Here is a 1111382-nt window from a genome sequence, read left to right as displayed (position 1 = left end):
GACCCCCCCACACACACACACTTACTTTAACTCGCTTCCCCCCACTGCCCTTCAAGTGTGTGCGTGACGCTTGTGTTGCACGCCTGCTGAATGCCAGATGGCTGCACGTTACATTCCTCGGCACCCTTTGCATCAGCCGCAGCTGCCGGTCATGGCTCGCTTTCTCACGTCACACACAAGCCACGGGCCCTGCTTTCCTGGGACTTCCCTCTGCTGCGACCTTTTACCTACTGAGCTGGGCGGTTGCGTGGGAGGAGGTTTGGGGTCTCTCCATTAGCAGGGGGAGCTGGGGAGACCGGCCACAGGGGGCAGCACAGCCCCCTCCCATTGGGCTGCACAAAGGGGTCCCCTGAGCAGGGGCTGAGGCCCTGGGTTCCGAATTTTCTCCTTGTGTTTGCCCTGTGGGGGCCCCTGCAAAGCTCAGTTCTGGGGCCCCACCCTGGAACTGGGAGGAAGATGGGCCCCGTGGGGGAGTTGGGAGAGGCCCTGGGAGCAGGAGGTGACCTGCAGAGCCCATCCCGTCCCTGTTTGTGCCCGGTTCCTGCCCCCCGCAGGGCGCTCCGCTCTAAAGGTGGCCTCACTTCCCAGCTCCCGCTGGCCTCAGGCTACAGCCCTTGTGCTCCCTATCTGACCCATTCCTTCCTGGCTGCAGAACGTCCTCGAGCCAGCGGGGCGATGGGGGTCAGCATGCAATGCGGCAGCCGGGACCGGATCTGGCTTTCGGGGGGGCCTCTTGCTGCCTCGGGGGCCCCTACGACTGTGAGCTGCCTCTCCCAGGTCTCCATGACTTCCTTTCAGGACAGCATGTGTGCCATGCCTCCTGGACGAGCCCCAAGTGCTCCCTGCCCTCCCCCCGACTGTCCCCATAGCTTCAGGCCTGGGAAGTGGGGAAGGGGAAGGAGGCCCTGCCTGGGCCTCCTGCACCCAGCACTCACCTTTTACCTACTTCCAGCCTGCCCCTCAAGGTCCAATGCCCCAGAGAGCAACCCACCCCTCTGCTCCCCCTCTCCAGGGCACCGGCCCCGGCCCGCCTCCCAGGGCCTGACCCCCGGCCCATTCCTGCTCCAGGGAGCAGCTTGAAGCAGGGTGACAGGATTGTGGCACAGCCCCCGGTGGGGAGGTGGTACTGGACTGGCCGGGTGCTGGCACAACTTTGCACTGGTCACCCAATTGTGTCCTGTCACACAGATGCCACATGTGCCCCATTCGGAGCTCCCTGGTTCTTACCTCCTGCCCACTGGAGGGCCTGGGCAGGGCAGGGCAGGAAGGGGCATTCGGGGGAGTGGGAGCCCTTGCCAAGAGCAAAGCGCTGGGGTGACATGGTGAACACTGAATCAGCAGCCACGTAACTGGAGCGAACGGGAATAACATCCCGATCACTCAGCCCTGAGTCATGCCTGCTGGGCGTAGACAGCCTGAGCAGCAGGTTCTCCCTCGGAGCCAGGCAGCTCCCTTCAACTTTCCCCCACAAGGCGGGGCCTGGCTGGCAGGGCTGTAGTCTGCCTGCAAGCTTTGTTGTTTGCACCTGTTGCAAAGTCACTGTGAAAACCCTGTGAGAGAGAGAGAATTCCTCGACCCAGAGGCTTATTGTGCCACTCCTCCCTTTCCTGCTGCGTCCAGCCCACATCCCCTTGCAGGTCTGGCCAGGTGCGAGTTCCTCTTGGTCGTAACCGTTGAGGCTTCCCATTCCAGCGCCCCCACCCCAAACTCCCTTTTCAATTAATGCTGCTTTCACCTCCAATTCACATAGACTCATAGGACCAGAAGGGACCTCGAGAGGTCACCTCGTCCAGTCCCCTGCACTCAGGGCAGGACTCAGTGTTGTAACATCCGTTGCCAGTGGCCAGAGAAGACCCCAGACACATCTGTAGGGGCAGAAAATGTCGGGAGGGTTAAATAAGCTGCTGAGCTACAGCAGAACTGACAGGCCTTGGAAGAGTTCCTGCCCCGGTTCCCCCTGCCCCGGTTCCCCCACGTCAGCACCTCCAACCCCTTCTGGCATCCGTGCCCAGCGGCAGAGCAAGGCCCACGGAGAATCTCAGGCTGAACCTTTGTTAAAAGTACCCAAACGTAGCAGGGCCTGCAGGGAAGGCCCCTAGCCTGAAGCCCAGCCACGCTGGGAAGGGTAACTAGACCCGAGTTCATTGGGCGGACCACTTACATGGCCACATTCACCTGGGCAGGTGTCGCAGCACTTCGGGCTTTCTGAATGCAGCTTTGTCACGGAGTCCCCGGGCGCTGCTCTGGAACTGCTCCCCATGAAGCCAGGCAGGACTCTGGGGCAGTCGCCTTTCTGTGAGCAGCCTGTCTGCAGGACACACAGCTCACCCAGCTTCCCCCTTCCTGGGTCTGACCTCGGAGCATTCAGCATCCTCTGCCCCTCCGTGCGCTTCCCCCAGCGAGTCCGCTCAGGCGGGGTCCTGGGGAAGCCAGAGGGTCCTGCCCCCCAACTCCGCAGTCAGACGGGACTCTCAGCCAGCCAGTAAAACAGAAGGTTTATTAGACAATAGGAACATGGTCTAACACAGAGCTTGTAGGTGCAGAGAACCGGACCCCTCAGCAGGGTCCATTTTGGGGGGCAGTGAGCCAGACAACCACGTCTGCCCTTCACTCCATGTCCCAGCCAGCCCCAAACTGAAACTCCTTCCAGCCCCTCCTCCTCTGGGCTTTGTTCCTTTCCCGGGCCAGGAGGTCACTGGATTCCTTTGTTCTCCAACCTTTTAGCTCTCACCTTGCGGGGGGGAAGGGCCCAGGCCATCAGTGGCCAGGAAACAGGGTGTCGGCCATTCTCTGTGTCCAGACCCCTGCACACACCTGCCCTCTAGGACTCTGCAATGATCATACACCCTTACCCCACCCCGTAGATACTTAAGAACTGCATGGGGAAACTGAGGCACCCCCACACTATTCAGAGGAAACATTAAGAACAGTCCCACTTCGTCACAAGCTCCCCGGGCTGTCCGCCCCCTTCCCAATGCAGTGACGCCTTGGCTGCCTGCAGCAAGGGAGTGGACGTGCCCTGTCTGCTCTCAACAAACTCCTCGCAGCGGAGCATGGGGGACCCCACAGAGATTTCCACACTCCCTCAGTGTCAGCAGCACCTTGCAGCTGGGGGTTGGTCTAGTGCAGGCAGTGCTCAGGGCAGGAACTTTGAAAATCCAGCTCCTGCTCCCGGCCAGCACAGACCCGACCCCACGAGCATCCGCCCCAACTTCAGACTCCACTGCAGCTGTTGGGAGCATAGGGGCAGCCCCGGAGAGCAGGAGGGAGGGAGCAGGGGCTCTGGGGCATGTCCCCTCCCTTTGCGCCTCATGTCAACCCCTCCCACTTGACCCTGAATGAGCCCTTCTGCCACCACTCCTGTGGGGGCCACGGCTATGCAGGTGGGAGGGGTGTGGGGAACAGAGGGACGCTTACACCCCATCGAACAAACACACGCTCAAATCTTGCTTCCAGAACTAGCCCACAACCCAGGAGACCCAGCCCCGGTCCCTGCTGCTCTAAAACCTTTAGACCACGATCCCTTCCTAAACCAAGAATGAGAACCCAGGAGTCCTGGTTCCCAGCCCCTCTGCTCTAACTACTAGATCCCACTCCCCTCCCACAATCAGAAACTGAAGCCAGGAGTCCTGAATCCCACTTGACCCCACTCCCCATCCAGAGCCGGCAGCAGAACCCAGGAATCCTGGCTCCCAGCTCCACCCCACCCCCGCTCTACCCACCCGAGCAGGAAACAGCCAGTTGCGACAGCTCTGTTCGGAACGGATTTTTCCCAAGCCAGGACGTCCCGTGCCCGTTCAGCACGTCCTGTCCGCCCCCTCCCTGCAGCCCCCTCACACAGCTGGTGCGTGTGCTGAGGAACCCTGTTCAGCGAGGGCGGCTTGCACAGAGCAGCCCCTTCCTGAGGCCTGCCCGAGCGCCCGGAGCCCAGCTCCTGGGAAGGGCCAGCGGAGAGGCAGGCTGCTCCTTGCACTCCAGATAGTGGGAGGCCACCAGCTGTTCTGCAATCCCTGTTTTAACCCTTCAGGGTGAGGCCCCCTCACCCAGCAGTGTCACTGGAGGGGTTAGGCCCTTGGCTCAGCCCCCAACCCCCGACAGGGCCTCCTCCCTCTCAGCACCCGATGCTCCCCAGGTGCACACTGGGATCAGGGAGGTGGGAGGGCTGGGGTGGCCTGGCACCTAGGGCTCTGGTCTTGGACTGAGTTGAATTTCCAGCTCTGCTACAGATCCCCTTATATAACCCTGGGCATGTCACTGAATCTCCTCCAGGCCAGAATCTCCCCCGTCCCACCCTATGAGGTTAATAGCATCTCCTGCCTCAGGGTTGGGGGCTGACGCTCAGCGTACAGTGATGAAGGCCTGTCGGGACTGGGATGAATTGCGGGAGACCAGAAGGAACAGGATTAGACACTGGAGCTGGTGGGGAGCAGATGTGATTCCCAGAACCTCCCTGGGGCGGGGCCTGGGCGTGTCTGGCTGGGAATGGGGCCCCATTTTTCTCTGACTCCCCAAAGGTTGGGGGGAGGGGGGAGGCTCTGATCCCGTCTCAGGATCCATTGCAGTGGCGCTGGGTGCCACTCCAACCCTGCAGGATCATCCTGGGCTCTCCAGCCGTTAATGATTCTGTCACATGAGGAAACCTCCAGGAATACGCCCAGCGAGTCCCCTTGCAAATGGACCCCAGCCAGCCACCGAGCCTCCACTTCCAAACGCAGGTCACAGGTGGGCACCCGCTGGGCCCACAGCCCCTGCCCCCTCCCCAGGCCTTTCGGCACTAAGCTGTGCTCCTTGCTAGAGACACACTGGAGCAAGAGTAGAATTGCAACATCTCGCAGCTGCACCCTGAGTCGTGCCAGGACAAACCCAGGCTGGCTCAGCAAGTGCAGCACTGCCCAGGGAGCGGGCTGGGGAGCTCGTCCAGACCCCTGCCCTTCACTTCCTCCCGCTTCGTAAGGAGCTGGAACTCCAGCGAGCAGCTTACTGGAAAGAGGGCAGCAGCAGACTCGACATCTGGGAGTGGGGGGCCCAGGGTGCCTGGAGAACTGCACCCACGTGACTGCCAGCTTGGGCTCCGCTGCTGCTGGAAAGGGAATGTTGTGCTGAGAATAGCAGCCAGCCTGACTTCCCCGACTGTTTCCACACAGTCGCTGTGCTGGGTGGCAGCCCAGGCTGCCCTTGTACAAACCCACCTGCTCCAGGACTGCAGCGTTTGGGCTGGGTAACAATCAGGGGAACTGGACTTGCTCATTGGTGAGCACAAATTCAGTCTAGTTGGCATCACAGAAACCCGGTGGGATGAGTGGCCCGATCGGAATGGTAAAATCGATGGTTGTAACTGAGTTAGGAAGGATCTAACGAGCAAGAGGGGCAGGGAATGACACACTCAAAATCAAAAATGGCACCACCATTTCCGAGTCACTGATAACTTGGAAGAAAATGATCTTGAATGCATATGGATCAAAGTGCTAACAGATAATGCACAAGATGGAGTCCTTCTTGGTCCTCCTGGTCTCTGGTGTGATTTGGGGGTCCGTAAAACACCAACTCCTGATGCACCCATCTACACTGTGTAGGAAAACAACCAGGAGGGACGTCGATTTGAGTGACTTATTCTGGAAGTTTCATGCTGCCAATCTTGGAATTTCTAAACGCTGTACATGACAGTTTCCTAACTCAAAAAGCTGAAGAAGAGCTCTGGGAAGGCACGAAAGCTGGTCTCTATCACCAACAAAAGCTATTACCTCCCCCAGATCACACCAGATCTCAAAACGTAACTGTAAACGGGGAACTGGCATTGAGCAGGTCTGTTCCCAGTGGAGTCCCACAGAAAACTATTCTTGGCACTATGCTATTTAATATTTTTATCAGTGACCTGGAAGGAAACATAAAATCGTCACTGATAGAGTTTGCAGATGGCACAAAAACTGGGGGACCAGTCACTAATACAGAGTGATCTGCATCATTTGGTAAGCTGAGTGCAAGCAAACAAAATATACATGTTTCTAGGATCAAAGCACGGAGGCCAGACTTACAGGATGGGGGAATCTAACCTGGGAAGCAGCGACTCTCAGAAAGGTCTTGGGGCCGTGGTGAAAAATCAGCTGAACTGCAGCTTCCAGGGCGATGCTGTGCCCAAAAGAGCTAACACGATCCTTGGATGCTTGAACAGGGGAATCTAGAGTAGGAGCAGGGAGGTTATTTGACCTCTGTACGTGGCACTGGTGGTGACCGCTGCTGGGATCCTGTGTCCAGTTCTGGTGTCAAAATTCAAGAAGGATGTTGGTAAATTGGAGAGGGGTCAAAGAAGAGCCACAACAATGGTTAAAGTGTGACGAAGTGGGACTGTTCTTAATGTTTTCTCTGAATATTGTGGGAGTGCCTCAGTTTCCCCTATGCAATTCTTAAGTATCTAGGTGGTGGGGTAAGGGTGTATGATTGTTGCAGAGCCCTAGAGGGCAGGTGTGTGCAGGGGTCTGGACACAGAGAATGGCCGACACCCTGTTTCCTGGCACCTGGTGGCCTGGCCCTTCCCCCCTGCAAGGTGAGAGCTAAAGGGTTGGAGAACAAAGGAATCCGGTGACCTCCTGGCTCTGGAAAGGGACAAAGCCCAGAGGAGGAGGGGCTGGAGGATGAGTCAGTTGGGGGCTGGCTGGGAACATGGAGTGAAGTGCAGACGGGGTTGTCTGGCTCACTGCCCCCCAAAATGGACCCGGCTGAGGGGTCCTGTTCTCTGTACCTACAAGTTCTGTTTTAGGCCATGTTCTTGTTATCTAATAAACCTTCTGTTTTACTGGCTGGCTGAAAGTCACATCTGACTGCGAAGTTGGGGGGCAGGACCCTCTGGCTTCCCCAGGACCCCGCCTGGGCGGACTTGCTGGGGGAAGCACAGGGAGGGGCAGAGGATGCTGAATGCTCTGAAGTCAGACCCAGAAAGGTGGAAGCTGTGTGAGCTGTGTGTCCTGCAGACAGGCTGCTCCCCGAGAGGAGACTTCCCCAGAGTCCTGCCTGGCTTCGTGGGGAGCAGTTCCAGAGCATCGCCCGGGGACTCCGTGACATAAAGGATTAGAAAACCTGCCTTATAGTGAGAGACTCAGGGAGCTCAATCGACCTAGCTTAACAAGAGAAGGTTAAGGGGTGACTTGATCACAGTCTAAAAATGTCTCTGTGGCCAACCCATATTTGATCACAGGCTCTTCCGTCTAGCAGTCAAAGGTCTAACATGATGCAATGGCTGGAAGTTGAAGCTAGATAAATTCTGACTGGAAATAGGGTGTAAACTTTTAACGGCGAGAGTAACTAACCATTGGAGCAATTTACCCAGTGTTGTGGTAGATTCTCCATCGCTGATAATTCTTAAAGCAAGGTGGGAGGTTTTTCTGAAAGCTCTGCTCTAGGAATTCTTGTGGGGCTAACCTGGACAGCAGGCTGGGCCCTGCATGCTCCCTGTCGGAGCAGACACTCCCCCCACCCCAGCCGGCCAGGCTGGTCCCTCACTCTGAGATCACGGTTACACTTTGTATTTGCTTTTACTCTTAATTCTCCCTGGAGACTGAGTCAGCAGCCGGGATATGGCCCAGGAGTCCCTGTCCGTTCATAGCTGAGTGAGTTCATGTGCCTGGCCAGACCTTCAGCCCAGACAGCTGGTGGGCCAGTGGAAAGGGCTGCCTGGCGTCAGGGGCACTGTAGAGCTGAAGAATGAAATTGTTTGTTTTTTTGTATTACTATTCCATAATGTAACTAAAACTCCATTTTGAAATGCTTATTCCATTTTGCAAAACCCAGCTGTAACCGTATTAACTTAGTTCAGATGTGTGAATGAGGGATGCATGGATGGTGGAATCAACCTCCAGTCCCAGCCTGTCCTGAAGACATCAATGGCTAAAGATAGGAATAACAGCCCTGACAAAGTGAGAAGAGTCCGCCCTAAAAGAAAAGAACAAAGGTGCAATTGAAACAAGATCAAAGTGGGGTGGGAGGCTGAAAGTCAGGCCTGCAATGGACGGGGGACCAATCACACAGTACCCAGAGGCAGTGTGACACAGCAAGACCCTAGACTCTTGCACAAACTAATGTAAGGGGGCTGTGGACCCCTTACTAACATTCAGTGGGGGTGTTTTAGTTGCTAGCTCCCAGTACCCAAAGGAGGAAGGGGCGATGGGGAATCAGGACCCTGAGACTGACAGCCCCTAGGAACAATGGGGAGAGGCCAATGCTCCAGGTCAGCCTGAATGACAGGGCAGGCCGGCTAATCAGGGAGTCAGGAGGCCGGGGGGGCCCTCCTCCGTGTGAGCTGGAATTGCCTGGGTCAGACAGAGTGGGGCCAAGCTAAGGAGAAAGCAGGGGCCTGAGCTGAGCTGGGGAGCAGAGCTGGGCCAGATCCAGAGGGACCAGAAAAGCAGCCCAGAGAGAGCAGACCTGTCCTGGGAGCAGAGCTGCAGCAACCAGAGCCAGAGGGGCCAGCGAAGCAGCCCAGGGAGCTGGAGGCAGAGCAGTAGCCGTGCAGAGACCGAGTGGTGGGGTTGGGGCTGGAGCCGTCCGGAGCTGGGTGCGGTGAGCAGCTGGGAAGAGCGAGGGGGACCCTGGGCAGTGGGCCCAGCACAGGGAGACGCCTCAGCCAAGAGGCTCTGCAGGCCAGGCTTGGATCGTAACCCCAACAGGGCGGGGGCGACACTGGGCAGAAGGGTCCTGCCACCTAGAGCCTGAGAGCGTGCGGCCACCACCAGAGCGAGTGTCCGACCCACAGCATCCCTGCAGCACGGCCAGGGCCGGAGCAGGGGGCCTGGGACTTACCAGTAGCAGACTGTGAACGGCCCTGACGTTCCAGAGACACTGTTTGTGATGTTCCCTGCCACAGAGCGGGCTGATGTGTTTCCTTTAACTTTTCCCATTTTCCCTTACTCTTTTTAAAATTAATTGATTAAATAACTTGCATTTGCTCCAAATTGTATGTAATGGTCAGTGGGTCAGAAGTGCCCAGTGCAGAGAGAGTACCCCGGAGTGGGGACACCCTAGCCCCTGTCCTAGGTGACCGCAGCAGGGTTGGGGGTTGAGCTGTCACGGAGTCCCTGGGCGGTGCTCTGGAACTGCTCCCCATGAAGCCAGGCAGGACTCTGGGGCAGTCTCCTTTCTGTGAGCAGCCTGTCTGCAGGACACACAGCTCACCCGGCTCCACCTTCCTGGGTCTGACCTCGGAGCATTCAGCATCCTCTGCCCCTCCACGTGCTTCCCCCAGTGAGTCCGCTCAGGCGGGGCTCCTGGGGAAGCCAGAGGGTCCTGCCCCCCAACTTCACAGTCAGACGTGACTCTCAGCCAGCCAGTAAAACAGAAGGTTTATTAGACGACAGGAACATGGTCTAAAGCAGAGATTGTAGGTGCAGAGAACAGGACCCCTCAGCTGGGTCCATTCGGGGGGCAGTGAGCCAGACATCCCCGTCTGCCCTTCACTCCATGTCCCAGCCAGCCCCAAACTGAAACTCTCTCCAGCCCCTCCTTCTCTGGGCTTTGTCCCTTTCCCGGTCCAGGAGGTCCCGGATTCCTTTGTTCTCCAACCCTTTAGCTCTCACCTTGCAGGGGGGGAAGGGCCCAGGCCATCAGTTGCCAGGAAACAGGGTGTCGGCCATTCTCTGTATCCAGACCCCTGCACACACCTGCCCTCTAGGGCTCTGCAATGATCATACACCCTTATCCCACCACCTAGATACTTAAGAACTGCGTAGGGGAAACTGAGGTACCCCCCCCCCACACTATTCAGAGGAACCTTTAAGAACAGTCCCACTTCGTCACACGAGCCCCCCAGGAATCCTGGGCCCAGCCTCGTTGGGTTTACGAGCACTCTGCCAGACAGGAGAATGGAAGGGGAGTCCTCGAGGGCAGGGAGGCCACTGGATAAAGGAAGTGGGAGCAAGGACTCAGATCCTTTCGCTAGCCCACTTCACCGGGGTAGTGCAGAAACCAGGAAAGTTCCCCACAATAGCGGGACCATTCCCCCGCTTACACTAAAGCCTATTAAAAGGATGGGTGAGATGGAAGACTTTGGGTAACGTTCTGCTGACAACATCGAAGTGCATTGGTGTGCGACCGACAGAGACCGGGTCTTCCTCGTGCCCGGCTTTCCTGTCCAGTTAGCCACCACAAACTATGAACCCAAGCTGCAAACCCAAGCTGTGGACTCAAGCTACGTCCAGGACTGGCTGCAGAACATTGTGTGTGTGTGTGTGTGTGTACTTATGTATTAGCTATTGGTTATAAATTCAATTGTGTTCTCATAATAAACGTGGCATATTGCCTTGTCCTCTGAAAAAACACAGGGTCTTTTCAGGGGACAAGGCAATACGTCACATTTATTATGAGAACAGGGCCTCACCCACTGGATGGACAGGCAGGCAGCAGCTTGCCCCATGCCAGGCAGGGCTGGAGCTCAGGAGATTCATGGGTGCAGAGTGAGTGGAGGAGGGGGCCGGATGGCCGTTCTGCACCCTTGACACCGCATTCAGGGGGCCGTGTGATGCTGCTGTCAGCCCACCTGCCTGGCAGCTCTTCTCCGCCAGCACCAATCCTGTCTCCTCCTGCTTCTCACCCAGTATCTGCCACTCCTCCCATGGCTCCTCCCCCTGCCACACAGCCCTTGGCAGGTCCTCCCACCCCGGCATGGGCAGCCGCTCTCCTGTGGGGCGACCCCATGGGAAGGCTGCCGATGCCCTTTTCCCCCTTAGCAAGACCTGAGCTATGAAACCTCTTTAAAGGCTGCCCTGGGCTTGGGCCTTCCTGCATCTCTGTGGTGGGTGGAGATGGACCCAGAGGGGTTCTGTCTGGGCTGGCAGAGGTTAGTGGAAAGGTGACATCAAAGAGCCTGGGGGTGGAAGCTGAGCCGCTGGGCAGAGAAAACACAGCTGAACGCTCTGGGCTGGCGGGAGCCCCTGTAGCTCTGGCGACTATTAACGTGGGGGAGAAAGGAACCCTCTGTTAAAGGCTTGGCTTACAATAGACATCCCAGAGCCCCCAGGCAAGGCCAGACCCCATTCCGGCCCTCCAAAGGTACCCCCCTGTGACGAAGTGGGACTGTTCTTAATGGTTCCTCTGAATAGTGTGGGGGTGCCTCAGTGTCCCCTAGGCAGTTCTTAAGTACCTAGGTGGTGGGGTAAGGGTGTATGATCATTGCAGAGCCCTAGAGGGCAGGTGTGTGCAGGGGTCTGGACACAGAGAATGGCCGACACCCTGTTTCCTGGCAACTGATGGCCTGGGCCCTTCCCCCCTGCAAGGTGAGAGCTGAAGGGTTGGAGAACAAAGGAATCCGGTGACCTCCTGGCCCGGGAAAGGGACAAAGCCCAGAGGAGGAGGGGCTGGAAGGAGTTTCAGTTTGGGGCTGGCTGGGACATGGAGTGAAGGGCAGACGTGGTTGTCTGGCTCACTGCCCCCCCCAAGATGGACCCAGCTGAGGGGTCCTGTTCTCTGCACCTACAAGCTCTGTGTTAGACCATGTTCCTGTCGTCTAATAAACCTTCTGTTTTACTGGCTGGCTGAGAGTCACGTCTGTCTGCGAAGTTGGGGGGCAGGACCCTCTGGCTTCCCCAGGAGCCCTGCCTGGGTGGACTCGCTGTGGGAAGCGCACGGAGGGGCAGAGGAGGCTGAATGCTCCGAGGTCAGACCCAGGAAGGGGGAAGCCGGGTGAGCTGTGTGTCCTGCAGACAGGCTGCTCCCCGAGAGGAGACTCCCCCAGAGTCCTGCCTGGCTTCGTGGGGAGCAGTTCCAGAGCATCGCCCGGGGACTCCGTGACACCCCCAGCTCCAGTCCCCTGATTACAGTGGGCAGCTGGTGGGGAGTGTCCTTCCGGTCAGTGCCTCTGGCCTGGACACGTGCACCTGGGGGTCTGAGCTCTGCCCCCGGTGCTCAGCTACCACTGGCATAGCTTACCTGCTGGCAGTGGGACATTGCCAAAGCCTGTGGGGCAGTGCAGAGACCCCGCCATGCCCTGCCACCCCTTAGCCTGCCCCAAGCAGCGAAGCGGGGGTTTCCCACCCCCCACCCCCCCACACTAGAGCAGCAGCTGGTTCCCATTGACAGGACTCTCTTCGGCGACCCTGGGAAGTCGAGCTCCCGCCCAGGGCACCTGTCTTCTCGGCGAGTCCCCAGTACGCGGGGGCTTCGGGGCCCAGCTGCCCCCTGTGGCAAAGGCATCATCATCTCGGGGAAGGCTGGAGGTGTCTGTAAATGCATGGCTCTAGTTCAGAGGGGTTAATTCAGGACGCCCCATGGCCTGTGCTCTGCGGGAGGACAGACTCCACCACCGCAGGGGCCCCTTCTGGCCTTGCAGGCAATGAATCCCTTCCCCCCGCTGGGCAGAGTGGATGCAAAGGGCTGCCAGGGCCAGGTTCCCAGTGTGCTCCCTGGTTGGTGCGATACCCCAGGGCTGAGTGGGGCACTGGGCGCATGCCGACCTAGAGCAGGAGGTTCCCCAAGGCAAAGCTCCCCAGGCCCGGGCATCAAGGAACAGGGGCTGCTCTAGGTTAGCAAAGGGCTTGATCTGGGGCCCCAGCCCACCCCGAGGAATCGGTGCAGCATGGGGACGCTTTCATAGAATCATAGACTATCAGGGTTGGAAGGGACCTCAGGAGGTCATCTAGTCCAACCCCCTGCTCAAAGCAGGACCAACCCCAACTAAAACATCCCAGCCAGGGCTTTGTCAAGCCTGACCTTAAAAACCTCAAAGGAAGGAGATTTCACCACCTCTCTAGATAATGCATTCCAGTGTTTCACCACCCTCCGAGTGAAAAAGTTTTTCCTATTATCCAATCTAAACCTCCCCCACTGCAACTTGAGACTATTACTCCTTGTCTGTCATCAGCTACCACTGAGAACAGTCTAGATCCATTCTCTTTGGAACCCCCTTTTAGGTAGTTGAAAGCAGCTATCAAATCCCCCCTCATTCTTCTCTTCCATAGACTAAACATCCCCAATTCCCTCAGCCTCTCCTCATAAGTCATGTGTTCCAGTCCCCTAATCATTTTTGTTGCCCTCCGCTGGACTCTTTCCAATTTTTCCACATCCTTCTTGTAGTGTGGGGCCCAAAACTGGACACAGTACTCCAGATGAGGCCTCACCAATGTCGAATAGAGGGGAATAACCACGTCCTTCGATCTGCTGGCAATGGCCCTACTTATACATCCCAAAATGCCATTGGCCTTCTTGGCAACAAGGGCCACACTGTTGACTCATATCCAGCTTCTCATCCACTGTAACCCCTACATCCTTTTCTGCAGAACTGCTGCCGAGCCATTCGGTCCCTAGTCTGTAGCGGTGCATGGGATTCTTCCGTCCTAAGTGCAGGACTCTGCACTTGTCCTTGTTGAACCTCATCAGATTTCTTTTGGCCCAGCCCTCAAATTTGTCTAGGGCCCTCTGTATCTTATCCCTACCCTCCAGTGTATCTACCTCTCCTCCCAGTTTAGTGTCCTCTGCGAACTTGCTGAGGGTGCAATCCATGCCATCCTCCAGATCATTTATGAAGATATTGAACAAAACCGGCCCCAGGACCGACCCTAGGGGCACTGCGCTTGATACCAGCTGCCAACTAGACATGGAGCCATTGATCACTACCCGTTGAGCCCGACAATCAAGCCCGCTTTCTATCCACCTTAGAGTCCATTCATCCAGCCCATACTTCTTTAACTTGCTGGCAAGAATACTGTGGGGGACTGTGTCAAAAGCTTTGCTAAAGTCAAGGAACAACACGTCCACTGCTTTCCCCTCATCCACAGAGCCAGTTATCTCGTCATAGAGGGCAATTAGTTTAGTCAGGCATGACTTGCCCTTGGTGAATCCATGCTGACTGTTCCTGATCACTTTCCTCTCCTCTAAGTGCTTCAGAATTGATTCCTTGAGGACCTGCTTCAGGATTTTTCCAGGGACGGAGGTGAGGCTGACTGGCCTGTAGCTCCCTGGATCCTCCTCCTTGCCTTTTTTAAAGATGGGCACTACATTAGCCTTTTTCCAGTCGTCCGGGACCTCCCCCGATTACCATGAGTTTTCAAAGATAATGGCCAATGGCTCTGCAATCACATCCACCAACTCCTTTAGGACTCTCGGATGCAGCGCATCCGGTCCCATGGACTTGTGCTCGTCCAGCTTTTCTAAATAGTCCCGAACCACTTCTTTCTCCACAGAGGGCTGGTCACCTGCTCCCCATGCTGTGCTGCCCAGTGCAGCCATCTGGGAGCTGACCTTGTTCGTGAAGACAGAGGCAAAAAAAGCATTGAGTACATTAGCTTTTTCCACATCCTCAGTCCCTAGGTTGCCTCCCTCATTCAGTAAAGGACCCACACTTTCCTTGACTTTCTTCTTGTTGCTAACATACCTGAAGAAACCCTTCTTGTTACTCTTAACATCTCTTGCTAGCTGCAACTCCAGGTGGGATTTGGCCTTCCTTGATTTCACTCCTGCATGCCTGAGCAATATCTTTATACTCTTCCCTGGTCATTTGTCCAACCTTCCACTTCTTGTAAGCTTCTTTTTTGAGTTTAAGATCAGCAAGGATTTCACTGTTAAGCCAAGCTGGTCGCCTGCCATATTTACTATTCTTTCCACACATCGGGATGGTCTGTCCCTGTAACCTCACTAAGGATTCTTTAAAATACAGCCAGCTCTCCTGGACTCCTTTCCCCATCATGTTATTCCCCAAGGGGATCCTGCCCATCAGTTCCCTGAGGGAGTCAAAGTCTGCTTTTCTGAAGTCCAGGGTCCGAATTCTGCTGCTCTCCTTTCTTCCCTGTATCAGGATCTTGAACTCGACCATCTCATGGTCACTGCCTCCCAGGTTCCCCTCCACTTTTGCTTCCCCTACTAATTCTTCCCGGTTTGTGAGCAGCAGGTCAAGAAGAGCTCGGCCCCTAGTCGGTTCCTCCAGCACTTGCACCAGGAAATTGTCCCCTACGCTTTCCAAAAACAAAAGCTTTGCAAGGGGTGGCCCAGCGGCTCTGCGGCCTCTCACCCCGAGGGGGCTGTGCAGCAGTTCTGCAGGGAGAGGGGGCTTAAAGGGCAGCATGAAGGCCCCCATGTGCGCACGCCCTGGGGATGCAGCAGGGCAGCTCTGCACAGCTCCCCGGTCATTGTGTGCGCTGCAGGGTTCAGCCCTGACCCCTGGTGGGAGCAGGCAGGGCGGGGTGGTGGGAGCTGGGCGCTGCCCCTCGAGGAGGTGGGCAGAGGGGAGTCCACAGCCCAGCGCAGTCGGGTCTGCGCGCCCACGTGAATCGATCACTGGATCGGGGCCTTCCGTGGGCGGCTCCTCGGGGCCGACACGGGGCACGGCGAACGGGGTGGCAACCTAGTGACAGAGGATGTGGAAAAAGCTAATGTACTCAATGCTTTTTTTGCCTCTGTTTTCACTAACAAGGTCAGCTCTCAGACTGCTGCGCTGGGCATCACAAAATGGGGAAGAGATGGCCAGCCCTCTGTGGAGCTAGAGGTGGTTAGGGACTATTTAGAAAAGCTGGACGTGCACAAGTCCATGGGGCCGGACGAGTTGCATCCGAGAGTGCTGAAGGAATTGGCGGCTGTGATTGCAGAGCCATTGGCCATTATCTTTGAAAACTCGTGGCGAACGGGGGAAGTCCCGGATGACTGGAAAAAGGCTAATGTAGTGCCAATCTTTAAAAAAGGGAAGAAGGAGGATCCTGGGAACTACAGGCCAGTCAGCCTCACTTCAGTCCCTGGAAAAATCATGGAGCAGGTCCTCAAAGAATCAATCCTGAAGCACTTGCATGAGAGGAAAGTGATCAGGAACAGCCAGCATGGATTCACCAAGGGAAGGTCATGCCTGACTAATCTAATCGCCTTTAATGATGAGATTACTGGTTCTGTGGATGAAGGGAAAGCAGTGGATGTATTGTTTCTTGACTTTAGCAAAGCTTTTGACACGGTCTCCCACAGTATTCTTGTCAGCAAGTTAAGGAAGTATGGGCTGGATGAATGCACTACAAGGTGGGTAGAAAGCTGGCTAGATTGTCGGGCTCAACGGGTAGTGATCAATGGCTCCATGTCTAGTTGGCAGCCGGTATCAAGTGGAGTGCCCCAAGGGTCGGTCCTGGGGCCAGTTTTGTTCAATATCTTCATCAATGATCTGGAGGATGGTGTGGATTGCACTCTCAGCAAATTTGCGGATGATACTAAACTGGGAGGAGTGGTAGATACGCTGGAGGGCAGGGATAGGATACAGAGGGCCCTAGACAAATTGGAGGATTGGGCCAAAAGAAATCTGATGAGGTTCAATAAGGATAAGTGCAGGGTCCTGCACTTAGGACGGAAGAACGCAATGCACCGCTACAGACTAGGGACCGAATGGCTCGGCAGCAATTCTGCAGAAAAGGACCTAGGGGTGACAGTGGACGAGAAGCTGGATATGAGTCAACAGTGTGCCCTTGTTGCCAAGAAGGCCAATGGCATTTTGGGATGTATAAGTAGGGGCATAGCCAGCAGATCGAGGGACGTGATCGTTCCCCTCTATTCGACACTGGTGAGGCCTCATCTGGAGTACTGTGTCCGGTTTTGGGCCCCACACTACAAGAAGGATGTGGATAAATTGGAGAGAGTCCAGCGAAGGGCAACAAAAATGATTAGGGGTCTGGAACACATGAGTTATGAGGAGAGGCTGAGGGAGCTGGGATTGTTTAGCCTGCAGAAGAGAAGAATGAGGGGGGATTTGATAGCTGCTTTCAACTACCTGAAAGGGGGTTCCAAAGAGGATGGATCTAGACTGTTCTCAATGGTAGCAGATGACAGAACGAGGAGTAATGGTCTCAAGTTGCAGTGGGGGAGGTTTAGATTGGATATTAGGAAAAACTTTTTCACTAAGAGGGTGGTGAAACACTGGAATGCGTTACCTAGGGAGGTGGTAGAATCTCCTTCCTTAGAGGTTTTTAAGGTCAGGCTTGACAAAGCCCTGGCTGGGATGATTTAACTGGGATTTGGTCCTGCTTCGAGCAGGGGGTTGGACTAGATGACCTTCTGGGGTCCCTTCCAACCCTGAGATTCTATGATTCTATGATTCTACGAGTACAGCCTGTGGCCGCTAGATGGCGTCGCCCCACAGCCGATTGTCTGAGCCGGTGGCTTCCCGGCCTCGGGCTGGGGGCGCCCCGGAGCCGCTCACTGGGGGCTGGCTGGAGACTGAACCCCCAGCAGGTCCGGGTGGGGCCTCGGCCCCCCTGCAGGGCCAGGGAAGGAAGGGTCTGGAGGGCACCTCTGCCCCCCGCTCCTCCCCAGCTTCAGCCTGGAGCCCCCGCTTGCCCCCAGCCCCTCGCTTCAACCTACACCCCCCACGAGCCCCCAGCCCCTGCTTCAGCCTCTGCCCCCCTCACTCCCAGCCCCTCGCTTCAACCCCCGAGCCCCCAGACCCTGCTTCAACCCACGAACCACCCGGCCCCCTGCTTCAGCCCATGCTCCTGTGAGCCCCCAGTTCCCCAGGAGCCCACAGACCCCCAGGAGCCCACAGACCCTGCTTCAGCCTCTGACCCCTGCTCGCCCCCAGCTTCAGCCTCTGACTCCCACTCGCCCCCAGCCCCTCGCTTCAAGCCCCCAGCCCCCAGACCTTGCTTCAATCCCTGAGCCCCCAGGCCTCCCGCTCGTCCCCAGACCCTGCTTCAGCCTCTGCCCCCCGCTCGTCCCCAGCTTCAGCCTCTGCCCCCTGCTCGCCCCCAGCTTCAGGCTGGGGCCCCTCGCTTATCCCCAGCCCCTCACTTCAACCCACAAATCCCCAGCCCCGCCCCCAAGCCCCCAGACCCTGCTTCAACCTGCCCCCCCAGCCCCTCGCTTCAACCCACGAGCCTCCAGATCCCCTGCTTCAGCCCTGCTCCTGTGAGTCCCCTGCAAACCCCCAGCCCCCACTTCAGCCAGACCCCCCGTGAGACCTGAGCCCCCTGAAACCACAGCTTCCCCCATTTCAGCCCATGTCCTCCATGAACCTCCAGCCTCCACAAGTCCCCAGTCCCCCTGCGAGACCTCAGCCCCCTCCAAGACTCCAGCTTCCCTCATTTCAGTCAATGCCCCCCATGAGACCCCAGTCCCTGTGAGACCCCAGCCCGCCCACTTTAGCCCATGCCACCCATGAGCCCCCAGCTCCTGCTTCAGCCAGTGCCCCCCTGAGACCCCAGCGCCCCTTATTCAGCCTGTGTCCCCCTAAGCCCCCAGCCCCCTGCATAACCCCACCCCCCTGCCTCAGCCTGTGCCCCCTAAGAACCCCCTGCCTGTGATCCCGATGCCACCCACACTGCCCTGTCCCCCGGATGGGTTTGCACCTGCGTAACTGGCTGGGGCAGACGTAACCGTTCCGTGAGTGGTCCGTGGACCTGACGAGAGGGGTTGCCTCTCCCCAGAGCAGGGCGGCTCTGCGGGGCTAGCAGGAGTGCCCACCACGAAGGCAGCAGCTGCGACAGATCCAGCAGGAGCAGATAGGCCAAAGCAGAGGAGAGGCTTCTGCGGTCACTTTTCAGAGTCATCTGCAAACAGCCACAGCCCAGGGGAAGCTGGCTGGTTTCCTGGCTTGTTTGGGGCTTGCTGGGGTGGGGATTGTCACATGCCAGGTACGCTCCAGGGCAATGAGTAGCTGCGTGATCCCTGCCCTGTAATCTGAGGTGTGCTTTAGATGCCTTGCACTGTCGTCTCCAAGCTGGACTGCTCACAAACAGCCTCCAGCATGTAAGTCGCTCCCAGCCACATCTCTGTGTGCAGGGTGATCCCAACACCACACCCCCAGCCTTAGATTTCCCCTCAGAAATGTACGTCCTGTCCTGCCCAGCCCTCTCCTGGGCAATACAAGTTCACCTAAAGTTTGTTCCTGCTTTAATAGAAATGCTGTAATGAGGCTGATTCTGGCGGGCAGAAGGGAGAGTGCCAATTCAGGGCAAATTGCTTCAAGCAAGGCAGTGACAGCCCAAGGCTGGGGTTTTTCCACTTCTAAGGCAAACCAAACCAGCCAGACAGAGAGGACTTTGGTCTCACCCCACTGGCTAACCACCAGTCACACAAGCAATTCCCTTAGACACTCCAGTTTCCCAGTATCCCCACCAGGGCCACTCGTTATGGGGACGAATGGTTATGAAAACCAATACCCCAGTAAAAGAACAAAGGTTCCCTCGATCCCAAAGGACCAAACCCCAGACCCAGGTCAATATACAGATCAGATCTTACACACCAATCACACTGTTGCCAAACCTTTAGAATCTAAAATATTTATTCATAAAAGGGAAAAGAAAGAGATGAGAGGTAGAATTGGTGAAATGGAATCAATGACATACAGTGATGGCAAAAAGAAAAGGAGGACTTGTGGCACCTTAGAGACTAACCAATTTATCTGAGCATGAGCTTTTGTGAGCTACAGCTCACTGCATCGGATGCATTCAGTGGAAAATACAGTGGGGAGATTTATATACACAAGGTATATATATACAAATGGTAACACCCTTCGTTTCATGTTCTCTGTGTATATAAATCTCCCCACTGTATTTTCCACTGGATGCATCCGATGAAGTGAGCTGTATCATGAAAGCTTATGCTCAAATAAATTGGTTAGTCTCTAAGGTGCCACAAGGACTCCTGTTCTTTTTGCGGATACAGACTAACCCGACTGCCACTCTGAAACTCGTAATGGCAAAGTTCTTGGTTCAGGCTTGCAGCACTGATGGAATAAACGGCAGGTTCCAATCCAGTCTCTGGAGAACATCCCCAGCTGGGAGGGGTCCTTCAGTCCTTGGTTCAAAGCTTCAGTGTAGCCAAGTCCCTCCAGAGGTAGGAAGCAGGACTGAAGACAAGATGGAGGAGCTGCAGCAGCTTTTGATAGTCTCTTGCCATGTGGTCTTTTTCTGTGTCCCTGTCATAAATATAAAGGGAAGGCTAACCACCTTTAAATCGCTCCAGACTGGGCTGTGGGGGCTCAGAGACGTGTGGGGTGTGTGCTGAGCTTGTGTGGGTAACTTCCAGGATCTCTCTGAGTTAATGTGAGCAAACTCCAGTGAGGGGGCAGGGGCTGGGAGGGTCAGCGCTGGGGGGGTGCCCTGGACCAGCATTAGCACCTGGGACAGCTCACCCTGCTGGGATCTGGCGCTGGGGAGCTCAGTTGCAGGCCTGGGTGAGATCCGGTGCCAGGGCCAGGCTGCAGAGGGGTGTTGGATGGAGTGTCCTTCATGCCAGCTGTGCCCCTCTGAGTGCTCCCCTCTGCACCCACGGTGCGGGGGGCCATGAAGCTGGGCTGCGCAGGGGGCGGAGGACGTCCAGGAGGGCTGGTTACATAATCCCTGTAAGTGTCTCTGGCCCGCAAGTGGCTTTTGAGCCCGGATTGCTGACTAAGAGGCTTGGGCCCGTGGCCCGCGGGGGTTTGTGTGTTTGTGTCTAATCCCCACCCCCCAGGGAGCGTCACCGAGGCAGCCAGCCCCACGCACAGGCTGCCTGTTACCAGGCTGCGGGGACGCTGGGGACGCAGGTTCCCACATCAACCGGCCCCGTGCGTGTGCCAAGCTGGGACGGGGCAGCACCGCCGGAACCGGGCGCTGACTCAGGCAATGAGCATCGCTCAGGCCGGGGGCGGGGGGGGGGGTTCAGCCTTCAGTGCGTGTGGGAGGGATGGAAGTACAACCCCCCCGACCCCAACATCCAGGGTGATCCTGGGCCCATCGCAGTGACCTGCTGGCCGGGGCACTGTGCACCTGGCAGATTTCCCAGGCCAGCTACCTCAGCAAAGGGGTGATCCTGGGAAAACCTGGGCAGGTGCCTGCCCTAGATACAGCAACCCTCCCTTGCACCCCCAGGGCAGAATAGCCCCAGAATGTTCGAGACCAGTTGGTTCCAGATCTAGGCCAGTCCATGTTCTAGACCAGCCCGTGTAGGGACCTGGCATTGCCAGGGTGGATGGGCAGTGATGGGACCCTGTGGCCCCAGTCATGTCCATGCTCCAGCTGGGCTGATCCAGACCCCGTCTCACTGGCAGCAGCCCGAGTTGGGGGGAGCAGCGCAGGGCACTGGCTGGCACAGCCCTGGTCTCCACCTGGCCGGAGGCTTCCAGTGCCCAGTGTGGCTGGGAACGGCTGCTCTGGGTGAGCTGCTGCGGGGGGGAGAGGGGACACGTCCGAGGCCAAATGCCCCGATGCCACCTGCCTGGGTCGAAGTTACTGCTTCAGCCGTTTAGCACCATCCCCCCCTTCCTCCACACTGAGCTCTCCATCCTGTGGGCAAACACAGGCAGTGGGCCTAGCGCCCAGCCGGGCAGCCAGGGACCCCTCTGCCCCCAGCCTGGGGGGCTCTGGGAGCAGGGGGTTACCAGGGATCCTGCCTGGCTGCTGCCAGCGCAGCCTCCCGACCCCGCCCTGGCAGCTGGAGCGGTGAGAAGACTGTGGGGGCGGCAGGGCCGGAGCCAGGGCTGGGCAGGGAGGGCAGATAGTGGTGCTTGTTTGCACATTGCTGGCATTTCTACTCCCCCGGACTCAGCGGCAGCTGCTCAGGGCAGCCCCCCCTGCAGAAGGCTGGGCAGGGGCCCGCTCAGCCTGGGCGCAGCAGGAGGGCAGCCCGAGGGGTTTGATGCACAGTATTGCTCTGCAGCTCATTTAGCCCTTTCTGGGCAGGAGGGTCTCAGAGAGCCGGGCTCGTGGCCTCCAGGCAGGATCACCGCGCAGGGACCCTGCCCCTCCAGCCTGGGTGTCACTGTGCGATGGGAGCGTCTTGGGACCAGCTGCAAGAAGCCACGTTAGATGACGCCAAGCAGGAGTCCACGATGAGCGAAGCCAGGGATGAGGTGTAGCCAGCACCATGCTGCCTGGGCCTGGTCATGCCCCGGGACCCACAGGATTTAGCGCTGTGGGTTTATGTGAGCCCTGAGTCACTTCCCCTCCAGAGGCTAACAGCCTACTACTGCTACCAGCTCCTAGTGTTCTTCCAATGATCGGGGGCAGTGCTGCAGGTCCTGGGTTCAAAGCCTGCTAATGCCCTGGGCATTCTGATGGGCTGGATTGCACCTGCAGCAGGTTTGCAGATGACACTAAACTGGGAGGAGTGGTAGATACGCTGGAGGGGAGGGATAGGATACAGAGGGCCCTAGACAAATTGGAGGATTGGGCCAAAAGAAATCTGATGAGGTTCAATAAGGATAAGTGCAGGGTCCTGCACTTAGGACGGAAGAACCCAATGCACCGCTACAGACTAGGGACCGAATGGCTAGGCAGCAGTTCTGCGGAAAAGGACCTAGGGGTGACAGTGGACGAGAAGCTGGATATGAGTCAGCAGTGTGCCCTTGTTGCCAAGAAGGCCAATGGCATTTTGGGATGTATAAGTAGGGGCATAGCGAGCAGATCGAGGGACGTGATCGTTCCCCTCTATTCGACACTGGTGAGGCCTCATCTGGAGTACTGTGTCCAGTTTTGGGCCCCACACTACAAGAAGTATGTGAAAAAATTGGAAAGCTTCCAGCGGAGGGCAACAAAAATGATTAGGGGACTGGAACACATGAGTTATGAGGAGAGGCTGAGGGAGCTGGGATTGTTTAGTCTGCAGAAGAGAAGAATGAGGGGGGATTTGATAGCTGCTTTCAACTACCTGAAAGGGGGTTCCAAAGAGGATGGCTCTAGACTGTTCTCAGTGGTAACAGATGACAGAACAAGGAGTAATGGTCTCAAGTTGCAGGGGGGGAGGTCTAGGTTGGATATTAGGAAAAACTATTTCACTAGGAGGGTGGTGAAGCACTGGAATGGGTTAGCACAGGCCCCACACAACATACCCCCACCCCCACCTACCATACCCTCAACACCCCTCCCCAAAATACCCCCACACCCACCATGGGCCCCATGCAACATCTTCCCCACCTACCATCCCCCGCAACACACACCGCCAAAATACCCCCCCACAGTACACACCCCATGCAACATACCCCCACCCCCACCTACCACCCCGCTCAGCACACACCCCACACGTCTGAGCCCCCACAGCCCCCAGGCCTTGACCTCATGGCGCTGTGTGTTCAAGGGTACGTGCCTGGCGTGATGGTGGTGTGGAGGCGGGAGGTCATAACTGAGTCCAGTTCCCCTCTCATGCAGGGCAGGCTGGGAGCCGCTCCGCCCCACCAGGGCACAGAGTTAGGGCAGGGGGGGGTCTCAGCTCAGGTTCCCCCAAACCCCTCTGTCAGCTTTACCATGAGCGCCTAATCCTCCTGGGTTGCCAACCCTCCAGGATTGCCCTGGAGTCTTCTGGAATTAAAGATTGTTTTTTCACTAAGGATCATGTCATGTGACAAAGCATCCAGGAATACATCCAACCAAAACTGGCAACGCGATAGCCCGCACTGCTCGCTGAGTGCCTCGGGCTCACCGCCCTTTTAACCTGAGCTTAGGACACACTTTTCCCAGTGACACGACTTGTCTCCGGGCCGGTGGCTCAGACCGGGTCTCCAGGCCAGTGGCTGAGGCTGGGTCTCCGGGCTGGTGGCTCAGGCCGGGGTCTCCGGGCCGGTGGCTCAAGCCGGGGTCTCCGTGCCGGGGGCTCAGGCCGCGGTCTCCGGGCCGGGGGCTCAGGCCGGGGTCTCTGGGCCAGGGGCTCAGGCAGGGTCTCTGGGCCGGTGGCTCAGGCCAGGGTCTCCGGGCCGGGGGCTCAGGCCGGGGTCTCCGGGCCTGAACAGGCCGGGGTCTCTGGGCCGGGCCGGTGGCTCAGGTGGGTTAAACAGTAACTTCCACCAGCCTCTGTTGTGCTGGGGCCAGGGCTGATGTTGTTGTTGACCATCCCAGCAGGATTAGCTGAAGAATCCCAAACAAAGTCCTGTCTTGGCTGCATTGTAAAGTGTGACCTTGGGCTGAGCCAAGCAGCTGGGACAGGAGGGACTCTCTGAATCCCAGAGCCTGGGGCGGAGATGGCCAGACCCGCCGGCACTGTGGACAGAACTAAACCCAGGCCTGGCCACTCGCGCCCGCAATGCCCAGTTCTGACTCCTGGCCGGAGCTCCCACCGGGGAACTAGGCTCCTCCACCCTAAGCCCCACCCTCCAGTCTGGATTGGATGCAGGAACCGTCTTCACTTCCTGTCCCAAAGTGGCTGTAGCAGTGCTGAGCCCAGCAGCCGTACTCCAGGGGCAGGCGCAGGTTGCTGCAGGTCTCACCCCTGCCCCTGGCCTGGCTTGTGCCGCTTGACTTTGCTGGTGCCCGTTCCCAGGCCTGACTGTAGCCTGTACGGCCCCGCCAGGTCCGAGACCAGCCCCCCATTCCTGCCCCCCGGAGAGCCCTGTCGCAGTGGCGGGGTGAGACTTTGGGATACTGCAGGTCTGTTCTCTGTGGAGGGCGCTTGGCTCCGGGCTGACGGCCCCGAGGAGACAGGGTGAAACCGAGGATGGCCCCATCTTCGCCTTTGGGCTGGTTCCTCGTGGCAGTAACGGCAGAGAAGGAGCTGGCAGAGCAGCTGCCCCATGAGATGTGGGTGAGGGCAAAGGGAGAACCCTCTGTCAAAGCCACGAGCCCCCCCATCCACAGCCCCATAACTGCACATGCTCTACCCACCGGCTGTGAGCCCTCCCCTGGCAGATTTCACCAGCCTTTCACTTGTCAGCCCACCGGGGTGGGAGCCGGGTGTCTGGGCCATGGCTGGCACAATGGGGCCTGGGCCACAGGAGCACTTGGGCACTATGGCACCTTAGCCAATAATCTGTACTGTTCATGGTGCTCGCCCACTACCCGAGAGAATAGCCAGGGAATTGGTGCTGGCAACGTGCCGCCATGTCCTCCTTGGACCTGGTGCAATGCAGGGTAGCAGGCCTGGGTCTGGAGTACAGTATTCAAGATGGGTGTTATGGGGCCCGACCAGCTGTGGATGTCTGTCTGTCTGTCTGTCTGAACTAATTGAATGGGTTGATTATTATTCAGAGGCCCCACCCAGGATCAGGGCCCCTTTGTGCCACATGCTGCCAGGAGAGACAGACTGTGCCCAAAGGGTGGGAGGGAAAACCACGGCCCGGAGAGGGGAAGGGATTGGGCCAAGGACACCCAGCAGGGTGGGGCCAGGAATCCTGCATCCCCTCCCAGTGCCCTCGTGGTGGGGCCATCTCACACTCTCGCTAACGTGTCCTCTGTTTGCTCCTGTGCCCTCTGGCATCACAGCGTCTCCCACAATGATCAGCATCGTCACCCATCCATTCTGCAGGTGGGGCACCATGACCCAGCTCCCCGCTGGTGTAAATCAGGGCCACTGGGGGCCCAGTTTGGGCTGGGGGGTAGCAGGGCAGGGCTCTGCGAACACCCTTCCCCGTGGCTTGGAGAGCGGAGCTCAGGGTGCAGCCCAGCAGGGAGACCTCACGGGTGTGTTGATGCAATGGAACTGGTAGGTCTGACGGAGGGAAAACAGGTCACCAGGGGGAGGCCGCCGCTTCCTGCTCTTGGCACACTCAGGGGCGGCTCAGAAATCCAGCTGGTTCTGCATGAACAGGTGGGCGCCCTCCTCCAGGGAGGAGTGTGGAGAGCAGTTACCCCAAGGGAATTAGCTCTGGGAAAGGCCTGACCCATTGTCTAGGCCTGAGTGGTGCAGGCTGCAGGGGCCATGTGCCAGGACTCCTGGGTTCTCTTCCCAGCTCTGGGAGGGACAGGGGAACTAGTGGGTTAAAGAAGGGGGGGTAGGAGCCAGGACTTCTGCATTCCAGTCCCATCTCTGGAAAGGCTGTGGGGTCTAGTTGTTTGAGAAGTGGGCAGAGGGAGTAAGGATTCCTGGGTTCTATTCCCAGCTCTCATTGACTTGCTGTGTGCTTTTGGGCAACTCACATAACCTCTCTGTGCCTCAGTTTCCCCATATTTAAAACGGAGCTAGGCCATGTGAATGGTGGGTGGGGCACCAGACTGGGACGTTTTGTTCTATTCCCAGCTCTGACACTGGCCTGCTGGGAGAGACTTTAGCCCGGTCACGTGCCATGCCCGTGACTCAGTTTCCCTCGCTGTCAGTGCAGGCTGACAGCACGGATCCCCTGCCTCCTGAGTGCTCTGAGGGGAGACATGTCCGGACAGTGTGTTGTACAGGATCTGCAGGTGCCGGCGTAACCCACTGCCCAGGGCGGGAGCTCCATCAGCGGGCAGCATAGCAGGTTGTTGTCCTCCAGTGGGGCAGCCCCCTGTGTCTCTGCCACGCTGCTGGGGCAGGAACTCCGAGGATTTCACAGGGATCTCCTGGGAAGCAGACGGGGAGTCCCGAGGGTCTTTCAAATGCGTGAACTCTCCTCTGCCAAGCGCCCCCGCTCTGCCCCCTCCTGTCCCTCCCTCTCCCCTCCCCCTTCGGACCGTCTGTGGCCCCGTCCGCCCAATTTCCCCAGGGCTGGCACTCAAGCCTTCGCTTCTCTGCCTCTGGCTCCCCCGCGCCGCTCTCCCGGGCTCAGCCCGGCTCAGCGTGGGTGGAGATCGCCCGGCCTGGGTGTGCAAAGCGGGGAGGGCGGAGGTGGAGATGGCAGAGTGTAAATCCCCTGGCTCGATGGGCCCTGGACACTCCCAGCTGCTTCCCCGACCTGCCGAGCCGCTGCCGCAGGGGCAGGGGCGAATGAGCTGCCGGCCCGGCCCGGGGCATGTGCGCCGCTGGGGACCGGGGCTCTCCCCGCACTCCGAAGCCGGAGACGCTTGCGGGGGCTGATCGCCGCCCAGTGCCTGGGGACTGAGGACTTGGCACCGGCCCAGACACCCTCCTCCCCGGCGCGGGAGCTCCCGGGACGCTGAGCCCGGAGCCTGCTGCTTCCCAGAACCGGGCGCCCTGCCCGATCCCTGTGCGCCCCTCTTCAGAACCGCGCGCCCCTGCCCGATCCCTGTGCGCCCCTCTCCAGAACCGCGCGCCCCTGCCCGATCCCTGTGCGCCCCTCTCCAGAACCGCGCGCCCCTGCCCGATCCCTGTGCGCCCCTCTCCAGAACCGCGCGCCCCTGCCCGATCCCTGTGCGCCCCTCTCCAGAACCGCGCGCCCCTGCCCGGTTTCCGTGAGCCCCTCCCCGCCAGGCTCCTGCCCGGTGCCCGACCTCTACCTCCCGTGCCCGCTTGCCCCGCTACCCCGTGGCCAGTGCCTGCCTGAGCGCTCCCGGGGCCCATGGAGGGGCAGCAGCCGCAGCCCGGGAGCCCGTTCCCCGGCTGGGAGCCCCCGATCTATGATTACCGGCTGATCGTCGGGGACCTGCAGGAGCCTGCGCTGCCCGGGCAGCGGCTGCGGCGCCCGGGGACCATGAACGGCTGCGCCCCGTTGCATGCGGGACACGAGACGGCGGCCCAGAGGTACAGCGCCCGCCTGCTACAGGCCGGCTACGAGCCGGAGAGGTGAGGGGAGCCGGGGCCGGGACGGTGGGAAGGGGCGGGCGGTGCTGACGGGGCAGGAGCAGAGACGCTCGGGGGCTCTGTCTGGGAGGGGGCCCTGCAGTGGGGAGGGGCAGGGCGACCCCGCATGGGAGCTCTGTGTCACATATTAAAGCCAAAAGAACAGGAGGACTTGTGGCACCTTAGAGACTAACCCATTTATTTGAGCATCAACTTTCGTGGGCTCCAGCTCACATCATCGGATGCATTCAGTGGAAAATACAGAGGGGAGATTTATATACACAGAGAACATGAAACAAGGTGTGTTACCATACACACTGTAAGGAGAGTGATCACTTAAGATGAGCTATTACCAGCGGGGGGAGGGGAGGAAACTTTTGTAGTGATAATCAAGGTGGGCCATTTCCAGCAGTTGACAAGAACGTGTGAGGAACGGTGGGGGGAGGGAGGGGATAAACATGGGGAAATAGTTTTACTTTGTGTAATGACCCATCCACTCCCAGTCTCTATTCAAGCCTAAGTTAATTGTATCCAGTTTGCAAATTAATTCCAATTCCGCAGTCTCTCCTTGGAGTCTGTTTCTGAAGTTTTTTTGTTGAAGAATTGCCACTTTTAGGTCTGTAATCGAGTGACCAGAGAGATTGAAGTGTTCTCCGACTGGTTTTTGAATGTTATAATTCTTGACGTCTGATTTGTGTCCATTTATTCTTTTACGTAGAGACTGTCCAGTTTGCCCAATGTACATGGCAGAGGGACATGGCTGGTACGTGATGGCATATATCACATTGGTAGATGTGCAGGTGAACGAGCCTCTGATAGTGTGGCTGATGTGATTAGGCCCTACGATGGGTTCCCCTGAATAGATATGTGGACACAGTTGGCAACGGGCTTTGTTGCAGGGATAGATTCCTGGGTTAGTGGTTCTGTTGTGTGGTGTGTGGTTGCTGGTGAGTATTTGCTTCAGGTTGCGGGGCTGTCTGTAAGCAAGGACTGGCCTGTCTCCCAAGATTTGTGAGAGTGATGGGTCGTCCTTCAGGATAGGTTGTAGATCCTTGATGATGCATTGGAGGGGTTTTAGTTGGGGGCTGAAAGTAATGGCTAGTGGTGTTCTGTTATTTTCTTTGTTGGGCCTGTCCTGTAGTAGGTGACTTCTGGGTACTCTCCTGGCTCTGTCAATCTGTTTCTTCAGCAGGTGGGTATTGTAGTTGTAAGAATGCTTGATAGAGATCGTGTAGGTGTTTGTCTCTTTCTGAGGAGAAAAAGTCAGAGGAGTTGCCCAGGCCAGGTTTCCCAGGAGGTCCCAGGATTTCTCCTCTGTTAGCCCCTGCTCAGCCCTGTCCCCCAAGTGAGGGAGATCCCTTGGGGGGCAGTCTGAACCAAGGAGGGGGAAGCTTGGTTCTGGGAAGCACCTGTTGCTGGAGAGGAGCATGTTATGCCTTGGAGGGATGGAAGGGGAGCGCAGGGTCAGCTTGTGCCTGTTTTGGCGAGGGCCGTGTGGGCTGGGCTAGAGCCCTTGGCCGGGCTCTGGGTGGGGGGAGACCTCCTGCTGGGGCCTCCTCTGCCCTCTGGTGCCCCCTTGGCCAGGCCGGGGAGCAGCCGTGGTTTGCTCCTGGGAAGGAGGTTTCTGGGCCCCAGCGTACATGCTCACTGCCAGGGAAGATTTAACTGCCCCAAGCCCACCTTCACTGCAGTGTGACCCTGGGGTCTCACCAAGGGACACCCCTCCCCACACACACACCCTAGTGCACCCCTGAAATGGGCCTTCACATGTGCCCCTGCCCAAGCTGCTGGCTGCCCCCGGTGGCTTTTTCGCCCAAAGACCCTTTCGTGGCCCAGGGCCGGGCAGGCATGGTTGCTGCTGAAGCAAGAAGCAGACCCTAGGGGCTGACTCCTCATGACTCCAGTAGGGCTGGTCAGACCATCTGGAGATGGTGTGGTGGGTCGGGCTGGTAAAGGTAACGGCGTAGGTGTAACGGACAAAGCGTTCGCTATGCTGTTGGATTTGCTCCCTCTGCACGTTCTGATGGAGACATGCTCTCTTGGCAAAATCAGCGTAGCCCTCATTCAGTGGGTTCCTGACCGGCGAACTGGTCAATCTCGACAGGGAAGTGTAAGTGGGGAATTGTTGTCCGGTGCGGTGTTTTCAGTGGGGTCCCACAGTGACCTGTTCTCGGCCCGGTGCTATTCAACATCACAGCCATCTGGGAGAGCAAACGAAGTCTGTGTTGGGAAAGGGTGCAGCTGTCCCAGAGGCGACTGGAGCAGTGAACAGGGATGGTGAGGTCAGTTCCATGGGGTGCTCGGACTCACTTGAACAACTCTCCTTTAATCGTGTTAAACGGAAGCTCCTACATCAAAGACCCGTGGGCATAGGTCATGTTCTCAGGTGGGGACGGTAGGTTGGAGGAACTGACAAGGACTCGGGCCCCGAATTTTAAAGGTGCCTGTGCCTTGCTGCGCTCCGCACTGAAATGCCAACCAGATTTAGGAGCCTAATCTCATTTTCAAAAGGGATCTAGGAGCCAAAATCCCATTGACAGTCAAAGGGATTTGGCTCCAAAGTGCTTAGGCTCCTTTTACAAATGAGATGTAGGTTCCTAAATCAGTTAGGCACAGCAAGGCCCAAATACCTCTAAAACCCTGGGCCTTCGAGGTCCTGGTGGGAACGGCGTGCCAGGGAGGCACAGGTCCGGTGCTGGTGCCCAGCTCTGGAACAGTCCCCGGGAGGACCTGACGCCAGGTGAGCATGAGTTAGCAGGGTGGGGGTGGCCACACTAGCAGGGACTAGCAAGTCGGGGTTCCCTGTGTGGACGGCATCAGTGAGACCATCCCTGGGAACCATGTCCAGTTGTGGTGGCCGCTCCTCAGAAGGGAAGCTGGCCAGTTGGACAGGGTTCAGAACGCTCCAAGAACAATTCAAGGTCTGGAAAACCTGCTTCCCAGAGAGACTCTTACAGCTCAATCTGTTTAGCTGAACAAAGAGAAGGTTAAGAGGTGACTTGATCCAGTCTATAAGTACCTACAGGAGGAAGAGATTTCTGTCAGCAAAGGCTCATTAACCTAGCCAGGGGGAACAAGCTGCAGTGGCTGGCAGTGAAGAGAGACACGCTCAGAGAAAAATAAGGGGTACCTTTGTAAAAAAAGCAACCTCCCTCAGGTCATTAGCCACTGGCCAGATTGCAAAGGGGCAGGTTCAGGCATCTCTTTCGAACAGGCGCCTGGTGGCTGTGATGTGGGACTCACGGGGGGGTTCTCTGGGCCCTGCGATGCAGGAGGTCAGCTCAGAACAGTCTCTCCTAGCTTTGGAGAGAGGAGCTGGGGCCGTGAGATCTTTTATTGGGCCAACTTCTGCTGGTGAGAGAGACGAGCTTCCGAGCCCCCCAGAGCTCGTCTGCAGCCTTCACATCCTTCCCTTGCAGCAGAGAAGCCGCCTCCGGCTCCGGCCTCAGTTTGTCCAGGGCCCAGCCAGGATTGTCCCTGTGTTGCTGGCACTCCTGGCCCTTCCCCTGGGGATGCTCCCGGCTTGACCCAGCCCTGTGAGGGAGATTTTCCTAGGGTGGGTGTGAATGTTCCTTTTCCTAACCCGATTGCAGCTTGTCTCCTTGGTCCCACCCTAGGCAATTCCTCATCATCCTTACTGCACCCACCCACATTAGCTGGTGCTTGGCTGAGCTAGCTGATATGAACTCTTAATACCTCCCCGTAGTCCGTGTCTGCAGCCCATGGGTCCCTTCTGCTGCCTTTCCCCCACCTGCAGTTATCTGGGGGCTGAGCCCAGTGGGGCTGGCTCTCCCCAGCCTGGCATCATCACTCCTGCCTGGGCCCAGCTGGCGAAATGCGGCCCAGGGCAAATTTGACCTCCTAGGACAGGAGCGTTTAACACACTTTGCAGGGAACACAGGTCCCATCTTACTGGTGCCTTTCCCTGAGCCATGCAGGCAGGGACACATTCATCCTGCCCCGTGAGCTCTGGGCATGGGGCACAGTCACCCCCAGGCTCTGGGGATGGCGCGTGGTCCCCCTACTCTAGCCTTGGGGCTCTGGGGATTGGGTGCAGTCCCCCAGGCTCTGGAGATGAGGCATGGCCCCCACAGGCTCTGGGGATAGGGTACGGCCCCCTGGGCTCTGGAGATGGGGCATGGCCCCTCCGTAGTCTGAGGATGAGGCATGGACCCCTGGGCTCTGGGGATGGGGCGTGGTCCCCCTACTCCTGCCTTAGGGCTGTGGGGATGGGGTGCAGCCCCCCAGGCTCTGGGGGGTGGGGCCCCTCTGGGCTCTGGGGATGAAGCACAATCCCTCTTATTCCATTCACCAGCCCTGAAACTGGGCTATGGCCCCCCGTCTGCTCCCCAGCTATGGGATGGACATGCCCCCCCTCACCCCCATGCATGTAGCCCAGAGTCACCTGGCTCAGCATTTGCTGCTCTGTCACATGACAGGGACGATCTGATTGGCTGCTCACTCTTACACCCCTCCTGCCTCTCCCCACCCCCAGCTAGCCCTCCACCTGGCCACATCTGGGGGGCCATTGTGCTCAGTCCTCGCCCAGGCGATGCTCCCACCAGGGGCCTGGGACTGGCCTGCGCTTCTGGGCCTGATCTCTCCTGCCGGCACCTGGGGCAGGACCCGCTCTCCCTCGGCCTGGCCGTGCTGGTGTGAAGGGCGGCCTGCGACGGGCAGGGTGGGGTGTTCCTCCCGGTGTTTCGTGCCCAGATCAGGCCCGTCCTGGGGTGTCTGTCCTTGGCCCACTCCGGTCTGGGCGTTTGCTCCGGGTCCCCTCCCCGGCCCCCAGGCTGCTGTGCCAGGCCCTGCTCCGGCTACGCTCTGCTCCTGCTAGGCCTGCAGGCTGGCTCAGCGCTGCTCCGTTGATGACAATGCAGCTGCGCCATGCAGTGCCTGCGTCCCCGCAGGATCTGGGCCCCAAGGGCTCCCCGCTGCAGTGCCCAGCTCCCCATCCCGCGTCAGGCCGTCACTAGGACCCTGCAGGGCCCCCAGCTGCTCCCCCAAAGCCTGTTATTCTCTGCAAGGCACCTCTGGAGAGCGGCTTTCAAATGACGCTGCAGGCAAATGGGCTGTGGTGTCCAACCTCCGCCTGGGAGGAGGCTTCTTCATCTCACAAAACCGCCCTGCAACTTTGCCGAACTCGGCACGGTTGGCAGCCCCTGCTCGGTGAAGGCGGGGGGCTGGGCTAGCAGGGGGCTGTGGGTCAGGAGTGAGGAGCACTGGGAGAGCTGGGCTTATGGGGAGCCTAGGCCTGGGAGAGCAGTGGGGTTATGTGGGACTGAGGGGCATTGGTGGAGCTGTGGGGAGAGGCCAGGGCTGGAATAGCCAGGGATGGATTGAGGCATTGGCAGACCTGCAGGGTCTGGTGGACGGGAATAGCCAGGGGACCCATGGGGCAGGGCAGAGGTGTATTAATAACTCCGAGTGGCGTGGCCTGCGTTGGGTGCTGTTCCCACCAGCCCCTCACTTTACTGAGCCCCAGGAATTCCCGTCTTTCCCGAAATGCTAACGCCGCCAGCGGGGGGGCTCTGCTTTGCAGTGCCGGCGTCTGGAGCCGGATCCTCGACTCAGCCACATGTGAGCAGCTGCCGTGCAATCTGCCACTGAGCGGGTCTGTGCCGCCGTCATAGTCCCAGCGAGCTGGGGGGTTATTTTTCGTTTTTAACCAAATTCTGCCACCGCGCGCAGGGCGTCGGAGCTGGCCGGGTCAGCCACCCACATGCCTGGGCTCTGGTTTCTCTCCTGCATTCAGCCCCCTTCCCTCTGTCTGTGCATTTGTGCCATGAAGCTGTGAGGAACTGGGGCTGGGATTTCGATGCTGCTCGAAATGAATTAAAGGCCTATGCTAAGCAGCCAGGCTATTTTGATTTAATTTTTTTTAAGCAGCATTTGCAGTTCTCCATCTGCTGCTGGCAAGCCAGGCCTGCCGCGACCTCAAGGCAAAGCATCTTGTGGACAGTTAGTTAGCTGCATTTGTGCCTAAGTGTCCAGGGCTCTTATGTAATAACTTTGAAAAGCTTGATGCGAATTTGAAATGGCCTCGGCCGAGCCAGAACCGGGCCTGCAGGGGCATGAGGGACTTTTGGATCCAAAATATTTTGCCCCAGGAGTGTTGGTGGGAGGTGGGTTTTGACCAGCAGGAATAACAACTTGGCAGGAGTAAGTTAAATTTGTATTTCGATTTCAGGCAAGTGCATTCTTACAGCGACCCCGTCAATTCCCACGTGTCCCTAGCCGCAGTCCGGGCCTGTTGCTGGGTCCACAGGGGCTATGGGGTCAAAGGCACCGTCTCTCGTAAACCCTCAGCCCAGGAAAGGGTCTCTGGCAATTTGGTTTATTGCTAAAATTCCAACCAAACCAGCTGCTTACAAACAAAGCCCCTGCTACCCGCACATGGCAGCCCCCTTCCCTGTTCCCTTGTCCAGGCTGAGAGTGCGAATTAAATGAGTTGAAACGTTCTTGTGTTTTAAATGGTCCTGGTTGATTTTTAGTATGGAGGGTGAAGTGTGCGTGTGTGCGTCCAACACATAGTTGTTGAGATGACATGAAGGAGGTCTCCCACGCTGTGGATACACATGGATACAAGCTCACACACACACTGCCTGTTGCGGGTTCCCGTGCGGCTGGCAGGGTCTGGCCTTGCCGTGCAGATCTGCCAGCGTCCCAGTCCCATTTGTTCGGCGTGGGATTAGCGCTCAGGCAGGCTGGGCCGGTGACACGACCCCGCTAATCCTGGCTGCTCCCTTCACTGCTCCTCCTGCCCACGCTGCAGCAGCAGGGACAGACCCAGCGTCCTGCAGGTGAGGCAGAAACTTGCATGACCAGCGAGGGCAGGGAGGGGGCAGGGCCGTGACCCTTGGTAACTGGGCGCTGGCTTGGCAAACCCTCTGTCTCCATAACAGGACACGCCCCTCCTGCACCCCGCCCTAGACTGCGGCACCCCTCAGTCCTGCCTCATGGCCTCCACGTGGGGATGGGCTGAGGAGGGGACGCATCCTCAACCCCCCAGCTTGGACACTTGCACCGGACGCCCCCCTCATCCTCCCACTTCCTGGTCACTCTGGTGTTGCTGGTGGTTGAACCCCCACTTGCTCCCCCATCCCCCCATATCTCCCACTGCCCCTCTCTCCCCCTGCCCTGCACACAGTGGCCCTGATCTGAGCAGGAAGAAATCCTTATCCCCATGAGGGGCCGTGAGGGAACCCTGGGCTCAGGGCTGCCAGCCGCTGCCCGCGGGAGATCACCCTGTTCCCACTCACACCTGGCTAGGTGGGGAGAAAGGGGCTGGGGCGGTCCCATCTGGCCCCCTCCTCGCAGGCTCCAAGTCATGGATTCTGCTGGGGGTGCAGGGCTCCGGCTGCTGCTGTTTGCTGCCAGGCGGGTGGAGGGGGAGGAGGGCTTGAGTGGCACCAGGCTCCCCACCTGGGGGAGTGACTAGCTGGGGCTGCAGCAGGGACCAAGCAGCCTTTAAATCTCGAACCTGGCACCTCTGCCACTAGCTGCCGTCACCACCCAGGAGATGGCACGGGCCCTGCCTGGGCTCAGGGGCCCAGGCTCAGTCCGGAGTCCCGCCCTGAGGCCCGTGGGGCTACTCCAGCCTGACCTGTGCCCTGAGCTCTGAACCTGCCCCACAGGCAGACGGGGACTTGGCTGCGAAAGCCTCCATGGCTCCAGCCCCTCTCGTGGGGGAGGGGAAGGGCCCGGAGCCCCGCCACCCTGCACTCCCCCGTCCCTGGCTCCAGTGGCTGGCGCAGGATGGGATGCCTGCCTGGATTTTCCCCAGTGCAGGCGAGTGCCCAGCACGGTGGGTGGAGAGAGACCAGGCTGCCGGGGCCACACGGCTGGGCAGTGACCAGGCTGCAGCCTGACGGCCCCCAGCCGGGGTCTCTCTGTGGGGTCAGCAGGGCCCCGGTGGCTCCAGGAGGAGCTGGACATGCTGCATCCAGTGGGTGGGGAATGGCAGCTGGGACCGAGGCCTGTGCCACCCCGGCTCCCCCGGCTCCGGCTCCTCCAGGGCCAGCAGCAGGTGGTGGGAGAGAGCCACTGGCCGGAGCCGAGTCCGCAGCATCCCTCGGCCCAGGGGAGCACAAAGGGGCGGGCGGTGGTGGCCTAAGTTCCCTGGAAGTTGCACGGCCGCACAGCTGCCTAGGAAGCCCCATGCAGGGGCGCAGGGCTGCGGCAGGGGGAGATGCCTTTCCCCCAGCACGGACCTGCCCTGGACTTGCTGCATCGGGGGGAGAGGCGCCCCACCCCGGCCCAGGTTTTGCTGTGGGGAGAGAGAGCTGGGGGGAGTCCTCTCTCCCTGCTGTAGGCCCCAGGCAGCCTGCACCCCAAACCCTTCATCCCCACCCCCCGCAGAGCCTGCACCCCCTGCACCCCAACCCCCTGCCCCAGCCCAGAGCCCCTCCTGCACCCTAAACCCCTCATCCCCACCCCCCGCAGAGCCCGCACCCCCAGCCAGAGCCCAAACCCCCTGCACCTCAACTCCCTGCCCCAGCCCAGAGCCCCTCCTGCACCCCAAACCCCTCATCCTCACCCCACACAGAGCCCGCACCCCCCGCACCCCGACCCCCTCCCCCAGCCCAGAGCCCCTCCACATGAACTTTGTTCCATGCCCCAATACGGAGGTGATGTGTCGCACAGGGTCGTGTCACACCCCACCTCCATATTGGGGCACATAACACAATTCATTTCGCACGTGCGTGGGGAAAATTAGAGGGACCACCGGTGGTGACAGGTGGGCACAGATGCCGACCCCCTTCCCAGCGCCCTGGGCACCTAGATGTGGGTTCGCGCTGCAGAGCTGGCTCATGGTGCCTCCCTGCATGCTGCAAACACCCAGGGGTTGAGCTTTGGCTTGGGCCCAGCAGTAGAAACTCCCAGCCCAGGATGCTGCTTTAGTGGCCTGGGTCCTCCCTTCGGGTCAGCTCTGGAACCCTCACTCCAGGTGGGAGCCCCGACCCACTGCCCACTGGGGGGCGACAGAAACTTCCTCCCTCCCAGCACAGCGCCCCCTAGTGACCACCCTAAAAACCTGCAGAGGACCAGTGCCACGTGGGACTGAGCAAACGTCCAGCATGCAAGCGATGATTGTCAAGTCCTGGGAATGCAGGAGTGGCCAGACTGGGTCCGCCCCGAGCTCCAGCCAGCCCAGGGTCCATCTCCGCAGCATCCCCTGCCACATGCTTCCGAGTGATCAGGGCCTGGCAAAACTGTCCTGTGGAGAGAGATTGAAAAGCCACAGGGGGGAGAGAAATGACAGGGGCCATGGCAAAAGGCTGACTTGTCTAGGGAATGGAGCTTCTGTCCTCCCGTCTCACCACAAGAGCAAGGGGACGGGTGATGGAGTTCAAAGGTGGGAAATTCACAGCCGCCGAAACAAAGGACTTTTCACGCCATATGCAGTTACCAGCCACATGCAATTGCAATTTCACACCACATGCAATGTGGAACTCACTGTCACAGGACGTCATTGAGGCCAAGAATTTAGTATGATTCAAAGAAGGATGGGGCATTTATTTGGATGCCAAGAACAGCCAGAGTCAGCCTACTCGGTGCTAACAACAATGTCAGAGAGACAAGGTGGGGGAGGGAATATCTTTCATTGGGCCAACTTCTGGTGGTGAGAGAGACAAGCTTTCCAGCTACACAAAGCTCGTCTGCCGCTCTGGGAAACTAACTCAGCTGTCTGGTCTACACTACAGCCCTCTATGGGTACAGCGACATGGCTCAGGCGTGTGAAACCCACACCCCTGGGTGACAGAGTCACACTGACCTAACCCCTGGTGTAGGCAGCGCTAGTCGGCGGGAGAGCTTCCCTGTCAACACAGCTGCCGCTGCTCGGGCAGGCGGATTAAGAGGGCTGACGGGAGAGGGTCAGTCTAGGAGCATCTTCGCGGGCACTACAGTGGCACAGCTGCACGGGTGTAGCGCTGTGGGTGAAGACAAGCCCTTGGGGCACGGGCTGAGGTACCCGGCATGGGTAGGATACCTGGATCTTGACAGGCGTGTTGTGGGGGGTGTTAATTAGGTTTTGCATCAGGGTCTGGTGCCGCTCTGAGCTGGTGTGTTCTGGTCGGTGGGGAGCCTGCTTCTGATGCTGAGCCTGGGGGTGTTTGAAGGCCAGAAGTGGGGGTTCAGGAAAGATTTCTTTCAGGATGGGGTGCCCATTGGGTGGTAGGTGCTTGATGGACCCCATCTGAGTTCCGGTGTGGGGTGCAGGTGACAAGTAGGGGTGTGGGGTCGGGGGGGGTTCCGTATTGAAGCAGGTTCTGTCGGGGTATGTGGCTGGCCCGGTCCACGATGTGATCTGCTCCTGTGGGAGAGTGTCTTTGTTTGGCGAAGGCGGTTCTGCGTGTGTTACGCTGTGTATCCCGGACGCTCGGAGCGTGTTCTGGGGTATCTGAGGGCTGGCTGCAGAGCACGGATCTCTCGGGCTGGTTCCTGGGTCTGTGAGGGTGGGTCGGGGGGTCCGTGGCTTTCTTGAGTGTGGCTGCCTGTCAGGTTCCATTGCTGAGCCTCCGCCCTGCCTTTCCCTGCAGGCCTGGAGGGGTGCTAACCCCTCGCACGGGCCCTCGAGAGAAGGATCTGTTCTGTGTCCCAGCCCGGAGGAAGAGCTCTGTGGAGCTCGGAGCTCGGCTCTCTCCCCAGCAGAAGCGGGTCCCTGGAGCCCACGGGGCTACGACATCCCAGCAAAAAGCAGGGCCCCTAGGGGTGTTGAACCTCCTGCCTCGGGGCTTCAGCCAAACAGAATCAGGGGCCAGGAGGGGGACCCACCCCCGGGTGGTACAGCAGGCGGGTGCCCACACCGTCCTCAGCAAAGCTGGCGCTGGCCGCTGGCACAGACTGCTCCTGGTCTCCGTGGAGCTGGGTGCTGATCCAGCCTGGCGGTTCCCACGGGGGGGAGGGGGGTGCTCAGGGCGCGGCCCCTGGCGGGATGAAGATCTGGTCAGTCCCACTGCTCTCCCCCATCCCGCTCAGAGTCTCCCCTCCCCAGCTGGAACACAAAGGCAGAGCCTGGAGCTGTTTTGCTCGCTCCCCCCCCCCGGGGGGTCATTAGCCAGAGTCAGAGCACAGGCCCTCGGGGAGCCCCTGCCCCGCCCTGCCCAGGGGGCAGACTGGGAGAGCCCTGCACACAAACATCTCCGGTGCTGATCCAGGCCAGGCTGCAGGAGCTCCCGGCCTGCTGGGGGACGGGGGGCGGGGGGCTGCCGGTGGGGTCCTCTGCCCCCCCAGCAACTGCCACTAACAGCAATGCAGTGCTTTCCCCTCCCAGACCATCCCCAGACACCAGCCAGGCCTCTCAGTGCCAGGGGAGGGGGGGGCAATGGATAGAGTCCCTGGGGGGGACCCCAAATAGAGGGCTCGTCTCAGGGGGTAGCAGAGGAGGTGATATATCTCGACTTCGGTAAGGCTCTGCCACCGTCCCACATGCTGTCTCAGAAGCAGACCAGGGCACTGCGGGGGGGACGAAATGACTGTGGGGGGGTGAACAGCTGGGAGAGCGAGCGTGCGTGCTCAGAGAGTGGTTACCCATTGCTCGCTGTCAGGCTGGGCGGCTGCATCCAGTGGGGTCCTGCAGGGTCAGTCCCGGGTCTGCTACTGGTCAATATTTACATTCAGGCCTTGGATAATGCAGTGGAGCGTCTGCGTATAAAGTCTGAGACGACACCCAGCTGGGCGGGGCTGCAAGCGCTGTGGAGCACAGGACTAGAATTCAAAACGACCTTGACAAATGGGGGACTTGGTCTGAAATCGACAGGAGGACATTCAGTGGCGACAAAGTGCAAAGTACCTCACTTAGGAGGGAAGAATCCAAAGCAGAGCTGCAACCCGGGGCCTGACTGGCGAGGTGGCAGCCCTGCGGAAAAGGGGCTGGGGGGTGAGTGGCTCCCAAACCAAATACGAGTCAGCCATGTGATGTAATTCCAAAAAATGTCAGATCATCCCGGGCCGTATTAACAGGAGTGTGGTGTGTCAGACACAGCAGGGAACTGCCCCGCTCTGCTCAGCACTGGGGAGGCCCCAGCTGGATACGGTGTCCAGGGCTGGGCACCGCACTTTAGGAAAGATGGGGACCAACTGGAGAGAGTCCAGAGGAGAGCAAGTAAAATGATCAAAGGTTCAGAAAACCTGACCTGTGAGGAAAGGTTAAAACCCTGGCATGTTTAGTCCTGAGACAAGACACTGTGGGGGGACCAGTCCTCACATCCGTTATGGGCTGGTATAAAGAGGACAGGTGTCACGGAGTCCCCGGGCGATGCTCTGGAACTGCGCCCTACAAAGCCAGGCAGGACTCTGGGGAAGTCTCCTTTCTGGGAGCAGCCTGTCCGCAGGACACACAGCTCACCCGGCTTCCACCTTCCTAGGTCTGACCTCGGAGCATTCAGCCTCCTCTGCCCCTCCGTGCGCTTCCCCCAGCGAGTCTGCTCAGGCGGGGTCCTGGGGAAGCCAGAGGGTCCTGCCCCCCAACTCCGCAGTCAGACGGGACTCTCAGCCAGCCAGTAAAACAGAAGGTTTATTAGACGACAGGAACATGGTCTAACACAGAGCTTGTAGGTGCAGAGAACAGGACCCCTCAGCTGGGTCCATTGGGGTGGGGGGGTGGGGGGGCAGTGAGCCAGAAAACCGCATCTGCACTTCACTCCATGTCCCAGCCAGCCCCAAACTGAAACACTCTCCAGCCCCTCCTCCCCTGGGCTTTGTCCCTTTCCCGGGCCAGGAGGGCACCTGATCCCTTTGTTCTCCAACCCTTTAGCTCTCACCTTGCAGGGGGGAAGGGCCCAGGCATCAGGTGCCAGGAAACAGGGTGTCGGCCATTCTCTGTGTCCAGACCCCTGCACACACCTGCCCTCTAGGGCTCTGCAATGATCATACACCCTTACCCCACCCCCTAGATACTTAAGAATTGCATAGGGGAAACTGAGGCACCCCCGCACTATTCAGAGGAAACATTAAGAACAGTCCCACTTCGTCACACCGGGGGAGGAGTCCAGAGGACACCAGCTGCCCAGGATCAAGCTGGGGCCGCTCAGCCTTGGCCACCACCGCCCCACCCTCCATTTGCCAAATGCACAGCGCCCTTGGGCAGGGGGGTACGCAGCCCTGCAGCCGGGGTGAGCGGGCGTGGCCCTGCCGTGCTCCGTCAGGCCACTGGAGGGCAGCCTCGCAGTGCTGGAGAGGGGGCTTGGTGTCTGCACAGCAGTGCAGGGGCACTCGCAGCCCACCCCGCGGGGACAGCCCTGCCCCAGCGGCCAAGGGAAGGCGGGTGGGGAGTGGAGCCAGGCATGGGTTGGGGGCCGAGTACACCTCAGCCCCTGTGGGATCGCTGCGCCCAGGGGGGCCGAGTGCTTCCTGGGGATCGGGCGAGGGCCGGCTGGGGACGCTAACAGCTCGTCTCCCTGCTGGCTCGCGGCCCCGCACAGCCCCTTCCCAACAGCCCCTGGCTGTGGCCCCATGGCTAGTGACTGCGGCCTGGATCCTGTGGTGGGCACTGTTTGCCCTCGCCTGGGGGCTCCTTAAATTCAGCCGGAGCCGTCCAGCACGGAGCTCCAGGAAATATCTCCAGACCCGCGGGAGCCCCTGCACCTCCTGCAGGGCTGACGCCCCGAGGCCCAGCACCCGCACGGGGCAGAAGCCCAGCGCCCCAGCGCCCTGCAGCTGAAGCTCAGAGCCCCAGATGGGAGCAGGGCAGGGGGGACTCTGGGAAATAATCTCTCTGTGGTTAAGCCCGACTCCTGGATCTTTGCAGCTTCCCACTTTCCTGCCCCGTCGGCCTCGCTCAGCCACGCTCCAGCCTGCCCTCAGACTGCTCAGCGCCTCTGTGCCCAGTGGGGCCCGGACGGCTGAGGGCGTTTCCTGGGACCGCACACGTCCTGGCTGCTCTCACAGCTGGCCCCATCTCCCACGCTCCCTGTCTCTGCCAGACCCTTTCCTCCGGATCACAGGCCTCAGGCAGCGCTGGGAGGGCCCGAGAGCAGATCTGCCTGGCTGGGCTGGGAGATCAGCGCTCGCAGTGGGGCGTCCCCTCGGCTTTGCCCTAGAGTTTTTCTGTGTTGGTAGCACCCGTGTGAACCTCCCAAACAAGGCTGTTTGCCCAGGAGGCGCGGCTCCCCTGGCAGGCCAGGCCCAGCCTGGGGGTCTGATCGGGTCCTGCTGCTGCCCCCCTCCTTCAGCTCCTGCCGCGTGCTGAGAGAAGCCACAAGGGCAGCAAACCTCACACTTGTTTTTTGTAGACCTGGTTTTCTCCTGGCCGGCCTGTGGGGCTCCCCCGGAGCTGAGACCAGGAACTGGGAGGGACTTGGCGACCTCCTCTGGGGGCCGACCGGCCAGGTGCGGGGGACCCCCACGCGTGTTGCAGCTAGCAAGACTTGGGGTGCCCATGGACAGGCTCAGGGCTCTGCTGGGCCGTGGGAGCCCAACGCTGGGACAAACATGAGCTCTTGGGAAGGTGCTGCCATGGCGCAGAGCTGAGACCCCCAGCTCATCCCAATTGCCTGCACGGCCCCCCACCCACTCCAATCCTAGCCCCTCTGCTCCCTGCCCCTAGGGGCACGAGGGGCCCGGCACCACCTCAGGCTCGGCAGGGATATGCCACTCTCCTAGGTGCTGGAATTAGGGGTGTCGGGGGGGGGAAGCTGCACCCCCTGGCTTGTACTGGTTTCCATCCCATCCAGCAGTTGCAGTTTGGTTCAATGGCTCTCAGCATAGAGTTGCCACCTTTGCCAGGGCTGGTAACTTAACTCCCGAGGTCCCGCCCCACCCCGCCTCTTCCTCTAGGCCCCGCCCATTCTCCGCCCCATCCCCAAGGGCCCGCCCCTGCTCCACCTTTTCCCCCCATGGCCCTGACCCCACTCCGCCTCTTCCCCCCGATGAAAAAGCCAGACATCAGGGCTTGTCAAATGGCACCCAGACACGGAAGCGGAAACCCGGACCGTCCGGGTGAAAGCTGGACGGGAGTCACCCCTACTCAGCACCCCCGCTGTACACATTGTTCCCGCTCTGGCAGTTCTGGAGATAACGACCAGTGCAACCCAGTCTGACGGTGGGCGGTGGGGGTGTGATCTCCGAGGGCTGTATCGCACGGCCCATCCTGGCTCTACCCCCGCGGGGGGAGCCGGGGTTTCCAGCATCCCTCTCCAGCCGGGGCCTTGTGAGATGCAGGGCGGGGGCTGGATAGCTGTGAGGGACACCACTGACGCTTTGCCAGTGGCCCGGGATCTTGACCTCTCAGGGCTCCCCTACGTCCCCAGAGCGGCTAGCCACATTCGCTGGAGACCTGAGCTCTGGGCCCTAATACCTTTCTGTGCCCCACTGGTTTATTTCCAGTGTCCTTGCCCTGAGACTCTGGGCTGGGCAGGAACCCTGGATGGGATCTGGCACCGCTGTGTGGCTGCAGACCCCCCCCCCATCTTTCTGCAGTAACAGCCTGTGTGTTTTCGAGGGGCGGGGGTCTCCTTACACCACCTCCGCCCCTGCTCAGCTGTGCCCAGAGGCTCACGCCAGTTCCCAGTGGTCTCTCTGCGCTACGGAGCTGGGAAGGAGCTGGCCTCCAGGACGCAGCGCGGGCCCCTCTTCCCGTGGGACTGCGTGATTCCTCAGCTCTGCCCGGTGCCCTGCGGCAGGAGCGGCCAGTACCCACCATCCTGGGTGCTGTTTGTTTTGGGGGGCCGCCCTGGTTGGCGGCCTGGTATTAAAATGTCGTGGGGCCTCACTCCATGCCGGCCACTGCCATGCCAGCTGAGCTGCGAGTTTAGTGCGGGCATGGGGCAGTGCCAGGGGCTCCACCCCGCGAGGGCTGGGTGTTGGACAAACCCAGAACAGAGCCCATCCCTGCCCCGGGGGGAGTCTCGGGCCCCGCGGTGCATCCTGCAGGATTGGTTCCGGGCATGAGGCTGCCAACATCGGGGGGGATCTGTTTTAGGGAATTGCTGCACTGGTGTGAGTGCTGGATTGGCAGCCCCGGAGACCAATGGCCTCTGGTTATTCCCCCAGCCCGCCACACCCTGCCCCGGAGACCCGCTGTCCCTGCGCTCTCTGCTGAACCTGCCAGGTGCACGGGCCGTTTGCATGGCCAGGGCCTAGACTGAGACGTGCTCACTTCAGACGGGCACCCAGCTCTGCTGAGCTTGGCTGCCCTGGAAGCAGCGACTCGGGGGCCAGGCGGCAGTGACGGGCTGCTGGGGACAGCCAGCGCCTGACACAGAGCCCCTGAGTTCAATAGAAGAGTCCCCCTGGCTAGGACCCGGCCCCTAGCGGGCTGCGTGGGGCACAAGGGGAGTGGGGGGCTGAGGTGAGGGGAGTCAGACCAGGCCATGCAGCAGCTCCCTGCTGGAGCCGGGAGTAGAACCCAGATCCCCCTAGTGTGTTTTTCCTCCTTGAAAGAGGAGTGCCTGGAACTGAGCGTCCCGTCCCCGTTGAAGGCGTGGAGCTGGACCACAAGCAGCTGATTACATGCTTGTTAGATGTGCCTCCTGGGGAACAAGCCACGTTTCATGTTGTACCAGTAACGTCCCGCATGATTTACGGCTCCCGACCCGCCGGGCGTGTTGCGAAACAGCAGCTGGAAGCAGAGCGCGCAGCCCGCACCCCCCAGTTCTGACCACAGCGTGGGAATGCAAAGGAGGGGTTTGTTTGAGAGCGGAGGCCAGAACGCATCTTGTGCTCCGGACCTGGCTGTGTGCGACTGGCAGGAATGCAGTGCTGTCGAACGAGCCCCCGCTGAAAGGACCCTTCCCTTCCCAGCATGGAAACGCAAGGGGATTTTTGGTGATTCAAATTATAAATCCAAAGTGCTGGGCCACTTGTGCCAACCAAATCATTCCTTGTTTCTCACCCTGCCGGCAGTGTGCGTTAAATCTAGCCTCCCCCCCCGCCCCCAGGTCACACATGGCAGTTGGCATGACAAGAACATAAGGACGGCCACACTGGGTCAGACCAATGGTCTGTTTAGTCCAACGTCCTGTCTTCCCACAGTGGCCAATGCCGGGTGACCCAGAAGGAATGAACAGAACAGGGCAGTTATCGAGTGATCCATCCCATCACCCAGTCCCAGCTGCTGACAGCCAGAGGTTTAGGATACCAAGAGCATGGGGTTGCATCCCTGACCATCCTGGCTAAGAGCCATTGATTGAACTGTCCTCCATGAACTTATCTAGTTCTTTTTTATACCCAGTTATACTTTTGGCCTCCCAACATCCCCTGGCAAGGAGTTCCACAGGTTGACTGTGCATTGTATGAAGAAATGCTTCCTTCTGTTTGTTTTAAACCGGCTGCCTATTAATTTCATTGGGTGACACATGATCCGTGTGTTATGTGAAGGGGTAAATAACAGTTCCCTAGTCACTGTTTCCACACCAGTCATGATTAAGGCTATGTTTTAGTCACGGGTATTTTTAGTAAAAGTCATGGACAGGTCACAGGCAGTAAACAAAAATTCATGGCCCGTGACCTGTCCATGACTTTTACTATATACCCCAAACTAAAACTTGGGCGGGGGCCATGGAAGCTGGGGGGGGGTGGTCCAGGGGTGCCGTGGGTGCTGGGGGAGGTGGCCCGGGACTCCACTGGTGTTGGGGGGAGCCAGGCTGTGGTATGCAGGTGCTGAGGGCTGGAGGGTTGGCAGGGCTGGCAGGGGCTCCCCACCCGGCTCCGTGTGTCCCTGTAGCTCCTAGGCAGTGGAGGGGCCAGGGCGCTCCGTGCGCTGCTCCCACCACAAGCCCCGGCTGCGCGGCTGCCATTGGCCGGGAGCAGGCAGTGCGTGGAGCTCCCTGGCCCCTCCGCCATCTAGGAGCTGCAGGGCCATGCCAGTAGAAACCAGGGAGCCCCCCACCCTGAGATTAGCACACACACACACACCCCCACACCCTCTCCAACCCCCTGCCCCTAGCCCTGAGCCCCCTCCCACACCCAAACTGCAGCCCCTGGGCCAGCACCGGCCACTGCAGAGGTCACGGAGAGTCACAGAATCCGTGGTGGTCTCGCGGCCTTAGTCCTGATTGTAGAGACCTCGGCCGTCTCCCCCGTGGGCGGCTCTATTCCGAGCTGAACCGGCCCGGTCGTTTCACTCCCTCCTCACACGGCAGCCGCTCCAGAGCCCTCAGCATTTCTGTTCCCCTTCTCTGGACCCTTTCTGGTTCTAACGTCTCTTTCCTGAGCTGGGATGCCCACATCTGGGCCCAGCACTCAAGCTGTGGGCGCCCCAGCTCTCTTTCTGCCTTGTTCTCTGTCCCTTTCCTGTGATCCCCAACATTCTGGTCGCTGGTTTACCCGCCGCTGTGCGCTGGGACATGCAGCCGATGCAGTGGGCTGTCGCTCACCAACGCTTTTGCTCTCGTAAATTGCTCAGTCTCTAAGGTGCCACAAGTCCTCCTCTTCTTTTTGCACTTTGAGAGGATGTTTTCAGCACAGGTCTAGTTCAGTGGTCCCCAAACTTTTTTGCTCTTGCTCCCCCCGCCCTTACCTGGTCAGTGCCCCCACAGGAGCTGCGGTTGGGAGCTGGGGCCGGGAGCAGGGACGTGGTGGGGAGCTGGGGCCGGGAGCAGGGACGTGGTGGGGAGCTGGGGCCGGGAGCAGGGTCGTGGTGGGGAGCTGGGGCCGGGAGCAGGGACGTGGTGGGGAGCTGGGGCCGGGAGCAGGGACGTGGTGGGGAGCTGGGGCCGGGAGCAGGGTCGTGGTGGGGAGCTGGGGCCGGGAGCAGGGACGTGGTGGGGAGCTGGGGCCGGGAGCAGGGACGTGGTGGGGAGCTGGGGCCGGGAGCAGGGACGTGGCTGGGAACTGGGAGCGGGGCCACAGTTGGGGCTGGGGCCAGCGCTGTAGCCGCAGTAGGGGCCGGGACTGGGGCCAGGAGTGGAGCTGGGAGCAGAGCGGTGTTGGGGGGCGCTCCCTCACCGACCCCCTGTGTGGGTTGGCCCGGGCCCTGCTGTGCCCCCCTGACCATTTCTCCATGCGCCCCAGAGTTTGGGGACTGCTGGTGTAGTTTGACTTCTATATTTGGGGGGCAGCTCCAATTAGGCCAATGGGGCTGAATGTGGGGGGGGGGGCAAATTCCACACCTGTCTGAGGCTTGCAGTTTTGTGGGCAATGCCCCCCTGCTCCCGCCGCAGATTATGCCTGTAGTTTTCAGAGAACTATCCACAGTGACTCCAAGATCCCTCTCTCAAGTGGTAACAGCTAATTCAGACCCCATCATTGTATATTTATAGTTGGGATTATGTTTTCCAATGTGCATCACTTTGCATTTATCAATACTGAATTTCATGTGTTATTTTGTTGCCCAGTCACCCAGTTTTGGGAGGTCCTTTTGTACCTCTTCCAGTCTGCCTGGGACTTAACTGTCTTGAGTAGTTTCATATCATCTGCAAGTTTTGCCACCTCCCTGTTCACCCCTTTTCCAGATCGTTTATGAATATGGTGAACAGCACACGCACCAGGATGGATGGATGGATAAGGTCTTGTTTTGTTAACAAAGCTGATCAAAAATGGACCATTCCACAGAAGTGTCCATAGGCAGGGACGGGGGGAAGCATTTTGGCCCCATTCTGACTCATAACATGTGTTTCCGTCGTGGTTCCAGTCCCTGCAGAATGAATTTCATTAATGGGGGGTTTTAGTGATGACTTTGGAGTCGTTGACAATCAGCACATTGAAATGGGACTCAGCCAATCCAGCGAAAGTCAGACAGAAGCAAACTGCAGAGCGATACAGAAACATGACAGAGCCACCCGGCAGGCTGGAACTGTTTGTGTTTCTATCAGAAATTTGTGAAAAAAGAGAAATTTTGACAGAAATCTGAAATGTTTTAATGAAAAATTCTGGTTGTGGGAAAAACTATTAATTTGAAAACATCCCAGCCAGCTGCTTGGGGCAAGAAGCCCCACGTCTGTGGAGTTGCTCCATAGGCTTCTAGAGGGCTTAGGATCTAAATCAGATGCACCCAATGCAGGCTATACTCTGTGCCCATCACCTGAGCGTCTGGGCACCTCACCTGGCATACGCTGCCAGGTGCTGCCGCACGGTAAAGGCCTTTTTCCCCATGAGCTGAGACGATGTTACCTCAGGGCAGCCAGAAAGGGCAACTGTAAAGCTACAGGATGAGCTTACTCGCACACACAGGCAACCCGGTCACGTCTGACGGCCCAGAGCTCATTCATATCACGATGAAAGCAGTCTTCAGTGATGAGCTAGCCAGAGATATCAGCTGAATGGATACTTTGGGTCATGACTTGCATGAAGCCTTCAAAACCCGAAGACTCATAGACTCACAGAACTGGAAGGGACCATGAGAGATCATCTAGTCTGGTCCCCTGCACTCATGGCAGGACTCAGTATTATCTAGAGCAGAGGTCTTCAATCTGTGGGGTGCGCCCCCCCAGGGGGGTGTGGAGTAACGTTAAGGGGGGGAGCGGCTGCTGCCCAGACTAGCCCCCACAGGGGGCAGGGAGGGACCGCTGCCCAGCTCCGCTCCTGGCCCCAGCCCCAGCTGCTGGCCCCGCTCCTGGGAATCCACACCCGGAGTCCTGGCTACCGGCCCCGTACCCAGGGATCTGTCCTGCTCCTAGTCATGGCTGCTGGCCCCGCTCCTGGGAATCCACACCCGGAGTCCTGGCTACCGGCCCCGTACCCAGGGATCTGTCCTGCTCCTAGTCATGGCTGCCGGTCCCGCGCCTGGGGTCCCAGCTCCTGGCCCCATGCCCAGGGATTGGCTCCCGGTCACCAGCCCCGTGTCCAGGGTCCTGGCTGCCTGCCCCACCCACACCCAGGGCTCCGCTCCTGGCTGCAGCTGCAGGTCTCAGCCCCCCACCAACAGTCCACTCCCACCCCCAGCTGTGGCCCCAACCTCAGCCCCCTTATGCCTGTCCGCGTCCCCACTCCCAAGGATCATGGACATGGGGGGGGGGGGCACAAGGTAAAAAGTTAGGGGACTATTGATCTAGACCATCCCTGACAGGTGTTTGTTTAACTAGCTTTTAAAAATCTCCGGTGATGGAGATTCCACAACTTCCCTGGGCAATTTATTCCAGGGCTTAACCACCCTGACAGTTGGGACGTTTTTCCTAATGTCCAACTTAAACCCTCCTTGCTGCAATTTACGCCCATTGCTTCTTGTCCTGTCCTCAGAGGTTAAATGAGAAGCATTTTCCTCCCTCCTCCTTGTAACAACCTTTTATGTACTTGAAAACTGTTCTCATCTCCCCGCTCCGTCTTCTCTTCTCCAGACTAAACAAACCCAGATTTTTCAATCTGCCCTCAGAGCTCATGTTTTCTAGCTCTTTCATCATTGTTGTTCTCTGGACTTTCTCCAATTTGTCCCCATCTTTCCTGAAACGTGGACCCCAGAACTGGGCACAATACTCCACTTGAGGTCTAATCAGCGCGGAGCAGAGCGGAAGAATTACTTCTCGTGTTGAAGTTAAATTTCTGCACAGGCCCCTGTCAATATCTATCTACTTAACTGTCCTAGGTCTGTCATGTTTGGTACCACTGTGTTTGTGGGAGAAGGGGCTTTCGAATGATACCCAACTCGACCCGTTTCCGATGCCATTGTATTATCAACATTTCTACCAATCAGGGGCCCTGGAGCTGGCAGCTGGGGGTGGGTGGGACAGTGCAGCCCCCCCCACACACCACAATGGGTGACACCATTGAAATGATGATTCTGTAGATTTTTATGAATCAAAGGACATGTGCCTTCCCTTTCTCTCTGTCCCTTGCCAACAGAATGAGATTTGACTACCTTATGCCCCAGACTATTTGTACTGAAACTGGAATTAGTGATTCTGCAAAACAAATGTAATTAAAACTATTCAAGTCTCTTTCCTTTTGGAGGAAACTATCAGAGTCTCTTTTGTTTAAGCAACAACCTTCCTTTGACAAAAAGGAAAGGGTGAATTTAATGTCTGTCTTAAGGTGTGATGGGTATTCACGTCTCCAGGTGGAGAGCAGATTGGATGGGAAAGGTGGGGGACACAGGGCTTTTGTTGATGTCTTGGGAACACTGGTTGGCTGGTCAGTCATGAATGGACACTTTGGCTGGCAGGTTGATTACAGCACCTGGTGCTTGGACCCTGGTTCACCTTCCGGTCGAGGACATCCTTTGGTTGGGTCTTTTCTCCATAGACGGGTCAGGGTTGTGGTCGCCGTACTGATGTAGTGCCGTGGATTTCTGGATTTGATGAAAAGTCAAGAGAGAGAGAGAGAGGAGAGGAGAGACGGTGGGGTGAGGGGTGGGGCTGAAAGGTCTGCCCCCGCCCAGGGGTTGAGGCCTGGATGTCAGGACGATATGATGATTATCAGTGAAAGAGAAAGTTCCTCCTGCCCAGGAAGGATGTCTTCCAGCCTGGTCAGCTCCTTCTGTCTGGGGGCCCGGCGAGGGAGAGCAGACGGGAGGAGCTGGGGTGAAAGTTGGGATGGGAGAGGAGATTCTTTTTTCAAAATCTCTTTGTAAGGGGCCCGAGAAGGGAAAACATGGACGGCACAGTTCAACCCTTTATTATTTTGTCCACCAATGAAGACACCACACCAATTTTGGTGCATTCATTTCCGGCTCCACATCTTCTGTTTTGACCAAGTGTGATTTCCCGTGTGAACCAGATCAGCGGGGCCTTTTGCGGGGGCAAAGCCAGTTTCTCTGTGTGGTTCCCTGGCACTTCTTCGTAAGATTCACTGCTGAAAGTAACTTGACCTATTTCCCATGGTTCATTTTCACGCTGGAAAAAGGTCCATGGTCAGCGTGACGTTGTTATGAACTCGCACGTCCTTTTTACACTTCGTGACCCAGGAATCCCAGAGGGAGAGGAGGAGGGGTCGCCTCAGCCAGGCTTCCAATACACTGTCCGCTGCAGCTTCTTTCTTCACCTGGCTGGTTCCTGGAGATGTCACTGACAACCAGTCGCAATGTCGCTGCAGCACCTTGCGGGTCTCTGGCCCTCCGTCTGATTTCCAAGCCAGGTGGCAGCCCGTTCAGTGTCATGAGGAGAATCAGCTGCTGTGACATGTGGTACCAAAGGCTTTCCCCAAATCCTAATGTGACACCGGCCTCTGCCCCTCCCACCTGCTGAGTTTGCAATTGTATGGAAGAAGGAAAAACAGCCCAGTTTCTGACAGTTGGTGCTCTTGGCAGCCTCGCCCCCAACACAGGCTGCTTAGTGCGCATGGCCCCACAACCAGCGGCTCATTTCCTCTCAAGACTTGTTCTATTATTTTCCTGGGGAAAGAAATTAGCCTTCTAGGCACTACTGCAGTCTAGGTGATGCCGAATTATGGACCTCTTGGGCAGCCATGGTTAGCATCCCTCTTCTGCCCTGGATGTGAAACTATGCGCCTCTTCTGCCTTTGGGACCTCGCCGCTTTTCCAGGACTTGTCAACCAATAATTGTCAGCAGTGCAGTGAATTTGGCCAATAGAAGTTTTCATAAGAACATAAGCGTGGCCAGACTGGGTCAGAGCAAAGGTCCATCTCACCCAGTGTCCAGTCTACCGACAGTGGCCAGTGCCAGGTGCCCCAGCGGGAAGGAACAGAACAGGTGTTCCCTTCCTTGATGTCTATCGCTGTGAGGCCAGCCTCCCCTCCTGGCTAGCTACATTTATCTTTACTCTTTCTCATGCTGAAGGTGGGTTCACTGAAGGGGTTCAGGGTTGTGATGGGATACACAAACCCCACGCTGGCCGGGAAAGGGTTAGTGAGCTGCCCGCCGTGAGCTCAGTCAACAAAGAGAAGATGTGGGGAACAAACCTTTGATAACAGGCTCCTCAGTCTAGCGGAGAAAAGTCCCATGGGATCCAATGGCTGGAAGTTGAAGCAAGACAAATCCAGACTGGAAGTCAGATGTAACCTTTTAACATGGAGCCTGTTGGACCAACTTCCCAAGGGTGCGGTGGATTCTCCCTCACGGGCAATCTTTACACCAGGCTTGGCTGGTTTTCTAGCAGCTCTGCTCTAGTTCAAACAGGATTAATTCAGGGAAATCCTAATGTGACGTGTACGCCACAGGAAAGCCTAGATTCCAAGGCCAGAAGAGACCGCTGTGATCATCTAGTCCAGTGGTCCCCAACCTTTCTTGTTCCCAGAAGACTGTGGCGGGCGCCGGACACCCCGCGGAACCAGCCGCCGAAATGCTGTGCTCGCGGTGGCATTTCGGTGGCGGGGTGTCCTGCGGGCACCCAAAAATGCCCCAGCGGCACCGCGCTGGGGACCCTGATCTAGTCTGACCTCCTGCATAGCACAGACCATGCGGTACCCAGTCAAACACTTTATAGAAGTCTAAGTCTATTACAACCACACCATTACCTTTATCAACCACACATGTCATCTCATCAAAAAAAGCTACGAAGTTAGTTTGACAGGCTCTATTTTCCATAAACCCATGCTGATTTGCACTAATTACATTACCCTTCTTTAATTCTTTATAATCAAGTCCCATATCAGCTGCTCCGTTATCTTGCCCAGGACCAATGTCAGACTTTAATTACCTGGGTCATCCCATTTACCCTTTTTTAATATTGGCACAACAGTAGTTTTCTTCCAGTGTTCTGGAACTTCCCCAGTGCTCCAAGACTTATTAAAAGCATCATTAATGGTCCAGTGAGCTCCTCAGCCAACTCTTTTAAAACTCCTGGATGCAACTCATCTGGACCTGCTGATTTAAAAATGTCTGACTTTAGTAGCTGCTATTTAACATCCTCCTCAGATACCAGTGGAATGGAAAGAGTGTTATCACCACCACATGATGAGACTATATCATCCGTTCCGAATACAGAACAGAAATATTTATTGAACACTTCTGCCTTTTCTGCATTATTATTGATAATTCTGCCATTTCCCTCTGGTAATGGCCCAATACAGTGGTCAGGATTCTTTTTGTGCCTAACGTACTTCAGAAACTCCTTAGTGTCCTTAAGTCCCTGGCCAGCAAAGCTAAGGACAATAAGTCCGACTAGGTGATCACAGAGGTCCCGTCTGACCTTTTAGACTCTGAATCAGCCCTGCCCCCTACACCTGCAGTAGGTGTCAGGCTTGGAGGGAGAGGCCCGAAGGGGAGAACATACCAGAGTAAGCCTGCTACAGGTGCCCTGCCTGAAGGGGGCACCCACCGAATAAAAGACCTTTTGTTTCCTTACGCCCACCCGGGAAACCCAGCAGTGGTTCATCTCAAGGCCAGAAATGACCCAATCACAAGTGTCTCAGACGCCTGGCTTTTGTCATACGTGCTTTTCACAGGGCTAACCTAGCAGGGCGGGAGAGAGAAGTCTGGGGAAAGGGGTTGATGGTTTTTGCAGCCCTAAACATTCTGGGGAGGACGCTGAGGTGCAGTTACATGGGCACAAATAAACGTGGCTCATTTGGATGTGCAAATCACACCTTGGCACGCACAAAGCGGCTAACAACAGAATACGGGGTTTCGGTGAATGCCTGATCTGCACCCAGCCAGGTGCACATCCATTCCCAGACCAGGCCCTCTCTGCATCTGTGGCTTACTGAAAAAATTCTTTTCATTTCAAGGCCCAAGAAAACTCCTTTAATCCCTGCAGAGGTCAATGAGGGCTGGCCGGCAGTGCCAGAATCATGTGAGGGAGTTTTAAAAGAGAGTCAAGAGAGGCGGAAATGGAAAAGGGCAGATAATTAGAAACAAAGCAAGGGATTGAAACCCTCGTGGTCATCATGGCCAATTAACTGTCAAATTCCCCACTGACACATGACTGGGCCATGTCACGTGCACCCAGAACATGCCTCTTGGCCGCTGCACTATGTCCCTGGGGGTTGCTGTGGTCACTGTGGGCTAGGGCAGCACCTGCCTGTCTCCTAAGGGGCCCGAAGACCCAGCCAGCAGCCCGAGCAAAGGGGACCTAGGTAAGGGAGACCGAGCCTGTATCCAGCATAGCATTGTGCGGTTGCAGTAGGATTGGCTAGACCAGATCAGCCCAACGGGATCCTCGAGCTGGTTATAGCTCATCTCCGGCCGAAGTTCTAGCCCAGTATCCAGCTGTACTGTGTCATACAAGGGTCCATCTAGTTTGGTATCTGCTCTCCAGCACTGGTATGGGTTTGACGTCCACCAGCTGTTCTCTGGGAAGGGAGAGCTGGGCCTAGCCATGGAGCGGATCGGCAGCATCTGAACAATCCATTGCCAGACCCAGTGGAAAAATAAAGGGTTAGAAATTCCCCCAGTCCCATTGTTAGGCCTGTGTGGGTATGTCTGTACTACAAAAAACTCCCCATGGCAGCAAGTCTCAGAGCCTGGGTCAACTCGCTCATGCTACGGCACTGCAAATAGCCATGCAGACGTACCCCCTCGGATTGGAGCTCGGGCTGCAGGACACACCCCCCTCGCCAGATTTCACACACCGCCCTCCCCCCCCCCCGCTCTAGTCTGAGTAGACACGTCTCCTCGGCTATTTTTAGTGCGGCAACACAAGCCCTGGTAGCCTGTAGACCCAGGCTCCGGTGTGTTTTTGTAGTGTAGACGTGCCCCAAGAGGCTCCGAGACCTGGTGTGGAAGGAGAAGACCCAGGACAGAATGGACTCTCCTGGCTTTGACATGACTCAATCATAGCTAAACAGCGAGAGGAGAATTCCCAGGCTTTCTGAACGCTCCAATTAGCCATTTTCTTGTCCAATTTTGTTCTCCTTTAAACCTTGCTGGTTCCTTTCCCCTGCAGAAAAACCTGCGAGTCTCTGGATTAAGTTTAGAAGCGTGAGCAACAAGGGTGATGTCGTGGTGGGAGTCTGCTATAGACCACCGGACCAGGGGGATGAGGTGGACGAGGCTTTCTTGCGGCAACTCACGGAAGTTACTAGATCTCAGGCCCTGGTTCTCATGGGAGACTTCAATCACCCTGATATCTGCTGGGAGAGCAATACAGCGGTGCACAGACAATCCAGGAAGTTTTTGGAAAGCGTAGGGGACAATTTCCTGGTGCAAGTGCTGGAGGAACCAACTAGGGGCCGAGCTCTTCTTGACCTGCTGCTCACAAACCGGGAAGAATTAGTAGGGGAAGCTAAAGTGGAGGGGAACCTGGGAGGCAGTGACCATGAGACGGTCGAGTTCAGGATCCTGACACAGGGAAGAAAGGAGAGCAGCAGAATACGGACTCTGGACTTCAGAAAAGCAGACTTTGACTCCCTCAGGGAACTGATGGGCAGGATCCCCTGGGAGAATAACATGATGGGGAAAGGAGTCCAGGAGAGCTGGCTGTATTTTAAAGAATCCTTATTGAGGTTACAGGGACAAACCATCACTATGTGTGGAAAGAATAGTAAATATGGCAGGTGACCAGCTTGCCTTAACAGTGAAATCCTTGCTGATCTTAAAAACAAAAAAGAAGCTTACAAGAAGTGGAAGATTGGACAAATGACCAGGGAAGAGTATAAAAATATTGCTCGGGCATGCAGGAGTGAAATCAGGAAGGCCAAATCCCACCTGGAGTTGCAGCTAGCAAGAGATGTTAAGAGTAACAAGAAGGGTTTCTTCAGGTATGTTAGCAACAAGAAGAAAGTCAAGGAAAGTGTGGGCCCCTTACTGAATGAGGGAGGCAACCTAGTGACAGAGGATGTGGAAAAAGCGAATGTCCTCAATGCTTTCTTTGCATCTGTCTTCACGAACAAGGTCAGCTCCCAGATGGCTGCACTGGGCAGCACAGCATGGGGAGGAGGTGACCAGCCCTCTGTGGAGAAAGAAGTGGTTCGGGACTATTTAGAAAAGCTGGACGAGCACTAGTCCATGGGGCTGGATGCATTGCATCCGAGAGTGCTAAAGGAGTTGGCGGATGTGATTGCAGAGCCATTGGCCATTATCTTTGAAAACTCATGGCAATCGGGGGAGGTCCCGGACGACTGGAAAAAGGCTAATGTAGTGCCCATCTTTAAAAAAGGGAAGGAGGAGAATCCGGGGAACGCCAGGCCAGTCAGCCTCACCTCAGTCCCTGGAAAAATCCTGGAGCAGGTCCTCAAGGAATCAATTCTGAAGCACTTAGAGGAGAGGAAAGTGATCAGGAACAGTCAGCATGGATTCACCAAGGGCAAGTCATGCCTGATTAATCTAATTGCCTTCTATGACGAGATAACTGGCTCTGTGGATGAGGGGAAAGCAGTGGACGTGTTGTTCCTTGACTTTAGCAAAGCTTTTGACATGATCTCCCACAGTATTCTTGCCAGCAAGTTAAAGAAGCATGGGCTGGATGAATGGACGATAAGGTGGATAGAAAGCTGGCTAGATCGTCCGGCTCAACGGGTAGTGATCAATGGCTCCATGTCTAGTTGGCAGCCGGTATCAAGTGGAATGCCCCAAGGGTTGGTCCTGGGGCTGCTTTTGTTCAATATCTTCATTAATGATCTGGAGCATCATATGGATTGCACCCTCAGCAAGTTTGCAGATGACACTAACTGGGAGGAGAGGTAGATACGCTGGAGGGCAGGGATAGGATACAGAGGGACCTAGACAAATTGGAGGATTGGTCCAAAAGAAATCTGATGAGGTTTAACAAGGACAGGTGCAGAGTCCTGCACTTAGGAAGGAAGAATCCCATGTACCACTACAGACTAGGGACCGAATGGCTCGGCAGCAGTTCTGCAGAAAAGGACCTAGGGGTTACAGTGGATGAGAAGCTGGATCTGAGTCAACAGCGTGCCCTTGAGGGCCAATGCCATTTGGGGCTGTATAAGTAGGGGCATTGCCAGCAGATCGAGGGACGTGATCGTTCCCCTCTATTCGACATTGGTGAGGCCTCATCTGAAGTACTGTGTCCAGTTTTGGGCCCCACACTACAAGAAGGATGTGGATAAATTGGAAAACTTCCAGCGGAGGGCAACAAAAATGATTAGGGGTCTGGAACACATGACTTCTGAGGAGAGGCTGAGGGAACTGGGATTGTTTAGTCTGCGGAAGAGAAGAATGAGGGGGGATTTGATAGCTGCTTTCAACTACCTGAAAGGGGGTTCCAAAGAGGATGGATCTAGACTGTTCTCAGTGGTGGCAGATGACAGAACAAGGAGTAATGGTCTCAAGTTGCAGTGGGGGAGGTTTAGGTTGGATATTAGGAAAAGCTTTTTCACTAGGAGGGTGGTGAAGCACTGGAATGCATTACCTAGGGAGGTGGTGGAATCTCCTTCCTTAGAAGTTTTTAAGGTCAGGCTTGACAAAGCCCTGGCTGGGATGATTTAATTGGGGATTGGTCCTGCTTTGAGCAGGGGGTTGGACTAGATGACCTCCTGAGGTCCCTTCCAACCCTGATATTCTATGATTCTATGATAATGAGCTCCATCTTCCCCAGCGGGCTGGGCTGGGAATTCCCTGCCAGTTCAGTTTCCAGGGAAATGCCCAGTCCCTCTGGCACACAAAACTTTGTATTCTCCACCAAGCATGTGAACTGCATTGGGGCTAGACCACAGGGGTGTGGAGAGCCAAACCTGTCAACCAGCACTGCTTTCAGATGGAGCCAGCGTTGCCACTGCCGATCGTGGTTCAGTTATGGCCCCTGTGAAGTCTTCATGCCTCCACGTACCTGACTACATAGACAAGGCCTGTAGACCCCTAGGTTCCTTAATGCCAGGAGGTTTGGCTAAAGACAGGGCCATTGCGGAGCTGGGGTCTCAGCAGGTATGAGTCCGCTAACCCAGACTGGGGGGGGCTGGCAGAGGTGGAACTTGGGGGAGAGGTTTCCTTGTTCCAATCTTAGTCGAGTCTAGCAGTTCCTAAGCACCATGAGCTTTGTGCAGGGCTTGGAAACATAGACCCACAGGGTTAGAAGTGATCACAAGGGTCAGCTAGGCTAACCCCCTGCCAAGATGCAGGATCTGTTGTGTCTAACCCACCCAGGACAGATGGCTCCAGCCTCCTTTGGAAAACCTCCACGGAAGGAGCTTCCCCGACCTCCTGTCAGGGTTCCCTCCCCATTCTGAACTCTGGGGTGCAGATGTGGGGACCCACATGAAAGACCCCCTAAGCTTATTTCTACCAGCTTAGGTTAAAAACTTCCCCACGGCACAAATCCTTCCTTGTCCTTGGATGGTATCGCTGCCACCATCAAGTGATTTAGACAAAGATTCAGGAAAAGGACCACTTGGAGTGCCTGTTTCCCCAAAATATCCCCCCAAGCCCCTTCACTCCCTTTCCTGGGGAGGCTTGAAAGTAATATACCAACCAATTAGGTAAACAAGGTGAGCACAGACCAGACCCTTGGGGTTTTACAACAGTAAAAACCAATCAGGTTCTTAAAAGCAGGACTTTATTATAAAGAAAAAAGTAAAAGAAGCACCTCTGTAAACTCAGGAAGGAAGGTAATTTTACAGGGTAATAAGATTTAAAACACAGAGGATTCCCCCTAGGTAAAACTTTAAGGTTACAAAAAACAGGAATAAACCTCCCTCTTAGCATAGGGAAAATTCACAAGCCAAAACAAAAGATAATCTAACGCATGTCCTTGCTTTACATACAATTTTTGTAATCTTAGATGCTTATTTCAGGTAGGGTTTTAGGAGAGGTTTTTTCCTGCCTGGTCCCGCTCTCTGTCCGGAGAGAGCACAAACAAAACCTCCCCCCATAGATTTGAAAGGATCTTTTACCCTTATTGGTCCTTTTGGTTAGGTGCCAACCAGGTTATTTGAGCTTCTTAACCCCTTACAGGTAAAGGAGGGATTTTATGCTGCCCTTAGCTGTAAAGTTATGACACCTCCCAATAGAACACTGTCCTACATTTCTTACAGTTAAGAAGTAGTTCCTGAGATTTAATCTAAATCTTCTCTGCCGTAGTTTGAACCCATCGCCCCTTGTCCTGCCCTCTGTGGCAAGAGAGAACAACTTTTCTCCGTCTTTTTATGGCAGCACTTCAAGTATCTGAAGACCACTATCATAGAATCATAGAGTATCAGGATTGGAAGGGAGGTCATCAAGTCCAACCCCGTGCTCAAAGCAGGACCCATCCCCAACTAAATCATCCCAGCCAGGGCTTTGTCAAGCCTGACTTTAAAAACTTCTAAGGAAGGAGATTCCACCACCTCCCAAGGCAACGCATTCCAGTGCTGCACCACCCTCCTAGTGAAAAAGTTTTTCCTAATATCCAACCTAAACCTCCCCCACTGCAACTTGAGACCATTACTCCTTGTTCATCTGCCACCACTGAGAACAGTCTAGATCCATCCTCTTTGGAACCCCCTTTCAGGTAGTTGAAAGCAGCTATCAAATCCCCCCTCATTCTTCTCTTCCGCAGACTAAACAATCCCAGTTCCCTCAGCCTCTCCTCAGAAGTCATGTGTTCTAGCCCTCTAATCATTTTTGTTGCCCTCCGCTGGGCGTTTTCCAACTTTTCCACATCCTTCTTGCGGTGTGGGGCTCAAAACTGGACACAGTACTCCAGTTGAGGCCTCACCAGTGTCGAATAGAGGGGAACGATCACGTCCCTCGATCTGCTGGCAATGCCCCTACTTATACATCCCAAAATGCCACCGGCCCTCCTGGCAACAAGGACACACTGTCGACTCATATCCAGCTTCTCGTCCACTGTCACCCCTAGGTCCTTTTCTGCAGAACTGCTGCCGAGCCATTCAGTCCCTATTCTGTAGCGGTGCATGGGATTCTTCCCTCCTAAGTGCAGGACTCTACACTTGTCCTTGTTGAACCTCATCAGATTTATTTTGGCCCAATCCTCTAATGGATCTAGGTCCCTCTGTATCCTATCCCTACCCTCCAGTGTATCTACCTCTCCTCTCAGTTTAGTGTCATCTGCAAACTTGCTGAGGGTGCAATCCACACCATCCTCCAGATCATTTATTAAGGTATTGAACAAAACCGGCCCCAGGACCGACCCTTAGGGCACTGCGCTTGATACCAGCTACCAACTAGACATGGAGCCATTGATCACTACCCGTTGAGCTGGACGATCTAGCCAGCTTTCTATCCACCTTATCGTCCATTCATCCAGCCCATGCTTCTTTAACTTGCTGGCAAGAATACTGTGGGAGACCATGTCAAATGCTTTGCTAAAGTCAAGGAACAACACGTCCACTGCTTTCCCCTCATCCACAGAGCCAATTATCTCATCATAGAAGGCAATTAGATTAGTCAGGCATGACTTGCCCTTGGTGAATCCATGCTGACTGTTCCTGATCACTTTCCTCTCCTCTAAGTGCTTCAGAATTGATTCCTTGAGGACCTACTCCAGGATTTGAGTTGGTTGAGTTCAGGATCCTGACACAGGGAAGAAAGGTAAGCAGCAGGATACAGACCCTGGACTTCAGAAAAGCAGACTTTGACTCCCTCAGGGAACGGATGGGTACGATCCCCTGGGGGACTAACATGAAGGGGAAAGGAGTCCAGGAGAGCTGGCTGTATTTCAAGGAATCCCTGTTGAGGTTACAGGGACAAACCATCCCGATGTGTCGAAACAATAGTAAATATGGCAGGCGACCAGCTTGGCTTAATGGTGAAATCCTAGCGGATCTTAAACATAAAAAAGAAGCTTACAAGAAGTGGAAGGTTGGACATATGGCCAGGGAAGAGTATAAAAATATTGCTCGGGCATGTAGGAATGAAATCAGGAGGGCCAAATCGCACCTGGAGCTGCAGCTAGCGAGAGATGTTAAGAGTAACAAGAAGGGTTTCTTCAGGTATGTTGGCAACAAGAAGAAAGCCAAGGAAAGTGTGGGCCCCTTAATGAATGAGGAAGGCAACCTAGTGACAAAAAGAAAAGGAGTACTTGTGGCACCTTAGAGACTAACCAATTTATTTGAGCATGAGCTTTCGTGAGCTACAGCTCACTTCATCGGATGCGACCGATGTAGCTCACGAAAGCTCACGAAAGCTCATGCTCAAATAAATTGGTTAGTCTCTAAGGTGCCACAAGTCCTCCTTTTCTTTTAGCGAATACAGACTAACACGGCTGTTACTCTGAAACCTAGTGACAGAGGATGTGGAAAAAGCTAATGTACTCAATGCTTTTTTTGCCTCTGTTTTCACTAACAAGGTCAGCTCCCAGACTGCTGCGCTGGGCATCACAACATGGGGAATAGATGGCCAGCCCTCTGTGGAGAAAGAGGTGGTTAGGGACTATTTAGAAAAGCTGGACATGCACAAGTCCATGGGGCCGGACGAGTTGCATCCGAGAGTGCTAAAGGAACTGGCGGCTGTGATTGCAGAGCCATTGGCCATTATCTTTGAAAACTCGTGGCGAATGGGGGAAGTCCCGGATGACTGGAAAAAGGCTAATGTAGTGCCCATCTTTAAAAAAGGGAAGAAGGAAGATCCTGAGAACTACAGGCCAGTCAGCCTCACCTCAGTCCCCGGAAAAAGCATGGAGCAGGTCCTCAAAGAATCAGTCCTGAAGCACTTGCATGAGAGGAAAGTGATCAGGAACAGCCAGCATGGATTCACCAAGGGAAGGTCATGCCTGACTAATCTAATCGCCTTCTATGATGAGATTACTGGTTCTGTGGATGAAGGGAAAGCAGTGGATGTATTGTTTCTTGACTTTAGCAAAGCTTTTGACACTGTCTCCCACAGTATTCTTGTCAGCAAGTTAAAGAAGTACAGGCTGGATGAATGCAGTATAAGGTGGGTAAAAAGTTGGCTAGATTGTCGGGCTCAACGGGTAGTGATCAATGGCTCCATGTCTAGTTGGCAGCCGGTGTCAAGTGGAGTGCCCCTGGGGCTGGTTTTGTTCAATATCTTCATAAATGATCTGGAGGATGGTGTGGATTGCACCCTCAGCAAATTTGCGGATGATACTAAACTGGGAGGAGTGGTAGATACGCTGGAGGGCAGGGATAGGATACAGAGGGACCCGGACAAATTGGAGGATTGGGCCAAAAGAAATCTGATGAGGTTCAATAAGGATAAGTGCAGAGTCCTGCACTTAGGACGGAAGAACCCAATGCACAGCTACAGACTAGGGACCGAATGGCTAGGCAGCAGTTCTGCGGAAAAGGACCTAGGGGTGACAGTGGACGAGAAGCTGGATATGAGTCAACAGTGTGCCCTTGTTGCCAAGAAGGCCAATGGCATTTTGGGATGTATAAGTAGGGGCATAGCGAGCAGATCGAGGGATGTGATCGTCCCCCTCTATTCGACATTGGTGAGGCCTCATCTGGAGTATTGTGTCCAGTTTTGGGCCCCACACTACAAGACAGGTGTGGATAAATTGGAGAGAGTCCAGCGAAGGCCAACAAAAATGATTAGGGGTCTGGAACACATGACTTATGAGGAGAGGCTGAGGGAAGTGGGATTGTTTAGTCTGCGGAAGAGAAGAATGAAGGGGGATTTGATAGCTGCTTTCAACTACCTGAGAGGTGGTTCCAGAGAGGATGGTTCTAGACTATTCTCAGTGGTAGAAGAGGACAGGACAAGGAGTAATGGTCTCAAGTTGCAGTGGGGGAGGTCTAGGTTGGATATTAGGAATCACTATTTTACTAGGAGGGTGGTGAAACACTGGAATGGGTTACCTAGGGAGGTGGTGGAATCTCCTTCCTTAGAAGTTTTTAAGGTCAGGCTTGACAAAGCCCTGGCTGGGATGATTTAATTGGGGATGGGTCCTGCTTTTGAGCAGGGGGTTGGACTAGATGACCTCCTGAGGTCCCTTCCAACCCTGATATTCTATGATTCTATGATTTTTCCAGGGACTGAGGTGAGGCTGACTGGCCTGGAGTTCCCAGGATCCTTCCCTCCCCTATTCACCTCTTTTCCAAACTAAATATACCCCGTTCCTTCAGCCTTTGCGCATATGGCTGGTGTTCCATCCCTCTGATCACCTTTGTCGTTCACCTCTGGGTCCTTTCCCGTTTCTCTACATCCTTTTTTCAGTGGAGGTTGGCTCAGGTCTGAGACCTGAGCAGGGACTTGGGCAGTGACAAAGCAGCAGCAGGCGTGGGTTCAGATGCAGTTGCCGACATGGCCAGGGCCGTGCAGACAGCACCGTGTCCCGGCAGAGCAGTCCGGCCCAGCGCAGCGGGCACGGAGGCAGAAAGGGCAGGGATGCTAGGGAGAGGTCGGGACTGCCGGGTGTGACGAAGTGGGACTATTCTTAATGTTTCCTCTGAATATTGTGGGGGTGCCTCAGTTTCCCCTCTGCAGTTCTTAAGTATCTAGGTGGTGGGGTAAGGGTGTATGATCATTGCAGAGCCCTAGAGAGCAGGTGTGTGCAGGGGTCTGGACACAAAGAATGGCCGACACCCTGTTTCCTGGCAACTGATGGCCTGGGCCCTTCCCCCCTGCAAGGTGAGAGTTAAAGGGTTGGAGAACAAAGGAATCAGGTGACCTCCTGGCCCAGGACAGGGACAAAGCCCAGAGGAGGAGGGGCTGGAGGGAGTTTTCAGTTTGGGGCTGGCTGGGACATGGAGTGAAGTACAGACGTGGTTGTCTAGCTCACTGCCACCCCAAAATGGACCCAGCTGAGGGGTCCTGTTCTCTGCACTTACAAGCTCTGTGTTAGACCATGTTCCTCTCCTCTGATAAACCTCTGTTTTACTGGCTGGCTGAGAGTCCCATCTGACTGCGGAGTTGGGGGGCAGGACCCTCTGGCTTCCCCACTTGCTGGGGGAAGTACACAGAGGGGCAGAGGATGCTGAATGCTCCGAGGTCAGACCCAGGAAGGCGGAAGCCGGGTGAGCTGTGTGTCCTGCAGACAGGCTGCTCCCAGAAAGAAGACTTCCCCAGAGTCCTGCCTGGCTTCGTAGGGAGCAGTTCCAGAGCATCACCCGGGGACTCCGTGACAACTGGTGTTAGCGGTGGGATCTACTGAACCCCGTGGACGGCGCTTTCTGCAGTAAGTGACTGGGGAGCAGTAAAACGAAGGGGGATTGACAGGGACCGGGCGTGCTGAAGATTCAGAGAGAGATGGTTTCAGGGGGCTGTTAACCCCTGGGAGTGTGTGACCAGAGAGGACTTTTGCAGTAACAGGGTCCCCCGGGGGATTGCAGCGAGTGGTCCCGGGTTGGAGGAGTCTGCAGCTCGACCCTGGCAAAGAGGTGGTGACCTCGAGAGGGGCTGGCACACTAGGGGTTCTCCCTGGAAACCGTGGGGAGCTGAGAGCACACAGGCCTGTGAGTACACAACAACTTGGGAAGAGCGGAGTGATGGCCTGTCACCGTCTCCTTAAGAAGGACATTGTAACCCTGTGCAGAAAGAGAGGGTTGAGCATTGGAAAGTTCACCAAAGCACAGTTCATCGTGCAGCTGGAGGAGGATGACTGCTCTCAGGGACAGATTCCTGACCCCAAATGGGGCTATAGCAGGATCTGGGAGCAGCTGGAGTGGCAGCCAGGCATCCCCAAGACTCCTGTCCCCGACCAGACGAGGGTCTTCACGATCGGGTTCCCCATCCGGGGATCGGAGATGGATGGGATTGGAGCTGAGTCCGAGAGAGCAAGAGGACTGTGAGAGACAGCGAGAGCCCGAGAAAGAGCTGCAGAAGCATGAACTGGCGGTGGTGGAGTGGAGAGGCCTAGGGGACTTCCCCCGGGTGAGTGGGGATAGACCCTGGGGGCCCAGTTCCGCAGGGAACCTCGAGACTAAATTGCTGCCCCTGGTTAAGGAGGGGGGGGATGTGGATGCCACCTCACTGCCTTTGAGCAGGCTGAAGATTTGAACCAGGGGGACCCTGCGGAAAAGCCCCGGTGTCTAGCTCCCTTGCTGGGTCCCAAGGACATAGACTCCGTCAGCCAGATGGGTGGGGAGGTGGACAGGCTCCCACTCCTGACCCCAACCTATTTGTCTGTGTGGAGTCTCCTGGGGTCGGGCCCCTCGGACCTCCAGGGGGAGTGGAAGGTGATGGTCACTGGGGAGACATTCCCGGGGTGGTGAGATCCGGGGACAGAGAGAACTGGTGTCAGGCCCTGGGTGGTGCAGCCTCAGATGCTGAGGGGCTGGGTGAGCTGGTTGAGGGTCCCAGGGACGAAGCCCCTCGCCCTGCCTATGGCCCAGATCCCTGTGCAGACCCAGTAGGGGTGGGGCTGGCTGGTCGTTGGGGTTCTCCAGGATATCAGCTGTGAGACCCTGTTGTGGGGTGACTGTGTCTCTTTGGGACAGGATCCAGGCCCTGCTCCGGGTTTGAATTTGAATCCAGGGAACCAATCGGTGGAGAGGGAAATGGTCAGTGAAAATGCAGATGACCTGGCTGGCAGCAGAGAGGAGCTGCTGGGCTCAGGCTACCTGCCTGCCTGTGACCAGACCCCTGTGGCTCCCCGCCCCCTTGCACACTGGAGAGGGGGCTCAGCTGGCTCTGATGCAGTGAGGAAAGCAGCGAGCTCGCTGCCTACCCCACTGGGACAGCAAGGGCAGCGCTGAGCACAGTGGGAGCTGAGACCCCAGCTGAGTGGGGGGAGACACAGGCAGGGCAGGGGATCTGTGGGGAGTGGCAAGGTGCTTGGTAAGGAAAGTCTGGATGAGCCTAGGCAGCCTTGTGAGCTTATGGCTGTGTCTAGTCAGCAGGGTGGGAAGGCGAGGAGAGTGGAAGATGAGTGTCCCTGGACCTTACCTGTTAGCTGGATGGAGAATTGCGACAGGGAAGGAAATGTGTCTGTGTCTGTCAGGGGTATTGACTTGCCTATGGAGGGAGCTACCCTGATCTCCAAGCAGTTGTCTGTGACCAGCCTTGTGTGCTGGGACAAGGGGAATGAGATCCCAAGCTGTGTGTCTGGGGAAGGAGAAAGTGTGTCCGGCTCTTCTTTGCCTGTGGAGCAGACAGAAGGGGCCTTTCAGCCTGTGACGGTTGAGGGTCGTGCAGTTGTCTCAGAGCTGGTTCTGGATCCAGCTAAAGCCCAGGAAGGGAAGGGTCCTAAGTTTGTGTCTGCTCTGGAGAATGGCACTGTAACTAGGTCACATCCAGTTAGTGTCTATGTAAAATCCCAGAGATCAGACAATTCTGGTGCTTGTATTTTGCCTGTTGCTAGTGTGTGGCTGAGAAAGGGTGGAGGAACTCTGTCTAATCAGGGTGAGATCCTAGCCAGGGCACAAGGAGAGCATGAAGGTGATGTGATTGTGTTACCTACTGAGGGTGTGGAAACCTGTAGCAAGAAGGAAAAAGTTCCTGAACTTGTGTGTGGCAAAGGAAAGGAGAATGCTTCTGACCTGTTATATAGGAAGTCTATCAGTTTGCCTGAAAGGGGATTGTGTAGGAATCCCCGGATGGACCAGAGGTAATTCTGGATGTAAGGGAGACCCAGAAAGAGTCTGTTGTTGCTCAGGAAAGTGTTCCTCTAGAGCAAGCCTTAGGTAAAGAGAGTAAGAGCAGAATTTCTGTGAGGGGTGAATTGTTGCATAGACAAGCCCTAGGGAAAGGAATCCTCATGGAGTCTTTGTAAGCAGTTTACTGCCACTGAAGGGTGTGAAAGTGATTTAATCAAGAAAGCTTCAGTTCCTAACAGCCAGAAATTTTCTGTTGTGAATGGATCCACTGACTGTCCTGTTGAAAGATCCAGTGTGGAGAGCTTTGAGAAGGTCTCAGATGAAGTGAAAGCTGTTAAGAAAGTTAAACAGTCCTACAGGACAGGCCTAACAAAGAAAATAGCAGAACGCCACTAGCCGTCACCTTCAGCCCTCAACTAAAACCTCTCCAGCGCATTATCAAGGATCTACAACCTATCCTGAAGGACGACCCATCACTCTCACAGATCTTGGCAGACAGGCCAGTCCTTGCCTACAGACAACCCCCCAACCTAAAGCGAATACTCACCAGCAACCACATACCACACAACAGAACGACTAACCCAGGAACCTATCCTTGCAACAAGCCCGTTGCCAACTGTGTCCACATATCTATTCAGGGAACACCATCACAAGGCCTAATAACATCAGCCACACGATCAGAGGCTCGTTCACCTGCACATCCACCAATGTGATCTATGCCATCATGTGCCAGCAATGCCCCTCTGCCATGTACATTGGTCAAACTGGTCAGTCTCTACGTTAAAGAATAAATGGACACAAATCAGATGTCAAGAATTATAACATTCATAAACCAGTTGGAGAACACTTCAATCTCTCTGGTCACGGGAATACAGACATGAAAGTTGCGATATTACAACAGAAAAACTTCAAAACCAGACTCCAGCGAGAGAATGCTGAATTGGAATTCATTTGCAAATTGGATACAATTAACTTAGGCTTGAATAGAGACTGGGAGTGGCTAAGTCATTATGCAAGGTAACCTATTTCCCCTTGTTTTTTCCTCCCTCTCCTCCCCCCCCCCCCCCACATTCTTGTTAAACCCTGGATTTGTGCTGGAAATGGCCCACCTTGATTATCATACACATTGTAAGGAGAGTGATCACTTTAGATAAGCTATTACCAGCAGGAGAGTGGGGTGGGGGGAGAAAACCTTTTGAAGTGATAAACACCCATTTTTTCATGATCTGTGTGTATAAAAACATCCTCACTGCATTTTCCACTTTTATGCATCTGATGAAGTGAGCTGTAGCTCACGAAAGCTCATGCTCAAATAAATTGGTTAGTCTCTAAGGTGCCACAAGGACTCCTTTTCTTCCTATAACCAAGTGGCTGTGTTTGGCCAGCTTGTTGGGGAGAAGACCCAATCCCAGTTTGACCCCCTGGAGTTTTGGGGGTGGCCAAAGGGCACGGGCCGCATAAACCTTCCCACCTGCGGCCTGTGAGTGCTATCGACCACCCCTGACCTAAGGGAGGGTGTGAAACTGGAAGGGCCTGGTGTAACTCCCACCAAGGAATGGGAGAGATGCTGGGGCATCCATGGGAACGTTGGTGGCTTCGAACTTCCCCAGATCACTGGCTAAAGTGAACCAGTTGTCATGGAGTCCCTGGGCGATGCTCTGGAACTGCACCCTACGAAGCCAGTCAGGACTCTGGGGAAGTCTCCTTCCTGGGAGAACCCTGTCTGCAGGACACACAGCTCACACAGCTTCCACCTTCCTGGGTCTGACCTCGGAGCATTCAGCCTCCTCTGCCCCTCCGTGCGCTTCCCGCAGCGAGTCTGCTCAGGCAGGGCTCCTGGGGAAGCCAGAGGGTCCTGCACCCCAACTCTGCAGTCAGACGTGACTCTCAGCCAGGCAGTAAAACAGAAGGTTTATTACACAACAGGAACATGGTCTAACACAGAGCTTATAGGTGCAGAGAACAGGACCTCTCAGCTGGGTCCATTCTGGGGGGCAGTGAGCCAGACAACCCCGTCTGCCCTTGACTCCATGTCCCAGCCAGCCCCAAACTGAAACTCCCTCCAGCCCCTCCTCCTCTGGGCTTTGTCCCTTTCCCAGGCCAGGAGGTCACTGGATTCCTTTGTTCTCCAACCCTTCAGGTCTCACCTTGCAGGGGGGAAGGGCCCAGGCCATCAGTTGCCAGGAAACAGGGTGTCGGCCATTCTTTGTGTCCAGACCCCTGCACACACCTGCTCTCTAGGGCTCTGCAATGATCATACACCCTTACCCCACCACCTAGATACTTAAGAACTGCCTAGGGGAAACTGAGGCACCCCCACACTATTCAGAGGAAACCTTAAGAACAGTCCCGCTTCGTCAAACCGGGTGCACCGGGCGCATTGCAGGACGTGCCAGCGCCTGGGCTTGTCGGCGCAGGTTAGGGAGGCGAGCCCAGGTGTGGCCCCTGCGCATTGCCCGGACGAGGCCTGGCCAAATGCAGCGTTTGGAGCCGCGCGGCCGCTCGGGGCTGGGTAAGGAGGGGGCTCGGGCCGGCTGCCGCTGGCCTCTCCATCCTGCGTGCCCACGGCGGCCTCAGCACACAGGGGCAGGCCTGGCTCCCCTCCCTGGCCGCCTGCCAGCGTGGGCCGGGCTGGTGCCTTCTCCCCCACCCCCGGCCCTGCCTCCAGCCGCGTCTCCCTCCCGGGCCAGCCGCGTGGAGGGCGCCCGAGCAGCCTGCAGGCAGCGGCGGCCGCGGAGGAGCCCCGGGCCGGGCCATGGGCGAGGGGGAGCCCGCGAGGTACCGGCTCGGGCGGCGCCAGGGGGCAGGACGGTCGGGGGGCGCTGGGCGGCGCGTCCGCAGCCCCCAGCACGCGGCCAAGCCCGGCCCGGCTCCCCGGGCGCTGCACGGGGCCGGGCCCCGCTGCCGGGTCTCTGCGGGCGGAGCGCGGGGCGCCGCGGGCCGGGCATGGTCCGGGATCCGGCAGCGCGGGCGGGGCGGGCTCCGTGCGCGGCGCCCTGCGCCTCCCCCACGGGGCGGGCCCGGCCCTGCGTGTGCGCCGGGAGCAGCCGCCGAGCCGCGGGCCCGCCCTGCGCTCCGGCCCGGCGGGTCCCGGGCCTGCCCGCTGCGGGCTCCGCGCTTCCCCCGCCGCCAAGGTGCGCGGCGCCCCCGGCTGCAGCCCTGGCGCGGCGCGGGGCCGGGGCCGGGGCGGGGCGCAGGGGCTGGGGCGCGCGCGGGTCCCCCCCTTGGGGGTCGGAGCTGGGGCGCGCGCGGGTCCCCCCCTTGGGGGTCGGAGCTGGGGCGCGCGCGGGTCCCCCCCTTGGGGGTCGGAGCTGGGGCGCGCGCGGGTCCCCCCCTTGGGGGTCGGAGCTGGGGCGCAGGGTTCCCTGTAGGCCGCCTGGGGCTGGGGCTCCCTCCCTGCAGCCCGCCCGGCCGGGTGTGGCCCTACCCCCACCCCGGGGGTGCGGCTCCCCACCCTGGCAGCGCCCCCGGGCGGTACCCAGCCCATGCCCGTAGGAGCCAGCCTCCCTGGGCCCGGCCCCCTGCTCCCCCAGGCTTGTGGCACTTGTCCCCGGGGCTGCGGGCGGGTGCCGTGCCCATGCTAACGGTTCTGCCCCTCTCCCTGCAGCATGGCTGACTACCTGATCAGCGGGGGCACGGGCTACGTCCCTGAGGATGGCCTCACGGCCCAGCAGCTCTTTGCCATCGCCGACGGCCTCACCTACAAGTAAGTGGCTGCAGCCTCTCTCGGCGGGCGGGGGGCTGGGCACACGCTCCCCTGCGGGCAGGCCCTGGGCAGCTGGTGGCGCTGGGGCTGCTGCTGTCCAGCTTGCTCCAGGGCAGCCAGGGTGGCTGGCACATGCGGTCAGCATGTCGGACAGCTGCTGTGTGTCACAGCTGGGCGCCCGCTCCCCTGCTGAGCGTTGGCCCTGCTGCAGGCTGCTCGAGCCCCCTGGGAAGGGCTCCCTACGGCAGCGAAGGCCGGTATGTGCCTCTCCTTTCTCCCCGGCTGTCTGCCACCACCCCGCAGTGATTCCTAGGCTGGCTGCTGCCCTGCCAACAGGCCGGCTGCTCCAGCAAGCCCTTGGTCTCCGGGATTCTGATCCCTTCTGATGCGTTTCAGCACCAGACACAAGTGAATTTTTGTCACATCCCAGTAGGAAAGACCTCTTGTGTACCGGAACATTTCTATGACTGTCGGATGTCATAACATCTTTGCTTTATTTGAAACATGCCTACATGCTGGGCCTGACCTGTCCCTGTGGGCTTGTATTCGTGATCTGAACAGTCAGATGCAGAGAGCGGTGTGTGCACCCTCTTTTGGGATGTGTACATGTGCATACCCAGGCTCCGGATGTGTGTGTAAAAGCAAATATCAAATATATTGGTATAAATGATCTAATGGATACTTAGCATACAGTTGATGGTGCTCGGTCAATATTTATTTATGTATAAATATTTATACAAATCCTGATGTTCATAGAAATGTTTTTAAAATAAAAAAGGGTTTTGTCTAAAGCTTCCCCTGCAATATCTGCCTCTCCAACCTCATTAAGGCAACTGGAAAGTGAAACTGACTGTAAATAAACCTGAGACTGACCGGTCTAGTTCCTGTCGTGGCAAAAAGGCCAGGTGGTGTTCACGGTGAAAATTCGATCGGGGCTTTAAAAAACATGCTGGAAACACCCCCAGAGGTGCTGGGAATTGAGCCTGCAACTACATGGTGGCTTTTAACCCAGGAGGTTCTGGAACCGGGACCCAGCTTCTGTAGAGCGGGGGGCGCGACTGCCGTTCTGCAGCACAAGGAGAGAGGGCCTCGGGCCGGGCTGGGCTGGATGATCAGACCGGTCCCTTCAGGCGTGAACGTCCATGAGCCCGACCGTGGCCCTTCGCCAGGACGAGGTTCAGCCTATCGCTGGGTCCTAGCGGCTAGGTTAGAGCCGGCATGTGAGCGCTGATCCTGCGGGCGGGTCTGCGTGGAGGCGCTTACAGGGCCACGCCCTCGGTGCCTTCCACCTTTGGCCAGGTGGGTCAGTGGCTTTGTCCTGCGGGGCGTGGGCCAGAACGACTGTGTCCCTGCCCCCCTTTGGGTGTGAGAGCTGCGGGGCAGGGGCTGTCTCCCAGCAGTGCCGCGCACAGCGTGGGGCGGATCTCGGGGCCTTGGCCTGAGGCAGGTAGCTGAGGCGCGACGGGGTTGCTGATTCTTCAAAGAAGCGAAGTGTTAACTTTAGAAACTGAGGGCGCTGTTACCGTGGAAACTCCGCGCTAATAGCGCCGGCTAATCCAGTGACAGGCGCTTGGTGGTGGGAAAGGGCAGCGTTTAAGCCACGGACGTCGGTCCCCGGCATTCCTCTGCAGCCTGGCTGTCCCGGTGGGCCCCGATCCTGTAATGGGAGCAGTGGGAGCAGATCCATGGACCGGTGTGGCTCCGATTGCAGGATCGGGCCTGGGGGGGTCGTTCAGGTTTTCAGCCCATGGACGGAGATGGTTTGGGGGTGTCGCTTTGGCTCCTTTCTGAGCAGGGGGCTCCTGGAGGGAAATGTTCCTTGGCAGGGCAGTGCCTGCCTGGGGGGACTTGGCCTTGGGGGCAGGCATGTCCCCTTTCACTAGCACTAAGTCCCCCGCCATCCGCCCCCAAGCAGAGTCTGTGCAGTGATGGGGGCGGGGGGAGGCAGAATGGCACACAGGGCTCCCTGCGTGTGCCGCGAGGCCTGCCTCTCTCTGATCGATGGCGATTATTTTGCCAACTCATCTTTGTTGGCCAGGAGGCTCTGAACCCCGGGGAGGGATGGGAGGCCTGGAGTACCTTCCAGGGCAGGTAGCTGTCAGTCACATATCCTTGTCCGACACCCTCTCTGTGATACTGGGAGTCTCTGGTGTCACAGGACCTCCTGCCCCTGATCCTTAGGGTAGATGTGACCTGGGGGGGGGTGGCCTATACCTGCTAGCAGCCCCTGTGCTAAGGAGGGAGATAAATGGGGTGCAGGCAGCCAGCGTGTGGGAGGGGGGCATTCCTGTGGAACACCCTATGGCCTGTCCTCATGGCAGCACCGTGCTTACGGCCATCTCTGTCTGCTTGCACCATGCTTGCCCTGCTCCAGCCTTCCCCCCGCAAACCAGCCCCCCGACAGTGACAGGCTGGGTCTGGCGCTGAGCCAGCCTGCTCCGGGAAGGGTTCGGAGCCCTCTTCTCGCGGGCTGAACAGTGCCATCAGCGAAAGCGGGCTGGACGCGGGCGTGGGCTCAGTCAGCCAATGGCGGGCCCCGGCTCCCCGTTCCAGGGGTCTCCCATGGGCTGAGCGGAGCCAGTCGCCCCCACGCTGTGAGGGTACCGGCTGGCAGCCTCTCTGCGACGGGCGTATGTGCCTGGGTACAGTAGTACTGATCCCGTGCACAGCCCTGGAATCTGACTGGGCCCTGCAGCTGCCCCCTGTGGTGGGTTAGCCACTGGGCCGATGGGGCCCATGCCCAGGGACTCCAGCCAGTTGGGGGGCCCTGGAAAAATGGACATTCCCCAACCCTGCTCCCTGGCTGGAGTGCCAGGTGGGGCGGAAGCGGCTGCAGGCAGAAGGGGTGGAGAGGGGTCCCCACTTGCTCTGGCCCAGGGCCCCACAAACCCCTAATCTGCCCCTGTCTGCCCCCTGGGGTGGGTAGGGGCTGCAGATGTCTGGGTGAGGGGCAGGGCTCTGCGGGGGTTGGTGGGGGCAACGGGTTGCTCTGTGGCCTTGAGGCCATGAGCCCTGAACACCTAGCCAGGTTTGTGCAGTGGTGAGGGTCCCTAGTGCGAAGCAGTGGGGGTGTGAGCCCTCCAGGAGCACATGTCTGCCTTGACAGCGGCTGGCGGAAATAGCCAGTCCTCATCTCCCGGGGGCAGGCACTTTGCAGGCCACGCTGCAGGGACAGACCCCACAGGGATGTCACAGATCTCGGGAGAAGGGATCGTGTGCAGCGAGCTGGGGGCCCGCTGGCTGCTGTCCTCCCGCACCCCCGGGTGGCTGCACTTCAGTGTGGGAGGGGTGGGTGGTAAGCCCTGGAGAAAGGTGCTGTCTGGGGAAGTGGCCGTTCTGGAGGAGAGCACAGGCCAGTGTCTCCCTCAGCGGCAGGCTGAGTAGCCGTGGTGCTCGCCCACCGGGTGACATCCTGCCCAGCAGGAGCTGAGTCGCTTCCCGCTGCCTTGCCAGCAGCATCAGCAAACAGGGGGGTTAGTCCCTGGCACCAGGCGCCCGGTCTCGATTCACCACTGCAGGGCCACGGCGCTGCCAAGTCAAGGCAAAGCTTGCAGAGGAAGGAACCCTTCGCTCCGCATGGAGACAGGGTTGGGGAGGGGGTTGGTCCCAGCCCTTCGCCTGCCCTTCCCGCTCTGCTGCAGCAAAGGGGCGCAGCCTGGGGAGGACCCTGGCCCGCCGGGGCTGTGACAGGCCGGGGTGATGCGCCACCGTGGCTCTAACAGGCATGGAAGCAGGATGCAAAATGCCGGGGGGAAGCGAGTCCTTCATCTGTATGGGCGGGTCGCTATGCGGGGCAGCCTCAGGATTTCATCTCTGCATGATTGTCTCCCGCCGCCTCCTCTTTAAGCACAGTCTCTGCCCCCACCCGCCCAGTGCCCCATGGACACAGCTCTAGCTCGAGGTGGGGCTGAGGGGAGCCTGCTGTGGAACGGGGCCGTTTAGGGGCTCGGACTCTCTCTGCGTCAGTCCAACAGCGCCCGCAGGAGGCGGTGGGGTGCGAGGGTTCCCAGCCCACTCCTGGCAGCTGCTCCCGGCGTATCCGGATCCGCGCTGGAGCTGCTGGTGTCCGTGCCGATACGAAGCCTGTTTGGCCCCACAGGAGGTGGCAGGCAGGATTCCCCCCTTGGCTGGGGACCCCCATGGTCCAGTCAGAGTGGAGCTGCTGATGTGAAAGCCAGACTAGCCCCCAGCTGGCTGCTCATGTGTCTGCTGCCAGGACCAGCCCCGGGGCTCGACTGCCGCATGGAGCTGGCAGGGGAACGCTGGCTTCCCTGCCTGTGACTTGGCTTTAGCGCTGGGTCTCAAATAACCGAGCGCTGGTCCGGACAGCACTTTCCGGGGGCCATGCGTGAGGCTCCTGGCTCTGTTCCACCGATCAGTGTCCTGTCGGTAGCGCTGTGTTTGCAGCATCCCTGTCGGTACCCAGCATGGGGAGACGCGGCATTGCTGGGGGAGGACCCTAGAGATCTGTAAGAGGCAGGGTGCAGCCTGCTGCCCATGGCTGGGATCCTCCTGCTCTGGCCTGTGGGGGCAGATGCTCCCAGAGAGGGAGACACCGGTAGCTTAGATTTGCCTGGTGCAGGCTCCGGCTGGCTGCCCAGGTGTGAGGAGGAACCCAGTGGGGGCTGGGAGGGGGGCGTGACGAGGTGCGGGGTTTATGGCATTGTCCGCTGAGGGGTTGCACCTTCCTCTGAGCAGCCCCACTGGCCCCTGTTGGCCGGGCAGATCCTGCTGTGTGTGTCGGAGAACAGCACATGGGCAGCCCCCCGGAAGTGTCACAGGGACCATGCTCAATCATGCATTGTTCTTGGGCAGGGAGGTTTGGAAACCCCCCCAGCCAGGGCTGTGTGGTGGGTTTGTCTCGGCCGTGGTCAGGGGCCTCCGCCGGGCCTGGCTTGGAGGAAGAAATGGGCTGCCCTGCCGCATCCCTGTGGGGAAGCTGGGGAGGAGACCGGCTGCTTTGGAGGCGCTGAGGCCCATCTGCGTGGCAGCTCCCTGCAGCCCAGATGGCCTGTTCCCTTCCTGCCAGGCTGCAGCTGTGAATGAAGCTGCTGTGACTGCACCATACTGGGCGAAGGTCGATGGGCAGCTGCCTCTCTGACCCAAACCACAGCCCCGCGCTGCTGGAATGGCTGCTGTCAGCCAGGCAGCCGGCTGGGGCCGTGGAGCAGCGCTGCCTGCTGCCAGGGGGCCTTGGGGTGATGGGGAGTGTCATGGAGTCCCCGGGCGTTGCTCTGGAACTGCTCCCTATGAAGCCAGGACTCGGGTGAAGTCTCCTCTCTAGGAGCTGCCTGTCTGCAGGACACACAGCTCACCCAGCTTCCACCTTCCTGGGTCTGACCTCGGAGCATTCAGCCTCCTCTGCCCCTCCGTGCGCTTCCCACAGCGAGTCCGCCCAGGCAGGGCTCCTGGGGAAGCCAGAGGGTCCTGCCCCCCAACTCCGCAGTCAGACGTGACTCTCAGCCAGCCAGTAAAACAGAGGTTTATTAGATGACAGGAACATGGTCTAAACCAGAGCTTGTAGGTGCAGAGAACAGGACCCCTCAGCTGGGTCCATTTTGGGGGCAATGAGCCAGACAACCACGTCTGCACTTCACTCCATGTCCCCAGCCAGCCCCAAACTGAAAACTCCCGCCAGCCCCTCCTCCCCTGGGCTTTGTCCCTTTCCCGGGCCAGGAGGTCACGGGATTCCTTTGTTCTCCAACCCTTTAGCTCTCACCTTGCAGGGGGGAAGGGCCCAGGCCATCAGTTGCCAGGAGACAGAGTGTTGGCCATTTATGTACCCTGGCCCTTTGCTCTGCAACAATTACACCCCCTTATGCCACCCCCTAGAGACTTAAGAAATGCCTAGGGGAAACCGAGGCACCCCTACAGTATTCAGAGGAAACATTAAGAACAGTCCCACTTTGTCACAGGGAGAAAGACCCGAGCAGGTCCAGCAGGATTCCTGTGCATGCATAAAGCCAGCCTGGCCTAGCCCCCTGCGTCCTCCCGGCCCTGCTGGGGCTGCCCAGCCTCCTGCCCCCCGAGGGTTTTCTGCTGGGAGAGGCTGAGCCCATCCTTCCCCAGGTGCTCTCCAGCGGGGGAGCCAGCATGGTGCAATAGGCAGAGTCCAGGGCTGGCATGCAGGAGACTGGGTTTAATTGCTGGTTCCGGGTGAGTCGCCGAATCGCTCTGGGCCTTGGGTCGCAGCTGTGAACTGGGGGCGAATCCTTCCATTTCCCTGCCCGTTGTCTGGCTCTCGGGGCCGGGAGGTGTCTAGAGGGCTTGTCCGCAGTACGGCTGCTGTGCCGGCAGAGCCCCTTGTGGAGACACAGCGTGAGCTACCCACCTCCCCGACCAAGGGTTACGTCTACACTGGGGGTTTAGCCAGCGTAGCGAGGTCGGCCGGGGGGCCGGATTGACGCTCCTAGCCGGCAGCTGTGCCGGTGGAACGGTGTAGTGTAGACGCAGCGTCACTTCGGCCTCGTCTGCGTCTAAAGGGTGTGCGGCTGGAGCTGTCCTGCTGGAGTGACACCGGTGCAGTCGGCTGTACCAGTATCAAAGTGCCGGCACCAGGGCAGCTGGTCCAGTGTGGAAGGGGCGTAAGTGCTCCCGTTAGAGGGCTGTGGAGCTGCGTCCACGGCAGGGCTTTGGCCGATCAGAATCGCGCCCCTTCCCGAGCTGTTATCCCAGGACCCTGACGCATTGCTGGGCCCTCGCTCGCTGTGCGTGGCCCTTGGTGCAGCGGAGCCCTGTCCGGGAGCTGTTCGCTGGGGCGGGGGCGTCCGCTCCCTTCGCCGGGTTGCAGGCTGACTCCTTGTGGCAGGTGTGACGAAGTGGGACTGTTCTTAATGTTTCCTCTGAATAGTGTGGGGGTGCCTCAGTTTCCCCTAGGCAGTTCTTAAGTATCTAGGGGGTGGAGTAAGGGTGTATGATCATTGCAGAGCCCTAGAGGGCAGGTGTGTGCAGGAGTCTGGACACAGAGAATGGCCGACACCCTGTTTCCTGGCAACTGATGGCCTGGGCCCTTCCCCCCCCTGCAAGGTGAGAGCTGAAGGGTTGGAGAACAAAGGAATCAGGTGACCACCTGGCCCGGGAAAGGAACAAAGCCCAGAGGAGGAGGGGCTGGAGGGGTTTTTCAGTTTGGGGCTGGCTGGGACATGGAGTGAAGTGCAGACGTGGTTGTCTGGCTCACTGCCCCCCAAAATGGACCCAGCTGAGGGGTCCCGTTCTCTGCACCTGCAAGCTCTGTTTTAGACCATGTTCCTGTCGTCTAATAAACCTTCTGTTTTACTGGCTGGCTGAGAGTCACGTCTGACTGCGAAGTTGGGGTGCAGGACCCTCTGGCTTCCCCAGGAGCCCCGCCTGAGCGGACTCGCTGTGGGAAGCGCACGGAGGGGCAGAGGATGCTGAATGCTCCGAGGTCAGACCCAGGAAGGTGGAAGCTGTGTGAGCTGTGTGTCCTGCAGACAGGGTGCTCACAGAAAGGCGACTGCCCCAGAGTCCTGACTGGCTTCATGGGGAGCAGTTCCAGAGCATCGCCCAGGGACTCCGTGACAACTGGTGGCAGCGGTGGGATGTACTGTACCCCGTGGACGGCGCTTCCTGCAGTAAGTGACTGGGGAGCAGTAACACGAAGGGGGATTGCCGAGGACTAGGCCTGCTGAAGGCTCAGAGAGGAGCGGTTTCGGGGGGCGGTTAACCCCTGGGAGTGTGTGACCAGCGAGAAGGACTGTGCAGTAGCAGGGTTCCCCTGGGGATTGCAGCGAGCAGTCCAAGGGGCGGAGGAGTCTGCAGCTCGACCCTGGCAAAGAGGTGGTGACCTCGAGAAGGGCTGGCACACTAGGGGTTCTCCCTGGAAACCGTGGGGAGCTGAGAACACACGGGCCTGTGAGTCCACAACAACTTGGGAAGAGCGGAGTGACGGCCTGTCACTGTCTCCTTAAGAAGGACATTGTAACCCTGTGCAGAAAGAGAGGGTTGACTTTGGAAAGTTCACCAAAGCAGAGTTAATCGTGCAGCTGGAGGAGGATGACCGCTCTAAGGAACAGATTCCTGACCCCAACTGGGGCTATAGCAGGATCTGGGAGCAGCTGAAGCGGGAGCCAGGCATCGCCAAGACTCCTGTCCCCGACCAGACGAGGGTCTTCACGATCGGGTTCCCCATCGGGGGATCGGAGACGGACGGGATTGGAGCTGAGTCCGAGAGAGCAAGAGGACTGTGGGAGACAGCGAGAGCCCGAGAAAGAGCTGCAGAAGCAGCAGCAGGATGAACTGGCGGTGGGGGAGCGGAGAGGCCTAGGGGACCTCCCCGGGGTGAGTGGGGATAGATCCCGGGGGGCCAGTTCCACAGGGAACCTCGAGACTAAATTGCTGCCCCTGGTTAAGGAGGGGGGTGTGTGGATGCCCACCTCACTGCCTTTGAGCAGGCTGGCGATTTGAACCAAGGGGACCCTGCGGAAAAGCCCCGGTGTCTAGCTCCCTTGCTGGGTCCCAAGGCCATAGACTCCGTCAGCCAGATGGGTGGGGATGTGGACAGGCTCCCACTCCTGACCCCAACCTATATGTCTGTGTGGAGTTTCCTGGGGCCAGGCCCCCCGGACCTCCAGTGGGAGCAGAAGGTGATGGTCAATGGGGAGACATTCTTGGGGTGGCCAAAGGGCATGGGCTGCATAAACCTTCCCACATGCGGCCTGCGAGTGCTATTGACCACCCCTGACCTAAGGGAGGGCGTGAAACTGGAAAGGCCTGGTGTAACTCCTACCAAGGAATGGGAGAGATGCTGGGGCATCCATGGGAACGTTGGTGGCTTCGAACTTCCCCAGGTCACCGGCTAAAGTGACCCCGCTCAGTTCGATCTCGAAGGGGGGAGAGATGTGACGAAGTGGGACTGTTCTTAATGTTTCCTCTGAATAGTGTGGGGGTGCCTCAGTTTCCCCTAGGCAGTTCTTAAGTATCTAGGGGGTGGAGTAAGGGTGTATGATCATTGCAGAGCCCTAGAGGGCAGGTGTGTGCAGGAGTCTGGACACAGAGAATGGCCAACACCCTGTTTCCTGGCAACTGATGGCCTGGGCCCTTCCCCCCCCTGCAAGGTGAGAGCTGAAGGGTTGGAGAACAAAGGAATCAGGTGACCACCTGGCCCGGGAAAGGAACAAAGCCCAGAGGAGGAGGGGCTGGAGGGGTTTTTCAGTTTGGGGCTGGCTGGGACATGGAGTGAAGTGCAGACGTGGTTGTCTGGCTCACTGCCCCCCAAAATGGACCCAGCTGAGGGGTCCCGTTCTCTGCACCTGCAAGCTCTGTTTTAGACCATGTTCCTGTCGTCTAATAAACCTTCTGTTTTACTGGCTGGCTGAGAGTCACGTCTGACTGCGAAGTTGGGGTGCAGGACCCTCTGGCTTCCCCAGGAGCCCCGCCTGAGCGGACTCGCTGTGGGAAGCGCACGGAGGGGCAGAGGATGCTGAATGCTCCGAGGTCAGACCCAGGAAGGTGGAAGCTGTGTGAGCTGTGTGTCCTGCAGACAGGGTGCTCACAGAAAGGCGACTGCCCCAGAGTCCTGACTGACTTCATGGGGAGCAGTTCCAGAGCATCACCCAGGGACTCCGTGACAGCAGGTGTTTCAGAGCTTTTCCCCTAAGCTCTAAATCCCTGGCAATGGGAGATTTGTGGTTGATCCACGGAAGCCCTTCAGCCGCGAGGGCTCTGCCAGGTTGCCCCTCCGAAGGCTGGGTTCCAAGTGGGGCATGGTGGGAATTAATTGCAGGAAACGACTGATTTCCTAGGCCCTGAGCCTGTGGGCACTAATGGGCCGGGGGGGCTGGCCGCTGCCTGGTCTCTGTGCTTGTTCGGGGGGCATCCCATGGTATAAATACGTGTGGGAACTGAAAGCTCTGTGGTCCTGCACACGCCATGGGGTGGGCGAGTAGGGCACGCACTGGGGGCGGAGTTAGGGGCGTGCATGCCTGGTCGCTGGCGTGCAGGTTTCGGGGGCGGAGTTTCCTGCCCTCTGCGAAGGTCAGGAAGGAAGTGAAGGAAGTACCATGGCACAACCATGCAAGGAGCGGGCAGGGGCACAGCGGCACCAGCAGTCAAGCATCCAGTTCTGGGGCTGTGGGGACCGTAACTTGTGAGTTGCCGGGTGTTGGGCGTCCCCGTTCTTCGCCGGAAGCTTTGCCTTGCTGCTGGCTCCGCGGACCCTGTTACAGGCGGAGGAGACGGGTGGCTCTCCCTGGCGTTTGGCATCTCAAGATCTTGCTGTCCAGGAGCACATCCCCGAACCTGGGGCCGTGGGGCAGGCGGCGCTGCGGTCTGGGCAGCCAGGCAGCTGCGGTTCTAGGTGGAGGAAGACAGAATCTCGGCAGAGATGTCCAGCGTCTGGGATTCAGCAGTCTGTGGGCTGAGCTCCCCTGGTCTGTAGGGAGGTGCAGACTGGGCGATGGGGGTGGGGAGCGGAAGGCACAGCCCCTGTTGGAGCTCCCAGAGCAGATGGGCATGACCCACCTGCCGGGGTCGGAAGCGCCCGGGATAGCTACGTGGGGCCGTGGCAATGTGTCACTAATTGGACCCGTATTTGCATTTTACACATAGCCCTGACCCAGGGAGCTGCCTTTCCCTTGGCCGGTTCCAGTCCCACCCAGAACTCTTCCTGCCCCAGCTGGCTGAGTGGCTATTCAACAGCTGCTGCGTTCCTCCCCAGAGGTGGCTGCATTTCAATGGTGGGTGAAGGACGCCCCTGTGAGTGTGAGAATGAACAAGCTGCTCCATGTGTGGGACTCTGCTGAGCTCAGTGGGGCTCGTTGTGGGTGCAGCGGGCTACTGGATACCTGGGCACAGCAGCTTGCAGGGTGGGTTGGGGGTTCCTCAGACCCCAGAGAGTGAGTCTGAAGGGCAGAGATACAGGAGAAATCACCTGTTCCCTACCCTGCCCCAGGGCCATATTGCCTCCTCCGTGGCTTGGCTCTGCCCGCTCGGCCACTGTGCTCCAGCCTTGCTACCCATTGACGTGAGTGGCCTATGGATGGACGGGCTGGCCCTCTGGATCCTAGTCGGGCTCTGGCTGGCTCTGCGCAGCGGGGGAAGGCCCCGCCCTGCTCTGGGCGGCTGGGGTGTGCACAGTGTAACTCCTCTGCACGTCCCTCGGGGTGGGGGGCATGGACAGTCGCTTTGCTGGTTTCAGGGTAGGACCAAGCCAGTCTCTTTCCTGGGCTGCACCCGCGTCCTGGCCCGGGGCTGCTCCAGGCACTAAGCAGTGACCCCACCGTGGTGTCAGCGGGGTCCAGCTGGTGACTGCTGCAGTGCGCCCAGTGTGACGGGGCCGTGTGCCCGCGCGGGGGGGACGGGTCCTCGGGAGCCTGCGGAGCAGAGCGTATTCCCACGCGGCCGCTGGGGCTGGGCTGTGGGTTTGGGGGGAGTGCGGGCGGGGGGGGAGGGCTCATGGCACGGATGTCCCCGTTTACTGGAGTGGGGGCCAGTCACTCTGAGCAGGGGTGGGGGGCGAAGTCTCCCCACCCCGACCTGCGCCCTTGCTGGGGTCCCTGCTTGGGCGTCGTGTTCGTGGGCAGACCCAGGTGGGCTGCGGCATGGCGTGGGGCTGGGCAACCCTCCAGAACGACTCAGGGGGAGTGACGTGCAGCTCGGCCAGGGGGGCCCTTCTCCGTAGCCCCCTCGCTCAGGAGCAGAGGGTTATTGTACCTCTCGCGTGACTGCAGCTGCAGCCCTGGGGCCCACAAGTCCAGGAGGAGGCAGGTGGAGCGGAGAGAATGTAAGAACATAAGAACGGCCAGACTGGGTCAGACCAAAGGTCCATCCAGCCCGGTATCCTGTCTACTGACAGTGGCCAATCCCAGGTGCCCCAGAGGGAGGGAACCTAACAGTGATCTCTCTCCTGCCATCCCTCTCCACCCTCTGACAAACAGAGGCTAGGGACACCATTCCTTACTCATCCTGGCCAATAGCCATTAATGGACTTAACCTCCATGAAATTATCCAGTTCTCTTTTAAACCCCGTTATAGTCCTAGCCTTCACAACCTCCTCAGGCAAGGAGTTCCACAGGTTGACTGTGCGCTGAGTGAAGAAGAACTTCCTTTTATTTGTTTTAAACCTGCTGCCCATTAATTTCATTTGGGGGCCCCTAGTTCTTATATTATGGGAACAAGTAAATAACTTTCCCTTACTCACTTTTCTCCACACCACTCATGATTTTATAGACCTCTATCCTATCCCCCCTTAGTCTCCTTTTTTCCAAGCTGAGAAGTCCTAGCCTCTTTAATCTCTCCTCAGAAGGGACCTGTTCCAAACCCCTAATCATTTTAGTTGCCCTTCTCTGAACCTTTTCTGATGCCAGTCTATCTTTTTGGGGATGAGGGGACCCCATCTGTATGCAGTATTCAAGATGTGAGCGTACCATAGATTTTATATAAGGGCAATAAGATATTCTCCGTCTTATTCTCTGTCCCTTTTTTAATGATTCCTAACATCCCGTTTGCTTTTTTGACTGCCGCTGCACACTGCGTGGACGTCTTCAGAGAACTATCCACGATGACTCCAAGATCTTTCTCCTGATTAGTTGTGGCTAAATTAGCCCCCCGTCATATTGTATGTACAGTTGGGGTTATTTTTCCCAATGTGCATGACTTTACATTTATCCCCATTAAATTTCATTTGCCATTTTGTTGCCCAATCACTTAGTTTTGTGAGATCTTTTTGAAGTTTTTCACAGTCTGCTTTGGTCTTAACTATCTTGAGTAGTTTAGTATCATCTGCAAACTTTGCCACCTCAGTGTTTACCCCTTTCTCCAGATCATTTATGAATAAGTTGAATAGGATTGGTCCTAGGACTGACCCTTGGGGAACACCACTAGTTACCCCTCTCCATTCTGAAAATTTACCATTTATTCCTACCCTTTGTTCCCTGTCTTTTAACCAGGTCTCAATCCATGAAAGGATCTTCCCCCTTATCCCATGAGAGCTTAATTTATATAAGAGCCTTTGGTGAGGGACCTTGTCAAAGGCTTTCTGGAAATCTAAGTACACAATGTCCACTGGCTCCCCCTTGTCCACATGTTTGTTGACCCCCCTCCTCAAAGAACTCTGATAGATTAGTAAGACATGATCTCCCTTTACAGAAACCATGTTGACTTTTGTGCAACAATTTATGTTCTTCTAGATGTCTGACAATTTTATTCTTTACTATTGTTTCAACTAATTTGCCCGCTGTCACGGAGTGTGGGGGAGTCCAGGCCCTGCACCCCTCTTCCTGGGATTCACTGAGACTCTCAGCCAGCCAGTAAAACAGAAGGTTTATTGGACAACAGGAACACAGTCCACAACGGAGCTTGTGGGGACATCCAGGACCCCTCAGTCAAGTCCTTCTGGGGGAGCAGGGAGCTTAGACCCCAGCCCTGGGGTTCCCTGTGTTCCTCCACCCAGCCCCAAACTGAAACTAAACCCCCCCAGCAGGTTCCCTGCTGCAGCCTCCGTCCACATTCCTGGGCAGAGGTGTTACCTCCCCCTCCCCCTCCCGGCTCAGGTGACAGGCTCTCAGGTCTCCCATCCCCAGGGCACATTCCCAGGTCAACACTCCCCCCTCCCTGCTGAGTCACATCGTCACACCCGGTACTGACGTTAGACTTACCGGTCTGTAATTGCCAGGATCACCTCTAGAGCCCTTCTTAAATATTGGCGTTACATTAGCTATCTTCCAGTCATTGGGTACAGAAGCTGGTTTAAAGGACAGGTTACAAACCGTAGTTCAGAGTTCCACAATTTCACATTTGAGTTCTTTCAGAGCTCTTGGGTGAATGCCATCTGGGCCCGGTGACTCGATACTGTTCAGTTTCTCAATTAATTCCAACACCTCCTCTAGTGACACTTCAATCTGTGACAATTCCTCAGATTTGTCACCTACAAAAGATGGCTCAGGTTTGGGAATCTCCCTCACATCCTCAGCCGTGAAGACTGAAGCAAAGAATTAATTTAGTTTCTCTGCAATGACTTTATCGTCTTTAAGTGCTCCTTTTGTATCTCAATCGTCCAGGGGCCCCACTGGTTGTTTAGCAGGTTTCCTGCTTCTGATGTACTTAAAAAACATTTTGTTATTACTGTCATGGAGTTCCAGGCGATGCTTTGGAACTGCTTCCTGCGAAGCCAGTCAGGACTTTGGGGAAGTTTCCTTTCTGTGAGCAGATTGTTTTTAGGACACACAGCTCACACAACTTTTACCTTTCTGGGTTTGACCTTGGAGCATTTAGCATTCTTTGCCCCTTCGTGCGCTTCCCACAGCAACTCCACCCAAGCGGGGTCCTGAGGAAGCCAGAGGGTCCTGCCCCCCAAATTCACAGTTAGACGTGACTTTCAGCCAGCCAGTAAAACAGAAGGTTTATTAGACGACAGGAACATGGTCTAAAACAGAGCTTGCAGGTGCAGAGAACAGGACCCCTCAGCCGGGTCCATTTTGGGGAGCAGTGAGCCAGACAACCACGGCTGCACTTCACTCCATGTCTCCAGCCAGTCCCAAACTCAAACTGTCTCCCGCCCCTCCTCCCCTGGGCTTTGTTCCTTCCCGGGCCAGGAGGTCACTGGATTCCTTTGTTCTCCAACCCTTTAGCTCTCACCTTGCAGGGGGAAAGGGCCAGGCCGTCAGTTGCCAGGAAACAGGGTGTTGGCCATTCTCTGTGTCCAGACCCCTGCACACACCTGCCCTCTAGGGCTCTGCAACGATCATACACCCTTACCCCACCCCCTAGATACTTAAGAACTGCCTAGGGGAAACTGAGGCACCCCTACACTATTCAGAGGAAACATTAAGAACAGTCCCGCTTCGTCACAATTACCTTTTGAGTTTTTTGGCTAGCTGTTCTTCAAACTCCTTTTTGGCTTTCTCTTACGACATTTTTACATTTAATTTGGCAGTGTTTATGCTCCTTTCTATTTACCTTACTAGGATTTGACTTCCACTTTTTAAAAGATGCCTTTTTATCTCTCATTGCTTCTTCTACATGGTTGTTAAGCCGCGGTGGCTCTTCTTTAGTTCTTTTACTGTGTTTTTTAATCTGGGGGATACATTTAAGTTGGGCCTCTATGATGGTCTCTTTGAAAAGTGTCCATGCGGCGTGCAGGGAGTTCACTCTAGTCACGGTACCTTTTAATTTCTGTTTAACTAACACTCCTCATTTTTGCATAGTTCCCCTTTCTGAAATGAAATGCCACCGTGCTGGGCTGGTGCGGTGTTCTGCCCACCACAGGGATGTTAAATGTTGTTATATTACGGTCACTATTTCCAAGCGGTCCTGTTCTAGTTACCTCTTGGACCAGATCCTGCGCTCCACTCAGGGCGAGATCGAGAGTTGCCCACCCTCCATCCCCCCAACATGCAAGAAAAGCTCCACGGCCCACATGTGCCAAAACAGCTGCTTTTCTGCATACAGAGGCCAGGGCCGGCGTTGCGGGGTAGGAAGCAGGGCAGTTGCCTGGGGTCCCCCCACCACAGAGGCCCCCACAAAGCTACATTGCTCAGGCTTCGGCCCCAGGCAATGCGGCTTCTGCTTTCTGCCCTGGACCCCTGCGAGTCTAATTCTGGCCCCGCTTGGTGGACCCCCTGAAACCTGCTCACGGCCCCCAAGGGGCCCCGGACCCCTGGTTGAGAACCACTGGACTAGACAATCCCCGTCTGGTCCGGGCTCCGGGAATCTCCAGGGGGAGGGTGAGGGCTGCTGCGCCTCTGCCTTGCCAGGACCCAGTGGCACGGCCTGCCTGGCGGGATCCCCCACTGCACCCTCGCCCACGTGGAGAGATCCCCACGCCCCCAGGGACCCCTGTGCACTGGGGTGGGAGCAGGGTGCTGGACTCTGGCGCTAGCCCCTGGGTGGGATCTGGGTGGCTAGAGCGGTGCCGGGTCCTAGTTTTCGGGGGGCTGGGGAGGTGTGGGTCCCCCCGCTCTGCCCAGGCCTTGCTGTTTGCAGGAGATGCTGCTGCCTGCCCTCCGCGTCTGAGCGGGAGCCAGGCAAGCGGGGAGGAGCAGGTGCCTTCCTGTAGCCAGGGAAGGAGGAATTCAAGGGGGCTGGATGGAGCCCTGCTCCCCCCCCAGGTCCCTGCCTCTAGGCGCCACACCCTGTTGACCTCCAAAGGGGCTGGGGGGGGCATGCCCAGGTCCTCTCCCCCCTAGCCAATGGGGGGGCCTCTGCTCCCTCCAAGCCATGGGGTGGCATGTCCCTGACAGAGCTTCATCCATTCTGGACAGGCTGCAGACAGGGGGCCTGCCCCCTCCCCGAGCTCGTATGCCCAGTGGGCCGGCTGGCGGCCCCGTGTGTGTCGTGGTGCCCTGCACAGGGTGCCCGCAGGGCGCCCGCCCCGTCGACCCCGCTCCCTCCCCACCCAGCACCCCAATGGGCCCCCCCGGTGCCCCCCCCCGATGGCCCTTGCATCCCTGCCCCGTGGCTGGCGCCCATGAATGCAGCTCGCCGTAGCGGTGAGGGCTCCAGGCCATGCCCCCCAGGCTTGCCCACGCAGCCCTGCGGGGATGCTTGACCCCGGCTCGGAGAGGCCCCCTGCAGGGAGCTAGCCCAGCAGGTGTTCGCACTGGCCCCTTGCCCGCTCCAAGCAGCTGTGGGAGCCGGACGCCGAGCCCCACCCGGTTCACAAATAGCTCAGGATTAGCAGCTCAGCTGGGCCTGTAATCCCGCCTGCTTGCAGCGGTCCTGCTGTGCCAGCTCAGGGCTTCCTAGCCCGGCTGGCTGGCTTCCCAGGGGCCCGGCCCCTCTTACGCCCTGCCTTTGTGCCGGCCTCGGGCTGGCCTGAAAGGGGGCAGGGTCCTGGTACCAGCCCGGCCCACGCAGTCACCCCCTCGCTGGCCCCGCTCTCTTCTCTGCCCTTTCCTAGGATTTGTCTTCCAGTAGCCCTAGGGGTTGGGGCAGGCGGGGGCCGACTCAGACGGGGGGGGCGGCAGGGGGGTTGGGCTGGGTGGGGTGCCGGCTCTGATGGGGGGTTGGGCCACGCATGGCGCCGGCTCTAACAGGAGCAGGCAGACATGGGATGGGAGCTTTTCCCTGCCCGCCAGTCCCCTGCCCTCCTGCAAAGCCACCTGGGGCCAGGCCGCGATGACTGCCACGGCCCCGTGCCACGGGGGGGGGGGCTTACGGGGACCCAGCCTGCCCTCTCTGCGCAGCTGTGGCCGTGCGTGTGCCAGGCTCCAGGGGTGGGGGGTCCCTGTGGGGCACAGGGCTGCCCTCATGTAATGCTCTCCCCCTCTCTTTCTGCAGCGACTTCCTGATCCTCCCAGGCTTCATCGATTTCACAGCGGACGAGGTGGTGAGTCCAGCCCCTGGGGCGCTCGCCGGGGTGTCCCCTGGGCCCGGCACTGCCAGCCCCTTGCACCCTGGGGTGGGCAGTGCCGTGCTGCCAGGCACGGGGCCAGGGCAGCACCAGAGCTGGGGGGTTTTAACACTGAGCCACCGTCCCCCATAGGCAGGCCTCTCCGCCGTCCGCTCACGCTCCCTCTAGATCTAGGGTGTCCCATTGGGGGTGGGACATTGGGCTGGAGTGCATCCCCCGCAACCCCTTGTCTGCCTGGGAGCAGCATCCCCGGGGCCCATCAGGGATGGTATGGGGTTGAGCTGCAGGAGGGGAGACCGGGGAAGTAGTGTCCCCACCATGGGGCCTGCAGGACAGCCTGGGGGCCCGGGACGAGCCCGTTGGGGTTCCCTACACGGCCGTGGGTCTGGGCTCTGTGCTGCATGGATGATGCATTTGCCCCGTCCTCCAGCTTGCAGGCCCCTTGCCTGCCTGGCCCAGTGCCTCGGGGAGAGGTGTCATCCAGCACCCCGGCCGGCGTCTCCCTGACCCCGGAAACGTGCACAACCTGCAGTGCCGGTGCCTGGGGCTTGCAGAGGCTGGGGAGATGGGCAGATGCTGTGCCAGCTCGTGGCACTCCCTGGCAGGGAGCTGCGCTGAAATGGGGCCGGTGCCCTGTGTGGGGAGCTGGCCCAGGGCTGGGCTCTGAGCAGGGAGCGACGCTGAAATGGGGCCGGTGCCCTGTGTGGGGAGCTGACCCAGGGCTGGGATCTGAGCAGGGAGCGGCGCTGAAATGGGGCTGGTGCCCAGTGTGGGGAGCTGGCCTGGGGCTGGGATCTGAGCAGGGAGCGGTGCTGAAATGGGGCCGGTGCCCAGTGTGGGGAGCTGGCCCGGGGCTGGGATCTGAGCAGGGAGCTGCGCTGAAATGGGGCCGGTGTCCAGTGTGGGGAGCTGGCCCGGGGCTGGGTTCTGAGCAGGGAGCGGTGCTGAAATGGGGCTGGTGCCCTGTGTGGGGAGCTGGCCCGGGGCTGGGCTCTGAGCAGGGAGCGGCGCTGAAATGGGGCCGGTGCCCAGTGTGGGGAGCTGGCCCGGGGCTGGGCTCTGAGCAGGGAGCGGCTCTGAAATGGGGCTGGTGCCCTGTGTGGGGAGCTGGGCTGGGCTCTGAGCAGGGAGCGGCGCTGAAATGGGGCTGGTGCCCTGTGTGGGGAGCTGGCCCGGGGCTGGGCTCTGAGCAGGCAGCGGTGCTGAAATGGGGCCGGTGCCCAGTGTGGGGAGCTGGCCCGGGGCTGGGTTCTGAGCAGGGAGCGGCGCTGAAATGGGGCTGGTGCCCAGTGTGGGGAGCTGGCCTGGGGCTGGGCTCTGAGCAGGGAGCGGCGCTGAAATGGGGCTGGTGCCCTGTGTGGGGAGCTGGCCTGGGGCTGGGCTCTGAGCAGGGAGCGGCGCTGAAATGGGGCTGGTGCCCTGTGTGGGGAGCTGGCCTGGGGCTGGGCTCTGAGCAGGGAGCGGCGCTGAAATGGGGCTGGTGCCCAGTGTGGGGAGCTGGCCTGGGGCTGGGCTCTGAGCAGGGAGCGGCGCTGAAATGGGGCTGGTGCCCTGTGTGGGGAGCTGGCCCGGGGCTGGGCTCTGAGCAGGGAGCGGCGCTGAAATGGGGCTGGTGCCCTGTGTGGGGAGCTGGCCCGGGGCTGGGCTCTGAGCAGGGAGCGGCGCTGAAGCCTGGCACAGGTGTGGGGGAAGCTCCCGGCCCTGCACGGTCTGGGTCTGGCCTGAGCGTTGTTAGGGCTCCAGGGGAGCCCTGGGGCCTGTGGCTCCGCCGTGCTTGGGGTGGGGGCGCTGTGCTCCGGCGCAGCCAGTAACGGCTCTAACCACCTGCCTGCGCCGGCAGCCTCTCTGGCTTCCCGCGCTCGGGGCTGGCCATGCTAGGCTGTCCTCGTGTCCCCCGGGCAGGCCCCTCCCTCACCCAGCTGCAGTGGAATTAGCGAGCGGGTGGCTGGTGAAGCAGATGGGTCAGTTATGGGCCTGCCCTTCCCATTCTGTGCCCGCGAGCTCGGGGACTCAGCTGGAGATCCAGAGCCTTGGGGAGCCACGTCTGTTCTGAATCCGATTGGGAGGGAGCGGGGTGTAGTGGTTAGAGCAGGGGGCTGGGAGCCAGGACTCCTGGGTTCTACCCTGGCCCTGTCACAGACTCCCTGTGTGTCTCGGAGCGAGTCCCTTCCTCCATCTAGGCCCCCATGCCCCCGGACAGTGGTGACCCCCCCTGGGCTGAGGTGACGCCTGGCTGGCAGTAGCCCCTTGGCTGGCAGCCGTGCAGAGTCGAACTGTGGAGCCCTGTGTGGGGAGCCCTAGAAGGGGCGAGTCCAGGACCCTTAACCCCAGAGCGCAGAGTCAGGTCTCTGCAGCCTACGGCTCGAGCCCTGTGACCAGTGACTGCTGCTAGCCAGCTCTCCGGGGCCACCAGGGTGTCACGGGGTGTGGGGGAGTCCAGGCCCTGCACCCCTCTTCCTGGGATTCACTGAGACTCTCAGCCAGCCAGTAAAACAGAAGGTTTATTGGACAACAGGAACACAGTCCACAACAGAGCTTGTGGGTACAACCAGGACCCCTCAGTCAAGTCCTTCTGGGGGAGCAGGGAGCTTAGACCCCAGCCCTGGGGTTCCCTGTATTCCTCCACCCAGCCCCAAACTGAAACTAAACCCACCCAGCAGGTTCCCTGCTGCAGCCTCCGTCCACATTCCTGGGCAGAGGTGTCACCTCCACCGCCCCCTCCTGGCTCAGGTAACAGGCTCTCAGGTCTCCCATCCCCAGGGCACATTCCCAGGTCAACACTCCCCCCTCCCTGCTGAGTCACATCGTCACATCTCTCCCCCCTTCGAGACTGAACTGAGCGGTGTCACTGTGACCAGTGACCTGGGGAAGTTCAGGGCCCCCTCTCCGGGACAGCGCATCCGCTATCAGGTTGGCACTTCCCTTCACGTGGACCACGTCCATGTCGTAATCCTGCAGGAGCAGGCTCCATCTCAGGAGCTTGGCGTTGGCTCCTTTCATCTGGTGCAGCCAGGTCAGGGGAGAGTGGTCGGTGTACATAGTGAAGTGTTGCCCAAAGAGATAGGGCCCTAGTTTCTTGAGGGCCCACACCATGGCCAGGCACTCCTTCTCGATGGCCGCGGAGTGTTGCTCCCGGGGTAGCAACTTCTTGCTCAGGTACACGATGGGGTGTCTCTCCCCCTTTTCATCCTCCTGCATTAACACCGCCCCCAGTCCCGTGTCTGAGGCGTCGGTGAACACCACAAAGGGCTTGTCAAAGTCTGGCTTTGCCAGAACTGGGCCACTGACCAGAGCCTCCTTCAGCTCCCGGAAAGCCTCCTGGCACTGCTCGGTCCAGACCACCTTGTCTGGCTTCCCCTTCTTGCATAGCTCAGTGATGGGGGTGGCTATGGCGCTAAAGTGGGGCACAAATCTTCGGTAGTATCCTGCCATCCCAATAAAGGCTTGGACCTGCTTTTTGGTGTAGGGAGCGGGCCAGTCTCTGATCACCTCCACCTTGGCTGGTTCCGGCTTTAGGCGGCCGCTCCCCACCCGATGGCCCAGGTAAGATACTTCAGCCATCCCCACCTTGCACCTCTCCGCTTTTACAGTCAGCCCAGCCCCCTGGAGTCGGTCCAGCACTTGTCTAACCTGGGACACGTGGTCCTCCCAGGTCTGGCTAAAGACACAGATGTCATCAATATACGCCACGGCAAAACTCTCCATCCCCCTCAGGAGCTGGTCCACCAGGCGCTGGAAGGTGGCCGGCGCTCCCTTGAGGCCGAAAGGCAGGGTCAGGAACACATAGAGCCCCAGAGGGGTGATAAAGGCCGATTTCAGCCGGGCATCTGCATCCAGCGGCACTTGCCAGTAGCCCTTTGTAAGGTCCATGGTGGTAAGGTACCGAGCTCCTCCCAGCTCGTCTAGGAGCTCGTCCGGCCTGGGCATGGGGTAGGCATCAGATACAGTGATGGCATTGAGCTTCCGATAGTCCACGCAGAACCGGACCGACCCGTCCTTTTTGGGGACCAGCACCACCGGCGAGGCCCAAGGGCTGGCCGATGGCTGGATCACCCCCAAAGCCAGCATGTCCCGGACCTCTCTTTCCAGGTCCTGAGCAGTTTTCCCTGGGACTCGGAAGGGGGAGCATCTTATCGGCGGGTGTGACCCTGTCTGCACCCGGTGGACAGTCAGATTAGTGCGTCCAGGCTGGTTGGAAAACAGCTGTCGGTACGGATGCAGCACCCCCCTGACCTCAGCTTGCTGGGCAGGGGTTAGCTGATCCGAGAGGGGAATTGTTTCCAGGGGGGAACCAGCTCTGGTCCCAGGGAATAGATCTACTAAAGGGTCATCTCCCTGCTCCTCCCACTGTCCACACACGGCCAACATCACATTCCCCCTGGCATAATATGGCTTCATCATATTCACATGGTACACCTGGCGGTGGTGCGCCCGGTTCGACAGCTCCACCACATAGTTTACCTCATTGAGCTGCTTGACGACCTTGAAAGGGCCCTCCCAGGCGGCCTGTAGTTTGTTCTTTCTCACTGGGATGAGAACCATCACCGGATCCCCGGTGGCGTAGGCACGGGCCCTTGCCGTGCGGTCATACCAGACCTTCTGCTTCTTCTGGGCTCTGGCCAGATTCTCCCTGGCCAGGCCCATGAGTTCAGCAAGTCTCTCTCGGAAGATCAGGACATACTCCACCACTGACTCTCCATCGGGAGTGGCCTTCCCCTCCCACTCGTCTCTCATCAGGTCCAGGGGGCCCCTCACCCTCCTTCCATACAACAGTTCAAAAGGCGAAAATCCGGTAGACTCCTGGGGCACCTCCCTGTACGCGAACAGCAGGTGAGGTAAGTACTTGTCCCAATCCTGCGGGTGCTGGTTCATAAAGGTTTTCAGCATCATCTTTAGCGTCCCGTTAAACCTCTCCACCAGCCCGTTGGACTGGGGGTGATAAGCTGAGGCCCAGTCGTGCCGGACCCCACATTTCTCCCACAAGCACCGGAGCAGGGCCGACATGAAGTTGGAGCCTTGGTCTGTCAAGACTTCCTTGGGGAACCCCACTCGGCTGAAAATGGTCAGGAGCGCATCGGCCACGGTGTCTGCTTCAATGGAAGCTAAGGGCACTGCCTCGGTGTAGCGGGTGGCAAAATCTACCACGACCAGAATGTATTTCTTCCCCGACCGGGTCGTCCTGCTGAGAGGCCCCACGATGTCCATGGCCACCTTCTGGAAAGGCTCCTCTATGATGGGCAAAGGTCTCAAAGCCGCTTTCCCCTTGTCCCGGGCCTTCCCCACCCTCTGACAGGGGTCGCAGGATCGGCAATACTGCCAGACGGTGGTAAAGACCCCGGGCCAGTAAAAGTTCTGTAGCAACCTCTGCCGGGTGCGCCGGATTCCCTGGTGCCCTGCGAGGGGGATGTCATGGGCCAGGTACAGTAGCTTGCGGCGATACTTCTGGGGGACCACCAGCTGCCTCCTGATCCCACAGGACTCCACTTCCCTTGTGGGAGCCCATTCTCGGTACAGGAACCCCTTCTCCCACAGGAACCTCTCCTGGCAGCCTCTCCTCATGGTCCGTACCACACCGAGGTCGGCCAGGTCCCTGAGCTTCCGCAAGGAGGGATCTTTCCTCAACTCGGCCTGGAACTCAGCGGCTGGGGAAGGGATGGGGACCGGTTCCCCCTCAGTGGCCAGGTCTGAGGCCTCAGCCTCTCTGAGCCGTGCCCCTCGGCCCTCCCTTCCCACCAGGGTAGGGTCCTGCGCCTCCGGTGTGGTACCCTCCCCGAGGTCAGGGAGCAGTGGCCCTCGCCAGCTCTGGCTACGGGTCACAACCAGGTCAGTCTGGGGCTTGCTTGGCCAGTCCTCTAGGTCTCCCCCCATCAAAACTTCAGTGGGCAAATGGTGGTGTACCCCCACATCCTTGGGGCCCTCCTTGGCCCCCCATTTCAGGTGTACCCTTGCCACAGGCACCTTAAATGGGGTCCCGCCCACCCCTGTCAGGGTCAGGTAGGTGTTGGGCACCACCCGATCTGGGGCCACCACCTCGGGCCCGGCCAGCGTCACCTCAGCACCCGTAGCCCAGTATCCATTGACCTTCCTCCCATCCATCTCCAGGGGAACAAGGCACTCGCTCCGGAGGGACAGCCCCGCGCCCACCCTGTAAACCGAGCACGCTGAGTCCAGAGCCTCCAGCCCTCTGGCGGAGCTGGCCTGGGGTACTCTTTCCTCCTGAGCAGGTGGTAAGCTGGCAGCCCCCCTTGCCTGGGTCGTCTGCCCCTCGTCCAGCTGAGTCCCTACCCAGTTAACCCTGGGTAGGTTGGGTCTGCTCAGTTTGTCCCTGAGCCCGGGGCACTGGGTCTGTACGTGGCCTCTCTGACCACAGTGGTAGCAGCTCAGGTCACGTTAGTCCCCTCGAGCAGGTCGGAGGGGCCCGACGCCAGGCGTTCCCCTTTGGAGGGGGTTCTCCCTATTTCCCCGCTGGGAGGCCCCCTGGTGACTCTCTCTCTGCATCGAGGGGGGGGGGGGGGGAGGGGCTGTTCTTTTGGGACTCCTCCCGGCTACCCCCTGACCGACTGTTCACAAACTCGTCGGCCAGCTGCCCTGCGTGCTGGGGGTTCTCGAGCTTTTTGTCCACCAGCCATAGCCTCAGGTCGGAAGGGCACTGTTCATACAGTTGCTCCAGTACGATTAGGTCAAGCAGGTCCTCTTTAGCTCGGGCCCCAGCTGTCCACTTGCGGGCATACCCCTGCATCCGGTTGGCCAGTTGTAGGTAGGTGACCTCAGGCGTTTTACGCTGACTCCGGAACCTTCTCCGGTACATCTCGGGGGTCAGCCCAAACTCACGGAGCAGGGCCTGTTTGAACAGTTCATAGTCCCCTGCCTCCGGCCCTGTCATCCGGCTGTACGCCTCTGTCACGGAGTTCCTGGGCGATGCTCTGGAACTGCTCCCCATGAAGTCAGTCAGGACTCTGGGGTAGTCGCCTTTCTGTGAGCAGCCTGTCTTCAGGACACACAGCTCACACAGCTTCCACCTTCCTGGGTCTGACCTCGGAGCATTCAGCATCCTCTGCCTCTCCGTGCGCTTCCCACAGCGAGTCCGCTCAGGCGGTGCTCCTGGGGAAGCCAGAGGGTCCTGCACCCCAATTCCTGGGATTCACTGAGACTCTCAGCCAGCCAGTAAAACAGAAGGTTTATTGGCCAACAGGAACACAGTCCAAAACAGAGCTTGTGGGTACGCCCAGGACCCCTCAGTCAAGTCCTTCTGGGGGAGCAGGGAGCTTAGACCCCAGCCCTGGGGTTCCCTGTGTTCCTCCACCCAGCCCCAAACTGAAAAACCCCTCCAGCCCCTCCTCCTCTGGGCTTTGTTCCTTTCCCGGGCCAGGAGGTCACCTGATTCCTTTGTTCTCCAACCCTTCAGCTCTCACCTTGCAGGGGGGGAAGGGCCCAGGCCATCAGTTGCCAGGAAACAGGGTGTCGGCCATTCTCTGTGTCCAGACTCCTGCACACACATGCCCTCTAGGGCACTGCAATGATCATACACGCTTACCCCACCACCTAGATACTTAAGAACTGCCTAGGGGAAACTGAGGCACCCCCACACTATTCAGAGGAAACATTAAGAACAGTCCCACTTCGTCACAGCCTCCACGGCTTTGGGGTCCAGTAAGGGGGTGAGGAACTGGAGCCGGTCTGCGGGGTCAACCCTGTGCATCTCGCAGGCATTCTCAAAGGCCGTCAGGAAGCATCTATGTCCTCCCCCTCCTTCCGCTGGGCCAGGAAGCACTTATCAAAGTTCCTTGCAGTCTTGGGTCCCCCCACACTCATCGCAGCCGGGGCCCCACTGCTCCTCAGCCTGGCCAGCTCCAGTTCATGCTGTCTTTGTTTCTCCTTCTCCTGACGTTCCCTCTCCTTCTCCTCCTGCTCATGTTGACGTTGTTTCTCATGATCCTCCAGCTCCCTCATTTTCATCTCCCTCTCCCATTCCAGCCGCCTCCGCTCCAGGGAAGGGGAGCTCCGCCGGGAGGATCCCCTGCTGGCTGCTGGGGTCAGGGTGCCCTCGGTATTCGCTGGGCTTCCCCCAACCCCTCCCCTAGGCATAGGTAGGAAGGGTCTCCGGATGTCCTCGGCAGCAGTCTGACCCCTCCCAGCCCGATCAGGCCCCAGGGCCCACGCTGCGTCTGCCGGGCGGCTTCCCTCAGGGACAGGGATCGGGTCATCCAAGCGATCCCTCTCCTCCATCTGGGCAATCAGCTGTTCCTTGGTGGACCTCGCAATGCGCAGCCCCCTCTGCCTGCACAGCTCCACCAGGTCGATCTTCAGGCGTTTAGCATACATCTCCCTGCTGGCCACTCGCAGGCCGGGCAGCTTCCCACGGTTTCCAGGAAAAACCCGTGGGTGCCAGTCCTTCTTGAGTTCACCACCTCTTTGCCAGGGTTGAGCTGCAGACTCCTCCGCCCCTGGGACTGCTCGCTGCAATCCCCCGGGGGACCCTGTTACTGCAAAAGTCCTTTCCTCTGGTCACACACTCCCAGGGGTTAACCGCCCCCTGAAACCATCTCTCTCTGACTCTTCAGCACACCTGGTCCCCGTCAATCCCCCTTCGTTTTACTGTTCCCCAGTCACTTACTGCAGGAAGCGCCGTCCATGGGGTGCAGGACATCCCACCTCTGCCACCAGTTGTCACAGAGTGTGGGGGAGTCCAGGCCCTGCACCCCTCTTCCTGGGATTCACTGAGACTCTCAGCCAGCCAGTAAAACAGGTTTATTGGACAACAGGAACACAGTCCAAAACAGAGCTTGTGGGTACACCCAGGACCCCCTAAGTCAAGTCCTTCTGGGGGAGCAGGGAGCTTAGACCCCAGCCCTGGGGTTCCCTGTGTTCCTCCACCCAGCCCCAAACTGAAAACTAAACCCACCCAGCAGGATCCCTGCTGCAGTCTCCCTCCACATTCTCTGGTCACGCAATCACAGACATGAAGGTCGCTATCTTAAAACAAAAAAACTTCAAATCCAGACTCCAGCGAGAAACTGCTGAATTGGAATTCATTTGCAAATTGGATACTATTAATTTAGGCTTAAATAGAGACTGGGAGTGGCTAAGTCATTATGCAAGGTAGCCTGTTTCCTCTTGTTTTTTCCTACCCCCCCCCCCCCCAGATGTTCTGGTTTAACTTGGATTTAAACTTGGAGAGTGGTCAGTTTAGATGAGCTATTACCAGCAGGAGAGTGAGTTTGTGTGTGTATGGGGGTGGGGGGGATGTGAGAAAACCTTGATCTATGCAGGAAATAGCCCGACTTGATTATGTAAAGAGTTGTCACTTTGGATGGGCTAGCACCAGCAGGAGAGTGAATTTGTGTGGGGGGTGGAGGGTGAGAAAACCTGGATTTGTGCTGGAAATGGCCCACCTGTTGATCACTTTAGATAAGCTATTACCAGCAGGACAGTGGGGTGGGAGGAGGTATTGTTTCATATTCTCTGTGTGTATATAAAGTCTGCTGCAGTTTCCACGGTAAACATCTGATGAAGTGAGCTGTAGCTCACGAAAGCTCATGCTCAAATAAATTGGTTAGTCTCTAAGGTGCCACAAGTACTCCTTTTCTTTTTGCGAATACAGACTAACACGGCTGTTCCTCTGATTCCTGGCAGAGGTGTCAACTCCCCCTCCCCCTCCTGGCTCAGGTGACAGGCTCTCAGGTCTCCCATCCGCAGGGCACTTCCCAGGTCAACACTCTCCCCTCCCTGCTGAGTCACATCATCACACAGGGCTGGACCATAGCCTGGTCCCCTCCTCAGTCTGACCATAATCCCCCCCCAATACACATGGTGTGGGGAGTGGCAGGCACCCCTCTTCCCGCACAGGCTGCTGCCATGCAGGCAAACCCATGGTGCAGCCACAGGCCAGGTGCTGGGACCCAGTTAGCATGCAGCTTGGCCAGGCAGCGTCCACCCGGTGCAGATCCCAAGCTTCCCCCCTCGCCCCCCCACCCATGCAGGGAATTTCCGGGCAGCTCGTGGGGCAAGCGGGAGGCTGTGTCTGGTGGCCCCCGTCCCGTAGCGAGCTGCAGCGTTGCGTGCTGGGATCTGGAGTCCCTGCAGGTGACACGTGGGCCTGTGACGAAATGGGAGTGTTCTTAACGTTTCCTCTGAATAGTGTGGGGGTGCCTCAGTTTCCCCTATGCAGTTCTTAAGTGTCTAGGGGGTGGGGTAAGGGTGTATGATCATTGCAGAGCCCTAGAGGGCAGGTGTGTGCAGGGGTCTGAACACCGAGAATGGCTGACACCCTGTTTCCTGGCACCTGATGGCCTGGCCCTTCCCCCCTGCAAGGTGAGAGCTAAAGGGTTGGAGAACAAAGGAATCAGGAGCCCTCCTGGCCCGGGAAAGGGACAAAGCCCAGAGGAGGGGGGGCTGGAGGGAGTTTCAGTTTGGAGTTGGCCGGGACATGGAGTGAAGGGCAGACGTGGTTGTCTGGCTCACTGCCCCCCAGAATGGACCCAGCGGAGGAGTCCTGTTCTCTGCACCTGCAAGCTCTGTTTTAGACCATGTTCCTGTCATCTAATAAACCTCTGTTTTACTGGCTGGCTGAGAGTCCCATCTGACTGCGGAGTTGGGGGGCAGGACCCTCTGGCTTCCCCAGGAGCCCTGCCTGGACGGACTGGCTGTGGGAAGCGCACGGAGGGGCAGAGGATGCTGAATGCTCCAAGGTCAGACCCAGGAAGGTGGAAGCTGTGTGAGCTGTGTGTCCTGAAGACAGGCTGCTCACAGAAAGGAGACTTCCCCAAAGTCCTGACTGGCTTCATGGAGAACAGTTTCAGAGCATCGCCCAGGGCCTCCGTGACAGGGCCCCATTATAGAATCATAGAATATCAGGGTTGGAAGGGACCCCAGAAGGTCATCTAGTCCAACCCCCCGCTCGAAGCAGGACCAATTCCCAGTTAAATCATCCCAGCCAGGGCTTTGTCAAGCCTGACCTTAAAAACCTCTAAGGAAGGAGATTCTACCACCTCCCTAGGTAACGCATTCCAGTGTTTCACCACCCTCTTAGTGAAAAAGTTTTTCCTAATATCCAATCTAAACCTCCCCCACTGCAACTTGAGACCATTACTCCTCGTTCTGTCATCTGCTACCATTGAGAACAGTCTAGAGCCATCCTCTTTGGAACCCCCTTTCAGGTAGTTGAAAGCAGCTATCAAATCCCCCCTCATTCTTCTCTTCCGCAGGCTAAACAATCCCAGCTCCCTCAGCCTCTCCTCATAACTAATGTGTTCCAGTCCCCTAATCATTTTTGTTGCCCTTCGCTGGACTCTCTCCAATTTATCCACATCCTTCTTGAAGTGTGGGGCCCAAAACTGGACACGATACTCCAGATGAGGCCTCACCAATGTCGAATAGAGGGGAACGATCACGTCCCTCGATCTGCTCGCTATGCCCCTACTTATACATCCCAAAATGCCATTGGCCTTCTTGGCAACAAGGGCACACTGCTGACTCATATCCAGCTTCTCGTCCACTGTCACCCCTAGGTCCTTTTCCGCAGAACTGCTGCCTAGCCATTCGGTCCCTAGTCTGTAGCTGTGCATTGGGTTCTTCCGTCCTAAGTGCAGGACCCTGCACTTATCCTTATTGAACCTCATCAGATTTCTTTTGGCCCAATCCTCCAATTTGTCTAGGTCCTTCTGTATCCTATCCCTCCCCTCCAGCGTATCTACCACTCCTCCCAGTTTAGTATCATCCGCAAATTTGCTGAGAGTGCAATCCACACCATCCTCCAGATCATTTATGAAGATATTGAACAAAACCGGCCCCAGGACCGACCCTTGGGGCACTCCACTTGATACCGGCTGCCAACTAGACATGGAGCCATTGATCACTACCCGTTGAGCCCGACAATCTAGCCAGCTTTCTACCCACCTTATAGTGCATTCTTCCAGCCCATACTTCCTTAACTTGCTGACAAGAATACTGTGGGAGACCGTGTCAAAAGCTTTGCTAAAGTCAAGAAAAAATACAGCCACTGCTTTCCCTTCATCCACAGAACCAGTAATTTCATCATAAAAGGCGATTAGATTAGTCAGGCATGACCTTCCCTTGGTGAATCCATGCTGGCTGTTCCTGATCACTTTCCTCTCATGCAAGTGCTTCAGGATTGATTCTTTGAGGACCTGCTCCATGATTTTTCCAGGGACTGAGGTGAGGCTGACTGGCCTGTAGTTCCCAGGATCCTCCTTCTTCCCTTTTTTAAAGATTGGCACTACATTAGCCTTTTTCCAGTCATCCGGGACTTCCCCGGTTCGCCACGAGTTTTCAAAGATAATGGCCAATGGCTCTGCAATCACAGCCGCCAATTCCTTCAGCACTCTCGGATGCAACTCGTCCGGCCCCATGGACTTGTGCACGTCCAGCTTTTCTAAATAGTCCCTAACCACCTCTATCTCCACAGAGGGCTGGCTATCTGTTCCCCATTTTGTGATTCCCCATTAGTCTGGCTGGCTGGGGTGAGCCCTCTGAGTTGGGTCCCCCTGGGTGTGTCCGAGCCTGGCTGGGCCCCACGCCCCATTTCCTCTGCAGAGCCAGGCCGCAGCTCCCAGCCGGGAATCTAGCTCTGCAGAGAGCAACATTTCAGGGCTAATCAGGTTCCTGGCTGGGCTGGGCTCTGGTGCAGGTTAGGGCTGGGAGCGGTGCAGACATGCCCAGGTTGGGAGCAGGGATGGTGGGGAGGGAAGGCCAGCTGGGGCGGGGAAGAGCCAGCCTCCGTGAGCTCTCCTGGCACGGGACGTGGGGCGACTGGCAGATGCCCCGTCTGAGCTCCCCCAGGGCAGGGCTTGAGGCCCAGTGTGCTCTGAGCTCTCCTGGGGTGGGGGTCAGGGCCCAGCGCGCTCTGAGCTGTCCTGGCTTGGGGGGTAGAGTCAGGGCCTGGTGCGCTCTGAGCTCTAGGGCCAGGACCCAGTGCACATGGGACGTGCTTGTATGAGCCACCAGGCTGCATGGGCCCCTCCGGCAGCCTCCCTCATGGCTGGCAGACTGGAGCAGCCGAGTTCCCTTGTGGCTCGGGCAGTGGGGTGGGACCCAGGAGCTCTGGGGTCTAGTCCTGGCACTGCCCCCGTGTTGTCTGGGCCATGTCCCCTCAGCCTGCGTGCTGCGGTGTGCCCACAGGGAAGGGCCAGCTTGGCACAGTGCCCATGGTGGGCACTGCCCAGTTCCGCAGCTGGCACCTCCGCAGCTCCGTGGGCTGCATGACAGGGTTGGGCGTGGCCGCCAGTCCCATGTGCCCTCGGGTCCTGTGTCCATCACAGGCCCCTGCCGTGATGCCACTCCCCAGCCAGCTCCCTGCGGCGTCACCCGGGGCCGTGGGCTGGCACAGGGCGGCCGACGCTGAGTAGTGCCCAGTGCCTGGCTGGGAGGAGGCATGGAAAGGCCCTTCACTGGGGAGCTCAGCACTGGGGGCTCCGGTTGTAGGGCAGGGCTTGAGCTGTCCCTGGGCCGCTCAGCCTGAGAGGGATGGGCTGTGGAGGGCCGGGAGTCCCGCCGAGCCAGCCGGGTGAGCCTGGGGGTAGTGAAAAAATACAGCAGCTGGCCCCGTGGGGGGAATGCGAGTGGCTGCATGCTGCGGCCTGCAGAGAAGGAGCCGTGGGGTGGGAGGGAGTGTGGCCTCCTGAGTATGTGGGGCAGGAGCTGGAGGAGGGCTGGGACCCCCTGTGGGGTTGAGCACGGAGCCCCTTCGCAGGGGCAGGCCTGCATCCTAAGGGAGCCCTGTGTGAGCGGTGTCTGGCCCCCCCAGCCCCAGCACCGTGGCTCTGATGTTGGCCAGCGCTGGGCAATTCCTTGGCAGCCGGGACCCCCGTAATCCGCGGGCGGGGGGGTCCTGCCCTCTGACAGTATAGCTCCAGGCACCTGTCGGGCCCTATCTAGGTGATAACGCTTGGTGAGCCACGGGCACTAGGGTGGGGGCATCTCCCCTGTCCTACGCCCTGCTGCCCCGGCCGGGGAAGAAGCACCTGGCCTGGGGCATCTCCTGGCATCGGGCATGGCTGCTGGGCAGCCCTGGGCTAGGGTCTGTGCTCCCCCCCACCCCCGGAGGGTTAATGCGGGGGGGAGGGCTGAGGGGCTCATGGCTCTGTACCCCCAGGACCTGACCTCGGCGCTGACTCGCAAGATCACCCTGAAGACGCCGCTCATCTCGTCGCCCATGGACACCGTCACCGAGTCAGACATGGCGATCGCCATGGCGGTAAGAGTGGGGCGGGAGGGGTCCAGCCTGTCCGGGGCAGGGGCTCCGCAGCTCTGATGTTCCCGTCCCCAAGCCTCTCGCTGGAGACCGGCCCCAGCCCTGAGCGTCGGGCAGCTGGGCTGGGCGCCTCGTGAGCACCTTTCCCCTGCGCTGCCCCGGAGAGGCCGTGCCCTGCCCCCACCACAGGGCACCCCGTTGCTCCATGGGGCCGGCAGAGGCTGACCCATTCTCTCCCCGCAGCTGATGGGCGGCATCGGGATCATCCACCACAACTGCACCCCGGAGTTCCAGGCCAACGAGGTGCGCAAGGTCAAGGCAAGTACCAGCCGTGCCCTGGGGCAACCCTGGCACCAGGAGACTAGCTCTGGTCAGACGTGGGGGGGCCGGTCTGCTCTGCCCCTCCTCACCCATCACCTCGCAGGACCCTGGTCCTTTGCGGCCCCACCCCACCCCAGTGTCCGCGCCATGGTGCCCCCATGGAGCCGTTTCCGGCAGACGCCTGTGCCGGGCCTTGGCATACGGCTCTGACGGGCTTCCCAGCCCCATGTAGGTTAACACCCTGAGAGGGGATCTGAGCCGCGTGGACACACCCGGTGCTGCCCCCTTGGGCCTGCCAGGCTGTTCCCAGAGCCCCAGGGCATCCGGGTGGCTGTGGAGGGAGAGGTTTGCCCCGTCTGCTCGGTGTCCTGGTACCAGCAGGGCTGGGGATGGAGCCGCGAGCTCCTGGCACCCCGCTGCCGGTGTGCACGCCGTGGGGAGCGCCAGGCTGAGTCAGGGGTGAGGTGTCACCCCCCAGGGATCGTGGGGCAGTACCAAGGCCAGTGCGCATGTGCACACTCACACCCCTTGGGGAGCGCGGGGGCAGGGTGGGGCGCTGTGGGGTCGGGTCTCTGGAGAGCAGGGCTGTGGGGGTCAGTGGGGAGATTGGTGTCCCCAGGGAGCGTGGGGGAGGGTGGGGCACTGTGGGGAGAGTGGCGCCCCCTGGGGAATGTGGGGCAGAGTGGGGCGCTATGAGGGTCAGTGGGGAGATTGGTGTCCCCAGGGAGCGTGGGGGAGGGTGGGGCACTGTGGGGAGAGTGGCGCCCCCTGGGGAGTGTGGGGCAGAGTGGGGGTCAGTGGGGAGAGGGATGTCCCCCGGGGAGTGTGGAGCAGAGTGGGTCGCTGTGGGGGTCAGTGGGGAGTGTGGGGCAGGGTGGGGCTCTGTGGGGTCGGGTCTCTGGAGAGCAGGGCTGTGGGGGTCAGTTTGGAGATTGGTGTCCCTGGGGAGGGTGGCACACTGTGGGGAGAGTGGCACCCCCCGGGGAGTGTGGGGCAGAGTGGGGCGCTGTGGGGGTCAGTGGGGAGTGTGGGGCGCCCCCCGGGCAGTGTGGGGCAGAGTGGGGCGCTGTGGGGGTCAGTGGGGAGTGTGGGGCGCCCCCCGGGCAGTGTGGGGCAGAGTGGGGCGCTGTGGGGGTCAGTGGGGAGTGTGGGGCGCCCCCCGGGCAGAGTGGGGCGCTGTGGGGGTCAGTGGGGAGTGTGGGGCGCCCCCCGGGCAGTGTGGGGCAGAGTGGGGCGCTGTGGGGGTCAGTGGGGAGTGTGGGGTGCCCCCCGGGCAGTGTGGGGCAGAGTGGGGCGCTGTGGGGGTCAGTGGGGAGTGTGGGGCGCCCCCCGGGCAGTGTGGGGCAGAGTGGGGCGCTGTGGGGGTCGGTGGGGAGTGTGGGGCGCCCCCCGGGCAGTGTGGGGCAGAGTGGGGCGCTGTGGGGGTCGGTGGGGAGTGTGGGGCGCCCCCCGGGCAGTGTGGGGCAGAGTGGGGCGCTGTGGGGGTCGGTGGGGAGTGTGGGGCGCCCCCCGGGCAGTGTGGGGCAGAGTGGGGCGCTGTGGGGGTCGGTGGGGAGTGTGGGGCGCCCCCCGGGCAGTGTGGGGCAGAGTGGGGCGCTGTGGGGGTCGGTGGGGAGTGTGGGGCGCCCCCCGGGCAGTGTGGGGCAGAGTGGGGCGCTGTGGGGGTCGGTGGGGAGTGTGGGGCGCACCCCGGGCAGAGTGGGGCGCTGTGGGGGTCGGTGGGGAGTGTGGGGCGCCCCCCGGGCAGTGTGGGGCAGAGTGGGGCGCTGTGGGGGTCAGTGGGGAGTGTGGGGCGCCCCCCGGGCAGTGTGGGGCAGAGTGGGGCGCTGTGGGGGTCAGTGGGGAGTGTGGGGCGCCCCCCGGGCAGTGTGGGGCAGAGTGGGGCGCTGTGGGGAGTGTGGGGCAGGCTGGGGCGGTCGCGGGGTCGGCGGGCGCTTGCGGGAGGCTAACCCCGCTCTGTGCTGCAGGCGCCCGGCTGGTGACTCCCCCTCTCCCTCCCCTGCAGAAATTTGAGCAGGGCTTCATCACGGACCCGGTGGTGATGAGCCCCACACACAACGTGGGGGACGTCTTCGAGGCCAAGCTGCGCCACGGCTTCTCGGGCATCCCCGTCACCGAGACGGGCAAGATGGGCAGCAAGCTGGTGGGCATTGTCACCTCGCGGGACATCGACTTCCTCACCGAGAAGGACTACGCCACCTACCTCAGCGAGGTACCGCCCGCCCGCCCGCGGGACTCCTGGGGACCTGCCCCTGACACAGCCGCCCCTGCGGTCCGGGCTGCGTCTCGCGCCAGCCTGCCCCCCATCCGGGGGGACGGGGGTGGAATTCGCTGCCCTCTGGTAGCTCATCCCCCTGGACATGGCGGCTGCGATGCCAGGCACCCAGTTCTGTGGGTTGGGAGGCGCACAGGCCCGGGTGCGTGCAAGGGAGCAGGGGCAATGGGGCAGGGCTTTTGGGGAGAGGGGGCAGGGCACCAGGGTGGAGGGGAGGGGCGTGGCACTGGGACCCATCTGGTTGCGCTCCCATGTGCGGTTTGGCCCCGCAGGTGATGACGAAGCGCAATGACCTGGTGGTGGCGCCCGCCGGGGTCACCCTGAAGGAGGCCAACGAGATCCTGCAGCGCAGCAAGAAAGGTACCAGGGACCTCACGCTGCCCGCCCTGCCCTGGGCACGGGAGAGAACTGGCCCGCAGCCCCTGCTAGCCCGGCCCTGGGCTCCCCACACACCCCGCTGCACCGGTGCCCCTCACTCCCCACCCGCAGCCCCTGCTAGCCCCTCCCTGGGCTCCCCGCACGCCCCGCTGCACCGGTGCCCCTCACTCCCCACCCGCAGCCCCTGCTAGCCCCTCCCTGGGCTCCCCGCACGCCCCGCCGCACCGGTGCCCCTCACTCCCCACCCGCAGCCCCTGCTAGCCCCTCCCTGGGCTCCCCGCACGCCCCGCTGCACTGGTGCCCCTCACTCCCCACCCGCAGCCCCTGCTAGCCCCTCCCTGGGCTCCCCGCACGCCCCGCTGCACCGGTGGAAAAATTGGAGAGAGTCCAGCGAAGGGCAACAAAAATGATTAGGGGTCTGGAACACATGACTTATGAGGAGAGGCTGAGGGAGCTGGGATTGTTTAGTCTGCGGAAGAGAAGAATGAGGGGGGATTTGATAGCTGCTTTCAACTACCTGAAAGGGGGTTCCAAAGAGGATGGCTCTAGACTGTTCTCAATGGTAGCAGATGACAGAACGAGGAGTAATGGTCTCAAGTTGCAGTGGGGGAGGTTTAGATTGGATATTAGGAAAAACTTTTTCACTAGGAGGGTGGTGAAACACTGGAATGCATTACCTAGGGAGGTGGTGGAATCTCCTTCCTTAGAAGTTTTTAAGATCAGGCTTGACAAAGCCCTGGCTGGGATGATTTAATTGGGGATTGGTCCTGCTTTGAGCAGGGGGTTGGACTAGATGACCTCCTGAGGTCCCTTCCAACCCTGATATTCTGATTCTATGATCCCCCCCATGCTCTTTAAGCGGGGCTCCCTCCCCTTGCTGCCTCTGCGGATAGTTCTCCGGGGCTTGGAGTAGAGGGAGCCGCGCTGGTGGTGCCCAGAGCCTGGGCGCTGGAGTGGACTGGGGCGTGTGGGGCAGCCCGTGCTCGTAGGGGGCCAGCCCCCCGTGCTCAGAGCAGCTTGGTGGGCTGGGCGGTGTGGCCGAGGTTACAGCGTCACTAGCAGCTGATGTTCGAGGAGGGGGCTGCCGGGGCGGGGTGCTGAGCCGGGCTGCGGGCACTGGCTTGTCTCTGGGCAGGTCTCGGGTGGGCTGAGCTGGGGAACGGGGCTGGGGGCAGCGGGGCCATTGGCCACGACCCCATGGTGGAGCCAGCCCCACTGCGCATGCGGCTGCGGCTGGGGAGCTCTGCCGGGTGCCCCCCTCACCGCTGTGCCCTCCCCGCACCAGGGAAGCTACCCATCGTGAACGACAGCGACGAGCTGGTGGCTATCATCGCCCGCACGGACCTGAAGAAGAACCGCGACTACCCGCTGGCCTCCAAGGACTCGCGCAAGCAGCTGCTGTGTGGGGCGGCCATCGGCACCCGCGAGGACGACAAGTACCGGCTCGACCTCCTCACGCAGGCCGGCGTCGACGTGGTGGTGCTGGTGGGTACCGGGCTCGGGGGGCTCCCTGCTGCTCCCGGCCCAGCAGCCTCCCTGACCCCCGGCACAGCAAGGGTTAAGGGCCTGAGATCCTTGCACAGCCACGCCAGATGCTTGGCACCTCCCCACCGGGGTCAGATGACCCCCGCCCCAGATTGGATCATCTGGGGGGCCTGGTGTCTGCCACCCTGGGTCAGATGCTCCCTCCCGTCAGACCTCTTAAACTCCCTGTCTGCCGCCCCAGCCAGAGCAGGGCGGCTGGTCCTTGGAGCCGGGTGCGTGTGGGGATCTCGAACGTGGGGCCAGCCTCCAAGCCTGAGGAGCTGGATTGGTCCCGCACCATTGCGGGCACATGCTCACCGGGATACCAGTGTCGCGGAGTCCCCGGGCGATGCTCTGGAACTGCTCCCCATGAAGCCAGTCGGGACTCTGGGGCAGTCTCCTTTCTGTGAGCAGCCTGTCTGCAGGACACACAGCTCACCCGGCTTCCCCCTTCCTGGGTCTGACCTCGGAGCATTCAGCCTCCTCTGCCCCTCTGTGCACTTCCCATAGCGAGTCTGCCCATGCGGGGCTCCTGGGGAAGCCAGAGGGTCCTGCCCCCCAACTCCGCAGTCAGACGGGACTCTCAGCCAGCCAGTAAAACAGAAGGTTTATTAGACGACAGGAACATGGTCTAACACAGAGCTTGTAGGTGCAGAGAACAGGACCCCTCAGCTGGGTCCATTTTGGGGGGGCAGTGAGCCAGACAACCCCGTCTGCACTTCACTCCATGTCCCAGCCAGCCCCAAACTGAAACTCCCTCCAGCCCCTCCTCCCCTGGGCTTTGTCCCTTTCCCGGGCCAGGAGGGCACCTGATCCCTTTGTTCTCCAACCCTTTAGCTCTCACCTTGCAGGGGGGAAGGGCCCAGGCCATCAGTTGCCAGGAAACAGGGTGTCGGCCATTTATGTGCCCTGGCCCTTTGCTCTGCAACAATTACACCCCCTTACCCAGTTTCAGAGTAGCAGCCGTGTTAGTCTGCATCCGCAAAAAGAAAAGGAAAAGGAGTACTTGTGGCACCTTAGAGAGTAACCAAGCTCACTTCATCGGATGCATACTGTGGAAAGTACAGAAGATGTTTTTATACACACAAACCATGAAAAAATGGATGATTATCACTACAAAAGGTTCTCTCCCCCCACAAATACAGACTAACACGGCTGTTACTCTGAAACCTGTCAAAAAGAACAGGAGGACTTGTGGCACCTTAGAGACTAACCAATTTATTTGAGCATGAGCTTTCGTGATTCCTAGGGCCCTTCTAGCTGCCAGGGGCCCCTAGGCCCATCTGCAGTCAGCAGTGGGGGTCAGTGTGGGGGTGGGGCCGGGGCCGGAGCTGTCTCTCCTGCTCCCTTCCTGCTCTGAGTGTGGTCTCGTCCCCCCCACAGGACTCCTCCCAGGGCAATTCCGTGTATCAGATCAGCATGATCCATTACATCAAGCAGAAATACCCCGAGCTGCAAGTGATCGGTGGGAATGGTGAGTCTCTGGGGGCCCCAGCCCTGGCCGGCGGGTGCAGGGCGGGGCGCTCAGGGGCCGTGGCTCGGATGGGCACAGCACTGAACACCCGGGTGGTACCTCTCTGACCTTGCTCCAGCAAGGGCCGTATGGCGCTGCGTGTGGGGAACCACTGCCGGAACGCCCCATGCGGCACGTCTGGGCCCGGGCCTCTGCTCACTCCCCGGCACGGCTCCGGCGCCCCGCCCAGCACGTCTGGGCCCGGCCCTCTGCTCGCTCCCCGGCACGGCTCCAACGGCTGGGACTGCGCATGGGGCAGGGGAATACGTCCGACCACCCTCTCTCGGGACAAGGCTAGTCTGGGAGCAATAGGCTGTGTGGGACCCATCCCCAGCGGGCTGCACATGTACAAGTCCCACAGGTCGTTGGGGCTGATGAAAGCAGGGATCTTCCGCCCGCCCCTGCACCGAGGGCCCCCCTCAAGCTGAGGGAGCCCCTGCCCCGTTTGTTCTGGGCAGCCGAGTACCACGCTGCTGGTGGCAATTGCTGAGCCTAGGCGGAGCTGGAGCAAGTGCTCGCCGTGCTGGGACCGGAGCTGGTTCACTGAGACCGGGAGTCGTAGCAGACCCTGCCTGCCCAGACTGTTGGAGCAGCCTTGCCCGAGCCAGCAGAGCGTGGCCCGGGGCACTGCCCGCCAGCGCCCTCCTGCACCTGCTCTGCCCTGTCCATCCTCCCCGGCCCGAGAGGCCGTGGCAAGTCTCCCAGCCCAAGGCCCCAGTGGGTCCTGCTGCAGGGTGGGGAGAGGGGCTGGGATTCCCGGTCTGAGAGCGGGCCGGGCGGGGCCCTGGACTCTGCCCCGGGCCCGGTGACCAGGTATTTCATGGCTGCCTTTGCTTTCGTCTCCTGTTGGATCCACAGTGGTGACAGCGGCGCAGGCCAAGCACCTGACGGACGCGGGGGTGGATGGTCTGCGCGTGGGCATGGGCTGCGGCTCCATCTGCATCACGCAGGAAGGTAGGGGTGAGCTCCGGGCATCGCGGGCCCTCGCAGCCCCAGCGGGGTCAGCAGTGCCTGGCGGGGCAGGAAGGGCCCGGACCAGTGTCGCGCTGGGCAGAGGCGTAGCTGAGGCTGGGTGGGGGCTGCTCCGCCCCACCTCCCCTTCCCCCCCACACTGCTGGAGGCCTCCGGGCCCCTGCTCGGGCCAGGCTGGCGCTGCAGGGAACGGCTTCTCCTGTGCGCACGGCTCCTGGCCTTTGTCGGCGGGGCTGACGCCCGCGGCTGGCAGAGGAACCCAGCCCCGTGCGGTGCCTGGCGCGTCAGTGGCCCACCTGTCGCCCCCCACGCCTGCCCTGGTGCTGACGCTCCTGTCCCTGGCTGCAGTGATGGCGTGCGGCAGGCCCCAGGGCACGGCCGTGTACAAGGTGGCGGAGTACGCCCGCAGGTTCGGCGTGCCTGTGATCGCGGATGGCGGCATCCAGACGGTGGGGCATGTGGTGAAGGCGCTGTCTCTAGGAGCCTCTACGGGTGAGTGCGACTGTCGCCGTGGGGCCAGCCTGCCTGCCCCCTCCCTGTGCAGTCAGTGCCCCGGGTGGCACTAGGGGATGCTGTCCTGAGGGAATGGGGCAGGGGCTCAGCAGGGGGCGATCTCCCCTCCCGGGCGGTGCTGGCTGCGGCGTGCCACGGCTGGGTGCATGAAATACCACGTGCCTTGGGTTGTTGGATTCCACAGGCGAATTCCCTCCACGCTGGGGGTGCCGGCCCCCGAGTCTTCAGGCAGACGCCCAACACGTGGTGGCCCCTGCGCCCCAGACAGCCCCGTTGGGCCCTGGCGTGGCGATTGCTGCAGGCACGGGGACGGGGGGCTTGGGAGCTGAGCAGCCGGGCACCCGTTGTGCTCAGGGGGCTGCGGGGGCTGCAGTCGAGCCCAGGTGTGCTCGGGGGGGGGCCCGGTCTCTGCTGTGGCACTAATGTCACCCATTCCCTGCCCCTCTCCCCGGCGCCCGGGCAGTGATGATGGGCTCCCTGCTGGCGGCCACCACGGAGGCCCCGGGCGAGTATTTCTTCTCCGACGGCGTGAGGCTGAAGAAATACCGGGGGATGGGCTCGCTCGACGCCATGGAGAAGAACAGCAGCAGCCAGAAGCGATACTTCAGGTATGGGGCAGGGGCAGGGGCAGGGCCCCTCTGTCCAGCCTGGGGTGGGGGCCGGGAACGCAGCCTGCCCGGCAGGTGCTGATACAGCTCGGGGTGGGGCCCGGGGGGGGCCCGGGGGCAGTAGGGCAGCTGGGGGGCGGGGGCGGGCAGGCTGGAGGCAGGATCCTGTTGGGGAGCACAAGCTGGCGCGGGGCCCCCCATAACAGCCTCCGTGTTCTTCCCTCCAGCGAAGGGGATAAGGTGAAGGTGGCGCAGGGCGTCTCCGGCTCCATCCAGGACAAGGGCTCCATCCAGAAGTTCGTCCCATACCTGATTGCGGGCATTCAGCACGGCTGCCAGGACATCGGGGCCAGGAGCCTCTCCATCCTCCGGTGAGGGGCCAGGCTGCGGTTCTCACTCAGCCCTAGGCAGGCTGTCCTGGGAGGGGCCTGCCTGGGGCCGCCCTGGGGCTGGGGCCTCTGAGAAAAATCAACCCCGCCTGGCCCCAGCAAGATCCTGGGCTGTCCCCTCCCAGGGAGGGGGAGACAGGTGGCATCTGAGGGGTGGGGAGCCAAGCTGGGGGAAGCAGCTGAGCTCCCCGCCCCAGTGCTTATCCCCCCAGACCGCGCTGAGGGCGTCTCACACGGACGGTGGCCACAGCGCCCGGGGGTGCCACGGGACAGGAGAGGCCAAGGGGCGGCTGACCAGGCCCTGGGACACGTGGGGGCTGGTCCGGGGCCCCATTAGCTGGGCAGTTACGTCACTGAGTCCCGGGGCTCTGGTAGCAGGGCCCTGGGTGGGGTTAGATCCCTGTGACGGGTCGCAGTTACTGCCTGGGGCCAGGACACCGTAGCAGGGCCAGCGCAGCTGGGCAGCCTTGTCGTGGCACCTGTGTGGGCTGGCCTGGGCCAGGTTGCCGTGGGGGGGGATGGCGCAGCCTGGGCCAAGCCAGGTTGCCATGGGCGCTGGCATGGGGCCTGGCGGGTTGCTCTGGCAGACTCGCTCGTGTGCGCGCTCTGCCCGGTCCCCCGCGTGCCCCCTGGGCCGGTCGCAGGTGCCTCTGCCTCACTCCTAGCCGCGCTGTCTCTGCTTGCCAGTTCCATGATGTACTCGGGCGAGCTGAAGTTTGAGAAGAGAACCATGTCGGCCCAGATCGAAGGCGGCGTCCACGGCCTCCACTCGTAAGTGCCCTGCTGCTTCCCTGCCCCTGCCCCGGCTCTGGCTGCTGCTTGGCAGCCTGTGGTTACCCAGGATGTGGTGCACGGCCTGGGGGGCGTCCCTGCATTTCCTGACTGGCTGGGGGGCTGGGTGCAGGCAGGGGCCCTCCTGTGACCCCGCAGCCCCCCGGGCAGCCAGCTCAGTGCCCCCCGTCAGTGCCCAGCTCCCCACCGTGCACTGGCAGCCGCGACCATCCCAAAGGTTCCTCTGCCCCCTTCACCGTGTGCCGACGAGGATCCTTCTCCTCCCACCCTCTCTTGCCCCGACGCTCACTGCCGTGCCAATCTGGCATGGGGTGCGCTGTGGTAGCGCCGAGGTGCCCTACTCATGGATCAGCCCCCCGGGCGCTAGGTGCTGTACAAACACACGTTGGGAGGGTGCTCCTAGTCCCCAGGAGCTCAGCATCTCTGGGTGAGACAAGAGACACCAGGTGGAAACAGGCAGAGTGGAAAGGGTGGGTCAGCCGGATGGCCGGTGGTTGAACAGCTGCCTGGAGCCGGGTTCCCTGCTAGAAATCCCAAATGTTCTCCTCCCTTTTGGAGGGCAGCCGAGGATTTCTCTGGGGGTGGGGAGGGCCAGGGTGGATCTGTGGAGCGCCCTATGCCCGCTCCCCGCTCTGGGTGGGCAGCAGGATTGTCACTGGGGCAGGCAGGGACTCTCCTCTGTGCTCGCTCCACGTGGTGCGCTGGGAATGTGTCTAGCCTGGTGGAGAAGGGCTGCCTGCAGCCTCGCTCCACGAGGCCCGGGGAGCCGAGGACTCCCAGCCTGGCCACAGATCCCTACTCAGCGCTGCGGACAGCCTTGCCCGGCGTGGGGGGCAGCCAGCGGAAGATGGGGCGCTGCACATCCAGTATTCCGGCGCCGAGCCCCTCCCGTGACACAGCTTGGGGATGGCAGCCAGTCGCTGTGTCACAGGAGGGCTGTGCCTGCCACCCCTTGCCAGCTGGGCGCGACCCTGGCATCATCAGTCTCCAGCCCCTGTCCCCACTGGGCACCCGCTCTGCTGGCAGCAGGTGACTCTCCGCACTGGGGCCTGTTCTGACAGGCGAGGGAGGTGAGGGCAAAGGCTGGCAGCAGTGTCCTGCTGGCAAGGAGGAGTTGTTACCGGAGCGAGAGAGCTTCTCCACACGTCACTGACCCCACAGATGCCCCCAGAGGCCAGGCCTGGCCCGTGCAGTGCTGGGCACTGTTGCGGGCGGTGTGTGTCTCTGGCAGCCCCCTGCGCTGTCTGCAAGGGAGCGGATCCCAAATGCTCACCTGTTCTCCCCTTCACAGCAGGGTGATGTTTGGCTCCCTGCTCCTGCATCTGCCCCGGGGTGTGGTCTCTCTCTGAGCACCGGTGGGACCCCAGGGGGTTGGGTTAGCAGCCCTCTGCCAAGGGACTGTGTATCGTAGGTAGGACGCTTGGAGCCGTCACGGCATCGCCTGTTATTACTCGTGTTTATTCCAGTAGTGCCTAAGGACCAGCTGAGCTCAGGCCCCCTGGTGCTGGGCGCTCCACGAACCCAGGGTAGCAGAGGGTCTCTGCTCGAAAGAGTTTAGTCTAAATTGACCAGATGGCTTTGGCGGGTGAGAGCCACTTGCCAGAGCCATCGTGAGCGGCCTGTGGCCATCCACCCTGAATACAGAGGGAGCAGCCTGCAGTTCCCGGCAGGCAGAGCTCTGCCTTGAGCCCGGCCCCTGAGGGCAGCGCCTGGGCACTCAGGCTCTGGAGGCCATTTCTGACCCAGAGGCTGCGTGTGGTCACGTGCCAGCCCACCCCGGTTAACATGCTGCCGACGGACGGCTCCCAGGTCGGGCCGCATGGAGTGAGCACCACAGAGACCCTGACTGTGCTCGGCCTGCGAGGCCAGCCGTGTGATCTCAGCCCCGCACCGAGTGCTCCTGTGGCACGGGGGGCGAATCGGCAGCGTATCCGGGAGATACGGGCCATGGCCTGGAAACGCCAGCATCTTTCATCTGTTGGCCCGTGGGAAGGCTGCGGCCTTCGATTCGTTCTGGGCAGGAGGAGCGTTTAGTTTCACTTGGTAAGGTCTGCGTGGGCACATCTGGGACGTGGGGGGAGCAGCAGTGGGACCCACAGCTGGGAGTCTGGGTGTGAGTCCAGTCTAGCATCCAGGCGGGGTCTGTGGGAGGAGCAATGTCCCATTGCCAAAGTCGACACTGCTTGCTTTGTCGGAGGGATCTTCAGATGCAGGCTGAGCCCTAGGCAAAAGGCTGCACTGAAGAGTGTAAATGTCTGTTCAGGAGACCGGCCCTTCAGCGAACGCTGCGGCTTCCCAGACGCGCGCTCAGCCTGGCCAGCTGATTAGGGGATTTTCCCTTCGCTTTCCAGGCTCTCTCTCAGCTGGGAGCTCCGTTTTCCTCTCCCACGTTCTCCCTTCGGTAACTCAGGCTTTTAACCACGCCAGCGGCATCTGGGCCTGAGAGCGTGGCTGTGACTGGAGTGTGAGGGGTGGGAGACGGGCTGGATTCGTGGCCCAGACTAGCCCGCGAGCCCAGCGTGCGGACAGGCTAGCGCTGTGATGGAGCAGGGTAGAGAATCCACTCGGGTCCTTCAGGGCCTGGTCTGTTGCACCTGGACGACTGTGGGAGCGTCCCCAGATAACCAGGGACATGCCCCTGGCCGGGCTGTCAGCAGCTTCCAGCCTTCGGGGGTGGGGGGGGTTACACCTCAGGGCAGCTTAGCCCGTCTCCCCAGGCCCCTCCCAGCAGGGAGGTACCAGGATGCCCCTGCCCAGAGCATGGCACCCGCACGTTTGCCCATATTCCCTAGTGCCGCAGAGGATCATCTTGTGCTTGGGTGAGGCGGGGCTTGTGCTGTAGTGGAGCTAACCGGGCTGGCTGGCTGGCCGGCCTGTCTGTCTGTCTGCTCGCTCATTGGCTGAGACTCGAATTCAGCCCCTGCCCTGCCTGGGGGGGGTTAGAGCGGATGGCACCGGCTCAACCCTCCCCTGCCTCTGCTGGCGTTAACCCCTCTGCGCCGTCCCCCCTCTTCCCGGGCAGACTGCAGGCTTGCTGGGCGGGCTCCCTGCCTGGGGGCACGCTGCGGGGGGGGGGTTAGCGGAGGAACACTTTGCTGCCAGCTCCTTTACTTGTTTCATTTCCTTCCCCTGATGATGTCTGGTGCCGAAGGCACTTTCCGACCTAGTGGCCAAGCCAATCTCTCCGGCTTCCTGCCGTGTGATGACCTCACTCCATTGCATGTTGGACCCAGCTGGGATCTCTTCCTCTGGGTGAGAGCCGTGTCCTAGGCTGTTGGTCCTTCTCCGCCAGAACCCGCCCGTCCGGGGATGCTTGTCTAATACTCTCCCTGCTGGAGTGAGCTGTGAGGGGAAGCGTCCAGTTAGAAAGAGATTCTCTGGCCCCCCAAAGGGGCCCTCCTCCTTGAGCTCCCACTCCTCCCGCACCCTGTAAATAGGGACTCTTTGCTGGAGGCTCCTATTATTGGTACCCAGAAAGTGTCTGCAGCCCCTTCAGCCAGCCGTCCGTGGCCCTCCAAACAGTTTGGCACCAGCTGGGAGCTTGGCACTGGAGCCCAGGACCGCCTGCACCCCACTGTAAGGGCAACCCAGGGTGCAGCTCCTCTTTCCCAGAACGTAGAGACCAAAGAAACTGAGTCATGACTGATCATGGGACGGCAAGTTGCCCCGTTGGTCCTGCCCGGCCCACAGAGGCTCGGGCCCAGATGAACATGTCCGTGATCGGACAGAAAAACGCTGTCTCAGAGTGTTGGGTCACGTGGCACCAAGCACTCTGCTTGCCAGAGGTCACCCCGCTCTCTCTCCAGGGTGGCTGAGCATCTTGTGGACACTCCCCTCCTGGGCCTGACAGCTGGCCGAACCTCCAGGCAGTCTGCAGACGGAAGCAGGCACTCCTCCGAAGAGGTGTGATTGCAGATGCCCAGAAAGAGTCCTGACCCCCAGGTCAACGGGCTGGAATTCGGCACGATTGCCCTGGCTGCAGAGCATTCCTACAGTGCTGAAAGGAACCACGGTGCAGATGCAGATGGCCACGCTCGGTCAGCCGCTGCATGGAATAAATGGCACGGCTCTCCTCCTTCCAGGAGTACATCACAATCTGGGCAGACAGCACTGAGCCGAACGTGTGCGACCACTGAAGGACTCCATTCTCAGACCTGCGTTCGACAGACGGGGCGATAGACCTGCTCACCCCCAACAGGAACAACAGATGCCCCAGAGCACCAGCCCAGGGTCCCTCCAGGAAGCCTGCCCCATGCCCTCTGTGCCTCCCCACCCCAGTAAGGAAGGCGAGGCAGGATGCAGTCGCATCCATAGCCCCTTACTGGGCCAACCAGCATCAGCTAACAGACCCCCTGCGGCTGCGCCCGTCTGTACAGACGCTGACCTGTCGCCAGTCCCTCAGAACTGGGGCAAATCCCTCATCCAGACCCAACGATGGTACAGCGGATGGCGTGGAAGCTGGCTGAGCACTGCAGCCGGGGATGGCTCTAGAGAGCCTGTCACGGAGTCACCGGGCAATGCTCTGGAACTGCTCCATACGAAGCCAGCCAGGACTCTGGGGAAGCCTCCTCTCCCCAGAGCAAAAAGCTTACACAACTTCGGCCTTCCTGGGGTTGACCTCGGGGCATTCAGCATCACTGTCCACACTGTGTGCTTCCCACAGTGAGTCCGCCCAGACGGGGTCCTGGGGAAGCCAGAGGATCCTGCCCCCCAACTTCGCAGTCAGACGTGACTCTCAGCCAGCCAGTAAAACAGAAGGTTTATTAGACGACAGGAACATGGTCTAAAACAGAGCTTGTAGGTGCAGAGAACAGGACCCCTCAGTCAGGTCCATCTTGGGAGTCAGGGAGGCCAGACCCCCATCTGAACCTCTCGTCATTTCCCCAGCCAGCTCCAAACTGAAACTCTCCAGCCCCTCCTCTGGCCTTTGTCTCTTTCCGGGGCCAGGAGGCCGCCTGATCTCTTTGTTCTCCAACACCTTCAGTTGGCACCTTTGTAGAGGAGGGGCCTAGGCCATCAGGAGACAGGGTGTCGGCCATTCTCTGTGCAGACACCATCACACTGGTCTCCTCGGGTTCTGCCACAATCACACACTCTTATCTCACCACCTGGATACTTAAGAACTGCCTAGGGGAAACTGAGGCACCCGCACAGTATTCAGAGAAAACATTAAGAACAGTCCCACTTTGTCACAGAGCCATACAAGACATCCACACACAGGACTGGAGGCCCCCTGCGAGATCAAAGTGGCAAAGATTTTGCATCTGGCCTTGACAGCCTAGTTTCAACCATCAGGACCCCTCCCATCCCCGCCTTCCCAGGATTTCACACACCATCCTTCAACTCCAGCTATCCAGCCTCACCGTGGGGTCTGCTTTGCTGCTGACAACCTCCCACCATCCAGTGCGGTCCCATACAGTGTTCCCCGAGCCCACTGGCTCAGACTCTCTGAAAGGACTGGCCCAGGCTTGGTCCTCAATTTGTGAGCCCTGTTCTCCTTGGGCCTTGTGGAACCTCCCCTCTGAGCCCTTAGCCAAGTGCTCTCTTCACCATCCCACCATCCTGGTGGCTATTGCCTGCACCGGCCGTTAGCTGGGTCCCAGCACACGCTGCCGTCTCGGGGCTAAGGTGGGGCCGAGACCTCACCCAGGAGGTCTTTTCATTGGAACTGAGTGATTGACCTGTAATGGGGTCAAGACTCACCACCGCAGCGCCTCCTGCTGGTCGCTCCAGTAATTAGCTGATTCCAGCCTTGGCGTGCCTTCTGCTGGCTGGTGTCTTGCTCGTTGTCTGTTTATCTGTGTTGTCTCCACCACCGGGACACGCGTTGCTCACTGGACCGCGGTGTCCTCTTCAGGACACTGCCCTCCGGCAGTGCCCATTACTCCATTCTCCCCCCTTCCGGGAGTATATCAGCAGTCCTAGTCCACACCCGCCTTCATGGCCACCTGCCACCCTGAAGTCTAGTTCCTTGCCTCAGGGACAAGGTGCAGTCCATGGGCCATGCTCTCTTGTGGCAAGGTGCAGTGCAAGGGGGGGCCCCAGCCCAGGGACCCTTGAGCGGCAGCTGCTGGCTGATTTCCTCCACTCCCCATCGCTGCCTGCCTTCCCTGGGCCACTTCCCTGTAGCCCTAGCACCCACTCGGCCCTTGTTTCGAAGCCTGCAGTCTGGCAGAGTCAGCCAGAGCTCCCACTGCCCTCTACCCTGCCCAGCACTGCTCAGTCCAGGGTGCCGCTCCTTCTCCCAGGAGCCAGCCCTCCTCCCTTGCTGGTCAGGGGGAGACTGCCCTCTCCACATTGCTGCAGCCTTTATATAGTGCTCAGCCTGGCCCTGATTGGCTGCCCATCTGCGCAGCCTCTCTGGCCTACTTTAACCCATTTTCTCCTGGAGTGGGGCAGAGGCAGCCAGGGAGGCTGTGGAAACCTGCAGCTAATTAGGGCGAGGCTTGTTAGGAGCCAGACCAGAGACAGCCCAGATCTAAGGAGTGGCCCAGCCGAGCAGAGGGGAGTCTCTCCCTAACAAGCAGGGAGGACAACGGGCTCCCAGGGGTAACACTGGGGACAGAGCAGTGCTGGGCAGGCTCAGGGGGGTGTAGGGAGAGCTGTCACAGAGTCCCCGGGCGATGCTCTGGAACTGCTCCCCAAGAAGCCAGTCAGGACTCTGGGGAAGTCGCCTTTCTGTGAGCAGCCTGTCTTCAGGACACACAGCTCACCCGGCTTCCACCTTCCTGGGTCTGACCTCGGAGCATTCAGCCTCCTCTGCCCCTCCGTGCGCTTCCCCCAGTGAGTCCACCCAGGCGGGGTCCTGGGGAAGCCAGAGGGTCCTGTCCCCCAACTCCACAGTCAGACGGGACTCTCAGCCAGCCAGTAAAACAGAAGGTTTATTAGACGACAGGAACATGGTCTAAAACAGAGCTTGTAGGTGCAGAGAACAGGACCCCTCAGCTGGGTCCATTTTGGGGGGGCAGTGAGCTAGACAACCACGTCTGCCCTTCACTCCATGTCTCCAGCCAGCCCCAAACTGACTCCCCCTCCAGCCCCTCCTCCTCTGGGCTTTGTCCCTTTCTGGGGCCAGGAGGTCACCTGATTCCTTCGTTCTCCAACCCTTTAGCTCTCACCTTGCAGGGGGGAAGCCATCAGTGGCCAGGAAACAGGGTGTCGGCCATTCCTGGTGTCCAGACCCCTGCCCACACCTGCCCTTTAGGGCTCTGCAATGATCATACACCCTTACCCCACCCCCTAGATACTTAAGAATTGCCTAGGGGAAACTGAGGCACCCCCACACTATTCAGAGGAAACATTAAAAACAGTCCCACTTCGTCACAGGAGCTCTGGCCTGTTACCTGCTAGGCTGCAGACCCCTGCCAGAGAGGGCCAAGAAGATGCAAGGGCCAAGGGGAAGTGGCCGAGGGATGATAGGCAGACAAGGAGAGAGAAGGAGGGCAGAGAAGCTGCCACTAGAGGGTCCCTGTGTCAGGACCCAGAGTAGCGGGCGGGCCTGGGTCCCCCCCCCTTGCACTGCACCTGGCCGCGGAGGAGAGTGGCTGATACAGACTGCAACTTGCCCCTGAAGTGAGGGGCTAGACTTTGGGTTGTGGTGGACTCCTGCGGTGGGTGCAAGCCACAGGACTGCCATGACCCCCAGAAGGGGGGTGAGAAAGAAGTAGTGGGCACTGCCGAGTCCTGAAGAGGACACTGCCAAGCCAGGGGAGCAACGCGGGTCCGAAACAGCAGAGTAGAGCAGACAACGGGCAAGACGCCACCCGCAGGGGGCGCGCCGGAGCTGCACTGAGCTAATTCCCGGAGCAACCTGCAGGAGGCGCCCGCGGTGGTGAGTCGGCGCCGTTACACCTCCCCAGAGCAAGCTCCACGCGCCGCGGGGTTTGCAGAGCCCTTGTTAGTCACTCAGGCCAAAGCCGTTCCGGAAATCGCCCCATTTCTTTGCGGCACGGGGGGCGGCTGTGAAAAGCGCCGACGCCCCCTCCCGGAGGCAGCCGAGTGGGTCGCCCTGTGCCGCGCTGTTCGTTACCAGCGCGCAGGGGTCGCCTTCCCCGCAGCCTCAGGGCTCGCGCCGCGAGGGGCCAGGCGGCCTCGAGATCCCTGCGCGGGGCAGGGCAGCCACGCAGCACGCGCCTTTCCCGGGCCCTGCGCGCCGGCTGCGGGGATCAGGAGGGGACTGCGGGGCGCTCTAGGCTGCTCTGGCTGCATGGCAGTGGTGGGGGAGGGTATGCAGGGCGCTTACATGGCCCCAGTGGACCTCGTGCATGAAGCAAGCGTCCCCCGTGAGCGGGATCCGCATGGACAAGGGCTCACGGGCCCCCAGTGACTGGGAGGCAGGGACCCGTTCAGGGCTGGGCTGGCTGGTTGAGGTGGTGGGTGCTTAGCGGCAGGGCCCGTTCGGCTTGCTAGGGCCGCGCTGGTGGGGCCGGGGGCCCGTTGGGCCGGGTATGGCCCCGCTGGTGGGGCCGGGGGCCCGTTGGGCCGGGTATGGCCCCGCTGGTGGGGCCGGGGGGCCTGTTCGGCTTGGTAGGGCCCCGCTGGGCCAGGTAGGGCCCCGCTGGTGGGGCCGGGTAGGGCCGCGCTACTGGGGCTGGGGGGCCCGTTGGGCCCGGTAGGGCCGCACTGCTGGGGCCGGGGGGCCCCGTTCGGCTTGGTAGGGCCCCGCTGGTGGGGCCGGGTAGGGTAGGGCCGCGCTGCTGGGGCCGGGGGGCCCCGTTCGGCTTGGTAGGGCCCCGCTGGTGGGGCCGGGGGCCCCGTTCGGCTTGGTAGGGCCCCGCTGGTGGGGCCGGGGGCCCCGTTCGGCTTGGTAGGGCCCCGCTGGTGGGGCCGGGGGGCCCGTTGGGCCGGGTAGGGCCCCGCTGGTGGTGCTGGTGGGAGGGCGGCCAGCCAGGCCGTCCTCTCGGCGGTGTTGGGATCTCGGCAGCTGCAGTGCCCAGCAGTGGGGGGAAGGGATGACTCCTTGCTGGCCGGGGGGCGGGCAGGGGGTCCCATCTCACTGGAACACGTTGTAACCTTCTCTCTCTTTCCTGCCCATGCCTCCGCCCGTAGCTTTACGTTTCTGCCATGTAAGTAACCAGCTCCTTTCCTTTCCGTAGTTATTGTAGAGCAATGATTGGGGTGGGGGGCTGAGTCCGGGGGGGCCCTCTCTGGGTCTGGTGCCCAAGCTCCCACAATCCAATTCCCCTGCTAGCGGAGGGCTGTTCCTCACCGGGGGGCTGCAGGGGAAAGGGGGACGCCGTGACCCCCAGCTACAAACACTCCCATCCAGAGAAGGGGCCGAAGCATCTGCGGGCCCCCGGGGTTGGGCCAGAGCAGGCTCTTCCCCTCTGTCACTGCCGCGCCAGGAGCAGGACGAGCCAGGGGTTTAACGCCTCTGGATGGGCCGAGGACCCCGGGGGAAATGGGGTTCCTGCCTCTGCCTGTTGGGCCACAAGCTGCGCTGGCCCTGCCATGAAATCCCACCCGGCCTGCCCCAGGAATGGGGGAGAACCCCAGCCCCCCACCCATCAGGAGCCCAATGTCCTGGGCTCCCTGCAGAGGGGCCTGTATCCCACCCGAGGAGAGTGCACAGACCCTATTTAGGGGAGAGAGGCTGGTGGGGGGGAGCTGAGCCCTGCCTGGGGGCGGGGGTCAGTGGTTGGAGGGGGCTGCCTGGGCATTGCTGGTCTGGGCAGGAGTCGATGGCCTGTGGGGATGGCGCTCGGCTCTGCCGGGGGTCTGGGGACAGGGTTTGGGGGAGGGGAGGCTAATGGACTGAAAGGCTACTGGGGTCTGTGCACCATAGGGCTCCAGGGCTGGGATCCATGGGGTGCCTGCTCTGTGGGGCAGGCATGTGCCAGTGGGGGAAGAGTCAGACCCGAGGGCTCGGTGGCGGCTGGGGGTGCTGGACAGGACGGCCCTGCCCTGGAGGTGTGCTGTGAGGGACTGGGGCCGCGTGGGTAGTGGGGAGGCAGATTCCTCGGGCCAGGCCTGCCCTGGAGGGGTTGGGGTTCTGAGCCGTTAGCCCCTGTGCAATGGCAGGGCCTGGACAGGGGGGCCAGGTGCGGGGCCCTGACCGGTGGCGGAGGGGCCTGGGCCGAGGGATGTCAGGGCCCTGCAGCTGCGGGTGCGGCTGTACTTGGGGGGCGCCCTGCGTGGTGGGGGCAGCCTGTGCCCGCGGTCTGGGAGTGGGAGTTGGGCGCTGCTGGCGTTCGCAGTAGTTTGTATCAGGTGCGAGCTGAGGCTCCCGCGGCCCGATCTCCTTCGCACGTCCCTGGACCCAGGGGGGCCGTGCACCGGGCACGCTGACTGGCTTTCTCCTCGGCTCGCTGCTGCCGGAGCTGGACGGCCCTGCCGCTGGGCGGGCGGATGCCTCGGCAGAAGCGTGGTCCAGCATGCGCATCTGTTAGAAACAAAAGCACCAGCATCGCCAGCCCCACGGCGGGCAGGCGGGGCACAGAGAGCTTGCGAGGGCAAACCCCAAGAGGGCAATGGGGCCAGCGCCCCATGTTCGAGCCGACAAAGGGAAGGCCAGCTGTCCAATAGCTGAGGAGCGTGATGCTCTGAAGCCAAGCAGGCAGAGGGGAATGACGAGCCAGGACCCCTGGGTTCTTTTCCCAGCTGAGTCCCTGGGTGAGCCCCGTAACGTCAGCAGTGGTTCTGTGAGGGGTGGGATCCTTTCATTCGCACTGGGGGGTCGTTCGGGGAGCTGGCTGGGCTCTGAACTCCTCTGCTGGGTGTCAGGCCAGGCCTTGCTGGCTTTTTGCACCTGGCCTCCCTGTGGGCTGGAGGAGCTGGCAATGTGGCTTAGGACGGCGCTGTTATCCCTCAAGGGAGTGGGGGGGTGGGGAGGGTCTGTCTCAGTGCTCTCTTCTCCCAGCTGCTGGTCAGAGGTTGGAATGAGGCCTGGGTCTGAGCTGTACATAAATATCACTCCCGCCCCCCAGGCGTGTGGGGGGCCGTTCTCTGACTGCTTCCCCATCTTCTAGGACAGACTAGGCAGGACCCGAACGTGGGACGGGAGGGGCGAGCAGGGCTGTGTGAGATGGGGGAGCACTCGCCTGGGGGAAGGTTACTGCAGGGCTTGGGGGAAACTGGTTGGTTTTACACCATTAGGTGGTCAAAATCTTGCCCCCTCATGATGGTTAGCCAGCTGCCCACCTCTCTGTAGAGCGTGACCCTTGCGGTTCTGGTCCTGCCCCCCCCCCCCCCAACTTCAACTGGGGATGGGCGTCTCCTTCACTTTCTCCTAAGTGGCTGTGCAGGGTTGCTGTGAGCTGTCAGCCAGCTGCCCTGGCCCACCCCAGAGGTGGCTGCCTATCCATGGTGGATGAAGCGAGTCCTAGGCCAAATTATCTGCTGCTAACTCCACAGAGCCCAGCGGAGCTGCAGCAGCAGAGGGTTTGACCCGCTGCGTTGAGCTCGTGTGCGCCCGTGTCTGGAAAGCGCTTTTGGATCCTTCGTCACATGAGGCCGCTTCGCGTGAGCCTGGCGTGGGGCTGCTCGGCTCTGGGCATTGCCCATGCGAGGCAGCCAGCCCGTCACCACCACGTGCCCTGCGGGTGCCAGCCCCAGGCCAGGCCAGGCCGTGAGCGCTCCCTGCTGGGAAGCCAGGGCTCTGCAGGCTTTTGCCATCCCTCAGCGTGGGGCTCAGCCCGCCAGCATCAGCCACTCCCTCCTGGGCCAGAGAGGGGGCAGGGGGCAACCAACCAGCGAGGTCTGGTTCAGGGTCCTGGCTGTTCGTCCCAGGCGGGTGCCATGCGGGAGTGCGACAGACAGCTGGGAGGCGGAGGTGCCGCAGCAGGCCCAGCTTCGGGTCAGGGCACCAGCTGGTGTCGGCGTGGCCTGTGGAGGGGCTGGCCTGCCCCCAGAGTCCTGCCAGCAGCTGTTCCCCTCGCCCTCTCAGCCAGGCAGCTCAGCCCCTGCTCCTCCCGGCTCCGGCTCGGGCGTGATGCCAGGCCGGGGCTCCTGAACGTGGGCGAGTTCACTGAGCCCTGCCCGGGGGGCGGGCACTGTCGGCCCCGCACTAACCCTGCCTCCCCCTCTCCCCGCCAGTTACGAGAAGCGGCTATACTGAAGACGGGCTCCGAAGCAGCAGCCAGCGCGTAGCTCCCAACGTCCCAGCCCCGGTCGCCGCCCGCCGCGTGTAGCCCAGCCCTCCGCTCCGACCGCTCCTCACAGGGATGGATTTGCACTACGGCCGAGAGAGAGCGTCCTGGCCCTGACTGGACGGCAGCCAGATCTCCCCCGCGCCTGGTGCAAGGCCCCGGGAACCAGCCCCCCTGGGCCGGGCAGGAGAACAGAGAGCAGGTGCTGGAAAGAGCTGCGGGGTGGGGGGGGAGCGCTGAGCAGGGCCCCCAGCTCCCCCCCACCCCCGCTGCATCGTCCCGGGCAGCCGCGGCCTGGCTGGAGCCCGTGTTTCCCCCACGCCACCTCCTATCCACGCCTCCGGCTCCGCCAGCCCCCGCGGCATGTCCCCCCACCAGTGCTAGTGCTGCCGGGGGCCGCTGGGGGGCTCCAGCACTTCCCTTTCCCCGCAGTGGGGCAGTGACGTGAGACCCAGGGATCTTGCTGGCAGCCCGGGCCTGGCTCTGGCCCAGTCGCCCCTGGGCTTCAAGGGATTTTATAAACTTGTACAGGAGGCTGAGCCTTGCCTATTAACCCTCCGCTGCCCCGGGGCTGTCTTACCCTGCCCCCCAAGGCTGTTTGTTAGCAGGGTCTCTCCAACCTGGACCAAACACCATGGACCAGCCACCTCCCCTCCGGTCCTGGCCAGAAGCTGCCCGGACTTCTCCGTCGTTATCGCTCTCTACAGAGCCCCTGGGACATCATCCCGCTGCACGCCTGGCAGCTGCTGCTGGGGTCCCTGCAGCCTGCCCAGCCCCAGGGTGACCTCCCTCTGGGGCAGCAGCTGCTCTGGGGTTAGGCAGGGTGACCCCCAAAGCTGGAATGGGGCCTGGCCACCCCTCTGCAAGCTGTGCTGTTGGCCTGGCTGCAGCGCCCTCGGCCGTGCAGCCCGGTTCTGCGACACGCTGCAGGCTCTGGGCATCCGTTTCCTCCACTCTGTTTCTGCCAGATGAGTTTAAATCTCCTTTTTCTGTCACTGCAGCTACTGGCAAGTCCCGGCCTCTCCCCCTGCAGCACCGACCCCCCCCCCCCCACTCGTTAGAAGGCTTTAACTTTGCACATTTGGGGTCCAGTGTTTGTAATTGTGTATTGAAGAACAATAATAAAGTAATGCAGCATCAGAGCCTGGCAGGGGCTGGTGTGGTGGAGCACGCTGAGGTAGGCTCCAGCTCAACTCGCTGTGGCAAACCACCAGCTCACTGGAGCAGGGGGTGCAATCCCCCTCCTCCCCCTGGCCCGGCCCTGAGGACTGGGCCTAGGGCATGTGGCTGCAGGGCCAGTGGCAGCTGCACTGTAGAACCACGGCAGGGCAGGGTCCTGTGTCCGGGGGGATTTCAAACTAATTTACAGAGGGAGTTAAAAAAATTATGTTGAAACTAGCCTGAAATGGGGCACAGAGCCCCCATCCAGCCTGCTCCCCCCATCCCTGCTCAGCCTGGCCATTCCCCCAGGCCCTGCAAGGGGCTTTTGCTCTGTGCAGGGACAGGGCAGGTGCGGAGAGGCAGCTGGGCTCCTGGCGGGAGGTGGAGCTGCTGAATTGTGAGCCAGCCAGCCAGCCACCAGCAGCCTGTCCCCCTACAGCCCAGGGCAGAGGTGAAACGAGGGGAGGGGAGGGCTGCACCAGCTGCCCTCCCCCCTCATCAACCCACCTGGGGGAAATGTGCCTCCCCCCTTGCCACAGCCCCATGGAGCTAGAGCAGGCAGGTGTCCATCATGCCTCCCTGGGGCAGAAGACTCAGTGGCTCCCCCTCCCCCGGCCGGGGTGTCCATGGTGCAGCAGTTGTTCCCGTGCTCTGTGCCCGAGGCCTGTGGTCTGGCCTGCCCGGCAGGGCCGGCTGCAGAAGGTGCATGTCCCTGCTTGCGGCTGGATGTTGTGTGACGGCAGGAGCACCCTGCCTGCCAGGGAGGAGCAGGGCTCTGGCTGCAGGAGCAGCTGCATGTCCCCCTGCCCATGTCAGAGGGGCTCTTGGGCCAACCCAGCCCCAGCTGCTAGAGTCTGGCTTGGAGCAGGGCCGTGTCCAGCTGCTTCAGGAATCCCAGCAGTACCTCCTGGTACTCCTGGGGGTGCTGGTGCAGATGGGCTGCATGGCGCGAGTCCTGCCAGGCCTGGGCCTGCACCAGGATCCCTGCCCGCCTCCAGCTCTCCAGCAGCTCCTGCACCAGGGCAGGGTCGCTCAGCGGGTCGTTGCGGCAGTAGAAGACCAGGACAGGGCAGCGAAGCGGCGGCCGGAAGAACACGCCCTGTGCCGCTTTGTAGTACCGCACGGTGCAGCAGCGCAAGAGGCTGAAGTAAAGCCTGGTGCCTCCCCTGATGAGGGGCCGAAAGGCCGCGGAGCTGCTCATCTGAGCCACGCCTGCACAGGGCGAGAAGGGGGTTAGCGGGCAGGGGAGCCACCAGGCCAGACGCAGACCCTCCCTGGGGGCTGCACCCTGCTGCGGCTTCCGCCCGTTCCCTCAGTCCTCGCATTCCTGAGACTGCTGGGCCGTGACTCCCTGCCTGCTGCTCCCCATGGCCCCGGCTGTTCCTCTGTTAGCCCCGGGGCTAGTGCTGGCTGGCCACATGGGGAAAGGCCCAGCCCCAGCCAAGACCCGGCCCCACCCACACCTCTGCTCTAACCGCAGGGGCTGGGCAACGGCAGCGTCTGCCAGGACTCCCGGCTCTCTCAGATGCCGCCCTCCCAGGGCTGTGTGAGCAGCTCCTCTCCTTGCCAAACCCAGCCTGCATCCTGTGTGGCAGGAGGGGTGGCAGCGGGAGCCTGGGAGGAAAGGACCCAAACTGCAGATGGAGCTGGGGCAGCATCTGCGGAGGGGACAGCCCACCCAGCGCATCGCCCCCCGTCTCAACGGACAGACGCTGAGAACAAACAGGTTAGGCCTGCTCGCCTGTGGCACGCACGGCCAGGGCATGCTGGGAAGGCCAAAGTACAACCGGGTTCAAAAAGGAACAGGTCCAGCAATGGCTATTAGTCAAGATGGATAGGGACACATTCCTGTGCTCTGGATGTCCCTAAACCTCCGACTGCCAGCAGCTGGGCCTGGGTGACGGGATGGATCACTGATAATTGCCCTGTTCCGCTCATTCCCTCCGAGGTACCTGGCACCAGCCCCTGTCAGAGATGGACCATTGGTCTGACCCAGGGTGGCCGTTCTTACGCCCCGCATCCTGCTGCAGATCCTGGTGGTCTCCCGGCTGGACAGGGCTGCAGAACAGCTGAGGCTGGAGGGGACAGTGCAAGATCTGTCCTCTGCCTTGCTCCTCTCCCCAGGGGCTAGTGCCTGGAGAGGGGGTTTGCCCCACAGGACCTGCCCAGACCCCACTCACCCAGCGCCATGTCCCCCAGGCTGCCTGTCACCAGGCTGTCGTAGACCAGGCCCCGGATCCTCTCTGCCAGCTGCTGGTGCCGCTGTGGCTCCCGGCTCATGTGCACCATCATCTGGGCGAAGGTGTAGCCGCCGATGGAGAAGGCGTGGACGAGCAGCGGGCGGGAGCAGAAGGGCTGGCTGTCCCGGAGCAGGCCTAGCACGCAGGCCGCGTAGGCCAGCCCGTGCCGGGGCCATAGGAAGTGGCTCAGATCACTCTCCACCACCAGCACGTCCAGGCCGCGTGGCAGGTAAAGCTCCAGGTACCTCGCCATGGAGCGGGGCCGGGCACCAAACCAGGGCAGCAGCACCACCAGGGGCCTGGAGGGGGCGCTGCCCCCAGGCGCAGGGCTGCTGTACAGGCGGATAGTCCTGGAAAAGGCTGTCACCGTTGCTGCCCCGCCAGGGGCAATGGAGAGCTCTGCAGGCTGCCCCGCCCGCGGTGGGGGCAGCTCTGGGCCCCCAGGCTGCACTGGGGGGCAGCCCTGGTGTCTCCAGCCGGCTCCATCTGCATCCAGGCTGCTGTGGCCACGCTGCCTCTGGCGTCCAGGCATGGGAGCCCTGCAAGACACACACGGGCAGGCTGGTGCCGCTGGAACCAGCCTGGGGCATCGCATTGGCAGCAGAGCCATGGCTCCCGCACAATGCCCAGCAGCCGGGAGTACTGTCTCCCCACGGGTGTGGGGAGTTGGGGGAGGTAAACTGAGGCACGGGGAGGGGAATGTCCTACCCCGGGTCACACAGTGAGCCAGTAGCAGAGCAGGGAGTAGAACCTAGGAGTCTTGGGTCTCAGTCCCCACTGCTCTAACTACTACACCCCTCTGCTCCCAGAGCAAGAACCCAGGAGTCCTGCCTCCCAGCCCTGCCCTGGCACGACAAACCCATCCCCATTCGCCAGCTGCAGAAAGTCTTCTTTCCAGGGGGTGGATTTGCAAAAGGGCCTCAGCCCCACTGGACTAGAGCATTCGTCCCTAGCAAAGGGACAAGAGACCCTCATGTGTCTGCCCAACTGGGGCCCCGCTTCTGTGATCAGGCCTGTGGGCTCTGGCCCTGCCCTGCAAACAGCCCTCCAACAAGTCCCTGCAACTGCCAGGCAGGGCCGGATGGTCACACTGCTTTGGCCAGCAGGGCCCCCCACCAGCATGGGCATACACCTGCCTCATTTCGCTTGGGGTGTCAGACCCAGGGGTTAGGACCCAGACCCAGGATCAAAGGGGACTCGGCCCCAGCACTGCCCAGTCCTCAGTGTTAAGCATGAAGCCTGGATTTTTGCATAGCCCCTGACCGGTAGCTGGGTATAGTGCTAGGGCCCGGCTTCTGGCAGGAGGGCTGGGCTCCAAGTTCACCCATTCCCCACGCCATGGGACCACCCAGAATTCATCCCTCAAGCCGAGCTTCAGGCAAACATCCAGCCTGGACTGAAAAATGGCCAGTGATGGACAATCCCCCATGGCCAGTGGCTCCAGTGGTTCCTTCCTCTCACGGCCAAGCATTTGCACCTTGGCTCCAGGCTGAGTCTGGCTAGCGGCCGCTTCCAGCCATCAGATCCAACAGACAGGAGGCCTGGCCGGCAGCCACGGACATGGAAGACGGCCAGTGACCGGCCATCACAGGGACAAAGTGGCCAACCGGGGCATTCGAGCCAAAGACCCTGCAGCGCCGTGCTTTCCCTGCCACCGGGGGGCGCTAGGACCATGGGCAGAGCCACTCACCCAATTCAAACACCTCACGGGAGGCCACGGGTGGAAGCAGGAGACCGGGCTAAAGGGACCTCAGGGCTGCCCAGCCTGGCCACTGCCCTCAGGGAAAGGTGCCCAGTGGGTGTGCGAGGGCATGCACTACCCTGGCAACAAGCTGTGCCACAAACGGCAGCCTGCCAGGGCAGCTTGTCCAGCGTGCACGGCTCCTGCCTTTGTGTGCTCAGCCACCAGGGCCCTGCCAGCCGTTTGCCGTGATGCCCGCAGGGGAGACAATTCCCTGGGGTTCGGGCCCCAAACTCCTGCGTGCTGATCTGGGGAGGGGACCATATTTCACACCCCTCTGCTCTCTGGGTCTTTGTGCGCAGGGCAAACTGGGCTGTCCCTGCTTCTCTGGCATTTTAACCCTCAGTACTTAGCTTGAGCCTCTAGATAGGCCCCACCGCTGCCCCTGCCCTCAGCCCACGCTGGGCACCCACCTGCTGCAACCCGCGCAGGGTTCCCTCCAAGCCTGTGAGCGATGAGGTGGATGACAGCCTGCCAGCCCAGCATGCTTTTCATAGGAAATGGAGTAGTCTGGGATGGCCCAGCCCTGGCTACATAACAGATTACACAAGGCAGGCCTGGCGCCATGCCCGCTCTCAGCCCAGGGCAGGAGGGAGATGCCATGCCACGTGCGACTAGGGAAGGGGCCTCCTGCCTCCCACCCGCTGGCCACCAGTCAAACGAACAGCCTGTTCCCTTGCTCCCTGGGGAGGGCTTAATCTCCCTCATGCTGAGTCCCTCCTGATGCCTGCCCCTCTCTCCCTGGCCTCCCACACACCCACCCGCAGCGCCTGGGCGCCTCAAACCCACCCGCACCAGCCCCACACATGGCCCCCTCCCTCCTGGCACTGATGCAGTGCCGTTAAATCTGAAAGAGCTCTGAAAAAGGTAAAATTATTCACTGAAATCAGTGAAGTGTTAACTCTGGAAGCTAACGATGACAATTTGTTAATATAAAAACAACATGCTCCCCACGGACACCACCGGCTCCGAACAGCCCCCTGGACACTGGGCTTCTACTGGGGAGCCCCTTGTACTTTTGACCCAGCTTCCAGACGGAGGCCAGGCACTGCCCTGCCAGCCGCCTCCCGCCCAATCGAATCCTGCTCCCTGGGTCTTCCCACTGCACTCCCCACCAGCGTACCTGGGAGCCTCCCCTCCTGCACTATGCACCTGTCAGCTGGGCTCGGCCTTCGCCCAGAGGGAGAAGCAGGCAGGTCTCACCTGGGCTGGGGAGGGGGGATATAGCCCAGGGGCTCTGTGTTCACATGGGAGACGGCAGCTCAGATTGACCTGCCCTGCACTTGGAGAATGGTGCTGTCTGGGCCAGCCCTTAGCTCCTGTTCACCTCCAGCTGGGCCAGATACCCAGGCCCACCCCCCTGGAGACCGGGGTCCCTGGGCACCGCACAGACACTCCTTGCCCCAGCCCCCGCTGACTCCCACCTGGCAGCCGGAGCAGGGAGGACTCCCCGCTTATCTCTCCACCAGGGCCCGAGGGATAATCCCCCCCCATCTTGTCTGGGGGGGCTGCTGCCCCCAGTGAGGGACCCTGCTGCACCCCAGTACCAGGACAGGAGAGGGACAAGGTCTCTTCTGGGGGTACCCCATGTGCCCAGAGCTGCAGGAGCACGGGGCACTGGTAACTGGGGGGCTGGGCTGCAATCTTGTATAATCCTATGAATTAGCCAGTCACGGGCCCTGCCAGTGACCCCCTGCAGCTCCCTGGTCCCCACTAGCCGTGGAGCTGGGACCCCCTCGCCTGGAATTGCCCTGCTCAGCCCCTCCCCTTGCCTGCTCCCCCACACGCGCCCCCCACTGCTCCCCACCTCCCCGCTGCTCCCCACCCAGTCCCTTAGCCCCTGGTGCCGGCCCGGTGCCCGCGGGCGCCGCTCACCCTGGCGGTGCCGCGTCCCAGCAAGCTCTGCCCAGCCCGGCCCTGCTCGGCTCCGCACGGGATGCAGCCCCCCGGTCGCCCCGCCTCCCTCCAGCTGGCCCAGCCTGCGCTCCCGGCCCCGCCCCCGCGGCACAGGCCCCGCCCCCTCTGGGACCGTCTACAAATCACCAGCTAGCTGGAGGGGGCGATAAGGGGGGGCATGAAGTGCCAGGGAACTGCCCCCCCACGAGGCAGTTCCGTGCCGCGGGGCAGCTCCCGTCCCCCCCGCACGGGGGCAGATCCACCCCAGCCGAGCAGAAGGGAGCGGGCAGGGGAGTCAGTGCGCCCTGGGGGGGATCGGGATCGGGATCGGGACCGGCTGCTGTCGCGAGGGGTGGGGGCAGGTCGGTGCAGCCTGCGCCTATCGCGGCGGCTCCTTGCAGCGCTGGTTAGGGGGGCAGCCCCAGCCCAAGAAAGGCCCTGGCCAGGCGGAGGAGAAAGTCTGGGAGCAGGGGCCCGGGGCACCTGGCAGACTCCAGGCTGCGGCTGGTGGTGGGGAAGCCCCGCGGCTCCGTCCCTAGCGGGGCTCTTGGGGGACCCCAGAGCCTTGGCCCAGCCGCTGCCCAGCGCAGACAGCTACAGAAACCCGCACTGAGCGCCAGGCCGGGGCTTGGCCCTGCAGTGCCAGGCAGGGCTGGCAGCAGGAATGGGCAGCCGGGGTGGGGGGAGCCGCTGCATACGGCTTTGCAGAAGCGGCTCAAGACAATCTGCCTCTGTAGGCAGCGGATCAGTGCACAGCCCCCCTCTGCCCCCATTACAAGCTGCAGAGTGTAGCTTTAATTGAAGAGAGAGGAAATGACCATAAAACGCCTACCAGGGGCCTGACACAATAGTGTCTAGGGATGCAAAGATTTCTACAGGTTGCATCAAGTTAAAATCAAAATGCTCTAAAGCACCTCAGGGCTTTCAAGAACATCAGCTGGCTCATAGCAGCCTAGACTCATAGAAGATTAGGGTTGGAAGATCCCCCAGGAGGGGTAGCTCAGTGGTTTGAGCATTGGCCTGCTAAACCCAGGGTTGTGAATTCAATTCTTAAGGGGGCCATTTGGGCTCTGGCCTGAAAATTGGGGATTGGTCCTGCTTTGAAGAGGGGGTTGGACTAGATGACCTCCTGAGGTCCCTTCTAGCCCTAATAGTCTATGGTTTTAGGATCTAGTCCAACCCCGTGCTCAAAGCAGGACCAATCCCCAACTCAATTATCCCAGCCAGGGCTTTGTCAAGCCTGACCTTAAAAACCACAAAGGAAGGAGATTCCACCACCTCCCTAGGGAACCCATTCCAGTGCTTCACCACCCTCCTAGGGAAAACGTTTTTCCTAATATCCAACCTAAACCTCCCCCACTGCAACTTGAGACCATTACTCCTTGTCCTGTCCTCTTCCACCACTGAGAACAGTCTAGAGCCATCCTCTTGGGAACCCCCTTTCAGGTAGCTGAAAGCTGTGATCGGATCTTCTGCAGACTAAATATCCCCAGACTAAATATCCTCAGCCTCTCCTTGTAAGTCATGTGCTCCAGTGCCCTGATCATTTTCGCCCTCCGCTGGACTCTCTCCAGTTTGTCCACAACCCTTCTGTAGTGGGGGGGCCCAAAACTGGACGCAGTACTCCAGATGAGGCCTCACCAGTGCGGAATAGAGGGGACTAATCACGTCCCTCCATCTGCTGGCAACGCTCCTACTAATGCAGCCCAATCTGCCGTTGGCCTTCTTGGAGCTTGGCTACACTTGCGGGTTACAGCGCATTAAAGCAGCCCCAGGCGCTCTAGCTCTCTCCCCGTCCACACTGGCAAGGTACGTAGAGCGCTCTGGCTCCGCGGCTACAGAGCTCCCGGTGCTCCGCCTCGGCGAGGGGAATAACGTTTGCTGCACCCCCGCGGGAGCGCCGCGGCACCAGTGTGGACGCCCTGGTCTGTTAGTGCGCTCGGATCGGCCTCCAGACGTGTCCCACAATGCCTGTGCTAGCCACTCTGGTCATCACTCTGAACTCTACTGCCCTGCCCTCAGGTGAGCACCCGTCACACCCGCCCTTTAAATTCTCTGGGAATTTTGAAAATCCCCTTCCTGTTTGCTCAGCCAGGCGTGGAGTGCTCTCAGCGAATCTTCCCAGGTGACCATGCCTCCACGCGCCAGGCGATCCCCAGTATGGAGCAATGGCAAGGTGCTGGACCTCGTCAGTGTTTGGGGGGAGGAAGCTGTCCAGTCCCAGCTGCGCTCCAGCTGTAGGATTTACGATGTCTTCGGGCAGATATCAAGGGCCATGCTGGAAAAGGGCCATGACTGGGACGCACTGCAGTGCAGGGTTAAAGTGAAGGAGCTGCGGGATGCCTACTGCAAAGCCCACGAGGCAAACAGCCGCTCCGGTGCTGCCCCCACGACCTGCCCTTTCTACAAAGGGCTGGACGCGATACTTGGGGGTGACCCCACCTAAACTCTGAGTACCACCATGGACACTTCAGAGCCCAGTCCAACAAGGGAGGAGGAGGAAGAGGAAAGCGGGAGCGAGGGTGCTGAGGCGGAAGAAGACACCCCAGGATCCCAAGGTGCATGCAGCCAGGAGCTGTTCTAAGCCCGGAGGAAGATAGCCAGTCGCAGCGGCCGGTGCTTGGGGAAGGACAAACACCAGAGGAGGTTCCCGGTGAGCGGCTTTTATTTTGGGAAGGAAATTATTCGGTGCGGGCTCTTGGGGCGAGGAGGGTTAGGGCTGCATGCATGCCTAGATGCGGAATAGGGCATTGATGTGCTCTCTCGCATCGCGGTAATCGGCCTCAGTGATCTCTTCAAAAGTCTCAGCCAGAACTCTGGCAATGCGCTTGCACAGGTGTTTTGGGAGAGCCACTGTGGTCCTTGTCCCAGTCAGGCTAACATGTCCACGCCACTGTGCCATGAGGGGCGGGGGGACCATTGCTGCACACAGGCAAGCTGCATATGGGCCAGGGCGGAAGCCGCCTTGCAGTAGAAGACCCTCCCTTGCTTCCCAGGTCAGCCTCCACAGCGAGATCTCTTCCAGGACGAACTCCTGTGGAAAATGTGGGGACAGTGTTCAGTATAGGGGCCCCCTGAAGCTGTTGTCTCCCCCTAAAGCACAGAAACCCAGAGGACAGTGCAGCCATGAAACAATCACTCACGCTTGACCCTGGGCTTACTCACCATTTTGGGGCTCCTGTGGGTTATGTGCGCTCACTTTGGGACTGGCAAATTATGCTATTGTGTACGGAGGAATCATTGCTCTGTCTGATGTGAACAATGCTGCCTCTGGTAAGTGTTGCATTTTGCCTTTACAGATGCAACCTTGAGATCTCAGCCGCCCGTGTTATCACCGGCCGAGAGACTGCAAAGCATCAGGAAGAGGCCACGTAGAAGCAAAGAGGACATGTTGCATGAAGTCATGCAGCATTCAACTAATGAAAATTAAAAAGCGCAGGAGTGGCGGGAGAGTAAAGGGAGGCTCCGCCAGCAGAATGCGGATCGCCGGCACCAAAGCACGGAGCGGCTGATAAGCATCATGGAGCACCAAGTGGATTCGATCCAGGCACTTGTAGCCATGCAGGCCGCCTCCCCCTGCAGCCCTTGTCCCAAAACTCTTTCCCTTGTGCCACCAAGTCACCTCCAAACCACTTTCCCCAACATCCGGGTTCTTACCACCACCCACTGCCTCCAACACCTTCACCACCCAGCCCTGAAAACTACGACCCTGACCCTCTGCACTCAAGCCCCATCGCCGTGCAATGTAGCCATCCCGAAGTGCAGCACGCACTGCACAGCACTGCAGACAGGACATACGCAAATCTGTGATTGGACCTTCCCCCCCCCACCCTCCCCCACCCCTTGCCCTTTGTGTTTCCCAAGCAGTTGTGTTGTGTTTCTTTTCAATAAATTGATTTTTTTTGGCTTTGAAAACATTCTTTATTATTGCATAACATACAAGAAACCTTAGCCCAGGAAAGCAATAGACACTGCAGGTCAGTGTATCATATGTAGCAAACACAGATTCCTACTGCACTTCACTCCCGTGCAAGGCACCACACCAGACATTACTGGTGGCTTTCAGCCTCAAATTGCTCCCTCAAGGCATCCCTAATCCTTGCAGCCCCACGCTGGGCCCCTCTAATAGCCCTGCTCTCTGGCCATTCAAATTCAGCCTCCAGGTGTGGAACCTCCGAGTTCCATGCCTGAGTGAATTGTTCACCCTTCCCTTCACAAATGTTACGGAGGGTACAGCACGCAGATATAACCGCGGGGATGCTGTCATCGGCCAGGTCCAGCTTCCCATACAGAGAGCGCCAGCGACCCTTTAAACGGCCAAAAGCACATTCCACAGTCATTCTGCATTGGCTCAGCCTGTTGGTGAACCGCTCCTTGCTGCTGTCAAGGCTCCCTGTGTAGAGCTTCATGAGCCACGGCATCAAAGGGTAAGCGGGGTCTCCAAGGATCACAATGGACATTTCGACTTCCCCTACGGTGATCTTCTGGTCTGGGAAAAAAGTCCCGGCTTGCAGCTTCCTGAACAGGCCAGTGTTCCAAAAGATGCATGCGTCATGCACCTTTCCGGGCCAGCCTGCTTTAATGTCAATGAAGCGCCCACAGTGATCCACAAGCGCTTGGAGAACCATAGAGAAATACCCCTTCCTATTAACATACTGTGACGAAGTGGGACTGTTCTTAATGTTTCCTCTGAATAGTGTGGGGGTGCCTCAGTTTCCCCTAGGCAGTTCTTAAGTATCTAGGGGGTGGGGTAAGGGTGTATGATCATTGCAGTGCCCTAGAGGGCATGTGTGTGCAGGAGTCTGGACACAGAGAATGGCCGACACCCTGTTTCCTGGCAACTGATGGCCTGGGCCCTTCCCCCCCTGCAAGGTGAGAGCTGAAGGGTTGGAGAACAAAGGAATCAGGTGACCACCTGGCCCGGGAAAGGAACAAAGCCCAGAGGAGGAGGGGCTGGAGGGGGTTTTCAGTTTGGGGCTGGCTGGGACATGGAGTGAAGTGCAGACGTGGTTGTCTGGCTCACTGCCCCCCAGAATGGACCCAGCTGAGGGGTCCCGTTCTCTGCACCTGCAAGCTCTGTTTTAGACCATGTTCCTGTCGTCTAATAAACCTTCTGTTTTACTGGCTGGCTGAGAGTCACGTCTGACTGCGAAGTTGGGGTGCAGGACCCTCTGGCTTCCCCAGGAGCACCGCCTGAGCGGACTCGCTGTGGGAAGCGCACGGAGAGGCAGAGGATGCTGAATGCTCCGAGGTCAGACCCAGGAAGGTGGAAGCTGTGTGAGCTGTGTGTCCTGAAGACAGGCTGCTCACAGAAAGGCGACTACCCCAGAGTCCTGACTGACTTCATGGGGAGCAGTTCCAGAGCATCGCCCAGGAACTCCGTGACACATACTCAAGGGCTAGGTGGGCTGGTGCCAGGATTGGAATATGCGTCCCATCTATCACCCCTCCACAGTTAGGGAAACCCATTTGTGCAAAGCCAGCCACAATGTTATGCACGGTACCCGGAGTCATGGTTCTTCTGAGCAGGATGCGATTAATGGCCCTGCCAACTTGGATCAACGCGATTCCAACGGTCAACTTTCTCACTCCACACTGATTAGCGACCCATCAGTAGCTGTCTGGAGTTGCCAGCTTCCGGACTGCAATAGCCGCCCACTTCTCCACCGTCAGTTGTCACGGAGTCCCTGGGCGATGCTCTGGAACTGCTCCTCATGAAGCCAGTCAGGACTCTGGGAAAGTCTCCTTTCTGTGAGCAGCCTGTCTGCAGGACACACAGCTCACCCGGCTTCCACCTTCCTGGGTCTGACCTCAAAGCATTCAGCATCCTCTGCCCCTCTGTGCACTTCCCCCAGCGAGTCCGCCCAGGCGGGCTTCTGGGGAAGCCAGAGGGTCCTGCCCCCCAACTTTGCAGTCAGACGGGACTCTCTGCTAGCCAGGAAAACAGAAGGTTTATTAGACGACAGGAACATGGTCTAACACAGAGCTTGTAAGTGCAGAGAACAGGACCCTTCAGCTGGGTCCATTTTGGGGGGCAGTGAGCCAGATAACCCCGTCTGCACTTCACTCCATGTCCCAGCCAGCCCCAAACTGAAACTGCCTCCAGCCCCTCCTCCCGTGGGTTTTGTCCCTTTCCAGGGCCAGGAGGTCACCGGATCCCTTTGTTCTCCAACCCTTTAGCTCTCACCTTGCAGGGGGGAAGGGCCCAGGCCATCAGGTGGCAGGAAACAGGGTGTCGGCCATTCTCTGTGTCCAGATCCCTGCACACACCTGCCCCCTAAGGCTCTGCAAGGATCATACACCCTTACCGCACCCCCTAGATACTTAAGAACTGCCTAGGGGAAACTGAGGCACCCACACACTATTGAGAGAAAACATTAAGAACAGTCCCACTTTGTCACAGGGCAGCTCTCAATCTTGTGTCTTTGCACCGCAGGGTGGGGGCGAGCTCCTCACACAGTCCCATGAAAGTGGCTTTTCTCATCCAAAAGTTCTGCAACCACTGCTCGTCATCCCAGATGTGCCTGACGATGTGATCCCACCACTCAGGGCTTGTTTCCTGAGCCCACAAGCGGCGTTCCACGGTGGTGAGCATGTCCGTGAATGCCACAAGCATTCTCATGTAAGTTGCGTTACTCGAGTGATATCATTGGAGCCCTCACTGTCACTTTGGCTCTTAAGGAGTGTGACCACAGCAGGGAGCGGGGAGTGTTGACCTGAGAATGTGGCAGGGGAGTTTCACTGGGGATGGGAGACCTGAGAGCCTGTAACCTGAGCCGGGAGGGGGAGGTAACACCTCTGCTGGAGAAACTGGACAAAGGCTGCAGGAGGGAGCCTGCTGGGGGGGGGGGGGGTTGGTTTCAGTTTTGGGCTGGGTGGTGGGACACAGGGAACCCCAGGGCTGGGGTCTAAGCTCTCTGCCCCCCAGAAGGACTTGACTGAGGGGTCCTGGTTGTACCCACAACCTCTGTTTTGGACTGTGTTCCTATCACCCCTTCTGTTTTACTTGCTGGCTGAGAGTCACAGTGAATCCCAGGAAGAGGGGTGCAGGGCCTGGACTCCCCCACACTTCCGTGGCAACTGGTGGCAGTGGTGGGATGTACTGCACCCCGTGAACGGCGCTTCCTGCAGTAAGTGACTGGGGAGCAGTAAAACAAAGGGGGATTGACGGGGACCAGGTGTGCTGAAGAGTCAGAGAGAGATGGTTTCAGGGGGCGGTTAACCCCTGGGAGTGTGACCAGAGAGAAGGACTTTTGCAGTAAGAGGGTCCTCCGGGGGATCGCAGCGAGCGGTCCCAGGGGCGGAGGAGTCTGCAACTCGACCCTGGCAAAGAGTCGGTGACCTCAAGAAGGACTGGCACACAAGGGGCTTTTCCTGGAAACCGTGGGAAGCTGCCCGGCCTGCGAGTGGCCAGCAGGGAGATGTACGCTAAACGCCTTAAGAGCGACCTGGTGGAGCTGTGCAGGCAGAGGGGGCTGTGCATTGGGAGGTCCACCAAGGAACAGCTGATTGCCCAGATGGAGGAGAGGGATCGCTTGGATGACCCGATCCCTGTCCCTGAGGGAAGCCGCCCGGCAGACGCAGCGTGGGCCCTGGGTCCTGACCAGGCTGGGAGGGGTCAGACTGCTGCCGAGGACATCCCGAGACCCTTCCTACCTATGCCTGGGGGAGGGGTTGGGGGAAGCCCAGCGAATACCGAGGGCACCCTGACCCCAGCAGCCAGCAGGGGATCCTCCCGGCGGAGCTCCCCATCCCTGGAGCGGAGGCGGCTGGAATGGGAGAGGGAGATGAAAATGAGGGAGCTGGAGGATCATGAAAAACAACGTCAACATGAGGATAAACAACGTCAACATGAGCAGGAGGAGAAGGAGAGGGAACGTCAGGAGAAGGAGAAACAAAGACAGCATGAACTGGAGCTGGCCAGGCTGAGGAGCAGTGGGGCCCCGGCTGCGGTGAGTGTGGGGGGACCCAAGACTGCAAGGAGCTTTGATAAGTGCTTCCTGGCCCAGCGGAAGGAGGGGGAGGACATAGATGCTTCCTGACGGCCTTTGAGAATGCCTGTGAGCTGCACAGGGTTGACCCCGCAGACAGGCTCCAGTTCCTCACCCCCTTACTGGACCCCAAAGCCGTAGAGGTGTACAGCCGGATGACAGGGCCGGAGGCAGGGGACTGTGAACTGTTCAAACAGGCCCTGCTCCGTGAGTTTGGGCTGACCCCCGAGATGTACCAGAGAAGGTTCCGGAGTCAGCGTAAAACGCCTGAGGTCACCTACCTACAACTGGCCAACCGGATGCAGGGATATGCCCGCAAGTGGACAGCTGGGGCCCGAGCTAAAGAGGACCTGCTTGACCTAATTGTACTGGAGCAACTGTATGAACAGTGCCCTTCCGACCTGAGGCTGTGGTTGGTGGACAAAAAGCTCGAGAACCCCCAGCACGCAGGGCAGCTGGCCGACGAGTTTGTGAACAGTCGGTCAGGGGGTAGCAGGGAGGAGTCCCAAAAGAACAGGCCCCCCCCGATGCAGAGAGAGAGTCACCAGGGGGCCTCCCAGCGGGGAAATAGGGAGAACCCCCTCCAAAGGGGAACGCCTGGCGTCGGGCCCCTCCGACCCGCTCGAGGGGACCAACGTGACCTGAGCTGCTATCACTGTGGTCAGAGAGGCCACGTACGGACCCAGAGCCCTGGCTCAGGGACAGACTGAACAGACCCAACCTACCCAGGGTTAACTGGGTAGGGACCCAGCTGGACGAGGGGCAGACGACCCAGGCAAGGGGGGCTGCCAGTTTACCACCTGCTCAGGAGGGAAGAGTACCCCAGGCCAGCTCCGCCAGAGGGCTGGAGGCTCTGGACTCAGGGTGCTCAGTTTACAGGGTGGGCGCGGGGCTGTCCCTCCGGAGAGAGTGCCTTGTTCCCCTGGAGGTGGATGGGAGGAAGGTCAATGGATACTGGGATACGGGCGCGGAGGTGACGCTGGCCGGGCCCGAGGTGGTGGCCCCAGATCGGGTGGTGCCCAACACCTACCTGACCCTGACGGGGGTGGGCGGGACCCCATTTCAGGTGCCTGTGGCAAGGGTACACCTGAAATGGGGGGCCAAGGAGGGCCCCAAGGATGTGGGGGTGCGCCACCATTTGCCCACTGAAGTTTTGATGGGGGGAGACCTAGAGGACTGGCCAAGCAAGCCCCAGACCGCCCTGGTTGTGACCCGTAGCCAGAGCCGGCGAGGGCCACTGCGCCCTGACCTCGGGGAGGGTACCGCACCGGAGTCGCAGGACCCTACCCTGGTGGGGAGGGAGCGCCGAGGGGCACGGCTCAGAGAGGCTGAGGCCTCAGACCTGGCCACTGTGGGGGAACCGGTCCCCATCCCTTCCCCAGCCGCTGAGTTCCAGGCCGAGTTGAGGAAAGATCCCTCCTTGCGGAAGCTCAGGGACCTGGCCGACCTCGGTGTGGGACGGACCATGAGGAGAGGCTGCCAGGAGAGGTTCCTGTGGGAGAAGGGGTTCCTGTACCGAGAATGGGCTCCCACAAGGGAAGCAGAGTCCTGTGGGATCAGGAGGCAGCTGGGGGTCCCCCAGAAGTATCGCCGCAAGCTCCTGTCCCTGGCCCATGACATCCCCCTCGCAGGGCACCAGGGAATCCGGCGCACCCGGCAGAGGTTGCTACAGAACTTTTACTGGCCCGGGGTCTTTACCACGGTCCGGCAGTATTGCCGATCCTGCGACCCCTGTCAGAGGGTGGGGAAGGCCCGGGACAAGGGGAAAGCGGCTTTGAGACCTTTGCCCATCATAGAGGAGCCTTTCCAGAAGGTGGCCATGGACATCGTGGGGCCTCTCAGCAGGACGACCCGGTCGGGGAAGAAATACATTCTGGGGGTGGTAGATTTTGCCACCCGCTACCCTGAGGCAGTGCCCTTAGCTTCCATTGAAGCCGACTGTCACAGAGTCCCTGGGCGATGCTCTGGAACTGCTCCCCATGAAGCCAGTCAGGACTCTGGGGCAGTCGCCTTTCTGTGAGCAGCCTGTCTTCAGGACACACAGCTCACACAGCTTCCACCTTCCTGGGTCTGACCTCGGAGCATTCAGCATCCTCTGCCCCTCCGTGCGCTTCCCCCCAGCGAGTCCGCTCAGGCGGGGCTCCTGGGGAAGCCAGAGGGTCCTGCACCCCAACTTCGCAGTCAGATGTGACTCTCAACCAGCCAGTAAAACAGAGGGTTTATTAGACGACAGGAACATGGTCTAACACAGAGCTTGCAGGTGCAGAGAACGGGACCCCTCAGCTGGGTCCATTTTGGGGGGCAGTGAGCCAGACAACCACGTCTGCACTTCACTCCATGTCCCAGCCAGCCCCAAACTGAAACTCCCTCCAGCCCCTCCTCCTCTGGGCTTTGTTCCTTTCCCGGGCCAGGTGGTCACCTGATTCCTTTGTTCTCCAACCCTTCAGCTCTCACCTTGCAGGGGGGGAAGGGCCCAGGCCATCAGTTGCCAGGAAACAGGGTGTCGGCCATTCTCTGTGTCCAGACTCCTGCACACACATGCCCTCTAGGGCTCTGCAATGATCATACACCCTTACTCCACCCCCTAGATACTTAAGAACTGCCTGGGGGAAACTGAGGCACCCCCACACTATTCAGAGGAAACATTAAGAACAGTCCCACTTCGTCACACCGACACCGTGGCCGATGCGCTCCTGACCATTTTCAGCCGAGTGGGGTTCCCCAGGGAAGTCTTGACAGACCAAGGCTCCAACTTCATGTCGGCCCTGCTCCGGTGCTTGTGGGAGAAATGTGGGGTCCGGCACAACTGGGCCTCAGCTTATCACCCCCAGTCCAATGGGCTGGTGGAGAGGTTTAACGGGACGCTAAAGATGATGCTGAAAACCTTTATGAACCAGCACCCACAGGATTGGGACAAGTACTTACCTCACCTGCTGTTCGCGTACAGGGAGCTACCCCAGGAGTCTACTGGATTTTTGCCTTTCAAACTCTTATATGGAAGGAGGGTAAGGGACCCCCTGGACCTGATGAGAGACGAATGGGAGGGGAAGGCCACTCCCGATGGAGAGTCAGTGGTGGAGTATGTCCTGATCTTCCGAGAGAGACTGGCTGAACTCATGGGCCTGGCCAGGGAGAATCTGGCCAGAGCCCAGAAGAAGCAGAAGGTCTGGTATGACCGCACAGCGCGGGCCCGTGCCTACGCCACCGGGGATCAGGTGATGGTTCTCATCCCCGTGAGAAAGAACAAACTACAGGCCGCCTGGGAGGGCCCTTTCAAGGTCGTCAAGCAGCTCAATGAGGTAAACTATGTGGTGGAGCTGTCGAACCGGGCGCACCACCGCCGGGTGTACCATGTGAATATGATGAAGCCATATTATGCCAGGGGGAATGTGGTGTTGGCCGTGTGTGGACAGTGGGAGGAGCAGGGAGATGACTGTCACGGAGTGTGGGGGAGTCCAGGCCCTGCACCCCTCTTCCTGGGATCCACTGAGACTCTCAGCCAGCCAGTAAAACAGAAGGTTTATTGGACAACAGGAACACAGTCCACAACAGAGCTTGTGGGTACAACCAGGACCCCTCAATCACGTCCTTCTGGGGGAGCAGGGAGCTTAGACCCCAGCCCTGGGGTTCCCTGTGTTCCTCCCCCCAGCCTCCAAACTGCCCACTAAACTCACCCCGCAGGTTCCCTGCTGCAGCCTCTGTTCACATTCCTGGGCAGAGGTGTTACCTCCCCCTCCCCCTCCTGGCTCAGGTGACAGGCTCTCAGGTCTCCCATCCCCAGGGCACATTCCCAGGTCAACACTCCCCCCTCCCTGCTGAGTCACATCGTCACATCTCTCCCCCCTTCGAGACTGAACTGAGCGGGGTCACTGTGACCAGTGACCTGGGGAAGTTCGGGGCCCCCTCTCCGGGACAGCGCATCCGCTATCAGGTTGGCACTTCCCTTCACGTGGACCACGTCCATGTCATAATCCTGCAGGAGCAGGCTCCATCTCAGGAGCTTGGCGTTGGCTCCTTTCATCTGGTGCAGCCAGGTCAGGGGCGAGTGGTCGGTGTACACGGTGAAGTGCCGCCCGAAGAGATAGGGCTCTAGTTTCTTGAGGGCCCACACCATGGCCAGGCACTCCTTCTCGATGGCCGCGTAGTGTTGCTCCCGGGGTAGCAACTTCTTGCTCAGGTACACGATGGGGTGTCTCTCCCCCTTTTCATCCTCCTGCATTAACACCGCCCCCAGTCCCGTGTCGGAGGCGTCGGTGAACACCACAAAGGGCTTGTCAAAGTCTGGGTTTGCCAGAACTGGGCCACTGACCAGAGCCTCCTTCAGCGCCCGGAAAGCCTCCTGGCACTGCTCGGTCCAGACCACCTTGTCTGGCTTCCCCTTCTTGCATAGCTCAGTGATGGGGGTGGCTATGGCGCTAAAGTGAGGCACAAATCTTCGGTAGTATCCTGCCATCCCAATAAAGGCTTGGACCTGCTTTTTGGTGTGGGGAGCGGGCCAGTCTCTGATCACCTCCACCTTGGCTGGTTCCGGCTTTAGGCGGCCGCTCCCCACCCGATGGCCCAGGTAAGACACTTCCGCCATCCCCACCTTGCACTTCTCCGCTTTTACAGTCAGCCCAGCCCCCTGGAGTCGGTCCAGCACTTGTCTAACCTGGGACACATGGTCCTCCCAGGTCTGGCTAAAGACACAGATGTCATCAATATATGCCACGGCAAAACTCTCCATCCCCCTCAGGAGCTGGTCCACTAGGCGCTGGAAGGTGGCCGGCGCTCCCTTGAGGCCGAAAGGCAGGGTCAGAAACTCATAGAGCCCCAGAGGGGTGATAAAGGCCGATTTCAGCCGGGCATCTGCATCCAGCGGCACTTGCCAGTAGCCCTTTGTAAGGTCCATGGTGGTGAGGTACCGAGCTCCTCCCAGTTTGTCTAGGAGCTCGTCCGGCCTGGGCATGGGGTAGGCATCAGATACTGTGATGGCATTGAGCTTCCGATAGTCCACGCAGAACCGGACCGACCCATCCTTTTTGGGGACCAGCACCACCGGCGAGGCCCAAGGGCTGGCAGATGGCTGGATCACCCCCAAAGCCAGCATGTCCCGGACCTCTCTTTCCAGGTCCTGAGCAGTTTTCCCTGTGACTCGGAAGGGGGAGCATCTTATCGGCGGGTGCGACCCTGTCTGCACCCGGTGGACAGTCAGATTAGTGCGTCCAGGCTGGTTGGAAAACAGCTGTCGGTACGGATGCAGCACCTCCCTGACCTCAGCTTGCTGGGCAGGGGTTAGCTGATCCGAGAGGGGAATTGTTTCCAGGGGGGAACCAGCTCTGGTCCCAGGGAATAGATCTACTAAAGGGTCATCTCCCTGCTCTTCCCACTGTCCACACACGGCAAACACCACATTCCCCCTGGCATAATATGGCTTCATCATATTCACATGGTACACCCGGCGGTGGTGCGCCCGGTTCGACAGCTCTACCACATAGTTTACCTCATTGAGCTGCTTGACGACCTTGAAAGGGCCCTCCCAGGCGGCCTGTAGTTTGTTCTTTCTCACTGGGATGAGAACCATCACCGGATCCCCGGTGGCGTAGGCACGGGCCCTTGCCGTGCGGTCATACCAGACCTTCTGCTTCTTCTGGGCTCTGGCCAGATTCTCCCTGGCCAGGCCCATGAGTTCAGCAAGTCTCTCTCGGAAGATCAGGACATACTCCACCACTGACTCTCCATCGGGAGTGGCCTTCCCCTCCCACTCGTCTCTCATCAGGTCCAGGGGGCCCCTCACCCTCCTTCCATATAACAGTTCGAAAGGCGAAAATCCGGTAGACTCCTGTGGCACCTCCCTGTACGCGAACAGCAGGTGAGGTAAGTACTTGTCCCAATCCTGCGGGTGCTGGTTCATAAAGGTTTTCAGCATCATCTTTAGCGTCCCGTTAAACCTCTCCACCAGCCCGTTGGACTGGGGGTGATAAGCTGAGGCCCAGTCGTGCCGGACCCCACATTTCTCCCACAAGCACCGGAGCAGGGCCGACATGAAGTTGGAGCCTTGGTCTGTCAAGACTTCCTTGGGGAACCCCACTCGGCTGAAAATGGTCAGGAGCGCATCGGCCACGGTGTCTGCTTCAATGGAAGCTAAGGGCACTGCCTCGGGGTAGCGGGTGGCAAAATCTACCACCACCAGAATGTATTTCTTCCCCGACCGGGTCGTCCTGCTGAGAGGCCCCACGATGTCCATGGCCACCTTCTGGAAAGGCTCCTCTATGATGGGCAAAGGTCTCAAAGCCGCTTTCCCCTTGTCCCGGGCCTTCCCCACCCTCTGACAGGGGTCACAGGATCGGCAATACTGCCGGACCGTGGTAAAGACCCCGGGCCAGTAAAAGTTCTGTAGCAACCTCTGCCGGGTGCGCCGGATTCCCTGGTGCCCTGCGAGGGGGATGTCATGGGCCAGGTACAGGAGCCTGCGGCGATACTTCTGGGGGACCACCAGCTGCCTCCTGATCCCACAGGACTCTACTTCCCTTGTGGGAGCCCATTCTCGGTACAGGAACCCCTTCTCCCACAGGAACCTCTCCTGGCAGCCTCTCCTCATGGTTCGTACCACCCTGAGGTCGGCCAGGTCCCTGAGCTTCCGCAAGGAGGGATCTTTCCTCAACTCGGCCTGGAACTCAGCGGCTGGGGAAGGGATGGGGACCGGTTCCCCCTCAGTGGCCAGGTCTGAGGCCTCAGCCTCTCTGAGCCGTGCCCCTCGGCCCTCCCTTCCCACCAGGGTAGGGTCCTGCGCCTCCGGTGCGGTACCCTCCCCGAGGTCAGGGAGCAGTGGCCCTCGCCGGCTCTGGCTACGGGTCACAACCAGGGCGGTCTGGGGCTTGCTTGGCCAGTCCTCTAGGTCTCCCCCCATCAAAACTTCAGTGGGCAAATGGTGGTGTACCCCCACATCCTTGTGGCCCTCCTTGGCCCCCCATTTCAGGTGTACCCTTGCCACGGGCACCTTAAATGGGGTCCCACCCACCCCTGTCAGGGTCAGGTAGGTGTTGGGCACCACCCGATCTGGGGCCACCACCTCGGGCCGGGCCAGCGTCACCTCCGCACCCGTATCCCAGTATCCATTGACCTTCCTCCCATCCACCTCCAGGGGAACAAGGCACTCTCTCCGGAGGGACAGCCCCGCGCCCACCCTGTAAACTGAGCGCCCTGAGTCCAGAGCCTCCAGCCCTCTGGTGGAGCTGGCCTGGGGTACTCTTCCCTCCGGGGCAGGTGGTAAACTGGCAGCCCCCCTTGCCTGAGTCGTCTGCCCCTCGTCCAGCTGGGTCCCTACCCAGTTAACCCTGGGTAGGTTGGGTCTGCTCAGTTTGTCCCTGAGCCCAGGGCACTGGGACCGTACGTGGCCTCTCTGGCCACAGTGATAGCAGCTCAGGTCACGTTGGTCCCCTCGAGCGGGTCGGAGGGGCCCGACGCCAGGCGTTCCCCTTGGGAGGGGGTTCTCCCTATTTCCCCGCTGGGAGGCCCCCTGGTGACTCTCTCTCTGCATCGGGGGGGGCCTGTTCTTTTGGGACTCCTCCCGGCTACCCCCTGACCGACTGTTCACAAACTCGTCGGCCAGCTGCCCTGCGTGCTGGGGGTTCTCGAGCTTTTTGTCCACCAACCACAGCCTCAGGTCGGAAGGGCACTGTTCATACAGCTGCTCCAGTACAATTAGGTCAAGCAGGTCCTCTTTAGCTCGGGCCCCCGCTGTCCACTTGCGGGCATACCCCTGCATCCGGTTGGCCAGTTGTAGGTAGGTGACCTCAGGCGTTTTACGCTGACTCCGGAACCTTCTCCGGTACATCTCGGGGGTCAGCCCAAACTCACGGAGCAGGGCCTGTTTGAACAGTTCATAGTCCCCTGCCTCCGGCCCTGTCATCCGGCTGTACACCTCCACGGCTTTGGGGTCCAGTAAGGGGGTGAGAAACTGGAGCCTGTCTGCAGGGTCAACCCTGTGCAGCTCACAGGCATTCTCAAAGGCCGTCAGGAAGCTATCTATGTCCTCCCCCTCCTTACGCTGGGCCAGGAAGCACTTATCAAAGTTCCTTGCAGTCTTGGGTCCCCCCTCACTCACCACAGCCGGGGCCCCACTGCTCGTCAGCCTGGCCAGCTCCAGTTCGTGCTGTCTTTGTTTCTCCTTCTCCTGGCGCTCCCTCTCCTTCTCCTGACGCTCATGTTGACGTTGTTTCTCCTTCTCCTCCTGCTCATGTTGACGTTGTTTTTCATGATCCTCCAGCTCCCTCATTTTCATCTCCCTCTCCCATTCCAGCCGCCTCCGCTCCAGGGATGGGGAGCTCCGCCGGGAGGATCCCCTGCTGGGTGCTGGGGTCAGGGTGCCCTCGGTATTCGCTGGGCTTCCCCCAACCCCTCCCCCAGACATAGGTAGGAAGGGTCTCGGGATGTCCTCGGCAGCAGTCTGACCCCTCCCAGCCCGGTCAGGCCCCAGGGCCCACGCTGCGTCTGCCGGGCGGCTCCCCTCAGGGATAGGGATCGGGTCATCCAAGCGATCCCTCTCCTCCAACTGGGCAATCAGTTGTTCCTTGGTGGACCTCCCGATGCGCAGCCCCCTCTGCCTGCACAGCTCCACCAGGTCACTCTTAAGGCGTTTAGCGTACATCTCCCTGCTGGCCACTCGCAGGCCGGGCAGCTTCCCACGGTTTCCAGGAAAAGCCCTTAGTGTGCCAGTCCTTCTTGAGGTCACCACCTCTTTGCCAGGGTCGAGCTGCAGACTCCTCCGCCCCTGGGACTGCTCGCTGCAATCCCCCGGGGGACCCTGTTACTGCAAAAGTCTTTCTCTCTGGTCACACATTCCCAGGGGTTAACCGCCCCCCGAAACCGTCTCTGAATCTTCAGCACGCCTGGTCCCCGTCAATTCCCCTTCGTTTTACTGTTCCCCAGTCACTTACTGCAGGAAGCGCCGTTCACGGGGTGCAGTAGATCCCACCGCTGCCACCAGTTGTCACGGAGTGTGGGGGAGTCCAGGCCCTGCACCCCTCTTCCTGGGATCCACTGAGACTCTCAGCCAGCCAGTAAAACAGAAGGTTTATTGGACAACAGGAACACAGTCCAAAACAGAGCTTGTGGGTACAACCAGGACCCCTCAATCACGTCCTTCTGGGGGAGCAGGGAGCTTAGACCCCAGCCCTGGGGTTCCCTGTGTTCCTCCCCCCAGCCTCCAAACTGCCAACTAAACTCACCCCGCAGGTTCCCTGCTGCAGCCTCTGTTCACATTCCGGGGCAGAGGTGTTACCTCCCCCTCCCCCTCCTGGCTCAGGTGACAGGCTCTCAGGTCTCCCATCCCCAGGGCACATTCCCAGGTCAACACTCCCCCCTCCCTGCTGAGTCACATCGTCACATCTCTCCCCCCTTCGAGACTGAACTGAGCGGGGTCACTGTGACCAGTGACCTGGGGAAGTTCGGGGCCCCCTCTCCGGGACAGCGCATCCGCTATCAGGTTGGCACTTCCCTTCACGTGGACCACGTCCATGTCGTAATCCTGCAGGAGCAGGCTCCATCTCAGGAGCTTGGCGTTGGCTCCTTTCATCTGGTGCAGCCAGGTGTGACGAAGTGGGCCTGTTCTTAATGTTTCCTCTGAATAGTGTGGGGGTGCCTCAGTTTCCCCTATGCAGTTCTTAAGTATCTAGGTGGTGGGGTAAGGGTGTATGATCATTGCAGAGCCCTAGAGGGCAGGTGTGTGCAGGGATCTGGACACAGAGAATGGCCGACACCCTGTTTCCTGGCAACTGATGGCCTGGGCCCTTCCCCCCCTGCAAGGTGAGAGCTGAAGGGTTGGAGAACAAAGGAATCAGGTGACCACCTGGCCCGGGAAAGGAACAAAGCCCAGAGGAGGAGGGGCTGGAGGGGTTTCATTTTGGGGCTGGCTGGGACATGGAGTGAAGTGCAGACGTGGTTGTCTGGCTCACTGCCCCCCAAAATGGACCCAGCTGAGGGGTCCCGTTCTCTGCACCTGCAAGCTCTGTTTTAGACCATGTTCCTGTCGTCTAATAAACCTTCTGTTTTACTGGCTGGCTGAGAGTCACGTCTGACTGCGAAGTTGGGGTGCAGGACCCTCTGGCTTCCCCAGGAGCCCCGCCTGAGCGGACTCGCTGGGGGAAGCACACGGAGAGGCAGAGGATGCTGAATGCTCCGAGGTCAGACCCAGGAAGGTGGAAGCCGGGTGAGCTGTGTGTCCTGAAGACAGGCTGCTCACAGAAAGGCGACTACCCCAGAGTCCTGACTGACTTCATGGGGAGCAGTTCCAGAGCGTCGCCCAGGGACTCCGTGACAACTGGTGGTAGCGGTGGGATGTACTGCACCCCGTGGATGGCGCTTCCTGCAGTAAGTGACTGGGGAGCAGTAACACGAAGGGGGATTGCCGAGGACCAGGCCTGCTGAAGGCTCAGAGAGGAGCGGTTTCGGGGGGCGGTTAACCCCTGGGAGTGTGTGACCAGCGAGAAGGACTGTGCAGTAACAGGGTTCCCCGGGGGATTGCAGCGAGCAGTCCAAGGGGCGGAGGAGTCTGCAGCTCGACCCTGGCAAAGAGGTGGTGACCTCGAGAAGGGCTGGCACACTAGGGGTTCTCCCTGGAAACCGTGGGGAGCTGAGAACACACGGGCCTGTGAGTCCACAACAACTTGGGAGGAGCGGAGTGATGGCCTGTCACCGTCTCCTTAAGAAGGACATTGTAACCCTGTGCAAAAAGAGAGGGTTGAGCATTGGAAAGTTCACCAAAGCAGAGTTAATCGTGCAGCTGGAGGAGGATGACCGCTCTAAGGAACAGATTCCTGACCCCAACTGGGGCTATAGCAGGATCTGGGAGCAGCTGGAGCGGGAGCCAGGCATTGCCAAGACTCCTGTCTCCGACCAGACGAGGGTCTTCACGATCGTGTTCCCCTTCGGGGGATCGAGACGGACGGGATTGGAGCTGAGTCTGAGAGAGCAAGAGGACCGTGGGAGACAGCGAGAGCCCGAGAAAGAGCTGCAGAAGCAGCAGCAGCATGAACTGGCGGTGGTGGGGCGGAGAGGCCTACGGGACCTCCCCAGGGTGAGTGGGGATAGATCCCGGGGGGCCAGTTCCGCAGGGAACCTCGAGACTAAATTGCTGCCCCTAGTTAAGGGGGGGGGTGTGGATGCCCACCTCACTGCCTTTGAGCAGGCTGGAGATCTGAACCAGGGGGACCCTGCGGAAAAGCCCCGGTGTCTAGCTCCCTTGCTGGGTCCCAAGGCCACAGACTCCATCAGCCAGATGGGTGGGGAGGTGGACAGGCTCCCACTCCTGACCCCAACCTATATGTCTGTGTGGAGTTCCCTGGGGTCAGGCCCCTCGGACCCCCAGTGGGAGCGGAAGGGGATGGTCAATGGGGAGACATTCCTGGGGTGGCGAGATCCTGGGACAGAGAGAACTGGTGTCAGACCCTGGGTGGTGCAGCCTCAGAGGCTGAGGGCCTGTGTGAGCTGGGTGAGGGTCCCAGGGACGAAGCCCCTCGCCCTGCCTATGGCCCAGATCCCTGTGCAGACCCAGGAGGGGTGGGGCTGGCTGGCCGTTGGGGTGCCCCAGGACACCAGCTGCGAGACCCTGTTGTGGGGTGACTGTGTCTCTTTGGGACAGGATCCAGGCCCTGCTCCTGTAACTGCCGAGGGTTTGAATTTGAATCCAGGGAACCAATCGGTGGAGAGGGAAATGGTCAGTGAAAATGCAGATGACCTGGCTGGCAGCAGGGAGGAGCCGCTAGGCTCAGGCTACCTGCCTGCCTGTAACCAGACCCCTGGGACTCGGTGGGACAGAGAGATGCTCCCTGCCCCCTTGCACACCAGACTGGGGACTCTCGCTGGCTCTGATGCAGTGAGGAAAGCAGTGGCCTGCCCCCACTGGGACAGCAAGGGCAGTGCTGAGCACAGTGGGAGCTGAGACCCCAGCTGAGTGGGGGGAGACACAGGCAGGGCAGGGGATCTGTGGGGAGTGGCAAGGTGCTTGGTAAGGGAAGTTTGGATGAGCCTAGGCAGCCTTGTGAGCTGATGGCTGTGTCCAGTCAGCAGGGTGGGAAGGCGAGGAGAGTGGAAGATGAGAGTCCCTGGACCTTACCTGTTAGCTGGGTGGAGAATTGGGACAGTGAAGGAAATGGGTCTCTGTCTGTCAGGGGTATTGACTTGCCTATGGAGGGAGCTACCCTGATCTCCAAGCAGTTGTCTGTGACCAGCCTTGTGTGCTGGGACAAAGGGAATGAGATCCCAACCTGTGTGTCTGGTAAAGGAGAAAGTGTGTCCGGCTCTTCTTGGTCTGTGGAGCAGACAGAAGGGGCCTTTCAGCCTGTGATGGTTGAGGGTCATGCAGTTGTCTCAGAGCTGGTTCTGGATTCAGCTAAAGCCCAGGAAGGGAAGGGTCCTAAGTTTCTGTCTGCTCGGGAGAATGGCCCTGTAACTAGGTCGCATCCAGTTAGGGTCTATGTAAAATCCCCGAGACCAGACAATTCTGGTGCTTGTATTTTGCCTGTTGCTAGTGTGTTGTTGGAAAGGGTGTAGCAACTCTGTCTAATCAGGGTGAGATCCTAGCCAGGGCACAAGGAGAGCAGGAAGGTGATGTGATTGTGGAACCTACTGAGGGTGTGGAAACCTGTAGCAAGAAGGAAAAGATTCCGGAACTTGTGTGTGGCAAAGGGAAGGAGAATGCTTCTAACCTTTTATCTAGGAAGTCTGTAAGTTTGCATGAAAGGGGATTGTGTAGGAATCCGCCTGATGGGCCAGAGGTGATTCTGGATGTAAGGGAGACCCAGAAAGAGTCTGTAGTTGCTCAGGAAAGTGTTCCCCTAGAGCAAGCCCTAGGTAAAGAGGGTAAGAGCAGAATTTCTGGGAGGGGGTGAATTGTTGCATAGAAAAGCCCTCGGGAAAGGAATCCTCATGGAGTCTTTGCAAGCAGTTTACTGCCACTGAAGGGTGTGAAAGTGATTTAATCAAGAAAGTTTAAGTTCCTAACAGCCAGAAATTTTCTGTTGTGAATGGATCCACTGACTTTCCTGTTGAAAGATCCAGTGTGGAGAGCTTTGAGAAGGTCTCAGATGGAGTGGAAGCTATTAAGAAAGGTATACCGTCCTATAACCAAGTGGCTGTGTTTGGCCAGCTTGTTGGGGAGACAAGGTTGTTGGGAAAGGGATGTCTCCATGCTAGTTCTGTAAGTGAACAGTATGTGGCCCAGGTCAAGATGGGGGCCCTTAACCAAGAGAGCCCGAATTGCAGCCCTCCAGACTGGAGCTCTGGGAGAAAACCCAATCCCAGTTTGACCCCCTGGGGTTTTGGGGTGGCCAAAGGGCATGGGCTGCAGAAACCTTCCCACATGCAGCCTGCTAGTGCTATCGACCACCCCCGACCTAAGGGAGGGCGTGAAACTGGAAGGGCCTGGTGTAACTCCTACCAAGGAACGGGAGAGATGCTGGGGCATCCATGGGAACATTGGTGGCTTCAAACTTCCCCAGGTCACCGGGTAAAGTGACCCCGCTCAGTTCGATCTCGAAGGGGGGAGAGATGTGACGAAGTGGGCCTGTTCTTAATGTTTCCTCTGAATAGTGTGGGGGTGCCTCAGTTTCCCCTATGCAGTTCTTAAGTATCTAGGTGGTGGGGTAAGGGTGTATGATCATTGCAGAGCCCTAGAGGGCAGGTGTGTGCAGGGATCTGGACACAGAGAATGGCCGACACCCTGTTTCCTGGCAACTGATGGCCTGGGCCCTTCCCCCCCTGCAAGGTGAGAGCTGAAGGGTTGGAGAACAAAGGAATCAGGTGACCACCTGGCCCGGGAAAGGAACAAAGCCCAGAGGAGGAGGGGCTGGAGGGGTTTCATTTTGGGGCTGGCTGGGACATGGAGTGAAGTGCAGACGTGGTTGTCTGGCTCACTGCCCCCCAAAATGGACCCAGCTGAGGGGTCCCGTTCTCTGCACCTGCAAGCTCTGTTTTAGACCATGTTCCTGTCGTCTAATAAACCTTCTGTTTTACTGGCTGGCTGAGAGTCACGTCTGACTGCGAAGTTGGGGTGCAGGACCCTCTGGCTTCCCCAGGAGCCCCGCCTGAGCGGACTCGCTGGGGGAAGCACACGGAGAGGCAGAGGATGCTGAATGCTCCGAGGTCAGACCCAGGAAGGTGGAAGCCGGGTGAGCTGTGTGTCCTGAAGACAGGCTGCTCACAGAAAGGCGACTACCCCAGAGTCCTGACTGACTTCATGGGGAGCAGTTCCAGAGCATCGCCCAGGGACTCCGTGACACCAGGTCAGGGGCGAGTGGTCGGTGTACACGGTGAAGTGCCGCCCGAAGAGATAGGGCTCTAGTTTCTTGAGGGCCCACACCATGGCCAGGCACTCCTTCTCGATGGCCGCGTAGTGTTGCTCCCGGGGTAGCAACTTCTTGCTCAGGTACACGATGGGGTGTCTCTCCCCCTTTTCATCCTCCTGCATTAACACCGCCCCCAGTCCCGTGTCGGAGGCGTCGGTGAACACCACAAAGGGCTTGTCAAAGTCTGGGTTTGCCAGAACTGGGCCACTGACCAGAGCCTCCTTCAGCGCCCGGAAAGCCTCCTGGCACTGCTCGGTCCAGACCACCTTGTCTGGCTTCCCCTTCTTGCATAGCTCAGTGATGGGGGTGGCTATGGCGCTAAAGTGAGGCACAAATCTTCGGTAGTATCCTGCCATCCCAATAAAGGCTTGGACCTGCTTTTTGGTGTGGGGAGCGGGCCAGTCTCTGATCACCTCCACCTTGGCTGGTTCCGGCTTTAGGCGGCCGCTCCCCACCCGATGGCCCAGGTAAGACACTTCCGCCATCCCCACCTTGCACTTCTCCGCTTTTACAGTCAGCCCAGCCCCCTGGAGTCGGTCCAGCACTTGTCTAACCTGGGACACGTGGTCCTCCCAGGTCTGGCTAAAGACACAGATGTCATCAATATACGCCACGGCAAAACTCTCCATCCCCCTCAGGAGCTGGTCCACTAGGCGCTGGAAGGTGGCCGGCGCTCCCTTGAGGCCGAAAGGCAGGGTCAGGAACTCATAGAGCCCCAGAGGGGTGATAAAGGCCGATTTCAGCCGGGCATCTGCATCCAGCAGCACTTGCCAGTAGCCCTTTGTAAGGTCCATGGTGGTGAGGTACCGAGCTCCTCCCAGCTTGTCTAGGAGCTCATCAGGCCTGGGCATGGGGTAGGCATCAGATACAGTGATGGCATTGAGCTTCCGATAGTCCACACAGAACCGGACCGACCCGTCCTTTTTGGGGACCAGCACCACCGGCGAGGCCCAAGGGCTGGCCGATGGCTGGATCACCCCCAAAGCCAGCATGTCCCGGACCTCTCTTTCCAGGTCCTGAGCAGTTTTCCCTGTGACTCGGAAGGGGGAGCATCTTATCGGCGGGTGCGACCCTGTCTGCACCCGGTGGACAGTCAGATTAGTGCGTCCAGGCTGGTTGGAAAACAGCTGTCGGTACGGATGCAGCACCTCCCTGACCTCAGCTTGCTGGGCAGGGGTTAGCTGATCCGAGAGGGGAATTGTTTCCAGGGGGGAACCAGCTCTAGTCCCAGGGAATAGATCCACTAAAGGGTCATCTCCCTGCTCTTCCCACTGTCCACACACGGCCAACACCACATTCCCCCTGGCATAATATGGCTTCATCATATTCACATGGTACACCCGGCGGTGGTGCGCCCGGTTCGACAGCTCCACCACATAGTTTACCTCATTGAGCTGCTTGACGACCTTGAAAGGGCCCTCCCAGGCGGCCTGTAGTTTGTTCTTTCTCACTGGGATGAGAACCATCACCGGATCCCCGGTGGCGTAGGCACGGGCCCTTGCCGTGCGGTCATACCAGACCTTCTGCTTCTTCTGGGCTCTGGCCAGATTCTCCCTGGCCAGGCCCATGAGTTCAGCAAGTCTCTCTCGGAAGATCAGGACATACTCCACCACTGACTCTCCATCGGGAGTGGCCTTCCCCTCCCACTCGTCTCTCATCAGGTCCAGGGGGCCCCTCACCCTCCTTCCATATAACAGTTCGAAAGGGGAAAATCCGGTAGACTCCTGTGGCACTGTGACGAAGTGGGACTGTTCTTAATGTTTCCTCTGAATAGTGTGGGGGTGCCTCAGTTTCCCCTAGGCAGTTCTTAAGTATCTAGGTGGTGGGGTAAGGGTGTATGATCATTGCAGTGCCCTAGAGGGCATGTGTGTGCAGGAGTCTGGACACAGAGAATGGCCGACACCCTGTTTCCTGGCAACTGATGGCCTGGGCCCTTCCCCCCCTGCAAGGTGAGAGCTGAAGGGTTGGAGAACAAAGGAATCAGGTGACCTACTGGCCCGGGAAAGGAACAAAGCCCAGAGGAGGAGGGGCTGGAGGGTTTTTCAGTTTGGGGCTGGCTGGGACATGGAGTGAAGTGCAGACGTGGTTGTCTGGCTCACTGCCCCCCAGAATGGACCCAGCTGAGGGGTCCCGTTCTCTGCACCTGCAAGCTCTGTTTTAGACCATGTTCCTGTAGTCTAATAAACCTTCTGTTTTACTGGCTGGCTGAGAGTCACGTCTGACTGCGAAGTTGGGGTGCAGGACCCTCTGGCTTCCCCAGGAGCACCGCCTGAGCGGACTCGCTGTGGGAAGCGCACGGAGAGGCAGAGGATGCTGAATGCTCCGAGGTCAGACCCAGGAAGGTGGAAGCTGTGTGAGCTGTGTGTCCTGAAGACAGGTTGCTCACAGAAAGGCGACTACCCCAGAGTCCTGACTGACTTCATGGGGAGCAGTTCCAGAGCATCGCCCAGGGACTCCGTGACAACTGGTGGCAGCGGTGGGATGTACTGCACCCCGTGGATGGCGCTTCCTGCAGTAAGTGACTGGGGAGCAGTAACACGAAGGGGGATTGCTGAGGACCAGGCCTGCTGAAGGCTCAGAGAGGAGCGGTTTCGGGGGGCGGTTAACCCCTGGGAGTGTGTGACCAGCGAGAAGGACTGTGCAGTAATGGGGTCCCCCTGGGGACTGCAGTGAGCAGTCTCAGGGGCGGAGGAGTCTGCAGCTCGACCCTGGCAAAGAGGTGGTGACCTCGAGAAGGGCTGGCACACTAGGGGTTCTCCCTGGAAACCGTGGGGAGCTGAGAACACACGGGCCTGTGAGTCCACAACAACTTGGGAGGAGCGGAGTGATGGCCTGTCACCGTCTCCTTAAGAAGGACATTGTAACCCTGTGCAGAAAGAGAGGGTTGAGCGTTGGAAAGTTCACCAAAGCAGAGTTAATCGTGCAGCTGGAGGAGGATGACCGCTCTAAGGAACAGATTCCTGACCCCAACTGGGGCTATAGCAGGATCTGGGAGCAGCTGGAGCGGGAGCCAGGCATCGCCAAGACTCCTGTCCCCGACCAGACGGTCTTCACGATCGGGTTCCCCATCGGGGGATCGAGACGGACGGGATTGGAGCTGAGTCTGAGAGAGCAAGAGGACCGTGGGAGACAGCGAGAGCCCGAGAAAGAGCTGCAGAAGCAGCAGCAGCATGAACTGGCGGTGGGGGAGCGGAGAGGCCTAGGGGACCTCCCAGGGGTGAGTGGGGATAGACCCCGGGGGGCCAGTTCCGCAGGGAACCTCGAGACTAAATTGCTGCCCCTGGTTAAGGAGGGGGGGGTGTGGATGCCCACCTCACTGCCTTTGAGCAGGCTGGCGATTTGAACCAAGGGGACCCTGCGGAAAAGCCCCGGTGTCTAGCTCCCTTGCTGGGTCCCAAGGCCACAGACTCCGTCAGCCAGATGGTTGGGGATTGTGACGAAGTGGGACTGTTCTTAATGTTTCCTCTGAATAGTGTGGGGGTGCCTCAGTTTCCCCCAGGCAGTTCTTAAGTATCTAGGGGGTGGAGTAAGGGTGTATGATCATTGCAGAGCCCTAGAGGGCATGTGTGTGCAGGAGTCTGGACACAGAGAATGGCCGACACCCTGTTTCCTGGCAACTGATGGCCTGGGTCCTTCCCCCCCTGCAAGGTGAGAGCTGAAGGGTTGGAGAACAAAGGAATCAGGTGACCACCTGGCCCGGGAAAGGAACAAAGCCCAGAGGAGGAGGGGCTGGAGGGAGTTTCAGTTTGGGGCTGGCTGGGACATGGAGTGAAGTGCAGACTTGGTTGTCTGGCTCACTGCCCCCCAAAATGGACCCAGCTGAGGGGTCCCATTCTCTGCACCTGCAAGCTCTGTTTTAGACCATGTTCCTGTCGTCTAATAAACCTCTGTTCTACTGGCTGGCTGAGAGTCACGTCTGACTGCGAAGTTGGGGTGCAGGACCCTCTGGCTCCCCCCAGGAACCCCGCCTGAGCGGACTCGCTGGGGGGAAGCGCACGGAGGGGCAGAGGATGCTGAATGCTCCGAGGTCAGACCCAGGAAGGTGGAAGCTGGGTGAGCTGTGTGTCCTGAAGACAGGCTGCTCACAGAAAGGCGACTGCCCCAGAGTCCTGACTGGCTTCATGGGGAGCAGTTCCAGAGCATCGCCCAGGGACTCCGTGACAACTGGTGGCAGCGGTGGGATGTACTGCACCCCGTGGATGGCGCTTCCTGCAGTAAGTGACTGGGGAGCAGTAACACGAAGGGGGATTGCCGAGGACTAGGCCTGCTGAAGGCTCAGAGAGGAGCGGTTTCGGGGGGCGGTTAACCCCTGGGAGTGTGTGACCAGCAAGAAGGACTGTGCAGTAGCAGGGTTCCCCTGGGGATTGCAGCAAGCAGTCCAAGGGGCGGAGGAGTCTGCAGCTCGACCCTGGCAAAGAGGTGGTGACCTCGAGAAGGGCTGGCACACTAGGGGTTCTCCCTGGAAACCGTGGGGAGCTGAGAACACACGGGCCTGTGAGTCCACAACAACTTGGGAGGAGCGGAGTGATGGCCTGTCACCGTCTCCTTAAGAAGGACATTGTAACCCTGTGCAAAAAGAGAGGGTTGAGCGTTGGAAAGTGCACCAAAGCAGAGTTAATCGTGCAGCTGGAGGAGGATGACCGCTCTAAGGAACAGATTCCTGACCCCAACTGGGGCTATAGCAGGATCTGGGAGCAGCTGAAGCGGGAGCCAGGCATCGCCAAGACTCCTGTCCCCGACCAGACGAGGGTCTTCACGATCGGGTTCCCCATCGGGGGATCGAGACGGACGGGATTGGAGCTGAGTCTGAGAGAGCAAGAGGACTGTGAGAGACAGCGAGAGCCCGAGAAAGAGCTGCAGAAGCAGCAGCAGCATGAACTGGCGGTGGGGCAGCGGAGAGGCCTAGGGGACCCCTCAGGGGTGAGTGGGGATAGACCCCGGGGGGCCAGTTCCGCAGGGAACCTCGAGACTAAATTGCTGCCCCTGGTTAAGGGGGGGGGTTTGGATGCCCACCTCACTGCCTTTGAGCAGGCTGGCGATTTGAACCAAGGGGACCCTGCGGAAAAGCCCCGGTGTCTAGCTCCCTTGCTGGGTCCCAAGGCCTTAGACTCCGTCAGCCAGATGGTTGGGGATGTGGACAGGCTCCCACTCCTGACCCCAACCTATATGTCTGTGTGGAGTTTCCTGGGGCCAGGCCCCCCGGACCTCCAGTGGGAGCAGAAGGTGATGGTCAATGGGGAGACATTCTTGGGGTGGCCAAAGGGCATGGGCTGCATAAACCTTCCCACATGCGGCCTGCAAGTGCTATCGACCACCCCTGACCTAAGGGAGGGCGTGAAACTGGAAGGGCCTGGTGTAACTCCTACCAAGGAATGGGAGAGATGCTGGGGCATCCATGGGAATGTTGGTGGCTTCGAACTTCCCCAGGTCACCGGCTAAAGTGACCCCGCTCAGTTCGATCTCGACGGGGGGAGAGATGTGACGAAGTGGGACTGTTCTTAATGTTTCCTCTGAATAGTGTGGGGGTGCCTCAGTTTCCCCCAGGCAGTTCTTAAGTATCTAGGGGGTGGAGTAAGGGTGTATGATCATTGCAGAGCCCTAGAGGGCATGTGTGTGCAGGAGTCTGGACACAGAGAATGGCCGACACCCTGTTTCCTGGCAACTGATGGCCTGGGTCCTTCCCCCCCTGCAAGGTGAGAGCTGAAGGGTTGGAGAACAAAGGAATCAGGTGACCACCTGGCCCGGGAAAGGAACAAAGCCCAGAGGAGGAGGGGCTGGAGGGAGTTTCAGTTTGGGGCTGGCTGGGACATGGAGTGAAGTGCAGACTTGGTTGTCTGGCTCACTGCCCCCCAAAATGGACCCAGCTGAGGGGTCCCATTCTCTGCACCTGCAAGCTCTGTTTTAGACCATGTTCCTGTCGTCTAATAAACCTTCTGTTTTACTGGCTGGCTGAGAGTCACGTCTGACTGCGAAGTTGGGGTGCAGGACCCTCTGGCTCCCCCCAGGAGCCCCGCCTGAGCGGACTCGCTGGGGGGAAGCGCACGGAGGGGCAGAGGATGCTGAATGCTCCGAGGTCAGACCCAGGAAGGTGGAAGCTGGGTGAGCTGTGTGTCCTGAAGACAGGCTGCTCACAGAAAGGCGACTGCCCCAGAGTCCTGACTGGCTTCATGGGGAGCAGTTCCAGAGCATCGCCCAGGGACTCCGTGACAGGGATGTGGACAGGCTCCCACTCCTGACCCCAACCTATATGTCTGTGTGGAGTTTCCTGGGGCCAGGCCCCCCGGACCTCCAGTGGGAGTAGAAGGTGATGGTCAATGGGGAGACATTCTTGGGGTGGCCAAAGGGCATGGGCTGCATAAACCTTCCCACATGCGGCCTGCGAGTGCTATCGACCACCCCTGACCTAAGGGAGGGCGTGAAACTGGAAGGGCCTGGTGTAACTCCTACCAAGGAATGGGAGAGAGGCTGGGGCATCCATGGGAACGTTGGTGGCTTCGAACTTCCCCAGGTCACCGGCTAAAGTGACCCCGCTCAGTTCGATCTCGAAGGGGGGAGAGATGTGACGAAGTGGGACTGTTCTTAATGTTTCCTCTGAATAGTGTGGGGGTGCCTCAGTTTCCCCTAGGCAGTTCTTAAGTATCTAGGTGGTGGGGTAAGGGTGTATGATCATTGCAGTGCCCTAGAGGGCATGTGTGTGCAGGAGTCTGGACACAGAGAATGGCCGACACCCTGTTTCCTGGCAACTGATGGCCTGGGCCCTTCCCCCCCTGCAAGGTGAGAGCTGAAGGGTTGGAGAACAAAGGAATCAGGTGACCTCCTGGCCCGGGAAAGGAACAAAGCCCAGAGGAGGAGGGGCTGGAGGGTTTTTCAGTTTGGGGCTGGCTGGGACATGGAGTGAAGTGCAGACGTGGTTGTCTGGCTCACTGCCCCCCAGAATGGACCCAGCTGAGGGGTCCCGTTCTCTGCACCTGCAAGCTCTGTTTTAGACCATGTTCCTGTCGTCTAATAAACCTTCTGTTTTACTGGCTGGCTGAGAGTCACGTCTGACTGCGAAGTTCGGGTGCAGGACCCTCTGGCTTCCCCAGGAGCACCGCCTGAGCGGACTCGCTGGGGGGAAGCGCACGGAGGGGCAGAGGATGCTGAATGCTCCGAGGTCAGACCCAGGAAGGTGGAAGCTGTGTGAGCTGTGTGTCCTGAAGACAGGCTGCTCACAGAAAGGCGACTACCCCAGAGTCCTGACTGACTTCATGGGGAGCAGTTCCAGAGCATCGCCCAGGGACTCCGTGACAGGCACCTCCCTGTACGCGAACAGCAGGTGAGGTAAGTACTTGGCCCAATCCTGTGGGTGCTGGTTCATAAAGGTTTTCAGCATCATCTTTAGCGTCCCGTTAAACCTCTCCACCAGCCCGTTGGACTGGGGGTGATAAGCTGAGGCCCAGTCGTGCCGGACCCCACATTTCTCCCACAAGCACCGGAGCAGGGCCGACATGAAGTTGGAGCCTTGGTCTGTCAAGACTTCCTTGGGGAACCCCACTCGGCTGAAAATGGTCAGGAGCGCATCGGCCACCGTGTCTGCTTCAATGGAAGCTAAGGGCACTGCCTCGGGGTAGCGGGTGGCAAAATCTACCACCACCAGAATGTATTTCTTCCCCGACCGGGTCGTCCTGCTGAGAGGCCCCACGATGTCCATGGCCACCTTCTGGAAAGGCTCCTCTATGATGGGCAAAGGTCTCAAAGCCGCTTTCCCCTTGTCCCGGGCCTTCCCCACCCTCTGACAGGGGTCACAGGATCGGCAATACTGCCGGACCGTGGTAAAGACCCCGGGCCAGTAAAAGTTCTGTAGCAACCTCTGCCGGGTGCGCCGGATTCCCTGGTGCCCTGCGAGGGGGATGTCATGGGCCAGGTACAGGAGCTTGCGGCGATATTTCTGGGGGACCACCAGCTGCCTCCTGATCCCACAGGACTCTACTTCCCTTGTGGGAGCCCATTCTCGGTACAGGAACCCCTTCTCCCACAGGAACCTCTCCTGGCAGCCTCTCCTCATGGTCCGTACCACCCTGAGGTCGGCCAGGTCCCTGAGCTTCCGCAAGGAGGGATCTTTCCTCAACTCGGCCTGGAACTCAGCAGCTGGGGAAGGGATGGGGACCGGTTCCCCCTCAGTGGCCAGGTCTGAGGCCTCAGCCTCTCTGAGCCGTGCCCCTCGGCCCTCCCTTCCCACCAGGGTAGGGTCCTGCGCCTCCGGTGCGGTACCCTCCCCGAGGTCAGGGAGCAGTGGCCCTCGCCGGCTCTGGCTACGGGTCACAACCAGGGCGGTCTGGGGCTTGCTTGGCCAGTCCTCTAGGTCTCCCCCCATCAAAACTTCAGTGGGCAAATGGTGGCGCACCCCCACATCCTTGGGGCCCTCCTTGGCCCCCCATTTCAGGTGTACCCTTGCCACAAGCACCTTAAATGGGGTCCCGCCCACCCCTGTCAGGGTCAGGTAGGTGTTGGGCACCACCCGATCTGGGGCCACCACCTCGGGCCGGGCCAGCGTCACCTCCGCACCCGTATCCCAGTATCCATTGACCTTCCTCCCATCCACCTCCAGGGGAACAAGGCACTCTCTCCGGAGGGACAGCCCCGCGCCCACCCTGTAAACTGAGCGCCCTGAGTCCAGAGCCTCCAGCCCTCTGGTGGGGCTGGCCTGGGGTACTCTTCCCTCCGGGGCAGGTGGTAAACTGGCAGCCCCCCTTGCCTGAGTCGTCTGCCCCTCGTCCAGCTGGGTCCCTACCCAGTTAACCCTGGGTAGGTTGGGTCTGCTCAGTTTGTCCCTGAGCCCAGGGCACTGGGACCGTACGTGGCCTCTCTGGCCACAGTGATAGCAGCTCAGGTCACGTTGGTCCCCTCGAGCGGGTCGGAGGGGCCCGACGCCAGGCGTTCCCCTTGGGAGGGGGTGTCACGGAGTCCCTGGGCGATGCTCTGGAACTGCTCCCCATGAAGCCAGTCAGGACTCTGGGGTAGTCGCCTTTCTGTGAGCAGCCTGTCTTCAGGACACACAGCTCACACAGCTTCCACCTTCCTGGGTCTGACCTCGGAGCATTCAGCATCCTCTGCCCCTCCGTGCGCTTCCCCCCAGCGAGTCCGCTCAGGCGGGGCTCCTAGGGAAGCCAGAGGGTCCTGCACCCCAACTTCGCAGTCAGACGTGACTCTCAGCCAGCCAGTAAAACAGAAGGTTTATTAGACGACAGGAACATGGTCTAAAACAGAGCTTGCAGGTGCAGAGAACGGGACCCCTCAGCTGGGTCCATTTTGGGGGGCAGTGAGCCAGACAACCACGTCTGCACTTCACTCCCTGTCCCAGCCAGCCCCAAACTGAAAACTCCCTCCAGCCCCTCCTCCTCTGGGCTTTGTTCCTTTCCCGGGCCAGGTGGTCACCTGATTCCTTTGTTCTCGGACCCTTCAGCTCTCACCTTGCAGGGGGGAAGGGCCCAGGCCATCAGTTGCCAGGAAACAGGGTGTCGGCCATTCTCTGTGTCCAGACTCCTGCACACACCTGCCCTCTAGGGCTCTGCAATGATCATACACCCTTACTCCACCCCCTAGATACTTAAGAACTGCATAGGGGAAACTGAGGCACCCCCACACTATTCAGAGGAAACATTAAGAACAGTCCCACTTCGTCACATCTCTCCCCCCTTTGAGATCAAACTGAGCGGGGTCACTTTAGCCGGTGACCTGGGGAAGTTCGAAGCCACCAACATTCCCATGGATGCCCCAGCATCTCTCCCATTCCTTGGTAGGAGTTACACCAGGCCCTTCCAGTTTCACGCCCTCCCTTAGGTCAGGGGTGGTTGATAGCACTCGCAGGCCGCATGTGGGAAGGTTTATGCAGCCCATGCCCTTTGGCCACCCCAAGAATGTCTCCCCATTGACCATCACCTTCTGCTCCCACTGGAGGTCCGGGGGGCCTGGCCCCAGGAAACTCCACACAGACATATAGGTTGGGGTCAGGAGTGGGAGCCTGTCCACCTCCCCACCCATCTGGCTGACGGAGTCTATGGCCTTGGGGCCCAGCAAGGGAGCTAGACACCGGGGCTTTTCCGCAGGGTCCCCTTGGTTCAAATCGCCAGCCTGCTCAAAGGCAGTGAGGTGGGCATCCAAACCCCCCCCCCCCTTAACCAGGGGCAGCAATTTAGTCTCGAGGTTCCCTGCGGAACTGGCCCTCCGGGGTCTATCCCCACTCACCCCTGATGGGTCCCCTAGGCCTCTCCGCTCCCCCACCGCCAGTTCATGCTGCTGCTGCTTCTGCAGCTCTTTCTCGGGCTCTCGCTGTCTCCCACGGTCCTCTTGCTCTCTCAGACTCAGCTCCAATCCCCTCCGTCTCGATCCCCCGATGGGGAACCCGATCGTGAAGACCCTCGTCTGGTCGGGGACAGGAGTCTTGGCGATGCCTGGCTCCCGCTCCAGCTGCTCCCAGATCCTGCTATAGCCCCAGTTGGGGTCAGGAATCTGTTCCTTAGAGCGGTCATCCTCCTCCAGCTGCACAATTAACTCTGCTTTGGTGAACTTTCCAACGCTCAACCCTCTCTTTTTGCACAGGGTTACAATGTCCTTCTTAAGGAGACGGTGACAGGCCATCACTCCGCTCTTCCCAAGTTGTTGTGGACTCACAGGCCCGTGTGTTCTCAGCTCCCCACGGTTTCCAGGGAGAACCCCTAGTGTGCCAGCCCTTCTCGAGGTCACCACCTCTTTGCCAGGGTCGAGCTGCAGACTCCTCCGCCCCTTGGACTGCTCACTGCAATCCCCAGGGGAACCCTGCTACTGCACAGTCCTTCTCGCTGGTCACACACTCCCAGGGGTTAACCGCCCCCCGAAACCGCTCCTCTCTGAGCCTTCAGCAGGCCTAGTCCTCGGCAATCCCCCTTCGTGTTACTGCTCCCCAGTCACTTACTGCAGGAAGCACCATCCACGGGGTGCAGTACATCCCACCGCTGCCACCAGTTGTCACGGAGTCCCTGGGCGATGCTCTGGAACTGCTCCCCATGAAGCCAGTCAGGACTCTGGGGTAGTCGCCTTTCTGTGAGCAGCCTGTCTTCAGGACACACAGCTCACACAGCTTCCACCTTCCTGGGTCTGACCTCGGAGCATTCAGCATCCTCTGCCCCTCCGTGCGCTTCCCCCCAGCGAGTCCGCTCAGGCGGGGCTCCTAGGGAAGCCAGAGGGTCCTGCACCCCAACTTCGCAGTCAGACGTGACTCTCAGCCAGCCAGTAAAACAGAAGGTTTATTAGACGACAGGAACATGGTCTAAAACAGAGCTTGCAGGTGCAGAGAACGGGACCCCTCAGCTGGGTCCATTTTGGGGGGCAGTGAGCCAGACAACCACGTCTGCACTTCACTCCCTGTCCCAGCCAGCCCCAAACTGAAAACTCCCTCCAGCCCCTCCTCCTCTGGGCTTTGTTCCTTTCCCGGGCCAGGTGGTCACCTGATTCCTTTGTTCTCGGACCCTTCAGCTCTCACCTTGCAGGGGGGAAGGGCCCAGGCCATCAGTTGCCAGGAAACAGGGTGTCGGCCATTCTCTGTGTCCAGACTCCTGCACACACCTGCCCTCTAGGGCTCTGCAATGATCATACACCCTTACTCCACCCCCTAGATACTTAAGAACTGCATAGGGGAAACTGAGGCACCCCCACACTATTCAGAGGAAACATTAAGAACAGTCCCACTTCGTCACAGGGGGTTCTCCCTGTTTCCCCGCTGGGAGGCCCCCTGGTGACTCTCTCTCTGCATCGGGGGGGGGCCTGTTCTTTTGGGACTCCTCCCGGCTACCCCCTGACCGACTGTTCACAAACTCGTCGGCCAGCTGCCCTGCGTGCTGGGGGTTCTCGAGCTTTTTGTCCACCAACCACAGCCTCAGGTCGGAAGGGCACTGTTCATACAGCTGCTCCAGTACAATTAGGTCAAGCAGGTCCTCTTTAGCTCGGGCCCCCGCTGTCCACTTGCGGGCATACCCCTGCATCCGGTTGGCCAGTTGTAGGTAGGTGACCTCAGGCGTTTTACGCTGACTCCGGAACCTTCTCCGGTACATCTCGGGGGTCAGCCCAAACTCACGGAGCAGGGCCTGTTTGAACAGTTCATAGTCCCCTGCCTCCGGCCCTGTCATCCGGCTGTACACCTCCACGGCTTTGGGGTCCAGTAAGGGGGTGAGAAACTGGAGCCTGTCTGCAGGGTCAACCCTGTGCAGCTCACAGGCATTCTCAAAGGCCGTCAGGAAGCTATCTATGTCCTCCCCCTCCTTACGCTGGGCCAGGAAGCACTTATCAAAGTTCCTTGCAGTCTTGGGTCCCCCCTCACTCACCACAGCCGGGGCCCCACTGCTCTTCAGCCTGGCCAGCTCCAGTTCGTGCTGTCTTTGTTTCTCCTTCTCCTGGCGCTCCCTCTCCTTCTCCTGACGCTCCCTCTCCTTCTCCTGACGCTCCCTCTCCTTCTCCTGACGCTCATGTTGACGTTGTTTCTCCTTCTCCTCCTGCTCATGTTGACGTTGTTTCTCCTTCTCCTCCTGCTCATGTTGACGTTGTTTTTCATGATCCTCCAGCTCCCTCATTTTCATCTCCCTCTCCCATTCCAGCCGCCTCCGCTCCAGGGATGGGGAGCTCCGCCGGGAGGATCCCCTGCTGGGTGCTGGGGTCAGGGTGCCCTCGGTATTCGCTGGGCTTCCCCCAACCCCTCCCCCAGACATAGGTAGGAAGGGTCTCGGGATGTCCTCGGCAGCAGTCTGACCCCTCCCAGCCCGGTCAGGCCCCAGGGCCCACGCTGCGTCTGCCGGGCGGCTCCCCTCAGGGATAGGGATCGGGTCATCCAAGCGATCCCTCTCCTCCAACTGGGCAATCAGTTGTTCCTTGGTGGACCTCCCGATGCGCAGCCCCCTCTGCCTGCACAGCTCCACCAGGTCACTCTTAAGGCGTTTAGCGTACATCTCCCTGCTGGCCACTCGCAGGCCGGGCAGCTTCCCACGGTTTCCAGGAAAAGCCCTTAGTGTGCCAGTCCTTCTTGAGGTCACCACCTCTTTGCCAGGGTCGAGCTGCAGACTCCTCCGCCCCTGGGACTGCTCGCTGCAATCCCCCGGGGGACCCTGTTACTGCAAAAGTCTTTCTCTCTGGTCACACATTCCCAGGGGTTAACCGCCCCCCGAAACCGTCTCTGAATCTTCAGCACGCCTGGTCCCCGTCAATTCCCCTTCGTTTTACTGTTCCCCAGTCACTTACTGCAGGAAGCGCCGTTCACGGGGTGCAGTAGATCCCACCGCTGCCACCAGTTGTCACGGAGTGTGGGGGAGTCCAGGCCCTGCACCCCTCTTCCTGGGATCCACTGAGACTCTCAGCCAGCCAGTAAAACAGAAGGTTTATTGGACAACAGGAATACAGTCCACAACAGAGCTTGTGGGTACAACCAGGACCCCTCAATCACGTCCTTCTGGGGGAGCAGGGAGCTTAGACCCCAGCCCTGGGGTTCCCTGTGTTCCTCCCCCCAGCCTCCAAACTGCCAACTAAACTCACCCCGCAGGTTCCCTGCTGCAGCCTCTGTTCACATTCCTGGGCAGAGGTGTCACCTCCCCCTCCCCCTCCTGGCTCAGGTGACAGGCTCTCAGGTCTCCCATCCCCAGGGCACATTCCCAGGTCTACACTCCCCCCTCCCTGCTGAGTCACATCGTCACAGTCCACAACAACTTGGGAAGAGCGGAGTGATGGCCTGTCACTGTCTCCTTAAGAAGGACATTGTAACCCTGTGCAGAAAGAGAGGAAAAGTTCTTTTGGAAAGTTCACCAAAGCACAGTTCATCGTGCAGCTGGAGGAGGATGACGGCTCTAAGGAACAGATTGCTGACCCAAATGGGGCTATAGCAGGATCTGGGAGCAGCTGGAGTGGGAGCCAGGCATCGCCAAGACTTCTGTCCCCGACCAGACGAGGGTCTTCACGATCGGGTTCCCCATCGGGGGATCGGAGATGAATGGGTTGGAGCTGAGTCCGAGAGAGCAAGAGGACTGTGAGAGACAGTGAGAGCCCGAGAAAGAGCTGCAGAAGCAGCAGCAGCATGAACTGGCGGTGGGGGAGCGGAGAGGCCTAGGGGACCCATCAGGGGTGAGTGGGGATAGACCCCGGAGGGCCAGTTCCGCAGGGAACCTCAAGACTAAATTGCTGCCCCTGGTTGGGGGGGGGGGGGGATGTGGATGCCACCTCACTGCCTTTGAGCAGGCTGGAGATTTGAACCAGGGGGACCCTGCGGAAAAGCCCCGGTGTCTAGCTCCCTTGCTGGGTCCCAAGGCCGTAGACTCCGTCAGCCAGATGGGTGGGGAGGTGGACAGGCTCCGACTCCTGGTCCCAACCTATATGTCTGTGTGGAGTTTCCTTGGGCCAGGCCCCTCGGACCCCCAGTGGGAGCAGAAGGTGATGGTCAATGGGGAGACATTCCTGGGGTGGCGAGATCCGGGGACAGAGAGAACTGGTGTCAGACCCTGGGTGGTGCAGCCTCAGAGGCTGAGGGGCTGGGTGAGCTGGGTGAGGGTCCCAGGGACGAAGCCCCTCACCCTGCCTATGGCCCAGATCCCTGTGCAGACCCAGGAGGGGTGGGGCTGGCTGGTCGTTGGGGTTCTCCAGGACACCAGCTGCGAGACCGTGTTGTGGGGTGACTGTGTCTCTTTGGGACAGGATCCAGGCCTTGCTCCTGTAACTGCCAAGGGTTTGAATTTGAATCCAGGGAACCAATCGGTGGAGAGGGAAATGGTCAGTGAAAATGCAAAAAGAAAAGGAGTACTTGTGGCACCTTAGAGACTAACCAATTTATTTGAGCATGAGCAGATGACCTGGCTGGCAGCAGGGAGGAGCCGCTAGGCTCAGGCTACCTGCCTGCCTGTAACCAGACCCCTGGGGCTGGGTGGGACAGAGAGATGTTCCCTGCCCCCTTGCACACTGGAGTGGGGGCTCACGCTGGCTCTGATGCATTGAGGAAAGCAGTGGCCTGCCCCACTGGGACAGCAAGGGCAGCGCTGAGCACAGTGGGAGCTGAGACCCCAGCTGAGTGGGGGGAGACACAGGCAGGGCAGGGGATCTGTGGGGAGTGGCAAGGTGCTGGGTAAGGAAAGTTTGGATGAGCCTAGGCAGCCTTGTGAGCTGATGGCTGTGTCTAGTCAGCAGGGTGGGAAGGCGAGGAGAGTGGAAGATGAGAGTCCCTGGACCTTACCTGTTAGCTGGGTGGAGAATTGGGACAGTGAAGGAAATGTGCCTGTGTCTGTCAGGGGTATTGACTTGGCTGTGGAGGGAGCTACCCTGATCTCCAAGCAGTTGTCTGTGACCAGCCTTGTGTGCTGGGACCAGGGGAGAGAGGTCCCAAGCTGTGTGTCTGGGAAGGGAGAGGGTGTGTCCAGCTCTTCTTCATCTGTGGAGCAGACAGAAGGGGCCTTTCAGCCTGTGATGGCTGAGAATAGTGCAGTTGTCTCAGAGCTGGTTCTGGATTCAGCTAAAGCCCAGGAAGGGAAAGGTCCTAAGTTTGTGTCTGCTCGGGAGAATGGCCCTGTAACTAGGTCGCATCCAGTTAGTGTCTATGTAAAATCCCAGAGCCCAGACAATTCTGGTGCTTGTATTTTGCCTGTTGCTAGTGTGTTGTTGGAAAGGGTGCAGCAACTCTGTCTAATCAGGGTGAGATCCTAGCCAGGGCACAAGGAGAGCAGGAAGGTGATGTGATTGTGTTACCTACTGAGGATGTGGAAACCCGTAGCAAGAAGGAAAAGATTCCTGAACTTGTGTGTGGCAAAGGGAAGGAGAATGCTTCTGACCTTTTATCTAGGAAGTTTGTAAGTTTGCCTGAAAGGGGATTGCGTAGGAATTCACCGGATGGGCCAGAGGTGATTCTGGATGTAAGGGAGACCCAGAAAGAGTCTGTTGTTGCTCAGGAAAGTGTTCCTCTAGAGCAAGCCCTAGGTAAAGAGGGTAAGAGCAGAATTACTGGGAGGGGTGAATTGTTGCATAGAAAAGCCCTAGGGAAAGGAATCCTCATGGAGTCTTTGCAAGCAGTTTACTGCCACTGAAGGGTGTGAAAGTGATTTAATCAAGAAAGTTTCAGTTCCTAACAGCCAGAAATTTTCTGTTGTGAATGGATCCACTGACTGTCCTGTTGAAAGATCCAGTGTGGAGAGCTTTGAGAAGGTCTCAGATGGAGTGAAAGCTGTTAAGAAAGTTAAACAGTCCTCTAACCAAGTGTCTGTGTTTGGCCAGCTTGTTGGGGAGAAGACCCAATCCCAGTTTGACCCCCTGGGGTTTTGGGGTGGCCAAAGGGCACGGGCCGCATAAACCTTCCCACATGCAGCCTGCTAGTGCTATCGACCACCCCCGACCTAAGGGAGGGCGTGAAACTGGAAGGGCCTAGTGTAACCCCTACCAAGGAATGGGAGAGATGCTGGGGCATCCATGGGAACGTTGGTGTCTTCGAACTTCCCCAGGTCACCGGCTAAAGTGACCCCGCTCAGTTCAATCTCGAAGGGGGGAGAGATGTGACGAAGTGGGACTGTTCTTAATGTTCCTCTGAATAGTGTGGGGGTGCCTCAGTTTCTCCTATGAAGTTCTTAAGTATCTAGGTGGTGGGATAAGGGTGTATGATCATTGCAGAGCCCTAGAGGGCATGTGTGTGCAGGGGTCTGGACACAGAGAATGGCCGACACCCTGTTTCCTGGCCACTGATGGCCTGGGCCCTTCCCCCCTGCAAGGTGAGAGCTAAAGGGTTGGAGAAGGAAGGAATCAGGTGACCTCCTGGCCCAGGAAAGGGGAAAGCCCAGAGGAGGAGGGGCTGGAGGGAGTTTCAGTTTGGGGCTGGCTGGGACATGGAGCGAAGGGCAGACGTGGTTGTCTGGCTCACTGCCCTCCCCAAAATGGACCCAGCTGAGGGGTCCTGTTCTTTGCACCTGCAAGCTCTGTTTTAGACCATGTTCCTGTCATCTAATAATCCTCTGTTTTACTGGCTGGCTGAGAGTCACGTCTGACTGTGGAGTTGGGGGGCAGGACCCTCTGGCTTCCCCAGGAGCCCTGCCTGAGCAGACTCGCTGTGGGAAGCACACGGAGGGGCAGGGGATGCTGAATGCTCCGAGGTCAGACCCAGGAAGGGGGAAGCTGTGTGAGCTGCGTGTCCTGAAGACAGGCTGCTCCCAGAAAGGCGACTGCCCCAGAGTCCTGACTGGCTTCATGGGGAGCAGTTCCAGCAATCGCCCAGGGACTCCGTGACAACGAGTTGGCAGGTCTCAGCCATGGTGGCTCCATGTCACACCTGGGCTTCCCCGGGGAGCCGCTGCAGAGGGGGTGCCCTGCTGCAGCGTGTTCCCACCCTGACACCTCCGCCCCCACCACCCCGAGGGGAGCTGCTCCTCTACCGTTCCCGCCTAGGAACATCTCCCCACTCCCCAGGGGCCTCCATTCGGACGTCTCCTTGGAGAGCAGGTGGGGCGCTGGCTGCCCGCAGGAGCTGCCCTGCGCCGTGGGGTGAGGCGCTCCCAGCCCCGCCAGCGCCCCTGTTAAGCGCTGTCAGCCCGAGGGGCGTCCACCTGGGAGACTCCAAGCAGCCACATCCTTCCAGCATGTTGAGGGGCCCGGCTCTGGCCTGGGTACAGCTCATCAGCGAGTTCAGCAGCACTGGCCTAGTTCCCCGCATCCCGCAGCGCCAGTGCGCTCCCAAATCAATGCACATCGACCCTGTGCTCAGAGCCTGAGGGGTCGCTCGCGCTGGCCTGCCGAGAGATGCTCAATCCACACACCGGGCCAGAGTCCTGGGCACCCGCCCAGCTCCCTGCCGGGCCGTGGAGCCACCCTGCGTGACTGCCCAGGAAGGAGTACCGCGGGAAGGGGTCAGAGGGGATCACAAGCTAAATCTGAGTCAACAGTGTAACGCTGTTGCAAAGAAAGGGAACATCCTTCTGGGCTGTATTAGCAGGAGTGTCGTAAGCCAGACACGAGAAGTAATTCTCCCGCTCTGCTCCGCGCTGATTAGACCTCAGCTGGAGCATTGTGCCCAGTTCTGGGCGCCACATTTCAGGAAAGATGGGGACAAATTGGAGAAAGTCCAGAGAAGAGCAACAAAAATGATTGAAGGTCTAGAAAACATGACCTGGGAGGAGACATTGAAAAAACTGGGTTTGTTTAGTCTGGAGAAGAGAAGACGGAGCGGGGAGATGAGAACAGTTTTCAAGTACATAAAAGGTTGTTACAAGGAGGAGGGAGGAAAATGGTTCTCGTTTAACCCCAGAGGGCAGGACAAGAAGCAATGGGCGTAAATTGCAGCAAGGGAGGTTTAGGTTGGACATGAGGAAAAACGTCCCGACTGTCAGGGTGGTCACGCCCTGGGATAAATTGCCCAGGGAGGTGGTGGAATCTCCCTCATTGGAGATGTTTAAGAGCAGGTTGGACAAACGCCTGTCAGGGACGGTCTAGCTAATACTTAGTCCTGCCAGGAGTGCAGGGGACTGGGCTAGATGACCTCTCAAGGGCCTTTCCAGTCCTACGATTCTCTTGAGAAGCACCCCCTGCACCCCCGCCCCATCTGGACCTCTGCCAGGGCTCAGAATTCAGGCCCAGGCCCTGTGCAGTCCGAGCTGCCAGGGTGGGGGTGCATGTGTGACCTGGCAACAGCCCAGGGGAACAGCACCCAGTCCTGCCCATGACAGCACTTGTCTCCTCCAGATCCCTGGGGGCCTGTTTGCCCCCACCCAGCAGCTGGGGCCTGAGTCTGCATACCTCCCCACCCCCAACCTAGGTTCTCACTACCACCGGCCCGGTGGGCATGGACCCCGGACTGCACTCTGCCCTCCTGTCCGCGGGTGGGAGGGGGTGCCCTGGCCTCGTGTCTCTGAAGCTCGGCGTCAGCTTCACTACACGGGGGACTTCAAACCAGTGGGGTTAACGGTGCCGAGCCCAGTGCGGACACATGTGGTTCAACACCTGAAGCCACGCAGGGCAAGTCTGAATCGAATTCAGGGTGTCTACACAGGGGTTTGCTACAACAGTTTTTAAACTGATTTAAAGCTAAACTGGTTCTGCCTTTTCCTGTCCTAAACTGCTGTGTGGTTTTGTGTCCATTGCCACAGGATCACGTCAGTCCCATGCCTCACGGACATGGCGTCCCCCGCCCCCTGCATGTCAATCCCGATTTACACCGGGGCAAGTGAGAGGAGCTGGCCATGTGGGGTTACACCCGATTTACACCAGGGTGAGTGAGAGGATCCAATCCCTTGGAGTTACTCCCAGTTTACACCAGGGTGAGTGAGAGGATCCCCCCCGTGGGGTTACACCCGATTTACACCATGGGTGAGTGAAAGAAGCCTGCCCCATGGGGTTGCACATGATTTACACCAGGGTGAGCGAGAGGAGCTGGGCCCCATTGGATTACTCCTGATTTACACCGGGGCTGAGCAAGGCATCTGGCTCCGTAGGGTTACACCTGATTTAGGCCAGGGCTGAGCGAGGCGTCCGGCTCCATGGGGTTACTCCCCATTTACGCCGGGGCTGAGCAAGGAGTCCGGCTCCATGGGGTTACTCCCGATTTATTCCGGGACCGAGCGTGGCGTCCGGCTCCATGGGGTTACTCCCAATTTAGGCCAGGGCCGAGCAAGGCGTCTGGCTCTGTGGGGTTACTCCAGATTTACACTGGGCCGAGCGAGGCATCCAGCTCCTTGGGGTTACTCCCTATTTAGGCCAGGGCCGAGCGAGGCGTCTGGCTCCGTGGGGTTACTCCAGATTTACACTGGGCCGAGCGAGGCATCCAGCTCCTTGGGGTTACTCCCTATTTAGGCCAGGGCCGAGCGAGGCGTCTGGCTCCGTGGGGTTACTCCAGATTTACACTGGGCCGAGCGAGGCGTCCAGCTCCGTGGGGTTACTTCTGATTTACACTGGGCCGAGCGAGGCATCCGGCCCCCAGGCGAAGGGTCTGTTCCACCAGTGCAGACCTCCTGGAATGCGCTGGGGACACTGGGCTCCCCTCGCAGAGCCGTGGCCGAGCGGCTGCACTAAGCCCATTGCCTTTCCCCCGTGGCCCCTCCCCGCTCGGGGTGCAGCGAGGAGAGAAGGGGCGTCGGGGTGAGAGGAACTTTGGTGCTCCCAGGCTGCCTCTACCCCTCAGCCGGCAGGGGCCGAGGTGCTGGGCTCCTGTTCCCGGCCCTCCTCTGCCTCTCCAGCCCTCGGGGGCACCTGCCCCCCATGCTGACGTGGTTGTGGCTCTTGGGCGGATCCCCAGGGACCCTGCTGCCGTGGCCCCTTGGGGGAGCTGATTTAGCCCCCGCTAGCCCCGCTCAGCCTCTGGTGGGGGCTGTGGCTCCGGCCTGGCAGCAGGCCCGAAGCGAAGCAGCATCTGGCCATTGCTGCCTGTGGCCCTCGGCTGGCATTGGCTGGGAGCAGCTGTCAACCCCCCGGTTGCATTTCCCTCTGCCCCAGCCGCTCCCTGCGCTTCCCCCCAGCGTGTCTTGAGCCCCAGTGGCCTCAGGAGCGTGTCCGGGGGCCCTCTGGGGAGCCCTTCCCCACAAACACAGCACTGCTTGGGTCTGGTGCCTGAACTCTCCGCCCCCTCAAGCCACACTGTGTCCTGAGTCCATGGGGCTCCAGGGTCCTGGCCCAGCTGTTTCCAGCCACAAGGACTTTCAGCCTCTGACAGCCTTTGGGCTAGAGTCAGGAAACACAAGAAAGAACCGAAGTAAAGTTCCCAAGAGAGAGCACGGTGCATCGCCTTGCTCTGTGAACCAACGGGCTGCCGCCCAGTGCCTGGGCAAGGTCCTGGTCCAGTTAGAGGAGTGGCGCACAGCAGAAAAAAGGCATCCCGGGTTCACTGGTGTCAAATATAAAATCTCTCTGCACCCCAGAAATTCTCATCCTGGGGTCTGCGTCCCCTGCACGGCCGCGCTGGCTGCTTGCGCTGCACAGAACAGTGTGTGGGGGGCGAGTCAGAGCAGAGCCCAATGCCCCAGCGTGGCATGAGGGGCGCAGTGCTGCAGAGAGCCAGCTGGGGGGCTCAGGAGGGGGCGCTCTCCCCTCTGACGCCAGTGCCCCAGCTCGGATGAGATGGACAGGCTTGGTCCTTACCCTGGTGGCCATGAATGATCTCCTGGCACGATCTGCAGGCGTCTCTGTGAATTCCCTGGCATCCTAGCCCACTTCCAGCTCCTGCTGCCTCTCCATGTGCCCTGGCGGTTTCCTACTCACACTGTGCCGTGCCATGCCCCAGCCAGAGCTGCATGCAGTGGGAGGGAGCCCGGCACACACGGGGCCAGGGAAAAGAGCCCGTCCTTGGTGCGGCTCCGCTCCTGCCTGCTTGGGCTCCGGGTCGGCTGACTAGCCTGGCCCCTGGCTGGAGGAGAGGCCTGGCTAGCAGGTGGGGATGCCCTGGGTTAACTCTCTCCATTCCAGGGCCCATGGAGACACCCGCTGGTGGTTGTGGCTGAGCAGCCAGTCTGCCAGGGGCCTGTGAGTGTGATCCAGGCAGGGGCTCGGTCCCCTCCCACCAGGCCAGAGATTCCTTTGCCATGAGCAGGTAAATCCCTCCCGGCTGCTGCTGCACTAAACAGAGGCCAGTTCCCTGCTAGATAAGCAGGGAGCTGGGTTAACCCCTCGCAGCCCAGCCCTCCCCACGCACCCTTGGGGAATGTGTGCCTAGGCTAGTAGGAAGGGTGTGGGGCACCCGGGAGGAGGGGGTGTGCTTGTGTGTGTGTGCAGGTGTGCATACGTGTGCGCTGTGCAGTAGGAAAAGAGTGTGAGGTGGGGGTGTGTATGCACAGGGCAGAGTGTGGGGGGGTGCAGTGTGTGGGACAGGGAGCAGTGTGTGTAGTGTGTGGGGGGCAAGGTGTGCGTGTGCAAAGGGTGGGGGTTGCGGTGGGTGGGGGTGTGGTGTAGGCGTGTGTGTGCAGGGTGTGGGTGGGGATAGGCTGTGCACATGGGAGAGCCACAGGGTGGAGTGCGCGCGGTGTGTGTGCACACGTGTGGAGGGTGTGCAGGGCAGTGTGTGGGGTGTAGTGGGTGTGCGTGGTTTAAGGGTAAGGATATGTGGTGTGCAGTCTCTGTGAGGGGCAGGGTATGCAGTCTGCACAGGGCTGTATGCGGTGCATGCTTGGAGATGTGTGCAGTGTGTGTGTCCTGGGCAGGGCAGAGTGGGTTGTGCAGTGTGTGTGTGCACACCCAGGATAGAGGGTGCAGGGGGTGGTGTGCAATATGTGTGTGCAGTGTGTGTGTCCTGGGCAGGGCAGGGAGGGATGTGCAGTGTGTGTGCACAGGGCTGTGAGGGGTGTGTGTGCCCGGGGTGTGTGTGCACAGGGCTGGGGGTGAGCAGGGCTGCACGGGGGGGGGGTGCGCAGGGCTGGGCGGGGGGTGCGTGCCCGGGGTCGGGGGGGGGTGCGCAGGGCTGGGCGGGGGGTGCGTGCCCGGGGTCGGGGGGGGTGCGCAGGGCTGCGCGGGGGGTGCGTGCCCGGGGTCAGGGGGGCTGGGCGGGGGGTGCGTGCCCGGGGTCGGGGGGGTGCGCAGGGCTGGGCGGGGGGTGCGTGCCCGGGGTCGGGGGGGGTGCGTGCCCGGGATCGGGGGTGGGGGTGCGCAGGGCTGCGCGGGGGGGGGTGCGTGCCTGGGGTCGGGAGGGGTGCGCAGGGCTGCGCGGGGGGTGCGTGCCGGGGGTCGGGGGGGTGCGCGGGGGGTGCGTGCCCGGGGTCGGGGGGGGTGCGCAGGACTGCGCGGGGGGTGCGTGCCCGGGGTCGGGGGGTGGGTGTGTGCAGGGCTGCGCGGGGGGTGCGTGCCCGGGGTCGGGGGGGGGTGCGCAGGACTGCGCGGGGGGTGCGTGCCCGGGGTCGGGGGGTGGGTGTGCGCAGGGCTGCGCGGGGGGTGCGTGCCCGGGGTCTGGGGGGGGTGCGCAGGGCTGCGCGGGGGGTGCGTGCCCGGGGTCGGGGGTGGGGGTGGGCAGGGCTGCGCGGGGGGTGCGTGCCCGGGGTCTGGGGGGGGTGCGCAGGGCTGCGCGGGGGGTGCGTGCCCGGGGTCGGGGGGGGGGTGGGCAGGGCTGCGCGGGGGGTGCGTGCCCGGGGTCGGGGTGGGTGTGCGCAGGGCTGCGCGGGGGGTGCGTGCCCGGGGTCGGGGTGGGTGTGCGCAGGGCTGCGCGGGGGGTGCGTGCCCGGGCGCGGGGGCTGCGCGGGGCGGGGCGGGGCGGGGCGCGGGCTGAGCCGAGGCGGCGGCGCGGGGCCGGGGCGCTCGGCGGCCAGTCGCAGGCGGCGGCGGGGAGCGAGCGGCGGCGGCGCGGGGGGCGGAGGCTGGGCTGCTCCGCGCCGGCACAGGCCGGGGTCGCTGCGGGCGGAGGGTCCCTCCCGGGGCCCGGCACACGGTGAGCGCGCGCTGGGACCGGGCTCCGTGCGGGGGTGGGGGCGATCGAGTGACCCCCCAGGACGGGAGGGCGATTCCTCCCCCGCATCTTCGGGGAAAGGGGGCGGCCGGGGCCGGGGCTCGGGGGAACCCACAGCCCGTTCTTGGTATTTCCTGCACGTTCAAGACAGTCATTGCAAAGGGGCGGGGGGGCGTGTGTGAGCGTGAATGTGCACGCGAGTGTGTGTGTGTGAGTGAGTGCACAAGCAAACGTGTGAGTGAGCCGGTGTGTGCAGGTGATAGTAAGAGAGGCTCGAGGGACAGCAGCCGGGGGGGGGCGAGAAAACCAACCCCCAGCCACACTCACGCTCAGTGTCACACAGCCACCGACACACGCGGCCAGTCGCGCACACAGAGCCAGCCTCACAGAGACATGCTCACACCCACACACACGCACAGCTGGGCACCTCAGGACTGTGGGGAGCCGAGGGGACCTTCTGCACAGAGCCAGCCTGGAGCCGTGGATGGACTCAGAGCTCTGACCTGACCCCACCCCCCATCCCGGGGTGGGGGCCAGGCCTGCCCCTTTGCCGAGGGATGTGGGTCCGCTCAGGATCATCGCCCCCCTCCCGTGGTTTTGGACCTCGCCCGTGGCAGCGCTGAGCTGCGCGGGGTCCGGGCTCGCTCCAGCCCTGGGGTCCCCCTGGCGTGACGCAGGGGAGGGGCGCAGGGAAAGGGCTGGCCGGGCGCCTTGGGAAAGCGTGTGACCGTGTGTGGGGGAGAGTGACACGGGGTGTGGGAGGAGGGGTAGCGTGATGCTCTCTGTGTACGTGTGTGACACGGTGTGTGGGGAGGTGTGACACGGTGTGGGTGTGATGCTGTGTGGTGTCACTACCGCTTTGTGACTGGGGGTGTTACGCTGTGTGTGAGTTATGGGGGTGCGCTTTGTGGGGGGTTTACGGGGTGTGTGTGTGTTATGGGGAGGGTGTGACTGGGGGGTGTTACGCTGAGGTGTGTGTGTCACGGGGGTGCGCTGTGGGGGGGTTTACGGTGTGTGTGTGTGTTATGGGGCGGGTGTGACTGGGGGGTGTTACGCTGAGGTGTGTGTGTTACGGGGGTGCGCTGTGTGGGGGGTTTATGGTGTGTGTGTGTGTTATGGGGCGGGTGTGACTGGGGGTGTTACGCTGAGGTGGGGGTGTCACGGGGGTGCGCTGTGGGGGGGTTTACGGTGTGTGTGTGTGTTATGGGGCGGGTGTGACTGGGGGGTGTTACGCTGAGGTGTGTGTGTTACGGGGGTGCGCTGTGTGGGGGGTTTATGGTGTGTGTGTGTGTTATGGGGCGGGTGTGACTGGGGGTGTTACACTGAGGTGGGGGTGTCACGGGGGTGCGTTGTGTGGGGGGTTTGCGGGGTGTGTGTGTTATGGGGCGGGTGTGACTGGGGGGTGTTACGCTGAGGTGTGTGTGTCACGGGGGTGCGTTGTGTGGGGGGTTTACGGGGTGTGTGTGTTATGGGGCGGGTGTGACTGGGGGGTGTTACGCTGAGGTGTGTGTGTCACGGGGGTGCGCTGTGTGTGGGGTTTACGGTGTGTGTGTGTGTGTGTGTTATGGGGCGGGTGTGACTGGGGGTGTTACACTGAGGTGGGGGTGTCACGGGGGTGCGCTGTGGGGGGGGTTTACGGGGTGTGTGTTATGGGGCGGGTGTGACTGGGGGGTGTTACGCTGAGGTGGGGGTGTCACAGGGGTGCGCTGTGTGTGGGGTTTACGGGGTGTGTGTGTGTTATGGGGCGGGTGTGACTGGGGGTGTTACACTGAGGTGGGGGTGTCACGGGGGTGCGCTGTGGGGGGGGTTTACGGGGTGTGTGCGTGTGTATTGTGGGGTGGGTGTGACGGGTGTGCGCACGGGGTGAGAGTGCTTGTGTGCCGGCATGTGCAGGTGTGCAGCACGGTGTGGTGTCAGGCGCGGGGTGTGTGTAAATGCCCCCGTCATGGTGGCTCGGTGCCCGGGACACGCAGGGGGCCTGCAGGGCAGGGGCCGGCAGAGAGAAGCAGGGGGCCCGGTGCCGGCCGGAGGGGCCGCGGGCTGGGCCCTGCGCGCTGCGGGGAGTCTGCACGGCTCTTTCGTGGCTTCCTGCCGGGGCGTCGCTGTCCCGACCGTGGGCCAGCTGGGCCGCTGCGAGGCAGCCATGGTCCCTTGCGGCTCAGGCGGGTGGGGCCAGCCCCCTCCACGGGAGCCCCTGGGTGCCGGGTCCATTTGCTCTCGCGGTCCTGTCCCCCGCCGCTCCCTGGTGTCTGGGTCCCGTCTCTGGCTCTGCTGTGTCCCAGCGTCCCGCTCTCTGGGCTCAGGCATGTGGGGGGGCTTTGTGCCCCCAGGTCCCCCCTGGTTTGGGCTGCTGCTGCTGTCTGGTTGTGCAGGGCCGCAGTGGGGGTGGCTGCAGGCAGGGATGTGTCTGATTTCTTGCGCCCGGAGGCTGGTCCGTTGAGGCTTTAGGGGCTGCTCCCCGAGCACCGCTGGCCTCGGATTTCCTGCTCCGCTGGTTGGGGTGTGGACGCCGGGTGGAGCATCCTGCGGCTCGGGGCCTGGCTGTTGGAGTGGATGCCAAAGGGCCGTGGCCTAGGGGTGTGGCCCTGACATCTTGCACGTCTGCCCCGATCTCCAGCCCAACACAGAGACAGGGGCCAAAGGCGGGTGTGACGGGCACCTGTGCCCATATCTCCAGGTATGCCCCCCAGCCCCTTGCTGGCTCCTGCGTCTCCCTTTGGGCCCCTGTCCTCACCTCGTTTCCCAGCAGCCCCTGGGGTTCTCACCAGAGCATCCGACGTGGCTTCTCGCGGCCCTACAGGCAGCGACTGCCCCCATCCTCGGCATGGAGTTGGCAGGCCAGGGCGCGGGGGCAGCGGGCGGCCCGGGCTGGGCTAGTCTGGGGAGGAGGGAGGGAGGGAGCTAGAGGGTCTGTCTGTGTCCCGCAGCCTCCGTGAGGCGTCTCCCCTGCATGTCACACAGTGGCACCCCTGAACTCGGCCGGTTCCCAGGGCCGAGCCACGGAATCAGGCCCAGGCACTGCCCTGGAAGGACCAGGCCGCACCAGTTGAGCTCACGGGGAGCCTGGGGTCCCCACAGCAGAGCACGCTTTGTTCCTGGCCTGCTGCTTCTTGTTCCTGGCCCACTGAGGCCTTCCCCCCCCCATGAGGGGTCACTAGCATGCACGCCTGTTGCACGTCTGTCGCACACTCTGCGCACAATGGTGCATTGAGCACGCCGTGTAACCGGCAGCGTGTCACAGGGGACCATCGATCAGGCCTTGGGGGATTTGGCCGCAGCAGGCGGACCCTGCCCCCTGCCTCTGACCTACCACGCCCCAACCAAGCATTCCTTCTGCTCCCCACTGTGTCCCCAGCGTCCTCTCCCCACGGTGCCCTGCTGCAGCTGGGGAGCTGGGCAGCGCGCTGCGGCAAACCCTGGGCTTACAGGGCGCCAGGTGCCAGAACCGAGTGGGCTGCTCACGTGTCGCAGGGCAGAGCTGGACCCGACCCGGCTGGGCTGGCAGTATTGCACAAGACCCCGAAGGACAGTGCCAGCCACAGAGATGTGGACAAGGCCGTGGCCAGTGCGGGCAGGACTGGTGTGCGGGCGTGGCTGCCAGGCCAGTCTCCCGGTCCCTCTGCTCATCTGATGCCACTCATTGGCTGTAGCACAAGGAGGGGCAGGGATGGGGGGAGTCCCATAGGGCAGCCGAGAGGGGCTGGGGCTTGGGAGGAGTCTGTGCAGTACAGGGGGGCTGAGGTTTGTGGGGGGGGTCCTGAGGGGCACAGGGAATGGCCGGCATTTGGGGGAATTTGTGGGGCATGGGGGGGGCTTGGAGCTTGGGGGGGGTCTGTGGAGCACTGGGGGCTGGGTCTCCTCCCGCGCTGTCCAGTGTCCGGACTCCGGTTCCTGCCCGTGGGCTCCTGTCACTCTGCGGCCCTACCCTGACTGCGGGGCAGCGTCTCGCAGGGCTGCGTCTGTACCCGCGCACCCCCCCCGATGGGTTGCAGCCCAGCCTAGTGTCCCCGAGTGCTGTGTGCCCGGTGGGTCCCTGCGGCCGGCCGGGATGGCAGGCTGACCGTCCCCGCTGCGCTGCACCCCGAGTCGCTGCCCGTAGAGGGGTCAGGCTGCACTGGGCCCTGTCATGTCCCATCTGTCCACGCCGAGGCGCCGGGAGGCAGCTGCCGTCTGACTGCTCGTGATGGGACGCCGCTGAGACAGGGCCTGTCACAAAGATTGGGGCCGCACCCCTGCATGCTGATCCCGTCGGAGCGGAGGGCAGCAGCCTGGGCGCGGTGCCAGGAACGAACATATCCCGCCGTGGGGAGAGGCACCTGCTGACCCCCAGCCTGGCGGGCCCTAGACTTGGGAGAGCGAGGCAAACGGGCACCTCGTGGCTCTGTCTGGGGCAGGCCTGCCCCCGCCCCCCTGGCTGGGGTCGCACATCGCGTTGAGGGTTGAGCCCCGGGCACCGTTCTCCCTCTCGCTGCCGCTGTGTCTGGGGAGAGCCTGGCTCGGCTGGGCAGGGTCATGGGGGGGTCTCTGCAGGTGCCATCGCTCCGCGCAGAGGTCTGGAGCCGCCGGCGGGTGGCTGTTGCTGATTTCTCTTCCTCCGCGCCCCCTGGCTGCAGGGTCGCTTGGCCACCGGCTCGAGCACGGCGGGGCTGGGGGAGGCAGCGGCTGTGTTGGCGGGGAGGTCGGTTTCGGGGGACAGACAGCAGCCCCAAGGGGTCTGTGCACCTGGCTCACCCTGCACTGGGTGACACAGGCACCAGAACGTGGACACCCCAGGACTGCTGGGGCTGCAGCCCCCCTCTGAGTGCTGGGGGCCCCTCGCAAGGTCAGCCTCGCTTGCCACCACCCCATTCGCGCTCTGCAGAGGATGCCGGGCTGGAGGAGCCCAGAGGGGCAGCGCTGGGTTCCACCCTGGGCAGTCGGCTCCAGGCAAGGACGGAGGCTCGGCTCCACGGAGTTCCCGTGAGACCCACCAGTTGGGGGTGGGTGCAGGGGGAGGGCGTCCACTGCAAGCAGGAGGCTAAGAGGGCTGGGTGAATGTGAGGCAGACACGCGTGTGCATACACCATGTACCCACCCAGACACGTCCACCGTGTGCACGCATCCACACAGACACGCCCACCACATGCATGCACACACCCAGACACACCCACCGCGTGCACACACCCAGACACACTCACCGCGTGCACACACACACACGCATGCACATGTAAGGAGACTGTTGCCCCCTTACTAACATTCAGTGGGGGTGTTTTGGTTGGCTAGCTCCCAGTACTCAAAGGGGAAGGGTCTATGGGAAATCAGGACCCTGAGACTGATAGACCCCAGGAACAATGGGGAGAGGCTCCAGGTCAGCCTGAATGACAGGATGTGACGATGTGGGACTGTTCTTAATGTTTTCTCTGAATATTGTGGGGGTGCCTCAGTTTCCCCTAGGCAGTTCTTAAGTATCCAAGTGGTGGGATAAGGGTGTATGATCATTGCAGAGCCCTAGAGGGCAGGTGTGTGCAGGTGTCTGGACATAGAGAATGACCGACACCCTGTTTCCTGGCACCTGATGGCCTGGGCCCTCCCCCCCCCTGCAAGGTGAGAGCTGAAGGGTTGGAGAACAAAGGAATCAGGTGACCTCCAGGCCCGGGAAAGGGACAAAGCCCAGAGGAGGAGGGGCTGGAGGGAGTTTCAGTTTGGGGCTGGCTGGGACATGGAGTGAAGGGCAGACGGGGTTGTCTGGCTCACTGACCCCCAAAATGGACCCAGCTGTGGGGTCCTGTTCTCTGCACCTACAAACTCTGTGTTAGACCATGTTCCTGTCGTCTAATAAGCCTCTGTTTTCCTGGCTGGCTGAGAGTCACGACTGACTGCGGAGTTGGGGTGCGGGACCCTCTGGCTCCCCCAGGACCTGCCTGAGCGGACTCGCTGGGGGAAGCGCACGGAGGGGCAGAGGATGTTGAATGCTCCGAGGTCAGACCCAGGAAGGGGGAAGCCGTGTGAGCTGTGTGTCCTGCAGACAGGCTGCTCACAGAAAGGCGACTGCCCCAGAGTCCTGCCTGGCTTCATGGGGAGCTGTTCCAGAGCATTGCCTGGGGACTCTGTGACACAGGGCGGGCCGGCTAATCAGGGAGTCAGGAGGCCGGGGGGGGCCTCCTCCGTGTGAGCTGGAATTGCCTGGGTCAGACAGAGTGGGGCCGAGCTAAGGAGAAAGCAGGGGCCCGAGCTGAGCTGGGGAGCAGAGCTGCAGCCCCAAAGCCAGAGGCACGGCCCAGAGAGAGCAGACCTGTCCTGGGAGCAGAGCTGCAGCAACCAGAGCCAGAGGGGCCAGAGAAGCAGCCCAGGGAGCTGGAGGCAGAGCAGTAGCCGTGCAGAGACCGAGTGGTGGGGCTGGGGCTGGAGCTGTCCGGAGCTGGGTGCGGTGAGCAGCTGGGAAGAGCGAGGGGGACCTTGGGCAGTGGGCCCAGCACAGGGAGACGCCTCAGCAAAGGGGCTCTGCAGGCCAGGCTTGGATCGTAACCCCGCCAGGGCGGGGGCGACACTGGGCAGAAGGGTCCTGCCACCTAGAGCCTGAGAGCGTGCGGCCACCACCAGAGCGAGTGTCCGACCCACAGCCTCCCTGCAGCACGGCCAGGGCTGGAGCAGGGGGTCTGGGACTTACCAGGAGCAGACTGTGAACGGCCCTGACGTTCCAGAGACACTGTTTGTGACATTCCCTGCCACAGAGCGGGCTGATGTGTTTCCTTTAACCTTTCCCATTTTCCCTTACTCTTTTTAAAATTAATTGTTGATTAAATAACTTGCATTTGCTTCAAATTGTATGTAATGGTCAGTGGGTCAGAGAAGTGCCCAGTGCAGAGAGAGTACCCCAGAGTGGGGACACCCTAGCCCCTGTCCTAGGTGACCGCAGCAGGGTTGGGGGTCAAGCCCCCCAGGAATCCTGGGCCCAGCCTTGTTGGGGTTACAAGGACTCTGCCAGACAGGAGAATGGAAGGGGAGTCCTCAAGGGCAGGGAGGCCACTGGGTAAAGGAAGTGGGAGCGAGGACTCAGATCCTTTCACTAGCCCACTTCACTGGGGTAGGTCAGAAGCCAGGAAAGTTCCCCACAAGAGCGGGACTATTCCCCCGCTTACATAACTGGTGTCACGAACAGGATCCTTTCCACAGGGTCCACCCCACTGGTTTACTGGTTGAGTTCTGACAGCGCTGTCCGGGCCTGGTCCAGACCCGACCATGGCTGGAATTGAAGAACGACGGGCCCAGCAGCGCGGATTGTCAGACCAAGCTGAGGCTTTACAACAAGCTAGAACAGAACAGAGAGACACCTTATCACTGGCGAAGGGGTTAATAGACCGACAGATAGCAGGAGCTAACAAACCCCCTACACGCACGGCTGTGCTCAGAGGTGCAGAGATTGGGCTGGGCTGGGCTTGGTTTCGACCCCTCTCTGTCTGCTGAGGTGACCTGTCACATCCCCCTGCATCAAGAGTGAGTTCAGGGCGCCCTGAGGGGGAGTCGCTGTTCTAGGCCTTGTCACAAACTTGTCAACACACTTGGATCCGGACTTGCAGCTTCCCTGCTATTCCTGTCCCTCCCCACAGCGCTCCACTACCCCCAATCCCCATCAACACCCCCGCCCCCCCAGCTATCGCAGCCCTGAGCTCCCGACCCAGCTCTGCCAGAGCCCCTCACACCCTACCTGCAGCCCCCTGCACCCTGTCACAGAGTCCCCGGGCGCTGCTCTGGAACGGCTCCCCATGAAGCCAGGCAGGACTCTGGGGCAGTCTCCTTCCTGTGAGCAGCCTGTCTGCAGGACACACAGCTCACCTGGCTTCCCCCTTCCTGGGTCTGACCTCGGAGCATTCAGCATCCTCTGCCCCTCCGTGCACTTCCCCCCAGTGAGTTGTGCTTGGAGACAGGGAAGCTCCATCCATAGGCAAGTCAATACCCCTGACAGACACAGGCAGGTTTCCTTCACTGTCCCACTTCTTCACCCAGCTAACAGGTAAGGTCCAGGGACACTCATCTGCCACTCTCCTCGCCTTCCCACCCTGCTGACTAGACACAGCCATCAGCTCACAAGGCTGCCTAGGCTCATCCAGACTTTCCTTACCAAGCACCTTGCCACTCCCCACAGATCCCCTGCCCTGCCTGTGTCTGCCCCCACTCAGCTGGGGTCTCAGCTCCCACTGTGCTCAGCACTGCCCTTGCTGTCCCAGTGGGGTAGGCAGCGAGCTCCCTGCTTTCCTCACTGCATCAGAGCCAGCGTGAGCCCCCCTCTCCTGTGTGCAAGGGGGGCGGGGAGCCCCAGGGGTCTGGTCACAGGCAGGCAGGTAGCCTGAGCCCAGCAGCTCCTCCCTGCTGCCAGCCAGGTCATCTGCATTTTCACTGACCATTTCCCTCTCCACGGATTGGTTCCCTGGATTCAGATTCAAACCTGGAGCAGGGCCTGGATCCTGTTCCAAAGAGACACAGTCACCCCACAACAGGGTCTCGCAGCTGGTGTCCTGGAGAACCCCAACGACCAGCCAGCCCGACCCCTCCTGGGTCTGCACAGGGATCTGGGCTATAGGCAGGGCGAGGGGCTTCGTCCCTGGGACCCTCACTCAGCTCACCCAGCCCCTCAGCATCTGAGGCTGCACCACCCAGGGCCTGACACCAGTTCTCTCTGTCCCAGGATCTCGCCACCCCAGGAATGTCTCCCCGTTGACCATCACCTTCTGCTCCCACTGGGGGTCCGAGGGGCCTGGCCCCAGGAGACTCCACACAGACATATAGGTTGGGACCAGGAGTGGGAGCCTGTCCACCTCCCCACCCATCTGGCTGACGGAGTCTATGGCCTTGGGACCCAACAAAGGAGCTAGACACCGGGGCTTTTCCGCAGGGTCCCCCTGGTTCAAATCGCCAGCGTGCTCAAAGGCAGTGAGGTGGGCATCCACATCCCCCCCCTCCTTAACCAGGGGCAGCAGTTTAGTCTCGAGGTTCCTTGCGGAACTGGCCCCCTGGGGTCTCTCCCCACTCACCCCTGGGAGGTCCCCTATGCCTCTCCGCCCCACCACCGCCAGTTCATGATGCTGCTGCTTCTGCAGCTCTTTCTTGGGCTCTCGCTGTCTCCCACAGTCCTCTGGCTCTCTTGCACTCAGCTCCAATCCCGTCCGTCTCTGATCCCCGGATGGGGAACCCGATCGTGAAGACCCTCGTCTGGTCGGGAACAGGAGACTTGGGGATGCCTGGCTACCACTTCCGCTGCTCCCAGATCCTGCGATAGCCCCATTTGGGGTCAGAAATCTGCTCCTTAGAATGGTTATCCTCCTCCAGCTGCACGATTAACTCTGCTTTGGTGAACTTTCCAATGCTCAACCCTCTCTTTTTGCACAGGGTTACAATGTCCTTCTTCAGGAGACAGTGACAGGCCATCACTCCGCTCCTCCCAAGTTGTTGTGGACTCACAGGCCTGTGTGTTCTCAGCTCCCCACGGTTTCCAGGGAGAACCCCTAGTGTGCCAGCCCTTCTCGAGGTCACCCCCTCTTTGCCAGGGTCGAGCTGCAGACTCCTGTCACGGAGTCCCTGGGCGATGCTCTGGAACTGCTCCCCATGAAGTCAGTCAGGACTCTGGGGTAGTCGCCTTTCTGTGAGCAGCCTGTCTTCAGGACACACAGCTCACACAGCTTCCACCTTCCTGGGTCTGACCTCGGAGCATTCAGCATCCTCTGCCTCTCCGTGCGCTTCCCACAGCCAGTCCGCTCAGGCGGGGCTCCTGGGGAAGCCAGAGGGTCCTGCACCCCAACTTCGCAGTCAGACGTGACTCTCAGCCAGCCAGTAAAACAGAAGGTTTATTAGACTACAGGAACATGGTCTAAAACAGAGCTTGCAGGTGCAGAGAACGGGACCCCTCAGCTGGGTCCATTCTGGGGGGCAGTGAGCCAGACAACCACGTCTGCACTTCACTCCATGTCCCAGCCAGCCCCAAACTGAAAAACCCTCCAGCCCCTCCTCCTCTGGGCTTTGTTCCTTTCCCGGGCCAGTAGGTCACCTGATTCCTTTGTTCTCCAACCCTTCAGCTCTCACCTTGCAGGGGGGGAAGGGCCCAGGCCATCAGTTGCCAGGAAACAGGGTGTCGGCCATTCTCTGTGTCCAGACTCCTGCACACACATGCCCTCTAGGGCACTGCAATGATCATACACCCTTACCCCACCACCTAGATACTTAAGAACTGCCTAGGGGAAACTGAGGCACCCCCACACTATTCAGAGGAAACATTAAGAACAGTCCCACTTCGTCACATCTCTCCCCCCTTCGAGATCGAACTGAGCGGGGTCACTTTAGCCGGTGACCTGGGGAAGTTCGAAGCCACCAACGTTCCCATGGATGCCCCAGCATCTCTCCCATTCCTTGGTAGGAGTTACACCAGGCCCTTCCAGTTTCACGCCCTCCCTTAGATCAGGGGTGGTCGATAGCACTCGCAGGCCGCATGTGGGAAGGTTTATGCAGCCCATGCCCTTTGGCCACCCCAAGAATGTCTCCCCATTGACCATCACCTTCTACTCCCACTGGAGGTCCGGGGGGCCTGGCCCCAGGAAACTCCACACAGACATATAGGTTGGGGTCAGGAGTGGGAGCCTGTCCACATCCCCAACCACCTGGCTGACGGAGTCTATGGCCTTGGGACCCAGCAAGGGAGCTAGACACCGGGGCTTTTCCGCAGGGTCCCCTTGGTTCAAATCGCCAGCCTGCTCAAAGGCAGTGAGGTGGGCATCCACACCCCCCCCCTCCTTAACCAGGGGCAGCAATTTAGTCTCGAGGTTCCCTGCGGAACTGGCCCCCCGGGATCTATCCCCACTCACCCCGGGGAGGTCCCCTAGGCCTCTCCGCCCCACCACCGCCAGTTCATGCTGCTGCTGCTTCTGCAGCTCTTTCTCGGGCTCTCGCTGTCTCCCACGGTCCTCTTGCTCTCTCAGACTCAGCTGCAATCCCGTCCGTCTTGATCCCCCGATGGGGAACCCGATCATGAAGACCCTCGTCTGGTCGGGGACAGGAGTCTTGGCGATGCCTGGCTCCCGCTTCAGCTGCTCCCAGATCCTGCTATAGCCCCAGTTGGGGTCAGGAATCTGTTCCTTAGAGCGGTCATCCTCCTCCAGCTGCACGATTAACTCTGCTTTGGTGAACTTTCCAATGCTCAACCCTCTCTTTCTGCACAGGGTTACAATGTCCTTCTTAAGGAGACGGTGACAGGCCATCACTCCGCTCCTCCCAAGTTGTTGTGGACTCACAGGCCCGTGTGTTCTCAGCTCCCCACGGTTTCCAGGGAGAACCCCTAGTGTGCCAGCCCTTCTCAAGGTCACCACCTCTTTGCCAGGGTCGAGCTGCAGACTCCTCCGCCCCTGAGACTGCTCACTGCAGTCCCCAGGGGGACCCCATTACTGCACAGTACTTCTCGCTGGTCACACACTCCCAGGGGTTAACCGCCCCCCGAAACCGCTCCTCTCTGAGCCTTCAGCAGGCCTGGTCCTCGGCAATCCCCCTTCGTGTTACTGCTCCCCAGTCACTTACTGCAGGAAGCGCCATCCACGGGGTGCAGTAGATCCCACCGCTGCCACCAGTTGTCACGGAGTTCCTGGGCGATGCTCTGGAACTGCTCCCCATGAAGTCAGTCAGGACTCTGGGGTAGTCGCCTTTCTGTGAGCAGCCTGTCTTCAGGACACACAGCTCACACAGCTTCCACCTTCCTGGGTCTGACCTCGGAGCATTCAGCATCCTCTGCCTCTCCGTGCGCTTCCCACAGCCAGTCCGCTCAGGCGGGGCTCCTGGGGAAGCCAGAGGGTCCTGCACCCCAACTTCGCAGTCAGACGTGACTCTCAGCCAGCCAGTAAAACAGAAGGTTTATTAGACTACAGGAACATGGTCTAAAACAGAGCTTGCAGGTGCAGAGAACGGGACCCCTCAGCTGGGTCCATTCTGGGGGGCAGTGAGCCAGACAACCACGTCTGCACTTCACTCCATGTCCCAGCCAGCCCCAAACTGAAAAACCCTCCAGCCCCTCCTCCTCTGGGCTTTGTTCCTTTCCCGGGCCAGTAGGTCACCTGATTCCTTTGTTCTCCAACCCTTCAGCTCTCACCTTGCAGGGGAGGAAGGGCCCAGGCCATCAGTTGCCAGGAAACAGGGTGTCGGCCATTCTCTGTGTCCAGACTCCTGCACACACATGCCCTCTAGGGCACTGCAATGATCATACACCCTTACCCCACCACCTAGATACTTAAGAACTGCCTAGGGGAAACTGAGGCACCCCCACACTATTCAGAGGAAACATTAAGAACAGTCCCACTTCGTCACAACTCCTCTACCCCTGGGACCGCTCGCTGCAATCCCCAGGGGACCCTGTTACTGCGAAAGTCCTTCTCTGGTCACACACTCCCAGGGGTTAACAGCCCCCTGAAACCGTCTCTCTCTGAATCTTCAGCACGCCTGGTACCCGTCAATCCCCCTTCGTTTTACTGCTCCCCAGTCACTTACTGCAGGAAGCGCTGTCCACGGGGTGCAGTACATCCCACCGCTGCCACCAGTTGTCACGGAGTCCCCGGGCGATGCTCTGGAACTGCTCCCTGTGAAGCCAGGCAGGACTCTGGGGAAGTCTCCTTTCTGGGAGCAGCCTGTCTGCAGGACACACAGCTCACCCGGCTTCCACCTTTCTGGGTCTGACCTCGGAGCATTCAGCATCCTCTGCCCCTCTGTGCGCTTCGCACAGCGAGTCCGCTCAGGCAGGGCTCCTGGGGAAGCCATAGGGTCCTGCACCCCAACTTCGCAGACAGTCGTGACTCTCAGCCAGCCAGTAAAACAGAAGGTTTATTAGACGACAGGAACATGGTCTAAAACAGAGCTTGTAGGTGCAAAGAACAGGAAGCCTCAGCTGGGTCCATTTTGGGGGGCAGTGAGCCAGACAACCAGGTCTGCACTTCACTCCATGTCCCAGCCAGCCCCAAACTGAAACTCCCTCCAGCCCCTCCTCCTCTGGGCTTTCCCCTTTCCTGGGCCAGGAGGTCACCTGATTCCTTTGTTCTCCAACCCTTTAGCTCTCACCTTGCAGGGGGGAAGGGCCCAGGCCATCAGTTGCCAGGAAACGGGGTGTCGCCCATTGTCTGTGTCCAGACCGCTGCACACACCTGACCGCTAGGGCTCTGCAGTGATCATACACCCTTACCCCACCCCCTAGATACTTAAGAACTGCATAGGGGGAAACTGAGGCACCCCCACAATATTCAGAGGAAACATTAAGAACAGTCCCACTTCGTCACACACCCCACCAATGCACTTCATTGTTCTGCCTTTCCCTTGAGCCACGCTGGCTGTAGGGTTACCTACATGGCCTGGCCGTTTTTTTTATGGATTTGCCAGTTGCCTGAAAAAAAAATTAATCTGCCAGATTTTTTTCCTGTGGGTCTAAAGATTTGCGTTATGCTCATGATACGCTGGGGCCGCGAACGGTGAAAGTTTCGTGCCCGGCGAAAGATGCTGTGATGTTGCCATTAAAAGTAAGAACTGGCTGGAAAGGGCAAAATCAAACAACAGCTACGAATTCAGGAACTAGACTCCGTGGATTTTCTTTGGGAGCATTTTGGAACTTTCTATGTATTCACGTCTCTAGTTAAGACACAGGGTCAGTGCAGGTTGGGAAAAGAGACTTTCTGTGCAGACGGACACAAACAAAGCTGCTTGGAGAGGCACCCAAGGTAAGAGAATGGCGTTATCGATCATATCTGTGTATCTCCATGTGCTCTCTCCCGAGAGAAGTGGCTGTTGAAGGGGGGGAGGCCTGAAGAGTTGCCTTGTGGCTGGGGTTGCGGTGGGCTCGCCTGGGCGGGGGTGCTGGTTTATTTGCATTTCAAAGGTGGTAACTCTTGCTGGCTCTGGTTCCTTTGGCTTCTCCCAGTGTGGGGGCTGCCACAGAGGGCTACAGACCCTGGCTGGTGCTGGCAGGGTGCCCCCACCCCACCCCCATAGCTCGGCTGGAGACCCAGCTTCCTCTGTGCCAAGAACAGCACCTTGGTTTGCGTTTATTTCCCTGTGATTCTGCACTATCCCGTGATAAACAATGGTGGAGCACAGGGGGAGCGAACGCTGCTCCCTGGGAATGAGAGCACAGAGCCTCCGGGCCCACCTGTTGCCCACCATCCCAGCCGCTGGGTGCCCTGGGGCTGGCCTAGTTGGAGAGGCCAGGGTGGAGGTCCTGCTGTGTTCGCGCTGCCTGGTTCCTCTGGGCCGACCCATCCTGAGTGGGACTGGCCCACTCAGGGCTGTTCTCCCAGGATGGCCGGAGGACACAAGCTTCCCCACCCCCCAGAAACCCAGTGAATGCTGAACGCCCCAGCACGCGGCTTGCTGGCCGGGGGGCCCAGGGCCCTAGCTCCGTTGGAGCCTGACTCAGCTGCACCAGGGTCTCTCCCACACTGGGGCTGGGCTCCGTGCCCCCAGCTGCTGCTGTTCCATGGAGAGCCTCGCAATGTCTGGTCTCCCATAAACCCCAGTCCCCCGCGGCAGGGCATTTGTGAGACTCTCGGCTCCCAGTCTGGGAGATAAGCTGGAAAACGGGACCCCAGTCCCAGCATTTCAGGGTCTGGGGCAAAGGGGAGACTCAGCGTTGCCCCTGGTTTCTGGGCATGGGGGGCTGGCAAGGCAGAGATTCATTACAGTCAACCTTGGAATTTAGGGCTTGAACCTGGGGGACTGGCAGATGCCCTGGAAATCAGGGCATGTCCAGAGTTGCTCAGAGCTGCTGCAGTGCAACAAGCTCCGGGGGTTCTTCATCCCAGCACCCCCCTCTCTGGAGACCTGCAAGGGGCTGGGGGGAGCCCAGGAGTCAGTGTCCAGCGCCTGGCACATGGGACTGCTGGGATAATCCCCACGCCCCCAGTGCCAGGGTGGGTGCACTACCAGGGGCTGGCCTTTGATGGGCTTCCGTGCAACGAAATGGGCTGGCATGCGTGTGGGTGTGCACACATGCCCACACGCCCACCCTGCTGCCCTCAGCTGGGTGGAACAGCCCCAGAGCTGTTCAGGGCTGCCCCCGCCTGCTGCTAGGGAAAATGGGACACTGCACGGGGCCGGCCTGTGCCCCCCTGTGCGAGCCCAACCTCCCTGCTGCCTGCCTGCACACGGGGCCAGCCTGACGCCCCTTCTACACCCCCCCACTGGCTGCGCATGGCTGTCCTAGGCCAAGCCACTCTCCTTAGCCCTCCCTTCCATGCAGGGCAGATGTTGCCACTTGCCCCCCTCCCCGGCACGTTCCCGTGAGGGTTTTTTGGCAAAACTGATGATCAGCTGGCAAGAGAAAACGGGACAAATGCCCAGCTTTGCCAAAAAAACGTCGGGACGCCCTGGACAGGGCTTAGAAAAGGGACTATCCCAGCCAAAACGGTGCGTATGGTCACCCTACCCGCTGCGCTTTGCACCCATTCACAGGAGCCAGCCCCCTTCTCTGGTGAAGCAACTGCTGTCGCTCCCTGGCCCTGCACCCAGCGCCAGGGGCTGGTTGCCTGGTGGCCAGGCTCTGTTGCCCGCCCGTGGCTGTGGGCACAGGTGCTTCGGGGAACAGCAGTGGGCTGTCATGTGTGTGGGGGTCACAGACCTGCAGGGCAGGGAGGCTGCATTCCTGGATGCTGTTCCCCGTGCTGTCTGTGTGTGGGGAGGTCCAGGCCATGGGGCAGGATCGGGGAAGGGAGGCAGGCGGGTTCCCTGCTGCTGGAAGGGTCTCTCTGCTGCTGCAGTGACCGAGACAGGGGGAAGGGGGGGTCACGCTGGCCCCCTGCAGGGCCTTGGCTTCCCCTTAGCTCCTGCCCTGGGTGAGCTCATGTGACAGCCGCTGTCCCCTCCCCAGGGACTCAGGAATGGCCCAGCGCTTGCCAGCCTTCCCCTCGGGCACCGCAGCCCTGCTGCAGAGATCGGGCACCGCCTCGGGGAGGAAGGGCGGCAGCTGCAGCGATTGGGGGCAGGGAATGCTGTGGGCACTGTGTGCCGTGGGGTAGCCCTGCCAATCCCCGGATCGAGAGAGACAAGGTGGGGGAGGTGATGGCTAATGAGCGAGAGGAGGCTGGGAGCTGCACAGAGCTGCCCTTCGGGTCTGGGCTCTTCTCAGCAGAAGGGGTGAGCACTTCCCCAGGGCGCTGCTCTCTGCGGCCACGCACACGGACGGACACACAGCGACACACGGGTGGACAGGGGCACACGCGGATGGACACACACTCTGGGAAGGACTCTGTCATCATCTGTCTCTAGCTGCGAAATGGAGCGGCTCTGGTTTGGGTGCCTGGCAGCAGCCCAGCCCCCCACAGGCTTGGAGCCACTTGGCAGAGCTGGGTGAATGCCGGGCTCAGGGTGGCATGATGATGGGCAGCACTTGCGGAGCGGCTAAGGAGGTGGCGGAGGGGTGCAGGAGGCAGATCCTGGGGTTAGACAGAGGGGCGGGGGGTAGGCTGGAGGCCTGGAGCTGCGGGATAGTGACACTTGCAGCTGTATTTCTGTTGAAAGCTGAATTTTTTATGTTCTGTAACATCCGCCTGTGTCCTCTGATCAGCCTGAAAATTGGTGGAGCAGCTCAGGGGCTGCCGGGGAGCTTGTGGTGAAAAATTGGGGTCGTTTGGTCAAGGAATTCCTAAGATGCAGCCCCCACGAGTGAAAATCTCCAACTTGACTATAATGCTTTGTTCGTAGATTCATAGCGGTTAAGGCCAGAAGGGAGCTGTCACGGGGTCCCCGGGCGATGCTCTGGAACTGCTCCCCATGAAGCCAGTCAGGACTCTGGGGCAGTCTCCTTTCTGGGAGCAGCCTGTCTGCAGGACACACAGCTCACACAGCTTCCACCTTCCTGGGTCTGACCTCGGAGCATTCAGCATCCTCTGCCCCTCTGTGCGCTTCCCCCAGCGAGTCCGCCCAGGTGGGGTCCTGGGGAAGCCAGAGGGTCCTGCCCCCCAACTCCGCAGTCAGACATGACTCTCAGCCAGCCAGTAAAACAGAAGTTTATTAGATGACAGGAACATGGTCTAAAACAGAGTTTGCAGGTGCAGCGAACAGGACCCCTCAGCTGGGTCCATTTTGGGGGGCAGTGAGCCAGACAACCCCGTCTGCACTTCACTCCATTTCCCGGCCAGCCCCAAACTGAAACTCCCTCCAGCCCCTCTCCCTCTGGGCTTTGTTCCTTTCCCGGGCCAGGAGGGCACCTGATTCCTTTGTTCTCCAGCCCTTTAGCTCTCACCTTGAAGGAGGGAAGGGCCCAGGCCATCAGTGGCCAGGAAACAGGGTGTTGGCCATTCTCTGTGTCCAGACCCCTGCACACACCTGCCCTCTAGGGCTCTGCAAGGATCATACACCCTTACCCCACCACCTAGATACTTAAGAACTGCCTAGGGGAAACTGAGGCACCCCCACATGATTCAGAGGAACCATTAAGAACAGTCCCACTTCGTCACAGGAGCATTGGATCCACTAGTCTGAGTTGCATGTCACAGGCCGTCCCGTTCCATCCTGGTAGCCCTGCATTGAGCCTAACCATTCGTGTTGGGCTAATGCATCGTCCGAAAGGCACGATTTGGATTTGAAGTACTGAGGGGATGGAGACGCCACATCTTCTGAACTTGTCCGGCTTCAGCTTCCAGCTGCTGGTTCTTATTCGACCCTTCTCCGCTAGCTTACAGAGCCTGCTGGGGCTGGGCATCTTGTCCCCGGGGAGAGACTCACGCACCACGTCATCAGCTTGCCTCTCAATCCCTTTTGTATTGAGCTCTGTTGGTCTCGACCTGTCTGGCTTTTTCTCCAGCCCGCAGCTCGTTATTGTGGCTCTTTTCTGCACCCTTTGCAATTATCCTTTAAAAATGTCCTGCTCCCCAGAACCAGACGCAGGATCCTGCAGCGGCTTCACCAGTGCCGCGTAGAGAGAGAAGATCGCCTGCCTGCTCCTCCTCACCGCTCCTGGGTACAGGCGTCCTCGGGCCACGTTAGCCCTTTCTGCCACTGTTTTGCTCTGAGGGCTCACGTTGAATTGTCTGTCTGCTGTGACCACTAAATCCTCTTCAGAGTCTCTGCTCTCCACAACACAGCCCCCCATGCTGTGGGTGTGGCCGGCAGCCCTGGGTCCTAGATGTATGAGTTTGCATTTGGCTGCATTAAAACCCATTTTGTTTGAATGGGGCCAGCCTATCAAGTGATCCAGACTACTATGTGTGACTGCCCTGGCCTTCTCATTTACACTCCGTGAATGTCTGGGTTGTCTGCACTTTGTATCGGCAGCGATTCTGTATTTCCTGCCAGATCTCCAATGCAGGTGTTGACCAGTGCCAGAAACACCCCCATTCGCTGGCGAGTCTCCTTTGACAACCACTTTCTGAGATCTGTCAGTTAGCCAGGTCTTCATCCATTTCACATGCGCTCTGTCGATCCTGTGCCATGCTCATGGTGTGATCAGAATGCTGTGTGGTGCTCACCCACACCTCAGTGTGCATTACAGCTACACAGTGCCTTTATCGACCAGACTTGTCAGCTCATCAAAGAATGAGATCAGGTTTGTTTGACAAGACCTGTTTTCCATAACACTCTGCTGAATGGCAGTAAATAGGTTAAGAACATAAGAACGTATGAACAGCCAAGCTGGGGCAGAGCAATGGTCCACCTAGCCCAGCATCCTGTCTTCTGACAGCAGCCAGGGCCAGGTGCCCCAGAGGGAATGAATGGAACAGGCAAAGTGTTCCTGTTTTTATTCTTTAGTAATTGAATCCTGTATCTGGTTTCCAGGATTTTGCCTGGGATTGCTCGTACTGCCCGTCTGGGTACATCTGCAGGGCCATAAAACCCCTGCGGGCGGCTGGCTGGTGCCCGCTGACTCAGGCTTGGGCTCTTCAACTGCAGTGTAGACATTTCGGCTCAGGCTGCAGCCTGGGATCTAGGACCCTGTGCGGTGGGAGCGTCCCAGAGCTCGGGCTGCCACGCAAGCCCAAAAGTCAGCAGTGCAGTGGAACATCCCCGCAGCCCGAGGCCACGGGCCCAAGTCCGCGGGCACGGGCCCGCCGCGGGGCTTTTACTGCAGTGTAGACGTACCCCTAGTTACCCGTTGCTGTTTCTGGCTATTGGCCCCGTATTCGCACACTTTGTTTTGTGGCTGTTCGCCAGGGTTACGAGACGCATTGAAAGTGAACAGCAGCACAGCATGTGACTCTGGGCAGGGTCCCCGTGAAACGTGTCCCGTTTCCGGAGAGAGGGAGGGAGGGCTGGAAAGCTGGGAGCACCCGGGACCTGCTGTCTCTCTGGGGGCTGGGAATACCATTGTGTAGCTGCCGTGTTTGTGCCACCCAGTAGGTCACAGACACACACCACTCCTGGCCGCGGCTCTGCTGCGCAGGTGGCCTCAGACCTGGGGAGGGACGGCCGGGGGCAGTGCCGAGAGCGGGGGCTGGTCAGTAAATGGGGGGGGGGGGGCGGGCGAGAGAGGGTTAACCTTGCCTGGATTCCCACCCCTGTGTATGGTGGGCACACAGCCGATGTTTGAATGGCTTGGCCCAGAGCCCACCACGGCCCATTGCCTCCCTTTAACAGTGGCCAGCACCCGCTACTCCAGAGGATAGGGCAGGAATTCCCCCCCCCCCAAGCAATGGTGGGATGATCTACCCCAGGGCAGGCTCCTTTTGAGCACTGGGCTTCTGCCGGGGGCAGGCGGGCTCTCACCCTCCCTCCCCTGCATGGGGCGCTGGGGTTTTCAGTGCTGTCTATAGGGGTGCCTCGGGATGGCCTTGTTCTCCAGATCGACACCCAGGCCTCTGTGAGTCCTGCCGAGCATCAGCCTCAGGGAGATCTTGTGGCAGGGAGTCCCGCAGATCAATCATGGGTTGGGTGGAAGAACATTTCCTTATCTCAATGGGCAGTGGGGTGGGAACACAGGGGGTCCATGGTCTGGCCATCTGCCCGTGGGGGGTGGATGCTCTGGGCCCAGGGTCGGGCCATCTGCCCGTGTGGGGGTGGATGCTCTGGGCCCAGGGTCGGGCCAGCTGCCGTGGAGTGATGCCTGTCTGGGGTCCCTTGGTCCAGGCTCTCTGGCCTTTCCTGGTGTGACACTAACGCTCGACCTGCCACCTCTCCCCAGGCCTGTTCTGATGTCCTTCCTGCTGCCGCTCGCTGACGCCGGGGCCATGTGGGCCCTGCTGCCGCTCCTGTGCTTGGTGCCACCGGGCTCCTCGGCCACGGGGGCCCTGGCTGAGATGCGACAGACCGGAGCCAGTGCCAGGGCCCAGCCCCCCTCTGCCGCCCAGGGAGCCTTGCCGAAAGCCCCTCTGATGGCGTCGGAGCTGCCGGCCAGGGGCACAGACCCCGCGCTCTCCCTCAACCTGGGCCTGAACTTCAAGATCAAGGTGTGGAGCCAGGGCAGCTTCCGGCTGGCAGATCCCAGCGCCGAGCCAGCCCTCGCAGACCTTCTGCCGGCCGACACGGCGGACCCGATTTCCTCCGCCAGTTTCCTGCCACCGGCGAACCGCTTCCTGGCCGAGCTGCCGCCCAGCGAAGCCCTGTCCGGCTCCTCCTCCACGCCCGGCTCGGGGTGGCTCATGACCGGCTCCGCAGACGAGCCGTCGCCAGATGCTTCCCACAGCCCCGGGAGCTGGGGCGAGACCGCTGGAGACTGGGATGGCTCCCTGGTTCCCCAGTTCCGCAGCAGCCCCGGGGGGCGCCCGCCGAGCACCACCCCCTTCGAGTCGGAGTTCCTGGAGCCAGTGCCCACGGCCCGGCTCTCCTTGTTCCGGCCTGTGCTGGGCTCCCAGCCCGATGTGATGCTGCCAGCTGCCAGCCAGCCCACCCCTGCCAGCTCCCGCCGAGGGCGCAGCAAGGGGCTGGAGTTCAAGATCAACATTGACCTGACAGCTGGGCTGGACCAGGAGGTGGGCGCGCCCCCCACCCATGTCCTGCCTGCCAGGGGGGGCAAGGGCCAGGGCACCAGGTGGAAGTACCCGCTGCTCCCCAGCCTGAAAGCAGGGATCTCGGAGATCGCCAGCAAGCTGGGCACCTCCAGTGAGTACGGGGAGGGGCTTGTCTGCCTGCTCTGCTCCCCACGCGGCCCTGGCCTCCCGGCCACCCTAGATGTGCGCTCGCACAAGGATCCCGGGCACAGTGCTCGCTCCACACAGATTAATGTACCGGCAGTGTCGGGCCATTGTGATCATCTAGTCCGGCCTCCCGGGCACCGTGGGGCAGTGACCCACCCCAAAACCTTTTCTGGAGCGGAGCTTTGAGCAAACCATCGCACCTGGCTTTTAAACCGAGCTGTGGGTGAGGGTCTGCATGTCTGCGAGATTGTGCGTGTGGGCGTCTGTGAGATTGTGCCATGTGTGCATCAAGGGGGTGCATGTGAGCTGTGTAGGGGGGTCTGCGTGTGTGCGAGGTTGTGCTGTGTGTGCATCGGGGGTGCATGTGAGGTGTGTATGTGGGTCTGCGTATGTGCAAGGTTGTGCTGGGTTTGTATCCGGAGGTGTGTGTGAGGTGTGTGTGTGTTGTGTAGAGTGCGTACACGTGTGTGCACAGATATGATCCGTGCTTCTCATGGGGGAACCGGCTGCAGCCGGCCCTTCCTCTGGGGGTCCAAGCGCAGAAGCCCCTGCCCTGGGGAGGGATTTCATTCTGTCTCTGTGGTGCGGAAGGGGCTGGATTAGCATCTGGGGGACTGACCCCAGAGCAGGCCCCCGTGGCCCTGTCTGCGGGCAGGGCAGCTCGTCCCCCACGGCCCGTCCAGCCCTCGAAGGAGCCCGTGACACCAGTCATGGGGAGGTTGCGGTGCAGACGCCTGCCCCAGACCCATCTCAAGAAGGGCAGCCCCCCCGGACAGCACACACTGAGCCCCCCTGCTGCATGGCCACTAGCAGCCCCTGCCCAGAGTCAGGGGCCTGGGCGCGAGTAAGGCTGCCAACTTTCTAATCGCACCAAACGGAACATCCTAGCCCCGCCCCTTCCCCGAGGCCCCGCCCCTTCCCTGAGGCCCCACCCCCCCACTCACTACATTCCCCCTCCCTCAGTGGCTCACTCTCCCCCACCCTCACTCACTTTCACTGGACTGGGGTGCAGGAGGGGGTGAAGGCTCTAAATGGGGGTGCGGACTCTGGGGTGGGGCCAGAAATGAGGGGTTCAGGGTGTGGGAGGGGGCTCTGGGCTGGGGCAGGGAGTTGGGGTGTGGGAGGGGGTGAGGGCTCTGGCTGGGGGTGTGGGCTCTAGGTGGGGCTGGGGATGAGGGGTTTGGGATACAGGAGGGGACTCCAGGCTGGGGAGGGGGGCTGAGGGATTTGGAGTGTGGGAGTGGGCTGCGGGTTGAGGCAGGGGTTTGGGGTGCAGGATGGGGTGAGGGCTCTGGGGTGGGGCCAGGGATGAGGGGTTTAGGGTGTGGAAGGGGCCTCTGGGCTGGAGCGGGGTTTGGGGTGCAGGGGGTGAGGGCTCTGGGCTGGGGATGTGGGCGGTGGGGTGCAGGAGGGGCTCCAGGTTTGGGGATTGGGGTGCAGGGGGGTTGAGGGCTCTGGGTGGGGGCGCGGGTTCTGGGGTGGGGTGGGGATGAAGGGTTTGGAGTGCAGCGGGGGGGTCTCAGGGCTGGGGCAGGAGGTTGGGGCTTGGAGCTGGGGCGGGGGCTTACCTCGGGCAGCTCCCGGTCAGCAGTGCAGAGGGGCTAAGGCAGGCTGCCTGCCTGTCTGTCCTGGCTCCGGGCTGCACCCCGGAAGTGGCCAGCAGGTCCAGCTCCTGACCTAGGCCTGGGGGGCAGGAGGCTCCGCGGCCCGCAGGCACCGCCCCCGGCCAATGGGAGTGCAGAGCTGGTGGTTGGGGCGGGGCAGCACGCGGAGGAGCCCTGTGGCCTCCCCGCCTAGGAGCCGGACCTGCTGCTGGCCATTTCCGGGGCTCAGCGCGAGGGGGTGCCAGGACAGGTAGGGACTAGCCTGCTTTAGTGTCACAGCACTGCCGACCGGACCTTTAGTGGCCTGGTCGGCAGTGCTGACTGGAGCCGCCAGGGTCCCTTTTCGACCAAGTGTTCCAGTCGAGAACCGGAGGGCTGGGGTGGGGGTTGGGCCTGTGTGTGTATGGGGGGACTGGGGCCATTTTCGTCCTTTCCCTGCTGCACGGCCCCATCCCGGAGAAGTGAGCAAGTGAGAGATGCCATGGGCAGGGCCAGGCAGGACCCCCTCTGGGGCTCCTGGAGATCTCAGTGCCTGGCCTCTCTGCAGGGGGCACCGCGTGGGGGGGGAGGTCTGTGGGCCGTAGCCCCTCTCCCAGACATTGGTCACATACGTCTGGGCTGAATTAGAGCCAGGCCTGGCTGCAACAGACCCCGGAAACCCTCCCCTACCCGCTGGGCACCTGCTGCTGACGGCTCCGTCCCGAGCAGGCCCCGAGCACCCTTGTGTGTGTGTGCGGGGGGGTCTCCAACTCTTGTCAGACTCGAGACGTCCCCCTTTCCGTGTGCATGTGGGGGGTCCCTGGCCCCCTGTGCTGACCAGGCCTGGTCTTTACTGTCTCCCTGCAGGTTTCTTTGGTCCTACGCTGCCCCCAGACTGGCACCAAGAGAGGAGGGGGCCACAGGAGAGGAACAGCACAGACGGCGTCTGGGACCAGCCACAGGACACCAGCCCCTCCCTACCCCGTGCCATGGAGCCAGGTGAGCCACTGGGCTGACCCGCCTGTCCTGTGGGGCTGGGGCAGCCCCCAAACCAGCTCCTCCCTCTCTGAGTCCCTCCCACTGCCTGTCCCCAGCACACGGAGCCTGAGCAGATGCCAGGGCATCCAGAATCCCCGCCACATACGGAAGGAGACCCACCACCCAGCCCTGTGCCCCCACCCACCGCGCAGAATGGGCCTCCTCGTACAGCCCACGATACTCTCACACTGGGGCACCCCACCATGATACACACCCCAGTGCACCCCAATACACACACCCTAATGCACCCCAGCCCTGATATGCACCCCAATACTTACCCAGTGCATACCTGATACACAGCCCAGTGCACCCCAATACACCCCGATACACACACCCTAATGCACCCCAGCCCTGATATGCACCCCAATACGCACCCCAGTGAACTCCAAGACACCCCCGATACACACACCCTAATGCACCCCAGCCCTGATACGCACCCCAGTGCACCCCCTGACTCCCCCAACACACACTCCCCATGCACCCCTCTGATACCCCTAATGCTGCACTGTTACGCACCCCAGCAAACACACACACAGCAGACAGACTGACCAGCATGCTATACCCCCCGGTACACAGCCCAGCACTCCCCCAGCGTGCCCCCGATACCTCAATGCCCTGATCCCCCAACACTCACACTCCCATGCCCCGATACCCCCGGTATACATTGGCACACATACGGCTCCAGAACAGGTAGCTGGGCCCCAGGGCGTCCCGTGCCCCTGTGCCCCCATGTCCCCCCTCACCCCCTGTGCCCCCATGCTGTCTCATTCACACAGCAGGAAACACGGGGACTGTCAGGTCCAAACAAGGACGCCCCAGCCAGGGCCCGGCCTCCTGCCTGGCTGCAGGACTCCCCCTGGCTCTTTCTGGCTGTAGAGCGCCCAGGGCCTTGTCCTTTTTCCTGGGCCCACGGCTCACGCCCTCCTGTGGCTCAGGTCCCTCCCGTGGCAAGGGGGTCTTTGCCTCCTCGCCCTAGTCCCCAGCCCTGGGGGCACGATGCTGAGAGTAGGGGATGCAAAGGGTTAACGCTGCCGGGGCTGGACTCCGCTGGGGGGCTGAGCTGGCCTGGAGCACCCAGCCAGGGCGCAGTGGCAAGTCCCTGAGCCCCAGCGGGGCATGTGCAGGGTCCTGGTGGACTCAGCCATGCCTGGCTTTGCACAGAGCTCGGTGCTATCTCGGCATCTCCCTGACATGGGGGAGGAGAGCTCGGACCTTTGCCCAGGAGCTGGCTCAACAGGTCTGGGGGTGGGGGGCCTGCAGGGGGCCTACAGCCGGTGGGGTGTTGCACAAGGCCCAGGTGCATGTGGGGATGTTTTTACCTGCCTCTGTAGCCTGGGTGGGGTTCCCAGCAGTGCAGGAGGGGCCGCGGGGCTGGCCCGGGGAGTGGGGGTGGGGACGAGGCACAGGGGGACTGGCTGGGGCACTGCTCCGGGCTGGGCTGGCACTTGGAACCGGGCGCCCGAACGGCCCTCGCTGGGCAGCCACCTGGTGCATCCTGTCCCAGGCCAGGGGTGCGGAGCCAGTGGCCCGGAGGGAGGAATGCAGCTGGGTCTGCAAACCTGCCTGGCCTTGGAGGGGCCCCACGCTGTGACCAAGGCCTCTTGATAAGCCGGCTCCTTCTGCCAATTGCTGGAGAGGCTGGTCTGACAAGGCCAGAGAGAGAACCCCGGTGTCCTGGCCAGCCTCCCCGCCTAGGGGGCCATGCTGGGCCATTGCTGAGTGCAGAGGGATCAGCCCCCCGGTGCTGGAGAAACCCAGCACGTCTCAGAGCAGGGAGAGATTTGTGAGGGTCAAGCCGCCCTTCCAGCCCCCGGGGTGGCTCCCGGCCGCACACCCCTCGCTGCCAGCCCTGGGGGAGCTTTCCATGACGGGATCTAGCAGCAGCAGGAAAGTCACTGGGGCCGGGCCGGGCTGGGCTGGCTGGAACCGTTCTGCCTCTGGAGGGTTATGCAATGAAGTGTGGTCAGAGCCCACAGAATATGCTCCCCTGCTACCCAGCTCCCAGTCCCGCTGCCTCAGCCTCTCCTAACCCCACTGTCTCCTTCAGCCCACTCCCCCCGTCCCCTCTCCTGTTCCCCACATTGCCTCCTCCTGGGGTGCCCCTGCTCTGCCCCAACCCCCTTTCTGCACTCCCCCCCAGCCCCATTGGCCTGCGGCCGGTGGGGCCAGCACAGTGTCTGGCGATAGCCGTCGGTGGGCTCTGGTTGGACCCGGAGAAGCTGCGCCCCTGAAGGTCACTCGGCTCCATGCCGGCTCCCTGCAGAGGGCCGGGGCCGCCTGTCACATCCCATGGGGAGATGGAGCGAGAGCTGCCATGCCCTGCGTGCCCAGGCTGACGGGTGCCAGGCAGCGTTAGCCTCCATCCGGCACGCTCCTTTCCGGGTGCAGGCAGGCGGATGCAGCAGTGCCGTAGGGGCCTGCGGCGTCCCGGGCGCAGCGAGCAGACAAATGCTTGGTGGCAGCCCGTCAGCCCAGCTAAGAGCCGCCTGCATGGAGGTGACAGATGGATCTGGACAGGGGTGAGGACAGCAGCTCTGCCGGCGACAGGCCCCTCACCTCTGCAGTCTCGCCGTGTCCCTGGCTCAGCCTGCTGGGAAGGGCAGCGCAGCTGCTCGGAGACGACCTCCCGCTGGTCTGGCATGGCGGGGGCAACCGCACTGCCGCTGCTCCTTCCGTCAGCCCCTGCCTGGCACCTCCGCCACCCTGATTTCCAGCCCCCGCTGTGGCTGCGTGGTCCCCAACCTGCCTCTTCCCCTGCCGGAATCCCCGCTCCAGTGGGCTCGGCTCAGCCAGCCCTCTGCTCGCCGGCCCGGGCCCTGGGAGCAGGCCCAGCGCACCACTGGTCGTACCCTGCGGGAGCCCAGCCGCAGGAAGGCAGCCTGTGCCCGTGCACCCGTGGGCGATTGGGGATTGCTGCTCGCTGCAGGGAGCCGCCTTCCACCCGCCACTCCCGTGCTCTGTGATGTCACAGGCTACTGCTGGGCAACCCTGGAACCCGGGGCCGGGTTTGGAATCCCGCCGAGGAGTCGCCTGGAGCAGCTGGAGAGAGATGGACGTCGCTGCCAAGCCCCACATCCCCCCCGCCATGGCCCTGTATGCCGAGAAGCACAGCGTCTTCCAGCTGATGCAAAGCATGGTGGAGGCGCTGCTTATCCACCAGCCCGAGGACCCCATCTCCTTCATGATAGACCACCTGAAGCAGGACAGCGACCACGTGCCCAGGGTGTTCGTGCTGGGCCCCCCGGCCGCCGGGAAAACCACCATTGCCATGTGGCTCTGCAAGCACCTCAATGCCTCGTACCTCAGCCAGCAGAAGCTGCTGTCCAACAAGACGCTGGTGCTGGCCAAGGAGGCGCAGAGCTACCAGCTGCGGCAGGAGCAGATCCCAGACGAGCTCTGGGTCGGCCTGCTCCAGGACCGCCTCTCGGACATGGACTGCATCAGGGAGGGCTGGGTCCTGGACGGGTTCCCCCAGACCCGCGAGCAGGCCTTGCTGCTGCAGGCCTCCGGCATCGTGCCACGGCACGTGGTGGTGCTTTACGCGCCGGACACCGTGCTGGTGGAGAGGAACCTAGGCAAGCGCCTGGACCCCGTCAGCAGGGAGGTGTACCACACCACCTTTGACTGGCCGGCCGACCCCACTGTGGAGCAGCGCCTGGTGCAGCCCGACGGCTGCTCGGAGCAGGCCACAGCCAGGCGGTTGCTGGAGTATCACCGCAACATGCAGGGCATCTTCCAGAGCTACCCGGGGAACCTCCGCACCGTCAACGCCGACCAGCCCTGCGCCGACGTCTTCTCCCAGGTGCTGACGTTCGTGGAGAGCCAGCCCCGCTCGGCTGCCCCCTTCACCCCCCGGCTCCTGCTCTGCGGGCCCCCTGGCAGCGGGAAGAGCCTGCAGGCCGCCCTGCTGGCCCAGAAATACGGCCTGGTCAACGTGGACTGCAAGCAGCTGCTGAAGGAGGCCGTGGCGGAGAAGTCGAAGATCGGGGAGCTCATCAAGCCGTATTTCGAGAGCAGGTGCCCGGTGGCGGACAACCTGGTCCTGAAGGTGCTGCGGGAGCGGCTGGGCAAGCCGGACTGCGCGTCCTGCGGCTGGGTGCTGCACGGCTTCCCGCGCGACGCGGACCAGGCCGAGCTGCTGAGCAACACCAGCTTCATCCCCAACCGGGTGGTCTTCCTCACCCTGCCCCTGGACGCCATCCTGGAGCGGGTCTCTCAGCGGGCCACGGACCCCGTCACTGGCGAGCTCTACCACCACCTGTTCAAGCCGGCCCCGAGCCCGGAGCTCTACCAGCGCCTGCGGCAGAAGCCCCAGGACGCGGTGGAGCAGCTGGAGCTGCAGGTGGATCTGTACGGCCGGCACGCCGCGGACCTGCAGGAGTTCTACGAGGACGCCGTCTACGTCAATGCCGACCAAGACCCCTACACTGTCTTCGAGTCCATAGAGAGCTGCCTCACCCGGCCTCTGCCCCTCCGCACCATCTAGCGCCTGCCGGGCAGGGAAATACAGGTTGTTTTCAGAATGGGATTTGGGGTCGTCTTCTTTAACAGCGCCAGGTGTTCCTTGCGGGGGGGGGGGGGAGAGTAACCTCTGCTGGGCTCCCTTCACCCCCACCTCCCTGCCCAGCCCCCAGCCCAGCAAAATAACTGGGGTAAAATACTGAATGGCTCCCCGGTGGCGTCAATGAGGAGCCAGCAGCGCCCAGCCAGCTCTCCAAGCACTTGGCTTGGGACCCTCCCTCCGCCACTCAGTCCATCTTTCCCGGCCTCCTGCCCTCTTCCCCTTCCCCCCGCCCTCGATTTTGACATCCCTGCAAGTTTGCGGAACCCCGCCCCTCGGCTGCGAGAGCAGGGGGTCCCTGTTGCCTTGGGGGTCTCTGTAGAAGTTGCTGGACCCCAGGGGCGCTCTCTGGGGAAAGCTGCGCGATGGCCTCTTACGAGTCTTCTCCCAGATTGTCTGGTGAGAGCTTCCCAGGCTGGGTTCTGCCGCTCCCTGGGGCACGAGGGGACCCTCCGGAGCTTTGAGTAGCTGGGTTGGAGGAATCTCTGCTCATCCCGGGCCAGGCATGGGGAGGGGCCCTTCCCCTCTGCAGGCGGAGGCAGGGGTCTCAGTAGAGTGGAGCTGTGCCCGCCGGAGATGCTCGCGCGCTCGTCCACGCTGGGTCTCGGCCCCGTCCTGCTCTCCCGGCCCGCGTGGCTCACAGCCGCGTGTTGGTGTTTGACTTTGAGGAGTCTTTCTCCTCGACCACGTTACAGAGGGCACGTCTCTGCTGCCCCCCATCCTGCAGGCTGACCCCCTCAGATGCCCCTGGGGTGCCAAGTGTGGACTGGCTGCTGGCTTTGCGTGGCCTTCACCTCCCCAAGGCAGCTGGTCCAGGCAGGTTTGCAGAAGGGCCTTTGATCTCCGAGCAATGGGGAGCCCGGCAGGAGAAACGCGGCTCAGCGAGTGGCAACGGCAGGGCTGGGTGGAGAAACAGAGTGGCTGTCGCCTCTGGGGCCATCGCCTGAGCACACCTGCGCAGAACCCCGCTCGGCCAGTCCTGCCGCGGGCGCATTGAGGGCGGCGTTCTGTCTCCCTCCGTAACGGAGCCGTTCTCTGGCCTGGCACCCAGCCTGCTGCCACCCTGGCACACACCCAGCGTCCATCCAGCCCTATTGGTGCATATGTAATGGGGGCCTTGCCCCTGGAGCGCCCCCTGGCGGGGCAGTGCTGCAATTAAGTCCCTGCCTCAGTTTCCCCTAGTGGGCTTTTAATAAGTCCTATGAGGCTTATGTATATTGAACAGTGCCCCTTCCGGGCTCCAGCTTATTTAACCAACACATCACCCAAATCAGCCTCCACTGCAGCCGCCTGGCTGGAGGGGGCAGGGGCTGAGTTGTCTCCAGGTCCCTCAGCAGCCAGGCCCTATTGCCAGCAGTGTGGGAAGGGTCTCTCCTCTAGGGTCAGATCCCCAGAGATCGAACTGCTCCGGCCCTTCCTCCGAACGGCGTCTAATTCCTCGGTTCCGGGGCTGCAGCTTCTCCCGCCATCAGGACCAGATTCTGCGGAGCCTGAGCGTTGGCAGCTCCTCCCTGCCCCAGCACTTCCCCCTCGCTGCATCTTCCCTGGGGCGCCCCCTCCCCAGCCCCCCGAGGAGCCCTCCCCAGGAGCCTCTGTTCCGTAGGGGGACCCCCCCTGGGAGGAGCTCCATAGCCAGCCCTCCCAAGGAGCTCCCCCCGCGTTTCCTCCCTGTGCCGGAGCCCACATGGCGCTGCCCAGCCCGGGGGGATCTGGCTGGTCACTCTCTTTAGCAGAGTCTGTCGCAGGGCGACTGAGGGCTGAGTGCCCCCGGGACTCCAGAGCAGGAGCTCCATGCAGGGGGATGGGGCTGCCACGCAGCTGGGGCCAGTGGGGCCCCGACTGACAATAGTACTGAGCACACCCTGTGCCTCTTGTCCCTACGTCTCAGCGCATTAGGAATGGGGATGGGACCGTTCTCATGGACAGAGGGCTGGGGAGGGGCAGGTCCCACCAACTCAGTGGCATGGCCAGGCGTAGCCCTCCAGACCCCCGGGCCTGAGCTCTGCCCCCCAGGCCATGGCGCTGGCCGGGCATGGGCAGGACGATCCTGCATATAGCAGGGCACACGGCCCTGACAGCAGCACGGCCCAGGGGCCAGACAGCCGGCTCCGTGGCAAATTCCTCTGCGGTGATGCAAACGTGCGGGCGGATTGAGAGATGCCAGAACTAATCCAGCGAAGAGGGGGCTGCAGAGGCACTTGGTGCTGATCCGAACCTGGCTAAAGCCCCGGATTAGACTCGAGAGGGATAAACAAAGCGGGGTGCAGGGCCGGGCCAGGACCCCCTGCGCTGCTGGAGCCCTGCCCCCGAGAGGGGCTGTCGAGGAGGGGGAAGTGGGGCTGGGCTGAGCTCCAGGGGCACCTCTGGCAGCCCCAGTTCAGGCCTCCTGGGGGAGCCGTGGGGGGAGGAGGCTGTGTCGGCATTGGGGTGACTGCTGATCAGCATCTGTCCTGCCGCTTCCTGCCAGGCCCCATGGAGCCTTTGTGCCCCGCTGGGACCGGCCATTGTGTGAGCCGCTGTGTTTGGAGAAGCCCCTGGCTACGCAAACAGCCCGAGAGGCAGCCCCAGCCCATTGTGGCTGCCAACAAGGCTTCCGAGCCCGCCGGCCTCCCCTCCCCCACGCCAGCGCCCACGGGGCCGGCCAGCGGGCGCTGGGCTTGCTCCAAAGCAGTTGCAATGCAGAGGCTTTTCTCAGCCTCCACTGGACACGGGGAGGCCCCTAGGATGTGCCCACGAACCAGGCTGGCGCTGCTTGTCCACCCTGTCCATCTCAGCCCACGTGCCCTGGCCCTGGTCACTCCCTGGCCTTGAGCTCCCGGGCAGGTGGCCTCTCCCAGCAGGGAGAAGGGCGCACCCGGCTCTCCCAAGCCAGCTGTCACTGAGGCACCCTGGTGTGCTCTGCTGTTGGAGTGAGCATGGGGGTCCCCGGGGTCCCCCTCCAGCGCCATGTGCCTGGTGGGCATCTGTCCCTGCTGTGCTGGCCCAGCGGCATGGGGGCTCCGCACAGGGCGTCTGCCTGAGCTGACAGTCGGCACCGCCCCACCCCTGAGGTCACAGGGGGCTCAGCCAGCCGGCTCCCCACAAGCAGCCAGCAGCCCGGCACATTCTGCCAGCAGCTCTGCGGCTCCAGGGCCCCTGGATTAGGGGCTGTTCGCTTTCATGTTTTATCTCCAGAACAGAGTCCCTGGCTGCCTGCTTTCCAGCCGCGGGCGCAGATAGTGCAGGGATGTGTGTGCGGCCATGCGGGGGGAGCTCAGGGGACGTGCGTTTGTGCATGGCGGGTGTTCGCACCGCCGGGCCTGAGTGGCTGAATACAGCAGTCACCAGGCCCTGATCGGGGGCCTTTTCACTGTAAGGCCTGTGTGTGTTTCAAAGCCCCCCCTTTGCCCTCCCCGCAGGGGCACATAGTCAAGTGCAAAATGCACACGCACAAAGTTGTGTCTGCACGTGTGTTTTGTGAGTGTCTCAAGTGGGAGCATCTGCCAGGTGATGGTATATTAGTATGCGTGTGTGTGTATGCACTGGGACACGTGTGTGCTCTGTGTGTGTGTGTTCACACTGGGGCCCGGGGGCGGGGGGGGTTGCGCTCTGGGGCCGGCAGTTGCTCTGTGTATGTGTGTGTGCGGGCTCTGCAGCCAGTTCAGTGCGTGCTCTGTGAGTGGGGGGGTAAGCGTGCTCTGGGGCTGGTGCACGCTGTGAGTGGGGGGGTAAGCGTGCTCTGGGGCTGGTGCACGCTCTGTGAGTGGGGGGGGTAAGCGTGCTCTCTGGCTGGTGTGTGCTCCATGTGGGGGGGAGCGTGCGCGCTCTGGGGCTGATGTGCGTTCTGTGGGGGGGTAAGCGTGCTCTGGGGCTGGTGCACGCTCTGTGGGTGGGGGAGAGGCAGGGCAGCCTGTTTCCATCACCCCTACCTTGCCCCTGGTGCCCCCCTGGTGGTCCCCACCCCCGGGGCCAGGCCCCAGGTGCTGCCCAGCTCCGTGGGGCACCAGGCTTGTGCGAGTGGCGCGTTTCCCGGCCCCGGAGAGGCAGGAGGGGGTGGGCTTTGTGGGCGTCCCCACGATGATGCCAGGCCACGAAAACCCGCTGGGCCCTAGCGCTGGGTCTGCCTCCACCCCCTGCTAATGGCCTCTCCGTCTCCTTCATCCCCAGGCCCGGCCCTGGCCCCTGGCCCCTCTCCCGGCAGCGAGGGGGCACTGGCCGCCTGGCCCAGGTGCACGCCAGAGAAGCCAGAGGAGTGCGGCTCCCCCAGCCCTGAGCCCGAGGCCCCCCCAGCACCACACCCGCTGCCCTCCAGGCCCCTCTTCGTCACGCTGCACGCGGACTGGAACACGGCCATGGCCGACTGGGGCCTGGCCTGGGAAGCCCACGTCTACGGGGCCGGCTCCCTCTTCAGCCTGCTGGCCCTGCTCTCCCTGCTGAGCCTGGCCTGCCTCCCCTTCCGCTGCCCGGCTGGCTGCACCTTCCTGGCCGCCCTCGACCTGCTGCTGCTGGTGGCCGGCGCCGCCCGGGCCTTCCTGCTCTTCTACGACGCCTACGGGCAGCAAGAGCGGCTGCCGGCCCTGGCCTGGCTGCTGCTGCACGACCTGCCCTTCCCTTGCTTCTCCTCCGCGCTGGCCGTCGCCTTCCTGCTGCTCTCCACCCGCTCCCGCGTCCAGCTCTCGCGCGCCCGCTTCCGGCACCCCGGCTGCCTGGCCGCCCTGGTGCTGCTGCACTTCTCCGTGGCCGTGGGCGCCGTCCTGGCCGCCGACCTGCTGCGCCAGTTCCCCTTCCTGCTGCTGGTCTCGCGGGGGGCCTTCGCCCTGCTGGCCGCCCTCCTCTCCCTCGCCTTCCTCACCTTCTACTGCCTGGGGCGGGTGGGCGCCCTGCAGATCTACCACCTCCAGAGCGCCACGCCACCCACCGAGCGCCTCGGCCACTGCCCCTTCGCTGACGCTGGCGACTGGAGCCGGGCAGCGCGCTCCACCCTGCTTGCCGCCTGCTTCGCCCTGCTGAGCGCTGCCCTGCAGGCCTACGCCATCCTCCACGCCCTGGGCTACGGCCTGCCGCCGGGCTTCTTCGGGCCCTGGCCCTGGTGGTCGCTGCAGCTGGGCTGCCGGCTCTGTGAGGTGGGCACCGGGCTGCCCCTGGCCCTGGTGGGCCTGTACCCCATGTTCTGCTCCCATGAGCCCCCCTGCGTGCACTGCTGGGGCGCGCTCTTCCGCGGCCCCGTGAAGGCCCCCATCCTGGCCAACAACTTCCAGTGGGCCGTGGCGCAGCATGAGAAGCTGGTGATGTGTGACACCATCACCCGCAGCGACTCCGAGTTCCTGCCGCTCTATGCCCTGGCCGGGAGCCGCCCGAGTGCGGACGGGGCAGCGGGCTACTGCGGCGCCCACAGTCCGGGGGCTGCCAGGACCTCGGAGACGGGCCTCGAGGGCGGCTACAGCTCGAAGGCCTCCTCCGTCATCAGCGTGGCCATGGACAGCGACCCCACCGCCGGCTTCCGGCCCCCGTCGCCCATCAACCTGCGGCGCAGCATCGACGAGGCCCTGTTCAGCGAGGCCCTCATCCCCGCCAGCCTCTTCCAGCCCCCCAGCGCCCCAGCCCGGTCCAGCCCCCTGGCACTCAGCCTCCAGAGCCCCGGCCTGCAGGAGCGCCAGGGGCTCCGGGAGACGCCGGCCAGCCGCGGCCTGTACCGGACGGCCTCCTGCGTGGAGCTGGACGTGGCCCTGCCCCAGGGAGGGGATGGGGAGGCGTCCCCAGAGGTGGGCGCGCCTGATGCCGCCCTCTGCTCCCCGGGCAGATGGAGGGGCAGCAGCTGCTGCTCCAGCTCCCTCTACGGACTCTCCCTGGACGGCTCCTCCCTGGTCCTGTGCCCCAGCCCGGAGCCAACCACCCACGCGTCTTCCTTTGCCTACGAGCCGAAGCTGCCCCGGGGCCAGGGCGAGAGCAGCCCCCGCCGGTCCCCCCCGCCGCCCGGGGGGCCGTACCTGCCCCTGGGCCAGCCCTCCCAGGAGTCCTTGGACTCTCTGGTCCCGGAGCTGCCGGCGGGCGACGCGGCTCTGCTGCAGGAGGAGTTCCTGGACGTGTGCCGGCAGATCGACGCACTCAGCATCAACAGCGACACCATCGACCTGTAGGGAGAGGGGCCGCCCCGGCCCCGCTGCGGCCACCTTCCCCGTGGGCCCGGCCTGGCCGGAGGAGCCAGGGCGGCCCTGAAACCCACATCTCCCCCCATGGTGCTAGGCGGGACGGGCCCTTCCCGCCTCTGGAGGGGGGTCCCCTCTGGTCAGAGCCAATGCATGGCCCATGCACCCCAGCAGTGGGCGCTCACACCACAGCAATGTCCCAGGGGTCCCGGGGCGGGGCAGATTCGCAATGTCGTCCCCCCGCGCGCCCAGTGCCCACACTGCATCGCCCGTGTCCTCCCCCACGCCGGAGAGGGGGCTGGGGGAGCCAGTGGCCGGCCCTAGGGGCCTGCAGCTCTATGACGAGGAGAGGGCGCTCCCTGCTGGGTGCGAGAAGGGACTGCGGGCTCCCAACAGCCAGGGCCCACAGCTCCTTGGGAAGGGGGCCCGGGGCCCGGCTCTCGCCCTGGCCCTTGGAAGCGGCTCAGTAGAGATGCCCCATGCCCGCCCCCCCATACACCTGCTGCCTAACACCCTCCTCCCCCGCTTCCTCCCAGCCCCGGGTGGGCCCGGGCCCAGACTTTGACCCCTGTATTAGCAATGAGGTAGGCTCGTGGTTTGTACTCCAGACTCCAAAGCCCGCAGCGGCAGTGACAGGCCCCCGGGCGCGGGGGCCGGAAACTCCTCCCCCCTTTGCATTAATAAAGTATTTTATCAACAGGAGCAGCTGGGTCCTCGTCGGGCAGGAGCCGGGGGCGTTACATGGGTAAACCTGCAAAGCCCCAGCCCCGTCCAGTTCCGAGTGTCTGAGTGAGACACGAGTGCCGCCAGGGAGAAAGGGCGCCCCTGGGGTTCATTATTAGGCAATCGTCGGGCGCTGTCCTGCTGCCCAGCACCAGAGCACCCAATGCAGCCCCACGGTGCGCGGTGCTGGGCGGGCAGGGAACGGAGCTGGCCCAGGGACCCCGTCTGAATGCCGTGGGCTGGGGACCGGCACAGGGAAGGGACCTTGGCACAATGCCTCGGGCCGAGCAGTGGAGGACGGGCCCGTAGCGACTCTTCAGCCAGCCCCAGCAAGGCCCGGCCAGCCCTGCACCGCCCAGCAGGACGTGCGTCTTGGGCAACCTTTGGAGCAGGAACCAGTGTGTTTCCTGGGCGGTGGGCGGGGGGAACAATGTGGAGACATTGCAGCCCCCTACTCGTCCGCCCCCCATGCTCCCCTGGGCTGCCAGCAGGAAGTGGGGGGCCTCCCCAGACCCCCAAAGCACCCAGCTGCGCCAAGTCACCCCCCTCCCACTCAGGGGCCCTCTCTGCAGGGACGGCAGGGCCAGCAGCTGTGATGGGGGCTCCTGGGGCCAAGGCTGGGCTTCAGCGGAGGGGCTGTGAGAGGCAGGGTGCAGTAGCCCCGGGTGGCAGCTGTGGGAAAATGCCTGCTGCCTTTGGAGATCCAGGGGTGACACTGGGGGGCAGGGTGCCCCAGGAGCTGCCCAGCGCTTGGCCCTCCTGCGTGAGTCACGCTGGCTTGCCAGCCCCGTCGCTGGCACAGCCGTGTCCCCGTCAGCGCCGCAAGGGGCAGGCTGAGGGTCTGTGGGAGGAGAGGAACACGCAGGGCGACTGTGTCCACCCCACCCCGCCGCTGCTGGCAGACAGGACGCTGGGCTAGCTGGGCCAGCCTGGCCGCTCTCATGTTCTCCCACTGCACAGAGGGGTTTTCCCGCAGCAAATGCAGGCCATGGGGGAGAGAGATGAGCCCTCGGCAGGCCCCAGGACAGGCCGGTGGCCGGCACGGCTGTGCCGTTGAGAAGGGATCAGCCCCGGCCCATACGCTGGGTGCAGAGCCCTGTGCCGAGCAGGGTAAAAGCCCTTCGCTCCCTGCACGGGGTGGGGGGGGGGGGCGGGGGATTTGCAGCTGTGCCTCCGGGCTGAGCGACACTGCTGGGACTAACGAGGAAGCATGGCAATTAGAAATGAAATGAGCAAACCAGCTCTGTGCTGCGGGGAAGGTCAGCAGTGAATTGCCTGGCAAGGCGTTCATATTCCTGGCCTGGAAATTCTCCTGCACTTTCCCTTTCGGCCTGGGACCTAGGGACTCGCTTGTGCTCCCAGTGACAAGCCAAGGGGCTCCGACTGGATCCCGAACGGCCTGCATCACAGGCCTGCCAATGCACCCTCCTGCTGCTTTCATTAACCTGACGGCACTGTGATGGGCTCCCAATGCCCAGCCCCACAGCAAAGCACCCAGTGCGGTGCACTGCCCTGCCCCAGCTCTGCCAATACCCAGCCCCACCCAGCCCCAGGGCACGGCACCCGGTGCACTGCCCAGCCCTGCCCCAGCTCTGCCAATACCCAGCCCCACTGTCACGGAGTCCCCGGGCGATGCTCTGGAACTGCTCCCCATGAAGCCAGACACGACTCTGGGGCAGTCGCCTTCCTGTGAGCAGCCTGTCTGCAGGACACACAGCTCACCCAGCTTCCCCCTTCCCGGGTCTGACCTCGGAGCATTCAGCATCCTCTGCCCCTCCGTGCGCTTCCCACAGCGAGTCCGCTCAGGCGGGGTCCTGGGGAAGCCAGAGGGTCCTGCCCCCCAACTTCGCAGTCAGACGTGACTCTCAGCCAGCCAGTAAAACAGAAGGTTTATTGGACGACAGGAACATGGTCTAAAACAGAGCTTGCAGGTGCAGAGAACCGGACCCCTCAGCCGGGTCCATTTTGGAGGACAGTGAGCCAGACAACCCCGTCTGCCCTTCACTCCATGTCCCAGCCAGCCCCAAACTGAAACTCCCTCCAGCCACTCCTCCTCTGGGCTTTGTCCCTTTCCCGGGCCAGGAGGGCACCTGATTCCTTTGTTCTCCAACCCTTTAACTCTCACCTTGCAGGGGGGAAGGGCCAGGCCATCAGTTGCCAGGAAACAGGGTGTCGGCCATTCTCTGTGTCCAGACCCCTGCACACACCTGCCCTCTAGGGCTCTGCAATGATCATACACCCTTACCCCACCAGCTAGATACTTAAAAACTGCATAGGGGAAACTGAGGCACCCCCACACTATTCAGAGGAAACATTAAGAACAGTCCCACTTCGTCACATCTCTCCCCCCTTCGAGATCGAACTGAGCGGGGTCACTTTAGCCAGTGACCTGGGGAAGTTTGAAGCCACCAATGTTCCCATGGATGCCTCAGCATCTCTCCCATTCCTTGGTGGGAGTTACACCAGGCCCTTCCAGTTTCACGCCCTCCCTTAGGTCGGGGGGTGGTTGATAGCACTCACAGGCCGCATGTGGGAAGGTTTATGTGGCCCGTGCCCTTTTGCCACCCCCAAAACCCCAGGGGGTCAAACTAGAATTGAGTCTTCTCCCCAACAAGCTGGCCAAACACAGCCACTTGGTTAGAGGACTGTTTAACTTTCTTAACAGCTTTCACTTCATCTGAGACCTTCTCAAAGCTATCCACACTGGATCTTTCAACAGGACAGTCAGTGGATCCATTCACAAAAGAAAATTTCTGGCTGTTAGGAACTGAAACTTTCTTGATTAAATCACTTTCACACCCTTCAGTGGCAGTAAACTGCTTGCAAAGACTCCATGAGGATTCCTTTCCCTAGGGCTTTTCTATGCAACAATTCACCCCTCACAGAAATTCTGCCCTTACCCTCTTTACCTAGGGCTTCCTCTAGAAGAACACTTTCCTGAGCAACAACAGACTCTTTCTGGGTCTCCCTTACATCCAGAATCACCTCTGGCCCATCCGGCGGATTCCTACACAATCCCCTTTCAGGCAAACTTACAGACTTCCTAGAAAAAAGGTCAGAAACATTCTCCATCCCTTTGCCACACACAAGTTCAGGAATCTTTTCCTTCTTGCTACAAGTTTCCACACCATCAGTAGGTAACACAATTAAATCACCTTCATGCTCTCCTTGTGCCCTGGCTAGGATCTCACCCTGATTAGACAGAGTTGCTGCACCCTTTCCCAACAACACACTAGTGTCACGGAGTCCCTGGGCGATGCTCTGGAACTGCTCCCCATGAAGCCAGTCAGGACTCTGGGGCAGTCGCCTTTCTGTGAGCAGCCTGTCTTCAGGACACACAGCTCACACAGCTTCCACCTTCCTGGGTCTGACCTCGGAGCATTCAGCATCCTCTGCCCCTCCGTGCGCTTCCCACAGCGAGTCCGCTCAGGCGGGGCTCCTGGGGAAGCCAGAGGGTCCTGCACCCCAACTTCGCAGTCAGACGTGACTCTCAGCCAGCCAGTAAAACAGAAGGTTTATTAGACGACAGGAACATGGTCTAAAACAGAGCTTGCAGGTGCAGAGAATGGGACCCCTCAGCTGGGTCCATTTTGGGGGGCAGTGAGCCAGACAACCACGTCTGCACTTCACTCCATGTCCCAGCCAGCCCCAAACTGAAAACCCCCTCCAGCCCCTCCTCCTCTGGGCCTTGTCCCTTTCCCGGGCCAGGTGGTCACCGGATTCCTTTGTTCTCCAACCCTTCAGCTCTCACCTTGCAGGGGGGGAAGGGCCCAGGCCATCAGTTGCCAGGAAACAGGGTGTTGGCCATTCTCTGTGTCCAGACTCCTGCACACACCTGCCCTCTAGGGCTCTGCAACGATCATACACCCTTACCCCACCCCCTAGATACTTAAGAACTGCCTAGGGGAAACTGAGGCACCCCCACACTATTCAGAGGAAACATTAAGAACAGTCCCACTTCGTCACAACTAGCAACAGGCAAAATACAAGCACCAGAATTGTCTGGTCTCTGGGATTTTACACAGACACTAACTGGATGCGACCTAGTTACAGGGCCATTCTCCCGAGCAGACACAAACTTAGGACCATTCCCTTCCTGGGCTTTAGCTGGATCCAGAACCAACTCTGAGACAACTGCACGACCCTCAACCGTCACAGGCTGAAAGGCCCCTTCTGTCTGCTCCACAAAGAAGAGCCGGACACACTTTCTCCTTTCCCAGACACACAGCTTGGGATCTCTTTCCCCTGGTCCCAGCACACAAGGCTGGTCACAGACAACTGCTTGGAGATCAGGGTAGCTCCCTCCATAGGCAATTCAATACCCCTGACAGACACAGGCATGTTTCCTTCACTGCCCCAATTCTCCACCCAGCTAACAGGTAAGGTCCAGGGACTCTCATCTTCCACTCTCCTCGCCTTCCCACCCTGCTGACTAGACACAGCCATCAGCTCACAAGGCTGCCTAGGCTCATCCAGACTTTCCTTACCAAGCACCTTGCCACTCCCCACAGATCCCCTGCCCTGCCTGTGTCTCCCCCCCTAAGCTGGGGTCTCAGCTCCCACTGTGCTCAGCACTGCCCTTGCTGTCCCAGTGGGGTAGGCAGCGAGCTCCCTGCTTTCCTCACTGCATCAGAGCCAGCCTGAGCCCCCTCTCCGGTGTGCAAGGGGGCAGGGAGCCCCAGGGAGCTGGTTACAGGCAGGCAGGTAGCCTGAGCCTAGCCGCTCCTCCCTCCTGCCAGCCAGGTCATCTGTATTTTCACTGACCATTTCCCTCTCCGCCGATTGGTTCCCTGGATTCAAATTCAAACCCTTGGCAGTTACAGGAGCAGGGCCTGGATCCTGTCCCAAAGAGACACAGTCACCCCACAACAGGGTCTCACAGCTGGTGTCCTGGAGAACCCCAACGACCAGCCAGCCCCACCCCTACTGGGTCTGCACAGGGATCTGGGCCATAGGCAGGGTGAGGGGCTTCGTCCCTGGGACCCTCACCCAGCTCACACAGCCCCTCAGCATCTGAGGCTGCACCACCCAGGGCCTGACACCAGTTCTCTCTGTCCCAGGATCTCGCCACCCCTGGAATGTCTCCCCATTGACCATCACCTTCCGCTCCCACTGGGGGCCCGAGGGGCCTGGACCCTGGAGACTCCACACAGACATATAGGTTGGGGTCAGGAGTGGGAGCCTGTCCACCTCCCCACCCATCTGGCTGACGGAGTCTACGGCCTTGGGACCCAGCAAGGGAGCTAGACACCGGGGCTTTTCTGCAGGGTCCCCCTGGTTCAAATCGCCAGCCTGCTCAAAGGCAGCGAGGTGGCATCCACATCCCCCCACTCCTTAACCAGGGGCAGCAATTTAGTCTCGAGGTTCCCTGCGGAACTGGCCCCTCGGGGTCCGTCCCCACTCACCGCTGGGAGGTCCCCTAGGCCTCTCCGCTTCCCCACCGCCAGTTCCTGCTGCTGCTGCTTCCGCAGCTCTTTCTCGGGCTCTCGCTGTCTCTCCCAGTTCACTTGCACTCTCAGACTCATCTCCGATCCCCCAGTGGGGAACCCAATCGTGAAGACCCCCATATGGTCAGGGACAGGAGTCTTGGGGGTGCCTGGCTACTACTCCAGCTGCTCCCAGATCCTGCTATAGCCCCATTTGGGGTCAGGAATCTGTTCCTTAGAGCGGTCATCCTCCTCCAGCTGCACGATTAACTCTGCTTTGGTGAACTTTCCAATGCTCAACCCTCTCTTTCTGCACAGGGTTACAATGTCTTTCTTAAGGAGACGGTCACAGGCCGTCACTCCGCTCTTCCCAAGTTGTTGTGGACTCACAGGCCCATGTGTTCTCAGCTCCCCACGGTTTCCAGGGAGAACCCCTCATGTGCCAGCCCTTCTCGAGGTCACCACCTCTTTGCCAGGGTCGAGCTGCAGACTCCTCCGCCCCGGGACCACTCGCTGCAATCCCCAGGGAACCCTGTTACTGCAAAAGTCCTTCTCTCTCCCAGGGCCAAGCCGCAGGCTCCTCCGCCCCTGAGACTGCTTGTCAAGGTTCCTCCCCCACTCTGAACTCTAGGGTACAGATGTGGGGACCTGCATGAAAAACCTCCTAAGCTTATCTTTACCAGCTTGGGTCAAAACTTCCCCAAGGTACAAAATATTACACCCGTTATCCTTGGAATGGCCGCTACCACCACCAAACTAATACTGGTTACTGGGGAAGAGCTGTTTGGACGCGTCCTTCCCCCCAAAATACTTCCCAAAACCTTGCACCCCACTTCCTGGACAAGGTTTGGTAAAAAGCCTCACCAATTTGCATAGGTGACCACAGACCCAAACCCTTGGATCTGAGAACAATGAAAAAGCATTCAGTTTTTACAAGAAGACTTTTAATAAAAAATAGAAGTAAATAGAAATAAAGAAATCCCCCCTGTAAAATCAGGATGGTAGATATCTTACAGGGTAATTAGATTCAAAAAACATAGAGAACCCCTCTAGGCAAAACCTTAAGTTACAAAAAAGATACACAGACAGAAATAGTTATTCTATTCAGCACAATTCTTTTCTCAGCCATTTAAAGAAATCATAATCTAACACATACCCAGCTAGATTACTTACTAAAAGTTCTAAGACTCCATTCCTGTTCTGTCCCTGGCAAGAAGCAGCACACAGACAGACACAGACCCTTTGTTCCTCTCCCTCCTCCCAGCTTTTGAAAGTATCTTGTCTCCTCATTGGTCATTTTGGTCAGGTGCCCATGAGGTTACCTTTAGCTTCTTAACCCTTTACAGGTGAGAGGAGCTTTCCCCTGGCCAGGAGGGATTTCAAAGGGGTTTACCCTTCCCTTTATATTTATGACACTGCTCATCGCAGTCCCCATGGGGACCCCATTACTGCACAGTCCTTCTCGCTGGTCACACACTCCCAGGGGTTAACCGCCCCCCGAAACCGCACCTCTCTTAGCCTTCAGCACGTCTGGTCCTCATCAGTCCCCCTTCGTTTTACTGCTCCCCAATCACTTACTGCAGAGAGCGCCGTCCACGGCGTGCAGTACATCCCACCGCTACCACCAGTTCTCACGGAGTCCCTGGGCAATGCTCTGGAACTGCTCCCTACGAAGCCAGGCAGGACTCTGGGGAAGTCTCCTTTCTGGGAGCAGCCTGTCTGCAGGACACACAGCTCACACAGCTTCCACCTTCCTGGGTCTGACCTCGGAGCATTCAGCATCCTCTGCCCCTCCGTGTGCTTCCCACAGCGAGTCCGCCCAGACGGGCTCCTGGGGAAACCAGAGGGTCCTGCCCCCCAACTCCGCAGTCAGACGGGACTCTCAGCCAGCCAGTAAAACAGGAACTTTATTAGACGACAGGAACATGGTCTAAAATAGAGTTTGCAGGTGCAGAGAACAGGACCCCTCAGCTGGGTCCATTTTGGAGGGCAGTGAGCCAGACAACCCCGTCTGCACTTCACTCCATGTCCCAGCCAGCCCCAAACTGAAACTCCCTCCAGCCCCTCCTCCTCTGGGCCTTGTCCCTTTCCCGGGCCAGGAGGTCACCGGATTCCTTTGTTCTCCAACCCTTTAGCTCTCACCTTGCAGGGGGGAAGGGTCAGGCCATCAGTTGCCAGGAAACAGGGTGTCGGCCATTCTCTGTGTCCAGACCCCTGCACACACCTGCCCTCTAGGGCTCTGCAATGATCATACACCCTTACTCCACCCCCTAGATACTTAAGAACTGCATAGGGGGAAACTGAGGCACCCCCACAATATTGAGAGAAAACATTAAAAACAGTCCCAATTCATCACACCCACCCAGCCCCAGGCCACAGCACCCGGTGCACTGCCCAGCCCTGGCTAAGAGAGACAAGCAGCCCTCAAACATCACTGTGACACCCTGTGGTCCCTGGGTCTCCATCCAGGGACACACCCAGCCAAAAGCCCTGCTTGACTCCAGAGCCAGCCCGTGATCCTGGAGCCAGGCCAGCAGAGACAGCCTGGGGCAGCCCACTACCCGGCTGCTCCAACAGCAGGCTCACCCGGGCACAGCACTGAGCCAAGACCCTAAAGAGTGAGACACCCGAGAGATGGCACCAAAATCTCCTCCCCCGCCCCATCCCGGGATAGAGACTGAAATCAGCTACCACTAGGGGGAGCCACATGCTGCAAGTTTGCAGCGTCCAGCATTTCGAAATCAAGGAAATGGGCACAGAGAGACGATGGAGCGGGTGTGTGTGGGGATGGAAGAAGGGGTGGGGGGGGTTTATGGGATGGATGGAGGGACGTGTGTCTATGGGGAGGGATGCTGGGTGTGTATTGGATGGATGGTGGGTGTGGATGGGGGTGGAGGGAGGGACGCTGGGTGTCTATGGGGAGGGATGGAGGGACGCTGGGATGGGTGGATGCTGGCTATGGATGGAGGAGGTTGGAGGTATGGTCCGTGGGGATGCAGGGACTATGAGGATGGAGGGAGAGACGCTGGGTGTCTATGGGGAGGGATGGAGGGACACTGGGTGCATATGGGATGGTGGGTGTGTATGGACTGGGAGGAAGGATGGGGCAGGATGGAGAGATGCTGGGATGGGTGGATGCTGGCTGTGGATGGAGGAGGTTGGAGAGATGGTCCGTGGGGATGGAGGGAGGGAGGACGGACGGCAGGGCTCACTACAAGGAAGGCAGGGAGGGTGCTGTGAAGTCATTTCCCCTCCCCCCACCTACCGAAGTGGGAAACAGCATTTCTGCTGCCCTTCCTTCCCGGGCTCCGGCCCAGCCTCCCTGCGCAGCCTGCCCAGGCACCCAGGGTGGAGGCAGCTCGCTGCGACCTGCCCTTCGCACCAGGGAGCCATGTCTGGGCCTGCCAGGGGTCAGCCCGCACGCCGCCAGCCACCGGCAACGCAAGCTCTCCCCTCCCAGCCAGCGCAGCCCCCTGTCCCTTTGCAGGTCGTGCCAGGCACACTCCATCCCCTGGGGCCGCCGAGCGCACCCCCAAGTGTCCCAGGCTCAGGGAGAAAATCCATCCAAGGGCTGACAGGGCACGATGGGACAGCTGGCCGGGGAGGGGGGCGATGGGGCTGGGGAGAATCGGGGAGGAGGCCAGATAAATGGCCTCTGAGTCCCAGAGAGCGGTGCCAGGAATTCTCTGCAATCTGGAGCCAGGACCTAGGTCTGCAGGTGGAAGGGCCTGTGGCCGCCCCTGGGAGGGGCGGGGAGGCAGGTGTACGAGCCCCTCATCCCGTGCCCACGAGCTCCACAAACTCACCCGGGGCCAGGATGCCCTGCTGGGAGCTGGCTCTGTCCCAGTGCCAAGGCCCTGGAGCTGCTGGGACTTTCTGCCATCAGGGTCGGGGTGGGGACTTTGGTTCCCCTTCCAACCCAGTGATGCTTCAGGGCAACGAGTTTGCTGGGTCTCAGCTCAGCAGGTGTCACATCCACTGGCCCCTGGAGAGGCCGAGGAAGGGGTCCCTCAGGCTGAGGCCAGTTCTTTCCCCCCTCTGACCCCTGGCGGGTGGATGAACCCTGGGCTGGCCCAGGATCCCCCCATTCCAACTGGCCACCGTGTGCTGGGTCAGGACTCTACATCTGGGGCTGGGATTTGCCTGGGCTGGTGCCGAGAGGCCAAGGGGGGCACTAGCAACAGCCTGTGGGGGCAGCTGCTTCCAGGGTGCAAAGGGCTATGGGTGCTCTGCTCACTCCTACAGCTGCACAACCCTGGCTGGGGCCGTGCTGCCCTCTACCGGGCATAGCAGCCATTGCCTTCAGCGACCAGGGGAGCATCCTTCCTCCGTCCAGACTGGGCAGCTCCGCTTTCTGCTGCCGGCAGGTCTGGGCAGCGGGTCTCTGCTCCCAGGGTCTCCGAGCCTTGTCCCCAGCGGGGAGGTAGAGATCAGGGGCTCGGCCAACACCACCCCCTGCGCAGCCCCAGCCCCTCCACGAGGGTCCCCAGCCCGGGAGCTGTGCGTATCCTGGGCCACATCACGGGAGCAGGCAGAGCCTGTGTCCCTGGCAGATCTGGCCCTCCCGGCCCGCTGGGAACCCTAGGACAAAAACTGCCTCTGGAAAACAGAACCCCCCAAAGGAGCCCACTGCCCCCTCGCAAGGACAGAAGACAAAGCCCATGTTCCGGCTCTTGCCAGCTATGGGTTTGGGGCTGACAAGCTGGAAAAAGAAGCCAAGGGACAAGACGGGCCATTGGACCAGGAGCCACTTTGTCCCCAGGGCGATAGGGGAGACGCTGAAAGGAGAGGACCCGTCCTCCCACCCTGGAACCGGGCACCGCCATGGAGTGGTGCTTCCGCGGGGTCCCGGAGAGAACGTGCTCTAGCTTGGGGGGCAGCAGCAGCTTCCCCATCCAGGGCAGCCCGAGCCAGGCGCTCAGCCGGGGGCCGGGGGCGGGAGATCAGGCTGGAGTGAGGGTCTCATATCGGGCCTGCACGCTAGGCGCTTTGAGGTGTGGGGGCCTCACTTCAGGCACCAGGGGCCTGGTTTCCAGCTGACATCCCTGGGAACGTGTGTGTTCTTGGCCTGTCAAAATCAGGCTCTGGGGGTCTCCCGGTCGGCCCCCAAACTGGAGTCACTCCAAATTAGAGGCTGCATTGTATAAATCCCAGCTCATCCAGCACCTTGGCAAAGGGGGTGGGGAGGGCAGCACCCGGTAGAGCCCCAGTCCTGCAAACACCTGGGCACGACGGCCCTCTCTCCCCAGCCAGGGGGCTGTTCACATCCCCTGGGGGTCTTCTCCCAGCCCTGCCCCTTTCCACTCCACCCGCTGCTGCTGCATGGCACCAGCCCCCTCACCCTCTCCCGCGCCCCCGGCCCCGTGCCCAGGGGTCCCCAGCCCCCTCACCCCCCGTGCCCTGGGGTCCCCAGCCCCCCTCCTGCGCCCCCCTGGCCCCGTGTCCAGGGGTCCCCAGCCCCCTCACCCAACCGTGCCCAGGGGTCCCCAGCCCCAGCCCCCCTCCCGCACCCCTGGCCCCGTGCCCAGGGGTCCCCAGCCCCCTCACTCCCCCCGTGCCCAGGGGTCCCCAGCCCCCCTCCTGCGCCCCCCTGGCCCCGTGTCCAGGGGTCCCCAGCCCCCCTCCCGCGCCCCCAGCCCCCCTCCTGTGCCCCCCTGGCCCTATGTCCAGGGGTCCCCAGTCCCAGCCCCCCTCCTGCGCCCCCTGGCCCCGTGCCCAGGGGCCACCAGCCCCCTCACCCCCCCATGCCCAGGGGTCCCCAGCCCCAGCCCCCCTTCCATGCCCCCGGCCCTGTGTCCAGGGGTCCCCAGCCCCCTCACACACTCCCTGTGCCCAGGGGTCCCCAGCCCCAGCCCCCCTCCTGCACTCCCCCGGCCCCATGTCCAGGGGTCCCCAGCCCCTCCTGCACGCCCAGGGGTCCCCTAGATGGGCTTTAAGCCACGAGATCGTTACCATTAATTAATGGGGGGCTGGGGGGAGTATTTTGGGTCCATCCTGATTTGGGGCCCTTTCAGGGAAGCCCCCCCCCACCGTTATGGGTGATCAGGGTCAAAGTTCACCAGTAAATTCACACACCGAAAGGCAGGGCTGCCCCGCCCCCGCGCTGGGCTCCGCCCCCGGGCCCGCCCCCTCCCCGGGCCCCGCCCCCCGGCCCGGAACCCCGCGGCGGCCCCGCGTTCCCGGCCGGAGCCGTTTCGCTGCCGGACCCGGCCAAGATGGCGGCGCCCAGCGGGCGGCGCGTGTGGGGCGGGCGCTGAGCGGCGCGGAGCCCGGGCCATGGCCGGCCTGACCCTGCTGGTGCGCGGCCTGCCCGCCTCGGCCCGCGGCCCCGGCCTGGAGCAGCTCTTCGGCCAGCTCGGCCCGCTCAAGCGCTGCTTCGTCGTGACCCACAAAGGTGGGGCGGGGGGGGCAGGAGCCATGGGGCAGGCGCGGGGGGGGGAGCCTGGAGGGGGGGGTGGGGAGCAGGATCCATGGGGGGGGCTGGAGGGGGGGTGGGGAGCAGGATCCATGGGGGGGGCTGGAGGGGGGGTGGGGAGCAGGATCCATGGGGGGGGCTGGAGGGGGGGTGGGGAGCAGGATCCATGGGGCGGGCTGGAGAGGGGGGGAGCAGGATCCATGGGGGGGGCTGAAGGGGGGGTGGGGAGCAGGAACCATGGGGGGGGCTGGAGGGGGGGTGGGGAGCAGGAACCATGGGGGGGCTGGAGGGGGGGTGGGGAGCAGGAACCATGGGGGGGGCTGAAGGGGGGGTGGGGAGCAGGATCCATGGGGGGGGCTGGAAGGGGGTGGGGAGCAGGATCCATGGGGGGGGCTGGAAGGGGGTGGGGAGCAGGAACCATGGGGGGGCTGGAGGGGGGGTGGGGAGCAGGAGCCAGCGGGGGGGAGGAGGAGCCATGGGGCGGGGGGGGGGAGTCCAGAGGGGGGCAGGAGCCACGGCAGGGAGGGGTCTGGGGGGGAGGGAGGAGGAGGAGCAGGGAGGAAGGGGGCGGGGGAGTCTGGATGCGGGGGGAGTCATGGGGAGGGGGGCCTGGAGGAGCGGGGGGGAGCAGGAGCCATGGAGGGGGGCCTGGAGGAGCGGGGGGGGGGAGCAGGAGCCATGGAGGGGGGCCTGGAGGAGCGGGGCGGGAGCAGGAGCCATGGAGGGGGCCTGGAGGAGCGGGGGGGGGAGCAGGAGCCATGGAGGGGGGCCTGGAGGAGCGGGGGGGGGGGAGCAGGAGCCATGGAGGGGGCCTGGAGGAGCGGGGGGGGGAGCAGGAGCCATGGAGGGGGCCTGGAGGAGCGGGGGGGGGAGCAGGAGCCATGGAGGGGGCCTGGAGGAGCGGGGGGGGGGGAGCAGGAGCCATGGGGGGGCCTGGAGGAGCGGGGGGGGAGCAGGAGCCATGGGGCGGGGGGGTGAGTCTGGGGGGGGCAGGAGCCACGGCAGGAAGAGGTCTGGAGGGGAGGGAGGAGCAGGAGCAGGGAGGAAGGGGACGGGGGAGTCTGGATGGGGGGGAGTCATGGGGAGGGGGGCCTGGAGGAGTGGGGGGGGGCACAGGAGCCATGGTCTGAGGGCTGGGGGGAAGCAGGAGCCATGTGCCCCCTGGGGGTGGGATGGGTGAGGGAACAGGCTGAGCTCGGGGCAGGGAGAGCTGGGGTCCCCAGGAAGCAAGGCAGGGGACCGGGTCTTGGGGCCCCCAGTTGTGGCAGGGAAAGAGCCCAGTTCCTCTGATGGGGAAGCGGGAAACCTGGCCGGGGGTGGGGGCGGGCGGGGGAGGCCTGGAGTTGCGGGGGGTGCAGGGGGCTGCACCTGGAAGACCTCAGGGGAGGGGGGGAGAAGGCGAGTCTCTGGATCTCCTCACCGGGAGTCTCCGGGAGTTGTTTCGGGTAGGGAGGGGAGCGGAGCGGATCCTTGGCCCTGGGAAGACCCTGTCCCAGCCCCCACACCCCATGCCTTCCCTCTTGTTCCTCTGTGGCCGCTAGGCAGCATGCCGGGGCCAACCCTAAGGGTCGGGGCTGGGGGGTTCAGGAAGAAGCTTGGACACGTCCTAACAGAAAAGGGCTTTCAGCAGCTTTCCTGCTAAGGGGTCTCCCCTCTGCGAAGCCTGGTGCCCTAGAACACCCAGAGCCCCCCGCCCGCCCCCAGGGGCCCTTGGCAGAGCCTGGTCGGGTGCCGGTCACGCTGCTCTTCTCTTGCAGGCAGTGAGACCTGCCGTGGGTTTGGCTACGTCACGTTCTCCCTGCTGGAGGATGCCCAGCGAGCCCTCAGGGAGGTCACCACCTTCGAAGGCCATGAGATCAAGGTGGATGTTGCGAAGAAGAAGCTGAGAGAGAAGAAGAAGCAGCGGCCAGGTGAGTTGGGAACAGCCTGGCTCTGTCGTTGTGATGGCAGCGCGGACCCTGGCGTTGCAAAGCAAACTTCTGTCTGGGAGCTGGGCACCTGTTGGCGTGGGTGCTGGCTCCACGGTGCTGGAGACAGACTCTTCTCTCTGCCCACGGTGTGGGGGCGTTGCTGTCGGTGTCTGAGCGAGCCCCCCACACTATGTGTCTCAGCTCTGCCCTGGCGGGGGACGGAGCTCAGCCCCCACACTGGGCCAGTTAGTCCCCCTTGTGCTGGTGTCCTTTGTGACGTGGGCACCTGTCTGCCGAGAGCTCCTCCCCAGCTCCCACGGCGTGCAGGCCAGCCAAGGGCGGCCTGAGTGTCCTAGTGCAGCTGGGGAAGAAACCCCTCATCCCATGGTTGCTGTGTCATTCGTTGTGATCTCTGACCGGTTCGTGGCTGGGTTGTCCAGGGCCCCTAGGCTGGGGGGAAGAGTGGGGTGGATGTTGGTCAGGGCACAGGGTTCTCCCGCTGCTATGTCCAGAGACTGCCCTGGGTTCTGTAACTCGTGTCTGCAGATACACGTGGTTGAAGGGAGCTGTGTGAGAACGCAGCCCCGTAGCAGGCAGGCCCTGCACTACCGTGCTCACTTGTGCTGCTCTCTGTTCATTAGACGCCTCGGAGATCCCTCCAGAAGAGCAGAAGCCGAAAAAGCCGAAAGGGGCCCCCAAGAAAGCCAGGCTGATCATCCGCAACCTGAGCTTTAAGGTAGGAGCAGTGAGCAGGGTCACTGGCTCTACAGCATGCCAGGGGACTCTGCGAGACAAGATCGCAGCCCAGGGCTCGGGCTGGGGCTTGGACATGCGGCATCTCTAACGCTGTCTGTCTCTGGCACATAGCTACAGCAGAGCAGTGAAATGAGGCAGGAGGTAGCACGTGGTGGGAGTTGCTTCTGGAGGTTCTGGGGTTTATACCTGGCACCGTCGCTGCCTTTCTACTGGCGTGGGGTGGAACTGGCTTCAGAGCCCAGCCGAGCCGTTCATGGATAATCCTTGTCACGGAGTCCTCGGGCGATGCCCTGGAACTGCTCCCTATGAAGCCAGGCAGGACTCTGGGGAAGTCTCCTCTCTGGGAGCAGCCTGTCTGCAGGCTTCCAGCGTGGCTGGATCTTGGGGTGTCTCCATGGGGAGCCTCACCTCTATGTGGCCCATCAGCCACCTGTGTGACCAGGGCATGGCCCCCGGCAGCGTGTCACGGTGCAGCACAGCTCTGGGAGCCAGGGCTGCTTTATGGCCCTGTAGGCACGTCCCGTTGGCAGCTCCTGGGAGGCTGCACCCTTGACTCCAGACCGTGTTGTTTGCAGAGCTGCTGGGGGCTCGCTTGCTGTGCTTTCCCCCCCCCCCACCTCCCGGTGCTCCTTCTTACTCTTTCCTCCAAGATGGTTTCCGCTCATCACGTCTCCCCTTAAACTCTTTGATGGAGGCCGGGCTTGGTTCCCACGGTGATGGCCGGGCCTGGCTCCGCCCGTGGGGCCGGGTGTCACGGAGTCCCTGGGCATGGCTCTGGAACTGCTCCCCATGAAGCCAGGCAGGACTCGGCTGAAGTTTCCTCTCTGTGAGCAGCCTGTCTGCAGGACACACAGCTCACACAGCTTCCACCTTCCTGGGTCTGACCTCGGAGCATTCAGCATCCTCTGCCCCTCTGTGCGCTTCCCACAGCGAGTCCGCCCAGGCAGGGTCCTGGGGAAGCCAGAAGGTTCTGCCCCCCAGTTCCGCAGTCAGACGTGACTCTCAGCTAGCCAGGAGGTTTATTAGATGACAGGAACACGATCTAACACAGAGCTTGTAGGTACAGAGAATAGGACCCCTCAGCCTGGTCCATTTTGGGGGGCAGTGGGCCAGACAACCACGTCTGCCCTTCACTCCACATCTCCAGCCAGCCCCAAACTGACTCACCCTCCACCCCCTCCTCCTCTGGGCTTTGTCCCTGGCCAGGAGGGCACCTCATTTCTTTGTACTCCAACCCTTTAGCTCTCACCTTGCAGGGGGGAAGGGCCCAGGCCATCAGTTGCCAGGAGACCGAGTGTCGGCCATTTATGTACACTGGCCCTTTGCTCTGCGACAATTACACCCCCTTATCCCACCCCCTAGAGACTTAAGAAGTGCCTAGGGGAAACTGAGGCACCCCTACAGTATTCAGAGGAAACATTAAGAACAGTCTCACTTTGTCACACCCCCAGTGGGCACTAAGGGCACTGTCCCTTCCTAGCGGGCTGCCCACAGTGCTGCTTGGCCCTCATAGCCCATCACCCCATGGAGTGAGGCTCAAAGTTGGCAGAGCGGAGCACTACACTGGCCTCTGTTGATGGTGAGCTCAGAAGTTTTATTTACCTGGCAGGAGGAGGCTTTTAACCCTCCTCGCTCAGCCCTGCTGCCCGTGTTTGGGGTGAAGCCTCCAGCTGCGTTGCTCCTGCCCCCTCATCGGTCTGACCCCTCTTTGTTCTCCCCAGTGCTCAGATGATGACCTGAAGGCTGTGTTCTCTCCCTTTGGAGCTGTGCTGGAGGTTAACATTCCCAGGAAAGCAGGTAGGGCTTAGCCGGCTGCCAGCGACAAGGGAGCCTATGTGCTCCACGTGGGGAAAGTCAGAGCCATCGGCCAAGCTGCCTTTGCTGGGGGCCACTGGGGGCTCAGGTCGCTCGTTTGGGTGCCAAACGTCAGAGCCGGCATGTGATCATCCCTGCCATTGGTATCTTAGACGCCAGGCCTGTTGGTAAAGCCCTTTCCAAGTGAGACCCCCATGTTACAGATGGGGAGCACCTCGCTCCAGGGCACTGCAAGGTAGCAGGAAGAGAGCCCAGCTCTCGGGTTCCTAGTGCAGCAGCCTGGCTGCTTGACCGCGCTGCCTTCTTGTTAGCTCCTGTGTCATCTGCGGCTTGGTGAGGGCTGTTCCCCGGGGCTTGTGTCTGTGTCCCAAGCAGCATTTCCACCACAGGATCCTTGCACATGCTAAACAAGAAGCAGGAATAGGGGGGAGGGGGGCTGGGACATGCCAGGTTGGGGGCTGCTAGGCAGGACTGTCTGTGCCCTCCCAGCACCCCTGGGGTTTAGTCCTGGAGTAGACCGAGCTTCTGGGGCACCCCCTGAGCGTGTCCTGGAGGGGATAGCTGAGCCCTGGGTTCCCCGCCCTCCTGGGCCTGGTGCACTCTGAGCCTTAGAATCATAGAAGATCAGGGTTGGAAGGGACCTCAGGAGGTCATCTAGTCCAACTCCCTGCTCAAAGCAGGACCAATCCCCTTGATCTCTTGCAGACGGGAAGATGCGGGGCTTTGCCTTCGTTCAGTTCAAGAACATCCTGCAAGCGGGGAAGGCCCTGAAAGGGATGAACATGAAGGAGATCAAAGGTGAGCACCCCCTTGTCCCCGGCCTGCCCCGCTGTGCAAGACCTGGGCACCGGGCACCTCCAGAGATCACCTGCGGCGTTGGGGTTCCGGGAAAGGCGCCTGCGGTTTGTCCCACTGCAGTCTTGCGCTGGCCTCCCGGGGTTCATCAGAGCCCAGCTGTCATCAGCCCTGAAGGAAAGCCGAGGCAGCGGCTCTGTGGAACTGCCAAACCGCTCCCCTGCCCTGGAGCTGCAGCTCGGTTCAGTGGGCACATCCTGTGCTTGGCTCCGGCGGGCGAGTACCGAAGGCTCCTGGCACCATCCTCTGGGCTCAGCTCTAGCTGCCCCCCAGCGTAACCCTCTGGCTGGGTTAGCCCGTCTCAGCGTCGCTCACCCAGCGAGCTGGGGCCTGGCTCTCCTGGCAGCTCTCCTTGTCTCCCGCAGGGCGCACAGTGGCCGTGGACTGGGCGGTGGCCAAGGATAAGTACCGAGCTACGCAGGCAGGACCTCCCTCTGGTGAGTGACCTGCGGCTGTCTGGCTGGGTGGGAGCGCTGGGATGGGCCGCTCTCAGGGCGGCTGCTTTTCACAGGCACGTGGAACTCTCTGCTGCATGACATGGCTGTGGGGTGCTGGCTGGTTGGTTACTGTCATGGACTCTCAGGCCCCGGGCTTTCTCATCTCCATACAGTCCCTGGGAGGAACCCCCTTCAGTGTGACAGCCTTCCGTGAAGGTCGCACTCTCTCCAGGGTTAGGCCCTTTGGGACCGTACCTCTGAGTCTTCACCACGCCTGTCTCACCGTGGGCCCCCTCAGGGAGTCCACGCGCTCTGGACCCCCGGGGCCTCCACACTCAGAGGGAGCAGTGCACCTGATCACCTCTGAAACACCCCTGAGGCTCCTGAGCCCAAAGCTGGGGCACTGAGCTGTCCTGCCTGGCTGACCCCACTGCCTTGGGCTCCCCTACCCCATCTCTTCACCAGTACCACACCACGTGTGAGCCAAATGACGCTGGCCTGGCATTCTGGACAGAACCCAGGGCTTGCAGGCTGTTCTGGTCTGTGGCTCAGGAAGAGGGTGCCCAGTGGTTAGAGCGCTGGCCTGGGGCTCAGGAGAGCTGGGGTCTATTCCAGGCTCTGCCACAACTGCCGGGTGACCCTTCCTCAGTTTCCCATCGGTACCACAGGGCAGTTACCCTTCCCTGCCGCCTGTGTGCGTGGGAGGGTGTGTTGTGTCCCTGAGTGCGTGTGCAGCTGTGTGACACGGGGAAGGAAGCGTCTCGTTCCTGGCTGGATTTCTCTCCCCTGCCACGCGTGGCTCTTCCTCTGCATTTGTTAGCCGCAGCAGCTCTGTGACCATCCTGAGGGAAGTGAGTGTAACGAAACCCGGAGGGGGGGGCTGCCCCTCCCGCGTGGCACTGGCTCATCTCTCTTGGCCATTCTCACCTCAGGGGGCAGGGAGGAGAAGCCCAGCCAAGCCCAACAGCAGGACTCGGGCTCCGAGAACGCCAGCGAGGAGGAGGACGAAGAGGAAGGTGAAGTGCTGGGATCGGAGGAGCCGTCCAGCTCGTGGGTGCCGGGACGGTGAGCGAGTGACAGACCTGTTCCTGGGCTGCAGAGGGTGCGGCTGGCTGGATCTTGGGGTGTCTCCATGGGGAGCCTCACCTCTATGTGGCCCATCAGCCGCCTGTGTGACCAGGGCATGGCCCCCGGCAGCGTGTCACGACGCAGCACAGCTCTGGGAGCCAGGGCTGCTTTATGGCCCTGTAGGCACGTCCCGTTGGCAGCCCCTGGGAGGCTGCACCCTTGACTCCAGACCGTGTTGTTTGCAGAGCTGCTGGGGGTTCGCTTGCCGTGGTTGCCCCTCCTCCCCCCCCCCCCCCCCCGTGCGCCTTCTAACTCTTTCCTCCAAGATGGTTTCCGCTCATCACGTCTCCCCTTAAACTCTTTGATGGAGGCACTTACACTCTGTGGGGCCGGGCATGGTTCCCACGGTGATGGCCGGGCCGGGCTTTCCCTGTGGTGTTGTCATCTCCCCTCCATTTTTGTCCCTCGCCCCTGTTCTTTGCTCGGGGTTTGCCACGTCGTAGGATCCTGGATGCTGCGCTAGCAGCAGCTGGGCCTCTGGGACCCCAGGCCCCCCAATCAGCTGTGCTCCCCAGCCAGCATGTCCTGCTCTCCCAGCTCTGCTCCTTCCCGGCTGGGCTGGCGGCTCTCCCAGCTGCTCAGCCCCTGGCTCTCACTATTGCAGGCTCGGGAAGGGCACAGCAGCTGCCCCTGCAGACAGCAGCGAGGAGGAGGAGGCCGGTGAGGCTGCAGAGGAGGGGAGCGAGGCGGAGAGGGAAGAGCCCGAGGGCTCAGACAAGAGCACCGTGGGCTCAGAGGAGGACGATAAAGGTTTGTTCTGTTACTACGTTGGGGCACTTTGCTCGGAACCAGCCCGGCTGCCAGTGAGGACAAAGGAGCTGGGGTCCCCTGGGGGCTGCCCTCCCGCTGGGAGTGGGCTGCACACCAGCCCGGGCCCTGTGTGCATGCCCCATGGCTTGACCACATGCACCAGGAATCGCCCCAGTTGTGCAAGGAGCCCGGACCTTCTGTGCAGTGAGTCATAGCAGTGACGGGAACATGCATGTGGAGGCAATGGGATGTGGGGTCCCAGCCAGCTTGGACTGGGGGGTGGGGGTGTCACTATTAGGGGGCTTATTCCTTCACCCACTTACTTCCCTGGTCCTTCTTGCATGAACAGAGAGCAACAATACCCGAAGTCCAAAGGTGCAAACAATTCGATGTTTATTGGGGTGAACTTCCAGCAAGCATGATTCCAGTTTCCTTCCTTAGTATCCTCCTTCCCAGCTCTGACACCACAGAGCCTTACACCTGTGTCCCTGTTCCCATTCCTGCCCTTAGCCAAACATGATTCCAATTTCCTTACCCCCATTCCCTGTTCCCATTTTCCCCACACACACCCACCCACCCACTCACTTCCTGATTGACTGCAGGCTATATAGTAAAACTTGAGTTCTGCTTTGCTATACCTTAACCAATCATTTTCCTGAAATTTAGCTAACCAATCGTAACATATTGTAACATGATTATGTAACCAATTATATTCTACCACCTTAATTAGTTTACACCCAGCAAAATTAATTATACAGCAGACAGGAACAATCACAGAACCAGACAGAGATTATACAGACAAACACTAGCAAAGTGGGAACTATAATGACAAGACAATACAGAATTGAGGATTTCACATCCCAGCTATGGATAAGTGAGTTCTTGCCAGACAGGATGCTATCAAACTAAGTTTCCTTTTACATTTTCTAGGCACTTCCCTTTCTCTGGAGGCGATAGGCATTATCAGGACAGGATTGTATTCCTAACAGCCCAATAGCGCCTGATTTCAGTGTGACTAGTTTGGAATGTGAGGATTTGACTGTTCTCTTCCTAGCTTATGGCTGCCTCTGCTGCTTAGCCAAAGGCCTTAGCCTAAGCACAGGGCCTCAGACTGTCACAGTAAGAGAAGGCCCTTACACCGGCAGACAGTGGTTTTGATTCTTTCTTTTGTACCTTTATAACTAGCCAAGTGATAAGAATACACCTAAATTCTTAGAGTATAGGCCTTTACAGACAGGCCTGAATATCTATATCCTAACACTCACGTGGGTCACGGAGCAGCTGCTGCATGGGAGCCACCATCCCTTGAGCAGCCTGGCCAGCGTTGAACTGGGCACCTGGAGGGCGACCCTGGGCAGGCAGGGCTCTGGACTGGCCTCCATGAGGTGTCCTGGGGGTACACGGGGCTGGGAGGTGCCTCGCTTCCCCCTGACCTTAGTGTGCAGGAGCCTCGTCTGTGCCTGCCGCGGGTCAGCTCCGAGTGTCACGGAGTCCCCGGGCGATGCTCTGGAACTCCATGAAGCCAGTCAGGACTCTGGGGAAGTCTCCTCTCTGTGAGCAGCCTGTCTGCAGGACACACAGCTCACACGGCTTCCACCTTCCTGGGTCTGACCTCGGAGCATTCAGCCTCCTCTGCCCCTCCCTGTGCTTCCCACAGCGAGTCCGCTCAGGCGGGGCTCCTGGGGAAGCCAGAGGGTCCTGCCCCCCAACTTCGCAGTCAGACGTGACTCTCAGCCAGCCAGTAAAACAGAATGTTTATTAGACAACAGGAATATGGTCTAAAACAGAGCTTGTAGGTGCAGAGAACGGGACCCCTCAGCTGGGTCCATTTTGGGGGGCAGTGAGCCAGACAACCACGTCTGCACTTCACTCTGTCTCCAGCCAGCCCCAAACTGAAACCCCCTCAAGCCCCTCCTCCTCTGGGCTTTGTCCCTTTCCCGGGCCAAGAGGTCACCTGATTCCTTTGTTCTCCAATTCTTTAGCTCTCACCTTGCAGGGGGGAAGGGCCAGGCCATCAGTTGCCAGGAAACAGGGTGTCGGCCATTCTCTGTGTCCAGATCCCTGCACACACCTGCCCTCCAGGGCTCTGCAAGGATCATACACCCTTACCCCACCACCTAGAGACTTAAGAACTGCCTAGGGGAAATTGAGGCACCCACACAATATTCAGAGAAAACATTAAGAACAGTCCCGCTTGGTCACACCCCGCTAGGCTCGCTGTCCCTCTGCAGCTTAGCCAAAGGCAGCCCCAGTTCCCTGCAGTGCCCAGCCCCTGGTCTGGCCACTCGCAGCATTCCCAGATCTGCTGCTCCCCAGGGACCAGGACAGCCCAGCGTTCGGCGTCCCTCGTGGCGCTTCGCTAGGATGATAGCGGAAACAGCCCAAAGGAGAGGGGCAAGCGGCAGCAGGCGGGAATATTGGGAGCCAGCGGTCACGTGTCAGATCAAATTATCCCAGGGGTTCTAGAGCCGGGACACTTGTGTGTCGCACAGAGCAGAACTCCCCCCGAAGCCCGTCCAGTGCCTTTCTCGACACAGGCCTCGTGTGCCGCCCTTTGGGGACTTACTGTGCCTGTATCTGGCCATGGGGTCCCTGTAAAACTCTGTGGGTCCCCTGTGCCCTCTGCTGGTGGCATCCAGGGGTCCCTGGGTCACAGACTGGGGCTCTGGGTTCTGTTCCTGGTTCTGCTGCTGGCTCCCTGGGTGACCCAGGGGGTAGTGCACAGGGCGCTTTGCCCTTGCCGTGGTTAATATCTCCTTCCCCTTTAACACCTCTGTCGTCCCCCACCCCCGACAGGCTGTGCCCAGGGGCCCCGTCTAGCCCAGGGGGGTGAAAGGGCTGGGTCAGCCATGCCCAGTGCTTCCTGTCCCAGACTGCAGCACTGGCTGAGATGCTGCGTTAGTGAGTGGGAAGGTTTCGCCGGGACCCTCCCGCGCTGTCACACCCCAGCAACTAGCAGGGGGGGTGGAGAGCCCAGCCCGTCCCCCGCCCAGTCTGGGGCCTGGGTGCTGAGCTCCTCAGGGGCAATCGTGTGCCCCGGGCGGTGACTGCGTGGCTGGTGGGGTTGCAGTAGGGGTGGGAAGAAGCAGCTGCCCTGGGTGTCCCCTGCCCTGTGCCCAGGACTCTGCCTGGCTTTGTTCTAGATGCCGACGTGGCCGGAAAGAGGAAGAAGGGCCCGAAGCGGCTGTCCGACGTCGCCGAGGGGAGGACTGTCTTTGTCAGGTGGGTTAGTGACCATCGGTGACCGTTAGTGACCCTGCTACCCTGCCTGGGCCCCATCCCTGACACGAGTGCTCTGACTGCCGGAGCTCTGGGCAGGGGGCTCACAGGCCTCTGAGAGGCAGGGAAAGCTGTCTGCTGCTGGGAAGTGTGAGGATACCAGAGTGGGGAGATGGGGAGGGCACTGGCTAGCTTTGGTGGTGTGCTCTTTCCCAGAGAATAGTGGGGTGCTTGGCCCGGAGCTCGTGGCGGGATGACCTTGCCACAGTTCCCCCTGCTCTTGAGCTGGTACCATGAGTCCTACCCGCCTCCCCAGAGCACTCTGCTTTACCTCGGGCTGGCTGATGGGAGTTGCCCTGCAGACTTCCTGCTCCATAGTGTGTAGACGGCTCCCCCACTCCCCTCCCTGCCTGTGGAGAGGAAGCAGCCGGGATTGTGGCCTTGACGCCGTCTCTCATTTCCCCCATGGTAGCTGTTCTCTCCAACCCCCGATCGCGTTTCTTTGGCCCTGTGGCAGGACTGTGGAGTGAGCCGTGCTCTGCCCATCAGACTCGGGCTCCGCAGCCGTCCTCCCTGCGCTGGGGCTGGGCACGTTAACCCTGCCACCCTGCCTGGGCTCCATCCCTGCCGCGGGACCCTCCCTGCCACGGGACACTCCTCTCAGCCCATTGTGCCCCTCTCTGAGCCGAGGGACCCCTCCAACACATCCCATGTGCTGCGGGACCCTCCCCTCCCCTCCCCTCCCCCTGCTGTACCACAGGACCCTCCCCTTCTTCCCCCCCCCCCCCCCGCACCCTGCTGTTGGAAACAGTCAGTGGCTCCTCTCTCCTTCTTAGGGGGTGTCTGTGGGCTGGGGGGGTGCTTACACCCCCTGCCTGGAGAGCCCCTGGCAGAGGGCAGGGCTGGGCCTGGGCGTGCAGTGCAGTTGGCTGCCACCATCTCCTCTGAGGCTACTGGGGGCCACGTGGGCGGCCAGGTCAGTGGTGGGCGTTGGGTCCTGCTGGGGGAGCCGCAGGCAGAGGCAAGGCCTCACGGCGTGGTGCACCCGGCAGGAACCTGGCCTTCGACACGGAGGAGGAGGAGCTGGGCGAGATGCTGGAGCGGTTTGGGGACCTCAAGTACGTCCGCATCGTCCTGCACCCGGACACGGAGCATTCCAGAGGTAACACCTGCCTCGGGCCAGGGGAGACCCCACCGGGGCCCCAGATCCCACCGCAATATTGAGTAGCCTGGAGTCAGCCCCAGGGAACAGCCACCCCACCCCCATGGTCGCTCCCAGGGCCCCAGCCAGGCGCGTAGCTGGGGTTAGCTGCTGCAGTGCCCCTGCCTGGGCTGCTGCTCGGCGTCATCCAGGCCTCAGGCCTCTACTGCAGCCACACCCCTGCTGGCCTCCCGTGTGCCCCAGGCGGGCAGGGAGCCAGCAGGAGGGACTGGGGAGGTGTGTACTGGGAGGCAGGGGCTGTGCAATGCAGGGAGTGGGGCAGGGGAGGTCTGGGGGTGGGGAGCAGGGGAGTGCGCATTGCCAGGGGGCGCGTGCTGGAAAGCAGGGGAGTGCACAATGTTACCCGCACAAGATTCTGTTACTCACACGCTCAAGGGCACCCACCCGTACCCAGTTACTAAGGCTCCAGGCGAAAGTCACCTAACTTTACTCCTCCGTGGGCTCCGGGCAAACACCCTTTCCCTGTGCAGTAGCGGAGCGGGGGGAGCGGCTGCTCCCCCTCTGGGCATAAGTGGTGCCTTTTTAATGTATAGGCACCTTTTAAAATTTTTGCTCACCCGGCGGCGGGGGCCTTTGTGCACACTCCGGCCCCCCGGCGGCGGGTACAAGCGGGTCTGCCACCCCTGTTCGCTCCACCTAGCTACGCCACTGTCCCTGTGGACTCCAGGGCTGAATCTTTTGCGGGTTTAGAGCGTTTTTCACCAGTGAAAGAGCCTTACACAGGACTATCCTATGTAACCGCTATTTATTAACAATCACCAAAACCAGTCGGCACACACTACACATACAGTCCTCACCACTCCCAATAAGACAAATGAACTTTTCTTGATGGCCAGTCAGGATCAGGTCCAGCTGGGGGACTCCAGTTTCTGCACCGTGTGGTTGGCATGGTGTTGAGGTCTGGCAGCTCTGATCTTGGGACCATGTCCTGGAGTTGGTTCCAAAGAACTTCTTCTTGGACCCCAGTTTATATAGAGTCCTGCTTCACTGTCCCTTGACCAATCATTGTACTGAAATGTTACTAACCAATCCTAACGTAGTGTAACAAAAATTCTTTAACCAATCCGATCCCACCACCTTAATTAATTTACACCTAGCAAAATTAATTACTCAGCAGACAGAAACAATCAAAGAACCAGAGAGAGACCATACAGATAAATGATAGGGAAGTGGGGACCATAATGACAAAACAATAAAGAAATGAGGGTTTCACAACCACAACTATTGATAAGTGAGTTCTTGACAGGCAGACGCTATCCAGCTAAGTTTTCTTTCACCATCTTAAGATCTGTTTCTTTATTTGGGGATAGTGGGGGCCGTTAGGACGGGGTCTCCTTCTTACCAGCCGGATATTACATTGTTTTAAAGTGTTTTAGATGGAATGTGCGGATGTGACTTCCTTCTCAGCTAATGGCTGCTGTTCGGCTGCTCTTTTAATCTGGCTGCAGAGGGCAGCCTTAGGCTTTAGGCTTCACAATATGGCTACAGATAAAGGCCTGATCCTTACATCAGTGCCGGCGGGTCCCTCCATGGAGGCACTGGTGGGACAGGCTGTGTCTGGCACCGGTTCCTGGCTGCCCTGGTCCGCGCACAGCCGGGATCTCACCCTCTCGTCTCTTTCCAGGCTGCGCCTTCGCCCAGTTCACCACCCAGGAAGCCACCCAGAAGTGTCTTGAGGCTGCTCAGGACGACAGTGAGGTGAGTGGGGCTCAGGGGAGTCACGAGACCATTGGCACTCCAGTGGGCCCACATCTGACATGGCTGGGATTGGGGAGAGCCCTGCCCCCACCCACCCCCCGTATCATCCGTAGGGGTGCACGTGGCTCTGAACGCCCCTTGGTGCATCCTCCATGGGGGTGAGGAGGAAGACAGACTTCTCTCCTCCTCCCTGGCAGCCTTGGGGCCTGGCTGCCCCATTCTACCGCGTGCCCAGCATCTCATTCGCTGTCTGGCTCCCTCGCAGGGTGGGGGACTGCGGCTGGGCGGGCGCCAGCTGCACCTGGACCTGGCCGTGAGCCGTGATGAGGCCCAGAAGCTGCGAGCCCAGAAGGTGAAGAAGCCGACGGGCACCCGCAACCTGTACCTGGCTCGGGAAGGCTGTGAGTCCTGGCTCTGGGGTGACGGGCATTGCTGCCCGCTGGAGATGCCAGACAGGCCCCTTCTCCCCGCAGCTCCTCCTCTGCTGCCCGCCTCCCTGGGAAACCCTCTTTACTGCCTCCTAGTGCCAGGGCCCCGGGACCCCTCCGCATTCCTGCTCCACTGCTGCATCTCCCCCTCCCCAGCCTAGCACCCTGCATCCCAATTGTGAACACTCCCAGCACCCCACGGGGGACGCCTGCCCCTGTACTCCATCCCCCCAGCGCCCTGGCTGGCCGGGGCCAGTTCGTGCAGTGCTGCAGCGAACTGGCTGTCCCACGGTCTGAAGCGACTCAAGTCCGGGAGAGCCGAGCTCAGGGCAGACTGTCCGAACCCAGGCCCGGTGCCCCAACTCTCAGCGTGTTCTGTGATTAGATTTCACTCCGCAGGAACAAGCCCTAGAACAGTCCAACCACGGGGTCCTAGACAGTCCCCCGGGGCCCTCCTGCCGGTCTGCCCCTCCGGGGAGCTGGGCTAGGTGATAGCTGGTCCCTTCCGCCAATCATCACAGCAATATTCAGCTTCCTCCCAGGCCCAAAGAGCCAGTCTCTTCCCCCAGGCCAAAGACGGCCCCTGTAACACACTGACTGGAGGATTAGTAGCTAGGGAAAGCGAGTGACGAGGTTGAAAACAGGGAGCACACACGCCCCAGTGAGTTCCCCTCTCCGATTTCAAAGGTGCTAAGCAGCTCCCTGTGTCCTCTAGGGCTGACCCATGCCAAGCAGAGTGGGCATCTCATAGGGGTCGGAATCTTTGCTCCTCAGAAGCCAGAGAGCAGACAAGATCCAGTTTCTCCTTGTTGCCACCCAGCTCCTAGTTGGCAGGAGTCTGCGTCCCTACCTCCGCTGCCTCTCTCTCCATGGCGCCCCCAGTGGGCCCCGTCAGCACGCGTAACTCCTTGCTGTGGGGCAGAGGTGGCGCTGGGCACTGAGCGTGGGGCCCCGGTCAGTCCCTGGAGCGGCCCTAATGCCTCTCCCTCTCCTCTCAGTGATCCGGGCCGGCACCCAGGCCACCGAGGGTGTGAGCACGACTGACATGGCCAAGAGAGCACGGGTGAGTGGGCGGGGGCATCCTTGCCAGTGGGCTCGGGAACCTACGCTGGGCAGGCTTCCTGCTCCCAGGGGAGATACAGCAGGCACAGGCTTTGCTTGGGAAGAGCCACCTGGCAGCAGGATGGCACAGGGTGCCCCCAGGAGGAGAGCCGCCTGAAATGCTGGCTGGCAGCAGGAGGGCACAGGGCCCCCACAAGGTTCATGGGGCTGGCACACTGGGCTGGCATCAGGAGGGCTTGGGGCCCCCATAGCGTGCATGGGGCTGGGGCGCTGGGCTGGCATCAGTAGGGCACAGGGTGCCCACAGGAGGAGAGCTGCCTGGCGTGCTGGCTGGTGGCAGGAGGGCACGGGGGCCCCCACGTTGTGCATGGGGCTGGGGCACTGGGCCAGCGGGGTCTCGCAGGCAGAACGCTGCAGTCTTGTGGGGGCGGCAGACTTGGCTGGGCCACGGCACGTGGCGGCTCTGTGGCATGGCTCACGCCATCGCCGCCTGTCCCTGGGGCCGTCCCGGATGGCACTCGGCCATGGGTGGGAGGGAGCCCAGGTCTCCCTTCCCCAGCCCATTGTGCCAGGGCCCTCTGTCCCCTGGCTGCAGCGCCTGGCAGGGGAGGGCCAGGCTCTGTGGCTGCACAGGGGGGCGCTGTGCTGGGCCCGGGCCGTAACCCCCTCCCGGCGCCTGCCCCCCCCAGTTTGAGGAGCTGAAACGCCAGAAGCTGAAGGACCAGAACATCTTCGTGTCGCGCACGCGGCTCTGCGTCCACAACCTGCCCAAGGCCCTGGACGACCAGCAGCTCCGGCAGCTTCTGCTGCATGCCGCCGGCGGGGGACCGGGCCTGCGCATCAAGGAGGTGAGTCCCCGCTGGGGGGGATGGGGATGGGGAGGTGGCTGGAGGCAGCCGGCTGGGCTGGCTCCTAAGCTGGGGAATTATGGCGGGGCGGGGATCTGGTTTGGGAGGCTATCCGGGGTGGATGGGAGATCTGGCTGGGGGTGTACGGGGGGGCTGAGCCAGCTCCATGTAGTGGGGTGGGGCAGGGCAGGGGTCTGTCCACCCTGCCCTTATCGGCCCCTGCCAGGCGGGTCACTGGTGACACCAGGTGTTCGCTGGGGGAACTGCAGTTAGCTGCTAGCTCAGCCCTCGTCCGTCCGCACTGGAGCGGGGCCCTGGTGGGGTTTACGCCGAGGGACTGATTGGTTTGGGGGCTGCGCGTGCCGGTCTGAGCCGCTTGGCACGTGCCTCGTGGTGCCCACGCACAGACCCCTGTGTGATACTGGCGGGCGCCCCGGAGCAGAGGGGTGACCAGGCCAGGTGCACCCCGCTGCAGCGGTGCTGGGGGAGCCGAAGGCCTGGGTGCAGAGCTGTCACCGTGGCGCGTTGAGAGCGGGTCGGTGGCCGTGGAGGCGGCAACAAGGGAAATGAGCACGTGGCAGTTGGAGTCCGAACACGGGAAGTGACACCATTGCACGTCCCTTCCCATGTGGACGAGGTTCGGCGGAGCCCCCGGGGGCCCTCATGCTGCAGGGCTGCAGCTGGGCTGAGCGTTCCACGCAGTGACATACTCCGAACTCCAGCCTCCTGTTCGCCGAGGGGCTCCTGGGAGGCCTGCCGGAGTGGGGCTGCTCTAGGGGTCCCAGTGCGAGGGGCTCCCCTGATCCGTTCAGCCCCCCAGGGTGACCAGGTCAGATCGGAGCTCCAAAGGGGAGCTGGCGGGCCCATACAGGAGGGCGTTAGCGGGGGGCCTGTGGGATGGGCTGTGTGCTGCGGGGGCTCCCAGCCGGTCCCGGATGCATCTCTCATGTCTCTGCAGTGCCGGGTGATGCGGAATCTGATGGCCCCGGCAGGGAAGGGCCTGGGCCAGTCTCTGGGCTACGCCTTCGTGGAGTTCGAGAAGCACGAACACGCGCTGGCCGCCCTGCGCCATGCCAACAACAACCCGCACCTCTTCGGGCCGCACAAGGTGGGTGCCGCGTGGGCTGGCTGCTTGGGCTGGATTCTCTGCACCCAGAGAGCAGTGCGGGCCGGGGGCCTCGCTGCCCACAGAGCTGAGCAGGACTGGGGTGGAATGCGGCACGTGTGGGGTGGTGAGGTGCCCACACTGGGTGCCGGTTGGGGGGTCCCGGCTGGAGGGGGACGCGCTCGCGGTGGGGTGGGGGTGGAACATGCTGGCTGTGGGGCGGTGAGGCGCCCGTGCTGGGTGTCTGGCAGGGGGCACTTCCTGCTCGGTACCTGTCCCTATGCGATGACCGGGCTGACGCTAGCTCTGGGCCTGGGGCTCTCATCTGCCCGCTCTGCCCCATAGCGACCCATCGTGGAGTTCTCGCTGGAGGACCGCAGGAAGCTGAAGCTCAAGGAGCAGCGGGCCCAGCGCAGCCTGGTAGGTGTCATGTCTCCTCCCCCCCCCCAGCTGGGATCCTGCACATACCCTCCCCGGTCAGACTGGGGGCACTTTCCCTGCCCTACGGGGGCCCAGTCAGGGTCTATGCTGCCTTGGAAATGCAGCTGGCTGGAGGGCGCAGGGTGGGGGCTGGCATTACGGGGCCAGGTTGGGGGGAGGGCAGTGTGGGTGGAGGGGCAGGGCTGGTGTCACGGGGTCGGGGGAGGGCAGTGGTGGGGGGAGTGTGCTGAGGGGTGCGGGGTCAAGGTGGGCATCACAGGGTCAGGGTGTGGGGAGCAGCCCCCCCGGGGCACTGGCTCATCCGTCCTGGCATGACCGGTACCTGCTGCATTGTTGGCAGCTCACACCCAGCCTGGCACTGGCAGCTAGCCGTTCACGGGGGTGGGGGGCCTTGGGGCTCCTGGCAGCTCGTCCTGGCGGTGCTGGGGCCAGGATCCCCTGACTGACCCGTGAGCGCCGGCAGGGGACACTGACCTTCTGTTTTGTGCAGCAAAAGTTGAGGCAGAAGCAAGCGGCAGAGGGGCAAGGACCTCCCCAACGGACTGGGTCTACAGAGATACTCCAGAAGCTGCCCCTGGGCCCCAAGAGGCAGAAGAAACCCAGGAAGCGGGGCCCCAAGGGGCAGGGAGACGTCCCAGGTCCCCAGGGGCAGAAGGACCCGAGGGGCCCCAGGACGCAGGGTCCTAAGGGGCAGAAAGATGCCGCAGGTGCCCAGGGGCAGCAGAACCCCAGGAAACGGGGCCCCAAGGGGCAGGGAGACGTCCCAGGTCCCCAGGGGCAGAAGGACCCGAGGGGCCCCAGGACGCAGGGTCCTAAGGGGCAGAAAGATGCCGCAGGTGCCATGGGGCAGCAGAACCCCAGGAAACGGGGCGCCGAGGGACAGGGGCCTGGCACCCCCTGGGCTGGGTTCCAGACCAAGGCGGAGGTGGAGCAGGTGGAGTTGCCGGATGGGAAGAAGCGTAGGAAGGTTCTGACACTGCCGACTCACCGGGGGCCCAAGATCAGGTAGGGGCGGGGGCGGGTGGGGGGTGCGCGTGGGAGTTGGTGTCTGTCTCTCCCTGGTCTGGGAACAGCAGGCTCTGGGGGGGCCCAGCGCTCGCAGTGCGGCTCTGGTCCCCGCCCCGGCGTTCACACTCTCCGCTCTGACCCCAGGAAGCGCGACAGGGGCAAGCCAGCTGCGCCGAAGAAGCCGAAGGCCCAGGCCAGCCAGCGGCGGCAGGAGAAGCAGAGCGTGGCGCCCAGACAGGTGAGCGGGGTTCGGGCCGGGCAGACCCGGGGTGCACAGTCCTGTTCATTTTGGGGGGGCTGCGGCAGCAGTAGTGGGGGGGAAGCGTCTGGCTGGGCCGGGTGCCATGTGGGACTCATGGGGGCGGCGCCCAGAGCCCCCTCCCCACCGGCACCAGCACGTCCCGTCGCAGCGAGTGCTGAGAGACGCTGGTTGGCCCAGGTTGTGCCTTGGCCTGGCTGCGTCTCCCACTGCACATCACCCCCCAGCACACGCCCCCCTGCCCACCTCCCCCTCCTGCCGCCCCTTGTCCCAGCGCCCACCCTCCTCTGCCCGCCGGGCCGTTCCTTGGGCAGTGCGCGCCCCATCCATCACCGAGGGACCCAACCTCCTTCCTCAAAACCTCGGGAGCGCCCTCCCCTTGCCCCACCTGCTCTGCTCCAGCCCTCTGCCCCCCACATCCCCAGCGCTCCTGGGGACCACTGCAGGATTCCTTCCTCCCCACCCCGCTAACCCTTCTGGGCCTGTCCCTGGGACTCCCCCCTCCCCCCCATGCACCACTCCCCAAGGGTGGGGGCGCAGAAACTCTCCATGCAAGGGGCACCCATTGCCCCATGGGCACCTCCTCAGCTGGGCGCAGGAACTGACCCTCCCGCAGCTGGCGGGGGACGTGGCCCCGAGGTGACATCTGTGGCCCCTGGCGCTGCTCATCTGCCCCCGGTACGGGAGGCTGGCGCTCCCCTGCAGGCAGCGGGACTGAGCCAGGCCTCGCCCTCTCTGTCCCTCGCAGGCACCGGGGAAGAGGCAGAGGTCGGCGGGGAGCCAGGCGGAGGCCCGCTTCGACCAGCTGGTGGAGCAGTACAAGCGGAAGATCTTGGGCGGCACCCAGAGCGCCCCCGGGGCAAAGAGGAGCAAGTGGTTCGAGAGCTGAGCACCCAGGAGCCGCCGGGGGGGACTTGCCAGCACAGGGACTGTCACGTGACAGAGTAGTGCCAGCCGGTGCTCCACAAGGAGGTCCACATGTGCCAGGCGGTGCCTGCACCCTGCACCCTCCCCCACCCAGCTCTGCCATCTGCAGCTGGGGAGGGCCCATCCTCTTCTGTTGGTTTCTCAGATTTTTATTAATTTAAATCTTTTTTTTTAACCTGGGAAGAACCAAATCTCATCTTTGCTCATCTGGGGCACCGTGGTGTGGGGAGGGGAGCTGGCCCAGCCTCCCCGGTGGCAGGGACTCTAGCTAACCGGCTGTTTTTCTCCCCCGTGTGCGCCGGCAGTTGCCCTGGTTCTCCAGCTGGCCTTGGCCCCAGGGAGGGGTCTGTTGCAGGGACCAGTGACTGCACGGGGGGCTCGCACCTGGCCGCGGAATCCAGCAAATGCCCCTGCCCATGGGGAGCCAGTGGCTGCTGGCTTAACCCTCATTCTCTGGCCAGGGACTGGCAGCACGTTCTGCCCCTGCTAGGCTGCCAGGCCCTGCAGCAGGGGAGCAAGAGCGGGCTGGGTGCACAGGGGAGTGCCCACGGGAGCAGGAAGGGAGGAATAGCTCCACCGACCTGTGGCCTCCATCCCACTCCCTGCTTGCTCCCAGCAGCCCCGGGACCCTTCGCCCGCTGCTGCCTGCTCTGAGGCTGAGCTGGGGGCTGTGGGGCAGTTCCCTGCCTTGGGGGGGTCCCGTTACTTTGCCATGGGGGCTGGCTCCATCTGGGGAGCAGCCCTAGTCCAGCCATGGCCCCGCCAGGCCTCAAACACAGCTGGACTCCCTGCCATGCAGGATCAGGCCTGGCAGTACATGGCTGGGCCCCACCCGGGCTGTCTCTATAGGGCCCAAAGGCCCCCCACCCCACTTCCCATCTCTTGCAGCTTTATTTCTGCAGCCGGTTCGTTCCTGGGCACTCAGAGCAAGAGGAGCGGTGCCGGGGCTTGGCAGAGCTGTGGGACTGGGGGTGGGGAGTGGAGCGGGGCCCTCCTTCACTGGGGTACCTGGGAAGCAGGGCTGTCAGTCATCATGGGTGCCACTCCCCCACTGGCTTAACAGAAATCTTCGGTGAGCTTAAACACAAAAAGGAAGCTTACAAGAAGTGGAAACTTGGACAGATGACTAGGGAGGAGTCTAAAAATATTGCTCGGGCATGCAGGGGTGTAATCAGGAAGGTCAAAGCACACTTGGAGTTGCAATTAGAAAGGGATGTTAAGAGTAACAAGAAGGGTTTCTTCAGGTATGTTGGCAACAAAAAGAAGGTCAGGGAAAGTGTGCGCCCCTTACTGAATGAGGGAGGCAACCTAGTGACAGAGGATGTGGAAAAAGCGAATGTACTCAATGATTTTTTTGCCTCGGTCTTCACGAACAAGGTCAGCTCCCAGACTACTGCACTGGGCAGCACAGCATGGGGAGGAGGTGACCAGCCCTCTGTGGAGAAAGAAGTGGTTCGGGACTATTTAGAAAAGTCGGACGAGCACAAGTCCATGGGGCCAGATGCGTTGCATCCGAGAGTGCTAAAGGAGTTGGCAGATGTGATTGCAGAGCCATTGGCCATTATTTTTGAAAACTCATGGCAATCGGGGGAAGTCCCGGACGACTGGAAAAAGGTTAATGTAGTGCCCATCTTTAAAAAAGGGAAGAAGGAGGATCCTGGGAACTACAAGCCAGTCAGCCTCACCTCAGTCCCTGGAAAAATCATGGAGCAGGTCCTCAAGGAAACCATTTTGAAGCACTTGGAGGAGAGGAAGGTGATCAGGAACAGCCAGCATGGATTCACCAAGGGCAAGTCGTTCCGGACCAACCTGATTGCCTTCTGTGATGAGATAACTGGCTCCGTGGATATGGGGAAGGCAGGGAATGTGATATATCTTGACTTTAGCAAACCTTTTGACACATGGTCCCCCACAGTATTCTTGCCAGCAAGTTAAAGTATGGGCTGGATGAATGGACGATAAGGTGGATAGAAAGTTGGCTAGATTGTCGGGCTCAACGGGTAGTGATCAATGGCTCCATGTCTAGTTGGCAGCCGGTGTCAAGTGGAGTGCCCCAGGGGTCGGTCCTGGGGCCGGTTTTGTTCAATATCTTCATTAATGATCTGGAGGATGGTGTGGATTGCACTCTCAGCAAATTTGCGGATGATACTAAACTGGGAGGAGTGGTAGATACGCTGGAGGGCAGGGATAGGATACAGAGGGACCTAGACAAATTGGAGGATTGGGCCAAAAGAAATCTGATGAGGTTCAACAAGGACAAGTGCAGAGTCCTGCACTTAGGACGGAAGAATCCAATGCACCGCTACAGACTAGGGACCGAATGGCTCGGCAGCAGTTCTGCAGAAAAGGACCGAGGGGTGACAGTGGACGAGAAGCTGGATATGAGTCAGCAGTGTGCCCTTGTTGCCAAGAAGGCTAACGGCACTTTGGGATGTATAAGTAGGAGCATAGCGAGCAGATCGAGGGACGTGATTATTCTCCTCTATTCAGCACTGGTGAGGCCTCATCTGGAGTATTGCGTCCAGCTGAGTGCTTTCCTGGGCTGCCTGGCTGAGGCCTGGGAACTCCTTACAGTGGGGTGAGTATGAGGGGGTGGGCTGGTGGGAAACTCTGACCCACCTTCTTTTCCTATGAGAACCAGTGGCCATTCGGTGAATGAGATTGTTCTGCCAGAGGGCAGCCACGGCACTCAGAATGGTCCCTTTCGGCCGTAGCATTGAGGACCGGCTGAAATCCGACCAAAGGGACTGACTTGGTCTGTGGAACTCTCGGCCACTAGGTACCCTGCAGCGAAGCACTTAGCAGGGTTCAAACAGGGATGGATAATCGGAGCCTCACCAGCTATGAGACAAGAAAAACTCCCCGCTTTGCAGTACGCGCTGCCCTTGCTGGGTGGGGTGGAGAACGTCCCCCGACGTGTCCATTGTGGGGCTTCTGGGCCCCTGGGCTGGCACCTCCCGTGCCTGTAACCGGAGTGGCACCAGGTCTGCTCTGGGGCCTGGGCCCTCGCCGCGCCCGCAGAGTGATAACGGCTGTGAAGGGTTAACACGGCACTCATCTAGGGCAGCTAGTAGAGATCCCTGGGCGTTTGCGTTCGGCCTGCCCAGCTCCCCGGGCGTGGTGCCCTGGGGGAGCCACCTGCACCCTCCCCCTGCATGGGGCAGACGCTGCTGCTGGGGCCAGCCCAGAACCAAGGGGAGGTTGCTGATGATGGAGCAGGGCAGCCACCCCCTCCCTGGAGAAGCAGGATGTGCAAGGTCAGTCCTACAGGGCCCAGCAAGGCTCCAGATGCCGTCCGCCCTGTGCACAGGGGCTCAGACTCTGCCAGCAAAGGATGGCTGCTGTGATCCCACCCCAGCAGGGTGAGGGGGTGAAATCCCAACAGCAGCTCCCTTCTGGGGTGTGTCCAGCAGGCTGCCAGCTGTCCTGTCAGTCATAGATGGGGAAACTGAGGCACAGAGCATGCAGCGTTGTGCCCTAAAGTCACCCTGACTGAGCAGGAAATGGAGCCACTGAGTCCTGTGCTCATCAAATAGATACGCCAGGCTCCCGCTGCCTGCCCCTCACACAGGGAGCTCGCACCAAGGAGAGCCACGCATGCCCTGAGCACGCACACCCTTCGGCACTGCTGTGGTGTTTCCCTCCCTCCAGCAGGGACACTGTGTGTCTCCCTCATGTGCACACGCTGGCCATTGTGCAAGTTTCTTATTTTCACTGCTCTCTGTGTGGTGCTGCCTCCCACGGGCTGCGGGTGGGGTGTCTGGAGAGGCAGTGTGACCCAGGGATGAGGGCCCCGCCGGGGGTAGAAGACCCGGGTTCTAGGCCTGATGCTTGGCCCGTCTCTCTCTGCAGGGTTCCCTGAGCTCTCCAGGGGCTGCCAGCTCCCAGGGGTGTGGGGGTGTGAAAACAGCACCGTGGGGAGGTTGGGGGTTTCTGTGCCAGACACCAGCATGACCCCCTCCTCTGACAACAGGCGCCCCGGGGCTGGGAGGTGTCACCAGGCTATATGTGGGTCCGAACGGGCCAGGCCCGTGTGCTGTTCGCTTCCTGGGGCCTGGGCAGGCAGCGGCAGTGTCCTCCCTGGGCCCCTCTGGCCCACGTCCTGGGCACAGGCTCTGTCTGTTACCCCAGCACAGAAATGGGGCCCCCGGGCCCAGCGCCGCCAGCCCCACCATCCCTGAGGACAATCTGGGTTAGCAGCCACCAAAGGCTCTAACCCAGCCCCTCATTCCTTTAGACCGGTCTAGGCAAAGCAGGGACACCCTCCTCTGCCTCAGTTTCCTCATCCCAGGAGCCGCCTTTGGGCCAAGGCCTCTATGGGGTCCAGGGTCCCCCTCCTGTGCTGGGCTTCTCTGAAATATGGAGCCTGTCCTCGCTGACTGCCCGCTCCCTTGGCTGGTCCTGTGGTGGAAAAGGGCCCCGTGTAATAAGACACAATTTGTGGAGAATAGCCGTGTATCTGCTGGGAGTGGCAGCTTGCCCAGTAAAGAAGCTGACTCGCTTTCCAAGAGTCGGTCTGAAGTCACCCATGGGAGCTGGGACAGCGCAAAGGTCTCCAACTGCTTGTCTGTTGAGATAGCCGCAGGCCTGCTGAGGAAAAGCTTTTCTCCAGTTCTTCGTCGGTGGCGCAGACAGAAAGTGCTTCTCAGTTTATGCTACTTGCGAATGTATCAGTTGGACCAGAGGTGGTTCTGGATGTAAGTGAGACCCAGCAAGAGTCTGTGGTTGCTCAGGAAAATGTTCCTTTAGAGCGAGCCCCAGGGGAAGGGCAGAATTTCGGTGAAAGATGAATTGTTGCTTTAAAAGATTCCTGAAGAGAGAAATGTTCATGGTAGATTTTGCAAGCGGTTTACTGTAAATGAGGGGTGTGGTGAACGTGATTTTGATTAGGGAAGTTTCAGTACCTAACAGCCAGAATTTTTCTGTTGAAAATGAAACACTGTCCCCCCCAAGGTCCTTCTCCCAGTCACTGGTCCTCGGCTGGTGCCAGCCTCCTGCTCAGAAGGTCCCATACTGGTTTGCTGAGCCCCCCCTCACGTCAGAGATCCATGTCCCGTGTGCACCCCCCTCTTTCTAAGGGGTGGAAGGGAGGGACGCCCAGGCCCCGGCCCAGGTCCCCTGTGGGCAGGGGGCACTCACCCTGCATCAGAGGGGTAGACGTGTTAGTCTGTACCCACAGTCTGTATCTCACGCTGTAGCAGTTCAGGAAGCTGCTTGCTCCCGGCAGCAGTCGGATGGTCTCAGCTGCCAGGACCCTGAAGCAAACAGGGCTGTACTGAAGGGCCGGGAGGGGGCCTCTGTCTGGCAAGAGGGTCAGTACTTATGGGGTGCTGCCTTCTGCTCCGTCCCCAGGCCCTGCCCAGCTGAAGAGGGGACTGGAGCTGCATTTGGTTGAGCTCTGACCGTTTAACCAGGGGATACAGCTCATTCTGTACCAGCCTCCTCACGCACTGCCCCGCCAGCCTGCCTCTCCTCCGCGCACGTCACCAGCAAAGATCCTAGATCATCCTCTAGCTGGTTCATAAAAACGTTGCCTAGTGGGGGCCACGGCCTGGTCCCTGGGGACCCCGCTGCGCCGGCCCGGCTTACTGAGCGCTCCCCAGTGACACTGCACTTGGAGATCTGGCAGGCTGCCAGCATTTCATCCGTCTAATACGTGCCCTGTTCATTCCTTGCAAGGCAAGACGGCTCGCGGTACTAGCTCAAATGCCGTGGCGGCAGCCAAGTCTAAAGGCAGCCAGCCCCGTCGTCCCGCAGCATGACATCAATATCCACCCGGTTTGCTTGACAGCCCGACCTTCCAGGAAACCGTGCGGGCTGGCGGGACTTTGTCAGTAAATAGAGGTTACAAACACAAGTCCCAGACCCATCCTTCCACCCTGGCCCCATGGCAGGGTAACGTGGCAGCTGGAGTTCCCTGGATCGTCCCTTTTCGAGATTGGAATCCCTTGGGAATTTGCCCAGCTCCGGCACCTTTTGTAGCCGACCCGGTGTCTGGTGACAGTCCAGTCACTAACGTTAATAATTTTTTGTTTCTCTGGTAGCTCTTCCAGATTCGGGGGGGAGGGAATCGGGTCGGGGCTCTGCCGGCCCGTGGCTGACTGAACCTAGCCGGGCATTCAGTGATGCAGCAGTTTCATCAGGTCGACCAGGATGCCTCGCTCCTCCGGCCGCAGATTCCCCACGTCCTCAGAGCCAGTCCTGGCCAGGAGCCCCCCTGCAAACCGCGCCACGCCGTGCCGTCTGGGACGGACAAAGGGCTGCATCAGCACTCCGGTGATGGACCCTGGCTCTGGAGTCTGGGATCCGACGCCCAAGCAGCTTCGCAGCCAGACCCGTTCTGATCCCACTCGCGAGACGCTGGCCAGCCCCCCGAACGCCAGGGCCCTGGGATCCCAGTGCTGGAGCCGCCAGAGTGACAGCCCGGCACATTTCTGTGGCTCCAGCTCTACCCAGCCTGTCTCTAACCACAGCGTCCTGGCTCGTCCCCCGGCCCAGCACTCAGGGCCTGCCAACCGCTCCGTGTTTCTCCTGGCTGGGCACGGCCCACGATCACACAGCTGCATCTTTCCTGCCTTTCATCATGCTTGTCCTGAAATCAGAGCCGGCGCTCTCCTTCCGCGAAGCCTCGAGGCAGCTGCTGCTGCGTTGGCAAAGCCAGCTCCCAAGGGTGGGACTCCAGCAGAAATCACAAGCCCCCGCCCGAGGACCAGGGAGGCGAGTCGGCCCCAGGCTGGAGTCGCAGCTGAGAGGACTCTGTCCCCAGAGAGATGGGGCTGTTCTCGTGCCCCTGGGCTGGCCAGAGCAAGGGATGGTGGGAGAGGGCACAGCACCCCCTGGAAGCTCAGGGCCAAGCGTTTGCGGGTGCTGCCCAGGGCCAAGCACTGCCCTTCGCCTGCACCTGCTGCGGCTAAGGGCAAAGGGTCTGCGTCCACACACAGCGTGAGAGCGGGGAGCTGTCTGGGGAGAGCCGGAGGGGCCCAGCGGAGCCAGGCCATGCCAGACCAGAGCCCCATGGGTGTAGTGATGCTGGGCTCAAGAGATCGCTGTGCTGCCCAGTGAGAGACAGGCCCTGCCCCAGCTGGGATCAGGGTCCCGTTGTGCCGGGCGCTGCTCAGACAAGGTCAGAGACGGGCCCTGGCCCCCGTTGTGCCGGGTGCTGCTCAGACCTGCTGAGAGAGAGCCTCCTGCAAAGAGCTTGCACACTCGTTACACATGGCAGGCACAAGGGGCGAGGCAGGGTCATGCTCCCAATTGTATGGATGGAAAGTGGGGCCTGGCAAGGTTCAGTGACTTGGCCAAGGTCAGCCAGGGCATCTGTGGTGGAGCTGAGAGCGGTTTCCGAGTGACACAGGCCCTTAGTCCTACTGGAAGCCGATGGGAGCTGTGCTCCTAAATCACTGGATGTTTTAAATCCCCCGTGACCCCATCCCTGCCTCACCCACCGGCCATGGGAGGACTGGAGGGGGTGTCGCTGTCTGTGGCCCCCTGCAGTGCGAAAAGCCCCTCTGTCGCTGTCCTCCCCTTGGAGCTTGGGCACTGGGCTCCGGGCACTGCTCTGGGCCAGGGCTGCAGGGCGCCACTGTCTGGGGCCCAAGGGATCCACCTGCCCCCAAGCCCAGTGTTGATGGGGATGCTGAGCTATGGGATCTCTGAGCTGGGCTGCTCCTGGGGGAAGCTGCTGACTCAGACGCGCTCCCCATGGCTCTGGGAACCTCGGCTGGGGACGGCGCCAGCGGCAGACGGGGGCTGTTTGAGGGTGGGCCAGGGGGACCCAGGCGAGTGCCGACGGGTGCTGGCTGAGCTGGGTGTGGCCGGGCTGGCAGGAGACGGACATTTTCTCCACTGCCCTTCTGCGACAGTTTCTCTGGGTGCCTGGGACGGAGTCCCCTGGTAACCCCCCTGCTTCAGCGCCAGGGGGACTCACGTGTGTTTGGGTGGGTGCTAGCCCCCCTGTCGACCTCCGCAGGGCATTGCCAGCCTGCCCTTTGCCTGGCAGGGAGTGCTGGGCACACCCCTGGGCACCAGTGTGTGTATGCACACACAGGCACGATCTGTACACCTCAAGCTCTGCTCCTTTCTAAAACCACAGCCCAGCGACACAGCGACCGTGTCTGCACAGGTGAGGAGCTCCGAGCAAGGAGTCCGGGAGTTTGTAGTTGCCAATAGTCCTTTTAGAAATAGTCCATGTTCAGGGTGACTCCAGTCAGTGACTGGGGATCTCAATCCTTATGGCTTAAGGTTTCTCCCTCTTGAAACCCAAAGCAGATCTGAATGAAGAAGGTTCGTGTCCCAGGGTTTTTATACATTTCCAGCAGCCTTTTGGCCTGAGAAAACAAGAGACTTAACTTTCCTTCTGCCAAACATCCTGGCAATTACCACAGGATGATTTATCCATTAAACAGTTCGACACAGCTTACCACAACCTTCCCAGTGACATATAGACAACAAAAAGAAAAGGAGGACTTGTGGCACCTTAGAGACTAACCAATTTATTTGAGCATGAGCTTTCGTGAGCTACAGCTCACTTCATCGGATGCATACCGTGGAAACTGCAGCAGACTTTATATAGTTTGCATTTAGAAAGGAAGATGATGTCTGTCTGTATCTGTACAAGTTTTTTCATGCAGTTGATAGGTGCTACAAGTCCTCCTTTTCTTTTTGCGAATACAGACTAACACGGCTGTTACTCTGAAACCTGTCATTATGCAAGGCACTGCATTTAGCCGTATGGAGTGGAAATCTATCAACTGCATGAAAAAACTTGTACAGATACAGACAGACATCATCTTCCTTTCCAAATGCAAACTATATAAAGTCTGCTGCAGTTTCCACGGTATGCATCTGATGAAGTGAGCTGTAGCTCACGAAAGCTCACGCTCAAATAAATTGGTTAGTCTCTAAGGTGCCACAAGTCCTCCTTTTCTTTCTCCTTACAATGTGTATGATAATCAAGGTGGGCCATTTCCAGCACAAATCCAGGGTTTAACAAGAACGTCTGAGGGGGGGAGGGGTAGGAAAAAACAAGGGGAAATAGGCTACCTTGCATAATGACTAAGCCACTCCCAGTCTCTATTCAAGCCTAAGTTAATTGTATCCAATTTGCAAATGAATTCCAATTCAGCAGTTTCTCGCTGGAGTCTGGATTTGAAGTTATTTTGTTGTAAAATAGCGACTTTCATGTCTGTAATCACGTGACCAGAGAGAGTGAAGTGTTCTCCGACTGGTTTATGAATGTTATAATTCTTGACATCTGATTTGTGTCCATTTATTCTTTTACGTAGAGACTGTCCAGTTTGACCAATGTACATGGCAGAGGGGCATTGCTGGCACAGGATGGCATAGATCACATTGGTGGATGTGCAGGTGAACGAGCCTCTGATCGTGTGGCTGATGTGATTAGGCCCTGTGATGGTGTCCCCTGAATAGATATGTGGGCACAGTTGGCAACGGGCTTTGTTGCAAGGATAGGTTCCTGGGTTAGTGGTTCTGTTGTGTGGTATGTGGTTGCTGGTGAGTATTCGCTTCAGGCTGGGGGGTTGTCTGTAGGCAAGGACTGGCCTGTCTCCCAAGATTTGTGAGAGTGTTGGGTCATCCTTCAGGATAGGTTGTAGATCCTTAATAATGCGTTGGAGAGTCACCTTCAGCCCCCAACTAAAACCCCTCCAATGCATTATTAAGGATCTACAACCTATCCTGAAGGATGACCCATCACTCTCACAGATCTTGGGAGACAGGCCAGTCCTTGCCTACAGACAGCCCCGCAACCTGAAGCGAATACTCACCAGCAACCACACACCACACCACAGAACCACTAACCCAGGAACCTATCCTTGCAACAAAGCCCGTAGCTCACGAAAACTTATGCTCAAATAACTTGGTTAGTCTCTAAGGTGCCACAAGTCCTCCTTTTCTGTTTGCGAATACAGACTAACACGGCTGTTACTCTGAAACCTGTCATATAGACAACAGTACTATGTCACCCAAGTGTCTTCCTGTTAATACTCCTTTTCTGATCTTTGAATCAAAGCCATAGCAATAGGCAAGACTCGTTTGCTGACATCACAAGACCTGAACACACAGCTCCCCTTCTCTCTCTCTAACCATGCCGGCTGCATTTCACAGCTCTGTTCATTTCCATCTCTTCCTAACCAGTCTCTAAAGTTCGGCCCTGGGTCAGGTCAGTCTGGGAGTTAATGAATTCTGTCTGGCCCTTCAATGAGATATTATAATACACTCATAATGTCACACCCAGGTCTCTAATGGGATGGAAGGGTGGGACGTTATTGACATGAACTGTGACCGTATAGTTCATTGTTGCAACCACTATTATATATTTGCAGCAAATATTGTACAGAGGTTGTTGTGTGAGGTGTCTATAAAGAGGTTATGATTTGCTGGTTGTGATTGTGCTGTCTGTATGTATGTGTGTATTGTTTTTGTAGTTGAAGTTAGGAATCTTGGCTATGTACTTGTGTCTCAATGTGTTTTGATTCTAAGTAGCCTCAGTGAAGCATTTGGTCAGCTTCTTGAGAAAGGACAATTCTCAGTAAGTGCCCAGTCAAGAAACACTTAACTGACAATGAACTTTGGGAGATCGCAATCCACATCTGAGCTTTCCTGGGAACATTCAAATTAATATGTAAACAATGGCGTTGGTCTGTAAAGAACTGAGTCACACATGGACGTGTGACTTCCCATGTGGCTCCAGGCTCCATCTTGCTGCTGTGATCTTCCACAGTAAGAACAAAGGGGTGTCCTTCCACAGGGCAAAGGATATAAAAGGCCATGGAAACCCCTCCATTTTGTCTTCAGTCCTGCTTCTTTCTTCTAGAGGAACCTTGCTACAAACTGAAGCTCTGAACAAAGGACTGAATGACCCCTCCCAGCTGGGGATGTTCTCCAGAGACTGGATTTGAACCTGCCGTTTATTCCATCAGTGCTACAAGCCTGAACCAAGAACTTTGCCATCACTATATGTCATTGATTCCATTTCACCAATTCTAGCTCTCATCTGTATCTTTTCCCTTTTATGTATAAACCTTTAGGTTTTCGATTCTAAAGGATTGGAATATTGTGATTTGTGGGTAAGATCTAACTTGTATATTGACCTGGGTCTGGGGCTTGGTCCTTTGGGATCGAGGGAACCTTTGTTCTTTTACTGGGGTATTGGTTTTCATAACCATCTGTCCCCCTAACGAGTGGTCCTGGTGGGGATACTGGGAAACTGGGGTGTCTAAGGGAATTGCTTGGGTGACGTGGGGTTAGCCAGTGGGGTGAGACCAAAGTCCTCTGGCTGGCTGGTTCGGTTTGCCTCGGTGTGCACAGAAACCCCAGCCTGGGGCTGTCACTGCCCTGCTCGAAGCAGTTTGTCCTGGATTGATACTCTCAGTTGGGTCCCGCCAGAGCCAGCATCGTTACACAGGATCCTGTGGAGGTTTGTGCCGCACTTTATCTCCCGTCACGGAGCTGTGTGAGAAGGGTGAGCGGGATGGAGAAGTCAGGCCCGAGCAGTGACGGGGGCGCTCTGAGCGCTGAAGGAGGCTCTAAGCCAGGGGCCGGTCCTGGGAAAGCCTTCAGGGTCTCCACGGATGCCTCAGATGCAGGGCTGTGCTGCACCAACTGAAAAGGGCTAATGCCCAGCCCTAAAATGGAGTCCGATCCCCCAGGGTTATGAGCTGGAAGTGATCCATGTTGAGAGAAATTCAAATGTTATAGCCGATGCTTTGTCCCGGAGAGGGGGCCATGAACTTCCCCAGATCACGGGCTGGAGTGACCCTGCTCAGTTCAGACTCAAAGGAGGGAGAGACATGACAAAGGGGGGAATTTTCTTAGTGCTTGGCATGAATACTGTGTGGGTCTCAGTTTCCTATCTGCTGGGCTTGGAGTGGAAGCCCGTCTGCCACTCCTCCCTGGCTAGCTCTGCCGCAGGAGGGGCCTGGATGTACTGGGGTCTCGGACCAAGGGCCTGGAGAGTTTCCCATCTGGGTTCAGACGCTCAATAAACCCCCCTGTTTGATGCTGGCTGAGAGTCACTCTGGTCTAGAGAAGAGGGGGCATTATTCCCTCTGGGGGTGGAGGCCCCGAGGGCCAAGAGCAGGGGACTCCCCGAGGGGGCCCAGGGCAGACAGGCGTGCTGAAGGCTCAGAGAGGTTCGGTTCCAGGAGGCGGAGGGGCCTTTGGCTTACCCCCCGAGAGAGAGTGGACCGCCGAGAAGGGCTGTCGCACTGAAGGGGGTTCCCCCCAGGGACCGTACGGAGCCAGGAGAGGGCACGGGGCCTGGGAGTCCGTGACACCCCTCCCCAGCCAAAAGCCTCTGCCCAGGGCAGAGCCCCCAGGCTGAGCCGCGCTCTGCGGGTGGGTGTGCCCATGGACTGGCGCGCTGCTTGTCCCAGGCCCGTGGAGCTGCCACCATGTGCCAGCCTGGGGCCGCTCTAGGCAGCAGGGCCTCGGCCTCGTGCTGCGTGAGGCAATTAGCAGTACAGGGGTTACTGGAAGGAAGCCGATGGGAAAATGGCTGGAGCCAGGAGCCCGGGGTAGGGGAGGAAGCGCGTGCCAACTGCCAAACGGTCACTGTGTGTCTCTTCTCCGCTCGCCCGAGCCACGCTTGTGCGTCCCGTGGCAGGTCTGCAGCCACGGAAACGCTGCTTCCATCAGGCGTGGAATGATTCGCAAAGCATGCGGAGCTGGGAGTCTCGGGGGGACGCAGAGTCTGCTGGGGGTGGCGGGAGACGGGGGCGGATGTTGGCAATGCACAGAGCCTGCAGCCTCCCTGCCAGCTGCCTGGACTGTTGTAATCACCTAGGTGCAGCCCCCTCCCCAGCTGGAAAAGGGTACGAGCTCGTATTCCCAGCACCGCCGGCCCCTGGCACTCTCTTGGGCCCACGGGCTGGGCTGGAAGGGAAGCAGCGAAGCGGCTGAGTTGGCCTGCAAGGGGGTTTGGCTCTGCCTGCCGAAGGCAGGAGACGAGGGAGGTTGTTTTACGAGGTGAAATGAACCATTTAAAACCAGCTGGGTCTGACAAAGGCACCGGCCCCTGCAAGCGCTGACGCCCGCTGTGACGTCCGGAGGAAACCAGCGGGCAAGTCAGCGACTGGGAAATGGGCGCAGCCCAGCGCTGACTCACGGCAGGGGAGATGGGAGACGCTTCGTCTGTGCCAAACCACGCAGGACTGGCAGGCGAGATCCACAGCTGGGAGAGCAGGGGGCTGCGAGTCAGGAGGGGCACTGGCAGAGCTGGGGGGGGGGAGTGCAGGGCTGGGTTAGCAGGGGGCTGCTGTGACAATTGGGGCTACAAATTTACCCAAGTTGTGAGCTCAGCTGTAAAAAGTAGGTGAAAATTCCCGAGATGTCCCCATAACTGGTGCTAAGCAGTGCTGGGGGGAAGAGGTACAAACGGGAGACAGACAAACTGAATTAGTCTAAACAAACAAGCCGAGTTCACATGCTCCAAGGCCTGTGTTAAAATGATGCGTGTGAAAAACAGATGTGGCACTGGAAGGGAATGGGACAAAACGGGTGGGTGAGCCATTGGGCCTCCTGTGCGGGCAAAGGGAGGGAAGGGATCTCCCTCCTGGCTCCTGAACACCCGGAGATCGTGGGGAAAACGACCAGACTAACCCAACGGAGAGGATGGCCGGAGGCTACTGGAGTGAACATCACAGACCTGGCTGCCACTCCTGGGCCTTCATCATCCTGCCCCTGAGAGCTGTCCTGCCCAGACCGGGCCAGAGGGACGGGCCCCGGGCCATCGCCACCCCTGCTGGCTCGGGCTGAATCCTGACCACCAGCTGGGCTGATGCTTAGCCCTGTCTTTGCTACCCTGGGAGAGACGGGCGGACACCAGAGGGGTTTTCCTTCTACCAACTGTCTCCTGCTGAAGAGAAATGGGGTGGGGGGTTGTTAAAATGAGCCCGATTCCAGATCTTACAGTCACAGGCATTCACTGGTTTTCCTTCTTTTCTGTACCTTTAATAAAAAGTTAAAAAGGTGTCCTTGTGCGTTTGCCACTGTGCAAAGCCAGCAGCGGTCTGCGTGGGCCAAGCCCCGGGCCTGGCTTAACACGCTCAGTGCGGGACAGTGACTGGGCGATGGTAACACCTTTGGTCCATTTACTCCATCTAAATTAACACACCAGGGCTATGGGTCGGGGGAACCCAAGGCTCAGATGCGGGGGCTGTGGGTTGGGATTGGGGAGCATCAGTAGAGCTGTACAGGGCAGGTTGGTGGGCTGCTGCACTTGGTAATCCTCAGCTTTGCAATCATGGGCAAAGAGTGTGGCTCATCCCCCTCGAGTGCTGAGCTACCCAGAAGATAATGGCCTTCTACTACTATCAGCTACTCTGTTAGCTCAAGCGGTGGAGATCTGTAGTTTTGAACCCTGCCGATGACCCGGAAGGGGTTCACTGTGGTTCCACATAATGACATTTTTTTAATTTTGTTTAAATGTTGGAAATGAGATTGAAAACAAACCTGTTAAAAGGCCACAAAGGGTACAAAGCTGAGCACTCAGAAGATAGGAAATGGCTAAATTAAGGTTGCCTGCATAACCTTAATTCAGCCCCTTTGTGTGTGTGTGCATTATGAGCTAGTCTTTAATGACCTGATAGAATGCTGTGTTTTCCGCAGACCCGCTGCCTCATTCAGTGCCCAGGCTGGACCTGCTCTGGGGAGGAATCAGGGCTGTGCAGTGATGTGTGGAGGTCCCCTCCCTCGTTTGTGGCAGACATCGGTAGCTGTGCAGTGACTGAGGCAGGGGATGCCGGAAGAGAAAGGAGGATCTCGCGGCGAAGGCAGTCGAATGCTGCCCAGGAGAACTGGATTCTCTCCCAGCCGCCGCCCCAGCATTTCTATGTGGTGCTGGACAAGTCACGTAACCCAACAAGTTCACAGTTAGCCAGTGTGTGTCCTCGCGTTCTGGGAGGCTGGCTTGAGACGCCTGGGGTCTGGTTTGCAGAAGTGCCGAGTGCTCCCAGCTGCAGCCGAGGTCAGTGGGGGCTCTGCTCCCACAAAGTTCTATAAAATGGTAAAGCCCCCAGGAAATCAGGCCCCAGGCAATGCCGATTGGGCACCCAACATTGGCCTCATGTTCTCAGGCCCCCGGCTGTCAAAGGGGGATCAGGACCAGGTTGAGCACATCAGTTAATATTTGTGACACACCTGCTCCCCTCCCCACGAGCGGCGCAGAGCAGCCCGGGGGGCAGTAAGAGTTCTGTCCTCGCAGCAGGGTCTGAGCGCCGCCCGGCATATGTGGCCCGGGGCTGGGCAGCTATGGGTAGGGTGCTGGCTGTCCCAGGCTGCAGGGCGTCTGCTCAGCTGCTGCTGGAGTGTTGGGCAAGCTGTGACTGGCGAGCGTCCCTCTTCCTCCTCCAACAGCAGGCTGTGCCCGGCCGGGGTTCAAGCATGGAATGGGCACTGGAGTGTCTGGGACAAGGGGCTTGACCCCAGCGGGATGCGGGGGCTGCTGGCTCCTGGTGCAGTCAGTATCGCCCCCCGAACGCCTCCCCTCTCTGGTTCCCTTCACCAGCTGAATTTTGCCCCCAACCACCGAACGTTCTACTCCTAGCCCCTTGCGTGAGTCCCGCGGCACGTGTGATGCAGAGACCCCTTGGCTGAGGGTCCCCCGTGCCTTGCAAACAACGCTCACCTCAGCCCTGACAAACTCACTACACCAAACACCCATCTTGTAGGATGTTTGTCCCTAAAGAGTAGCAGGGGCAGTGGCTGCGGAAAGCTCGTAACTTGGCAAGACTCATAGGCATCATGGGACTTATGGCCGGCCAATAGTTGAGGAACAAAGGGTTTACACTGGAAGTGTGCTTTATGGACTTGGAGTAGAAACCAGTCATTAGAAGGCGCTGGTCTCAGGGATGGCCCCTCTGGGTGAGAGAGAGAACATACGAACGGCCAGACTGGGTCAGACCAAAGGCCCATCTAGCCCAGTGTCCTGTCTGCCGACAGTGGCCAGTGCCAGGTGCCCCAGAGGGAGTGAATAGAGCAGGGAACAGAACAGAGCAGAGCTGGGAGATCTGGGAGCAGCCAGTGTCAGGGGCTGGATATCACGGGGAATGATTCACGGGGAGCGGGGGACTGGGGTGCAGCTGGTGGGAACCTGCCTAAGGATGTGAGAGACAGGCTGCCTGTGTGACCGCAGGCGAGTCACGTGGCCTCTCTGTACTTAGCTGAGTGGGGATTACGCACTGCCCGGCCCCACGCAGGTGCTGGGAGGTACGTACTGGGAGCAGCTCCTGTGCTCTGGTGATGGGGGCTGGAGTGCAGGCAAGTCTAAGGGACCCTAACAGGGCTCACACAGGCAAAGGCCTCGTCTAGACTGGGAATTTGCCCCTTTTCCAGCAAGCAAAGGCCAGCCCCCGCGGAGCTAGGCTGGGTGGTGCTAGCCTGGTGTTCGGCTGTCTCCGGGCAGCTTCTGAAGTTATTTAACTGGAAAGAAATGAAGCAGGGTGGCCAAGGGAAACTGCTGGTCCGGGGGCAAATGGGGCCACGGCCTGGCGTGAAGGGGAGGGAGTGTTATCTGCCTGCCACCAATGCCAAGTGCAGCCTCTGTGTCCCTGCAGCCTACCCCCCCAAGCCGTCTGGAGGCAGCAGCCACGCCCCGGTCTCTCCTCCCCCCTCAGGGCTGGGCTTTGGGGGAATCTCTCCTTGTATTAGTCAAAGCAATTGGGAGGGGGGGCACCTGAGGTCACTGCGTGGTACTGACCAGCGCAGCACGCTATACCAGCGGGCCGGCAGACATTACAAAGCGTCTCTTCTTTTCTGTCTGTGTCCTGGAGGACGCTGGGGGAACAAGAGGGGCAGGGCTGGCAGGAGTCGCTGCTCCGGAGGCAAAGCGCTCGCCGGCTCCACACAGGCGTTCGACGGGCCGTGACCCCCGGGTCTGTGCCGATCAGGGCGCCTGGTGCTAGGTGCTGTATAAAGCACCTGGAGACGGGGGCCCGTCCCCAGAGTTTATTATCTTGTTATGGGCAGGGGGAGGTGGGGCTGGGAGGCTGGCTGGCTGGCACACAGGCCCCTTCGTACGCATGCCACGTGTAGGCCGTGGGAAGAGGGGGACACGTCTCCCAGGGCAAGTCGTTCCAGAACTGCGTCTGACACCCCCCCCGTGACGCAGCTGGGCCTGGCTGGACCGTGGGGCTGAGCGAGCCCAGGCATTCCCAGGCCCTTGAGCAACGGGAGAAGAGGGGGACAGGCACAAGGCCTGGTGCCGAGGGCTGGGTTCAGGACCCACCATGGTCGACAGGCGTCTTTGCAGCAGGCCCAGAGCGGGCCCTTGTGGCAGTACCCGGGCGGCATGGGGTCGCGGGAGGGGCCATCTGAGGCGACCTCACTGATTGCCCAGGCCTGCAGGCCGCGGCCTTGGCAGCCAGCGCTGGACTCTTAATCCCTACGATCGTCCGTCTGAGCCGCCCTGTCTCGCGGCCCCGGCGCTGGGATTGTGCTGAGCCCAGCAGGCCTGTCTCGGTCTCCTTAACGAGGCGCGTTTTTCTGTCCTGGGCCTGTTTTCAAGGCAGCTTTGAAGTGGTTTCAGACCACTAACGGCAGTAGCTGGGCCGCCAGGATCGGCACGCGGTCTGAGCGCTGCTTGGCTCTGCGCCCCCCTCACAGCAGCACGCTCAGCCCTGCAGAATGTGCTGACGGACGGACGGACGTGGGACCCGTCCAGCTTACCAGGGAATCTGCTCCGGGGGCCGCTTTCCCTCCTTTTGCGGCCGCTCCAGCCAGCTGCAAGCTGGGGTGCTGCCCCCCCCTTTTCCCTCTGTGACTGGGGGCCAATGGAGATCCTCCCCTTCCCCCCACACCCTGCAAACGGCCCCTGCAGAGATGATGGCCAGTGAGCACGTTGGCCAGGTAACCAGCTGGGTGCCCTGCCTGCCCAGAGCAAGCCGGGGGAGGCGAGCAGCCCTGCCCTGCCCTCACCCGCGGCTCTAGGGTGCAATCCGGCAGTGCCGCTGGGCCTGAGCGCATTACTTGGGGTCACGGGGCCAGTGGGGCCGGCGGAGCTCGCGACACCGTGCCCGGGGGAGGGGAGGGGGTGCAGCTCACCCAGCTCGGTGCACGGTGTCAGCCACCCGTGGTGTTGTTTTTGTGCCCTCCTTGCCCAACGTGGGATTCATGGTGGGGAGGGGGCGGCCGAGGGTGGGGCTGGAGGGGCCATCAGATCAGGCTCAGGGCATGGGAACCTCTCTGTGGGGTTGTGTGAGGCTGGGGAGGGAGGGCGGGAGGCAAAATGGAGACAATCCAGAGCCCCCAAATCACCAGGGAGGCCAAACCTGTCATGCTGGGGGGGGCATCCCCCCTTATCTTTGCCCCTCTGCAGAGTGAGGGACTCATGGGCCACTCTTTGAGCTATTTGCCTCTGCCCCCACAGACCCTCGCCATTCCTGACCCACCCCCCGCTCACTGCGCCCCTCTGTGACGTCTGTGGGTCGCCTGCCTGACTCCCCCCCGAGCCGCCTGGGCAGGCGCTGAGGGGCTGAGTGGAGGGTGACAGTGGCCCAGGGCAGAGCCTGAGCCCTAGGTCGATTAGTGCTGGGGCTGCATAAGGGCTGGTCTGCGCGGAAACCCTCCATCGGCCTCGCTACGGCTCCCGGGGTAAATGCAGCCCCTGTGCTGACCGGGGCGAGCACAGAAGTCCTGTTGCCCGAGCAAGCAAGGAATTTGAAGGGCAGACATACCCCAAGGCAAGAACCGCCCCAGGCTAAAGAAGTCCCTTCCCGCTCCACTGAGGCCTGGTCTGCCCTGAACAGTTCGGGAGACCTCGCTCGGTCGGTCGGGGGTTGAAAACGCCCTCCCTTCCAGCGCTGTTGCGACGCCGACCTAGCCCCAGTGTAGACGCAACTTCGGCGATAGAGGAATGCTTCACATTGTTCAGGGCAGTGACGTTCCTACACAAAGAGACCCCCCCCCCACCACCACCATTGCATTGCCACAGGCTGCCTCTACACCACGGAGTTATGCCGGCCTAGCTACACACCAGCGTAACCGGACCAGTGTGATCTCTGACGTGTAGCCACTCGCAAAACCATGCCGGAGGACGAGCAGGGAGCAGATGAGACAGAAAGACGCTTTCTTTCGTTACAATGTTAGAAGGGGGTGATGGTGGGGGAAGTGGGATATACAGAAGTTTCATACCAAACATTTGGTAGCGTCTCTTCTCCTTACCCCCCTAGCTCTTGGTACAAAACCACACCCTTCTTTTCCCAGGGGCCCGCAGAGAGCGGGGCTGGTGCTTGGTACCCAGCTGAAGGCTAGGTTTGGTACAAGAGACAGGGTTTAGACAGACAAAGAGCAGGAGGTGGCCACGAAGTTTTAAAAAAGAGGGAGCGAGATGTGGTGACAAAGCCGCCCGCGAGGCCGAGTTTGGGCCGTGGTCAGAGAGACGTCTTCAGTCTAGAAGCAGCCCTAGGTGACGTCACAGCTCTTTCCCCGCTCTCCACCTGCCTGCGGCACCAACCCCCCGCATGGAACGCGCTCCCCACTTCCACGTCCCGCCAGCGGCAGGGGAGGGCAAAGCCTCGTCAGCACTGCAGGCATTGGGAGCCAGCCGTGCCGGGGGCTGCAGGGGGCCCAGGACATGGGCGCTGGTCTGGCTACGCTGCAGTGGGTGATGTAACCCCAGCTGGGTGTAGACACACAGAAGCTAGCTTTGCTCTCGCCAGCTTGAAGGCCGCAGCGGCAGGGGCTAGTGGCTGGGCACCTACCCGCCATCTCGGGGCGGGTGCATGGCACATGCTGCTGCAGCTCCGCGACCAGCGCGGTTAAAGCTCGCTTGCTCGGATGTGTCTGCACACGCTGTAGTCGGTCCGGCGCAGACATGTCCTTAGTCAAGGCCTTGGCCTGACCTCTTTGGGGTAGGATTACTGCACCAGCTCCCGCCCTCCCGCCCGTCCCGATGCTCCCGCGGTGCCAGGGAATGGCTGTAAGTCACAGGCAGAGGAGCCAGCTGCGGGGGTGCAGCAAACAACCCCCTTTGCAAAGGCAGACACCAGGCAATTAACGGGAGGGGGCTAGAAGTGTCAGGTAACTAGGCAACCCCTGCATGACGGGATGTTCTTTCCGGCTTCAGCCTGTCACACACTCATCAGCATATGGGTGTGAGCAGGTCTGAGGAGCCCAACTTACTCACTGCCTCGCGGGCTGTGTGACGAAGTGGGACTGTTCTTAATGGTTCCTCTGAATAGTGTGGGGGTGCCTCAGTTTCCCCTCTGCAGTTCTTAAGTATCTAGGTGGTGGGGTAAGGGTGTATGATCATTGCAGAGCCCTAGAGGGCAGGGGTCTGGACACAGAGAATGGCCGACACCCTGTTTCCTGGCACCTGATGGCCTGGGCCCTTCCCTCCTTCAAGGTGAGAGCTAAAGGGTTGGAGAACAAAGGAATCCGGTGACCTCCTGTCGCAGGAAAGGAACAAAGCCCAGGGGAGGAGGGGCTGGAGGGAGTTTCAGTTTGGGGGCTGGCTGGAGACATGGAGTGAAGGGCAGACGTGGTTGTCTGGCTCACTGCCCCCCAAAATGGACCCAGCTGAGGGGTCCTGTTCTCTGCACCTACAAGCTCTGTTTTAGACCATGTTCATGTCATCTAATAAACCTGTTTTACTGGCTGGCTGAGAGTCACGTCTGACTGCGAAGTTGGGGGGCAGGATCCTCTGGCTTTCCCAGGAGCCCCGTCTGAGCGGACTCGCTGTGGGAAGTGCACGGAGGGGCAGAGGATGCTGAGTGCTCCGAGGTCAGACCCAGGAAGGTGGAAGCTGTGTGAGCTGTGTGTCCTGCAGACAGGCTGCTCACAGGAAGGAGACTTCCCCAGAGTCCTGACTGGCTTCATGGGGAGCAGTTCCAGAGCATCGCCCGGGGACTCCGTGACAACTGGTGGCAGAGGTGGGATGTACTGCACCCCGTGGACAGCACTTCCTGCAGTAAGTGACCGGGGAGCAGTAAAACGAAGGGGGATTGACGAGGACCAGGTCTGCTGAAGGCTCAGAAAGGAGCGGTTTCAGGAGACGGTTAACCCCTGGGAGTGTGTGACCAGCGAGAAGGACTGTGCAGTAATGGGGTCCCCCTGGGGACTGCGGTGAGCAGTCTCAGGGGCGGAGGAGCCTGCGGCTTTACCCTGGGAGAGAGAAGGACTTTTGCAGTTACAGGGTTCCCCTGAGGATTGCAGCGAACAGTCCCAGGTGCAGAGGAGTCTGCAGCTCGACCTTGGCAAAGAGGGGGTGACCTCGACAAGGGCTGGCACACTAGGGGTTCTCCCTGGAAACCGTGGGGAGCTGAGAACACACGGGCCTGTGAGTCCACAACAACTTGGGAAGAGCGGAGTGATGGCCTGTCACCGTCTCCTGAAGAAGGACATTGTAACCCTGTGCAAAAAGAGAGGGTTGAGCATTGGAAAGTTCACCAAAGCAGAGTTAATCGTGCAGCTGGAGGAGGATGACCGCTCTAAGGAACAGATTCCTGACCCCAAATAGGGCTATAGCAGGATCTGGGAGCAGCTGGAGTGGTAGCCAGGCATCCCTAAGACTCCTGTCCCCAACCAGACGAGGGTCTTCACGATCGGGTTCCCCATCCGTGGATCGGAGACGGACGGGATTGGAGCTGAGTCCGAGAGAGCAAGAGGACTGTGGGAGACAGCGAGAGCCCGAGAAAGAGCTGCAGAAGCAGCAGCAGGATGAACTGGCGGTGGGGGAGCGGAGAGGCCTAGGGGACCTCCCCGGGGTGAGTGGGGATAGATCCCGGGGGGCCAGTTCCTCAGGGAACCTCGAGACTAAATTGCTGCCCCTGGTTAAGGAGGAGGGGATGTGGATGCCACCTCACTGCCTTTGAGCAGGCTGGCGATTTGAACCAGGGGGACCCTGCGGAAAAGCCCCGGTTTCTAGCTCCCTTGCTGGGTCCCAAGGACATAGACTCTGTCAGCCAGATGGTTGGGGATGTGGACAGGCTCCCACTCCTGACCCCAACCTATATGTCTGTGTGGAGTTTCCTGGGGCCAGGCCCCTCGGACCCCCAGTGGGAGCGGAAGGGGATGGTCAATGGGGAGACATTCCTGGGGTGGCGAGATTCTGGGACAGAGAGAACGGTTGTCAGGCCCTGGGTGGTGCAGCCTCAGATGCTGAGGGGCTGGGTGAGCTGAGTGAGGGTCCCAGGGACGAAGCCCCTCGCCCTGCCTATGGCCCAGATCCCTGTGCAGACCCAGGAGGGGTCGGGCTGGCTGGTCGTTGGGGTTCTCCAAGATACCAGCTGCGAGACCCTGTTGTGGGGCGACTGTATCTCTTTGGGACAGGATCCAGGCCCTGCTCCGGGTTTGAATTTGAATCCAGGGAACCAATCGGCGGAGAGGGAAATGGTCAGTGAAAATGCAGATGACCTGGCTGGCAGCAGGGAGGAGCTGCTGGGCTCAGGCTACCTGCCTGCCTGTGACCAGACCCCTGGGGCTCCCCGCCCCCATTGCACACCGGAGAGGGGGCTCAGCTGGCTCTGATGCAGTGAGGAAAAGAGCGAGCTCGCTGCCTACCCCACTGGGACAGCAAGGGCAGTGCTGAGCACAGGGGGAGCTGAGACCCCAGCTGAGTGGGGGGAGACACAGGCAGGGCAGGGGATCTGTGGGGAGTGACAAGGTGCTTGGTAAGGAAAGTCTGGATGAGCCTAGGCAGCCTTGTGAGCTGATGGCTGTGTCCAGTCAGCAGGGTGGGAAGGCAAGGAGAGTGGAAGATGAGAGTCCCTGGACCTTACCTGTTAGCTGGGTGGAGAATTGTGAAAGTGAAGGAAATGTGCCTGTGTCTGTCAGGGGTATTGACTTGCCTGTGGAGGGAGCTACCCTGATCTCCAAGCAGTTGTCTGTGACCAGCCTTGTGTGCTGGGACAAGGGGAAAGAGATCCCAAGCTGTGTGTCTGGGAAAGGAGAAAGTGTGTCCGGCTCTTCTTTGTCTGTGGAGCAGACAGAAGGGGCCTTTCAGCCTGTGATGGCTGAGAATAGTGCAGTTGTCTCAGAGCTGGTTCTGGATTCAGCTAAAGCCCAGGAAGGGAAGGGTCCTAGGTTTGTGTCTGCTCGGGAGAATGGCACCGTAACTAGGTCGCATCCAGTTAGTGTCTATGCAAAATCCCAGAGCCCAGACAATTCTGGTGCTTGTATTTTGCCTGTTGCTAGTGTGTTGTTGGGAAAGGGTGAAGCAACTCTGTCTAATCAGGGTGAGATCCTAACCAGGGCACAAGGAGAGCATGAAGGTGATGTGATTGTATTACCTACTGAGGGGGTGGAAACCTGTAGCAAGAAGGAAAAGATTCCTGAACTTGTGTGTGGCAAAAGAAAGGAGAAGGCTTCTGACCTTTTATCTAGGAAGTCTGTGAGTTTGCCTGAAACGGGATTGTGTAGAAATCCGCCGGATGGGCCAGAGGTAATTCTGGATGTAAGGGAGACCCAGAAAGAGTCTGTTGTTGCTCAGGAAAGTGTTCCTTTAGAGCAAGCCCTAGGTAAAGAGGGTAAGAGCAGAATTTCTGGGAGGGGTAAATAGTTGCATAGAAAAGCCCTGAGGAAAGGAATCCTCATGATTCTTTGCAAGCAGTTTACTGCAACTGAAGGGCGTGAAAGTGATCAAGAACGTTTCAGTTCCTAACAGCCAGAAATTTTCTGTTGTGAATGGATCCACTGACTTTCCTTCTGAAAGATCCAGTGTGGAGAGCTTTGAGAAGGTCTCAGATGAAGTGAAAGCTGTTAAGAAAGTTAAACAGTCCTATAACCAAGTGGCTGTGTTTGGCCAGCTTGTTGGGGAGAAGACCCAATCCCAGTTTGACCCCCTGGGGTTTTGGGGTGGCCAAAGGGCACGGGCCGCATAAACCTTACCACCTGCGGCCTGCGAGTGCTATCGACCACCCCCGACCTAAGGGAGGGCGTGAAACTGGAAGGGCCTCGTGTAATTCCTACCAAGGAATGGGAGAGATGCTGGGGCATCCATGGGAACGTTGGTGGCTTCGAACTTCCCCAGGTCACCGGCTAAAGTGACTCCGCTCAGTTCGATCTCGAAGGGGAGAGAGATGTGACAAAGTGGGACTGTTCTTAGTGGTTCCTCTGAATAGTGTGGGAGTGCCTCAGTTTCCCCTATGCAGTCCTTAAGTATCTAGGTGGTGGGGTAAGGGTGTATGATCACTGCAGAGCCCTAGAGGGCAGGTGTGTGCAGAGGTCTGGACACAGAGAATGGCCGACACCCTGTTTCCGGGCAACTGGTGGCCTGGCCCTTCCCCCCTGCAAGGTGAGAGCTAAAGGGTTGGAGAACAAAGGAATCCGGTTCCCTCCTGGCCCGGGAAAGGGACAAAGCCCAGAGGAGGAGGGGCTGGAGGGAGTTTCAGTTTGGAGCTGGCTGGGTCATGGAGTGAAGGGCAGACGTGGTTGTCTGGCTCACAGCCCCCCAGAATGGACCCAGCTGAGGGGTCCTGTTCTCTGCACCTACAAGCTCTGGTTTAGACCATGTTCCTGTCGTCTAATAAACCTTCTGTGTTACTGGCTGGCTGAGAGTCACGTCTGACTGCGGAGTTGCAGGGCAGGACCCTCTGGCTTCCCTAGGAGCCCCGTGTGACGAAGTGGGACTGTTCTTAATGTTTCCTCTGAATAGTGTGGGGGTGCCTCAGTTTCCCCTAGGCAGTTCTTAAGTATCTAGGGGGTGGAGTAAGGGTGTATGATCATTGCAGAGCCCTAGAGGGCAGGTGTGTGCAGGAGTCTGGACACAGAGAATGGCCAACACCCTGTTTCCTGGCAACTGATGGCCTGGGCCCTTCCCCCCCTGCAAGGTGAGAGCTGAAGGGTTGGAGAACAAAGGAATCAGGTGACCACCTGGCCCGGGAAAGGAACAAAGCCCAGAGGAGGAGGGGCTGGAGGGGGTTTTCAGTTTGGGGCTGGCTGGGACATGGAGTGAAGTGCAGACGTGGTTGTCTGGCTCACTGCCCCCCAAAATGGACCCAGCTGAGGGGTCCCGTTCTCTGCACCTGCAAGCTCTGTTTTAGACCATGTTCCTGTCGTCTAATAAACCTTCTGTTTTGCTGGCTGGCTGAGAGTCACGTCTGACTGCGAAGTTGGGGTGCAGGACCCTCTGGCTTCCCCAGGAGCCCTGCCTGAGCGGACTCGCTGGGGGGAAGCGCACGGAGGGGCAGAGGATGCTGAGTGCTCCGAGGTCAGACCCAGGAAGGGGGAAGCTGTGTGAGCTGTGTGTCCTGAAGACAGGCTGCTCACAGAAAGGCGACTGCCCCAGAGTCCTGACTGGCTTCATGGGGAGCAGTTCCAGAGCATCGCCCAGGGACTCCGTGACACCCCGCCTGAGCGGACACGCTGTGGGAAGCGCACGGAGGGGCAGAGGAGGCTGAATGCTCCGAGGTCAGACCCAGGAAGGTGGAAGCTGTGTGTCCTGCAGACAGGCTGCTCACAGGAAGGAGACTTCCCCAGAGTCCTGCCTGGCTTCATGGGGAGCAGTTCCAGAGCATTGCCCAGGGACTCTGTGACAGGCTGTCCCTCTGAGAGCCCAGTGCCCCTGCAGGCAGCCTTGCCCCCAGCATGAAACCCAGGCACCCCTGACCTGGCTGGAACGAACGCACACCGACGGGCCCGTCTCTGGACAGGACCTGGTACTGATCGGTGCTTTAGACCAAAAGCGCTAAGACACTTGCTGGTTTCTCTGAGCAAATTGTGCCCGAGTTTTCCAGGTCCAAACTGAAAGGCGATGAAATCCCATCGTTGGGGAGATTGGAACAGAACAGCTGCAGAGGAATTAACTTTACTTCAAAGCAGATCATAGAAGCAATAAATACACATGTCAACAAGCGAACAGGTCACACCTCCATGGAGTTTTCCACCAGCCCCAAGTCACTTTGGGCTGGGCGGGACCTTGCCGCTTTCAAGTCATCCAGAAGGAGTGATACTAAACCTCTGTTCCCCTCCCAACAGGCGGAGTGGGCCACGTATGTAACGCTCCCCCGTTTCTTGGCCCAGGAAGAGGATGCTAGGCTCCACACCCCCCCCAGACGCACAGCGCCACAGAGAGGCCACTGGGTCAGTGCGGCCCGTTTCAAACTTAAATTAAAATATATAGAGATAATAAATAAATACTGGAAAACTGCTCCAGGCATAGACTTCCTACAACAAAGGCAGGATGGTAGCTCCTGGATAGCCGGGCATGGTGCTCCTTACAGGGGAGCAGGAAACTTTTCTCCGGCATAGACAACCGTTCAGATTACAGACAAACTGTGTTTGCAAACTTCCAGCGGCGGTGAGAGTTCTCAGGCCTCAGGATTCTGCTCCTTGCTAGAAGGACAGCGAGGAGGGTATGTCCTGGCACCAGGTAAAGTCCTTGGTGCGTTTTCTCTCAGGGGAAGTACGGGTGGGAATGAAAATTCTGACATTCAGAGCAGCGGGCCAGAGGTCGTGCTCTGAAGCTGACTCACGGGAGAACCTAGCACACAGACGTCCTGTTCTAGGCTTTCAGTCAGCTGGTGATGCAGCCGTTCTCCTCTAGCAGCGCTGAATGTGATCCAGATGTTTGATGATGCTGTGCAGGCACTTCTGGAGCCGGTCCAGCGCCACCACTGCGGCCGTGTAAGGAGAGGTCGTCAGCAGCTCGGTCAGATTCCCCAGGGCGTCCAGGTTAGAGGATTTGTGGAAGGTGCAACCGAGGTGAGAACCCAAGGTCTGGATCAGACTCCGGAGGTTCTCTATGTCGTTGAAGATTTGTGCTACTGGCACGTTTTCCATGGGCAGGCTGGGGAGGATCCTCTGGAATATCTGCAAGGTCTCGTCCATGGAGTCTAAGCTCTCCAAAGGTCGCTCTCCGGGGATGAAGTCAAGCCCATTTATCTTCAAGTTCAGAGGGAAGAGCTGCATGGAGGAGAAGGCTAGTTAGCCACACTAGCGCAGGGCTGCCCTCTCTTCTCTACAGGGGCTGTTTGGCTAAGGACTATGGCACTTCTATGCTCCAGGGATCAGCCCCGGCAGCTCAGACAGCTCTAGAAAGGTCTGCATGCTCTTCCTTGGGACATGTCAAACAAGGCCATCACAAAGGCGTTAGGAAGGACACGCCAGCAGCCAAGGAACGGATGGGCCCCTTTGCTATGCTGCCTTTGAAGGCACGCTCTACAGCATGTGTGATGTGGGGCGGGAGGAGGAAACACATGTGCCATGTGTCTAGGTCACAAACAGGGGCTTGCTCTAACTGCCTCCTTATGCCTCCTGCCCTGGCTTCAACCAGAGAGTTACCTGGTGGGATTCCCCCAAGCAGAGGCAGATTACGGTTTCATGGGGCCCTTGACCAGAGCAAGGGGGGGGGTCCTCCTTACCCCTTCCATCTGCGGTCTCACCCCATTCTGCCCCCCCACCACTGCGGCCCCACAACCACTTTCTCCTTTCTGCTCCCCCGCCCCCAGACCAGAGAAGCTCTTTCCCCACCATCACTGCCCCAGGGCTGCAGCGGGGAGTGAGAGCCCTGAGGCCGTGGCAGTGAGCGAGAGCACCTCCAATCCCGGGGCCAAGGCCGGGCTCCGGGCACTGCGGCTTCCCGTGACCCACCCACACGGTGCTCTTGCCAGGGCTCCGTGCTTCCGCTGCCCAGCAGTGGATTTTTTCCGGGGCCCCCCTATTGGCCAGGGACCCTGGGCACGGGCCCCGTTGGCCCATTGGCTAATCCGCCACTGCCCCCAGGTAGGAATGCAGCATGGTGGGCCGTGTCGGGGCATACAGTGGCAAAGTCAAGTGAGAGTTCACAGCACCTGGCAGGAAATGGCTCACTTTGGGGCTGCAGGAAGGACGGGCAGTTAAACCACAGAGCCTGGGAGCTGGCTCCTTCTTGCCTCTCTGCCACTGTCACGTGACCATCCTTGGGCACCTCCTAACCTGCTCAGTGAGTGCCAGGGGCTTGGAGCATCGAGAGCCTTTGATGGGAGGTCTGAGGCACGCACGGAGATCCCTGGAGCAGTGCCTCGGGGGAGAACTCACCTGGACAGCCAGCCTAGGCCTGGGCCCCTCCGTGCTAGGGAGGAGAGGCGCTGAAGGGTTTGGAGCAGAAGGCAGATGATGGAAGTAGCACATACTAGGAAGTATGTGTGTGTTCTCTGGCTCAGAGATAAGGACAGCAGCCAGGATGTGACACCCCAGCTGCCTGTCCTCAGCAGAGGGGAGTGAAGGGCTGTCCCAGGGAGCAAGGGAGATTTATGCTGACCCTCGGGGAAGGCTCCCTTCCAGCAAGCTCAGGGACAGTGGAACTGTCCCCCAGGGGAAGGGACTCAGGGCGGGGTGGGCAGTTACAGACTCGTCGACCTGGCACCCGCAGTCATCTCCAGCTTTGATTCCCTGGGCCGGATGCTCAGCTGGTGGGGCCCACTAGCTTCTCTAGCTACCACCAGCAGAGGTCCTGGCCCCAGGAGCCTGTTCGTGCCCCAAGGGTGAAATACAGCAGTGCCGGGAGAGGAATCGTTCCGTGAGCTGACCCGATCGCCCCACTGATCCTCCACCCAGCTCACCCCGACGTACCTGGTGCTCCTGGATCCGGGCTATGATGGTTCGTGTGAGGTTTTTGGTGTCGGCCTTGACCTTGTCGATTTTCACCGGCCGGCTGTAGAAGAGAGGCAGCCAAAACCAGAGCAGCCCACAGAGCGGCAGGCTGGGACACCGCATTTTCCTCCCGCCTCCTTCGCTAAGGCCCTAAACAGGCAAGAGCGATGCAAGTTAAACAGGTGTTTGCAGCCCCCCAGAGACATGGCCTCCCAGGAGGTCTGAGAGCTGTGGGGTGCTGCCCCATGCTGGGGCTGCCCTCCTCTCCAATGGGGCACCAGGCCATCAGATGAAGGAGCAACCCCCACAAATCTTCTTCTGGCTCTCAGCTGGGTCTTTTAACCAAGCCCTGGAGCCTGTGCCAGTCGAGCCAGGGGTCCCAGCTGCTGACGAGGCACCTGGGGGCGTTGCATTGCACAGGCACGTGCAGGCCGTCTGCACCCCCAGGGGTTAAAGCAGTGTGACACAGGACGGGGAGGTGAAGGCCTGCAGCATGGTCTGTGCAACACACCTTACACTCGCAGCTCTCCATGGGAGTGTGGAGCAAATGTGTGAGTGATTTGGGCTGCACCTACCCGAGATCGGGGCCCCTGGGGCTGGGGGCTGCGCATACCCGGGGAGAGACAGGCTCTCCTCAAAGAGCTGCCAGGCTGGCTAGCCAGGGGGTGGGATAGAGAGGAGTCGCTAGGCCATAGCCCTGATGGGGAGTGGAGGGATTAAATGGCTCCCCCATGCTCCCAGGGGCAGGGTGTGTCAGAGCTGGGACCTGAACCAAGAGCTCCTGACCCCAGTCCAGCCGTCAGCCACAAGCCCACCCTTCACAGCAGTGCTTTGACCCCGAGCTGTGCTCAGGCAGAGAGCGACTCCCTTCCGCTCCCATGTCCTCATCTTACCCTCTCGCGGGCTTGGCGGCTGCCTGGGCACCCCTCCCCCCTCGCTGTGCATTCTTTTCTCGTTCGCTGGTGGCCACAGGCCCGTGCGGCTCTGCACCGTGCATGATGTGTCAAGGTTTCGGTTTGAGATTCCTGGCAGGGCTCCCTGCCCTGTGGCCTGCAAAGGCTCGGGCTGAGATTCCCGGCAGGACTGCCTCTTGCTGAAGAAGTGGTGGCCAGCAATCGAGTATGCACCCGGGGCCCCGGCAGGCTTGTGTCGGGGTTGTTGCTAGCCTGTGCCAGGGTCTATGCTGCCACATCTGCACTGCCATGGGCATTGCACTAGCTGGGTTAAAGCGGGTCGAGAGGCCCTTGGCTCGCAAAGCTGGACAGAGCTGCCTGGGGGCCTGGCAAGGTCCTGTCTCTACTGTGCAGGCAGGCGCCATGAGGTCAGGCAGTAACATCACCTCCGCTGTACAGGTGGGGAGCTGAGTTTAACCGACTTGCCCAGGGCCAGACCCCAGATCTCCCTCATCCAGCCCAACACCTCCACCACCAGACCTTCCTCTTGGCAAGGAGACCACGTGGTGCGGAGCAGAAAGGTCGAGCGCATGGGCAGTCGAGACAAGGAGGACACAAGGCCAGGGGGACATGCGGCCACTGGACCCCAGCACCTGGCTTAATCAGGCACCTTTCCCCTAGCAGGAATAAACCAGGCCTGACAGTGAAACACAACTGGCTCACCGTCTGCAGCCAGGGCTTCTCACAGCCCCAGCATCTCTGCGTGGGGAGAAGCAGAGCAAGGGACCTGGTGCAGAGAGCCAGTTAGCACAGTGCTCTGGGCCTGGGCAGGGACACTGGTTTTATACCTGGCCAGGTAAAGTCCCCTGGCAGCTCGGCAGGGCTGAGATAGACCCCAGTGTCCTGCTGACAGCTCCTCTGCACCCCCCAGGCCTCACGCTAAGCTAGCTCCCGACTCCCCCCAGCATGGGTGAGAGGAGACTCCAGCTCCCCTGGGACCTCTTGATCCCAAGCCGCCTTCCAGACCTGGCCCTGTGGCACTGGGCCCCTAGCTCACTATTAGCCTCCCACCTGGTCACTTTCCTTGACCCTTTTCTCCCATCTTCCTCCCTGTCTCTCCTGCTTCCTCCCTTGCCCTGAGGTGCTGCTTCTCAAGACCCCCTTGGGAGCCCCCTGTCCAGCGGGGCTTCAGATCACCAGGACTATGGGGCTCCTTCCCCACACCTCCTTGGTAGGGGTGAATCCTGTCTTGCCCTACATGATACACCCCCCCGCCCCCCCCCCGACAGCCCCATTAACACAAAAGTGCCACCTGGCACTCTCCCTGCACAGACCTCCGAGCCTCAGTCCCATTTTGCAGCAGGGGAAACTGAGGCACAGAACGGGGCTATGGCTGGCAGAGCCAGGGAGGGAACCCAGCTCCCCCGAGCCCCTACCCTACCCACGGGGCCACCGTCCACCCCCGCCTGGCAGCTTTTAAACTCCATGGCCCCGGAGAGGCTCCTTCCCCGTCCCCAGCCAGGGCAGAAGCGCTGGGCTCCCGCTGCCTTCCCCCTGTCGGGGCTGGGGCAGAGCAGGGCAACCCCTATCTGAGCTGCGGCGGGGAGCCAGCCTGGGGCCCAGCGCCCCGGGCGGGACGGAGGGGAAGGGAAGGGGGCCCCCACCTTACCTCCCGGCTCCCTTCGCCCTCCGCGCTGCGCTGGCTCCATGTCGGGCCGGGCCGGCTTATATAGAGCCGCGGCAGCATTGCACAAGGGTTACTCATCGCACCCCTCCTCCGCTTCGCCCGGCGCTGCAGAGCGAGAGAAGAGCCGGGCCGGCGGCAGCGCGGGGCGCCCCGGCCGTCCCACCCCCTCCGCCGCCCCCCGACAGCCCGCGGGCCGCGCGGGGGGCAGACGCGAACCCCGGGGTCGCCCCGCCGGCTGCTGCTGCTGTCATTTGATCAGATCGCGTTAATGTAACTTCTCCCCTTCGACTTCCCGCTTCCTCTCGCCTTGTGTACGATAAAGGTGTCTCTGTGGAAATATCCCCGCTATCTATGCCCATCCGTCCCCCACCCATCCCTCCCCGCACCCCCTCGATCTATCCCCATCCCCCCTCTATCCACCGGTTCCTGCACCCCTCGATCTATCCCCATACCCCACCCATCCACTGGTTCCTGCACCCCTCGATCTATCCCCATCCCCCCTCTATCCACCGGTTCCTGCACCCTCTATCTATCCCCATCCCCCCTCTATCCATCCGTCCCTGCACCCCTCGATCTATCCCCATACCCCACCCATCCACTGGTTCCTGCACCCCTCGATCTATCCCCATCCTCCCTCTATCCACCGGTTCCTGCACCCCTCTATCTATCCCCATCCCCCCTCTATCCATCCGTCCCTGCACCCCTCGAACTATCCCCATACCTCCCCCCATCCACCGGTTCCTGCACCCCTCGATCTATCCCCATACCCCCTCTCTATCCACCCCTCCCCACACCCCCTATCTATCCCTATACACCCCCTCTAGCTATCTATCTGTCTCCAAACACCCCCTCTGTCTATCCCCACACACACCCTCTATCTATCTATCTATCTATCTATCTATCTATCTATCTATCTATCTATCTATCTATCCCCCCACACCCTCTCTGTCTATCCCCACACACCTCACCCATTTCTCTCTCGCTCTCTAGCGTGGGGCTGTGTGTTTGTGGTGTAACCAGTCAATGTTTGTAACGCGCTGTGAAAGCCCCAGGCCCCGGGCGAGGCGAACCCCGGCGGGTCCCTGGCTGGCCAGTCGGGTTTACGGACCGTGACATGTTACTGTGGTTTCACAATTGATTATTTAGCCTCCAGCGTTTTAAACTCCTACAACGGGAAGTGCTTTTGGCGAGGCAATAAGCTAAGGATGAGCCCTCCAGCCTGGATCGATATGAACAGCCAGGAGTCGCTAGGGACAGTTACCCAAGGAGGCGTGTCCGGAGGAGCGGCGCTCGGCGCTGTACGCCTGGTGTGCTGCTGGTCACACGCGCTGAGGACGTTTCTGTGCTATTAATTCTTTCCTATGAGACAACGAGTTTGAACAAGAATTGCACTTCGTTGTGCAGACAACACACCCTTTCCCCTTGGATCAGCAGCCCCACATCCAGCGCCTCGGACGTGCCAGGAGCAGTGGGATCCGTTTCCAACTTTCCTCTTCTCTTGAAAACTTGTGTTTATTTTTTCCAGCCTGAGTTTCGTTCTGAATAAACCGAATACCTTCTGCATTCTCAAGTGTCACAGAAACGCGATCTGGACAGAGAATTCGTATCCCCTCCCCTAGTCTAGACTGGGGTAGACTGGACAATCCGAATGATCGAATTTTCCTGCCAGGAGAGGGCCAGTTTTGGAATCCATTTTGAAAAGATCCGATTTAATTTCCCGAAAAAACGTTTCACGCGCTGGATTTTAAAAGCGAAACAAAAACAGGAGCGAGAGCGCGCAACGGAGGCGCTCAATCGGTTGAAGATTAACCCAGCCCGGGTGGAGCTTTGCTTTCGGGACAAGGGATAAATAAATCTGTCCAGGAACAAATAAACCCTTCGAGTTGGCTCTGGTCCCACAGCAATCGCTAACCCCGTTGTCCAGGAAATAGACCGCGTGTTAATTCCATGTCCCCTTAAAGGGAGTTTGATTTTGCTTCCCTACATTTTGCAAACCGAGCCGCGAGTTGTTTTAAAAAGCCACGCAGAGGGTGGGAGCGCGCAGGGGGATTAGCGGGGGGCGAAGACAGGCCTCTGAGGTCAGCGGTGGGACCTTTTTGCCCCTTTTCGTTAGGGAAGCCAGCGCCTTGTGCAAGGAACCATTGGAGCTGCGCAAGGAAACTGCCCCCGGCAGGACGAGATTTTAAAAACAGACTTCAAACTCCTCCCTGGCGCAGCGCGCTCCGGGCACAAAGCCAGAGCTGCTCTCCAGCCAGGCGAGGGGCCCGGGGCCGGCCACGGAGCTCTGCCTGCCCCCCGCGAGCAGCTGGGAGCTCTCCAACGAGGCGGACTAAAGCTTGATTCCAGTAGGTGCTTGTTTGTGTAAAGCCAGCCCCGGGCACCTCGCTTCGGATCCGCCGGAACATTTCGGGCTCTCCCGCGCTCTGTTTAAACACCCAAGAAAGGAAGCCGATGTGAAAGTCCCGGGTGGCGCTCCTTTGTGAATACAGCTGATGACACGGGGATGTTTGCCCCCCTCCCCAAGAAAACAACAAGTCGGCGACCCAACCCCTCCCCTGAAGGGATGCAGCCCTCCGCGCCTTGGACTGCCCCCTGAAACCTCTCGACATCCCTTCCCGGTCCTGCTCCGGCCCATGCCCGCAGGCCATTCCTCCTGCCGCCCGGCTGCCCCCCGGCTCTCCGCAAGGCTGGGGCTCAGCTCCTTTGATGTCCACGGCTGTGTTGCCTGGCGAGCAGGGAACTGCTGGCGAGGCTCCCAAAGGCCCAATCCCTCTCCCCGGGCACACGCGGCCAGGGAGCGGGATGGGCAGGGCTGGAGCATGGGGCAAGTTTTACAAGAGCCCCGAGGGTTGAGTTGCTTCTAAAAAATCTCTAGGGAGAAACACAAACTCAAGCCGGTGACCAGACCCAGGGGGAAGATGCACACACAGGGCCAGACCCACGCCGTGCGCACACACATCGCAGCCAGACACACTCTGAGTACCCGTGCGACTGGCACATGGCGTATAAAATACAGATCTGTGTGCAGACCCTGGTTCCACACACTCCACATTTAACAGACAGTGTGATCCCTGCTCCTGGATGGTTTAGGGGTTTTTTAAAAACAAATCTAATAGAAAGGATTTAATTACCCATGAAAATCTATAGAGATCTCTATCTACAGCCTTGAAAGAGAAATTTTACACACATTAACAAGGACAAAACCTATAAGGCTATTTATTATTAATTATTATTAATATTATGGGTGACAGGGGATGGATCACTTGACGATTATCTGTTCTGGTCAGTCTCCTGGCATTGGCCGCTGTCGGCAGACAGAAAAGGAGGACTTGTGGCACCTTAGAGACGAACAAATTAAGGTGCCACAAGTCCTCCTTTTCTTTTTGTGAATACAGACTGACACGGCTGCTGTTCTGAAACCTGTCGGCAGACAGGACACCAGGCTGGATGGACCTTTGGTCTGACCCGGTCTGGCCGTTCTTATCTTCTTATTAATTACGGCGCCCAGAGGCCCCAGGCAGGGTGCCGTTGTTAGAGGTCCTGCACGGAGGGGTCTGTAGAAATACGGACAGAAGATCAAGCGTGATCCTTTCTCTGGGAGTGCAGAAGCGCCGTGTGGCATTCCCGGGCAGGGGCAGAAGTCTCTCGTCCAGTGTTTGTCACTCGTTCTGACACCAGGGACAGGCTCGCTGCCTTCCTACACTGAGCCCGGGGCCAGTCCACGGGCCGCTCAGTGAGGGCCAGGACAAAAATGCCAGAAAGCCTCTCATGTCTGAGGCTGTTCTCTGGGCCGTCCCAGGGGGCTCTGAATGGCTGCCCTAGGTGTGACACTGCCCCAAGCTGGAGTGAAGCCAGTCCTGGGCCCGGTGGGGCAGTGAGTGTGACTCCTCGGGCGTTTTGGCGGGAAGGGAATAGAAACCAGCCAGGGCTTCGTTTCCTCTGGCAGGAAATAGCTTTTGGCCGTGTCCCTGGGGGCTGAGCGGGGACGTCTGCAACATTGTTCACCAGCTGCCGTCCCGGAGCCTGGTGTGTCTTCACAGTTTGTTCTCTGCTATGTCAACGGGGTGGGCCCCAACCCTGCCAGATTTACTCATCTGAGCAATCCCTCCTCACGTGAGCAATTCCATTGACGTCAATGGGGCCAGGGTGCAAGGCAGGGCTGGGCAGGGCTGAGCCCTCCGACCTGCCCCCGAGATCCCAGCTGCCAGGAGGCCAGTCCAGCGGCACGGTCAGGGGCACGTCTCCGCCCGCGCCCGCTGTTTGAGGGTTTTATCGGAGCTCACGCAACACAGCTGGCGTGCCGCCCGTGTGCAGCCTCCTGGAGCCCTCGCTGAGTAACAGCAGCTCTGCGGGAGAGGCCGGTCCCCCTCCTTGTCCCTCTGGCAGAGCCATAGATGGCTAAGGGCAGACCCCTATGGGCACCTAGTTTGCCCTCCTGCATAGCCCAGGCCGAGAACCCACCCAGGGTCCTGCCCTCAGCCCTGGCTGAGTGAGAGCAGAGCTTTTAGAAAGAGACGCCCCCACGTGGCTTTAAGGTCCCCACCCCTAGGGCAGCTGTTCCAATGGCTAAGGAGCGTCGATCCCTTCAGCACAACAAAGAGAGGGTTCAGGGGTGACCTGAGCACAGTCAGGGCTCCAGAAATGGACCATGGAGGGCTCTGCAGCCTGGCAGAGAAAGGGGTAACAAGATCTGACGGCTGGAAGCTGCAGGTAGACCAGTTCAGACGAGAAATAAAGCAAAATTTTAACAGGGAGGGTAACTAGCCATTGGAGCAATTTACCGAGGGCTGGACAAGTGATGACAGATTAGTGAGCACCCAACCCCGGCAATTCACCATCAGTGGCAAACTTTGAAATCAAGATTGGATGGTTTTCTCCCAAGAGCTGCTCTGGGGCAATCAGGGCAGTCCCAAGGGCGGTGTTCTATGGGAAGCCAGACCAGAGGATCACTATAACACGAATCTATAATGAACCTCACTGTTTACAATATGCCCCTTATTTCTAGCCTGAATGTGTCATTGTCTTGGAACAATCTGTTTCTAAAGTGGTTTTTATCCAAATGATTCCTGAGCCCATCAATCACCAACCTCTGAAATGCAGCCACTTCTGGGGTGGAACTCAGCAGACATTCCCACCGGCAACACTAAAGACCAGTCGTTTCGGAAGGGAAACTTCGCCATTTGAACCGCAGGCTGAAAGATGGCAGCACTTGCAAATGCTTTTGGGCGCAGTGTTCCTGTGGTGTGTTAAACGGTTGACAGGTTTCACCCAAGAAGTGACTGCACTTCAGTGGTGGGCTGTGGGTATTTCTGTGTGTACAGAGCCAGATCCTGACCTGAGTTACACCAGTGTAAATCCAGACTAACTCTCTTGTGTTCCAGTAAAACTAGGATTGGTTCTTGGTCCAGCATTTGTAAATCAGTGGGTAGATCACCTGGGGATCTGCAATGGAGATGGAAAAGGGGCCTGACTGAGCAATGCCAGGCACTCAGTGCCGTGCCATCATTCACCCTCGTGACACGCTTCCGGCTCACAGTGGGGCAACCGCTGGGTCCTGGGGTCAGTGACCACAAGGTGCCAGGCAGTGGAGAATCAGGCTTAGAGAAGTGTTTTATTCCCCAGTTCTGCTTTGGGTTAGGCAGGGGCCCCAGCCCCCAGCTTCAGGCCTGGATAAATCGCTTGGGACTGTGTGTAATGGAAAGACGGGCGAACCTCACAAAAAGCCAGGAACAAAGAACGAATGATCTCACCAGCTCTATTGGCAGCTTTCCGTCCGCCAGGGAAAGGCAGTAAGGCAGATGCTGCACCAGCAGAGCTGGGTTCCTTGGTCCTTTCTCTGTCTTTTCTCAGTCCGTCTCAGCCACCAGCCTGGAGCTCCGGCCCCGAGACCGACATGCTTCCCTTGTGTGGAATGCGTTCCCAGGAGGCCAGAGTTGCAAGCGCTCAGCAGCCCCAGCCAGGGTCAGCTTTTCTAAAGGGCTCAGGACTGTGGGTCCGCTTTGGGGCTGGCCAGTGGCAACGGCTGAGGAATTGAAAATCTGACCCCCCATGGGCCTAATCCAAAAACTTTGGTGCCGATCCTGTTTCTGCTCCTGTTCAGAAGTTCTCTCTTACTTCGCCACCTGAGAGGAAGGATTGCGCGGGGTCAGGCCACTAGCCTAGAACTTGGGAGAGGTGGATTCAGGTCCCTGCTCTGGCCCAGCCTGCCTGCGTGAGCTGGGGTACGTCACAGAGCCTCTCTGCCTCGGTTCCCATCTGTACAGTGGGGCTAACAGCCCTGCCCCGCTTGCTAGGAGCAGTGGGAGGATAAACGTGCTTGAGAGAGTGAGGCGCCCAGGTACCACACAGATGGGCACCACGTTCCAAAGGCAGAAGGACCCATTGTGATCATCTAGCTGTCACGGACGCTCAGGCCCCAGGCTCTCTCCCGGCTCCGTATGGAGTTTGGCATTAGCTCTTTTCATCCGGTGCAGCCACATCAGGGTGAGTGGTCGGTGTACACCATAAAGCACTGCCCAATAGACACGTGTGACGTTCCCCTCTGGTGTTTTCCGGACCGGTGATCGGCTAGGTCACCCCAATCCTCGACTCTGGGAGCCAGCCTGACCCTGCTCTGCTGTGAGAACCCCCACTCCTGGGCTGGTCACACACGGCCTCTGGCATGTCAGCTGCTCCTTGGTTGTGCAAGCGAATGACACTAGCCAATATGTCTGGTCCTGGACACAACCCTCAGAACCTCCGTCTTGCAGTGTCCAGTTACTCCCTTTTTGGGTTTACCTTGTGTTTCCCCCTCCCAGCACTGAGTCCTTCCTTGACTCCTTTTCCTAGAGGACTGTGATCTGTGCTCTGTGGGCTAGGTGTGTTTACCCTTTGATCAGAGTCACCTTTTCCCTGCAGCTTTCGCATCAGGCTCTGTGTCTCACCAGCCTGGGGGAAACACCTCCCCTCTGATAGTTGGGGCATTTGTATTCTGGCAAACGACCACCTGGCAATTTCCTGGTTGCAATTCCTCTGTTCTCACAGGCACTGGAGCTGCATCCGTTAATTTCGCAATCAGGGAAGGAACTCTCTTATCATCGGGGATTTCATGTATTACACACAGGCCTTTTGAAGCAGTCAGATATTCAGCAATATCCTCCTCCTCACTGTATGCAGGACACACGTGTTCCCACTTGTGGATTTTTGGAGTGATGGGAGTTGTCAGGGTCAGGGGCCTCTGGTTCTGCTTCTCTAGCAGGTCCAGTTTGTTTTTTCGCTCTCTCGCTCCTCTTTCTTCCCTGGCCCTTCTGTGGGCAGCCTCCTCTCTGGCTGCCTCCCTGCCTGCCTCTGCCTCCATAGGTTTCAGAGTAACAGCCCTGTTAGTCTGTATTCGCAAAAAGAAAAGGAGTACTTGTGGCACCTTAGAGACTAACCAATTTATTTGAGCATGAGCTTTCGTGAGCTACAGCTCACTTCATCGGATGCATATCGTGGAAACTGTAGCAGACTTTATATATACACAGAGAATATGAAACAATACGTCCTCCCACCCCACTGTCCTGCTGGTAATAGCTTATCTAAATTGATCATCAGGTTGGGCCATTTCCAGCACAAATCCAGGTTTTCTCACCCTCCACCCCCCCACACAAATTCACTCTCCTGCTGGTGATAGCCCATCCAAAGTGACAACTCTTTACACAATGTGCATGACAATCAAGTTGGGCCATTTCCTGCACAAATCCAGGTTCTCTCACCCCCTCACCCCCCTCCCAAAAACCACACACACAAACTCACTATCCTGCTGGTAATAGCTCATCCAAAGTGACCATTCTCCCTACAATATGCATGATAATCAAGGTGGGCCATTTCCAGCACAAATCCAGGTTTTCTCACACACACCCCACCCCCACACACACACAAACTCACTCTCCTGCTGGTAATAGCTCATCCAAACTGACCACTCTCCAAGTTTAAATCCAAGTTAAACCAGAACATCTGGGGGGGGGGGTAGGAAAAAACAAGAGGAAATAGGCTACCTTGCATAATGACTTAGCCACTCCCAGCCTCTATTTAAGCCTAAATTAATAGTATCCAATTTGCAAATGAATTCCAATTCAGCAGTTTCTCGCTGGAGTCTGGATTTGAAGTTTTTTTGTTTTAAGATAGCGACCTTCATGTCTGTGATTGCGTGACCAGAGAGATTGAAGTGTTCTCCGACTGGTTTATGAATGTTATAATTCTTGACATCTGATTTGTGTCCATTTATTCTTTTACGTAGAGACTGTCCAGTTTGACCAATGTACATGGCAGAGGGGCATTGCTGGCACATGATGGCATAGATCACATTGGTGGATGTGCAGGTGAACGAGCCTCTGATAGTGTGGCTGATGTTATTAGGCCCTGTGATGGTGTCCCCTGAATAGATATGTGGGCACAATTGGCAACGGGCTTTGTTGCAAGGATAGGTTCCTGGGTTAGTGGTTCTGTTGTGTGGTATGTGGTTGTTGGTGAGTATTTGCTTCAGGTTGCGGGGCTGTCTGTAGGCAAGGACTGGCCTGTCTCCCAAGACTTGTGAGAGTGTTGGGTCATCCTTTAGGATAGGTTGTAGATCCTTAATAATGCGATGGAGGGGTTTTAGTTGGGGGCTGAAGGTGACGGCTAGTGGCGTTCTGTTATTTTCTTTGTTAGGCCTGTCCTGTAGTAGGTGACTTCTGGGAACTCTTCTGGCTCTATCAATCTGTTTCTTCACTTCCGCAGGTGGGTACTGTAGTTGTAAGAAAGCTTGACAGAGATCTTGTAGGTGTTTGTCTCTGTATAACCGCATTTGCTCCAACCCCTCAGACAGAGACAAACACCTACAAGATCTCTGTCAAGCTTTCTTACAACTACAACTACTTACTTCCCCACTCTTCCCCCTCCCAGCGCTTCCCACCCACCACCTAACAGCTGTTTGGCGGCACTTAGGACTTTCCTGGAGGGAGGGGGAGGAGGGGGGACGCAGCACACTAGAGAGAGGAGACGATAAAGAGGCGGGGCAGGGCGGGGACTTGGGGGAAGGGGGTGGAGTTAGGGTGGGGCAGGGCAGGCAGGGGTGGGACCAGGGGACGGGGTGGGGTCAAGAACCCATGGGACAGAGGGGAATTCGGTGCCTATGTCCAGTTATACCTGCTGGATGCTGCGAGCTTATATAAGTTTGTCAATTTAACAAAGAAATTGATATGTACCAGGCTTGTTATCCCAAGGAGAGTTTCTGACACGCTTCAAACCAAACACACTGCTTCAGGTAAAACTAACAGGTTTATTAACTACAAAGATAGATTTTAAGTAAGTGATTATAAGTCAAAGCAAAAGAAGTCAGATTTGGTCAAATGAAATAAAAGCAAAACGCATTCTAAACTGATCTTAACACTTTCAGTGCCCTTACAAACTTAGATGCTTCTCACCACAGGCTGGCCGGTCGCCCTTCAGCCAGGCTCTCCCCTTTGATCAGCGCTTCAGTCCCTTTGTGGTGGTGGTGTCTGTAGATGTAGATGGAGAGAGAGGAAGAGCATGGCAAAACGACCCTCCCTTTTATCATGTCCTTTCTTCCCTCTTGGCTTTGCCCCCACCCTCTTCAGAGTCAGGTGAGCATTACCTCATTGCAGTCCCAAACTTGCCAAAGGAAGGGGGGTGACTCACTTGAGAGTCCAACAGATCCTTTGTTGCTGCCTAGGCCAGAGTGTCCTTTGTTCCTGTGAGGCTGGGCTGGGTTTGTCCCATACATGCCCTGATGAGGTGTGAACTGCCCCTCTGTTCCTGGAGAGTTTTGCCTGGGCTCGTTTTAAGCCATGAGGACACATTTTCAGCCTCATAGCTATATACATGAAATTACAACCTGTAACATTACTATAACAACAATGCTCAGTGCATCATGAGCCTTCTGAACACACCCGACATGACAAACATGGCATTGGATACCACACAATCCTAGTATAAGGATGATCATGGGGGTGTAGGGTATTCCCCCGAGATACAGAATGTCACAATACTGCTGAAGCTTTTTAAGAGCCCATCCCAGGGCCAAACATTCCTTTCACCTTGTTCTGCTCCCAGAGAAGCAGTTTCTTGCTCAGATACACAATGGGGTGTCTCTTCCCCTTCGGATTGGCCTGCATCAGCACCGTGCCCAGCCCTGCATCTGAGGTGTGTTGGTGAACACCATAAGGGTTTGTCCAAGTCTGGGTTTACCAGCACCAGCCCCTGGGTTAGAGCCTCCTGCAGTGAACAGCGAGCCCTCTGCACTGCTCGGTCCAGACCACCTTGTCTGGCTTGTCCAACTTTTCAATCTTCGTAATGGGAGCTAAAGTGGGGTCCAATCCTTCTGTAGTACCCTGCCATCCCATTAGAGGCCTGGGCCTGTCTCTTGGTTGAGGAATGGGCCAGTCCCTGGTTACCTTCACCTTGGCTGGCTCTGGCTTTAGGCAGCCACTTCCCACCTTGTGGCCCAGGTACGACACCTCTGCCACCCTCATCTTACCCTTTCCGGCCTCTATCATCCGTCCTGCATCCCGGAGGCATCCCAGCCCCCTCTTCACTGGGACACACAGTTCTCCCAGGTCGGGCTGAAGGCACAGATATTATGAATGTAGCCAGGCACAGTCCTCCACCTCCCTCAGTCACAGATCCCCCGGGCACTGGGAGGTGGCAGGCACCCTGTTGTGGCCAAAAGGTAGGACCAGGAACTCAGAGCCCTATAGGGCTAATGGGAACAGATTTCAACCCAGCAATTGGGTCCAAAGGCACCTGCCAGTAGCCCCTGGTGAGATTCATGGCAGTGAGGTAACGCTCCCCATCCCACCTTGTCTAGGACTTTGTCAGTCCTGGGCATGGGGCAGGCGTCGAACACAGTGACGGCACTGAGCTTCCAATAGTGCACACCGGGTCCGATCGACCCGTCTTTCTCGGGAACCAGCACCACAGGGGAGGCCCAGGTCTGGCAGGCGGCTGGATCACCCTTAATGCCAGCATGTCACTGACCTCTCTTTCCAGATCCCAGGCTGGATCTCGGGCTGTTTTCCCAGAGACCGTGAATGGGGAACACCTCCCCTCCCCGGCCCATGGACGGGTAGATTAATGAGCCCCTCTGATCTCTGGGCAGGGGTGAGTTGGTCAGAGAGGAAATTGATTCCAGCAGGAGGTCGGCTCCTGGCTTAGGAGAGAGATTCCCTTTCCCCTTCTCCTTTCCCTGCCCCACACATGCACCAACAGGTCTCCCTGTTAAAGTACAGCTTCATTACGTTGACATTGCACAGAGCTGAGACTCCTCTTCTGGTCCCCGATCAGGATCAGGAACATTGTTGGACCAGCCCTTTTGCAGTTCCTGGGCCTCCCGGCTAGTCTCATCCTGGCCATGAGCTCAATGAGCTTTCTCCAGAACGATAGTTCAGAATCCACCACCATTTCCCCATTTGTTTCTCTTCAAGTCCAGGGGTTCCCTCCCTCTCCTTCCACACACCAACTCAAAAGGGTGGTCCCCTGTGAATCTCTGGGGTGGTAAATGTTCTGCAGCAGCTCTCGCTGGGTGCGCTGAACCCCCTGATGTTCAGAAGGAAGGACATCCCACCGGTGGTACTTCTGGGGGGATCACCAGCCACTCTCTGATCCCCCAAGGTTTCACTCGGGGAGCCCTTTCCTGATACCGGGTCCCTTCTCTCACCTGCAGCCTTCCCCAGGATCTTGCAACACCATGACCCACAAGGCCCTCACTGGACCAGGAGGGATCCTTCTGCGGGTAGGCCTAGAATTCAGCTGCTGGATTCAGTGCTATGACACATGGGTAGAAAGGGTTAAACATCCTGCAAAATAAATAATCCTCAAAAGACATGTTGGGAGATAACCGTTGTGTTTTTGTGTATTTACATATGTATGAGTAGGGTCAGGACAATGTAATCAAAGATCCCTGTCTATGCTGTATTCTGATAATTCAGAGGTCAAAAGAAAATCCTAGCATTTAAATTAATTGTAAACATGGGATATCTCGGTATTTATCACTCTCTGATATGTACTGTGAATGGGGGAGGAACAAGCAAAGGGCCGTATGTTAATTCGTACAGCTGAGTACCAGTGATGGACCTCCTGCAAAGTCATCCTGATGACCATTTGTTCCCTGCGGAACTCCAACTTGTCAAAAGACAGGAAATTGTATAAAAGATCCTTGGGTCCTGATTCTGTCATCTCAGATCTGCTTAGGCTTTGTCAGGGGAAGTTTAAGTTGCAAGGCTTTGAGGTCCCAGTTATGCTGGTACGCCCTGAGTATGAGATTTGAACATTGGACTATGACCTATTATTTGAATTCTAAAGGAACTCTTTGTGACTACAAAGCTCCATTTCTGCTGTGAATCTGAACCTCAACGAATTGAACTCCTGTCTGTTTGTATATTGATCTTTGAACCATACTCTCTCTCTTTTGTTTTTTAATAAATTTTAGTTTAGTTAATAAGAATTGGCTATAGCGTGTATTTGGGTAAGATCTGGACTATGCAATAACCTGGGAGGTGATGCGTCCTATCCTTTGGGGTAGAACCTGTTCTTTTACATGATGAAATAAGATTTACAGAAATTTTCATCATATTTGACAGGGGTACTTGGATGGAGGCCTGAGGCTGGATCACTTTAAGGGAACTGTGTTGTTTGGACATCTGAGTGACCAGTTAGGTAACAAAGAAGCTGTTTTATCCTGGCATGGTGAATCTAAGGGTATGTCTACACTACAAAATTAGGTCGAATTTATAGAAGTCGGTTGTATAGAAAGCGTTTTTATACAGTCGATTGTGTGTGTCCCCACACAAATGCTCTAAGTGCATGTAGTCAGCAGAGTGCGTCCACAGTACCGAGGCAAGCGTCGACTTCCAGAGCGTTGCACTGTGGGTGGCTATCCCACAGTTCCTGCAGTCTCCGCCGCCCATTTGAATTCTGGGTAGAAATCCCAATGCCTGATGGGGCTAAAACATTGTCGCGGGTGGTTCTGGGTACATATCGTCAGGCCCTCCTTCCCTCCCTCCCTCCCTCCGTGAAAGCAACGGCAGACAATCGTTTCGCTCCTTTTTTCCTGGGTTACCCGAGCAGATGCCATACCACGGCAAGCATGGAGCCCGCTCAGCTCACCATCACCGTACGTCTCCTGGGTGCTGGCAGACGCGGTACTGCATTGCTACACAGCAGCAGCTCATTGCCTTTTGGCAGAGGACAGTGCAGTCTGACTGGTAGCCGTCGTCGACGTAGTCCTGGGTGCTCTTTTAACCAACCTTGATGAGGTCAGGGGCACCTGGGCAAACGTGGGAGTGACTCAGCCAGGTCATTTCCCTTTTAAGTGTCGCCTCATGGCGATTGAGTCCTACCGGCAGTGCACCATCTTTTAATCAGCAGCCAGCAGAAGACGCTGGCCAGCAGTCATACTGCACCGTCTGCTGCCGAGCACCCAGGAGATGACGATGGCCAGCAGTCGTACTGCACTGTCTGCTGCCAGCAAGATGTATAAAGATAGATGAAGTGGCTCAAAACAAGAAATAGACCAGATTTGTTTTGTATTCGTTTTCTACTCCCTCCCTCCGTGAAATCAACGGCCTGCTAAACCCAGTTTTGAGCTCCATCCTTGAGGGGGTCATTCAGTCTCTTGCAAAGCCACCCCCTTTGTTGATTTTAATTCCCGTAAGCCAACCCTGTAAGCCCTGTCGTCAGTCGCCCCTCCCTCCATCAGGGCAATGGCAGACAATCGTTTCGCGCCTTTTTTCTGTGCGGACGCCATACCACGGCAAGCATGGAGCCCACTCAGATCACTTGGGCAATTAGGAGCACATTAAACACCATGCGCATTATCCAGCAGTATATGCAGCACCAGAACCTGGCAAAGCGAAACCGGGCAAGTAGGTGACATCAGCGCGGTGACGAGAGTGATGAGGACATGGACACAGACTTCTCTCAAAGCATGGGCCCTGGCAATGTGGGCATCATGGTGCTAATGGGGCAGGTTCATGCTGTGGAACATTGACTCTGGGCCTGGGAAACAAGCACAGAGAGGTGGGACCGCATAGTGTTGCAGGTCTGGGACAATTCCCAGCGGCTGCGAAACTTTCACATGCCTAAGGGCACTTTCATGGAACTTTGTGACTTGCTTTCCCCTGCCCTGAAGCGCATGAATACCAAGATGAGAGCAGCCCTCACAGTTGAGAAGTGAGTGGCAATAGCCCTGTGGAAGCTTGCAACTCCAGACAGCTACCTGTCAATCAGGAATCAATTTGGAGTGGGCAAATCTACTGCAGGGGCTGCTGTGATGCAAGTAGCCCACGCAATCAAAGATCTGCTGATATCAAGGGTAGTGACCCTGGGAAATGTGCAGGTCATACTGGATGGCTTTGCTGCAATGGGATTCCCTAACTGTGGTGGGGCCATAGACGGAACCCATATCCCTATCTTGGCACCGGAGCACCATAAGCGAGTACATAAACCGCAAGGGGTACTTTTCAATAGTGCTGCAAGCACTGGTGGATCACAAGGGACGTTTCACCAACATCAACGTGGGATGGCCGGGAAAGGTACATGATGCTCGCATCTTCAGGAACTCTGGTCTGTTTCAAAAGCTGCAGGACGAGAAAATAACCGTTGGGGATGTTGAAATGCCTATAGTTATCCTTGGGGACCCAGCCTATCCCTTAATGCCATGGCTCATGAAGCCATACACAGGCAGCCTGGACAGTAGTCAGGAGCTGTTCAACTATAGGCCGAGCAAGTGCAGAATGGTGGTAGAGTGTGCATTTGGACGTTTAAAGGCGCGCTGGCGCAGTTTTCTGACAGGGTTAGACCTCAGCGAAACCAATATTCCCACTGTTATTACTGCTTGCTGTGTGCTCCACAATATCTGTGAGAGTAAGGGGGAGACGTTTATGGCGAGGTGGGAGGTTGAGGCAAATGGCCTGGCTGCTGATTACACATAGGCGGACACCAGGGCGGTTAGAAGAGCACAGGAGGGTGCGGTGCGCATCAGAGAAGCTTTGGAAACCAGTTTCATGACTGGCCAAGCTACGGTGTGAAAGTTCTGTTTGTTTCTCCTTGATGAAACCCCCCACTCCTTGGTTCACTCTACTTCCCTGTAAGCTAACCACCCTCCCCTCCTCCCTTCGATCACCACTTGCAGAGGCAATAAATTCATTGTTGCTTCAGATTCATGCATTCTTTATTAATTCATCACATAAATAGGGGGATAACTACCAAGGTAGCCCAGGAGGGGTGGTGGAGAAGGGAAGGACAAGGCCACACAGCACTTTAAAAGTTTAAAACTTTAAAACTTATTGAATGCCTGCCTTCTGTTGCTTGGGCAGTCCTCTGGGGTGGAGTGGCTGGGTGGCCGGAAGCCCCCCTACCACGTTCTTGGTCATCTGGGTGAGGAGGCTATGGAACTTGGGGAGGAGGGCAGTTGGTTACACAGGGGCTGTAGCAGTGGTGTGTGCTCCTGCTGCCTTTCCTGCAGCTCAACCATATGCTGGAGCATATTAGTTTGATCCTCCAGCAGCTTCAGCATTGAATCCTGCCTCCTCCCATCATGCTGCCGCCACCTTTCAGCTTCAGCCCTCTCTTCAGCCCGCCACTTACTCTCTTCAGCCCACCACCTCTCCTCCCAGTCATTTTGTGCTTTCCTGCACTCTGACATTGTCTGCCTCCACGCATTCGTCTGTGCCCTGTCAGTGCAGGAGAACAGCATGAGCTCAGAGAACATTTCATCACGAGTGCATTTTTTTCGCCTTCTAATCTTCACTAGCTTCTGGGAAGGAGAAGATCCTGTGATCCTTGAAACACATGCAGCTGGTGGAGAAAAAAAAGGGACAGTGGTATTTAAAAAGACACATTTTATAGAACAATGGCTGCACTTTCACGGTAAACCTTGCTGTTAACATTACATACATAGCACATGTGCTTTCATTCCAAGGTCGCATTTTGCCTCCCCGCAGCACGTGACTAGCCCCTCCACCCTCCTCCCTCCCCATGGCTAACAGCAGGGAACATTTCTGTTCAGCCACAGGAATGGGCACCTCTGAATGTCCCCTTAAGAAAAGCACTCTATTTCAACCAGGTGACCACGAATGATATCACTCTCCTGAGGATAACACAGAGAGATAAAGAACGCCAGCAAACATACACTGCAATGCTTTGTTCTACAGTGATTCCCGAGTACGTGCTACTGGCCTGGAGTGGTAAAGTGTCCTACCATGGTGGATGGATGCAAAGGCTTTGGGAGTACATCCAGGAGACCCGCGAATGCCAGGGCAAATTAATCATTAAACATGCTTGTTTTTAAACCATGTATAGTATTTTAAAAGGTACACTCACCAGAGGTCCCTTCTCTGCCTGGCAGGTCCAGGAGGCAGCCTTGGCTGGGTTCGGGGGGTACTGGCTCCAGGTCCAGGATGAGAAACAGTTCCTGGCAGTTGGGAAAACCGGTTTCTCCACTTGCTTGCTGTGAGCTATCTACAACCTCATCATCATCATCTTCCTCGTCCCCAAAACCTGCTTCCGTGTTGCCTCCATCTCCATTGAAGGAGTCAAACGACATGGCTGGGGTAGTGGTGGCCTAAAATGGCATGCAGCTCATCATAGAAGTGGCATGTTTTGGGCTCTGACCCGGAGCGGCCATTTGCCTGTCTGGTTTTCTGGTAGGTTTGCCTCAGCCCCTTAAGTTTTATGCGGCACTGCTTCGAGTCCCTGTTATGGCCTCTGTCCTTCATGCTCTGGGAGATTTTGACAAATGCTTTGGCATTTTGAAAACTGGAACGGAGTTCTGATAGCACGGATTCCTCTCCCCATACAGTGATCAGATCCTGTACCTCCCGTTCGGTCCATGCTGGAGCTCTTTTGCGATTCTGGGACTCCCCATCATGGTCACCTCTGCTGATGAGCTCTGCATGGTCACCTGCAGCTTCCCACACTGGCCAAACAGGAAATTGAAATTCAAAAGTTTGCGGGCCTTTTCCTGTCTACCTGGCCAGTGCATCTGAGTTGAGAGTGCTGTCCGGAGAGGTCACAATGGAGCACTCTGGGATAGCTCGCGGAGGCCGATACCGTCTAATTGTGTCCACAGTACCTCAAATTTGACCTGGCAAGGCTGATTTCAGCACTAATCCCCTTGTCAGGGGTGGAATAAGGAAATCGATTTTAAGAGCCCTTTAAGTTGAAAAAAATGGCAAATTTGCTGAGGGTGCAATCCACACCATCCTCCAGATCATTTATGAAGATATTGAACAAAACCGGCCCCAGGACCGGGCCAAGGGCGGGGCCAGAGGCAATTAGAGCTAGACTGGACAATGCACTCGGGACTGAAGAGAGCATCCTCCAGGGCCAGGGGGTGGCTGGGAAAGGGCCTAAACCTCTCCCATCTCTGATGTCCATAGGCCAGGTCCCCAGCTGCTATTAATCCCTGCAGCTTCATTGACTCCAGTGGACCTACACCCATTCCCAGCAGCGGGGGATCCGGCCCTGGGGTTTTAGCTCCTTCCCAACAACAGCAGCTGGGGATCTGGCTCTTCTCTTGTGCTCCAGCAAGCCTGGGCCGTCAGATAGTGCTTTGGGGCTGGCGGCTGCTGGCACAAACTTGGAGCAGCCCTGCAGCTGCTCTGAACTGCCCCCCTGGGACTGGCCCAGTGCTGAGGAGGGCCAAGATTGGGCAGAGGTACAGAAGCCTGAAAGTCCACTTTGCCCAACCCCGTCCTGAGCTGCACCAAGCACAGCTTGGGCTAAATTCTTGGCTGCTGTGAACGCATGTGCTCCACAGACACAGAGCGCGCCGGACGTGGCTGCAGAAGGCTTTCCAATGAGCTGCTTTTCCAATGGCTTTTCAGCAAAAGAAACGACTGATCTCGATTGATGGGAGGTGGGACACGAGCGTGGAAGACACTGAGAGAGGGCCGAGGGGCTGGGCCGTAACTCTGGCTGCCACCTCCCTCCTAATCCATTAGCGTTCTCCACTTCGTTAGCTTTGGTGGGGAAACAGCTGATTCAGATTCTTAAGGAGTTTTTTCAAACCGACCAGGGCCTCTCTCGGCTCAGCCTCTCCCTGGGGATATGCCCTAGGACCAGCCCAATTTAGCACTGAGACACCTGCTGCTGAGAGACAAGGTGGAGAAGGTCACAGTTTTACTGGACCAGCTTCTGTGGGCGAAAGGGGAAGTTTTCAAGCTGCGCAGAGCTCTTTGTCAAGTCTGTGCCGCTCGAAAGCTTGTACTGTCCATGGCCAGAAGCTGGGCCAATAAAGAACGTTACCTCACCCACCTTGTCTCTGTCTCAGGGAGACCGTCTCTGCTACAACACTGCAAAAGAAGTCTCGGTGGGTATTAGTGTTCAGCACCCATGTGTTTGTTATGGAGGCTGTCACGGAGTCCCCGGGCGATGCTCTGGAGCTGCTCCCCATGAAGACAGGCAGGACTCTGGGGAAGTCTCCTTTCTGTGAGCAGCCTGTCTGCAGGACACACAGCTCACATGGCTTCCACTTTCCTGGGTCTGACCTCGGAGCATTCAGCCTCCTCTGCCCCTCCGTGCTCTTCCCCCAGTGAGTCCACCCAGGCGGGGTCCTGGGGAAGCCAGAGGGTCCTGCACCCCAACTTCGCAGTCAGATGTGACTCTCAGCCAGCCAGTAAAACAGAGGTTTATTAGATGACAGGAGCATGGTCTAACACTGAGCTTGTAGGTGCAGAGAACAGGACCCCTCAGCTGGGTCCATTTTTGGGGGGGCAGTGAGCCAGACAACCACGTCTGCCCTTCACTCCATGTCCCAGCCAGCCCCAAACTGAAACTCCCTCCAGCCCCTCCTCCTCTGGGCTTTGTCCCTTGAGGGCCACTGATTCCTTTGTTCTCCAACCCTTTAGCTCTCACCTTGCAAGGGGGAAGGGCCCAGGCCATCAGTTGCCAGGAAACAGGGTGTCCGCCATTCTCTGTGTCCAGACCCCTGCACACACCTGCCCTCTAGGGCTCTGCAATACACCTTTACCCCACCACCTAGATACTTAAGAACTGCATAGGGGAAACTGAGGCACCCCCCAATATTCAGAGGAAACATTAAGAACAGTCCCACTTCGTCACATCTCTCCGCCCTTTGAGATCGAACTGAGCGGGGTCACTTTAGCCAGTGATCTGGGGAAGTTCAAAGCCACCAATGTTCCCATGGATGCCCCAGCATCTCTCCCATTCCTTGGTAGGAGTTACACCAGGCCCTTCCAGTTTCACGCCCTCCCTTAGGTCGCGGGTGGTCGATAGCACTCACAGGATGCATGTGGGAAGGTTTATGCGGTCCGTGCCCTTTGGCCACCCCAAAACCCCAGGGGGTCAAACTGGGATTGGGTCTTCTCCCCAACAAGCTGGCCAAACACAGCCACTTGGTTAGAGGACTGTTTAACTTTCTTAACAGCTTTCACTCCATCTGAGACCTTCTCAAAGCTCTCCACACTGGATCCTTCAACAGAAAAGTCAGTGGATCCATTCACAGCAGAAAATTTCTGGCTGTTAGGAACTGAAACTTTCTTGATTAAATCACTTTCACACCCTTTAGTTGCAGTAAACTGCTTGCAAAGACTCCATGAGGTTTCCTTTCCCTAGGGCTTTTCTATGCAACAATTCACCCCTCACAGAAATTCTGCTCTTACCCTCTTTACCTAGGGCTTGCTCTAGAGGAACACTTTCCTGAGCAACAACAGACTCTTTCTGGGTCTCCCTTACATCCAGAATCACCTCTGGCCCATCCGGCAGATTCCTACACTATCCCCTTTCAGGCAAACTTTCAGACTTCTGAGATAACAGGTCAGAAGCATTCTCCTTCCCTTTGCCACACACAAGTTCAGGAATCAGAGTAACAGCCGTGTTATTCTGTATTCGCAAAAAGAAAAAGAGTACTTGTGGCACCTTAGAGACTAACCAATTTATTTGAGCATAAGCTTTCGTGAGCTACAGCTCACTTCATCGAATGCATACTGTCTTTTCCTTCTTGCTACAGGTTTCCACACCCTCAGTAGGTAACACAATCACATCACCTTCATGCTCTCCTTGTGCCCTGGCTAGGATCTCACCCTGATTAGACAGAGTTGCTGCACCCTTTCCCAGCCACACACTAGCAACAGGCAAAATACAAGCACCAGAATTGTCTGGGCTCTGGGATTTTACATAGACACTAACTGGATGCGACCTAGTTACAGGGCCATTCTCCCGAGCAGACACAAACTTAGGACCATTCCCTTCCTGGGCTTTAGCTGAATCCAGAACCAGCTCTGAGACAACTGCAAGACCCTCAACCATCACAGGCTGAAAGGCCCCTTCTGTCTGCCCCACAGACAAAGAAGAGCCGGACACACTTTCTCCTTTCCCAGACACACAGCTTGGGATCTCTTTCCCCTTGTCCCAGCACACAAGGCTGGTCACAGACAACTGCTTGGAGATCAGGGTAGCTCCTTCCACAGGCAAGTCAATACCCCTGACAGACACAGGCACATTTCCTTCACTGCCCCAATTCTCCACCCAGGTAACAGGTAAGGTCCCGGGACACTCATCTTCCACTCTCCTCGCCTTCCCACCCTGCTGACTGGACAAAGCCATCAGCTCACAAGGCTGCCTAGGCTCATCCAGACTTTCCTTACCAAGCACCTTGGCACTCCCCACAGATCCCCTGCCCTGCCTGTGTCTGCCCCCACTCAGCTGGGGTCTCAGCTCCCACTGTGCTCAGCGCTGCCCTTGCTGTCCCAGTGGGGCAGGCCACTGCTTTCCTCAATGCATCAGAGCCAGCTGAGCCCCCTCTCCACCGATTGGTTCCCTGGATTCAAATTCAAACCCTTGGCAGTTATCGGAGCAGGGCCTGGATCCTATCCCAAAGAGACACAGTCGCCCCACAACAGGGTCTCGCAGCTGGTGTCCTGGAGCACCCCAACAGCCAGCCAGCCCCACCCCTCCTGGGTCTGCACAGGGATCTGGGCCATAGGGAGGGCGAGGGGCTTCTTCCCTGGGACCCTCACCCAGCCCCTCCGCATCTGAGGCTGCACCACCCAGGCAGGGCCTGACACCAGTTCTCTCTGTCCCAGGATCTCGCCACCCCAGGAATGTCTCCCCATTGACCATCACCTTCCGCTCCTACTGGGGGTCCGAGGGGCCCGACCCCAGGAGACTCCACACAGACATATAGGTTGGGGTCAGGAGTGGGAGCCTGTCCACCTCCCCACCCATCTGGCTGACGGAGTCTACGGCCTTGGGACCCAGCAAGGGAGCTAGACACTGGGGCTTTTCCGCAGGGTCCTCCTGGTTCAAATCTCCAGCCTGCCAAAGGCAGTGAGGTGGGCATACACACCCCGCCCCAACCAGGGGCAGCAATTTAGTCTCGAGGTTCCCTGCGGAACTGGCCCCCTGGGATCTATCCCCACTCACCACTGGGAAGTCCCCTAGGCTTCTCCACCCCACCACCGCCAGTTCATGCTGCTGCTGCTTCTGCAGCTCTTTCTCGGGCTCTCGCTGTCTCTCACAGTCCTCTTGCTCTCTCGGACTCAGCTCCAATCCCATCCGTCTCCGATCCCCCGATGGGGAACCTGATCCTGATGACCCCCGTCTGGTCGGGGACAGGAGTCTTGGGGGTGGCTGGCTACCACTCCAGCTGCTCCCAGATCCTGCTATAGCCCCATTTGGGGTCACGAATCTGTTCCTTCGAGCGGTCATCCTCCTCCAGCTGCACGATGAACTGTGCTTTGGTGAACTTTCCAATGCTCAACCCTCTCTTTCTGCACAGGGTTACAATGTTCTTCTTAAGGAGAGGGTGACAGGCCATCACTCCGCTCTTCCCAAGTTGCTGTGGACTCACAGGCCTGTGTGCTCTCAGCTCCCCACGGTTTCCAGGGAGAACCCCTCATGTGCCAGCCCTTCTCGAGGTCACCACCTCTCTGCCAGGGTCGAGCTGCAGACTCCTCCGCCCTGGGACCGCTTGCTGCAATCCCCAGGGGACCCTGTTACTGCCAAAGTCCTTCTCTCTCCCAGGGCCAAGCCGCAGGCTCCTCCATCCCTGAGACTGCTCACCGCAGTCCCCATGGGGACCCCATTACTGCACAGTCCTTCTCGCTGGTCACACACTCCCAGGGGTTAACCGCCCCCCGAAACCGCTCCTCTCTGAGCCTTCAGCACCCCTGGTCCTCATCAATCCCCCTTCTTTTTACTGCTCCCCAGTCACTTACTGTAGGAAGTGCCATCCATGGGGTGCAGTACATCCCACCGCTACCACCAGTAGTCACGGAGTCCCTGGGCGATGCTCTGGAACTGCTCCCCATGAAGCCAGGCAGGACTCTGGGGAAGTCTCCTTCCTGTGAGCAGACTGTCTGCAGGACACACAGCTCACACGGCTTCCACCTTCCTGGGTCTGACCTCGGAGCATTCAACATCCTCGGCCCCTCCGTGCACTTCCCACAGCGAGTCCGCCCAGGCGGGGTCCTGGGGAAGCCAGAGGGTCCTGCCCCCCAACTCCGCAGTCAGGCGGGACTCTCAGCCAGCCAGGAAAACAGAGGTTTATTAGACGACAGGAACATGGTCTAAAACAGAGCTTGTAGGTGCAGAGAACAGGACCCCTCACCTGGATCCATTTTGGGGGGCAGGGAGCCAGACAACCACGTCTGCCCTTCACTCCATGTCCCAGCCAGCCCCAAACTGAAACTCCCTCCAGCCCCTCCTCCTCTGGGGTTTGTTCCTTTCCCAGGCCAGGAGGTCACCTAATTCCTTTGTTCTCCAACCCTTTAGCTCTCACTTTGCAGGGGGAAAGGGCCCAGGCCATCAGTTGCCAGGAAACAGAGTGTCGGCCATTCTCTGTGTCCAGACCCCTGCACATACCTGCCCTCTAGGGCTCTGCAATACACCTTTACCCCACCACCTAGATACTTAAGAACTGCATAGGGGAAACTGAGGCACCCCCCAATATTCAGAGGAAACATTAAGAACAGTCCCACTTCGTCACAGAGGCTGCAGCCATGACGGGCCGGACCCAGAGCTGAGGTGTAAAGCATCCGCTGTTAGAAGCCCTGGGCCAGACTCACTGCTGTGTCAGTCCAGTTTGGCCCTGGTGGGGCTCTGTCGAACTCAGAGCAGCGATGCTGGTGTCAAACTGGAGTGGTGCCTGTCCAGGGCTGGCTGTGAGAGAGTTAGTGTCACCTGGGCCATAGTCACCCTTGCCTGGTACCTCGTGTGGTTATTCGCGCCTGTGCAAAGGGGTGCAAGGTGGGTGTCTAAGGGAGTGAAGAATCCTGGTTGTGGGGCACAGGTGTAAATATCAGCACAACAGGCCTGATTCTCATTTACACTACAGGCTTGTCTACACGGTGCCTTGTATTGTAGAGGATTGTAACCTCTAGTGTGCACTCTCACGTCACACGCTAACGGGTCCATGTGGACCCTGCTGGCATGCACTAAAAGTTCCCTAGTATCCGTTAACATCTAGCTGCTTCAAACAGTGCTATGGCATCGCAGGCCAGGCACCTGTGTTAATGTAGGCCCGTTTGAAACAGGACTCTGTTAACGCACACTGCAGAACTTTTCGTGTGTACACGTAGGGTCCACAGGGGTCAGTTAGTGCGTAGGAAAATTGGCTCTGCTCTGGTGTGGACGAATGCACAGTGTGGACAAGGCCTATGGCGGGGTGAAGTGCAAATAGACTCATAGACTTTAAGGTCAGAGGGACCATTATGATAATCTAGTCTGACCTCCTGCACAATGCAGGCCACAGAATCTCACCCACCCACTCCTGCAATAAGCTTCTCACCTATGTCTGAGCTATTGAAGTCTTCAAATCATGGTTTAAAGACTTCAAGGAGCAGAGAATCCTCCAGCAAGTGACCCGTGCCACATGCTACAGAGGAAGGTGAAAAACCTCCAGGGCCTCTTCCAATCTGCCCTGGAGGAAAATTCCTTCCCAACCCCAAATATGGTGATCAGCTAAACCCTGAGCATGTGGGCAAGATTCACCAGCCAGATACCCAGCAAAGAATTCTCTGTAGAAACTCAGATCCCACCCCATCTAACATCCCACCACAGGCCATTGGGCCTATTTACCATGAATATTTAAAGATCAATTAATTGCCAAAATCATGTTATCCCATCATACCATCTCCTCCATAAACTTATCAAGCTTAATCTTGAAGCCAAATAGGTCTTTTGCCTCCACTGCTTCCCTTGGAAGGCTATTCCAGAACTTCAGTCCTCTGATGGTTAGAAACCTTCGTCTAATTTCAAGTCTAAACTTCCTGATGGCCAGTTTATATCCATTCGTTCTTGTCTCCACATTGGTACTGATCTTAAATAATTCCTCTCCCTCTCCGATATTTATCCCTCTGATATATTTATAGAGAGCAATCCTATCTCCCTTCAGCCTTCTTTTGGTTAGGCTAAACAAGCCAAGCTCCTTGAGTCTCCTTTCATAAGATAGGTTTTCCATTCCGCGAATCATCCTAGTAGCCCTTCTCTGTACCTGTTCCAGTTTGGATTCATCCTTCTTAAACATGGGAGACCAGAACTGCACACAGTATTCCAGGTGAGGTCTCACCAGGGCCTTGTATAACGGTACTAAAACCTCCTTATCTCTACTAGAAATACCTCGCCTGATGCATCCCAAGACCTCATTAGCTTTTTTCACGGCCATATCACATTGGCGGCTCATAGTCATCCTGTGATCAACCAGTACTCCGAGGTCCTTCTCCTCCTCTGTTACTTCCAAGTAATGCGTCCCCAGCTTATAACAGAAATTCTTGTTATTAATCCCTAAATGCATGACCTTGCACTTTTCACTATTACATTTCATCCTATTGCTATTACTCCAGATTACAAGGTCATCCAGATCTTCCTGTCTGATATCCCAGTCTCTCTCTGTATTGGCAATATCTCCCAGCTTTGTATCATCCGCAAACTTTATTAGCACACTCCCACTTTTTGTGCCAAGGTCAGTAATAAAAAGATTAAATAAGATTGGTCCCAAAACCGATCCCTGAGGAACTCCACGAGTAACCTCCTTCCAGCCCAACAGGTCACCTTTCAGTGTGACCCATTGTAGTCTCCCCTTTAACCAATTCCTTATCCACCTTTCAATTTTCATATTGATCCCCGTCTTTTCCAATTTAGCTAATAATTCCCCATGTGGCACCATATCAAATGCCTTACTGAAATCGAGGTAAATTAGATCCACTGCATTTCCTTTGTCTAAACAATCTGTTACCTTCTCAAAGAAGGAGATCAGGTTGATTTGACACGATCTACCTTTTGTAAATCCATTTTGTATTTTCTCCCAATTACCATTGACCTCAATGTCCTTAACTACTTTCTCCTTCAAAATGTTTTTCAAGACCTTGCATACTACAGATGTCAAACTAACAGGCCTGTAGTTACCCAGATCACGTTTTTATCCTTTCTTAAAAATCGGAACTATGTTAGCAATTCTCCAGTCATATGGTACAACCCCTGAGTTTACAGATTCATTAAAAATTCTTGCTAATGGGCTTGCAATTTCATGTGCCAATTCCTTTAATATTCTTGGATGAAGATTATCTGGGCCCCCTGATTTAGTCCCATTAAGCTGTTCGAGTTTGGCTTCTACCTCAGATATGGTAATATCTACCTCCATCTCCTCCTTCCCGTTTGTCATCCTGCCATTATCCCTAAGCTCCTCATTAGCCTCATTAAAGACTGAGGCAAATTTTTTGTTTAGATATTGGGCCATGCCTAGATTATGCCCATTAGGGCCAGTGTGTGATGAGACTCGGGGCCATCATGCCCAGCAAGAGAGGGACATGCTGGGGGATGGGGTTCAGCATCGGATACAGGACGCCCCATCTGGAGTAGATCGGTGTAGTTCCCTTGCTTTGACGCTTTGCAGGGTGGGCGGCTCAGTGAGAAGGGCTGCTGGGAGATTCACCTTTGAGCTCCAGCCGATCTATCCCACTGGATCTTTTATTTAACCCTTTGCATGCAGCGGGGGTTGCTTCCAACTATGCTCTCTCCTCAGCAAACAGCACTGGATACTGCAGGATTTTTCACCAGCTCCCCTCCCTGAGAGCATCTGACCTGCCACCCTTCCCGCTCTGAGCACCAGGGAGGGGTGGTTCAGAAATGCAGGTAACTCCCCCACTGATGTCAGTGGCAGTTTTGCCTGTCGAAAGACTGAGTGAGATTGTCCACTGACAATCTGCCAAACTCCCTGAGACTCCTGCAATGTCAGCCCCCTCCTGGTTGCGGCGCTACCCCCTGTCACGGAGCGTGGGGGAGTCCAGGCCCTGCACCCTTCTTCCTGGGATTCACTGAGACTCTCAGCCAGCCAGTAAAACAGAAGGTTTATTGGACAACAGGAACACAGTCCACAACAGAGCTTGTGGGGACAGCCAGGATCCCTCAGTCAAGTCCTTCTGGGGGAGCAGGGAGCTTAGACCCCAGCCCTGGGGTTCCCTGTGTTCCTCCACCCAGCCCCAAACTGATACTAAACCCACCCAGCAGGCTCCCTCCTGCAGCCTCTGTTCACATTCCTGGGCAGAGGTGTTACCTCCCTCTCCTGGCTCAGGTGACAGGCTCTCAGGTCTCCCACCCCCAGGGCACATTCCCAGGTCAACACTCCCCCCTCCCTGCTGAGTCACATCGTCACATCTCTCCCCCCTTCGAGACTGAACTGAGCGGGGTCACTGTGACCAGTGACCTGGGGAAGTTCGGGGCCCCCTCTCCGGGACAGCGCATCCGCTATCAGGTTGGCACTTCCCTTCACGTGGACCACGCCCATGTCGTAATCCTGCTGGAGCAGGCTCCACCTCAGGAGCTTGGCGTTGGCTCCTTTCATCTGGTGCAGCCGAAGAGATAGGGCTCTAGTTTCTTGAGGGCCCACACCATGGCCAGGCACTCCTTCTCGATGGCCGCGTAGTGTTGCTCCCGGGGCAGCAACTTCTTGCTCAGGTACACGATGGGGTGTCTCTCCCCCTTTTCATCCTCCTGCATTAACACCACCCCCAGTCCCGTGTCAGAGGCGTCGGTGAACACCACAAAGGGCTTGTCAAAGTCTGGGTTTGCCAGAACTGGACCACTGACCAGAGCCTCCTTCAGCGCCCGGAAAGCCTCCTGGCACTGCTCGGTCCAGACCACCTTGTCTGGCTTCCCCTTCTTGCATAGCTCAGTGATGGGGGTGGCTATGGCGCTAAAGTGGGGCACAAATCTTCAGTAATATCCTGCCATCCCAATAAAGGCTTGGACCTGCTTTTTGGTGTGGGGAGCGGGCCAGTCTCTGATCACCTCCACCTTGGCTGGTTCCGGCTTTAGGCGGCCGCTCCCCAGCCGATGGCCCAGGTAAGATACTTCCGCCATCCCCACCTTGCACTTCTCCGCTTTTACAGTCAGCCCGGCCCCCTGGAGTCGGTCCAGCACTTGTCTAACCTGGGACACGTGGTCCTCCCAGGTCTGGCTAAAGACACAGATGTCATCAATATACGCCATGGCAAAACTCTCCATCCACCTCAGGAGCTGGTCCACCAGGCGCTGGAAGGTGGCCGGCGCTCCCTTGAGGCCGAAAGGCAGGGTCAGGAACTCATAGAGCCCCAGAGGGGTGATAAAGGCTGATTTCAGCCGGGCATCTGCATCCAGCGGCACTTGCCAGTAGCCCTTTGTAAGGTCCATGGTGGTAAGGTACCGAGCTCCTCCCAGCTCGTCTAGGAGCTCGTCCGGCCTGGGCATGGGGTAGGCATCAGATACAGTGATGGCATTGAACTTCCGATAGGCCACACAGAACCGGACCGACCCGTCCTTTTTGGGGACCAGCACCACCGGCGAGGCCCAAGGGCTGGCCGATGGCTGGATCACCCCCAAAGCCAGCATGTCCCGGACCTCTCTTTCCAGGTCCTGAGCAGTTTTCCCTGTGACTCGGAAGGGGGAGCATCTTATCGGCGGGTGCGACCCTGTCTGCACCCAGTGGACAGTCAGATTAGTGCATCCAGGCTGGCTGGAAAACAGCTGTCGGTACGGATGCAGCACCCCCCTGACCTCAGCTTGCTGGGCAGGAGTTAGCTGATCCGAGAGGGGAATTGTTTCCAGGGGGGAACCAGCTCTGGTCCCAGGGAATAGATCTACTAAAGGGTCATCTCCCTGCTCCTCCCACTGTCCACACACGGCCAACACCACATTCCCCCTGGCATAATATGGCTTCATCATATTCACATGGTACACCCGGCGGAGGTGCGCCCGGTTCGACAGCTCCACCACATAGTTTACCTCATTGAGCTGCTTGACGACCTTGAAAGGGCCCTCCCAGGCGGCCTGTAGTTTGTTCTTTCTCACGGGGAGGAGAACCATCACCTGATCCCCGGTGGCGTAGGCACGGGCCCGTGCCCTGCGGTCATACCAGACCTTCTGCTTCCTCTGGGCTCTGGCCAGATTCTCCCTGGCCAGGCCCATGAGTTCAGCCAGTCTCTCTCGGAAGATCAGGACATACTCCACCACTGACTCTCCATCGGGAGTGGCCTTCCCCTCCCACTCGTCTCTCATCAGGTCCAGGGGGCCCCTCACCCTCCTTCCATATAACAGTTCGAAAGGCGAAAATCCGGTAGACTCCTGGGGCACCTCCCTGTACGCGAACAGCAGCTGAGGTAAGTACTTGTCCCAATCCTGCGGGTGCTGGTTCATAAAGGTTTTCAGCATCATCTTTAGCGTCCCGTTAAACCTCTCCACCAGCCCATTGGACTGGGGGTGATAAGCTGAGGCCCAGTCGTGCCGGACCCCACATTTCTCCCACAAGCACCGGAGCAGGGCCGACATGAAGTTGGAGCCTTGGTCTGTCAAGACTTCCTTGGGGAACCCCACTTGGCTGAAAATGGTCAGGAGCGCATCGGCCACGGTGTCGGCTTCAATGGAAGCTAAGGGCACTGCCTCGGGGTAGCGGGTGGCAAAATCTACCACCACCAGAATGTATTTCTTCCCCGACCGGGTCGTCTTGCTGAGAGGCCCCACGATGTCCATGGCCACCTTCTGGAAAGGCTCCTCTATGATGGGCAAAGGTCTCAAAGCCGCTTTCCCCTTGTCCCGGGCCTTCCCCACCCTCTGACAGGGGTCGCAGGATCGGCAATACTGCCGGACCGTGGTAAAGACCCCGGGCCAGTAAAAGTTCTGTAGCAACCTCTGCCGGGTGCGCCGGATTCCCTGGTGCCCTGCGAGGGGGATGTCATGGGCCAGGTACAGGAGCTTGCGGCGATACTTCTGGGGGACCACCAGCTGCCTCCTGATCCCACAGGACTCCACTTCCCTTGGGGGAGCCCATTCTCGGTACAGGAACCCCTTCTCCCACAGGAACCTCTCCTGGCAGCCTCTCCTCATGGTCCGTCCCACACCAAGGTCGGCCAGGTCCCTGAGCTTCCGCACGGAGGGATCTTTCCTCAACTCGGCCTGGAACTCAGCGGCTGGGGAAGGGATGGGGCCCGGTTCCCCCTCAGTGGCCAGGTCTGAGGCCTCAGCCTCTCTGAGCCGTGCCCCTCGGCCCTCCCTTCCCACCAGGGTAGGGTCCTGCGCCTCCGGTGTGGTACCCTCCCCAAGGTCAGGGAGCAGTGCCCCTCGCCGGCTCTGGCTACGCGTCACAACCAGGGCGGTCTGGGGCTTGCTTGGCCAGTCCTCTACGTCTCCACCCATCAAAACTTCAGTGGGCAAATGGTGGTGTACCCCCACATCCTTGGGGCCCTCCTTGGCCCCCCATTTCAGGTGTACCCTTGCCACAAGCACCTTAAATGGGGTCCCGCCCACCCCTGTCAGGGTCAGGTAGGTGTTGGGCACCACCCGATCTGGAGCCACCACCTCGGGCCGGGCCAGCATCACCTCCGCACCCGTAGCCCAGTATCCATTGACCTTCCTCCCATCCACCTCCAGGGGAACAAGGCACTCTCTCCGGAGGGACAGCCCCGCGCCCACCCTGTAAACCGAGCACCCTGAGTCCAGAGCCTCCAGCCCTCTGGCGAAGCTGGCCTGGAGTACTCTTCCCTCCGGAGCAGGTGGTAAGCTGGCAGCCCCCCTTGCCTGGGTCGTCTGCCCCTCGTCCAGCTGAGTCCCTACCCAGTTAACCCTGGGTAGGTGGGGTCTGCTCAGTCTGTCCCTGAGCCTGGGGCACTGGGCCCGTACGTGGCCTGTCTGGCCACAGTGATAGCAGCTCAGGTCACGTTAGTCCCATCACGCGGGTCGGAGGGGCCCGACGCCAGGCGTTCCCCTTTGGAGGGGGTTCTCCCTATTTCCCCTCTGGGAGGCCCCATGGTGACTCTCTCTCTGCATCGGGGGGGGGGGGGGGGCTGTTCTTTTGGGGCTCCTCCCTGCTACACCCTGACCGACTGTTCACAAACTCGTCGGCCAGCTGCCCTGCGTGCTGAGGGTTCTCTAGCTTTTTGTCCACCAGCCACAGCCTCAGGTCGGAAGGGCACTGTTCATACAGTTGCTCCAGTATGATTAGGTTGTGACGAAGTGGGACTGTTCTTAATGTTTCCTCTGAATAGTGTGGGGGTGCCTCAGTTTCTCCATGGCAGTTCTTAAGTATCTAGGGGGTGGGGTAAGGGTGTATGATCATTGCAGAGCCCTAGAGGGCAGGTGTGTGCAGGGATCTGGACACAGAGAATGGCCGACACCCTGTTTCCTGGCAACTGATGGCCTGGGCCCTTCCCCCCCTGCAAGGTGAGAGCTAAAGGGTTGGAGAACAAAGGAATCAGGTGACCACCTGGCCCGGGAAAGGAACAAAGCCCAGAGGAGGAGGGGCTGGAGGGGGTTTTCAGTTTGGGGCTGGCTGGGACATGGAGTGAAGTGCAGACGTGGTTGTCTGGCTCACTGCCCCCCAGAATGGACCCAGCTGAGGGGTCCCGTTCTCTGCACCTGCAAGCTCTGTTTTAGACCATGTTCCTGTCGTCTAATAAACCTCTGTTTTACTGGCTGGCTGAGAGTCACGTCTGACTGCGAAGTTGGGGTGCAGGACCCTCTGGCTTCCCCAGGAGCCCCGCCTGAGCGGACTCGCTGGGGGAAAGCGCACGGAGGGGCAGAGGATGCTGAATGCTCCGAGGTCAGACCCAGGAAGGTGGAAGCTGTGTGAGCTGTGTGTCCTGAAGACAGGCTGCTCACAGAAAGGCGACTACCCCAGAGTCCTGACTGACTTCATGGGGAGCAGTTCCAGAGCATCGCCCAGGGACTCCGTGACAACTGGTGGCAGCGGTGGGATGTACTGCACCCCGTGGATGGCGCTTCCTGCAGTAAGTGACTGGGGAGCAGTAACACGAAGGGGGATTGCTGAGGACCAGGCCTGCTGAAGGCTCAGAAAGGAGCGGTTTCGGGGGGCGGTTAACCCCTGGGAGTGTGTGACCAGCGAGAAGGACTGTGCAGTAATGGGGTCCCCCTGGGGACTGCAGTGAGCAGTCTCAGGGGCGAAGGAGTCTGCAGCTCGACCCTGGCAAAGAGGTGGTGACCTCGAGAAGGGCTGGCACACTAGGGGTTCTCCCTGGAAACCGTGGGGAGCTGAGAGCACACGGGCCTGTGAGTCCACAACAACTTGGGAGGAGCGGAGTGATGGCCTGTCACCGTCTCCTTAAGAAGGACATTGTAACCCTGTGCAAAAAGAGAGGGTTGAGCGTTGGAAAGTTCACCAAAGCAGAGTTAATCCGTCATCCTGGAGGAGGATGACCGCTCTAAGGAACAGATTCCTGACCCCAACTGGGGCTATAGCAGGATCTGGGAGCAGCTGGAGTGGCAGCCAGGCATCGCCAAGACTCCTGTCCCCGACCAGACGAGGGTCTTCACGATCGGGTTCCCCATCGGGGGATCGAGATGGACAGGATTGGAGCTGAGTTCGAGAGAGCAAGAGGACCGTGGGAGACAGCGAGAGCCCGAGAAAGAGCTGCAGAAACAGCAGCAGCATGAACTGGCGGTGGTGGGGCGGAGAGGCCTAGGGGACCTCCCCGGGGTGAGTGGGGATAGATCCCGGGGGGCCAGTTCCGCAGGGAACCTCGAGACTAAATTGCTGCCCCTGGTTAAGGATGGGGGGGAGGTGGATGCCCACCTCACTGCCTTTGAGCAGGCTGGCGATTTGAACCAGGGGGACCCTGCGGAAAAGCCCCAGTGTCTAGCTCCCTTGCTGGGTCCCAAGGCCATAGACTCCATCAGCCAGATGGTTGGGGATGTGGACAGGCTCCCACTCCTGACCCCAACCTATATGTCTGTGTGGAGTTTCCTGGGGCCAGGCCCCTCGGACCTCCAGTGGGAGCAGAAGGTGATGGTCAATGGGGAGACATTCTTGGGGTGGCCAAAGGGCATGGGCTGCATAAACCTTCCCACATGCGGCCTGCGAGTGCTATCGACCACCCCTGACCTAAGGGAGGGTGTGAAAATGGAAGGGCCTGGTGTAACTCCTACCAAGGAATGGGAGAGATGCTGGGGCATCCATGGGAACGTTGGTGGCTTCGAACTTCCCCAGGTCACCGGCTAAAGTGACCCCGCTCAGTTCGATCTCGAAAGGGGGAGAGATGTGACGAAGTGGGACTGTTCTTAATGTTTCCTCTGAATAGTGTGGGGGTGCCTCAGTTTCCCCATGGCAGTTCTTAAGTATCTAGGGGGTGGGATAAGGGTGTATGATCATTGCAGAGCCCTAGAGGGCAGGTGTGTGCAGGAGTCTGGACACAGAGAATGGCCGACACCCTGTTTCCTGGCAACTGATGGCCTGGGCCCTTCCCCCCCTGCAAGGTGAGAGCTAAAGGGTTGGAGAACAAAGGAATCAGGTGACCACCTGGCCTGGGAAAGGAACAAAGCCCAGAGGAGGAGGGGCTGGAGGGAGTTTTCAGTTTGGGGCTGGCTGGGACATGGAGTGAAGGGCAGACGGGGTTGTCTGGCTCACTGCCCCCCAGAATGGACCCAGCTGAGGGGTCCCGTTCTCTGCACCTGCAAGCTCTGTTTTAGACCATGTTCCTGTCGTCTAATAAACCTTCTGTTTTATTGGCTGGCTGAGAGTCACGTCTGACTGCGAAGTTGGGGTGCAGGACCCTCTGGCTTCCCTAGGAGCCCCGCCTGAGCGGACTCGCTGGGGGAAGCACACGGAGGGGCAGAGGATGCTGAATGCTCCGAGGTCAGACCCAGGAAGGTGGAAGCTGTGTGTCCTGAAGACAGGCTGCTCACAGAAAGGCGACTACCCCAGAGTCCTGACTGACTTCATGGGGAGCAGTTCCAGAGCATCACCCAGGGACTCCGTGACATAGGTCAAGCAGGTCCTCTTTAGCTTGGGCCCCAGCTGTCCTTGCGGGCATATCCCTGTGTAAGCAGTGTCAGGATGAGCTCCACCCTGACATCTGGTGGTGAGGTGTGGCAAATTGTGGAAAAGAACTTCAGGGGCCGATCTCATTTGCATAGGCACACCCACCCCGCCTAGAATGAGACCATAGCTGCCCAAATGGTCACTTTGGCTGCTGTGGGATCCCCAGTGTCTCTGTTATTGGGGCAGGAAGAATTAATTGTTATTACCCTGATTATGGGAACTGTGCTTGGAACTGTATGTGGCCTTTTGTTATGATGGAGGGATTCACCATCAACTAAGTAGCACTCGCTAGGCAAGGGTCATGGGTTCCAAAACTGTGTGAATGGAGAGAGGCTGGGGACAAGTATTAATACTTGGTGGTATGGGCCCCTTGGTGAGGGCCTTACATGCTAATTGCACTTCCTCCTCTCTCCACTGTGGAATATCAGAGCTAATTTTGATTTCGTTAGAAGTCTAGTTATAGGCTGCTGAGCTCACTTTGGGCTGACAGTGCACCAGCACTGGGGCTCCCCTACTACAAGCTGAATTCACCTAAGAGCTGAAATCACTGAGTGTTGTGTTAAGTAGTGGGGGAGCCTGAAGATATATTGTGGAGCAGTTTGCGGGACGGCTGGTGAAGCAGTTCGACGCGGAGCAGTGTGTGGATGGCAGGAGCGGCTTGTGGGCCGTGGAGCTGAGCGAAGGAGTTCGTGGGGCGGCTGGCGGAGCAGAGCGCAGCTGAGTGAAGGAGTTCGTGGGGCGGCTGGCGGAGCGGAGCGAAGGAGTTTGTGGGGCGGCTGGCGGAGCGGAGTGCCGCTATGGAGCTATGGGGCGGTCAGCTTCAGATCACGTAAGGTGCCTCTTACCCCCGTCCCATTTCCACCCAGGTTGGGAGGTAAAGCTCCGCAGATAAACTTTCGAACTCTGGGGCTGCCCTGACCAGGGTCAGAGACTTTTGGGGCATTGGACTTTTGGGACTTTGGGTGATTTGGGGTTGCTGGACTCAAGAACCAAAGGGAAAAGGGCATGCCCCAATTTGCCTGGGGTGGGTTCTTTTTTTTTTTTTGCTCATGGGTTGTGTTATGAATCCTGTTGGTGGTGTTTCCCCAACATAATGCCACATTGTTTCTCTCTGTTATTAAAAGGCTTTTGCTACACTCAGACCATGTGCTTGCGAGAGGGGAAGTATTGCCTCTTGGAGGCGCCCAGCGGGGGTGGTATATATTTGTCCCAGGTCACTGGGTGGGGGCTCGAGCCGGTTTGCATTGTGTTATTGGAATGGAACCCCTAGATATTGAACCCGGCCCTTGTTGCTGCCAACTCTGACGGGCAGAAGGGTTACACCTGCATCCGGTTGACCAGTTGTAGGTAGGTGACCTCAGGTGTTTTACGCTGACTCCAGAACCTTCTCCGGTACATCTCGGGGGTCAGCCCAAACTCACGGAGCAGGGCCTGTTTGAACAGTTCGTAGTCCCCTGCCTCCGGCCCTGTCCTCCAGCTGTACACCTCCACGGCTTTGGGGTCCAGTAAGGGGGTGAGGAACTGGAGCCTGTCTGCGGGGTCAACCCTGTGCAGCTCGCAGGCATTCTCAAAGGCCGTCAGGAAGCTATCTATGTCCTCCCCCTCCTTCCGCTGGGCCAGGAAGCACTTATCAAAGCTCCTTGCAGTCTTGGGTCCCCCCACACTCACCGCAGCCGGGGCCCCACTGCTCCTCAGCCTGGCAGCTCCAGTTCATGCTGTCTTTGTTTCTCCATCTCCTGACGTTCCCTCTCCTTCTCCTCCTGCTCATGTTGACGTTGTTTCTCATGATCCTCCAGCTCCCTCATTTTCATCTCCCTCTCCCATTCCAGCCGCCTCCGCTCCAGGGATGGGGAGCTCCGCCGGGAGGATCCCCTGCTGGCTGCTGGGGTCAGGGTGCCCTCGGTATTCGCTGGGCTTCCCCCAACCCCTCCCCCAGGCCTCGGTAGGAAGGGTCTCGGGATGTCCTGGGCAGCAGTCTGACCCCTTCCAGCCCGCTCAGGCCCCAGGGCCCATGCTGCGTCCGCTGGGCGGCTTCCCTCAGGGGCAGCGATCGGGTCATCCAAGCGATCCCTCTCCTCCAACTGGGCAATCAGCTGTTCCTTGGTGGACCTCCCGATGCGCAGCCCCCTCTGCCTGCACAGCTCCACCAGGTCGCTCTTAAGGCGTTTAGCGTACATCTCCCTGCTGGCCACTCGCAGGCCGGGCAGCTTTCTACGGTTTCCAGGAAAAGCCCCTTGTGTACCAGACCTTCTTGAGGTCACCACCTCTTTGCCAGGGTCGAGCTGCAGACTCCTCCACCCCTGGGACCACTCGTTGCAATCCCCCAGGGCACCCTGTTACTGCAAAAGTCCTTCTCTCTGGTCACACACTCCCAGGGGTTAACCGCCCCCTGAAACCGTCTCTCTCTGAATCTTCAGCACGCCCGGTCCCCGTCAATCCCCCTTCGTTTTTCTGTTCCCCAGTCACTTACTGCAGGAAGCGCCGTTGACGGGGTGCAGGACATCCCACCGCTGCCACCAGTTGTCACGGAGTGTGGGGGAGTCCAGGCCCTGCACCCCTCTTCCTGGGATTCACTGAGACTCTCAGCCAGCCAGTAAAACAGAAGGTTTATTGGACAACAGGAACACAGTCCAAAACAGAGTTTGTGGGTACAACCAGGACCCCTCAGTCACGTCCTTCTGAGGGAGCAGGGAGCTTAGACCCCAGCCCTGGAGTTTCCTGTGTTCCTCCACCCAGCTCCAAATTGAAACTAAACCCCCCCAGCAGGCTCCCTCCTGCAGCCTGTCTTCACATTTCTGGCAGAGGTGTTACCTCCCCCTCCCGGCTCAGGTGACAGGCTCTCAGGTCTCCCATCCCCAGGGCACATTCCCAGGTCAACACTCCCCCCTCCCTACTGTGTCACATCGTCACACCCCCAGGACTTGAAAACCTTCGCTCAAATTCAGCCGGAAGCCATGGGATCAAGGCAGGGGTCCTTGGCCTGTGGGATGCAGGAGGTCTGCCTAGATGATCATAACGGTCCCGTCTGGCTCTATCATCTGTGAATCTCTGAACCCATAAGTTGCCCCAGCCCAGCAGGGCTCCCCAGACCCCTCGGTGTCTGCACCAGCGGCACGTATCCCCAATTTCCTCCTCTCTCCTGTGCAATTTGATTTGGGAGTCAGAGGGTTAATAAAGTCTGGTCCTGCCAAGGCCTGAGCCAAGCCCTTGATTCCAGGTTCTTTCATAACCTCCTGAGCCAGAGGCTAGAGTCAACTTTTCCACTGAGCCGCAGCCCTGCCCCTTTGGGGGTGTGAAAATGCTGTCGGGGGATGAACGATTGTCTGGCGCTGCCCCAAGGTGACCTCAGCTGCTCAGCAATGCTGCTGTGGCTGCAGCCTCTGTTTCCCTCGGCTGTTCCCAGGGCTGGCTGTACGTCACCCGGGGAGATTCCTTGGCACAGACTCGCTGCTCTGGTCTCCAGCGTCTTCTCCAGCTACATGAGGCTTTGTCCTCCCGTCTGCGGGCCAGCAGCCAAACCTGGGCAGAGCCAGGGCAGAGGAGATGCTGCATTTCCCCGACTCCTCTTGCTGTTCCTGCTCTCTGCTTCTCCTTCTGGCAGGAACCAGCCCCGATGGCCCCATCTCCTGCGCATCTGGAGCTGGCCCCGCCGTGCTGGCTGGGAGGGCAGGGCAGGGCAGGGCAGATCAGCGGCTCCCAGGACCTGGCTGCCCACAGACATTGCCCTGATAGAAGTGGTGCCAGCAGAGGGGCCAACTTTTGCAATTTTCATAGAATCGTAGAAACGTGGGGCTGGAAGGGACCTCGAGAGGCCACCTAGTGCAGCCCCCTGCGCTGAGGCAGGACCTAGACTATCCCTGGCAGGGGTTTGTCTAACCTGTTCTCAAAACCCTCCAGTGACAGAGATTCCACAGCCTCCCTTGGGAGCTTCCCTGCCCTGAGAGTCAGAGAGTTTCTGCTAATATCTGACCTAAACGACCCTTGCTGCACATGAAGCCCATTGCTGCTTGTCCTGCCTTCATGGACGCGGAGAATGATTGATCCCTGTCCTCTGTATACCAGCCCGTAACGGATGTGAAGACTGGCCTTAACATAAGAATATAAGAACAGCCATACTGGGTGAGACCAATGCTCCATCTAGCCAGTATCCTGTCTTCTGACAGCAGCCAGGGCCAGGTGCCCCAGAGGGAATGAACCGAACAGGGAATCACCAAGTGATCCATCTCCTGTCACTCATTCCCAGCTTCTGGCAAACAGGGGCTAGGGACATCTTCCCCGCCCATCCTGGCTAATAGCCATTGATGGACCTTCCCTAAGTCTTTCTGTCCCAGGTCTAAACATGTCCCGTTTTTTTAATCTTTCCTCACAGGTCAGATTTTCTAAACCTTTCGTCATCTTTGTAGCTGTTCTCTGGACTCTCTCCAGCATAACGACATCTTTCTGAAAGCGCAGCACTGTCGTGGGGTAGGGACACCCTGTCGCGGGGTGCCGGGACATGTGTGGTCAAAAGAAAGGACAGAGGCTGCACTGCAGCCGTTATGTCCTACGCTGATGACCCTCACCATAAAACATGGTAGTATTGCCCAGTGACTGGAGTCAACAGAGCGGCCCTTCCACGCAGGGCCGCAGGGGCTAATGGCTGGAATCAATAAAGGCGCCCACTGCTGGGGTGCGGCATGGCCTATTGGCTTGCTGGGGAAGTGGGGCACCACCTAATGGTGTGTGGTGCCCAGGGTAGGGGACTTGGGTCCTCCCTGCTCCTCCCAGTCCCAGCCTGGGGCCCTGGCGGTGCTGGGGGTGCCCACCACCGAGTCAGCAGGGATCTGGAGAAAAATCTAAGTCCCCGGGGCTGCTTCCTCCCCGGGCGAGGTGTCACAGGTCCCCCGGGTCTCTGGCGTCCTCAAGGGGCGAAGCTCCTGCCGGCGCGGTCTCTTCTCCGGGCTCGTCAGGCAGCCTGGAGTCCATCTGGGGCTCTGCGGAGCTCCGTAGTGGGGGCCTGTAGCCACTCCCTGGAGAGAGCCTGCAGCCTGCATCCTCCCCCTTCAGCAGCCTGCCCAGACTGAGCTGGGCTGCTTCCTTTTATACTCCGCCTCCAGGCTGAGCAGAGTCGGTGGGGCGGGGCTTCCTCAGCCTGCAAGGCACAGTTAACCCTTTGGGGGCTGGTGCGGGGCAGGTACACCCTGTCACAGGCGCCCAGCCCTGGACATCGTATCCAGCTGGGGCCTCCCCAGTGCTGAGCAGAGCGGGGCAGTTCCCTGCTGTGTCTGACACACCACACTCCTGTTAATACGGCCCGGGATGATCTGACATTTTTTGCAATTACATCACATGGCTGACTCGTATTTGGTTTGGGAGCCACTCACCCCCCAGCACCTTTTCCGCAGGGCTGCCACCTCGCCAGTCAGGCCCCGGGTTGCAGCTCTGCTTTGGATTCTTCCCTCCTAAGTGAGGTACTTTGCACTTTGTCGTCACTGAATGTCCTCCTGTCGATTTCAGACCAAGTCCCCCATTTGTCAAGGTCGTTTTGAATTCTAGTCCTGTGCTCCACAGCGCTTGCAGCCCCGCCCAGCTGGGTGTCGTCTCAGACTTTATACGCAGACGCTCCACTGCATTATCCAAGGCATGAATGTAAATATTGACCAGTAGCAGACCCGGGACTGACCCTGCAGGACCCCACTGGATGCAGCCGCCCAGCCTGACAGCGAGCAATGGGTAACTACTCTCTGACTATCGTCTTTTCTTTATCATGAGTCTCATAACATTTGGGATTTTTCTTAAAGCCCCAGCTGCTGGAGTCATGTTATCACTTGAGAATCTCAGCTTTCATTTAAAAGAAGACATTTCTAGCCCTCTGGGTGCAGAGAAAAGCTTGAGAAGATTTTTTTCAATCATATGCTGTAGTTACTGTTATTGGTATGTGTGATTGGTATTCCGTCGGTGCCCGGAAGCCCAGGGGCAGGCCCACTGCGCTAGGCACTGTACGAACACAGAACAACAAGGATGGACCCTGCCCCAAACCGCTCCCAATCTCATTTCTACCATGAGAAGGCATATAAACAGAACCCCACGTGTCCACGTTTTAAAATCTCATGCGTTCCAAGGCTGACTGCTGATTTTGGGATGTTTGGGTCGAGGGTGCGGGATGGGCTTAGCTAAAGCCATACAACCGTTCCAGGGCAGTGCATTCACACTCTGCCTCTTGCACCGGTGCACATTGCAACACGTGTGCTCCACAGCCGCCCACTGCATTGGTGTGAACCCGGTGCACTGTGGGTAGCTGTCCCAGCTTCCCCGGCACTGCCAGCAGGCGCAATGCACTTTGGGGAATATTCACAGTGCATTGTGGGTGGTGAGCTAGGATGATGGTGATTGTTAATAGTTCTTTGTGTAGCAGTGGCCAGGGGCTTTATACAAGGCCCGTGCGCCGAAAAGGGTTCAGTCCAAGCTGTCAACATAGAGTAAAAGCAAAGGGAATGTGGTGACATTGAGCATGGGTCTTGTTAGCCCGTCTCATGTGCGTTTTAAAATCCTATCGTCTGTCTATCTATGTACCCCTGCATCTGTCTATCTATGTACCCCCCCATCCGTCTACCCCCAGACACCCCCCATCCATCTACCCCCAGACACCCCTCTATCTATCTACCCCCAGAGACCTCCGCATCTATCTATCCCCAGACACCCTTCTATCCATCTACCCCCAGACACCCCTGATCTATCTACCGCCAGACACCCCCATCCATCTACCCCCAGACACCCCCCATCTATCTACTCCCAGAGACCTCAGCATCTATCTACCGCCAGAGACCTCCACATCTATCTATCCCCAGACACTCTTCTATCCATCTACCCCCAGACACCCCTCTATCCATCTACCCCCAAAGACCCCCCCATCTATCTACCACCAGACACCCCCCCATCCATCTACCCCCAGACACCCATCTATCCCCAGAGACCCCCCTCTATCTATCTACCGCCAGACATCCCCCCATCCATCTACCCGCAGACACCCATCTATCCATCTACCCCCAGACCCCCCTCTATCCATCTACCCCAGACACCCCCCCATCTATCTACCCACACACACACTCCTCTATCTATCTACCCCCAGACACCCCTCTATCTATTGTGACAGGGTCTGGCCAGATGGCTATAGGAGAGACATTTTTTTTTTGGAAGCAAAAAAAAGGTGTTTTTTTATTTGCATGACACACTTACAAAACAAAACAGCAGCATGTGCAATGTGTAACACAGCAGCCAATCACAATTGTTTCCTTATTAGCTTCAGGGGAGGGAAGTGTTCAAGCCTGCCTGGGCCCAGAGCAGGGGGCTTCCTCGACTCTCGTGGTCTTCCACCCTTCCGAGTTACCTGGTGGCCCAGAGCGAGGGGGCTTCATCGACTCTCAAGGTCTGCCACCCCTCGAGTTACCTGGCGCCACGCCCGAGTGTCACCAACAATTCCCTCCTCTGAAAGCACCCAACAAGAGGGGCAGGCTGTGGGGTGGACAACTCGGGGGGGGGGGCACGTGCACCCACGTGTGAAAGGACCCCTCTAGGGTGGTGGAGTCCGCAGCAGCAATGGCTGGGGCTGGGGTCCCTTACTCTCTCCCCCAATCAAAGGGTCAAAACAAAGGGAGCCGGATGGGGACACCGAGCAGAGAGCCTCGGACAGCGCCCACCGCTCCTCAAAAGCATCAAGGGAGTCGGTGGACGCCGCCCAGAGGAACTCCGCCCGGATACGTGAACAGACCAAGGATCGGAAAACAGCCCCACAGTCACAGGAAACTCCATCGGCCAACCTCCTCTATCTGGTTTTATAGATGGCCATTTTAGCCAGGGCCAAGAGGAGGTTAACTAGGAGATCCCGCGACTTTGTGAGGCCACGGATGGGGAGTGCATAAATAAAAAGGTGAGGGGAAAAATGCAACCAAAAACGTAATAAAAGATTTGTGAGGAGCCGGAACAGGGGCTGCAGCCTGGCGCACTCCAAATATACGTGCGCCAGGGTTTCCCTCACACCGCAAAAGGGACAAGTATCTGGGATGGGGTTGAACCGCACCAAGTACGTGCCCGTGCTCACAGCTCCATAAAGGAGCCGCCAACTGATATCCCCGACGGGCCTCGGACCAAGGTGGAATAGAGGCTGGCCCACCGGGGCTGCTCACCCTCCAAAGGTGGCAGAAGGTCTCGCCACTTTGTGTCAGGGCGGGACACTAGGGTGAGGGCATGAAGGGTGTGGAGCGCGAGCGGGTATAGATGTTTCCTTGGAGCGGTTTGGAAGCGTACTGGTTGCAGTTCATGCAGCCGGCTCTCAGTGAAGGGATCGGGGGTCGATTGGATCTGCGGGGCAGGGTTCCAATTAAAAAGTCCGGCAGGCCTGGGGTAGAGGGGGGCGGGGCGTGCCCTCGAGCAGGACCCGATTGAGGTAAGCTCGAGCAGCGGGCGGCAAAGCGGCCTTCACCTCCTGAAGTACGCGCCGGGGGGTACGAGGTCTGGAGAGCCCCAAGCGCCGAGCGAGCGTCAGGGGATCCAGCCAGTCTCCCCGGTCGTAGTCCAGGAGGTCTCCGACTTTCATGATTTCTGCCAGGATCAAGCTCTGGCGCACCGAGCGGGACTCCGCCACCTGCACACGGAGCTGGGGGTTGTGTAGCAGGGGCTCCGTGAGGAGATCTGCCCCCTTGGTGGCCGCCACGGACCTGGTCGTTAAAAACAGTTTCCAAGTCCGGAGGAGGTGCTGGTAGAAGACCGGCAGCCCGGAGAGGTCTTGCAGAAGACCTCCCGGACAGAGATAAAAGAGCTGCCGGTCATATCAGAGCCCTTGGAAGCGGTGCAGGAAGGCGTGCGCCAATATGGAGGCCATAAAGGAGCCTCTGTAGGGCCTGGAGGCGGAAGACGCAGGCCTGAGTGTGCAGACACTTCAGGCCCTGTCCTCCTTCCTTCAGGGGTAGATGAAGAACCCTTACAGGGGCCCAGTGCATTCCTGACCAAAAGAACCCCAGAATCGATGTCCGGAGGTGGGTCAGGAAACCCGGGGCCGGGGCCAGGGTGTTGAGCCGGTACCAGAGCATGGACAGGACTAGTTGACTAAGCACCAGCGCTCTCCCACGAAGGGAGAGACATCGGAGTAGTCCCTTCCATTTCTGGAGCCGCTCTATCACCCCGCCCTCTAAATTTTACCAGTTCTCTGGCGGAGAAGGGTGCGTGGCAGAAAGGTAAACGCCGAGGTAGTGCAGCGGACCCGCGCTCCACTGGATGGTCTGAAGCGCGGGTGGGAGGGAGCTCACCTGCCGCCAGTCTCCTACCACCAAGCCAGAGCTCTTGACCCAGTTGACTCGGGTGGAGGAGGCTGCCGAATAGATGGCCTGGCATGCCTCCACTCGCGCCAAGTCGCCCGGGTCCTGGACCACGAGGAGTACGTCATCGGCGTACGCCGACAGGACCAGCCGCAGCTCCGGCTCCCGCAGCACCAACCCTGTCAACCTCCTGTGGAGGAGGCAGAGGAAGGGCTCGATCGCCAGAGCGTACAACTGGCCCGAGAGGGGGCACCCCTGCCGCACTCCTCGCCCGAAGCTGACCGGTTCAGTCAGGGTCCAGTTGAGCCTAACCAAACACTCCGCGGAGGCATACAGCATCCGGAGAAAACTCACAAACTGAGGTCCGAATCCAAATGCCTACAGAGTGCTCAGGAGGTACCCATGGTCTACTGTATCGAACGCCTTCTCCTGATCAAGAGACAGGAGGGCGAACGACAGACCATCTCTCCGCCCGAGTTCCAAAAGGTCTCGGACTAGAAATAGGTTGTCAAAAATGCTGCGACCGGGGACAGTATAGGTCTGGTCTGGGTGGATCACATCCACCATCACGGACCCTAGCCACAGCGAGATTGCTTTCGCTACGATTTTGTAATCCGTGCTAAGGAGTGAGACGGGACGCCAGTTTCGTAAATCGCGGAGGTCCCCCTTCTTCAGCAGCAAGGAGAGCACCGCTCGCCTGCACGACAGAGGGAGGACCCCGCTCTGCAAGGGCTCAGTCCAGACGGTGACTAGGTCTGGGCCGAGGATGTCCCAGAATGTGCGGTAAAACTCCACGGTCAGCCCGTCCATGCCCGGAGATTTATTGGTGGGCATGCGACGGAGGGCTTCCGAGAACTCAGCCAGGGTGAGAGGCAGCTCTAGTCGGTCTCGGTCGCCCACGCTGACCGTGGGGAGTTCCTCCCAGAGCACCCCGCAAGCGCCAGGATCGGTCAGATCTGAGGAGAAAAGGCTTGTGTAGAAGTCACGGGCCCTCCCACACATCTCCTCCGGATCCTTGAGGGGGGTGCCGTCTTCCGCAAGAAGGCAGGTGACGTGTTTCTTGGCCCCCCTCGTTTTCTCTAGGGCATAGAAGAAGCGGGAGCCGCAGTCCATCTCCCGAAGGAGGCGGATGCGGGATCGAACGAAGGCACCTCGGGCCCGGAGGTCCTCGAGGGCCCGGAGCTCCTCCCGCTTCTCCCGGCACGCTCCGCAGAGGGACGGGTCCTCGGGGTTGGCGGCCAGACGCCTCTCCAGCTCTAAGACCTCCCGTTCCAACTGCTCTATCGCCGCATTTCTCCGTCGGCTGGTGCCCCGGGTGTAGTCGTGGCAGAAAAGCCGGGTGCGCACCTTCCCCAGGCCCCACCATCGCTGTGCCGAGGGAAAGGCATGCTGCTGCCCTTGCCAGGCCAGCCAGAATTCCCGGAAGCCCACATCCTCCAACAAGCTGTTGTTGAAATGCCAATAGGCCGGCCCCGGCCTCTCCACGCAGAGGGAGGCTGTCACGGTGGCTAGATGATGGTCAGAAAATGGGGCCAGCCGAATGCTGGAGGAGTGGGCTCGTGAGAGATGGAAGCGTGATAAATAAATGCAGTCCAACCGGGAGTGGCTCGACCAATGGGCCTCCACCCAGACAAAGGTGAACGTGGAAGTGTCATCCGGGTGGTGGTCGCGCCAGATGTCCACTAGGGAGTGATGTTCGACTATCTCCCGGAGGGTGTCCGTGGCAGCCGGGTTCTGCTCGGTCCCCGAGCGATCCTGCTCCTCGAGGGTGGTATTAAAATCCCCTCCCAGGACCAGACACTCATGAGAATCTAAGGTGGCGAGAAAGGTGGATGCCCGCTGGTAGAATTGCAGCCGCTCCGGGCCCGATGTCAGGGCATAGACGTTAACGAGGTTAACCACGAGCCCCTCCATAAGAACCCGGAGATGCAGTAGGCGACCCAGCACGGCCTCGGCGACCCCTAGCACCTCGGGCCATAGGTCAGGGGAGAACAGGGTCGCCACTCCAGCCTGTTGAACCGTGGCATGGCTAAAGTAGATCCTGTCCCCCCACTCCAGCTGCCAACTGTCTTCAGCGGTCGGATCCGTATGAGTCTCCTGCAGGAAAACCACAGAGTACCCTCCCTCCCGAAAAAAGGAGAGCACCTGGGACCTGCGGAGAGCCATCCTACAACCCTGGGTGTTCAACATTGTGATGGTGAGAGGTGTCATGGGGAGGGCTCAGGGGGATCCTCACTGGCAGGGACGCTCGCATCCCCCAGCGGGCCATGCAACAGTCCGTGACCCATCCCATAGATGAGTAATTGTTCATGGAAGACGCGGACCCGCCAGTAGGCCGGGGCATCCTGCTTCCCCGTCCCTTTACCTTCCCCCATGAGGGCCCTTGTGGCCCAGAGGATTTGAGAAAAGTCCCCCCATCGCTGGAGAGCAAGCTGTACCTTGTTGCGGGAGCCACAGACATCCTCTAAAAACTTCTGCAGCTCTCCTCACAGCTCATGTGGTGGTGGGGTTACGGTTTCCCGGTTGTTCCCCGGCGGGGCCCTTGGTGCAGCCCCGTGGCCACTAAAACGGGCAAGCAGGATGCGGACCCCCGATGGGGTGCCTGATGGACGGGAGCTTCTAGGCCCGCCTCAAGCTCTGGGGCGATAGGGGGTGGTGGAGGGAAAATAGCAGCTCCTAATGGGTCGGGGCAGGAGAACACAAAGGCCGCTCCCTGGGAGTCATCAGTTGGGAAAGGGAAGAAAACAGCCCCGGAGGGGGCAATGACATTGCAGGAGGTAAATTGGATAGGGGTAGGGGCAGGGGCAGGGGCAGAGGCAAGGTTCTGGGTTTCGGGAGGCAAGCAGCTGGATGGTGGCACCTCCCGATCAGGCTCAAGGGTTAAGGGGGTTGGGAGGGAGCTCTCAGTGACACTGGGCACACACTCTATAGTGGATTTAGCGGCCAAAGCATCAGGAGGTGCATTATCTTCTGTAGGGCCCCCACCCGGGAAGGAAGTCGATTGCTCCGCACCAACGGGGGGTGCCCCTGGCGGCTCGTGTCCCGGCCGCGTGGCACCGGCTGTCACCTGAACAGGCTCGGTGGTCGTCAGCGGGGTGACATCAGTGGCCGGGTTGATGGAGGAGTCCAGGGGCTCCTTGGAGGTGGGACAGGAAGCAACAGTTAGGGGGAGGGAGCATGGGGAAAAGAGGGTTGGAGTGAGGTCGCCCAGATCGAGATTTGCTGGCAGAAGGTCGTCCTCCCCCTGGGCGACCAGGGTCAGATCTAAGGCCTCGATCTCCTCGAACATGGAGGAGAGGACACTTTCTGCCGCCCCAGGGTTCTCCCCGCCGGCACCCACCACAACGGTTGCCTCGGGGTTCACAGGGGCTTCGGGTAGCGTCAGGACAGAAGGGGCTTCCTCGGGGGTCTCGGAGGGGAGGGTCTCCCATGGAGGGGAGGGTCTCCCATGGAGGGGAGACACTACCTTCCGGTGCTGCCATGTCTTTCCCGGCTGACACCGGTGGATGGGACGCACTCGTGGGCAAAGCAGAAGGTTCGGCATCGGTGCCCCCCTTCCCGATCTTCCAGGAGGCCTCCGCCTCGGGTAGATGAGGCGGAGCTCGAGCCTTCCGCTTGCCTCGCTTCCCCTGGACTAGGGCCCAGCCCTCCATGGCATAATCTGGGGGCTGGGTAGCAGGGGTCGTGTCAGGGGGTAAAGGCAAAGGCTCAGGGACTTGGGGGAGGAACGGTGGGGCAGCATAAGGGAGGGAGGATTCTCCCTGGGGCAGGCTCTCTCCCATGCCTGGTGGTATCTCTGCCACACCCTCCTCCATAGGCCCCGCCAGATTGTCAGCAGCGAGGGCGGGGCTCTCCCGCTCGTCTGGGCGTTGTAGGGGAGGTGCCCTTTGGGCCTGAGCAGGAGTAGCGGTGGTCCGAAGAGGAGGGGGGGCGGGTTCGGGTACCGGGAGGCCAGGGGCGTCGGCAATGACGGGGCCGATGTCCTGCCGGGTCTCGGGAATCCCAGGTGCCCCTCCTTGCCGGGCTAGGGTGTAGTCCCTCCAGACATGCCCTGACGCCCGGCAGAGGTAGCACCGGGCTTTCCTAGTGGAAAAGTACACCCGGTAACGGGCCCCCTGGTGGGGGACTAGGAAGGACCCTTCGAGCGCCTCTCCATCATGCACTGCCGATCGCAGTAAAAGTTGCACTTGCTGGTGGAAGGAAAAAATGTGACGGAGGGTGGGGTCCTTGCAGCCCAACAGGAGAGGGCTGATAACAGAAACAGGTTTCCCCAGGGTGGAAAGGGCGAGTAGCAGGGCAGCACTGGGGAGAAAAGGAGGGACGGAGGTCAGGACAAGGCGGATGCCCAGGTCCTCTAGCGGCTCCATGGGGACAAACACCCGCCCCACCGCCAGGCCCCTCTCCACCGCTTCCTGGGAGGCAGCCTCTGATGCTAAGAAGAAGACAACCTTCCCATACATTTTGGAGGCCGCCACAATGGCCAAGGGCCCCACCACCCTCGCCAACGCCCACACGTAGGTCTCCACGTGGGGCGAGGCGGGCCCCAGGAGGCATCGGACACCATGCTTCCTTGTCATGGTGGGGAAGGGGCCCTGGCTGCTGTTGATGGTGGCGGAGGTGGTGGGCGGGAGAGATGATGAGGCAGCAGGCGGGGGGGGGGGGGGGGGCTGCTGCTGCCCGGGCATACATCCTGGGGGTTGAGGGAGGGACATCTGCAGAGCTGGTGGAGGGGGCAGCCGGGGAGGACGCCGTGGTCGGTGGCAGGGCTGCAGCAGTATTGGAGGGCCCGGTGGTTTTAGCGGGGCCCCTCCCCTTCTTCTTGCCCTGGCCTTTCCTGCTGGCTGGAGGGGCTCCCCTAGAGTCTGGGGAGGCGGTGGGCATGGCAGCGGCGGAGGTCACCCCGGTGCCATCCATTGCTGATGTCCCAGTGGGGGCGGTGGCAGGTGGTTAACAGGAGTTGGAGTCAGGTAGAAAGGGACAAGCTGTGGGGTGGACAATTCGGGGAGGGGGGCACATGAACCACTGTACGCTTGTCCAGAGAGTTCTGTTTGGTTGGCTGGTGCTTCTGGCCCACGCGGTGGAATCAGGGCGAGCAGCTGAGTCCAGAGGCAGATGTTAGACAGTCAGCAAAGATGGTGGAGTGGGGGGGGTGAAGATCGTAGTGTGGGGATTGGGAGGACACAGATGGATCGGGGGGCAGCTCCGTGCCACACCCCCTGTGTCCCTACAAACACAATTAAGACACAGTCAATGCCTCCCCCCACACGAGAGCACAGTTCGAAAGTTACTCAGTCTTAGGCCCCCTCCACGGCGATTTGTAGATTCCCTGGGCGGTGTTCCTCCGGTAGACGGCTTTTTCCTTTCTCTGTTCTGGGCTTTCTTTTTTGCAGCTGCAACATTCCAGGGATGCCGGAGCAGATGATAAAAGTCCTCTCGGCCAAATATGGGTCCACAAACAAACGGCAAGCGGCTGGGTCTGGGGGCTGAGTCCTTCCACTCCCCACCTCCAGGAAACTGGCTGGCAGGCCCCCCCCCCCCCCGGGGGGGGGGTTCAGCTGGAGCGCCAGCAGTGTCCGAGGGCAGGCCGGGTGGGGGGGGCTAACAGCCAGCCGGCAGCCAGCCAACACTCTAGCAACAGCAGAGAAAGAAAAAAAAAGCAACAAAAAGAAAAGAAAGGGGGGAGAGTGTCTGGCCCTGTCGGGGGGGAAGCCGAAAGCAGGGGCCAAACCAAGGAAAGCCCAGGCCAGAGGGCAGCAGCAGGAGAGCAGGCTAAGTAGGTCCCTTTTCTCTGGGTAAGGTAACAGGGAAGGTTCCAGAACAATCAGGTACCTTCTTGAGACAATTAAGACAGGCTGATTAGAACACCTGCAGCCAATCAAGAAGCTGCTAGAATCAATTAAGGCAGGCTAATCCGGGGACCTGGGTTTTTAAAAGGAGCTCACTTCAGTTTGTGGTGTGCGTGTGAGGACTTGGGAGCAAGAGGCACTAGGAGCTGAGAGTGAGAACGCGGACTGTTGGAGGACTGAGGAGTACAAGCGTTATCAGACACCAGGAGGAAGGTCCTATGGTGAGGATAAAGAAGATGTTGGGAGCTGGCCATGGGGAAGTAGCCCAGGGAGTTGTAGCTGTCGGACAGCTGTTCCAGGAGGCTCTCTAGACAGCTGCATTCCACAGGGCCCTGGGCTGGAACCCAGAGTAGAGGGCGGGCCCGGGTTCCCCCCAAACTTCCCAACTCCTGGTCGGACACAGGAGGAGTTGACCTGGACTGTGGGTTCAGAAAAACAGCCAACCTGAGGCTGCCATGAAGCTCCAAGGTGAGCAAATCCGCCAATAAGTGCAAGACCCACCAAGGTAGAGCAGAAACTTTGTCACACTATCTACCCCCACCCCCCCATCCATCTATCTACCCCCAGACACCCCCCCATCCATCCATCCATCTATCTATCTATCTACCCCCAGAGACCCCTCTATCTATCCATCTCTCTATCTCTCTATCTCACAGTCATCACTAGAGCATTTCTGTGCCTGACAAAACAGCTACAGCCACATGGGACCTACTTTCTTTCCTCGTTCCCCAGAAGCAGAGCAGGGCATTTCTAAAATTCCTCTTCTGGCATCTTCCACATGGTCCCCCGTGGCTGTGGGAAAGCTCCATCGATGGGAGTTGCCGCCTGTTGTCTGGAAGCAGGGAAGCTCGTGGTCATTTGCGCCATCCCCAGAGGGAGTTTCCCGGGGACTCGGCCCAAGGGTTCTGTGCCCTGCTCCCATGGCATTGAGTTTCCTAGTTCCTGAGGGACGCAGCAGCCCGGGGGTGCGATGGCCTGGGAAATTAGTCCCAGATTAGCCAAGCGTTGGCGCGAATGCCAAGCCAGGCTCTGGGGATGTCTTGAGTAGCAGCCTTACCGCGTGCCTGGGCCTCACAGCCATCTCCTGCACTGTGGCCGGATGCGTGGGTCACCAGTTGGACTCCACGGCCATCAGCATCCCAGAAGCCGTCCAGCCTGTGCTCTGCATGATTAAATGCCAGTCCGCCTCAGCACTCAGACACCATGGTGACAGGGCCTTCAGAAAATCCAGACAAAGCCATTCCTGCCAGGGCAAGTCAGGTCACTGATATTCTTGACAGGCCTTGCCTTCCCTTCGAACTGGGGATCTGCTACAGTGGGACACTGGACCAGACCCTCCGCTGGTTCCAGTCATGTAGCTTCGCTGGTGGAGGGAGGGAGGGAAGCCAGTGCGTGCCAGCTGAGCCTCTGGCCAAAAACCCAACAAAGGGGCGAATAGAAGGGGACCTGGACGGATGCAGAGGGAGAGATGGAAGAATAGAGGGAAACCAATCAGTCGAAAGGGCAAAGAGAGATGGGGAGAAAGAGGAAGAGATGAGAGAACCTACTGGAAAGAAGAGAGGAGACAGAGAGGAAGGGAAGAGGGAGAAAATGGCCTGAGAGAAGAAGAGCGACAATAGAGGTGAAGAAAGAAAGAGAGAGGAAGAAAGAATAAAAGGCAATGAACGAGACAGAAAATGTCTTGGACTGACACACACAGAAGCTCCGGGGTGCAGGAGAACAGATTTCACGTCTCGAGGAGAAGAACTTGTGAGTCCCCCTCACAGAGTCCACCATGAGCAGCTTACTGTTCCCTGACAGCTAAAACCAGGGCTTGCCAGCCAAGGCACCACCTGGATGAAGAATGGGCTTTGTGCTGGCACTCAGCAAAACCGAATGCTCGGATGAGGTCTCCTGGCCCGGGGCCAGTGGGTGCTTCTCCGGGTGGACACATGACTGAAGATGAATGTGGCCAGACTCAGGACAGATTTTCTGTTGGCTGGGTGAATGGCCGCGACTCCAGAATCCGCCTCATCACCCCTGGGCCCTGCAGTTTGGACAGAGGGCACGTGACGTCAGCGCCCGCCCGGGGACTGGGAGCAGGCGTGCGTTCGGTGCGGCGTCGGTGGGGGCGCAGAGAGCCGTCCCGGAACGTTTCCCGCACGCAGCTCACGCGCCAGCTGCAGAGGCAGACAAACGGCGGGCAGCGTTTCCCTGGAAGCCTTCCACTAACAAGGAGGCGGCAAAGAATTCCAGGCTCCCGCGGAGGCTGATGCCCTAAGGATATACGACTGAGCCTGTGTGACCGTGCTAGGCAGGAGAAGAGAGTCCCATGATGCACTGGTGAGCTATTTCTAGCCAGCTAGAAATCTCGACGACAATCCGCTGCCAGCAACGGCAGCCCTCTCTGGCAAAACAGGGCCACACCTTCTCCAAGCGGCTTCAGGGTCCCACGAGCGAGGCCCAGACGGCTATTCCGGGGATACCGGGTTTGTGCTTTGGGGACACAGCAGCTGCTGCAAACGTGTCCAAGTTGTGCTGCCATCATCCTGATCACTCCACAGCCAGCAGCCCCTGCCGCAGAGCGAGACTCGCATTCCTTCGGCTGCCAGGGCAGGCGGAATCCCAGAGAGCGAGACTCTCCGCACAGGACTTCAGCCGGAGAGGGCAAAGGCACCTGTGATGGTCAAAGCACGTAGAGGAAGTGACTGCATTTACATGGCGGCATCCGCTGCACTTTCCTTCTGCCCCAGGGAACCATGCTCCAGGCCACAGAGCCTGATATGATGGACAAGGTAGACGCAGTGCTTGGGTCTTCAGCAAATTGTCCAGATCAGAGAGCAAATCCTCAGCTGGTGTCGTGGGTCACAGCACCATTGGTTCCATGGCACAGCACCATCCTTCGACCCCAGTGCAGCCCTGACCATTCCCAGCGGTGGAGGCGCCCCAGCATCTGCCCAGGGGAGAACCGCTTTGTCTGGGACAGCGGTCGCTGTTTCGCAGCGATGCACTTTAAAGGCATCACACAGCCGAAAACTGGCCTGGTGGCTTGCAACTTTATTTTGGAAATGGTGTGCGGTGAAGTAATGACCCCCACGGGGGGCAGCACGAGCATCGCTCAGCAAGCTGAACTTTGATGCTTCCTTCCTTTTGAAGGCCAAACTGGGCGCAGTGAACCTTTCGGAATGTTGCTTTTTCCCCCGGCACTGAAAAAAAAAATGACAGAATTGGCCAATATTGGGCAAGACTCCACTGGAATCCTCTGGCCCACACAGGGCCTGGGATGCTGCACGGGCACCCACTTCCGAGTTGTTCTCTCGGGCACTTTTGTTCCCTGATTTCTTTTTGTCAGAAGTATTCCAGCCCCCCTTCCCCAAAGAGCAAAACACCAGAGCCTGTGCCCTTTCTAGAGCAGCTTCCTCACAGTTTGAACTGAGAATTTCCCAAGAGATAGCGGATTCTGCAAATATTGACACACGCATCATTCATATCCAGTTCCAGGAGAGCTAAAGGAGAGTAATGGACATGAGAAAATGGGACTTCTGCTCGGTACCAGCCCTCCAGAGCTGATTGTTCCGCGGTCTCGTGCACTGGTTTGTGTGAGCAGCACAGAGGGAGCGTGAACATGTGAAGAGCTCTGCTACGAATCCCAGTCGGAAGGGAGTGAATTTAAAAACAACCCAAGAGGGAAATCATACTTTTAAAAGTTAAAGTTGCAAATGGAAAAAGAGTCTTACCCCTTTTGACCTGAGCAGTTGGCCAAAGTTTGGGGTCCAGCAGGTTGCTTACATTAGACAGAGAAATTGATGATGGAGTCAGGAACCTTCGAGGCAATCCCATTTATGTACAAAGAACATACAAAGTCCTGTGTCCCCAAACACAGGAAGACGCAAACAGTGAGAGAGTTTCTTTGCTTACAGTTCCAAACTCTTTTCAGCCAGCACTCAGCCCAAAAGCTCTCTCTCTAGGCTTTTCTCAGCACCACGTGCTCAATTCTTGTTCAGGCTGTGCCTGGATTTCTGCTCCTTCCGTGTGTCTCTTGCATTTCTCTCCTGCTCTCCCTCACACACACCTCTACCAAACAATAGCCAGTGAAAGCTCTTGTAACGATGCTGGTTCTGGCGGGACCCAACGGAGAGTGCCAATTCAGGACAAATTGCTTAAAGCAGGGCAGTTACAGCCCCAGGCTGGGGTTTCTGTGCACACCAAGGCAAACCAAACCAGCCAGACAGAGGACTTTGGTCTCACCCCACTGGCTAACCACCAGTCACCCAAGCAATTCCCTCAGACACTCCAGTTTCCCAGTATCACCACCAGGGCCACTCATTATGGGGACGAATGGTTATGAAAACCAATACCCCAGTAAAAGAACAAAGGTTCCCTCAGTCCCAAAGGACCAAGCCCCAGACCCAGGTCAATACACAAATCAGATCTTACCCACAAATCACGCTGTTGCCAACCCTTTAGAATCTAAAATCTAAAGGTTTATTCATAAAAGGGAAAAGAAAGAGACGAGAGCTAGAACTGGTGAAATGGAATCAATGACAGACAGTCATGGCAAAGTTCTTGGTTCAGGCTTGCAGCAGTGGTGGAATAAATGGCAGGTTCAAATCAAGTCTCTGGAGAACATCCCCAGCTGGGAGGGGTCCTTCAGTCCTTGGTTCAGAGCTTCAGTGTAGCCAAGTCCCTCCAGAGGTCGGAAGCAGGATTGAAGACAAGATGGAGGACCTGCAGCAGCGTTTTATAGTCTCTTGCCATGTGGTCTCTTTCTGTGTCCCAAGGACAAGCTGCCCATCCCATGGCCTGGAAAACCCTCAGAGTTCTGTCCGTAGGCAGGTCCCTGCATGCCTGGCTGAGTCCCCAGGTGTGTCTGCCTTCCCTCAATGGGTCAGGTGTGTAGCTGATGGTCCTTCATGGGCCATCCAGCAGGCTAGGCAGAGCTGACCCCAACTTGTCTGGGGTGTCCCCCAGAAGCAGAGCACAGGTTTGAAATACAGACAGTACAGAGCCAATATTCATAACTTCAACTGTAAAAATGATACACACACACACACAGACAGCATAATCCTAACCAGCCAACCATAACCTTGTCTGAGACACCTCATTTGACCCCCTTTATACACGGTTTGGTGCCACTACAGGACCTTGGTTGCAACCATGTTCTATATGGTCCCAGTTCAAGTCAATAATGTGACAGCCCTCCACCCCCATAGTCCTAATTCTTGAGAGGACTCACGTGTGCCTTTGTTTCAGGCCGTGACATGTTGCTGTGTTGTGGGTGGAGGCTCCCGTTGTTTCTTACATTTGTTCCAAGTGAAGACGGGCTGCTGCACTCACCAGTTTGAACAGGGTTTAAAAGTCCAGCTTATCGCCACAGCAAAGTGTTCAAAAATGACAGAGGCCGAGCACACCTGTGGCCTTCGTAGCACCATCATCCAAGGGGCGTGTACACAGGGCTGGAGGCGGCAGATTGATGACAGCAAATGTTTCCATCCAATGTTCGTCTTTTTTGGAAAGGAGAACAACCAGAGCAAGAGAATTCAACAGGGTGTAGCTAGCATCATCCGTCTGAGGGCAGAAGGGACCCCTGTGATAGTCTTGTCTGACCCCCCGTATCACACAGGCCAGAGAACGTTCCCAAAGCAATTCCTGTCTGAACAAAAGCAGAGCTTTTAGAAAAACAGCCGCTCTTGAGTTTAAAATGGTCAGAGATGGAGAATTCAGCATGACCCTGGGTGAATTGTTCCAATGGTTAATGATGCTCACCATTTAAAATTTACGCCTTATTTCCAGTCTGAATTCGTCTAGCTTCAACTCCCAGCCATTGGATTGTGTTAGACCTTCCTGTGCGAGACTGAAGAGACCGTTAGCAAACATTTGTTCCCAAGTAGGTACCTATAGACTGTGATCAAGTCACCCCTGAACCTTCTCTTTGTTAAACTAAATAGCTTGAGTTCCTGGAGTCTCTCACGATAAGGCAGGTTTTCTAATCCTGTCATCATTCTCGTGGCTCTTCTCTGACCCCTCTCCAATTCATCAGCATCCTTCTGGAATTGTAGCCACCAGAACTGGACACAGGATCCCGCAGCGTTGCCCAAATCCCAAATGCAGAGGTCAAATATGTTCTCTGCTCCTCATCGAGATTGCCTTGTTCATGTGTCCCAGGAGAGCATTAGCCCTTCTGGCCACAGCAGCACTCCCAGAGCTCCTGTTCAGCTGATTGTGCATTTTGAGCCCCAAATCTTGTTCAGAGTCCCTGCTTTCCAAGAGAGAGTCCCCCATTCATGGAATTGTAGTTTCATAGGGCTGGAAGGGACCTCGAGAGGTCATCTAGTCCAGTTCCCTGCACTCATGGCAGGACTAAGTATTATCTAGACCAGGGGTTCTCAAACTTCATTGCACCATGACCCCCTTCTGACAACAAAAATTACTACACGACCCCAGGATGGGGGACTGAAGCCTGAGCCCACCAGAGCCCTGCTGCCTCGGGTGAGGGGGCCAAAGCCCAAACTCCACTGCCCTGGGCGGGGGCAAAGTTCCCCAGGCAATGGGGCCTGGGCTTGGGCTTTGGCCCTGGGCCCCAGAAAGTCTAAGCCAGCCCTGGTGACTCCATTAATACTGGGTCGCGACCCACTTTGGGGTCCCAACCCACAGTTTGAGAACTGCTGATCTAGACCATCCCTGACAGGTGTTTGTCCAATCTGCTCTTAAACATCTCCAATGAGGGAGATTCCACCACCTCCCTGGGCAATTTATCCCAGGGCGTGACCACCCTGACAGTCGGGACATTTTTCCTCATGTCCAACCTAAACCTCCCTTGCTGTAATTTACGCCCATTGCTTCTTGTCCTGCCCTCAGAGGTTAAACGAGAACCATTTTTCTCCCTCCTCCTTGTAACAACCTTTTACGTGCTTGAAAACTCTTCTCATCTCCCCGCTCCGTCTTCTCTTCTCCAGACTAAACAAACTCAGTTTTTTCAGTCTCCCCTCACAGGTCATGTTTTCCAGCCCTTTCATCATTGTTGTCACTCTGCGTATGCAAGGTCTGCATTCTTTGGTTCTAGCTGTATGACTTTACATTTTGTTGTATAGAAACGAACATTGTTTGCTTGTACCCAGCTTAGCAAGTGATCCGGATCGCTCTGAACTGGCAACCTGGCCTCTTCACTACCAGCCCTCCCCCAGTTTGGGTGTCCTCTGCAAATGTTAACAGGGACGATTAGATGGGCATCACAAAATGGGGAAGAGATGGCCAGCCCTCTGTGGAGATAGAGGTGGTTAGGGACTATTTAAAAAAGCTGGACGTGCACAAGTCCATGGGGCCGGACGAGTTCCATCCGAGAGTGCTGAAGGAATTGGCGGCTGTGATTGCAGAGCCATTGGCCATTATCTTTGAAAACTCGTGGCGAACGGGGGAAGTCCTGGATGACTGGAAAAAGGCTAATGTAGTGCCAATCTTTAAAAAAGGGAAGAAGGAGGATCCTGGGAACTACAGGCCAGTCAGCCTCACCTCAGTCCCTGGAAAAATCATGGAGCAGGTCCTCAAAGATTACACTTACATGAGAGGAAAGTGATCAGGAACAGCCAGCATGGATTCACCAAGGGAAGGTCATGCCTGACTAATCTAATTGCCTTTTATGATGAGATTACTAGTTCTGTGGATGAAGGGAAAGCAGTGGATGTATTGTTTCTTGACTTTAGCAAAGCTTTTGACACGGTCTCCCACAGTATTCTTGTCAGCAAGTTAAGGAAGTATGGGCTGGATGAATGCACTATAAGGTGGGTAGAAAGCTGGCTAGATTGTCGGGCTCAACGGGTAGTGATCAATGGCTCCATGTCTAGTTGGCAGCCGGTATCAAGTGGAGTGCCCCAAGGGTCGGTCCTGGGGCCGGTTTTGTTCAATATCTTCATAAATGATCTAGAGGATGGTGTGGATTGCACTCTCAGCAAATTTGCGGATGATACTAAACTGGGAGGAGTGGTAGATACGCTGGAGGGGAGGGATAGGATACAGAAGGACCTAGACAAATTGGAGGATTGGGCCAAAAGAAATCTGATGAGGTTCAATAAGGATAAGTGCAGGGTCCTGCACTTAGGACGGAAGAACCCAATGCACCGCTACAGACTAGGGACCGAATGGCTAGGCAGCAGTTCTGCGGAAAAGGACTTAGGGGTGACAGTGGACGAGAAGCTGGATATGAGTCAGCAGTGTGCCCTTGTTGCCAAGAAGGCCAATGGCATTTTGGGATGTATAAGTAGGGGCATAGCGAGCAGATCGAGGGACGTGATCGTTCCCCTCTATTCGACATTGGTGAGGCCTCATCTGGAGTACTGTGTCCAGTTTTGGGCCCCACACTTCAAGAAGGATGTGGATAAATTGGAGAGAGTCCAGCGAAGGGCAACAAAAATGATTAGGGGTCTAGAACACATGACTTATGAGGAGAGGCTGAGGGAGCTGGGATTGTTTAGCCTGCAGAAGAGAAGAATGAGGGGGGATTTGATAGCTGCTTTCAACTACCTGAAAGGGGGTTCCAAAGAGGATGGCTCTAGACTGTTCTCAATTGTAGCAGATGACAGAACGAGGAGTAATGGTCTCAAGTTGCAGTGGGGGAGGTTTAGATTGGATATTAGGAAAAACTTTTTCACTAAGAGGGTGGTGAAACACTGGAATGCGTTACCTAGGGAGGTGGTAGAATCTCCTTCCTTAGAGGTTTTTAAGGTCAGGCTTGACAAAGCCCTGGCTGGGATGATTTAACTGGGAATTGGTCCTGCTTCGAGCAGGGGGTTGGACTAGATGACCTTCAGGGGTCCCTTCCAACCCTGATATTCTATGATTCTATGTTTTCTTCCAGGTCATTGATAAATGCTCAGGGGAGCAGCAGAGCCAGGGGCACCATTGAGCAGGGGCTGAAATCTACCCAGCCCCCCACCGCCCCCACCAGTGGGGTACCTCTGCTACCTGACCTCCAGGAGCCCGGAGCTGTTCTCACCTGTGCATAACTGCGGCTCCCACAGGAACCGGGGACTCTCAGCCTCCTCCCCCGCCGCCAACCTGGGAGAAACCCCCATGTACACGGACCGTCAGCCTCTCCAGCACGGCCTGGTTGGGCGACGCTTTGGGTGTGCGCTGACATGCCCCTCCCCCCGCTACGGAGGCTCCGTGGGGGTGTAAATCAGGAGTAACTCCGCCCGTGTCGGAGGTGTCACCCCGCCAGTGTCAAACTGGTGTGAGATCAGAATGGCCCAGGGTTAGCAACTCCCGCCTCCAGCGCCGCCTGTGGGGTCTGAGAGTCTCTCCCACCCCCGGTGCGAGGGGTGGGGATCTCCCCGGGTGTCCAGACCGGCTGCACTAACCCACTTTTCCCCACTTAGACATCGGGGGGCAGATCCTCAGCTGGTGTAAATTGGCCTCTGGCGCTACACTGATTTACACCCACCAGGGACGTGCTCCACAGAGATGGGGGTGGAGGCGGATTTCAGGGTTAAACCTGCTCCAGAGGTGCCCCGGGGCACCCGTCCCATTTGTTCTGTAAGCTCCTGGAGGCAGAGACCGTGTGTACTTGTGCCATGCAGAGCAGCCGACTTCGCAGGGCCACATTGGTGCCAATTGATGGGTAACCCCCCCACCCCCAAACCAGTTGGCATCACGGGGCGTTTGCTGACAATGTGACAGCAACGGGCGTTGCCAAGTGTCACGAGGTGTCTTGCCCTTTAAGGGGGAGACAGGTCCACCCCACCTGGGACACACTTAGCTTGTCCCCCCAGGTGGAGGAAATGAGCGCCCCAGCCCATAGAGACCCGGCCTGAGCTCGGTGCGAGTGATCATTGTTCTGGATTTGTGCAGACCCTGCCCCAAGCCCCGCCAGGGGCCCTTGTCGCACGATGACAAAGCCTCGCAGCCAGCGAGCTAATAGCAAGGGCAACAACTGTTTGCTTGAAGCTTTGCCAAACCCCGGCGGGGAGGGATAGTTAATTGTCCAGATGCTAACATGCATGGGCCGGCCCCTCCCAAACATGGCATTACTGCGTGTGCTCAGAGAGTGACAATGCCACCGAGCCGGAGTGAGGGTCGTACCCACCTGGCACAGGTATCAATGACCCACAAACTGCCAGGCACAGTAGAAGGATGGCGCAGTGGGTAGGCACTCGTCTGGGGCACTGACTGTGTTAGCTCCAGCCATGGCCAAGGAAGAGACCTACAGCTCTTAGAAAAGAGCTGACGAAGGAGGGATACGATAGAGGCCTAGACAATCATGAACGATGTGGAGAAAGGGAACCAGGAAGTGATATTTACCCCCTATATGTAATACACAAACCAGGGGTCACACCATGATAGGCAGCAGGTTTAAAACAAACAGAAGGAAGTACTTCTTCACACAACAAACAGTCAACCTGTGGGACTCCTTGCCAGGGGATTTTGTGAAGGCCAGAAGTATAAATGGATTCAAAAAGAATTAGATAAGTTCATGGAAGATAGTCCCAGCAATGGCTTTTAGCCAGGATGGTCAGGGATGCAACTCCATGCTCTGGGTATCCCTAAACCTCTGGCTGCCAGATGCTGGGACTGGACGACAGGGGATGGATGACTTGATAAATTGCCCTGTTCTGTTCATTCTGAAGTACCTGGCACTGGCCACTGTCAGAAGGCGGATATTGGGTTAGATGGAGGCTCTTATGTGAGTCTCCCAGAGGCCTGCAGGACTTGTCCTCTCCAGGGCAGCCCTGATGCCATCACCAGATCCCTGGCAGGACGTTACTCTCCATCTACAGCTGCTCGGAGCACTGTCAGTCCCTGGCCTTAGAAGTCAGTAAGTGACAGCTCTCCGGGGTGACTCACTTCCCTCCTCTCCCATGGCTTTTCCTCGCTCATGTGGCCCAGCTCATTCTGATTCCAGGTCAATGGGCTGCCAGCTGTAGGCCCTGCAGGAAGGAAACAAAGGCTAACTACAGACAAAGCCTGAATTCACAAGCGGCCTTGTAAATAACATGTAGATAGCAGATAAAGGAAGAGCAAGCAGAAGAGCAACGTGTGATAAGCTTGCAGCTGCAGGTTCGCTTGCTAGGACACTTTGTAGCACATGGACAGCTCATGATCTGTCTGCACAGGGACTGGGTCACAACATTAGGCTCTGTCGATACTGGCATTTATGTCACTAAAACTTTTGTCGCTCAGGGGTGTGAAAAAATGCCCCCGGAACGACAAGCTTTCGCGATGGAGGTGGGAGGGGTGGGACCCGCGCTTCCTTCGCTGGCGGTGATTTGATTTTGTCGCCAGGAGGGCTCTCTCCCAGCAATGAAGAGTGGCCACACAGCGCACCTTACAATGGATGACACTACCTTAGTGAGCCAGTCACAACGCTGGAGATACTGCGTCGAATGTGACGCACACATGGTAGTGTTCTTTGGAACATGCAGATAATCGGGTTTATAATCATGACCTTTGGCATTGCAATGCCCACTAACCCACCCCTCCCTGGGAGCCTGATCACCGCAGCTGTAGCTTCATGAAATGCCGATAGAGAAACCTCCGGGACGAGTTTTGGATTCCAGAGAACTGGACAAAGAGTTTTCTCAGAACTGGATGTGGTGACCTGGAGAAGAAGAGTGGAAAAGGTCTCGGAGGGAATCCCAATGTTTTGGCACCGTATCCAGCAGTCAAAGTAACCTCAGTGAGGAGCCCGGAGTAAACACGGGATCCACCCGTCTGGAGTAGGCAATATGCCCCTGGGAGTGAGGGTCGTGCTACCGAACAGTAAGGGAAATGGCGCTGAAAGGGTTTAAGTATGGGGAATCCAGCCAGATTAAATCCAATGGGGGACCCTATGGGGTCCCCAGAAAAGAACCAGAGAGAGACCAGTAATTGTAGCTAAAGAATAAGTGCAAACAAGCACAATGATAAGCTCGGAGCTGCCAGAAAAATTATCTGAGAAATGTGTCCTTGTGGGAGACATGTACATGATTTAAGGAAAAGGAAGATGCATTTAGTTGGGGATTGATTTAGTTGGGGATTGGTCCTGCTCTGAGCAGGGGGTGGGACTAGATGACCTCCTGAGGTCCCTTCCAACCCTGATATTCTATGATTTCAAAGTCCCTTTTGCACAAATGAACACTGCTGAACTAGGAGGGTCGAGAACTAACCAGTCAGAGTTTTGAAAGAGTTACAAAGTGGAAAGAGAAGTGTTAATGCGGGTGGCAAAGTGTTTAAAGCCTGGTTTAATACTGAAACCCACTTATGGCAGTACATTGTGTAGTCACGCCCAGTGGACCCCTGGCATTAGTCGGGTGGTGACTCCTGCCACCCCATGTTTGTGTCCCTAGGAGCCTTTACAGCCAGTCTGAAGGAAAATGGGTCCCTTGCCCAAAGAAATGCTCTGTGAATAATCAATTGTAAATGGCTGCTGCAGGCAGAGGGATAATATCATTTGATTATGGACGATTTAGTCAAAATCACTGAAAAGGACAGAGGGATTTTATGAGGTTGGACTGCTTCCCAGTGTACCAGTGGGGATGTAACCTGGGTACAGTTGTGCAGGCAAATTATTAAGAGCAACGTGAGGGGCATTGATCAGCTCAAAGAACAGATTGTAAGAAAAAAGGGGAAACCATCTAGTAAGTTACAAAAGAAATCCTGCCTGTCAGAACAAGACAAATCTGAGTGTAACGATCAGCTCACTGTCGTCTCCAATAGCTGAGACAGAGAGGGGGAATAAGGGAGGAAAAACAGCAGTAAAACAAAGCATTGCTAGGATATAGCAATTACCAGTGCCCAGGCCAGAACAGTTCTCGCGCCTGTGGAAAAACTTATTCAAAGCTTAAATCTCTAAATAAAATGGCAGGTCAGAAACATGACCAACTTCAGTGTGTCCTCAGCTCCTAACTCGCAATTTACAAAGGGAAAACTTGGGAGCGTCAAATCATTTTGGGAAAGAAGAATCAGCAAGTTTAAAATATTGATTTGGTCTCTTGTAATAAGATGTTTACAGCCCAACAAGGAGCCACCGGATTTAACAAAACACCAACTGAAAAAAGAAAACGTAAAATGTGTGTGTGAAATAAATTAGCTTTCAAAGCTTCCACTAAAAATGTAGCCAACTCTTTCATTCAAGGTTTTCAAAGCTGCCACGGCACTCTCTGGGCAGCAGCCAATGTCTCCTGGCAGCCTTAACTCGCTAGTTAACACTTCGGGTATCTCCATGCTTTGAGAACATGGAACATTTTTTTAAATTAGGTTATAAATGTTAAATAGAAATTAGTAAATGAAAAAAGGGACAAAAAGGGTAGCAGCAGCCAGGATACTGGGGAGAGACCCTGGGTCCCTTTTTCAGTAATAAAAGGAATGTTACCAGATCATGCTACTTACTTAAAATCCTAGGAGGGCTCCAAAGAGGAGCCGAGATAGGTTGTTTTCTTTTTCAGATGGCTGTGTGCTTGGAAAGCAGAAACCAACCCAGCACCAAGGAAAATCAATAAAGATAAGAAGTGAAGCCCAGCCACAGAAATCCTATTGGAAGTGCCTCCAAATTTGACAGGTTTCAGAGTAACAGCCGTGTTAGTCTGTATTTGCAAAAAGAGAAGGAGGACTTGTGGCACCTTAGAGGTTAACCAATTTATTTGAGCATGAGCTTTCGTGAGCTACAGCTCACTTCATCGGATGCATCCAATGAAGTGAGCTGTAGCTCACGAAAGCTCATGCTCAAATAAATTGGTTAGTCTCTAAGGTGCCACAAGTCCTCCTTTTCTTTTTTCCAAATTTGAGGGTGCTGAGGGAATTGGCGGCTGTGATTGCAGAGCCATTGGCCATTATCTTTGAAAACTCACGGCGATCGGGGGAGGTCCCGGATGACTGGAAAAAGGTTAATGTAGTGCCAATCTTTAAAAAAGGGAAGAAGGAGGATCCTGGGAACTACAGGCCAGTCAGCCTCACCTCAGTCCCTGGAAAAATCATGGAGCAGGTCCTCAAGGAAACCATTTTGAAGCACTTGGAGGAGAGGAAAGTGATCAGGAACAGTCAGCATGGATTCACCAAGGGCAAGTCATGCCTGATCAACCTGATTGCCTTCTATGATGAGATTACTGGTTCTGTGGATGAAGGGAAAGCAGTGGATGTATTGTTTCTTGACTTTAGCAAAGCTTTTGACACGGTCTCCCACAGTATTCTTGCCAGCAAGTTAAAGAAGTATGGGCTGGATGAATGGACTATAAGGTGGATAGCAAGCTGGCTAGATTGTCAGCTCAACGGGTAGTGATCAATGGCTCCATGTCTAGTTGGCAGCCGGTATCAAGAGGAGTGCCCCAGGAGTCGGTCCTGGGACCAGTTTTGTTCAACGTCTTTATTACTGATCTGGACAATGGGATAGATTGCACCCTCAGCAAGTTCAAGGATGACACTAAGCTGGGGCGAGAGGTAGATACGATGGAAGGTAGGGATAGGGTCCAGAGTGATCTAGACAAATTGAAGGATTGGGTTAAAACAAATCTGATGAGGTTCAACAAGGACAAGTGCAGAGTCCTGCACTTAGGACGGAAGAATCCCATGCACCGCTACAGGATGGGGACCGACTGGCTAAGCAGCAGTTCTGCAGAAAAGGACCTGGGGATTACAGTGGATGAGAAGCTGGATATGAGTCAGCAGTGTGCCCTTGTTGCCAAGAAGGCCAACGGCATATTGGGCTGCATTAGTAGGAGCACTGTCAGCAGATCGAGGGAAGTGATTATTCCCATCTATTCGGCATTGATGAGGCCACATTTGGAGTACTGCGTCCAGTTTTGGGCCCCCCAAGACAGAAGGGAAGTGGACAAATTGGAGAGAGTCCAGTGGAGGGCAACAAAAATGATCAGGGAGATAGAGCACATGACTTATGAGGAGAGGCTGAGGGAACTGGGCTTGTTTAGTCTGCAGAAGAGAAGAACGAGGGGGGATTTGATAGCTGCTTTCAACTACCTGAAGGGGGTTCCAAAGAGGATGGAGCTCGGCTGTCCTCAGTGGTGGCAGATGACAGAACAAGGAGTCATGGTCTCAAGTTGCAGTGGGGGAGGTCTAGGTTGGATATTAGGAATCACTATTTCACTAGGAGGGTGGTGAAACACTGGAATGCGTTACCCAGGGAGGTGGTGGATTCTCCTTCCTTTGAGGTGTTTAAGGTCAGGCTTGACAAAGCCCTGGCTGGGATGATTTAGTTGGGGTTGGTCCTGCTTTGAGCAGGGGGTGGGACTAGATGACCTCCTGAGGTCTCTTCCAACCCTGATATTCTATGATTCTATTATTCTGTTTTCTTTCAATGGTGATTAATTGTGGATGATGGAGCCACTTTGGCCATTCAAAGACATGACAAAACTTGCTAGTGAAAAGTTTTGTTTAACTGTGGTATCAGATAAATGCTACTAAGGGAGTAAAGACAAAAACTATACAGTGGAGTTTTGTAAATAATAATAATAAAAGATTAAAATGTCCTAGACTGAAAACAGATCCAAATGGTTTAGGGTTAAAACCCACTGGGGCAAGACTATCCAGAAATGTTCCGTTTATTTCTGTGTCCGTGTTCTTGTGGAATGCGACCCGGGGCAGTCACCGGGAGGAGTTTGCCCACTGAAGCTGGGTGGAACATGGCTAGGAACTGTTGAAAGGACTTTCTGGATGACGATGTATACATTAGAGTGCGTAAAACTAGCAGGGTGGAGAAGCAACTACACCAGAGGAATCTGCCTAAGATTGGCACACGCCCTGGCCTGTTTCAAATGATGACTTATTGCAACAATCTATAACCCACTCAGAACCTTCCCCCCCCGCCCCTCCATCATGCTATGCCCCCTCCTTTCCTTTCCCCCCATGACTGGAGGGGTGTTAACAGGCCACTTCACCTTGAATGGTCCCTTGAGATATGTGTTAACTCCTTATACTGAATGGCCTGACCCCTCTTGTGTGACATTCTGAGTCAGTTTCCCAGAGTGGCAGACGAGCTCTGTGTGAGCTCCCAAGCTCGTCTCTCTCACCCCCAGAAGTTGGTCCAAGAAAAGACACCACCTCCCCCACCCTGTCTCCTGTTGGTATGTCACCCTGACACCAAGCTGACAGAGAGATGCGGTGGGAACATGACCAAGCATTGCAACAGAAGAGAGCACAAAAGTACTGCATCCATCCAACCAGCAAAGCCAGGGGCTCATTCACAAAGCGTTGTTAACTGTAGCTAACATGCATGCTGTTGTAATTGCTTTTAAGGAAGTACAGCATTTAGTCAATGTGCTCTAATAATCATGTGTAGTGTGTGGAGGATACATGCCATGCAAAGTAAATGCTGCCTTAAGTGACAGGGACCAGGAAATCTTGCCCTCTTATCACCCCAGGAAAGTTAAAAATTTGACACAGGAGCGGTGACGCCGGGCGGTGCCAAGTAAGGAAATGAACCAGGGTCCAGGACCAGGACGTTCGATGTGAAAGCACTGCACCCCACACGGTGGTTTTCCCTCCTCAAATACAGCTGCAAGACAACGCAGGGCCCGGGAAGCCCCAGGCTTGTCCAGCTGTTTGCACCTGCGGGACGCTAACATGGGTAGGTGTCGGGTGCTACAGAGAGAGTTGCTGGCATGTGGGTTCACTCTGGGGAACAGTCTGCAAACTGCCCGTGCGGAGGAGGTGCTGGGAAGCTGGTAACAGAAACCCTGCCTGCGCTGGGGCTGGCGAGTATCATGGCGTGGTGCGAGAGGCTGGACCCAGGGAGTGTGCTCGGAGTTGGCCGAGGTGCTGTTTCACGCCTGTGCTGATAAATGAAAACGCTATGTCCCCGGCCAGTGTTTAGAGTGTAATTGAAATACAGGGGAAGCGAAAGTTGCAGGACGCCCTCAAAGCGGTACCCAGGTCTGGGTATCCTATTCCTTCCTTAAGCCTGGGTCTTAAAGGTTTAGTGGCCAGAATCTGTGAACATCTTATTAATAATAATAACGTGTTCAAGGCTATTGCAGCAATCTAGTCATATACACAGACTCCAACAAGAAACGGCAGAACTGGAATTAATTTGCAAATTGGACACCATTAACTTAGGCCTGAATAGAGACTGGGAGTGGATGGGTCATTACACAAAGTAACACTATTTCCCCTTGCTTATTTTTTCCCCCTCTTGTTACTCATACCTTCTCGTCAACTGGTGGCAATGGGCCATCCGGATGATCACCACAAAAGGTTTTTTTCCTCCTGCTGGTAATAGCTCACCTTAAGTGATCACTCTCATTACAGTGGGTATGGCAACACCCCTTGTTTCATGTTCTCTGGGTATATATAGATCTTCCTACTGTATTTTCCACTGAATGCATCCAATGAAGTGGGTTTTAGCCCACGAAAGCTCATGCCCAAATAAATGTGTTAGTCTCTAAGGTGCCACAAGTCCCCTCGTTCTTTTTGCTGATACAGACTAACACGGCTGCTGCTCTGAATGTAACACACTTGTAACTCATTCGGTTTAGAGAATAGAAGAACTAAACCAAGAGGTTAACAGAATGCACTTTGATACCCATCTCCCAGCTCATATCTGAACAGAATAATGAGGTACATGCCACCCCTGCAAAAACAATCAACCCATGGAGTGCCATTCCCGAGGCAATAGGCCTCCAGCCTCCAGTTCAGACACTGTTTACTTTTAATGGCTGTACAACTAGTAACATCGCTGTAGTCCCAGGAATGTGTTGCTGGTAATAAACCTTAAAAGACCCAGGCAAACAGAGAAAAGAACATGTCTGGCATGAAAAGACTGCACTGAAAAAATCAAAATGAGGAATGGAAGTGGAGGCCTGCATGAGCAGTGAAAGAAAACAGAAGTAAGGAAATGGAGGTTCACCATGGACAAAGCCCGAATTCACAAGTGGCCTTGTAAATAACATGTAGCTAGAGGAAAAGGAATAGCAAGAAGAAGAGTAACGTGTGATAAGCTTGCAGCTGCAGGTTCCCTTGTTAGAACACTTTGTAGCACATGGACAGTTTGCGATCTATACAGGAATTGGGTCACAAAATCAGTGAGCCAACCACAAAGCGCGTGATACAGTGTAGAATGTGACGCACACGGGTTGTGTGCTTTGGAACATGTATATCATCGGATTTATAATCATGTCCTTTGGAGTTGCAATGCCCACTAACCCACCCTACTCCTGAGCCTGGTCACCTCAGCTGTAGTTTCATGAAATGCCAAGAGAGAAACTTCAGGGACGAATCTGGATTTGCACTGAGTTTCCGGATTCCAGAGAACTGGATAAAGCACTCTCCCAGAACTGGGCGAGGAGCTCGGGATAAGCCAAGTGGAAACGGTCTCGGAGGGAATCCCAACACCAGTCAGGTGGGCTGAGCAGGCATTAGCTTCGCACTAACCAGTGCCCGGGAAAGCTGGCTGGAGCAGAGCAGTCTGCCAGGAATTAACCAGCCAAACTGCTGGTCAGCCCAACATGACCCCACTGCCCTCTGCTACCCAACTTCTAGGAACTCTCCTCCCCCTCGGATCATGCTGGGCTGACCAGCAGAATGTGTGCTCCCACTGGCCGGAGAGGAAAGCCTTTAAACACGTCACACTGGGATGTCACAGTTCATCTATTTGCATCCTTATGTCTCCTGTCACCCTCCTCCCATTGAACTGACCTGCAGAACTCACTGCTGATGGCAGTGGCCATGTGGCTGGGCTCTAATGCGCAATACAGGCATGTGAAACACAGGCCTACGACAGAACATCAGCACCCCCAGCAAGGTGGCGAAGTGTTGTTATCCCCAGGGCATAGGTGGGGAGCTCAGGTAGAGAGAGACTAAGTGACTTGCCCAGTGCATCTGTGGCAGAGCCTGACTGGAGCCTGGATCTCTTGTGCCGTAACCCTTTGGAGCCAGCCCTGCTCAGATCATAGAATCATAGAATATCAGAGTTGGAAGGGACCCCAGAAGGTCATCTAGTCCAACTCCCTGCCCAGAGCAGGACCAATCCCCAACTAAATCATCCCAGCCAGGGCTTTGTCAAGCCGGGCCTTAAAAGCCTCTAAGGATGGAGATTCCACCACCTCCGTAGGTAACCCATTCTAGTGCTTCACCACCCTCCTAGTGAAATAGTTTTTCCTAGTATCCAACCTAAACCTCCCCCACTGCAGCTTGAGACCATTGCTCCTTGTTCTGTCATCTGCTACCACTGAGAACAGTCTAGAGCCATCCTCTTTGGAACCCCCTCTCAGGTAGTTGAATGCAGCTATCAAATCCCCCCTCATTCTTCTCTTCCGCAGACTAAACATCCCCAGTTCCCTCAGCCTCTCCTCATAACTCATGTGTTCCAGCCCCCTAATCATTTTTGTTGCCCTTCGCTGGACTCTCTCCAATTTATCCACATCCTTCTTGTAGGGTGGGGCCCAAAACTGGACACAGTACTCCAGATGAGGCCTCACCAATGTCGAATAGAGGGGGACGATCATGTCCCTCGATCTGCTCGCTATACCCCTACTTATACATCCCAAAATGCCATTGACCTTCTTGGCAACAAGGGCACACTGTTGACTCATATCCAGCTTCTCGTCACTGTCACCCCTAGGTCCTTCTCTGCAGAACTACTGCCTAGCCATTCGGTCCCTAGTCTGTAGCGGTGCATGGGATTCTTCCGTCCTAAGTGCAGGACTCTGCACTTGTCCGTGTTGAACCTCATCAGATTTCTTTTGGCCCAATCCTCCAATTTGTCTAGGGCCCTCTGTATCCTATCCCTGCCCTCCAGCGTATCTACCTCTCCTCCCAGTTTAGTGTCAACTCCTCCCAGTTTAGATCCATCCCCTCGCCCTGCAACATGTCAAACCCGGGCTCTGGCAAACCAAGGCTGGAAGCACATTCCAGGGCCCCCTGCCAGAAAGCAGCCCCGCTCTGTCTGTTGGGTCAGGCGCTTTTCACAGCTGCCAAGATCGGAGCCTGGGGAAGGACCCGGCATAGCCGTGTGATTTGTGCTGCAGGCGTTTGGTTTTGAAAAGCGAACTCGTCCCTACAGAAAGGGCCTGGACCCGGCTGCTGAGAGGCTTTACCTGGGCCTGGGCCCATCGCTCCTGGATTCCTTTTCCCATTGATTGAAGCCCTTTGGGACTGGCTTGGTTCTGGCCTTGCTCATGTATGTGTCAGGTCTCATGACGGCTTCCGACACCTCACTCCTAGCCGGGGGCACCCCAGACCTGCCCTCCAGAAGCCGCTGTATTTCGTCCAGCAGAGCAAACCCCGAATCAACCCTCTTGGAAATGGCACTTGAGGATGGCAGGGCCCTGGGCTGGGCGGGACTCAGCAGCTCGGCCAGGCTGGAGGACACTTCGCCCGGTCCCAGTGACTGAGAAATCTTCCAGCTGTGCATCCTCACCTGCTGCCAGCACCCGGCCTGGCTCTGCGGTCTGCCGGGGGGGAGGACAGAGCCTTCTGCAGAGCTTGGGAGTGGCAGCATCTCCAGAACACGGGCAGCGCCAGGGAACCAGCGATGGCCTGGCTGCGCCAGTGCTGGGATCCCCTGCGTGGCAGCCCTCAGAGTCCGTGCCAGGCCCCGAGGTGTCTCTGACCCAGAGCTGGGGGGGGGAGCATCCGCAGAAGCAGGAGTGTCAAGTGAGACAGACAAGGACTGGGAAGTAAATACCCCGGGGCGTAATCCTGGCTCGGGCACGGATGCTTGGGGCGAATCACTTCCCCTCTCTAAGGTGGGGCTAAGGAAGACTAGACACCTCCTGGCGCCCAGGGCGGCCAAGGGACGTGTGTGCAGACGCTGGGTGCTCTCAGCTTCTCCACGATAGTCACCCCCAGCCAGGCGGGAGCAGAGCAGTTGCCTCCAGCCGCAGCGTCCAGGGCTGCACGCAGGGAAGGGCTGCATTGCTGGCTTCTCCATGCCTGGGAGCAGCAGACAGGAGTGGTGTCCCCTGGGGGCTCCCAGCTCTAGGGTGTGGACGGGAACTATTCGGTGGAGCATGCTCTGGAGGTGGGCTGGTCTCCCAGCACCACTACCCCAAGCCATCCCGGTGGAGACGGGAACTGCTGTCAGCACCGCGTCTCCATTGCCTGCTGCTGCCGGGCCGTGGGGCCTCTGTGACCTATGACATCCAGGCTCTCTGTCCCATTCCTGCACCGGGAGGCTCGGCCCCTCTGTTCCGGGCATTGGCTGCTCTCGCCACTGTCAGTAACGCTCAGCCTGCCCCGGCTGCTCCCTTTGGGGCGCAGATCCGGTGGTGAGCCAACCAGCAAGCCAGGTGCAGCCCAGTCACCTCCCTGGCTCGTCCTGCATCCCCCACGGCTGTAGGTAGCGCTCAGGTCGGGAAGGTGGATTCTGGCCTCTCTCCTGCCCTGCTCACGGGCCACATGATCTTGCTTCCCCATTGCACTGGCCCAGGTTGTAACCATCACCATGGGCGCAGTGCCAAAAACCTCCTCCCCTCACCCCCTGGCAGACTCAGCGTCCTGGTGTGTGCCCTGGCAGGGCTGGTGTAAGAGCAGGATTTTATATTTGTACTATAAGAATTAATGTATGATTTGATCATCCTGCCAGCCACCTTTTTTGAATAGCAGAAAGGAATGACCCTCTGGGACACTGGTAGAAACGCATCTGACAGACTGCCAGTGTCTGTACTGATGTTAAGGCAGGGACAGACCAGAACAATCCTTATGACTGATTATGGTCACCCTTTTGTTTTAGGATAAGTTATAATGTCTACTATGGTTTCCTATATATATTATAAATTAGGCACTCTTGTTAAATATACATTTCTTTGTTTTAAGGTTTAGTAAGTAAGAGACAGGATCTTGTATTGTGTCTAAGTTAAGGAGATTAGAAGAATGTTGAAGGCCTGGGCCACAATAATGTGAACTGTTTTGATTAGAAGATTTAGTAAGGTTTAATTTACAATGCCTTTCTTGTGCAACATAAAAACTGCTGTATACCTTTGAAGGTCTCTGTGAAAAACAGTTTGTGTGCATGACGAATGTATGCATCAGGAAAAGATAAGGTGTGAAGGCCATTGTTATACCAGATGGTCAAGGAAGTGAAGAGACTTAAGGACATCACAGAACCATCAACGCGCATCCATAATGAAGGAAGGGCAGATTGACAACCCTGAAGTGGAGGCTGGCACCCCTCAAGACAAGACAATTGATTAAATCGAAACCAGGACACAGGATGACCCTCTCAGAAGTGTTTTGGAACGTTAATATCAAAAGATAACACCAATTAAGAAGTGACTGATCACAAACTGACACAGCAAAATCCATAGACTTCAACAGAGAAAAAAGACTCAGGGCATGGCTACACTTGCAGATGTAGAGCGCTTTGAGTTAAACCAGCCTTTGGAGAGCGCAGTAGGGAAAGCTGCAGTGTCCACACTGACAGCTTCAAGGGCACTGGCGTGGCCACATTTGCCGCACTTGCAGCAGCATTGGGCGCGGTGCATTATGGGCAGCTATCCCAGCATTCAAGTGACTGCAACTGTGCTTTTCAAATGGGGTGGGGGTGAAGTTGTGTGTATGTGGGGGAGAGAGAGTGGGTTTGGGGGGGCTGAGAGCACGTCAGCATGCTGTCTTGTAAGTTCAGACAGCAGCAGACCGTCCCCCCCGCCCCTCTCTCACACAGCATTCCACACTAATGGTTGCTGTGTCTCGGAGCAGATAAGCAGCCGGCTGTCAGAAATGGAGCTTTCAAAGGGCATTTCCGCATTCCTACAGTGATTCAAACACAATGACAAGAGTGGCCACTTGACTTCAGGGGATTATGGGATGTTTCCGGAGGCTGATCAGAGCGCAATAATGCAACACCTCGTCCACACTGGCGCCCGGGCGTTTCAGCCAAGGTGCAGCAAGCGTTAATCTTCTCACGGAGGGGGAGTACCAGCAGCGCTCTAGCCACGGAGACAGAGCACTCTACGTGCCTTGCCAGTGTAGACGGGTAGTGAGCTGGTGCGCCCGGGGCTGTTTGAATGCGCTCTAACTCACAAGTGTAGCCAAGCCCTGTAAGAACAGGGTGCTTGGCCGTGGGACTTTGGGTTAATCTTGCCACACTCCAGGAGCATCGGGTCGCAACCGACAGAGCCCTGCTCCCCCCTGCGACCAATCTGGCTGGCCACTAGATTGATCCAGACTCTGGACTGGTAACTATAAACATCAACTGGCGGGACTGTGTGCATGGTGTGTGTGTGGGTGTGTGTGATTGAAAAGTGTATGCTAACTGTTGTATTCTCAATAAATGTGGCCTGCTGCCTTCTCCTCTATAAAGATTCTGTGCGCTTCTTATAAAGATAACACTGGGAACTGGGTCTGTTCTCTGAACCGTCTCTCCACTGGTATTAACCTCCCCTCCTGTGTAGCTGGGGTCTACCCAGAACTAACCCCCCATCTACAGGCAGGGTGATCAAACCCCCCAGGTGAGAGCCCTTGGCTTAGCATGAGTGCCCTTGCTCTTCTCACTGGCTCCCCCTAGAGCTGGAGCAGATAGCAGGAAACAGGAGGGTGGGAGAAGTCAATAGCTGTTAAAGACAGGAGGGACTAATACATCTAGTCTGACCTCCCCTACGCCCCCCGACCCCCCCGGCCAGAGAACCTCCCCTCGCTACCGCTGTGCTGAGCTGTGCATGGACTGGGGGAGTCAAAGAACCTGTGCCCTAGAGTCAAACTGGAAGCCCAGCTGAGCGTCTCTCTATTGTGCTTCTGGATCCGGCTGTGCCAGGGCTGGCGACTTCCCGGGGGCAGCAAGGCTGGTGTGTTGCCCAGCTGCACCCATCGACTGCCTGGGTCCGCAGCCGGGTTCTTGGGGGCGATGGGAATTCCAGGCCATGGGTCCATTCCATCGGCCTGTTCCAAACGGTGCCGGCTCCAGCTGACATCCCTGAGCTGGGTGGGACCAGGACTAGGCGGCAGGTACGTGGACAGGAATAACCACCGTCCTCTGGGGCCTGATGAGGAGTAGGGAGAGAGAGGCCTGGCTGGCTGCTCCTTCATGGCGATGCTGCACCAGGGGCTGGGCATTCAGGGGAACGTCTAGCTGGCTCTTTAGGGGAGCTGGGCTCAGCCTGGCCTGGCACCTGGCAACCCACTCAGGTAACCAGTGACCCCAGCTGAAGGTGTCTGGGAGGTTTAATTATACTGACCAGCCCCAGCTGCAGGGAGGGACTCAGGAGCCGCACAAGGCCAGTAGGGAGTACTGCAGAGCAGGCACGTACAGCTCCCTGCGCCCCAGCCCAGCGCTAGGATCTCCTGTTCCCTGCCCTGGTAGCTGGCACTCAGGCAGCAACCTCCGTATTTCTGCAGAAGGGTAAATTCGGTTTGGCAGCCCATTCACCCCTCTCGTGCACATTCCTGCCCCTGTCCTCCTGGTGTCAGGGCTTGGGAGGTCTGCCGGAGTCTCCAGCTCTCCTGCGCTGAGCCGTCGCTCTGACCTGTCACCCTGGCAGGGCCCCTGTGGGTCGGGATGGAGAAGTTTTGACAGGCTGAACCCCTTGTCCATGGGGTGGGCCGCATCCCCCAGGGAACAGCCAGGCATCTTTCATCTGGTGCCTACCCCAGATGGGCAGGGCCAGGCATCATTAAGGATGATCCCCACGTAAGCGCTGACCAGGGGCAGTTCTATAGGGACAGAGAAGGACACATGTGCCAGACTCAGCCACATCCTTTTGCCGGTGCTGCTGGCCCCTGGCAGGTGCTTGGCTTTCTGGCCTGCTCTGCCCTGCCCTACAAATGCGGGTGGCACCAGGGCAGCCCTGGTAAGGTAGATAGTGGTCACCTCTTCTGGCAGGGACCTGCAAACACCTGCCGATGCTTAGCAGCCTCCCAGCTGGGTGCCCGGCGTGCGTTTCCTGAGGCTGCAGCGTTCAGGAGTCATGGCTTTCTCCACCGCCTGGGCACCGGGCGCTGCCGGAGGCACCAGAGGGACCACACGCCTGTGGAGCAATCCCGACAGCCCTGCTTGTCCCTTAGCGCTCCAGTACCCTGGCCGGCCAACTCCACTGTGCCACCTTCAGAAGGGCCCAGCCACGCTTCCGGCTGGGATGGAGTCTCGCTGGAGGCCCCAGCGGGGGCAGGAATCTGGACAGAGTCTGGCCTGGAAAAGAGCTCATTCAAACAGAGCTGGAGCAAGGCCAGCAGGAGCTGAGAGTCAGCCCAGCTCTGGCCTGGCTCGTGGCTGACATGGTAAACGGCTGGCGAGCTGGACGCACTGGGAGACTCAGGGTTTCACTTCCCCAGCAGAGCGGATTTCCCTGGTGCCAGCAACTGGACAAGCTCAGAACAAGCCCTGAAATTACCAGTCGGTTGCTCTGAGCTCTCTCCTCCCTCCGTACTTGTGTCTGGACAGCATTGCAGCCTCAGCGACATGGACGGCACCATCACCTCCCTGGCCCAGCTGCTGTCTCTTGCCCGACTTCAGGGCATTCTCCCTGGTTAGCCCAGCTGGGGCTGCAGTTCTCCAGTCATTTCCCCTGCATGGCCCTTGGTCCAAAGTCTCCAGATGTTGACCAGATGGAGTCCTTCTCCGCTCCCCGTTCCTGCTCCCAACAGCTGCCTTCCGGGCTGCCTGCAGCTGCCGCCTCCGCAAAGCCCCGAAATGCTCAGGCTGCCGGCTAGCGAGCTGGCCTGTGGAGAGAGGGGGACACACAGGGGAGGGAGCCCGCCCCATGGAACAGGAGTCTGACGGCCAGGAGTTCTGGGGCCTGGATGGCCACTGGGACCCTCCCTCACCTGCGGAGATGCTCCAAAGGGCTGCAGCTGTGGGGAGCTGAAAGAGGGAGCAGACAAACAGCTCACTGGGACGTGGGGCTGGGACACACCTGTAACGATGCTGGTTCTGGCAGGACTCAACTGAGAGTGCCAGTTCAGGACAAATTGCTTAGAGCAGGGCAGTGACAGCCCCAGGCTGGGGTTTCTATGCACATCAAGGCAAACCAAACCAGCCAGCCAGAGAAGGCTTTGGTCTCACCCCACTGGCTAACCACAAGTCACACAAACAATTCCCTTAGACACTCCAGTTTCCCAGTATCCCCACCAGGGCCACTCGTTATGGGGACGAATGGTTATGAAAACCAATACCCCAGTAAAAGAACAAAGGTTCCCTCGATCCCAAAGGACCAAGCCCCAGACCCAGGTCAATATACAAATCAGATCTTACCTACAAATCACGCTGTTGCCAACCCTTCAGAATATAAATAAACCTTTAGATTTTAGAAAAGAAAAAGATACAGACAAGAGCTAGAATTGGTGAAATGGAATCAATGACATACAGTGATGGCCAAGTTCTTGGTTCAGGCTTGTAGCAGGGATGGAATAAACGGCAGGCTCAAATCAAGTCTCTGGAGAACATCCCCAGCTGGGAGGGGTCATTCAGTCCTTTGTTCAGAGCTTCAGTTTGTAGTGAAGTCCCTCCAGAGGCAAGAAGCAGGATTGAAGACTAGATGGAGGGGTTTTGAGGGCCTTTTATATCCTTTGCCCTGTGGAACACCCCTGTGGACACCCCTTTGTTCTTACTGTGGAAAATCACAGCAGCAAGATGGAGTTTGGAGTCACATGGGCAAGTCACATGTCCATGGGTGACTCAGTTTTTGCCAGTGTTTACATGTTAGTTTGAATGTTTCCAGGAAAGCTCAGATGTGGATTGGCGTCTCCCAAAGTCCATTGTCAGTTAAGTGTTTCTTGACTGGGCACTTACTGAGAATTGTCCTTTCTCAAGAAGCTGACCAAATGCTTCACTGAGGCTACTTAGAATCAAAACACATTGAGACACAAGTACCTAGCCAAGATTCCCAACTTAAACTACAAAAACGATACACACACACAGACAGCATAATCATAACCAGCATATCATAACCTTTCCATAGACACCTTACCGGACCTCCTTTGTATAAGATTTGGTCCAACTGTAGGACCTTGGTTGCAACAATGGTCTATACGGTCACAGTTCATGTTAATAACGTCACAATGCCATCTCAGCCCTGGGAGGAAGGGTTGAAGTTAGAGAAAGAAGCTGGCAACTCCTGAGATCCCCTTGAATGTCGAGAGCCCCCCAACTCTGGGTGGCATGGGAGGAGACTGCCAAGGTGTCCCCTTGGCCTGTGCGCAGGGCCTGGGGCTGGACAGGAAGGGGGCTCTCGCTGGGAAGGTCTCTGTGATTGCGGGTCAGAGAGAGACCCGGGATAGCCAATTAGCTGGTCATAGGGCACTCCACTGGCATTGGGACACCTAGTGGCCATACGCCCCACAGAGCGGAAGCTCATCCCCAGGAGACAGTGGCCACACAGTCCCAAGGGAGGCATCTCAGTTTGGGAACTCAGGAGAGTGATACTCATTGTGATTGGAACTCGGAAGAGCACCCGCCCATCCCTGCGCGTCACCCACCATTAGCCTGGAAACCCCGCGGCATGATCCCTCTCCCTGCTTAGGCCTTACGCCCATGTGACGTCATTGACATAAACTGTGACCATACAGATCATTGTTGCAACCACTGTTATTGTACAGGCCAGTCCTTGCCTACAGACAGCCCCGCAACCTGAAGCGAATACTCACCAGCAACCACACACCACACCACAGAACCACTAACCCAGGAACCTATCCTTGCAACAAAGCCCGTAGCTCACGAAAGCTTATGCTCAAATAACTTGGTTAGTCTCTAAGGTGCCACAAGTCCTCCTTTTCTGTTTGCGAATACAGACTAACACGGCTGTTACTCTGAAACCTGTCATATAGACAACAGTACTATGTCACCCAAGTGTCTTCCTGTTAATACTCCTTTTCTGATCTTTGAATCAAAGCCATAGCAATAGGCAAGACTCGTTTGCTGACATCACAAGACCTGAACACACAGCTCCCCTTCTCTCTCTCTAACCATGCCGGCTGCATTTCACAGCTCTGTTCATTTCCATCTCTTCCTAACCAGTCTCTAAAGTTCGGCTCTGGGTCAGGTCAGTCTGGGAGTTAATGAATTCTGTCTGGCCCTTCAATGAGATATTATAATACACTCATAATGTCACACCCAGGTCTCTAATGGGATGGAAGGGTGGGACGTTATTGACATGAACTGTGACCGTATAGTTCATTGTTGCAACCACTATTATATATTTGCAGCAAATATTGTACAGAGGTTGTTGTGTGAGGTGTCTATAAAGAGGTTATGATTTGCTGGTTGTGATTGTGCTGTCTGTATGTATGTGTGTATTGTTTTTGTAGTTGAAGTTAGGAATCTTGGCTATGTACTTGTGTCTCAATGTGTTTTGATTCTAAGTAGCCTCAGTGAAGCATTTGGTCAGCTTCTTGAGAAAGGACAATTCTCAGTAAGTGCCCAGTCAAGAAACACTTAACTGACAATGAACTTTGGGAGATCGCAATCCACATCTGAGCTTTCCTGGGAACATTCAAACTAACATGTAAACAATGGCGTCCGCCTGCAAACTGAGTCATGCATGGACATGTGACTTGACCATGTGACTCCAGGCTCCATCTTGCTGCTGTGATTTCCACAGTAAGAACAAAGGGGTGTCCTTCCACAGGGCAAAGGATATAAAAGGCCCTGGAAACACCTCCATCTTGTCTTCAATCCTGCTTCTTACATCTGGAGGAACCTTGCTACAAACTGAAGCTCTGAACAAAGGACTGAATGACCCATCCCAGCTGGGGATGTTCTCCAGAGACTGGATTTGAACCTGCCGTTTATTCCATCACTGCCACAAGCCTGAACCAAGACCTTTGCCATTGCTGTGTGTCATTGATTCCATTTCACCAATTCTAGCTCTCATCTGTATCTTTTCCTTTTATGCATAAACCTTTAGATTTTAGATTCTAAAGGGTTGGCAACAGCGTGATTTATGGGTAAGATCTGATTTGTATATTGACCTGGGTCTGGGGCTTGGTCCTTTGGGATCGAGGGAACCTTTGTTCTTTTACTGGGGTATTGGTTTTCATAACCATTCATCCCCATAACGAGTGGCCCTGGTGGGGATACTGGGAAACTGGGGTGTCTAAGGGAATTGTTTGTGTGACTTGTGGTTAGCCAGTGGGGTGAGACCAAAACCTTCTCTGTCTGGCTGGTTTGGTTTGCCTTGGTGTGCACAGAAACCCCAGCCTCGGGCTGTCACTGCCCTGCTCTAAGCAGTTTGTCCTGAATTGGCACTCTCCGTTGGGTCCCGGCAGAGCCAGCGTCATTACAGCCCCTCAGAGACTTGTGTCTATTTATTATACCCGGAGCCAGCTTGACCGACTCAGGGTACATCTACAGTGCAAACCCCCCGCAGCAGCCAGGCTCCGAGCTGGGGTGACTGACTCCGGCTCATCATATGGGGCTCAAAATAGCAGTGTAGACATTTCCACGTGGGCTGGGGCCTGGGCTCTGACACCCTTCCCCATGCTGGCTGTGATGGGGCTGCCTGTGGGAGCCAGCTGAGGTCACTCAATCAGGGTGAACTGCAAACAAAACGGGGCAAACAAACCACAAAGACTGGTGGCTATTCCAATACTGAGATTTACCCAGCCAGCCCAAAAAAGCCTCTGTCTTACCTCCCTGGGTACTCAGACATCCAAATAATGCCGTTCCTTTAAAGTGCCCAGCCTCCAGCCTCCATTCAGACACACCTGTCAAACATAGGATGATCAATTCTGAAAATCTTATTTCATCATAGAAAATAAAAGGTTCTCCTGACCCCAAAGGACCAAGCTCCGGACCCCGGTCAAATGAGAACTCAGATCTATACACGCTTATATACTTATTAACTAAACTAAAATTTATTAAAAAAGAAGAGAGAGAGAGAGAGAGAGAGTGTTGGTTAAAAGATCAATATACAGACAGACTTGAGTTCAATTCTTGAGGTCCAGATACAGAGCAGAGATGGCAAGTTTGTAGTGGCCATACGTCCTTTTAGAAATAGTCCAGAGGTTATAGTCCAATGTCCATGTTCAGGGTGACTCCAGTCAGTGACTGGGGATCTCAATCCTTATGGCTTAAGGTTTCCCCCTCTTGAAACCCAAACCAGATCTGAATGAAGAAGGTTCGTGTCCCAGGGATTTTATACATTTCCAGCAGCCTTTTGGCCTGAGAAAACAAGAAACTTAACTTTCCCTCTGCCAAACATCCTGGCAATTACCACAGGATGATTTAGCCATTAAACAGTTCAGACACAGGTTACCACAACCTTCCCAGCGACATATAGACAACAGTACTATGTCACTCAAGTGTCTTCCTGTTAATACTCCTTTTTTGATCTTTGAATCAAAGCCACAGCAATAGACAAGACTTGTTTGCTGACATCACAAGACCTGAGCAAACATCTACTCTTCTCTCTCTAGCCATGCCGGCTGCATTTCACAGCTCTGTTCATTTCCATCTCTTCCTAACCAGTCTCTAAAGTTCGGCTCTGGGTCAGGTCAGTCTGGGAGTTCATTAACTCTTTCTGGCCCTGTCACCTCTCCATGAGAGATTACATTACACTCAGACCGTCACTCCGGGTTCCAGAACCCAGGCTCCAGCCGGAGCGGAACGTCTACACAGCCATTTCTAGCCCTGTAGCTCTGAGACTCACTGACGCACTTTATTTTGTTTGTTGCTGTGTAAACGCACCTTCAGGGCCTGGTCTGACCCCCGTGATCCTAGGGGAGGGACTCTGCTGATTCATGGGAGCAGGCCTGTCGCATCTCCCCCATAATCGAGACCCCGGATCTACCTAGACACTGTGGACTGAGCCAACAGCAAGAGGCAACTTCAAACCAGGAGGAAGAGAGCCCCTGCCACCCCACGGCACTCAGTACCCATGGGGGGGTGTGCAGAGCCCCTGCCACCCCACTGCAATCGATGCCCTGCCCCATGGGGTGTCTGCAGAACTGTATGGAAAACAAGCCATCAGTCTCACAAAGAACTTTGATATCTTGACATTTGTTTCCATGTCCAGTATGGGACGAAGCCAACCCCTGAGAAATGTCTCACGGCGAGAGAAAGACAGACAGACAGACACTCCGGGATAGCCAGTAACCTGGAGGTTAGGGATTTCAGTGTCTCTGGGAAAAATTATGGATGGGGGCAGGGCGGTGGAGGAAATACATGGTAGCCTCTTGTGGCATGAGACGCTCAGGGTCATTCATGCACCTCTGGGACCCTCCCTTGCCTTTCTCCTGAGAGGGGTGGAATCGTTAACTCTGCACACACTGAAATCCTCGTCGCTGGGCGTCTGCGTTAAACCTTCCGTGAGCAGCACGGGGCCGTCACCCCACTCCGAGCTCCTGCAGACTCCGGTGTCTCTGCTTCGCTTACACTGGAAATGCGGTTCTGAGGATTTCTTCTCAGCTGGCATCTGACTATCATCCCCGCTGTCGTGCTGGTCGTGGGCCAGGACCCCCGTCTGCCAGGCCCTCGGCAGGCGCAGAACAGAAAGACGGGCGGTGCCCCACACAGCCAGCAATTGAAGGGCTCATCTACACGTCAAATGCTGCGGTGGCAGCTGGAGCGCTCCAGTGTAGACGTGACCTGTGCCGACGGACGGGGGTCTGCCATCGGACGAGAGACAGGGAAGGAAGCCGTGGGACGAGACCGGTGATCAGCAATGCTCGTGTAACCCTTCTGCCCGTCAGAGTTGGCAGCAACAAGGGCCGGGTTCAATATCTAGGGGATCCATTCCAATAACACAATGCAAACCGGCTTGAGCCCCCACCCAGTGACCTGGGACAAATATATACCACCCCCGCTGGGCGCCTCCAAGAGGCAATACTTCCCCTCTCGCAAGCACAGAGGCTGAGTGTAGCAAAAAGCCTTTTAATAACAGAGAGATACAATGTGGCATTATGGTGGGGAAACACCACCAACAGGATTCATAACACAACCCATGAGCAAAAACCCACCCCAAGCAAACTGGGGCATGCCCCTTTCCCTTTGGTTCTCGAGTCCAGCAACCCCAAATCACCCAAAGTCCCAAAAGTCCAATGACCCAAAAGTCTCTGTCCCTGGTCAGGGCAGCCCCAGAGTTCGAAAGTTTATCTGCGGAGCTTTTTACCTCCCAACCTGGGTGGAGATTGGGGGCGGGGGGTAAGAGGCACCTGTCATAAATATAAAGGGAAGGGTAAACCCCTTTGAAATCCTTCCTGGCCAGGGGAAAGCTCCTCTCACCTGTAAAGGGTTAAGAAGCTAAAGGTAACCTCGCTGGCACCTGACCAAAATGACCAATGAGGAGACAAGATACTTTCAAAAGCTGGGAGGAGGGAGAGAAACAAAGGGTCTGTGTGTCTGTCTATATTCTGTCTTTGCCGGGGATAGACCAGGAATGGAGTCTTAGAACTTTTAGTAAGTAATCTAGCTAGGTATGTGTTAGATTATGATTTCTTTAAATGGCTGAGAAAAGAATTGTGCTGAATAGAATAACTATTTCTGTCTGTGTATCTTTTTTGTAACTTAAGGTTTTGCCTAGAGGGGTTCTCTATGTTTTTGAATCTAATTACCCTGCAAGCTATCTACCATCCTGATTTTACAGGGGGGATTTCTTTATTTCTATTTACTTCTATTTTTATTAAAAGTCTTCTTGTAAGAAAACTGAATGCTTTTTCATTGTTCTCAGATCCAAGGATTTGGGTCTGTGGTCACCTATGCAAATTGGTGAGGCTTTTTATCCAACATTTCCCAGGAAAGGGGGGGTGCAAGTGTTGGGAGGATTGTTCATTGTTCTTAAGATCCAAGGGTCTGGGTCTGTAGTTACCTAGGCAAATTGGTGAGGCTTTTTACCAAACCTTGTCCAGGAAGTGGGGTGCAAGGTTTTGGGGAGTATTTTGGGGGGAAGGACGCGTCCAAACAGCTCTTCCCCAGTAACCAGTATTAGTTTGGTGGTGGTAGCGGCCAGTCCAAGGACAACGGGTGGAATATTTTGTACCTTGGGGCAGTTTTGACCTAAGCTGGTAAAGATAAGCTTAGGAGGTTTTTCATGCAGGTCCCCACATCTGTACCCTAGAGTTCAGAGTGGGGGAGGAACCTTGACAGCACCTTACATGATCTGAAGCTGACCACCCCACAGCTCCATAGGGCTCCGCTCCGCTCTGCCAGCTGCCCCACGAACTCCTTCGCTCAGCTCCCCTCCACTCCGCGGCCCACCAGCAGCTCCCGCCGTCCTACGAACTGCTCCACCAGCCTGTCCACAAGGCACTCCAGCCGTCCCACAAACTGCTCTACAATATATCTTCAGGCTCCCCCACTACTTAACACAACGCTCAGTGATTTCAGCTCTTAGTCAGTTCAGCTCTTTGGTGAATTCAGCTTGTAGTAGGGGAGCCTCAGTGGTGGTACACCCTTAGCCCAAAGCGAGCTCAGCAACCTGTAACTAGACTCCTAAGGGAATCAACATTAGCTCTGATATTCCACAGTGGAGAGAAGAGGAAGTGCAATTAGCATGTAAGGCCCTCACCCAGGGGCCTATGCCACCAAGTATTAATACCCATCCCCAGCCTCTCTCAATTCACAGAGTTTTGGAACCCATGACCCTTGCCTAGCGAGTGCCACTTAGTGGATGGTGAGTCCCTCCATCATAACAAAAGGCCAAGTACAGTTCCAAGCACAGTTCCCATAATCAGGGTAACAACAGTTTATTCTTCCTGCCCCAATAACAGAGACACTGGGGATCCCATAGCAGCCAAAGTGACCATTTGGGCAGCTATGGCCTCATTCTAGGCGGGGTGGGTGTGCCTATGCAAATGAGATCGGCCCCTGAAAAGTTCTTTTCCACAACTTGCCGCACCTCACCACCAGATGTCAGGGTGAAGCTCATCCTGACACTGCTTACACTCGCAGCTGGAGACTCTAAAAATCAAAGCTCGGCCGAGGCTGGAGAGCGCGATGGTAGCGTGGGAGAGGCGCGGCTATGACCCAGCCCAGTCCGAGCCCCCCGTGAAATTGCACAGAAGAGAACACAGGCGGAGCCCTGTCCTGTGGGGAGAGCTCAGAGACGGAGCAGCTGGCCAGGTCTCCCCGGGGAAGCTTTGCCGGTGGAGCTAGACTGATGGACCAGAGCAGCAAAGCGCTCCTGCTGTGGACGGCAGTTTAGAGCAGCAAAACAGGGCTTAAGCCCCAACCCCTCCCCGGCCCATCCCGAGCAAGCCAAGCTCTACCAGCCAGAGCACAGATCTGCTGGTGTAACTGCGTCTACAGTGGGGACTTCTGCCAGCGCAGCTCCATCAGTCGGAGTCCGAGGGTCACAGCTCTTCATCCCCAAGGACGGAGCCATGCTGGCCCCAGTCCCCCAAGAGAGGGGCTGGAGACCCCACTGTTTGGGACTCCAGCAGAGGGGGGAGCTCTGGGCTGCTTAGCGCTGTGTCCCACCCCCGCCCCACTGCCTCCAGCCCATCCGGGTTTATTCCCTGGGGCTATGTGGGGCTGGGCAGGCAGCTCCTAGGGGACAGTCCTGCAGCCATGGGCCCAGGCCATGAGGCGATGCGCTTGACGCCCCGTTGTCCCCCAAGCTCTGGCCTCCTGTGCAGCTGTTCTCCAAATCCTGAGCTGTGGTTGCTTTCCCATGGCTCCGCGGTGGGACCGGGGGGAGGTGCCACCCAGCAACCTCTCCACCCCCCCCGCCCCGTCTGGGGGGGCCCGTGTGCCAGAGCTCTTTGTCGCCCCAAACAGCCATTTCCCCAGGCCTGCCCAGCTAGCCGGGACTGTCGGAGAGCGCTGCCTCTGGAGAGGTTGAGGACCGTGCAGGTCCCCCATTCCTCCCCCAGCTCAGGGCAGACATTGCGCCCAGCAGGACCCAGGAGCGTCAGGCAAGGTGAAAGGTGGTGTTCCCCCAGCCCTCCTGAGGGGCCAGGCTGGGGGCTCTCTGTGGCCCAGGCCGCTCCAGGGCATGCTGTCTCCCTGGGGCACAGCCCGTCCAGGGACCAGTGCTGGGCGCTGGGACTCCTGGTCTTGGGGAAGGGAGTGTAATCAAGTGGTTAGAAGAACAGGAGGACTTGTGGCACCTTAGAGACTAACCAATTTATTTGAGCATAAGCTTTCATAAGCTACCCCTTCCTGCTTCTCCACGTGGGCACCAATGATACTGCCAAGAATGACCTTGAGCAGATCACTGCGGACTACGTGGCTCTGGGAAGAAGGATAAAGGAGTTGGAGGCGCAAGTGGTGTTCTCATCCATCCTCCCCGTGGAAGGAAAAGGCCTGGGTAGGGACTGTCGAATCGTGGAAGTCAACGAATGGCTACGCAGGTGGTGTCTGAGAGAAGGCTTTGGATTCTTTGACCATGGGATGGTGTTCCATGAAGGAGGAGTGCTGGGCAGAGACGGGCTCCATCTTACGAAGAGAGGGAAGAGCATCTTTGCCAGCAGGCTGGCTAACCTAGTGAGGAGGGCTTTAAACTAGGTTCACCGGGGGAAGGAGACCAAAGCCCTGAGGTAAGTGGGAAAGCGGGATACCGGGAGGAAGCACAGGCAGGAATGTCTGTGAGGGGAGGGCTCCTGCCTCATACTGGGAATGAGGGGCGATCAACAGGTTATCTCAAGTGCTTATATACAAATGCACAAAGCCTTGCTAACAAGCAGGGAGAACTGGAGGTCCTGGTGATGTCAAGGAACTATGACATGATTGGAATAACAGAGACTTGGTGGGATAACTCACATGACTGGAGTACTGTCATGGATGGTTATAAACTGTTCAGGAAGGAACCTGGGGGACTAACTTGAAGGGGAAAGGAGTCCAGGAGAGCTGGCTGTATTTCAAGGAATCCCTGTTGAGGTTACAGGGACAAACCATCCCGATGAGTCGAAAGAATAGTAAATATGGCAGGCGACCAGCTTGGCTTAATGGTGAAATCCTAGCGGATCTTAAACATAAAAAAGAGGCTTACAAGAAGTGGAAGGTTGGACATATGACCAGGGAAGAGTATAAAAATATTGCTCGGGCATGTAGGAATGATATCAGGAGGGCCAAATCGCACCTAGAGCTGCAGCTAGCCAGAGATGTCAAGAGTAACAAGAAGGGTTTCTTCAGGTATGTTGGCAACAAGAAGAAAGCCAAGGAAAGTGTGGGCCCCTTACTGAATGAGGGAGGCAACCTAGTGACAGAGGATGTGGAAAAAGCTAATGTACTCAATGCTTTTTTTGCCTCTGTTTTCACTAACAAGGTCAGCTCCCAGACTGCTACGCTGGGCATCGCAAAATGGGGAAGAGATGGCCAGCCCTCTGTGGAGATAGAGGTGGTTAGGGACTATATAGAAAAGCTGGACGTGCACAAGTCCATGGGGCCGGACGAGTTGCATCCGAGAGTGCTGAAGGAATTGGCGACTGTGATTGCAGAGCCATTGGCCATTATCTTTGAAAACTCGTGGCGAACAGGGGAAGTCCCGGATGACTGGAAAAAGGCTAATGTAGTGCCAATCTTTAAAAAAGGGAAGAAGGAGGATCCTGGGAACTACAGGCCAGTCAGCCTCACCTCAGTCCCTGGAAAAATCATGGAGCAGGTCCTCAAAGAATCAATCCTGAAGCACTTGTATGAGAGGAAAGTGATCAGGAACAGTCAGCATGGATTCACCAAGGGAAGGTCATGCCTGACTAATCTAATCGCCTTTTATGATGAGATTACTGGTTCTGTGGATGAAGGGAAAGCAGTGGATGTATTGTTTCTTGACTTTAGCAAAGCTTTTGACACGGTCTCCCACAGTATTCTTGTCAGCAAGTTAAGGAAGTATGGGCTGGAAGAATGCACTATAAGGTGGGTAGAAAGCTGGCTAGATTGTCGGGCACAACGGGTAGTTATCAATGGCTCCATGTCTAGTTGGCAGCCGGTATCAAGTGGAGTGCCCTAAGGGTCGGTCCTGGGGCCGGTTTTGTTCAATATCTTCATAAATGATCTGGAGGATGGTGTGGATTGCACCCTCATCAAATTTGCGGATGATACTAAACTGGGAGGAGTGGTAGATACGCTGGAGGGGAGGGATAGGATACAGAAGGACCTAGACAAATTGGAGGATTGGGCCAAAAGAAATCTGATGAGGTTCAATAAGGATAAGTGCAGGGTCCTGCACTTAGGACTGAAGAACCCAATGCACCGCTACAGACTAGGGACTGAATGGCTAGGCAGCAGTTCTGCGGAAAAGGACCTAGGGGTGACAGTGGACGAGAAGCTGGATATGAGTCAGCAGTGTGCCCTTGTTGCCAAGAAGGCCAATGGCATTTTGGGATGTATAAGTAGGGGCATAGCGAGCAGATCGAGGGACGTGATCGTTCCCCTCTATTCGACATTGGTGAGGCCTCATCTGGAGTACTGTGTCCAGTTTTGGGCCCCACACTTCAAGAAGGATGTGGATAAATTGGAGAGAGTCCAGCGAAGGGCAACAAAAATGATGAGGGGTCTGGAACACATGAGTTATGAGGAGAGGCTGAGGGAGCTGGGATTGTTTAGCCTGCAGAAGAGAAGAATGAGGGGGGATTTGATAGCTGCTTTCAACTACCTGAAAGGGGGTTCCAAAGAGGATGGCTCTAGACTGTTCTCAATGGTAGCAGATGACAGAACGAGGAGTAATGGTCTCAAGTTGCAGTGGGGGAGGTTTAGATTGGATATTAGGAAAAACTTTTTCACTCAGAGGGTGGTGAAACACTGGAATGCGTTACCTAGGGAGGTGGTAGAATCTCCTTCCTTAGAGGTTTTTAAGGTCAGGCTTGACAAAGCCCTGGCTGGGATGATTTAACTGGGAATTGGTCCTGCTTCGAGCAGGGGGTTGGACTAGATGACCTTCAGGGGTCCCTTCCAACCCTGATATTCTATGATTCTATGATTCATGAGCTACAGCTCACTTCATCGGATGCATTCAGTGGAAAATACAGTGGGGAGATTTATATACACAGAGACCATGAAACAAGGGCTGTTACCATACACACTGTAACGAGAGCGATCAGGTAAGGTGAGCTATGACCGGCAGGAGATCGGAGGGGGGCGGAGGGGGAACCTTTTGTAGTGATAATCAAGGTGGGCCATTTCCAGCAGTTGACAAGAACATCTAAGGAACAGCAGGGGGGCGAGGGGGAGCGGGGAGGAATAAACATGGGGAAATAGAAAAGGAGGACTTGTGGCACCTTAGAGACGAACAAATTTATTTGAGCATAAGCTTCGTGAGCATTCAGTGCGTCCGATGAAGTGAGCTGTAGCTCACGAAAGCTGATGCTCAAATAAATTGGTTAGTCTCTAAGGTGCCACAAGTCCTCCTTTTCTTTTTGCGAATACAGACTAACATGGCTGCTACTCTGAAACCTGTCATGAGGAAATAGTTTTACTTTGTGTAATGACCCATCCACTCCCAGTCTCTATTCAAGCCTAAGTTAATTGTATCCAGTTTGCAAATTAGTTCCAATTCAGCAGTCTCTCATTGGAGTCTGTTTTTGAAGTTTTTTTTGTTGAAGAATTGCCACTTTTAGGTCTGTAATTGAGTGACCAAAGAGACTGAAGTGTTAGAATCATAGAATCATAGAATATCAGGGTTGGAAGGGACGTCAGGAGGTCATCTAGTCCAACCCCCTGCTCAAAGCAGGACCAATTCCCAGTTAAATCATCCCAGCCAGGGCTTTGTCAAGCCTGACTGTAAAAACTTCTAGGGAAGGAGATTCCACCACCTCCCTGGGTAACACATTCCAGTATTTCACCACCTTCCTAGTGAAATAGTGATTCCTAATATCCAACCTAGACCTCCCCCACTGCAACTTGAGACCATTACTCCTCGTTCTGTCATCTGCTTCCACTGAGAACAGTCTAGAGCCATCCTCTCTGGAACCACCTCTCAGGGAGTTGAAAGCAGCTATCAAATCCCCCCTCATTCTTCTCTTCTGCAGACTAAACAATCCCAGTTCCCTCAGCCTCTCCTCATAACTCATGTGTTCCAGTCCCCTAATCATTTTTGTTGTCCTCCGCTGGACTCTCTCCAATTTTTCCACATCCTTCTTGTAGTGTGGGGCCCAAAACTGGACACAATACTCCAGATGAGGCCTCACCAATGTCGAATAGAGGGGAACGATCACGTCCCTCGATCTGCTGGCAATGCCCCTAGTTATACATCCCAAAATGCCATTGGCCTTCTTGGCAACAAGGGCACACTGTTGACTCATATCCAACTTCTTGTCCACTGTAACCCCTAAGTCCTTTTCTGCATAACTGCTGCCGAGCCAATCGGTCCCCAGCCTGTAGCGGTGCATGGGATTCTTCCCTCCTAAGTGCAGGACTCTGCACTTGTCCTTGTTGAACCTCATCAGATTTCTTTTGGCCCAATCCTCCAATTTGTCTAGGTCCCTCTGTATCCTATCCCTGCCCTCCAACGTATCTACCACTCCTCCCAGTTTAGTGTCATCTGCAAGCTTGCTGAGGGTGCAATCCACACCATCCTCCAGATCATTAATGAAGATATTGAACAAAACCGGCCCCAGGACCGACCCCTGGGGCACTCCACTTGATACCGGCTGCCAACTAGACATGGAGCCATTGATCACTACCCATTGAGCCCAACAATCTAGCCAGCTTTCCATCCACCTTATAGTCCATTCATCCAGCCCATACTTCTTTAACTTGCTGGCAAGAATACTGTGGGAGACCGTGTCAAAAGCTTTGCTAAAGTCAAGGGACAACCCATCCACTGCTTTCCCCTCATCCACAGAGCCAGTTATCCCGTCATAGAAGGCAATTACATTAGTCAGGCATGACTTGCCCTTGGTGAATCCATGCTGACTGTTCCTGATCACTTTCCTCTCCTCTAAGTGCTTCAGAATTGATTCCTTGAGGACCTGCTCCAGGATTTTTCCAGGGACTGAGGTGAGGCTGACTGGCCTCTAGTTCCCAGGATCCTCCTCCTTGCCTTTTTTAAAGATGGGCACTACATTAGCCTTTTTCCAGTCATCCGGGACTTCCCCCGATCGCCATGAGTTTTCAAAGATAATGGCCAATGGCTCTGCAATCACATCCGCCAGTTCCTTTAGCACTCTCGGATGCAACGCATCCGGCCCCATGGACTTGTGCTTATCCAGCTTTTCTAAATAGTCCCAAACCACTTCTTTCTCCACAGAGGGCTGGTCACCTCCTCCCCATGCTGTGCTGCCCAGTGCAGAGTCTGGGAGCTGACCTTGTTCGTGAAGACAGAGGAAAAAAAAGCATTGAGTACATTGTACATTAGCTTTTTCACATCCCCGTCACTAGGTTGCCTCCCTCATTCAGTAAGGGGCCCACACTTTCCTTGACTTTCTTCTTGTTGTTAACATACCTGAAGAAACCCTTCTTGTTACTCTTAACATCTCTTGCTAGCTGCAACTCCAGGTGTGATTTGGCCTTCCTGATTTCACTCCTGTATGCCCGAGCAATATTTTTATACTCTTCCCTGGTCATTTGTCCAATCTTCCACTTCTTGTAAGCTTCTTTTTTGTGTTTAAGATCAGCAAGGATTTCACTGTTAAGCCAAGCTGGTCGCCTGCCATATTTACTATTCTTTCTACACATCGAGATGGTTTGTCCCTGTAACCTCAATAAGGATTCTTGAAAATACAGCCAGGTCTCCTGGACTCCTTTCCCCCTCATGTTATTCTCCCAGGGGATCTTGCCCATCAGTTCCCTGAGGGAGTCAAAGTCTGCTTTTCTGAAGTCCAGGGTCCGTATTCTGCTGCTCTCCTTTCTTCCTTGTGTCAGGATCCTGAACTCGACCATCTCATGGTCACTGCCTCCCAGGTTCCCATCCACTTTAGCTTCCCCTACTAATTCTTCCCGGTTTGTGAGCAGCAGGTCAAGAAGAACTCTGCCCCTAGTTGGTTCCTCCAGCACTTGCACCAGGAAATTGTCCCCTACGCTTTCCAAAAACTTCCTGGATTGTCTGTGCACCGCTGTATTGCTCTCCCAGCAGATATCAGGGTGATTGAAGTCGCCCATGAGAACCAGGGCCTGCGATCTAGTAACTTTTCGAGTTGCTGGAAGAAAGCCTCGTCCACCTCATCCCCTGGTCCGGTGGTCTGCGACTAGCTCACGAAAGCTTATGCTCAGATAAATGGGTGAGTCTCTAAGGTGCCACGAGTCCTCCTGTTCTTTTTGCGGATACAGACTAACACGGCGGCTGCTCTGACACAAGTGGTTAGAGTAAGGGGCAGCGGGAATCAGGAGTGCTCAGGTCTGTCCTGGGTGTCACAGAGTGATCTGGTAGCTGGAGTTGGAGCAGGAGGATTTCAGGGCTCCTGCGTTCTAGCCCCAGCTCTGCACTGACTTGCTGGGTGGCCTTGGGCAAGTCATGACTTCTCTCTGTGCCTCAGTTTCCCCATCTGTAAAAGGGGGATAGTGGCCCTGCTGTCCCATTGTAGAGTGCTTGGAGAGTCTGGGGTGCAAAGGGCTGCAGAATCTGGGGGCTGCTCTTGAAATAGCAAAGGGGCAGCTGAACCATCCGAGCTACAGCATAAAGAACCGCCCGTCGCACTAACTCCCCATGGGAAGATGTAAAACGCCCACACATGGTGCTTCCTCCTGCCCCCCATGCCCGCCCCATTCCAGAGCCATGTGCAAATCCACCTGCATCGCCCAGACAGCAGGAAAACACCCCCCACAGCTGGGCCTGCCCCCCCGGCGCCTGCCCGCGCTTTGCACTCCTCTGCCATGGGATGCTCACTCAGGTGACAAATTCCCCGCTCATACGTAACCCAAGCTGCCATTCCGCGGCACAGAGCGAACCCTGACACGCTGTGTCAGCACGCGGGGGCCCACTCCCTCCAGCCCCTCCAGCTCAATTCCCCAGGAAGGCAGGTTCAAGTGAAGTGCGTTGGGAGAGCAGGGATCCCTCAGCACAGGGAGGCTGTAATGGTCGAGGTGTCACCAGCGATCAGCTCGGTCACGCTGGCAGCTTAACCAAGCCTCTCGAGGACTGAATGCAAGGCCAGACAATTTACGGTAACCTGGGCTCTCCACAGCCCACGTTCATACACACTCAGGGCGCTGATCCACCCTGATGGGGCTGAGGAAGAATTCAAACAGTGCAGCCCCCACACATTCCCTTTGCTGCAAACCCCAGTGCTAGCCATGACGTCTGCCCTCAGCACGGGGGGCTGATGGATTCCTCCCCACATCACTCTAGTCAGGGCCCAGACACTACGGTGATGGGCGGCAGCATAAAACACGAAGATAGGCAGCATAAAACCCCTCCCACACGCTGACCCAGCCAGCTTCTGGCTTAAAAACAAATGCTTCCACTGTGTTTTAGTCTGAAAGAACCATCCGCCGCCTTTCTCTGAAGAGTTGATTCTCCTCCGACGCGTCCCAGCGTAGGTCTGGAGTGACTCTGTTGTGATCAAGGGGACTGATTTTAATCCTGCTCAGCCCGGCGTGTACCAGGGAGCCCCACCGGGATCACTCCTGCTTTACCACACTGGAACAGAGAGATCAGAATTGGGCCCAGAGGTTCCTTCGGTTTTCCAGCCCCCGGGTCCGTCTCTTTGGGTCAGGTGGTAGATTTTCCCATCAGCATTGTCCTGCTTGACTTCAGAAGAGAGGGAACGTTTACAGCCATTTCTTGCAATGGCTTTGAAGTCAGAGCTAGTTAAAAACTGAGCCACTTTAGCACATTTGAAAATTGCTTTGTTAGGCCTTTGTCTAAGTTAAAAACATGAGCTACGACCTAACCCCACCCTCCCTATCCTCTCTCTCACTCACTCCCGAGCCATCAACTCTCACCTCCGAGCAGCCCACATACCAACCTCCATCACCCACTTGGGTCCGAATGAGCTTTCCCCTCACACCTTGTGATGAGCTGGAGGAGGAGACTTCAGGAACCAACCTTGTTTGCATAGACACTCCCACTCTGCCTAGGTGCACAGCATGATGGGGCTGCTTTACCCACATGATCCTGGTGTTGGATTGCGAGTCCCTTGTTATTGGGGGCAGGGGTAAGAAAGTGTTGTTACCGCTCTCTTGTGAGTGAAGGGCAGCTGAACTGTGTTTGGCATGCCCTGATGGAGGGCAGTCACTCTCAGCTGAACTGCACTTGCGGGGGGTAGAGGTGCCAAAGGCCAGGGGAGGAAGGGGGAGGAGAAGAAATGAGGGATATGTTTGGGGTCAGCAGTGGGGGTTCTGGTTAAGGGCCCTGGCTACAATTGGTTACTTCTTCTCTTGATTGTTTAAGGGCAGAGCTGATTAAGAGTCAATTGAAAGTCTTTTGTTGTGAGTCAGTAGAGCTGCAATCATTGGTAACTGCTGTATGATAGTGTCTCTGGGGACGGAGCGGAGCCTGTTCTAGCCGTGAGGGTCCCTTGCTAATGGCTGAGATCACAGAGAGCTATAATGACGGTGAGCAGCGAGCGGACTGAGCCATTGCTCCGTGCCTTCCCAACGCACACCAGGGTTGGGGGTGAGCTCGTGTGAGTGCCTTCCCAACGCACACCAGGGTTGGGGGTGAGCTCGTGTGAATGCGTTTCTGAACCCTGGGTCGTGGCTGACCAAGGACAGCAGCTGTGAGTGGGGTGCAGGGAAGGGAGGGGGGGCAGTGTGGATTGAACATTTGTTCATTGGACTTTCACACCACAACGGGAGAGATGGAGGGGAAAGATGCTGCCCAATTTACTCTGGGGTGGGTGTTTTGGTCACGTCATGTTTTCGAATGATGCTCGTGGGGTTTTCATGAGTTAATGCCAGGTTCCTTTCCCTTTTTTTTTTTTTTTTTTTTAAGAGTTTTCTTTTCCATACGCGGACCCAGTGCTTGCGAGGTGGGAAGTATTGCCTCTCAGAGGCGCCCAGAGATGGTGTGGAATTGTCCCAGGTCACTGGGTGGGGGCTGGAGCCAGCTCTAGGTTGCGTTGTTAAGAGAAACCCCTGAATATTGAACCCGGCCCTCGTTGCTGCTGACTCCACCTGGCAGAAGGGTTCCACAGACACCCCTTTGTGCTTTCACCCAGGCTGCCCCCCATGCTTGCTGCTCCCCATAAACATCCACAGAGCCCCCCCCCCATCATCCACCTTCAAATCCCACCTCAGAACGCTGCCTGACCCAAGACCTACAAACAGTGACAGCTGGGGGGCTGTGGGGTGCAGAGACCCCTGCCTGTCACACTGCCCAGCCCTGGCTCATTGGTTCCTTCTACTCTCCCATCTGGGATCTCTTGTCTTATATGTAGATTGTCAGTTCTTTGGGGCAGTGGCCATCAGTTTGTACAGGGCCTAGCACCATGGGCCCCTGGCCGCTGACTAGGACTCCTCGGGGTCACAGGCTTAAAGTGCATCTCCGGGTGTAACTGAGCAGAAATGCTTGTGCCTGGTAGCCAAGGCCTGGGGGATGATGCTGAATGCAATGCAGCAGGGGGATCTAGACACTGGAATTTCTCAGTTTCTAAGTGCCGCTGGCAAGCTGAAAACCGGCTGCCTTAACTCAGGCTGGGGATTTATACTGGGCATAATACTTAGTCCTGCCTTGAGTGCAGGGGACTGGGCTAGATGACCTCTCAAGGTCCCTTCCAGCCCTACGATTCTATGATTCTCTGTTCTTGAAAAGTTCCCTGGCCAAGGAACTGGGCGGGTTGGCTTGGTACACGTGAATGAGTGTGCAATGCTGCCCTGTAGTGGCTGGACCTGCAGAGAGGTTAAGAGACTTACTATTGCAGGCCATTGCAGGTGTTTTGCTTTGGCTCAAGTAGGAAAGCGCTGGGCTCTACAGCCACAAGACCAGGGTTCTAGACTCAGCGGTGTGTATAGGACATATGGAGCCCTGGGGGCCCCAAGGAGCACTGTGAATATACCCATGTGATGTCAATGGGACTGCTGCCAGGAGCGGGTTCACTCTGTAGCCAGCAGTGCCTGGGTTTGTTATGTGCTTGCTGATTCCATGAGCTGCTGCAGCAGGGGCGAATGTGTGTTGGACAGTCCTCTAGCAGCCCACGGCAGGAGCCTTGGGGCAGCAATGGGGCTGTGGGCTTCAGCAGAGCCAGCCCAGGCTGCATGTCATGGCCTCAGATCAAGGTGAGTCCCTGCTGGCCTCCCAAGCACGCTGTGGCCGGGAGTGTTTGGTCTCAGGACCATGGGTGTGCTTTTGGGTGGGACGGTAGAGGAGCGGGGCCAAGGCACAATTCAGCTCAGTAAGATTTGGGTACGTACATCACGATGCTCTGATGACTTCATCATAAATCGGTATGTGCTGGAAATAATAGTCCAGGATGCAAAGGGTCCTGAGAAATGGGAGCGGGTCAGAGGAGAATCATGAAAACATTGGGAAATCTGCCTTATAATGATAGACTCAAAGAGCTCAATCTGCGTAGCTCAGGGGTTCTCAAACGCCATTGCCCCGCGACCCCCTTCTGACAACAAAAAATTACTACATGACCCCAGGAAGGGGTCCGAAGCCTGAGCCCGCCCGATCCCCACTGCCCTGGGCAGGGAGGCTAAAGCCCAAGGGCTTCAGCCCCAGGCAGGGGGCCTGTAACCTGAGTCCTGCCCCCCAGGGCTGAAGCCATTGGGCTTCAAGTTCAGCCCTGGGTGGTGGAGCTCTGGCTTTGGCCCCAGGCCTCAGCTCGTCTAACACCAGCCCTGGCGACCCCATTAACTCACTTTAGGATCCCAACCCAGAGTTTGAGAACTGCTGGCCTTAGCTTAACAACGAGGAGGGTCAGGGGTGACTTGATCACAGTCTGTAAGTACCTACCTGGGGAGCAAGTATTTGATCATGGACCCGTCAGTCTCACAGAGGAAGGTCTAACATGATCCAATGGCTGGAAGTTGATGCGAGACAAATTCAGACTGGCTATAAGGTGTCAATTTTTAACAGTGAGAGTCATTAACCATGGAAATAACTTACCAAGAGTCAAGGATTCTCCAGCCCTGACAATGTTTAACTCAAGTCTGGAAGTTTTTCTAACAGCTCTGCTCAGGGAGTGATTGTGGGGCAGGTCTCTGGCCCGTGTGACGCTGGGGGTCAGACGAGATGATCCTGATGGTCCCTTCTGCCTGAAGAACACGATGCACAAGACACTTCAGCATATAAAGACATAAAGCCGGATTCTCAGTGGGTGGGAATCGATGTGGCTCTATTCTATTTTATACCCTGGGTTTTATACCCTGCTCATCACTGTTGAATCTGAGCATCTTTCAGTAATGTTACTGAGCAGTGTAACTCCCATCTGTCCCCGCGGGGAGCAGGGTGCAGAGGCTATGTAAGTATGTTACCATATGTTTGGTAGAGAAGGCAAGGCCAGAGAAATGCACTTTTCACTTAAAGCAGAAGGCAGTGAGGTGTGTGATGGTTCTTAATTCCTGGGGCATCTATCCTGCAGGCTTCAGCTGGCTCCCCAGAAAGTTCTGTCTTCCACTGAAGTCAACAGAGCTATGCTAATTGACACCCGGCGAGGCTTTGGCTCCTTCTTTTATGTGCTACAATCCAATATTTGCAGGGCTCCATGCAGACTTCTAAACTCTGAAGGAGACCCAGTTATGGTCATGATATGCCTTATAGTTAAAAAGAAACAAGCATGGAAATTCCCAGACAAAAACTTTGTTAACTTGTAAAGTTATGGTTGCTGTAGTAAGAATTAAACATTAGAAGAAAAAAAAAAACAGGTTAAAAATCCTACCCATGAAAAAGTCTGGAGATAAGTTGATGTGCACATAGGCCAGGTTACACATGTACACAGTTTTCTTTCTCTGATAGAAATCTAGACGTGAAAATCAGCATAGTTCTTCCAATAGCCATCGTCACTCTGTCCTTTTCCCTTCTGTTCTGTGTCATACAATTGCTTGAGAATCTCTCTCATAACTATGGGATGGATTGGGGAGCACCAGCATTAGGGCAATGAATATCACAATTATAGGGTGTCACCGCAGATATTATGTGCTTAATCTGGGGGAGGATGAGCTGTTGGAAGATAGATCCCGGTGCTATCTCAGCGTTAGCTATGAAGCAATGATCTCTGGGCAGTGTCTGCTCACTGTAATTTGATAATTAAAATGTCATTATTTGGCCGTTAGAAAACGCGTGTGCAACAGACCCTGACGGGTATCGTTTAGCTGCTCTACAAAAGATAGTGAAATGAATTGCAGCTCTCCATGGGCTTTCTGTGCCGCTGCACAGGTGTGCAGGGAGTTTTTATCCTGTCTCGCTACTGCTCCACAGCAGATGTCTGTGTTTCCTGGTAGCTTTGCCGTGGGGCTCGGCGTTGAGGATCCTGCTGGGCTGTCAGGTGTCAGTGCCGGGTTTCTGTCCCAGGCTGCGCGTACTGTCAGGGGGCTAGAAGCCGTAGGACTGTGGCAATCAGACTTTATGCCAATCCACTCAGCCCTTTTCACACCCGTCATCTCCATCTGTGGGTTATTTCCATGCTTTTCAGAGGGTTTGGCGGAGTTTTAACTTCAGAGGTTCTCAGGTGTCCCCCAACTCACTGAAGCAGCCGTCACTCATGTTTCCCAGAGAGCTTTGTGGGAGAACGTCGGGCGGCACTTGAGCCCAGGGCGATGCCGACTTGACCCATCATCACTTTTAGCAAAGAAGTTTTTTGGGGGCGAGGGGGGCCTACAAGCTCTGGAGTTGAATGCAAGTGCAGCTCCCCCCCCCTCTGCCAGCAGGTGGTGGGGAACAACGTGAACCAGTGGGGATGGTGGACAGGCAGAAGAGCAAATCCAGCTGGAGGGAAGAGCAAGGGAATGAGCTCACGCAGGCAGGGGAGACCGGGGTAGAATGGCCGTGGGGCTTTCCTTGTTAGTGCTTGGACTGATCCTAATGTCACCCTTCGGAGTATCTGGAGTGCACGTGTGTGTGGGTGTGTGCATCCCTGTGTGTGCGCGTGTGTGTTTATGTGGATGTGTGTGCATGCGTGTGTGTGTGTGTGGCCCCCCATAGTCACAGGCAGAACCTAGCCCAGAAGAAGAATGCTACTGAAGTCCCTGGAACTATCCTCTGAGTGACTTGAGCAGGATTTGGCCTCATGCTTGCGCCTATCTTCCAATTCTGTTGCCCGGCCCGTTCTCTGTACAGGGGGGACCAGAACCCTTCCCTTCTGGTGTGGGGTGACGACTATACCTTCGTTAGGGAGCTCTGATGAGACACTGAGACAGATGCGCTGCTCGGAGCTGTCCGCTCTGAATTCAACCAGTTCTTCCCTGGCATGTTTCAGGGAGGGGTGTTCTGGTTACCTGTTAGAGGGAAACAAATACTCTCAGTGATTCTGTGTCGAGGCACCAGCCCAGCGGGGAAGAGAGTGGGGCGGTTTAAACCAGCTCTGCTCATTTCTCCCTGAGAGTGGAGAGGGGACAGCTGGCCCGCTCCTCCAGGACCCTCACTGGGCTAGTTCCTGGAGTCCCCTCCCGTGGGCAGCCAGGGAACTGACCTGCTCTTGGGCATTTCGGTGGAAGGCAGAACCAGACCCTCTGTGAGCCCGTTTTGTCTCAGAGCTCAGGGACCTCACAGCAGAAGACCCAAGAGTGCCCTGAGACCTCTCTGATTGCACCTCCATCAGCACAGAATCCCTAGCCCTGTACCGAGGGGCTGGCTCACTCATTCAGAGGGAAGACTATGCCCATGGCAACCCCGCTGGCATAAGTTACCAGTGGGGTTTGAACTTGGGCCTTCAGCTCCATAGCAGAGATCTCTGCAATCTCAGCGGCTCCATCGAGTGGTAGCAGTAGTAGGCTGTGTCCGCCAAGCAGGCACAGCAGGCCACAAACCTGGGGATTTCCCTTTGCAGGGACATTTTATCCTGTTCATAGAATCATTGAATCATAGAATATCAGGGTTGGAAGGGACCTCAGGAGGACATCTAGTCCAACCCCCTGCTCAAAGCCGGACCAATCCCCAAGTAAATCATCCCAGCCGGGGCTTTGTCAAGCCTGACCTTAAAAATATCTAAGGAAGGAGATTCCACCACCTCCTTAGGGAACGCATTCCAGTGTTTCACCGCCCTCCTAGTGAAAAAGTTTGTCCTAATATCCAACCTAAACCTCCCCCACTGCAACTTGAGACCATTACTCCTTGTTCTGTCATCAGCTACCACTGAGAACAGTCTAGAGCCATCCTCTTTGGAACCCCCTTTCAGGTAGTTGAAAGCAGCTATCAAATCCCCCCTCATTCTTCTCTTCTGCAGGCTAAACAATCCCAGTTCCCTCAGCCTCTCCTCATAACTCATGTGTTCCAGTCCCCTAATCATTTTTGTTGTCCTCCGCTGGACTCTCTCCAATTTATCCACATCCTTCTTGTAGTGTGGGGCCCAAAATTGGATCCAGTACTCCAGATGAGGCCTCACCAATGTCGAATAGAGGGGAACGATCACGTCCCTCGATCTGCTGGCAATGCCCCTACTTATATATCCCAAAATGCCATTGGCCTTCTTGGCAACAAGGGCACACTGCCGACTCATATCCAGCCTCTCATCCACTATCACCCCTAGGTCCTTTTCTGCAGAACTGCTGCCGAGCCATTCGGTCCCTAGTCTGTAGCGGTGCAGGGGATTCTTCCGTCCTAAGTGCAGGACTCTGCACTTGTCCTTGTTGAACCTCATCAGATTTCTTTTGGCCCAATCCTCCAATTTGTCTAGGTCCTTCTGTATCCTATCCCTCCCCTCCAGTGTATCTACCTCTCCTCCCAGTTTAGTGTCATCTGTAAACTTGCTGAGGGTGCAATCCACACCATCCTCCAGATCATTTATGAAGATATTGAACAAAACCAGCCCCAGGACCGACCCTTGGGGCACTCCCCTTGATACCGGCTGCAAACTAGACATGAAGTCATTGATCACTACCCTTTGAGCCTGACAATCTAGCCAGCTTTCTATCCACCTTATCATCCATTCATCCAGCCCATACTTCTTTAACTTGCTGGCAAGAATACTGTGGGAGACCGTGTCAAAAGCTTTGCTAAAGTCAAGGGACAACCCATCCACTGCTTTCCCCTCATCCACAGAGCCAGCTATCTCATCATAGAAGGCAATTACATTAGTCAGGCATGACTTGCCCTTGGTGAATCCATGCTGACTATTCCTGATCACTTTCCTCTCCTCCAAGTGCTTCAAAATGGTTTCCTTGAGGACCTGCTCCAGGATTTTTCCAGGGACTGAGGTGAGGCTGACTGGCCTCTAGTTCCCAGGATCCTCCTCCTTCTCTTTTTTAAAGATGGGCACTACATTAGCCTTTTTCCAGTTGTCTGGGACCTCCCCCGATCGCCGTGAGTTTTCAAAGATAATGGCCAATGGCTCTGCAATCACATCCGCCAACTCCTTAGCACTCTCGGATGCAGCGCATCCGGCCCCATGGACTTGTGCTCGTCCAGCTTTTCTAAATAGTCCCGAACCACTTCTTTCTCCACAGAGGGCTGGTCACCTCCTCCCCATGCTGTGCTGCCCAGTGCAGCCATCTGGGAGCTGACCTTGTTCGTGAAGACAGAGGAAAAAAAAGCATTGAGTACATTAGCTTTTTCTACATCCTCTGTCACTAGGCTGCCTCCCTCATTCAGTAAGGGGCCCACACTTTCCTTGACTTTCTTCTTGTTGCTAACATATCTGAAGAAACCCTTGTTACTCTTAACATCTCTTGCTAGCTGCAACTCCAGGTGTGATTTGGCCTTCCTGATTTCACTCCTGCATCCCCGAGCAATATTTTTATACTCTTCCCTGGTTATTTGTCCAATCTTCCACTTCTTGTAAGTTTCTTTTTTGTGTTTAAGATCAGCAAGGATTTCACTGTTAAGCCAAGCTGGTCGCCTGCCATATTTACTATTCTTTCGACTCATCGGGATGGTTTGTCCCTGTAACCTCAATAAGGATTCTTGAAAATACAGCCAGCTCTCCTGGACTCCTTTCCCCCTCATGTTATTCTCCCAGGGGATCCTGCCCATCAGTTCCCTGAGGGAGTCAAAGTCTGCTTTCCTGAAGTCCAAGGTCCGTATTCTGCTGCTCTCCTTTCTTCCCTGTGTCAGGATCCTGAACTCGACCATCTCATGGTCACTGCCTCCCAGGTTCCCATCTACTTTAGCTTCCCCTACTAGTTCTTCCCGGTTTGTGAGCAGCAGGTCAAGAAGAGCTCGGCCCCTAGTTGGTTCCTCCAGCACTGGCACCAGGAAATTGTCCCCTACGCTTTCCAAAAACTTCCTGGATTGTCTGTGCACCGCTGTATTGCTCTCCCAGCAGATACCAGGGTGATTGAAGTCTCCCATGTGAACCAGGGCCTGCGATCTAGTAACTTCCGTGAGTTGCTGGAAGAAAGCCTCATCCACCTCATCCCCCTGGTCCGGTGGTCTATAGCAGACTCCCACCACGACATCACCCTTGTTGCTCACACTTCTAAACTTAATCCAGAGACTCTCAGGTTTTTCTGCAGTTTCATACCGGAGCACTGAGCAGTCAGTCTCTAAGGTGCCACAAGTCCTCCTTTTCTTTTTGCGAATACAGACTAACACGGCTGTTACTCTGAAACCTTACATACAGTGCAGCTCCCCCACCTTTTCTGCCCTGCCTGTCCTTCCTGAACAGTTTATATCCATCCATGACAGTACTCCAGTCATGTGAGTTATCCCACCAAGTCTCTGTTATTCCAAGCACATCCTAATTCCTTGACTGTGCCAGGACTTCCAGTTCTCCCTGCTCGTTTCCCAGGCTTCTTGCATTTGTGTATAGGCACTTGAGATAACTTGCTGTTTCCCCGCTGGCTGCTCCTTTTCGGGGCGAATGTTCAACTCCTGCAGCCTCTGGCAGGAGCCGTGCCAGCTGTGGATGTGGGGCACCCTCTCCTCCGTGTTATGGGGTGATCGGCCTGATACAGGCCACTCGGACACCCCAGCATCTCCCCACTCCCACAGCCTAGCAACTGCCTGCAAAGCACAAGAGCTCTTCTATCAACTGGCCGCTGGGTGTCGCTCTTCCACCGTGTTACTCCCGTGCCTTGGCCATGGCTGGTTCATCGCCTGGAGAGCCCGGGAGTTCAACTGAGGACAGGGGCTGCTGTGGTCCAGGGCAGCCAGCGGATGCTGGGAAGCTCCCAGGCGGGACTTAGGGGAAATGCACAGGGAATAAACCGCCTTATCTGTGTGCAGAGGATAAGACTGTTTTACCCATCTGTCCATCCACCCCCACAAACACACGTCTGCTGGTCTGTGCAGCCAGCCGTCCCCCCACCCCCAGAGTCACGCTACCGAGCGTGGGTGCCAACCCCAGGGTGCAAACCCCAGGCGGGGCCTGAGTTCAGTACTTCCATTCAGTGTGAACTTCTCAGATGCTGTAACAACCGTGGCGTCACAGACAGTCCCCGTGGGTTTCGATCTACCTCGCCGCCCCGGTGAGCCTGTACGGGGACTTTGGCAAACCGGTAAAGTGCCTGAAACCACTATGGCTTATTGCTAAAAGCAGCCAAGTCCGCAGGCTGTAAAGTGGCCACTCAGCACGCTCAGTTTGACCAAGGCAGGAGTGGGGGGAGTTTTGGGTGACACAGAAAGGGCAGCTTGACCCCATGTCCTTCCTGATCAGAATTGTGTTGAAGTGGCTGATACATGCATTTTTGAAGAGCAGGATGTGCCCCAGGAATGTCTATTGGGGCCTCAAGGCTGCAAACTCTGGAAAAACCACACCTGGTTAATCAATAATCAGAAGGAGCTTCTTGCTTGCCCATTGGAACCGCTTGCTTAACAAGTTTTCTTTAAGGGACATGTCATTCTAGTACTAATGTATAAATAAGGGGGAAAAGTTTGAGGTGTTGGGACTCTTCGGGACTGGACTCTCCCTCTGGATGCATCTTGTTTTCCCCACCGGCAGACGCTGCTGCTGTGTCACTCGAGAGCCACGCTCAGCTTCGGTAATTATCAAGGGTTGGGGGTGTTTTACTAACCTGTTGCGGATGTAAGTGCTTGAGAGTAAGTTAAGTTTAGCTTTAAGTGAAAGCACCCTTGTGTTGTCCTGTTTGTGCCAGCCATCTATCGGTCGGACGGCTGTGTCTCCCCTGATTTATTTCCTAACACCACCTCGCACAGAGTAAAAGTTACCAAGAGTGTTGGGTTGAAAGAACCCTGGGTAACAAGCCTGCCTGTGTGATAGTGGGGCCCCTACGCCAAGGATCACAGAAATAGTCAGGTTCCTCCCAGGCCCAAGGGACCAGACACTTACCCCAGGTCAGTTGCACTGGAGAGCTCACGCCAAAGACAGCGCATGTAGCCAATAAGGATCTAGAGATGGACTGAGTAGGAAAAGTTTCAGAGGAACAGCCGTGTTAGTCTGTATTCGCAAAAAGAAAAGGAGTACTTGTGGCACCTTAGAGACTAACCAATTTATTTGAGCATGAGCTTTCGTGAGCTACAGCTCACTTCATCAGAAAACCTGGATTTGTGCTGGAAATGGCCCACCTGTTGATCACTTTAGATAAGCTATTACCAGCAGGACAGTGGGGTGGGAGGAGGTATTGTTTCATATTCTCTGTGTGTATATAAAGTCTGCTGCAGTTTCCACGGTATGCATCCGATGAAGTGAGCTGTAGATCACGAAAGCTCATGCTCAAATAAATTGGTTAGTCTCTAAGGTGCCACAAGTACTCCTTTTCTTTTTGTGAGTAGGAAAAGGAAACCAGAGAGCCACTGACAAGGTTAAAGCAGACAAACATGGATGCACACAAATCAGTTCCAGTCTGAAGTTTCAAAAAATAATAGAAGCTTCTATGATAAATAAGCTCCGTGGTTACGTCTGTGCTGCAACTCCTGGGGGGCATGGCTCGGCGGTCACGTCGCACTCCCCATCAGGGCGCGGGCCGGGCCAGGAACGCGACTGATCCAACCAGCGGATCAACTTCGGGGACGACTCCTGGCCACATGGCACTGGAGGCACATGGCGCACGTGCTAAGAACCCGCAACTAACCACCCTCGGCCGCCCCAGGTCAGCTGATTTGGGCTAAGGGGCTCGGGCGAGGTGTAGACATTCAGGTTCATGCTGGAGTCTGGGCTCTGAGAACCTCCCCCCTCACGGGGTCCCAGAGCTGGGGCGTCAGCCCAAGCCGGAACATCTACACCACAATTAAACAGCCCAGTGAGCCCAAGTCAACGAACATGGGTCAGCCACAGGGGTTTTATTGCAGTGTAGACATACCCCATGTCCTTTAGGGCTAACCCAGGCCAAGCGCTGGGGATCTTTTGCTGATGCCTAGAAATCCTTAACCCTCAGCGTCCAAGCAGAAAAAGATACAATTCCTCTTTGCTGGGGTTTATTATCTCTTCTCAGAGGAACAGCCGTGTTAGTCTGTATTCGCAAAAAGAAAAGGAGTACTTGTGGCACCTTAGAGACTAACCAATTTATTTGAGCATGAGCTTTCGTGAGCTACAGCTCACTTCATCAGATGTATACCGTGGAAACTGCAGCAGACTTTATATACACAGAGAGAATATGAAACAATACCTCCTCCCACCCCACTGTCCTGCTGGTAATAGCTTATCTAAAGTGATCAACAGGTGGGCCATTTCCAGCACAAATCCAGGTTTTCTCACCCTCCACCCCCCCACACAAATTCACTCTCCTGCTGGTGCTAGCCCATCCAAAGTGACAACTCTTTACATAATTAAGTCGGGCTATTTCCTGCATAGATCCAGGTTTTCTCACCTCCCCCCCACCCCCATACACACACAAACTCACTCTCCTGCTGGTAATAGCTCATCTAAACTGACCACTCTCCAAGTTTAAATCCAAGTTAAACAAGAACATCTGGGGGGGGGGGTAGGAAAAAACAAGAGGAAACAGGCTACCTTGCATAATGACTTAGCCACTCCCAGTCTCTATTTAAGCCTAAATTAATAGTATCCAATTTGCAAATGAATTCCAATTCAGCAGTTTCTCGCTGGAGTCTGGATTTGAAGTTTTTTTGTTTTAAGATAGCGACCTTCATGTCTGTGATTGCGTAACCAGAGAGATTGAAGTGTTCTCCGACTGGTTTATGAATGTTATAATTCTTGACATCTGATTTGTGTCCATTTATTCTTTTACGTAGAGACTGTCTCTTCTCTCATTCTGCTTTGAACTGCAAACTCAGCTGAGGGGAGGAATTGACTTGCACGGCTCCACTCCATTGGGAGGGGGAAGAGCAACCAGCAAAAGCATGTGTCCTCTTCCATGTTCCACAATAGTTCGCCTGGTGCTGACAGGCCTTCCCTGTGAGGCAGGAGGGGACACCTTCTGTTGGAGGCAGCTTTTCCCACGAGTTAATGTCTCTCTCCTGTCTGGTATTTCACACAGTCACAGAGACTCACAACGCAAACACTGAAATGTACCATACAAGGTGGGATTCAGCTGTTGTAAATGAGATTAATACTGCCAGCAACTCACAAGTATTCAGGAAAGTCTGAACACTAAACACATTCTTATATCTCCAATGCCTGTTTTAACCATACTGACCCCCAGCTGAGCTGCACGGGTTCTAGCTATTTGTCTATGTTCAGCTGAGACATTTGGACCTTGGCATCAGCTGGCATCTGGTCTGCCAGCATCTCACACACATCCACCCACTAATCTACCTACACACACACACACACACATATATATATCCTCCATCCATCCACCCAGGCATCTCGCCATGCACTACATTCATCTTCCGTCCATCTATCCATCCATCCATCCCCACAAACACCCATCCATCCATCCATCCATCCACCCACCGCTCTCCCAACCCAAACATCCCTCCACCCATCCAAAACAAAGGTTGCCTCTCTCTCACTCTTTCTCATCCTCTCCCCCCGTCTCTCCCACACACACCAGCCTGTCGGGGACAGAACTGGCTTAGTTAGCAGTTGTGAGTGTGTCGACCTCTCTGTGTGTGTTTTTGGGAAGGCCTCATGGGAGAGCTGAATGTGGCATGTGGTTGTGAGGGTGGTGGTCCCTGTAGCAGTGAGTTCCAGCTCCCAGGACACCTCTGTGTCTCACAAGCGTCCCCACTGGCTGAGGTCCTGGCCCTGGTGGAAGGCAGCTGCCATGGGAGGCTGCAGTGAGGAAGGGGCGCTGCTCGGGGAGGCAGGGCAGAGAAGCCAGGGCAGGGAGGGCAGCACCAAACAGGTGAAGTGCTCTCGCAGCCCTGCTGCCGTCAGTGCCCGGGCAGACAGAACAGCCCTGGGTGGAATGAGCTGCAGGTACCAGGCAGGAGGCTGGCAGAGGTGGGTGTACGTGGCCAGGTCTGGGTTGGATCAGATGGGGCACAGTCCCCACAGTAGGGCTGGGAGTGGGTATTTTGCTGCCATGGCTGTTTGGCCGGGGGGCGAGGCTCAGAGCAGGGCTGCTGTTGCGTACAGAGAGGCGGGTCATAGAAAGTGCTTCCTCCTCCCACCAGCATCCTAAGTCTCTCTGCCCCGGCCACTCACCCTGCTCTGAAAGGCAGCCCAGCGCCCCCTAGCGCCGTGCCAGGGCATCGCGGCTCTACTGATCCAGAGGGGAGAGCGCCCCCTAGCGCCGTGCTGGGGCATCGCGGCTCTACTGACCCAGAGGGGAGAGCGCCCCCTAGCGCCATGCCGGGGCATCGCGGCTGTACAGACCCAGAGGGGAGAGCGCCCCCTAGCGCCGTGCTGGGGCATCGCGGCTCTACTGACCCAGAGGGGAGAGCGCCCCCTAGCGCCGTGCCGGGGCATCGCGGCTCTACTGACCCAGAGGGGAGAGCGCCCCCTAGCGCCGTGCCGGGGCATCGCGGCTGTACAGACCCAGAGGGGAGAGCGCCCCCTAGCGCCGTGCCGGGGCATCGCGGCTGTACAGACCCAGAGGGGAGAGCGCCCCCTAGCACCGTGCCGGGGCATCGCGGCTCTACTGACCCAGAGGGGAGAGCGCCCCCTAGCGCCGTGCCGGGGCATCGCGGCTGTACAGACCCAGAGGGGAGAGCGCCCCCTAGCGCCGTGCCGGGGCATCGCGGCTGTACAGACCCAGAGGGGAGAGCGCCCCTCCTGTCCTCTGCCGCCCAGCGCCCCCTAGCACCGCGCTGGGGCATTGATCCCATCCTGTACACGTCCACAGGGGACCCGGCACTCAGCCAGTGCTAATTGGCGACATTTAAATGAAAGGCTACTAGTAAGTAACAGCAGTTTGCATTTCCCCAGCAGCGCTTGTCCCGCCCCACACAGAGCTTGCCTGCGGCCCTTGATGTCAGTTCCACTTTGCAGACAGGGTAGGCAAAGCGCAAGAGAAGCCGTGACTCCCCACGGCAGGGCCGGGAGTGAAATCCAGCTCTTCTGACTCCCAGCCCAGTGTCAGGTCTGAGGCCTTTGTCCGCAGCCACACTAGGACAGCAGCAGCCAGGAGCCTAGAAGCAGAGAGTCCCATCCTCACATGCCCTCTAAATTACACTCAAACCGTGTACTATCCGGCTGTTAAAAAGGCTCCTGTGTGAACAGCACCCGCAGTCACCAGATACAGAAAAACCTTTGTGTGGCAGGGGCCTGTCTGGCAAGAAATCACTTATCAACCATTGTGGTTGTGAAATCTCTGCTTCGTTAGGGTTTTGCTTTTGTGGTCCCCACTTCTCTATTGTTTGTCTGTCCTGTCTCTGTCTGGGTCTTTCACTGTTTCTGTCTGGTGCAGAACTCATTTTGCTGGGTGTAAATTAACTAAGGTGGTGGGTGGGGTCTGATTGGGAAGAGCATTGTTTCGCAATATGTTAGAATTGGTCAAAGAATTCTTTTGTAATATTTTCGTAAAATCATTGGTTACGGTAGAGCAAAGCAGGACGCAGTTTTCACTATATAAACTGGGGTCCTAGAAGGAGACCAGCTGGGAAGGAAAAAGAAAGGAAAAGAATAAGAAGAAGGAAAGACCTGGAATGAGAAGAACTCAACCCAAGACTCAGCCTAAGACCAGAGCTGCTAAGAATCCTCTGCACGACCGCAACGTGCAACAACTAGGACCCAGACGAGACCGACCTTGCCTGGCCAACAGGGAAAGACCGCCTGCCTGATCAGGACAGGTGAGCGTAGCATTGTATGCTTAGCGTGCGTATTCTGCTTGGTGATTGTTAATAAATAGAGGATAAGGATATTACTGTGTGAGGCTTTTTCCCTGGTAAAAAGATCCTGCAAACCCACAGAAGATTATGTCTTGAGCCCTAGGAACTGGGTCAGGGTGGGGGTGCCTAAATCAATTGGATTATGCCTTGAGCCCTAGGAACAGGGTAAGGGTCGGGGTGCCTAAATCAATTGGATTATGCCTTGAGCCCTAGGAACTGGGTAAGGGTTGGGGTGCCTAAAGCAGTCGGGTTACACCTTGAGCCCTAGGAACTGGGTAAGGGTTGGGGTGCCTAAAGCAGTCGGGTTACACCTTGAGCCCTAGGAACTGGGTAAAGGCAGGTGCCCTACAGTGTGCGGGTAACAGGTGCTCTTGGCTGGGATGTTCAACCTCCTGCCTCAGAGCTCCAAAGGAGGCCTCATGTGGGCGATGAATTATCTGAGGGGGTCTCACGCCATCCCCTGGCCAGACAGGACGCTGGGCTAGATGGACATCAGCTCAGATCTGCCTGGCCATTCCCATGCGCCAGCCCCCAGCGCAGAGGCGAGAAAGGCAGGCTACTGAGAACATGCACTCTGCAAAAGGACAGGGGGCTGCTCTGCAAACGGCCTCCTGCAGGCTCACTTTCCTCCCCTTTCATGCCTCCCTGGATCCGAGCGCCCTGGTTAATTCCCTAAACGCTGGCTCCCCACGGCAGGCAGCTCTGCTTCCCGCCCGGGGATTTATTATCGGAATAAATAATAATCAAATCTCAGGTTCCAATAACTGCAGTGCCGGTTAGTCCTTAAACGTCCCTGGTTAGCCCTGGAGATCAAATCAGCGCCCCGCCTGCTCCCCACCTCCGCCTCGCTGCTCAGGGTAGCACCCGCCTGCCCTGCTCCCTGCAGGCGCTTGAGAGACTGGGACATCAGGAGAGGGTTGTTTAGCTTCTTTCTTCTCCGCAAGGAGGTTCTGCGTTTCCTGCTCTTCCCCAGCCAGCTGTGGGAAGGGCATGCACCACAGGGAGGCTGTGGGAGAGAGATGGGGCATGGGGAGGGGTGACTGGTCACAGTCAGACCCGGATGCCCCCTCCCCCCACTTTGCTTGCTGCTGTGAAGGGTCTGCAGAGGGCAGAAGCCCCAGGCCTGGGGGACCTGCCCCCAATTCTGCCCAGATCCCCCAGTTTGATGTTCTCACCTTGTGCCATGCTCTGCAGCGGCTGGGCAGGTATAGGAGAGTGACTGTGGTTGTGGTCCCTGGAGCAAGTGTTGCTTCTGGAGGTCCCGCTGGGGGCTCCATGGGGGTTAAAGTGTGAGCTCTTAGGGGCCAGGGGTGGGTGCGAGTGTGTGAGTGTGTGCTCAGAGCCCTGGGCCTGACTGCAGGGGATGGGCCAGTGGGCTCGGCCCTCGGGAGACCGGGGTTCTGTTCCTGGCTCCCTGATTTCACTGAGGTGCCAAGTTCCCACAGTGATTGCCCTGGGAGCTAGGCCCTGGACAACAGGGCTCTCTAAGGCTCAGAGCACCCCCGCCCCCCCCCAGCTGCAGAAGGGGCCTGGAGGAGCTGTTCCTTGGTTTGGGAAGGAGCCCAGATACCAGGGTGATGGGAGCCATGGCCGCAGCTGCACAGGTGGGTGCTAGCGAAACACAAGCACCAGGTAACCAGAGTAAAAATGGGCTCAGCTCCACAAGAGATTCAGGCTGCGAGACGAGGGGGCCCAAGTCTTGTGGGGCCACCTGACCCTGCTCACGGTCCTGCCACTCGGCCGTCCCGTCAGTTAGCCCTTTCGGAGGCAGGCGCTGGAAAGCGGCAGGTCTGAATGGCCACCCAGCTGGTTAATCTCCCGGTCCCCACACGCTGCCCCCTCGTTTCCAGGGCAGGTTCTTCTATAAGAGACGGCAGCCACCTTGGCAGATCTTTCCAGTTCTGCCTGTTTCCATGTTGCAGACAATTCCCAGGCCTGCCTGACTGGAGGCCGACGACAGCGATTAGGCCATGGAAGCTGTTTGGGAGAAAACGGTACATTTCCAGGGAGGTCACCGAGCACAGTGGGGGTGCCGCGGGAGAGACTGGTGCACTGGGTAGCCCTGACAAATGCTGACGCCATCTGTTTCACACTCGCCGGCCACTGAGTGATGCTCACACATCTAGCTGATCAGTCCCCACAGGAGGCTTGCCCAGAAACCCGCCCTTTCTTTAAGGGCTTGGCATAATTTACAAGAGAGTTGCCTAGATCCAATGTTCACTCCACACAGAACCCAGACAATTCTCCTGCCCACAGTGACTAACCAGCACAGAGCTACCCAGAGAAACAGCCCAGGTACCCGGCGCGGCATTTCATACCTAGAGCCTCAAAGAGGAGACGACATGGGGCAACGAATTGGTTTGTGGAGCATGGCACAGATGGCCAGGCCTCAGCTGACACTGAGCCAGCGGAACCTGGAAATAGGGAAGGAAACAGAGTCTTTTATACCCCACTTCGATGGGACCTGTTGGCTACCTAGCCATATTTGATTACCTTCCATGACCATAACAAAATCAATACCAGCCCCTTACCCACAGGTTGCCTTCCAGGTGTCCATAACCAGGCCCCTGGTCATTAATATTAATAAGCTGCCTCACACATTTCTTAATGCTTCCTATATGTAAATGCACTCAAACTGCCTAGCTACTGCATAGTAACCCAACTGCTGCACCCCCTTCCTGCAGAACCCTGCAGTTCTGTCCCTGCTTGTCTCTCGGGCCTGGCTCACAGCAGGAGTACTGACCCACTGAAATGTCACCCGCAAACCACCCCTGCATGGGGGCTCCTGCCAGCCCGACGACCTGGCTCCTCCAGTCTGGAAGGACTCCCCACTTCAGCCACGCCCCCAATCAGAGGCTCCACCACAAAGACACAGGATGGTGGTTCAGTGGGCTCCTCGGCATGTAGAGACACTGGCAGGGGGCCCCTGCCGCCTGCTGACCAGAGGAACACCGGCTGCGGGAACAGTCATGCACAACTTGGTCAAAGGTTTACTCAGACCCGTCCTGCGGACCTCGTGCCTCGGCACCAGACACTGCACGGAGATCCGCGAATGAGGCTGCAATTAGCCTGCCCATCCTGCACTCGCAGAATGGAGGGGAGCATGTGGCCCTAGACAAGCCTCGGAAGCCACTCCCTGGACAGGATTTTACAGTCCGTATGAGGCAAAGCGAGAGGCCTCGAGTTACCCAGGGGCAGTCTATCCCGCATCGTGCCCACCAAGATGAGGACTCCTGTACTTAAGGACTCCATCAGTTCCCTTGTAATCGGAGTTTGACCGAACACCCCAGTTGGCATTCTAGCAAACACGTTTGGGAAGGTCTGGTACTGCTCACCTGTCCGACCATCTGTGCCTGGAGAAACAAAACTGCCCCCACCCCTTCCAGACAGCTGATCGGGGCCCTCACACTGTCCTCCGGATCTGGAGTGACCCTTGGTAGCACCAGAGACCCCAGAACAAAGTTAATCTCCACTCATCTCTCGTGCTTACTCTCTTGGCCTTTGACTCTTGTGATCCCCGTTCCCACTGTCCCATGGGCGCCTCCTTCCTTCCCCGCGGCTCGGAAAAGATCTGAGTAATACTCGAAAATGATTCTGAGCATCCCTTCTGGGACTGTCCTTAAGTGCCCCTTTGAATCCCCCAAGCCCAGCGTACCTGGGGCTCCCTGCCTTTCCTTAGCGTTACGCCACGCAGCCCTACGCTGAGTCACTGGGGCTGCCTGGCCCCCCGCAGAACCCAGAGTCTGGCTGCCCCCTTGCCACTGGACCTTTTTCCTCCCTGGGCCCGTCCCAAACATCATGACAGCCTTGGGCTTTAAACCTCTGGCTGTGAAATTCTCTCATAGCCGCCTTCAGGGCAGATTTCTCTTTCCTACACTTCCTCCAATCATTGCTTGAAGAGAGTTTGCAGGCTCGAGGTCCCTTCCTTCTCCCCTGGGATCCGCCTGAAGCATGTGAGAAACTTTCCCTAACCTCTGGCTTCCCACCCTGCTGCCAAGGAAGGATAACATCCTGCAACACTTCCGCATCCCCAGCCGCAGAGAGAAAGGCAAATGGCCAGGCACGCTCCTGATTTCCCTCCCAGGGCTGGGGTTATCTTCCATGTACTGGTCCCAAAGGTGCTGGGTGAGTCCATGTGCCAGGATGTACGACCCAGACAACGTCCGAGACATCTCTAGGCAGGGCAGAATAGCCCACACACTGTATCCCCTCCTTTACGTAGGTCGTAGCAATTCAGGCTCCTCGTCCCCTGTGAATACAGGTGAACCCTGTGAGCGGCACTCGTGCGATAAGGCCTGTCTCGCTCCCCGGGCTGGGACTGGAACCGCCAGACGACGCTGCTGCCTGCAAACAGATGCGTTTTTCAAACCTGCTGCAGCATCCCAGCATCCCGTCTTTGCCGGCCTGCATCCTTCAGCCCAGCTCCTTCTCTTCCACCCTGCACTGGAAGCTAAATCCCCTCCCGCCCAGAAGCACCAGAGTCAGTGTAAACACGCAGGCACTCCCATCCTCGAACAATGAGACCCTCTCCTATGCATGACCAGGGCTTCCAGACATGTCTGCTAGTGAGTAAGAGACCCCCCCAGCCCATCCTCCACCGGCAGCTCTTCCAGGACAAATCCTATCCTGGGCATGGCCACCTTACACACACAGAAAGTAATCCCCATGCTGTCTGTAGTGCCTTCACCAACCGCCCAGAAAGAGCAGCCCCTCCTCTTCCCCGGGGATGTGTGTTCGCAGCCCTCTGCTGTCTGGAACCTCGTGGTAAAACCCCAATGCCCTGCACGCGGCCAACGGCAGCCAACTTCTAGGGCCTGCCCTGCCACGTCTGGACACGGTGTGTGTTCAGAGTCACTGTTACCAAAGAGACCTTTGTGACGAAGTGGGACTGTTCTTAATGTTTCCTCTGAATAGTGTGGGGGTGCCTCAGTTTCCCCTAGGCAGTTCTTAAGTATCTAGGGGGTGGGGTAAGGGTGTATAATCATTGCAGTGCCCTAGAGGGCATGTGTGTGCAGGAGTCTGGACACAGAGAATGGCCGACACCCTGTTTCCTGGCAACTGATGGCCTGGGCCCTTCCCCCCCTGCAAGGTGAGAGCTGAAGGGTTGGAGAAGAAAGGAATCAGGTGACCTCCTGGCCCGGGAAAGGAACAAAGCCCAGAGGAGGAGGGGCTGGAGGGGTTTTTCAGTTTGGGGCTGGCTGGGACATGGAGTGAAGTGCAGACGTGGTTGTCTGGCTCACTGCCCCCCAGAATGGACCCAGCTGAGGGGTCCCGTTCTCTGCACCTGCAAGCTCTGTTTTAGACCATGTTCCTGTCGTCTAATAAACCTTCTGTTTTACTGGCTGGCTGAGAGTCACGTCTGACTGCGAAGTTGGGGTGCAGGACCCTCTGGCTTCCCCAGGAGCACCGCCTGAGCGGACTCGCTGTGGGAAGCGCACGGAGAGGCAGAGGATGCTGAATGCTCCGAGGTCAGACCCAGGAAGGTGGAAGCTGTGTGAGCTGTGTGTCCTGAAGACAGGCTGCTCACAGAAAGGCGACTACCCCAGAGTCCTGACTGACTTCATGGGGAGCAGTTCCAGAGCATCGCCCAGGAACTCCGTGACAACTGGTGGCAGCGGTGGGATCTACTGCACCCCGTGGATGGCGCTTCCTGCAGTAAGTGACTGGGGAGCAGTAACACGAAGGGGGATTGCCGAGGACCAGGCCTGCTGAAGGCTCAGAGAGGAGCGGTTTCGGGGGGCGGTTAACCCCTGGGAGTGTGTGACCAGCGAGAAGTACTGTGCAGTAATGGGGTCCCCCTGGGGACTGCAGTGAGCAGTCTCAGGGGCGGAGGAGTCTGCAGCTCGACCCTGGCAAAGAGGTGGTGACCTTGAGAAGGGCTGGCACACTAGGGGTTCTCCCTGGAAACCGTGGGGAGCTGAGAACACACGGGCCTGTGAGTCCACAACAACTTGGGAGGAGCGGAGTGATGGCCTGTCACCGTCTCCTTAAGAAGGACATTGTAACCCTGTGCAGAAAGAGAGGGTTGAGCATTGGAAAGTTCACCAAAGCAGAGTTAATCGTGCAGCTGGAGGAGGATGACCGCTCTAAGGAACAGATTCCTGACCCCAACTGGGGCTATAGCAGGATCTGGGAGCAGCTGAAGCGGGAGCCAGGCATCGCCAAGACTCCTGTCCCCGACCAGACGAGGGTCTTCATGATCGGGTTCCCCATCGGGGGATCAAGACGGACGGGATTGCAGCTGAGTCTGAGAGAGCAAGAGGACCGTGGGAGACAGCGAGAGCCCGAGAAAGAGCTGCAGAAGCAGCAGCAGCATGAACTGGCGGTGGTGGGGCGGAGAGGCCTAGGGGACCTCCCCGGGGTGAGTGGGGATAGATCCCGGGGGGCCAGTTCCGCAGGGAACCTCGAGACTAAATTGCTGCCCCTGGTTAAGGAGGGGGGGGGTGTGGATGCCCACCTCACTGCCTTTGAGCAGGCTGGCGATTTGAACCAAGGGGACCCTGCGGAAAAGCCCCGGTGTCTAGCTCCCTTGCTGGGTCCCAAGGCCATAGACTCCGTCAGCCAGGTGGTTGGGGATGTGGACAGGCTCCCACTCCTGACCCCAACCTATATGTCTGTGTGGAGTTTCCTGGGGCCAGGCCCCCCGGACCTCCAGTGGGAGTAGAAGGTGATGGTCAATGGGGAGACATTCTTGGGGTGGCCAAAGGGCATGGGCTGCATAAACCTTCCCACATGCGGCCTGCAAGTGCTATCGACCACCCCTGACCTAAGGGAGGGCGTGAAACTGGAAGGGCCTGGTGTAACTCCTACCAAGGAATGGGAGAGATGCTGGGGCATCCATGGGAATGTTGGTGGCTTCGAACTTCCCCAGGTCACCGGCTAAAGTGACCCAGCTCAGTTCGATCTCGAAGGGGGGAGAGATGTGACGAAGTGGGACTGTTCTTAATGTTTCCTCTGAATAGTGTGGGGGTGCCTCAGTTTCCCCTAGGCAGTTCTTAAGTATCTAGGGGGTGGGGTAAGGGTGTATAATCATTGCAGAGCCCTAGAGGGCATGTGTGTGCAGGAGTCTGGACACAGAGAATGGCCGACACCCTGTTTCCTGGCAACTGATGGCCTGGGCCCTTCCCCCCCTGCAAGGTGAGAGCTGAAGGGTTGGAGAAGAAAGGAATCAGGTGACCTCCTGGCCCGGGAAAGGAACAAAGCCCAGAGGAGGAGGGGCTGGAGGGGTTTTTCAGTTTGGGGCTGGCTGGGACATGGAGTGAAGTGCAGACGTGGTTGTCTGGCTCACTGCCCCCCAGAATGGACCCAGCTGAGGGGTCCCGTTCTCTGCACCTGCAAGCTCTGTTTTAGACCATGTTCCTGTCGTCTAATAAACCTTCTGTTTTACTGGCTGGCTGAGAGTCACGTCTGACTGCGAAGTTGGGGTGCAGGACCCTCTGGCTTCCCCAGGAGCACCGCCTGAGCGGACTCGCTGTGGGAAGCGCACGGAGAGGCAGAGGATGCTGAATGCTCCGAGGTCAGACCCAGGAAGGTGGAAGCTGTGTGAGCTGTGTGTCCTGAAGACAGGCTGCTCACAGAAAGGCGACTACCCCAGAGTCCTGACTGACTTCATGGGGAGCAGTTCCAGAGCATCGCCCAGGAACTCCGTGACAACCTTCTGTTCCCTCCAGCAAATTCAACTCAGCCTGGGAAACTGAGGCCCAAGACGTGGCTAACTCGGTCACACGCATTAAACCCAGCCCCACTGGCGTGAGAGAAAAATCCACAACAACAATATCCCCTCCCCCAACTTGCCTGTCCCTCCCCCTTCTTCTGCGTCGCTCCCTGTCCTGCAGACCCCATGGCAGCACAGCCTGGGGGAAACCAGGTCATTCTTTGCACCCTAATTTGTTGCCACTATTCAAGGCAAGACTGCTTGCCTGTGGGATCTGGGAATGCCCCCACTCAATTCCCCCTTCCAGCACGTACCTGCTGCACACCCCTGCTGAGAGCCAGGCCACCCCTGTCGCCCTCTGGTCCTGCCCGTCTACCCCAGCAGAGGCTTCGGAGCCAGAGTCCCCAGGGCAAGGATTGCCCTGGCTCTGAGGGAACCGACACATCCAGCCCTCGCCCTCCGCAGCCAAACTAGGGCAGGGCACCCGAGCCAGGTCAGAGACCTGTGAGGCCGGCGCCCCCACTCACTGCCCTGATCTCCATCCCTTCCCCCTCCACCCCCACTTTCCCCGAAGGCCCAGGGGCCTTAGGAGCCTTGCCCTGGACCTCCGCCGCCTTTCCCTTTCCTCCTTCTGTGTCAGCCGTGCCACCTCGAGACGGCTCCACGCCCGTGCCAGGATCACCCCGCTGCCCTGGCTCCCTCTTCCCGGGGTGCCTGCTGTCCTGCCACTTCCTGCAGCTCCCTGCACCTGCCCCCTACCTACCGCCTTTGTCCATGCAGCCCCCATCCAGAAGGGGAGCGGTGCCAGCAAGTCCATTCCCACCTCCTCAGCTCTGTGGGTGTGTGTGAGAGAGACCGACCGACCCGCTCCGGGGCTGAAAGGGCTTGGACCCAGCCCTGGGAGAGGGCTGTGGCTCAAGAGGGCTGCTGCTGAGGAAAGCAGCAAGCCTCCACTGACTGGGGAAGCAGCTCCAGCTGGGCCATGCCCCAGGCAGGGCGCAGCTGGGCCCCAGGAAAGGCGAGAGCCAGGCGCTCAGGCTGCCGCTGTAGGGAGGGAAGGACCTGGGTGCCTGGGGACAGAGCAAGCTATCATAGTAGAGCAGCCCTGGGGAGCTCCAGCCTGACAACCCCCCAGGCTGCAGGGCCTTGTGTGGGGCCTAAACAGGCTCTGGGGCTGCGAAGGGGCAGCCCGGGGCTAGGTAGAGGCAGTCGGTCCTACCCCCCTTGCCTATGGTGACTGGCTCTTATACTGCAGTCTCCCCCGGGGAGCGGGGGCTAGACGATGGCTGGCAGTAGGGGGGGGATACTGCTGGGGCAGAAGCCCCAGATAAAGGGGCACCAGGATCTGGGAGGGACACGGGGGCTGGCGATGGCCCTGGCCTGCAGAGGGTGCTCCGGAGCTGGCAAAAAGAGCTAATTTCCGGACAACCAGCAGGGTTGAGTCTTGCACGGTTACGGGTGGGTGTGTACACATGCATGAGGGGGGGTGTGTGTGTGGGGGGGTGTCTGTGGGTGTGAGGGCTGTGTGTGAGGGGAGGGATGTGTGAGCATGTGTGTGCGTGCGGATGTGAGGGGAGGGGCGTGCGTGTGTGTCTGTGTGTGGGGGGGGTTGTCACGGAGTCCCTGGGCGATGCTCTGGAACTGCTCCCCATGAAGCCAGTCAGGACTCTGGGGCAGTCGCCTTTCTGTGAGCAGCCTGTCTTCAGGACACGCAGCTCACTCAGCTTCCACCTTCCTGGGTCTGACCTCGGAGCATTCAGCATCCTCTGCCTCTCCACGCACTTCCCCCAGCGAGTCCGCTCAGGCGGGGCTCCTGGGGAAGCCAGAGGGTCCTGCACCCCAACTTCGCAGTCAGACGTGACTCTCAGCCAGCCAGTAAAACAGAAGGTTTATTAGACGACAGGAACATGGTCTAACACAGAGCTTGCAGGTGCAGAGAACGGGACCCCTCAGCTGGGTCCATTTTGGGGGGCAGTGAGCCAGACAACCACGTCTGCACTTCACTCCATGTCCCAGCCAGCCCCAAACTGAAACTCCCTCCAGCCCCTCCTCCTCTGGGCTTTGTCCCTTTCCCGAGCCAGGTGGTCACCGGATTCCTTTGTTCTCCAACCCTTCAGCTTTCACCTTGCAGGGGGGGGAAGGGCCCAGGCCATCAGTTGCCAGGAAACAGGGTGTCGGCCATTCTCTGTGTCCAGACTCCTGCACACACCTGCCCTCTAGGGCTCTGCAATGATCATACACCCTTACTCCACCCCCTAGATACTTAAGAACTGCCTAGGGGAAACTGAGGCACCCCCACACTATTCAGAGGAAACATTAAGAACAGCCCCACTTCGTCACAGGGGTGTCTGTGGGTGTGAGGGCTGTGTGTGAGGGGAGGGATGTGTGAGCATGTGTGTGCGTGCGGATGTGAGGGGAGGGGGGTGCGTGTGTGTCTGTGTGGGGGGGTGTGTCTGTGGGTGTGAGGGCTGTGTGTGAGGGGAGGGATGTGTGAGCATGTGTGTGCGTGCGGATGTGAGGGGAGGGGGTGCGTGTGTGTCTGTGTGGGGGGGTGTCTGTGGGTGTGAGGGCTGTGTGTGAGGGGAGGGATGTGTGAGCATGTGTGTGCGTGCGGATGTGAGGGGAGGGGGGTGCGTGTGTGTCTGTGGGGGGGTGTCTGTGGGTGTGAGGGCTGTGTGTGAGGGGAGGGATGTGTGAGCATGTGTGTGCGTGCGGATGTGAGGGGAGGGGGGTGCGTGTGTGTCTGTGTGTGGGGGGGTGTCTGTGGGTGTGAGGGCTGTGTGTGAGGGGAGGGATGTGTGAGCATGTGTGTGCGTGCGGATGTGAGGGGAGGGGGTGCATCGTCAGGTTCGCCTGCCCCTCCTCTCTTTCCCAGATGCCGTCTCTTGCCTTCCAGGGGCAACCCGCCATCCCCATGGCTCTGTTTCCCTCTCACCAGCCTCCCTGTGTTCCCTTGGCACATCCCTCCTCCCTGTGCCCCCGGTTCCTACACCCTGTGCTCATGGCTGGTGCTGAGCGGCTCAGCCCCCTACACTGTACCAGAGGGCAAGAAGCAGCAAACTGTTCCGCCGCCCCACATAACGGGCCCCCTGCCCCGTTCTGCTGCCATGAAAGAGCTGCGTATGTGCAGCACCTGGCACTTGCACCAGGGCGTGGCCAAGCGCACCGCAAAGGTGCAGTCCTTCCCCGGTGACTTGGGACTTTCCTGCCTGGGCCCGGGAGACTTGCCTGTGCTCTCAGAGGGCACTGGAAGCGAACGGAATGGGGGGGGGCCTTTATAATGTCTGGTCTCGTCAGGGAACCCCCCCCGCTGCCAGTCCCCGCAGCCTGGCGGATGCCTCCAGAGCCCTTCCGGTCGCCCATTTGACCAGCAGCACGGACCCGTTTCCCTGCACCCAGGCTGCGGTGCACAGCTCCACGGCCTCTGGGGGACGTGTCCGAGCACTCCCCAGCTCGCGCTGGCTGACACACCGCAGAGACTGTAACTGTACCGCGGATTTCTCCCACCGTTTGCCCCCTCACTCACGCCCCACTTGCCGGAGCAACCCCCCTACCCCTCGCTTCCTAGGCTACGTCCTTCCCTCACGTTGCCACCCATGGCGGCAGCATCGAATTCAAAGGGCTGTTTGCAGCCACCGCGGGTCCAGTGTGTAAACCTGAAAGCGCTGGCTTCTCCTTGCTGGCGGCTGGGCCACGGGCAGCGTTTGCTCTTCCTGCTGCTGCTGAGGTTCTGGGTCAGGCAAAGACTCTACTGTACCCACACCAACGGGGGCTGCTGCGCTCCCTGTCAGTGTAACCGGGGCCGCTGCTATCCTTGTCCCATATCAGCTGCTCCTTTATCTTGCCTGGGATCAATGTCACACTGACAGGCCCATAATTCCCTGGGTCATCTTGTTTACCTGTTTTGAATATTGCCATATTAGCTTTCTTCCCATGTTCTGGAACTTACTGAAAATGAAACTTTAATAGTCCAGTGAGTTCCACAGCCAACCCTTTTAAAACCCTTGGATGGAAGTTTTCTGAACCTGCTGATTTAAAGATTTAGTAGCAAACTTCAGTACCTGCTATTTAGCATCCTCCTGAGATACCAGCGGACTGGGAGACTGGGGGCTGTTTGGATTCTTTACTGGGTTGGAGAGTGTCCCTCTGTATATCTAGGCCCTGGGGACTCAACACTGTCTTATTGCTGAGGGGGGGAGGCTCCCCACTGAGGCCCTCCAAATGGTCCCCTGTACTATTGGAGGGTTAGTGTTGGTTTATAGCTGAGTGCGGCTTGTGTTTGTGGGGTTAATTTCTGCCTGCCCCCAGGCTGGGGAAAGGAAGCGCTGGGAGACGGTGACGTCACAGGAGCTGCTGCTATGCATTTGGGTTTCCCTTGGTCCTCGCCCACCTCCCGCTCTCTCTGGCCTGGGATGGCCCGGGCCGTCAGTCTGGTCCCTTCCCCTGCCTGGCCCCGGGCTGAGCTAGGGCCAGATGGGCGGATCTGAAAGTTGCATGGGAGTCGCAAGCTCTCCTCCCCTCCTGCCACCAGACGGCCTGCCCCAGCCGCACCCAGCAACTCCTTCACCTCCAGCTGCCACAGGAGCACTGGCTTTCCCAACGCAGGGACCTCCCCTGGGAAGGGAAAGGCACCAGGTGTGAGCTCTGCAGAGAGGGTCTGCTGCCCCGGCCCAGCTCAGCACGGCCCCACCTGGCCCGGCCAGGGGAAGGTGTGGGCAGGACCCACAGCCAGAGCAGCTCAGCCCAGCTCCTACCCGCCGAGCCCACAGGAGAAGGGTCTCAGCTCGGCCCAGATTAGCACGGCTCCTCCTGCCTCTTCTCCATTCTGCTGCCCCTCAGGCTCTCCGATGGTTGTGGGGCAGCCGGTCACTCCCTCCTGCAGGGGAGAGCACCCTGATCCGCGGCCGGAGCCAGGGCTGGGGTGGTGATGGAAACATGGCCTAATGGTGACACAGCAAACTCAGCCCCCTGCACCCGCAGCCCGGGGCCCGGGCAGCCTTTGGGCTGGGTAACCCGCCGCTCGGGGCTATGGGTGCCTGATCCACACAGGAGGAGGCTTGGCACAGCTGCTAGGGAGGTGTCTCCATTGCACAGCTCCTGGCCCAGCTTTGGGGGCCTGAGGGTCGACGAGCGAGTGGGCGGGTGGGATACCCGAGGCTGACAAAGGCCCCAGGGCTTGGAGCGACGTGCACCTGGATGAATCAGGGCCCACGCGTGCTTCACTGAATACTTGTTCCTTTAGAACAGCCCCCTGCGCCTAAGCAGCGCCCTCTGCTCATGGATGGGCATTGGCATCAGCCCAATTCCTCCTGCTTTACACTGGCAGGAGCCTGCTCAGAGCCAGGCCTGCTGCAGGCCGGGCATCAAGAGCCTGATTCTGATTCACGCCGCGCCGGTACAACCCCGCCCCAGGTACGGTCCTGAGCCACGGAAGCTGTGGCAAGTCCCCACTGATGTCACCTGGCCTTGGTTGCGGCCTGCAGTGAGATCAGAATCAAACCCAGCGGGTGCCCATGCTCTGGTCCCTCGCCACCCGGGATGCAGGCGAATCCCTGGCTGCCCAGGGCGAGGGGGCTGTGACGATGTGACTCAGCAGGGAGGGGGGAGTGTTGACATGTGAATGTGCCCTGGGGATGGGAGACCTGAGAGCCTGTCACCTGAGCCAGGAGGGGGAGGGGGAGGTGACACCTCTGCCCAGGAATGTGAACAGAGGCTGCAGCAGGGAACCTGCGGGGTGAGTTTAGTGGGCAGTTTGGAGGCTGGGGGGAGGAACACAGGGAACCCCAGGGCTGGGGTCTAAGCTCCCTGCTCCCCCAGAAGGATGTGATTGAGGGGTCCTGGTTGTACCCACAAGCTCTGTTGTGGACTGTGTTCCTGTTGTCCAATAAACCTTCTGTTTTACTGGCTGGCTGAGAGTCTCAGTGGATCCCAGGAAGAGGGGTGCAGGGCCTGGACTCCCCCACACTCCGTGACAACTGGTGGCAGCGGTGGGATCTACTGCACCCCGTGAACGGCGCTTCCGGCAGTAAGTGACTGGGGAACAGTAAAACGAAGGGGAATTGATGGGGACCAGGCGTGCTGAAGATTCAGAGACGGTTTCGGGGGGCGGTTAACCCCTGGGAATGTGTGACCAGAGAGAAAGACTTTTGCAGTAACAGGGTCCCCCGGGGGATTGCAGCGAGCAGTCCCAGGGGCGGAGGAGTCTGCAGCTCGACCCTGGCAAAGAGGTGGTGACCTCAAGAAGGACTGGCACACTAAGGGCTTTTCCTGGAAACCGTGGGAAGCTGCCCGGCCTGCGAGTGGCCAGCAGGGAGATGTACGCTAAACGCCTTAAGAGTGACCTGGTGGAGCTGTGCAGGCAGAGGGGGCTGCGCATCGGGAGGTCCACCAAGGAACAACTGATTGCCCAGTTGGAGGAGAGGGATCGCTTGGATGACCCGATCCCTATCCCTGAGGGGAGCCGCCCGGCAGACGCAGCGTGGGCCCTGGGGCCTGACCGGGCTGGGAGGGGTCAGACTGCTGCCGAGGACATCCCGAGACCCTTCCTACCTATGTCTGGGGGAGGGGTTGGGGGAAGCCCAGCGAATACCGAGGGCACCCTGACCCCAGCACCCAGCAGGGGATCCTCCCGGCGGAGCTCCCCATCCCTGGAGCGGAGGCGGCTGGAATGGGAGAGGGAGATGAAAATGAGGGAGCTGGAGGATCATGAAGAACAACGTCAACATGAGGAGAAACAACGTCAACATGAGCAGGAGGAGAAGGAGAAACAACGTCAACATGAGCAGGAGGAGAAGGAGAAACAACGTCAACATGAGCAGGAGGAGAAGGAGAGGGAGCGTCAGGAGAAGGAGAGGGAGCGTCAGGAGAAGGAGAGGGAGCGCCAGGAGAAGGAGAAACAAAGACAGCACGAACTGGAGCTGGCCAGGCTGAAGAGCAGTGGGGCCCCGGCTGTGGTGAGTGAGGGGGGACCCAAGACTGCAAGGAACTTTGATAAGTGCTTCCTGGCCCAGCGTAAGGAGGGGGAGGACATAGATAGCTTCCTGACGGCCTTTGAGAATGCCTGTGAGCTGCACAGGGTTGACCCTGCAGACAGGCTCCAGTTTCTCACCCCCTTACTGGACCCCAAAGCCGTGGAGGTGTACAGCCGGATGACAGGGCCGGAGGCAGGGGACTATGAACTGTTCAAACAGGCCCTGCTCCGTGAGTTTGGGCTGACCCCCGAGATGTACCGGAGAAGGTTCCGGAGTCAGCGTAAAACGCCTGAGGTCACCTACCTACAACTGGCCAACCGGATGCAGGGGTATGCCCGCAAGTGGACAGCGGGGGCCCGAGCTAAAGAGGACCTGCTTGACCTAATTGTACTGGAGCAGCTGTATGAACAGTGCCCTTCCGACCTGAGGCTGTGGTTGGTGGACAAAAAGCTCGAGAACCCCCAGCACGCAGGGCAGCTGGCCGACGAGTTTGTGAACAGTCGGTCAGGGGGTAGCCGGGAGGAGTCCCAAAAGAACAGGCCCCCCCCGATGCAGAGAGAGAGTCACCAGGGGGCCTCCCAGCGGGGAAATAGGGAGAACCCCCTCCCAAGGGGAACGCCTGGCGTCGGGCCCCTCCGACCCGCTCGAGGGGACCAACGTGACCTGAGCTGCTATCACTGTGGCCAGAGAGGCCACGTACGGTCCCAGTGCCCTGGGCTCAGGGACAAACTGAGCAGACCCAACCTACCCAGGGTTAACTGGGTAGGGACCCAGCTGGACGAGGGGCAGACGACTCAGGCAAGGGGGGCTGCCAGTTTACCACCTGCCCCGGAGGGAAGAGTACCCCAGGCCAGCTCCACCAGAGGGCTGGAGGCTCTGGACTCAGGGCGCTCAGTTTACAGGGTGGGCGCGGGGCTGTCCCTCCGGAGAGAGTGCCTTGTTCCCCTGGAGGTGGATGGGAGGAAGGTCAATGGATACTGGGATACGGGTGCGGAGGTGACGCTGGCCCGGCCCGAGGTGGTGGCCCCAGATCGGGTGGTGCCCAACACCTACCTGACCCTGACAGGGGTGGGTGGGACCCCATTTAAGGTGCCCGTGGCAAGGGTACACCTGAAATGGGGGGCCAAGGAGGGCCACAAGGATGTGGGGGTACACCACCATTTGCCCACTGAAGTTTTGATGGGGGGAGACCTAGAGGACTGGCCAAGCAAGCCCCAGACCGCCCTGGTTGTGACCCGTAGCCAGAGCCGGCGAGGGCCACTGCTCCCTGACCTCGGGGAGGGTACCGCACCGGAGGCGCAGGACCCTACCCTGGTGGGAAGGGAGGGCCGAGGGGCACGGCTCAGAGAGGCTGAGGCCTCAGACCTGGCCACTGAGGGGGAACCGGTCCCCATCCCTTCCCCAGCTGCTGAGTTCCAGGCCGAGTTGAGGAAAGATCCCTCCTTGCGGAAGCTCAGGGACCTGGCCGACCTCAGGGTGGTACGGACCATGAGCAGAGGCTGCCAGGAGAGGTTCCTGTGGGAGAAGGGGTTCCTGTACCGAGAATGGGCTCCCACAAGGGAAGTGGAGTCCTGTGGGGTCAGGAGGCAGCTGGTGGTCCCCCAGAAGTATCGCCGCAAGCTCCTGTACCTGGCCCATGACATCCCCCTCGCAGGGCACCAGGGAATCCGGCGCACCCGGCAGAGGTTGCTACAGAACTTTTACTGGCCCGGGGTCTTTACCACGGTCCGGCAGTATTGCCGATCCGGTGACCCCTGTCAGAGGGTGGGGAAGGCCCGGGACAAGGGGAAAGCGGCTTTGAGACCTTTGCCCATCATAGAGGAGCCTTTCCAGAAGGTGGCCATGGACATCGTGGGGCCTCTCAGCAGGACGACCCGGTCGGGGAAGAAATACATTCTGGTGGTGGTAGATTTTGCCACCCGCTACCCCGAGGCAGTGCCCTTAGCTTCCATTGAAGCAGACACCGTGGCCGATGCGCTCCTGACCATTTTCAGCCGAGTGGGGTTCCCCAAAGAAGTCTTGACAGACCAAGGCTCCAACTTCATGTCGGCCCTGCTCCGGTGCTTGTGGGAGAAATGTGGGGTCCGGCACGACTGGGCCTCAGCTTATCACCCCCAGTCCAATGGGCTGGTGGAGAGGTTTAACGGGACGCTAAAGATGATGCTGAAAACCTTTATGAACCAGCACCCACAGGATTGGGACAAGTACTTACCTCACCTGCTGTTCGCGTACAGGGAGGTGCCACAGGAGTCTACCGGATTTTCGCCTTTCGAACTGTTATATGGAAGGAGGGTGAGGGGCCCCCTGGACCTGATGAGAGACGAGTGGGAGGGGAAGGCCACTCCCGATGGAGAGTCAGTGGTGGAGTATGTCCTGATCTTCCGAGAGAGACTTGCTGAACTCATGGGCCTGGCCAGGGAGAATCTGGCCAGAGCCCAGAAGAAGCAGAAGGTCTGGTATGACCGCACGGCAAGGGCCCGTGCCTACGCCACCGGGGATCCGGTGATGGTTCTCATCCCAGTGAGAAAGAACAAACTACAGGCCGCCTGGGAGGGCCCTTTCAAGGTCGTCAAGCAGCTCAATGAGGTAAACTATGTGGTGGAGCTGTCGAACCGGGCGCACCACCGCCGGGTGTACCATGTGAATATGATGAAGCCATATTATGCCAGGGGGAATGTGGTGTTTGCCGTGTGTGGACAGTGGGAAGAGCAGGGAGATGACCCTTTAGTAGATCTATTCCCTGGGACCAGAGCGGGTTCCCCCCTGGAAACAATTCCCCTCTCGGATCAGCTAACCCCTGCCCAGCAAGCTGAGGTCAGGGAGGTGCTGCATCCGTACCGACAGCTATTTTCCAACCAGCCTGGATGCACTAATCTGACTGTCCACCGGGTGCAGACAGGGTCGCACCCGCCGATAAGATGCTCCCCCTTCCGAGTCACAGGGAAAACTGCTCAGGACCTGGAAGGAGAGGTCCGGGACATGCTGGCTTTGGGGGTGATCCAGCCATCTGCCAGCCCTTGGGCCTCGCCGGTGGTGCTGGTCCCCAAAAAGGACGGGTCGGTCCGGTTCTGCGTGGACTATCGGAAGCTCAATGCCATCACTGTATCGGATGCCTACCCCATGCCCAGGCCTGATGAGCTCCTAGACAAGCTGGGAGGAGCTCGGTACCTCACCACCATGGACCTTACAAAGGGCTACTGGCAAGTGCCGCTGGATGCAGATGCCCGGCTGAAATCGGCCTTTATCACCCCTCTGGGGCTCTATGAGTTCCTGACCCTGCCTTTCGGCCTCAAGGGAGCGCCGGCCACCTTCCAGCGCCTGGTGGACCAGCTCCTGAGGGGGATGGAGAGTTTTGCCGTGGCGTATATTGATGACATCTGTGTCTTTAGCCAGACCTGGGAGGACCACGTGTCCCAGGTTAGACAAGTGCTGGACCGACTCCAGGGGGCTGGGCTGACTGTAAAAGCGGAGAAGTGCAAGGTGGGGATGGCGGAAGTGTCTTACCTGGGCCATCGGGTGGGGAGCGGCCGCCTAAAGCCGGAACCAGCCAAGGTGGAGGTGATCAGAGACTGGCCCGCTCCCTACACCAAAAAGCAGGTCCAAGCCTTTATTGGGATGGCAGGATACTACCGAAGATTTGTGCCCCACTTTAGCGCCATAGCCACCCCCATCACTGAGCTATGCAAGAAGGGGAAGCCAGACAAGGTGGTCTGGACCGAGCAGTGCCAGGAGGCTTTCCGGGCGCTGAAGGAGGCTCTGGTCAGTGGCCCAGTTCTGGCGAACCCGGACTTTGACAAGGCCTTTGTGGTGTTCACCGACGCCTCCGACACGGGACTGGGGGCGGTGTTAATGCAGGAGGATGAAAAGGGGGAGAGACACCCCATCGTGTACCTGAGCAAGAAGTTGCTACCCCGGGAGCAACACTACGCGGCCATCGAGAAGGAGTGCCTGGCCATGGTGTGGGCCCTCAAGAAACTAGAGCCCTATCTCTTCGGGCGGCACTTCACCGTGTACACAGACCACTCGCCCCTGACCTGGCTGCACCAGATGAAAGGAGCCAACGCCAAGCTCCTGAGATGGAGCCTGCTCCTGCAGGATTACGACATGGACGTGGTCCACGTGAAGGGAAGTGCCAACCTGATAGCGGATGCGCTGTCCCGGAGAGGGGGCCCCGAACTTCCCCAGGTCACTGGTCACAGTGACCCCGCTCAGTTCAGTCTCGAAGGGGGGAGAGATGTGACGATGTGACTCAGCAGGGAGCGGGGAGTGTTGACATGTGAATGTGCCCTGGGGATGGGAGACCTGAGAGCCTGTCACCTGAGCCAGGAGGGGGAGGGGGAGGTGACACCTCTGCCCAGGAATGTGAACAGAGGCTGCAGCAGGGAACCTGCGGGGTGAGTTTAGTGGGCAGTTTGGAGGCTGGGGGGAGGAACACAGGGAACCCCAGGGCTGGGGTCTAAGCTCCCTGCTCCCCCAGAAGGATGTGATTGAGGGGTCCTGGTTGTACCCACAAGCTCTGTTGTGGACTGTGTTCCTGTTGTCCAATAAACCTTCTGTTTTACTGGCTGGCTGAGAGTCTCAGTGGATCCCAGGAAGAGGGGTGCAGGGCCTGGACTCCCCCACACTCCGTGACAGGGGCACGTGGCCGTCCCTTGCTGAGGGCCAGTCCAGCTTTACAAGCCGCATTCCGTCCGCGGTGCAGCTCTGACAGGGGCTGCTGCGGTTGTTTGCCTCCTGGCGGGTGCCCCGGTGCTTCCCGAGTGCCGGCAGCTGAGTGCGCTGCGGCTCACCAACATGCTGCAAAGCAGTGGGCGAAGCCAGGGGACCCCAGGAGCGGGCCGGGATTATTGGTAGCCCTGTAACTGGCCCCAGGGATTTCCAGCACCCCAGGACCAACCCCAGAGTGAGGGAGAAGCTGATGGATGCATTCAAGGGCAGTGATGTGACATTGGTCCGGCAAGGCCAAACAGACACCAGGGCCCGTCTCGGGTGCCAAGTGCTGGCCCTCACAGCTCCGATGGAAGGCAGGCCTGGGCTGGGCTGTCCAGATGCCTGCCAGACATCTGCTTCCAGGAGGGAAACACAGTCGTGTGGGGCTGGTGTTTTTAATCTGCTTGGCATCAAAATTTTAGCTAGCAAGTGAGAACTTGGCAGAGTCAAGTCCCTGCCCTGAGCAGCAGACAGGCTGTACGCACACAGCAGCAGGGGCAGGGGACAGAAATCCGGAGCGGGTATGTGGCCGCCAGTCAGACTGCGCTGGAGAACGTTTATCCAGCGTCTGATCTGAGGGGCGGGGATTGTTTGCAATGGGTAATTCACGCAGCTCTAAATGTAACGAGGGGGAGGAAACCGCTCAGGGCCAGGTGGACAAAGGGATTTAGGTGCACAAAGGCACCTGCTGGTATGTTCACCTCCCAAGGGAGTTAGGCACCCAGGTGCTTCTGAAAATCCCTCTAGGTGCCTATCCTGCTCCTTAGGTGCTGAAACCTTTGTCCAGCTGCCCCCGAGCACCTGGCTCACCTCTCGCTTGCACCAGCCTAGACCAGAGAGATCAGTGGGCTGATGGGCCCACAGGATAAGTGAGGAGAGAACCAGCCTCTTCAGGGATATTCAAGGGACCCAAGTCAGCAGCGGTGTCATGTCGAATACACAGCAGTGCTTTCAGCCTGGCCCGCGCAGGGGCGCAGCACGGTGCCTAGAGCCCCAGGGGAAAAGCTGACGAACAACACAGGGCAGCCCCATTAGCTTGTAGCAATAGTAGGCTGTTATGCTTCACATTGGCCAGCCACTAGTGGATGTGTGTGTGTGTGAACGGAACACACAGTTAGCTGCTGGCTCTCCGGATCAAAGCCCTGGGTGCCAAATTGGGTGTAAGCGGCTGAGCATTGCAGTCAGTTTGCCATTGGGTACAGGGGGACGGGGGGGCTGCAAAGTAAGTGGAACTGGGGTACCTGCCGAGGGGCCGAATTTAGCACGTGCAATGCCCGTTGGCGTCAAAGGGAGAGGTACCCGCATGCATCAAGGTGGGACTTGTCCCTAGGGCACTGGGGAGGGTGTGAGCATAAGCCAAGTGCACCAGTAAACTCTGACTGCTTTGCACCGCTCCAGGGGATGCAAACAGCCACGTGCCTGCAGCATGTCTCCTGCAGAGCTGGGAGTGTACTGGTACATGTGGGTGGGGCGATGGGGGGGCGGCTAGCTGTCTTTCACACCCCCACCCCCCATCAGCGAGGAAGTTACATCCCCTTCAGCCAGATCTCGGGCCCCATCAAATCAGCAGTTGCCGTGGACTCACTTGGGCGCGGGGGGGAGGACCCCCTTTTACACTGTCACTGACTCTGATTCTGGCCTGCCTGGCACCCTGTACAAAGTGGGTGAATTCTGGGCCTGGTTTCCCCGCGGTATTTGTTTGATCCCAGTGCCACCCGACTGGCGTCAGCAGAGTCACATTGGGCCATCTGAGCTTGACTTGTTAGCTGGGACAGACTGTGATCTCAGTTACACTGGTGTAAATCCAGAGTCACTCTAGATCGCCTGTTGGTGTAAATGGGCATAGCTCCACTGAAGTCAGTGGTGCAAATTGGCATAGTTCCGCTGCAGTCAACAGAATCATATCCACACCAACTGAGGATCTGGCTCATTGACGTCCCTGGAGTTACTCCAGATGTGTGCTGGTGTCTCTGAAATCAGAATCAGGCCCAGCAGACTCAGTCCTCAGCAGGGCCCAGTACCCACCAGCTGGGCAGTAGGAGATCTCCCTTGGCTTTGATGGCATTATCCCTGAGTTACGCTGGTAGGAGGACACTCAGAATCTGACCTGACGTGAACATGAATCTGCTGAATTTGGCCCAGTGACTTCCCCGTGAGTGGCTCCCACTTACCCGGGCTGCAATTGGCCCAGAAGCCTGTTGGCCCCGTGGGCTTGTTGGATGATATCAGGCTGCATGGTAAAGCCCAAGCTGGGAAGAGCTCACTGTCCCCTGGCTGTGCCAGGAACCCACGGGAGCTTGGCTAGCGTCAGGTTTTCGCCCCTCCTCTGAACGGCTGCACTTGGACTGGTGTGGGCTTTGAACTCTGCTCCAGTGACGTCTTCCCCAGCCAAGTTCCCGAGCAGAGAGAACTGCCTGCCCAGGGAAATCTTTTCCACTTGAGCATCTCGCCAGCGTGCAGACAGAAATCACGCCAGCTCTTCTTCCCCCTCTCGGGCTCATGAGTCACGGTGCGTTGCCTGGACTGCACGGCAGCCTCTGGGCCAATTTTCATGCCAGGCTGCACTGGAGCAAGCTGCCTCCATGCCTCTGCCAACATGGCGCTCCCTGTTCCCTGCTGCTCATTGCACAGCTTTGCTATGAGACATCCCAAAGCTTCCTGGGGGACGTCAGGCCCTCGGAGAATGCCAGCCCCCACGGGCGTTCCCAGGCGGTAGGGGGCTTTGCATAGTGCTGGATCGCAGGCGAGGGAGAAGCTGATGGATGCATTCAAGGGTAGTGATGTGACATTGGTCCGGCAAGGCCAAACAGACACCAGGGCCCGTCTCGGGTGCCAAGTGCTGGCCCTCACAGCTCCGATGGAAGGCAGGCCTGGGCTGGGCTGTCCGGATGCCTGCCAGACATCTGCTTCCAGGAGGGAAACACAGTCGTGTGGGGCTGGTGTTTTTAATCTGCTTGGCATCAAAATTTTAGCTAGCAAGTGAGAACTTGGCAGGATCTTGCCAGCCTGTGGGTAGTGGGGGCATGCAGGGGATGGGGTGAGTGTGGGAGGGGGGACACCACATGACCAGCTCTGTGTGGGACCCTGGGAGAGGCACCATGGGACTAGAGAGGAGCCATCTCGTAGGGCTGGAAGGAGGGTCTAGTGGTTACAGCTGGGACTGGAGAGGCCGGGGTTCCAGTCCTTGCTCTGGGTGGCAGAGGGAAAGTTACTTCACCAGATCTCCCCCAAACACAACATGTCCCTGAGAGTCTGTTCTCCAGACTTTGTGCAGTCATACGTGTCCCAGCAATGGGGCTCTCGTTTCTCCCCGTGGTTGCTGGTACGGTGGGCAGGGGGACACAGGGACTGGATGTGGTGGGGTGTCTGGCCCAGGATGTTACTTCTAGGGCAGGAGAGAGAAGACCTGTGGCAGCGACTCAGAGCGGTCTTAGGGGTCATCAGAGCTAATGATGTCTACCTGCGTCGTTCTCAATGCCGTGCTGTGGCTCAAAGGGTTCATGAGAGGCTGGGCTGTATGAACAGGGAATAGCAAGCAATCGGAGGGAAGTGGTCTCTGTACACAGCACTGGGGCAGCTGCTGGTCCAGTTCTGGGGTGCACACAGGCTGTGGAAGTGCTGGCCTTAAAGTCTGTGAAATGTTGGTCCTTGAGACCCCAAAATGGGGTGTTCCCACAGCACCCTGCCCTCCGGGGGCTGGCAGAGAGCACAGAGCCAGCTCCGGGCAGGGAGGGATGTCTCCCCACAGCCCAGTTAGGTTCCCCAGCATCTGTCTAACCTTGCACCTCATTGCACGGTCCTACATCTGGGTGCTGGCCAAGCCCTTCTCTGTGCCACGCACAGCCCGGCTGGGGAGCGTGGGCGGCTCCGGTGCGCCAGGCGGACAGACGCCTGCTGAGGTCTCTTGCTGCCTCGCATGCCCTCCCTGGCTCCATCTTCCCTGCCCAGCATTCCTGGGGCAAGTGCCTGTTCTGGCCACAGGGAGGCGCTACACGAGGAAGGCAAGAACATGGGCCAGGAGCCTGAGCAGGGCTCTTTGGGGCTTGTGTTTCCTTTTGGTTGGAGGAGTCTCTCCCACGCGTCTTTCTCAGCCGCCCGGTGCTAGGAGCAGGCAGGCCAGAGAGCAGCCGGGATGGATCATCGTCGCAGGGAGCCATCGGGCCCCAACTCCGAGCCAGAGCGACCCCTGCAAAGGAGGTAAGCGAAGCATCAGCGGGCAATAGGGCGAGAGCATCGCGTGCCCCCATGGCTCCCCTTTCCTGCCCCCCGTTCTGCAGCCCACCTTCCCGCTGGGGCAGGCTGCGCCTGGGGCACTAGGGGGGGCGCTTGGGGGGATACCGGTGAGCCACACCTTAAGTATGCCAGCCACCCGAGCGCATCCCTGTACTCGGGCTGCCGGCTAACGAGCATGTTCAAACGCAGCTGGATCCCAAAGGCCATGGGCATCCAGGGAGCCCTAGGCAGCCATGGCCAAAGCCTGGTGTGACGTTCTGAGTGTAATGTAATAGCTCATGGAAAGGTGACAGGGCCAGAAAGAGTTAATGAACTCCCAGACTAACCTGACCCATGGCCGAACTTTAGAGGCTGGTTAGGAAGAGATGGAAATGAACAGAACTGTGAAATGAGCCGGCATGGCTAGAGAGAGAGAAGGGGAGCTGTGCGTTCAGGTCTTGTGATGTCAGCAAACAAGTCTTGTCTATTGCTGTGGCTTTGATTCAAAGATCAAAAAAGGAGTATTAACAGGAAGACACTTGAGTGACATAGTACTGTTGTCTATATGTCACTGGGAAGGTTGTGGTAACCTGTGTCTGAACTGTTTAATGGATAAATCATCCTGTGGTAATTGCCAGGATGTTTGGCAGAGGGAAAGTTAAGTCTCTTGTTTTCTCAGGCCAAAAGGCTGCTGGAAATGTATAAAAACCCTGGGACACGAACCTTCTTCATTCAGATCTGGTTTGGGTTTCAAGAGGGGGAAACCTTAAGCCATAAGGATTGAGATCCCCAGTCACTGACTGGAGTCAGTCTGAACATGGACATTGGACTATAACCTCTGGACTATTTCTAAAAGGATTTTTGGCAACTACAAACTCATCTCTGCTCTGTATCTGGACCTCAAGAATTGAACTCAAGTCTGTCTGTATATTGATCTTTTAACCAACACTCTCTCTCTCTCTTCTTTTTTAATAAATTTTAGTTTAGTTAATAAGAATTGACTGTAAGCGTGTATTTGGGGTAAGATCTGAGTTATCATTTGACCGGGGTCTGGGGCTTGGTCCTTTGGAGTCAGGAGAACTTTTTCTTTTCTATGATGAAATAAGATTTTCAGAATTGATCATCCTATGTTTGACAGGTGTGTCCGGAAGGAGGCCGGAAGCTGGGCACTTTAAGGGAACGGCATTATTTGGACGTCTGAGTAACCAGGGAGGGGCTATAGAAGCTGGTTTGGGCTGGCTGGGCAAATCTCAGTATTGGAATAGCCACCAGCCTTTGGGGTTTGAAGTTCACCCTGATTGAGTGACCTCAGCTGGCTCCCACAGACAGCACCTTCTGACGGCTGTGGGGTGGCTCCCCGTGAAACCCGCTGGGGCAGGGGGAGCTGGGGGCTTAGGCCCAGGACAGACTGGGCTGACACTGGCCTGGGAGGTGTCCCCGCAAGGCCGCGGCGGGACGCATCGGGGTGCTTGGAGGAAGCGCCTGCTGTTACCATACCTAGCCTGTGACTCCACGGAGGGCTCCGGGGTCCCTGCTTGGGCACTTCCACCACCACGAGCTTTGCCTTCAAAGGAGGGGGAAGAAAACCGTGAGCAGGGAATCCAGCCTGACTCAATTTCCCTCCTCCTTGGGGGGGGACGAATCTCTTCATCGGGAACCTGCCCAGAGTCCCGTCTGTGCCAGGGCTAGAGGGGGTAAGTAAGAGTCCCGTGCCTGTGCCTACAGGCTCCCCGGGGGAGACCGCGCACCTGAGGGGACAGGACTGGGCGGACAGCCTGGTTTCTACTCCTCTCCCTGCCACTGAGCTTCGCAGAGTCCCTTCCCCGCCGTGCCTCCATTTCCCCCCGTAAAATGGGGATAGGGCTACAGAGCTGCCCTACAGCGGGAGTGAGCAGGAGCAGAGGGGGCAGCTGTCACCTGCCAGGCTCAGCGTGGGGGTTGGGAGCCCAGTCCTCTCCCTCTTTGTTTCCCCAGCTGAGGACAGTGACACTCGCCCAGCTGTGCAGGACCGTAGAAAGCGCTCACGTGGCTAGACACTAAGATCCCAGGGCTGGTGCCCATTTCTGTGTCACCCTGAAGCTGAGGGTGTCTGCTGAGCCAGCGTGAAGCGATGGACTCAGCTCCAGGTATGGCGGAGAGCGCTCTGTGTCCAGAGCATCCCCAGGCCGAATCGGCCCCGGCCTTCCCAGCCTGTTACTGGCCACCTCTGAGCCCTGACTGTACAGATAGTCCTCGTGCGCTGCACGGCTAGTGTGAGCAGCGGCACTGGGTGTGTGGGGAGATTGGGGGTCTGAGCACTCCAGGGTAGACGCTGCCGACGCCGACGGGAAGGGTTCTCCCATTGCTGTAGTTACTCTGCCGTCCCGAGAATCCTCCTGGAGCCCGAGCGCTGCCTACCCCGGGGTTAAGTCAGGTTCGCTCTGTCGCTCTCGGGCGTGGAGTTTTCACACACACACACCCCCCCAAGCAATGTAGCTGGGTCACCCTAACTTTTTAGCATAGACCAGGCCTGAGTGTGTTACATCATGTCAAGTGCCACAGAAATGGAGCCACCTCTGAGTGGGAACAGAGCAGCTGTTTAATATCAGGGCTGGATGAAATATGCCAAACAAAACATTTTCCTGTCAGAAAATGGGGTTCCATCAAAATCAAATTTTTCCTCAGGAAAAGATCAGTTTTGGTGGAATCTTGTGTTGGTGGAATTTTGACCTCCTGAGGTCCCTTCCAACCCTGATAGTCTATGATTCTTCCAGTGGGACAAAGGAAGCATTTTGGGTCAGATCAACACTAATTTCAGAGTCTCCCATGCTCCAGTTCTCCCCCATGGGTCCTGCTCCCCGCTGGACTACATTTCCCATGATGCACTTGTAGAACTGATCAATGAAATTGTTTTTAATTGTTCACTTTATTAATATAACTTCATAAGTAAAGTTTTATGAATGAAACTACATTCATTCATAAAGCCAGGTACCCCAAGAACCGGCTAATTGAGTTTCACTTTCAATCCAATTGCTGCTTAAATCGCGAAACTTACACTGCTTCAACATTCAGGTTTCAGAGCAGCAGCCGTGTTAGTCTGTATCCGCAAAAAGAACAGGAGGACTTGTGGCACCTTAGAGACTAACCCATTTATTAGAGCATGAGCTTCCGTGGGCTACAGCTCACTGCATCAGATGCATTCAGTGGAAAATACAGTGGGGAGATTTATATACACAGAGAACATGAAACAAGGGGTGTTACCATACACACTGTAAGGAGAGTGATCAGGTAAAGTGAGCTATTACCAGCAGGAGAGCTTGGGGGCGGGGGAGGACCTTTTCTAGTAATAATCAAGGTGGGCCATTTCCAGCAGTTGACAAGAAAGTATGAGGAACAGTAGTGGCGGAGTGGGGTGGGGGGAATAAACATGGGGAAATAGTTTTATTTTGTGTAATGACTCATCCACTCCCAGTCTCTATTCAAGCCTAAGTTAATTGTATCCAGTTTGCAAATTAATTCCAATTCAGCAGTCTCTCGTTGGAGTCTGTTTTTGAAGTTTTTTTGTTGAAGAATTGCCACTTTTAGGTCTGTAATCGAATGACCAGAGAGATTGAAGTGTTCTCCGACTGGTTTTTGAATGTTCTCATTCTTTATGTCTGATTTGTGTCCATTTATTCTTTTACGTAGAGACTGTCCAGTTTAGCCAATGTATATGGCAGAGGGGCATGGCTGGCACATGATGGCATATATCACATTGGTGGATGTGCAGGTGAACGAGCCTCTGATAGTGTGGCTGATGTGATCAGGCCCTGTGATGGGGTCCCCTGAATAGATATGTGGACACAGTTGGCAACAGGCTTTGTTGCAACATTGTAACTTCTTACTCACTGTTTGTCATTCATTATACTTGTTCATATTGGAACTCAAACTCCATCTTAACTTGTCCCAAATTCCATTTTGAAATGCTCACTTCATTTTGTAACAGCTTGCTGCAACCTTCATTTTTGCAAAACCCAGCTGTAATCTTATTAGTATAGTTTAGATGTGTGAATGAGGTCTGTATGGATAATGGAATCAACCTCCAGCCCCAGCCTGTCCTGATGAAATAAAGTTCAAACACCAAGGGCTGAAGATCCAGACAACAGCCCTGACCAAGTAAGAAGGGTCCACCCTAAAAAGAAAAGAACAACAAAAGTATAATGGAAGGAAGATCAAAGCCAGGTCCCAGGCTGAAAGTCATGCCTGCAATTGACGGGTGATCAATCACACCCAACCCAGAGGCAGCGTGACATAGCAAGACCAATAGACTTTGGATTCAAACTAAAAACCTATAAAAAAGATGGGTGAGAATGAAGACTTTGGGTAACGTTCTGCGTCCAGCATCAAGGGGTCTCGGTGCGCGCCCGACAGAGACCCAGCCCTTCCTCGTGCCTGGCTTTCCTGGCTAGTTAGCCACCATGAGCTACGATCCCAAGCTGCGAAATCAAGCCATGAACTCAAGCTACATTCAGGACTGGTAACTATCGAGCAGCTGCAGAACATTGTGTGTGTGTGAATATACAGATACTAGATATTAGTTATTGGTCTTAAATCAAATTGCGTTATTATAATAAACATGACATCTTGTCTTGTCCCCTGAAACGATCCCGTGCAGTTTTATCTGTGTAACACACTGTGGTCTCCCGCTCTGGCTGAGCTGCCGCAGTGCATCATGGGAGCCCCCTGAAGCATCCGAGTGGCTCAGCCCCGGGGACAAACCGAAACCCAGTGGCTGGTTCCAGAATGTCGGAATGCTCCATTTCCTTGGGAAATGTCGAAATGCAACGCTCTGGGATTCTCCAGTCCAGGGAAAGCGTCACTATTTTGATGGCTCATCCCCATCCAGAATGAAAACCAATGTGGACACATCAGACTCTTCCGGACATGGAAATGGGGTTTTCCCATCAGCAAATCAAAGTGTCCAAGTGGAGCACGGAATGGGGAATCATCCAGTCCCAGCTGAACCTGCAGGGTGATTTTAGGGAAGCGGAGGGTAAATTACCTATGCCTGGTCCTGGCACTGGGGCTAACTGCTCCTACTCACGGGGGCAAAAACCACTAGAGGAGCTTTAATGACGAGGGGTCGGGAATTCTTTTTTACACCTTCTCTGAAAAATGGCACCTTCTCCAGCACAGCGCCCCTAGCATTCCAGTGGAGGATTGCTCTTCTCCCCTATTTACAGCTGGGGCTCAGAATGCAGCGTGGTAGCCTTCAAATCCTTGCTCTGCCCCGACTCCCTGCGTGACCTTGCTGGGGGACAGTCTGGGCCTGCCAGTTAGACCACATCAGCTTGTCTGTCTCCACGCCAACTGAGTCCTGATCTGCTGCTGCTCCACACCTTGTGTTGCCATTTGCCCGGGTGCAAGGGGGTGAAATGCTGCCCTCCGGTCTGACAGCGTGTTACGCTTGCTGGGCACTGGTGTGAGGGACAGCCGGAGCTCCCAGGGTTCTCCGCCGTCCCAGGGCTTCACGCCAGGCAGGCCAGGCAGGTGCACCCTCTCCAATCTCCTGAATGCCCAGTCCGAAGAGCCTCTCAGAGCCCTGCCTGGGTCCGTAGGCCGTGCGGGAGATGGCCGGGGGGCAAGGGGAATTGGTGGTCACTGGGGCGGAGGGAAGCTTTAGAGCAGCCCCACGTCACACCCTGGCTATGTCAGCCTGAGGGCGCTGTGTGGCCACCCACAAGGCGACTGGCAGATAGGAGGTGGGAGCTGCTGCTGGTCTCCTTTGGGCCAAGCCGGGGTGTCTGCACGGCCGCTGCTGCCCAAGTGTGTAGCGAGCATCAGCCAGGATCCCCCCACCCACCGTGCACGGATTCTACTCCACCCCAGGAACAGTCGCCCCTTTTCCCGGCTCGTCCGGTGCGGTGCTGTGGTTCCCCGGTTCAGAGCTCCCTACAAGCCGCGTGCCAGCATTGTGTTCACTAGTGCACAGGACAGTCTGTATTTTCAATGGCCCAAGCAATGGGGCTCCCACCCCTTCCCTGGGAGACAGCGCCCTGGTCCCATAGATCTCACTACCAGGCTGGGTTTCCTGATCCTCCTCTACCATTGTCCCTCCCTCGGGGTCCCTCCCAGCTCTCCTAAGCGATCCCAACTTCCCCCTGGTGTGCTCAATGCCGCCCCCACCCCACGTGGCACTGAGCAGGCCTGCCCCCCAGTGCAGCCCATCAGTACCGGGCTGCACAAGGCGGGATCAATCTGCCCCTAGCCCCTTCCTCCAGCTTCCTGAGCATTTCTGGGGCTCTTCTCTGAACTCCCCGAAGCTCGTCAGTGTCTGTCAGGTAATGAGATGCCCAGTAGTGAATACAATGTGCCAGGTGCATTCCCACCAGAGGCATATCGTGAGGGGGGAGGGGCAGTGTGCCCTCCCAACTCTGTGATTCGATGCCCCTCCATCCATCTGTCCATCTATCTATCCCCATCCACCCCCTCTATCTATCTAACTATCTAGGTTGCACACTCCCATCACTGCAGGATCTCAGCTCTTCCAGGGGTCTGTTGCTGCCGTATCCCCCGTCCGACTCCTTTCTAACAAACCTCTCGCTGTCCCGCTCGCTGCCAGTCTCCCCAGCCATTCCCGCTGGGCTCTGCTCTCCCGTCCTGTGCCCAGGGAGTTCCCTCCTGCTGCGCTTGCTGCATTTTCCCTAGTGGGGTCCCCAATCCCGCAGCTGGCTCGCAGCCCCTCCCCCCCCCCCCCCGCCCATGTAGAGTCCACTGCAGGATCGGAGCCTGAATCTCTCCGTTTAGTGTCTTTTGCTCGCTCCTTGCCTCCCCTGCTCCTTTGTGGGGTTTCCCTGTCCTCACTATGGCTCCTTCCCAGTTCATGCCCTTTGCAGATGTCATGAGTATGCAGCTGTCTCCCTCTCCCAGGGGCTCCCTGTAGCTAGGAATCGAGACTGGACCTCCCCAAGACCCTGCTGCCACTTACCTTCGGCCTTGGGTCCCCCGGCCTTTCTTCCCTGCTGATCTTATCCCTCGCAAATACTTTTTGGGGTAAGGGCTTCCTGACTACTGATTGGAGGAACAGCAAGCCCAGACCGCAAAAAGATCCAAGAGAGAAAGAGATGGAGAGAGGCAGGACCTGTCATCTGTGCGTCCCATTGAGGCGGATACATTCCGGCACCGTGAGGCAGGAGGGACACCGCGGCTGAGAAGAGAAGAGAAGCAAAGGTGATGCACTGCCTGTCTGCGCCCGAGCGTGTTGCTCTTCCCCCTGAGGGGAGATCACTCTTAATATTGTTGTTCTTGTGTACTATGGTAGGGTCTACAGGCTGTAACCAGGATCAGGACCCTGCCATGTTGGGTGCTGCTTAGACCCCAACCCAGGGGAGCTGGAACAATTTGCATAGGGGGGGTGCTGAGAGCCATTGAACCAGACTGTAAACCCTGGATATGATGGAAACCACTTCAAACCAGGGGGTGTGGCAGCCCCCCAGCACCCCTACTTCCAGCACCTATGCCCTATCCAGGATCAGGGCCCCATTGTACCAGGTGTGGCACAGACAGAGTATAGGGTTGCTAACTTTCTAATCGCAGAAACCCAAACATCCTTGCCCCGCCCCTGACCTGAGGCCCCGCCCCACCATACCCCCTCTCTGAGGCCATGCCCCACTCACTCCATCCCCCTCCCTCTGTCGCTCACTCTCCTCCACCCTCGCTCACTTTCACCGGGCTGGGGCAGGAGATTGGAGTGCGGGGGTGGGTGAGGGGTGCACGCTCTGGGAGGGAGTTTGGGTGCAGGAGGGGCTCAGGGCTGGGGCAGGGGGTTCTGGTGCAGGAGGGGTTGTGGGGTGCAGACTCCGGCCGGAAGGTGCTTACCTCGGGCTGCTCCTGAGCGGTGGAGCCGTGGGGCTAAGGCAGGTTCCCTGCCTGCTCTGGCCCCGCGCCGCTCCCGGAAGCAGCCAGCCTGTCCCTGTTCCCCCTGGGCATCCCAGCCAATGGGAGCTGTGGAGTCGACGCTCAGGACATGGGCAGTGCATGGAGACCCCCTGCCCCCACCAGGGGCCACAGACACGTGCTGGCTGCTTCCAGGAGTGGCGCAGGGCCAGGGCAGGTAAGGAGCCTGCCTTAGCCCTGCTGCACCGCCGGACTGTTAGCAGCCTAAAATCTCCTGGTTTGGCTTCAGTAGCCTCTGGGAGATTGAGCCCGATCCCGGGAGACTCCTGGCAAAACCAGGAGGGTGGTAACACTGACAGAGTGAGAGACAGGCAGGTTCAAAAGACAAGACCAACAAAGGAAGGGTATACTGGACCTAAGAGCAGGCACGAGCATCCTGACTGTACCTCTGGCTTGGCCCTTTAAGGTCAGGTATTTAGGGTGGGGCCTGGAGAGATCATGTGACCAAGAGACCCATGTGACGGGAATGGCAGGACTATATAAAGAGCTGCCTGTAGCTTTTTGGCCCTGGGTCATTGAGGTAGATGGAGGGCTGCCTTGTGTTTGGGCTATCCCCTGTCTCTGTTGTGTGGTTAGACTTATCTGCCTTACTTGATCAGCAGGGAAACTGAGGAATGATTTGCCCTGCTATGAGAAGGGGGCTGCAGACAGGATCAGGAAGATGGAGGATGAGTCTATGACTGGTGCTGGAGAGCTAAGGGAGTCTCTAACAGAAGGAAAGCTATCCTTGCTTCACAGGGGAAACTGAGGTACAAGGGGGTGATGCACTCAAAGTGGCACAAAGCTGGAAATTGACCCCTGGGGTGCTGCTGTAGTTGGAGCCAGTAGAGAAGAGAGTGAATGTCTGGAAACACTTTTCATTCTGTGAGTGTTGGGAATGGGGGAATTCCTGTGGAAAGTTAACCATTTGTGTTCGTAAGCAGTAATTATTCAAAACAAAAATAAGAAAAAGAAATTCAGCCGTGTGGCTAAACTGAGCCCTCTCCCCAGGGCCGTCCCTACCCATACGCAAAGCACGCAGCTGCATAGGGCACCAGGAAATTTGGGGCACCACATTTCCTGGTGCCCTGCGCAGCTGCGTGCTGCTCCAGCCCCTGCTCTGCCCCAGCCTCCGCCCCACTCCACCCCTTTCCCAAAGCCCCCGCCCCGCTCCACCCTGCCCCCACTCCCCTGAGGAGTGCAGCAGGGCTTGGCCTGCACTCACTGGGGGCGGGAAGTGCAGCGACCCAGCCCCAGCTGCACAGCTGGTGAGTGCTGGGGGGTGGTTCCCCCCCTGCTGCCCAAGCTAGCCCTGTCCCCTCCCCGCTGCGGAGGCCTGGACCCCACACTCCCACTCCCCCCCCACGGGGGGGCTGCGTAGGGCCCCAGAATAGCCAGGGACGGCCCTGCCTCTCCCACCCCCACAACCTCCCCCACCCACCCACACAAAGAAGTCAGGTACTTGAAACATGGCCATAAAAAAGATGGAGAAAAGCTGATCTCTTGCCACAGAGGGCAGGACAAGAGGCGATCGGTTCAAACTCCAGCAGAGCAGATTGAGATTAAATCTCAGGAAAAACTTCCTAACTGTCAGAGCAGCAGGACGATGGAACAGACGCCTCGGGAGGTCGGGGAAGCTCCTTCCCAGGAGGTTTTCCAAAGGAGGCTGGAGCCATCTGTCTTGGGTGGGTCAGACCAGTGGTTCCCAAACTGTGTGTATGGGCGACCCCTTTCAGACAGCAAGCCTCTGTGTGCGACCCTCCCTTATAAATAAAAACACATTTTCGATATTAACACTATTTTCAATGCTAAATGTATAATAACCCTGTTGTTTAAAATGAATTGACCTTTTCTCACAGCTTTGAAATGGACTAAAATGCATTTTTATCAAATTATTGTTATAAGCAGAAAAGTTTTGTTGATTTTTTTAAGCAGTTCCTGTTTAATACTGGCGGGTGTGCAAAGAAACTGCCCGTTCACTTTTCACAGCTGACCCAACGCCACCCTTGCGTGTGCGCTGGGTGGCCGGAGAGCAGCGGCTGCTGGCCAGGCACCCAGCCCTGACGGCAGCTCCGTCACCAGGAGCAGCGCAGAATGGCAGAAGTTAGGGTGGCAATGCCATACAAAGCCACTCTCACTTCTGCCCAACGTTTGACCCTCGTGCCGGGAGGGATGACTGGAGGGGGGGCTAAGGCAAATTTGGGGTGGCTATAGCCCCCACAAGACCCTCCCAGTGCTGCCCCTGCATGTGTGTCTGACTGTTAAATGATAAGTGACTTTTTTGGGGGGGCCAATCTCATTGTTCTGATTGGTCGGTGGTTTAATGCACCTCTTCAGCGGCTGACCCATCAAGCCCTCTCGTGTTGTCTCAGTCCCAGACAACACACCCACGCACACGATACGACAATCGCCAGGGTCCAGTTTCCTGAAAGAGGTGCTAATACCAAGATACATTCTGTTTAGGAACAGCGGTTGCTGCATTGTCCGTTTACAATACGTTTTGGAATAAATACACTCCATTGAGACGGAAAGGCGTGTGTCCTTTTCTAAAACGCTAGATTGAAATGATATCTTCTAGAGCCGTTGCTCTCTGTTTTGTGCATTTACTCGCAACCCCCATGTAATATTCTCACAACCCCCAGTGTGAGAAGCCCTGGGTTTGACACAACAAATCCTGCATCTTGGCAGGGGTTAGACTAGATGACCCTTGTGGTCCCTTCTAAACCTGGGTCTGTGATTCTAATGAATGGGGTGGAAAACCAATGAATGGGGTGGAAAAAAAATGTTTCCATAAAATCTCTCAAATGGAGAATCTCAAGGGGATATTCTTTGGGGGGGAGAGAGAGAGAGGTGGGAAAAACCCTTCCATGCTCAGAGTCCTGCCTAGCTCTGTCCAAGGCTCAGGCATGACAAACTTCTGCCCCGCGTGTGTGTGAGCAGTGGCCGGAGGGAGGCTGAGCAGCTGGGGAAGTCAGTGGAGCCGTGCCAGGCTGCCCCAACCGAAGCTCTGACCCATGGACCTGGGAGGGGGGTCTGCAGGGTGTGGGGGGCTGGAGCTCTCCTCTGAAGGGAGCGGTGTTGGCTGGGCGGGGTCCCCCGGTGCTTCTTTCTGCCCTCACTGCAGAGCTGGTGCAACCCTGTCCCCTTGCTTTGTGCTGATTAGCCCCACGGGGGCTGGTGGGGGCAAGAGGCTGACTCAGCTTCCCCAAGGCCAAGCGCTGAGTGCCTCCGCTCCCAACTGCCTGCCCTTTCCCCCGCCCCTTGCCGAGAATCAGGGGCTCTCGCTGTCCATGGGTGGGTCGGCTGCCCCTTCTGTGGAGCTAAGTCCCATGCTCTGCAGAGCCCTGGAGAGATGAGGCCCCCGGGAGCCGGGCAGAGGCACAACCCTGGATGGCTGCGGGCGGCTGGAGGAGAAGAGTCGGGGATCCCCAATGAGCTGCCTCGCCTCTGCAGTGACTGCAGCTCCCTTCCTGCCAGTGACGCTGCAGTGCCATGGCCTGCAGAGTCCGGCCCAGCTCTCCTAACGCAGGCTGTCGTGACTGCAGCACCCGCCTGCCCCTCCCCCAGCACCTGCCCTTTCCTCTGCAGTGGTCCCCCCCCCTCCAGCGCTCTCCCATTTGCTGCGTGTCCCTCTCCGGGAAATAACGCAGCTGCATTGCTGTTATTGTCTCTGCGTGGCCCAGCAGGGGAAGGGGCTGCTGGCTCTCGCACTCTCCCCGCGGGCTGAGCGCCCTGCCCTCCATCACCCTGGGCCACCACGGCTCTCCTGCCTGCCTCCCCTCTGGGGACGTGCGCACCCGCTCTGCTGCTGGCCGACGAAGCTGCCCGTGCTGAGCGCCCTGTGCTGTTGCGATGATGCCATGTGCCCACGGAAGCACTGCTGTGTCTGTGGACCCGCGCAGGGGTGGGTGGAGTACCAAGCTCCCTGCCACTCATGGGCAATGCCTCCCTTCCCCGCAGGAGCATGGCACCCGTGTTTAAATGGGTTTGGCAGGCCCTCCAGGGTCCCAGGGGGAATTGCTCCAACCTGGATTCGCTCCAGTTTGACTCAAAGCTGGATCTCCCTCCATCCAAGGTGTCAGAGCTGGGGCGAAGCCCCTGAACTGAGAAGCGGTGACAGATGGAGGAGACGAGATTAAGGAAGCACAGCTGCCAAAGGAAGGTGTGAAGGCTCCAGTCCCGCAAAGAGTAACGCGTGTGAGTCACTCTGCCCATGCGAGCAGGCCGTCTGGCTTCAGCAGGCTCCCTCGCGTACACCAAGCTATGCAGGTGTCTGCAGGACCGGGCCGTGCATGCCAGCAGGGGGGCTAGTAAATGATGGTGCTTTACTTCGTTGGACGACTGGGGTCGTGGAAAATGTAATGAAATCCACTAATGCAAGAATATCCTGGAGTCTTTGGAAGGGGAGGAGTTACTGGAAAGACTTGCCTGTCTGATTGATCCCCGCACCCAGTGCGATGGCCCCTCACCCCCAGGCCATACTCTGGAGCTAGGCCAGGTGTCTCTCAGCACCAGTCCGAAAACACACTTTAAAAATCCACGACAACTTCATCACTTTTGAAGCTGGGGGCTTCTGCTGGGCTTTGGAAGTTAAACGGCCAGGATTCTCTTTTTTCCATCAGACGGGGGTTTATTTATTTATTGGTAAAGTTTCTGTTTTGAAACAGACCCGTTTGAGTTTGACTCGCACCCGGTGTCTCAGCCCACTGACCCCAGCTCCAGCAGAGCAGAGAGCCGCCGAATGGCTGCAGCTGCTCCTCATTTCCCAAAACGGGACTTTTGTCATGACGTTTTTGCAAGTTCAAATTTTGATTTTTTGTTTGTGTGTTGGTGGGGGGGGGGGACATTTCTAGGGACAAACGTTCCTGTTCTGCAGTGAGCTCTAAAACTGGCGAACAATGGGCCTGGCCTGGGGAGGTCAGAGAGGTTGCTGAGCCATGCTGAAGGCAAACTCTCTGGAAATAGGCGTTGGTGACATTTAACTACCGCAGCTCACTGCTCCGGTGGGAGCCAGCAGGTGGCGATGTCACACGGCGTCTGATACCGTGTTAGCATGTGTGAGATCTGGGGAACTGGTGTCCGCCCTGTGAGTTCGGGCTGATCTCGTGACGTTGCGGTGACACTGCACGTCATGGCGTCTGTGAGCCACCGAGCTGCTGTCAGGGCTGTGTCCTGTGTTCCCCAGACTAGGACCAGGGGACGGGCGCAGCCTGGGGAAATCAGCCTGCCCTCGTTTGTGTGCAGGGCTGCATGGTGTGATTTTGACACTGGTTTCCAGACAAGCTACCCCTTTAAATTAGGAGGGCTTTCCTGGTCCTGCTGGCAGGCTAGGGGGCTCTGCAGGAAGGCGTGCCATCTGCAGTAAGCCAGCCGAGAGTAAGGGGAGGTGAGTGACACTTCTCTGCCTTAGGGAGCAGCCTGCTTCGTCTCTCTCCTTTGGCGTTCTGGTGTATTATCATTCCGAATTCTAAGACCTAAAGCGGCTGGGGGTTATCGCTGGGTCTTCACAGTCACAGAGCCAGAGAGACTCAAGGGGAATTCACAGGGATGCGCACAAACAGCAAGCTTGCGGATTGGGGAGGAGTGTGGGGCTGGGGGGAGGAGGGCAGCAGCTTTGGTAACAGGGGATGGGCCTTTTTAACTGTGGGCCCTGCTGAGGAAGAAGGAACCTAGCAGCACAAGAAGAAATTCTCCATGATTTGGAAGAGAAGCCAGGGAGGGGAGGGGGATCCTGGACTCCTTAGAAGTCTCTACCTTAAGCCAGAAAAACACTCCCGAGTGGAGAGGACACTGAGGCAGGTATTTTTATTGTTTTCTCTGGGTCTGTATATTTCTCAGGCTCTCTAAAGTGAAGAGTGATTGGGGTTTGAGGACCCATTAGCAAGCCTGAGTCTCGGCTTGCTTCACTATCACCTGTCCCCGGAGTGGGGACCTGTAACTGAGGGTCCCCACAAGGACGGGGAGTAGCTGTGCTTAAGCTACTGGGGATTCTGGGGGCTCAGCCCTGGGTGCCATGGGCTGCTAGGCGAGAGCGTCCCATTCCTGTGATGGAGCAACAGGCAGAGACTGTGCCCAGGAAATGTGCTCATGAGGCCAAGGGAAGCTTGGCAGCACCTGGGCTCAGTGGGGTGGGATAGCGACCAGGGCTGCAGCGTGCAGCAGGGTGCAGCCGTAGAAGAAATGCTGCATTGTTCAATGCAAATTCTTTGGCTAGTGGGGGGTGGGTAGCTCTTGCAAAAGGCAAACTCTTGCTCTTTCTTAATCTCTCTAACAAGCATCTTGGGACAGCAGCTTCCCGGGAGCAGAGATGCCAGCTCGCGAATGTATTGCCTGCGGGGCGATTTCCAAGTAAAATTCTGCCTCCCTCAGGGTCTCACAGTAGAACCCTCACAGCAGGGGCTCCCCTGCCAGCCTAGGAAGTGGGAGGGGGACCCCACTGCAGTGCCCCCCGCCCCCCAGGCCTAAGAGTGGCAGGCGTGAGTCTGGGAGGGCTGAACTATGGCCTGGGGGCTGAAGTGTGCAGGGGAGGGCTGATGGGGGGGCTGTATTGAGGGTGGGTTCTGAGCAGATGGAGTGAGTGCTGGGAGGGGGACCTGAGGGCAGTGGGGGTTGATGGGGCAGGAGGGATGAACTGGAGGAGAGGATTAATTGCTGGGCAGGAGATGGGCAGATGTGGGCGTGCGAGCTCCTGCAACAGGGACCATAATCCCCTGGCCCAGTACTTGGGAGCGTGGGTGACCCCAGTTGTCGCATGCCCACACCCTGGGGATGGGCAGCGGGAGAACAGTCTCACACTTTTTGGTCACTTGGAGCTGGCGTGCCCGTGGGAGTCGGGCTCTAGCATTTGGGCTGCGGTTCTGCCCAAGGGGGATTGCCCGTGCAGCGTGTCCCCACTTCTGTCCCTGTGCTGCTTTGGCAATTTGTGAGCAGCAACTTCCAGCCTTTGAGAATGTGCTGGGTGCAGATGCTCTGGGGTTTTCCTTTCCCATCGCTGCATATCATTCCTAGCCCCCACGGCCAGGAGGGATCACTGAGGTCACCTCGTCTGACCCCCGGCACAGCCCAGGCCAGGGACCTGCCCCACAGTCACTCCTAGGGCAGAGCTGTTGGAACAGAACATCACCAGCGATGGACAATCCGCCCCGACCCTTGGCACATTGTTCCAGAGGTTAATTATTGTCACTGTTACAAATGTACCCTCATTTCCAGTGTGAACCGGTCTAGTGTCAACTTCCAGCCCTTGGATGGGGTTAGACCTTCCTCCGCTAGAGCGAAGAGCCCGTCATGAAATACTTCTTCCCCACGTAAGTACTTATAGACTGTGATCGAGTCACCCCCAAACCTGCTCTTTTTTAAACTAAACAAATTGAGCTCCTTAAATCCATCCCTACAAGGCAGGCTTTCTGATCCTTTAATTCTTTTCGTGGTTCTTCTCTGAACCCTCTCAACTTATCAACATCCTTCCTCAATGGCGGGCACCAGAGCTGGACACAGGATCCCAGCAGTGGTCAAACCAGTGCCCAAACCAGACGAATCACTGCTCCTCTGAGATTCCTCTGTTTATTTTGTCTCAGGATCACGTTAGCCTTTTTCATCAGGGGGTAGCCATGTTAGTCTGTATCCACAAAAACAACGAGGCCACCGGACTCCTCGTTGTTAGTCTTTTTGGCCACAGCATTGCACTGGGAGCTCGTGTTCAGCTGATCATCCACCCCCATTCTTTTCCAGAGTCTGTTTCCCACGAGAGAGTCCCCCATCCAGTAATGGCTACATTCTTTTTTCCGAGCCATGCATACATTTACACTTAGCTGGATTAAATCACATATTGTTTGCTTGTGCCCAGTTTACCAAGCAATCCAGATCACTCTGAATCAGTGCCCGCTGCCCTATTTGCCACTCCCGCAACTCTTGTGTCATCTTCTAACCTGATCAGTGGTGGGTTTATGTTTATTTCCAGGTCATTGAAGAAAATGTTAAATAGCGTAGAGCCGAGAAAAGACTCCTGTCGGACCCCACTAGAAACATACCCATTTGATGGTGCTTCCCCCTTTACAATTACTTCGTGAGACCTATCCCTTAGCCAGCTTGGAATCCATTTAACGTATGCCAAGTTCACTTTGTATCGTTCTAGAATTTTAATCACAATGTCATATGGTGCCAAGTCAAATGCCTTACAGCAATCTGTTATGTCAACACTATTACCGTTATCAACCAAACTTGTAATCTCATCAAAAAAAGATATGAAGTTAGTTTGACAGGATCTATTTTCCATAAGCCATGTTGATTGACATTAATTATATTATCCTCCTTTAATTCTTTATTAATCAAGTCCCATATCTGCTGCTCCATTATCTTGCCCAGGATCGAAGTCACGCTCACAGCCCTCTAATTACCCTGGTCATCCCATTTACCCTTTTAAAATATTGGCACAACATTAGCTTTCTTCCTGTTTTATGGACCTTCTCCAGTGTTCCAAGACTTAACGAAAATCAGCATTAATGGTCCAGAGAGCTCCTCAGCCAGTTCTTTTTAAACTCTTCAATGTAAGTAATTTGGACCTACTGATATTAAAATGTCTAATTTTAGTAGCTGATATTTAACATACTCATGACATACTAGTAGAATGGAAAGAGTGTTATCATATGATGAGACTATGTCATCTGTTTTTCCCACCAAGTACATAGTAATAACTATTGAACATTTCTGCCTTTTCTGCATTATTATTGATAATTCTACCATTTCCATCTAGTAATGGACCAATACCATTGTCAGAATTCTTTTAGCTCCTTATACTTTTAAAAATTTCTTCTTTTTGTCCTTAACTCTGCTGGCCATAGAGTTCTCCTTGTTCCTTTGCTTCCCTTATCAATTTTCTACAATTCCTAGCTTTTGATTTATATTCATTACTATCAAATTACAGCGCCTCACCCTTCTGGTGAAGCATTACAAGTTGACAGTAAGGGCAATTCTGGATTAAAGTGCACCAACCCATTAGGACTTGTTCAGTTTGGAATTTCTACCAGGTGACTCAACTGTTCCTCTTTGTTAATGTCATTGTGGTAGCAAGCAGCAAAATACAAACCTTGGAGGACTTGATACATTAGTTTTTGGAATATGTCAGAAGTGTTATGTATACCAAATGCCAATCTCTTACTCAGACAAGGTGGGCGAGGTAATATCTTTTATTGGACCAACTTCTGTTGATGAGACAGGCAAGCTTTCCAGTCACCCAGAGCTCTTCTTCAGGTCTGGGAAAGGTACTCCAAGAATCACAGCTAAATGCAACAGATTGTTTAGCATAAGTAGTTAGTAGTTGTAAGGGACAATTCAAGGTAGAGTGGCCCATTAACACCTGCCCTCATAGGACAAAAAGGGGGGCTAATGGGTTACAGATGTTGCCATAAATTCAGTGTCTCTGTTCAGTCCCTGAATTGTAGTGTCTAGCAAAGTCATGAAATTAAGCTCCCAGGCTCGTCTTTTGCATGTGTTGTGCAGGTTTCCTTTGAGGATGAGGGCTGAGAGATCAGATATAAAGTGATCACTTTGTGAAAAATGTTCACCCATAGATGATATGGTGTTTTTGTCACTTATCCTTTTCCTGTGTGAGTTCATTCAAGAGCACAGTGATTGTTTGGTTTCACCCACATCGTTGTTGTTGGAGCATTTAGCGCACAGGATGAGGTACCCCACATTTTGTGATTGGCATGTATAGGACTCATGGAGCTTAAAAGGTGTGTTGTGGGGGGTGTTAATCATCATAGCAGTGGAGATATGTCAGCCGATTTTGCATCTGCAGGGTCTGCTGCCACTTTGAGTTGGTGTATTCTGGTCTGTGGGGAGCTTGCTTCTGATGCTGAGCTTGGAGAGGCTGGGGGGGGGGGTGTTTGAAGGCCAGAAGAGGGGGTTCAGGAAAGATTTCTTTCAGGATGAGGTCCCCATTGAGTATGGGTCATAGGTATTTGATGGTACCCCATCTGAGTTCCTGTGTGGGGTGCAGGTGACAACTAGGGGTGTGCAGGGTGATGGGGTTATTTCTGTATTGAAGCAGGTTCTGTCTGGATATGTGGGTGGCCCATTCTATGATGTGGTCTACTCCTCTGGGGTAGAATCTGTGTTTGGTGAAAGCGGTTCTGAGTGTGTTACGCTGTATATCCCAGACGTTCTCCTCGGACCGTGTTCTGGGGTATCTGAGGGCTGGCTGCAGAGCACAGATCTCTCGGGGTGCTTGGGGTGTACTTGTCTGCCAGGTTCTATTGTTGAAGCTGATCGTGGTGTCCAGGAAGTTGATGCTGGAGTGAGAGTGTCCCAGAGAAAGTTTAATGGACAGCTGGTGGTGGTTGTTGAAGTTGTGGTGGGATTCTATGAGGGAGTGTAGGTTGTCTGTCCAGAGAATGAAAATATCATCAACGTATCTCAGGTAGATCACTGGTTTCATGGTGCATTTGTCCAGAAATTCTTCTTCAAGGTGGCCCATAAAGATGGTGGCATACTGGGGAGCCATCCTAGTATCTGGGGCTGTTCCCAAGATTTGGTCAAAGTGTTTGTTTTTGAATGTAAAATTGTGGTGGATGAGGATGAAGTGAAGGAGTTTGGCAAAGTGTGTGGGTTGGATCTCTGAGGGTTGTCCGTTGTCTTGTAAATATTTGAGACTGGCAGCCCTGACGTCATTGTGAAGGATGTTGGTGGATAGGGAAGTGACATTCATGGTGGGACGGATGGTGTTCTGAGGGAGGCTGTTAGTGTTATGGAGTTTGGAGATGTGACAAAGTGGGGGAATTTCTTGTTTTCCTTGTTTCCTATGGGGGATTTTCTTGGTTTTCCTATGGTTTGCATGCAGAGGGCGTGCGACTCAGTTTCCCTCGGTGCTACAGGTTTAACGAGGTGATGGGAGAGGGAGTTTCCGGTTACAGAGGACCGGCGAGGGAACTTGGGACCCCAACTCCTGGCGTGGAGAATGGAGACCCCAGCGACTGGTGACCTGGTGACCCGGAGGCCCAGCTCAGGAGTCCCAGCTGGGTCTGGCCAGTGGGAGGACAATGGGCTGTGAAGAGAGGAGAGGAGGCCCAGGTGACCCTGTTTACCTGGAGAGGAGACAATGGACAGAGGTGGGGCTTGGGGCCAGTGATCTCAGATGCCCAGCTGGGAAGCAGGGGGGCTCGGGGCTGGAGGGAGGGGACAGGTGGAGCCCCCCTGGATGCAGGGGAGACTTGGATGTGCTGGGCTGAGGGAGGCCAGGCCTGGAGGCCCTGAGAGTTTCCTGTGCTTTGTTCAACACTCAATAAACCCTCCTGTGTTATGCTGGCGGAGAGTCACTCCGGTCTAGAGAACAGGGTGGCATCATCCCCTTTGGGGGGTGGAGGCCCCAGGGGTCCAGAGCGAGTGGACTCCCTGAGGGGGCCCATGGCGAGAAACAGGTGTGCTAAGGCTCAGAGGTGTGGCTCCAGGAGGTGGAGGGGCTTAACCCCGAGAGAGAGTGGACCCCCCGGGAGAAGGGCTGTCTCACTGAAAGGGGCACCCCCCACGGACCACACCGGGCCAAGAGTGGGCACAATCTTTGAGTCCATGACAGGAGAGGAAGTCAGTTGTGCCCTGGAAGAAGCTGGCCCTTTGCGTGGTGAAGGGTGAGTGGGTTGAGGGTGGTTTCTGGGTCCCAGGCGTGCTTCAGTAAGAGTGCTGTGGCCAGATGGGAGTCCAGGCAGATCCATCCTGTTTGTGTATCTGGGGAAGCATGCAGAAGGTCCCTTGGTGAGTTCATGGGGGATGAGTCTGCAGAAAGCTCGTCTCTCTCACCGACAGAAGTTGGTCCAATAAAAGATATCACCACCCTCAGCTTGTCTCTCTAATATCCCGGGACCAACATGACCACAGCTACATCCCTTCCCCAGTCAGCTCCGAGTGGGTGTTTTCTGTAAGAAATGATTCTGAATCTGTCTCCGTTCATACCCTGGGGGTGGGCTGCGTTTTGTAAACTTCATTCCTCCAGTCAGTTCTATAACTAATATTGTCACTCTGGAACTTAGCTGGACGTGAATCATTAGCCGAGATGTTATGGAAAGTTGACAGTCCCACTGGATCTTTGTCCTCCAGCCATTCCAGGAATTCTCTCAGTTGGATCAGCCCAGTAACGGGTGAAATGATCCCTGGTTCTTCAGATTCCTCTGAGATCTGTAGGCCCCAGATGAACCTCAAGCAGTGTAGCTCTGGCCTTTTTAATTGCATGTCAGTTGACAGCTCTACCTTTCACTGCACCCCAAGTGCTGACAAAACCAGATTTAATGTCACTAGTGGATCAAACGCATGGCACCTGGTACCCCTGCCAACTCTACCTCGTTCAGCCAATTTCTACTGTCGCGGAGTCCCCGGGCGATGCTCTGGAACTGCTCCCCCTGAAGCCAGGCAGGACTCTGGGGCAGTCTCCTTCCTGTGAGCAGCCTGTCTGCAGGACACACAGCTTCCACCTTCCTGGGTCTGACCTCGGAGCATTCAGCATCCTTTGCCCCTCCGTGTGCTTCCCACAGCGAGTCCTCCCAGGCGGGGTCCTGGGGAAGCCAGAGGGTCCTGCCCCCAACTTCGCAGTCAGACGTGACTCTCAGCCAGCCAGTTAAACAGAAGGTTTATTAGACGACAGGAACATGGTCTAACACAGAGCTTGCAGGTGCAGAGAACAGGACCCATCAGCTGGGTCCATTTTGGGGGGCAGGGAGCCAGACAACCCCGTCTGCACTTCACTCCATGTCCCAGCCAGCCCCAAACTGAAACTCCCTCCAGCCCCTCCTCCTCTGGGCTTTGTCCCTTTCCTGGGCCAGGAGGGCACCGGATTCCTTTGTTCTCCCACCCTTTAGCTCCCACCTTGCAGGGGGGAAGGGCCCAGGCCATCCATTGCCAGGAAACAGGGTGTCGGCCATTCTCTGTGTCCAGATCCCTTCACACACCTGCCTTCTAGGGCTCTGAAGTGATCATACACCCTTACCCCACCCCCTAGATACTTAAGAACTGCCTAGGGGAAACTGAGGCACCCCCACACTATTCAGAGGAAACATTAAGAACAGTCCCACTTCGTCACATCTACCAATTGGTGAAGGACCATTTCCTTTGGTAACAATGAAATTTAACAGTGAAGGAGTCCCCTTCTCCTCATGAGAATGAGGAGTCCCAATTGTCCTCATTCTAAAACCTTGGTCTCCCCCATCTGCAGCTTTTCAATACTGCATCCATTTCTGCTCAACATCACATTGACGCATCTTTGTATTGTACATTTCTACAGAAACTACAGATGCCACAGCATCTGCCCTAGCAGTTGCCACCTTCTTGCTTCTACTATTTAGAGGAACCCGAAACGGAGCATCGCGTCCTGTTTATCCTGCAGGGCACACTGTTCTCAGAAGGGCTTTCAATCACAAGCCTTTTTCTCATTGCTTGTTTCCTTTTATAATGGCATTTGAAAAGATACCCCCCTACACACCCCGTCTGTTGCTCTGAGCACCTTTTGGATTAATTAATAAACAATCCAGCCCAAACAAAGGCCCCCAACCATTCCCAGCACAACTCCAACCCAGTATCATCCAATGGGTGGGACCTTTCCAACCAAATTCCACCCCACTAAACAACCACCTGCACCATTAGTGAGATACAGTATTCTTCCTCACTTTCTGTCCTAAACTGGTAAGCAGCTGCGATGTTCCACCCCAGAGATGGCTGCATTTCAGGGTCAGGCCAAATGAGCCATCTGTATTCTCTTTAGTTTGTAAAGTGAGAGAGAACCCTGCAAGATACCTACAGAGAAAGGAGAGCTTTGTGATTCTGGCTCTGGACGGAGAGTCGGCAGTTCTGGACTCTGTTCCTTGTTCTACCAGAGTCTGTGCAAATTACGTCGTCTCTCTGTGCCTGTGTTTAGTGGGGATGACAGTGCTCCTTTACATAATACTGGGGCTGAAGAGGATCAAATGGCTGGTCTGTGAGGTGCTCAGACACTGTGGTGATGGGGAAGCCTGGCAGGAGCACACAAACGTCAGCTGTGGTTTTAGCATTGTACAACTCACGGAGGGAGAGTGCAGGCAAAGCTAATGTAACTGTTTGTATGGGCCACTAACAGGGTTTGACCCTGGGTCCTTCAGCAGCAAAGCACAGGAATCAACCACTTGAGGTAAAGGATGAATTGCGCTGCTGGTAGCAGTAGTAGGTTCTTATCTTATAGCAAGGGTTCTCAAACTGGGGGTCGGGACCCCTCAGGGCGTTGCGAGGTTATTACATGTGGGGTTGCAAGCTGTCAGCCTCCACCCCAAACCCCGCTTTGCATCCAGCATTCATAATGGTGTTAAATATATAAAAAAGTGTTTTTAATGTGGGGGGGGGGGTCACACTCAGAGGCTTGCTATGTGAAAGGGGTCACCAGTATAAAGGTTTGAGAACCACTGTCTTATAGGTACCAGCCTGTGGCTCATTGATGCAAGCATATCTCCTCATGGGCTTGAAGCCAGTGTAGTGGATCTATTTGGTAATCAGCCTTCCTGCCTGACAAGCAGCCTGATGACCCAGTCAGAGGGGATGGAGTTACTGATTCCCATTTCTCTTAAAGGGCCCACACTCCGCTCGGCTCTGGGGAATCTCCTTTTCCATACTGAAGAGCAGGTTTCCAGGAGCTCAGATCTGGCATCTCCATCAGAGGTGCCAGGAAAAATGGAATGGAACTTAAAGAGCCTCTGTCATCAATCTGCAAGGGCAGCACCGCAGCCCAAACGAGGCTCCGCTGCTCTGCCTTGGCCGGAGCATTAGAGCTCACGGCATCACATTCGCACTTTCCCTCCCTTTCTCCAGGGCCCTCTGACCTCTTCCTCCAGGCCGGAGCATCGGTAGCTCAGACTTGGTGAAAGCTACCCCACCTGCCAGCCCACTGCTGGCGGCTGCATCTGTACCCCCTGGCATGGGGATGTAATTGGCATCAAATACGCCCCCCCTCCCCTCCCCAACTCACATTGGCTCTGAGAATGGGACCTGCTGCCTGGAATGCGTTTTTGGGGGTGGGGCTTTGCTAACAGAGAACCCCTGTCTCATGTCAGGGGAACCCCGCGGCAGTGAGAGGACGAGGCAGTCTGAGGACGAGGACGAGGGGGTGTGTTGTGGGGATGTGCCCAGCTGCTCGGGGAGGGTGGAAGGGTCCGGGCAGCACAGAGCAATGCCAGCCCCTCTCAGGCCAGCTGGACTGGTGGCAGAGCCAGTGTTCAGAGCTGGCCACTCTGGCGGGCAGGAGCGGGCTGGGTTACTTGCGCCATAGGGACGATCACATGTGCCCGTGCTTGGCCCTGCCCTGGTGGAGGTTGGCCCAGACACTCCAAGCAGTGGGGTGTGTGGTACGCAGGGGGTTCCTGGACACAAGACATGCAAAGTAGTTAGCAGCCAAATTGCTCTAGTGCAGACAAGGTGAGTGTGTGTGTGTGTGTGTGTGTGTGCGTGCACACGTGCACACACACGCTGGCTGTGTTCCAGGCTGTGACAATGTATCATAGAATCCTAGAAGATTAGGGCTGGAAGAGACCTCAGGAGGTCATCTAGCCCAACCCCCTGCTCAAAGCAGGACCAATCCCCAACTAAATCATCCCAGCCAGGGCTTTGTCAAGCTGGGCCTTAAAAACCTCTAAGGAAGGAGATTCCACCACCTCCCTAGGGAACCCATTCCAGTGCTTCACCACCCTCCTCGTGAAATAGTGTTTCCTAATATCCAGCCTAGACCTCCCCCCCTGCAACTTGAGACCATTACTCCTTGTTCTGTCATCAGGTACCAGTGAGAACAGTCTAGATCCATCCTCTTTGGAACCCCTTTCAGGTAGTTGAAGGCTGCTATCAAATCCCCCCTCATTCTTCTCTTCCGGAGACTAAATAATCCCAGTTCCCTCAGCCTCTCCTCATAAGTCATGTGTTCCAGTCCTCTAATCATTTTCGTTGCCCTCCACTGGACTCTGTCCAATTTGTCCACATCCTTTTTGTAGTGGGGTCCCAAAACTGGACACAGTACTCCAGATGAGGCCTCACCAATGTCGAATAGAGGGGAACGATCACGTCCCTCGATCTGCTCGCTATGCCCCTACTTATACATCCCAAAATGCCATTGGCCTTCTTGGCAACAAGGGCACACTGCTGACTCATATCCAGCTTCTCGTCCACTGTCACCCCTAGGTCCTTTTCCGCAGAACTGCTGCCTAGCCATTCAGTCCCTAGTCTGTAGCTGTGCATTGGGTTCTTCCGTCCTAAGTGCAGGACCCTGCACTTATCCTTATTGAACCTCATCAGATTTCTTTTGGCCCAATCCTCCAATTTGTCTAGGTCCCTCTGTATCCTATCCCTCCCCTCCAGCGTATCTATCTCTCCCACCAGCTTAGTGTCATCTGCAATTGAATGCTCATCCTCTGCCTTCTCTACCGTTGGCTTGCTTTCCTGGCACTGGAAGACCAAGGGGATGGCTGCCAGGCGATGGCTGCAGCCAGAGATGGGACCGGCCCCGTTGAGAGTGTACAACCACTTGCTGCTCGGTGCCACAGTCCCCTATGATGATTGTGGCTGATGTTGCCTTAAGAGGAGGCTGCAGGGATCGGTTGTAACAGCTCAGCTGGCTAGGTAAGAATTGAGGGCTGAACCCTGAAGCTCTTACTCAGCCAGCAATCCCACTGGCTCCAGAGGGCATGCTGCCAGAGCGACGCGTCAGCACTTGGACCCCCCCAGTCTCTAGAGGTACCGAGCCGGGCTGCACAAGGTCTGGTGTCTCTGGGCTTGCTTCTTCTTGGCAGGAACCCTGCTCTGCTGCCATCTGAGATGCCAAGACACAGCTGCAGCTGGGGTGAGCTACCGTCCTTTCGTTTGGATTTTTTAGACCACTTACAAAATAAAAACTCTGGAAAATACCTGCCCTCTTCTCAAATGCTGCAGTTCCCTGCCTCCAGCAGTGCCACCGGGCACTGCCCGCTGTCTTGGCTGCACTGTGCCACGGGGGTCAGCCAGTGAGGAGGCAGAAGGGAATTACCACCTGCATCCAACCTTAGATGCCAGAGAGGTGACAGAGAAAGCTCAGACACTGGGGGGCCCTGCCCAGGGGGCTGATCCTGGGCCAGTTTCAGGCTGGAGCTCCTAAGAGCCCAGCCAGCCTCCTGCCAGCCCGGGTGTCTAGGAGTCCCCTGAACACAGAGCATGGGGTGACTAAGAGCCATGTAGGTGAACCCTGGCCCCTCCCTCCCCAACCACCAGCAAATGATGGGGCAGAACCTCCTCTCCTCCTTGCTTGGGTCCCTCTCCTCAGTCCTATCCTGGGCCTCACCCGCACTGCCCCGCTGCATGGTTATACTGCCCCCTGCCTAGAAACAGATCAGCCCCCAACCTGCCCCAGGCCGCCCCAGGTTTCCAAAAGTCCCTTGCCGGAAATGCCGCCCTCCCTGGGGGCTGATGCTCCGTGAACACTCACCACCACATGCCCACAACAAAGGCCACTGCCCTCCCGAGAGCCCCTGCTGCACACACAGGCCTGGGCTATGAAGCCAGAGCACTCCAGTCCCGACGGATGGAGACATGAGATTGTCGTGACTGCTAGGAGTTTGCAGGGTGCCACGCTGCAGCAGTGACCAAGCCCGGAGGAGCCCTCTCCTTGACTATAGGAGTTCTCCAAGGCCGGCCGGAAGGAGCTGTTCTGACCGGTCAAGCTGGCCTGGCTGCCCCCCACCCCAGAAAGCACCCCTCCTGCTCCACGGACAGTGCTGTACATGACTCCACCTCTTTGGGCCACCGCTCAGCAGAGAAGACCTGGACATTATCCCTGGCCTGTCCCCCAGGGAGAGGTGCTGTGACCTGAGCCTCACGGCTTGTCAGGGGATGCCTTGGCCAGCTGCTAATGGAAGCTGCAGCCACCTACTTCAGGGAGCCCCTCTGCCGTGCAAGTGTGGGAGCCCCTTGTAACAATCCAGCAACGCATCCCCGCAGCCTCCAAGAGCCTGGTTCTTCATCGCCACTAGCGCGACCGCCAGGGTGCAGACAGCAAGGTGAGTGCCACGTGCCCCTTGAGTGGCTGGCCCTGCAGAGTATAACAGCCTACTACTGATATCCGCTCTGGGAGTCACTGCTTTAGCTCAAGTGGGAGGGTCTGTGTTCTCTTCAGCAGGGAGTCAAGAGGCTGTAGGGCCACCATATCTTTATAACAACTTGGTGAGCGGGTCAGCAGCAGCGTTCAAACCAGTACGGTCAGCGCTGCAAGGTGGACCTCTTCCACTTGAGTAACTCCAGTGGCTGATAGCAACAGTAGGCTGTTATCCTCTAAGTGAACCAGCCCTTATTGGAGGGGGACGTGTTGTGTATTTCCCACTAGAGAAATACTGAGTACAAACTACCTGTGTGGACCATTACAGCTTATGTCTCTTTATCGTGTTTAGTGATGTGCAAGGGGCGTTGTTACAGCTCCGTTGGAGAAGGACCCAAAGGACTCCCCCCTGTCCTGGCCTCCTGCCAATGGAGGGCAGGCTGCCTTGGTCTGGGATGTCCCTGTGACTGCCCAGAGTCAACCCTGTTTGCTAGCAGCGGAGTCTCTTGGAGACATTCACCATCAGCTGTAGCGAAGACAGGTGGTCACGCTGTCAAGGATCTGCTCTGGGACTCAAGCCAGCTGCCTTCAGCTCCTGGCTCCGCCGGTATGGCAGTGGCCACATTACTTAGTCAATTGCATCTCTACAGCTGGGGAAACTGAGGCACTAGCTTCCTTTGTCTGTCTTGTCTATTTAGACTCTGAGCTCTTCAGGGACTCACTGAGTATTTATACTGCACCTGGGGCCAGCTGCAAGTGAGACCCTACAGTGCTACCCTACTACAGCCAAGGGCCCCTTTCACTGGTTATTGAGTAGTTAATGAGCCAGCCCTGGCTTTCCTCGTTATTAAGAATTATCCTGGAAATAGTTCCAGGAAAAGCTCTCCGGCCCCTGCAATGTCTGCCCGCTGCTCAAGTCCACTCTGTAAGTCACACGGCTCTCGTTGCTGCTCCCCGGCTGGACGCCTGGAACACTTTGCTGCGGACGGCCCTCGCTGGCTGGAATTCACAGACGGATGCTGCCTGCGCCCAAGCTCTGAGGCTCTGGAGAGGCAGCTACCAGCTGCCTCTGCACGTGGACACGAGTAACCCCAGACCGGGACCTCAGGGGCTGGGGAGCTGAGCCTGGCGCCTTTCCTTGCGGCTCCGGGATGGCGCACGGCTGCCCTGCTCTTCCCAAGACCACGCTTGCCTAGGAAGGGGGCTCCCGCCCTGCCAGCTGGGGGAGGCCGTGCTGTCTGTTCATTCTGCAGCAAAGCAGGAACAAATGCTCCTCACCTGTGGCAAAGGCCAAGCTCCTCCCCACACCAGCAGCTCCAGCTCCTGGAGCCTTCAGCCTCTGACAGTGGCCAGCACCAGCTGCTTCAGCAGAGGGGGCAAAACAATCTAAGCGATCAGTTCTGCAATAACCTGCCTCTCCAGCAGATCTCTGGGTGGCCTCGCCACTTGGAGGTCTGGCCCATGTCCTTTTCGCCCTCCCAGAGCAAGATGGAAGGAGCTGAGCCTAACTAATGTAATATGGACGGTCTGGTTGTCCGTGGAAATGAAGCTGTCACCGGCCACAATAGGAACAGGAGACAATCCAATTGAGTTACAAAAGATACCCATCCATTCTGTGCAGGCCCTGGCTTCCCTGCGGGCGTCTGCATGTCACACGAGACGTCCGGGCTCATCTGTCCCCTTCCCCTCGCAGCTACTTCCGCAGCGTGCGTGTAACAAAGTGCAATGCCTCTTTGACGTGCCACTCAGCTGCTCTGCGCAAAGCACCACGGTGGGGGCAGAATTCGGTGGCGAGCGTGCCAACCGTGATTCAAATAGACTGGCGTGCTCCAGTCGCAGGCCCAGCCATAGGGGAGTCCACTGCACAGACCTCCCAGCCAGGGGGGAGCGAGGCAGGACGCTGACTTGGGAGGAGGAAGGAAGAGGCACCGTGTGAACTAGGGAGCCCCAGGTTCCTTTGGGCAGAACAGGACACCTGGTCTCTTCCCGCCACACCCCGGCCTGCTGCATGCCAGCTCCGAGCCTGGACAAGGGCTGGGGCTTGCACTGTGCTCAGCAGCTTGTGCAATCACTCAAAGGGAGGAGGAGGGTTTGGTTTCAGGGTGCTCTAGGTAAATTCTCAGAAGGGCTGAGGCCTGGCCCCTGCCTTTGCAGATGCAATTCCCTGATTGACAGGCTTTGGTGAGGAGGAGCGTCCCCCTGAACTCTTCACAGACACTAATACATTTAGCCTGACATCTCCCCAAGAGCTATGGAAGGGTTTTTCAGTTGGGGGAAACTAAGGCAGAGCTAAAGCAACTTGCGCAGAGAGCCAGGAACTGACCCCAGATATGAGTCCCCAACATAAATCTGATAGTACCATCTGCTGCTGGCTTTCTACAGACACAAGAATTTGCTAATGGTGCAAAAATTTACCCCAGGGGTCTTTGCTGCTTCAATAGTTCAGCTGACTTTCCTCTGCTACATAACTACTGTCCTTGGAGAGCACAGGCTGTCCTGAGTCACTGAGGGCCCTTGTCCCCGAGAATCCCTCCCGTCCTCCCTGTCGCCTGATCCAAGAACCCACTCGTGGAGAGTTCGAATGATCCTTAGCACGCGGGCAGCTCTCTTCCTGCCCCGAGCTTCCTGCAGGCATGAAGCGATTCCTTCTGGGGAGAGCTGTTTCCCTGTGTCTCCTCGGCTCTCTCTAGGTCTCGCTTCCTTCACATCCCCCGCCCACAAGTTTTTATTCATATCCTCCCTAAACATGACACACACACACCCCCTGCCTCCTCTGAGGCCTAAGCAGGGCCGTGGATAATTCTCGTTTGCTTTTACATTGGTAATAATAATAGAAGCCGAGCTGGCACTGGGTTGTCTGCAGCAGCACCACATTGCTGACTGGCACTCAGTTCAGCATCCCCTTGAGCCCTGTCTCATCCCCCACAGCTGACCGCGGCGCATCCCCAGCCCCCTTGGCTCTATCTGCGCATTTGACGCTCCCATTCTGTGCAAACCAGGTTCCATTTTGCCTCTCCTGGTATTGATTTCACATGGTTTCTCCAATCTATCAGGGTCATACCATATTATAATCCAGTTCTCCAGAGCCTCTCCCGGCTTCAGAGCCTGTCAATTTAATTAGCATGCTCTGAGATCTTTTTCAGAATCTGACATTCATTCGGTTAACCTCCGCACTGCGAGCCAGGGCTGCAGCTGCCAGGAGGGAAGGGGGCTGCACCCTGACACGTGCCTGAAGGCCTGAAGGGTCATGTTGGGATCTGAGGCTGGGACGTGGCCCAGCCATGGCCCCTGGGCCAGAATCTTGCCTGAGTTTGTAAGGATTGGCCCAAGGGTGGTTTAATGGAGGCAGACGAGGGACAGGGGCTCATCCGACCCGTGTGCAACACTCATCTCTGCCCCCCAACTTCCTGGGTGACCTTGGGCACCTTGCTGATCCCCTGAGCCTCAGGGTGGCTCGCTGGGCTGACAGGGGTTAATTTTATGGCTCTGTGACTGGCAAGAGTCCAGTTCTCAGCTGATCTGAATGAAGCAGCACCTGGCTTCTGCTGTTGTTAAAGCTGCAAACGTCCCAGGCAGAGGAAGGGCCACCTGGGCTGCCCCTGGTCCTTGCGTGGAGCCAGCCCGGCATCCCGATGATAGCCACAGCACGGGTCTGGCTGGGGGGTAGTGCCCCTACGTCCCCCACCCCCAGTTCACCACCCTGCCACCTTCTCCACATTCAGCTCTCCCCCAGTGACCAAGAATGAGGGTGCTGGAGAAATCTCCCTACGTCATCCTGCCCTGGACCTGCCCCGCCTGTCTTTGTATTGTACAGCACCGAGCACACTGTCAGTACTAACCAAATATGCATTATAGCGCCTGCGAACGCATTGCAAGAGGCTTCTCTGAGCTGTCAGTTTCTTCGATACCCCACCCCACAGGGAGCATCTGAGCCCTGCCATACATTAATGAAGGCTATCCCCATTTTGTGCCGGGGGAAACCGCCCCAAGTCTCACATGGAGTCTGTAGCAGAACCAAGAATTGAGTCCAGACTTCCTCGGTCTTAGACCAGAGCCTTCCCCGTAAGCTCAGCCGTCTGCCCCTACCAGCTGCAGAGGGGAGGGCCTGGAGGGGTGGATAAAAGAAGGTAACATTGACCTTGAAACTCCTGAGCTAATGGTCACGTACTGAGATGAAGGTCACGGGCTCTTCCAACATCAGACATGGGCTAACAAATCAACACCTGGCCACTCTACTCTGAGTGCCTGGCCCGCAGCCAGCCAAACACAAGTCACTATCGCGATGGGTAGCACACCTGGGAGGGATGCACAGAAAGCGGTTCTAGGCCACGGCTGGGCCACCTCCAGGAAATGCCAGAGCTCACGGCTATAGCCGTACAAATCTGGAGCAAGCTTCTCTTCCCTGAGCCCTCAGGCGGGTTTGCAGCAGGGGATACACTTGTTCAATGCACTGAATAAGTGTGATGGGCAACAGAGGCCCTGGCTGGAACTAGGGCCCCACCCTATGACACAGCGAAGAGGAGAATTTTGCGCATGGACTCGACAAATTGTCAATTGATTGCTAGCCCCTGAAATGTCCTAGGGGTCCTTCACCTTGCGCCAGCAGGCCAGAGGCCCACAGTGAGAGGACACCAGCATGTTGCTGCTCCTCAGCTATAGCTGTTGGTCTGTCTGGGTTCTAGCATCGCGCCCATCCCCATGGTGTCTGAGCACAGGGGCATGGAGCATTTCCAATCACCTCATGCTTCGGGTGGAATTACCTTGCAGCTGCTGAAGGGGGTGAGGAAGGCCGGGTCCGCGTGAGCCTGCAAGGAGGCCCCTGCTCAGCAAAACAGCCCCATCCTTCAACACGCTCAGCTGCGCCACCATTGAATGAGTCTGCAGGTTTGAAAGCCAAGCCAGCGGCAGGCTGCAGCTCTGCTACAGCCAGGTCTCGGAGGGTGCTGGCAACTGGACATGGCCCATTCAACAGGAGCTCGGGGTTTGGGACTGAGGACTGGATCCTGCTGTCGTCAGCCCAGAGCGATCCCCCTGCAGCCAGTGGGTTTACACCGGCTGCAGGAATGGCCAGCCCCAAGTGTGGGTTAGTTCATTTTTTCTCTCTCACTCTTTCCTACGTGTTGGGCATTTTCTGGTGAGGTTTTAGTTTGATGCAGCTCAGCTCTGCTGCCTATGAGAAACCAAGGCCTGTCTCACCCTGTCCTTGGGCCGGACTATGCCAGCCTCGTGGCGGTGATCATCCCTTTTCCCACCAAGAGCCCCGTTGGGCGAAGGGAGTCAGGCCTGGCAGAACCTGCCCTGTGACAGCTCCATTCAGCCCCAGAGCCAGGCTTGTCCATGTGTGGCCTCAGAGAAGGCATGGATGGTCCCTCCATAGCTGTTTGATCCCAATGAGGTCAATTCTCACTCCTGCTCTAAAAGCCATCGAATTCGGAAGAATTATGCCCCAGGCATGCTTCCGGCTTTCACAAAGCACAGCAGTGGCTCGCTATAGGTTTGGGCTGAATGACTTGTGTGTGTGTGTGTTTGTGTGTGTTTGTACAACCTTTCTAGATGTAAGTCTCTGCATCTGAAAACCTGGTGGTGTGTGCCCAGAATCATTCTCCAATGCCAAGGGACAGCGCGAGGGAATGGAAAGCAGTGGTTGGACCCCATTACATCCCTGGCTGGCTGGACAGACAGAGACATGCCTGGCTGGAGGCGAGAAAACTAGGGATGATTTTTTTTCATTCATAGCCCAGACTCAGGGCTTTATCTGGGGGGCTTTTCCTTGCAGTGCTCGGGGGGCTGGGGAACCTAGTGGGCTTGGTTAACCTGCAATGTGGTTGGTTTCCCCGTATAAAATAAGGGACCAGGCTTGGGTTGGACGCCAGCGCCCACACAGCTGGCAGTGTCTGCGGCTTGGCATGCCGCACCCTGCGCCCTGGGGCACTCAGTGCTGGGGCAGAGCAGATCTGGTTGGAATCCCCTTGTTCAGCGGCACTGATCCCTGGATCTGGGGAGCAGACCTGTGCCTGCACCTCCGGGCTTGCCCAGTGCCCCAGCCAGGGGGCTATGGGAAGCCCCGGGCCCCATTCCTGCCGGAAAGCCCAGCCTGGCCCTGTGGCTGCTTTGGCAGGGCAGGGCAGTGGCTTTGCACCGCCCGGCAGGGGGCTGGGAGCGCAGGGCCAGGCGGGGAGGGCTGGAGCTGCTCTCGGCTGGGGAGGGGCTGAAATGGGGGGCCGCGGGCTGATCCCTGGGAAGGCCCCGGGGCTGGGCCGGCAAGCCGCTCTGCAGCTACACCCGGCAAGGGGCGTGTGTCCCACCCGCGCTGCTCGCGGCCCGAGTGGGGCCGGCCCGGCTCCAGCCCGGGATCCGCCCGCCGCCCCGGGCGCCCGGCGCTTGGCTTGGGGCGGCCGCTGCCGGGAGTGTGGGAAGCTCCCACGGGCCCCGCTGCCGGAGCAACTTGGGAAAATCTTTCGCTGCTGGGCAAGGAGCTTCGGCTGGGCTGGAGGCTCCTTCCCCAGCCCTGCCCGGGGGCTGCGAGCTGCTTGGAGCCGTGCTGGGGGGCTGGGGGGGCAGGGCAGGCGGGACCCGCCGGGGAGCCGCTTGTGTCCCCGTCTCCCAGCTGCGGGGAAGGGAAGGAAGCAGCGGCCGTCTGGGGGGGACCTCCCCTCGCTCCCGCTGCCTTTGCACCCAGAGGTGGGGCGGGGGGCGCCCTGGTGGAGGGACGGGGGGGGGGCAGAGTAAAGGGTTTAGTGCACATCCCCTCCCCCGCACGCAGATACGGAGAGTGGAAACCAGAGCCCCGCTCCAGGTCAGATCCGGAGCCAGCCTCGACCAGGCGAACTCCAGCCCCAGCCCCGGGCGGGGGAACTGGCCGCGGTGCTGAAACCGGAGCTCGGGCTCGGCTGCCCGCAGCCCCGCGCGCAGAGCCCGTCCCAGCTGCGGGGGAGCCCGGCGGGGCGGGCTGGGGAGCGGCACCGTCCGAGGGAGGCAGCCGGGCGCTGGGGGACAAGGATCCTGCAGCCCGGGGCGTCCAGCACCTCCCCTCAGGCCGGGGCTGCAGCTCTGTGGAGATAGCGGTGGGTGGCACCGAGCGCTCAACACGTCTCCACACACACGCAGAGGGAGAGACACACAGAGGGAGACACGCACGCAGAGGGGGAGCCACACAGAGCCACACACGCACACACAGAGGGAGACACGCACAGAGGGAGAGAGACACGCACAGAGACACGGACACACACTCCGTGTGGACGGGCACTGGCAGGCGGGGAGACACACGGCTTTCCAGCGGATTCTCTCTCGCTCCCGGAGCTTTCTGCCCAGGCATATGGCGCGGGGGGGGGTCCCCCCAAAGTGGCTCTGCCTTGGGCACCGACCCTCTCTTTAAAGCCCCCCCCCCGGCTTGCGGAGCCCCCGCGCCCGGGCTCTGCAGCCCGAGCCGGGGCCCCGCAGGCAGCGCCCCCCGCCCCCCACTTCCAGGCTGGGTGGGAAAGCGGCGGCCCCCACCAACACCCCCCGCCGCCGCCCCCCAGCCCCGAGGGACAGCGCCCGGGTGCCGCCTACCTTCGCCGGGCAGGTCTTCGCCCCGGTGCGGTCCGCTCCAGCCGGGGCAGCCTCCTCCGTCCCCCAGGCTGGCGCCTCCCGCCAGCCCCAGCCCCAGCCCCAGCCCCTGCCTTGGCCCCCGGCTCCCGGCCCGGCCCGGCGCGGCGCGGCGCGGCTCTGGCGGCCCGGAGCGCGCGGGGGACCCGCCAGCCCGAAGCGGAGCCGCTCGGTTCCTCCGGCCGGCGGGTGACCTGCATTGACGTCACTGCGTCATTAGGGTTCCCCTGGAAACACTGGAGCGCCCAAAATAGCAACCCACGGATCCCGCCCCGCGGGGCGGGAGCCAGGCTCGGGGCCCCTGCCTGCAACCCCCCGCCCCCGCCCCCGCGAGCCGCAGAGTCGTGTCCTTCCCACGCGCACACACGCCGAAATGCGGCTTCCTCGCGGACACACCCTTGCCTGTCACGCTCACACACACACACACGCGCGCGCGTTATTGGCCTTCACATTTACACACCGCTGATGTCCTTTATTCTCTCCCTGGCTCACAGACCCACAGGTGTAGGGTGTTCGCACACGCACGTGGCATGCACACCTCCAGGTCGCACACACCTGCGGATTGTTCGCAGACCCCCCCCACCCCCGGGTTACATGCACGCCTATTCCCTCGCGAACACAGTGATGTAGTTTATTCACACACCCACATCTTTGACACGCAGGCACAAAGCTGTAGCTTATTTATGCACACACACACACGTGTCACACATGCACACACAGACGTGGACTAGTCACACACAAAGACACACATCTGGGTCACATGCACACACCCCCAGCTCTAGATTATTCACCCACACAGACACAGGTATGTCACACGCAGACACACAGATGTAGATTATTCACACACAGAGATTATTCATACATAGACACACCTGTGTAACACCCACAGATGTAGGTTATTCACACACGCACACATCTGTGTTAAACACACACACAGTTTGGTCGCGCACACACTCACAGACGTAGCTATCCCTGCGCGCGCGCGCACCTGCACACACGCACGCACACACCTGCACACACGCACGCACGCGTACACACACGCGCGCACACAGACATACCCACACACAGACATGCATGCGCGCACACACGTGCACACACCCAGGCACACACACACCCAGGCAACTCTGTGGGGCTGCTGAAGGTCCCTGGCTGGGTCCTGTGCCAGGCCGGAGGAGGAGCCAGCCGCCTGTGGGCTAAAAATAGAAAGTGCTCAGCTGCCAGCCAGGAGACCCTGCAGTGGAAGGCGACGCCGGCTCTGCCGGCTGCGGGATTCCTGGCCGTGTGCGTGGGCCGCTAATGGCCGGCCAGGACCCTGCCTGCCTTCCCGCTGGGCCTGGGGCTGGCCCGGGCTTGTCTGCCATAGACCAGGCTGTGGCCGGTGCGGGGGATGCAGCCTGCCCCCTCCCTCCCCTTTCTCTCCCGTTCTAGACGTGCAGGGAGGACAGCTCTGCCACCCAGCCTCCCTGTCTCTTTCCCCAGCAGCCGCCTCCCTCCCCTCCCGGGTGCAGCTGCCCAGGGGTCCTCCCACGCTCCCCCCATGCCCTGCCTAGATTTCCTCTGTGCCCCTTCGGCATGGGGCGCTGGCCCTCTCCAGGTCCCTTCCAGCCCTACATTTCTAGGATTCTGTGCTGAAGTCGCCCCAGCAGCAAGGTTCCCAGAGAAGCCCTTCACCAGGGTTCCTACGTTTAGCTCCTCTCCAGCTGGCACGGGTGAGATGAGGCATGGCCAGCATTCGCCAAGCCGACTCCTGGCTGGCTCCGCGCTGTCTGCGCCCAGCCGGTGGCCAGCTTTGCATTCCCTGGCTAGGGGACAGGCTTTCCCTGTAGCCAGGTGCGGGTCCTGCAGGCAGCCCAGCAAGGTGTGAGCTGGGGTGTGGACAGTGCAGCAGAGAAGAGCAGTGTGAGGATGTGACTCAGCAGGGAGGGGGGAGTGTTGACCTGGGAATGTGCCCTGGGGATGGGAGACCTGAGAGCCTGTCACCTGAGCCAGGAGGGGGAGGGGGAGGTGACACCTCTGCCCAGGAATGTGAACAGAGGCTGCAGCAGGGAACCTGCTGGGTGAGTTTAGTTGGCAGTTTGGAGGCTGGGGGGAGGAACACAGGGAACCCCAGGGCTGGGGTCTAAGCTCCCTGCTCCCCCAGAAGGACTTGACTGAGGGGTCCTGGGTGTCCCCACAGATCTGTTTTGGACTGTGTTCCTGTTGTCCAATAAACCTTCTGTTTTACTGGCTGGCTGAGAGTCTCAGTGAATCCCAGGAAGAAGGGTGCAGGGCCTGGACTCCCCCACACTCCATGACAAGCAGCCTGCCTGATGCTGTGTGTTGCCAATGACTCTTGTGCAAAGCGGCGGGAAGATGTCACCTGGAAGCATCTGCTGCCTGCCTTGCCCGGGCGGAAATGCTGATGTGACAAAGTGGGCCTGTTCTTAATGTTCCCTCTGAATACTGTAGAGGTGCCTCAGTTTCCCCTAAGCATTTCTTAAATCTCTAGGTGGTGGGATAAGGGGGTGTAATGGTTGCAGAGCAAAGGGCCAGGGTACATAAATGGCTGACACTCTGTCTCCTGGCAACTGATGGCCTGAGCCCTTCCCCCCTGCAAGGTGAGAGCTAAAGGGTTGGAGAACAAAAGAATCAGGTGCCCTCAAGGGACAAAGCCAAGAGGAGGAGGGGCTGGAGGGAGTTTCAGTTTGGGGCTGGCTGGAGACATGGAGTGAAGTGCAGACAGGGTTGTCTGGCTCACTGCCCCCCAAAATGGACCCAGCTGAGGGGTCCTGTTCTCTGCACCTACAAGCGCTGTGTTAGACCATGTTCCTGTCATCTAATAAACCTCTGTTTTACTGGCTGGCTGAGAGCCACGTCTGACTGCGGAGTTGGGGGGCAGGACCCTCTGGCTTCCTCAGGACCCCGCCTGGGTGGACTCGCTGTGGGAAGCACACGGAGGGGCAGAGGAGGCTGAATGCTCCGAGGTCAGACCCAGGAAGGTGGAAGCTGTGTGAGCTGTGTGTCCTGAAGACAGAATGCTCCCAGAGAGGAGACTTCCCCAGAGTCCTGCCTGGCTTCATGGGAAGCAGTTCCAGAGCATCGCCCGGGGACTCCATGACAATGAGGATGACCCAGGGTCTGGAAATAATCTTCTGTGAAGGGGGATAGGAGGAGTGGGCTTGTTATTGCAGAGCCGAGACAAAGGAGCAGGGATGTGGTAAAAGTCTATCAAATAATGCCTGAGCTACCCCAAGGAGAATGGGACCTTCTGCCCTTCCTGTCTCAGCAGAAGAACAAGGGGAAGGGCAATGCAATGAACAGGTGGCAAATTCTACCTAATAGAGGAAATGGTTTTTTTCTTCTTCACACAATGTGTGATTTATCTGTGGAACTCACTGCCACTGGACAATGGTGAGGCCAAGAGTTCAGCAAGATTCAGAAAGGGACTGGACATTTATAGGGCTGATGAGAGTAGGCAGGGTTAGAATAGCTAACGCTAACAAAAGCATTTTGGAATGGCTATACAACCTGTTTCAGGGTTTAGGTCAATCTCTGTTTGGGGAGCAGATTACCCCACATCTGGTGCCATGGGGTTCCCACAGCTCTCAGAAGCCATTGGGGATGGGCCCTGTCATAGGCAGGACCCCGGACTAGGTGGACCTCAGGGCTCCCCCAGCCTGCCCATTCCTCTGTTCCTCTTCCCCACTGCCCCTGGCCTCCTAGCACCAGCCCTCCCCTCCAGCCCCTTTTCCCAGCTTCCCCATTGCTGCATGGGTCTTCTCCGCAGCAAGGGTGTGTGTGAGAGAGAGAGGGAGACACTTGCTGGGGCATCCTCCAGCTTTTGGTGCGGATGCAGCTCCCCGAGGGGGTGGAGGTGGATTTGGCTGGGCTACGGGTTCCCAAGGATCCCTGTTTGGAAAAACCTGCCCCCTCATGCTCAGCCTGGTGAGCCAGGGAGACTGGTGATGCCTCATGATATGTGAGGCAGCCAGTGCCCTCCAGCCCTGGGCGGAGGAGGAGCTGCCCCCGGTGGCCATAGACACCAGCACAGATCAGAGAACGCTCTGGCCCACCCTTACCTTTACGCCCTGGTGCCGAGGCCTCCATGGAGAGGCTCTCTGCAGCCAGCCAGGCCTGCTTGGGCTCAGCGCCCTTGTGGGATGGCTTCTCCTCGCCCCATTGAGTGCAGAAGGGGAGTGGCTCAGCATGCGGAGGGGTGGCTGCATTGGAGGCCAGCAGCCCTGCAGGGAGCCATGGGCCCATCCCCCTGGCATAACTCCACAGCCCCGCTGTGGCCTCCTGCGTGGCCCATGCCTCAGTGTCCAGGGGCCAGGAGGCTCCTGCTGGGCAGGCCTCATCAGCTCTGCTGTTCTCGTCCTTTCTCCCCTGATGTACAGGGATCCCTTGCCCGCTCCCACCTGGGCCTGCTAATGCTGCCAGCACCCCAGTTAACCCCCCCCCCACACACACACATACACACTCTGGGACAGTCACAGGAGAGGTCTGGGGATCCAAGCTAAGGAGCCAGGGACCCACCTGGAGCCATGAGCCCCGTCCTGGATTGACCATAAGGCAGCAGGATGGTCCACACACAGCCGCTGCTCTGCCCCTGGCTGAGGGGTAATGGCAGCACCGTCAGTGGAGGGCTCACCTGTGCCTAGGTCCAGGCGCGGCTCATCTGTCCTTCTGGTGAGATGCTCCTAGTGCTCCTCCCCGCTGGTGACCTCCCACCCTTCACACACCCCACGTGGGGTCCCAGCTCCTGCATGCTCCCTCCATCAACGAGCAGGCAAACGACAAGCAAGGGGAAGTCCAGTCTGAGCCTTTCCACTGAGCTGGGCTAGCCCCAGGCTCCTCTCTCAAGGCTGCTCTGCCCGCACCCTGCATCCTTGGGTCCGCACACCCAGCCCCAGCCCCAGCCCCAGAGGGTGGTAGGGGCGGGGCCTCGGGCAGAAGGGGCAGGGGCACATGGCTAGCCTCCCCGAAGGGGAGCTCACACACCGCCCATGGGCTGAGGGGAGGCTGGGGAATGGGAGTGCGCTGCTTCCCCAGAGGCAGTGAATCCGTGTGCCCGGCAGGGGTTGGGAAGACAAGGGACTGGCTCTCCAGTGGCTCTCCAGCGCATTGCTAGCCTGCGGAGAGAGGGAGCAGGGCTTGCGGAGCCAGAGTGGCCCAGAGCTGGCCGGGTTTCCCCCGGTGGAGACAGCCAGGGCTCTCACACTGCAAGCGCGTGGCAGTGATTCACCCTGGACTTGGTGGGCAGCCATGAAAAGCGTCACCGTGGCGCAGACGGCAGGATCTGTAATTAGTTTAGGAGCGGAACAGAGTTCACGCTCCAGGCACTTCCCAAGGGAGTCAAAGGCAAGAAAGTCGGAAGCTGCAAAGGAAACAGTTTGGTTTTGTCGTGTTCAGTTCGGGGAGGGAAACGGAACCAAAGACAACGCAACATGAACAAGCAAGAAAAGCAGCAACCAAGCCTGAGCCAGGGGCTGTTTGAGCAGCCGTGCACAGATCATCACTTAGATGCTCCAGGGCGAAACATCCAGAAAATGAGGTTTATGCTCATGGAACAAAATCAGGTGGGTGAACACCAGCCAGACCCCCGGGGATGAAATGAGAATGGGGGAATATAGCCTGGGCGCAACTCCCCCAGCAAAGGGGGGAACAGCCTGGCACAGTCCTCAGCAAAGCAGCCATCCGGCTGGAGATCAGTGGGTTGGAGCTGGTGAAATTCGAAAAGGAAGAAGAGCATCGGAGGTGGATGGTGGAGAAAGCCTACAAGAAGGCAGTGGAGGAAAGAGCCTAGGAGAGAAAAAGGCAGTAACGGGAGAGAAACAGGAAGCAGAGGAAGTCGCCTATCAAAGATTGTTGGGGCTGGAAGAACAAAAGTGTGACGAGAGGGAGCATGCATGCAAAATGCTGGATCTACAAAATAGGAACTCACCGGCGATGGGGTGGACTAGGCCCTGTGGCCCCCTGCTTGTGACCCTGCCACGCGACACCCCAGAAAAGGTCAGAAGAGAGGTCCTCCGAGCTGCCTAGAGCGGCTGTGTGGGAAGCAGCCAATCAGGGCCCAGCAGGGCAGTATAAGAAGCGCTGCAGGGCCAGAGCGAGGTCAGTTCCTTGCTAGAGCTGGAGGAGGGTGGAGGCTGAGCCCGGCCGGCCGGCCGGCCGGCCGGCCGGCCGCTGGGGCACCACCAGGGCAAGGCCCTGAGGTCCGGGTGAAGAATGTTCAGGAGCCACGGGGAAGTGGCCCAGGGAATTGTAGCAGCAACAGAGTTTGATTAAGGGGACATGGCAGGTGGCTGCTATCTATAGGGTCCCTGGGCTGGGACCTGGAGTAGAGGGTGGGCCCAGGTCCCCCACACCAGCCACTGGGGAAAGTGGCCTGGACTTTGATTGTTTTTAGTGGCCCAGCTGAAGAGCTGGGCCCAGAGAGGTGAAGAGTATCCAGGGAGGGAGCCCTGGGGGACATGGCCCCACCCCAGGGCCGGGACTGCTTGAAGAGCAGGGACAACTTGAGAGAGTCCGGAAGGAGCTGAGACGGTTCAAACCAGGGTACTGTGATAGCCCCTGCTGGACATATATCCCGAAGGGGGTTTTGCTTTTATCCCACATATAGACTGTGTGACTTGGCCAGAGGGCTGAGTCACCGAAGACCCACCGCAAACAGACAGAGAGTTTGGGCACAAACACTGAGACGGGGGCACTTGCATGAGGTGAGTGCAGCCCATTACATCACCTCCCACAAGTGATCCTCCCCGGGGATAACCCAGCTAGGAATAACTAGGCCTATGCTGCTGGGTCGAGACTGCATGGAGGAATGCCTGACGAGCTTTGAAAGGCCATGTGGAGTACACCAGATTTCCGATGCACAGAGAAGGACCGTCTTGCTTCCCAAGCTGTCTGGAAAAGCCCTGTGTGGTTTTAATGACATGGATCTGGGCCAGGCTGTGATTTCTGTTCGGTTTAAGAAAACTGTGTTGAAAAGGTTCCACTCCAGAGGTTCGCAAAAAGAAAAGGAGTACTTGTGGCACCTTAGAGACTAACCAATTTATTTGAGCATGAGCTTTCGTGATCTGATGAAGTGAGCTGTAGCTCACGAAAGCTCATGCTCAAATAAATTGGTTAGTCTCTAAGGTGCCACAAGTCCTCCTTTTCTTTTTGCGAATACAGACTAACACGGCTGTTACTCTGAAACTCCAGAGGTTCATCACCTAAAATGGAGAGGCCGCCGCAGACGTCATAAGATGGGGTAATAGGATGTTTATATGATGATACGATATTGAAGGCGCTGGATGAGGGGAAGGGGCAGAGGACGATGAAAAGCTGGTCGACCTCCTGTCCAAGAGCAGTTCTATGATGCCAGCACTGGTGCGGGAGGGGCGGCCGGCTGATCTGAGCGTGCAGCCCGGCCATTCCTAGAGCGCAGGTCTCAGAGGGGCAGGCAACGCCCCGGTGCCACAGGGTGTCTTCATGTTGTCCCTGGGAAGGAGGAGGGCAGGGCTGGGTTTAAGCCCGTAGCACCCAGAAATGGCCCCTCCTGGGAGCCCCAGTAACTGGCTCCCGGCCCAGGGGGCAAACCAAGGAGCTGTGGTTCCACTGAACCTGGAGGAAGGAATGTGCTTTGTGGGTGGAATCCAGACGCCAGCCCTGAACTGCCCTGGCTAATGTGGCTACTCCGCCAGGTTCCGGCTCACTTTGCCCAGGCTCACCCCCTGCAGCTAGACAAGGCGTCGGCTAAAGATGCCAAGGTCGGTGGCAGGATGTGCCATGCGGGGAGGGACACAGGCCCAGATCGCGCTTGGCAGGAAGGATCTGGCTAAGGAATCTGATCTGCTCCCAAGGGAGAGGGTAAAGCCCCTTGCCTGGGGGGAATCAACCCGCCAGGCCTTTAGGTCGCATCCAGCTGGAAAGGGCAGGTTGAAAAGGTACTTTGAAGGCGGGAGTTCTCCAGACTAGACCTGTGGATGCACTGGTGGGGAGGGATATTCCAGCATTGCCTAGGGCTGTTAGTGTGAGCCACAGCCAGGGGGAGTGTGTCCCCAGGCCCCCAGCTAGACACCCAACAGAGGGGGAGCTGAGAGCTCTCCGCCCTTAGCAGCAGGGAGTCACGATATACAGTACGAGCAGGAGCCGAGTGGAGTCTGCTGCTGAACAAAGCGCATCCACCTCCCTGGAGAGCAGGAGGCAGAGCGCCCTGAGCAATGCCCCAGCAGAGAGAACAGGGGGAGATGCCTTCGGGAGGAGGGCAGAACGGACAGGGAAGCCCCAGTGGGGAAAATAGACGTCCAGGGTAACCCTCCAGAGAGCTAACAGCGCCCACCAAACATCGTGCAGACTACTGCTACCAGCCCGTTGGCCAGACCCCTCGGAACAGACAGAATATCCGAGCAGCTAACAAAACCTTTCATTGGCCAAATACCCAGAATGAAGCAGAGGGGTGCAGCAAAGCGTGCCACTTAAGTCACACGCGGAGAGCGATCCCAGGTCTCTGCAAGGCTCCTTTACATCCATTACCAGGGATCAAGCAGGGTCACCATGGATACCATAGGGCCATTAGAGGAAAAGATTTAAATTCGCAGCAGTGGATTTTGCCACCAGAGAGCCAGGAGCAGTTGTTCTGTCAAACGTGGAGGCTGGAACGGTGGCAGATGGTGGGCTTTCCAGAGGAGATCTTACCAGGCTGTGGCTCAGATTTCATGTCCCAGCTGTCTGGGGAGTGATGGAGGATGTGTGGGGTGAGATGGTTACAATCTGCCCCATTTCAGCCAGAAACAAATGGTGCAGTCGAGTGGTTCAAAGGGATCCTAAAGTCTATTACAATGCATATGAACAGGAGGGCAAGTGATTGGGGTGTAAGGTTGCCCTATTTGTTATTTGCTTACCAGAAGGCACCCCAAGAGTCCCTGGAGTTTGCCCCATTTGACCTACTGGATCAACAGATTTGACCCACTAAATCAATAGAGTCACAGATTCCAAGGTCAGATGGGACCACTGTGATCATCTCATCTGAACCACTGTGTAACCCAGGCCAGACACCTGCCCCACAATGATTCCTGGAGCAGAACTGTTAGAAAAACATCCAGTGTGGACTTTAAAATGGCCAGTGATGGAGAATCCACCACGACCCGGGGTGAATTGTCCCAGTGGTTAATTACTGTCATTGTTAAAAATTTACACCTTATTTCCAGTCTGAATTTGTCTAACTTCAACTTCCAGCCATTGGCTCATGTTTGATGTTCCTCTGCTAGGCTGAAGAGCCTATTGTAAAATGTTTTTTCCTCATGTAGGTACTTACAGCCTGAGATCACCTCACCCCTTAGCCTTCTCTTTGTTAAGCTCTTGGAGTCTATCACTACAAAACATGTTTTCTAATCCTTGAATCATTCTCGTGGCTCTTCTCTGACCCCTCTCTAATTCATCAGCATCCTTCTGGAACTGTGGGCACCAGAACTGGACACAGGATCCCAGCAGCGGTCGCACCACTGCCAAGTACAGAGGTCAAATAACCTCTCTGCTCCTACTCGAGATTCCCCTGGTTATTCCCCAGGATCACATTAGCTCTTTTGGCCACAGCATCACACTGGGATATCAAGTTCAGCTGATTGTCCACCCTGATCCCCAAATCTTTTCCAGAGTGCCTGCTTCCCAGGAGAGAGTCCCCCAGCCTGTAAGTATGGCCTGTGTGCTTTGTTCCTAGACGTATATATTTACATTTAGCCACATTAAAACATATGTTTGCTTGCACCCATTTTACGAAGCAATCCAGATCGCTTTGTATTCGTGACGGGTCCTCTTCACTATTTATCACTCCCCCAATTTTTGTGTCACCTGCAAACTTTATCAGCGATTATTTTGTTTTCTTCCAGGTCATTGATAAAAATGTTAAATAGCATAGGGTGAACAATGGATCCCTGCGGGACTCCACTGGAAACAGACCCGCTCGGTGATGATTCTCTGTTTACAATTACATTTTGAGCCCTATGAATTAGCAAACAATAAATGGATTAAAAACTGGCTGTATCAATTTTATATCACGTTAGTTTTTAATCAGAATATCACACGATACCAAGTCAAATGCCCTACAGAAGTATAAGTACATTACATCACACTATTACCTTTATCAACAAAACTTGTAATCTCATCAAAAAAAGATATGAAGTTAGTTGCACAGATCTATTTTCCTTAAACGCATGTTGAGTTGTATTAATTACATTACTCTTCTTTAAATCGTTGTTAATCAAATCCGTGTCAGCTGCTCCATTATCTTGCCTAGGATTAATATCAGGCGCAAAGGCTTATAATTACCAGAATCATCACATTTGCCCTTTTAAAAAATTGGCACAATGTTAACTTTCTTCTGGAACTTCTCCAGTGCTCCAAGACATATTGAAAATCAACATTAATGGTCCAACTAACTCCTTAGCCAGCTCTTTTAAAGCTCTTGGATACAAATTATCTGGTACTGCTGATTTAAAAATATCTGACTTTAGTAGCTTCTGTTTTACATCCTCCAGAGCTGCTAATGGAATGGAAAGAGTGTCATCACCACATGATGAGAGACTATCATCTGATTTTTCCCCCCAATTACAGAACAGAAATATTTATTGAACACTCCTGCCTTTTCTGCATCATTACAGATCATTCTGCCATTTCCACTTTGAGAGCACTGATCTATGTGAAGGGTTAAGCCCCATCTGAAAAGTCAGAAATTATGGCTATGTGGCGAAGTCCTCTGCAGCTGTTTTCCACCCAGCCAGGCTTGACTAACAGAACGGTCCATAAACTCAGCATAGAAAGACCACAGCCTGCACCCAGCAGAGCCTACAGGACACCTGGCAGATGCAGGAGCAAGTCTATAGGGAAATAGGAAGGATGCTGGAGACGGGAATAATGACAAAGTCCAATAGTCTTCCCCGGTCTTCATGGTCCCAAAAAGGATGGAACAATAAGATTTCGTGTTGACTACAGGAAACTTAACGCTGTCCTGGTGCCTAATACACACCCCTTCCGGACACTTGAGGCAGGGCAAAGTCCCTGGACACTGTGGATTTAACCCAGGGGTATTGGCAAAGCCCCCTAGACAATGAAGTGGAGAAAAAATGCACCTTCATAACTGATTCGGGACTTTTGAGTTTCAGCTGTTACCATTTGGATTCATCAATGCCAGAGACACATTTCAGCAGCTTGTTAATCAAGTGTTGGCCTTTACTCATGCCTACATCGATGATAGTGCCATCTTCTGCCAGTCCAGGGCAATTCATCAGGATCCCCTGGGAATTGTGCTGAAGAGACTCAGCGATGCAGGTCAAACCGTAAAAGTATAAAAATGCTAGATAGGGACAGCCCACTTCTCTTATCTACTCAGCAGGGGCAGGTCTGCTTGGATCCCTTGAAAGTGGAATCCATTGATAACTGGCCAGTTCCCCAAACCAAAAAGCAAGTCCAGTCACTCACAGGCTTAGGAGAAACCGCCGTGTTAGTCTGTATTCGCAAAAAGAAAAGGAGTACTTGTGGCACCTTAGAGACTAACCAATTTATTTGAGCATGAGCTTTCGTGAGCTACAGCTCACTTCATCAGATGTATACCATGGAAACTCTGATGAAGTGAGCTGTAGCTCACGAAAGCTCATGCTCAAATAAATTGGTTAGTCTCTAAGGTGCCACAAGTACTCCTTTTCTTTTCACAGGCTTAGCTCATTCTCACTGCAAGTTTGTGGAGGCTTTCAGCCCCCCTGTGGCTGCTATCACATAGCTCTGCAGAAAGCCAGGCGTGGAGTGCAGCCTGTCAGGCAGGCTTTGAGGAAGGAAAAAGGATTCTGCCAGGAAAACCTGTCTGGCCAGTCCAGGCTTTGACCAGGTGTTTGGACTCTGCACTGATGTATCCAGCACCGGCCTGGGACTGGTGCTGATGCAAGCAGGAGATGGTCACAAGAAGCATCCCGTCACCTTTCTGTGTAAAACACTGACACCAAGTGAAGGGAATGATTCGGTTACAGAACACGAATGCCATCCAGTCATGCGGGCTGTCACGCAGCTGAGCCCATGGGTCCCGGGTTTGGAGAGACCACTCCCCGTCTGCATGGCTTCCCGGAACAAAAGCCACCGACTCTGAGTTGTTATGCTCAGTACATCACTCCAAGAATATGGGGGTCAGACGAGATGACCCTGGCAGTCCCTGCTAGCCCTACAGGGATTTTACAGACCAAAGGCAAGGAAAATGTAGTGGCAGATGCCCTGTCCAGGCAAGAGGGCCCAGAGCAGGCACATGCAGAATAGCCAGTGGCTAACCCTACAGTGTCAATGTCGGGAGAGGGGGAAGGGGTGGACATGGACCTGCCCAGCAAACCCTCGCTGGTTTCCAGTCATCTCAATGTTACACCGAAGGGGGTCATGTGGCCAAAAGCCAAGAACTAGCTGTTGTCACGGTTATTGCGAGAGGTTCGCACAGGAAACCCGTTTAGAGCCATGTAACATGTCCAGTCCTGAGCTCAAAAACTGGTGGAGGTGAAACTTGTCCCCTGAGGCAGGGAGGGGCTCCGAGCTGACTCAACCAACACCGAGAACAATCCACGTCCCTCGACCCAGCCCAGCCCTGCGCTTACAGTGTGGGGCACAAGCAGACTTGAGCACTGACAAAACCACAGGGTACTGGAGAAGGACCGAGGACACACATGTGTCCATCCCGGGGGTGATATTCTGCCTGCAAGAACATCTGCTGAAACGTGGATCCCATGTCCAGCTGTCCTGCAGTAGTGCAAGAGCGTGAGTCCCAGCTTGAAGGGAGACTGTTAAGAACTGGCTGTGAGGTCTATACCAACAAATTATCAAGCGTGAACCCCTCAGGCACCATAACAGCCTTAGCATAGAGTCCCTGACCATCCCCCTGGGTACTCCGATCTGTCTTACCACTCAGGTGAGCCTGCCTTTGTCAGAGATGGTCCCTTACACCAAAGCTCACAGTAATATTCAGTAATACTCCGGGTCCCAAAGAACCAGTCATTTACTCCAGGTCAATTGCACTTTAGATCTCACACCAGAGATAAAGCTTACAGCCAATCCTGTAATAAACTACATAGAGATTTATTAAATAGGAAAAGGAAACGAGAGTTACTTACAAGGTTAAAGTAGGCAAACCTAGATACACACACACACAAGGGTCAGTCCTGGGGCCAGTTTTGTTCAATATCTTCATTAATGATCTGGAGGATGGCGTGGATTGCACCCTCAGCAAGTTTGCAGATGACACTAAACTGGGAGGAGAGGTAGATATGCTGGAGGGTAGGGATAGGATACAGAGGGACCTAGACCAATTAGAGGATTGGGCCAAAAGAAATCTGATGAGGTTCAGCAGGGACAAGTGCAGAGTCCTGCACTTAGGACGGAAGAATCCCATGCACCGCTACAGACTAGGGACCGAATGGCTCGGCAGCAGTTCTGCAGAAAGGACCTAGGGGTTACAGTGGACGAGAAGCTGGATATGAGTCAACAGTGTGCCCTTGTTGCCAAGAAAGCTAACGGCATTTTGGGCTGTATAAATAGGAGCATTGCCAGCAGATCGAGGGACGTGATCGTTCCCCTCTATTTGACATTGGTGAGGCCTCATCTGGAGTACTGTGTCCAGTTTTGGGCCCCACACTACAAGAAGCATGTGGAAAAATTGGAAAACACCCAGCGGAGGGCAACAAAAATTATTAGGGGGCTAGAACACATGACTTATGAGGAGAGGCTGAAGGAAGTGGGATTATTTAGTCTGCGGAAGAGAAGAATGAGGGGGGATTTGATAGCTGCTTTCAACTACCTGAAAGGGGGTTCCAAAGGGGATGGATCTAGACTGTTCTCAATGGTAGCAGATGACAGAACAAGAGTAATGGTCTCAAGTTGCAGTGGGGGAGGTTTCGGTTGGATATTAGGAAAACTTTTTCACTCGGAGGATGGTGAAGCACTGGAATGGGTTCCCTAGGGAAGTGGTGGAATCTCCTTCCTTAGAGGTTTTTAAGGTCAGTCTTGACAAAGCCCTGGCTGGGATGATTTAGTTGGGGATTGGTCCTGCTTTGAGCGGGGGTTGGACTAGATGACCTCCTGAGGTCCCTTCCAACCCTGATATTCTATGATTCTATGAGTTCCAATCATATATTTCAAAAGGTACTAGAAGCTTCTCTAATAAAAAAGCTCTCTATGTCCTTAGGGCAAACCCAGGCTAAGCAGCTGGGGCTCCCATGCTTATGCCTAGAAACCTTGCCCCCCAGACTCCAAGCAGCACAGAGATCCAGTTCCTCTTTGTTAGGGGATTTAATTCCCTTTCCCCCTTGTGCTTTGAGCTGCAAACTCAGCTGCTGAGAGGAATTCCCTTGCACAGCTCATCTTCATGGGGGGCAGAGCAGGAGAGCAATCAGCGAAGTCTTTTATCCTCTTTAATCTTCCACAACAGTTTGTCTGGTATTGAAGGGTCTTCCCTGTGGACAAGGATCTAACGGTTTTTGTTGGAGGTCAGCACTTCATACTAATTCATGTCAGTTCAGCCAACAGGAGGAGTCCCTGGCAGGACGCATCTTCCTGGGAGGAGGCAGAATAATAACAAAAGTCTGTTGTCCTCTTGTTGACAGTATGGAGGGAAACTCCGGGAGCAGCGTCCCACAACGGTCTGTCTGGTGCCCATGGGCCATTCCTGCCCTTCCCACTAGTTCATGTCTCTCTCTGGGCGGGTGATTCACCACCCAACTGCTCAAATGTTACCATACAATGTGGGATACAGATGTTCTAACTGAGATTAATGCCATGAGTGCCAGCTGCAACCCATAAGCTGCAGGAGAAAGAAAGAGCCCGAAGCATGGGCCCGGTGCAAGGCCTGAGGCCTGAACCAAAGTCAGCCAAAGTTATGTGATGAGCAACAGTCAGGCCCTGTCAAAAGTAGATGCTCCCCTGCAAGCCAGTGTCTGGCTCACGAACTCAGCCCTGGTATCTCTAGCATTGTCAAACACACTGAATATGTAAACACATCCCAGCAGGCCAGCACAAGAACCCCCCCAACCGAGCCCCCAGTAAAAAGGTTTCACAAAAGTGATGACTAGGGATATTTTGTGTGAAACATCAGAAGGAAAGTCCAAGGGGAGGAAACAAACACATCATGAAGTGTGCAAGGGGATACGTAAGTTGTTTATCCCAGATTGTTTGTCTCAGTCTATAAATGTTGAGATACCTCGCTTTAACCCTTTGTCTGGCTTAGGGGGCGTGTGATAAATAAAGGGGGGGTAGCTCCCTTTGATGGACAGCCAGCCAGCCAGTTAGCTATAAAATCCCTCTTGGTGGCTGTTCTCTGCTTGCTTTATCTGTAAAGGGTTAAAAAGTCCCCCAGGTAAAGAAAAAAAAGTGGGCACCTGACCAAAAGAGCCAATGGGAAGGCTAGAACTTTTTAAAATGGGGAAAGAAACTTTGCCTTTGTCTGTTGTTCTCTGGGCTGGAGGGACAGAGCAGCCATGCTGTAAGCAGCTTAAGCCAGGTATGATTATAAGTCATCAGATCATGCCTAGAACTACTTATCTGAACTCCAGTGTGTCTGTAGATCCGAGTGTTTAGCTAGACGCGATCAGGGTTATTTCTTTTATTTCTTATTGGCTTGTGGACTCCTCTGTGCCAACCCCGGATGCTTTTGTTTGCTTATAACCTTTCAGCTGAACCCCCAAGGACGCTAGTTTGGGTGCTTGATTTTTGGAATTGCTCTTTTAAAATCTAGCAAAAGCCAAAGTTCCAGATGGATTTTTTCCTTTTTGTTTTTAATAAAATTTATCTTTTTTTAAGGACAGGATTTGAATTTTTGGTGTCCTCAGAGGTGTGTGCAGGTTGTTAGATTAGCTGGTGGCCACAGCTGATTTACTTTGTTTTCTTTCTCAGCTCTTCCCCGGAGGGGGGTGAAAGGGCTTGAGGGTCCCCCACAGGGAGGAATTCCCAAGTGCGCCTTCCTGGATCCAAGGGGTTTTTTTTGCATTTGTGCAGTGGCAGCGTTTACCAAGCCAAGGTCAGAGAGAAGCTGTAAACTTGGGAGTTTAATACAAGCCTGGAGTGGCCAGTATTAATTTTTAAAATCCTTGTGGGCCCCAACCTTCTGCACTCGGAGTGACAGAGTGGGGATTCAGCCTTGACAGGGGCAGTGGAAAGTCCGGCCACTGACTGATCTGGTCCATTGCCATGGGCATACATGTGTTAGTGTACCTGTAACCACTGAGCCGGGGCATTCGCACCCTGCTTCGTCGGCAATAAACCTAGCCGAGTGCCTTCACTGCTAACGGGTCTGTGGTTATTGGGCCGTTCGGTCGGAGCCTGTTGGACGGGCTATCTGCGCAGAGCCAGTGCAGTAAGCAGAGACAACGGACGCACACAGCCGAACAGCTGACGACACAGGCATCCAATAAAGTCTGAACATGGAGCCCATTTGTATAACTCTGATACTGGTTTGAACGATCCTATCACCCAGGTGAGCCAGGCGGATGCCAGCCGTGTGTTTGTCAGCATTCCACTGAGGCCTGGGGACCCGGGCATGAGCTGGCACCTGCTCTGCCAACATCACCCGCCGCCCTCTGGACTGGACAAGCGTTGTCAGAGAAATACGGAGAGTAACGTGTAAATCAGCGCAGGCTGGAGACTGTATCCTTGGTTTGTCTGTAGCCTCCTGTTTCCAAAGCTTTTCGCTTGGACGGCAGGGGGAGGAGAGAAGCCCGGTGCCCTGCTCTCTCGGAGGCAGCAGATCTGGGTGCACTGCAGGTGGCCAGAAGACCAGGGAGTGGGCACTCCAGTGTAACAAAGTGGGTGTGTGAGCTGCCAGCCTGCGGGGAGAGAGCAGGGCTGGCAGAGCCCAGAGCGGAGCACTGGATCTGGGGGGACTTCCCCTGGGGGCACAGATGAGCAGGTGGGAGCGATTTACCCTGGGCACCGTGGGGAATCTCCCAAAGTGTCACACACACATTTTCCCTTTACAGCCCCTCCAGTGAGTGCACCCTGCCTCCAGATTTGTTTGTGCTGGGCACAGCTAGCATCAGACCTCTCTATAGGGCAGGCCATTAACCCCTTCCTGCCTCGGTCCAGGGTGCAGCTGTGATGTTCCCCTCCGGGGTTATCTGGATGGTGATCAGCTAGGTCACTCCAGTCCTTGACTCTGGGAGGCAGCCTGACCCTGCTCTGCTGTGAGAACCCCCACTCCTGGGTTGGTCACGCATGGCCTCTGGCATGTCAGCTGCTCCTTAGTTCTGCAAGTGAATGACACTAGCCAATACCTCCGCTCCCAGACACAACCCTAGGAACCTCCATCTTGCAGTGTCCAGTTATGTCCAGATTTCAGAGTAACAGCCGTGTTAGTCTGTATCCGCAAAAAGAAAAGGAGTACTTGTGGCACCTTAGAGACTCACCAATTTATTTGAGCTCACGAAAGCTTATGCGCAAATAAATTTGTTAGTCCCTAAGGTGCCACAAGTCCTCCTTTTCTTTTTGCAGTTATGTCCACTGAGTCAGGTGAGCATTACTTCATCGCAGTCCCAAACTGGCCAAAGGAAGGGGGGTGACTTACTCGGAGTCTAAGGGCTCGTCTACACTGGCAAAGCAGCTCCCATCGCTGGTGCACTGTTTACACTGGCACTTTACAGCCCTGAAATTTGCTGCACTCAGGGAGGTGTTTTTTTCACACCCCAGAGTGAGAAAGTTGCAGCACTGTAAATTGCCAGTGTAGACAAGGCCTAACAGATTCTTTTGTTGCTGCCTAGGCCAGCGTCCTTTGTCCCTGTGAGGCTGGGCTGGGTTTGTCCCATACATGCCCTGAGGAGGTGTGAACTGCCCCTCTGTTCCTGGAGAGTTTTTGCACGGGCTTGCTTTAAGCCATGAGGACACATTTTCAGCCTCATAACTAAATACATGAAATTCTAACCTATAACATCACTATAACAACAGTGCTCAGTGCATCATGAGCCTTCCGAAGACGCCCGACTTGACAAACGTGGCATTAGATACCACACGATCATTTTATAAAGATGGACATGCGGGGATAGGGTGTTCCCCCCGAGGTACAGAGCATCACAGGGGCTCCTCCCCAGGGCCAGACAGAACTCTTTGACAAGCTAATCCCCTTCAAGGCCTTGCTCGGGGGCCCCCAGGGAGAACGCCTAGCTCCCTGGAGCATCATCACTGTCCTCTCAGAGTAATGAGCCACTCACCACTCCCCGTCAGGGCTGGCTGTTCACACCCAATTGTCGGTAACACACTGACTCGCTGCGACTTGCTGCTGCGCTTTGCGCGTGTGGCACACGTCAGAAAGCTCCGAGCGTGACAACATGCCGTAATGAGTGGAACGGCATTCAAATAAAAGCCTTCCCTTGAAATCCCCACACCTCGCTTTACAGCCCGTCCTCCCCTTGGGGTGCCCAGGGCTACACAGCCAGGGCTGAGCTGGAGCTGGTCGAAATCTGCCATAGGCAAAATGTTTTCAATGTAAATTGGGTTTGCAAAGCAGAACGGAAATGTTCGCTGGATCAGCATGAATTGTTTTTCAGTGAAAATTCACTTCCCCTCACTTTCCTCCCAGCCAAAAACAGGGGGTGGGGGTGCGGGGTAAAATACAAGGGGAGGTCAGTTCCCCCACAGAAATCACAATTTGACTTTCACCTGTGTTTTCATCGAGGAATGTAAAACCGACATTTTCCATTTTGGGGTGAAAACGTTTTGCAAAAGACATGGAGCTTTTCTTGACCAGTTCTCGTGGGACTATTTTGGCCCTAACAAGTCAGCCCAGCTGAGGGCGGGGGGGAGTGGGTCTGAAATATGCGGGGAGGGCAGATGCAGGGTAAATCTGCATCCAGGAGTGATCGAATTAGACTTGCCGTAGGGCTAGAAGTGTGATTTTGTGGGAAGGGCGCTGTGCTGCACTGGGACTCAGTGCTCCGGGGCACCATTCCCAGCTCTGCCACTGACCAGCTGGGGGACCATGGGCAGGTTCCTTCCCCTCCCCTGGGCCTCAGTCTCCCCTCCCACCCTCTGTCTGTTCCGACCCTGAGCTCTTTGGGCAAGGCCTGTCTCTCGCCGTGCATACACTGGTGCCCTGACCTTGGCTAGGTGCATCGGTCACATCAATATGACTAAAGGGAGCCAGGCTGCCCTTGGCTCCTTCTGTGGCAGCTTTGCCCCTGAGCGGAAAGAGCTGAGTCGCTCGGAGGGTCCTGAGCCGCGTGGTAGCTGCTGGCCAGGAAGGCTCTGACCCCAGGAGAACGAGTGGCCCTGGTGGTGATACTGGGAAACTGGAGTGTCTGAGGGAATTGCTTGGGTGACTGGTGGTTAGCCAGTGGGGTGAGACCAAAGTCTTCTGTCTGGCTGGTTCGGTTTGCCTTGGTGTGCACAGAAACCCCAGCCTGGGGCTGTAACTGCCCTGCTTGAAGCAGTTTGTCCTGAATTGGCACTCTCCATTGGGTCCTGGCAGAACCAGCATCGTTACACATCCCCAGGCTGACAGCTCAGACATGGAGCAGCTCATGGCCCTGCCCTTGCCGCACTGCAGACTCCTCGCAGCTGGGGGCTTGAGCAGCCCCCGGCCCATGTCCCTGCCCCGAGGTCCCCCACCCAGTGTCCCTGTGGATATAAAGTGGATACCCGCAGGTTTGCAGGGCTCTGCCCATCACCATGGTATCTGAGCTGCTCCTGCTGGTGCATTAAGCGACGTGGCACTCCCTTAATGCAGGTGGCACCTTCTCCTTGCTACTGAGATTTCCGGTGGATCTGCACCAGGGTGGGCAACTGGGACCCAGGAGCCTCTTGATGCCAACTGGCAAGGGCGAGTTACAGGACCCTCCTGGTTCTGGTTTCCCCCAAGAACATCAGGGGAGGTTTCAAATGAAAGCCAGTGTCACCTTAGTCATTAATATGGTGGTGAAATGTACGTACAGGCATTGTGTAAGGAGTTAGATATATAGCAACTGAAGATACATTCTGAAAGTCTGTATAAGGGTGTTCATCACCAGCAAAGGTGAAAAGCAAGTTTTCTATAGGACAGGAGATGTCTTTCCATCTACCTGTTCACATGTAAACTGAGTCGTGTCTTGTTCACAGGGGGTCCCCTAATTCCAGTCTGAACTGAATGCACATGAAGAATTGTGGGGACTTCAGAAAGAATCTAGCGGGAATTGAAAACAGCAGAGGTGGAGGGAACCCTGTCTGGTGGGTGCCCATCAAAGGTTTGCTTGACTATATTTGGGAAGCAAAGGAGACCCTTACCCCCCTTCACTGAGGAAAGAAAAGTACCATGAATTTGCTTCATGAAAAAGGGCATCTGAGCCAGGCTTGGCTGAAAACCCTGGAGAGACCTTTGGGTGAGATGAGCTTCTCTAGCCAGAGAGTAACTTGTTAGTTAAGTTTAGTCTCTGGAAAGCACGTTATGATTTTGTTTTGTATGTAACCATTTGTTTCCAATATTCTTACTCATTATTACTGGAATCTACATAAGAACGGCCATATTGTGTCAGACCTACAATCCATCTAGCCCAGTGTCCTGTCTTCTGACAGTGGTCAATGCCAGGTTCCCCAGAGGGAATGAACAGAACAGAGCAATTATCAAGTGGGTCACTCCCTGTTGTCCAGTCCCAGCTTCTGGCAGTCAGAGGTTTACGGACACCCAGAGCATGGGGCTGCATCCCTGACCATCTTGGCCAATAGCCATTGCTGGACCTATCCTTTATGAATTTACCTAATTCTTTTTTAAACTCAGTTTTACTTTTGACTTCACAGCATCCTCTGGCAAGGAGTTCCACAGCGTGACTGTGCATTGTGTAAAGAAATACTTCCTTCTGGTTGTTTTAAACCTGCTGATGATTAATTTCAGCAGGGGACCCTAGTTCTTGTGTTATGTGAAGAGGTAACTTCCCTAGTCACTTTCTCCAACCAGTCATGATTGTATAAACCCACTCGATCATATCCCCCGAGTCGTCTCTTTTCTTTAAGATGAACAGTCCCACTCTTTCTAATCTCTCCTCATACGAAAAAAGAAAAGGAGTACTTGTGGCACCTTAGAGACTAACCAATTTATTTGAGCATAAGTTTTCGTAAGCTACAGCTGTACAACCTCCCCAACACTCTGTTGGCTTTTTTGGCTGCCGCTGTACATTGCGTGGATGTTTTCAGAGAACTCTCCACAGTGACTCCAAGATCTCTTTCTTGAGGGGTAACAGCTAATATAGACCCCATCATATATAGTTAGGATTGTGTTTGCCAAATGTGCATTACTTTGCATTTATCAACATTAAATGTCATCTGCCATTTTGTTGCCCAGTCACCCAGTTTTGTGAGATCCCTTTGTAGCTCTGTGCAGTCAGTTAAGTCCAAAGCTATCTGGAGTAATTTTGTATCATCTGCAAATTTTGCTACTTCACTGTTCACCCCTTTTCCAGATCTTTTATGAATATGTTGAATAGGACTGGTCCCAGTACAGATCCCTGGTGGACCCCACTGTTATTGCTCTCCATTCTGAAAACTGGTTTCAGAGTAACAGCCGTGTTAGTCTGTATTCGCAAAAAGAAAAGGAGGACTTGTGGCACCTTAGAGACTAACCAGTTTATTTGAGCATAAGCTTTCATGAGCTACAGCTCACTTCATCGGATGCATACTGTGGAAAGTGTAGAAGATCTTATTATATACACACAAAGCATGAAAAAATACCTCCTCCCACTCCACTCTCCTGCTGGTAATAGCTTATCTAAAGTGATCACTCTCCTTACAATGTGTATGAAAATCAAGGTGGGCCATTTCCAGCACAAATCCAGGTTTTCTCACCCCCACAGTGTGTGTGTATGGTTTTTTTTTTTTTTTTTGGGGGGGGGGGGGGGGTTGAGAAAACCTGGATTTGTGCTGGAAATGGCCCAACTTGATTATCATGCACATTGTAGGGAGAGTGGTCACTTTGGATAAGCTATTACCAGCAGGAGAGTGGGGTGGGAGGTATTGTTTCATAGTCTCTGTGTATATAATGTCTTCTGCAGTTTCCACAGTATGCATCCGATGAAGTGAGCTGTAGCTCACGAAAGCTCATGCTCAAATAAATTGGTTAGTCTCTAAGGTGCCACAAGTCCTCCTTTTCTATTCTGAAAACTGACCATTTATTCCTATCCTTTGTTTCCTATATTTTAACCAGTTACCAATCCATGAGAGAACCTTCCCTCTTATCCCATGACTGCTCATTTTGCTTAAGAGCCTTTGGTGAGGGACCTTGTCAAAGGCTTTCTGAAAATCTAAATACACGGTATCCACTGGATCCCCCTTGTCCACATTTGTTGACCCCCTCAAAGAATTCTAGTAGTTTGGTGAGGCATGATTTCCCTTTACAAAAACCACATTGACTCTTCCCCAACAAATCGTGTTAATCTCTGTGTCTGATCATTCTGTTCTTTACTAGAGTTTCAACCTATTTGCCTGGTACAGAAGTCAGGGTCACTGGCCTGTGATTGCCGGGGTCACCTCTGGAGCCTTTTAAAAAAATCAGCATCACATTAGTGATCTCCCAGTCGTCTGGTGCAGAGGCTGTTTTAAGCGACAGGTCACAGACCACAAGTTCTGCAGTCTCACATCTGAGTTCCGTCAGAACTCTTGGGTGAATCCCACCTGGTCCTGGTGACTTATTACTGTTTAGTTTAGCAATTTCTTCCAAACCCTCCTCTAATGACACCTCAGTCTGGGACAGTTCCTCAGATTTGTCACCTAAAAAGAATGGCTCAGGTGTGGGAATTTCCCTCACATCCTCTGCCGTGAAGATGGATGCAAAGAATTCCTTTAGCTTCTCTACAACAGCCTTGTCTTCTCTGAGTGCTCCTGTGCACCTCAATCATCCAGTGGCCCCACTGATTGACTGGCAGGCTTCCTGCTTCTGACCTACTGAAACAAAACTGTGTCTTTAGCTAGTGCAGGCCTTGCATGAGCAATGAATGAAAACATAAGTAAGGGAACAGAGGTTAGCAGTGGGCCAAGCCTGAATTCACAACATAGAGCTGGTCGTAGTAGGAATAGTAAGAAGGAGAAGTTGTGATAAGCTTGCAGCTGCAGGTTCGCTTGTTAGCACACTTCATAGCGCATGGACAGCTCATGATCCGTACAGGGATTTGTTCACAAAATTAGTGAGCGAATCACAAAGTGTGTGACACACACGGGCTAGTGTGCTTTGGTTGGAACATGTATGTCGTCGGGTTGATGACCATGTCCAGCGGCGCTGTGATGCACTCTGCACCTGAGCCTGGTCGCCGCAGCTGGAGCTTCATGAAATGCCAAGAGAGAAACCTCAGGGATGACTCTGGATTCGAACAGAGTTTTCGGATTCCAGAAAAGCAGATAAAATGCTCTCCCGGAACTGGACCAGGTGTTCTGGATAAGCCAAGTGGAAAAGGACTTGAGGCAACTGCCAGTTATTCTTCAGATTCTTTTCTGGCTTCCCGAATGATACTTTGGCACTCGACTTGTCAGTGTTTTTGTTCCTTTCTATTGTCCTCAGTAGGATTTGACTTCTCGTTTTTAAAAGACGTTGTTTCAGTTCACACTGCTCTTTTTCTCTTTTTTACTGATTGACTCTCACTGGGTAGCCAGGGAGCCATTGCTTTGGTCCTCTCACTGGTTGGTTTCTTTGAGAGACACATTTAGTTTGAGCCTCTGTTAGGGTCTCTTAAGTTTCCATGCAACTTTCAGCCATTTCACGCTTGTGACTGTTCCTTTTAATTTCCATGTCATAGAACCACAGGGTTAGGACAGACCACAAGGGTCATCTAGTGACATGGACAAGTCAATAAGGGGATAGCTGAAATCCCCCATTATTATTGGGTTGTCTGTTTTTGTAGCCTCTCTAATCTCCCCGAGCATGTCACAGTCATGGTCACCATCCAAGTCAGGTGATCAGGAGAATGAGAAAAGCCCTTTTTCCTACAGCTGCGAAGGGGTCACCACAGGTCAGTTAGGGACCCATAAGTCCACGTAAGGGTTGCCTGGGACCTTTAAAATCTCCTTCTCTGATGGGGAGAGAGACAAGTTGCTGCAGGGAGACAAGCTTGAGGGTGGAGGGGAGAGGCTGCCCTTCTCCATGTAGGGGAAACAACTGGAGCTGAGTGCCTGTTTAGGGGACGGACTGACACCTGGGGCCAACAACAGGCCAACACCCATCCCCACTGAGGGGGCAGGAAAGGTACCCCCTCTGGTTTATGCATGTAAATTGGTTTCTCTTTGTTTGGGGGAGGAGAATGTTTTGGGGAGACAAACACAGTCTGGAGTGGGGCCCCACCACGCTGGAGGGGGAAGTGCTAAGTCCAGCAAGCCAGAGGGGTGGCATGCCACAAGTCCTACTGCGAAACTTATTAGTCCAGCCATGAATTTGTACCTAGAGAATCTATGGGGCAGTTGGAGTCACTGAAGATATTGGATTCTCTGCTTTCCTTCACACACAGTGCCACGTCCCCACGTGCACGACAACAGCACGACCTGTTCGGTCATTTCCACCGTTTCTGTACCCCGGTATTACCGTGTCCCACTGATTATCATCGGTCCACCACGTTCTGGTGATGCCTGATGTACCGATCTCTTCATTCAGTACCCAATTTAGTACTTAGACTTCTTGCATTTCTTTATCAGCCCTTATACAAGCTGTCAATATTTAGCTGTCTGCCTTCAGGTGATGTAGCTGAAGGGGACTCTTTCCTTTGACTGTTTCTCTTCAGTTCCTACCTGTGCTTTAGCAACTTCTATCCTCTCCTCGATATAGAGTATCCCCTGAATAAATCCTCCCCTAAGGGATGTGTCTATCCCAGCCATGTGCTCCTTTGTACCTGTCAGCTTTCCCCCAGCCCTTAGTTTAAAAATAGTTCTGCGACCTTCTTAATTTTACATGCCAGCAATCTGGTTCTGTTTTGGTTTAGATGGAGCCCATCCTTCCTGAAAAGGTCCCTCCTTCCCCAAAAGGTTCCCCCAGTTCCTAATAACCTAAACCGCTCCTCCCTACACCCTCAACCCTTCCACACATTGAGACCCTGCAGTTCTGCCTGTCTAACTGGCCCTGCATGTGAAACTGGAAGCTTTCAAAGGCAGTCCTGAACATTAATTTCTTACCTAGAAGCCTAAATTTGGCCTCCAGGACCTCTCTGATTGGTACCTACATGCACCACGACCAGCAGTTCCTCCCCAGTTCTGCACATAAGCCTGTCTGGAAGTCTAAAGAGATCCACAACCTTCACACCTCACAGGCAAATCTCTATTCTTTGATGATAAAGTTATGCTTGTTATCACTATAAATATATCTCAGTGCTGTGGTGTGAAGCAAAGTGCTCATCTGGAATTAAATCTCCCAAGCTGGTGTTCCCTTTGGGAACAGCCGGCCTGGCAGTTCTGAGAGTGCTCAGTGGAGAAGGGGCTGAGCACCAGAGGGAACACTAGGAGGACTCGGGGGTTGGCGTGTGCCTGACGCTGCCTGTACAGAGAGGAGGAGGCCTGGGCTTTGATATCTTGACTTTAGCAAAGCTTTAAATACGGTCTCCCACAATGTTCTTGCCACCAAGTTAAAGTAGTATGGGCTGGATGAATGGACTATAAGGTGGGTAGAAAGCTGGCTAGATTGTCGGGCTCAACGGGTAGTGATCAATGCCTCCATATCTAGTTGGCAGCCGGTATCAAGTGGAGTACCCCAAGGGTTGGTCCTGGGGCCGGTTTTGTTCAATATCTTCATAAATGATCTGGAGGATAGTGTGGATTGCACTCTCAGCAAATTTGCGGATGATACTAAACTGGGAGGAGTGGTAGATACGCTGGAGGGGAGGGATAGGATACAGAGGGACCTAGACAAATTGGAGGATTGGGCCAAAAGAAATCTGATGAGGTTCAATAAGGATAAGTGCAGAGTCCTGCACTTAGGACGGAAGAACCCAATGCACAGCTACAGACTAGGGACCGAATGGCTCGGCAGCAGTTCTGCGGAAAGGACCTAGGGGTGACAGTGGACGAGAAGCTGGATATGAGTCAGCAGTGTGCCCTTGTTGCCAAGAAGGCCAACGGTGTATTGGGCTGTATAAGTAGGGGCGTTGCCAGCAGATGGAGGGACGTGATCGTTCCCCTCTATTCGACATTGGTGAGGCCTCACCTGGAGTACTGTGTCCAGTTTTGGTCCCTCCACTACAAGAAGGATGTGGACAAATTGGAGAGAGTCTAGCAGAGAACAACAAAAATGATTAGGGGTCTGGAACACATGACTTATGAGGAGAGGCTGAGGGAACTGGGATTGTTTAGTCTGCGGAAGAGAAGAATGAGGGGGGATTTGATAGCTGCTTTCAACTACCTGAAAGGGGGTTCCAAAGAGGATGGATCTAGACAGTCCTCAGTGGTGGCAGATGACAGAACAAGAAGTAATGGTCTCACGTTGCAGTGGGGGAGGTTAGGTTGAATTTTAGGAAACACTATTTCACAAGGAGGGTGGTGAAACACTGGAATGCGTTACCTAGGGAGGTGGTGGAATCTCCTTCCTTAGAGGTTTTTAAGGTCAGGCTTGACAAAGCCCTGGCTGGGCTGATTTAGTTGGGGATGGGTCCTGCTTTGAGCAAGGGGTTGGACTAGATGACCTCCTGAGGTCCCTTCCAACCCTGATATTCTATGATTCTATGTATAAAAATATAAAGTATAAAATTATTGCTAGGGCATGTAGGAATGTTATCAGGAGGGCCAAATCGCACCTGGAGCTGCAGCTAGCCAGAGATGTCAAGAGTAACAAGAAGGGTTTCTTCAGGTATGTTGGCAACAAGAAGAAAGCCAAGGAATGTGTGGGCCCCTTACTGAATGAGGGAGGCAAACTAGTGACAGAGGATGTGGAAAAAGCTAATGTACTCAATGCTTTTTTTGCCTCTGTTTTCACTAACAAGGTCAGCTCCCAGACTGCTACGCTGGGCATCACAAAATGGGGAAGAGATGGCCAGCCCTCTGTGCAGATAGAGGTGGTTAGGGACTATTTAGAAAAGCTGGACGTGCACAAGTCCATGGGGCCGGACGAGTTGCATCCGAGAGTGCTGAAGGAACTGGCGGCTGTGATTGCAGAGCCATTGGCCATTATCTTTGAAAACTCGTGGCGAACCGGGGAAGTCCCGGATGACTGGAAAAAGGCTAATGTAGTGCCAATCTTTAAAAAAGGGAAGAAGGAGGATCCTGGGAACTACAGGCCAGTCAGCCTCACTTCAGTCCCTGGAAAAATCATGGAGCAGGTCCTCAAAGAATCAATCCTGAAGCACTTGCATGAGAGGAAAGTGATCAGGAACAGCCAGCATGGATTCACCAAGGGAAGGTCATGCCTGACTAATCTAATCGCCTTCTATGATGAGATTACTGGTTCTGTGGATGAAGGGAAAGCAGTGGATGTATTGTTTCTTGACTTTAGCAAAGCTTTTGACACGGTCTCCCACAGTATTCTTGTCAGCAAGTTAAGGAAGTATGGGCTGGATGAATGCACTACAAGGTGGGTAGAAAGCTGGCTAGATTGTCGGGCTCAACGGGTAGTGATCAATGGCTCCATGTCTAGTTGGCAGCCGGTATCAAGTGGTGTGCCCCAAGGGTCGGTCCTGGGGCCGGTTTTGTTCAATATCTTCATAAATGATCTGGAGGATGGTGTGGATTGCACTCTCAGCAAATTTGCGGATGATACTAAACTGGGAGGAGTGGTAGATACGCTGGAGGGGAGGGATAGGATACAGAAGGACCTAGACAAATTGGAGGATTGGGCCAAAAGAAATCTGATGAGGTTCAATAAGGATAAGTGCAGGGTCCTGCACTTAGGACGGAAGAACCCAATGCACAGCTACAGACTAGGGACCGAATGTCTAGGCAGCAGTTCTGCGGAAAAGGACCTAGGGGTGACAGTGGACGAGAAGCTGGATATGAGTCAGCAGTGTGCCCTTGTTGCCAAGAAGGCCAATGGCATTTTGGGATGTATAAGTAGGGGCATAGCGAGCAGATCGAGGGACGTGATCGTTCCCCTCTATTCGACATTGGTGAGGCCTCATCTGGAGTACTGTGTCCAGTTTTGGGCCCCACACTTCAAGAAGGATGTGGATAAATTGGAGAGAGTCCAGCGAAGGGCAACAAAAATGATTAGGGGTCTGGAACATATGAGTTATGAGGAGAGGCTGAGGGAGCTGGGATTGTTTAGCCTGCAGAAGAGAAGAATGAGGGGGGATTTGATAGCTGTTTTCAACTACCTGAAAGGGGGTTCCAAAGAGGATGGCTCTAGACTGTTCTCAATGGTATCGGATGACAGAACGAGGAGTAATGGTCTCAAGTTACAGTGGGGGAGGTTTAGATTGGATATTAGGAAAAACTTTTTCACTAAGAGGGTGGTGAAACACTGGAATGCGTTACCTAGGGAGGTGGTAGAATCTCCTTCCTTAGAGGTTTTTAAGGTCAGGCTTGACAAAGCCCTGGCTGGGATGATTTAACTGGGAATTGGTCCTGCTTTGAGCAGGGGGTTGGACTAGATGACCTTCTGGGGTCCCTTCCAACCCTTATATTCTATGATTCTATGATTCTATGGGGGGCAGGGCTTGTGCTGCCAGAGGCTGGTGGTTTCAGGGAGCTGGTCCATAGCAGGCCCAGACGAGGCTGATTCATGCAAAGGGCAGGTGTGGGTGAGGTTCCTCCCAACCCTGGGGACCCCCGGTAAGAGTCCAAACATTCCCAGCCCCTTGGTTGTCTCCTCCCTGAGATCTCCTCTCAGACCTCAGTGGCAACTACAACCCACTGGCAAAGCGCATGTTGGATCCCTTGTTCATGGGCCATGGGCAATAAGAGCCTACTGGTGGCTAATGGGGTGGCCGAGGTGGTGTTGTGGTGCTGAAGGTTCTGGGTTCAAACCCTGCTGGTGACCCCTCGGAGGTTCATTATGCAAATCTCTCTGAATTTCTCTCTCATCCAGCTCTGGGGTTTACTGCCGCCCTGTGTGTGGTGACCGTGTATGAAGGGCGATACACAAGACAAAGCTGTCTTGCATTTTAAGGAGAAGATTCTGTTCTTACAACTTACTAAATTACACATAATGGACCTCAAAGTAATTACTGTGTGACCTGTGCTTTGGCTTAGAAGACAGATCTAATCCCATATTTCATCCTCTAATGATATGGGCTTACCCTGTCATTACCCAGCCACTACCCCGACTGCAGTCAGGAGCTCGCTTCCCAGATCCACTCTGGTGCAGGGACACCGACGGTCCCACTGCCCGCCACTCCCCTCGCCAGGGCTCCTCAGGCGGCGTGGGTAGAACGCAGGCCCTTCCTGCCACGTCAGACTTGGGCCCCTCAAGCTCAAGGCAAATCGTTACTATCGCAGCAGTTGTAGTCAGGCTTTTATCTCCTGCGTGGGCTGCCCGCTAAAAGGGGACAGTCCCATTGGTTTGAGCAGATCCGGCATTTCACCCAGGACAGGGCAGTGCCATGAGCACACATTTGCACACACCATGCGTGCACACGTGCCAGACACTTCACACGGGCGTGCATGCAGCAGGTGTGTTTTCATATAAAGGCACACACACCACAAAGGCGCACCCACACGCACCCCATGCAGGTGCACAAATGCAGACAGACACACGCACACACATACGCACCCCAGGCATGTACATAGAATCATAGACTTTAAGGTCAGAAAGGACCATTATGATCATCTAGTCTGACCTCCTGCACAACGCAGGCCACAGAATCTCACCCACCCACTCCTGTAACAAACCCCTAACTTATGTCTGAGCTATTGAAGTCCTCAAATCATGGTTTAAAGACTTCAAGGTGCAGAGAATCCTCCAGCAAGTGACCCATGCCCCACACTGCAGAGGAAGGCAAAAAATCCCCAGGGCCTCTGCCAATCTGCTCTGGAGGGAAATTCCTTCCCAACCCCCAAATATGGTGATCAGCTGAACCCTGAGCATGTGGGCAAGACTCACCAGCCAGACACCCAGGAAAGAATTCTCTATAGTAAATCAGATCCCACCGCATCTAACATCCCATAACAGGCCATTGGGTATATTTACTGCTAATAGTCAAAGATCAATTAATTGCCAAAATTAGGCTATCCCATCATACCATCTCCTCCATAAACTTATCGAGCTTAATCTTGAAGCCAGATAGGTCTTTTGCCCCCACTGTTCCCCTTGGAAGGCTGTTCCAGAACTTCAGTCCTCTGATGGTTAGAAACCTTTGTCTAATTTCAAGTCTAAACTTCCTGATGGCCAGTTTATATCCATTTGTTCTTGTCTCCACATTGGTACTGAGCTTAAATAATTCCTCTGCCTCCCTGGTATTTATCCCTCTGATATATTTATAGAGAGCAATCCTATCTCCCTTCAGCCTTCTTTTGGTTAGGCTAAACAAGCCAAGCTCCTTGAGTCTCCTTTCGTAAGACAAGTTTTCCATTCCACGGATCATCCTAGTAGCCCTTCTCTGTACCTGTTCCAGTTTGAATTCATCCTTCTTAAACAAGGGAGACCAGGACTGCACACAGTATTCCAGATGAGGTCTCACCAGGGCCTTGTATAAAGGTACTAAAACCTCCTTATCTCTCCTGGAAATACCTCGCCTGATGCATCCCAAGACTGCATTAGCTTTTTTCACGGCCATATCACATTGGCGGCTCATAGTCATCCTGTGATCAACCAGTACTCCGAGGTCCTTCTCCTCCTCCGTTACTTCCAAGTGATGCGTCCCCAGCTTATAACAGAAATTCTTGTTATTAATCCCTAAATGCATGACCCTGCACTTTTCACTATTACATTTCATCCTATTGCTATTACTCCAGTTTACAAGGTCATCCAGATCTTCCTGTAGGTTTCCCGGTCTCTCTCTAAATTGGCAATACCTCCCAGCTTTGTGTCATCCACAAACTTTATTAGCACACTCCCACACCTCTCACACACACACACCTGCTGGCACATGCTAGCACATGGTGGGCCAGGGAGAGTGGGGCAAGGATAGAGGGGTCACTGCTCCCTGGGTCTGGGCTTGTACGGGGCCGAGAGCCTGGTTGGGACTCAGGGACCCATCCCCGAAAAGAGGACAGGGAGAGCTCTGTGCCCAGGAGGGGCCTACACAGCCCTGTTAGCAGTGTGGCAGCTGCATTTATAGTGTGTAACAGTGAGGGGCTAGAACAGGCATAGGGCAAGCTCCCCCACCCCCCCGCCCAGATCTGCTGGTGCCCCTCAACCCCTACCTGCAGCCCCTGCTAGCCCGACCCTGGGCTCCCCCGCCCAGATCTGCTGGTGCCCCTCAACCCCTACCTGCAGCCCCTGCTAGCCTGACCCTGGGCTCCCCCGCCCAGATCTGCTGGTGCCCCTCGGTTGACTTGCGGTTCTCCCCAGCCTCGGTTTCCCTTCGGAGCAGTGGGGAGGCGATGGTAGCTGCGTGCTGCGCTCCACCACGGTGTCACCCCGTGAACCGCTCCCTGGATATTAACAGCCTAACACGTTGCAAACAGGGACAGCCTGTTGGCCTCAGCTGGCTCCAGGCAACACGGGAGCAAGACCGATCCCCGGCCAGGCCGGCTCCACGGACTCCTCGCCACCGCCCGCAGGCTTCACACTCGGGGCTGCCAGCGCCCGTTGCCAGGTTGGGCACTGAAGAGCTGGTGTGCTGTGCGGGCTCTGGACACTAGAGGGAGTCAGGGCCCCACATTCTGCAGCCCCACACACCAGCTCCAGCTGCTCCAGGCCCACGCACCAGCCTGGGGCAATGCAGCGCAGACGTGACACCCGCGTGGAGGCTGCGGGTGCAGGGAGCCTGCTCGGGGTTGCCCTCAGGGGCCCAGGGGCGAGCGGAGCCCAGCTCTGCTGCCAGGCTCAGTAACAGCTGGAAGGGATAGGGCCCCTCCAGGATATGCCCCCACCCCTGAGGCTGGCTCCCAAGTCCTGAGGGGGCAGCAGGGCTTGACACCAGGGAGTGAGGCCCCCTGCCCACATGCTGCTGAGGCACTGGGCCAGGTGCAGCTTGTTAAATCTGCCCTGGTCCGAGGGAGGCGGGAAGCCTCAGCCCGGCTCACAGAGAAGACGCAGGGGCGGGTGACTGAGTTCCCAGGGCAGCCCTGGGGGGAGCTGGGGCACCAACTTGGGGCAGGGTGGGGGCTCTGGAGGGGGGTCGGACTCAGACCAGTCCCTGTGAGGAAGCAGGATAAAGGAGGGCTGTGAGCTGCCTTGGGAGATCTGAAGGGTTTTGCTGGGAGGTGGGTTTCCAGGCCCATGTGAAGTGCTCAGCCCGGGAGGGCAGGGACTGGGGGGGAGAGAAGGTCCAGAGCTGGGGTGGAGCTGGAGGTGCTGCAGGGCTGGTGGGGAAGGGGACAAGAGACAGGAGTCAGGACACTAGCCTGGGGGGCAGGGACATGGCTCAGTTCCTGGCTCTGCCACAGATGCCCTGTGCAACCTTGGCCAAGACACTCAGTCTGCGTTGATAACTCTGCCCTGCCTCCTGGGGGGTGACGGGGGCCAGAGAAGGATCCTGGACGGCTCTGCCTAGGCGGCAGGTTGAGAGCCTTCCTCCCTGCCCGAGGCAGAGGGATCTGCGATGCTTTGCTGAGGAACACGGCTGCAGGCAGGGCCTGGGATAGATGCAGTCGCCAGCTGCTCCCTGGCAGATCTGGAGGCTGCAGACGACGCTCTCCAGGTGCTGACAGTTCCCCTTTCAAAACTGGTAGAGGCCACAACGAACACGGAGCAGCGAGAGCCCGGGCGTGTCATAGAATCATAGAATATCAGGGTTGGAAGGGACCTCAGGAGGTCATCTAGTCCAACCCCCTGCTCAAAGCAGGACCGATCCCCAATTAAATCATCCCAGCCAGGGCTTTGTCAAGCCTGACCTTAAAAACTTCTAAGGAAGGAGCTTCTACCACCTCCCTAGGTAACGCATTCCAGTGTTTCACCACCCTCCTAGTGAAAAAGTTTTTCCTAATATCCAACCTAAACCTCCCCCACTGCAACTTGAGACCATTACTCCTTGTCCTGTCCTCTTCCACCACTGAGAATAGTCTAGAACCATCCTCTCTGGAACCACCTCTCAGGTAGTTGAAAGCAGGTATCAAATCCCCCCTCATTCTTCTCTTCTGCAGACTAAACAATCCCAGTTCCCTCAGCCACTCCTCATAAGTCATGTGCTCCAGACCCCTAATCATTTATGTTGCCCTTCGCTGGACTCTCTCCAATTTATCCACATCCTTCTTGTAGTGTGGGGCCCAAAACTGGACACAGTACTCCAGGTGAGGCCTCACCAATGTCGAATAGAGGGGGACGATCACGTCCCTCGATCTGCTCGCTGTGCCCCTACTTATACATCCCAAAATGCCATTGGCCTTCTTGGCAACAAGGGCACACTGCTGACTCATATCCAGCCTCTCATCCACTATCACCCCTAGGTCCTTTTCTGCAGAACTGCTGCCGAGCCATTCGGTCCCTAGTCTGTAGCTGTGCATTGGGTTCTTCCGTCCTAAGTGCAGGACCCTGCACTTATCCTTACTGAACCTCATCAGATTTCTTTTGGCCCAATCCTCCAATTTGTCTAGGTCCCTCTGTATCCTATCCCTGCCCTCCAGCGTATCTACCTCTCCTCCCAGTTTAGTGTCATCCGCAAATTTGCTGAGGGTGCAATCCACACCATCCTCCAGATCATTTATGAAGATATTGAACAAAACCGGCCCCAGGACCGACCCCAGGGGCACTCCACTTGATACCGGCTGCCAACTAGACATGGAGCCATTGATCACTACCCGTTGAGCCCGACAATTTAGCCAACTTTCTACCCACCTTATAGTGCATTCATCCAGCCCGTACTTCTTTAACTTGCTGACAAGAATACTGTGGGAGACAGTGTCAAAAGCTTTGCTAAAGTCAAGAAACAATACATCCACTGCTTTCCCTTCGTCCACAGAACTAGTAATCTCATCATAGAAGGTGATTAGATTAGTCAGGCATGACCTTCCCTTGGTGAATCCATGCTGGCTGTTCCTGATCACTTTCCTCTCATGTAAGTGCTTCAGGATTGATTCTTTGAGGACCTGCTCCATGATTTTTCCAGGGACTGAGGTGAGGCTGACTGGCCTGTAGTTCCCTGGATCCTCCTTCTTCCCTTTTTTAAAGATTGGCACTACATTAGCCTTTTTCCAGTCATCCGGGACTTCCCTGGTTCGCCACGAGTTTTCAAAGATAATGGCCAATGGCTCTGCAATCACAGCCGCCAATTCCTTCAGCACTCTCGGATGCAACTCGTCCGGCCCCATGGACTTGTGCACGTCCAGCTTTTCTAAATAGTCCCTAATCACCTCTAGCTCCACAGAGGGCTGGCCACCTCCTCCCCATGTTGTGATGCCCAGCGCAGCAGTCTGGGAGCTGACCTTGTTCTTGATGACAGAGGCAAAAAAAGCATTGAGTACATTAGCTTTTTCCACATCCTCTGTCACTAGGTTGCCTCCCTCATTCAGTAAGGGGCCCACACTTTCCTTGGCTTTCTTCTTGTTGCCAACATATCTGAAGAAACCCTTCTTGTTACTCTTGACATCTCTCGCTAGCTGCAGCTCCAGGTGCGATTTGGCCCTCCTGATTTCATTCCTACATGCCCGAGCAATATTTTTATACTCTTCCCTGGTCCGGAGCCCTGGCAGGAACATTTCATCGGAGCCGGCTGGGGTGGGCTCCGGCTGTGGCATGTCGGTGGCTCCGCTCTGAGGCCTCGTCTCCCTGTGGCTGCGGAGCTGCCTCCTCTGCCAGGTAGCCACAGCTGCAGCTTCTGCCCAGCCAGGCTGAAGCCGGCGCCTCCAGAGAGATGGCGCTTTTCATGCACAGAGCCGGGCGCCCGGTCTCCGTCCCTACACGGCAGGACTGCTGCCGACAGAACCTGCCACGATGCCTGCAGCAGAGCCAGGAACCGATCTGCTGTGTGACCGTAGGAGAGCCCCTTCCCCAGCTGGTGCCTCAGTTTCCCCTCTGTATGATGGCCAGCAGCACCACATGTTAAGGGCTGGGGATGCAAAGTGTCTATAGCCATACAGAGCAGTATTAACCTGCATGGTGCCCCTCCCCACAGCTGCTCACTTACCCCAAGGCCAGGGGAGTTACCAAGTCCTGGCTCCTGCCTGGGCTAATCCCCATGGAAGGGAGTGCTCAGGGATAAATGGCCAGCACTGGAGGCTGAGGCTGACTCTGGATTTCACTTCATAGTACATGCTGATCCCTTGTGCCCAGCGTGCGCTAATCGATCCGCCAATGGGCATCTCTCTATCTGCTTTGCAGGTGGGGAAACTGAGGCAGAGAGGCTCAGGAACTTACCCAAAAAGGGAATGTGTGGGAGCCCAGGCCTGCCAGACTCCAGCTCACTGGCTGTCACTGGCATACCCTCTCATTAAAGCAAACCCTTCTGCACCTGTATTCAGTGTGCAAGACCCCGTGAGGACGGCCGGGTGCCATCTAGTCCTCAAAGCCCAGCCTACACCGAGCCCCGGCTTTTGGATCTGCTGGGGCATTTCCTGCATTCCCATCCCATCTTGTGCTTTTGCTGCATGTCCCCGGGTAACCAGCTAATGCTTGAGCTTTGAACTGGGCTGGGAAGGGTCTGCAGATGCAGGAACGCAGGCAGGGGGCCAAACCACTGCAGGGCCGGCTGGCTTTCCATCTGAAAAAACTGGCCTTTGAAAGCCTGTGACCAAGCCCCTAGATCTGCCTGCCTGCAGCGATGCTGTCAGCTGCCTGGCACCTCTCAACCAGGCCAGTGCCAATATGCAGCCTGGGTCATTGGAGAATTGATGGGGCAAGAGGGGAGAATCCAGCTGGCCACCAAATGGCCCTGTGGCCTCATGCAGACGCGTGTCTCTGCATTTCTGCCTGATACACCTCGCAGACAGGCAGGGAGCCTCTAGACTGGGGCATGTTCCAGGCCCTGGATAATGTGGATGGGGCCTTGGCACCATCCTCTAAAACTGACTGCACAATGCCTGTGCAAAGGGGGATTTTAACCAGCCATCAGCGGCTCTCTGCCCAGGACGGCTGCTTCCCAATTGCCAAAGGCGCTGGCTGGGGCGAGGACAGGGGATGGACAGAGCACGTGCAGAAACTCCCAGACAGGGGGAACTGAATTCTCCATCCGGCTAATCACTGGGACTGCCTGCGGGGCGTCTAGCTCTGTGGGAGCACAGGGGGCTGGGCTGGGAGCGGGGAGACGGGAATCCGGTCAGGATGTCCCCAGAAACTTTGCCTTGATTCTTGAGTGCCCTCAGGTTTGGGGGTGTCTGTGTGACTGAACCCAGGAACTCCAGGCTTGACCCTCTCCTGCCAGAGCTAACGGAGAGCTCCCTCAGCTGGCTGTAGTAGACCAGCAGCCGTTTTCTTGGAGCAGCCGCTAGAGGGCGACGGAGAGGCATAGCGCGCTAGCATGGGCTATGTGCCATCCTGGAGTCTGAACTTCTAAATTCCCACAACTCGGCTGCCTGGCCACGGCCCCTCGCCCTGCAAACAACTGCCCCCGCGCCTGCTGACGGGCGTAAGGAGAGATGAGCTAGGTTTGCATTTCCAGTGCGGCCCAGACAGTGTGTGCCGCTCCTCTCCTTCCCCCGGTGCTCCTGGGCCTGACCCCTCCCCTCGCCCCCGGGACGAGCTCAGGCTGCTCTCCTGGTGCCGGGGAGAGGAGAACGCGGCCAGGACCGAAGAGCATGTCCCAGACAGTCGAAGGCAAACCCAGCAGCCCCAGGCATGGCCACAAGGAGCCATAGGGCTAGCCAGCACTGCAGTGGCAGAAAAGCTGGGCCGGCCCTTCAGAGGGGTACGTCCTGGCTTTGGCCTGGCCCCTGGCTGCTCAGTTGCTGAAGCAGATTAAAAATCGGAAGTTGACGCGGCCCCATGTGTCTGCTGCTGCTGGGAAATATTCCGGCTCCTTTTCCCCTCCTCTGCACGAGTCTGATTGTACAGCTGGTAGTCAGGTAAATGGTAATTAGAATCATAGAATCATAGAATATCAGGGTTGGAAGGGACCCCAGAAGGTCATCTAGTCCAACCCCCTGCTCAAAGCAGGACCAATTCCCAGTTAAATCATCCCAGCCAGGGCTTTGTCAAGCCTGACCTTAAAAACCTCCAAGGAAGGAGATTCTACCACCTCCCTAGGTAACGCATTCCAGTGTTTCACCACCCTCCTAGTGAAAAAGTTTTCCTAATATCCAATCTAAACCTCCCCCACTGCAACTTGAGACCATTACTCCTCGTTCTGTCATCTGCTACCATTGAGAACAGTCTAGAGCCATCCTCTTTGGAACCCCCTTTCAGGTAGTTGAAAGCAGCTATCAAATCCCCCCTCATTCTTCTCTTCTGCAGGCTAAACAATCCCAGTTCCCTCAGCCTCTCCTCATAACTCATGTGTTCCAGTCCCCTAATCATTTTTGTTGCCCTTCGCTGGACTCTCTCCAATTTATCCACATCCTTCTTGAAGTGTGGGGCCCAAAACTGGACACAGTACTCCAGATGAGGCCTCACCAATGTCGAATAGAGGGGAACGATCACGTCCCTCGATCTGCTCGCTATGCCCCTACTTATACATCCCAAAATGCCATTGGCCTTCTTGGCAACAAGGGCACACTGCTGACTCATATCCAGCTTCTCGTCCACTGTCACCCCTAGGTCCTTTTCCGCAGAACTGCTGCCTAGCCATTCAGTCCCTAGTCTGTAGCTGTGCATTGGGTTCTTCCGTCCTAAGTGCAGGACCCTGCACTTATCCTTATTGAACCTCATCAGATTTCTTTTGGCCCAATCCTCCAATTTGTCTAGGTCTTTCTGTATCCTATCCCTCCCCTCCAGCGTATCTACCACTCCTCCCAGTTTAGTATCATCCGCAAATTTGCTGAGAGTGCAATCCACACCATCCTCCAGATCATTTATGAAGATATTGAACAAAACCGGCCCCAGGACCGACCCTTGGGGTACTCCACTTGATACCGGCTGCCAACTAGACATGGAGCCATTGATCACTACCCGTTGAGCCCGACAATCTAGCCAGCTTTCTACCCACCTTATAGTGCATTCATCCAGCCCGTACTTCTTTAACTTGCTGACAAGAATACTGTGGGAGACGGTGTCAAAAGCTTTGCTAAAGTCAAGAAACAATACATCCACTGCTTTCCCTTCATCCACAGAACCAGTAATCTCATCATAAAAGGCGATTAGATTAGTCAGGCATGACCTTCCCTTGGTGAATCCATGCTGGCTGTTCCTGATCACTTTCCTCTCATGCAAGTGCTTCAGGATTGATTCTTTGAGGACCTGCTCCATGATTTTTCCAGGGACTGAAGTGAGGCTGACTGGCCTGTAGTTCCCAGGATCCTCCTTCCCTTTTTTAAAGATTGGCACTACATTAGCCTTTTTCCAGTCATCCGGGACTTCCCTGGTTCGCCACGAGTTTTCAAAGATAATGGCCAATGGCTCTGCAATCACAGCCGCCAATTCCTTCAGCACTCTCGGATGCAACTCGTCCGGCCCCATGGACTTGTGCACGTCCAGCTTTTCTAAATAGTCCCTAACCACCTCTATCTCCACAGAGGGCTTGTACAGCCCTTGTTCATTGTTCGCCTTTCATCCCGGTGCTTTTGTTGTGTATAAACTGGCTAAATTTAGCTTAATTGTTCAGTCAATTAATTTCTTCATCTGTGAGACACCTGCGTGGCCCTCCTGCCTCTCGCAGAGCCCAGGGTTTCATCCTCCGCCAGGACCAGTCGCTCCCTGGGGCTGCCTCCTCTTAGCCCCACTTGGCTGAGGTCGCTGACCCTGCCCAGGGGCCTTCAGCCCCACCTCTGCCACGTGAGCTAAAGCCCTGCTGCCCAGCGGCTGCCAGACAGAGCAGACACACGAGCGTCTGTGATTCAGCATCTGGGGGGGACGTGGCGCCCACTGAATGCTGGGGGGCAGCATCTCTCTGGCAGCCTCTGCTTGAAACACTCCACACTCCTCAGCGGGCAGGGGGTGTCAGTCTGTGCTGACTCCCTGGGACAGTGGGTGCTATCCCTCACTCAGCTACAGGAGAGGTGGGAGTGGCTTTTCGGGCCAGCAAGGACCCAGGGTAGGGGCTGAGCAGAGCTGAAGGAGGAGCCCTAGGAGTGGCCCAGCGTGGGAACTAGGTTCAAGGTGAACTGGTCTCTCATTATTTTCTTTGTTACTAAAGCCAGTCCCCAGGAGAGGGGGAGTCTGAGCAGGACATACTGCACGGCCTGTGTCTGGGGAGCAGCCTAGCAAAGGGACCCCCAGACAGTCTGACCCCTCTGCCCAGAATCCCAGCCTCCAAGGCCTGGCATCCTGCAACCTCTCTTGCCTCTATTGGGGGATGGTCCCTGTGGGGCAGGAATTTGCAGATGTACAATTCCTAGTGCTCGCGCTAGGCCTGCCCTGAGACCCAATAATCCCCTGCAGCCCCTTTCCGCAGCCTGAGATTCACACCCGCCCGACGGCGGAGGGTGGTTGGGACGCTAAGGGAAGCGGTAATTGGCCCTGTCTCGAGGGGAGGGCCAGTACGTGTGCACGGCAGGGAAAGAGTCCAGCCGGGAAAGGCTGTTGTACTGGGTTCGTCCAAGAGAGACCGAGCCTCCAACAGAGACATGCCGCTAGAAGTGGCCAGCGCCCGAGGCCTCTCCAGTCTCTGCGCTGCTCGCCGGGACACACGGACCTTCCTGGTGAGAACACCCAACACCTCCTGCATGGGAGCCGGCTAGGCCCTGCTGGGTCTGTAGGGCGGAACACCCTATATTTCTCCTCAGCTGAGCTGAGTGTGCGGCGTGCTCCCTTGTAGGCATGGCAGCTCCAGCCCCAGGGCAGGTATGCCAGCCTCGTGGGAAAGGGCTGGGGACTTGGGAGCTCTGTGTTCAAGTCCTGCCTCCGTCATAGACTTGCTGTGAGATCTTGGGCAAGTCCCTTAGCCTCTTTGTGCCTCAGTTTCCCCATCTGTCCAATGGCTGGCATATTCTCCTGGGGAGCTCTCTGGGGCAGGGACTGTCTCTCACTCTCTGTCCGTTCAGCGCCCAGCACGACAGGGCCCTGAGCTCCGTTGGGGTCTCTGGTGCAGCCGTAATATATGTAATTAAAACAGATGTTTGTGCTCTCCAGTGCCTGAAGTCAGGGTCCCTGATGCCTCGGTGAGTGGCCTGACGCACTGATCCTGGAGCTCAGGAGAAGTTCAGCACCTGCCTACCCTGCCAGTTTCCCTGCGGAGCCAGAGGCCTACCTTCCGGCCCCAGGTTCGAAGGCTGCGACTATTATTATTTGTGGTCTGATAGCACCGAGAGGCCTCCGCTGAAATCAGGGTCCCCACTTGTGCACCCATCTCTGAGAGGAGCCCCCCAAACATTCCCTTGGAGTCTCGAGCGCCCAGCACCTCGCACAATGCTGATGCCTTGTCTTGCCTCCGTTAGCTGGCCTTGGCTTGTTCACCTGCTCTCAACATCCTCTCCGAATCGCCACCCTTGCTGGGACCCTGAACCTCCCACTTTTGTGGCCTGTGCTCAGAGCTTGGCTGAGCCTGGGACCTACACACTGGGCTTTGGTGTGTAGGGTGGGAAGGCGGTGGGGGAGCTTGCCCTGCCCAGAGCTGAATCTGCCGGTTGATGCGGGAGATGGGGAGAGATCAGACTCATCTGCCCACATTCTGGCCTCCTGGATCGCCCTGGCCACAGCCCCCCCTCAGGGATTCCTGCCTCCAGCCCAGACCTCCTGGCACAGCTGTTAGCCCGAGATGTTCAGTGGTGAAGTGCAGACTTCATGTGAGGAAGGAAGCCTCCACCAGACCCTTAGGTCAGCGCTGTCAGGCAGCAGAATCGCCTCCCCTGGGGAGCAGAGAGAAGCCCCATTGAAAACTGGCCCTGACGCAGGACTGGAGAACAGAAGTTGGACCAATGCAGGATTGTCCCCCAATGGAAGGGACCTCGAAAGATCACTAGTCCAGCCCCCTGTGCTGAGGCAGGACCACGTAACCCTAGACCATCGCTGGCAGGTGTTTGTCCAACCTGCTCTTAAAACCCTCCAGTGACGGGGGGTTTAATGAGCGTGGGTCATATTGGCCTTCAGTGACTAGTGAGCAGCGCAGGATCAAGCCCCAGGGCTGCTCCGTGCCAGCACCTAGCCTCCTTTCATCGCAGCTGGAGAAGCCGGGGGCTTTTGTAGCTCTGGTCTGGGCTCTGTCCCTTGTGCCGCATGCTGCTCAGCCAGCCAGTGAGACCTGTCTGTCCGCGGCCCAGGGGGATTCACTGCAGCCGTGGGCCTCTTCCCTCCGATTCCGTTCCATCGCCTCTCGCCCTGTGCGTCCTGCGCAGCCCGGCTGCAGGAAATGGCCGAGGAAGTGCGAGGAGTGGGTATGGGGCCACATCTGGCCCTCGGGACGCAGCTTAGCGGGCTGTAGCCCACAGGAGCTTATGCTCAGATAAATTTGTTCGTCTCTGAGGTGCCGCAAGTCCTCCTGTTCTTTCAGCTTAAATGCAGATGCTCGCCCCTTCATTTGCATCCGTCTGACAGTATCCATGACGCCAGTGGCCGTTGTGAATTGAACCTGGCTGCACATGGGGTTGGAGCTGCTTTGGGATCCCATTCATTAAATGTGTGTTTAATCACATGTTGAGAGCTCTGCTAGGATCCCGGCTTCAGTGATAGACTGTTAATGAAACATGTTAATTACCAGACACCTATTCCTCTGCTTGTAATTTGAGCGCGGCACAATAATTTGGTCCGAGATGAGCTGCAGAAAGTTGCCAGTTTAATTGAATTTATTTCAATTTAATTTTAATTTAACTTTAATCTATTCTCCATTTGCTCCTTTGGCGGGGGTCTGAGGTTGTTAAATTGTTACTCTGTCTTGTGTTGGCTTCTTGTGTAATGGAAAAGGGGGACATACGCTGAGGAGCAGCTCTGCTGGGGTCACTGTACCTCGTCTGGTGCTCTTGTGGGGACCACCTACCTCCGGCTGGGCTGCTGGCCGCTCTGGCAGGCCGGGGAAGTCCTGGGATGAGACAGCTGTAGGAGCATTCAGGGCTGCAGGCAGTGGTAGCTCTGAGCGAGTAGATGGGGCACTGTCTCGGAAATAGGCCCGGGGCAGAGGCGGGAGGGATGCCCCAGTGTGGGGTGAAGTCTGCCATCTTTCTGGCCCTGGCCACATGGCTCCTTTTTCCGAGAGTCGGTGTGTTAACCCCATGTCCTGGCTAAAGTCGGACATTGGGAATTCAGCATCCCTACGATTTCCCCTTTTCACTTTCAGTTACATTCAAGGGTTCTCCCTGCTTCCTGTCCTGAGCTGCTGTTCAGCATTTCTGTGCAGCTGTTAAACAGCGGCCATACTCAGCCCCAGAGGTGGCTGCATTCCAGTGGCTGATGAAGTGGTTAGGGATCCATACTAATGTGTAACAGCATTACTGCAGCAGTGTGCGGGGCCCTCAGTCAGGATCAGGGCCCCACTGTGCCAGGCCCTGTCCAGACACCTAGGAAGACCCAGCCCCTGCAACCGGCAGCACTAGTGAAATGCCAGCTGTTCTTCCACGGGGCAGGTGTTCTTTTAGTCTGGCTGCTGCAGGGGTCTGGGAGAGGGGGTGTGTTGTGGGGGAGGGCGCTGGGGTCCTTTGAGGCCACAGACCTCACCCGCAGGAGAGGAGGGCTTCATGGCGAAGCAGCTGGTGGAGCAAGTCGGAAAGTGCCTGAAGAAAGAAAAGCCGCGAACCGCACCAGAGCAGGGAGGAGAACACAGTGGCTGCGGACGGGCGCCTGGAGTGATTCTGGCCACACGCTGGACCCGGCCCATCTGCTCCCCGCTGGACCCTGCACAGGGATCGATAACCTAAACACCTGTAAATAACCAGTCCCATTTCAGATTCTGCGCTTATCTGGCCTTAGTCATGGCAACAGGCAGTAAAGTCTGAGCCGCCATGCCAGGGAATCCATCAACTTCAGGCCCTGGGATGGCTTGGAGCGAGAGCATTGAGTTATGAGCATCTCTGACCCTGGACCATCTCTGCTGCCGATCTTGCTTTCACTTCTCCTGTTGCCTCTGTATTGATTTGGTCTCTCATTGGCTTCTTTCTCCGCCTGCCTGGATAATTCTGCACAGAGCCGTCCATCCCGGCTGTCTGCTGGGTCTCCCTGGCTCCCGGCCCCGTTGCACGGGTCCCCTCCAATAGCTGACACAGAAGCTAGGCATGGAGCAGGCTGCCAGCTCACTGTTCATCTTCAGGGCAGCTCTCGCCCCGTGGGCTGTCTTCACAGGGAGGCCAAGGATGGGGGGAGTGAGGGTCATGGACTCCCTTCACCTCACGCTGATTCCTTCCCTCTCTGCCTCTTCTCCCTGGCTATGGACAGAGCAGGCCATTCTCCAGCCTGACACGCCTTCCCAGCTCCCCCACAATGTGCCCCACGCCTGGCCTGGAGGAATGTCCTCTAGGCATGGACCCAGCCAGACATCGGCCTCCCTGCAGCAACTGCAGGGTGCAGCATGGGACCCAACCACTCGTACCACAGCGGCCGGGGTTAATAACCCCTCGCAGCCCTGGGTTGGACGAGAGCTGGTGACGAGAGCAGTGGATCCCTGTTGCATCCCTCTGAGCCCTGCTCCCCGGAGAGCAACAGCAAGGCCAGGGGGAAGGCAGTGTTGGGGGAGACAGGGGGCCTGGGAGTCAGCCGTGGGGCCAGGAGATTCAGTGCCTACTCACCTCTGCTTAGGAGGCAGCATCTTGGGGCCAGGAGGCTGCTATTGAGTCCTCATTAGTGCAGCTCATGGTTAATACAAATTGCCGCCTGCCAAAGGTTATGTTGTTTGTCAGCGAAGCAAAGCGGCTGAGCAGGGCGGCGAGCCGGAGCTGTCAGTTTCAAGTGGAAACATGGATCTCGCCTGGGCAAGGGGACAGGGCAGCCGGGCAGGGGCTGGGCTAGAGAGAAACCACGCGGCGTGAGCCGCCGGGAATTGGTGAGAACACGCAGGTGGGGAGGGGTTTTCAAACCTCCCCCTCCAGCTTCCCCGGAGCTGTCCCATCTCAGCTGGGGCAGGGGATTCTCCAGGGGGATTTGGAAGCAATCACATCCCGTCAGCGCGTTCTGCCAACGGAGCGGCACTTCCCACCAGGAGCCTGTCCTGCGCTTTGCAGGGGTGTCAGTGGGCACAGAGCTACCCCCCCCCCCCACACACACACACACCGAGGGGCCTCCTGCCCCAGGAAATTCTCCTGCACAGGCTATCGGCAGGGTGACCTTCCTGCAGGATCCTTTCCTGCCATGCCTTTCCGAGGGCTGGCCCTTTGCATGGGACCGAGACCAGCAGCTGCAGCCCTTTTGCACGCTCCCGCTGGGAAGGGCCTGTTGTGATCCCCTTTCCTACTGTAGGGGGCTGTGCCATTCTGACACATGGCCCAGGGCCCCACATTGCTCTGGGGCAGGGGCTGTGACGGAGATGGGCCTTTCACAACCGTGGCTGGGCTGAAAGCTGCCTGTATGACTGTAGCCAGACCAGGGCCCCGCTGCGCCAGGCACTGCAAACACAGAGGGAGAAAGGGGGTCCCTGCCCCACAGAGCTGTCTGAGCAGACTGGCCAAGGGGTCTCAGGCCACAGCCGCTTCCCAGTGCTGACCGGCAGCCACTCCGCAGGGATCTCCATCAAGAAATAACTGAGTCAGCCCAACGTGCGCTGTGCCCTGGGCCACCCGCGGCGCGGCTGCCCCCAGTGCAGCCCTCAGCTCTGCTCCTGGAGACAGGTCCAGCAATGGCGATTCACCAGGGGGGCCAGGGATGTAGCCCCATGTGACGAAGTGGGACTGTTCTTAATGTTTCCTCTGAATACTGTAGGGGTGCCTCAGTTTCCCCTATAAAGAAAAGGAGGACTTGTGGCACCTTAGAGACTAACAAGTTTATTTGAGCATAAGCTTTCATGAGCTACAGCTCACTTCATCCGATGAAGCTCATGCTTATGCTCAAATAAATTTGTTAGTCTCTAAGGTGCCACAAGTCCTCCTTTTCTTTTTGCGAATACAGACTAACAGGGCTGCTACTCTGAAACCTGTCAGTTTCCCCTATGCAGTTCTTAAGTATCTAGGTGGTGGGGTAAGGGTGTGTGATCATTGCAGAGCCCTAAAGGGCAGGTGTGTGCAGGGGTCTGGACACAGAGAATGGCCGACACCCTGTTTTCTAGCACCTGATGGCCTGGCCCTTCCCTCCTGCAAGGTGAGAGCTAAAGGGTTGGAGAACAAAGGAATCAGGTGCCCTCCTGGCCCAGGAAAGGGACAAAGCCCAGAGGAGGAGGGGCTGGAGGGAGTTTCAGTTTGGGGCTGGCTGGGACATGGAGTGAAGTGCAGACGTGGTTGTCTGGCTCACTGCCCCCCAAAATGGACCCGGCTGAGGGGTCCTGTTCTCTGCACCTACAAGCTCTCTTTTAAACCATGTTCCTGTCGTCTAATAAACCTCTGTTTTACTGGCTGGCTGAGAGTCCCGTCTGACTGCGGAGTTGGGGGGCAGGACCCTCTGGCTTCCCTAGGAGCCCCGCCTGAGCGGACTCGCTGGGGGGAAGCGCGCGGAGGGGCAGAGGATGCTGAATGCTCCGAGGTCAGACCCAGGAAGGTGGAGCCGGGTGAGCTGTGTGTCCTGCAGACAGGCTGCTCACAGAAAGGAGACTGCCCCAGAGTCCTGCCTGGCTTCATGGGGAGCAGTTCCAGAGCATCGCGCAGGGACTCCGTGACAAAGGGACCTCAGGAGGTCATCTAGTCCAACCCCCTGCTCAAAGCAGGACCGATCCCCAACTAAATCAATATTGCGAGGAGCGTGTGAGATCCTACTTCAGTCAGGCTACTTCCGCTCACCGCAGTTGAGGATGTGGTTTTATAGGTGAACCCACGCTACATTTGCTTCCAGGCATGTAAGCAGCCTGCTCCATAAACCCAAAGATCACATCTTCCCTCTTATTCCTAAAAACAGCATCTTGCCACTCCATCAACATATCACGCTAGCAGCAAGCATATGGAGCTGGGGCGCCTGGAGACTAAATTAGTTTGGAAACCTTTTCATTCTGATTAAACAACATATTCTCGTCTGTAGATGCAGTGTTATTTCCGAAGGCAGCCATGGGAGCAGGGTTTGAGCTGGGGCAGGAGGGGCAGGCACTGGTGGTGGCAGGGGGTTAGATGGCTGGATGGCCTTCACTGTTTGAGTCCAGGATGTCTGAGTCCAGGGTGTCATAGTTTGGGGAGGGTTTTACTGGGACAGAATTGTTCCCTAGGAAGGCAGAACAAGCAGCAGTCACTGGAAGCTGAAGCCAGACAGATTCCGGTGAGAAAGAAGGCACAAATCTTCACCAGTGCCAGTGATTAACCGTTGGAACAAACTCCCCAGGACAGTGGTGGAGTTACCATCTCTTGATGGGTTTCAGAGGAACAGCCGTGTTCGTCTGTATTCGCAAAAAGAAAAGGAGTACTTGTGGCACCTTAGAGACTAACCAATTTATTTGAGCATGAGCTTTCGTGAGCTACAGCTCACTCCACACTGGATGCTATTCTGAAAGATGAGCTTAGCCAGACTCAGGCCGTGGGGAATTGGGTGAGGTTCTCTGGCCTGGAGGAGATCAGACTACATGATCTGCTGGTCCCTGCTGGTGTGAAAGCTATGAAATCTGACCCTGATTTCAGCAGCCCATCCCTATTCAGTGAAGCACTTAAAACACATGCTAAGTCTCACTGCAAGTATCTCTACATTACACACTAAGCTTGGGCTCTGAATCAGGTTTGAACTCAAGGCCCCCCTTCCATCCATACACAAATCAGCCTGACTCGGGTCAGCAAGCGCTCAGGACCGGGGTCCTAGGACCCCGCTGGGTGGGTGAGTCAGAGCCTGACTCCCGCTGTGAGTAAGGTCCAACCCCTGTCTTTTTGCAGTGTGGACGCAGCTCAAACCACAGACCTGAGTCAGAAGGTCTGCACAGTGCAGTGTGGATGTGCTCGCAAAGCTTTGAGGCTGGATCTAGGTTTACACATTGGAAATAGACCCTTTGGTTAGGAAATAGGGTCTTGCAATCTCCTAGCAATATGTGCTTTTTAAACCGTCACAGAAGAACTAGATAAGTTCATGGAGGACAGGTCCATCAATGGCTATTAGCCAGGATGGGCAGGGATGGTGTCCCTAGCCTCTGTTTGCCAGAGCTGGGAATGGGTGACACGGGATGGATCACTTGATGATTCCTTGTTCTGTTCATTACCTCTGGGGCACCTGGCCCTGGCCGCTGTCAGCAGACAGGATTCTGGGCGAGATGGACCTTTGGTCCGACACAGTCTGGCCGTTCTTGTGTTCTTATGTTCTTAACCCCAAAGGTGCAAAAATCATGGATCAGACTCAGAAAATATCCTGAGATTGACAATTTGGGCCCTTTCTCTTTGCCTTCTGGCTTTTGAGCCTTTAGGGTACATGGAGGTGGGGGGACGCGGTGTCACATTTTCATGCTGCGTTTGGCAACCAGAAAGGGTTAGACATTTACTCTTTAAACAAAATGGAAGGTGAGATTTTCTTGTGTTCACCTGACTCCATGAGCTGAGGCTTTATGTGAAACACCATTGAGTGCAAGAGTCTGCAGCTGTAGCATCTTCACACGTATACAGCCAGCCCAAGGTCTAGGCATTACTTAACACGATAAGAACATAAGAACAGCCAAACTGGGCAGACCAATGCTCCGTCTTGCCTAGTGTCCTGTCTTCTGACAGAGGTCAATGCCAGGTGCTTCAGAGGGAATGAAGAGAACAAGGCAATTAGCAAGTGATCCATCCCCTGTCACCCAGTCCCAGTAGCTGAAAGTTAGAGGTTTAGGGACACCTACAGCATGGGGTTACGTTCCTGACTATCTTGGCTAATAGCCATTGCTGGACCTATCCTCCATGAACTTACCTAATTCTTTTTTGAACCCAGTAATGTTTCCAGCCTTCACAACATCCCCTGGCAACGAGTTCCACAGATTGACTGTGCGTTGTGTGAAGAAGTACTTCCTTCTGTTCGTTTTAAACCCGCTGCCTGTTAATTTCATCGGGTGACCCCTAGTTCATGTGTTATGTGAAGCAGCAAATAACACTTCTCTATTCACTGCCTCCACACCAGTCATGATTGTATAGACCTCTAAACTGCCCCCCATCCCTCCCTCATTGTCTCTTTTCTAAGATGAACAGGCCCGGACTTTCTTCTCTCTCCTCACATGGAAGCTGTTCCAGACCCCTCGGCATTATTCTGTCCAATCTCTGAACCTTTTCTGGTTCCAATGTATCTTTTTTGAGATGGGGCAACAGGGACTGCACGCAGTCTTCAAGATGTGGGCGTACCCTGGATCTCTATACAGGCAGTATGGTATTTTCTGTCTTATGATCGATCCCTTTCCTAATAGTTCGAAACAGTCTGTTTGCTTTTTTGACTGCTGCAGCACATTGAGCAGATGCTTTCAGAGAACTCTCCACGATGATGTCAAGATCTCCTTCTTGAGTGGTAACAGCTAATGTAGACCCCCTCATTTCGTATGTATAGCTGGGGTTATTTTTCCCAATGTGCATTTGTCACGGAGTCCCTGGGCGATGCTCTGGAACTGCTCCCCATGAAGCCAGTCAGGACTCTGGGGCAGTCTCCTCTCTGGGAGCAGCCTGTCTGCAGGACACACAGCTCACACAGCTTCCACCTTCCTGGGTCTGACCTCGGAGCATTCAGCATCCTCTGCCCCTCTGTGCGCTTTCCCCAGCGAGTCCGCTCAGGCAGGGCTCCTGGGGAAGCCAGAGGGTCCTGCACCCCAACTCCGCAGTCAGACGGGACTCTCAGCCAGCCAGTAAAACAGAGGTTTATTAGATGACAGGAACATGGTCTAAAACAGAGCTTGTAGGTGCAGAGAACAGGACCCCTCAGCTGGGTCCATTTTGGGGGGAGCAGTGAGCCAGACAACCATGTCTGCCCTTCACTTCATGTCCCAGCCAGCCCCAAAACTGAAACTCCCTCCAGCCCCTCCTCCTCTGGGCTTTGTTCCTTTCCTGGGCCAGGTGGTCACCTGATTCCTTTGTTCTCCAACCCTTTAGCTCTCACCTTGCAGGGGGGAAGGGCCCAGGCCATCAGTTGCCAGGAAACAGGGTGTCGGCCATTCTCTGTGTCCAGACCCCTGCACACACATGCCCTCTAGGGCTCTGCAATGATCATACACCCTTATCGCACCACCTAGATACTTAAGAACTTCATAGGGGAAACTGAGGCACCCCCACACTATTCAGAGGAAACATTAAGAACAGTCCCACTTCGTCACATCATTACTTTGCGCTAATCACCATTGAATTTCATCAGCAATTCTGTTGTCCAGTCACCCAGTTTCATGGGATCCCTTTGTAACTCTTCACAGTCAGTTTTGGACTTAACTATCTGGAGTGTTTTATATTGTCTGCAAACTTTGCCACCTCACTCTTTACCTACTTTTCCAGAACATTTATGAATATGCTGAACAGCACTGGGCCCTCTACAAATCCCTGAGGGACCCCACTATTTACCTGATCTATGAAAGGACTTCCCTTTTATCCCTTGACAGCTTACTTTGCTTAAGAGCCTTTGGGGAGGGACCTTGTCAGAATCTTTCTGAAAATCCAAGTACACTAGATCCACTGGATCCCCCTTGTCCACGTGCTTGTTGACTCCCCTCAAAGAATTCTAGTAGATTGGTGAGGCACGATTTCCCGTTACAAAAACCATGTTGACTCTTCTCCAGTGAATCATGTTCATCTATGTGCCTGATAATTCTTTTATTCAGCCAATTTGCCTGGTACTGAAGTCAGGTTTACCATCCTGTAATTGTCAGGATCACCTCTGGAGCCTTTCTTATAAAATCGGCGATACATTAGCTATCCTCCGTCGCCTCATACAGAGTCCGATTTAAGTGACAGGTCACAGACCACAGTTAGTAGTTCTGCAGTTTCATATTTGAGTTTCTTCAGAACTCTTGGGTGAATCCCATATGGTCATGGTGATTTTTGCTGCTTAATTTATCCCAATCCCAGATCGAAGTGTCGATAGAGGAGGTTTTGGAACAGCTCCTCAGACTTGTCACCTAAAAAAGAATAGCTCAAGTCTGGGGATTTCCCCCATGTCCTGTGCAGTAAAGACGGATGCAAAAACCAAGGCTGTTGCAGAGAAGCTAAATTAATTGTCTTCCTTGATTGCTCCTTCAGCACCTTGATCACCCATGGGCTCCACTGATGGCTCGGCAGGCTTCCTGCTTCTGATGCACTTAAACAAATTTTGCTGTTAGTTTTTGTGTCTCTTACTAATTGCTCTTCAAATTCTTTTTTTGCCTCTTAATTATACTTTTACACTTGACTTGCCAGAGTTCATGCTCCTTGCTCTTGTCCTCAGTAGGATCTGACTTCCAGGTTTTAAAGGGGGCCTTTTTGCCTCTCACCTCCTCTTTTACTCGGCTGTCTAGCCATGGAGGCAATTTTTTGGGTCCTCTTGCTGCTGGATTTTTTTTAATTTGGGGGATATAGTTAGTGTGAGCTTCTAGTAGGGTATTTTTAAACAGTCTCCTGCAGCCTGCAGGCATTTCACCCTTGTGACGGTTCCTTTTAATTCCCATTTCACTAGCCTCCTCGTTTTGAGTAGTTCCCCTGTTTGAAGTTAAATGCTCCTGTGGGGGTTTTTTTTTGGCATTCCCCCCTCCCACGAGGATGGTAAATGTAATTACATTATGGTCACTATTACTGAGTGGTTCGGCCATATTCGCTTGTGTCCTCCAGGCTCCTCCCTGCACGAAGCACCGGTCCTCTCACACGCCAGCCCTCCCAGAGCGAGGCTGTGATTGCAAGGGTGGGGTGGGATTTTTTTGGGGGGGGGCAAAGGGAGGCTACTTAGAGGAGCCTTGTTTCTCAGAGGCTGGTTGCTCAGCACCTCCTGGAATCCAGGCCCCCTTAACCCGCCCCCCCCAAATAAAGGTGGCTGATACGGCCAGTCACCGCTGGCAATGGTGGACTCCTGCTCTGGGCTGGGTTCCCAAGTGCTCAGATGGGGCTGGGTCCTGCAGGAGGCCCTCCATGCTGACATGGGGCACTCCTGGAGTCTGGGGGATCTGCTCAGGCAGGGTTGGGTGCAGGTTCAGGGCCAGGGGGCACATGGCACTGATGCTGGCAGCTCTAGAGGGAGTGGACGGAGAGGAAGAAGGCAAGATTGTGACTGGGCTGATGTGATTTCAAACTCCATCTCATGAGTAATGGGAACAGAAACACCTGCAATTCACCCTGGGAAATGCATGAGCCCCAGCTCACCAGCAGGGCATAACATTAGCTTCTGTTGCTACAAGGTCCTGGTCCTGGTCCCTAAGATTGGGCAAAAATACAAGCCATTTCTCGGTCTGCCCCAACCTCTCCAGATCCGCCTGCCATGCCTTGAGTGACAGGCAAAGCTCAGAGGGTGCCTGGTGGGGCTTGGAGAAGGACCCAGAATTCTGGATGTTGGTGCCAGAGCCCCTTGGGCCCATGGCGTGACTGGGACGCCCCTGGGAACTGGTTCCCCGCTGCATTTTGGCGCTCCCTGCCTGGGAGTGGGTTGGGGCATCATGGGAATGGAGACCCTCACTGTGCTTTGCCTTTGACACTCACCAGTCAGCTTGCAGGGGTTGCCCCTGTGTACTGGACCAGCCTCCTCTCCATGCTACAGATGGGGAAACTGAGGCAGACAGGCAAAGTGACAGAGATGGGATTAGAACCTGGTGCTCCTGGTACCCTGTCCTGTGCTGTGATCATTAGAGCACCCTTCGTTCGGGGCAGAGAGTCAAGCGGGAGCTTGTGTGATTCTAACTGGGACCCTCTCCATACCAAGACGTGGCCCTATAGCTGACCCGGTGCATTCACACCCACTTAGGCCTGGTGGCAATGGCTGCTCCCAAGCCCAGGGCTGCACCAGGCCAGCTTAGCCATGGGAAGACCCGTGAACGGCTGGCTTGTGAAAGCTCCCAGGGCAGCACGTGTGGGCCTGCGTGGGCCTGCACTCGCAGCTAACCTTCTCTCCCACCTTCCTGCCCCCTTAATGCAGCAAGTTCTGGGGGGCCCTGGGCCCAATCCTGCCCTGTGGTTGGTGCACGTCAGGACTGAACTCCCAGCTTTTCCCTGAGAATGGATGAGGTTTCACCAAAGCAGCCGAACACCCCCGGGGGGACGGCACAGAGGCCCGCTGCACGGGAGAACTATCCATCAGCCGGGCCACTGCCTGCCTCAGCAGGATTTACAGGACTGTTTACCACTCTGATCCCGCAGGAGCTACATAGATCACACCACGAGGCCTTGTTAACACAGCTTAGCGGAAAGATTTGGGCAAACTTCTCGAGGTTTTCATCCGCTGGGGCAGAGAACACGGCAATCAGCTATTGTACAAATGGACAGGAGCGAAGGAAATGAAAAGACAGCAGCCAGCCAAGCAAACTGAATAGCTCCAGAGTCACGGCTCAGCCACGGGGCGCGCACCGGCCTCCCGCCCTCTGCTGTCACGACACAGTGTGCCACTGGGTCTGGGGAGGGCTGTTAGCACAGCAGCCCCGAAATCAGGGCCCCACCCTACGGGGCGCAGCACAGAGCCCAAAAGCTGAGAGCCTGAGCGGATAGGACGGGATTGGCATCCCCATGCCACAGCTGGGATCTGGCCCAAAGAGGTCCGAGGTACGTCCACACAGCCCACTTCAGCGCTTGCTGGAGAACCGGGTCTGACCAACCCCGATCCCCAGGCTTCTGAGCCCGAGCCGCAACGCGGACACGACCCTCCTTAGTGCGCAGCCCAAGCCCCGCGAGCCCGAATCTCTCGAGCTGGGCTGGGCGGCCATGCAGACACCCTCGGGGACCTGCCCAGGGTCAGGCAGGGAGTGTGGGGCAAGGCAGGGCTAGAAACCAGATCTCCTAGGTCCTACCAGGGCACCCTTCCTCTCCAGCACGTTACACAGGAGTGAACCCAGGGGACAGCTGGAACTTGCACTTCGTTAGGATAATTCTGACACACCTCTGGGGGCAACTCCCCCCTTCCAGGGGCAACTCCCCCCCAGCAATTCTTTTCCTCGTGACATTTCCCTGGCCCGCTCTCCAGCCACGGCAGAGATGCTCCCTGTCAGCTCTTCCCTGCGAAGTTCTGTTGGGACAGACACGCTGACCCCGGGCCAGGCAAACCACAGCCCTGCCCCACCGAGCGCTGCCTGCACCCCCCACCCCCGTGTAGACGCAGCGACACCAGCACCAGATTGCTTCGGCCGGCACAGCCCACGTCGCGCGGGGAGGTGGGGTTACTATGGCAACTGAGGAACGCCTTCTGTCCCCAAAGCACTTGTCGGGTAGCCAAGGCCTTAGATGCCATGGGGATGGGGAAGCTAGGCAGTGCCAGGCGCTGCTGAGAGCAGGCAGGTGCCTTCCGCGTTGTGACGGGAGGCCCGTGACGGTGTCCGCTCTGCCTTTCCTCCCTCGCAATTTTATTGTAACTCTTGGCTGGGGGGAGTCAATGGCACCCCAAGTCAGAGCCACGGGGTGGGGGGTTGAGTAGGGGGCGCTCTCCCCACAGGGTCAGTCCCACCGACCGTGGCAGTCGGGGGCGCTGTGCTGCAGGGGGCTCAGCAGGGGGCGCTCTCCCCTGGCCGTCAGTGCTGGCCCTCTGCTCAGCCACGTGCCCGGGGGGGGCTATGCCCTCTGCTCAGCCACGTGCCCGGGGGGGGGCTACGCCCTCTGCTCAGCCACGTGCCGGGGGGGGGCTGCACCCTCTGCTCAGCCACGTGCCCGGGGGGGGCGCTACACCCTCTGCTCAGCCATGTGCCCGAGGCGGGCTGCACCCTCTACTCAGCCACGTGCCCGGGGGGGGGGCCTGCACCCTCTGCTCAGCCACGTGCCCGGGGGGGGACGCTACGCCCTCTGCTCAGCCACGTGCCCGGGGGGGGCTACGCCCTCTGCTCAGCCACGTGCCGGGGGGGGCTGCACCCTCTGCTCAGCCACGTGCCCGGGGGGGGCTACGTCCTCTGCTCAGCCACATGCCCGGGGGGGGCTACGCCCTCTCCTCAGCCACGTGCCCGGGGGGGGCCTGCACCCTCTGCTCAGCCACGTGCCCGGGGGGGGACGCTACGCCCTCTGCTCAGCCACGTGCCCGGGGGGGGCTACGCCCTCTGCTCAGCCACGTGCCGGGGGGGGCTGCACCCTCTGCTCAGCCACGTGCCCGGGGGGGGCTACGCCCTCTGCTCAGCCACGTGCCTGGGGGGGGCTATGCCCTCTGCTCAGCCACATGCCGGGGGGGGCTGCGCCCTCTGCTCAGCCACGTGCCCGGGGGGGCTACACCCTCTGCTCAGCTACGTGCCCGGGGGGGGCTACGCCCTCTGCTCAGCCACGTGCCGGGGGGGCTGCACCCTCTGCTCAGCCATGTGCCCGGGGGGGGCTACGCCCTCTGCTCAGCCACGTACCGGGGGTGGCTGCACCCTCTGCTCAGCCACGTGCCCGGGGGGGGCTACGCCCTCTGCTCAGCTACGTGCCTGGGGGGGGCTACGCCCTCTGCTCAGCCACGTGCCGGGGGGGGCTGCACCCTCTGCTCAGCCACGTGCCGGGGGGGGCTACGCCCTCTGCTCTCCAGCCATGTGCCCGGGGGGGGCTGCACCCTCTGCTCAGCCACGTGCCCAAGGGGGGCTGCACCCTCTGCTCAGCCATGTGCCAGGGGTGGGGGGCTGCACCCTCTGGCCGGGGCTGGGGGCTCCTCAGCAAGGCTGAATGGCCACTGCTCAGGGAGAGAGAAATGGCCCTTCCCCTTTGCATGCTCGTTCTGGCCAACTGTGGGCTTCTGCCCCAGTCCCACCCTCTGCAGGCACCCTCAGGGGGTCCCTTCTTCACGGGCTGCCCCAGGTGTCTCTGCTGAGGCCTCCTGTGGGGGTGGCTGGCTGCAGCTAAGGGGGGGCTGTTGGTGCCCCAGGGCAAAGCGCCATCTGCCAGGCGGGAGAGGGGCCGGATGCCAGGCCCAGCTCTGCCCCCCTCCCCCAGTCACCGCTTTGAACCCCAGTCTCCCTGGGTAAACGGGAATGATGCTGCTCCCCGTCCCCAGGAGCTGACGGGGTGCAGGGCCCTGAGGGCTGGAAGGCCAGGGGGCCCCGAGCAAGGTCTGGGCCTCAGAAGGGGACTGTTAGGGCCTCCACATCGCTGACCCCCACCCTCCCCAGGAGCTCAGCACAGGCCAGCCCAGGCAGTGGGATGCACCAGCCAGCGGGAGCTACCCAGATCCCCAGGACAAATCCTCCCGGGCCCAAGGGGACCCCGCCAAGCCGTCTCGGGGGGCTGCTGAGGCCAGCCAATCTGACAGGGCTTTTCTCTGGCCATGCCCTGCCCAGCCCCATTATCCTCCGGCTGGCCGGGGCGCAGCGACCGAGCACAGGGTAATGGAGGGGAAGCCAGATGGCCTCCCCGGTGGGGAGGTGTCACGGAGTCCCTGGGCGATGCTCTGGAACTGCTCCCCATGAAGCCAGTCAGGACTCTGGGGCAGTCGCCTTTCTGTGAGCAGCCTGTCTTCAGGACACGCAGCTCACTCAGCTTCCACCTTCCTGGGTCTGACCTCGGAGCATTCAGCATCCTCTGCCCCTCCGTGCGCTTCCCACAGCGAGTCCGCTCAGGCGGGGCTCCTGGGGAAGCCAGAGGGTCCTGCCCCCCAACTCCGCAGTCAGATGTGACTCTCAGCCAGCCAGTAAAACAGAAGGTTTATTAGACTACAGGAACATGGTCTAAAACAGAGCTTGTAGGTGCAGAGAACGGGACCCCTCAGCTGGGTCCATTTTGGGGGGCAGTGAGCCAGACAACCACGTCTGCACTTCACTCCATGTCCCAGCCAGCCCCAAACTGAAAACCCCCTCCAGCCCCTCCTCCTCTGGGCTTTGTTCCTTTCCCGGGCCAGGTGGTCACCTGATTCCTTTGTTCTCCAACCCTTCAGCTCTCACCTTGCAGGGGGGAAGGGCCCAGGCCATCAGTTGCCAGGAAACAGGGTGTCGGCCATTCTCTGTGTCCAGACTCCTGCACACACCTGCCCTCTAGGGCTCTGCAATGATCATACACCCTTACTCCACCCCCTAGATACTTAAGAACTGCCTGGGGGAAACTGAGGCACCCCCACACTATTCAGAGGAAACATTAAGAACAGTCCCACTTCGTCACATCTCTCCCCCCTTCGAGATCGAACTGAGCGGGGTCACTTTAGCCGGTGACCTGGGGAAGCAGCCATGGCCTCTTTCAGCTCCATGGCCCGGCACTGAGGTGGTTAAAGTGATGCCTGTCTGAGCCATGGCCCAGTGAGCCCCTGTGGGGCTGGGGAGGGGGGCCTGGGTGTGCTGGGCAGGGGCGGGGGCTGCTTAGCCAGCTTCCTCCGGGCCATTCACTGAGCGAAGCCCAGCTCAGTGTCTGGGGCTCCGAGAGAAATCCAGCCAGCCAAGCCCTCGCTGAGTCTCATCGATCCAGCAAGCGAAGCGAGCCCAGTCAACGGCCCCCTGCCCCCTGCTCCTCTCCCTCCTCCTCCTCCTCCTCCCTTCCGGCAGCCCAGAACAAGCCAACCAGAGTGGGGTGGGAAGGCCAGGTTATGGGGGGAGGGCCCGGGCTCTGGCCAGAAAAGAAGTGCAGAGGATGGAAAGCCAGATTTGCCCAAGGGCAGGCGTCTCCCTCGCCCTCTAGGAGTGGCTCAGAGCGGGTATAAAAGCCTTAGCACGAGTGCAACTGTGGGGGATGCTCCCATGGCTGGCGGCAGGGAACAGAGGGTGGTGGGGTCCTTTGCCGGGGCCCCCCATATGCGGTGCAGCACCTTGGCACAGGGCCCCCGGGGGACAGATCAGGGTCAGCCGCAGGAGGCCAGGGGAAGCTGTGCACAGGGGAGGGCGCGTCTGTCCCGGGAGCTCACAATGCAGAGGGGACCCAGCGGGCCCCTGAGGCTCTCTCTGACTCTAGTTCCCAGCCTGCGCTCTCGAGGGCTGCCACCAGGGATCCCTGTGGCCCGGCCCGGGTCCCAACGGGGCCACTGCCAAGTGCACTGTAATTGATGTAAGATCTAGGGGAATAAGAGCAAGCGGCACCTGGAGCAGGCAGGATTTTATCTGAGTCAATATTATAAAGTCTGCTGGAGGGTTTTTAAACCTATTTAATCCAAAAATCCCTGGCAGATGCCCTGCTGTGTTCATCCCTTTCTCAGCACATAAGCAAATCAATTCGCTATTCCACACACTTGCCAGGCTGAGCAAAATCCATCCCCTCCCATCTTGCTTCTGCGGTTGGCCCTCAGGTGGCCCCTGGCCAACACCTTGGGCCAGAGCGAGGGCCTGATCCTTACTGACTAGACCCTAGGACCATCTCCCTGCCCCCAGCCATTTCACCTGATTCTCTCATCCCTCCAGCTCTCCTCCATCGTAAGAGTCCCTTGTGCTCTGAAGAAGGCAGGGATTGTGTGTGTAACGTGTGCTGTATGGAATGCCAAATGCGGTGTGGTCCTGGTAAACACAGGGGACAAAGCTGGAACTGGAGCTACGCAGATGCCTGTTTGTCTGTAGGTTGGAATGGCTCACACCTCCTGTTTAAGGAGGACTGATTCCAGACAGCACAAATGGATGTGCCCTTGGGCACACCCTGCCGGGAGCAACTCGCCAATGGAAGATCTTGCACCTTGGATTCCAGAGAGGAGCTACAGATATTTTAAATGCATGCAGAATTAACCTGTGGAACCCCCTGCTGCAGGGTCTTATGGAGACCATTAGCTTAATAAGATCTCAGTTCTTCAACTGTCTCACAGGGAGCACTGGCTGCAGGAGTCCCAGGGGACCAAGCACTGGAGCAAGACCCTGATGGGCTGGGAGATGGTCCCAGGTATCCCCCTCTCTTGCAAAATAGTCAGCAGAATGGAAGAGTGTGGCCACTTCCGGCTGGGCACAGAGCCAGGCACCACTCACAGTCCTTGCCCAAAGAGGCAGCCTAAGTCCAGGGAGAGTGAGGCCATTAGAGCAGCTCTCAGACCCGCGTGTAAAATCTCTGGAGGGGGCCACTCTGAGCGTGGGAGACGCTGTCCCTGCATGGGGGGAGCGGGGGCTGGAGTCGGAGTAGCCGGACTGGCAGGGAGACTCCTGGCCATTAGAGAGGAGAAGAGCTCTGTTTGGTCCTGTCCAGCCCATCTCCCTGGGGCAGGACTGTCCTGTCCAGTCTGGTCTCCAGGGCTCTGCTCTGTCTCCTTTGGAGCAGCTCCAGGGACGGGGTCAGAGGTTGACGAGGCCCTCGGGTGGGGCAGCCGGAAGCGAGGTTCCCAGAGATGCAGCCAGCCATGGGAAGGAGAAAATGCCACTGCACCGCAGGCCCAGGCCCTGGGGGAATCTGCCCAGCCGAGGAGGAGACAGATCCTGTTTCCTTTAGTATGAATCACCCGATGCCAAGCCGCAGATGCAGCTCTCAGCAGGCCCAGCGGGGTTGATGGGGAGCAGAATCGCTTCCGTGGAACAAACCCTGTTTCTCTAACAAGGCTGCGGAGAGTCCTGGGGGACCCCCCATCCCTAGCCCTGCCCAAGTGCAGAACAAATAGCCTGGCAACCGCTCCAAAGCGCTAGGGCCCTGAATCATTAATAGCTCGGTTCTTCTAGCCTGCCGCTGTATTCAGGGAAAGCCCCTGGGAGCCCTTAGCAGGACGTGCTCTGTATGCACACGCGGCGTCTGCAGCCCTGCCCGGCATCACGGCAGCACTGATGGGTCCTTGTCCAGGACGGTGTCGGCCTGGGAGTCATTGCAGGGAGGATGGGGGGCTCCCCTTGGAGTTAGTGCTGACCCTCATCCCTGGGGCAAGGGGGTGCTGTGCTGCAGAGATCAGGCCAGCATGGGTCCTGTGTTCCGCTCCCGGCCCTGCAGCTGCAATCAGAGCCCTGAGTGTACAGATGTTAAACACCTCTGCTAAGTTCCACCCCAGAATGGGCTGCAGTTGAGTGGAGGGTGACAGGATCCCTGTGGTTGTTTCTTCGAACGAGCTTGAGAAGGGTAAGATCACAGTGACGCGCAGGGAGCTGGCCCGTGCTGGATGTGGTCATTACGCACAGCAGAGACTTGCCCTCTGGACACTGCAGTGTGGGACTACATGCTGCAGGGCAAGGTGTCCTTCCACAGTGCAGTGTCCAGACAGCCCATCTCTGTTGTGCCTTCCCACCCCGTCAAGAGTTGGTTCCAAGGTGATTACGCTCAGCTCCTAGCAATTGTGGGAAAATCCAAGTCCAGCTGTTTCCACCCAAAACAAGGGTGGTGGACAGCCAAACGGATCTGCCAGCCCTCTTTCTAGTGGATGCACTCACTCAGCCCCCCTGGACTGCCCGTCCGGAGCTTTTCCGCGGCAGGAACAAGTCACCGCTCGCACCTAGGGAACGGGGTTGCCCCCTGGGCCCTGGCTGGGCATGTCATTCCAGCAGCCCAGCTAGCCAGGCGAGGGGGTTAATCGTAAGCTAGCGCCTTCTAGCGCCCGGTGTGATTCACAAAGTCGTGTGTAAAAACAGGCCAAAATGGCTGAGTGTTTACTCGCTGAGCGGTAACAGACTGGGAACCCCAGGGAGCGAACCTGGGGGCGCTCTGACCCCCCAGAGCACTCAGCCCTGCTCAGGGCTGCTCCCAACGCTGCCCGCTTGCACAACCGATCCTGGGTCCAGAGCCACCCGTGGGGTTATTGGGTGTGCAGGCTGGGTTGCGCGGGGAGATTTGTGTTGATTTGTGTGGTGTTGAATAAGGGTGCCTGCTGCAGTGAAGGGCTGTGTGTTTGGGGTTACTGCGTGTGCTGGTTGTGTCCATTTGTGTCTGTGTGTGTGTGCGCTGGGAGAGTTGTGTGGATTTGTGCGGGTGTCGAATGAGAGTATGTGCTGCGGTGTGGGGCTGTTTGTTTGGGGTTATTGTCTGCGCTCGTTGTGTCATCCGTGTGGCGGTGTTGTGCTGGGAGAGTTGTGTGGATTTGTGCGGGTGTAAAATGAGGGTGTGTGCTGCGGTGAGGGGCTGTGTGTTTGAGGTTACTGCGTGTGCTTGTTGTGTCATGTGTGGGTGGTTGTGTTGGTCTGTGTTTGGGATGGTGCTCGGAGAGATGTGTTGATTTGTGCAGTTGGCGAATGAAAGGTGTGCGCTGGTCGTGTCGTGCGGGTGGTTGTGTTGGGCTGTGCTGGGAGAGTTGTGTTGATTTGTGGGGTGGCGGAGGAGGGTGTGGGCTGTGGTGAGGGGCGGTGTGTTGGGGGCGATTGTCTGCGCTGGTCGTGTCGTGCGGGCGGTTGTGTTGGTCGGTGTCTGGGCTGTGCTGGAAGAGTTGTGTTGATCGGTGCAAGCGGGAGCTGGCACCCGGGTGTAGCATTTCGATCTCCCTCACACACCCAGGGCCGCGGCCCCGCTAGCTGAGGCGTGTGGCGAAGTGGGACTGTTCTTGATGTTTCCTCCGAGTGGTGTGGGGGTGCCTCGGTTTCCCCTGGGCAGTTCTTGGGTGTCTAGGTGGTGGGATAAGGGTGTATGATCATTGCAGAGCCCTAGAGGGCAGGTGTGTGCAGGGGTCTGGACACAGAGAATGGCCGACACCCTGTTTCCTGGCAACTGATGGCCTGGGCCTTCCCCCCTGCAAGGTGAGACCTGAAGGGTTGGAGAACAAAGGAATTAGGTGACCTCCTGGCCCAGGAAAGGAACAAAGCCCAGAGGAGGAGGGGCTGGAGGAAGTTTCAGTTTGGGGCTGGCTGGGACATGGAGTGAAGTGCAGACGGGGTTGTCTGGCTCACTGCCCCCCAAAATGGATCCAGCTGAGGGGTCCTGTTCTCTGCACCTGCAAGCTCTGTTTTAGACCATGTTCCTGTCATCTAATAAACCTTCTGTTTTACTGGCTAGCTGAGAGTCACGTCTGACTGCGAAGTTGGGGTGCAGGACCCTCTGGCTTCCCCAGGAGCCCTGCCTGAGCGGACTCGCTGTGGGAAGCGCACGGAGGGGCAGAGGATGCTGAATGCTCCGAGGTCAGACCCAGAAAGGTGGAAGCCGGGTGAGCTGTGTGTCCTGCAGACAGGCTGCTCACAGAAAGGCGACTGCCCCAGAGTCCTGACTGGCTTCGTAGGGAGCAGTTCCAGAGCATCGCCCAGGGACTCCGTGACAACTGGTGGCAGAGGTGGGATGTACTGCACCCCGTGGACGGCGCTTCCTGCAGTAAGTGACTGGGGAGCAGTAAAACGAAGGAGGATTGACGGGGACCAGGCGTGCTGAAGATTCAGAGAGAGACGGTTTAAGGGGGCGGTTAACTCCTGGAAGTGTGTGACCAGAGAGAAGGACTTTTGCAGTAACAGGGTCCCCCAGGGGATTGCAGCGAGTGGTCCCAGGGGCGGAGGAGTCTGCAGCTCGACCCTGGCAAAGAGGGGGTGACCTCGAGAAGGGCTGGCACACTAGGGGTTCTCCCTGGAAACCGTGGGGAGCTGAGAGCACACAGGCCTGTGAGTCCACAACAACTTGGGAAGAGCGGAGTGATGGCCTGTCACCGTCTCCTTAAGAAGGACATTGTAACCCTGTGCAGAAAGAGAGGGTTGAGCATTGGAAAGTTCACCAAAGCAGAGTTAATCGTGCAGCTGGAGGAGGATGACCGCTCTAAGGAACAGATTCGTGACTGCAAATGGGGCTATCGCAGGATCTGGGAGCAGCTGGAGTGGGAGCCAGGCATCGCCAGGACTCCTGCCCCTGACCAGACGAGGGTCTTCACAATCGGGTTCCCCATCAGGGGATCAGAGATGGACGGGATTGGAGCTGAGTCTGAGAGAGCAAGAGGACTGTGAGAGACAGCGAGAGCCCGAGAAAGAGCTGCAGAAGCAGCAGAAGCATGAACTGGCGGTGGGGGAGCAGAGAGGCCTAGGGGACCTCCCCGGGGTGAGTGGGGATAGACCGCGGGGGGCCAGTTCCTCAGGGAACCTCGAGACTAAATTGCTGCCCCTGGTTAAGGAGTGGGGGGATGTGGATGCCCACCTCACTGCCTTTGAGCAGGCTGGCGATTTGAACCAGGGGGACCCTGCGGAAAAGCCCCGGTGTCTAGCTCCCTTGCTGGGTCCCAAGGCCATAGACTCTGTCAGCCAGATGGGTGGGGAGGTTGACAGGCTCCCACTCCTGGTTCCAACCTATATGTCCTTGGGCCAGGCTCTCGGACCCCCAGTGGGAGCGGAAGGGGATGGTCAATGGGGAGACATTCCTGGGGCGGCGAGATCCTGGGACAGAGAGAACTGGTGTCAGGCCCTGGGTGGTGCAGCCTCAGATGCTGAGGGGCTGTGTGAGCTGGGTGAGGGTCCCAGGGACGAAGCCCCTCGCCCTGCCTATGGCCCAGATCCCTGTGCAGACCCAGGAGGGGTCGGGCTGGCTGGTTTTTGGGGTTCTCCGGGATATCGGCTGCGAGACCCTGTTGTGGGGTGACTGTGTCTCTTTGGGACAGGATCCAGGCCCTGCTCCGGTAACTGCCAAGGGTTTGAATTTGAATCCAGGGAACCAATCGGTGGAGAGGGAAATGGTCAGTGAAAATGCAGATGACCTGGCTGGCATGGGGAAGGAGCGGCTAGGCTCAGGCTACCTGCCTGCCTGTAACCAGACCCCTGGGGCTGGGTGGGACAGAGAGATGCTCCCTGCCCCCTTGCACACTGGAGAAGGGGCTCAGGCTGGCTCTGATGCTGTGAGGAAAGCAGCAAGCTCCCTGCCTGCCCCCACTGGGACAGCAAGGGCAGTGCTGAGCAAGCGGGGAGATAAGACCCCAGCTGAGTGGGGGGAGACACAGGCAGGGCAGGGGATCTGTGGGGAGTGCCAAGGTGCTTGGTAAGGAAAGTCTGGATGAGCCTAGGCAGCCTTGTGAGCTGATGGCTGTGTCCAGTCAGCAGGGTGGGAAGGCGAGGAGAGTGGAAGATGAGAGTCCCTGGACCTTACCTGTTAGCTGGGTGGAGAATTGGGGCAGTGAAGGAAACATGCCTGTGTCTGTCAGGGGTATTGACTTGCCTATGGAGGGAGCTACCCTGATCTCCAAGCAGTTGTCTGTGACCAGCCTTGTGTGCTGGGACAAAGGGAATGAGATCCCAAGCTGTGTGTCTGGTAAAGGAGAAAGTGTGTCCGGCTCTTCTTCATCTGTGGAGCAGACAGAAGGGGCCTTTCAGCCTGTGATGGTTGAGGGTCCTGCAGTTGTCTCAGAGTTTGTTCTCGATTCAGCTAAAGCCCAGGAAGGGAATGGTCCTAAGTTTGTGTCTGCTCGGGAGAATGGCCCTGTAACTAGGTCACATGTAGTTAGTGTCTATGCAAAATCCCAGAGCCCAGACAATTCTGGTGCTTGTATTTTGCCTGTTGCTAGTGTGTTGTTGGAAAGGGTGGAGCAACTCTGTCTGATCAGGGTGAGATCCTAGCCAGGGCACAAGGAGAGCATGAAGGTGATGTGATTGTGTTACCCACTGAGGGTGTGGAAACCTGTAGCAAGAAGGAAAAGATTCCTGAACTTGTGTGTGGCAAGGGGAAGGAGAATGCTTCTGACCTTTTATCTCGGAAGTCTGTAAGTTTGCCTGAAAGGGGATTGTGTAGGAATCTGCCTGATGGGCCAGAGGTAATTCTGGATGTAAGGGAGACCCAGAAAGAGTCTGTTGTTGCTCAGGAAAGTGTTCCTCTAGAGCAAGCCCTAGGTAAAGAGGGTGAGAGCAGAATTTCTGGGAGGGATGAATTGTTGCATAGAAAAGCCCTCGGGGAAAGGAACCCTCATGGAGTCTTTGCAAGCAGTTTACTGCCACTGAAGGGTGTGAAAGTGATTTAATCAAGAAAGGTTTCAGAGGAACAGCCGTGTTAGTCTGTATTCGCAAAAAGAAAAGGAGTACTTGTGGCACCTTAGAGACTAACCAATTTAGTTAAATAAATAAATAAATAAATAAGTCTAAATAAATTGGTTAGTCTCTAAGGTGCCACAAGTACTCCTTTTCTTTTTAATCAAGAAAGTTTCAGTTCCTAACAGCCAGAAATTTTCTGTTGTGAATGGATCCACTGACTGTCATGTTGAAAGACCCAGTGTGGAGAGCTTTGAGAAGGTCTCAGATGAAGTGAAAGCTGTTAAGAAAGTTAAACAGTCCTATAACCAAGTGTCTGTGTTTGGCCAGCTTGTTGGGGAGAAGACCAATCCCAGTTTGACTCCCTGGGGTTTTGGGGTGGCCAAAGGGCACGGGCCGCATAAACCTTCCCACATGCGGCCTGCGAGTGCTATCGACCACCCCCGACCTAAGGGAGGGCGTGAAACTGGAAGGGCCTGGTGTAACTCCTACCAAGGAATGGGAGAGATGCTGGGGCATCCATGGGAACGTTGGTGGCTTCGAACTTCCCCAGGTCACCGGGTAGAGTGACCCCGCTCAGTTCGATCTCGAAGGGGGGAGAGATGTGATGAAGTGGGACTGTTCTTGATGTTTCCTCCGAGTGGTGTGGGGGTGCCTCGGTTTCCCCTGGGCAGTTCTTGGGTGTCTAGGTGGTGGGGTAAGGGTGTATGATCATTGCAGAGCCCTAGAGGGCAGGTGTGTGCAGGAGTCTGGACACAGAGAATGGCCGACACCCTGTTTCCTGAAAAAAGAAAAGGAGTACTTGTGGCACCTTAGAGACTAACCAATTTATTTGAGCATGAGCTTTCGTGAGCTACAGCTCACTTCATCAGATGTTTACCGTGGAAACTGCAGCAGACTTTATATACACACAGAGAATATGAAACAATACCTCCTCCCACCCCACTGTCCTGCTGGTAATAGTTTATCTAAAGTGATCAACAGGTGGGCCATTTCCAGCACAAATCCAGGTTTTCTCACCCTCCACCCCCCCACACAAATTCACTCTCCTGCTGGTGCTAGCCCATCCAAAGTGACAACTCTTTACATAATCAAGTCGGGCTATTTCCTGCATAGATCAAGGTTTTCTCACATCCCCCCACCCCCATACACACACAAACTCACTCTCCTGCTGGTAATAGCTCATCTAAACTGACCACTCTTCAGGTTTAAATCCAAGTTAAACCAGAACATCTGGAAACATCCCTGTTTCCTGGCAACTGATGGCCTGGGCCCTTCCCCCCTGCAAGGTGAGAGCTGAAGGGTTGGAGAACAAAGGAATCAGGTGACCTCCTGGCCTGGGAAAGGGACAAAGCCCAGAGGAGGAGGGGCTGGAGGGTTTTTCAGTTTGGGGCTGGCTGGGACATGGAGTGAAGTGCAGACGTGGTTGTCTGGCTCACTGTCCCCCAAAATGGACCCAGCTGAGGGGTCCCGTTCTCTGCACCTGCAAGCTCTGGTTTAGACCATGTTCCTGTCGTCTAATAAACCTTCTGTTTTACTGGCTGGCTGAGAGTCACGTCTGACTGCGAAGTTGGGGTGCAGGACCCTCTGGCTTCCCCAGGAGCCCCGCCTGAGCGGACTCGCTGGGGGGAAGCGCACGGAGGGGCAGAGGATGCTGAATGCTCCGAGGTCAGACCCAGGAAGGTGGAAGCTGGGTGAGCTGCGTGTCCTGAAGACAGGCTGCTCACAGAAAGGCGACTTCCCCAGAGTCCTGACTGGCTTCATGGGGAGCAGTTCCAGAGCATCGCCCAGGGACTCCGTGACAAGGTGTCAGGCTGGCGATGGGCTGAGCTAGCCGGCCTGTCCCAGGGCTCTAGGACGCCTGGCCGGGCACAGACACAAGCCTCCCACTGGCCGGGCAGCGCACGAGGACTATCCGTACAGTCAGGGCTCAGAGGTGGCCAGTAAGAGGCCGGGAAGGCCGGGGCCGATTCGGCCTGGGGATGCTCTGGATACAGAGCGCTCTCCGCCATGCCTGGAGCTGCGTCCATCGCTGCAGAGGGGCACCTGGCTCCGGCCACGGGCACATCAGCCACCTCCTGAAATGTCTCGGAAACGTCTCCCCAGATCCATGCCAGGTTTGACGAGGGGCTGGCTTTGCTGAGGGGCCGGCCATGCTGCATGGGGTACCGAGGGGGGTCGCGGGGTGGCAGAGTGTTGGGTGCTTTGCCATAGAGACTCAGCCCTCTGGGGAAGGGCCTCCCCTTGGGCAGGCCAAAGGGGCTCAGCAGCCTGGCACAGCCCTGGGACCTTTTCACGCCTAGCAGCTATAGGAAGAGGCTGGGACACTTACCCAGGTAACCACAAGGCCCACCTGTACCATCCTCCCCAGCCCACCCTCGACACACGCGCAGTGGTAGGGACCCCCCAGAGCCCCAGCTCTGCCTGCCGGACCCACGGGGGGATTGTTCTGTGCAGTGCGAAATGCACGCAGGGAGCAGAAATGCACTGGGATCACCGGTGAGCACTCCCGGTGCCGGGGCAGGGTGAGTGGCTGCATCACGACCGCAGCACGGTGCTGTGCGAACTGCCCAGCCCCGGCGGCAGGAGGGGACGGCGTGCTCTGGTACCTGGCAGGCCGTACACCCGAGGAGCAGCCCAGCCAGCCCCAGCCCAGCACTGATCACAGCTGACAACTGGCTTTCCCAACCCCTGGCGCCTGGATCCCGGAGCAGGCCGGCCGTCACGCCACAGCGCGACCCAGTCCTCCGGAGCCGGCAGAGGCCGCGGGTCAGGAGTCAAATGCGGCGGCCGGGCTCTGACAGGGGCTGCATAATCATATGGCCGTTAATAACATTTGCGGCTGTGCAAGCACGGATAATGAGCCGGGTTTAATCACCGCTCCTGCCCCGGGGGCAGGGCCGAGCCCACTGCCTGCTGAGGTCAGAATTTTAATGGCTGAAGTTCTCACTTTCGCCGAGGTGTTTAAGGGAGGGCGGGATCATGGCCCACGCTGCCAGTCTGGGCAGCCAGCTGTGTGCTAGCAGGTCTGATCCGACACAGGGCAGGGAAAGGCTGAGCTAGTGGGCCCGGTGCTCTGACCCTGCCGAGCAAGGCCAAGGCGAGATCCCAGGCTAGAGAGCACGGTGCTGGTCTGTATCGCAGACACGATGCGGACAAGAGGTGCGAAGGCTGGAAGTCTGGGGTCTGTGCAGCTCCTGGCACAATGGGGGCTCTGATCGCGGTCGGGGTCTGTGCAGCTCCTGGCACAATGGGGGCTCTGATCGCGGTCGGGATCTGTGCAGCTCCTGGCACAATGGGGGCTCTGATCGCGGTTGGGATCTGTGCAGCTCCTGGCACAACGCGGGGCTCTGATCTCGGTCGGGATCTGTGCAGCGCCTGGCACAATGGGGGCTCTGATCTCGGTCGGGATCTGTGCAGCTCCTGGCACAATGGGGGCTCTGATCTTGGTCGGGATCTGTGCAGCGCCTGGCACAACGCGGGGCTCTGATCTTGGACAGGGTCTGTGCAGCTCCTGGCACAATGGGGGCTCTGATCTTGGACAGGGTCTGTGCAGCTCCTGGCACAACGCGGGGCTCTGATCTCGGTCGGGATCTGTGCAGCGCCTGGCACAATGGGGGCTCTGATCTTGGACAGGGTCTGTGCAGCTCCTGGCACAATGTGGGCTCTGATATCGGTCGGGATCTGTGCAGCGCCTGGCACAATGGGGGCTCTGATCTTGGACAGGGTCTGTGCAGCTCCTGGCACAATGGGGGCTCTGATATCGGTCGGGATCTGTGCAGCGCCTGGCACAATGAGGGCTCTGATCTGGGCCCTGAGCACAACCCTAATACAAATAATAAATAATCGTTCTGATTGGCGGGGAGCCCGGCTGTTTGGTGTCCCTTGGCCAATCAGAAAGCAGATGAGCTTTTAAAACCCAGTCCACTCCTCCCCTAGAATCAGATGGGCTGGTATTTACCGCACGGAGCCAAGGGGCTGGGATGGATTCTCCAGCACTCCTGTTCCCTGCCTGCAGCAGCTGCCTGTGCTCCTGGTTTAGTGCAATGTCTGCAATAGCTGGGTAGAGACCTGCCCCCCCACCCCACCCCCCGAAAGCCCCAGCAGAGCAGCAGGCCCCATTAAGGGTAGCCTTCCAGAGCGCTCGCTGAAGTGCAGCCAGGACAGCCCCAGCAGGCACAAACATCCAGCAACAGACCATGCCCAGACTCACATTAGCTGGCCGGTGACATGCCCTGCCTGCCTGCTTGGGTGTTATCCAGCTGTTAACACAAATGGAAAGATCAAGCGAAGAGTAGGGGACCCTGGGATTACAGTAGGGTGAGTGGGAGGGCTGGGGGGGGCTCTGTGTGTGCAGAGCATGTGTGAGCATGCTGAGCGCTTGTGTGTGTGTACACTGCATTCACTGTGCGCGGGTGTGCATGCAGAGCGTGCGTGTGTGTATGTGAAGACTGTGTGTACAGTGTGTATGCACGCACACAGATGTGTGCACGCTCACAGACGTGCAATTCATGGTGTTAGGTGCGTGATTCTGTGTTTTCTGGCACGACTGTATTTCTGTGTGTGTGTGTCTATCTGTCACTGGGTGATGGGATGCGGGCTTCTCCACCCAGACAGCCGGTGCAATGCAGAGGGGAAGGAGCTGTGGCTGATGCTGATGCAATTTGAGCCCCATTATGGCTTCCCAAGTGCCTGGGGATCGAACCCCTGTCCGGGGAATGGCAGCGAGGGGACGCTGCTCTGCCTGCAATGGCACCAGGCCTGTGTTCCTGTACCCGAGGTTCTGGCACGGGAGGGGTCCCAGAGGAAAGCCTGGCCGTGGGCTCTGACTGTAGCATGGCTGAGACACATCCAGGATGTGAGCAGGGGCACCGGAGGGGATGGAGCAATGGAAGGAGTTCGCAGGCTCGACCTCCGGAAACGCCCCTGGACTGCGAGCAGGTCCAGGCTGAGGAGTTGTCTCCAGGGCAGGGGTGGGAGCCAGTCACCTGGGTGTTTAACCCCAGGCTGGACCGAGCCCCTGTGGGGCACAGGCCAGACAGGACCTGCTCTGTCTCCCCAATGTCACAGCCTACGGGGCAGATTGTGGGCTGCTGCAGGGATGGGTCCAGAACCGTCGGCGCACAGAGCTCTCCCGGGGCTCCCTGCTGCACCCCCCAGCCTGTCACGATGCTGGGGTGCCGAGAGGGCGCGGGGGGCACTGTCGGGCTGCGTGCAGTAGTTTTGTGTTAGGGTAACTCAGGGGTGCTGACCCTTGCTGTGTCTCGTCGGTTCAGACAGGGAGCTCTGCAGGGCAGGGTACATCTCACTGTTTGGGCAGCACCTGTCATGATGGGACCCTGCTCTGGGCTGGAGTCTCTACCACGTGCCAGGCCGGGGCCGGGGCTAGCCTGGTACGTGGCCGGACCCAGCTGCTCCTGCAGCAGGGGCAGGTGCAGCCACGGATGAGCCGCCCAGAGGGATGTTCCTGTCTCAGCCTGTCAGTCAGTGGGTGATTTGCACCCGGAGCCGCAGGGTTTTTCTGTCCCTTGTAAACTGTCTGTGTCCTGGTGAACGGAACGGAGCCTGGTCTCGTTATTGATGGACACGTCTTGCTGGGGCCCCGCTGACCCGTGGCTGGAGAACAGAAACCAGGCGGGCTCTGGGAGAACGGGCCGTGCGTCACGCCACTCAGATTCACCACCCCATTCGCGGCCCCCGTAACAATGGGGGGGCACTTCCTGGTTGCCAAGTGACCCCAGTGAAAGACAGGTCCTCCATCCAGAGGTGCAACTCCCTGGCCCATCCCCTGTCGGTACCATGCAAATAGCTGAGAGGAAGCTGTAACATTAACTATTCCTGGGCCCCAGGAGATCCGGCCTCCCCAGCAGCCTCTGGGAGTTGGCCAGTGGGAGCCGGGGCTGTGTGGGGTCCGGACAGCATCGAGCGAGCACACTGGGGAGGCCGTCAGAACTAAGGCTGGCAGCGCAGGTGGGGGACGTGGTGCTCTCTCTGGTCACGCCTGTGTTGGCATTTCCCGCAGGCACACCTAGATCTGCTCTCGCCCCAGGGAGCCGTCCGAAGCTGGGACGGGGAAGATCCACTTCCAGCCAATCGCTGACTGATCCGCCACGGCCCCGGGAACGTTCCCTTAGAGCACGGGGAGCAAACTCTGGTTACAGGCTGAGATGGGAGAGTCAACAGGTCGTGGCTCAGGGGCCTGCGTCTGGCTCAGTTCCCCACCCTCGGGGAGGTGCGGGTCTCTCGGCAGGTTCTGTTTGCAGGATGCCTGGGAGGAGGGGGGCTGGAGCATTCAGGCCAGGGTCCCGTGTGTGCATGCAGGGAGCCTGGGGGTGTGCACAGGAGGGAGAGAGGCGTTAGGTGTGCAAATGTATGCGTAGATGGGTGGTGCACAGGCTGTGGGGATGTGTGTACACGCAGAGGGATATGTATTATCACCCATTAGGTGGATAGCACCTAGGGCCCTGGAATCACTGCGCCAGGGGCTGGACACGCTCCCGTAGAATGCAGAGTGTCACGGAGTGTGGGGGAGTCCGGGGCCTGCACCCCTCTTCCTGGGATTCACTGAGACTCTCAGCCAGCCAGTAAAACAGAAGGTTTATTGGACAGCAGGAACACAGTCCAAAACAGAGCTTGTGGGTACGACCAGGACCCCTCAATCAAGTCCTTCTGGGGGGAGCAGGGAGCTTCGACCCCAGCCCTGGGGTTCCCTGTGTTCCTCCACCCAGCCCCAAACTGAAACCAAACCCCCCCACAGCAGGCTCTCTCCTGCAGCCTCTGTTCACATTCCCGGGCAGAGGTGTCACCTCCCCCTCCCCCTCCTGGCTCAGGTGACAGGCTCTCAGGTCTCCCATCCCCAGGGCACATTCCCAGGTCAACACTCCCCACTCCGTGCTGCGTCACACAGAGCCCCTGCCCCGGAGAGCTCACCATCTCTGGGAACTTGTGGCTGTGTTAAGGTATGTGCCAGGGGGGAATGATGCTGGTTCTGGCGGGACCCAACGGAGAGTGCTAATTCAGGACAAACTGCTTCAAGCAGGGAAGTTACAGCCCCAGGCTGGGGTTTCTGTGCACACCAAGGCAAACCGAACCAGCCAGATAGAGGACTTTGGTCTCACCCCACTGGCTAACCACAAGTCACACGAGCAATTCCCTTCGACACTCCAGTTTCCCAGTATCCCCACCAGGGCCACTGTCACGGAGTCCCTGGGCGATGCTCTGGAACTGCTCCCCATGAAGTCAGTCAGGACTCTGGGGTAGTCGCATTTCTGTGAGCAGCCTGTCTTCAGGACACACAGCTCACACAGCTTCCACCTTCCTGGGTCTGACCTCGGAGCATTCAGCATCCTCTGCCCCTCCGTGCGCTTCCCACAGCGAGTCCGCTCAGGCGGGGCTCCTGGGGAAGCCAGAGGGTCCTGCACCCCAACTTCACAGTCAGACGTGACTCTCAGCCAGCCAGTAAAACAGAAGGTTTATTAGACGACAGGAACATGGTCTAACACAGAGCTTGCAGGTGCAGAGAACGGGATCCCTCAGCTGGGCCCATTCTGGGGGGCAGTGAGCCAGACAACCACGTCTGCACTTCACTCCATGTCCCAGCCAGCCCCAAACTGAAACCCCCTCCAGCCCCTCCTCCTCTGGGCTTTGTTCCTTTCCCGGGCCAGGAGGTCACCTGATTCCTTTGTTCTCCAACCCTTCAGCTCTCACCTTGCAGGGGGGGAAGGGCCCAGGCCATTAGTTGCCAGGAAACAGGGTGTCGGCCATTCTCTGTGTCCAGACCCCTTCACACACCTGCCCTCTAGGGCTCTGCAATGATCATACACCCTTACTCCACCCCCTAGATACTTAAGAACTGCCTAGGGGAAACTGAGGCACCCCCACACTATTCAGAGGAAACATTAAGAACAGTCCCACTTCGTCACATCTCTCCCCCCTTCGAGATCGAACTGAGCGGGGTCACTTTAGCCGGTGACCTGGGGAAGTTCGAAGCCACCAACGTTCCCATGGATGCCCCAGCATCTCTCCCATTCCTTGGTAGGAGTTACACCAGGCCCTTCCGGTTTCACGCCCTCCCTTAGGTCAGGGGTGGTCGATAGCACTCGCAGGCCGCATGTGGGAAGGTTTATGCAGCCCATGCCCTTTAGCCACCCCAAGAATGTCTCCCCATTGACCATCACCTTCCGCTCCCACTGGGGGTCCGAGGGGCCTGGCCCCAGGAAACTCCACACCGACATATAGGTTGGGGTCAGGAGTGGGAGCCTGTCCACATCCCCAACCATCTGGCCGACGGAGTCTATGGCCTTGGGACCCAGCAAGGGAGCTAGACACCGGGGCTTTTCCGCAGGGTCCCCCTAGTTCAAATCTCCAGCCTGCTCAAAGGCAGTGAGGTGGGCATCCACCTCCCCCCATCCTTAACCAGGGGCAGCAATTTAGTCTCGAGGTTCCCTGCGGAACTGGCCCCCCGGGATCTATCCCCACTCACCCCGGGGAGGTCCCCTAGGCCTCTCCGCCCCACCACCCCCAGTTCATGCTGCTGCTGCTTCTGCAGCTCTTTCTCGGGCTCTCGCTGTCTCCCACGGTCCTCTTGCTCTCTCAGACTCAGCTCCAATCCCGTCCGTCTCGATCCCCCGATGGGGAACCCGATCGTGAAGACCCCCGTCTGGTCGGGGACAGGAGTCTTGGCGATGCCTGGCTCCCGCTCCAGCTGCTCCCAGATCCTGCTATAGCCCCAGTTGGGGTCAGGAATCTGTTCCTTCGAGCGGTCATCCTCCTCCAGCTGCACGATTAACTCTGCTTTGGTGAACTTTCCAACGCTCAACCCTCTCTTTTTGCACAGGGTTACAATGTCCTTCTTAAGGAGACGGTGACAGGCCATCACTCCGCTCCTCCCAAGTTGTTGTGGACTCACAGGCCCGTGTGTTCTCAGCACCCCACGGTTTCCAGGGAGAACCCCTAGTGTGCCAGCCCTTCTCGAGGTCACCACCTCTTTGCCAGGGTCGAGCTGCAGACTCCTCCGCCCCTGAGACTGCTCACTGCAGTCCCCAGGGGGACCCCATTACTGCACAGTCCCTCTCACTGGTCACACACTCCCAGGGGTTAACCGCCCCCCGAAACCGCTCCTTTCTGAGCCTTCAGCAGGCCTGGTCCTCGGCAATCCCCCTTCGTGTTACTGCTCCCCAGTCACTTACTGCAGGAAGCGCCATCCACGGGGTGCAGTACATCCCACCGCTGCCACCAGTTGTCACGGAGTCCCTGGGCGATGCTCTGGAACTGCTCCCCATGAAGTCAGTCAGGACTCTGGGGTAGTCGCCTTTCTGTGAGCAGCCTGTCTTCAGGACACACAGCTCACTCAGCTTCCACCTTCCTGGGTCTGACCTCGGAGCATTCAGCATCCTCTGCCCCTCCGTGCGCTTCCCACAGCGAGTCCGCTCAGGCGGGGCTCCTGGGGAAGCCAGAGGGTCCTGCACCCCAACTTCACAGTCAGACGTGACTCTCAGCCAGCCAGTAAAACAGAAGGTTTATTAGATGACAGGAACATGGTCTAACACAGAGCTTGCAGGTGCAGAGAACGGGATCCCTCAGCTGGGCCCATTCTGGGGGGCAGTGAGCCAGACAACCACGTCTGCACTTCACTCCATGTCCCAGCCAGCCCCAAACTGAAACCCCCTCCAGCCCCTCCTCCTCTGGGCTTTGTTCCTTTCCCGGGCCAGGAGGTCACCTGATTCCTTTGTTCTCCAACCCTTCAGCTCTCACCTTGCAGGGGGGGAAGGGCCCAGGCCATCAGTTGCCAGGAAACAGGGTGTCGGCCATTCTCTGTGTCCAGACCCCTTCACACACCTGCCCTCTAGGGCTCTGCAATGATCATACACCCTTACTCCACCCCCTAGATACTTAAGAACTGCCTAGGGGAAACTGAGGCACCCCCACACTATTCAGAGGAAACATTAAGAACAGTCCCACTTCGTCACAGCCACTCGTTAGGGGGACGAATGGTTATGAAAACCAATACCCCAGTAAAAGAAAAAGGGTTCTCTCGATCCCAAAGGACCAAGCCCCAGACCCAGGTCAATATACAAATCAGATCTTAGCCACCAGTCACGCGATTGCCAATCCTTTAGCATCTAAAATCTAAAGGGTTATTCAGAAAAGGAAAAGGATAGAGACGAGAGCTAGAACAGGTTAAATGGAATCAATGACATACAGTGATGGCCAAGTTCTTGGTTCAGGCTTGCAGCAGTGATGGAATAAACGGCAGGTTCAAATTCAGTCTCTGGAGAACATCCCCAGCTGGTCCTTGGTTCAGAGCTTCAGTTTGTAACAAAGTCCCTCCAGAGGTAAGAAGCAGGATTGAAGACAAGATGGAGGAGCTGCAGCAGGTTTCTATAGTCTCTTGCCATGTGGTCTCTGCTTTCTGTGTCCCAAGGACAAGCTGCCCATCCCATGGCCTGGAAACACCTCCAAGTTCTGTCCATAGGCAGGTCCCTGCATACCTGGCTGAGTCCCCAGGTGTGTCTGCCTTCTCTCAATGGGTCAGGTGTGTAGCTGATGGTCCTTCATGAGCCATCTAGCAGGCTAGGCAGAGCTGACCCCAACTTGTCTGGGGTGTCCCCCAGAAGCAGAGCACAGGTTTGAAATACAGACAGTACAGAGCCAATATTCATAACTTCAACTGTAAAAATGATACACACACACACACAGACAGCATCATCCTAACCAGCCAACCATAACCTTGTCTGAGACACCTCATTTGACCCCCTTTATACAAGATTTGGTGCCACTACAGGACCTTGGTTGCAACAATGATCTATATGGTCCCAGTTCAAGTCAATAAGGTCACAGGGGGTGCGTGCGAAGTGAGGGGGTGTTTGGGGGGGGTCAGGGTTGTGCTGGTGTTGGGTGGGGAGGTGTTGCATCGCAGGGGCTCCAGGCTGGAGCGGTTCGTGGAGCTGGCCCACTCGGAGGGCGACGGCAGGGCTGTTGCCCCCCATTGGCCCCCTGCGGCTGGAGAGGGCATCGCCGGGCCTGGGCAGCGGCTCCCATGCAGGGATGGATGGCCTCGTCCCACCCCTCTGCACCCATTGCTAACCAGCCCCCAGCAGGCTGGCTGCCTGGCACGCATGGCCCCAGGCAGTCCGGGGTGACTGGAGGGCTTCCTGTGCTGGCCACGCGCAGACCCCCGGAGAGCTGGCAGCCGGGACCAGCACTGGCTCCATGGCACCCCCTAGGGCTGAGAGTCCCAAGGAGGACGTTAGCTTGTGGAAGACACGTCCGACCCGTGCGGCTGCTGTAGGAGTGGAGGCAACTGAAGGCTGGGAGCGAGGGGCAGGGATACAAAGTGATCAAATATTTATCGTTAGTGTAAGCAGAGTCAGGATGAGCTCCACCCTGACATCTGGTGGTGAGGTGTGGCAAGTTGTGGAAGAGAACTTCAGGGGCCGATCTCATTTGCATAGGCACACCCACCCCGCCTAGAATGAGGCCATAGCTGCCCAAATAGTCACTCTGGCTGCTGTGGGATCCCCAGTGTCTCTGATTGGGGCAGGAAGAATAAATTGTTATTACCCTGATTATGGGAATCAAGGACAGTGGAACTGTACTTGGCCTTTTGTTATGATGGAGGGACTCGCCATTAACTAAGTAGCACTTGCTAGGCAAGGGTCATGGGTTCCAAAACTCTGTGAATTGAAAGAGGCTGGGATCCAGGTATTAATACTAAATGCCAACTGTTCCTCCTCCTCCTCCTCCGTGGAATATCAGAGCTAATTTTGATTCCATTAGGAGTCTAGTTACAGGCTGCTGAGCTGAGTTCCCTTTGGGCTAATGGTGCACCAGCCCTAAGGCTCCCCTCCTACAAGCTGAAATCACTGAGTGTTGTGTTAAGTAGTGGGGGGAGCCTGAAGCTATATGGTAGAGCAGTTTGCGGGATGGCGAGTAGAGCGGAGCCCCATGGAGAGGTGGGGCCATCAGTGTTGGACCACGTAAGGTGCCCCTTAACCCCCCCAATCTCCACCCAGGTTGGGAGGTAAAACTCCGCAGATAAACTTCTGAACTCTGGGATCGCCCTTGACCAGTGACAGAGACTTTTGGGTCATTGGACTTTTGGGTGATTTTGGGTTGCTGGACTCAAGAACCAAAGGGAAAGGACATCCCCCAATTTGCTTGGGGTGGGTTTTGCTCATGGGTTGTGTTATGAATCCTGGTGGTGGTGTTTCCCCAACATAATGCCAATTTGTTTCTCTCTGTTATTAAAAGGCTTTTTGCTACACTCAGACTCTGTGCTTGTAAGAGGGGAAGTATTGCCTCTTGGAGGCGCCCAGCGGGGCTGGTATATATTTGTCCCAGGTCACTGGGTGGGGGTTCGAACCGGTTTTGCATTGTGTTATTGGAATGGATCCCCTAGGTACTGAACCCAGCCCTTGTTGCTGCCAACTCTGACTGGCAGAAGGGTTACATTAGCGATGGGGGAGATTATCCCAATCCCCCCAACCCACCCACGCTGCTACTGTCGCTAGTGGCTGGCCAGAGCCACTGTATCCCAGCTGGGGCTTGGGGGTCCACTGACAGAGCTGGGAGGTGCAGCGGGTTGGGATGCATTGGTAGAATTGGGGGGTGCAGAAAGGTTGAAGGTCAGAGGGGTTGGGGTGCATTAGCAGAGCTGGGGTTGCAGGGGGTTGGGGTGCATTGGCAGAGCTGGGAGTGCAGAGTGAAGGGGTGCATTGGCAGAGCTGGGGGGGTTACCAGGGCTGGAATAGCAAGTGAGGAAGCCTCAACCTTTGCATAGGGGAGAGCTGACAGCAGAGAGTTCACTGACGGGGGCGGGTCTCGTCGGCCTTGGGGCTGCTGACCTCAGAGGCTCCCCATGCTGTGCCCTCAGAGCCCTGGGGTGTCACTGTGCCCCCGGAGGCTCCTGTGTGACATTGCGGCTCAGGTGCCCAGGGCACGTCCTCTGCACACTCCGTGTGTGTTTGCACATTGCCATGTCCGCTGCATGGTGCCAGCCCACTCCTATGCTGGCTGCTCCCAGGGGAGGCTGCCCTCCCTGACCATGCCACAGGCCCCTCTCCTGCCTGCAGCCCACGTCCCCTGTGGCAGGCGGGCAGCCGGGTCCCTGGCCTGTCTCCTGGCTGGGGTCTGTCATTCTCTCCCGGCGGGACATGATCATATGATCAGCTGCTGTCCCGGGAGCCTGCAGACCTGCTCTGACAAGGAGACTTGGCTGCCTCTTGGGAGACTCCAGCCTCTGCACCCTCCCACGGTCACAGCCAAGGTCGGCGGGGGGAGGCAGAGGGGCCCAGTCTGCAGAGCTGAGACCAGACCCACAGCGGTGGCTAGTGCCAGGCTGACGGGAGGAGCACAGCTGCCGTCTGGCCTGACTCGCAGACCCTGCATCCCTTAAGATGCTTCTCCGAGGGAGGGCGGTGGCCAGGGCTCTGGGTTCAACCCCCTGTCCTGCCACTGATGCCCTGGGTGACCGGGGTAACTCACCAGCCATATCCCTGGCCTGCCTCGTGAAGGAAGGATTCCTGCACTGAAGACGGTGATGTGCACAGATACGACAGCCATGGGGCTGCGTAAGGCTCTTGGATGAATACAGCCATCTCGAGTGGGAAGGGGTCCTGGCCCCGCTCGGCTATGCCATTCACTGCACCCTGCGATGGAAGCAAAAAGGGGCCCGAGACATAACAGCCCTGGAGGAAACGGCCCGGTGTCTCAGAGGAGATCGGCAGGAGAGCAGCCAGCCTGCCGCATTGAGACAATCGAATGCCGTGTTACTCTGAAACCCTGCGGTTTGTCAGCAGCATTTGAACCCAGGCCCCGCAGACGCAGAGCACACACATCTATTGCAGCGGTGAGAGCAGGCAGCACTAGGAGGCGGCTACGCTCCGGCGGACGCTGCACCCTCGGCTGCCGTGCTCCATGCCCACGCAACGTTTCCATCCCGACTCGCTGGGCCAGGAGTTCCAAGCTAGAATGGAGGAGAGAAAAACCAAGAGGCATGAGACAGGGGGGCCCAGCCGGACACCGGGGAAGGCTCTTACGCCAACAGTGGGGAGGAGCAGAGGAGGCTGCTACCAGGCTCGAGGCAGGGGGACACGTGAATTTCCGCTGGACCAGAGATCGAGAAGATGTGTGGCTTAGAGGCTGGAGAAGAGGCACTAGCCATGGAGATGCTGCCAGGAGCCAGCCTGCAGGATCCAGGCTCATGATCGCTTGGACCCAGCAGTCTGCCAGGGTACAGAGGGACTCAGCCTCTTAAAGCTGACCATAGTGTAGGCAGGGGGAGGGAGGAGACGTGGCCTGGCTAGGGCAGGACTGGCCCGTTCAGTCTATTCCCTGAGGCCTCCACCATGAGTGACAGACTCTGTATTAGTATCACCCCACGAGGGCCAGCTGGAAAAGCTGGTGGACTGGCGGGCCCCTGTGCAGCTGCGATGTGCAGCCCTGCGCTGGGCGGACTGTGTTCAACCTGCCTGGGAGCCTGCCGCTTCCCGGGGGTGGGCGGCCGTGCCTGCGGGCGGATGGCCGTGTACCCGGGCGGCCGTGCCTGCGGGCGGATGGCCGTGTACCTGGGCGGCTGTGCCCATGGGCGGATGGATGTGTACCCGGGCGGCCGTGCCCGCGGGCGGATGGCAGTGTACCCAGGCGGCCGTGCCTGCGGGTGGATGGCCGTGTACCCGGGCGGCCGTGCCTGTGGGTGGATGGCTGTGTACCCAGGCGGCCGTGCCCGCGGGCGGATGGATGTGTACCCAGGCGGCCGTGCCTGCGGGCGGATGGCTGTGTACCCAGGCGGCCGTGCCTGCGGGCGGATGGCCGTGTACCCGGGCGGCCGTGCCTGTGGGTGGATGGCTGTGTACCCAGGCGGCCGTGCCTGCGGGCGGATGGCCGTGTACCCGGGCGGCCGTGCCTGTGGGTGGATGGCTGTGTACCCAGGCGGCCGTGCCTGCGGGCGGATGGCCGTGTACCCGGGCGGCGGTGCCTGTGGGTGGATGGCTGTGTACCCAGGCGGCCGTGCCTGCGGGCGGATGGCCGTGTACCCGGGCGGCCGTGCCTGTGGGTGGATGGCTGTGTACCCAGGCGGCCGTGCCTGCGGGCGGATGGCCGTGTACCCGGGCGGCCGTGCCTGTGGGTGGATGGCTGTGTACCCAGGCGGCCGTGCCTGCGGGCGGATGGCCGTGTACCCGGGCGGCCGTGCCTGCGGGCGGATGGCCGTGTACCTGGGTGGCTGTGCCCATGGGCGGATGGATGTGTACCCGGGCGGCCGTGCCCGCGGGCGGATGGCAGTGTACCCGGGCGGCCGTGCCCGAGGGCGGATGGCCGTGTACCCGGGCGGCTGTACCTGTGGGCATGCACATGGCTATGAGCACACAGCATTCATAAGGCATGTTCATATCTGTGTGAGTGGATGCATGCATGCACCTCTGTGTGGCTGCGTGCCTGTGTGCTTGTGGGTCCGTGGGCACACCCCCAAGCACGGGACACCCACCGCGCTGCCTTCCGCAGCATGGAATGCGTCATTGCTGCGAATAGCTGCGTCGGTTCCCGCCTGTGGCTGAGCGCCAGGCCAGTGACTCAGTCAGAGCCCCATGCTCCAGGGGTCCGGTTCACTCCCCAGTGCCACGCGTGAGAAGCACAGACGCTCTGCATGGTGACCATGGATTACTGACTCCTGCCGGCCCCTTCCGTCCTCCTACCGCTTTCCCAGCCTGGGCCATTGGCAGGGATGCATCTGGTGGTGAAGCCTGCCCAGCGGTGTCTGGGGCGCAGAGGACTGCAGTCAGATACAATTCATCAGCGCCGGCTGGGCGGCAGGTGCCGGGACCAATACAATCAGACCCTTTGTATTGAGGTTAACAGCAGTTTGTCTGGCCTCAGAGCCAGGCAGAGGGGAGTGGTTTCTGGGAGTGGGTCTAGTTTTCAGAGTTAATTACATCAGGTGCTATGGGCCTGGTGGGAAGGGCAGCCCTCAGATGTGCATGTCAAGGTGGGGGTGCAGCAGGGCGCGGCCAGGTGTGGGGTGAAGCGAGTGACCAAAGTGCTGGGGGATGGGAACAGAAACAAGGCCTTGCAGGAGAGGAACAGGCCAGCTGGGGCATTGTGTCCTAGGTGAACGGTGCCTGTCAGCTGTAACTGAAAGGTAGTGGGGTGCGTGTGCATTCACAATCAAATAATTTGGACCCCGAATCCAGCAGCCTCAGTGCAAAGGACTCCCGTGAAGAGGGCTCAGGTGTTTTACTACCATGCCATGAAAAACAGCAGCTTTGTTCAGATAGAAAGTGAAGGAGACCATGGAGAGACCATCCTCCAGCTGGCCAGCACCCCTGCTGAGCCCCCCACCCTGCTCCCTGCAGCACAGCGCCCCCTAGCACTGCACTGGAGCATGAGGGTCTGTGATGGGGTGGACTAGGTCCAGAGGCCCTCCTGATGGAGACCTCAGGGTCCTACCACACCTGTCCCAGAAAGGAGCACTAGAGAAGTCCTCCAGGCCTCTTAGAGTGGCTGTGGGGGGAAGCGGCCAACCAGGGAGAGACAGCAAGGAGCCTCCAATCAGGGCCCAGCAGGCCCATATAAAAGGATTTGCAGTACCAGAAGGCAGGTGCTGCCTGGAGCTGGAGGATGGTGCTCCTGGCTGGCTGAAAGGCCTGCAGGGATAATGGACTGAGCAGTGGCTGGCAGGGACTGGGGGAGCGCTCCTGGCCAGCTGCCGGGACTGAGTACAAGACTTCAGCCCTACCGTAAGGGTGAAGTGTTTGAGAAGGTGCTGGGGCCATGGGGAAGTGGCCCAGGGAATGGAAATTCAGGTTAATTAAAGGGATGCAGCAGGCAGTTGCTATTTTTAGGGTCCCTGGGTGGGACCCAGAGCAGTGGGTGGGCCTGGGTCCCTACTCCCCCCACACCAGCCCCTAGGGAAGTGGCTTAAGCCCTGAGGAAAGGAGTAGAGAAGGGGCTGGTTATTGAACTGTGAAACACCCCTGGAAAGGGATCAGACAGTTTACTGACCCAGCTGGGACCAGAGCGGGTGAAGACAGCGTGTCTAGGGAGGAAGCCCTGGAGCTACGGCCCCATACCAGGGCTGGGACTCTAAAGACTGAGCCCTGGCAGGGCCAGGGAGATACCAGTGGAGGGTACGGGATAGCCCTGTTGGATGGGATACCCCAGACGGGATCTACTGGTTTCACATACAGACTATGTGAGAGACTCGAGCGGAGTCATTGGCAATCGCCGGAGAAGCCACCGACAGAGGTCACTGCAGACGGACAGAGAGTGCAGACACCTGGCCAGAGGGCACTGGTGATAGGTGGGTGCCACCCTGTTACAGCCAGCACTGACTCAGCGGGGAGAGTGCCCCTACTGAGCCCCCAGCACCCTCCCTGCTGCCCCTGGGTTTTCCCGTTCTGGTACTGACCCAGCCCCAGGCTTCTGGGCTTGTGAGCTGCAGCCAAAGCCACAGTGCCGAGCACTATTTCTGCTCCCGCACCGCACAAGTCTCCTCTGCTCGCTCTCCAGCTCCCCGTGCTGCGGGGTCAGGTGCAGTGACAGGTGCATGGCCGTGTTCCCTGCCACTGCCCTGGGGTGCCGGCTGCCACCCTCCGCTCTCCCCAGGTCCTGCCTGTGTCGGGGTGGTGGAGGCATCGGGGGGAACCACGCTCTTCCCAGGCTGCCTGCCCCATCCCGGCTGGTCTCTTCCTAGCTTCCCCCTAGGTCTGCGGCTTCCCCTCACGGTGCCAGGGAGGGACACCCTCCCACTCTGCCCCCACCTCGGCCCGGGGCCCCTGCACCCCAACCCATGGCCGTCTAGCAGCGCTCTGTGAACCGGCTCTGGCATCCTGCCTCGGCCGATCACCCGTTGTGCGGGCACAGGCCGCACGGGGACCTGCAGCAGGGGGCTGGGGGGTATGCTGGAGCCCGGGGGCCTGGGGTTAGCATCCCATCCCGGGGGGGGGGTGCAGAGGAGGAGGGGCAGACACCCCACACGTGTACCAGGGTGAGGGACATGGTGTTTGTGCCCAGGGAAGCCAGGGGCTGGGAGAGTGAGGCGCAGCCAGAGGGGAAGTGGGGGAGTCACTTAGTACAGGACTGACACGTGCTCAGGTAAGTACCGGAGATCACAATGTGGGGTCGTACGGGGGAGCACCCTGGTGGAAGGGGGGGGGCGTTCTGCAGTGTCATTAGGGGGTTGAACCCGGGCCTGTTTGCATGGCAGCACCAGCCTTTGCTGCCCGGGCTAAAGGAATGCCTCTGGCAGCAGTAGTTGGCTATTATCTTCTAGTGGACTGGCCACAGCACATGCCTCGATTGCAGTCCGCGCTGATTGATGCCAGCTGAGCATCTGGCTCCCGCCTTTCCACTGGCATTAAATTCACAAAAGCAAAAACCTCCCTTCAAATAAAAAACGACTCCATGGAGGTCTTCGGACAAAGCCAGGGCTGCCCCGTCCCCTCCTGCAGCCTGGCTGCCAAGGAAAGGTTGAAGCCAGACAGCAGAGCACATTTCATTTCCCGCGATGAGGTTGTCACGGAGTGTGGGGGAGTCCAGGCCCTGCACCCCTCTTCCTGGGATTCACCGTGATTTTCAGCCAGCCAGTAAAACAGGAGGTTTATTGGATGATAAGAACACAGTCTAAAACAGAGCCTGTGGGTACAACCAGGACCCCTCAGTCAAGTTCTTCTGGGGGAGCAGGGAGCTTAGACCCCGGCCCTGGGGTTCCCTGTGTTCCTCCACCCAGCCCAAAACTGAAACCAAACCCCTCCAGCAGCTCTCTCCTGCAGCCTTTGTCCAGTTTCTCAGGCAGAGGTGTCACCTCCCTCTCCCCCTCCCGGCTCACGTTACAGGCTGTCAGGTCTCCCATCCCCAGTGAAAAGAAAAGGAGGACTTGCGGCACCTTAGAGACTAACCAATTTATTTGAGCATAAGCTTTCGTGAGCTACAGCTCACTGCATTGGATGCATACTGTGGAAAATACAGAAGATGTTTTTATACACACAGACCATGAAAAAATGGGTGTTTATCACTACAAAAGGTTTTCTCTTCCCCCACCCCACTCTCCTGCTGGTAACAGCTTATCTAAAGTGATCACTCTCCTTACACTTTAGATAAGCTATTACCAGCAGGAGCATGGGGTGGGGGGAGAGAAAACCTTTTGTAGTGATAAACACCCATTTTTTCATGGTCTGTGTGTATAAAACATCTTCTGTATTTTCCACAGTATGCATCCAATGAAGTGAGCTGTAGCTCACGAAAGCTTATGCTCAAATAAATTGGTTAGTCTCTGAGGTGCCGCAAGTCCTCCTTTTCTTTTTGCAAATATAGACTAACACGGCTGTTACTCTGAAACCCATCCACAGTGAAACTCCCCTGCCACATTCCCAGGTCAGCGCTCCCCCTCCCACCCCCCGCTGCATCAGAGGTTTGAAAAGAAAAGCCCCTCTCTGGAACGTCTAAAGAAATGGTTTTCAGATCCCATTAGCTTCCTGAAAAATAACTTGTCTGGGCTGATTTGTGGCTGTTGGCCGGTCCCTTGTCACACACACCTCATCCGTCCTCTGGCCCTAGAAGGACCTCAAAGCAGTTCCATGGGGTCAGCGCCTGAGGCCTCCCGGAGAAGGGGCAGGTGGTGGCAGAGGCAGAGGGTGGGAAAGCTCCAGGTCTTGGAGGAAAGAGAAACAGAACAAGGAGAAAGTGTGACCTGGGGACTCAGGACTCCTGGCTCAGGGAGGGGAGTGGGGTCTAGTTTATACAGCAGGTGGGTCTGGGACTCAGGACTACTGGGTTCTATGCCTGACTCTGGGAGGGGAGCAGGGTCCAGTTTTTAAAGCAGAGAACTGGGAGTCAGAACTCCTGGGTTCTGTTCCTAATTTTCCCACCGATATGCTGTATGGCCTGGGGAAGGTCATACCCTCTCTCCAGCTCTTAGGTTCCCTATCTATAAGGGGGGACTGATGCTTCCCCTCTCCTGGATACAAACTCTCCCCACAGGATAGCTCATGACAGGCCGTAACACCTTGCCCCTGGGACCTACCTCCCTTCCAGGAAATCCCACTTCTCTCACCACCCGTGTTCTGCCGCCATGAGTGCGGGGGAGTGAAAGACTATAAAACCCCTCAGTAACCATCAAAGGGTGCAACACACCGCCTCCCTCTCATCTGGGAAGGCAGCTCGTGCAGGAAGAAAGAGCTAAAATGCTCCCTTGCTAGTTGGCCACCGTGGTAGCTTGGCGGGTTTCTGGGGCCAGTTTCTGCGTGGTAACTGTGTGGCCAGGCCTGTCTGCAGGGGGTTGTAAGGTAGCGCGACGAGGGTGTTTGTCACTATTTATGGCACCTGCTAGTACATAAAGGTTATAAAACCCAAGCAGGCTGCACACAGAGTGACCCCCTAGGGCGCTGCACCTCAAGCAGTCCTTTGCCACCACCTACACACTCCCATCCCTAACGGATAGCGTTTGACACCTGGTTTGCACACGTGTGCCCAGGAACACAACAGCCCGTCAGCAAACCAACTGGCAGCAAGCAGCCAGGGTCAGAGCTATATAGAGAACTGCTAGCTCCACCCCCGGGGCGGGGCTTACGCGATATAGAGCCCGTTCTCCGTGTTGGGTACCTGTCACAGAGCAGCTGGTCAATCCCAGGGCTGCGCTGAGCAGGGAACGAAAGGAGGAGCCGGGCGCAGAGGCGGTGGCCATGCTAGGGGAGAGCACGTGCCCCTGCCTAGCCGCCCCCCGGGGCACACCGGGCAGGCACATGCCGAGCAGAGCCCGGTAACGTGTTGCTGGAGCTTCCCATTGTCCACGCCCTGCGCGGGCAAGACCTCCGTTGTGCTTCGCTCTGGGTGTCTTCCGCTGGGCTGCACCCCAGGGGCTGCTGCAAGGCAGCAGGGACCACTCTGCTCATCTAGTCTGACCCCCTTGCTTGGCCCAGGTCCAAGACCCTCCCTGGGGACCCCAGCAGCCAGCCCAGAACTTGTGATGGAGCCAAAGCACAGGCCTTCAAACCCCAAGTGGCAAAACCCCCTCGCCCGCCCAGGTCAGCAGCCCTAGCGGCAGCGATCACATGGGGCGCCATGGGTGAGTGTCCCAGTTTTGGGCTTTCTGGTGTATCAGCCAAGTGGATTTCCGAGGGGTCAAGGGAGGGGCCGCCAGGCCTGGGGAATGGGGCTAACGAGCTGGTGTGTGCAGGGAGCGTGCAGAGGCCGCAGGGCATGAGGACTGGAGTGTGGGCTGGTCCATCAGGTGAGCAGGTGCATTGGGACGGTCACTGCACGTTGCCAGCATGGGACCCAAGGAGTGGCTCACCTGGGCTCTACCCACACTTGCCCCCCTCCCCCTCCCCGCACCTGCTAGCACCAGCTCAGCTCCACCACGGTGTGCTCTAGTGCAGACAGGGCACCAGCAGCCTTTGGCACTGCCCGAGACCCGCTTGGAGCAAGTACTCTGAGACCCACCAACTCATCCCACCGCGATGCCACCAAGGGATGGCAGCAGCTCCCAGTCGCTACGGCCCTGGGCCAGCTGAGCCCTCTGGGCAGGGATGGGAGCAGCTCTTCCTTGCCGTGCTGGCCCAGAAGAATTTCCCCAAGTCCCGTATTGAGAGCCTCACGGCACACCGGAGCAGGGCTGCTCCTGCCAGGGATTCACACCCCTGGCAGCTGCAGCAGGCTCAGATTAGGGGCCTGCCTGGGAAGCGGGTGCCAGCCCATGAACCCCCTGCTCTTTGCTTCGCACTGGCTGGGAGGGAAGGGCTTTGATCTATAAGGACCCTCAGAGGCTGGGACCTGCTGCACCAGCCCCCGTGACCCATTGGCCATGAGAGGAGGCCGCTGGCAGGGCGTCTTTGCAATGCCTCACTCCCTGCTTGGTCCCTCGAAGCCACAGAGTGCCCAGCCGAGAGGCCTAAGGCATTTCAAAGCAGGCACCTCACTCCCTGCAACTTCTTCCAAAATCCACCCTCAGTAGAAGCCGGAGTGGCAGAGCTGATGGCCCAGGCTCCAGCCAGCAGCGTCGCCCGGTCACACCCTTTGCCTGCACATCTTCCAAGGAGGAAAATGGCTCTCCTGCCTGTGACCATGTGACGCAGCAGGGAGGGGGGAGTGTTGACCTGGGAATGTGCCCTGGGGATGGGAGACCTGAGAGCCTGTCACCTGAGCCAGGACGGGGAGGGGGAGGTAACACCTCTGTCAGGGAAACTGGACAGAGGCTGCAGGAGGGAGCCTGCTGCGGGAGTTTAGTTTCAGTTTGGGGCTGGGTGGAGGAACGCAGGGAACCCCAGGGCTGGGGTCTAAGCTCCCTGCTCCCCCAGAAGGACTTGACTGAGGGGTCCTGGGGGTACCCACAAGCTCTGTTTTGGACTGTGTTCCTGTTGTCCAATAAACCTTCTGTTTTACTGCCTGGCTGAGAGTCTCAGTGAATCCCAGGAAGAGGGGTGCTGGGCCTGGACTCCCCCACACTCCGTGACACTGCCTTTGAAAGACATCCGAGTAAATCCCTCCCCGCCGGATAGTCCCAGCTGAGCACTAAGCTGGGGGCCAACTCCCCCGCAGCAGGAGGGGGCTGGCCGTGGGCTAAGAAGCTCTCTGTAATCTCTCCATTCGCACTGATCTCATGAGCCAGATTCCGACGCGCTGCATCTCCTCCTATTGCCGTGTGCCTGAGCTAATGCTGTGCGTTGAAACAGGCCCACTCGGTGACTTCTCCCTCCCATGGCCGGCTAACGCTGGAATCAATTCCACACGCCGGAGAAGTGCAGACCTATTACAGCTCTGCTACAGCTCAATTACACGCCCTGCGGAATGCAAATCTCCCATTTTCTCCTCCGCGCCGAGGGCTGCCGGTATCTGACTTGCTTAATTAGACTTTTTCAAGTTATTAGCTTTGCGAAGGCGACTGTTTTAAAGGCAAAAACAAACATGCAGCTGGAATATTAACGACTTCCTTCCCCACGCCAGCCTGTGCTCCTTTCTCAGCCCGCATGCTGTGCAGCACCGGCCCCGTGGGGAGCCCGCCTGCGCCTTCTGGGAGAGACAGTGCGTTCTGCGCCCACTGGCGGGGGGAGCAGAAAGTCTCTCTAACTACTCACATGGCCCCCCTTGCTGCTATTTCTGTGACACCCAGACATCCCAGCGATGGCAGGGCCTCATTGTGCGGGGCACTGCACTGAGTGGGAGACAGGCTCTGCCCCAAAGGGCCCACAGTCTAAACAAGACAAAGGAAACATCACTGTCCTGATTTACAAATGGGGAAACCGAGGCACAGAGTAGCTTAATGGACTTGCCCACAGTGATGCTGGGAGTTGAGCCCAGGTCTCCTAATTCCCAGTCCAGGCCTCGGTGAGGCCAGCCCTCCATTTGGGATGGGGTGTCTTCCCATAGCCTAAACCCCCCTCCCCTTCCCCTCAAAGCCTGGCTGAAGTGAAGCATGTTGCAGGTACCATGTGAGGGGGTTTGGTCCTCAAGCAAAGGCCACATGTCAGCCAAGCTGCCAGGCGGACCCTGCTGCTTCGCCCGTCCGTGCCCAGGTGCTCTCACCGGCACACTGGCTTGCTCAGCACCTAGCGGGCGACGGCGTTTTGAGCAATCCCGTCCCAGCGTGGTGCAGCACACGACTGGCACTGAGCTAGCCGGGCAGGAATCCGAAATGGTCAAATTCCTGCAGCCGGCCACCTTGCCGGCTGAGATTTTTTTTTACTTCCGTAATTTGGATGCAGCCAGCTCTGAGCAGGGGGCTGTGTCAATCAGCAATCGAGACCCTGGCTTTTCTAGAAGAAGGAGACAGGACCTCTGGCTGCCATCCCTTCAGATACATTACAGGCCCTTCTGCCTGCCCTGGGCCCAGCCTGTGCCGGTGACACCGAGGGGCCGGCCGGTTGGCTCAGCAGAGTGGAACAGCTCTGCAGCGTCTCGGCATCATTTTTGTGGCTCCTGTTCTTTGTTGCGAATTAGATCGAGCCAGATTCCCCTTGAAACTGGAGTGTCTCCAGCAGCCTGTGCGCTGCCGTGTCCCTCAGAAACCTCCTTCAGCTGCTCTTGTGGGTTTAGTGCCTCTCAGTGTGGAAAGTGTGGTCTGCGTTTCGAGTCCTCCTCCCGCTCAGCGCAAATCTCAGCGCAGCTGCGTGGACCCCTAGAGAGACGCTCCCCTGAGAGCCATCAGCTAGCTGGGGCATCCACTATCTTTTTTTCAGCCAATCTGCTGGGAAGCTGATGAGCATAGAAATGTGGGGCTGGAAGGGCCCTCGGGAGGTCACCTGGTCCAGCCCTTTGCGCTGAGGCAGCACCAAGTAACCCGAGACCAGTCCCGACGGGATTGTCCAGCCTGGTCTTAAAACCCTCCAGTGATGGGATTCCACAGCCTCCCTTGGGAGCCTGTTCCAGGGCTCTTGGCTCTTCTCCACATGCCTCAGGGATGTGTGAGGCCTTGCTTCTTCCTCAGTGAGGCGCAAACCCCCGGGCGAGCTCACTCCCACATCTCAGAACCCTCACACCGGAGCCACTTCCTCATCTTTTCATTCCACTTTTGCTGGCTCAGGAAGCAGCCAAGCCCACCTTGCCAGACCGTCCTCTACATTCTGGGACAGCGTCTGCAGTTACAGGTGTCCTGCATGGGGTGGAAATGCATTTCCCCCTCTCTGGATGCTTGTGGCCACCATCAGGTCACTTCTCGTCTTTGATTCACCATCTTGCCCAGCTATAGATGGTGATTCTTGAAATTCTTCCTCTGATTTGGGCTCTGTATGTTCCCTTGCGGCATCCAGTCATTCAGTAGCACAGTTGAGCTCGAGGAATCAGAAGAATCTAATTTTCTGCTCTTGCTGGAATGGGCGTAACCCCTTTCTCCATTGCCACTTGGCAGTTCGTGGCAAGGCGTGCATTTCATTTGAGAAGGATTAACTGCTTTCCCTGCTGAATCCATCTATCTGGCCACTGGTTTCCTACCGCTTCCTCCGGCTTCAGGCAGGCTGAGTCAAATCAATTCATGCACTGATCTTTGGTAATTACTGAGCGCTAATCACCCATCTGCAGGACTGATCGGCAGCTTCCACTTTTACTACAGCTGGAATTTGAAACAACCACGAGTGAATTCAGCTCTGCGAGGACAGAAACCTGTTTTTGAGTGTAGCATCCTCATCTGCCCTGACCATACCATACAATCTTCTCTATCCCCCAAAGAGTTCGTCATGCCATGCGCTGTTGTCACCAGTACTCAGGGACAGTTCATTCTACCCACTAGTGACTCCCTTCTCTCCAGTCACCACTCCCCTTCCCATCTGGGACTGCAGACAATTCAGCCCCATGCTTACCGCTCCCTAGCACACGCTCATCCCGTCCTTCTCGCGTTTCTTGCTGATGGCTCTTTGATTCCTTCCTCTGCGCGTTCCAGTGCCATGCACCTTTCAGTGTTCATAGAATCAGAGAATATCAGGGTTGGAAGGGACCTCAGGAGGTATCTAGTCCAACCCCCTGCTCTGCTCAAAGCAGGACCCATCCCCAATTAAATCATGTTTTTGGCGTGGTGCCCTTCACTCAGCCTGGACATTGACACCAGCCTGGTCAATCCCACTGTCTGGTGTTTTACACGTAGGCACCGTGCCATTGAGCTTGGGAGCCCACCCAGCGTAGGGGGCTGTCAAGACGGCAGAGTCGGGATGCTAGCTTCTTTGGTAACCCTGTCAAGTGCTCAGACACGAAGCAGGGCCAGGCTGGTCAGCCCTGCAATGGGAGACCTGCAGGAAATCCTGTTGGGAATCAATAGGAGCTTTATAGGCTCATAGATGTCAAGGCCAGAAGTGATGATTATTTAGTCTGAGCTCCTGTAAAACCCAGGCCGCCATGATCCCTGTAGGAGCCCAGAACTCCTGGCTGAGCAGAGCCTGCCTGTTAAAAAGAGACGCCTGATCTCGATTTAAAGACGCTGGGTGATGGACAATCCACCGTGTCCCCAGGCCAGCTGTTCCTGGGGTCCCTTACCCTCATTGCAGGTTAATCTGAATCTCTCTAGGTTCACCTCCAGCTGCCGGATCTCACTCTGCCTTTGTCAGCCCGATGGCGAGCTCTCTGCTCTCAGAAATCGTCACCCCATGGAGGCCCTCGCAGACCGTGGTCAAGTCCCCTTGTAACCTTCTCCTGGATAAACTAAATAGCCCGAGCTCCTTCAGTTGCTCACCATCAGGCAGGTTTCCTGGATCTCGGGTTGTTCTTGAAGCTCTTTGCTGAACCCACTCCAATTTTTGTCAACATCCTTTTTGAGGTGTGGACTCTAGAACTGGACCCTGTCTCCAGCAATGTCTCACTAATGCTGTAGACATAGGTAACACCACCTCCCATCTCCTACCTGACCCTCCCCTGGTCAAGTAGCCCACACCACGTTCAGCCCTCCAGCCCCAGCACTGCACTGGCGCTCATGTGCCAATGGTTTCTACCATGACCCCCCACTTTTTCGCTGCTTCCCAGGATCTAGGCCCCATCTTGTAAGTGTGACCTACATTCCTTGCTCCTAGGGGGATGACTTGGCATCTGGTTGTCGTTGTATGAAAACACATGTTGAAATGACCCCACCTCCCCCCCCGGAGATCCAGCTCACTCCATAGGACTGACTTGGCCCCAACGTTATTTACCATTCCAACTGGTTTAGTGGCCATCTGCAAATTTTGCTAGCCGTGATTTTCAGTTTTCCTCCAGAGCATTGATTAAAAGCGATTGAAGAGCAGGGGGCTCAGAGCAGATACCTGCAGGACCCTACGAGCAACACCCTCAGACGGGTTGCTGCCCTTCAAGGTACCCCCTGATGTGCTGAGATACCACCTGTTCTGCCAGCATGGGCCCCCTTTAGCCTGTCTTGCTGAGTCAAGCTCTTAAGCCTCCTCCAGCACACACTCAGGCAGGGCCACACCCAGCTGCAGAAAGACACAGACACTGAGATCAGCTCTGGGAAGACTCAGTTTATGGGATTTACCCCCAGCACTCAGGTGCCCACCTCCCTTGGAGTGCAGACCCAAAGGTATATTGTCTTGCACTGTATATGCACCCCTTCTTGCCCCCCCCCCAGTTAGAAATTGCACAAACTGGGTTTAATAATAAACAAAACAAATTTCTTAACTATAAAAGGCAGATTTTAAGTGATTATAAGGGATAGTAAACAGAACAAAGCAGATTACTAAGCACATTTTAAATACAGATACATGGTCACTATTCCTAACTTCAGATACAGGAAAAGTACAGGCACACAAATGTGATAATCACATTCAGTAAAGCATAACCTTTCCAATGGTATCTTATATGAGCCATCTTGCATAAAGTATATCTCGGTTATGCCATATTTATATCATAAGCGTATTTCCATAAAGCATATGGAGAGTAACGTCACGCACCCCATTGACTGAACCGTTACCGTTCTCAAGCAAATTTATGAAAATAACAAGTTTGTCTGACAAGACCTACTTGCCATAAAGCCATGCTGAGCGGCATGTATGCGCCCATCCATTAATCCTGTACTGGTTGCTTCCTATCTGAGGCTGCCCCTGATTTCAGCCTTTGACATCAATCCCAGCGTTCAGCCTGTAGCTTCCAAGATTGTCCCATTTACCTTTTTAAAACATTGGCACCATGTTAGCTTTTCCCCCACCCCTTTGGAACTGCCCCAATGTTCCAAGACTTGCTAAAGATCCGAATCTATGACTCAGAGGGCTCCTTGGCTCTCGCTAGTCTTTGGATGTAAGTTACCGGGTCCTGCTGTTTTTAAACGGTTGCTATATAACTCCCTCCCGAGTTACTGACGGAATATAGTGTATGGCTTTATCTCTGGGAGAGATGAACAAGGTATCCTGTTTCTTTCCAAACACAGAACAGAAATATTTACGTAGTACACCAGACCCTCACTAGAACGCGTGTCTAGATAGCATGAAGTCGCATATAACGCGTGCACGGCCATGGATCCCAAATTTAATTACCTTAATTGGAATTCATTTTAACGCGGTCCCCGCTACAACATGGTCCCTGCGTTAACGCAGTACTGCGCCTGGATCCCAAATCCCGCGTTCTCGCAGGGGTCCGGTGTACCTCTGCCTGTTCTACGTCATGACTGACAATCTTGTGGTCCTTATCTAGCATCGGCCCTCTGCCATTGCTAGGCTTTCCTTTGTTCCTGATAGATTTAAAGAATTCCTTCTTCTTGTCCTTAGCCCTGCCAGCCGTAGATTTTTATAGATAATTTTAACTTCCCTTATTTCCCAATGGCTGATTTTCACTCATTGCTATCAATTTCCCCAGTTTTCTGCTTATTGTTGTTATTTGGGGGGGCGGGGGGGAGGCTAATTTCTACTTTCACTTCCCTTCTGGGCCCAGGATGTCTTTTTAACCAAAGAGGCCGCCTTATACACAATTGCTTTTATTAGATGCCCAGCAAACCCACATTGTTAAAGAACACACAATTACCATTGACACAGTCATGGCTGGGTGACATTTGTCCCTCTGAGTCAGCGGGTCTCAAGCTTTTTACCACCATGGGCTGCAGATGCAGCTCTCTGTGTTCCGTGGGCCGCAGCCACGCACTGTATGCCACCTGTGTGGCCCTGAGGATGTCACGTGGGTGCTGATGGGCCGCAGGTTGAGACCCACAGCAGTACTAAAGCAATAACTCCAATTGTCCTCGGGGGCATGGTGCTGCACACTGTGGGATGGGGGCTCAGCAGGGGATGCTTTCCCCTCTCCCCCATGCTCCAGCACGGCTCGAGGGGGGTTCCATGCCACTTTCGGCTGAGACGCACTGTCAGGATGTTGCCGTTCTGTGCTCGTTAACAGTCTCAATGGCAGATTCCCTAAGAGGTGAATGTGAATAAGGTGTCCTGGCCAGATTCCAGTGTGGGTAATTCCATTTCACCCTCCTGAAAGCCCCGCTCCCACCCACAGTGTCTTCCCTTCCGGCCCTGAACAGCCACGTGGCTTTGCTGTAGGCTGTTAAGCAACTGCTGCATCCTGCCCCAGAGGTGGCTGCACTTGGTCCTTTGAGGATTCCTGCCGAAACAGGTAAGGAAGGCAGCAAAGGGCATGGGGCCCCATCTGGCTGTGAGGTGCCATGGAGCCACCTGATCATGTCTGAGCCAGGAGGGCTCCTGTCTGCAGCCTAGAGACGGGGCTGGGCTTTTTCCCTTCTTTGCTCCATTCAGTAACAAATACGTGGCCTGTAATTAAATGCGCGCAGCCCCTGCAGGGGGATTTGATTTGATCTAACAGGTCTTTTGCATCTCTGACTCGCCCCTGTGATGCAGCCTCCCTGCGCGCAACGGTGCCCTGGCGTGAGCTGGCGGGGCCGTCTCTGTGCGGCCCCCTGCGCCGCCATGCGCTGCTGGTGCTGGCCTCACCGGCGTACAGTCCCTCTCGCTTCTCGTCAGCATAACGAGTTTGCGCCCCCAGCCCCGCACCTCCAGGCCAGTCGGCAGCTGTCCAGAGGCAGCACCAGTGCCAGCTTGCCGGGCATGGCTGGCACTTACTTCCCACCCCGGCGCAGGCATAGGGCAGCAGGGACCTTCCCTCTCCCTGGGCAATTCACTGCAGTGTCCGGGAGTGAGGGCAGGAGCCCAGCCGGCTGCCAGGGGCCGTGGAGGCGAGAGCTCTTTGTCCTGCTGACCAGCTTTGTCTTGTTCTTTCCTTGGGCTTCCCCCTCTGCTGCCTCATCGTATTATACCCGAAGTGCAAGCGCCTACTGGCAGGGCCTGTCTGTGTGTTTGTACAGCACCTTGCGCGGCGGGGCCCTGCTCTGTCATCTGGGATCCTGCAGTGCTACTGCAGTAGGAATAATAACTTTTGTGGGCTCCAGAGTGTCCTCACATCAAGTGCTCCAGCTCTGCGCCCTCCTAGAGATTCCCCAGACCCCTCACTTGGGGCGTGGATGGCCAAATCTCTCTTTAGTTACAGGCTGCATAAGTCCTGCAAAAGCGGGTGGAGGGTGGAATTGCAAACAGCCGCAAAGAGCAGAGACCCGAATGTTACAGGCCAGCCACAGAGAGATTTTCCAGCAACTGCAACTGCTTCCCCAGCGAGTGTGACTCAGGGAGCTGCGTCACTCCTGATAGAAACAATCCTGCCAAACACCCCCAGGCACCTACTCCCTGCATCCTCCAGCTGCCAGCCTCGCCTGTCCCCTCTGGAGCTGGCTTGTTTGGGTTGGTAGCTCTCCAGGGCGGACAACGCAAGTACGTTATTATCATAATGCATCATTCATAGCTAACGGTCGGTTTGCGGGGACTTGGTGCCCGTGCAGAATGCCCAGGTACAGACAAAGGGTGGGCAGCCTTGTGCTAAGGGCATAGTATTTGGGACTCGAGATGTGGGTTTGAATCCCTGCTCTGGCACAAAGTCTGTGTGACGGGCTAGTCACTGCATCTCTGGGAAAGTCTGCCCGACAATTAAAAAACGGTGGCTGGCCCGTGTCAGCTGACTTGGGCTCGGGCCAAGGGGAAGTTTGACTGTGGGGCAGATTTTGGGATCAAACCTGGGACTCTCCTACCTCCCAGAGTCCCAGAGCCTGAGCCCAATACAGCTACAGAGCAATTAACCAGCCCCTTAGCCCAAGCCAGGTGGCATGGCCCAGCCGTGAGTTTTACCTACTGGGCCTTGGATCTCCGTCTGTCACCTGGGGATGATGCCCTTCCTTTGCTGTGTCTGTGCAGACAGGGGGTCCCCCAGGCAGGGGCTGTCTCTCCCTCTGGGTCTGTGCCCGGCAGGGCCCTGTTCTCAGCTCAGGCCCCGATAGCCACTGTAATGTACAAACCAATAAAGGCTCATAATGACAAATGTGGGTGTCCCCCGACTCGCACCCGGACAACACCGCGAACAACAGGTGAAGACGTGGTTGTGGGCCACAGGGCCTGGACGGTCTGGTTGTTACGGCCCAGGCTGGGAGGTCAGGACTCCTGGGCTCTCCCCCACAGACTCCTTCGGGCAAGTTGCTCTGTGTGCAGCTCAGCAGACCTCCCGCAACCCCCCTCCCCAGGCTTCATTCATTCAAATCTGTCCAGGGCCGGAAGGTGCTAGAGAAGGGGGCTCTGTGGCTGAGCTCTCCCCCAGCACCGTGGCTGGGGATGGGCGTCAGGCCGTTGACTTGGATGGGAGCGGGGCCAGCTGGAGAACCCAGCATTGCTGCGACATGCAGGATCAGCTGAGGCTGCCTGCTCGAGCAAAGGGCAGCGGGATAGGGTACGGAGCTGTCTGAACAGCACTAGTGCCCGGGTCCCCTCGGCCCTGCAGGCAGCTGCTGCCCCCTTAGTGACAGAAGGGGCCTGACAGACAAGGACATCTTGGTTTTTATTCCCTAGAGTTATTGTGAGTTTGTAAGACCTTGAGATCTATTCCCGGCCCTGGGAGGGAGGTGGCCTGGTTTGGTGCTTAGAGTAGGGGCAGACAGAGACAGGACTCGGGGCTCTATTCTTGGCTCTGGCAAGGGGATGGGGTCTCACGGTCAGATCTGGGGGGAGCTGGGAATCCGGACTCCTGGGACGTGCACCAATCCACAAGCTAGCGGCCATTTCGGAGTGGTTGTATTTTGGCCCCATGTTTAGTTTTGTTTGCTTGTGTGGGTGCAACCTGTAGGCAGCAGCTGCCCCTCAGAGCTCAATCAGCCAGCGAGAGGCATGCAGGCAGAACGGATTTCCCGGGGCGCCAGCCCCGTCCGCTTAAAAACCATGAGCTAGGCCACCAAAAAGCGTGGGATACTTTTGGAAGGGATTAGCGACGGGACTTGTCCTTCCCCTTCTGGGTTTTCAGTCGCTACAGGGTGCTTGCTCCCTGCAGCCAAGCTTTCATCCACGGCCACTAAGTCCGGAAAGGTACTTCTGGTTTTAAATGAAAGCGGAGAGTCTCATGAAATAGCGTGATTCCAGCAGCCGAAACGTTAAGAAAAACCCTAAAAATGGTCGGCCATGTTGTGATTTTCTCCATGTCCGAAAGGAACTGCACCACAGCGGATGACAAGCATTCCCTTCCGCGGCCGGCTGCCTTCTCTGGGAACAGGATCTGGGGCAGTGCCGCCTGGTGACTGCCCGTAGTATTGACAAGCTGTGGTTCTCTCCTGGCACAGGTTGTGTTTTTTAAGCTCCTTTCCCTCCCCCACTCCAGCTACTCAGCAGTCAGGACGTCTGAAGTCTCCTGACATCTTTTTCTTTCCCCTGGTGCCTCGTGTGCTGCTCTCAGAAGGCTGGGGTAGCCCGGAGCCCTGTGTCCTTTCACGTGTCTTTAGGGCCAGGTCCGGGGGCGACAGACCGCTCCTGATTGTTTGGAAGACCAGCCAGGGGTTACAGGAGTGGTTCTCCCATATTAGAGCTGGGGGGCTAACGGCAGAAGAAGCTGCAGTCCAGCCCTGCTGTAGGTGGTGATAGACACGTCTCTATAATGGTGCATTTAGTGCAATAGGTTGCCAGGTCCTGGCTCATCGTCTGTCTTAGCCACATGCCTCTTCCCTGCCCAGCACTGCTGCAGCCGGCCCCAAGCCAGCCAGAGAGCAGTGCCCTGGAGCGTGGCTGCCTGCCGACCCAGGCAGGGTGGCACTGGGGTGGCTCCCCTCGGGGATCTGTTCTGCAGACACGAGGGAAAGTCGGACGTTGGATGAAGTTTGGTTTTTAATTTGCGTTTTGAAGGAGTCGCTGACCCTGGTGCAGTGCCCGAGTCGCAGCTTATGTATTTTCACTTTCTGCCTGTGACTGCTAACAAATTATGGAAATCCCTCTTAATTTTGATTAGAGTTATTTTTCCCCGGCTTCCCATGACATGATTTGTTCTTCTTTAGCAGCACTCGGATTAGAAGAGGGTTTGTTTTTTTTAACCTAAGCAGGTTATCAAACCTGCCAATCAGGAAAGCATCTGCTCAGGGAAGAAATTAAACAGCGAGAGCAAGAGCATATATGCCCACACGCACTGTTCTGGGTGTGTGCGCGAACACACACACGCACACACACCCCTGCCTGTGTGTGTACACACAGCTGCTTGGGTAGATATACACAGGGCTGGGTGTGTACGTTATCCATAGTGTTAATCCATCTGAGCTGAGCGGTTAGCCACAATGTGCAGTCTTGCTGGTGGTTTCTGTTAGGAGGAGAAGTTGATGATGGATCGATGATGCAATCCTGCGTTGGGTTTGCTTTTTCACAAAGTTCAGTTTCCCTGAACACAGCTGGCATTAAACAGCGGGGGAAGTAGTTTCTTTGCTCACAGCTCCAAGCCCTTTTCTAGCCAGCACTGTGCCCAAAGCTCTCCGCTTTTTCTCAGGGTCACGCTACCGGTGCTTCTGTGGCTGTGTCCAGTGCTTCCTTCCTGCCTTCGCTATGTGATATTTCTGGCTGTGTGTACGTATGTACATTTGCATGCGTGGACACACTCACTTTCTCTCTCTCTCCCATAAACTATACCCAGAGAAACTCCTCCAATCTCTTCCTGACCAGCCCTAGGGCAGGGAAGAAACTCCTGTTCTTGCAGGTCTATGCCGTAGAGGAGCTTGATTTGCACTTTCCTTCTTACATTTACCCTGAGTTAAGGGCGGCTGTATCTCCCACCAGTTTCACCAAGGTTTTGCCCAGCCCCCAGCATAACTACACCCCCCTCCCGCCTAAGCTCTGCCCATCGCCCCGATGGAGTCTAAGGGGTGACAACAGCCTTCGTGCCCCTGATTTCCCTCTTTCGTGATTCAGGGCCAGGACTCTGTGGCAGGAGGAAGCGTGGCATCTCCCCATCACCTGTGCCCCTCATGTCCGCGTGTGGTGCTGCAGAAAGGCCGTCCCTCGGTGCTGCAGTACCAGGGCACTCTGGGGCGACCCCAGATATCCGAGCGCTGGCTGGGGGGGATGCACGCGGGGGTGGGGCCATTCACCGCTGTGTGTCAGACCCAGCCCCACGTAATTTGTTACGGCTGAGCCCTTCCGCAGCCACGTGGTTAGACAGCCTGCCCCCCCACACTGCCCCACGCAGGGGATGGGAGGGAAGGACCGGCTCAGCACACCTTGCCCTGGCCCAGCGGGGCAGGCTCGGGCTAGACTGGTCCTAAAGGAGTCCTGGGTTGTGTTCACCTTCCAGCCAGGCTCAAACGCACACCCTGAATGTCACCATTAGAAATGAAAAGACTCTTTGGGCTCCTGCCCCCTCCCCACCCCACTCAGAAGCTATTTCCTGGCCTTGCCTGTCAACTCCAGCCCTGCCCCAAACCAGTGACTCTTTCCTGCAGGTTCGGCCAGTCGCCCAGGAGAGCTGCAGGGGTCTCTAGGGCCAGCTTGGTAGGCTGCCTGGGGGGCAGTGGAGGGGTCTGGTGTGTCAATTTAGATGGGCCCGATGGGCCCGAAGAGTGAAAGATGCTAACGTCCCCCTGTAACTGTGCAGCGTTCAACAGCGTTACACGAGCTCTGGGTTTGGTACGCAGAGACCTCCGCCTGCTTCGCACCATGGCAAACGCACTGCTGAGCGACCCGTTCCCCTTCGTTAAAGGCACGGAAAGGAGAAGACACGGGTAAGGCCTGTGAGATGTAAAGTATCAAGTGAGGCTTGCAGTGTAACAGCATCCAGAAAAGCCCCTTGTCTGCCAGTCGCTGAGACGGTATCAGGTGATCACTGTCCTGTTGGGATCCAGAGATGTGAGTGGAGAACGGCTGGAGCCGACCCACGTTGCTGTTGTGGATAAAGTCCAATACTGGCTCCTGGAAGACAAAACAAGACGAACGCATCCGAGCGGGGAGAGGAAAGACCAGCGAAGGCAGAAAACGCAGTGTCTGTCTCTGGTGCTGACTCTTACCTGCAGCCTGACTGCTGGAGAGAGACAGGCCTGGCACGTGGTCGTCTCAGCCACGGCGAGACCCAGCAAACTTGTACCAGCGTTGGCATGTTTGGGGCATTGCTTGTAATTGCCTCTCCCTGGTCACAGGCTCACAGCAGTGTTACAAAATATCCCAGCTTGGCCGGCTCAGCCAGACTCTTTCTAGACAGACGGGAAAAGGCGAGAGAGCAAGAGAGGAAAGAGAGGAAAGCAGGTGGGGAAGGGAAAGGACACACTGGAGGAGGGAGCAAGGTGGTATTCGGGATTTAGCTGGAGCCAGTGGAGGTGGTGGTGTATTCGGGGTCCCATGCTCTGACCTGATCTGGTCAAGACAGCTTTAAAGATGAGGCTGAAGGAGGTCCGGGGGCCCAGGCGACCGTGCGGGGGCAGCTCACTCCAGTAACCAATCCCCCGTCAAATCTCTCTCTTTAAGGCCCTCTAAAGGGAGTAGGGAGCGGAATAGCCCGTCCCCTCGTTACTGCGTCCACTAATGGGCTTGGTGTCTGACACACCAGTTTTGGTTCATTGATCGTTGGGCTCCCACTGTTGTTTACCAAGCATGTTCTTAACACAGTGGAGTTCTCTCCGGAGGCCTTTGATCTGGGCTAATGCCGCCCGCCCGTCCGTCTCCCAGTGGTGCCTTGGCCCATCGGCATTGATCGGCATCGGCTGTGGTGGCCTTTGACAGCTGAGTTTACAAATCGGGTAAACGCGTGCCCACGTCTCACCAGAGGGCCACCCGGCTGGCACCCAGCCCCCTCACCCTTCCCCCCGCCCCGGCTGGCAGGGAGGAGGCGGCCGAGCAGCTGAGTCAGAGCCGAGGAGACTGTCAGGCACTCGCTGGGAATTCGCAATGAGACGGAGCAATGGAAGCAGGCCATAAATCCCGCTCCCCGCGCGCCCTGCCCGCTCTGCCGCAGGGATAACCCCGCAGGCAGGGAGCGCAGCCCCGCCAGAGCCTGCTGCAGGCACAGCACGTGCTCTTCCCCCGCCAGGGTCCTCCAGCCACAGCTGTAATGGGGCAGAGCCTGCAGCCCCGTTATACGGGCCAGGGAACGAGCTGTAGGGGCAGGGGCAGGATTTGCCCAGGGCCATACAGCAGTTAGGGCTGGGCTGGGAACCCAGGAGTCCTGGTGCTTTGTGCACGTTACGCAGCTGTCTCCTGGTGACGTCACCCATTAATCACTGCAGCTGAGCAGCCTGGCACCTCCAGGTGCGGCCGGGAGGCGGGTGCCCACCGGTCCCCCCCGAACCCTGGCACCCCCAGGTGTGGCCGGGAGGCGGGTGCCCACCAGGCCTGGAGCTCTGCAGATCGGAGCGTCTGGGTGCGGTGCCCGCGGAGCGCCCTGGGTGCAGCACGGAGGCCCAGCCTGCAGGGCATTAACCCTGGCACCCCCAGGTGTGGCCGGGAGGCGGGTGCCCACTGGTCCCCCCCGAACCCTGGCACCCCCAGGTGCGGCCGGGAGGTGGGTGCCCACCGGTCCCCCCCGAACCCTGGCACCCCCAGGTGCGGCCGGGAGGCGGGTGCCCACCAGGCCTGGAGCTCTGCAGATCGGAGCGTCTGGGTGCGGTGCCCGCGGAGCGCCCTGGGTGCAGCACGGAGGCCCAGCCTGCAGGGCATTAACCCTGGCACCCCCAGGTGTGGCCGGGAGGCGGGTGCCCACCAGGCCTGGAGCTCTGCAGATCGGAGCGTCTGGGTGCGGTGCCCACGGAGCGCCCTGGGTGCAGCACGGAGGCCCAGCCTGCAGGGCATTAACCCTGGCACCCCCAGGTGTGGCCGGGAGGCGGGTGCCCACCGGTCCCCCCCGAACCCTGGCACCCCCAGGTGCGGCCGGGAGGCGGGTGCCCACCAGGCCTGGAGCTCTGCAGATCGGAGCGTCTGGGTGCGGTGCCCGCGGAGCGCCCTGGGTGCAGCACGGAGGCCCAGCCTGCAGGGCATTAACCCTGGCACCCCCAGGTGTGGCCGGGAGGCGGGTGCCCACTGGTCCCCCCCGAACCCTGGCACCCCCAGGTGCGGCCGGGAGGTGGGTGCCCACCGGTCCCCCCCGAACCCTGGCACCCCCAGGTGCGGCCGGGAGGCGGGTGCCCACCAGGCCTGGAGCTCTGCAGATCGGAGCGTCTGGGTGCGGTGCCCGCGGAGCGCCCTGGGTGCAGCACGGAGGCCCAGCCTGCAGGGCATTAACCCTGGCACCCCCAGGTGTGGCCGGGAGGCGGGTGCCCACCAGGCCTGGAGCTCTGCAGATCGGAGCGTCTGGGTGCGGTGCCCACGGAGCGCCCTGGGTGCAGCACGGAGGCCCAGCCTGCAGGGCATTAACCCTGGCACCCCCAGGTGTGGCCGGGAGGTGGGTGCCCACCGGTCCCCCCCGAACCCTGGCACCCCCAGGTGTGGCCGGGAGGCGGGTGCCCACCAGGCCTGGAGCTCTGCAGATCGGAGCGTCTGGGTGCGGTGCCCGCGGAGCGCCCTGGGTGCAGCACGGAGGCCCAGCCTGCAGGGCATTAACCCTGGCACCCCCAGGTGTGGCCGGGAGGCGGGTGCCCACTGGTCCCCCCCGAACCCTGGCACCCCCAGGTGCGGCCGGGAGGTGGGTGCCCACCGGTCCCCCCCGAACCCTGGCACCCCCAGGTGCGGCCGGGAGGCGGGTGCCCACCAGGCCTGGAGCTCTGCAGATCGGAGCGTCTGGGTGCGGTGCCCGCGGAGCGCCCTGGGTGCAGCACGGAGGCCCAGCCTGCAGGGCATTAACCCTGGCACCCCCAGGTGTGGCCGGGAGGCGGGTGCCCACCAGGCCTGGAGCTCTGCAGATCGGAGCGTCTGGGTGCGGTGCCCACGGAGCGCCCTGGGTGCAGCACGGAGGCCCAGCCTGCAGGGCATTAACCCTGGCACCCCCAGGTGTGGCCGGGAGGCGGGTGCCCACCGGTCCCCCCCGAACCCTGGCACCCCCAGGTGCGGCCGGGAGGCGGGTGCCCACCAGGCCTGGAGCTCTGCAGATCGGAGCGTCTGGGTGCGGTGCCCGCGGAGCGCCCTGGGTGCAGCACGGAGGCCCAGCCTGCAGGGCATTAACCCTGGCCTTCCAGTGCCTGTGAAGCGCGTCCACCCACTGGGGCTGCCTGGAGGCTCCGTCCGGGCCCGAGGACGTGCTGCCAAGGCAGACAGCCCAGCCATGCATCGGGCCGGGAGCCGCAGCCTGGGTTAGGGCCAGATGTCCCGATTTTGTAGGGACAGTGCCGATGGCGGGGCTTTACCCGGTGCAGGCGCCTGTTACCTGCCACCCCCGTCCTGATGCTTCACAGGCACTGTCTGGTCACCCAGGGCATGCAGCAGGCCCAGCAAGCCCAGCTTGATCACCTCCGGGAGGGCGGCTGGGATCGGCCATGCCGAGCGGGTGGCAGCTGGTACCAGGATCCCAGCAGAGACAGGAGGTGAAGGGCAGGCCCCAGGACCCACTGCCTCTATCCCAGTGCTTGGGAGCCTCCCGCGTCACCCGGTGAGACAGTCTTCCTTCCCCCTCCGAGATGGGCACTGGCCACGGGTATGGACGGTCAACCCATCGGGCCAATGGGCACCGGGGCGGTGAGGGGGGTTCAGACCTGGGCCTGTCTGGGTGGCTCAGTCAAGGGGGTGTTTAGAGACAAGGTTTGAAGGAGAGGTGGGGTTCCCCGGCAGATGGCGGCAGGGTGGCGTTCCCAGGAAAAGGGTGGGGTTCCCCAGGAGACGGAGAAGGGCTTGGGCCCCCTGGGAGATGGAGGAAAGGGTGGGGCTCCCCCGGAGATGGGGGAGGGGTGGGGCTACCCAGGAGATGCAGAAGGGGCAGGGTTCCCAGGGTGACAGAGGAGGGGGAGACTCCCTGGGAGATGGAGGCAGGGTGGGGCTCACCCAGGAGAGGGGGGAGGAGTGGGGGTTACCCAGGGTGACAGGGGAGGGGTGCGGTTCCTTGGGAGACGGAGGAGGGGTGGGGCTCCCCAGGAGAGGGGGAAGGATTGGGGGTTCCTCAGGAGAGGGAGGAGAGGTGGGGCTCCCCGGGAGGTGCTGGGGGGAGGGAAAGGCGGAGGCAGCAGTGCTGGGAGCAGGCTGCAGGCAGGACCAGGAGCTTGGCCGTGACCCTGAAAGGCAGGGGAGCGAGCGAAGGAGCTGGAGGAGGGGAGCGATGTGCTGAGAGGAGGCCACAGCCACTGAGGCAGGAGATGGCCCTGCAGGGCTGCCTCGGAGCCGTGGAGACGGGCAGGGATGGGCCGAGATGCCAGCCGCTGCTTTGGCTTCGAAGAAGCCCCCCATTTTTCCCCTGGGGAGCAGGGAGGTGGGGCCAGCAGCCCCAGTCACCACCTTTGCTCAGCGTGGGCTAGCCAGGTCTACCAGAGTTCCTTGCCGGCCGGCTGATGTTTGGGTGTGGGGCTTAGTCCAAGGGCCGTGTCTTCCCACGTCACCCTGCCAGTGGGCACCCTCCTCGAGGCTCCCCAGCGAGAGGGCAAGGTGCTCAGGTTGGCACTGGGGGCTGCAGGGAGCCTTTTGCCTCTAGGGGACTGCATGGTGGATGTGGAGAAAGGAGGGTCTGTAACGATGCTGCCTTTGGTGGGACCCAACTGAGAGTATCAATTCAGGACAAATTGCTTAGAGCAGGGCAGTCACAGCCCAAGGCTTGGGTCTCTCCACTTCTAAGGCAAACCAAACCAGCCAGACAGAGAGGACTTTGGTCTCACCCCACTGGCTAACCACAAGTCACACAAGCAATTCCCTTAGACACTCCAGTTTCCCAGTATCACCACCAGGGCCACTCGTTAGGGGGACGAATGGTTATGAAAACCAACACCCCAGTAAAAGAAAAAAGGTTCCCTCGATCCTAAAGGACCAAGCCCCAGACCCAGGTCAATATACAGATCAGATCTTACACACCAATCACACTGTTGCCAATCCTTTAGCATCTAAAATCTAAAGGGTTATTCATTAAAGAAAGAAATATAAATGAGAGCTAGAATTGGTGAAATGGAATCAATGACATACAGTGATGGCCAAGTTCTTGGTTCAGGCTTGTAGCAGTGATGGAAGAAACGGCAGGTTCAAATCCAGTCTCTGGAGAACATCCCCAGCTGGGATGGGTCCTTCAGTGCTTTGTGCAGAGCTTCAGTTTGTAGCAGTGTCCCTCCAGAGGCAAGAAGCAGGACTGAAGACCAAATGGAGATCCTGCTTCTGCCCTCTATAATCTCTTGCCATGTGGCCTCTGCTTCCTTTGTTCCAACCACAAGTCACAGAAAAACCTCGAAGTCCTGTCCATAGGCAGGCCCCTGCTAGGCAGAGCTGACACCTGGGGTGTCACCCAGAAGCACAGCACAAGTTTGGACTACGGAGAGTATAGAGCCTATACTTATAACTTTAACTACAAAAATGATACATGCAAATAGATAGCAGAATCATAACCAGCAAATCATACCCTCCTCGTAGACACCTTACTTGACCTCCTTTGTACAAGATTTGGTGCCACTACAGGACCTTGGTTGCAACAATGATCTATACGGTCCCAGTTCATGTCAATAATGTCACATGCCTCGATGGAGATACAGCGCCGCCTCTGCAGGGGGGGTGAAGGGGGGAGCCATGTTTGGGGCATGGTCTGTGCTGGCCCTATGCCGGGCCAGCAGGGTTGGCCGGCCTGGCTCTGGACAGCAGCCCAAATCCACGGGATGGCAGCGCTCTGTCGGGGGCAGCGTGGGTGCGGGGAGCTAGTGCTCCAGCCTGCAGCCCGGCGCTCAGAGCTCGACCTTCTGGAGCTTGCTCCTCCTTGGCTCAGCCCCCTCCAGTTGCCGCTGCCTCCCTGCCATCGCCGCCCGGCTCCAGTTGCTATGACACGGACGGGACACGGGCCCCAGTGCAGCTCTTTAGTCCCTAAGGGCTAACTAGCCAATTTCCTCGGGCCCTGCTGGGCCTGTCAGGACAGGCTGTGAACCTGGTGAGTGGCACGTTGTTAGCGTGTCCGGAGGGGCTCTCCCACTGCCCGTGGTCAGGGTGCCCTGGCATGCCAGCCTGCGTCTGGCAGGGTGCTGAGCCTCATCTCTGCTGCCAGCACCCCAGGGAAGACAGGCTGCATGTTGCAGGCAGCTAGCCCGGCTTTCCAGCCCCAGCCAGTCCCCAGCAAGACGCCATGGTGCCAGCACGGTTTTTATCTGCGCTGGGCAGAGGTGCCAATGCTGCCCTCTGCTGACACCCCTCCGACTGACATCAGGGATCCCCGCCCAGAGCTGTTCTGCTCCCAGGGCCAAACCTCTGGGTCGAGCGCGGGGCTGGGTGTGCCTGGCCGAGCTGAGCAGCCCCTGCAAGCTGGCGGATGGCCGGGGTAGGCACGCAGAGCCGGGATTGCTAAATGTCAGCACAGTGCACAGCCCAGCCCTGTTCCATCGGGCTGCAGCGCAGCTCCCCCCCCCCGCCCCCCGGGTACTGGGCAGATCCAGTCCCCCAGCACCGTTCTTGTCGACGCCTGCCGTGTGTCATGGCGTCCCGGGTGACGCTTTAAAAAAACCAAAGGGATTAAACTCCTCCAGGGAAACATCCCATCTGATGAGAATCCACCCGCACAGGGAAAGGACGGTTTAAGAGAAGCAAACAAGGAGAGGAGAATAGCAAATGCAGTGAGTTCAGGTGGGATATAATTAACAGCATCCTCCACCCCCATGCTCCAGGGCACATTCTGAGCCCCACTGTGGCATGGAAGGAACAGTCCTAAAGGATTATTAGGTACTGTATGTCCCTTCCTCTGAACCATCCAGCACTGGCTCACCAGAAACAGACTATAGAGGGGTGCAGCAGCTGTTGTGTTAATCCCCCATCTCCTGCCAGGTTGGGTTGCCGAGCTGGCTGCTCACAACCCTCTCCCCTCACGTGCCTCTGTGACCAAGTGCGAACTTTCTATATTAGTTTTGAGCCCTGTGTGTGCCTCAGTTTCCCCTATATGTTGCATGGCTGGACTAAGTTTGCTCTCAGGGCGGGCTAAGGGACATGGGCGTGTCTCCTCCCTCTCTGGGTGGACTGAAGAGTTGTCAGGGCAGTGGCTGAAACCCATCCACAACACAGCCACCAAGGACTGGATTGCCCCACCTGGATTTCCCCACCGCTCACTAGGGAAGCTGAGCAGAGACCCCAGCTCAAGAACAAAGGCCTGGGAAGCTGTGAGCTCTCACCCCGTGGGAACTGACTGGGGAGGTCAGACTGAGAGACGAGACGCAGCCTGAAAATCTTAGGCATTGGCACCCTGACAGCAGGATTGTCTGGCTATGTAAACTCCCTCCTCATGTCCTACGCTACCAGCACTCCCAGCTGTCTTCAAGACACCACTGACTTCCTGAGGAAACTACAATCCATCGGTGATCTTCCTGAAAACACCCTCCTGGCCACTATGGACGTAGAAGCCCTCTACACCAACATCCCACACAAAGATGGATTACAAGCCGTCAGGAACACTATCCCCGATAATGTCACGGGAAACCTGGTGGCTGAACTTTGTGACTTTGTCCTCACCCATAACTACTTCACATTTGGGGACAATGTATACCTTCAGATCAGCAGCACTGCTATGGGTACCCGCATGACCGCACAGTATGTCAACATTTTTATGGCTGACTTAGAACATCGTTTCCTCAGCTCTCGGTCCCTAATGCCCCTACTCTACTTGCGCTCTATTGATGACATCTTCATCATCTGGACCCATGGGAAAGGAGCCCTTGAGGAATTCCACCATGATTTCAACAATTTCCATCCCACCATCAACCTCAGCCTGGTCCAGTCCACACAAGAGATCCACTTCCTGGACACTACAGTGCTAATAAACGATGGTCACATAAACACCACCCTATACCGGAAACCTAGTGACCGCTATTCCTACCTACATGCCTCCAGCTTTCATCCAGACCACACGATCCATTGTCTACAGCCAAGCTCTGCGATACAACCGCATTTGCTCCAACTCCTCAGACAGAGACAAACACCTACAAGATCTCTATCAAGCATTCTTACAACTACAGTACCCACCTGCGGAAGTGAAGAAACAGATTGATAGAGCCAGAAGAGTAGCCAGAAAGTACCTGCTACAGGAGAGGCCCAACACAGAAAATAACAGAACGCCACTAGCCGTCACCTTCAGCCCCCAACTAAAACCTCTCCAACGCATCATCAAGGATCTACAACCTAGCCTGAAGGATGACCCATCACTCTCACAGATCTTGGGAGACAGGCCTGTCCTTGCTTACAGACAGCCCCCCAACCTGAAGCAAATACTCCCCAGCAACTACACACCACACAACAGAACCATTAACCCAGGAACCTATCCTTGCAACAAAGCCCGTTGCCAACTGTGCCCACATATCTATTCAGGGGACCCCATCATAGGGCCTAATCACATCAGCCACACTATCAGAGGCTCGTTCACCTGCACATCCACCAATGTGATCTATGCCATCATGTGCCAGCAATGCCCCTCTGCCATGTACATTGGCCAAACTGGACAGTTTCTACGTAAAAGAATAAATGGACACAAATCAGATGTCAAGAATTATAACATTCAAAAACCAGTCGGAGAACACTTCAATCTCTCTGGTCACTCGATTACAGAACTAAAAGTGGCAATTCTTCAACAAAAAAACTTCAAAAACAGACTCCAACGAGAGACTGCTGAATTGGAATTAATTTGCAAACTGGATACAATTAATTTAGGCTTGAATAGAGACTGGGAGTGGATGGGTCATTACACAAAGTAAAACTATTTCCCCATGTTTATTCCCCGCCCCCCCCCCACCACTACTGTTCCTTGCACATTCTTTTCAACTGCTGGAAATGGCCCACCTTGGTTATCATTACAAAGGGTGTCCCCCCCCCCCCACTCTTCTGCTAGTCATAGCTCATCTTACCTGCAAAAAGAACAGGAGGACTTGTGGCACCTTAGAGACTAACAAATGTATTTGAGCATAAGCTTTCGTGAGCTACAGCTCCCTTCATCGGATCACTCTCGTTACAGTGTGTATGGTAAAACCCCTTGTTTCATGTTCTCTGTGTATATAAATCTCCCCACTGTATTTTCCACTGAATGCATCCGATGAAGTGAGCTGTAGCTCACAAAAGCTTATGCTCAAATACATTTGTTAGTCTCTAAGGTGCCACAAGTCCTCCTTTTCTTTTAGCCTGAAAAAGGCATTAACTGCAGCTTGGGCTCTGAGTCTGAGAGACGCCACTGACTTCCTGAGGAAACTACAATCCATCGGTGATCTTCCTGAAAACACCCTCCTGGCCACTATGGATGTAGAAGCCCTCTACACCAACATCCCACACAAAGATGGACTACAAGCCGTCAGGAACACTATCCCCGATAATGTCACGGCAAACCTGGTGGCTGAACTTTGTGACTTTGTCCTCACCCATAACTACTTCACATTTGGGGACAATGTATACCTTCAGATCAGCAGCACTGCTATGGGTACCCGCATGACCCCACAGTATGCCAACATTGACCAGGATGGGCCATGCTTTAACCTCCATTTCTCTGTGCTAAGGTCCTGTGCTGGGTTTCCCTTGACTGCTAAACTGGCTGTTCTGATCACGCTATCTGGGGGTCCCCGCAAATACTCGGTGAGGTGCATTAACCTGGACACGTCTCTCCCAGGCGTCTCTCTCAGTCGGACTCGCTGTGCGAGCTCACAGTATGAAGCAGGAGGGCTGAGGCCCAGAGCCCTACCCTGGAGGAAGAGTGAGACCCCCCAAGGGGCTCTGGCACCCTGAAGGGGGTCTTCCTACAGACTGTTCCAAAGCTGGGGGTATAGCACCGATCTGGTGGATCTGGGACTCCCCTCCCTGGGTCCAATCCTGCTCTTGTAGAAAGGGAAGCCAGCGGGAGCCCCTCTCCCAGCTCTGCAGAGCATGGGGTGGCTGGATGCATCTCTCTCTGTGTGCCTCTCCCAGCCAGCGCATGGATGCCCGCAGCTCACCCCGCTTCAGGGCACGTGCACCGCAATCAGGAGTTCCTGGGAAAAAGCTTTCACAGTGAGATGGGCCATTTGAAGGAGCAACAGCTGGCAGTTCCCTCTACCGCAGAGCATGCATCCCTATGGAGATGAATTAGTTCAGAGTTGCTGGCCATGTGTTAAAGTGTCTGGAAGGAGATAAAGTGCCACTAATGAGTCTGGAGGTGGGTGGCGTTGCCTGGCGCCCTTCGCTGCCAGTGGCCATACTAATCACTCTGCGATTTCCCTGCATTAATGGCTGACCTTTCCAGGCCTTTCCGCATTTGGCAAGTGCAGGAGCCTTTGATGCATGGCATGGGCACGGAGGAAAAACGATGCAGAGAGAACAGCAGCCACAGCAGCGTTGGAGAGAGTGAAGGGGAAGGCCAGTGAGCTCCTGGCTGGACTACGGGGTTCCTGGCTAGCCACACACACGCCCACATCTGCCCTCACAGGTCTCATTCCAGGATCTACAGAGCAAATCCTGAGATTGGAACACTGCAAAGGAGGAGAGCATCAGGGTCCGCTTGGCACCCAGGGATCCGACCCCGTGTCCATGCTCAGCTGGGGACATCCAGGTGGGATTCCCCAAGGAATAGCGAATCTCACTGTGTGGGCAGCCCCTGGATCCTTCCACCTGGTGAGGCAATGATTTAAGACAGCAAATTCCCCTCTTCTCAGGTCACTGACTGGAACAGGTGAACCCCCCAACCATAGAATCATAGAATCATAGAATATCAGGGTTGGAAGGGACCCCAGAAGGTCATCTAGTCCAACCCCCTGCTCGAAGCAGGACCAATTCCCAGTTAAATCATCCCAGCCAGGGCTTTGTCAAGCCTGACCTTAAAAACCTCTAAGGAAGGAGATTCTACCACCTCCCTAGGTAACGCATTCCAGTGTTTCACCACCCTCTTAGTGAAAAAGTTTTTCCTAATATCCAATCTAAACCTCCCCCACTGCAACTTGAGACCATTACTCCTCCTTCTGTCATCTGCTACCATTGAGAACAGTCTAGAGCCATCCTCTTTGGAACCACCTTTCAGGTAGTTGAAAGCAGCTATCAAATCCCCCCTCAGTCTTCTCTTCCGCAGACTAAACAATCCCAGCTCCCTCAGCCTCTCCTCATAACTCATGTGTTCCAGACCCCTAATCATTTTTGTTGCCCTTCGCTGGACTCTCTCCAATTTATCCACATCCTTCTTGAAGTGTGGGGCCCAAAACTGGACACAGTACTCCAGATGAGGCCTCACCAATGTCGAATAGAGGGGAACGATCACGTCCCTCGATCTGCTCGCTATGCCCCTACTTATACATCCCAAAATGCCATTGGCCTTCTTGGCAACAAGGGCACACTGCTGACTCATATCCAGCTTCTCGTCCACTGTCACCCCTAGGTCCTTTTCCGCAGAACTGCTGCCTAGCCATTCGGTCCCTAGTCTGTAGCTGTGCATTGGGTTCTTCCGTCCTAAGTGCAGGACCCTGCACTTATCCTTATTGAACCTCATCAGATTTCTTTTGGCCCAATCCTCCAATTTGTCTAGGTCCTTCTGTATCCTATCCCTCCCCTCCAGCGTATCTACCACTCCTCCCAGTTTAGTATCATCCGCAAACCCCCCCGAACACACACACACACAAAACCCACATGACCCCACTTGTCTGCCAGGTCCTGGCAAAACTGACAAAACAGAAAAGGTCTCTAACGTTCCAGTCTGAGGGGTCGGGGGTGCAGCCGGCGGGTGGCAGGGGACACTCGGATAATCTGTTTTCACACAGCCCTCAGGGCAGCGCTTAATTTTTGCCAAAGCTGAGCCCCGGCACCCCCAGGCCCGGTAATTCAGAGCCCCGGCACCCCCAGGCCTGGCAGTTCAGGGCCCCGGCACCCCCGGGCCCAGCAGTTCAGAGCCCCGGCAACTCTAGGCCTGGCAGTTCAGAGCCCCGGCACATCTGGGCCTGGCAGTTCAGAGCCCGGCACCCCCGGGCCCGGCAGTTCGGAGCCCGGCACCTCTGGCCCGGCAGTTCGGAGCCCGGCACCTCTGGGCCCGGCAGTTCAGAGCCCTGGCAACTCTAGGCCTAGCAGTTCAGAGCCCCAGCACGTCTGGGCCTGGCAGTTCAGAGCCCAGCACCCCCCGGCCCGGCAGTTCGGAGCCCGGCACCTCTGGCCCGGCAGTTCGGAGCCCGGCACCTCTGGGCCCGGCAGTTCAGAGCCCCGGCAACTCTAGGCCTAGCAGTTCAGAGCCCCAGCACGTCTGGGCCTGGCAGTTCAGAGCCCAGCACCCCCCGGCCCGGCAGTTCGGAGCCCGGCACCTCTGGCCCGGCAGTTCGGAGCCCGGCACCTCTGGGCCCGGCAGTTCAGAGCCCCGGCAACTCTAGGCCTAGCAGTTCAGAGCCCCAGCACGTCTGGGCCTGGCAGTTCAGAGCCCAGCACCCCCCGGCCCGGCAGTTCACAGCCCCGGCAACTCTAGGTCTGGCAGTTCAGAGCCCCGACACGTCTGGGCCTGGCAGTTCAGGGCCCCGGCACCTCTGGGCCTGGCAGTTCAGGGCCCCGGCACCTCTGGGCCCAGCAGTTCAGAGCCCCGGCAACTCTAGGCCTAGCAGTTCAGAGCCCCAGCACGTCTGGGCCTGGCAGTTCAGAGCCCAGCACCCCCCGGCCCGGCAGTTCACAGCCCCGGCAACTCTAGGTCTGGCAGTTCAGAGCCCGGCACCTCTGGGCCTGGCAGTTCAGGGCCCCGGCACCTCTGGGCCCAGCAGTTCGGGGCCCCGGCACCTCTGGGCCCGGCAGTTCAGAGCCCCAGCACGTCTGGGCCTGGCAGTTCAGAGCCCTGCACCCCCGGGTCCGGTAGTTCGGAAACCGGCACCTCTGGCCCGGCAGTTCAGGGGCCCGGCATTTCGGGGCCCCGGCACCTCTGGACCCGGCAGTTCGGGCCCCGGCACCACTAACTAGGAGAACTGACTGGCCTCCATCCAAGCAGGTCAGCTCCCTGTGGGGAACCGCCGCGGAGCCAGGAAGAGAGGCTGGGACGGGCCAGGGTCCCTGCGTCCTGCGACAGGAGGTCCTTCCTGAGAGGGGGTCGGAGGGGCCTTGCCGCAGAGCAGTGGAGGTGGTGTGCAGACCATACTGGTCCTGGCCTGGTCCCCTTGGAGCGAGGTTTGGCGGATTAGCGGTCGCAGAGGGTAAGCGCACGGCAGGGTAGGGCCCGTGACGTTACCGGGGCGTCTCCCAGGGAGTCGGGGCCGTATCCTCCCCTGGTGTTGGAAAGATGGCATTTGGCGCTGGTCAGGCTGGCAAAGGGGCCAGCTTCTGGGGAACCCCGGGTCTGGGGACTATGGCGGAAGACGTAAGCACAGGGCCCCCCGTTGTGCTCCCGAAGGACGGGTCTGCTCAGGGAGTCGGCCAGGGCACTCTGGGGGCCTGGAAGACGGGCGGCTGAGATGTCTCTGTCTGATGGGAAATGCCGCTCTGGGCATAACGACGGGGCTCTCGCTTCTCCGCGTCAACTGATGTAAGACATTGCAGCCCCGTGTCCAGCGTGCCCCCGATGGCGGCGCCCAGTCTGGTGTGGAGGGAGTGTTGAGTCACAGACCCACAGGGCTAGAAGGGACCACAAGGGTCATCTAGTCTAACCCCCTGCCACGGCTTGGTACAGAGCACGACCCCATGTGTGACCCACTTGCCTTGGGCTGTGTCTCCTTGGAGGTGAGCCCCCCCACCCATGCCAACAGGGAAGTGTCTGGTGTAAGGATCCTTGGGAGAACAGGGCTCCCCACTCAGACCTCCTGTGGGGTCTTCCGCCCCTGAGAGAGTCCAGACCTTTCTGAGGTACTATGATGGGTTTGGAGAGACTGTTTGTATGGGGTATACACAGATCTCAGCCATGTCGGTCATTTCTCCTCCTTCCCTGCCTGCCTGGCCCTCCCTGAGCTCTGCCATGCCTGGACATGGCACGCCGGAGCCGGAGGGGTAAAGAGCATCCCTGTAATAGCGTAAACAGGGCGCAGCCTTCCCCAGGAGACTCCACGGTTGTCAGCAGCTCTCCATGGCTGGAGCCCATGAGCCCCTGCACCGGAAGCACCTACCTTGTGCTACGGACGACTTAGTGTTCACAGTCAGCAGCATAGAGCGTCTCACACAGGGCTGAGGAGTTCTCGTTCCAGCCAGTAGGAGGCGGTGGCACGTCTATTCGCACACACACACCCCCCCCCTCATTGCACCCCGCTCTGTATTACAGCCTAGTCCTTTATTATTCTACCCAGGCTTCCTAATGATGTTAACGACGCAGCTTTGTGTTAATGTAATGAGTAAATTACACACAGGAGCACAAAGTCTGTAAACCTCATTTTTCATGCAGCATTTAACAAGGAGAGGAGGAAATGCAGAGGAGATGCAGCGTGACAGACACGTCACCCAGAAAGCTGGTGCCAGAGGAGGCCGGTGCTGCGAGGACAAGCGAGTGCACGATGGAAGCGCTAGGAGAAGCAGTCTCCAGCTCTCCACCCCAGGGCATGAGCTATGTGGGACATGACAGGGCCTTGGCCTTCCATTTCTGGGATTCTCTGATGCAATTAAAAGGGAGCCAATCTGAAGTGGCGAAAAGGACTGGCCTTTACTGCTGCAGAAGCAGCACACAATTAACCTGTGGAACTCACTGCAACAGGATAGCATCGGGGCAAAGAGCTCAGTAAGATTCAATGGACCCCTTCACAGCAATGCTGGCAGATTTCTCTCCAGGGCAAGGTTTATGCAGCGGCAACCAGCCTTACATTCGGTAAGGGGTCAGGGTGGGCTATGAGGTGGGGAGAACTGGGAGATGCTGCCGGGGTGGGGTGAAAGCAGGACACGTTTCCAATGACTGGCCTCTGTCACTCACAGCGAGGGAGAGGTCACTCTTGGGGAGAAGCGCTGGCTGCAAATCTTATGTCCAAAATAAGTGTTTTGCATCAGAAAATGGCCTTTTTTGGAAGAATTAATGTTTTTATTTAAATGGTCTGAACCATTGTGGTTTTTGGGTGGAAAAATGTCATGCCCCCCCCCCCGCCCACACACACACATACAATTATTACCAAGAACCATACTGAGAGAAACCCCAGGATTTGGTAAATGAAAAACATTAATAAAGATGTGGGGCTAGTCTTTAAAAAAATCATTCCAAAGAATGGTTTCAGAGTAACAGCCGTGTTAGTCTGTATTCGCAAAAAGAAAAGGAGTACTTGTGGCACCTTAGAGACTAACCAATTTATTTGAGCATGAGCTTTCGTGAGCTACAGCTCACTTCATCAGATGCATACCGTGGAAACTGCAAATGAGGGGCAGGTCCACCCAGTCTGGGCCCCGCCTACGGAGCCACGTGGCAGCCAGAGTGGGGCCCAAGGAGGGGCTCGTGGTCTGTCCAGGAGCTCCAGGGATCAGCACCTCACTAGTGCTGGCTCTGCTCTAGGGTCTCAGCGGCTCTATTCCAGTCCCCGTGGCAGGGAGAGGACTGGGAGGCGGAGGGGTGCGGGGGTCACTGTTGCTGGGCGGAGGTGGCTGCAGGATTCCCGCAGTGTAGGACCCAGTTCAGACTCCCCCACAGAGACCTTTCCACGGAGGGAGGGGAATGGGCAGAGCCCTCCAGCGCCTGGCCACAGGACACACGTCCAAGGGATTCGGGCACGTGGCCTCCGGGTAGCGAGCCTTGGGAAGTGAGGCTCGGCCCGGCTGCTCCCTGCAGGTGCCGGAGGCCGGGGGCTGGGCTGCTGTGGGGTTAAGCATGACGGATTCGCTGTTCGGGGCCCAGCAATCGCCGCAGATCCAGTTCACTTCAGCCTCGAATCGCATCGCCGGCTTCGCAGCAGGCGCCCCCCCTGGAGGGCCGGGAATAACCATGCCGTGGGGATGACTCGCCGTCACGGCTCGCTGCCGCGGGTGGGGGCAAACGCCGCTCCCGGGGGCTGCAGCGGGTGCAGTCTCTCTGGCAGACACCAGCCTAGCTCCCGGCTAGGAGGGGAGGGGGCAGCAGACACTGGGCATTGGCATCCTGGGAAAGCAGCCCCTGGCCATTCCCAAAGCCACCTGGAGCACAGGGCAAAGGGCCGGGGATGGAGCAAGCCAGGAACCGGGGACTCCAGTGGGAGCAGAGTGGATGCGGGGAACCAGCGAGCCCTTGGCCGGAGTGTGGGGCTGGCACTGGCAGTGAGGACTCCAGTTTCCCGTCTCACCCTGGCACCGTTCATCTCTGCCCCGTCTGCTGCCTCCCTCCTTCCTCCTCTGCCTGGCCGGTCTAAGGCTGCTCCCCCCCATGTGCCTCCCTAGCCTGCCCCCTCCCCCTGCCCTCTGTGCCCATCCCTGGGGCACTGCATCTGACCGGGCGACTGGCTGGCACGGAGACCCTGACATGCCCCAGAGCAATGGGGCACAGCCAGCAGCGACTCGGCCAGGGCGGGTGGGTCACCGCCCCAAGAGCTGCCCGCACAGCTGCGCACTCCCCCCACCCTGGGCAGCAGGGAAGGCCCCCCCACACCTACACCCCAGGTGATGGGGCTGGGGGCTGGTTGGCAGGAGAAAGACAGGGACAGGGGCTGGGCTCCAGGCCTGCTGCAGAGAGAGCAGCTGTCCTGGCTGCCAGGGCCTTTCCCAGCATCTCCTGCGTGTAGGGTCGCAGCGCTGCAGGGGAAAGTCCCTTTGGTTCATGTCACTGACCCCAGAGCAGGGCTGGGGGCCTCCCCGCAGCCAGCCAGAGCCCCCTGCAGGGGGAGGGGCTGCTTTCTGCCCTGGGACCCCACAGGTCACAGCTCCCTCACAGGTATACACACACACACACTGCACGCTCAGCTACACAACATGCATCACTCCCGGAAGCTGCTGACACGTCCCTCCGGCCCCTGGGAAGGGCAGGGGGTCTCCGCACGCTGCCCACACCTACAGGCACCACCCTCGGAGATCCCATTGGCCTCAGCTCCAGGCCAATGGGGGCTGCAAAGTTGGTGCTGGGGGAAGGGGCAGCACACAGCAGCCCCCTGCCTTCCCGCCCCTCAGGGGCTGCAGGGACATGTCGGCAGCTTCCAGGAGCATCGTGGGGCCAGGGCAGGTAGGGAGCCTGCCTTAGCCCTGCTGCCGCACTGGACAGTTGGCACCTAAAATCTCCCGGTTTGGCTGCAGCAGCCTCTGGGAGACAGAGCCCAATACTGGGAGACTCCCAACAAAACCGGGAGGGTTGGCAACCCTGTGACACACAGCAACTGTACCTAGACAACCGCAGAAAAACGCTCAAACAAGGCTATGCACAGCCCCGCTCCCCCCACACACACACAACCAGACCTCATTCCACTCAGTTCCCCAAGAACTCACGTCGACTCCGCTCTCGTCACTCAGGTGCCTGTACCCGGCAGGCAGCAAAGCTCCGCTGTGTTGCTCAGACTCAGTGCAGGGGGTGGGAGCAGGGCGTACCCCGCATCCAGAGTTACACAGCAAACCTCTGTCTTTAGCCACGTTCACACAGCTCGCTGCACAGACTGGCCATTGCACCACACGCTGGAGGACTGGCGTGGCCGCCGCGTAGGAGCCGATCCTGTACAGCAGGCTCTGTCCACGCCCGACTTCCTCTTTGCCTCTCTTGCGTTCCTGTCCTATGCTGCCCATTGTTCTCTTGTGCATTGTCAGCGGTTCCCTGGGGGTCCCCCTCATTTTAGCTGGGACAGACTTTCCGTTTCCATTAAGCCTGGGCCCCAAGAAACGAGGCCTCCCGCAGGTCCCATTATGCACGTCAAGCCAGGCCGACAACACAGCACATGACCTAACCCACAGCTACTGTACCCAGAGATGTACACACCTTGCCCCAGTGTCCCCAACACACTCACACACTCTCAGTCCAGCCCGTCTCTGCTGCATGCAGGTTGGCTGAATAGCCCTAGTGTGGCCGGGGGCCGGGCGTCTGGGCAGAGGCATGGGCGCATTTGGTGTCTTTGCGGTTCTCCCGTCGGAGATGCCAGGGAGAGCCTGGGTGAGACACTGGAGGGCCCTGCTTTCCCAGCTCCGGCCTGTGTCCCAGACCCATCAGCCAGGGCCTGCTCCCACCCGTGCAGTGCCGTGGCATCCGTGGCACCTTGCAGCCCGCACACACTGCAGAGCCAGGCTCCTCCCCAGTGCTCCCGTCCTGGCTCCCTGCCCGCTGGGCTGGGGGCCTGCCAGGTCTCATGAGGGCCGTGGCTGCAGGCCTGGGGGAAGGTCTGGCAGGAGGGGCGCTTTGGGCATGGTTTGGCCATACCGGTGCCTGTGCCATGAAGTAATGTGGGGGGCACAAGCAGCTCTTGGCTTGGGGGGACCTCTGTGTGTGTACACGCACGCACCAGTGCTGCCTGGGAACAGAGGGATCCCAGTGGGTGTGTGCGTGTGCACACAAGCAAGCGTGCGTGCATGCACCAATGCTGCCTGGAAACGTGTCACTTCGCAATGCCTGCGTCACGGCTCCCACCCGCCTGTCCCGGGGAGAGCAGCGAGCGCTAGCTGGGTCAGTGCCGCCCGCCGGCTTTTCCGAGCACAGAGCGGAGGGGGTGAGGGGGCTGCTCGCAGGGTGGCTCGGCCACCAGGAACCACTGCCATGGCTCGCGGGAATCTTGCTGCCAAGGAGCACGGGAAGCCAGGCAGCCTCACCCACCCATCGCAGCTTGTCAGCCAGCGGCCTGCCCCGCTCCACTCTCGCCGCTGGAGCGCAGCCCACCTGGAACAAGGGCTGGGGGCGCTGGGTCCTGCCCTGCCCGTGCCCCGGGGCGTCCGACTCGCAGCCCAGGCAGGGAGTGCGGCCTGCGTCTGTTACACCTCAGTCATCCTGCGCTCAGCAGGGGCCGGGTGTACACGAGCAGGGCGTTCCCTCGTGGCCTGGGTGAGGGCAGGGGCTGCTGGGCCTGCCTGAGAGGCACCTAGACACCATGGTGATGGGCGTCAACAGAAGAACCAGGAAGGCTCAGGTTTCCCACCCAAGTGGGCGCAGGTGATGGCCCGGCCACACCCCTGAGCCCCCTCCCAGCCCTGCAGCCATGGGGCAGGCAGCGTCCCCAAAGCTTGTGTAAATATTGTTCCAATTACAATAATTGGCTAGCATGAATTATTGAAACATGCCATACAGTGCACTACACTGCAATTATGTTCAAATTAAATTAGCATGGCCTCTAATTAGCATATCAGTAACAACAGGCAAGAGGGGAAGCTCCCAAAATAGCCTCCAAGCAGCAGCATGTGCAGCTCACCCAAGGGAATTCTCTGCTGCATCCCCCCGGCTCGCCCCCCCCAGCAACAACAAAGTGAGCAACCCAATCAATAAAACATCAGCCCCAGGGACAGGCAGCAAAACCCACCCAGCCGCCCTCCCCCTCAGCGCCGGGGACTAATTGGCCAAGACTAGCTGGGGAGAGAAAGAGCTGAGATGAGCAATGTTCCTTCCTCTGCCGCAGACCTGTCCTACTGCGGGATAGATAGATAGATAGAGGGGGTGTCTGGGGATAGATAGATAGATAGATAGATAGATAGATAGAGGGGGTGTCTGGGGATAGATAGATAGATAGATAGATAGATAGATAGATAGATAGAGGGGGTGTCTGGGGATAGATAGATAGATAGATAGATAGATAGATAGATAGATAGATAGATAGAGGGGGTGTCTGGGGATGGATAGATAGATAGATAGATAGATAGATAGATAGATAGATAGATAGAGGGGGTGTCTGGGGATAGATAGATAGATAGATAGATAGATAGATAGATAGATAGAGGGGGTGTGTGGGGATAGATAGATAGATAGATAGATAGATAGATAGAGGGGGTGTCTGGGGTAGATAGATAGATAGATAGATAGATAGATAGATAGATAGATAGATAGGGTGTGTGGGGATAGATAGAAAGATAAGTGCACGGGGACCAGCCGCCCTGGACCCTGCATCCCCCTGAAGCACAGGGCCCCCCAAAGCACAGGGCCTGGGGCAGCTGCCCTGGTCTGTCCTATGGGTGAGAAGGCTCTGCTTGGACCTGTTCTGGGCACCACCAAAAATTATACAAACCTGGTGCCCATGAGGCCCTGCCCAACTGAGCCAGGGCAGATCTCCCTCAGTAGGTGTCGTTGTCACGGGGTGTGGGGGAGTCCAGGCCCTGCACCCCTCTTCCAGGGATTCACTGAGACTCTCAGCCAGCCAGTAAAACAGAAGGTTTATTGGACAACAGGAACACAGTCCAAAACAGAGCTGTGGGGACACCCAGGACCCCTCAGTCAAGTCCTTCTGGGGGAGCAGGGAGCTTAGACCCCAGCCCTGGGGTTCCCTGTGTTCCTCCACCCAGCCCCAAACTGAAACTAAACCCCCCCAGCAGGCTCCCTCCTGCAGCCTCTGTTCACATTCCTGGGCAGAAGTGTTACCTCCCCCTCCCCCTCCCGGCTCAGGTAACAGGCTCTCAGGTCTCCCATCCCCAGGGCACATTCCCAGGTCAACACTCCCCCCTCCCTGCTGAGTCACTTCGTCACATCTCTCCCCCCTTCGAGACTGAACTGAGCGGGGTCACTGTGACCAGTGACCTGGGGAAGTTCAGGGTCCCCTCTCCGGGACAGCGCATCTGCTATCATGTTGGCACTTCCCTTCACGTGGACCACGTCCATGTCGTAATCCTGCAGGAGCAGGCTCCATCTCAGGAGCTTGCCGTTGGCTCCTTTCATCTGGTGCGGCCAGGTCAGGGGAGAGTGGTCGGTGTACACGGTGAAGTGTCGCCCAAAGAGATAGGGCTCTAGTTTCTTGAGGGCCCACACCATGGCCAGGCACTCCTTCTCGATGGCCGCGTAGTGTTGCTCCCGGGGTAGCAACTTCTTGCTCAGGTACACGATGGGGTGTCTCTCCCCCTTTTCATCCTCCTGCATTAACACCACCCCCAGTCCCGTGTCTGAGGCGTCGGTGAACACCACAAAGGGCTTGTCAAAGTCTGGGTTTGCCAGAATTGGGCCACTAACCAGAGCCTCCTTCAGCGCCCGGAAAGCCTCCTGGCACTGCTCGGTCCAGACCACCTTGTCTGGCTTCCCCTTCTTGCATAGCTCAGTGATGGGGGTGGCTATGGTGCTAAAGTGGGGCACAAATCTTCGGTAGTATCCTGCCATCCCAATAAAGGCTTGGACCTGCTTTTTGGTGTGGGGAGCGGGCCAGTCTCTGATCACCTCCACCTTGGCTGGTTCTGGCTTTAGGCGGCCGCTCCCCACCCGATGGCCCAGGTAAGACACTTCCGCCATCCCCACCTTGCACTTCTCCGCTTTTACAGTCAGCCCAGCCCCCTGGAGTCGTCCAGCACTTGTCTAACCTGGGACACGTGGTCCTCCCAGGTCTGGCTAAAGACACAGATGTCATCAATATACGCCACGGCAAAACTCTCCATCCCCCTCAGGAGCTGGTCCACCAGGCGCTGGAAGGTGACAGGCTCTCCCTTGAGGCCGAAAGGCAGGGTCAGGAACTCATAAAGCCCCAGAGGGGTGATAAAGGCCGATTTCAGCCGGGCATCTGCATCCAGCGGCACTTGCCAGTAGCCCTTTGTAAGGTCCATGGTGGTAAGGTACCGAGCTCCTCCCAGCTCGTCTAGGAGCTCGTCCGGCCTGGGCATGGGGTAGGCATCAGATACAGCGATGGCATTGAGCTTCCGATAGTCCACGCAGAACCGGACCGACCCGTCCTTTTTGGGGACCAGCACCACCGGCGAGGCCCAAGGGCTGGCCGATGGCTGGATCACCCCCAAAGCCAGCATGTCCCGGACCTCTCTTTCCAGGTCCTGAGCAGTTTTCCCTGTGACTCGGAAGGGGGAGCATCTTATCGGCGGGTGCGACCCTGTCTGCACCCGGTGGACAGTCAGATTAGTGCGTCCAGGCTGGTTGGAAAACAGCTGTCAGTACGGATGCAGCACCCCCTACCTCAGCTTCCTGGGCAGGGGTTAGCTGATCCGAGAGGGGAATTGTTTCCAGAGGGGAACCAGCTCTGGTCCCAGGGAATAGATCTACTAAAGGGTCATCTCCCTGCTCCTCCCACTGTCCACACACGGCCAACACCACATTCCCCCTGGCATAATATGGCTTCATCATATTCTCATGGTACACCCGGCGGTGGTGCGCCCGGTTCGACAGCTCCACCACATAGTTTACCTCATTGAGCTGCTTGACGACCTTGAAAGGGACCTCCCAGGCGGCCTGTAGTTTGTTCTTTCTCACGGGGAGGAGAACCATCACCGGATCCCCGGTGGCGTAGGCACGGGCCCGCGCTGTGCGGTCATACCAGACCTTCTGCTTCCTCTGGGCTCTGGCCAGATTCTCCCTGGCCAGGCCCATGAGTTCAGCCAGTCTCTCTCGGAAGATCAGGACATACTCCACCACTGACTCTCCATCGGGAGTGGCCTTCCCCTCCCACTCGTCTCTCATCAGGTCCAGGGGGCCCCTCACCCTCCTTCCATATAACAGTTCGAAAGGTGAAAATCCGGTAGACTCCTGGGGCACCTCCCTGTACGCGAACAGCAGGTGAGGCAAGTACTTGTCCCAATCCTGCGGGTGCTGGTTCATAAAGGTTTTCAGCATCATCTTTAGCGTCCCGTTAAACCTCTCCACCAGCCCGTTGGACTGGGGGTGATAAGCTGAGGCCCAGTCGTGCCGGACCCCACATTTCTCCCACAAGCACCGGAGCAGGGCCGACATGAAGTTGGAGCCTTGGTCTGTCAAGACTTCCTTGGGGAACCCCACTCGGCTGAAAATGGTCAGGAGCGCATCGGCCACGGTGTCTGCTTCAATGGAAGCTAAGGGCACTGCCTCGGGGTAGCGGGTGGCAAAATCTACCACCACCAGAATGTATTTCTTCCCCGACCGGGTCATCTTGCTGAGAGGCCCCACGATGTCCATGGCCACCTTCTGGAAAGGCTCCTCTATGATGGGCAAAGGTCTCAAAGCCGCTTTCCCCTTGTCCCGGGCCTTCCCCACCCTCTGACAGGGGTCGCAGGATCGGCAATACTGCCGGACCGTGGTAAAGACCCCGGGCCAGTAAAAGTTCTGTAGCAACCTCTGCCGGGTGCGCCGGATTCCCTGGTGCCCTGCGAGGGGGATGTCATGGGCCAGGTACAGGAGCTTGCGGCGATACTTCTGGGGGACCACCAGCTGCCTCCTGATCCCACAGGACTCCACTTCCCTTGTGGGAGCCCATTCTCGGTACAGGAACCCCTTCTCCCACAGGAACCTCTCCTGGCAGCCTCTCCTCATGGTCCGTACCACACCGAGGTCGGCCAGGTCCCTGAGCTTCTGCAAGGAGGGATCTTTCCTCAACTCGGCCTGGAACTCAGCAGCTGGGGAAGGGATGGGGACCGGTTCCCCCACAGTGGCCAGGTCTGAGGCCTCAGCCTCTCTGAGCCGTGCCCCTCGGCGCTCCCTCCCCACCAGGGTAGGGTCCTGCGCCTCCGGTGCGGTACCCTCCCCGAGGTCAGGGAGCAGTGGCCCTCGCCGGCTCTGGCTACGGGTCACAACCAGGGCGGTCTGGGGCTTGCTTGGCCAGTCCTCTAGGTCTCCCCCCATCAAAACTTCAGTGGGCAAACGGTGGTGTACCCCCACATCCTTGGGGCCCTCCTTGGCCCCCCATTTCAGGTGTACCCTTGCCACGGGCACCTTAAATGGGGTCCCGCCCACCCCTGTCAGGGTCAGGTAGGTGTTGGGCACCACCCGATCTGGGGCCACCACCTCGGGCCGGGCCAGCGTCACCTCCGCGCCCGTATCCCAGTATCCATTGACCTTCCTCCCATCCACCTCCAGGGGAACAAGGCACTCTCTCCGGAGGGACAGCCCCGCGCCCACCCTGTAAACCGAGCACCCTGAGTCCAGAGCCTCCAGCCCTCTGGCGGAGCTGGCCTGGGGTACTCTTCCCTCTGGAGCAGGTGGTAAGCTGGCAGCCCCCCTTGCCTGGGCTGTCTGCCCCTCGTCCAGCTGGGTCCCTACCCAGTTAACCCTGGGTAGGTTGGGTCTGCTCAGTCTGTCCCTGAGCCCGGGGCACTGGGTCCGTACGTGGCCTCTCTGGCCACAGTGATAGTAGCTCAGGTCACGTTGGTCCCCTCGAGCGGGTCGGAGGGGCCCGACGCCAGGCGTTCCCCTTTGGAGGGGGTTCTCCCTATTTCCCCGCTGGGAGGCCCCCTGGTGACTCTCTCTCTGCATTGGGGGGGGAGGGGGGGCCTGTTCTTTTGGGACTCCTCCCGGCTACCCCCTGACCGACTGTTCACAAACTCGTCGGCCAGCTGCCCTGCGTGCTGGGGGTTCTCGAGCTTTTTGTCCACCAGCCACAGCCTCAGGTCGGAAGGGCACTGTTCATACAGTTGCTCCAGTACGATTAGGTCAAGCAGGTCCTCTTTAGATTTCTTTTGGCCCAATTCTCTAATTTGTCTAGGGCCTTCTGTATCCTATCCCTGCCCTCCAGCGTATCTACCACTCCTCCCAGTTTAGTATCATCCGCAAATTTGCTGAGAGTGCAATCCACACCATCCTCCAGATCATTTATGAAGATATTGAACAGAAGATATTCCCTGCGGGTGCCGGCTAACTATTGTGAGCCCAGGCCAGGGCCATGGGGCTGAGGTCTGCCCCGGGAGGGTGGCTGCGGCTAGACGCAGTGTGTTAGAGCCCCAGGAACTTGTGCCCTACTCAGGCTCTCCAGACTCGTTCCCCATTTCCCCTCCCCAAAGGGGCATTCACGCTGGGGTCAGCGGCCGTAAATCTCCCGGCGAAGGCAGCTGGGCAGCTTTAGGGCCAGCGCTGCTGGGGGTGACAAAGCCAGCGGCTCCTCTGTGCCGAGGGCCACGCCTATGCTGGGCCCTAAATCCCGGGGGCTGTCGGCACTGGTGCCAGCAGCAGCCCTGATCGCCGGTAATTGGCATTAAATAACCCTAATGGATGGCCCTGCAGCACCCATGGAGGGCTGGGCGCGTTATTGCCCCATAAATCCCACAACGGCCATGCCAGAGCGTGTGCCCCTGGGGCTGCGCTTAATGAGGCTCAACAATTAAATGATAATGTTTATGCCCCAGCCGCCAGCGCTGGGAACGGGAGGTGTCTGCTGCCCAGGAGACGGGGTTAAGCCCCAGCCCTGCAGCGAGGCTCTCCAGCTGGGGGGTGCAGGCTCAGGGCTGCCCAGCCCGGAGCAGAGAAGGGGCTGGGCTCCAGGACAGCTGGGTTATACACCTGGCTCTGCTGCCAGTGTCTACTGCCTCAGTTTCCCCAGCTGTAACAGGGGCTAACCAGCATGGCCTGACTCCAGGAGGGGGCTGAGGTGGGACTGGGGAAGGGGCAACCATACAGTGGTGCCAGCAGCTTATGGATAAAGTATCCCATGTCCAGCAACACCCAGTGCCTATGCTTGGGGGGGGGCAGCCCCCATAATACCCCTTGTGGTACCATGCTGCGACTGAGGGACATAACCCTGACCTCACATCCTTGCACTCCCCTCCCCATGCTCTCCCTCCCACCCCAGAAGCTTGGTGTCGGGGGGGGGGGGCAGCCTGCAGGAGTGGGGCTGGCAGGGTCCCCCAGAACAGTGGGGACTGGGCATTAAAACCCACACAGAGCTGCACAGGGCAGCGTCCCCCTCTCAGCGCAGTGGGCTCAGGCTCACTACAGACTCAGGCAGTGTCCCTGCCTCGGTCACACCCAGGGCAGAGGTCTCCAGCTTTTCTCTCCAATGGAAGAGACTTCCTTTTAAAATGAAGATTGAAATCCCCTGACTCCGGGAGCTGGGGCTTAAAAATGGTTCCTTCCGACCCAGCAGGGAGGCCAAGGGCAAAGAGCCATGAACACGACCCCCACTCCCTCACCCGCCTGGGTAGGGCTGGGACCCTGGGGAGCTTGTCCACTGGCTCCTCATCATGGTGATGGGCTGTGACAGAGCAGGGAGGGGGGGAGTGTTGACCTGGGAATGTGGCAGGGGGGTTTCACTGGGGATGGGAGACCTGAGAGCCTGTCACCTGAGCCAGGAGGGGGAGAGGGAGGTGACACCTCTGCCAGGAATGTGAACAGAGGCTGCAGGAGGGAGCCTGCTGGGCGGGGGGTTTAGTTTCAGTTTGGGGCTGGGTGGAGGAACACAGGGAACCCCAGGGCTGGGGTCTGAGCTCCCTGCTCCCCCAGAAAGACTTGACTGAGTTGACCAGTTGTACCCACAAGCTCCGTTTTGGACTGTGTTCCTGTTGTCCAATAAACCTTCTGTTTTACTGGCTGGCTGAGAGTCTCAGTGAATCCCAGGAAGAGGGGTGCAGGGCCTGGACTCCCCCACACTCCATGACAACGGCTCACGGAGCTGGGGCCCATAAAGTCACGCTTGGCCTGACTGCAGGCAGTACCAGATACGTAGGCAGAGATGGGGGTGGGGGGCGGGCATTCCCCTCACAGCGAGGTCCCAGCTGTGCGTGTGAGAAGCTGAAATCCTGGCATCAACCCCCTCACACCCGGCTGGCTCCCGATTCCCTTCAACACAAGTGAGAATTTCTTCGCCACCAGCACTGCTGGGTTTCCATGGCACCGCTGGCTTCCGCCACCCCCTGGCCCCAGACTCAAGGGTGGTACCAGGCCTGTGTGACCCCAGAACCCCAAAATGCCAACTGAGAAGGGTCACAGAAAGCTCATGATTTTGGGGTGCACATTTCTAGTTCACCAGAGGACATCAGGCGAGGGGGCAAGTGGAAGCCGGAGTCACACTGATCATTACTGTCATTGGGACAGACACCGGGTAAGGAGTTGCACCTGTCCAGGCTGACAACATGTTTGCAAAGTTGATAGCAAGTTGTTAGTCACCAGCAAAGGTGACAAAGAGGTTTTCCTCCAGCCCGGAGGTCAGGAACTGTACTCCCAAGCGGGTGTCCGGGACGCACTGGGGGCTAAGACACCCGATGCCCATTTACACACAAAGTCCAATGGTAACAAAGAGAAGTGAAGTCAAGAGGAAAGGAGACCCAGGAAAGAACAAGTGCCGGAGGGGTTGGGGGAATTATCCCATCTCTGTGTGCAAAGACAATGAAGTCGGGGCAGGGGGGGGTATTTCCAGAAGACACCCCGCATCCTGCACCTAGGAGGTCACTGGACAGTGCGTTTGCCTCCATGAAAATAGGGTCTCAACCAGCCTTGGTTGAAAACACTGAACAACTTTGAGTGAGGGTGACTGGGTGTACCAACCCCACACGCGTCAGGCAGGGCTTAACTTTGGGTCATGCCCCCTTGCCCTTGCTGGGCATGCTCCTGGTGGAGGGTGCATATAAAAGGAAGCAGCTCCAGTCTGGTTGGCCGAGGAGACGACCGGCTGTGCATTGTGGGCTCCCGCCGAGGCGCCGCTGAGACTCCAGAGGGCTGCAGCCGGGGACCCTGTCGTGCCGCGGAGATCTGGTTGACCACGGGGACGCCGAGCTGCTGCCAGCTGGAGATGCCCGAAGCAGGCCTAAGGGTAGGAAGCGACCCAGGGAATGACACGGAGCCCTGAGCTCTGCATGAGGATAACTGGTTTCCCAGGGCCCCGGGCGGGAACCCGAGGGAGCAGGGTGGGCCCAGGTTCCCCTCCCCTCCCCGCACCTACGGTTAGGGGCTACTGCGGTGGACGCTCACTGCCAGGCCTGGCTGCCTGAAGGAAAGACCGGCTCTGGGAATCCTTAGCACTCGCCGTCATGACCACAGCAGAGGGGGCACCCGCCCCTGGAACTCGTCATCCCCCGTGACCGCGAGAGAACCTGTTCACGTGCCGCGAAATTTAGTCTCTAGCAAGCCCGTTATGATTTTGGTTTACATGTAACTTTTTGTTTCCAATATTCTTACTCACTATAACTTGAGTCTTTGATAACAACCTGTCAAAGTCGGATTCAAGGCTCGCGTATCTGGGTGCATTGGCAAAGCGCTTTGCTAAGACACTGAGTGGTCTGACAAATTTTGTGAGTCTCGAATCTGACTTTGACAAACCCTAGTCCTGTTTTCACTATAAATAGATCTCAGTGCTGTGGTGTGAAGCCAAGGGCATGCCCTGAGCTGAATATTACAAGCTGTGTCTATAGACTCCCAGACTGGAAGGCCAGGAGCTATCTTGATCATCCTGCATATTGCAGGCCACAGAACCTCGCCCACCCCGTCCCGTAACAGGCCCCTCACCTCTGGCGGAGCTACTGATGTCCTCAGACCTTGATTTAAAGACTTCAAGTTACAGAGAATCCACCATTTACTCTAGTGGAGAAAGATCATCCCGTTCCTTCAGGAACAGCACGCCTGGTACACCTGTGAGCAGCCAGTGTCAGGGGCTGGATATCGCAGGGGTGCACTTACCGTTAACCTGCCAGGCAAAGTAAGGGCTGGCCTAGCCCTGAGGAGCTGTGTGAGGGGCTCACAGGCTGGTGATGGCAGGGAGCTGGAGGCAAAGGGGTAACAAGGTGACACATCCTGGGTACCCCAAAAACCATGAGAGTGGGGCAGCCGACAGGAGTTGCACAGTTTGCTGGTTAGCTGTGGCTCCAAAGCCAAGCGCTTGTAAACTAGATTCTAAGCAAAGAGGCCAGGAACAGACAAGGTTACAGCTTGTTGTTTTCGGGTTGTTGATTTCGGGTAAGGGAAATAGAAGGAAAGGACGTATAAGCTGGGTGAGGTGGCCAGATGGCCGAAAGCTCCACCCCCAGGGCTGGAGGACAAAGGGGATGCAAGCTCGGAAGACCAGCCTAGCACATCCCCCAGCGAAGCGGCCCCATGGCGTGGAGACCCAGCGCGTGGAAAAGGAACGGGCGCACCAGAGCCACAAGCTGCAGAGCAAGAGGCAGAGACGGGACCCCAGCAAGCCTGGAGCTGCGGAAGCAGACGTGTCAGGCCAAGGAGCATGTGTGCAAAGTACAGAAGCCTCAGGCCCCAAGCTGCCCCCTCCGAGGGTTGCACGGCTGGGACAAACTGTGCCTAGTGACAAGGTAATGGGCTGGATTGAAGAGTAGTTAAAGGCTCTGCAGTGCACAGAACAGCCCTGAGGACTGGAAAACGGCTGTTCCACCCCCAGGGCTCACGGGTAAAGTGCTACAAGGGTTCTCACCTTATAGCTGTAAATAGTTATGACCTACAATAGGTTGAATTTGTCTCTACTGAAAAGGTTTCAGATGATGCCGGAGGCTCAGTGCCTCAAACTCAGGCTCCTCCTCCGGGGCAATAAATGGCGTGGGGAATAGCTGCATAGAACGGTTCCATTTTCGGAAAAAATGGATGAAGAGGAATGGGGCAGCCCCATGACATGCTGGGGGAGCGGATGGCACAGCTCTCTTGGGGGTTTGTACGGAGGAAGCGCGACCCGCTGGGCTGGAGAAAGCACCCACTCGCCAGTGACAGAGAGACCACCACCCTGGGCACATTGTTCCAATGGTTCATTTTACCGTTAAAATTTGTACCTTATTTTGAGTCAGAATTCATCCGGCTTAAACTTCCAGCATTGGATCTTTTCAGACCCGTGGCTGCTCGCTTGAAGAGCAATTCTGTTCCAATTTCTGTCCCCCAGGTAGGTGCTTACAGACTGTGATCAAGTCACCCCCTAACCATCTCTTTGCTAAACGAAATAGCTTGGAAAAGAGATGACTAAGGAGGGATATGATTGAGGTCTATAAATCATGGCTGGTGTGGAGAAAGTTGAGACATTATTGACATGACCTGGGGCCGTATAGATCACTGTTGCAACCAAGGTCCTGTAGTGGCACCAAATCTTGTATAAAGGGGGTAAAATGAGGTGTCTAAGACAAGGTTCGCAAAAAGAACAGGAGGACTTGTGGCACCTTAGAGACTAACCCATTTATTTGAGCATGAGCTTTCGTGAGCTACGGCTGCATCCGATGAAGTGAGCTGTAGCTCACGAAAGCTTATGCTCAAATAGATTTGTTAGTCTCTAAGGTGCCACAAGTCCTCCTGTTCTTTTTGTGAATACAGACTAACACGGCTGCTCCTCTGAAATAAGACAAGGTGATGGTTGGCTGGTTAGGATGATGCTGTCTGTGTGTATCATTTTTACAGTTAAAGTTATAAGTACTGGCTCTGTACTGTCTGTATTTCAAACCTGTGCTCTGCTTCTGGGGGACACCCCAGGTGTCAGCTCTGCCTAGCCTGCTGGATGGCCCATGAAGGACCATCAGCTACACAAGTGACCCACTGAGAGAAGGCAGACACGCCTTGGGACTCAGCCAGGTATGCAGGGACCTGCCTAGGGACTGAACTCTGAGGTGTTTCCAGGCCATGGGATGGGCAGCTTGTATTTGAGACAAAGGAAGCACAAACTACATGGCAGAGGATATAAAAGGCCCTGGAAAGCCCTCCATTTTGTCTTCAATCCTGCTTCTGACCTCTGGAGGAACCTTGCTACAAACTGAAGCTCTGAACCAAGGACTGAAGGACCCCTCCCAGCTGGGGATGTTCTCCAGAGACTTGATTTGAACCTGCCGTTTATTCCATCGCTGCCACAAGCCTGAACCAAGAACTTTGCCATCACTGTATGTCATTGATTCCATTTCACCAATTCTAGCTCTCGTCTCTATCTTTTCCCTTTTATGAATAAACGTTTAGATTTTAGATTCTAAAGGGTTGACAACAGCGTGATTTGTGGGTAAGATCTGAGTTGTATATTGACCTGGGTCTGGGGTTTGGTCCTTTGGGATCGAGAGAACCTTTGTTCTTTTACTGGGGTATTGGTTTTCATAACCAGTCGTCCCCATAACGAGTGGCCCTGGTGGGGATACTGGGAAACTGGAGTGTCTGAGGGAATTGCTTGGGTGACTGGTGGTTAGCCAGTGGGGTGAAACTGAAGCCTTCTCTGGCTGGCTGGTTTGGTTTCCCTTGGTGTGCACAGAAACCCCAGCCTGGGGCTGTAACTGCCCTGCTCTAAGCAATTTGTTCTGAATTGGTACTCTCAGTTGGGTCCCACCAAAGCCAGCATCATTACAAAAGCAAATAAGGAAGTGTTTGCAAAAAGAAAAGGAGTACTTGTGGCACCTTAGAGACTAACCAATTTATTTGAGCATGAGCTTTCGTGAGCTACAGCTCACTTCACAAGCACTCCTTTTCTTTTTGCAAAGACAGACTAACACGGCTGTTACTGAAGTGTTATTTACTCCTTCCCCAGTTCCACCTCAGCTCCCTCCTAAAGTCAGGCCATGCTGGTTAGCCCTCCTCCTTCCCCGGGGTCACCACATGAAATTAATAGGCAGCAGGTTTAAAACAAAGAAAAGGAAGTATTTCTTCACAGAACTCAGTCAACCTGTGGAACTCCTTGCCAGAGGATGTTGTGAAGGCCAACTCTATAACAGGGTTCAAAAAAGAACTAGATAAGTTCATGGAGGATAGGTCCATCAATGGCTATTAGCCAGGAGGGGCAGGAATGGTGTCCCTAGCCTCTGTTTGCCATAAGCTGGGAATGAGCAACAGGGGATGGATCACTTGATGATTCCCTGTTCTGTGCATTCCCTCTGGGGCACCTGGCATTGGCTGCTGTGGGAAGACAGGACACTGGCTAGATGGACGTTTGGTCTGGCCCAGTGTGGCTGTTCTTTTGAGTCTATCACTCTAGGGCAGGTTTTCTAACCCTTTAATTATTCTCATAGCTGAACCCTCTCATTTATCAACATCCTTCTCGACTTGTGGACACCAGAACTGGGCACAGGATCCGAGCAGTGGTCGCACCAGTGCCAAGTGTAGAAGTACAATCACGTCTCTGCTCCTACCTGAGATGCCTGTTCATGCACCCCAGGATCACATCAGCCCTTCCGGCCACAGCCTGACCTGGGAGCTCCTGTTCAGCTCATTATCCACCATGGCCTCCCAAATCTTCTCCAGAGTCCCCCATCCTGTAAGCGTGGCTGCACTCGGTGTTCCTAGATGTACATTGACATCAGAACACCCAGTTTGCTGAGGCCCACTGTACCAAGCAGTGCGGATCACGCTGTATCGGTGATCTGTCTCCTCACCAATTACCACTCCTCCCATTTGTGTGTCATCTCCACACTTTACCAGTGATGAGTTGATGTTTTCTTCTAGATCGCTGATAAAAGTGTTAACTCGCACAGGGCCAAGGACCAAGCCCTGTGGCCCCCCAGGCACGCACCCGCTTGCTTGTAAGGGTCCCCTAACAATGACAGCGTGAGACCTGTCAGCCAGCATTTAACCTGGGCCAGGTTCATTGTTTAGCATTCTAGTTTCCTAATGAAACTGTCATGTGAAAGCAAGTCTGAGACTGCACCGCAGGTACCAGCTACCTTCACCTGCTGCTCCCACCCCCGTAACCGCTCCAAAGAACAATGCCAGCTCCATCCCCATGCCCCCAAACTGATCTGCATTCATCGCATCACCCTCCCGTCATTCTTTATTAATCCAGACCCTTACCAGCTGCTCCATTTCCGTGCCCGGGATCGATGTCGGACTGACAGGCCGGTAATTACCTGGGTCACAGCTTTGCCCTTTCTAACTTCGGGCAGGGTAGTGCCCAGCAGGGTGGGAGGGCCAGGGGGGCCATGAGGCTCAGGGCCAGGCGATGGTGGTGGGGTGCCTGGCACTGGGGTGCAAAGTGGGGGACACAGGCAGGAGGAGGGCTCCTGTGTGTGATCAAGGCGCTCAGGGAGGAAGGGGGTCAGCGTTTCAGGAGAACATGGTAGGGGCTGGACTAGTTCCCTTGTCCGCCCCAGCCCATGACCCCCTTGGCTGGGGCAGCTGCAGGAGGCAGCAACGGGCTCGGGCTTCCCCTTGGCTCTGTTCTCCCAGGGTGCGGCATGGCCACCCCTGGGAGGAGGAAGGGAGGCAAATAAACCCCTGACTCACCCTGAATGAGGCCAAGCTCCTCGGGACATCTAGTGAGTTAGACCGGGGGGACCCCAATGGGCAGGGAGGGCCAGGGGCACCCACCGAAGGGGGATGGGTGCAGAGCCATGGCACAAGGGGAGGGCAGGAGAAATGGGGAGTCAGCCTTGGAGCCCTGCCCCACATCACAGCTGGGATCCCCCCCAGTCCACACAGGACCTGACCCCCTCCCGAATTGGTGTAAACCTGGCATTTCCCAGCTCAAGGGCCCTTCTCCCCCGGACTCCTGGGTTCCATCCCTGGCTGCTCACAGGTGTGCCTGTGCACAAGGCCAGGCCCCCTAGACTGCCCCCTCGGCCATGCGCCCTCAGCCCAGACCCTCCCAAGCCAGCCCCCCTCTCCGCGCCGGGCCGGGAAACCGGAAATGGCCCTTTGTACCTAACTGAGGCCCCGGCTCCTCCCCACGCCGGCAGGCCCTGGCCGCAAAGAGACAGGGCAGCACTCGACTACTTTATTGGGCCTCCAAAGCTTTAAATACAGACCAGAGCCGGCTCCGCGCAGGACAGAGGCAAGGGCAGATCCCCTGTTTGTCGGACTGGGGCGGGGGGCCAAGCTCCCCCCCCCCCCGACCCCCACCCCCAGTGGCTCACTGCCCGGGTCGTGGAGCCGAGGCCAAGGGGGGTGGGGCGATGTAGAGCCAGGCCCCGGCCCTGCGGTGACATGGCGGCTGGCGGTGCTGGGGAGGAGACGAAGGAGAGACGGCGGCATGGTGGCTGCGGTGGGGCCGGAGCCCGGGGCCTCCCCTAGCGGCTGTAGCCGAATTCATCCGCGTCGTCGGCCCGGAAGTCTCCATAACGCCACAGATTCAGCTGCAGGGGAGAAGGGCAGAGGTGAGAGCCATGCTGGGCCGGGGAGAGGCCTCCTGCTCCCCCTCCGCCCTGCCCCACAGGCCCCCCTGCCTGGCTGCTCCCCCCAGACCCTCCCACTGTGTTCCCCACCCACACAAACCTGACCCCACCCCAACCAGCCTTCAGGCCTCCCCTGCAGAGCAGGAGCCAGCACTGGCCCTGCTCCAGCTGCCCTGGGGCTGGGGGACAGGCCGTTGCGAAGCCTGATCTGGGCCGGGCGCAGGGGCCTGGACTCACCCGGTTGGTCTTGGCCAGCTCCTGCGCGTTCAGGTACTCGGTGATCTGCACGAGACAAAGGCCGTCACGGGGGGTGGGGATGCTTCTCTCCCGCTGGGCCTGGCCCCACCCGAGCCATGCCCCCCAATTGCCCGCCGTGCCAGGTCACCTGGGGATTCCCGGGGCCGGGGAGCTCAGCAGCGAGATCAGAGCGTGGGGGGCCTGAGTCAGACAATTCCCGTCACCCCCAGTGAGTGAGCGTGCGTGTGTGTGTGTGTGGGGGGGTGTCAGCAGGAAATCATCAAAGCCCGGGTCAGGCTCAAGTCGCGGTTCCCCCACATTGGGCCAGAGCCGCAGGCCAAGCCCATGGACCCCCCATCCTGCTCCCGCTCCACAGGGGAGGGGTTCATGTACCACTTTCTGGAACTGCTTCTCCTTCCGCGCCTCCACCATGACCAGCCCCTCCTTGACCAGCCCCAGCCCCACGTCGCCCTTGGAGTCGGCGAACTGCAGGGTGACTTGGGGGCAGCTGGGCCCGAGGTGCTCCACGTTCAGCAGGCACTGGGTGTTCTGGATGTCCCGGACCACGCTGTCCACCGCGTCGGCACGTGCGTCATCCTGGAAGAGCCGGGAGAGAGACCGTCGCCGCAGGGCTGGGCACGGACGATGCGTGTGGCCGGAGCCGTCATCGGGAGCCAGGCCCGGTACTGAGCGCACGGGGCAGTGTGGAGTGTGCCGGAGGGGTGTGCAAAGCCGGACAGAGAAGGGGAGGGACGGCTGGACAGAGATGGACACATGGAGAGAATGGCCGATGCGATCGGCCCCTCCCTGGAGTCGGGAAGAGATGTATTTTGCCTACTGTGGGCAGCAGGGCTCTGGGCAGGTTGGGTCCAGGCCCTGCGCCTATGGGGAGCCCCCCGCTCCACCTCCATGGGGAGCCCCGCCCCTGCCCCACCCCCTGGGATCCCTGCCCCTGCATACTTACATCCTGTGGCACCTGGATGAAGGCAAACTTGTACTCGATGGCCTGGGCGGGCAGGATGCGGGTGCTGAAGGCAGGCGGCAGGGTGCCCAGGCGCGTGGAGGGCAGGGTCTCCTTCTGCACAGAGAGCAAAGGGACTGTGGGGTCAGGGGCCCCCCAGGGCGGCGGGCGCTCCGGCACGGCGGGCAAGCTCTCCCGCTGCATGTCATGGCAGCGCAGCAGGGCCAGAGGATCTCCCCCCGCCGAGCACCTAGCCCGGCCGAGGCGGGGACCCGAGTGTGGCAGTGAGGGGAACAGCCAAGCCGCGCCTGCCCCGGGCGATACACAGCAGGGTGGGGGCAGGGAGACCAGTGCTGCTTTACCCCCAGCCCGAGGATCTCAGAGCTTGGGTGCCAGGTGGGTGGGCAGGTTTCCGACCCTCTGCACTGGAACCGTGTGATCCCCGCGCCCGCGTTCCCGTCTCAGCTCGTCCGCTGGGGCCACTGCGGCTTGGCCCTTCGTCAGCTCGCTGCTGACACCCGCGCCCCTAAGCTCTCCAGTGGTGGCTGGGGAGGGAAAGCCGCCGAGCCTAGGCACCGAGCCGTGGCAGATTGCCCCGCGGCCCCCAGGCCCAGACACAGCTGCCGGGTGCAGGACTTGGCCTGGCCATCGTGCGATGACCCCGGGAACTGACAGCAGGGTGCGGGAGGGGAGCCAAGCTTTGGCAACCGCCAGCCCAAGGCTGGGGCTGAGTGGGCAACAAGGGGGCCTCCTGTGCACGGCTCTGCCCTGCGGATCTCAAAGCGTCCAGGTCTGGTCGTGCTGGAGGCAAGCGGCCCTGCCGCTGGCTCTGCTTAGCCAGGCCGCTGGGGTGGTCAACGTGCCGGCGGCCGCCCAGCTGGCCACGGTGTCCCCATGGAGGGGCCAGGTACTCACGTTGCCGTAGTCGATGTAGAAGATGTGCACCCTGGCTGGCGACTCCACCTTCTCCACGCGGGCCCGGTACCTGGCCAACAGGAAACACGGGTGAGAACTAGCCCCACGCGCCCCAGCCACGCAACAGACAGGACCAGGCCGACGGGACCGAGAGAGAGACCGACTGGGGCAGAGAGCCCCCTAGACAGACCCCCCAGTGGGCTCCGGAGGTCCAGCCCGAACCCAGCCCTGCTCAGACCCCCCAGCGCTGCCCCTCCCCTGCTGTACCTGCCCCCAGGCCAGGCTCCACGCCCAGATGAGCAGCCAGCCCAGCAGCCGAGAGGGGAGGAACAGATTAATGGGCCCTTGGAGCATAAAGCACCGTGACTAATGAACAGATTGATGTGCGCTGCTTAAACCAACACGCTCGCCATGGAGGTAATTAGCCAGCAGATCCGGCCTCGGGCTTTGCACCGACAGAGACGCCCATGGTGGGACAGACACCTCAGCTTTGCCCTACCACAGAGCCAGGCTTCTTCCCCCCGAGGCAGCGGGAGACAGAACCGAGAGCCTGGCAGCCACTGACTGTGGGCTGGGCCTGGCGCGCCCCGCATGGCTCTCCGGGAGCCGGGCACGGAGTCCCTGCACAGAGCCCCCCGGGAGAGATCTGCACCCCAGTGCAGGCCTCCGGAGCAGCAGCTGATTCCAGGGGGGCAGGCGCAGAGCCCCTCGCTGAGCGCCCTCTCCTCACCAGGCGGAGGCCTGGGCCTGGCAGAGGGAACCCCCACTGGCCTTCCCTGGGTGTGAGAGCAAACAGCAGCCTCCACCCGAGCCCCTGCCGAGGCCCCAGCTTTGCTCAGCGCCCAGCAGGGGGCGATGCCCGCCAGAGGGGGCTGCAGGAGCCAGTGCAGATAGAATGGGGGCTGCCCTGCTGGAGCGGGGGGCGAGGAGGGTAAGGCAGGTTGGAGCAGAGATGCCGCTGCTGGGGGTTCAGACCAAGGCACAGCTGAGCGCCCCCCCGGCTCGTGCTCCGCCGCATGGGGCGGGGAGAGGGCGGGGGTGCAGCTGGCTGGGACCCGCAGTGCCGAGGTGTGAACACAGCTGTCCCACAGCATCAGCAACGTCAACGCCACTCACAGCTGCCCAGGTGCTGGCAAGCTCCCCGCCTCCCCCAGCTGCCCAGCACACTCGGGGGCTGCGTTTCCCATCTGTCTGTTCCCCCTGGCAGCAGGAGGGTGGGTCGGGGCTTGCGGCCCCCGGAGGGGGTGGGAGCAGCCTAGCAGCCAGGTTGAAGGTGGCTTCTCCCTGCAGCATGGAGGAGGGTCCTATCACCAGCGAGCTCTATGGCCGTGCCACGCCGGGGCAGGGCAGTGTCTGGTGGTGCCACTCAGGGCCATGTCCCTTCCCAGCCACGGCAACCAGCCTGGCCCCAGGGTTGGAGTGGGCACCATTCCTGGGGGCAGAGGTGTATGTGCACTGAGAGCCTGCTCATCTCAGGGACGTGGGCCCCGGGCCGGCTCTGCTGGGCATGACTGGCTGTGGCTGCTCGCTGTGACCTGGATTCCACTGACACCCCACAGAGAAAGCTGGCGTGAGGTCTCTCCTCCCCACTCAGAAAGGTGCGACCCCCACCACAGGCATTCTTGGCACCAGTTCAGTTCTACCCTCCCCCCGTCCCCGAGCTGCCCTGGCTCTTGCCTGCCAGCAATCCCCCTGCTGGGCCTGGGGCCAGCGGTTCCCGAACCCTCCCATCCTGCCCTGGGAGGCTGCAGGGTGAACAGACACGGCTGGGATGGGGACAGCCCTCCTCCTGTGTCCACCCCGCCCCGTATTACTGCACTGAGCCAGCGCCCCCTCCTGGGCTAAGGCCCAGCCCTGGCTCCCGGGGCACTATTCTCAGGCATGGCATTCAGCAGGAGCTGGTGTATCCAGCGCATGCCCAGCGGCGCTGCAGCCAGAGCCCTGCCCCCATGTCCATGGGGAGAGGACGCCCCCCAGCTGGCCACGTGGCTCCATGCCCGGCCCAGGGACTGCTGTGAGGGCAGCTCTGTGGCTCACCATTCCCCATCCACAAACTTAGCGATGCAGTAGTCCCCGCGGCGCGGCATGTAGGACCCTTCCACGGGCGGGTGGCTGGCGATCTCGCTTCTCATATTCTCCATCAGCTTCTCCAGCTGGGTCCCTGCAGGGGGAGAGACCTGGTCAGGCAGGGGGCACCTGTCAGAGCCAGTCCAAGGGCCAGGCTGCCTGGGCACTAAGTGCAGAGCGAGCGGCCTGGCTGGGTTTAATTAGAACATAACATAAGAACATAAGAATGGCCAGACTGGGTCAGACCAAAGGTCCATCCAGCCCGGTATCCTGTCTACTGACAGTGGCCAATGCCAGGTGCCCCAGAGGGAGTGAACCTAACAGGTAATGATCTAGTGATCTCTCTCCTGCCATCCATCTCCACCCTCTGACAAACAGAGGCTAGGGACACCATTCCTTCCCCATCCTGGCTAATAGCCATTAATGCACTTAACCTCCATGAATTTATCCAGTTCTCTTTTAAACCCTGTTATAGTCCTAGCCTTCACAACCTCCTCAGGCAAGGAGTTCCACAGGTTGACTGTGCACTGAGTGAAGAAGAACTTCCTTTTATTTGTTTTAAACCTGCTGCCCATTAATTTCATTTGGGGGCCCCTAGTTCTTATATTATGGGAACAAGTAAATAACTTTCCCTTATTCACTTTCTCCACACCACTCATGATTTTATAGACCTCTATCCTATCCCCCCTTAGTCTCCTCTTTTCCAAGCTGAAAAGTCCTCACCTCTTTAATCTCTCCTCAGAGGGGACCCGTTCCAAACCCCGAAACATTTTAGTTGCCCTTTTCTGATGCCAGTCTATCTTTTTGGGGATGAGGAGACCCCAACTGTATGCAGTATTCAAGATGTGGGCGTACCATGGATTTATATAAGGGCAATAAGATATTCTCCGTCTTATTCTCTATCCCTTTTTTAATGATTCCTAACATCCCGTTTGCTTTTTTGACTGCTGCTGCACACTGCGTGGACGTCTTCAGAGAACTATCCACGATGACTCCAAGATCTTTCTCCTGATCAGCTGTAGCTAAATTAGCCCCCCGTCATATTGTATGTACAGTTGGGGTTATTTTTCCCAATGTTCATGACTTTACATTTATCCCCATTAAATTTCATTTGCCATTTTGTTGCCCAATCACTTAGTTTTGTGAGATCTTTTTGAAGTTTTTCACAGTCTGCTTTGGTCTTAACTATCTTGAGCAGTTTAGTATCATCTGCAAACTTTGCCACCTCACTGTTTACCCCTTTCTCCAGATCATTTATGAATAGGTTGAATAGGATTGGTCCTAGGACTGACCCTTGGGGAACACCACTAGTTACCCCTCTCCATTCTGAAAATTTACCATTTATTCCTACCCTTTGTTCCCTGTCTTTTAACCAGGTCTCAATCCATGAAAGGATCTTCCCCCTTATCCCATGACAACTTAATTTACGTAAGAGCCTTTGGTGAGAGACCTTGTCAAAGGCTTTCTGGAAATCCATAGAGAAAGAAAAGGAGTACTTGTGGCACCTTAGAGACCAACCAATTACATGTGGATTCATTTAAGATTTTTATTTCATTTGATTCTACATTTTTTTTCACATATAGTGCCCCCCCCCCGCATGACCTGTTCTGTCCTTCCGATATATTTTGTACCCCAGAATGATTGAGTCCCATTGATTGTCCTCACTCCACCAGGTTTTTGTGATGCCTGTTATATCAATATCCTCCTTTAACCAGCGAGGTTAATGACCAGGGAGGAGTATAAAAATATTGCTCAGGCATGCGGGAGTGAAATCAGGAAGCCCAAATCACACCTGGAGTTGCAGCTAGCAAGAGATGTTAAGAGTAACAAGAAGGGTTTCTTCAGGTATGTTAGCAACTTACTGAATGGGGGAGGCAACCTAGTGCAAAGGATGTGAAAAAAGCTAATGTACTCAATGCTTTTTTTGCCTGTCTTCACAAACAAGGTCAGCTCCCAGATGGCTGCACTGGGCAGCACAGCATGGGGAGGAGGTGACCAGCCCTCTGTGGAGAAAGAAGTGGTTCAGGACTATTTAGAAAAGCTGGACGAGCACAAGTCCATGGAGCCGGATGCACTGCATCCGAGAGTGCTAAAGGAGTTGGCGGATGTGATTGCAGAGCCATTGGCCATTATCTTTGAAAACTCATGGCGATCAGGGAAGGTCCCAGACGACTGGAAAAAGGCTAATGTAGTGCCCATCTTTAAAAAAGGGAAGGAGGAGGATCCGGGGAACTACAGGCCAGTCAGCCTCACCTCAATCCCTGGAAAAATCCTGGAGCAGGTCCTCAAGGAATCAATTCTGAAGCACTTAGAGGAGAGGACAGTGATCAGGAACAGTCAGCATGGATTCACCAAGGGCAAGTCATGCCTGATTAATCTAATTGCCTTCTCTGATGAGATAACTGGCTCTGTGGATGAGGGGAAAGCAGTGGACGGGTTGTCCCTTGACTTTAGCAAAGCTTTTGACACTGTCTCCCACGGTATTCTTGCCAGCAAGTTAAAGAAGTATGGGCTGGATGAATGGACTATAAGGTGGATAGAAAGCTGGCTAGATTGTCGGGCTCAATGGGTAATGATCAATGGCTCCATGTCTAGCTGGCAGCCGGTATAAAGCGGAGTGCCCCAAGGGTTGATCCTGGGGCTGGTTTTGTTCAATATCTTCATTAATGATCTGGAGGATGGTGTGGATTGCACCCTCAGCAAGTTTGCAGATGACACTAAACTGGGAGGAGAGGTAGATACGCTGGAGGGGAGGGATAGGATACAGAGGGACCTAGACAAATTGGAGGATTGGGCCAAAAGAAATCTGCAGTTGTCCTTGTTGAACCTCATCAGAGTCCTGCACTTAGGACGGAAGAATCCCATGCACCGCTACAGACTAGGGACCAAATGGCTCGGCAGCAGTTCTGCAGAAAGGACCTAGGGGTTACAGTGGACGAGAAGCTGGATATGAGTCAACAGTGTGCCCTTGTTGCCAAGAAGGCCAATGGCATTTTGGGATGTATAAGTAGGTGCACTGCCAGCAGATCGAGGGACGTGATCATTCCCCTTTATTCGACATTGGCAAGGCCTCATCTGGAGTACTGTGTCCAGTTTTGGGCCCCACACTACAAGAAGGATGTGGAAAAATTGGAAAGCGTCCAGCGGAGGGCAACAAAAATGATTCGGGGGCTGGAACACATGAGTTATGAGGAGAGCCTGAGGGAACTGGGGATGTTTAGTCTGCGGAAGAGAAGAATGAGGGGGGATTTGATAGCTGCTTTCAACTACCTGAAAGGGGGTTCCAAAGAGGATGGATCTAGACTGTTCTCCGTGGTGGCAGATGACAGAACGAGGAGTAATGGTCTCAAGTTGCAGTGGGGGAGGTTTAGGTTGGATTTAGGAAAAATTTTTTCACTAGGAGGGTGGTGAAACACTGGAATGTGTTACCTAGGGAGGTGGTGGATTCTCCTTCCTTAGAGATTTTTAAGATCAGGCTTGACAAAGCCCTGGCTGGGATGATTTAGTTGGGGATTGGTCCTGCTTCGAGCAGGGGCTTGGACTAGATGACCTCCTGAGGTCCCTTCCAACCCTGATTATTCTATGACTCTATGATTAACATGAGGCAGCCTAGTTCACCCATCTTATTATTTAGACTTCTAGCATTTGTGTACAAGCACTTTAAAAACTTGTCACTGTTTATCTGTCTGCCCTTTTCTGATGTGTCAGATTCTTTGTGTGAATGTTTCTCGTCTCATCTGGCCCATACTTTGTCCTCTTCCATCCTCTCCTCCTGACTAAACCCTAGAGAATCTCTATCAATAGACTCTCCTCTAAGAGAAGTCTCTGTCTGATCCACGTGCACCTCTGCAGCCATCGGCTTTCCCCCATCTCTTAGTTTAAAGACAGCTCTGCAATCTTTGTAATGTTTAGTGCCAGCAGCAGCCTGGATCCACTCTGGTTTAGGTGGAGCCCATCCTTCCTGTATAGGCTTCCCCATCCCAAAAGTTTCCCCAGTTCCTAATAAATCTAAACTCCTCCTCCCGACACCATCGTCTCATCCACACATTGCGACTCTGAAGCTCTGCCTGCCCACCTGGCCCTGCGCCTGGAACTGGAAGCATTTCTGAGAACGCCACCCTAGAGGGCCTGGATTTCAGTCCCTTTCCTAGCAGCCTAAATTTGGCCTCCAGGACGTCTCTCCTACCCTTCCCTACGTCACTGGTACCTACATGTGCCATGACCACTGGCTCCTCCCCAGCGCTCCACATAAGCCTATCTAGATACCTTGAGAGATCTGCAACCTTCGCACCAGGCAGGCAAGTCACCATACGGTTCTCCCGGTCATCACAAACCCAGCTCTCTATGTTTCTAATGATCCAATCTCCCATTACTAACACCTGCCTTCTCCTAATGACTGGAGTTCCCTCCCCCGGAGAGGTAAACTCAGTGCGAGAGGATACCCCATCATCATCTGGAAGGGGGGTCCCAACTATGGGAAGGTTTCCCTCTGTTCCCGTTAACTGCTCTCATTCTCTGAGCCTTTCATCCTCCTTAACAGCGCAGGGGCTGTCTGACTGGAGGTGGGACAAATCTAGTGTGTCCTGGAAAGCCTCATCAACTTACTTCTCTGCCTCCCTTAGCCCCTCCAGTTCCGCCACCGTGGCCCCAAAGCCTGTACATGGTCTCTGAGGGCCAGGAGCTCCTTGCACCGAATGCACACATACGCCACCCGCCCACCGGGCAGGTAATCACACATGCTACACTGAGTACAATGAACAGGAGAGCCCCCACTCGGCTGCTGGGCTTCTGCCTGCATTCTCTCCTACAGCTGCCTGGGTTAATGATAGGGTTTTGGTTTAAATCAAGAAGTTTTGATTATAGTTTAGTGTAAAGGTTTTAAAGAATGGCAAGTGTACCTCACCCCCTTCCCACTCCCCTGCCAAACTCCCTCTCGAAACTCCCTGTTAGCGGCCCCTGGTCGCACGCTCACTGCTTGATAAAGCCCGGCCTCCTTGATAGCCCCGCTCCTGACTAAGGCTCAGCCAATGAACAGAGGCGTCTAGATTTCAAACCTTGTTTAGAAGCTCACAGCTTCCAACTGCCGGCCACAGCACACGGTCCTTCGGACAGACAGACAGACACACACAAGCTCAGCACCCAGCACGTAAGCACCAAACACAAACACACTGCAGACAGCCACGCGGCGGAGCTCGCGGTGCCCCCGCTAACCCCGGCCGCCTTGCACCGATGCCGCGGCGGCTCCTTACAGGGCGAGACCCTCCCGTCTGACGCATGACGCAGGCATGGCACTGCCCCGAACCAGAGCAGAGCCACCCTTCGTTTCCAAATAATGCCCCCCGAGCCTCGGTACGGTATTCCACTGATTATTTACCCTCCCTGTTCAACCGCCCAAATTGGTCTTGCTGCAGCTTCCCGCCCTGGGATCGCGTTCGACCTCCCTCTGCTAGGCCGACGAGCCCCTGAGCAAATACCTGTCCCCAGGTAGGTGCCGACAGACTGGGATCAGGTCACCCCTTCGCCGCGTCTCTGTGATGCTGAATAGCCTGAGCTCAAGCCTCTCACTCATAGAATCATAGAATATCAGGGTTGGAAGGGACCCCAGAAGGTCATCTAGTCCAACCCCCTGCTCGAAGCAGGACCAATTCCCAGTTAAATCATCCCAGCCAGGGCTTTGTCAAGCCTGACCTTAAAAACTTCTAAGGAAGGAGATTCCACCACCTCCCTAGGCAACGCATTCCAGTGTTTCACTACCCTCCTAGTGAAAAAGTTTTTCCTAATATCCAATCTAAACCTCCCCCACTGCAGCTTGAGACCATTACTCCTCGTTCTGTCATCTGCTACCATTGAGAACAGTCTAGAGCCATCCTCTTTGGAACCCCCTTTTAGGTAGTTGAAAGCAGCTATCAAATCCCCCCTCATTCTTCTCTTCTGCAGGCTAAACAATCCCAGCTCCCTCAGCCTCTCCTCATAACTCATGTGTTCCAGACCCCTCATCATTTTTGTTGCCCTTCGCTGGACTCTCTCCAATTTATCCACATCCTTCTTGAAGTGTGGGGCCCAAAACTGGACACAGTACTCCAGATGAGGCCTCACCAATGTACTCCAAGGCAGGTTTCAAAGCCTTTAATCCAGCGCTCCCCAAATTTTTCACGATCACGCCCCGCTTTACCCTTGTCCGCACCCCCCCGCCCTCTTGGGAGCCAGGAGCAGGGACACGGCTCGGGAGGGGAAGAAGGCGCAGACAGAGGTAAGGGGGCCGAGGCTGGGGCTGCAGCTGGGGGTGGGTCTGGGGCCAGGAATGGAGCCATGGTCTGGTTCAAGGCTGGGACCAGGAACGGAGCCGTGGCTGTGGGCAGGGCTGTGGCGGGGAGCGGATCTGCAGTCGGTGTGAGGCTGGGGCTGGGGGCACCGGGAGCAGAGCCGCAGCTGTGGGCCAAAGCTGGGCTGGGGCTGGAGCAGAGCTGGGGGTGGAGCAGGGCTGGGTGCCACTCCCCCCCCCCGTGACGAAGAGGGACTGTTCTTAATGTTTCCTCTGAATATTGTGGGGGTGCCTCAGTTTCCCCTAGGCAGTTCTTAAATATCTAGGTGGTGGGATAAGGGTGTATGATCATTACAGAGCCCTAGGTGTGTGCAGGGGTCTAGACACAGAGAATGGCCGACACCCTGTTTCCTGGCACCTGGTGGCCTGGTCCTTCCCCCCTGCAAGGTGAGAGCTAAAGGGTTGGAGAACAAAGGGATCTGGTGACCTCCTGGCCCAAGAAAGGGACAAAGCCCAGAGGAGGAGGGGCTGGAGGGAGAGTCAGTTTGGGGCTGGCTGGGGACGAGGAGTGAAGTGCAGACTCACTGCCCCCCAAAATGGACCCAGCTGAGGGGTCCTGTTCTCTGCACCTACAACCTCTGTTTTAGACCATGTTCCTGTTGTCTAATAAACCTTCTGTTTTACTGGCTGGCTAAGAGTCCTGTCTGCGGAGTTGGGGGGCAGGACCCTCTGGCTTCCCCAGGACTCCGCCTGGGCAGACTCGCTGTGGGAAGCGCAGGGAGGGGCAGAGGATGCTGAATGCTCCGAGGTCAGACCCAGGAAGGGGGAAGCTGGGTGAGCTGTGTGTCCTGCAGACAGGCTTCTCACAGAGAGGAGACTTCACCCGAGTCGTGCCTGGCTTTGTAGGGAGCAGTTCCAGAGCATCGCCCCGGGACTGCGTGACACCCCCCTCCAGGGTTCTGGTTCCTGGCTCTGGGGAGGGAAGTGGGGTCTAGTGGTTACAGCAGGGAAGTCTGGGAGTCAGGACTCCTGGGTTCTATTCCCAGCTCTGCCAGGGGGCGAGCACACCTCTCGCAGGGCTGGGCCTGGCATCTATTCGCTGAGTATTGGGGTGGCACTGCAGGGCTCCATTGCTGCGCCAGGCCGGCCCCAGGCTCCCTACAATCATCACCTCGTAATTAAACAGGGCGGGGGAGGAATAGCGGTATGGAGGAAGCAGAGCGGCAGCACCCAGGCTGCAGGGAGATGGCTGGACAGACCGGGCAGCTTCTGGGGAGCTGGAGCCTCGCCCCCGCTGGCCAGAGGAGGGGAAGTAGCCGAGCTGCTCCCCGTGGCCCCAACCCCATCACCCACCCTCCCCATGAGCCTGTCCTGCCCCATGGCCCTCCCCGGCTCTGCTGCACGGCCCCTCATGTAGCCAGTGCCCAGGCGGGCCAAGCTGCAAGAGGAGCTGGTGCAGCTACGGGCATGAGCGTGGGGAGAGGCCCCCATCCAGGCCTCGCTCGGCGGCTCCACTCGTTACTGAGGGCCTGGTGCTGCCCACACCCTGCTGGCCACATGGCCTCACCCGGCCCAGCTGGGCAGGGAGCAGTGGAGATGCCGGGGGGGACGGGCCCTCTGTGACTCAGCTCTGATTCCTCATGGCTGGTCCCTGAGCTCGCAGCTCCCAGCCAGACGGGAACAGCTGCCCACAGGCCCCAGAGGAAGGAGAGGGGAGTGGGGGCAATCCTGCCCCACTGGGGAATGGGTCTCCCCGCAGCCTTGTCCCACCCCACTGCGGTTACACGATCGCCCCCCATGCCCCAAGGCTGGGCTCGGGAGCCGCCCCGCACCTGTCTCCACGTCCTGCACGTAGAAGTGCAGCTCGTCGGTGATCTCCGTCACGAAGACAGGCTTGTAGCTGGTGGTTCGCGCCTTCTCCTCCAGCACTGGCATCACCTCCTCCGCCGGCGCCTCCTCATACTGGGACCAGACCTGCCGGGGAGAGGAGACTGGGGCTGAGAGACGGAGCGGGCGAGGGGCACTGAAATGGGATCAGAGTGTCAACCCGAGTTGTTCTCCACGGGACCCCCTGGCCCAGCGCTGACCCAGTGCACCGTGCAGCCTCTGCTCCCGGGAGCCCAGGGCTGGCACCGCTGGAGTCCCATGGGGCTCCCCACACAGCTATGCAACAGCCCTGCCTGGGACCCCACTGTGTTCTAGGTGGGGAAACTGAGGCACAGGGTGGGTGAAGGGCTCTCTCCACAGGCACAGAGCACTCCTGCAGCAGCACCAGGAACTGAACCCAGGAGTCCTGACTCCCAGGCCTCTCGTCTAACCACTAGACCCCAGTTGGCACCTGGAGAGCTGGTGCAGGGAAGGGAGCCAGCCACAACCAGCGCGGCCAACTCGCTCCCCACCCCGCTGGCACTAGGTGCGGGTTCATTCCCCAGCAGGGCAGGGCCCAGATACTGGGAGACACAGCCCTGCCTGCTACGGACTCAGCCACCTCTCCAGGCTGGGGTCCTGTCTTATTTCTGGCACCAGATTTTCCCAGAGCTGATGGGCCCATCCTGCAGCCCGCCAGGTGTCCAGGCCTTTGACGCTGCAGCCCCGTGTGTGGAGAGGCCCGCCTGTCTATTAACCCAAACCCAACGCACTCCCCCCAAAAAGATTGGGGCCGTCCCTGGCCGGGGGCCAACCGGACCAACGGTGGTGCATGCTCGGGACCGTACAGGAACTGGCAGCCTCAGGGCCGCCCGGGGAGCTCAGAGGGGAGGGCTCCTAGCACGGGTGTGTTATTAATCATCCAAAGCTCCCTTTCTCTGGGCCAGACTCTGCTCCGGCTTCACCACCTGCTCCTGGGTGACTCTGGATTCACACCAGATGCAGCAGCCCATGGCCTGGAGCCACCGGGAGGGGGAAGGACCCTGGGGTAGCACAGACCAGATAGACAGGGCGCAGCACGGGCCCCAGGGCATGGCCAGGCAGCTGGGAGATGCCGGAATGGCAGTTCCACCCTACCAACCCCGGCTGGAGCCAGTGCGGCTCAGGTGCCCTGCAAGGGGCAGTGCCCAGCCAGCCCGGCCCATGCCCACGTCCTGGGAAGGGCGCAGCTGTCGAGCGGTGACCTCTCCTCGCCCCGCCTGGCGCTCCCCTAGCCCTGCGCTGAGCGGAGCCATCACCCCGGCGTTCAGGATGGCAGGAACGGGCTGGGACGCTGATTGGACGTGACAGCGTGTCAAGTCCAATCCAGTCGCTCGGAGGCTGAACGAGCAGCGGGGTCTGTCACAGGCGGCCAGCGACACAGGCCAGCCGAGTTTGCGGGCGCAGCAGAACGCACACACCCCTGCTGCCACGGGGAGCAGAAACCCCCCCACGCTCGTCTACGCAGCAGACAGGGTCGGGGGCTGAGATGAGGGAGCAGCTGCCGGGGAGCAGACCCCAGCTATCCCTGCCCCACATCCAGTTGCCCTCGGGAACGGCACAGGCTGGCTCCCTGCAGAGAGCGGGTGTGTCCCCAGCCCTGGACGGAGGGGGCACCCAAAGCCTGCAGGCCATGCAGCTGCGTTACCGGCACGGCCAAGTTGGATGGAGCTGCCCCGGCTCACGGCAGTGAGGAGGAAGGATCGGATCAGAACCAGCCTGAGCAACAAGAATGGATCAACCTGACACATGGACTGACCTTTCTCACCCCTGGCAGACCACTGGCCAGCCCAGACAGCTCCGCACAGGCTGGGGGCACGCCATGGACACCAGAGACCAGGCTCGGGCAAAGCAAGAAGACCAGCGAGCGAGCTGCAGCCCAGGGTGCCACCTGGGGCCACGGAAAGGGCATGGCTGGCGCGGCCCCCATCAGACACCAGTGTTGGGGCAGGGAGCAGCCAGGCAGACGAGGCGCCTGCTTCATAGAATCATAGAATATCAGGGTTGGAAGGGACCCCAGAAGGTCATCTAGTCCAACCCCCTGCTCGAAGCAGGACCAATTCCCAGTTAAATCATCCCAGCCAGGGCTTTGTCAAGCCTGACCTTAAAAACCTCCAAGGAAGGAGATTCTACCACCTCCCTAGGTAACGCATTCCAGTGTTTCACCACCCTCTTAGTGAAAAAGTTTTTCCTAATATCCAATCTAAACCTCCCCCACTGCAACTTGAGACCATTACTCCTCGTTCTGTCATCTGCTACCATTGAGAACAGTCTAGAGCCATCCTCTTTGGAACCCCCTTTCAGGTAGTTGAAAGCAGCTATCAAATCCCCCCTCATTCTTCTCTTCTGCAGGCTAAACAATCCCAGCTCCCTCAGCCTCTCCTCATAACTCATGTGTTCCAGACCCCAAATCATTTTTGTTGCCCTTCGCTGGACCCTCTCCAATTTATCCACATCCTTCTTGTAGTGTGGGGCCCAAAACTGGACACAGTACTCCAGATGAGGCCTCACCAATGTCGAATAGAGGGGAACGATCACGTCCCTCGATCTGCTCGCTATGCCCCTACTTATACATCCCAAAATGCCATTGGCCTTCTTGGCAACAAGGGCACACTGCTGACACATATCCAGCTTCTCGCCCACTGTCACCCCTAGGTCCTTTTCCGCAGAACTGCTGCCTAGCCATTCGGTCCCTAGTCTGTAGCGGTGCATTGGATTCTTCCATCCTAAGTGCAGGACCCTGCACTTATCCGTATTGAACCTCATCAGATTTCTATTGGCCCAATCCTCCAATTTGTCTAGGTCCTTCTGTGTCCTATCCCTCCCCTCCAGCGTATCTACCACTCCTCCCAGTTTAGTATCATCCGCAAATTTGCTGACAGTGCAATCCACACCATCCTCCAGATCATTGATGAAGATATTGAACAAAACCAGCCCCAGGACCGACCCTTGGGGCACTCCACTTGATACCGGCTGCCAACTAGACATGGAGCCATTGATCACTACCCGTTGAGCCCGACAATCTAGCCAGCTTTCTACCCACCTTATAGTGCATTCATCCAGCCCATACTTCCTTAACTTGCTGACAAGAATACTGTGGGAGACCGTGTCAAAAGCTTTGCTAAAGTCAAGAAACAATACATCCACTGCTTTTCATCCACAGAACCAGTAATCTCATCATAGAAGGCAATTAGATTAGTCAGGCATGACCTTCCCTTGGTGAATCCATGCTGGCTGTTCCTGATCACTTTCCTCTCATGCAAGTGCTTCAGGATTGATTCTTTGAGGACCTGCTCCATGATTTTTCCAGGGACTGAGGTGAGGCTGACTGGCCTGTAGTTCCCAGGATCCTCCTTCTTCCCTTTTTTAAAGATTGGCACTACATTAGCCTTTTTCCAGTCATCCGGGACTTCCCCGGTTCGCCACGAGTTTTCAAAGATAATGGCCAATGGCTCTGCAATCACAGCCGCCAGTTCCTTCAGCACTCTCGGATGCAACTCGTCCGGCCCCATGGACTTGTGCACGTCCAGCTTTTCTAAATAGTCCCTAATCACCTCTATCTCCACAGAGGGCTGGCCATCTCTTCCCCATGTTGTGATGCCCAGCGCAGCAGTCTGGGAGCTGACCTTGTTAGTGAAAACAGAGGCAAAAAAAGCATTGAGTACATTAGCTTTTTCCACATCCTCTGTCACTAGTTTGCCTCCCTCATTCAGTAAGGGGCTCACACTTTCCTTGGCTTTCTTCTTGTTGCCAACATACCTGAAGAAACCCTTCTTGTTACTCTTGACATCTCTCGCTAGCTGCAGCTCCAGGTGCGATTTGGCCCTCCTGATTTCATTCCTACATGCCCGAGCAATATTTTTATACTCTTCCCTGGTCATATGTCCAACCTTCCACTTCTTGTAAGCTTCTTTTTTATGTTTAAGATCCGCTAGGATTTCACCATTAAGCCAAGCTGGTCGCCTGCCATATTTACTATTCTTTCGACTCATCGGGATGGTTTGTCCCTGTAACCTCAACAGGGATTCCTTGAAATACAGCCAGCTTCGGACCGGGACCTGCTCTGCAGAGCGCCGCATGCCCATGACAGGGGCTCTTTCGAGCCACCAAAGCGCTGCCCCTCCGAGAGGGAGATGCCCGTACCTAGGCACGCAGCCACCTCTGAGAACGGGGCCTGGAGTGACCTGCCACGGCCCCTCGCTGAGTCAGCCGCGGCACGAGGAACTCTCCCTCTCCACCCAGCACCGGCAGGAGCCCTCCCCCGGAAGCCACCGCAGGGCCCCTGTGCGCTGACACCATGGGGAGACGCTGCTGGGCACAGGCAGGACGGGTCCCTGGGCCGAGTTCTCACGGGCTCGCAGTGCCCTGGGCTGTGCACTTCCCTTCACTCAGCTCCTTCCAGCCCCCTGGCTCAGCGTCCCCCACCTCTGGTGCTGAAACATGGCACCGCCGGCAAGGCTCCTGGCACCCCCAAACCACAGGGTGGCCATGCTGCGCTCACCCCACCCAGCCCCTGGTCACCCCATCACTGCCGTGCTCAGAGAGGCGCCGGACCCTGGCCACCCATGTAACCGGGGATGCCTCGCAAGCCCTCTAATTCAACCATCTTTCCATGAGCAGCCCAGGCCAGATCCAGGCTCAAGGCCTCCGTGGCTCGGACGACAGCTGCTGGCTCAGTCACGTGGCGGGAGCTGCCGACTGGACACGGAGCCTGGCACCCTGGAGAACAGGTCTGTGGGAAGGGGGGTTAACCAGGAGGGAGCAGGGACAGAGCGCCCCCTTGCCAGCCACACCACGGGGGCACGGTGACAGCAGGGAAAGAGGAGCTGCCGTATGGCAAGGAGGCAGCTGAGAACCAAGAGCCGTTGGCTCCCAGCACGTGGGCTCCCTGGCGCATGAACGTCCCAGCTCACGGACCGAGGCAGCCACCATCCTAGGGAGGAGCTGACAGCGGGGCACCCAGCCGGGCCTTGCGTCCATGGCACCTGAACCAGGGCACTGGTCTGCCGGGGGAGCCAGCACCTCCCGCACCTACTGCCTGTCCTCCCGCCCGGGCCAGAGGGGGGGCATTCCAAGCTGCCCCTGGGTTGTGAGGGGCTCCAAGACCCAGGCTGGAGGAGCGACGTGATCAGTGCTGGTGAGATACCGCGGTGACAGGCGGGCACCTCCCAGGACAGAGAAGGGGGCGTGGGCATCTGGGCGAGTGGCGCCCATCACAACCGAGCGCTGCGGGCTGCCGGAGCTACAGCCCCTGGGGTCCCACGTCTCCTGCTGGCGCCGCGGCTGCTCAGGCCTGACTGCATGGGCAGCAGGGGACCCCAGCTCCACTCGCCCGCCCAGCATTGGGCTCTGTCTGGCCGGGGGAGGAGCCCATCCGCTGTCTCCCGAGGACAGAGCTGTGCTGCCCCAGGCCTGAGGCCCTGCACACAGACACCGAGCCCGGGCGGCCCGCGGGACACGACACATGCAGAACCCTAGAAATGAGGGACAGCAAAGCCTGACTCTTGCTCCCCAGACCGCTCCCCGCAGCGCACAGCCCAGGGCTCTGCCCAGGCCGCACCCAGGGTCAGTGGCACACCCTGGGCTAGAACCCAGGAGTTCTGACCCCATTTCCACACCCCCCCCCAACCCACAGACCCCTGCCCTGGCTCAGAGTGAGGAACCCAGGAGTCCTGACCCCACCCCCAACGCACTAGAACCCACTCCCCTCCCAGACCGGGAGAGAACCCAGGATCCTGGTGCCTGCTCTAAGCGCTGACCCGGGAACACAAACCTGACATGCACAGCTGTGCCGGCAGCGGCAGGGGCAGCCCGAAGGGCAGCCGAACAGCTGCTGTACATGGCTGCGTGAGGCAGCTTGGTACCAGGGGGCCTGGCCAGTCTGTCACCGCTAGGAAGGAGCTGGGGTGGGGGGCTCAGTGCAAACACAGTCTGCCCCTGACAAGAGCCAAGGCGCTGGCAATATGGGACCCAGCCCTAGACAATGCCCATGGCTGGCACAGCCATGCACCGCTGCTGGCGCCGGGGGGGGCCTTGTGCTCACAGCACCAGCCACACCCATCGCCAATCCCTCCGGCACCATGCCGGCTGTAACCATGGCTCTGCAGAGGGGGCTCTGCGACACGCGATCCTGCTGGGAGGTGATGGAGAGGGCTCTCCAGGGCACGCTGCCAAATGCAGACTCCAGCCTTGGCACATGGGGCTATGCCAGCCCAACGCAGGGTCTTACGGTGCTTACCGAGGGCCAGAACCCTGGGCTCCTTCGGGGGGAGCCGCACCATGGGATGGGAATGCCGAGCCAGCACTGCAGTCCTATGGTTGGGGAGGAGACCCCCCCCCAGCACAACCACGGGGGACGCTGTAGCCCATGGGAATGCACTTGCCAAGCTCAGCCCAGCCCCGGGGAGCACAGGCTTCTGGGGACAGACGCCCGCTCGTGGAGCCCCTGGGTAGCCACGTCAGAGGCTGGAATGGCTCAAGCTGGGCCTGGATTCTCGGCAGCCCAAGCCAGAACGGAAAGGGGCCGCTGTCGAAGGAGAAGACCGAAAAGCACTGGGGGCAATTGGAGCTGAGACGGTAGCCGGACAGAGCCTGGGTGCTGCCGGGACTCCAGTGCGGCTGGAACAGAGTCCCTGGGCTGAGCACAGTGCCGGATTGGCCTGGACGGGCAGGCCTTCTGCTGGCGTACAATGGCAGGGCTCCACCAGCTGAGGATCTGGCCTGGACGATTTGGGGATTTGATTTACCTGGATTCTCAGTGCCTGTGCCGGGGCTGGTGGGACCGGGACTGTCCCTGAAGGCGGCTCTCCTCCCAGGGACAGGGCAGAGCGATGCAGGATGCCCACCCCAGGCCGACACAGATTGACATGAGCACTGGCTAGACTCTGCTCTGCCCCTGCCGTGCTTGGGCACTGCACCTCGAGCTGCTCCTTGTCTGGATCCTGGCCAGCCTGTAACCTAGCAGAGAGGCCCCTGGGCCGGGGCTGCAGCGAGCGGAAGGCAGCAGGGAACAGGACAGCCCTCTAGGATCATCCGGTCCGGAGGCCAGCACAGGGCTGCTCCCCCCACACATGCTCCAGCCCTTTGCCCTGTTACAAAGTGTCCCGGGCATTGGGGCTTCCCAGCCCCTGGGGAGATGATGCCCAAGCCCGGAGCGTCTCGCTGCCACGGGGTTTGCTGGTATCCAGGCTAAATCAACCGTCTCCACTCTCACCTCCTGCTCCTTTTGCAAATCACTGCTGCCGTCAGTCACCAGTGGCACATTTAGCCGGGTGGCACTGGTGTGTGCTGCCCGGCGCTGCCAGCCCAGAGGGGCCGGGGTCTGCCCGCAGCAAGCACCCAGGCAAGGGGGCAGAGACCGAGCAGGCCCGGCCCTTCCCGGCCAGGGGAGCAGCTCACTCTGCTGGGCACTGTTCAGCATCTCTCTGCCTGCTCCAGCCAGGGCTGAGGGAGCCTGGAGCCGGGGTGCAGACAATGGTGGCTGCAGGGACCCCGCAAAGGGACAGAGATCAAGCATAGGGAACATGTAGCACCATGGAGAGAAGAGAAGCCGCAGGCGGCGAGCCCAGGGCAGGGACACAGCACGCAGGATTCACTCGTTTGCTTTCTGACAAGTGAACTCCCAGCACATGTGAGGTCTGCCAGCCTCTCCAGGGGGCTGAGAACCAGGGGGGGCAGCCGGACAACGCTGGGGACCAGGGGGGCACTCAGGAGGCAGCAGCCTCTGCCCGCTCCCCCAGCTGGGCTAGGGAGTGGTGGCACTCTGGGTAACCCATGCGATCCTACAGCAGCTAGCCTGTGCTGTGGGTCACTTGATCTCAAGCTCAGCTCTCACACATGAGGGGATAAAGGGGGACTTAGGCGCGCTGGCCCCTGCTTATCAGAGTACGCACACTGTCATGTGAGCTCCCCGCATGCTCCCCCAGCTGCTGAATCAGCCCTGGATGTAATTAATGAAAGAATTAAGTGGACTGCTGGCTGGACCCCCAGGGGCCCTGCATGCTGCTTGCAAAGCACTCCCAACAGAGCACATTCAATTAAGCCTAGAAGACGGCTAGCTGGCTCCACGCACCACGGGGGCTTCCCTCTAACGCGGGAGGCTCGCTGCCCACTCCCTGAACCCCGGTGCGGGCTGGATGTTCTGCAGAGGGGGCGTTTCGGAGGGGTTGAAGCTATGTACGTAGATGTCACTTTCCCCTTCTCATCAGCACCAGAATCTCGTCCGGTGCATCCCGCCGTCACAAGGCAGGCACTTGGGGATCCAAGCGAGCCATGGGATGTTCCTCTCTCCGTTCACAGAACACCCTCCTCCACCCCGATCAGCCCTTTTCAGCTCACGGCTGTGGATCGCTCCGCGCCTGGCAGACCTAGACGGTGCGTGCTGTGAGTGGCCTTCGCGTTCGTAGGGCACGGCATGGCTCGGGAGAGCGTGCGTACGCAGCCCACCTGACTGGGCAGCTTTTGAGCCTGCCTGCTCGTTTGCGGCATGAATAGTGCCTTGGCAGCGCAGCGCATTCCCTCAATCTCTGGCTCAGACAGCTGCCCGCTTGGTGGGGTTCATGAAACCCCGCCTGCTTGCTCCAAGCGGTAGCTGGTAAGTGACGAGGTTAGTTTAGGCCAAACTACATGGAATTCATTCACCCCCCATGAGCCCTGCAGTACAGGCCACGCGGTACCCTGCGGAGGCCTGACGCTGGACTAGATGGGCCAATGGTCTAAAAGCAATAGACGAGGTGGGGACTCCAGACCTGACCTGGGACAAACAAGTGACCTACTTTAAGCGTTAGGACTGTTTGGAAGATCCCTGTGATTCACATCTCACGGCTGCCCTGTCCCCCCTTCCCCTTACACGCCCCTCTCTGCTTATTAACTAAACCAACGCCAAACTCACTTGGCCAGGCGCTCTGCCCTCTTGGGCTCCCCCTCCGGCTCTGTTCCAGCCGCTGTCTCCCACATTCACCTACCAATACCCACAATGGCGGATGGTATTTAAAACCTCAAGCCACGCAGCTCTGTTCACTGGAACGCCAGCCAACCCCTACAAGACAGTGTGCCCAGCTGGGCTGCTTTGCCACCCGCTGCCTGAGCTCTGGATGTCCTTGTTACCCAATACCCACACGTTCCTTGAGTCCTGCTCGGCTCCCAGCCTCCCGACATCTTGCAACACTGAGTTCCTGTCACGGAGTCCCTGGGCGCTGCTCTGGAGCTGCTGCTCCCCATGAAGCCAGGCAGGACTCTGGGGAAGTCTCCTCTCTGGGAGTAGCCTGTCTGCAGGACACACAGCTCACCCGGCTTCCGCCTTCCTGGGTCCGACCTCGGAGCATTCAGCATCCTCTGCCCCTCCGTGTGCTTCCCACAGCGAGTCCGTCCAGGCAGGGCTCCTGGGGAAGCCAGAGGGTCCTGCCCCCCAACTCCGCAGTCAGACGGGACTCTCAGCCAGCCAGTTAAACAGAAGGTTTATTAGGCGACAGGAACATGGTCTAAACCAGAGCTTGTAGGTACAGAGAACAGGACCCCTCAGCTGAGTCCATTTTGGGGGGCAGTGAGCCAGACAACCCCGTCTGCCCTTCACTCCATGTCCCCAGCCAGCCCCAAACTGACTCCCCGTCCAGCCCCCCCTCCTCTGGGCTTTGTCCCTTTCCCTGGCCAGGATGTCACCGGATCCCTTTGTTCTCCAACCCTTCAGCTCTCACCTTGCAGGGAGTGGGGGGGAGGGCCCAAGCCACCAGTTGCCAGGAAACAGGGTGTCGGCCATTCTCTGTGTCCAGACTCCTGCACACACCTGCCCTCTAGGGCTCTGCAGTGATCACACACCCTTATCCCACCACCTAGATAATTAAGAACTGCATAGGGGAAACTGAGGCACCCCCACAATATTCAGAGGAAACATTAAGAACAGTCCCGCTTCGTCACATCTCTCCCCCCTTCGAGACCAAACTGAGCGGGGTCACTTTAGCCAGTGACTTGGGGAAGTTCGAAGCCACCAACGTTCCCATGGATGCCCCAGCATCTCTCCCATTCCTTGGTAGGAGTTACACCAGGCCCTTCCAGTTTCACGCCCTCCCTTAGGTCGGGGGTGGTCGATAGCACTCGCAGGCCGCATGTGGGAAGGTTTCTGCGGCCCGTGCCCTTTGGCCACCCCAAAACCCCACGGGGTCAAACTGGGATTGGGTCTTCTCCCCAACAAGCTGGCCAAACACAGACACTTGGTTAGAGGACTGTTTAACTTTCTTAACAGCTTTCACTCCATCTGAGACCTTCTCAAAGCTATCCACACTGGATCTTCAACAGGACAGTCAGTGGATCCATTCACAACAGAAAATTTCTGGCCGTTAGGAACTGAAACTTTCTTGATTAAATCACTTTCACACCCTTCAGTGGCAGTAAACTGCTTGCAAAGACTCCATGAGGATTCCTTTCCCTAGGGCTTTTCTATGCAACAATTCACCCCTCACAGAAATTCTGCTCTTACCCTCTTTACCTAGGGCTTGCTCTAGAGGAACACTTTCCTGAGCAACAACGGACTCTTTCTGGGTCTCTCTTACATCCAGAATTACCTCTGGCCCATCCGGCAGATTCCTACACAATCCCCTTTCAGGCAAACTTACAGACTTCCGAGATAAAAGGTCAGAAGCATTCTCCTTCCCTTTGCCACACACAAGTTCAGGAATCTTTTCCTTCTTGCTACAGGTTACCACACCCTCAGTAGGTAACACAATCACATCACCTTCATGCTCTCCTTGTGCCCTGGCTAGGATCTCACCCTGATCAGACAGAGTTGCGATGCCCTTTCCCAGCCACACACTAGCAACAGGCAAAATACAAGCACCAGAATTGTCTGCTTAGCTTTAAAAGCCTAATAAGTGCTGCGTGTACTAAGCCACAAGGGCACCTCCACACCATTCAGAGGAAACAGGCTAACTCGGCTCCACGCGGAGGAGGCTTTCCTAGCCTCAACTCTGAAGGTGCCGCTGTCTGTTTCGCTCCATGCCCCCTTGCTCTTGTCCGACAAGACACAGTGGCCGGAAATCCCTGATCTCACCCATCCCATTCAGCATTTCCTGCGTCTCTAGGGCGTCCCCTCTCGTTCCCCGCCGCCCAGGAGAGCTGGGAGGCATCCGGCAGGACCAGGTCACCTGGCTGACCCTGGCTGCGGGGCTCCTGGGGGCTGGGAGGGCAGCACGGGACTCCGGACAGTGCTGGCGTGTTAATATGTTTTAATGGGTTGATTTTTCCCACTCGTTGCCTCTGACAGAAATTCAGAGTGATGGGGCCTGTCAGGCAGGTAGCAGCAAGACAAGAGGGTTATAAAACAATTAATTGCCGAATAAACCCCTGCTTTAATTGTTGTGTTCACACCGGCTGACACCGGCGACTGGCTCGGGCTGCTCTCACGCTGGGCCGTGGCTGGTGGCTCACGCACAGGCTGCTACGCCGGAAACCTCCTCTGACCCGGGAGGCTCCCTGGCGCTCCGGGCATGAGCTGTGCCAAACACAGCAGCCATGCTCCAGAGCGTGGCCAGTTCGGGCCGCAGCCTCGCCGTGCAAGGAGGTGTGCAGGGACTCGGGTCGCGTGCAGCACCCCCAGCTTGCCTGCATGCCAGGGAAGGGCATTTCCCTGCCCCATGGCCCTGGCCTGCCCTCCCGCTGGGACATGGGGGGCTGGGCCCTCCCCTTGCACGCTGATGGGCTGGCCAAGGACCAAACCCAGATGCTCTTCCACTGTTAGTTGCGGCCCCACTGGAGCCTGCCCCATGGTGCTTATAGGACCCCACCCCGCACACAGCCAAACTCGGGAGGCTCCCAGGCAGTTGCTGCCCCACAGACGCATGTTTCAGAGCTACCTGACAGTCCATGTGGGTCTGCATGGGGCCCAGTGGGGCAGCAACGCCCCCACACCGCCCTGCTGGGACGGCTCCGCCAGGGCAGGGGGCGGAGCAGCAGAGAGCACCCGCTTGGATCCAGGGCTGCAGCAGACGTCAATGCAGGAACCGGCCATATCCCCTGACTGGCCCGGCGGGGTGAAGGAGCTTGGCGCCAGGATGGACCCGCCAGGCCACTGGATCATCCCGGCCGAGATTCCGCTGGGGCTTCCGGAGCGGCGCCGGGGCTGGATGGCGCCTGGGAAGGGGCTGGGGGTGGCGTGGGGGCGGCGCAGGATCTCCAGCTGGGGCCACACGGGACCATCCCAATGCCCCGGCCGATCAATTCCAAACCACTGGTGGTGTTTGGGCATCAACGGCAGGACCCGACTGGTTTGGGGGGAGTGAGGGCCACATGGAGCCCCTGGTGTCTGGTCAGCAGAGCCCCAGCCTCCGGCACGGCAAATTCTCTACAGATCCCAGCAGAACCTCACCCCTTCCAGCACCCCCCCCCATCTCATCTCTCGCCATCTCCCAATACAGCTTAAACATGCCGACACCTGGGGGGTAGGTAGGAAAGGAAGGCATTGGAGGGGCACATGGAGCCCCTGGCATGGGGGAGGGGAGGAAAGGGGGCAGGGAAGGAACGGGGTGTGATGAAGTGGGCCTGTTCTTAATGTTCCCTCTGAATACTGTAGAGGTGCCTCAGTTTCCCCTAAGCATTTCTTAAATCTCTAGGTGGTGGGATAAGGGGGTGTAATGGTTGCAGAGCAAAGGGCCAGGGTACATAAATGGCTGACACTCTGTCTCCTGGCAACTGATGGCCTGGGCCCTTCCCCCCTGCAAGGTGAGAGCTAAAGGGTTGGAGAACAAAAGAATCAGGTGCCCTCAAGGAACAAAGCCCAGAGGAGGAGGGGATGGAGGGAGTTTCAGTTTGGGGCTGGCTGGAGACATGGAGTGAAGGGCAGACGGGGTTGTCTGGCTCACTGCCCCCCAAAATGGACCCAGCTGAGGGGTCCTGTTCTCTGCACCTGCAAGCTCTGTGTTAGACCATGTTCCTGTCGTCTAATAAACCCTTCTGTTTTACTGGCTGGCTGAGAGTCACGTCTGACTGCGGAGTTGGGGGGCAGGACCCTTTGGCTTCCCCAGGACCCCGTGTCACGGAGTGTGGGGGAGTCCAGGCCCTGCACCCCTCTTCCTGGGATCCACTGAGACTCTCAGCCAGCCAGTAAAACAGAAGGTTTATTGGACAACAGGAACACAGTCCACAACAGAGCTTGTGGGTACAACCAGGACCCCTCAATCACATCCTTCTGGGGGAGCAGGGAGCTTAGACCCCAGCCCTGGGGTTCCCTGTGTTCCTCCCCCCAGCCTCCAAACTGCCAACTCAACCCACCCAGCAGGTTCCCTGCTGCAGCCTCTGTTCACATTCCTGGGCAGAGGTGTCACCTCCCCCTCCCCCTCCTGGCTCAGGTGACAGGCTCTCAGGTCTCCCATCCCCAGGGCACATTCCCAGGTCAACACTCCCCCCTCCCTGCTGAGTCACATCGTCACATCTCTCCCCTCTTCGAGACTGAACTGAGCGGGGTCACTGTGACCAGTGACCTGGGGAAGTTCGGGGCCCCCTCTCCGGGACAGCGCATCCGCTATCAGGTTGGCACTTCCCTTCACGTGGACCACGTCCATGTCGTAATCCTGCAGGAGCAGGCTCCATCTCAGGAGCTTGGCGTTGGCTCCTTTCATCTGGTGCAGCCAGGTCAGGGGCGAGTGGTCGGTGTAGACGGTGAAGTGCCGCCCGAAGAGATAGGGCTCTAGTTTCTTGAGGGCCCACACCATGGCCAGGCACTCCTTCTCGATGGCCGCGTAGTGTTGCTCCCGGGGTAGCAACTTCTTGCTCAGGTACACGATGGGGTGTCTCTCCCCCTTTTCATCCTCCTGCATTAACACCGCCCCCAGTCCCGTGTCGGAGGCGTCGGTGAACACCACAAAGGCCTTGTCAAAGTCCGGGTTCGCCAGAACTGGGCCACTGACCAGAGCCTCCTTCAGCGCCCGGAAAGCCTCCTGGCACTGCTCGGTCCAGACCACCTTGTCTGGCTTCCCCTTCTTGCATAGCTCAGTGATGGGGGTGGCTATGGCGCTAAAGTGAGGCACAAATCTTCGGTAGTATCCTGCCATCCCAATAAAGGCTTGGACCTGCTTTTTGGTGTAGGGAGCGGGCCAGTCTCTGATCACCTCCACCTTGGCTGGTTCCGGCTTTAGGCGGCCGCTCCCCACCCGATGGCCCAGGTAAGACACTTCCGCCATCCCCACCTTGCACTTCTCCGCTTTTACAGTCAGCCCAGCCCCCTGGAGTCGGTCCAGCACTTGTCTAACCTGGGACACGTGGTCCTCCCAGGTCTGGCTAAAGACACAGATGTCATCAATATACGCCACGGCAAAACTCTCCACCCCCCTCAGGAGCTGGTCCACCAGGCGCTGGAAGGTGGCCGGCGCTCCCTTGAGGCCGAAAGGCAGGGTCAGGAACTCATAGAGCCCCAGAGGGGTGATAAAGGCCGATTTCAGCCGGGCATCTGCATCCAGCGGCACTTGCCAGTAGCCCTTTGTAAGGTCCATGGTGGTAAGGTACCGAGCTCCTCCCAGCTTGTCTAGGAGCTCATCAGGCCTGGGCATGGGGTAGGCATCCGATACAGTGATGGCATTGAGCTTCCGATAGTCCACACAGAACCGGACCGACCCGTCCTTTTTGGGGACCAGCACCACCGGCGAGGCCCAAGGGCTGGCAGATGGCTGGATCACCCCCAAAGCCAGCATGTCCCGGACCTCTCTTTCCAGGTCCTGAGCAGTTTTCCCTGTGACTCGGAAGGGGGAGCATCTTATCGGCGGGTGCGACCCTGTCTGCACCCGGTGGACAGTCAGATTAGTGCGTCCAGGCTGGTTGGAAAATAGCTGTCGGTACGGATGCAGCACCTCCCTGACCTCAGCTTGCTGGGCAGGGGTTAGCTGATCCGAGAGGGGAATTGTTTCCAGGGGGGAACCAGCTCTGGTCCCAGGGAATAGATCTACTAAAGGGTCATCTCCCTGCTCTTCCCACTGTCCACACACGGCCAACACCACATTCCCCCTGGCATAATATGGCTTCATCATATTCACATGGTACACCCGGCGGTGGTGCGCCCGGTTCGACAGCTCCACCACATAGTTTACCTCATTGAGCTGCTTGACGACCTTGAAAGGGCCCTCCCAGGCGGCCTGTAGTTTGTTCTTTCTCACTGGGATGAGAACCATCACCGGATCCCCGGTGGCGTAGGCACGGGCCCTTGCCGTGCGGTCATACCAGACCTTCTGCTTCTTCTGGGCTCTGGCCAGATTCTCCCTGGCCAGGCCCATGAGTTCAGCAAGTCTCTCTCGGAAGATCAGGACATACTCCACCACTGACTCTCCAGCGGGAGTGGCCTTCCCCTCCCACTCGTCTCTCATCAGGTCCAGGGGGCCCCTCACCCTCCTTCCATATAACAGTTCGAAAGGCGAAAATCTGGTAGACTCCTGGGGCACCTCCCTGTACGCGAACAGCAGGTGAGGTAAGTACTTGTCCCAATCCTGCGGGTGCTGGTGCATAAAGGTTTTCAGCATCATCTTTAGCGTCCCGTTAAACCTCTCCACCAGCCCGTTGGACTGGGGGTGATAAGCTGAGGCCCAGTCGTGCCGGACCCCACATTTCTCCCACAAGCACCGGAGCAGGGCCGACATGAAGTTGGAGCCTTGGTCTGTCAAGACTTCCTTGGGGAACCCCACTCGGCTGAAAATGGTCAGGAGCGCATCGGCCACGGTGTCTGCTTCAATGGAAGCTAAGGGCACTGCCTCGGGGTAGCGGGTGGCAAAATCTACCACGACCAGAATGTATTTCTTCCCCGACCGGGTCGTCCTGCTGAGAGGCCCCACGATGTCCATGGCCACCTTCTGGAAAGGCTCCTCTATGATGGGCAAAGGTCTCAAAGCCGCTTTCCCCTTGTCCCGGGCCTTCCCCACCCTCTGACAGGGGTCACAGGATCGGCAATACTGCCGGACCGTGGTAAAGACCCCGGGCCAGTAAAAGTTCTGTAGCAACCTCTGCCGGGTGCGCCGGATTCCCTGGTGCCCTGCGAGGGGGATGTCATGGGCCAGGTACAGGAGCTTGCGGCGATACTTCTGGGGGACCACCAGCTGCCTCCTGATCCCACAGGACTCTACTTCCCTTGTGGGAGCCCATTCTCGGTATAGGAACCCCTTCTCCCACAGGAACCTCTCCTGGCAGCCTCTCCTCATGGTCCGTACCACACCGAGGTCGGCCAGGTCCCTGAGCTTCCGCAAGGAGGGATCTTTCCTCAACTCGGCCTGGAACTCAGCAGCTGGGGAAGGGATGGGGACCGGTTCCCCCTCAGTGGCCAGGTCTGAGGCCTCAGCCTCTCTGAGCCGTGCCCCTCGGCCCTCCCTTCCCACCAGGGTAGGGTCCTGCGCCTCCGGTGCGGTACCCTCCCCGAGGTCAGGGAGCAGTGGCCCTCGCCGGCTCTGGCTACGGGTCACAACCAGGTCGGTCTGGGGCTTGCTTGGCCAGTCCTCTAGGTCTCCCCCCATCAAAACTTCAGTGGGCAAATGGTGGTGTACCCCCACATCCTTGTGGCCCTCCTTGGCCCCCCATTTCAGGTGTACCCTTGCCACGGGCACCTTAAATGGGGTCCCACCCACCCCTGTCAGGGTCAGGTAGGTGTTGGGCACCACCCGATCTGGGGCCACCACCTCGGGCCGGGCCAGCGTCACCTCCGCACCCGTATCCCAGTATCCATTGACCTTCCTCCCATCCACCTCCAGGGGAACAAGGCACTCTCTCCGGAGGGACAGCCCCGCGCCCACCCTGTAAACCGAGCGCCCTGAGTCCAGAGCCTCCAGCCCTCTGGTGGAGCTGGCCTGGGGTACTCTTCCCTCCGGGGCAGGTGGTAAACTGGCAGCCCCCCTTGCCTGAGTCGTCTGCCCCTCGTCCAGCTGGGTCCCTACCCAGTTAACCCTGGGTAGGTTGGGTCTGCTCAGTTTGTCCCTGAGCCCAGGGCACTGGGACCGTACGTGGCCTCTCTGGCCACAGTGATAGCAGCTCAGGTCACGTTGGTCCCCTCGAGTGGGTCGGAGGGGCCCGACGCCAGGCGTTCCCCTTGGGAGGGGGTTCTCCCTATTTCCCCGCTGGGAGGCCCCCTGGTGACTCTCTCTCTGCATCGGGGGGGGCCTGTTCTTTTGGGACTCCTCCCGGCTACCCCCTGACCGACTGTTCACAAACTCGTCGGCCAGCTGCCCTGCGTGCTGGGGGTTCTCGAGCTTTTTGTCCACCAACCACAGCCTCAGGTCGGAAGGGCACTGTTCATACAGTTGCTCCAGTACGATTAGGTCAAGCAGGTCCTCTTTAGCTCGGGCCCCCGCTGTCCACTTGCGGGCATACCCCTGCATCCGGTTGGCCAGTTGTAGGTAGGTGACCTCAGGCGTTTTACGCTGACTCCGGAACCTTCTCCGGTACATCTCGGGGGTCAGCCCAAACTCACGGAGCAGGGCCTGTTTGAACAGTTCATAGTCCCCTGCCTCCGGCCCTGTCATCCGGCTGTACACCTCCACGGCTTTGGGGTCCAGTAAGGGGGTGAGAAACTGGAGCCTGTCTGCAGGGTCAACCCTGTGCAGCTCACAGGCATTCTCAAAGGCCGTCAGGAAGCTATCTATGTCCTCCCCCTCCTTACGCTGGGCCAGGAAGCACTTATCAAAGTTCCTTGCAGTCTTGGGTCCCCCCTCACTCACCACAGCCGGGGCCCCACTGCTCTTCAGCCTGGCCAGCTCCAGTTCGTGCTGTCTTTGTTTCTCCTTCTCCTGACGCTCCCTCTCCTTCTCCTGACGCTCCCTCTCCTTCTCCTCCTGCTCATGTTGACGTTGTTTCTCCTTCTCCTCCTGCTCATGTTGACGTTGTTTCTCCTTCTCCTCCTGCTCATGTTGACGTTGTTTCTCCTCATGTTGACGTTGTTTTTCATGATCCTCCAGCTCCCTCATTTTCATCTCCCTCTCCCATTCCAGCCGCCTCCGCTCCAGGGATGGGGAGCTCCGCCGGGAGGATCCCCTGCTGGGTGCTGGGGTCAGGGTGCCCTCGGTATTCGCTGGGCTTCCCCCAACCCCTCCCCCAGACATAGGTGGGAAGGGTCTCGGGATGTCCTCGGCAGCAGTCTGACCCCTCCCAGCCCGGTCAGGCCCCAGGGCCCACGCTGCGTCTGCCGGGCGGCTCCCCTCAGGGATAGGGATCGGGTCATCCAAGCGATCCCTCTCCTCCAACTGGGCAATCAGTTGTTCCTTGGTGGACCTCCCGATGCGCAGCCCCCTCTGCCTGCACAGCTCCACCAGGTCACTCTTAAGGCGTTTAGCGTACATCTCCCTGCTGGCCACTCGCAGGCCGGGCAGCTTCCCACGGTTTCCAGGAAAAGCCCTTAGTGTGCCAGTCCTTCTTGAGGTCACCACCTCTTTGCCAGGGTCGAGCTGCAGACTCCTCCGCCCCTGGGACTGCTCGCTGCAATCCCCCGGGGGACCCTGTTACTGCAAAAGTCTTTCTCTCTGGTCACACATTCCCAGGGGTTAACCGCCCCCCGAAACCGTCTCTGAATCTTCAGCACGCCTGGTCCCCGTCAATTCCCCTTCGTTTTACTGTTCCCCAGTCACTTACTGCAGGAAGCGCCGTTCACGGGGTGCAGTAGATCCCACCGCTGCCACCAGTTGTCACGGAGTGTGGGGGAGTCCAGGCCCTGCACCCCTCTTCCTGGGATCCACTGAGACTCTCAGCCAGCCAGTAAAACAGAAGGTTTATTGGACAACAGGAACACAGTCCACAACAGAGCTTGTGGGTACAACCAGGACCCCTCAATCACATCCTTCTGGGGGAGCAGGGAGCTTAGACCCCAGCCCTGGGGTTCCCTGTGTTCCTCCCCCCAGCCTCCAAACTGCCAACTCAACCCACCCAGCAGGTTCCCTGCTGCAGCCTCTGTTCACATTCCTGGGCAGAGGTGTTACCTCCCCCTCCCCCTCCTGGCTCAGGTGACAGGCTCTCAGGTCTCCCATCCCCAGGGCACATTCCCAGGTCAACACTCCCCCCTCCCTGCTGAGTCACATCGTCACACCCCGCCTGGGCGGACTTGCTGTGGGAAGCACACGGAGGGGCAGAGGATGCTGAATGCTCCGAGGTCAGACCCAGGAAGGTGTGAGCTGTTGTGTCCTGCACCCGAGTCCTATCTGGCTTCGTAGGGGGCAGTTCCAGAGCATCACCTGGGGACTCCGTGACGTGGGGGGCACACAGAGCCCCTGGCATGGGGGAAGGGAGGGTGCACAGGGAGTTTGGGGGCAGAGGGAGGGGTACAAAGCACCCTGGTGACTGCACTGAGCTCAGCCGCCAGGAGCAGTGGAGGGAGTGACGCCCCAGTTCGTCACCCCAGCCCAAGGGGAGTCAGGTGCGGGGAGAGGTGGTGACCTGGCCTACCCAGAGAGGCAGGGCTGGAGCTGGGAACAGAACCTAGGAGCCTTGAGTGCCCCACTACAACCCTAGGCCCCGCTCCCTCCCAGAGCCATCTGCCTGCTCACACCCTAGCACCTGTCCCGCTAAGGCGGCACCACGCTGGGAGCAAAGGAGGTTTCCCCGGCTAGACCCTCTGGTGACCTCTTGCCTTGCCGCTGCGTGGTGGAGCTGGGGGCACGACCGGGATCTCCAGGGATGCAGGGACCCCTCACCAGGCCCGCGTGTTGTGCCTGTCCCTATTGCTGGCCGTGGCGGTGCAGCCGAGCGGGATCCCACCCCAGGCCAGGCGAGTGGGTATTGCTGGGCTGGGACCCAGGGGAACAAGGCAGCAGCAGCTTGCCCACGTCAGCTGGTCGAGGCAAACCCCAGGCTGCTCTCTAGTGCCCCCCGGGCAGGCCCCGGAAGGCCGTGGCGGTGCAGCCGAGCGGGATCCCACCCCAGACCAGGAGAGTGGGTATTGCTGGGCTGGGACCCAGGCTGGCATGTTCCCAGCGCCCTCCCCCGCTCAGCAATCCGCAGGCGGGCACTGCCAGCCGCCTGGTCTCCAGGAGTCGGAGGGAGGGATGTAGGGTAAGGAGCTCGGAGGACAGCTGGGGGGGCTGGGCTGGCGGAGGCCCCCTTCGCCCTGGTGCTGGGGGATGCAGCGGGAGAGGCCCAGGCAGGGAAGGGACCACACCCCCTCTCCCGCGGAACAGCCCCCGTCTCTTACCTTCTCCTTCTTCTGCTTGGCGGCCTCCTCCGCGGCCAGCAGGGCCTTGTAGTAGGAGCTGCGCTCGGCCGTGAAGTGCACCTTGGAGAGCGCATGCTCCACCAGTGCCACCGACAGGTTCGCCCCCTCGATGTGCAGCCAGCCAATGAAGTTCCCGGCCTTGTCCATGCCCTCCACTTCCACCTCCACCTGCGGGCACAGACGGGCAGGCCGGTCAGCGTGCGGCCAGGGAGAGCACAGGGAGGGGCGGGGCCGGCGGGCACAGAGCCGAGTGGCAGGAGGGCAAGGAGGGACAAGAGGAGCATGGACGGGGGGCTGGGGGAGCATGGGGGGGCAGGGCCAGTGGGCACGCAGCCGCAGGGCAAGGGGAAGCACACCCCCAGCTACAGCTCAGCCACTGGGGCTTCGCAGCCGCTCCCCCAAGGGGCTCCCCAAAGCACTCCGGCTCCCGCCCGAGGGCTCGCGTCGACCGCTTGGGAAGGAAAGCCTCTGCCCCACGGACAGCCACGTTCCAGGAAATTCTAAATCACGGGGCTCTGCGCTCAGCCCCACGCTGCCTCTGGGGCCGGCGTGGCTCTGCAAAGCGATCAGCGCCGACCCAGGCACCAAGCAGACAGCCGGGGGGACACCAGGGGCTGGCAAGGCACCCGTCACTGGCACCGCCTGGACGCCAGGCCAAAGTGTTCCCAACCGAGGGCCCAAAACGGCTGTCTAGGCCCCTGCTCTGGCACCAGGCTGAGCAGCCCTGAGGGTCGGGGAGGGGAGATGAGTGTCTCCAAACACAGCCCCTGCCCGCCCCCCTCAGTCCCAGCCGGACGAGACCCAAGGGGCGGAGCAGCTGCCGGGGCTGGCCTGGTGCACGAATCGGCGGGGCAGGCGGGCTGCTCGGGGACGAAAGACATGACCTTCCCTCGAACGCTGCGTAAGTCCCCACCCGCAGAGAGCCAACAGTGGGGGGAGGGGCTGGCGCCGGGCCAGCGGGGGGAGACGCAGGGCCCCCCTACTGGAGCACCCCCAAACTCTATGCTGGCTCCCACAGCACCCTGCCCACCAGAAGGGAGGCTTCCAAGGCCCTGCCGTCAGATGCTGCCACCGGCCCCTGCCCGCAACACCACGGGACCATGTGGGAGTTTTTCTATGTTTAGAAGCCGCTGCGTGCCTCAGTTTACCTCTACGTGTTGCAGGACTCCCTGGGGGGTCGGGGAAGGATTAAGTTTGCTCTCAGGGCAGACTAGGAGACACAGGTGTGTCTGTGGCGCCCAGCTGGCTGAGTGCCCTAAATGGGTCATTAAAAGGCCTGGCCAAGGCCGGCCCATATCAAGGGAAAATCCCAGAAGATCAACCACCAGGCCTGGACACCTGGCGAGCAAGGCCTCAGAGGGACGGGGATTTCTCCACCACCCTGCAGAGAAGCTGGGCACAGACCCCAGCTCGAGTACAAAGGCAGGAGAGAGGGGATGAGCCTGGGAATGAAGGAAAGAGCCAGAGAGAGGGGGCCTGAACCTGGGAGTCACCACAGCTTGGCTGGGCTCTGGGCTGAGCAGAAGAGCCTCGAAGGCCCCTAGGCCGTGTCCCGTTGGCGAATACACCCGGCTGTCCTGATCACGCTGCGTCAGCCTCCCTGCAAATGCGGCTGAGTGCACAGCTACCGGTACCGTGGCCTTGTGTCACGGAGTCCCTGGGCGATGCTCTGGAACTGCTCCCCATGAAGTCAGTCAGGACTCTGGGGTAGTCGCATTTCTGTGAGCAGCCTGTCTTCAGGACACGCAGCTCACTCAGCTTCCACCTTCCTGGGTCTGACCTCGGAGCATTCAGCATCCTCTGCCCCTCCGTGCGCTTCCCACAGCGAGTCCGCTCAGGCGGGGCTCCTGGGGAAGCCAGAGGGTCCTGCACCCCAACTTCGCAGTCAGACGTGACTCTCAGCCAGCCAGTAAAACAGAAGGTTTATTAGACGACAGGAACATGGTCTAAAACAGAGCTTGCAGGTGCAGAGAACGGGACCCCTCAGCTGGGTCCATTCTGGGGGGCAGTGAGCCAGACAACCACGTCTGCACTTCACTCCATGTCCCAGCCAGCCCCAAACTGAAACTCTCTCCAGCCCCTCCTCCTCTGGGCTTTGTTCCTTTCCCGGGCCAGGTGGTCACCTGATTCCTTTGTTCTCCAACCCTTTAGCTCTCACCTTGCAGGGGGGAAGGGCCCAGGCCATCAGTTGCCAGGAAACAGGGTGTCGGCCATTCTCTGTGTCCAGACTCCTGCACACACCTGCCCTCTAGGGCTCTGCAATGATCATACACCCTTACTCCACCCCCTAGATACTTAAGAACTGCCTAGGGGAAACTGAGGCACCCCCACACTATTCAGAGGAAACATTAAGAACAGTCCCACTTCGTCACATCTCTCCCCCCTTCGAGATCGAACTGAGCGGGGTCACTTTAGCCGGTGACCTGGGGAAGTTCGAAGCCACCAACGTTCCCATGGATGCCCCAGCATCTCTCCCATTCCTTGGTAGGAGTTACACCAGGCCCTTCCAGTTTCACGCCCTCCCTTAGGTCAGGGGTGGTCGATAGCACTCGCAGGCCGCATGTGGGAAGGTTTATGCAGCCCATGCCCTTTGGCCACCCCAAGAATGTCTCCCCATTGACCATCACCTTCTGCTCCCACTGGAGGTCCGAGGGGCCTGGCCCCAGGAAACTCCACACAGACATATAGGTTGGGGTCAGGAGTGGGAGCCCGTCCACATCCCCAACCATCTGGCTGACGGAGTCTATGGCCTTGGGACCCAGCAAGGGAGCTAGACACCGGGGCTTTTCCGTAGGGTCCCCCTGGTTCAAATCGTCAGCCTGCTCAAAGGCAGTGAGGTGGCATCCACACCCCCCCCTCCTCAACCAGGGGCAGCAATCCAGTCTCGAGGTTCCCTGCGGAACTGGCACCCCGGGGTCTATCCCCACTCACCCCGGGGAGGTCCCCTAGGCCTCTCCGCTCCCCCAACGCCAGTTCATGCTGCTGCTGCTTCTGCAGCTCTTTCTCGGGCTCTCGCTGTCTCCCACGATCCTCTTGCTCTCTCGGACTCAGCTCCAATCCCGTCCGTCTCGATCCCCCGATGGGGAACCCGATCGTGAAGACCCTCGTCTGGTCGGGGACAGGAGTCTTGGCGATGCCTGGCTCCCGCTCCAGCTGCTCCCAGATCCTGCTATAGCCCCAGTTGGGGTCAGGAATCTGTTCCTTAGAGCGGTCATCCTCCTCCAGCTGCACGATTAACTCTGCTTTGGTGAACTTTCCAACGCTCAACCCTCTCTTTCTGCACAGGGTTACAATGTCCTTCTTAAGGAGACGGTGACAGGCCATCACTCCGCTCCTCCCAAGTTGTTGTGGACTCACAGGCCCGCTCCCCACGGTTTCCAGGGAGAACCCCTAGTGTGCCAGCCCTTCTCGAGGTCACCACCTCTTTGCCAGGGTCGAGCTGCAGACTCCTCCGCCCCTAAGACTGCTCACTGCAGTCCCCAGGGGGACCCCATTACTGCACAGTCCTTCTCGCTGGTCACACACTCCCAGGGGTTAACCGCCCCCCGAAACCGCTCCTTTCTGAGCCTTCAGCAGGCCTGGTCCTCGGCAATCCCCCTTCGTGTTACTGCTCCCCAGTCACTTACTGCAGGAAGCGCCATCCACGGGGTGCAGTACATCCCACCGCTGCCACCAGTTGTCACGGAGTCCCTGGGCGATGCTCTGGAACTGCTCCCCATGAAGTCAGTCAGGACTCTGGGGTAGTCGCATTTCTGTGAGCAGCCTGTCTTCAGGACACGCAGCTCACTCAGCTTCCACCTTCCTGGGTCTGACCTCGGAGCATTCAGCATCCTCTGCCCCTCCGTGCGCTTCCCACAGCGAGTCCGCTCAGGCGGGGCTCCTGGGGAAGCCAGAGGGTCCTGCACCCCAACTTCGCAGTCAGACGTGACTCTCAGCCAGCCAGTAAAACAGAAGGTTTATTAGACGACAGGAACATGGTCTAAAACAGAGCTTGCAGGTGCAGAGAACGGGACCCCTCAGCTGGGTCCATTCTGGGGGGCAGTGAGCCAGACAACCACGTCTGCACTTCACTCCATGTCCCAGCCAGCCCCAAACTGAAACTCTCTCCAGCCCCTCCTCCTCTGGGCTTTGTTCCTTTCCCGGGCCAGGTGGTCACCTGATTCCTTTGTTCTCCAACCCTTTAGCTCTCACCTTGCAGGGGGGAAGGGCCCAGGCCATCAGTTGCCAGGAAACAGGGTGTCGGCCATTCTCTGTGTCCAGACTCCTGCACACACCTGCCCTCTAGGGCTCTGCAATGATCATACACCCTTACTCCACCCCCTAGATACTTAAGAACTGCCTAGGGGAAACTGAGGCACCCCCACACTATTCAGAGGAAACATTAAGAACAGTCCCACTTCGTCACACCTTGTCTCTCCCAGGGCCCATCTCGGCAGGACTCGCCCAGCGGAGCGGAGCGGGAGGTTGGAGCCCCGGGTTCAGTCTCAGGTAGTGGTGAGGCCACGTGACCTACCCTGGAGGAGGAGTGAGACCCCGGGGGGCTGGCACATTACAGAGGTTCTGCCCAAAGACTGGTCCAAAGCTGGGGGCCCAGCACTGGTCCAGTGGCTCCGTGACACACAGGGCGGCTTTGGCTGAGAACGGAGCCATTGCTAAGGGCTTGTCTACACAGGGATATTCAGGAAAGTAAATCCGCATGAACTAAAGGTGTGATTCAAATCGGGTCAGTTAAGTCGTATTAACCCCATGTGTTTCAGAGTAACAGCCGTGTTAGTCTGTATTCGCAAAAAGAAAAGGAAGACTTGTGGCACCTTAGAGACTAACCAATTTATTTGAGCATAAGCTTTCGTGAGCTACAGCTCACTTCATCGGATGCATCCCCATGTGGATGTTCTTTATTCAGACTTAAAATGGCCTAAATTCAGTTTTCTTCATTCACCCGCTGGCGTCCCACCCTGCTCTCCTCCCAGACAGCTGCTCCCGCACTGCACCCCCTCCCCTCCCCCAGCCATGGGGCGCACAAGCCTTTAATCGACTCGTCTTTGCTTCGCTGAGTCACTTCCCTGGTGCCTCCTCCCCTGCACGGAGCTGTTGGCCTCCAAGATCCAGGAGCCAGGGCTTGAAGCTCCCGCGCACACCTTACACAAGTGCTAGCAGATGGTGGTGCCCCATCCATGGGCAGCTGGCCCCCTCTGGGTTAAGGGGGCTGGAGAAATCTCACCAGGCCGCACTGCCGCCGGGCACCTGCCAGCCCAAAGCCCTTCCCAGCAGCAGCCGCACGCCCGCACCCTGTCTCCAGCTGACCCTGCAGGATGTGGTTCCCTACGTCGGGGCGTGGCCGGGGCACCATGGCAAGTGCTACCCCACATAGCTGGTGGCTGGCGCTTCGTGCAGCACTGCTCCCAGTGTTGTGATCCCAGGGCCTCGCAACAGCAGCAGCCGGGGGGGCCCTGGCAGGCCGCCCACCCCCCGCTGACCTGGCTGGCGCCAGCGTCGCTTGGGAGATCTGATGAGCTGGCTAAATGACGCGGAATAGCCGCGAGCATCAGAGAGAGTGGGAAGAGAGCTCAGCCAGCAGTCGAGCGCGCAGCCCCGAGAGCGAGGCCCCGGGCACACTGCACCAGGGCCCTCTTCTCCTGCCAGTGCAGCACCACAAAGCTTCCCGCCCATCTGAGCTCCCCTTGTAAACACGGGAGACGCCAGCAAAGAGCAGCCCTTACGATACGGCACTGGCCTCAGGGAGGCAACAGAAGTAAGCTTCAGCGCGCACAGTCCGCGCGGGGACGGCCGCAGATGCGGGTCTGTTCGGAAGCCTGGCACGGTTTGCTTGCTGACCCTGATCTACCGCACAAGAGAGCTATGAGAGTGGGAATGACGCGTAGCTTTCAGCGCTGCAAGGTACAATTACGGTTTGCCATGCAGACGGGCTTCCCGCCCGGTGCAATGCCATGTTAATCAATCACTCTCGCCGCTCTGCACAACCGCAGAGTGCCCGCACCCCGCAGTAGGGGTGCCTGACACCCAGGCTCAGACACGGCGCCCGCCTCTGGGCGGAGCCCGTGCGTCAGAACCCCTGCTAAAGTCACTGCCTTTCTTGGCAGCTTCCTGCTCTGGAGATCACCAGCTGTGGGCAGCTGCCATCAGTGGCACAGATAGGACGGGCGATACCAGCTGCAGACTGGCGTGAACGCTGCTCAGAGGGTCTGGCTGGGATGGAGGCGGTGACAGTGAGTGGGTCACAAGCTGCTCCTGGCTCCCACAGCGATGGGAGATCCCCCCCGTCCCAGCGCCTCGCTGCTAATACCCACTGGGAAGGGTCTGATTTACTGCATGTGATTACCCAGCGTGCGCCTTTATCGTTTGTGTATCCGAAGGTAGGAATACTGACCATCGATCTGTATTTCAACTACGCTTCTTCGGGTGACACCCCCTGCTAACACGGCAGGTACAGCAATGGAAAAGCCCAACAGGGCCAGGGCCGACGGCCCATCAACAAGAGACAGTGGGCTTGTAAAAGAGCTTAGTCTTCCTGCGAAGGTGTGGGTCAGCCTGGGAACAATGGCTCCAGGGGCCCTACAGAGGCATGTGACCATGTCACCTCAGAGAATCATAGGCTATCCGGGCTGGAAGGGACCTCAGGAGGTCATTTAGTCCAACCCCCTGCTCAAAGCAGGACCAATCCCCAATTTTTGCCCCAGATCCCTAAATGGCCCCCTCAAGGCTTGAACTCAGAACTCTGGGTTGCAACCACATACCACTCAACAGAATCACTAACCCAGGAACCTATCCTTGCAACAAAGCCTGTTGCCAACTGTGCCCACATATCTATTCAGGGGACACCATCACAGGGCCTAATAACATCAGCCACACGATCAGAGGCTCGTTCACCTGCACATCCACCAATGTGATCTATGCCATCCTGTACCAGCAATGCCCCTCTGCCATGTACATTGGGCAAACTGGACAGTCTCTACGTAAAAGAATAAATGGACACAAATCAGACATCAAGAATTATAACATTCAAAAACCAGTCGGAGAACACTTCAATCTCTCTGGTCACGCAATTACAGACATGAAAGTTGCGATATTACAACAAAAAAACTTCAAATCCAGACTCCAGCGAGAAACTGCTGAATTGGAATTCATTTGCAAATTGGATACAATTAACTTAGGCTTGAATAGAGACTGGGAGTGGCTAAGTCATTATGCAAGATAACCTATTTCCCCTTAAAAAGAAAAGGAGTACTTGTGGCACCTTAGAGACTAACCAATTTATTGGTTATATATAAATTGGTTAGTCTCTAAGGTGCCACAAGTACTCCTTTTCTTTTTGCGAATACAGACTAACACGGCTGTTACTCTGAAACCTATTTCCCCTTGTTTTTTCCTACCCCCCCACGGTTCCTCAGACATTCTTGTTAAACCCTGGATTTGTGCTGGAAATGGCCCACCTTGATTATCATACACATTGTAAGGAGAGTGATCACTTTAGATAAGCTATTACCAGCAAGAGAGTGGGGTGGGGGGAGAGAAAACCTTTTGAAGTGATAAACACCCATTTTTTCATGGTCTGTGTGTATAAAAACATCCTCACTGCATTTTCCACTTTATGCATCCGATGAAGTGAGCTGTAGCTCACGAAAGCTTATGCTCAAATAGATTTGTTAGTCTCTAAGGTGCCACAAGTCCTCCTTTTCTTTTTGCGAATACAGACTAACACGGCTGCTACTCTGAAACCTGCCAAATCACTGAGTTATCCCTCCCCCCCCCCCCCCCCGAGTACTGGAACCCATCTTGAATTCTGTACTTTTCCACAAGAAGCTGGGGGGGGGGGGTGTCGAACTGGGAGACAAAGGACTCCCGCCTTATGCAGATCCTATTTAAGGGGAGGGAGGGGGGTAATCCTGTCGTCAGTTCTCCCCTGCTGCCCTACCCAAGATGACTGCAGGGAAACAACTGAGGGCTTGTCTACACGGGCAATTTACAGAGCTGCAACTGCCTCGCTCAGGGGTGTGAAAAAGCACCCCCCGCGTGCAGCGAGTTTCAGGGCTGTAAAGCGCCAGGCTGCGCCCCTCGTGACGGTGGGGTCTGCAGAGAGCTGAGAGAGCTCCGTCCCAGCGCTGCGACCACACAAGCCACACTGAAGTGCGGCCACGACAGCACTTTAGCGTTGTCACAGTAGACGAGCCCTAAGACTGAACTGGGGGAAAGAACTGGACCCAGGCTGGGGGGCCGAGGGGGGCGACTGGCAGAGCACGGGGGTCGGGGACAGGCAGAATGCAGGGGCCGAGGAGAGTGACTGGTTGAGCGTGGGGGGATGGGGACAGGCAGAATGCAGGGACTGGGGGCAACTGGCAGGAGCGTGGGGGCCGAGGGGGGCCACGGGGGACTGGCAGAATGCCGGGGCAACTGGCAGAACATGGGGGCAGAGGGGGACGACGGGGAACTGGGGGACAAGTGGAATGGGGGATGGGGACAGGCAGAATGCAGGGGCCGGGGGGAGGATGGACTGGTGGAGCATGGGGGCCGAGGGGGGTGACTGGTGGAATTGGGGACAGGCAGAACACAGGCTGCTCACGCTCTCCCATCCCCAGAGCAGGTGACTGCATTCGGGGGGAGCGATTTGACAGATCACCCCCTTCCCCTGGGTCTCTGAGTAAATTCAAGCTGGACAGATGCCCAGAGGAACGTCCCCTCCTGCGCTCAGTGCTTGCTTTCTTACCTACTGCTGAGTCACGACATGGCCAGCACCACGGCCTTCTATTGGACAAGTTCAGAACCACTTGCGTACGGGTCATAGGTCCTATATGCTAACAGCTGCTGGGGAGTCTCCTGTAGCTCACATGGTCAGAGCTGTTGCTTTGAGAGCAGAGGGGGCTGGGTCCTAACCCTGCTATTGCTGGGGGGTCCTGGGCCAGCCCAGGGGAGAACTGGAGTATTGTGGTCGTTTGCCAAGGAGCTAATACCCCGCATGCGCGGTCACCTCTCGCACACAGAACAAGCTGGCGCCTCAAGCGATGCCAGTCTCCAGGCCAATAGACGCTCGCTCAGGACAGTGCCTGGACCAGCCACGGTCTGCGGGGACCCCGAGAGGGGCTCACGAACCAGGGAGGGCTGCGGCACTGGCATTGAGAAGGCGTTTGGGAGCAGGACAGAGCCATTCACCGCCCAGTGGTCTCAGCATCGGTGCTAGAAGCAGGGGGCCTGCCACACCCCCGGTTTGAAGTGGTTTCCATCATATCCAGGCTTTACCGTTTGGTTCAATGGCTCTCAGCACCCCCACTATTCAAAGTGTTCCAGCTCCCCTGGGTCCCTGCAGGCAACACCCCAGCGTGGTCAGGTGAAGGCCGAGTGCCGCAGGCACTCCCCATATCAGAACAGAGATCGCTTGCACGCCCCATGGCTGCCCCCCACTGCGGAGCTCATCTGGGCCTGGTGCATGGACGACAGCCCCCGCCCATTTCGGCAGCAGTCCCCCTGCGCGCCAGCCGCTGCCCGGTCGCTCTGGATCCGCGGAGAGGAGCCTGGGAGCGCTGGCTGCAAGAGCTGCTGTTAAATATGCAGGGTCCCTCCCTCCCGCAATTATCATGCCACAAGGCTCTCAAAAGGGAACCGTAGATGGGGGAAATGACACTCAAAGTAGCACAACTGATAAAAATTAGGTGTTCTATTCAGACAGCTGCACTGGCTGCCATGGCAACCAAAGTTCAACCGATGGAGTGCCCTGCACCTCGCTGTGTCCTCCAGCAAAGCCCACCCAGAGGCACATGGGCAGGGGAGCAAGGCCGTCATGCTAAGCAGGCAGCAGGGCCCCCATGTCCGGAGCTCGCCTTGGGCTGGCAAAATAGGGGGCACTTTAGGGGCACTGCTAACACTTGGCCTGGGCACAAGGGAATCCTCCAAGATCAACCCTGCATCACAACCCACAAGGGCTTCCAATGCCCATGCTTCAGGGCTCCCGGCTGATCCCTAGGCTGGGTCAGGAGGAGACTCGCCCCAGGCTACTGGACCCACCACCACTAAGGCTGCTTCTCTGCCACGGCACAGGGCACTGGAGGGAAACGTACGCACCAGCCCTGCTGCCGCAGGGGCCAGGCACGTCCCCGGCACACAGCTGCGCTGATGGGCGGTTTTGCACTCAGCGTTAGTGGAGCCGGGGCCCCAAGGCAGACAGAGGTTGAGAGTGGAGCAGGGTGGCACTCAGACACCCTGGCCTGGTGCTGACCCTCTCTGGCTATCGTGCCACCCTTGGCTCTCCCCACAGCGTCCTCCCTGCAGCCCTTGGTCCAGGCGATCACGGGCTGAGCTCAGATCTCTGCCTCCTGCATTCACCTCTCCAGGCTGGACCAATGCCCTTTTTCATGCACATTAAGATACACCCTATACAAATCCTACAGCCGGCCACCACACTGCAGTTTCATGGTGTGACGCTGGGGGCCAGCTCATGCCAGGGTCCCCGGGTCTCAGCTGAACACCGCCAGCTCTGTAGCTGGAACCCGTCTGGCTCAGCTGTGTGTTCGGATCGTTAGAACAGGTGTTAGCGTTACAGGAATGTGCTCAGTGTTCAGGCTTTACTGGATGCTTGAGAGTCGCTGCCGGCATGAACCTCGCTTAGAGCATCTGTGTCCCGTATTGTACGGTAACATTTGAGAGCCTCTGTGGCTGTAAACCACCAGCCAGGAGAGAGACACTAACTCGTGGGAAGGGCTGAGCTCCAAGAAGGGGTCATGCCCTTGCCCAACAGGAACAGTCCAGCCACACCAGACAGACCACTGGGGGACGCTGCAGCTGGAACGTCCCTAGGTACGGTCAACGAGAGGACACCAGACTTGTTATTCCGCCTGCTTCCAGCAGCTCAGCTTTGCAGCCCAAAGCACGTTGAGAGAAGAGACTAAGACCCCTAAGGAGCAGGAAAACGTGGTTCCTCTTCTGTAACTTGTTCTTCGAGATGTGTTGCATGCACCCATTACCCTGGAGGTGTGTGGGCGCCTCGTGCACAGTTGTTGGAGAACCTTCTTCCCCTCTGTGGCACCCATCGGGGTGGCCTCTGCTGTCTGATGCCACTACACGTGGGAAGCAGAGCCGCCTCTGACCCCCGCAGCTCCTTCGCCCCAGACAGACTCCAACAGAGAGGGGAAGGCAGCGGGGCGTGCAAGGGACACGTGCTGAACATCTCGAAGCAGCACGGTTACAGAATGGGAGGGAACCGTTTCGTCTTCATGTGCTTGCACAGGGTCCATTCCTCTGCGGGCGAGTCCCAAGCGGACCAACCCAGAGGAAGGCTTGGAGTCTGGAGAGTGACAACCCGTCTGAAACTGGCCTTGTCTGTGGGCTGGCAGGGAATGGCATCAGGAGAACCAGAGTTGTGGACCGATGACCAAACTGCTGCTTTGCAAATGTGTAAGATCAGCACTTATAGAACCACAGGGTTAGACGGGACCTCCAGGGTCAGCTGGGCTAACCCCCCACCAAAGTGCAGGATCTGTTGTGTCTAAACCACCCAGGACAGATGGCTCCAGCCTCCTTTGGAAAACCTCCAGGGAAGGAGCTTCCCCATCCTCCCGAGGTGTCTGTTCCATCGTCCTGCTGCTCTGACAGTTAGGAAGTTTTTCCTGAGATTTAATCTCAGTCTGCTCTGCTGGAGTTTGAACCGATCGCCCCTTGTCCTGACCTCTGTGGCAAGAGATCAGCTTTTCTCCATCTTTTTGTGGCAGCGTTTCACGTATCTGAAGACCGCTATCACCTCCCCTCTTCATCTCCTCTTTTCTGAGCTGAACATACTCCGTTCCTTCAGCCTTGGCGCCCACGGCTGGCGTTCCCTCCCTTTGAGCACTTGAACCAAAGAGCCACTAACATTGCCTGGGCTCTAGTGGAACGGGCCGATGCTCCAGCTGGCAGGGCTGTATTAGCCACCCGGCAGCACAAACAGCTGCCCGAAGAGACAGGAGGAGCTTCTCTGAGTGGAAACTGGATCAGCCCTTAGCCCTGTCTGCAACTGCCACGAAGTGGGTGGGGATCTAAGGGTTTGGCACACTCCACGGAGGAAGCTAAAGCCATTCTCACACCCCAATGAACCAAGTCTCTCCTCATCTCGGGAAGAACGTCGGGAGAGGGTGGAAAGAAACATCATCCTCCTGGAAAACCGTCTCGGGAGGCTCTGCCACTCCCCCACCCTCTGGCTGCGGGGATGGCCACCAGAAATGCTACCTTCACAGAGAGCCAGCAGCAAGGGGTTCTGTGGGCGAATCCTAGTCACTTGGCTAGCCCCACGTTCAGATCCCGAGGTGCGTGCTCTGGGGACCGAATGGAGCAGTGCTTCCATTTAGCCAGCTTAGTGCCCCTAGTTGAGAGTTTTCTCCTATTGAGATGCATTTCCTGGACCCCGAGAACAGGCTCTCTCCAAAGGCGACAGCCACGAAGCAGCCACACCGTCACAAGGAGGGCTGAGGCTGGGGCGGAGCAGGCGGCCACAGTCCTGAGAAATCCCATCTGGATCCCGCCAGAGAGAGTGCGGAGACTTGACTGAAAGGTCAGTAGGGTCAAGGCCCCGCCGGTGCTACAAGAATGAGACCAGCATGGTCTTGTTTGACTTTGACCAAGGCTTGGGGCAGGAGGGGAACCGGGGGAAGGCGTACAGGAATCAGTCTCTCCAGGGTAGTAGAGACACATGTGTCAGGCAGCCTGGGCTGAGACTAGCCCAGGAACAGAATCCAGGGCGTTTTCGGTTGGACATGGCTGCAAACAGGTCCACTTGGGGAGTCCCCCAGCGCCAAGGGTGGATCTGGTGATGGCCGGGTGATCAGAAAGCTCTGCGGATGCGTTCTGGGAGGTATGCAGCCCTGAGATGAATCGAGCTGGTTATGGACAAGTCCCAGAGGCAAATTGCCTCCTGCTGTCTACGTAGACGAGCCGCAGAGCAGCCGGTTCAAACGGACAGGCTCTTTCCTGCAATGGGTGGAGGAAGGCCGAACAGGCGAGTCCCACAGCTCTTAACTCCCTGACATTGACACGAGCCGAGATCCTGAGGCGATTGGAGACCCACAGGAGCCCCCCAAGCCAGAGCTGCTGCATCTGTGACTAGCGGGAGGGTTGGTGGCAGGGGATAACAGGGACCCCCCTGGACTTTCCATCCACCAATCCAGAGAGGAGAAAACTGCCCCGGCACTTGAACCAGCTTGTCCAAATGGGGCCGAGTCGGGCGCGTGCCAACACTGACCATGCCCGCAGCTCACTGATGTGCGGCCCGGTGAGCTGAACACCTGGAGCCACATGAGCCAGGAGGCCGAGGCAGGCCCGTGCCGCAGGGAGAGGATGCGCCCCCAGTCGCAGCACAAGGCCCTGTAGCATGTCCAACGGTCAAACTCCGTTCTCGGTCCAGGCTGCAGAACTGGTTTGTCCCCATTTCCCAGGTGCCCCAGTGCGTTGAATGTGGACACGACGGCGGAGACGCTGGGGGACACCTGAGCCTCACATTGACCTCTGCTCAGTCTGGGCACGGGAACAAAGAGTGGGAACCAGGGAACGGGCATCCTACCCTCGACCAGCGCATCAGAGCGGCTGTCTGGACCAGGGAGCTGATGCTGTCTCCTGTAACTCCTGCCCTCTGGAGGCCTCCCTGCCTCTCTGCCCGGCTGAGCAAGTAGCCCAGGGAGCCTGGCAGCCTCGGCACTAACATGGTTCCCTTAATGAGACAATTAACATAGGCCAGCTATCATCCCGGGCTAACTCTCTGCACCACCAGGATCCAGTCTGGAGAACTGGCGACCGGTCAGCTGCAGCAGCCACATGGCAGAACCTGGCGAGAGTCTCGAGGTGCCGCCCCTCCCTTGGTCTGCCAGCTGATGCACCTGCTCTGCAGCACCCTGCTGGGCAAGACCCCGGGTGCCCCATACAGACCCCAGCAGCATGGCAGGACGTACCCAGAGGGATACTGGCAAATTGGCAGGGGTGCAGAGATGGGACAAGAACGGCCTGGGGAGAGCAGTGTGTGGGGAACGAGCAACAGATGCCACTTGGCTACGGGAGGAGTAAGCTGCGATTACGAGCGTCAGAGAGACAGCTGTATTCAAAGCCAGGAGGGAAGGGAGCCCGCATGAGGAGAGTATGAGATTGCTCGGGCCACTGGGGTGCCACTCGCCAGGTCTCATCAGGAAAATTTACACTGACTATCCGAGGAGATTCTGAGCCGCGGGATGCGCCAGGCTGGGAAATCTTCTCCCCAGGGATGGGGCGGGAGCCCCACTGCTTGGGCCATTTACAATGGAACCGGGCTCAGCCCAAGCAGACGCTCCTACACCAGTTGACCCCCGCATCTCCAAGGCCTGGGCTGAGGGGAGCATGGGCACGGCTGGGTTTGGGCTGGCATTATCCAGCAAAGGCACCGTGGTCTCACACAGCAGCGAGCTGCACCGTGAACTCACAGGCACCATCAGGTTTTGGAAGCGATGAGCTTTTAAATCCCCGAGGGGATTTGAAGGCAGCTGCCCCGAGCAGATGGCGCCCCTGCCTCTGCAGACAGAGCTCTCCAGCTGACATGCACCGGGGGCACTTGTAGGGAGGAGGAAATAATTTCAAGGCAGCAAACTGCTCTTCCATGACCCTGCGTGTGCCACCTGCTGGTGCCAGGGCAGAGGGTGTTGGCAAGCTGTCTGGCAGTGGCTCAAAGTGCAGGTACATCAGTCTCGGGGCAGGCTGTCAGGTCCAGGGCACACACCTGACTGGCTGTGAGTTCTAGACTTACACTTCACCAACTAGTCTCCCAGTGTGAACTCCTCAGGCCCCGTAACAACCTGGAGCCACTCACAGTCCCTTTGGGCATGCCGCTCTGCCTTGCCACCCAGGTGAGCCAGCAGGGAGTGGGGAGTGTTGACCTGGGAATGTGCCCTGGAGATGGGAGACCTGAGAGCCTGTCACCTGAGCCAGGAGGGGGAGGGGGAGGTGACACCTCGGCCAGGAATGTGGAGGGAGACTGCAGGAGGGAACCTGCTGGGTGGGTTTAGTTTCAGTTTGGGGCTGGGTGGAGGAACGCAGGGCACCCCAGGGCTGGGGTCTAAGCTCCCTGCTCCCCCAGAAGGACTTGACTGAGGGGATCCTGGGCGTACCCACAAGCTCTGTTTTGGACTGCGTTCCTGTTGTCCAATAAACCTTCTGTTTTACTGGCTGGCTGAGAGTCTCAGTGAATCCCAGGAAGAAGGGTGCAGGGCCTGGACTCCCCCACACTCCGTGACAGAGCCTGCCTCCCTCTCAGCAATAGTCAGGTTACTGCCAGCCCAAGGGACCAGTCTCTTACCTCTGGTCAACTGAACTTTAGATCTCATCCCAGAGACAACGCGTATAGCCAGTCCTGCAATCACCTATCTAACTATGAAAAGGAAAGCAGAGAGCTATTTACAAGGTTAAAGTAAGTGACGCACACCAATGAGTTACAGCCTTAAGTTTTGAAAGACACTAGAAGCATCTATACTAAGCAAGCTCTCTATGTCCTTTAGGGTTAACCCAGGCCAAGCACTGGGGATTTCTTGCTTATCCCAGGAAAACCTTGCCCCTCAGACTCCAAGCAGCAACGAGACACAGTTCCTCCTGGTTTGGGGTTTTTATTCCCTTCCCTGCTTCTGCTCTGAGCTGCAAACTCAGCTGACAGGAGGATTTCACCTGCATGACTCATCTCCACTGGGCACAGAGTGAATAACAAAGTCTTTTGTCCTCATTAATGTCCCAAACTCGTGCGCCTGGTGTCCATGGGCCATCCTTGCCAGGCAGCCGTCCCACCTCCTGCTGGAAAGCAGTATGTCCCACTAGCTAATGGCTCTCTCCTGGCAGGTGATTTACAGAGGCTCACAACACAAAACACTCCGATGTGCCTGTACAATATGGGACACAGATGTTATCTGGGAGATTCACGCCGGCAGCCACTCAAGCATGCCATAAATTCTAAGCACCGAACATGTTCTCATATCTCCAGTCTCCGCGTTACCGACCCTCACACCCAGCTCTGGGGCTGTCAGTGGCCAGCTGAGAGATGGGGACCTTGGCATGAGCTGGCACCTGGTCTCCCAGGACGACACTCTGTCTGTGCACCTGGCAGAACTCATGCTGCTGTCTCTGAAGCACTGGCAAACTGCAACCCACCTTCCCGGGCTAGTGTGGGGCAGGGAGCCAGGGGCTGCCCCGTTCTAAAGGCATTCACTATGCTCCAGGATCCCGCAGCCCTGAGGCGATCCACGCCCAGGATCATTACAGCAGAATTCCAGAGGCCAAGAGACCATTCCCACTACTCGAGCCTGGCCCATCTGCTCCCGTTGGCAGGAAGGGGCTGAGCAGACACGGCTGGGGTGCAGCAGGGAAAGCCAAACCGCTCGGAGGGCAATGCGGAGCTGTGGTCCGGGCATGCACGGGGATCAGGGTGTAGGGGGGAGTGGGAAGTGGGGAGACTGGCATGACCAGAGGGAGGCAAGGAAGTGGACACAGGGGTCAGGGCATTTTTGACCTGGTGCCCGGGCTGCCCTGTCAGGAGGTGACAGAGTAGGGGGTGATGGTGCAGCCGGAGAGCAGAAGCTGCAGGAGGCCGAAAGGGGGTGACCCGGCTGCCAGCACCTAGCCAACGGGAGCTTGCATCCAGGCGTCCTGCACCTACGGGCGGCCAGCACGCTCTTGCAGTTATAGCCATTCCTATTGGCCTCCGAACCCCACGGTGGCTGGAAGGAACTGAGCGCGGGGCAGGGTGGTCCCACGCCCTGGGCTGGGGAGGGGGAGAGGCCAGGCCGGCGGCCCTGGAGTCGCTAGCCTTGGCAGGTGGGCTGATGCGAGTGGCTCGGCTCTCGCGGCTGCTGTACTGGTGCGTTTTGCCCTCATGAACACTGCATGAGAGCTGCAGCACGGCGCTGTGTGCGGGGAGAGCCCCGCGTTCAGCCAGCCGCCTGGAGCGGACGTTCGCCAGACATCAGCACTAATACAGTACCATGAATAATGGCTCGCTGGGCGCTGGAAAAGGCAGGTTTGTGTCAGCCGTGTGTACGGCCCTGATTAATGCTGGGCCCGCCGCGTGCGTGGAGCCAGCCGTGCCTCCCACAGAGGAGCCCGTCATCTCACCATCACTCGCATGCAGGCAACACGGCACCGTGACATGCCCTGCCCGGGCCCTGCTCCGAAGCTAAGCAGAGTCCGGGGCGTTGGAACGTGGAGGGGAGCCCGAGTCGGGGCTGAACCACAGTGCCAGCGGCGAGGGCAGAGGCCGTGTATGTGTAACGCCTAGTACCCGGGCCCTGCTCTCAGCTGCTGTACGTTAATGAGGAGTGGGCTACGGGAGGAGGGCGCGTACCAAGGCGCTCAGAGCTGGGGCTTAACCCCATTGTCCCAGCCACACCCCAGCTCACGCCACAACCATCTGCCCTGCGGCATTCCCAGCTAATGCCAGCTGCAGGTAGGACTCCTCATGGCGCCGGATAACCAGGTGTGGCGTCCCACCCCAGAGGTAGCCACGCTGCAGCGGGGGCTAAGCGAGCCCTGGGGAGTTTATCTCCAAGCAGCAGGCTGGAGGCGCGTCAGGAAAGGCAGGAGGCTGTTCTGAAGGGGCTCGTGCTGGGAGACACGGACTCGCAGCCATGCCCGTGAGTAAGCAGCAGAGCCCCCCTTTCCCGGCCGAATCAGTGGGCCGTGGGGCCTGCAGGAGGGAGCGCGCCCGTCCCCGTGCGGAGACTGAACCTACGGCCAACGCCTGCCCAATTCCTGAGCGGCAGCTCCTCTGTCATAGGAACACAGGCGTGGGCTCTGCCGGGGGGCAGGCCGCGGGGGAGCTGAAAGCGGCAGTGGATGGAAGGGGGGAAGAGACGCATTTGGCTGCGCGGGGGCAGCGGTGAAGCCGAGCTGGTGTGCTGGGATGTGGGGGGAGGAGAACACCAAACCTGCTGACGGGGGCAGCTCTGCAGCGGCTGGGCCGTGAGGCCAGCACGATACGGGGAGCAGCCCACAGGCCTTCACAGGGGACCCGCTGCTGCAGGCCACTGCCAGAGCTGACTCTAGCCCCACCGGACACCTCTGCTGAGCCACCCATGGGCCGGGGCGGGCCAGCGCTGGGATCCCAGGCCTTTAGCACCCTGCGGAACAGAGTCCGTGGATGCAAAGGCTATTTAACCACAGAGGGGCCGAGTGCAGCTGCTGGAGCAGCCAGCCTCACGTCTCTAGTGCCTTCTCAGACCCCTTCCCAAGCCCCCACCCTCCGAGAGGCTGGGCAAGCCAAAGGGGCAACTGAGGCACAGAGGGGGCAGTTACTGCCTGGGCACATAGCAGGGCAGTGGCATCCAGGTGGTGGTGCCCTCACCTTGACCCAGCCTCCTCCTGTGCGGTGTGACGGGCTGAGGATCCAGCACCCGACGCTGAGACGCCCCAAGACAATGCGAGCGCTGGGTCCTTCCAGCTCTTGCCATGGGAGCGGGAATCCATGGGACCCACGGCTGGGGGGTCAGGTTTGCTCCCCTCTGGGCATTAGGAGTGCAGAATGGAGGCCCTTTGGGCACATCCCAGCCCCCCCAGCCAGCCTGTGACGGGGGAAGGAGACGCAGCACATGGGCCCATCGGGATGCTAAATCCCCCATGGCTCCCACAGGGAACGGGAAGAGCCAGCCAGAGGCCAGGGCAGTCAGGTAGGTCCTGGCACCCCCGAGCAGTGCAGAGCGCCCCACGAGCAAACCCTACTGCTTCTGCAGCAAGCAGCTCCGCACACCGGGCCCGGGAGCCATTCAGGGGCTGAGCGACCCCTCGGCATCAGGCCAGGCTGCGGGCACCAAAGATAGCCAGCGCCCACGAGGGGCTCCGGTGGCTGCCCGAGCCAGGTCTGCCCTGGGCAGCCTAGTGGCAAGAAGCGCCGATGCTGTCCTAGCCTCTGTCCTGCCCAGAACTCCCGCCCCCACAAGGGCCAAAGCCCCAGATTTCCAAAGGGGTTTAGGTATCTTGAAAAAAGAAAAGGAGTACTTGTGGCACCTTAGAGACTAACCAATTTATTTGAGCATGAGCTTTCGTGAGCCACAGCTCACTTCATCAGATGTGTACCGTGGATGAGTACCACGGTACACATCTGATGAAGTGAGCTGTGGCTCACGAAAGCTCATGCTCAAATAAATTGGTTAGTCTCTAAGGTGCCACAAGTACTCCTTTTCTTTTTGCGAATACAGACTAACACGGCTGTTCCTCTGAAACCTGTCATAGGTATCTTGAGGGGTTTTCCAAAGTGCCTCAGTGTGACGCAGCAGGGAGGGGGGAGTGTTGACCTGGGAATGTGCCCTGGGGATGGGAGACCTGAGAGCCTGTCACCTGAGCCAGGAGGGGGAGGGGGAGGTGACACCTCTGCCCGGGAATGTGAACAGAAGGTTTATTAGACGACAGGAACATGGTCTAACACAGAGCTTGTAGGTACAGAGAACCGGACCCCTCAGCTGGGTCCATTTTGGGGGGCAGTGAGCCAGACAACCCCGTCTGCACTTCACTCCATGTCCCAGCCAGCCCCAAACTGAAACTCCCTCCAGCCCCTCCTCCTCTGGGCTTTGTTCCTTTCCCGGGCCCGGAGGTCATCGGATTCCTTTGTTCTCCAACCCTTTAGCTCTCACCTTGCAGGGGGGAAGGGCCCAGGCCAGCAGTTGCCAGGAAACAGGGTGTCGGCCATTCTCTGTGTCCAGACCCCTGCACACACCTGCCCTCTAGGGCTCTGCAACGATCATACACCCTTATCCCACCCCCTAGATACTTAAGAACTGCCTAGGGGAAACTGAGGCACCCCCACACTATTCAGAGGAAACATTAAGAACAGTTCCACTCTGTCACACTGAGCAAGTTGGCACCGATGCCCACTGAAATCAACCGACCTCTGGAGGTGGTTTCGGGGAGCAGAGCCGTGCTCAGCCTCACCCGGTGCTGGAGCTGAAGCTAGGGAGATTCAGATTCAAGTGCACAGTTCAGGTAAGCGGGTTCTGGAATGACAGGGCAGGGGATGTGGGGTGTTCTCCTGTGAACCCAGCTTGGGTGGCTCTTTCCAAGGGCTCGCTGCAGGAGTCCCTGGGGGAGGGTCCCTGACCTGACCCCTGCTCTCCAGCTGCAGGAACATTTCACTGTGCACACAACACAATGTACCACGTGTCCGGACAGCGCCGGCTCCAGCCCTCGGCTGCCCTTTGACTTTGTCCCACCCCACTGCAGGAAGGGTCCTGCCAGCCCGGCTGCCGTCCAGACTCCTTGGCCTTTCCAAGCCAGCCAGAGGGAGGAGACACAAACAGTTCCCACCAGCTTCACTCCTTGAGACAACCGCTGCAGATGTGGGAGAGTTGTCCTCTGCCAGGCCACATGGCCCCGGCCACCCTACAGCTCCCCCCTTCTCCAGCACAGCAAGCTCAGACTCTGCGATGCAACCACGCTGGCTCGCCCCACGCCGGCTCACTGCCCCACTGCCACGTCACCGCCGCTTGCAGGGGCCAGGGCCTTCCGTGCCCCCACACGCTGTGGGTGTGCTGTAAGAGCCACCCTCCCCTGCCTGCGCCGTGGGGCAGCCCGAGGCGGGAAGACGCCGGGTGCGGTGGCAGCCGGCAGAGCGGCACACCTCCCCTAGCCAAGCCAGGCCAATGGCTGCGTTGATCGCCCAGCGCATCTCCCCAAGTACTGGGTGTCACGGAGTCCCTGGGCGATGCTCTGGAACTGCTCCCCATGAAGTCAGTCAGGACTCTGGGGTAGTCGCCTTTCTGTGAGCAGCCTGTCTTCAGGACACACAGCTCACCCGGCTTCCACCTTCCTGGGTCTGACCTCGGAGCATTCAGCATCCTCTGCCTCTCCGTGTGCTTCCCCCAGCGAGTCCGCTCAGGCGGGGCTCCTGGGGAAGCCAGAGGGTCCTGCACCCCAACTTCGCAGTCAGACGTGACTCTCAGCCAGCCAGTAAAACAGAAGGTTTATTAGACGACAGGAACATGGTCTAAAACAGAGCTTGCAGGTGCAGAGAACGGGACCCCTCAGCTGGGTCCATTTTGGGGGGCAGTGAGCCAGACAACCACGTCTGCACTTCACTCCATGTCCCAGCCAGCCCCCAACTGAAACTCCCCTCCAGCCCCTCCTCCTCTGGGCTTTGTTCCTTTCCCGGGCCAGGTGGTCACCTGATTCCTTTGTTCTCCAACCCTTTAGCTCTCACCTTGCAGGGGGGAAGGGCCCAGGCCATCAGTTGCCAGGAAACAGGGTGTCGGCCATTCTCTGTGTCCAGACCCCTGCACACACCTGCCCTCTAGGGCTCTGCAATGATCATACATGCTTACCCCACCCCCTAGATACTTAAGAACTGCCTAGGGGAAACTGAGGCACCCCCCCACTATTCAGAGGAAACATTAAGAACAGTCCCACTTCGTCACACTGGGCCTGGCAGCAGAGGCACCCGCCCCCTGAGAAGGTGTCGATTGCCGCTCGGGAAGATGCGGGGTTGTCTCTGCTGCGTGGTGATGAACGGGCGGGTGTGGCCTGTTCCAGGGATAAAGGGAGACTTGGCAGGCTGGGGACACGGCTGCGGCTGCTGCTCAGAGCTGGGCTTGGAGTCCTTGGAGGGGTGGGCGGGGGGCTACCAATGCAGCCTCGCCTCTGGCTTCCGGCAGCGATCCAGGCCCTTTCTTATCTCCGGTGCCCAGCTCACGAAAGCTCTCCCCTGCTGTGCCGCAGACGGCTCTGGCTGGCGCGCCGGTCCCCTTGCACGGCCTTGGGGGACAGGTGTTCGCAGCAGGGGCTTCCATCTGAGCCAGTCATTCCCAGTCCGAGCGCGGGATCGGGCCCATTGCTGCCCAGCCCCACGTCCCAGGTTTCCCCACTGCTGGCTGTCGCAGGTAACGCAGCCGCAGCCCTGCTCCTCGGCAGGCCGGGAAGTAGCCACCTCCGCCCACGTTCCCGGCCCAGCCTGTGAGCACCGGCGAAAGCCACAACCTGCCGAGGGCTGCCCTTTTGCCAGGCAGCGTGCCAGGGCCCGCGGGGGCTCCAGGGCAGGGCAGCATGCTTGCTGCCATTGAGACATTCGAAGCGGAGAGGAGATACCTGCCATCCGCAGCCTGTCCCCCAGAGACGCTGTGGAGAAGGCAGAAACCTCCAGGGTCCAAGTGCTCCCTGGTGCAGACTTGCTCAGCCAGGGTCCGGGGAAGGGAGCTCCGGAGACACGGTCGTCCCCCCTCTTCTAGGCACATGCAGCTGCACTCCCTCTGCCCACCAAGGAGAGCCGACTTCCAACCCCATCACTGAACCCCCGCGGATTTATCGCTGCATGGAGGAGGAAATTTAAAACCCAGAACCAGGCCGCTGGCCGACAGATCAGGGAGCTAGTTCCCCATTAGAATAACTGCACACTCCACATATCCCGCTTATGAAACTAAATCTTTAAAGCAGTATTCCCCTCCCTCCCCCCAGACACTGCTCATGGTTTTCGCCTCACCTTTCCGAGCACATTCATCACCCCATTCTCCTGCCCCGGTCGAGATCGGCTTTGCAGTGACAAACTGCTGAGCAGTGCCCACTCCGCGGTGCAGGGGATGGCTCGGAAGCCAGGGAGGCGAGATTTAGTGCCTCGGCTGCGGCTCATCAGCGAGGGAGGGGGGCAAGGCACAGGAGACAGGATGACGAATTTAAGAACTGGCGGGGTCAGAGGCCCAGCCAGTCTGGCTAATAAAAGCGAAAGCTCCCGGGACCCAGCGCTGCTATTAATGTCACCCCTCATGCATATGAGATATTTATACACAAATAAATCCACGCTGCAGGACGCTGAGCGAGGACTTGTGCACAAGAATTGGACATCACGAGCCAGAGCAAAACAAGGAAAGCCCCTGACCTCCCTACCCAGTGTGGCCCCCTTCCCAGGAATCCCGCAGGCCAATAGCTTCCTGCCACAGAGCCAAGCGGTCACGGAGTCCCTGGGCGATGCTCTGGAACTGCTCCCCATGAAGCCAGGCAGGACTCTGGGGCAGTCTCCTTTCTGTGAGCAGCCTGTCTGCAGGACACACAGCTCACCCAGCTTCCCCCTTCCTGGGTCTGACCTCGGAGCATTCAGCATCCTCTGCCCCTCACTGCGCTTCCCACAGCGAGTCCGCCCAGGCGGGGTCCTGGGGAAGCCAGAGGGTCCTGACCCCCAACTCCGCAGTCAGACGGGACTCTCAGCCAGCCAGTAAAACAGGTTTATTAGATGACAGGAACATGTAGGTGCAGAGAACAGGACCCCTCAGCCGGATCCATTTTGGGGGGCAGTGAGCCAGACAACCCCATCTGCACTTCACTCCATGTCCCCAGCCAGCCTCAAACTGCCTCCCTGTCCAGCCCCTCCTCCTCTGGGCTTTGTCTCTTTCCTGGACCAGGAGGTCATCGGATTCCTTTGCTCTCCAACCCTTTAGCTCTCACCTTGCAGGGGGGAAGGGCCAGGCCATCAGTTGCCAGGAAACAGGGTGTCGGCCATTCTCTGTGTCCAGACTCCTGCACACACCTGCCCTCTACGGCTCTGCAATGATCATACACCCTTACCGCACCCCCTAGATACTTAAGAACTGCCTAGGGGAAACTGAGGCACTCCCACAATATTCAGAGAAAACATTAAGAACAGTCCCACTTCGTCACATCTCTCCCCCCTTCGAGATCGAACTGAGCGGGGTCACTTTAGCCGGTGACCTGGGGAAGTTCGACCCCACCAACGTTTCCATGGATGCCCCAGCATCTCTCCCATTGCTTAGCATCAGCCCCACACCCAGCCCTGTGTCTGAGGCGTCGGTGAACACCATAGAGGCCTTGGCAAAGTCTGGGTTTACCGGACTTACCGGGCCCTGGATTAGAGCCTCCTTCACCACACAGAGAGCCCTTTGGCACTGCTCGGTCCACACGAGCTCGTAAGGCTTCCCCTTCTTACACAGCTGGGGAGCTCAAGTGGGGTACAAACCTCCAGGAGTACCCCGCCATCCCAATAAAGGCCTGGCCCTGTTCCTTGGTCTGGGGAACAGGCCAATCTCTGATTATCTCCACTTTACACTTTTCAGCTTTTACCATCAGTCCTGCCTCCTTGAGGCAGCCCAGCACCCTCTTCACCTGGGACACATACTGTTCACTTACAGAATTGGCATGGAGACATTACCAGATAAAAGGTCAGAAGCATTCTCCTTCCCTTTGCCACACACAAGTTCAGGAATTTTTTCCTTCTTGCTACAGGTTACCACACCCTCAGTAGGTAACACAATCACATCACCTTCCTGCTCTCCTTGTGCCCTGGCTAGGATCTCACCCTGATTAGACAGAGTTGCTCCACCCTTTCCAACAACACACTAGCAACAGGCAAAATACAAGCACCAGAATTGTCTGGGCTCTGGGATTTTACATAGACACTAACTGGATGCGACCTAGTTACAGGGCCATTCTCCCGAGCAGACACAAACTTAGGACCATTCCCTTCCTGGGCTTTAGCTGAATCCAGAACCAGCTCTGTGACAACTGCACGACCCTCAACCGTCACAGGCTGAAAGGCCCCTTCTGTCTGCTCCACAGATGAAGAAGAGCCGGACACACTTTCTCCTTTACCAGACACACAGCTTGGGATCTCATTCCCCTGGTCCCAGCACACAAGGCTGGTCACAGACAACTGCTTGGAGATCAGGGTAGCTCCCTCCATAGGCAAGTCAATACCCCTGACAGACACAGGCACATTTCCTTCCCCGTCACAATTCTCCACCCAGGTAACAGGTAAGGTCCCGGGACACTCATCTTCCACTCTCCTCGACTTCCCACCCGGCTGACTAGACACAGCCATCAGCTCACAAGGCTGCCTAGGCTCATCCAGACTTTCCTTACCAAGCACCTTGGCACTCCCCACAGATCCCCTGCCCTGCCTGTGTCTGCCCCCACTCAGCTGGGGTCTCAGCTCCCACTGTGCTCAGCGCTGCCCTTGCTGTCCCAGTGGGGGTAGGCAGCGAGCTCCCTGCTTTCCTCACTGCATCAGAGCCAGCCTGAGCCCCCTCTCCGGTGGGCAAGGGGGCAGGGAACATCTCTCTGTCCCACCCAGCCCCAGGGGTCTGGTTACAGGCAGGCAGGTATCCTGAGCCTAGCCACTCCTCCCCCTTGCCAGCCAGGTCATCTGTATTTTCACTGACCGTTTCCGTCTCCGCCGATTGGTTCCCTGGATTCAAATGCAAACCCTTGGCCATTACAGGAGCAGGGCCTGGATCCTGTCCCACCCCCCAAAAGGGTCTCACAGCCGATATCGTGGAGAACTCCAACAACCAGCCAGCCCGACCCCTCCTGGGTCTGCACAGGGATCTGGGCCATAGGCAGGGCGAGGGGCTTCGTCCCTGGGACCCTCACCCAGCTCACACAGCGCCTCAGCATCTGAGGCTGCACCACCCAGGGCCTGACAACAGTTCTCTCTGTCCCAGGATCTCGCCACCCCAGGAATGTCTCCCCATTGACCATCACCTTCCGCTCCCACTGTGGGTCAGAGGGGCCCGACCCCAGGAAACTCCACACAGACATATAGGTTGGGGTCAGGAGTGGGAGCCTGTCCACCTCCCCACCCATCTGGCTGGCTGATGCAGGGCGCCGGGGGGGTCTGGCTGCACCTCCAGACAGATCAGCTCTGATGGGTGATCTTCACCTCAAAACAGCGCCCCCGCTCCTTATCTCTTCCCGTTCATTTCTTCTCCTGCGGTCCCTGCCAGCTCCTACTCAGCAAGGGACTCCAGCCGCACATGCCAGTGGAAGACAGAGCACACACCGGGCAGCTGGGAAGTGAGCGTCTCCTACTGCCTGTCTGGTGGGGCCTGGCCGAGGGTATGTCACCTCTGGAGCCCTGCTGCTAACTGCCCCACGTAGGACCATGAGCTCCAGGGTACAGACCCCTCTCCCCGCACATGCGCTTCCCGAAGATCATGCTGACCAGTGTGACACGGGTTTTGGGCAGAGACCTTGCCCAGTAAACTAGAACAGACACCAGACCTCGAGGGTCCCATATGAGCCTCTGTGCTCTCTGCCAGCAGGTCCTTGGGTCAGAGAGGGTCCTGCCCCAGCAGGCAACGGACCCAAGAGTCTCAAGATGGCACAGGCAGGCCAGGACCTGTCCCAGGCAGGGACTGAGGGGCACATGCAACCTGAGCTTTGGTCTTCTGGGAAGGCCTGGTGCTGCGTGTACGGGCAGGGATCCATGCGGCTGCTGCGTCACACACACAACCAGGAGCACAATGCCGGCCATTCACAGCAGTATGGGGACCGGTTCAAGTTCCCCCGTCTGGCCTTGGAAGGGCTTGGGGGTTACAACTCCCCTGGCACTTCTGGGACCCCCCAGAGATTGACCCACCAATCTGCAGACAGGTGAGAACCCGCTGCAGGCCAGCTCCAAGTCTTGTGTCTAGGGCGACTTGGCCCTGACATGCAGCTGCCATTGTCCCTCGGAAGCCAGTGCCGATCCAGCTCTGCTGCACCGCAGACTTCTCCCGGAGCCCCGCTGCCCCCCAGGGGAGCAGGTCTGCAGCCCCTCCTTAGCCCAGACTCCCTGCTGCAGCGGGTTCGGCAGGGCAGCGAGAGAGACAGCAACTCTTCTGCTAGGAGCACTGTCAGCTGTCATATCCGGCCAGGCCGGAAAGCTTCGCGGCTGAATGTTCGACAAGCCTTGTCAGGTAAACACGCGGGCACTTGTCTGTCATGCTAACACCTCTCCCCTGACAAGCCTCTATCAGCTCTGGGGCTTATCTGCAGAGCGCGTCAACCCCCTGCCAGAGAGAGACAGCTCTGGACCTGCCGCGGAAACGTTACCGGGAAGCTAGGTCTTATCCCAGCCGGCGCCCTCCCACCGCTCGCAGCGTGCTCTCCCCAGCCCAGCCTGGCACAATGGGTGCCCTCCCCAAGCTTGCAGCACGCTCTCCCTGGCCTAGCCTGGCACAGCGCCCCACTCCTGGGACTCCCCGCTACCCAGCAAGCAGAAAGAGCTACCCAGTGATTGAACAGAATCGCTGATTGTAAGAGGCCATAACGATGCCCCAGTCTGACCTCCTGCACGGCACGTGCCAGGGAACCACATCCAGCCCGTATCTTGTGGTTGAGCTAGCCCATGTCAGACCCCTCCACCTGTCTGTCACTGCCCCCTGCAATTACTGGCATGATCGGCATCACAAGGAACTCCCCAAGTCCCCAGCCGTTCGAGGCCTGTTGCGTTGGGTGCTGCCTGGAGAGCACGACACACTCTGAATAGCCAAAACAGACCAAAGGTGGGAGGGAAACAGGCCCAGCAAGGAGAAGAGACCTGACCAAGATCACCCACAGAGCAGTAACAGAGCTGGGCATAGAACCCATGTAACCCAAGCCCCTGCCAGCGGCCTGCCACAGGGCCATGGTGCCTCTCTGTGGCCATGTGATCTGCTCCCCATCACCCTCCCGTCCTCCCGCACTGCGAGCTGCATGAGGAGAGGACCGTCCCTGTGTGCCAGCCTGGGCAGCACCCTCCTCTGGATCCACAGGCCAAAAGGGACCCCAGGGATTAACCTCATGTAAGCCCCGGCACAGCCCAGGCCAGAGACCTGCCCCACAGCCACTCCTAGAGCAGAGTGGTTAGAAAACCAGCCAATCTGCACTGGGTGAATTGTCCCAATGGTTAATTACTGTCACCGCTAACAAGTTACTCATAGAATCATAGAATATCAGGGTTGGAAGGGACCCCAGAAGGTCATCTAGTCCAACCCCCTGCTCAAAGCAGGACCAATTCCCAGTTAAATCATCCCAGCCAGGGCTTTGTCAAGCCTGACCTTAAAAACCTCTAAGGAAGGAGATTCTACCACCTCCCTAGGTAACGCATTCCAGTGTTTCACCACCCTCTTAGTGAAAAAGTTTTTCCTAATATCCAATCTAAACCTCCCCCACTGCAACTTGAGACCATTACTCCTCCTTCTGTCATCTGCTACCATTGAGAACAGTCTAGAGCCATCCTCTTTGGAACCCCCTTTCAGGTAGTTGAAAGCAGCTATCAAATCCCCCCTCATTCTTCTCTTCTGCAGGCTAAACAATCCCAGCTCCCTCAGCCTCTCCTCATAACTCATGTGTTCCAGACCCCTAATCATTTTTGTTGCCCTTCGCTGGACTCTCTCCAATTTATCCACATCCTTCTTGTAGTGTGGGGCCCAAAACTGGACACAGTACTCCAGATGAGGCCTCACCAATGTCGAATAGAGGGGAACGATCACGTCCCTCGATCTGCTCGCTATGCCCCTACTTATACATCCCAAAATGCCATTGGCCTTCTTGGCAACAAGGGCACACTGCTGACTCATATCCAGCTTCTCGTCCACTGTCACCCCTAGGTCCTTTTCCGCAGAACTGCTGCCTAGCCATTCGGTCCCTAGTCTGTAGCTGTGCATTGGGTTCTTCCGTCCTAAGTGCAGGACCCTGCACTTATCCTTATTGAACCTCATCAGATTTCTTTTGGCCCAATCCTCCAATTTGTCTAGGTCTTTCTGTATCCTATCCCTCCCCTCCAGCGTATCTACCACTCCTCCCAGTTTAGTATCATCCGCAAATTTGCTGACAGTGCAATCCACACCATCCTCCAGATCATTGATGAAGATATTGAACAAAACCGGCCCCAGGACCGACCCTTGGGGTACTCCACTTGATACCGGCTGCCAACTAGATATGGAGCCATTGATCACTACCCGTTGAGCCCGACAATCTAGCCAGCTTTCTACCCACCTTGTAGTGCATTCATCCAGCCCATACTTCCTTAACTTGCTGACAAGAATACTGTGGGAGACTGTGTCAAAAGCTTTGCTAAAGTCAAGAAACAATACATCCACTGCTTTCCCTTCATCCACAGAACCAGTAATCTCATCATAAAAGGCGATTAGATTAGTCAGGCATGACCTTCCCTTGGTGAACCCATGCTGGCTGTTCCTGATCACTTTCCTCTCATGCAAGTGCTTCAGGATTGATTCTTTGAGGACCTGCTCCATGATTTTTCCAGGGACTGAAGTGAGGCTGACTGGCCTGTAGTTCCCAGGATCGTCCTTCTTCCCTTTTTTAAAGATTGGCACTACATTAGCCTTTTTCCAGTCATCCGGGACTTCCCCGGTTCGCCACGAGTTTTCAAAGATAATGGCCAATGGCTCTGCAATCACAGCCGCCAATTCCTTCAGCACTCTCGGATGCAACTCGTCCGGCCCCATGGACTTGTGCACGTCCAGCTTTTCTAAATAGTCCCTAACCACCTCTATCTCCACAGAGGGCTGGCCATCTCTTCCCCATTTTGTGATGCCCAGCGTAGCAGTCTGGGAGCTGACCTTGTTCGTGAAAACAGAGGCAAAAAAAGCATTGAGTACATTAGCTTTTTCCACATCCTCTGTCACTAGTTTGCCTCCCTCATTCAGTAAGGGGCCCACACTTTCCTTGGCTTTCTTCTTGTTGCCAACATACCTGAAGAAACCCTTCTTGTTACTCTTGACATCTCTGGCTAGCTGCAGCTCCTTATCTCCAGTCTGAATTGGTCTTGCTTCAACTTCCAGCCATAGGCCCCCTCCCATGCCTGGCTACCCACACCCCAGCAGGGGGCAGCAGCAGGACCCCCAATCTGGAAGCACAAGCCTCTACCGCTGGGCAGCCCTGCGGGAGGAGGAGAGAGCTGCCCCGTGCTTGCGTGGGCGACCCCCGCACTGCAGCAACTCGCGCTGCCTCTGGTGGGGAGGAAGGTCCGAAGTGCACCGTGACTTGCACGTGCTGCCTCTCCTGGGCCGGCCTCAGAGGTCTCGTGGGAAAAGGGGCTTACAAAGCAGGGCTGACCAGGACTCGGGGCGAGCTATTACTGGGGGGTGTGCAGGAGTTGGCAGCACGAACCCTCGCCCCTGGGCAGCGGCTCGAGGCAGGAGAGGAACCCCTGCGGCTCCCACACAGCTAGAAGTGACCAGGCCGGCTAGAAGCGCGGTGACAGCTGCCACCGATAGGAGAACAGCAGACCCCCTCCCTGGCCCCCGGGGACGTGAGGCCCTGGCAGACCCCCCCAGCTAAGCTACGAAGTGGGGGTTGCAGACCAGGATGGGAGCATGTGGAGAATTGGTCTCCGCACACCGACCCCAGCCTCTCCCCACTCCCACTGCTGAGCTAGAGCGCGGGAGAACACTCCTTCGAAGCGCTGGGGAGAGCGTCTCATCAGCACGCCTGCGCCCGCAGCCCGGCGTCCTGCGCCTACGCTCACCGCCAGGGAAGGGAACACGGCTCAGAGCGTTGAAAGGTTCCCCTTTGGCCCGGGCTTTGAACGTCACATGGCTCCGGCTGCTTTCTGCTCTCCACCAACTGGGGCTTCTGGCAGCACAAGCTGGAGCTCACGTGTGGCTTTCTGCTGCCCGGGGGCAGGGAATCCCCCAGAGAGCAAGCCGGGGGGTGGAAGCAAGCCCAGGAAAGGAAGCCCATCTGTTCAGCCAGCGGCGGGGTGGGAGCACGTGAGAAGGAATACTGGATGGGCGAGTTCTCCAGCACCAGACCCTACCTTGGGATGTGCTGCCCTCCGAACTACAGAGCCCGTGAAAAATTCACACACAAGGAATGCTAACTCATCGTGGGGGAGAACTCCGCCATCCCAGCACCACTGACCAACCTGCAACCTCCAGGGTCTCTGGCCCCCAGCAGCGGTGACCTCCCTGCAGCGTAATCAGGCTGCCAATCCTGGCGAGTGGCTCTGTGCAGATCCCAGCAGCCACGAGGAGCGACCAATGGGCATCCTCTGAGTCTGCAGCCCCCGAAAGATGTGGGGAAGGAGCCCTGCTCTGATGGCTGCATGACTGACGGCCAGATGGGGTCTCAATGGACCTGTTCTGCTGGAGGAAGGAGCAGACTTGGTTGATTTATAACCTTCACACTGGGGTGTTTAAAGACCCCCTGCGCCAGGCTCACCTGCCGTTCCCTGCAGCCACCTTTCCCGGTATTCATCCCCAGCAAACCGAACAGGCAGCAGAAAAGGGACCCAAGCACTGTCCTTGTTGGGAAAATGCTGCGTTAGTGAGTGCCCGATGACCGAGGAGACGCACAAGGGTGGGAATACGCCCTGATTAAGCCGGCTCAGCAGCCTTGCGAGGCTCTGGGAGGGGCTATACAAGCTTAACACAGCAAGTTCCAAACGGTACAATGGCTTTCTTCACGCCGGTCGGCTTTTGCCAAGCCACAGTGCGAGGAAAATCAGAGATCCCAGCCCTGCCCTGCCGCATGGGGGCTCCACGCCCCAGCACGGAGCCTGCAGGACAAACTCTGGCAGAGCATTACCGGCTTTCCCGGCCACGCTGCCTCGGGAGGTTGGGTTGGTCTGGTTATGGTGCTGGTGCCCTGCGGGGCATCCATGCCACCCGTCCCCGTGCTCAGCACCCACAGTTAGAGCTGGAGTTTCCAAAGAGCCCAGCTCCCATTTAGGCAGGCTAGTAAGCAGCCAGGTCTTGTGATGGGCTCAGAGGCGCCTCCCATAGGCACGGGAGACTGGCAGAGAGAGTGGCATCCAGCCTGCCCAGCTGGCACACCCATCCTCCTAGCATCTTTGACAGCAGGCTGGCTAACCTAGTGAGGAGGGCTTTAAACTAGGTTCACCGGGGGAAGGAGACCAAAGCCCTGAGGTAAGTGGGAAAGCGGGATACCGGGAGGAAGCACAGGCAGGAATGTCTGTGAGGGGAGGGCTCCTGCCTCATACTGGGAATGAGGGGCGATCAACAGGTTCTCTCAAGTGCTTATATACAAATGCACAAAGCCTTGGAAACAAGCAGGGAGAACTGGAGGTCCTGGTGATGTCAAGGAACTATGACGTGATTGGAATAACAGAGACTTGGTGGGATAACTCACATGACTGGAGTACTGTCATGGATGGTTATAAACTGTTCAGGAAGGACAGGCAGGGCAGAAAAGCTGGGGGAGTAGCACTGTATGTAAGGGAGCAGTATGACTGCTCAGAGCTCCGGTACGAAACTGCAGAAAAACCTGAGAGTCTCTGGATTAAGTTTAGAAGTGTGAGCAACAAGAGTGATGTAGGGGTGGGAGTCTGCTATAGACCACCGGACCAGGGGGATGAGGTGGATGAGGCTTTCTTCCGGCAGCTCGCGGAAGCTACTAGATCGCATGCCCTGGTTCTCATGGGTGACTTTAATTTTCCTGATATCTGCTGGGAGAGCAATACAGCGGTGCATAGACAATCCAGGAAGTTTTTGGAAAGCGTAGGGGACAATTTCCTGGCGCAAGTGCTAGAGGAGCCAACTAGGGGCAGAGCTCTTCTTGACCTGCTGCTCACAAACCGGGAAGAATTAGTGGGGGAAGCAAAAGTGGATGGGAATCTGGGAGGCAGTGACCATGAGTTGGTTGAGTTCGGGATCCTGACACAGGGAAGAAAGGTAAGCAGCAGGATACGGACCCTGGACTTCAGGAAAGCAGACTTCGACTCCCTCAGGGAATGGATGGCCAGGATCCCCTGGGGGACTAAGTTGAAGGGGAAAGGAGTCCAGGAGAGCTGGCTGTATTTCAAGGAATCCCTGTTGAGGTTACAGGGACAAACCATCCCGATGAGTCAAAAGAATAGTAAATATGGCAGGCGACCAGCTTGGCTTAATGGTGAAATACTAGCGGATCTTAAACATAAAAAAGAAGCTTACAAGAAGTGGAAGGTTGGACATATGACCAGGGAAGAGTATAAAAATATTGCTCGGGCATGTAGGAATGAAATCAGGAGGCCAAATCACACCTGGAGCTGCAGCTAGCGAGAGATGTTAAGAGTAACAAGAAGGGTTTCTTCAGGTATGTTGGCAACAAGAAGAAAGCCAAGGAAAGTGTGGGCCCCTTACTGAATGAGGGAGGCAACCTAGTGACACAGGATGTGGAAAAAGCTAATGTACTCAGTGCTTTTTTTGCCTCTGTCTTCACTAACAAGGTCAGCTCCCAGACTGCTGCGCTGGGCATCGCAAAATGGGGAAGAGATGGCCAGCCCTCTGTGGAGATAGAGGTGATTAGGGACTATTTAGAAAAGCTGGACGTGCACGAGTCCATGGGGCCGGACGAGTTCCATCCGAGAGTGCTGAAGGAATTGGCGGCTGTGATTGCAGAGCCATTGGCCATTATCTTTGAAAACTCGTGGCGATCGGGGGAAGTCCCGGATGACTGGAAAAAGGCTAATGTAGTGCCAATCTTTAAAAAAGGGAAGAAGGAGGATCCAGGGAACTACAGGCCAGTCAGCCTCACCTCAGTCCCTGGAAAAATCATGGAGCAGGTCCTCAAAGAATCAATCCTGAAGCACTTGCATGAGAGGAAAGTGATCAGGAACAGCCAGCATGGATTCACCAAGGGAAGGTCATGCCTGACTAATCTAATCGCCTTTTATGATGAGATTACTGGTTCTGTGGATGAAGGGAAAGCAGTGGCTGAATTGTTTCTTGATTTTAGCAAAGCTTTTGACACGGTCTCCCACAGTATTCTTGTCAGCAAGTTAAAGAAGTATGGGCTGGATGAATGCACTATAAGGTGGGTAGAAAGCTGGCTAGATTGTCGGGCTCAACGGGTAGTGATCAATGGCTCCATGTCTAGTTGGCAGCCGGTATCAAGTGGAGTGCCCCAAGGGTCGGTCCTGGGGCCGGTTTTGTTCAATATCTTCATCAATGATCTGGAGGATGGTGTGGATTGCACTCTCAGCAAATTTGCGGATGATACTAAACTGGGAGGAGTGGTAGATACGCTGGAGGGGAGGGATAGGATACAGAAGGACCTAGACAAATTGGAGGATTGGGCCAAAAGAAATCTGATGAGGTTCAATACGGATAAGTGCAGGGTCCTGCACTTAGGATGGAAGAATCCAATGCACCGCTACAGACTAGGGACCGAATGGCTAGGCAGCAGTTCTGCGGAAAAGGACCTAGGGGTGACAGTGGACGAGAAGCTGGATATGAGTCAGCAGTGTGCCCTTGTTGCCAAGAAGGCCAATGGCATTTTGGGATGTATAAGTAGGGGCATAGCGAGCAGATCGAGGGACGTGATCGTTCCCCTCTATTCGACATTGGTGAGGCCTCATCTGGAGTACTGTGTCCAGTTTTGGGCCCCACACTACAAGAAGGATGTGGATAAATTGGAGAGAGTCCAGCGAAGGGCAACAAAAATGATTAGGGGTCTGGAACACATGAGTTATGAGGAGAGGCTGAGGGAGCTGGGATTGTTTAGCCTGCAGAAGAGAAGAATGAGGGGGGATTTGATAGCTGCTTTCAACTACCTGAAAGGGGGTTCCAAAGAGGATGGCTCTAGACTGTTCTCAATGGTAGCAGATGACAGAACGAGGAGTAATGGTCTCAAGTTGCAGTGGGGGAGGTTTAAGTTGGATATTAGGAAAAACTTTTTCACTAAGAGGGTGGTGAAACACTGGAATGCGTTACCTAGGGAGGTGGTAGAATCTCCTTCCTTAGAGGTTTTTAAGGTCAGGCTTGACAAAGCCCTGGCTGGGATGATTTAACTGGGAATTGGTCCTGCTTCAAGCAGGGGGTTGGACTAGATGACCTTCTGGGGTCCCTTCCAACCCTGATATTCTAGGATTCCTCCAGCCATGCAGCCAAGCACTGGGATCTCACCCACGGAGCCACAGAGGGTCTGACCACATCGCACGGTAAACCTGTGTCTGTGGGACTGGACGTGTGCACTTGGTGTTTCCAAGCTCATGCCCGAGCGTGCGCACTGCATTGCAAACCCGAGTCTCCAGCAGCCGGACCCTGGTGTCTCAGACATGTTAACGTCCACACTGCACGGAACAGACCTTCTGACTCGGGGCTGAGGCTTGAGTTGCGTCCACACTGCAAAATGACAGGGCTTGGACCTGAGTCGCAGAGGGACTTGCCTCTGCCCCCCACCTGGCAGCGTCCTAGGAGCCAGGCCCTGTACTTGCTGATCCCTCAGGTTGACTTGTGTGTGGACGGGAGTGGGGTTTGGGCTCAAACCCGAGTCAGAGCCCAGGCTAAGGGTGCAGAAGCAGACACACTCAGAGCTCACGTGTGCTAATGGGGACACACCAGAGGCCAAAGCCCTGCGGAAGGAGACCAGGAGAGTTGCGGGGGTGGGGATGGGGGTGTGGAGAGGGGCAGGCCCCCATTGGTGGAGAGCCCTGGGTGGATGAGATTCTGGGAAGCAGAAGCAGTTACATCTGACTGCTGCAGGGGAAGGGGGTGCAAGGTTGCTCCAGCAGCAGCCCCAGCCTAGGAAGGTCTGTCAGGTTATATTAGCACCAGAGACTTGGCCCTCCCGGCAGCCGACCGGCAGGCGAAAGAACAGCATGTTCCCCCTCCTCGCACCCACACTCGCCCTGGCTCCACGGGTCCCCCCGGGCAGCTCCAGCGGCACAGCCATGGCAGGAGTGCTAGGCTCGGTTCTGGGCGTGCATGCAGAGCGCGCCCAGCCAGCCCCACACCCCAATGACACGCCACCGCTGCCCGGGCAGGCCCACCAACTTCCCACCCAAGCCTGGCTGTTAGGAGCAGAGGAGAGCCAGGGCCAGCCCAGCGCCCCCCTCGGGTCGAGCCGCACCGGCGGGCAGATTTCAGGGCCGGCCCAGTGCAGACACACCATGATATCAGCCCAGGGACAAAGCAGCCGCCAACGCCCACTGTGCCGCACGCTCTGCACCGTGGGCAGTGCCCGCGGGGGGAACCTGTCTGGGTGGGTGCCGACCCCAGCTGCTCTGCCCCCTGCAGACGTGGGCTCTGAGACGCCCTGGCAGGCAGGAGGCCGAGCTGTGCTCCAGAGCTACAGCAATGAAGAATGAAATTTACAAGCGATGAACTAGGGGCCCGGACTACCCACTACCCGGGAAGCTACCCTGATCTGTAAGCCTTGGCGCTGCTGGAGAGCACCGGCCACCTCCTCCCCTCTCCTGCACACACCAGCCTTCAGCGCGTGTCCCCTTCGGATGGGGGCACCAGCGCCCTCTGCCAGGGAACCTGCCCGCGGGACGGGCGGTCGCTGGTGTCTGGAACTGGCTCCTAGCTGGGCGGGGGAGGCGACCCCTTGCTTGGCACCCTGCCCCACACCATTCAGACCCTTTTCTCCAGCTCAGCCCAGTTAGCAGAAACTGAAACCCTACAATATCCAGCGCGTCAACCCAGCTGAGCCTTCCTGCCAGAGCCCCACGCCCTGGCCCGCGAGCAGCGCAAAGGGCAGGCTGTCTCCAGGACCTGCTCGGAGGGAAGAGGCCCACGGATCGATAGCGTGGCGTGTGCGCTCGCTGAGTCAGGGACCCCAACTCCCTGCAGCCATAGCGACACCCTGGGATTTCCAACAGCAGCCTGCCTTCAAGCAGAGTCTAGAAACCCCTTCCTCGCTCAGCAGCAGCGAAGGAGCGGAGCCTGGGTGCGTTCGTGATTATACTACACTCGGGCGGAGCACGCAGTGGGACCAGGCCCGCATGGCGTCGGGCGCTGCACAGACACCTGGAGAGGCAGCCCGCCCCCCATAGCTCAGAGTCTGCACAGACACGGAATGGGGGTTACTACTCCCTGAGCACTGAGACAGCCGGCGACAGGCCCGGGACAGTGGCGGAGCTGTGGAACACGCCCCGCCGGTGCCTTAGCCACCAGGCCCCTCGTCCTCTCCCAACAGGGCGCAAGCCACCCAGGATCACCGTCACCCTCCACCATAGCCAGGGAGCTCAAGTGCCGCTGGGTTCTGCCCTGACCCCGAGTTCAATTCAGAGCCCGGCGGTCCAGGGTACAGGCCCCTTCTTGTATCGAGACTGATGGCCCCGTTCCTGGACGCACGACTTTCTGTTTCCCCAAGCGCTCTGGGGGATGCACCGGCCTCAGCATTATTTGTTGCTCCAGCCGGTACTGGGTCATCCGCCACGTTTCCAGCAAGGGCTCTCCATTTCCTTGGGGATGATTGCTGAAGCTGCTGAATGGCACTGGGCTGAGCCCTGACCCTTGCAGGACCTCCGGGGGACACCCAGTCCGATTTACAGTTACTTCTTCAGAGCCAGCAGGTGGCCAGTTTTACCCCCATTTGATACGGGACGCAGGGTTTTTTATGGTGTGAATGTTTTTAATCAGAATGTTGAGGAAGGCAAGTCAGATGCCATATAAAGTCCAAGTTGCCACAAACTCATGTCTCATCACAGACCCAATCACAGTTGCCCAAGACCCATTTCTGTAATGCCAGGCGGACTGGCATTGATTATGCTGCCATCCCTTAATTCAGCCAGTGCGTCCCATATCAGCCTTTCCATGATTTTGCCCAGGATCAAGATCAGGCGATCCAGCCTATAGTTAGTCAGCTCATTCCATTTGCCCCTTTCACACAGTGGCATGTTAGCTTTTCCCATCCCTCTGGGACTTCCCCAATGTTCCACGATTTGTTAAACATCAGCGGCTGAAAGAGCCGAGTCTTTTAATACTCTTGGAAGCCAGTTATCTGGTCCAGGCTATCTAAAAACGTTTCACTTTAGCAGTTACTATTTAACACCCCACCTCATTACTGGAGCGAGTCTGAGATGGGAGAGATGCATTCCTGTTCCTCCCTCCTCAGCCCTGGCTCCATGGGCTCCAACAGCCCTTCCAGATCAGTGATGGGGGCTTCCAATCTTGCTGCCCATACTTTAAACATCTCAAACAATATCCTCGTCTCCAGGGGCCCTGCTGACTCAGGAGCATGGGGGAGAAGGCAGGATTTACCCAGCAGGAGCAACAGAATGGGGTCTTCCGAGGCCACAGCAATCGCACCTCTGAGGGAACAGGGTACTGCACCCCCAGGAGCACAGAAGCACCCCTATACAGTACTGGCTGAGCAGCCAAGGGAATTGCTTACCCAGCCACAGAGTGCAGCTGCAGGAGCTGGTTATACAGTGACCCCTCATCCGGCACTGAGATTTGGCCCCTCTGGGGTGGGACGCAGTGGCTGTTTATACAGGAAACCCTCACCCGATGCTGAGCTGCAGCCCCTCTGGGGTCCAGGTCCTACCCGATCACTCCAGTGGGGGGCTGAGGAGCAACTGGAGGCAACCAGAATGAGGCCTGAGAAGGGGCTCCCTGCTCCCTGGCAGGTGCAGGGTGGGGGTGGGGAGAGAAGGTCCACCCTGATCTGGGGCACAGGCTCACTTGCTCTCTGGACATTTGTTTTAGCCCCTGGTCGCCCCAACCCTCCTCACAACGCCCCGAAAAGCAGAGCTTCTGCTCTTGCAAGCGATCGGAGAAGGCAGCCTCTCCCCCACCGCCAGCCACTTCCTCCGCACACAGCGCAGACGTCAGCAGCGAGGGGGGGACACAGATAGGCAGCTCCCGAGAAGAGGGGCGGCGTGAGCAGCCCACCGTGACCCTCTGAGGCACAGGGGATGCCAGCACCAGGCGCGGGGGCGCCAGTACCTCGCAGCCCTATCCAGAGCCTGGCACAGCTGGTAGTTCATTACGGTTACTGCCATCCCGCCATGGCTGAGGGGCCCCGGCAGCCGGCTGGCAGCTCATTACGCGTGCTGGCTAGCCTCTTGGCGGGGCTGTCACCGAGTCCCTGGGCAATGCTCTGGAGCTGCTCCCTACGAAGCCAGGCAGGACTCCGGGGAAGTCTCCTCTCTGGGAGCAGCCTGTCTGCAGGACACACAGCTCACACGGCTTCCCCCTTCCTGGGTCTGACCTCGGAGCGTTCAGCATCCTCTGCCCCTCCGTGTGCTTCCCACAGCGAGTCTGCCCAGGCGGGGTCCTGGGGAAGCCAGAGGGTCCTGTCCCCCAACTCCGCAGTCAGACGGGACTCTCAGCCAGCCAGGAAAACAGAGGTTGATTAGACGACAGGAGCATGGTCTAACACAGAGCTTGTAGAGACGGTGCATGTGCAGACCCAATGGACCTGCTCCTGAAGTTCTCCACAAGCAGCAGCGCGGGGATGCAGACACACTTCTGGCGGAGCACCTATAGGGATGCTGCTGGGAGAACTCCCCGGTTCCCAGCCGCAGCCAGATCGTCCTCCGGTTAAAGAGCTCGGCGGAAGAAATGGAGCCGCCCTGCTAATCTCCACTAATCCTGTAAGCGGGAGTTAAAGCCCCCGCACACAAGTGGATTTGCAGAATAAGGTTCCTTGCAAAGCAAATGACATTAGTCGGCTTTCAACTGAAAGAGGAGAGCGAGATGCGGAGCACGCCGCGATGTGGCAAACCGGTGCCCTGGAGACTGCCCCCTCCTGGCCAGACTGGCACAGCGCAGGCCTTAACACGTGTAGAGTTTGGCTCTTCCGTAATCGGAAGCGCCCTAGGCAAGCTCTGAAATTTGCACCTATAAATAATCTGGCCCCCCTGTTACCCTGAGGCCAAGCCAAATACCCCCAATGGCAGAAACGTAACTGAGCTCTCCAGGACCCCACCCACCCCGGGCAAGGGGAGAGAGATGCCTGTGCAGTGCACAATGCAGCAAGTGACCTCCGGCTGCTACACAACCGTGCTCCAAAGGTTTTCGCTCGCACAGGTGCAGCAGCTGTGTACACGCTGTGTACACGCCCACGCCCCCCTCCACCCTGATCACCACCAAGTGGCAACGCGACAGCAGCTCTACGTGACAGCTCAACTCTTCCACTGAAACTGCGGAGAGTTCAGGGAGGTGGATTTTACCCAGTCATGTCACTTAATGCTCAGGACCTCAAGTCTGTCAGCACAAAAGCCAAAGCAAGCCCAGCGCCCCACAGCACCACACTGGGGCACTGATGCAGGAGGACTCAGACGAGCACGCCCCGCTCCCTGCAGCACTGGGGTATGGGGTCGGCACTCTGCCATGCTGGGGTTTTCCTCGGAGGTCTCCTCTCCGCGGCCTGGCCCGAATGATCCTTGCAGTGCAGCATTCCCCAAGTGGCAGTGATGTGAACCCGGAGCGTGGGTGTGGTGTGTGTGAATTGTACATAGATCCGACAATACAAACGCTGGCCCCAGGACTCAGCTCTGCAGGCCTTGGCACTGCTTAGAGCTGCCAACCCAGACACAACTTGCTGTCAAAAGCGATGCCTTCCCTTCGCCAGGCTGAGTGCGGGGAGCCCTGTCCGGACTCTGGCCCACTCTGATGGCCAGAAGATGCTCAACATTCCTCGGCAGGAGCCCTCTCTCAAACCTCGCCAGCAAGGGACAGCGCGATGGGAGGGGGAGGGTTAACGGGAGAGCAGGCCTAGAGCAAGTGAACATACCCAACAGCTGGTGCTGAGGACACTGTTCCCCACCTCCAGGGAAGCTCCTGCGCCGAGCACCAGGCCTGGGGCAGGGCATGGCAGCAAACGGCCAAGAAGGTCCTTAAAGCAGCAGGATGCATGCAGGGCATTCCTACCCCTGGCGGGAAGGGACCACTTGGCTCCCAGGTGGGACGGGCGTGCCAACACCCTCCGTGGGTATGAATGGCTGGCATCTCCTCTCCCGCCGTGCTGCCTCGTCCCCCAACACGGAACCCAGTGCCACCCGACTGGCACTCCCGGACTGGGGGAGCTTCGGCACCGGGGCGAGGAGGGGTGTTTAGGGCAGGGGCAGTGGGTTATACTCTGCTGCAATGTCCTAGATTAGGAGATGTTGGGCACAGCTCCAAGCGGAGGTTTTGGAGCCTCAGCCCCTCCCTGCCTGCAATTACGTGCGCCTGGTTCCCGCCGCTGAGTCGGGGACAATCGAACTCCTGCGCTCTGCCGTGATAGCGACCAGTCACCACAGAAACACCCTCAGAGTGGTCAAGGCTATCCCCGAGCACCACACCACCATGTCTCCCATGAGACCCCACTCGGAGCCGCCCGATCCCAGGAGGCCAGTGCAGGAAGCCAGGCCTGGGGCTGAGGCATGGCTGTGGTGCTCAGGAGCTGCTGTGTGACCCGGCTCACACCAAGTCAGCAGAAGCAGAGAGGCTAAGAGTCCTGACTGCTCTAATTACTAGCCCACACTCCCCTCCCAGAGCCTGAACAAAACCCAGGAGTCTTGACTGCCGCCCTCCTTCCCTCTCCGCAGAGTGGGGCGGAGCAGGGGAGCCCCAGAGATCAGGGTGGGAGGCTGGCAGGCAATACTTGCAGCATGCACCCCCAGAGGCCCCCGCACACCCAGAGGCCCACTTCTGAGAGAGCAGCGCGGGCTGGACGATCCCAACGGACAAAGAGCCAGCCTGCCACTTCACTGCTGTAGCCACACAGAGGAGCATGCCGGCCCTGCCCTCCGGGCGCTGTGTGGGCATCTAGTGGCTGGTTAGGCGACAGAGAGATGGCTCTTAGAGCAGGCTCCAGGAGAAGGCACCGCAGGCCACATCTAAACCAGGCAGGGAAAATGGCCACGTTCTGACCCTCCTGGGGCCTGGCAGCGCCGCGGACGAGCCCGGGAGCGCTGTTGCATTACAGCAGTGCCGAGATCGGGGGCTCCCTGGGCAGGGCGCTGCAATGAGAGACCAGACCGGACCTGCAAAGTAAACGACCAAAGAGCTCAGACCGGAAAGAGGGAGCACCGCTCCGCAGGAAGACTAGTGACCTGCCCTGAAACTGACCCCTACCCCCGGCACCACTAGGACCCAGCTCTGCGCCCACAGCAATGTCCAGTCACCTGCTCACCGCTCCAGCTGGGACACGCAGCTCTCAGCCCTGCGCCGATCCTAGCAAAGCCGCTGAGCCCGCAGGCGGGACACTCTGCCCCTGGGAAAGGGAGGGGAGCCTGCTTTTCCACTGGACCGCCCCGCTGCAGGCAGTGTTGCCAGGCTCTGGGGAAAGATGTGTCCAGCTTCCCCAGGCTGGCAGACTGCTATGCCACCCAGGGACCATGACTCAAACCCTTCGCTGCCCTGCCTGAGAATGCGGGCTCCGGGCTCCCCACGGGGCGTGTGCTTTCCCCTCCAGAGACCACGGAGGAGTTCACACTGCAGCATGCACAGCTAGCCTAGAGACAGCTGGGGGCTCAGACAACCTGAGCCCTTGGCCCGGCAGGACTTGGACAGGAGAGGTCAATGGGATCCCCAGCTCTCCTCTGAGCCAGCCTGACCCCAGCGAGGGGGCATGGTGCTGCCGGAAGCCCCTTCAAAACCAACAGCCTGACCACTCGGGGCCATTTTCTGTAAAAGCCACCGCTGGTTTCCCTGGCCTGCCCACTTACCACCTGGGGAAAGCCCTCCCGCCCGGCCCTGTCCCCTGGAGAGAAGATCCATCACTTCCTGCCCCAGCTCGCCCTCTGCCCTGCTGCAGCGTGGGGCTGATGACCAGCGGCTGGGTTCCACCCCAGAATGGGTGCATCCCCGCAGTGAGTGCACAGGCCAGGCTGTAACCCCGGGGATCTCCCAGGACCACTGGGGTGGGGGAAGGCTCCCTCGGGACAGGCCGCACCTTGTGTGAGATCCAGCACCCAGGGCGCACTGCCCGTTGGGCTGGTACTGGAGGTGGAAGCGCCTCCATCCCAGCTGGCACCCCGAACCCGCAGAGCTCCCCAAGACAGAGATTCTGAATACTCAAACCTTTGGCAGCACCTCCATCACCGGGACTCGGGCGACTCTAAAGGGGCTGGCCGAGGCTGGGATCCGGCTCGGGAACTGTGGGGCTTTCCACAGAGGGGCACGCTGGCTGCCAGGCACCCCCACCCCCCGCCTCCGCTCATGTGCATCCTGTTACATGAAGTAGCATCACCTGTTACAAAGCTAAAGGCAAACTGAGCCGTGATAAGATCTTTGCCTCCTTCCTAGACAGCACCATGATCTAGTCGCGCCTGACAGCCGTATCCCTGCCCCGGGGACGGGCCAGAACCTTTCACCGCAAAGGAGGCGGCGCAGATGGGGCCTCGCCTCACCCGTGTGCAGAGGGCAGACGGCAAAACTCCTGTCCAGACCCAGCTCCCGCCATGTCACAGGCTCCCTGGGTGACGCTGGGCAAGCCACAGGATCTCTCTGGGCCTCCGTTCCCAGCTCTATAACGGGACAGCTCTTCCTTTTGTCCTGCCCACTCTGACTGGGGCAGGGGCTGCCTCTCATTGTACATCTGGGCAGTGCCTGGCTCAATGGGGGGCCCCGGATCCTGGACGGGGTCCGGGCAGCTCCCGGCTCAACGGGGAGCCCTGGATCCTGGACAGGGTCTGGGCAGCTCCTTGCTCCATGAAACTCATCACGGTGCTACCACAGTATAAACAAGAAGCAATCATCCACCACATCCAGTTTCCACTGGTGTTCTCCCGCAATGCACAGGGGCTCTGCCAGCAACTCAACGAACATCCACCACGGACCTGCTCCCCCCAGTCAGGAACCTCCCTGTCGTGCCCTTCCGCGGGGTTGGAGCTGGAGAACCTGCAATGGGGCATATCTGCAGGGCCCAGCTCCGGTGCGTGTTCATACAGCGCCCAGCCCGGGGTGCTGGTCGGGGACCAGTTCTCCTTGGCGCTTCACCACCACAAACACCAGTAAGCGGGGTGCAGCAAGGCAGGGACATGGCAGCACGGAGCCTGGCAGGGAGCAAATAGCCGCTATCTAAGCCAGCCCAGCGCGAGCTCAATTCCTGCCCCATCACCCGCCCAGGGCTCAATTCACTCCTGCCCAGCCGCTTGCTGGGGCGCGGTGGGCGTCCCGCATCAGCAGCGTGCGAGCCGGCAGGGATGAAGTCAGGCAGAGCAGATGCTTGCACAGAGCAAGGCTGGGGAGGAGCAGGGGAGAGCGATTCCCCAGACAGAATTACATCCCATTACTCTCCACCCGACATAGCCAGCCCGGCAAAATTAGCCCGATCTATCTTGGTGCCGGCAGGGCTCCCACCACCACCACGGCGTCGAGCGCCACCAAGTATTTAAAAATAGCAGCCCTAATCACCCCCTCCCCCCGGCAGCCTGCCATCAGCGGAGCCGGCTCATCTCACAGACCCTCCCAATCCATTACAGGCGCTAGCAGGGTCCCCGCCCTCGCCAACTGGCACCTGGTTCCACGCTCTGCTTCAGAGGGGAGCTCCAGCGGGCCCGGGGTGTTACAGGGGGGAGGAGGCGGCCCACTCCTGCAGAGATCAGAGGAGATCCCGGGCTATTCCACCGGCCTGGGGAGAGGCCAGGGAGGCACAAGGCCAACAGCCCCAGGGACCATTTATTCTGATTCATGGCACACATTATAAACGCAGCCCGAGACCCAGTGGCTGCTCCTCCCCGAAGAGGCCATCAGCCGCCCGCTCCTCCCCCAGCCCTAGTCATCGCTAGGACCCTCCCTCCCCGCTGCTGTGCAGCATGACCAGAAGGTCCTCAGGTTGGCAGCAGATGGGGCGGGGCAGGAGTTCCAGCCTGGGGTGCGGGTGGGGGGGGCTTCTGGAGAAAGTCCAGCTGGCAGCTCCTTCTCCGAGACTCACGGGAGCTCCAGCTCTGCCTCTGACCCCTGTCACGGCCGGGTCCCTCCACACAGGCCTCATCCGGCGCCCGAGGCTCCATGCCGTGCAGTCGTGTCACTGGCTCACAGCTGCCCAATTCCGTGCCCGTTCCTTGGTGAACATAAGAGGCAGCCCCGTGCGGCGTGCACGACAGGAGCCTACGCCCCAGCTGACAAAGGGCCTGGCCAACAGGAGCGAGGCCCAGGGCCGATGGGATTGCTGTGCTCACCTAGCCGGGGGGAAGACGGGAAATGCCGGCTGAGAAGACGCTGCTGTGTGATGCCAGATAGCCGCTGGACTCCCCAGACCATGAACTCTGACAGCACACGGGGGCACACGCCCTCCGTACCAGCGATGGGCACAAACCTAGCTCTCCCCTGCCCACCAACAGCCCCCAGCGCCAGACAACCACCCTCTGTGCACCCAGCTCTGCCTGCCAACAGGACACAGACCGACATGAGAAACCAGTCTGAGCTGCTGCATTCACGCCGGGCTAGGTCCCCGCTAGCCAGTCAGCCCCTCCCGGAATTCACAGTCCGTTTGGGCCCGCTGCTCACGCCGTTTTGGTGTGCACCTGCCTGAGAAATTTCCCCCTAGAGTGACCACAGCTCTGCACACAAGGGGGTCTAGCTAGCCACGGGAGAGCACAGTGACTGGATTTCTATACCGAGTCGTAACGATTGTGCATGGAACTGGGACTGCATCCTGCACACACAACTGTGGCTAAGGGCACAAAACCCACACTGCACCCCCATCTCATTGGCAGAGCAGAAGCGACAGCCGAGTGATGGGACCCGAGCACTTTGCATTGCGCCTGGATAGAGCCTTTATCCCAGTACAACGGGCTCGCAGGTGCCGTACGTGTGCCCCGACGGCAGCAGAGAGATTTCAATGCTTATGTGTCTCAACCACAGCAGCGTGCAACACAAGACAACCACAAGGTGCGACAGACCTGCCTCCAGGACCCAGCTGGAGCATGCGGCAGCACCGGTCCCTCCTCTCCAGCCAAACCTAGCGTGGTCACAGGCATCTGCCCAGGCGCTCCAAGGGCACTCCGCTTCAGGGTCCCCCAGAGATCCAACTCACCTCCCCTGCTTTCTGGGAGCACTTGGAGAGGTAGTGCAGCCAGGCCGCCCTGCTTGTCAATACGGCTTCCCCACCCTCACCAGCAGGCTGCCTGTTACACGCAAAACACTACCCTAAAGGAGCAAGACGGTGGCCAAGTGGAGCACTCAGAAGCCAGGAAAGGCCGGGAGTCACCAGCCAGAGCGCTGCGCCCCTTTCTGCAGCATGAGATGGGCTGGTCACTGTCCCAGGCTGTTCCTTCCATAGGCCTCCCGCCTCCGTCAGCGAGCGACCCAGGCCTGATTTCACGTGCCCCAGGCTCCCCCGCACCGACTGAACATTTATTCCTTGCCTCCTGGGCGTTTCCATGGTGCTCTCACCGCAGAATCCAAGCGCTTCACACACGTTAGTGGATTTCTCACCACAATTCCCCCGTGAGATTAGGGGGGGATTATCATCCCTGTTTACAGCTGGGGGCTGAGACTTGGAGAGATTAAGGCCAAAATTGTCAAAAAACATCTGTTAATTTTTGGCACCCCACTCGAGACACTTAGGGGCTGCTGTTCCAGTGTACCTAGCAAGTGCATAGCACTGTTCAAAGCACAGCAACCATTGACTGCACTTCTCCGGGTCTGCTCCCCGGGGCGCCCGGCGAGAGAGGAGCCCCCAGCTCATGGCCAACTGAGCATTTTCCTCTGTGACTTGTCCAGCGTCGCATGAAATGCTGGGCAGCAGCTGGGGGAGAATGCAGTTCTCCCGGGCAGCATTCGACTGCCTTCGCCGCGAGACCTTCCTTTCTCTTCCGGCATCCCGTGCCTCTGTCACTGCACACCCACGTCTGCAGCAAATGATGCCGGGGTTCTGCAGACCCCAGCCTCAGGCACCTCTGGGGCGGTGTGGAAAAACCAGTGTGTGATCCTATCATTAAAGCCAGCGATCGCTCGAGGGCATAGAGTTCAGGTTGCACAAACAACCTCAGTTGTGGCCTTCCCTGACTGCAGAGGGCTCCACTTCGCTCCCTTAACGTTCTCGTCCTAGGGTTTTTGGATGCAACGTCCAGTCAGGCAGGAGCAGGCGCTCTGCAAACCCAGGGCGCTGCTCCAACTCCGAGACCACCCCTCCCGCCCATCACATCACGTCTGCCCCGGGGGGAAAGGCATTAACCCCAAGGCTGCTTGGGGGACAACTTCTCCCCTTCCCTGCTCTCCAGACTGGGCTAGGAGAAGCCATGCTGCCAGGCATGCCAGCTAGGAATGCCCGCCAGCCACGCAACAGGGTGCCCATTGCATTGCCAAGCCAGTCCTGCCACTTTCCCAGCCTCCCCTTGGGGGCGGCGGAGAGCTGGGCTTGTTCCGGTGTGACCCACAGGTGGGGTGGGGTGGGGTGGGGTAGGGCCTGGCGGAGCCAGCTGTGGGCGCGAGAGACCTGCAGCCCTTTGGGATCCTGGCCTATCGTTGAGGTACCGATCAGCCACGTGGAACGTCAGCTGAGAGCCCCCAGCTGGCAAGGCAGCATGCCTGGCCTCCCTGGCAGATGGGGACGTGCTGGCTAGCCAGCCAGCCCCGGTCACGATGGGATCCGGCCACGAGGGGCACAAAGGGGCCTCACAAACACCCCAGCCTGCTGCCCCCCAAGAAGGGAGCCAGGCTGCACACACCACTCCTGGGGCATGGGGAACCAGAGAGGGTCTGCAAGCAGCATCACAGCCTCCCCCCCACCCCTACCACTGCTCTCTCCCCTGCCCCTCCACACGAGGCTACAAGTGAGCTGCCCTTGCCCCCGAATACAGGTCAACTTCAGAGCTCCCAACCTTTCCCAGATCACAAGACGGGGGCAACTCCAGACACCCCCCACCCAACCCAGGGTCATGGGACAGGGGCGATTCCAGACCCCCTCCCCCGGGACAGGGTGAATCCAGACACACACAAACACACACCCAGTCACGGAACAGGGCGACTCCAGACCCCCCCACCCTGGGTCATAAGGCAGGGTGACCCCCCCACCCCGGGTCAAGGGACAGGGCGACTCCAGACACCTCCCCGCCCATCCCGGGGTCACAGCACGGGGTGACCCCACTCTCTGCCACCCGATCACAGGATGGGGCAACTCCAGATACCTCCCTCCCGCCAAGTTCAAGGGATGGTGCAGCTCCAGACCGCCCTACCCCTCGGGATCACAGGATGGTGGTGACTCCAGACACCTCCTGCCCATCCTGGGGTCAAGGGATGGGGCGAATCCAGATCCCACCCCTGGGACGGGGTGACTCCACACACACACGGGTCATGAGACAGGGCAACCCCCGCTACTTCCTCCCCCCACGGGGCCACTCTCCCCCCGATGATAGGATAGGGTGACTCCAGACACCTCCCTCCTCCCAAGTTCAAGGAATGGCACAACTCCAGACCCCCCCTCTACCCTTTGGGGTCACGGGACGATGGTGACTCCAGACTCACACACACGGGGGGGGGGGAGATGGGGTGACCCGACAACTGCCCCCCAAGGTCCCGGGACAGGGCGACTCCAGACACCCCCCCAGCCATTCCAGGGTCACAGGATGGGGAGAATCCAGACACCCCTCCCCACACCCCGGATCACAGGACGGGGCGACCCCACTCCCCCGCTGGTCACGGGATGGGGTGACGCCTGACACCCCTCCTCCCCCTGGGGTCACGGGACGGCGCAGCTCCAGCCATCCCTCAGTACCCTTAAGGGCTATGGGCCAACTGAATTCAGAGACCCTCCCGCCCCCAAGCCCTGGGACATGGCCCTTCTACCCCCAAGCCACCCAGCCGCACGCCCCTCCTCGGCGGAACGCAGGCACCTGGGAAACCGGGGGGCGGGACAGAGCCCGTGGGGGAGGCAGAGGAACGGGCTGAGCCCAGGCTTCCCGGCTGCCGCGCTGCCTGCGTCTGGCCCTGCGCCGCCCCCCCAGGCGGGCCCCCGGACAGCAGCCCGCTCCGCGCTCGGCAGGGCATCGCGGGGCCTTTCCCCCGAGAGCCGGGGGAGCGCCCCGTCCGCGGCCACCCTGCCTCCTGTTGCAGCACCCACCGAAGCCGCTCCTCCCGGCACGGCTCCCTGGCCCTCCGTGCAGGGAGCGAGGGAGGGCAGCCTGGCCGTTAACCCCTGGAGGGAAGGCGGAGGAGGGGGAGGCTGCGAGCCCTGCATCACGCTCCCGCTCTGCCCAGCACACGATGCGTCAGCAGCACACCCGCGTTCCCACTGAAGGACAAAAGGATGAGAGCGCAGCCTGCCCGGCTGCCGCCTGCATCAGCACCGCCGCGGGGAGCCCGGGCGCCGGGGGAGAGGGCTGCCGCCGGCACGGGTAGGAAGGGAAGATGTTACCGGGGTCCGGTGCCTCTCACGCCGCCACCGCTGCCCCGCCTCCGCCTCCTCCCGCCGCAGTCGACGGGCAACAAAGACGTTAACGGCACCGGAAGGCTGGCGCCCGACCTCACCGCCTCAGAGCCGCGGGGGAGCCGGCCGGGGCCCCGGGAGGGGAGCCCGCCGCCCTGCCCATCCTGCGCCGGGGCCCGGGGCTAACGCGGGGCTCGGCGCTGGTGCACTCCCCCCAGCGAGACAGCGGCACTCCAGAGCGGCCCCCCCGCCGCACGGCCGCGCGCCCCCCTCCCCGGGGAAGCCGCCGGGTCGCCGCCAAGCGCGAGGAGGCTGCAGCCGGGCCAGGCACCGCAGCCCCGCAAACGGAAGAAGGGGGGGGCGTGCAGAGTGACCCCTCGCCCCAGCTGCCAAGAGCGACCGACCGCGATGGGCTGCCGCTAGCCTCCGGCGATCCCCAGCAGAGCCCCCCGCGGGGAGGGGGGCGAGCACAGACCGAGCGGGGCCAGAGGAAGAGGCTGGCAAAGGGGCAGCGAGCAGAGAGCACGATTCTCTTTGGTTCCTTGTCTGGCTGTTCCCGGCGGGGGCGGGGGCCGGGGGGCTGGGTGCACGCTCCGGCCATGGAGCACCAGCCCCAGCAGCTGCTGGCAGCAGCCGGCGCTTGGAGCCAAGGACAAATGTGCAAAGCGCTGGCAGAGTTGCTCCCCGGGGCAGGAGGGAACCATGCACCTGCCTAGCCGAGCCGGCCTCACCTCCCGCCGGGCTCCTGCCACGCTGCTTTCCCAGCTCCTGCTCTGGATTTACTAGGAGCCATTTTGTCTTTCACCCCCCTTCCCCCTCCCCCTCCCCCTTCTTCCCCTTTGTTAATTCAAAACTGAACCGGAGAGGGGACGGGGAGGATGGAGCGGCGTCCTGCGGTGAGAGCTTAAAGAGCAGCGCACAGACCCCTTCCTCCCCAGGCAGGTGCCAATTACAGAGCAGGGGCTCAGCTGGGGGGGCTCGTGCTTTGCCTTGTTTCTTATTTATTTTTCTTCACCCCATTTTCCCCTGATCCCCCCACCCCAGCTCCCTCCCTCCCCCCCCCGCCCCTTTGTTAGCTGGCGAGAGGAATGAACAGCTGGTTTAAGCTGGGGGAATAGGGCCCCTTCTCCTTTCTGTGCCAAATCCCGGACGATGGTGAATTATGTACGTGCCACATCATGAAGCTCTTGTGGCAGGTAACTGTGCACCACACCTGGAATGCTGTCCTGCTCTCGGTCGTCTACCTCACGGCGCAGGTGTGGATTCTGTCTGCAGCAGCTGTCTGGGCCGGAGCCCCGAACTGCCCCTCCGTCTGTTCCTGCAGTAACCAGTTCAGCAAGGTGGTGTGCACGCGCCGCGGCCTGGCGGAGGTCCCTCAGGGCATCCCTTCCAACACCCGCTATCTCAACCTCATGGAGAACAACATCCAGCTGATCCAAGCAGACACCTTCCGGCACCTGCACCACCTGGAGGTCTTGCAGCTGGGCAGGAACTCCATCCGCCAGATCGAGGTGGGTGCTTTCAATGGGCTGGCCAGTCTCAACACGCTGGAATTGTTTGACAACTGGCTGACCGTCATCCCGAGCGGGGCCTTTGAGTACTTGTCCAAGCTGCGGGAGCTGTGGCTCAGGAACAACCCCATCGAGAGCATCCCCTCGTACGCCTTCAACCGGGTCCCGTCCCTCATGCGCTTGGACCTGGGCGAGCTCAAGAAGCTGGAGTACATTTCTGAGGGGGCTTTTGAGGGATTATACAACCTGAAGTACCTTAATCTTGGGATGTGTAACATTAAAGACATGCCAAACCTCACGCCCCTCGTGGGGCTGGAGGAACTGGAGATGTCGGGGAATAACTTCCCTGACATCAAGCCAGGATCTTTCCATGGGTTAAAGTCTCTCAAGAAGTTGTGGATTATGAACTCCCAGATCAGCCTGATTGAGCGGAACGCATTCGACGACCTCACCTCGCTGGTGGAGCTCAACCTGGCCCACAATAACCTGACCTCGTTGCCGCATGACCTTTTTGCCCCCCTGAGATACCTGGTGGAGCTTCACTTGCACCACAACCCCTGGAGCTGCGATTGCGACATCCTGTGGCTCTCCTGGTGGCTGCGGGAGTACATCCCCACCAACTCCACCTGTTGCGGGCGCTGCCATGCCCCGATGCACATGAGGGGCAAGTTCCTGGTGGAGGTGGACCAGACCTCCTTCCAGTGCTCCGCACCCTTTATCATGGACGCCCCCATGGATCTAAACATCTCGGAAGGACGAGTGGCGGAGCTCAAGTGCCGGACTCCCTCCATGTCCTCTGTGAGGTGGTTGCTGCCTAACGGGACCATTCTGAGCCACGCGTCTAACCACCCAAGGATATCCGTCCTCAATGACGGGACCTTGAACTTCTCCCACGTTTTGCTAACGGACACTGGGGTTTACACGTGCATGGTCACCAACGTGGCAGGGAACTCCAACGCCTCGGCCTACCTCAACGTGAGCACGGCCGAGCTCAACACTTCCAACTACAGCTTCTTCACCACCGTCACGGTGGAAACCACAGAGATCTCCCCCGAAGACATCTCCCCGAAATTCACTAAGCCAGTGCCAACGACTTCGACAGGGTACCAGCCGGCGTACACCACCACCACCACCGTGCTGATCCAGACCACCAAAATGCCCAAGCCGGTGGCGGTGCCCACAGCCGACACCAGCGACAAGACGCAGACCAGCCTGGACGAGGTGATGAAGACCACGAAGATCATCATCGGCTGCTTTGTGACAGTGACGCTGCTGGCGGCGGCCATGCTGATTGTCTTCTACAAACTTCGCAAGCGGCACCAACAGCGTAGCACGGCGACGGCCGCCCGGACCGTGGAGATCATCCAGGTGGATGAGGACGTGCCGGCAGCCCCGGCGGCCCCGGCCAGTGTATCAGGTGAGGGGGCGGTTGTGCTGCCTACAATTCATGACCATATTAGCTACAACACCTACAAACCGGCACACGGGGCCCACTGGACAGAAAACAGCCTGGGGAATTCGTTACACCCCACGGTAACCACCCTCTCTGAACCGTATATAATTCAGACCCACACCAAGGACAAAGTACAGGAAACTCAAATATGACTTTTTTTCAGAAATTATAAATGCAATAGAATGCACAAAACAAAACAAAAAAAAAGACAGCAACTTTTGTACAGAGTGGGGGAGAGACTTTTTTTCTTGTATATGCTTATATATTCAATCTATGGGCTGATAAGAGAAGCAGATTATATTAAAATTAAAAAACCTATTTTCTAACTTGTAAGTTCTATTTAAAAATAAAAAAAGAGGGGGGTGGGGGGGACAAAATCAAAATCAAAATCCAAAATGAAAAAGATGCCAGAATGACTTTCTGGAGTGAGGCTGAGAACACAACTAGCCAAGGGACAGGCGGGAAGCGGGGGAAGGAAGTATCAGTTTTTAGAAGCTGCTCCACAGAACGCGGTAACACAAACCCATTTCTCTAAAGATCTTTTCTTAAAGCCCAACATCGATATTTACAGATTTATCTTATTTAAAAAAATAAGGAAAAAAACGCACCAAGAATTTGTACTGTGCCAAAATGTTACAAATGCAATAATGGGTTTTTTGTGTGGATGGGTGGGGGAGAGATGGACAGACCATGGGGCTAAATATATATATGTATTAAAGAAAAAAATGCCAACATTTGCCATGTATCTCAATAGGGCTGTGCGTGTGCCCGTGTGTACCGGCTCCGTGGGTATCATGTAACCCAACAGAGCTTCTACAGAAAGAGCAGTGAAAGAGAGAGAAATTGGCGTCGCTCTCAGTCAAACGGTTCCACACTGCACCAGATTCCTGCAGTTCAGTTTAACCCGCTGTGCGCAGGGAGCGTGTGTGTGCGCCTTTGACTTTCCCAGGAGGGAAGGGAGTGAGGGAAGGTTAGGTCAGGTTAGCTAGAGGGGACATCCGAGCAGGTAGAGGGGGAAGCGGGGTGTGTGTGTGTGTGTGTGTGTGGCTATGGTGCAGGAGAGCTGACAGATGATTGTAGACCATGCTCCAATTTTATGATTTTTTTCCATCTTTTTTAAGGTGGCAAGAGATGAAGCTTTTTCCCCCTTCCAAACTGCTGGGGTTCCCCAATCAATTGAGGGCTCTTTAGATATCTGTCAACTGGTGGGGGCGGGAGGGGTGGGAGAAAAACAGACCGGAGCTGCTGCAAGGCAGAAATACTCTCGTTTATAGAAATGCAACCAGATTATGCATGGGGGAATCGTCATATTGCCAGAAAGTCTCTTGCTCACGCGAGCATCTGGTGAACCCTAGAAGGGGGAAAAAGGCTCTCCTCCCTGTCACATTTACCCCCCAAAGCAGCCCGTGAAAGGTGTTTGGGGAGCAGGGGAGCATTGGGGGGAGGCCGTGCGCATTTCCTTCTGGTCCATTTAAACAATGTAACTACTTTCCTTTCTTATCTGAGCTTTAAAAAACAAAGTGAAAGGATTCAAATCTAAAGGGTGAGAACAGAAAGAGCAACTTCAGAACAATCTGACTGTACTCTGAGAATCAAGTGTATTTTTGTATTTTAATAAACATTGTTCAAATTTTTAATGAAATGTCCCTAACGGATTAAATTGACCAGCTGACCCAAGGAGGAAATCAAACAGAATCAAATCCAAAGGGTTTTGACCTGGTACTGGTCAGAAAAGTGGGGGGATAGGGGAGAAAAAAAAGTATTGAACATTTTTAAAGCTGGCTGTAGCCTCTCCTCAAATTAAACAAAACCACTGTGAGCGCTAGCAACCGCAGCTGAGTCCAGCATCTTTCCGGCTGGTGCAGGGCCCTGGTCTTAGTGGGTGCACAGTGAGGAGTGACGAGCCCTGCTGAGCTGCCGGAGGAGAGGGGAGAAATAAATGCAACCTCATCAAACCGCCCCCCACCAAGCAATAAGCCAGCTCCCCGCCCCCTTCCCCTGGCTTCGGGATTGCTGGGCAATTAACGCTTGCTCAGGGTTCCCAGCAGTTCTCTCCATCGCAGGGTATTAGATTACCTGCCTGTCTGAGTGCTATTTACATTCACATCCTAAACAAGTTAATGGTGCCCGGAGGGCTGGCTTCCTGAATGGGAGCCTGGTGGCTGGGCAAGGCGTGTGTTAGCATATTGGTGTCATAGAGGGGGAAGTCCTGGAGCAAGCCGGTGGGCGCAGGGAAGCAGCTAGGATGGTGAGGAAGGCCAGAAAGTGGCTGGATGGATGGACAGACAAGACAGCCAGTGCTCTCTCCCCAGCCTCACACATGTTAAGCTGCAGATGCTGACAGCCCCTGGCCTGGGCTAGTTTACATGTCAGAATTAAATTGTACAAGGACTGGCAGGATCTTATTAAAAACAAGAAAAAGGCCAACCCGGCGCAGGGCTAGCTGACGGCCTCCCTTACTCGGGTCCTGCTCCCTGAACCGGAGCCTCTGAACCAGGCCGACCCCTTCTACAGGGAAAGCACCCGGCTGTCAGTGCCGGACTGATTAGAAGTTACGCAAGGAATCCATGGGGCAGGGGAGGCCACCCGCTGATTGCATGGCGACCCCTTCAGCAAAAGCCAGAGCAGGCAGCCATTGCGCGAGTCCATTAGCCGGCGTGAGTGCTGCACCTCAATAGACTCGGCCAGCAGAGAAATTGTACTGAAAGGAAATTCTCCCAGGGAGCACAGGCCGTTTGAAAAGCAGCTGGGAGGAAGAGCCCGTGCCTGGTGCGGGGGCTCTGCAGGCGGTGAGGGACGTGGGGGCTGGAAGGAGAAGTGCAGAGGGACAAAGCCCATTAGCTGTGTGTGTGTCAGGGGGAGGAGGGGATAGCCCTGCCGCTAGGAGCTGCAATGGTGGGTCTCCTGGCCAATGGTGGGGGATCCTGCATTAGCCCTTTTCTCAGCTGCCTTCTCCCTGGCTCCAAAGCGAGATCAGCAGCACAAGTGTCCGGCTCTAAGATGCTGGACCCTCCAGCCACGTAGGGATTTCATCTTGTCCCCACGCCAGGAGATGGGCTCCGGGAGAGGGCTGCTGAAGGGAATTTCTGCACTATGAGGGCTATTAAAGCGACCGTCTTTAGTCACCATAATGGGTCACGGCTTGATCCTCCCAAAATCTGTCCTAACCATGACGGGCCAAAGCCCTCCAGACTCTGAGAATGAGACGTAAGGAGCAAGCTCCCCCCACCCTCGGTCACTTTCTTCGTGCCAACCGATGCCAGCTCCTCATTGTGCACCGGCCAGACGGAGCTGCCGCCTGAACGCACAGTTCTTTTCCCAGGGACTCCTGCCAGCTGGGCTTGGTCCACATATGGGGGCTGGAAAGGCCTGTGTCATAGAATATCAGGGTTGGAAGGGACCTCAGGAGGTCATCTAGCCCAACCCCCTGCTCAAAGCAGGACCCATCCCCAACTAAATCATCCCAGCCAGGGCTTTGTCAAGCCTGACCTTAAAAACTTCTAAGGAAGGAGATTCTACCACCTCCCTAGGTAACGCATTCCAGTCTTTCACCACCCTCCTAGTGAAAAAGTTTTTCCTAATATCCAACCTAAACCTCCCCCACTGCAACATGAGACCATTACTCCTTGTTCTGTCATCAGCTACCACTGAGAACAGTCTAGAGCCATCCTCTTTGGAACCCCCTTTCAGGTAGTTGAAAGCAGCTATCAAATCCCCCCTCATTCTTCTCTTCCGCAGACTAAACAATCCCACTTCCCTCAGCCTCTCCTCATAAGTCATGTGTTCCAGTCCCCTAATCATTTTTGTTGCCCTCCGCTGGACACTTTCCAGTTTTTCCACATCCTTCTTGTAGTGTGGGGCCCAAAACTGGACACAGTACTCCAGATGAGGCCTCACCAGTGTCGAATAGAGGGGAACGATCACGTCTTTCGATCTGCTGGCAATGCCCCTACTTATACATCCCAAAATGCCATTGGCCTTCTTGGCAACAAGGGCACACTGTTGACTCATATCCAGCTTCTCGTCCACTCTAACCCCTAGGTCCTTTTCTGCAGAACTGCTGCCGAGCCATTCGGTCCCTAGTCTGTAGCGGTGCATGGGATTCTTCCATTCTAAGTGCAGGACTCTGCACTTGTCCTTGTTGAACCTCATCAGATTTCTTTTGGCCCAATCCTCTAATTTGTCTAGGGCCCTCTGTATCCTATCCCCACCCTCCAGCATATCTACCTCTCCTCCCAGTTTAGTGTCATCTGCAAACTTGCTGAGGGTGCAATCCACACCATCCTCCAGATCACCGATGAAGATATTGAACAAAACCAGCCCCAGGACTGACCCTTGGGGCACTCCCCTTGATACCGGCTGCCAACTAGACATGGAGCCATTGATCACTACCTGTTGAGCCCGACAATCTAGCCAGCTTTCTGTCTACCTTATCGTCCATTCATCCAGCCCATACTTCTTTAACTTGCTGGCAAGAATACTGTGTCCACCGGCCATTCTGTGGGGCTGCAGAGCCAGGCGCCTGGGCATGGAAGGCAGGATAGGGTCCAGTTCCCTAGCCAGGCACAGGTGAGGCAGTTAATGCTGTGATTTATAGGTTCTCCTGCTGTAAAATATTAATTTGTCATTAAACGAGAGAGGGGCTAAATCCATGAATGAATCACTCACAAGCTTGTTCCAGGGGAGGGTGCGTGCTGCAGGCTGCCGTGCGCGGGGCTGGGCTGGTGTGGGAACGAGACAGAACAGGCCAGCCAAAGCCAGGCCTCACCTCTGGAGCGGTCCCTGCTCTGATCCGACCCTGGCCGTCCTAGCGAGCCAGCTGCCTGCCCAAACACCCCGTAGGGCCACGGGCCAGGCTGACAGCTGCAAGGAATGGGATCACTGAGCACCCTCATACCACCATGCAGCGGCTATCATCAACAGAGAAGTTCCCCGTGATTGGGCGGGACGGGAGAATCACTGGTGCTGATCCAAGCCCAGAGAAAGTTAAACCTGTCCCCACTTGCCCTGGGACGCTGCAAGGAGAGGAAGTCCAGCCAGACGACAACGGCAGCCAAAGAACAAAGGACTTGCCAGGCCACCACACCCCGCCAGGGACTTGGGGATCGCAACCCACAGAAACAGGGCAGTGGGTGGCTGGCTGTACCCAGAGAGTTCCTGCCTTCCTGACCTACAGACAACTTTTGCCAAGACACCACATCCAGGAGGAGCCTTGAGCTAAACCCCAAATCAACCTGCAGCCCTGTCAAGGCCCCAGACTCAGCGGAGCGAGAGGGATCCCCTCCCTCTAGGAGCCAGGGTGCTCTGGAGGAGGGGAGGGCTCATTTCCAATCTCCTGGCAAATGGCCCCACCCCTCCGCCAGCTGGAGGAAGCACAGCCAGGCAATCTCCGGGAGCCTCCTCCTGCAGGCAGGGGCACTGATACCCCAGCGAGACTTCTCACTGGACACCTGCTGGGGGGCAAGGCTCTGTCTGCCGGAAAAATGGCCTGCTGAACCCCAGGGGCGAGGGTGGGGAGTCACGGCCCCTGAGACAGGATGGCACTGGGCTCAGCACAGACTGGTGAGCCTCCCCGTTCTCTCTAATTAAAGAACAAATTGCTGAGTGTTTCCACCCACCTCAGCATTTTGGGGTCATGTGTCTAGGGAGCATGACTGTTGATTTTGGCTCTGTGGCAGGAGCCTGCCAGGCACATGGCCAGGTCCAAAGGTCTGACTCTCAGGACAGAGGCCTGGGCCAAGCAGGAGAAGACTGTGTCCTGGAAGCGAGCAGGGCACGCTGCGTGTCTTGGGGGTGCCAGTACCTCGCAATCCTGTAGCAAAGGCAGGAAGGTCATTAACCTTCCTGCCCCAGGCTGCAGAGACCCCAAACCACTGGGGGAGCCCCCCACCCTCGTGGCCTCTGCACCTTGCAGAGCCAAACGCTCCAACATTTCAGACTCTGACAGCGCCTGCAGGAGCTTCCTGCTGGGGTTCTGTACGTTTAATTTCGTCGGTTTATTTATTTATTTCGTGGAAACTGGGAGTGTTTCTGTCAAAACATGTGTCTGATTTTATCTTCCCGGCCGGCTTCTATCACTCCGGCTGATCGGCTAATGAAAACGCTGCACCACTTTGTTCGGATTTCTGCTTCAGCTCAGCCACAAACTAGGTCTGTGCTCCGGGCTCTTCCTGCTCTGTGGTCTCCTCCCCCAGTCTTGCCTCCGCCCTCCTACTCCTGGGAGGACTGGGGGTGGGGGGGAATCTCCCCCTAAACCCTTTAATACATCGGCAGACAGACAGGGATCGGGCTGGAGCCACATAGTGGTTTTATTTAAGCACTTAGTTTTAATTTGGGCTTTACATTAAAATACCAAAGCAAATAATGTTCCTGCTTATAGCAAAAAAAATGACTTTAGAGGGAGAGCACGAACTGCTGCCTCTCTATTCAGGAACTCAGTTCTGCGGTGGAAAGCAAGCGTCTCAGCGCTCCGGCGAGGGGAGAGCTTTTGGCCGGGGCTGAGTTGCTGCCCGAGAGCATGGCTGCGGTAGAGCCCTACAGCTGCGAGAGGCAGCAGAGAGCAGAGAGCTCGTTCGCTTCCCTTCCTCCCGAAGCGCTGCCAAACTTTGCTCCCTGAATATCGTTCAGTAATAATTAAGGCTACAGGAGGCAGTTTATTCGGGGGCTGCAGAGACATGGCTGATCAGCCAACAGCCCAGGCCAGCTGGAGAAGCCAGAGGGGAGGTGTACGGGGATGGAGAGCAGGACAATCTTTGCAGGGGATTCTGGGCCGAAGCCTTTACCATTGATTTCTCACAGACAAGCAGGCACTGGAATGGTTTTATGACTCCAGGGCTGGGCTCACCCCGGCACCCCCCCCCCCCCGCCCCAGTTTGTTTGGGAATCGGGGGGCTGAGAGTCAAGACTCAGAAGCTATTTTAGAAGGAATCCCAAAAAGCCAGCGATTCCTAGCAAAGCCGGGCAGGCGTCCAGGGGAGATGCAGGAACACAGCCAACAGCCACAATGGGGTGGAAACAGTTTCCATAATGGCCAGGACCCATTCCCTGCCCCCCGCGCCTGCCAGCAGAGCCCCCTATCGAGGGAGCAGCTTGCGGATCACACGGACAAGGTGGGGAGAGAGGAGAAGGGACAGGCAGAGCAAACTGAGCTATTCCTCTGCCATACCAGTCATGGCCTGCAGTACAGGACTCTGAGACAGGGAGCCAGGCCCCTGGGGCAGGGCTGCGGTGAAGGGGGCTGCAGGAGGGGCGCATGGACAGCAGAGGAAACGTAGAACCTCCCAGGGCAGCACTTGCTCCGACGACACCCAGGGTGGATTAGAGCAGCCTGGGAAGGGCATTCCCTCTGCGCATCGCTCAGGAGCGAGGAGACCTCGCTGGGCCAGGCCCTGTGCATCGTTAGTGCTGCTGGCAGACAGTGCAAGGCCCTAACGTCGCATCCTGGAGTCCTTGTCAAAGCTGCTTTGAATACTCCCCCGTCGCCTCCAGCATGAGACAAGCGGCGCCTCGAGGCCAGCACAACCCCCCAGACACACCCACTCCGGCTCCAGGCATACCCAGTGCCACGCATGCCAACCACAGAGACCCCAGACACAGGCCCGGAAGCCAGCTCAGAACCCGGCCCGGATTCCCAAAACCCAGAGGTCAGGCACCCCCAGGGCAAAAAGCCCTGGCGAGTTTATCAGGCGATCACAGAGTCGCAGAGTGGCGGGGTTAGAAAGGACCGCAAGGGCCAGCGAGCCGAACCCCCTGCACGATGCAGGCTGTGTTGTGTCTGAACCAATGGCATAATGACGCGGGCGCAGGCTTAGACCAACCTAGAACAGCGGCTGGATTCTCCCACGAAAAGCGACAGGATTTTAGAGACATTTCCGTACCACACCCCCGGCTCTGCTATACTTGCTGTGTGAGCATGCGCGAGGGAAACACTGCATAATACTGGCTCCTGCCCGTGGCTGAGAGATGGGCCACAGGGACGGGGAAGTGACTTGTCCAAGGTGTCAGCGGGATCAGAACTCCTGGCTCTCAGGGGCAGGACGACAGCCAGGTTAGGTGGGTTCCCCAGCTCTGGACTCTCTCAATGAGTCACTGGCGAGGCCTGTGGCGCCCCTCCCGCCCCCGCCCGTCACAGCACCAGGTTGTACCAGGGAACGCACCACAATTAGCTGCATTGCCTGCAAAAGGCAAATATTTACCAACAAAGAAGATGCATTTTCAAAAGAAGTACATGTCGCAGCAACGCAGAGAAATCCGCCCCGGCACCGCAGCCTCCCCGTTCTGGGATGGCGTTGGCAGGGGTCTCGCCCACCACGCTGCTGTGGGGAGCTGCTGGCACCTCCCAGGAGGAAGCTGGTTGGGACAGAGGCCACTTTGCTCCCGGCGAGGCGGGAGGCTGTCAAGGCTGCCGGGGCCATCTATTGAGAGCAGGTATTCTCACCCTCTTCCTCTCCCAGCCATTCCAGGCTGAGGCTGCATTTCTTGTGCCCAAGGGCTAGGGCATGTGTCGGGCACCAAGACAGATTCCCGCGTGATTCTGGCTTTCAGTGCCGTTCTTGTGGACGATGAGAACAGGGCAACGTGACTGCAGGGAGTCCCACAGGAAACATGACACCAGCCTCACACTGGGCCAGCTTTGTGGGTTCCTGTGAAGGGCTAGGTGGGGCTAGCCCCAGTGGAGAGCACTTAGGACAAGCGGCTAGTTTTTCCAGGGCGGCCCGACTGACAAATAACTGTAAGCTCAGCAGATCTGCTCCCTGAGCGGATTCAGACTCCCAGCGGCTGCCCTTAATGACAACACCGTTGCCACTCCTTTTTACTCCCCTTCAGCCTGCAGAGCCAACACAGCCAAAGGGGAGGCTCTGTGCCTCTTCGAGCATCATTGAGACGTGCCAATCGCAGGGCTTCGGCTGAGCCCCTGAAGCCTGCACTGCAGACAATGGAGTTCCACAGATGTCATCAAGGACTGAATTTGGCTAGCAGGATTCTCTCTCACCGGTGATGATGCTTGAACAGGAAAGATCACAGCTTGCCTCCTACAGCCCAGGCAGAATCTGCAAGCCTGGCAGCTAGGGGAAAAACAAGCAGTCGTTTACTTTGAAACAGAGCAAATTTGTTATGGCACCAGTGTGACACAACCATGGAATCCGACGAGGAGACAGCACCAGTGACTTTTCAGAGTCAAACCATGCTTTGCAGAAGGAAAATCCTTCCCTCCGGTGCGGCATCCCTGGGTGAAATCCTCTAGCTGCATAGGCAGGAGCTCAGGCTAAAATAGTTCCCTTACAGCCTTAAAATGGGCCAGTTGCCTTTCCAGGAGTCCTTCCTTGGCTTCGGTCACTCTCCCCTCCGAAAGAGCTTCCCAAATGGGCCCAGCCGCCGCGGGGGGGGGGGGGGGGCAGGATTAGGGTGACCCCATGCGGCAGGAATTATGGGTCCTGTCACAGACACGGCATTCGGGAGTCTGGCCTGGATTCTGAGCAATTTCTCAGTGGAACCCAGCCGGTATGCAGCGAGGGGCCGCTCGGTGCTCCGGCCCGTTCTAAGGAGCACTCGGATGCCCTCCTCCGGGGACATTCCCCACACACGGGCAAGCTGATGCCAAAGCGCCCGGGCTGTTCAGACTAAGCGGGCTCCGAGACGCTCCACACAGTTCCCGGCTGGGGTTAACGTTAATTATTCTTACTGCTGCAGATATTTTTGGCTTCGTTGCTGCGGATGTTTTTGCAGATCTGCATGAGTTTACAGTAGCAGCAGCCGACTGGCACGCACCCTTGTGGGGGGTCTCGTAGTCCCACCCCCTGGAGTTTTTCTACTTTGAAGAGGTGCCCACGTGTCGCAATGAGGGACACAAAAGATGCATTTAATTTTTTTTTAAAAATTATTTATTTTTTGTAATTAGAATCTCTTTATAGCCCATGGTAGTTTTCCTGTAACTCATGAAAGATACACCATGTGCATATTGGTGCGTACACATTCATCAGATGGGTGGTAGCAACTCCAGCCAATTATGGAGGAGTTTAAAGGCCTACAGTCCTGTATTTCACAATTTAATGATTACATTTAGTCTCCAGTTTTTACACATACATACACATATGCGCACACACACATAATATGAGTGTCATATATTAGTATAAAGAAAAGGAGTACTTGTGGCACCTTAGAGACTAACCAATTTATTTGAGCATGAGCTTTCGTGAGCTACAGCTCACTTCATCAGATGTATACCGTGGAATACGGTATACATCTGATGAAGTGAGCTGTAGCTCACGAAAGCTCATGCTCAAATAAATTGGTTAGTCTCTAAGGTGCCACAAGTACTCCTTTTCTTTTTGCGAATACAGACTAACACGGCTGTTCCTCTGAAACCTGCCATATATTAGTATGTAACTATAAATGGTTCATGGTTTTACAGTGTATAGAGTTAAATGCAATCTAGATAATACACATTTACATATATTGTGTGATTGTAATGTCCCTACTACATACTGTAGATTGCCTACAGCTCTGTATATTACATTGATATAGTTTCATATTTATAATGCGTAGAGATATCGCACAAAACTTCGTGGGTACTAGCGTGTGGGTGTGTGAGATCTGCAGTGGCGAGGTACGACGCACACACAAATTAGAAGATACTGTTTCCAGGAGTTCAATACGACTATAAAACCACAAGCCATTTATCCTCTTCCAGCACAACCAACTGCTAGAGGGCTGTTGTCAATCCGAACGTGATTCTTCCCCAAAATTAGCTAGCGCTGGGTTAGTCATAGGCTCGCTCGCTTCACCTGGCTGGTGAGTCAGCAGCCAGCCAGAGAAAATATTTTAAAAATGCATCCCCCTTCTCCTGCCAGACGAGGAAAATTAGAAGGTATTTGGTTTCCACTTCTCCCACCAAGGCTCTTCTCTCCCCACTAGGTGGGCACGTCCACGCGCCCTCTGGCATCCCAACGACTCCCCTCCCCGGAGGGCTGAGGCCACGAACGGCTCTGCCCGCTTACCCTAGAGAGCCTAACCATTTCAAGAGAGCTCTTACGCTGTTCCCAGCCAGAGAGCAGGCTACAGCTCTGCCAGCGGAGCGGCCGTGTGACGAAGTGGGCCTGTTCTTGATGTTTCCTCCGAGTATTGTGGGGGTGCCTCCGTTTCCCCTATGCAGTTCTTGAGTATCTAGGTGATGGGGTAAGGGTGTATGATCATTGCAGAGCCCTAGAGGGCAGGTGTGTGCAGGGGTCTGGACACAGAGAATGGCCGACACCCTGTCTCCTGGCCACTGATGGCCTGGGCCCTTCCCCCCTGCAAGGTGAGAGCTGAAGGGTTGGAGAACAAAGGAATCAGGTGACCTCCTGGACTGGGAAAGGAACAAAGCCCAGAGGAGAAGGGGCTGGAGGGAGTTTTCAGTTTGGGGCTGGCTGGGACATGGAGTGAAGTGCAGACGTGGTTGTCTGGCTCACTGCCCCCCAAAATGGACCCAGCTGAGGGGTCCCGTTCTCTGCGCCTGCAAGCTCTGTTTTAGACCATGTTCCTGTCGTCTAATAAACCTTCTGTTTTACTGGCTGGCTGAGAGTCACGTCTGACTGCGGAGTTGGGGTGCAGGACCCTCTGGCTTCCCCAGGAGCCCCGCCTGAGCGGACTCGCTGGGGGAAGCGCACGGAGGGGCAGAGGATGCTGAATGCTCCGAGGTCAGACCCAGGAAGGTGGAAGCTGTGTGAGCTGTGTGTCCTGCAGACAGGCTGCTCACAGAAAGGCGACTGCCCCAGAGTCCTGACTGGCTTCATGGGGAGCAGTTCCAGAGCATCGCCCAGGGACTCCGTGACAACTGGTGGCAGCGGTGGGATGTACTGCACCCCGTGGACGGCGCTTCCTGCAGTAAGTGACTGGGGAGCAGTAACACGAAGGGGGATTGCCGAGGACCAGGCCTGCTGAAGGCTCAGAGAGGAGCGGTTTCGGGGGGCGGTTAACCCCTGGGAGTGTGTGACCAGCGAGAAGGACTGTGCAGTAACAGGGTTCCCCTGGGGATTGCAGCAAGCAGTCCAAGGGGCGGAGGAGTCTGCAGCGACCCTGGCAAAGAGGTGGTGACCTCGAGAAGGGCTGGCACACTAGGGGTTCTCCCTGGAAACCGTGGGGAGCTGAGAACACACGGGCCTGTGAGTCCACAACAACTTGGGAGGAGTGGAGTGATGGCCTGTCACCGTCTCCTTAAGAAGGACATTGTAACCCTGTGCAAAAAGAGAGGGTTGAGTGTTGGAAAGTTCACCAAAGCAGAGTTAATCGTGCAGCTGGAGGAGGATGACTGCTCTAAGGAACAGATTCCTGACCCCAAATGGGGCTATAGCAGGATCTGGGAGCAGCTGGAGTGGGAGCCAGGCATCCCCAAGACTCCTGTCCCCGACCAGACGAGGGTCTTCACGATCGGGTTCCCCATCGGGGGATCGAGACGGACGGGATTGGAGCTGAGTCCGAGAGAGCAAGAGGACCGTGGGACCATGGGAGACAGCGAGAGCCCGAGAAAGAGCTGCAGAAGCAGCAGCAGCATGAACTGGCGGTGGGGGAGCGGAGAGGCCTAGGGGACCTCCCCGGGGTGAGTGGGGATAGATCCCGGGGGGCCAGTTCCGCAGGGAACCTCGAGACTAAATTGCTGCCCCTAGTTAAGGAGGGGGGGGGTGTGTGGATGCCCACCTCACTGCCTTTGAGCAGGCTGGCGATTTGAACCAGGGGAACCCTGCGGAAAAGCCCCGGTGTCTAGCTCCCTTGCTGGGTCCCAAGGCCACAGACTCCATCAGCCAGATGGGTGGGGAGGTGGACACGCTCCCACTCCTGACCTCTATGTCTGTGTGGAGTTTCCTGGGGCCAGGCCCCTCGGACCCCCAGTGGGAGCGGAAGGGGATGGTCAATGGGGAGACATTCCTGGGGTGGCGAGATCCTGGGACAGAGAGAACTGGTGTCAGGCCCCGGGTGGTGCAGCCTCAGAGGCTGAGGGGCTGTGTGAGCTGGGTGAGGGTCCCAGGGACGAAGCCCCTCGCCCTGCCTATGGCCCAGATCCCTGTGCAGACCCAGGAGGGGTGGGGCTGGCTGGTCGTTGGGGTGCTCCAGGACACCAGCTGCGAGACCCTGTTGTGGGGTGACTGTGTCTCTTTGGGACAGGATCCAGGCCCTGCTCCTGTAACTGCCAAGGGTTTGAATTTGAATCCAGGGAACCAATCGGTGGAGAGGGAAATGGTCAGTGAAAATGCAGATGACCTGGCTGGCAGCAGGGAGGAGCCGCTAGGCTCAGGCTACCTGCCTGCCTGTAACCAGACCCCTGGGGCTGGGTGGGACAGAGAGATGCTCCCTGCCCCCTTGCACACAAGAGTGGGGACTCTCGCTGGCTCTGATGCATTGAGGAAAGCAGTGGCCTGCCCCCACTGGGACAGCAAGGGCAGCGCTGAGCACAGTGGGAGCTGAGACCCCAGCTGAGTGGGGGGAGACACAGGCAGGGCAGGGGATCTGTGGGGAGTGGCAAGGTGCTTGGTAAGGAAAGTTTGGATGAGCCTAGGCAGCCTTGTGAGCTGATGGCTGTGTCCAGTCAGCAGGGTGGGAAGGCGAGGAGAGTGGAAGATGAGTGTCCCTGGACCTTACCTGTTAGCTGGGTGGAGAATTGGGACAGTGAAGGAAATGGGTCTCTGTCTGTCAGGGGTATTGACTTGCCTATGGAGGGAGCTACCCTGATCTCCAAGCAGTTGTCTGTGACCAGCCTTGTGTGCTGGGACAAGGGGAATGAGATCCCAAGCTGTGTGTCTGGGAAAGGAGAAAGTGTGTCCGGCTCTTCTTGGTCTGTGGAGCAGACAGAAGGGGCCTTTCAGCCTGTGATGATTGAGGGTCGTGCAGTTGTCTCAGAGCTGGTTCTGGATTCAGCTAAAGCCCAGGAAGGGAAGGGTCCTAAGTTTCTGTCTGCTCGGGAGAATGGCCCTGTAACTAGGCGCATCCAGTTAGGGTCTATGTAAAATCCCAGAGACCAGACAATTCTGGTGCTTGTATTTTGCCTGTTGCTAGTGTGTGGCTGGGAAAGGGTGTAGCAACTCTGTCTAATCAGGGTGAGATCCTAGCCAGGGCACAAGGAGAGCATGAAGGTGTGTGATTGTGTTACCTACTGAGGGTGTGGAAACCTGTAGCAAGGAGGAAAAGATTCCTGAACTTGTGTGTGGCAAAGGGAAGGAGAATGCTTCTAACCTTTTATCTAGGAAGTCTGTAAGTTTGCCTGAAAGGGGATTGTGTAGGAATCCGCCTGATGGGCCAGAGGTGATTCTGGATGTAAGGGAGATCCAGAAAGAGTCTGTTGTTGCTCAGGAAAGTGTTCCCCTAGAGCAAGCCCTAGGTAAAGAGGGTAAGAGCAGAATTTCTGGGAGGGGTGAATTGTTGCATAGAAAAGCCCTTGGGAAAGGAATCCTCATGGAGTCTTTGCAAGCAGTTTACTGCAACTGAAGGGTGTGAAAGTGATTTAATCAAGAAAGTTTCAGTTCCTAACAGCAGAAATTTTCTGTTGTGAATGGATCCACTGACTTTCCTGTTGAAAGATCCAGTGTGGAGAGCTTTGAGAAGGTCTCAGATGGAGTGAAAGCTGTTAAGAAAGGTATACCGTCCTATAACCAAGTGGCTGTGTTTGGCCAGCTTGTTGGGGAGACAAGGTTGTTGGGAAAGGGATGTCTCCATGCTAGTTCTGTAAGTGAACAGTATGTGGCCCAGGTCAAGATGGGGGCCCTTAACCAAGAGAGCCCGAATTGCAGCCCTCCAGACTGGAGCTCTGGGAGAAAACCCAATCCCAGTTTGACCCCCTGGGTTTTTGGGGTGGCCAAAGGGCATGGGCTGCAGAAACCTTCCCACATGCAGCCTGCTAGTGCTATCGACCACCCCCGACCTAAGGGAGGGCGTGAAACTGGAAGGGCCTGGTGTAACTCCTACCAAGGAATGGGAGAGATGCTGGGGCATCCATGGGAACATTGGTGGCTTCGAACTTCCCCAGGTCACCGGGTAAAGTGACCCCGCTCAGTTCAATCTCGAAGGGGGGAGAGATGTGACGAAGTGGGCCTGTTCTTGATGTTTCCTCCGAGTATTGTGGGGGTGCCTCCGTTTCCCCTATGCAGTTCTTGAGTATCTAGGTGATGGGGTAAGGGTGTATGATCATTGCAGAGCCCTAGAGGGCAGGTGTGTGCAGGGGTCTGGACACAGAGAATGGCCGACACCCTGTCTCCTGGCCACTGATGGCCTGGGCCCTTCCCCCCTGCAAGGTGAGAGCTGAAGGGTTGGAGAACAAAGGAATCAGGTGACCTCCTGGACTGGGAAAGGAACAAAGCCCAGAGGAGAAGGGGCTGGAGGGAGTTTTCAGTTTGGGGCTGGCTGGGACATGGAGTGAAGTGCAGACGTGGTTGTCTGGCTCACTGCCCCCCAAAATGGACCCAGCTGAGGGGTCCCGTTCTCTGCGCCTGCAAGCTCTGTTTTAGACCATGTTCCTGTCGTCTAATAAACCTTCTGTTTTACTGGCTGGCTGAGAGTCACGTCTGACTGCGGAGTTGGGGTGCAGGACCCTCTGGCTTCCCCAGGAGCCCCGCCTGAGCGGACTCGCTGGGGGAAGCGCACGGAGGGGCAGAGGATGCTGAATGCTCCGAGGTCAGACCCAGGAAGGTGGAAGCTGTGTGAGCTGTGTGTCCTGCAGACAGGCTGCTCACAGAAAGGCGACTGCCCCAGAGTCCTGACTGGCTTCATGGGGAGCAGTTCCAGAGCATCGCCCAGGGACTCCGTGACAGGCCGGTGCTGGTGTCAAAGGAAACACCCACTAAGAGGTAAATGCTCAGACAGGACCACGGAGACGGGACCCAGTGCAGGCTATTTTCAACCCTGCTTGGCCTGCGCCCCAGGGAGCAGTTACGAGCTGTAAGCTATTGCTCCTGCCAGGAGACAATTCCTGGATGTAAAGGAGCCGGAATAATACTTTATCCTATTAGCATCAGCCTCCCTGATTTCCCAATGGACTCCACTGCTGGTGACATGACAGCCTGTTTTCCCCAGTCAGTTGGCTTCTGCAAGGTTGGAGAAGGAAGGTGCCGTATGGCTGCAAGGTAGGGACAGGGGAGCGACTGAAGGGAACGGGGGGAGGGGTGAAGATAGTTTGGAGCAAGCGCCGGTGGATGGACCATGCGCACGTGCAAGCATGTCACACTTGGAGCAGCGCTGGGCTCTACAAGCGTGCAAACACACACGCACCTGAACCTTCTGCGGGGTGGCCGTCCCGTGCCAGATTCTGAGCTTGCTCACCCCAGCGACCCCCCTGGAGTCAGGAGAACTACTCTGCACTTTTACAGCAGCCCGAGGAATCAGACGGTGGCCCTTCTGTAGCCCCTGGCTAGCGAGCCTCACATAACCACAATAATGCTTTCATTAGTCAGACTGATTTGCACGGGTTGGTTTCTGTTCCCCTGCTATGGTAGCACAGGGGTGTGTGTGTGTGTGTGTGTGTGTAACAACCCTCTTTAGGCGCACGCCGGAAGTTGAGGGAGCATTGCACCTCCCCCACTTTCCTTTGTTGGCTGATCCCCCAGTCCCAACGCCTCTCTTCTTCCCCACAGACAGTTACTCTTTAGAAGACTCTCAGCAGCTGGGTCCTTTTGCTGACATGGGTTTCCCTGAGCTCTGGCTCGTCTGAGGGGCAAGTTGTGGAGAGGCACTCATCAAAGCCAGGCTGTCATTCCCCCAAAGCAAATGGCCTTGCTACAGGGTAGGCTGTTATTCCAGCCACTCCAGCACCGGCAGCATCCCTGCTTTAACCCTGAACCTTCAGGGGCATGGCCAGTAAATCCTACCCCCTTCCCCAAGAGACCTGGAATTTGGGGGGATGAGGGGGAGAGAGAGAGAGAGAGAGAGAGAGACTTATCCGGTCAGCTCTTCTCCACCAGCATTTCCTTTAAAGGGATATTTGGTCTTGCTGGTCCATTTCTCTTTCATCCTCTCTGCAGACTGGGCTGGGGTAGCTGCAGCTTTGGATTTCAGGGGCCCAGCGGGCAGCAGCAGGGAAAGCGCTGGCCTAGGAAACCTACATTCAATTCCTGGCTCTGCCACCGACCAGCTGGGTGACCTTGAATAAGCCTCTTTGCGCCTTGCTCCTCTGTCTTGAGGGCCGTGAGCTCTCTGAGGCAGCAGCATGTCTGTGCTGCCCCAGCCCAGCTGGACTCAGCTCCCTAACGCTGGCTGCGAACAACAGACGCAGCTCCACTGATCCCAACGCGGCGGCAGAGTACAGGCGTGCTCGGGGAATACCCCGGACAAAGGATCCCAAGGGACGGAACAGTTCCTCTGGCCCTAGAGACCTGCCACCCACAACACCACTTCGAGAGGGTCAGAGCAGTGAGCAGGTGAGGGGATGAACGCTGCATGGACAGGAAGGCGAATCCCTGCGCTCTGAGCTGGGGACCCCACCGCTCAAGGATGAGCGGAGGAGGGGCATGGAGGCCATACGAGCCATGCAGCCAGGCCATATAGGTAGGTGGCAACGGCAGAGGACGCTGGTGCCAGAGGATGTCTCAGAGGCTGCTAGGAGAGAGCCTTTTGTCAGACTGGGCTGTGGCTGAGTCCAGCAGGCAGGGGCTCTGGACAGATGGCGACAACTCCTTGTGTTTTGGTTGCTGTCCTGGGGAGATCACAGACCCATGTGGAGATGGGATCCTGGCCCTGCCCTGGACACGGGTAGATCTCCAGGGCTCTCCTGATATCTAACACGTGCCAGAGGCTCTCTGGGGTGCAAGGCAGCCCTCAAGGAGCTGTGAAGCACTGAGCTTCCAGCAGCTGTGAAATCTTCCAAGGAGCACGAACCTCTCTATCCTTGGGCAGCACATGTGGGAGCTACTAAGAACATCCCCAGCCCTCCAACTCCAAAGCCAGGCAGGCTGAAGCACTGGCCACTGAGGAGCTGCCCCTGGAGGTTACAAAGTAGGAGGCTGCTCATGCTGCAGAAAGGGCTGCAGTGGGTGAGGACATGCAAGACCAGATGGATGGAACGAGGACTAAATAACGAGACAGACAGAGATGGGGGCTCAGGAGCATCTGCTCAGCCTGGCTCCATTCAAGAGCAAATTCAAAACCGATAAAAAAAGGAAATACTTATTCTACACAAGGTGACATTAGCCTGTGGAACTCCCTGACACTGGATGTCACTGAGGTCAAGACTTAGCAAGATTCAGAGAGGGAATGGACATTTCAGTGGATCACAAGAATTATCCAGAGTTGTTACAGCTAATGGAGTGGATATAAAACCTCCAGCTTCAGGGCTAAAGCCAATCTCTGCCGGGGGCTGAGGGTGGGTGGGTAAGAGACCTTCATGGGGGGCTGATTATCCCCTAGCTGCTACTGCAGGGTTCTTGCCTCTTCCTCGGACGCGGCAGGATGGACTGGGGCGTGAGCCAGTGGGCGTGCTGAATGCCACGGGCTGGAGCCACGCTCTCTTTTCAGGTGCCACATGGGTGCTTGGTACAGTAGGCAGAGTGTTTTCTGGCCAGCACATGATCCAATGGCCCCACAGGCCCCGCCTCCGGCTCTGCTCAGCCACCAGGCTCAGACCTCAGGATCTCGGCACCGTGGGCACTGGCTGGAAGATGATTCATCCTTGGAGGGCGCGCCATCTCCGAGAGCAGCCAAGGCCTCTGGAGCCAGCGAGGAATCCTGGGGAAGGCACTGAACTGCTCCCTCCTGATCTTCCGCGTCAACCTCGTCAGCCGTAGAACCCGAGGGAAGGCGCCTGGAGAAATACCTCCCTGCCTTGCCATTTGCTGGCTCCTGCACACTGCTCTCTCAGCAAGCTCTCGGGTGAGGCTCTGGCTTGGCAATCGCTCTCCAGGGTGCAGCGTCCCCCTGCTCTCACATCTTGGAGACCTCCACGGTGGGTTGCTAGAACAGCACCAGACCACACAACGGCCAAGCTGTGTCAGAGCAACAATCCCTCTAGCCAGTATCCTGTCTTCTGACAGAAAGAAAAGGAGGACTTGTGGCACCTTAGAGACTAACCAAGTTATTTGAGCATGAGCTTTTGTGAAAAGCTCATGCTCAAATAACTTGGTTAGTCTCTAAGGTGCCACAAGTCCTCCTTTTCTTTTTGCGAATACAGACTAACACGGCTGCTACTCTGAAACCTGTCTTCTGACAGTGGCCAATGCCAGGTGCCCCAGAGGGAAGGAACAGACCAGGGAATCATCAAGTGATCCATCCCTCTCACCCATTCCCAGCTTCTGGCAAACAGAGGCTTAAGACCACCCAGAGCATGGGGTCGCATCCCTGACCAGCTTGGCTAATAGCCACTGATGGATTTATTGTCCAGGAACTTACCTACGTCTTTTTTGAAGCCAGTTATTCTTTTGGCCTTCACAGCATCCCCTGGCAATGAGTTCCACAGGCTGACTGCGCGCTGTGTGAAGTACTTCTGTACGTTTTTTTAAACAGTGCCGTTCACTGGCCCCTGGCCTTGCCTTGGTGGCTAATCCACACCCCTGCTGTGCTGACTGGCCAGACGCACCATGGCCCGTCTCCTTGCTCTCGATCCCCACGAGAGCAGTGGCCCGTTGGCCATCAGCCTTTTGCCAAGAGCCCTGACTTGGGGACCTCCCAGTCCCGCATGTTGGCGTCGGTCTGGGAGCCCTCCCTGCATGGCGCTCTCCACCTGGGCCTCTTGCAGGACGTTCCCACCACAGGGTGCGTGCCCACCCAGGCACACAGACAACATCCTCCCGGCTGAGTACCCTGGGCCACGGTGCCAGGAGGAGATGCTACCGCTCCTTCCTTCTCCGGGGGTTTCAGGGCAGCCCCTCCACACCATCACCGAAGAAGCCGAGGGAACGTGCCTCATTGCTCAGGCTGGCATGGGGCACCCTGCAGCCTGGCTGGCCCAGATATCCAGCTCTTGCTTGGTGCGGACACGCTGCCTCAGTCCCTAAAGGACATGAACCCTGTGCTCCTCAGAGCCTGGTCCCCGTCGCACCCGCTCAGCAGCCTGGCTGGCTCCAATGTGGCCTGTGTCACATGCAGCATGGCTGGTGACCGACGGGGCCCAGGGCTTGCAGGCGTTGGGACGCAGTGCCGGGTTTAGGGTTGCCACCCGCTGGGTTACACAGCATAGGGAGGGACTTTGGGTCCCCTGTGATGCGGTTACTGCAGCGACACTAAATCCCATAATCCCCACCTACCCCCAAGTGCCCAGCAGCAGGTAGCTGGGAGCAAGCCCCCCGCCCTGCACTCCAGCACCATAGCCCTCTGCCCTAGATAGCAGTGCAGCCAGGCCCTGCCAGCTTCGCACTCCGAATTCAGACGCTCCAGGGGTCAGCGGGCTGCCCCGATACCAGACAGCAGCGCCATCCTGGGCAAACACTCCTCCCTTTTACCCAAGTGCTTTACAATCAGCAGCATCCCAATACCAGAGACGGGGAAACTGAGTCACAGAGCCTTGCCCAAGGTCACCCAATGAGTGGTTGCATAGCGGGGATGGGACCCAGGAGTCCAGACGGCCAACTCTCCACCCTGCTTTATAGAATACCCAGCACAGCCGTTTGAATTGCCGCTTCACTTCTGCAGGTCGGCAACCTAAGAACCAGAGCCTGCGTCCTGGGAGCCTGCAAAGTGCCTCCCGTGAGCACCACCCGTCCGCTCCCACCCCCCGTGCGCACGCCCGCCCTGAGAGCAACATGGCACTGGGGTCAAGGGCTCGGCCCGAAATCGCTTTTCAGTCCTGCAGCGTGACAATAATCCACCCCGCGGGACCCGGAACGGCCTCCACAGTGATTTTATCACCTACGTTTCATTAGAATCTCTCCCCATCCTGATGGTTTCAAGCAAAATCCCCCAGGTAGATTCTGATACAACGAGCACGCGGTGCAGAGCGCTCCCTCCCAACCGCGTTCATTTTGCAGAAATCGGCCACCTTGCAGCCAGCAGAGCAGCTGCTTTTGCTGAACTCCAAAGCTGGGTGCGCACGCATCGGGGTGCGCGCGGGCCTGTCGTGTGGGGGAGGGGAAGAGGACGGGGTTCCCAGGGTACCTTTCCATTATTAAAGAGAGGTCATTCCTCCCAGCACCCCAGAAGGCAGAGCCCGCTCTAAAGGGCTGAACAGAGCTCGGTTCGGGCCCCCCCGCCATACCCCCAGCCTCCAGCGCTGCAGAGAATCTGCCAAGAGCTAAGCTGTCTCTCCAGCGCCCCCCTCTGGCCAGGGGTGCACTGACTGGCTCTGGAGCACTGGATTGGAACGGGGGTGGGGTGAGAGGCAGGACTCGGACGGTGGGAGGAGTAAAGGGGAAATTCTCCAGGCCCCACGAATTCTCCAGGCCCCAGGCCAAGGGCAGCTAAGGATGCAGTGGCCACCAAAACACAGCGCCCCAGCAGGCGAGAGCACCAATGAGGGCAGCAGGAAGGGAGGCCGCTGGGGCTCATGGAGGTCACTGTGCTTAGCCCAGAGTTTCCAAGGGTGGGATTTTTTTTAGCCCTATCTGTGCCTCCCCCACGCTCCTTGCGGCACGGCTCTGCCATGGCCATATCATCACTGCAGCATGCTTGTAAGTTCCCGGCTCATCCTCCCCCCGGTGAACAGCCTCTCCCCAGCATGGGGTCAATCCTTCACCTTGGAGGGGGGATTATTCAACTGGCTTTACGGACTGGGAACCGACTTGGCGAAGATCACACAGCAAGTGGGTGCTGGAGCAGGGATAGAGCCCAGGTGCTGACTCCCAGCCCGCCTGCCACCCTGCTCTCAGTGGGGCTCAGCATCTCCAGGGGGAGGTTGGGTATACTCCATGCAGCCGCTCATCATTCCATGTCCTGCGGTTCAGTGGCAGGCGCGAGGGGGCAGGTGCCGGCCCGCCAGCTGTTTTAATCTGGCCCTCGAGCTCCCACTGGGGAGCAGGGTCTGGGGCTTGCCCTGCTCCTGTGCTCCAGCCCGGGAGCAGGCTCCTGGAAGCAGTAGCATGGCCCCACTCCAGCTCCACTCTGCATACTGCTCCCACCCCAAGTGCCGCCCCCGCAGCTCCCATTGGCTGGGAACCATGGCCAATGAGAGCTGCAGGGATGGTGCCTGCCAACCAGGCAGAGTGCGGGGCAGCATGCAGAGCCGCCTGGCTGCACCTCCGCATAGAAGGGACATGCCGCTGCTTCTGGGAGGTAATTGCCACCCAGAGCCTACATCCCTGACCCTCTCCCCGTGCCCCAACCACAGCCCTGATCCCCCTTCCACCTTCTGAACCCCTCGGGCCCAACCCAGAGCATCCTCCTACACCCCAAACGCCTCATCTCCAGCCCCACCCCAGAGCCCACACCCCCAGCCAGAACCCTCACCCCCTCCCACACCCCAACCACAATTCTGTGAGCATTCATGGCCCGCCATCCAATTTCTATTCCCAGATGTGGCCCTCAGGCCAAAAAGTTTGCCCACCCCGGGCCAGAGGAAAGCTGCTCTCAGACACGCATGTCGTCTGCAAGAGCAATGGATGGCTGCTGCGTCTTGGTCAGCGCAGGACCGGGTGCTGCCCCACTGCCAGGCGAGGGGCTAACCAGAGCAGCTTTCCCCCCGCCACAGCGCTGGAGCAGCCAGCTGTCCGACGGGGAGCTCAGCCAATGAGCCTCTGTATCGGGGGTGGGAGCAGATGCCTGGGCTGCTGCCAGCTTTCTGGCTGTAGTGCCCCTCTCTGGAGGGGCCTGGCACGACAAGGGCGTCACGACAATGCCAACTTCCTCCCTCCCTGCTCTGGAACACACACAGGAAAGAGGAGTTTAATTAAATTACGGCATAAACGAGCTGCAGTTCACGGCAACCTCTGAAACTGGGCTGGCATTAACATGCGGATCAATCTGCACAAAGACCCAATGCTTGAGCTCGCTCGGCCGTGGGCAGCTGAATTCCATTGGCAGTGCCCGGCACGCGGGCTTGGAGCTGGCATGTTTGCTGCAGCCTGTCTGTCCGAACAATGCCGCTCCAGAAAGCTACAGATGGTGCTAGTGACCTTTCCCTTCCCGATTAATCCTGGAGCACGCGGATCCCCCTTCGTCCAGGGAAAACCCACCCCGTGATGCCCTGCCTGCCCAGCCAGCAGCCCTCAGGAGCGGGGATGGCAGAGGCCCACGAGTCCAGCTGCCCACCCCTCTCCTGGCGCAGAGTAGATCCCGCAGCACAGACAGCAAGACAAGATGCTGGTGTAATTCAACCTCAGCATGGCGCCGTGCGCCTGGCGTCGCCTCCCTCCCAGCCGGCAGGGGAGCAGCACCCCAGTCGCGTCTGGGGCCCTTCTCTGAACTCCCTCCAGTCTGTGCCCCCGCTCCCGTGCCAGGGTGGCCCTAAGGCACAAGGCTTATTGCTGGGATCTGCGCGGAGCTGGCTTGGGCTACGACCCAGCGAACGACCCCAGGAGGCGCTGTAGGGACCAGAGGCCAGCACCGCCAGGAGTTACCGGGCACTTCACGGGGTCACGGCGAAACTGAGCGCCCCTGCACCCGCTCCTCAGAGCGCCGGCAGGTGGCAGCCAAGGTGTAAGCAGTAGTGAGCGGGGGATGGGCCGGCCTTTCCTGAGCTGGTACCGCCAGGCAGCCCGGCGTGCCTCCCCGCCACGTCTCTGCCCAACTGGCGAATACAAGCCATGCCCTGGAGCACCGGGCAAAGGTCAGAGACGGATTCATGCAGGCTCCCAGCCTACCTCAGGCTGCGCCAAGGCCTTCGGCAGCCCGGCCAGGACATCTGGAAATCTTCACTAAAGCCTCCTTTACTACATAACACCCCATCCTGGGCTAGCCCGGCCCTGGGCCCCCCGCACGCCCCGCCCTGCCGGTGCCCCTCGCGCCCCACCCGCAGCCCCCCGCCAGCCCAGCCCAGCCCTGGCCCCCCCCCGCACGCCCGGCCCTGCCGGTGCCCCTCGCGCCCCACCCGCAGCCCACCGCCAGCCCCGCCGGTGCCCCTCGCTCACCACCTGCAGCCCCCCGCTAGCCCAGCCCTGGGCCCCCTGCACGCCCCGCCCCGCCGGTGCCCCTCGCGCCCCGTCCTGAGCCCCCCGCCAGCCCGGCCCCGCCCTGGGCCCCCCGCACGCCCCGCTGGTGCCCCTCGCACGCCACCCGCAGCCCCCCGCCAGCCCCGCCACGCCGGTGCCCCTCGCTCACCACCTGCAGCCCCCCGCTAGCCCCGCCCTGGGCCCCCCGCACGCCCCGCTGCGCCGGTGCCGCTCGCGCCCCACCCGCAGCCCCCCACCAGCTCCGCCCTGGGCCCCCCGCACAGCCCGCCACGCTGGTGCCCCTCGCGCCCCACCCGCAGCCCCCCACCAGCCCTGGGCCCCTCGCACGCTCCGCCCTGCCGGTGCCCCTCGCGCCCCACCCGCAGCCCCCTGCCAGCCCCGCCCTGGGCCCCCCGCACCAGTGCCCCTCGCGCCCCACCCGCAGCCCCCCGCACGCCCCGCCCTGCCGGTGCCCCTTGTGCCCCACCCGCAGCCCCCCGCCAGCCCCGCCCTGGGCCCCCCGCATGCTCCGCCCCGCCGGTGCCCCTTACACCCCACCCGCAGTCCCCCGCCAGCCCCGCCCTGGGCCCCCCGCACGCCCTGCCGCACAGGTGCCCCTCGCTCACCACCCGCAGCCCCCCGCCAGCCCAGCCCAGCCCAGCCCAGCCCTGGGCCCCCCGCACGCCCCGCCCTGCCGGTGTCCCTCGCGCCCCACCCGCAGCCCCCCGCCAGCCCCGCCCCCCCTCAATCCTGACCTGCAGCCCCAGGCTCCCCACACCTGCCCTGTTGTGTGACGATCTATAATTCAGACTCAGCAGTACAAGGCCTCCAATCTCCTTTCATGGGCTGAGCTTGGACCTGGCTCCCCGAAGCAGAAAGCCAGCGCTGCACCCGCAGCTTGCATACGACCGCCCCCGCCCCTCCCCTTGTCTCGTGGGAGGTTCTGGAGCCCACGAAGGAAACCCAAGTCAAGCCCCATCAGCCCAGTGCATGGGCAGGTGCTCAAGTGACAAACCCTACAAACGAGGGGGGGTGGGGGGAGGAGATCCACAAGGAGCACCTGCCCTGGGCACACCACAGAGAGGACAGACCTGTGCCGCCTCCCAAGGACCCAGCTGAGCACACGAGGTGCTGCTCTAGGCCATGCCAGTGATCACGGAGTGTACACACAAGCCTGGCCAAGGCGCCGTCCTGCCCTGCATTGGCCCCACACGCTCTGGCGCTGGGGACGCACGCTGGCTGGGCCATGCTGGGCTGCGAGGCGAGGGTTATGCTAGCGGGTTTAACCCCCTTCCCAGCTCCACAAAGAGAGAGGATCAGCACCCAGGCCTGGGAACACCAAATGCCCCCTTCCCTCCACTTAAAGCCGCTGAGGATCTCGCTGGCATGGAGCAAAGTCACCTGCCAGGCTGGCGCTACTCAGCTCCGCTCTCCAGCCACATCAGGCTGCCACCAGCTACACGCTCTCCATTACAGACGATTACAGGTGCGAATCCCAGACGCCCGTAGAGCTGGTGCTACAAGTTCTCACGCCCGAGGCTGCCTTCCAGCGTGGGGAACAACAGCTGCGAGCCGTGGTCAAAGGAGCGGCCAAGCCAGCTTTCTCCTCTACCTTGCAGCCCACTAAGCCAGGCTGGCGCGGGCAGGTGAACCAGCCCCAGCGGGGCTCACCAGGCAGCCGAGCGCTCAGCTAGTGAAACAAAGGCGTGCTGGAGGGCAGCAGCCAGCTGAGGTGGCGTGGCCGGGAGAGGGGGTTGGTCAGCTGTGCTTAAGTGATCACATAACATATTTAAGCGAGGAGAGAGGCAGCCCGGGAACTACATACCAGGGATTCGCGCTGGAGGAGGGAGGCTGTGGACTCCGGAATCGGTGCGAAGGCAGCAGAGTTGAGCACACACCCAGTGCCTGGCAGCATCAGCTCACCAGAGCCAGCTCTTGGTGCTGTGTCCAAGCAGAAAGGCTCTCCTGGGGCCCAGGCCGGCTCGCCCCCGCCCCCACACGCCAGGGGCAGCGCTGCGTGCAGAGGGCAATGTTTGCAGGGAGAAACGGAGCAGCCAGCTCCGGGATGGGAGCGGCTTGTGGAGCCAGAGGCAGCGGCGGGTGTGCAGGCAGCCGGACGTCCTTGCCAAGATTAAAAATATCCAGGAGCAAGACCACCAAGCTGCCCACGCAGAGATGAACAGCTAGTGCCAACACACTGGACCCCTGTGCTAAATCAGCAACCAATCGCACCCCTGGAGTGTCTCTCTCACAACATTAACCCCTCCCGCCCCCCGTGCGAGGGGCTGGCTATGCCCCGCAGCGCCCTACAGACCCCGCTGTAAATGGAACGGAGGCTGATCCTGGAGGGGATTTCCCCTCCCCGCCCAATGCCACCAGCACGATTCCCCAGAGATGCCCACCGCCTGAACAGCAGGGTTGCCGTGGGTCAGGGGGGTGGTGCTGTGGGGAGGGAGCTCGGGACTGGCACAGTAGGGGAGATCAGAAACTGTGGGTCAGGACTGAGGGGCACCGGTAGAACTCAGGTGGCGGGGATGGAATACCAGGGGGCTGCAGGTCAGGGCTGAGAGGCACTAGCAGAACTGGGGGGTGGGATTGGGGGGGACACCAGGGCTGGTGGTGGGGACGAGTGGCCTCAGCAGTGGAAAGGAATCTGCAGGGATCTGGAAACCCCTAATTTCCCTACGGGCCTAGGCTAGAGCCCACGCGCTGCTCCATGCCACCCCCACACTGTCACCCCCTGCTAGTCCTGCCTCTCCCCGGGCTAAGGCTGGGGGGCTGGTGAGCTCCCGGTCAGCCAGGGCAGCCGGAGGCTTTGCTGCAGTGACCCTGGCTCTCTTGGCCAAGCAGCCTTGGCTTCCCCAGAGGGAAGGCAGTGCTAGAAAAGCAGGACTGGCAAGCCCTCAGCCCAAGGGCTAGCGAACCTGGCTGGCTCCCTGTGAGATGCCAGGGCCACGGTCTGCATTAGGCCAGGAGGTGCCTCTCCCTCACGAAAGGGGAATTCACTGGGAAAAAAGCCCCGGAAAAGCCCCCCTCCTGCTAGGACGCAGCCTCTGTGCCAGCAGAGTGCCAGGCCGGGCCTGCAGCGTGGGGCCGGCTCATGCCGGGATTGCCGCTGGGAGACGTTTGCTGCACCTTCTGCCCCCTTTGCTGGGAGTTTTCTAAGCTGCTGCCGTCTGCACTTCAAGCTTCTTTTGGGAGGGTGGGGGGCATTTCATGGCTGCTGCTCCCCCCTCCCCAAGCAATTCCCTGGCAGGAACACTGGCTGCTGCTGGGTACATCTGCATAAACCGTTTAGCAACTGTGCCGTCGCTAAGTGCTGTTTATTACCGGGATTGCTTTGCCGAACGTGGAGTTCCTCCCACTCCGGACACCTGAGGGGCCTGCAGAGCTTTAACCTTGGAAACTGGGTTAAAGCTGGAACCTGACAGCCTCCGGCGCCGGCCTGGGTGGAACATCTCAATTCCACGGGGGCGCAGCCAGAGAAAATTGATGCTGGTTCATTTCTGTACCGTCTGTCTGTGCTGGGCAGGAGTGCGCCAGGTACAAGGACAGCTGGCAGAGTCATGCCAGGCCCAACCCCCGCCAGCCCCAGGCACCCTCGGCATCTGGTGCGGGCCGCAAAGGCTGGAGGGAAGGAAAGCTGCGTGTGACTCGGGCCAGGGCTACGCCTGGCCATGCCCCTTCCTGCACAGAGGAACCCCGCTGGCATCTCAGCAATTCCTGCCCCTGCCCCACTCCCTGGTGCACAGTCACCTCCCGCTGCAAAGGCACCGCAGCACCTTGTGCACTGCTCAGGGCGTGGGCCCGGTTCACCTGCCCCTGGATTGGAAGCACAGAGAGGAGGAACAGAGCCCCACCTCGACCCCTCTGCCCAGCCAGCCAGGCAGGCAAAGCACAGCTTACAAACCCACGTGGCATGCCAGGTACTGGCACACAGCAGCTCCCCCACACAGGCCCCAGTGCGTGCAGGGTCGTGCAGCTCCATGGGGAGACTGCTGCCCGGCGGGGAGGAGAAGTTGAGACACAGGTCAAGGAGCACGACATCAAGGACAGGTACGATGGCCCCAGTGGAAATACCACGTCCCCTCTCAGCTGCAGGCCCTGCCAGCTTCCCCAGCATCCAAACACTGCACCATCTCTGCTGCCACATCCCCCAGAGCGGGCCCAAGCCCGAGCCCCTTGCAGGTCAGTTCCAGAGAGGAGTGCCATCTGCATGGACAAGGCCAGTCCCTGACAGGGCGCTGTCCTTTCAGGCAGCTTGAGCAGTTCTGCCCGCCTGGCCAGGGGGTTCAGCACCAGGGCAGCTGCTTCCCAGGGGACCCTGGCAGACCCTAAGTTCACGACGGTCTGGCCAGTCTAACCACTGTCAGCATCGCCTCTAGGGAGAGCACCCTGCAGGGGCCCATCCTGCACTGGCCTGGTGAGGCCTGGCCTGGCCACAGGTCTCCTTCATCTTTATGTCTGTGGTGAACATTATGACGGACAGGGCTGGGGCAGGACTACATAGAATCATAGAATATCCAGGTTGGAAGAGACCTCAGGAGGTCATCTAGTCCAACCCCCTGCTCAAAGCAGGACCAACCCCAACTAAATCATCCCAGCCAGGGTTTCATCAAGCTAGACCTTAAAAACCTCTAAGGAAGGAGATTCCACCACCCGCCTAGGGAACCCATTCCAGTGCTTCACCACCCTCCCAGTGAAATAGTGTTTTCTAATATCCAACCTAGACCTCCCCCACTGCAACGTGAGACCATTGGTCCTTGTTCTGTCATCTGCTACTACTGAGAACAGCCAAGCTCCATCCTCTTTGAAACCCCCTTTCAGGTAGTTGAAGGCTGCTATCAAATCCACCCTCACTCTTCTATTCTGCAGACTAAATAACCCCAGTTCCCTCAGCCTCTCCTCGTAAGTCATGTGCCCCAGCCCCCTAATCATTTGTGTTGCCCTCCGCTGGACTCTCTCCAATTTGTCCACATCCCTTCTGTAGTGGGGGGCCCAAAACTGGGCACAATACTCCAGATGTGGCCTCACCAGTGCGGAATAGAGGGGAATAATCACTTCCCTCCATCTGCTGGCAACGCTCCTACTAATACAGCCCAATATGCCGTTGGCTTTCTTTACTCATATCCAGCTTCTCATCCACTGTAACCCCTAGGTCCTTTTCTGCAGAACTGCTGCCTAGCCACTTGGTCCCCAGCCTGTAGCGGTGCATGGGATTCTTCCATCAGAAGAGCAGGACTCTGCACTTGTCCTTGTTGAACCTCATCAGATTTGTTTTTGGCCCAATCCTCTAATTGGTCTAGGTCCCTCTGTATCCTATCCCTACCCTCCAGCGTATCTACCTCTCCCACCACTTTAGTGTCATCTGCGAACTTGCTGAGGGTGCAATCCACGCCATCCTCCAGATCATTAATGAAGATGTTGACCAAAACCAGCCCCAGGACTGACTCTTGGGGCTCTCCGCTTGATACCGGCTGCCAACTAGACATGGAGCCATTGATCACTACCTGTTGAGCCCGATGATCTAGCCAGCTTTCTATCCACCTTATAATCCATTCATCCTATCCATACTTTTTTAACTTGCTGGCAAGAATACTGTGGGAGATAGTATCAAAAGCTTTGCTCAAGTCAAGATATATCATGTCCAGGGCTTTCCCCATAACCACAGTGCCTTCTATGATGAGATAACTGGCTATCAGGTTGGTCCGGCATGACTTGCCTTTGGTGAATCCATGTTGACTGTTCCTGATCACCTTCCTCTCCTCCAAGTGCTTCAAAATGGATTCCTTGAGGACCTGCTCCATGATTTTTCCAGGGACTGAGGTGAGGCTGACTGGTCTGTAGTTCCCCGGGTTCTCTTTCTTCCCTTTTTAAAAGATGGGCACAATATTTGCCTTTTTCCATTCGTCCGGGACCTCCCCTGATTGCTTCAAGTTTTCAGAGATAATGGCCAATGGCTCTGCAATCACATCAGCCAATTCACTCAGCACCCTCGGATGCATTAGATCTGGACCCATGGACTTACGCACGTCCAGCTTTTCTAAATAGTCCTTAACCTATTCTTTCACCACTGAGGGCTGCTCACCTCTTCCCCATGCTGTGTTGCCCAGTGCTGCAGTCTGGGAGCTGACTGTCATGGAGTCCCCGGGCGATGCTCTGGAACTGCTCCTGACGAAGCCAGGCAGGACTCTGGGGAAGTCTCCTCTCTGGGAGCAGACTGTCTGCAGGACACACAGCTCACACCTTCCTGGGTCTGACCTCGGACCATTCAGCATCCTTTGCCCCTCCGTGCGCTTCCCACAGCGAGTCCTCCCAGGCGGGGTCCTGGGGAAGCCAGAGGGTCTTGCACCCCAACTTCGCAGTCAGATGTGACTCTCAGCCAGCCAGTAAAACAGAGGTTTATTAGATGACAGGAACATGGTCTAAACCAGAGCTTGTAGGTACAGAGAACAGGACCCCTCAGCTGGGTCCATTTTGGGGGGCAGTGAGCTAGATAACCACGTCTGTACTTCACTCCACGTCCCCAGCCAGCCCCAACCGACTCACCCTCCAGCCCCTCCTCCTCTGGGTTTTGTTCCTTTCCCGGGCCAGGAGGTCACCGGATTCCTTTGTTCTCCAACCCTTTAGCTTTCACCTTGCAGGGGGGAAGGGCCCAGGCTATCAGTTGCCAGGAGACAGAGTGTCGGCCATTTATGTACCCTGGCCCTTTGCTCTGCAACAATTACACCCCCTTATCCCACCCGCTAGAGATTTAAGAAATGCCTAGGGGAAACTGAGGCACCCACACAGTATTCAGAGAGAACATTAAGAACAGTCCCACTTCGTCACACTGACCTTGTCTACGAAGACCGGGGCAAAAAAAGCATTGAGTACTTCAGCTTTTTCCACATCATCTGCCACTAGATTGCCTCCCCCATTCAGTAAGTGTCCCACACTTTCCCTCACCTTCTTCTTGCTGCTAACATACCTGTAGAAACCCTTCACATCCCTTGCTAGCTGCAACTCCAATTGTGCCTTGACCTTCCTGATTACACCCCTGCATGCTCGAGCAATATTTTTAGACTCCTCCCTAGTCATCTGTCCAAACTTCCACGTCTTGTAAGCTTCTTTTTGAGTTTAAGCTCACCAAAGATTTCATTGTTAAGCCATTTCCCATCATGCAGTGCTTTGGACGCATGGCATGACTAGATGAGTACGGCAGGGCTTGGGGAAGGCTCAGCAGGGCCGTTAAGTAACATCCCCACAGTGGGCCAGGCCGCTGCGCCATGCAGGAGCTGGGGCACACACGTAACACACCTGGACTGCGACCCTGATAGCAACCCAGCACCGAGGCAATGACGCAGCAGCCCTGCTCCGTCTGCTCTGGGCAGACGTGCAAGGGGTCGGCCCCAATAGGGACTGACGCCTTGTCCAGACCACCAAGGCTTTTCCAGAGCCAGACGCTCTTGCAAGGGAAAGAACTGGGGCCACGAGGTGGATTGTTCACAGGCCCTGGAAGGTGGCCACTAAGGAACCCACAACAACTGGAATGAAGGGATGTCTCCGGGAAGCCAGTAAAGTAGCCCAGAAAGCAGGACCATCCACCCCTGAAGTAGGGAGGGGAGGAGGCCGGGTGGCAGCCGCAGCCTGGGCATACTGGCGTTTAACAGAGATCTAACACCTCCTCTCAGCTCCCGGCTCCACCAGGGACCCATTTTCCTACTCACTGAGAAACTCAAGTGGGTAAATTGTTTCTTGAAGCTGGAGCGCAAAAACCTACAAGAGCTCTAATAACATTATCATTGGTGTCAGCACTCCTGAGGCTCTGCCTATCCACGAGGCTCTCGGCGCCCCGCCAGGCAAGCCGAGGCGTGCCCAGCACAATGACGTGGACAAGGTCACCCTGCAGCCCAGTGGCAGAGCCCAGTTTGGTGCCACACCCACAGGGCTTTGCTGCACCCAGTGTCCAAAGATCGCTGGGTCTCAGGGCTAACAGGCAGGGCGCACTCGCATCTTGGGCTGTGTCTGCGGTGCTTGCCCCAGAGACTGAGCAGCCAACTCGCCATCCTTCCGGGCTGCAATTAGCAGAGTCCAGGCACTTTCCGAGGCACAGGACATTCAAACAAGACTCTCAAATCCCACGTCCCGGATGTTAAAACCCCCCACCTGCCTCGTAAGAGCAGGGCTTTGACTCTGAACTCCTGGGGCTGTGATTCCCCTCCCTGCTGCCTCCTTGCAGCATGCCACGTGCCGGCTGGATGACCCTCCTCCCCAGAGCTGGCTGCATGTTAGTGCCGGGTGAGCGAGCCCCCAGTGTTGTTTGCGAAGCACGTTGGGATCCTAAGGATGGATGATTCTGTATAAACGCAAAATATTATGCACCTTGGGAAAATCCGGCAGCTTCTCTAACATAATTAAATCAGGCACCTTGTCAAAATAAGGCTGCTCATTTGCACAACGCGAGCGAGCGAGGGGAGGGATGGGCAGGCCGGGACGCGCTCCAAAACTCTGCCTTTGTGCAGGCTGCATTAGGAGCTGGCGCCTTCACGTTTAACTCCCTGGCAGGACTGCAGAGACCGGCTGGCCTAGGTCGAGGACAGGCCAAGCTGCCCCCGACATGAAGTGACCCATTTGGGGACTGCAGCCAAGGGATCGGTTAATCCATACAAAAGAGACGCAGCCTCCCCCAGCCCTATGACACCCTGAGGTGCTTTTAACTCCACGCTGCCTGGCCCTGCCACAGAGATGCCACTGGGGGACGGCAACTTTTGGAGTTCTTTGGCTGTCTCTGACAGATGGGGGCATGTGCCCAGGAGGGGCAAGAACTACAGCAGGCAGTAACCAAAGCCCTTAAACCCCCAAGGCTCACAGTGCCATGGCTTCCTGGCAGGCCCCACGGCACGTCCTCTGCTAGCACCCGCGAGATTGGGAGGCTGTCCCTCCGCCAAGCCTAGCACCCATAGCTCAGGAAAATGCTGAGTTCGGTGTCCCCCATGCTGTAATATTTTGGGGTGATGATGGTCCCTCTCCTCCTGCTGGACTGGGTGCAATGACCCCAAAGGGGAGGGAGAGAGAGTCGGACACCCGCGTTCTGTACCCTGCTTTGCTGCGCACCCTTGGACATGTCCCTTTCCCTGTGCGTATCCCCATCCGTGTTTTGATGGCCCAGCAATACCCGACGCCATCTCCTGCACCCCATTTATTACTCGCTGTAAAGCACCCTCGGCTGGAAGGCCCTATGGGAGTGTCGAGCCTCACCACAGACTGCCAGAGCCCCCTGGGCCTGTCCCGTGCCTCCGCCACATATCGCAGGGTGAGCTGCCCGGGGGCAGAGGGTAACCAAAGCCCAGAGGGCCACGCTCCCAAAGCTGAGTGCTGCCCGGAGATGCCAGGGGGTAGCACAACGTGCGGCAACACTGCTGATGCCAGCTGGCCAGTCTGGTTTGCGCCTCGCTGGGACTCCCGCGGACACGGCTGGTCTCGGACCCCTGCAGGGCAGGGCTGTGCTGGGAGATCACGTGGACACGGCTCACACAGATGGCCAATGGCTAGCCGTGCAAAGGCAAGGCACCTGGGCCAGCCCTTCTGGCTTGGCCTGGACCCTCCGAAGGAGGACATGTAGGAAACAGGGAATGCCAGCTCCTGCGCTGGCCGGCTGGTAAGGAAGGCGCCAGCTTGCCCGGCAGAAAGCTGGCACCGAATGGGTCCCACAGGGCTGCTCTCTGATGGACAGACTGGCAAACGGCTGGAGACAGCAGCAATTTGCTCAGGAACATGCGTCACACACCTCAGTCGGCCAAAGGAGATAAACACTCGGGCCCCAGATCCTGTGCCCAGCCAGCCCCGCGCCAGCAGCCGAGAGTAGGTCTGGCTGCCTGGAACAGGGCGTTGCCCTCCTCTCTGGAGGCAGTAGCCGGCTGCCTCCAGGCGCAGCCCACCGTGTGGGAAAGAGCCCCTCCTGGGGCAGGAGCTGGCCACTCTGGAGAGGGGAGCAAGCGAACGGGCTCTGCCAAACACGGCGCGAACTGACCAGGAGACTCGTCACACGCTGGACAGACCAACAGACGCTGCAGCTCCCGTTCAGGCACCCACCTGGAAAGGGCTCTGTGGTCCATGGAGCCCCCGCCCCGGCCATAAACACACCCCCGCCCCAGCCATTCCCGCTCCGCACAGCCAGAACCCGCCCCCCGGCCTTTCCTCCTTCCCCCACCCCGGCCATTCCCGCTCCGAGCCGCCAGTCTGGGCCCGCTCCCTCCAGCCAGAGCCCCCCCCCCCTCCATTCCCACTCAGAGCTGCCAGAGGCCCTCCCTCCCAGCCATTCCCGCACCCCACTTACTAGCGACCTCGCTGCGGGTTGCCCAGGGATGAAAAACCCTTCCCCCTCCCGGGGTGCAGTGGGCTCTCACGCCATCTGTGGGTTCTTAGCTCCCAAACTTCCTTCCCTTCGGCCCATCCCTTCTGCGGCCGTGCCCCATCCCTCCTCCAGGCCTTGGCACAGCCTGTCCTACAGCGGGCGAGGGGCTGCTCCCAAAGCCTCACCGCTGGCCAGAGTGTGTGGGGGGGGAAGCCCCACAGCACCCAGCTCCCTGCACTTCCCAGGCACTCAGATGCCAAGGCCGGACAGACAGTAACGCTGTCTCCTCCCGGCTCAGAACAGAGCTCAGCATCCCCACCCTGTGTCTGCGTATTTCAGCCCAGGCAATCCTTCGGGGATGCCCCCGCCAGCAGACAATTAACTGGCTGGAAAATGGCAATCAGCCCTGTGACTCCAGAGGTGAGGAAGAGCCCAGCTGATAACTAGGTGGATAACAAGCCCGTTACAGACCAAAAGCAGTTACAGACCAAAAGCAGCGTGGCCGCTCTGGTCCCTCTGCTCCACACCCTGCAGTCTGTGAGCGGGGATGGGATCTCCTTCCCCAGGCCCCAACCTGCCCCACGGGATCCAACCACCCCCCGCGGGCACCCAGCTCCCCCGCTTTCTAGAGCAGCGATAAAAAAAGGGGCCATGCACTGAGCCATTTATCCTCCACAGCAGCTCACAGCCCAGCGCAGCAAATCCCCGCAGTGATGTCTATTTCACTGTCTCATTAACAATAAAATACAGGCTGGTCACGGCTCAGCACTCCGCACGCGGGCTCTGCCTCTGCCCCGATTCGGCCACAGGAAAGGCAGCCCTCTGCAGCGCGGCTGGTGCCCACCACAGCCCAAGGGAAAGGAACGGTCCTTCTCTCTGCCCACTCCTACACAACCTTCTCCCCCAACTCTGCTCTGCTCTCGAGCCTCCGAGCTGCCAGTCTCAAGCGGGGAAAAGCTCCTACTTCAGGGCTCCAGCGACCACCCATCCTGCTGTCTGTTGGTTTCATCCCTCGCAGGCCCCGTCACAAACCAGCGTGTGAACTCTCGGGGGCAGCAGTTCGTACAGCCCGGTCTGACGGGGGCTGGGGTGCTGCGGGAATACCAGGCGTTCAGGACAAAGGCCTGAGTTCTGCGTCCCATTCAGTGCAGCGCTGGTCTAGGGGGAGTGGGCTTTGGAGTGGGACCAAGGGCAAAGGGACAGATGGACGTTTCCTCCATCGGCAGGTCAGTCACCGCGGGCCATGCTCCTGCCACCGGACACAGCTTTGCTACCTGGTGCTTGTCAGCTCTGTGCACAGGGCCAAGGGCTGGCAGGGAATGGAGCCGGGGCCCTGCCCTGCATGTTCGCAGGGCTTGACAACCGGCTCCCTCCCATACACCCACACTGCTAGTGATGGCTTTCCTGGGGTGCCCATCACCCTTGCGCGTAGGCTGCAGGAAACTCATTTGGCCCTGGTAGGAAGTTTCACAGAATCCGCTTTCCCTCAAAGCTCCAATGCCAGCTAAGAGTGCAAATGCTGCAGGGATCTTCACCCCCGGCCCTTGCTGGGCACAGGCAGGGGCAGGGGCCTGCTCCATAGGTCTGAGGCACGCGACATCCCCAGGGGAGGGGGCTGAGCTGGACACTTTCCTTTGCTAGCAGGGTTTGGGGAGCTTTTACAGAGCACAGACCAGGTCAAAAACCGAGAGGGGCTCTACTTCTTCTCCCCTCCCCCCATTGCCCATCACTTGCCCTCCGCCCTGCAGCACCTGGTGTCTAGCATCCCTAGGCCAGCTACAGCTGGGCCCGGGGGCACAGCCCTGGGAGAGCAGCTCTGCCTCTAGCCCGATGGGAGTGACGCACGTGTTCCCCATCCCCCCCACATGCCCCTGCCCACCCACCCCCGGCTTCCCTGCCCCTTCCCCTGCCACCTGCCGACGTGGCCGAGCAACCTGGTCCCCAGCCCCCATCTGGCCTTGCTCACCCCCTTTCTCCCCAGCTAGCTGTCGGCTCCCTGCCCTCCCCTTCTCCTCCAGTGCAGGCTCAGTAACCTCCCACCCCAGCTCCCTGCGTGTCCTGCACGGACCCAGCACCAAGCGACCCGCCGGCTCTCCGCAGGCCCCCACCCAGGGAACCACTGCTCTGTGTGAACTTCTAAAGATGGAGACGCACTGGCTGCCCAACAAAGCCTAGTAAACAGGAGCCGGGCGGAGAGCCAGTGACACCTCTTTCATGCAGCATCCCAAACCCACGACAGGTCCCTGCCCGCAGGAGCTTACAGAGCAGCTACAGCCCAATGCCGACTCCAGCTCCCCAGCGCAGTCACAACGGCGCCCGGCAGATCGAGAGGGCGCTGATCTAGGTGGAGACAGTACAAGGGTTTCCGCTATCCCTCCTGTGATCTGAGAGATAATGTCAAATCAGTTACCAAGCAGGACTCGGCTGGGCTACCTTCGCTGTATGAAACGCAGGGACGCCTGCCCCTCCCCCCAGACTCCCCGCGCTCACTCCCAGCCAGCCAGCGTGAGGGCGTGTGCGGGAATGGCAGGCGTGCCAAGGAGAAGACAGCCGCACTATGTTGCTCTCCAACAGGATACAATGCAAAGTCATGTTTTGCTCAGTGATTCGAAACCTAGAAACCCCCAGTGGTTGGGAACGCGGTGCCCTCAGGAATCGGGCGCTCAGCACGTGTTAGCGATCTCCATGCAGAGCTCCGGCATCCTCCTCTGAATCCACCTGCCAACAAGGAGTCAAATCTTCCGCTCACCCTCTCCAGCACGGCTACCACAGCAGCAGGTCAGAGCCAAGGCAACTCGACAACCACAGAGCGGAGCACAGCCCAATGATGGGCCAAGAGATCAGCGAGCCCTGTCTAGACTAGATTGTCAACATGCTTATGCCACGCTCGCCACCCGGGCATGGTCCGGCCCTGCACTAGCCAACGGGCAGTACCGGAGTGCCTGCAGCTGTGGGCTGAGCGACCGCTGTTCCCTCCCCCGTGTCACGGAGTCCCCGGGCGATGCTCTAGAGCTGCTCCCCTCGAAGCCAGGCAGGACTCTGGGGAAGTCTCCTTTCTGTGAGCAGCCTGTCTTCAGGACACACAGCTCACACAGCTTCCACCTTCGTGGGTCTGACCTCGGAGCATTCAGCCTCCTCTGCCCCTCCATGCGCTTCCCACAGCGAGTCCGCTCAGGCGGGGTCCTGGGGAAGCCAGAGGGTCCTGCCCCCCAACTCCACAGTCAGACGGGACTCTCAGCCAGCCAGTAAAACAGAGGTTTATTAGACGACAGGAACATGGTCTAACACAGAGCTTGTAGGTGCAGAGAACAGGACCCCGCAGCTGGATCCATTTTGGGGGGCAGTGAGCCAGACAACCACGTCTGCCCTTCACTCCGTGTCCCAGCCAGCCCCAAACTGAAACTCTCTCCAGCCCCTCCTCCTCTGGGCTTTGTTCCTTTCCCAGGCCAGGAGGTCACCTGGTTCCTTTGTTCTCCAACCCTTTAGCTCTCACCTTGCAGGGGGGAAGGGCCCAGGCCATCAGTTGCCAGGAAACAGGGTGTCAGCCATTCCTTGTGTCCAGACTCTTGCACACACCTGCCCTTTAGGGCTCTGCGAGGATCATACACCCTTACCCCACCCCCTAGATACTTAAGAACTGCATAGGGGAAACTGAGGCACCCCCACACTATTCATAGGAAACATTAAGAACAGTCCCGCTTCATCACACCCCGCTCCCCGCGGAAGGAGTGGGCGCAGGGTAGGCTCTGCTTTGCCGTTAGCGGGGCCAGGTCAAAGTCAGCACCTTGCGCTGCAAGCGGGGATACTGGGGGGAACTGAACCGCTTTCCACTGGAAAAGGTGGATTCCACGACCAGACCAGTCTGGCAGGAAGCCGTGCTCCAGCCGAAGCGAAAGGCGGCGTTCCGAGCTCAGCAAGAGGCCAGACGCCAGCTCGCAACATTTCTGCCCATGGGAAGCTGCGAGTTTCTGTACCAATTCGAGATGAGAGGACGTTTCCCAGTGAGGGGATTTCCCACGGACAGGAATCCTCCACTGCAATCAGCTCGGGGGGGAAGTTTTGGGGTGATCCTTGGGGGGGTTCCAGCACCCACTGCAGGGACGGGGCGCAAACCCTGCCCGCACCCTTAGCGGCAGGGAGCAAGCTTGCGAAACCCCAGTGCCTCTCCCCCTCCTTCCTCCACCAAGTGCTACAAGCTGCCTCTTGCTGGGAAGCCCTCAGCCGCCCTCGGAGAACCCTGCTGGGAGCCAGCGCTGGGTTCCTGGTATACGTCTCTTCCCGTTCTCTGCTGTCTGGCCAGGCTGCTGGCTCCCGGCAAGGCTAAGGCCACTGGACCTGGGGCGGCAGAAGGGCATGGGAGGGTTTGTGGAGCTCTCAGCAGGCCCACACCGAACTCTTCACTCCCCACAGGATTCGGACTAAACAACTTTCCCTCCGGCGTTTTCCAGCATTTAATTCTTTAAAGGCATCTCAAGTTCTCGCCCCCAGGGCGCTGCCCCCCCCCCGCGGTGCCTGCTGTACAGTGTTTCAAGGGAACCGCTGTCGCGGGAGCTCCGGCATCGTAAAAGAGGCTTTCAAGGGTATCGGGAATCAAGTGGGGCGCAGCCATTAAGTGGAGAATTACGCCTCCCTATTAGCGCAGGGAAAATGTATCTGAGGCAGAGAATTACACCTTGACGGGGGGACATGGTGCCCACGGACTAAATGAATTGTTCCTTCTAGCCTGGCTATCGAACCCAAGCTGAGCCCAGCACAAGGCAGGGAGACAGGCCAGGCCAGGGCACCCTCCCAGAGCCTGGAGCAGAAAAGGCTTTTCAGGGGCTGCCTGCTCCAGTGCCCTGGTGTTGGGCTCCAGCAGCGGGAGCTGGGTGGGGAGCCCACGATGCGGGGGACTAGCCGGCTCAGACAGGATCGCTGGCTTCAGAATGGTCCCACCCCAGCCGAAATCCCAATAGATCATCAGTCCCATAAGTGCCGAGGGCCGGAGCAATGGAGTTACTTATGTCTGTCTTGGTCAGGGGCTGGTCTGTGCAGTGCCTGGCACAGCACGGACCCCAATCTCAGTGTGTGTGTGGGGGGGGGGGGGGGCAGGGAAGGGCTGTGCAGCGCCTGGCACAGCATGGACCCCAATCTCAGTGGGGGGGGAGGGGGGAGGCTGTGCAGCGCCTGGCACAGCATGGACCCCAATCTCAGTGGGGGGTGGGGGTGTCTGTGCAGGGCCTGGCACAGCATGGACCCCAATCTCAGTGGGGGGTGGGGGTGTCTGTGCAGGGCCTGGCACAGCAGTGACCCCAGTCTTGGGGGGAGGGGGAGATGTGACAGTACCAGGCCCCAGTCTCAGTCAGGACCCCTGGGCACTCTTGTAACACATACGGGACAGTGCTGTGCGTCCCGGATGGGGATCCCAGCAAAGGAACATATTTCAGCACGGATTCTGCTCCCATTTCTCCTTGGAAGAACGCAGCTCCCTTTCAGCCCAGAGAAACCAGCCACCTCCTGCTCCGCTCACAAACCGCTGACACGCCAGCCAAAGCCTCTAATTAAAACCATAATCATAAAGCAGAAACGTGGGTTGCACAGCGAGTGCCTAATGGAACAGCACACTCCGGAGAAGGCCGGTTTGCTCGGTCTCAGGGCCCATCAGGGCTCTGCAAAGCCATTACCCGCATGGTCCCAGAGCAAGCCCATCGATTGCCCTGTTATCGGCCCGGGAGCGTGGGGACAGGGCCAGCCCGGTCCTTCGGCCCAGGGAGAGGGGAGGGAAGGCTGGCCGGCAGGCTGGGGATGGCACCCAGACGCAGCAGGGCAGGGGGAGTGTTGACCTGGGAATGTGGCAGGGGAGTTGCACTGGGGATGGGAGACCTGAGAGCCTGTCACCTGAGCCGGGAGGGGGAGGGGGAGGAAACACCTCTGCCCAGGAAACTGGACAAAGGCTGCAGGAGGAAGCCTGCTGGGGGGATTTAGTTTCAGTTTGGGGCTGGGTGGAGGAACGCAGGGAACCCCAGGGCTGGAGTCTGAGCTCCCTGCCCCCCAGAAGGACTTGACTGAGGGGTCCTGGTTGTACCCACAAGCTCTGTTTTGGACTGTGTTCCTATTGTCCAATAAACCTTCTGTTTTACTGGCTGGCTGAGAGTCAAGGCGAATCCCAGGAAGAGGGGTGCAGGGCCTGGACTCCCCCACACTCCGTGACAGACACCTTGACAGTAACAGAATATGTTATGATAAATGGCCTAGAGCTGCCAGATTTCTTTCGCCCGCCATTTGAATCAATAAAGGGAAACGGTGAATTGCTATCAATCTTCCCGACTCCTCTCAGCAATGCTGTACAAGTTACAGGAACGCTGGGCCAGAGAGAGAGAGCAGGGCCCTGCCGCAGGCACCGTCTCCCCAGGACTGCTGCTCCCCAGCTCCATGGGGCGCGCCAAGCACGGACACTGAATGTACACATCACTGGGCACAAGCCAATCGAGGACGCCTTTCCTGTGAAGCTTCAGAAAGAGTCCGGAGGTCAGACGTGTGTAAGGGGGAGAGTCACGGCAGAGAAGGGCCGGGGCGACGTCTGGGAGCCATGCTGGCACTGAAATGCCAGGTACGGCAGGGCCTGCCTGGCTCCTGCAGACAAAAATTTGACCCCCAGGAAGCCCTCTCAGGCGGGCGAGCCCAGGCACGTGCCTGGCAGCAGCTGGGGAGCATCTCTGGCCGTGGGCCGGAGAGTTTGAACCGGAGTGCTGCGCACAGCACATGCAGGCCCTGCTGACGCTGACCCATGTGGGCTGTGGCTGCATGGCCGACGCCTTCGTGCTCTGAAACAGAAGTTATCCTGGGATGGCCGTGAGAGCCAGGACTGGTGACTGCACAGCAGGCTCTGCCCATGACTCTGGTGCAGCCCGGCACCTGGCAATCTGAGCCGGATTCTGCCAGTGCCCAGGCGCACACCTGCTCTACGGATGGGCGGGCGAGGGAACTGCCGGAGCAGAACCCCGCCCTAGCACGCTCATGGCGGAACCTCTGGGTCCTGGTTTTAAACCCAGACAGGGTGGAGGAAGGAAGGGGGCAGCCGAGGCCAGGAATCAACAGGAGTTTGCCTCTGCTCCTGGCAGAACTGTGCCCAGGGCGCCCGGCGCTGGAAGAGCAGCAGGGTTGCGGGTCAGGACTGAGGAGCATCCCCGGGGAGTCCAACACTGAATTGCAGGTGGGCGTGTGGCTTGCACAGCCCCGGTGCTCTATGCCCGGCTGCACCCGGTGCTCTCCAGGGCTCCCGTTTGACGCTGCTGGCCAGAGCGCTCAACTCCTTCGAGGAGCCCACGCAAGACGGGGCCCTGGCGTGCTGCAGACTGACGTGCCAACAGGGCCAGAGGGCACCGGCACACCCGTACCAAGCCCCCAGCAGGAGACCATAGGGACTAAGGCTCCTGCAACCTGGCGCCGCTGGCATAAGTCCGGCAGGTGAACTGGGATGGGAGGAAGGGGCAGGGCCAGCTGGGAGAGGATGGTGCCCCCCGCTACCCCAGGCTACACCTGCACTGCTGCTCGGAGCAGCAATTCCCAGCCCGAGCCGCCACCCGTGAAGCTTCCTGCTACCCGTCCACACCAGCGCTCCCGGCCAGCACCGGGCAACCCTCAGAATGCCCCCTGCAGAGACGCTTGCTCAAAGCCATGCCCACCCCGCCCCCCGCGCTGCTCTCGCAGCCCCTGACCAACAATGCCGTCATCCCCACTGCTAAACCGGGCTGTGCCCAGGACACCCACAGGGCTGCAGATGCCTCCCTTGCCCCCCACCCAATCCCCACCTGTGGCTACGTGAGACCTCCCCCTCCACGGCCTTCCTCTTGCTCCTCACGGCAAAACCCAGCACCTTTAGGAGTCCTCAGGCAACAGGGGCTGGATCCGGGCCTTGGGGAGCCCCCACAGCCAGTCCCCCCACCTCGACCTACGGCACTGCCAGAGCCCCCAGGAGGCCGGTCCTCAGCCATGGCGCGCGCCGGGCAGGACTCGCTGCAGCGTGCCACTGACAAATGGCCCACCAAGCTGTACAAGTCATGCATGGCCATCTCCATAGCCCACGTCCCCTTTGGCCCCGTTCTGGGGCCGGGACGATCCTCACTGGGGTGGATGGGAGCTCCTGCAGGGCAACATAGACCACTGGACGGGGCACCCAAATGGAGTCAGGGCTCTGTCCCCAGCTCTGCCACTGACTAGCTGGGTGACCTTGGGCAAGTCCCTTCCCCTCCCTGTGCCTCTCTCTCCCCTCCCCACTCTGTCCATGCAGGGCCTGTCTCGCTGTGTCCGTGCAGCACCCGGGGGCTCTGATCTCAGCTGGGGTCTGTCTGTGCTACCATAATACAAAATAATCACAAGGCAGGCCCCTCGCTTCCAGGGGTTTGCTGCAAAGTTCCCAGCTAGCCTGCGGGTGCGACAAAATAATAAATCAGCTCTGCCATAGGCCAGATGGCAGTTTACACCTTGCAGAGGTCACTGAGGGAGCACTGTTATTAACATGGCCGAATCATTTCCGTGGTGTTCAGACCCCGAGAGCTGGCTGGAAAATTGACCTCTCCAGCTGGAATTCCCCAAGCCCGGTCTCTGCCTGAAAGTGCGGTGCTAAGTACACATGCCCATGAGAGCACACTCTCCACATACATGCTTTCTCCACTGTAAATCTGGTACTTTTCCATTTAGAAGGAGGGGTGTGAACCCAGAGAGACAAGAGATTCCCGCCTTGTGCCAGAGCTATAAAAGGGGGGTGGAGCAGGACAAAGGGGGTCCCAGTCATGAGAAAACCCCGGCTTCCCACCTGAGATGTCTGCTGGAACTAACAAGGACTGTGCCAGGGGAAAGGATTGGGCCCGGACTAGGAAGGAGTCTAGTCTGTGAAAGAAGTTTATAGGAACATCTCTGAGGGTGAGATATTACCTGTATTCAGTTTCTTAATATATTAGGCTTAGACTTGCGTGTTTTGTTTTATTTTGCTTTGTGACTTGCTTTGTTCTGTCTGTTATTACTTGAAACTACTTAAATCCTACTTTTTATACTTACTAAAAATCATTTTTGTTTATTAATTAACCCAGAGTAAGTGATTAATACCCAGGTGGGCAAACAATTGTGCATCTCTCTCTATCAGTGTTATAGAGGGCGGACAATTTATGAGTTTACCCTGTATAAGCTTTATACAGAGTAACACGGATTTATTTGGGGTTTGGATCCCATCGGGAGCTGGGTGTCTGGGTGCTGGAGATAACTGAAAACAGCTCAGCAGGTCACCTAAGTCTGCAGCTTTGGGAGTGTGGACCAGATCCTGGGGCTGTAGCAGGCTAGTGTGTCTGGCTCAACAAGGCAGGGTTCTGGAAGTCCCAAGCCAGCAGGGAAAGCAGGCTCAGAGGTAATTTTAGCAAATCAGGTGACAGTCCCAAGGTGGTCTCTGTGACTGAACCCATCACACCCTCCATCCCGGCTGGCCCTACTCAGTCTCCACGCTCACATCTTGGCCGAGAGACCACAGGCTGATGGGCCCCACCCCCTCGGGGCAGGGCTGATGTCTGTGAGCAGAGAAAGCTTTTGCCCCCGCTGCCTGGCTAAGGAGACCACTGGGTCTCCAGGGCTCTGAACCTCCCACTAAATCTACCTCCTCCAATAACTAACCAAAGGAAAGAGCCCCGCTCCCGCTCGGGCCCCGGAGGACTCCAGCGTTTAGCAAAAGAGTTTAAAGCTGCTGACCTGGCATGGGTTGAAGTGCTGAGATGATTATGAGAAAACCTTTAACTGTGCCCTAGGTATTTGGGGGGAAGCTGCAGAGCTGTAAGCTGCTAGAGGATTAAGTCCTGACGAGCCCGGCCAAGCGGTGTCGGCACCAGCCTCCAAGGAGGACGTGTTAAATACGCACTGGAGCCATCCTCCGGCCAATCTAGAAATACAGCCCTGACCCCGTTCTACAATTACCGTTTGACACGGGCAGCTGGCAGGCGAGCAGCCCAGAAATCCATCTCCAGCAGCAGCCAGGGACCGGTGGGTGCATTTCCATACCTGAGATTGCTGCAGCACTTCAGAGGCAGGGGCCTGGCCCTGCTCGGTGAGACAGAGGCTCTGCACTTTAATTAATTAATGACTCACTTAGAACACCGTGGCAGGAGGGGAGACTGGCAGCAGGACCAGCAACACCTCTGCATAGGCCACTGCCCATTCAGCTAACGGTGCAGCTCGCTTAGCTGACAGCAGTAGTAGGCTGTTTTCTTGCATTGACTGATGGTGGGTTTGTGGCAGGGTGCTAGCAGGGGAGAACCGTGTTATCGTTACACAGCCCACGACCTGCTGGAAAGAGGGCAGCCCTCACAGCAGCAACCACGACAACCCAGGGTAAGTGTGATGGGACCACATGTTGCCTCCACGGCTTGCAAGAGGGAGCCTGGTCGAGGGGGCTGATTTGGGGCAGAGACAAACCGGCCTGGAGTTGCTAGCCCTTCTCCACACATGGGCCAGCATGGAAACCTAGCCGCCCCGGGATGCACCCAGCCCTGGTGCAATGGAGCACTCCAGCCCAGCCGTACAAGCGAGCACCAAGCCCCCTCGGCACACTCCTACGGGGAGCTCTACGCCCTTGCCAGCATTCCCACTGCACTGGCCGCACTGCAGAGGCAACCAGGGTGCCGGGCATACCGTGCCCCAGCATGGGCCATGCCTCCCGGTGAGAAACAGGCAAGCAGCCCGCGTCTCCCGCCTCCCGGAGTTATTTAAACAGACAAGTTCATTATCTCCTCTGACAATTCGCGGGGCAGCCTCAGTGCCGCCACGGCGCAGGGCTTAATTAGAGGCACTCGCCATCTGGAGACGCGTTCCAGGCAAAGCGCACAGCCGCTTAATTAACAGCGCCTGCCCCAGAGAGCACCAGCCTACCCACGGGAGCGCCAGCTCAGCTCCTCTGTGCACAGGACGCGCCCAGACGGGCCTGGCGTTAAGGCGGAGGCAGGCTGCGGGGAGGCCACGCTTTACTGGGGAGGGGCGACAGTGAAAAGCAAACCAGGGGAGACGGCGCCTCGGAGGTACTGGAGGAGCCCCAGCCTCGCCACATATCTGTGGGTGCAGACTGCTGCCCAGCTGGCACCGTGCTCCAGAGAACGCGCTGCTGCCTCGTGCCCAGGAGCAGAGCCCCCCTCTCAGACACAGGCCAACTCCCCGCCACGCTGGGGCCCTCGGCTCCAGGGGCCACACCGCTCTCTCAGATACAAGGCAGCCATGCTACGAGCCCAGAAGGGACCTGCACCAGGGCTAGCTTTGCCCTCCCGTCACACTGCCTGCTCTCCCGATGCCGCAGGGAAACGCACTGGGAACATCCAAAGAATTAGATCAGGCAGGTTTCGGACGGCTGCCTCCCTGCAAGAACAGAGTCAGCAATGGAGCCTTCTGCTACACCCCCCACGCCGCCTTGCAGGTGGGGAGCAGCCCCGCAACCTCAGGCAACTCGCAGGAGAGGGGTCCCTCCCACCTGCAGCGAGAGCTGGCTCCCCTCACCTGCCCCCGGCTGATTCCTAGAGAGAAGCCGACACACCAAGGAGGTCTCATCTTATTTGCTCAGACGCACTAGGAGATCCCAGGGCAAACCCAGCCCCACAGATGTTCGTCCTTTACAACCAGCCCCTTCCATCCGACCCCTCCTCGCCAGAGCACCACCCACCCTGGGCCATTGAGTCCTGCAGAGGCAGCACCACACACAGAGGGGAACAGTTTCTGGCATTGAACACACCCTGGCCATCTCCAAGATCTGCTGGCCTCCCAGCCTGCCGCTCCCTGCAGCTGGGGTTTGCTAGCCAAATGGCACCGCAGCTCTGGCTCTCATCCACACGACAAGCCATTGGCATTGGGCCAGAGGAGGGGTGCAGCGGGACACAGCCGAGCAGGGTGCCCAGGCATGGCTGTTTCACTGGACTGGGAATGTAATCTGGCCTCCTCACTGTGGGGATGTGGGATGAGGAACCCTGCTCTGTCATGCTCCTGGGTCTATTTCTCTGGCTTCTCTCCCCAGCAGCATCCACCGAGCATCGGGAACAGACAGTGGGGCCAGAAGTGGGAGGAAAGGACCCCTCCACACACCCAGTGCCCAAATACGGGTGTCAGTGGGGGAAGCGTGTGCTGGGCACCTGGGAGAAACCGGGCACGTGGGCTCCGGAGTCTCAGCCGGCTGCAGCCCGGGGGCCCGGAGGCATCTGCTCCATCTCTTTCCCTCGCTCCGTTCCTGGGGGGAAAGGGGAGGTGGGGCTCTGCTGAGCCCTGACGGACAGCTCACCCGCACGCCCAGCGCCCCTCTCCCCTCATGCAAGCAGATCCTAGCACAGATCATTCCCCAGCATGTTCATTGCCCTATTTCACGCGCCATCACGCCTCGCAGCCTACCAGCGGACACTCCATTCATCAAACCAACGGACGCTCAGCCGGCCAGCCATAGCCACCTCTGGGGACAGGCTGGGGGATGTCACTGCTCCTATGGGGGAGCCAGGTGGCATGGGGGGCACAGCCTGTGATTGGCATCAGCCCACCCCCGCATCCGGGCCTAGTGGCCCAGGGGAGGGCAGGCAGCGAGCCAGCGACTCCTGGGAACGCTACTGGACAAGTCCCACCTCTCCCCCTGCCAACGCAGCAGCCCCGTGTACACTGGTGCTGGAGCTTGCTTTTCAGCCTCCAAGTGCCCAGCAGGACCGTGAAGCAACCCTCGACTCCGTGTGGGAGAGTCCCTAGGGCCCGGCCCCGAAGCTCAGCCCCTCGGCTTCAGTGTGCAGGGCCTGTAGTGCAAGGAGGAGCGTGCCCCCTGAGGACGTGCCAGCTCCGGGCACCCAGGGGAAGCCCCAGCGCCAAACAGAACTGGCTGCTCCTGAAACCAATGTAACCATGGAAAACCCAGGACCACAGCGAACACCCCTGCCCCATCCAGGCCAGCGGGGCTGAGAATCCCTCTTCTGAAGAGCTGAGCTGAAAGGCCAACTAGCGATGCCCCAAAAAGACAGCACCCTGGGCTCAGCTGGGGCCACTGGGCACCACCCTACTCGAGATCGGGCCATAGGAGTGCCATCGGGCAAGGCACCAGGCACACCCTGGCTGGAAGCCTGCGTGCAGCTCTGGTCACCCATGTTTGAGAATGATGAACTCAAGCTGGAGCAGGTGCAGAGAAGGGCGAGCTGGGGGATCAGGGCAATGGAGGGCCTGGCTGAGCTTGGCTTGGGGAACCTGGATTGCTCTATAAATACTTTGTGGGAGCCATCAGGGAGGGAGAAGAGCTGGTGAAGCTAAAGGACAGTGCTGGCACAAGAGCCAATGGGCATAAAACTGCAGAAAAGGACCTGGGGGTTGCAGTGGACGAGAGAATGGATATGAGTCAACAGTGTGCCCTTGTTGCCAAGAAGGCTAACAACATTTTGGGCTGTATAAGTAGGGGCATTGCCAGCAGATCGAGGGACGTGATCATTCCCCGCTATTCGACATTGGCGAGGCCTCATCTGGAGTACTGTGTCCAGTTTTGGGCCCCCCACTACAGAAGGGATGTGGACAAATTGGAGAGAGCCCAACGGAGGGAAACAAAAATGATTCGGGGGCTGGAACACATGACTTATGAGGAGAGGCTGAGGGAACTGGGATTGTTTAGTCTGCGGAAGAGAAGAATGAGGGGGGATTTGATAGCTGCTTTCAACTACCTGAAAGGGGGTTCCAAAGAGGATGGCTCTAGGCTGTTCTCAGTGGTAGCTGATGACAGAACAAGGAGTAATGGTCTCCAGTTGCAGTGGGGGAGGTTTAGGTTGGAACTTTTTCACTAGGAGGGTGGTGAAGCGCTGGAATGGGTTCCCTAGGGAGGTGGTGGAATCTCCTTCCTTTTAGGTTTTTAAGGTCAGGCTTGACCAAGCCCTGGCTGGGATGATTTAGTTGGGAATTGGTCCTGCTTTGAGCAGGGGGTTGGACTAGATGACCTCCTGAGGTCCCTTCCAACCTGGATATTCTAGGATTCCCTGATAAACCAGCCAGGAGTAAACTTGGGCTGGAATGAGAAGCAGGTTTCTAACCCCCAGAGGAGAGGCTCTGGCCCAGCCCCCGCCAGGAGGAGTGGGGCTAAGGACCCAGCTAGGTTTAAAACAGAGCTTGTTAAAGTTATGAATGGGACTCTAGACCCGGGGCTGCTTGCACTAGAAGCAGATGGGATTCACTGACCCAGGAGGTCCCTTCCAGTCCTATACACGTAATAAATAATTCAGGGCCACAAATTGGCTCCAGTCTCCAGAGCTCGTCAGAGTTCAGTAGCCACAAATCTTCCCCCAACAGGCAGGCATACGGGAGGCGCCGGGTTTCTCCACCCAGCCTGGAAACGTGCATTTCAGGTGAAGGAGACAGCGCTGAGAACCCTGCTGGAGTCTTCCTGCTTCTCCATGGACAGATGCCGCCCGAGGACCCAGCACTTGCAGCCCCCAGGGAGCGAGGGGAGTGACTGGTGAGCCCAGATGAAAAGGAGCAGCAGCAAATTACTAATAACCCAAGGTTTAGAGTTTTATACAGCCAACCTGCAGCTGGTTGACTGTCAAAGGAATTTCACGTGCCCTCACCTTTCGCCAGCCTTGCCCAACCTGCAAGGTTGGCAAACTACCAGCAAAACACAATCTGTCGTGCTCCGAGCAAGCCGAGACTTGGAGCAGAGACGGCGGCTCGAAAGCAAAAGCATGAGAGGCATTTTCAGAGAATCACAGAACTGGAAGAGACCTTGAGAGGTCATTAGTCCAGGCCCCTGCACTCATGGCAGGCCTCAGTATTATCTAGACCCTCCCTGACAGGCGTTTGGAGATTTCTAAGAGCAGGTTGGACTTTGATGGAGATTCCACAACCTCTCTGGGCAATTTATTCCAGCGTTTAGGAAAAACGTCCAGACTGTCAGGGTGGTTAATGTCCAACTTAAATTGCAGCAAGGACAGTTTAAGCCCATTGCTTCTTGTCCTGTCCTCAGAGGTTAATAAAAACTATTTTCCTCCCTCCTCCTTGTAACCACCTTTTACATACTTGAAAACTGTTCTCATCTCCCCTCTCAGTCTTCTCTTCTCCAGACGAAACAAACTCAATTTTTTCAAATTTCCCTCAATCTTTTTCAAGCTTGTTCTCAACCTGCTTCACACGGGCCCCCGTTTAGCAGTAGGGGGTAGGATGCTCCAGCTGCCTGTCTGTGCCCCCACACCCCGAGGTGGAGGAGGAAGGTTTCTAGCCGTGCCAGGAGACGAGCTGGTAGCCATTGCTAAGTGGGGGTGATGCAGTAGCTGGGAGACTCTTCCAGCCCACTCCAGGGTTGGCCAAATGCTGCTCTAAGGCTGCCCTTGACCTGGCTTTGGCAGAGCGACTGCGGAGACGAGGCTCCATTGCCCTCTGGATGTGGAGGTGCCATTAGCTCGATGCTATGGGCCACCAACATGGCCCTCAGCTCCCCGTCCCCGCTCCTAGGCTAAACTCCTCTGCCCAAGTCAAGGGCACAGTCTGCTCCACATGCTAGCGCACCACTGGCCGCAGGAGCTATCATGCTGCGCGGCACGCGTGAGCCTCCGTCCCTCCTGGAGGAGTAAGGGATGGCTGGTACGTACCTAGGCAGCCTCCAAGGTCCCAGGCCCCCCACAGCCCAGACAGCACCCCTCACGCTATTGCTGGCTCCTATGGCCATGCTGGGAAGGACCACTCCAGTGCCTATCGCAAGGGGCAGGGCAGTCAGACCTAAGGGGTCAGTTCCACCGGGCGGCGGCTCAGCCCTGGCTGCTGTCAGAGTCCAAGCAGCACGCAGACCTTTGCTAGAGTGTCCTGCTAACCTGGAAGTGCCTGGAGGGGAGAGGGGCCTTGCTCCGTTTGGGAAAGCACTGGTACCATTCCATCCTGTGGAGGGAGGTGCAGAGACATCCCCACGCCAGCTGCCTTTTAAACACCTGTAACCACCGATACGCATTACACAGAAACAAACTGCACCCAACTATACAGCTCTGGTTTATTCAAGAGACTCCCACAATGGCCCTGACAGCCTGCCTGACTACAGCCTGCAGACGACAGGACGACTGTCCTTTCCAGGAGTCGCTGTGCCTAGGCACAGTGTGAACACACAATCCATGCTAGCAGAATGTGGGTCAGGTCAGGTCCCCTCCTAGCACCTGGTCCTCTGGAAAATAACAGCCTACAACTGCTGCCAGCTAATGCAGTTGCTCTTTAGCTCACGGAAGAGCCATGCTGGAGAGCTGAAGGCCCCAGTGGGTTCACACCCTGCTACTGATGCATGCCAGGAGAGAGGGGCAGTATGCCGAATGCCCACATTCCTTCTCTTGGCATCACAAGGGAGTTTAACTTCTGCCTTTGTTCTCTCTGCTAGTGCCCTGGGATGGGGGTGCATACCTACGCAGGGTGTGACTGCCACAAGGTTTGAAAGGGCCTGCTCCAGATGGAACTAGAAGACCAAATATGCTACCAGAGCCATCAGCGGGATCCCACACTACCCTCAACAGTGCTCAGAGGGGCCAAGGAAACTACCTGCCACTAAGGCTGCTCCCCACCCCAGGGCAGAACTCGGGCGCCTGCACCGCCGCTGCCCGTGCTATCCCTGCTCTCCCGCGCTAAGAACCCAACATTCACCCGGTTCCATCGCCCCAGAGAACGGCTGCAGCTTCAAGCAGAGACAAAATGCAAAATCTCCCAATCGAAGTTCAACAAGCGTCGAGACCAGATGGAAACAAGCGCTGAGGGGTCAACCTGGCGCCAACACTCCCTGCAAAGGCTGCTCTCCGCATGGCCACTCAGGCACAGCGAGGTGGACAAGCTGCCTCAGGACGTCTCATTCATTTATTAGGTTTCTCTGCTCTGCTCCTGGCCAAGGCGTGTTCTGCAAAGACACAGATGGTTCCTAGGAGCGAAGAGCCACTCCCGCTCCCCACCCCTGCCCTCCTCGATCCACCCTGGGGGAGCTGGGCCTGGAAAGCCAGAGGGACCAAGGGGCAGGAGAAATTGCAGAGTCCACGGCCTGTCCCCAGCTCCTTCAGGCCTAAAGCTGGCAGCTCTGTCCCGGCTGATTGCAGCTCTCCAGTAGCCAGGACCATTCCCGGCCAAGCAGGTCCAAACCGGCAGCGTCACCAGCCCCACACAGCAGCCCCTGGAACGAGCACTGCAGAGCCGGCAGCCGGATCCTCTGACTCCAGCAGTGACCACCACACCCTGACCTACCCACCCAGAGGTGACGTGGACCCAACTGTGCTGAGAGAGTTGTAGCCAGCAAGGCTCCCGCCCCTGCTCCCAGGGAGCAATCTACAGCTCGCCCATTCTCAGGATCCAGCCCACCGCCTTGAAAGGGCTTTGCACTGACCTGCGCAGCAGCCGGCGGCTGCTCTATCGAGGGGAACCTGCCTCTTCCCCTTGCGTGGCAGAGCTTCCAGCTCTCACTGCTGCCACAGTAACCACCAGCTCGTACAGCCCCCTCCCCATGTGGGCAGCCTGCTGGCTCCTCAGCCCCTCGGGGACACCACCCAACTCTGACCGGGCCGGGAAGAGGCTTGGACATACGGATCAAGTGCTGGGTCCAGTGGGGTTTCACAGGAGCGAATGCAATGCTGTGCTCAGCTAGCCGTGAAAGCAATGAGCAGAGGAAAAGCCGAGCATGCTGCAGATCGGAGCTGCACACAGGTAGCGGGAACCAGCACACGCTCTCAGCCCATCCTGCCCTGGGGCTGAGCACACACCTCCAGATCGGACACAGGCTGGCATGGGCCTCCAGATCGGACTCAGGCACACGGCTACGCCCTAGACATGTCTGTCCATCCAGGGGATGCCACAGGCCCTTTGCTCTCGATTTATGACCTCCCAGTAACAGGCTGTGTTGCTGCTGCCAGCCTACCCGGGGGTGAGTGTTACTAGCACCCAGCGGCTGCCATCAGGAGAGGGACCCGTTGTGCCAGGCCCTGCACAGAAACCCGGGCCCTTCCCACTGGAGCCCGTAGTCCAAGCAGGCATCCGAAGTGTCACGCGGTGGGGGTCACGGAGTCCCCAGGCCATGCTCTGGAATGGCTCCCTACGACTCCAGTCAGGACTCTGGGGAAGTCTCCTTTCTGTGAGCAGCCTGTCTGCAGGACACACAGCTCACACAGCTTCTACCTTCCTGGGTCTGACCTCGGAGCATTCAGCATCCTCTGCCCCTCCGTGCGCTTCCCACAGCGAGTCCGCTCAGGCAGGGTCCTGGGGAAGCCAGAGGGTCCTGCACCCCAACTTCGCAGTCAGACGTGACTCTCAGCCAGCCAGTAAAACAGAAGGTTTATTAGACGACAGGAACATGGTCTAACACAGAGCTTGAGGAGCAGAGAACAGACCCCTCAGCTGGGTCCATTTTGGGGGGCAGTGAGCCAGACAACCACGTCTGCCCTTCACTCCATGTCCCCAGCCAGCCCCAAACGGACTCCCCCTCCAGCCCCTCCTCCTCTGGGCTTTGTCCCTTTCCCGGCCAGGAGGGCACCTAATTCCTTTGTTCTCCAACCCTTTAGCTCTCACCTTGCAGGAGGGAAGGGCCAGGCCATCAGTTGCCAGGAAACAGGGTGTCGGCCATTCTCTGTGTCCAGACCCCTGCACACACCTGCCCTCTAGGGCTCTGCAACGATCATACACCCTTACCCCACCACCTAGATACTTAAGAACTGCATAGGGGAAACTGAGGCACCCCCACACTATTCAGAGGAAACATTAAGAACAGTCCCGTTTCGTCACAGGGGGTTCTCCTGCAGGTTCCTCCCAGGCACAGCTCATGGTGCAGCAATGTCAGGACAAGTACTATTAATTATGAGCATGACAGTAGTCTCTGGAGCCCCCAAATGGGGGCAGAGCCCCATCGTGCCAGGCACTGCTCACATGCAGTAATGAGAGGCCGTTCCCGCCCGAAGAATGCATGTAATTGAGGTTATATTTCACATTTACCTTTCCCTCCTCCCCACTAGTCCACTAAGACCGAATTCTGCCCACCCCAAATGCTATGTTCCAGGAAGTCATGCAGGGTCACCTTGCGCTCTTGAACACGGGCCGGGTTCCACCCAGAGGAGTGAAGAAATCCCTACCAATGGAGGCCTAGGAGAGATGGATGCAAGCCCATCACAGGCTCGTTAGAGGCAGCTCATTGTCCCCTGGTTAGTAACAGCTTGCTAACCCCCATGGCCCCCAAAGAAGCTAATCACTGAACTTCAGCGCGTGCTAGGAAACAGCTTTCCTAGTTCAATCTGCAAAGCGAACAAAGCGGGGCACTACTGGGAGAAGGTGTCTTGGAGCAACGTCTATTTATAGCAAGCTAGTGCAAACATAAGACAAGGCGAGCGCCTCCCCAGTCTCATAACTGTAAAGCCTTTCCTCGAATGGCTCTGAACGGCACTCCAACCTCTCATTGAACAGCTGCTCTGCTACCGTCCACCCTCATGCAGGGTCCTGCAGCAATTTCACACCCGCAGATTAACGGGAGTGTAGCGTGCAGGCTGCCAACCGCCACGCCAGCCAAGGGAGCTGCAAAGAGTGTCTCAAAGAGCCACACACCGGGGTTCGAGCAGCAAAACGGGACCAACGGTAAGAGCTGAAATGGCAAACACGACAGCTTCTGGCTACTGCGTTGGCTAAGTCCCAGCAAGGGGAGCATGCACATTTCCTTCGCTGTCACAATTCTCCACCCAGCTAACAGGTAAGGTCCAGGGACACTCATCTTCCACTCTCCTCGCCTTCCCACCCTGCTGACTAGACACAGCCATCAGCTCACAAGGCTGCCTAGGCTCATCCAGACTTTCCTTACCCAGCACCTTGCCACTCCCCACAGATCCCCTGCCCTGCCTGTGTCTCCCACCACTCAGCTGGGGTCTCAGCTCCCACTGTGCTCAGCGCTGCCCTTGCTGTCCCAGTGGGGCTAGGCAGCGAGCTCGCTGCTTTCCTCACTGCATCAGAGCCAACGTGAGCCCCCTCTCCACCGATTGGTTCCCTGGATTCAAATTCAAACCCTTGGCAGTTACAGGAGCAAGGCCTGGATCCTGTCCCAAAGAGACACAGTCACCCCACAACAGGGTCTCGCAGCTGGTATCCTGGAGCACCCCAACAGCCAGCCAGGCTGACCCCTAATCAGACTGAGCGAGGGGCTTCGTTCCTGGGACCCTCACCCAGCTAACACAGCCCTCAGCATCTGGTGAGGCTGTGCCACCCAGGGCCTGTTCCAGAGTTCTCTCTGTCCCAGGAATGTCTCCCCATTGACCATCACCTTCCACTCCCCCTGGAGGTCCGAGGGTCCTGGCCCCAGGAAACTCCACACAGACATATAGGTTGGGGTCAGGAGTGGGAGCCTGTCCACCTCCCTACCCATCGGGCTGACGGAGTCTATGGCCTTGGGACCCACCAAGGGAGCTAGACACCGGGGCTTTTCCGCAGGGTCCCCCTGGTTCAAATCGCCAGCCTGCTCAAAGGCAGTGAGGTGGGCATCCACATCCCCCGCTCCTTAACCAGGGGCAGCAATTTAGTCTCGAGGTTCCCTGCGGAACTGGCCCCCCGGGGTCTATCCCCACTCACCCTGTGGAGGTCCCCAATGCCTTGAACATTCACACCTAGGCTAGGTTTCAGAGTAACAGCCGTGTTAGTCTGTATTCGCAAAAAGAAAAGGAGTACTTGTGGCACCTTAGAGACTAACCAATTTATTTGAGCATGAGCTTTCGCGAGCTACAGCTCACTTCATCGGATGCATACCGTGGATACTGCAGCAGACTTTATATACACACAGAGATCATGAAACAATACCTCCTCCCACCCCACTGTCCTGCTGGTAATAGCTTATCTAAAGTGATCATCAAGTTGGGCCATTTCCAGCACAAATCCAGGTTTTCTCACCCTCCACCCCCCTCCACACAAACTCACTCTCCTGCTGGTAATAGCCCATCCAAAGTGACAACTCTCTACACAATGTGCATGATAATCAAGGTGGGCCATTTCCTGCACAAATCCAGGTTCTCTCACCCCCTCACCCATTTATTCTTTTACGTAGAGACTGTCCAGTTTGACCAATGTACATGGCAGAGGGGCATTGCTGGCACAGGATGGCATAGATCACATTGGTGGATGTCCAAGTGAACGAGCCTCTGATAGTGTTAGAGACTAACCAATTTATTTGAGCATGAGCTTTCGTAAATTGGTTAGTCTCTAAGGTGCCACAAGTACTCCTTTTCTTTTTGCGAATACAGACTAACATGGCTGTTACTCTGGAGCCTCTGATAGCGTGGCTGATGTTATTAGGCCCTGTGGTGGTGTCCCTTAATAGATATGTGGGCACAGTTGGCAACGGGCTTTGTTGCAAGGATAAGTTCCTGGGTTAGTGGTTCTGTTGTGTGGTATGTGGTTGTTGGTGAGTATTTGCTTCAGGTTGCGGGGCTGTCTGTAGGCAAGGTCGAAACAGCAGACTGGACTTCTGCATAGAGTGCTTCCGCCGACGTGCACGGGCTGAAATTGTGGAAAAGCAGCATCACTTGCCCCATAACCTCAGCTGTGCGGAACGCAATGCCATCCACAGCCTCAGAAACAACTCTGACATCATAATCAAAAAGGCTGACAAAGGAGGTGCTGTTGTCATCATGAATAGGTCGGAATATGAACAAGAGGCTGCTCGGCAGCTCTCCAACACCACTTTCTACAAGCCATTACCCTATGATCCCACTGAGAGTTACCAAAAGCAACTACAGCATTTGCTCAAGAAACTTCCTGAAAAAGCACAAGATCAAATCCGCACAGACATACCCCTGGAACCCCGACCTGGGATATTCTATCTACTACCCAAGATCCATAAACCTGGAAATCCTGGGCGCCCCATCATCTCAGGCATTGGCACCCTGACAGCAGGATTGTCTGGCTATGTAGACTCTCTCCTCAGGCCCTACGCTACCAGCACTCCCAGCTACCTTCGAGACACCACTGCCTTCCTGAGGAAACTACAATCCATCAGTGATCTTCCTGATAACACCATCCTGGCCACTATGGATGTAGAAGCCCTCTACACCAACATTCCACACAAAGATGGACTACAAGCCATCAAGAACACTATCCCCGATAATGTCATGGCTAACCTGGTGGCTGAACTTTGTGACTTTGTCCTTACCCATAACTATTTTACATTTGGGGACAATGTATACCTTCAGATCAGCGGCACTGCTATGGGTACCCGCATGGCCCCACAGTATGCCAACATTTTTATGGCTGATTTAGAACAACGCTTCCTCAGCTCTCATCCCCTAAAGCCCCTACTCTACTTCCGCTCTATTGATGACATCTTCATCATCTGGACCCATGGAAAAGAAGCCCTTGAGGAATCCCACCATGATTTCAACAACTTCCATCCCACCATCAACCTCAGCCTGGTCCAGTCCACACAAGAGATCCACTTCCTGGACACTACAGTGCTAATAAACAATGGTCACATAAACACCACCCTATACCGGAAACCTACTGACCGCTATTCCTAGCTACATGCTTCCAGCTTTCACCCAGACCACACCACACGATCCATCGTCTACAGCCAAGCTCTGCGATACAACCGCATTTGCTCCAACCCCTCAGACAGAGACAAACACCTACAAGATCTCTGTCAAGCTTTCTTACAACTACAGTACCCACCTGCGGAAGTGAAGAAACAGATTGATAGAGCCAGAAGAGTTCCCAGAAGTTACCTACTACAGGACAGGCCTAACAAAGAAAATAACAGAACGCCACTAGCCGTCACCTTCAGCCCCCAACTAAAACCCCTCCAAAGCATTATTAAGGATCTACAACCTATCCTAAAGGATGACCCAACACTCTCACAAATATTGGGAGACAGGCCAGTCCTTGCCTACAGACAGCCCCCCAACCTGAAGCAAATACTCACCAACAACCACATACCACACAACAGAACCACTAACCCAGGAACTTATCCTTGCAACAAAGCCCGTTGCCAACTGTGCCCACATATCTATTAAGGGACACCATCACAGGGCCTAATAACATCAGCCACGCTATCAGAGGCTCCAGAGTAACAGCCATGTTAGTCTGTATTCGCAAAAAGAAAAGGAGTACTTGTGGCACCTTAGAGACTAACCAATTTACGAAAGCTCATGCTCAAATAAATTGGTTAGTCTCTAAGGTGCCACAAGTACTCCTTTTCTTTTTATCAGAGGCTCGTTCACCTGCACATCCACCAATGTGATATATGCCATCATGTGCCAGCAATGCCCCTCTGCCATTTACATTGGTCAAACTGGACAGTCTCTACGTAAAAGAATAAATGGACACAAATCAGATGTCAAGAATTATAACATTCATAAACCAGTCGGAGAACACTTCAATCTCTCTGGTCACGCAATCACAGACATGAAGGTCGCTATCTTAAAACAAAAAAACTTCAAATCCAGACTCCAGCGAGAAACTGCTGAATTGGAATTCATTTGCAAATTGGATACTATTAATTTAGGCTTAAATAGAGACTGGGAGTGGCTAAGTCATTATGCAAGGTAACCTATTTCCCCTTGTTTTTTCCTACCCCCTCCCCCCAGACGTTCTGGTTAAACTTGGATTTAAACTTGGAGAGTGGTCAGTTTGGATGAGCTATTGCCAGCAGGAGAGTGAGTTTGTGTATGTATGGGGGTGGGGGGTGTGAGTTTGTGTGTGTGGTTTTTGGAGGGGGGTGAGAGAACCTGGATTTGTGCAGGAAATGGCCCACCTTGATTATCATGCACATTGTGTAGAGAGTTGTCACTTTGGATGGGCTATTACCAGCAGGAGAGAGAGTTTGTGTGTGGGGGGGTGGAGGGTGAGAAAACCTGGATTTGTGCTGGAAATGGCCCAACTTGATGATCACTTTAGATAAGCTACTACCAGCAGGACAGTGGGGTGGGAGGAGGTATTGTTTCATGATCTCTGTGTGTATATAAAGTCTGCTGCAGTATCCACGGTATGCATCCGATGAAGTGAGCTGTAGCTCGCGAAAGCTCATGCTCAAATAAATTGGTTAGTTTCTAAGGTGCCACAAGTACTCCTTTTCTTTTTACACCTAGGCTAGGAGATGGAGCAAACTCTTGGCATACAGGGGAGCAGATCTTTCTAGCATGGGGCTAAACCCCCAGCTCTCATCTGCCTCTCCCTCCCAGGGCCTTGCAGCTGCTGATGCATCACTAGCAGGAGAGCAGACATACGGAAGATGCTGGGTGGAGAAATAGCAAACATCTGACCTTCCATTTCTTTTCAACAGCAATTTCTCACCTCTCCTTCTCCGCCCCTCCAATCAGATGGGAAACCTCCACACACAAAACCTCCAAGCAGAGATCTGTTAGGTTGTTTAGACGGTTTCCCTTGGAAGATCAAAAGAAAAAGTAATTTAAATGTTCCTGTAAGGAAGGGAGAGAAGCCCCTTCTGCAGGGTGACTTGTATAATTAGAGCGAGCTGGGGCTAGCCAAGGCCAGGGAAATGCCATAAATTCTGTGAGTCACAAGCTCACAGACAGAGCCTCGGAGAGTCCCTCCCCTCCGTCTCTCCTGCACCTTAGCTAAGGTGCGGTTTCTGGCTCCATGTCAGCCATGCACCCCTATGCAATCCCTGGCTCCTAGAGGAGGCCGCACAATCACTGGGAAAGATTCCGACAGCCTGGCCTATCCTCTCCAAACTGGGATGCCACAAACCCTGCAGACAGCCCCGCCCATCCCTGTACTGCTTGCTGAGGGTTCTGCACCCCTGCAAGCACCTGCCTGGCTCTGCGCTGGGAGGCTCGCCTGGACCCCACCCACAGTGGGGCCAACACAAAAGCAGCTCCTGCTCCTCAGGCCTGAGTCTCCTTCCAGCGGCTCCACAGAAGGCTGGGGGTAGGACAGCACTGCCAGCTCTCCCTCCTTTGGCATCCAGAGGCCAAGGGTTATGGGGCATGCCCACACCACATGGGCATAGCAGGGCTGCACTAACAGGCAAAGCATACAAGAGGCAGGCTTCCCAATGGCTGCTTTACCAGGGGCCTGCTTGCCACCTTTCCACCTCCCAAAGTCCCCAGCCTTCATGTCCTCATGCAGCCCAAGATCTAAGTGGGCCATCCGGAATGAGCCCTGCAGATGGGCATCAGGATCCCAGCCCCAGAACCGCCACCACATGCCAACCCACCCCCAGCTGAGGAGCGAGGGGATCCGACCAGCTCTCCAAGGGCCATGCACGGCCAGGGGCATCCCACGGGACGGGGGATTGTTCAGTCCTTAGCCAGCCCCCCCACCATCCCTCCCAATCATCTGGTTAAGCAAAGGGAGTGGGAAAAGGGGATCTGAGAGTAAGGGCCAGCACAGCCCCAAGCAGTGCAGCTGCCGGGAGGTATTTGGTGCGGCCGGGCTTGGGGGAACTGGGAGGGGGTCGGGGGCACAGCGCACAGGAGGTCCAGAAGCACCCAGGCAATATACTTTGTCCTGTGGCTCAGAAAGGCATCCCAGGGACAGCCCCACCGCCTGTACTGCGTGAGACCGAGGGACCGACAGGGACGTTCTTTGGGGGTGAGAAGAGCTGCATCTCCCACACCGCTCCTGCTGTGACATGGCACGGCACGCCGGGCACGTCGCCCACTCAGCATGGCTCGGCACCGTGACGGCACGCTGGGTACGTCACCCACTCGGCTCGGCACGGCACGGCACCATGACGGCACGCTGGGTACGTCACCCACTCGGCTCGGCACGGCACGGCACCGTGACGGCACGCTGGGTACGTCACCCACTCAGCTCGGCACGGCACAGCAGCGTGACGGCACGGTACCCTACCGGCAGCGGCCTCTCTGCACTGAAGGTGAGGGCAATGCAGCCTTCAATGGCACATGATCTGGGCAACCCCTGGGTCCCCCCATCACCGTCCACACTAGCATGGTGAGGAGCTCCCTGGCCAAGTTCTGGGGGGTTTTATGCTCCTCATTGTGGCTGGCCTTAGACAGGTCAGTGACAAAACGTTCCTCATCTCTGCCCATCTCCCCGGCTCGGTGGAACTGACCCACACCGTGGACTTAAAGGGCCACTCACCCATTCCTGTCTTACAGCTGAGTCCTTGTGCCACTTAGCAGCCTGGTCAAGGCGCTGCCTTAGTCACTAGCCTACGAGACAGGCGCACACAGCTGCAAGCGTGACATTTCCAGCCCTTGGCAGGATGCCCTCCCTGCAGCGCAAGTGCTAGAGAAAGCCATCTGTTCTCCTACCGCCCCCACTGCCCCAGGACCCCTGCCTGATCCCTACCACCACACTGCCACCCCCAGAGCTCGGCAGGGCAGGGCGGCCAGGGGCCAAAACGGGCTTTTATTGATTAGTTGTAATTGCAGCAGAGCCTCGTTAGTTCACACTAACGAGCGGGAGACTAATGGTGAGTAACCGGATTTTCTGAGTGAGCCAATCGGCAAATACCCAAACATGAGGGCAAGGATGAAGCATCACTGAGCGCACTGCGTCTGAGAGGCTGTCACGGAGTGTGGGGGAGTCCAGGCCCTGCACCCCTCTTCCTGGGATTCACTGAGACTCTCAGCCAGCCAGTAAAACAGAAGGTTTATTGGACAGCAGGAACACAGTCCACAACAGAGCTTGTGGGGACACCCAGGACCCCTCAGTCAAGTCCTTCTGGGGGAGCAGGGAGCTTCGACTACCACGTCTATACTTCACTCCATGTCTCCAGCCAGCCCCAAACAAACTCCCTCCAGCCCCTCCTCCTCTGGGCTTTGTCCCTTTCCCGTGCCACCGGATTCCTTTGTTCTCCAACCCTTTAGCTCTCACCTTGCAGGGGGGAAGGGCCAGGCCACCAGTTGCCAGTAAACAGGGTGTTGGCCATTCTCTGTATCCAGACCCCCGCACACACCTGCCCTCTAGGGCTCTGCAAGGATCATACACCCTTACCCCACCACCTAGATACTTAAGAACTGCAGAGGGGAAACTGAGGCACCCCCACGATATTAAGAACAGTCCCACTTCGTCACAGAGGCGTAGCTCCAATTATTTGTCGTCCCCATTGGCCCAGCTAATAGGTGCTGTATGTTTCGGGAGCGTAAGCGAGTGTTGCGGGCGGAGGGAAGCGATGGATGGTGTTCCTGTCGGGATCACCCAAGTGCCCCACGGCACAGCACTGCTATCAGCTGAGGCAGGCACTGGACAAAATCCAGCTACATTCCCACGAGACCGACTCCAACCCACAGTTCAGCTGTCCACTGCCGAACTGCCTGTCCTCACTGCTTCACAGCACGCCGTAGGGGTCAAGAGCCTGACCGGACCGGGGTAAGCAACCCCCAAGGTGGAGCGCGCCCAGACCCTGGGGCCTACAGGGCATCACAGCTTCTCTTTCCGTGGTGCCATTCACACTTGGCTACCAGCCGAAGGCTGCACGAGAGCGGGTTGGATCCCATGCCAGGAGGCGAACGGAGCAGCCCACCCAGCCCTGCACATCAGCATGCTGCCTTTGCTCCCGCGACAGTGCATCGAGCGGAGGTCTCAGCGGAGACGCTCACCATCCATTCAGAACCCAGCACTGTGTCTAGTCACTTCAGCTCACTGCTTCCCTCTGCGTCAGGCTGCCCATTCCCCAGCTCGGTCCCGCTGACGCTCAAAGTCTGCTCTAAAGAGCTGAGTCCCTTGGGAGCCTGTCGCTGGACCTTGACCTTTGACCCCGGTGTTTGCTGGCTCATCACCGCTTCCCAGCTCAGGGCCACGCTTTCCCTTTCACGCCAGGTTCCAGAGCTTCCTTCCTGCGCTCGCGGGAGGGGCTTTGGGGAAGGCGCTTGGAACCCCAAACAAGCTGCGCTGCCCGCTGCTCTCGACACGCTGCTCTGCGAATGCGCACAAGGGCGCCCCAGCGATTACCAAGGCAGGCTGTCATGGCACGGAAGCCAGGCGGGTCTGGCCTTACCGTACCTCGTTCGTCCAGGGGGTCTGTGACCCTCCAGTGATCATTTCCACCACCGGGCTTGGTACGGAAATAAAGTTCGCCGATTAAGCACCAGGTTTAGCCGTACTGGAGGGTGGGGCAGTGGGCAGGGCTCTAGCCTAGGACTTGGGAAACCTGGGTTCAAGTCCCTTCGCAGACTCCGTGTGTGGCCCTGGGCCTGGTGTGCCTCCGTTTCCCAACTGCTAACAGCCCAGGGATAACAACACAGGGTGTTGGGAGGGCAGATACATTCAAAGACTGTAAAGCACTCAGATACTACAGCGACAGGGGACACAGAAGCACCTAGATCTCTTGATATCTACTGCCCCTTTTCGTTGTACCTATTACGTGGGCTCTAGCGCTCCAGTGTGGTAGCTAATTAAAATGAGGGAAGGCATCTATTTGATAGTGGCTTGGCCACTCCATTCTGCAGTCCCATAAGAACTCCTAGGCTGGCTGGTTCTCTCAAAACATTCATCTGCCCCCTGCTTTCAAGGCCCGAAGCGACCACTGCAATAACCCAGTTCTAGTCTAACCTCCCACATAGCTGGGCCAGAGAACTCCAGCCGGGCACCAAACCCAGCAGGTCGATGGCTGAGCTAGAGCAGCGCTCTGGAAAGAGACCCCTGATCGGAACGTCACAAGCCCCCCCACGTCCCTTGGCCAGTTGTTCCAGCACTGTCCTTTTTCACCTCAAATCTCTACAGCCTGAAAGCGACGGGTGGCAGGGAGCTCGTCTGGCTAGCTGCTCGGACCCACGGGACTTCACCTCCCTACAGTTCACACTCTAGAGCCGGAGAGCCTTAAGTGACAAATCTTCCATTGGCGGACTATTCCAGAGGCAAAGCATTCTGCACCTCCCAGCAGACTTTCCTCGCAGTCCTTCTACAGCCTTCCTTCCTCAATTTCACCCTCTAGCCCCACCGACAGCCTCGAGTTAATGCCGCTCCCTTCCTTGACGTTTACACCCTTAGGTAACCCAAGCCCTCCCAGCTCCCTGGCTGAAGGATTTGGGGACACTCAGCAGCCCAGGCAGCCTCCCACAGAAATGAAAGCTGGCCAAGGACATGCTCATCGCTACCACAGACCCTGCAAAGCTGCCTGCACAGCCAAAACACAGATCAGTTTCCCCGTGCTACAATGCTAGTTGCTCTTGAAAGTGCAACAGAAGAGCAGGAGTGCTTTTTGATCGGAAATAGCCCGTAAATGCACAGCAGAGGAATAAACAAACACTTCTATCGCACAGCAGACAGAGCAGGAAGGGAACGGCAGCAGGAAGTTATCTGGGTGGCACTTGTAGTAACAGAGTGAAGCAACCGAGAGTGGATGGCTATTTAGCCCTGCCAAACGGGAAGGGCATTTCTTCCACAACGCCTGTTTGCAAACAGGCGTGTAGCTCACCGGCGGGGAGAGAACCCACCCAAAGTGTACCCCACTACCAGCATAACAGTGGGAGCACAAGTGATAGAAGTTAGTGATTTTACACACCAGACCATCACCCTGGTATCGGGGTGCCTGCCGGCTTAAAATTGGCAGCAAGAGCAAAGTCCCTAGCGGACTTCATGGAGTCTCTAGAATAATTTTCCTTTTCAGGGTGAAATCTCAGCATGGGGGTAGGATGGGCTTTTAAAGATTTTATTAATTGCCTCGTTTTTGGTAGGCTTGTGGTAGAAGGGGACTAGACGGACCTTGGCTCTGATCCGGTCTGGCAGTTCTTACGACCCTAACCAATTTCTTGGGGTAGCTATTCCACGGGGACGTCCCCTCCACCCGAACTCCACCTCCAGTTCACTGCCATCCCAGCGCTGTCTGCCTGGACAAAGGCAACTTGTTCAATCCCACAGGACGGTGGGGAGTGCCCAATCTCATTCCTGACGGGTAATTGCCTGTGGCTGATCACACTGGCACCAGAATCATCATCTCCGCGGGGTCGGAGTAATTGCATGCGTGTGGGGGAGGGAGAAAGGAGAGCTGTGTGCAGCTATTAGAGACTCACACACCGACTTTGATTTGAATTACTGGTTTCCTGGACAGGGAAGGACAGAGGTGGGGAACCCCCACAATTTGCCTATTACAGCTGCTTCTGCGCGACCCCAGAGAAGGCTCCCGCGCCAGACTGCAGTACACCATGGAGCCCAGAAAACTCTGCTCACTGCAAGAAGTCTCGAGTCATTACTGTGTATTAAAAAGCTTGCAGAAGTGGCAGCTTTGCTGAATGCAAACGCAGCGGGGTTGTGCTGGGATAGGAGAGACCTCAGAAACTCGCCAAATGGAGACCTTTTCTTCTGAAAGGGAGCCGGGAAATGCAGCCGGGGCTGCGGAATAACTTGACAGTGAATGATGGCTGGAAATGTCAGCTTCTCAAAGCGGGCTGGCTTTACGCAGCGGACGCGGAAAACGAATTTAAGGGGAATTGGGTTGACAGTTCCCGAGATAACCAGTTCTTAAATCAATTTAAACCGAACGGGTGGGAGTTAGAATACAGGGCAATGATGCAAAATTGATACATAAATTTTCCTCATCTGAAGCATGGATCCCTTGGAGGGGAATGTGCCCAATGAATAAAACAGAGCGCACACGTCAGAGGGGGACAAAGCACAGCAGTGTGGTGCTGTCCACACACCAGGACGCACCACCAGCGAAATCCACGCACGTGACGGTACCGCCTGGCCTGCAACACACCCCGGCATTCTGCCTCCCACCGCACGCGAGCTATTCCCCACCCAAGAATGGATCGGCTCATCTCTGAAAGAGCCCCCTGCTCCTCTGCCCAGGGGCCAGCTCCCAGCCCCCTCCAAACACTGCAGTCGGCCTGATCTCAGTGCTTGCCGCATCTTCTGTAGGTTCACCTAAGGATCCCCATGGCTTGGGAAGGAGCTGCCAAGGTGAAGGGGCACGAGGATGGGATTTCGGAGAGGGGGAGTGGTCCTTCCTGGTGTTTTGAGATGCTAAAGGTCTAGTGAAAAGGTCACTGAGAATTCACGAGTGAGTCGCAGGCAGGAGCGGAAGCCTGCTGGAAAAGCTCTGGTGTGCAGAGGTGCCCAAGGTCAAGGCAAAGATCTCTCTCAAAGAGAAAGGAGAGAGTGGTTCGGCGCCACGTCTAGCAGCCTCTCTGATAATTGGGCGCGTGGGGGGCACACTGGGCTTCCCCCCGTCCACTCCTCACAGGCCACAAGGTGAAACTGCTGCTAGCCCTGCAGGTCACTGTCCTGCCTTGGGACTGTCCTGGGCCCAACCAATGCCTGTCTGTGCAAGAGGAGAGTAACCAGCGCACGGTGCCCGTCTGCCAGGGAGCCAGCACGCAGGAGCAGGGGGAGCTGGGCTGGCTTTCTGAGAGGTGAAAGCGTTACACGCTCTGCGGCCAGGGAGCAGCCAGCTTTCTACTGGGATTAGTACGCCTGTTAACAGTGCTCCTTCCCCGGCGCTGCCCGAGCAGAGCAAGTCCCCCAGAATTGCTCAGTCTCCATAGACATGACACACACGGGGCGGGGGAGAGAGACTGGACACACAAGCAGAAGTGAGGACAGATGTGACAGCAGCAAACAGCATGGCAGTGCCGGGACGGGCAGGGATTCATTCTCTACTTAAATCTGAGGCAAGCAGGGGATTGGCTAGATGGAAAGACCAGGGGCGGGAGCAGCAGGCGCAGGGCGTGGAGCATGCCACGAGAACATGGTACAAAGCAGGCGCAGGCCTCTGACTGGCTCCTTCCCAAAGGCCCCGTGGCTGGGGGGCAGCCAGAGGGGGAGTCTCCCCTGCATGGTTCTAGGTCGGGGAGAAGAAGGGGCTGGCTGGGCTCCTTTGAACCCCCTTCAACCCGGTGCAGCAGGGCCTGCTCAGAGACTTCACAGCGTGGGGGTGAGCGGCCACACGCTCCCTGCGGAACAGAGAGCTGGTGCTTCACAGGGGTGAGAAACAAGCCCCAGCCTGAGCCCGGCTGCAGGAGTCAGCCCGAGCGCTTTCAACTCAGTGCCAGCCAGACCCGACCCTCTGCTCCACCTCCTGCAGAAACGTAGAGTCCCTTCCCCAAACCCAGAGTTAAACACCTGGTCACATGCCCCCGCTGTCGTCCCCCCCCCCAGGACTGCCGCCAGCACGTGCCCCGCCCCCGCTGCCAGCATGCGCCCCACCCCCGAGAGGCTGCCCCCTGCACATACAGCCGCCCCCCGATTCTCACACACCTCTAGTTAGACCCCTCGATCTTTCCCAGCTGAGCTCTTCTGTCCCGGGAAATGGGTTCTCAATACTTTAACCAGCACCCAGATGCCTTCCAATTTCAACCAGCCACCCTTGGGTGCACTTCGGGCCTTTGCCAGTCAGCCCATGGAGCTCTCTCAGCTGCAAGCTTGCTAGGCCTATACACTCCGACTCTAAGGTCGGAAGGGACCATCATGATCACCTAGTCTGACCTCCTGCACATTGCAGGCCATAGAACCTCACACAGCCACTCCTGTGACAGACCCCGACCCTCTGGCTGAGTTACTGATGTCCTCAAATCATCCGAGTGGCACCCTGCCCACGCTGCAGACCTGACGTCCCGGGGCTGGTTCAGACCCCAGCAAAGCAAAGCGAGGCCGGAACCATGAGATGCAGATCTCGGAACAAGGTCCGAGGCCAGTTACCATGGGAGTCGGGGCTCAGTGGGGCTTGTCTGTCTGCCTGCCAGGGACCAATTTTGCAGCATCTACCCACTTCCTGGCGGGTCAGCAGAACACCAAGCAGCCGCAGGGCTCCATGGCTGGGGAACTCGACCAACCAGCAATTGCTGTCCCTCTCCTGGACGGCACAAAGGGCACAGCTGGGCATTTCACCGGGGAACGGGCACAGCCCCGCCCCCAACAGACCCTTCCAATCCCAAAGGCTGCTCCCTTTGCTTGAAAACGTTTCACTAACCCAAGCCTTACCGGTGAGCACGCTACGTTATAAACAAACTTCCCCACCGAGAGCAGGGAATAACGGCCAGGGAGAAGCGTGACTCCAGAGCACTCCCCAGTGAGGCGCAGCAGCCCAGATCAAACGCCGCCCACCGGGACCTCACCAGCTAGGGCTCTGCTGACCACAACACTCACCTCGAGCGCCACTCGACCCGCTCAGCAAGTCCCAGCCGGAGCCCAGTCTCCGCTCAGGATCAACCAACACACTGTGGCACTGTTCGTGGGGAGACAGTGGCCCAACAGGGGCCCACGAGCACTCCCTACCGACTGCCCGGGAGCCAGGGCCACGGCCCTCTGCCGCCGCCTATTTCAGCCACGGTGGCCACTGTGTGCACGGGGAGGTGGGGCACGGTGGGGGCACATGTCCTACCTCACGCTGCAGCACCAGCTCCTTGGTGAAGACGGTGGCTTCTTCGCTGAAGGGCTCTCCCTCCTGGACCAGGCCGGGAAGGTTTCGTGCTCCGCGGGGACACTCGATACCTGAGTGGGGCGATAAACACACCTTGGTGAGGAGATGAGCCCCCAAGGGCCTCACGTGGTGTCACGGGCGCGAGAGGGGTGGGCAGGTTCTCGTTCTGCTGAACCAGGCCCCTCAGCTTCACCTGCTGTAAAGTTACCCGGATAGACATGACAGCACCAGATTTCCAAGCTCCAGACCCCTCGCTGGCACAGAACTTGGTACAGAAGGTTCCATCTCCATGCTTGGCCTGGAGACCACACAGAGATGTTGCTCTGCAAAGCCACCCAGGGCAGTGGCTCAAGAGGGAGCCTTTCATCCTGGGTGCCACAGTCCCTGCAGGCCCCAGAAACATGAGACCCACGGCACGCAAGCTGGGCACGGCTCCTGGCTAGCTGCCAGCAAAGCCTCGGGATGGGCACAGGAACGTCTGTGCTGCCCTACGCATTAGATCACTGGGGGCCTGACCCAAAGCTCGCGGAGCCAACCGGAGTCTCCAGCGACTTCAGGAGACTCCTGATCAGGGCCAAAGGGCCTGGGATACCCCCGGGGGTTCAAGGAAAACGTTTATGGACAGGGAAGGTGCCCAGACACTATGGTGATGGGCACTATAGAGACTCCACAGGAGCAGACAGCCAAGCCCTGGGAGGGGAAGGACGGCTAGGCAGAACGCATTGCCCATGTCCCCCCAGCAGAGAGGAGGGGGTGGCTGAGGAAAATGCTCTGCCAGGAGCCAGGTGCTTGAAATAATCTCTGAGCTTGGGCGGGAGGAGGAGGAGGAGAACAGAGATCTAAATAAGGTATCACAACTTCCGCCAGGATGATCAGGATAATCGTCAAGTGAAAGGCAAGTGTGTGGACAGCCCTGACCCTGATGCGAGGAACGCTTCTATTAACTCCTTTTACAGCGAGCGAGCGAGCACCCCCCACTCCCTTGCAAGGCAAGCGCTGGATTTCCTCTGCAGCTTGCAAGCGGAATGCTGATCAGCTCAGGCCCAGGCCAGGAAGGGAAGTAGTTTAAAGTCGGGTGAAATCTACAAAGCTGGGGGAGGGGGGGGGCTTCCACTCAACCCAGGAGCCCATTTCTGCAAAACAATTCTACAAAGTAATAAAAGCTGGGAAAGCAAGCACCAGGACGGAGCCTGAAATGAGCGTTTAGAGAAGGGAGTGTGCTGTCAGCTGGAGAACAAGGGGACCACAGTGCATAGAGATACTTTATTACAGCCACCGCCGCATCTGTCAAAAGGCTCATTCACCGAGAGTGTGCGCGCTCTGCGAAATGTCAGTGCGGCTTCGCCAGCAGCAGGGAGCGCCCAGAGCTCCCTGCCCAACCCAGCTCAGCTCCTCAGACCCCCAGCGACAGCCCCCCTCACTCCTGATAGCCTGGATAGCCACCCACGAATCCAGTCAGAACGCACGGCCAGCCCTTCCTACCAAGGGTTGCTCGCTATGCTGGAGACCCGGGGGAGAGACCTCCAGAATGCACCCTCCTTCCCATTCATGCCGGGCAATGCCCGCACAGGCAGCTACACCAGGAGCGAAGGTGAGCGGGATGGGGACGCCCATGGATTCACAGTGTCAGAGACCCTTGCTGGTACTCTAATTGGGCCCCGTCTGGCCGTAGAATCAATGCTATACATGCCTGGGTCCCCCACTTCACCCCACTCCATCCAGTGTGCCCCCGTGAAAAGCCCAACTGGGCCAGCGAACCCATTAACTCTTCTGTGAGCCAGCTGGACGCGCGTCACCAGGCTGGGGCGATATTGTTGCTGACGGGGGACACAGCGCAGAGCCGAGTGCGGGCAGAGGCGAGAACCACGATGCTCCAGCGGGAAGGGAAGGGGGTTTCCTCTCCCAGGGAGCAGCACAGACACTGTAACCTGCTGCCAGCGAACCCAGCTCCTGGGCTGGGGGAGGAAGGACCTGGCTGCTTGGACCAGATGGGGAAAGTGAGGTGCACAGAGGCAGCCAACATTCAAACTTGGCTGCCTAGAGTTCGCCACCTGAACAAGCCGCCCGATTTTCCGAGGTGCTGCCCCATTGAAGCCAACAGGAGTGGTGGGTGCTCAGCAGACTTTTAGTTGCCTACCCCTCGGCAGTCGGGACGCCAATCCCAGGGAGCAGTTACCCTGACCCAGTGGGCAGAGTTCTGGAGGAACAGAAATCGTTGCAGGCATGTGGCCCAATGTGAAAACGCTGCCCCGAGCATGCAGCCCGAGGTCACCCAGCGTAGCAGCGACACAGCACAGGTGGGACTTGGACACCATCTCCTACGCCCGGCTCGAAAGCCAGAGGAGCAGCAGAAGCCCCGCCGGGAGGCAGACAAGGCATAAAACATTGCCCAGAGCCAGCTAAACATCTCAAGGGAGATACTGCTGGAGGTACAGACACTATCCCAAGCCAGTTTAATAAGTGCGCATAATTTTGGGTTGTGCTTATTACCTTTAATAGCTGCCTTTGCTGATAACTCCGACTGGGCACTGCCTGATAAGCAAGTATTAATTCTGCCACGTTATTACAGACACAGAAGCAGGTCAAGTGCTAGTCTTACCCCCAATCCCCAAATCGTGCAAGTCATTACTAAAAATAAAAGAGGGCTAAAAGCTGGAACATTCACACTCCAGTTCCAAGCTGCGAGGGGGATTTCTAATGGAGATGCTGAGAGCAAGAGGCAGCGTCCCTATGCTTTAGGTCTCAGCCAAGAGAGCGGACGAGCCAAAGACGCAATGTGAGAATGCACCATGCTCCCAGTTTTCGGGATCTTCCTTCTGACAGTCACCCTGGCCCCAGCCCTCAGCCGCATTACGTTCACACGGCCTCAGTCACTCAGCTGGCCTGTCTGCAGTGGATTTAGTCACACGTGGTGAGGGATGGAGTTTACCATGAAGCTACGATTAGAGGGAGGTTGATACAAGAATGTGCTGATAATAACCCCCCAAAAGTGTACAGGGCTACTGACCCATGGAGACTCAATCACTTTAGGAAAAAGAGTAACACACACAGCACTGCAATGCGGCCACCTCTGGGGTGCAGCCAACTGACAGTCCACAGCAACGCTAACCAACAGATTAGGGCAGGAAGGGAAAACCTAATAATGCAACTGAGGCTGCAAGGGATATTTAGGGATTACAATTTCCCTTTAGGCATTAGGATGCATGTCTCCAACTGGCTGGCTGTGTTTCAATCCCACAAGAAGTGGCCAAAGCCATGTATAGCGCGCTAGCAATCCCAGGCTGGATCCACATTAGGCTGCACCCTGGGGTAGGCAGAGGAGAGAGGTCTCAGCTCTGCTCAAAGAGAGGATGGAAACCGGGGCCCACGATGGTCAGCGTTCATGGTACATGTGGTGTCAAAGCTCTCAGGGACAGAGCCCTAAGGGGTCTCTGTCACGGAGTCCCCAGGCGATGCTCTGTCCCTACGAAGCCAGGCAGGACTCTGGGGAAGTCTCCTCTCTGTGAGCAGCCTGTCTGCAGGACACACAGCTCACATGGCTTCCACTTTCCTGGGTCTGACCTCGGAGCATTCAGCATCCTCTGCCCCTCCGTGCGCTTCCCACAGCGAGTCCGCCCAGGCGGGGTCCTGGGGAAGACAGAGGGTCCTGCCCCCCAACTGCACAGTCAGACGGGACTCTCAGCCAGCCAGTAAAACAGAGGTTTATTAGATGACAGGAACATGGTCTAAAACAGAGCTTGTAGGTACAGAGAACAGGACCCCTCAGCTGGGTCCATTTTGGGGGGGCAGTGAGCCAGACAACCACGTCTGCACTTCACTCCATGTCCCCAGCCAGCCCCAAACTGAAACTCCCCCCAGCCCCTGCTCCTCTGGGCTTTGTCCCTTTCCCGGGCCAGGAGGGCACCGGATCCCTTTGTTCTCCAACCCTTTAGCTCTCACCTTGCAGGGGGGAAGGGCCCAGGCCATCAGCTGCCAGGAAACAGGGTGTCAGCCATTCTCTGTGTCCAGACCCCTGCACACACCTTCCCTCTAGGGCTCTACAATGATCATACAACCTTATCCCACCACCTAGATACTAAAGAACTGCGTAGGGGAAACTGAGGCACGCCCACAATATTCAGAGGAAACATTAAGAACAGTTCCGCTTCGTCACAGTCTCCCCATGGGACTCAGGGAGCCTGGGGCACAGGCCACACCACCACACCAGGTTGCACTTCTGGCCCTAACAAGCCACAGAGAGTGCACGTGGGGTTAACGCCATTTATGCTTCAGAAGCCATGACATTGCCACGCAAGAGAACCACCAGGAGCCAGTCCCAAGGGAGGAGTGAGCACCCTGGAGCAGAGACCAGAGCAGTTTCTGCAACGAAGGGCACAGGACAGAGGCTGGGGCAGTCTTGGCCCAGCTGAGCCTCGGGAGCCAGAGGCAAAGGGCAGGGGAAGAATCCCAAGGAGGAGCCGCAAGGATCTGCGAACACGCTGAGGTGGTGGCACGGCAGCAAGGCCAGGGCCCCACACTCCAGGCAGGCTGGTGCCCTCCCACCTCTGCACAGTGAGGCAGCCGTTCAGAGCCCCGTCCCAACTCAGCAATGACTGCTGCTCAGACTGCTCTGGCTTTGGCCTGGCTGTGCCGAGCCCCTCCCCTGGCTCTGAGCCGGGAATGAGGGGCCGGCTCTGAGATCCTCTCCCAGGGATCCAATACCTCCTCACAAAGACAAACAGCCAACAACCCTGCCCAAGCCTCAGCACCAGCCAGGGGTGGATTTCATCCTGGAAGGGTACAGCAGACCGGCTGGTGGTGGGCAGAGGCGAGCTGGAGAACTGAGAATTCCCCTGGCTGGACACAAGGTTTGCTGGAATCGCGCTGCCAGGTTCTTCCAGGGACCAGGGAGTCAATGCCGCTGAGCGGCAAGGCCCAATGGCTGGGTGCCCAAGGCAGCGGGACAGGGCCAGTCAGCACCCCACAGCACACCAGCCATCACGTTACCACCCAGCCACCGGAGCCATTGCTCGCCTTCCACCCCGCCGGCGAGTGCTGACATGAAAGGGGTGTCTGATGTATGAGTGCGCGGGCCACACCCCAACTCCCGAAGGGCCAGGGCGCAAGCTGGGGGCTCCATGTCTCTACCTACCACAGAAACGGCAGGTGCCAGCATGCAAAGCCTCACGCTGGGGCTGCAACCCACAGACAGCCAAGAACCACTGGGCGCAGCCCCATGGCCTGGGAGTTGCTGGTGTACGTGCATCACCAGGGGTGGGGGGGGGGGGGGGGGGAAGGAGAGGGTCATTCAAAGCCACCAGTCCCCCCAGCTGGGGTAGGTGTGAAACTGCAGCTGTTTTTAGGCAGCAAGTTTGTCTGGCACTTGCTTTCCTCCAGCAGACTGACGCTATGTGGAAAGGGCAGAACTGCCATGAATTGGGAATACAAGCAGCCGCTGGGCGGGGCCGGCTCTTCCATTTGAACCAGGGAAGGGGCAGCAGCTCCCTTTGGAGAGAGGAAGCCTGCTGTCCTCTTCTGAAGGGCCTTTGTGGTGAGCCGACAGGCCAGGGCTGGCTCTCACCTTCCTGCACTCTCACAGGTTTTAATGCTGAAGCTTTTTTACTCAGGTGGGAGGAGGAGATTTCCTGGCACGGGCAGGCATATGGGAACCCGCTTTGGAAAATTTCTGCTTTCGCCACTGCCTGGCATGCTCCCTCCTCCGCTGGCTGGGCAGAACTCTGGCCGAGTGTGACAAAGCAGGGCTGTTCTTAATGTTTCCTCTGAATAGTGTGGGGGTGCCTCAGTTTCCCCTAGGCAGTTCTTAAGTATCTAGGGGGTGGGGTAAGGGTGTATGATCATTGCAGAGCCCTAGAGGACAGGTGTGGGCAGGGGTCTGGACACAGAGAATGGCTGACACCCTGTTTCCTGGCAGCTGATGGCCTGGGCCCTTCCCCCCTGCAAGGTGAGAGCTAAAGGGTTGGAGAACAAAGGAATCAGGTGACCTCCTGGCCCGGGAAAGGAACAAAGCCCAGAGGAGGAGGGGCTGGGGAGAGTTTCAGTTTGGGGCTGGCTGGGACATGGAGTGAAGTGCAGACGTGGTTGTCTGGCTCCCTGCCCCCCCAAAATGGACCCAGCTGCGGGGTCCTGTTCTCTACGCCTACAAGCTCTGTGTTAGACCATGTTCCTGTCGTCTAATAAACCTTCTGTTTTACTGGCTGGCTGAGAGTCCCGTCTGACTGCGGAGTTGGGGTGCAGGACCCTCTGTCTTCCCCAGGACCCCGCCTGGGCGGACTCGCTGTGGGAAGCACACGGAGGGGCAGAGGATGCTGAATGCTCCGAGGTCAGACCCAGGAAGGTGGAAGCTGGGTGAGCTGTGTGTCCTGCAGACAGGCTGCTCCCCGAGAGGAGACTTCCCCAGAGTCCTGACTGGCTTTGTAGGGAGCAGTTCCAGAGCATCGCCTGGGGACTCTGTGACACCCAGCAAATGGGGGGCAGCATAGCTCACTGGGGAGAGAACCTAGGAGACCTGCATTCTAGGCCTGGCTCAGAAGTCAAACTGTTGCGTGACCCTGCCCAAGTCCAGGCCTCCCTCTGTGCCCCAGTTTCGTGGTCTGTAAATGGGGTGTCCTGAGTCCTCCTCCAGTCCTATCCCCTGGGCCACACTGCTGGTCACGCAGTCTCTCGCCTGCCACGTGTTACCAGGGAAGCTGGACTCTGGAACAGCAGGGAGAAGGCAGGTTTCCAGATGTGACCGCAAAGGAGCTGGCAATTCGATGGGCCAGGCACACCCAGGGAGGCTGTTCCGCGGGGTGGGAGCTGCAGAGGAGAAGGCTCTTGCACCAGTAGAAGTGGGTTGCCTGGAGGGACACAGGGGAGGCTGCTGCTAACAAGCTGAGCGGAGCAGAGAGCAGGCCCATAAGAGCAAGTCCACAGAAAGCTCTAAATGCATGGAGGGTCACTTCAGGGGTCCCAGCTGTGCCTAAAGCAGGGGGCAGATGCAGATCCAGGCAGGCCCGAGGCAGGGCATTTCAGCTGAGGGTGACTTCTGCAACGAGGCGATGGTGACGGCAGATAGAGGCGTCTTACCCTGACCTCGGTGCTGGGGTAGCTGCGAGCCTCCCACTCGTGCTGTGAGCGATGTGAGGCCCATTCTCTCCCCGGGGGATGCTGGATGTGCAAGGGAGGGGTCTGGTCTTTTAATTCTCATGATTCGTCCACACTGCTCTGGACTCTCGCTGGGGAGGGCGGTAGGAGCCGGAGGTCTGGGATGCTCCTGAGCTCCTGGGGAGGGGGCGGGTTTGTTCCCCAGTCAGGCTGGCTCCCCAGCGAGTGCCATCTCCATCACAGACAAGCTCTGCCCTTGCAGCAGGGAGCCCCGCTATGCCCGAGGAGCAGAGCTGCCGACCGCAGTCCCTGTCCCACAGCATCAAGCGATCTGGGGTAGCCTAAGCCCACGCCCTCGGCCGCCTTGAGACAGACTCTGAACTCTGCCAAAGGAAGCCAGTGCAGACAGCGGAAATGGGTTGGAGCCTCCTTTATCCCCACCAGGTTTACTATTGTATCCCAGCTATCCCCATTTCCGGCTAGCCAGAGTGGCCGACCCCTGGGACAGCCTAGCCCGTTTGAAGGCACTGCCTCCCTGTCACGGAGTCCCCGGGTGATGCTCTGGAACTGCTCCCCATGAAGCCAGACACGACTCTGGGGAAGTCGCCTTCCTGTGAGCAGCCTGTCTGCAGGACACACAGCTCACACGGCTTCCACCTTCCTGGGTCTGACCTCGAAGCATTCAGCATCCTCTGCCCCTCCGTGCGCTTCCCACAGCGAGTCCGCTCAGGCGGGGTCCTGGGGAAGACAGAGGGTCCTGCACTCCAACTCCGCAGTCAGACGTGACTCTCAGACAGCCAGTAAAACAGAGGTTTATTAGACGACAGGAACGTGGTCTAACACAGAGCTTGTAGGTGCAGAGAACAGGACCCCTCAGCTGGGTCCATTTTGAGGGGCAGGGAGCCAGACAACCACATCTGCCCTTCACTCCATGTCTCCAGCCAGCCCCAAACTGAAACTCCCTCCAACCCCATCTCCTCTGGGCTTTGTTCCTTTCCCGGGCCAGGAGGTCACCTGATTCCTTTGTTCTCCAACCCTTTAGCTCTGACCTTGCACGGGAGAAGGGCCCAGGCCATCAGGTGCCAAGAAACAGGGTGTCGGCCATTCTTTGTGTCCAGACCCCTGCACACACCTGCCCTCTAGGGCTCTGCAACGATCATACACCCTTACCCCACCCCCTAGATACTTAAGAACTGCCTAGGGGAAACCCCACAATATTCAGAGGAAACATTAAGAACAGTCCCACTTCGTCACACTCCCCAACGCCAGGGAAGACTGGACAGATCCGTGTGTTCCTGAGGACACTTGCCACCAGCGAGGGAGAGCAGCAAGCCCGTGTTCAGTTTCCCATGCCTCCAGGGTGGGCTTTGCCATCAGCTTGTTTCTGCTCGGCTGCACAAGAGCATGACCCGTCCAAGCCGGATGGGCCTCCTCCAGCAGGTGGGACTGGCTGAGTGGATCGCGCCTGGGCCTCCACGTAACCTCTCCTTGCTGGTGATTTAAAAGCCCACGCACCAATGGGCTGACGAATGCCGTCCGTCCCTGCATATCGAATGCCAAGAGTGCGGCCATAAACCATCTGCACAGGCTGGGGATGTCTGGCATGACAGGGTGTCTCGTTCCAGTACAGCTGTTCATCTTCAGCTTTGCTGTAAGCACTGGTTGCAATAATGTCGCTGTCAACATCCAGCACAAGGCGGGAAGAGCCCACACAGAGCAAGAGACAGGCGCAGAGTAAGTGACGGGAACTGCCAAGTTCTAATCCTGCTCCGTGCCCCACACCCGGCTGCATGGAGACATCCGGAGCAGGGTCAGTTCATATCTCTGCTCTCGCGGACAGCGGGGACAACACTGACCTCGCCAAGCAGATCGGGAGGACTGGTTAGTCCTTGCCATGAGTGAGTGTTAGCTCTGTTTTCACCTTCCAGAAGAACGGACGTCTTGGGTTAGAACAAAGGTCCATCTAGCCCAGTATCCTGTCTTCTGACAGCGGCCAAAGCCACTGAGGGAATGAACAGAACAGGGAATCATCAAGTGATCCACCCCATCGCCCATTCCCAGCTTCTGGCAAACAGAGGCTAGGGACACCATCCTGGCTAATAGCCATTCATGGCCCTGTCCTCCATGAACTTATCTAGTTCTTTTTTGAAACCTGTTATAGTCTTGGCCTTCACAACATCCTCTGGCAAGGAGTTCCACAGGTTCACTGTGCGTTGTGTGAAGAAATACTTCCTTTTGTTTGTTTTAAACCTGCTGCCTATTCATTTCATTGCGTGACCCCTAGTTCTTACAGTATGAGGAATAAATAGCACTTTCTTATTTACTTTCTCCACACCAGTCATGATTTTACAGACCTCAACCATATCCCCCCTTAGTCTCTTTTCCAAGGTGAAAAGTCCCAGTCTTATTAATCTCTCCTCATAGGGAAGCTGTTCCAGACCCCTAAGCACTTTTGTTGGCCTTTTCTGAACCCTTTCCAATTCCAATACATCTTCCGAGTGCATAAGTGTCACCCCACCACCAGTAACGTGGCAATTCATACCACACCCCCAGCCCCGAGACATCGGCAGAGCCCTCCCCGTCTCAGGAAATGGCATGGACTCTTGCGGGAGGGGGAAGAGGTCTGGTGGCCAGGGCCCTAGGTTGGGACTTGGGAAACCCAGGGCCAATTCTCTGCTCTGCCACGGGTTCCTTTGTGTGACCTTGGCTGTGTCACATAGCCTCTGTGTCAGCCCTGCCTGCCACCCAGCTCTGACTGCAGTGAGGGCCAGACGAGTGCCACAGACCCCAATGGCTACGACTGCCAACTTCTGATCTTCCCCCTCCCCACATACACACGCTACGCTTCAGCACCATGAATCTAAGAACCAACCTCCCTCCCAGCGTGAGCTGCGCATTGCTCCTGGCACGAGTATCTTGTCTCTGCTTCCCGCCCCCCTTCAGCCTGCCTCTGGCTTTTATGTCCAGTAATTACTATGGAAACTATGCTGTCGTCCCTCTGAGCGGTGCTTGGCGACAGGGAAAGGCAGGCAAGGCTGTGGAGAGGGGGCTCCAGCAGCGCAGGGGAGAGTTGAGGGCACTGTAGGAGCAGATGCTTAAAGCTGAGGAAATAAAGGTGTGAGAGATTTGAGCGTGTTGGCTGAAATGGTTTTGTGCCTGGACCCGGTGGGGAGCCTGCCCCCCATGGCCAAGTAGTACATGGAGATGAATCTCTCCCGCTAGGGCCCAGGAGTTTGTTAAAGCTGCGCACGGAAGATACAGAGGTCCTGCTCCAGGCCTTATTCCTGCACCTGCTGGATAGGAGCATTCCCCGTATTTGTATGGCAGCTGCTCTCCACAAGAGTTGGGCACGTTCAAGAACAACTAGAGAGACAATCAGGAAACAGCACCGGGACTCTGCCTCCAGGGAAGAGTCAGAAGGAGGAAGTACAATGGGAGAGCGAGGAGGTGAAATGGAGTAAAGCAATGCTGTGACCACTGATAAAGACACAGTGGAAAAGGTCTGCACTGCAACAGAGCCTGGACAAGGCTGGGAACTCAGCACTGACCAGTACGTCTACCCAAAAGACTCTCAGCACTGCTGCACTGGCTCAGGTCAGCTGGCTGGGGCTGTGGCTATAGAATGGCAGTGTAGCTGTTCAGGCTCAGAGACCCTCTCCCTTTGTGGGGTCCCGAACGTCTACCCTGCAATGCCATTGTGCTGAAGCCCTAGTCCCAGCAAGCTTTTACTGCAGTGTACACACCCCCTTAGCGAGAGGTGGGACTACCCCCAGGCTAGAGAACCGTACACCTCCACACTGTCAGAGGATTGCTCCCACAGATTCCTGCTGGATCCAGGGCCGGTATCAAAGGGAGAGCCATCTGCCCCAGCACCTGATGCTCAGACCAGACAGTGACAGGAGGAACTGATCATATCTCTGTCTCCATCCAGCTGCTTTGCACCTGGTGCTAGGGACCGACACGCACGGCCCTCACTAAGCACACAGCCTGGCTGGAATGCACAGGCTCTGGGGCTGCAGTTTGCAGAAGAGAAATCACATGCTCTAACCCGGGGAGAGGTGACTGCTTGGATAAATGCTGTTTGAGCAACTTTCCTACTGCCCCATTACCTGTGTAATATAAAACCTCTGCCTCATAACCCTGTTAACTCGGCCCCGGTAATGCCGCTATTTGAACGGGAACACGCAGGGAGCCGGTGCTGGAGGCCTGGCTCCTTGTGGCCCTTTCTGCACCATGCTGGATGCGGTTTGGCCTTTGATTTCTGGCTGCCACAGGGACAGTCACAAAAGCAGGATCTGGGTAGAGGCCTGGGACCTGCCTCCGGGGATGGCGATCAAGCTGGGCTTCCCTTGAGACGGTGGGCCTCCCCAGAGAGCTGTGTGGGCGCTAAGGAGGACTTTGTGTAGCTTGGTTTCCAGCGGCCCACGAGCCCCTCCAGCATGTGTGGAGAGAGGGCGGGAACAGACACATGCACACACTGTTACTGTCTGACAGAGAAAGGCAAAGCCAGGGCCCAGTACCCCTCAACTCCCATGGAGTCAAGGGCATTCACGGGGTTTGGTACCTCTCAGAATCAGTCACAAGTTGCCTGCCAGGCACCTCCTCACCCTCCAGCTACAAACCCCGGGGCCATCCCTCCGCTCTGAGCTGCAGCACCAAATCCCGTCTCATCTGCGATTCAGACCTTCCCAACAGAAAGAGCCTGGCTCTCTTCAGAGTAAGTATAATCCTCCTGGGCGTCGAGCTGTGCCACTAATCAGGGGATAAAGGAGAACTGGAGCACAAGCTCACCTCAGAGGTAATAAGACTCGGGGACCAAAACGCATGAATCAAAATCCCAGAAGAGAAACACTTTGCGAGCGTCCTTCACCTCGCTCGGAAAACTAACAGCAAAGTGGAGAAGCAATTCAAAGCACCGCCCCGGTGCCAGGAGAGAGACCGGCTCAGCAACATAAATACTGATCCGCTTTGATCTACAGCTCTCAGCCCGGCGCCGCTTGAAGGACTGGGCTCATTCTTTTGGTGATCATATTATGAAGAATGGTGGCACTTGGAAAAATTACAGGGAAGGGCGACAAAGTTCAACTGCTCTTAGCCCTGGTGTCAGCAAAGGTGACAAGGATTAAAATACGCACTACAGAGCTCTAAATCTGTGTGGCTCCCGCTGGCGGGCGAGATGAACAGCCAGAGGGAACAAGGGGAACTGTTGAAGTGTGCAGCTGCTTCCTGCATGCAAGATGGGAGCCGGGGGAATTAAACCCCAAACTGAACAAGACAGATCTCTGTGGCACTGAACTTTACAAAGCTGTCTCCAGAAACGGAGAATTCTAGAGTGAGGGGGTGGTAAAGAATAAAGAGCAAGGATGGGACCATTGGGGAATCCAAAAGACACGCAGCCCAGTGGGTCCAGGTGGTGTGAACCCAGGGCACTGAGGGAATAGCAAAACCATTATTTCTCATGTGTCCTGGGAAAAGGGCAGACCCAGAGACCTGGAGGGAAACAAAGGGGGTGCGGATTTTCAATTAAGGAAAGACGATTGATCCTGGCAATTACTCTTCTGCAAGTGGAACTGCTGCTGTCCCTAATAAGTGCTGGACCAAGTATGAAGAGAAAGAGGTTGCGGACCACCTAAGAAGAGCAGCTCACTTGGGAGGTTGAGATTAAATGGGTGGGCAGAGGAGTTAGCTCATGTTTCTGTAGGCGTCATGGCAGGGGAGGGGAATCACAGCCCACCTTGTTTGAGACATGAGGCTCCTGGAGCACTTAACCCTGCCTGCCCCCAGTGACTCATGTTTGACAGGTGGGGGAGCTAAACAGAGGCAAGAACAGAACCCCAGAGCGCCCGACTCCCTGCTCTCTCCCCTGGACACTGCACCCTACAAAGGCAGACGGCCCAAGCAAAGGCGGGATTAGAACGCAGCTCCCTGCTGAGTTGTCTGCCAGTGGGATTAACGCGGCAGCCCCCCACGCACACACAGGGCTGGCAAGGAAAGGGGGAACCCTTCCCACATCCAACTCCTCCAGCCCGCCAGGACCCTCCCCTGACACCCACCAGCTCCCCCCATTTCTACTGCACAATCCTAATTCACCTGCTTCCAGACTTTTCTGCCCAGTTTATCACAATCTGAGCAATCAAATCAGCTGCCAGCTTCTTTCTGAACAGCCATCCTCATGCCTTCCCAGGAGTGGGTCTGAGAGGAGACCTCAGCCTCCATGGGTCCCACGCTTGGCCATGACCAGCGCCGCTCAGCCCCTTCAGTCCCCACGTCCAGAGCAGCGGCCTCTCCCCCCTCACCCAGCATCCACTTCAGCTCCCTTGGAAGCGACCGTCCGCAGAAGCAACACTCCCCATGCTGCCAACCCTGCCTGGCGTGCTTCTCTCTAGCGCAGGAGTTTCTTGGACCTGATCTCACAGCACAAAAAGCATCTGGAGGAAAAAGGTGAATAAATCAGAAAGAAAGTGCTTTCTGCAGCAAAATCTCCCCCCAGCGCCTCCACATATTAATGACCCTGGGGAAGCTGGCGAAGGTTTGCTTTCGCAGTGGATGTTCCCCAGCATATCCATGTGACCCGCTTTGCAAGGCGAGTGAGCGGGGACGGGGGGGGCTGCACTCTGGAAGGAAACACAACCCCGCTCGCATCCCAACCAGGCTAGCCTGAAGGAGGCTCTGCTGAAGCCAGGCCACACTGGGCAAGGGCCAGGAGCACGGATGCTGCGGGCTGCCAGCGCCCTGATACGTGCACCCTACCCAGCCACGCCGGGCCACACACAGAGGCACAGAAGGGCCCGCTCGGCCGGGGGAGGGTTAAGGGCCAGGGCTGCAGGGGCAGGGGCGTTTACACCCTGGGAATGTGGAGGAGAATGAACGGGAGAGACTGGGTTGCTCTTCCGCCCACACACAAGCCTCCACGACAGGTGCCTGAGCAATCTCAGAGCTGCTGCCCTCACTCCACCGGGGGGAGAAGCCAGCGTTGTGTCCAGAGCGGGGCCCAGAGCTGGCCTCCACTCAGCTCCCCCTTACGCCTCCTAACAGTCTGTGGCCTAAGCCAGCTATCGAATCAGGAGCATTGCTAGGGGGCTGTGACGATGTGACGATGTGATCAGCAGGGAGGGGGGAGTGTTGACCTGGGAATGTGCCCTGGGGATGGGAGACCTGAGAGCCTGTCACCTGAGCCAGGAGGGGGAGGTAACACCTCTGCCCAGGAATGTGAACAGAGGCTGCAGGAGGGAGCCTGCTGAGGGCGTTTAGTTTCAGTTTGGGGCTGGGTGGAGGAACACAGGGAACCCCAGGGCTGGGGTCTAAGCTCCCTGCTCCCCCAGAAGGACTTGACTTAGGGGTCCTGGGGGTACCCACAAGCTCTGTTTTGGACTGTGTTCCTGTTGTCCAATAAACCTTCTGTTTTACTGGCTGGCTGAGAGTCTCAGTGAATCCCAGGACAAGGGGTGCAGGGCCTGGACTCCCCCACACTCCGTGACAGGGGCCTCTTCCCCCCGCCCTGCCCCAGAAACCTCCTTCACTCCCTGCCCCGATGCTCCACTAGCCTGGTCTCCTTTGTGGCTACAATGCTGCTTGGCCTCCCCCACTGCAGCCTGCCAGCCCCCTGCCCTTGACCCACCCGCTAGCTCCTCCGCCCGGCGGCACCGCCCTTGGTGCTCCATTCTCCTTGCCAGAGCTGCTCCTCTCCGCCCTAGAGGCCCCAGGCTCAGCGGTCCCTCCCTCTCCAGCGGACAGGGGGCCATGTTGAGAGGCCAGGAAGCAGCCTGGTCCCACACCCCCCCGCCAGCAGCCATGGGCAATGCAGGGCCCAAGCTAGAGGTCGGTCTTGGGGAAGCCCAGCCTGCACTTGTGTCTGCTTCGATCCAGAACCCCGAACCCAGAATCCTGAGGGGGCAGGACTACCCAAGACTGGGGCCCAAGCACCCCGACGGGGTCCTCTCCGCATGGCTCCAGCTACGCAGGCCAGAAGGCACCGTCATCCCTTTGCCCTTTTGAGGGGAGCAGGGGTTCGGGGCCTGGATAGCAGCATGTTGCTTCTCTTCTCCTGCCCAGCCCAGAGAGGGGCAGGCAGGCAGAGTCTTGCACATTGCACCACCCGGACCTTCGGGCACTTGCATCTGTCCAACGGGGATAGTGGCCTCCAGGAGCATCACACAAGTTACTAGGTGCTCAGCGAAAGCCCCTGGCCTCCCTTCCGAACCGCCAGACGCCTGCAGCTCCCTGCTGAGAGGATCCACGCCCACGCACGGCCCTGGGGGAGGCTGGACTTGTTTTTACCAGAATCGGGGAGGTCTGAGCCATGGGCTGGGGTCCCAGCCCCGTTCCTCCGGAGCTTGCCAGGGTCACTCATGGCTATGCAAACCTGGAGACGCAGCCCTCCCCGCTTCCCTCGGCCATCCCCCAGCCCGCTGCCTTCCCCGCCAAGCGGTGGGCTGCAGAGCCGCGTAGCAGCACCAGGCAGCAAAGCATTTTCTCCACTGGGCTGGCTCCCAAGAAGCAAAACATTTCAAGGGAGCCTGGCAGGAGTTTAACAAAAACGTGAGATGTGAGCCGCTTTCCAGACTGCTCAGCTGCCACCCCCGCCCTCCCCCTGGCCCAGGACTGCCTCCGGGGCAGATGGCAAAGGCCTCCACCAGCACTGGGATTTTACAGGCTTACACAGCACGTGAACTGGAAACAGGGCTCTGGAAATGGGACAGGCACCATGAGTGCTGCAGGAAGCGGTGACCTCCTGTAACCACGCGCAGCCCTCAGCCTAGTTAGCGAAACCTACCCAGTTCTGAACAGGGCAGAGCTGCTAACGCCTGTGAGGGCGGAGAGATCAGCCGAAGGGGCTAGAGACATGGGCAGGAGCCCCTGCTTGGCAAATACATGGCTAGCACGCCTGGGGGAAGCAATGCCCGGCACAGGGGACAGAGTTGGCCGCAGGAGTGCAGCTTTCAAAGTGCAGGGGCCTCGTGTCGGTGGGCAGGGAGTCCTGCAAGGCTCCACCCAGGGCCCCACAGCCCCAGAAAGGGATTGACAGACTGGAGGGGTGCAGAGAAGAGCAGCTGCAACAGCTGGAGGGACAGTTAGAGGAGGGACAGTCGAAGAGCAAGCCAGGAACAAACGAAGGGGCTGGCTCCTGACGGTGCTCAGGGACCTCATGTTGCTCAGCGCTCCTCAAGGTCAGCCCCAGAACATCTCCATGCCGCAGCTAGCAGGACATCTCGCACCTGATCAACTGCAGGGGCCTCCGCCCGCCTGGGACACAAAAGCCTGCTCTCCTGACATGCTCCAGTCTAACCCAATCCACGGGTAACTGGGGCCTGTTACACGCAGGAGATCAGAAGAGAGGAAGAGTGGGTCCCTCCTGGCTTCAACCACTACGGAACAAAGGGAGGAATAAAGCCTGCAAATGTCCGAAAGGGGCAAACACCAGGGGGGGGGAAGCTATTCAGGGTGGGACGGAGGATCATGGGTAAGGGTGACTGGAAGAAACAGACAGAGACTGACCGAGGCTACAGGATCAGCTCATCCAGGAAAGCGAGGGAGCCCCGTCCCTTGGGACACGGAAAGTCAGCAGAACAGAACAGACGGGGCACCACGGGGACGGGCCCCGAGGAGGTGGATGGTGGAGCCGACGGGTATTCCCCATCTCTTAGCTTGGATTCCACAGCAACAACTCAACTTCCCCACAGCATCAGCGCAAAGCCAAGTGCTGCACCCACAACACGCACCTCTGCCATGAGCCGCGGGCTCCTGCGCCCTTCCCATCAGGCACGCCTGCACTCGAGTTACCTGACATGACACCAGCACTTGCTCCGGGGGCTGCAGCCAAGGGTTAAACACAATGATCAACTGCAGGCACGTGCCCTGGCCACGCTGGAATTGACTCGAGTGGTAGGGGGCACGTGTCAAGACACTGCTCTGAGTTCAAGGGCGGAAAGATCTGGTCGGACTTTTTACAAACCTTTGATTAATTCCTAGTGGATGGAACAGATGAGGCACTCCTTTCCTCCTCCTGTCCCCCTTTCCCTTCTCCCCTTCTCTTGGTTTCTGTTCTCCCCCAAGTTGGGGTGGGGGCAGGCCCATGACTCACAGCCCAGGCAGGTGCCTGGGGTCCTGCCTCCCCGACTCCAAGGCAGATGTGACCCCAGCCATCGGATACAACAAAAACGTGAGACGTGAGCCGCTCCAGCCTTCTGCTCTGCAGGCCAAATCTGCTCATGCCCTCACTACTTGGGGCTCTTTAAAGCCAGAGCACGCAGCACAGAGGTGCTTGGAAGAGGTCAGCGGAGCGGGGTGGATAAAGAGGGATGGTCTCTAGGGCAGGGGCCTGGACACAGCAGCTCCCTTCCCCACAGTGTCCTGCCCCCATATTCGCATTCGCTGGAGATTTTACCGTTGAGATTTAGACATGGAAAGTTCGCACCTAGCTCATCCGCTGGGGCAGGACCGTTCAGGTCGTCAGCACCCTTCTGGCATGAAGGGGCCCAGAGACCAAGATGCCAGCTAGGACTGAGTAGCGTTCAGGGGCCCAACTTGAGACAGCAGACAGGAGTCTGGGTCAGCAGAGGGCTTGGCCCATCCTGCAGATTAGGACCCTTTAAGGCCTCTCTGCGTGGGCCCCTAAGAACCGTAGCATCCCCAGTCAGCAGCACGGCAGGAAGCCAAGGTTGGGATTTGTAAGCGCAGTCACCCCCGAGCCGTGCAGCGTGGGGTACAATGCCCCGAGAGGACGCTGCAGACTCACCTAACCGCTGCTCACTCCCCAGCCCCCCTCTCAGCCAAGACACACCCTCCCGTACAGCTTAAAAATCCCCAGGAGTTCCTGGCACCCCATTACAGAGGGAGGATTCCGAACTGCCTGTTCTCAGCTCTGGGTCCCCAGGGATCTGAGCGGGCCTGGCTGAGGGAGAGCCTGTTTCTCCAGCGGGGAGGGGAGGCTTGGCTGGTTTCCCAGGCTGCACCGGGGCGGGACTCAGCAGCAACAGGCAGCTCTCGAGGAACTAGAGAGGGCAGAAGGCTCTGTCCTGTCCCAAAGAGCCCCGGTCCCTTCTCTGCCCCCTCCACATCCTCCCTCCTCCGCCTGCTGCGTCCCCACACCCAGTGCCAGGGGCACGGCTATGCCGCTCCTCTCCCTTTCCAGAACACACGGATTGTGAGACGACAAAACGCACAGAGGGAGGGACACACACACACACCTTGTAGGCTCTGGTGAAGGGGCTACTTTGATGGCTTGGAAAGCCAGAGGCCAATGAAGGGAGGGTGCACACACAGCCAGGCTTTTTATTTCCCACCAGCGCTTTCCTCCTTCCTCACCGCCATCAGCTGAGTGAGGCTGCCCACTCCTCGTCAGTTTCACCCGCGGCTGGAGATCTGCGTTTCCAGAGCCCCATGGAGGGCCCAGGGCTCAGCCTGGGAGGGGAAGCTGGAGCCCGAGGCCAGTGCTGTGGGGAAAGCCCAACACCCAGACGAAGCGGGAGGGTTTCCAGGCTGCACGGTTGCACGCCAAGGGAAAAGCTGCTTTTGCACCATTCTCCGGCTGGGCGGCTCCTGGCAGGCTCCCATGCGCCTCTGAACAGTGCTCGCAAACTCAGCTCCTTAAAGCTGGGATGTGCCATCGAGGGAGGCTCCTTCGCAGCGTGGAGCATGCTGGAGAGAGGGGGAGGGGGAGCAGCACCCAGGCATCCTCCCGATGACCTGAATTGGAAAGCGGATTTCCCGCTCTGCAGCCTTCATGCCTCGATGCGTCGCACCAAATCAAGCGGCAAACGGGCAGGAACCGCAGCGCTGAGACTCACGCGTGTGGCTGGAAAGCCACCAGGCAGAGCGCTGGCACCGGGCACCCAGACCATGCCTGGCACTCCGGGAGAACACCGCTCACCGCAGGCAGGGCCCATTCCTGGGGTTACTCGAAGAGCCTGGAGCCGACAGCCAAGGGCCCTGACCCAGGGCACCGGGTGCTGCATAGGCACCGAGCTAGGGACGGGCCCTGCACCAAAGAACTTGCCACCTAAGCAGACCCGACAAAGGAAGGAGCATCACCCCCAAGATACAGCTGGGCCTCAGGCCCCCAGAGAAACTGAGACAGATGTCCTCCAGCCACGAGCCAGCAGGGGTGGCACGGACAGAGGGGGCAGCAGCCTAGGACCAGGCCATGCTGGATACAGGGTGAGGATTCCTTCCTGGCCCTGGCAGCCGCAGGCCTTGGAGTCCTCCCATTTGGGGGTCAGGGGAAGCGAGGAAGATTTTTGCCTGGCTCTACACTGCCCCGCGTTAGCCACCAGCAAAAGCTCAGCCCAGCCACGAAGACTGGGGGCTCTGGCAGCGAACACAAGGGAAAAGCACAGGCTAGCTCTGCTGCCCCTGGCCAGAAACCAGGCTGGAATCACTGTGCACAGTATGACTGCCCAACCCGCCTGTGATGGGAGACAGAAAGAGCGGAGCTTGGCCCCACATCCCCCCCGAGCCACCCTTGCCCCATAGAACCAGGCTGGCTCTTCTCTGGTTCTTGGTCAACAAGTCAGTCAGGGCTTCCACGCGCCCCATCTGCTTCATTACAGGCTGGCTCCTGCTGCCTCATCTCCCCAGCAAGACCAGTTATCAGGCCATCAAGTGCAGCTGCCAGCCAGCAAGCTGCCCCCGAGGCCAGCTGTGTTCACGGGGGAAAGGGCTTTCCAAAAACACTGCCCTGTCGGATCGCCCCCACGCCTGCCCTAGCCCGTGCCCCCAGGCCCAGCAGTTCTGAGAAGACGCAGGAGCAAAGGCAAGGGGGGCACTGGCTTTCCAGGCAGTGATACACGTAAAGCGAACAGATGGGCCCACATTTGGGAGCGGGGAGGAAATATGCTTTTTGCTGAAATCGAAGCAATCAGAAATTTGCTTTTTGCTGCACATTTGCCTCCAGTCTGAACCGAGCAGACACATTAGCCAGGCTTTCCAACGCGCCCGGCTCCGCTGGGCCCGCTCCGCCACATTAGGACAGCAGCCATTGTGTGACCCGCGTTCAGGATGTGCTGCCCTGCTTCAGCCCACGGAGCAAGGGACGCTGGGAAATAACACGGAGGGACTTGTAAATCATTCTCAGCTGGAGGGGAGGCACCTGGAGTCGTCTCACGCCCTGAAAGGCAGAGAAATTACAAACCACAGCTGATATTTTTGTAGGACTTGCAAACTTTCATGGTCCCTCTGCAGCAGCAATGAAAGAGGGGATGTTATGCTGCTAATGGGCTCGAACAATGGTGAGTTTAAAAAAAAAGAATGATTTTAAGAAGTAGCTGAGAGTGTCCAAGTTCTTAAATCAGCACATGAAAAGTGCAGCGTTTTTACAGTGCAGCTAATGCCTCCGAGCCTCACCGCCAGACGGACGAAGGCATTTTGGAAGGGGACTAACTCCAGTGGAGACAGTCCCATGAAGAAACCTCGAACCCTGAGCGAACTGTTCAGCAATTCAGGGGGCCGCGTGGGATCCTTTCTCTGCTTCTGATGCCCCTAAGAGTGCAAGAAGGAAGCTCACTTTAAAACCATTTGGTTTTTTAAAGCACAAAAGGAGCACAACAAACCCAAAATGCAGCCTCTGACACACGGGAGGGGAGGGGGGCGCTCTGCCATCACCACCGTCCGAGCGAGCCCGTCCAAGTTACACGGCCCTGAAGTAAATAAATAAAGGGACCTGAGAGCCCGTCTCTGTCGCTCTCCCCGGGAAGTGGTAATGCATTAATCCGGGTAGATGAGTGATGCAGTTTAAAATACTGCAGTGTTTGGCTGCCATTTCTCTCCCCTGGGGTCTCAAAAGAACTCCGCCACAAATCCGTTTTACCAGACACTTGCTCAGGCAGCATCTCTCAGCAGGAACACTGAGCTGATGTAAGCTGGGGAGCCCGGCGTGAGGCGGCAGCAGGACGAGGGGTGACGCAGGAGAGCTTTCCAGTCAGCCCTCGCTGTGAAGGCAAAGCAAACGGAGGATGGAGGGGCTCTGAGGTGGTCAACTCAGCCAGCCCAACGAGGGGCTGTCCCAGGAAGGCCTGGCCTGAATCAAGACATGGCTCCCAGCCAGGCCGCCACCCCAGGAGGGATGCCCAACCGCACCCAGCCTGCCATGCCGGCAGTGCCTTGTCCCTCCCTTGGCTGCGGGCGCCAGGTACCGGGCTGCTGCTGATGGGCAATCGGCCAGAGCTTCAATGATAAAAGCGCCTGGAAAAAATCTGCTTTGTGTTTATGCCCAGCCCGCTGCCCTTTGCGCACCGCTCCTGAGCACAGCAGCTGCCCGGGCCAAGGACCATGTCTCAGAGGGCCTGGCACCCCACGCTGGAGGCTGCCCATTTCTCAACGGAAAGAGATGCACCCTGCTGATAACGGGCAGGCAGACTGCCACCTCCTCCACAGACCGTGCTCCTTCACAGGTACAGCTTGCCTGTCAGTTTCCCCCACCTGTTTACTGGCCAGCCCCATCTACCCCCGCTGCCGTTTGTCTCCCACACTGGTGAGCTCGCAGCTAGACAGACTTCATGCTCGTCGGGGCCGGGGCTATCATTTATTATGGGTCTGTGCAGCACCCAGGGCAACGGGCCCAACGTGGGCGAGACCCTTCGGTGCTACCACAATACAAGGGAAAGAAGAAGCAAAAGAGCTGTTCTGAGCCCTCTGGGTCTGAGATGGTTATCACTTTTGTACTGCACCAAGCACCCAGGGTCCTGGCCCTTCAACAGAGCCCCGAGACATGAAGATAACAGTAGTTGTTCCCTAGGGAGGGAAAGCATTCAACCCCTGGATGGCAAGGAGTCTGTGCGTCAGGCCAGTGCATTCTTCTGTCCCTCCTAACACACTCATTGCTAATCTCTTGTCACGGAGTGTGGGGGAGTCCGAGGCCTGCACCCCTCTTCCTGGGATTCAACTTGAATCTCAGCCAGCCAGTAAAACGGAAGGTTTATTGGACAATAGGAACACAGCCTAAAACAGAGCTTGTGGATACAACCAGGACACCTCACCAAGTCCTTCTGGGGGAGCAGGGAGCTTAGACTCCAGCCTTGTGGTTCCCTGCGTTCCACCATCCAGCCCAAAACTGAAACCAACCAACCCCCCCTTCCGCAGCCTTTGTCCACATTCCTGGGCAGAGGTGTTACCTCCCCCTCCCCGCTCAGGTGACAGGCTCTCAGGTCTCCCATCCCCAGTGAAATTCCCCTGCCACATTCCCAGGTCAACACTCGCCCCTCCCTGCTGCGTCACACCTCTACCCCCAATATGGCTCTCCTAGTTCCAACACATTCAGCAGATCACACACTCACACTCCACGGATCAGACCCCTGAGCTGGAATGTTTTACTATCCGACACAGGCACCGACTTTCTCATTTCCCCAAGGGTGCTCGACCCCTGCTCTGCCCCCGCCCCCACTCTACCACTTCCCCCAATGCCCCAGCCCTGCCCCCTTCCGCCCCCACCCTGCCTCTTCCCACCTCCTCCCCGCACGCCTCCTGCCCGCTGCTGAACAGCTGATCCGCACTGGGAGGGAGGGGGGAAGAGCTGATCGGAGGGGGTGCTGGGCCGCAGGGGGAGTAGCTGATCGGTGGGGAGCCCAGGCGGGAGGGGGAGCGGCTGATTGGCAGGGCGCACTGTGGGATGCTGAGCACCCATCTTTTTTTGCCGTGGGTGCTCCAGACCCGGAGCACCCACGCAGTCGGCACCTGTGCTCTCAGATGGACCATAACTAGTGTGTGGAATTTTTAGACGCTTTAGATTTGTTGCTACTCATTCAGTTCCTCTCCCTTCCTTCCTCTCAGACTTGAAAACAAACGAAAACTCACTAAAGCATTCAAAAAAGCCTCCTCCCTTACCTCAGCGGCCTGCCAGAACACACAAGACCAAAGTGCAGAGTGGAGGTCTCAGTAAGAGCCAAACAAAGTGTGAGATGTGTTTATGGACAATGAGACTATCTGCAGCAGCATTAGATAGCAGGGCTATAAACCCTCATGCTTCAGGGCATGAGCCAACCTCTAGCTGTAAGGGTCAGGAAGGAACTTCCCCTGGGGGCAGGTTCCGTAATGGTCCACTAGATCTCCTCCTGCAACTTCCTCCGAAGCAGCCAGCCCCAGCCCTTGTCTGAAATGCGACGCTGGAAACCTGGGGCCTGGCCAATGGTGGTAATTCCTAGGCTTTGGTACTCCCTGACTTTCTCGACTTTAACACCGTACTCATCACCATGCTCTCTGAGCACCGCTGCATCCCTCACACACGGCTGGAACCATAGCAGCCTCGCACTGGCCCAAGCCATCTGGTATTTGTAGATTTATAATCTCTAGCCCTAGAATGCAGGCAGGCAGGTACCATGGAGATCAGCATGGCATGAAACCCAGAGGGACATATCCTCCCTGTCAGGTCCTACCCAAGCCTGGCATGTCTCACTGTCACAGCCAAGCCCAACTCCCAGGTCTGGCTAAGGGGCTGACCCGACAGCCCTACACACCCAGGGCTCCCTAAGGAGGCCTTGCAAGATTGGGCCCATAGGGCTGCCAGGCCGTGGGCATTTCTCTGAGAAACCGTCCCAGAGGGAGCTGTGTTCAGCACCCCCAACGGGACAGGAGAAGGATGGGGCCTGCAAAAAATGTTTGCTGTGGCAAAGATCAGAAGGCCCACAGGAGGAGCAAAACCACAGAAGACCCCCTCCCCGCTCCGAGAGAGACAGCTGCTGACAGACTCTTTGCTTGAGTGGGGGGAAGTGGTTTCCCCACCCCCGGCTGCGGATATGAGTCACTCCCTGCAGGGCCTAGGAAGGGGCCGAGAGCGTTAGCCCAGTGAAATCTCGGCGCTCTCCAGACGTAAGCAGGCTCGAGGGATCTGGCTGCGATTACTGCCTCTGCGCTCCACCTCAGCTTCCGTGTCCCTGGGACCTGCCCCCCCAGCCCCGGAGATCACTGGCAAGCCTCCCATGCATGAAGACTTCAATGGTGCACCATCAGGTCCCTGGGGAGAGCCACTAGCTCACCACGGGGCACCTCCAAGGACTCACCACTGCTTCCAGGCTGCTGGCTGCCAGGCCCCCATGCCCTGGAGCACAGAGTGAGCCGAGCCCTACCTCAACGAAAGCTACACCAGCTGAGGACCTGGGCCGCGATGTAGCTGGGACCTTCCCCGACAGCACGCGGCAGCATTTAGCGGGGCCTCTGCAGATCCGTGGCGTACCTGTGCTGCATCGTGTCGGCTCAGCACAGGACCAGTTTTTCTTTAAGCACAGATTGCAAGCACTGATTTCATATTTGTCATACGGATAAACTAAGGGGTGGGGTGGGGGGGGAACCACATTAATCTCTTTATTTCACACACAGCTGCTGTCAGACGAATGGGAATTTTCCAGCAAAGCAGTTAATAAACTTTTGAGCTGGCTGGCTTAACGGCTTCACCTGCAGAATATCCCAGAGATTCCAGCCACTATATTAAAGCCAGGCCATTTCTCATCAAAACTCCATCGGAGGCAATATTCACACCACCCCCGCCCCCCAATTATCATACACTCCCCCGTCTCCTGGAGAGGATGCAGGAGGGATTTGCCGAGTGGCACATCAATGACAAGTGTCTGATGCATTTTCCCCTACAATTCAAAAAAAGTCATTCAAATTTCTCTAGAGAAAACCTCTCCCTAATTTCCCATTGACTACCTATCAGTGCACGTGGACTTCTCACCAAATGAAAAACACTGAGCACCCAGAGGTCAGACCGGACTGATTTCTGGTCTGTGCCATAGCCTTGAGAACATCCCTGGGTGGGGAGAGGAGATTACCCCAGTGGTGTTCGGTGGCTCGGCCAGCACAATTCCCCTCTCTGGGGGCGTTCTGACAGTTGATGAATGGGGACGATTGATCGTCGGGGGAATTTACAGACTTTTTAAGAAATAGAAAAACCAACATGGGAGGACAACAGCTGCCCGGTAGCATCAGTCACTTGAACGTTGCCACCCGGTAATTACGGCCAATGCTCCGAGGTGAGACCTGAACGTTTAAGAACAGCATTAAATCCTGCTAGACACGATCCAAAAGATATAGTGGATTCAAAGAGCCACCCAACCTCAGCAGCTACCTGCTCTGGCGGATGGGCCCGGCTGCTGAAGGCTTGCAGGACTGTCGCCACAAATGCACACGGCTAATTGTCACGGAGTCCCTGGGCGATGCTCTGGAACTGCTCCCCATGAAGCCAGCCAGGACTCTGGGGCAGGCTGCTCACAGAAAGGCAACTGTCTTCAGGACACACAGCTTCCACCTTCCTGGGTCTGACCTTGGAGCATTCAGCCTCCTCTGCCCCTCCGTGCGCTTCCCACAGTGAGTCCGCCCAGGCGGGGTCCTGGGGAAGACAGAGGGTCCCGCACCCCAACTTCGCTGTCAGACATGACTCTCAGCCAGCCAGTAAAACAGAAGGTTTATTAGATGACAGAAACATGGTCTAAAACAGAGCTTGTAGGTGCAGAGAACAGGATCCCTCAGCTGGGTCCATTTGGGGGGGGCAGTGAGCCAGACAACCCCGTCTGCACTTCACTCCATGTCCCAGCCAGCCCCAAACTGAAACTCCCCCAAGCCCCTCCTCCCCTGGGCTTTGTCACTTTCCCAGGCCAGGAGGTCACCGGATTCCTTTGTTCTCCAACTCTTTAGCTCTCACCTTGCAGGAGGGAAGGGCCAGACCATCAGTTGCCAGGAAACAGGGTGTCGGCCATTCTCTGTGTCCAGACCCCTGCACACACCTACCCTCTAGGGCTCTGCAAGGATCATACACCCTTACCCCACCAGCTAGATACTTAAGAACTGCATAGGGGAAACTGAGGCACCCCCACACTATTCAGAGGAAACATTAAGAACAGTCCCACTTCGTCACATCTCTCCCCCCTTCGAGATCGAACTGAGCGGGGTCACTTTAGCCAGTGACCTGGGGAAGTTCGAAGCCACCAACGTTCCCATGGATGCCTCAGCATCTCTCCCATTCCTTGGTAGGAGTTACACCAGGCCCTTCCAGTTTCACGCCCTCCCTTAGGTCGGGGGTGGTCGATAGCACTCGCAGGCCACATGTGGGAAGGTTTCTGCGGCCCGTGCCCTTTGGTCACCCCCAAAACCGCAGAGGGTCAAACTGGGATTGGGTCTTCTCCCCAACAAGCTGGCCAAACACAGCCATTTGGTTAGAGGACTGTTTAACTTTCTTAACAGCTTTCACTTCATCTGAGACCTTCTCAAAGCTATCCACCCTGGGTCTTTCAACAGGAAAGTCAGTGGATCCATTCACAACAGAAAATTTCTGGCTGTTAGGAACTGAAACTTTCTGGATTAAATCACTTTCACACCCTTCAGTTGCAGTAAACTGCTTGCAAAGACTTCATGAGGATTCCTTTCCCTAGGGCTTTTCTATGCAACAATTCACCCCGCACAGAAATTCTGCCCTTACCCTCTTTACCTAGGGCTTCCTCTAGAAGAACACTTTCCTGAGCAACAACAGACTCTTTCTGGGTCTCCCTTACATCCAGAATCACCTCTGGCCCATCAGGCAGATTCCTACACAATCCCCTTTCAGGCAAACTTACAGACTTCCTAGATAAAAGGTTAGAAGCATTCTCCTTCCCTTTGCCACACACAAGTTCAGGAATCTTTTCCTTCTTGCTACAGGTTTCCACACCCTCAGTAGGTAACACAATCACATCAGCCAGCCCCACCCCTCCTGGGTCTACACAGGGATCTGGGCCATAGGCAGGGCGACGGGCTTCGTCCCTGGGACCCTCACCCAGCTCACACAGCCCCTCAGCATCTGAGGCTGCACCACCCAGGGCCTGACAACAGTTCTCTCTGTCCCAGGATCTCGCCACCCCAGGAATGTCTCCCCATTGACCATCCCCTTCCGCCCCCACTCGGGGTCCGAGGGGCCTGGCCCCAGGAAACACCACACAGACATATAGGTTGGGGTCAGGAGTGGGAGCCTGTCCACACCCCCAACCATCTGGCTGATGGAGTCTATGGCCTTGGGACCCAGCAAGGGAGCTAGACACTGGGGCTTTTCCGCAGGGTCCTCTTGGTTCAAATCGCCAGCCTGCTCAAAGGCAGTGAGGTGGGCATCTCCCCCCCACCGCCCTTTAACCAGGGGCAGCACTTTAGTCTCGAGGTTCCCTGCGGAACTGGCACCCCGGGATCTATCCCCACTTACCCCGGGGAGGTCCCCTAGGCCTCTCCGCCCCACCACCGCCAGTTCATGCTGCTTCTGCAGCTCTTTCTCGGGCTCTCGCTGTCTCTCACAGTCCTCTTGCTCTCTTGGACTCAGCTCCAATCCCATCCGTCTCCAATCCCCCAATGGGGAACCCGATCGTGAAGACCCTCGTCTGGTTGGGGACAGGAGTCTTGGGGGTGCCTGGCTACTACTCCAGCTGCTCCCAGATCCTGCTATAGCCCCATTTGCAGTCACGAATCTGTTCCTTCGAGCGGTCATCCTCCGCCAGCTGCACGATTAACTCTGCTTTGGTGAACTTTCCAATGCTCAACCCTCTCTTTCTGCACAGGGTTACAATGTCCTTCTTAAGGAGACGGTGACAGGCCATCACTCCGCTCTTCCCAAGTTGCTGTGGACTCACAGGCCTGTGTGCTCTCAGCTCCCCACAGTTTCCAGGGAGAACCCCTAGTGTGCCAGCCCTTCTCGAGGTCACCCCCTCTTTGCCAGGGTCGAGCGGCAGACTCCTCCGCCCCTGGGACCACTCGCTGCAATCCCCAGAGGAACCCTGTCACTGCAAAAGTCCTTCTCTCTCCCAGGGCCAAGCCGCAGGCTCTTCCGCCCAAGACTGCTCACCACAGTCCCCATGGGGTCCCCATTACTGCACAGTCCTTCTCGCTGGTCACACACTCCCAGGGGTTAACTGTCCCCCGAAACCGCTCCTCTCTGAGCCTTCAGCAAGCCTGGTCCTCGGCAATCCCCCTTCGTTTTACTGCTCCCCAGTCATTTACTGCAGAAAGTGCCATCCATGGGGTGCAGTACATCCCACCGCTATCACCAGTTGTCACGGAGTCCCTGGGCGGTGCTCTGGAACTGCTCCCCATGAAGTCAGTCAGGACTCTGGGGCAGTCGCCTTTCTGTGAGCAGCCTGTCTGCAGGACACACAGCTCACACGGCTTTCCACCTTCCTGGGTCTGACCTCGGAGCATTCAGCATCCCCTGCTCTCCGTGCGCTTCCCACAGTGAGTCCGCTCAGGCGGGGTCCTGGGGAAGCTAGAGGGTCCTGCACCCCAACTTCGCAGTCAGACGTGACTCTCAGCCAGCCAGTAAAACAGAGGTTTATTAGACGACAGGAACATGGTCTAACACAGAACTTGTAGGTGCAGAGAACAGGACCCCTCAGCTGGGTCCATTTTGGGGGGCAGTGAGCCAGACAACCATGTCTGCACTTCACTCCATGTCCCAGCCAGCCCCAGACTGAAACTCCCCCCAGTCCCTCCTGCCCTGGGCTTTGTTCCTTTCCCGGGCCAGGAGGTCATCGGATTCCTGTGTTCTCCAACCCTTTAGCTCTCACCTTGCAGGAGGGAAGGGCCCAGGCCATCAGGTGCCAGAAAACAGGGTGTTGGCCAGTCTCTGTGTCCAGACCCCTGCACACACCTGCCCTCTAGGGCTCTGCAATGATCATACACCCTTACCCCACCACCTAGATACTTAAGAACTGCATAGGGGAAACTGAGGCACCCCCACACTATTCAGAGGAAACATTAAGAACAGTCCCACTTTGTCACACTAATCATGGGGTGTGCTACAGCCAAGGTGCAGCTAATGCAGTGTCCTGTCTGTGACAGCAGTCTCGGGCTTCCGAGGAAGGCGCACGAACCCTGCAGTAGGCAGGGTCGCGCCAAGAGGCCTCAGTCAAGATCCGGGAGCTGCACAAGTCAGAGTCCCTGCCCCAAAGAGTTCACACTCGGAATAGACAAGACAGCAGGGCGGGGAGGAGGGTGGAAAGGGGGCACAGAAAGGGGAAGCAACCTCCCCCAGGTCACACACCAGGTCACTGGCAAAGCAAGTGTCGGACCCAGATGTCCTGAGACCCATTGCAGCACTCGCGGTTGCAAGAGGCAAGTTCGCTTGTATCCAAAGAGCAAGATCCTAGCGGGGCAAAATGAGGGAGAGGAGAGAAAAATCTCCAAAAGTTCTGGGGTGAGGAAGAGAGTGGGGTGTGGAGGCAGGGCAGCACACCAGCTCCTCTGCAGCAAGGGGAGCACAGCCTGGTGAAAGGCATCAGCTAGGATGCCAGCAGCCCCAGCTCTGCAGGAGAATTAAAGGGACACTACCAGCTCCTCCTCTCCTCGTCTGGTCTGCTTCCCCTCGGCACCTTCACACGCCCTGCATGGCAGAGAGGCAGCCAGTGCCGCTGTGCATTCGCTTCCTCGTGCGGGCAGCAGCCTCCCTGGCGTTGACACAAATTTGTCCAACTCGCAAAGTCGTGATGGGAGCTTGGCTGCTGTCGCAGAGCCAGTGTGGGAGTGGTGCATATTTTTAACATAGTCCCTACAAAAATAGAGACTGCAGAGAACAGAGAACCAGACGGTGGCAGGAAGAAGTGAGGCTGGCCTGCAGCCACCTGCTCCCCGAGCAGCCATGCGGCCTCCTGCCTACAGCCCCCAAACCTGCTTAGAATTTACAGACCTAAAAGATAAACTATGTACAATATAAATGGAGATAAAATACTCCTAAGATATAAATGATAAAATAACTATACCTCCTGGGCAGCACCTTGGAGGCCCCAAACAAGATCAGGGCATCCTTGTGCCAGGTGCTGCACAGCAAGTCAAAGGGTGGGAGAAGAAACGGAGGCACAAAGGGGCCATGACCTGACAAGGCTGTCCAGCCGGTTTGTGGCAGGGCTGGAAAGAGTACTCACAGCTCTGTGGACTCGTAGTCTGGTGCCCTAGCCACAGGGACACACTGACCCTCCGACTTCAGCCTAGACCAGTTCTCTCCCCCCGTGCAACAGGCTGCTTTCAGCTCCCAGGCACATACCGGTGCTGGCTAGGCTACAGGGCTCTGGCTTTCAACCCCATGCTCCAAGGGAAATCAATCGAACACGATACAGGAGCAAAGAAAGGCCAATCACCCTCTGAGCTGCACGGAGCAGGGAAAGGCCAGCCCATCTCCACAGCACCTGGAGCACTGCGGTCAGCCCTGGACAGCTGCATAGAGTGGCCAGCTGGAGGGAATTCAGCCAGAGGATTTACACGGGGCCAGAGGGACTCCAAACGAAGGGTAGAGTGCAAAGAAAGGGGCCGCAGGGGACACGTAGCACACAGGCAGAAGGATTTAGATGGAGGAAATGTCTACGCCACAGTACTGCCATAGCGCAGACTCCTCTGTGGAAGGAAGGGGTTTCTCCCTCGCGGAGGTTAACCCTCCTTCCGAGAGCGGTACCCAGGTCGATGGAAGAACTCATCCATCAACTGCAACACATCTGCACCGGGTTAGGCCAAGCTAACTACGGTGCTCAGGGTGTGACGTTGTTCACAGCCTGAGCCATGCAGCTAGGGCAATCTGGCCAGGCCTGAGTCAGTGAGCCGGACAGGCTGCAGAACCAGCTCCCCATGGTGAAGGGCTGGCAGCCCATCATAACACTCGCATGCAGGCTGGACAAAGCCTCAGAAAGCACACACTGGGGAACCATCCTCCCTTGGACAGGGCACCAGCTGGTGCTGGAAGGGGGACTACATCTGGCGTAAGGCGCCCCTGCAAGCCTAGCCTGCACAGGAAGGGTGGGGCCCCCAAGCTTGGGGGAGGGGGTGGTGTGCGAGGCTCTCACAGGAGTAGTGCTTGGGGAGCTGGGGTGCTATTCAGGGCCTGCCTTATAACTACTCATGCCCCAAAGGAGCAGGTGCCAGCGATCCAGCACCAGACAGCCAGCCTTGCTTGCTGCACCTGCTTCCAAAGCTGCAGGGCCCCTGGGGCACTTGGGTCCATCTCCCTCCCGCAGGGCGATTTCTCACAGACCCCCTAGAGCAGGGGCTGCAGAGAGCAGGAAGGAGAGGACAACAGGGAGAAGCCCAGCCCAGGGGCCAGCTCTGGCTGTTGGGACATCCTGGAAGCATCATGGGGAGAGGCAGGATGAATATTCGGAAATACTCCGCTGAAGTTTACCGGAGAAAAGCAGCGGGCCGTTAGCAATGCCGGGGAGCCACCTCAGCCCTGTGTCGGCAGAGGGGGACCCGCTGCAGCTCAGCCCGAGCTAACCCGGTTTTCCATTCCTTGTGCGTTGAGCCAGTCTCCTGGGCTTGCTTTGCAGCCAGCCTGCTGAGCCAGCACTCTGCTGCTTGCAAGGCTTCCTTTCTTGGGGTGGGGTTTCTAATGCACAGCCCCTCCGTGGAGCCAGAACCCCGCTCACTCCTCCTCACGCTGCAGGGAAAGAAAGCCCTGCCTTGCTCGGAGCAGGTCTGTGGAGCTGTCAAACCCAGGAGCAGGCACCCCAGCTCCAGAAAAAGTGCTGGGATCACCATTACAGCCCAGTTCCCAGGGAGAGCAGGAGCAGGCTCCACACAGCCTGGATCGCTGCAGGGACAGTCCCCATGGGCAGGCCGGATTCATGGCCCAGCAGATGGGAGCTGTCACGGAGTCCCCGGGCGATGCTCTGGAACTGCTCCCCATGAAGCCAGGCAGGACTCTGGGGCAGTCGCCTTCCTGTGAGCAGCCTGTCTGCAGGACACACAGCTCACACAGCTTCCACCTTCCTGGGTCTGACCTCGGAGCATTCAGCATCCTCTGCCCCTCCGTGCGCTTCCCATAGCGAGTCCGCCCATGCGGGGCTCCTGGGGAAGCCAGAGGGTCCTGCCCCCCAACTCCGCAGTCAGACGGGACTCTCAGCCAGGCAGTAAAACAGAAGGTTTATTAGACAACAGGAACATGGTCTAACACAGAGCTTGTAGGTGCAGAGAACAGGATCCCTCAGCTGGGTCCATTTTGGGGGGCAGTGAGTCAGACAACCCCGTCTGCCCTTCACTCCATGTCCCAGCCAGCCCCAAACTGAAACTCCCCCCAGCCCCTCCTCCTCTGGGCTTTGTTCCTTTCCTGGGCTAGGTGGTCACCTGATTCCTTTGTTCTCCAACCCTTCAGCTTTCACCTTGCAGGGGGGGAAGGGCCCAGGCCATCAGTTGCCAGGAAAAAGGGTGTTGGCCATTCTCTGTGTTCAGACCCCTGCACACACCTGCCCTCTAGGGCTCTGCAATGATCATACACCCTTACCCCACCACCTAGATACTTAAGGGGCCACAGCAATGGTTCCCTCAACCCACCCAGCAATATTGTTAACCTCTCAGCCCAGCAGAAGCAGCTGTCTTATCTCGAGGCCTCTCCTTCTGCCCCTCCACCCCCACGAACATGATACAGTTCTGTGGTGACCTAGAATCCTATTTTCGACGTCTCCGACTCAAGGAATATTTCCAACATACCTCTGAACAACATACTAATCCACAGAGGCCTCCCTACCAACATTACAAAAAGAAGGATTCTAGGTGGACTCCTCCCGAAGGTCGAAACAGCAGACTGGACTTCTACATAAACTGCTTCCGCCGACGTGCACGGGCTGAAATTGTGGAAAAGCAGCATCACTTGCCCCATAACCTCAGCCATGCAGAACACAATGCCATCCACAGCCTCAGAAACAACTCTGACATCATAATCAAAAAGGCTGACAAAGGAGGTGCTGTTGTCATCATGAATAGGTCGGAATATGAACAAGAGGCTGCTCGGCAGCTCTCCAACACCACTTTCTACAAGCCATTACCCTATGATCCCACTGAGAGTTACCAAAAGCAACTACCGCATTTGCTCAAGAAACTTCCTGAAAAAGCACAAGATCAAATCCGCACAGACACACCCCTGGAACCCCGACCTGGGATATTCTATCTACTACCCAAGATCCATAAACCTGGAAATCCTGGGCGCCCCATCATCTCAGGCATTGGCACCCTGACAGCAGGATTGTCTGGCTATGTAGACTCCCTCCTCAGGCCCTACGCTACCAGCACTCCCAGCTACCTTCGAGACACCACTGACTTCCTGAGGAAACTACAATCCATCGGTGATCTTCCTGATAACACCATCCTGGCTACTATGGATGTAGAAGCCCTCTGCACCAACATTCCACACAAAGATGGACTACAAGCCGTCAAGAACACTATCCCTGATAATGTCACGGCTAACCTGGTGGCTGAACTTTGTGACTTTGTCCTTACCCATAACTATTTTACATTTGGGGACAATGTATACCTTCAGATCAGCGGCACTGCTATGGGTACCCGCATGACCCCACTGCATGCCAACATTTTTATGGCTGACTTAGAACAACGCTTCCTCAGCTCTCGTCCCCTAAAGCCCCTACTCTACTTGCACTCTATTGATGACATCTTCATCATCTGGACCCATGGAAAAGAAGCCCTTGAGGAATTCCACCATGATTTCAACAATTTCCATCCCACCATCAACCTCAGCCTGGTCCAGTCCACACAAGAGATCCACTTCCTGGACACTACAGTGCTAATAAACAATGGTCACATAAACACCACCCTATACCGGAAACCTACTGACCGCTATTCCTAGCTACATGCCTCCAGCTTTCACCCTGACCACACCACACGATCCATCGTCTACAGCCAAGCTCTGCGATACAACCGCATTTGCTCCAACCCCTCAGACAGAGACAAACACCTACAAGATCTCTGTCAAGCTTTCTTACAACTACAATACCCACCTGCGGAAGTGAAGAAACAGATTGATAGAGCCAGAAGAGTTCCCAGAAGTTACCTACTACAGGACAGGCCCAACAAAGAAAATAACAGAACGCCACTAGCCGTCACCTTCAGCCCCCAACTAAAACCCCTCCAACGCATGATTAAGGATCTACAACCTATCCTGAAGGATGACCCAACACTCTCACAAATCTTGGGAAACAGGCCAGTCCTTGCCTACAGACAGCCCCCCAACCTGAAGCAAATACTCACCAGCAACCACATACCACACAACAGAACCATTAACCCAGGAACCTATCCTTGCAACAAAGCCCGTTGCCAACTGTGCCCACATATCTATTCAGGGGACACCATCAAAGGGCCTAATAACATCAGCCACACTATCAGAGGCTCGTTCACCTGCACATCCACCAATGTGATCTATGCCATCATGTGCCAGCAATGCCCCTCTGCCATTTACATTGGTCAAACTGGACAGTCTCTACGTAAAAGAATAAATGGACACAAATCAGATGTCAAGAATTATAACATTCATAAACCAGTCGGAGAACACTTCAATCTCTCTGGTCATGCAATCACAGACATGAAGGTCGCTATCTTAAAACAAAAAAAACTTCAAATCCAGACTCCAGTGAGAAACTGCTGAATTGGAATTCATTTGCAAATTGGATACTATTAATTTAGGCTTAAATAGAGACTGGGAGTGGCTAAGTCATTACGCAAGGTAGTCTATTTCCCCTTGTTTTTCTACCCCCCCCCCCCGACGTTCTGGTTGAACTTGGATTTATGCTGGAAATGGCCCACCCTGATTATCATACACATTTTAAAGAGAGTGGTCACTTTGGATGGGCTATTACCAGCAGAGGAGTGAGTTTCTGTGTGTGGGGGGGCAGAGGGTGAGAAAACCTGGATTTGTGCTGGAAATGGCCCAACTTGATGATCACTTTAGATAAACTATTACCAGCAGGAGAGTGGGGTGGGAGGAGGTATTGTTTCATGGTCTCTGTGTATATAATGTCTTCTGCAGTTCCCACAGTATGCATCCGATGAACTGAGCTGTAGCTCACGAAAGCTCATGCTCAAATAAATTGGTTAGTCTCTAAGGTGCCACAAGTACTCCTTTTCTTTTTGCGAATACAGACTAACACGGCTGTTACTCTGAAACCTGAAATAGGGGAAACTGAGGCACCCCCACAATATTCGGAGGAAACATTAAGAACAGTCCCACTTCGTCACATCTCTCCCCCCTTCGAGATCGAACTGAGCAGGGTCACTTTACCCGATGAGCTGGGGAAGTTCGAAGCCACCAACGTTCCCATGGATGCCCCAGCATCTCTCCCATTCCTTGGTAGGAGTTACACCAGGCCCTTCCAGTTTCACGCCCTCCCTTAGGTCACGGGTTGTCGATAGCACTCGCAGGCCGCATGTGGGAAGGTTTATGCGGCCTGTGCCCTTTGGCCACCCCAAAACCCCAGGGGGTCAAACTGGGATTGGGTCTTCTCCCCAACAAGCTGGCCAAACACAGCCACTTGGTTAGAGGACTGTTTAACTTTCTTAACAGCTTTCACTTCATCTGAGACCTTCTCAAAGCTCTCCACCCTGGGTCTTTCAACAGGACAGTCACTGGATCCATTCACAACAGAAAATTTCTGGCTGTTAGGAACTGAAGCTCTCTGGATTAAATCACTTTCACACCCTTCAGTTGCAGTAAACTGCTTGCAAAGACTTCATGAGGATTCCTTTCCCTAGGGCTTTTCTATGCAACAATTCACCCCGCACAGAAATTCTGCCCTTACCCTCTTTACCTAGGGCTTCCTCTAGAAGAACACTTTCCTGAGCAACAACAGACTCTTTCTGGGTCTCCCTTACATCCAGAATCACCTCTGGCCCATCAGGCAGATTCCTACACAATCCCCTTTCAGGCAAACTTACAGACTTCCTAGATAAAAGGTTAGAAGCATTCTCCTTCCCTTTGCCACACACAAGTTCAGGAATCTTTTCCTTCTTGCTACAGGTTTCCACACCCTCAGTAGGTAACACAATCACATCACCTTCATGCTCTCCTTGTGCCCTGGCTAGGATCTCACCCTGATTAGACAGAGTTGCTCCACCCTTTCCAACAACACACTAGCAACAGGCAAAATACAAGCACCAGAATTGTCTGGGCTCTGGGATTTTACATAGACACTAACTGGATGCGACCTAGTTACAGGGCCATTCTCCCGAGCAGACACAAACTTAGGACCATTCCCTTCCTGGGCTTTAGCTGGATCCAGAACCAGCTCTGAGACAACTGCACGACCCTCAACCATCACAGGCTGAAAGGCCCCTTCTGTCTGCTCCACAGATGAAGAGCCGGACACACTTTCTCCTTTACTAGACACACAGCTTGGGATCTCTTTCCCCTTGTCCCAGCACACAAGGCTGGTCACAGACAACTGCTTGGAGATCAGGGTAGCTCCCTCCATAGGCAAGTCAATACCCCTGACAGACACAGGCACGTTTCCTTCACTGCCCCAATTCTCCACCCAGCTAACAGGTAAGGTCCAAAAAGAAAAGGAGTACTTGTGGCACCTTAGAGACTAACCAATTTATTTGAGCATGAGCTTTCGTGAGCTACAGCTCACTTTATCAGATGTATACCGTGGAAACTGCAGCAGACTCTCATCTTCCACTCTCCTCGCCTTCCCACCCTGCTGACTGGACAAAGCCATCAGCTCACAAGGCTGCCTAGGCTCATCCAGACTTTCCTTACCAAGCACCTTGCCACTTCCCACAAATCCCCTGCCCTGCCTGTGTCTCCCCCCACTCAGCTGTGGTCTTATCTCCCCCCTTGCTCAGCACTGCCCTTGCTGTCCCAGTGGGGGCAGGCCACTGCTTTCCTCAATGCATCAGAGCCAGCGTGAGCCCCTTCTCCAGTGTGCAAGGGGGCGGGGAGCATCTTTCTGTCCCACCCAGCCCCAGGGGTCTGGTTACAGGCAGGCAGGTAGCCTGAGCCTAGCCGCTCCTTCCCCTTGCCAGCCAGGTCATCTGCATTTTCACTGACCATTTCCCTCTCCACCGATTGGTTCCCTGGATTCAAATTCAAACCCTTGGCAGTTACAGGAGCAGGGCCTGGATCCTGTCCCAAAGAGACACAGTCACCCCACAACAGGGTCTCGCAACTGGTGTCCTGGAGCACCCCAACGACCAGCCAGCCCCACCCCTACTGGGTCTGCACAGGGATCTGGGCCATAGGCAGGGCGACGGGCTTTGTCCCTGGGACCCTCACCCAGCTCACACAGCCCCTCAGCATCTGAGGCTGCACCACCCGGGGCCTGACACCAGTTCTCTCTGTCCCAGGATCTCGCCACCCCAGGAACGTCTCCCCATTGACCATCACCTTCCGCTCCCACTGGAGGTCCGAAGGGCCTGGCCCCAGGAAACACCACACAGACATATAGGTTGGGGTCAGAAGTGGGAGCCTGTCCACCTCCCCACCCATCTGGCTGATGGAGTCTATGGCCTTGAGACCCAGCAAGGGAGCTAGACACCGGGGCTTTTCTGCAGGGTCCCCTTGGTTCAAATCGCCAGCCTGCTCAAAGGCAGTGAGGTGGCATCCACACACACACCCCCTTTAACCAGGGGCAGCACTTTAGTCTCGAGGTTCCCTGCGGAACTGGCCCCCCGGGGTCTATCCCCACTCACCCCGGGGAGGTCCCCTAGGCCTCTCTGCTCCCCCACCGCCAGTTCATGCTGCTGCTGCTTCTGCAGCTCTTTCTCGGGCTCTCGCTGTCTCCCACAGTCCTCTTGCTCTCTCGGACTCAGCTCCAATCACGTCTGTCTCCGATCCCCTGATGGGGAACCCGATCGTGAAGACCCTCGTCTGGTCGGGGACAGGAGTCTTGGGGGTGCCTGGCTACTACTCCAGCTGCTCCCAGATCCTGCTATAGCCCCATTTGCAGTCACGAATCTGTTCCTTCGAGCGGTCATCCTCCTCCAGCTGCACGATTAACTCTGCTTTGGTGAACTTTCCAATGCTCAACCCTCTCTTTCTGCACAGGGTTACAATGTCCTTCTTAAGGAGACGGTGACAGGCCATCACTCCGCTCCTCCCAAGTTGTTGTGGACTCTCAGGCCTGTGTGCTCTCAGCTCCCCACAGTTTCCAGGGAGAACCCCTAGTGCGCCAGCCCTTCTCGAAGTCACCACCTCTTTGCCAGGGTCGAGCTGCAGACTCCTCCGCCCCTGAGACTGCTCAATGCAGTCCCCAGGGGGACCCCATTAATGCACAGTCCTTCTCGCTGGTCACACACTCCCAGGGGTTAATCGCCCCCCGAAACTGCTCCTCTCTGAGCCTTCAGCACTCCTGGTCCTCAGCAATCCCCCTTCATGTTACTGCTCCCCAGTCACTTACTGCAGAAAGCGCCATCCACGGGGTGCAGTACATCCCACCGCTACCACCAGTTGTCACGGAGTCCCTGGGCGATGCTCTGGAACTGCTCCCCATGAAGCCAGTCAGGACTCTGGGGAGTCGCCTTTCTGTGAGCAGCCTGTCTTCAGGACACAGAGCTCCCACTGCTTCCACCTCCCTGGGTCTGACCTCGGAGCATTCAGCATCCTCTGCCCCTCCGTGTGCTTCCCACAGCAAGTCCGCTCAGGCACGGCTCCTGGGGAAGCCAGAGGGTCCTGCACCCCAACTTCGCAGTCAGACGTGACTCTCAGCCAGCCAGTAAAACAGAGGTTTATTAGATGACAGGAACATGGTCTAACACAGAGCTTGTAGGTGCAGAGAACAGGACCCCTCTGCTGGGTCCATTTTGGGGGCAGTGAGCCAGACAACCACATCTGCCCTTCACTCCATGTCCCAGCCAGCCCCAAACTGAAACTCCCCCCAGCCCCTCCTCCTCTGGGCTTTGTTCCTTTCCTGGGCCAGGTGGTCACCTGATTCCTTTGTTCTCCAACCCTTCAGCTCTCACCTTGCAGGGGGGGAAGGGCCCAGGCCATCAGTTGCCAGGAAACAGGGTGTCGGCCATTCTCTGTGTCCAGACCCCTGCACACACCTGCCCTCTAGGGCTCTGCAATGATCATACACTCTTACCCCACCACCTAGATACTTAAGAACTGCATAGGGAAAACTGAGGCACCCCCACAATATTCGGAGGAAACATTAAGAACAGTCCCACTTAGTCACAGGAGCCCAGGCTGTAGGAGCCGGCATATCTTCACGGGGGCTTGGACTCCCTTCTGCTTGGCCATGACTCTGGCCTGTCCCCGGTCAGATCCCACAGCAAGAAGGGACTATAAGGATCATCTAGCCTGACCCCCTGCATAGCACAGGCCAGAAGACTGCCTCAAATGAATTCCTAGAGCAGATCTCTTCGAAAAACAGCCACCATTGCCAGTGACCGAGAATCCACCACAACCCTTCGTGAATTGTCCCAGTGGTTAATGACTCTCACTGTTAAAAATTTACACCTTATGTCCAGTCTGAATTGGTCTCACTTCAACTTCCAGCCATGGGATCGTGTTAGACCTTCCTGTGCTAGAGTGAAGAGCCCGTGATCAAATACTTGTTCCCTGGGTAGATACTTACAGATTGTGATCAAATCACCCTGACTCTCCTCTTTGTTAACATAAATAGACTCAAGGAGCTCAATCCATCATTATAAGGCAGGTTTTCTAATCCTTTAACCATCCTTGTGGCTCTCCTCTGACCCCTCTCCAATTTATCAGCACCCTTCTGGAATTGTGACACCAGAACCGGACACAGGATCCCAGCAGCGGTCGCATCAGTGCCAAGTACAGAGACAGGTAAAATAACCTCTCTCCTCCTCACCGAGATTCCCCTCTTCACGCATCCCAGGTTGGCACTAGTCCCTTTGGGCACAGCATCGCCTTGGGAGCTCCTGTTCAGCAGATTGAGAAAGGTCTGGGGGCCGTGGTGGGCTGCGTCACTGCTTCTGAAGCTAGAGTCTCCCATCCTGGCTTTACCAGATGGAGAGTCCAGGTCTTAGAGCCCACACACAGACCCAAAACTGCAGAGGCCAGAATGGACCGTTAGGATTGTCTCCCCTGGCTCTTGCTTGGCACAGCAGGCAACCTGACCCACATATCTCCCACTACGTACGTGACCCACATCAGTCCCTCGGCAGCGTGGTTACTGGGCATTACAGTTACACGCTGAAGGCAGGAAGAGGACCTCTCTCAGGCTAGGCCTACACTGCAATCACAGGGTGCGACCGTAGCTCACGTGGACTGAGCTGAGCTAGCTTTAATCTAGCCTCCTTGGGTCCTGGGGCAGTGCAGCCTGGGCAGCACGCACTACCCCCCGGCTCAGCCCCACCAGGAATTACCCAGGGTCGTTCAGCCCGTGCCTGCCCTGGTTAGCTTACAGCTAGCTGGTTATGTCTATCCAACCTGCAATCCCACACTCTGCACACTGGCTGGGAGACCAGTGACCACACAGGGTCCACAGGCTGGGGCCTCCCAAGGTGAGTGTCCCTTGGAGGGAAAGGAAGCCATCAGAACCTCTCTGTGAACATGCAGGCTCCAGCATGACACATGGGATGGAGAGAGAAAATCAGCCCTGGTGCAGAGGGGTCCTGCTCTCAGGAGCTACCCCAAGGCCTGACCTGCAAAGGGAAGCACCTGTACCTGGCTGACAGCAGACGATGGCTGCAGGCGTGGCATGAGCACCTACTCCGCTGCCTCTAGAACTGCTCTGACCTGACATACTGGCATAAGCGCTTGAGCCCTGTCTACACCGGCAGCTGCCCCACACTCCGCACAGGAGCAAACGCGGTGCTAGGTGGCAGGCAGCAGGGGCGCAAGGCTGTGAGAATTTAGGAGCACAAGCTGTGATTGGACCTTCAGTTACCGAACTGGGTGGGTGGTTTTTAGGGCTCACTAGAGGCTAGACCACAACCCCCCCACATTTGTGATATCAGGATGCTGGCCCAGTCTGACGGGCGAAAGGCACGGATGTCCATCACCACATCACCACAGTGAAAGGGAGAGGAACTGCCAGTTACTGAACTCTACCAATTGGAAGCAAGCCACCAAGGATGGAAAAGCAAAGATAAAGTAGCCACAATGTGCTCCACTCCTTTACTTTGACAATTGTCGTTTGGTTTAATTAATGCTACACTGAAATGTATGAGTAAACGTTCTCCAGGATATTGCGCACACAGAACAAAGCGTTAGTAAGACAAGGCCTTGGTATGGGCTTTAATCATCACTATGAAAATCTGGAGAGACCACAGATTTTTTGGCACAGATTAGTAAGGCTCTTCTATGTTATTTCTACAACATCTTCACTTCCAAAGGCTCGCAAGGTGCAGCCACCTCTGGGGTGGAACACAGTATCTGATCAGCAGCAACATTACGCAGCAGTTTAGGGCAGTAAGCCAAGAAAATCTGCTCCTTCGTAAGTGGAGTCAGACACACAATTCTCGGCTGGGGAGAGAAAGATGGAGCCACACGACAGCCGCTAGTCACACCTGACTCCATTTCTGAACACAGTGGGTTGGCATCTTAGCGAGCTCCCCTCCAGCCTGAAGACACTGAGGTGACGACGAACCATAGAGCTGAAGCACGGACTAGAGGCACAACTAGGAACTTCCAGCAGAGCTGGATGCCACAGGGCAGCAGCGCAGGCGGCTCTCCGGCAGCACACGAGGGGCAACAAAGACAAAGTGCCTCATCTCCCTTGAATTAACCAGCAGGGAGCTACTGCCTTAGGGTACATCTGCACCTGGCGCTGGGGCGAGACTCCCAGCTCCAGGAGATGTACCTGCTTCCGGTCCCACTGAGCCAGCATGCTGAGAATCGCGTAATCGTGGTGACGAGAACTCCGATGGGGATGTATTGGGGCAACTAGAGCCTCCTGCCGCGGCTATGCTAGGTTTGAGAGCAAGCGTGAGCAGGTCTCCTCCACTGGCGACTAGCACCCCCAGCTCCAAGTGCAGACATACCAGACTTGCCAACTCAGGACTTTACAGAGTGTTCTTAAAGCCCCAGGGCCTGGAGTCCCAGGAACTTAAAACCATGAGCAAAGTGCAGCCTAACAGCTCAGCAACAAAAAGAACCCGGCCCCTCTTTATTTAAATCCCAGGCTGGGCAGTTTTCAATGCGTGGGGTCGAGCGGTTCGTGCCCAGCCTGGAACCAGGCCTCGGTGTGTGAGTCACATGCTTGCTGCAGGAGGCGGCAGAGAAAAGGTTCCCCAGTGCTGCAAGGAGCAGGAGGGGAGAGTCGCTTGGAGGAGTAAAACAACAGGAAAGGAATGACCTTGAAGTCAGAATCTATCTTTTCCTCTCTCCATTTTTTTATTCTTCTTAGGCCCAGATGCGAGGGGCTGTCGGCACCCAGCACACGGGCTCACCACGCTTGAAGAGGCACTGCACAAAACTGAGAGCATAAATACTGCGAACAAACAGGTTTATGCTTATGCATTAACACAGCCTGGCAAAGGGCAAATGAGCCACAGGGATGAATGGGAAGAGGCATTGCCCCATCCACATGCCCCTCTGGCTCTCTGAGTCACCTAGCCATAAGGTTTTGATTGGCTGGTGGTGGGAAGATGCAACTGTCTCCCCTGATCAATGGACAGACACAGCCTGTCCGGCCATCCTGGCACCTTTACCACAAGCCCTGTGACCACAGGGTTCGCAGAGCTTCCTTGATGACAAAACCTCAGCTTTGGAATCCAGGGACAAGCCCAGCCACATCTGCAGCACGAAGCAAGACAGAGCTTTGTTAATTGGAGCTGGGAAAATCCCATTAGCAGGGAAGCTCCCGCAGGAGAAATGGTTTGGCCATCCAAGGAAAGATGTGGGGTACATGCTCCCCACTTTGGGGGAACTTGGCTCTTTTCGTCAAGCCCGTGGTGCCTAGCAAGGGCAGACAGCAGAGATGATGTGTCCGAACTAGAAATTCACTGATCCGCTCGACACCCCTGCTTCGGGCTGCTACCTCCTGCTTAGCTGAGAACCCCAACCCTGGAGCCACACCAGAGCCACTGCAGAACTCGGGCTCAAACCTGCACAGCAGCAGCATATTGCAAATGCAGCTAGAGGGAAAAGGAGGCTGGCGCAGGGTCTGCAGCTGTGGCAACGTGTTCCGAATGTTCCTTGCCCCGTCCTCTCGAGACGGTGGCTGGGTCTAGTGGGCCAAAGGGTCATTCCTGCGTTGGGGGGATGAATGGGGCCAATGCACACGGCAGGGACCTGGGGAAGAAAGACCATGGAGGCAGGGTAAGGGCCCACCCACTGCCCTCTGCATGCAGCCGAACACACAGCGGGCACAAACGCTTCCTGCTGCAATGGCGGAGCCCTGGGGACACAAGAACAGAGACAGCACTTGGTAATTCTCCTCCATAATACTGACTCCAGCACCTTCCAGCTTTACGGACACTCGGGAACCCCTGCTTGCCTCCCAGGAGGAAGATGAGGTGCAGAGCGGGGACAGGGCTCTCCCCAGGTCACTCAGCCCATCAGAAACATAACGCAGCCACCTTCTGCGGGGAGGTGGGTTGCAAGCAGCCCCCAGGGGAGCAGAGACATTCGCCCCTTGGGAGGCGGCACGACACATGCAGCTCCCACTCTCACACCAACAGATCAAAGCAGGTGACCCTTTTCTGTGGCTGGCCAGGGCTGGTAAATTTCAACAGCGTACTTAAGGCATGGAGAGACGGGCAGCAGCGGCTGGGCAGGACTCGGGCATTTTACAGCTGGATTCTAATCAAGAGAGCTAAGAAATTTGGAAAGCAAGCAGATTCCAGGCTCACAATTTGCCAGAGCAGGGCCTGCAGGCAAACAGCTTATCAGCTAAGCTGTCCCACAGGCTGCTGAGTGCAGCCTCTGAGAGGCCCCCAAAGATTAGTTTAGGGATTGAGCAAGAACAGCCACATCGGCAAGAGGCAGGCACCATGGCAGCCTCTCCCTCCAGCTCCTCTCCTGCTCGCCTGCCCAAAGTGCCTCGCTCGGCTGTTTCTGTCTAGCTGTGAAATGAACAGAAACAAGTTCTCCCTGGTTTCAGAGTAACAGCTGTGTTAGTCTGTATTCGCAAAAAGAAAAGGAGTACTTGTGGCGCCTTAGAGACTAACCAATTTATTTGAGCATGAGCTTTCGTGAGCTACAGCTCACTTCATCGGATGCATACCGTGGAAACTGCAGCAGACTTTATATACACACAGAGAATATGAAACAATACCTCCTCCCACCCCACTCTCCTGCTGGTAATAGCTTATCTAAAGTGATCATCAGGTTGGGCCATTTCCAGCACAAATCCAGGTTTTCTCACCCTCCACCCCCCCACACAAATTCACTCTCCTGCTGGTGATAGCCCATCCAAAGTGACAACTCTTTACACAATGTGCATGATAATCAAGTTGGGCCATTTCCAGCACAAATCCAGGTTCTCTCACCCCCTCACCCCCCTCCCAAAAACCACACACACAAACTCACTATCCTGCTGGTAACAGCTCATCCAAAGTGACCATTCTCCCTACAATGTGCATGATAATTAAGGTGGGCCATTTCCAGCACAAATCCAGGTTTTCTCACATCCCCCCCACCCCCATACACACACAAACTCACTCTCCTGCTGGTAATAGCTCATCCAAACTGACCACTCTCCAAGTTTAAATCCAAGTTAAACCAGAACATCTGGGGGGGGGGGGGTAGGAAAAAACAAGAGGAAATAGGCTACCTTGCATAATGACTTAGCCACTCCCAGTCTCTATTTAAGACTAAATTAATAGTATCCAATTTGCAAATGAATTCCAATTCAGCAGTTTCTCGCTGGAGTCTGGATTTGAAGTTTTTTTGTTGTAAGATAGCGACCTTCATGTCTGTGATTGCGTGACCAGAGAGATTGAAGTGTTCTCCGACTGGTTTATGAATGTTATAATTCTTGACATCTGATTTGTGTCCATTTATTCTTTTACGAAGAGACTGTCCAGTTTGACCAATGTACATGGCAGAGGGGCATTGCTGGCACATGATGGCATAGATCACATTGGTGGATGTGCAGGTGAACGAGCCTCTGATAGTGTGGCTGATGTTATTAGGCCCTGTGATGGTGTCCCCTGAATAGATATGTGGGCACAATTGGCAACGGGCTTTGTTGCAAGGATAGGTTCCTGGGTTAGTGGTTCTGTTGTGTGGTATGTGGTTGTTGGTGAGTATTTGCTTCAGGTTGCGGGGCTGTCTGTAGGCAAGGACTGGCCTGTCTCCCAAGTTCTCCCTGGTTTACCGACTCCATGCACCCCGCTCATTTAGGGCTGCTTTGCTCACAACCTCTCCCCCCACACCCCCACCCCGCACAACAGCCGGAGGAAACCAGCCAGCTCTGCCGAGTTTATTTTGAAAAAGGTATTTCAGAAAGGACCACGCAGCAGGCGCAGGGCCAGGCGCTGACAAACTGACTGCGGCTGGCCCTGATCTACGGCGAGACGCCGGCTTTTAAACGGATACCGGGGAAGGGGTTAAAGCCAGAGCACAACACTTGGGGGATCTCTGGCTCCCGTGCCAACATGACAAACATGGGGCCATTTAACATAAATTGCAGCTTGCAGAGCAGCCTGGCGCTCTCTCACTGGGATAATGAGGCGTCTCCCTCGGAGGGAGTGGTATCCCTCGCCTGCATTTCAACCACTCTGCACGGCACGGAGCACGAGCCGGAGCCATCGGAGAGCCGCGGTGCCGTCAGGCGGGCTGGCCTTTTACCTTAACTCGGAGTCACAAGAACAATGCGGGAAACAGAGCAAAAGGGTTGCGTTATCAGGACTCCTGGGTTCCCCTCCTAGTTCTGGGAGAGGAGTGGGGTCGAAAGGGTTGCACGTGGGGGGGGGGGAAGAGAGCTCCCTGCCCTGTTTCCCACTCAGCCAGCCACCAAGGCCAGAGATAGGCTGTCACCACTGGGCTTCACTGCAGGATCGGACCCCTGGCTTCCCCACTCTCCAACCAACTTGCTACAGTTCTGCACGTGGGGGGGGGGGGGGGGGTCTGGACAGCAACACTAACATTTCTGCATCGTTCCCTGGAAACGCCCTACCTACCACCCCCAGCAGTGCCCTAGCCAGGCCGAGAGGCACGCTGCCCGGGACAGCTTCCACTCCATCAGTCTCTGCACGGAGGCGCCCACTGGAGGCGCTGGGAGACCAGCCTGGGCAGGGGAACGTTCTGCCCCCGCGCCAGGAGTCTCCATCACGCCCCCTATGGCTCCGAGGAGCTGAGCTCTGCTTCTTGACGGATTGCGCCAGAGCCGCAGCGGCATTACGGCTCCTTCCTTCCCTTTAGGAAGCGAAGGCTCCAAGGTACCAGGAGAGATGGGCCACTTCCCCTCCCGCACCATCACCATCCGCCTGCTTGCCTCACCCCCACCTCGCCAGCTCTCTGCTGCCAGTTTAGCTAGGGCCCTCCTGGCCCAGCTCCTTCCTCGCCAGCACCCTGGCATGAGGGACACACAGTTCCACCCACAACTGTGCTGCCCCGTCCCCCCAGGGCGCTTGCTGCCATACCGAGCTCGCGCAGGGCCTAGGGAAGGCCCAGGCAGACACAGAGGAGGCTGAGAGCTCCCAGCTGCACTGCCTGCCCGGCGCTACTGGCAGGGTGAGCGATGGCTGCTCTCCTGCCTCGGTCTGTGAGCTGATCCCCAGCCTCCCCCATGCAGATCAACCCCCCGGCATCCAGAGGGAGCTGCCACAGCCCCCAACCCCACCTCACAGTTAGCGGGATCAGCCCTGTGCCAGGGCAGGGCTGTCCGGCCTTCTCAGGGGGGAGCGCAGCATGTCGGCAGCCCCAGCAAAGAGCCCAGTGGGCACCCCAAAGCCCCTGTCGGCCAGGAGTTGGATTGCTTGGGCTGCTCCGCCAGAGCTCCCTGCCCTGTTTCCCACTCAGCCAGCCACCAAGGCCAGAGATAGGCTGTCACCACTGGGCTTCACTGCAGGATCGGACCCCTGGCTTCCCCACTCTCCAACCAACTTGCTACAGTTCTGCCTTCACAGCCATGCATTCCCCCTCCCCCCCCCCACCACCACTCTCTGGCTAAGGCCTCCAGCCCCCCCAGCCATCCTTCCCCAGCTCCCTATGCCCTCCACTGTGCACACACATACCCCCCCACCGCGAGGCCTGGCCCAACCCCATTGCCCTCATTTCCCAGCTGACCCTTCCAACCCCCTGGGCCATCCATGCCAGCCCACCCCGTGCCCACACTGCCCTTTGTGCAGGCAATTCCTGGCTCCTGGGCCACGCGGCCACCTTCTCTGCACTCCACTCTCCTTGCCGGGGAGCAGGACACCTGCAAGTCCCCCAAAGGTAACTGCACCATGTCAGACAGGGCCCTCAGGGCGCTGGGGTCTGATCTCAACCACATGCACCGTGCGATGCCCAGCACCCTGTCGGGGCTGGAGACATCACAGCGACAGGGGAGGAAGGCAGGCACTGGGATCCCGCTGTGACAGACACTGCCAGCCGCCCCAGTCCCTCGGTGTTATTTCTTGTGCATTCTCTCTCTGAACACACCAGCCGGCACCGCTGCCATCCCTCACTTGCTGCCTGAGAATACAGGATTCAGAATCATTCTGGGAGAATGAAACGAGCCAGTGAGATTCAATTATGACTCTATTTGTAAATATTTATAGCACCAGAATATAGATATTTCAGCTGGAAAGACAGCATCAGTCTCCGCCGAGAAGATCCCTGAAGTCGGTGTGACAATGAGCCTGGCTCCCCTGTATCAGGAACGTTTGCATGAGATGGGTTTTACTTTTCAGCATCGGTGATTACAACAAATAATTTTGTGAATAAAAAGGAAAATCGAAGAGCACCAACAGGCGTGCGGTGCCACGTCTGGGGGCGGCGGGAGCAGTTTGATGACACGCTGGACAGAACACAACATCTCTGATCATTAGCAAAAGTGGCAAGGGACGCTATTAAAAAGCCACGAAAGAGGAAACAGGCCCATGACTGATTTATGAGGAACGAGCCAATGGAGTAAATCCAGACAGCAGATTGGCCAAGAGATGACTAGCAGGGGACTTTGAGGAGGGGGCAGCACCTAGCATGAGGGGGAGGGCTGAAAGAGGGGAGATCCACAGGGCACAAGCTCTAAGAGGGGGGCTGGCAGAGTGAGAGAAAATTACTGAAAGGGAAAACGGTTGCAGAGCTTGAGCCTTGGTTTGCTCACAGGGACACAGACAGGGTATCGCCTGCCTCAGAGAAGCCACTTCACCTGGGGCATCAGCAGCTGGCCTGAACAAAGCCCTGGGGAACAGACCCAAGGGCTCCGGATGCCCAGGCCCCGACTGGTCGTGGGGTAGATCTATCACCAGCTACTGGCACCAGCCCAGTGCCCAGGGCTGCACAAACTCCAACTGAGCACTCCAGGTTTTCCTGTACCCAAGTCACAGGCTGCTCCTCTCCCCAGACCCTGCTGTTGCCCTCTGCGGAGGGCTCTTACTTCCCTCCCTCCTGTCCCACTCTCCCCACTTCTCAGCAGCTGGCTGCGCTAAGCCCGGGAGCCCCCATGCCCCCTGGGTGGAGCGGTGTGTGTTGGGGGGGATCTGGCAGCAGGGAGAGGGAAGCAGAGAGGGAGTGTGGGAAGGGGTGGAGTGCTCATGGACTCCTTTCTGCTCCCACCAGCACAGACTCCCTGCGACACCACTCGCGATGGACACCATCAAACCGACGCAGCAAGGCTGCCTCTAGCAGGCTCCCCAAGCGCTTAGCAGGGTGTGACAAAGAGGGACTGTTCTTAATGGTTCCTCTGAATAGTGTGGGGGTGCCTCAGTTTCCCCTACGCAGTTCTTTAGTATCTAGGTGGTGGGATAAGGGTGTATGATCATTGCAGAGCCCTAGAGGGAAGGTGTGTGCAGGGGTCTGGACACAGAGAATGGCCGACACCTTGTTTCCTGGCACCTGATGGCCTGGACCCTTCCCCCCTGCAAGGTGAGAGCTGAAGGGTTGGAGAACAAAGGAATCAGGTGACCTCCTGGCCCCGGAAAGGGACAAAGCCCAGAGGAGGAGGGCCTGGAGAGAGTTTTCAGTTGAGGGCTGGCTGGGACACGGAGTGAAGGGCAGACGTGGTTGTCTGGCTCACTGCCCCCCCAAAATGGACCCGGCTGAGGGGTCCTGTTCACTGCACCTACAAGCTCTGGTTTAGACCATGTTCCTGTCGTCTAATAAACCTCTGTTTTACTGGCTGGCTGAGAGTCACGTCTGACTGTGGAGTTGGGGGGCAGGACCCTCTGGCTTCCCCAGGACCCCGCCTGGGCAGACTCACTGTGGGAAGCGCACGGAGGGGCAGAGGAGGCTGAATGCTCCGAGGTCAGACCCAGGGAGGTGGAAGCTGTGTGAGCTTTGTGTCCTGAAGACAGTCTGCTCACAGAGAGGAGACTTCCCCAGAGTCCTGCCAGGCTCCATAGGGAGCAGTTCCAGAGCATCGCCAGGGGACTCCGTGACACAGGGTTGATCAGCATGTCCCCCTGCTTGGCCTCGCGTAGGGTCACCGCCAGCTGCTTCCCAGCCAGCTCTCCCTGACGCACACCCCGTGCCCCAGTCCACGTGGAAGCACCTTGCTGCGGAGGGCTTGAGGCCTGGGTGCTGGCAGCTCCTGGTTTCTCTCACACCTGTCTGAGATTTTAAAAAATTCTCTCCAAGTTCCTAAACAAGCCACTTCCCCTCTCTGGCTCTGATAGTACAGGGTTGCTTGAAAGGCGGGTGTGCAATCTCCACCAGCGGGGTGTCTGGCTGGCTTGGAGGAGGCTAGAGAGCAGCTATGGATCAACCAGTTCATAAGCCCAGGTTGACCAAGCCCCTGGCAGGGAGGGGCTAGGATTACATGGTCCTGCCTCAGCGCAGGGGGTTGGACTCAGTGACCTCTCAAGGTCCCGTCTCACCCGGCAAATCCATGGTTCGATGGCTCTGGCTTGCCTCCAAGAATCAATAAGGCCCTAATGCTCCCGGCTCCTAGGCAAGCAGCAATTTAATATCAATCCTGCACATTATTCTAGATGATGTAATTATTTTGGCAATTAATCAATTAGCCAATTATCAACAATTGTTCTCCAGACACAAAAGCTCATGCTCAAATAAATTGGTTAGTCTCTAAGGTGCCACAAGTACTCCTTTTCTTTTTGCGAATACAGACTAACACGGCTGTTACTCTGAAACATCTCCAGACACTGCCACTCCTCAGCGGGCCATGGCACGAACACATGGGCTAGCATCGAAAACCTTCGGATGAAAACCAGTCATGGGGCCGACTCCACGGAGCCCGCCAAGCTTTGGAAATGAAGGCCCCATTTCCAGAAACTACCCTGCTGGAGGAACACTCACTTTATGGCCAAGAGAAAGCCCTGGGAGACCTGGGTTCTAGCCCAAGTGCTGCTACTGCCCCTCTGTGCCTCAGTTTCCCTACCTGGAACAAGTGGCTAATAACGCTGCCCTGCCCTGGTGTCTGTAAAATGCTTTAAGATCTGACTCAGTAACGAGAGGGTAGGTGGCCTCCCCCTGTGTCCCACAGCCATGGACTCGGGACACCAGCCACAGAGAAACTAGGAAAGCGACTGGTCCTGCAAGTCCCTCTCTCCTCCCACACCTAGCAATTGGAAAGTTCCTGCACGGACCGTGACCCCTTTCCTCACTTGCATCCGAGCTCCAACAGAACTGGCCATAAGTGGCTCCTGAGCTCCTGCAAGGGGCTCTCCCACTCCATGTCACTGGAGCATGCAGCTCACCCTACCCATCTCCACGGCCTCTGTCGGAGGGGCTCCTCTGGGGCCAGAACTCCCCCATTGCCAAGGAATTAGAGCCTGGAACCAGAGGCATTGGCCAGGATGTGCTGGGGATCCCTGATCCACAGGGGGGCCTGTGAGTTTCCCTGGTCTGACCAGCGGGCAGCAATTGTAGCGCTATGGGACTTCTCATCCAACTAATGGTCCCCAGCAAATCAAACCCTCACCAAAGCACAGGGCAGCCCTGAACAGGGGCCTGGAAGTTCTCCTCCCTGGGCAGGCTGTCCTGAGCTCCAATGGGCCACCAGCCAAAGGAGGCCTGGGCCAACATGCCCTCCTCACCCCCGCCATAGAGGGGCCTAGCAGCCAGGGCTTGTCACGGAGTCCCTGGGCGATGCTCTGGAACTGCTCCCCATGAAGCCAGTCAGGACTCTGGGGCAGTCGCCTTTCTGGGAGCAGCCTGTCTTCAGGACACACAGCTTCCACCTTCCTGGGTCTGACCTCGGAGCACTCAGCATCCTCTGCCCCCCATGCACTTCCCACAGCGAGTCCGCCCAGGCGGGGTCCTGGGGAAGCCAGAGGGTCCTGCACCCCAACTCCGCAGTCAGACATGACTCTCAGCCAGCCAGGAAAACAGAGGTTTATTAGACGACAGGAACATGGTCTACAACAGAGCTTGTAGGTGCAGTGAACAGGACCCCTCAGCTGGGTCCATTTTGGGGGGCAGTGAGCCAGACAACCACGTCTGCCCTTCACTCCATGTCCCAGCCAGCCCCAAACTGAAACTCCCCCAAGCCCCTCCTCCTCTGGGCTTTGTCCCTGTCCAGGGCCAGGAGGTCACCTGATTCCTTTGTTCTCCAAACCTTTAGCTCTCACCTCGCAGGGGGGAAGGGCCCAGGCCATCAGTTGCCAGGAGACAGGGTGTCGGCCATTCTCTGTGTCCAGACCCCTGCCCACACCTGCCCTCTAGGGCTCTGCAGTGATGATACTCCCTTATCCCACCCCCTAGATACTTAAGAACGGCGTAGGGGAAACTGAGGCACCCCCACACTATTCAGAGGAAACATTAAGAACAGTCCCACTTCGTCACAGTGCTCCTGGAGCCCTCCTCTCCAGGCCCTCCCCACCAGGCCACCTGGCCCCCTGCCCTGTTCCGTACTTAGCCCTAATTCTAACGGGCTTTGTCTCTGCCTTGCAAACCAGAGGGATTATTGACCTAGCATTCAATTTTGCTTTCAAACAAGGGAGAAGAAAAGACACCCAAGCAAGTTCCCATCTACTCAGCAGAAAACAAGCGAACAACAAGAGAAAGAAGTTGCTAAGTGAGATACATTAAACACAGCTGGTGATTAGAGCTGACAAAGGCTGAGGGAAGCACCTTTCCCTCCCCTAGGAGGGTTTAACCCACATTGAAAACCTGCATCAGTGCCTGCATCAGCACTTCCAGCCGGAGTGCTGCCCCCCAGCTCCCCGGACCTGGGGTGGGGGGACAAGGCCAGGCTGGAAGCGGGTGGTCAGGGTTATGGCCATTGATGCCCAGTGTGGATCAGCCCCAGCATGCCCGGCATTGCCCAAACACAGGCGTTGCTCCAAAGAGCTTACACAGCCCTATGGGAAGCCTGGTGGATGGGCTCGGAGCTGATGACTGGATGGGTGAAGCAGGGATCACCAGGGTGGACGCGTCTGGGCAGGGAATGCTCTAGGAAAAGGACAGGGCACTTGGCAGAGGGGAGCCGGGGGAAGTGGTCAGCAGGATGGGTCTGGAAGATGCTCCCAGCAAGAGAGGTGGATGACCAAGGGACAGCTGTCTGGGTGGAGAAAAGGGGAGTGGTCATAGCACACTCAGGCCCTGCAACAGGGTCCCGCTATCCAGCCATTCAATGACCTCAAAAGGTGCCCACCAAGCAAGTAAGACAAGCCTGCGGCATGCCAAGCTGCAGTGAGATGAGCAAGTAGGAGGGGAGGGTGCGGAGCAGGGTGCCAGAGCAGTGTAAATCGCCAGTGACTCGAGTGGAGCTCAGTCAGTCCATGCGAGATTCGGATCTGGCTCGGGATTGCTGCCTCCTCCTCCAGACCCATCTGCAGAAACTGCCGGTGCTCAGAGAATTGAGAGCAATAATAAATATCCCCTTTCCCTGCCGCTAATTGCAGGGCTGGGAGCTGGATCAATTGCATTAGCGCTAGCCCGTGGCTAACACCTCCCTAGTCAGAGACTTAAAACACAAGGTATGTCAGCTAATTAGAGAGCGTTTATCTGAGGAGCAGAATATTTGAAGGCAGCTCCCAGAGCCATCGGCTCCTGCCTACTCATCCCCTTCCTGCCTGCGAGACAAGTCCTGCCTGTGACCAGGCCTGCGAGGAGCTCTGACTGCTCACCAGGTGACAGACCCATATCCTACACCTTTGCCATGCAGTGCAGAGGGGCGGGGAGAACGAAGTGGCGCCAGGACGCAGCGAGAACTGCCATCGCACAGCTGACTTCGGCATGGAAGGAGCCAGCCCTCCCGCAGCTGTCCATACAGAGCCTCCCTCTCCTAGGCGAGATTCCCCGCAGGCGGGGTGAACTGGGTAACGATCTACATCATCGAATATGAGGGCTGGAAGGGACCTCAGGAGGTCATCTAGTCCAACCCCCTGCTCAAAGCAGGACGAATCCCCAGCTAAATCATCCCAGCCAGGGCTTGGTCAAGCCTGACCTTAAAAACCTCTAAAGGCAGCGATTCCGCCACCTCCCTAGGGAACCCATTCCAGTGCTTCACCACCCTCCTAGTTCCTAACATCCAACCTAAACCTCCCCCACTGCAACTTGAGACCATTGCTCCTTGTTCTGTCATCTGCTACCACGGAGAACAGTCTAGATCGAGGTAGGCAACCTGCGGCACGCAAGCTGATTTCCAGTGGCACTCACTGCCCGGGTCTGGCCTCTGGTCCTGAGGGCTCTGCATTTTAATTTAATTTTAAATGAAGCTTCTTAAACATTTTAAAAATCTTATTTACTTTACATACAATAGTTTAGTTATATATTATAGACTTACAGAAAGAGACCTTCTAAAAACGTTAAAATGTATGACTGGCATGCGAAACCTTAAATTAGAGTGAATAAATGAAGACTCGGCACATCACTTCTGAAAGGTTGCCGACCCCGGTCTAGATCCATCCTCTTTCAGGTAGTTGAAAGCAGCTATCAAATCCCCCCTCATTCTTCTCTTCCGCAGACTAAACAATCCCAGTTCCCTCAGCCTCTCCTCATGAGTCATGTGTTCTAGCCCCCTAATCATTTTTGTTGCCCTCCGCTGGACGCTTTCCAATTTTTCCACATCCTTCTTGTAGTGTGGGGCCCAAAACTGGACACAGTACTCCAGATGAGGCCTCACCAATGTAGAATAGAGGGGAACGATCACATCCCTCAATCTGCTGGCAATGCCCCTATTTATACATCCCAAAATGCCATTGGCCTTCTTGGCAACAAGGGCACACTGTTGACTCATATCCAGCTTCTCGTCCACTGTCACCCCTAGGTCTTTTTCTGCAGAACTGCTGCCGAACCATTCGGTCCTTAGTCTGTAGCGGTGCATGGGATTCTTCCGTCCTAAGTGCAGGACTCTGATGAGGTTCAACAAGGACAAGTGCAGATTTCTTTTGGCCCAATCCTTTAATTGGTCTAGGTCCCTCTGTATCCTATCCCTACCCTCCAGCGTATCTACCTCTCCTCCCAGTTTAGCGTCATCCGCAAACTTGCTGAGGGTGCAATCCACGCCATCCTCCAGATCATTAATGAAGATATTGAACAAAACCAGCCCCAGGACCGACCCTTGGGGCACTCCGCTTGATACCAGCTGCCAGCTAGACATGGAGCCATTAATCACTACCCGTTGAGCCCAATGATCTCGCCAGCTTTCTATCCACCTTATCGTCCATTCATCCAGCCCATAATACTTTAACTTACTGGCAAGAATACTGTGGGAGACCGTGTCAAATGCTTTGCTAAAGTCAAGGAACAACACATCCACTGCTTTCCCCTCATCCACAGAGCCAGTTATCTCATCATATCACCATAACACGTCATATCACATCACCAGCCAGCTTGTGTGATCAACTCCAGCAGGGAAAACAACGCGGAGCAGATGCATAGCAAGGAAGCTCAGGGACCAAGATGGGGGCCTGATCCATTTTTGGCAACCTCTTCATGTTAATCCGCCTATGTTTCTATAGCACTTTCCATCCCAAAGCACTTGACAAATTATATTGCAGGGATTAAGTCACCCATGACCTATGTGCAGTCACCCCTGGGGTGGAACAGCTGCTGCTTAACAGCCACACAGCAACGCTGCACAACCAGGACAGCAAGGGGAACATAAGGAGGCTGAAAATAACGACCAGGCTGGAAGATGCCCAACACTACCCAAAAAGCCCTGGAAGTTGACTGGCCAACAATTAGGATGTGGACTTCGACATTTTCGAGAGAACATCTGACCACATGCTGGAACACTGGGGTTGGCGCAGAACCGAAGGGAGAGATCCCGCTGCCCCTTGCCTCCTCCCTGAAGCACAGCGCCACCTACCTGCACACTGCCCCACTGGGGTGAGTCAGCCTGACTCCAAGGGGACAGTGCCCCCCATTGAGTCCCCCTCCCCACAGCACAGCACCCCCTGGAGCCACACTGGGGTCAGCACTGACTCCCGGGAGAGGGCCCCCTGCCCGCCTCCATGCAGGTGGTGCTCCAAAGCATCCTACTGGGGTCAGCTCCGAGTCCTGGCTACCCTCCAATCCTCCAGCAGGGACAGTTCAGTCTCCGAGACCCAGCTCCAGCCATGGCACTTCCCCAGCCGGAGGCCTGTAGCTAGCCCTAACACCAACCAGAATTAGGCCCAGCCTTCTGGACACGCAGCTGCTCAGCTCCCCTCGGCACAGAGCTGGAGGGGGGCAAGACAGAAGGTTTATCCCCTCCCCTGCCCCCCACAACTACGGAGTTTACCCCCAGGGCCCTTCTGCCCAGGCAGAGGGCAGGCAGGGCTTGCCTTTGATTTCCTCTCTTCCCCAGGCCACAGGCCCAAGGAACTGCCAGTCCCATGAACTCATCTGGCCTGTTATTCGCAATTTTGCTGAATAATTCATATGGGCTGCCCAGGGCTCATTAGAGGGAAAGACGCTTCAGTGACCAAGTTAGGACTTTGCTTACTCAGGGCGAAAGTTTAATTTTCCAATAAATATGATGCCTGGTGCTAACAATGGCTTAGCCCTGCCTTCCCCACCCCTGCTCGGACCTGCTGCTGGGCTCCCAGCCTTGCTCCCTCTCGCATCTCCCCACCCTTCACCCTGCGAACGTTAATTAGCTCTTCTGCTTCGCACCCCAAGATCCCAAAGCCCTTTGGATCGCAGCTCAGCCCTCCCCTGGCTCCCACTAGGGAGACTGCTCTGGGCCGTCTGAGGATGGCCAGACAGGGTGAGCTGGGAACTTGCTTTGATTCTGGGGCAGGTGATAGAAAGGGCCAATTCACCCCACCCCAGTGCCCAGGCTGCCTGACGTGTAGGTGTCAGACTCCATTCGAGCAGCCAGCGCTGGCTCAGCGAGACGGGCTCTCTGCCTGTGGGAAGGACCAGGTGAAGAGCCGGCAAGGACTCCACTACGCTCAGCCTTCTTTCGTTGTGCCTAGCCACGGGCACCCCCAGCCACCCACGCTCGAGCAAGGAGCCGATCAAGCCACAGGCTACAGGGCAGAGTTAAGGGGAGACAGTCTGTCTCTCTCACACTCTCCTCTTCCTGTTTCTAGCAGCTGGCATCTCCTCTCACAGCCACGAACAGCAGAACACCCGCCCCCACTGCCAGCACGGGTCCCACGCTTACAGCGTACAGATCTGCCCTGACCCAAGCGCACACCGCCCCTTACAGGCTGGAGCCTGGACCCTGGTCAGGAGAGCGAGGATGTGCTGGCCTGTTTACCCAAGCTGGAGGACCCAGCTTGCCTGACCCAGAGCTCGCCCACGCTCAGGGTGGGACAGCCAGCAGGCCGTGGTCTGAGCTCGGGGCCAACTCCTTGGATTCCCCAACCCTTAGTTAAGGATTTCAGGACCAGCGGCTGCCGGGGGTTCCACTGGACTTACAAGGCAGCACACTACGGTCCATGGTGGCAGTCTCCAGCCTGCGGGTGGGACAAGGGGTGAGCCCGGAACTGGGGGGTTTGAATGGTTTGACACTGAAGCACAATTCCGTGGCAGGCTACGGAGCTACGCCACCCTGCCCAAAGGGGGCCTGGGCTGCAGCGTTACAACGAAGAGCAATATCATCTCCCTCGTTACTACCTTAACGTTCTCTCTGTCTGGGAGCACTGCAGACATAGGGATTGCTTCGCCCACCCCCCGAAACACAGCCACTCTGGGGTGGAGCAAGGCAGCTATCCGACAGAGCACAGCAACACTGCACAACAGCTTCAGCCAGGAAGTGAAGCAAAATCCTGCGACAGCAGGGGGCTGTGGGCAGAGCACTTGGACCACCTGGGGCTCGTTAACGCTATCCAAGGAACGCTGACCCATGACTACTTTCGTGGGGGGGGAGCTGGAGAGACCAGATGAACGAGAGGTGACTTATTTGCCCAACCCATGACCTTGAGCCACTCACCGTGGCACCCCTGTGCCAACTGCTGCTCGCAGTTCCAGTCTGCACCCCTTCGCTTGGGCGCTGCATTTGGTTCAACCTGATAGCCGAGCGAATGACTGCAAAGGAAATTCTCCTCTCTAGTCAGCCCTCCTCAATAACGGAGCCATTGGATAAGTGACACAACAGTTGATTTCAAATAAAAGAGTGAAGGAAAGCGCGCAATCCCCTCCATCCAGCCCCAGCCACTCAATGGGCGACTGCCAATATTCCAGAGCAGGCAGCTCCATTCCTGCACTTTCTCCAACCTGAACCAGCTGCTTGTTACTCTAGTGGGCGGCTTCGTTGCTTACGCCGGTTTCCAATACACGGGGCTGGCGCCGGGCCAGAGACATTACTGTATAGTTAGCAGCATGCTGGCTGAGGAGCTGCGTACAAAGGGCTCCCGTGGATGGCAGAGTGCGAGCCAGGAAGGCTCTCCATGCAGACAGCCCCAGCAGGTCACGCTAAGTCCACTCCAGTCCCGGTTTGTGCCAGCAGCTAACAAGTTCCATACAACGCACAGGGGACGGGGAATGGGCTATGCAGCCTTCCACCCACAGGGTGGCAGTTCAAATCCAGGACAAGGAGTCAGGCAACCAACCCCAGGGGAATTTCAATGGGGGTTCGGTGCCCAACTCCTTTGAAAATACCCAGCCTATGGATCTTCTCCATGCTGTCTTGGCAACAGCTCAGGGACCATGTGCCAGGAGCTGGGGCCGAGGGGGGGGGGGGAGTGGGGTGGTCCTCACCCCGCCCCTCCGCACAAACTCCCAGCTGGCCGTCTCCACTGAGGCAAGCACCAAGAGAGGCTGAACAGCTCCATCCCACTACAGCTAGTGCCCTGCCCAAATCTGCATGCAGAAGGGATGGAGGAAGGGGAAGCTCGCTAGGCCACTGCCCTACCATGCCCACCTCAGAGGGCAGGGGGGCGCCAGTCCCCAGGTTTGTCAGTCCAGCTCCGGAGTCTCTCAAAAATAATCAGCAACCCCAGATTTTCCAAATAGCAAGGCAGAGAAAGGGCCAGCTGGAGACAGGGCTGCAACGCACCTTCCCGCGGACAAGCAGGAGAGCAAGAGGATTTGGGGAGGAGCGGGTTTGCCTATCCAGCTTGTATCCCAGCCCCGCACCGCCTGATGCTCTCCAACAGCCTCCGAACCAGCGAGAGGCAGGGAGGGAGATGTAAGTCTCGAACCCCGACCCGCATCTCTCCTCTGCCTTGTTTTGTGTCTGGGATCTTTGCAGGGGGGTGCCATTCCTGGAAGCCTTCACAGTAAGCGTCCCATAGAGAATGCGTTTGGTGGCGCATACAGATATAGTCGAGACCCCATGTGACCTGTTTTGCGCGGCGTGCAGGATGTGTTGGGATTCCTGATGCTGCCGCTCTTCCCAAGACAGAGACGTTATTCAAATGACAAGCGTGATCAACACTCCAATTCATACATGAAAGGGAGAGGGAAGCACACGCTGGCGGGTGACCGCAGAACCACTGATGCGCCAACCCAGTCCTGCCACGATGTGAAGTCAGCGGCCAAGAGAGTCATCTGCGGTCAGAGGAGGACCATATGCAGCATGCAGGGCACTGCACGGCATGCTGACAGGCAGGCATCCCACCACTGTGCCCACCCAAAGGCTCTCTTGGCACCTGGCCGACACTCTGACCAGGGCTGGAGCAATGACAAGCTCCATGCAGCATCTTACCAAGATTCAATCACTCAAGCTGGGACTCGCTGTCTCTGGGGGCTGTACCTGCATATTACCAGGGGAGGGTCCCAGGCCACACATGGCCCATGGCTAGGGTCAGGTCCCACCCCTGATCCCCTGGAGAACAAGAGACCCAGTCTCTGACTGGATCACAGCTGGCTTATTGTCCAGGGCCTGCCTTAGGCTCTGACCTTCTCCAAAGAGTGGCCTTCCCCTTCTGACGGCGTGGTGCAGTGCTAGGGCCACTGGCCAGGCCAGCCTGCTGAGGGGTGGAGTGCGGCAGAGCTCTGCAGTGAAGTTCCTTCTACTCCAGGAATGGCAGCGACCAAACCGTGGGCTGGAGCGAAGAACTGCCCATAGGCATGGGAGCTAGGGGTGCTGCAGCACCCCCAGGTTTTACACAGGTCTCGGCTGCCGGCCCCACGGCTAAGGCTCTGCTCCTGACCCCACACCCAAGGCTCCACACACATCCTCAGCTGTGGCCCCAGGCTTGGCCACCTTATCCGCATCCCACCCTCATATCAGGGTTGGAAGGGACCTCAGGAGGTCATCTAGTCCAACCCCCTGCTCAAAGCAGGACCAATCCCCAACTAAATCATCCCAGCCAGGGCTTGGTCAAGCCTGACCTTAAAAACCTAGAAGGAAGGAGATTCCACCACCTCCCTAGGGAATCCATTCCAGCACTTCACCACCCTCCTAGTGAAAAAGTTCCAACCTAAACATCCCCCACTGCAACTGGAGACCATTACTCCTTGTTCTGTCATCTACCACCACTGAGAACAGTCTAGATCCATCCTCTTTGGAACCCCCTTTCAGGTAGTTGAAAGCAGCTATCAAATCCCCCCTCATTCTTCTCTTCCACAGACTAAACAATCCCACTTCCTTCAGCCTCGCCTCATAACTCACGTGTTCCAGCCCCCTACTCATTTTTGTTGCCCTCCGCTGGATGCTTTCCAATTTTTTCACATCCTTCTTGTAGTGTGGGGCCCAAAACTGGACACAGTACTCCAGATGAGGCCTCACCATTGTCGAATAGAGGGGAACGATCACGTCCCTCCATCTGCTGGCAGTGCCCCTACTTATACAGCCCAAAATGCCATTAGCCTTCTTGGCAACAAGGGCACACTGTTGACTCATATCCAGCTTCTCATCCACTGTAACCCCTAGGTCCTTTTCCGCAGAACTGCTGCCGAGCCATTCGGTCCCTAGTCTGTAGCGGTGCATGGGATTCTTCCGTCCTAAGTGCAGGACTCTGCACTTGTCCTTCTGAACCTCATCACCCCACAGCCCTGCTCCTGGCTCCAGCTCTAGGGGGCAGCGGGAGGCACAGACAGGGGGAAAAGGGGTGTGTGTGTGGGGGTGGCACGCGCAGCTCCCCCACTCTAAAAGTTTTCCAGTGCCCCTTGAACCGCCCCTATTACCCAGCTCCTCCAGTCGCTGCCCTTCATACACTTCATCCCACAACAGATGCATGCCATCATCATTCGGTCCACGCTACTCTGCTGCCACAGTGTGAGGTCACAGTGTGACGAAGTGGGACTGTTCTTAATGTTTCCTCTGAATAGTGTGGGGGTGCCTCAGTTTCCCCTATGCAGTTCTTAAATATCTAGGTGGTGGGATAAGGGTGTATGATCATTGCAGAGCCCTAGAGGGCAGGTGTGGGCAGGGGCTGGACACGGAGAATGGCCAACACCCTATTTCCTGGCAACTGATGGCCTGGGCCCTTCCCCCCTGCGAGGTGAGAGCTAAAGGGTTGGAGAACAAAGGAATCAGGTGACCACTTGGCCCAGGAAAGGGACAAAGCCCAGGGGAGGAGGGGCCGGAGGGAGTTTCAGTTTGGGGCTGGCTGGGACATGGAGTGAAGGGCAGACGTGGTTGTCTGGCTCACTGCCCCCCAAAATGGACCCGGCTGAGGGGTCCTGTTCACTGCACCTACAAGCTCTGATTTAGACCATGTTCCTGTCATCTAATAAACCTCTGTTTTACTGGCTGGCTGAGAGTCACGTCTGATTGCGGAGTTGGGGGGCAGGACCCTCTGGCTTCCCCAGGACCCTGTCTGGGCGGACTCGCTGAGGGAAGCGCATGGAGGGGCAGAGGATGCTGAATGCTCCGAGGTCAGACCCAGGAAGGTGGAAGCTGTGTGAGCTGTGTGTCCTGAAGACAGGCTGCTCCCAGAAAGGAGACTTCCCCAGAGTCCTGCCTGGCTTCGTAGGGAGCAGTTCCAGAGCATCGCCCAGGGACTCCGTGACACACAGGCAGGCGTCCAAGCCCCGGTTCGTGCCAGGATAGATCCCTGGGTCTGCAGAGGACTCAATTTAGCACTGGCACATGCTGCACAAGCTCCGTGCCCCACACGGCTTAGCAAGGCATTCAGCTCACTGGACAAATAGCAGGGAGTTAGGCTGCCAGTCTCCCTGGTTTCCACACACAGCCCAGAACTAAACAAACCCCAAGAGGGGCAGCACCTGTTGCAACAATTCATCAACTTCAGCCTGTTCCTAGGAGCCAGCAAACAGGAGATCAGCAGCCCCTGAGACATACAAGTGGGGCCCGACGAGCACTGGGGCAGAGAAGACCAAATCTCCCCATGTTTACCCACGTTCATACATGGAGAAAATTAACCCTTGGGTTCTGGATTGACACCCACTTCACAAAACTATAAATACACACAGACAGATCAAGTTCCTGGCCGCAGTATCTGGATGCTTCACATCTAATTTACAGCTGATAGATTACAGAACACCCCAGGCTGCTCAGAGGGTAATTAGTGTGTCCGAGTGCCCGGGCGACTCTTCCCAATGCCCTGAGAATCACCCTCCCCTGGGAAGGGCCTGCAAAATTCCTCCTCAGTTGGTGAGAGCATGGCAGCCCATATCCCCAGGACATGAGGCAGGGAGAGGCAGCGGCTCCGGCAGCTGGGACACAGGCCATCCACGAGCTTGGGCACAGGGATTTTCTGCAAGGAAGGGGACTGAACAGATCCTGACGGAGCCACTTCTGCATTCACAGCACGCGCACCATCATGCTCAACAAGGGATGGTGCCACTATAGCAGAAATGTCGCCTTGTCATTTAGAATGCAAACGCTTACCAGCGAATGGGTGGCTCGGTGGAGTTAATAAGCGCATGCATCACAAAAGGGAACAGCTTAAAAGGCACAGAGCCCACAGACGCCATGTTCCAATTTAAAAATGAGAGAGAAAAATCCAATTTAAGCCTGGGAATAAAGATACCAACAGATGTACAGACTCCAAAACAAGGGAAGGCAGAAGCAGTATCTCATTTTCCATGCTAATTGGCACGTTACCTGCCTTTCAGTCCATAATTAACGTATACAGCTCGATTAGAGCGCCGGGGGCAGGTGGGGACTGACGGCACGCTCCCAAGAGGGGAGCCAGGATGGCATGGAAAGAGCAGGTAATTCCCAGAATGATACAGGTGGGTTGCTGCATGCTATTTACATCTGCACCACGGAGGAACAATGGCATTTGGGGGGGAAGAGCCAGCCCTCCCCGCTCTGGATCCCAGAGGCTGGCTGCTCAGCTGATGGGACATCCTGGGTAGCGCACGCTACACACTGGCATGCCCCTGGACCCGCCTTATTCTAAAAGACAGGAGGGGCAGCTGGCAAGGTGTTCTCAGTGAGGGCCTTGGGACTTTGCTACTCGCTCCTCCTGCACCCACTGGTCCACAATAGCCCAAATGCAGCGACGAGCTAGGCCCCAGTCGCTGGGGCAGACTGACGATTTGTCGTCCCCCCATACTTTGGGGGTGGCACAGAGCCTGTCTGTAGTTGGCACAGTTTGGCTTCCTGGCTGAGCATGTGATTTTTAATGCCACTGGGAGGCTGGCATGACGGTAATTTTTCAGGGCACCTGCAGCTCTTGGAAAGGCGGATTTACCACCATTAGAATTTAAAATCAAGAGTATGCTGTAGCCTCTCACCCCTGGCAGAGCCAGGGTATGGGAGATCCCTTTTGCTGCATGCTATTTACATCCTCACTGAGGAGGAACAACAGAGCTTGGGGGAAAGAGCCAGCCCTCCTCCAGCCAGCGCTTCACTGCAGGCCACTGAAGGGCACCGCAAAGCTCCCGGCTTGCCTGGAGAGACTCCATTGACAGAGCAGCGAGCCATGGAGGGGGTAACGCCAATGCTGCAAGGAGAGCATGCAGAGATGCCAGCCGGGCAGCTGGCGCAGGCTAAGCCTGGGCTGGCCGGGGACACTCCAGCAGCAAGGCCGGAAAAGGCTGCCTTTTGGGTTCCCAGAGAGAATGACTGCCCCAGGTCAGCATGTTAACTCCTTTGCACTGCCATGCTCCTGCATGGAGCCATGTTCCGTGACAAGGGGACCAACGCCCCCACCTGGTCATTGTTCATTTAGCGAGGCGCCCAGCAGATCGAGGGACGTGATCGTTCCCCTCTATTCAGCATTGGTGAGGCCTCATCTGGAGTACTGAGTCCAGTTTAGGGCCCCACACTACAAGAAGGATGTGGAAAAACTGGAAAGCGTCCAGTGGAGGGCTACAAAAATGATTAGGGGACTGGAACACATGACTTACGAGGAGAGGCTGAGGGAACTGGGATTGTTTAGGAGTAACAGCCGTGTTAGTCTGTATTCGCAAAAAGAAAAGGAGTACTTGTGGCACCTTAGAGACTAACCCATTTATGAGCGCATAAGCTTTCGTGAGCTACAGCTCACTTCATCGGAAGTGAGCTGTAGCTCACGAAAGCTTATGCTCAAATAAATGGGTTAGTCTCTAAGGTGCCACAAGTACTCCTCTTCTTTTTGGGATTGTTTAGTCTGCGGAAGAGAAGAATGAGGGGGGATTTGATAGCTGCTTTCAACTACCTGAAAGGGGGTTCCAAAGAGGATGGATCTAGACAGTTCTCAGTGGTAGCAGATGACAGAACAAGGAGCAATGGTCTCACGTTGCAGAGGGGGAGGTTTCAGTTGCATATTAGGAAAAACTTTTTCACAAGGAGGGTGGTGAAGCGCTGGAATGGGTTCCCTAGGGAGGTGCTGGAATCTCCTTCCTTTGAGATTTTTAAGGTCAGGCTTGACCAAGCCCTGGCTGGGACGATTTAGTTGGGGATGGGTCCTGCTTTGAGCAGGGGGTTGGACTAGATGACCTCCTGAGGTCCCTTCCAACCCTGATATTCTATGATTCTATGAACTTTTCTCAGTGAAATCAAACCTCTGATAGGGCGATTGTTGGTTCCCATAGTAGCAGAGATTAAATATAACTTCCAGCGAGCGCCGCACATCCTGGAACCATCCATTACCAGGGCTCAGAGCATCCCTCTTAACATCGAATGACCAAACTTAGAGCCGCCACCCAATGCCAACGCCTGACCCCCGACCTCGCTGCTGCACATCGGGGGCGGGGACCTGCTTGTGGGAAAGGACGGATATATTTAACCGCTGTTCCCAGGGGACAGCCAACAGGGCCTCCTGTCGCCTGGCACACGGGGGCGGGGCATCAGGTTAATGGTTATGACAGTGGGAAACCCGTTTCAATTAAAGCTCCCTTTGTAAAGGCACAGCACGCTCATGCCAATCACCAGCCAGGCACTTGGCTGAACTATAAATGGGGAGATAATTGTACACTGCAGACTCTTTTGGCTGCTCCCACCAGCCTGATCGGCAGCAGACCCGGCTCTGAAGCAGGGTGGTGTTAATTGCTGCCTGCAAGGCCGGGTGACGCAGCAGCCCTGCTACTGGGGGCAGTGTGGGGGAGGCAGTTCCACCTGAACACACAGCTCCCTCCAAAGCCTTAGGAACTTGAGTGGCCTGGAACACGCCATGCAGCTGATCTCCCCCAGGCGTGGGACCCATGGCCTGTGTTGGAGGCCACATGCCATGCAGGGACCTGTAGGCTGCTGGGAACATGCTGCCTTGTGCTGGGGCCTTGGCTCTTGACAAGGGGGCCGTCTCTCAAGGAGAGCTAAATGGAAACGTCCTACGAGCACCTCTGACAGCCACGCTAACCAAGATAGGACCCAGCCCCCTGTGCTGGGTGTGTCTCCACACAGGGCCACATACCAGCCACCTGCCACAGTGACTTGCATCCTGCCAGGTATCTTGTGGGGCCTTGTGGCTAGAACACTCAGCTAGGACTCAGAAGATGTGGGTTCTGTTCCAAGCTCGGGTACTGGCCTGCTGGGGGATGTTGGGCAAGTCACTACTGTGCTCTGTGCCTCAGTTTCCCCACCTGTGCAATGGGGATAATGATACTGATGCACTGAGAGTTAGGAATCAGCATCATACAGAGCTCTGCCCAGGTTCTCCTATGGCGTCCGTCACCCAGGTATCCCACTGAGGCACGTAAATAACATGACCAACCTCTGCCCGATCTGGTCCCTTCCCACGCCCCCTAGGGTGGAGAAGCTCCATTAGTCACCATGTGCCAGGTGTGACCGCAGGACACCACATGCTCCCAGCGGGAGCCAGCAAGGTTTGGGGTGGTTCTTGGCTCCTGCAGGGGTTTGCTCCCCGGCCCTGAACTAGTCCCCCAGAAAGACCCCCACCTGCACGAACAAGTCCTACCTCACGACAGGCAGAGCGTCCATTATTCCCTGGGGTTGGTGCAGGGATGCTCCCAGAGCACAGGGCATCACTAAGGCCCCACATCATTCAGACAAGGACCTTGCCCCTGTGGCCTGGGGGGGAGCCTGTGCAGTGACAGGGGGAGGCTCTGGTGTGCCTACACAGCACTTCAGCCCAGCTGCCTCCTGGCCACTGTTACAGCCCTGCCGGCAACTACGAAAACTGAGCCAAACGAACCCACACAGCTTCAGCAGCTGCTGCCCCAGACCTCTGAGCCAAACTCTCCCCAGCCACCGCAGCACCCAGTGCTGGGCGAAGCCATTCTGGAAAGGAATGGTGGCTTTCTGCATGGAGAGGAAGTGCGGGGCTTGGGAGGGAGGACTGTCCCTTCCTGATTTCCATAAAATGGTAATTCAATTACAGAAAGCAAAGAGAATTCCGAAGTCTCAGCAGCCCCACTAATTGTCTCATTAAGGGCAGAAACGCAGGGAACACAATTACACCAGCCATCTGAATCATTAATGCCCCTGCAACAGCCATGCAGGATTCCACTCAGATGTAGAAAGGCCCTAGCAGCGTTCTTGTGCTGGGGGAGCATCTTGCCACCCAAATTCATTTGCACACCGCGCAGGGTTCAAACTTCCTTCTGCCCAGCTGTGCACTGCAGTGGTGGGAAGTCACTACGTTCCAGACAGTTTGCATAGGTGAGCTCTCCAGTCACTCGCGGGGAAGGAAGCCGCAGGACCACCATCGCAGCGGGAGTGCGCCATCTCCCCAGCACATGGGCAGCGCTGATGAAGCTGATGCTCTGGTGGGCGGTGTCCTGCAAATGGAGGAGGAGCATGGACCCACAGGAATTGATCCACAGTGAACTGGAGGACAGGAGAAAAGGAGGACTTTAAGGTGCCACAAGCCCTCCTTTTCTTTTTGCAAATACAGACTAACACGGCTGCTACTCTGGAGAACAGGAGGCAGCTGCAAATGGGGCAAAGGAGCCGGGCACACAACACGCAGCTGTGCAGTGTTGAGACGGGGGCTGAAAAGCTGCAAGTTAACCCACCAGCGTGGGCAGCAGGCTTCACTGCTGCAACACACCACTGGCCGTCTCTGCAGCAGCTGCCACATCCAGTGCAGAACCCCACAACTGCTCTCTGACAGCACGTTCCATTTGTAGCTCTCAGGGCTTCACCAAGGCAGGCATGCATCATCACCCCCTTTCATGGCTGGGGAAACTGAGGCATAGAGGGGCAGTGACTTGCCCAGGGTCAAACAGTGAGTCAGTGGCAGTGCTGGGAATAGAACCCAGGTCCCAGAGTTCCAGGACAGTCCCTATCTGCTGGGCCTCTCGATCAACTTCACCAGCTGCAAAACATCTACTCCAAATCCTGCAGCACATGCACAATGCAACCTGGGCTCTGCAGCCACGGAGGAACTTAGAGCCACAGACCTGCCCTCTTCAGCTATTGAACGACACTAACAGGACATGGGCCCCCCCGCCACTCCACCCTGCTGGAGCACAAAGGCCCTACCAGAGATTCCCTTCACTGTCACTGTCCGAGCCACAAAAGGATGCTCTCCATCTCAACCCCTGGAGCCTGCCCATGGAACAGCAGTGCAGAACTCCAGCATACTGCCCCACTCCACCCCCTGCACAGTGGCAGCAGGAGGGGCCCTTAGTGCTGGTTCCGGTTCCTACTATCCTAGTAGCTCCGGGAGACCCCAGCTGAGATCCGCTCAGCACAGCCCACCCGTGAGTGACGCAGAATCCCTGCCCCACGCTGCTCACAAGACGGGGGGGGAAGGCAGCGTTGTTATCCTCGCTGCACAGAAGGGGAGCTGAGGCACAGAGAGAATCAGTGACATGCCCAAGGCCACCCCACACAGATCCCTGAGCTGCAGCCCAGTGCGCGAGCCAGCAGACCAGCCTTCTGTCCCTCGGGTTCCCAGAGCCTCTCAGAGTGGGGCGGGTCTCTAGCCACCTGCTCATTTCAGAGGCCCAGGGAAGGAGCGAGGAGGGCAGAGGCAGCAGTGCGGGAGTTAGGAAGAAAGACCCTGCTCCTCTGTCAAGCGTCTCCTTTTCAAGGGCACAGATTGCTCTCCATCTCCCGGATAAAAGGACTAAAAGCAGATTAAGGCTGTAGATTTAAATCTATCCTGAAAATTTCTTCCTCTGGTAGATGGGAGAGCCAGAGTCGACAGAACGCTCCTGTCTGTGTGACGCCTGTCTATTTATTTATGCGCTTACTGAATTTTTCATAACTGAGTTAAGAACGATCAGTGTTCAGGGTTATCCTTTGTACACGGTTATCACCATAGAAACAAGAACAAGAGAGATAAACACAGCCCCACATTGTCTCCCATTGATGGAGCCAGGAGAACACAGCAGGGGAGGCGGGAAGCTCTGTGCACAGGAACTTGCACAATAATCAAGTACCCTGAAGTCAACAGTGTCTGAGAGGAAGAGCTGGTCCCATCCACAGGGACAAAGGGCATGCGGCAGCCTCCTCTGGTTATCTGTACCTGCTGCCGCTACGCACCCTGCTAGTCCGTGAACATAGCCTGGCAACTATTAATAAAGGCTCCACGGCATTTGGGAAGGGCTATATATCGGTCAAATATTCGTTCAGAAATGGACCAGTAATAGGAGTTCTTAAAAAAAAACCCACAACACTGTTCAGCGTTTTTGAAGGACCTACAGGAACAATAAAAACTCTCCCCTACCTTTCCATGCAGATCCTGCAACATTAGTGAAGGCAACAGGTCCCAAGCTGTCAGTGATGCTGGTGCACAAGCTAGGAAATGAACCAGTTTTATTGGGACAGGAACTGCTCTCTTCTAGCTTCTGGGAGAGGGATGCACGCAAAACACACTGATGGTGTATCCGTAATTCACCAGGCAGCCCCCAGCCGATCAGAGCTCAGTGCGGAGGGAACTCCGTGGTCATCCTATCCACAAGCCGGTTTTATGGAACTGCTTCCCTCTGCCAGTAGCCCTCCCCAGAAACTGGAGACTTAGTAACTGGGGGTGATGGAGGCCTCGTACCTCTTACGATAATTGGTCTACATATTTAGCCTCATTGTGAGCTCAGCTGCAAAGAGTGCATGGAAGTTCCTAAGACATCACAATAACTTATAACAACACGTGTCGATGGGAAAAGGTACGAAAGGGCAAAAAACCCAAATTAGTCCAAACAAAACAGCCTCCAGATATAGCTCAAAGACTGAGTTATGTTAGAAATCAGAGAACCAAAACTGGGGTAGGAAACCAGGCCTAACTGGCAGACAACATAACGAGGGGATGGGCTGTTCCACCCATCATCCCTTTTCAGGTCCATATAGGGAGAGGTTTTGGGGGAAGCGATAGAAGAACAGAGGGAAGCTACTGGAATGAGTTCCACCATCCTGGCTGCCACCCCAACCATCTCCAGGGACCCTGGACCTTCTTCCTCCTGGTCCTGAGAGGTGGTCAGAGAGAAGGACCCAGCTGACATCGCCACCCCTACTGGCTCCGGCTCACCCCCAACCACCACGCGGGATAAAGCAGGATTAGACTTAGCAGCAGCCCCGGCCCATCTCAGCTAACTTCATCTCTTCTCCCCAAAAGGACAGTTATCACTGGCTTCTACCATCTCAGAGACTGGTAAACTTTTCCTTCCACAAACTCCCTCTGGCGAAAGGGAAAGGGGAGGTTACAACAGGAAAAGCTTTACTCAGCATTTTACTTTCCACTGGCTGTAGCTGTTTTTCCTGGTTTTCTGTGTCCTTAACAAAAGTTAACGGGACGCTCAGCAGTGCGTTTGCCATGGTGCGAAGCAGGCGGAGGTCTCTGCGTACCAAACCCAGAGCTTGTGTAACGCTGGGTAGTGACTGGGTTATGTTCGCCCCTTAGCCCAGACATTCCCTCAAACACAACAGAGCAGATCAGCAGTTCTTCCGGAGACTCCATGCTGTTTCTACAGCTGATGCAGTCCACGGGCAGGAGTGCTCGTGTAAACGCGCCGGGTCGCCAGCCCTGCTCTGAGCAGGGGCACACGAGAGGTGGCTACGCCTGCCAGCCACTGCTGTACACAAAGGGAACATCTACACCCCATGCTCCTTTCGGCAGCACTGAGCACGCGTACATTACACGCACCCCTAGAACAGTGCAGTGAGGCACAGTGGCCTCCCTCCCCACGGGCGCGCGAGGGACCACGACCCTCCCCGCCCCCTCGTGCCCGGGCGGGGCAGGGAGTATAAAAGGAGGGCTCTGCAGCTCAGTTGGGCCCCAGTGGAGGAGAGGGACGCCGCTGCCCTGCTGCAGCACCCGGGAGCTGAACCTGTGTTCGGCCGCACCCTGCCCCCAGAGGAGACAGACCCAGCTGAGGAGTTGCCGGGACTGCCATCGGCTGTGTACACAGAGGAGCTCAATAACCAGTGGACACCAGAAGTACCAAACCCCGGGGAGGTAGGAAGAAGCCCAGGGGCAGCTGACGACTGGCCAGCTACAGGGCTCATCACTTCTGGGTTGGAGTGTTGCAGCTGGATCCCTGCCGACCCAGTGGCGTACCAGTCTGCCACAGCTAAGGCCCTGGGCTGGGATGCGGTGGAGTTGGGCAGGCCCGCATCCCCCTGCCACCCTTGCCCTTCGGTGGCCGACTCCCCACTTTAGGCCAGCAGGCCTGTGCTCCTTGATCCTCCCCCCCAGCACCCTAGACTGCCCGTTGGGTGCTCAGCCTCTCTGAAGCTCCTAGACTGTGTGGGTTATCCTCCCTATCTGAACCCCGAGACTGTGAGTTTGCTGGCTCCCTTAGCCCACTAGCTGAGGCTAAAGTCTGCTCCCTACTCTGCCCCACCCACAGGGCTAGAGCTATTGACTGGGTGTGTTTGCCAGCTGCCGGAGGCTTAGGCTACAGCCGGCTATCAGCCCAGCCCCGTGGGCTGGGGCCCCAGACTGTTAATTGGTGTCAGCCCCAGCTGAGAGGCTGGGGGCTAACGACTACATCAGGCTCTGACCCGCCCACGGGTAGGGACAGGAGCCCCAGACTGTTGTGGTGTTTGCCTCTGGTAGACGGGCCCAGAACCACAGACTACGTACAGCTCGGCCCCGCAGACCACCGCCCCTGACAACACTGGAGGGCGAGGGACCACTACCTATGGGTGCAACCAGCGGTGTGGACAGGGAGAGTAAGGACACGCCTGAACCTTGTGGGAACGTACCCGAATAGGTCCCTATAGGGACCTGTACTCGCCCAACCAGGGCCTCCCACGTCTACTTGCTATCTTGAGCAGCAGTGTCCCACTGCCAGAGCATTTCCCCACCGCAGCGAAAGCCTCCAGCAGTGAGGAAAGGCTCTGGGGCAGGAGGCAGGCAGTGGGAAAGGTGCCAGCAGTGGGGAAAGGCTCTGGCACCCCCCGGCAGAGCTGCACCGGGGGAAATGGAACGGAAAGCCAGTTAGTGTAGATGGCCTCAGAGTCTGGTGACAGGAGCAGTGTGTCCTGAAGGAGGAGCTAATCGAACACCAGACTCTGCGTTGTAAGGAACCTGGGTGCTCAGCCCAGTACCGCAACAGGCTGGAGACAGGCAGAGCCATACAGCTTGGCTCCACCGTCTTCCTGCCTCTCTGGGTAACATCTGTGGGGCCACCTACCTAGTGCCAGTCTGGGGGTTCCTAACCTTGGGAGAGGTCTGGCTTCAGTCAGAAGGGGACAGATGGATGAGGACAAGTGACCCGCACCAAAGTCAGACAGGAGATTCTGAATTATCCAGGTGGGAACGTAACATGCTCCCCACCAAAAATGTAAGGGGCACAAGTCATCCTCTGTACCTGGCGGTGAGGAAAAGCCATCTCGTCACAGAGAGTTTGTCCAGCCAGCCATGTCCTCGGCCACAAGAACCTGAGGTCCAAGACATATCCATGTGCGGCTGTGAGCCCAACAACTTACAAACAGCAACACCACCCCCTCAAACATCTGCCCCACCCCCGGGACACCAAACACCTGTGAAGCCAGGAGCAGAGAAGGCTGGCAGAACAGGGCCCAGAGCTCCCGGCAGTGAGTCGCGAGCAGCTCAGACCCACTGCCTGATTTACAGAGGGCTTTTAGGACACAAGGGCCACAGCTGTTTTCCCAGCACTCCGCTGTCACTATCGGCTAATACATTTCACATCCGTTCAGCTCACTGCTCAGTGAGATTCAGGACCCAACTCTGGGAGGGCTGCGGCAGACTCACCGGGAGACCACGGCGCGACCCCACTACCACTCAGACTCTGCCTGAGCTGCTCCGAGAGCTGGCTGGAGAATAACTTGGTTGCATGGAGCCGGTGACGTCGGGGCACCCGCGAGGAGCAGACACCAGTGGGGCTTGGGCTATTCCACGCTGGCCTGGCTGGGCACCATAAGGGCATCCCTCACCTGGAAGGGAGCCCCAGTGCAGCATATTCCTTCCACAACGAGCCTGGGTCATGGGAAGCACCAAGATTTAGGCACCGGGCGGAGAAGTGTGGAGGGATAAATAGAAGTGTGAATAAAATGAAGAGAAAGCTGAACTGGAGCCAGTTGTGTTGCCTTCCTCCTCCATCGTGACTCAAAGGCTCAGCTGCCCATGCCACGTGGGATCTCCCTAGGGCCCGGCGGAGGGAAGAAAGCCAAGGTCTGTTTGTAAGCCAACAGCCAGGACTCCATGACTGCCTGCCAGCGACCCCTCTCTGCACCCTGGCAGGAGGAAGGAGGGTCTCCAGTGAGAGCAGAGATGTACAAACTAGCACCGGGGTGTGCACGGCTGCAGTCCCAGCTGCTTACGTGGCCCCAGCACCGGGATTCTGACAGCTCAGCACTCTTGCCTCAGCAGAGCCCGCAGACATGTCTGATTACGGCGCTCCAGCTCAATTAATCCCTCGGGAAGGCATAGGAAGTTGCAGAGTGATCATTAACTTCACACGCAATGAGAGAGACGCTCAACAAGAACTGACAGAGGGGGAAGCGGCTGTGATCTCGGGCCCCGCATCCTTCAGCAAGACGCACTGCGCCCTGAGACTCCATCTACCTGCCGAAAGAAGGGTGGGAGGGGAGGGAAGGCAGTTCCCAGAGTCTGTCAGGGAGGAGGAGACCCGGGGAAGATGGCAAGTGGCTGCCAGCAAGCCCTGCTGCGGTCAGGCGAGACTCATCACCCGAGAGATCTGTGAGAACGAAGAGGCAGAGCAGGCTTCAAGGGCTCTGTGCTGAGCGTGACAGGGAAAGGCGCCACCCCACCCGTAACAACGCAGCCCCTCCAGGAGGCAGCAAGCACCAATAAAGTCACGTTTTACTACTCGTCAGTGGCGCTTGGCTCCTTGAGTGCATGAACAACCATCATTCCAAGCACACGGCTCATGGCTGAGCTTTGCTGGGAGAGATGAAGGCGCCGGACACAAGGAAAGGAGACAGAGCTCCATGTGTATGGAACAGAGCAGAGTAGCTGGCTCAGGTACTGGGGCTGCCAGGGCCAGGGTTCAAACCTGGATCTCCCCCCACAGGAGGCAGCGAGCCATGAGAGATAGAAGAAAACAGCTCTGTGCTGGAGATAAGTCAGGGTGGGGTACGGGGGGGGGGTCCCTAGAAACACTGCCCCAGCATCAAAGCAGACACTTGGGAAGAACCATCTCTCCGCCTAGAAGGGCGCCAGGCAGGTTTACACAGCGCAGAACACGCGGCCGAGACGCAGTAAGGCACCAGACTTGGGTTAAGTGCTGCTCGCTCCCCTGCACACAAAGGGCCAATGCTGGCAGAGCACCAGGGATGGAAGGTGCCTTCAGCAGCATGGGGAGGGGAGACCCCAGAGGGAGAGCGCACTCTGTGCTCTCCCCGGCCTTAGGAGAAGCAGCCTCAGATCAGTTACAAAGGGAGCTGGGGCACTGGGATGGATAGACAGACTTAGGACCCTCCCCCGTTCCAAACACTTCTCACATTGTGGCATGGCAGGCCTGAGAGCTCCCGTGCGGTGAAGGGAAACAGCAAGCCGTGCCCCCGCCGGGTGCCACAGATCGAGGGCAGGCTGAGCCGCTGTCCACCCAGCAAGGGACTGACACAGCATGGTCCCACGCCCGCAGACACGAGGCCAGCTCACCTGCTAGCAGGAAGGTGATCAGGCAGGTTTCCTTTGGCATGTACAGCTTGAGCCGAGAGCCGCTGAAGACGTACTCCACCACGGCCTCGGAGCGGCCGGCCCGCTGCAGGAAGGGCAGGAACTGCTTGGCCTTCTGGGTGTCCTGGGAGGGCAGGAAAGGAGAGAGGACATTAGAGACTGATGGTGGGAGCGGGAACCCACATCCCCATAGGACAAGGCACAGCAACCTCACATCAGCCAGTCACACGACCCCTGGCCTGGACTGGCGAAGGATCGAACCCTGAGCCTTGGCCTCTGAGCACAGGTCCCTGCCACTCAGGCCAGAGGCTGACGCCTGCTGGCAGGGGGCAGAGAGGCTGACGAACCTGGGGCCACCAGCCAGAGGGGACAGCAGCACTCGGCCCGTAACGAGTCACCATTAACACGGGGCTTGGCCTGCCCAGTGCTGTACCTGGCTGGCTGGGAGACTCTCCTGCCTCGCACAGCACTGCCCGGGGCTGGGAGGTGGAGAGTCTGCCCCAGGGAGCCAAGCCCTGCTCCCAGCCCCTGGCAAATGGTGGGGTCAGCCCCCGGCATGTGAGGTAACACGGCAGGCACATTTGTGCTAGGAGCTCCTCCAGCTCTCACAAGACACTTGGGCAGGGAAGGGGAGAGCTGAGTTTCCTGGCAGGGCAACAATCAGGTACTCCTGCCCTGCACCCCACAGGCACATGGCAGCAAGTCACGGGTGTGGTACTCGGCCCTGCTGGGGAACACGGTCACTCCGACGCCCAGCTGCATGCAGGCTGCAAGCAGTGCTGTGGCCCAAGCTCCCTAGTGGGCAGCAGCGCCAGGGCCCAAACCGCCCTGGCTAAGCACCAAATGCCACAAGGCCTTGCACTGCCCTGACCAGCCCCTTATCTCACTGACAGTGATTCGAGTCTCCAGCGTGACCACCTCTCCTTCACCCACCCGGCAGGACAGCCAGCGGGGAGCCGAGCTGACCTCGACACTGGGGTCTCCAAGGCCGTGTCTCCAAGGCCGGACACTTTTATGGGGTAGCTGCCCTTCGCCCTTCCCCCCGTCCCCGGCCTGGGACCCTGCCATTTGGATCCTTACGGCTTGGCTTAAATCCCTTCCAAAGCGACACAAGCTGCACGGAGAAAGGGCAGCTCTTCCCCCGGACCGGGAGGGCTGGGACTACACTGGGGTAACTAACTGGTTCAAATGCACCCGAGTTTGTATGGAAAATCTTTCCTGCATAGACAAGGCCTGAATGCAGACTTGGAGCTGGGCTCCCGTAGCCTCCTTCCCCAGGTGATGAGGCTGCTCGGGTCAGGTCTCAAACTGCTCCAGCGAGCCAGGGCAATAGACCCGAGAAACACCCACGTGTCCTGCCAGCTGCAGGGCAGCATCTGGGCACGAGTGGCCTATGGTCCTGGGGGAGTCCCTGCCAAATTCAGCCCCAGGAATCCAGGGCCCCTAGGGAAACCAGCTGCTCATGATCCACGGAACCCATTGAATGCTGGGAGTACATTCAGGACTGAGTAGATACCAGTACTGTCTCAGTGTTTCCAGGTGCTCCCCCATCTGTCTGTCTCCACCTGTCATCTCATCTCATACTCCGATCAGGAGCTCTCTGGGACAGGGGCCGGCGTTTCATCCTGTGTTTGTACAGTGCCTAGCACAATACAGGCCTGGCTCATGGCTAGGCTCCCAGGCGCTATGCTAATACAAATAATCTCTAACAATGCTCAGTTATCTACCTGGCCCCACAGTCTGTGCACCTTGATCCAGACAGCTCCCCGTGACCTTGGCACAGTGCCTGGCCTTCCTCAAGGAAGGAGGCTGCGTCTCAGGACCTCTGTGCTGCGAGAACACGCTCTTCCTGTCAGGCTCAGAGCCACCCAAGGGTTCCCCTCCCCACCCATCACGCGAGATGCCCTGTTTCATTTGTTTAAGACACCGCAGCAAGAACGCAAGTGCCAAAATCCTATGCAGCCCCCTGCCCTGACTAGCTAGCTTCCCGCTAGTCATACGTTCGTATCTCTTTCCTGCCCTAGACAGGTCCACGCTTACTTCGAGCACTGGTGTGGGCGGATAGGAGGGACGCCAGCTGGCCTGGAACACCCAACTCCAGCAACCTCTCACCCCCCGTTAAACATAACCCGGTGCTGACGCAGCTCCCAGTGGAGCAGCAAGTGCTTCCCTTTCACAGGGAATCTGGCCTCAACTGAATATCGCACTTTGCTGCCTGCTCCGCTCCTAGCAACAAGCCACTGTGTATAAATTAATGCATATTGGTTAAGGAAAAGTCAGCACGCCATGAGCAATGGTCAGTGGTGGCGGAGGGACTCAGAGTGCCTGGTGAAACGCGTGGCAGCACCACACTTCAATGCCTGGCACGCTTTCATCGGACAGGCCCAGACATTGAGGGAGGGCTCAGAACAATATTTACAGTAATGGGACTCAGTGTCCTTCCAAACCGACCCGTCACAGCAGGAAGACAATCTCCTCCCAGATCACTGCTGCTTTCCTCGATAGAAGCCAGAGCAGACCTGTAGCCTAAGTTCGTGGAAAACTCCCACATGCCCAACTTCCCTCCCCACCCCAGAACGGAGCAGAGGCAAACAGGACAAACACCCAATAGGTCAGAAAGCACCAACAGATTAAGACCATTTGCTAAACAGGCTTAAAGCTCAGGCCATTATTCATAGGCTGGGCCTGTAATTTGGGAATGCATTACCTAATTGATTATCTCAAATCGCTAGGTTATTGACTTATTTTGAACAGGAGGCCTCAGCCAAAAACTAAGCAATCTGTACATTTCAGACGCAAGACACTAAACGTCACGGGCTTCTGATTTATTTCACCCAGCAAAAAAAAGCTGTTCCTAAAATAAAACGCAGCCAGGTGGCTTTTCATTTCACTGTGTCCTTAATTTAGAAAAATGAACTGCAAAGGAAGGGAAGGGAGAAACTCGCTGCAGCCAAAAACTTTCTTCCCTTCAGTAACAGCTTGGATCTAGTTCACTGAAGGGCTGCCTGACCAGACTGCCAAAGCAGAGACATGGATGGAAACTCACTAGATCACAGAAATAAAATCAATAGGCTGTTCCCAAGATCCGTCCCCACCGCTGAACGGCTTGCACTGCAGAAAAGGACTTACTGGGAAGGAGCCGGGGCATTCAAAATGCCATATTTTATGGCAAAGGTTAGAGCAGAGAGCTCGCTGCTCCAGCTATGGGACTTGAATGTAAATTGGAACCAGCTCCCCTACTCGGAAACTCATTATTTCCAACGCAGTCAGCGAGCGAAAAGAAATGGCTATCTGCATACGTTCCTTAGACCAAAGTGCAAGCCAGGCTGCGATTACACGCCCGCATGTCACTCCAGGAAAATTAAGTGGCAAGGGGAGAGTGGGAGCAGAGCATACTTTGACAACAGCTGAATCCCGACTGACAACATGCGTCCGCACCTCTCAGACTCTCATTAACAGGACGCGACCTTCAGCATTTCAGATGTGACCAAAAAAGAAACCAAGAAGGGACCGGGAGAGTGGAGGCAGCCATAAATCTTTGGAGCAAAGCCTCTGCCACAGAACAGCAAGAGGTGCTTTGGCAGTGGCATGGCAGATTAGCCTTGAAGATGGGAAGAAAGGAGAATATCGTGGCCCATCTGGATCTGCCGATCCCCAGGGGCACAAGAGAAGCGATGACAGCATCCCGGCATTAGCAGCAGGCAGCTGATGCCGAGCTAGGCAATAACAATGCTTTGCACTCCAACTGTACAGCAGCTCACCAGAGAGGAAGGACGGCCCAGCGGTTAGAGTTCTAGCCTGGGATCTGAGTGATCTGGCATCAATTCCCTGCTCCACCACTGACTCCCTGTGAGGCCCTGGGTGAGTCACTTAATCTCCCTGGTATAATAGCACAAAAGGTAAATGCACTGAAGCTTGTGTGACACTCAACTGAAGGGGGCTAGAGAAATACCTGTGTCGGGCCTTAGAGTGCTGTACAGACACTGAACCCCATGGGAGCCCAGCTCCCCTGCAAACCGGGCCAGAGGTCACACCGGGAGCCTGGATTAGAACCCAGGGGTCTTGACTCCCCATCCATTGTTTCCAGGCACTAGACTACACAGCCTATAAGCCGCCTCACGAGAAAGTCGCAGGGGGATGTGGAAGTTGTTCTGGGTTCCCTTGACTCGGGTTGGAGTTCTTCAAGGATCTGACTCGGGATCGTTCCCGTTTAGATAGTTTCATTGATGGCCTTGGCACAAGAAGGAGTGCGCTAACGAAATGTGCGGACAACCCCACGTTGGTAGGCATCGTCGATACAGAGGAGGATTGGAATATTGGTGGGAAGGCCTTGAGACCTGGCTTAACAGCAATGGGGTGAAATGTAAGAGCACAAAGAGCAAGGGGCTAACAACAAGAATGTCTGCTATAAGCTCAGGACTCATCGGGTGACAGCCACAGAGGAGAAGAGGCGTTGGCACGTGGGTCGATCACAGATGACGATGAGCCACCGATGTGACGCAGCTGTCAAACAAGTAAGTGCAATCCTAGTGTGCATCAAGCGAGGGACGTGTTTATGTCATTGGATAAAGCACTGGTGAGCCTTCCTCTGAAATACAGTTCATCACCAACCGGAAAGGTCCAGCCAAGGGCTACTAGGATGATCCAGGGAAGGGAGGCCTGTCTTACAAGAGAAGCCTGGGAGGGCTTGGCTTGTTTGGCCTAGCACAATGCAGGCTGAGAGGGGATCTGACTGCTCTCTACAAATACAGCAGGGGTAGACACTGAAGCTAAAGGACAATGTTAGCACAAGAGGAATCAGGGATAAACTGGCCAGGAATAAATTCAGGCTGGAAACGAGAAGCAGGTTTCTAACCACCAGAGGGAGGCAGGCTCTGGAATAGCCTGCACTAGGCATTGTGGGGGCTAACAACCCAGCTTGGTAAATTTGTGAAGAGAACGATAAGCTGGGGCTGCCTATGATCGCACGGTCTGGACTCAATCCCTTCCAGCCCTACATTCCTAACTCACTCCTTTACCCTCCCTGTAAAGGCCCCCCCCATTGGACCAACCTCCCCTCCCAGCTGGAGGCTGATGGAGACTGTACTTCGGCTTCCCTTTCTACTCATGGCAGTACCAGGAATTCGGAATGGGAGAGACCGACTAGACCACCCATCCCTCTCCGGCCCATGTGAAGCTTCCTCCTGCAGCACCTTTCTTAGTGCCCTGCCCTTCCAGCCACCTCTAGCCCATCACGGTAAATGCTGACCTGAGGTCAGAGCCACAGCTATTCGTGACACATCGCAGACAGCTTCCTTCAGAGGGGGCTCCCCATTTGCAGCCTGTGCGCGCCACACTGGGCATATCAGGTGGGTGACAAGACCCCTCAGTGGGGGCGGGTTCTTTGGACCAGGTGACTGGGAAGTGCTTGTGCCAGGTGCTGTATCTCCCAAAAGCACCCGTAAGAGGATGCTGGGCTCCTGATCAGTTACGAACTCAGGCTCCCTCAGGAGGCAGAGCAATACCGTCATGGAGATCAAGACGGCAGACTTTAGCAACCTCAGGTAGTTGGTCGGTCAGGGAAGCAAATCTAAGGGGAAAAGCAGTTCCAGAGAGCTGGCAGTTTTTCGAAGAGACATCATTACAGGCACAAGAGCAAACTATCCCACTGCGTAGGAAAGACAGGAAGTCTGGCCAGAGACCACCCTGGCCTAACCAGGAGACTTTCAGTGATTTGACATTAAAAAACAAGTCTTACAAAAAGTAGGAACGAAGACAAACTACAAAGGATGAATATAAACAAACAACATTAGCATGTAGGGACAAAATGAGAGGGGCCAAGGCACAAACTGAGATTAAATTAGTTTGACACATAAAGGGTAACAAGAAAACATTAGAAGCAAGAGGAAGACCAAAGACAGGGTAGGCCGGTTACTCACTGAAGGGGGAAGGACAAAAACAGACAATGTGGAAATGGCAGAAGTGCTAAATGACTTTTTTTGTTTCAGTTTTCACCAAAAAGGTCAGTAGCGATGGGACATCAGACACAGTGAACGTCAGATGGATAGAATAGGGAAAGAACAAGTTAAAAATTCCTTGGACAAGTTAGATGTCTTCAAGTCACCAGGGCCTAATGAAATACATCCTAAAATACACAAGGAGCTGACCTGGGGAATTACAGACCAGTCAGCTTAACTTCAGTACCCAGAAAGATAATGGAGCAAATAATCAAGCAATCGATTTGCAAACACCTAGAAGGTAATAAGGTGATAAGTAACAGACAGCGTGGATCTGTCAAGAACAAATTGTGTCAAACCGACCTAATAGCTTTTTTTGACATGTGTGACAAAGTTCCTCCTCTACCTTGGTGGATCCTGCGCTTACTGGCGGATTTGCTTGCCTCAGAGATTCACAGTAGCCCTCAGTTTGGCCACTTTCGAGGCTCAGATCTGCCATTCACTCAGATTTCCCCATGCTGGCCAGCGATGAGGCTAAGGAGAAGAACAACCTCTGCAGTCTCTGCTGATCCACCATGTGGGTTGGGGAACAGCCCAGAGACCTTCCCCTCTGGTGGAACCCACAGTCCAGGTCAACTCCTCCTGTGTCTGATCAGGAGTTGGGAGGATTTGGGGGGAACCCGGGCCCGCCCTCTACTCCAGGTTCCAGCCCAGGGCCCTGTGGAATGCGGATGTCTAGACTGCCTCCTGGAACAGCTGTCCGACAGCTACAACTCCCTGGGCTACTTCCCCGTGGCCAGCTCCCAACATCTTCTTTATCCTCACCATAGGACCTTCCTCCTGGTGTCTGATAAGCTTGTACTCCTCAGTCCCCCAGGAGCACATCCTCTCACTCCCAGCTCCTTACGCACCTCTCCCTAACTGAAGTGAAGTCCTTTTTAAACCCAGGTGCCCTGATTAGCCAGCCTGTCCTAATTGATTCTAGCAGCTTCTTCTTAATTGGCTCCAGGTGTCCTAATTAGCCCGCCTGCCTTAACTGGTTCCAGCAAGTTCCTGCTTGCTCTGGAACTGCCCGTTACCTTACCCAGGAAACAGGGATCTACTTAATCTGGGACTAATAAATCTGCCTTCTATCACTCTTCAGTAGCCCTCTGGCCCAACCCTGTCACACAGGGTAATAAGCTTTGTGTATGGGGGGGAAGCGGTAGATGTGGTATATCTTGATTTAGTAAGGCTTTTGATACTGTCTCGCATGACCTTCTCACAAAAAGACTAGGGAAATATAGCCTAGATGGAGCTACTATAAGGCGGGTGCATGACTGGTTGGAAAACCGTTCCCAGATTATCAGTGGTTCACAGTCAGGCTGGAAGGGTATATCCAGTGGGGTCCCACAGGGATCGGTCCTGGGTCTGGTTCTGTTCAGTATTTTCATCAATGATTTAGATAATGGCAGAGAGAGTACCCTTATAAAGTTTGTGGACAAAAGTGCTTTGGAGGATAGGATTAAAATTAAAAATCTGGACAAACTGCAGAAATGGTCTGAAGGAAATAGGATGAAATTCAATAAGGACAAATGCAAAGAACTCTACTTAGGAAGGAACAATCAGCTGCACACATACAAAAATGGGAAATGACTACCTAGGAAGGAGTACTGCGGGAAGGGATCTGGGTGTCAGAGTGGATCACAAGCTAAATATGAGTCAACAGTGTAATGCTGTTGCAAAAAAAGCGAATATCAGTCTGGGATATATTAGCAGGAGTGTTGTAAACATGACAAGACACGGGAAGTAATTATTTTGCTCTACTCCATGCTAGTAAGGCCTCAGTTGCAGTATTGTGTCCAGTTCTGGGTGCCAATTTCAGGAAAGATGTGGACAAATTGGAGAAAGTCCAGAGGAGAGAAACAAAAATGATTAAAGGTCTAGAAAACATGACCTATGAGGGCAGATTGAAAAAATGGGGTTTGTTTAGTCTGGAGAAGGGAAGACTGAGAGGGGACATGAGAACAGTTGTCAAGTGCATAAAAGGCTGTTACAAGAAGGAGGGAGAAAAAATGTTCTCATTAACATCTGAGGATAGAACAAGAAGCAATGGGCTTAAATTGCAGCAAGGATAGTTTAGGTTGGATATTAGGAAAAACTTCCTAACTTGACTGGTTAAGCACTGGAATAAATTGCCCAGGGAGGTTGTAGAATCTCCATCACTGCAGGTTTTTAGGAGCAGGTTAGACAAACACCGCTCAGGAATGGTCCAGCTATTACATAGTCCTGCCTTGAGTGCAGGGGACTGGACTAGATGACCTCTCAAGGTCCCTTCCAGCCCTACACTTCTATGATTATCAGCCAAGAGACTCCCTATTTGCCCAAGAGGCTGAACCAGGGTGCAGCAGCTCTCAGGAAACAGAAGAACAGAGTGTTTTGCATTCGTTTCCCCCCAACAGCAAACTGCCCATGCACACAGATGGAGCTGTCGGCTCAGTAGGTACCAATCCTGCCAATAGCCAAGGCGCTCCCAGGTGCCGTAAGTTTGAGATTCCAGCTGTGGAACCTGGACCTGTTCCACATATCAAGCTCTCACCACCCTCCCGAGGGCTAGAGTGCTGGAGCTGCCATCCTTCAGATCAGGTGCCCTAAGAGAACAGTCTCATCTACTCCCTTTACACTCTGCTCGCCATGCACTCTGCAACACTGGCCCATCGCAACGGTTTTCCTCCACAGCTTGGGTCAGAGACGCAGAGAAGAGCGGCCAAGCAAGGCATTTAGAGGACCCACCGACAGGGCCCCAGTTTCTTTGCCATCTGCCTGGCATGGAATTCCGATAGGAACCCGAGGCCGGACCAGGCGCACAGCCCGGTTATAGCCCTCCCACTTTTCTGGGGCAGCATGGGGTTTATCATCATTTCCTGGTGCTGTAAGAGAGGCTCAGACCACACCACTTCTCTCTGAGTAGCTCTTTTCATCCCAAGACAGCCTAGACAGTTCAGTATTACGGCCATGGAGAAACTTGCAAGAGAAGGTCAGAGAGACACTAAGGGAAAAGTGGGAGGAGCTGATGAGACAGAAGAATACTGGAGGCTGCTCCAGGTGGCAGGAGCTGCAGAAAAGCCTCTTGTGCCATGCCGTGAGACTGACTCAGGGCAGAGAGAAGGGCCAGTACTCAGTGGAGCAGGATGGAGAAACACAGATAAGTTCTGCATGAGTTTAGAATCAGAGGTCCATTTGCCTCACCCCTGAACTCAGGGCCTAGGTCATGAACTTTGCAAGGGCTTTTCACAGGCTGCTGAGGCTTCATTAGCAAGCCCAGAGAGTTGCAATGCTTTCTGACTCTGCAGCGAGGACTGGCACGCCTCTGCCCCATCCTGGGAAACATACAACCTGCGCCTGGCACCCAGACGAACCTCCTCGTCCAGAGGCACATCGCACATCTGCTGGGAAAGGAGGGGGACCTGGTCTCCAAGAGTAACTTGCTCGTTTTGTTCGTACTTTGCATGCCCAGAGCATCCGTCGGGCAGATGACACGGGAAGGCCAAGTGACCGGCCTGCTGTTGCATTAGGACAGCAGCCTGGGCGTCAATGCCCAGACCCCTGGTCTACCCACGAGGCGAATTACAAAGTTTGGGAAGGGTAGTTCTACTCTACACTGTACCGAGACCAAGAGAAGCAGGAGCCCAGATCCCAGACTGCCAATGGCACATTCCTAAACCCCTCTGCCACTTTGGAAAATCAACCCCCGACATACTGTGACAAAGTTCCTCCTCTACCTTGGTGAGTCTTGCACTTATTGGCGGATTTGCTCACCTTGGAGCTTCACAGCAGCCCTCAGTTTGGCCGTTTTCGTGAACCCACAGTCCAGGTCAACTCCTCCTGTGTCCGACCAGGAGTTGGGAAGTTTGGGGGGAACCCGGGCCCGCCCTCTACTCTGGGTTCCAGCCCAGGGTCCTGTGGAATGCAGCTGTCTAGAGTGCCTCCTGGAACAGCTGTCCGACAGCTACAACTCCCTGGGCTACTTCCCCATGGCCTCCTCCCAACACCTTCTTTATCCTCACCATAGGACCTTCCTCCTGGTGTCTGATAATGCTTGTACACCTCAGTCCTCCAACAGTCCGCGTTCTCACTCTCAGCTCCTAGTGCCTCTTGCTCCCAAGTCCTCACACGCACACCACAAACTGAAGTGAGCTCCTTTTAAAAACCCAGGTGCCCTGATTAGCCTGCCTTAATTGATTCTAGCAGCTTCTTGATTGGCTGCAGGTGTTCTAATCAGCCTGTCATCTTAATTGTCTCCAGAAGGTACCTGATTGTTCTGGAACCTTCCCTGTTACCTTACCCAGGGAAAAGGGACCTACTTAACCTGGGGCTAATATATCTGCCTTCTATTACTCTCCTGTAGCCATCTGGCCCAACCCTGTCACAATACACAAGTGACAATCTGGATCTGCCTTCCATCTTCTCTTAGGGTTTTATCCTACAACCCATCACCATCGTATCTGGGCAAAAGTTTTCAGCAAACAGTAAATGTGTCAAAAATGCATTTTTGAGGAGCACTAAAACTATTCACAAATTTGGGTCAAGTTAATCAAAAACACTGAAAAAGATTCAGAAATGTCAATTCAAATCAACATTTTCGTTTTGAAATGTCATTTCCATTCACCATTCCACTCCAAATGCTTTGTTCAACACCAACTAATTATTTTGGGGTTTTTATTTCAGGAGAAAAAAACCTGAAAAAAACCTCAATTTTGGGTGAAAAAAAAGGAATTTCCAATTTGCAAAGACAAGTAAATATTTGTTCAGCTCTAATCAGACTGCCCAGATCCTGCCTTTGAAAGAATGAAGCTTCACACAGGTATAACAACTAAAGCGCTCTGAAATCTGCTTTGAAGGACCCGGTGCTGGGAGTCACCTGTTTGACCCAGCACCACACAGAGGATGAGATGCTTAGATAACCCTAAAACACAGCTCCTTGTTGTTCTTGACAAGAGAGAGCCTCTGCTTCCACCTATGTCAGCCTTAAAACACATGCCTGGAAATTTATTTCACAGCTGTGCAGCCAAGAAGTTAATACAACCCAGTAACTATAATCTGCAAGCAAAGAAAAAATTCATTACCCAACTATTAACCACTTAGGTTTAACGTATGTAAATCTAAAACAGAAGCTGCTAATGAAGGCTACTAATTAGTGGTAATCACTATACAGTCACAATTTGATTCATTTACAGAAAAAATGAGCAGCAAAACAGGGGAAAGCCCCACCGTGGGCTGAACTTTCCTGCTACTCCCCAAAAGCGAGGGGAGGTTATTGAAGTACCCACATTTCCCAGCTTCGCCGAGCAGAGCGGTCATAGCAGCGCAGGGGAGCGGATCCTGGAACGCAAGCCTCTGCTGGCTGGCAAGCGCAAGCTAGCTGCCAACAACTAAAATAAGCAGCAGTGTTCAAATATTCGAGAATGACCTTAAAATCCACATGTATTTGCATAGCACAAAGCAGGCTCTTCTCCAAGAGGGGAAGAGACAGGCAAGAGCTGATCGTTAATGTGGAATATTAAGTGGAGTGTGGCAATTATTGCACGGTAAGCCATAGAGTCAGCAGCAGCAGGCTGACACCAAAGTGACAGATTACGACTCACTTCCCAAAGCGTCCGTTAGGACAGCTTTCAAAGTCTTCTTTATTTTCGGCTTCGCGGTGCAGGAGCTAATGGAGAGGGGGCAGCGCTGTTCATAAATTGCACTCCAGTAAGGGAGCCAGGGACCCTAGAGGGCACACAAATAAAGGGCATTTTTAGCAGGCAGATTGTTAACGGGGATTCAGGCTGGTTCGATTTCCTTAGGTCGAGGTTACAGCAGGAACAGCCGCAATCAAAGCTCCACATATCCTAAACCCAGCGGGGCTCCCGTTCTACGGCAAACCTTCCCCCGGGACCTGCGGCACTCACACAAATCTTGCAGCGCGCTGCACATTCCTCAGCGGCTGTCAGGAAATTCAAGAACAGTGGGACTGGTTTGGTTTTTTTAAAACCAAATTAGATATGAACGAGAGCAATGCTATCAGCATCACATTCCTGGGGTTATTTTAATATTAAACATCCACGTTACACTGGTCCCAGCTTTTCACTCTGCCGCAGATTTGTATACTCATGAGGCTACATGGAAAGAATAGCTGTCAGGGAAGGACACCGGCTCAGATGTGAGCCAAATGTACCTCTGATTGGGGTCTAAATTAATTGTATCCACTCAGGGAAATGGCATGGCCATCACAGAAGGGAGATCAATGAAAACCTCTGCTCAGTGTGCAGCGGCAATCAAAAAAAAAAAATCTAACAAGCAGTTCAGCTGGAGAAGGAACAGGACACAGACTATCCCAAGGCCTTTACATACATAATGGTGCAGTTCCAGTCACCCCACCTCCAAAACAACATTGCAGGAGGGCCAGAGATGGATGGGAATGATCAGCAAACTGAAATCTCTTCTCAGAAGGGAGACTGAAACAAACAGGAATGTTTATCTCAGAGAAGAGATAAATAAGGGGGTGGGGGATCTGATAATCTATAAAATAATGAATGGGAGAGAGAAGAGAGATCAGGACTTCCACCCACTCCATCTCATCACACAAGGACCAGGGGACTCTCAATGAGGCAGAAACGTGGAAAATTCAAGTAGGCTGATGAAGGGAAATACTTTTTCAGATCACAGAGCCTGTGGAACTCTCCGCCACAATATGTCACCAAAGCCAAGAAATTTGCAGGATTCACAAAGGGGCAAGACATGCATGAAGATACCAAGAACAGCCAGAGTTACCCAAGTTCGTTTACAAGAGCTTGGGAAGCGCTATAAACCCTCCTGCTTCAGAGCAGGAGTCAAACTAAGGCCTGGTCTACACTGGAGAGGGGGGATCGATCTAAATTACACAACTTCAGCTACGTGAATAGCGTAGCTGAAGTCGACGTACTTAGATCTACTTACCGCAGCGTCTTCACTGCGGTAGGTCGACTGCTGATGCTCCCCCGTCAACTCTGCCTACGCTTCTCGTTCTGGTGGAGTACCGAGTCGATGGGAGAGCGCTCGGCGGGCGATTTATCACGTCTTCACTAGACTCGATAAATCGACACCCGCGGGATCGATCGCTCCGGAGGTAAGTGTAGACATGCCCTAACTATTGGGGGTCAGGAGGAAACGTTCCCAGGGCAGGCTCTCATCACTGCCCACTCAGGGGCCTCTTGCACCTCTCTCTGAAGCTGCTGGCACTGGCCACTGGTGGAGCCAGGTGGCTGGGCTGCAGTGCTGGCCTGACACCGTCGGGCACTTCCTATGCTTCTGTATATTGGAGGCATCCGTGACTAAGTCCACAGAAGGGGCCAGTGATATGGAGGAGATCCCTATGCAAACACTGCACAGTGCCTGCCATGCTGGGGTCTGAGGGGCTCACTGCAGGTCTGTCAGCATGGGGGTGGGGGTCTCGATTGCTCCCCTCTGCCAGTCGGGACTGATGGAGGCTCCCAGGGGTGGATGGAGTTATAATGACACGCCGCCGCCGCCGCCACCACCACCAGTCCCAGGAGCACGCTGCACATCCAGGCTGGTTTTACTGGCTGATCGTGTCTTGATCACCCCTCCCAAGGCAGGGACACCTCTGCCCCTGAGGGAGCCATAGCTGCTCCAGTGAAGCAGATTTCCGGAGAATTCAGGAAGGCAGATTTCTCTTGGTTTACCCTTGGCCAGGAGCATAACTGAGGGTATGAGTGGGCCGGGGTGGGGGTGCTGATGCATCCACACAGTGGGGTGGGGGATGAGAGGCGCACACAATCTGGCCTGCACTAAAGGGAAGGACTTTGAGCACTTTTTCCCCCCAAAGAGTCTGACCCAGCTGTGCCCTTCTCTCCAGGCCTGGGCAGAGGGGGTGTGTTCTTGCTGTGCCAGCCAGCTGACCCAGGAGGCAGACCCAGCTGCACACATAGCACTCACACTTCAAGGCGACCCTGGAGGCTGGCCTGGCCTGGTTCACGGGCGCTGGAGACTGGGCATTCTGCGCAGGGGAGTGATGCCGAGAGCCAGGGCAAGCAGGGAATTCCCAGGGACTGAAATGCAGAGCACCAGGCATCCTCTCTCTGCCTGGAAACTCCCGGGCTGCCAGTGACGTGACTGCATTAAGTGCTGCACTCTTAACGGTTTTACTGCACCTTGAACAACTCTCCTGTGTCCTCACCCCGCAGGGACAGAGCCACTCTGCAGCAAGGGCAGCCAGCCCCGTTCCAAGCACTGCTCAACCAGCAGCAGAACAGGCCAGGCTGCTCCAACGCCCACGCATGGGCAGCAGCCCGGGGCCACGGGAACTCCCCCTGCACCAGGAGGGAAGCAGCGTGATGGGAAAGCCGACGGCCAAACATCCGCTGGGCACCAGTTTAGCCGTCATGTCAGTTCAGCACGGGACCACTCAGTGCTGGTGCTGATGGTTCAGCACTGCGCTACCCAAAGCCTTTGAGAAGGGAGGAAGAGGGGAAGCTGCTCTAAGGATCCGCCCAGCTTTCTAGCTAAATCTTGGCCCCATGCCAAGCCAGACACCGGGTTCCTCCTCTCGCGTTGTGCTCTGCACCTTCTGAAGGAGACAAGCAAAGACCTTTCCTCCCCGTCAGCACCCGTTTGCTCCCATGGGCCCTGCGGAAAAGCATGCTGCAGTGGCTTCCTTCTTAGGAAGACAGGTATTCCCAGACTGGGTCAGACCAGTCTTTCATCTCTGACAATACCCTGTACGAGATGCTTTAGAGGAAGGTGAACAGTGCCCGGACGGGAGATAATCTACTCCGGGAGAGTTCCCCCCAACCCTTTCAAAACTCGGTTTGTATTGACCATTGTTACTCTATCTAGGCTTGGTACCCATATAATGTCCAACTCCCTTGGATTCTTGCCAAACTCTTGGCCTCAGTGACATCCTGTGGCAGTGAGCTCCACAGGCTAGTCGCACATAGCATGAAAGGAAAACCATGCCCTTTGATCTGTTCTGAATTTGCCCCCTTTCAATTTCATCGCATGTCCCCTTGTTCTTGTGTCATGAGGTGGGGAGAAGAGAAGCTCCCCATCTCTTTTCTCTAGACCAGTCAGTATGTTATGGGCTTACGTCCCCTCTTATTCGACTCCTCTCTGAGGTAACAGTCTCCATCTTTTTACTCCCTGTCAAGAGGAGAGCTTGGCCAGGCCCTTGATCACGCTGCTGGTCACTGTTCTCTGAAGCCTTCTAGCTCTGCACGATCCTTTGGAGATGGGGTGGCACAGAACAGACGCACCACTGGCTTACAGAATGGCATAGCAGTCTCTCTATTCTCCATCCCATTCCTTACACAGGCTCTCCCCCTCCACAGCCTGTTCGCTCTGCCTCTCCACATCTCTCTGACACACCTGGCTGAGGCCCCGGACTCAGAAATGGAAGTAGCTGGGGAAAGTGGGGGAGGAGAAAGAAAAGAAGAGTTCAAACCCAAGGACGCGTCAGCAGTGGGCTGGGAAAGCTCCTGCAGCCAATGCTGGGCTTGTTCCGGGGCACTGGAAGAGCAATCAGAGCTCCTAGATCACTGGAGGAGAAAGCTCCAGAAATCCCAGGGACTCTGAAGGATACTGAGGGTAGTAATGAGGAGTGTGGGGCCCTCAGAACTCAGTCTCCCCAGGGGGACCCTCGCTAGCCCCCGCTGCTGGGGATAGACTTGGGATTGAGGCACTGGACTGAGGACCGGCTCTCTTACAGCTTTCCTGTGTGACCCTGGGCCAGTCATGTCCCCTCTGGCTCTCGGCTTCACCATCTGTATCGTGGGGATAACAACCCTTCATTTGTCCAGTCTAGTTACACTGTAAGCGCTTTGGGGCATTTGTACAGCACCTACCACAGGGACTCTCTATCCTGCCTGAGGCCCCAGCACCATTTTGACACGAACAAATGACACCGAGAGTGAATTCCAGACCAGACCTTGACATGCGGAGGGGGCTGCAAGAGGGTTTTGACCCAGGGCTGCTCCGGGTTGCGTGCCATTAGCAGACCGTGCCTTGGGGTAGGTAACCCGTCAGTCGGACGGAGAAGCAATTAGGCAGAGCTCTGTTTTACACTGCTCCCCAGAGCTTAACTCAAGACTTGGTAACAAAACAAGTCCATCTCCGATAAGGACTTCATTCACAACCTCCTTGTGCCCCCCCCAAACACGTTCAGCTGCATTGTTTCCTCAGACAAAGGTGGCTCACAACACAAGCCTATTCACGCCGGAGAAGCTGTTGCTGCACAGGGCAAGAATCAAGGACATATAGATTTTCCAGAGCAGATGGCACTAATGCATGCCACCAAACGCAATTAAAATCCACACATGCGCACACACAACGGCTCACACTGCGGGACAGGAAACCAGGGGCACTGTGCTGGGACCCAGCCGCAGTCGGACCCCACGTAACTAACCCAGCCATAAGCAGCACTAATCATCTTACACCGACACAGCGCCTTTCAGCCCCAAGGATCCCAAAGCACTTTGCAAATATCCATCCCCACCTGAATGGCAGCCACTTCTGGGGTGGGCCGCAGCAGCTGCGTAAAAGCATGGTTTTAGGCTTGGATTTAAGGAAGACTCTTGAACCCAACTAAAATGCCAGGGGAAATGTAGAGGGACAGGCTACCCCACGACTCATGCAGGAACATGACCAGGACAGTGGTGTTAAACTCACTCCCCTAGTTCCTAAGGTAAGGACTAGAGGATCCTCAACAGCGCTGGGTTTTATGCTGCATTTTCTGGAACACAGGCTCGGGTCAGCACTACCTCCGACTGGAAGGGAACAAGCTACTGAGTCACCAGCTGCATATTGCCGAGAATGCTCCATGCCAGAGCTACTCCAGCTGAGAGCCATCAGCATTGCTCCTCTACCGCGTGAGCTGGATCAGCCCATCTGAGGCAGGGCTCCCCACCCACTCCACACACACAGCTTGTGCGCTTGGATTGTCAATATATCCCTAGCCCGGAGAGGCCAGGAGCAAAGATCCCGCTGTGATGGAAACCCCCACATCAGCCATTCAAACCACTACAGGCACAGCGTGAGCACAGGAGAGCCAGGCCCATGGCTGTCGGTCCACCACAGCCCCCAGACCAGCCTGGGCGGGAGGGACCCAGAAACGTCAGGGTTAATCTCAGCTCATTTAAAAGTGTGTTTCGAGACCTTTTCTGTGCAGAGCGCCTTGAAAAATCATACAATCACAGACCAGCCAGCCGAACTTCGATACCCGGAAAGTACTGAACCATCAGTGCCAGGTTTCAGAGGAGCAGCCGTGTTAGTCTGTATCCGCAAAAAGAACAGGAGGACTTGTGTAAGCACCTGGTGGACAACAGGGTGATAAGGAACAGCCAGCATTGATTTGTCAAGAACAAATCACACCAGACCAACCCAATTTCTTTTTCTGACAGGGTTACCGGCCTAGTGGATGGGGGGAGGGGGAAGCAATAGCCATGATACAGCTTGATGTGGGTAAGGCTTTGACGCTCTCATAAGCAAACTAGGGAAACGTGGTCTAGATGAAATGATTATAAGATGGGCATACAAACGGTCGAAAGACCGTACTCAAAGAGTAGCTATCACTGGCTCACTGTCAGAGGATGTGTCTAGTGGGGTCCCACAGGGGTCAGTCCTGGGTCTGGTACTATTCAGTATTTTCATTAATGACTTGGATAATGGAGTGGAGAGTGAGCTTATAAAATGTGCAGATGACACCAAGCTGGGAGAGGCTGCAGGCACTTTGCAGGGCAGGATTAGAATTCAAAATGACCTTGACAAATTGGAGAATGGGTCTGAAAATCAACAAGAGGAAATTCATTAAGGACAGATGAAAGTATTACACTTAGGACGGAAAACTCAAATGCATGACTAGAAACTGGGGAGTAACTGGCTAGGTGGCAGCACTGCTAAAAAGGAGCTGGGGGTTCGAGTGGATCACAAATTCAATGCGAGTCAACAATGTGGTGCAGTTGCAAAAAGGGCTGGTAACATTCTGGGGTGTGTTAACAGGCGTATTGTATGTAAGACACAGGAGGTAACTCCCGTTCTGCTCAACACAGGTGAGGCCTCAACTGGATACTGTGTCCAGTTCCAGGTGAAATGCTTTAGGAAAGATGGGGACAAATTGGAGAGAGTCCACAGGAGAGCAGCAAAATGATCAAAGGTTTATTAAACCTGACCTACAAGGAAAGGTTAAAAAATCTGGGCATGGTTAGTCTTGAGAAAAGACTGAGGGAGCCTGATACCAGTCCTCACTCATTCCAGCCCGCTACGAAAAGGACAGGGATCTCGGTCTCCGCTAATGGCAGGACAAGCAGCAATGGGTTTAATCTGCAGCAAGGGAGAGCTAGGTTCGATATTAGGAAAAACTTTCTAACTCTCTGGGTAGTGAAGCTCTGGAACAGGCTCCCAAGGGAGGTTGTGGGTTCCCAGTCACTGGAGGTTTTTAAGACCAGGTGGGACAAACCCCGGTCAGGACTGGTCTAGGTTTACTTGGTGCTGCCTCAGCGCGGGGGGCTGGGCTAGGCTAGGTGATGTCTCCAGGACCCTTGCAGCCCGACATTTCTAGGATTCTGTGAAAGTGCAACCGAAGCAAGAGCGCTGCTGGGACTGGGAACCGATCACAGGATTCTCTCCAGACATCACGGGTTCTTCATTGTTCACCCCACCCCAAAGGCACCCAGCACCTGCCTTCGGGACCCAGGAAATCCAGACCCTCTACTCTGGGATGTGACTTCCAGGCCAAGGAACGGCTGATGGCAGCACAGCTACTGGGCTGCAGCTGATGTACTTGAGCCACCACAAGCTGTGTCCCAGCCACCGGCCAGCTGCTTGCCATCACACATGGCTCCCTTGCTCCCTGCCCGCAGACAGGAGAGGCAGCCTGGTCTTGCAGGCTGACAACAGCCTACTTCTGCATTTTGATACCAGCCTCCACAGTACCCCCCCACAGTATCTGATTTAGGAATGGGATCTTGCCATTAGCACAGAGTGCCAGGAGGAACAACTCTTGGTCCTGCTAGGTTTGTTGTTGCTAGATCACCACCATGACAGGATGGGGGTTACCAGGGGCCTGGGAGAAGGGAGATTTTACCCGCAGGGTTCCAGTGTTAACCCTTCGAACCCTCGCAGTCAGTGCTGACTGCAGACTGGACCCCGGGGAAGGCCTCTCCTTCAGATTGCGACGAGCTGCTCAGGAAAAGCCGGAGTTTCGTTTGAATGCTTGAGCACTAGCACGGAAGGCTCTGCAGGGAGTGAATCCATCCCGCTGTGCGCACTGCTGGTTCCTTCAGCTCCAGACCTACCGAGTTTCTCCAAGAGACGGTTCAGAGGAGAGGTGACCCCAAAGGACCTGGTAGGGGAAAAGATGATAGCAGAAGGCTCTTCTATCCAGAAGACAAAGGTTTGGGAGCCAATGGCTGGAAGCTGTCCCTAGACAAACACCCTGGACATAAGGTGTAAATTCTTAGCCTGGAGGGGAATTAGCCATTAGACCATGGGGACAAGGGGATTCTCAAGCACCTAGTGTCTTGAAACAAAGATTGTGTCTTTCTTTATAAGAGACGCTGGCTCATTCAGGAGTTCCCGCGGCAAGGCTCTCTGGTCTGTGTGATGGAGGTGGTCACACTGGATGCTCAGAATGGTCCCTGCCGGCCTTAACATCCAGGCCTGTAGGACCATGAAACCATTCCTCCCGGAACACACCACACTCCTTGGCAAGGTGCACGATCCCTCGCTGGGCGGGAGTCTCTGCTTTCCTAAACTGACTGCACCACTGGCCAGCTAGTTTGTGTGCAGCATCACAGCGGTGGGTTCGGTAAGTCTCCACATCAACACCCAGCAGCTTTCCTGACTCAATGCCTCCCTATCTCTCTTGCCCACCTCTTGCACTGCTGACCCTGCACTGATCGGTCAGCCCCTCTGCCTGGCATAGCAAGCTGCTCACCTCTACCTAGATCCATTTACATGGCCCGTTATTGCAGTAGTCCCCTGAAGCAAGGCAGTGTGTTATCCCCACTACATAGCCGGGAACCGAGAGGTCATGTGACTTGCCCAAAGTCTGGGGCAGAGCAGGGACTTGAATCCAGTTCTCCTGAGTCACAGGCTAATCCCCTATCCACTGGACCATTCTTCTTTCCTGGACACACAGCAGGACTTCTGGACTTCCATGCACCTGGAATGCACAGAGCCCCCAGGATGACATATTTGACCAGCCGAGGGCATGGGATGGGATCTACAAAGAGATGGATGGGTCTACTGGATGGAGGAAAGAGTAACTCAAACCAGAGCTGCACGCTGCGCGGCTGCTTAGGGGTTGGGGGCACAGAGACAGGAATCTGGCTAGTTATTCCACCTTTCCAGCTGGCTCAGAACCAGCCTTCACTGTAGCACTGAGGGAAATGTCAGCGTAAGTGCCTGAGCAGGGCAGGAAAAAGCACCCTCTCCATTCCCAACCAATTACAGTGCTGTGAGCAGACAGCCGCAGAGACAAGGCATTCCACTATCCAGACTTCCAGTTGCATCTCCAGAGAGGCAGCCACTACCTCCCAGCTGGCCAGCACCCTCCCTGCTCACCGCCAGGCCAGCATCACACCATCTCCCTTACTAGCATGTTAACGTTCCCAGCAGTTAATTATCTCTGATCTGAAGGGAAATTATGCATAAATACAGTGAAGAAAAATATAATCACAACTCCCCTTTTATGAGAAACACTGCCAATTATGCAAAATTATGCAAGGACTTTTTGCAAGGACAGGAGGTTTTCAGTGGCTGGGCTTACAGGAGACTGCTCTCTGCCCTGTAATGGGCTGCACATTGCTTAACGGGAGAAGTGAGCGAACACAGATTTGTCTTACACTATTTAAATTATTTAGTAAATTACTCCAGAGCTGAGGGACGGTGCTTCCATCCCTCTCCTGAGAGAGAGGGGTGGAACCAGAACGCCAGCCAGCTGGAAGAAAACAGCTAGCCCATCTTCACCACAACAGAGCCGGCTGGTGTGAAGACCAGATGGATGAGGGAAGAGAGGGACACTTCATATACAGCAGCACTAACAGGCGGCAACACAGTTCCGTCAGTTGGAAATCTTTCGTATTACCAACGGTTGCGTTTAACGAACGGAAGTCTAATTTGGAGCTGCTAAGTGGTGTTGTCAAGGGGGCAGTGATGAATGCTCAGATGTGCAGCTCCGTAATGTGCTCATCTGAGTAGCGTCAGGTGACAATGCGCTCAGTCTAACCCCAGACCTGCTGGCGTGAGTCAAGGATTAAATCAGCTGCCCCTAGCCAGAGCAGCGCTGGGCTCATTGACAGGAGTGAAGCCCCCGAAACACAAGCCAGGTACAATAATAAGGAGCTAATGTTTAATTTTTCGTTTAAAGGCTGCAGCGATTGTTTGACAAGCAGCAGCTGCCTCCTGGGAAACTTGGACTGTTCTATTTCTAGTCTGTTCTGCTGTTTTATTTATTTACTCCTCTCTGCCGACTAATATTGCCAGGGGGACCTGCCTCCGAACAGGATGGCTGCTGCAGAGTTCAGGCTACTGTGGGCACTGCTTTGCTCCTATGGTCTCAGACTCCCAGGGCTCGGTGTTCAGGTGAGTGAATCCCAGCACAACCACCATCCCGTTGTCAGCAGTAAAATGAGACAGCAGAAGGACTGAACAGCAGAAGACTGGGCATTGCTCTGAATCCCAGAGAGGCCTCCTGCAACCTTCCCTTAGGAGTCAGTGGCAAAGACACAACTGTGGCTATCCAGAGACAGGTCAGATCAGAGGCAGCGGTGCCATGATCTCCCCGAGTCTCACGGGGAATGGTGCTCGGAAAACCTTCAGGCCAATTCAGAAGCATTCGCGATCTGACTTTCAGGAGCCTGGCTGTGCAAATTCACATCAAGTTTGTGAGTGTGCAATTACAACAACTGGGTTAATTGAACACCTGCAGGATCAGCTCCATCTATGGCTATTAGCCAAAATAGTCAGGGATGCAACCTCGTGCTCTGGGTGTCCCTAACCTCTGACTGCCAGAAGCTGGGACTGGACAACAGCAAATGGAGCACCCAATAATTGCTAGAGTGACCATATTTCCCTATGCTGAATACGGGACACCTGGTAAAATTACTCGTATTCAAGCGAGTTCAATGGCAATCAGAACTATGCAGTACAAACGTGCAAATTAACATCAAGTTGACTGAGCCCTGATTAAAAAGAAACACTGTGTAGCTGAATTTTTATTTATCTTAAAGGCTTTAGGGTTCACCTGGGGAGAGGTCACACACCAACACACACACACACACACACACACACACCCCTCTCACACACCCGGGGGTGGGGAGGGAGGAGAGAGAGAGAGACAGACAGACAAAGACAGAAAGACTGACCCGACCCCTCTTGCCTGGCGCCCTCTGTGCCTGGCTGGGCCCCCGGGGTGGAACCACCTCTCCTAGTATCTGGCACCACATCTTCCCAAGGCAACACGTGGGGGAGGCACGCAAACTCACATGCCCTCCCCCAGATTTCTGCCAGGGTTCACATCAGAACATCGCCAGCAGCAGCCTTTCGGCACTGTGCAGGAGGGAAGGGACTGCTTTCAGCCGTGGGGCAGACCTCATCTCTTCCCCACTCCCCTGTGGTTGGAAGCAGCTTGTCCCTTCCTGCCCGCACAGAGTCAAAAGGCAGCTAACACCCCCAAGGTGCTGCTGGCCACTGACATAACCCAGCTGCCTCCTGTCCCCCAGCTACAGCATGGGCAGGAAGGGGTTAAGCCCTAAGGATGCATTGTGCACCAGGGCACAGGGAACCTGAGTGCAGGGGTGGGTGCGTCATGCTCCATGGGGGCAGGACCAAGTGCTGGGGGTAAAGAGGGGGCTAAACCCCTGGCCGGGAAGCTGCTGTGGAGCCTGCAGGATTGGGATGTGAACAGGTTGGAAATCGCTGCCCCCCACCACTGCACAGCTTAGCTAAGGGACTGAGAAGTTTCCCCGTAGGGCTTTGGCACATGCAGGGCTTGGCTCCTCCTGGCCAGCGCCCTGGGTTGGAGGGTCCTGGGCTTTCCCAGGCTGCTGGCCCAGCCAGAGGCAGTGGGGGAAGGAAGGAAGGAGCCTGCCGGCCAGGCTGTTGGTGAGCTGAGCACTCTGATCAGGGGGTGGGTCTCCGCACAGCGCTGGGAGCAGGATGCAACCCACCGGGGGAGCAGGGAGAGGACAATGAGGGGGGAACACGTAAAGGGCCGATGGGTGGGCAGAAGAGGTGACACATAACCAGTACCGCCTGGCGCCTGCCTGTGCTCACCAACCACCGCAACTTGCAGAGTTTCAGAGTAGCAGCCGTGTTAGTCTGTACCCGCAAAAAGAACAGGAGGACTTGTGGCACCTTAGAGACTAACCAATTTATTTGAGCATAAGCTTTCGTGAGCTACAGCTCACTGCATCCTCCTTTTCTTTCAGCTTGCTGAGTGCAGGCAGTGTCGGCTGGAAACAGGCCGGAGCCCTGCTGGCCAAGGCCCAGCACACAGCAAGGGCTGTGCTGATGTACCAGCAGGGGGAACAGCCGGCCCCGCATGCTGCAGCTTGGCCTTAACACTAGCCATGCACCCGCCCCCATCGTCGGCCACTGGACCCCCCCACACTCACCGCTGGCGGGCGGGCAGCTGGCAAGCAGGGACCCAGCCAGCAGTAGGACCCACCAGTACTGGTTGGGGCAGGCGGGGAGAGACAGAAAATACGGGACAATCTGCCTGTTTGTAAGAAAAAGTCAGGACACCTGCAGGAAGGCTTAAATACAGGACTGTCCCTTTAAAAATGGGACGTTTATTCGGGTGACCAATCGTCCTGTTCTACTCATTCCCTCTGAAGCACCTGGCACTGGCCACTGTTGGAACATAGGACACTTGACCATTGCCTGCCCGGTATGGCCGTTTTCATTCTTATGACACACGCAGATACATGGACATCAACACCCTATGTTCATCTCATGCAGCTGAGATGTGTCGGATTCAGCCAAGCCCTAAGCGACTCTAGGAACAGCGCAGAAGGACCAAATGGCCCAATCTCCTTGCACTTCCAGCAAGAACAAAACGGTGCCAATGCCGACACAATTTCCAGGGCCACAGAACTGTACCCAACGTTGCCAAACACACACAGCCCGTTAGACCAGCAGCAAAGGGCCAGAGTCAGGAAACACAAAGTTCCCGCATTCTTATGCAGCCCCCTGGAGCGTTCGTTCAGTCTTGCTACAGCCCTCCAGGAAGAGGACCCCAGCTCACAGACACTTCAGATGTTCTGGGTGACATTTAATAGGCTAAGTAGTGTTCATAGAATCACAGAATATCAGGGTTGGAAGGGACCTCAGGAGGTCATCTAGTCCAACCCCCTGCTCAAAGCAGGACCAATCCCAACTAAATCATCCCAGCCAGGAATTTGTCAAGCCTGACCTTAAAAATATCTAAGGAAGGAGATTCCACCACCTCCCTAGGTAACGCATTCCAGTGTTTCACCACCCTCTTAGTGAAAAAGTTTTTCCTATTATCCAACCGAAACCTCCCCCACTGCAACTTGAGACCATTACTCCTTGTTCTGTCATCTGCTACCATTGAGAACAGTCTAGATCCATCCTCTTTGGAACCCCCTTTTAGGTAGTTGAAAGCAGCTATCAAACCCCCCCTCATTCTTCCCTTCTGCAGACTAAACAATCCCACTTCCCTCAGCCTCTCCTCATGACTCATGTGTTCCAGTCCCCTCATCATTTTTGTTGCCCTCCGCTGGACGCTTTCCAATTTTTTCACATCCTTCTTGTAGTGTGGGGCCCAAAACTGGGCACAGTACTCCAGATGAGGCCTCACCAATGTCGAAAAGAGGGGAACGATCACGTCTCTCGATCTGCTGGCAACGCCCCTACATATACATCCCAAATACCATTGGCCTTCTTGGCAACAAGGGCACACTGTTGACTCATATCCAGCTTCTCATCCACTGTCACCCCTAGGTCCTTTCTGCAGAACTGCTGCCGAGCCATTCGGTCCCTAGTCTGTAGCGGTGCATGGGATTCTTCCACCCTAAGTGCAGGACTCTGCACTTGTCCTTGTTGAACCTCATCAGATTTCTTTTGGCCCAATCCTCTAATTTGTCTAGGTCCCTCTGTATCCTATCCCTACCCTCCAGCGTATCTACCTCTCCTCCCAGTTTAGTGTCATCTGCAAACTTGCTGAGGGTGCAATCCACACCATCCTCCAGATCATTGATGAAGATATTGAACAAAACAGGCCCCAGGACCGAACCTTGGGGCACTCCGCTTGATACCGGCTGCCAACTAGACATGGAGCCATTGATCACTACCCGCTGAGCTGACAATCTAGCCAGCTTGCTATCCACCTTATAGTCCATTCATCCAGCCCATACTACTTTAACTTGCTGGCAAGAATACTGTGGGAGACCGTATCAGAAGCTTTGCTAAACTCAAGGAACTACAGGTCCACCCCTTTCCCCTCATCCACAGAGCCAGTTATCTCGTCATAGAAGGCAATTAGATTAGTCAGGCATGACTTGCCCTTGGTGAATCCATGCTGACTGTTCCTGATCACTTTCCTCTCCTCTAAGTGCTTCAGAATTGATTCCTTGAGGACCTGCTCCAGGATTTTTCCAGGGACTGAGGTGAGGCTGACTGGCCTGTAGTTCCTAGGATCCTCCTTCCCTTTTTTAAAGATGGGCACTACATTAGCCTTTTTCCAGTCGTCCGGTACTTCCGATTGCCATGAGTTTTCAAAGATAATGGCCAATGGCTCTGCAATCACATCCGCCAACTCCTTTAGCACTCTCAGATGCAACGCATCTGGCCCCATGGACTTGTGCTCGGCCAGGTTTTCTAAATAGTCCTGAATCACTCCTGCATGCCCGAGCAATATTTTTATACTCTTCCCTGGTCATTTGTCCAATCTTCCATTTCTTGTAAACTTTTTTTGTTTTTAAGATCAGCAAGGATTTCACTGTTAAGCCAAGCTGGTCGCCTGCCACATTTACTATTCTTTCCACACATCGTGATGGTTTGTCCCTGTAACCTCAATAAGGATTCTTTAAAATACAGCCAGCTCTCCTGGACTCCTTTCCCCCTCATGTTATTCTCCCAGGGGATCCTGCCCATCAGTTCCCTGAGGGAGTCAAAGTCTGCTTTTCTGAAGTCCAGGGTCCGTATTCTGCTGCTCTCCTTTCTTCCTTGTGTTAGGATCCTGAACTCGACTGTCTCATGGTCACTGCCTCCCAGGTTCCCATCCACTTTTGCTTCCCCTGCTAATTCTTCCCGGTTTGTGAGCAGCAGGTCAAGAAGAGCTCTGCCCCTAGTTGGTTCCTCCAGCACTTGCACCAGGAAATTGTCCCCTACGCTTTCCAAAAACTTCCTGGATTGTCTGTGCACCGCTGTATTGCTCTCCCAGCAGATATCAGGGTGATTGAAGTCTCCCATGAGAACCAGGGCCTGCGATCTAGTAACTTCCGTGAGTTGCTGGAAGAAAGCCTCATCCACCTCATCCCACTGGTCCGGTGGTCTATAGCAGACTCCCACCACGACATCACCCTTGTTGCTCACACTTCTAATCTTAATCCAGAGACACTCAAGTTTTTGCCCACAGCATCACACTGGATGCTCATGTTCAGCTGATAATCCATCATGAGCCCCAAATCTTTTAGAGCCCCTGCTTCCCAGGCTAGAGTCCGCTGTCCTGTACATGTGACCTGCATGCTTTGTGCCCATATGGATACCTTTACATTTAGCTGTGTTAATGGTTTGCTTGCGCCCAGCTTACCAAGCGATCCAGCTCTGTATCAGTAACCTGGTCTCTTCATTCTTTACCACTTCTCCAATGTGCATGCCCACTGCAAACTTCATCAGTGCTGATCTGATGTTTTCTCCCAGGTCACTGACGAAGTGTTAAATAGAGTAGGGCCTAGAACCAGTCCCTGGTCAATAACCAGCTGTGCCACAGGCTCCCTGGCTGAGCCAGTTCACCTCTGCTGTGGCTCAGTTCCCTGTCAGTACAGGCAGATGGGGGTGAGATTGCTGGGAAGAGATGGCTTCCACTGGGCGCTCTTAAGAAGGATAGGGACCCAGCAAAGAGCAGAATGGAGGGCTCGTTAAGTGCCAGCAAGCTGGGCAGGACAGAAACATCAGGACAGACCCTTCCCCCATGAGCCAGGCACAGTTGAGCCAAGATGCCCTGAGGGTCTGTCTCCACGGCAAGCAGAAACCCACAGAGCCCAGGACTCGGGCTCCCGGGGACAGTGCCAAAAGCAGCTGTGTGGACATTCAGGCTCAGGCTCGGAAGCCGGGGGGGGAGGGTGCGGAGGGGTTCAGAGCCCAAGCTCCAGCTCAAACCCGAACATCTACCCGGCCATCTTTAGTGCTGCAGCGTGAGTCTGTGTCTGCCAACCTGGGCTCAGACTCGCTGCCGTGGGTTTCTGCTTGCCATGGAGACATACCCTGGGAGACTCCCTCTTGGTCTAGAGGGCAATGGGCTGGTGTGGGTTAGTACGGAGCCTGTAAGAGGACAGAGGAGGCTGGTGTCCTGGAAATAGGCAGCACGGAAGAGGTTATAAGGGGGAAGAGATGGGAGACGCAAAGGAGGCATCAAGGGTGGAGTTGCAGGTGGTACAGGGTGGATAATGTGATACGAGAGACTTCGGCAGGGCTGGGCAGGGCCTTGAAGCTGCATATAATTGGGAAGAAGGAAGCAGGGTGGAATTGTACGCACCACCCCGTGGGAGGGCTACACACAACAGCGATCGCAGGAGTGGAGATCAGGAAGGTAGGAAGGAAGGCCACTGAAGAACAGAGAGCCCCCGCCCCGTGCAGGCATCTGCAGCCATGAGTGCAAAATGTCACCCCCACCGCGTCAGCAATCGCATGGGTGGGAACTGCAGCACAGGGTGCCGGGACATGCAGGCCCAGGCAGCAGGGCTCTGTGGAAGACATGGGCCCCTAGTAAGAGGGTGAGGGGATGGCACGTGCCTGGAGAGGGGTGGCCGCAGCACTCTGCTTGGGCTTGAGTGGGGAGCCACGTCACCTGCAGGAGGGAGCAGATGCAGGAGCGAGTGATTCGGCAGCAGCCAATGCCTGCGAGGTGGAGGTGACAGCGGGTGGCTCACAGAACGTAGCAATGGCAGGTGCAGAGGAGAACTCTGGGGCGGCAGGAGACTCCAAGGTTACCAGCCTGAGGTCCTGCCTCTCTAACCCCAGCACCCTGCGAATTAAATCGCTCCCTTGTTAGCACCAAGCTGGAATGAATTTGAGACACGCCCCGAGCCTAGAGGGGTCTAGCCACTAGTCAGTGCTCCAGTGTCCCCTTCCCGCAGAGACACGGTGCCTGGCAGGCTGAGACAGACCCAGCCAACAGGACAGCGACTTGAACATTGCAGGGGAGAGACAGGAATGGATCTGGAGCCAACTGTGTCCCTGTGCTAATGAGCAGGGTCCTCCTCTCCCCAAGGCCGGAATTCATTCGTTCGTTCGTGTTGCCAGAGCAAGGCGGAGCTCCAGCAGCATGGGCCCTGCACTGCCTGCTCTAGGCTGAGCATCTGCAGGGCCGACGCTGCAAGAGAGATGGAGAGCAGCACCACAGCTGGCCGGGGGAGCGGAGCAGCAGCCAAGCGAGCATGGGAAGAGCAGTGGGCACCTGGGCATGGGCACCGCACAAAGCAATGCTGCGCTATGGGAAAGGCAGACGCTGCGCTGGCAGGGAAAAGCCCCAATCTCAGGCAGCCGGAAGGGGATACAGATATTTCAGTAGCAACCACAGATCCACCCAGGACAGCACCACCAGCAAATAACTTCCCCTGAAATAATCCCAGATTAAAAGGCAGCTCTAGAGGGGGGACAGGCTATTTACTCGCGGCAGCGATTAGATGCCATGCACCATCTAAATCAGCACCTCCTGCTACGGTGCTGGAAATGGGGGAGAGGGGAGGTGAGAGGTCTGACTGGGCTCTGCTAGGTCCCCGCAGGCTCTGCAGATGCCACCAGCCTCTCCAGGCCACGACCTGGTTTGCCAAGACAGCTCCCATGGCCTGGACAACTCAGAATAATGAGATTATCTGCGAACATGGCACACGCCGCACTCCAGCAGGACAGCTTAAAACCCCTCATGGGGTATTTACAGCCCCCGCTAAGGGCTAGCCACTAACAGCACACACACCCCCTTCAGCCTCGCGCAGGACTCTTATGCAGACGAAAAACAGAACAGGGAGGCTTTCGATGACCTCCACTGGAGTGTGGAGCTGGCAATTTCTTACCAGCAAATTAACGTGAGAGGTGATCTGAGTGCCACGCGTAGGCATCAGCGCAAGAGACGCAGAGTGAGGCAGGCTGTGCCGATGAGGAGAACACCACACTTTGTTTGACCCTCCTGCCTGTTTCCGCACCAGAGCCAGGACGCGAGGACAGGCCCTGTTACATAACACTGCAGCTGATGGCGCAGCAGGCTAACCTAGCGTGATCACCCAGGGCCTGTCGGGAGGCCAGCTTCCCGGGGTAGCCTGCCCAAGAAGGGAGCTATTTGTTCCAAGTGCCAAGTTTGATTTCTTGAGAATTACCCCCAAGAGGGGGAGGTGAAAGGGCAAATAGACTGAAAAAGCAAGCGTGCACTTGCCGTAAGGCTGCAAAACCAAACCAGCACATGGGTGCCTCGGCACCACTGCTCCCTCTAAGCGGTGCGCGTGTGCACGCAGATCCTAAACCCCGCGCACACGGTGACACACCGTGCGCACAACAATTTGCACACCAGAAATTTTTTGCGCATACAGCCTGTCAAAAATTGGAGGGAACATTGCCCGGCACCCCTCCACAACGCCTTCCCTTGCATCACCCCAATTCTGCTCATGTTGGCAAGAATCCTGCATGGCAAGGGGCTGGAAGGAGTAAGGTCCCTGCAGTTCTCCACGCCGCTAACGGGAAACGCCCCCAATGTCTTGTGCCACCTTCTGCGCGGGGAGGGGAAGCAGCAAGTGCAATGCAGCTGCAGGCTGGGCAAGCCGGGTGTGCACACAGCAGGGAATACTCCTGCACTGGCCAAAGGGACACCACAGGCCCCCTCTCGCAGGCTGTCATATCATTTTGGGGGCGTGCGGCTACGCAGGGCGCATGCCAATGCTGCCAGAGGAGAGCGCAGATGCAATTTCACATTAAATTATTTTGGCAGCAGTAGGCACACGCTGTCAGCTCGGCACACACTAACATTCATCACGCCGTGCAACTGCTGACATTCAGCTAACTAAGAGCGGGATCAATTTAAGAAAAACTATTAAAGATTTAAAAAGATTAACAAAGCGTCATAACACGGTGATGTATGACCCTCATTTTATTTGTGGGGCCCCATCTTTTATCCACTGCGAAGCGGCTGCATGTTTTACCTATTAAGTTACAGGTGCTCCTTAGAATCCTGTCCCCAGTAACAAGCACGGGGGGGGGGGGGGTTGCGAGGGGGGTGCCTTAAGCCTAGCACTGACTGCACAAGGACCCCAGCGATGGAGAGAGCGTGCCCAGAGGGAACGAAAGCCACTAAATCTCCCTGCTTGGGAGGCAGCAAACAAGAGTTCAGCATTTTAAAGAGAGCCCTTTGTGATCCTGGCAGACAAGATCAAACTCGACAACTCTCGCAACTGAAACGTTGGCCTCGCCTTATGTTTCGGGCTTTACTCTGGATTTTAAATTGATGTTGCTCCTGTGGACAATTTAACCAACATTTATTTTTTAAACCGTCAAAGCGCAGCAGCCCTCCAGCATGTGCAGCTGTGGGACACCTCTGCTCAGTAACGAACAAGACAAAGAGCAGGCTGCATGGGGCCATGCTGTCCACACGCCCCCCTCGAGAGGGCCCTGTGGATTTTGGAACGGGCCCTTCTGTCCACATGGGGACCTGGATAAGAACCTAACTCCCCTCCTGTATCCAGGCTTACGCAGACAGCACTTGGACTGAACGCCCTCTCCCTCTCGGCCGGGGGGGATGTGGGGGGAAGGCAGGTAGGGGGCTCTACAGCCTGGGTAGTGAAGCACAGGGGCAGGCTGCATGGGGAAGACTTCGATTTAAAGGGATAACTGGCCTAGGCTGAAGGATCTGACTTTAATGGTATTAACATACCTTTGGAGCCTTCAGCCATGATATTAAAGGGACCCCCCCTTTCAAGGCCATGCCCTGGGATTTCAGTGACATTAAACCTAGGTAAACATGTGGTTTAAACTCAACCATGGCAGCCCCTCGGGGGCCCTGCCCAGCTTCCCTGAGTTATTACGGGCTAGGCACACGGCATGCAGAGACCACTCTGTAGGACCGAGACAGGAATTGGGCTGCTTTATCAACATGGGCCAATGACACAACGGCCAGCGGCTTCAGGTTCCTGAGCCCTTCCTGACCGGCAAGGGACTGCTGAGAATCACTTTGCTTTAGCCAGCTGCATAGCTACCCCAGGATGCCCCAGTGCAGGCTGACTGCTCACAGTCTCCAGTGGACAGCCAGCCTGGCAGCAGCCCTGCTACCCCCCCCCCGGATAGCAACGCCCCAGAGAACACCGTGCTCTGGAACCAGCTCCTGCCACACAACAGCGCCCCCACTGGCCAAGTAAGGAATTGCACCGATGGGCTCTCAAGACGCATCCTTGTGCGGTGTCAGACGTACGGCTACTGTGCACAGGCCTCAAAGCAGGCACCACGCTGCAGGGCCAACCAGCCCCAGGGCTTTCCTTGGCTCGTAGCCCTGTGACCATTTCCACGTGGACTGCTTCGCCTAACAGTCCCCAGTGCGGCAGCAGCAATGCGCCGGTTACATGCGCTTATCCTGTTTGCCTTCTCGTTCCCCTTTCCAGGCTGCAAGGGCTCCAAACAATTCCAGCCTGAGGACGGCAGGAGGTGAGCTCTCCTATCGTGCCACCAGGCAAAGAAAGCCCCAAGGAAAGCTTGTTCCCTTTCTCTAGGCCACGAACCTTTTGGTGCTGCTGCTCGCGTTCCAACACCTCCCCCTCCCGCCTCGGCTGCGGGGCGAAGAGCGGAGCCAAACACGCCAGTAAATTGGAAAAAGGGTGCTTGCAACACACGAGGGAATTGAAAAGGGCAAATTGTGTTTAAATCCAAGGGCTCTTTCCATTTCAACGATCATCATCAATCAGGCCAGGTTCGTCAATCAGTCCAGGACAAGTGCTATCGGGGACCCTATGTTTCAGTCGCCACCCCCTCACCTTCTGCAACGTAGCACGATGGGAAAGAGCCAGCGGCCCAGAAGCTGCAATACCCTGAGGATGTCTGAGCTAGCATTCCAACAATAAAGCAGCAGCAAACACGTGGACTCAAGGCCTATCAGAGAGCTCGGTGTGGAGACCACTGCCTGACACGCTGTCTCCAGTCATCTCACTGCTCCTTGCCATCCCCGCCGCTGTCTGCTATACCCAGGTTGTCACACCTTACGAGGCTGTGAGCTCCCAATCCTGTATCGGGACCCCCAGGCTCTACCACAAGACAACTAATAATCATCATCATAATGTCACGCTGCATTGGCAGAACCACGTGGATCCTTACCCCAGAGATATCTGCCACCCGGTGTATTGGCACCTCTTTCTTGCTGTGCAATCCTTTGCCATTCTTGATAGCCCTGTTGGAGGGAAAAACAAACAAAATATAATCAACATGGGAAAGCAAAGTGAGCTGTGCCATCTGCACGGCGCACGCCGGATGGCACCAACAGCTCGGCACCATGCGCGAGGGGAGCCCAGACATGCTCGTTAGCCTGCTAATCCCAATTACTGGTATTCAGCTGCTCACCTGAGCTAAGCATGTACCTGATCAGAGAACATTTGTAGACGTTACCAAATTAAATGGCTTTGTTCCCCGCACAAGGAAAGGAATCAACAGGAAGAGCACACCGGGGAGAATCAAAAGTAATAAATGTTTCTTTCAGCGCTTAATCACATGAAATATTTTAAATGCAAAATACGCAGCCAACTTTCCAATTCTAATGGAAATAAGTTCCTCCAGGTAAAAAAGAAAAAGATAAGATAAGATAAGTAGCCTGAATGAAGCAATACTGTACAAGGAAGTCATTTAGCAGCCACAAAAATTAGCAAATGCTACAGAACTGACATGAAGCCCCATTTTCAATTCCATCTGCAGCCATAACTATTAGAGCATATTGACAAGAAGAGAAGAATTGCCACGACAGATCATCTCAGTCCAGCCTGGGCAGCAGTCTTACTCTCCCCCTCAGCTCTGATAGCCTGCTGCCTTGCTGCCATCCTAGCACCGAGCTCTAGTGAGCAGATTTCGTCTGTGGGGTAGGGAGCTTTGCCCACAACCCTAAAGGAGTATGAGGCACACCTAAAAGGTAAGTAATTGCCTCCTTCTGACCCTCCTGGGATAGGCATCTTCGAAACCTAAGGCCCCAATATCCAGCCCCAAGCCGTGCCTGAACAAGCCCCTGATCATGTGTCTGTGCTGCACCTAACCCAAGGGGTGCTGCTCCACGACTGGGCTCCTAGCCACTAATGCAAAATAACTATCAATGAAATAATAAAATTAACAAACAACAAGGGCCCCAGGCCAGTCTCCTGCTTGCAGCAACCGCAGCATAGGACAGTGCAACTTGGCCAATTATTAGGGGCAGGGAAGAGATTCCTCTGTACACCAGCTTTCATCCGGAAGCAGGAGATACAGCCGTTCTTGGAGCCTGCCTATCTGACTCCCCCCTGCTGCGAGTCCCTTAGCTCAACTATGATGTATTACAAATGGATTTAAAGGGGAGTTGCAGCGATATATTTTAGAAATACTGAATGAAAGAGCTTCGGAGTCCAAATGGTCCCGCCCGGAGACAAGTTGTTCCCCCCCACCTCCACCGGTGTTGCAAGTCTTGCAACGTTTGGGGTTTTATGTAAAGACCCAACTCCTGGAGTCATGTGAGAGTCTCACATAAGAAACTGCTAGCCCTTGTGGTTCCAGAGAAAAGCTTGAAAACATGAGCCCCTGAAGGTCTGAACACCAGAAGGCAAATTTAAACAAACAATTTGTACAAGCCTGGAAGATAATAGGGTGATAAGTAACAGCCAATGCAGACTTGTCAAGAATAAATCATGTCAAACTAATCTAATTTCCTTTTTTGACAGTGTAACCATCCTAGTGGATGCAGGGAGGGGGAAGAGAGGGAAGCAGTAGCCATGATACAGAATGATGTGCGTAAGGCTTTTGACAGTGTCCCATATCACATGCTCATAAGCGACCTAGGGAAATGGGGTCTAGATTATAAGATGGGCGCACAACTAGTCGAAAGACCGTACTCAAAGAGTAACTATCACTGGTTCACTGTCAGAGCATGTATCTAGTGGGGTCCCACAGGGGTCAGTCCAGGGTCTGGTACTATTCGGTACTTTCATTAATGACTTGGATAATGGAGTGGACAGTGTGCTTATAACATTCACAGATGACACCAAACTGGGAGGGGCTGCAAGCACTTTGGACGACAGGATTAGAATTCAAAAAGAACTTGAGAAATTGGGGAACTGATCTGAAATCAGTCAGATGAAATTCAATACAGACAAGTGCAAAGTACTTCACTTATTGCTTCTCTACATGGCACGTTACTGTGGCAAGCCAGGGTGTGCATCTACAGCACACCAGTTTACCTGCAGTAACACCCCGAGTGCTTGATCTTGAGTAGTATCTAGAAAGATTTGTTCAGGCTATGTCTGTAGGGCAGGAAAACTGTTTGAAGCCATCCCTAGAGGCAATGCATTGGAATGGGTTCCCTAGGGAGGTGGTGGAATCTCCATCCTTAGAGGTTTTTAAGGCCCAGCTTGACAAAGCCCTGGCTGGGATGATTTAGTTGGTGTTGGTCGTGCTTTGAGTAGGGGGTTGAATTAGATGATCTCCTGAGGTTTCTTCCAACCCTAATCTTCTATGATTCTTCTATGATCTGGGGAGGATGAGATGTTGGCCAGTGGTGTGACATCTTCCTCGTGTTCCTGGAAAGGCTCTTTGGTTTGACAGGCCTGGAGACCCAGGAGGATGGAGAGGGTGTATGGCAGTCCCCCTGATCAGTGGTGGTTGAGGAAAGTGTTGCCTGCATGCCACCCACAGTTCCCAATACGGCCAGTACGGGGAAATAGAAATACAGGGTGGCATCCATGGGTGCCTGTAACAAGGCCCTGGCTTGGTTCTAGTGTCCTGATATCGAGGGGGCGCAAAGGATTCAGGCTGTGCTCTCCCTCGATATGACGGTGGGGTGTGCAGTGTAACTGAGTAGTCCACCTCACTACAGAAGAGGGGGCAGCTCTAGGTGGTGAGGGAGTGTGCGGTATCGTTTGCCTCTCTGGAGGAGAGGCACGAATTGCTGGTAGTTTGCTATGGAGAGGTGGTGACTCGGTGGTTTCAGAAACAACCAGGTCTCTTGGGAACCTGAACTCTGTGGTACCAGCACGATCAGTATGGGCACCGCATGATGCGAGTGCATTGGTGCCATAGGAAGTCTAGGCATCAGCGCAGATGGCGTGGGTGCCAAGCTCAGCTGAAGTCTAACAAGTAGCCAACAGGTGGCACCAAGGGCTTCACCCACGCCAAGGGCTTCGCCAGTGCCGAGGCACTCAGAGCCGTGTGTTTAGGGGGGGTAGCTGGTTCCCACTGAGATTTCTGATCTGTCTTTGTCAGTACCCCTGCTATGTGATCCTGCCCTCTTAGGGGCCTTGGAACTACCAGTAACGCCGGCACCCGAGTGATGAAAGGAGCTAGGTCTCACTCCAGAAGATGAGGGGGCCACTGACCTCAGAGGGTGTTTCTTGTCATCCTGACTAGAAACTGAAGACTTTCTCTTCACAGTGTGCAGTGAGCGTGGGGCGGCAGATGATGTTGCCGATGGAAACCGCTGCACAAGAGAGGTAGCGGGGTCAGGATCTGAGTCAGGCCACAACGAGCCTTCCATCATAATTAATTTTAGTTTCGGGTCACAGGCCTTTTGGCCTGCATTTTCAATTCGAGGCAGTGGGTGCTCCCCTCCCAGAGAACAAACGCACTGTGAGTGTCCGTCACTCACAGGGATGGCCTTGGGGCAGGAGAGGCACCTCTTAAACCCGGGGGAGCTGGGCAAAACCCTGTGCAGGGAGAACTTTGCTGTCGGGAAGAATGCACTAAGCTAGAAGGTAATGGGGAGGAAAGAACAGAAAGAAAAGTTTGGGTCTGGTCAGCTTTTTGGGAGAAGAAAATAAAGGGAGGAAGCAACCAATATCTGCTCTGAACGGTACCTTATTACCGCCAAAGGCACGAACGATGCTGTGAAGGGCTCTGCGAGGGATACCGTCCCAGACCCAGGGGAGCTGAGAAGGAAGTAAGGGCGATTGGACCGCACAATACTATAGACGCCGTTCATAGTGCAAGAGGGGGAGGAGCACATGGGCAGCCCAACGGGCAGTGCTACCAAAGATCTCCAATCCCAGGGGCAGGGACACTAACTCACCTAACATGGAGCACCCACGGGGACACATCTCAAAGAAGAACTCGGAGTTCTAGTGGATCACAAATTGAATGAGAGTCAACAATGTGATGCGGTTGAGAAAAAGGCTGCTATCATCCTGGGGTGTGTTAACAGGAGCATCTTATGTAAAATGGGAGGTAACTGTCCGGATCTACTCAGCACTGGTTAGGCCTCAGCTGGAGTACTGTGTCCTGTTCTGAGCGCCACACATCAGGAAAGATGTAAATAAATTGGAGAGAGTCCAGAGGACACTATAAGGTGGGTAGAAAGCTGGCTAGATTGTCGGGCTCAACGGGTAGTGATCAATGGCTCCATGTCTAGTTGGCAGCCGGTATCAAGTGGAGTGCCCCAAGGGTCGGTCTTGGGGCCGGTTTTGTTCAATATCTTCATAAATGATCTGGAGGATGGTGTGGATTGCACTCTCAGCAAATTTGCGGATGATACTAAACTGGGAGGAGTGGTAGATACGCTGGAGGGGAGGGATAGGATACAGAAGGACCTAGACAAATTGGAGGATTGGGCCAAAAGAAATCTGATGAGGTTCAATAAGGATAAGTGCAGGGTCCTGCACTTAGGACGGAAGAACCCAATGCACAGCTACAGACTACGGACCGAATGGCTAGGCAGCAGTTCTGCGGAAAAGGACCTAGGGGTGACAGTGGACGAGAAGCTGGCTGTGAGTCAGCAGTGTGCCCTTGTTGCCAAGAAGGCCAATGGCATTTTGGGATGTATAAGTAGGGGCATAGCGAGCAGATCGAGGGACGTGATCGTTCCCCTCTATTCGACATTGGTGAGGCCTCATCTGGAGTACTGTGTCCAGTTTTGGGCCCCACACTTCAAGAAGGATGTGGATAAATTGGAGAGAGTCCAGCGAAGGGCAACAAAAATGATGAGGGGTCTGGAACACATGACTTATGAGGAGAGGCTGAGGGAGCTGGGATTGTTTAGCCTGCAGAAGAGAAGAATGAGGGGGGATTTGATAGCTGCTTTCAACTACCTGAAAGGGGGTTCCAAAGAGGATGGCTCTAGACTGTTCTCAATGGTAGCAGATGACAGAACGAGGAGTAATGGTCTCAAGTTGCAGTGGGGGAGGTTTAGATTGGATATTAGGAAAAACTTTTTCACTAAGAGGGTGGTGAAACACTGGAATGCGTTACCTAGGGAGGTGGTAGAATCTCCTTCCTTAGAGGTTTTTAAGGTCAGGCTTGACAAAGCCCTGGCTGGGATGATTTAACTGGGAATTGGTCCTGCTTCGAGCAGGGGGTTGGACTAGATGACCTTCTGGGGTCCCTTCCAACCCTGATATTCTATGATTCTATGATTCTATGACAGCAACCAAAACAATGAAAGGTTTAGAAGACCTGACCTATGAGGAAAGGTTAAAAAACTGGACATGTTTAGTCTTGAGAAGAGAAGGCTGAATGGGGACTTGATAACAGTCTTCACATATGTAAAAGGTAGTTATAGGAAGACTGATCAGTTGCTCTCCATGTCCACACCAAGGGTAGGATAAGAAATACCTGACTTACTCTGCAGCAAGAGATGTTGCTTAGATATTAGGAAAACTTTCTGGCAACAAGGAGAGTTAAGCACGGGGACCGTCACCCAGAGAGGTTGTGGAATCCCTGGTAGAGGTTTAAGAACAGATTGGACTTAATCCTGCCTCAGAGCAGGGGCTGGACTAGATGACCTCTCAAAGCGCTTTCCAGCCTAACATTTCCATGGTTCTGAGACCCACCCAACATTGGCTTAAAAACCAGGACATTAAAAACAATTGAAATCAATCTTATAGATCCCCAGGCCAGAAGGGACCACTGTGATCACCTGCTCTGACCTCCTGTACAGCACAGGCCACAGGACTTCCCTGGATTAACTCCTGGTGGAGTAAAAAGTGGTTAAAAGGATGGCAAGTTAAACCGCAGCGGGAGCTGAAGAGCTCCTGACTTTCAGGGTACTACACTCGTAACACCAACGTTGCTCTGCCTTCTAGTCTATCACCTTTGTGGACTGCTTGCAAATGCAACTGCATGAGAAGCCATCCAGGCTATTTGTAAAGTTTTCATGTAATTTGTGGCTTGTCTCACTTGTTGTTGGAGAGGAAAGAGGGAGAGAGATGCAAGCAATACCCCAGATAAGCTCACCAGAACTGAAAGGTCTCTGAACACAGATGGCAGGTTAAAGGGTAACACACACATTTATTAAAGCCTGGAACAGCTCCTTCCCCTGACAGGTTTGTCCTTTTCCATTTGCAAATGCCAAGTTTATTTTCCAGGTGTTTCTAGCAGAACAAACGCTTATTATGGCTGCTGTTGGTCAGCCTCTCACTGCACCGGCCTCAGTGATGTCGGCAGGAAAGGAGCAGGGCTCTGTGGATCTGTAAATTGCTCCATGCAGCCCACCAGGGGGAGCTCACCACACTTTTTAATGAGGCAAAGTGGGGTTTGTTTGATTTCCCAAATAGATGGATATTGTTATACAGCCATAGGTGTTAGAACGCAGAGATACACCTTTCGTCCACAGGCCTGGAGTAAAGGAAATCAACACTCTCTATTTTACAGATGGGGAAACTGAGGCATTCCCAGGCCTATGGTCTATGTACTCTGCCACACTGCCTCTGTCTCAGCAATGGGAGAATTAAGCAGGCACGTGGTGAATGTCCCACTGGGTTAGACCAATCCGAGGGCAGGCAAGGAGTACAGCTATCAACCTTGCTCCAAGCTGCCCTTGCTGGATAACATTACTGAGATGGAGGCAGGACTCCTCCATCATCCTGGCCCACGTAGTCCCCAGACAGAGGAAGCACAGAGACTGCACTTGTTCTGTCCGTGCATCTCCTCACAATGGGAGGAGGTTGAGTTTCCCTGCTGTCATCTGGCCATGGGGTTCTGCTGGCTTAGTCGCAGGCTCCCAGCACAGGGTGGGGAGACCACTCTGAAATGGACCTTTTCCATGCCGAGATCCCAGGGCATGATGCAGGGCAGTGGATCAGCCACCCTGGCCAGGGCTCTGCTGCAGGGTTCAGGGCACGCGCGTCTTTCCCATTCAACACATGAGGCCGCTGGGAAAGACGTCAGGGTTCCATGGGATTCTCTGCCATCAGCGTACTGACAGCACGCAGACGGCTTGGCACCTTTGCTTCTCCCAGGCACTTAAATGAGACCGATCCTGCTGGTGGTTTGGGGAAGGACTTGGAGAGTCTGACAAGGGCAGTTGTTGGGTGAGGAGTCACCCATTGCTTCCAGAGACCCAGGTGGTAAGGTGGGCAAAGTGCCCATGCTCAGCACGATTGCTCTTGGACCTGGGCCTTGCGAACCTTGGAGACTTCCACCGACGATGATGGCGACGCATCCTGCCTGGGGCCACTCCTGGGGGGCACAACGCAGCAACCTTCCCTGCCTGCAGGGACTAGCCATGGAGAACACGCCAGGCCAGCACTCCAGCAACTTCGCTGGATCTCAGAGCGTCTCCACGGGCAATTCGAGGGCTTGACTGTATGTGGCTGAAGTCCTCTACCATTGTTACTCTGCATGCTGTGCTCTCACTAACTAACCTGGCTTGGAATACCTGGGGGCAGCTCTGGAATCAACATCCCCAGTACTCATGCCCCAGAAGGTTGCTTGACCTTCACAGCCTGTTGCCAGTCCCATCTGCTCTCTCCAGCTGCTGGACACAGAGGATGGACCTCCTGGGTGTTTTGTTTTCAGAACTGCTAATGGACCGGGGGTGGAGGGGATGTTACTTTTGTGTCTGTGGGTTATTGTCTACGCTGGAAATTTGCCTCAATTCCACCCACTGCTGCAATGGCTCCAGTGCAAGAGCTGACAAGGCAAGTCATGGCTTGCGTTTATCACTGCTTGAAACCGGGGTGAGCAGCAGCAGACCCAGTCGCCACTCCCCTTGCCTGTGTGTGACATCGATGGCTGGAATCATGGCAAAGGCCGGTACAAACAAGGCCTCTGTTTCAATCATGGTGGAGCAATGGGCACGGTGTGGGGTCTGTTTAAAGAGGTTTCCTGCTGTCGCCAGCAAGACGGTCACATCTGCTTTAATGGCGTTTCACTCCCATAGCTGCCTGCCCAGACACCTAGGCACTCGATGGACATCTCTATACATTGGACTACCAATGAGAAGCATTGCCAGATCAGTCCTGGTACAAAAATCACACGTTCCCCCAGCTCTCCCCCCTCTGGGTTCGGCCTTGATTTCTGCAGCCCTCAGACTCTCACATTAGACTCAAAATAAAAGCTCCTGACTTTTCAAACTTCCCCTACTAAGCCGCTTCTGGCTGCTCCTAGGCAAGCAGCATGCCTTTGTTCAGACTGGTCCGTGACCAACACAAAATGGGAGGGAAAGATTCTCAGCCCTACGGAGGCTTTTTAGAGCAATCAGTCTGCTGAGGGGTATCATTTGGGAGCAGTGAAGAACAGGCCGACCTGTTAAATGGTAGGCATGGGTTTTTAGAAATCAGAACCACTCAGTGATTCCAGGGATAAGTGGCTTGGCAGCAGATGGCTGTTTGCAGGAAAGCAGCTACCTGCTCCGTTTCTGAAGGGGAAGTTGTTAAACTTGCTAGCAGTGACAGCAAGGTGCCTACCGTGCTCCACCCAAACTCACTCCCTGATGCTTCTGGGTGACAGAATTGTGCAGAGGAGCCAGACACATCAGGGCTTCACACAGTGAACTTGTGAGAGTCCTGCCAAGCTTAGGGGTGGAGCGTCCCCACAGTGAATTAGGCCCTAGATACTGACAAACCTGGATTTGTGCTGGAAATGGCCCAACCTGATGATCACTTTAGATAAGCTATTACCAGCAGGACAGTGGGGTGGGAGGAGGTATTGTTTCATATTCTCTGTGTGTATATAAAGTCTGCTGCAGATTCCACGGTATGCATCCGATGAAGTGAGCTGTAGATCACGAAAGCTCATGCTCAAATAAATTGGTTAGTCTCTAAGGTGCCACAAGTACTCCTTTTCTTTTTATCTTATTCCAGAAGAACTTGTTCTTCCAAAGCAGAGGTCAATACGTCATGTGAAGAAGCATTTGTGTTTATGGCCCACGAGACTCGCCTGGTGGCTGTCATTTCTGGGGGTTCAGATACCACCTCAGGGCGCATCTGGCTCCCAGCGTGGGCTGAAGAGGTGGCCTTTTAGGGACACAGTTCTTCAAAGGAGCTGTTAAGTCACAATCCTTTTTGCCTTTGCCCCAAAAGATGCCCAGAGGGAAGTTCAGATTCTGATGTCAGTTGCCCCACTGTCAATCCAGCGTAACTCACTTCAGTGGAGTTACTCTGGATTCACACCAGGGTAACAGAACATGGCACTCATTTTCAAAGTCCCCTGAGAGCTACTGCTGAATGCACACTTAAGGCATCCAAACCTTAACTCTCCCTGGTGGGGACATCATGCAGCAAAGAACTGGGGCAGAGGGGTTTAAAAAAAAAAAAGTCACTTGACTCTGGGATCACACCCGCCAGAACACATTCGTTATACTAGTATGGAGATTGCACAGTGCCACTCTGGGGCAGAGTTAAGGTTGTTTGGGTGCCTGAGTGGCACATTGCCACGCTGTGACAAAGCAGGACTGTTCTTAATATTTCCTTTGAATATTGTGGGGATGCCTCAGTTTCCCCTATGCAGTTCTTAAGTATCTAGGTGGTGGGATAAGGGTGTATGATCGTTGCAGAGCCCTAGAGGGCAGGTGTGTGCAGGGGTCTGGACACAGAGAATGGCCAACACCCTGTTTCCTGGCACCTGATGGCCTGGCCCTTCCCCCTTGCAAGGTGAGAGCTAAAGGGTCGGAGAACAAAGGAATCCGGTGACCTCCTGGCCCGGGAAAGGGACAAAGCCCAGAGGAGGAGGGGCTGCAGAGAGTTTCAGTTTGGGGCTGGCTGCGGACATGGAGTGAAGGGCGGACATGCAGTGAAGGGCAGACGTGTTTGTCTGGCTCACTGCCCCCCAAAAATGGACCCGGCTGAGGGGTCCTGTTCTCTGCACCTGCAAGCTCTGTGTTAGACCATGTTCCTGTCGTCTAACAAACCTTCTGTTTTACTGGCTGGCTGAGAGTCAAGTCTGACTGCGGAGTTGTGGGGCAGGACCCTCTGGCTTCCCCAGGACCCCGCCTGGGCAGACTCGCTGGGGGAAGCACATGGAGGGGCAGAGGAGGCTGAATGCTCCGAGGTCAGACCCAGGAAGGTGGAAGCTGTGTGTCCTGAAGACTGTCTGCTCACAGAAAAGAGACTTCCCCAGAGTCCTGACTAGCATTGTAGGGAGCAGTTCCAGAGCATCGCCCGGGGACTCCGTGACACATGCTTCTACAGCTTTGGGTTTCTTTTATGTTTAACCTCCACTCTGAATGTCTTGGGTTTATGAATGCTTGTTTTGGGGACAATTCCATCAGCCCTGGAAGGTATTTTACCCTAAATCACCAGGCTCAGCTCTAGCTCCAGTTCCTGTCATTTGTGCCTGACAACGTCAAGTCTTGGTTCTCCCTTGTGGAGGGAAGCCTGCATTCGTAGGCCTGGCTTGTCTTCCTCAGTCTGACAGAAACCAGGGGCTGGATGTTCAGCGTGACACTGGGATTCCGACCTAGGTTCTATTCCTAGCTCGGACGCTCATTTCCTCATGATTTGGGAAAGTGCTTTCCCCACTCTGCGTCGCAGCTTCCTTGTCGGTAAAACGGGGATAAGACTCCCCTGAGAGTTATCAGGAAGATTTAGGTTTATAAAGATCTTAGAGACTCAACTGCCTGGGGAGCACTTTGACATCTGCAGCTGGGAAACATTCCACAAGTGCAAAGCATTGTAAACGCCCTCCCCTGAGCCCGGCCTTAGAGAGTGATCCCAAGCAAACAGCTCCCCCTCTAGCAGCAGATGCTACCTTAACTCCCTGCTGCATGGGGCATCTCATCCAGCTCCCTGAGCTGACTGTACTTGAAAGCCTCCAAAATCAGCAAGCCAAAGAGGAAAGACTCTGCTTTACCCCATCTCCGAGCAGTCAGAGCCAGCACAAACACGGCAGCAGTTTGCTTAGGATCAAGCAGGAACACAGAGAGCTCACAGGTTAGTTCAGCCTCTAAGTTCCTTTCAGAACAAACGAAAGAAACCAAAGTAGAATCATAGAATATCAGGGTTGGAAGGGACCCCAGAAGGTCATCTAGTCCAACCCCCTGCTCAAAGCAGGACCAATTCCCAGTTAAATCATCCCAGCCAGGGCTTTGTCAAGCCTGACCTTAAAAACCTCTAAGGAAGGAGATTCTACCACCTCCCTAGGTAACGCATTCCAGTGTTTCACCACCCTCTTAGTGAAAAAGTTTTTCCTAATATCCAATCTAAACCTCCCCCACTGCAACTTGAGACCATTACTCCTCCTTCTGTCATTTGCTACCATTGAGAACAGTCTAGGGCCATCCTCTTTGGAACCCCCTTTCAGGTAGTTGAAAGCAGCTATCAAATCCCCCCTCATTCTTCTCTTCTGCAGGCTAAACAATCCCAGCTCCCTCAGCCTCTCCTCATAAGTCATGTGTTCCAGACCCCTCATCATTTTTGTTGCCCTTCGCTGGACTCTCTCCAATTTATCCACATCCTTCTTGAAGTGTGGGGCCCAAAACTGGACACAGTACTCCAGATGAGGCCTCACCAATGTCGAATAGAGGGGAACGATCACGTCCCTCGATCTGCTCGCTATACCCCTACTTATACATCCCAAAATGCCATTGGCCTTCTTGGCAACAAGGGCACACTGCTGACTCACAGCCAGCTTCTCGTCCACTGTCACCCCTAGGTCCTTTTCCGCAGAACTGCTGCCTAGCCATTCGGTCCCTAGTCTGTAGCTGTGCATTGGGTTCTTCCGTCCTAAGTGCAGGACCCTGCACTTATCCTTATTGAACCTCATCAGATTTCTTTTGGCCCAATCCTCCAATTTGTCTAGGTCTTTCTGTATCCTATCCCTCCCCTCCAGCGTATCCTCCCAGTTTAGTATCATCCGCAAATTTGCTGAGAGTGCAATCCACACCATCCTCCAGATCATTTATGAAGATATTGAACAAAACCGGCCCCAGGACCGACCCTTGGGGTACTCCACTTGATACCGGCTGCCAACTAGATATGGAGCCATTGATCACTACCCGTTGAGCCCGACAATCTAGCCAGCTTTCTACCCACCTTGTAGTGCATTCATCCAGCCCATACTTCCTTAACTTGCTGTTCTCTGTCTTTATAGGGTCAAATGAAAAATGCAGGCCCAGAAAGCCACCAAGTATTTGCTCTTCAGAGCCTCCCCAGGAGAAGAGATGTATGATCCTTTCATCAGCAAGCCAGCCAGGGCCCTACAGATCACTGTGCTGAGCCTGTGTCCCAGAGACCCTGGTAGCTCTATGTTTAAAATTGGTGACACATCAGAGAAAACAAGTGCCCTCTAATCTAGAGGCTGGAGCAGGGGGATGGGGATACGTCAGCTGAGACGCACATGCGGTTCTGGATGCCAGCATAGCTGTAGCCGAAACAGAAACCAAACCCTAATACTGCCAGCACCTCTTAATGCCATCCAGGTGGGAGCGCGTGTTCACTGCTGCTGCCAATGGATGCATAAAACTGCACACCTGGAATACCATGCCGGGGGCTGGTGGACGCACACACGAGGGCAGGGGCCTGGATGGATTAATTTGTGCGGGTAGGGCTAAAGCTAATTTGCGTAGCTTGGGTAAGGGCAGACTAAGGGCGACAAAGGGTGCAGAAGAATGGAACAGGGTACAAGTATTTAATGGTGCAGATGCCAAGGAAGCAGAGGAATTGTTTAGTGCAGAGAAAGGGGATTTGACGTGGAGGGAAAGGAAAGGGAATAGCAAATCAGAATTCCCCGCAGACTCCGGACTAGTCTCCCAAGGCAAGCCGTGTTTGATCTCCTCCCACACACAGCTAGAGGGGACAGCACACTCGCACTACTAGGGCGGGTCTAGCAGCTAGGACTCCACAGCTAAGACTGAGCTGAGCTGAATCCTCTCGGGCCTGAGGCTGCAGTAGCCAGGGATAAGGACTGTATGGGACCCAGCGGGGTCTCCCGTCTCTGTCTTGTAGGATGCTATGGGAATCGACAAGAAGGTGGCTGAGCAGCCAGGCCAAGTCCTGACTGGTGGCACATGAAGAACAACAGGCTTGAGAGAGAAATAATCGACCAGGAAGCCTATAGGGAGCAGCAGGGCCGGCTGGTTCGGTGCCTGACTCCAAAACATCCTGAGGACCCCTAGAGAGTATACAGTCCCTAGAGCAGGAGAGGGCAAACTACTGCCCACGGGCTGGATCCAGCCCATCGGGGCTTTCAATCTGGCCTGCTGGAGTGCCAGCCCTGTGGCGCGGGGGGCAGAGGGCTCTGGGCGCTGCCCTCGCCTGCAGGCTCTGCCCCCTGCCGGTCCCACTGGCCGGGAACGGGGAACTGCGGCCAATGGGAGCTTCAGGAGTCATACCCACAGGCCAGGGCAGCGCACAGCAGAGCTGCATGCCCCGCCCTGCCCCACCCCCAGGAGCCACTGCCGGACATGCTGGCCACTTCCAGGGGCGGAGTGGGGCCAGGGAGCCTGCCTTAGCCCCGCTGCGCGCTGCTGCCACCCTGGAGCTGCTCAAGGTAAGTGGTGCCAGGCCAGAGCCCACACCCCGAACTCCTCTTGCACCCCCTGCCTTGAGCCCCCTGCTGCACCCCAACCCCCTGCCCTGAGCCCCCTCCTGCACTCTGCACCCCCAACCCCTACCCTCAGCCCCCGCTGCCCCCCTCCTGCACTCCAAACCCCTTCCTTAAGCCCCCTCCTGCACCCACTCCTGAGCCCCCTGCAGCACCCTGCACACCCCACACTCCCCACCCTACATTCATGGCCCTGCATACAACTTCCCCACCCAGATGTGGCCCTCAGACCAAAAAGTTTAATCCTCTAGGGCAGGGGTGGGCAAACTCAGCGCAGCCTTAGATCGCAGAGCTACTAGAGCCTGCTGTGCTTCAGAGATACTAGCCTCTCCCATCCTCATTCTCCTTAACTCTGCCCCCCACAGATACACCAGCCTCTCCTCCTCCTCAACTCTGCCCCCAGAAATATCAGCTTCCCTGTTCTGTTCATCCTCCTTAACTCTGCCCCGGGGGGAGGGATAGCTTAGTGGTTTGAGCATTGGCCTGCTAAATACAGGGTTGTGAGTTCAATCCTTGTCGGGGGCCATTTAGGGATCTGGGGCAAAAATTGGGGATTGTTCCTGCTTTGAGCAGGGGGTTGCACTAGATGACTTCCCGAGATCCTTCCAACCCTGATATTCTATGATTCTATGAACACCACACCCCCACCCCCCGCCGCGCCATCCTTTGCTCCTTCAAGCAGGTCCAGCTGTGCCCATTGTATTATTTCAGGTTCTAGGTCTTGCTCCCAGGGCTGGCAGAAGACTGCAGACTATGGCTATGGACTGGAAGGACTCTGGTAAAGCAACTGTACTGATCCATGCCCCCATTCTCCCATCCACCCTTCATCCTTTGCATGCTGGGCGCGATAAGAAGCCTGCATGTGCCTGGACTCATACGCACAAGTCTCTGATACGGTGATTCTGCTTCACCTCTGTGCTTGTAAAGCATGTCAGTGCTGTAATTTTGTGGTGTGGACAGGCAGGCTCACCACCTCCCTCTTCCTCTAATGACATTTTTGTAATTGAGGGCCAGCAGGCTCTTAATGACCAGGGAGCAATCATTGTTAGCATTCCATTTGCCTAGGCAAGCATCTGGAGTGGCTCTCTGGGCGCCGCGGTTTGCTGGCAAGGCGGCCTGAGCTGACTAAGCCACTGGACACTTTACCTGTGCGTGGAGTCTTGGCCCCATGGGCTGCGACCAGCCGCGTGTTGCTCAGACCTGCGCCAGCTATGCGGACAAGCTGTCTACACTACAGCCCCTTCACACTGCCCGGCAGCGGCACAGGCCTCACCACAGGTGTCAACATGATTTGTGCCGACTTCACAAGGGGCCTTGGCGCAGTGAGAATCTGGCCCCTGGTGCGGACACCAGACCTGGCACGTGCGTGAGTGGGAGCCCAAGTGCCCGAGCTGCCAGGTTTTCCCTGGGCCAGGCACTGTAAGGGGAGGCTGGGGTTTGCTTCAGTTTGACCTTCACTCTGGATTTCCCCACATTCTAAGAGTGCCTTTGATCACCACAAGATTCCTGCCTGGGTTTCCTGACACTCTCCAGCCTAACCATCTGGGCCCGGCTGTAGGTTCTTAACAGGTTTTGATTGTATGCCATGTATGGGGAGCCAGGGACCCCATGACATTGCAAAGCCAAGCAGGGTCCACCCAGCCCGAGCAAGCCCATTTCCCTCCACTCCCCAGCTCCTTCCTGCTCGCCACTTCGCTGCTGGTCGCCAGGGCCTATCAAGGATGGACCGTGGATCCTGGCCAGACTTTTTGTAGGCTGCAGGGAGAAAGGCACGTGGACCATCTCACAGCTCGGCAGAGCTCCAGTAAGCCTTTCCAAGGCATGGACCCATGCCCCAACTCCCTAAAAGTCATTGGCATCTTCCTGCCTTAATTCGCCTCTCCTAGCTTCTCCCTTCCCCTCTCTGCTCTTCACACAATGATCCCATCAACTGTTCCAACACCTCCCCTCACTCGCCCCCTGCTCCGCAGCTCCCAGGCCCTTCAGTGGAAGGACAAGACCCTGACGCTTGTACCGCCTCCACAAGCGGCTTCAGCTTGGCATTGCTTGGCTTTAAAGCACAATGGTCAATGCATCGGTCACCAGCCCTGAAATGCATGTGCCCCTGGGCTGGCCCGCAGCAGCTGCTCCACAGCCACACAGCAAGGCGGCACAGCAGCAGAGGGCCACAAGGGAAGACGTCTCCCCTATCCAACCACAACGGAAGGGAGGAGTTGGGAAGCAGGTGCCCACAACAGCCTGTGGCCAGACACCCGGCTGATATCTCACCCACACCACCCCTGCTGGAAGCAGGGTCACCCGCCAGTTCTCTGCTCGGAGACTGGGGGCAGCACAATGGACACCCCAGTGCATCAGCGCCAGGAGGCACAAGCAGGTGGGAGTGAACCCCCAAACAGCAGAGGGGACACACGCACACTTTGATTTCAGACTGATAGGGTTTGACTGGACCCCAGGCTTCACCACAGACTGCCTGCTTCCATAGAGCTAGCCCAGTAACACTACCACCGTGCCTCGGTTTCCCCAGGGGTTCTCAAGCTAGGGGTCGGGACCCCTCAGAGGGTCGCGAGGTTATTACATGGGGGGTTGTGCGCTGTCAGCCTCCACCCTAAACCCTGCTTTGCCTCCAGCATTTATAATGGTATTAAATACATAAAAAGCGTTTTTAATTTATAAGGGTGGGGTCGCACTCAGAGGCTTGCAGTGTGAAAGGGGCCACCAGTACAGAAGTCTGAGAACCCCTGGGCTATCCCCAGCTGCACACCTACCAGGTGGCCTCTTGTAAAGTTAGCAAAGTGCTCTGGGATCCCAGGATGAAGCAGCAGTACAAACCAGGAGGTTCACTGAGCTGCCCGGGGCTGGGGGATGTGGGTGACGGGAGCTGCCCGGTCTGGCCTGCTATCGGTCAGAGAAGGGAGGGGAGCTGGGTAATGAGCTCTGGGCCACAGGTGCCTCCTGCAGAGCTGCAGTTCGCCCTGCCAGGACAGAGGACGCACCAGGCAAAAGTAACACTTGCCTGCATTTCTCTCACCAAGATAACCCCAACCTAATTACATGAGCACAGAATGTGTCTAAAGTCCTTTGAATCCGCTCAGATGTTGTATTCTTTAAATGCAATTACTGCTCCTGCAGACAGGCTGGGGCCGGAAGCTCTTGATGCTTTCTGCTGTGCACGCGGCCCCAGGGAACGAAGCTCAGGCCTTTTAACTCCCCTCAGCTTGACCACCTTTCCAAGCTTGATACATGCAATGGGCTGGAAGATTCCAACAATCTCCTAGGCATTTTTAAAATGTTATCTTCTTTAATCTGCCTGTTGGGAGCTCCAGAATTAACACGGAGAATCCAAATGCAACACACCATACCCACTGACTCACAGCACGCCTGGCATGCTGCCAGCGCTACACAGCCCTTTGCAGCACCAGACATTCGTTCTGCAGTGCAAGGCGCTGGGGGGTTTGCTGCACTCGCAGCCTTAGGGAGAGGCAGCTCAACAACGGCGAAGTGAGGCAGGATTCCAGATGAATGGGGTGTGAGAAGCACCCCTGGCTAGGGCAAGCCACAAGGCTGGGGAGCAGGGGCAGAGTTTGGAAAAGCAAGAGGGTAACCGAGAACTCAACGTGGAACCAGAAAGGTCAGCGGAGGCAATGCGGGAGGGGGCTTGTCACGGAGTGTGGGGGAGTCCAGGGCCTGCACCCCTCTTCCTGGGATTTGCCGTGACTCTCAGCCAGCCAGTAAAACAGAAGGTTTATTGGACAATAGGAACACAGTCTAAAACAGAGCTTCTGGGTACAACCAGGACCCCTCAGTCAAGTCCTTCTGGAGGGCAGGAAGCTTAGACCCCAGCCTTGGGGTTCCCTGTGTTCCACCACCCAGCCCCAGACTGAAACTAAACCCCCCCAGCAGGCTCTCTCCTGCAGCCTTTGTCCAGTTTCCCGGGCAGAGGTGTTACCTCCCCCTCCCAGCTCAGGTTACAGGCTCTCAGGTCTCCCATCCCCAGTGCAACTCCCCTGCCACATTCCCAGGTCAACACTCCCCCCTCCCTGCTGCGTCACAGGGCTACAGGGCATCACATGGCACGGGACTCATTCCCCCCAGCCCGGAGAGCTCACGGTCAGTCAGCAATCTGGGGAAGGGGCAGAGCATGGGGTGGACAGGGACTGAACGGTGGGGAGCTCAGCTAGGAAGCCCCTTCCCCTATTTGCTGCCCGAGGAGGAGGTGGGTATGGGAGGGAGGGTGATGAAACTGGAGAGGAGGTGCCTGTCCCGTCCCTATGGGGGCTCTGCTGTGACCCTTCCCAGGCCCGGGAGAACTGGGGCAGCAGTCAGGACGGCAGAATGGAGAAGACCCAAGCATAGTCCATGCCGAGTGCCAGCACCTCCTCCCACCGCCCCCGCCGGGCTAATGCTCCCTCCGCTTTCCCCCCGCCCATGAAGTAGCCAAAGGAAGCGCCCTGTCCTTAGAGCTCACACACCAGGTCTGCTGCCCACCCTGTTGCGTGGCACTCTCCCACACCTCACTGCTGGGCATGCTCTCCTGCAGGCCTGCACCCACAATGCCCTTCACCCAGCAGCTATCCTGGCCCTGCACAGACACCCCCTCCCCCGTTTTGTTTGCGAGGCAACCAGCCGTGCCCACTCACCGTGCCTCCGCGGCCAGCAGCTCGTCATAGTGCGAGGATCGCTGGTCGTCATCCTGCCGGTAACGGATGACCGTGGCAAGGCCCTTGCTCACTAGGGCCTCAGCGATGTTTCTGCAACACAAAGACACCGGGGACTCAGCCTGGGGGGAAAGTGACATAAGTCCTGGCAGACCCCTCCACGCACATACCCCTGCACTGGGCATGACTATGCCCTCTGCCACGTATGTAACATGTAACACTACACAGGGGAGCTGCAGCAGCTCAGCGACGAGGCACAGCCCCAATGCGGGTCCCAAAGGGGAGCCCAGCAGCTGGCACCCACCGGCTGAGAGCTGCAGCATCCCTTGGTCCCTAGTACCCAGAAGAAGCCCAGGCTGGGGAAGGAAGGAGCAGCTGCTTCCCTCCCCATCCCTCTCTTGCCCACAGCCCCACTGGAGAGCAGCTCCTCACCCCACAGCTGTGATTCAGGGGGCCGCCTAGGAGCTATGGAGCTGGCTTACTGGCTCCTTGGAGCTGCACAACTGGGCCTGGGTGGAAGTGAGGGGGGAAAAGAGAGCGGCTAAGGGCAGGGCACTTCTGGGGACTAAGCCAACACAAAGCCTTGTTCACAGTGACGTTGCACCCCATAATACTTTATGGGAATATGCTCATGAATGTATATATGACATAACTGGAATATGTTTTATGCTACATATGCCATGTAACATATCTCTGTAAAGGTTATGAGCTACTGAATCGATTCATCCTATTTGTATGCATGTGTCATTTTTGCATTCAGAGTTATGAATATTGGCCGTGTACTTGTTTAACTTTAAGTAGCCTCAGTGAAGCAGTTGGTCAGTTTCCTGAGAAAAGACTATTCTCAGTAAGTGCCCAATCAAGAAATACTTAAGCCAACAATGAACTTGGAAAAGCCAATCCCCATCTGACCTTTCCCAGGAATGTGGCCTGGCTGGAAAGGAACTTAGTCATGCATGGACACGCGACTTGCCCATGTGATTCCAAAACTCCATCTTGGAGATGGACTTTGCATAGGAAAGAGGATGCTCCACCCACAAGAGAAAGTCTGTTTAAGCCTCTGGGAGACCCCTTCATTTTGTCTTCAGCTGGCTCAAGAGATAGGTATCCTTTGGGGGTGGAGAGGCTGAAAGAAACTGGAACAAAGGACAGTAACCATAGGAGTGAGAGTGATTGCTGGACCCAGACTAGAAGGAGACCAGTCCGTAAAAGGTTTCAGAGTAGCAGCCATGTTACTCTGTATCCGCAAAAAGAAAAGGAGGACTTGTGACACCTTAGAGACTAACAAATTTATCTGAGCATGAGCTTTCGTGAGCTACAGCTCACTTCATCAGATGCATTCAGTGAAAAATACAGTGGGGAGATTTATATACACAAAGAACATGAAACAATGGGTGTTACCATACACACTGTAAGGAGAGTGATCAGGTAAGGTGAGCTATTACCAGCAGGAGAGCACAGGGGCGGGGGGGGAGGAGGGGGGAAGAGGAGGAGGACCTTTTGTAGTGATAATCAAGGTGGGCCATTTCCAGCAGTTGACAAGAACGTCTGAGGAACAGTTGGTGGGGGGAGAGAGGGGAGAATAAACATGGGGAAATAGTTTTACTTTTACCCATCCACTCCCAGTCTCTATTCAAGCCTAAGTTAATTGTATCCAGTTTGCAAATTAATTCCAATTCCGCAGTCTCTCGTTGGAGTCTGTTTCTGAAGTTTTTTTTGTTGAAGAATTGCCACTTTTAGGTCTGTAATCGAGTGACCAAAGAGACTGAAGTGTTCTCCAACTGGTTTTTGAATGTTATAATTCTTGACGTCTGATTTGTGTCCATTTATTCTTTTACGTAGAGACTGTCCAGTTTGACCAATGTACATGGCAGAGGGGCATTGCTGGCACATGATGGCATAGATCACATTGGTAGATGTGCAGGTGAACGAGCCTCTGATAGTGTGGCTGATGTGATTAGGCCCTATGATGGTGTCCCCTAATAGATATGTGGACACAGTTGGCAGCGGGCTTTGTTGCAAGGATAGGTTCCTGGGTTAGTGGTTCTGTTGTGTGGTTGCTGGTGAGTATTCGCTTCAGGTTGGGGGCCTGTCCGTAAGCAAGGACTGGCCTGTCTCCCAAGATCTGTGAGAGTGATGGGTCATCCTTCAGGATAGGTTGTAGATCCTTGATGATGCGTTGGAGGGGTTTTAGTTGGGGGCTGAAGGTGACGGCTAGTGGCGTTGTTATTTTCTTTGTTGGGCCTGTCCTGTAGTAGGTGACTTCTGAGTACTCTTCTGGCTCTATCTGTTTCTTCACTTCAGCAGGTGGGTATTGTAGTTGTAAGAATGCTTGATAGAGATCTTGTAGGTGTTTGTCTCTGTCTGAGGGGTTGGAGCAAATGCGGTTGTATCGTAGAGCTTGGCTGTAGACAATGGATCGTGTGGTGTGGTCTGGGTGAAAGCTGGAGGCATGTAGGTAGGAATAGCGGTCAGTAGGTTTCCGGTATAGGGTGGTGTTTATGTGACCATCGCTTATTAGCACTGTAGTGTCCAGGAAGTGGATCTCTTGTGTGGACTGGACCAGGCTGAGGTTGATGGTGGGATGGAAGTTGTTGAAATCATGGTGGGATTCCTCAAGGGCTTCTTTTCCATGGGTCCAGATGATGAAGATGTCATCAATAGAGCGGAAGTAGAGTAGGGGCTTTAGGGGACGAGAGCTGAGGAAGCGTTGTTCTAAATCAGCCATAAAAATGTTGGCATACTGTGGGGCCATGCGGGTACCCATAGCAGTGCCGCTGATCTGAAGGTATACATTGTCCCCAAATGTAAAATAGTTATGGGTAAGGACAAAGTCACAAAGTTCAGCCACCAGGTTAGCCATGACATTATCGGGGATAGTGTTCTTGATGGCTTGTAGTCCATCTTTGTGTGGAATGTTGGTGTAGAGGGCTTCTACATCCATAGTGGCCAGGATGGTGTTATCAGGAAGATCACTGATGGATTGTAGTTTCCTCAGGAAGGCAGTGGTGTCTCGAAGGTAGCTGGGAGTGCTGGTAGCGTAGGGCCTGAGGAGAGAGTCTACATAGCCAGACAATCCTGCTGTCAGGGTGCCAATGCCTGAGATGATGGGGCGCCCAGGATTTCCAGGTTTATGGATCTTGGGTAGTAGATAGAATATCCCAGGTCGGGGTTCCAGGGGTATGTCTGTGCGGATTTGATCTTGTGCTTTTTCAGGAAGTTTCTTGAGCAAATGCTGTAGTTGCTTTTGGTAACTCTCAGTGGGATCATAGGGTAATGGCTTGTAGAAAGTGGTGTTGGAGAGCTGCCGAGCAGCCTCTTGTTCATATTCCGACCTATTCATGATGACAACAGCACCTCCAACAGCACCAGGTTTGCCGTGACATTATTGGGGATAGTGTTCCTGACGGCTGGTAGTCCATCTTTGTGTGGAATGTTGGTGTCGAGGGCTTATACATCCATAGTGGCCAGGAGGGTGTTTTCAGGAAGATCACCGATAGACTGTAGTTTCCTCAGGAAGTCAGTGGTGTCTCGAAGACAGCTGGGAGTGCTGGTAGCGTAGCTTACTCAAACATCTCTGAGGGTGAGATTTCCTCTGTAATTACTTTCTTACTGTATTAGGTTTAGACTTGCGTGTTTTATTTTATTTTGTTTGGTAATTTACTTTGTTCTGTCTGTTATTACTTGGAACCACTTAAATCCTACCTCTTGAATTTAATAAAAATCACTTTTTACTTATTAATTAACTCATAGTATGCATTGATATGGGGGGAGGGGAGAGAGAGAGAGAGAACAGCTGTGCATCTCTCTATCAGTGTTATAGAGGGCAAACAATTTATGAGTTTACCCTGTATAAGCTTTATAAAGGGTAAGACAGATTTATTTGGAGTTTGGACCCCATTGGGAGTTGGGCATCTGAGTGTTGGAGACAGGAACACCACTTAAGCTGTTTTCAGTTAAGCCTGCAGTTTGTGGGACATTGTTCAGAAAAAAAAAGTGGGAAAGCGTGTCTGGCACCATTACCCAGGGTTCTTTCAACCCAACACTCTTGGTAACTTTTACTCTGTGTGAGGTGGTGTCAGGAAATAAATCAGGGGAGACACAGCCGTCCGACCGATAGATGGCTGGCACAAACAGGACAACACAAGAGTGCTTTCACTTAAAGTGAAACTTTACTTACTCTCAAGCGCTTACATCCGCAACAGGTTAGTAAAACACCCCCAACCCTTGATAAATACCGAAGCTGAGCGTGGCTCTCGAGTGACACAGCAGCAGCGTCTGCCGGTGGGGAAAACAAGATGCATCCAGAGGGAGAGTCCAGTCCCGAAGAGTCCCACCACCTCAAACTTTTCCCCCTTATTTATACATTAGTACTAGAATGACATGTCCCTTAAAGAAAACTTGTTAAGCAAGCGGTTCCAATGGGCAAGCAAGAAGCTCCTTCTGATTACTGATTAACCAGGTGTGGCTTTTTCCAGAGTTTGCAGCCTTGAGACCCCAATAGACATTCCTGGGGCACATCCTGCTCTTCTAAAATGCATGTATCAGCCACTTCAACACAATTCTTATCAGGAAGGATGTGGGGTCAAGCTGCCCTTTCTGTGGCACTCAAAACCGCCTCCCCACCTGCCTTGGTCAAGCTAAGTTTGCTACATGGCCACTTTACAGCTTGCAGACTTGGCTGCTTTTAGCAATAAGCCATAGTGGTTTCAGGTACTTTACTGGTTTGCGGACATCTCCCCGTACAGCACAACCGGGCAGGGTTCTGAAGTCCCAAGCTGGCAGGGAAAGCAGGGGCAGTAGTACTCTTGGCACATCGGCTGGCAGCCCCAAGGGGGTTTCTGTGATCCAACCCGTCACACACGGTTCACCCAGGTGAGCTGCATTGGGACCTGGACACAACAGCCAAACCTTCCCCTTGCAGCCAGCCTGACAAAGGCTGCCATCGCTCTCGTACATTCAGGACTGTGTACGTTTTTCTCAGCTGTGAAGGAAAGGTCAGGGGGAAAGATCCTCAGTGCAGGGAGTGGATGCGGTATGAAGCCTGCATGCCAATCAGGGAGCGCGGTAAACTGGCTGCCATTGCATTATGCTGCTTTAAACAAATTCATGAATGGTACTTGGCCGAGTTCATCAGTAATTCTCCTCCATTTACACACACAGGGCAGGCACCGATAATTCACAACTTACAAACCCAGGACTCATCCCTTTAACAGCTTCCAACAAGCGTCTCCCCGCTCTGTGCCATGGGGAGGGGTCAGGCTGGGCTGGTGCCGAAAGCTGAGATTAGGGCTCGCCTCAGAGTGGGGAGGGGAAAATCAGAGGATTCGTAAGCGAGGAAATCAGCAGCAGCGGGAGGCAGCTGCAGAGGTAGCACTCGAAATGACAGGCAACCAGGAACAAGCACCTCAGCTCCTCTCCCAGGCACACTGGGGAAGGCAAACAGAAGGCTGTTTGCTACCAGCAGCCCACACACCCTTGCTTTCCTAGCCAAGCTAGGTGCTGCAGTGAGCCACCTCCGCTCCCCGCAATCCTCCCACACACACGCATGACAAAGCACTCTTTGCAAGCGTAGGTGCCCCCTCCCCCAACCCCTGAAGGACTCCCGGTGACTGAACCCCTTTTAAGGGGACAGAGGCACATGGTTAAATTATCTGCCCAGCACGTGTATCCTGCTTCCCAAGGCAACAGGGGTCTGCAGAGGCTCTCCTCAAGACATTGGACCTGCTGCCCGGAGAGGCCGCAACGGGGTGAGGCCTTCCAGCCCACGCACGCAGCCCATCATGCCACAGGCCAGGGCAGAACAGCCACAGCCTGGATGTGGCACAAGGAACCCTGCTCTGGCCATGGATCCCTCCCTGCCGCACTGACAGCTGAAGTGCCAGGCCACAGCACTCCGCTAGCCTCAGCACCTCCAGCTGCCAGCCACCTTCCGGCCTCTGGGGTCCCAGGGAACCACATGAGGGATGCAGAACACGCTGCCTTCCTTCTCTGGAGTCAGCTCACCCACCATGCAGAAAACCTGAGGGGGCGGCGGGGGGACAGGCTCCACCCAGCAGGAGCGTCAGAGCCTCCAGGAGCCCTGCCGACCGACACCATTAACACCTCTGCCAATGGCACAACCTGCCGCCGTAAGCCAGTCCACGAACCACATCTCAGTGCAACCCGCCTCTCCCAGCACTACCCTGATCACCCTCCTGCTGCCCAGCAACCAACCGAACACACATTGCAACAGTACAGCCCAGAAGGGAGAGCACCAGCGGCCCTGCAGGATGCATGCCTCCTGGCCACAGCAAAGGTCATGCATCCACCCTTCTATGGCAGAGCCCTTCCATTGCATTCACGCCACCCTGCTGGGCTCTCAGGCATGGAAGGGGCCAGGACAGGGCTGAGATGGCGGCAGTTATGTCTCATGCCACATCCAGCGAGCTGTGATGGGCATTGGCATCCAGATCTCCTCCCTGGGGACTCACCCTTCAGCTTCTGTACAAGGCCACAAGGGGAGTGAGCTTTCACCAGGCATGCAGCAACACACAGGTGTCTCCCAGTTCTATCCCACCTTCCTGACACCCACGGTGCCAAATCCTGGCTTTCCAACGGACTGGATGAGATCAGCCTGGACCCTGGACAGAGCAGCAGCTGAAGCTGAGTGAGGGGAAAACCTCCCTGCCCTTAATCCTCCCTGTCCTTCCCAGAGGACATCTGCCCTCAGAGCGCCAAGACAATCTGTAGCTTGCGTCTGGGTGGACTCCCACACCATGGCCATGAACCCAGCCCCCTTCCCACCTCCACCTGGACTACATGGCTCAGCCTGAGGGCTCCCAGCAAATCACACCATGATCCTCAGCTGATGCCCTAAAGGCCGATGCTACGTGCATCAGCCTCCCTGGAGCAGGACGCTGTCCCAGACTGCTTAAAGGGCAGTTCGCGAGGGTTGGAGGAGAAGGGGGATCTGGAAGCAGAGCTGGGCTCGTTTTCCAACAGTGGAGTTTTGCTAGGATTAGCAGTTAGCAACTTATTCCTGTGGCTTCCTCGAGGCCTGTTAGTGCACCAGTTCAGCAGCCTGAGCACCTGGACAGCAGCCAGGGAGGCCGGGGTTCAATCCCCAGGTAGCTTATTTTCTTCTTTTCGGCAGAAAGCATCCCAGAAGCTTGCTTTTGAACGGTGTTTGCAGATCGTGGTACAAAGCGAGGGGGGAAGGGCGCGAGAGGATGCCGAGTCTCCATTCCAGCTCTCAGCCAGTCAGCCAGCACATGCTGTTCGAATGCTGCTTGCTGAAGTTTGACACATTTCACATCTCTAAAGAAACGTCTGCGGCTTCTCTGCTCATTGAGGTTCGTATTGTGCGTTTGTGCTGATGTTAAAAGCTGGAGCTTTGCAGCAGGGAGGGGGGCGGAACCAGAACAGCTGGTGCAAAGTGCCTTACGGAGAAGGTCTCGTCACATTAGCCTAGATTTTGGATTCAGTATTACAGAGCTGCTGGGAGAGGAGCCCAGGCAGTGATTGGCACCTGACCTCCAGGAGGGCAGACTAGCATCCTGTCTCCTCAGCTGGAGTTGAAAAACTAAGCATGAAATTAGCAACAGCAATGGCAACAAAGCTCCCAGCTCTGAACGGGGCTCATGGGAGCCAGGCACCAAACCCTCTGTGCCCCACAGAGAATGGGACTTGGCTCGGGAAAGGTGCAGGAGAGGGAGTGTAGCCAGTACTCACCTCCAGGCCCGCTTCTGTGTGGGAAATAAAAGCCCCTCTCATGGGACAATGCTCCCGGTTTCACTTCACACCACACATGTCCTGGCACTAGGACTATGCACCCTCCCTTGGGACAGGGAAAGCAAGACACCTCAACCAGCAGGTTTCCAAGAACACCAAAAAAAGACAGGACTACAGTACTGAAGAGCCAATACCGGGGCCTGGTGTACTCCAAGAAGTGCCCCAATGCAACGCCCATTCGAGACCGAGTTCGCAGGAATCCAGCTCTGGAGGACTCAAGAGCAAAGCCAAGTGGCTCGGGGAGTAGGAAACAGCAGGTCAAGCTGTCCCTAGAGGACAGGGACTGGAGGAAAATGGGGGCTATAGCCTAGCTCTCCCAGGGGGAGATCTCTGACTCAGGCTGACTAACTGAGTCGCTGGCATTTGGCAGGTGTCCAGTAAACTCTTGGCAGGTCTCAGTCCCCAGCGGACAGGTGTCCCCGTCGCCCCCTTGTTACCAACCTCAGCAGAGGGGCCTTGCAGCCAGAGCTCCCCCCTCCACACCCCTGTCCTGTTAGTCAGGGCTGAGGGGGCAGGAGCTTGACCCTCAGCTGCTCAGGCGGTGCCTGTTCCGGGGACGGAAAGCGAGTTCCAGTCCCTGGGGCTTGTAAACCTGGCCCCATTCCCAGCACGGTGTCCACACAAACACGCTCACACCCTGCTCAGCACTGGCCAAGACAGGCTGTGGGGAGCTCACTGGATCCACCGCGGGAGAGGCCAGATGCAACCCCACGCGGACTCTTCTGTGCACAGGTATCATCTTTACTGACGCACACAGCCGGCTCTGGCAGCGAGGCCAAGCCGAATGGGAGGCCCAGAGCGCTTCCTGGCAACCAGCGAGACCTGCACAGCAGCTATGGGAGTGGCGCTAGCTAGGCTCCTCCCCTCCATGCGCTGGGCAGCCCAAAGCCCTGCTCCAGCCCTGGCACGCTCAAAGCCATTGGGCTCTGGAGGCAACTGGCACAGGGGCAAGGGGCAGAGCTGACCGGAGACTCCATCCTCCCCTGCACATTTGGGAAGCGGACACACCGTCTTCAGCGAACTGAGGAGCCATTTGCCATTCTCCGATTTTACATTGCTACAGTACTGCCCATCCCCCAGCTCCTGCGGGAGCTGAAATGCAGCCAGCTCTGGGGTGGATGGCAGTGCTCCAGGTGAGGGGAATTCTCGCCAGGCATGCCAGGAGGAAAAAAACCAAAAAGCTCCATTTCAGAACAGCCTGTGGGATCTGGGTCTGTGGCACTGCTGCAGCCCCGGAGCACAGGGAAGGCTGGCAAAGGGAGGGCACTGCTGACGGACGCGGCTCCAAGCCACTCACCCACCTGACGTGTTTTCAGCCGGAGCAGAGAATTCTCATTGCCCCCCTCCAGAAGCTGGAGTACGTAACCAAGGTGATACCGTGCCATGGAGGTGCCACTCCAGGGGCACCAGAGCTGACCCAACTGATACCACTCGGAGTAAAGTCTTCTGGCGATGGTGCACGCGACGGGCGCACACCTATGCTGGAATAGACATGAGCAAGCACTGGAAGAAGAAGAGGGTAGTAGTTGAACCCCATGCTCACCATCCCCATTCGCTCCCCGAGAAAAGCCACTGCTATGCACAGAAGGAAGGGAGGGAGCTGGCAGGTGAAACCCAAGAGTCCTGGTCTCCTGCACTATTCCCAGCCCCATCACTGATGCAGGGTGACTTGCCCAGGGTCCCTCATGGCAGCTTCCAGGCCTCAGCTTCCACTGCTGGCATATAGGGCTACGACTGACCAGCCTACAAGGGAAAGCACGGAAATCCTCTGAGGGACAAGCCAGAGAGCCATCACCAGGATCCTGCCCCCCGCTCCCGTGAGCACCCAGCACAAGCTTCCATGTTTGGCCAGAAGGGCCCAACACACAGCAAAGACACCTCAGCTCCTGGAGACACATCTGCCCCTGGCAAGGAGCCATACCCTGGGCCACTGCTTCCAGCCCACTGACCTGCGCAATAAGGGGTGCGTGGGGAGCCACAGCCTCTCCTTGGACAGTCCTACTCCAAAGAAATCCAGAGCCCCCAGCCAGCCAGTTACTGATAATCAGCTCCCAACAAAGGGCTGATGCAACTGGACAGCTCCACCACACCCGGCATCGGCACCTTCTGTGAGCTCTGCTCTGGCATCAGCCGTGGAGAAAGCCGGCACTGAAGGTACTGGCAAGGACATATGGACAGGGGTGTTCACTTGGCCTAACAAGGGGCCCTCCCGATCACTGGGCAGACCCTACCAGCCTGGCACATCACTCACAGCTCAGGATCTCAGAGCTTCCCAGGTCTGCAAGCAGCAGGTAAATGCCTGTGACGAGCACTCTCATCCCGTGCCTCCATTCCCCTGGGCCGTGGCCAACAGCGATAGGTACGCAGGACCCGGTGTGCTCCAATCCCAGCCACTTCCACCCCCATGCGCACAGAGTGGGGGATCCAGGCACTCCAGCTCAGGGTGCGATCGGCCGGGGAGAGCCTCAGCAGGGGGTGAGCAAGGGACCACAGGCTGAGACTCTGCATTGGGGAAACCCAAATACATGGCTAGAGCAGCACCGCAGGAACATGACAGACGAGCTCTGGAAGGGCCAGGCCACCCGCTAAGGGGTCAGGAGGAAACAGTCGCTGGGAGCAGGTTACCCCATCACAGCTACTGCAGAGAGCAGGGATGACCCCGGGGCCAGGACTCCACCACAGGCTGCTGGTGTGACCTTCGGCCAGCCACACAGCTACTCTGGGCCTCAGTTCTCGCCACAGTATATGGGTGACCCCCTGCCTGGCCACCCACGGGAGCTGGCAGGATATGGACATGAGGAGATTGTGATAGGACGGTAACGGCCAGGCAAGTATGGTACCTCAGACAGCGAGAGGCAGTTCTGGCACGTCTCCACCCTTCTGGTACTGCCACGGGTGAACGCGGGATACCAGGCCGCATCTTCCCCAGTCCAGCAGCTCCTGTGCCCTCGGGATTGCTGCCATTGCGTGGAATTAGTGGGGACAGGGCAAGTATCAGCCCCCCACAGGGACAGGAAAATCGTGCATGGATCAGTTGAACCCTTAGTAACCCAGCAGCGTTGTACGGGAACACTCAGGCAGCAGGAGCAAGAGATCCTGGGGGAGGGAGCAGGGATTAAAGAGTAAAGCGCTGAGGAAAACGCAAGTCGGCACTCAGCTTTCTCTCCCCGCTTCCTAAACAGACCGTTTCATCCTGCCCCCAGCATTGCTGGAGCACTGTAATCTTGTTGCCACTCCTAGCTGATGGCTTCATTTATTCAGCGAGATCATGGTTATGGCTTTTCTAAGACAAGTAAAGTAGCCGGCATTTTCTGCCATTGTGCGGGCTCCCTCGGGGAGCTGCGCAGAATCTCAAAGGTACAGGCAGCACCACCTGGGCTGTCCCAGCACAGCCGACTCCTCTGCAGGGGAGGCAGGGCCAGATGTAGCCAGGCTGAGGGGAAGACCACAGCCAGCACAGTGCAGGGCAGCTTGGCTCCAGCCCGACTCATGTTTTAATCGAGTTTCACAGTTTAAGGCTAAAGGACCATCGCATCTGGCCTGATTTAAATTTCAACCACCTACCCTTCTATTGAGACCAAAGCATTTCAGATCGCAGGAGAGCAAACAGTGAGCCACAGGGAGAGAACAGGTGAGACCACGGTGCCAGCAATGCGTGATGACACAAAGCCACTAGATTATCCCTGCCCAGGTGACCCATGCCCCACACTGCAGAGGAAGGTGAAAACCCCCAAGGTCCCTGCCACCCTGACCTGAGGAGAAACCCCTTCCTGACCCAAAATCTGTGGGTCGGTTAGACCCTGAGCACGTGAGCAAGACCCACAAGCCAGGTATTTAAGCCAGAAGAAGCTCTGCGTCACATCACAGCACTGGCCTACCCTGTCCATGTCCCATATCTCCAGCCAATCTCTGATACTTCAGAGGACGGTGAGAAAAAAAACCCAGAATACCCCTCACCAATAATGCATGGGGGGGAGGGGGAGCGATTCCTTCCTGACCATTGTAGGCAGCCAGCTGAAGCCCTGAAGTATGGTTAGAATGATTATCTTAAAGCAGAGCTGTGAACCTTTTGAGCATGCTGAGGGCAATCCCGGTCTCCGCGCACCCCCGTGAAGGAGGGGGATGAACAGGGGGATTCAGAGACTCCCAGACCAGGAAGAACCACCGTGACCATCCAGCCCAATGCTGGATTAAAGCAGAGCTTTTAGAAACGTATCTAGTCTCTTCTTAAAGACTCCAAGTGACAGTGAGCCCACCACCGCCCCAGGGAACTGTTCCAATTAGCTTCGCTGCCAGGAAACGGCACCTTCTTTCAAGGCTGAACGTGTCTAACCTCAAGTCCCAGCCACTGGATAAGACAGTTACCTTTTCTGTAACTGGTGTTCTGCCTCCCTCAGCAAGGCTGTCAGATCTCCTTTCCATGGGCAAGTGCCTAGACACTGACCAAGTCCCCCAAGACACTCCCACGCCAGTGAAGGCTCCCATTGGTCCCAGCAATGGAACCCATCATCACAGAATGGACAGTGCTGTCCAGCCCAGTTTGACACACATGCTCTCCCAGCCCTGGAGGGAGGAGCTCAGCTCCCCTGGTTCTCCCAGCCCTCCGCCAAGGTACCGATAAAGGGGACCAGCCAGAGCCAGCTGCACTGATGCACTTGGGATGTTGGCACCTCTCCTCTAGGACATTGAGTTAGGGCTGCAAAAGCCCATCTGACAGGGACAACCTTCTGTGGTTACTGACCTGGCATGGGTTCGAACCAGTGACCAGATCTGAACCTCGCTGCTCACCACAGAAGGGAGTGCAAGGGTCATCTAGTCAATCCCCGCCAAGATGCAGGATTTGTTGTGTTTAACCTACCCAGGACAGATGGCGTCAGCCTCCTTTTGAAAATCTCCAGGGGAAGGAGCTTCCCCATCCTCCTGCTGCTCTTGCAGTTAAGAAGTTTTTCCTGAGATTTAATCTCAGTCTGCTCTGCTGGAGTTTGAACCCATCGCCTCTTGTCCTGCCTTCTATGGCAAGAGATCAGCTTTTCTACATCTTTTTTATGGCAGTGTTTCAAGTATCTGAAGACCGCTATCACCTCCCCTCTTCATCTCCTCTTTTCCAAACTAAATATACCCCGTTCCTTCAGCCTTTGCGCGTATGGCTGGTGTTCCATCCCTCTGATCACCTTTGTCCTTCACCTCTGGGTCCTTTCCCGTTTCTCTACATCCTTTCTAGACACTGGTGACCAAAACTGGACACCGTCCTCCAGCTGAGGCCTCACCAGCGCCGAGCAGAGCGGTACTATCGCCTCCTGTGACTTGCATGCTGTGCCTCGGTTAATGTAACCTGAAATTCTGCAGCAGCATCACATTGCTGACTCGTGCTGAGGTTGTGATCCACTACAACTCCCAGATCATTCTCAGCCATGCTGCTGCCAAGCCAGTTATCCCCCATTCTGTATTTGTGCATTTCCTTCCCTAAGGATGGCACCTTACATTTGTCTTGGTTGAATTTCATTGTGTTGTCTCAAGCCCAGTTCTCCAGTTTATCAAGATCCCTCTGAATTTTAGCTCTACCCTCCAAAGTGTTTGCAACACCCCCAGCTTTGCCTCATCTGCAAATCTGATCGGTTTGCTCACTAGTCCTACATCCAGGTCATTGATAAAGATGGTAACCAGCACCAGCCCCAGAACAGATCCCTGGGGAACCCACCTGAGACCTCCCTCCAATCCGTGAGACCTCCCTCCAATCCGTCATCAGTCCATTAATAGTTACTGTTAAGTGGATACATAATTTAATCAATTATGTATCCACTTAACAGTAGTTCCGCCAAGCCCCCATTTCTTCAGCTTTCTTACGAGAATGTTGTGAGACTGTGTCAAAAAAGTCTTGCTGAAGCCCTGCCCTTGAGCCAAAACCACAGGACCCTTCATCGGGGCTCTCTTCTCCCTGAAGAGCTTAAGGAAATGCTAAAAGGGCGCGGGCTGGCCATGGCTCACCTCCTCTGGGACAAGCGTCTGTGTGCAAAAGCCATTGGTCTGTCTCTTTCAAGGCACCATGCACACCACCACCACTGTGGAGCAGAGATCTACAGTGAGGACTGGACCTAGCCCCCCATCCCTGCACAGCGCCGTGCAGCCGTGTGGGGTTTGAGTCTCACGGCCTGTGCCCACCCTCCATCCCATACCCCGCTCCTGGCACTCTGGGCCCGTTTAAATTGGAGGGTTTGAAAAATCAATTCCTGGTGCTGAGATCAAACTGAGCTGGAAGAGAGTCATAAACCTGGCCGTTAAACAATGAAATCAGCATGGTGTGCAATTCTCTCCTTTGGTGCTTGGGTGAATTCAGTGCCCATGAGAGTTTAGGGCTTGTAACTCTGGGTCTAGGATCACGCAGGGTGTACTCAGATGCCATGCAAGGTACACACATGCAGCATTGTCATTTCATCAGCAGAGCTAACCGGCAGTGCCTCCTGCCATTCCAGGACTGAACCCGCATCCACATAGCTCTGCCAGCACCCTCGAGTCCTGCCCTGCAGCCCCCTGCTAGCTCAGTCCTGGGCTCCCCACATACACAGCTCTGCCAGCACTCCCCTGTCCTGACCCACAGCCGCCCTACTAGCTCAGCCCTAGGTTTTCCCCACCACCACACACAGCTCTGCTAGTACCAGTCAATCTTGACCCACAGCCTCCTGCTATCCCAGCCCTTGGCTCCCCACGCAGAGCTCTACTGATGCCCCACAAACCCTGCCTTCTGATGGCTCCTGCCTCTACTCTTGTGCTTCTCATTCCCTCATACGTAGCTGAAGGAGGCTGCCAGCTCTCCAGACTACCAGCACTGCGCTGCAGACTGCCCTTTAGCCACTGTTAATTCAGCACACTCAGAGGAAACACAAGTGCTGAAGACCGTGGGTGTGAGGCTGCCCTTGTTGCCAGTCACCCCGTCTGGCACAGGACACAAGGAACTAAAACCAGGCTTCTTATCCTAGAGGGGACCTGCCAAACTGCAACAATGTCAAGGCAAGGTCACATGCGGAGTCTGACCTGCTTGACAATGTCCCTTTAAATAACACCCAGCCCTGTTCAATGAAGACATATCTGCTCACTTTGTGCTTTATAAGGAAATTCTCTTGGATGAATAACCTGTTTCGAGCGAGCACCAGGGCTGTGCATTTGGAAAGGAGCAGTCTGGATCCTGTGAAATATTGTGACCTCATCTCAGTTTAGGACCCAGATTCCAATTTCATCACCATAATTTACTCTGCGCTGATAGCACCTCTTAGCCAGGGAGCGACGAGTTCCTTGCAAACACGCTGCCCGGGAAGGAGCAGGCTTGGCATCCCCATTTTTCAATAAACAGACAAGACGGTGAAAGCGTTTTCCCAGCGGCACAGCCACTCCGCAGCAGAACCAGGAGCCCCAAACCCATCCGCTGCTCCAGCCCTTCCCCGCATCGAGGGCTGGGGCTTTCCGCTCTGCTCTCCCAGTGCGGCATCAACGTGCTTCAAGTCTCCCAGCACCCCTGAAGCACTGAGGCATCACACAGCTTCTCTCAGGATCTCTCCTTCCAAACCCCCCACAGCTCTGCTCTCTCCGGTGCAGAAAAGGAGCCCAGCACCCTGGCCTCAGAGCTCAGCTGGGAGCTTCGAGACCCAGCCCCACCTGCATGTGCAAACTCAGTGGAGGCCTTGGAGGAGAGACCTGCATGGGCAGTGATCCACAACAACAAAGTGGCACACGTAGGCTCCATTCAGTCCCTTCTCCTCTCCCACACCCCAGGCCTCCAGCAGAGACCTCCCCGGATGACGGCAGGTGGCTAAATCACTGCAGCCACAGTGAGGGCAGGGAGGGAAACAGCCCTAGTTCCCTAGCCAGTCCCACCCTGCTAACTAATTCCCCCGCAGGTCTGACTGGGTGCCGGAATCTCCAGCTCTGGACCCAAGCCCTGGGGTAGAGCAGCTGTGCATTACTGAACGGCTGTCATGCTCCACTGCAGAAGTGGCTGCATCTCGGCAACAGCGTTCATCTCCCGTCCTCATTCGCCAAGTGCTTTAGGATCTCCTGTTATTCCTAACTTTGCAGTGGCCTGAAGAGAATTAAGGGCACTTCACAGGAGTCCTGGAACAACATGGCCCCTCCCCCAAGGAGCCTGCAATACAAGCTTTAGACATGGCACACAGGAACAAAGCACGAGGGGGAGACAGGCCAAGAGCAGCACAGGGGTGGGCTTCGTGCAGTCTAGGCAGAGGCACTTCGGGGTGAGACGTTCTGGGGCAATACCAGATATCTGCTCTGGCTGTGAACAGCCATCTCACCGAGCCCTGTGCCATGGCCCGACCACGAGGGGCAGCAAACAGACAATGTCCTGCTCGGTGAGCTGTAGCTCGCGAAAGCTTATGCTCAAATAAATTGGTTAGTCTCTAAGGTTCCACAAGTCCTCCTTTTCTTTTTACGGACACAGACTAACACGGCTGCTACTCTGAAGCCTCAGCACTTCAAGACGCCCCTCAAAGCAAGGGGTGCTGCAGGGCTACACAGGAGCCCATGTCCGCCGAGCATCCCAGGGCTGCAGCTGCAATTCCAAGAGCTTAGGAAAGCAAGGAACTTCCTCTGCCTCTCCACTGGCCATGGGACCCACAGGGCTCCCCACTCCTCCTTCCAGATCCTGCACGTGACAATTCACCCCTCGCCAGGCACCCATCTCTCCAGCCAGCATAGGGAGACCCAACCTGGGCGGCCCTTCCTCAACAGAGCCCCATTGCTCTCAGCGCCGAGGAGCGCGACACGAACTCAGCACCCACTGCACACGAGCAGGCCCCTCATCTGCCTCCCGGTGACGAGAGGCGAGAGCCGCTGGCAAAGCTAGCGGCCTAACAGGGTTACTACAGCAACTCAACCTGTCGAGGTGGCATGCGTGGCTGCAACACAGGCTGCAGGTTAACCCCCTCCCTGCCAGTGCCGCTGTTCAGCTCTAGGGCCAGCTACCATCTGTTACGCAGAATTAGCATATGATTGATAACTGAATCCCTTCCACGTCACTGTACTCTCAGATCCCGAACGGCACCATCCACACACCGCCACGGAGACCCCTACCTGCCCAAACCCCTGGCCATGGCACGTGGCCAGAAAATGCAGAAAAGCCAGCGAGGCGGTGGTTAAAACAATCCCCCGCCCCCAAGCTTTGAAGCAGGCCAAATGGCTCCTCTGGCTGGATTCCCAGTGCAGAATGGAAGTGGTTCCTGGGCTCCTTGGGAAAGAGTGCAACATCTTGTTGATGCAAAATAAAACCTTCCCCATGCATCCAAGAAGAGCAACATAAGGTACCAACAAAAACAAACCAAAAGAACTCCCACACACCAAGCAAGGGAGGGGGCATATAACCACACATGCAGTCACCTCAGGCAAGGTGCTGTTAGACCGGAGGAGAACCCAGGACTGGCAATCAGAAAAAAGCAGCTAGCTTCCAAAGTTTGACAGGCCTGCCATTATCTGCAGTTAAGGCTGAAATTCACCAGGGGATGCAGGAGGCCTAGCACATCCTCAGGTCTGAGGCAAGTCTTGTGGTGCATTAGGCCCTTTTGAAATTCAGGGGTGTCTACAGCCAAGTGCTGGCCCCTCTGCACAGGGGACAGATTTCACATTAGCACCCGCAGAGCGAAGCATCCTTCCTCACAGACCCACCCCTCTGGACTCCGCTGGGGAGAAAGGCGAGGATTTACTGACTGAAAACCTCAAACGTGCACAGTGCAGAAAGCTGTCCGGCCAGCTAGACAGAGTCCCAGACAGGGAGGGGCTCACGATACAAGAAGCCTGGAGCCAAAGCTTCTCAATAGACTTTTTGGATTATGGGAGAGCCTGTAGGACACCAGGTGAGACTGCCACCACACACTGTGCACCGTCCCGTCTGCCCAACGGAGACCCTGCCCCTGGCCATAATCCAGGCTCCCCATACTCTGCTAGGCACCCACACCCCACAGTGAGTCCCTCCCCCAAACATTGGCAGTGTAAGTAGACAAAGGGCAGGCGGGGAAAGCGAGGCACGGGAGGGGAAGGGACTTGGTCGAGGTCTCGCAGCAGGGGGATGGCAGAGCTGGGAAGAAAGCACAGGTGGCCTGAGCCCCAGACCAGCGACCTCAACAATGGGTCACAATTCCTGCGTATAACAGCAGCACAGCAAAGACGGTCACCCCTCCCTGGGAGCAGCAATCCCCACCCTTCTCTCCCCACCAACGCTTACCTAGCTAGCAGGCCCCTCGCCCCTAGGGACCCTCCCCAGGTTAACGGCCTTCTCTAGACACAGGCAGAGCTCCCCTTGTCCCAGCCCTCCCGGGGGAGGGGTGGGGGGGGGGAGAATACTTCTTCACGGCCCACCCTGTCTTTGACTCTCCCGAGCCTGCCGCCGAGAGCCCCAATCAGCACCGGGTGCAGCGTTCATTCCGCAGAGGCCGCTGCTCCGCAATCAGATGGTGGCCACTGACCCAAACTGGATTGGAGCCAGCGAAGCGAGGGGAAAGGTTCCAGCCCTCATTACTGCTCTCCTGAACCCCCCTGCCCTCGGCTCAGGGACTGTAGCAGAGGGGGTGGGTGGGTATCCTGGGGGAGAGACCCAATAACAGCAACTCAAAACTTGCCTGGCCAACAAAGAGGCTGCCCTGGCTCCATGCACGAGGCCTGAAAGACACCTGCAGCATGTGCGCGTCATCTCCTCCCATCCTCCCACGCTCGAATCATATCCCTTCAGAGGGGAGAACTTGCTCGCCCTAGTGCTGGCATCTGGCCAGATCCAATATGCATGAAATCAAAGTTCTCATCATTTCCATTGGTCAAAGGGCAGCAAGCATTAAATCCCAGAATACCAGGATTAATGGGGGAATCATTAAAAATCTGATGTTAAATCACCTCAGCAGCCAGCCCATGAGTGAGCTCTCGAATACGTTCTGGGGCTGATTAGAAGGAAACAAGTTCTAATTTAGGAAGAAGTTATCTGGCTTTGGAAGCAGGCAGGGAGCTTTAGCTGAGCAGGTGTTTCGGAGAGATTGGTTGGAGGCACACCCGGAGACTACAGCACGCGCTGGAGTGACTCATCCAGGCGCTGCAAAGCCAAAAGTCAACATATGCTCGTGCCATCCTGCCTGGGCAGCCCAACCAGCAGCTGCTGTGAGCCTAAGTCGCCAGCGGCCCTCTCGGGGGAAGTTGCTGACAATCCCATCTTAGGCACAAAGAGCTTCCTTGCCAAAAATTCACACTGTGCCGGCCATACCTGCTTCCCTCTGCCAGGCAGAGACGGAGAAGATGCAGGGAACACTCCCCCCAGCCTCCAGTCAAAGCAACCTACTTCTTCACACCCCGAGGCCCAGCAGAACTTCATGCGCTTGCTCAGTCGGCAAGATGAGGCTGGAGCAAGAGGCACCGGGACCTGTGATGCCGACGGTCCCTCCCTCCCCCTTCTGACCATCCCCAGCAGCACTGTACAGGCTGCATTTTGGCCAAAGGGAGTATCCATCCCCACCCCATCTGCAAGGTGTGTGCAGGCAGGGAGAAGTTTGCAGCCATTCCCCTTCATCAGCCCATTCCCGGACAGACTAGTGGCTCCACCAAGCAGCCCTGAGGGCTGGGAGAGGAGCACAGTGTTGCCCAGTAGCCATCCTTGGAGAATGCGGATGTGACCTTATTTGGAAGGTTTGATTAAATTAAGTCAGGACAAGCTTTTTAAACAGCCTTACGTAAGGCTACAGATTTTCAATCAAACCTGCTCGCTTCACAGCTAGCTGCCAAGACCGCCTGGGGAGTTGAGAGTTACAATTGCAAAAGCCAGCTCCTGGCTCCAGAACAGTGCTCACAGAAACACGGAGCCAGGCTGCAGCCCACACTGCTGAAGGCAGTCAAGGTCTGACCACCACTAGGGGCTGCAGGGATTGTCCCCAGGGCCAAAGGACCATTCTACAGGGCATCAGCAGGCGTGCAGCAGTGACGTGGATTCCCTGAAGAGGATCAGGTGTGTGTGGTCCCGTATGCTCTGACTTCCAGGGGGCCAGGCAGATAGGCAGAGAGAACACAGCCATGCACTTTCTCTAGGTACCCCCACAGCTCCCCATTACCACAGTAACTGACTCAACTATTTAAAACACACTACCCCACCCTCTTCCTTGACCAGAAGCTGCTTTATGTCCAACAGGAAGCAAGCCAACACATCCTAGCTGAGGTGCCCTGCCACGCACCAGCTTGGGGTGGCGAGCATGGGCAGTGCCCTTCACATACCAGCTCACTAGTGGGAACAGGCAGCTGCCCTTGGGGAGAATGGGGTTTCACCAGCTTCTACACAACTTCGGCTTTAATTGTCAATAAAAGTTCCTAGCCCTTGTGGCTGCCGCACTGCCTGCCTGAGTCTGCAGACACCCTGAAACAAAGGCTGCAAACTGCTGCCGTTCACCTCCTATGGGCTGTTCTCTCTGGCACATCTCCATGCTCCTCCATCAATCCAAGCTGTTCCCCTAAAAACCGTTCTATGCCTGGAAGTCTCTGTCCCCCATCCTAAAAGTACATCAAGGGCCAGCAGCAAGGAGGACATAAGATGCGTTTACGGAGAATAGATCCTGTGAAAATAACCTGGGATCTTTCTCAGGTGAGGTTACCAGTTTAGCTGATAAAAGGTAAGTGTATTGATGTAGCAGACAGACTCCTGAAGCATTCGACTTGTTCTGCAAGACATTTTGATTAAGAAACTAGAATGATACAAAACCAACATGTAGGTGGTTTAGAACAGCGATTGTCTTTTTGTTCTGCGTTTGTACAGCCTCAAAGTGCTATAGAAATACAAACAACATGGCACACATTAAATGGACTAAAATAGGAAAACTGATCGGTCTCAAAATGTAATAAGGGGAAAAACATCAAGTGAATGTGTTTCTTGCGCAGGATTGGGCAAACTTTTTGGCCCAAGGGCCACATCTGGGTATGGAAATTGTATGGTGGGCCATGAATGCTCATGAAATTGGAGGTTAGGGTACAGGAGGTGCTGGGGGTGTAGGACGGTTCCCCGGGCTGGGACCGAGGGGTTCGGAGGGCAGGAGCGGGAATCAGGGCTAGGGCAGGGGCATAGGAAGGGGTCAGGGGTACAGGCTCCGGGCGGCGCTTACCTCAAGCAGCTCCCAGAAACAGCGGCATGTCCCAGCTCCAGCTCCTACACTGAGGCACAGCCAGGGGGCTCTGCATACTGCCCTGTCCACAGGCACTGCCCCTGCAGCTCCCATTGGCTGGCAACTGCAGGGACAATGTGCAGAGCCGCCTGGCTGCCCCTATGTGCTATTTAACATTTTTACCACTGAACTGAATGAAAACTAAATCATTACTGATGAAGTTTGCAGATGAGACAAAGATTGGAGGAGAGGTAAATGATGAAAACGACAGGTCACCAACAGAGCGACCTGGATCACTTGGTAAGCTGGGTGCAAGCCAACAATATATACTGTGATATCGCTGAACGGAAAGTCAAAGAATCACAGGACAGAGAAATGAAGGGCTGGGGGGAACCTAGAGAAATCACCAAGTCCATCCTGCACATGCTGCAACAGGACCAAGTAAACCTACACCCTCCCGGACAGATGTTTGTCCAACCTGTTCTTAAAACCTCCAGTGATGGGGATTCCACAACCTCCCTTGGAAGCCTGTTCCAGAGCTTAACTACCCTGAGAGTTAGAAAGTTTTTCCTAATCTCTAACCTAAATCTGCCCTGCTGCAGATTAAGCCCATTCTCTGTACTAATCTAAGGACTTCCAGTGCTGTGTTCGAATTGACTAATAAACCCAACTGTTTTGACAACGCTGTCTGAGTGTCACTGTAAATACTGGGCAAGGTACTTCAATCCCTGAAGGACATGCATGTCTTCCTCCGGGGGGGGGGGGGGGGGGTGTCTCAGCAGGACTCACTTAGAACTCACAGGGTGAAGCAGGGAGGCTGAAGCCCCCAAGGTTCAGTCTCAGGAGATGGTGAAGCCACATGACCTACCCCAAAGGAAGAATGAGACCCTGGGGGATCTGGTACATTGAAGGGGTTCCTGCAAGAGACTGCTCCAGTCTGGGGGCATAGCACCGATCCTGTTAATACACCTGTCACGGATCCACAAGAGTGTCCTATATAAGGCATGGGAAGTAATTATCTTGCTTTACTCAGCACGGGTGAGGCTTCAGCAGGAGTACTGCATCCAGGTCTGGGTGCCACACTTCAGGAAAGAGGGGGACAATTTGGAGAGAGTCCAGAGAAGAGCAAGAAAAATAAAAAGGTTTAGAAAACCTGACCTATGAGGAAAGGTTAAAAAAACAGGCATACTTAGTCCTGAGAAAAAAGACAACTCAGGGCGACCTGATAAATCTTCAAATATGTTACGGGCTGTTATAAAGACAATAGTGACCAACAGCTCTCCGGGTCCACTGAAACTAGGACAAGCAGCAAATATAGGTGACAGCACAGTCCATGCTGCTCAGCCCAGAGCAATTCACCAGCCAAGCTGTGGTGAGCCCCATTTTCAGGTCCTGTGCATCTCTGACTTCCTGAGTCAGTTCCCAGGTGACAGACCCTGGCCCCTTGCAGAAGTCAACTCTTTATTCCCGCCATCCCCCAGTCCTTTCTTCTACTGCTGGCCTTTCTGCTCAGCTTCCCTGTGGAGAAGCCGGGAAATCCTACTCCTCTGGGGTGCTAGAAGCCAGGTGTCCATGTCCTGCTCACTGGGTTTTGCATTGTACCCTCAGATTTTCAAGTGATATGGGATCTGCCTCAGCCAGTCCTTTTGAATGACCCATTCAGTCTGCTCAGACAGCTAGTTGACACAAACGTCTATGTCTCTTGGCCTGCCCTTAGAGCAAACTCCAGCCTGGTCTACAGTGCAGAGTTAGGTCAACGTATGGCAACTTACATCGACTTAACTCCGTACGCGCCTACACTAAAATGTAGCTCCCACAAACGTAACTCATCCACTACACCAACTTAACTCCACCTTTGCGAGAGGCATAGCACTTAAGTCAATGCAGTTGCGTAGACACTGCGTTGCTTATATCCACTGTTGCTTCCTTTGAGAAACAGTCCCACAATGCCCCACGTTGGCAGTAAAATTGATGCAAGCACTCCTGGTGAGGACACGCTCTGCCAACACAAGGAGTGTAGTGTGAACGTGTAAAAGCAATTCAATTACTGCGGTGGCTGTACAGCAACTTAACTTAGGTTGACTTAATTTTGTACTGTAGACTTGCCCTCAATCCTTCCCCCCACACATAGGGTAGCAATGCACAGTATATGGGAAACTGAGGCACACAGAATTCATTAAAAAAATTACAATAAATCCCCACTTTATCACAGCACCTCAGAATATTCGCCTTTTTCACAACTGCATCACGTTGGCTCATTCAGTTTGTGATCCACTCGAACCCCCAGCTCCTTTTCAGCAGAACTACCACCTAGCCAGTTGTTCCCCAGTTTAGAATTGTCCTTTTGATTTTCCCTTAAGTGCGTTATTTTGCACTTGTCTTTATTGAATTTCATCTTGCTCTCAGACCTATTCTTCAATTTGTCAAGATTGTTTTGAATTCTAATCCCATTGTCCAACGTACTTGTAGCCTCTCCCAGCTCGGTGTCATCTGCAAATTTTATAAGCACACTCGCCGCTCCACTATCCAAGGACTGACTTCTGCGGGACCCCACTAGATACATCCTTTCAGTTTCATCATTAATCTTTAGAATACGGTATTTCAACCAGTTGTGTACACACCTTGCAGTCATTTAATCTAGACTGCATTTCCATAGTTTTCTTATGAGAATGACATGGGGGACTATGTCAAAAGCTTTACTGAAATCAAGATATATCACACCTACTGCTCCCCCCCACCACCCCCCGCATCCTACTAGGCCAGTAACATCTCAAAAGGAGGAAATTAGGTTGGTTTGGTATGTTTTGTTCTTGACAAATCCATGCTGGCTATTCCTTGTAACCGTAGTATCCTCTAGGTGCTTACAAACTGATTGTTCAATCATTTGTTCCAGTATCTTTCCAGGTATTGAAGTGAGGTTGACTGATCTATAATTTTTCTGCATCCTCTTTCTCTTTCTAAAGATTTGCCCTTCTTCAGTCCTCTGGGACCTTGCCCATCCTCCAGGAATTCTCAAAGATAATTACTAACAGTTCCAAGATTGCTTCAGCTAGTTCCTTAAGTACCCTAGGTTTAATTTAATCAGGCCTCCTGACTTGAATACAACTAACTTGTCGGTATATTTTTTTTAATATAATCTAGGAACAAAGAATGGGGGGCACACTTACAGGATGGGGGACCATACCCTGGGAAGCAGGGACCCTGAAAAAGATTTGGGGGTCGTGTGGGATAATCAGCTGAACACGAGGTCCCAGAGCAAGGCTGTGGCCAAAAGGGCTATTGCAGGCCTTGAACGCATACGCAGCAGAAACAGCAGAGAGGTTGTGTTATCTCTGTATTTGGCACTAGTGCAACAGCTGCTGGAATCCTGTGTCCAGTTCTGGTGTCCACAAGGCAAGAAGGATGTTGATAAACTGGAGAGGGGTCAAGAGAAGAGCCACGAGGATGATTAAAGGATTAGAAAATGTCTTACAGTGAGAGGTTCAAGGAGCTTAATCTATGTATCTTAACAAAGAGAAGGTTAAGGGTGACTTGATCACAGTCCTACTTGGGAAACAAATATTTAATAACAGGTTTCAGAGGAACAGCCGTGTTAGTCTGTATTCGCAAAAAGAAAAGGAGTACTTGTGGCACCTTAGAGACTAATCAATTTATTTGAGCATGAGCTTTCGTGAGCTACAGCTCACTTCATCATATTATTTAATAATGGGCTCTTCAGCCTAGCAGAGAAAGGGCTACACAGGATCCAATGGCTGGAAGGTGACATGAGACAAAGTCGGGCTGGAAATAAGGTACATTTTTAACAGTAATTAATCATTGGGTGATGGGGTGTACTTGCCCAGCACTGATCCTGCAGGGGTTAACTCCACCCTATGGTCTGAGGAGAGCATGCCCCCTTGGCCCTGCCAGGCATGCTCCGGCTGGAGACAGAGGAGGGAGGACAGGTCAGGCACTCTAGCCCAGGAGCTGCTGAAGCCCCAGATTGTGGAAGGCAGAGGCGCAGAGCCCCAGGCAGACACCCAAGGAGGGTTGGAGCTGCAGGGAGCTGCACAGGCCAAGGAGCCTAGAAACCCGGGAGATGCCCGGAGCAGTGCATCAGGGACAGCGTAGAAAATAGCCCAGGAGGACTAGTCATTGTGCTGGGGGTGTCAGCGTGTTTTGGTTCGATCCCTGCTGACTCACTGACGAGCACAATTACCACTGTCAGGATGCAGCAAAATAGGGAGGGCCTGGGTCCCCCTACCCTGGCCGCCACCCACCCCTAGGTGGTAGCCCACTTCCCTGACCCTGGTCACTAGACCACACAGCCCTGCTGAGGAGGGCAGCTATATTGACTCTGGCCATTGGGCCACACAGCCCTGAGGGAGAGGGCAGACATATTGACTTTGGCCCCTAGGCTATGCTACACTGGGACTAAGGGTGATAGCTCAGGGCTAGAACAACCCTTACCCCACCCCAAAAGGGGACGGGGTGTGCTTGCCCTGCGACACATTGGAACAATTTACCAAGGGTCATGGTGGATTCTCCATCACTGAAAATTTGTAAATCAAGAATGAATGCTTTTCCAAGAGTTCTGCTCTAGTTCAAACAGGAATGACTTTGGGGAAGTGCTGGCCTGTGCTATACAGATCAGACAGCAGGTCCCTCCCGGCCTTGGAACGTAGCGAACAAAATGCCACAGTGAGAACTCTACCTCCTCCTCTTTCCCCTGCAGCCTAGAGTCCAGGCTATGGGAATCCAGTGGTTCTCAGCCTCTGGGACAGGATGTCCCATTTCAGGCCCAACCAACAAGCTGATAGCAACGCCTTTAAGGCAGCAAGAATGGAAACTGAACAACAACTTCTGCCCGCACAGCTCCCTTTTTGACATAAAAGCATTTTGAACGGGCTGCTGGAGCTGCGGCAAAGAGGAGATGCACCACAGTTAAACCCAGATTAAAGAACGGGAATAGGAGAACACAGATGAAAAGCCAGTTGCTGTGGAAAAATCTTATTAGGCCATGAAATACAGTTTTTGCTGCTTAAAGAATGCCAGAGCGAAAAATAGCCGTTCTCAAGCTGCCTTTTTCTCCCCTCCTCTCTTTAATAACGTGAAACTCATTTTGCAATTCTCCCCAGAAAATCTGGTAGCGGGGTTTTCAAAGGACTTTCCATCTGCAGAAACTTTTTCTCCTAGCTGCTTAAGTTTCTCTCGACTTTGGATAGTGTTGTTCAGTCAGACTAGACCAGAATAATTTGCATCCTGGAACTACTGCCAGGGTGTGCTCTGGACCAGTGCAGGCCCATATGCCACACACAAAGACAGGGGAGAGCGATGGGTATAAGGAGTTAGGAAAAGAAGCCTCTGTAGATGGGGATAAGAGCAGTGTGTGTCCCCGCAGAGCAGCTGTGGGTGGTGAGATCCATGCACCAGAGTCACTGAAAGGAACTCCAGGGCAGAGCATCCTTCAGTGTCAAAACGCTACCAGTGCTATGGATTTTGGGTGGGTAGGAGTTAATAGGGGCCCCAACCAAACAGGAACCCCCTCCTTGGGGCATCATGCCAACAGGGGCAGGAGCTCTGCAAGCTCCTCGGGAGATGCTGCAAGGCCCCAAAGCAGTTGAGATCATTGGGAAACAATGAGCAAAGGTGCATGCTCAGGCCCTCTCCAGCCAAGAGCCTGCTGTGGCTGCCAAGTGGAGACCAGCCAGGGAGAGTTGCCCAGTGCTCTGGGAAGTTAAGCTCTGAAGCATTGTCATGCGAGAGATGAAGGCTCCAGATCAGTGTTTCTCAACCGTTTTGATACCAGGGAGCGGCCTGCTGCCTTCCTAAACTGTGTATGGAAGATCTACGGGATGAAAAAGAACTCAAGAGGGGGCCCTTGCCCCCAGAGCTTCCAATGTAGATACAGACAGGAGATGGATAGATAGCCAGTGGAGTCTACGAGGAAACAATGGAGTTCTCTCCCTGACCCCACCGTGCCTGTGGCAGCCAGGGAGATCTCGGGAGCCAGGCAAAATCGGGGAGGTGCCTGGCCTTGCCAGCCCTGTAATTAGAGCCTGGGCCCATCAATGGGGATAAAGCAAACATTTCCCTGTAGTCTCATTTAGCAGTTGCCTGTTGCGCAGACAGGCCAGTCATTACAACAGGCCCCAGAGCTACAAGGAATCAACCTTTCGATCTGTAGCACTGACCCTGTAATCCAAGCCGGAGGACAGGCAGTTGCTGCTCTCAGCTGCAGACGGTACAGGCCCAGCACACAGGAGGCAGGCTGAGCCCAGCAGGAGCCCAACAATGGAAGAGGGGAGAGGAGGGATACAGCGGCACTTGCAAGCTGGGCAGCACCACTGTACAGCTAACAACTCTCTGGCCTCTCACAGTGATTACGGTGCGAGGCAAACTCCTCCCACACTTGGCAAACACGATTTGCAGCCAGAAAGCTGCCCTTTCTAAAAACCATCGAAGTCCTCCCCGGCCCTGGCTGTCAGAGCGCGCCAGGGAGAAGCGAGCACCGTTGCCACTCAGGGCAAGTCTACACTACAGCGCTACATCGGCGCAGCTGCACCACTGTAGCACGTCTGGGGAAGATGCACTATGCCGAGGGGAGAGCGCTCTCCCATCAGCAAAATTACTCCAGCTCCGCAAGAAGCAGAGGCTAGGCCAGCAGGAGAGCATCTCCTGCCAACATAGTGTCAGCATGGACAGCGCTTAGGTCACTGTACTTGCACCGCTCAGGGGGATGTCGTCTCTTTCACTTGAGCACGGTAAGTTGCATCAACTTAAGCAGTAGAGTTGATCAGCCCTCAAATGCCCACTTGCCAGCTTAGAGCGCTGCTGTCGGGGGTTACTTTCAGACACGACCTAACACTTTCAAAGAGAAATAAAGGCAGCAGCTCGGCCTGCACCAGCGGGTCCCAGACACGCTTCATGCGAACACAGCGCACTGGAAATGAAAACCCAGCTGGGCAGAGTAGAACGTGGAACGACAACAGCTCCACTAAGGCCCAGTAACGCCACACTCACACAGGTGCTCCCCGGGGTCCTGAACCCCACCTACATTGTCATTGTGTTCATGGGGGTTTGAATGGTTAACCGATAGTACTATTAAAACCATTCGCCTCACACCCACCTCACACATGCTCCATTCCAGTTAGCACACATGAGCGGCCCCCCCACTTCATCTCACAGGGTAACTGCTGCCCTGCTAAGGCTGCAAGTCCCTCCTGCACCCCTGGGTGGGATCTGGAGGAGGCAGGGGCAGGGTCCATTCTCATTCCCTTGGATTTATTTAATTTTCCGCAGGGTGACTCTCTCCCGTTGCAGAGTCGTGTTGTGACAGCAGAGTTTGAACCTCTGACCTTATCTGTGTTGAACAAAAAACGAGAGCTGCTGCAGAGCCGTGGTGCTTGGTGACCAAAGCCATGTGGGGTCTAGTCTCTGCAAACTCCCCGCTGCACATACCTGCAGAGAGCTCATGGGGTTGCAAAGAGCTCCCCTTCTGTGTGCAAGCAGTGCAGGGGCAAGTGTGCTGCACTGCCCATACAGGATAACAGCCTGCTACTGCCACCAACCAACACAGTCACTCTAAGCACAGACACCAGAAGTCTGTATCCCAACTCCGGAGGTCCCAGGTTCAAAGCTGGTTAATGACCAATGTGTGGCTGGAGGTGAGGCAGGGGGGTCCTTACAGTTACCCAAAGGTCTCAGTGGATGGCCAACAGCTCTGAAAGAAACATGGGAGTTTGGGTGATGGGAGGGGCTAGGAGAAAGGTCCCTGAATTCAGAGCACAGGGAAGAGAGCACCAGGCCATTTGCTTCACGGTTGGGAACTCTGCCAAGCCAGCCTCCCCCCAGGGCACGGCATTTATACAACCCCAAGGGACAAGTGAGCTCCAGCTAATGAAGAGGTTGCTGTTCTATTCTCCTGTGCCACCCTGGGTTTGAAGCCAGGTGCCATCACTTAAAGGGATGCCCAGGGCTAGGAAGCCTGTAGTTCACCTTCCCTCCCCACACTTTACCCATGTGAGACAGAGGGTGGGCACTGCACCATTCTTCCACTCACATGACCGGGGGTGTTACAGGTCACAGCAAACTAGACAGAGCACAGAGGTCCCGGCACTGGCCCCTTGGAGGTGGACTGAACACAACATCCCCATCTCGAATTCCAGCACTGGAGGAGGATATGGCAGCGAGATGGGCGTGAGCCCCTAAAGACACGCAGCTGCCTGCAGGTGTTATTGTAGGGTCTCTGGTAGGAAAGAGGGCTGTTTCCAATAAGGTGTTGTCTTGTTTTGGAGGGCGGGGGTTTCCAGTATCAGAACAAGTTTGGGGGCAGTGCTGAAAGCAGGTAAAACTTGGGGTACTATTGGCCACAGCATCCTCCCCAAGCAGGTCCACAGGCTGAACAGGTGACTGCAGGATGGGCTGCGTTCACCGTGCATTCCCTGCGCGGACACAAGCACTGTCTATTGCCTCAACAAGTCCCGTCAAATCCTCTTAGATCCTCCCCACTTACATCTCCCAGCGCCTGCTGATGGAATGCCATGTACAGCTTTGATGGTGTCCCGGCGTCCCCGGGCGATGCTCTGGAACTGCTCCCGACGAAGCCAGAAAGGACTCTGGGGAAGTCTCCTTTCTGGGAGCAGCCTGTCTGCAGGACACACAGCTCACACAGCTTCCACCTTCCTGGGTCTGACCTCGGAGCATTCAGCATCCTCTGCCCCTCCGTGCGCTTCCCCCAGTGAGTCCGCTCAGGCGGGGTCCTGGGGAAGCCAGAGGGTCCTGCCCCACAACTCCGCAGCCAGACGGGACTCTCAGCCAGCCAGTAAAACAGGAGGTTTATTAGATGACAGGAACATGGTCTAACATAGAGCTTGTAGGTGCAGAGAACAGGACCCCTCAGCCGGGTCCATTTTGGGGGGCAGTGAGCCAGACAACCCCGTCTGCCCTTCACTCCTCGTCCCCAGCCAGCCCCAAACTGAAACTCTCTCCAGCCCCTCCTCCTCCGGGCTTTGTCCCTTGAGGGCACCTGATTCTTTTGTTCTCCAACCCTTCAGCTCTCACCTTGCAGGGGGGAAGGGCCCAGGCCATCAGCTGCCAGGAAACAGGGTGTTGGCCATTCTCTGTGTCCAGACCCCTGCACACACCTGCCCTCTAGGGCTCTGCAGTGATCCTACACCCTTATCCCACCACCTAGATACTTAAGAACCGCATAAGGGAAACTGAGGCACCCCCACACTATTCAGAGGAAACATTAAGAACAGTCCCACTTTGTCACAGATGGCCACCATTCAAAGAGGGTTGAAAAATTGGAGAGGGGTCAGCAAAGAACCACGAGAATGATCAAATTATTAGAAAACCTGCCTTACAGTGACCGACTCAAGGAGCTCAATCTATTTAGCTCAACAAAGAGAAGAGAAGGCTCAGTGGTGATTTGATCACAGTCTATAAGTACCTATGTGGGGCAAGTATTTGATCACGGGCTCTTCGGCCTAGCAGAGAAAGGTCTAACACAATCCAAAGGCTGGCAATTGAAGCTAGACTAATTCATACCAGAAAGGAGAGAGAAAATTTTAATAGCAAGAGTAATTAACCACTGGAACAATTCTCCAAGGGTCAAGGTGGATTCTTCATCACAAACAATTTTTAAACCAAGTTTGGATGTTTTTCTAACAGCTCTGCTCTAGGAATTATTGTGGGACAAGTCTCTGGCCTGTGCTATATAGTGGTCAGACTAGGTGATCACAATGATCCCCCTTCTGGCCTTGGAATTTACAAATTGCCAGTGATACAAGCAGCCTCATTCCTAGAGCCAAGCTGGGTTTTCTTTTCTGCCCATACACCCCACCTACAATAAAGGCCTAAAGGCCAAACTCCTCAACCCTCATGCCCTCAAATTCTACCTTCAGTTACTGCGAGGAACCCCACTGTCCTCAGCAGGCTGCCCGGCAGAACACAATTCAACGCAGCCATTAGCTGCACCAAGGATATGGGACCCAGCAGAGAATCCAGCCCAGGCTCTGGCATCTGCGCCGGCTCAGCAAACAGTTTATGAGAGTGAGGAGCAGTGAAGCTCTTCAGAGATGCTTGCTGGCTATGCTAAGTGAGCACACACAGGGATCAGGCCCCATCAGCACCACGGTGCCATTTTTACCACGCAGATATGCACTTTCAAACCAACTCCTACCTTCAGCTCAACTCCCCTTACCATTCTCTCATTACACCATGCAGGGCCGAAAGATCAGCGCAACCAGCAGCTCTGCAATTTCACGTCAGGTTCACTCCCAAAACGGGGATCAAACTCAGAAGTTATCTGAAAGCAATTTGCAGCTGGAGACACTAAGTGCAGGTGACAGCAGGCAGAGAAGTAGGCTTCCTTCCGACCCAGGATGAGCCGCCACAGAGCACGCAGCCCGGCTGGGGAGCCCCCCAAGCAACAGGTGTCTGCACCGCTTACTCAGCCCCAGACGTACTGACAGACAATTGGGATGGAAGGGCTCTCATGGATCAAAGTTCCTGCATATCTATGGACAGGCCTCCCCCGAGAATGGCTGGCTGGCATGGCTGCTTTAGCTCTCCACTACCCTGGGCAGGGAGCTTTGTGCAGTCTGCTGGTGGGCCAGATCCCCAGCTGGCGGAAACCAGCGCAGCCCCCTGGATTCCAGTGAAGTGCCCTTGACTTAGAGCAGCTGAGGATGAGCCCTCACCCCCCTGTCCTCCCCCTGTACCCACCCTGAGATTCACTCCCACAAGCTCCAGCTGACTTGAGGGAACTGCAGGACTGGTGGGAAGAGATAAATATTTACTGACCCAGGAGCGGCTAATCCTTCAGACTCCCCCCCACAGCCTGGCTGTCTCCGCAGCAGCAGATGGTGCTGCGTGGGGGCCGTATCTCCGAAGAGGAACCTCGTGTGATGATGCAGTTTGAGAGCGAGAGCATTTGAGGGCATGGGAGGCTCTGAGCGCTTGCAGGGGGAGTTCGGGTTCAGCAACTGTTGGGTTAGTTTCCATTCTCTTATTCCTTCCCACTCTGTGGCTGCCCCCCAAGCCCTGCCCATGTGTCATCAATGCCCCAGAGCACCCCTGAGGCAGCACTCCCACCCTCAGTGGGGGGGATGCTCCCGTATGCCAGCACAGCACCACCCTCCTGCTACCCCCTCCATCCTAGAGCTGCCTCCCCTCCCACTACGGTGCTGTACTGACCCTGGATGCCCATCGTACAGGTCCCCTCCCTCACAGGTGCCATAGGCACCTTGCTGCTCTCAGATAATCTGAGTAACCCAGGGAAACTGCATCTCCCGTTAAGGAGTCCCATCACGCTCTCCCCCCACCCAGATGCCTCTGAATCCTGAGCCAGGAAAAGGAGCAACCACCACTCCTAGATCGGTACGACACCAAGGCCTTTCCAGCATTCTGTATCCCCAGCGGCTGGCCGCAGCCAGACATCTTCCCAGGAATGGCATCCCAGCACACACTCCGCTTTGTGCCCAGATGAACAGCCAAGACTGCGGCACAGACTGGCTAGACTAAGCTAGAGCTGTTCATTCTGCCTGAGTCCTGACCTCCCGTCCCTCCTCCCCGACCCCAATATCCCTGTGGACAAACCATTCACATCCAAAGTACCCTGCTGCCTGCCTCTGCGCGCAGTTAAAAGGCCTTACGTTTAACACTCTGACGAAGACTCCAGCCTATTTGCATGGTCCCAGATGTCCTATTGCAAATGCACCAAAATCCTTCCCAGCTAAATGTTAGATTTCCACACAGACACCACAATAATGAAGTCAGCTGGAACCAAGCAGAAACCATTAGACTAGCACCTCTTCTCCGGCACAGCGATCATCACGGGGGGTCAGCCCAGCCTTGGGCTGCAGGGAACCTCCTTTCAGTCCCAACGACGATGCACCCGCAGCACAAGGAGACACAAGGGATGGTTTCATGCAGCGATTCCTGCCCCGGGGTCAGTAAGTTCTGAACGACACAGAGGAAACCCCTCAGCAGCACAGGGCTACAGTGCTCCTGGGGCGAGGAACACCCAGCGCAGGGCGAGCCGAGCTGCAATCAGAGTAGGCAGACATCGTGCTCTGTGGCGTGCCGAATCCAGAGAACAGGCGCTGGGCCGGAATCATCTGACTCCTTCATTAGTGAGCAAGGAGAGGGCCGCATACGAATGAAATTCATAGGTATTGGACTGGGAGAACCCCTGCCCCACCACCCCCACCGCCCTGAGGAGGGCAAGGCAAGCAGTGACGGGAGCTAGGGTTTGAAACAAAATGAGGATCACTCTGGAAAGATGCAAGCAGGCTGGGGGGGGAGGGGGATTCCCTGGGACATAGACACTCAGTGGGGGGAGGGGTCTGCTCAGCTGCAATGCCAGAGATATGGGAAGGGGGAGACGAGGCCAGACAGGAGTTTGCTCTGTGGTGCAGCAGCCAGAAAAGAGGTCAGTGCAATTCACGGCAGCAGACGCAGGCACATCACGCCACGGGGCAGGGCGGAGATGCCCCTTTCCGTCGAGGAGCATGCGGAGTGCCAGGCCCAGGTCCATCCAGCCCAGTGTTCTGTCTCCCTCAGTGGCCAGCACCAGCCATTTCAGAAGGCAGCGCAAGATCTCACAGCAGTGAGCAGTGACAGCCTTCTCGGGGCCGGCTGTTCTGTGTCCTCACCCCAGCGCTCCGCTCAAGCCCTGATCCAGAGGCAGGCAGTCCTTGGTGGTGGGGTATTTTTATCTTTGGTATAACTCCGGATGTTCCCGCTACTGCGTAAGTGCCCAATCCTGACCAGTGTCCCTCTGAGTCCTGGCACTGGTGCCCCGGGCGCGACCACTCCATTCAGTCCCGGGCATCACGCTGCCAGAAGTATACTGAAGAGCTGGAGGGAGTTCAGAGAAGAGACACAGAACGCAACCCAGGAAGAGGGGAGAGATTAAAAGAGCTAAGCCTGCCCAGTGGGGCTAGAAACAGTTCAGGAGGGGCCAGCCCTGCAGCGGGGTGTGAACACCAAGGGAGGAGAGGAGCAGCTGGACAGCTGCCTAAGGCCATAGCTGGGAGCAATGTGATGGAATTACGGCAGGGAACAGCCCCAACTGCAAGCCAAAGCGATACAGGCCCCACCATTTGGATGATTTGAAGAGAGACCAGACAGCACGTGGGAGCTACTGTTGCCCTGCACCGCGGGAGACAGCTGGGCTTTTCCACCCGTCTAGCCTCCCCCATTCCAGCCAGGCCTCTGCCATCGACATGTAAATGCTATTTACCAACTGAGTGCTGTTGCTGGCTAGCGCACACAGTCAGCCAGGTAACTCAAGACCCACTCTGAGCCTTTCCTTCCCTCGCTGAGCCCAGCACCGGAGAAGCCCCTTTGCATCCCCCTGTTCCAAACCGGCTGCACACACTTCATTCCCAGCACACAGCGCGAGAGATATCTCACTTTGACGGGCACCCGAACGCACTTTATGCTAATGCCACCACGGTTGTATCAGAGCAAGTGGGACGACCCTTTACGTGTCGCAGGCCGGCCCAGCTCGAGAGCCACCTTGGAGCTGCAGGAGTCAGGTGGGAGAGAAACAGCTGATGGACTGAGAGCCTCTGTCTGCAGCATGGCCACTGACCATGGGAACGCCAGCCCTTCGCTCTCCCAGTCACTGGCACCCTGAGTGAGTTTCAATGAAGTCACACAAATGAGGGTCATTCTTGTCAAGGGGCAAGGGGATTTGCCTCTACCTACCGTCCAGCGATGCTGCGGCTTATACTACGACCGCACCTCATCAGAGTAACGCCCCCAAGGGATGCAGAGAGAAAAAGCTAGAAACCTGCAGTGGGGAGTACACCAGAAGGGCGGCGGGACACCATGGTGCTGAGCGTGGCACAGAGTGGCAGGAGGAGCCCCAGGGACGGCACCGCTACCTTCAGCAGCCCCACAGGGGTCAGGGTCTGAATGCCAGGCCATCACAGGTCAGCAGCTCCGATGCAGGAGAAAGGAAACGCTACCATCAGTCCAAGCTGCTATGAAACGATCTGTCGTCTTCCCCTGAGCAGCAGGGCTCACGGGACACCAACCTCTCCAGCCATCCCCATCAGCTCAACGGGACAGAGACACAGTCGGGACCAGGCCAATTCTCCCCACTACATCTGATGAACGGTAACTCCTACTCCCCCACTGTGACCCAGCCAAACCCCAGGGGCAGGATCAAGGGTAGCCACCCAGCACCCTCCTCCTGCCACCCAGCTCATCAGGCCGGGGACCACCCCGGCCCAACATCTGTGAAGCGCCTGGCACATCGCAGGCCCAACCACCACCAACGGACAGTAAGTGCCACACGAACGCTGCCACCAAGGTCTCCCAAGAAACCAGACGCGGCCACCCCTGAGACGACACCTCCTCCTCCCAGCAGGCGGGCCCAGCCCCGACGAGTAGCCTCCCACCCCCGCTCTGCCTTGGGGAAACCCACCCCCAGGTGAAAAGGGAAATCAGTCTCTATGGCCCTTTCAACCCTTTGTCCCTCTGCCACTAAGGGGGCTCAAGGGAGGGCCTGGCATGGGGCACTGACACCTGTGGAATTTTGTCCACTAGGAACTAGACTGAACCCTTCGACTCAGACCAGACAGGCCCCAGAGCTGGCTCACGGCAACAGGCACCCCCTGGGACAGATTCCAGCCAGCAAGTTGGAGGCACGCGGCTCCATATCCTGACGTCAGCCCTCTAAGCCATCCTCTCCCCTGCCTGGTGCTGAGGTGCACGGGTTACATGCTGACAGCGCACCGTCCACACGCTGCTGCACCCAGGGCCGGCTGGAGCCCGGAGCAGGAATTACAAGCCTGGCTGAAGGCCACAAGTGCCCTCATTAGACTCAAGCTCAGGAACGAGCGGACTTCTGGCTTCCACTCAGCAGGGCCCCCCAGGCGCACACAGCTCCAGAGCTTAGGCCTTAGCCCTGGTCTGCACAATAAAACAACTTTAGTGTAACTCCGTCGCTCGGGGGTGTGAACAACCACACCCCCAGCGACACCGACCTCAGTGCCGGTGCAGACACGCAGACAGTGCTGTGTCGGCAGGACAGCGTCTCCTGACAACTTAGCTACAGCCTTTCGCGGAGCGGGAGTAACTAAGCTGGCAGGAGCAGCTCTCCCCGTTGGCTTAGCACGTCTCCATGACAGTGCTGCAGCGGCACAGCTGTGCAAGGCTGCGTTTGAAGCGTAGACCTGCCCTCAGACTGAAAACCGAAAGGGCACACCCCAAAGCACTTGGGGTGCTTTCCAAACTAACCGCTGGGAAGAAAAGCCTAGGGCAAACCCTTAGTACAGCACCCCCAGACACACTGCCTCAGAGCACAAACGAGCCCAGCACGCTAAGGACATGGCCACACAAACAGCCAGAAGGAAGTTCTTTCCGTCCTACAAGAGCCAGGTATTGGCCAGCCACCCTGCCATGGCTACCAGGGGCTGGGGGAAGGGAATGTGTCCCAGATACACCCATCCCAAGCACAGACCAGAGCGGAGTCGGCGCAGGAAGCTTTTGGCTGCAGGCACTGAGCACATGTGTCAGTGCCTGGGGCCCTCCCGTGCCATCCAGAGGCTGCAGACACCTGCACTAGAAGGCTGCAAGCCACCCAGAGACACATGGCAGCCACATAGGGTCAGCTCTGCCATAGGGGGGCTAATGGGCTAGCTGCTCCTGTGGGGCGGGGATAAACCAAATCTCTCCAATAACCAGGCACGGCAGGGAATCCCAACAGTGCATGGACCCGCAGTGATCTGGTGCTTCCTGAGCACCCCCTGGTCAATAAATCCCAGAGCGAGGGGCTCAGAACTGCCCTTGGAGTCTCTCCTCCTCCCGGATCCCCTAAGCTGTGTTGGGCTTTGAGCACTATACCTGCCTACGGGTATGGCAAGAGCCAGAGGAGACAGCAGCCCCAGGGGTGTCTGCATCTGAGCAGCACCTCATCCCTCAGCCACACAGGCAACACATGGGTCCCTGCCCCAAGGTCCTTAGAGCAGCCCGGCAAAGGGACAAGGGTGAGCATGACAGACCCATGAGCCAGGATCTGGCTGCAGGCTCAGCCCACTCACAGCTGCCTGGCTCAGAAGCACTCGAGCAGCTGTTAAATAATGTGTAAATTACTTGATGGAAAGAAGAGTTGGAAAGAGCAGCATGAGACAGGGAGGTGGCCAGCCCATGCATCTGAGCACAGGGGACTCGGAGCTGCATGGCCCCCTTACATGGCTTGTAAAACACTAGCAGTTTGGGTGGATGGCCAGTGCGCAGGATTGGGAGCCAGAAGCTCACAAGCTTTAACCCCAGCTGTGCCAGTGACCCCCTTAGGGATGGAGAGCAAGTCACATTTGCTTTCTCCTTGTGATTCCCTGTCTGATATGGGTACGAGAACACGGAACCACCACAAGGCAGGGCAGAGAGGGGAAGTAATACATGCAAAGGGCTTTGCAGACTGACCATGCTAAGTGTGGGCAGGAGATTCTTGCCAACAGTCACAGTCGGAAAAACGCAGAGCTGGGGCACATCCCCCGCTTGTATTAGCACTCACCACGAGGGTAACAGTGCCTACTCCTAAGAGGGCTATCGCCTGTGCGAGGCAACAGGTGCAGAAAGGCTAAAAACCGCAAGGACTTAGGGCTTGTCTGCATTTCCTGCAGGGGTTAGAACTGGGCTGCTCAGGGGTGTGAACACACATTTGTCATGTAGACTTCGGCTTCCACACCAAAACATCTAAGCAGCAGCACTTAGTGCTGTCTGCAGCATAAAGCAAAAACCAGAAACGCTCAGGAGATGTGGCCGTTCTCTGGCCTGTGTCACACAGAGAAGCAGACGAGCTCAGCGGTTCTCAAACTGTGGGTCGCGAGTTTGTTTTAATGGGGTTGCCAGGGCCGGCCTTAGACTCACTGGAGCAGGGCAGAAAGCAGAAGCCTGAGCAACATAGCTTTGCGGGGGGGGCCCCCGGCAATTGCCCTGCTTGCCACCCCCTAATGCCAGCCATGATTCTAGAGTAACGACAGGGCACTGGGGTTGGAGTCGCAGTGCAACAAAGTTTGAGACCCGCTGGACTAGGTAATCCCGACAGCCTCACCTGGCGTTGGGATCTACAACTGAGACCTGCTATAAAACCCCCATTGTGGTGCCTTGCGCATTAAACTGGGACACTGGGGCCAAGGTGGTATCAGCGAGAGTGCCAGGTATGATCATCCCACTCAACTGTGGCTGGAAATGCTGGTAAGTCTGTGCCCAATCTCAGAGCTGGCCAGCCCGGGGTTCCCAGCCTGCCTAGGGCGATACTCACATGCCTCCAATGGCAACGGTCGCACAGGTGCGCTCCGAGAAGGCAGGCGCAGCCTCTGTGGCGGTGCTGGCTGGTCTGATATAGTCCACAGTGACGTTCACCTGCAAGAGAAGGCAGCCAGATCTGAGACTTCATTAACCACCAGAGCACATGGTAACGACGGAACGAGCCCAGGGCGAAGGGGCCTCGGCACCCATACTGCCCAGGGGCTCTCTGAATGCGACCCTCCCCAGCCCCCTCTCCTTTCACAAGGGAGCCCCCCTGCCCACACCCAGAACCAACTACAGGCTCCTAAATACCCCATCGGATCAAAGCATGCACTTCCCAGCTAACGCCAGCCAGTGCAGTGAGTTACAAGTGTAGCATCTGACAGGCCAGCAGGAGACAATAGCAGAGAACATGTACACCAGGAGCCTTCCAGGTTTAACAAACTGCACAGAACTTCACTGCTGCAGCCCTTGGCTCGGGGAGGAAAGCGCAGCTCCAGCGTTTGGACTGCGAGAGCAGGACTGACCCCACTTCGCTGCTTCTCGCTCCCAAACGCACACAAGATGCAGCAGGGCGCCAGCATAAGGCCATGCCTATAATTTTACGCAAACTAGCTAGAGCTCTTAGTCCTGCTGCTGCCAATGGCAGCGGTCATTAACACAGGTGGGCAGCTGGCAGAGATGGGGGCACATTGCTTATCAGTGGGGTGTTGAGAACCAGCTACAAATCATTGTTTGGGAAAACACCGAACACCCCTTTGGATACCAATTAAATATATAAATCAGCATCCACCTTGGACAGTATCATACTGTCATTAGCATTCAGTTCCCAAACCACTTGAGACCCGTGCATCTGGAGTTAGCCGGCTAGTGTCTGTCCACACTCGACAAGGGTGTTTGTAAAACACGGCTGCTACAGGAGTTAGCCGGCTAGTGTCTGTCCACACTCGACAAGGGTGTTTGTAAAACACGGCTGCTACAGTCCTGCTGCAGACAGGGCGAGTGGTAGCTTTAACAGGTTAGCTGGGCAGTTCGTAGTCTAGGCTCCCCACCAGGTCCACCTTGACCAGCCGAGCTGGGTGAACTACAACTAGACCTGTCTACACTGGGCTTTGAATCATGTTGGCTGTTAACACACACAATGGGTGAAACCCTGGCCCTGCAACATCAGTGACAACATTGACTTTGACGGGGCCACACCTCCACCCTTAGTCTCCCACTACAGACAGGCCCAGACTTCCCAGGGTCAAAGCTGCTGGCCATCGTCTCCCAGTGACTGCACGATACAAACCCCTCTGGGCTGAAGCAGCACTCACTCCTGTGCCAGCTCTCTGCACAGGGAGAACTTTTACCCTCCAGAGGCTCCTGTAGCCAGGGCAGGGGGAGCTGTTCCTGCCCCATGCGCCCTCCCTGCAATCTAAGTCACCCCTCCATAAAAATTCCAGGGATGCCGCTGCGCGTGGTAAAGGGCTCAGATAGTCCCATTCTATCCCTGTTCCCTTTCAAGAAGGCTACAGATGATGCACCAGTGCAGAGGAGCCACAACTGAGGAAATCAGCCAAACCCAACGTGGTTTACACAGGGCGAAAAGCCCGAGTGGAAGAGACAGGTGGGAGATCCTGAATGCAGACTTTACCAGCCTACATTTTCAAGGGATGCAGCTGATGCAGTGAGCGGCAGCTTATGCTCAAATAAATGGGTTCGTCTCTAAGGTGCCACACGTCCTCCCCTTCTTTCTACATTTTCAAGAGTGACTCTTGGCCTTGGCTGCCCAATTTTGATGCATTAAAGGAGCCTGCTCTTCCCAGGGGCCGTTCTCAGCACTTTCTGAAAAGCAGACCCCGCTCCACAGGAATTGCCAGATGGATCAGACCCAGAGGCCCATCCTGTCCTGCATCCTGTCACTGACACAGAGAGAAAGGGGCAAGAAGCCCAGTGGGGGACAGATGGGGGATAATCTGCCCTCCCCATAAAGGTCTCATCCCAAACTGGAATAGAGATTGGTTTGAACCCTGAAACAGGGGCTCTCCCCCTTCCAAATTTAGCTTTTACTCCTCTAAGATGTTATCTGGATACTATCCAAACCTCCTTTGAACCTTGCTAACTTCTTGGATTTAGTTTCCTGTAGCAGGGAGTTCCACACGCCAAACAAACATTATATGACAAAGCATTTTCTTCTCCATTTTGAACGGACCTCCCTTCAGTTGTGCCGAATGCCCCCTTGGCACTGTCTGATGAGACGGGGGAACAGAAGCTCTATGGTGTGAAGTTAAATGGGCCCCTTTCGGTCAGCTTGACCATCAATTTTCGAACAAATGCAAGAGAATTCCAACTCATCAGCTAGCTCTGCACAATGGAGTGGTACAGGCGTCCAATCCAGTACCGGCGAGTTTGAACAGCAATTCCCAACTGCAATAGAAAGGGCAGCACAAGAGGGGCTAGGGGAATTTCAACTGAAGGGCTGAAGTGTTTGAACAAAGCCTATTACCTAATTCATGCCAACATCTACACTTCTGTGTAAATCCAACTTAATCCAGCTGCTTTGTTTACTCCAAAAACTTACTTCCCAACATTTTAACTGCCACTTAATCCAGATAAAGCCGAGGTTATTCTAGTAATTGGGGGATGGAGGTGGGAGAGGGTGTCAGCATCAAGCCATCTGCCTTGCCAGACTTGCAGGGGCTTGGATTTCCCAGCTACTGTGGGACTGTCTCCTGCTAGCATCATTTTCCAGCAGCAAAGGCAGCAGCTGTGGTGTGGGAATGGCACAGGAGCATCTGCCCCACCGAGCCTGACCAGCAGTATGCCCCAGGGGAGCCAGACATACCCAGTGCAGACAAGGCCCCGGAGCTGCCACGGGCCCGGCCTGTGTTTCATCACCTGCTGGGTTTGTGGCCTGGCAGATCGCGCTCTAAGGCGTGCTTTCCCAGGCCTGGTTTCTTGGGAGGGAAGGTGGAAGCAGCTGGTTTTAGGGAGGAAGAAAGGGTCAGTGGGAGGCAGGGAGGGTGACTCTCCCCTGCTTGGAGGTAATCAGGCAGCAAAAAGGAGGAGATAGGCACTGACAGGGCCCAGCACTAGGTCTCCCTTGGTAGGTCACCAACCAAGGGAGCTTCAAGTGTCTCATATGCCCACAGGTCTAAGCCATCTCTCAGCCCTAGGGTTCCCTCACTGCAGCATCTGGGCACCTTGCACACAAAGAAGATCAGCAATAGCCGAGTCTCTCATGGACTTCATGGAGCATACAGCTCTTCTCCCTCCTCAGGGGATAGAAAGCCTTGCTACTCACCCCACCCATGCAACAGAGCTACCAAGTGAGTGCTCCCACCAAGGAGACCAGAGAGATTTTGGAGACAGGCTCCCACAGCTCAGCTGTGCTCTGCAACCAGCCAGCAGGAAGAATCTTTTATACATCACTTTTTTTTTCCTAGGTAGGGTTTTTTCCTCTGCTTTACCCCTTGTACTTTGAGCTAGCACCTTTGTTCCGCTTTCAGCTTCGACTGATCAAGTCAAAAGGAAGCAGGAGACAGACAGGCATCAAGTTCATCAATGTTACACGAATGTCTTTAAAGCCCTTTCAAGTGTCGGCTCTTTACAAGCCTTGCATTTTAAAGGAGCATAAAAATGCAAAAAGGTACAACTCGCGCAAAGACTCCTGCCATCGGCTCACTTGCTCGTACAACGCATCTAGCCATGTTTGGGAAGCAACAAGAGGAAGCTCTGTCAATTAAAAGAAAAGGAGTACTTGAGGCACCTTAGAGACTAACCAATTTATTTGAGCATGAGCTTTCGTGAGCTACAGCTCACTTCATCGGATGCATACTGTGGAAACTGCAGCAGACATTATATACACACAGAGATCATGAAACAATACCTCCTCCCACCCCACTGTCCTGCTGGTAATAGCTTATCTAAAGTGATCATCAAGTTGGGCCATTTCTGCTGCAGTTTCCACGGTATGCATCCGATGAAGTGAGCTGTAGCTCACGAAAGCTCATGCTCAAATAAATTGGTTAGTCTCTAAGGTGCCACAAGTACTCCTTTTCTTTTTGCGAATACAGACTAACAGGCTGTTACTCTGAAATCTGTCAATTAAGGAGCAATTAAGGGGAGAGGTTAAAGTAATTCCTTCTGGTGAAACTATTGTCATAAATATATGGGGGGAGGGGAGAGGAATGATTATTTGGAAAGGCAAGTTAGGAAATTCAAACTACCCCAGGGTTTCTCACACATCCATACAGCTCAGCAGCAAGGAGCAGCTCATTTAGGAGACGCCTTGACCAGAAGCAGGCAATAGCTTGTGGCTAAAGAGGGGAAAAGGCAGCTAACCCAAAGGCCTGCTCACGCGAGCAGCAGCTTGGATGACTTCTCCCATTCACGCTCCAGCACACGGTCACGGCCATGCATCGGGTGCTGTGTATGTACCAGAGGTAAGGTCGTCAGCAGCACAAAGGGTCATTGCATTTCACACCTCAAGACGCGGGTTCAAATTCCAAAATCGGGGGCAAGGAGTACAGTGGCTTGAGTTGTGGACTGAGGTTCACTAGACATGCAAAGTATCACAACAAGTTGGCATGAATGGTGGCAACTGCCCTGGACAGCAGGTTCAGATGCCCTGGCAAAGCTGACATGCCACCCGCCTGTACTATGCCAGCGTGGTGAAATCCTTCACTTCTCTTAGCAAAATCCACTCCCTCTGGACAAAACACCCCACAAATTCCCTACACATTCAATCTGACAGGACTCAAAACAGTTAGCATCCAGGCTGGCAACGCTTCATTTTAGGTCCACTTTCAGAGGCAGGGATGTGACAATCTAACTCCCACTTTACTTGCCTGCTACAAAATGCAGCCAAAGCATTGAGACCAAAGGTGGAAAGGACCCACAGTTGCCAACTTTCACGTGGTAAATAAGCACCCCGATTTTCACAATAAGCCAAAAATCAAGCTAATCCCATTTCAAAACAAGGCCAAAACAAGCCAATCCCTAAGAACCCCAACGCTCTGTGACTAGAGCCTCCCGGAGTGCAGTCTGGGACTGTGGTGGGCCCGCTGTGCACCCCTGCTTGCTGGGAGCCATTCAAAACAAAGAAGCAACAAGCTACAAGCCAAAAACTAGCCAACAACAACTCACAAGCCAATTAAGACAAAAACAAGCCCAACTGCTGCTTTTTTTTTTGCGGGTTTGGCATGTCTGAAAGGACCCTGCGGCCAACACCACGCAGCTGATATTAAGGAGGCTGACGTGATAGGCCAGCAAGTCTTGGTGACGGCTGAAATGTTCTCCCCCACTGACCCAACAGCACCCACAGCAACGAGAAATGACTCACCTTGTGCAGTAACGATGGTTCTTCGAGGTGCGCGTCCCTAGGGTGCTCCCCTGTAGGCGTGTCTGCTTCCCTCCAGTGGAGCACCCTAGGGACACTCCTTGAAGCAGCAACAGCTACGCCACGGCCACAGCAACAGGGTGGGGGAGAACTGCAGCATGGCGCAATCAGTGCCGCGGAGAAACAAACGTGGGCAAGAACCAGCGTGTGGGGTAGCACAGCGGCTCGCAGCCTTTCCAGGCTGCCCCCCTTTCAGGAGGAGGATTTGTCCTGCATGCCCCAAGCTACATCTCACTTAAAAACTACTTGCTGACCAAATCAGACATAAAAATACACAAGTGTCACAGCGCACTAGTACTAAAAAATAGCGGACTTCCTCCTCTTTGCCATAGAGCTATAAAACAAATCAACTTGAATATAAATACTGTACTTACATTTCAGTGTTTAGTACACAGAGCCGTATAAACAAGTCATTGTCAGTACGAAGTTTTAGTTTGTACTGACTTTGCTAGTGCTTTTTATGTAGCCTGTTGTAAAACTAGGCAGATCTCTAGCTGAGCTGACGCACCCCCAGAAGACCCCCACGTACCCCCAGGGGTACGCGTACCCCTGCTTGAGAACCACTGCTCTAGTAGACAGAGCCTGGGTTTAGCAGTCAGGAGAGCTGGGATAGCATTCTTGGCAGTCACTGATTTGCAGCATGGCCTTTGGCAAATCACTGACGGTCTGATTTTCAGTGGCCTGCCATCAATGGGAGCAGTGGGTGCTGAACACCACTCAAACACACTGACAGAAACGGAGATTACACTATTATATTTACCTGCTTCCCCGAGGCACTACGGGTTAGGGTTTGCAAAGCACCAAGCCCCGGAGAGGAAAGGGGCTAGGAAAGCGCCTATTATGCGATTGTTGAACATGCATCTCTTCAGAACTGCAGTGTTATTATGGTATCAAAGAACCCCAAAGGGGTTCCAAGAACAGCAGCGAGCAATGTTACAGCAGCAGGAGGCAGCTGCAAACCAGAAATTAAACCCTGAGTGTAATTAGCGTTTTGGTGCCATTCCTGTTAGCTCCCCACAACCAGACCATAGACCCGCCTTCGTTCTCTCACCACCGGGGATTTTCACTTCTTGGCACCCAGGCAGGGGATGCCAGCTAACGGAAATGACAGAGGGAACACAAACCTGTATGTCAGCATCTGCCCTATTCTCATTCACACCCAGTCCTAGAGGGACCCCATTGGACAACTGGCATATAGCCAGGTTACCACTCAATCCCACCTGATCCTAACCCCACAACACCCCTGCTCTCCCAGCCCTGCCAGTGCCCCTCAATTCCAGCCTGCCGCTCCCCTGCTAGTCCAGCCCTATGTGCCCCCCAGTTTTGCAGATGTCCCTCAATCCTACCCAACAGCCCCCCAAGCCCTGAATTCCCCACGCAGTTCCACCAACACGCCAGCCCCATGCAGCCTGCTGGCTACCCAAGGCCTCTCTAAAGCAGAGTCTGCTAGTGGTATGGGACTGCAAGAGACGCCGTGGGGCATGGCGAGGCCTGTGGTTTGTAGCACCTGTTACTGAGAGAGTCTGCACCTAGGTCTCCAAAGGGGAGGGGTCATGCATTGACCCATGGCACAGAGGACACAGCACGGTGTTAGATCAGCTGTGGCTGTGAGCAGATCTTCCCTCCTTTCAAGCCCCTCTGGGGTGCACTTTGCTACTCTCTCTAGGAATAGAGGGGACTGAGTCATGCATACAATGTCCATTGAGCTAATGGCCTCATTTACCAAGGCTGGCTGTTTATCTCGCGCCCTGAGCGGCATTCCACTCCCCGCTTCCCCTCGGAAGGATCATTCTAACTTCAGCCACGTTCCCGTCTCATCAATGGATCACCAGCTTGAGAGAGGTGCAGAAGTGCTCGGGCAGGGAGGATTCCTGCCTTCACAGTTCTGATCAGGCTGCATTTAAAGAACCCACCCTATCATCAGTAGTATCCTATAACAAACAGTTACAGCAAGGACATGGCCTCTGCCTTGAAGCGCTTACAAGCCAAAACAAGCAATGTAAGAGGGGAACATGATCCACTGTGGACAGTTTTTAGAGACACCCATCTGCAGTTCAAAGCAGAGGCCCGACTCCCTAGGTGCTTAGATAGCCTCCACCACTCACCATGGCCTCTGAGCACTCCATTTGTTTAGCTTTGCAACACACCAGTGTGGAGAATTTAAATTCACTTCCTGCCATATTATCCCCATTTTACAGATGGGGAAAGTGGCAGAGATGGATGGATGCCTGCGGAGTCAGAGGCAGGTCCCATGAATCCCAGTGAGCCAAGTCCCCACAGCACCTGCTCTCCTAAATTAGCCATGCAACAGGGTGATGGTACAGTAGTGTCAGGAAGGGGCTGAGCGCGCCGCTAGGAGAAGGGCCTATCTAAATGCAGAGCCTGCGGCAGCCCGAGCACAGGAGGCTGTCAGCTGGCTCCATCTGACACCACGCACTCCCGTAAGTGGCCATTACCATCATCCAGCAGACCTGCACCTTGCTAAATATTTGATGGAGAGAAACACTTCATGGAAACAAAGGCTAACATGCTGGTCCGTCCAAGCACCGGCACGTGGCCCGCTCTCCCGCAGCGGACTTGGGCCTATGCACAGGGCACTTAAAGCAGAAGGATCAAAGAGAACCCAGAGGGGGAGATACCGTGCACAGTGTCCTTCAAAGCAAGGGAAGGTCTTCGCACACAGGTGTTCCCAGCTCGCTTCCCAGGACCTGAATGTGCATTCACCACGTCATAGCCAGTTCAACAAGTGACCCATCAGCTCCACGCAATCAGCACGTGGCCTGGTCATGCATCCCCTCCCACACACACACATGCTCCAAGACAAACACCTCTGGCCCAAGACTCCCTGCTAACAGAGCCGGTGGTCATACCAAGGCATCAATTTACCATCCCCCTCTTCCCCTGCCCCAGATCCGTCCCACCTACCCATCCCACCAACCAGCCCTGGACTTGCTCCGCTCTACAGCCAGTGTCGATAGCAGTCGTCTACCGGCAAGTTTCCAAGGTCAGCTGCAGTCAGTGTGAATTAAATCACTCGGGCAGTTTTCCTCCCTGGAGAAGCTCCAGCCCCGAGAAGAATGGCACTACACAGAGATCGGTTTGCCTTCGTACAGCCTGCACACTCAGCATCACCCTCCCTTGCCTGGCGCCCAAGCACTCTACTGGGATCATTACAAAAAAAACAGACCCTCCCCCCACACAAAGGGAATTTGTGGTCCTGATTAATGAGCTGCCTGTACGCTGCGGGAGAAGGCTGGGAAGGAAGGAAAGGTGAGCATGGACTGGAGGGGAGACGTCCTCCAGCCTCTGCAGCGTGCTCCATCCCATCAGCTTTTTACAAGGACAGAGCGGGGGGAATAATGCACCAAGAAGTTTAAATAATTAATTTCTGGCAGGGGACCTGAGCCACTGAATTAATGTAAAGGGTCTTGCTAACACACTGTTACCAAGGGAGGGGGCATGTGTCCTGTTCAATGGCTGGGCCCCCATAAGGACAAGCCAAGCTAATTAACATAAGTTTATGGAGGAGATGGTATGATGGGATAACATGATTTTGGCAATTAACTGATCTTTAACTATTCATGGTAAATAGGTGCAATGGCCTCTGATGGGATGCAGGAGTGGGTGGGTGAGATTCTGTGGCCTGCATTGTGCAGGAGGTCAGACTAGATGATCATAATGGTCCCTTCTGACCTTAATATCTATGAGTCTATGAACATGTGGCCATATTTCACCAGGCTGGGGTCACAGAGCCTTTGGGAGCTGCTCCTGTTTCCAAGGCAGCTCGGGCCAAGTGCTGAATAGAGGGGAAGGAAGGAGGCAGCCCCCTCCCCACACAGACGGGTTGTGTGTTACCGGGCCTGCCAAAGCCACAGCTACACCAGCGACCTCTACACAAAACCCTTCTCCCACACATCTACACCAGCGACCTCTCCCCAAAACCCTTCTCCCATCCCAGGCTCCACCATGGCCATCCCCAGCTCAGCAATGCTGCTCTCAGAGCACAGCCCAACCACCAGCGGGGGGAGGAGTGACAATGTACCACCAGAACACTGACCACGGGGCCAGGCTGGGGCTCACCCGTGGAAGGGGCAGACACGCCGGAGAGCCCGCTGGGCCCTGCAGCAGAGAAGAGAGCCCCAGCTCTCAGAGGGGCACCTGTCTCCTCTGACAAGCATTTTTAAAAGGGAAGAATGAATAGCTGGTGGAAGTCTGAGGAAGAGAGGAGGGCTCACTGTCTACAGGCACCACCTTCAGTATTTACAGAGGAGCCGGTCTGGTGTGCCAGCCGCCTACCCACCCCCTGCCATCCGCACCTCCTCCCACCAGCCATCCTGCAACACAGCCCCTCCTCCACACCCCAGTGCTGTTTCCTTGCTTCCAAGCCCACACACCCCTCACTGCGAACACGGGCTTCTCTCTCGGCCCCAGACTCAGTAAAGTCACTGAAGCTTGTGCCTTAGAGGCTGGAAAAATGGGGACCTCACCAAGAACTGGAGCCAAGCTGGGATATTTAATTTAGAAGACACCATCCTCTCCTCCTAGGAGCTGGGACCAGCAGCAGAGGGTGAGGGGCAGGGACAGAACTGCTGGGGAGAGTGCCTGAGCAGAACCGCCTAGTGGTGAAGGGAGAGCGGTTGGGGTGATCTGGACTTGGCTGGACCAAAGAGGTAGTTTGAGTTTGGGGCTGGGTGGTGGAACACAGGGAACCCCAGGGCTGGGGTCTGAGCTCCCTGCTCCCTCAGAAGGACTTGACTGAGGGGTCCTGGCTGTCCCCACAAGCTCTGTTTTGGACTGTGTTCCTGTTGTCCAATAAACCTTCTGTTTTACTAGCTGGCTGAGAGTCACGGCGAATCCCAGGAAGAGGGGTGCAGGGCCTGGACTCCCCCACACTCCGTGACACATGCCAAGTCCTGAGTTCACCCTACAAAAGCGGACATCCCTGACGCCCACAGCAGAGCCCGCCTGAGTGCGCTTGGCTAAACCACGACCAAGAGCGCCCCAGGAGCTCCGGCACAGGCAGGTCTGGGCCAATGGCTGGGCCAGCAGTTTGCTGTGCAGCGGGCTGGCCATTACCATGTCCACAAACTACCTCCTGCAGCAGCTTTTACAATCTCACATGCTCAGGTTTTCAGGTTCCTCGTAGCTAGTCCCACAGGACACCCCAGTGGGACAGCACGTTCCCAGCAACAGGGCAAGCCTGTCGAAGCACGTCCCTGCTCTGACAACGGACAGCGTGACTCCAGAGCAAGCACGCTTCATTCACAAGCAAGCTGGGCTCTTTGGCTACTCTACAAATTCAACCAGGGATTACACTGGGCTCTTTTCTTTTCACATGACAGCCCCAGTAATGAACATGCCCTGGGACAAACTTTGCTATGATTTATTAGGTACATAACTAATAGCACCTGGGCACTCTAGTCCTGGACCAGGACCCCTCTGTGCTAGGCCCTGTACAAACTCCACAAAAACCATGATCCCTGCCCCTATGAGTTTACAGAGTAAGCAGCTCTGCACTCTTCAGTGAGGAGGCCCCAGGGCAATAAGGTCACCGGCCTCCTTTGTACAGTGCTTTGGGAGCTACCGAGGAGCACTACAGAGCCAAGAATTACTACTGGGGTTTACTCGCAAGCCCTGCAGCTGGACTGCATGGAAACGATGCGTTGATGCAGGAGGCAGAACAGAATCCAGCTCGCTCCAAGCAGACAAGCCGGCTCTGCAGCAGTAACAGGAATAAGCAGTAGGAGGAATATTCTCCATCAGGAAAGTGGGCAACTCGGAACCTGAGCATGCAGGGAGCAGCAGGGATGGAGGGGTCACTTTTACAGTCACTACAGGGAGCGTCCGGCCCCACCCCAAGGACTGGCTGAGCAGATGGGCGGTGCTGCCTACTGCCCTGGGGAAAGGCAGGACAGCCCAGAGCCAAGGCTCCATTAGAACAGATTCTCCCCATCACAATGCTGCTCAGGTGAGGCTTATTCATCATGACTAGAGCTCCTGGTCTCTCTATGAACAGGTGAGGAAATAGCCGCTTATGAGCCATCCAGGGAGCGGCAATGGCTGAGCCAGGCTGACACTGCAGGCCACGTCTGTCTGCTCCGCTCTCTCCGTAACGGAGACTGTTAAGGATTTCCCTCTGTTCCTTGTCTGGTTTCATTTCGCAGGGCTGTGTAATATACGAGGCAGCGACCTGGTCTCTTTCTGCGGTAGCTGCATTAGGCACCAGGCATGAGGGCTCTTCCCATAAACCAAGAGGGCAGTTCTGGCCCATTCTCAGTATCGCTCCTAATACCAGGCTTCTGTACAGGGACTGGATCTCTGCATGAGAATGGCCATCCCTGTTTCACAGGTGGGGAAGCAGGCATGCAGAGAGGAACAGACTTGCCCAGAGTCAATGGCAGAAGTGGGAACAGAACCCGGGTGGCCTGGGTAACAGTCTGGCACCCTACCCCCGTGGCCAATCTGGCACACCCAGTATGCACCATTATTGGAGACACACACCTATGGCAGCAAGACGGTTCTAGGAGGCAAAGGATGAGGATGGGACCAATGAAGACCGCTTGGAGCAGGATGTTTCAACACTGTTTTCCCCCATGCTCCTTCCATGCAGTGTGACAAACCCACGACACCCTGCCTCCAGCACTTCTTGGAGAGATGCGCAGTCCACCCCTTCGCTCCCTGGGGTTACCACTGTAAAGACACCACCTGCACTCCAGCCATGCCAGGGTGTATGTGCAGACATTCCTCTCCCTCACCCCCACTCTCCTCTTCAACTCCCCCTTCCTGCACAGCTGCAGAGCCTGACTAACCTCACTGCTCAAAGGGCAGTTGAGATGGGGACAAGCCAAGCTCCCCTCTGCTTCGCTCTGCCAAATGCTAATGCCGCTCCAGCCTTCCTGCCCACAAGGAAGGGAACCACCTTCCGCAGGCTCAGAACTAGCTGCTTGGGGCCACTTTTGGGTCCGTCTGCACAGCTCACGCCAGCCTCCGAGCCCAGGTCGCTAGACATGGGCTTGCAATGCCGTGCTGCAAATAGCTGTGTCGATGTTGTGTCTTGGGCTGGAGCGGACGCCTAGGGAGGGGGTTGACTTCAGAGCCCAAGCTGCACCATGTACAGCCACTTTTAGCACGGCAGCACGAGCCTTGCTTGTTTGACCATGGCTCCGAGACTATGGATGCTCCACACAGCGAGCAGCAACGAGTGCCCCAAGGACGCATGCCACGTAGCTCACGCACGCTGCAGGAGGCACCAAGCAGAACAGCTAGGCAGCCCTCCTCTGATGAGGGTCTTCCAAGGGCCAGTCCCCTAAGCATTGCTCAGCGCTTCTTTGGCTCAGCCACGTGCCAAGCAGAGAGATCAGCGGCTTGGCAGAGCAAGGGGGAGGGAAGATTCCACCTGCCTGTATTAGGCTTATAGTTTCCACACCTTCTACCTCAGCCAGGTCACTGGCGTCCGGCACCAACATGGCCACAACGCCCATAGCAGTCTAGCCCTGGGAGCCAGGAGAGGCAGCCTGCCTGCCCGGGGGTTTGCCAGAAGCCATCCCACCCACAATACAGCCGAAATGACTGCCCGTGATCAGCAGCCATGCTGAGAGAAGACCACCCCTGCAAGCTGAGCCTCTCCACAGCCCCCCACATCCCCAGCAGCTGCACGCCGGCCCAGTGCCTTGCACACACATTGCCTAGAGATTGAAGCCAGGCAGGGCATGGAGACAAAGGAATGGGGGTCCCACACTTCACCACCAGGCCGCACAGCCTCCAGATTGGGGGGACAACAGGGGACATCATTTTCCTGCCATTGGGTCACTGGGTCCCAATCTCACCCCTTCCCTCCCCAGCAAGTGGAGACTGTACTCCCCAGAGCCGCTGGGAAGCACAACGGGAGAAGGCTGGGCTCCCTGCCGGCGCCCCAGCTCAGCCTGCTCTCCAGGAGGCTGGCTGGGGAAGCGGCACAGTCTTTGCCCTGGTTCTAGTTTTTCCAGCATGGGGGTGCAAACTTGGGCTCGCGTTAAATGAAGCTCAGTGATGTGCCCGGCTTTGCCCCACACGCGCCCCAGCTGAGGGGACAGGCGCCAGGGGCACGTGAGTACTTGGAGACCCCGCCCCTTTAGAGATGCCTGAAGTAGGATGCCCGGTGCTGCAGCTGAATGCTAAAACGCAGAGCTAGGAGCCCTCCTTGAGCTGTCCACGTTGGGAATGGGCTCTGCTCTGGGTTAGCAAGTTTCCGACCTGACAGTGTCCTTTACCCCACAGCTGCCCAGCGCTGGGGTTCTTGCGATTTCCTATGAAGCAGCTGGTCCTGGGTGCTGCTGCTGGAGACTACATTAGATGGACCCCCAGCCTGGCAATTTCTATGTTCCTAGCTTTGGAGACAATCTCATTTAACAAGCGTCCTCTGCAAGGCTAGATGGACCTTTGGTTTGACCCAATATGGTCGTTCTTACGTTTCAATCCACCCACCATCTGGGCCTAAGCCTGCACAGCAAGCCGGCCCTCTGGCCCACCTTCACAAGCAAGGCATGGTCTCATTGGGTGCGGAAGGGCATCCAGCCAACCTGTCCCTCCCCAAACAGCTCCTGCTTTGGCATCTCCCTGTGTGCATTACTAGGTACTGCTGTAGTCGTCCCTGCAGCTCTGCTCTTCCCTCCCACCCACAGGACAGGCATTACGGCACTGAACAAAGGTGTCCTGCTGCAGATGCCAGCGGCTGTGACAGCCCCTCCCCCGGAGCACCCCTTCCACTCCCCCCCACGGCTTGTTCTGGCAGATTAATTTAATTGAACTAGAACAGAACTCCAAGTTTCACGCTCCGAACATCCCATCCTGGCACCCACACGCCATTCACCCGTCAATTGCCCAGAAACCACCTGTCTCTTCAGTTTCAAATGGGAAAACATCTACCTCCCCCCGCCCTTGGGATGGTTGCCTGCGGAGGATGCAGGGACACCTCGAGGAGGCTGGGGTGGGGGGCCAGGGATGCAGGAGCAGGCTGCTGCAGCAGACACATGCATGTACATAGAGCCAACTCCCCAGCTCGCTCCCCACCTTGGTTCTCTGCTGCACAGCGATCCTGTTCTGTTTGGCTGCTATGCTGGCATGCGAAGTCCAAGCCGCTGAACCTGTTGCTTCCCACCTCTCCCCACCTGCTCACCAGCGGCAGCCAAACTGCAGTCCTTCCTCCGCCATCTCTTTGAAGTTTAGGAATCAGCCTTCTCGGGCACCAGGAAAGCTGCAACCTCTGCGCTCTCTTCTTCCCTGCACCCCTGCCATTCAGGAAGGTGGCCGGGTTTCCTTTGGGGAAAGTCTGGTTACCCTATGCCTGTCTCACTTGAGTACGAACACCTGGGACACTCCCCTTCTTCCATTGCTTCGGATTGACCACCTGGGCTGATTAGTCAGTCACCATCAACTAGCTCTTTACTGACAGCACTAGGGGTTTCTCAATAACATACTCATTTCCAGGGGAAGGAGGACAGGGTTGGGGCCAGGTGTGCCATTTTCCTAACGCTGCCCAGTGGGACAAACAGCTCCTTCATAACTCTGCAGCGCCTAACGTGGTGAGACGCCAGGCCACGACCCGGCTTCCAAAAGCTGCCTCATTGCAAAGCAGTGTCGCAGAACAACGATAATGCACAGGCTTGAAATGAGATTTCAAGATTCATGAGCCACCTGTCAGCACCAGAGCTGCAGAGACAGCAGGAGATGGTCACAGAAGCCTCAGTGTCTTTGTTCTTCATTTGTTTCCTGTACCGCTTTTATTCCTTACAGAGTGCTGCTGAGAGTGCAGGCACACAATCTGCCTCCAGCCCCACTTTCACATCTTATTTCCAGAGACGCTGCCCCCCGTTCCAAGGACTGTTTCTCTTTGTTCCACCCTCGTGCCTGTGTTTTTGCACGTTAATAGTCTAATTTGGAGATCGCCACCAGAATCCTGCTCATTCTGCTTTCAATTTCCTACAGCTGGTTGTTCACGCCGTTCACCTCTAGCGTGCACAACCTCTGGAGAGACTGACTAGTGGTCCCCCCCAATCCCCAAAATGCAGCCTTTGGTGGCTGCATACGTGGAGTCAGTGACAAACCACACAAAACAGAAGAGCTGAGCCAAATGCCTTTCGCATCTTTGATTCATCCCCTAAAATGGGATGTGAGGAAAGCCAGTCACACAGGGTATACCACAGCACTGCAAATGCCCTTAATTTTATGAACATCTCAAGGGACATCCCAAACCTCTGCAAAACCAGGGGTACTAATGACTGGGAGTTTAGGGACTTTGCATGTAGTATTATTTCCGCAGTTTAGCTTCAGTCCCGATGGACTCTCTGGGGTGAAGGCTGAAAGTACAGCCTGGCAGAGCAGAGGAGCTATGCATGAGCAGAGCCTCAGTGACGCCCCAGGATATAACTGACCTTGCTAAGCCAGGGTCTTGGTTAGCGCTCTGAGAAATCAGCACTGCAATGCACAAAGGGGATTGCCAGCCGCTCCACTGGAGAAAACATCTGCCGGAAGAAAATGGATGCGGGGGAAGAAATAGTTCCATGTTTCTGATCACTGATGAGGGTGAAAGGGGGGGAAGAATACCCCCAGATTCCCTTCTCACCCCTGTACCTCAAGCCATTTCATCCCTCCACAAACAGTCTTCATCTAGATGGGGCTGGAGACCTCCTGCTGCGCTTGCCCTTTCCATTCACTCACTGACATCCTCCTACATTGTTTGTTCCTAAAACTATTCAACTAAAGTTAGCAGAGACAAGATGGCTCCTGGGTTTATCTGACATCTCAGAAGGGTCTGAATAAGAGCCCATCTCCCCACCAAGTCCAGATGTTGATATGAATTACGTGATCTGTATTACCGGGCAACCCCACCAGCAGCTGCTCCACACCAGTCCTGCCCCAGCTGCTAGCATGAGCCTGTTGGAAGTGGGGGAGGCTGTCACAACATGTTGGAGGTACATGTCCGGACACGAGGGGGTTTTGCACCAGCACAGATCCCAGCATAGATGCTCTGGACCACTGAAGGGCAGCTTACACTGGTGCACACTACCCTGGTTGGAAGCTGCTGCAGCACAAGCAGCTTTACACTGGCACATTTGGTGTGTTACACTGGTGCAAAAACACACTCACACCAGTCAAACTGTTTATCTAGCGCAGCAACTACAGCTATTGAATGGATTTGTGAGGTCAAAAAGCAGAAGTCACTTATTCCCAACCTTTATGCTCTCCCATCTGAGCCCTCAAGGCTTGCAGTAAACACTTGGGCTTTCTGGCAAGCTCCAACATGCTGCTTCTTCTGGTTCAGTCCAACCCTCTCTTTATTCTTAATAAAAGGGTGTTTTTCCATGAGGCCTGTCTGGTTTCAGATTGTGTTGATGCATCATGGTGCAACCTCCCGGCCCCTTGTGGGGGGAATCCAGGACAATCAGATGCCTCACCTGGACCTCTCTGGTGAGGCAGCCCCCTAAGAAGTGCTACACAGATGCTAGCTCCAGAAGAGGAATGGTAGGAGTGCGATGCCCTGGAGCTGTGTGTATGGAGCCGATACAAAGAACTCTGGGACATATCCCTTACAATTAACAATCCCTCTGGCCGATCACCTCTGGGTCTCACAGCTGATCAGCTCTGTAGAGGAAGGACAGCTTTGCAGCTAATTCCTGTCTATTCCCACAGGTTTCCTGCAGAACCTTGGCCAAGCCAATCCATCTCACTTCCCCATCTGTAAAATGGGGATAATCCTTCCTTTCTTCTACCCCTTCTCTTGTCTACTTAGATTGTAAGCTCTTCAGGTCAGGGACCAACTCACAAGGTGCTTATAAACGCCTAACACAATGGGGCTCTGATCTAGAGAGGCCTCTGGGCATCACTATAATAAATAAAATGCAGACAACTCTATAAACAGATGTATTCCAGGCTAACCTGAAATCCACAATGCTCCATGAACAATATAGGAGGATTTTATTTTATTTTTTACATCAGAGAGAAAACACACCATCATTATTAAGTTACAAGCGATGCCTGCACCCCACGTTGCCAGCTGTCACTAAGTTTACAGACTTTCAGTAACAAACAGGGAAAATTGCCTGCCAGTAAAATATCCACAAAAAACCGTATGTTGGTGAAAATGGAAGATACTCTAGGAGGAAGTGTTTTCCTTATTCAAGCACCGTTCTCTGTATTTTCCAGCAGTGCAATTAATGCAAAGCCTGCCCTTGGAGATGCTGTCAACTCTCATGCTGGGAATTTGCTCACCACACCCCCAAAGAGTACATTTCTGAAATATGTCTCAGACCAGAAGCAGAAGGCGGATGAATCAGAAACTGCTTAGAAGTCAAAAGCTCTAATTTCCAAGTCCTTTTCTACATTGCTCCATCCTTGCTGGCTGTTGGGAGAAGGCAGAGGTTCCAGCCCTTCGTCTGAATACCAGCCCACCTCCCTCACTGCCTCAGTAACAATGCCAAGGCATTCCAAGAGGCAGGGCTCCAAAGGTAGATATGGGCTGGTGTGCAGAGTCAGGACAAGGACACCCTACCGCCCCCAAAGGAACAAGCACAGAGATGGAACAAGCACTGGTACACTTTGGCTAAGTACTGCCCCACTGCGTGCCAGCTTATTGCATACCGGGACCTCCAGTCTCCACAAATACCAACTCCATATTAAAGACCTCGTTTCTTCCTAGCCCCAGAGTAATACATTAGCCAAATCGGGGCCCCACTGGATCAGGTGCTGCATAGACCTGAGGAGCTTACAGCCTGAACAGACAACGCGTGGGAGAAAGGAAGGATAATTATCCCCATTTTGCAGATAGAGAATGACAGCACAGAACAATTAAGGCCAAAATGTCAAGAGTGGCTAGTAATTTTGGGTGCCCAGCCAGAAGGTGCTCAGCACCCACTCTCTGAGAATCAGGACCCTTTAAGGTGTCTCCCCAAGTCAATAGTCACTTGAAAGCCTTGGCCTAAGGGACTTGCCAAGGTCATTCAGAGTCTGTGGCAGAGCTGTGTATTGGATCAATATTGCCAGAGTCCCACCCCAGTGCCTTAACCCACAGGGCCACCTCCTCTCTGCCTCAAGGTGTCCCACTGTGTTAAGGGTTAGTGTGACAGACCAGCCCCTACCCCGAGGAGCTTCCATTCCAAATGCAGCCTAGGCATGGGGGTCCTCCACAGCTCCTGGAAAGTTCCCTGCAGCCACCCCTGGGAAATGCAACCTCCTGCTCTGACTGCAAGGCAAAGCCTCATGTGCCAGTCCTTCAGCACCACTGTCAGGACCGCTGGGCAAGTACAAATCAAGCCCCACCCCAGGGGCAGATCTCCATGTACCATGCGCCAGTCTCCACCCCACCTCACCTGCCCTCCCGACTGACAACCTGCCCTCCAAGTGCACAGCCTGGCACAGTAAAGTACAAGGGTAGCCCACGCACATGGCACTCACCTTCCCAGCCCCTCCCCGCACCCATTCACCCTACCTGTCCTCTGGCTAACAGGACAGGGTGTGCCTGTGACTAACATGGGAAGATGCCGTTACGAGGAACAATCGCGCACCCATCGAGGGGGATGGACCAGATCTGCGTGCTCTGATTTCAAGGACACTTCCTTTGGTCACTTCAGCTACAGACTGACCTCAGGGGTACTTGGCATTGCAGTTTCCACGGAGCCAGCTATGGAGGCGACCATGCACTTTCATCTGCAAAGCCTGCATCCTTCCCATGTCCCCCACTCCAACACACCTTCCCACCTCAATCCAGCACATTACAGAAAGGAGAACAGCAGTCTCAGACTCCGCATGCCACACTGAGGAGAACAGAGAGCTACAGCAGCTCACACCCCAAGTTGTGGCGCCGTTACTGATTCAATCTACAGACACAACAGCGACAGAGCAGCTCCGTGAAGCAGAGGAAGGCTGGACAAGCTCACAGAATCCAGCCCCCGCTTCCCACAGGCGGATGGAATGTGTCTCACGAACTGCAGGAGACTAACGGACGTTACTTGCAAGGGCGAGATGGAGGTGCCTGCTCCTTCAGACCTAGTCATTTGAGGGAGAAGCCAGAGCTGAACGAACAAGGCAGAACTGCCCCCCCCCTTCGATCCCTGCAAGAGGAACAAGCAGCACTCTGTTCCAGAGGTGACTCCCCTCCCCTCACGCCCACACACAGCCCTGGGCTCTCCCCCATGGAGCCTGCAGCAGGGCTGCCAGGAAGGGTCAGGAAATACCTATTTCAAGGTTTGTGTATTGCAATGAGCATCTGCTTCCATGAACCCGTAGCACCCCCAGACGGGGAGGGTTTGCCAGGTCGCACCCCATTACCAGACTGCACCAGCCAAGGTTAGACAGGAACTTCAGAACCCCCACCCCCACCCCCTCGGCAATCCCTGTGATGCAAAGCCGGGCACACACCCCCAGTCTCTGAATTTCCTTTAGCTGCCACTGAGACGGAGCTGCAGGGAATATGAGAGATGAGTAACGTCCCCCCACCCTATCGCACACCCCATCAGAATCCAGCAAGATCCCTACAACAGGTGCCTGGATGGGCCTGCGGGACATGGCACTACCCTGCTCAGGCTAGCCTAGGGCTGCCCCCCCCCCCCCCCCCCCCCGACAGCGGGGAGGGACTACCCTGCTGACACTAGGGGGAGGTGGCTGCAAACAGTGGCTGTCACTCAGATGGGAGGGAGAAGATACTGCAAATGACCCAGACATGAAGCTCTAGAGTCCAGAACTGTGCGTCTTTAGGCCGCAGCACCCCAGCTCCATGCTCTGCCGTGCGAAGCAGCAGATCCTCCGCACAGCATGCCCTTCCTTCCTAGTCCCCAGCCTCGGCACATCCCCCGCGGGCAGGGACCATGAAGGAGAACTATTCTGCACGGAGCTCTCTCGTGCCATCTCTCTCCAGCCACATGATTAATCCCCACAGGCTAATTAGAGGAAAGGGCCAACAGCCCCCATTTAGACCCTATTCAACTGCTTAAGCAACTGCATAATTAAAAAAGCTGCTTAACAGCCATGCGTGCCCAACGCTAAAATCGACAGGCAGTATCCGTGCGGAACACCAAAGATTTATTCCATTGCAGGAGCCTGCGTCCCACCACTCCATACTGTATCAAAGCCGCAGAGTGCCAGAAGGGCTGGGCTGTGAAGGGGGAGGAGGGGGGGGAATTCCACCGAGATGGGATTCTTGGTTAACTACTTTTCAAAGGCTTGATAGCTCCTATATTACCCTAACCCTTGCAATAAACTGCCAGAGCTCTGTGGAGGAGTGAGCGAGCGCATGTTACAGAGCAGTGGTTTCAACCTGTCGCAGCCTGGGATTGCCCTCCCCCAAGAGAGGTCTGGCTGGAACCCAGCTCCACTTCACCATGCAGAAAGGGCAGGGTGCCTGCGACTCAAATACCTTTTCCCATCACCCACGTGGACAGCCCCCATCATCCTGGACCAAGCACTGTCCATGTGACCCAGAACATCATTTATGCTCCAGGAATTATTGTGGGGCAATTCTCTGGCTTGTGTTATACAGAAGTCAGACCAGATGGTCCCAATGGTCCCATCAGGCCTTTGGAGCTATGCTCTGCAGTTACTAATCCCACACCAGGCATCCCTGGCTCCTACCTTGGAGTACTGGGTGGTTGCTATAGTTGCTCCATTGCTCGACTGGCCAGGGGTACCGTAGAATGCCTTCCTTCAACTATGGGGTATGCAGCTATTGCCTGAGATAGGATATGGACTTAATGGACTGACGGCCCAATCAGGCATGGCAGAGGCTGCCAAGACAGTCAAGAAAAACAATGAGGTCTGTTTAAGGGAGAGCCAACGCTCCATAAAAATCAGAGCTTCATAAAACTTCATGCCGCTTTGATGAAAGGACAAGACAGAAAATATATCATCCGCGATCTATCTTGAGGGCACTGGAGATTCGTATGTGGTTAACAGCAGCCCAGACCTATTCCTAACATAAGTATTCTACAAAACACAAAAGCAAACAGACCAGCACAGGCACCGAGTGTACAGGAAACAAAACCACTTCCAGGGCAATATTTTTTAATCTTCTCCTTTAATGCTTCAGCAGTTTGGAGTTGCATCTGAAAATGGATTTTGTGCAGGGATCAGGGAGGGAGCTGGCTGTTAATTAGTATTACGGTAGCACCGTCCTAGAGGCCTCCAACCGCGATCCGAGCATCTCTCTGCTGAGCACTGCACACACACACAATCTCTGTCCCATGGAATTGACCATAATAGATGAGAAAAGGGGTAATAGTCAGAACTGAGCCCCAGAGAGATTCAGTGACTGACCCAAAGTCAGACTAGAAATACAGCCCACTGCTGGTAACTGATCATTGGAACATGGGCCCTGGGAGGCAGGCGCAGGGACTGGAAAGAGGTGCGCTTGGAACAATCAAGGCTGCAGCCACACACGCAGCCAAACTGAACTGGGAAACCAAGTGAGGAAGAGAGGAAGCCCACAGAAGAGGAGAGAGGCAGAGAAGTGCATCCAAACCTGCAGAACTTCAGGGGGCAGCCCATTTCATAGACTAACAGGGCTGGAAGGGAGCTCAGGAGGTCATCTAGTCCAACCTCCTGCTCAAAGCAGGGCCAATCCCCAATTTTTGCCCCAGATCCCTAAGTGGCCTCCTCAAGGATTGAACTTACAACCCTGGGTTTAGCAGGCCAACGCTCAAACCACTGAGCTATCCCTCCCCACCATTTCAACCAAGGCGGAGCGACTCTTTCTGAAAATCTGCTCTAGCTTAACCAGAAGCAATGGGCTTGATGCAGGAGCCCCTGGGTGATGTCCCCAAGGCCTGTACTATGCAGGAGATCAGACTAGATCACCCTTCCAACCTTAAATCTAGGAGTTGAACAGGAAGCCTGTGGCACAGATGGCAAATGAACCCCGATCTCCCAAATCCCAGGCCAATGCCTTGTCCATCGAACCATGTGTACACAGGTACCTGGCTTGGATTACTGTCAGACCTCAAGCTGGAGAAGGAGGGATCCTGGCTAGCCAGCAATCCCATGGAGGAGGAACAAGATGTGACACCCAGACAGACACATACAATATCGGGCCATAGCAAGCACAGGATCGAATGCAGTGCCCACAGGAATTATCCCATGCTGGCAGGAAGAATGCAGTGCTTAGATCGAAATGCATTTCAGAGGAAACTTGTTACAGTGATGAATAATCCGACCCAGGAAGAAGGGCCCATGCAGAAAAGTGAAGAGACCCAGTTGTACCCAAACTGGAGAAAAGTGGCAATATTCCAATGCACAAGGCCCTGAGAGAGGGTGGGGGAGAATCAATGCTTGCTAGTCAGCGGACACAGAACAGGGAGGTACGGACTCGTGTGGCAGGCAGGAAATCTCAGTGGGGGGCGGGAAGCAGGCAGCTGAGCAAGTGCAGAGCAAAGGAAGGTTATGGAAATGCCACTTCTGAGAAGAGCCAGAGCTGAGACAAGAGCAGTCAGTCTGGGAGAGGAGTCTGTCCTGCTGCTGTTCAGAGAGAACAAGTCCCTGAGGGGCCCTGACCAAGTCAGATGAGTCCCCTTCCTCTAGCCACCAACTCCTCGCTGTACTTTATACTGGATAAACGGCTGCTTCTAGCTTTCAACCACCCCCAACACAACCCCGCGAACAAAAGATAACCCCATGGGGCAGCCCTTCCCCCCGGGTCAGCACATGTCCTAGAGCGCCCCACAAGGCAGCCCTTCCCCCCGGGTCAGCATGTGTTGTTGATTATCCCACCCCGGAGCAGCGCGCATCATAGCCTGGCTCATCCGCATGCTCTGTTCTGCATCTCACCCAGCAGGGAGAGTAAGGCCGGGCATTCTCTTTGGAAAGAACATGCCACACAGAGGAGCAAACTGCACAACGACTTACAGAGGAAAAGCTCTGCTCAGAGACCAGCTCCTTCTTGTAGCACATGGACACACACCTTCCCTTCCCAGGAGGCCACGCTGGGGGCGGCTTTCCAGAGACTGGGAGACACCCAGATATCTGGGTGATGGACATAGTACAAGAGGTGGCGGCAGCCTGGAGGGGCTGATCCTCCTCCATGGTATTGCCATCTAGCCAGGATCCCGCTGTCTCCGAAGAGGTTGGTTTGGTTCTCTGGCACTAGGGCCCCAGCTACCCAGGGGTCGGGGGGAGAGGGGGAATTCAGGGTTCAAAGGCAGCACTAAAGCTTTTCCCGCTGTCCCTTTGAGCTTCTCTTGCAGAGCAGCAGCAACTGGAAGCATTTTTGGAGGGATAAAGAAGAGGACTGAGTGATTTGATGTATCCCCCTTCTACAGACCCTACCTCAGGGTGGCTCTCCTTGGAGAGACAGATAAGGCTTCTGCATCCATTGGCACTGCTGCTAGTTTGGCACTGGGGCGAGGGGGGTTGTCACTCCACGGTGATAAACCACACTGTCCTCAGCCCAATGCTGCCTGGCAAACTCTGGGAACGCTACTTACCAACAGCACTGGGCTTTGAGCCACTGCAGCAATGAGAGGAAGGATGGCCCAGAGAGTAGGGCACTCTCCAGGGACTTGAGACTTCAGCTCAAGTCCCTGATCTGTCACCGATTCCCAGTGTCCTTGGGCAAGTCACTTACTCGTGCCTCAGTTTCCCCATCTGTACCCAGGAGGGGAGGGGGGCAGGGGAGGGATGGAAATAGCACTTCCCAGCCTCCCAGGAGGAGCTGTGATAATAAATACCACAAAGATGTTGAGGGGCTCAGTTCAGAGGATACAGAGGGCCCTAGACAAATTAGAAGATTGGGCCAAAAGAAATCTGATGAAGTTCAACAAGGACAAGTGCAGAGTCCTGCACTTAGGACGGAAGAATCCCATGCACCGCTACAGACTAGGGACCAAATGGCTCGGCAGCAGTTCTGCAGAAACTAGGGGTTACAGTGGACAAGAAGCTGGATATGAGTCAACAGTGTGCCCTTGTTGTCAAGAAGGCCAATGGCATTTGGGGATGTATAAGTAGGGGCATTGCCAGCAGATCGAGGGACGTGATTGTTCCCCTCTATTCGACATTGCTGAGGCCTCATCTGGAGTACTGTGTCCAGTTTTGGGCCCCACACTACACGAAGGATGCGGCAAAATTGGAGAGAGTCCAGCGGAGGGCAACAAAAACGATTAGGGGACTGGAACACATGACTTATGAGGAGAGGCTGAGGGAACTGGGATTGTTTAGTCTGCGGAAGAGAAGAATGAGGGGGGATTTGATAGCTGCTTTCAACTACCTGAAAGGGGGTTCCGAAGAGGATGGATCTAGACTGTTCTCAGTGGTAGCAGATGACAGAACGAGGAGTAATGGTCTCAAGTTGCAGTGGGGGAGGTTTCAGTTAGATATTAGGAAAAACTTTTTCACTAGGAGGGTGGTGAAACACTGGAATGCGTTACCTAGGGAGGTGGTGGAATCTCCTTCCTTAGAAGTTTTTAAGGTCAGGCTTGACAAAGCCCTGGCTGGGCTGATTTAGTTGGGGTTGGTCCGGCTTTGAGCAGGGGGTTGGACTAGATGACCTCCTGAGGTCCCATCCAACCCTGATATTCTGTGATTCCTACAGTGCTGGGGTCCAGGTAAGTACTCACAATAGATCCCTAAATCTCAAACTGGTGGAGACACCTGCTAAGGCACTGCCCTGCCAGTCACCACACAGAGGCCTCCACACCAATAAATGGGATCCAGTTTTACTATTCGGATTCAATCTTTGCCTTGCAGGAATACCCAGTGGTCCTAGTCAGGAACAAGGCCCCATGTGTCAGGAGCTGCACAAAACCATGGAAAGAGACGGGCCCTGCCCCAAGGAGTTTACAATCTAAATTAATCCAAAACCTTTCTGGTGGTTTTCCCGGGAAACACATCCAGCCAGGAGTTGGCACAACAGGACTCCAGATCTGACTCCAGATCAGAGGGCTGCACGTCCATGTCACATCAGGGACATCTTCTCCTTCGAAAGGAAGAAAGTGGACTTGTGGTTAAAGCACTAGGCTGGGACTCAGGAGATCTGGTTCAATTCCCAGCCCTACCACACTCCCTGTGGGACCTTGGGAAGTCCAGACCTCAGTCTCCACCGGTGGAATTTCTTCTCTCTCTAACCTTTGTCTCATCTGCTTGGATTATAAATTTTTCAGCACAATCCAGCGCCTTGCATAAGGAAGCCCTCGATTGCTAGGTGCTAGTCAAATTTGAAAAAATATGGGCTGAGACCAAATGAAACTCATTTCACAAGGGTGCCTCCTTCCCTAGCCTAGAAGGCCCACGCCCAGAACTAAGCACTTTACCTGCTCCGCTAGAAATTTCTTTCCCAGGGCCCACCATGCATCAATGCCAGGGAAGGAAGAGGCACCTAAGAGGAGCTGCATTAGCAGCAAGCTGCAGTTTAACAAGGAGTTCCATATATTGAAAGAGCAGTAAATAGTAGCAAGACACTGATGGATTTAGTTCCAATTCATTTCAGCTATGTGGTGCTGGTGGGGGTGGGGTGATCCAGCTCCAAACGTGGGGGGAGGGGGGGAAGAAGGGGAGCCAAAACACAGCCACCATCCTGCCCTCATTTAGTGTTTAAAGAAATAATCACAGAGGTTTCAAACAGAGAAATATTAATTTGCTCCCTGCCAGCCTGATAAATCCCAGAGCTAAAGCAGTGTTTAAGCAGCACCCTTCGTGGGGCTGCCTGGTGCTTTCAGGAAGGAGGGGCGCGGGAGACAGCAGAGAATTTAGGTCGGCTCATTCCCAATGCAGAGCGGTGAGCAAGCAGGCTAGACTGACAGATACAACCCACTGACAGCATTACAGTCAGGGACGCTCCTCTGTTGCTGCACAGGAAGGGGGTGGGATAGGAAGGGACTTAAAGGGCAGTGTTCGGGGGCCAGGTTGGGGACCCACTGGCAATAGCTTAATTCGCTATCCAGTGTTAGCAGAGAACACACAGGAGGGGGCTAGAAAATGAATGCTCGGTGGTGGCTGCCTCACAGAAAAAAACCCAGGCTGCATGTCAAAATGGTCCAGTTGGCTCATTCCTTGTGTTTCTTCCACACTGGTCAGGCCAAGTGACCTGACACGTCACAAGTGATGACCCACACAGCTACCCTGGTCACGAGAAAAGGGATGGCCGCACAGTTAAGACAACTGTCTGGGACTCAGGAGACCTGGATTCAATTCATGCTCCGCCACTGACTCCTTTCATAACCCTGGACAAGTCACTTCTGGTCTCTCTGGGTATGTCTACACAGCAGCTAGGCACCCAAGGCTGGCCTGGGCCAGCAGTCAGACTTGCAGGGCTGTTTTACTGCTGCGGAAACATCTGGGCTCAGACTGGAGCCTGGATTCTAGAACCTGTGAAGTGGGACAGTTCCAGAGCCCGGACTCCAACCCAAGCCTGGAAGTTTACCCAGCAATACAACAGTCCCACAGCCTGAGCCCTGTGAGCCCGAGTCCGCTGGCACGGGCCAGCCACAGGGCTCTCTTTGCTGTATAGACAGACCTTCTGAGCCTCGGTTCCTCATCTGTACATGGGGATAACAGCACTGTCCTGCCTCACAGGGCTGCCAAGGGTATGTATGTTACAGATTGCAGGGTGCTCGGATACTACGGGGAAGAAAGGCCTGTAAGTATGACAGACATCTCATCTGTAATTACACAGCACACAGAGAAATCATTTCCCCTGCGAAGGAAATGCAGCCCCCTCTGAGACTAGACATGGCAGCTGATCGCACATCCACACAGTAAATGCTAATAAAATAAGCCGCCTACCCAATTTCACCTGTTTTAGGGTTCTACTCTGCAGCCCATCACCACAGTATCTGAGTGCCTTCCACAGAAAATAAATAGCAATAGTGAAGTCCCTACTGGACTTTATGGCATCTCAGGCACGTCTTCCGCTTTGAAGGGAGACTCTGCTTGGGGTAGGGTTTTCAGTTTTGAATTTTTAGATTTTAATTTAATGGGAGGGGGGCGGGGGGTTTGAAGTGAAAGCAGTGTTTAGGTCAGCACAAGAGTAACCAGTGTTAGTCACCATTCTTGGCAGGGTATTTCCAATGGTCTGTGTAAAGACAGCCTGTACCCACCACTGCAAAGGAAAGCCACCAACGCTGGTTAGCCAGCACCCATGGCTGAGGCACACCCAGATAATACTGTCAGCACAGAAACCCATCAAGATGCTGACTGATTGTCTGATCACTTGCTTATCTGTTTGCCCGAGACCCAGGAAATCTCTGGCTGCGCTGGAGGGCTGTCACAGCTCCCGATTGCATTGCAGCAGCACTCAGAACATGCTCTGTGCTTTCCAAAGCGACAGCGCAGCATTCCCTGTTCCAAACAGCTTGCAATCTGCAGAGACGAAACAGGATGATGGCACAAAGGGACAACAGATAAAGCGATCAGAGGACTGGCATCCATGTCATGTTGATTCCATTTTTTAACAACAGTCCTCACTACAGGTCATCAGAAGAATCTGAACCTACAACTTCAGCTCCACAGTTGCCCAGACCTCTACCACCGAAGCTAAAGGAAGAACTCCACTGGCTGGCAAGCAGTAGTAGGTTACCACCCTCTATGGCCCAGCCACTAGAGAGGCAGGTTGTAAGCTCCGGGAGCAGAGATTGTTTTTATCATCAGTTTGTACGGCTGGTCCCTGGATCCATGAAAGTGCAGAGAACTGTCAGGAGAGGAGATGCATTTTTGGTTCTGGTCTGAGAAGGGAGCCAGGAGGGCATGAAATGCGACCTGGACAGAGACAGGAGCTGTAGGAGCACCAGGGAGAGCCTAGAAGCCAAGAGGCAGGCTTGGTCTACACTAGGAACTTATGTCAGTATAACTCCGCCGCCCAAGCAAGTAAAAGATCCACACCCCTGAGCGAGATGCTCTCCCATCGGCACACAGAGCATCTATCAAGTGCTGCACTGCTGCCACGGCCCCGTACGTTTAGACTAACTGGGTGAGTAGTGCAATGAGGAGCCAACCAAGTGACTGAGAATGGGGTGGCATGGCTGGAAGGCCAAGCAAGAAAGGGGACTGGCTTGACAAAGCCCTGGCTGGGATGATTTACTCGGGGATTGGTCCTGCTTTGAGCCGGGGGTTGGACTAGATACCTCCTGAGGTCCCTTCCAACCCTGATATTCTATGATTCTAGGACTCTGGCACATGCACTTCAGCGGGACTGAGGAAGGGCAAGGTTAGCATCAGACCAGTGGTGAACAGGAATGGAGAGCAGAGAGCAGGCCTTGAATTAGTGACCTGCCAGTCAGGAATAAGAAGGGCTGAATTATAGCATCCGCTGTGGCTGAAAGAGCAACTGAATTCTAGTTACAGCCTGGGCATGGGAAGGGGAGGAGGAAAAGATGAGCGAGGTCACAGGGAGAAGGAAGGCGTTAGCATGATGGAGGCGGGGGGCTGGCAGAGGGGGTGGGAGGGGAGGTCAGGCGTTCAGCTTGGGAAGCAGGTGACGCCCAAGATGAAACGGATCCAGGTGGACAACACAGCGGGACGCCGTAAGTTCCCTTCACAGAGCCACCCACTAGGGAGGCTTGTACATCACTTGGAAGAGCTTGAGTGCTAGCTAGGAGACTGTGGAGGGAAATAAGCCACCCCCGACACTATGACCACGCTTCACCCGTAGGGCTGTCGAGAGCTCTGCAAGCCACCGTATACCGACACACGAGTCGCCCCTCAGGCGCCCACCAAACGCAGCCGCCTCTGCGCGGGGGATCTGCGGCTTTGTAACAGCCACCAGTAACACCCTACAAAGATGTAGGGCAGACAGTAAAGAATCATATTACCAGAAGCAGCTCTAAGGGGGACTTAAGGTACCCACAGCATAATTACCCCACTGGGAACTCGGCCAGGACATCAGAGTTAAACACCAATTCCCACAGAACCAGTCACCTGCGCTTTAATCACGGCACAGGGTCAGAGCTTGGTTTTCAAAGTCTGCAATTCCTGCAGCACAGTGCCCCCTGGTGCCATGCTGGTGTACTGGCCCAGCATCCACTTCGGAGAGGAGAGAGCAACACTTATGAATCAACGCCAGCGGGTGCCGTTTTCCGTGGAGGTCTCCCATCCAGCATTAACCAAGAACCTTGCTTAACAGACATGGCTGCAAGGAAGCAGGTGGAATGTCCACTCCTGCAAGCTCACCCCGCATGTGAGACATGGTGCATCAACTCCTCTGGGGTGAGAGCAATGCAAGTTAAGGAAATTCTCGTCCCGAGCTGCAAAACCAGGCAGGCTCACTTGGAACGTGCACGTAAAGAGTCTGCTGATGAAATATAAACGGCAACACCGAACGCAGAGCCTGGCCTAATTATTCCTAATATTCTATTCATCAGTCTTGAATGGAATGGTCACATTCATCTGGAGCTGCTGCCAGGAGCCATCTCTCCTGGGACATGTCATGTTGGGAAGCCCTGCCAATTCCTTCCCAGCAACGAAAGTGCCAGAACGGCTCAGTGCTGCTCAGAGCGGGAGCAGCCCAGCATCCAGCCTCACCCTAGGAGGGAAGGGCCAGAGTCTATTTGATCAAGGTCACCTAACGCTTCGTTTTCCTTGAGACCCGTTTTCCTCCCTACACTGGCACTAACATTCACTGAGGTGGATGTTACACAGAGCCGCCTGCCCTCTCCCACACCACCAGGGCCCTGCTCAGCCTGGCAAGGGGGAGGAGGCTGCTGCAAAGACTGTAAGCCACGGGTCTGGATAAGCAGGGAGCATACGGAGCATCCGTACTGCATGGAGGTAACAGCTGCCACTCGCTGTGCTCAGCCCTGCTCCAGCACAGCCACCAGATGGGAGGCGGCTCGGAGGGACATGGGTCTGAACAGGTGGGCAAGGGCCTTGCCCCACACTCCCACAGGGGGAGAGAGAGCGAGCTCACAGCAATCTCCACCTTCCAGCAGGGTAGGGTACCGCAAGGCCAGGGCTGTGGCAGGAGACTGGGCCCACTCCAGCACCACCCCTTCGAGAAGCATGGCTCCAAACAGAGATGGGGGACGGAAATCATAGAAGGACCCCCCCAACAAATGAACTGAGCAGGGTCTGAGCCCTACTGGTCCAGAGAGACACGGGGAACTAGCTTAACCTGCTCACAAACCCCACAGCCAGTCAGGGTCTTGGGGAAGCTCCCCCCCACGCCAGCCCTTCTGGCCAGGGCAGGCCAGCGTGGGTGCCATTTCCAAAGGAAGACATGACAACCACCCCAGTCTGTGTCCACTTCCGCGAGACAGATGGGAGGGACAGAACACGCCCAGCTCCAGAGACTGGCCCCTTCCGGTCCAGGGGCCCAGACGCTCATTCAGCCATCCTGCTCCTTTGGCAGACACACAGGACCTCCGCTCCGTACACCCCTCACCTGAAAGCACCTGAAAGAGGGGGATCACTTCCATGGCACCAAGACACAGCTACCTCTGGGGTGCCAAGGAGCAGCCTTTTGCTCCTGCAGCACCACACTACCGACAGGGAGGGGAGGGAGGCATGAGGCTAGCCGACAAGCCACGAAACGCTTAGCGAGGTGCAACGCAATCGCTCGGACTGGCATCTGGCCGGTCAGACTGTCCCATGGGAACTTCATCTGCCACATGCTATCTAGCCCCTGTTTTTTTTCAGCTCCTAGCACCAGGCTGGGATGCCAAATTCAGCACTGGCTTGACATTTGCAGCACTTCCTCCCAAACCACTGACCTCACTCCCTAGCACGCACAGAGGCTCCAGACACTGCCCCTGCAGCAGTGGCCAGTCACATCCCCAGAGCTGCGGTAGCAGGGCTCAGCAGCTGGTGTGCTGTGACTGCTGCTCATCATGATCATCTCAGCACCGCTGCGTGCCTGTCTGCCACATCCAGCTGCTGGCTCACCTTAGACAGCCCAGGACCGTCTCCTGGTGACGCGCATGGGCCAGCCAAGCCAGGCCGGGGGCCTCCCAGTGCTGTGCAGAAGCCATCTGTGCTAACCGCTCTCTCCTCTGGGGGTGGGGGACACCCTCCCAAGTGACTGACCCCCTCAACTCCTGGCTGGTGAGATCCATGCAGGACTTCAGGAGCCTTCAGGGCATTACAAACCCCATGAGAAAAGACAGTTATCTTTAACTCGTGTTCTTCAAGATGTGTTGCACATGTCCATGCGTGCTCACCACATGCACCGGTGCCAGAAGTTGGACTTCTTGGTTGGAGCCACTGATGGGGACCAGTGCTGGCCAGTGGATGGTCCTGGTGGGGCGCTGCGTACTGAGGTCATGATGCTCAGTGCCAAGTCGGAGCGTTGCTCCGGTGCTGGGGTGAGGGCAGCCTCCATAAGGATCGCTCTTAAACGAATATTGTGCTCCTTCATAGTCCTTGGCTTGAAGGACTTGCAAATTTTGCACTTTTCACTAACGTGCCCTTCGCCCAAGCAACACAGTCAGCTGCTGTGTGGATCACGGATGGGCATGGGCCTCTTGCAGGGATCACAGGGCTTAACTCCTGTGGACCGGGGCATGCCCCGTCCCGAGGCAAAGTCCTGTTCGGGACCTACGAAGTCTCTAACTATAGCTAAGGGATTTACTAACACTAACAGAAAACTCTATACACTCGAATACAAGGATTAAGAACTTCATACGAATGAGAAAGCAACAGCGCTAGCTGAAGCTGCAACAGTTCCAGCACCGTCAGTGGCGGCAAGAAGGAACTGAGGGTGGGGGGAGCGGGTGGCACCCTATGTACCATGGCATGTGTGTGCCACTGCAGGGGGTGCTGGAGCTGGCCCCGGTCCCCTAGAGACACTGCTGAGGGAAAAACTTCCAGCACCGGTGCACGTGGCAAGCACACACCCCTCTAAGTTGAATGGCCGTGAGCAAGCACTCGAAGAAGAGAAGGCTGCACTGGGGAGGTGGGGCTGCCTCCTGGAGAAAATGCATGTTGCAAGACAGAGTGATGCAGCTAGCTCATTCCATGTGTTGCTGCCCAGCTGTCACGAGAGGAGGGATGGCCCAATGGTTAGGGCGGCGCTCTGGGACTTGGGATACCTGGATTCAATTCCTTGCTGTATCATAGATTTTCTCATGAGACCCTATGGAAGTCACTTGCGTGTCTGAGCTCCTTCTCCTGCAATGTGGAGAACAGCCCTGCCCTGCCGCACCACATGTGGGGGGATAAATACACTGAAAACAGAGAGATGCTCAGATACTACAGTGAGGGGGGGATAAATACTGAAGACAGAAATATTCAGCTGAGAGGCAGCTTGCTTGAAAATACCCTACATTAGCCCAATCATCAATGAGGCCATTATTATGCAACCCAAAGCAAAGAGGAGTGAGCAGTCTAAATACTGACCCACCTCATTCCAGTTCATTTGGAAAGGAACAGCCTTCAAAAGCCACTAAATTCACTATCGGGGTTTGCGGGGTTTAATATATTAAAAGAAAAGAAGGAATTTGCAGAGAAGGTTGATCCCGACAGTGAGCCGTGTAAAGGCAAGGACAAGCTGCCTCATCTAAGCCTGTCATTTTAAATCAAAATGCATTTCCAACCTCTAGGGACTGTTTTGATCATTAACATAGAGGACTTTTTCATCACTTAACTCAATCAAATTAATCTGAAGTGAAAAACGTGGAGCTGACAAAGGAAATATTTAGAAAGCAAACTATGCAGCATCAAAGGCAATTGGAAACAAGATTCCCAAGGCTACCTAAATAGCAAAGCCGAGAGAGAAGGCTGGAGAATGCGGCAATGAAATGCAAGGCCCAGGCAATGTGTAACAACAAGGTTATTGGGGGGGTTAAAAATGGAGGCCATTTTAACTTGCAACCATATAGCTATTTGCTTTAATTTATGTAGGCCACTGCCTTCTTAACAGCCACTTCGGGAGGGTGAAACACTGCCCTACTTATTGTCCTTTCTTGCGCTTTTCCTACTGGGGGATCCTGAAGCAAGCAAATATCACTGAGGGGAGCTGGGCGATTTGTTCCTCCCACCCTGACCCCGTAGCAACGCAGACTGAATCCACCTTCCCCCGAACACACCTGGCTCAGACACCGTGGATACACGATCCAGCACTGCAGCTTTAATCCGGTCCCAAAAGTACAGTTCAAAGGGCCCAGAAATTAGCCTTGTACAACTCTGCAGAGGAGGGATTGGCTGTAGCGGAGCAGACCACAGACCAAACGGGCAGAGAGGTGGGAGCCGAGCCATAATCCTGGGAGGCAGCAGTGCCTGCAGTAGCTATGGAGGAAGGACCACAGCATCAGAGGCTGCGCTGAGGCCGAGCCCCATGAGGAGGAAGGAGAAAAAGCCTTAACTTTTCCCAGGAGGGGGATCACTGTGCTACAGCCAGAGGACAGCCTGGGCATGCTGCTGAGCAGAAGGAAACCAGAACTGGGAGAAGAGACTCTGGTTCTGTGCTCAGCTAGGGCAGGTTACCGTGGGTTGGGCTCAAAGCAGAGGATTTAGACTCAGACTTTAAGGCCAGAAGGGACCATCATGATTACGTAATCTGACCTCCTGCACACCGCAGGCCACAAAACCTCATCCACCCTCTCCCATAACAGGCCCCTAACCTCTGGCTGAGTTACTGACGTCCTCAGATCTTGATTTAAAGACTTCAAGTTACAGAGAATCCACCATTTACTCTAGTTCAAACACCAGCAAGTGACCCGGGGCCCATGCTGCAGAGGAAGGTGGAAAGTCCCCCCAGGGATTTGTGAAGGTGAGCGGCAGAGGTGAAAAAGTCTCGACCTTTTATTAATATAGGAAGGAGGCCTCTCAGCAACTCTTCAAAAGGGTTTTACTACTCAATTCTTACACTACAAATACAGGTCCTGCCAAGCCTGTTGTTCCTGAGGAACACCTCTGGACAACTGGAGAGCTAGACAACTGATGTCAGCACAAATACCAAGGCAGTGAGACCTAAGGATGAATGATTTCTATTCAGGCTGGTTAAAGATCTGGGCTGTGTTTCATGCCTGCCACACAGCTTGGGGAAGAGGGGGGCTAAAGCCTCAAAAGGTAGGAAAAGTGAAAAATCCATATCCGAGACCTTCAGGGTGATTCCCAGTAAGACCAGCAAGAGACTTGACATGACTGCTGTTTAAAAGGTGAACATGCAAAAAAGTGCATCTCTTTACAAGAGACTTCAGATACTGTCAAGAAAGCAGGAAGGGCTCAACACAAAGGAAGCATGGAGTACCCCAGGGCTGAGCTCATGGAGCTGGGGAAGGTGGCATTGAAGTTATTTTACCTCTATTTGCCACTAGTGTGAGCACTGCTGGGATCCTGTGTCCAGTTCTGGTGTCACAATTCCAGAAGAATGCTGATAAATTGGAGAGGGGTCAGAGAAGAGCCACGAGAATGACTTAAGGATTGGAAAACATGCCTGAGAGTGACAAGTTTAAGGAGCTCAATCTATTTTGCTTAACAAAGAGAAAGTTATGGGGTGACTTGATCACAGTCTGTAAGTTTCCACCTGCGGAACAAGTATTTGACCCCAGGCTCTCCAATCTAGCAGAGGAAGCTCTAACATGATCCAATGGTTGGAAGCTGAAGCCAGACAAATTCAGACTGGAGATAAACAGTGAGTAATTAACCATGGGAACGATTTTCCAAGGACCATGATGGATTTTCCATCACTGGCAATTTTTAAAATCAAAATTGGACATTTTTCTAAAATCTGCTCTAGGAATTATTTGGGGGAAATTCTCTGATCTGTGTCATACAGGAGGTCAGACGAGATGATCACAATGGTCCCTTCTGCCCCAAGAATCTATACTTAGCTCGCTGGTTATTTACCTGATACTCACGGGCAAAACTTCATGACATTTAACATAGTTCTTCACATGTTAGATCTGTAAAGTTCAAGAACAGAAGGGATGTTCCAATCACCTCATCTGACCTCCTGAATCGCAGGGGCCAGAGAACCTCACCTCACCCAGGGATTCTACATTTCTAGGATTTCTGAATCAAGCCCATAGCTTATGCGAGCTATAGCAGACCTTTAAAAAAAAAAAAAAAGGACAGAGAAAGTCTTGATTTAAAGAAGCTACCACGTCCCTAGGTCAATTGATGCAAGAGTTAATAACTAGAAGAGACTAGATGTGCTACTTCGTGAGGAGAAAACTGGTGCTCAGTTTATGGAAGTTCCCCTAAAGCCACATGCACAGAGAAGTACAGTGAAGTTCCACCCTCTAGCAAAATGCACTTGACTAGGCCACTGCATAACACACCAAAGGGCCATGCCGACTCATGTTCATCTTGCGTGTTTCGGTAGCTGAGCAGGAGGGATTTGTAAAGTTGCTTATACATCAAAACACAAACAGCTGGAAAGAAGGGGTGAAGCTGGGAGCAAGGTGCACAGGCAGGAACACAGCGGCAGAGGGAAGGGAGTCACAAAGGAGTGTTTCTGAAGGAACTGCATATCGGGGTACATCCCAGGGCAGAGGAGATGAAGGCGAGCAAACCAGTGGGGGAGGGGAAGGTGTCTAAACCAGGAAAGGAGGGACTTAAAGGCATGGAAGACCAATGAGGATTACCAGCACCTTCGGCTTTGGAGCGGCCCCAAGACAGCTCTGCCCATTAGCTAATCCCACAGGGAATAAGGAGACAGGGACATGTCCCTGCATTGAGACCCGGATGGGGAAAAGAGCTGTGGTCTGGGCATGACACCTCCAGCATCAGCGAGTGGCATGCCCACACGCTCACCCCTGCTGCAGGGCCACTGAGAACTGCTCCTGTTCACTGCAATTCTCAGGGGACATCAGATCCGCCAGGAGGCAGAGAACGGATTCCGTGGGAAGCCATTTCTAGTCTAAGTAGAAGCCCCCAGACGAAGTATTTTGATTTCTAATTACAAGAGAGCACCTATTACAAATAGCCTTAGGTGCCCCAACATCAACTACAATCTAGCCCACCATACAAAGAGCTGTTACCACTGGCTGCGGAGGCATTTCAACCCATTACAGATTTCTACGTTCTGAACCCCACAGTCCTACTGGGGAGCTCTTGCCACCAGACACAGCAACAAACATCTCAGCAAACCCAGAGACTGTACAGAAACGTTTACACACAAATCTCCCCAGTGCCAAGCCCACCTCCAGCCTAAGCTCTGCTCAATATTGGTAACCAGCCCCATAAAGATGCACAGTTATTCTAAAGACTCACACTAACAGTCCACTCAGATCAGGGTCCTATTAGTTTCAACCCAGGATATAGAAGGGTTTCACCCTCTCGGACAGAGCCAGCTAGGGGCAGGGACAGAGAAGTTCTACCAGGAGCAAACTTTGGAACAAGCTCTAGCAGAAAGGTTGCTGAGATTAACATTAAAGAATCCCCCTTATTCATCTTCTCTGAGGCCCCCCCCCAGCACCTACCTGATCTACTCACTCCAAGATGAGCATGTAACATTCACACTCCCCTCGCACAGGGGGCCACTCCCAGGGACACGCCCACTGGCACACACAATGTTCGCACTAATGGACTAGCCTTACTTCACCATGCGCTCTGCTCACAAGCCACATGGTGCACGGGGATCTGAAAGACAAGCCTTCCTGGCTTCCCCATAGCAGAGGCCAGGCAGGAATGGAACGCACCTGTATGGAGCTAAACACAGGGGTTCTTAAGGCTCTGGCTGACCTAGCTGGAAAGGACAACCGAGCTATAAGTCTAACACGAGCAGGACTAACTCAAGAGCAAACTGAGCCAGGACAGATCTCAGGGAACACCCTACCCCCACCTCACCTTGCAGCCCTGCTGCATTACATGATCCATGGAAACAGTCCAAGAATGTATCCATCCAATGCTACCTTGAAAGCGTGAGGAGGATGTGTTTTGGCTGGCACCATCTAAATCAGATGCAGCCCAGTCTTTCAAAGAGTGCATCCTGCAACCAGAGCTCCAGACTGACAGAGCCACCAAATTCCAGCCTTGTGTTTCAGAACTGCAGCCCTTAACCTCACACACAAGGACCAAAACACTGCCAGACCTGTTTCCAAAACAAACCCCAGGCTCCACTCAGTGAGGGATTGAGGTGCTTTTAAGCACATAATTAAGACGGCTTCAGTATATCGCGAGCTGCCTAAGTACCACATTTTCATGTAAACACTTTTCGAAGAACCTGTATTTGCCTAAATTAAAAATAAGCACACTTGTTGCTTATGAGCTCTGTGGAGACTGCAGCCCAGCCAGGGTCTCCAGCACACTCTGTCATGGGTGTAACCAGATGACATTGGAACAGAAAAAGGGCTGCTCTGAGGGAGAGGCCTCCACCCTCACAGAGACACCTGTCTGGGGATCACTCTTTAAAGCAGGCATTAAAGAGACAGAGCCACAGGGCCCACACTGGAGTGTTACTGACGTATTATTAAAATGCTTCGGAGCTTGATTAGCTGAGCTTAGTATTTATCATCTTAGTATTTATGCCCTGAAACAGGGAGCTGCAGGCACTCGAAGAAATGGATTCAAAGGGTTTTGCCTGCTTTCATCTCCTCTTCCCTACATGCCTCGGCACCTTGGCTGGAGCTCTGCCCAGCAAAGGACAAATTTCTTCCAGCGACACCTTCTCCCCCCAAAAACCCCCTTGTGCAGGGTTATTCTATCTGCTCTGCTGCCAGTGAAAGAACCCCACTGTGCTGCATCAAGGGGAGACTGTCTAAACAACAGCCCATAGAGCCTGCCTGAAAAACCCCATGGGGCAGGGACTGTCTTCCTTTGCTTGATAGAGTACCAAGCCGTCAGCACCCTTATGACAGCAGGAACGAGGCCACAAACAGATAATCTTGCTAGACAATTCCCTTTAACACCCTATCACCACCCCTTTCCAAATGCCAGTTACTGGATGAAACCTTCTTTTAGTCTGATATTGGCCTAGAGAACTGGGGTCCTTAGGTCTATTCCCTACAGTCATTTCCTGAAGGCGGCAAGCAACAGACTTTTCCCCACTTAAAAAAAACAACAACCCTGCAAAGCTTTTTTATATATAAACAAGTCTCTGAAATGGAAAGATGCAATTAGGCATGGAAATAGTCCTCAATAAGCTGCCTTGCTATGGAGGAAATTGATTTATTTAACCATTTTATGTGCATTTGAAAACTGCAACCTGAGCATGTGCATTGGTAGTAAAGTGCCTATTATACTCTTCATTCCCCAGAATGGCTCTAAACCAGCTCAGAAAAATAGGCAAGGAAAACAAGGAATGGGGGGGGGAGAAGAAGAAGGACATTACGTGGTACTGTAGAAACAGTACGCAGGAACCCAACTGAGGACTGGATCGTCGTAACACCACGCGGGGACAGAGGTAAGGTAGAGTAGAGGTATTCAGCTTTTGCTCTGGTGGTGGTTCTTGGAGCCCCCACATGGGATCAGGCCCCCACTGTGCTAGGCCCTGCACACACACAGTAAGGAACAGTCCCTGCCCCGCAGACTACCATCTAAACAGGCAACACAGAGAGGGGAGGAAAAGCAGAAGCAGAGAGAGAACTGACTTGCCGAAGGTCAGGCAGCAGGTCAGTGGCAGGGCTGAAAATAGAACCAATCTCTCTAGGCTGAACGCTGAGTCGTGAAACATTAACACAGTATGCATCTTGTCATACCAAGCCAGGATAGCTTCCACCTTCCCAGCCCCATTCAGTCGCTGGGGTGGAGCCCTCTGATACAGCCCCGTATACTCCAGTAACATGTGAAGGACGTGTCCTAGGACTGTAGCCCAGACCTCTCAGTGTTCACTGCAGCAGATGGTTGAAAGCAAAACTCCGAGGACAGAAAGGAACATACTGCACAGCATGCAGCCAGCCACGCAGAAACAGCAGGCTAGCTCCTCACCTGTGCGTTTTAAAGAACCTTAGAGCCCAAAGTGAGCTTTGCTTGCTTCTGTTTAGCACTGGGGCCTTTCTTTGGCAAGAAGCCCTCTTCCTGCCCCTAAAACAAAGGATAAACACTCCCGTATCTCTCGCCAGCACTTTTACTCCCAAGTGCTTATGGGGCTGAGATTCTTCGCCATCCCCTAAGCACACGCAGCCGCGTCTGGAGTGGGAAAGCACCAACAACGGTAGTGCCAAGCAGCTGGAGGAACAGGAATTCTATTCTGCTCCCTAAACTCCCCCTGGGACGCTCTCAGAACAAGGGGAGGAGACAGCTTCTGTGAAATCGAACCACAGCCACGGGCTGGGTTCCCCTCTCACTCCCAGGAACAGCAGCTCCAGCACCCCAGCACCTCACGGAGGCATCAACTTCGTACAATGTAATGGAGCGTGCTACCAGGCATATTTTCAGCACTTCTTCCAGTAACAACTGGGTTTTCCTTGGTCTGAGTCTGCTTGGCCCAGGAGGTCCAGCAAGATGGCCACTCTAGCCAGCTGGTCTGCAGGTTGCTCCAACAATTTCTAAATCCTGATCCAGTCTCTTACCTTCTTCCCAATGAGCTTCTTCCGCAAGAACTCCCGAGCCTCAAACATGTATGGAATGTCATAGAGTGGGCGCAGCTTCCGGTTCTTGTCCTGCAACAAAGAGGAAAACCCAAATAAGCTTGGTAGCAGTGAAAAGTGAAGGTGCAGCCAACCAATCAGTGAACTGCACAGGAGGCCCTGAGCAGCAGAAGGGACCGCACCCAGACAGCAACATGGAAAACAGGGGAGAGGCTGTCCCCTTGGGCTCTCATGTATTTCATCCTTCAGGCTTCTCTGGATCATAAAGGCTTGACCTCACAATGAATTTGACCAGAATAGCTACTGAGCAAGCGCTATTCCAGAATAAGCTCCCCATGTGGACACGTGATTCTGGAATAAGTCACTTCATTCTGGAATAATTACTGCGCTTCCAAAGTGGAGTAATTATGGAATAAAGTGATGGCATTCCAGAGCAGAGTGTGTCTACACAGGGAGCTATTCTGGGCAATTTTATCATGTAGACAAGCCCCAAGAATAGATTTGAGGGATCAAAATTTACCCTCATCCTCTTCACCCCTCCAACCAGTATGGGACTGTCCCCAGCAGCACTTCTGCCAGTTTAGCTTTAAATTTTCTAGGCAACAGACACAAACCCCTCCACCCACCAAGAGATTGCTCCTCAGCCTGGCTTATCTTATCAGGAGGTTATTCTTGATATTCAGCCTCCATTTGCCTTTGCTCAGTTTTGTCCCATTCTGCCTAATTCGAGCCCCTCTCACCCTGGGGGCTCATCCCCGCAGATCACATGACTAGCCACCACACCCTTCGATGACTGGTTGGTAGCTGGTAGCTTCCTCATTAACAGATCTTCTCCTACAGAGACAGGACCCTCCCATTTCACACCCACAGGCTGAGGCAGCCTAGATGCAGTGCCCGTTGCTGGTCAACACTCCGAGACCCAGCAAGAGGCCCTTCTGTGTGGCGATGCACAGCGCAAGAGGCTGGAACGGGAATGAATGGTGATGCACCATGGCAGCATCTGAGGCACCCAGCCCACCAAAGCCCCATCAGTCCTGATCAACCCTGGCAGCTACCAGGGGTCACCCGTAGGCCTCCACCCACATCAGACTCAGATTCCAGCACTAGCAGCCACAGAGCAACTTGCCTTTTAGCGCAGCCGCTCGGCAGGTTCAACTGACTTCTCAGGAGAACTCAACAGAAGCTCAGTGATTAAAAGGGTGGGGGGCTGGGTTTTATTGCAGGAACCCATTGAATCGTACAAATTTTCACTCATTTGAAAGGCTGGAGCCCACTGCACCCCGGCTTTTCAGCCCAGCATGTCTCCGCTCCAGATTACACAGCACCCCGGGCATTTCCTACAGGAGGAGGGGAAGGAATCGGAAGGCTCTCATTACGAAGCCTTTGCACACAGCACCTTTGTTGGTTTCCTCCTCCCCACCAAAACACTAAAAAGGGCTCCTTAATTAAGATAACCTGGCAAGCTCAGTGCATGTGCTCTGCTCACACAGGGTCTGGTGGAAAAGTTGCTCGTTAGGCAAGCTCATTATCGGCGAGTGATTAATAGCACTCATGGGATGCGACACCAATGAAAAGGAATCGCAGGGCATTTCACTGCATACCAGTTACCGCTGTCTACCAGCTGCTTAAAGCATCTTATGGTGATAAGGACCCTTCAAAGAGCAAGAGGAAAAAAAAGTTTCCAGTAGAAATAGCTGCCATGCAGTCAGAGCGGGAGGGGCAGCCGGGAGCGTTAATAAGGGGAAAGCTAGAAATCTGAAGGCAAATACATTGGCGAGGCTAGTAAGCAGCGAATGGGAGGGAGGCACTATTAATGCCCCCTTGCAGCTGGACCTGGAGAAGTCCAGGGAGTGAATGACCGAGTACATGAACTTTCCTAAATCTTTGCTGTGAGAGCTACTCCCACAAGCTGAGACCCAGCAAACTCGTCTAAGCTCCCAGTGGGCAAAACCTCCACTGACAGAACCCCACCAACACTGAGTCATGGACAGGCCCAGAAGCGGGGGTCAGGGAGAGTGCACAGCCCTCAGTTCTAGAGGAGATCTCACTCCTAGACCCACAGCTTAAAGCCGGCTGGTGGGTACACTGGCATTGGAACTGGCGTCACCAGTCATCTTTTTACAGCCAGAAGGGACCATTATGATCATCTAGTCAGAGGAAGAGGGGTCCAGTCTCTGCTCCACCCCAGACTTCCTGGGACCCCTCAGGCAAGTCACAGTGTGCCCCGAGCCTGAGTGACCATGTGGAAAACGGGGTAAGCGTGGCCCTACCTCACAGGGGTATTGAGGGGATAAATGCAGTACAGAGTGTAAAGCGCTCAGATACGGCAGCGATGGGCCAGACAACCTGACAGGCCACTGAGACCACTGTCTGCCACGCTGACCACTACTGTCTCCTTGTACTCCTGTCTGTATCCATCCATTGCCTCATCTTAGGTGAACTGTAAGCTCTGTGGGGCAGCCCCTAGCAAAATGGGGTCCTGTCCATGACTGGGTCCTGAGGTGCTATGGTAATATAAATAAAAATAAAGCTTTCCTGATCTACCTAGCACAGGCTAAAGAATCACACCCAGGGATTCCTGCAGGAGGAAGGATTACAGGGGGCTCAAGACCAGAGCTGTGCATAGGAGGGCCCAATACTACCCACAAGCACCAGAATCACCTGGAAACATTAATGGATTTTGAACCAGAAGTTCTCAAACTGTGGGTCAGGACCCCATTTTAATGGGGTCATCAGGGCCAGCATTAGACCTGCTGGGACCCATGGCTGAAGCACAAGTTCCACCCCCACCCAGGGCGACGGGGCTCAGGCTACAGCCCTGTCTCCCCCCACCTGGGGCAATAGGGCTTGAGGCTCTTCTCCTCCCCTCTCCCCCCCCATGCCATGTAGTAACTTTGTTGTCAGAGGGGGAGTTGCGGTGCAATTAAGTTTGAGAACCCCTGGGGTAAACCAACGCAGCTCCCTTTTACAGACATTATAGCTCCTTAGGTTCAGTCTGCTCAGGACTTGATCCCTGCTGCAGGCTTCCCCTTACACTCAGAACTGTGGCTAGTTTGCATCAGAAACTTGCTTAAGACAATGTAAACAAATGGGAGCGGTTTGGAGCCTGCCCACTGCTCCCAGCCCATGGCTTGGAGTTACAGCAAACCTCCAACTTGACGGAAAAGCCCTATTACACCATCTATTTCATCCTAGAACATACAACTCAGACGCAGGCCTCTGACCTCCCTAAGACTGCAATCTACCGCGGATGCCAGCTCATTAACAAGGATTTTCTGTTGCAGCCCGAGGAATAGACATTAAACACCAGAGAATGTCTCACACAACAGAAGATGTAACCCCAGGAGCAAAATATTTAGGATCTGAGTCTCTCAACGGCTGGCTCAACAACTGCTTAGCACCTGCTGAGGAAGTCAAATGCATAGACAGAAACAGGCCAAAGTAGAGACAGAGGCAGAGGGTGAAACAAATGTCAAGGAAATGAAGAGTTATTTGGTCGATCCAGTCGTGCACACAGCTCACTTGTAAAAGTGTGCAATCACCCCGCTCCTCCCATTGCTGTTATCTGCCACCCACACTTGTGTCTCTGGGTTCCAGCCCCCAGCGTTCCACTCACGGCAGGTAAGGCAGCACCAAGGCTCTGGGATTCATGGAGGGGTATTGCTCCCTACAACAATGATAACAGGGGCTACAGAAGTGAGTTTAATACAAACTATCTAGGAACATAGGGCAGAGACAAGGTGGTCACCTGTAACCAATACAGGCTGGGAACTGTCTCTAGCAGCTGGAGCAGGCAACTAGGAATCAGAGCTCTTGGATTTTATTCCTGACTCCACCACAGCGTTGGACCAGTCACTTCCCACACCGGTTCCCCAGAGCCCAAATCGGTTTCCCTTAAGGTCTCAGTACAACAATTACCCGCTCCCCTAGGCCCTCTTTGGTGAAGGGTGGGAGGGAAGGAGGATGAGTGGATGGCATGGTGTAGGTAGAGCCTCAGTTTCTTGTGAGGTGGGGGGGACCATTAGGGGGAATCTAAAAGGGTTTCAGTCTGAGAGCATTGGCCCAGTTTGCCTTCATGTGGTTTTATTGCTACAGACTATATGCAGGTCCAGGCCATAGGACGGGCACATTGCAGCAAGTCTAACCAGAGTGCTGCATTGCCGGACTAACCCATCTCTCTGCACTCTGGCGTCCAACAGGCCCTGCTGGGCTGCAGCGTGGGGGTGTCCGCATTTAGGCCTCAAGCTGCAGGGTCCAAGTAGGAGCGCCAATGTGGGACACGCATCTCCGGGTCCTCACCTGGGCCAATGCTCAGAGCAGCAGCAAACTGGCAGAACATCAGTCACACCAGCCCTCAGCTGGGGCGGGAGGACTGGGGGAGGAAAGGGCATCCCAAAATTAAAGAAGTCTTATGTGATTCCAGCCACCAGAAGCAGCCTGGTAACGGGGTAACTCCAGAAAGAGTCCACTCCCTCTTGATCAGCTGTGGTTTACCAACCCTAATTCTGAGCACAAGACTGGTGCAAACTGCAGGCATCCTCGCTCTGCACATGGCTGCTGCCCCAGGACCCTCTGCTCTTCTGGGCAATGCTCCCACCCTCTGCCCAAATATGCCAGCACCGAGGGGCGGGTGCTGCTGGGGGGAGTGGGGGGGACACTAGCTGAGGGAGAGACGTTCATGCCAACGCACATCAAGCTCAAGTACTTTTTGTTTATGAAGCTACTTGCAGAGGCAGACCGGGACTTTATTTTACATGAAAGTCTTACAGTAAAAGCCACACTGATGTTTACAAATAGGGACATTTCATAACTCCCAGCAACCCAGGACTGTGATCTACTGTGACCCAGATTCAACTGTTCTATTGTTCTTCCCCTGAAGTACAAGCTCCTATGTGAGAAGACTCTCACTTCACTCATCCTGCCAGGACAGGTCTGTTTAGGTGGACTGGCGCCCGCATGCCCCTGGAACCCAAGTTACTCCCTGCCTGCCCCCTCTGCTGGGGAAGCAAGCTGCTGCTCCTTACCCATGCCTCCCAATGTCACCAGCTCTGAGCGAATACAAGCTGCAGCCTTCTCACAGAGACCTATTGCCAAGAGCTTCCCCCAGAGCTAAAGGCAACATATTGCAGGAACAAGGCTCCCCCTGGCTGGCTGGCTTCCAGTCCCTGACTGGCTTGGAACATCTTCCACACGCTGCCCAGCAGTGAGCTGCATGGCCTTGCTGCATGGAAATGCCTAGGTAGGCATCCTATCGAACATGCACAGTGCGGCAGGCTGCACACCCCCACAATACACAGCTACTGCCCTCTGCCCTGCACAGCTCTTCTGACACAGACACCGTCACTTGGCCAAGAGAACACGGGCATGGGGCTGCCAAGGCTTTTGATGGGTTTCTAACTCCACCTTCAGGTCAGTAGCCCCATCAGAAGTTCAAGGCTGTAACAGAAGAGACAGGCCCCTCCTAACTTCATTACCAGGCAAACTGGTTGAAACTGAACAGAATTATCAGACAGAGGGATGAACATGATTTGATGGGGAAGAGTCAACACGACTTTTGAAGAAGAAAATGCCTCACGAATCTATTAGAATTCCTCAAAGGGAGGGGAGGGTCAACAAATATGTGGACAAGGGTGACCCAGTGGATATTGTGTACTTGGACTTTCAGAAAGCTTTTGACAAGGTCCCACACAGAAGGCCCTTAAGCAAAGTAAGCAGTCATGGGATAAGAGGGAAGATCCTCTCATGGATCAGTAACTAGTTAAAAGACAGGAAACAGAGTCGAAATAAATGCTGTTTTCACAGTGGAGAGAGGTAAATAGTGGGGTCCCCCAAGGATCTGTACTGGGACCAGTCCTATTCAACATATTCATAAATGATCTGGGAAAGGGGTGAACAGTGAGGTGGCAAAGTTTGCAGAGGATACAAAATTATTCAAGATAATTAAGTCCAAAGCGGACTACAAAGAGTTCCAAAGGGACCTCAGTAACATGGGTGACTGGGCAACAAAAGGGCAGATGAAATTCAATATCGATAAATGCAAAGTAATGTATACTGGAAAACATAATCCCAACTATACAGAACCCATCTCATTGTATAAATTAGTTCTTACCACTCCAGAAAGATTTTGGAGTCTTCATGGCTAGTTCTCTGAAAACATCCATTCAATGTGCAGCAGCAGTCAAAAAAGCTAACAGAACGTTAGGAACCATTAGGAAAGGGATAGATAAGACAAATACCACAACTACACAAATCCATGGTACACCACACCTCAAATACTGCATGCAGTTCTGGTCACCCCAGCTCAAAAAAAAGCTATATTAGAATTGGAAAAAGTACAGAGCAGGGAAACAAATCTGATTAGCGGCATGTAACAGCTTCCACATGAGGAGAGAGTAAAAAGATTAGGAATGTTCATCTTAGAAAAGAGACAACTGAGAGGGGATAGAATAGAAGGAACGGCTTAGAGAACATGTAAGGAAGTGTTATTTACCCCTTCACACAAACAAACCAAGAGTCACTCAATGAAATTAATAGGCAGCAGGTTTAAAACAAACAGAAGGAAGTATTTCTTCACACAACAAACAGTCAACCTGTGGAACTCATAGCCAGGGGATGTTGTGAAGGCCAAAAGTGTAACTGGGTTCAAAAAGAATTAGATAAGTTCATGGAGAATAGGTCCAGCAATGGCTATTAGCCAGGATGGTCAGGGATGCAATCCCATGCTCTGGGTACCCCAAAGCCTCTGACTGCCAGATGCTGGGACTTTACAGTAGGGGATGGATCACTCAATCAATTGCCCTCTTCTGTTCACTTCGTCTGAAGCATCTGGCACTAGCCACTGACGGAAGACAGGATACAGAGCTAGATGGACCATTGGTCTGACACAGTGCAGCCATTCTTATGTTATGTTCTTCCTCTTACAGGAAGGGGTAGGCCACAGCCGAGGTTCCCAAGAGCTGGTCGTGTGGCCATGCAGAGTTCCCCCTAACAAAGGCACATGGATTATACGGTTAAGTAGAAAGTGAAGACTGCACCAGAAACCACAGTTGTGTAGTCTCATGACAACATGGCTTCCTATCTCACAATATGGGGTGGGAGAATGGCAGGGGACTGCTAGCTAGTGTCACTTCCTTCCAGCCCCGGGGCCATAGAAGAAAGGAAGGAAGGAGCAGGGCAGGTCTTGAGACAGAGCAGTTTCCTCCCAGCAAGGCCACAGATCTGAGGAAAGGGGCTTGGACTGGATGCAATGAGCACCCAACTGACTGGCAAGGCTTGGTAGCTGAGGTGATCTTTTAAACACTGGAACCCATGGCAACAGCTATTCAGAACTGCTGGGCACATCATCTGGCTGGGTGATGCAAGATATCAACACAAAGGTCACATTTGCATTTATAGAGCTCTATCAAAGTACCTCACAGAACAATACCAAAACTGGGATCATTTTGCAGCCTGTGGAAATGCAGCCACCTCTGAGGTGGAATGCAGCAGCTATTCACTTCCTACCCTTAGGTATCACACATCATTGCCGCACACTTTTGGACACTGTGCCCAGTGTACAGCTGCAAGAGGGATGTAGAACAGCTGATTTACCCAAGCCAGAATTGGTTCTGACCCCATGCCCAAGGGTTGGTGTGTTGAAGGAAGAGTCACAGGAGGCCAAGAACTCTGGCTCATGTCTCACCCATAAGCTCATTCCTGCGGCAGAGGAACACGCCCCAGCATGATTCGGGGAGTCCGTTCAGTACTGACTCAGAGGGCCAATTACTGAAGCTCCACCATCACTTCCGCTGGCTCTCGTTGGAGCTGTCCCAAGAACAAGCCATGCTGAGCTGGCAAGACCAGACTGAGTTGCCAGGCAAGTGCAGGCAGCTAGAAAAACCCTCCCAATAGCAGCAGCTCTGAGCAGCAATTTTTATGCACATTCCCACCAGGAGTCGAGCCCAGCTCCCTGGGCCAGGAGACAGTGGCTGCACAAGCAGATTCCACCTTCTCTGGTGCATCTCTCTCACTCATGGTATCCACTACAGTGATTTTTTGACAGACTTACTGGTTCACTGCACAGTCATGGTTACAAATATTTGCTGGTCACTTGCCAATATTTGAACAGTTCCACTGTAGCACAAAAAAAAAAAAAAAAAAAAGAACCAAAGCAAATGTAGGCACTTCACATCCTTGCAGGAACTCTGCCCGTTATCTCTAGCTCACAGCCTTCGATTCCATTCTGCAAAAACTCACAAAAAATTAAACCACCATTTTCATGATCATCCTGTAAGAAGGGGTTCTCTTTAGAGACTACTCTTCTACTCAATTACACCTTCAATCACAGACGGACCATTTCAAAAAGCATTTGCCATTGCTTGCAAGGATACTATTAGCAACAAAAGGAACCAAACATTAGCTTTTAACTGTATGGATTTCAGCAGCAACTGAAGTATTTGAAGACTCACAAGACTCAAAAGCCATTATGAGTAGCAAGCCATGTGGTGCTCTCTCTCTCTACAAGAATTTTGCAGCTATAGCAAAAAGCAGCAGCACTGTCCTTTAAGGACCTAACGCCACAGGAAAACAGTCAGTGTTACTGGGGGAAAGACAAGCTACTCTGCTAGGAGCAAAGAATGCTCCATCGCAGAGATAAGACTTCAAGAAGCGAGACTCCTGCCAGCCACCTCCCAACCCCAACATGCTGAGAATTTTAACTGTGGAGTACAAACAAAATTTGAGCCAGCACACTGGTTAGAATTCTTGCACAGAAATCACTGGAGGTGGCACGCTCATTCTGCCTTAGAGAAGGCTGATGAGACTGCCCGGAACACCGATCCCAGCTAGAGACACCTCAGTCCCGTTGGCACTCAAACCTGGTGCTCAAATACCACCAGAGACAAAGTGAAGGGGACGCAGAGCGGAAGTGATGAAGTGGAAGGACTGACTGATTTAGGAAGACAGAAGAGGAGAGCGCTCAGCTAGGCACCTAGGGAGCATCAACTGCTGCTGAGCCGCAGCGCTGACAAGCAGTAAATTAAGAACAGTAGCAGAAGTAGATTCTGTTCCAATTCTCATGAGGTTCAGGATCTTATGACACTTAGCGGTTCTCTACTTCCCTACCACACCCTACTTTCTTCTCAGCTTCGACCAGCAGGGAAGTTTTGCATCTGACAGACTGTTCCACAGGCAAGGACCAAGTGCAGAAAGGCCTGGGCCTCCAGCCCCCAGACTTTCAAACCCTGGTTATAGAAGAGAAACCCCGACAATCGCAGGGGACTCAGAAGGACATGGTGTTGGCCCCCGAATGGGCAGGTCAGTCCATTTAATGCACAGAGCACTGATGCGATGCATTCTCAGCAGTGAACCCTGCTCACAAAGGAAACTCCAGCACATCAGACCAGCTGGGGTTTGACTGGCCATGTCTGCCTGGCAACAGTCCAACACCTGCCATAGTCTGATCATTGGAGGGCAGATGCTGGGAGCTACTGAGAGCCTGGCTAGCTTTTCCAAGCACTCCCCTCTTCCTGCTGGCATCCCTGCCACCTTGCCCAAGCTGAGCCATAGCCAGGTCTTCAACCAAGCACTCCTCTTGCTAGCACCAGTGTCTGCAACGGGGGAATGCAGCTGGCCACTGTGCCTGCAGAGCAATGGCACAGGCCTCATCCCCTGGGGCAGTGAAACACGGGCAGAGCCCGGTGAACATGCTGCAGCTCCTGGAGGGATGAGCTGGGCGTGACTGCCTCCATCTGTGACTGGCACAAAGCAGCACAGGTCTTAGGAACAAGCACGGAGCAAGGTGGTGGCAGCAATCACAGGCTGCCAGCCTGAGGGCAGAAACCTGCTCCTCTTCAGAGACATGCCTAGAGAGGCTGGGCACATAGCCAATACAGCCAACTGCCTTCTCCCTCATCCCTGTGGGATGGAGGTGTTTTGGCCAATAGTGATGGAGGACAGTCATAGGGTAGACACCTCCCACGTCCTGTTCTGAGTGGGAGGACATCAACCCGTAATGTGAGGCCATTCTAACACAGCCAGGACGAGGATTTCTCTGAGGACCCCAGGCAATGCCATCGATCAGCTATGGAAGGGGAGAAGAACGGCACAGTGAGTCACACCATTAGGTGAATGTCTTGCAACATGCAACAGGGTACAGATCACCCAGGCTTGGAGCAGGAGTGACCTGACCACAGGGTAACAAACCAAGAGCTTTGCTTTGGCTGCTTTATGCCACAAAGGGAGTGCAAAACTCAGCTAAGGGAGACAACAAATCCATGTCCACAGCAAGCAGGCACCCAGGTAGAAGGGGTTATCAGATAAAACGTGAAGGATTGAACTCATTTGGTTGGGCTGAAGCCACACACCCCTAGAAATAACTCCAAGTGCTCGGTACATGCTCTCTGTGTATAGCACATTAGGGCCCAGTCCTGGACTGGAGGCTCTAGACACTGCTGCAATACACACATCTAGTAATCAGAGGAGTAGCCGTGTTAGTCAGAATCTAAAAACGGCAAAGAGTCCTGTGGCACCTTATAGACTAACAGATGTATTGGACCATAAGCTTTCATGGGTGAATACCCACTTCGTCAGGCCACAGGACTCTCTGCCGCTTTTACAGATCTAGTAATGAAGACCCAACACGGAAATCAGGAATAGAATGAACTTGTCCAGTGTTTGAAAGGGGCAGGGGCCAGAGCGCAAACCCAGAGGATGCTGAAAAGCGCCTCTTTGCTGCCAAAGCGAGGGAATCTAAGGGAAGAATAAATTGAAAAGAATGAGATAAGGCAAGAGCAGCAGGAAATGAAGGAAATGAATCAGATGGGAGAGAGAGTGAACAAAGACGCAACAGCAATTTCATTCCACGTTTTTCCATAATGAATGAGCCTTTGATATGGCTTATTATTTCCTAGGCATGCTGCGCCCTCCATGCCTCTCCCTCCCCACCTCCCAGCTCACATCTCATTCAGAATTTCTGCCCATGCCCAAGGCCTGGGGCTACTTTGGGCAAGATGAGAAAAGGAGCTGGGAGTTAGGACCACAACTGCGATGCCTACAGATGTACTTAGAAAAGCCAGCACCCCAAACCCCAACGGGACACTGCTACCTCTGCATTCCCAGACACTGGGCACTCAAGGACATGATGGCCGAGGGGACGATACGGATTAGTTCCATAGCTCCCGCTGGTTAGTTTGTCAACGTTTTTGAGCATTTACTCATTCACTGGGACTTGCCTTGCCCTTTTCCCCACTCTCCATTCCTATTAAACTGAAGAGCAGGAGACTGAGGAAGCCAATCCCATCCAGATCAGTGGGCCATGGTTAAAACCAATGACTGCCAGCATGCAAGGTATCTTTTTGCTAAATCAACTAAATCTACTACAAATCTCTATGCCAGGAAACTGGCTCTTGCTTCTTACTCAAGCAGTGTATCTGATGCCACCTCTAAATGCCAGGACAAGAGAATCTAGGACAAACAATTGGCACTTCACATTACCTAGTGAAAGAAATGGCTCCCTCTTTCAGATGCTTTTAAAATAAGAAAGCAACAGCCACTTTCTGACACCACATGAAACCAGACACAAAAACAGGGAGGGTAAAAAGGGTCTTCAAGGAAGATGGGAGGGCTGCAGAGTCCTTTGTTCTGGAATGGCTTATCGATATAGATATTAAACTGACACGCAACTTGCTGAATGAAAGACACTTAATGTGCAGCTCAAATAAGCAAATGAAAGCAAGAAGGAGAAAAATAATTAGTGTTGCCAGACAGAAACCTCACTTTACCACTCCAACCCCTTTCAAGCTCAGGCGTAAACACAAATCTTTTGCACAAAGGGAAAACTCCTGCTTTCAAGAGAGACAATTTCCAAATATGAAACCAGAACTAATGGAGATCTGAACGCAGGCTCCTCTGAATGGAGAACAGTGAGACTGTAGGAGTCTCCAAGAGAATGGCACATGCTACTCCATTCCCTTCCGGAGTTTGAGTCTGGTCAACTGGATCTAAACCTGCAATTTCATAACTAACTAGCTGGCCCCAAAAAAGTTTTCTAGCAATGGAGAGGGACCTTCCCCGCCGTCCCCAGGCTAAACGCAGTTGATATATTCAGATCAGACATTTGCATTATTTGAAATTCAGGCTACTAGCCAGACGAAAGCCTTCCAGTGCAGTGCACTGCCACATTCCCCACAGCTCTGGAGGCAATATGAAAATCCGACTTGCTCCCTGTCTCATGCACTGCAAGCAACGCAGGCAGCCCATTTCACAGGGTAAACCCTTTTGCATGAGGGGACAATACATTATGCACACGGTCCTCCCTCTCCTCAGAGGTGGAAGGGGAGCTGCGAGGATGTAAGCATCTCTATTATTTAGCTGGTGCCAAAAAAATGTCCAGCCCTTGCCAGATCTCTAGTCAAGCCACGCGATAAATCCTGCAGCGCTTCAGAATGAATCTGAATTATGCTGTTGCAAGGCATGAAGTCTTCTCTCAGATGTTGCTTACCCGCCTTGCCAGCCTCGGTGCTCCAAGGTCTAAATCAGGCTACCAGTGGTATATATTTTATCCTCTAAATCCAAGGGACTTTCAGGCTGTATTTAAAAATGCACTCAATTCACCTCTTCCCATGGTGGCATTCCAGGGGCACTCTCGTTTTAACCCTGCGGAGCAGAGATGACTAACTTTTATGTCATAGTCCAGCACCATAAATCAGTGGATTAAAGCAACATCCATCACCTCGCTGAAACTTTGGGCAGAGCCAGCAAATGAAGTCAATGGAACAAATAGCCCAGACATCCTTCTGATACAGTACACTGCTTGCATTGCAATTTCAGAGCCGCTTCGCCCCTCGCTTTCCCTTTCCACCCACACAGTCAAAACAGGACGGCAAGGATTTAACATTGATTGTCCTGCTAGCAAGAGGGTGGAGGTCACTACTGAGAAGCTGAGAGATTCTGTCTAATTTTAGGAGCTGTTCCCCATGTTCAGTCTGCATAACACCACAGCAAGGCTGCTGGCAGTTATTGAGAACTGGGAGGCGGAGGTCAGGAGATTGGCACTTTCACACCTAGGCACAGCGGACTGTCCCAGCAATCCACTTTTGGGAACACATGCACTGATTGTTTCCACAGGATCCCGTTGCCCTGCACACGGCCCCAGATATGGCCAAACGGAAAAGGAAACACAAACCCATTTACTGATAGCTCCTTGGTGCCAAATATTTATTTTTTTAATGTATACCGTGGCCTCGGCATCCACCACACACTACAGCAGACCCTGCCCTGAACATTTTATAGCCAGGTTGCCCCTGCTTTTCAGTTAATCCCAATGGGTTTCCAACTCCCCATTTCAAATTTTTTCTGCGGATGAAATGTCCCCATGGAATTTGGGGGGAAGAGAGGGGTAAGAAAAGCGATTACATGACATTTTGCCACAAGCAGACATTAGTGACAGTGTCACATCACAAGGCAGCATGGTCCAGTGGACAGAGAGTCAGGAGACTGGAGTCTAGTGCATAGATTGCAAACTCCTTGAGGCAGGGTCTTTGCACCAGCGCTGTACAGGGCTGAGCATCTCGTAAGCATTCAGCCAACTCTCAAAAACCCTTCTAACCTATCGTGCCTAGACATGAGATCAGAGGCTACACTCTATCAGAGGCACCAGATCAAGAGTCTGCACGTTACCACAGCAAGGTAACCCTTTTCAGAGCCTCCAGAGGTGCCGGTCCTGTATTTCATGCACTCGCTCAGCTTTGGGGCTTCACATCAGACCTTTAAGCGCATGGAGACCATTTGTAATTTCATAACAGCCCGTGCTGCATGAGACCCTGCAGCTCCTCAAGAGGCTCTCAAAACATGCAGCACAGAATTAACGCTGACACACCTCTGTAGTTTATTGCACCAAGCCCACCGGACATCCTGCTCTAGAAGATCACGTGGCTGTATCAGAGATCATCCCCACTCAAAACTAAAGCTAAATAAGTTCCTTTTTTTGCTGGCTGCTGCCCTGCAGGACTGTATAGGTACAGGAAGCACAGAGCATGTCACCAACCCCTCCCACTGCTGCAGCTGAAACTTTCCACTTCGCCATAATAAGCTGTTTAAGATGCCACATCAGTGACCGTTTCTGTACAGATGTGATCAGACTCTTTTTTCAACTACTGTATGTTTCCACATGTAATCGATTCCCCTTTCACTTACCTGCAGAGTCTTCCTAGGTATTTATCTGTCGCCACTCGGATACTTACACGTCCCTCGTCAAATCACCTCTGCACCTCACTTTAGCCTGAGATGTAGGGAAGTGGCATCCCTGTTTTACAGAGAGGAAGCGGGGTACAGGGTAGATTCAAATGAGTTGCCCCTCACCACAGAGGAAATGAGGCTAAGCCAGGAATTGAACAGTCTCCTGAATCTCTGACCGGTGCCTATTCACGGTAGCATCCTTCCTACCAGTCACCATCTATACGCCTTCATGGACCTGAGTCTCCCATTTAGAACCCTGCCTTCATCCCAGCACAGAGCTGGGTATTTTCCTTCACCTCCGAGGGCATTATTGTAGGCACCAACTCCTGTGTGGGAATACACATTCGGAACGCAGGCTCTGGCTACCTAAGCTAAACTGATTTTTAACTGTCTTCCTCAGAAACGAGCTTGCAATCAAGTCTGAAAGGAACTGATTGTCTGAGGGTCTTTATGAAACTCAAACAAGTTCAGAGTTTAAGTGTCGAGGTAAATATCACTTCAACCCTTGACTGCTCCCCACAAACACTAATTAATCCTCATGAACCAACTTCAAACGTATTGCTTATTGAAGTGGTAGTCTGACACAGGCGGTTACAGTCTACATCCCACTGAGCACAAGGTTTGAGGAGGAGGATGAAAAAAAAGCAGTGTGATCTTGTGTGGATGTTAAGCGGAAACGGATGCCCTAAGCCTCCCACCCAGGCCAGCGTCAGCACAGCCTGGGGCTCCAAGATGCCAGTGTCAATTAAGGTGAACAGAGAAGTGATCAGATAAAGCCTCTCCTCCATTAGTTATCAAATAAATAACCCTTGCTAAGTTAAGAAACATGCAAGCAGGGAGATCACAGCAGCCTTAATCCACTTTGCAGGCAACTACAGCAGGTGGCAGGACAAGATGCGCTCCCAGGGGGTCACTACTCCAAGACACAAACCCCGCCACGCAGCTGTTTTATTACTCATCTGTACAGTGGCACATCACAATAGGGCCCTGATCCTTGACTGCGATTGCTGGCACCCTTGCACTCTAAAGTCTCTGCCCAAGCTAAGAAAGGGATTTGGGCAAACTTTCCATTGAGCTACTGTTTGGTGGGGCAAACTATCATTCTTAGCATTTGATTAGCGATTGAGTTATGGTTCTTAAAAACATTTTCATTGCCTGGAGAAGTGGAAACCCTCTCTGGAGCTGGAAGTGAAATGCTGAAAAGTCTTTTCTTAAAAGCAGCTGCTGCCGCTATGGAAAAAGACACAATTCAAACCTTTGCCTTAAAAGGAAATTATCTCCAAAGCCATGCACACCTCCATTCAATTTATGCTCGGATCAGAGTTCAGCAGCTATACACAGCCAAGCCTGGACACGGTGCCCGGTCTGCCTTATTGCCTAGCTACACAGGTGCACATGCCACACCCAGCCAAGCAGCACTGCGCTTGGCCTTGAGTGCAGGGAGGAAGGAGTCATGTATTCATCAGAATCAATAACAGTCTAACACAGCGTCCAGAGAGCTTCCTTCCAGATGTCAGTCCAGTGCTGATCTCTGAAGAGTTTCACGAGATGAGACAGAAAAGTCCAATTAGCACGCATAGGAGCAGAAGGTAGAATAAAGAAAGGAATCCTGGGACCTAACCGCCCAGCCTTTGCAGGATGTCTCTTAAAAAAAAACACACACAAGTCTTTTGTAACGTCCAGAACAACTAAAACTCAATGATCTGTGCCAAGAGTCAGATAATAGAAACATTTAAGTGTCCAGTACATATTGCCCTTAAACACTATCCTGTCAGCCGCCATTAAATACCGCTTTGCTAGCCTGTAAAAATGATATTTCATATCAGAGGGAAACGCACAGTGGATCATTCTGGGAAGCCGTTCAAGAATTTGGACACACATTTGAGGTTCTGCAAATAAACATTAAAAATCAATATAACAGCAAGGATGCTAACAAAATTCTATGACTATCAAACATCTTGCAATTATATTCACACGTAAAGATATTGCTTTTTTAAATTACATTTTAGCCCAAGAGCTTGAATGGCAATAGCTTCCCTGAAAGCCACCCTGACATTCCAGCTCTCTGAAGGTTACGTCGCAGCCTTCCTCATCTCCCCTCCTACTTCTCCAACATACCAAGCCTGGGGACATGACATCTTCAAGGTCAGCAACTTGTCCTGGCCTTGGGATGGTGTTTCAGGCATCATATTGGTGTCCATCTCTGATAAGATGTCAGGCAAGCCAAGACAACAACAGATATTTATCCAAATCCCAGCATCCATCCTGAACCATGCGACCTTCCAAAACAGTTACTGAGGTTCAGATACGTTATTTAAAACAAAGAACTAAACGAGCAAGAGACAGCCAACAGCTCAGGCCATTTTATTACATCCCCATCAAAGGAGCTGCTAGGCACTGGCTCTATTTGCTGCACATGGATTTACTGTAGGTCACAGGCCAAACAAAATGAGGCCAGAAGTGAAAAGGAACTTCATGGACAGTAGCAATGTAAATTACCTCCACTGCATAAACAGTACTCATGTGCCCCCTCCCTTTGTCCTATAACCCTATCTCTTGGGGTGGGGGCGGTGCAAAGAACCAAGTCCCCAAGCAGAGGGTGATTCTGGAGGCCTCTTGTGTTTTGGGTAAGAGCCAAGGGAACTATAAACAAGTCAAAGGGTGCAGCCCTTGGACTATACCCACCACCACCACGCTCTTCGCCTAGTCACACAGCTTCCATGAGGAGGAACTCAGAACTGCTGAATGCTGCTCCTAACATCTGTCGGCACTCCATATGATACTATTGGGCCACGGCTGTGTCACTCACAGATAGCCCCTGTCCCCTTTGGGTAACGATTGTTCATCTCTAATAAAGCTTCAGAGCTCTGAAAAGGCTGAAGGAGAGGAGGGAAAATTGGAGAGGTTAGGCAACAGCTGTCAGACTTCATTTCTGTAACAGCGGACACATCTGGCTTGCAGCCTCGTGGGAATTCTACCCGTAGCTCTAGATATTAAAATGTAAAGGGGTACCATCACAAACAGCCCCGTTATCTCGCAAGGCTCGGATGAAGGACGTTACATAATCCGCACACACCAATTTGCTTCCCATACACTTGCATAGGGGCTTTCCCCCACCTGAAAAGGAGAAAAGCAGTTACACACTACAAAAAAAAATAAAAGCTACATTTAATTTAAGGTGCACAGTGGGAGGGGTAAAATATTTCATTAGCTGGAAGGGTCAATAGGTTTATTTCATATAGATAGTTGGGGGTGGAAATTCTTACAGCCTCCCTCCAGGGAAGCAGAGACAGAGAACTGTAAACGAGAAATCAATAGCGATGTATTGTTTCCTGGCAGGCGAGCAGAAGGATCCATGCTCGGGAACCAGAAAAACAAGTGGGCTTTTTATTTAAAATGAACATGGAACATCTTGAATGTGGGTCGAGGCCAAAGCTGCCTAAGGCTCTAAAAAAGCAGTCGTGTAACCCAGAGCCACAGACAGTCTCTTACCAGTCTCTGCAGGGAGGCATTAAGTGCCAGGACTCAGGAGTTCGCCCACCCCCTCCTTCCTCAAACACGCGTACAACTTTAAATACCTAATAGGCTGATTGAATTATGGCTCTCTTGTCAAATTAAAATTACACTGTACAGTAGCCAATTAAAGTCTATTTTCAGCAAACTAACAGCCAATATCTGCCACGAAGGATTGTAACCTATGACAGAGAGAGTTTTAAATAGAAAATGCTCTCACTTCCCAAGCTGCCTAAAGACACCCTTCTCTCCAGCCAGCATGAGCCGCCAATGGCCTAGTGTCTCCAGCGGTGCCTCTCTCCTGAGCTGGCAGTACAGTGATCCAGCTTGCTTTCTGGCCTGCGAGCAATGCAGGTAAATACTGCAGCCCGAGGCTACTCGCTCTACAAGTTGTGCACTTTCAGACCATTTGTCTTTACACTTCAATTGCACCTAATGAAAGCAGCTGCTCTCCAGGTTACAATCCCTTTTTAATTAACTTTCCCCTCTAGAAAATAAAGGGAACTTCAGCCACAATCACCATCAGCCAAGTGAGCTGGGTTATCGTGTATGCGAAGAATCATTCAAACCACCATACCCAGTCCACCACTGCCCTAAGAAAAACAAGCAAACAAGGGGTATTAGCAGAGGGACAGGCAGCGCGAGGGCATATGGCGCTTCTTAGACCCCACCTGGGCTGGGGAATCGACCCTCTGGAAGGGGGAAACAGCCCTGTGGGGTGGGACAATAGAAAGCATCAAAGATTTACGAACAGTGGCTACAGGTGCTTCCAGAGGCAGCATACCACAGGCCTACCCCCCACGCCCACCTTTTACCAGTCTAGCCTAGGCCTTACACCACAGAGCTCCCAGCATGATGGGGTCAATCTTGACTGCATTATAGTGGCACCCACAGGCTCTAGCGTGGCTCATGCCCTCCTTGGGTGGGACATGGGGAACAAACGACCATTTTAAGGTGAGCAGAGGAATCTCAAGCTTGCAGAAAGGAGCTGCTTCCCCACGGCGCAGCAGATACTATCAGAGTTGGGGGGAGGAGGAGATCTGGTTCTAGCTGCATGTGGGTGGTACCTCAGAGAGCACTATGGCTTTAGGATGCAGCAGGGGAAAAAATTGTTACCTACCCCTTGTAACTGATGTTCAAGATGTGTTGCTCATGCCCCTTCCAAGACCCACCCGCCTAACCCCCTGTAGGAGTCCTCTAACAAGGAGGAACTGAGGAGGTGGCAAGTCCACAGGGACCTATATACACTGCCATGAAGGCATGGCTCCAGGGGGCTCTACAGCTGACCCGACAGGTACCGCTAGGGGGAAACCTTCCGACGACTGCACACAGTATTCACACACCTACTTGTAATCAACATGAGCAACACATCTCAAAGAGCAGTTCTGAAAGGTTGGTAACCGTGTTTCCTTCGAGTGCTTGCTCATGTGACTCCCAAGTATCTTCTAGGAGGAGGGGGTCGGAGCTCAGCGAGTCGCACACTGCAGCATCATCTCTGGCCTGCTGCGCAATGGCATAGTGGGATGTAAAGGCGTGGATGAACGACCACGTCGCTGCCCTGCAGATGTCTTGAATGGGAACTTGCTCCAGGAACACCACCGAAGAGCGTGCCATCAGTGCACGGGCTGGAATTTTTGCCAGGTTGTAGCATGCCCTGATGCAGGGATTCTTTGGGACAACACTGGAAGCCCCTTCATCCCCTCTACAATTGCAATGAAGAGTTGTGTAGATTTCTGAAACAGCTTCGTTCTTTCAATGTAAAAGACTAACGCTCGCCTGACATCCAGGGAGTGGAGCGTTCACTCCCAGTTGCTAGCGTGCGGCTTAGGAAAGAACACTGGGAGAAATATATGTCCTGGTTCACGTGGAATTGTGAAACTACCTTAGGGAGAAAAGCCAGGTGTAAACAAGTCCTCTCTACCACCAGGATAAGAATGGAAAACACACCTGCCCAGTGACAGCTTGGGGTTCAGCTACACCCGAGCCCCACAATGGGGTGAGACGTTCTCAGGGAATATAGCATCCCCCTACAGTGATAGGAGTGGTCGTCTCAGACTAGCACCACGTTCATTTCACTCCTGCGTTACCATGGGCCACCAAGCACAGGCTCCAAGACAACCGGGCAAACAGTCTCGCTCCCCTTACTCACAGAGCCATTTGTAACCGGCTCTGGTGACAGCTGCATGGAAGAGTCTCCCCTACCCACAGCCTCCCACGAGCCAGCACCAGACCCTCAGCTGGCTCCAGCCAGCAGGCCTCACAGAAATCTGGTTTGCACAATCACCATTCCCAAGGACAACAGCCTGCATCCGGCTCGTCAGGAGCCTGCTCCATATTGGACAGCTGCAGGGAGTAAAGACTCTGGCCTACTGGGCACCTGCTGCCTGACCTGCCTTCACACCCCTAGAGCAGGCCTAGCCCAGACACAGGGATGGGACCGGGTTCTCGATAAAGCTTGACAATGCTTGTGGGAGGCAACTCTACCTCAGTCAGTGTGGAGGGTGGCTGCTCAATCCACAGGAGAATGGCACATTCTGGTTCCAGAGACTGCACTGAGTTCCCCTTCATTTCTGAGTGCAACATCAGCCCCAGCACTGGTCTCTACAGCCCTGTATGGTCTGGCCCTGCAGGCCTTGGAGAACCACTTGCGTTCTAGCTCTGCAGAGATCACCAACTGGGATGCTCAAGCAGATAAGATAAGGCGAAAAACCTCTCAGATGGAAATGACTGACTTAGCCAAGCTGCGGAACCTCTGCTTCCAGGCTGCAGGGCTGAGCAGGGGCGACTGGGTTGAGTGTTTGGGCTTGTGAGAAGCTGGGGGACCTTTGCAAACAAACATTTCTCCTCTTTTAAAGCTAGATCTGCACCCGTAGATGTGTCTGAGCACTGGCTAGGTCTAAACAATGGAGCTTGGCCCAGGCACTGCCACGGGGTGTTTATCCATAGTTAAACCAATTTTCCATCCCCTGGAGCATCTAGGAGTAAAACCGAAACCGTTTAGTTACTTAAACCTTCCTGATCGCCCTGCAGTCAGAAGAGCACCCAAGACTACAGCTTAGGCATGAGGATAACAATACAGATGATTGCGAGGTGCTCAGACACCGCAGAGATGGGGACCATGGATAAGTGCCTTGGAGTATATGTTAACCCCTTCCCCTAGTTCACATTTATACATTCAAATTCCAAAGCCAGAAGGGACCATTGTGATCAACTCATCTGACCCCCCGTATAGTCCAGGCCAGAGACCTGCCCCACAATGATTCCTAGAGCAGAACTGTTAAAACATCATCCAGACTTCACTTAGAAATTGCCAGCGATACAGAATCCACCACAACCCTTGGTGAATTGTTCCAACGGTTAATGACTCTCACTGTTCAAAACTGCCACCTTATTGCCAGTCTGAATTCGTCTAGCTTCAACTCCCAGACATTGGATTGTGTTAGACCTTCCTCTCCAAGACTGAAGAGCCCGTTATCAAATACTTGTCCCCAGGTAGGTACTTACAGACTGTGAAGTCACCCCGAACCTTCTCTGTGTTAAGCTGAACAGTTTGAGCTCCTGGAGTCTATCACTACACTTCCACGAATTCTTTGTGGATGCTAGGCCCTAAACATTCCCCAAATCACCAGGAAATGGCACCTGACCTTTCCATCTCCCAGAAATATCTAGCAAGGTACTGGGGTCTCCAGGAGCCCTGACCCCTACATTCCCTCTGCCTAATCAATTCCTGAGACTCCAAGAAGCGCTTTCTGGATGCAAGTAGAAAGTTAAAGCAGGCACTGGCCATACAGGTTAAACCTAATGAAGCAAAAGGAAGCGAGACGACTACATTGACTTTGCAGCCCTGGCTAGCACAAAAAGAAAAGGAGGACTTGTGGCACCTTAGAGACTAACAAATTTATTTGAGCATAAGCTTTCGTGAGCTACAGCTCACTTCATCGGATGCACCCGAGTACTCCTTTTCTTTTTGCAAATAAAGACTAACACGGCTGCTACTCTGAAACCTGGCTAGTACAGCGTTCGTTGAGCCCCCCTGCCATCGTGAGATGCAGGTGCCTCACTTGCCTGCCAGAGGGATAAATGGGCTCCTGTCCTTCTGAGGATGAGCTAGCACTACTCAGCCTGAAAAGCTGTGAAGAGATAGGAAACAGCCAATAGGTGGGTGCGAGGAGGCATGAGACACCATTGTTCCCTCTTCCCAGACTAGTTGCATCTGCGGCATAGTGAGGGATGCGCCTTTGATCTTAGGAAAAGTGACTGAATTTCTGGGGAATTCTCCCCTTCTCTCTCAACCACACGTCACATAATCCTCCAGCTTTGTTTGGGCAAAGGGGACTGAAGTTCCCACCTTCCTCCTAGAGAGGGAAAATCATTGCCTCAAAGAACCCAGGTCCCCAGCTAAGTCTCCTCTTTGCATCTGTGCCAGGATCTCCTCTGTGCACAAAGCTTCTTCACTCGTCCTTTACAGACAGTGAAGTCCTAGTAGAGACATGGAGAGTGCATGAAGATTCAGCAAAGGGGCTTCCCTGTTGCTGGATTTAAGGCGACAGGCAGTGATGCCCAAGTGATAATGTACCCCGGTGACGGTGCCCCCCCCATAAGAATATGGAAATATGCTTATGAATATATATGACATAACTGGAATATGTTCTATGCTACATATGCCATGTAACATATCTATGCAAAGGTTATGATCTACTGAATCTATTAATCCTATTTGTATGCATGTATCATTTTTGTATTCAAAGTTATGAATATTGGCCATGTACTGGCTTGATTTCTAAATAACCTTAGAAGAGCATTTGGGCAGTTCCTGGAAAAAGGAATTTGCAAATTCCTAAGTGCCCAATCAAGAAGCACTTAAGGAACAATGCATCTTGGAATGCTCCAATCCACATAAGAAGTCTTCTTGGAGACAGTCAAGATACCATGTGGGCAATGGCTCCTGCCTGTAAAAAGAAAAGGAGTACTTGTGGCACCTTAGAGACTAACCAATTTATTTGAGCATAAGCTTTCGTGAGCTACAGCTCACTTCATCGGATGCATATTGTGGAAAGTACAGAAGATGTTTTTATACACACAGACCATGAAAAAATGGGTGTTTATCACTACAAAAGGTTTTCTCTCCCCCCACCCCACTCTCCTGCTGGTAACAGCTTATCTAAAAAGAAAAGGAGTACTTGTGGCACCTTAGAGAAAGTGATCACTCTCCTTACAATGTGTATGATAATCAAGGTGGGCCATTTCCAGCACAAATCCAGGGTTTAACAAGAACGTCTGAGGAACAGTGGGGGGGTGGAGAGGAATAAACAAGGGGAAATAGGTTACTTTTTATAATGAATCAACCATTCCCAGTCTCTATTCAAGCCTAAATTAATTGTATCCAATTTGCAAATTAATTCCAATTCAGCAGTCTCTCCTTGGAGTCTGTTTTTGAAGTTTTTTTGTTGAAGGATAGTCACTTTGAGATCAGAAATCAAGTGACCAGGGAGACTGAAGTGTTCTCCGACTGGTTTATGAATATTATAATTCTTGACATCTGATTTGTGTCCATTTATTCTTTAACGTAGAGACTGTCCAGTTTGCCCAATGTACATGGCAGAGGGGCATTGCTGGCACATGATGGCATATATCACATTGGTAGATGTGAGGGTGAACAAGCCTCTGATAGTGTGGCTGATGTTATTAGGCCTTGTGATGGTGTTCCCTGAATAGATATGTGGGCACAGTTGGCAACGGGCTTTGTTGCAAGGATACGTTCCTGGGTTAGTGGTTCTGTTGTGTGGTATGTGGTTGTCGGTGAGTATTCGCTTCAGGTTGGGGGGCTGTCTGTAGGCAAGGACTGGCCTGTCTCCCAAGATTTGTGAGAGTGTTGGGTCGTCCTTCAGGATAGGTTGTAGATCCTTGATATGCGTTGGGAACTAAAACCTCTCCCTCTCTCTCAGAGGGAATGAACGGAACATGGCAATCATCAAGTGATCCATCCCATCATCCAGTCTTAGGTTCTAGCAGTCAAGAGGTTTAGAAACACCCTGACCCTCCTGCCTAATAACCATACACCTGTCCTCCAGAAACATCTCATTCTTTTTTAATCCAGTTATACTTCTGGCCTTCACAACATCCCCTGGCAAGGAGTTCCACAGGTTGACTGTGCATCGTGTGAAGAAGTACTTCCTTCTGTTTGTTCTACCTATTAATTGTATTGGGTGACCCCTGGTTTGTTTTATATGTAGTGGTAAGTAACACTTCCTTATTCACTTCCTCTACACCATTTACGATTTTATAGACCTCCATCATATCCCCCCTTAATCATCTCTTTTATCATGTGAACAATTGAAGTCTTTTTCCATCTCTCCTCCTATGGAAGTTATATGGAACTTGGAAGTTGTTCCATACCCCTAAAAATGTGTTGCCATTCTCTGTACTTTTTCCCATTCTAATATATCTTTATTGACAAGGCAACCAGAACGGCACGCAGCATTCGAGACGTGGGCATACCATGGATTTACTAAGTGGCATTATGATACTTCCTGTCTTATCTGTCCTTTTCCTAATAGTTTCTAGCCTCATTAGCTTTTTTGACTGTCGCTGCACACTGAGTGGATGTTTTCAAAGAACTATCCACCATGACTCCAAGATCTGTTTCTTGAGCATTAACAGCTAATTTAGATCCTCTCATTTTATATGTATAGTTGGGATTGTGTCTTCCAATGTGCATTACTTTGCATTTATCAACATTGAATCTCATCTGCCATTTTATTGCCCAGTCACCCAGTTTTGAGAGATCCCTTTAGAGCTCTTCACAGCCTGCTTTGGACTGAACTATCTGGAGTAATTTTGTACCATCTGCAAATTTTGCCATCTCACTGTTCATCCCCTTTGCCGGATTATTTATGAGTATGAACAGCACAGGTCCAAGTACAGATACCCTGCTATTTACCTCTCTCCACTGTGAAAACTGACCATTTAGTCCTACCCTTTGTTTCCGGTGTTTTAACCAGTTACTGAGCCAGGAGAAGATCTTCCCTCATCCCACAACTGCTTACTTTGCTTAAGAGCCATTGTTGGGGTTGGGGGGGGGAGGGGAGGGAGGGGGGCGAGGGTAGGGGAATCATCCTTGTGCACACCTTTGTTTGTCCTTCTCAGAGCGTGCCTGGCCAGGACAACAGAGGGAAACCCCTGTCAGGCCAGATAAACTTCTATCAGAGAAAAGAACACAGGCTTTTTAATCAGAGAAGTCTGGAATCCCGGAAACTACATGGCAAGTATAGTTCATGGCCAGGCCAGGATCACTCCCCTGCAACATGCTCCAGAACCTTGTCCAATCTACAGTATTACAAGCAACAATGGCTTCTGCTACCCACGGTCTGCTCATCACTACTCTCATATCTGTGACACAATAGGCTTTTGCAGGGCTACATGTCCCTGCTGCATGAGCTTGAGCCATGGTTCTTTGTATCTCACACTTGGCAGGCTGGATTGCGGGTGGGTAGCAATCCCTATTACATATGAACTAATTAGGAAGTGAATGCATCCGATGAAGTGAGCTGTAGCTCACGAAAGCTTATGCTCAAATAAATTGGTTAGTCTCTAAGGTGCCACAAGTCCTCCTTTTCTTTTTGAGAATACAAACAAAGCTGCTACTCTGAAACCTGTCATTATTTGTTAAGTAATTCACATAACTGCAACTCAAAGTGACACGAGAACAGACTATTCAAAATGAAAGTCAAGCTTAAGCAGCAAGGTAACTGAAGTAACTTTCGGGGCAGCCAACCGCTCTCAGGGCATTAGGCTGCAAGTCGAGAGGCTAAGAGCCAGGCCTAGCAAATAGGGAGATAAGAAGGTGGGTGTCAGCAGTTCTCTGGCTTATTTTTCTCCTGGGGTCTTTCTAGACCTAGAATCCAGAGTCACAGTCATGGATGCACTGCAGTGTGTGTCCAGAAGGCCATGGAGGAGCAAAAAGGGTTACACTCATGGTAATAGCGGCAAAGAGTCCTGTGGCACCTTACAGACTAACAGACGTATTGGAGCAGAAGCTTTCGTTGGTGAATACCCACTTCCCCACAAAAGCTTATGCTCCACTATGTCTGTTAGTCTATAAGGTGCCCAGGACTCTGCCACTATTACAGATCCAGACTAACACGGCTACCCCTCTGACACTCATGGTAATGTACCAGAGACAAATACACTCCAGACCACTTACTACAAAGGTGGTTTGAAGTTACCTGAATTCCCTTTATCACTCAAGCTACTCTTTGCAGTGATGGGCTTTGCCACTGCGCAATCAACACCTTCCTTAAGTTACTTCAGCCTCCTATGAAACTATCTGCCTTTCTAGGAATACTGGACACTGACCACCATGATCTCCTGCATTTCAAGCCCCACGGCCTACCCTTCCAGGTCACTGGTCATCTGCTGGGTTGTATGGTGCTGACAAAGTAGCCTGTGACCCTATGGGCTCTGCATCTGCTCTCAGAGAACAAGACGTTTCAGGAGCAAAAGAAAGCGGGAAATGTAACAGCCTTCTGCTTGATCTCAGCCCCAGCTTTTCTGCTCTTTCAGATTCCCCCCCCCCCATCCCTTCCTTCAAAAGCCTGTGTCCCCAGCTCATTTATAGAGCCTGTTCCCAACCCCTTCCCCAGCAGCTCCTTCCACCCCCATCTAAACAGCGCTGCCTCGGTCACTGATTCCCTGCACTTGCAACATGTTCTTTAACACTCCCTTTCACAATGCTAAAGAGGCTGCCTGTTCCCAGCTCCTTTCAGATCCATTTTCCATCCAGTCCATTTCACCTCCTATTCCCAGCCGCATGCTCTCAGCCATTAACCTCTAATGGGACCCTCGTCAAACACTTTCCTGAAAATCTAAACATACTGCATCCCCTGCCAGCCCCTGATCTCTCCTGGCAGCAGTATCCCCCGAGAATTCCTGCTAGTTAGTTATGCATGGCCTCCTTCACTGCCTGAATCCACACTTGCTACCCCTTTAGTCAAACTCTGCTCTTCTAGCCGCTCTCCCAGCGCATTCTTTCCGATGCTTTCCATATTTTTCCATCCTGATCCTTCCCATAAATCTGCTTATTCCAAGGTCCTCGCAAACACTAATCCACCTCAGCATCCCCCTTGGCAATGTACCTTCACTCTCCAGATAGAAGGGCCTCCAAACATTTTAATCTGACCTTTTTTAGGTAAGTTCCAAGGGCAGAGAGACTCTCATCCCGCATCAAGCACCCCATCAGCAATTCACCCCCACAAAGCAACATCACATGCCAAGTACCAGCAGGATTGCTCGTGAAGTCGGGCGATTTATCCATTTATCCTTTGTTCTGCGGATCTCAAAGGACTTTACACTCCAGCACGCACAGAGTCTCAACACCTGTTTGAGGTGTCAGGAACCTCTCTCGAAACCAGGTACCGTGATGATGACCATTCACTGCTCCACCCACTACACCATGGACCTCATTCACAGAGTAAGCAGAGTATGCCAGGGACCCAAAAGCTCAGAGTGAACCAAGTTTTGGAAGATGGAGAGGCAGCTGTGGCGCACTGCGGGCAAGTTTTCAGTGAAGCTTGCATCCAAAAGCTGTTTGAGGAAGCCGGAGCTACCTGTGCGAATAGGAGACAGGACCTTGGGAGATGCAGAGAGAGGGAGGACAGAGGCCTCCAGCAGACAGCTATCTGACAAATTTTCAGGGCAGCAGCCTGGTGACTGGAACTCTATGAAAACACGGGTCATCTCAGGTTGCGTCTAGCTGCAGAGGAAACTTGAAGACTGAAGAGGATGGACACCAAGACAGTTAATTAATAGTGTCTCACACATTGTGTTCCCAGGCTCGCCCTGACCCTCCCACAGACTCCACACACTCTGCTAAAGGGGCTTAGCAGGAAATCCATTATGGAAGATAAATAGATCAGCCACAGCAAACGTGACAGCAAACTCGCTTTCGGGATAATGAGCACTTCCCACGTAGAAGCTGGTAATGATGAGGGAAGATGAGGTGGGCCTGCAAAACGCACTGCCTTTAAACACACAGGGACACGTTTTCTCGCTGTGGCCTCCATTTTGCGTGTTCTACTTTGCCCCACACAAATACCAGAGCATTCTTGCATGCAGGCCTGGGTAACAACTCACCGGCAAGCATATCACCGCTGTATCTAGGTAAGGTATTTCGATGGCCCCCGTTAGTTTAGCATAGCTACACACCCCAGTCTGAGGTACGTGTCCTCACAACCCCATTGTGCTGCAGGGCAGTGCTACTGTCCCTATTGGACAAATGGGGAATGGAGGCACAGAGACGTTGAGTGACTGGTCTGAGGTCATGCAGGAAGTCTGTGGGAGAGCTGGGAACTGAGCCCAGGTCTCCCAAGGGGCTTGGAGACAGCAACTGAAATAGTGTTAGACAAGGCTGACCCTGTCCAGCAGTCAAACTCACCTTTGGCACACCTCTACTGGGACATCTGTGCCCCAGCCCTTCCCCACAAAGCATGGGCAAGGCTATGTACACAGTACAGCATACTTCGGTGTAAGTTATGTCGCTCAGGGGTGTGACCACATCTTGAATACTGTGTGCAGTAAGGTTCAGAAAAGGGCAACAAAAATTATTAGGGGTCTGGAACAGCTTCTGTATGAGGAGAGATTTTTTCAACTTGGAAAAGAGACTACTAAGGGGATGATATGATTGAGGTCTATAAAATCATGACTGGTGTGGAGAAAAAGTATTATTTACTCCTTCTAATAACGAACTAGTGGTCACGCAATGAAATTAATAGGCAGCAGGTTTAAAAACAAACAAAAGGAAGTATTTCTTCACACAACACAGAGTCAACCTGTGGAAATCCTTGCCAGAGGATGTTGTGAAGGCCAAGACCATAACAGGGTTCAAAAAAGAACTAGGTAAGTTCATGGAGGATAGGTCCATCAATGGCTATTAGCCAGGATGGGCAGGGATGGTGTCCCTAGCCTCTGTTTGCCAAAAGCTGGGAATGGGTGACAGGGGATGGATCACTTGATGATCACCTTTTCTGTTCATTCCCTCTGGGATGCATGGCATTGGCCACTGTTGGAAGACAGGATAGTGGCTAGATGGACCTTTGGTCTGAACCAGTATGGCCGTGCTTATGTTCCTACGAAAAAATGGTTACTCACTGTCTCGTGATTGTTGTTCTTTGAGATGTGTTGATCCTGTCCATTCCAATCAGGTGTGCTTGTGCCATTTGTATGGCAGCTGGAAACATTTTCCCCTAGCAGTATCTGTCAGGTTGGCCTGGGCGCCCCTGGGGGTCACGCCTTCATGACGCTCAATATAGGGCTTTGCTCACCCTCCACCCCCTCAGTTCCTTTTTACCGCCTGTGACGGCTACTCAGAGCATTCGTGCTCTTGCTTTGCAAGCACACTCCCCTAGTTCTTCATCTCTCTGTGTACATAGTTCTAAGTAGTTTATTTAGTTTAGGTTTCTATCGGGGGGTGCACATTTAGCCCCCCCACCATTCGCCCGGCGCTGGGGCATGCCTCTGTCACCAGGGTTTAAGCCCTGTAATAGACTGTGACCCACACACTGCTTGTTTGAAGTGTCTCGGTGAATGTCACCTCAAAGAGCACTGTAAGATCTGCAGAGGTTTTCGGCCAAGAACCCAGAAGGACAGGGAACAGCACCGCAGGTGGTTGTTAATGGAGGCAGCATCGCGTCCACATTCGGACCCTGGCACAGCAGAGCCCACATCGAGCACCTTGGCACCAGGGCATGGTGCCCCGGCACCACTAGAACATGACTCGGTGCCAAGAAAGGACTCGAGACGAGACTCTTGACACTGGCAGGCGCAGAGCAGCACAGATCCCATTCCCCAGTCCCCCACAAGAAGACAAGGCCCCAGAGGGGGCGCTCTCCCACTACTAGAGCAGCACCTTAATAGCCCACCACTGTGAGACCCACTACGGGCCTTGGGAGTTCAGCCTTTTCTGTAAGGGTCTCAACGACTCCTGCCCCTCCTCAGGACCAGTTGAGTCCAGACCCCCACCTCTCCCTGGTCCAGAAGAGCCGGGACTTACAAATGCCATGCACACAGGAGGCGTTTGAGGTAGCTCAGGACTTAATTGCCCCTATGGCACCACCCTCTCCCCTGAGACCAGACAGGACAGCTGTCTCGGCAGCACCCGCAGTGCCTCACCCCCTGAGCGACGCAAGTTACACCGACCTAAGCGCCAGTGTGGACAGTGCTATGCCAGCGGGAGAGCTTCTCCTCCTGCTGTTCATGGGGGCTGGAGTCATTAAGTCAAGGGGAGAGCTCCCCCGTCGGCTTAGAGCGTCTGCACTAGCAGCATAGCCACAGCCCAAGACAAACGTTCGCAAAACTTAAACGGACAGTCCCAGAGCTAACAAAGTGCATGCTAAGCAGCATAGTCAGAGCAGGGGCTGGGGGCCACGAGACCTGGGTCTGTGTGTGACCTTGCCCAAGTCAGCCTCTCTGCCACTCAGTTTCTACAACTGCAGAGCGCTAACCATACCCACCTTTGATCTAAGGATGTAAAGCACTGAATACTTAACTCCGCTGTTTTTGTTTTTTCCGGTCCAGTCTGTCTGCAAGCTCTTCTGGCAAAGTGTTCCTGACTTCTCTAAAGCGCCCAGCACACTACGGGCACATGATACCAAGACAACAACAGGTGCCTCAGAAACACCTAAGAGCACTGATAAATGTAAGACAGTTGCACCAGGTCTGGATTGGAAGAGTTTTTAAAGTAAAGTTTGAGTCCTAAGCACCCGCTATGGATATACTGGGTGATAGATAAGAGCAAGATTCACTCCCATTATGACCAGCCTGCCCTGGATTCTGTATCTGAGGAATGAGTGTAAACAGGTTTCAAATACTGCAAGCCTGACAAGTCCACAGAGAATCTTAGTCAGCCTACTCCACCCCTGGTCTCATCAGCCTCAATCAGTATACCCCCTGGGTCCCGTCCCCAGATAGCATTACACAAATTATCAATCACATTTTACATTGATATAATTATGAGCCACGATTAATGTATTAATTGCCCCACAGACCTCTCAGCAGGATAAATCAGGCACAATCTATAGCAAATCGATCAATCAACACTTAATACCGCGCCAGGGAGTTGCAGGTCTCAGGTGGGGGTGGTCTGGAATCCTCATCATTGCTGCAGACAGCCCATTGCTAATGTGTTTGATTAAACATTTCCACTATTGCCCATCCCTCCCCTGGAGAACAGCTTAAAACCAGCTCCTTTGCAGCCTATTCAGGGAAGAAGTTAAAGAAAAGATTAAAGCATCTCAGTGAATATTTATGCAGGTAACAAGAACATTCAGAATTACAACAGAAAGAGGATTAAAACACCCACACTCTGGAAGACTATAAACCTTCATGCTTCAGGGCATGACGTGACCTCTAATTAAAAGGGGGTCAGGAAGAAGCTTGCCCTGGGAGCTGGTTGCAGAGTTTTCTGTATCTTCCTCCCAAGTATCTGGGTGCTGGCCTCTGTCAGACACAGGACATGGGGCTAGATGGATCACCTGTCTGACCCAGTATTGAAATTCCTATGATCTTCAGTGCACATGTAAATTCCAGTTAAATTTACACTTCAGCCAATCATTAAAAAACCATGTGCTAGTTTGACTGGCTATGCATTTCAGCTAACAAGCCCCAGTTCTCCAGCAGGATGGTTAAAACATGCATTTCATAGAATCATAGAATATTAGGGTTGGAAGAGACCTCAGAAGGTCTAGTCCAACCCCCTGCTCAAAGCAGGACCAATCCCCAACTAAATCATCCCAGCTAGGGCTTGGTCAAGCCTGACCTTAAAAACCTCTAAGGAAGGAGATTCCACCACCTCCCTAGGGAACCCATTCCAATGCTTCATCACCCTCCGAGTGAAAAAGTTTTTCCTAATATCCAACCTAAACCTCCCCCACTGCAACTTGAGACCATTACTCCTCGTTCTTGTACCACTGAGAAAAAGTCTAGATCCATTCTCCTTGGAACCCCCTTTCAGGTAGTTGAAAACAGCTATCAAATCCCCCTCATTCTTCTCTTCTGCAGACTATCACTAATAACCTTAAAGGAGGATTAGACGAAGAATTCTCAAAGCCATGCAAGAATTGAACAGGGCACAGTTATTGCAGACTTTAAACTCAGGAAAGCAGCATCACCTACCCTCCCTGCTTCCCAAACACTCTGGACACTGCTTAGTGTCAAGTCAATGACAATCAAAGTGTACCAATTAGCATCTGGCACACTTCACAGCCTGCTGTAGGGCAAGGTGGGGCTTCTCTGTCTCCCGGTTGGCTAAGAAACTCGTAGCATAATGATGGAAATCAAAGGGGATGGCTTCTGTGCCTCCCTGGAATTCTGCCAGCGTAGCACAGAACCATCCCTGTCTGAGAAATTCAAAACACCTCCTTAATTCACTACCGCAGCAGCTTTGGAAGGGAAGCAGGGGACTGGGTACAGTACAGGGCTGGAATGGAAAGTGGCAGGGCAGCATTCCAGCTGGGTCTCAGCAGCAAGAGATAGGCGGCCTGGGTATCTCTTCGTACAAAGAAGAGGAGTACTTGTGGCACCTTAGAGAATAACAAATTTATTAGATAGGTTTCAGAGTAACAGCCGTGTTAGTCTGTATTCGCAAAAAGAAAAGGAGGACTTGTGGCACCTTAGAGACTAACCAATTTATTTGAGCGTAAGCTTTCGTGAGCTACAGCTCACTTCATCGCATAACCTTTCATGAGCTACAGCTCACTTCATCAGATGCATAGAATGGAACATATAGTAAGACATATAGATATATACACACACACATACAGATAAGTTGGAAGTTACCACACAAACTGTGAGAGATTAATTAGTTAAGATGAGCTATTATCAGCAGGAGAAAAAAAACTCGTGTACTGATAATCAAGATGGCCCATTTAGACAGTTGACAAGAAGGTGAGAGAATACTTAAGGAAATAGATTCAACATGTGTAATGACCCAGCCACTCCCAGTCTCTATTCAAACCCAAGTTAATGGTATCTAGTTTGGATATTAATTCAAGTGCAGCAGTTTCTCATTGGAGTCTGTTTTTGAAGCTTTTCTGTTGCAAAATTGCCACCCTTAAATATTTTACTGAGTGGTCAGAGAGGTTGAAGTGTTCTCCTGCCGGTTTTTGAATGTTCGCAAAAAGAAAAGGAGGACTTGTGGCACCTTAGAGACTAACCAATTTATTTGAGCATGAGCTTTCGTGAGCTACAGCTCACGCTCATGCTCAAATAAATTGGTTAGTCTCTAAGGTGCCACAAGTACTCCTTTTCTTTTTGCGAATACAGACTAACATGGCTGTTACTCTGAAACCTGTCTTTTTGAATGTTATGATTCCTGATGTCAGATTTGTGTCCATTTATTCTTTTGCATAGAGACTGTCCAGTTTGACCAATGTACATGGCAGAGGGGCATTGCTGGCACATGATGGCAGATATCACATTGGTAGATGTGCAGGTGAACGAGCCCCTGATGGCGTGGCTCATGTGATTAGGTCCTATGATGGTGTCACTTGAATAAATATGTGGACAGAGTTGGCATCAGGCTTTGTTGCAAGGATAGGTTCCTGGGTTAGTTTTTGTTGTGTGGTTGCTGGTGAGTATTCGCTTCAGGTTGGGGGGCTGTCTGTAAGCGAGGACTGGCCTGCCTCCCAAGGTCTGAGAGAGTGAGGGATCGTTTTCCAGGGTAGGTTGTAAATCTTTGATGATGTGCTGGAGAGGTTTTAGTTGGGGGCTGAAGGTGACAGCTAGTGGCATTCTGTTATTTTCTTTGTTGGGCCTGTCCTGTAGTAGGTGACTTCTGGGTACTCTTCTGGCTCTGTCAATCTGCTCTTTCACTTCTGCAGGTGGGTATTGTAGTTTTAAGAATGCTTGATAGAGACCTTGTAAGTTTTTGTCTCTGTCTGAGGGATTGGAGCAAATGCGGTTGTATTGTAGAGCTTGGCTGTAGACAATGTGGTGTGTCCTGAATGGAAGCTGGAGGCATGTAGGTAAGTATAGCAGTCAGTAGGTTTCCGGTATAGGGTGGTGTTTCTGTGACCATCGCTTAGCCGCTTGTGTGGATTGGTCTAGGCTGAGGTTGATGGTGGGATGGAAATTGTTGAAATCATGGTGGAAGTCCTCAAGGGCTTCTTTTCCATGGGTCCAGATGATGTCGTCATCAGTGTTGCGCAAGTAGAGTAGGGGCATTAGGGGACGAGAGCAGAGGAAGTGTTGTTCTAAGTCAGCCATAAAAATGTTGGCATACTGTGGGGCCATGCAGGTACCCATAGCAGTGCCGCTGACTTGAAGGTATATATTGTCCCCAAATGTGAAACAGTTGTGGGTGAGGACAAAGTACAAAGGAGATTGATTAAGGAAGCCTGGTAGCACAGGAGAGGCGTAATCTGAGCACGATGCGGCTGGGAAAACTAAGGTGGCCAGGAAGTACTTCAGAGCCTTACACGCCAAAAGGCGATTAAAATGGACTGGGCAAGAGAATGGGAGGGTGACAAAAAACAGGCTTCAAAGAGGGCTCCACAAGCTGGAAAACACACTTCTGCTGAGTCAGGAAGAGTGCAGAGCAGCCTCAGGAACAGGCTACCAAGACACAGAGACAACACACAGGAGTGCCCCAGAGGGCAAAGGACATTTGTCAGCCAAACCCCCCTGCTGACCACATCCCCCTAGTTGTCACCTACCACCCACCAACAAAGGGAACCCGTACAAGATCTCAAACAAGTACAACCCACACTGAATGGGGACCACATCCTGAAAGAAATTGTTCCTGACCTCCCTCTTCTGGCCTTCAAACACGCCTCCCTCCAACCTCCTCATCAGAACCAGGCTCCCCACAGACTGGGACGCACCAGACTCTGCCACAACACATAGAAAACCTGCAGCCATATCTTCACTGCTACCATGATCGCCACCCCCCACAACATACCTTTCAAGATCCCTGGATCCTACATATGCCTATCAACATGTGGGGTACAGTGCACTAATGTCCCATCAGCGACTTCATGGGAGAAGCCAGGCAATCACCGCGCTCTCAAATGAACTCTCAGAAAAATGATAAGGCAAAAACATCCCATCACCTCCCTGTGAGCAAACCTCTTCCACAAAATGATCACTCTGCATCTGACCGCTCAGTCCTTGTGCTCAAAAGGAAACCTGCACAGCACCTTGAAAAGACAAGTCTGGGAGCTTAAATTCATAAGCTTATGGAGCCCATGATCTCTAGTGTCTAGCAGACACACTGGATATATGGGTTTTTACAACAAGCTGTATCCCACAACCGCCTTTTTGTCCTACAACTGCAAAGGTGTTAACAGGTCACTTCAGTCTGGTCTCTCACAATATGTGCTAACTACTCATGCTAAACAATCTATTCCACCTGGTATTTAGGGCATGGCTACACTTGCAGATGTAGAGCGCTTTGAGTTAAACCAGCCTTTGGAGAGCGCAGTAGGGAAAGCTGCAGTGTCCACACTGACAGCTTCAAGGGCACTGGCGTGGCCACATTTGCCGCACTTGCAGCAGCATTGGGCGCGGTGCATTATGGGCAGCTATCCCAGCATTCAAGTGACTGCAACTGTGCTTTTCAAATGGGGTGGGGGTGAAGTTGTGTGTATGTGGGGGAGAGCACGTCAGCATGCCGTCTTGTAAGTTCAGACAGCAGCAGACCCTCCCTCCCGCCCCTCTCTCACACAGCATTCCATACTAATGGTTGCTGTGTCTCGGAGCAGATAAGCAGCCGGCTGTCAGAAATGGAGCTTTCAAAGGGCATTTCCGCATTCCTACAGTGATTCAAACACAATGACAAGAGTGGCCACTTGACTTAAGGCGATTATGGGACATTTCTGGAGGCTGATCAGGGCGCAGTAATGCAACACCTCGTCCACACTGGCGCCGCGGCGCTCCAGCGGGGGTGCAGCAAATGTTATTCCACTCGCCAAGGTGGAGTACCAGCAGCGCTCTAGCCATGGAGACAGAGCACTCTATGTGTCTTGCCAGTGTGGACGGGTAGTGAGCTAGTGCACCCGGGTCTCCTTTATTGCGCTGTAACTCGCAAGTGTAGCCAAGCCCTTAGCTATGACACTCTTAGAACCTTTCCCGGACCTGATGAACAAGCTTCTTCAAAACTTGTCTCTCTCACCACCAGAACCTGGACTAAGAAGAGCTATGCCCTCAACCAGCTTGTCTCTCTAGCATCTCTACACCACCACGGCATGCATCAGGAAGCACAGGGAACAGCACCACATTTTGACTGTGGGCTCCTGGAGAAAAGCAAGGGGCCATGCATGGCCACATGGGGGTCTGGAGCAGCTCCACCTGCTAAGAGGGGATAATGGTTAGAGCTAGGAGCCACAAATCTGTGTCTTAGTCCTACCAGACAGTTACCAGTGCCGTGTGAATAAAAACCATCCCCACTGCTCTGAAATGTTCACAGGCCCTTTTCAAGGTCAACATTATTTATTAGCCAGTAGAAACTGTCAGCTCATACCAAAAGCTTAAGAACTGCCCCACATTCCAGTCACATTCCCCACAACTAAGCACCCCAGCATTCCCTGCTTCCCCCGTGTCCATCTTCATTTGCATTACCTCCGTATGTTCGGTAGCTCCTCGTGGCAGAGATCTTGCCTTTATTTTCACAGGTAAAGCACCATGCACACCTATGAACCCAGGCAAACAGGCCAAATGTGTCCAACCCTACAGTATCTCCAGCAGCAATTCACAGTCATCCCTGCAGATACACCTGCAGTCCCAGGGCAGAAGGAAGATACCTACCAGCGTTGCAGGTAGTGTTGCAAGTTGTCCAACAGCTCTCATACGCTTCACTCCTTCCCTTACCTTGGACCGCTTTCCCCTTTGTGCCCGAAGAGAAAGCTGTCAGAACTCAGAATGAGCAGACGCTGGCCAGTCCCAGCTAGGTAAGGACAACTGCAGATGTCATGTGACAAGTCAAGAAAAGTAACAGCCCCAATAAGTACCAGGAAGAATCTTGCCTTCACCAGTTTTCTATTTGGAAAGCCAATATTAGAGGCCAAGAACCAAAGAATGCTCCCAGAGTGAGGCAGACTACAAAGCAGACCTAGATGCCGCACACAGCAGATGCTCCTCGTTTTCCTTCCCAAGTGGATCAAATATGAACCACCCAGCCTTGTAGGTTTGCAGGGGGACAAAGCCACGCAGAGCAATGCTTTCCAAGCCATGCTTTCCACCCACATCCCACCTTCCCCTCAATACCATCCTCACCTAGCGTCTAATATGCCTAGGCTCAGACTTCCCCTCCCTCCAACAGATTCTGAGACATTTTAAGCAAATTTTCTACTCTTCATCTTATCTGCCTGACACCAGAGGAACAACCTGGCTCAACAAGCACAGAGCTTAGCATTAGGGTGAGGTAACACAGCAAGAGGCCAGACCCATGGTCCATATAGTTCACTATGCTGGATAGGACTGCCTATAAGCAGCTTTCAGAGGAACAGCCGTGTTAGTCTGTATTCGCAAAAAGAAAAGGAGTACTTGTGGCACCTTAGAGACTAACCAATTTATTTGAGCATGAGCTTTCGTGAGCTACAGCTCACTTCATCAGATGTTTACCGTGGAAACTGCAGCAGACTTTATATACACACAGAGAATATGAAACAATACCTAGTGGACAGTCGTGGAATAACCTTTCACCCTGCCCCATCCATTAGTTAGCTGAGGCCCTGGAGCATGAGGCTTTGCAGACCTTGTGTTTTATAACCCACTAATATAATATAGCTGCAGATCTCATTATCCTTCTGTCTAATCCTTTTGAAGGTTGTGAGGACAGGGAGAGTGGGGAAACATCCCCTGCTGGAGTAATAGACAATGATACATTTGCCGCTCCTCCTGAAGCTGAGAGCTGCCTAATCATCCCAAAGCCTCCTTCCCTGCAAAGAAAAGATTGGCAAGGGAGGGGAGGGGAACTGTTTTCCAGACAACCTACTCAGAAGCCAGGGGTATGCGCTCTTCTCCCAGGCCGTGCCAGTGACCGGTACTGATCACAGATACAGCAGAGAACGAATAGATTTAACGGAGCCTTGGCAGAACCCAGGAGTTAGAGCCTCATTACCAGAGTCCAATTAAAAATGGAAAACCAAGGTACTTTCGAGCTGAATGCTTCTACCAAAAAAAGAAGCCACATCTTAATCACTTTCATTATCCAAACAGACTCCCCGCTGGAGCCTTGTAATTGGAAGTCTCATTTTAACGAGATTTGCATTTTATCCAAGTGCACTGACAGGGCTAAGAGCAGTGCTCTCACTCCCGGCTCCCCCAGCCCCACAAACAAGCACAGGCAGAGAAACAAGATAGGAGGGGCGGTGTCAGAAGCTGTGCCCCTGCCATGGGAGCATCTGTTTGGCAATTTCCAACCTACCGTGAGCTACAAAACAGACTCTCCCCTCCCTTCAACACTGCTGTATTCATGTGTAGGAGGCCATGTCACAGAGAGGGGGCTAAGAGGGGTGGGGGATATAAAACATTCCACCCCCCAAAAAACAGTTTCAGAAGCTTTCATCCGTTCAAGCAACAAGATAATGCAGCAACACGCCCTGAAGAACGACACATCCTTGAACCAGCCAGAGCCCACACATGCAGCTAAAACTGCAGCTACAGATTGTAGCCATGCAGGACACAGCGTAGCCAGTGGGTAGAGCACTGGATTGGTATTCAAGAGACCTGGGTTCTGTTCACAGCTTCGCCACTGACCTGGTGAGTGACATTAGGCAAATCCCTTAACCAATCTGTTTCCCCTCCCCTTGATTTGTCTATTTAGAGACAAATGCTGTTCAGAGCTGTCTTACACTTTGCTGTTATTTCAACAGGGCTCTGATCTTGGTTAGGGTGTTGCTGTAATACAAATATATACACACACCAGATTTTAAGCAGTCATCTCTGTTAAATCAGCAATTCTTTAAAGCCTACCAAGGACACCAGGCACTCCAGTCCTTGTCCATACAGACTTTCCAAAGCAATATACAGCAGAGTCATATGGTTTTAGATTTTTTATGCTGCACTAGGTTCTCTCCACTTGTCTACAAGGTAGAGGGTGTGGGCTTTGTTCAAAGTCCCCAAAACATTCCCCTCCTGTGAGGCCAGAGAAACCTTCAGGTAACTGCTTTGGAGAGTTTCATTTTCATAAAAACTACGAACTCAACCCTAAGCCAATACCAACGACCATGTCAAGCCAAGCCTTTTGTCCATTACTACTCTCAACATAAAAGGTACAAAAGAACAGATGCCACTAAATGCAGGGAGAAGCCAGCTAAACCCAATCTAGATGCCTGGCTGATTACGGACCAAGCACATCACAGCAAGATGCAATCAAATTCAGAGGGTATAAGACATACTATGCTCTCCCATTCCTATACCTCTGCAGGAAAAGCACCCTAGAGAGGAAAAGAACTATGGGAAGGGGACAAGTTGTCCCTGCAGCAAGGGACAGAGCAGAGGCAGCTTCACGGGGAGGAAAACACTGGTCAGACTGTTGGCCCTTTCCTACTTCGTCTTAAACCTGTTCTTCCCAGTCAGGCCCGTCACATCTCAGCCCAATCGCTCAGCCACATTACTTGTGGCATCTCTAACCTATCTGACTTTCTGCTCCAATCCTCTTCCCAGGGATTTGGGTTCCTGTTTGCGATGTCCCCACATTGCCTCCAGTCTGAGGTTCAGTGGCTGGGTGGTTCAGGCACTCAACTACAATCCTGAAGGTCATGGTTTGGAGTTGCTTGATCTCACTCTAAAAGGCCACCTCCAGTTCACCCAGCTGCAAAACAGGTACCTGACACACCGATTAGGGCAGTCAAAGGCGGTCAGACGTGATGCTGGCCACAACGCAATCTTGTGTATCGCTGGCTTTGAAATGGACATGCCTTAACCACCTGCGACCAAAGAGCCATTGGCCCAGGAGAACTCTCTTTCACTCCAGCCTTCCCCAGCGAGCTCTCAATTCCTGCCAGATCTGAAGGGCCTATTAGGTACATTAGAGCCAGGCCCTAATCTCAAACTTATTTGACCCTGAACCCTGGCCAGTGATTAGGCCTTTAGACAATTAAATGGAAGCTGCCTTTAATCACCCAATTTAACACTTTTTGAAAAGTGAAAAGCCAGCTACAGCTCAGAGCAGGGCTCCGCCACATCAGCTCCTGCCAGGATTAACTCCTTCTACTTAAAAATTAAGGCTTACTAAGGAGCACCACTCAGGGCCAACAATGCCTTTGACTGGGTCTGAATCTCTGAGCATCTACACAATCCATCTAGGAAGCCCGAGGCAGAACCCACTTGGAGTCAGAGATCTACAGACTCCAAGGCCAGAAGGGGCCATTGTGACCATCTTGTCCGACCCCCTCTGTAACACACAGGCCAGAGACCTGCCCCACAGGAGCAGAGTTGTCAGAAAAACATCCAAGTTTGACTTAAAAATTGCCAGGGATGGAGAATCCACCAAGACCCTTGGTGACTTGTTCCAATGGTTAATTACTGTTAAAAACATACACCTTATTTCAGTCTGAATTTGTCTAGCTTAAATTTCTAGCAATTGGACAATGTTAGACCTTTCTCAGAGAGACTGAAGAGCCCATTATTAAATATTTGTTCTCTATGTAGGTACTTATAGGCTGATCAAGTCACCCCTTAACCTTATCCTTCTTAAGCTAAACAGTTTGATCTCCTTGAGTCAAATCACCCTGAGAGAGAACTTTAACAGGAACAGATTCTGCACACCCCAAAATACCAAGGGTGCAATCTCACACAGAACAAACGAGGGAGTGTAGATGGTCCCACTCTCACAAGCTGCTGGATCACTATATGACTTAATGCACTGTTTCCCTGTCTGGGAGCTGGGGACTCATGGGGGGAGCAGAAGGGACCCATGTGAGTTGGGAAAGCTGCAGAACTCCAGCACCTATTGTCTACGGGTAAAGCAAGAGGCAGCAAAGCCACCTCAGCCTTCTCGCCTGGCTCCTGTTGCAGCTGTTAATGCAGTTGGCTGCAGGAGTGACTCACATATGCAGAGCTGCAGGCTAGGTGGCAGGTCCCTGTGCTCCTGCTGAGCCTTGGGGGTACCAACGGAGACCGGCTGGTCCAACTCCAGTGGGCTGTGGCCTTTTGGCCAGAAGGGACATGAAAACAAGAGTGAAAAAAATGAGCAAGGGGAGAAATTACACGAAAAAACAAGAGAATTGACAATGGCAACTGGAGTGAGGCCACGATCCAAAGGCGACTGCCAAGCCATGCCCAGGGCACTCCAGCAAAGAAAGGCTTGGCACCGCAGCATTAACCAATACTAGGAAATAGGAGTCCCAGAGCACTGATGGCCAACACTCCAGGGTCCACACAACAGCTTTATCATGCCCAGGAGGAAGCAGGACATATTCCCCAGAGAGAAGTGGTAGAAGCGTCTCTGGGGGCATCACTGCAACCTTGGCCAGGAACAGCCTTAGAGGACAGACTGTGGGGACTGTCACTGCTTTATGTTCCCAGCCGTGCAGGGAGAATGGACAGGCTAGATGGGACCCAGTCCGGAGTCTAATTCATATTAGAAATTCTACAGGAGGGAGATGTAGAGACCTCATTTAATGCACATTTCAGTTTGGGACTATCCAGGGATGCAAGGGTGGGGCACATACGCGGGGGGGAACAAAGCCAGAGCGCTAACCAGGTCACCCATGCAGGTAGAGGATAGTCACAGCTACAGCACAGCTTCCTTTCCCACGTGCTACCGTCCCCAGCTTCCGAGCTAACCAACTAACCCAGCCCTACTGTTCAAATGATGCCCCTTTATGCCACTTCCTGCTGGATACTTGAAGTGACTCCACCCCATACAACAGGGTGATGGGCTTTGCCACTTCAGCCCCGGGCTCGCAAGGGATGGCCCGAGCCCCTACCTTTCCTACACTTCCCCAGTTGTCAGTGGGGGAGATTTCCAGGGCAAAGGCATGATGCAGCATTCTACTCAGACTGCTCAAGGCCAGCAGGAGTACAGACAGCGTGAATTCAGAGCCAGGCCTTTCCCATCCACCACACATCCCCTCTCTTGAAAAGAAACCTCCTCCTCCCTCCATATAGAGCACATGGCTTCATCCTCAAGAGGGAGAGCCTCCCCGTGCAGATCTGAGAGAGCTTCTATTACTGAAGTCGTGCCCTCCCCAGGCCATCAGCACTATTTCCTATCTGCCCGCTCACCCCACCCCAAGGGCTATTCGGCAGAGGAACACTGACTAGCACCTCTCCAAAGCCCTTTCACTCAGCGCTCCCCCAAAACTCTGCAGAGGGCTGTGTCTCTCTGCTTTTAATCCCAGTTCCCCATGGGGCGTGCACCAGTGACAGGCAACTGCATTGTCAGTGCCAGGCCGATGTTCCTGTCAGTGTAATATACTAACTGCGTCCTGACTGGACACTAGGGTGTTGGTTACCAGGTTGCTGGATTTATTTATTTATGGAGCTGGAGCTCAATTCCCCTCCAACAGGTTCATGTCCATACATCTCTCCCCCACTTGCACAGGGGGCCCAACTGGCAGGTCACCCTTCCTCTGGCACAATCCCAGCCTTTGCTAGTTTGCAGCTGTGATGGGTGAAGAGAGGAAATTCACACCAGGCTGGAAATTCGTACCATGACTTACGAGGAGAGGCTGAGGGAACTGGGATTGTTTAGTCTACAGAAGAAAGAATGAGGGGAGATTTGATAGCTGCTTTCAACTACCTGAAAGGGGGTTCCAAAGAGGATGGCTCTAGACTGTTCTCAGTGGTAGCAGATGACAGGACAAGGAGTAATGGTCTCAAGTTGCAGTGGGGGAGGTTTCGGTTGGAACTTTTTCACGAGGAGGGTGGTGAAGCACTGGAATGCGTTACCTAGGGAGGTGGTGTAGAATCTTGGTGGCCTTAGTGCACCCTGGTCCCAGGAGTGCTGCTCTGACACACCCTACGCCAGATGGGGAAGTGGAAGCTTAGTGGGTAGGATTGCTGGGTCTGCAAAGGAATCCCCCACTGTGCACACTTATCTTAACTGCTGAACGACCTCATACTGCATAGTTCTAAGCACACGCACTCCCCACAAGGCCTTCTGAGGCGCTTACAGGACAATTCAGACAGATGTGGTTCAGTCACAGGGTGCATCTGGAATTGGGCTCCTTTCATGGAATTTAACAGACCAGCAGAGAAGGCAGGAAAGTGACTTTCCCCAGCAGTTCCATTTGTATAACCATTGCTCTCACCCACCCCCCAGAGATCAGTCAGCAAGCTCTGTGATGCACCACAAGGTGTTTTGCTTACATGCATAATCTTCACCTCTTATTCGAACCCAGAACCCTCAAACACCAAGCCCAATCACTGAGTGAGACTCAGAAAAACGCCTGGATTGGTGAAGTGGCTGTACCAGCCTCCTGCAGGATCAGGCTGCTCTGGCCTACGGAGGCACTGCAGGATTCCTTGGGGCAGCTTCCCTCAAAAAAAAAAAAGGGGGGGGGAGGGGAGGAGCTCACAGCAACTCAAGAGGCCACCCAGGCTGTCCCCTAACTAAATCCACTCCAGCAGAAGATACTGGACAGGATGGCAGCTGCTACCACCCTCCCCTCTGGAGGCCAATCCCTTGGGTTCAGAAGTACAGTGCTGAAGGGTCCCTTCCTTCTTCATGCACTAAAACAAGCCACTCCCTCAGTACTGAGCAGGGAAAAACCCAGGCCACCACCTGTATTCTCTGGAATACCTTCCTGAGGCCAAGTATCCAGAGAACTGGAGAAACAAGGGCAAAGGGGCACAGTCTCCTCGAACAGCGACAATCAGCCCCTGGCTCAAGCCACCTGCCACTCTTTGGGGCCCTACATACAGGTCACATTTGCTGTGTCCGAGCTCCTGGCAGGGAAAGAAGAGAGTCAGCTGCAGGAATGCTCACTCTTTGCAGCCTCATGCATGCACCAGCTAGCCCAGTGCTTGCTGCTATTCTAACGGATCACATGGGGAAAGCTCACCTACCCTCCGAGGAGAAAGAAGCACCCATACAGAGCAGACAGGCCCTGCCCCTAGCACCCAGGCAGGAGGGAGGTGAGTATGTGCCTTGGAACGTTTTAACTTCCTTTAACCTCAGTGAAGCATCCCAGAGGCAAACCGTGATGATTCTGTGGCTCAGGGAGAGCAGCTCTCCTACTGTTACGGGCGGATGGTGAACGACAGCATTTGCAGCCTCTGCACTGGAAACCCAATCACTTCCCCCTCCCCTCCTGACTCGAGATCAACTCCAGGCGTTTTTAAGACAAAAGCAGTTCTATTTCTAATTGGTTTGCAAGAAGGGAGAGCTTATCTCCTGTCACCACTGTGAGCATCAGCTCTAATTCCTCAAAAGCCGATAGGAAGGCGCATTTTGTTTGGAGAATTACGAGCTGCAAACACTCCTAAACAGGCGCTTTGCTCCTTGTTCGTTAAGAACATTGTTTTATTAAACAGGAACAAAACACAGACAAACCCCCGCTTTAGAGCAGAGACCGGCAGAACACAGTCATTAGTGCAGTCACACAAGGGCAAGGGCTGGTTGGGACGGATCCTCCCGCATTCCTAGTCACAGCTCTGCAATCCCATTAGCGGTAGGATTAAATTAATAAAGTTGTTTGTCTTGTCAGCTTGTGTTACACGTTGTACAAACTTGTTAGATAATCAGCAGAGGCATGACAATTCATTATCCTACAGGGAGCCAGCCTGGAAACCAGCAGCTTCCGCCTGCAAATCGAGACACCGCATCAAATTAGACCAGCAGACGCAGTTCGCCTGCACACACTGCGGGGAAGACGCAGGCCCCATTGTTCCCAGGGGCTGCAGGAAAGTGCCTTCTGCTGCTTCCCGCAGCGGCTTGGTGTCAGTGGGATCTCTGCGGCGGTGGACGGGCATTGCAAAGCCTCGGCCTCGCACCCGGCGTTCCAGCCTTCTATTGTGTTGGGAGGGCGGGGACCAGATCACAGGCTGGAGGTGCGTTCAGCTCATCCGCACACTGCTCACATCAGAATTCCTTATGCAGGAAGGCTCAACGTGAGGCCTCTCTTTGCTTTCCAGCTTACTCGGCCAGAAAAGCTAACCCTTTCAAGGCTGGGGGCTGCAGAGCATCGTTTCAGATCGGCCCCAGGGAGATGGCAGCTTTGAAACTGCACTGAAGCTGGCAAGTCTCTTGGCTGGCTCAAACCGCTGCCATTTTACTGCTACAGATGCCTCTAGGACTGCAAACACTAAAAGTGAGAAACCACCCATCTGATTGCTCAGAGCAAGGCAGTGGGAACCAGGGCTGCTACTGGATCTGCCAGCAACTTGTTGTGACACCCTGGATAGGTCAAGGTTGACAAGCCAGCGGTCAGATGGGTAAAATACTCACCCACAGCACCCCAGGAGGGATGTCCTCGCCTAACTGTAAAGTGTCTGAAGATCGCTAGGTGCTATGGAAATGCAGGTAACGAACTTTAAAAAAAAAAGCTAGTTGCCTGTTTACAGCAGGTCACAAAGCACTTTGCCGTCTAGATACCAGGATATCAGCAGCTGATAAGATGCTGAAATTGAATTGCTACATGATGTGAGTGCCCCATTTTAGAGATGGAGAAAAACACGAAGGAGAAGTGACTCTCCAAAGGTCACAGGAAGCCAGCAACATAACCCAGATCTCTCAACTCCTAGTCCTGCACCCAAACGTGATCACCCAGTTCTGCCACAGCATCATGTCATGACTTGGCACACCTTTGCTCCTCATTTGGGGCGCTGTTGGGAATAATTAGGAAAGGGACAAAGACAGAATATCATATTGCCTCTATATAAATCCAGGGTACGCTCACATCTTGAATACCACATCCGCATGCAGTCGCCCCATCTCAAAAAAGATATATTGGAATTGGAAAAGGTTCAGAAAAGGGCAACAAAAATGATTAGGGGTATGGAACAGCTGCCATATGCGGAGCGATTAAGACGACTGACTTTTCAGCTTGGAAAAGATGACTGAGAGGGGATATATGACCGAGGACTATAAAAAATGACTGGTGTGGAGAAAGTAAATAAGTGCTATTTACTCCTTCTCATAACACAAACTAGGGGTCACCAAATGAAGCAGCAGAACAAACAGAACAAAGTATTTTTTCCCACACAACACAGTCAACCTGTGGAACTCTTGGCCTTCACAACATCCTCTGGCAAGGACTATAACAGGGTTCAAAAGAGAACTAGATAAATTCATGGAGGATAGGTCCATTAATGGCTATTAGCCAGGATGGGCAAGGATGGTGCCATTTTGTTTGCCAGAAGCTGGAAATGGGCGACAGGGGATGGATCACTTGATTACCTGTTCTGTTTATTCCCTCTGGAGCACCTGGCACTGGCCACTGTCAGTGGATACTGGCTAGATGGACCTTGGTCTGACCCAGTCTGGCCGTTCTATTATGTCAAGCCAATGGCTTTAGGGTGCCACACTCCCAGGTATATTTGCTTTACCACAGCCACGAGCTGTGAGCCAGAACTCTCTCCCGCTGATCCCCCAGAGTGAGTGACATCCATATATAACATACTCCCAGCTTGGAAATTCATTTCTTGCCCCTCTCTCAATTAAGCTGCTGCCAAATCTCTGCTCTGCAAAAGTCCGTGTTGTGAAATGATTCAGACTGGCGCCATTTACCAGCAGCAGCAATGAGCTCCTCTACAAACAGGACTCAACTGAACAGAGAGCTGGGGCGCTCCCAGCTGGGAGCCTGTCCAGAGACTGAACTCGCGCACCAGGCAGCATTCCTGCACTGTGAAAACAGGGGAACCCATACCAGCATCCCCGGTGAACAGCCAGGACAGAACACACCAGGCACCTAACAGAGAGGCTGCCAAGCCCAGTTTCCAGCTCCCAGCCCAGAGGGGAGTATCAAAAATCCTAGCAAGACAATACTCAATGACTTGAACAGAAGCTTAATCAATACTATGTTATTCTCTACACTGCAAAAATGAGCAGCAAACACTGGTTCAGCACAAAACTTCAGGAGATCAGCATCAAAGCTGCCTTTTACAGACAAAGCTGGAACACAGATTAGGAGAAAACAAAGCTACTAGGACAGCAGCCAGGGAACACCCCTGGGGGGAAGCCAGCTCTAGCAGACACGACCTATTGGGCAATGTGGGGACAGCAAGCGAGGCAGGAATCTGCGGGCATTCTAGGATTTCCAAGTCATAGCACAGCCATTCCCCTCCAAACTGGGTGCGTTTGGCACTCAGTGTTGGGTAGTGCTGCACATCAGCTGGTCCAAATGCTGAACTACACCAAGCCTCGTCTGCTGTGCAATGGGGGTGCCCCATCCAATGTGACACGGCTACAACAACGGACTGGTCCACATGACTGGGAAGAAGAGAGAGGCGTCGGAAAAAGGCCCCTTTGAAAAGACGATGAACCTATCCTTGGCACCATCACCTTGTGACATGATCCCATCAAGGCTCATGCAATGCTGGGACAGACTAATACCAGAAAGGAAGACCACAATGCAACCCCCCGGGTACTGCAGGCAAGTGACAATGCCCCAGTGTGGTATGCGGAGGCTCTGTGCTGCCAGGGGGTAACAGACTAGATGAGAAGGGGCAGCTCCCCACCTCCTGCACCCGAGAGGGACTTTCTGTGAGGACACACATGAATCCTGGCATCCTGGCCAAATTCAGGCTCTATCTGAATACCCCCGGTGGTTCCAACAGGACACCGCACTCTTGTTTACATGGCAACCGCAGTGTGGTGTTCCACCCAGGAGGTGACTGCACCTTGGCAGGGGATTAGCAGCTGGTGCATGCTTTGGTTCTGCCAGGAGTGCTTATCCTGATAGTACCTAGGCCCAGTGACACTGAAGTCTTTGCCACATTAAGCTGGGGTCATTCAGGCCAAGCAATGATCATAGAATCATAGAACCACAGAATATCCGGGTTGGAAGGGACCTCAGGAGGTTATCTAGTCCAACTCCCTGCTCAAAGCAAGACCAATCCCCAACTAAATCATCCCAGCCAGGGTTTTGTCAAGCCTGACCTTAAAAACTTCTAAGGAAGGAGATTCTAGATAACGCATTCCAGTGTTTCACCACCCTCCTACTGAAAAAGGTTTTCCTAATATCCAACCGAAACCTCCCTCATTGCAACTTGAGACCATTACTCCTCGTTCTGTCATCTGCTACCACTGAGAACAGTCTTCTCTTCCGCAGACTAAACAATTCCAGTTCCCTCAGCCTCTCCTCATCAGTCATGTGTTCCAGTCCCCTAATCATTTTTCTTGCCCTCCGCTGGACTCTCTCCAATTTATCCACATTCTCCTTACAGTGTGGGACCCAAAACTGGACAGAATACTCCAGATGAGGCCTCACCAATGTCGAATAGAGGGGAACGATCACATCCCTCAATCTGCTGGCAATGCCCCTACTTATACATCCCAAAATGCCATTGGCCTTCTTGGCAACAAGGGCACACTGTTGACTCATATCCAGCTTCTCGTCCACTGTAACCCCTAGGTCCTTTTCTGCAGAACTGCTGCCTAGCCACTCAGTCCCTAGTCTGTAGCGGTGTATGGGATTCTTCCATCCTAAGTGCAGGACTCTGCACTTGTCCTTGTTGAACCTCAGATTTCTTTTGGCCCAGTCCTCTAATTTGTCTAGGGCCCTCTGTATCCTATCCCTACCCTCCAGCGTATCTACCTCTCCCACCAGTTTAGTGTCATCTGCATACTTGCTGAAGGTGCAATCCACACCATCCTCCAGATCATTTATGAAGATATTGAACAAAACCAGCCCAAGGACCAACCCTTGGGGCACTCCCCTTGATACCAGATGCCAACTAGACATGGAGCCATTGATCACTACCCGTTGAGCCGACAATCTAGCCACCTTTCTATCCACCTTATAGTCCATTCATCCAGCCCATATTTCTTTAACTTACTGGCAAGAATACTGTGGGAGACTGTGTCAAAAGCTTTGCTAAAGTCAAGCAACAACACGTCCACCACTTTCCCCTCATCCACAGAGCCAGTTATCTCGTCATAGAAGGCAATTACATTAGTCAGGCATGACTTGCCCTTGGTGAACCCATGCTGACTGTTCCTGATCACTGTCCTCTCCTCTAAGTGCTTCAGAATTCATTCTTTGAGGACCTGCTCCATGATTTTTCCAGGGATTGAGGTGAGGCTGACTGGCCTGTAGTTTCCAGGATCCTCCTCCTTCCCTTTTTAAAAGATGGGCACTACATTAGCCTTTTTCCAGTCTTCCGGGACTTCCCCCGATTACCATGAGTTTCAAAGATAATATCCAATGGCTCTGCAATCACATCTGCCAACTGCTTTAGCACTCTCGGATACAGCCCATCCGGACCCATGGACTTGTGCTCAGCCAGCTTTTCTAAATAGTCCCGAACCACTTCTTCCTCCACAGATGGCTGGTCACCTCCTCCCCATGCTGTGCTGCCCAGTGCAGCAGTCTGGGAACTGACCTTGTTCGTGAAGACAGAGGCAAAAAAAGCATTGAGTACATTAGCTTTTTCCACGTCCTCTCTAGCTAGGTTGCCTCCCCCATTCAGTAAGGGGCCCACACTTTCCTTGACTTTCTTCTTGTTGCTAACATACCTGAAAAAACCCTTCTTGTTACTCTTAACATTTCTTGCTAGCTGCACCTCCAGGTGTGATTTGGCCTTCCTGATTTCACTCTTGCATGCCCGAGCAATATTTTTATACTCTTTCCTGGTCATTTGTCCAATCTTCCACTTCTTGTAAACTTCTTTTTTGTGTTTAACATCAGCAAGAATTTCACTGTTAAGCCAAGCTGGTCGCCTGCCATATTTACTATTCTTTCTACACATCAGGATGGTTTGTTCCTGTAACCTCAATAAGGATTCTTTAAAATACAGCCAGCTCTCCTGGACTCCTTTCCCCCTCATGTTATTCTCCCAGGGGATCCTGCCCATCAGTTCCCTGAGGTTGTCAAAGTCTGCTTTTCTGAAGTCCAGGGTCCATATTCTGCTGCTCTCCTTTCTTCCTTGTGTCAGGATCCTGAACTCGACCATCTCATGGTCACTGCCTCCCACGTTCCCATCCAAATTCTTCCCGGTTTGTGAGCAGCAGATCAAGAAGAGCTCTGCCCCTAGTTGGTTCCTCCAGCTTAAGTCCAGGATACTAGCTGGGATCCTGAAAGTGGCAGGACACTGAGCCAACTAAGCAGGCTCCGGGCTGCTGTGACAGCTTGAACAGTGACTAGTGAGATGATTTATGGGCCTGTCACCCATGGGTGGACACATCCTAACAGCACCCACCGAACAGTGCATTGCAGTTTGTATTAAAGCCAGGGTGCAACGTGTCAGCAGGGAGTGGGAAATGGCTACCATAGCCCCAGTGGAGACAACAGTAATTGGCATGGCTACTCTCACTTCTGCGGGATCAAATTCTCCTGCTTCACTGGCAGAGCATGTTCCCAAGGCACTTGCAGGAGCTTGAAGGGAAAGCGGCTACATCTAACAATATGGCTGCTAAGCTGAATTGCAGCCGATGTACAGACCCATCGATCAGGCATTCAAGAGAAACAACTAGAGGGAAGGCAGAAGAATTCAAACACCTCCTCCCCAGTGCCTGTACTTCAAGGCTACTTAGGGACTCTTGAACCAAAAATCCTCTGGGCAACAGCTCGAGTGAAAGGCACTGAAAGTTATTCAGCTCCATGGCAGCCGGAGCTCCTGCTAGCATACCTGTGAAGAGAGAACACTGCTGTTCTGAGATCCACCAACGCTCTGAGGCTCACCTCAATCGATTCATCAGATTCAGCTAGCCTTTAAACAAAAGGCTGCCCGTTTCCCTTTCACACACTCCATTCCCATCGCTCCCAGGGCACCAGGCAAACGGGAGGGACATCCTCAGACCCATGCACATGTATCCATTAAAAGCAAGCTCCTTCCCTTCTCCAGGTACAGAAAGGGGCGGATGGCTGGTGCAGGCCAATTAAACATGCAAACAGTGCTCCCAGCCCTGGAATGAGAACTGGGAGGGCGAGGGGTTTCTCTTGAAAACTGGCTTCCCAAACGTGTGGCACTCTTGTACAGGGTAGACCTAAATTTTAATGCAAAAGCAATTAAATTTATTCTTAAAGTTAGGTCATTATAAACTTGCCTGAGCTTTTATCAAACTAAGAGATACTTACAATTATACACAATACTTACAGAATAAAACATAAGCTTATGTTCTTGATTGCTTATGTTATCAGGCTAATTAAAGAAATTTCTAGGAACTCTTTCTTTCAACTATTGACACTTTGGGAGCCTGTCACAAGAAGATAACATATTTAATACCCCAACTGTGTTTACACAGACTGTAGGAATGTTTAGGGGTGTTATCAAGAGCCACAAATGACATAGTAAAACTTTTCCTTACTCCCCTTTGGGGAGAAAAGCTTCAGTTTAAATCCTTAAAGAAATCCTATTGAAAGTAATTTCTTTTATAAGCTCTCTGAAGTGCCTTCAAATGTGAAGAACATTTATGGTTGAAGACTGGTTTATACAAGACCTCTCACTTCTAAATTAATGTCCCTTCTTAAAGGTGAAAATCTGTCTTAAATTCTGCTTTTGAGATGCTCTTTGCCAACATTCTGTATCTAAATGCAAGCATCTAATGTAATAATGTCCTTCCTACATAAACGGTAAAATGTTTGGCTTACCAATACAGAATCCAAGCATCTTGCTACAAGTGGTTACTAATCTAAGAAGCCATTTGGGTATTGAAGTATTTATATTGATCAGGGATTGAATTAATTATCTTTCTGGCAATGCTTCAGCAACTTCATCCAAAAGGGAGGCAAGAACCATCTCACCAAAGGTGAGAGGAGATGACGCCTTCTTTAATGGCCAACCAAATTTAGAGACTATGACCAATTCAAGTTTGAAAAGACTAGTTTGAGAACTAAAAACTTATGCATGACAAAGGTGTTTGGATTAATTTAAAACAATGTTAACTCTTCTGAAAGGCTAGTAAAACTAAGGTTTCAGAGTAACAGCCGTGTTAGTCTGTATTCGCAAAAAGAAAAAGAGTACTGGCGGCACCTTAGAGACTAACCAATTTATTTGAGCATAAGCTTTCGTGAGCTACAGCTCACTTCATCGGATGCATACTGTGGAAAGTGTAGAAGATCTTTATATATACACACAAAGCATGAAAAAATACCTCCCCCCACCCCACTCTCCTGCTGGCAATAGCTTATCTAAAGTGACCACTCTCCTTACAATGTGTATGATAATCAAGGTGGGCCATTTCCAGCACAAATCCAGGGTTTAACAAGAATGTCTGAGGAACAGTGGGGGGGGGGGGGGGGGGGGAGGAAAAAACAAGGGGAAATAGGTTACCTTGCATAATGATTTAGCCACTCCCAGTCTCTATTCAAGCCTAAGTTAATTGTATCCAATTTGCAAATGAATTCCAATTCAACAGTTTCTCGCTGGAGTCTGGATTTGAAGTTTTTTTGTTGTAATATCGCAACTTTCATGTCTGTAATCGCGTGACCAGAGAGATTGAAGTGTTCTCCGACTGGTTTATGAATGTTATAATTCTTGACATCTGATTTGTGTCCATTTATTCTTTTACGTAGAGATTGTCCGGTTTGACCAATGTACATGGCAGAGGGACATTGCTGGCACATGATGGCATATATCACATTGGTGGATGTACAGGTGAACGAGCCTCTGATAGTGTGGTTGATGTTATTAGGCCCTGTGATGGTGTTCCCTGAATAGATATGTGGGCACAGTTGGCAACGGGCTTTGTTGCAAGGATAGGTTCCTGGGTTAGTGGTTCTGTTGTGTGGTATGTGCTTGCTGGTGAGTATTTGCTTCAGGTTGGGGGGCTGTCTGTAGGCAAGGACTGACCTGTCTCCCAAGATTTGTGAGAGTGTTGGCAATATTGTTAACCTATCCAACTATACTCTCAGCCCAGCAGAAGCAGCTGTTCTATCTCGGGGCCTCTCCTCCTGCCCCTCCACCCCCACGAACATGATACAGTTCTGTGGTGACCTAGAATCCTATTTTCGACGTCTCCGACTCAAGGAATATTTCCAACATACCTCTGAACAACATACTAATCCACAGAAACCTCCCTACCAACACTACAAAAAGAAGGATTCTAGGTGGACTCCTCCTGAAGGTCGAAACAGCAAACTGGACTTCTACATAGAGTGCTTCTGCTGACGTGCACGGGCTGAAATTGTGGAAAAGCAGCATCACTTGCCCCATAACCTCAGCAGTGCGGAACACAATGCCATCCACAGCCTCAGAAACAACTCTGACATAGGAGGTGCTCTCGTCATCGTGAATAGGTCGGAATATGAACAAGAGGCTGCTCGGCAGCTCTCCAACACCACTTTCTACAAGCCATTACCCTTTGATCCCACTGAGAGTTACCAAAAGAAACTACAGCATTTGCTCAAGAAACTCCCTGAAAAAGCACAAGATCAAATCCACACAGACACACCCCTGGAACCCCAAACTGAGATATTCTATCTACTACCCAAGATCCATAAACCTGGAAATCCTGGGCGCCCCATCATCTCAGGCATTGGCACCCTGACAGCAGGATTGTCTGGCTATGTAGACTCCCTCCTCAGGCCCTACGCTACCAGCACTCCCAGCTACCTTTGAGACACCACTGACTTCCTGAGGAAACTACAATCCATCAGTGATCTTCCTGATAACACCATCCTGGCCACTATGGATGTAGAAGCCCTCAACACCAACATTCCACACAAAGATGGACTACAAGCCGTCAAGAACACTATCCCCGATAATGTCACGGCTAACCTGCTGGCTGAACTTTGTGACTTTGTCCTTACCCATAACTATTTTACATTTGGGGACAATGTATACCTTCAGATCAGCGGCACTGCTATGGGTACCCGCATGGCCCCACTGCATGCCAACATTTTTATGGCTGACTTAGAACAACGCTTCCTCAGCTCTCAGAGGAACAGCCATGTTAGTCTGTATTCGCAAAAAGAAAAGGAGTACTTGTGGCACCTTAGAGACTAACCAATTTATTTGAGCATGAGCTTTCGTGAGCTACAGCTCACTTCATCAGATGTATACGGTGGAAACTGCAGCAGACTTTATATACACACAGAGAATATGAAACAATACCTCCTCCCACCCCACTGTCCTGCTGGTAATAGCTTATCTAAAGTGATCATCAGGTGGGCCATTTCCAGCACAAATCCAGGTTTTCTCACCCTCCACCCCCCCACACAAATTCACTCTCCTGCTGGTGCTAGCCCATCCAAAGTGACAACTCTTTACATAATTAAGTCGGGCTATTTCCTGCATAGATCCAGGTTTTCTCACCTCCCCCCCACCCCCATACACACACAAACTCACTCTCCTGCTGGTAATAGCTCATCTAAACTGACCACTCTCCAAGTTTAAATCCAAGTTAAACAAGAACATCGGGGGGGGGGGGGGGGGGGTAGGAAAAAACAAGAGGAAACAGGCTACCGGACACAAATCAGATGTCAAGAATTATAACATTCATAAACCAGTCGGAGAACACTTCAATCTCTCTGGTCACGCAATCACAGACATGAAGGTCGCTATCTTAAAACAAAAAAACTTCAAATCCAGACTCCAGCGAGAAACTGTTGAATTGGAATTCATTTGCAAATTGGATACAATTAACTTAGGCTTGAATAGAGACTGGGAGTGGCTAAGTCATTATGCAAGGTAACCTATTTCCCCTTGTTTTTTCCTCCCCCCCCCCCCCCCCCCACTGTTCCTCAGACGTTCTTGTTAAACCCTGGATTTGTGCTGGAAATGGCCCACCTTGATTATCATACACATTGTAAGGAGAGTGGTCACTTTAGATAAGCTATTACCAGCAGGAGAGTGGGTTTGTGTGTGTGTTGGGAGGTGTGTGTGTGTGTGTGAGAAAACCTGGATTTGTGCTGGAAATGGCCCAACTTGATTATCATACACATTGTAAGGAGAGTGATCACTTTAGATAAGCTATTGCCAGCAGGAGAGTGGGGTGGGGGGAGGTATTTTTTCATGCTTTGTGTGTATATAAAAAGATCTTCTACACTTTCCACAGTATGCATCCGATGAAGTGAGCTGTAGCTCACGAAAGCTTATGCTCAAATAAATTGGTTAGTCTCTAAGGTGCCACAAGTACTCCTTTTCTTTTTACCAAGAGAAAAATCCCCCCCAGTAGCTGCAGACCCACTCTCAAAGGTGCAATCTCTGGTCCAAGATTTCAACAAAGACATGCAGAAGGGGTTGGAATACAAGTAACCATTGTTTGTGTGTGTTGTTTGACCCCCCCCCCCAAAAAAAAAAAACCCAGAGTTAATGGAAGTTATTTTGCTTGTCTTTCATCACTGTCCCTCCTAAGGCAAAGAACCTCATCTAATTACAACATGGGGAATCATATCCCTGAAGTGGCATTAAGAGAAAAATCAATATTCGGGCTTCAATGTTTTGTTTCTCTAGACTACACATACACAGTTTTCATTACTTGCTGCTCAACAATTTAAAATGCCCTTCCTACCCCCACACTCCTGCAATTTGTGGTGGACTTTGTGTTGAAGTACCTGCCGAATACCAGGAGCTGAGGGGGTCAAGCATTTGCCCTGAATCCCAAGAGCAAGGATGCCTGCGCGCAACTTTCATCTAAACAATGAGCAGAATAACTTCCCACGTACTGAGAGGAGCAGAGGATAAGCCATCTTTGTAAGCAAGCTCTGCAGATCTCAGTTATGCTAATGACATGACAATACACTGACTAAGTAGACATGAAAGTGATGATAGCTGTGAAAGCCCTGAGGATGAACAATGGTGCAGATCAACCAAAACAGATCCATGCTCCCAGCAAGGAGCCCAGACCTCTGCCACTTGCAGGTTGGGAGTAATGGCACTTCACAGGTCCCCCAGATCTGGGCTGAAGGAAGGATGAAGAGCTCCACATGGGGAGGACCAAAGCAGTGTGCATGGGGGCTAAATCTGACTCTGACAGGAGGGAACTACATAAAAGCAGCCTCTACAATGAGGAGATTCACAGCTTCCTGAGCCACCCCAATCATCCTCCACATTTACAGTGCAACAGCAGGAGGCCCCAGTCAGGGTCAGGGCACCATTGTGAGGCACAATCACAGGACAGTCCCTTTATCTAAGACAAGGAGATGCGGGGGGGGGGGGGGGAGAGAGATCGGGACATACACAATTGGTAAACAAGCTGGCCATTTTTAGAGTAGTTAATAACTACCCATGACTGCTTCAGCCCAGCCGAGAGCACGCCGATCCCGTACAAGCAAGGCAGCAGCAATGGGCCTGAGGAGAGATTTGAAGACTGAACAGAACCCCCTCCTTGAACAAAGGCAGATCAGGTTGTCATTGTGCTAGGTGCTGCACGAACTCAGAGCTCCTTGGAGCAAGGACAGTCCTATCTAGACTAGTAGATTCATGATGGGGGAAGACTGGGCCAATCACAGAGTCTGAAAGGAGGGATTTTGAGGAGACTGAACAGAACCCTTTCCCTGAACAAGAGGACACAGTTTCTGCACATGGAAAGGGGGTGCTGCTGCCCCCAACCCTGGACTGCCCCATTCAACACCGCAAGAGAGCTTCACACAACAGCAAATCCCCAGAGAATCCTGGGGCCTTTGCTCTGCCAGTTCAGAGCTGGCAGATTCTCCCTGGATCTAACAGATGACTACACAGGCTGATTCTGCATCCGCTTAGTGCTATTTGATTGACCTAATCCTCACACGACAGGGTTGGACATGGAGGGAGGATAGTAAAGGTCCCACTTATGTAGCTTTCAGCTCTCAGTACAAAGCTCCAGAAGGAAGGAGAACATGTCAGGCATGGAGCTCCAGCATGGAGCCAGGTCTCAGCCTAAGACACAGGGAGCAGGCTGCTTTATGAGATTGCAGGTGCAAGCGGACTCAACATGGAAAAGGTGGGTGTTAGGAATGCTGTGATGGGTGGGTAAAGCCTCTACTCTCAGCTGCTGGCGAGTGAGGGCCAGGAAGAGGTCCATTGCTACGTGCCCAGATTGGACTGAGGGAGGAAGCTAGGGCTGCCCTTTCGGGGTTAAGAAACATGGTTGTGTTAGCAATCCTAGAATAAAGACCCTGCAGAGATCAGTCCAAAGCATCGTTTCTCTCTCCCTGGAGAAATGGGTCCATCTCTCCTCCGAGGGCAAGGAAAACTACCTCCAAAAGAAGAGTGCAGCTGTTCAAACCCCTGCTCCCAGATGGCTCCAGACACCAAGAGTCCTGACTGCGCTGGAGTTCATGCTGGGACCTCCCTCCCTGAGCCACCAAGAGCGGAGAAGGATGAGGTTTCTGGCCTCAGAAGGAGGACCCTTGTCCATATGTCTCCCCTGGCACCTCATAAGGGCGGAGAGAAGGTGATGTAATGCTGTGAAGGGCACTTCTGCCACCCTCTTCTCTTTGGTTGCACCATCTCCTCTCCTAAAAGCTGGGGTGGTAGCTCAGCTGCAAACTCGTACTTGGAGACAGGTTCATTTGTACAACACGGAGGTGCACAAAAGCAAAGGTTGCAGTTCCTCAAGGACTCTGCAATAGGACACGCAGCCTTTCCCCTCCAAGTCAGAAACCTGAATCTGGCCCCGGATTTAAGGCCCCAAAGCCTCACTGCTCATTGGAAGCGAATGTTCCCCGTGCAGTTCCCAGCAAGCCAGTATCCATGTCACAGCCACCACAACTGGCACTGGGTCAGTTTCAGCAGGGTGGCCACAGACTGAAGGACCACTGAGACTCTCCTCTTCGCCCTAGCAGTTGTCTGGCCAGACCAAAGGTGAGATGTGGCCCCACTGCCCATGATGTACGTGTTCTGGGGACAAACAGAACATCGGTGGACACCTTCCATGTGCCCTTCATCCACAAAGTACTTTAAGGCCAGGGCTTGGCGCTAACCTGCGGTTAGCCTGGATGTTAAATACTCGAGTCCCGTTTTAGCCATTTCCGATCACTGAGTCATGGACTAACTGGAAACAGTGCAGCAAGATAACAGACAGCCATCTGCAAACAGAAAACCAGCTCCCAGTGCAAGACCTGCTCCATAAACGCATTCAACAGCGCATAATGTGCTTTCTATATTATTCACTACTGAAAGGTAATTCACAGTCCAAGGCCTCGCAGGGAAATGATTCAATATGTTAATTGGCCCAAGTGGAACAATTGCTGGTGATTCGCACGGCTGAGCTGCTATCAGAGAAATAATTCTAGCCCCATAATCCTCATGGAGATGCAAGGAAGAGCGAAGGGCAGATGCTGTTGAACATTTCTCAAAAAAAAGAAATGGCGCACACTCCCTATTATTGCTGCCATAAGCCCACCCCCCAAATCAATAAGCTCCCGTTGCCAAGCCAGCAGGAGAGCCCTGCCCCAGTGTCTCTCTCAGCCATACGGAACAGCACACAAGTTAGGCAGGAGGTCTTTTCTGTATGGGTCTGTCCTATCACACAGCGTGAGAAGCGTGGTTGGTGCCTAACAGAAAGCACAGACAGTCCCTACCAAAAAGATTACCAGCTAAGGGCAAAATTTCACAAGCCTTAATAGATAGCTAATGGCTCACTGCTAGCATCTTTCAAAGCAAGGGAGTGTGTCACAGCAAAACCCATCAATAGTGCAGGGACAAGGGAAGAGGACAAGTAACAATACAAGATCATGGCCTTGCTCACATTTGCTATATCACCCCCCCACACGCACACCCCTCATTAGCCTGAGGCCTTGAAAGTTTCTGGACCATGTGACGCAGCAGGGAGGGGGGAGTGTTGACCTGGGAATGTGATAGGGGAGTTCACTGGCGATGGGAGACCTGAGAGCCTGTCACCTGAGCCAGGACGGGGAGGGGGAGGTAACACCTCTGCCCCGGAAACTAGAAAAAGGCTGCAGGAGAGAGCTGCTAGAGGAGTTTTGGTTTCAGTTTTGGGCTGGGTGTGGAACGCAGGGAACCCCAAGGCTGGGGTCTAAGCTCCCTGCTCCCCCAGAAGGACTTGACTGAGGGATCCTGGTTGTACCCACAAGCTCTGTTTTGGACTGTGTTCCTGTTGTCCAATAAACCTTCTGTTTTACTGGCTGGCTGAGAGTCAAGGCGAATCCCAGGAAGAGGGGTGCAGGCCCCGGACTCCCCCACACTCCGTGACAACTGGTGGAAGTGGTGGGATGTACTGCACCCCGTGGACAGCGCTTCCTGCAGTAAGTGACTGCGGAGCAGTAAAACAAAGGGGGACTGACGGGGACCAGGCGTGCTAAAGATTCAGAGAGAGACGGTTTCAGGGGGCAGTTAACCCCTGGGAGTGTGTGACCAGAGAGAAGGACTTTTGCAGTAACAGGGTCCCCCGGGGGATCGCCATGAGCGGTCCCAGGGGCGGAGGACTTTGCAGCTTGACCCTGGCAAAGAGGGGGTGACCTCAAGAAGGGCTGGCACACGAGGGGCTTTTCCTGGAAACCGTAGAAAGCTGCCCGGCCTGCGAGTGGCCAGCAGGGAGATGTATGCTAAATGCCTTAAGAGCAACCTGGTGGAGCTCTGCAGGCAGAGGGGGCTGAGCACTGGGAGGTCCACCAAGGAACAGCTGATTGCTCAGCTGGAGGAGAGGGATCGCTTGGATGACCCAATCCCTGCCCCTGAGGGAAGCCGCCCGGTGAACGCAGCGTGGGCCCTGGGGCCTGACCGGGCTGGGAGGGGTCAGACTGCTGCCCAGGACATCCCGAGACCCTTCCTACCTATGCCTAGGGGAGGGGTCAGGGGAAGCCCAGCGAGTACCGAGGGCACCCTGACCCCAGCAGCCAGCAGGGGATCCTCCCGGCGGAGCTCCCCATCCCTGGAGCGGATGCGGCTTGAATGGGAGAGGGAGATGAAAATGACCCCAGTCACCTCACCTCAGTCCCTGGAAAAATCATGGAGCAGGTCCTCAAAGAATCAATCCTGAAGCACTTGCATGAGAGGAAAGTGATCAGGAACAGCCAGCATGGATTCACCAAGGGAAGGTCATGCCTGACTAATCTAATCGCCTTTTATGATGAGATTACTGGTTCTGTGAATGAAGGGAAAGCAGTGGATGTATTGTTTCTTGACTTTAGCAAAGCTTTTGACACGGTCTCCCACAGTATTCTTGTCAGCAAGTTAAGGAAGTATGGGCTGGATGAATGCACTATAAGGTGGGTAGAAAGCTGGCTAGATTGTCGGGCTCAACGGGTAGTGATCAATGGGGCTCCATGTCTAGTTGGCAGCCGGTATCAAGTGGAGTGCCCCAAGGGTCGGTCCTGGGGCCGGTTTTGTTCAATATCTTCATAAATGATCTGGAGGATGGTGTGGATTGCACTCTCAGCAAATTTGCGGATGATACTAAACTGGGAGGAGTGGTAGATACGCTGGAGGGGAGGGATAGGATACAGAAGGACCTAGACAAATTGGAGGATTGGGCCAAAAGAAATCTGATGAGGTTCAATAAGGATAAGTGCAGGGTCCTGCACTTAGGACGGAAGAACCCAATGCACAGCTACAGACTAGGGACCGAATGGCTAGGCAGCAGTTCTGCGGAAAAGGACCTAGGGGTGACAGTGGACGAGAAGCTGGATATGAGTCAGCAGTGTGCCCTTGTTGCCAAGAAGGCCAATGGCATTTTGGGATGTATAAGTAGGGGCATAGCGAGCAGATCGAGGGACGTGATCGTTCCCCTCTATTCAACATTGGTGAGGCCTCATCTGGAGTACTGTGTCCAGTTTTGGGCCCCACACTACAAGAAGGATGTGGATAAATTGGAGAGAGTCCAGCGAAGGGCAACAAAAATGATTAGGGGTCTAGAACACATGACTTATGAGGAGAGGCTGAGGGAGCTGGGATTGTTTAGCCTGCAGAAGAGAAGAATGAGGGGGGATTTGATAGCTGCTTTCAACTACCTGAAAGGGGGTTCCAAAGAGGATGGCTCTAGACTGTTCTCAATGGTAGCAGATGACAGAACGAGGAGTAATGGTCTCAAGTTGCAGTGGGGGAGGTTTAGATTGGATATTAGGAAAAACTTTTTCACTAAGAGGGTGGTGAAACACTGGAATGCGTTACCTAGGGAGGTGGTAGAATCTCCTTCCTTAGAGGTTTTTAAGGTCAGGCTTGACAAAGCCCTGGCTGGGATGATTTAACTGGGGATTGGTCCTGCTTCGAGCAGGGGGTTGGACTAGATGACCTTCAGGGGTCCCTTCCAACCCTGAGATTCTATGATTCTATGATGGAGCTGGAGGATCATGAAAAGCAACGTCAGCATGAGTGGGAGGAGAAGGAGAGGCAACGTCAGCATGAGCTGGAGCTGGCCAGGCTGAGAAGCAGTGGGGCCCTGGCTGCGGTGAGTGAGGGGGGACCCAAGACTGCAAGGAGTTTTGATAAGTGCTTCCTGGCCCAGCGGAAGGAGGGGGAGGACAGATAGCTTCCTGATGGCCTTTGAGAATTTCTGTGAGATGCACAGAGTTGACCCTGCAGACAGGCTCCAGTTTCTCACCCCCTTACTAGACCCCAAAGCCGTGGAGGTGTACGGTCAAACAGGGGCAGAGGCAGGGACTACGAACTGTTCAAAAAGGTCCTGCTCCATGAGTTTGGGCTGACCTCCGAGATGTACCGGAAAAGGTTCCAGACTCACAGTAAAACACCTGAGGTCACGTACATACAACTGGTCAACCAAATGCAGGGATATGCCCGCAAGTGGACAGCTGGGGCCCAAGCTAAAGAGGACTTGCTTGACCTAATTGTACTGGAGCCACTGTATGAACCTGAGGCTGTGGTTGGTGGACAAAAAGCTAGAGAACCCACAGCACGCAGGGCAGCTGGCCGACGAGTTTGTGAACGGTCGGTCAGGGGGTAGCCAGGAGGAGTCCCAAAAGAACAGGCCCCCCACGATGCAGAGAGAGAGTCACCATGGGACCTCCCAGCGGGGAAATATGGAGAACCCCCTCCCAAGGGGAACGCCTGGCATCAGGACCCTCCGACCCGCTCAAGGGGACCAATGTGACATGAGCTGCTATCACTGTGGCCAGACAGGCCACGTACGGGCCCAGTGCCCCAGGCTCAAGGACAGACTAAGCAGACCCAACCTACCCAGGGTTAACTGGGTAGGGACTCAGCTGGACGAGGGGCAGACGGCCCAGGCAAGGTCCAGGCCGGGGGCTGCCAGCTTACCACCTGCTCAGGAGGGACGAGTACCCCAGGCCAGCTCCTCTGGAAGACTGGATGCTCTGGACTCAGTGTTCTCGGCTTACAGGGTGGGCGCGGGGCTGTCCCTCCGGAGACAGTGCCTTGTTCCCCTGGAGGTGGATGGGAGGAAGGTCAATGGATACTGGGATACGGGCGCGGAGGTGACGCTGGCCTGGCCCAAGATGGTGGCCCCAGATCGGGTGGTGCTCAATACCTACCTGACCCTGATGGGGGTGGGCGGGACCCCATTCAAGGTGCCCGTGGCAAGGGTACACCTGAAATGGGGGGCCAAGGAAGGCCCCAAGGACGTGGGAGTGCACCACCATTTGCCCACTGAGGTTTTGATGGGGGGAGACCTAGAGGACTGGCCAAGCAAGCCCCAGAACGTCCTGGTTGTGACGCGTAGCCAGAGCCAGCGAGGGGCACTGCGCCCTGACCTTGGGGAGGGTACCACACTGGAGGCGCAAGACCCTACCCTGGTGGGGAGGGAGCGCCGAGGGGCACGGCTCAGAGAAGCTGTGGTCTCAGACCCAGCCAGTGAGAGGGAACCGGGCCCCATCCCTTCCCCAGCCGCTGAGTTCCAGGCCGAGTTGAGGAAAGATCCCTCCTTGCGGAAGCTCAGGGACCTGGCCGACCTCGGTGTGGTACGAACCATGAGGAGAGGCTGCCAGGAGAGGTTCCTGTGGGAGAAGGGGTTCCTGTACCGAGAATGGGCTCCCCCAGGGGAAGTGGAGTCCTGTGGGGTCAGGAGGCAGCTGGTGGTCCCCCAGAAGTATCGCCACAAGCTCCTGTACCTGGCCCATGACATCCCCCTCGCAGGGCACCAGGGAATCCGGCGCACCCGGCAGAGGTTGCTACAGAACTTTTACTGGCCCGGGGTCTTTACCACGGTCCGGCAGTATTGCCGAACCTGTGACCCCTGTCAGAGGGTGGGGAAGGCCCGGGACAAGGGGAAAGCGGCTTTGAGACCTTTGCCCATCATAGAGGAGCCTTTCCAGAAGGTGGCCATGGACATCGTGGGGCCTCTCAGCAAGACGACCCGGTCGGGGAAGAAATACATTCTGGTGGTGGTAGATTTCGCCACCTGCTACCCCGAGGCAGTGCCCTTAGCTTCCATTGAAGCAGACGCCGTGGCCGATGCGCTCCTGACCATTTTCAGCCAAGTGGGGTTCCCCAAGGAAGTCTTGACAGACCAAGGATCCAACTTCATGTCGGCCCTGCTCCGGTGTTTGTGGGAGAAATGTGGGGTCCGGCACGACTGGGCCTCAGCTTATCACCCCCAGTCCAATGGGCTGGTGGAAAGGTTTAACGGGACGCTAAAGATGATGCTGAAAACCTTTATGAACCAGCACCCGCAGGATTGGGACAAGTACTTACCTCACCTGCTGTTCACGTACAGGGAGGTGCCCCAGGAGTCTACCAGATTTTCGCCTTTCGAACTGTTATACGGAAGGAGGGTGAGGGGCCCCCTTGACCTGATGAGAGACGAGTGGGAGGGGAAGGCCACTCCCGATGGAGAGTCATTGGTGGAGTATGTCCTGATCTTCCGAGAGAGACTTGCTGAACTCATGGGCCTGGCCAGGGAGAATCTGGCCAGAGCCCAGAAGAAGCAGAAGGTCTGGTATGACCGCACGGTGCGGGCCAGCACCTACGCCACCGGGGATCAGGTGATGGTTCTCATCCCCGTGAGAAAAAGAACTACAGTCCGCCTGGGAAGGCCCTTTCAAGGTTGTCAAGCAGCTCAATGAGGTAAACTATGTGGTGGAGCTGTCGAACCGGGCGCACCACCGCCAGGTGTACCATGTGAATATGTTGAAGCCACATTGTGACAGGGGGAATGTGGTGCTGGCCGTGTGTGGACATGGGGAGGAGCAGGGAGATGATCCTTTAGTAGATCTATTCCCTGGAAACAATTCCCCTCTCGGATCAGCTAACCCCTGCCCAGCAAGCTGAGATCCAGGGGGTGCTGCATCCGTACCAACAGCTGTTTTCCAGCCAGCCTGGATGCACTAATCTGACTGTCCACCGGGTGCAGACAGGGTCGCACCTGCCGATAAGATGCTCCCCTTTCCGAGTCACAGGGAAAACTGCTCAGGACCTTGGAAAAGAGGTCAGGGACATGCTGGCTTTGGGGGTGATCCAGCCATCGGCCAGCCCTTGGGCCTCGCTGGTGGTGCTGGTCCCCAAAAAGGACGGGTCGGTCCGGTTCTGTGTGGACTATCGGAAGCTCAGTGCCATCACTGTATCTGATGCCTACCCCATGCCCAGGCCGGACGAGCTCCCAGACAAATTGGGAGGAGCTCAATACCTTACAAAGGGCTACTGGCAAGTGCCGCTGGATGCAGATGCCAAGCTGATATCGGCCTTTATCACCCCTCTGGGGCTTTATGAGTTCCTGACCCTGCCTTTCGGCCTCAAGGGAGAGCCTGTCACCTTCCAGCTCCTGGTGGATCACTACTGAGGGGGATAGAGAGTTTTGCCGTGGCGTATATTGATGACATCTGTGTCTTTAGCCAGCCATGGGAGGACCACGTGTCCCAGGTTAGACAAGTGCTGGACCGACTCCAGGGGGCTGGGCTGACTGTAAAAGCGGAGAAGTGCAAGGTGGGGATGGCTGAAGCATCTTACCTGGGCCATTGGGTGGGGAGCAGCCACCTAAAGCCAGAACCAGCTAAGGTGGAGGTGATCAGAGACTGGCCCGCTCCCCACACCAAAAAGCAGGTCCAAGCCTTTATTGGGTTGGCAGGATACTATCGAAGGTTTGTGCCCCGCTTTAGCGCCATAGCCACCCCCCAACACCGAGCTATGCAAGAAGGGGAAGCCAGACAAGGTGGTCTGGACCAAGCAGTGCCAGGAGGCTTTCTGGGCGCTGAAGGAGGCTCTGGGCAGTGGCCCAGTTCTGGCAAAGCCAGACTTTGACAAGCCCTTTGTGGTGTTCACTGATGCCTCAGACACAGGACTGGGGGCGGTGTTAATGCAGGAGGATGAAAAGGGGGAGAAACACCCCATCGTGTACCTGAGCAAGGAGTTGCTACCCCAAGAGCGACACTATGCAGCCATCGAGAAGGAATGCCTGGCCATGGTGTGGGCCCTTAAGAAACTAGAGCCCTATCTCTTCGGGCGACATTTCACCATGTACACCGACCACTCTCCCCTGACCTGGCTGCACCAGGTGAAAGGAGCCAACGCCAAGCTCCTGAGGTGGAGCCTGCTCTTGCAGGATTATGACATGGACGTGGTCCATGTGAAGGGAAGTGCCAACATGATAGCAGATGCGCTGTCCCGGAGAGGGGACCCTGAACTTCCCCAGGTCACTGGTTAGAGTGACCCCGCTCAGTTCAGTCTCGAAGGGGGGAGAGATGTGATGCAGCAGGGAGAGGGGAGTGTTGACCTGGGAATGTGGCAGGGGAGTTTCACTGGGGATGGGAGACCTGAGAGCTTGTAATCTGAGCCAGGAGGGGGAGAGGGAGGTAACACCTCTGCCCCGGAAACTGGAAAAAGGCTGCAGGAGAGAGCTGCTGGAGGGGTTTTGGTTTCAGTTTTGGGCTGGGTGTGGAATGCAGGGAACCCCAAGGCTGGGGTCTAAGCTCCCTGCTCCCCCAGAAGGACTTGACTGAGGGACCCTGGCTGTACCCACAAGCTCTGTTTTAGACTGTGTTCCTGTTGTCCAATAAACCTTCTGTTTTACTGGCTGGCGGAGAGTCATGGCAAATCCCAGGAAGAGGGGTGCAGGGCCCGGACTCCCCCATACTCCATGACAGACTGTTTTATACCTTGAACCAACAGAAAAGAAATATTCCAGTTCTGGTTTCGCTTTCAGTAAAGTTCTCATTATAAGCAGGATTTTCACTGTAAAGCTGTTTTTGCTCAGAAGCCGCCATTGCAAAGTTGGGAAGTACTTTTTAATAAGCAACCTGGGGAAAGACTGCTGGTGATGGGATACTGAGCCTCACACCTCTAGGTCACTGGTTCAAATCCAGAGCCGGTATCACCTCCAAGTCATCATGACCAGCTGATAACAGCCTGAGAGAGAATAGTCATGAGGTCTCCGTTCTATTCCCAGCAGACAGGCACCCGTATCACATTCAGCGCTGATTAGCTCCTTCCCTGACTGTTTCCACTGAGACATAAAAGAACAAGTGAGCCAGAGACGCTGAACTCCCCTTTCACCCCACATTCAGGACTGAAGCATGTTGGCAGGGGATAGCATGGAGGGAGCTCACACAGACTGATTCTTCAACTCTGGCAGCCCAGGGCCATTCACCACCAATTAAAATCTGTATGAAAACCTTGCATGCCCTCCAGTACCAAGTCATTCCAGCCAGGCTTTACTGCTGGACTGTGGGGGAATCCTGTTAGAGAGACTAAAACTAGAGTAACATTTGGCAAAAGATCATTTGACAGCACACACAAAAAACAGGGGTCACCAGGGGCCAGACTCGTCTGTACCAAAGGAGCACAGTTTCTGTACGTCTTGTGTTTGTAGTAAGTTTGTGCTAACACAGGATCCTTTCTTTTAAAGAAAAGGTCAGCTGGATTCCACCTCAAAGTTCAGCTAAAGGGTGTTCTGTAAAACCTATTACTTTTATCTTTGTGAACTCATTTCTGTGCTGCATTTGCAACCCAAAAATTGCAGATGAACCGAAAAGTGAAACTGACTAGTCCACACAGAGGGGAAAAACGAAAAACCCCTGCAATGAGATTAATAATCTCCAGTGATCACAGATTCATTGTCAAAATGTTAAACTTTAAATTGACCATTTCGCCAAGATTTCATCTGCTCAGGCCATTTATTCCCCAATTTTAAGGTAGTTCGCTGTAACATCACGACTAGTTGTAATGGAAGTAATCAGTGTCACTTAAAGGATTTGACTGATTTTGCATGCAAAACCAGCAGCTAAAAATGAGGAGTTCTCCTTCTAATCTGATCATTTTCTAATCTAATCTAATCATTTTCTCTTTGGCAAACAGGTTTCCTTCTTAGTTTATAATTCAAAGCAAAGCAACGCAAGCTTTCTGTTTGATACACTGGAACTTCCTGTGAACAGCAGACAACTGAACACTAACTGCTACCGAGGCAGTGTCAGAATAGTAACAGCAACACTTTTCAAACTTAACCCAGGACTTACTGCTTGCTACAATGTGTCGCTCAGACCAAGAACTTAAATTTCTGAATAACGGACCTCTGCACACAACACATGCTAGAGAGGTACAATTATTTTCAAAGGGACAGAAACGCTTGTGTTTCTATGTATAAGTTAAACACCAAACAGGGTTTAAAAAAAGACATTTCCTCAGGGTAGGGTACCATCATTGCCAGCTACAGAGGTCCTTGAACCTTCCTCAGAAGCATCTTGAGCTGGCCAGGATCAGACAGGACACTGGGCTAGACGAATCATTTGTCTGAGCCAGACTGGCAATTCCTCCACTCTTCAGTAAACCTCAGTGAACTATTAGACCTTCCTGAGCTTTACAAATTGCTCCCAATTAAATATCGCTGCTTCCACTTTTATTACAACACTTGTCATCTAAGAACAGCAAAGCACTTCCCCAGTTGGTCAGGTATTAATATCCATTCTCCACCATGGCAACTCAGGCACTCACAGGCACAGAGAGATTAAGCAACCAATCAAAGGTCACAAACCTGTTGCACAAGCATGGAGCAAACCCATGAGTCCTGACTTCTAGTACCCATCTCAAACTCTCAGATCTGTGTGGACTGGGAAAGCTGCACTCAGATGGGCTCCTGAAAATGCAAACCCCTGGCAACACACTGCAGGAAGAGTAAAGGAATTGGCTACCCAGCTGGGACATATGACACTTGAAGAGATCAGTGCCCAGCCACACTAAGTTCTTCCATCAAAAAAAGCTACAGCAAAAATACAAGGTAATGCCAGCATGGGGTCCATGCAGCTGACTTCTAGTTTTCAGCTGGTCTGCCATCAGCTCACTGCTCTGTATTGCACAATTACATACATTTCTATGTAATTTTGCTTCTGAACAGTTTCCTAAGTAATAAAAGGTTTTAATAGTATTCAGTCCAGGGTTACCTATTAAGCTGTCAAGCATCACCTCCCAAGAGTGCTCAGGGAAGTCCTATGGCACAACACACTGAACCACGACACTGGAAACCCCAGCAGCCAAGGGAGAAGGAGAGGTGAGGTGGTTCAATGGGGAGGGCTCAGGAGACCATTCCCAGGTCTGCCACGGACCTGCTGGGTGACACCTTGGGCCCCATCTCGGCTTCCCCATCCCACACTAGAGGCTAAGCAGACGGAAGCTCTTTGGGGCAGACGCTCTCACTGTATTCATACAACACCTAGCACAACTGCATGTCCATCTCTAGACACTTCTGTAATAGAAACGACTACACTGTCTGCCGGGGCTGGACTTGAAAGTCCCACTAGTTTACATGGAACTCCTGACTTTTTTAGTTTGTTTTGTAACTTAAGGTTTTGCCTAGAGGGATTCTCCATGTTTTGAATCTGATTACCCTGTAAGGTATTTACCATCCTGATTTTACAGAGGTGATTCTTTTTACTTTTTTTCTTCAATTAAAATTCTTTTCAAGAAAAAAAGAAAAACAGAAATATACATTCCATTCAGCACAGCTTATTTTATCAGCCATTTAATCAAAACAGAATCTAACGCATCTCTAGCTAGATTACTAAGTTCTAAGACTCCATTCCTTTTCTGTTCCCCGCAAATGCATCACACAACCAGAGAGCCTTTGTTTCTTTTTAATAAAGTATCTTGTCTCCTCATTGGTCATTGTGGTCAGGTGCCAGCAAGGTTATCCTAGCTTCTTAACCCTTTACAGGTGAAAGGGTTTTTCCTCTGGCCAGGAGGGATTTTAGAGGTGTTTACCCTTCCCTTTATATTTATGACAACTAGGAAAAGCATTCTACCGCAAGGTCTGGGAAACAGGTTGTAAGAACATACTGACTTCACATGCTGACTTCCTGAAAGCTATTCCAGCGTCTATTAAATATTGATCAGGCCACTGTTTAGTGCCATCACCCCTTCTGGCTCCCCTTAAACACTCCTCGCCGCAGCCGATACGGAGAATGCATTAAGAGCACATGCATCAGCACTTTGCATTACACACTGCGATGCTCTGCCGACTGAGCTGTGCCTCACATCCAAGCCTGTTACATGATACATGGATGAGTTACTGTGATCCTTGTAACTGTAATTTAGTGGAGATGAGACACTGATGAGTTCATGGCTTTGTTTCTCATTAATCTTTTATTGCTCTCCGAGTTGCATGCTTTTTGTACTACGGCTCCTGCTCAACAAATAGGGAAACAAGACACTCGCTCAGACAAGTGGGCCTCAGCCTCGCAGACTACCCCTCTGCCATGAGAGAGAGAGAGACACCAACCAAGCATCTGTCACACACAGGAGCCTTACTATGGGCTTAGATAAAGAAGCTGGGCTCATCAAAGAAGCTGTCTCAACTCCAATAGCCTTGAGGAAAGCTTGACTAAGGCATTAAGAGGCTGTGAGAAAAAGACAACTGGCTTCTATCTAGGTACTACCTGGAGCACCTCATACTCGAGTGGAGTTTATCAGCATCCCTGAGAGGCAGGGGACGATCCCCATGTTGCAGATTGGGAACAGGGCAGCAATCTACACAAGCTCACACAGGGGAGTCAGGAATCCAACCCAGGTCTCCAGGGTCCCAGTGCAATGCCCTAGCCATGAGAAGGCTGTAAACACCAAGAGTGGCTCCAAAGAAATTAAACAGAAGCAAATGGTAGAAATTAACTGCCGAAAAATGCAAGCTCATAATCTTCCTGATGAGTTTGCCAGTGGCAGTGTCCCCAGGGAAACCCCCTCACTTGAAGCATTTAAAAATCAAGCGGAACAAAGGTACAGGAGGGAACAATCCCAAACAGGAAGGCGTGAGGGGCTAGGTGCAAGTCAAGTGATGTTCTGCATCTAAGCTACATATGTGTGCACAATAAGGAGAACGGAGGAGGATCCACCAGCACTGCACGCTGGAGACTATCAGAAGGGGGAAAATGAGTGCAGAGTTCCAGAGACAGGCTTATAATTTAATTTAATTACTGCTTCGGATAATTCCCCCCCTTCTGCACTCCACTTCGTAGACAAGTATTAAAAAAACTCAGCCTTGAGGACTGTCCAACTCAAAAGGCTGGATTTCTAGGGGGCAGACTAATGAGCCTCAGTCTGTCAGATCCAAGCACTTCCTTTCCTTACATAGCCATGAACATCCTTCCAAACAGCACACTCACAGCTCTGCCACAAATAGCCAGGCTTGGACCCAATACAGGAATTTACTTCATATATGAAGAAAGTGCACAAAACTACCACTGCTCCTTTAAAGAGACAGGAGAAGGTAGTAAAAGGGATCAAGATAAAATGTAGCATCAAAGCCAAGCTGTGAAGCTAAGACACAGACAAAGGAAGCCAGTTGGCTGCAATGAATTGTTACTGAGAATGTAAATAGTCTGGCTGTGGCTAGAGAGAAGAACATGCAGGGGAACTGGGGGGCCACATCCAGGTGGGGGACCTTCAACAGCCCACTTGTGCTCCAGAGCGGGCAAACTCCCCCAGGGAAGATGAAGCTCAGAGGAAGGCAAAGGAGCCCTTGGAGCTTTCAGGCCTGCAAGTTTTTCAGAGGAGAGCTCCAAGGAATTCCCAGGCTGCCAGAAACTTGAGAAGCCAACCGCACACAGAGATACAAGGGCAGTGCGAGGCATTCTGGGAGCTGGTTACAGGGATGCGTGCAAAGTGAAGGTGCATGAGAAGATGTGAGAGGCGAGGAGGAGGAGAGAGTACAGAGCAGCATCGTGGGAGGCCTAGCTTTGGCTCAGTGAAGATTAACAGGAGAGGGGAGGCAAGACTAAGGCCTGTTCTACAATACAGGGTTAGGTCGAAGTAAGACACTTCCGTCGACCTATTACGTCAGCGTACACACTACAGCCTTGCTTCCGCCAACGTCAGTGCCCTGCTACACCGACATAACTCCACCTACCTGGGAGGTGTAGGGCTTATGTTGGTGTCATTTGGGTGACACAGGGTCTCTGTAGACACTGCATATTACTTACATCGGCTGTTGGCTATCCAAGCCGCTCACAGCTCAGGCTGTCGCCAGAGGCAAGGAGGGGATGCTCAGGCACCGGACTGCCCCTAGGAGTCTGGGCATCTGCCATGCTTCTGGTGGGGAGCAGGGCAAGAGAGGGGGCAGACAGGCTCCCAGCCGGGATTGGGGAACTGCATGGAGCTGAGAGTCTGGGCTCTCAGCCGCCCACTGCCCCTCCTAAGTTGGTGGAAGCGCTCCTGGTGAGGATGCACACTGACAGAAGGAGGGTAGTGTGGACATGAACCACTGTAGTAGCTATAAATCGACTTAACTATAGGTGAGCTTAAGTTTGTCATGTAGACATGCCCTAAGGCTAGGAATACCTCAGGCCACCTAAGAGATGCTTGGACAGAGACTGAATGCTGCCATTCGCAACCAACTGGAGACAGAGGCCTAAAACTAACTGGCCAGAGGAACCATTAACAGTTACTTGGTACATTTAAGTCCCAGATTCTATTTGCCATCTGACTCAGCCAGGATTACTTTTACTGTCATCTCAACTCCTCCTGAGGGTTTTGTAAAGCAAGCCAACCACTTAACTTGCAAGTCAACAACCTCAGAACAGCATACTTGAACCTTGCCTTTCCAACAGGTTGCAGAGAACAGGAGCAAAACATGATAAGCCCTTATTGTTCTGGGAAACAATCTTCTCTGAAAGAACCTGGCTTTGCACTAAGGTTTCAGGCTACTAGAAGCCCAGTTAGGGTCAGGGCAGATTTACAAAAAGCACTACAAACCGGATTGTTTAGAAATAACCAGGAAGTTCTCATGTTAATTTGGGAGAGGCCTGAGAATTAAGTGCAATCCTTTTTTCGGAAACCGTCTTAGATGGTTAAATAAAATCCAGAAAAAGGGAGAATTTTAAATGGTCACTGTCCCAGGACTAGTTCTGAACTGATTCTTGTGACCCAGATGCTTAGGACACCAAAAGGCATGAAGCTTCCGCACTTGTTAAATGGAATAAGGGCACTGCCAAGTGGCTGCTGTAATGCCTAATGATTGCATGTTTTAAAGAATTGATCCTCAGATGCTGTTAACAAGACCTTATTTGCAGGAACAAGTATTGTGAACTGTCATACCACAGGAAGAAAAGCTTGTTTTCTGAGGTAAATGCCTTGTAATTGTTAAAGCCAGGTGTGATCTGATCCTATCTGAATAGCTATTTTTAAACCTAAGAGGAGGATAAATCTGCAAGCTCTGAACATTTCAGGAGAGATGGAAGGGGATGTGTTAGCTATCCCAGTCAACTGGTTAGTGACCAAACTTTTCAAATCCTCTAGTAAGCAGCCTCAATAGCGGTAAGATATGTTAACCTATGAAGTTACATGGCATTTGAAATGGGAACTAATTTTACCATGAGTGTTAAATGGCATGCGAGTTCCCAACGGATTCACTGCAGATAGATGCAGCAGGCTAGCACTGCCCAGACACTTTCTGGTCCAATGTAGTCTAGTAACTCAGCACAAGTGGGTGGAACAGGACTCAGTTCTAGCCACAGCTCTTCCACTGATTGTGCATGGTCCCAGGCGAGTCACCTGTTCACCCTGTGCTTCTGCTTCCCCCATTATCCCTATCAGGGATAATGCTACCCTGCCGTTAAAGATCCTCTGCCAGGTATTACATGGAGGTAGAGTCCATGCTGCATTGTGGCACTGCTGAAGGAAGCCAGCAGGAAAGATGCACATATATAAGAGATACATATATAAAAAGAGCTTCTAGCTGCACATAAATATCTTCATAATCAGCAAGTGACAGCAAAGGGAACAGAGAGGAAGTATCGCAGTTTAATGGGGTTTGGGTAAAATATTACTCTTTCTAAAATTTGCTCAAGTGTGGCAGAGACTATGGGCTGAAACTATAAAAAATGGCAGAGAAACTAATTCTTTTGCAGAAACACAGGGAAGCCGAATAAAGTAGATAAAACCACATGCAAGCAGAAGAGTGTGAAATATTTCAGTGCCCACCCACCCTGTGCTGTTCAGGAGAAACTCACCTTGCCCCCAAATGCTGTTGCCTTTTACTCTTTGCCTTTCAGCAGTTAAGCAGCAAAAAGTAGGGAGCTGAGAAAAGCCAAAAGCAGGACACAAAGGTCATTCTACGCTGAATGATGGGACGGAGGAGGAATTATACAAAACCCGTCAGGACTAAATACCAGCTCCTTTGGGGCTGCATGTCTGCCACCATGCATCATGTGAGATGGGGAAATCTAGCAGAATTTCACTGTGCATCAGCTTAATGCAGCCGCCCCTCAATCAACCTTGGGATCTCCTTGATCCCTTCTTGGAGCAGGATATATCCTGCTCAGCTAGAGGGTGGAAGGATGCGTTTTGTGAAGTAGCTGCCTAGATATGGCATTGCCTTAGCACTGATCACTCAGTTTATGTACAATCAAGCCTCAATATTATCCTTGTTTTGCAGATGAAGCTGACAACTGAAGACACTTGCCCAAGGTCACATAGCAAGTCAGTGGCAGAGGCAGAAACAACCTTGGAGTCTTGAATCCCCAATCCCCTGTTCCACAGCACCTCAAACAGTCATCTTTTAGAGACCTTGGCAGGTGAGCTGGCCAGTCCACATCATATATAAAAGACGAGCCACCATGCCAGCCAATCATCCACTGTTATTTACCCCTGCTGCTCTGCCCAGATCAAGTTCCCTGCCTTAGCGAGAGAAGAAAATATCCTACTTTTAGATCAAAAAGGCAATGGATGCCCCCCACCCCCACCTCAGTTTTTCCTCTGTACGCCTGGGGCCCAGTGTTTGGCTTTCCCCCCCAAAGCGTTACCGATTAAGATAACAATTTAGATAAATTGTGGCATCAGAGCAGGATTTGTATTGCTGTTGCATCAATTGTGCAAATGTCGCTTTCCAGAACATAAAACTGTTAACGAGATGCTATAATTTAGCTGTCCAAGGGAATGAGAATCTGATAAAAAAGTTGAATTAAAATCAAGTTTCCACTGAACATGACAGAGATAAGCAGGGTTTGGTTAAAAGAAACCTAAAAAAGGAATCTCAGCTCCCCAGGCTGGAAGCACATGCAGGCACGGTTACATCAAAATTATTTTATGCAGCATGACTATCAAATCTATTCCCCAGCCCCCCCGCCCCTCCCCCACCCTGCACCCCGATACTTTGCGAGGTCAAGGGGAAGAAAATGAAGTCAGTGGGACAATACACAGTCTCAGAATAGCCGCTTACAGAGAGCTCTTCTGGGGCTTCCACCTCCCACCACCATGTCTATTAACTAGATCCAGCCATCTCATTATGCAGCATTAAGCGCTCATTTGTGTCCACTGGAAACAACTCCTCGAGCCACAGCCTAGGACCGAATCGAAAGTCAGTGTCCAAACCCTAAGGCTCTGCCTCATGCATGGCCAATTTATGGCTCAGTTCACCACCAGTGGGAGGAAGGAAACAGGGTGTAGCATAAAGACCGCTCTGGCCTCCATCACCACCCATGGAGAATTACAGGTTGACACGCTGCTCAGGCTGCTAAAATCCTGGCCATACTATGGCTCCACCGACATAGGTACAAGCTCCCCTTATGTTCGAGGATAGGGGAGGTCCCTACACATTTAACTGATGCACAAAGGTCAGCTCACTACTTTTTCAATGCATGAATGGGTCCACTGGTCCCACGCTTCCACAGACAAAAGGCTTAAAACAGGTGGCTCTGAGCGGACCTGACTGCCTAGCTGTTCCCAGGTAGGGTCTGATGTGTCAATTTTAAACTATAAACCCCTAAATGCTTTGGGACTTTGCCACCCCCAAGTGATACCATTGCAGCAGAGGCGTCAGCCTCTTTCACATTAAAGGAAAGGGGGTGCTGTTATATAGTCCCTCCCAGGCTTCGTCCATCAGGGCTTTTATTGGTTCGCCACCCAGGTCTGCCCCGAACCCAGGGCTTTTTGAGAAAGCTGGTGGTCATATGGGGAGGCTGTCTGGGGTTTATCAGTATAGCAGGCGCACACATATAGCAAACAGAGCATTCCTGGTATTTTCTCACCTCTAGATATTTGTAAGAGCAAATTGCCGGGAGACACCCTACAATCATACATCATAATATTTATACTGTAGCTAGTGAAGTGGCATCAACCCCAAGATATCAGATTCTTCCCTGGTTGCCAAGAGGAAAAATATACTAGCAACCATCACCACACATATGCAAAGTGGGGCACAAGAGGTCGCCATCTAGAGGCCACGATCCTATACCCGGTGATGCTGCTAGACAGCCTGCAGCTACTGGATCATGGACACACTCTTGCTAGAGGACTCTCCAAGCCCATGATCAGGTGCGATGTGAAAACGAGGAGTGGGGTGGTGAGTTATGCACAACACTTGCCTCAGAGGAGAGCTCCTCTCACAAGGGAGACAGCTGCCCTACCAGGGCTTGTCACTCTGTCACTGCGCCCTGTGGCATCGGAGCTGCACCTGCGGACGCAGCATATGGGCAGTGGGGAGGGTGCACTTTCATCTGAATACATTATGTTCCTCGACAGACAGGCAATAGAGATATTAAACGTTATCAGCTCCCGCGCTCAGAATTCATTTCGCGCTGGGTGATGAAGGCAGAAGATGAAAAGCTGTAGGATTTTATTACACTGAATTTTCAGTTTGTCAGTTTCCATCTACTGTATCAGGTGCCTAGGGACCAATCTGCATTCTGTTGGATGGAGATCTCTCTCCACAGTACGGCTCTACTAACTGTTCACCACCTACTCTGTTTTATGGAGCTCGAACAACAACAAGCCAGAAAAGCTGTTAGAATTGATGCTGCTGAAGGGTTCCTCGAGCGAGGGTGCCTGCATTTTGCTGAACGGGCTTTTCAAGCATCGAAGCACTCAGTCCGACGTCCACCCAGACGGCACTAGCTCTGCGCGTGTCTACAGAGACTTCAGGGAGCCTTTGAACTTGTGTGCTTGGGCACAGCAGCACACACTGAACTCTGCCGATGACAAGCTACGGAATGAAGGTAGGGAGCAGCTCACCGATTGCCAAGACTGGACCGTTCTCAAGGGAGCTGCCAAGAGTAAGTATGGACTGCAAGAGGGCTGCTGTGGCCCAGACAGGATGAGCCCTTTGGAATAACCAACAACCAACCCAAAAAAACCCACAATAAATTTAGCCTTAACCCTTCCCATCTGTCCTGAGCGCTTTTGCTTGTAGCTAGTATCCCCTACCCTTCCCCTGATTTTGGTCTTTGAGATTAAGCCATTTGGTTCAGGGACTGCATTTGCTGGTTTGTAAATCGGGTCCAGATTCAGATTGGGAAATCGGTCCCACAATGGAAGTAACAAAACAAGCTCTCCAGAGCAGAATCTTCGTATAGCTGGGCAGCACCTAGACCATTATAGGAGCTTCCACAATAGAAACATACTGCCCAAGAGTGCTAGCCAGCCTGTAGTTCCAGCCTACTCCAGAAGACGCAAGCCAGTAGCTCTAGGACCTGCTCTGCGGGGAGGCCCTCCCAGCCAAAATTGAGTGTCTTGCATTTGCTGCCAAGTGAGATACGGAAGAGGTACCAAAGCTCTGCTCAGAGAGGACAGGGCATTCTGGTCAGCAGGCTGCATCACTGCCGGGGCAGGATGCTAAGACTAACCGCCAAGTGGAGATGGGGAGACAGAGGAAGTGTGTAGCCTGCAACAGCCCACCCCGGCACATACATACTGGGGATGCCAGTTACGGTCAGTGGCTTTGAAAGCTTCCCCAGTCTTGAAAGCACGAGCAACCCCCCAACTTTTTAAAATTGAAATGAAGCCAGAGTACCTCACCTGGCAAACTCATGGCAGGGGAGGTGCATTCACATCCTGTCAGAAAACACGCTAGCCCCATCACTGAAAGTTGCTGTCACCCCATAGAATAGATGGTTAGCAGCCTCATCTGGGCCACATGTTGCCAGTTTACGTTGCAGACTCCTGCAGGCAGGGACCACGTGTTCTGTCCAGTGTAGAGCACCCTCTGAGCACTTAAGAGAAACCTGATGCTATTTGGAGAGAATTACTGAACTCCATTCCATTCAGGTTCTTCTACTGTGCCCGTCGCCAGGGAGGATTTAATGTCTAGATTCTAGCACAGCAACTGCTACAGCATTATCTTAAAATGACATTTATGAGGGCTGGTCACGTGGGCTGCATTCTGACTAAAGGGCTGAAAATGTAATAATAAAGGGCAACAGCCAATTAGTGTAGGTGGCCAGAGGGGCACCACAAGGACCTGGCTGAGGTCCCACCTTATTTAGCGTTAACGACCTGGAAGGAGGGGGTAAACACCCCATTAATTACATTCACAGGTAACTAGGCAGCCATGCAAGCACCACGGAGGCTAGAGAAGTCAGAAACGTAAAAAAATATGGGTAGGAAATAAATGAGATTCAACCTGTGCAAATGCGAGCTAATGCAGCTGGGGCAGAACTAACCCAAAGCAGAGATGTGAGCGACATTTTCCGTGCAGTCACCTGATGTGCTGCTGCAAATCAGAGGTTACGCTGACAGAGATAGGGCCTAGAAGCCCATGCAATTTCAGCTGCATATGCAGAAACTCCTCACAGGGCAGGGAGAATACCGACTCTCACAGGGGCACCTGGCTCCTAAACCAGCAGTCACTTTGAAACACCAGCGAGAGGCAGGCAAAGGGGAGTTCAGAGAATAGCAGTGGAGAAAACCAAAGCTGGAGGGATTTAATAGAAACAGTGAGCTCAGCTAGACATGGCTCTGACCTTAGCAGGGAGGAAAGTGGTAACAGCCCACCCTGTAGTGGGAGCGGACCAGACACCCAAATCAGCACCACCAGGAGCTACAGGATGAAATACCCAGGAAGTTTCCCTTACAACAAGATGCAGGAGGCTGTGGAGGGTCTCCAGGGATAAGCGCTAAAGCCCCACTGCTCAAGACATTTAAAACAATCAGATCAAAAGCCTTGGAGAAGGCACTGTGGAGAACTTTCCCAGCCCATAGGGATAGATGCACGGGCCAGACAGGTATTTCCCCCTCTCTAACTGCTATGACTGTCACTTTCCAGTAGGCTCCAGTAGGAGCCAGCACTGCAAGGCAGAGGAGGATCAAAGTTATCTCAGAGCCCCCCCTCCCAAAGAAAGCATCCAGGGAAGTGATAACCAGAACCCGCACACACACACCCCCCCTCCGGGAAACAATCCCCCTTTGAAATGGCCATGTCTTTAAATGCAGCAACCACAGTCAGAACCCTGCAGCCCAGGCTCAGAGTTATTGGAAATTAGTCATCTCTGTAGGCATGAGGCTCCCAGTGACATTGCATAGGGAGCAAGCTGCTCCAGCGTTCACTCATTCTAGCCTCCTGCTCCCGGCCAGTAACTGGATGTGCTGGCTTGCCCTGCACAGAGCTGGAGCTCAGAGGCCACAGCTTCAGGATCAGTGATTTGAAAAAGCTATATAGATTTCATTTACTTCTACTACAGGAGGCTCCCCAAACCCATCGGCTGCACGGAGGCCCCACTGTCCTGGTAGCGCTACACACGCTGAACAATGGTTTCTGCCCCAAAGAGCCTACAGTCTATTAATAAACAATCCAGTTGAGCCATGAATGGCCCTATGCCTTCCGACTGGAGCTAGATGACAAGAACATAAGAGCGGCCACACTAGGTCAGACCAAAGGTCCATCTGGCCCAGTATCCTGTCTGCCGACAGTGGCCAATGCCAGGTGCCCCAGAGGGAATGAACAGAACAGGCAATCAAGTGATCATCCCATCACCCAATCCCAGCTTCTGGCAAACAGGTGTGACCTGCAGCTTACACCAAGAATGAGAGGAGTTTCCTGAAAACCTGCTATTTACAGAGCACGCTGAAACGCTGCTCACTACAGCACACCACAGACTGAGCCCCAGCCCTTACACAGCAGTTCCCCTAAGGTGGGGCACAATCCCGCAAGTGCGGAGCACGTCCGTTTGCGCCACACCCCTTGAACTTGCATGTATGGTGCATCCAAGGCCAGGATGCATGGTGGGTGCCATTCTGCTCCATGAAATGGCATCCTCCACCCAGTGTGATCTCACCCTAACCATATATACAAGGTCATACTGTGGAGGAAATGGTGTTCTCCGTGCAGCGTGACCTCACACACACAGTGCATGCGAGGGCACCAGTTTTCTCTTCAAACTGGCACCCTCCATGCTGTCTAGGGTGCTGGCAATACTTCATTCAAATGGGGCAAAGAGTTTGGGGACCTCAGCCTGAGCAGCGTACCATCTAAACAAAGACATGGGCCTGGTGACCCAGAGGACGAGGCAGCTAACAGCCCTTTATGACATTGGTTAGCCCTCGTGGGCCTTGAAGGGAGTTTTACAGAGGGACCTAAGGAGGAGCACCAAATAGAGGCTACCTGCTCTCAGCGGTCCAGGCCAGCATCAGAGATAGGAAGGAAGCAGTAGGCCCAAGCAGATGGGAACAGATTGAAGTTCAAGGGCTACTTGGCTGCAGCTAAAGAACGTCAATTGTGGGAAAGCAAATTGGATGGACACGTAGGGGACTCAGCCATGTCCTGGCTAGATGGCGATTCAGACCCGGGACATTGGCTGTTTTACACACCTGGATGCAGTGATCATTAGGGCACAAAGGTTGAAACAGGTGTTTGCTCATGTGGACTTATCTCAGAATCCCATGGTCTACTCTGCAGTCGTACAATGTATGAAGTCATAAGGTTAGGGACTGACCACTACCGCATTGCTGTCAGAAGCCAGGAAAGGGCCAGCACATTGGGTGAGAGCAGGAGGCGGTTTCCGTTCTTGTGGCATGTTTTTAACCATACACACAGCACATAGATGCAACCTTTGTGATCATGTCAGCCCATGCTTGTTTCAAATGGAGCCTCCCATCTGAGAACAGTGCGTACTGCTGGCCCCAAACTCCTGTATCAGGCCAGTGCTCCAGAGATCAGCACACGTGTGCCACTGTGTAGGACACTGCATTTCCCAAACACACAGCTGGTTGCAACTCCAGCCTCTGTGGCTAAACAAAAAACACACCCAAGCACTTTGAAGGGAAGTGGCAGCACAATGCTGCCTGAGGGATAGGACAACTGAATCTGAGCCCTGATGGTGGGGAGAGAATACTGCATTTGATCACGGACCTTGATTTCAGGGCTGCAAGGGGTACATTTAGAAGGTCACCTCAGCAGTAAACTTCAATCATCTGCAGACCAAGTAGAGATGAAGGAGGCGAGGACAGTGTCCCAGAAGAGTGGAAAGTCATTAACCCCTGTGCTCTGGCGCACATGGTACTTTAAGTGAGGAAATATAATTTTCAAATTCATACAAAGGCAAAGCCTAGAGCTGGCAACACTGCCAGGATGTAACCGTTCTGCTGGTCTTCCGGGAAGCTGAGGGGAAAGCAGGCTACTTAAGAAGGACACTACACATGCTGCTCAGAGCCGCAGCGTTGGCTGCTCAGCAAGGTACTGCCACACGGCCTCAGGGGCTACCGCACAGGACAGTTCTGCAGGGCACTGGGGCTGTCACAATGCCACCTGTCACCAGTGCTACCCTGGGACAGGGCAACAAGGCAAGGCCAACATCAAGGGTCATGGTGAATTCTCCATCACTGACCATTTTTAAATCAAGGTTGGAAGCTTCTGAAAGAACTGCTCTAGGAATTACCGTGAGGAAGTTCTATGGCCCGTGTCACACAGCAGGTCAGACACGCTGGCCAAAATGGTCCCTACTGGCTGTGTGATCGATGAAAAGTGAGCTCCCCCGCCAGTCAGCTCCTAGCACTCCAAGCCCTCTAACCTGGCCACATTTCCCTCCTGCAATATAAATGGGATGCTCAGTTCACCAGGGCGCAAAGGAAACAGCAGGAGGAACCATCTAATCTTGGAAGTTATTCACGATTCCATGCATACAAATTAATGCAACATTACAGAAGTCAGGAATTTCCAAGTGCTGGTTCCCACAGCAACCCCAACTCCACCCGCTAAACACATGTAGGATTTTGGATGTTGTTGCTTGTTTGCCTTTATGTGTGTGTGGGTAACGAGGCCAGGTAGGGCTCCCCTAATTGCACCACACAACAGTGACTTCACACCTCACAGATCAGTCAGCGTAGGCAGAGCAGAGGCTACTACAGGAAAACAAAATCTTAACTTTCAAGCATGCTGCGTCTTAACCTTAATGCAGCATTATACTATGGAATAAACTCCCACGAAAAATTCCTTGTGGGCTCGTCGCTAGAGAATCAGAACAGCCATGTGAATAGGTGACCAAATTCAGCTACAAGCACTAAATGCATTTGGAATTTAGAGTTTACTGTGTGGCCCTTGGGAGCTACTATAATATAAAAGACATGACCCTTGCTCCCAGGAACTTACAGGCCAACTGCAGATAAGATGCAACAAGGGGGAAACAGGGCAGAATCTAGGGCCCCCACCACCACAGCCCTAACATTTTACAGACAGGGAACAAAGTCATTCTGCGCCAGAGGCAGGATCAGAACCAACTCCAGTGCCTTGAAACAGCATGGGTTAAGCAGCAAGCTCTGAGGAATGCACAGCTGTGTGTGTGAATTTCAGTGCCTTCACATTAATATTAAAGTGCTACGGTTCAGTGCACAGTGTTGTAGATACAGTTCATGCTTAAATGACAAGAGGCCTCAAATGGAGATAGGTTAAAAGAGTGGAAACTGGACCGGGTGTGCACAGTGTAACATGTAAAAATCCTGATGCTGAGGTCTTTGGGAAATCAGAGGTCAACACCTTGCTCTGATTAACGAGTCCACGTGAGTCTGATGTTTTAAGACATTCACTCAGAGAACAAGAGAGTTTGAAATCTGCCCAAGGTCTCAAAAAGCCTGTCACTAAACCGGGGCCCTCTTGGAATTCTCAAAACCATTGGGCTGGGAACAATAAGAGACGCTCCAGCGCAAGGGGTATCGTGGAGAGTTCCAAAACCTCGTTTTCAGGCACTGATAATGAGCACTTTGCCAGCCCTGGCTACAGCACTGCTCTTAAGCGTAATGCTTACACAGAGCTCCATCTCTGTGGCACTTCACAGGCAACCTTCTGCAGTGCTAAAATCAAATCTAAGTATGGCTGTGGGTGCTGTAACCCTTTTACTAGAGAGAAGATCACAAAGAACACATCCTAAAGCAGAGAAGAGGCTGCACAGGAAGGCATAACTAGAATTGCACTGAAATGGGATTGTCTCAGTGGGGACATTTGTCCTATTCGCATTGGTATGTTTTATACTGCTCTCATCACTAGTATCTGAGCTCCTTCCACTGGTGTATTAAGCCACACCGCTACACATCTGTCACGCGGGGTTCGTTCTCTAATCCTCTCCCCAAGGGCAGAAGCACGTGCAGTGGAGTGTGCGCTTTGGTAGTTTGTTTTGGTTTTTGATATGAGCGCACCTGTTGCTGTGTTTGTATCAGAGAAGGCAAGTCAAAGAAATGGGCCTTGCCCTTGGATTGAAAGGTAGTGAAGTTTGTGATGGTCCTTAGCTCCTGGGGAATTTCCTTTCAGTCTCAGACCATGCCAGGGAAGGTTCTGTCTCCCACACAGACGAGCTTCACTCGTATTGCAGGGCATTCCACTAGGCCAGAGAACCACAGTCAACCTCTTCCTTCAGTATCCTGGGCTCAGACCATGGAGCATTTTGAAGGTAATCATCAAGACCTTGCACTTGACTTAAAGTTCAAGGAGAAGCCAGTGTAGAGCGCACAGGACAGGTGTGATACATTTGTGGTAGCATACGTCGCTGAGTTACTACTAGTTGGAGTTTCCTAAGTGTGGAAGGTTTCATGCCTTGCTGTAGTCCAGCTGAACTGTGACAGGCATGAACAACTGAGCCAGGTTTTCACCTACCAGGATGGGATGGGGGACTCCCAGCCAACCAGAGAGGATAGAAAGCATCACTCACAGCTGCTGTGATGTGAGAACTCCGCATCAGCAAGGAATCCAAAAGAACTCCTAGACTAGACTTAATTGAGCAAGTGGGGGTGTGACCCTTCAAAGGAGACTGCATCATGGCCAATTCCTCAAAATACTTTCCTCTACCCCCCAGCATCATCTCTGTTTTGCTCAGGTTCACCTTCAACCAGCTGTTCTTGATACATGATCATTTTCCCCACAGTTAAGCAATAATCTCATCCCCGCCTCCCTCCCAGTTGAAGAAACTGTTTCCATAGCCCTGAGGACAGGCACCCTGCTGAGCAAGAGGAAGGAAGGAGGAAAAACCAGGAGGATTTAACATGTTCTCACTCAGTTCCCTCTCTGCAATCTTTCGTGGAATTCTCATCTTTCAATGAAGAAATATTAGAAACAGCAGTGGAATAAGAACTGGTCACTGAACTGACTGGGATTCTCTGGGTGCACCCATCGCTTGCATAGAACCCCTACAAACAAGCCATGCAAGGAGCTAGGAACTTTGGAACAGCAGGGTCCATTGGAACTGTGCACACACCTGCTTATAACACTACCAGGGGTATGTTTTTCTCAACACGAGGAGAACTCCAGGCTGCTTCCTGTTAATAGTCACCATACCCTGGGCTAGTCCTTTCACACCATTCAAATAATATTTGGCAATTCTGTAGCATCTATCATCCCAGAGTTTCAAAGCACTTCACAAACCAAACTGACTCCCTGTGAGGTAGGCAGATCCCCTGTAGAGGTGTGCGGGGGGGAAGGGGGGGGAGGGACGACACAACACACGACGACGGACACAGGCAGCAAGGGGCAATTGACTCACCCAAGGTCATACAGAAAGCAACAGGGCTGGGATTGGAGCCCCCACTTGACTCCCAAGCCCTCTTGCTTTACCGTCTAGGCAGAGACCCTTCTCCATGAGAAAGAGGACGAAGTTGAGCAAAGGGAGGCTTACACTGAATGTGATGGAAAACCTTGCCCCAGAGCAAGTGGATATGGCATGCTGGAACCCCTTCCTGTGGGGGTTCTGCAACAGGTGCTCAGAAGACTACCTGATTTAGGTAAGAGTCACATCTTCTGTACAGCATCTACCTCCCCACACACACGCACACACACGACACTAGCAGTCAGAACGCCAACACCCTCTCAGAATGGATATGCCAGGAGCTGCCAGAGTCTTTGCCCTGGGTCATAGGCGAACTCAGAAGCCATCCTGATGTTCAGCGATTCATCCCCTCCCCAAGCCTCAGTCCTATTTTAAACTAGAAATAAGTTACCTCGCCTGCAAACAGGGCACAGGACCAAAGGAACCTCACCTGGGTGCCTTCTCCTTCCAGTCTAGGTGGCCGGATACTGGACAGATGTATGGTTTTGTAGTCTCCAGAGTTCAGCTTAACCACAATGGCATCTGCGTTCAGCACTTGCATCACCTAGAGATGAGGAGGAAGATACAGGGGTGAATATTGGTTGTGCACAAGCAAAGAGTCCAACATCCATCACAGCTGCGTCCAACCCCCAGGTACAAGGCCAGCAGCCTGCTGGTCCCAGCACGCATGTGAACCCACCAGGCACCCAGCTCACCAGCATCGCCAAAACCAGCGCTGGCCTTCCTCAACCCAGGCACTTCAGCCTATAGGTGCTCAGCAAGACAGTCCAGCCACTAAGCCTGGTGAGGGTGACACTGGGCATAATACAGTCCCCAAAGGCTTTGAGAAGCTCCACTAAACTCTCATTGCCATAGGGAACATGATGGTGAGTTACAAAGGAAGTAGTAGGTGGCCCTGCTGTTCAGTGTTCCTACCTGAGAGCCCTGAGGATTTGGCTGTGCTATTGGTTCTACAGGACTGGAACTCAGCCAGCCCATGGGTCTAGCATACGCGGACAGCCCTGGCACTTTAAAAGCATGACAATGCCAGGGTTGGCCAAGACCCTGTATAAACCTCTGCCACCTCGGGAACTGGCCCCTTCTCCTATTAATGCCGGACACCAGACTTCTCACCCACAGCAAGGCAATCGGGAGGAAGAACGCTTTGCTCCAATCTACTGGGAGAGCATCGGGCACTGGCAACCTTTGAGTCTCTCACAGCAGGAAATACGACACAGCAAATCCAAGCCGGCAGCCAAGATCCTACAGGACGCTGTGCTACTCCTCTCTCTGCATGTACAGTGCCTAGCACAACAGGATCTGGCGTCTGAAACGAAGCCCTGAGGTACCATGAGATCAATACAGACAGAGCTCACATGAGGACACCAGTATTTGAGATGAGCTTACTTGTGGAGCGGTGGGGGCGCGGAACACAGCCAGAGTGAGGCAAGGACTGTCTCTTAGGTACTCGTACAGTGGTTAACACATTGGGGCTCTCATCTAGGCTGGGGCTTCCATGGATGACCAAAGCAAACTAACAAGCCGAACACTAGGAAGACTGGTGGCAAAGCGGGGCAGGATTCCAGCAGCCCAGAGTGAGACATGCATGCTGCAGGGCTTTTTATTTTAATTTTTTTAGCTATTTTTATCATATGCAACATTACAGATCTGACCTGATCCGAACTGCAGCAAAATTCAGGTGATTTTCATCAAGGCTAAGGCATGTCTAGAAGGGATTTGCAGAACTGGCACAAATATTTACCAAGTTCCAGCATAAAAATCTACCCAGCCACCCCCACATCTTGATAAAAATTAACATTTTATCAATTAAAGAAATCCAGGTGCCTTGGGCAAGTGTGCGAGCAGACATTTGCAAGCCTTCTCACCCAGAATCTGGAGTTCTCCAAAGCCTTGCCACTTCTACCACGTATACATGGGGAATGGGAGAGAAATAAAAAGGAACAGACTTTCATAACTCGCAGCTCTTTTGCCCCAGCAAGCACATCAATTTCTCAAAACGTGCTTAGTCAAAGGGATAACAAGATTATAGGAATCAAAATTAAAACAGACACCAAGAATTGTCTGGGCTTCCTTCAGCCGAGATAACAGCCCTCCAGGGAGCTTTACTACCAATGGTCTCAACCCCTTCTGGGACCTGGCTTTTTGGTTTTGCTGACAGAACCCTCCCCGAAGCAGGCTGCATGCTAAGATGAGAGTAATCAAGTCTCATGCTTCTGGGCATAAACATTGCTGTGGGGTCAGGAAGGGTTCTCACCCTCTCTATACAACATTGCACAACAGACCAGGCACATACATGTGTTTTCACCTTCCTCTGAAGCATCAGGAGAGGCCAGCATTGCAGGCAGGACCCCAAGCTGAGTGGGCTATAGGTCTGATTTAGCAGGGAGAATCCTGAGCTGCATTACATAGTTACCACACACACTATTTCTACAGAGCCCAAAAGTATGTGAGGAAGCTTAGAGAACAGCCAGATGAGCTGTACTTGACCTGAACTGACATGGGACATGCTGGCTGGAGTAGACACTGTAAGGAAGGGATGTGATGAGGGTTATAGCAATATGATCATGCAGTTGCTTAGCTTAGGTATATGCAGCCCTTGATCATTAGAAGTATGTATCATTTAATATGCATGCTGACCGACTCTTGCATTACTGGCAGGTTGGAGCAGTCAGATCAAACTCCTCCAACCTTAGCATTCAGTTTTTGCCATAAGTTACTATACAAGAGAATAGCCAGCAGCTTTTAAATCGCCCAGAAAGGAGGGACATGCAGGAGCTCCCCTGAACTCTGCGAGCTCCTTCCCAGGACAACTGCAGCCTAGTGTTCTGATATACAACATGCAGCTTTCACACGGCAGCATGAAGGCCTTTGCAGGGAGTGACAGAAATTAGAGAACAGAGTGTTTAGAAGCAGAACATGGAGGAAACAATTTGGTGGCTTAGAGGGACTGGAGCAAAGCACAGTGAGCAAAGTAGGGAGCAAAGCACCAGCTACACAGGGCAGCATGAGCAAGCGATGATTCCCCAAGTGTGCAGAGCTGCAGGAGTTGGGGCACAGAGGCCAGGACGGAAGGAGCAGAGCAAGGGGGATGCAAATGCAGAGCAGCAGAGTGGAATGAGTCCATGGAGAGTTCTGAGAGCCTGGCAAGGTGACGGAGGGTGGGAAGCAGAGGGCTAGGAAGCCAAGGAAGGGGTGGAGGACACACTCCAGCTTCCTGAAGCAAGAGAAATCTGATCCTAGCTCTCTGGATCCATGGAAGCTTAGTGGAGTAGTTAAAGAGACTGCCAGGGAATTGCAGTAGCAGAAATGCTGATGGACTGAATTTACAGAAATTGTATAGCAGCTCACTACCCTGCACCCCCACCCACCAGACTCAGTGCTTTAGGAGCCTCTCTACCTCTCCCTCACCATGGCTCCATCCTGATGGCTTTATTCCCTACCCATCTCCATTCCCCCCCACCAACCCCTCTCGCTAGATCTCAGCTGCAGCAGCTGCTCGCTCCTCCTCTGACCCCGCAGCTTCCAAGCCGGCCACAACACTGCAGAACAGCCACGTACCACTCCAGCCACCTCCAGCCAACACACTCATTGTCCTCACCTGCCAGGCCTGCAGAGCTGAGCTGCTCTATACCTGAATCCCCCTAGACCCGCTCTACCAGGCCTCCACCCCCTGCAGGAGACCCCAGCCCTTCCCTTTATTGCAGACCCTTTCCAGGCACTGTGCTAACCACAGCAGCCTGTGACCTTATTGCTCTAAGTCTTCCCCACTCACCCTCTCTCCTTCCCTCCCCCAAGTGCTCCACCCTGGTTATGTCCATCACCACCAGGGTACCTGAGCACCACTCACCTTGACCTGTTAGCTCCTCAGAGCAGAGCCGGTCAGTCTAAAGCACAGTGCACTAAGTAACTGACCAACCAGGAGCTCCAAGACAGCGTAGCCGCTGGGGTACCTCTACACAGCAATTCATTCCTGGCGGCTGGCCCAGATCAGCTGGCTCAGGCTCACAAGGCTGTAAAATTATCATGTAGACATTTGGGCTCTGTCTGAAGCCCAAGTCCTGGGATCCCAAGAGGAGGAGGGTCCCAGACCCCAGTTCCAGCCCAAGCCTAAACGACTACACAGCCATTTTTACCCTTGCATGGCAATCCTGGAGAGTGCAAGTCAGCTGACCTGGGCTACCAAGGCCGTGCCACAGGTCTTATTCCAGTGCAGACGTACCCGGGGGGTCCTTCCTGCTCAGAGCAGGAGCAGCACAGCTAGGACTCAGGAGGTCTGGGTTTACTGTCAGCTCTCCCACTGACTTGCAGCATGCCTGGGGGCAAGTCCATCCCCACCGTGCCTCTGCTCACACCCACACCCCCACCCCAGCTCATCTGTTCGGACTGGGACAAGGACTGTCTCCTGAAGAGTGTGCCACGCGCACAGCACAGCAGGGCTCTGGGCGCACCTGGCAGTACAGTAGTAAAATGCCAGTGCATGCCCCACACCAGACAGATTTCCATGGCAATTGAGCTAGAATCTGTCAATGGCTCTTGCAGTGGTTAACAAAGGGTACTGGGGAACTCCCATTGCAAAAAGCTAGACAACAATACGCACTCAAGCGGGTGCCCTCCCCCGCAGCTGGATGAATGAACCCATGGCAATAGCACGGTTACCACGGTCAGCCATGCAAGGCGGGGGAGTCAGTCAGAGGCCCACGCTCTGTCTCCTGCTCCGCGGCCAGTAGGGGCTGGGGTCACTGCACAGGTAGCAGTCCCTTCGGAAGGAGTCATGGGGCAGGCAGAAGAAACCTGGGAGTCCACCATTCAGCCACAGGCACAAGCACCATCACCGACTGGAGGAGACACCATCCATTCGGAGTGCCAGCTACTCTCTCTCGTAAAGGGTGGCAGGGAGGAGATTGGCAGGACAAAACAGTTACCTGCCTACAAGTGTTGTTCTTCAAGAAGTGATAGAGCCATGTATCCTGCTTGGGTGTGTGCGCCCAGCCGAAGAACGTTACCTAGCAGCCCATAGGGGCAGCACTCCTGCCATGCAGTCCTAGCCCCTCCCCTGGTGGTGTAATGGCAGCGCTGTTCCCTCAGCATCAACCACCAGAAGCACAGACTCCAGTGCAGAGGGGACAGAGGCTGGGTCGTGGAATACATCCCGAAGAACACCAGTCACAGGTAGGTGGCATTTTGCTTTGAGTCGATACAACTGTGTATTTTACCTTATTGCCTCCCAAACAGTACTCCCAGGAGGTGGGGCATGGAGTCTATTTAAACAAGGACTGCATTCCCAACATTTGCAGCTGCTCTGCACTCAGCAGGGATGGCACAGCAGTCTGTAAAAGTATGCACAGAGGACCAAGTGACAGCCCTGCAAACGTCCACTGTAGGAATGTCACTTAGGAATGCCGTCAACACTGCCTGGGCTCTCGGGGCATGAGCTCCTACCCTTTGGGCTACTTGTGTGCGGTCACAATACAGGAAGTTATCCACCTGGAGACAGGCTGTGACGAGACTGCTTAACCCTTCCTTGGGTCTGCATATGAGAAACAAAGCTTTGGTCCTATCCAGATAGGAAGCTAAACTTCACCTGACATCCAGCATGTGAAGATGCTGTTCGTCTGGGGTAGAACGCAACAGAAAAGAACAATGGTAAATATATTGCTTGGTTCAAGTGAAATTGGGAAGCTACTTTAGATAAAAATGTAGAGTGCGGCCACAGGGTTACTTTGTCTTTGAAAAACTGCATGTAAGGGGGTTCTGCCATCAAAGCCTGTAACAAAGCCACCCTCCTCGCAAACATTGTTGCCACAGGAAAGGCAGTTTTTTGACACAAAGGAGAAGATTGCCAGAGGCTCAAATGGAGGCCCCAGGAGAGCTGCTAAGACAATATTAATGCCCCACAAAGGAATCAGCTCTAACTGGTGGGTGGAGACAAGTGACTCCTTTCAAAAACCTCATTGCCATGGGGTTTGCAAACACTGAAATCGCAGATGCATAGGCACCGATTCTGTGGGTGCTCCGGGGCTGGAGCACCCAGGGAGAAAAGTTAATGGGTGCTCTGCACCCATCGGCAGCCAAGCTTCCCTCCCCGCTGCCCAACCTTCTCCCGCACTGAGCGTGTCACGTCCCCACTCCTCCGCCTATCTCCCAGAGCTTCCCACCTGACCGCCACCAAACAGTTGTTTGGCAGCTTTAGCATGCTCCGGGAGGGGGGGAGCAGTGGGAATGTGGCATGCTCAGGGGAAGAGGCAGGGATTTGGGGATGGAGTTGGAATATTGGCAGGGAGGGGGCGAGTTGGGACAGGGACTTTGGGGAAGGGGTTGGAATGGGGGCGGGGAAGGGGTGGGGCTGAGCATCCACATGAAAGAGGGGAAGTCAGTGCCTATGGCGGTTAACTAATCACAAGACCAGAAGGCTAGGTGTAAGTGTTGTTCCCACGATATTGGAGACAAGGTGGGTGAAGTAACTTACTGGACCAACTTCTGTTGGAGAAAAACTTTCAAGCCACACAGAGCTCTTCCTTGGGTCTGGGAAAGATACTCCAATCACTGTCTGAACCCATCATTCCTGATCCTCAGAGCTGAGATGTGGCAGACCGTAGAGATATGTGACTTGGCAAGTTCCAAAAAACGTTGGGTCAGATTTGGCCAAGGTCTGGAGGGTCTCCTTTGCAGATGGGCAGCTTTGTTGCTTTTTAAAACCGTTTTCATTCTGCAAAGGAAACGTGTGCATCCCTTGACGAACTGTTAGCGAAATCTAGAGCAAACTCGCATACTGAATGAGGCAGGGCTCCATGGGTGCACAATCAGTGGGGAGCCCTGTCCCTTTGTAGTAGTAACGGTCATGCACTATGGTGTCACAGCAAGTGAGGCACGGCTATTTAATGCACCTGTCTTAACTGTGCTATTAACATGTGCTTTAGGAGATTAATGGTCGTATTAGGTTTATTTGCATCTACAATAGATCAATGTTAGAACAGATTAAGATTGGCTTTAACAGATGTGCAGTGAGGCGAAGTAACATCCCTTGTGCAGTAGCTCGAGTTCTTCAAGATGCAAGTCCCTATGGGTGCTCCACGTCAGCTGCTCAGCACATGACTGCTGCCATAGCCATGGAGCAAACAGCTGATGTGGGGGACCCATCGGGACACGACTGGAAAAAGGCAGAGCTCCATCAGAGCCCTGAGCACCTCAAATGAGCTGCTGGTCTCTAGCCTATTATCTTCCACCATTTCCCTTTTAAAACCCCAGGAATAAAAACTCCATTAACAGAAGGCTGCTGTTGCACATGCCAACACTTAAAGCCAGGAAATGCAAAAAGGCAGCATGCACAACCCAGATCAATCCTCAGGGTACCCCAAAATCTCAGGACTGTATGTTCAGTATAACAGCAAGAGAAAACAGGGCTGGCAGATTTAGCCCCTCTACATTTGCTGAGGAGCAAGTCTAGAAGCTCTCATCTCCTGAATGGCAATTAAAGGCAGCTGCCCTGAACATCCCAGCACAAACAAGTTACCTTCGCACTTCAAAGTGAGAAGCAGCCTGCTTACATGATTAAAGCTATGGCAGGGCATGTGCACAAGGGGCAGAGGCAAGCTTCGCCTCAGCAACCTCAACTTTGCATTTCCCAACATGGGCACTTCAGTGCATAGCCTTGGTAGCAAATACATTCCACACCAAAAACTAAGTGCTGATAACACAGTCAGCTCTGTACAGGACAGACCCCCAGTGCATTCAGGCTGCGAATTGAGTATATGCACAGGGGCACTCAGAAGAAATAGCCTCTTTAATCCTTTAGAGATTATTTCCGCTACTTTTCCTTCCCACACACCCCACTGTTTATCTGACAAATTAAAACCTATTATTTAGGGCCAGAACTCTTGACGCTTCTCAAATGAACCGAAAAAATAATCAGGACTCTCACTTTCGTACCATCATCTGAACACGATGGCAGCAGGATCTGAAATTATCCAAAGCCAATTTGCCATGGTCTGAAGAACTGCCTGTAACACAATACTACAGTGTCAGCTAAGCAAGGTTTTCTCCCCCCACCCCAAAACCCTTATATGACATCATTACGGTCAGTGGAACAAGGGGCTCAACTGGCTGCCAAGCACAGAGATGGCGTAAGCAATCAAGCCAACAGCTTTTGCAGCATTGATCATGTCAGGTTTCGTTAGTGTGCTACACAGACATTGCGATGAACATTCAAATGTGAAAGTTTCATGCCAGGCGGAGGAGCGTATGGTGTGGTCTGGCAGTTATAGCACAGGGAAGCCACCTGGTTCTGTCCCCAGCTCAGTTCCCCCACCTGAGAGACAGCAAGTACTTAGCTACCTCTCCGGGGCACTGGGAGGATTGATGAGTGTTTATAAAGCACCTTCCGTAGGAGGGTCGCAAGGCGCGACGCATCTGACGAACATCCATTTAAGCTCCTGCACTTTAAAGCACTCAGACATTTGTCCTGATTTTCCTTGTCACTTACAATTCTCAGAGAGGAAAGAGGGACCAAAAATTGACACTGCAAAAATGGTGCCACTCAGGGGCTTCCCAGAGTTTGCTTCTGAAACGCTGACTGCACACTTCTGCTGAAGTGGCATGTGAGCAGAAGACAGAAGGCTGGTGTTACCAGTCAAGGACACAGGAAGGCAACGGGGGCACATCGAGTTTAGGGGCCCGAGCTCCATGCTAAGCCAGGAGCAGCTGAAGTGCAGCTGGCCAGATGCTGCCTGTGGAGGTCTACCATTAGCACAGCACCTTTAACAGAGATATGGACTGGGGAGACCCATTATTTGTGTGACAACCACGCCTACAGACCCCAGATAAGAGTAGGGCACCACGTGGGGCACTGAGGTACAGTGAGACAGGCCCTGCCCCAGTGAGCTCAGTCTCAATCAAGACAGTGGGGGGAATGCCAGAGGGGAAGCAACTTAGCCAAGGTCACCGGCAAAGCAGGGAATGCAGTGCCCTAGCCAGCAATTTACAGTCTAACAGACAAGACTTGGGGGTGGGGAGGAAATATCCCCATGTTACAGAGGGGCATGGAGGTCCAGGGAGCATTACCTGCCTGTGGTCACCCTGTAGGTCAGCAGCAGAGCTGGGAAAAACTCCCATCTCCTGAGTTCCAACCCAGTGCTTTAAGACCACTCCGAGCCCTGACTACAGATGCCATCACTCAACCAGCCACCAGCATCTGGCTATGCAAGTTAAGCAGAGCCCTCAGTTGGGGTGCTCCTGGATGAGGCCAGACTCCGGGGCCTTCCCAGCCCTCTGGACTGTTCTCGTGGCATCAAAGCTGAGCTGTTGGCCATGCACACATTAAACCTTCTATAAGAACACCAGGCGAGTTCTCGGAATTGGCGCAGTGAGGGAGGGGAAGCCAGCCACACGCCCAGGGGACCATATGGTAAGAAACAGCAGCGATCAGCAGAAATGACATGGGAAAGGCAGCAGAGCCAGCACACTGCTACAGGAAGCCAAGTTTCAGATGTGAAGCTAATGTGCTTTCCCCCTAACCCAAAGAGACAGGGAGAGCTCTCCCTCATCCTCCCTCCCCAGGGCTGCCAGCTAAGCAAGGATGGGGCCAGCCCCTCCCGAGGGGAGCTCCCTAGGCAAACCGGTGCTGGCACCCAGGAGCCTCTCGGAAGGCTGAAGGGCACAGGGGTGAGGCCCTAGCCAGAGTCACCCAGCTCTAGTCCTGCCTGTGGCGGCTCACCCCGAGCCTCAACAGCTCTGACACACCAGGGAGGACCCCAGTAGAATTACACGGGTCTGACACTCTTCTCCACTCGCCCCAGGCTGCCCCCAACCTCCCTCCACCTCCCGAGATTCATTTGCTACAGACACCAGGAAACGTTCAGCAGAACTGGGGGGGAGAGGAGAAGGAAGAAGGCCAAACCCAAGGCAGACATCTCTGTGCAGAGACCCATTCCCAACTCAGTGGTGTCAGTCCAGCCCCAGCTAAAGCTGCCCCAGACCAGGAGGCGGATCTGAGAAAGGAGGGGTGGGGACACTTGCCTTGGTTCATTTAATTCATTTCCAACTTAAAGGGCTCCCAGATCAGACAGTGATGGGCATCTTCCAAATGCAAGGAGCCGGCATCACCCCCTGGTAAGAAGGCACCTGCACTGGCCTACCCTAGGAGGACACTTCAACCATCTCAAGAAGGTCAAAGGGTCCAGTCACCTGCCAGGCAAGAGACCTTCAGTTAAAGGATTGGTGCCACATTCGCACATCGTGCCCAAAGTCAGTCGCAGCCAGGGGCAGAGGGGGACCTTTGCTGCTGAATTTTGCCTCTTGGCTCATTTTCTAGCACTGGGACCTATGGCCGTGCTCCAGTAGACTAGGAGGTGCGTGGGCCAAAGGGACAGATTAGATTCACCAACAAGGTGCCCTGTTTCCCAGCCTGGCAGGAGTTAATGCACTGAATACCCCCGTGCTCACCCCGGAGGGCACAGCAACTGCATCACTAGACTATACCATTGGCACACTGAAGACAGACTCCTGCCAGTATACCCAAGAACAGGAGCCAAACGTGATGCATTTGTATTGCTGCATTCCAATGCCCCTTGTTGCAAGACCTCTACTGCCCCGTGCTGTGACCTGGGGCGTCTACTCCACAAGCCTTGTGGGAAAGGGTCTGCAGGGCCAGGCGTTCCTCCCAGGCTCGGCAGCTGAAAGCCAGAGGACGGGAGCATGCACACGGCACTGTACTGGGGCGGATGCAAAGCACAGCTCTACCTGAATGAAGCAGTATCTCCTCAAAGGCTTATGCGCAGTGAGCTTGGGGAAGGGGTCAGGCCAGTTCCTTCTGAACAGGTGGTCCTCATCCCAGGAGCCACCAGAAGTTAACTGCGCCGCTTGTTAGCAGCTATAGCAGGAGCACCAAGAATTACGTGGATCAAGCGAAGGTGCAGAAATTTAACAGCAAGGGCTGTTAACCATTGTGCAGTTTCAGAATTCGCTCCAGGATCAATCTGAACTTCTGTGCTGGGAGCAGGAATCACTGCGTAAGGGTCTCTGGCCAGTGCAACACGTGAGGTCAGGCAACAGTCCATTTGGCGTTCAAGTCTCAGTCCAAGCTTCTCTGCTCCCCACCAGGTAAAGGTTGAACCATGGGAGAGTTTTGTGATTAGACCGCGATAAGAGGACCTCAGTCTCCAAGGCTGAGAATCCAGCATGACATTTACTAACAAAGGTCTTGTACCCAGCTCTGTGAACTCACTCCAGCATTGCTCTGTCAGGTGGCCCCCACACGCTTGGAATCCGTTTCTCTTCCTGCACTAACCAGTAGTTTCTCAGCTAGCTGTCTCTAGTTATCAATGGGTCTCTGTCAAGCTGAGAAGACGTATCTAGTGAGGTCCCGCTGGGGTCAGTCCTGGCTCCGGTAATAAATATTTTCATTAATGACTTGGATAATGGAGTGGAGGGTGTGCTTATAAAACGAGCAGACAACACCAAGCTGGGAGGGGTTGCAAGCACTTTGGAGGAGAGGATTAGAACTCAAAAGGCGCTTGACCAATTAGAGAATGGGTCTGAAGTCAACAGGAGGAAATTCAAAGACAAAACTACACTGCGGAAGGAAAAAATCAAATGCATGACTAGAAACTGGGGACTAACTGGCTAGGCGGTAGCACTGCTGAAAAGTAGCTGGGGGTTTTAGTGGATCACAAACTGAACATGAGTCACTCTCGTGCAGTTGTGAAAGAGGTGAATACTCTGGGATGTACTAGAAGGAGCAATGTATGTAAAATATGGGAGGTAGCTGTCCCACTCTGCTCAGCACTGGCGAGGCCTCAGCTGGGATATTGTGTCCAGTTCTGAGCACCACAATTTTGGGAAAGAGGCGGACAAATTGGAGAGAGTCCATAGGAGAGCAGCAAAAGTGATGAAAGGTTTAGCAAATCTGACCTACGAGGAAAGGTTAAACAAACCTTTGGGCACGGTTAGTGTTGAGAAAAGTCGACTGAGTGGGGACCTGAGAACAGTCTTCAAATATGTGAAGGGCTGATATAAAGAGGATGAGATCAACGGTTCGCCATGGCCACTGAAGGCAGGACAAGCGGTAATGGGCTTCATCTGCAGCAAGGGAGAATTAGGTTTGATATCAGGAAAAATGTTCTTACTCTAAAGGTAGCTTAGCTCTGGAAGAGGCTTCCAAGAGAGGTTGCAGAATCCTCATCATTTGAAGTTTAAGATCAGGTTGACAAACCTGTCAGGAATGGTCTAGACTTCCTTGTGCAGGGAGCTAGACTAGGGGATCACTCAAGGTCCCTTCCAGACCTACATTTCTATGTTTTTTAGGACCTCATTGCCATGTCTAGGTGCCAGATACAAGGATTTAAAGCCTCCACATTATCCTGGGGGGACTTTGTGCTCTAAACATCCGTCAGCAAGGATGCAATTCCAGAGCTGCTGCCTGTGGGTGGCTACATACCAACAGGATGGGAGAAGAGACTCGTCTACCAGAACATCTCTTGTGCTGATTAGGGTAGACCTGTGAAGTCAGACGAGTCTCGCACTGTGCTTTAGAGGTAGCAAGATATGAGATGACCCGTTGTAGTCTTAAGAAGCCAGTGGCTATGGGCATTAGCCTAACTCCCAAAGCCATTGAGTCCTCCTCCAGCCCTTCATGCTAAGCTGCTGCCCTAGGATCTTCCTTATGCCGCAGAGCTGCCCAAGGTACAGGTGTCTAACAGATGCATGGGGTAGGTATAATGCCCACGTATGGAGCATGCGCTGGTGAGTGGCACCACCTGATTGTTCCTGGCACTTTGTTTCCTTTCCTCCAGCTGTGGGCTGTTGGAGAGCAGAAGAGTGTTCTAATCGGTGACAGCCCAACCACTCCTGCATACAGCAGACTCCTCACCACCCAGTGCAGCCTCTCCTACAGATGCAGAGGAGAATGCCAAGCAGGAGAGCATCCTGCGGCTGATTGACATTTGAGGCTGATAATGAGGCTGTAATTCCATTTCCGTGAAAGTTTACAGAGGCTGGAATCCTAGGGGCAGACTGCAAGGGGGAGAGGCAAGGAGGTTCTACCCAGAGGGGGCCGAGAGCCACTGCTGGGAGCATTCCCAAAGAGTGGGGGAGGAATGGAGAGCAGGGGGTTATGTTTACTTTCCAAGAAATCAGACTGCCCATTTCTCAGGCATTTCCATCCAAATTAAACCTCCCCAGCTGCATGCATTTATACACAGCATATTTTCCCAGAGCCTAACTATACACCAACAGCACCATCTAGTGGCTTTCCCACCATTTCCCAATCTCCAAGCAGCAGGCTGATGTGGTTACATAGTATGAAATATTTACAAACTGCATTCAGCAGGTTACAGCCCTGTAGCACACACAGGAAGTCGCAGACAATGCTTCGCTAGCTCTAGGGACGCCAGCAGAGTAGGGCACAAAGGAAGAAGGTGACAGGGCTTAGACAACACAAGGTTTGGGAGGATGAGGGGGGAAGGACACTTGCCTATTTAGGGGCAGGGGCCATCGCTCACTATGTCTGTACAGCTCCTAGCACAATGGGGCTTTGATCTCAGCTAGGGCTGTCAGCAGTGACTGTAACAGACACAGGATGAACAAGGAATACCGGCCAGGTTCTGTCAGATCAGAGCCTTGGCTAACCTCACTACGGGCAAGCTGACTCAGAGGAAGGTGCAAAAAATCCTGCAGCAGAGGCAGTCCTGGAATAATCTGCCCCCAAGGGAAACCTCCTGCCTGACCAGTCAATGGTTGGTTTATGCCCTGACTCAAAAGGGTTTAATCTCCCTTCTAAACTCAGGGTTCCTCCATCTCTGACTTCTGTAACATTGGAGTTCCGTTATCCACATGTCAAGGCAGCTCTGGAAAGGAAGGAGAGGGGGTGGCTGCAGGAGGGTTCACACTACAACGCAACTGAAGAGAACGAACTTTACCAAAATAAGCCTTACCATGAGCCCAGGCAGCCCTCTGCTGGCCACAGCGCTGTAGGAGAAGCTGAAATGTCCCTGCACTACTCACCATTGGCCACATGGTGGAGCAAAATCCTCTATTTCAAGTCTGGAGGATTAAACTTTTCCACTCTTTCGCACGCTCACCCACTAGTTCAGGCCATTCTCGATCAGATCCTCATGCACCTCAACCCCTTCCTCTCTCCTCAGTACCACCCCACTCCAGCCAGTCCTGGAACTTTCCCATCAAAGGAGGTTTGAGCACAGAGGAGAAGCAACACAGGGAGGGGAAGACAGAGTAGGGTGCATGCAGGGAGCAGGACGGAGGGCAGGTAACTGTAGGGAGGAGCTCCATGGGACAAATGCTCCCACATGCAAAGGGTCGAACAAGCACAGCATGTTGGCTGCAGATTCAGCTCTTCCTTTGCATCTGAGGGGCAACCTGTGGCAGGCACTGCTGCGGCTCAGGGCAGGCTTGAAAGGAAGCCCAACTCTGTTACCATCTCACCATGATCAGCTGTGCTAGCAGCCCCAGCTGCAAGTTACAAGGATGTAGCATTTGCCACCCCAGATCAGACCGACGATCCATCAGGTCCCATCTCCTGCTTCTGGCCTGACCACTGCACCATGAAACCAGCAGCAACACATGCTCTGTGGCTACCTGTCTTCCATGCTCCACTCAAGTCGTGAGAGCCTGAACAAGACATCTCCTCGCCTGCAAGGCACTCACCTTGGCAACGAACTGCTTGTCCTTCTGGTCCAGATTAGCCGTGGGTGCCACATAGTCTCTCCAGATTCTCAGCTTGCGCTCCTTGGCGTACCTAGCAACAGAAAGATGCATGTGACCATCCAGAGCTAGGGTTGGGGCATGCATCTTGCCCTACTGAAGCTGGCATAGTTCCACTGCAGGAGACAGAGCCAAGCCGCTTGCAGATGGTGACCCGCATCTAACCAAGGCCAGCATGGCATCCATGCACCGGCAACTGCTCTGAGCACCACGTCAGTCCTGATTCCGGGCACGAGGTCTCCCCAGCAGCCGAATGGGCCTTTGTAACCAAACTACAGTGAGGAAGTGGATCAGGACAGCAAGAAAAGTAAAGGCAACCCAGGGAGCAGCTGAGTCAGTGCTCCTGGGAATCAGGCCACTTGCCTCTAAAGCCATGTGTAGGCCTCTGAGTATCAGGCCCCCACTGCGAAAGCCATGGCCCAAACTAGTAGTGTATCCTGCCCATCTGCAGCTCCCAGCCCAGCCAGGCAAGTGCTGTGTTAGTCAGCTATGTCCAACTGAGCAGAGCAGGTGACGCCAGGCCTGAGCTGGCTGGAATCTATATGCCAAGGGACCAGCCACGCTCCTGCCTCCCCATGGGCACCTTCCCCACTGCCCATGGCAGAGATTGCCTTCTTCCAAAGCTGCATGCAAGAGGCAGACTATGGCAGTGAGCGGTGCTCCAGGGGCATGGGCTGAAGGGGAAGAATGCCCCCAGATTTCAGCCAAAATAGGAGACAGCGGCAGGGGAGCACCACAGCTGCCAGCCACCCAGAGGAGGCAGCAGGCAGGGTCCCATCTGCTCTGCTTGGACACTAGCTGTGAGAAGGAGATGCACACCCAGCCTCCCTCTTCAAAGAGCAGCTCTGGGATTCCCCACCAGACACCAAGGGGGAATGGAGAGAGGCCAGCCAGAGAGCTGGGAGATCACCCTCCTTTGAGCCTTTCCCAGCTGGCTGCAGCAGTCTCCCACCTGCACTGGAGCACAGCTAACCCCCCCCTCCCCATATGCAGAGCACACCACGCAGCTGTCACCAGGTGCTGAGGGGGAGGCAGACAATTGTCTTTCCCACAGCCAAGCAGCTGGGCCCAACTCCCTGACGCTGCCCCATTCAGGCAGCTGGGGGCAGCCAATGGAAGACAAGGATGTGATTTTCTTTAGCTCATGAAGCCCTCCCAGTGGAGGGCACTCTGGGTAAGTTCTTGGTTGGGGAGCCCTGTGCCCCGGAACCATCGCCACCCAGCATCAGCAGCCACCAGTTACCTTTCGGCCGCTCGCAGCTTCTCAGCCCCGCGGGTATACACTGCGATGGACCAGTCCACGCAGCGCGCGAAGCCTTCCTTCAGCAGCAGCTCCGTGATGTTGCCATTCTGGAATTAGGAGGGGGAGACAACAGAGTCAGTCTACACTCCTGGAGCTAGGAGGCTGACGTCACTCCCCGCCAGGGCCGAGACGGACACCCGCCTCAGGGCCCACTAGTATGTGGGAGGAGTCTCAAGCCATTGAGACCTTTTTGCCAAAGGAAGCAGCACTGTGCTCGGCACAGCCCTGGCTGAGACCCGACAGCACTAGCTCTATGCCAGGCTCACTGGACAGCTGCAGCCAGCCCATGGAAGGCAGGGACCCATTCTGCACCCCAGGCTAGCAGGAGCCACACTAGTGACTGTCCCCCCTACACAAGTAGGGATCTAGCCAACAGGAAAGCACTAAAACTGGCCCTCAACAGTGGGGGTTGTTAGGGGAGGCAGTGGCCCTCTGACCATCACCTGGGCTGCAGTCCTGCTGGGCCCCTTGGATACTGCGTGCCTGAACAGCCAGACACCCCTTACTGCCATCAGTGACTGCCCAGTGTCTCCACCCTGGCCTGCCGTACCACCGGCCATGGTATCCCACTGCACCCATGAACTCCTACCCAGCAATAAAGCCACCTGCCCCGTAGAGCTCCCACCCGGTGTAGAATGCAGCAGGCTCTACAGTTTAATAAGCAACACGGGTGGCCATGAGCACTCCTCCCCAGCTAGCTGTGCTCTCTACACTGGCTCCCCATTGAATACGGAGCGCGCTCTGACACCTACCCTGAAACTCTAACATTCCTCCATTTCAGTGGCCATGCCATGCAGCTTTGAACCCCAAGCTCCAGAGATAAAGACTGTGAACCCACAGTACCACTGGGACCATTGGTCGGATATGCCCAGCTTGGGCACATGAGCAAAAGGCCGAAAAAAAAAAAAAAACCCACTTCTGCTCTCCCCGATGGTGGTAACCAATCGCACTGGGATCTGCCCGGAGACCCCCTGCCCCACTTGCCGGATGGAGGATGGTGCCCAGGATGTTCTGATTGTGGCAGCTCTCCAGGACAATCTGCACATCTCTCTGCAGCAGCCGTGACTCGGTGAAGAATTTTGCTTCTGCTGCAAATGACTCCGGTGTCTCTGTGCCATCTGCCTCCCTCTTGAATGTTGGGCACTGCAACACGGAGGCAAGGGCAGGTTAGGAGGAGGCGCGCGCTGGTAAGATCTCTAGGACGGGGCAGACTGCTTGGCAAAAGTAATTGAAGAGCAGGGACGGATGGACAACCATCACTCCTGCTCCTACTCCCACCGCGGATTGAGCAGAACAGAGCACGCCTCCACCGCATTTACGATCACCAGCATCAGAGCGAGGGCACCTTGGCGCACGGACCATGAACCAGAACCATTAGTTCCCCGCGCTGGGATCCTGGAGTCCACTCCATGGGAACAGCCTCAGACCCGTGCACTTCTTCAATAAGTAGGGTACCCAGATATAGCACTGAGAAAAGTTGGGATGGGGGATCAGAGGTCCTGTGGAAAACAGAGCCCCTAATATCGGGACAGTCCTGATAACATTGGGACATCTGGGCACCCTCTCAGTAAGTGCTGTTAACCATGGGGGAAATGGTTGTGTAATTACATTACTCCTAGTATTCTTGGTATATCCTAGTATACCAAGATACAGGCCAAGGCTCACACTAGTAATTTTGGGTGCCCAACTGGAGACCTTAAAAAGGCCAGATTCTCAACACGTGATCAGAAATCAGGGCTCTCTGTCTGCCTGGAAGCACATCCACCCTTCGAGGGCTGAAATACGGATGAAGGGTGCAAAGGAAGGCAGCATGCAGGGGATGGGCACACTGCAGCTCCATTTCTTGCTCTACTTCATATCTTTTAATTGTTTAAATTAACCAAAAACTTAACTCAGGCCGGGAGCGGGGGGGCACACGGGGCGGGTGGAGACAAGAGAAAGAGAGGCACTTGGAAATGAAGTGGGGGAGAAGCAGTGATGGCTGAGTAAGGGAGGGGAAGGAGCAAGGAGAAGGGGAAGTCCAATGGGCAGATGGAAGTGAGGTGGGCGGTTATGGGACAGGATGCTGGGCTCTAACAGCCAATGGCAATGAGCAAGTCAGAGGGGAAACCAGGCAGAGTGCAAGCGAGAAGGCTGCTGCTTCCCGTGTAGGGGGAGCAGAGGGCAGTGACCCAAGGGCACATCCAGAGCCGCCGACCAGGAAGGCTGCTGCCCCCTGCACCCTTGGCTGCAGCTGCTGTTGGCTGTTTTGGGGGAGGAGCCCAGAGGGCCATATGAGGTTCCAAATTCTGCTTCCCCTGTACAGCTTCAGAGGGATACAAGGTCACTTCCTGTCCCGAAGACTTGAGGGGTGCTGCTGGACACTTAAAGAGCTGCCACATTGCATCCCAGAGGTGAGTGAAGCAACCCCAGCACATGTATGATACCACACAAAGCAACTATAACTCATTGGCTAGGTTGGGCAAGCAAAATACCACCCATGAGAGAGCAGAACGCCAGCACAGAGGTCCAGGTCAGTCGGGTTCCACTCTATTGTGGCAGAGCGCTCCCTAGCATGGGGAGAAAGAGAGGTCACACTTACCTGTAAGTGGGTCCCTATGTGTATTCCACACATGGGATATGCATGCGCACTGCACACCTGAGTCCAGAATTTTTTTTGCAGGGTCCACTGGCCCACACATGCCACAGCTCTCTTCATGCTCCCAAGCCAGGGTACGAAAGACAGCACGGGCCAATGCCTCTGCAGTTCCTTCTCTTACTGAATCCAGATAAGCTGAGGCAGAGGTGAGGGAGGGCAGGCAGTGGAATACAGATAGGGGCCACACCTCAAAGAGCCTCCAGTACAGGTAAGTAACCTCCACTGCTTCATATGCTAGTCCCTATCTGTATTCCACACATGGGAGAACAAGCAGCAGTGCTCAGACAGGTGGGTGCGAGGACATGGAAGTGATAGCTGACCATAGTACTACTGTCCCCACAGCCATATCCAAAGCACAGTGTCTCGTGAAAGCATCTAAGGAGCTTGGAGTCACTGCCATACAAATCTCTAGTAGACATACATCTCAGAGATGTAGCAGGTGTTGCTTGCACTCTAGTGGAATAAGCCCTCACCCCCTCCACAGGAGGGATGTGGGCTAGGTAATAAAGGATAATACAACCACAGATCCATTTTGAAAGTCTCTGACACCTTGAGATCTCTGCCCTGGAAACAGTTTAGGTGTCTTTGTAGATGAAAGGCCAATACCCTTTGGACATCCAGAGAATGAAGCAAAAAGAAAAGGAGTACTTGGGGCACCTTAGAGACTAACCAATTTATTTAAGCATAAGCTTTCGTGAGCTACAGCTCACTTCATCGGATGCAGAGAATGAAGCTCACTCTCCATCTGAGGCAAATGGTTTAGGAAAAAATATCAGTAAGTGGATGGTTTGACTCAGGTGAAACTCAAACTATGTTAAGAATGAACCTTGAGTGGAAGCACAGCTAGACCTTTCCTTTATGGAAGGAATATATGGTGGGCTCACTTTGAGCACCCCCAGTTGGCTGGCTCTTCTGCCTGATGTTATGGCAATGAGAAAGGCCACTTTCGTAGACATATGGGCCACAGAACATGTTGGCTTCAGGTTCAAAGGGAGCTCTGGAGACAAAAGAAACTGAGGTCCCACGGAAACACAAACTTCACCAGTGGTGGAAGGATCTACGAAGTCCCTTCAGAAATCAATGGATAACCAGATGATCACCACTCACTTGGTCACAAGTAGGAGGATGAAAAGCACTGATTGCTGCTTTAAGTGGCTATTCCAGGACAGCTGATCTGAACAGATTCCGGAGCTAGCTGGCATTGCTGAGCCCAAGATGAGAAAACTCCATTTTACTGAACAACTCCTAGCAGAGCCTTGGCACTACTCTGGAACATGAGTTCATTTATATAGAAGATTTGTCATATTGTTCAATGCAATTTGGACATCGGGATTGGGTAAGTGGAAGGAAGGCATTGCCAGCTTGACCGACAGACCTGAATTCTAGTAAATGGATATGCACTCTGGACTCCTGAAGGCCCAGAGGCCTTGTGCCATATGACCTCCCATATGAGCGCTCCAGGCTTAGAGGGAAGCATCTGACTATAGTTGCACCTCAGGAGCCTGTGTGGGAAAAGGGATCCCCACCCAAACCTCGCCAACTTTGTTCACGAGGTGAGAGTCTAAAACCTTGGACAGAATCAATCACCTTGTTGATGTTGCCCCTCTGTGGAGTGCCTGGGAAAGAAGCCAGGCCTGCAAACAAAGATGGAGCTTGGCAAATGGCATCATGTGCGTAAGTGAGGCCACGTGGCCGAGGGGGGAAAAGGCAAGTCCTGACTCAGGTCCAGGGTAGTCGGATGGTCTCAGTCTCAGAGCACCCATGGCAAGCCCTAGAACCTCTCAAGAGGTAGAGAAGCTCTTGCTGTGGATGAATTCAACAGCACCCCTATAAGGTTTATGACCTTGTGGGGGTCAATGTGGATTTCTCGCTGTTGGAAAGGCGATTGATGGAGCAAGAATCTGGTTGCCTGCTGGGCTTCTTCGTAGGATCTGTTCATCAGAATCCAATCATCGAGGTAGGGTAAGACTGAATTCCTTTCTCCCCACCTGTGCCTGGTACCAGACTCCTAAGCATCTTCCAACTCAGAAGAGGCTGGATCCCAGATCACCATCAGAACCAACAGTACCCATGGCTGCATAACGAGACTGGCAGGTGGGAAGGGAGAACATATCTGCATCCAAGAATAGCTGCCTCCTCTGGAGCAACAATGCGCCAGAATAGAAACAGTCCGAATAAGAGGACTGAATGAGGACAGAGGAGAGCAAAAAAGCATCCTCCAGGGAGATGCAGGTCTCAGACCATCCTGGGGTGCAGGGAGTGTCCATTGATCAAGCTGTTGGATCCAGAGCTTCCTTGGTCACAGTGGAAGTTGGATCCATCAAGGGCCATGTAGTTGTAGGTACCACATTGGCTCTAGATGTAGAAGTGGACACCGAAGGGGGTTTGAACTTAACCATCAGAATCTATACTGGAACCTGCAGACCCATACACTTGCGTGCCACTTGCTCTTGTCAAGATGACTTACTCAGCCCTAAGTCTGTGGTCACTGATATGACTGGCAGCAGCTAGCACTCGGCACCTCTGGCTTTGGGGCCACAAGCCATTAAAACATTGTGAATGCTCAAGAGGTCCAGGTTCAGTGTTTTCAAATTCTGGTGGCCGAAGTTTGGCACCTCAATTGCCTGATTTGCAGTGGTGCTGAACACCTGCAGCCAGGGGCACCTCCAGAAACTTTTCCCATGTTATGCACTGTCAGTCATAGATTCCTGTGGGGCCATCCCCATGACAGCAACTGGCCCCGGGCCTCGCCTGCTGAGTCTATGCCAAACTCAACCCCTGCCTTCCAACCTGGCCTGTCCAGGTGCAGCGTCACGCCTCCATACCTGGGAGGAGACAGGGGCTGCTTGAAGCGGGGTGAGGCCAGGCAGGACTGCGGGGGAAGAGAGGGGGGCAAACCCTGGCCCAGGTCCTGGCCCCACGGCAGCAGCAAGGAGCCACAGCACTGACTGCCCCACTTCCCATGCAGGTTTGGGCCTGTCAGCACTCCACGGTGAGAGAGGGCCATTGGTGCCAAACCTGAGTGGTGCTGCGACTCCCTGTGCACCAGGTCACAATGCCACTCACGCAATTTTGGCCCCACGTCCCCTCCATCGTGACAGAGGGCGGTTGGAGTCGAACCCGAGTGGGCAGTGGGACAGCCAGCACTGCTGCTCCTTGCCATTGCGACAAAACGTGCGGACAGCTGCATACGCCACGGCCTGCAGCTCACACTGGGAACTGTGGGGCTCCAGACCACACAGGCACCTAAATGTCTACCCACACCTCCATGGTTCTGTAACATGCTCCTCACCATGATGTTCAAATGGACTAATGGCATGTAGGTGGAGAACACTGGGGCCCCAAGACTAAGCAATCCATGCACATGGCTAATAGCAATGGCTATCATGGCTAATAGCAATGGTAACAGCAGCGAATCCCTTTTGCCTGTCTAGCACTCAGTTCAGTAAGGCAGGCCCTGGCAGCACGCACAGATAAATGAGAATGGGCGGGTTTCTCTGGGAAAGGCATTTGCATGGCCAGGCATTGTGCAAGGGAATTCCGGCCCGGGCAGAAAGTGATATGCTGGCACCTCCTCAACTTTGCAGAACTGAGGACAGTCGCAGAGGAGGGAAAGACCTGGAACGCTCTGGCTTTTGGGAAGTACAGGACAGTTCCTGAATGGAGTACTGGCACCATCTTAGGATTTTCCATGACCACGAGGGCCAGGATCTTCGGATTTGTGTGTGATCTGAAAAAGGCTACCCGCCCCTCGATCAGCGACTGCTAAGCACCAGGCTGGGAGACTGAGTTCAGTGCTGGGTCTGAAGGGACTGTCTTTGCCCACTGAATTTGCACCACACTGGGAGTTTTATCCAAAAACCTGACACAGCAGATCCAGCTTAACCTGTGACAAGGCAAGAACCATTGCCCTAAGGCTGCACTGGCTGCAGAATGCTTTCAAACCAGATTTCCCCATGGACTTGTCCCCCCTAAGCTACTAAAGGACATGGACTTTAAGCCTTTGACTCTTAAGTACCTAAGACCTCCTTTAACTCCCACCTTCTGCAGGAGACATGGAGATGAGCAGCCACTGTCTCCTTGTAAAGTCTGAAGGAGGGGTGTGGACACAGGTGCCGGACAGTTACCAAAGAGGCAGTCCCGAGACAGGGAACTAAATGGACACTGTCCCAGGGAATAAGACCAACTTAAAAGCCGTGAAGGTCCGGTTCAGGAGGTTTAATGGGGGTTACTGGTGAAAGCCCAGACTCTCCTCATTGAAAGCAGCAATGCACATTAGAGTAGGCACACCCAAATGGGCACTGCAGCTCAGCACAGAGCAGTGGAGGATACCGGCAGGCCTGCGACAAGCCTGAAGGCCCAGCTGCAGCACAGGTCTGGTTGCAAACCTGGAGAGACAGTTCAAAAAGAAAAAGGAAACAAGAGCCAAGCCTCACCTTGATCCCAGACAGCATGACGGTGACCAGGTAGTAATCTGGGAGGAGCAGGGCTCTGACCACACTGCCATCCCGGACATGTTCTATGATGGCTACAGAACACGAACAAGTGAGGGTCAGCTCTCAGGAAGGAGACAACAGCACCATCCTCACACTCCTCCCCCCACAGCATTCAATCAAACCCAGCCATGAGAAGAAACCCACACACAAGCAGCACACACTGCAATCCCCCGCCCTGGCCATGAAAGGGCAATTCACGTGGGATATGCACCCAGCAGCCTATGCAGGGAAGAACTGCAAACCGGCTATGCCCCAAGGCCAGTCAGAGCTCAAAGAACAGTGCAAATGTAAGCGCCAGCAGGAGGTGAACATCCCAGAGCTATGCGCTCGCTGGCAACCCAACATGCTGCTTCACCTGCAGCGCATGCTTACCATTGACTGGCTTCTGGTGCATGGAGTCCACAAAGTGGCGTGGGTTTTCAATCGTGTATTTGAGATCCCGGACTGTGTGAGAGCCTGTTCCTTCACTCCACATTCCCTTTTTCGCAACCTTCGCCTGATCTTCCAGCTCAGCCAGCCTGTTCTGCTCAGGACTAGGAGAAAACACAGCTCTACTGTAAGAGCATTCAAGGGTCATGGCAGAGGCGTGGGGGCTGAGCGCAGCAGGCGGTTGGATGCTGGGGCATTGCTATCTTGCATGTTTTACCAAGAAAGTTTGCTCCAGGGAGCGCATATTTGACTTGACATTTCACTTCTGAATGCTCTAACAATCCAGCCTCCACTCGGGGCGAACAGATCCAGGGGAAAGCCAGACCTCGCCTGGCTAATCGCAGCGTGCACCACACACTAGAGACTAGAGGAATCTTTTCTAGCATCTCACAGCTGAGGAAGTTAGTGCTTTACAAGTAGAGCACTGAGGCCATCTCGATAAGAGGATTAGCTGAATGAAAACCCAAGGATGGCAAGGCAGATGGGAGCCCTGTTTTCATATCATGCAATCTATCCCCCAGTACAGTGGGAAAGACCCAACACTTTGCTACAGCTTCCACCAGCGGAGCTGTACCCAGGCAGAATGGTGGGTTCAAACTGTCTGCGCAGACACAACCTACACCACACAGCATCTGAGTCAGAAATAAATTCCTCCCTTTGTGGGACACAGCCAAAGATTAAGTGACCGGCCTAAGGTCCCTCAGCAAGTGAATGGCTAAGCCAGCAATCCAGTCCAGGAGCCCAGACTCCCTGCGTTAATGATTGGACTGCCACAGACTGGGGAACACTTGGACTGCAGAGGGAGTTGGTTTCACCAGCCTGGCTCCAGTAATTGCAGGCTTGTCTTCTGAAGCTTAGAAGAAGTGAACACCACAGTCAACTTCCAACTAGGCTAGGAAGAGCCAGCATCCATCTCTGGATGCTAGAGCTAACCAGAGTACCAAGCCATTGCTGTACACGCCGATACAGCATGATACAGACCTTGCTGCAATGGAAGCAAGCGTCTGAAGTGCATACTGGAAGCGCTCCCATAAGGCACAAGCCAGGAAGAGCAGTGACAGATCTCAGGTTCACTCACCCCCTTGAACAGTTACCATAATTAACAGGAGCCAATGGATATCAGCACTGCAAATTGCACCACATTGTACTTCCACATCTCACTTCTCTCACAAAATGGAGACAATCCGAAAGTGCATGGAAGCCTCTCAGCAGAGAATTCATGAGCAGCTTCAGCTCTATTTAACACGAATGGAGGCGAAAGGAACCTTACCATGTCTGAACACAGGGATATCTGGCCTGTTAGCCACAGCTGTTCTGGATTCATTAGCCAATTTATTAACGCAATCATCTCCTAACAAGAGCAGCTGTCAGCCCAGAGCACTGCCACTCCACTAACATGCTTGACACACTTCCAGCAAGACACTCAAAGAAACTCTCATACACCAGTGCAGCACCACATGGCTCTTCCTTCTGCCTGGGCACGGGACGCCAGCAGGACTGGACTGCTGGCACTGTGCAAGCTGAAAGCCAGCCTCAGGAGTGGGAGGCCTGTTTTCCACAGCTTGGCAGTAAAGCCATGTACTGCTCCCACCACGAAGAGGGCCAAAGGGTCCCTTTCCTGCACAGGAAACCAGCCTATTTCATAACCTGAAATAGGCTATCAGATCCAGACACCCACTGCAAGCACTTCCACACACACTTAACTTTCATCACATGAGTGCTCCTCCTGAAGGAATTGTTCATGTGCGTGAAAGTGAGTTACTTCCTTGTGTTTGCAGGATCAGGGCCTTCCCTGTCAGTATGTTCTTTGCCTCTACCAGTATTGTGTAATTAAATGAGGGACCCAGCCATAGTGGCATTTAAAAAAAAACCTTCATTTTGTTTAGTATAAATTTTAAGGTTGCAATAGCATAAACTTTCAAAATAGTTTTCCAAGCCCTCCCCCAACATTAAAAAACAAAAAGTCAGTGATTTAAATTCCTTGAACCTGGTAAAGGACTGATCCTGGACTGGATGGGGAGAGATGATGGCCTAAGGTGCTCCTTTATACTATATCTGCTTTCCCGACCCCTGAAACTACCTTGGGGTCTAAACAGGAGCCAGCAATGAGGGAGGGGCTGTGGGTTCCAACTTCTCACGCAGAGTGCGATGTAGTCCATGTCTGGATCAGGTGGGAAGTGCTCATGGCACGTGCCATTACCAAGCTCTCCCAGCCTCTCCCTTTGGCTTTAAGACATGCCGCGCCACTTCTCATCTAGGCCTGATGAAATAGGAAAGACGACTCAAGGCAGCATGTGATGTCTGTTGGCTTGACTTGAACGCCTTGCCTTCCTGTTAGTGAAGGGGCAAGCAGCACACTGTTCTCCACAGTCCGTGGCAAGAAGTTGCCTAAGGCACAGAGGTTAAAAGAGGCTGTAAAAGCGGGTTTTTTTAAAATGCCACTTCTGGCTGGGTCCCTTCTTTAATTACACAAACACTGGTAGCGGCAAAGAACATAGATAGGTAAGGCCCTGATCCCGCAAACACAAGGAGGTAACTCACTTCACGCACATGAACCCTTCAGGAGGGGTAAGCATGTGATGAAAGTTAAGCATGTGTGGAAGTGCTTGCAGCGTCAGGGACTAAACTGTATTGAAAATGTTTTAGTAGCAAAACCTTTGTCACTTCACAAGTAAACTGTTTCAGAGTTAAAAGTTTGGCCTTCAATACACTGAGTTATTGACATTTTTATTCAGAGGCTAAAAAGTTCAAAAATACCCTAAAGTCTGGCTCCTAAACCTATATTTAGGCACCCAAGTGTGTGACTTCAGAGCACAAGTCCCATTGACTGAAAACTGCAATTCCTAATATAGGAGTACAGCCTGGTTAAGGCATTTCAGCTCTCAATTGCATCCAATGAAGTGAGCTGTAGCTCACGAAAGCTTATGCTCAAATAAATTGGTTAGTCTCTAAGGTGCCACAAGTCCTCCTTTTCTTTTTGCAAATACAGACTAACACGGCTGCTACTCTAAAAGCTCTCAATTGGTGGCTCAGAGGGTGGTGATAGTGGGCAAATAGCCTGTGCTTTATTTCCAAACTATGTTTGCATTCCTCTCTGAGCAAGGGTATCAGTGAGGCTCTGGACTGGTCTTTCTGATATGTCTGGGGGGAGAAAGCAGAAGGAGACTCCGCTGGTTGGAAGGCATGAGATGCGCTGTCCTGAGATGGGGGGTTCCACGACCACCACTCCCAAGAGAAGGAGGCGGGTGGTGGTGGAGGTCGGGGACTCTCTACTCCGGGGGACTGAGTCATCTATCTGCCGCCCTGACCGGGAAAACCAAGAAGTCTGCTGCTTGCCGGGGGCTAAGATTCGCGATGTGACGGAGAGACTGCCGAGACTCATCAAGCCCTCGGATCGCTACCCCTTCCTGCTTCTCCACGTGGGCACCAATGATACTGCCAAGAATGACCTTGAGCGGATCACTGCGGACTATGTGGCTCTAGGAAGAAGGATAAAGGAGTTGGAGGCGCAAGTGGTGTTCTCGTCCATCCTCCCCGTGGAAGGAAAGGGCCCGGGTAGAGACCTTCGAATCGTGGAAGTCAACGAATGGCTACGCAGGTGGTGTCGGAGAGAAGGTTTTGGATTCTTTGACCATGGGATGGTGTTCCATGAAGGAGGAGTGCTGGGCAGAGACGGGCTCCACCTTACGAAGAGAGGGAAGAGCATCTTTGCGAGCAGGCTGGCTAACCTAGTGAGGAGGGCTTTAAACTAGGTTCACCGGGGGAAGGAGACCAAAGCCCTGAGGTAAGTGGGAAAGCGGGATACCAGAAGGAAGCACAGGCAGGAATGTCTGTGAGGGGAGGGCTCCTGCCTCATACTGAGAATGAGGGGCGATCAGCAGCTTATCTCAAGTGCTTATATACAAATGCACAAAGCCTTGGAAACAAGCAGGGAGAACTGGAAGTCCTGGCACAGTCAAGGAATTATGACGTGATTGGAATAACAGAGACTTGGTGGGATAACTCACATGAGTGGAGTACTGTCATGGATGGTTATAAACTGTTCAGGAAGGAAAGGCAGGGCAGAAAAGGTGGGGGAGTAGCACTGTATGTAAGGGAGCAGTATGACTGCTCAGAGCTCCGGTACGAAACTGCAGAAAAACCTGAGAGTCTCTGGATTAAGTTTAGAAGCGTGAGCAACAAGAGTGATGGAGTGGTGGGAGTCTGCTATAGACCACCGGGCCAGGGGGATGAGGTGGATGAGGCTTTCTTCCGGCAGCTCGCGGAAGCCACTAGATCACATGCCCTGGTTCTCATGGGTGACTTTAATTTTCCTGATATCTGCTGGGAGAGCAATACAGCGGTGCATAGACAATCCAGGAAGTTTTTGGAAAGCGTAGGGGACAATTTCCTGGTGCAAGTGCTGGAGGAACCAACTAGGGGCAGAGCTCTTCTTGACCTGCTGCTCACAAACCGGGAAGAATTAGTGGGGGAAGCAAAAGTGGATGGGAATCTGGAAGGCACTGACCATGAGTTGGTTGAGTTCGGGATCCTGACACAGGGAAGAAAGGTAAGCAGCAGGATACGGACCCTGGACTTCAGGAAAGCAGACTTCGACTCCCTCAGGGAACGGATGGGTAGGATCCCCTGGGGGACTAACATGAAAGGGAAAGGAGTCCAGGAGAGCTGGCTGTATTTCAAGGAATCCCTGTTGAGGTTACAGGGACAAACCATCCCGATGTGTCGAAAGAATAGTAAATATGGCAGGCCTCCAGCTCAGCTTAACGGTGAAATCCTAGCGGATCTTAAGCATAAAAAAGAAGCTTACAAGAAGTGAAAGGTTGGACGTATGACCAGGGAAGAGTATAAAAATATTGCTCGGGCATGTAGGAATGAAATTAGGAGGGCCAAATCGCACCTGGAGCTGCAGCTAGCGAGAGATGTTAAGAGTAACAAGAAGGGTTTCTTCAGGTATGTTGGCAACAAGAAGAAAGCCAAGGAAAGTGTGGGCCCCTTAATGAATGAGGGAGGCAACCTAGTGACAGAGAATGCGGAAAAAGCTAATGTACTCAATGCTTTTTTTGCCTCTGTCTTCACTAACAAGGTCAGCTCCCAGACTGCTGCGCTGGGCATCACAACATGGGGAATAGATGGCCAGCCCTCTGTGGAGAAAGAGGTGGTTAGGGACTATTTAGAAAAGCTGGACGTGCACAAGTCCATGGGGCCGGACGAGTTGCATCCGAGAGTGCTAAAGGAACTGGCGGCTGTGATTGCAGAGCCATTGGCCATTATCTTTGAAAACTCGTGGCAAACGGGGGAAGTCCCAGATGACTGGAAAAAGGCTAATGTAGTGCCAATCTTTAAAAAAGGGAAGGAGGAGGATCCTGGGAACTACAGGCCAGTCAGCCTCACTTCAGTCCCCGGAAAAATCATGGAGCATGTCCTCAAGGAATCAATCCTGAAGCACTTACACGAGAGGAAAGTGATCAGGAACAGTCAGCATGCATTCACCAAGGGAAGGTCATGCCTGACTAATCTAATCGCCTTCTATGATGAGATTACTGGTTCTGTGGATGAAGGGAAAGCGGTGGATGTATTGTATCTTGACTTTAGCAAAGCAGAAGTATGGGCTGGATGAATGCACTATAAGGTGGGTAGAAAGTTGGCTAGAGTGTCGGGCTCAACGGGTAGTGATCAATGGCTCCATGTCTAGTTGGCAGCCGGTGTCAAGTGGAGTGCCCCAAGGGTCGGTCCTGGGGCCGGTTTTGTTCAATATCTTCATCAATGATCTGGAGGATGGTGTGGATTGCACACTCAGCAAATTTGTGGATGATACTAAACTGGGAGGAGTGGTAGATACGCTGGAGGGGAGGGATAGGATACAGAGGGACCTAGACAAATTGGAGGATTGGGCCAAAAGAAATCTGATGAGGTTCAATAAGGATAAGTGCAGGGTCCTGCACTTAGGACGGAAGAACCCAATGCACAGCTACAGACTAGGGACCGAATGGCTAGGCAGCAGTTCTGCGGAAAAGGACCTAGGGGTGACAGTGGACAAGAAGCTGGATATGAGTCAGCAGTGTGCCCTTGTTGCCAAGAAGGCCAATGGCATTTTGGGATGTATAAGTAGGGGCATAGCGAGCAGATCGAGGGTCCCTTAACTCAGGTCCCTTCCAACCCTGATATTCTATGATTCTCCGCAGAGATGAGCATTTTAAGTGTGACACTCTAGCAGAATAAAGTCTGCATAGAATCAGAATATAAGGCTGCAGCTGCACTGCTTGTGGTGGGGAGACTAAGCCACCAAGAGCTCTCCTGTCAGCCTAACTACTGCCTCTGCGAAAGGCATAGCTGTGTTGTTGGGAAAAGCTCTCCCACCGACATGGTGCAGTCTGCACTGGTGCTTAGGTAAGGGTAATTTACAAAGCTCAGGGGGGTGGATTATTCACACCCCAGAACGACGAAGTTATTCTAGAGTAACCTGTAGTGTAGACAAGGTCTTAGTGAGGAATTCAAACATCCACTTTAGCAATGTAAGATTAGCATTATTAGGGGTATGTCTATAGCGCAACCAGGGCTGCGTGACTGACTGCAGCTCACGTAGCCACACCCACACTCGCTCCACTGGCTGGCTTACTAAAAACAATGGGGAGGACATGGTGGCACAGGCTAGCAATGCCAGTAAGTACCCAGGGGGCTTGTGCAGCTCACACTGAAGCCTGGGCGTCCTGTCCTCACTATTTTTAGCGAGGCTAGCTAGATGAAAGTAGTGCAGGTACGTCTACATGAGCGGCAATCACACACCCGGCTGCAGTGTAGGTATAGCCTATAGCACGGTAAGTAAAGAATTGCAACTTGGGAACCGTTCGGATTTAAATAAAAGTTGGTTTGTTAGTTGTTTCAGGTTTGTATCCACCAGCCATTCTTCACTGGGATTGACCCTTACGGTCCTTAAGGATCTCACAGCATGACCAAGAGGTGTATTAATCCTGGTGTCCTGGCCTTTCATTTCCCCTGCATTTTAACTGCACAGTATTTCACTTTGTGCTCTGAACAGCTATGCTGCTGGGTTCAGTTAAATAAATGCCTTATTCTTCCCAAAGCTTGGCAACAGAAAATTGCACAGTTGCAACTTGTGTTGGTCCCGAGAGTCCAGCCTAACTCTCCTGTTTAAGGTGCACACACCATGCCATGTCCACAGGCAGCATAGCGGGATTGCCCTGGGAGAACTCAGGGCTCTGCTGGAGCTGCATCACTAGAATTTCATGCCGAAGCAGGAATTGCATTGGTGCAGTGACCGAGGATGGGGTGCATTAGGGCAGAGCCTTGCTCAGTGAAAGTGTAATCACGGTGGTGATTCTTCCCCACTGGAAGATGTATGTGGGGGAGCGGATGCATTTTCAGGCCTGACGGGCGTTTCGCACATGTTCTAGCATAGAAAAGACTTCAGAAGGGGCTGTGTTTCCGTCGTGGGTGATGTGAGTTGTGCCTGTAGCTTGGGAAGCCATTTGCAGCCTTTCAGAAAACAAGGCACTATCTAAATACCAGTCTATATTTGTGTGTGTGTGTATATACACATACATACACACACACACCCACACACATACACATACATTGAGACTCCAACCAGAGACTGCTGAATTGGAATTAATTTGCAAACTGGATACAATTAACTTAGGCTTGAATAGAGACTGGGAGTGGATGGGTCATTACATGAAGTAAAACTAATTCCCCATGTTTATTTCTCCCACCCCCACTGTTCCTCAGACGTTCTTGTCAACTGCTGGAAATGGCCCACCTTGAGTACCACTACAAAAGGTTTTCTTCCCCACCTCCCCGCTCTCCTGCTGGTATTAGCTCATCTTAAGTGATCACTCTCCTTACAGTGTGTATGGTAACACCCCTTGTTTCATGTTCTCTGTATATATAAATCTGTAGTTTCCACTGAATGCATCCGATGAAGTGAGCTGTAGCTCGCGAAAGCTGATGCTCAAATAAATTGGTTAGTCTCTAAGGTGCCACAAGTCCTCCTTTTCTTTTTGCAAATACAGACTAACACGGCTGCTACTCTGAAATCTATATTTGACCAGTAGTTCTGGATGAGTCGGGCAATGAGGTCTGCACCACAGAGCTCAATGGATCCTGAGTGACAGCCCAGTCTAGTGGACCAAGCAGAAACTGGGCATCAGGCATTGCAGATGTGCCATGCTCATGGCACCACTGCCTTGCTGGCTGACGCTGGGGGAGTCATTAACTACTGCAGATAGGGAAACAATGGGGATTATACCTCCCTTCCCAGTAGGGGGATTGCAAAGCACTACTGTACACACCAAGTACTATCACTAGAAGAAAGCTTTTAGTGCCTTGGTTCCTGAAAGAGGCAACCAAGAGCAAGAACAGCTTAATTCAGGGCCCCCATCTCTCCCAGGAAATGCCTGGCACTGCAGAATTTTCTTTATTGGCAAGACTGGAGCTAAAATAGCCACATCCAGACCCTTAGCAATGTGGGCAATGTTTACACAACATACCTGCTTACAGACTGTACTATGAAAAGCTTCAGTGGAAGACACCCAAGCATACTAGTAACGGCCTTGAGGAAACAATGCAGGCATACTTCCAACCCGAAAAAGGATAAAATAGCATCCAACAGCTATATATAGAACAGCTCCATAGACCATTCACACCCCGTGTAATACAATAACCCACGCCTAGGGATGCACTGGGGAGATCCTGGGATATCCTGTAGTTAAAATCCTGGGTCTCCCAAGAGATGGCCAGTGGAAGAGCTACTCATGAAAGCTTTGGGGATATCACTTCCAAACATGGGACAGGGAAACCAGAAAGTTAACATGTCAATTCCAAGGCTCTAACACAAGTGTACATCCTGGCAGACAGCAAGGCTGCACGCATGTGGGCTGAGTGAGTGTTGCATCTGTGGGGTACAGAGATGGGAAAATCTGTGTTAATTGCAGTGTTATCTTCCATTGCATCAGCATGCTCTGACAGAGCAAGCCCAGGACAGCCTCAAAGAGGTTGCTTTGCAGCTAGAGATGTGTCTCAGATTTTCAGTAGCTCTTGAGTATAGGAGAAGCTGGGGGGGGGTTACCCTCCCTCTGCCATGACCCCAAAGGAGGGGGGAGCTGCTATTTTGGAATGCCTGTTCCCAGCAAGCCAACCAGTTTAGTAGCAAAATGTTTCATAGCTAAATCTTTGTCACTTCACAAATAAACTGCTTCAGAGTTAAAAGTTTGGCCTTCCAATACATTAAGTTATTGACATTTTTAATCACAGGCTAAAATGTTCAAAAATACCCTAAAGTCTGGCTCCTAAGCCTATACTTAGGCACCCAAGGGTGTGACTTTGGAGCACAAGTCCCATTGACTTGCAGCTGGGAAGTTGCTAGATAAAACACCCGACACCATACTACATAAAGCCTAGAACTCAACCAACAGCTGGCCCCAGAACAGCAGTGAGGAAGTAATTCATCAACAGCTTTGTCTTGTCATCAACGCAAAGCTGTTCAGGAAAGTCAAGTGTCAAAAAACATCTGAACCCCAGGACAAGTTTAGAGAAGAGCAGGAAATATACGTACTTATTGGCTCGGATTCCTTCCCTGCGAGAGGCCAGGCCTTCTGCCACGAGAGACTCGGCAATGTTCTCCCCAGTCGTGTCTGGTAAGAGGGGAAGAAATGAAATCAGATTCACTGAGAGCAAAATTCTGAGTGCTGTCACTGCATAGCATCTCTTTGGACGAGAGACAGTTATACAGGAGGCTCTTTATAGACAAAAAGTCTTGTGACCGAAATATCAATCAAGACAACTACTGGAAGCAACAAACTAGGAGGCAAAGGGAGGGCAAGGTTAAAGATACTTCGATGGAAAGTTAGGCTTGTTATGTGCACACCTTGGCACCCCCATTGTCCATCTACACCAGTAGCTCTCAACCCACAGCCCATGGGCTGCTTGCGGCCCAATCAGCACACAATTGCACCTCATGTGACATCCTCAGGGCCATACAGGTAGTATATACATTGTGTGGCTGCAGCCCACATAAAACAGAGAGCTGCATATGCAGCCCCCGATGGTAAACAGGTTGAGAACCACTGGTCTACACGTTAGTGGATTAGATGTTTACAAGGCACGATGTTAACAGAACAGCCATAATGCTTCACTAATTTCAGAAGGAATTCACAGGCAAACTTGCTGGCATGGTGGCCACCAAGCAAGCATGGAACTTATAATGTTTTCTATTCAAATCCAGCCCCAGCTCAGTGAAGACTGGAAGGCATTACCAGCGACAGGCATCCGCATCTGGCAATTTTGGCTGAGAAGCCAAGGATTGAATGGGATAGTAAACGGAACGATATTGGCAAGGCGGGGGAACAGTAGAGTGAACTTTGCCTTGTGCCATCTGGGCTCTAGAGGGGCTTCTGTCCCCACAGTTACCATTAACAACTTTCACCATCACAAACCACCACCCCCACATGGAATATAGATCACTGCACCCATGAAAAGCATGAAAAGCACTTTAGCATAAGTGAACTCTGCTTACAGCTGACAGTTAATTCCCCAGCTAACCACTTTCACCCTGTCATTTTGGAGTTTGATTCGCATTTCCTCCAAACTACCACCTTGACAATCCCTCCACACACTCGGAGAGGTGAAGGAGGGGTTGGCCAGAAAACAGGGTTCTAGCAGCTGCCACGTGGCCACTTCAGGCAGATTTCCTGGAAGTGATTTCAGGAGCCCCAGTCTCACAGACCACCAATACCACTGAGTGTCACTTTGCCCCAGGGAACACCTAGATCAAAAGTGCCAGTCTGGTGGCACCATGATACAACAGGCACTGGTTGTCAAGGAGGAGTTTAGTGTCAGCAAAGCACAAGGATAAAAATGTATGGGGCATGCCACTCTGATGACAATTAAGGCAAGGGAAGAGGGAAAGAATAAGGGAGAAAATCTGACATAAGATCTGCACATCAGTCTGGGAAAAAATATTTATACGTGACCAGGTCATCCTCTGTAGCAGAAGCCATTGCATAGGATATGGAGGTAATTATATGCAACAGGATCAAAGGGGCTTTTGAAATGCCACCAGAAAAAAACAGAATTCTAATCAAACGCTGTTGTCCCGGGGAAGGGTGAGATCATCAACTGCTACGATAACACACAGCCGCACAAACACTGATTCTGTGCAGAATCAGCCAACTTTGTGGCTAATGTGGCAGCGACGGGTCACACCTGACCACAGCCATCAGAGGGTATGTCTGACAGGCGTCCACAGAACAGACACCGACTCAGACATGGGGTTCTCTCCAGCCTGAGAGGCTGGAACAGTTTGTTGGCAAGGAAGGGAGCAGATTAGTAGTAGGAACTGACAACTTGGGTGATCTGAAGGGGTAAGGTTTTTGCTTTGCTCTCCCCGCAAGTTCATGGCCTACCCAGATGAGGCTGCAGCAGCCTCTGGCTCTAAGTACATTCGGAATGAATCCATGTCAGATTTCCTCAGACATTTCTAGAACTGTAACAATCCTTTTGCACTTCATAATGGGGGAAAACTCTCCTGTTAGCCATCCAAAAGAAGAAATAAGTGACGCTACATCCTCAAAAGAGAACCAGAAGGGGAGGACAAATCCAGCTTGGTTTTAAGGTCGCAGCTGGGGTGTTCCAAATTCATAAGGTGTGCGCTTCTCCCACTCTGCTCAGCCCAAAGCTAAGAACAAGTTACAAAGGTTACAGACTTCTGACCACTAATAGAGAGCTAGAATCCAGCTGGAGGAAGGCACCTGCCTGGTGAGGCTCTTGGGGCATTGTTAATTGTATTGACATCTTGACAAACTTCATCAGGAAATGTTTTATGCTTCGTCTATTCATCTAAATCCTGTCCTGTCACACAGTTTAACAATAAGGGAGACACCTACACAGGAAGCCTGTCATAAAAATCTTTTATGTGGCAGAGAACAAGGAGGAAGAACACTGAAACAGAGCACTTAAACCGACAGCAGTGTCACTTCAGAACAAAATCCTTTCAAGATTTATTTCCAGCAGACTAACACTTTGCTTCTGCCTTCTGATGATAAATACACGAACGCTCCAGGATTCCCAACAAAAGAATGGATTTTGTACAGAAGCCAGGGAGTTGCAGAGACAGTGGTCCTCTCCCAAGGAGTCAGTCATAGCATAAGCTTTTCAAAAGGATTATGGGTGCAGATTATCCCACAACTGGCTACTGAGGGGGTTCTCACACCTCCCTCTGAAGCATTTGGTGCTGGCCACTGTTGGAGACCAGGCCAGATGCATCATGGGTCTGATCCAGTCTGTCAATTCCTGTGATACGCTGGATAGCTCAGACACTGGCAGGGCAGCAGCTTATCTCTGTCACTGGTTCAACAGCAACCAATAGCAGTTACTGTTGGCAGGCTGGTGACAGGTTACATACAGCTGCAGCCCCTTATTGGAAGGCCTGGGAGAGACCAAAGAGTGAATGGTCCTTTAGTTTGTACGAGGGGGAGGAGTTGAGCATGCTGGCAAGGCAGGCACCCCCTATACCCACTTCTGGCATTGTACCTGCCATGGCCTGGACTCAATTTCCAGGTCTCTCCTGAGCAGAAACTCAAGTTGGATCATACTGGTGTTAGCGAGTTAGACAGGACTGACAGATGGGAGTTCAGGAAAGAGCAACAGAGTGGAGATCGGACATGGGCAGCTGAGAGACCACTTGGCTACACCGCTACGGAGGAAAGCCCTGAAAACAGTGGGAATAGGTGACTACGAAGGGGTTACCATAGCCAAAGAGAAATAAGTAGGGGCAGCAGGAGGACATTAAGGAAGTCTACTTGAGCAGAGCCCTGGTGAAGACTCCCGACCACGAGATGCAGGAGGCTGTGCACTCAACCTTTAGGGAAGGGGTGGAAGCCACAATGCTTGGGACTTGTAAGAACCTACGGTTCTTATCTGGCCCCCATGTCTCAGTCTTTAATGCACTTATCCTCCTATGCCCCTATAAGGTAGAACAGGAGGGGGAAACGAGGCCCAGAGACAGAGACTCACCCAAGGCCAGATGCGGTCTGTACCAGAGCACAGAACTGGCCTAGGTCTGCCAAGTGCCAGGCTAGTGCCCTAAGCACTGGTACCCATCCTTCCCTCCTAAGGGCAGCAGCAGCCAGACTGGATCAGATGAGCAGTCCATCTAGTGCCATGTCCTGTCTCCAACTGCAAGCTGCTCCAGAGGCTGGGGCAATAGCAGTGATGGGACAACCTGACTCCAGGGAAAATTTCCTGCAAGTGCCCATTAGAGGTTGGCTCATGCCCTGAAGCATAAAACACACAGGTTTAGCAGGGAACAATCCCTTGCATGCAGCGAGATGGAAAAGACTGAAGACTCACTCGTGACCCAGACACTCCGAAGGCTGATGAAAGTTATGCTCCTGTTAGTCTACAGCTAGGTTAGGACAGCACTGTATGACTGGGTAGCATTATCCTTTCCCTTTTTGGACAGTGACCCAGCAGCTTACTGAACATTGGCTTGGGTTCAGCCTTCTCCCCTGGACACTTCAGATCCTTGTGCACTGGACTGACAGCTGAGGAGCAGGAACTAACTAATCCAGCATGGGGAGGGAGGGGGAAGCAAAATGCATTTGCCCTATTTAGGCAACAAGAGGCCAGTCCTATTCAGCTTCTTCAGCCACCTCCCTGCGTGAACCAGAACGCCTGTCCCCGCAGACACAGGCGCTGCCTGCATGGGTGCTCTGGGGCTGGAACACCCACAGGGAAAAGTAGGTGGTCAGAACCCACCAGCCACAGTTGTTCAGGGGCACCACTGCCAACCAGGGGCATCACCAAACAGCTGATTGGTGACTCAGGGAGGGGCTCGGCGGAAGCAGCGAAATAGGGGCAGAAAGAGGCAGAGCAAGTGTGGGGCATTGGGGGAAGGGGGGAGCACCCCTCGGGAAAACCAAAAGTCAGCGCCTCTGCCCACAGAGACCCAACAAGCAGTAAAGGCAAAGGGAATAAGCAAAACAGACAATAGTGAACAAAGAATGGAGAGAACAGGAGAAAGGAAGGGAAATGTAGCATGGAGAGGAAGGCAACCAGGGCTGTCCTCCTGTCAGTCCCCCTCATTTTTACTACCAATGCGCACCTGGAGTTCAGGGAAGAGGAAAGCGATAGTACCATGGGCATAACAGTGTGTTTCATTCCAGAGCATCCTCTAGGAGCTCTTTGAAGGTCTCCCATTCAAATGCTGACCTGGCCAACTATTACTTAGAGTCTGCAAGGTCTTTAACCCCACTGCACCATTTTGGAATAAGCCTTACTCAGATTCCAAGGCCAGAAAGGACCACTGTGATCATTTAGTCTGACCTCCTCTATCACACAGGCCAGAGACCTTCCCCTAAACAAGCCCTAGAGCAGAGCTTTCAGCAAAACTTCTAGGCTGGATTTAAGAATTGCCAGTGATGGAAAATCCAGCACAACCCTTGGTAAATTGTTCCAGTGGTTAATTACCCTCACTGTTAAATGTATGCCTCATTTTCATCATGCATGTATATGCGTTCCAAAGGGGTGCTTACACAAGAACGGGGCTAAAAAATTAGAAGCCTCTGAGTCATTGTATAAAGTCCTCATGCCCCCAGACTCCCTACCATTTTAAAAGAATAAATCAAGCTGTGCCCAACTTGTGCACTGCTTTTAACTGTGACCTGATGACAATCGACTCTGTCAATGAAAAGCAAAATGACTTCCTATGCGTGTCTGGCTTTTGTTGGACACTCATTCTTGTTTCTCTCCACGTCTTGTCAGTCTGTGGTGTCTCTCTGTTGGTTTGTGTCTGTTCCCTCTCTACCCAACACCTTATAGCCTCTTTCCTCACATGCTTCTCTCTACCCAAGCTTTGCTTGAATTTCCTCCCCCCAGCTTAGTCTTAGCAAGGGTAAACCACCATTGGAGCCATTTACCAAGGGTTGTGGTGGATTCTTCATCACTAGCCATTTTTAAAAATAAGGGTGTATGTTTTCCTAAAAGCTCTGCTCTAGGAATTATTGTGATGTTCTACGGCTTGTGTTATACAGGAGGTCAGATTAGACGATCAGAGGGTCCCTACTGGCCTGGTAATCTTTGAAAGCACCCAAAGGCCCCCAGAAATCAGAATCAGGGCCCCATTATGCTGGGAGCTGTGTGTGTATGACCGCCTTTTCCCCCACTCTTTCAAAAACTCCTGGAGTGGGGAAGAACACAGATTTGGGTTTCTGACCCACTCCATAGCAAAGGACAAGGATGTACAAACTAAATTCTCGGCGATCAGCAGAACAGAAACAAGAGCATGGACTGATGAATGCTCAGGGCATAAAATGTTTTCTAGTCGAGCTCAACTTCAGACCACACAACTTGCCTTCCTCTTCCTTGAGCCCCAGCCCCTCCTCACTGGAACTAGGCCTGCGGATATTTATGGCAGCTGGGCCACTTTTACAGCTCAGATCCTTTTCCCTTGCTCCACAGGTAGCTTTGCCCCTTTATGCATGCTGGAACGACCCTAACAGACTCCGTCTAAGCATGCTGCTCTAGCTCATTGCAAGCTGCTCAGTGACGCTTTGTATGAAGGAAGCTGTAAGTTATAGAACATTCAAAAGCTAAACTAAAGCAACGGCCTAAAAAGGGCAATGGGCGCATTCAAAAGTGCTACTCCCATTTTATGGGTGCCAGATCACCCACTTCTGAGTCACTGTTCTCAAGCAGCACCATGGGTAACGAACATCAATTCTCACTGTACTGACCAACACACAACAGTCCAAGGATGCTAACGAAAAGGGAGCTAGGAGAACTCCTTTCCGTTGCCTGTCTCCGGTTGACTAAAGCCACAAGATTTATAATGGCAATAAGGGCTGCAAAAGGAAATCTAAGGGAATTCAATTAGCACCATGACCTGAAGCAGCCTGGAGCCCAAACACATTCAACAATGACAGTCTGCAGCTCCAGCAAAGCAAACTGCACTATAGGAACCCAGCATCCAACTCCAGAGGTCCAGTAAGAACCCACACCTGAATTTCCCTAGAATTAGTGACAATGCCATAAATGGCAGCCTGCGGCCTGCACTATGGAAGATGCCACAATAGGAAGAAGGGCAATGTACAGCTGGGTGTCAGGTTCACGCGGACTTGCAGCATCTCCAGACTGAGGGGCAGCACGTCACCTCACCCACCTGCATGGCACACTTTGCCCTGTGCATGTCTGGCAGCTCCCTAGCCACTACTCACCTTTCCCAAGGTACACCATGCCGTACTCCCGGCCTTGCGGGGTCTTGTACTCCACAGTGAAGCACACCTCCTTCCCAATGAGCTTCTTTCGCAGGAACTCACGAGCTGGAAATCCCCAGGGCTGGGGGAAAACACAAAACTTAGTCACTGGAGGTCAAAGTGGGCACCATCAGACCCTAAGGGTTCCCCTTCCACTGCTGGACACAGTGCAGAGAGATCTCATAGGGAGGAAGTGTTGCCTAGTAAACAGAGCACTGGATTGGGACTCAGGAGATATGGGTCCTAATCTCACCAATACTGGCCTGCTGGGTAATCCTGGGCAAGTTACTCAGTTTCCCCATCTGTAAAATGGGGTCAATGATACTGACCTCCTTCATACTGGGACCTGCTCATGAAAAGAGCTGCGAAGGAGCTAGGTGTTCTCTTGGCCAGACAGCATTTCGCTGCTTCTGCAGGAGACCCCCATGAGGCCACCTGCAGTTCAGTGGTTTGGAAGCCAAAGATACCTGGAGGCATCTAGAGGAAAGTAGGTCTGTCCAGCACTGACAGGTCAGGAGCAGCCCCAGTTAGAAGACAACATTTAAACTATTGCTGTCCTCTTGATCTGCTCCAAAGTAGTCAGGATCACAACCACTCCACAGGCAACAATGAATACTGTCCAGATCGTTTTCCCTGCTGAGACTGAGACCATGCCATAAGGCCTCGGGCTGGCGACAGCTCCTCCCTACTCTCTCACTTGCATGAATTCAGCCAGAGGAAACTACAGATTGAAGATCCTCACAGTAAGAATACAGCTGTGAAATCGCCTCCCCAAGGCACAGGTGGAAGCCCCAACACTAGACAATTAAAGCTGAAGGAAACAGTGCTGGGAAACATACTAAGGAGCAATCCTGGCCTGGGGATGGGGGTCTAAATGAGCTAATGGCTATTTCCGGTCTAATGTTCTACGGTAGTTTGTACGCCCACACTGCCTCATCGGGGGATCTGAGCTCTTCCCCCTCCCCCCTCCCAGTCCTATGCTCCAGCCCACACTCCAACCCCAGAAAGGCTGCAAGGGCACAAACTCAGCATCACATCACCACTGCAGGATCAGGCGGGCAGAGAAAATGGGCTGGGGAGAACACTGTGCTAGCCACCAACAATTAGCTGAACTGACAGGCATGATTTTATAAAGCAGAAGACATTTATACATCTACGCAAGATGTTCAGGAGACAATCTCCCCAGGGAGAGTCTCATTGCAAGGAGACCTGCAGTTTAAGGGAGCTCTATACTGCACCTAACGCAGGGAGGGTGGGTATCCCAGGTTTGGTTTAGTTCTAACTCCACCACCTCTATCCAAAAGAGGACATGGGGTAAGTTCACTACCATTCAGTGAGCAATCAGCATATGCCGCATGCTGCCACCAGGAGCTTTTCTTGCAGCCACAGCCTCCTGGGCTGTTACTGGGGTGGAGTGGGGGGGCCAAAGTAGCAGCCCCTTCCTGTTGCTCCTGGATTCTCCACCTTGGTGTTGATTGCTGGGGCCGCCAGCAGCGGTTGAGCCCTGCTCCCCCTGTGGAGATACTTGAGGCACAACACTGGAGGACCTGGCAGCAGGAGAGTTTCCCACCAAGGGGCGATGAGGTTCAGGCTTTGGGCCTGGCGTGGCAGGACAGCAGGCTCTGGCCACAGGGCTTCAGATTCCAGCCCTCCACTGCCTCCCCAGTCCCCCCATCTAGGGCTTAATTTGTCCCCAGGCTGTTGATGCTGAGTAAGTCTGCTGTGAAGAGTGATACTTGTATGTTTGTTAATATCACCTTTCACAACAGACTTACTAGCTAGCAATAAATAAATTACAATGATTTGGCTGTGTCTATATGCATATTTGTTTTTCCTACAGCTAATTAAGTATTTTAGAAAAAAGTGAGAGCGGCCACCAGCAAGAGTTGGTGGCCGCACTCTGAAGCCACCAAAAAATTTGTTCCGAGAACCTCTGCATTAATGGAAGCAACCAGCTACTCATCCTAAAACTCTGATCTGTCACATGACCCCAAAAGCAAGTCCCTGAACCTTTGTTCTGTTCCCTGCAAATCAACACAACACGAAGTGCTTAGATCGGGACCTTACACATGCTGATATCCAACTGCTGCAAATACTCAGCATTTCAGACCAGAAGGGACCATCATGATCCTCCAGTCTGATCTCTTGCACTACACAGACCAGAGAATCCACACAAGGATTCCTCTAGTGTAAGGAATGTCTCCCCTACTGGGGTAGAATACATTCTGGGCCCTTTACTAGTCAGATGGGCTATTTCAACAGGATGTGACCAGAAGTCCATCCTCAGAGCAACTCACATATCAGGACCAGAAAGAGGAGAAGTCAGAAGTGAGAAGTCTCTTCAAACTGGTTTAGGATAGCCCTTTGTTCGTTATATACATTGGCTCGCAGTGCCTACGAAAACATGGCCTGCTTAAGTGAATGTTGCCCTGAAGGTGTCTTAACCACTAAGATGTTCTAGGCTAATTTTTCAGCATTATCCCCAGCCTCACCTCCCCATTTGCTTTGAAATGGGACATGTGGCTACTCTGCCAAAATATTGTTCCCCAAGATGGTGCATCACAGGGGATCACAGTGAACACAAAGTCCTTGATTTTTAGAGCTGGGCAGGAAACTTTTCCTTTTCAATAAATTTGAAAAAAATTCCCACCCCACATCAGGACAATGTCAAAATCTAAACTCTTTGCAAGCCAAACATCCAAAAGAAATTCTGAACAGGTCAACTGTAATATTTCATTTTGATTAAAGCTTAATTTTGAAACTTCAAAAGTTTTTCAAAATTTTCTTATCCATTGAAATTAATCCTTTCCCACAAAGCGTTTTAGTTTGAATGAATCAGCGTTTTCCAACAATATCCATTTACTCAAATTCTCAAACAGCTCTATTTATTCTTCAAACAAGCACTAAGAGGTAAAGCAACTTGCACAGGTTAACAGTTGATCAGCATCTGAAAAGGGAACAGAACCCAGTAACTACACTGAACTCACTGCACCTCACTCTGGACTGAAAAGTTCTAATTTCACCCTAGCTTCCACCCGTTACTGATGTGCCATCTGCAAGCACTTAGCCGCTGATACCCAGCCTCAGACAAGAACACCATGTTCTGGAGGATAGGTGGGGAATTCCTTTCCCCCACTCTTCCAGCAGTGGAAGATCAGAGCTGTGCCATCTTCAGGCACTGACACCAATGCCCTGCAATTAATATGCAGGCCTGAAAGTGAGTGGTTAACTGCCCATATAGAGTACCCTGCTAATTCACCCGCAGCAAGATCCTCCAGTAGATATCCATTGTCTAAACTCCTTACCAAACACTGGACAGGATGTACCAGGCTACTGTATCCTAACAGTATCAGTTCAGACACTGAAGGGAACCCATAGCTGAGTAATTGGAGCCAAAACATTACATAAAACCTCGAGTTACAGGACCCTCAATCTCAGGACAGAATATAATGCAATATAACAGCCCTGGATAATACACCCCTGACCTGGCCCTGTCTCTATGCTCCCTTACTTGGCACTGAAAAAAATGCCCTGCACTCAAACATGGCCAGTCTGAGTGCCTACAGCCAGAACAAGGGGTTGGGAGGAGGGTGTGCTGCACTAATACCTGCCCTTTGGAGCAGGTAGCAATAAGCCTGGTTTTGAGGAACTTTTAAATCCTCTATATTAGCCCTCGAGCAAAGCAGTGAGTCAAAGGCAGCTCAGAGTCTCCTGGGTTGAGTTAGCATCCTGCAGCGTGTAGCTTGTGTCGTGCTAAAGTGAAGCAGGGGACTCTATGGTAATGAGACATCAGCCTTGCAGCTGAAATTTGCTTCGCTCACAGCACAGCCCTGGGTAAGTTCTATAAACATTTTGTGCTGGTGATCCTGGTGGGCAAAAGGCAGCACCTGGAGTCCCATTTATCCCCCAGTGGGGTGCTGCAGAGCCAGCACCTATTCCCATACCCACCTCCCATCCCATGATGCATTTCCCTCCTCCAGTCTCTGCCTCCTTGGAAAAAAACAAGGCTGTACATTAGCATGGAAGATTTACCTGGGGCACTGGAGGGGAAGCTCACTGCTACACTACACAATTACTCAAATACAGAATCTGTTCATTTTAAACCAATAAATTTGGAGAATGACGCCTGCCTGCCTAGCTAAAGAGGGATCTGAGCTGTGAGTAAAACCCTTTTGGGCTGGGCAATTGTGAATTAGTCTTTTCACACACCCTCTCAGATAATCATCATTTCCCTTCCCATCTCCAGCTGTGTCCCATTTGACTCTTAAGCTAAGCAGGGCTGGGCCTGGTCACTACTTGGATAGATAGCACAGAGGCTGTAGGAAGACGCCCTGTGGTTTCAATAGATGGCGCATTCCACTCCCTCTGAACAAGCATTCAACAAACTGAGTGACAACACAGCAACAGGTGAGGACAATTAACTGTGCTCTTCTGTTTCAGCTAAAGAAATGTAAAGACAAAACAAGGCTGAAACAAGAATCTGTCCAGGACTCTGTGCCTGACCCCCAATTCACAGCGCCCCCTACCACCACACTGGGGTATTAAGTCAGCACATAAGGGAGAGCACCCTTACTGCTCTCTGCAGCACAACAGTGGGACTTTGGGATCAGACTCAAGCCCACTCCCTGCAGCACAGCACCCCCACGTGCCACATCTGGGCATTGTGTCTGCACCGACCCCCCCAGCAAGGAGCACCACCTCATGGATCAAGTTACGCTGGTCCACGACCGAGGACTTGCTCTACTGAGCTCTTGATCAGTGCAAAAATCACTGCTGGCTTGAGGTTTACTTTTGGGCGATCTGCCAGGGCTAGGCAGTATTTGGGTGGCAAGCACATTAGGTTATCTCCCTGATTTATTCTAAATTAAGCTCCTGGCCACAGTACTAGGTGCTCTGAGCATGAGGAGTTGAATGCAATCCAGCCTTATGCACCAGCCTGTTGGCCAGCAAGGAAACACCTACCTCATCAGGGGTATCCTTGGCATCTGGCTGTCCTGCAGCAGCCCGGCGGGCGAGGTTTCCAGCACGGATATTGCTGAGGTTGATCTGCCGCTCCGGAGGGGGCCCCCCACGGGGCTGCCCTCGGACAATGATGGCGCAGCCTGAGAGGACCTGCAGGGAGGCAGACAGAGAACATTAGTACTCCAACAGCAAAGTTAAACCCTTGAAGAAGCTTCAAGCATGATATCTGGTTCCACCCCATCCCTGCCTTGGGCCTTGTGCTGACAGGGACCTGGGATCCCACTTACCAGATCTGGAGTTGCACTTCCGCTATAATGGGCCCTTCATCATCAAATTCACCCCACTCAGTTCCTGTATCTAGGCTGTATTCCTGGCACTCATCATTATGTCCAAGCATCACTCTCCCCACTTCCTAACAGCACCTTAAAAATTTCCCCACTTAAACAGGGGTGTTTTCAGAACAGCCATTGTTGGCCCCAATTTCCATTCCCTCCCACACCCTTTCCTGGATGCACCCCCTCAAAGCTCACCAACCACAGCAGATCGAGTTCTGTCAACGGCAAACGCTTCAGACCCAACCTCACTGAGGGAGTTAAACACTGGAGTTCATCTACAGGTGGAATTTTGATAGAACTTTGCTCTTTTGCTGCAAACCTGGATTTTCAAGTCCACAGAAATGGACAATGTACCTGAGCCCCAAGGGACAGCAGTTTGGTTTTACTCTGCTGAACAGCACCCCGGGACCTTAGACTAGAGAGCTCCATGTGCATCCTACCACTGGGCCTCTGCAGTACAGTCAGCTAAGCCCATTTCCAGCCACTACGCAGGTAGCAAGAAGTGTCACTGCTGCAGAAGAGGGTGCCGGGCCCATCTGGAGAGATGCCAGTAGGCAGCTGGGAGTTAGCAGGCAGGAGAAAGTAGTACCCTTTCTGCAGAAGTAAAGCATGGCACAGCTGGCCCCACTGTGACGAAGGAGTGGGCCAGAGGCGAGCTGCCAGACCCAGCACACTGCCAACCAGCAGAGATGCAGTGGGGTTTAGCCAGAAATCATATGACCAGCTTCCCTGGAGCCACCAGGTCAGCCAGCTGCAGATGGATTAGATTCAGGACAAAGAGCACGAATGCCAGATTGAAGTGGAGGTAGCGAGCTGTTCTCCAAGCATTTACAGCAGTGAGCAAGCAGACATGCAGAGCAGCGAGGTGGTGGGTACAGACTACCGGGGTGTGACATTAACAGGACTTCCTGCCCATTCCCCAGGAAGGCACTGCACACGAATTTCTCACCACAGCCAGCGGTAGTGAGCACCCCAGCACTGAAGGTTTGTTTGCAACTGGAGCTTTGTGTGGGCCAGGGAAATGAGCCCAAGAGGAGTTCAGCAGAGCTCAGTCCCTGGGCCTCCTGCTATCAAGTTACTCACACGTGGCACTTGCAAGCCTTGCCTACAGTCAGGGACAGGCAGTCAGCAAGCTGTGCAGTCGCACCACTGCTGACCCCTAGATGCAAACAAGGGCAAGGCAGGTTTTGCACTTCATGTTGCTGCCCCTTTATGCCTGTAAATCCCCAGAGAAATGCACCCAGCTCCCTCTTCTTCGCACCCCACTTCCAGCAGCCCTTCAAGCTATCTCACTAGTAAGCCCACATCCTGCCTCACCCAAGATTAGGGTTGCCAGGTGTCCGGTTTTTCATTAAAAGTCTGGCTGGCGGCACAGCAGGACTAAGGCAGGCTCCCTGCCTGCCATGGCTCTGCGCGGCTCCCGGAAGCAGCAGCATGTCTCCCCTCCAGCTCCCATGCATAGAGGCAGCCAGGGGGCTCCGCATACTGCCACCACCGCAAGCACCAGCTCTGCAGCTCCCATTGGCTGGGAACCACAGCTAATTGGAGCTGCGGGGGTGGCACCTGCAGATGGGGCAGCACACAGAGCCGCCTGGCCGCGCCTCCATGTAAGAGCCAGAGGGGGGGACATGGCACTGCTTCCGGGAGCTTCTTGAGGTAAATGCCACCTGGACCCTGCACCACTAACCCACCCCCTGCCCCAGCCCTGATCCCACTCCCATCCTCCAAACCCCTTGATCCCAGCCCAGAGAACCCTCCTACACCCCAAACTCCTCATCCTCAGCCCCACCCCAGAGCTTGCACCCCCAGCTGCAATCTTCACATCCCCCCCGCCCCATGCCCCAACCTCCGCCTTAGCCCTGATCCCCTTCCTGCACTCCAAACCAGTCAGCCCCAGCCCAGAGCCCCCTCTTGCATCCCAAATCCCTCATCCCCAGCCCCACCCAAGAGTCTGAACCCCTAGCCAGAGCCCTCACCACCCTGCACCACAACCCCCTTCCCCAGCCTGGAGCCCTCATTTCTGGCCCCACCCCAGAATCTACAACCCCAGGCCAGAGCTTGTACCCCACCCCGCACCCCAACCCCGTCTCAGCCCAGATCCCCCTCCCATGCTCCACCCCCCAGCCTGGTGCCCCCTCCTGCACCTTAAGCCCCTTATCCCTGGCCCCATCCCAGAACCCACACCTCCAGCCAGAGCCCTCACCCCCTCCTGCACCCCAGCCCCCTGAGCCAGCCCTGTGAAAATGAGCGAGTGAGAGTGGGGAGAGCGAGACACAGAGGGGATGGAGTGAGGGGGGCAGGGCAGGGGTGTTCAGTTTTGTAGCAGTAGAAAGTTGGCAACCCTACCCAATATCTGTTCCTAGTCTATTTCATCTGAAACTGTTGGCTCTCCAGGGAAGGGAAGAGGCTTATTCCAATGCACTTAGTAAAAGTCCACACCACCAGGAGCTGCCCCCGAACACATTAGCGGGGGTAGGGGTGTGCTAATGGGAGAATCCTCCCACTTGCAGCGAAGGCCCTGCAGCACCAGGACTGAGCCCTTGTGGCCAACCCCACCTAGAGAATCCATGCTGGGCTTGGCAAAGCAGGCTTTAACAGTCTCAGTTGGCTAGTTCTCCCCAAGCCCACACTCAAGAAACAACCCCCAGCATGTGTGCTAGATTGCTCATTCACTGCAGCCAGACAAGTTCTCTTCTCTAGCTAGGAGGGACTGCAATGAGTGATGTCCAGGCTCCCCCCAGAACTTGGCTGAGACATGTGTCTCCCTCGGCAGTTACACACAGGAGAAACAGCGCAGTCTCGTGGGGCTGAGGAAAGCTGGGCTCTGTTCCCAGCTCTGCCACTGCCCTGCTGGGTGACCATGGGTGAGTTACTTCCCCCCTCTCCCTGCCTTCGCTCCCCAGACCCATGTTATTCTGCGGTGATAGTCCCTGCTCCTAAGAGCGTACAGTTACTAAATATTTGCACAGGGCTGAGCACAACAGGCCCCGATCTCAGCAGGGGCCTCTCTATCCTATCCTAGATCAGTTCTTTTACCACACTCATCACCACAGTATCTAAACACCATCCCTAGTCAAGCATTAAACAACATGACTCACATCTGCCACACGTTTGTTCTTGGTGCCACCATAATCCAAATACTACAGCCTTCGCTGCGGTCTAATTGCAAGAGCAGTGCCATCACCACACGTGGGGCCAACAAGCAGGATGGCTGTAGCAGAAGGGGAGAACCAACCAAAACGAACAGGTACCTTAATCACAGGCCAAAGCTTCCCAAGCAGATGTGAGGGGCAATGCAGTGGGAGGGCACTGGCAGCCACACTAACATTTAACACCCATGTTTCATCAGGAATATCCAGCAGAACACACACAGCTGGTGGGGAGAGCAAACGCAGCAGTTCGAGGGTTTTGCTCACTGAGCAGGGCCTGCTGGGAAGGACTGCTAACCTCATTATACTAAGGGCCCAGATTCCCCAGATTTTGGGTTTGTGCGGAGTCAGCATGATTAGCCCCAAGGTAAGGGAGCATCCAGGAGCAGTAACCCTGAGCCAGTAAGGTGAGCATGCCCCAAAGAGCGCAGGCCAGGCCGCCCTGTCCGAAGGATGACCAGGAAGCAAAGCTTGTGTGATACCAGAGGTCCCTGTATAGCTGGCATGAAGACCCACCTGTTGTTCTTGCCTGCCCCACTTGTTCAATTTCCCATTGGGTGCATGATGCAGTGCTACCTGGGGGACTGGATTTCCATGCAATAGCCAGACTGGAAGGGCATTTCCAGACTTCAAAAGGAGCTGCATCTAGTCCTGCTTGGACCCAGGGAGAAGGATCACCCAGGAATGACCCACAAATTCTGACTGATACATGTGATCTGCTGCTTAATCTACAGTTTAATTCTCAGTACAGAAAAAACCACAGGGGAAACCTGCCAACTGAGAAAGTAGGAGGAGCTAGGAGATAAGCACGCCCAGCTCCAGGCAATCAACTAGCATCTTACTCCTCATGCAGGGACAGGATTGGTAGAGCATCTAGACTAGGGCACTGCCTGACTGGATCCAGGACCTTAGAGTGCTGGAAATGTTAATATAATTTGTCTGCCCAGAGACCATGCCTTCTCAGCTGGCTGTGCATTTGGGACAGCTTTTATCATTTTGGCTGCGTGGGATCCTCCAGCACCAACACAAACTTGACCTTCAGACCCAAGATTGCTGGTTTCGGTTATCTCCCTCCTCAACATAACTGTGCACCTGCCTGTGTGGTGTACTCAGAAGGCTCTTGTACCCACAACAAGCATAGCCCCCATTCAGCTGCAATCACAAGGGTTGCAAAAGAGCCAAAGAGGGGGACTTGCTCATCAGGTCGCAGGGGACCCTTTTGGGCATCATGGAACCTGGCTTGAAAAATTCACGACCTCTCCTACAAAGCTGGATGCCTAAGCCATCAGTTTCTGCAGGAACTAAGCTTTCATTCTAAGATACATTTTAGCCCATATGTTTGATCTGATGCAATGCTGCCTTATCTAGACTGCATGCACCTCTAGTGCCTCTGTCACTGCTCACTGCTTTGCCTAGGCGCTGGTCAGATTCACTGCCACTTTCTAGAACCCCATGGAACTCTGTACAAAACACATTCATGCAACATCAGGGGAGAACTAAATGCAGAAGAGTCAGGAGTGTCACCTTCCGGTAAATACCCACCGATGGGCAAGGGGTTTGTACTACAGGTGCTGCAGACTCCATGACACTGAACTGCCTGGTTTGGGTGTAATTTCTCCACCATCATATTGCATTGACAATGTCCTGTGCTAGATAAAATGCATGGGAATCTCAAGCTGAGTAAGTTCTTAGGAGGTATATGTTCTCTAAACCACTAATCAGTTACTGGGACCAGTTATGAGTTGCGAATAGAGGGATCAAAGGAAACAGCCTGGTGTGTCTGATTCTCAGGAGCACTCTGATCTGCTGATGTATGTACAAGCAGTCTGGGAGCCAAATGCCCAAGAGATGTACTGAACATTAGGAAGGCAAAGCTGCCAGCACTCCTATAGGGGGAGAAAAGGAGTGATATCACCTCCCAAGAGCCCAGAGAGGACAGATCACAACTGGGCCAACAAGAGTGTGCGGGAATACAGATACCTAGCCAGGTGAGGTGATGGGAGCAGCCTTGCCTGGTAAGTCAGCTCTCTGGCTAGTAGATGGAGAATTTTTCAAGCCTATAGTTCAGAGAAAATTCCTTTGCCATGCAGGCACCAATAAACCAGATCCACTGAGCTCTACAGGAGAAGGTCCTGTTCTCCCAGCATGCCGGAGCACTGAGGACAGCTGCCATATTCAGATGAATTATAGCCCAAATATTCCAGTCACAGAACATCCAGTGCCCTGAACCAACGTAAAACGTGGATGCTTTTAACCTTGTTTTCAGACTGCTCTTTGCCTTTCCCCAATTGCCTTGAATACAAATGCAAAAAGCAAACTCCAGCCCAGCCTCCTGGCTAATGGGAAACTACAGTCACTCAGGCAGGCTGCCAGGAGAGCAGAGATCTAACCTAACAGGTGATGAGATTACTGGTTCTGTGGATGAAGGGAAAGCAGTGGATGTATTGTTTCTTGACTTTAGCAAAGCTTTTGACACGGTCTCCCACAGTATTCTTGTCAGCAAGTTAAGGAAGTATGGGCTGGATGAATGCACTACAAGGTGGGTAGATAGCTGGCTAGATTGTCGGGCTCAACGGGTAGTGATCAATGGCTCCATGTCTAGTTGGCAGCCGGTATCAAGTGGTGTGCCCCAAGGGTCGGTCCTGGGGCCGGTTTTGTTCAATATCTTCATCAATGATCTGGAGGATGGTGTGGATTGCACTCTCAGCAAATTTGCGGATGATACTAAACTGGGAGGAGTGGTAGATACGCTGGAGGGGAGGGATAGGATACAGAGGGACCTAGACAAATTGGAGGATTGGGCCAAAAGAAATCTGATGAGGTTCAATAAGGATAAGTGCAGGGTCCTGCACTTAGGACGGAAGAACCCAATGCACAGCTACAGACTAGGGACCGAATGGCTAGGCAGCAGTTCTGCGGAAAAGGACCTAGGGGTGACAGTGGACGAGAAGCTGGATATGAGTCAGCAGTGTGCCCTTGTTGCCAAGAAGGCCAATGGCATTTTGGGATGTATAAGTAGGGGCATAGCGAGCAGATCGAGGGACGTGATCGTTCCCCTCTATTCGACATTGGTGAGGCCTCATCTGGAGTACTGTGTCCAGTTTTGGGCCCCACACTTCAAGAAGGATGTGGATAAATTGGAGAGAGTCCAGCGAAGGGCAACAAAAATGATTAGGGGTCTGGAACATATGAGTTATGAGGAGAGGCTGAGGGAGCTGGGATTGTTTAGCCTGCAGAAGAGAAGAATGAGGGGGGATTTGATAGCTGTTTTCAACTACCTGAAAGGGGGTTCCAAAGAGGATGGCTCTAGACTGTTCTCAATGGTAGCAGATGACAGAACGAGGAGTAATGGTCTCAAGTTACAGTGGGGGAGGTTTAGATTGGATATTAGGAAAAACTTTTTCACTATGAGGGTGGTGAAACACTGGAATGCGTTACCTAGGGAGGTGGTAGAATCTCCTTCCTTAGAGGTTTTTAAGGTCAGGCTTGACAAAGCCCTGGCTGGGATGATTTAACTGGGAATTGGTCCTGCTTTGAGCAGGGGGTTGGACTAGATGACCTTCTGGGGTCCCTTCCAACCCTTATATTCTATGATTCTATGATTGAGCTCTCCCCTCCCTCCAGGCCAGCTGGATGTACAGTGGCCTACAGAGCCATGTTCTTCCTATGGGATTGCTCCAAGTCTGTAAGGAGGCGGCTGTTTGGCAGCAAGTGGATCAGATTGAGCCCAGACAGGGAGCAGAGATATTCCCTGAAGGAGAATGCAAGCTCTCCAATGCTGGAGCACAGGCAGGCAGCGTGAACCATTCAGTGCCATAGTTAGGGTCCAGAGTCGGAGTGCATCTATGGTGCAAGACATGCAGAGAATGCAGTTGCTTGCATCGTTCAGCACACTCTCCTCTGGGCTGCGTCAGACCCGGTAGAAAGAAGGAGGCGGCTATGGTGGGGCGGAATACTCCTGCCTCAAACAGGGACATATCCCCCTCCCCGCCCCCTGGGAATCACTCACCACAGCCAGAGCATTCATCCATCAAATCCTGTGTCCCCACCCTCAGGCACTAGCCTTCCTCTGAAGCATGAGACGTGGGTAACCTCCAAAACCGCTCCAGTTCTACCCCTGGCCAGGATCCTGCTGAAACCAGCAAGGTCACCAGGACATCACCTGAAAGGGCTGCCATCCAAAAACAGGAATTTCCAGAGCCAACTTCAGTTTCTCCTCCCTGGAGTCCTCCAGGCGCTTATCCATCCACCCCCTATTCTGACCCACTCGAGCATGGGCACCGTCCTCTAGCCACAAATGACGATCCCTTCTCTCCCCCCTCAGTGGTGGGCATGACATGCCTCTGCAGCAAGTCCAGCCTTGGCAGTCGAGGGGCCCAGCTGGAGTCCTCAACTCACTCCCAACAATGCATGTTCCCATATTATACAAACACTACCCAACACCCACTTGGCATGCTTAAATCACACCCCCACCTCCATCACCACTGCCAGGCCAGTAAGAAAAGCCATTTGGCCTCAGCTCTCTAGTAGCAGGGAGGAAAGCTTTCCCTGCCCATAACTCCGGATGGGAGCCGGAGTAACAGCGACACAGCTGCAGATACGGTGCCACCCCCCCACACCCCCACACTTCCCCAAGGCTCCTACAAGATTCTGTGGGGATACAAGAGCTCACTCCAGAATACGTCTAGAGCGTGTCTCTACCTGGATTATAAAAACCACCCCCTCTCCTGCACAGAAAAAGGGAGAGTAAGCCACACCACAGTTATAAATAAGGAAGAACCCAGCCTCCTAGGGGCAGTGTTCCCTCTAATTTTGCCCACGCATGTGTGGAATGAATTTTGTTGTGTGACACATTACCTCCATATTGGTATACAGAACAAAATTCATGTGGTGGGGGTGGGGCTGAGGGGTTTGGAGAGGGGGGGCTCAGGGCTGAGGATTGGGGTGGGAGGGTGAGGGTTCTGGCTGGGGGGGTGCAGTTCTGGGGTGGGGCCAGGGATGAGGGGGTTGGGGTGCAGGCTGCTGGGGACTACAACAAGTAGAGAGGACTCCCCCCAGCAGCATCTGGGCTGGGGGGCAGAGAGGCTCCTCTCCCCCAGCTGCAGCAGGTCCATGCCGGGGCTGGGGCAGGGCACGTGGAGAGAGGCACCTCACCCCACCATGGCAGGTCCATGCTGGGGGAGAGGCATCTCTCCCCACCGCAGGGCTTAATAGGTAGCTGCATAGCCGTGCAGCTTAGAGGGAACTTGTCCTACAGGCATTTAGCTCCAAATACACGCTTGCCATGTGCCCCCACCCCACTCCTGCACAGTGATTTGAACCCAATGCACTAGTAAGGCTAGGTCTCTGCTACACTGACCGGACTGTCACGAGACTGGGGAAGTTTGTCCTGCAACCCAGGCAGGGTCAGAGATGTTTCAAGCGTGCTGCAGAACCATGCTGGTTCCTCACTCAAGTCCAAAGCTGCAACAGCTCAGAACTAATGGCAGAAGAACATGGTTACACCCCCTCTACACTGCAAGATGAAGCCTTCGGCTGCAGCCAGGTCCCCCCATAGGGTGGTAGTTTCTACAACAGAGCTAGGTCAACAATTGCTTCCCACATGCTGTAATCTGAACACTCTCCACTCAGTGGTGCTAGTGGGAGAATTAAAATCAAGGTCCTGAGCACATGGCATTGACTGACTATTGGAGCTGTTAATTGTTACACATTTTTAGATTAATAAGCCACTCAAAGCAGGAATGTGCTGGGGGGATCCGCCAGTGAAAGGGGGAGAGAAGAAAAACAGAAAGGCCCACAAGGCCAAGGAAGAAAGACCCTCCCTCTCATGCATACATTGTTAGGAAACGTTGTCCGCTCCATAAATTACAGTAACAAGAACAATCTGACCAGCATGGACAGCAAATAAAAGGCTTTCCAGGGTTCTGGTCTAGTCTCAACCCAATTCTCCTCAAGGCTGTGACCAGCCCATTTATCACACTGTCTCTCCAGGGTAAATTAGCGCTGGAGAACTAAATTTGGCCCCATCAGCCCAGTCAGGGATTAGCTGAGATTCCAGGGGTTGTACATTTCCCATTTTCGAAAGGTTATTAGCTAGCTACCATGGTGATGGATGCTATTAAAAGCCACAATGCCCAAATCATGTTTCAAGCTGGACAAGCACTTCCTGCTTCCATAAAATTCCCATTGTGGCTTAAATTGGAGACAAAATTCCTTACTTCCTAACCTAAAGAGAGGTGAAGGGTTGCTGTGCTCTGTTAAACAGCTCATGTGCTCCACCCCAGACATGGTTGCAATGATCCTTGTGTATCCCTTTGCTAAGGGCTTTTGGGATCTAGCAGGAGAAAAAGTGATGCAATGTAATGGGTTTACTGGGAACCGAATCCACATTCCACTCTGACTGAGGGCTCAGTTCAGCTTTTAACATTATACACAAGGTACCAGGAAAACTGTATCATGTTTCCCTGCACTGCAGAATGCTGCCTCCTGTGTTCAGGAGCAGATCATTGTGCCCAGCTGAACAGCAGATCGATGGTACACACCAGATCACTGATCCCAAACATTCCTACCTGGAGATCATTTGTATTGCACGTGGCACCAGGCATCGCTACATGCCATTTGTTATTCGCCATACAGATGATCATACAAATGAAATACATTCACAATACAAACTACTGGAAAATGAGTTTCACTTTAAGCCTGAAAGTAAATGATACATCCAGAGCAATCCTGCTACAAAGACCTCAGTGCTCAACAATTCAAGACTCAGGTTTCATAGTTGTAGTTACCCTTAATCTTCACTTTACAGGGCACAAGAAAACTCAGATGCTGTTAACTGTTTTATCCAATTAACAACACCAAGTGTCCTGGAAAATTATTAGGGTTCTCTGATGAGGGGAAGAGGCAGCTGCTGTTAGCAGGTGTAACCTTGAATCTGGTGGTTTGGGGGATTTCAGTAAGAGGTCCAGATTGCACAGCCCCCCAAAAGCTGGCATATCTGATGATAGGAGGCTCACTCCAGCACAATCTAAGGGCAGCCAGAGAAGCAGCTCCAGCTGTCAGTGTCGGTGTTGCCAGACTCCCCCTGCTGTGATATTGGTCCCTTGGAATGGTCAGCAGCTGCTGTCAATTTAAAACAGCTTTTAGGCTGCTCTAAACTTACACTAGGGACCAGCCCAGGGTGAGCTTTTGATCCCACCCTGTGCATTCCTTCATTACAGCCAGGGACCTCACCCAGAGATTTTATGGGATTGGTGCAAATTGGACCCAACAGCTCAGACTACACAGTCTCTGCTAGGGCAGCAGTTCAGCTCTTTTCATAAGCACTGGAGATAGCAAGGTTTGTCTTTTCACACAGCATGCAATAAAATCCATACAACTGCCCCACACCCGCCAGTTACCCTTACACTCAGCACTCACCCTTCTGACTTTATAACCCAGGCACGAAGTCCAACTATCAGTCAGGCAAAGAGCTGAAACATTCAGCAGGCTCAGAATGCCAAGAGCACCATGAGAAAGAAAGCCATGAAAGATATGGGCACAAAGGGGTATATGGAGATGGGAGGGGAAGCTAGCAAAGAGGCAAAAGGAAATCCATATTGTAAAACAAGTCAAATGGTAGTTAATTTGCACCTCAGACAGGACCCTCATTTTGAGCCAGACTGTGGGTAGTTACAGCTGCTGTGTAAACACGGAAAACATGGCGACTGGAGACACCTCTGCCTTCCCATGGTGTTCATTTGTAAATGCACTATAATTCCTACTGCCTTTCTATATATTTCTATGTACAGAGCTTTAAAGACAAATTCCTGCCCCAAGTTGCTGATTTCACACATTTAGTGAGTTCAGCACCAGAAGGCTAGCCAGAATTTGCATTTAATTGTTTTCAAGCTCCCAGATGGCCTCTCCCAGGGGAACTGCCACTTAACCTGTTGCTAGAAATTAGTAGTTGTCAGTTTGCCCTGACTGTTCATGTCTGCACATATAGCAAAAAGCGAAACCTGATTAGGTGGCTAGAAGTTGCTGAGATGCATCACTTAGTACATGCTTAGACCTGTTAGAATTGACTATGTGCTTGGCAAGAAAGCAAGCCATGCACCACCTTGGCCATTTGGCTTCTCTTTCAGCACCGGATTGAAAGAGCAGCCAGAACTCAGCCATTTTCCAATGGATTGCAACATCCAGGACACAGTACTGGAATTACTGAGCAGAACAGGAGCAATCAAAGTCCTGAAAAGACCACTCGACAGACAGGCTTGCCCTTCCCTAGGTGGAATCAGGACCAAGAATCCTCAGTTCAAACCAAGTATTCCAAGATGGAACCACTGACTTGTCTTTGGCAAGTCACCTCAACATTGCAAACATGCAAGAGATTTTATAAGGGCCAGGGATGAATCAGCAGGCTGTTTCCAGCTGCATCACCTGTCATTTATGCAAAAAAGGCAACAAGAAACCAACCACCAATCCTATCTGATCAGCGATGAATCATTAGATTTGGGCTATAAAACACAAGCCTCAAGCAACATTGTGCAGGATACAGACTCCAGTATCAGACAGTGCTTTAGCACATCAGCCAGCAACTCCATGAGGGTAATTACTCCGGTCAGGTTACAGCTTCACACTGGGGGTTGGACTAAACTCAGGTTCCTTCCAGCTCTACACCAGACAGTGTCTGGGCACATAGTAATGATCCAACCACATCCCCCACATACCAGGAATCTGTGTCTACCTGTACTGACCTGTGACAGCTGACCTCCAACAGCCACTAACAGGGAAGGTGACCCCTGAGGAACCCATCTGGGATGCTCCTAGGTGAGAAGTGTTAGAGATGGAAGCTCATCAACATGAGCCAAGGCAACTCCCTCCATGAGCCCAGCTCCCAGGTCCCTCACCTCAAGGGAAGACCTGCCCTGGACACCAGCCCTCCTTGCCCCAGACAGCTCCTTAGAGAGAAAGCCCCAGGGAATGATTGCGAGACCCATCAAGACTCAAGGGGCTGTGGCAGAGGGGAGAACGTCCAAAGGTGACACGCAGGCTCGGACTAAGATAGAATGTGACTGAATTCAATAGAGTTCCTTCCAGAGGTTCAGGGAACAGAAGTTTTCAGGCAGCAAGACAACATGGTAAAACAGAAGCACAGGAGAAAGGTCAGAAAACACCCCTGCAGTTCAGAACAAGACGCCAACTAGCTAAAGCGACTGATCACCGCAATGCGACAAGCTAGCCTAGTCACCCCCTCACCTTTCTCATATGGTTTGATTAGCATCATTAGGCTTCTGAGTTACCAATCAAGGTGAAAGGGGCAGTTCAGGCCCAGCTATTGTTTCAGACTGTGGGCACCATCAGTTACACCCCAATCACATTCATAATGTTTTCACTGCAGCCAGAAGTGCCAGGGTTTTACTCTTTAAAAAAGAAAGCAGCTTCCAAGGCAAGGTACGACAGCCTGCCTCCATCCAACTCAGCAGGATGCTCTGCAAGCACTGGAGTTGCTCTGAGATCAGGTCATTTTCTCAAGGAAGCATTGTTACCCACACACTCTAGGGCACCCCACCTTTAACCGGGTTACACCTTGAGACCCCAGGAACTGGATAATTTAGGCACCCCAACCCTTTCCCAGGATTCTGGGTGAAAAGCACCTACCCGTACTCAGTTCCTAGGGCTCAGGGCATAATCTTCTGCAGGTTTGTAGGGCCTTTTACCAGTAAAAGAGCCTTACACAGTAATACCCTTAACTTCTATTTATTAACAGTTACCAAAACAAAATAGACACACTAAGCAAGCATACACTGTGCACCACTCCTCATAAGGCAGACAAGCTTTTCTTGGTGGCCAGTCAAGATTAGATTGTCCATGGCTAAAGTATTCTGCACTGTGTGGTTGGCATGGTGTTGAGGTCTGGCAGCTCTGATCTTGGGGCTATGTCCTGGAGTTGGTTCCAAAGAACTTCCTTTTGGACCCCAGTTTATACAGTGAGTCCTGCTTAGCTGTACCATAACCAATCACTGTAAACTAAAGAACCGTATTCTTCACCAATCCTAGCCCATTACAAAATAATTCTTTAACCAATCAGACCCCGGTACCTTAGCTGATTTAAATCTTGCAAGATTAGTTATGAAACAGACAGAAACAATCATAGAACCAGAGACCCTCCAGATAAACAATAGAGAAGTGAGGACCATAAAGACAAAATAAAGTGGGGATTTCACAATCACAACTGTTGATATGGTTCCTTGCCAGACAGAATGCCAAACAAGTTTTCTTTAAACATCTTAAGATCTGTTTCTTTGCCTGGTGGGGGTGGGTACTGTTCGGAGAGGAGCACCTCCTTAACAGCCCAATAATACGTTGTTTTGATATAATTTAGCGGGAATGTGAGGTTGTGACTTCTACCTAGCTCACGGCTGCTGTCTTTCCATCTGGCTACTGTTCATTGCAGAAAAAGGCCTCAGACTTCACAGCACAGTGCAGTGGGCTTGCAGTCAGGTGGACACGAGCGCTGTTCCTAGCTGTGCCCAGACTCTCTTTGTTACCTGGGGTAAGACACTTCACTTCCGGGGCTCAGTTTCCCCATCTGCAAAGGGGACATGTTGACTCTCCTTTGTAAAGTGCTTTGCAATCACTGCGTGAGACATGCGGAGCATTATTACTGTGCATTTTTATTGGGCCTGAGATTCCCATCACAAAAAATGCACAAAGCTGAGATTCTAGTCATCATTCCCACAGCAGCCGTCCACAATCAACCTGACTGCAGTCTCTCAAACAGATTACCTTTGCTTAGTCCCTCAACACACACTTCTTTGCATCCTCTATTAGCTTCTGAACGTCCTCATTCAACCACAGGACCTTGTGCACTCTTGGCACCCCACACACATGGCAGATTGTATCCCACACCCTCTGTGTAGCTTCAGCCCACCCATTGCTCTGCCAGCACCTTCCTCCTTCAGGAATTGGTTCTCAGGAAGCATCTCAAACTCATTTTTCTCAGTTTGTCCCGCTTAAAAAAAAGTGCTGTGATTTCCATGATGTTTCAGAGTAAGACCAGGTTCTCCCCCATTGAAAGTCTAGGATCAGAGAGATCAAAGGGGGCAAGCCACAGAACAGCTCAGGTAGAGGAAGGCATGAAACAGGTAGGCCAGGCAGTATCCCTGGAAACAGTGGCTTCAAGTAGGGATTTGGAGGCCAGAGGATGCTCAAAGAAGGAGATTGTCCCAAGGATAGGGCCAGGCTACAGTACAGTCAGTCTTTGGAAGTATAAGGCTACCTGCCCATCATCCTGACACGTCAAACTGAGTGAATGGCAGTTCACAATTCCTCTGACAGCATGTGGGACAGCTGCCCTACCTATAGCCCCCCAACCTCTTGGGGATCTGTGCTCCCCCAGTCACCCCAACTACCTCAGGTGTCTTGGGAATACCTACTACGTCCTCAGGATCTGACTCCAGTGATGGAAGGAGACATCTCGGGCTCTATCTACACAAACCCATGCCTGCAAAAGAGGGACCCTTCACCTATCTGCTCCTTCCAATGATCTTCTAGGTTCTCGTCACTGCAATAGTGCTGCTGCCTTCTCTGGGTTCAGTAGCTAACTTCTACTTGCTCTATTATCTGTAGCGCTCCGCTCCAAAGACGCGAACAAGCCCTTGCACAGAACAGGGCTTGCTAAGTGCTGTACATACAGCTGCTTATTCTTCCCCATCTGCAGCTTCTCACAGGTCTGTATCTCTCCTGAGACTCACGTTCCCTCCTCCCACAGCAACTGGCTAGCAGCTGAATTACACCAGCATGACCCACCCCAATATGCTCTAGCCAGGTACTCACATGGCCCTAACCACAATAATATCTGAGCCAGCAGTGTGCAGGGGTGGTTGCTATGTACCCTGTGCTCTCAGACCTGCTATTTCCATATACAGCCGGGGGGAGAGGGGTCCTCCCAAGGGAAGATTCATATAATCAGTTTCATTCACTTTCCACCTACTTATTTCACCTGCTTCTCCCTCCTGTCCTGCCAACTTCAGCCCTCCCATACCCCAGCCCCCATTCCTTTACCCTTCACCAAGGGAGGCTGCACCCATCCAGGTAATACCACAGTAGCATTGCACCTCTTCAAGCAAGCATCCACAGAACCAGCTTTCTGCCCATTAACTGTGGCAGGATGAACAGTGCCCATCTCCCCTTATTTCAGCACAGCAGGGAGGAAAGTTCCCAACGCTAATGCCTTGGGTCTCGGCTGGAAACAATTCTCCAGAAGGAAATTAAATTTCAGCAGCTGCTTCTTAAGAACTGATCTAACAGGGTGAAAAATCTGATTACAGGACCCAAGGGATTGGCAGCGTGGAGATAGTAGCAGCCAGTGCCCATTTTACTCACTGCCTACAATGAGCCAGACAAACTGCAACCTACCTCAGCTACCACGCAAAGACATGACCAGAGACTGCAGGGGTGGGAAGGTGATGATCCAGCTTGATCTGAGCAGGATGGAAACAAGAGCACTGGATGACAGGACATGCAGGTCTGATTCATGGGCAGCACCCAAACCATCTCCAACCTAGAACTCTTCCGATTAAGCTTGCTCCATTGCCATCAAGTGAAGTTTGGGATTCCCGATGGTTAAAGGCAGCATTGGGGCTTCAAAACCTTACTGCAGCTAGTAGCTGCAGCCCATGACCAACTGCAAGCTACTCTGAGCTTGAATCAACCACCAACTCCCACACATTAAAATGAGCTGCCATTTGGCCTATGACTGCAGCATGGACTGCATTTAACATGTATGTAATTATCCAGCCAGCTGGGAGAGCCAGGTTACCTAAGCCACAGAAAGGAACAGCCTGTGCAGTGCACTCAGGGCAAAAAGACCCTGTCTGAGACATTTAAGCTTCTCTTCCTCTTTGTGCAGGGGCTCGGGGGCCCATTTCTCAGCTCCCCAAACTCCACAGGCTTCCCCACATCTGTAGGAAAATACACCCAAAAGGTGCAAAAACAAAATTAAGAGGGGTGCCAGAACATCTGTAAAGAAAAAACTAGGTCAGCGAGTTGGAAGTGTGACCTTTAGTGGAGAAATAATGCCCCAAGTCACCTACCTGAGGGTCATTCCCACTAGGACTATGCCAGCCTGGACTCAGTTACATTGTAAGAGTGCCAACAATGTGCTAGGTATTTTCCTAACACAAGGCGGACACATTCCCTACCCTGAAGGCACTACAATGAGAAAGGCAAAAACAGGAAGTGTATACCACACACAAGCAGAGCAACAGCTTTCGGGGGGACTGCATAAGCTATCCCCCCACTGCCCTTCTACGTAGAAATTACTCCCTGGGTAATTTCTTGCAGACTTCATATGAACTTAAGAACAGCCACACTGGGTCAGACCAATGGTCCATCGAGCTCAGTATCTGGTCTTCTGACAATGGCCAGCGCCAGGTGCTTCAGAGGGAACAGAACACAGCAACTTATCGACCGATCCATCCCATTGTCCCATTCCAACCTTACAGCAATCGTGGCTCTAGAGGGTGTCCCATGCACAATGGATGGCACAGAAAACAGACACTGCTATGGAAGAGGTGGACAGATGAGTCAACAAGGCTAGCACTGCTGTGGAGGGATAAGGATGATAAACATGGTCCACTAAGGAGAGTCAGAAACATGAAGGGCCTTGAAGGCAAGAACAAGAAACTGGAGCTTGATGCGATGGAAAGGGGACCAGTTGAGGGATTCACTGCTGGGGAGCGAACAGGGTAATATGGTCAGGCAGGTGAGTTTGTGTGAACCAAAGAGAGTCAAGGCAGCCAGAGAGAAGGCTGCAGTAGAAATGATCTTGAAGGGGAAGAGGTGGTGGCCAGGCAGCGGATTGGTGAGCTGACCCAGCGCTGAAGGCTGAATGAGGAGTCCAGAGGTCAAATGGGTCATCAGAAAGGGAATTATCGAAGAGGAGAGTGGGATTTTGCGAAGAGGAAGGGAGGGGTCAAGTCAGAGGAAGATGACTGGATGGGGACCTGCAGGTGACAGCTACATGTAGAGAAGAGGACAACTACCATTCCAATGAAGCAGGAAGGCTTAGAAACAGCCGCAGGAGGGATTCCCATCCCACCATCATCCTCACAGTCTCAAAGAGGGAGGCGACAACTTTGAGGAACTGTCCCAAACTGAGGCATCAAGAGGAGGTGGATTTGGAACAAATTGATAAATTAAACAGCAATAAGTCACCAGGGCCAGATGAGATTCACCCAAGTGCTGAAGGAATTCAAATATGAAATTGCAAAATTACTAACTGTAGTATGGAATCTATCACTTAAATCAGCTTCTGTACCAGATGACTAGAGGATAGCTAATGTAAAGCCAATTTTAGAAAGGCTCCAGTGGTGATCTTGGCAATTACAGGCCGGTAAGCCTGACTTCAGTACCAGTCAAACTGGTTGAAACTATAGAAAAGAACAGAATTATCAGACACAGATGAACATGATTTGTCAGGGGAAGAGTCAACATGTCTTTTGTAAACGAAAATCATGTCTCACCCAATCTATCAGAATTCTTTGAGGGGGTCAACACACACACACACACAAAGGTGATCCAGTGGATATACCACACTTGGACTTTCAAAGAGCCTTTGACAGGATCCCTCAACAAAGGCTCTTAAGCAAAGTAAGCGCTCATGGAATAAGAGGGAAGGTCTTCCCATGGATCAGTAGCTGGTTAAAATATAGGAAACAAAGGGCATGAATAAATGGTCAGTTTTCAAAATAGAGAGAGGTAAACAGTGGGGTTCCCGAAAGATCTATACTGGGACCAGTGCTGTTCAACATATTCTGGAAAAAGGGGTAAACAGTGAGGTGGCAAAATTTGCAGATGATACAAAACTACTCAAGATAGTTAAGTCCAAAGCAATCTCACAGAACTGGATGACTGGGCAGCAAACTGGCAGATGAAATTCAGCGCTGATAAATGCAAAGTAATGCATATTGGAAAACATAATTGGAAGTATTTCTTCACACAATGCAGTCTCAACCTGTGGAACTATTTGCCAGAGAATGTTGTGAAGGCCCAATCTATAACTGGGTTCACAAAAAGAACTAGATAAATTCATAAAGGAAAGGTCAAGTAACCAAGATAGTCAGGGATACAACCCCATGCTCTGAGTGTCCCTAAGCCTCTGTCTGTCAGAAGCTGGGACTGGACAACGGGATGGATCACTCGATAATTGCCCAGTTCTGTTCATTCCCTCTGAAGCACCTGGGATTGACCACTGTCAGAAGACAGGACACTGGGCTAGATGGACCACTGGTCTGACCCAGTATGGCTGTTATGTTCTTAAGGAGAGGCTACCCAGGAAATGGTGCCGTACACACCCTGCTCCCAGCTGATGAGCAAGGTGCAAGGTAACGGGTGGGTGAACAAAATACACAGCATCACCCCATCTTCCATCCAATCCCCATCAAATCACCTCAGGATGGATGCACTTAACTCCCCACCCTTGTCCCCATTTGTCTCCCACAAGGGTCTGGCTCTCACCCTTCCCAGCAGTTCACCCCATAGGAGTGACCAGACAGCACATGTGAAAAATCGGGATGGGGTGGGGGGTAATGGGAGCCTATTTAAGAAAAAGACCCAAAAATCAGGACATCTGGTCACCCTATCATCCCCCACACAGGCAGCAGCATGCAGAGCTGCTGGATTCAGGACTCCCTGGGTCTATTCCCAGTTCCACCCACTTGCTGCCTAACCTTAAGCTGGTCCACAGCACCTCAGAGGGCAGCATCATGAGATTTGTATGTAAAGTACCTTGAGCATACCTGGTGGAAGATACTATAAGGGGTATGAAATACAGGCTCATCACCAAAGGGAAGCTTCGAACCGGCCCAGGGAACAGTCCTTCCCCAATTGCCACCAGGTACTCTTACATCTAGGCTGCATTTGCCAGATGCGAATTCCTTCGCTGTAAGAAAGTTTGACACTGCAACAGATTTACACTGTAGCATGAACAGGGAAGTGACTCATTGATTTTTAGAATGAGAAAGGGAGCAAAACTTAACTGGCTTTGCTTCAAACCAGTGCCATTCTCCGGCAGCCATCACACAGCCTGCAACGACTTCACTTTACTATTTCCAGTGCACTTCCAGGAGGACAAGGGAGGTCAGTTTTACCATTTTACAAGTTATCAATGCATTCCAGGGTGCACAGCTGCTGTGAAAGTCATTCAGGTGGCTTGAACCCCTGGGTCTCACCCCTCAACTCCTAGATCACACAGTTATACCCTCACATCAGGGAATGTGGATTACTTGAAGAGAAGAGATAAAAAATTTCAATAAAATAGGTGCATAAGCTGCCAAAAGTGCTCCCTAGATCTCTATTCCTCAAAGTGAAGTTCCCAGCTCAAACATGAATTCCCCGAAGCAAAGATTCTGAACAATAGGAATCAGCCAGAGAGAAAAGTCTAAGGCTGCAAGAGATGCTGGTGAAATCTCTCTTGGATACTTATCTTACCCCCCCATCACTGTAGTATCTAAGTTCTGCAATCTTTGATGCAGTTATCCTCCACCCTCCTGTGAAGCAGAGCAATACTAGTATCCCCACTGGACATCTATGGAACTGAGAGAGAGTAAGTGAATTGCTCTGGGGCATAGAGGAGGTCTGTGGCAAAGCAGATACTGAACTCAGGTCTCCCACAGCCCAAACTAGCACTCTAACCCCTGGACCATAGCCATCTAAAAAAAATTATATATAAACACACAAACAAGTTTTTACTACCCTAAATGCTGTTTAGCAAGCATTAGAAAATGCTTTGCATAATTGCAATTTGAAGAAAACTTCCAACTCAGCTGAGAAACAGCAGTTTAGCAAACTAAATCTAACTGAAAATTAAGCCAAATTCCCATAAAACTCCATCTGTAGCTCATGCTCACGCCCTGCTATTCTGCAACATTGTCTGTTTTAAGAAAGCATATGCCAGTCTCACTTGCTCTCCAAAGGAAGTGGCAGAAGAAACAAGCTTTGTACTTCTGACAACTACATTCACTTGTTCACGAAGCTCAGACATTTCAAATTTAACCTTCAGTAATGCACAGAGTTTCTCACAAGTGTTCAGCACACACCAGTTAACGCCCCCAAAATCAGAGTCATGCCTGGATATAAACAGAAAGGTCAAAGAACTTTGTTTATAGGATTTGTTGCACTGGCTCAGGAGCCCAGACCTAAGTTTTCATATCTGGAAGCCTAAAGTTAGGGAACTTTAAACCTGCACCGAGGGACCTAAATAAAAATTACCTGATTTCCAACAAGCAGGACGCCTACAGTTCCCATTAACTTCAATGAGACACACAGGTGTTCAGTACTCCTAAAAAAATCAAGGTATTTTTAACTGAAGGCCAAACCCTGAATTACGAGCCTAACTTTAGACATGATTAGAGGTGAACGAGCCTCAAATAGCGACCTAAGTCTGCTACTCCACAAAACAACAAAAACCTGAGTGCACCCAATTGTACCATTCTGCAGATGGAAGAGTTCCTTCCTGACCCCTCCATACAATCAATTTGTACCCTGAAGCAGGACACTTGATTTCCCCTTTAATCACAGCCTGCAAAGCTACAATTGTTAGGCCATAAAATTATCCAGTCACTGCACTCCTCTCGATAACCTCCTGAGGCAATGGATGCCACAAGGATGACTATTCTCCATAAAGTAGCATTTATTTCTATTGGGTCTAAATTCACTGCCCTTCAATTTCCATCAAGTGACCTCCTGCAAAAAGTGCTGCTGGCCCCAGAGTGAAATTTAGAGTTTTAGTCTCATGTGCCCTGAGAGCAAAACTGCTGCAGAGGCTCCTTTAACCTGCTCAAGCACCTTATCTTGGGAGAAGGGAACAGAAGATAACAGGAAAGGGACAAAACATCCAAAGAGGAAGAAATGCTGGAAGGAAATAAAAGCACATGCTTCAATTTGGGGTGGAGACTAGATGAGTTTCCTCTGCCTGCTAATCTAGCAGGGATAGTAAGTAACAGCATCAGTAGCCCCCCTCCCTGCCTTCAAAATTTGGAATCCCTATTCTGTGGGACATTCAATACAGCTAAAGGACTGTTCTAAATACATACTCGCTCCTAATCCACATCTGGTTTAGGAATGGTGCACCTTTTACTCTGTTTGCACAGCACTCCCTCCTGACTGACCTCTTACCATCAATCACCTATCCATTTGCCAACTGTATTTCATAGACTTTGTATATTACAGTAGAACTAGAGACCTCAGTGCACTGGGTACTGTATATACCCTTTTAACATTAGGGATGTGCTTGTTTTCCACACAGACTACTCAGCTGATTTGTGTGAAAATTTATCTTGGGGCAGAGACTAAGCCTGAAAAATCTCAGCCCAAGAGAGTAGAGAAGGGTCTAACCACAGACCTAGGGCCAACCCTAAATCTGACACCATTCAGTCTGGCAGAGGAACCAGGAAGTCTGATGCTCACATTCCCTGGGATCTCTAGCAGCAGCCTAGCAACTCAAAGCTGGTTAAAACTCTAGTTACATTTTTAAACCTACTATGTACGTCCCCTCTGGGGAGCTTGTGAAAGAGATAAACAAGGAGTAAACCTTTCCAGTTTCAGCCCTATGGGGCACACTGAAAGCTCTGAAAAGTCAGTGGGTTAAGCCCTCTGGTGGGTAAAAAGCCCACATGAGCTGTGGTGAGCAAGATGAGGGTCCCTTCTTGGAGGAAGGCTGAGGGGGGCAACAACTTCTGAACCACTCTGCAAACAGAGATATGAACCCCCCCCCACCCCCCGGCTCCCCAGAGCACCCCTGTGCTGCGGCCTTCCCTAGAAGACCGGTCCCTTCAGAGCGCAGCACGGCATGGGTCAGGGCCAATGCCCAGATCCCGCTAAGATTCTGTGCTGCACAACCGTTGAAACTGTGCTAGCAATTCTTGCATCACCTGCACAGATCCAGCACTGCTTCCCAGGCCAGCGTGAACTGGCTTCTTTCTTCTGAAGATGTTCAAAGTGGTGAGAAGGACAAACTAGGAGAGAGTGAGGCATGACCACTGTAAAAACTCCCTGCCTCCATAGGTTTGGGCATGGCCCCCTGACTGGCTAGTAACAGTCTGACTTTAGGACAGGTGCTAGCACCTGTTAACAGGGCCTGTATGGAAACAGCCCACCGGCCCCAGCTCCCCACACACACCCCAGCCCAACCAGAAAAACAAGTCTCAGTTTCCACCAACCCCTTCATTCTCCCCCCACCCAAATAACTGGGCTGTGTGTCTTGGGCTCTCTCCTCTCCCACAGACCGGGTTCCCATCTGAAAAACCTAGCCTCCCCACGGGCTCCCATCAGTCCAGACAATAGCAAAGGATTAGACTTTGTGGTAGCTTCCAGAGTGGGGCTTGCTGCAAACACCACTGGCTGGGGCCAATACAGATGGAAGTGGAGGGCAATACACCAACCCCAAGCCCAATCTCTCCCACCAGCACACAGATCAATACCAAAACAGAACACACACTGCACTCCCACCTCCTTAACTCTCTTAGCCCCCCAGTCAAACAATGCAGACACCCCCACACCAAGCTGCATGTGTCCATGTCCCTCCCCCACCATTCTGCACCCAGTTCGTGGCTCACCCCAAGCAGGCTCCCGCCAGACTCACCTAGGAGCGAGTTTTTTATACAGCTACTGAAAACTTTGCTGCCCTGGAACCACTCGTGCGAAGCCAATGGAAAACATGCCCTGGACATAAGGGCCTGCCCATCCATCAGGGTAAAGTACATACCCACCAATCCTCAGGTTCAGGCCCCTCCCCGCAGGTACAGGGCATGCCCTCTCCACCCCCAGGAGGAACACATGGCCATCCACAGGACAAGAGCAATCTCTGAGCAGCTTCCAGGTCTGCAGCCTTGTGGGAGGGCAGAGAACATGCCCCAGCCCCCAAAAGACTGGAGGACATGTCCAGCCGCACCGCAGGAAGGCCTCCTGGCCCGCAGGAAAGCCACCGCCGTGGACAAGTCTCAGACCCAACTGGACACAAGGCAGGACGTTACCAGCCCCCTACCTAGCACCCCTCTGCCCTGCGACCTCGGCCCAGGATGAGCTGCCGGGGTCTGGCCCGGGACCAGACCCACCGGGAGCCCTGCCCCCGAGAGCACATGGCTCACGCAGGGACAGTCGGCAGCGGCCAGGCCCGGCAGTGGCCGAGCAGCCTCCAGCCGCCTCGCCCGTGGGGAGCGGCGGGGTCTCGGCTGCAGCGCGGGGAAGCAGGGGGCGGCCCGAGCAAGGGCGGCCCGGCAGGACAGGGCACAGGCCCGGGGGGGGTGGTCCCACGGCGGGGCACAGGCCCGGAGGGGGGGCAGATGGGGGCAGACGAGGGGGGGTCTGTCACGGCGGGGGGCAGATGGGGGGGCAGGGGCAACACCGGCGGGGGGGCGGTCTGTCACGGCGGGGCACAGGCCTGGGGGGGCAGGCGGGGGGGCAGACGAGGGGGGGTCTGTCACGGCGGGGGGCAGATGGGGGGGCAGGGGCAACACCGGCGGGGGGGCGGTCTGTCACGGCGGGGCACAGGCCTGGGGGGGCAGGCGGGGGGGCAGACGCAACACGGCAGATGAGGGGGGGGTTGGTCACGGCGGGGCACAGGCCCGGGGGGGGGAGCAGACGGGGGGGCAGGGGGCGAGGAGCCGGGGCAGACGGTGGGGCACAGGCCCGGGGGGAGCAGATGCAACACCGGCGGGGGGCGGGGCGGCAGACGGGGGGGTCCTGTCACGGCGGGGCACAGCCCCGGGGGGCAGACCGGGGGGGCCGGGTCAGCACCAGCGGGGCACAGGACCGGGGGCGCAGCCGGGGGGGGTCCCACGGCGGTTCCGGGGCAGGACCGGCGGGGGGCGGCGCGGGGGGGCAGACCGGGGGGTCCCGGGGCCGGGGGGCCGGGGCGGGTTCCACGGCGGGGCCGGAGGGCTGCAGAGGCCCGGGACAGAGACCCCAGACCCGGCCCCGGGGAACGCGGGAGGTCCCGGCTCTCACCATCTTGACGATGCCGCGCTGCAGCGCGAGGGGCGCGGCGGGGCCGCTCTGGCCGGGGGCGGCGGAGGCCATGGCGGGGCGGGCCGGGCGGGTCGGGCGCGCTGAGGTGAGGGGAGCGCGGAGCGGACGCAGCCGACTCAGCCGACGGTAACGTGTGGGGGGGGAGGGGCGCCCAGCGCCGCCGGTATTTATCCCTTCCGCCACCCGGCGCAGGCGCGCTGAGCGCGGGAGTCCCTCGGCCGACCAATCAACGACCCGTCCGCCAGGCCACGCCCCTTTCTGCCAGGCCAATCAGCGCGCGGAGCCTCAACATGGGCCCGATAGACCACAGTCACAATGACGTCACCGGGCAAGAGGGCGGGGCTTCCGGGGCACGCGGGGCAGGGACACGTCGGCAAAGGCTCGGCTGCCCTGGCCCCACGTGTGACTGTGCCCCGCCCCTCAGCCCGGCCGGAGCGCTGCCGGCGGGGGGGCGCCGGCCCCCTGATTTCCCCGCCCCGGGACGGGGGGGACCCCAGAGTGACCCCCCCGCACCTGCCCCCACCGCTCAGCCCCCGGGACGGGGGGACCCTAGAGTGACCCCCCCGCACATGGCCCCCACCCCACCGCTCAGCCCCCGGGACGGGGGGGGACCCCAGAGTGACCCCCCCGCACCTGGCCCCCACCGCTCAGCCCCCGGGACGGGGGGACCCCAGAGTGACCCCCCCGCACCTGCCCCCACCGCTCAGCCCCCGGGATGGTGGGACCCTAGAGTGACCCCCACCCACACCTGGCCCCCACCCCACCGCTCAGCCTCCGGGACGGGGGGGGACCCCAGAGTGACCCCCACCCACACCTAGCCCCCACCCCACCGCTCAGCCCCCGGGATGGGGGGACCCTAGAGTGACCCCCACCCACACCTGGCCCCCACCCCACCGCTCAGCCTCCGGGATGGGGGGGAACCCCAGAGTGACCCCCACCCACACCTGGCCCCCACCGCTCAGCCCCCGGGATGGGGGTACCCCAGAGTGACCCCCCCGCACCTGGCCCCCACCCCACCGCTCAGCCCCCGGGACGGGGGGGGGACCCCAGAGTGACCCCCCCGCACCTGCTCCCACCGCTCAGCCCCCGGGATGGGGGGACCCCAGAGTGACCCCCACCCACACCTGGCCCCCACCCCACCGCTCAGCCTCCGGGATGGGGGGGACCCCAGAGTGACCCCCCCGCACCTGCCCCCACCGCTCAGCCCCCGGGATGGGGGGACCCCAGAGTGACCCCCACCCACACCTGGCCCCCACCCCACCGCTCAGCCTCCGGGATGGGGGGGACCCCAGAGTGACCCCCACCCACACCTAGCCCCCACCCCACCACTCAGCCCCCGGGATGGGGGGGGACCCCAGAGTGACCGCCCCCGCACCTGCCCCCACCCCACCGCTCAGCCCTGGGACGGGGGGATCCCGGAGTGACCCCCCAGCTCACCGCTCAGCCCCGGGACGGGGGGACCCCGGAGTGACCCCCCCCCGCACCTGCCTCCACCCCACCGCTCAGCCCCCGGGATGGGGGGGGACCCCAGAGTGACCCGCACCTGCCCCCACCCCACCGCTCAGTCCTGCGACAGGGGGACCCCGGAGTGACTCCCCCAGCTCACCGCTTAGCCCTGGGATGGGGGGACCCTGGAGTGACCCCCACCCAGCACGTGCCCCCCAGCCCACCACGCGGCTCAGCTCCCGGTACAGGGGATCCCTGGTTTCACCCCACCCCCTGAGCACTTGACTCTCAGCCCACCCTTCAGCTCAGCCCCTGGGATGGGGGGAACCCCAGAGTGGCACCCCACCCCATGGTTCAGCCCCCAGGACAGGGGGACTCCAGTGTGATCCCCCACCACCTGCCTCCCAGCCCATCCCACAGCTCAGCCCCGGAGACAGGGGAACCCCAGTGTCACCCCACCACCACCTGACTCCCCAACCCACCGCACCACTCAGCCCTCAGGATAGGGGTGATCCCACCAGCAGCTGCCCCTCAGCCCACCCCATGGCTCAACCCCCAGAAATGGGACCCCTGGAGTGACCCTCCTCCACAGCACCTATCCCCCCTGCAGGGGAAAAGACCTGCCCAACCCCAGCCCCCAAAATGACCACCCCAACACCTGCCCTTCAGCTCACTGCATGCTTCAGCCCACAGGATGGGGGGACCCTGGAGTGAGCCCCTACCACCACCTCCCCCCAGCCCACTACATGGTTCAGCCCCTGGGTGACCCCACCCTACCACCTGCCCCTCAGCCAACCCCACATCTTAGCACCCAGGACAGGGGATCCAGAGCAACCCCCTTCCATAGCACCTAGTCTCCCTGCAGGGGAAAGGACCTGCCCAACCCCTCTTCCACCACAGTTCGTCATCTGGACAGGGAGGCCCCACAGTAAACCCCCTTCCTTTAGGGAAAAGGATCTGTCTGCCCAAATCTCCCACCGCCCAGCCCATGACTCAGCACCCAGGGACAATTAGGGACCCCAGAGTAACACCTCCAACACCAAGCTCCCAGGAGGGGCAATGACCTGCCCGAATCCACTGACCTCCAATGCACCCCACCATTCAGCACTTGGGGACAAGGGGAAACCCCAGCATAACTGTCCCACACCAATAAGCCCCCATCCCTCACAAAGGGAAAGCACTTAATTATCTAGCACCCCCATCTCCTGTTGACCCCACTCAGCACCTGGTGAGAAGTGAGGGCCACAGAGTAACTCCCCATCCTCCCCTACCTCGCCCTACTCACTCCCTAAGAAGGGAAAGAACCTTCCCCCTCTGCCCTCATATTCCACCTACATCACAACACAGCACATGCTACGGGAAAGTGGGATTCCTCACAGCCCCAGGAGGGGAAAAGGACTAGCAATCCCTACCTCCAACCTGCCCCAGGTGAGACCCCTACTTTCTCCCCCCAAGAAGCCCCCAGGCCCCTGCAAAGGATCACCCTCTTCACAGCTCAGCAGAGGCAGGGATCCCAGATCAATTTCCCTTCCCCACCTTCTGGATCCCACTTGCCAGGAGGGCACAGAACCCTACCTGAGGCCAAGCAGTGACAACGGAGATGGAGATGGGAGAAACTAGAGTGCCCTCAGTACGCATCACAGAGCCATAGGTGCCGACTCCGTGGGTGCTCCGGGGCTGGAGCACCATGGGGAAAAATTGGTGGGTGCTCTGCACCCACCGGCAGCTCCCCGCCCCACCCAGCTCACCTCCACCTCTGCTCCGCCTCCTCCCCTGAGTGCGCCATGTGCCCACTTTTCCCCCTAGCTCCCAGCGCTTGCACTGCGAAACAGGTGTTTTGCGCAGCTGGGCGGGGGGAACGCGGCGTGCTCGGGGAAGAGGTCAGGGCGGGGATTTGGGGAAGGGGTCCAATAGGGGCAGGGAGGGGACAGAGTTGGGGCTGGGACTTTGGGGAAGGGGTTGGAATGGGGGCGGGGCACGGGTGGGGGGGCGCGAGCACTCACTGGCGCCAGGGAAAGTTGGCGCCAATGCCCTGAGCAGCTGTCTCTCATCCAGCCAAATCTCCCTTACCCCTGTCTAACACTCCCCATACAAGACATTGTTGCTCATCTTAGGTGGGGACTGCAGAAGGAGAGGAGCTTAAACAGAAACAACCCCCACCCAGTGCCCCAGCCCCTAACAGGTTTCAGTTCCCATTCCGTTCCCACCTAGTTTCTTCCGAGGGAGTGAACAGAACAGGGCACTTCAACATATTCATAAATTATCTGGAAAAGGGGTGAACAGTGAGGTGGCAAAATTTGCAGATGATACAAAATTACTCAAGATAGTTAAGTCCAAAGCTGACTGCGAAGAGCTATAAAGGGATCTCACAAAACTGGGCGACCGGGCAACAAAATGGCAGATGAAATTCAATGTTGATAAGTGCAAAGTAATGCTGGGGATATAGAACAGCTTCCATATGCAGAGGGATTAAAAACAGTGGGACTGTGAAGTTTAGAAAAGAGATGACTAAGTGGGGTAGGATAGAGGTCTATACAATCATGACTGGTGTGGAGACAGTGAATAGGGAAGTGTTATTTACCCCTCACATAACACATGACCCAGGGGTCACCCAATAAAATTAACAAGCAGCAGGGTTAATACAAAGAAAAGGAAATACTTCTTCACACAACACACAGTCAAACTGTGGAACTTATTATCAGGGGATCTTGTGGAAGGCCAAAACTGTACTGGGTTCAAAAAAGAACTAGCTAAGTTCATGGAGGATAGGTCCATCAATGGCTATTAGCCAAGCTGGTCAGGGATGCAACCCTGTGCTCTGGGCATCCCTAAGCCTCTGACTGCCAGAAACTAGGACTGGGCGACGGGATGGATCACTCAATAATTGCCCAGTTCTGATCATTCCCTCTGAGGCATCTGGCAGTGGTCACTGTCAGAAGACAGGACCCTGGGCTAGATGGACCACTGGTCCGACCCAGTCGGTCAATCTTAAATTCTTATGTGTGGCTCACCCTCCCAATTCTCAGAGACAGGCTCAGGAAGAGGAGAAAGGAAATTAGAGAGATTAAATATTCCCAACTCCTAGTCCATGGCCCAGGCAACAGGTTTGGGTGGCTGGTACCGTCCAGACCTTGGTGATGAGTTCTTGCCACCCTCCCCATTCATTCCCAGCCAAGAGCATCCGCTGCTCGCTTATCACAAGACAGGGCAGGAGAGTTGAAGTAGGTTCTACAGCAGGCTGGAGTGAAATCAGAAGCTGTGGCCACTGGCTGTTGAAACAGAAGTGTTACACTGCTGAGCTAGTCCAGGTGTCCAGACTGCTGTACTAAGGATACTTTTTAGAGATCAAAGAGAAATAACAGCCTGCCTGCTCCCATCCAGTCCTATCATCTTTATCCTCAAGCACCTTCTGTTGCAGGAAGAAGCTGCAGTTCCTTACCTTTGTCAAGTTTGTACATGTTCTTGTCATACACTAAAAGAAAAGGAGTACTTGTGGCACCTTAGAGACTAACCAATTTATTTGAGCATAAGCTTTCGTGAGCTACAGCTCACTTCATCGGTTGCAATCACTTCATCGTCATACACTATTATTTGCACTAGAGTAGCATCTAGAAGCCCCTTCTGAGAACAGGGCCCTACTGTGCTAGAGAGTCTCTGCCCCAAAGCGCTTACAGTCTAAATCGACAAGACAAACAAAAGGTGGGAGGGGAAACAGAGGGGAAGCGACTTGCACAGGGTTGCTCAGTAGAACTGAGATGACTGGAAAAAGGCTAATGTAGTGCCAATCTTTAAAAAAGGGAAGAAGGAGGATCCTGGGAACTACAGGCCAGTCAGCCTCACTTCAGTCCCCGGAAAAATCATGGAGCAGGTCCTCAAAGAATCAATCCTGAAGCACTTGCATGAGAGGAAAGTGGTCAGGAACAGCCAGCATGGATTCACCAAGGGAAGGTCATGCCTGATTAATCTAATCGCCTTTTATGATGAGATTACTGGTTCTGTGGATGAAGGGAAAGCAGTGGATGTATTGTTTCTTGACTTTAGCAAAGCTTTTGACACGATCTCCCACAGTATTCTTGTCAGCAAGTTAAGGAAGTATGGGCTGGATGAATGCACTACAAGGTGGGTAGAAAGCTGGCTAGATTGTCGGGCTCAACGGGTAGTGATCAATGGCTCCATATCTAGTTGGCAGCTGGTATCAAGTGGAGTACCCCAAGGGTCGGTCCTGGGGCCGGTTTTGTTCAATATCTTCATAAATGATCTGGAGGATGGTGTGGATTGCACTCTCAGCAAATTTGCGGATGATACTAAACTGGGAGGAGTGGTAGATACGCTGGAGGGGAGGGATAGGATACAGAAAGACCTAGACAAATTGGAGGATTGGGCCAAAAGAAATCTGATGAGGTTCAATAAGGATAAGTGCAGGGTCCTGCACTTAGGACGGAAGAACCCAATGCACAGCTACAGACTAGGGACCGAATGGCTAGGCAGCAGTTCTGCGGAAAAGGACCTAGGGGTGACAGTGGACGAGAAGCTGGCTGTGAGTCAGCAGTGTGCCCTTGTTGCCAAGAAGGCCAATGGCATTTTGGGATGTATAAGTAGGGGCATAGCGAGCAGATCGAGGGACGTGATCGTTCCCCTCTATTCGACATTGGTGAGGCCTCATCTGGAGTACTGTGTCCAGTTTTGGGCCCCACACTTCAAGAAGGATGTGGATAAATTGGAGAGAGTCCAGCGAAGGGCAACAAAAATGATTAGGGGACTGGAACACATGAGTTATGAGGAGAGGCTGAGGGAGCTGGGATTGTTTAGCCTGCAGAAGAGAAGAATGAGGGGGGATTTGATAGCTGCTTTCAACTACCTGAAAGGGGGTTCCAAAGAGGATGGCTCTAGACTGTTCTCAATTGTAGCAGATGACAGAACGAGGAGTAATGGTCTCAAGTTGCAGTGGGGGAGGTTTAGATTGGATATTAGGAAAAACTTTTTCACTAAGAGGGTGGTGAAACACTGGAATGCGTTACCTAGGGAGGGGGTAGAATCTCCTTCCTTATAGGTTTTTAAGGTCAGGCTTGACAAAGCCCTGGCTGGGATGATTTAACTGGGAATTGGTCCTGCTTTGAGCAGGGGGTTGGACTAGATGACCTTCTGGGGTCCCTTCCAACCCTGATATTCTATGATTCTATGATTCTATGAACTGTGAACAGAGCCCAGATCTCCTGACTCCCAGTTCGGCAATCTGTCCATCAGGGAGTGACTTGCATTCCTCATGGGTGACATCCAACGTTTGCCCAGTCAGTATCTACACTGGCAACTCTCACTCACTTTGCACAAAAATAACACAAACTGGAGACCTTCTTGTCTTGATTAGCGTTGCAGCCCATAAAAAATACAGTTCCCAGCATGCTGTGTTCTATCTTAAGCCACATTTGGATCAATGGCTTTGGTTAGGATCCAGAGGGAGTATTTGCATGCTGGGATTTGTAGTCTCCACAAGCCACATCTCTGTATTCTAGACAAGCGATGAGTAGGGCCAAATTATTGAACTCTGCAAGGTGTGCTTTTGGCACACTTGGTTTAGTTACACTCAGGATAGAGGAAATCTGTGCTTTAGCTTCCTTTTGAATTCAGAATCATTTCCCATGCTGTATGTTCACGACTGGGCATTTTCTCAAAGGGGCTACTACTGATGTTGCATTTCTAGATTCTGGGTAGATATTCTGGCATGCAAAGAGTTGAATCTGGGGAAGGAGCTTTCCTCCTTCGGGGTCCTACCCTGTACCCCATTCCCTGGGGCAGCTGCTGCATCACCTCAGAGACTAATTGCAGACAGCTGTAAGTTTAGAACATTGTAACACTCAGCCTTGTTTGTCAGAGTGACCATTAAGATCCCTATGCAAATTGCCATGTAAAAATAGAAACCTGTGCCTGTTTTAACCCTGCCAGGTGGAGCAAGAGGGAATCAGAGTAACAGAGTGGTTACAACTCAACTGATCTGAGAACAGCTATTTTCAGAAACTGGTTTCAGGTTGGGGGTGGTAAGCTCTGTTTCATCTTAGTTTATCTTGCAGAAAGGGCTGCAGAAGGAGTCCTCATTTTCACATTAATGGCTCTGGTCTTTTTCCATGCTGTCCCCTATGCCTGGAATTTTTCCCCAGAACCCATTGGTCCAGTCACCACCTTGACATCATTTCACTCCTGCCTATAAACTCACTTCACTTCCACTTCAACCTGTGGAACTCCTTGCCAGAGGATGCTGTGAAGGCTAAGACTATAACAAGGTTCAAAAAAGAACTAGATAAGTTCATGGAGGATAGGTCCATTGATGGTTATTAGCCAGGATGGGCTGGGATGGTGTCCCTAGCCTCTGTTTGCCAGAAGCTGGGAATGGGCGACAGGAGTTTTGGGTTCAATTTGCTGCTCTGGACCTTGGCCAAGTTGTTTGTGCTTTTTCTGTGTCTTAATTCCCCATCTGTTAGAGAGGGAGAAATTCTTGCTTTGTCTAACTTGTCTGTTTAGATTGTAAACCTCTATGGGGCAGGGACTGTCTCTTACTGTCTGTATGTACAGCACCTGGCACAATAAATTCCCAGTCTCACTCAGGTCTCCAGGTGCTCCTGTAACATCAAAAACGAAGAAGTAGTGAACAGCATCTAAAACAATAAATAATTAAACAATGTCCATGGACCAACTGCATGAACACAGGATCTCACACCCACTTGTGTCATGTCTAAATCCTAGATGGTAAGTGCCTGAAGACAGGGGCTGTTTCTGCCCTGGGAGGCTGACAGCATATACCTCTGAGCTCAGTACAAGCAATAGAGAAAAAGGAGTTCCCGAGGGATGCTAGTTTATAACCTGAGTGGCTTCAGCCTCCTCAAGGTCAAGGTTTCCACATGTGCTTCGTATCTAAAATATGAAGAGAGAGAGAGTTCCATATGCATTAAAAAAGAGAGCTCAATTTTTTCCCAGCTGGCCTTCGTGATCGAAAGCTGCCCTTCATCATGTACCAGCAATGGAATGTCAAAGTAAGGTCGCAGCTTAACGCAGCTCCTGGAGATGTTTGGCCTTCTCATTGCACGCATTCAAGCTGGAGTTATATGACTGGTCTCATCAGTAAGAATTGCTATTTCTTCAAGTTGCTATAAAACCTCCAGAACAGAGAGGGGCAGTGTGGACCAGTGGAGAGGATACAGGAATGAGATTCAGGACAGTTGACTTCTAAGCCCTGTTTGGCCACTAGCCACACCTCTGTGTGTTTTGATTTCCCTCTGTCTATCTTGTCTATTTACGTTGTAAGCGCTTTGAGGGCAGGGACTGTGTCTATACAGCCCCTTGCACAATAAGGCTGTGACTGCCATTGGGGCTATTGCAATAATAATAAAGCAGCTCTCCCTTCCTCCTTATCAGCGTACAATGCTCAGAGGCATTTTAAACCGGAGTTCAGTGGCTCCAGCCTCCAGCAAATGACCCCTAGTCCATTCCGTCCTTCAAGGACAAGCACATAGGCCCTTAGCTAATGTTTGTTAAATGCTGTGGAAGTTAGAAGGCGCTGTAGGAATGCCAAGCGTTGTTATCCCACTGGAGCTGTGAGCATTACTCCTTGCTGTTGACCAGCGCTGTGGCTTAGTTCTATGACCGGTACAGAGTTGTCCCTCAGAGCAGTTAATAACATTTAATGCTTGATTTAAAGGATCCCACATCCCCTGCCACAGTGCTCGCGTGATGCGCCATGAAGGAGGAAAATGCATTCCTATAGTTAAATCAGTGGCTCAGATCAGCAATCACATTCTCTTTTTAACAGATATCAAGCCTTGGAAGCTGTCAGGCTAATACTGAATCGTGTCACTTGTGGGTGGTAGAAAATTATTATCTTCTCGCTGGTAAGTGGTCACACAGAAAACCTAGGCAATTTTACAGCTGAGCGTAATGCTGATGACATGTTCTTTCCTGCGGTAGCTAGGACAGAGTGACACCTACTCTAATGATCAGGGGTGTCAAAGTGACTGATTACTGCCACCATGATTACTTCCATGACAGGAGCAGCCAGAGTCCCCAGTCGGGATCAGAACCCCGTTCTGCTGGGTGCGGCCCAAACACCCTGGAAGGCTCCAGCCCTCCAGTCCTGTGTCTGGGTTACTGAAGTAACAACAGTGGTAGGGCCTGGTTATTCCTGGATGCCACAGAGGACAGTTTGCTTCATCGAACAGCCACTGAACCAAGAGGCGATGCCCTCTTAGCGTCGGTTCTGTGGGGAGCGAGGACAGGGTCGAAGAGCTGGTTGTGTGATCATGAGTTAATTCAGTTTAAATTAAACAGAAGGATCATCAAACCCAGGTCACCAACTATGGGCAGGGCCGGCTCGAGCCACCAGCAAAGCAAGCAGGAGCTTGGGGTGGCACATTTGCAGGGGCGCCATTGGGGCTGTCTCTTTTTTTTTTTTTTTGGCTTGCTTGTGGGTGCCTGGGGCGCTGCCGTGCAGGGCCCGTGTCCCGATCTCCGGGGCTCCGCTCCCTGCCGGCTACTCCCTCTGGGGCTGCCATGCCCCGGCTGCTCAGCCCCCTGCAGGGGTGGTCCCCCCGGCTCTGCCCTCCCGATTCCCGGACAGTCCTGGAGGCGGGAGTCCCGGCTGGAGGGACCTTGGGCTGAGGCACGGCCCGACAGCCCCGCTGCTTACCCTGACCCTGCCAGCACTGGACCGGCTGGAGGCGAGGGGGGAGCGGGCGGAGGCAGGGCCCCCTGGGTAATGGGAAGGAGTCGGGTGGATACAGCCTCCATCCCTGCTAGTGTCATGAGCGGGATGCTGATGACCTGCCCTGGGAGCGAGTTACCAGTGACCCAGGGCTGGGGCGGCAGGGGGTGCAGGTGGAGGGGGAGAGCCCAGGGCTGGGGCAGCAGGGGAGAAAGGGGGGAGCCCAGGGCTGGGGTGGGGGGCAGTCAAAAAATTTTTTGCTTGGGGTGGCAAAAAACCTAGAGCCGACCCTGACTATGGGGTTTTATTACAAAGGAAAATGAAGGGAATTAGTTAGCAAAGTCAACTGGACTGAAGAGCTCAAGGACATAAATGTGGAGGAGGCTTGGAACGTCTTTAAATTGATAGTACAAAAACTATCTGCAACTTGCATCCCTACTAAAGGAAGAACTTGTAGGGAAAGGCTCCTGACCCAGATGCCTGAATAACCACTTCAGAAGGGTTATTACGAATAAGCAGAGAGCCTATGAGAAATGAGAAACGGGATTGATCAGCAAAGAAAGCTACATTTTAGAGGTCAGAAAATGTTGGAATAAAGTGAGAATTGCTAACAGTCATGTTGGATTAGCTCTTGCCAAGGGAATTAAAATAAAAGTGGTTTAGCTATATAAATAAAAAGAGAATTTGGAAGGATGAGTTTGGGCCACCAAGCAGTGTGGATGGAGAGGATCTTAAAGATAATCTAGGTATGGCTTAAAAACTAAATGAGTATTTTGTCTTGGTTTTCAGCAGGGATGACAATATAGAACATGAGCGAGTGCAGAGAAATAGAAATGACCATGTCTGAAGTGAAAGAACTTTTGCAGACAAAATACTTCCAGCCCCACGAGTGATGGTAGCTTTGTCGGCAGGCAGAGCTGCGTTCACACTGCCACTTGTTTCAGCAAAACTTTTGTCTTTCCCGGGGGGGCTTTTTAAAGTACCCGTGAAATACAAAAGTTTTGTTGACAACGTCCCAGTGTAGACAAGCCCTTTAAGGTTAATGTGATTAAATCATGGGGACTAGATAATTTCCAGCCCAGAGTACTGAAGGAACTGTCACATGAGATTGCTAGTCCAGTAGCAAGGAGTTTTAATACATTTACCTATTCAAGGGTAATACCATATGACTGGGGACTAGCTAACATTGCATCTATATATAAGAAAGGGGAAAAAGTGGGTCTGGGCAATTGCAGACCTGTTAGTCTGACCTTGTTCATATGAAAGTCTTTAGAACAAACACTGAGGGAAAAAAGTAAATTCCTGGAGGTAAACAGGAAAGGTGATGTAATGCAGCATGGGTTTACCAAAGATAGATTCTGCCAGACTAACCTGCTTTCCTTCTTTGAGAAGACAACTGATTTCTTTAGATGGGGAAATGCAGTAGATTTAATATACTTGGACTTCAGTAAAGCTTTTGAGATGATACTACATGGAAGCTGTTAGTTAAATGAGAGAAGATGGGGATTAGTACCAGCATTGTAAGGTGGGTAGACAACTGGTTAAAAAGGAAGATGGCGGCAATCGGTTGTGCTGAAAGGGGAACTATCAGATGGCCGGGAGGTTGCCAGTGGCATTCCTCAAAGATCAGTCTTGGGACCAATCTTATTTAACATTTTTATTAATGATCTTGGCACAAGCAGGAGTGCACTAACAAAACGTGTTCACGACCCCATGTTGGGAGACATCGTCAACACAGAGGAGCATCAGAATGTTGTACAGGAAGGGCTGGCTGACCTTGTAAACTGGAGTAACAGAAATAGGATGAAGTTTTATAGTACAAAGTCTAAGGTCCTGTACTTGACATGGGAGCAGTGAGGGGCCACAATGGAAATATTGCTGGAGCTGATCTGTGTTTCCATCCACAGCGCATCATTCCCTGTAACCTGCGCATGAATGCTGGGGGGAGGGAGGGAAGGGGAGAATGGAACCCAGAGGGCTAGAAATGCTGCCACACTGCATATAGGAACTGCTCCCCCTTCGGTCCCTGACCCCCAACTGTCCCCTGCAGAGCATCTCCAGCCCCCCATTCACAGCGAGCTTCCGCCGCCTCTGCATTTAGGGGCTGACAGTAAGAATTTCTGCTATGAGCTGGGAGTTCATCAGTTAGTAGTGACAAAGGAGGAGAGAGACCTGGGTGTGCGGATCAATCAGAGAAGGATGGTAAGCCACAGGTGCGATGTGGCTGTGAAAAAGGCAAATAAGATCCCATGATACATCAGGCAAGGCATTATCCAGTACAATATTAATGCCATTGTTACAAAGCATTGCTCAGAGCCCTCTGGAATGCCGGGTGCAATTCTGGTCACCCATGTTCCAGGAAGATGAGTTCAAACTGGAATATGGGCAGAAAAGAGCAGGAGAAAGGAGGCTGATCATACGAGAGGAGACAAAGAGCTTGGCTCATCTAGCTTGGCAAAACGCAGGCTGGGAGGGGATCTGATAGCCAGGGAGAAATCCCCGGGAGAGGGAACACCAATTTAAGCTAAAGGACAATGTTGGCACAAGAGCAAACGGGGATAAACTGGCCAGGGCCACATTTAGGATGGAAGTGAGAAGCAGGTTTCTATCCATCAGAGGAAGGAGGCTCTGGAACAGCCTCCATTAGGAGTTGTGGGGCTGTCAAGGCTGATTCCCCGCTCTGGCACTCTGAATGCAGAAGGGGAGGGCCTGCAAGGATTCTAAAAATGAATACTGGCCCCTCCAGGCTTGTATTAAACTTTCAAGGTTACAGTTGCTCTCTGGCCTTGGATGGGTAGATGCTGCCACCACCCAAATACAAAAAAAACCCTTTGAAACCAGAAAGGGGCACTTGGGAATTCCTTCCTGTGGGGTACCCTCAAGCCCTTTCACACACACACACACCCCGGGGAAGAGCTGAGAAAGAAAAAACAAAGGAAATCAGCTGTTGTCACCAGCTAATTTAACAATATGCACAAATCTCTTAGGACACCAAAAATCCAATCCTGTTCTTAAGAAAGGTAAATTTTATTAAAAACAAAAAGAAAGAAAATACATCTGGAACTTTGGCTTTTGCTAGATTTTAAAAGAGCAATTCCAAAAATTTAGCACCCAAAATAGCTTTCTTGGGGTTCAGCTTAAAGGTTACAAGCAAACAAAAACATCTGGAGTTAGCACAGAGGAGTCTACTAGCCATAAGAAATAAACAGAAATAAACCTAATTGCATCTTTCTAAACATTCCTGATCTACTTACACATCTGGAGGTTCCAAATAAGTAATTCTAGGTATGATCTGATGATCTACGATCAAACCTGGCTTAAAGCTTCTCATAGCATAACTGCTCCCTGTTCCCTTCTTTCCCGGAGAACAACACCCAGACAAAGGGAAGTTTTTTCCCAATTTTAAGAAGTTCTAGCCCTCCCATTGGCTCTTTTGGTCAGGTGCCCACTCCTTTCCTTTTACTTGTGTGCTTGTTAACCCTTTACAAGTAGAGAACAACCACCAAGAGTAGTTTGGTGAAGCAAGCAAGTAGAGAACAACCACCAAGAGGGATTCCATAGCCAACTGGCTGTCTGGGTGTCCACAAAAGGGAGCTATCCCCCCCTCTCATTTATCACATGCCCCCCAAATCACAGATGGTGTTGGCCAGCCTGGTTCAGGTTGGGTCCACGCCGGCTGGGATTTCTTCCTGGAGGTTTAGGAAAACAGAGTTAATAAGATACCTGCACCTCTAATTTTATTACTAATTACATGAAGAACTAAACAGTATTTTTCACATTTCAAGGACTACAATGACTTCGAATGAAGGGACATTTTCACCCAGCTGATTCTGGGAAACCTTCCCGGGAAAGTGGGTCAGCCACTTTTTTGGAGGCTCCTGAAATGTGTTGTATTTCAAAATCAAAGTCTTGAAGAGCTAAACTCCACCGAAGAAGTTTTTTCTTTGTCTATTTAACTGTATGAAGTCACTTCAGTGCAGCATGGTCAGACCGCCGTCCCCAAACGTATGGGCGTAGCTTCTCCAGAGCATACACAATGGCATAACATTCTTTTTCTGAGACTGACGAGTGGCTTTCCCTCAGAAAGTTTTTTGCTGAGAAACACGACAGGATGGAATTGTTGATTTAGTCCTTCCTGCATTAAAACTGCTCCTACACCACGCTTGGATGCCTCGGTGGTTACAACGAACCGTTGGTTGAAGTCCGGGGCCCTTAGTACAGGGTTAGACGTAAGGGCCGCCTTAAGCTGGTTAAGGGCTGCCTGACACGTCTGAGTCCACTGAATGGCATTTGGTTGTTTTTTCCTGGTCAGGCCTGCCAGTGGGGTGGCAATTTCGCTCTTCCACGCCACTGTTGCTTTTTCCGTCCTAGTAGACTCCTTCAGGCCACTCAACGTCATCTCTCTCCTGGGCTGTGAACTGGAGAACCTGGATTTCTCAGGAATAAAAGGGCTTTAGAGAATTAACATGTGACGGGGCAAGGTCAGATGGCTATAGAAAAGTAGTGGGAGATAGATATATTAGCTCCAGGCTAAACAAATCCCTGGTACCAGATTAAGTGAAATGGAAGCGGCTCCAGGTCAATTAAGATACCTGGGGCCAATTAAGAACTTTCCAGAAGGCAGGGAGAATGCTAGGTTGATTGGGACACCTGAAGCCAATCAGAGGCTGGCTGAAACTAGTTAAAAGCCTCCCGGTTGGTCAGGTGGGTGTGAATGTCAGGAGCTGTGGGAGGAAGCTGTGCTGTTGGAGAGACTGAGTAGTACACACCATATCAGGCACAAGGAAGGAGGCCCTGAGGTAAGGGGGAAGTAGAGCTTGAGGAAGTAAGGGCTGCTGTGGGGGAAGTAGCCCAGGGAATTGTACATGTCATGTTTCTACAAGGTCATCTACCATAGCTGATACTATTAGGGTCCCTGGGCTGGAGCCCAGAGTAGAGGGTGGGCCCGGGCTCCCCCCACAACTTTGCCCCCTGATTAATCACTGAGACTGGGAGACAACAGAGACTGTGCAAGGAAGGATAACTTCTCCTCACCTCCCTCGCTGGCTTATGATGAAAATGGCTCAGTAGACTGTGACCCTTGTCTCTAGAAAAAGAAGGGTTACGTGGAGGGTCACAGTGAGCTTCTGAGGCTAGCAAAATCCGCCAGGAAACGCGGGACCCATGGAGACAAGGACATAGCTTTGTCACACATGGTATACTTTAGGTTTTAGGGTAGGGTCTGGGAACGCTATGAGGTAATTAACTGCTCTCAGGTGCCCTCGGACCATAAATGACCCCTCCCATGATGCTTCCTTCTTATTGGCCTGGAGCGCTTTCAGGACCATGACTTGGTCACCTACTCTGAAGGAACACTCTCTGGCATGTTTATCATACCAGGCCTTTTGCTCTTGTTGAGCATTCTGTAGCTTCTCTCGAGCAAGGACTAGAGAGTCTTTGAGGGTGTTTTATAGGTTGGTTACAAAGTCCAAAATGTTCAAGTTCCTGGAGAAGATGTAGCCCCCTCCCACTCCTGTAATGGCCCCTTAACTTCATGGCCATAAACTAGTTCAAAAGGGTGAAAGTTCAAACTGGGATGTGGTACAGTCCTGTAGGCAAACAGCAACTGCTGCAACACTAGGTCCCCATCATTGGAGTTCTCATTCACGAATTTATGTAGTATGGCCCCCAAAGTTCCATTAAACTTCTCCACTAGGCCATTCGTTTGATGGTGGTAAGGGGTGGCATCCAAGTGGTTCACCCCATGAGCTTCCCAAAGATGTTTCATGCTCCCTGCCTGGAATTTAGTTCCCGAATCCATAGGATGTCTGAGGGCCAACCTACCCTGGCAAAAATGTCTGTCAATGCCTGGCTCACTCTTTTAGCCCTGGTGTTGCTGAGAGCTACTGTTTCCAGCCATCGGGTGGCAAAATCCATGAAAGTTAGTATGTACTGCTTTCCTCTGGGTGTCTTCTTAGGGAAAGGACCCAGAATATCCACAGCTACTTGCTGAAAGGAAACCTCATTGATGGGGAGTGGCTGGAGAGGGGCCTTGACCTGGTCTTGGGGCTTTCCAACCCTCTGGCACACCTCACAAGACCAGACATAGGTAGAAACGTCCTTGCCCATTCCCTCCCAGTGGAATGACTTCCCCAAATGGCCTTTGGTCCTGTTTACCCCAGCATGACCACTAGGGTGATCGTGAGCTAAGCTCAAGAGCTTTTCCCTATACTTAGTTGGAACTACCAACTGTCTCTGAGGATGCCAGTCCTCCTTGTGTCCGCCAGAAAGTGTTTCCTTGTATAAGAGTCCTCCTTCTACAACAACCCTAGACCTATTGGAAGAGCTGAGAAGCGGTGGGTCACTCCGTGCCACTATCCAAGCTCCCTTGAGGCTTTCATCTGCTTCCTGCTCGGCCTGGAACTGTTCCCTTGATGCTGGAGACATTAGTTCCTCACTGGGTTGTGGACTTGGGCTTGGTCCCACTGGAAGCGACGTAGGTGATGGGGTTGTTTCCGTTGACTGTGAACCACTCTCTGCTCGGGCACTAGGTTGTATTTCAGGCTCCAGTTGAGCCTCTTGCACTGGTTTAGCTGCTGGTGCAAGCTCTGTGGTGCCCTTTGGTGCTGGCTCCCCTGACTCTGGTGGGGTTGCAAGCATGGGCTGTGGTGCTGACTGCTCTGCCAGTTCCAATCCTCAGGTTGGTTCTGGCTGGGTCCCAGGAACTGGATCTACAACTGTTGCCATAGACTCTGGTCTGGGCCCTTGTTTCCCCACCTCTGGCTGGGTACCTGTAGGAGGCTCAGGAATGGAGTTAGGTGTGGAGGCCTGTTTAGCCTGGCTGCGGGTGACCATCCCCACCCTTTCTGTTAGCCTCATGTGGTTGGCTAAGTCTTCTCCCAGCAGCATTGGAATGGGATAATCATCATAGACTGCAAAAGTCCACATTCCTGACCAGCCCTTGTACTGGACAGGCAACCTGGCTGTAGGCAAGTTAAAAGAGTTGGCCTTAAAGGGTTGCACTGTCACTTGGGCCTCTGCGTTGATAAATTTGGGGTCCACCAGGGATTGGTTGATAGCTGACACCTGTGCTCCAGTGTCTCTCCATGCAGTAATCTTCCTCCCGCCCACACTCACAGTTTCCCTTCGCTCTGGGGGTATTGGCGAGGCATCTGGGCCTGAAGGCTCTTGTTGGGACCCCAGGGTGATGAGTTGCAGTTTGCTGGTGCTCTTGGGGCAGTTGGCCTTCACATGTCACAACTCATTACATTTAAAGCATCGCCCAGTTGACTGTGGGCTGGGGCGAGGTGGGTGGTTGGAGAATGGGGTGGTGGGACGAGAGGGCAACTGGGGTCTCCCTGGCTGAGTGGAGGGCTCCTCCTTGCGAGGTGGGGCTTTGGGCTGTCGTCTCGGGTTGTCCCTTCTGGTATCCTCACCGACTGCTACTAGCTTTTTTCTTCTCCGCCACCTCCACCCATTTGGCTCCGATCTCCCGCGCGTCGATTGCAGGTTTGGGCTTCCCATCGAGGATGTACCTTTCTATTTCCTCAGGAACACCGTCTAGGAATGGCTCCATTTGCATTAGGAGAGACCGATCCTCCAGAGACTCAACATGTGCTCCTGATATCCAGGCACCCCAATGTTTCACAATGTGGTCGGCATGTCGGGAAAATGCCATGTCTGGTTTCCACCGTAGGGCTCTGACCCGCCGACGGGCCTGCTCGGGGGTTAGCCCCATTCTGACTCTGGCCTTTTGTTTAAAAAGGTCGTACTCGTTCATGTGTTCTTTAGGCATTTCAGCTGCCACCTCTGCTAAGGGTCCACTGAGTTGCAGCCTCAGCTCCACCATATACTGGTCTGCAGGGGTGTTGTACCCAAGGCAGGCCCTTTCGAAATTTTCTAAGAAGGCCTCTGTATCATCACCTAGCTTGTATGTGGGGAATTTCTTGGAATGGGGAGTGGTACCTGGAGAAGGACTGTTAGGGTTACGTGCTGGACCCAGCTTAGCCCTTTCCAGCTCTAAGAGCTTCATCTCTAACTCCGCCTCCAAGCGCTTTGCCTGTCTCCTCTCCTCCACTTCCAACTCCAAGCACATCGCTTGTAGGACAAAATTCCTGTCTTCTGCAGTCAGAAGTTGGTCTGGGTTAAGGGCATCCCTCCATCTTGGCACCTGGATCTCAGGTTGGGGAGGGCTGATCATTCCCTCTGGGGAAATCTCCGATCCCCCATCCTCTTCCTGCATTTCCCTCATGGAACTGGATGTCTGGGCTTGATCCGGGTCTGTCTTCTCCATGGTGTGCCGCTTTGGGAAGACTGGTTTCTCTAGGATTTCGGTGCCTGATCTCAACCTCATGCACAGGTTGCCCACTGTAGCCTAACTATTTTGTTACCACGAAGCTAGGGGAAAAAAAAAAAAACAGCTTGTTGGACTCCCTGGCTTTGCAGGCCAAATCCTTTGTGTGACTGTTCCCCCTCACGCAGCAAAGGAAAAACAAGAAAGAGAAAAATCTCCCTGGCTTTGCAGGCTGCCAAAAGGAAAAATGTTTCCTTTTAAAATCCTGAGGTCTGTGCTTCTGGTTCAAAATGATCCCACTGCTTTGTTACCAGGTCAAGGCTGATTCCCTACTCTGGCACTTCGAGCGCAGAAGGTGGGGGCCCGCAAAGATTCTAAAAATGAATACCGGCCACTCCAGGCTTGTATTAAACTTCCAAGGTTACAGTTTCTCTCTGACCTTGGATGGGTAGATGCTGTCACCACCCAAGTGCAAAATAACTTTTTGAAACCAGAAAGGGGCACTTGGGAATTCCTTCCTGTGGGGTACCCTCAAGCCCTTTCAAACCCCCCTCCAGGGAAGAGCTGCAAAAGGAAAAACAGAGGAAATCAGCTGTTGTCACCAGCTAATTCAACAACATGCACAAATCTCTTAGAACACCAAAAATCCAATCCTGTTCTTAAAAAAAGGTAAATTTTATTAAAAACAAAAAGAAAGAAAATACATCTGGAACTTTGGCTTTTGCTAGATTTTAAAAGAGCAATTCCAAAAATTAAACACCCAAAATAGCTTTCTTGTGGGTTCAGCTTAAAGGTTACAAGCAAACAAAAACATCTGGAGTTAGCACAGAGGAGTCCACTAGCCATAAGAAATAAACAGAAATAACCCTTATAGCATCTTTCTAAACATTTCTGATCTACTTACACGTCTGGAGGTTCCAAATAAGTAGTTCTAGATATGATCTGATGATCTATGATTAAACCTGGCTTATAGCTTCTCATAACATAACTGCTCCCTGTTCCCCTCTTTTCCAGAGAACCACAACACCCAAACAAAGGGAAATTGTTTCCCAATTTTAAGAAGTTCTAGCTCTCCCATTGGCTCTTTTGGTCAGGTGCCCACTCCTTTCCTTTTACCTGTGTGCTTCTTAACCCTTTACAGGTAAAGCAAGTAGAGAACCACCACCAAGAGGGATCCCATAGCCAACTGCTTGGTGTCCACAAAAGGGAGCTATCCCCCCTCTCATTTATCAAAGGGGCTAACGACCCAGCTAGATTTAAAATGGAGCTTGATCAATTTATGAAGAGGATTGCATGATGGGGTTGCTTGTGATGATAGGGGGCAGCCCAGAGGGTCCCTCCTGGTTCATGTCAGATGTTCCTAAAAATCTCATGTTTCAAGGCTTCTGCTGGTCACCTGCAGGGGCTGGGAAAGGTTCCCCCCCACAATGCATTCTGGGGTTGGGGTTTTTGTTTCCTTCCTCTGAAGCATCAGGGATGGCCATGGCTGGAGACGGGACAATGGGCGAGGTAGGGCAGGGATCTGAGGTGGCACCGAGCATTCTCTCTCTCAGGTGCTTGGCTGGCTGGTTCTTGCTCACATGCTCAAGGTCTAACTGATCATTACATGTGGGATAGGAAGGAATTTTCCCCCAGGTCAGATTGCCCCTGGGGGCGGATTTCACCGTCCTCTGCAATGTGGGGCACAGGGCACCTACCAGGATCATCTGGGCATATCTCATTTAATCAATTTCCTGCCACTGCAGGGGCCATGGGCACTGGTGCCCCTCGGTCCCTCCTTCTCCGCCTGTGGCACATGCTAGTTTAGTCTCCTGAGGGCTGTAATACCTTGGTCTGTCTCAGTTGTTGAGTTTAGTGTGCAGGTGCTGGGGTCCTGGATAGACTGTATGTAAGGGGACTGTTGCCCCCTTACTAACATTCAGTGGGGGTGTTTTAGTTGCTAGCTCCCAGTACTCAAAGGGGAAGGATCGATGGGGAATCAGGACCCTGAGACTGACAGCCCCCAGGAACAATGGGGAGAGACCAATGCTCCAGGTCAACCTGAATGACAGGACGGGCAGGCTAATCAGGGAGTCAGGAGGCCAGGGAGGTGCTGTCCTCCGTGTGAGCTGGATTTGCCTGGGTGAGACAGAGTGGGGCTGAGCTAAGGAGAAAGCAGGGGCCCAAGCTGAACTGGGGAGCAGAGCTGGGCCAGATCCAGAGAGAGCAGACCTGCTCTGGGAGCAGAGCTGCAGCAACCAGAGACAGAGGGGACAGAAAAGCAGCCCAGGAAGCAGGTCAGTGCTGGGAGCAGAGTCACAGAAGCAGCCTGCAGAGCAGATCTGTCCTGGGAGCTGAGCTGTAGCAACCAGAGCCAGGGGGGCCAGCGAAGCAGCCCAGGGAGCTGGAGGCAGAGCAGCAGCCGTGCTGAGGCAGAGTGGAGCTGGAGCTGAGAGCGAGTGGGGCTGGGGCTGGGGCTGGGGCTGGGGCTGGAGCTGTCTGGAACTGGGTGCGGTGAGCAGCTGGGAAGGGCGAGGGGGACCCTGGGCAGTGGGCCCAGCACAGGGGGATGCCTCAGCCAAGGGGCTCTGCAGGCCAGGCTTGGATCGTAACCCCAACAGGGCAGGGGTGACGCTGGGAAGAAGAGTCCTACCACCTAGAGCCTGAGAGCGTGCGGCCACCACCAGAGCGAGTGTCCGACCCACAGCATCCCTGCAGCACGGCCAGGGCTGGAGCAGGGGGCCTGGGACTTACAGGGAACAGACTGTGAACTGCCCTGACGTTCCAGAGACACTGTTTGTGACGTTCCCTGCCACAGAGCGGGGTGATGTGTTTCCTTTAACCTTTCCCATTTTGCCTTATTCTTTTTAAAATTAATTGTTGATTAATTAACTTGCATTTGCTACAAATTGTATGTAATAATCAGTGGGTCAGAGAAGTGCCCAGTGCAGAGAGAGTATCCCGGAGTGGGGACACCCTAGCCCCTGTCCTAGGTGACGGCAGCAGGGTTGGGGGCCCAGCCTCGTTGGGGTTACAAGGACTCTGCCAGACAGGAGAATGGAAGGGGAGTCCTCAAGGGCAGGGAGGCCACTGGGTAAAGGAAGTGGGAGCAAGGACTCAGATCCTTTCGCTAGCCCACTTCACCAGGGTAGTGCAGAAGCCAGGAAAGTTCCCCACAATAGTGGGATTATTCCCTTGCTTACATGTAGGTCAGACTGGACCTGGTCCCTTCTGGCCTTTAAATTCTATGAGATGGCGACAAAAAACTTGTCAACCTTTGTTTGGGCTGTTGTGTTATGAACCGGGATGTAGGCAGTCTGGCCTAGTAGTCAGACCAGGAGTCTGGTCTAGTGGGCAGAGCAGGCATCCAGGTTGGAGAACGAAGCCAAGTGTCCGCTCCAGAATCAACTGCCAGTTAGCAGAGCCAGAGCCAGAACCATGCATCACAGCTGAGGGTCAAAGTCGAGGTCAGATGCAAATACCAGAGCCAGGGGTCAAGCCTGAGGCAAGGTCAGAGCCTGGGGTGGGAGCCAGGATTGGAGATGAGGCATAAAGGCAGGAGGAGAGGCAGGATCAAGCACAGAACAGGAGCGAAGGCAGGAGTAGGGCAGGATCCGAGCAGGAACAGGGCTGGGTGCAGCAGCAGGCACAAGCAGGGACACCAATGCAGCCACAACAGGAAACCACCCAGTTACTCAGACAAACTTCCTGTTCCAGCCGCCTCCTGGCTTAAATAGCGGAGTTGGACCAATCGGTGGAGCCAGGCGATCCTCCAATCAGAGCTCCCATGAATGGGGTCTTGTCTGGGGCAGCTTCCCAGTCCCCTGGTGTCACTAGCCATTGGGTGGTGCTCAGGATGTAGCAGCTGTCTAGGGACTCCCAGGCCTGGGTTCAAGAACCAGGCCATCACCTCTTGCTGTGGGGAGCCCAGTGCTAATCGTGCTAACCAGCAGAGTCTCATTGTTTACTTGTTGCCCCCGGACTGCCCTGGGTTTTGATTTTGAAAACACGGTCACCTTAAATTAGAGAATCACCAGGAGCTGCCCTTGTCTTATCAGGGAGTTTTGTTCACTCTCTCTGCTCTGTTGTGCCGGGTCCTTCTATTAGTTTCTTCTTTTGCACCATCCCTTTTTATTTCTTCACCTCCCTTTGCTGTCCTGCACACTGTTCTTCTCAGATACTACCTGGCTTCCTTGTAACTCCCCGCTGCCACGGATCTGTTCCCTCCACAAAGGGGCTCATGCTGACCACCACTGTCTCCTTCTCTCGCCACACCTACCCAGTTCCCAAATTCCCCTGTCCCCAGACACTCCATCTCCTCTTCTGGTCAACGGATACCATCCAAAGCACTCAGTGCACATTGGGGAAAAGTCACCTTTTGGCAGAGAGCCAATATAGGGCCTAGGCCCTGCTATAATCTCACAAGGTCCATGCACATCTTAAGAGCTGCATAGATCTTATGCTAGACCTATGGATGAGGAATGAATCCCCCCCCCCCCAAATCTGAATAGCCGTCGAGTAGGTATGACTGTTACCCTTCTTTGATGCAGGAGCACAACAAACCATAGTGCATGGGGGAACCGCTGCTGAAATTCAAGGCCTGTTTGCCAGATAGAGGAAAGGACAAAAATTACTCCAGGAGGAAATCTTACATCTGAGCTCCTAAAGAGTGATCAGAGCCAGCGTCTGTCAGTGTCCCCTCGATACTGCGACCATGGTTCATTATGTGCATCGTCACTTTGTTATTAAGAGCGTGCCTCGGGGACTGAATTCAGACAGGAGTGTAAGAGTGTTGATTTATACTGTCTCAGCAGCTCTCACCAACCTTAGACACCAACAGATTCATCTCTGCATCTCTCTAGCTTAGCCGAGAGAAGGTCAAGAGGGGTCATAGATCCATAGGTTTTAAGGCCAGAAGGGGTCATTATGAGCACCTCATCTGACCTCCTGCACTGCACCACACAGGCCAGAGAATCTCACCCAGTAAATCCTGCATCAAGTCCATAATTGCTGTTTGACCTAGGAGGACATCCATCCTGGCTTTACAGACTGCAATCCACTGTGGCTCTAGATAGGTTGTGCCAGTGGTTAACTGGACAGTCTATAAGTACCTACGTGGGGAGGAGACTTCAGAGGCCAGAGGGGGCTTCAATCTAGCAGAGAAAGGCAAAACAGCTGGGCGCTGAAGTTAGAGAGATTTAGACTAGGAACAAGGCACAGATTTTTAACAGTGAGGATGATTAACCATTGGAACAATTTACAGCCTTGGGATGTGGTGGATTCTCTCTCACTTGCTACCTTTAAATTAAGACTGGATGTCTCTTTCTAAACGACCTGCTCTAGCTCAGCCAGAAGTTCTGGGCTTGATACGGGAACCGCAGGGTGAAATTCTCTGGCCTGTGCAAGGCAGGATGTCAGACGAGATGATCAGAATGGTCCTTTCTCACCTTAAAATCCAACAATCTGGCTTATGGTCTCTAAACCTGATGACTTCTAAACCACGGGTATTCAGGACCCAAACTGCCAGCGTCTTCTGCCTAGAGAGGGGTGTGCTAGAAATACACAGGCAGGGCCAGATGTTCAGAAGAACTGAAGACCAGATTTCCAGTCGCTCAGCGCTCACCATTGGAGCTGTATTGTCACAAGAGCCCAGCTCCTGTTTAGACACCTAAATAAGGCCTGGATTTTCAAAAGGGCTCAGCAGCCAACATGACGAGCTCTTTGGATGGTCTGGCCATAAAAACGCAGACAGGATACATAGAGAATAGTGTACTTATTAGCATGGACACAGAGCTGCCTGCCCCAGCCCATGCAGAGAGTAATCAGGTCCTCCCAGCTCACTCCTTGCCAGCCTGGTGCCTGGCACAGATGTCACACTTCCAAATCTCTATATTAAGCACGCACACACACAGCCCTGTAGGGTTTAATACACTTTACTTTGTATCTGTGCAACCTCTTGCATCCAAGTATCTCAGAGCACTCCCTGCTACCCCAGGAGGTACAACAGTCACAGTATTTCCATACTACATCCAGGGGAACTGAGGCAGAGAGAGGGTGAAGGAACTTGCCCAAGGCCACATTCACAATGGCAGAGTGAATAATAGGAGCTAGCAGTCCTGATTTTCAGCTTGTCCCCACCTACGATAGAACCCAGAAGTCCTGAGTCCCCAGCCCTGTGCGCTGACCTCTGGACATCACTTCTCTCCCAGAGCTGGGTCCAGAACGCAGCAGTCCTGACTCCCAGCCCTGTGCTTTGACCACTAGACATCACTCTCCTCCCACATAATTGTATGGTGGGATTTTTCAGTGATGTGCACCGTTGTTCACCAGGGATTTCGCTGAAGGACAGCCTGGTTCTCCCCAACTTGTCAGCCAGTCTGGATTTGAACTCAGGCCTCCAGACAGAGAAAGCTTTCTGTGTTAACCCCCCACACTCATCCTCTTCCCCATGTCCCTGCAGCCCCCACTAGCCCCTTGCTTGCCCTATGGGCTACAGAACTCACCTGCCCCGAATGCCCACCCCAGTGGCAGGTCAAGCCCTTGTAGACGTCACCGTGGACAAGAACATTCTTCTTCATGGGACCTTGCAGAGCTGGAGGTGAGCTGTCGCTGCGTCCAGCATCCTTTATATGCTGGGTAATACATGAAGCTTGTTTATGAGGCTTCATTTCAGCACATTACTAAACCAGGGGGCATAAATATGATTGAGGTCTATAAAATCATTACTGGTGTGGAGAAATTAAATAAGGAAGTGTTATTTACTCCTTCTCGTAACACAAGAACTAGGGGTCACCCAATGAAATTAATAAGTAATAGGTTTAAAACAAACAGAAGGAAGTATTTCTTCATACAACGCACAGGCAACCTGTGGAATTCTTTGCCAGAGGATGTTGTGTAGGCCAAGACTATATAACAGCATTCAAAAAGATAAATTCATGGAGGATTGGTCCATCAATGGCTATTAGCCAGGATGGACAGGGATGGTGTCCCTAGCCTCTGTTTGCCAGAAGCTGGGAATGGGCAACATTCTCTCTGGTCACTTGGTGATTACCTGTTCTGTTCATTCCCTTTGCAGCACCTGGCATGGCCATTGTTGGAAAACAGCATACGGGGCTAGATGGACCATTGGTCTGACCCAGTGTGGCCGTTCTTATGTTCTTATGAGAATCTGGATTTCTGTTGGGCAGAAAACTGGCATCTTTTCCTGAGATCTGCCAAGGATCCCGGCAGAAACAAAGATGCATCTTCAGGTCTTTATAGTGGAAAGAGGGGTGAGCTCTGTGGTGACTGGGGACAGGAGTGAGGGGGTGGAGCCGAGCAATGGACATGAATATCAGGAACCATTTCCTAATGGTGAGACCTGTTGGGCTGTGGCATCACATCCAGGGGTATGATGGGACCCCTATTGCTAGAGTAACTGCAGTGCACTGGGGAAGGAGGTGCTGTAAATACACCTGCACTGGTTTTGGGGGATGGGTGGGGAAGGACTCTAGACCTGATTCACAGATGCCCTGCACCTTGTACCATCATTTACACCTGTATAAAGTGGGTGTGAAACTATCAAATCAGAACGGTAGCATTTTACATACTTTGCTCTGCTGCAAATAATGCAAAGCAATAGGGCATCAGATTTGCATCCCCACCGCCACGCCCCCAACACACTTCATCTCTGATCCATGCGCCTGTGGGGTGTGCCAAGCAGGGATGATACGGTTTTGAAAAGGCTATTTGTTCTCTTCTGGAAAGTGAAGCTTTGAATTCCTGATCATATCCCCATTCAGAAGCACCAGAGACGGCTCTGGGGAGAATTCTTCCTGCAGGGCAAGGAGGAAGCTTTAGGACTACAGAAGCATCTCCTGTTTGCAAGAGAATTCAGAAAATCACTCTAAAATAACTCCCCATCCCCTCTCCAGTGCAAAGGAGAGGAGACTGCAGTGATTGGTAACAGCACCCAAGGGAGCTAAAGAAATAGCTGCTCACCCTGAATTCAGCCAGTGCCCTGGGATGGTGGCTTGGAGCGGTCAGACTCCCATGGGCTCCCCCCAGTGCAGGTGCAATTTGTCATGGAAAAGCTCTCCCCAGGAATCAAGTCCCATTCCACAAACACTTACAGAGCCAGTGACCTCTTTGGTGGCTTTATCAAAGAAACTCAATTAAAAGGAGCAGACGCTCTCTTCCTGGGCCCATGCATATCAGAGGCCCTGGATTCTGTTATTGTGTCTGGCACGATGGAGTCTGAATAGCCGGCAGTCTGCAACAGGGGGAAGAGTTGTACCGTCTGCACTCAGGTGCCCTGCACCAGAGTAGCCGACCCCAGAGCTCTGAGCTTGTGGAATTGCTACATCGAACTAGCTTCTTGCCCAAGCGGGATGCATAGGGCTGGACTGCACTGGCCTCGCTCACGCGGAATACTATCCTGAACCTGAAGTCAAATCCCATGGAAGCCGACGGACATAGAATCATAGAATCATAGAATATCAGGGTTGGAAGGGACCTCAGGAGATCATCTAGTCCAACCCCCTGCTCAAAAGCAGGACCAATCCCCAATTAAAATCATCCCAGCCAGGGCTTTGTCAAGCCTGATCTTAAAAACTTCTAAGGAAGGAGATTCCACCACCTCCCTAGGCAACGCATTCCAGTGTTTCACCACCCTCCTAGTGAAAAATTTTTTCCTAATATCCAACCTAAACCTCCCCCACTGCAACTTGAGACCATTACTCCTTGTCCTGTCCTCTTCTACCACTGAGAATAGTCTAGAACCATCCTCTCTGGAACCACCTCTCAGATAGTTGAAAGCAGCTATCAAATCCCCTCTCATTCTTCTCTTCTGCAGACTAAACAATCCCAGTTCCCTCAGCCTCTCCTCATAAGTCATGTGTTCCAGACCCCTCATCATTTTTGTTACCCTTCGCTGGACTCTTTCCAATTTATCCACATCCTGCTTGTAGTGTGGGGCCCAAAACTGGACACAGTACTCCAGATGAGGCCTCACCAATGTCGAATAGAGGGGGACGATCACGTCCCTCGATCTGCTCGCTATGCCCCTACTTATACATCCCAAAATGCCATTGGCCTTCTTGGCAACAAGGGCACACTGCTGACTCATATCCAGCTTCTCGTCCACTGTCACCCCTAGGTCCTTTTCCGCAGAACTGCTGCCTAGCCATTCGGTCCCTAGTCTGTAGCTGTGCATTGGGTTCTTCCGTCATAAGTGCAGGACCCTGCACTTATCCTTATTGAACCTCATCAGATTTCTTTTGGCCCAATCCTCCAATTTGTCTAGGTCCCTCTGTATCCTATCCCTGCCCTCCAGCGTATCTACCACTCCTCCCAGTTTAGTATCATCCGCAAATTTGCTGAGAGTGCAATCCACACCATCCTCCAGATCATTGATGAAGATATTGAACAAAACCGGCCCCAGGACCGACCCCTGGGGCACTCCACTTGACACCGGCTGCCAACTAGACACGGAGCCATTGATCACTACCCGTTGAGCCCGACAATCTAGCCAACTTTCTACCCACCTTATAGTGCATTCATCCAGCCCGTACTTCTTTAACTTGCTGACAAGAATACTGTGGGAGACGGTGTCAAAAGCTTTGCTAAAGTCAAGAAACAATACATCCACTGCTTTCCCTTCATCCACAGAACCAGTAATCTCATCATAGAAGGCGATTAGATTAGTCAGGCATGACCTTCCCTTGGTGAATCCATGCTGACTGTTCCTGATCACTTTCCTCTCCTCTAAGTGCTTCAGGATTGATTCTTTGAGGACCCGCTCCATGATTTTTCCGGGGACTGAAGTGAGGCTGACTGGCCTGTAGTTCCCAGGATCCTCCTTCTTCCCTTTTTTAAAGATTGGCACTACATTAGTCTTTTTCCAGTCATCTGGGACTTCCCCCATTCGCCTCGAGTTTTCAAAGATAATGGCCAATGGCTCTGCAATCACAGCCGCCAGTTCCTTTAGCACTCTCGGATGCAACTCGTCTGCCCCCATGGACTTGTGCACGTCCAGCTTTTCTAAATAGTCCCTAACCACCTCTTTCTCCACAGAGGGCTGGCCATCTATTCCCCATGTTGTGATGCCCAGCGCAGCAGTCTGGGAGCTGACTTTGTTCGTGAAGACAGAGGCAAAAAAAGCATTGAGTACATTAGCTTTTTCCACATCCTCTGTCACTAGGTTGCCTCCCTCATTCATTAAGGGGCCCACACTTTCCTTGGCTTTCTTCTTGTTTCTTCAGGTATGTTGGCAACCTTTCTTGTTACTCTTAACATCTCTCGCTAGCTGCAGCTCCAGGTGCGATTTGGTCCTCCTGATTTCATTCCTACATGCCCGAGCAATATTTTTATACTCTTCCCTTGTCATATGTCCAACCTTCCACTTCTTGTAAGCTTCTTTTTTATGTTTAAGATCCGCTAGGATTTCACCATTAAGCCAAGCTGGTCGCCTGCCATATTTACTATTCTTTCGACACATCGGGATGGTGTGTCCCTGTAACCTCAACAGGGATTCCTGTAGGAGCAAGGCCTTATTCCGCATGAGGATCGTCATCTGCCCTGCATTGAAGGGGGTAGGCCAGATCTACTGCAGGTGCATTCCAGCACAGCTGCAGGCAAATCAGTGGAGCTCCGCCAGTTTGCACCAGGGGAGGATCTGGGCCTGGGTTCTAATTTTTCCCTTTCGAATTGCAGCAGCCACCTCTGGCCTGAGGAAGGGGTCGGCTGTGTTGTTCTTGCTGGTTACCGCTGTTACTGTTCTGCGCCTGGCATCTCGGGTTCTGACCCACAGCCACAGTACAAATATTCCGTACTAACAACTGTGTAGGTCACTTGCCATCATTTGATTGTTGAACGAATGCCCAAGTGCCCTGCTCATCCTGTTCCCGCACTCACTGAGCGGAGGCATCATTCACCTTTTCTCCAACCCTGTCAAACTATGGATGGGTTATGGGGGGAAGAACATGATTCCTTATCTCTCTGTTCACGCCAGGACCCTGGGCTAGCTGGACCCCTGGTCGGACCCAGTGTGTCTATTCTTATGTCTTTGTGTTCCTGATTCAGTGCATTGCAAAAAGGCTCTGCACCTACACAACTTCAATGTAGGCAATGCTCATGGACCACAGAGGTTGTTGTGGTGTGGAAAGATTTGTGGGGAAGGGAGATGGGGTGGGGCTGGGGGTTATATGGAGGCAGAGGGGGAAGGGCTGTGAGGGGGTTATATGGAGGCAGAGGGGGAAGGGCTGTGAGGAGGTGCGGGGGGTTATATGGAGGCAGAGGGGGAAGGGCTGTGAGGAGGCAGGACAGGGGGTTATATGGAGGCAGAGGGGGAAGGACTGTGAGGAGGTGCAGGGGGGTTATATGGAGGCAGAGCGGGAAGGACCGAGAGGGGGTGCGGGGGGGTTATATGGAGGCAGAGGGGGAAGGGCTGTGAGGAGGTGCGGAGGGGCTATATGGAGGCAGAGGGGGAAGGGCTGAGAGGGGGCGGGGCTGGGGGTTATATGGAGGAAGAGGGGGAAGGGCTGAGAGGGGGTACAGGGTGTTATATGGAGGCAGAGGGGGAAGGGCTGTGAGGGGGCAGGGCAGGGGGTTTTATGGAGGCAGAGGGGAAAGGGCTGTGAGGGGGCAGGACAGGAGGTTATATGGAGGCAGAGGGGGAAGGGCTGTGAGGGGGCGGGACAGGGGGTTATATGGAGGCAGAGCGGGAAGGACCGAGAGGGGGTGCGGGGGGGTTATATGGAGGCAGAGGGGGAAGGGCTGAGAGGGGGCGGGGCTGGGGGTTATATGGAGGAAGAGGGGAAAGGGCTGAGAGGGGGTGCAGGGTGTTATATGGAGGCAGAGGGGGAAGGGCTGAGAGGGGGCAGGGCAGGGGGTTTTATGGAGGCAGAGGGGGAAGGGCTGAGAGGGGGCAGGGCAGGGGGTTTTATGGAGGCAGAGGGGAAAGGGCTGTGAGGGGGCAGGACAGGAGGTTATATGGAGGCAGAGGGAAAAGGGCTGTGAGGAGGTGCGGGGGGGTTTTATGGAGGCAGAGGGGAAAGGGCTGTGAGGAGGTACTGGGGGTTTTATGGAGGCAGAGGGGAAAGGGCTGTGAGGAGGTGCGGGGGGGTTATATGGAGGCAGAGGGGAAAGGGCTGTGAGGAGGTGCAGGGTGTTATATGGAGGCAGAGGGGGAAGGGCTGTGAGGGGGCAGGGCAGGGGGTTTTATGGAGGCAGAGGGGAAAGGGCTGTGAGGGGGCAGGACAGGAGGTTATATGGAGGCAGAGGGGAAAGGGCTGTGAGGAGGTGCTAGGGGTTTTATGGAGGCAGAGGGGAAAGGGCTGTGAGGAGGTGCGGGGGGGGGGGTTTATGGAGGCAGAATGGCCGAGAGGGGGCGGGACAGGGCGTTATATGGAGGCAGAGCGGGAAGGGCCGAGAGGGGCTGCGGGGGGGCTATATGGAGGCAGAGGGGGAAGGGCTGTGAGAGGGCGGGGCTGGGGGTTATATGGAGGAAGAGGGGAAAGGGCTGAGAGGGGGTGCGGTGGGTTCTATGGAGGCAGAGGGGGAAGGGCTGTGAGGGGGCGGGGCAGGGGGTTATATGGAGGCAGAGCAGGAAGGGCTGTGAGGGGGCGGGACAGGGGGTTATATGGAGGTAGAGCGGGAAGGGCCGAGAGGGGGTGCGGGGGGTTTTATGGAGGCAGAGGGGGAAGGGCTGTGAGGGGGCGGGGCAGGGGGTTTTATGGAGGCAGAGCGGGAAGGGCCGAGAGGGGGTGCGGGGGGTTTTATGGAGGCAGAGGGGGAAGGGCTGTGAAGGGGCGGGGCAGGGGGTTATATGGAGGCAGAGCGGGAAGGGCCGAGAGGGGATGCGGGGGGTTATACGGAGGCAGAGGTCGAAGGGCCGAGAGGGGGTGCCGGGGGTTTTATGGAGGCAGAGGGGGAAGGGCTGTGAGGGGGCGGGACAGGGGGTTATATGGAGGTAGAGTGGGAAGGGCCGAGAGGGGGTGCGGGGGGTTTTATGGTGACAGAGGGGGAAGGGCTGTGAGGGGGCGGTGCAGGGGGTTATATGGAGGCAGAGGGGAAAGGGCTGTGAGGAGGTGCTGGGGGTTTTATGGAGGCAGAGGGGGAAGTGCTGTGAGGAGGTGCGGGGGGTTTTATGGAGGCAGAGGGGGAAGTGCTGTGAGGAGGTGCGGGGGGTTTTATGGAGGCTGAGGGGGCAAGACAGGAGGTTATATGGAGGCAGAGCAGGAAGGGCCGAGAGGGGGGTTATATGGAGGCAGAGGGGGAAGAGCCGAGAGGGGGTGGGGCAGGGGGTTATATGGAGGCAGAGGGGGAAGGCTGTGAGGGGGCGGGGCAGGGCGTTATATGGAGGCAGAACGGGAAGGGCCGAGAGGGGGTGCGGAGGGTTATATGGAGGCAGAGCAGGAAGGGCCGAGAGGGGGCGGGGCAGGGGGTTATATGGAGGCAGAGGGGGAAGGGCTGTGAGGGGGCGGGACAGGGGGTTGTATGGAGGCAGAGGGGAGGAAGAAGAGGATTCCATGCAGGTAGAGAGGTGGGGGGTGGTAGGAGTCGGGGAGGAAGCCAGGCAGAGGGGAAAGCGGGTTGCCTAGTGGGTTGGGGTGGGGAGGGGACTCTGCAGCGTGCCCAGGGCTCTGGCTTGGTCCAATGCTTGGCTGGCGGCAGGGCGCGATGCACATGGAGGAGGAGGCTGGTGAGCTCATGGACTGACTGTTCCTGTCTCTAGAGAAATGGGTCCTCCAGGCACCGTACAACACCAAGGCTTTGACAGCCAGGGCAGGCTGGGGCTGCATGTCGTAGGGAAGGCAGTGTCATCAGGAGAATTACATTTTCTGCTCCGCACTGACATATTCCCGAAGTCTGGAGAAGGCATCTTGGGAAGTGGAGGGGCTCCTCCAAGCGTAGGGATACCCTGGAGGGGTTGGGACAACAGCAGCTGCCTGGCTGAGGTACCTCTGTGGCCCCCATCCCCACAATAATGGAGCCCCTCACAACCATCAGTGCCTTAATCCTCCCCCCACCCCCAAAACCCCACGAGGCAGGGCAGGGCTATTAAGCCCATTACACAGATGGGGAGCTCAGGCCCACTGAGCCTCTGGCCCTGATCTACAAAGGTGGCTGGGCTCCTCATTCCACTGATGTCCATGGAGCCGAGATCCCCTGGAGGGGCCGGGCCTATGGGACTTGATCACACGGGGGTTCAGCAGCAGAGTGGGGCTCAAATATTGATCTCCCAAGTCTGAGGCAAGTTCCCGGCCCCGGACCCTCAAGGCAGCCCTGTCCCCAGTCTTCAGGGCGGATGCGCAAAGGAGCGGAGTACAGCACACACTGGCTCCTTAGCCCTAGGGAAGGGACGGGGCAGGGACAGAGGCTCCCATCGGAAGTTCATGTGAATTCACCCAGTTCCTTTCCCACGCCCACCAAGATCCTCCCCATCTGACTCAGCATCCGCTCTCCTGGGACTTCCATGCGGCAGGGCACTGGGGGGTGAGCTGCGGGGGCACTGGGACGGCTCAGGGAGGAGAGGGTGTGGCTGGCCAAGGGAGCCGATCTGGCACATTCCGTCCAGTAGGGGGCGGTGTGGGTGTGCACGTGTTTGTGAGAGAGACACACACGGGTGCCGTGTGTGTCGCTCTCACACAGATTTTTCCCAAGGGCCCCAGGCTCTTTCCTCTGAGCAGCGCCCTGTGGCAGGCCAGCCTTCCCCCTTCATTGCTGCAGGACCTGCCCCTTCTCCCCGCTGCCTGAAGGCCGTCACAGCGGGGTAGAGTGAAGCTAATGACACCCAGAGACCCCAGGCCTCCTGCCCTGGCTGAGAGCTGGGAAGAAGCCCCTCAGGATTGATCCCTGGAAGGCCCACAGGGCGAGCTGGTTTCCATACCTGGGGATGAAGAGTCTGTAGGTAGAACCCAAAATATTGGCCTCCAGGAAAATTAACCTGAGCTTGGGGCTCTGACAGGCTCGAGACGGGACAGAGTCAAAGCCTGCGATGGCCAAGGGAAGGATCCTCACAGCAGCTGAGAGATGAGGCCCTGCCCCTCCACACCAGGGGTGCATCCCTGCAGGAGACTCTTAGCAGAGCGGTCTGTCCATGTGATGCCGACGTCAGGCCCAGAAATCAGGGTATGGGAGCTGCCGCTGAAGGGCCTTGCCATCAGGGTTCTTCCTGTGCCCACGCAGTCCCTATGGGTACCATCAGCATCACGGTGCAGGGAGCACCTTCACCTACGTGACACGGGAGCATGTCACCAGGGTAGGGAACAGACAGAGCACCACAGGAATGGCTGCGCATCAGACCAGTGGTGTGTATAGTCCAGTATCTCTGCTTCCTGCCGTACCAAATCAGACCATTGGTCCATATAGTCCGGCGTCCCCACCTACCACTATACCGGATCAGACCATTGGTCCATATAGTCCAGCGTCCCCACCTCCTGCTGTATCGGATCAGACCATTGGTCATTATAATCTGGTATCCCTGCCTTTTCATATGACCACACCACCACCACCTAGATGGCCCAGCGCTTGGATGAGAGCAGCTCTGGGATGAAGAGCAGCTGGCTGAACCTGAACAAGGCAGAGGGGATGCTGGTGGGCAGAGGACAGTGTCTTGAAGAGTTCCCAGCCATGGTGCAGCCTCTGTTGGTTGACACCCCCAGTCAATCAATTCAGTCCATAATCTCGGAGTTCTCTTGGATTCCTTGCTGATGCTGAGCTCTCATATCACAAGTGCTGCTTGCTACCAGCTCTGGTCGACAAGGGGACTCCATCCCATCCTGGCAGATGAAGGCCTGGCCTCAGTTAGTCATGGCTTCATCACCTCGCAGCTGGCCTACAGCAACGCTGGGTAGGAGAACTTCCACGCTCACTCGGTCAGAACGCTGCAGGGCCTCTCTTCTGCAACACAGGCTACTGTGAACATATCAAACGGCTCTCTGCTCGCTACACCAGCTTCGAATAGATTTTTGAAGCAAGTCCAAGGTCTCGGTCCTTATCTTCAAAGCTCTCCCTGGCCTGAGCCCAGGACATCTGAAAGACTATCTAAAGCTCTGGGGTGAAGACAGGAGTCAACTTCACTCCTCTGGCCCATGGAATTCTCAACAGTAAGAGTGAGGCTTGTCTGGGCTGGAGACAACCTGCTCCGGGAGCAGTCCCAGACTGTGGAATAAACGCTCCCAGGAACTAAGAGCCCTCACAAACCTCATCCCCTGCCACTCCACGTACAAGGCATGTTTGTTTGCCCTGACTTCTCTCACAGAAACAGAGCAACAGGTACATGTATATGAAATCACACACACACACGACACTCCTGCACACTCTTCTCCCGGTGGGGAGAGGATGGGCAAACAAACGCCATGTGGCAGACGAGTGGTCACATTGCCTTCCAGCAGCGGGTTTATCACTCAGATGCGGTGGTAATGAGTGCAGTATGGAAACCGATCTGGACTAGACTATCCCTGCCTTATGCCGTATCAGATCAGACTACTGGTCCATGTAGTAAATCATCATAAAATTATGCTTGGCACTTACTTTACACCTTCCGGCCCAGGATCTCAAGCGGTTTTACAGAAGTGGGTAAGGAACATCCAAGGGTTACAGAGGGGAAACTGAGGCACAGGGAGGGAAAAGTACTTACCTAGAATCACATAGTGAGTCAGTGGCAGAGCCAGATAAGGACCCCGGCATACTGATCCTGCATCCTCTCCCCTACACACCTATTCCCAGAGACAAGAATGAAACTTATGTTCCCAGGTCCTGCTGATCTAACCATCAGACCTCCCTCCCTCCAGAAGGGACCTTCTGACCACTAGAAAACACTCCCCTCCAAGACATAGAACCCAGGAGTGCTGGCTGCCAGTGCCTTAGGCTAAGTACTAGACCCACCTCCTCCCATGCCAATGGAACTCATGCCTCCTGACACAAAGTGCCATGAACTAACCACTAGTCTACACCATTTCCCCTGGCAGGGGATGCTTTTTCCTTTCTGTTCCGATCCAGTCTCAGGGAAGGGGGGGGGGGTTCATTTATCTTGGCCATGTTTCCCTGTGTCTGCAAATGGGAGCTGCTGTTGCCAGGCCGAGTTCCCCCCTGCAGGCCTGATGGAGCCCAGGAAGTCATCTGTCACGGTGGAGGATGGCAGGGGATTGATGGTGGCTTGCAGCAGGTGAAAGACATGGGGGAGGGGGCAGTTTGCAGAGAGGAAAGAGGCCCCAACACTCAGCCCTGGGGCTGCATGAGCCCCTAAAGGAGTCCATTGTGCAGCGAGAATGAGTGGCACAGAGGTTTTCCTGAGCAGACACCAGAGTGTCACCCAGAGCGCCACAGAAAGGCTCTAATGGTCATGGACCCAGACGTATCACCCAGGGCACCCTCAGAACCCTCTGCTGGCACATGGTCCTTGGCTGAAGTCTGGGCAAAAGCCCAAAGCAGAAATGTTGTCAATTTTTGCTGGAGGGGGGAAAAAAAAAATCTATTCCTGGCAAAATGATGTTAATCACGTGTCGCTGGGTAAGGAAATAAAAATGGGGCCTGACTGAAGAACACGTGATTTGAGATTTATATAATGTTTTGCCGGGGGAACTAATTATTTCCCTCCAAACTCTTCTGGGTCCCCTCGACTTTCCTTTGTGTGCCAGGACGACGGAGACGTTGGACCGGGGAGGTGGCCTTTGAGAGTCTGCTGCCAGGCAAGAACCCAGCTCCGGCAGAGATGGGGTGGGTGACTCGGTAGGAGGCGTTCTGCCTCCTGAGTCCATTCTAATGCCAGTGCCCCGAGCAGGGCTGGGTGTGGGCAGCCTGGCACCAGAGGGTGCTGTGCTGTGCTGTGCGAGCGACTCATTCTTAGAGGAGATGTAAAACCAAGGTTCTGGCCGTGTGTGCCTGTAATGGTCCTCACGTGGGGCCTGATAGGGAAGTATGGCCTAGGGGTCACAGCCACAACCCCAGACTGCCAAGGGGGTTGGGGGGAGCCTGGGCCCTCCCACTCCACCAGGCTCCAACCCAGGG

At 55.9% G+C, this 1111382-nt stretch overlaps 7 protein-coding genes, 4 long non-coding RNA genes, 1 other non-coding gene and 2 pseudogenes across 25 annotated transcripts; 6 read left to right on the top strand and 8 right to left on the bottom strand.

The window, feature by feature from the left end:
- The first annotated feature begins 67747 nt into the window (after nucleotides 1-67747).
- On the top strand, nucleotides 67748-123119 carry IMPDH1 (inosine monophosphate dehydrogenase 1). Of its 12 annotated transcripts, none has more exons than XM_048823207.2 (17): nucleotides 67748-67895; nucleotides 68991-69089; nucleotides 79656-79783; nucleotides 86325-86373; nucleotides 100508-100609; nucleotides 100850-100924; nucleotides 102895-103139; nucleotides 103475-103562; nucleotides 104866-105065; nucleotides 106488-106578; nucleotides 107464-107571; nucleotides 107938-108081; nucleotides 108566-108710; nucleotides 108938-109081; nucleotides 109787-109870; nucleotides 118940-118956; nucleotides 121925-123119. In XM_048823207.2, the coding sequence occupies exons 2-17, from the start codon at nucleotides 69038-69040 to the stop codon at nucleotides 122017-122019; spliced, it is 1767 nt and encodes a 588-aa protein (XP_048679164.1). In that variant the 5' UTR covers nucleotides 67748-67895; nucleotides 68991-69037; the 3' UTR covers nucleotides 122020-123119. The 12 variants fall into 12 exon arrangements, with proteins under 12 accessions (XP_048679164.1, XP_048679495.1, XP_074980715.1 ...); XM_075124614.1 differs by lacking the exon at nucleotides 67748-67895 and adding an exon at nucleotides 68015-68161 and having other exon boundaries at nucleotides 107476-107571; XM_048823036.2 differs by lacking the exon at nucleotides 67748-67895 and adding an exon at nucleotides 68015-68161.
- Nucleotides 123065-129068, bottom strand: LOC125624774 (transmembrane protein 53-A-like; annotated as a pseudogene).
- A 2594-nt stretch (nucleotides 129069-131662) lies between these two features.
- LOC142070968 (uncharacterized) lies at nucleotides 131663-132293 on the bottom strand. The gene is made up of 2 exons (XR_012666915.1): nucleotides 132181-132293; nucleotides 131663-132049 (listed from the first exon to the last, which is right to left on the bottom strand). It is a non-coding gene; the product is annotated as an uncharacterized LOC142070968 (long non-coding RNA).
- An 8220-nt stretch (nucleotides 132294-140513) lies between these two features.
- Nucleotides 140514-146240, bottom strand: LOC142070686 (uncharacterized). The gene has a single exon (XM_075124612.1). The coding sequence runs from the start codon at nucleotides 145633-145635 to the stop codon at nucleotides 140827-140829; it is 4809 nt and encodes a 1602-aa protein (XP_074980713.1). The 5' UTR covers nucleotides 145636-146240; the 3' UTR covers nucleotides 140514-140826.
- A 28341-nt stretch (nucleotides 146241-174581) lies between these two features.
- On the top strand, nucleotides 174582-209760 carry PRRT4 (proline rich transmembrane protein 4). Of its 2 annotated transcripts, none has more exons than XM_048821367.2 (4): nucleotides 174582-174680; nucleotides 194800-195716; nucleotides 198202-198333; nucleotides 207080-209760. In XM_048821367.2, the coding sequence occupies exons 2-4, from the start codon at nucleotides 194810-194812 to the stop codon at nucleotides 209047-209049; spliced, it is 3009 nt and encodes a 1002-aa protein (XP_048677324.2). In that variant the 5' UTR covers nucleotides 174582-174680; nucleotides 194800-194809; the 3' UTR covers nucleotides 209050-209760. The 2 variants fall into 2 exon arrangements, with proteins under 2 accessions (XP_048677324.2, XP_074980720.1); XM_075124619.1 differs by lacking the exon at nucleotides 174582-174680 and adding an exon at nucleotides 187892-188407.
- On the bottom strand, nucleotides 180727-187790 carry LOC142070688 (uncharacterized). The gene is made up of 3 exons (XR_012666650.1): nucleotides 187194-187790; nucleotides 183707-183971; nucleotides 180727-181986 (listed from the first exon to the last, which is right to left on the bottom strand). It is a non-coding gene; the product is annotated as an uncharacterized LOC142070688 (long non-coding RNA).
- Nucleotides 201258-202895, top strand: LOC125624369 (adenylate kinase 8 pseudogene; annotated as a pseudogene).
- Nucleotides 209761-221433: 11673 nt separating the features above from the next.
- Nucleotides 221434-241665, top strand: RBM28 (RNA binding motif protein 28). 2 transcript variants are annotated; one of them, XM_048822159.2, is made up of 19 exons: nucleotides 221434-221601; nucleotides 223380-223532; nucleotides 224174-224268; nucleotides 226010-226085; nucleotides 226809-226901; nucleotides 227324-227395; nucleotides 228328-228460; nucleotides 229128-229273; nucleotides 232417-232495; nucleotides 233545-233654; nucleotides 235339-235412; nucleotides 235678-235813; nucleotides 236839-236903; nucleotides 237592-237750; nucleotides 238709-238858; nucleotides 239201-239275; nucleotides 239787-240132; nucleotides 240449-240542; nucleotides 241312-241665. In XM_048822159.2, exons 1-19 carry the CDS (start codon nucleotides 221484-221486, stop codon nucleotides 241649-241651), a joined length of 2514 nt encoding a protein of 837 aa, XP_048678116.2. In that variant the 5' UTR covers nucleotides 221434-221483; the 3' UTR covers nucleotides 241652-241665. The 2 variants fall into 2 exon arrangements, with proteins under 2 accessions (XP_048678116.2, XP_048678025.2); XM_048822068.2 differs by having other exon boundaries at nucleotides 221445-221601; nucleotides 239787-240301.
- Nucleotides 241666-267236: 25571 nt separating this feature from the next.
- On the bottom strand, nucleotides 267237-272670 carry LEP (leptin). Its single transcript, XM_048827824.2, has 3 exons — nucleotides 272580-272670; nucleotides 269997-270167; nucleotides 267237-268349 (listed from the first exon to the last, which is right to left on the bottom strand). Exons 1-3 carry the CDS (start codon nucleotides 272655-272657, stop codon nucleotides 267987-267989), a joined length of 612 nt encoding a protein of 203 aa, XP_048683781.2. The 5' UTR covers nucleotides 272658-272670; the 3' UTR covers nucleotides 267237-267986.
- Nucleotides 272671-373522: 100852 nt separating this feature from the next.
- Nucleotides 373523-379636, top strand: LOC142070685 (uncharacterized). The gene is made up of 3 exons (XR_012666648.1): nucleotides 373523-373667; nucleotides 375838-377891; nucleotides 378536-379636. It is a non-coding gene; the product is annotated as an uncharacterized LOC142070685 (long non-coding RNA).
- A 25846-nt stretch (nucleotides 379637-405482) lies between these two features.
- LOC142070684 (uncharacterized) lies at nucleotides 405483-409412 on the bottom strand. Its single transcript, XR_012666646.1, has 2 exons — nucleotides 409316-409412; nucleotides 405483-406519 (listed from the first exon to the last, which is right to left on the bottom strand). It is a non-coding gene; the product is annotated as an uncharacterized LOC142070684 (long non-coding RNA).
- Nucleotides 409413-567647: 158235 nt separating this feature from the next.
- SND1 (staphylococcal nuclease and tudor domain containing 1) lies at nucleotides 567648-1075156 on the bottom strand. Its single transcript, XM_048821939.2, has 24 exons — nucleotides 1074988-1075156; nucleotides 1050513-1050662; nucleotides 1045512-1045632; nucleotides 1038854-1038932; nucleotides 1029226-1029386; nucleotides 1028794-1028885; nucleotides 1022704-1022862; nucleotides 1021660-1021766; nucleotides 1020360-1020450; nucleotides 1006135-1006248; nucleotides 921856-921945; nucleotides 882149-882249; nucleotides 843971-844081; nucleotides 825732-825804; nucleotides 793234-793375; nucleotides 719734-719843; nucleotides 600534-600722; nucleotides 580333-580474; nucleotides 572209-572332; nucleotides 570172-570241; nucleotides 569260-569373; nucleotides 568689-568892; nucleotides 568296-568340; nucleotides 567648-568019 (listed from the first exon to the last, which is right to left on the bottom strand). Exons 1-24 carry the CDS (start codon nucleotides 1075057-1075059, stop codon nucleotides 567954-567956), a joined length of 2727 nt encoding a protein of 908 aa, XP_048677896.1. The 5' UTR covers nucleotides 1075060-1075156; the 3' UTR covers nucleotides 567648-567953.
- Nucleotides 631754-631810, bottom strand: LOC125630745 (U7 small nuclear RNA). The gene has a single exon (XR_007354784.1). It is a non-coding gene; the product is annotated as a U7 small nuclear RNA (small nuclear RNA).
- LRRC4 (leucine rich repeat containing 4) lies at nucleotides 648758-653859 on the top strand. Its single transcript, XM_048822633.2, has one exon. The coding sequence runs from the start codon at nucleotides 650432-650434 to the stop codon at nucleotides 652367-652369; it is 1938 nt and encodes a 645-aa protein (XP_048678590.1). The 5' UTR covers nucleotides 648758-650431; the 3' UTR covers nucleotides 652370-653859.
- Nucleotides 1075157-1111382: the final 36226 nt, after the last annotated feature.

This window comes from Caretta caretta, chromosome 1, assembly GCF_965140235.1.
Source record: "Caretta caretta isolate rCarCar2 chromosome 1, rCarCar1.hap1, whole genome shotgun sequence".
Taxonomy (NCBI): Eukaryota; Metazoa; Chordata; order Testudines; family Cheloniidae; genus Caretta; species Caretta caretta.
Note: the sequence above shows the minus strand (reverse complement) of the source record. Positions and strands in the feature narration are given on the sequence as shown.

Bases quoted from the DNA above. Each gene is read 5' to 3' on its own strand.
- LOC142070686 (XM_075124612.1), bottom strand. From the start codon at position 145,635: ATGTACGCTAAACGCCTTAAGAGTGACCTGGTGGAGCTGTGCAGGCAG.
- IMPDH1 (XM_048823207.2), top strand. From the start codon at position 69,038: ATGGCCTCACGGCCCAGCAGCTCTTTGCCATCGCCGACGGCCTCACCT. The intron at 69,090-79,655 runs GTAAGTGGCTGC...TTTTACACATAG, and splicing joins GCCGACGGCCTCACCTACAA to CCCTGACCCAGGGAGCTGCC. The intron at 103,140-103,474 runs GTACCGCCCGCC...TTGGCCCCGCAG, and splicing joins ACGCCACCTACCTCAGCGAG to GTGATGACGAAGCGCAATGA.
- SND1 (XM_048821939.2), bottom strand. From the start codon at position 1,075,059: ATGGCCTCCGCCGCCCCCGGCCAGAGCGGCCCCGCCGCGCCCCTCGCG. The intron at 1,006,249-1,020,359 runs GTGAGTGCCTTG...CCTCATCTCTAG, and splicing joins ACAAGCAGTTCGTTGCCAAG to GTGATGCAAGTGCTGAACGC. The intron at 580,475-600,533 runs GTAAGAGACGGG...TCTCCCCGGCAG, and splicing joins CCAAGCAGAAGAAGGAGAAG to GTCTGGTCCCAGTATGAGGA.
- PRRT4 (XM_048821367.2), top strand. From the start codon at position 194,810: ATGTCCTTCCTGCTGCCGCTCGCTGACGCCGGGGCCATGTGGGCCCTG. The intron at 195,717-198,201 runs GTGAGTACGGGG...GTCTCCCTGCAG, and splicing joins CAGCAAGCTGGGCACCTCCA to GTTTCTTTGGTCCTACGCTG. The intron at 198,334-207,079 runs GTGAGCCACTGG...CTTCATCCCCAG, and splicing joins ACCCCGTGCCATGGAGCCAG to GCCCGGCCCTGGCCCCTGGC.
- RBM28 (XM_048822159.2), top strand. From the start codon at position 221,484: ATGGCCGGCCTGACCCTGCTGGTGCGCGGCCTGCCCGCCTCGGCCCGC. The intron at 226,086-226,808 runs GTAGGGCTTAGC...GATCTCTTGCAG, and splicing joins TAACATTCCCAGGAAAGCAG to ACGGGAAGATGCGGGGCTTT. The intron at 240,133-240,448 runs GTGCCATGGGGC...CTCTGACCCCAG, and splicing joins GGGGCAGAAAGATGCCGCAG to GAAGCGCGACAGGGGCAAGC.
- LRRC4 (XM_048822633.2), top strand. From the start codon at position 650,432: ATGAAGCTCTTGTGGCAGGTAACTGTGCACCACACCTGGAATGCTGTC.
- LEP (XM_048827824.2), bottom strand. From the start codon at position 272,657: ATGCTGCCGCGGCTCTATATAAGCCGGCCCGGCCCGACATGGAGCCAG. The intron at 270,168-272,579 runs GTAAGGTGGGGG...TTGCCTGTTTAG, and splicing joins AGGGCGAAGGGAGCCGGGAG to GGCCTTAGCGAAGGAGGCGG. The intron at 268,350-269,996 runs GTACGTCGGGGT...TCCTCCATGCAG, and splicing joins CCCGGATCCAGGAGCACCAG to CTCTTCCCTCTGAACTTGAA.